General features: G+C 41.9%; 5 protein-coding genes, 2 long non-coding RNA genes and 2 pseudogenes across 8 annotated transcripts; 5 read left to right on the top strand and 4 right to left on the bottom strand.

The window, feature by feature from the left end:
* Positions 1 to 10,685: 10,685 nt before the first annotated feature.
* On the top strand, positions 10,686 to 24,075 carry GSTO1 (glutathione S-transferase omega 1). The gene is made up of 6 exons (XM_033183557.1): positions 10,686 to 11,328; positions 11,528 to 11,636; positions 16,233 to 16,455; positions 19,616 to 19,714; positions 22,712 to 22,818; positions 23,866 to 24,075. Exons 1-6 carry the CDS (start codon positions 11,295 to 11,297, stop codon positions 24,017 to 24,019), a joined length of 726 nt encoding a protein of 241 aa, XP_033039448.1. The 5' UTR covers positions 10,686 to 11,294; the 3' UTR covers positions 24,020 to 24,075.
* A 1,667-nt stretch (positions 24,076 to 25,742) lies between these two features.
* On the top strand, positions 25,743 to 55,187 carry GSTO2 (glutathione S-transferase omega 2). The gene is made up of 7 exons (XM_033183545.1): positions 25,743 to 25,881; positions 31,028 to 31,292; positions 31,530 to 31,638; positions 34,202 to 34,424; positions 35,707 to 35,808; positions 53,330 to 53,436; positions 54,897 to 55,187. The coding sequence occupies exons 2-7, from the start codon at positions 31,259 to 31,261 to the stop codon at positions 55,051 to 55,053; spliced, it is 732 nt and encodes a 243-aa protein (XP_033039436.1). The 5' UTR covers positions 25,743 to 25,881; positions 31,028 to 31,258; the 3' UTR covers positions 55,054 to 55,187.
* A 13,949-nt stretch (positions 55,188 to 69,136) lies between these two features.
* ITPRIP (inositol 1,4,5-trisphosphate receptor interacting protein) lies at positions 69,137 to 94,877 on the bottom strand. The gene is given in 3 exon segments (XM_033183531.1): positions 69,137 to 70,225; positions 70,228 to 71,863; positions 94,637 to 94,877. Coding segments are annotated over 2 exon segments (1,647 nt in total). The 5' UTR covers positions 71,851 to 71,863; positions 94,637 to 94,877; the 3' UTR covers positions 69,137 to 70,201.
* Positions 94,878 to 107,858: 12,981 nt separating this feature from the next.
* CFAP58 (cilia and flagella associated protein 58) lies at positions 107,859 to 237,022 on the top strand. Of its 2 annotated transcripts, none has more exons than XM_033183515.1 (18): positions 107,859 to 108,162; positions 117,168 to 117,449; positions 120,885 to 121,033; positions 123,903 to 124,059; positions 124,989 to 125,183; positions 127,572 to 127,709; positions 130,790 to 130,949; positions 136,758 to 136,840; positions 139,987 to 140,178; positions 152,578 to 152,739; positions 153,665 to 153,811; positions 165,891 to 166,031; positions 167,222 to 167,445; positions 170,292 to 170,403; positions 173,270 to 173,374; positions 226,567 to 226,686; positions 228,951 to 229,084; positions 236,354 to 236,808. In XM_033183515.1, exons 2-18 carry the CDS (start codon positions 117,213 to 117,215, stop codon positions 236,460 to 236,462), a joined length of 2,565 nt encoding a protein of 854 aa, XP_033039406.1. In that variant the 5' UTR covers positions 107,859 to 108,162; positions 117,168 to 117,212; the 3' UTR covers positions 236,463 to 236,808. The 2 variants fall into 2 exon arrangements, with proteins under 2 accessions (XP_033039406.1, XP_033039397.1); XM_033183506.1 differs by lacking the exon at positions 107,859 to 108,162 and adding an exon at positions 111,085 to 111,238 and having other exon boundaries at positions 236,354 to 237,022.
* On the bottom strand, positions 155,068 to 155,190 carry LOC117069855 (annotated as a pseudogene).
* On the top strand, positions 166,329 to 166,440 carry LOC117069975 (annotated as a pseudogene).
* Positions 237,023 to 252,112: 15,090 nt separating the features above from the next.
* Positions 252,113 to 257,382, bottom strand: LOC117064465. The gene is made up of 3 exons (XR_004429478.1): positions 257,235 to 257,382; positions 254,080 to 254,235; positions 252,113 to 252,827 (listed from the first exon to the last, which is right to left on the bottom strand). It is a non-coding gene; the product is annotated as an uncharacterized LOC117064465 (long non-coding RNA).
* A 165,068-nt stretch (positions 257,383 to 422,450) lies between these two features.
* Positions 422,451 to 1,039,291, top strand: SORCS3 (sortilin related VPS10 domain containing receptor 3). Its single transcript, XM_033183483.1, has 27 exons — positions 422,451 to 423,297; positions 620,057 to 620,124; positions 692,867 to 692,966; positions 749,183 to 749,341; positions 814,642 to 814,715; positions 862,270 to 862,334; positions 877,920 to 878,038; positions 913,143 to 913,232; positions 921,709 to 921,888; positions 931,331 to 931,477; positions 933,061 to 933,163; positions 938,469 to 938,545; positions 941,426 to 941,517; positions 952,318 to 952,425; positions 975,683 to 975,800; positions 976,803 to 976,936; positions 987,849 to 987,962; positions 991,156 to 991,327; positions 993,637 to 993,823; positions 999,705 to 999,838; positions 1,019,989 to 1,020,112; positions 1,021,507 to 1,021,619; positions 1,027,175 to 1,027,306; positions 1,029,625 to 1,029,724; positions 1,030,745 to 1,030,850; positions 1,036,363 to 1,036,523; positions 1,037,354 to 1,039,291. Exons 1-27 carry the CDS (start codon positions 422,671 to 422,673, stop codon positions 1,037,416 to 1,037,418), a joined length of 3,669 nt encoding a protein of 1,222 aa, XP_033039374.1. The 5' UTR covers positions 422,451 to 422,670; the 3' UTR covers positions 1,037,419 to 1,039,291.
* On the bottom strand, positions 445,934 to 447,573 carry LOC117067230. The gene is made up of 2 exons (XR_004430658.1): positions 446,771 to 447,573; positions 445,934 to 446,455 (listed from the first exon to the last, which is right to left on the bottom strand). It is a non-coding gene; the product is annotated as an uncharacterized LOC117067230 (long non-coding RNA).
* Positions 1,039,292 to 1,059,739: the final 20,448 nt, after the last annotated feature.

The raw sequence follows: 1,059,739 nt of genomic DNA, 5'->3' as shown, positions 1-1,059,739 counted from the left end.
GACTTCACCCATATGCCTAAATCAAAGGGATTTCAATACTTGTTCGTCTGTGTTGATACCTTTACAAATTGGGTAGAAGCTTTCCCCTGCAAGACAGAAAAGTTTCAGGAAGTGATTAAACTCCTAATTCATGAAATAATTCCTAGATTTGGGCTTCCCCAAAGCTTACAGAGTGACAATGGTCTGGCTTTCAAAGCCACGGTAACTCAGGGAATTTTCAGGGCGTTAGGGATGCAATATCACCTTCATTGCACCAGAGGCCACAATCCTCAGGGAAGGTCGAGAAAGCAAATGAAACACTCAAGAGGCACTTAAGGAAACTAACACAAGAAACTCATCTCCCATGGCCTACTCTTTTGCCCATGGCCTGGTTGAGAATCCAAAATTCTCCTCACAAAATGGGGCTCAATCCATATGAAATGCTGTATGGATGACCTTTTCTCACAAATGACCGCCTACTTGATCAGGAAATGGCCAAGTTGGTCAAAGATATAACTTCTTTGGTAAAATATCAACTAAACCTTAAACACCTACTTAAAGGATGTCACAGAGAAAAGGGAACAGAGTTGTTTCAACCAGAAGATCTAGTGCTGATCAAATCTCTCCCCTCTACCTCCCTATCTATGGAGTCTTTGTGGGAAGGACCATACTCGGTAATCCTCTCTACCTCCACTACAGTTAAGATGGCAGGAGTGGAATCTTGGATTCACCACACCTGAGTTAGATTTTGGATGCCCCCTGAGGAACCTGCGGGACTGTCAGCCCAGGAGTCCCAAGATCAGCCAGACCAGCCTTGATACACCTGCGAACCGTTGGAAGAGTTGCATCTCCTATTTTGGAAGGAAACATCCCAGACTAAAAAGGTTCCTACTGCTGATCCTGAGGAAAAACCCCTTTCTCCTTAAAAAAGATAAGTGAAAACCTACATAATCTTTATCAACACCTCTCCTTGCCCCTTCAATGGAATCATTTTACTATTTCATTGTATTATTAAGCAGCATACTAACCATACTCTTTGTGATAGGAGTATATGCTATAGCTCCTGTTGGGATGAAAATCCTAATCACATCAACCTTCTTTCTATCTTCCTTCCTCCTGACAGCAATTTACTCCTACCTTTAACTCAGACTGGATAAAATGATCTTGTATTCCAGAGCACCCTCTTTACCTTCCTATTTACTCTTTGCCTATCTATCCTTCCTGCTTCCTTGGATACCTCATACAATCCCCCCTCCCCTTCCACTAGCTCCTAATTACCTCTACAAGACTCTCAACTTAACCCACTCTCTGTTAAACCAGTCCAATCCTTCCCTGGCAAATGACTGTTGGCTTTGTATCTCTCTATCACTTCTGCTTACGTTGCCACTCCCATTCCCGCAAAGAAACTGGGTCTTTACCAACTTAACCTACCACCCTCATTATGAAGGAAAAGACCCTTTCCGATTACTAAATATGCAATCATTAGCGAACTTTCCCATCTCTGATAGGACCAAGAATATCCTAACAGGACGTGCAATCCAATTTTTATGTTCTTACATTTCCAACCTCACCTATTACACAAGCCATGAAAAGCCCATACATGGCCCTGTAACTACAAATACCATCTTAACTTGCCAAACCCCTTTATGTATCCAATGCAACCTGTTATCAGGCCTGCCCCTGGGACACCTACTACCCCATCAGTGTAATTACACCCTACAACTTCAAGCCCCAACTGATCATCGTAACTTCTGAGTCACTCAAACAACTCCATTCAGATGGCTTGTCCGCTTCTCAGGGCCTCTAAAAATCATCATCACCTCCTCCCCGCTTAACAAACAGTCCAGCTTTTGTAATGGCAAATATATTCCCTGCATGACCATTCACCTCTGGACCCCCTGCAGCAGCGCCCCCACTACTAGTGAATGCCTTCTCATCCCTTCTTTCAATCATTCTCTCGAATGGTTCCTCGTAGATGCAAAATGGTTTTTTCTCCAGTGGGAAAATAGAACACAGGGAGTCACTCAGTTTGTTCCCAACACCCCTTTCCAGCCACTCACTGGAGCTACCTTGGCAAGTACTCTAGGAGTATGGGAAAATGAAAATAACAAACTCACACACCTTTCTAAACATATACAACCAGTTCTGTCTACCCAGCCAAGATATCTTCTTCTTATGTGGAACATCAACCTATATCTGCCTCCCCAGTAACTGGACAGGCACCTACACCTTAGTCTTTCTAAGTCCCAACATTACCATTACCCCAGGAAATCACATCTTACCAGTACCCCTCAAAGCTCGAGTCCATCAGCGCAGAGCCATACAACTAATACCTCTACTTATAGGGTTAGGAATGGCTACTGCTACAGGAACTGGAATAGCCAGTTTATCTACTTCATTATCCTACTACCACACACTCTCAAAGGATTTCTCAGACAGTTTGCAAAAGATAACGAAATCTATCCTTACTCTACAATCCCAAATAGGCTCTTTGGTGGCAGTGACTCTCCAAAACCGCCGAGGCCTAGATCTTCTCACTGCTGAGAAAGGAGGACTCTGCACCTTCTTAGGGGAAGAGTGTTGTTTTTACACTAACCAGTCAGAGATAATACGAGATGCTGCCCGGCATTTACAGGAAAACGCTTCTGAAATCAGACAATGCCTTTCAAACTCTTATACCAACCTCTGGAGTTGGGCAACATGGCTTCTACCATTTCTAGGTCCTGAGACAGCCATCTTGCAATTACTCACCTTTGGGGCCTGTATTTTTAACCTCCTTGTCAAATTTGTTTCCTCTAGAATTGAGGCCATCAAGCTACAGATGGTTTCACAGATGGAACCCCAAAAGAGCTCAACTAACAACTTCTACCAAGGACCCCTGGACTGACCTGCTGGCCCTTTCACTGGCTTAAAGAGTTCCCCTCTGTAGGTCACTACAACTGCAGGGTCCTTCTTCGACCCTATCCAGCAGGAAGTAGCTAGAGCAGTCATCGCCCAGTTCCCAACAGCAGTTGGGGTGTCTTGTTTAGAGGGGGGATTGAGAGGTGAAGCTGGCTGGGCTTCTGGGTCAGGTGGGGACTTGGAGAACTTTTCTGTCTAGCTAAATGATTGTAAACACACCAATCAGTGCTCTGTGTCTAGCTAAAGGTTTGTAAACACACCAATCAGCACTCTGTAAAAACGCACCAATCAGTGCTCTGTGTCTAGCTAAAAGTTTGTAAAGGGACCAATCAGCATTCTGTAAAAATGGACCAATCAGCACTCTGTAAAATGGACCAATCAGCTCTGTAAAATGGACCAATCAGCAGGTCGTGGGTGGGGCCAAATAAGGGAGTAAAAGCTGGCCACCCCAGCCAGCAGAGGCAACCTCCTCCAATACCCTTCCACTCTCTGGAATCTTTGTTCTTTGACTCATCACAATAAATCATGCTCCTGCTCACTCTTTGGGTCTGCACTATCTTTATGAGCTGAAACACTCACTGCGGGGGTCTGTGGCTTCATTCCTGAAGTCACCGAGACCACAAACCCACCAGAAGGAACAAACAACTCTGGATGCACCAGTTTTAAGAGCTGTAACACTCACTGCAAAGGTCTGTGGCTTCACTCCTGAAGTCAGTGAGACCACGAACTCACTGGAAGGAAGAAACTCTGGACACATCTGAGCATCTGAAAGAACAAACTCTGGACACACCATCTTTAAGTGAAGGGGTGGCCTGCCCCTCCACACCTGTGGGTGCTTCTCGTTAGGTGGAACGAGAGACTTGAGAAAAGAAATAAGACACAGAGACAAAGTATAGAGAAAGAAAAGCAGGACCCAGGGGACCGGTGCGCAGCTTACAGAGGACCCACGCCGGCCCTGGTCTCTGAGTTCCCTTAGTATTTATTGATAATTATCTTTACCATCTAAAAGATAAGGGAGTAAATCAGCAGTAAGACATATAGATAAAGATCTTTGTGACCTGAATAAGTTCAAGGAAAATGCTGTGCCTTGAGATGCATATGCAAATATCTCCATAAACCTTTTAGCAGTATTGCTCCAGCAAATCCCACCTTATTCCTAAAGGCGGTTTTCTCTTTGCTTAGTAAACAAAGCACACAATGGGTTTTACATTGGAGATGTTCCATTGCCCAGGGACGGGCAGGAGACAAATGTTTTTCTCTTACTTGAGATTTAAGAGAATGGTGATGACCTTTAACCACAAGCAGCCTTTAGGCACTTGTTTAACAAAGCACATTCTGTACAGCCCAAAATCCATTAAGCCTTAAGTCTCCACAGCACATATCTTTTGCAAGGACAAGGTTGGGGGTAGGGTCACAGATTAGCAGCATCTCTAATACAGAACCAAATGGAGTCTCTTAAATCTACTTCTTTCTATATAGACACAGTAACAGGCTGACCTCTCTTTTCCCCACATTTAAAAACTGTAATACTCACTGACCACGAGGGTCCGCAGCTTCATTCTTGAGGTCAGCGAGACCAAGAACCCACCAGAAAGAATAAATTCCAGACACAAGACCAGAGTTGACAACCCATCTCCACCATACAAAAGTGTATTGATTTGGAGAAAATCACTTAACCTCTGCCCCCTAGTTTCCCTATCCCTGAGATGGTAATATTAACAGTACTTACCTCTTAGGATTGTTGTGAGGATTAAAGACTTTTGGGGTAGAACATTTAGGAGATACTTGGCAGGATGTGGACATTCAACAGATGAGATTATCTCTGTTATGCCCAGACCGTTTATTCCCTGAAGAAGACCACCGGAGTCCAGAGTCAAAGCCAAGCGGCAAGGATCTTTAATGCAAGTTCGAACTTGGTCCCTCCGTTCTACAACATACAAGAGGGCTCCGAATGATGCATGTGCCCGCTTTTTATAGTCCGATGTATACAGGATATGTAAGGTTACAGAGGTACAAAGGAATTCTTTTGGTTGCAGCATCACAACTGGTAATTGGTTAATATTTTAAGTTATACAATTAACAGTTTTCTATTTGTTCCCGCGCATTTAGTAAAACTACAAACGGTTGTGACCTTATCAGGGGCTCTCTAGGTGGTGTTTCTGAGATGTGAGGGTGGGGGGAATGTGTTTGTACTGGGCTCAGGAAGTTGGGACAAAATACAAAATAGAGGATTGTGTTTGTACTGGGCCCAGGACTAAGATATGTGGCAGACACCGGTAATTAGAACAGAACAGAGCAGGACAGAGACTTTCACAACGTTTGTCCTTACAATGTCTGGAGTCTATAGATAACCTAATCGGTTAGGTCCAGGGTCGATCTTTAACTAGGCTCAGGGCGCCGCCCGGGCTGTTTGCCTGTGGACTTCATTTCTGCCTTTTAGTCTTTTCATTTGATCTCTTTCATCTCCTGTATGCTGCTTTACAACATTTTGATTTAACAGTATATCTCTGGCATGTTTCTGCATCAGTATATATGAATCTACTTTATCCCTTTTAACAGTAGGGTTTTTTCCCCCTGTTCTTTAAAAAATATTTCTTAAATCTTAATTTTTCCCAATATAGCATATATTAATAGTAAAAATTCAAAGTGTATAGAAAGCTTTTCAAATGACAACAGTCACCACCTCATTTCTTCCCACCTGATCCTTTCCCACCTCAATGCCATTCTCTAAAGCCACCTTCCAGCTGAAGAAACAGAAGAGAACCAATACCCCGGAAGCACTCCCCTACATTGTGCACCCACCCTTTTCTACTCCCTTCCTTTCCCCTGTATGTAACTACCATCCTGAATTCTGTGATTATTGTTTCCTGCTTTTCAATTCTACCATGTATGCATGAGCCATAACTAGTGTGCTATTTCACTTTGCATGTTTTTAAAGTTAACACATGTAGAGTCATACCATATATATTATCATGACTTGCTTTTCTGGCTCAATATCATGTTTTTGAGAGGGATTTAAGTTGATAACTATAGCTGTAGACTATTTGTTTTCATTGTTGGGTAGATGTCCATTATATGAATATGACACAATTTATTTATCCATTCTTCTCTCAATGGGCTTTTAATATCCCCTCAATCTTTTTTCTATTCAAGCTTCTTTTTTTTTTTGGAGACAGCGTCTCACCCACTCTGTTGCCCAAGCTAGAATGCAGTGGCATGAACTCTTGATCTTTAGCCAGCAGAATCCTCTCAGATTAGTCTCTTAGGTTGATTATTAAGAACTGTAGTTGTAAAAATTCTCGTATTGTTTCCTTTTAACTGTGGCTATGAGCAGTGTGTCAACGTAAAATGAAGAAGGTGAAGCAAAATTAATGCAGAGAGGTAATTTGAGCTAAGGTTGAGGGTTGCAACCCAGGAGTATAGGTTGAAGTTGCTCTGAATAGACACTCTCATTAGCAGCAGTTACAAGTGGATTTCTAAAGGAAAAAAAGGGGCTTCAGAGAGTGGGCTGACACAAAGTTGTCTGCCAAGAATTCTCATTGCTTTACAGAAACAACATTGATTAGTAGCTGGCTACACATTGTTAAGCTATAGGCTGTGGGCTATAGTGTTTGCTGTAGCATTATTAGGTTAATTTATAGCTACTTGTGGCTATAACAAGCAGTTGCAAGAGGTGAATACACAGCTCAAAGCGGGTAGTGGGGCATGATTGCTGTCTCATTTTAATGTCTCTTTGGGCCTAATAATTTGAAATGGCTCACATTCCTCAGATGAAAGTTCTTTTCTTTCCTCAAGTGTATATTCAGATGTTTACACAACCACAAAGGACTTGGAGAGGATCTATTGTAATGCACACCAGTAACACAGTACAGTAGTTCACTGGGAGAGTATATTTTCAATTTCTTTCTTTGAGGAATTAACCTTTTACTTTATTTATTGATGAGGTGGATCTTTCAAATCATTACAACAAAACATTATATTATTCATACTAAATTACGGGACAGGTCATTCCAAGTAAAACTTTTAAAGTAATACCTTGATGTGAAATTTTTTTGTTTGGCCATTCAGAGGTTTTGCCTTGCCAAGTTTAAATTTACAAGGTTATTTGCATGAAGTCATTAATGTGCTAAAAAGTCAATTTCCTTAAAAAGAGTTAAGCAGTGCCCACATTTTAGCAAAAACATGGTCAATTTTTAAAACTTTATATCCATTTCTTGCCTATTTACTAAATTAAATAAAAATATGTAGTGATCACATTTATTTAACATATTCTATGCCAAGTGCTGCTCTAAGTGCTTTTGTAAGAAAGCAAACATATATCTCAGTCCTGGGCCCAGTGCAAACATTCCTCCATTTGTCTCAACTTCCTGGGCCCAGTGCAAACATTCCTCCATTTGTCTCAACTTTAGAAAAACACCACCTGGAGAGTCCCTGATAATGTCACAACCGTTTGTGGAGTGGTTTTACTGAAAGCGCGGGAACCAATAAAAAAACCTGCTAAATGTATAACTTAAAATGTTAACCAATTGTAATGCTGTAACCCAAAGAATTCCCTTGTTTCTCTGTAACCTTACATATCCTGTTTACATCGGGCTATAAAAAGCGAGCACATGCATCGTTCAGGGCCCTCTTGTATGCTGTGGAACGGAGGGACCAAGTTCGAACTTGCAGTAAAGATCTTTGCCGTTTGGCTTTGACTCTGGACTCTGGTGGTCTTCTTTGGGGAATAAACGGTCTGGGCATTACACTTTCTGTATAGTAACTAATTTAATCCTGCCACAAACTATGTCAGAGACGTTTGAACCAGAGTGACTCTATCTTGAGTGAGGGCTAGGAAGATGAAGCTGGGACTTGCTGAGCCGCATTCCCAGAAAGGTATTCCTAGCCTCTAGATGTTTATGGTTAAGGGAACAGATTGATAATGTTTACTAAACAGATTCAGACTTGGGAATGTCTAGATATCCTGATATCTTGAGAACAAGAGCATTCCTAATTTTGCTTTAAAGATAATAATATTGATTCTTGCAAAACATAGTAATTATGAAAATTAATCCTTTATCACAAACCCTTGTAGCAGAGCACATCTCCCCATGATAGGCATTGTACCTGGGGTGGGCGCCTTCGTCCTCTTACTTTCGGGAACACCCTACTCCGTAGTAGTTAGCTGTTTTTCACCACTTTATTTTCTTAATAAACGTTTTTGTTTTGCACGGTGGACTCGCTCTGAATTCTTTCTTTTTTTTTTTTTTTTTTTTTTGAGACAGAGTCTTGCTCTGTCGCCGGGGCTGGAGTGCAGTGGCCGGATCTCAGCTCACTGCAAGCTCCGCCTCCGGGTTCACGCCATTCTCCTGCCTCAGCCTCCCGAGTAGCTGGGACTACAGACGCCCGCCACCTCGCCCGGCTAGTTTTTTGTATTTTTTAGTAGAGACGGGGTTTCACAGTGTTCGCCAGGATGGTCTCGATCTCCTGACCTCGTGATCCGCCCGCCTCGGCCTCCCAAAGTGCTGGGATTACAGGCTTGAGCCACCGCGCCCGGCCTGAATTCTTTCTTATGCGAGATCCAAGAACCCTCTCTTGGGTCTGGATCAGGACCCCTTTCCCGTAACATCTATACAGGAGGCATAACACGTTTTCCACCTTATTTTACAGGTGAGGGAACTGAAACACACTGAGATTAGTGACTTGCCCATGTTCACAGTTAATAAGTGGTTGTTACGGGTTGAATTGTGCTCCCCCCAGTTTCATACATTGATGTCCTAATCCCCAGTACCCCAGTATGTGACCTTATTTGGAAATAGGGTTGTTACAGATGTAACTAAATTAAAATGAGGTCATAATGGAGTGTGAATGAAAATGAAGCCACAGACGGGGTGGGTGGTGCTTCTGCACTCCAAGGGACATCAAAGGTTCCCTCAAACCACCAGAAGCTGGGAGAGAGGCATGGAACAGACTCCCTAAAGACTCCCTCCTCAGAAGGCAGCAGTCCTGCCAACACCTTCATCTTGGACTTGTAGCCTCTAGAACTGAGGCAACACACTTCTGTTGTTTAAGCCACTCTGCAGTACTTTGTTACCCTAGTCCTAGCAACTGAATACAGGGGTGGAGCCAGGATTAAAACAGGCAGGCTGCTCCAAGACTTGGTGATTTTCACCTCATTCTCTACTCCTCCCGTAATAGGGCTAATCAAAATAAAAATAGACATCTACCCCCATCCCACCCCAAGGAGTTACCAGCTTTCGAATCTAGGCAAACAGGGAAATCATTGAATAGACGTTTTCCTCATCTGTATGATGGCCCTGGAACCCCTCTTTCCTGACCCCTAAGTTAAAAGAGCTGTTTGAGAGGACTCTCTGGCCAGACCTTTATTCCCAGACCCAAGACTAAATTCATTAATCTCACCTGCTTGATTCTGAGCCTGTGCCCTTATTTAACTGAAATGCAGGTTCAGTTGCTGGCCGCTTTCAGAGTCCAATTATTAATAAGAAAAGCAAAGTCTGGTATAAAGAAAGTGATTTTTCATTCCAAAGCTAGCTTAGGGGAATAAAAACAGGCTTCCTGCCTTAAGAGTACCACTTCGCTTCTGGGGCAGAAAGCGGGGGCTTTTAAAGGGGGGAGTTGGTATGAATTGCACGCTGGGGAGGGAGCGAGTGGGTGGGAGTTTGCACGACTCACTGTGGTGCTTTATCAACTGGGTGGTGCCATTATAGGCAGAAGTCATTTGTAAAGTGGACTTGTCTCAGGGATACTTTTGGATGTAAATTGACTGTTATCTCTGGAGGCAGTCTCCTGGTGGGTGAGAGTCCTGCTCTGGAGCTTTTAAGTAAACACCCAGTTAGATAAGCTTGTCCTGTAGGGAGTGTCAGTGAAGGGAAGGTCAAAGATGATAATCACATTTCTAAAGAGCTAAGTAGGAAGTGGTGAACAGGGAGAAAGGAGGAAAGAGAAAGATAGGAGAAACAAATAATGTAAAACATAACTCATCCTCTATCTCTTAGAAAAACGGGAGTACTCAGTTACATTACCAGGGCTTCAAACACAAATGTTTAGTAAGTGGGAGAGTTTTGAAAGCAGCACCATTATTTTGAGGTTGATGATATCCAGGTTTGTGCTGTCTCCTGTGGGTTAAAATGAAAAGGATGTATCCTACAGGTGACAGTAGGGACAGAGGCCCTCCCAGTAGTCACGTTAAGCTAGTACTGACAGAAAAAGGAAAAGCCTGTCCAGGTGGCTGGGCAACCCTGCAGCGAGGCATACATGAGCTTGTAAATCAAAGGAAATGACCAAGGTGAGTCTCAATCCTTTCAGAGGTTTATTTTACCAGGTTTGAGGACACATCTGAGAAAAAGGAACACAAAATCACAGGAGCATCTGTGATCTGTGCTCTTTCCAAAGAGGGCTTGAGGACTTCAATATTTAAAGGGGAAAGAGCAGGCAGTTGGGGAAAGTGGAAAGAAAGAAAAAAGGGAAGGTAGATAAAAGGGGCAAGTAGTTGCATTCTTTGGGGCCTTTGATCAGCATTCACTGAATGTACATGTTACATTCGTGAAAGGAGGTCGTAGAGGAATAGTCAATTATGCTAGTGCTTGGTGAATCTGCATTTTTACAAGATTAAATAGAGGGTAGAGGAAGCAGTCAAATATGCATTTTTCTCCAGCGAGAGGAAGGATGACTCCTAGACCTGTCTTTGTCCCGTACTTGGGAAGATAATCCGTTAGTTTACATTGCCAGGATGAAATTCAACTGATCTGTTTTAGAGTAAAGATCTTGGGGGCCCACAAGGAATTTCCTTGTAAACAAGCCCCTTGGGGAGGTGTGTGGCCTTTGATCTTTGTAGCTATCTATTTAGGAATAAAATGGGAGGCAGTATTGCCTGACTCAGTTTCCAAGCTTGACTCTTCCCTTTGGCATAGTAAGTTTGGGGTCCAGAGATTTTTCTTTTCCCTTCACAAGCTAACAGGAGCCTTTGGAGAGAATGCTCTGGACCGGTGAGTGAGCCATGAGTTCGGGCCACAGGCTCTGAAGTCATGAAGCCTTGGGACGGAGCGGGTGGTGCTTCGAGGTCAGTGCCACAGAAGGGAGGTCAGGGCCAGGGTCAGACGTGGAGCCTCATGGAGGGCGGAGTGGAGACCCCTTCTTTCGGGGGCGGAGGGATGACTCTGAGCATTTAGAACTTTTGTGCATCTCCCTGTGGGTGCATCTCTTGGCCAGCGAGATGCTTTGACACAGCCCCTTAAGCTATTTTAAGGGCTACCCCATAAAGCCGGGAAGGCACACCGGGTGGAGCTGGCGGCCGCCTGGGGCAGGCACTTTTGAGCCACGGAGGAAGCGCGGGAGGGAAGGAGGACGGGAAGGACGGGCGACCTACTTCCTGAATCGCCTGCACCCCAGAGGAGCTCGGCCTGCGCTGCGCCACGATGTCCGGGGAGTCTGCCAGGAGCCTGGGGAAAGGTGAGGCCTGCCCGCCGCGAAGAGGGGTGATCTCGGCGACCCCCGGCGGCATGTTCGAGGCTGCTCCGGGAGACCAGCCTCCCGGGAGCGCCCCACCGGCGGGGAAGGGGTCGGAGCTGCAGTGGGACGCGGGGGCCGTGGGATACGGGGGGTCTCGACACCTCTCTGGGCCGTAATCGCCTTCGCTTCTCCCCGGCAGGAAGCGCGCCCCCGGGGCCGGTCTCGGAGGGCTCGATCCGCGTCTACAGCATGAGGTTCTGCCCGTTTGCTGAGAGGACGCTTCTGGTCCTGAAGGCCAAGGGAATCAGGTTGGCACCCAGGCGGGGGACGCTCCCCGAGCTGTCCGGGACCTTGCTGCAGGCGGCGGGGTGGGGTGGGGTCTCAGCCCCCTTCTACCCGCCTCCCGCCAGCGTCCTTTACTGCACATTATTCTCGGCCCTTTGGAAGACAGCAAGGTATAGACCCTTCCCCTAGGAAAAATAGGCCACAGATTCCAGCAGTCTAGGACAAGACTCCAGGTCTAGGACACCTCATTTAGATTAACCAACCATTTAATGGATTAGAAAAGCTGAGGCTCCAGTGATGTTAGTGATTTGCCCGGGTAATAACCGGCAGCAGCTCTTTCAGCTTTGGTAGGTCGCAAATTCCTGGTCCAGAGCCCTTTTGCTTTCGCCCTACTGTGATTCCCCATTCTTTTTTTTTTTTTTTTTTTTTTGAGGCGGAGTCTCGCTCTGTCGCCCGGACTGGAGTGCAGTGGCCGGATCTCAGCTCACTGCAAGCTCCGTCTCCCAGGTTTACGCCATTCTCCTGCCTCAGCCTCCCGAGTAGCTGGGACTACAGGCGCCCGCCACCTCGCCCGGCTAGTTTTTGTATTTTTAGTAGAGACGGGGTTTCACCGTGTTGGCCAGGATGGTCTCGATTTCCTGACCTCGTGATCCGCCCGTCTCGGCCTCCCAAAGTGCTGGGATTACAGGCTTGAGCCACCGCGCCCGGCCGATTCCCCATTCTTATTCCAGCTTAACTGTTAGTTGTTATTCTGAATGTATTGTTCCCTCCTAGAATAGTAATTTACCCCAGTACAGCAGAGTTTAGACCCTGACCCTCCTAGAGTAGTGCTGAGTTTACTGCACATATTCCTGTGGATTGGGCTGTTGGTTGAGTCAAACAGAGGGAAGTGTCTGTCTAGCTCATCCTTCTGCAGAGCCTGTTTTGAAATTAGCGTAGTTTTTGACTTACGGGCTATCCACAGGACATGTGCAACAGTCACTTGGCTTTTCTCTGACACCAAGTACCCAATGGAACCACTTCCTTTCCCATGACCTCTGAATGTCTATTGATTAGACATTTATTAGATACCTGTGGTGTGGAAGGCTCTGTGGAAGTTTAAAAAAAAAAACCCATTCTTAAAAATTTTCTGTGTGTTCAGTGTTTGTGAACTAATTTTACTTTTCTAAGGGGAGAATCTTTAGGAGTCGGCAATTATTTTCCCTAAAAGAAAGGTAAAATGCATTTAAAAAATACATTTGAAGGGGATTCATCATTACTTCACTAAGCAATGCCTCTCATTTGGATGAGATTATGATTCTGAACACATAGAATACTTACTATTCAGTAATGTTTATCAAAAACACTGTCATATTTGCTGTAATAGAACTCTTTTATTGTACTAAGAGAAATCTAATTTAATCGAAATTGAAAAAGACCTTTTTTGGTACTCATTTAATTGAAAAGTCCAGGAGCATGACACAGCTGGATTCAGAGGCACAAAGTCCTGGATTATCTGCTTCACCCTGGACCTTTAGTCTGAAACAATCCTACCTTATTTACTGGGGCAGATAGAACATTGGAACTATCTTCCCATAATAGTGTGGGTAGAAGGGAGGAAGAGGGTAGTTAACAGCTTCCAGGCAGTGCAAACAACAAAGGTCTATTACATTAATAGACCAGTTTTAAGCTTGAGCCCCTAGGAGGCTTTTACTGGGAAAGTACTAGATTCTAACCACATGGTATGATTTAACAAAGCACGATTTCCAACTTGCTGTGGCAGGTGTATAGACTTGCTGGCTCACGATGCCAGGTTACCAAAATGCATGTGTGTTCCGAGATACTTTTTTTTTTTAAGAACAAAAGCCCAGGATCTGCCTTTTGTTTTCATAGTAACAAAAGTTTTTGTTTGTTTCATAGTTCAAAAATGTTGATAATTCTTTGGCAAGGAGCCATTTTTTTTTTTTTTTTGCAATGGCTGGTACCTAAGTGTCCAGTATTCTGTCAGCACATGAACCTTTTAAATTATACACACATCTGTGCTCATGTTCAAATTGGATGTTCCTTTGTTTCCATGGGGGATTATGTATTTAAATCCTTAAATGAAACGCTGTTCTAGCTACAGCTGTGGATGGGAAAATAGAAAACAAAAGGTACTGGTGTCTATTTTTTTTTTAGCAATTTGTTCTGTTGAACATTTATTCAGCCTTGATGATCATATAGACCTGGCTCTTTTCTCTAAGTTCCTCTACCGTCTCAGGCAGCATACAAGAGAGACCTAAATACAATCTGACTATATCCTGGACTTCACCTGTTTTCTTCCTTTTTGGTTTACTTTGTACGATTTACTTAGACAACATTTTTTTAAAAAAATCAGTGCATGGAGATTTAATCTGAAAGCTTATTTTGTGGGTGGATTGTTGGTTTTTTTTTTTTTTTTCGAGACAGGGTCTCACCCTGTCACCCAGGCTAGAATGCAGTGGTGCAATCATGGCTCACTGCAACCTCTGCCTCCAGGCCTCAAGTGATCTTCTCACCTCAGCATCCAGAGTAGCTGGGATTACAGGTGAGTGCCACCACACTTGGCTAATTTTTATAGTTTTTGTAGAGATAGGGTTTCACCATGTTGCCTAGGCTGGTCTTGAACTCCTGGGTTTAAGCAATCCGCCCACTTCAGCCTCTGAAAGTTCTGGGATTACAGATTGAGCTACCACACCTGACCTTGTGGGTGGATTTTAAGTATTCTTTAATATCTTTGTAAAAACCAAGAAACTTTTTACTCAAATTAGCTAATAAATTGAATTTTATGTTGGTTTTCATATAGTGGGTAGTGGACACAATTCAATTAGTTGCCTCATATAATTTATAACTAAGATACCTCTTAGCCATAAATGGAGTATCTTATTGACAATTTTGAAGCATTTCCACTGATATATTCATTCATTCATATGAAATATTTCAAAACAAAAATATTTACTGAGTCCTTATCTGAAACTTTTTATTTTCTTCAGAGTATTTATATCTATTTAGCATTTTGCTCATTTACATGTTTGTTTATTACTATGAACAGATACACAAGATCCCACCTTTCGTGCAGCTTACATTCTAGAAAGATAACTTAATAAACTTGTAAATAAGTGAGCAAAGTAATTTCAGATACATATTATCCGTTCAATGAAGAAAGTAAAACATGATAATCATGTAATAGAAGCTGCTCAGCAACTTCAGAGCTGTGGTCAGGGAGGGCCTGGGGATGTGTGTTTGACCTGGGAAGACCTAGGAAAAGGCAGGCAGAGGAGGCAGAGGACCATCAGGTGCAAAGACTCTAAGGTGAAAACACATTTGGCAAATTCAAGGAATATAAAAAAGGCCAATGTGTAGAAGAAAAATAGGGGAAAAGCTTCATGACACTGGCCTTGGCAATGATTTCCTGGACATGACACCAAAGACCGGGCAACAAAACCAAAAATAAACACATGGGACTACATCAAACAAAAAGCTTCCACACAGCAAAGGAAATGATTAACAGAGCAAAAAGGCAACCTATGGAATAGGAGAAAGTACTTGCAAACCACATATCTGGTAAGGGGTTAATCTCCAAAATACATAAGGAATCTCTACAACTCAAGAATGAAAAAACCTGAATCTAACATGGGCTAAGATCTTAAATAGACATTTCTCAGGCTGGGCATGGTAGCTCACACCTATAACCCCAAGGCAGGCAGATCACTTGAGCCCAGGAGTTCAAGACCAGCCTTGGCAACATGGCAGGATCCTGTCTCTACAAAAAAATTAGCTGGGCGTGGTGGTGCATGCCTGTGGTCCCAACTACTCGGGAGGTAGGAGGATCGCTTTGTGATCAAGCCACTGCACTCCAGCCTGGGAGACAGAGCGTTAAAAAAAAAATTAAAAATTAAAAAAATAGACATTTCTTCAGAGGACATAAAAATGGGCAACACATATATGAAAAAGTGCTTATCACTAATCATCAAGAAAATGCAAATCAAAATCACATAATAACCTCACACTTGTCAAGATGACTATAATTAAAAAAGACAAAAAGTATTAGCAAGGATGTATAGAAATCAGAACCCTTGAACACCGTTCGCACTGTTGGCGGGAATGTAAAATGGTACAGCTGCTATGGAAAACAGTATAGATGTTCTTCAAAAAATTAAAAATAGAACTACTATATGATTCAGCAATCTCACTACTGGGTATATACCCAAATTAAATGAAATCAAATTCTCAAAGAGATATTAGCACTCTCATGTAGACTGCAGCACTGTTCATAACAGCATAATGTCAATGTCCATCAGCAGATGAATGGATAAAGAAAATGTGGTAATGCTATTCCACCTAAAAAGGAAGGAAATTCTGCAATACGTGACAACATGGGTGGACCTTGCAGACATTATGCTAAGTAAAATAAGCCAGACACAGAAAGACAAATACTGCATGATTGTACTTAAAAGGTATATCAAAAGTAGTCAAATTCATAAAATAAAAAACTAGAATGGAAGGAATCTAGGCAGACTCCTAAATTTGGGGCTTGATCAGCTAAGTGGATGGCAAAGAGGATTTATCCAAAAGCACAAAAGTTGTTTCCCTCTCTTCATAGTGTCCTATGTGTCTTTCAGGCATGAAGTCATCAATATCAACCTGAAAAATAAGCCTGAGTGGTTCTTTAAGAAAAATCCCTTTGGTCTGGTGCCAGTTCTGGAAAACAGTCAGGGTCAGCTGATCTATGAGTCTCCCATCACCTGTGAGTACCTGGATGAAGCATACCCAGGGAAGAAGCTGTTGCCGGATGACCCCTATGAGAAAGCTTGCCAGAAGATGATCTTAGAGTTGTTTTCTAAGGTTTGTGCATAAGAAATTTCAGCTCCTATTTGAAAAATCTGTTTTTTAAAAGCGAAATCTGTGCTGCCATTTATAGTTCAGTGATTTGGGAGAGAAAAACAAAACAGGAATATACTTGTCAGCTCTGAGTGTCCTGCAAGTCCTTTCACGATCCAGTTCCTGTTTACCTCCAAAATTATCCCTTTTCACTCTTCTCCTGACACTTTATATATGCCAGCCATACTAAACTTTTCTCAGAATTCCCAAATTCGCCCCTTTCTCTCTCAATTCTTGCTGTCAGATTCTTCCCACTTCTCACCGTGCCTGGTTATCTCCACATCATTTTTCACATGTCTGTTCAGACACTGCTGCCTTTCAGGAGCTTGTCAGGCTGGTTAGTGCTCTAGCTTCTGAGTTCCCATCTGTGTGAACTTTTGCCTATCTTCTTGCCTATGTACTGCACTGGGGTTGTGAGCTCCTTGAGGGTGAGGGCTGTGTTTTGATCACTGTTAGTTCTCTGCCTAGTTTTGTGACTGGCTCTGCTACTTTCTTGTGACTCTGAGCAAGTTACTTATTACTTTGCCTCTCCGTTCATCATTGGTAAAATGGGTATAGTAATTGTCCCCACCTCATAAGATAAAAATCAGTTAATATAAAACACCTAGAGCAGAGTCTGACACACAGTAACTAGTTAGTTCTTGTCCTTATAGCCATAGCATCAAGCAGCGAGCAGCTACTCAGATGACGGAATAAATGGCATTCCTGGAGAACTGTTTGTACCTTATTTAGCATCAACATTGTGGATTAGCACAAACAATATTAACAAAGAAATAACTAACAGATGTGTGTTTAGACACCAAGAATAGCATGTCTGATTATATGCCTATAATATTGTCACCTTGGTAGTATGGTCAATGTATAAAGGATTATCTTTAGAGAAAAAGATGGTTAAAGAAATGCCCTAAGAGAGAGTTATAGGGAAAACATTCTGTTTTAGGAGACATTATAAAGGGAAGCCAACGGGAAAGGAAGAGTGAGTCACCTGCTTAGTTAGATGAGGGTGAAAGAATAGTAGAGGTGGCTGCTGTGAAAGATAATGAAAGGGAACATGACATTTTCAAGAAAGATGTTGGAGAGTTTTACAAAGTAGTAACAAGTTAAAGGCATGCAGCTTCAAGACACGAAGTCATCAATATCAACCAAAAAAAATAAGCCTAAGTGGTTCTTTAAGAAAAATCTCTTTGGTCTGGTGCCAGTTCTAGAAAACTTTTTTTAGTATGGCTGGAATATAAAGTATCAGGAGAAGAGATAAAATGGGTAACTTTGGAGAGGTAAACAGGAACTGGATCGTGAAAGGACTTGTAGGACACGTCAGAGAAAATGAGCTTTAAAAGTAAAGCTTTTAGGCATTTGAAGTTTTACTTTCATACATAAAGCTACTATTTTAAAAAGTAGTCACAAGAGATTCATTGTACTATCTAGAAAGAAAATGAGCTTTAGAAGTAATGCTGAAGATGCCCACCTTTACTTCCCCACTTGCTTTTAAAGGAGAGGTGGCCTTATGTACATATGACCTTGCTCTCCTGGCCACAGCCCATCAGAACAGAAACGTACCCCACCCCCACACCTGGGCCAGTCATCTTCTCTCTGGGAACCTGGAAATGAGACACAGAGACTAAGACAGTAAAGGTTAGGACAGTAAAGACAACTAAGCGTTGGGGCTCAAATATAACATCAGAGGCTAGGAAAACCAAAGCCACTTAAGAAATAATTTTTTAGAAGAGCAAAAATTTAAAGCATTGCAAAGGGACTGAAGTATGGAAAGTAATATGGAGCAGAAATGTAAGCAAAAACAGATGAAAGACCAGGTAGACCCAGATGGAAATGTGGATGAAAGGGCTGCCTGAAAGCCTTCAGTCCCAGTGAAGGCAGGCTGAACTGATGTGGATGGGATTTCATGGGATTCTGTATTTTTACAAGTGCCTGTTTACTTAAACTAGGATGAGTGGACTTCTGCATCTTGCAATGAAATGATACCGAAGACCAAAGTATTAAAACACATAAACACCATCATTAGCATTAAAGCATCTGATGCTACACCCGTCAAGTCTTTAGGTAGTCAGTCCCTTTTGGACAGTCTCCTGGTGTCCTCCCCAACAAAGAAATCAGAAAAATTCTCTACCCTAGCTCTTTGCAGTTGGGGCCAAGTTTTGTGACCTAGGCTTTTCCTGTCAGACACACACAATAGAGTTCAATTCAGAAACGAGCAAGGTGAGGAAACAGACTTGGTGGGATATCTGTTTAAGATATTCACCTCTCCACTGGTTCTGCTGGTGAGAGTGGCAGCAGAGCTTCTGGGTTTCAGCAGTGTGGGTTACAAAATAAAATTCTCGAGTAGAAATGGCATCAGTGCCAGTGGCGTTAGCGGTTATCTCAGACTCTACTTTCTGGCAGCCGCACAAACTGAAGCATCTAATGCTCAGCTTGCACTAGCATCTGTGGGCGCTTCCCATGAGGCCAGTTCTCAGCATGAATTTGGGATGTTCCGTCTTAATTCCAAGCCTGTTTGTTCAGCCTCCCAATAATTCTATGAGCCACTCAGTCTCCTTTAAAGAAAGTTGTGTTGGCCGGGTGTGGTGGCTCAAACCTGTAATCCCAACACTTTGGGAGGCTGAGGCAGACGGATCACCTGAGGTCAGGAATTCGAGACCAGCCTGGTCAGTATGGTGAATCCCTATCCGCTGTACTAAAAACACAAAAATTAGCCAGGCGTAGTGGCACATGCCCATAATCTCAGCTACTAAGGAGGCAGAGACAGAATTACTTGAGCCTGGGTGATGGAGGTTGCAGTGAGCTGAGATCGTGCCACTGCATTCCAGCCTGGGTGACAGAGCATGACTCCGTTTCAAAAAAAAAAAGGAAAGAAAGTTGTTTCTTAAACGTGCCAAAGTAGGTTCTGTTACTTATAATTGCTAAAATCCTGACCAACCCAGCATTTTAGGCCACAAAACTGTTCCTAAGACCAGTCCATTACCTCTGCGAGCCCAGGAACTTGGTGCACCCTTGATGTTTCTGGAACACCGTGACACCAGGACTATGAGGGTTCTATCATGTTTTTATGTGAGGGGGGCCGATATAGTTAGCCGTAAACTGATAAACTAAGAAATTATTCTCTTTCTAGGTGCCATCCTTGCTAGGAAGCTTTATTAGAAGCCAAAATAAAGAAGACCATGCTGGCCTAAAAGAAGAATTTCGTAAAGAATTTACCAAGCTAGAGGAGGTAATCATTTCTCCTAGCTACCATCAGAGTAAACGATAACTATATCTACCCTCCTTTTCCTCCTATTCTTTTCTTCATATTCCCACTTCCCAAGTCACTTTATGGCAATTAGGAAAATTCCCCTAAACATTTAACAGACTGCTGTTATAAAGCAGAAAGCTGTTCTGCTTAAGATATAAATCAAAACACCTAAAAATACTTTGTCATGGGCTTGCTTTAAAATATTCTGCTGTGTTAACATTAAAGTAACAAGGAAAAAGGAAATTGTCCCCACATTTCCACAAGCTTTTATGTATCCAGTTTTCCATGCTTGTTTGCAGTCCTTGTCCATATATTTTTAAAAAATTAATGTAGCTCTAATCAGAGCATAGATATCATTCTGTGTTCTGCTTTCTTTTCTGTGTCCTGTGTCCACTTAGTATTACATACTAAATATTTCCCACCAGAAAAAGTTTGCAATGAACAGTACAGACACTTGAGGGAAGCCCAGATGTATTTTACCTTCTTTTGGGGAAAGCTGACATTTGGGCCTTGGAGTCTGTCTCTTGGCCTTGAGATATTTCATTCATGCGAAGCCTGAAGTTTTTGCTGACAGAAGATATAGTTCCCGTCTTTTATGGGAATGCATTTAACATCTTATCAGTAATATGACGTTTGCTGTAGGTTTTTCAGAAACCTTTTTTTTCATTATAAAGTTCTCCTCTATTACTAGTTTGCTAATTTTTTAAAAAGTCATAAATGTTGAATTCTATTGAATGCTTTTTCTGCATCTTTTACATCTATTGAAATGTTCATAGAATTTTTTCCTGTTAATCTGGTGAATATGGTGCTACTGACAGGTTTTTTTTTTTTTTTTTTAATGTTTAACCATCCTAGCATTCCTAAGATAAAACCTACTTGTTCTCTATGGATTTTTATATGTACTGTAGAATTAGCTAATAAATGAGTTTTGTATGTGTATTCATAAATGAGATTGGCCTATAATTTTCTATTCTTATAGTATCATTATTGGCTTTTGGTATCAAGGATATTCTGACCTCATAAAATGAGTTGGGTAACTAAGCTGTTTTTCTAATCTCTGAAACCATTTGGTAGGGACTAGTATTTCTTTAAAACCTTTGAGCCTGGTGTCTGTGTTAACAGGGGTAGATTTTTCATTACTAGTTTGATTTCTTTAATGGTAACTGGTTTTTCGGTTTTACATTTCTTCTGGAATCAATGTTGGTACTTTATATTTTTCTGCTGAACAGTGTGGGAGCTGGAAAGTAAGATGCAGTCCATATTCTTCAGATAATTAGTTTAGTAGTAGACAGAACACAATCGGTAGATATAAGCAATCTAAAATGCATATTATGCATTGAAAAAAACTATGGAGGTTATTTATAAAGGACAAATTAGTTTGGTGTTGGTTTAAATAGTCAGATAATATTCTCAATCACCCCCTTTGGCAAACCCTGTAACCAATTCGCCTTCTTAAAATTTCAGAAACATACAATTTGTGTTTGGTTTTCAAATGATTGTCATCTGTTTAGTAGTTAATCCAATCTATTTCCAGTATATTTTAAGTACAAATGCTTTTGCACTTACAATGGGGTTACATCCAATAAACCCATCGTAAGTTGAAAATATCGTTAAGTGGAAAATGCATTTAATAAACCCAACCTACAGAGCATCATAGCTTAGCCTCGCCTGCTTTAAATGTGCTCAGAAAACTTGTTAGCCTACAATTAGGCAAAATCATCAAACAAAAAACCTATTTATACAGTGTTGAATATTTCATATAATTTATTGAATATCCATATCCAAAAGACGTTGGCAACACAACACACATTAGAGCATTGGTTGTTTACTCTCCTGATGGTGTGGCTGTCCAGCATCAAGAGTATCATACTGCAAATCGATAGCCCAGGAAAAGAGCAAAATTCAAAGTTCAAAGCACAGTTTCTACTGAATGCTTGCTTTTTCACCATTGTAAAGTTGAAAAGAATTTAAACTGAACCATCATAAGCTGCAGACTGTGCATTTTATATGGAAAAGTTAATATTTTTAATTTTTGACACAGGGAAGTACCCAAAGCATAAGAACATACACATTTTCACAAAGTGAACACAGTCATGGAACCAGCAGTCATATCAACTAACAAAATATTAGTTTGGGCTTTTTTGTAGTTTATGCAAATGAACTCATAATGTGCATCTTTTTGGGTCTGCCTGCTTTCATTCAATATTAGGTTTGTGGGTTCATCTATGCTGTAGTTCTTTCCTATTCTTTATACAGTGTTCCAAAGTATAGTGTATTATAGTTTACCCATTCTACTCTTGATAATAAGCATTTTCACATTTGGGCTATTACAAATAGTGCTGCAGTGAACATTCACATACATATCTTTTGGTGAAAATGTGTTACATTTCCAAGTAGAATTGCTCGGTGATAAGAGTATGCATACTCTTAAAACATGGTTGTACCAAGTTACACCTCTATGACAGTGGTTCCATACCCTTGCCAACTTCATTTTGTTCATTTTAGGCATTCTCATGGATGTATAGTGTTACTGTATTTTGGTTTTAATTTGCATTTCCCTAATGACTAATGCAGTTGAACACCTTTCCAAATGATAATTGGTCATTTGGACATCATCTTTTGTGAAGATCAAGTCTTGCTCATTTTTCTAATGGGTTATTTGCCATTTTTCTTACTGATTCCCAGGAATCCTTTCTATGTTCTGAATACCAGTCCTTTGTATTACAGATATGTTGTACTCTGTGACTTGTTTTATTTTTCAGTTTTCCAGTTTATGTTGCGATTGTTTTGCTTCATCCCAGACCAACAGATTCTAAAGCTTAATTAAGTTTTTTGATCAAACAGACAAAAACCCAACTTGGATACATCGGAGTAAAAACTGCCTCTCTCACCTGCTCTACTGAATTTCCCTTCAGCCTTTCTAGTGTCTTACTACATGCACAAATAATAAATACTTTTATGCTGTTTAATGTTCAGGTTCTGACTAATAAGAAGACGACGTTCTTTGGTGGCAATTCTATCTCTATGATTGATTATCTCATCTGGCCCTGGTTTGAACGGCTGGAAGCAATGAAGTTATATGAGTAAGATATTTGAATATTTTGTGCATAATTTAGGATGACAGCTGGCATAGTATATATTGACCTTTCTTTTTAACAGAAGTTAAAATATTTAATACAACTGGTCTGAATGAGAACAAGCAGACGGGACTCTTGGACTATCCAGGGCATGTCATATACCTACACTAACTACTCTCCATCACTGGGAGGGGGCAGGGATTTCTGTGACATGTAGTAAAGTGCTTTAAAATTTACTCCTTCCTTCCTGATTACAAATCCATAAGGGGAAGGGTACGGTGGCTTATGCCTATAAGCCCAGCACTTTGGGAGGCCGAGGTGGGTGGATCATCTGAGGTCAGGAGTTGGAGACCAGCCTGGCCAATCTGGTGAAACCCCATCTCTACTAAAATACAAAAATTAGCTGGGCATTGTGGTGCACACCTGTAATCTCAGCTACTCGGGAGGCTGAGGCAGGAGAATCACTTGAACCTGGGAGGCGGTTGCAGTGAGCCGAGATCATGTCACTGAACTCCAGCCTGGGCAAGAGCAACACTGTATCCAAAAAAAAAAAAAAAATCTGTAAGGTTGTAAATTTTTATAAGGATGTTGTTGCCTGATTGTATGACCAGTGTTACCTCCCATTTACCAGTAAGATTTCCACATTATTTTCCAAATTGTTTTGAGTTTGGCAGCCACCTTGCCTTACTCCCGCTTCTTGGACATTAGAGCTATTCAGGGTTAGTTTTGGTCATAATCTGGGTGTAGAATAATTAACACAGAACATTCCTGATTGTATTCCCTGTTCTCATTTTAATAAATTGTCAGTTTCTCTCTTTGGGCAAGTTCTCACATTAACAAGTTGCTTCACTAGTCTCATTCCTCTTGGGTAAAAAAGGAACCTCTATAATGTCTTTCAAATTGAATATTCTATTACATGCATTTTAAAATATTTTTAATGAAATATTTAAGGGAAATAAATGAAACTGTAGAGTAATAATGACATATGGGAGACTCTGTGATGTCATCCTAGTTGACCTAGTTCACACCTTTCATTTTTTCCTCTTCCCATAGATGTGTAGACCACACTCCAAAACTTAAACTGTGGATGGCAGCCATGAAGAAAGATCCCACAGTCTCAGCCCTGCTCATCAGTGAGAAGGACTGGCAAGGTTTCCTAGAGCTTTACGTACAGAACAGCCCTGAGGCCTGTGACTATGGGCTCTGAAGGGGGCAGAAGTCAGCAATAAAGCTATGTCTGATGTTTTCCTTCACTAATATGAATAATAGCATGCTTTTATTTTACCAAGGGTTCAGGTTGCATGGGATCATCTTCTCTGATGTGATATCGACAGCCTAACGATGGGGTCTCCTTAAGGCCCCACTACAGAAATGAAAATGCATTTCCTATCTCAGCATCCTAAAATGACTCTGAGGGTTCTACCACAGTCCATGCTGAAAAGCCCCAAATTATCATCTTCAGCAAAATCTGGACTTCAATCTTTTTTTTTTTTTGAGACGGAGTTTCACTCTTGTTGACCAGGCTGGAGTGCAATGGCCCCATCTCGGCTCACCGCAACCTCCGCCTCCTTAGTTCAAGCGATTCTCCTGCCTTAGCCTCCTGAGTAGCTGGGATTACAGGCATGCACCACCACACCTGGCTAATTTTTTGTATTTTTAGTAGAGACGGGGTTTCTCCATGTTGGTCAGGATGGTCTCAAACTCCCGACCTCAGGTGATCCGTGCGCCTCAGCCTCCCAGTGTTGGGATTACAGGCATGAGCTACGGGTGGCGCCACTCCACAATCTAACTTTTTAACTGCTCACAGGAAATTTCCACTCCGTTACCCTGTTGTGTGATTTCAAGAGATGCTCTCTTGTTGCTTGTCTTCTGGTTTCTTACTTGAGAAGCTTTCAATTCCTTCTTTCATTTCCAACATCAACTTAATTTCACATTCTCTCTATTGTTGGCACTGAAGACCAGACGCACATTGCCCCAAAGGTGGGTGGCTGGGCAGACTCCTATTTGGTCTCCCAGTCTCTAACCCCTTCAAATCCTTCCTATCAAATCCTATGCTGGGCACATACGTGGTGTACCACTTATGTAATTAAATACTGTGTAGGCCGCATCAGTCAATTCCGCCTATAAGGTTGATAAGTAATAAGAACCCCACTGAGAAATAGTAATGCCATCTTCCACACATTTTTATATCCCACTGGGTTTCTCACTATTCAATTTTTATCATCACATCACCACCACGAGAAGGTAGGTCCAAGAGCATCATTTCATTCTACAGATGATGGAACGAAGGTCCCGAGGTTAAGTGAGGCCTTAAGGTTGTGGCAGAAAGATCACACCCAGCGCACTGCTCTTACCATCAGAATCAGGGCTGTCAGTCCGCCCCAATTGTCTGCTTTCCTGAACTTATTTTCAAGTTCGCCATTGAGAGAAACCTCCGAATGACTAATTCTTAAATTTAAGAGTGCATAATAATCACCTATGGCTCAACGCAGCATTTCCGATTCAGCAGGCTGGGGTGGGCCGCGAAGTCTATATTTGAAATGAGCCTCTCGCTCCAGGTGACGCAGGTGGTGTGGCGACCGCACCCGGAGGACGACCTGGAGCCGCCTGACTTCACAAAGGCCTCCTGCCGCCCACCTTCAGCAGCCACCAACGCCCCTGCTGCCAGCAGCGGACCACCTCTGCGGCTGCGCGCCTACCGCAGCCGCTTGGCCCTAGTGGTTTCCGGCGGATTTCCCCGCCGGTGCGGAGCCTGGTGCCGGAGTCCCACAGCCAACCACTACCGGTTCCTCTTTCGTCAGCAACCAGCGCCGGCAGGACCCGCGAATCCCGATCACCAAGAGCCTGTAAGGCGGCCGCCCATTGGCTCAGCCGCACTGCTGGGCAGGCGCTTCCAAAGCTTTGAGGATTGGCTGACGTTCCGGGCGCCGGGGCTAGCTGCCGGGTAGGATCACGTGTGAGGGTCAGGCCCCGTCTAGGCCCTGCCTCCTTGCTGCTGCCGCCGCCAATCCTGTTTCGGTCTCCTGCGTTCCCGGAGGTCCCTCGCGGGACATCTCTCACAGCCGCCGGGTGGGTCCGTTCGGCCTGCGTTGTATTTGAAGGAAAGAGGGGTTTGAGGTCAATTCTGTTTGTTGGGGTTTTCACGAATTTCGGGCCCACAGTAGACTTGCCAACTTTAACTTTTGCTTAACACTTTACGAGAAATCTTATTTAACCTTGACCACTGTTGCATCAAAGAATTTCACATCCAAAAAAGTGCAGCCTAAGAATAAAGAACAGGTCTTCAAACTGCATACCTTTAATTAAGGTGTTCTTATTTTTCCGATTTGGCTGGAAACAGGCAGAGACCACCCCAGATAACCAGTTCTCAGCCTTGCGTGGGACACCACGAATTTATGCCACGTGTTTACGGCGCTGGCAAGTAGGGGAATTTGGTTTCTGGGAATGTGCTGTCTTTGTGAAAACTATGAAAAGCCTTGTCTGCTACATTGAAATAATCATAAAAATAATAGCTAATGTTGAATACCTACTAGGTATACTAGGTATCAGACACATGCTAAGCATTCAATGTTTCTCATCCAGTTTCTGAATGAAACCTCTGGAAACCACATAATGTACTGGTACTATTAGCTACAAATTACATATAAGAACAGCAGAAAGTTGTCATTTGCCCAAGGTCACCCAGCTAATAGCTACAAATTACATATAAGAACACCAGAAAGTTGTTGTCATTTGCCCAAGGTCACCCAGCTAATCAATGTTGAAGAGATTCGAACCTAGCCTGAACTCTTACAGTAAGACCATTCTTGAGATGAATTTATGTGTGCTGTTTTTCCAGTCTGTTTTTATCCAACAGCTCTCAAGAGAGGATAGTATCTATCTTTTTGACCACACCATTATTCCTGGGATTTCACAGGAGTTAATGTTCCTTTTCTAAACTCAATGGTTTTGATTTTACAAATTATTTGACTTTTACTGATTTCAGGATTTTGACAATTTGCCTTTACTTATTCAGATGTTATTATACCAAATATTTATTTAAAAAGTTTTTTTTTCTTTGATTCCCCAAGTTGTAGAGAGATAGGGATAGGGAAGCAGAATCAAGTACTTAAAAAGCCTCGTTTGACCCTGATTTCCCTATAGGGGATATGAAAAATTTCCCGAATATAGGCACATTTGAGAATAGAACCTTTTACCTAACTGATCTCACTTTTTGAACTCATTGGACAATAAGGGAACACCCAGTAATATAATCTTTCATATAAATTAGGCTTCTAACATATTAAGAGGAATGTACTCCAGTTTCTGCTACTATCAAGAGAAGGCATGACAAAAAATTTTGAAAAGTTGCCAAATGCAAACCACGGTTCCTCTTCTCAAAACAAATGCATGTAAATAGAGTATAAGTTATTTCTTTGGTAGCAGCATTTTCCTAGAAGGCTTAAGTCATTAATCACCCATGACCAAAGATCCAAACATTTTCAAAACAGATCCGATTATATTTCAGGTGGCTGAAAATGGATTTGAAGTAGGTTTAATATGGTCTAGTTACAACTTGTTTCATGATTGAGTGGGTCAGTATAATAAAGGTTCAAACATGAAATAACATAGAAGGAAAGTTTGCAAAGAGGATTTCAAATAAGTACCTGCTGGGTATTCAAAAGAAAGTAGGGATAAGCTTGAGGTTAAAATCCTTCTAGGGAAAGTATAGTGTTCAGAGGTAAGATTAAAAACCACATTACTGAAATGGAGTCTACAGCATTCAACCCATTCAGTTGGCATTAAACTGGTAACTGGTGAAATAAGTATTGTGAGTTGAACTTTAATTCTAATATGCTTGGCAAAGCCGAATCACAGTGTGCTTCATCTTTATGGATACAAAATTGGAATGCACTCTGTTATAAAAAATGTATTCTTACTCACTAGCGTTTGTCATTAACTTTGATGTATACTGAGCTCTTACTATACTGATGATGCCCTGGACTATTTGATTCGATACAGCAACTCATAAAGTAGGTATTATTGGCGTTCTCATTTTGCACATGAGGAAAGTGAAAGTTAAAAAGGTTAGATAGCTTGCCTAAGTGCCAAAGCTGGGTCTCAAAAAGTCAGCCCATTGGGCTCCAGGGCCTGTCACTAGACCTTGACACTAGATTGCTTCCCTTTAGAGGAGAACAGCTTCCATCCCTGTCTTCTGACTCTACCAAATTAACTTGGCATTTCAGAACTTGATTTCCCACATACAGATATACTTTTCATAAACATTTCCCAACTCTCAGAGTTAGTTTCTTTTAAAAGGTGGGAACGAAGAAACAAAACTTGGAAAATCATCCTCATCTGGCAAAGTAGAAAGGTGGATCCAGGAACCTTTTAATTTACAAGTGGAATTCCCAGTTTGGCCATTGTTCAGAGACCATGGATGGGCAAACTAAGGCCATTGGGTTAAATCCAACCAATTGTTGGTGTTTGTATAGCTCAATATCTAAGAATTATTTTTTACATTTTTAAAGGGTTGAACAAAAAACCAGTCACAATGTGATATGTGAAAATTATATGAAATCCACTGAGAGTGAGCACTAATATATTAATTATGGATGTTGGGTGGTAATATGTCAATGTGGGCTCATTGATTATAATAAATATACCTCTCTGATTGGAATATTGATAGTGGGAGAGACTGCATGTGCAGGGGCACAGCATGTATGGGAAATCTCTGTGTTTTCTGCTCAATTTTGCTGTGAATCTAAAACTTTTAAAATAAAGGCTATTCAAATATATATATGAAGTTCAAATGCAGTGTGTCCATAAATACAGCCACACCCATTTGGTTGTTTATCTTCGATGGCTGTTTTTACACTACAAGTGTAGAACTGAATAGTTGAAACCAGATGGCCTGAAAAGTCTAAAATATTTAATATTTGTAAAAACATTTGCCAACCATTCAGTTCATTGCATCTGATAAAGACTAAGATACTGGTTGAGACTGTTGCCGCTGGAGTCAAACTTCCAGGGTTCCTAGTCCTCCCTCTTCCACTTACTAGTTGAGAAGTGTTTAACCATGCTAGTCTCAGTTTACTCATCTTTTAAAGTGAATCAAAATAGAACAGTAATGGGACAATTTTTTTTTTTTTTTTAAGACGGAGTCTTGCTCTGTCGCCCAGGCTGGAGTGCAGTAGCGCAGTGTCAGCTCACTGCAAGCTCTGCCTCCCAGATTCATGCCATTCTCCTGCCTCAGCCTCCCGAGTAGTAGCTGGGACTACAGCCGCCCGCCATCGCACCTGGCTAATTTTTGTATTTTTAGTAAAGACGGGGTTTCACCATGTTAAACAGGACGGTCTCAATCTCCTGACCTCGTGATCCGCCCACCTTGGCCTCCCAAAGTGCTGGGATTACAGGCGTGAGCCACCGCACCTGGCCCAGTTATGGGACTATTTTAAGAATTAACTGGGTCAATACACATGAAGCACCAAATAGTTATTAGTAAAATTTATTTTGATTTTGAGATTTTGTATTCCTCTTATGGCCTTTTTAAGGCTATGGATATATTTTTCTCAACTGTCTTGAAATCTGCTTTGTTTACATGTGGGATACATGTGTATGCCCAGAAGTCATCTTATCTATCAGGAGCTCTAACATGACATGGTTATGTTTCTTGCTTCTATTTTACCATCCAGTTTGTCCTTCTTGGTCAGAATTAGCTCCAAAGTAATAGAAGTTACTCTATTACTTTCTCTGTCTTCCTAAATGAAAAGTCAGCTTAGCAAGCCAGGAACCAATATGTCTTCTCCAACACCAGATTTCTTGCTGACATATATGCTTTTTATTTTCAGAGAACATTTATTCAAACATTTTTGTCATTCCCTAATTCTTGTAAAATGTTAATACTTTCCATATTATCTAAGCTTATTTCACATGAAATCATTGAATGACAGCAAAAAATGTAGCTGAGTCACTATTCTGAAGATTTGAAAAGATTCTTATTCACTAGCAAAAAATGTTAACACTACTATTAACCAAGAAGTTCTGGATAGACTGGAACTCCAAAGGCCTAACAGTACCTATTTATAAGCTACATAGTTAGGCTGTGTCATAAGATAAAATCTTAAATATCTTTAATAAAAGATATTTAGATTCAACTGTTATTTGTTGAGCAGCCATTATATGCTATATCTTTCCCTGGACTTAAAATCCTTTCTTCCCAACACTGTTACCAGCTTTAAAGGTCAAGACAATGAGTCAAGCTTTGGACTTTTAAAGTTCTTTAACCCTACTAGCTGGTTACTTTGGGCAAATAATTTCATTTCTCTGAAGCTGTTTTCTGTTTTGAAAAGTAGGAATAATATGAGTTGCCTGACAGAGCAATTGTAGGAATCAAGGTAATCTTTGGAAATAATTTAGTCAGTATGAGTGAGACACAGAAAATATTTTTCTTTCCTTCATGACCTGAAGGTCATTTGCCACAAAATGATTTTACAAGCAATTCCCACAGCAGCCCAATTCTGGAAAATTTAAGGAATTATTTTTTTACCTGCTGAAATTCAAGATCTCAGCTTATCAGCATCAGAGCCAAAGCCACCTCCATTATCTCACATAAACAGAAAAGCTGTGCAAGTGGCCCCTATATGGCTGGGCTGCTGGCAATGTATCCTTAGCATCTAGTAAGAGTGTTCTCAAAAATTTATGCTGGGGAATTGGGGGAGCTCACAAATTGTTCTTTGCCTCCAGGTATCTTAATTTTATTCATTGCTAGTTTTTCAGAGCTTGGGTAAAACCTCACAGGTAGGGACAGGACTGGGATGAGGCAACTGAGGTGTCTAGGGTGCAAAATGTGAGCTGTCTAGACACCAAAGGTGTCTAGGTGTCTAGCGGGCACTGACTCTCCGGCGTATGTGAGATTTCAACACCAATAACTTTTTATTTCCTAGTTGCTGTATCATGAGAATGTTTGGCCTTATTATTTTTTAAAGCTTACTTACTTACAGAGGTGTGGCCAATTGTCTTAGTGATGCAAGAGATTCAGAATGGGAAAGAAAAAGTCAGCATTACCTTAGTCGATTTTGATTAAACTCCTTTGAAATCCATGTTGGAGTTTAAATGCCCATTCTTGAGGGTTGCTTGATATAGATAGAGGAGGCCCCTCCAAAGCTTTAAGCACATATTCAGAGCAAGAGGGAGCTTTTCAGGTGTTATTTTGTCTTGTTTTGTTTTTTGCCAGCTCCTACTCTGCGGCTTCCAAATCTGGGGCGATGTCTCCCCAGGTTAAATTATCCTAGCTCCTGCTCCAGATCGCTTTCCCTCTGCCCCGCCGGAGCCCAGTAGTTCAAAAATTAAATTTGGGGCAAGAGGTGCGCGCCAGAGCGCAGCTGCTTCTGGACCCTGCGGCAGCGGTGGCGAGCCACAGGGCGGCGGCCGTGAGCTCCGGGAGCTGCGCAAACACCTGGGGACCATGTCTGAGGATGCGACCAGGACCCTGGGGAAAGGTGAGTGCTCTCCATGGGGTCGGCGGAGCTGCCTGGCCTTGGCCTGCAGACCAGCGGGGCAGAAAGGGACTTGGAGGGCTCTCCTGAAGAAAAGCCACGTGCAGCACTGTCCTCTCTGGGACTTGGGAGTTGGAGCTCCCACAGCCATCCTGGGATCCGGGCAAGTGAGCGAGCTCCCTCCTCACTGGGCTGACTAAGCCTCTCCTTTCCCTGTCCCCCTTCATCGCTGCTCTGCAGGAAGCCAGCCCCCAGGGCCAGTCCCGGAGGGGCTGATCCGCATCTACAGCATGAGGTTCTGCCCCTATTCTCACAGGACCCGCCTCGTCCTCAAGGCCAAAGACATCAGGTGAGAAGCGGGAACCCAGAGCCCCCGGGCAAACCCAGTGCCTCACAGGAGCCCGGGAATGTTTAGCATCTCGGGCGTCCTGCTCAGATTTTAGAAGGGGCTCCCTGTCCCTTTTTTCGGAGGCAAAGTCAACAAGTAATTAGCAAAGGGCGGGCATTTTTTTTTAGCGGGCCCTGCTGAAATGCGGAGCCCTTTTCCGAGTCATGAAACTTCTAGGCCAGCGCAGAGGAATCTGAATGATGGGGCTGGTGAACTGGTTCCCTCCCAGAATGTTTAAGGGTGCAGCCAAGGCTACTGAGGCCTCTCCTGGCTGCTCCACAGAGGTAGTTCCCCCACCACACCCCAGGCATCTTAGGTCACCTCTGTTTCCTTTCTTTATTGAACTTACAGCGTCCAGCATTTTCTTATTTGTTCATCCATCTCCCCTCCCCAGTCCCCTTCACCCATGTGAATTCTCCAGGGTAGGAACTCTGTCTCTTTTATTCATGAGCTAGGAGAGAGCCTGTCACATAGTGGGTGCTCAAAAAGTATCTGTTAAATGAATGAACAAATCTTTCCAAACAATGAATTAAAAGGAATTGCTATCAAGAGGTGTCTGGAAGTTTTCAAGACACCTTGAAAACTTGAGAAATGGGTATGGATTCTTCCAGGAGGAAGTTTGCAAGACCAGCTCCTGCAGGTCTGGATCTGGAGGGCAGAGCAGCTTTGCTAGGCTGTGGACTGCATAATACAGCTGGCTTCCAAGTTAGAGTCTTGAGAATGTGTCACTCCAGGTTCCTGACTCTTGTCTCGGAGAGTCCGTCACAAGGGGGTGACTTCAGAGTTTCAGACTCATGTCAGAGAGATATAAAGAGTAATATAGAGATATTTTAAATAAAATTATGTAAATCCACCTTGTTGAGTATGTAGGGCCTGTATTTCCAGATTCTTCCTTTTTGCTCAAATTAAGTTGACCTTAAGGTTACCTGCTTTTTGAGGAAAATAACAACAACAGGATGTTTTGCCCATTTGGTGATAAATTATCAGCTTAGGAGCTGATGTATTTCCTTAGAGCAGGGTGTCTCAGCCTTGGCACTGTTGACAATTTGGGCCAGATAATTCTTTGTTGGAGAGGTGGGATAGGAGCTGTCCTATCCATCGCTGGATGTTTAGCAGTATCCGTGGTCTCTACCCATTCAGTAGTCTCTACCCATGACAGTAGAGTCCCCCTTCCCTATCGCCTATCTTCAGTTGTGACAGCAAAACAGTGTCTCCAGACATTGTGATGTGTCCCTTGGGAAGGAGGCCAAAAATCACTTCTAGTTGAGACTCATTGCTTTAGGTTTTTTGGGTCTTTCTATGTGGCCTATGCTGGTCGCGAACTCTTGGGCTCAAGCAATCCTCCCATCCTGGCCTACCAAAGTGCTGAGATTACAGGCGTGAGGCACCTCATCCAGCCTCTGCTGTAGGTTTTAAGACAATCTCCTAGACTAAGCAACGAATGTTCCCATTTGTTTCCTTTCATCTTTTCAAACGTATGTTCATGCTTCTGGCAACTTTATAGTTATTTAAATAATAATTGTATTATGTGAACATTAAATAATAGTATGATTTGAACATCTAATAATTAGAAGAAGAATTAAAAAGTTATTGCATGCTTACGTGCCAGGCACTGTCCTAAACACTTTATACATATTCACTTACTTGATCATCACCACAGTACCAAGAGATGGGTGTAATTCTTAGCCCTATTTTATAATTAAGGACACTGAGTACAGAGAGGTTAAGAATTCGGTTAAGGTCCCAAGCTAGACTGTTCAGTCTGATGCCAAAACTCATGCTCTTAATTGTTAACATTTACCAAATTCTGTTGTGACCTGTAAATATCAGATTTGTATTTTCAAGCTGTAAAATGTACTAAATTCTCTCATGCCATGGTTAAGTGTGTGAGCTCTGAGTCTGTCTGTCTGGCTGTGATTTTGGCTCTACTACTTTTTTTTTTTTTTGAGATGGAGTCTCTCTTGCCCAGGCTGGAGTGCAGGGGTATGATCTCAGCTCACTGCAACCTCCACCTCCCAGGTTCAAGTGATTCTCCTGCCTCAGTCTCCCGAGTAGCTGGGGTTACAGGCGCCTGCCACGACGCCTGGCTAATTTTTTGTATTTTTTAGTAGACATGGGGTTTTGCCATGTTGACCAGGCTGGTCTTGAACTCCTGACCTCAGATGATCTACCTGCCCCAGCCTCCCAAAGTGCTGGGATTACAGGCATGAGGCCCCGTGCCCGGCTGGCTCTACTGCTTCTTAGTGGGTGGTATTGTGTGTGAGATTCAACCTCCTTGAGCCTTCTTTCCTATAAGGTGAGCCTACTTCATGGGGAATTATGAGGAACAACTGAGATAAGGCATAGAAAACCTCCAACACGTCTCACTGCAGGAAGGAAGATGATGATGTTATATATTTTATACAAAACTTAAACTTTAGAAAACTAATTGCAAATTTTAACTTTTAAACTGATTGCTTCTGCTTTCAAGAAGAGTGCCTGCCTGCAGATGCCTCTCATTTTTGTTTTCCTTTTGCTTTTTAAGACATGAAGTTGTCAACATTAACCTGAGAAACAAGCCTGAATGGTACTATACAAAGCACCCTTTTGGCCACATTCCTGTCCTGGAGACCAGCCAATGTCAACTGATCTATGAATCTGTGATCGCTTGTGAGTACCTGGATGACGCTTATCCAGGAAGGAAGCTATTTCCATATGACCCATATGAACGAGCTCGCCAAAAGATGTTGTTGGAGCTATTTTGTAAGGTATATTCAATTTAAAAAGCCACTCACACTCTATTTTACTTTGCATGTCTTTCCCAAACCTCAACCCGTTTTAAAGCCCAATCATTGGTGAAACTGATTTGTTTTGATACCATGTGATCCTCAGGAGATTAGCTAGCATGGAATTAGGGTAGAGCATGGCCACTGATATTAAAGTTAAAGGCTTAACTGCTAGGTGCTTCTCTATTTCAACTGGCAGGCTCAGGAGGTATGGTTATGACATGGCAATGACCATGTGACTTGAAGCAGGAATATTGAAAGAACTGAAAACTGGTGATCCTTAAAGGGACTATTTCCCCGACTTCAGGTGAAAAGTAATGGAGTGTGAAGATTATGCATAGAAAGTGATGCTCTTCTTCTTTTTTTTTATTTTGAGACAGAGTCTCGCTCTCTCTGTCACCCAGGCTGGAATGCAGTGGCGTGATCTTGGTTCACTGCCACCTCTGCCTCCTGGGTTCAAGCAATTCTCCTGCCTCAGCCTCCTGAGTAGCTGGGATTACAGGCGCATGCCACCACACCCAGCTAATTTTTGTATTTTTAGTAGAGATGGGGTTTCACCATATTGGCCAGGCTGGTCTTGAACTCCTGACCTCGAGTGATCTGCCTGCCTCGGCCCCCCAAAGTGCTAGGATTACAGACATGAGCCACTGCGCCTGGCCAGTGATGCTCTTTAGAGGCATAAGAGTGCCTGCTGCCCAGGAAACGTGAAGAATAGATAAATAGTGGCAGATTTGATAATGAAAGAAAAAAGAATGGAGAAACTTTAAGATGGTGTCTTTGAAAAGGAATTTTTTAAAAACCTCAGTGAGATTAACAGCTGACATATATCAAGCACTTATGATGTGCCAGGCACTGTCCTAATTACTTTGTAACTGCCCTTTAAAGTGGGTACTGCTATTGTATCCATTTTTCAGATGGGAACACTGAGGCTTAGAGAGGTTGAGTGTCCCACCTAAGAATGTATAGCATGGAAGCAGCTGATCAAGTAAGGAGCACTGGAGAAAGCCTCCTAAAGCACCCTGTTTTCCCAGGGCACTGTGAGAAGCAGATTCCTACTTCTCATTAGGAATCCGGGATATGTCTGGGATACGACATTATCCCGGAGCCACAGACATAACCTAGTGCTCCTCACAAGGAGCTGGGGGTCGGATGTGGGTGTTGCCCTGTTAGGCTGGAATTATAAAGCTTTGCTGCCTTTTCAAGCACAGCAGGAACTGGAAGTTTCCACAGACTTCTCCACTGAGAACCTGTGTCCTCTGATTAGGTCCCACATTTGACCAAGGAGTGCCTGGTAGCGTTGAGATGTGGGAGAGAATGCACTGATCTGAAGGCAGCCCTGCGTCAGGAATTCTGCAACCTGGAAGAGGTACAAAAAGGGGTCCCTCTCCTGGTCAGCTACAATGGAGGAAACCAGGCAGGGTTGCTAACCTGGTCACTCTGACACCGGCCTTCACAGGCTTATTCTTTCTGCCTTTGATAAGTCAGACTTCTGATCATCTGATTGCATGTTTGCCCTCCTCTAACGTGCTCTGGACTTATTCTGGAAAATCTGATGAGGAGTTGGGGAGGACATGCCATGAATTGCTTCCTTTCCCAGAGTCACCCCATCTTCCTGAGTATCTCTGCATGGCTTCTGTAGCTTCTGCCAATGAGGTCAAGGTCTGTAAAGGTTAGGGATTGTCTTTGGCTGCTGGAGTCTAACTACTGTAAATTCATGTTGTAAGAGTTTACTGTCTCATGTAACATTCTCTCACATATTATAACGGTTTATTCTCACATATATGGTGGCTCACACCTGTGATCCCAGCACTTGGGGAGGCTGAAGCAGGAGGATCACTTGAGCCCCAGGAGTTTAAGACCAGCCTAGGCAACATAGCAAGACCCCTCCTCTACAAAAATAATTTAAAAAATTAGCCAGGCATAACAATGCATAGCTGTAGTCCCAGCTACTTAGGAGGCTGAGGCAGGAGGATTGCTTGAGTCTGGGAGGTCAAGGCTGCAGTCAGCCATGATTGCACCACTGCACTCTAGCCTGGGTGACAGAGTAAGAAAGACTGACTCAAAAAAAAAAAAAAAAAAAAAGCCAGAGCTAGGCAGTTCAGGCCTATTTTGATGGCTTCTTTATGACATTGTCAGGAACTGAAGTTCTTTCTGTTTATGGGCTCTGTCATCCTTAGTGCAACTTAGTACAAGGCTATCATCCTCAAAATAACAAAATAGCTTCTGTCACTGCAGCCATCACATCCAAGTTCCAGGCTCTGAAAAGCAGAATATAAAGAAAAAAATGGCAAATGGCCATGCCCCTTTTAAGGCCTTTAAATCCTACCAGAAATTCTACCCAATGGCTATTTACATTTCATTGGCCAGAACTTAGTTGTAGGGTCATGACTATCTTAGGGAAAGCTGGGAAATACAGTCTTTTAGCTGGGTTACCTTGAATAAAATCAGGGGTCTGTAATTAAGGAAGAAGGGGAAAGTGGGTACGGTGGCAGGAGCACTCTTTGCCAGTAGATCCTTCATTAACCCGGCAGTAATGGAGCTACTTATCCCATACTTCTAGAATAATCTGGAAGGCAGTTCTTTTACTTCCTTTATTTCTTTTGTTCCAGAAACTGATAAATTCACCTTATGGGTGGGTGGTTCCTCTATTGGCAGCCAGAGAATACGATTTTTTTCCCCTTAAGGGAAGACTGGTTATTAATACTCTTCTATTTGACCTTTATCAAGTGGAAACAGATTAAATATGTTGATATTTCCAGTTGCCTATCTCAGATTTGTACAGTTAAGTATTTATGGATGATGAATGGTCATGTGTAGGGAATGTCAACCTTTTGTCCTGAGGTCACCAACTGTGGCCTTGACCCCAAGGAGGCCGTATGATGTGGTGGAAAGAGTCTTGGATCTTAGGCTTGGCTTTACTAAATTCCAGAACCTTGGACAATGTTCTGTACCTCTCTGGTCCTTGGTTTTCCCGTGTGTAAAGTGAGGGAATATTTTCAAATGTGTGTTCCTCAGAGCCTCTGGGTTCTGCAGTGGGTTCTTCACTCAACTTCCCAGCGAGTGGAGGCCTGGTAGATGGTTCCAGACACTGCTTCACTCAGGTCAGCACTGCCTTTAACCACCATGTTCAACCTCACATCTAAGAAGATGGCATTTGGGGAGAAAGGAGAGCTGTTGCTTTAAAAAAGAAGTTTGAAAAATCTTGTGACTAGAGAATTTATGGTCTTTATTTTAAAGATCAGCTGAATGGACCCCATCATGCCTGGTTACCTTCTCACAGATAAACAGATACTGGGCCAGGGAAAGGAGCTGGGGGAAAAAACCCTTGGAATTCAAAGATATAGTAATTGAAACATTTTCATCAGTTTCCCTCCTACCTCCATTTGGATGATGGATGAAGTTTTTAAATTATGATGAAAGTATAGGGTTATGATGAAGATACAGTTCTTCAATCGGGAGTCTTTTCCAGGGCAAGTGAACCAGTATTTTGTGCCATGAATCATGCTGCAGATACTTTGCATACATCATCTCATTGAATCTTTCCAACAACCTTCTCAGGTACAAATGGTACTAGTCCTGTTTTGCAAATTGGAGTGGCCTCTTTGTAAAGGCTCAGAACTATGTACTAGGAATAAAAAATATTCAAGACCTTCAAGGGGCTCAAAGCCTGGATGGGGAGATAGGCTGTTAAGCCCATTTAAGACCTGGGTGTGTTGAGTGCTAGGCTGGAGACATGCATACGAGAAGGCTGGTCTGTGGGGGTAGATAAATGCCTCTGTTGACTCTTAGGATGAATTAGAGGCACAAGGGCAAGAGCCTGGTGTGTTTGGCAAACAGTAACCGGTGAGGGGTTGCCAGCGAGGGAGTGATTGGTAAGAGGCGAATGTGGAGGGTGGACCAGAGTCAGACACTGAAAGGCCTTTTCCGCTGTGCCCACGGATTTGTACTTTATTTCAGAGTTGATGGTGAGTAATTGAAGCATGTCAAGCAGGAGAGTGGTGTACTCCTTCATGCTTTTAAAAGTATTCAGCCCATCGCTTGCACCCAGGATGGGGAGGTTGCCGTGAGCCAGGACTGTGCCACTGCACTCCAGCCTGGGCAACAGAGTGAGACTCTGTTTCAAAAAAAAAAAAAAAGGAAAGAAAAGAAAAAGTAAAAGTATTCAGCTCAGCTGAGCACAGTGGCTCAAGCCTGTAATCCTAGCACTTTGAGAAGCCAAGGTGGGAGGATCACTTGAGCCCAGAAGTTTGAGACCACGCTGGTCAACGTGGTGAAACTCCATCTCTTTAAAAATACAAAATGTTAGTTGCCATGGTGGCTTATCCCTGTAGTCCTATGTACTTGGGAGGCTGAGGTGAGAGGATCACCGGAGCCTAGGAGGTTGAAGCTACAATGAGCTATAATTGCACTACCGCACTCCAGCCTGGACAACACAGTGAAACCCTATCTCAAAAAAAAAGAAGAAGAAGTTCAGCCCAAAAAGAGTGTAGAGGATGGATTAGAGTGGCCAAGAGCAGGGACTGGGAAGGGACAAAGAGGACCCCACTAAAGAGGGTTAGAGAGGGAGGTTTAATTAGAGAGATTTTGAGGGACTAAGATGAGATGAAATCTGAGGAAGGAGTAGGAGTTACCGAGGATGGTTTCCAAGTTTGTGGCTGGTAAGAGTTTGAGGGAGGACACATTTTGTCAAATTTGAGGTGTTGATGGAATATTCATATGTGGGCAGAGCTTAGAAGAGCAATGCATGGTCTCTACTGGACCTTTGGAATGGTTTTACAGGCTAGGAGCTTTAACCAGAGAGTTTAGGAATGTCGTCAGCAGTGTGGTGATAAATGTTTAACCATCAATTTTCTCTTAAAAGAGAAAGAAAAAGAAAAAGCACTGATTTATAGCATTTGCTGATTTGGGTGGTGTAAATACTTCCGCCAAGGCTAATTTTGAGCTACCAATGTGCTATCTCTAAACTCAAGAGCTGGCAAAAGATGTGGGCAGTTCCAGCATGTCATTGAATAAGAAATTTCACTTTATCTTCAATAACTGAGCCCCAGAAACACTGTTGTTAACCAGCCTCTGTATAGGTAGCTTTCACTAACCAGCCTCGGTGGAGGTAGCTTTCACGGATGCTATTTAAGGAACACCGGGTATTCCACATTGTCCTAACAGGTTTGAATGTGGTTTTGTCCCATAGACTGTTAGCAATAATTGTAACTATGGCTGAGCGTGGTGGCTCACGCTTGTGATCCAGGCACTTTGGGAGGCCAAGGAGGGAGGATCACTTGAGGCCAGGAATTCAAGACCAGCCTGGGCAACACAGTGAGACCATGTCTTTACTAAAAATAAAAAAAAGTAACTAGTCATGGTGGCGTGTGTAGTCCCAGCTTCTCTAGAGGCTGAGGCGGGAGGATCTCTTGAACCCAGGAGTTTGAGCTTGCAATGAGCTATGATCATGCCACTGCACTCCAGCCTGGGTGACACAGCAAGACCCTGTCTCAAAAACAAAAACAAACAAACAAAGAATTGTAACTACAATGTAGGAAATATTGAAATCTGAAAACATGACCAATGAACTTGAATTATGTGATCTGTTCCTTTAAATGCCAATATATTTATTCTAGGAGATTCTAGTGAAATTGAAATTTGTCAGAATAATTCTAATGGAGATGATCCCCTGATTTATGCAACTCTTTCACATGGTTTTGCAAAATCAGGATTTTTTGTGAGCTAAAAATATATTAAATACTCATTGTCTTTCTGAGTGATAAGCAAGCCAAGATTTCATGTATAATCTTCTGCTATGTTATCCTCAAACAAAAGGTCAGTTCACCTTTTGTGGCCTTAAACTCTGACACTTTCTTCTTTTGAAATAACTGCCTTGTCTAACTTTTTAAGTTTTGTTTTTTTTTTCTCTTGTTTTTTGTTTGTTTGTTTGTTTGTTTTTTAAATCTGGTTTCAGGTGGTTTCTGTGGCTCATGTCCCAGCACTTTGGGAGGCTGAAACGGGCAGATCATTTGAGCCCAGGAGTCCAAGACAAGACTGGACAACATGGCAAAGCCTCGTCTCTACAAAAAATACAAAAATTAGCTGGATGTGGTGATGCACACCTGTGGTCCCTGCTACTTGGGAGGCTGAGGTGGGAAGATCACTTGAGTCCTGGAGGTCAAGGCTGCTGTGAGCTTTGATCATGCCACTGCACTCCAGCCTAGGTGACAGAGTGAGACTCTGTCTCAAAAAAAAAAAAAAAATAAAATAAGTTCCATCAAAATCAAATATTTATTGTGCTTGTTATATAACCACATTTTTCTCTATTATCTTTTACAATTCTTTGAGATATATTACTGCCACTTTTATTATCAAACTAGCAGCCTGCTCACTGGCTTTCCTGTTCTGAACATTGGCATGAGTTTTAAAACTACGACACTTGTCTTGCTGCGCTTTATGTCTTCATGCAGATTTTCTAGCCTTTACTGAATCATTAATCTAAGCAGCACATATTTTTTAGTTTTATTCTTCTTCAGGTATTGACTTTCCCATTTCTGAATGGGACTTGAGCCAGGCTTCATTTGATCTTTGTGGATTTGAATGTGGCAGGACCTCTTGGTGTCACTTTTCATCTGTGCCTTCCAAAAATATTTTCATTATGAAAGTAGTCAAATCAAGTCCAAGTGCAGTGAAAGGTAGGATTTGGTCATATTTCCCTGAGGCTTTGGAGTTTTGCTTTAAATCTAGAAAGTGTTCGTGGCTTATGAATTGGTTCTGCACGCTGACTATTGCTTAGTCCTTTCTTCATCATCATCAGAGCTCCATAAAGGAGAGCAGGGAGGGGACAACATAAGTAATGCTGAAATAGCCCTGAGGGATGAGACCTGGCCCAGCAACTGAAGCTTTTGTCTGCCGGTGGCCACAGGGCACTTTATGATTTTGCTTCTTGTCATCCAACCACCTGCCTTGGGGTGCTTCACTTTGCATTTCCATGCAGAGTTTCCCGCATTGCCAAATTTGATTGCGTGCCTTATGTGTAGCACTTTGCATGAGGTGGAATTTGCATAAATTATGTGTGTATCACCCAGGACATCTGTAGTTAAATACTTTATTGATTCTAAATGTCACCTATAATCTTAATTTTTAAATTATTTTCTTTTCTTTTCCTCTTTTAGAGATGGGGGTCTCTCTCTGTTGCCCAGGTTGGAGTGCAGTGGCACAGTCATGGCTCACTGTCATCCTGAGCTCCTGGGCTCAAGCAGTACTTCCACCTCAGCCTCCCGAGTAGCTGGGATTACAGGCTCAAGCCACTGAGCCAGCCTCCATTATCTTAATTATTATTATTATTATTTTTTTGAGTCAGGGTCTCACTCTGTCACCCAGGCTGGAGTGCAGTGGCACAATCACAGTTCACTGCAGCCTCAACCTCCTGGGCTCAAGTGATTCTCTCACCTCAACCTCCCGAGTAGCTGGGATCACAGGTTCAGGCCACCATGCCCAACTGTTTTGTTTTTGTTTTTGTTTGTTTTAATTTTTTGTAGAGACGAGATCTCACTGTGTTGCTCAGGCTGGTCTTGAACTCCTAGGCTCAAGTGATCCTCCCACTTCAGCCTCCCAAAGTGCTGTGATCACAGGCATGCGTCACTGCACTTGGTAATCTTAATTTTTAGTCTGTCCTTTCTTCTCATCAAAAAAGACATTTATTCAAGTTAGATTATATTGTCTTGGTTTAGTTTTGCTTTTGCTCTTTCTTAATTTTTATTAATTTCCAGTGGCAAAATTATTTATATATTGTTTAATTGTTTCTCCTTTGATAGCACCAGGAAAGGAAGGCAAAAAAGTTTATACCTGGTTAATTCGTCACTGAAAACAATTTTCTGTATCCTTTTATATATGGCAGACTACAGGCTAAATTTTTTATCATCTGAGTTAACATGTCTACGAACTAAATTCATTATTACTAGCTATTTTTAATAACAACGTTGTTGAGATATAATTCATGTGCCACAAAATTCACCCTTTTCAAGTGTACAATTCACTGGCTTTTAGTATACTAAGAGAGTTGTGCAACTATCACCACTATTTAATTTCAGAGTGTTTTTTGATCATCCCCCAGAGAAACTACTCACTCGTAAGCTATCATTTTCCATTTCTTCTCAGTCCGCCTGGCCATATGCAGCCACTAATCTGCTTTCTGTCTCTATGGATTGACTTATTCTAGACACTTCATATAACTGGAATCATACAACATGTAGCATTTCATGAGCTATTTTCACATACCATAAAGTTCTTGAGGTTCATCCTTCATTCTTTTTTATGGCTAAATAATATTTCATGTGCGAATACACACATTTTGTTTATCCACATCTGGGAAGGTTCCACTCTTAGAACCCATATGCATAATGTTGTTGTTAACACTGTGCAGGTTTTTGCATGAACATGCGTTGTGATTTCTCTTGGATTTGCTAGCTGATTTAGCATGTTTACTAATATACCGTTTTAGTTGTAACCACCATTCTTTCACCCATGGGAACGGGTTATCCCTGACTCAGGATGCCTGGTTAAGTGTATTAGTGCTGTTGCTAGTTCAGTTACTTCATTCATCATCCAATTCTGACAGCTGCTTTCTAGATAAACTAATATTTGCTGTACTTCTTTCAATAGCCTTCTGATATACCCTTTCCCATCACATAAATAATAGAATAATAATTATTCTTATTATTTAAAAATTAATTTTACTCTTCTCCAATTATAAAGTAGTACTTGTTCATTAGAGAGAATTTGGAAAATACAGGAAAACATAGAAACTAAGGGAAAAAAATATAATCCCACTACCAGAAACAACCACTGCTACAATCTTGGGGACTTTTTTGTTTTTGTTTTCTGTCCTTTTCTGTTACGTATATTTTATGTAGTTGAAACTTGATTACTATTATGATGTAAATATTTCCTAGACCCCCTGCCATTTTATTTTGAGACAGGGTTTTACTCTGTTGTCAGGCTGGAATGCAGGGTGCAATCACGGCTCACTGCAACGTCGAACTCCTGAGCTCAAGGGAGCCTCCCAACTCAGCCTCCTGAGTAGCCAGGACTACAGGCGTGTGCTACTGTGCCTAGCTAGTTTTCTATTTAACTTTTGTAGAGACAGGGTCTCCCTCTGTTGCCCAGGCTGGTGTCAAACTCCTGGACTCAAGTGACCCACCTGTCTTGGCCTTCCAAAATGTTGGGATTACAGGTGTGAGCTACCACACCTGGCCAATTTTTATAATCGCTATAAATGCTTATTTACATGTATAAGAGTGTTTCTTCGAGCAGCAGCATTATTTGTGATGATGACAAATTAGGAAACAATATTCATTAGATGGTGAGTGGTTAAGCAAATCATGTCTGTCTTGTGGAATTCTGTGGAATGGCTGAAAATGACTGAGGTAAATCTGTGTACTGACATTAAAAGATTGCCTAGAAATATTAAATGAATCACACAGTAATACAGCTGGTATGATCTCATTTTAGTAGAAGAAAACAAAACTGAACCATGCAGGTGTGCATATACATGTAAATAAATGGCTAGTAAAGTATCTAGAGAAAAACACATCCACCTCCTAGTAGTGTCTCACACTGGGAAGGGGACTGATTAGAATTGGGGTGGGTAAGAAAAGTGGTTAAGGGCAGGGATGTAGAGGGAAGATTTTGCCTTTTACACTATTTTCTGTGTTTGATTTTTTTTTAAATGATGGGAATATATTTCTGTATTAAATATGTAATCTTTAAAAGTAGAAAAAACACTTTTTTTTTTTTGAGACGGATTCTTGCTCTGTCGCCCAGGCTGGAGTGCAGTGGTGCAATCTTGGCTCACTGCAAGCTCCGCCTCCCAGGTTCACGCCATTCTCCTGCCTCAGCCTCCTGAGTAGCTGGGACTACAGGCGCCCACCACCACGCCCGGCTAATTTCTTTTTGAATTTTTAGTAGAGGCAGGGTTTCACTGTGTTAGCCAGGATGGTCTCGATCTCCTGACCTCATGATCCGCCTGCCTTGGCCTCCCAAAGTGCTGGGATTACAGGGGTGAGCCACTGCGCCCGGCCGAAAACACTTTTAATGTCTGCATACTTTGCCATGTTTATAAACCATAAAGTTATTTATCCAGTACACTAATTAGGAGTGTTTAGATGGTTTTCAGTCCTTTACTGTTTTGAACGGTGCTACAGGGAACATCAGCTTCTTTGCCTAAGAAGCATTTTCTGTATTTTAGAATATGTTCTTAAGCTGGACTCTCAGGAATGGAATGACCAGATCAAAGGGTATAATGAGCACATTGGAGGCTTGGGCTGTATTTCACTAAATTGCTTCCCAGAAGACTTGTGTTGTTTGCCCCTCACCAGCAGTATGTGAAAATGCTCTTTGCCTTATCTCCTTTTCACTAGGGGGAGAGTTCATTCAAAAAGATATTTGTTGGTTGAATAATATTTGCTGTGGAGATACACTGTATCTCCTCATTGTTGACTTAATGCATATTTCTTTGATTGCCAGGGAAGTGGAAGGTTTTCCCTGAAGTATGTCATCTCTTGCTCCTGGTCTTGTAAAATTTGTCTGTTCAGTTCAGGGGCTTTGCCTGTCTGGCCATCTGAATCTTACTCATTTTCCTTGTTGATTTGTAAAAGTTCCTTTTAAAGCATTCCTTGTATAGAAAAGATATTTGGCTGTTTTTAAAACACATTTTTGGCCGGGCGCGGTGGCTCAAGCCTGTAATCCCAGCACTTTGGGAGGCCGAGGCGGGCGGATCACAAGGTCAGGAGATCGAGACCATCCTGGCTAACACAGTGAAACCCCGTCTCTACTAAAAAGTACAAAAAACTAGCCGGGCGAGGTGGCGGGCGCCTGTAGTCCCAGCTACTTGGGAGGCTGAGGCACGAGAATGGCGTGAACCCGGGAGGCGGAGCTTGCAGTGAGCTGAGATCCGGCCACTGCACTCCAGCTCGGGGGACAGAGCGAGACTCCGTCTCAAAAAAAAAAAAAAAAAAAACACATTTTTGTTTTCTTTTGACTTTTAATTTGGCTTATATATTTTTGCATATGGAAGTACAGCATCTGAAAGTATCATGCTGTAAGGCTTTCCTGCTATGATTTCCTCCACAGTTTTATGTGTAGGAAGTCCTCTCCCCACTTCAGAGACTTGATAAATATTCATTTGTATTTTCTTCCACCACCAATCACTTTACAGACATTTGACTGGTCAAGCATTACCCTCCTAGCTTTTCCCCCACACTATCTTACAAATATATTGTGATTTGTTTTAGTTTTTGTTTTTGAGACAGGGTCTCCCTCTGTCACCCAGGCTGGAGTGCAGTGGCATGATCACGGCTCACTGCAGCCTCGACCTCCCGGGCTCAGGTGATCTTTCTGCCTTAGCCTCCTGAGTGTCATCTAGGACTACAGGCACTACCATGCCTGGCTAGTTTTGTGTATTTTTTGTAGAGACGGGATTTCTCCGACCGTCTGAGACTGGTCTGGAACTTCTGGGTTCAATCCTTCCACCTTGGTCTCCCAAAGTAGTAGGATTAAAGGTGTGAACCACCACACCCAGCCCTACAAATATATTTTGAAGATAAGAATTAAGCCATTAAAAGGATGCCAGCATAGAATTTTCAGAGTGGTCCTTTAATCCCCAAATTTTGACAAGTTGTATTCTGCACCTTCATGGAGAATCGAGGTCATAACTGATGGGCAGCAGGAGGAGCATGTTCTGTTGCAGGTCCTGCCTCTAAGTCTCCTTCCCACAGGAGAAAATGGTCTTAAATATGCCCTAGGTTTCTTCCACACCCTAGGTTTGTTTAACAGGGAACTGGTTCATCACATAGTTACCTCAGCCTCAGCTATATCATTTTAGCAGGGATCTGAGATTTGAAATCTTAAGAACCTCCATTTATCTTTTATGAACTCAAAACATTTCTGCCCTGCAAAAGATTTGAATAGACATTTCTCAAAAGAAGACACATAAATGGCAAACAGACATATGAAAAGGTGCTCAGCATCATTGATCATCAGAGAAATGCAAATCAAAACTACAATGAGATATCATCTCACCCCAGTTAAAATGGCTTCTATTAAAAAGACAGGCAATGTCAAATGCTGTTGAGGATGTGGAGAAAAGGGAACCCTCATACACTGGGGCGGGAATGTAAATTAGTATAACCACTATGGAGAACAGTTTGGAGGTTCCTCAAAACACTAAAAATTGAAATACCATATGATCCAGCAATCCCACTGCTGAGTACACACCCAAAAGAAAGGAAATCAATATATCAAAGAGATACCTGGACTCTTAGGTTTGTTGCAGCACTGTTTACAATAGCTAATATTTGAAAGCAACCTAAGTGTCCATGAATAGAGGAATGGATAAAGAAAATGTGGTACAGGTGGGGTGTGGTGGCTCACTCCTGTAATCCCAGTACTTTGGCAGGCCGAGGCTAGCGGATCACTTGAGGTCAGGAGTTCGAGACCAGCTTGGCCAACATGGTGAAACCCCGTCTCTACTGAAAATACAAAAAGAAGCTGGCATGGTGGTGCATGCCTGTAATCCCAGCTACTCAGGAGGCTTGAGGAGAACTGCTTGAACCTGGGAGGCAGAGGTTGCAGTGAGCTGAGATCACACCACTGCACTCCAGCTTGGTTGAAAGAGTGACACTCTGTCTCAAAGAAAACAAAACAAAACAAACATACAAAAAAAAGAAAAAAGAAAAAAAAAGAAAACGCAGTGCATACACACGATGGAGTACTATTCGGCCATAAAAAGAATGAGATCCTGTCATTTGCAACAGCGTGGATGGAACTGGAGATCATGTTAAGTGAAACAAACCAGGCACAGAAAGACAAACATCACATGTTCTCACTTACTTGTGGAATCTAAAAATCAAAACAATTGAACTCATGAACAGAGAGAGTAGAAGGATAGTTACCAGAGGCTAGGAAGGGTAGCATGAGCTGGCAGGGAGGTGGGGTTAATGGGTACAAAAAACACAGAAAGAATGAATAAGACCTACTCTCTGATAGCACCACATGGTGACTATAGTCAATAATAACTTAATTGCACATTTAAAAATAATTTAAAGAGTGTAATTGGATTGTTAGTAATTCAAAGGATAAATGCTTGGGGGAGTGGACACCCCATTCTCCATAATGTGCTTATTTCACACTGCATGCCTGGACCAAAATATCTCATGTACCCCATAAATATATGCACCTACTATGTGCCCACAAAAAATAAAAATATTAATAAAAGACTTCTGCCTTGGAGTTGAGTACTTTTCCGCTGCTTCTGGAAAAGGGCCAGTATTGCTGATGTACTGGTGTGTTGCTGTGTGTCTTTTCAGGGGCCTCAGAGGGTGGAGGATGGCTTCTGCTTTTTTGGGGGGCAGAGAGTAGGGGATGGCTTCTGCATTTTCAGAACGATTTTAATGAGGAAAAACTCTTCCTCCTCCAGCAAGTACAGCAGCCCCCACTGGGAGCCACCATACTGTTTCGGGATTGGGGGCCCGGGATTTCTTGGCAATGAAGGTGAGGTGGCCGCTTCAATGTTTGAAGCTCAGTTATTGAGGCTGAACCAAAGAGTTGAAGACTGGAGCTTTCTCGAATGCCTGGTTTGGAGATCTCTGGGATTCGCTTCTCTCGCAAAAACCTTGCGGATTTCTTCATCCTCCTGTTGAACGGTGTTTGGGGAGCCGTGGCCGACGCGCTTCGCACTGATGGCCACCAGGGGGAGCCCCGCGCACTTCCTCCTTCCCCTTGTGTTCCAGGGCGCACCTCAAAACGCTGACGTTCTCCTTCGTCCCTCTGGGGGCGCCCGAAGGGCCCTCGCAGAAGATGAGGTGCCTTTCCAGCCAGGCTTCTCGCGTGCAGGGCGTGGGAACAGTGCACCCGCGTCCTACCAAGCAGTCCCTTCCTCTTCATTTGCATTGCTCGCCGGTTACCCCTCATCGCGTCCGTAGTCTTATGTTTCAGTGAATTGGAGAACAGAAAATTTTAAAATAGGTTTTTCTAATATTCCAGAAGGTCAAACACCTTTCTGCAAAATATCTAGCATGCTAAAGGGGAAGTAATTTTACATGTCTGGGGAAGGTACCATGTTTGCATTAGAAAGGAGCTCTTCTATTGTACTAAAGATTCCCAAAAAACCTCTTGAACTCTTAAGCCTGAATTGAAAATGTGTCAATGTTTTCCAAAAATCTGAGACCTGGAAGCTAGAGCCTCAGTTCCCTCCCCTGCCATTTGTAGAAGCCTTACAGGGGATATCTGGGGTCTTTGAAGAAAAACATTTTCTAAGAAGGCTATTTTGGTTTGCTTGCTCATACAAAAGACAGTGGTTCTGAAAGTGAGGAATGCCATTGTGAGGGAAGCTATTCAACAGTAAGAATGGCCAATATCTTTTTTTTTTTTTTTTTTGTCTTTTGAGACGGGGGGGTCTTGCTGTATTTGTTGCCCAGGCTGCAGTGCAGTGATGTGATCATAGCTCACTGGAGCCTCGAACTCCTGGGCACCACTACACCCGGCTAACTTTTTTATTTTTTGTAAACACAAGGTTTCACTATGTGCCCCAGGCTGGTCTCGAACTCCTGGCCTCAAGAGCTCCTTCCACTTTGACCTTCCAAAGCACTGGGATTACAGGCGTAAGCCACAGCGCCCGACCACCGATATCTTTTTTTTTTCTTTTTTTGAGACAGGGTCTCACTCTGTCACCCACGCTGGAGTGCAGTGGCGTGATCACTGCTCACTTCAGCCTCTACCTCCCAGGCTCAGGTGGTCCTCCCACCTCAGCCTCCCAAGTAGCTGGGACTGCAGGCACACACCACGATGCCCAGTTAGTTTTCTTGTAGAGATGGGGTTTCACCACGTTGCCCAGGCTGGTTTCAAACTCCTGGCTCAAGCAATCTGTCCACCTCAGCCTCCCAAAGTGCTGGGATTACAGGCATGAGCCACCATGCCTGACTGTATCTTTATATGTGATATATAATCTGGTGGGAGAACTCAACATAGAATTATTTAAAAGGACAGATTGGATATTACCATAACTACTGCTAAGTGGATCTAGATCTAACACCCATTTCTCATTCCATTTCTGATGATAAAACACTTAAGAAAGACAAGACATTGGAAGTTAAGACTGTCAGTTTATTTTGCCTCTGCCTCTATCCTAACATTTTTTCAGAGGAGTAAATGGAAGGGACTTGCTTTAAATTGAGTACAAGAAATAACTATTTTAGTAAAGTTGCCTGATCCGCTTATCAGTGGAATAAACCAGGAAGGAGAGAATTCTGATAAGCTCTTTCATCATGACTGTGTTGGAATGTCTCATCCCTCTGTCAGTTGCTTTGGCTTGAGCTTCTGATTCAGAGAGCATGAAAGAGTGAGACTAAGAAGGAAATTCTTCTCACAGAGAAGCTCAGAGCCGAGCCAGTCCTTGGCTGCAGAGTAGGAGGAGCTTTCAGAGTTTGCTGGTTCCAAGTTTTTTTCTGTTACTTACATTTAAAGCTGGAACAGAAGGTCAAAAACCAGGAAGGAAAACAGTATCAAGATATCAAGTCATGGTATTTTTTTTCATTCTTACAGAAAAGAATTCACAAGAGACAAGGAAGCTTTTTTATTTTTATTTTGTTTTGTTTATTTATTTATTTTAAGATGGAGTCTCGCCCTGTTGCCCAGGCTGGTCTCAAACTCCTGGGCTCAAGTGATCTGCCTGCTTTGGCCTCCCAAATTGCTGTGATTACAGGCGTGAGTCACTGCACCTGGCCAGTTTTTTTTTTTTTTTTTGTAGACAAGGTCTTGCTCTGGAGTGCAGTGGCGTGCTCACTGCAGCCTTGACCTCCCAGCCTCAAGCGATCCTCCCACCTCAGCCTCCTTAGTAGCTAGGACTACAGGTGTCACTACCATGTCCAGCTAATTTTCGTATTGTTTGTAGAGACGGAGTTTCACCATGTTTCTCAGGCTGGTCTCAAACTCCTTGGCTCAAGCAATTTGAGAAAGCTTTTCATTAGAGTCTAAAAATACATATTTGAAATTGAATGACATAGGGTTGACACTAGTCTGGGAATTAGGAAAACATGATTTGCGTGTTAGTTCTGGTGTGATCCAGAGAGCCCCTTAACCTCCTTGGGACTGGGTTTCCTCTTCTGCATAGCAAGGCTCCCCTGTGCTTCCCCGTGGGAGACAAGAATCACATCACTGGCATGTTTTCCTCTCCCCTTTGGCTGCCAGGAAACTCAAGAGTCGAATTCAAGGCTTTATTGAAGGAACTCTGCAGGACCCAGGACATGATATCTTGATACTGTTTTCCTTCCTGGTTTTTTACCTTCTGTTCCAGCTTTAATTTTCCCCAATTATAGCATTTTATTATTTTTCATATTTAGTATGTAGTGCACATTTTTACACTACACTTCTAATCCTTTGTGTAATGATCATGGTAGAAATAAATGGCGAAATGAGGAGGTCACACTTAGATGAGTTTCAGGGGCCCTTCCAGTCCCAATTTTCTCGGATTCTTAAGGAGAAAAAGTAATTTTACATGTCTGGAAAGTTCCAGGTTTGCACAGAAGGGAACTCTCCTATCGAGAGTCCTGAAGACTTCAGCAAACCTCCAAGGAGTCTTGTCCAGGATGTTCTCCTCCTTCTGTAAAGGAGCGAGCACTTTGTGCTAGTTTAGGGAAAGATAGCTTTTCTGTTGGGATTTTAGCCTTGCCCTGTTTGAAATTGGTGGGGAAATACCTGTCTGGGATGGGGCTCAATAATCTGCAGCTGTATTACGAAATGCCAGTAGTTTTGATGTGGGTGGTTTCAAGACACATTTGGAAAATGTGAGGGAAACGTGTTGTGCATTTGCTGGGCGGGGGACTGTGCTATCCCTGCCCCGGGACCCTAATCCACAGCTTGATTCTGGTCCTTTTGCCCTCTGTCCCTCACCAGAACCCTGATATTTCCAGATGAAAGCAAGAGTATAGCTTATTTCCACAACTCACCTGGGCCCAGCAATCAAGATCTATAGCTCTAGGGAAATATTGAGTTGATCATGAGGTATATAGGTCAAAATGAGTAGCTTGCTTGATTTAACCAGGTAATTCGTGCCATACTTTTCTCTTTGGGAAGAGCTGTACCAACAGTCACCTCTGCTAAACACTTTTGCTTTTTTAAACTTGCAGGTACTTTTTTGGGGCCGTCTTTAGCTACCTGTCTGTTGTGAGTTTGTTTTCTTTACAGTCCCTCTACCTGGGTTTACTCTCATTTGGGAATGAGAAATTTTATTTTAATGCATTAAGTAATAGTGTTGAGTGGCCAACAAATGTGAAGTTTGAAAAGCTCAAATGAAAAAAAGTGTGATAGAAACACAGTGTTGGGGGCCGGGTGCGGTGGCTCACACCTGTATTTCCAGCACTTTGGGAGGCCAAGACAGAAGGATCCCTTGAGCTCAGGAGTTTGAGACCCCTGCACAACATGGCAAGACCCCAAGACCCCATCTCTACAAAAAAAATATAAAAATCCAGGTATGATGGCCTGCACTTGTAATCCCAGCTACCTGGGAGGCTGAGGTGGGAGGATTGCTTGAGCCTGGGAGGTTGAGGCTGAAGTGAGCTGTGATTGATCTACTGGACTCCAGCCTAGGTGACAGAGCAAGACCTATCTCAAAAAAAAAAAAAAAAGAAGAAGAAGAACACACGGTTAGAATTTGTGAGGGCCTATTAAATAGGATGCTCTTTCCTGCCTTAGTTTTGAATTAATTGAGAAGATAAAATAATAAGGCATGGAGATTACAGCATCCCCTTTCTTTTTTTTTTTTTTTTTTGAGACAGAGTCTCGCTGTGTCGCCCAGGCTGGAGTGCAGTGGCGCGATCTCGGCTCACTGCAAGCTCCGCCTCCGGGTTCCCGCCATTCTCCCGCCTCAGCCTCCCGAGTAGCTGGGACTACAGGCGCCCGCCACCGCTCCCGGCTAGTTTTTTGTATTTTTAGTAGAGACGGGGTTTCACCGTGTTAGCCAGGAGGGTCTCGATCTCCTGACCTCGTGATCCGCCCCCCTCGGCCTCCCAAAGTGCTGGGATTACAGGCTCGAGCCATTGCGCCCGGCCCCCTTTCTTTTTTTCTTTTTTCTTTTTTTTTTTTTTTTTGCTCTTGTTGCCCAGGCTGGAGGGCAATGGCGCGATCTTGGTTCACCGCAACCTCCGCCTTGAGGGTTCAAGCAATTCTGTCTTAGCCTCGTGACTAGCTGGGGTTATAGGCATGTGCCACCATGCCCAGCTAATTTTGTATTTTTAATAGAGACTGGGTTTCTCCCTGTTGGTCAGGCTGGTCTCAAACTCCCCACCTCAGGTAATCCACCCGCCTCGGCCTCCCAATGTGCTGGGAATACAGGCATGAGCCACCAGGCCCGGCAGAATCCCCTTTCTTATTGATAAAGCAGGTCTTGGAGAATGGGAGATCCTGAGTGGGATTCCTAATGATAGACTTCAACATCATGCTGAGGCTCCCCTTGTCCTCAAGTAATGGGCAGTGCTGGCCTGAGGTGGATCCTCCTCTGTCTAGGGCTTAGCTTATCCTTGGAAGGCTTAGCACATGGAGGAGCTGCTCCAGGCTAAGAGGAAGGGGCTGGGCTACTCTGTGGGGGTTGTTCTTCCAGTTTCTTCAATCAGATGAGCCTCACTGTCACTCTAGTGTTGAAAGGAAGGAAGGGACAGAGGTGGCCAGGAGTGTGACCCTAAAAGAGGTAGAGGAAACCTCAGAGAAAGGGAAGAAGCATTCTGCTAACCAGAGGGAGAAGGATAGAGGCCTCAGTTCTCCCTCTCTGGGAATTAATTTGAGATTTGCATTTAGTGTCTGTAAACATGTCAGGAGATATATAAACTTATTTGCTTTTGTTTTGTTTCCATTTTTAGATTCTTGAGTATCAGAACACCATCTTCTTTGGTGGAACCTGTACATCCATGATTGATTACCTCCTCTGGCCCTGGTTTGAGCGGCTGGATGTGTATGGGATAGCGGAGTAAGACATTTGACCTTGTGGTAAATTCCCGGAGTCACACTGAGTAACACTGCTTAAGATGGTCTACGTGCCCCCTGTAGACATGTTTCAGAATGTCTGTGAAGCGAATCAGGTTTCTAAACCCCAATGTGTGCTTCCTTGTTAAAAACACCTGTGCTTTTCCACTGCTAACTCAGACTCACACTTTGCCCGCATTTCTGCAGGTAAGACCCCTAGTCCAGGAGCCTCCCACAGACTTCAGAACCTGCTGTCCTCACCAGCACCCCCACAGGCCGGTCTGAGAGCTGGTGGAGAGTCACAGTCACAGTGCCCAATGCTTCCACCTGGTCCTGCCGGGTCCCCAGTGGACACCATATACCTTAGTCACGTCTCATTGCCTGGACGAATCTTCCCCCAGATAGTAATAATCTTATAAAAAAGATCTGTATAGTAATATATGCTTGGTGTTGGAACATACAAACAAAACGGCAATGAACACTGTGGAAGTATGGAAGTGCAGGGACGTTAAAGGAGAAGAAACAGCCGTGTAGGCTCCTGGGCAGAACAGTGCTCTGTTACTTCAAAGCTCAGAGAAGTTGGACGTGCGTGGACGCCCACCCTAATCCAAACCACTCTCATGGTGGGTGCTGGACATTTCTGGCACTTGGAAATCCGGCCCTGCTGAAGCAGAACTGTTTGCACCTTCATAACCCGTGGGCTGGAGCCCACCCAGGCACTGTCTCCTGCACTTCCGACTTCAGCTCTCTTTGAAGGAGATTAGATACGACATAACAGGATATTTAAAACTCAGTCTCAAACATAAAATTTACAAAAGGTGGTATCCTCTGAAGACAGAGCATGGAATCACAGGTTAGGAGACCTCACTTCTAGTCCTGGATTTCCCACAACCCACTCGTATTATCTTCAGCTTGTCGCTTTATCAACCCCAGAACTAAATGTCCTGGTGGATCTTTGAAAGAGCCCTGTCAGCTCCATGATTTCAAGGTTTCATTGTTGTCTTATTCATTTTAAACATGTTTTGGAAATGATTTGTCTTTATTTTTTTCTATCCTCTAAAGTAAAATCTGAGAATGACCCAATAATGTTCATTTCAGAGGGTTGTCTTTTTGGTGGCAAACAGTGAAGCACATGTAAGTTTCTCAAGGTTTAAAAAATATATATATTAAAAAACAATAAAAACAAAAAAACCCAATGAAGCACAGACATGTTATTTTCCCAGAGCCATCAGTCCAAAGTATTTCACTGTATTGTTAGAAGCAACAACAACTTCTACACATTCGACTTTTCCAAAAATAAGATTTTCCTTCAGTAAGTTATCATTCTCACTTGATAGTAAGATAACTGAGATAATTCCCCAAATAAACCCATTTTTCATATCTTGCAAATCTAAAAAGCAATGTGCATCCCCTTTCCTGATGCCTCCCCCTGTGCTGTGCTGACGCTTTTTTCCTGTCTTGCAGCTGTGTGAGCCACACGCCAGCCCTGCGGCTCTGGATATCAGCCATGAAGTGGGACCCCACAGTCTGTGCTCTTCTCACGGATAAGAGCATTTTCCAGGGCTTCTTGAATCTCTATTTTCAGAACAACCCTAATGCCTTTGACTTTGGGCTGTGCTGAGCCTCATCATCCACCCCTTCACTGTGCAGAATTCCCCAGCTTGTTGAGAGTTTACATCACGGATTGTCTTGGGAATCAATCTGTCTCACTTTCTTTTCTTTGAAGTTCCCAATAAAATGCAAACAGGAAATGTATTCTTCCAATAATCATTTATCTGACTCCTCTAACCCACAGCTGCCGCTGCTGCTTCTTTCTTCTTTTTTCTGAGACAAGATCTTGCTTTGTTACCTAGGCTGGAGTGCAGTGGGGCAGTCACAGCTCACTGCAGCCTCGAACTCCTGGGCTCAGTTGATTCTCCCGCCTCAGCCTCCTGAGAAGCTAGGACTACAGGTACGCGTCACCATGCCCAGCTAATGTTTTTAAAAAAATGTTGTTGAGACAGGGTCTCACTATGTTGCTCAGGCTGGTCTCCAACTCCTGGTCACTCCGGGTCATCCACCCAACCTGGTCTCCAAAGTGTTGAGATTACAGGCATGAGCCACCTGCCCTGCCTAGTCTGTAGCTTCTAACTGTTTTCTAGCAAGTTCCTGGTGCTAATGTCAGAGCACATTTTGGGAGCCTGTGTGCCTCCTAACTCCTTGGCCTTCAGCCTAGTTTGATCTCCAGATTATTGGTGCAGATGCTGCTGCTGAGGTTCAGGGTCAACCTATGATTGATGCTTGTCACTACAGATTGGCACCCTCCAAAGACCTCCCTGGTGGAAACTTAAGAAGAGGGAGAAGGAAGAAGAAAACACTCCAAGCCCAAATACCTTCCATTTGGCAAATGACTGCCGCTGTCCACGTGGGCGAGCATGAGTGTAATTCTCCAAACTTTGGCCATGGGCCTGGAGACACTGAGGGTCTTGTGACTGGAAAGAATTCCAAAGCAGGAAATGAAACACCGATTTATCACCCAGGACTAACTACGTCAGAATTTCACTGGTGCTGTCAGGGCTCAGGATGTCTCACAAAATGTTCTATAGCCGGCATCCTGCCTTAAAAAAATACACACGCCCCAAACCCAGCCACAAGCAAAGGTCATTCTGTTGGATTTGTGTCACACTCTCTTCCAATTCCTCTCAACAAATGCCTCTGGTTACCTGTTGTGTACTAAGCCCAGGGGTACATTGGGGATAAAGTTGAAAAAGACACTGGATCTGTCCCTGGGAGCCCCCATCTCTTCACTTATCTTGGTTGAGGTTTTGAACCTCGTGCTTTGGAGCTGCTTGTCTGGTGTGGGTATGCTTGTCTGTGATGAGGCCCCTCTGCCAGCTTCGCGAGGCAGTACCACCCCACTGAAGATAGCAAAGAGCTGAGGATGGCTGGTGCCAACAGGTCCCTTGGGCTGGGAGCATCTACTGCCTGCACTGTGGGAGGGGGACCAAGTGTGTCCAGTGCCGTTTCATCTCAGTGTCTGAGGATCAGCCTGTGATCGTTTCAGCTTTGCTCACGCTGGATGCTTTCCCATCCTCCTAGCTGTGCGGAGACACCAGGCAGCAACAGGAGCGATGTTTTGCCTTGTCTGTGCCCCCCAAAGGAGCTGTCTGCCGCCTCTGCCTCTGAGACAGCCCAAACCAGCACTCCTCTCTCCCCACGTCTCAGCCTGGCTCTGCCATCTGCTGGCTCCGGGTGTATTTTGACCCATGTAAATAGTTACCAGGTGTTACTCTGTGCCAGCTGGACAGAAGCAAGCCTGCTTGGCGAGATGGCCAGAACTTCCAGAAGAGGCACCGCGCGACAGGGGCAGTCTGCCGCACCATCTGCTCCGGATGTGGAGCCCTGTTGCCATGGCACCCGAGTTAATGCTGAGTGAGGTCTGTGAATCACCGTTTCCCTGGGATCTTTGCTCAAAAAGAGGGGAATCTTCTCCTGTGGCCTCTCGTAGGACTTAGGAGATTGATCAGCCTTTTGCCGGTACAAATGCTGCATGCTAGTGAGTGCTTGGCGTAAGACCAAAGTTACTACTGATGCAACAGGAAATGGCATGACTCTGGCTCACCAAAATGAAGGTGTTCTCTTTTGGGGCTCCATACACTAATTTAGAAAGCTTGAAGGACCAGGAATTATAGAATGGAGAAAAGCACTCATGGGGGAGGTTTACAGCCTAGTGGCCTATAGCCCAGTTTGGGATTTGTGTGCCTCTTGGCCAGGCATGCTCCCTGCGGTTTACCAGGGTCCTGGTCACCTGCACGTCCTTACACTTCCTCCATCTCACTTCTTTGTCACTCATCTGACCCACAGAGAAAATTGAGTTGTCAATCTTTGAATAAAACTAGAAGGATGTGGCCTGGAGGAAAGAGGGAAGGAGGTAACTAAATAATGCTCCATGAAGAACTTTTAAAATATGCTTCTTAAATAAATAATACATGTGGAAAGATAATACATATGGATTAAAAATGCAGTAATGTAAAAAAATAGAAAATCTTCCATTATCTTATGTCCCAGAGATAACCACTTTTAGTAATTGGTGTCTACCTTTTTTTTTTTTCCTTTTCTTTTAAATAATAGAGATGGGGTCTCGCTATGTTGACCAGGCTGGGCTCAAACTCCTGGCTTCAAGTGATCCTTCCATCTTGGCCTCCCAATGTGCTGGGATTATAGGTCTGAGTCACCATGCCTGGTGGGTGTCTATCTTATAAAAAGCACTATGCTTAAGGATTTAAAGGTAAGAATCTGTATGAGGCCATTCTCATGCTGCTATATAGAACTGCCCAAGACTGGGTAATTTATAAAGGAAAGAGGTTTAATTGACTCACAATTCCGCATGACTGGGGAGGCCTCAGGAAACTTTCAATCATGGTGGAAGGGGAAGCAAACATGTCCTTCTGCACAAGGTGGCAGAAGAGAGAAGTACAGAGCCAAGGAGGGAAAAACTCCTTATAAAACCATTAGATCTTGTGAGAACTCACTCACTATCATGAGAACAGCATAAGGAAAACACCCCCACAATCTAATCACCTCCCTTGAGGTCCCTCCTCCAACATGTGGGGATTGTAATTCAGATTAAAATTCAAGATGAGGTTTTGGGTGGAGCACAGCCAAACCATATCAAAGCCATTCTCTATCTTTTGCAGATTGGAAAAAGAAAAAAAATAGTTTAAACCACAGCATTTAAAAGAAGTCGTTGTCATAGATGATGTTAACATCAGAATGGAGGTTGTGTGGAGTTCCCCTCCTTGGAGGTTCTGAACTACAGCCTATCCTGGACTCAGTCCAGTTACAATCTAACATGGCTAGGGGGAGAAGGAAGCATGGTGGGGTGGGGCTTGTGTGGCTGGGACAGCTGGCTGTGGTCGTGGTGCTGGTGCTGGAGACTAAATGGTACTTGAAATTTCTTTTAGATCTAAAATTCTGTGATATGGTTTGGATCTGTGACCCCACCAAATTTCTTGTTGAAATTGATCCCCAGTGCTGGTGGGAGGTAATTGGATCATGGGGGCGAATTTTTCATGAATGGTTTAGCACCATTCTCTTAGTGCTGTTCTCATGATAGTAAGTTCTCATGAGATCTGGTTGTTTAAGTGTGCAGCATCTCCCTGACCCCTCTTGCTCCTGCTCCCACCATGGGAGATGCCTAGCTCCCCCTTTGCCTTTTGCCATGAATGGAAGCTTCCTGAGGGATCTCCAGAAGCAGAAGCTACTATACTTCTCGTACAGCCTGCAGAACCATGAGCCAATTGAACCTCTTTTTAAAAAAACTTTAAGTTCAGGGGTACATGTGCAGGATGTGTAAGTTTGTTACATAGGTAAACATGTGTCATGGGGTTTGTTATACAGATTATTTCATCACCCAGATATTAAGTCTAGTATCCATTAGTTATTTTTCCTGATCCTCTCCCTCCTCCCACCCTGCACCCTCCAATAGGCCTCAGTGTGTGTTGTTACTCTCCATATGTCCATATGTTCTCATCATTTAGCTCCCACTTATAGGTGAGAACACGCAGTTTTTGTAAACCTGTTTTCTTTATCAATTACCTAGTTTCAGGTGTTTCTTTTTAGCAGTGTGAGAACAGACTAATACAGAAAGTTGGTACTGAGGAGTGGGGCATTGCTATAAAGATGCCTGAAGACGTGGAAGTGACTTTGGAACTGGGTAATGGGCAGAGGTTGGAAGAGTGTGGAGGGCTCCAAAGAAGACAGGAAGATGAGGGAAAGTTTAGAATTTCCTAGAGTCTGGCTGTATAGTTATGACTAAAATGCCAGTAGTGATATGGACAGTGAAGGCCAGGCTGAGGAGGTGATGGAAATGAGGAACTTATTGAGAACTGGAGCAAGGGTCACTTTTGTTATACTTTAGCAAAGAACTTGGCTGCATTGTGCTCCTGGCCTGGGGACCTGTGGAACTTTGAGCTTGAGAGTAATGACTTTAGGGCATCTGGCAGAAAAAATTTCTAAGCAGCAAAGCATTCAAGATGTGCCCTGGCTGCTTCCAACAACCTATGCTCATATGTGTGAGCAAAGAAAAGACATTAAGTTGGAACTTACATTTACAGGGGAAGCAGAACATAAATGTTTGGAGAATTTGCAGCCCCCTATGTGGTAGAAAAGAAGAGCCCATTTTCAGGGGAGGAATTCAAGCAGGCTGCAGAAATTTGCATAAGTAAAAAGAAACCAAGTGCTAATAGCCAAGAAAATGGGGAAAAGGCCTTGAAGGCATTTCAGAGACCTTTGTGGCAGCCCCTCCCATCACAGACTCAGAGGCCTAGGAGGACAGAATGACTCTGAGTATTAAAGTAGATTTAATCTAAATCATAAAGTACAAGCTAAGCATTCCCTCCAGTGCTGCAAAGACTGTCTGCATGTGGTTCCCACATTGTTCCTTGGAGCTTTGGTGGTGGGGGCAGGTGTTATTTTTCTTGGTTTCTTAGGAAACCTTCAGGTTTCCTTACCCATGTTTCCTTTGTCAGAGTCATTGGCCTTGATGGAGGGGGGACTGGGTTACTCTGAGTTGAGAACCAAGCTTGACTCCCCTGTGGTTTATATCAGCCTAGCTTAGTTTGTTGTCTGAAGTCTTCACAAATAACCAAATATCCAGCCCAATGCAGTTCTCATTGAGTAATCTCCAGTTGCCACCCCCCGCCACACACACACACTGAACACTGTGCCCACTTGGGAGACCCATTTCCCATTTATCATCATCTTTGAGTGCCTGGAAGGCTGAATGTTTGATCTTTTCAAACATTTTGCTCTCATCTGACCTGTTAGAGCTTTCGAGCCTTTGAAAATGCCATTTCCTCTACATAATATTCTTCCTCAGAGCAGCCCTCTGTTTTTTTTCCCAACCAGTCTTTTCTCTTGCAAAGTTCAGATCGAAATTCTTCTTTATGTAAAGAGAAGTGGTGTGCTATAGGGGTTGCAAACAGGGCTTCAAGGTCAGTGTTGGGTTCAAATTCCGGCTTTGCAACTTAAGTTTCTTGAGTAAGTTGCTTCACCTCTATCAGACTCAGTTTCTTATCTGTAAAATGGGACTGCTTAGTACCTATTTCACAGGGCTGTTAATTAATGATGGGGTCATCTATGCAAGGACTTAGTATAAGCTGGGTGAAACTCGGTGAATGGCAGGCAACCTTATTATGATGAGGCTTCTGTCAATGATCAGACTTGAACCCTGTGCTCATCCCCCCATCACTTTGTGGAACTAGATGTTCTACATTGCATATGGCTTGATTCATGGTTTGGAGTTGTTTTCTGGTTGTTTCCCGTGTGCAGGTTTAATCTCAACCTGTGATCCCTTGAAAGCTGTGATTTTATCCCTCCCCCTCCTCCTCCCTCACACCCCAAGGCCACGTTTAATACTGCACATTCTGAAATCTTGCAATGTTGTTAATGATGTAAGATAAATATTCTCTCCCATGTTTCTGAAGAATACTCAGAATCTCACTACTCTCTGTTAAAGAAAAAAATCATTCACTGACACTTGTTTAAAGCATGTGAAGGAAGAATTACTCCTAACCATTGCGATAGGTACAAGGACCACTGCAATGAGACTTTTGCAGTGGGAGAGGGAGATTGGGCTCAACTCTGAGTATAGGATGAACAAGTGGGTAAATTTATAGCCCAGGAGTAGAGCAGAGGTCAGTGGATTGAAAATTACTTGGAGGAAACATCAGGGATAAGGAGGATTCTGGCTAAACTGACCTAACAGGATTCTTGCTGAAGACAGGCCAGGATGATCAGACATCACCTGTGGGATGGCGGAGGACAAAGGACTTGATCGGATATCAAGGATGATCTGATACTGAGGTGGGGAAGTTCTTTTGCCAAACTAACTTAGCAGGGTTCTTTGGTAAAATAATTTTACAAGGACATACACAGATGGACCTAGGAGGAGGTTCAGGAGCCTGACTAAAGTTTGGTTAAGCAGAGAATCTTTGTCTCCTCTTGGAGCAGGTTATCTGTTTCCGAGGGTTAAAATGTGAGGGATTTGAAATGCTTGCAGGCCTGCCCAGTTACCAAGCAGCTCGGATGCTGAATGGAACGCTAAAGCGCCCCCGTACCATGCTGCGCACAGACAGGATGGTTACACACGTGCTCCAAGGACAAGAACTGTGTAATACTCTGCCGCCCCATTTCCTCCCAAGGATCACGGCAATGCCCACGAATCCCCTTGCAGACAGCAAGGGTCTCCGGCCTACTTTGTCATTAGCAAACAGCCCCCTCCAGAGGGAGCAGTTGAGCAGCAACAGTCAGCTCCCCGCCATAGGAGCCAATATGAAGAGCCATTTCCAGTCCTGTCCTGCGGCTGAGATGGACAAAGCAATGGAGGTAGAGGTTGCTTAGTGATGCTGCTACCCCCCAGAGAACCCTGAGTAGGGGCAGCCTCTGTTCCAGCGTCACAAGACTGGGAGAAGGAAGTGGGAGGATGACTGTTAGCAGGAACAGCTGTTGCTAAATCTGGGCATAGTCTTCAGGTTATGCTCACAGGTGAAGAAAATCTCTCAAAGGGTGTGTGTGTGTGTGTGTGTGTGTGTGCGTGTGTTTACATGTTTTTGCGCCTTTCTGCCATAAGAGGAGGGTATCAGGATGAATAATGAGGAGCTGTATAAAAGATAAAGGCGGGAAGTATTTTAAGTATTTCACTTAATGGTTGTTGGGCATTTATTTGTTAAACAGAAAGACCCTCTTTGGGGACTTTATCTGAGATACTGTCCCAGGTGATCTGATAGCAGCAGGGAGGTGGAGAGGTGGGGACACACAGACATCCCAGGTACAATGGCAGCAGGGGCTGCTTATCCTGGAAGCCAGGGAAGAGTTAGCTGAGGAAACTGCAGGAAGCCCTAACCGGAAACTCGGGCTTCAGCCTTAGGTTTTGGAGGAGGGAATGTAGGGTAGATTCAGAACAATAGTAAACCTTCTGTTTACTGAGCACTTACTATATGCTAGGTACTTTACATATACTACTAATACCTCCAAACCTTATGAGGTAAGTACCAATTACTCCCATTTTACAGATCAGTAAACTGAGATTTAGAGGTGGAGTCGCCTGCCCAGGTGTTGCATAGCTAGTGATGAGCACAGCTGAGGTTTGCTTGCGGGAAGCTGACTCTGGAGTCTGTGCTCTTAACCTCTGCCCTGCTCGGCCTCCCCACTGCCAGCACTACCTCGCCTCCTGCCCTTGCTGCCTTCCTCTTCTGCTTTCCCTCCTGGACTGGGAGCTCTCTCAAGACGGGAATAGTTTCCCACTTGACTTTGTTTTCCTGGTGTTTGGCATAGTGCCTTGTGTATAGTAGTGATGAATGACTGAGCAAATGGAAGGATGGATGGCTGGCTGGCTGGATGGATGATGTAGAAACCCAGGTCACTTCCAGGAGCTCATCACAAGACCACTATCATAGCTGTTTCCCCACTTTGCTGTCTAGAAGAGGTAGCTGCCTCTCTGGAGCCGCAGGGATGCCCCGCCTGGTACTCTCCCTGGCTCCGTTGTTGCTATGGCAACTGCAGGTCCAGGCTCTGGCTGTCCTGCAGAGGGACGAGAACAGAGGGGTCAGAAGGGCAGAGGCAAGAGACTCTTTCTGTTCCCCTAAACAGGAGACATGTCCCAGACCCCTCCAGTGAGGTGCACAAACATTTTCTGAGCACCTGGCCAGCGTCTGGCCCTAAGGGAGGTGTGTGAGGGAATCCCCAGGGAAGACAGACCCCCATGTGGGAGGAGTCACTCCCATGCGGAGGGACAGCTTACACTGCTGGGGGAACCAGGCAGTAGGAGTTGGGCTATAAGGAGCCCTCGTCAGAGCAAGGGGAAGAATCTCCGCAGTTTTTGTTGTTGAGTTTGTCAGACCTGAAGCTAACTGCATCACACATGCCCTTTCACTTAACCTTCTCAGTGGCGCCAGCTTCGTCATGAAGGCTGGTACCTTGTGGGCAGGACCTTACATAGGCCTCCATATTGAGAGGGTATGTGGAGAGAGGGCAGGGGCCTGCTCTCGTTTCTCTCTGGATGTAAACGTTCAGGCTGAGCAACCTTGCAGCTTAGTGTGGCATCTTGTGTTGCTCTGGATGCGTGGAGCTTGTGCAGCTTCCCTGCCTGGCCAGAAGCCCTCTCCATAGATTTGTTTCCTCTTTGTGGCATTTTGTCTCTATGGAGAGGGCTTCTTAGAAACTGCACCAGTCAAAGCTGTGGATACCTGGGGGCTGAACACCACTGACCTTCTCCCTGGCCCTGAATCTGGCTCTACATACAGCACCTGCTCTAGTCTTGCTTGGCTTTGATTCCTGGGGTGGGAGTACATGGGGTATGTATGGGCTGACTCACTGTCCTTGGCTGGGAGAACTGGGGGCTGACCTACAGCTTCCAGACCCCTGGGGGGCTGATTCAGCGCTAGCCATGCCTTTTGAAAGAGATGCAAGGCCATCGTCCCAGGAGACCTTTGGTCTAACATAGCCCAGTCCTTTCTTCAGGAAGAAGGCCTTCTTCATGGCAGCAAGGCCGTGGGGGCTGTGGGCGTCATCTCTGGCCAGTTGGGAAGACAGCCAATGGCAGCTAATGGGAAGAAACAGGGTGTGGGTCTTTGCTATTTCTACTTTAAATAAAGTTGCTCCAAAAGAAACCTAAAATACCACTGACCTGTGGGTTTGAAAGAAACAGATGGGACAAAATTTTCTGAACTCCCTAACCCACCCCTGTGCTACAACTCTCACTTCACGCTTTTAAGGCCCACCTTTTCCCATCAAGAAGAAATGTCTTTGAACATCTCTGAGGTTTGTGTGGTTCCCTCTTTCTGAGAGATAATTTGTTGTTGAGTTTTATTTTCTAGTTTCTTTGTGGGGCTGTAGAGAAACATCAAAGGGTAGAAAATGCCATTTTCACTTGTAAAGTAGGGCCTCACATTGTGCAGGAGGAAATAAACCAGACCCGGGCTAGGATGAATGGAGTAAGTAGAAGCATTTGAGAGACAGAACAATTATGTGGATTTTATTTTCTCTGGGGAGGCTCTTCACATTTTCCTATTTGTAAGGGAGCTAAAGAGGTTACAGCTGAAACTCAAAGCTGATCTGTTTTCACATTCCGCTCATGTGGGCTTCAGAGTCACACAATTTCACTTTCAATTACTTACCACACTTCATTGATCTCTGACTTACTTTGCAGCCATTGGTAGTCTTCCTATTAGACCCAGTTCCTTGGAGACAGAGCCCCCATCTTACAATCTTGTTCCCCACATAGAGCCGGCCCCAGGCAGAGCACATGCTGTTGCTCAGTACTTGGTCAAATGCCTTTTCTCCACTGTTGATTCATGACGATTGAATAAATCCCAGGCAATGGTTTTTATAAGAAGATGCTTGGTGGTGAATCCATACACAGGAAGTACAGAATATGGAGATTACTGGGAGAGGAAGGATCATTTCAAAACAGGATTTGTGCACAGAGACGTTCACTAGAGTGTTGTTTATAACAGCAAAAAGTAGAGACAACTTTAGTGTTCCTCAGTAGGGAAAGTTGGGTAAATTACGGTATGTGCATACAGACAGTGAGAGAGTAAGCAGCTACACACACACACATACACATATATATTTATGGACACATATATATAAGGACACATATGTGTGTATATATACACATATATATATACATACATATATATATATATATCTTAAAGACACGGTCTTACTCTGTCACCCAGGCTGGAGTGGAGAGATCACGGCTCACTGCAGCCTCTGCCTCCTAGGCACAAGCGATCCTCCTGCCCCAGCCTCCTGAGTAGCTGGGACTACAGGTACACACCACCATGTCTGGCTAATTTATGTATTTTTTGTAGAGACAAGGTTTGCCATGTTGCCCAGGCTGGTCTCAAACTCCTGGGCTCAAGCGATTTTCCTGCCTTGGCCTCCCAGAGTGCTGGGATTACAGGCATGAGCTACTGCACCCGGCCAGTAAGCAGCTATTTTAAAGAATAAGGTAAAGCCAAATGTTCAAAAAGATAACCAAGAAGAATTAGTCGGTATGATGCCATTTATGTAAAAAAGGACTAAAAGAATGCATACATATATAAATACACGTGACGCATACACAGAAACATTTTGGAAGGATACACAAAAAACTTCATATTGGTTATCTCTGGGGAGTGGACTAAGAAGTCAGAAGTGGGACCGTTAGTCTGTTACTTAATTTTCCTGTTAGTACTTGAATTTTAAAATTATGACTGTATTATAGCTTTTATGTTTATTTTTTACACAACAAACTAGTTGTTTAAGCAAGCTATTTTTGGATGGCAATGAGAAAAGTTAACTCTAAAAGATGCCCCTCCCAGGGGCAGGGGTGCGGCAAGGCGGAGTGGGGTGGAGAGGGAGGGCCCAGTTGAAGGCACACATTGCCCTTCACTCTGTGACTCTTGGCTCCCTCTGTTTTCGGTCGCTGGCCAAACCAAACAGCCTTCCAGCTTTGTCCCATGAGGTGGAGACGAGACGGACCACAAAAATGTTCTGAATCACAGCCTTGGGGTGGCTTGAGTTAGGACTTCCTGGACATTCACCGACCACTGCCAGCTGCCACCAACCCTGCTCTGGCAAGCCATGTACCCTACAGCACGGTACATGGATGACACTGATCACATAGATAAGGACTCCATAGTTTGGGGGTGAATCAAGTTATTGTCTCACTCAAAACCCACCAATGGCCCATCTCTGCTTGTTGTAAGGTCCAAATTTACCTTGTATTAGCATTCAAGGCTTTCCATGACTCAGTCCCACTCTTACCTTTTCAACCTCATTTGCCACGACTTCTGAGTATATGCCAACATATACACCAGGACTGCCTGGGTTGGAATCTGGGCTGTGCTACTTACCACTCTGACAGTAGGTAAGTCACTGGCCCCTTCAGTGCCTGTTTCCTTATCTGTAAAGTAGGGAGGATAAGAATAGCACCCGCACCGTAGGACTGACATGGAACTGTGTGCATTAACAAACGTGTGTGCGGAACGGTGCCTGCCATACAGTAGAGAGGGTAAGAATAGCACCCGCACCGTAGGACTGACGTGGAACTGTGTGCATTAACAAACGTGTGTGCGGAACGGTGCCTGCCATACAGTAGGGAGGATAAGAATAGCACCGGCACCGTAGGACTGACGTGGAACTGTGTGCATTAACAAACGTGTGTGCGGAACGGTGCCTGCCATACAGTAGGGAGGATAAGAATAGCACCCGCACCGTAGGACTGACGTGGAACTGTGTGCATTAACAAACGTGTGTGCGGAACGGTGCCTGCCATACAGTAGGGAGGATAAGAATAGCACCCGCACCGTAGGACTGACGTGGAACTGTGTGCATTAACAAACGTGTGTGCGGAACGGTGCCTGCCATACAGTAGGTACTTCCCACCCTCACTCCATGGTTCTGGCCGGAATGCCTTTCTTGGCCACAGTCCTGGTCATTTTTCAGAGGCTCTATCTGGCAGCGCCCCATCATGAGGCCTTCCCTAATCACCCCAGGTACCAGTGGGTCTTGGACATCCAGAATCACTTGGGGAACTTGGTGAAGTGCAGATTCTTTTAACTTCTCAGGATCCCGCTGGAGTCTGTGACACGGCCCAGGAAGCTGCACCCAGGTGATACCCATATGTGTAGTGCAGGGTCACACTTGGAGTAGGTCAGTACTTAGAAGGCCACCTTCTGCTGTCTCTCCTAGGGAACAGGCTTGGTCCTATTCATCTTCCCATTTTCTACAATGTCTCATGCATGTTAGGCTCCTGACAAATGCTTTTGGACTCCTCATGACCTGCTTGCGAGAAGGGCTCACCATCTTATGCCTTCCTGCCCTCTCTCTGATGCTTATGGCACTAGTGTGAATATGGGTGCCCTCATGAGAAGCTGGTGGTATAGCTGATGCCACTTAGACCACAGATTCCAAGCAGGCTCACTGGCTTTTCCCAGGTCTATCTATCTTCCAACAGATCTGTAGGGAAAGTAGTCCACTTGGGTTTTCTTTAGCTTTCCATTAAGAAAGTGAGAAGCCTTCCTCGGCTAGGGGTACCGTCAGTCACTTGGGGGAAATCTTTAAAAATCGAGCCTAGCCTGACCACTCCAGACTGGATTCTGAGCACCATGTAGGTTCGAGGTGGGGTCTAGGCAACGGACCAGGTTCTGCAGCCGATTCGGATGACACCCTTGATGATGCACCAGAGCACCACCCCAGTTTCTCAACGGGGGCTGTGCTTCAGCCAGGCATGCAGAGGGGCTGGCGCTTTTGAGGACATAAGGCCCTTCCCCAACATAACCAGCCTCTTGGCCTAGGGGCCAGCCCTATTCATTTCACCCTTGTTATTTAGCAAAGCAAGTGAGTAGATGCTGGGGAAAGTCAAGCATCCTTGGGAAAGAGACTCTGGAGAAAGAGGGCAGGGTTGTCTTTAGTGGAAAGGCCAAAGTGTCCAAGAGGACTCAAAATCCTCTATTTAAAATACAATCTCTTTCTTTAAAACCCAAAAGCTTCCTGTTAGTTCCAGCTCCTGTATTTCTCAGCTCACATCAGCTCTGTGAAGTAAGGTCTCAGGCTGGACTCCACCCTACAGCCAGCTTTCGTAGGCCCTTTCTGGAACTCTGCAGGCAGCACACAAGTTGCCTCAAAGACAGGGTAGAAATGTTCTGTTTCGTTATTTTTTAAAGTTTCCTGAAAGTTTAAGAATAAAAAGGGAGTGAAAGCTTCTGCTTTGTCAGTAGGAAATCCACCCCCCTGTCCCCAACTGTGCCCTGGGAGCCTCACAGATTTCCTGAAGTTAAAAACAAACACTGTGACCATTTCTACTACTTGCAAGATTTAATTCTTCCTTAAATATAAATAAGGCAGCATGAAACACCAGGAGCGCCACTGCTTTCTGCTTTAGAAGCAGCTTTGGTGCAGAAAAGATTCCCATTTCCCCACCGAGTTCTGTTGTCTCCATATAAACAAGAAGCCAGAAGGTTTTTTTTTTTCTTTTCCAGTGAACTTTCTCCTGGAAGCAAAGGAGAAGCTGTGGGAGATCGAGGCACAGTTTTGGCTTCTGGAGGCTGTTTTTTGGTTATTGGGGTCTCTTCAAAGCAAAACGGGATCAGCATGAAGGGGGGAAAGGCATGGGCCATAAGTAAATAAGGAAATTTGCCCCAATTCTACAAATGCATCTGATGGAATGAGGAGGGTGGGGCTGTGAGGGGTTCGCGGTAACTCCAGGCTGCTGTTAGGGACACACTTGAGCTGGTTCATTCCCTGGAGTGCCCCGCAGCTGGGTCTAGGGAGAGGTAGGCCCAAGCACGTGTTCAGTCTAATACCAGCTCACACTGGAAGCCTTCCTACAGGTTTGGTTGCCCTGATCACAGCCGAGCTGCCCCACCAGGAATTAACCCTGGCTGGGCAAAGGGTCCATTTTCTCAAGCTTTCGGAGGCTGGTTGAGAGAACTCCTAGGGATGGGGGAAGGATCTCCTTCCTTTAGTTTATGGGGGAACTGGGCACCCCTGTCCAGTTTTTTAATGCTCTCTGGAAGGCAAGGCCGGCTGAAACCCTGGAGGGAGAACACAGGTATATTCTCGACCCTGGCCCCCTGCAAGGGTAACTGAAGTGATGGTGAGAGAAAATCTCAGAGGGCCAGTGAAGCCACAGGTGGAGAAGAGGCTTCCTGATCCCCCTCAACCAGACCTGGAGATGGAGCACCTCATCGAAGAAGTCCACTGTCTTACAGTAGAGACTTTGCTGCAGGACGCAGGGCCAGAAGAGGTTGAGAGGCTTGGCCCTGCGCACAGCCTCTGGGAGTGCCATGGCCTCAGGTGCCGTGTAGTTGCCAATGAAGAAGTGATAGAGCTTCTTTTCCAGCTGTCCTTTGCCACAGTCACCCTGTGTCTCTTTTTCCAGGTCAGCTTCTACCTTTAGCATCCGTCCTCCCCCTACCACAATGATAGTCAGGGACCAGCTTTGGAGAGAATAAAGAGAGGTGCAGGGCTGCTAAGCTGGCATCCAGTGTGGCAAATGACACCCACCATGCTCGGGATCCAGTACGTTGGGGAAAGGACAGCAGAAGGGGGTGCACCTGAGTGAGAAGTGTAGCTGGAAAAGTGGCTGGGTCTCTCTATGCCACCAAGTACCCATTTCAGTGGGACAGAGATGTTGGTCACTCGGGCCTCGAATTTATACAAGGTCTTTTCTCCAAATAGTATAAAAAAGTGGCAGCCATGGTGGGACCACTATTGTGCAGGATGTGGATCAAAGTTGGACATTCCACACCTGTCCCTGTTAGTGCTTTGGCTGCAAGATGGTCAGGCCAGGGGCTCCTGGGAATAGGGCTGCTGGGTCTTAACACAGTTCCCTGTCAGCATTCTTGTAGATCCTCTGCTCATATTCACGTACAGACTGGATCTGGGATGCAAAAAGAATTACACCCAATCCAACATTTGCATTGTCTCTAACTCAGGGTCCACAGCATGTTCTGCCGCCATCTTGGCCATTCATGGTGATCCAGAAGTAAACTGCAAGGGATCAGTCCCTAAACCCAAATAACAGCTTTACCAACAGATCCCAATGGTATGAAAGCAAACCAGCTTCCCGCTGAAATTCTGTTTCCTCTGTACTGTAGGGCTTGGCTTCCTGGCAGGCTGAGCACGGCTCCCACGAAAGCCCATCTTGTCCCCAGAACAGGGCTGGCAGATGCCACCAGGGGTGTGAACGTGAGGGATGCCCTCATCTTAGCTCGAGGGCCCACATGCTCTATAAGACATCAGCTTTTTGGGGTAGGCTGGTGTGGTCTGAGGGGACATGTAGGGAATACTCGCTAATGAGCGCTGGGGCATTCTTGAGCATCTCATAGAAGGAGTCCAGTGTCTTACGGTAAAGACTTCGTTGCAGGACGAAGGGCCGGAAGAGGTTGAGGGGCTCGGCCCTGAGCACGGCCTCCGGGAGTCCCATGGCCTCAGGCACCTTGTGGTTGCCGATGAAGAAGTGGTAGAGCTTCTTCTCCAGCAAGCTCTTCTCCAGGAAGAAGAGCAACTCGTGCAGACGAGCGTCCAGCTGCCCCGCCTTCCAGTCGGCCGCCTGCCGGAGGAGTAGGAGGTGCAGCAGGGCCGTCTTCAGGTGGTAGCTGCTGAGCCCGCTGGGGCCGGTCAGGCAGCTCTGCTTGGAAAGCAGGAAGGAGGCTATCTGCAGGCAGCTGAGGTGGCAGGCGCCCTCGGGCAGCGCCTTCAGTGTCGTCCTGAGGAAGTGTCGCTCGTAGACAGCAAAGGACAGGAGCCAGTCTGTGCTGGAGGCTGGGGTGCCCTCAGAGGGCTCCCTGGGAAAGTGGGAGACAAAGTACAGGTCCGAGTCATCACACTGGATCACAGGAATCAGGTTGAAGGGCATGAACTTTCCTGAACGGAACTTGATCTTCAGGGACCCCGGGCTGTCCAGCTGGCCAAAGGCCAGGTCGAACTCGTACTTGTGGGCGATGCCGTGCCAGGCTCTGGTGAGGGCCGTCTGGAACCACTTCATGACTTGCATCGTGTCCAGGTACAGGGAATCTGTGGCACACAGCAGGTTCTCCATGTCGCCGCAGGGAGGTGCCATGCTGTTCCTGCCATGCAGGAGACACAGCATGTCTTCCCCAAGCTTGGTCTTGCCACAGATGCAGCTCAGTGTGTCCCCGTCAGCGCGGACCACCTTGATCTGGCCGTAGCCCTGGCGATCCAGGGGCACTGAGCGGCCAGAGCACCAGAGCTCTGGGTGGAAGCGGTAGGGCTCGGGGGGTGTGAAGGGCACAAAAAGGTGGCACAGCAGCGGCCTGTCCACCTGCCAGTTCTCATACATGCTGTCCACGCCAATGAAGTCCTCCACCTCCATGTCGGTGTCCCGGTTGCAGAGGCTCCTCAGGGCTTCCAGCAAGTCATCTACAAAGCCTTCCAGGAACTCCCGGGTACGGGCTGCATCGGCCGTGGCCCCCCGGATGCAGCGCTCATAAAAGTGGCCAAGCGTGGCCTTGTTGGGCAGGGTAAGGCCCTGCAAGGGGGCGCCCCCCAGCCCAGGCAGCTCATCCTCCTCACCGCCCAGGCACTCAGGTGAGGGCCCCTCCTGGTGGTCCTGCCGCCACACCTCGATCATCAGGAAGAGGATCATGCAGAGGGTGCTCCAGAGGTCCCATGTCACACGTGTCTCATTCTGCTGCCTGCCTTCCTCCGCCACCTGCTCCAGTGCCTCCTTCTCGGCTGCCAGCCGAGCCACCTCCTCCTCTAGGCGCAGCTGCTCCAGCTGCAGCTTCTCCTGGTGCGCCTGCATCTTGCGGATGATCTCCTCCTCGTTCTCAGGGACCGTGGCATTCTCCCGCGGGAACAGCAGCGGATGGTTGATGATGGCCGTCACTACCACCAGACACACGCGGAACAGCCCCATGGCCATGGTTGGAGCTTTCCTGGGAACAGAGGGAGACAGATGGTTATACCAAACCTCCCTCAATGCTACTTCGTCCCTGGACCCCGCACTAACCTCAGCCCCTCAGGGCTGATTAAGGTCTTAGTTCTCCCACCTAACCCGTCGAGAGCTCCCTGCGGCTGCCTCAGGAGCTTCAGTCTAGCCATGGAAGAGCCCCAAAGGCCTACCCTGGGGTAGACATCTGTTTTTGTCCTACCCAGACATTCCTAGATGGCAGCAGCACGGCACTGTTCCTGGGGACCAACCCTTTTCTCCTACCAGTCCTTATGGCCAGGGCGAAGATATACCCACCTCCAAGCTCCTGGGATGGGCTCAAAACCCAGGCCCAAGACAATCAGACATTCTGCCGCCCAGCTACAGCTAGAGCGATTGGTTCTGGGGTGAGCATTTGATCCAATTCGGACCAATGAGAGACAGATGTAGGGTGTGTTGGGCCCAATGGGAAGAAAAACTCATCCTGTTGCTAGTTTGGTTGCTAGGTTGTTGAGGGAACAGGATTATACCTGCAGTGGGCTCTCGCAAAGGGAGCCCACCTAAGAAAGACACCAACATAGAGGAAAGCAGAAGCCCCCGCCTCCCCACACTCAGCTCTGCTTGAAGGCATTGCTGTCTGAGCTCTTTCGTCATACTAAAGAAACCCTTTTTAAGTCAGTTTGAGTGGCCTTTCCACCACTTGAAATCAAAATAGTCCTGAATAAAATATCCCCTTCTCTCCCAAGTGAATGTCATCTTCCTGCAATACAGTAAAGCCTAGTGGTTAAGGGAGAAAGGGCTAGGTTCCAAACCAGCACTGTTAACTGAATAGCTGTGTGACCCTGGGCATGTTAACACACCTCTCTGAGCCCTGGTTTCCTTACTGCACAAGGGGAAAGCAACAGTATCTCACAGAGTCACGGTACTGATAGATGCAATGATACCTGCAAACTGCATGGCCCAGTGACCAGTGCATAGCACATGTTCACTGAGCAATAACTTTCGGAAGTAGATTGGAGCCCTTATCCTCCTCTTCTGTAAACATCTCCTTCTGACCTGGAAGAGCTTACCCCAAATTCAGACTCTCCTGGCTTTTGTCTTTCCCCAGGACAATATTGGTGACGACCAGAGAGCAAAGAGTCACTAGTTTCTTCTCACCAGGCATCTGAACTTTAAATCTGACTTCTTAGCTGTGAAAGGAGGCACCCTGTTCCCCTAGGATAAGTGAATTTTTAAGCCTTAAGTGACTTTTGGAGAAAGGCTAATCCCTACAATCTTTGCAAATCAAAGTGTGGTTCATGGACCAGCAGCTGCAGTATCTCCTGGGAGCTTGTCAGAAGTGCAGAATCTCGGCCCCACCCACACCTACTGAATCGGAATCCACATTTTCATACCATCGGTATAAAAATCTGAGAGGCACTGTCTTACGCTGCAAGCCTTACTTACACTCTCTCCTCTCCTCAGCAGGAACCCTGGGACTTAACAATCTGCTATTTCCACACTTAAACTACCCCCCTCCTCGCTTGGGACCTCCGCGAAGGAAGCAAATGGCCAACTGCAAATCAGTTGAGGTCCTGAGTTTGTTGAGAGCACAGGGCTCTTCGTACCATGCCCTGGTGCACGCCAACACTGGCTGATAGGAGCTACTGTGCCAGCCTGAGCCCCATTCCCTTTGGCTTGAGCCCTGATCTGGAATTTGCACAATGAAATTCTCGTCCCAGTGGTGCCTAGGACAGGGATTTGTTTCCAGGTGGATACCTCTGCAGGTTGTCCCTAGCAAGTGGCAGGATGGAGATGGACTGAGTTGGCTGCTGGTCACGCCTAGACAGAGCTTGCTGCTCAGATGTGACTCAGACATTCCACCCCATACACAACTGGACAGGTCTGCAGGAACTAAAAGGGTTGGCGAGTGGAGAAGGTCCGTCCTCCACCCTGAGGATTCTCAGTGTGGGCCTCAGAGATGAGCTCTGAAGCGCTTACAGGTTTCCACTGGAGGAGGAAAGCGGGGACAGGATAAAGTGGAGGAAGTCACACTGCAAGGTGGGTGGGGTAAGGAAAAAGTGCAGGGGGCAGCGAGCCAGCTTTCCTTCCCCAAGCCAAGGAGCAGCTTGCTGGATAGTGGCAGAAACAGGTCAGCTTGGTTTCTACATTCGACAAACATCAACAGAAAGTTTTGCCAGGGAGGGTCCAAGGCATAACTAAGTGCGAGGCTGGGTGATGAACATGGTGAGAATGTTAACACAAAGGTGGAGAGTACTCATAGCAGAATAGCAGGCAGCAGCCAGTTAGGAGATAATTTGGGGGGGTTTAGGGTCCTTCAAGGCACCTGGATCACAGGCAGCCACCTTTGGACACAATGGGCCTTCACCAGTCACAGTAATAGCCCAGACAACCACCTACCCATCCTACTCCGTGTCAACTCAGGGCAGGATGCCACGAACAGGGGAGTGGGGCCGTGGCCAAGCCCTATGGTTGGGAACCCTCCCTGTGTCTACGCCACACTTCACAGTGCTACTTGCTACATCCTCATTCCTGCCACAGGAGGAAGAGCTGTAAGAGCCTCCTTGTATTGGTGCAGGCAAGGTTCAGAACTCCAAACCAACTGAAGGGACCAACTCTGTGTGCAAGGGGAAAAGATAGACTCGAGAGGAGACAGACTGGCTCAGAACCCAGTATGTGCACCTACTGGAGGTGACTTCGAACAAGTCACTCCACTTCTCAGAACCTCAGTTTCTTCATCTGCAACATGAGAATAATCATATCTGCTGTTATAAAGCTTAAACGAGATAATGCATGTAAAGCACTCAGCAACATGCTTGCCCCTGAGCAAGTTTTCTTATAAAAGAAACTGTGATGGGATGGAAATACGCAGATGACCCTGCCTGCTGGGGTTCAGGGTGGAGTGCGCTGCAGATGCCCCTACAAGGAACTTTGGCAGGAGGTAGGCAGCGAATAGTAGCACTGATAATTGTAGGATTACAGACAAGACTCAACAGAAGCACCAGGGAAACAGGGCACCAGCCCGGGGAAGGACTGCAAGGAAAGGGGGCCTGGGCTGTAGACCCAGCAGACCTGTGTTCTAACCTTGAGTGACTATGAGTGGATCACGCAGCTTCTGCGCTCCCACGCTTTCCCTGTGAGAAGGAATTAATAACACTCCCTCCTTCACAGGGATGTTGGGAAAGGCGAGTGAGATCATATACCTTGGGTGCTTAGCACCGTGCCTGGCACAGGGCAGGCTCCTTCTCCTCAGCATCCACCTGCTTCTGCTTTCTCACCTGCTGAGCACAGCAGCCCTGCCCGAGCCCCAGGCGCAGGGAGTAAACACACGCTCAAAAGTGCTCTGAAAGCACAAGATGTTCTGCTGCTATTTCTCTTTCTTGGCACACCCCTGAGTCCGCCCTGGCCCCCAGCAAAGGGGAGAAGACTTCAGAGCCTGGGATCCTCCTGCAGGTTAGGGGTTCCCTCTGACTCACTTTCTGACGTAAACCATCTTCCCACTTCCCCGGATCAGATCCCAGCTGTCATTTGGCTCCTCGTTAAACTCTGCACAGGCTGGCTCTGTCTGCAGCACCCTATGGGACAGGACAGGCTGAGGCAGAGAATAGGGCTGTGGCCGCTCAGGGCCCACTAGATGGGGCTCAGTTTGAAGCCTCTGCTACTTCCTCCTCCCAAACCCAGTCATAGAAACACCGCCCTGGGGACCCCAGGGGTCAGAAGAACCTCCTGCAGGCCAAGGGGATTCCAAAATAAACCTTAAAAACTAGTTCATGCCATGATGGGAAGGAGGAGCCAACAAACCCCGTTATACCCTCCTCCCTCTGGAATTCAGGCACAACTGACCAGCATTAACATTAAAACAGAGATCCTAAGAGTGACAAAACAGACTCTGTAGCAATAAGATATCGAATTTCAACGCAATATAGCATCACATGAGATAGCAGGCCCTGAAAGAAATCAAAGTATTTTACCCCAAAATATAATTTCTTGGACATATTTTGAAATGGCCCTGCAAAGCTGTCTATTGTCGGGAAAATCTATATTCTGTACAGAATTTCCTTCCCTTTCCAGTTCTCTTCCTGATCCAGGAGAGATTAACTAAGAGTCTGGCACCTTTTTAGGTCTGACAGTCATGTACCATCTCCTCTCTCTGAAACCCACTTCCTGGGACTTCATCTACATAGTAAGAAAGAACCGTGGTCTCCATGTCCCTTATCCCAGACACTCCTTTCTACTGATTCCAGGTCTTTAGATAATAACTTACTTAACTCATTCAACCAACTGCCAGTCAGAAAATCTTTGAATCCACCTGTGACCAGGAAGTCACTCCTTGCCCTCACTTCAAGTTGTCCCATCTTTCCACACCAAACTAACATATTCCTTACACAAGCATTGATGAATGTCTGCCTGTAACTTCCGTTTTTTTTTTTTTTGGTAGGGGGGTGCTGGGGGAGTAAGTCTCATTCTGTTACCCAGGCTAGAGTGCAGTGGAGTGATCTCAGCTCACTGCAACCTCCACCTCCCAGGTTCAAGCAATTCTCCTGCCTCAGCCTCCTGAGTAGCTGGGACTACAGGTGTGCCCCACCATGCCCAGCTAATTTTTGTATTTCCAGTAGAGACAGGTTTTCACCATGTTGACCAGGCTGGTCTCGAACTCCTGACCTCAAGTGATCTGCCTGCCTCGGCCTCCCAAAGTGCTGGGATTACAGGCGTGAGCACCTGGCCTGCCTGTAACTTCTGTCCCCCTAAAATGTGTAACATCAAGCTGTAACCCAACTGTCTGGGGCACATGTTTTCGGGATCTCTTGGGACTGTGCCTCATGCCTTGGTCACTCAGAAGGGTTCAGAATAAATCCCTTTAAATATTGTATAGAGTTGACTTCTCCACAAAGGGGAAGGAAGCAGGGCATTCCGACATTCAGAGACAGGACGGGTAGTGAGGAGCCTCTCACAAACCATGGATATGTGCATATGTGTGCATGTACTTGCACATACCAGCACATGCCTCCCCAAAGAGTCCCCTACTCCCAATTCCAAGGATGTCCACCTCTGCCTTGGCCCAAAGTTCTCACCTCTACCAGGCTCTCCCACACCTGTGGTCTGAGACATCAGCCAGTGGGTTTGGCTTTGAGAATAAACCTGTGTCACTAGGTGGGTTTTTTTCTGTCTGCTTGCCAGGAAGCCGGCAGGAAGCCTGCTGAATTCCTCTCCACCTCCCTCCTTGTCCTCAGAGAGGGGCAGCCCATGCAGTTCACAGCTAAAATTAGCCTGGCAATGCTGGGGTCACAGGGCGACAGGGGCTGAGGGAAGACGGAAGCTTCTGGGTGGCCTGGACAGAGGGCTGCAGGTGGCTGGCCAGGACCGGTAGTTTACTCAGACCCTTACTCTGAGGCTGGCCAGAAGCCAAGACCCTGGGGGAAATCCAAGACAGCTTCCTTCCTTCACTAAGGTCCCTCACTCCTGGGCAGCACTCCCTACCATCGCTTAATCCAATAAACACCACAAAGCATTGTCTAACAGCCATAGCTCTCCCCTTTCTCAAGCCCTCGCTAGGATGTACTGGGCACTGCACACACTGACCACTGTAACCTTCTAAGAGGTGGGTGCCATCCCTGTCTTGCAGATGGGTTAACCAAAGTCCAAGAGACAAAGTCATTTTCTAGCCACAGGACTAGAAAAGCCATAGCTGGGCTGAGATTCAAGCTCATTCTCTCTATCTTTGCCAGCAAAGTTCAAGTTTTTCCACTGTGCTACATGTACAGAGCACATACTGAGTTCGAGGAACATGCTGGACGCTTCAGGGCCTGCGATGATGAGTATGGCCTGACCCCTGGTAGCAAAAGCATTACAGTCCATGTGGGAAGGTAGACAGTCACTACGTATGGAGTCCCCAGAGAGAATGAGATGTGGGGCACAAAAGGCACTTGAGCTACAGGCTGCAAAATGCAGAGAAGGGAGGGAGCTTCCTTCCTGTTCTCTGAGGGCCTCTCCTTGTGTGGCACTCTCCCTGCCCTCACCTGTTGGGGAGATGTCGGGGTGCAACCCCTTGGCTCCACCTTCACCTCCTCCTCTCCTTCCAGACAGAATTCCTACAACCAACCAGGAATAGTAGGAGCCTGTGTCCGGCCCCACAACTTGTTCATCACACCGCTTTTGCCCCACTGCCCACCTCCTCCCACCAAGAGTTGGCCGACCATAGCCTTAAGCAGCAGGGGTCAGGGTTGCAAGGATGCCGAGAAGAAGAGGAAGCGTGGCAAGCCCAGAGCCGCAAATGTACCCTTTCCACCTACTTTCCAGGACCCATTTTCTTGGCCGCCCAGTATTCCCTCTGGGACAGTGGTTCTGAACCTGCTTAGCAGCAACAGTGCCACCTGGCAACTTGTTAGAAATGCAGATTTTCACAGGCAACCTCAGACCTGCTGATCAGAAATTCCACGGCTGGGGCCCAGCATCTGTGTCTCAACAAGCCCTCTAGGTCATTCTAATGCCTGCTCATGTCTGAGAACCATCCCTTCCCAAATCAGGCATCCTCTGGGTAGGAGGGTGGGGCTCCTGCAGTGTTGCAGCAGCCCACATCCTGGAAATTGCCAAGGGCTTGCCCAGCACGCAGCCTGACAGATGCAATTAGCTCTGCTAATTACAACAGCAAAAGAAGGCCTGGCCCTGGCGTCACGTTCAGAGCCAAAAGGAGCAGCTGATAGGTTTCCTTTACGAAATGGAATAAAGGACTGGCTGACGGCAGGGGAGGGCACTTTTAGCCCAGGCCTTGGGGGTGACTTGGGTCCCTTTCATTCTCTAGGTTCTGGGTCCTCCAAGAAAGAAGGAGCCAAGGGAGACCCAGACTGCCATGAGTTTGGGCTGAACTCCTACTGTATCCTGGCCTTGTGCTGCAGTTTCTTAGCCCCAGCTTATGAGGTACACAGTTGTTGGGGGAAAATTAAGCCAAAAATTTAAGCAAGTCAGAATACAGAGTTGAATTTGGGTTTCTTTATTTTACAGAGGTAGAAACTGAGGCCTCAAGAGGAGACATGCTAGGCCTGGAGGGTGGGTGGAGTGGAAGAGGCAGGCTGGGCATCATCCCGTGGACCCTCCCAGGGAGCACCTGGCAGTGATTCCAGCACAGAACAGGGGAAGGGTGGTGAAAGGTGAAGATGTTTTCATGACTAGCCATTTAGGAAGCAGGTACCTGATACCAGGCAGGATGCTAAGTACTCTGCATGTGTTTTGTCATTTAACTGTCACAACCTCATTTAGGTAGTCGCATTAAAACTCTTACAGATGAAGAGACTGATGTTCTGGGAAGGTCACTGGGTGGCCTCTAGGATTTCTGAGTCTGCAGTGCATGACTGAATGTGAGCAGCACCTAGGCTGAGTCTGCCCCTCCCTCTGGTCTCCTTTCACCCCCTCAAGGGACTGATGGAAAACTGAATGAGTCCCTTCTCTTCCCCTGCCTGGGGGCACCTCTGCAGCATCATTGTTAGTGGTGACCACCAAAACTATCCAGGTCAGCTGTCCCCTGAGCTTCCCAGGCCTTAGAAAAACCGGACTATGAGGAAGGAGCATGAGCTCTATCCTGAGTCTTGATTTTAGAGTTTGGAACCCATGGGCAGGCGGTCTGAGCCATCGTGAAACTCTCCTCCCATGGCCCAGTCTACTTGTCTTACCCCAGATTCTGTGCTTCTCTCTAGCAGGGCTCATGCCACACGCTGGAGTGACACCAGCTTCCCAAAGCACAAGGCCAGCTCAGGGCCCCTTCTCCAGGAGCCTGTCCCTGGATCTGGCCTATCTTGCCCTTCCTGGAACTCCTGCAGGTCAGGTCACCTTCCTGCTCTTTACTATGTCACCCACCAGTCCCTGCGTTCCTACCTACAGTTCCAGCATGGTCAAGAAGCTGAATGTTCTCCTGCAATCCCCAGGGTACCACGGGGCTGGGCACACTGCAGGCTCCCAACATGGAAGTAGGAGCTGACTTATCGTACATTGGGAGGAGGTGGCTGGAGGCAGATAGAGCTGTGGGAGTGACATGTCTCCACCAACTCCCTCCTTGTTGCCTAACTCAGGACAGAGGACACAGCACAAATGGCTCAGTAACACTGGCTCTGAATGTGTCACTGCTCTGCCTGATTGGCTCCCATCCTTCCAGGACAGTGGGAAAGGAGAAAGGCCTTATCCCAGCAAGTGCAAGGCCACAGAGCTGCTCCTACCAGGGCATCTCTGGCTGGGTCCCTCTTCACTTGCACTCCAAATGGGGACAGGAGAGGGAATATAGGGGGGCAGCTGAGCAGACTGGGGCTGGGGGCTGGGCCCTGGAAGGGGAGGGAGGGACAGGCAAATAAAGGAAGTGAGGAAAGAGGAAGGAAGAGGACCAACAAAAAATCATTGAGAAAGTAGGTGGAAAGGGTGCGTTTGCAGTTCTGGGCTTGCCATGCTTCCTCTTCTCGGCATCCTGGCAGCCCTGACCCCGGGCAGTCACCTGACCCCTCTCCCACTGAGCAGGACCATCATGTTGGCCAGCTCACCTTCCCCAGACCTGCCAGCCTGTGGCCACTGGGCTCCTTCCCTTCCTCTCTCCAGACACCTGTCTCGAGGACCTGGGTTGTAAAATCAAGTCACTGGGAGGGCCAGCCCGCAGTGGGGCTGCGGTAGACAGTGAGAGGAGGGGACACTGGTCAACTGGATGGCACATGCTTCGTCTGAAGGAGTGAGTCCCCGTGCCACACATTCTGTACACCCAGAATGGCAAGATCTTTTTTTCCCTAAGAAAAGCCACTAATCTGGACTTTATCAAAATCCTCTCATTTTTAAATGTTGGCTGCTAGTTCAAAAATTCTTTAAAAACCATGTGAGCAACACTGGGTGCAGTGGCTCACACCTGTAATTCCCAGCACTTTGGAAGGCTGAGACAGATGGATCGCCTGAGCTCAGGAGTTCGAGACCAGCCTTGGCAACATGGTGAAGCCCCGTCTCTACCAAAAATATAAAAAAATTAGCTGGGCGTGGTGACCCATGCCTGTGGTCCCAGCTACTCAGGAGGCTTAGGTGGGAGGATGGCTTGAGCCTAGGAGGCGGAGGTCACAGTGAGCTGAAATAGTGCCACTGTACTCCAACTTGGGTGACACAGTGAGACCCTGTCTTGAAAAGAAGAGAAAATGAAATAAAATATATTAGTGGCCACAACATATTTTGTGGTCTGCAACCCCCCATGAAGCGTTCCTCAAGGTAACCCCTAACCCAGGACTCTCCTTACTCCTACCCCATCAGCAACTACTCAGCAAACCCACTATTTCCTCTGAGTCCATGACTCCCTGAAATACCGGCTCCACCTTTCTCCCCAAACCTAGGCCTGACTCTACTCCTGTGCCTCCTCGTTGGCCCCAGCAATCACACTTGGAATAATCCTAACCAGCACTTATGAGGGCTGACTCTGTGCCAGGCCTTGTAGGAGCTTAGTGTAAATGCCAGAGCAGATTTTCTTCCTTCCCCACGGCCTCTGCAAGGACTAGAAGAAAAGAGAAAGAGGCTTTGTTGGGTTGGCATCCTGGTAACTTTTTTTAAGTCCCTCCCTCTTCCAAGAGTGAGTCTTGAGGACACTTAATGCTTTGGGTGGGTGGGACCGGGCAGCCCCTGAGTCCAGCCAGTGTGTGCACATGCGGACAGCAGAGGCTCACCTAAGCCAAAAGGCCTAATGGTGCCGCACTAAGGAGCACTTGGTATTAGAGTAAGGTCTGTGGGCCCCAGGAACCCTGACTGTCCCTCCCTAACCCAGGAGAGAGCCCAGACTGACTGAGTGGGATGCTGGGCTCAGAAGCACCCAGGGGTCAGTCTGGACCTTGGTGAGGTGGGGCAGCAGGACAGACAGCAGAGAGGAGAGAGCTCCAGCCCAGTGCCCACCTGAGGTGGCCCTACCACCGAGCTGGTGGGGAAGGACACGGGGCAGGAGCTGCCTTGTTTGCTCCAGCGGGCCTCTGTTGTCTGCATGTGAACACGTGGGCCACACTCACAGGAGGTGCTGCTCACACCCGTCCAAAGCATTAAGTGCTCTGAAGGCCCACTCTTAGAAGAGGGAGCGGTTTCAAAAAGTCACCAGGATGCCAACTCTATCCTCAGGACTGGGTCATGGGGGTGGTCTGCCAGCCAGCAGAGGCACGGGAAGGACAGAGGGCTGGACTCTGCCGACTCTGGGTGGGCGAGCCACATCCTTCCTGTTCCCGCTCCTCCGCCGGCTGAGCAGAGGGAGAAGGCAGGGAAGCCATCCTCTCCCAGGAAGGACAGAGTGCCCCTCCGTCCAGCCAATCTGCCTGCCTCCCCCAGCAGGACATCACAGAAATCACAGCATCTTGGGACAGACAGACAGACAAAGGCCTGATCTCTATGGCTGGGTTGTGGAGAGGACAGTGAGAAGAGATTACAAGGAGTAAAACAGTGGCAGAGACAAGGAGGGGGCTCCCCTGCAACCCCTGAGCTCTGGCCCACACCTCCTTTTCTCCCACCCATCCCCTCCAAGGCATCTCAGATACATTCAACTGTGTGGGTTGAATGACAGCCCTCAAAATATACGTCCTCGCGCTAATCCCCAGCCTCTATGAATGTGACCTAATTTGGGAAAAGGGTCTTTGCAGATGTGATTAAATTAAGGATCTTGAGATGAGATCATCCTGGATTACCTGGGTGGGCCTTAAATCCAATGACAAGTATCCTTATGAAGTGACAGGAAAGAGAGAGACAGAGGAGAGGTGAGGAGAGATGGAGGCCGGGATGGGAGTGATGCTGCCACAGCTGAGGGTCACCTGAGCCAACAAGAGCTGGAAGAGGCAAAGAGGGACTCTCCTCTAGGGTATCCGGAGGGAGTGAGGCCCGGATACCTTGATCCTGGCCTCCAGAACTGTGAAAATATATGCCTGCTGTCTTAAGCCCTCCCGGTGTGTGGCAACTTGTTATGGCCACCTCAGGAGACTACTGCAGTCTCAAATTGCGATGCACCCTCGTCTCTCCCAGCCAGCTCCCCTTGCTGACCTTCCTCTTTGCTGGAGTATCTCCCCAGCCACCTCTGACCTGTCCTTTGCTCTGCACCAAAGCCCAGGGATTCCATGTGAAATGGAATCTCTCTTACATACTGGCCAGCATAGCCCTTTGGGTCAGCTCGTCTGAGCTCTCCCTAACACCCCAAAACCCCCAGTTAGCTCCCCAACCCTGCACCTCTCCCCTCCCCATTTCAATAGAGTCTTGTTTCCATGGGACACAAGTCAGCGCTTTAAGAATGTTCAAGGCCTGGCCCAACCAGCCTCAGAAGTCCTCTCGGTTCCCTCTCTGCCTGGCCCGGCCACTTCAGATCATCTCCTGTCCCCCAGATACCTCCTGCACCTCCCCACCATTCCTGGAAACATCCATGCTTCACCTCTGTGGTGGCCAAAACCCTACCCAACTGACCTCACAGCAAGCCCATCTCAGAAACCACTTCCAAGGAGCCTTCCAGGATCCCAAGACAAATCCCTTTCTTCTAAGGGATAGAAGAAGAGGGAGGGAGCGGGACATAGGAAATAGACCTCACTAAGCGCAGCCAGGCCCCTCATGTAGGTCAGGTGGTTCTGTAGATGCACTGGCACACAGCAGGCACCCAACCGTGGCTGGTCCCATGTGTCTCTATCCTTGAGTTATTGCATTTAACCCACGCAGCAACCCCGGGGCGGGGGCCCATCAGCCTCACGTCCCTGGCAGGAGCCCAAGGCGCTGAGAGGTGGGGCAATGTGCCCAAGGTTGCACAACAGCCTGGCTCCAGGCCCCGTGTCACCCTGGTGTGCCCGACGGCTGCCTCTGTCCTTGTCTTGCCCTGTCACCTTCATCACTGTGAGCTCCTCCAGGGCAGGGGCAAGGTCCTGTTTGTCTTTGCCTTCCCCTGAGCAACTGGCATAGGCCTGTGCTCCGTGCTGAGGACACACACTCTCCTGGGGGCCCACAGCTGACAGCACGCACTGGAGGCACTGCTTTCACAAGAAAGCTCCCCACCAATGCTCGCCACTTGCAGGAAGGATGCGTCTCCCACAGCCAGCCTGCGGGGGAAGGTCTCCCTTGGCCACCAGGATTCCCACCTCCGGTTTCTATGCCTGAATCACAGTCCCAGCAATGCGCCCTCACCACTTCCTGTTGTCCTACATTGGCTTGGTCTGGGCTCGTATTCCTCTGAATTTCCTGTAGCCCTGTGGTTGCATCTCACCCACAGGGTGCTGGTTTGGAGACAGCATGAATACCCACCTCAGGGCAGGACATGCCAGAGTTCCCAACAGTCGTCCCCTTTCTCTCTCTCCGCCCCATGATCTACACACCCCCTGCCTCCAAGCAGAGCCACAAACGTTCAGGTAAAACCACACTTTCTCGGTGGGGCAGGGAGGGGAGGCTGCACGCGTAGACGCAGACTCCGCACAACAGCAGACACACTGACTGAATGGAAAGAGGAAGGGACTGGAACAGAACCCAGGAGTAAACACAAAGGAAAACAAGGAGGGAACAAAGCCCTCCCTTTGGCCACTCCCAGCCCCCTCCCACTTTCCCCCTTTCACCGAGAAACTAGGATGGATGGAATTAAATAAAGGGCCAGCACCCAGCAGCCACTTTCCTTTTGACCCCTGGATGGGAACAAAGAGAGCCCAGCTTAGAAAGACACCCTGCCTCTAGGAGATGGGGGAGGATGAACGCCCCAAGGCCTTGTCCATGACCTCGGAAAGGCTTGTTCCCCACCACAGCCTCCCCACCCCACTGGTCTCTTACCCACGTCCTGGCTTCCTGAGATTCTGGGCCCCACACAGCGAAAGAAATCCCAGGCTGTTCTTCTACCCCAGTCCCCTGCAGCTTAGGCGGTACCTGACACAAAGCCTGGGCCCCAGCTGGGCTGGGGAGGGGGGGAGGGGAGACGAGGGGAAGCGCTGTGGGCCTCCTGTACGCATACACACACACACACACACACACACACACGCACGCACACGCACACACGCACACACACTCTCCCTGAAAAGATCTAAAAACCCCTTTCATCTCAATAAAGGGGAACAGTAACAGACAGAAAGACAAAGGGGAGGCCAACCCAGCTGTAAAAAAATTAAGAGCGTCTTTGCTTATGCTCTGCTACAGGGATCTGGGCTGAACAATAGAGCCGGGCCTCTGCCAACCCTCCCACACCAGTTAGTCAGAGCAAACCAGTCCTCCTCCTCTCTGGAAAGCAGAGGGCCCACACGGAAAGGCTAGGAACAGTTAGCAAAATTGCTCCCAGAATTACCTATGACGACTCAGAGTCACACTCCCTACGAATTGCACAAAACAACCCTACTATGACATCATTTTCTAGCCACAGGGACGGAGCATAAGGTGTGATGCGGGTGCTCCACCGAGGCTGTGCTGGCACCCAGCAGGTGTCCAAATAAAGCCTGCTGAATGCATGGACCCACACTCATATGTGCATCAGTCAGACTGAGGTGGGCAGCAAACAGCCACTGATAGTATCAAGTTCACATGAGCTCATTTCCACTCCTAAGGTCATGGAGAAAGAAACAGCCCAAAGCTCATCAGCTAAGAAGAGCTTAACAGTTTGCAGAGGCTTAGAGAACCATTGCTAAGGAGTCAAACTCTGCAATCTGATGGCCTGGGTTTGAATCTCGGCTCTACCACTTGCTATGGCAATAGTGTCCAATTTACAGCCTTGTGGACCATCTCACAGTCACTCGGCAGGGCTTGGTAAATGATACTGCTGTTGGCACTGTGGTACTGGTGCTATGGTCAGGTCTCCCTCTGGATTTGTTAAATCGTCACGGTTGCATATTAAGGAGTCCTCTGGGAAGAAGTGGGTGAACGACATCCCTGCAGCTCCTCCAGAAGCCTGGGGAGTATGACTAAATTGTCTCCTCCACCTCCTTGTCTTCTAAAGGCCCCAGGAGCTGACACAGAGGAAGAGGAGGAAGTTTGGAGACCTAGGAAGGTCAGCAGCACCCTCCCTCGCTCCTCCAATCTGGCATCATTGACACTGGCAGCTCTTCCATTAGCTTCTGAGTACCCAGCATTGGAAGAGGGTAGATGCTATAATGATGAATGCTTGCTGAATACATGAATGGAGTTAGGATTGGGATAAGAACCTCACTGCCTTTACTCCCAGGAGCAGGAATTTGAAATTCCTGGAGTGAAGTGGGAAGCTCTGGATAAAGTAACTTCTATGTTCTTTCTTCCTGGGAGGCACGCTGCAGTCAGAAAAGCAAAGTGCTAACAGTGTAAGTGCCTTGGAAAATGTAAGCAAAATCCCTTCTAGACGTAGCCCTGGAGACAGAGATGGCTGCAGCCCCGTTTGGTCTGGACTGGCCTTCATCTAACTGTAGGCGGACTCACTGCCAACGTTTAGAAAATGGCCCAGGAATGAACCCTGACACGTTTGTCTGACCCTCAGCTGCCTTGCTGTGGACATCTGCTTTCTTGCTCAAGCTTCTTGTAGAAATGGATGATAAACAGAGGATTACAGGGTAAGAGAAGGAGCAGAGAAGTAATTCTTCTTTCAGGAGAAAACTGGACAAGCCTCAGCGCCCTGACACACCACGGGAGGGTTTAATAAATTACAACTACTGCATCCCATTTATTGAGGCTTAAGCATTGTGCAACAATGCTTTACATGTATCATTCTCACATTAAACCTCTGAAGCAGGCACTTATCTCCATTTTACAGAAAAGGAAACTGAGGCATAGAGGTGAGGCCACCCACCAACATCATAGAGCCAAGATTTGAATCCAAACCTATCTGACTTTCAAGCCTATAATCTTCCCATGAAGCCATGAGCTGTGTTGCTCAGTGACCTGGCATCTGTGAAACATTAGGCATGTACCTATGGACTTTCCTCGCCTGGACTGTTTAGGGGAGGGTAGGTGACAATCTAGATGAAATGTGGCTATGAAGCAGGGAGTTAAACCTAATGAACTTATGAGACTCCTTCTACCAAGATTCTGTGAGTGTGGACTGGGTTATTTGAGATAAAAGGAATGGAAAGCCTTCTCTGCAAAAAAGGGAGTGACGGCTCTCTTGACACTGGCAGGTAGGTATGTGTTGGGGTGAAACATCAGGAAGTGGCATGAGTACATTAGGGACATTTTGGGGCAGCACACAGGGATAGGATCCAGGCAGCCCCTGCTCTCCTACCCTCCAGCCCAGGCATGCGGCACCCCTGCCTTCTTGGGAACTTTGGAACAAAGTCTCAGCAAACAAAGGACGCGTTCATAAACTTCAGGCGGGTCCCCTGATGGCTGCTAAGAGGCTATTGAAGCCGGCTCCCATGAGAACAGTATGTTATGAGCACATGCTTTTGCACCAGCGGGCAGGGCCAAAATAATGACAACACCTTCCCTGCTGCTTTGATACAGGAGGAGGGGGCAAAGGTTGGGGGGACTCCTGCATCAGCTTCAGGGAAATGAAAGGAGAGAAAGCAGTAGCAGCCCAGGGTAGCATCCAAGCTGAGCCCCTCTTCCCAGGCAGTGAGCGTCCCACTGTGTTATGCACCTGGAAGTGAGTCATTTGATAATTGTGGGGCTTTGTATTTTTCCTAGGGACTTCCAGCAGAGGATTGCAAAATGCTCTGAATATTATCAGGAACTGGTTGTTAGTGTGTCCATTAAACAGAAAAGAAAACTGAGTGCTGGAAGGGAAAGCCTTTCCTTCCTTTCATCCTCAGATAGCTCAGGCCACACTCACAGAATCTCTTGGCAGGAGTCTCCGAAGTTCACTAGGTCTGCTAATATCAGAGTGAGTCACAGCAGGAAGGGACCAGAAGGCTCAGGCCTGGAGTTGGTGGTCTCCTTGCTGTCTTCTCAGTTTTGACACTTAAACTTTGTGGGATTCTTTATGCCATCTGTATGTTTTCTGGGCTACGGTGTCCAGATGCCTGAGGTGGGAGAAAGAGCCTAAGGATCTGGGAGAGAGCAAATCTAAGTTCGAATCTCTTCTCTGTTGTTTTCCGTTTGGGGCAAGTCCCTCTGAGTCTGTTTTTTCACCTGTAAAACTAGGATAATACCCACCTTGAAGGCCTGTTGTGAGGAGGAGAAATAAATATGTATAAATCCCTAAAATGGGGCTTTGATCAGTAAATGAAGCCACTATTTTTTTTTTTTACAAGGCCATTCTACTTATATGAACAATGTCGTATCCGTAACGGTGGATTCAGGACCAGATTTGTAAATAGAATCATAATCTGCAGGTTAATGATACTCTAATTTTCATTTATAAACCTGAAAAAACTAGGTGCGTACAAGAATTAGGGCAGTGACTTTAGCCATTGATACCCTGGACATCAGAAAAGCACCTGAAGTTATGCCTAGTTGCACAAAACAAAAACTTTAATCAGGCGCCTTCAAATGGAAGGACAAGGCGATTCCTGAAACCTCTAGAGAGAGACCTACTATATCATCTCGTTTTTTATCTTTCTTCAGGGCAGGGAGTCCTCCCTTTCCTGCCTCCTTCCTTTCCTGTGCTGATGTTTGGCAGCCCTTGCTTAGGAGGAGCAGCAGGCATCACCAGATAAGATGTGGCAGAAACCACAGGTCACCAAGTTAAGAGCATCAGAACTGCTGAGTGACCTCAGCCTTGTAAACAGTGCCATCCCAGGGACAAGGTGGACATCCATGGCTGCCCCCTCTGACTTCACTCCCAAATTAGCAAGTGTATCTCAAGCACATCCAACTGAAAGCATTCCATGAATTTAGTTTAACTCATCTACAATTCCACAGGGAATGCTAAGCTGAGTGAGGTGAACTGTGAGACAGGATTCCTATCTCCAGTTGGTCCTGCCTCTTGGGGCAGTGGATTCCATACACTCTTCCTCTCCATGTGCATTTCATCATAAGGCTCCACGAGGCCACTGAATCCCTGGCATGGGCCGTGCATAACATAGATGCACAATGGCTGCTTGATCAATGAGGCCCCTGTAATAAGGATGTGAGCATCCTATTTCTCACTGTCTTTTGTGGGGAGGCTGAAGAATAGAAAGTCACTTTTCTGATGGCCCCAACTCTGCTCTAGCCTGCCCTTCCCCTAACCCTCCTTACGGATCCAGGCTGCAGGAGGCCCCCTAAGGAGTCTCGCTCAGAGAACTGAAGGAGACAGCAGCTGTCAGCACTGGGCTCTCTGACCCAAGGCCTAAAGACACACCACCAACAGACATAGCCCAAATCTGAAACTGCAGCGCCTCCCTCCTTTCTTCACCCTCCCACTAACTGGGCCCATCCTCTCCCCAGCCTCTGAGAAGCATACCTGTGAACATTACACCTTCTATGTCTCTTCCCTTCAACATGCGTCTTACACTTGAGGCCGATTTTTCACCTCCCCGTCCATCTTAGGGTGGAGGCGTTGCCCTGAGCAACAGTGATGTCACTTGCAGGGTGCTTCCATTTCACTGATGTCACGGGGTGAGCCTAACGGATAGAGGGGGGATGTACTCTCTGTGGGAAAATGTCACAGGTCCTAAACTGTTAAGGAGGGGTCTGCAGGCCTCTTGGGCACTCCCAAATGACCCCTTTCCTCTCCCAGAAGAGCTCCTCACCCTTCCTCTCTGGATGCCTGTTAGAGCTCAGGCCTCAAACCTGACTTTCCCTCTGCCACAGTCAGCCAAAAGATCAGGACAAGCAGCTCCAAACAAACTGCTGGAAAGAGCACTGAGGATAGATGTCCTCCCCGTCGAGGATAGATGTCCTCCCCGTCGAGGATAAATGTCCTCCCCGTCGAAGATAGATGTCCTCCCTGTCTAGGACAGTCTAGGCCCCTACAGCCTTGTCCTTTGTCCAGACCTCAGAGGAGGGAGCAGTGACCTGATGGGAAAGCTGGGGCCCAAGTCGGCAGAGAATGCAGACCTCCAGTTGACCTCTGCTGTCCCGAAGAGCGCACACTGGCCAGATTTCCAGTCTGCACCAAGCACAGTGCTCAATGCCTTCTGCGCATTGTCTGGCTCAACCCTCCCCACAGCCCTGAAGGTTATCCCCATTTTACTGATGATGTTACCGAGACTTGAAAAATCAAGGCACCTGCCCAACTACTGAGAACGCCCAACAACTGAGTGGTGGAGCCAGGATTCAACTCAAGTCTGTCCCACTTCAAAGCCCATGCAGTCACACCTCCTTGGTTCTGGGCACCTGGAGATGCGGCTCACTAAAGACGAGCCGTGAAGTTCCTGGACAGAGACCAGAAAGAGCCCTTTAAATCCAAAGAGGTCAGCTGAGCAGGGCAGGTTGCCTGAGGCAGCCAAAGCAGGCACTGCTATAGGAATGCTTTACCCCCTGGCCTACACAGGGGATGCAATAACTGGCCAGCCTTGGCCCAGCCTCCATGCTGATTAGGGATCATGTGTCCTTGCTCTATGCTTGGCTTTCTATTGATCCATCCAGGTTACCTGATCATCCTCTTGATTTGCATATAGCATTTACTCTCATTGCCTGGCTCTACAACCCTGAGATTGTACAGTAGTTACTGAATTTACACACATGCAAATCTATGTCTCTGGGAGCTAATGCTTGCAAAGCACTAAACAAATAGGTAAATAAAATAAAAAAATTACTACATTATGAAAGAGGAAAGGGAGAAATGCTACCAGGATTTCTCAGGGAAATAATGCCCTTGAGGCACTGGCCAAGGAGATGCCCACAGCCAGGCTGACCTGAGTATCCAGTCTACCTGGCAGGTATCTTTCTGCTGGTGAGAGGGCCGCAGAGGTAGACAAAGCCCTGCACTACTGGACATCACTGCCCCTCACCCCCACCCCATGGTCCTCCTGCCTGGTTCTGACTCCAGCTTTGATAAGCACAGTCCACCTTCTGGTCTTTGGTTTCCCATATGGCTTGTCCAGGACACAGGGAAGAGACGACATTCAGTCAGTGTGATGTTTGCAAAGTCTCCTTGCAAATTAATAAACCAGCATTCTGACTCGTACACCCACTTCTGGGAGCTTTCTCAGGGTGAATCAGTAGCTTGAGTCCAAACCACTCTGAAAATTGTGGAAATCGGGTTTCTGAGTGGGCACAGCTAAGAGCCATCCCCTGGGACAGGTGATGTGATCCAGGTAAACACCACCCTCTGAGCAATCTGCTGGGCACCAGCTGGCCCCTCCCAGGAGTCATCTTGACTTCCTCACTCATGAGAAGCCTATTTTGTTTAAAGTGCCTATTGGCCGGGCGCGGTGGCTCAAGTCTGTAATCCCAGCACTTTGGGAGGCCGAGACGGGCGGATCACGAGGTCAGGAGATCGAAACCATCCTGGCTAACACAGTGAAACCCCGTCTCTACTAAAAAATACAAAAAACTTGCCGGACGAGGTGGCGGGTGCCTGTAGTCCCAGCTACTCGGGAGGCTGAGGCAGGAGAATGGCGTGAACCCGGGAGGCGGAGTTTGCAGTGAGCTGAGATCCGGCCACTGCACTCCAGCCTGGGCGACAGAGCGAGACTCCGCCTCAAAAAAAAAAAAAAAAAGTGCCTATCGACAGGGCATAATGAAATGCTCAGTTCCAGCTAATTAAGCGCTCAGCTGTACGGTGTGGAAACTAAGCGATCATGTATATGGAGCTGTGAAATGGAGTTTCAGGAAGGGTTCCTGGACGAACTTGGAAAGGGCATTTGTGGGTGAATAGGACTTCAACAAGGAAGCAAGAGACCACAGATGGGGATCAGGGGTTTGGAAGGTTAGGACAGTTGTCTCACCTCCTTCCACTCGCTGTCTGCCTAGGTCAGGACCCTGCGTGCAGCCACCGCCGTTTCCCTGTGAGCCACACCTAGGGGCACTTACTCATCACCCTCATGCCAGGCCCCAAACTGGATCTGCCACCTCACACCGCCCAGAGATTAAGGAAAGTCACTTGATTCTTGGGCCAGGATCCCCATCAGTCATCAAGGCCCAGCTTGCCTTTTTCTTTCCTCCTCTTCCTCCTGCCAGATGAATTTCCCCTCCGTCCTCCACCTGGGCTGAGAACAGGTATTTCCTCCTTTGAAAAAGAAAGAAAAAGGCAACTGTTCTTCCCCCTTTCCCACGAGGGTTCCCAATTAAATTAGCTGTTTAAGCTTAAGTTGCTTCTTGGTCTATGAATGTCCAGTGATTGAGACTCACCTTCCAGGCTCCAGAACACTTAACATCCCTGTGCCTCAGTTTCCTCATCTGTAAAATGGAGTTAACAATACCTAACTCATAGGGCTACTGTGAGGATTAAATGAGTTAATACAGGCTAAGTACTTTTGGGGGAAAAAAAAAAAGCCTGGCCAATGTTAAGCCCTAAATAGTGGTTGTTTATCAGGGCTGCTGTGAATGGTGGGCCAAGCAGTGTACTGGTCAAGGCACCTGGCTGAGGGGTGAGGATAAATCCAGCTCACATGCCACTTGCCCAGCTACATGGCTTGGCTATGTCCACTCAAATAAGGCCAGTATTTCTAAGAGGCATCAAGTCCCATCCTCTTGCCAAGACGGAGCACCTTATTCTAATTCATGCGAAGGACTGAATAGGCTAGCAGCAGTCCTGGAGGTTATCATGAACAGTTCTCAGCATCCTCGTGGCTCTGTACTCCTCCCCAGCAAGACTAGATGAGAGAAGGGTCCAGGATGGCTGGTGTCATCCATAATAAAGTCCTTCTCAGCTCCCAGAACACTTGGAGCACCCGCCCCTCCCAAGCAGATTCTCCATTAAAGCCCCACAGGCTGCTGTGCCACCTCATCCCTGCTGGGGCGGACTCTCCACTCCAAATATGGAACCTGAGTCTTGGACTCTAAAAGCACCTTCTCCTGCCCAGTTATTATTTTTGGGGGTGGGGGCAGCAGGGCGTGGGGGGGGGTAGGTGAAAGGCAGGGTCTCAACTCTGTCACCCGGATGGAGTGCAGTGGCATGATCCTAGCTCCAACCAAATGATCCCAGCTCTAAGCCTCGAACTCCTGGGCTCAAGCAATCCTCCCACCTCAGTCTCCCAAAGTGCTGGGAAGACAGGCATGAGCCACCCAGCCCAGCCTCTTTCCTGTTGATGGCCACCTGTCTCTGCTGACAGCTGTGAAAGGAAAATACAACCTCAGGACCCCAACCTCAGGATGCCAAAGGGAAAAGTTAAGCTTGGGAACTGAGCCATGCAAAAAACAAAACCGAAAACTGCGTTCCTTTTGTTGCCAAACAGATAGCTATAATTTCTTTTTTTTTTTTTTTTTTTGAGACGGAGTCTCGCTCTGTCGCCCAGGCTGGAGTGCAGTGGCCGGATCTCAGCTCACTGCAAGCTCCGCCTCCCGGGTTCACGCCATTCTCCTGCCTCAGCCTCCCGAGTAGCTGGGACTACAGGCGCCCGCCACCTCGCCCGGCTAGTTTTTTTTGTATTTTTTAGTAGAGACGGGGTTTCACCGTATTAGCCAGGATGGTCTCGATCTCCTGACCTCGTGATCCGCCCGTCTCGGCCTCCCAAAGTGCTGGGATCACATGCTTACTTTATCTTATGTAAAATGTAGATTTACCGAGCATGAGAAGAATGCACCCAGGGAGAGCAGAGAGTCAGTGTAACTACTTCATGGTTACCCACAAGTGGAGGAAATCTGAAGGCAGAATGGCCTGGAGCAGCAGCAACACACACGGAATTAGCAAACAATGAAAGCCACTTAGGCACGTGGGCTGGAGAGAGGACTCAAAAACACAGTCTATTCTGTTCTCATAAGGGGGAAAGACAGTAATCCACTTTTCTGATAATCTAGTTTCAGGGCTAACCTGGGCCTAAAACTGCACCAACCACAGATGAACTTTAGCTGGCAGTCAGATAGACTCGGGTTGTAAAAGGCAAGAGCCCTGGGTCATATCCAACAAAAAAACAAGAAAATAGAACGTGACCCCAATTTAGATCCAAAAGACCAGAGTCCGGATGGCGACCAGTATCTAGTACTCTACTGTGAAATGAGACCAATATCTGGTACTCTACTAGTTGTGAAATGGTGCTTTTCTCACACCAGGAGAAAGGCAAAAGGCAAAATGAGGTCCCTGCCTGGTTCCGTAAAATATTTTACCTTCCTGGTCGGCGGCAATTTTTTTTTTTTAAAGAGAAAGCGTTTTGGATGGGGAATCCGGCCCCGGAACTCCTTGAGTCTTCACCTGGCAGCCAGAATGGCGAAGTCATAGGGATGGGGTTGAGGGTGGGGTTAGGGGTGAAGTGGCAGAGTTATTTGCAGCCTCAAGAGCAAGTCTGCACAGCGTGAGGTCTGGTCCACTAATAGTCCCGAAAGAGGAAGCGCCGGGGACTTTATCCGGCCTGAAGCAGCCCCCTAACTTCACTACCAGGAACCGAGAAAAAACAAACTTCACTCTCATTCCTCCCTTACAGGAAGGGAGGGAAGGGGAAGGGGAAAAGGGGGCAGCAAATGAGCAGGGCGACCCCGCTTTCCTTTCTGCGGTAGCGCTCTGCTCAGATGTGAGAAGTAACGGGTCACCTGGGCACTACAAACAAAAACGTGGTCCCGCTCTGGGCTCCGAGGCTCCGCGCGCCTCGAGGAGGAACTGCCCGCAGCCTAGATGGAGCGAGCGCCCGCGACGCATCCCCCCCGCACGGCGGGAACGAGACGCGTGACCACGGGGAGACAATGCGCCCGCCTGGGCATGCGCGCTTTAAGGGGGTCTCCAAAGTCAGCCCCCACCTGGGGGCCGAGCAGACGCCCGCGATCCCCACACCCTCCTGCGCCCCCACTCCCGGCAGCCATCTCCCGCACAGCTCCTCCGAGCTCGCGGTCTCCATCGCGCCCTTCTTCCTTTAGTACACTAGGCTGCCCCGGGACTTACGATTGGCCTGGGTCCCAGGTCCCGATCCCCGCCGCGGGAAGACTGCTGCAGCACAGGCTTTGCGCGCGGGTCGGGGGCCGGGGTGCCGCAGCTTGTAGGCGGCTGCGGCGGAGCTTGTGGCCTGGCACTTAGAGAGGCGCGAGCGGCGATGCCCCCGCTGGCTCCCGCCTTCTGGCCTACAGCGGCCGGCTCTACAGGACTTCAGAGTTACTCATTTCCTGGATGTCACAAAAACTTTTTCCTCCTCATAGGAACAAAACACCCGCCTCTACTCGCGGCCGCGGAAGCTCCTTAAGGAGGACCGTGTGGGTTTTGGTGGTTGGGCCCAGGGTCCGCCAGGAAGATCTGCCCAATGAGACCCCAGAAACTCCCCCAGCACGGCAGAACTGGAGAGTGACTGGTAGAGACGGAATCAGGCCACTGGAGTAAACTGGAGCGAGTGGACAGGGGCCCGGAGAGGACGCCCTTAAAAGTCGTTCTAAGCAGCGGAGCGGAAGGAGTTAAGTCCTTACAAGTCTGGGAGAGTTTTCTGAGGCGCGTTTTACAAGTGGCGGAATTCATGGGGCCACCTATTTAGTCTCTTGGAGGAAAATATAACTCTAGACATAACGCCAGCCTTTTTCTCTTTTGCAGCTTGAAAGGATTAAAATAATTCGCTTTTTTATTTTATGTATTTATTTTTTTTTAGAAGGAGTTTCGCTCTTGTTGCCCAGGCTGGAGTGCAATGGTGGCGCTATCTCCGCTCACTGCAACCTCCGTTTCCCGGGTTCAAGCGATTCTTCTGCCTCAGCCTCCCGAGTAGCTGGGATTACAGGCATGCGCCACCACGCCCGGCTAATTTTGTATTTTTAGTAGAGAAGGGGTTTCTCCATGTTGGTCAGGCGGGTCTCGAACTCCCTACCTCAGGTGATCCGCCCGCCTCGGCCTCCCGAAGCGCCTGGGATTACAGGCGTGAGCCACTGCGCCCGACTTTTATGATACTCAGATGCATGGTTGCTTTTCTCCGGGATTAACCGGGCACAAAGGAGAACGGTGACCGAATGCTCCACCGGACAGGCGCGGAAGTTTCTGGTTACTGTTGTGACGGTAGATCAAGTGTTACCACCCCTGTGTTAGAAACATAGAGAACTGAGGCCTGGAGGAGCAGCAGCAGCAGCGTTCTGGTCGAGCTTAATAGTTTATGAAATCCATAACTTCTACTGTCTTCCTTTTGACCTAGCCAAATCCCACAATCAGTGGAAAAGGCAGAGAAGGGTTTGAATGAATTCTACATTAAGCGGCTTTGGGGGGCACCAAATGCCAGTGAAGGCACATTGGGGAAATTGGAACACGCTGTCCAAAATGATCACCATTGCTACTGCTATTTGGTCTCAGATCACCTTCTTTTCGTCTTTTCCTTTAACACTCGCCTAGAAGACTTTTTGGCTGAGTCTGAAAGATAAACAGGCAATGAGAAAATGTTCTAAAAATAGACTCCCTGGCCCTTGGCCCAGGGTACTTTTATTTTCAAGTTTTTACTGCTGCTTAAATTCTTTCCTTACATAAGAGGTTATGGCAGAGTTTTGGGGGCCAGTATGGGTGTTGGAGGTGGTGGGGGCGATCTTGGGAAACAGTCTTGAAAGAGCTATGTATTTCCAAAATGTCTACAAGTTGGTCGGGTGGGTTACTCACACCCTTCACAAAGCAGGTGGGGGAAATTTCTCTGAAGTAAGAACGCTGGGCTGAGCTTTGTAATCCTTGGTCTAAGAGTTCAGCGTTGTGCTGGAATGCCAAGGTTAGTGCTTGAATGCCCTCTGAGATTGTCATCCCGTCTGCAAAGTAGTTTCAGCAAATTCTAACCAGCCATGTATATTTATGTAAGGAATATTTATTATATTTGTTTTGCTTTTAACCTGATGATTTCACTTTCTGTGATCTGATTGGTTCCTGTCTGTTCTAAGGTCCACCGTTCTAACCTGGCTTGTAAGTCGTTCATGAACTGGCCTCTCCTTATCTCACCAGTCTCATATCTCACTCTGTGTCCCACACTAGACTCCTTGCAGTTCTTGGAACGTGTGCTTCTCAGAACGCGATATGCTCTTTGATATGCTGTTTGCATGATATGCTTTTTCTCTCCCCTTGGATATTCATATGTACTTTACTTTCTGCCTGCCACAGTCACCCCACCTCCTCCTCCAACCTGTCTCCCCAATGCACATGCATGTTATTTTGCCTGACTAATTGTATGCTCAGTCTTCCTGTCTCAGAACAGGCAGTTACTCCTTCAGGAAGTCTTCCTTGAACCCCCATGTCTGGGTTGGACACCCCTCATGTGTCATTTCTACAGAGCCCTGTGCTAACCCTAGAAATGTTTTTTAAAAGATAGGAAAGTACACAGGTTCAACCTGTGGGAACTTGAGGGGTCAAGAAGTCAGGGAACTCCTGCTTCGAACAGCGAAAGGCTGAATAAAATATATCAACAATGGAAGGGAAGAAAGGAGGTCTCCATTTGTGAGATAGGTCAAGGGGACTCAAAAGTATGACATGAATATAAGCCCAAATGGCTAAGGACCAGGGGTGAGTACCCACTCAGTGACTGGGGTTAGTATCTATTCAGGCCTTGAGTTCTACAAAGACAGGGATCTGGACTTGAGATCCCTGCCTAAGGTTGGAACTCTGGAAAGCCTGCCCTTTAGTAACAGGAGGATAGAAAACAGCCTTCTTCACATTGACTCAGGGTCACGGCAAGGAAGCTTGTGGTTTATCGGAGCACTGGATGAATTTTAAAATGTTTTCTATAGAAATGAAACCCCTAGCCTGCCTCTACTATGCATAGGTGTGAGCTCCCAATTGATACCACCCATGTGCTGAGGGAATCCTAATGTCAAGAAAAAACACAAAAAACCTGTTTCAAAGTGGTGAATCCCCTTGGCCCTGTCAGAAGCAAATGTAAAATTCAGTTGTTTATCCTGGTCCCTAGCAGAATAAACAACTCCCATTGAAGTTACAATAAGAAATTTAAGTGTTTTATGATAAATTAAAATATTCTTTATATTATTTTAATTATATTAATTTCTTAAAATTAAGAATTATTAATAATCATTAAGCTTATAATGAAAAATTAAAAACCAGACTAGGAAATGAACCACATGAGGGTGTGAACTGGTAAATGTAATAAACAGGAAAATTAGCCCCTTGAGTATCTGCGACAATAGAACAATTTGAAAAAGAGGACAAAATAGTTATGGTCAAAATACAGAGATAAAATGATAGGACATGGAACTATGAAAAAAGAACAGGTAAAGTTGAAAAAGTACAGATACAATATGTAGAAATAAAAAGTTTAGTCATTTACATTTAAAAAACCTCAATGATTGAAATTCTTTTTTATTAAGGCCATTATATCAGTCAAAAAACTAATAAAAATAGCTCATTGAAAAGGAGAAAGAAAAGTAATGTATTCATCTCCTTTATGAATATATAAATTATTTCTGAAATTTAAAATAATATATTAACAAATAGAATCCCAGCAGCACACCAAAGAATATTACATCATTAATAGATCAAAAGAGAAAAATGGAAAGATCATCACTATATATTCTGAAAAGCCATCAGATAAAATTCGTCATTGAAATATAAACAAACCCTCTGTAACATGATAAAAACAAAGGGTAAAGTCCAGCCCCCAAACCAGTGTTATGCTTAATGGGGAAATACTAGAAACCTTCTAAAGACAGTGCAAGATGTGAATGTCCTTCACCCCTATTCTTTTTAAAAATTACCAATTAGGAGTATGTTTGGCTGAAAGTAATGGAATACCAGACTGTAATTTTTACAGTATCTAAGACTATAAAAGGCTTAAACAAATAAGGATTTGTTTTTCTCACATAAGACATAAGAAGCTTGTATATAGATGGCTATTTTGGGTCACTGCCTTGATAGTTTCAGGGCTGATCAAAGGATATGTGCATTTACTATTTTGATATATATTACAAAATTGCCTTCCAAAGAGATCTCCCCAATTTGAACTATTTCCCATAGTATGACGATTGCCTTTTTCTCTACATTGTTGTCAACACTGGGTATTTTCTATTATAACTTTAATTTAATTTGCTTCTTTTATAGATGAAAAAACCCCTAATCTCAATATTTTGGTTTGCATTTCTTTAATTATGAGTGAGGCTGAACAGAACATCATTATTGGCCACCTTTATGTTTTTATGTATGAAGACTCTGTTACAACATCCCCCAGTTTTCTATTGGCTTGTTTATGTGTACGCGTGTGTATGTGAAAGTAGATGGAATTTTCTTCATGATCATTTAAGTGCTAGATAAGGCTTCAAATTCCATAGTGAAAGGTAACTTGTCAGCTGGGTGTGGTGGCTCCTGCCTGTAATCCCAGCACTTTGGGAGGCCAAGGTGGGCAGATCACATGAGATCAGTAGTTTTAGACCAACCTGGCCAACATGGCGAAGCCCCGTCTATACAAAAAAATACAAAAATTAGTCAGGCGTGGTGGTGCATGCCTGTAATTCCAGCTACTCAGGAGGCTGAGCCATGAGAGTCACTTGAACCTGGGAGGTGGAGGTTGCAGTGACCCGAGACTGTATCACTCCAGCCTGGGTGACAGTGTGTCTCAAAAAAAAAAAAAAAGTGACTTGTGACAAAGTCTGAACCAACTGCAGGGCAGCTTCACACCACATCTGACAATCAGGAGCACTGGAAATTTTTAAAAGATTAAATACACAGGGACAAATTTCCTGTTCACCCCTATCTGTGGTTATTCCAGTATGTGGAATAAAATGCATGACAATGGGAGAGACAGGAAGCCTATGCTAGTCATTAAGCATCTGATGAAGGGGAAAAAAGGGCACTTCCCTTGATTTGGTCAATTTCCCACTACCCTGAATTCAACTTCGCATGGAATTTCACAAGATAATAGCAAGTTAGTTTACAGGATGTTTCACAGAACAGGCTGCTTTGCTGAGACCTCAGAGGTGTCAGTTGAAAAAGACAAATGATTTGCATTTGCCTATTTCATTCCTTAAGGTCAGTGCTAACCATGTCCCTCCTCTGGGAATATTGGAGCCCACAGGGCCTTTAGAGATTATTTACTGCCAAAATGAAGTTCAGAGAAGTTAGGTCACATACTCAAGGTCACATTGCTGGTTAGTGACAGAATAAATAATAGCTAAAACTTGTGCCATGTGCTAGGTATTACTCAAGCATTTTACACCTACCAACTCATGTAATCCTCATATCAATTCATGTGGTAGGAATCTTTAGATTCTACAGAACCTATGTTTTTCAAAGATTTTTGAAAATACATTTCATTTCACAACCCAGTATACTCACACATACAAGTGCATTATAATTGAAAGACAGGTTCCTTAAAAACAATTGTTATGTTTACCGAATGTGATACAAACTGTTATGTTCCCTTTTTCTTTTACTCTTCCTATGTTTCCCTCTTTTGAAAAAAAATGTAGGCCACAACTTATTAAATGAGTCAAGATCCAAAGTTTGATGAAAATACTTATTTATTTATTTATTTTGAGATAGAGTCTTACTTTGTTGCTCAGGTGGGAGTGACGGTCAGCTTCACTGCAGCCTCAGCCTCTCAGGGTCAATCAATCCTCCTGCTTCAGCCTTCTGAGTAGCTGGGACTACAAGTGTGTGCCACCATACTTGCCTAATTTTCCTATCTTTTGCAGAGATGAGGTCTCGCTATGTTGCCCAGGCTGGTCTCAAACTCCTGGGCTCAAGTGATCCTCCTCCCTCGGCCTCCCAAAGTGCTGGGATTACAGGAGTGGGTCACCATGCTTGGCTAGAAAATATTTCTTTAAACCACTCTTCTAACTCACATCTCTGTTTTGAAAATTATTATTGGTTTATATATGTTAATTTTCCATCTACATGCACCACTTGGTGTGTGAAAGAACTGTCAGATGATTTCCATCCAACTTATTTCTGGTCAGTAGATATTCATTGCTCTCTTTGTAGTTAATGTCTAAAGATGGCATCCTTGCCTTGAACACAAATCATTATGCTTTAACCTTAGGAATACCTTAATTCACTTATTCATTCATCTATCCATTCATTCAACAAATATTTCAGCACCTAATCTATGCCAGGCATTGTGCTAAATCAGGAGTTGGCAAACTATGGCTGTCAGGCCCAATCCAGAGTGCCACCTGCTTCTATATATACAATTATATTGGCTCAGCCATGCCCATTCATTTATGTGTTGTCTGTGGCTGCTTTGGGGCTATAGCAGCACAGTTGAGTAGCTGCCCCAGAGACCACGTGGCCCGTGAAGCCCAAAATAGCTCTTTTTTCCTACCTGTCCTCAGGATAGTTCTACTTTTTTTCTACCTCAAAATATTTCTTAATGTGGTCTTTTATAGAAAAAGGTTGCAAACCTTGGTGCTAGATTCTAAAATACAATGGTATCTTAGATTGGTCTCTACTGTCCTAGAGGTTTAAATTGTCCTGCTTAGTTTAAAAAGGTTTGGAGCTTTTTGCCTCCCATGCATTGCCTCAAAAAGCACCTGTTCCCAGTGAATGCTCAGCAGGCGTTTGCTTCTACTAAAATTATTCAGTAGGTCTTGCAGCAGGTATTGGCAAGAAAGCAATATACCTAACAGGTAGAAAAGAGGCATGGTGGCTCATGCCTGTAATCCCAGCACTTTGGGAGGCCAAGGTGGGTGGATCACCTGAGGTCAGGAGTTTAAGACCAACCTGGTTAACATAGCCAAACCCCGTCTCTACTAAAAATACAAAAATTAGCTGGGCATAGTAGCACATGCCCGTAGTCCCAGCTACTTGGGAGACTGAGGCAGGAGAATGGCTTGAACCCTCAAGGAGGAGGTTACAGTGATCCGAGATCGTGCCATTGCACTCCAGCCTGGGTGACAGAGTGAGACTCTGTCTCAAAAAAAAAAAAAAAAAAAAAGCTATTCCTTTAACATAGCAGATTTCATTTTATAGATGCCTATCCTTGTTGCCCATGAGAATTCAGTAGTCCACCTGTTTTGAGTACCGGTTGTGTGTCCCACCTTGTGGGTAAGAAAAAAAAGACATGGTTCTTTGGCATTTCCATTTAAGGTAAGAAAAAATGAGATAAATCCATTTTATTGTAATCCTTACTACCTGTACTTCTGTCTGGGACCTTGGTGTGTACTTGGAAATAATTTTAACTACTGTAGAATCTTAAATGTTCATGTACTGATACCTTTCACCTTCCTTTAGTCACTAATCACTCCCAAGAGTAATTGCTGTGTGCATGAGTTTATAAGTTAATTGTATTTTGCATTCATTCATCAAACTTTTTACTTCTAGTGTCTCCTATGGGGCAGCACCATAGATGTATTAAAGAAAAGACTGGTCCTCCCTGTCTGGTGGAGGAGACATAGAAGTCAACACACAATGATAATGCATTGAATTGACAAAAGATGCTCAGTTTTTCCAGCAGCTTAGAGGAGAGGTACCTAACTGGGTAAGACTTTTTTGGATGAGGCAAGACTGAGCTGACACTTGAAAGAGCTAACTGCACAAATAAGGAGTCATTTGATTTTCCAGAAAAGGGATCAGCATTTGTAAAGTCTAGAGGTGTTTGAAAATCGAGACTTTCAGGGGATAGTAGATATAAAAGCATTGGCCTGTCATCAAAGGTATTTTGTGCTTTGGTTTTAAAAATTTTTAATTTATTCACTGTTTTTGTCTGTTTGTATTGCTATAAAGGAATATCTGAGACTGAGTAATTTATAAAGGAGAGAGGTTTATTTTGGCTCATGGTTCTGCAGGCTGTGTGGGAAACATGCTGCTGGCAACTGCTTCTGGTGAGGGCCTCAGGAAGCTTACAGCCATGGTGGAAGGTGAAGTATGAGCTGATGTGTCACATGGCAAGAGAAGAAGCAAGAGTGAGAGAAAGGATGTGCCTGGCTCCTTTAAACAAACGGATCTCATGTGAATTGTTAGAGTGAGAACTCACTCATTACCTCAGCACCAAGCCATTCATGAGGGATCTGACCCCTGTGACCTGAACACTTGAGGTAGAAACACTGGAAGTCTTGTATCAACATGAGATTTGGAGGGGTCAAAGCATCCAGACCATATCATTCACTTATTTACTTTTGTTTGTTTGTTTGTTTTTGAGACAGGGTCTTGCTCTGTCACCTAGGCTGGAGTGCAGTGACATAATCATAGCTCACTGTAACCTCAAACTCCTGGGCTCCAGTGACTCCTCCCTCCTCAGCCCAGCTCATTAAAAAAAAAAAATTTTTTTATAGACCAGTGTTGCGGGAAGTCAGGGACCCCAAACGAAGGGACCAGCTGGAGCTGAGGCAGAAAAACATAAATTGTGAAGATTTCATGGACATTCATCACTTCCCTAATAATACTCTTATAATTTCTTATGCCTGTCTTTACTTTAATCTCTTAATCCCATTATCTTTATAAGCTGAGAATGTATGTCACCTCAGGATCACTATTGTACAAATTGATTGTAAAACATGTGTGTTTGAACAATATGAAATCAGTGCATCCTGAAAAAGAACAGAATAACAGCGATTTTCAGGGAACAAGGAACAATAACCATAAGGTCTGACTGCCTGTGGAATTGGGCAGAATAGTGCCATATTTTTCTTCTTGTAGAGAGCCTATAAACGGACATGTGCATAGGAGAGATATCACTGAATTCTTTTCCCAGCAAGGAATATTAATAATTAATACCCCGGGGAAAGAATATATTCCTCGGGGGAGGTCTATAAACAGCTGCTCTGGGAGTGTCTGTCTTATGCGGTTGAGATAAGGACTGAAATACGCCCTGGTCTCCTGCAGTACCCTCAGGCTTACTAGGATTGAGAAATTCCAGCCTAGTAAATTCTAGTCAGACCGGTTCTCTGCTCTCGAACTCTGTTTCCTGTTAAGATGTTTATCAAGACAATATCAGCACAATGGGACATAGACCCTCATCAGTAATTCTAATTTTGCCTTCGCCTTGTGATCTTTATTGCCCTTTGAAGCATGTGATCTTTGTGAACTACTCCCTGTTTGTACACCCCCTCCCCTTTTAAAATCCCTAATGAAAACTTACTGGTTTTGAGGCTCGGGGTTGTCGTCATGGTCCTACCAATATGTGATGTCACCCCCGGAGGCCCAGCTATAAAATTCCTCTCTTTGTACTCTTTCTCTTTATTTCTCAGATTGGCTGACACTTAGGGAAAATAGAAAAGAACCTACATTGAACTACTGGGGGCTGGTTCCCCCAATAGACCAGGTCTTGTCATATTGTTCAGCTACTTATTTACCCACTCATTTATTTATTTATTTATTATTAGTGAGAAAAGGTTGTATGGAGCCAGTTAGTTTTTTTTTTTTTTTTTTTTTTTTGAGACCAAGTCTCACTCTGTCACCCAGGCTGGAGTACAGTGATGCAATCTTGGCTCACTGCAACCTCCACTTCCTGGGTTCAAGTGATTCTCCTGCCTCAGCCTCCTGAGTAGCTGGGATTACAGGGTTCTGCCACCACACCTGGCTAATTTTTGTATTTTAGGTAGAGACAGGGTTCCACCATGTTGGCCAGGCTGGTCTCGAACTCCTGACTTCAAGCGATCTACCCACCTCAGCCTCCCAAAATGCTGGGATTACAGGAGTGAGCCATTGCACTTGACCCACTTAGGCTTTTTAACCAATCTAGTCCACCGGTTGGTTTGTGCATGTCCAGTAGTGCACCTACTGTGCACCAGTCCTGAGTAGGACATCAAACTGCAACCTTGGTGTTAAGCACCAACTGAATGATCTGGCATAACCAGTCATATTTAAAAGTATTCTGTGTGGGATAAGAGAGTAGCTGGTTTCAAGCCAATAAAATTCAAGGCAGGTAAGATGACTGGGTAGTTATGACACTGCTATCTCCTTCTCCTGGTAAAAATGCTTACCTGCTGTGGCTGCTCCCTCAGTGCTTCTACCTGGCACCTGACCTTTCAGTCTTCCTAATAAATCTGCCTGAGCTTCATCATCTCCTCAGGTGCCACGAGGGGAGTTTGTCTGGAGACCCTTTGGAAGCTGATGTCAAATGCTCAACAAATGTTCTGTTAAGTTAGCACTGCAGTAGGCGGGAAAAGGAGAAGATTAAAGGAATAAAATATGCCCCGAAAAGTTTTGGAGAGCACTAGCCAGTGGGGACTCTGCTTTGTCATCTAAGGTGACCATAGGGTTGGCTGATAAATGATAACAATTTTCTGTAACACGTGGGCTTTTAATCTTCCTAACAGTCTGGAGGAAAAATGTTAGATATGATGACAGGAGCAGTTTTTACCATGTCGTTAGGTAGTTTTTAGATTCCATAGACACTAAATCCAGCAATGCCACAAGAATGCCTGTGCAAACAGGATCTGTGTTGATGCAGGCTTTAAGTTTCTTTTTCATTTTTGATACATACAAAGAAAACTCACTTCATCTAGCTTAAACAAATAAGGTGATTTTGTTAGGAGGATACAAAGTATCTAGCAGAATCCAGGAGAGCTGATGTTGCTGGGTCTCTCAAGGGACTGCCACCAGGTTCCCACAGGGCATCAGCCACCAAGGAAGAAGCTCCCTCCCCCATCTTTTGCTTCCTGTTTTTGGTCTGTGGAGTCCCCTCATTTATTTGCTTTATTCTTCCCTCCATACAGCCGCCTGCCTTTCTCTACCTCTCCTGGGCTTCACATATTCAGTTCCAGACCTGAGCAACGATTGACTTGCTCTTGGTCCCTGTTATAAATTCCCAGGAAAAATAACAGAATTGGCTTCATGTGGGTCAGGTCTCCCCCTTGACCCATCAGCTATGGCCCTGGGGAGGTAGGTAGGGTGGCTTAGAGCATCATGGCTTCAGGGAGGCACGTAATTCTGGGTGGGAGTTAATAATCTCAGAGGAGATTGTGAATGATACAGATACCCCCAAACTAGCCTCTGGGACCTCTCTGATCTATTAGAGAGGTAGATTTCTGTTAGGGCACAATTGCTTTGCATTATAGGCTAGGAATTTACATGTAGGCCTGCAAGTCAGTGTTTCTGCTTTTTTGGAGGTTTACTTCATATCTGCACTGGGTGCTGTTGAAGAGGTGAACACTGGCTATATAATACTGTTCTTATTACTGTGTTACAACACACAACTGAGAAGTTCTAGGAGGGTACTGACAAGAGGCGATTATATCCAGGTTTAAATAAGGAGCTTTGCAGAGGTCGTATAGCTCATGATCATATATTTGAGATATCTGGCAGAACAAATGGGTGTGTCCTCGACTGTCCCTGGTCCTTGAGTTTGGAGACACTTCTCTGCTATCCTTCCAAGGCTCTCTGCTATTCACCCATGCCCTCTTATCAACTTTAGTGTCCACCAATACCTGATAGGGACCTCACCCCGCCTAAAGCAGGATTTTTGGATTCTTGCCTTGGTTTCTGCCCAATGCTGTTCCCCATACCTGAGATTCTTTTTACTTCCTTCCATGTCTGTAACTCATACATATCATTTAAGGTCAAGTTCAAGAACCATGTCTACCATGCACCTTTCTTTAAGATGTCATGGTTCACTGGGCTTCCTTACTTTAGAACTTATTCAGTAGTGATTTGCTGAGCAGTTATCATTCAGCAGAGTGCTGGCTGGTTATGTTTGTTAGGGCTGTTACAACAAAATACCACAGACTGGGTGGCAAACAAAGATTGAGGCTAGGTATGGTGGCTCACACCTGTAATCCCAGCACTTTGGGAGGCTGAGGCGGAAGGATCACTTGAGGTCAGGAGTTCGAGACCACCTGGTTAACATGGTGAAACCCTGTCTCTACCAAAAATATAAAAAATTAGTTGGGTGTGGTGGTGCGCACCTGTAGTCCCAGCTACACTGGGAGGCGGAGATTGCAGTGAGCCAAGATTGTGCCACTGCACTCTAGCCTGGGCAACAGAATGAGACTTCGTCTCAAACCCCTCCCCACTGAAACAAACCAAACCAACCAACCAAACAAACAAACAAAAAATTGATTTCCTCACAGTTATGAAGGTTAGAAGTCCAAGATCAAGGTGTCAGCAGGTTTGAATTCTACTGAAGCCCCTCTCTTTGTTGTGCAGATAGTCTCCTTTTCACTGTCATTCCTCTGTGTGTACACATAACATACCTGGTGTCTCTTTGTGTGACCAATTTTCCTCTTCTTGTAAAGATACAAGTCTGATTGGCCTTATTTTAACTTAATTACCTCTTTAAAGGCTCTATCTCCAAACACCATCACATTCTGAAGTAGGGGGCATAGGGACATTAACGTATGAATTTTGGAGGGACACAATTCAGCCCCTAACACCAGTGGAGACAGGGGTGAAGAAGATGTGCATCATCTTAGTGCTCCTGTAGTTTGACAGCGTGGTAAGGAACACAGGTGTTAAGCAACCATTTACGTGACTAGGCATTAGTTACCATTGTGGGATGATGCAAGAAGTAGAATACACAATACTGGAAAAGGTAGTCTGGTGAAGTGAGATTGAAAGTAATCTGAAGAAGTGAGATCTGAAAGAAGGATGGATGGGAACCAGCCAGCTGAAGAGAGAAAGAGAGAGAGTCAAGTATTCCAGACAGGAAGATCAGCATTTGTGAATTCTGGGCAGTGGGGAAGAGCATGGCTATCCAGGGAATTGAAAGAACCAGTGTAACAAGGAGTGAGTGATGGGAGCTGGCACCAGAAAGTCGAAAGGGCCAGATTGCACAGGACCTTATTTACTGACATCCTCATTTCTGTGCTTACTATATCCTGTCTTGGACTGTTGTCAGAAAATCTTTTATGGGGGAGTGTTGGCATGCACGTTTTGCTTCTCCTTATGCTCCTTGAGGGAGAAGATCCTGTCTTCAACTCCTTTTGTATTCTCTCTCCATAATATGCAACATAGGGCTGGACATATAGTAGGTGCTCAAGAAATAAATTAAGTGGATATAATGAGAAATGAGATGAATAGAAGCACTCATTTGTCTAAATTAGGGGCTGACGCGATCTTGTTGGGTGTGTTTCTCCTAGAGGCTCTGAAAGGTGAGGACTTTTGGTACTATAATGCCACCTAGTGATTCTTCTTATTACAACAGCACAGGGGAGCAGGGTGGTGACTAGTCTTCTGTAATCCAGAAAATTGGAAATCAAACATTTTGTTTCATCAGCATAAATTGATTTGTCCAACCACCCATTCTTTCATCCATTCATCCATCTCTGTTGATGCCCCCTGCATCTCTTTCCTATGAGCTGAATATGTCACGTGCCTTTCTACCTCCTGTGGTTCTTTCATTGCTCATATTTGGGTCTTTTTGTCCTCCTACAAGTAAGGTCTCAGATATCAGTATCTAGATTCTCTGAGCTCCCATTGTGCTTTCTGTTAAAATGGCATATACTAAATTATACCATCATATTGCGTTAGAATTAACTGTAGATGTTCCCTTCTGTCTTTCCCCCAATACAGATTGTGAATGCAAAGGGCAGTGACTCTGCCATAGTCACTTTGGTGCTTCCTGTGGGCAGCCTTGTGCCTACCATGCAGTAAGTTCTTTAAAAATTGTTTACTGGATTGAATTGCTGTCACCTATATAGGCCACCTGCTTATGAAATCTCTTTTAGGAGATCCCCTGGACATGGGAAGGCACACAGCCCTGCACTTGACATCAGTGCAACATATGGGTGACCAGCGCCCTCTAGGTCTTTATTTTTGTTCTATACCTTCAGAAATGTTATGGAGTTTCTCTGGATCATGGCAATCCCACAAGCCGATGGTCCCAATGTGTAATCAGGTTTCCTGTGAACACACAAAGCAGCCTGAGCTGGATTGCTGGTCCCATTTCAAGCTCATTTCTATTAGCTTGGCTTACAGTGTGGTTCAGCCTACCTCTCCAGTTCATCCGCCACCTCTCCAGCAACCTCCATGCATATTATGACTCAGCCACCTTTCCCTCTTTTTGTTCACCAGATATATAGTGTCAGGTCATGAATAAGATGTCACTGCACAGTTGTCAATTTTCCTTGAATTAGTTCATCAATCCAACACAGTTCTCATAAACTTGACCAACTTACTCTAAAAATTATAAGGGAGGATAAAGGTCCATGGATAGACAAAGCAATGTTGACACAGAAGAATTTGGAATGGGGGACTTGCACTTCAACCGTGATGACTAACTAAAAACCCACAGTGATAAAACCCTGTGCTACTGACACATGAACAAACCAGAGAGCTCAGAACATACTCATGTCTATTTGGAAACTTTCCTAAACCAATTTGGAAAGAATGGATTGTTTGACATGAGTTGTTGGAAAATTTGCTCACCCCATGGAGAAAAATATAGTTAGATCCCTATCTCACACCATATGGGAAGGAGAACTCCAGATTGATTAGATAACTGAATGTAACAAAGTAAAACTATGAAGCTAATAGATAGAAAAAAAATGATGGGTGAATACCTTTATGACATTGGGGTTAAGGAAGTCTAAATAATACCAAAAACTATATAAAATATAGAGAAAAAAGAGCTAAAGAGCTACAGTATCAAAATTAAGGACTATTGTTCCCTTAAGGACATAAAGGCAGAGTTTCTAGTCTTCTAAAGCAGATTGATGTCCAGGCTTCTCAAAGATGTCTGCAAATCAAAAGAAAAAAGACCAATAGAAAAATAGACAAAGACGCTGAAAAGGCAGTTCACAGAAGGGAATCTCAAGTAGCCTATGAATGTATAAAGAAATGGTCAAAAAATTCACTAGTAGTTAGAGAAGTGAAAATGAAAGCAAAAAATGTACTTACACTACTTTCATCATATTGACAGAAATTAGAAAATTAGCTAATTAGATGAGTCAATATTTGCAAAGCACTTAGAATAGTATTTGGCATTTACTAAACACTTTATGAGTGTTTAATAAAAAAGACCCACCACGTTCTGGAAGGGATGGATGGAAGTGTTGGACGGAAACCCTTGTACAACACACTGGAGTACAGCCTAGGGTAGTAACTCTGGTACACAATCTTAAAGTGCTTGGTAAATACCCTGGGCTTGTACTAGGCTGTTGGACATCTTTGTGCTTTTGGAAAACTGTTCACTTCTGGCCAGATGAGTTTGAAAATATCACACCCTCTAGATAGTTACAGCCTTCTAGGTTCATGACTTGGCTGGGGTACAGAGATTTTGTGAGAATAAAAAGTGCACACCTTCCTCCAGTAGGGCACATGGCATGGGAAAGAGAGTAGAGGCTGTTTTTCAGCCTCCATTGCCCCATGGTTGGATGTGTTTGTGCAGGATGCAGCTGCATAAGCAAATGTCCCTGTGCATCCCTATGACTTTAACAATTTTGCTCCTTGGCATATATTTCAGAGGAATTTGCACAGAGGTCCATAAGGGACCACGGACAAGGACGATCGTGGCTGTATTACTTGATGTATTGGAGAATTAGGGGCAGCCTTGTTACCTAACACCTCGGGAATGGAAGTGAAGTGTGGTAGATGCCCCTTCTGAAACGCTGTGCAGTACTCAGAAGCAATGAACTAGAATATGCTTGCCAATCGCAACGAGGACAGATCCTTAAAAAGAATTTTGAGTGAAAAAAGTAGAAAATAAGATAATCTCCAAAGTCCAGTAGCATTATTTAAACATTTTAAAAAAATACACTGATAAAAATGCTGTACATTTCCCAAAAATACATATGGAAGCACAGTAGCATGAATACCTATGGGGTTGAGGATAGGGGTTGGGCGTAGAGGTGGGGATAAAGGGAGAAAATAAAACCAGATAGGAGTCTTACACATTTCACGAACCAAGGAGTATAATTATTTCAACTATTTGTACCTGAAGTCCAGAAAGAGTGGAGGCAGAGGGGAGAGAAGAGGGCGAAGAAACGGTTTTGGGAGTGGGATCCCAGAAGAAAGATTTTCGTGATGTGGTGCTACATACGTTTTTCCAGGATGCCTTAAGCTCTGCACCCTATTTTTCTCACCACGAATATTAGATTAAATCCTTTGAAGACAGCATCTGTGGTTTCTCCACTTCAGCTGTCCCTCCGTGTCTTGCACACAGTAGCTGTTTTACAAGGGTTGAACTGACTGGAAGTGAGATTATTCCTCGTTGTCTTAGAAGGCAGAGAGTAGCCGTCTGTCCTTCCCTCATCCGGTAACTTCTGCTCCACATTTCCTTCCAAGCGTTAGTCCTCGGTTCTCCATGCTTGGCTCCCTAGTGTCCCCCACCGTCCTTTCTGGATGGCCTCTTCCCATTCGCCCACTTCTTTCTCCTGGGTGTCTCCATCTGCCCGCACTGTGGGACTCCTCCCAGCCTCTCAGGGGCACCGCTCCCTTATTTCCTTGGCTCCGCCCCATTCGGGAGATATTTGCATATTTCTCTGGGGAACCCTGCCCAAGTGCCAGCCTCAGAAGCTCCTCCCCTTTCGAATTCCCGCTAGCGCCCCTAGTGGGCGTGTCGGTTGCCAGGCGACGGGACGACGCGCCGAGCGCGGGTTTCCGCTCCGGGCGGGCGATAGAGACAGCGCGTCGCGCCTTTAGCATCTTTCCCAGACTCCTGCCCAGCTCTTGCGATCTCCACAGCAGCCTCTGAGGCCGCCCCCAGAGAGCATCAGGATGGCTGAGGTCAGGAGTCAGCGCCCTTCTGTCGCCTCTCCCTTGACCCCTCCCCATTGTCCCTCTCCTGCTGATGATTGTTACAAACGGTGATTCCAATATTCACCCCCATCAACATCTTATCTGTCTGCACCCTCACTCACTCCCCCGCCTTTCTCCGTTGGCTCTGGTCCCTTTACCTCCTGTTTCTCCTTCAATTGTGTGGACACCCCCCTACCCCCACTGTGGCATCGGCGTTATACTAAGTGTGGTAGGAAATTAGTGAATTCTGAAATCCACACGTGACATGTACCCAGCCCTAGATCTTTAGTCATGGAGTGATACCTCAAGAGAGGCTCACGCAGAAATATTGGAGATGTCTTATCTCACAGGAGAAACCTGGCAGAAAGCTTCACAGATGCCTGCTGTTATCCCAATCAATGGCCCTTGTCCACCTGTCACACCCTGATTTCCTAATATATGATCACCTGCTGTCACACATCTTCATTAAGGCTCTTCTGCCCAACACCACTGCCCTGTGTGTTCATTGACTCCTGTGTTAACATCTTGTATCACCCCACCACTCCCCCATATTACGGTACACCCCATTTTCAGCCTCTCTAATGAGGGGTTATTTCTGCAACCCTTCAATGACACCCTGCCTGCCCCCCAGCCCCCTCATTTATAACCTCAAGAGCCTCGGGTCCCTGTCATTACTTGCCATTCACAGTCCCCATCCACTGTTGGCCTACCTAAATCCTCCATGGCCCCATTAGAGCCCTTCGCCTATCACCCATCCCACAGTCTTTTCCAGCCAGGACCAGCTACATGATTTGCAAGGCCTGATGCAAAGTGAAAATACAAAATCTCTTAAAAAATTACAACGAATTTTAAGATAGAACAACAGAGCATTCAACCAAGAATGGGACCTTTCTGAGCAAGGGGCCCTGTGCAACTGACCAGTTTTCACTCCCATGAAGCCAGCCCAAGCCCCATCTTCTTTCAGCACCATCATGCTCCACACCCCCCACCCCGTTCTAGTTACTCCCTTGCTTCCTCTGCACCATTCACATCCCTTCATCATTGCTTTTCCTCTTTCTCTAGCTTTATAAATTCCATCTTCCTGTGATCAACACCTCCTTCCTTTCCTTATCATACGATCTCTTTCTTATCATCCGTCTTCCTCACTCCTGGTCTCCATCACTCTCATCTCTTTCTGACATCCATGCTGCTGTGGCCACATCACTTCTCCCCATTACCCATTGTCATTTGCATCTCTCTTTCCATTTCCTTTCTTCTTCCTTCTAGTTCTTTATTGTCCCATTATTGCTTTTGAGTGTTTTCTCCTCTTTTCTCCCACTAGTCATCTTTGTTTATTTCATTCTTCATTCCCAGTAGGGAAGCCCCAGCCTCCCAGAGGCACCGACCCCTCATTTCCTTGGCTCTGCCCTATTCAGGATATATTTGCATATTTCTCTGAGGAACCCTGCCTAGGTGCCGGCCTCAGAAGCTCCTCCACTATTATGGATTAGTTATTTCCATTTCCCTCTTTCTGTTACTCCTCTCGCTTCTTCCTTTCTTCTGCTTTTCTTCTTACTTGACCTCAGCCAACTTTCTTGCCTCTGCTTTCACCATTCTCTATTTTCCCTCTGGCCTCACCTTATATTGCAGTTCTCTTTTCCTTTTTCCTTTTCCTTCTCCCCACTAATTGATATTCCCAGAACTTAGGACAGGACAGTGCCTGGCACATAGCAAACACTCAGTGAATAGGTGAAGAATAAAGAAATGCCACAGTTCCTTTCTGATCGGTTCATGTTGATTTCATGCTTCTGAAACAGATACTATTATATACTATAACAGTGGAAATATCAACTGTTTATTGGCCAAAGCTAAGAGATTATTTTTCCTTTGCTGTTAAAAGTAATATGCTTTTTAATAACAATAGGAACAAATCTCTTTTGTTCCTAAAAGTTTCTTCAAAACTTTTCCTTCTTTGGTATTTTTCCATTCCTGTGCTAAGTAAACAGGTAAAACTTGGACTGCAAACAAATCGTTAGGCTGCTGATCAGGTGTTGACATTAATACCATTTACAGGGATGGAACCAAGAACATTGTAGTGATAAATTTTTGTGTGTGCTTATGTTTAGCATCAACAAGGGAGAAGTACAGAGCAGCAGCAACACCGTATTTCCTTAATATGGTTTTTCCTCCTTTGTGGAATTACTACATTGTGGTCTTTGCAATAATCTGCTTTTAGTCAGGAAGAAAAACCTATGTGAATTTAAAATTAATGCTAAAGTTGTTATACAAAATGCTATAGATATGCTTGTGACTTTACATTTCTTTTAATTTACAAAGACTGTGTTTTGCTTGCATGTCATCATTAGAGATTTAATTAATAGTACAAGTGTTTTTGAAAACCAAAAATATTTAGACTTTCTCCATATTGGGCAAGACAGGCTTGTCAAATAGAAGGTAAACTAGACTCCTTAAAATCTTCAGGGTGAATTGAAATTTTACTTTATTATTGGGACTAGAGATTGTTTCAGTTGGTTTCTTTTAGCAAGGGAGTGTTGATACCAAGGCCCTTTGTAGAGTAGAATATTAAAACATAATGTTGCAAATGTAAGTAAGACCTTGCAAGCCTTATGAGTACTTTGCTCAAAAGTATTGAGTGGTTCCCTGTGGCTTGCAGAATAATGCAATCCATACTCCTTGGAATGTAATTCAGTGTCTTCACTGTGTGTCTCTAACTCCCTAGCTAGTGCTTGGCTTCCTTCTCCCTGTCATACCTCTTATCCTTTTCTAAAATGTGCACAGACTTTTTTAAACCTTTATTTTAGGTTCAGGGATAAATGTGTAGGTTTGCTATATAGGTTAATTGAATGTCACAAGGGTTTGGCATATAGATTATTTCATCACCCAAGTAGTAAGCATAGTACTTGATAGGTAATTTTTCAGTTCTTTACCCCTCCCACCTTCTACCCTCAAGTAGGCCCCAGTGTCTGTTCCCTTCTTTGTGTCCATGTGTACTCAGTGTTTAGCTCCCAGTTATAAGTGAGAACATGTATTTGGTATTCTGTTCCTGCATTAGTTAGGATAATGGCCTCTAGCTCCATCCATGTTGCTGCAAAGGACATGATCTCATTCTTTTTTATGGCTGAGTAGTATTCCATGGTGTATATGTACCATGTTTTTCCTTTTTTGTTTTGAGATGGAGTCTCACTCTGTTGCCAGGCTGGAGTGCAGTGGACAATCTCGGCTCACTGCAACCTCTGCCTCCCCGGTTCAAGCGATTCTCCTGCCTCAGACTCCCGAGTAGCTGGGATTACAGTTACCCACCACCATACCCAGGTAATTTTTATATTTTTAGTAGAGATGGGGTTTCACCATGTTGGCCAGGCTGGTCTTGAACTCCTGACCTCAGGCGATCCACCCGCCTTGGCCTCCCAAAGTGCTGGGATTACAGGTGTGAGCCACTGTGCCCGACACATGTACTATATTTTCTTTATCCAGTCTACTGTAGATGACATTTAGGTCAATTCTATGTCTTTGCTATTGGGAATAGTGCTGTGATGAGCGTACGCATGCATGTGTCTTTATGGTAGAATGATTTATATTCCTTTGGGTATATACCCAATAATGGAATTGCTGGGTCAAGTGGTAATTCTAAGTTCTTAGAGAAATTGCCACACTGCTTTCTATAATGGCTGAACTAATTTACATTCCCACCAGCAGAGTATGTTCCCTTTTCTCTACAACCTTGCCAGCATCTCTTATATTTTTACTTTTTAATGAAGCCATTCTGACTGGTGTGAGATGGTATCTCATTGTGGTTTTGATTTCTCTAATGATTAGCAATGTTGAGCATTTTTTTCATATGCTTGTTGTCTGTGTGTATGTCTTCTTTTGAAAAGTGTCTGTTTATATCCTTTGTCCAGTTTTTAATGGGGATGTTTGTTTTTTGCTTGTTATTTTATTTAAGTCCCTTATAGATTCAGAATATTAGACCTTTGTTGGATGCACAGTTTGCAAATGTTTTCTCCCATTCTGTGGGTTATCTGTTTACTCTGTTGATAGTTTTTTTTGGTTTTTTTTTGTTGTTGTTGTTGTTGTTTTTTGCTGTGCAGAGGTTCTTTAGTTTAATTAAGTCCCATTTGTCAATTTTGTTTTTGTTGCAATTGCTTTTAGCATCTTCGTCATGAGACGCTTGTCAGGGCCTATGTCCAGAATGGTATTTCCTAGGTCATCTTTCAGGGTTTTTATAGTTTTAGGTTTTATGTTTAAGTCTTTAATACATCTTGAATTGATTTTTGTATATGGTATAAAGAAGGAGTCCAGTTTCAATCTTCTGCATATGGCTAGCCTATTATCCCAGCACCATTTATCGAATAGAGAATCCTTTTCCCATTGCTTTTTTGTCGACTTTGTCAAAAATCAGATGGTTGTAGCTGTGCCGCATTATTTCTGGACTCTATTCTATTCCGTTCATCCCTCTTATTCTTTAGCCAGCTTGGATACTTGCTTGGCACTGAGCTTTGCTCAAGCTTTGCCATCTGCTGGGAATGCCCCTTTTCTCCATATTCCCCTGTGAAAATTCCACTTTTCCTTCTGGGCCTGCTCAAATGCCAATTCTTTTCTAAGATTTTTAAAAAATTTTTATTCTTGCTACTGGGAATAATTCTCCTTCTGTGGGTTCATAGAGAACTTTGAATACATTTTATGGTAGGGATCAGATCAAATTCTATGCTTTCATTAACTGCATTCATACCCCACCAGGAATTAAGTATAAATTCCCTGTGGCTAAGCTGTTTATTCTTCATCTTGGTATCTCTTACAGAATCCATCACAGAATTTATATATGGCAGATGTTCAGTAAATACTTGCTCAATGAATGAATAAATATATTAACCACACCCATTCTTCTTCATTATTGTGTTGTACATAACAAGGAGTAGGTGGATTTGTTTGCTAGGACAGCCATAACAAAGCACCACAAACTGGGTGGCTTACTCCAGTCTGAGTTCATCTTAACTTATTAAATGACTCTGTTCCAAATAAGGTCAGATTAGCAGAGTTAGGACTTCAAAATACCTTTTTGGGGGACACGGTTCAACTCCGAAAAGTACAGAAAGAAGAATTCTGATATAACTCACTCTTAGGTTCTCATCTAAGTAATAGCCAGACTTGCTTGAGTTATATCTATATGTCTGGGCTTATATTTTTAAATAATTTGTTTCCTATCTAACCATGGAAAGCAAACGTGGAAAAGTTCCATGAGTATTGCACAGGGGCATTTTAGGACACTGTGGGGCATGACCTAGCCTATGTTTCTGAGGGATAAAAATGATGGAATCTCTTTTGGGAGACAAGTCCATATTTCAGATGAGTTTCACTGTATATGTGATTTCATGATATCTATGCCAAGATCTTCCTATGTCTGGCCTCAACACACCGTGGCCACCCCCGCCGCACTTTGCAGTCTTAGGGGCAATAAGAAACATGGCCCAATGAAAAGAGACTAGGGTTGGAATAATCATAACAGCTCTGAAAATTCATTGAATTCCTACTATTTACCAGGCATTTGGCTAATCAGTTTAACATCAGTGATCTCATTTAATCTAATGCTTAGCAAGACCATGAGGTGGGAACTGTTATTATCCTAATGCATATATATTCTGCATACATATTCCAATGCATATATGTATATATATGTAATGTGTATAAATGTATAATGTGTATGTATGTGTGTATATATATGTACACACATATATATGTACATAAGCATCAGGGTCTGAACAAGGACCTTTCCTTTCATATAATCTTAATTTTTCTGCTTATCAGTGGTTTTAATTTTGCTCGTATGGAGGTGTTTCATTCAGAGATAATAGCAGCAATTCCTTGATAGTAATGATGTAAATGTTGCAATGCCCTTTCCCATCCCTGCTTTTTTCTATAGGAAAAGGGTGAAAAGCAAGTCCTGGAAGAATCTGCATTTGAAGAAATGGAAAGAGATTTTCAGGGAGTTCTTCATGAACTTTCAGGAGACAAAAGTCTGGAAAAATTTCGGATTGAATATGAGAGGCTTCATGCTGTCATGAAAAAGTCTTATGACAATGAAAAGCGTCTGATGGCCAAATGCAGAGAGCTAAATGCAGAGATTGTAGTGAATTCCGCAAAGGTCGCCACTGCCCTTAAGCTCTCTCAGGACGATCAGACCACCATTGCATCCCTAAAGAAGGTCAGTGATCTTCTAGAAATGGAATGAACCTGAATTTAAAACATCATTCTCTCATTACATTGGCACCTCTAGGCTGGTAGTAAATGAGTTATTAGGTAAAAATTTACATGATTTTATATTCATTAAGCCTAAGGAATAATGTTCATTTTCAAAGAAAATGATTTTTTTAGCCTGGGTGAATCATATCATGCAGAAAATAATGGAGAATCTTACTGGCTTGGTTTCTGGGAAAAGATTTAGAGATAAGTAAATTCAATATTTGGAATCTCAATATGTCTTATTTGATGCATGATGAGTAATTTAATACCTCATGATAGCTTAACTGTTAAAGATATTTTCATATTTCTGCTTTTTCCGCTGTTTTAGTAAAGATTGCCTTGAGAATTCCCAGGTAGTAATTTTCATGACCTTTCTTCCTAGCACCCCTTTTCTTTCCTCTCAGTCCTCCCAGTTCCTCATAATAGGAGAACAGAGATTCAGTCTGAGGATACTGAGGATGTATTGCCTTGTTTTACACTAGATTTTTTTCTTCCTTAAATGTGTTGCATTATTCTGAAGGTAAAATATAAACGTTCCTTGTTGACTCATGGTGATAAGAGGTTGAAACATAATTAAAACCCTAAATATGAGAAACAATTTATAAAATTTTTAAACAGTTGCCTTGATATCATGCAATTAGATGCCACCCAGTTCAAATGAATTTCCAAGTCCAGCACTAAATATGGATTATCAATTATCTTAGAAACGATTCGCTTTTAAGTGCTATTTTAAAATTTATTGTCATGTTAGCCTCCTAACTGGTCTCCTTGCCTGCAGAAGACATGTCCTTCTTTATTCCATCCTTGCTGAGAAACCAATATAAGAAGGCTTTAAGCTGTTTTATAATGGAAAAAAATTTTTTCATTGCAAATTTAAAAACTGATGATGGGCGGGAAGTGGTGGCTCATGCCTGTAATCCCAGCACTTTGGGAGGCCGAGGTAGATGGATCACTTGAGGTCAGGAGACCAGCCTGGACAACATGGTAAAACCCCGTCTCTACCAAAAATACAAAAATTAGCTGGGTGTGGTGGCATGTGCCTATAGTCCCAGCTAGTTGGGAGGCTGAGGCAAGAGAATCACTTGAACCAGAAGGTGGAAGTTGCAGTGAGCCGAGATTGTGCCACTGCACTCCAGCCTTGGCAACAGAGCAAGACTCTGTCTCAAAAAACAAAACAAAACAAAAACCCCAAAACATACAAACAAAATCTGGAAATGGAAGTCATGAATGGATTAAAATCTAATTAGTAAAGTTGATTTGGATAAAACTTTTGTAATCTTTTTTTAATGTAAATATCTTTCATTTGTGTTGCTAAATATAGCACATATGGTTGCTACATAATAAATATTCCACAAACTGACATTTTACTTTGAATCACTGAATTATTTGCTATAGTTACCCAAGGTAATCTGTCTAATGTAATAGTGACCATGAATTTGTTACATTAAATACTCTTTTCCACACATTTTATTCCTTGTCAATATACAAGTGGAATATTTTAACCTAAAGCTTATAGGTTCTTATCTATTTAAAAGACCCACATTCTACTTGACAGAATTTTTCAAGAAAGTTAAGTGGTAGCCTAAAACCCAAAGCTGTTGTGTATTAGTTGGTCATCACATTGCATTAAAGAAATACCTGAGACTGGGTAATTTATAAAGAAAAGAGGCTTACTTGGCTAATGGTTCTGCAGGCTGTTCAGGAAGCATAACACTGGCATCTGCTCAGCTTCTTGGGAGGCCTCAGGAAACTTAACAATCATGGCAGAAGTAAAGTGGAGCAGATGCTTCACATGGGCCAGAGCAGGAGCAAGAGAGGGAGAGGGGAGGTGTCACACACTTTTTTTTTTTAAACTTTTAAGTGCAGGAGTACACGTGCAGGTTTGTTACATAGGTAAACGTGTATCATGGGGGTTTGTTGTACAGATTATTTAATCACCAGGTATTAAGCCTAGTATCCATTAGTTATTGTTTCCTTATCCTCTCCCTCCTCCTACCCTTCACCCTCTGAAAGGCCCCAGTGTGTTATTCCCCTCTAGGTGTCCATGTGTTTTTATCATTTAACTCGCATTTATAAGTGAGAACATGTGGTATTTGGTTGTCGTTTCTTGTGTTAGTTTGCTAAGGATAATGGACTCTAGCTCCATCCATGTCCTTGCAAAGGACATGATCTTGTACTTTTTTATGGCTGCATAGTATTTCATGATATACATGTACCACATTTTCTTTATCCAGTCTATCATTGATGGGCATTTGGGTTGGTTCCAAGTCTTTGCTATTGTCAATAGCACTGTGATGAACATATGTGTGCATCACACACTTTTAAATGACCAGATCTCGTGAGAACTCACTCACCATCACAAGGACAGTACCAAGAGGATGGTGCTAAACCATTCATGAGAAATCCACCCCCGTGATTCAATCACCTCCCACTAGGCCCCACCTCCAACATTGGGGATTACATTTCAATATGAGATTTTGGCAGGGACATACATCCAAATTATGTCATGTTGCAAAATTTACTGTTCGTTGCTCCTTTACTGGAACTGCTGTAATTCACTTTTAAGTATTTATGTCAATATTGCACATTGCAGTTTATAATAGTAAGGAAGCCAAACCTGCATGGGTCATTGCCTCCATTCCCTGTTATGGGTTTTTCCCATATATAAGCATTTGATGAGAAGGCTTGGGCTTGAGTTTCTGAAAAATGGGAATTACCAAGGTTGTTTGGTACAATTAGGTAACAGTAAAGAACAGCATTGTGTGGGCTGTTCTAAAGCTCACATTGCCACTAGGAGCTCACTTGGGACCAGATGATAAAATGTATTTTTTATTTACAAATCTATCGAGAGGTTTAATTCAGTCTGTCAATTTAGGACTTGGATCTATGATCATTCCTCATGTGATAAAACTTAACTGTTTTTCCTTTTAATATCTGGACTTGGAAAGCACATAAACTTTCACTTCTAATTTTGCAAACCTTGCGGTAAGTGAGCCTTGTAGCCACACTTAGCTACACAAGAAAAAATACCCTCTGCCAGTCCCTACTTTATTTTATTTTTATTTATTTATTTTTTTCGAGACAGGGTCTTGCCCTGTCATCCAGGCTGGAGTGCAGTGGCATGATTGCAGCTCACTGCAGCTTCAAATTCCTGGGCTCAAGAGGTCTTCTAGCCTTTGCCTCCCTAGTAGCTGGGACTACAGGCCTGTACCACCATGTCCAGTCCAGTCCTCCTCTTTCAATGTGCTATTCACTATTGGCTAGCTCATGTTAAACAATTTAGTCAATGCACCTTTATACAACTACACTGTGGTTACGGTGTTATTCTGTTTGCTAGTTTATCTTGCATCTAGAACCCAGTTTGGTCTTTCTCACTGATATCCTATGGCCCATCTAGGAAATTGAAAAGGCCTGGAAGATGGTGGACTCAGCCTATGACAAAGAGCAGAAGGCCAAGGAGACGATTCTTGCTCTGAAAGAGGAAATAGTGAACCTGACCAAACTAGTTGAGCAAGGGTCTGGACTGTCAATGGACCAGGATAGCAAGTAGGTAGCCTTGTTGATGTATGTTGAACTTGCTTTTGCAGAGGCCTCCTTCAATAGACAGCCTGGGGCTTGCCAGTGTCTTCTTGAACATTCTCTGTGATACAAAACTCTTCTTTATTGGGTTCTCAGAGATTGTTTTCTGTCTATTGCATTTTAAGTAATGCTCTTTTCTCCACACCTAAGAACTTCTAATTCGTGGTTATCTTAAACTTCTGACTCCATAGGAATTCAGTAGTATAGTTTCAAAATGAGTAAGATGTTAGGTTTATTTATTTCTCTCCAATTTGTGTAGAATATAAATGACTGATTTTCTGCCCAGAGTCCCAGCTTCTCCCACCTACTCCCCATGATCAATCTCATCACCATCCATCCCACCCTTCAGTTTCTAGGCCAGAAAACAGAGCTGCTCTTCCCTCCTGCTGCTCCTCCATCTCTTAAAGCCACTGTCTTGTTGACTTGGTCTTCTAAGCACGGCCTTTCACTCCTTCTGGTCACCAGTGCTACTGCCTTGGTTCAGGCCTCCTATTCTCTGCCACATTTGGCAGTAGCCTCGTAAGTGGTCTCCCTGACTGCAGAAGACATGTCCTTCTTTATTCCATCATTGCTACCAAATCTAGGCTCCTGAAACACATGTGCACCTATCCCCAGCATAAACACTTTCAATAGCTACCCATACCCAAAGGATAAAGCCCAGACTCTTGAATGTGTCATCCAGAGCCCTTTGAGAATCTGCCCCAATCAGCCTCTCTAGCCTCGTGCCAGCCCATCAAGTTGCTCACACCTCCACGCCTTTGTACATGCTGCTTTCCATGCTCAGAATGCCTTTTCTTCCATTCTCCCCATGGTCACCTTTTATGCCTCCTTTAAGACCCATCTCAAACACTGTCTTAACTTCATCACCATCAGCATCACTCTTCCAACATCCTCTCCACATCCAGACTCCAATGACCACACAGAAAGTCACTATGTTTTCTGTTTCCATAAGACCCAACATTTACCTCCAGTATGGCACTGATCAGATTGTACTGAAAATTATTTGTTGATGTGCTTCTCTACCCAGTAGGCTGTGAACTCCCTGAAGGAAGACACCTTTATATCCCCTCCAGGAGCCCAGCACTGTATGGGGCATGCAAAACATGGCATCAATGAATGAATCAAGAATGAACATACACTTCCTTGGGCAACCAAGGAAATTAACCAGATCTGATGTTGCTATTTCAGTTTCTTATGCTTTTTTGATGCGTTGATCCAACATTGACAGATAGTTCTAAGTACAGGTGTTGGGACAGGGAATAGGAAATAAAAACAGAAAATATGATGCCTGTAGTGTGGGCTTTATCTTTTTGTTAAGGAAGTCAAGCATATTCAGAGCAACTACTGAAGAGGAATGCGAGGGAACTGATTCAGATACAAGGCATTTTAAAGAAGCATTAGAAGAGGGTGAGGAGGAGAACTGAAGAAAGAATCCAGCCCATAATTTTATCTTTAACAGTGTGCCCAGGCGTAACTGTCTGTCTTCATAGTAACCTTAGAATTTGAGGTTTTATTTCTGGAGTAGAATTTGAGTGCAGGTTTAAAGTTTCCTTATTAAACATTTGTTACATCAGAGGTGTTGGTAAATACATTTTGTCAAATTACTGTGTTTTGAGCAGTCATTTGATGACTGTCAGCTGCAAGAGTCTGCAGTGCAAGTTCTCCTCTGCCTTCTCAGCTCCAAGAACTGCCTTGTTCTACATTCATTCTGCTGCAGAGGTCGTATCAGACACTGAGCTTCCACTTGCAAAGTGCTAATTCTGCAGAAAGTCATGCCAAATCATATGGAATGGCTTTTGAAATTTGGAGGTAACTGGTTTACAATTCAAATCAATGAATATTATCACATAACCTCCAAAAATGGACATCATGAATGATTTTCCCAATTTTGTTCTTCGTAACATTTTATCTGGGCTGCATTCATTTGGGAGAAACTAATCTCTTTGGGTAAATGGATAGAAAACTAGCAAAGCATATTATTTGGTTCTGTTTATGTTTTATTCTAGAGTTTATAGCTGTGATCATAGCCCTCCAGTGGATATATTAAACAAATAATTTCCTAAATTGACATCTGCTTAGGATTAATTACCAGAGTTCACAATAGCAACATAGTCTTATTGTAACAAATTCAAGTAATACAGAGGTGTGGAAAGTATCAACCTCCACAACCTTCCACACTAAATTTTTCAGAGATAATCAGTGATATGTTTTTCTGGGCTTCTGTAAAAATGTCTGTAAAACACACACACACACACACACACACACTCTCATGCATGAATAGACATTGTATTTTCTTTTTTTTTTTTTTTTTTTTTTTGAGGCGGAGTCTCGCTCTGTCGCCCGGACTGGAGTGCAGTGGCCAGATCTCAGCTCACTGCAAGCTCCACCTTCTGGGTTTACGCCATTCTCCTGCCTCAGCCTCCCGAGTAGCTGGGACTACAGGCGCCCGCCACCTCGCCCGGCTAGTTTTTGTATTTTTAGTAGAGACGGGGTTTCACCATAGTAGCCAGGATGGTCTCGATCTCCTGACCTCGTGATCCGCCCGTCTCGGCCTCCCAAAGTGCTGGGATTACAGGCTTGAGCCACCGCACCCGGCCTGTATTTTCTTAAAGATAAAAAAATAAATTATACTATGCATGTTATCTTTAGTACTTCTTTCCAGTTAACATCTCACAATCTGATCCCATATCACGGCATAAAGATCTTTCTCTTTAATGCCTGAATAGTGTTAATCATTGACCTGACATCTTTCTCATGAAAATGAGCTCAGAGAATGATATGAAGGACCCCTGAGCAGATGGCCATTTAGTCTGACTCCTATGTTCTTCCTATTTAGCATCCGAGATTTACTGAAGTTCAAAGAAGAAGTGACAAAGGAGAGAGACCAGCTCTTATCAGAAGTGGTAAAATTACGAGAATCGCTAGCTCAGACCACTGAACAGCAGCAGGAAACAGAGCGATCCAAAGAGGAGGCTGAACACACCATCAGTCAGGTCTGCCATGGAGGGCAAGAAGAAGGAAGATTTCCTTCCAGAGGATGTTTGTCCTTCCACAGTCTCTATTCCCTTCTTGTTCCTTTCTCAAATTTACCCCCTTGTGCCCAAGTGAAGCATCCTCAGTTCTGCTTATCTCTTTAGTTTGTTCTCTGGAGAGGAGCTTTACTTGAATTGAGCGACTTGATTTGTTCTTTCTCTGCATGCTCTGTCTGAGAAGTCACTGAGGCAGGCACTCCCTACTTACAATTCTGGCTCAAAAAGATGATCTCCATAAAGGCCAGGGGGCCCAGCATCTGGGGATGGTGGGAGTCGTTTCTTTGGCCCTTCTTATTTATTTATTTATTTTTTATTAGAAAGCCATTTAGTGGACTCCTTCTGAACACTTTTATATAAAGCCTGAAGTCAAATAGATCATATACAATATGCAGTCCCCAAGAGAAAAACGTGAGACTTCTTTGAACATGAGATAAGAAAAGTGCTTTTCATAGAATTTGGACATCAAGATAAACGTATAGTGCTCTCTTTAGCAATATCCAGGGTCATGTAAAACACAATTTTATAGTTAGGGTAGCTAGTCCCATTTTATTTAGTCCCTATTGATAGAGAATCGGATGAATTCTTTCCATGTTTAATGCCCCTAGAACTCTGAGCTTCCATATGTATTTGATTTTGTACCATACTTTGTGGATTTGTTGCCCACCATCAGAGTAGTCATTTGGTTTCAAGGCCCCGAGAAACAGTATAGAATATTCCTGAAAAGTTTGAACACTGGGGCTCAAGGATGTCTGCCCTATAGGGGAAATGCTACTACAAAGTGACTGCCCTGACAATCACAGACCTGAGAGAGCGGGGTGGGGCTTGACTGGCTGAGGCCTGCCATGGTCAGGGTTCATCTCTTTCTCTCTTGTCCTTCGCGCACCCTCTAGTTCCAACAAGAAATCCAGCAACGTCAGAACGAAGCTTCCCGGGAGTTCCGGAAGAAGGAAAAACTAGAGAAAGAGCTCAAGCAGATTCAGACAGACATGGACAGCAGGCAGACAGAAATAAAAGCCCTGCAGCAGTATGTGCAGAAGAGCAAGGAGGAGCTTCAGAAGCTGGAGCAGCAGCTGAAGGAGCAGAAGGTGAGTTGGGTGTGGGCCTTTGCTAAAAAAACAAGAAAAACCCAGAATGGCACCTTTGTTCACACCCATTTGTGCATTTTGAATTCTCTTGGAAAGCAGCAAATTCCCTTCACTACTCGTGGTGATGATGTAAAACTTAGCATTGCAATTTGGTCTTTGAATGGCTCTTATGAGGTAGTTATGCCCCCCTTTTAAAATTTTCCAGCTCTAACAGGTTAATAAGTTTCCTTTTAACCTTTTATTGATCTGTACTACACATATAGAAAAGTGTATATGTCACAAGTCAGCTTGATGAATTTTAACCACTCAACCGCATCTTGGTCACCTGCTCCCAGCCGGAGATACAGAACATTCCAGCACCCCCAGAAGCCCCTTTGTGCTCCCTCTTAGTCATTCTCCCCCTAAAGTACCACCTCTATCCTGAATTCTAAGCAGAGTTTGGTTTTGCCTGTCTTCATACTTTACAGAAATAAAATATTACAGGATATATTCTTTGTGTCTAACTTCTGTTATATTCTGTTTGTGAGATTCATTCATGTTGTTGCCATGTAGTTATAGACTTGTGACACCCAATATGGTAACCCTTAGCAACAAGTGGCTATTTAAATTCAACTTTATTAAAATGAAATTAAATTAAAAATTCATTTCCTTGGTTATACCAGCATCATTTCAAGTACTCAGTAGCCACAGGTGGCTAGTCAATGCCATATTAGCACAGACAGAGAACATTTACATCACTGCAGAAAGCTCTACTGGACAGAGCTCAGTAGACCATAAGCTCTCGTTGCTGTACAGTATTCCATTGGGTGAGTATAACAATTTATTTTTAACAGTTTTATTTTTATTTTTATTATTATTTTCTTTTGAGATGGAGTCTCTCTGTCACCCAGGCTGGAGTATAGTGGCATGATCTCAGCTCACTGTAACCTCCACCTCCTGGGTTGAAGTGATTCTCCTGCCTCAGTCTCCTGAGTAGCTGGAGTCCGCCACAATGCCTGGCTAATTTTTATATCTTTAGTAGAGACAGGGTGTCACCATGTTGGCCAGGCTGGTCTCGAGCTCCTGACCTCAAGTAATCCAACTGTCTCAACCTCCCAAGGTGCTGGGATTATAGGCATGAGCCACCGCGCCCGGCCAACAGGTTTATTTTTAAGTTATTTTCAAGTTTAGCAAACTATGGTCAGTCTTTATTTATTTTTACTATGGGACTGTTTTTAACACTTTCTCTATTATAGCAGTTTAAGGTGACACAAGTATTGGTAATTGTATTATGTTTTCTCTCATTTCTTAAAGAAGCAATTCATTTAATTGAAAAGTCTTTTCTTAAATATGTTTTTCCTCAGGAAGCTTGTTTCCAAAGACTTGTCAAGCCGTATAGCAGTTTTATACTCAAAAATAGATACAAGTATACCTTTTTTTGTCCATTGCTCTATTAATTTTATGTAAAGCCAGAAGTCAAATAGATAATTCACAATGTGCAGCCTCCAGCAGAAAAACATGAGACTTCTTTGAGCATGAAACATAAGAGAGAGGCTTTTGGACATCAGGATAAAAACTATCCTCCTATGAAACACAATTCATTTTTAGCATAGCCGGTTACATTTTATTTAGTCCCTATTGATGGAGAATTGGTTGGATTCTTTTCACTGTTAATTTTTGTGTGCATGGGAGTTATATTTTGCAGACATTACTTAAGCTGTCTTTCTATTTTTATCCTGCAATTCATTTGCTATCCCTCCACCTCCCAATAGAAATGAGCCCCCAAGATATAATCCTTTGTTTTTATAAAACCATATCTGCTCAGGATAGTCAAGGCAGAGAAGAGGAAAATCTGGCTGACACTGAACTCAAGCAGACATAAATCACTCCGCTGCTGTTCCATGGTTTTGACTTAAGTTAGATTAAAAGAAAATTGTCTCTGTGTTGGTGTTAGTGAACAGTTCTGTTGATGAAAATGTTGCAGGCATTTTAATGCAGGATTTGCTTCTGAAGATGTAGCTTCCAAGCCCCACAGCTTATAAAATCCGTTTGAATCTCTAGCTCATTTGCAATGATTATAGCAATTGTTGCGTATGCAAAGCCTGCCAAATGGCAAACAGGCATTAAAATATTTATCCACCACCTGTGAACAAGACTTCCCAAGGCTCTCAGAAAAAAAATTATGCTCACTGTGTTATTCATTAGAAGGCATCATTTTCCTCAACCGTTTAACATTCATCATATTTGAGTGCGTTAGTGCTTTCATCGGGGATAAAGAACAATTTCTACAAAGACAAAAACTCAGGGTTGCTGTTATCTTCCCAGGAGGTTTGTGGGGCCCCCTGTGTGTATATACAAGTATTGTAATCAGATTAAAAAGCATTAACCAGCTCATTCCATCCCTTTCAGATATTGAATGAGAGAGCTGCAAAGGAACTCGAGCAATTTCAGATGAGAAATGCTAAACTTCAGCAAGAGAATGAGCAGCACAGTTTGGTTTGTGAGCAGCTATCCCAGGAAAACCAACAGAAGGCGTTGGAGCTCAAAGTAAACACCAAGTCACATGTCTGTTCCCTAGCTCTTCCTTCCTCATTCCCTATTAACACAGGTTTGCCTTGGCAATTGGAGCCCTCGGTTGGATAACCTGTGTTGGCTCTACTGAGTGCCTTGACACATCAGAGGCAGGTGCAAGCCTATAGTGATTGCTTTATGCCCAAAAGCAGAGTTTGATGGCTTCCATTCTTATAAAATTGCAAACCTGATTATTGATCATATCGTTATGCAAATAGTTTCCAAAGTGAGCTCAGATGTCTATCTCTGTAACTAGCCTTGCAAGAAACCAGTTGCTCAAAGCAAGAAATCCATTCATACATGTGAACAGCAAAAAAATTCAGATTATAGTTTACTACTTGTTGGAGAAGGTGGGATGGAATGGTTGAGGGAGAGACTGATACTACCTAGTATTTACTTACAGGATTGTGGAATCATGATTTCCACTTCTGTCCAAGGTATACTTTGAGACAGATTTCCTGTTCTTCTCCTTGCTATCATTGAAGAGTGCTGGCAAATTAAGTTTAGATAACAATTTATACTCTGATATATATTGTACACCTACCTGCTTAACAGAGCAGCTTTATGTTTGTCACTTTAATTCTGAAAAAATCTATATTCCCCACTCTGGTTATGTTAGAATACTGGATGTAAAAAGAGCGGTCTAGCAAGAACCAACCCAAATGTCCATCAGTGAGAGACTGGATTAAGAAAATGTGGCACATATACACCATGGAATACTATGCAGCCATAAAAAGGATGAGTTCATGTCCTTTGTAGGGACATAGGTGAAGCTGGAAAGCATCATTCTTAGCAAACTATCACAAGGACAGAAAATAAAACACCACATGTTCTCACTCATAGGTGGGAATTGAACAACGAGAACACTTGGACATAGGATGGGGAACATCACACACTGGGGCCTGCCGTAGGGCGGGGAGAGGGGGAAGGAATAGCATTAGGAGATATACCTAATGTAAATGACGAGTTAATGGGTGCAGCACACCAACATGACACATGTATACACACGTAACAAACCTGCATGTTGTGCACATGTACCCGATAACTTAAAGTGTATGTGTGTGTGTGTGTGTATATATGAATAATACATAGATTTGGGCTGAGAACCATAACATTTTTGTATCACAATCTCTTTTGAGAAGCTGATGGTAATACACACATGCACACACTTATTTGCATATCTTACATCTTGTGTTGCATGCATCCCCAAAATAGGAGAGGTTTCCAGGATTTTTCTGAAGTCTAACTGTGGGGTCTGGATTAACCACTGAATTAGAACATCTTAGAACTGGAAGAGGCCTTAACATAAACTAATTTGAACCCTATAGGGTCTGAGGGTCTGACGCTGAAAAACTTTTAAAACAGCCCAGAATGGGTAGACTTGAAACCATTCTTTATGAGAATGCAATAAGTTAAAGCAGAGATGAGATGACTACTTAAATCAAAATAATATATTAGCCCCTAAGGTAAAATTAAAGGAAGAAGACTCATGCCATTAATTCTTTCCCTTGATAGCATGAGTGGGGCATTTTGAAAGATGGACTATTTCTGTTATTACATCATGAGCCTAATGGGATTCAGCCTCTAGCAATAATCTGAGGATAACATGAACAGCTAATTTTAGTCTCTTCATTGTTATGAGCAGAGATAATTGCTAACCTTTGTTTGCAAAAGAATCCCAGCTGCTTTTCCAGTCACTTCTAATGGCAAAATTTTTTTTTTTTTTTTTTTTTTTTTTTGAGGCGGAGTCTCGCTCTGCCGCCCGGGCTGGAGTGCAGTGACGCAATCTCGGCTCACTGCAAGCTCCGCCTCCCGGGTTCACGCCATTGCCATTCTCCTGCCTCAGCCTCCTGCGTAGCTGGGACTACAGGCGCCCGCCGCCGCGCCCGGCTAATTTTTTGTATGTTTAATAGAGACGGGGTTTCACCGTGGTCTCGATCTCCTGACCTTGTGATTCGCCCGCCTCGGCCTCCCAAAGTGCTGGGATTACAGGCGTGAGCCACCGCGCCCGGCCTGCAAAATTTTTAAAAAGTGAATTTAATTAAAATTTCCAAAATCTGGAAAGCTTGAAATCTGTAGGCGAAAATCAGGTGCTTTTCTTTGCTGGGATTATTTTTGGGGGACTGTTTGCCATTTTAGAGACTGCCTAGTCATACTATGAAATATCTGGTCCACTTATCCATATGTATACCTACAGACTAACATACTTTGAGGAAGGAGGACCCCTTCTCTAGTGTATATAATTGACCTACAATGGCCCAGTGAGTCCAAAAGAGTGTTTGAATATTTTATAGCATGTTAATAACCTTCTGAGAGAGATCCCTTCATAAGTCCATGAAAACTGCTAATTAAATACTATATACAAAATTCACATATTTTTGATACATATAACTTAGCATTCTTATTTGATTCTACAATTAGTTGGTGTATTAGTTCATTTTCATGCTGCTGATAAAGACATACCCAAGACTGGGCAATTTACAAAAGAAAGAGATTTAATTGGACTTACAGTTCCACTTGACTGGGGAGGCCTCACAATCATGGTGGAAGGCAAGGAGGAACAAATCACATCTTATGTGGATGGCAGCAGGCAAAGGGAGAGAACTTGTGTAGGGGAACTCCTCTTTTTAAAACCATCAGATCTTGTGAGACTTAGTCACTTAGTCTGTATCATGAGAATAGCATGGGAAAGACCTGACCCCATGATTCAATTACCTCCCATTGGGCTCCTCCCATAACACGTGGGAATTCAAAATGAGATTTGGGTGGGGACACAGCAAAACCATTTCACATGGTGACTTGAAACAAAATTTTTCAGTCTTTTTTTTATTATTTTTAGTTTATAAAAATATAAAACATAACCACATATTTTATTCAGTGAACAGAGTTTTTAAATTTCTCTCAAAACCAAATTGTGTATGCTTGATTTAATCTCACAGAACAACTTTACATTGCCATGGGAAGAATTTCCTTTTATTGGTTCTGAGTTTACCATCATCCAGTTCCTGGCTCTTCATTTACAAAGTGTCTCATTAATTCTTTCTCACTAATTACAGGCCAAAGAGGAAGAAGTCCACCAAATGCGCCTTGACATCGGGAAGCTCAACAAAATCAGAGAACAAATCCATAAGAAACTGCACCACATTGAAGATCAAAAGGCAGAAGTCGAACAGCACAAAGAAACCCTAAAAAATCAGATCGTGGGATTAGAGAGAGGTAAACCATTTTGTGCTTTTATTCATTTAGAAACATTTTATTGGTGACTGATGTTATCTTGTAACCCATGTTTACAAACACAATCCATGCCAAATGAAATCAGTAAAACAACACTCACTCTGGTAAACAGTCAATATGGGGTGGGGTGGGGGGGCATCATTTTGAACACCTTAAACCCTTACCTTAAACAGTTCTTCCACAGTTTCCATTGGCAAAAATGAAAATCCAGCCTGAAGTATTGCTCAGTATTTGTCCATAAAATAAATAGCATCTAAACTCTTATGTCTGAGGTTCACATGACCTGCTTTAGTTCTTCTTTTCCACAGAAGATAGTGGATACATTAGAATGAATGTCCTTCATTAGCAGTATCTGGGACAATATTGCAGTAAGAATCAGCAGAACAAAAATGAATGGCTTCTAACATCTTTTCTCTGTCAGTACTTTGCCATGTGATGAACCCCTGTCTTATTCAGTTATAAGCCACCTGTGAAGGGAAAATCTAAGTGTCACAGGGAGGTACAGAGAAATCAGTAAGGACCCAAACCCTGGAGTCAGAGCTGCCTGGGTTTAGATCCCATCTCCCCACACCTGGTGGTTGGGGGTGAAATAAGTGAACACAGAGCACTTGTGGAACTGAAGTATGTGAGGCAGGAACATCTGTGTCCCGCTGACTTTACCCAGGTGGCTGTCAGTTGTCAATCACTGAATGAGACAACATACATAAAAGCACAAAAGCGTATATTCCTCACTAAAAGTTAGGTACAATCTCAATCTCTGGATAGAATTACTAGAAATATTTGTCACTAGTGAGACTCTGTCTTAAAAAAAAGAATTAAGGCAGGGCACAGTGTCTCATGCCTGTAGTCTTAGCATTTTAGGAGGCTGAGGTGGGTGGATCACCTGAGATCAGGAGTTCAAGATCAGCCTGGCCAACATGGTAAAACCCTGTCTCTACTAAAAATACAAAAATTAGCTGGGCATGGTAGTGGGTGCCTGTAATCCCAGCTACCCGGGAGGCTGAGGCAGGAGAATTGCTTGAACCTGGGAGGCGGAGCTTGCAGTGAGCCGAGATTGTGCCACTGCACTCTAGCCTGGGTGACAGAGTGAGACCCTGTTTCAAAAAAAAAAAAAAAAAAATTTGTCACTTAGGTCTTTGTGGATATTTTTCCTTCTAAGGCATCAAGAAATAATGTTTTATTGAGATGCAGTTGCAGCTTATCTCAACAATTTCTCTGTTCATTCATTCAATAAATCAAACCCAAACTGTGGGTAGGCATTATTCTAGGTGCTGGGTGCATGGAGGACTCTGCCCTCAGGATACCTACAGTCTACTGTGAGTTTTCAATCTAATACTTTCTGTGACAGATATGAAGAAAAACAGAACTATAAGAGCATTTTTTTTGTAACTGGCTATTAAAATACTTTCATATTTAAACCTCGATTTGCTTGCAATAGTTCTAAGCTTTCGAAAAAAAAGTTTTACCCATTTGGCGTTAAGCCCAACTCTTCATCTTTAAATCATGTATACAAAGTTATCATTCTCTCTCTTTTGACTACTTTATAGGTGTCATCAACATTGTTATTTCTTCTTAGGGATCATGTTCTTTTGGTGTGTTCAATCAAAAAGTGGCACTGGGCATAACGGTTAGGAGCATGGGGCTCCCTCCTACATATTAGGATTTTCAACCACAGAAACCAAGAAATAAACTGAAAAACTACCAGAACTAATAAGAGAGGTTAATAGAGTTCAGTAGAGTGGGAGGTTACAAAATAAATAAGTAGATATCAATAGCTTTTTTTCATACCAAAAAAAATCAGAGTATATGATGGAAAAAATTCTCTTCACGATAGCAACTAAAGTAATAAAATATCTGTGAATAAAGTTACCGAGATATCTGCAAGATCTATATATTAAAAAAACCACAAAATTCTATTGAGGAGTGTAAAGGAAGACTTGAAAGATGGAGAGATATATCAAGTTCCTGGATGAGAAAACTCAATAGGATAAAAATATAAATCTGTCCAAGTTAATTTATATATTTAATTTTTCCAAAAAAATTTCAGTGAGTTGGGGCCTGGCACGATGGCTTACACCTATAATCCCAGCACTTTGGGAGGCTGAGATAGAAGGATCGCTTAAGGCTAGGGGTTCAAGGCCAGTCTAGGCAACATATTGAGATACTATCTCTTTAAAAAAAAAAAAAATTGCCAGGTGTGGTAGCATGCTCCTGTGCACCTGTAGTGGCACATGCCTATAGTTCTAGCTACTTGGGAGGCTGAGGCAGGAGGATCACTTGAGTCCAGGAGGTCAATGTTGCGGTGAGCTATGATCACACATACTGCACTCCAGCCTGGGTGAGAGAGTGAGTCTCTTTAAAATTCAGTGAGTTATGTTGTACGGGACTCAAAAATTGATTCTAGAGTGCCTCCAGAAGAATAAATAGAAATGAAAATAGAAATGAAATAGAATAGAATAGAAATGAAATAGAACAGAATAGAAATGAAATAGAATACAAAATAGAAATGAAATCTGGGAAATAAGGGAAGATTTGCCTTCCCAGATGTATAAATGTATTATAAAGCTTCAATAATCAAATTATGTAGCGATGATGTCCAGATAAACAGATCAATGAAAAAGATTGGAAAGGCCAGAAAACACCCAGGATTATCATCTAAGGTAAGGTGTTGTTTCACACCAGTGTGTAGTATGGAGTTTTAAGAAAATAATGGCATGACAATAAGCTTCTGTTTTGGGGGAAAAAGTCAATACCAAATGTTGAACCATAAAGCCAAGATTGAGAGATTAAATGAAATAAAAGTCAAAATTTTGTATATTCTGTATTCTCTATAAATGAAGGCAAATTGACTAAAAGATTGTCAAAGCTCTTTATTATATGTGAAGGGCTTCTTTTAAAAGTCCACAAAAAAGATCGGGAGTGGTGGCTCATGCCTGTAATCCCAGCACTTTACAAGACTTTGGTGGGTGGATTGCTTGAGCCCAGGAGTCTGAGACCAGCCTGGGCAATATGGCAAAACTCCATCTCTACCAGAAAAAAAAAAAAAAGAAAGATAAAAGTTAGTTGGGCATGGTGGCACACGCCTGTATTCCCAACTACTGAGGGGGCTGAGAGGCAGAGGTTGCAGTGAGCTGTAGTTGCACACTCCAGTGTGCACTCCGGCCTGGGTGACAGAGCGAGACCCTGTCTCAGAAAAGAAAAAAATCCAGAAAGGATAAACATATTATGAGACAAATTGGTAAAGGGCAAATTGGGCAATTTGAAAAACAGAAATACAAATAAATGGTCATTAAACATGAAGAAGTAGTAAACTTCACCACTAAGCAAAGAAATGCAAATTAAATACTGACATATTGGTTTTTAAACATCTATCAGACTGTCAAAGATCAAAGAGAATGATGATATCCAGGGGTGGTTTGGGTGTGGATTTAAATTGCTATTAATTTTCTAGAGAGAAATTTGGCAGTAGCAGAGAAATGTCTTTTAAAAATCCCCTTTGATCTAGGACTTCTTCTACAGGAAAAATATGAATAAGAACTTTCACAGGATTGTTGCTTATAACTGCAAAAAAAAAAAGGAAGAAAAAGATAAATTATGTATTTTCACACAGTGAAAAACCATGGAGTTATTAAAAATTCGGATGCTGATGCACATTTATAGTATGGAAAGGCATTTATTCTATGCTTGTTAATTATAAAAGCAAGCTACAAAATAGTATACTGTGTGTACAGTAAGCTTCTGTTTTGGGGGAAAAGCTCAACACCAAATGTTGAAACCACAAAACCAAGATTGAGAGATTAAATGAAATAAAAGGAAAAATTTTCTATATTCTCTAATCTCTATACAGAATATGGAGTGCACTATATATACTTATCATTCCCTTTTGGGGTATATGTGTACTTATAAATATATATATTTATAAATTATAGATATAATATATTTATGTTTATGTACACATGTATATTTACATAATAATAAGCTGGAAAAGAGACATGTTAAAATACTAAGTAGATTCTGGTTGATTTAAATTTTTTCACTTCTGTTTATCTGAATTTCTAATTTCATTCTGTATTTCTATTTACTTGTATAATAAAAAACATTAAAAAGAGCAAGGGGCTGGATGCAGTAGCTCATGCCTGCCTGTAATCCCAGCACTTTGGGAGGTTGAGACAGGCAGATCACCTGAGATTAGGAGTTTGAGACCAGCCTAACCAACATGGTGAAACCCAGTGTTGACGAAAGAATCAAACTCTGTAAAATATTTTAAGAGATTTATTCTGAGCCACATGTGACTGACCATGGCCCGTGACACAGACCTCAGGAGGTCTTGAGAACATGTGCCCAAAGTGGTTGGAGTACAGCTTGGTTTTATATATTTTAGAAAGGCATGAGACATCAATCAAATACATTTAAGAAATACATTGGTTTGGTTCAGAAAGGCGGGACAACTCAAACGGGGGTCGGGGAGTGGGTGGGGGGCTTCCAGGCTACAGGTAAATTTAAACATTTTCTGATTGACAATTGGTTGAATTTATCTGAAGACCTGGGATCAATAGACAGGAAATGCTCAGGCTAAGATAAAGGACTGTGGAGACCAAGTTTTTTTGTGCAGAGGAAGCTCTCAGACAGCAGACTTCAGAGAGAGCAGGTTGTAAAATGTTTCTTATTGGACCTAAAAGTGTGCTTGGCTCTTTGTTGATTATCTCCTGGATCTGGAAAGGAAGGAAGGAAAACAAGGGAAAAGGGGATTCTCTATAGAATGTGGATTTTTCCCACAAGAGACTTTGCAGGGCAGTTTCAAGGTACCGCAAGGAAATATATTTTGGGGTTATATTTCAGTTTTCTTCCTTGTTATTCCACAGTCAGATTGGAAAGTAAGTCACGATATACAGGGTTAAATAGAACCCAGCAGATGAGAATTTATGATTTTAGGGCATGACTCCCCTGACCTCTTAGATAGGAATTTGGGCAAGAGAAAAAAAAAATCAGAGCTTGTCCTCACCTGTCTCTACTAAAAATACAAAAATAATTAGCCGGGCACGGTGGTGCTGCACCTATAGTCCCAGCTACTCCGGAGGCTGAGGCAGGAAAATCCCTTGAACCTGGGAGGTGGAGGTTGCAGAGCTGAGATTGCGCCATTGCCCTCCAGCCTGGGCGAAAGAGCAAAGCTCCATCTCAAAAAAGAAAAAAAAAAAAAAAAGAGCAAGGACATTTTGGCGTTAGAGAAATCTTAGCCCTGTCACCTGTTGGCTTCAGACTTTTTTTTTTTTTTTTTTGAGACGGAGTCTCGCTCTGTCACCCAGGCTGGAGTGCAGTGGCCGGATCTCAGCTCACTGCAAGCTCCGCCTCCCGGGTTCACGCCGTTCTCCTGCCTCAGCCTCCGAGTAGCTGGGACTACTAGCGCCCGCCACCTCGCCCGGCTAGTTTTTTGTATTTTTTAGTAGAGACGGGGTTTCACCGTGTTAGCCAGGATGGTCTCGATCTCCTGACCTCGTGATCCGCCCACCTCGGCATCCCAAAGTGCTGGGATTACAGGCTTGAGCCACCGCGCCCGGCCGGCTTCAGACTTTTGGCAAATGGATTAATCTCTGCAAGCCTCAGTTTCCATCTCTTTAGTGAGAGAGGGAGACCTACCTCACTTGGTTATACCAAAGGTCACATACACTCGGTTAATAGTAGTTTTATAGCTAGAGACGAACATGTAAAGCAGTTTTTGTTTCACTTCAGCTTTTGTAGATTCTCTTAGATCGACTCTACATTTATTATTATTTTTTCTCCCTGGGGGTTTAGAGGTGGAGGCTTCAAAGAAACAAGCAGAACTTGATAGAAAGGCAATGGACGAGCTTCTGAGAGAAAGGGACATACTAAATAAGGTGAGTGTGTTACAGTCACACTGGTAAATAAATGTCTTTCTTCAGCACTGTAATATCTGGCTATACCCAGTTGGATGGGAAAAGAAAACTCCAAGGCAAACAGAAGTGGATTAGAATAAATAATAGTGCTTAATTTTCCTCTAAGCCGCTGCCTACAGCCTACCATTCACTGGCCATGAATTGCAATTGCATTATCACCTGAGAACACAAAAAGACTTTGGGGAATTAGCATATAAGCCAGGAGGAGATTTCAGAGTGGTTTGTGGATTCTTGTTTTCATTGCTGGTGTGCTATCTGGCATCCTAAGCAGTTAATCAACATTTGTGAATTTAATATCTATAATCGACAACTTTTGCTAATCCAAAAATTTTAAGCGAGTGCTAACTGAATTTTAACTCTGAGGTGTTAGGTGTAGGAATGGCAGGTCTAAGCTTTTCTCCATCTTTTCAGGGTTGTTGTAGGTATTGGTTTTTGTCTTCTGTCCTTATCTTGTCAGACCTTCCAGCTCAGTGTGGTCCAAAGCTAAGGGAGGGGTTATGGGAGCTTGAAGGCAGAGATCTGAAGATTCTCCATTAAATGTATGACCCCTCCTTTTTCCCACTTCCTGAAGATTTTTTCCATTGACAGTCACTTTTAGGAGTTTAACTACAGGGATTTAGGGTAAATTTTCCTGCTCAAGGATTTCTTCTAGGGAGGAAGCAGCCACAGGCCAGATGTGGATGGTTGGAGGGTTCGGGGGATGGTGGCAGGTTGCTTCTATAATAGTCATGTGGCTTTCGGCCAAGACAGTTTCAGCTCATCAAAGCAGAAACGGTCTGTATTTGTTCATTCTGACTTTCATTATTTCTTTGGGTTTCCCAGAATCGAACAAATGTTAACAACATACACTATACTTTAGCCTAAAATAGACTATTCAGGGAATCTCAGGAAGTGATAGATCTTCACATGCTAATCGCTTTTAAAGAAAATCACTGAAGTGGTTTTTTTCTTGGACAATCTTGGAAACTGTTTTTTATTTTATACATTTGTACATATAAACAATAATGTTGGATTTAGATTTTTAAATTTATATTCAACACACATTTAATCCATTTGTATTTTATATGTACTAATAAACAACCAATAGGTTTTCTGCCATGCTAAGACATGTAGCACAATAGTAATTTTACATTTATTTGTTGATTTGATTAATGTTCATTCTTCCTTTAGGGCAGGGTATACTTTTGTATTTTTTATTTCCTGGCCTTTGTATTCTTAGTGCCTAGCACAGCACCTGACTCTGCAGATATGCAATGAACTTTAATTGATAATACATTCTTTCCCCATTGACTCAGTTGGAATGCCACCTTCATCCAAAGAATGAGTGACATGGTTTTGACAGGTAGCAACATGAATATATTTTGATTCTTTTAGTGTCATGTGGAAGTGGCTTTATCTTTTATAGAACAAATGTTTAACCTAATACCTGAAAAAAAAGTTGACCTTTTCTGTTTTCTACATTGTCACCCAATCAACATTTAATAGGCATTTTACCTGATTATTGTCCAGCAGTTTTCAGACCTATCTGTTGTTCTGTGTTGGTTAGATTTGAGAAAGAACTCTAAAGTGCCTCATGGAACTCAAGGATACAGCTGGGCCTCAGGAACCCATTGGAAACTGGCCTGGCATTCTTGGGATGAAAGCATTTCTCTCTGCCAGTTGACTTCCTGCTGAGTTTTTGCTCCATTCTTCTTTCAATGAAGACTGTCACTGTCTCTCGCTGTTTTCCAGTCCATATGACAAAAAATGACTGTCACCAATAGCTCTCAAGGTTACATCTTCTACTGAATTGCACAAATCTAAAGGCCCTATTTCAGAAGTCCTGGGGAAGGGTCATTTGATCCATTCAGTTGCGGTTAAAGAGGTGAACCCTTTTGCATGAGCGTGGCTGCCAGATTGCACTACTACTCATTCTGTGTTTCAGGGAAACTTGGACAGCCAACCCAAGATATTTCTTTTTCAGCATCAGAAATCTCCAGTGCAATTTAAAAAAAGAAAAATGTAGGTGCCTGGGTCCTATCCCAGACCAACTGAATCAGAAACTCTGGAGTTGGAACATGAACATCTGCATTTTTTAAAAAACTGGGTTAATTGTTTTTGTTGTGGTTAAATACACACAATACAAAATTTACCATTAGTGACATTTAGTACATTCACAGTGTTGGGCAACTGTCATCACAATCTAGTTCCACAATCTCTTCCCCCCAGAAGATACCCTGCACCTGTTCAGCAGCCAGTGTCTATCCCCCCTCCTCCCACCCCTGGCAACTACGAATCTGCTTTCAGTTTTTATAGATTTGACTGTCCTGGATATTTATACAAACGGGATCATACACTATGTGAACTTCAGTGTCTGGCATGTTTCATTCAGAACAGTGTTTTCAAAGTTCATCCACTGTCGTAGCATGCATCTGTACTTCATTCCTTTTTATGGCTGAAAGCTATTCCACTGTGTGGATATGCTATATTTTGCTTATCTGTTTATCAGTTGATGAACATTTGGGTTGTGTCTATCTTTTGGCTCTTGCGAATTATTTTGCTATGAATACTCATGTACAAGTTTTTGCTTTCATTTGTTTTGAGTATATATTCAGGAGTGAAATTGTTGGCTCACATGTTAATTCTAGGTATCTGCATTTTTATTAAGCTGCTTTTTATCTTCCTTTGTAATCAAAGCTCAAGTTATATGATTAGGTTCAGTTCTAACCTCACAAGAGAAAGGCAAGAGCTAGATTGGAGGTTAAAGGCATGGACTCTGGGGTTAGCCAGCCATGGATTCAAATCTTTGCTCTGCCACTTCCCCATTGTATGAACTTGTAGGCAAGTAGCTTAACTCTTCAGTCTCAGTTTCCTACCTCTAAAATGGGGCAATATGGGGCCCATTTCTTAGGGACGTTGTGGTTGCTTAGTGTATTTATATGTGTGTTTAAAGTGCCTTGTGCAAAATTAGCATAATAAGCTCTTAATAAGCTGTAGGGAACATGATCATTTTTATTCATCCAAAAGACAAGCTATCTAATTATGTTAGATATGAGGCAGAGGGTAAACTTAACCCCAAATCCTCAAACATTATGAGGAATGTGACTGCTTTGTGCCCTTATTTTTAGAACATGCTTAAGGCAGTCAATGCGACCCAGAAGCAGACTGACTTGGTAAAGCTCCATGAACAAGCCAAGAGGAACCTGGAGGAAGAAATCCAGAACTACAAGGATGAGGCTCAGAAGCAGAGAAAGATCATCTTTCATCTGGAAAAGGAGCGTGACCGGTACATCAACCAAGCCAGTGACCTTACGCAAAAGGTAAGCAGCTCAGTGATGTTGTGGGTGGAGCAGAGGCACATTCCTTCCTCCGCATTTCTGATGGTCACAAACTGTTGCAAAGAGAATTTATTCAGATTTCTGCTTTTAATTTGTGTGAAGATTTGGTAAGAATGATGTGGACGAAATATAAGCTGTTTCTGAGCTGATCCTGGGCCACATTGTGAAAAGGACAATGTTTATGCTTGTTGCTCTCTCATTTCTACTTTCCAGGGCCCTCTTCCAACTTCTGGGTTCTCCCTCTTCTCTGTTGCCCTGCTGTGCAGCATCCCTGGGCTGGTACCAGGGCTGCCAGCATCATCATCTCTCAACTCTTCAGTCTCCACACCCACCCACCATCTGGCACTGATTTTGTCTCCTCAGAGAAAGGACTCCAACTTGATGTTAGGAGAAAAGCATCTAATTAAATGACCACAAGTTAAGATGTGAGTGACTACTGCATCTACTAGGTGTGTCACAATTTCAAAGAGCATTTTTTTATTCTCAAACGATTGTGAACTCCTGCAATCCCAGCACTTTGGAAGCTGAGGCAGGATGATTGCTTGAGGCCGGGAGGTCACAAGTAGTCTAGGCAACATGTCAAGACCCTGTTTCTACCAAAATATAATAAATTAAAATAAAAAGGAAAAAAAAAAAACTATTGCGAGCTGGGCGCGATGGCTCACATCGGTAATCCCAGCACTCTGGGAGGCCAAGGGGATGGATAGCTTGAGGCCAGGAGTTTGAGACTAGCCTGGACAGCATGGTGAAACCCTGTCTCTACAAAAAATACAAAAATTAGGCCGGGCGCGGTGGCTCAAGCCTGTAATCCCAGCACTTTGGGAGGCTGAGACGGGCGGATCATGAGGTCAGGAGATCGAGACCATCCTGGCTAACCCGGTGAAACCCCGTCTCTACTAAAAAAAAAAAAAAAATACAAAAAATACAAAAATTAGTCGGGTATGGCAGTGTGCTCCTATGGTCCCAACTACTTGGAGAGCTGAGGTGGGAGGAACACTTGAGCCTGGGAGGTGGAGGCTACAGTGAGCTGTGGTTGTAGCACTGCACTCCAGCCTGGGTGACAGAGTGAGACCCTGTCTCAAAACAAGCGAACAAACAAAAAAAACCACTGGAGGAAATCCACACATTGGGGAGCTGAGTTCTAGATCTCTGCTTCTTATAACCTGCTTAGGAGAGAGAAGGCTCAAGGATATATGTCTCCAAGAATGGCTTCGGAGATTTGGATTTCATTTTAGCCAGCTGTCTTAGTGCATCGCCTGCATGAAGCATGAGTAGTTACAATAGTACTCTCTTTAATGCATTCATAGATAGCATAGAGCAGTGGTCTATGGAGTGGGAGGCTGGGAAATGGAGACAAGTTTTAGTTATGAGGCTGATTAGAAAGTTTGGGAGAAAAGGCTCATTTAATCACCTTTTCCCCGCCTAGCAAGATGTGATCTGTTATGCAAGGTAAGCCCTCTCTTCCATCTCCTCAATGAAATTCAGGTTACATTCTGCAGTGCTTACTAATGCTCTTGCATGCTTAAATTTTTTGTTTTTTTGGAGTGAAATGTCAAAGAAGGTGACAAAGGGACAGCCAATATTTGTATTACAGAAATAAAGAAAGTGGGAAACAAGCTTTACTAATAGGAAATCAGCTTCTTTCCACTTAGACTAAATCTGCCATGCAGACGATTTGGGAAGGGCTGCTGGAGAAGCACAGTGCCTTGGCTTTGTCTAGCTCTGCAGGACAGTGATCCCCAATGGATTCTCACACCCCTAATTGGGAGTCATTGGAGCAGAGCATATTTCTTTTCTGACTTAACCATGTAAGAAGTTCCACTGATTGATTTACTGACTCTGAGGACTTGTCAGTTTAGGCCCTGGTATTCTCGAGCTTGGACTCACACGTTAGCTTCTGTATTCACCAGTTTACTGCACAAATAACCTTCAAACCTTAGTGGTTCACAGCAATAAAGATCTATGTTTTGCTCACATAACTGGCCTTTGCAGGTCAGCTGTATCCCTGTTTTTTGTCCTCTTATTTCCAGGCTGACTCTGTCAGGATGCCCTGGCCTCTGGACAAAGGGAAGGGGTGGAAACAGTGGACCCTCAGGGTGCTTCTGAGCCTCTGCTGACAAGGGAAGGGCACAGATCCCACCCACTCATATTCCACTGGCCAACCAAGTCACGGGGATCCTGGGCCAGGCGTCCTGGGCCGGAGTGTGGTCCTCCTTAGGGAGGGGCCCTGCAGGGTGAGGTAGCAAATGTATTTGAACATATAATGTCATCTGTTGCAGCCTCCAGTTTCTTCTTCCTGATAAGCAATTTCTCTCCATTCCCAGGTGCCATCACACTGCCATCAGAGCTAACTCTTAAAAATTCCAGTGTGATTTTATTATTACTCTGGATATAAACCTCTGTCACCTCTCCCTGGGGCAGGGCTTCCTAACATTTTTCACATCACAGCATATGTAAAAAATTACATGTTGATACAGTTTAGCTCTGTGTCTCCACCCAAATCTCATCTTGAATTGTAATCCCCATGTGTCGAGGGAGGGAGGTAATTGGATCATGGAGGAGTTTTCCCCAAGCTGTGCTCATGATGGTGAGTGAGTTCTCATGTGAACTGTTGGTTTTATAAGTGTTTAGAAGTTCCTCCTTCATTCTTCCTTTTCCTGGTGACTTGTGAAGAAGATGCCTGCTTCCCCTTCCACCATGATTGTAAGTTTCCTGAGGCTTCCCCAGCCAGCGGAACTGAGAGTCAATTAAACCTCTTTTCTTTATGTTTACCCAGTCACAGGGAAGTTCTTTGTAGCAGTTTGAAAATGGACTAATACACATGTCAGTGGCACATGGGAATAAGGAGATGAGGCTATTTGGGGCTGAAGGAACCAATCCAGGGATGCCAGCTGCCCAGGTCCCACCTGGCCATCCTGTGGGTAGAGTAAAATCAGTGTTTTAGCACACATCTGAAACCCATGCAAGGCACAGCAGTTGGGATACTGGATACTCTGCATTAATGGAATAGAGTCCAAGCTCTTTGTTCTCTGTGGAAAGTTCTGTCCTTTCTCTGCATGGCACATTCCTATTCACCCTTCAAGACCTAACTCAAATGCTCAGGTCAAGCTTCCTCTGATTCCTTATGGGCAGAGCTTGTCACTTTGTACTTTATGGATTTGTTAATGTCTCTGGAAAGACGATTATCAATCTATAGTGTAATTATTTATTTGCATATTTGTTTTATCCACTTTATAGTGAGCTTTTGGGGACAAGGACTTTATTTCATTCATTTCTTTATTTCTAGCATCCTGGCACATGAGAGACACCAAAAAAGTATTTGTTAAACAAATGGATAGATGATAAGTGGTAAAAAGAATGCTACCACTGATTTTAATATAGGATTGTATATTTTTCTTGGCTTCCTCGTAAAAGAGAGATTCGGATATCAAGTTTTGTTGTTAACTGTTTTTCACAAGTTCTGATAAGTAACTGCACATAATGTCTTACCTAAATAATTTGAACACAAGTTCTTAAAATAGTACTTATCACTTACAATTTTTCTGTGTCTTGCTTAACCCCTGACAGCATATATCAGTTGCTACGCAACTTGTGCATCTTTGTACTTCTTAAGAATATGTATGTCTCTTTGTCCCCTTCTCATATTTCTTTCTTTCTTTACTGTCCAGCACACACACACACCCTCATTCTCACAAACAAAAGCTCTCTTATGTGCATTCTGTTTGTAGGGTATTGAGAAATAATATCAAAGGCTGGGGAAGATGTCATGAAACTGACATTTTCATCTACTTCTAAAGTGAGTATACATTGTTCCAAGTTTATCTTCCAAGTTTATCTATCTTTTATCCAGAATTTTCCTTTTTAAGAAAAACTGAATCTAATGAAAAATAAGAAATGGAGAGATTTATATGAAAGAATATTTTTTCAAAACATAATTTATAATAATGAGAACTAAGAATCAGCCCCCAAAAAGGTTAAATAAATCATGCTACATTTATTTGACATAGTATTATGTAGCTGTTAAAATCACGTGTTTGCAAATTATTTTTAAAGATGGGAACATGTTTGTAATATGAATCTGAGAAAGATAACGTAAAATTATTTGTAGAGTTTGTCTCCAGTTTTTTCAGTGTGCATACAAAAAGGATTGGAGACATACGTAATTTGGCCCCTCCAATATCACTAAAGAATATTAGAAATTGGGAGGTGGACTGGGACTTGGCATGTCACTGTGTTTCCAGCTGTAGATTTGAAAGTGGATCTGCCACCACCCTAGGGTACTAAGAGTTGGGGAAAGGTAAACCCCTTCACCTTAGTGGCATTGTTCTTAGGTTACGGTAAATCCTGTCTTGCTCAAGAATGAATAAAGAAAAAAGCAGCCTAATGGAGCCTTGGGAAAACATGCTTGAGAACGAGAGAAAGAGAATGGCTTCTAGGATCCCCAGGCTAAAGGTCTGGCTCTGAAAATTCTTCTGTGGCAAGATCTTTAGGTTGAACCCTTTGAAATAGTCTTTTTTTGGTAAATAAGAAACAATTGACTATCAGCAATTTCATAAGGTTCTTAACCTAATAGAAAAAAATGCAGAGAAAAGGTTTGGCTTCCTTCAAAGAGTGTAAATATGTAAAACCTGGTGCCAAGTTTCCACTTGTGGGAGGAACAGTCTTTATTCAGCAAAATACCTTGATATTTGCCTTGGTTTGAAAGGTGAGGCTCCATGAACCAGAGCGAAACACGGTCATCTGAGAAAAGTAACAGGAAGTGGGAAAGGAGGAGTGGGTGGTGAGCAGGAAATGGGGAGAAGATGGGGAAGAATGGGAGAGGAGGACACACAACATCAGCATCAAGGCAGTAGGCTGGGCGCTGCTGGAAGTGAGGAGTTCCCAGAGACAGGAATGATGGAGGAATTGCAGAAAACAGTGATGTCCAATATTTGATTTTAAGTTCCTCAAACCTCTGGTGACAAATCTACTACATCAATCCTACAGTTGTGATTGCACTTTGGGGGCACAGGCGTGGGGTGGTGAGGATGTGAAGTGACACATCCCGGAAAAAGGACAGTATGTGCAATAGACAAGATGTGCCCGAGAATCTAGAAAGCTATGGCAACAGCAAACTGGAGCTACAGCAAGTAGAAGAAATGCAATTCCTCCAAGAATTCTCGGAGATATTAGAGGGTTTGAGGGCTTTCCAGCACACAGAATGGAAAGTCTAGACTTGTTGTTGTTGTGAAGGACAAGGTGACCCCAGTAGGATACAGGACTATCACCTGAGTTATAAATCCAACATGGCGTTACCTCTAGGGAAAACCAAAGATGAAATAAAAAGAAAGAGTTGGACAAAATAAGGATCAATTGTATAAAAACTAAAAAAAAAAAATTGGCAGATTTAAAATCCACACCAAAGTTAGTAAAGAACAGAATTGATGTTGTGGAAAACGGAATCAGGCCAGGTGTGGTGGCTTATGCCTGTAATCTTAGCACTTTGGGAGGCTGAGGCAGGAGGATCCTTTGAGGCCAGGCTGGGCAACATGGGAGAACCGGTCTCTACAAAAATGATCATAGAGAATATAAGAGAGAAGAGGACAGAGAATAGAAACCAGCCTACGGAGAGTTGGTTTCTGATTATGGAAATGAGCCCCTAGTCAAGGATGTAGTGGGAAAATATTTTCTGGAGATGAAGAAAGAATTGCACAGGCTGACCATGTTCCAGGCAAAATCAGTGACAGGAGACTCTCCATAGACTTGCCCAAGAGGAAAGTCCTTTTGTGTGTGTGTGTTTCATCTACAATAATGAAAAGTTCTCTGTGAGAATTTAGGCAAGAGGAAAAAACAGATAGATGCCTAGTTACCCTTTTTTGTTTTATTTTATTTTATTTTATTTTTTTTTTGAGACGGAGTCTTGCTCTGTCGCCCAAGCTGGAGTGCAGTGGCCGGATCTCAGCTCACTGCAAGCTCCGCCTCCCGGGTTCACGCCATTCTCCTGCCTCAGCCTCCCGAGTAGCTGGGACTACAGGCGCCCGCCACCTCGCCCGGCTAGTTTTTTGTACTTTTTAGTAGAGACGGGGTTTCACCATGTTAGCCAGGATGGTCTCGATCTCCTGACCTTGTGATCCGCCCGTCTCGGCCTCCCAAAGTGCTGGGATTACAGGCTTGAGCCGCCGCGCCCGGCCCCCTTTTTTGTTTTAATAGGAAAATGAGTGGAAGGAACCATATTAACATATTAATAGTGGTTATCTTTGGGTGATAAGGATACAAATTGTTTTAATTTGCTCCTTTTTTGCCTTTTTTTTTTTTTTGTATTTTTTAAGCTATTCTAAAATGGATAGGCTGGGCATGGTGGCTCATGCCTGTAATCCCAGCACTTTGGGAGACCAAGGTGGGTGGATCACTTGAGGTCAGGAGTTCAAGTCCAGCCTGGCCAACATGGTGAAACCCCATTTCTATTTCAAATACAAAAATTAGCTGGGTGTAGTGGTGGACACCTGTAATCCCTGCTACTTGGAAGGCTGAGGCAGGAGAATCGCTTGAACCTAGGAAGTGAGGTTGCAGTAAGCTGAGATTGTGCCATTGCACTCCAGCCTGGGTGACAAGAGTGAAACGCCATCTTAAAAAAATAAATAAATAAAAATAAGAAAAAGCAAAATGGATATGTATTACTTTAGTATCTTGATTTGAAAAAGAAATAATATTAGTAACCTTGCCTTTCCTTCAGGGACCAAATAAAATTCCACCTTTCCCAAGAAGGTTTATTAAAAGTGGTATCTAATTCCTCTGTACTTGGTTCCCCTCTGGCCTGTGTGCACATAACTGTTTTTTGCATATGTCTGCCTCATTCTAAACACTGGCTGCTTGGGGGCAAGTCTTATTCAATTTTGAGTTCTTCATATTACTTATTTACTAAGTAAATACTCAAATATTTTTTGAACTAAGAATGAATGGAAAGCTTAATTGGACATCTGAGTTAACCAGTCAGAGGCTCACTTTTAAGTATCTGTATCAAGTTATTTTCTAATAATATATTTACTTATGACTATGAGTCTGCCCTTCCTTTAAATTCATATGAAACATGTTACCACGATGGACGATTTTGTCTGAATTATCATTGGCATTTTTAGCTGTGAGTGACTTCCAGGCCTGATCTCTTCTTCCTTCTGAGCTGCAAAACAGAATCAACATTTGCCAACAACATTTGCCTTCTTGTTCTTTCTTGCTTAGAGAAAGAAAAGTGAACTCGAAGATGCTGAACTCCTACATTATATTGTATTCATTTAACTTGGCATTTGCCAATGAGAAAGAAGATCCCCTTTTGTGCCTGAACTGGATGACTCAGAATCCCAAACCTTTTCCTATGTGTTTGTCTCTGTCAACACTTGCAATAATAATAGTGCATGATAAATAGCCACAACACCTCAGTAGGATACAAAAACAAGCACTTATTTCTTAGTCACACACCTGCAGTTGATAGAGGTTCAGGTGACCTAACCTGGGCTTGCCTGGACTTGGTTCTGGGATGTAGGTTGGGCTCAGTTCTGGACCACATGTTTCTTATCCTCCATGTACATGTTCTTCTCATGGGGAAAGGAAGGAGAACAAGAGACAAAGTCACGCATACAAGCACATTTCGTGTCTCTCTACTTGTCTAATATTCTGACCTCCCATTGGCTATAGCGAGTCACATGGCCAAGGCTAACATCAGCAGCAAGGGAAATGCACTTCTCTCTTTAGGTTGTGGGACAAGGGGAGAGAGTGAACATTTGTTAAACCATAAGATAACCTACCCCAGGATTGTAGCACTTTTTATCCTCATGATTTTCCTTTGCTGCACTCTAAATTTCACTATTCAGATGAATTGAGAGGCATGAGAAACGGCAGGCCTGGTAAGTTGTGGTCTACCATATTTCCTGCTTTCTGAACTTTTGCATGTTCTAGGTAAAACCACTCCTAGTAAATTATTAAATCTGCTGAACTTTTTTCCCATGATGCACTTACCTCATTTTAGGATCTCCCACCTTTTTCATTTCAAATATTAAACTTCTGGCAGTCACCTCCCAGACATTTGATATGCCAAAAAACATTCTTTTGCAACAAATCCCTAACAACAAATTTCCTAGCTCTTTGCTCATTTGCCTATAACGGTGTCAAGCAAAGCTCTTCAGGACAGAGGTTCCAGGAAATGAATAATAATGTGCTTTCAAGGACTTAATGCAAGCAAAGAAACCAAAAATTGATTAAGGAAATATTGTCCACTAGATAGGTATCTTCATAATGAAATAAAGCTACTATTTCTTTGATGTTAATTTGAATTTTATACAGAGCCTCTGTAATTGAGTAGAACCCTGGAGAGAGGAATCAAAGGAACACAAATTATAAGCTTTTTGTGTCATAATAAAACAAGCATACTTCGTATCATTACTTTTTGTGCAGAACAGGATTTGATTCGGAGGAAAATCAAATTAACTTTTTAAAGTACTAGTATTATGTAACATGACATCATGTAAACTATCATAATAACCTGTTAACATTTATTAAATGATTAAATTATTATATGCTAAGTACTTATATGATGGCACAGGTGTATATTCTGTCACTTAAATCCTCATAATAGCCCTGTGAGATAGATATTATTATATCCCACATTCATAATATAATATGTTATAAAAATGAATCAAAGCCATAGATATGCCTCTCTAAATTCGAGATAGAGGGTAAAATAACAAAGCAAGAAAAATAGGGAAGACTCAACATTTCAATGGCCGGGGCACGTAGTTGTTTTCTATTTTTGCAGAGTGAGTTTTTCAGTTTCATTATGAAGGTAAAAGCATTGTCAGCATTCAGACCATTGACATCAAGTCAGAAAAACTTATTTGAGAAGTTTATTGTACTGATATTTCATCAAATGTACGTTAAGGGGTTCCAAATGCAGTGACCTACTTTCTAATCCCACCTTGGTCTGTATGATGTTTTGGCTATGCTGTAGTTTTCCTGTACGTGTTATTGATTTCTATCTCACTCTTATTTCTATTGGCAGGTTGTTTTAACAGAAAAAGAAAAGGTAGGAGTAGGTTGTAAACTGAGACTGTACTTCTGTCATGCCCTGTAAGCATTTTCTGGACTCCTCTGAAGCCTAGGAGTGCCAGGAGCTCTAATTCACTGGCTATGATTAAAACTTTCTATATTTGGATGTGATTTATCTCATGAGTTGGTTTGAGGTATCTCAAAGTGTATATTAATTAAGCTCCAGCCCCACAGCTGGCAGCCTGTGTCTCTGATACACCACTTCTAACAGGGGCAGCTTGCTGACAAGAGGTTTGGCTACACTTAACACCCATATACTTTATGAATTTTCAGGATTTGAACTTCTGCATGACTTTGGCCTGAATGATTTCCATAAAAATAAACCGAGTCCCAACACTTAGAAATACATTGCTTGTAAATTGTCTTTTCCCTTAGTTTCAATATTTGTGAATCCCTTTTATCTTCTTGGTGTCCTGATGGGTTCTTATTACCCCGGCTTCAAGAATCCAGAAGCAAGTTTGTGACCTTTGTGCACTGTTGTGTGCAGAAAGATGGACCATGCTAGTTGGATGCTCAAAAAAGAGACGCCCCTGGCTACCTCCTTTCTCTGTGGCATTATTCTGCCTGTGCAAAGAATTATTCTTGTTCCAACATCTCTCAAAGTAACTGAACAAACTATTTTTTTCCTTTCTCTAACGTGCTGCTTGATATTCTGAATGCTGATGATGCTGTTCAAAGTATTTTCAATCTATTAAGCATTAATCTTTCAGTCTTAGGTTCTCCCATAACACTTGGTGCATATCTCAGTTTACTGGTTATATCCATTCCTTGATTATCCATTCTGCGGTGAAGTCACTCCCTACAAGTGAACTTGAGGGTAGGGAATGTGTCTTATTCTTCTTTCTATCACACATGCTTTTACAGTGCCTGCCATAGATAGGTAGGTCCTCAGTACCTGTTCATTAAGTGAATGAATAAATTGGGGAGTGAATGAATGGGTGAACAGAAATGTACTCAATTCACTTTATGAAACTAGCAGAAACCTTGAGATTAAAAAAGACCTGAAAAGAAAGATATAGGCCTAGATCACTTGGGAAAACACATGCAGAATCCTAAATGAAATTTCAGGAAACCAAATTCAACAGTACATTAAAAGAATCATCCAATATGACCAAAAAGGGTTTATCCTGAAGCTGCAAGGATAGTTTTCTATTAAGAAAGCTATTGCTGGTGGTATGGAAATGTAAAGTGTTACAGCCATTTTGGAAAGCAATCTAGCAATATCTATTAAAGTTGAAAATATGTGTGTCTTTTGAACCAGCTATTCCACCCCTGGGAATCCATCTACAGAAATAAAAGCACAAGTACATGAGAATACACATACAAAAATGTTTCTTGTAGGATGGTTCAGAGTGGCAAAAACGTGGAAACAAAGTTAATGCCCATCAGTGGAGAAGGATTAAATTTTGATGGCACACCCACGCTATAGGATATTATGCAACCTGTAAAAAGAATGAATTAGAGTGATGATTTCTACAAGGTATTATTTGATGATAAAAAGCAAAATGCATAAGAGTAGTTATAAGATCCCATTTGGTTAAAAAATAAAAACAAACCCCAAAAAGCAAAACAGAAAACAAACAAATCTATGTAGTTGTCTATTTACTCATTGAATAACTTTGTAAATATTACTTATTTTGATCTGTTTCCTTCTTTGTAAAATTGGGGATAATAACAGTACACATCTTAGAGGATTTTTGAGAGATTAAAGGAGCTAATACATGTAAAATGTCAGGTACACAGAAAGCAACTGATGAATATTAGCTATTATTGTTAGGTTATAGACCTGAATAGAATATGCAGCAGAATCCAATGAAAAATATGGAAGAATACATAGTAGATTGTTAACCTACTTTTGTTTCGTGTAGAAGAGAGGCTGATGTTGAAAGGAGAAAGAAAGTTCAAGTAAATAAGGAAAATAAATGTATATTTCACATTTATGAATTTATTTTAAATTGTGGCACATGGAACTATATTATAAATAAATTGAAAAATCTGTTACTAGCTTTATCAAATCAATTGACCCAATAAGAAAGAATAATACAAAATTATATACATTGAAATACATTTACTAAAATTCAATCCCATCCCTCCTTAAGCACCTGTAAAAAAATTTTGAAAGATGCTTATTTAAATAGGTAAAGGATAAATATTTAAAATAATAGCCATCATTAACTCTGATGGGGAAAGAATAGAACCAGGCTTCTCATTTACGTATTTTCTGGGATGGTAATTCTGCAAGTGGAAAAAAATGGATTCTTGTAAGTGCAATAATTTGGGAACATGTTGCTCACAAGTAGCCCACACCTGAGTCATGGTGAATTTCACTCCCTCAGAGACATGGGCCCAGAGACATGGCCCTATTTCTTCATGTGTGTCCCCTTTTCCTCCATGCTCTGTCACATTGCTCTGTGTCCTCCCATTGCAACCATTAATTAAGGGAACACCAAGAAACACAGCGAAATTTTCTTAAGAATTTTATCTTTATGTGCTCTAGCTGTTATTTACACTGTAGTTTCCTTGATTTAATCAGATTTCTTCGTGAACATTTTTCTTCTTAAGAATTTTTTAAAGAAGTTTATCTTTAAAAAGTCAATTTCTGTGGACATTGCAGTGGAGAGTCATGATGACGTCATTGCTACTGTGTGCATGGCTTGTTGAGAGGTATTGACTCATGGTGGAATTTCAGGTATTGGTTTTTCATACTTGAAAAATGGGGCAGTAGTTCTTGCATCCCATCTTTTTTTGTGGAAGTATTTTGTGCACAAAAGAAAACATTTTTACAGAGTCCTTTTCAGTTCCCCTGATGGAGTGAGTTTGACATTGGCAAGATAGTGTTATGATTGCTATCAAAGTTCAAAGACCGTTTTTCTTTCTCATGGTTAACTTTATAAGCAGCCAGTGTGGCCAAACAGCTAGGTTATCTCTTATCTTTCTTAGTGCTTTGTGTTAAGATCCGTTTAAGCCTGTGACTATTTTTTTTCCCCCCTTTTTCAGGGTTAGGGTGGTCAGGAGAGGTTTTCAGAATTGAAAGAATTTCTTCTCTTTTTTTTCTTTCTTGTGATCACAAAATAACTGTGTTAAGCCTTTATACTTGAACAGAACTCTAGTATAGATAAAATGTATGTTTGCCCCTAATCAGTTGGGCTGAATTTCTGTGTCGTACTGCAGTGATTATAGCCACTGTCAAATTTCTGATTACTGGCATCTCTATCAGCCACCCTTAGATAAAAAACTCCATTTGTCCTGAACCGATAAGCACAGGTGGGCTATTTAACCATTTTCATATACTTCTTTCTCCTCCAGGTCCTTATGAACATGGAAGACATAAAAGTTCGTGAAACGCAGATTTTTGACTACAGGAAAAAAATAGCTGAATCAGAGATTAAATTAAAACAGCAACAGAACCTGTATGAAGCTGTGAGATCAGACAGGAATCTGTACAGCAAAAATCTGGTTGAGGCTCAGGTAAATAATATATTTATGTCCTTACATTTTGATTTATTTTCACCCTGCATTTAAAACAGTTTCTGTTACCCTAATGGCAGAATTTAGAATAGATTAAAAAAAAATCTCATGGAATTCGCCTGAAAAGAAGATCAATTTACGCAAAACTATCAGGTTATTTGAAATGGAAATGACACATCTTAAGAGGATGTGGAGATCATGGTTCTACTTATTATGTAGAATTACTATTCTTGTCTTTCTACTTTTTTTTTTTTGAGGCGTAGTCTCACTCTGTCACCCAGGCTGGAGTTAAGTGACATGATCTCAGCTCACTGAAACCTCCGCCTCCCGGGTTCAAGTGATTCTCCTGCCTTGGCCTTCCGAGTAGCTGGAATTACAGGCGCATACCAGTATGCCTGGCTAATTTTTGTATTTTTAGTAGAGACAGGGTTTTCACCATGTTGGCCAGGCTGGTCTCGAACTCCTGACCTCAAGCAATCCACCTGCCTTGGCCTCCCAAAGTGCTGGGAATACAGGCATGAGCCACTGTGCCCGGTTCTCTTTCTAATTTTTAAAACTGCCAATAGCTACCATGACTCAGAGGGCAGCAGCATACTCTTTTGAATTCCAGAGCTTCGCTTCAAAATCTTTTAGTTATATGTTTGTTGTGCTTCCAATTCCTTTCATAAAAGGAGGAATAAGGTGTGTGTGTGATGTTCATTATGCATATTTTGTGTGTATCTCATGAGAATATTTTGAGAGTTAATACTATAAAGTACTTTGAGGTTGATGGGCACTAGAGACAAAGGAATAGCCCAGTTGTAATTGATCAAGAGACCATTATTTTGAGAGAGTGTCCCTTAAGAGCTCTTAAATATATATGGAACTTCCTTAGGGACGATGATGTCTAATTCACTTTCAAACATTTCTTCTTTCATTTTGTTAGGATGAAATAACAGAAATGAAGAGAAAGTTAAAGATTATGACCCATCAGGTAGATCAGCTGAAAGAAGAAATCTCTGTCAAAGAGTCTGCACTTGTGAAGCTGCACCTGGAACAGCAGCGAATAGAAAAGGAAAAGGAAACATTGAAGGTACTGACCTCATAGTAAAAGCAAAGGACCAATAGTTCATCAGCCTACCTGGGTAACCTCCAGTCTCACTGAAGGTAGCGAGGGGCAGGGAGTACAACCACGTCTGCCTGTGGTCACTGTTGCTAGTTATCCAAACCAAGCAAACATGGCACCAGGAGGATGAGCCTTACCATCTCTTGTTCAGGGCTCCTTACAGGTAGTGTTGCTAGGTAGAATGGAGGAAGGGAGTAGTGGAGATGCACACAGACCCCTTTCATTTATGCAGGCTATCATACATCAGTGGGAGAGAATCTAGCAGGTCGGCAGTGCCAAGAAGTCCTTGAACTTGCATGCATGCCCACTACAATCCCTCTGCATTCACAACCAAGTCCAACCGTTGTGCTCACACTCAACCCTCCCAAACTCCTCCCTGGGCCTTCTATAAGGTGGTGCTTTGTACCTCTGTTTTTCACTTTGTGTGTCTGTGACTTTTCTATCTGCAGTCTTATCAAGTGGGTGATAGAGCTCTGTTCTTACTTGGTTTACCCTTGACCAGGTTTGTAGTTCACTTTACTTCTGTGGTTCTAAGAACTTTGCAGCTACTCTTCCAGGGATCATCTCTGTCTCCATATATCTTACTAAGACATACCCTTTAAAATCTACTAATTTAGAATATTCTATATCTACTAACATAAGGACCCTTTCCAAGAATACAAAGCAAATAATTATGCCATTTTAAATCCTCTAACCAAATATGTTTTACTATACACTTCACTAAACTTAATGTATTTTTCTTTTTCCTATCCAATCCAATAGATTTCCCTTCCAATCCTTTTGACCAAGGATTAAAAAAGAAACTTCTAAGAAAATAATGCCAGTTTTGTTATGAAAATATATGTGCAGAATGCTCATGGGTTCTTAAGAGCCACTTGCAGAAACTGTTTACAACAAATTAGAGACTGGGTACCTTGGTTTCTGCACATATTAGCTTTCAAAGATAGTCACTGTCTTGAAAATGTATATCTAGTGTTGGGCAGGTTCAATGCCATATTTCCTAGATTCTAAGATACCATAGATTGAAATAGGCACTCTCAATTTAATAATGAGTTTTGTCAAGTTAATGATAGGTTTTCATGGAAATAGAACTGCTACATTAAATTAACTTAAAGCTCGTTTTGTTTGACAAGATTAAACTGTCACAAAAGTGAATGTACAAAAAAGGATATTGTAACTGATATATTTACCTGTCTCAGACATTCATCTTCCCCACTCTATCTTATGATAGAAAAAGAATAGAAGATTCTGCATTCAATGTTTTTTATGTATAAAGAAATATACATATTTTTCTAAAATTGGAAAATGTTCTGCACTTGATCTTAGCCAAAAGGCCGAGAAGCGATGGAAAATGTTCTGCACTTTGCCTTTGTACTCCTTGTTTGAAATCAGAGTTTTATAGAAAACAGTTTGTTCCACTGTGGAGCTTGTAGTTGGATAGAGTTTATTTATTGCTGAATGAATTGGAAGAAACTTATTTTTTTTTCCAAATTTTCTTTTTTTTAATTTTTTATTATACTTTAAGTTCTAGGGTATATGTGCACAACGTGCAGGTTTGTTACATATGTATACTTGTGCCATGTTGGTGTGCTGCACCCATCAACTCGTCAGCACCCATCAACTTGTCATTTATATCAGGTATAACTCCCAATGCCATCCCTCCCCCCACCTCCCCATAATAGGCCCCAGTGTGTGATGTTCCCCTTCCCAAGTCCAAGTGATGTCATTGTTCAATTCCCACCTATGAGTGAGAACATGCAGTGTTTGGTTTTCTGTTCTTGCAATAGTTTGCTGAGAATGATGGTTTCCATCTGCATCCATGTCCCTACAAAGGACACAAACTCATCCTTTCTTATGGCTGCATAGTATTCCATGGTGTATATGTGCCACATTTTCTTAATCCAGACTGTCACTGATGGACATTCGGGTTGTTTCCAAGTCTTTGCTATTGTGAATAGTGCCACAATAAACATACGTGTGCATGTGTCTTTATAGCAGCATGATTTATAATCCTTTGGGTATATATCCAGTAATGGGATAGCTAGGTCAAATGGTATTTCTAGTTCTAGATCCTTGAGGAATCGCCATACTAGTTTTCCACAATGGTTGAACTAGTTTACAATCCCACCAACAGTATAAAAGTGTTCCTATTTCTCCACATCCTCTCCAGCACCTGTTGTTTCCTGACTTTTTAATGATTGCCATTCTAACTGGTGTGAGATGGTATCTCATTGTGGTTTTGATTTGCATTTCTCTGATGGCCAGTGATGATGAGCATTTTTTCATGTGTCTGTTGGCTGTATCCATGTCTCCTTTTGAGAAATGTCTGTTCATATCCTTTCCCCACTTTTTGATGGGGTTGTTTGTTTTTTTCTTGTAAATTTGTTTGAGTTCTTTGTATGTTCTGGATATTAGCCCTTTGTCAGATGAGTAGATTGCAAAAATTTTCTCCCATTCTGTAGGTTGCCTGTTCACTCTGATGGTAGTTTCTTTTGCTGTGCAGAAGCTCTTTAGTTGAATTAGATCCCATTTGTCAATTTTGGCTTTTGTTGCCGTTGCTTTTGGTGTTTTAGACATGAAGTCCTTGCCCAAGCCTATGTCCTGAATGGTATTACCTAGGTTTTCTTCTAGTGTTTTTACGGTATTAGGTCTAACATTTAAGTCTCTAATCCATCTTGAATTAATTTTCGTATAAGGAGTAAGGAAAGGATCCAGTTTCAGCTTTCTACTTATGGCTAGCCAATTTTCCCAGCACCATTTATTAAATAGGGAATCCTTTCCCCATTCCTTGTTTTTGTCAGATTTGTCAAAGATCAGATGGCTGTAGATGTGTGGTATTATTTCTGAGGACTCTGTTCTGTTCCACTGGTCTATATCTCTGTTTTGGTACCAGTACCATGCTGTTTTGGTTATTGTAGCCTTGTAGTATAGTTTGAAGTCAGGTAGCATGATCCCTCCAGCTTTGTTCTTTTGGCTTAGGATTGTCTTGGCAATGTGGGCTCTTTTTTGGTTCCATATGAACTTTAAAACAGTTTTTTTCCAATTCTGTGCAAAAAGTCATTGGTAGCTTGATGGGGGTGGCATTGAATCTATAAATTACCTTGGGCAGTATGGCCATTTTCACAGTATTGATTCTTCCTATCCATGAGCGTGGAATTTTCTTCCATTCGTTTGTGTCCTCTTTTATTTCACTGAGCAGTGGTTTGTAGTTCTCCTTGAAGAGGTCCTTTACATCCCTTGTAAGTTGGATTCCTAGGTATTTTATTCTCTTTGAAGCAGTTGTGAATGGAAGTTCATTCCTGATTTGGCTCTCTGTTTGTCTGCCACTGGTGTATAAGAATGCTTGTGATTTTTGCACATTGATTTTGTATCCTGAGACTTTGCTGAAGTTGCTTATCAGCTTAAGGAGATTTTGGGCTGAAATGATGGGGTTTTCTAAATATACAATCATGTCATCTGCAAACAGGGACAATTTGACTTCTTCTTTTCCTAACTGAATACCCTTTATTTATTTCTCTTGCCTGATTGCCCTAGCCAGAACTTCCAACACTATGTTGAATAGGAGTGGTGAGAGAGGGCATCCCTGTCTTGTGCCAGTTTTCAAAGGGAATGCTTCCAGTTTTTCCCATTCAGTATGATATTGGTTGTGGGTCTGTCATAAATAGTTCTTATTATATTGAGACACGTTCCATCAATACTGAATTTATTGAGAGTTTTTAGCATGAAGGGCTGTTGAATTTTGTCAAAGGCCTTTTCTGCATCTATTGAGATAATCATGTGGTTTTTGTCTTTGGTTCTGTTTATATGCTGGGTTATGTTTATTGATTTGTGTATGTTGAACCAGCCTTGCATCCCAGGGATGAAGCCCACTTGATCATGGTGGATAAGCTTTTTGATGTGCTGCTGGATCTGATTTGCCAGTATTTTATTGAGGATTTTTGCATCGATATTCATCAGGGGTATTGGTCTAAAATTCTCTTTTTTTGCTGTGTCTCTGCCAGGCTTTGGTATCAGGATGATGTTGGCCTCATAAAATGAGTTAGGGAGGATTCCCTCTTTTTCTATTGATTGGAATAGTTTCAGAAGTAATGGTACCAGCTCCTCCTTGTACCTCTGGTAGAATTCAGCTGTGAATCCGTCTGGTCCTGGACTTTTTTTGGTTGATAGGCTATTAATTATTGCCTCAATTTCAGAGCCTGTTATTGGTCTATTCAGGGATTCAACTTCTTCCTGGTTCAGTCTTGGGAGAGTGAAATTGTCCAGGAAATTATCCATTTCTTCTAGATTTTCTAGTTTATTTGCGTAGAGGTGTTTATGGTATTCTCTGATGGTAGTTTGTATTTCTGTGGGGTCGGTGGTGATATCCCCTTTATCATTTTTTATTGCGTCTATTTGATTCTTCTCTCTTTTCTTCTTTATTAGTCTTGCTAGTGGTCTATCAATTTTGTTGATCTTTTCAAAAAACCAACTCCTGGATTCATTGATTTTTTGGAGGGTTTTTCGTGTCTCTATCTCCTTCAGTTCTGCTCTGATCTCAGTTATTTCTTGCCTTCTGCTAGCTTTTGAATGTGTTTGCTCTTGCTTCTCTAGTTCTTTCAATTGTGATGTTAGAGTGTCACTTTTAGATCTTTCCTGCTTTCTCTTGTGGGCATTTAGTGCTATAAATTTCCCTCTACACACTGCTTTAAATGTGTCCCAGAGATTCTGGTATGTTGTATATTTGTTCTCATTGGTTTCAAAGAATATCTTTATTTCTGCCTTAATTTCGTTATGTACCCAGTAGTCATTCAGGAGCAGGTTGTTCAGTTTCCATGTAGTTCAGCAGTTTTGATTGAGTTTCTTAGTCCTGAGTTCTAGTTTGATTGCACTGTGGTCTGAGAGACAGTTTGTTATAATTTCTGTTCTTGTACATTTGCTGAGGAGTGCTTTACTTCCGATTATGTGGTCAATTTTGGAATAAATGTGATGTGGTGCTGAGAAGAATGTATATTCTGTTGATTTGGGGTGGAGAGTTCTGTAGATGTCTATTAGGTCCCCTTGGTGCAGAGTTGAGTTCAATTCCTGGATATCCTTGTTAACTTTCTGTCTCGTTGATCTGTCTAATGTTGACAGTGGGGTGTTGAAGTCTCCCATTATAATTGTATGGGAGTCTAAGTCTCTTTGTAAGTCTCTAAGGACTTGCTTTATGAATCTGGGTGCTCCTGTATTGGGTGCATATATATTTAGGAGAGTTAGCTCTTCCTGTTGAATTGATCCCTTTACCATTATGTAATGGCCTTCTTTGACTCTTTTGATCTTTGATGGTTTAAAGTCTGTTTTATCAGAGACTACTATCGCAACCCCTGCTTTTTTTTTGTTCTCCATTTGCTTGGTAGATCTTCCTCCATCCCTTTATTTTGAGCCTATATATGTCTCTGCATGTGAAATGGGTCTCCTGAATACAGCAGACTGATAGGTCTTGACTCTTTATCCAGTTTGCCAATCTGTGTCTTTTAATTGGAGCATTTAGTCCATTAACATTTAAGGTTAATATTGTTATGTGTGAACTTGATCCTGCCATTATGATATTAACTGGTTATTTTGCTCATTAGTTGATGCAGTTTCTTCCTAGCATCGATGGTCTTTACATTTTGGCATGTTTTTGCAATGGCTGGTACCAATTGTTCCTTTCCATGTTTAGTGCTTCCTTCAGCGTCTCTTGTAGGGCAGGCCTGGTGGTGACAAAATCTCTTAAGCATTTACTTGTCTGTAAAGGATTTTATTTCTCCTTCACTTATGAAACTTAATTTGGCTGGATGTGAAATTCTGGGTTGAAAATTCTTTTCTTTAAGAATGTTGAATATTGGCCCCCACTCTCTTCTGGCTTGTAGAGTTTCTGCCGAGAGATCTGCTGTTAGTCTGATGGGCTTCCCTTTGTGGGTAGCCGACTTTTCTCTCTGGCTGCCCTTAACATTTTTTCCTTCATTTCAACTTTGGTGAATCTGACAATTATGTGTCTTGGAGTTGCTCTTCTTGAGGAGTATCTTTGTGGCGTTCTCTGTATTTCCTGAATTTGAATGTTGGCCTGCCTTACTAGGTTGGGGAAGTTCTCCTGGATGATATCCTGAAGAGTGTTTTCCAACTTGGTTCCATTTTCCCCCTCACTTTCAGGCACCCCAATCAGACATAGATTTGGTCTTTTCACATAATCCCATACTTATTGAAGGCTTTGTTCATTTCTTTTTCCTCTTTTTTCTTTCGACTTCTCTTCTCGCTTCATTTCATTCATTTGATCCTCAATCACTGATACTCTTTCTTCCAGTTGATTGAGTTGGTTACTGAAGCTTGTGCATTTGTCACATATTTCTCCTGTCATGTTTTTTATCTATGTCAGTTCGTTTATGGCCTTCTCTGCATTGATTGTTCTAGTTATCCATTCTTCCATTCTTTTTTCAAAATTTTTAGTTTCTTTGCGCTGAGTACATAATTCCTCCTTTAGCTCTGAGAAGTTTGATGGACTGAAGCCTTCTCTCAGCTCCTCAAAGTCATCTCCGTCCAGCTTTGATCTGTTGCTGTTGATGAAGTGCGTTCCTTTGGAGGGGGAGATGCGCTCTTATTTTTTGAATTTCCAGCTTTTCTGCCCTGCTTTTTCCCCATCTTTGTGGTTTTATCTGCCTCTCTGGTCGTTGATGATGGTGATGTACTGATGGGGTTTTGATGTGGGTGTCCTTTCTGTTTGTTAGTTTTCCTTCTAACAGTCAGGACCCTCAGCTGTAGGTCTGTTGGAGATTGCTTGAGGTCCACTCCAGACCCTGTTTGCCTTGGTATCAGCAGTGGAGGCTGCAGAAGATAGAATATTGCTGAACAGCGAGTGATCCTGTCTGATTGTTGCTCTGGAAGCTTCGTCTCAGGGGTGTGCCCCACCGTGTGTGGTGTGGAGTGTCGGTCTGCACCTAGTGGGGGATGTCGCCCAGTTAGGCTACTCAGGGGTCAGGGACCCACTTGAGCAGGCAGTCTGTCCGTTCTCAGATCTCAGCCTCCATGTTGGGAGATCCACTGCTCTCTTCAAAGCTGTCAGACAGGGTCATTTGCATCTGCAGAGCTTTCTGCTACTTTTTGTTTAGCTGTGTGCTGTCCCCAGAGGTGGAGTCTACAGAGACAGGCAGGCCTCCTTGAGCTGCTGTGGGCTCCACCCAGTTCGAGCTTCCTGGTGGCTTTGTTTACCTACTTAAGCCTCAGCAATGGTGGGTGCCCCTTCCCCAGCCTCACTGCTGCCTTGCAGTTAGATCTCAGACTGCTGTGCTAGCAATGAGGGAGGCTCCGTGGTCGTGGGACCCTCCCAGCCAGGTGTGGGATATAATCTCCTGGTCTGCTGTTTGCTAAGACCCTTGGTAAAGCGCAGTATTAGGGTGGGAGTTACCCGATTTTCCAGGTGTTGTGTGTCTCAGTTCCCCTGGCTAGGAAAAGTCATTCCCTTCCCCCTTGCACTTCCCAGGTGAGGTGATGCCTCGCCCTGCTTCAGGTCTCGCTGGTCGGGCTGTATCAGCTGACCAGCACCAATTGTCCAGCACTCCCGAGTGAGATGAACCCGGTACCTCAGTTGAAACTGCAGAAATCACCCATCTTCTGTGTCACTTGCACTGGGAGCTGGAGACTGGAGCTGTTCCTATTCGACCATCTTGCTCTGGGACCTCAAGAAACTTATTTTAAACATTGCTTCACCCACGAGCGTTATGGATTGTGTTAGCAAGGCTCAGTGTAATCCATTTGGTGCATCATCTATTTCCCTTTAAAGGATGGCATTAGGTCTCATCTCTTACTTTCCCTGTAATACTCTATTCAAAAGATTAATTATTACCCCATAATGGGGTCCAAGTTGGAACTAATGTCATTCTACAAAATCCTGCTTTAGAACAAATGTCCTATACAAAATATCAATTATTCCTAATTCCTCGGAGTTTGACTTTAGCTAATATTTGTTTCATTTATGGCCTCTGCCATTAGGTGTCTACACATAAAGCTCCAAAGAAACATCATAATAAAATAAAATACAGGACAATAGAGTCCTGTATTGTTTGGACCTGGGCCAGCAGATTTGGCAGCTGGTGAACATGAAGGATGATTAAAAGGCTTCTGCTCCAGAGACTGCTCCAAATGGAGAATCCCAGGTCTGGATGGCTTTGGGTCATCGATTATAGGAAGATGATTGCTTTGGACTTACTGTGGAACTAGGATGCCCTTTCTCCCTGCATTTCCCATGAAGGCAAGAATGAGGAGCAAAGACAGAGGCCTCCCTGATTTATTATTTGAGGCTATCCAAGGGTGACTTGCAATGGTGCTCCGACTGGATAATTTTGGCCTATCATTAAGCCCGTTTGACATTCTCTAGAAAAATATGACAGCTCAAATGTTGAGTTTTAGCCTCTTGACTTTTTTAGCCTAAGAATGAATCACATTTCACACAGGTCCCTGGATTTCATGCATCTAAAGTCTGCCAACCAAAACCCTGAGGGAAAGGGCAGATTTTCTAGTAACTTTGCTCCAGGAGACATTTATCTTATTATTGCGAGTTGTACAAAGCTACGTGGGTCCATAATCCCTCCCAGAGGGGCAAGCCCTCGCCTGCTAGGTAGCCTGTGAGATACCCTTGGACAGGACAACAAATTTACGACTTTTCCAAGCCGATAGGCAAACGACTCTCTTTAGTAGGTCATCCTCATCTTCATTCATCCCCTTCAGCAGACAAATCTTGTCCTTCCATGTTTCTTTTACTTTTTCTGTTGCTACTAGCCTCCACTGATGCCTGAGGATCCTGTACACTATCGGCACATTATGGTTATGACAGGATGTCAGTAGTTCTCTGTAGACGTTGCTGTGTCTGCATTCATCTGCCCATTGTGTCCCAGGCTTGTTTCGTCAGCACTGAAGGAGCCATCTCATTTGGAGTGTCTGCCTTCCAGTCCTAACAAGCCCCTGCTTCTGTCTTATCTCTTTCCAATCATCCCACATGTATCTGACAGCACTTTGATTCTTGGTGAATAATTCATCAGCAGATTCTCTGTGTCCAGAGCTCAGCACCACATTAGGGCCTGGCTTCAGGGCACCATATTCTTTTACTTAGTGGACTCTGTAGCTCACCATGGATGGGGAGCTGTCATCCATGTGAGACAGAGAGAGAGAGCCTAATTATTCTCATGGCTAGAAGACTTCAGGTGGTACTATTTGCTTTGCTAGATTTAAACAGATAATTTCTATGAAACTCATGTTGAGATCATATATGAATGGGAGAAATTCTACAAGTATGACTCTTGAGATATGATTTATGCCCATAGCCAAATCTGGTTACAGATAATCCATAATGCCTATTACAAAATTGTATAATTGTGGAAGTGGTGAGTAAAGGCTGTGTCCTGCCATCTCATTACAACTTCATACCATCAGTAACACTTGGATAGGTGCAGAAACCTCAGGTCCCACCTAGGGCATTGTTTGATGAGCTTTTGAATGCATAGTGGTTGTTGCCATCCTTCCTGAGTGAGATGGCTAGATTTATAACTGCTAAATGCATTACACCCAAAGTATTTTGTTGATGTTAACATTTGCTGCCAACATCTAATGACACATCTTGTTTACAGCCTGTACATTTATGACATAAAGAGACCACTCAGAATTTTGATATATTATGAAAAAAGTATGAAGCAATGCCAAATGCACGAGTGGTTTTACATTTCAGACAGATACTTTTACACACTGTTGATTGCATTTTAATATAACAGGGGTTTCATTTTGTTCTGCTGATGGATTCTGATCAGCTCTTGGCACTTAAGAACAGGGAAGTGAATGTTGCACATCTGGGAAAATAAAAGTTTTATTAAAGAAAGCATGAGCAAAACAGGTATTTTATTGCTGTCTTTGCTGTCACCTTAAATGATTATAGAAACAGAAAGAGTGGTTCTTTGCTCTCTTTCCTAACAGATAATCCCCCCAAATGGTAAATACTAGATGAGATCTTTTCTCAATAAGTATTTCCTTTTGCTTATCCCTAGACCAAAACATGTTTCATGAAATGAACAAACAAAATGTCATAAAAGAAACCCTTGGTTTTATAGTAGCTGGTTGCATTCAGTTTGTGACATTACACATCTGTTACGAGGTGCACAGTGTCTTTTACTGTTTGGATAAGTCTGAGGTGTAGAATTAATGACTTCTGGTTTTCATGGGGCAGGGACAGACCGTAACTAAAGCTGGGTTGGTTCAAAGGCACTTTAAAGTATGAGGTTTCCATCATCTAGGTGTCATTTCTAGGTAGGCGGGGGTCCAAATACTTACTTGAAGGAAAAAATTATTACTCTTTTACTGACATTTGCCAACTTGCAAGCCATTGACAAGTTGAAACCTTAATATTATCTTGTCGTCTCCCTTGTGATTCCAGCATGAGGGAAAGCAGAGCTCTTCCTCTTCATTTGCTTCTTCTTGTTCTGACCTGGTCTGTGATATCCCTCATCTATCCCAGTTGGGCATGGAACCTCTCAAATGCATATTCTTCTTTCCTGTAACATACGTAACTTTGGTTCCCCCACTGCATGCCCTATATAGTGCCTGGCACACAAGGCCTTTCCCTGTCTGCCTTAGCTGTTTGTGAGCCTTGCCTCCAGCTATTCCCTACCTAGCTCTCTAATTCAGCCATATTGGCTGTTTCACTATCTGGTGAACACACCAGGTACTTTATAGTTTGCATGCCTTTTTTCTCACAAGCCTGACTGCTGAATGCCCTGATCTCACAACACATACCCCTCCATGTTGGCAATATCTGTCAACTGCCAGTGACCTGACTGGTTCTTCCCTCTAAACCCCAGGCAGAAATATAAACACCTTTATGTGTACACCCATGTCCTTTTCACATAGATAGATAGCATTTTCACACTGTTGTTGGTTATTCATCATCTTCAATGGAAGGTGAATCCCTCAAGTCTTGCTTATCTTCTATATTTAATTTGGAACTCTTGGGTGGTGACAGTAGAAGGAGCACAGGCTTTGGAATCAAAAGATCTGGGTTGGAATCTCAATCTGCTACTTAATAGCTCCATGACCTTGGGCAAGTTATTTGCTTTTGTCTCTGTAATTGCATTAAATGGAGACAGGAGTAGCTACGCAAATGCCTGGTATCATGCCTGGGATATGGTAGGTCACAAACAAACTTGTGGAATAGAAGTGAATGTGCACTTTGATGAGACAAATTGTCCTGCTGAAACTTAACAGTCCATAGCACCCTTTCTCCATAATTCCTATGATTTTCGTATAAACTTAGGGGCCAGATTCAGGTGTGAGCTCTCTGAGAAAGCATCCCTGCTACCCCCAGTCTAAGGATGACTTTTTCTTTGACCTCCCATAATATCAATTCACTCTGTGTGATCATCAAGACGCTGACAAATTATTGCCTGGACTTCTTAATATTTGCCTAATATTTGTCTATCTTATCCTCTCATCTGGGTTGGAAGTGCCATAGAAGTAGAATCTATATATCTTTTTATAAATGACATCCCTTCTGTTTCATTAGGATGTTTTATAAGATAGACAGTTATTATCTTTGAGTAGTTTAATTTTGCTTACAAAGGGCTTTATCTTTGCAGTTCATGTGCTGGTGGTGTTAGGGACATTATAGGAGCTGATACACATAGAGGCCTTCCCTGTCCTCACCCCCACATCCTGCTCTGCACTATTCTTTGTGAATTCTCCTGGTGTTTAGCCGGTAAGAGATGAAGTGCTGCTGAATACCAATGAAGCCCCTGCTACACATATATAGAAAAATGATAGAAACCCCTCAAGGGCATAACTCAGGATAAACATGATGACTGTAATGTTCATTGCCATTTCTTTATGAGTGAGTGTGTGTGTGTGTGTGTGTGTGTTGTAAGCTTGTTTTGCTTGTGAGAGTGATCAAACTGTGTTAAATGAAACATCAGAGGAAAGAGTAAGAAGCACAACTGTACATCTGAATCCGGGCCCTGTCGTCCTGGTTTGTGCTGTAACGAATTGAAATTTGCCTGTATCTTCCACTCTTTGTCAGGTTGAGCTGCAGAAGCTGAGACAACAAGCCCTGGAGACCAAACACTTTATTGAAAAGCAAGAAGCTGAAGAGAGAAAACTCCTGCGAATAATTGCTGAGGCTGACGGGGAGAGGTTGAGACAGAAGAAGGAATTAGACCAGGTAGAGCACCTCCTTGTCAGACTTGCAGACCTCGTCAACAGACACGAGTATTTAATTCCGCCCTTCGAACCCTCCTTCCTCTCTAAGCTCTGCCAACCAGCCCTATTGGAAGAACAGCAGCAGAGATCCATCTTGTATTGATTAATTATGAAATATTCACTCCTTTATTTGACTTATATTTATGAGCACTTCCCATGTCTCAGTCACTCCTCTAGGCACTAGGACCACATTGGCCACCAAGACAATATGGTTCATCCTCAAGGAGCTTGCATTCTAGTATAATACAGTTGCTCACATATCATTGCAATGAATAATTACATGATTTGATCTTGACTGGATGTTCACATGTATGTGTAAGATATGCCTCCCTCACACCTTATCACAATGTCAGCACATTACCCATCCAACATGAAAAAAATGAAAATAACAATTTGGGAGATAGAAACCCAAATGCATAGTTTGGGGGTTAGAAATTTAACTGCTTTCAGGGACCTGGCAGAGAAAAGTTGGCCAGTGCAAGATAGAAGGAAGTAGTGGAACTTGGCAAGAGCTAGCCTGCCGTGAAGTCATTCAGATTTGAACATTTATAAATATAAGGGATTTGGAAATAAATAAAACGACACATACATAGGCTAAAGATTATTAGATGATTGGACTATTATTATTATTATTATTTTTGAGACAGAGTCTTTCTCTGTCACCCAGGCTGTAATGTGGTGGCACCATCTTGGCTCACTACAACTTTCTCCTCCCAGGCTCCAGTGATCCTTCCATCTCAGCCTCCTGAGTAGCTGGGACTACAGATATTGCCACTACCTGGCTAATTTTTGTGTTTTTAGTAGAGATGGGGTTTCGCCATGTTGGCCAGGCTGGTCACGAACCCCTGGCCTCAAGTGATCCACCTGCCTTGACCTCCCAAAGTGCTGGGATTACATACATGAGCCACTGTACCCAGCCTTGGACTATTATTATTAATATTATTAAGGATTATTTGTTGTATGGTGTTTTCAAAAAGTCTAGTGGGAGGGGTCCAGTGTTGATTGTCTAGCCAGCTCTTTCCAGTGCCCAGCCCACATAGTGCCCAGTACATGTGGGTGTTCGAAAGATACTCATTGAATGAATGGTGCTGCCACAATGAAAAGCTAAGGCTTCTCCTTTCCTGGTGGCCATGCCCCTCCCTACCTTCCTAGGTCCTCAGCGAGAGAGATATCCTGGGGTCTCAGCTTGTTCGGCGCAATGACGAGTTAGCTTTGCTCTATGAGAAGATCAAGATCCAGCAGTCTGTGCTGAATAAAGGGGAGAGCCAGTACAACCAGAGGTTGGAGGACATGAGAATCCTCAAACTTGAGATCAAGAAGCTTCGCCGGGAAAAGGGGATTCTTGCCAGGAGTGTGGCTAATGTTGAAGAACTCAGGTAATAGATAATACATCTCAGGGCTGAGGGCACAGTGCAACATGGGAAACTCCTAAAATCACTTCGTAGTCATGCTTGTTGCTCATTGAAGGTCTTTATCTAGTTGTACAAAATGAAGTTTACAGGATGAAATTATTAACAAATGATAAGAACAGCTTTTCCATAACGTCTCCATTGTTCCCATGCTGTGTCACAAAAATGAACCAGCTTCCTTTCAGGGGGGTACGGGCAAGTGCAAAAAGCTTTTTAAAAAATCATATTCTGGAGTTTACAAAATAATTTTTAAGGAAATTAGTTACAATTCAGAAACTTTTTCCCCCAATGAGCTTTCTCGAATTTCTTTAATACGTCAGTATGCAAGAGAGGGAGCATCAATATTGAAATTTAATCTGGTAACATTTGCACATCTTTTTCTTGGAATTATATACAGGAAGAAAAGAGGTGGAAAATATAATTTTATCACTACTTGAAAACTTCGTTTCCTTAGAAGGCGGCCAAATTTTATATCTCACTCTTGATTTATCTTCTGCAGCTTTCACTTTAGCTTAGTGCGCCTTCTTCTTTCTTGAAATCTTGCATTACACAAGATCTACTTTCCCTTTGGGAAAACGTCACCATGTTTTATAAAGGCAATTGCAGGAAACCAGATAAGAGTTCTGGTATTTTCTCAGTAGCTATCCTTATTCCCCACAGACTTGTAGATGAACAGTATCCTTGACCATCTTGGAATAAGGACATGGTTTGGATCTGCTTCTCAAATCAATTGGGTTAGAAGATAGTTTGGATATTTAAATGCAATGAATATATTCAGGAATAGCAAGGTTGCCACTATCAAGGATAGATCAATACTTTTTCTTTTCTTTTCTTTTTTTTTTGGAGTTGCTTGTATTTCAGATGATGAAAGTAGTACAAATTCATTGTAGAAAATGTGAGAAATGCGGAAAAAATATAAAGAAGTGATTAGAAAATCACTCATAAGTTTACTACCCAGAGATACCACCATTGACATTTTGGAGACAAATGGATTAATTCTAAGTGACTATTGAATAGTCTCCAAACCATCGCTAAACTTGTCAGCCATGAGTTATTTTTATTACATACACAAAGGACGAAATTTTATCCATTCCCGTTCAGTATTGCTAGTTTGTTGATAATATATTTTATTTTTCTTTTCAATGGGAAGACAACTTAATAAAGGTTGGAGGCAAGCTAGCCTGAATTCCAATCTGTCTTGCTACCTACAAGCTGTGTGACCTTGGGCAAGTCACTGAACCTCCCTGAGCTTTGGACTTGTAGTCACAATTAAACAGCAAAACAATCAATGTGCCATGTACAGAGTCTAGTACAAAGCAGGCCATCAAATATGGTAGCTAATATTTCTGCCCTCCCCTTCTGATGACATTCTAGAAAATTGAAGTGTTACAAATATGCTTTTAATTCTAAGCAGGTTGCTCTGAGCGCCCTGTTGAGTGAGCATCATGCAGTTAATTCTAATGGTTTGTCTTGCTAATGAGGGGAAGTTGCATTATTGGTTTAAATGAAGCGATTAAGTAAAAGAGATGGCTTAGTATTAGTAATCTGCACCCCTGCAGCAGGCGAGGACAGATAATAATATCCTTATTGCCCGTGTCAATGCAAGTGCTTGCTTCTTCTCTGCCTCCCAACATCTCATTCGATAGGGCGACAGCCAGCTCGCAAACACTGATGATGGCTATTGCATGTTACCTATCAACTAGAGATTTCTGAAGATTTTAGCAGTGTATTTCAGCCAGAGCTAGATATTCAGGACTTTTTCAGCCATCTGTGCACAGTTGTGGAACTCAAGATAAAGTATCATCACAACTCCTAACTTAGGTTTCTCAACCTAGGCTGCATGTGAGAATTACCAGCAGGACTTTCAGACCTATGAAGCCAGGGACCCATGCTAGACCATGAAACAGAATCCCTCTAAGGATTGGGTCCAGGAGAAGAGGTAGTTTTCAAAGATCCCCAAGGGATTGCAATGTGTAGTGAGGGTGGAGATGTATGCCCTGACTGGTGTTAGGTTATCACCTGAGCCTCAGCATATTGCTGTCAGGTGCTGAGTTTGTGGACTGTAGCCTGTTCACTTATTACCACTGTAGAGACATTTAGAAACATTAAACAGTATATTGAAACGCTTATAATTCACTGCTGAAATGGTTCGGCTCTGTGTCCCCACCCAAATCTCACCTTGAATTGTAATAATCCCCACGTGTTATGGATGGGGGCCAGGTGGAGATCATTGAACCACAGGGGTAGTTTCCCCCATTCTGTTCTCATTGTAGTGATGTAGTGAATGGGTCTCACGAGATCTGACGGTTTTTATAAATGGGAGTTCCCCTAGAGAAGCTCTGTTGCTTGCCACCACATAAGATGTTCCTTTGCTCTCCCTTTGTCTTCCTTCATGATTGTGAGGCCTCTGCAGCCATGTGGAACTGTGAGTCCATTAAACCTCTTTCCTTTATAAATTACCCAGTCTTGGGTATGTCTTTATTAGCAGTATGAGAAAAGACTAATACAATCCCCCTGCCCTTTGTTCCTTTCATATACTTATAAATTTCTTGAGTATCCAGAATCATGACTCTGACTCTGAAGCCCTGGCACTGGCACTTTTTTTTTTTAAAGCTAAGCCAATTCTTGAGCTCTGCAAGAATTAGTATCATCTGTGTCTTGCCCAGATTTAGGAGGCTGGTCCCAGTGTTCACAATATTCTCCCTAATTCCAACTTTTTATATAAGACATAGTGTGTATGCAACCAATTAAAGATAGACAGGATATTCACACGGGTGGATAATTCTTTGCAAAATCAAGTTTGTCTTATTCAGACAGGAGTTTTTTCACATGCAAAGAGAATTCTTGAAGGAGAGGACACGCTGCCGAGCCCTGGAGGAGGAGCTGGAGAATCCCATGAATGTGCACAGATGGAGGAAGCTCGAGGTAACATCTGGCAGTGCGTTCTCCCCATCCCCAAATCTCTCCTCCTATCCCACGCGAAGCTTCTAACCTAAAGCACAACGAGAAGCGAGGTTTTATTTAATGCTATGCAAATTGTCACCTAAAATGTAAGGCTGGATCAGATGTAAATTGAGTTCTCTCAGAACCAGATGGTTCATTTGGGTTTTGTTTTAAAAGTCTTGCACAAAATCCTTTCTACCTAAAGAAAGCCCAGTGAAAGCTGTGAACCTGCCTTACCAACTGACATTTATTTTTCTGGCTTGGGTAGGTTTTGGTTAACTAGTTATCCTGAGGCTGCCTATTAGTCTTGGATGTTCATGGCCTTTAGTGATGTTGGTCACCAGCATCTCTACCATCTTTCAATTGATCTTTGCATCCTTTTATTACTTACAGAAAATATGGTTTTGTGAACTGCCCTCTTGTTGAAAGCATTGTGTTAGCCAAGCCCTTTCTCTTAGAATCTGGGGACACAGCTAAAGTTTCATTGGAAGGGGATGGATAATCAACTTCATATTTAATTTTATTCTATGACTTTCTGGTAGTCATTACCACCAGCACTGAAAATAACAGTTAAAGACAAACTCTGCTTATTCAAGAAAAAGAAAGCTATCTCCTTTAGTTGTAACTAGCAATGTGGATGCCAAAAGGGCCTTCAACTAGATGAATGATCAGGGTATTGGGAGATGTAAGTATGTCATGTAAGATAAAGCAGGGCAGGTATAAGAAAGAAAATCAGCCAGAGAGATTTTTGTTTTTCATTTTTATTTTTTTTCTTTAAGAACGGAAAGGACAATATATATTTTACATAGGGACCTTTAAGAGAGGAAATAATTAAAATTCCGTTATTTGTGATTTTAATTTTTACTTTTTCCTTATAAGAAAGAAAATCAGCCAGGCAGATTTTTGTTTTTCATTTTTATTTTTTCCTTTTAATGAAGAAAGCATTAAGGATAATGCATTATAAATTGTTATGTAAACACGAGGCCTGAATTTTAACAGCATCCAGCCCTGCCAGGTGAATGTGTGCCAAATCTAGTCCCAATAGATGGATATCAGTTGGCACTGCTTAGTATTTCTCAAGCAAAGTCAGAGTCAATGGCATCTCTTTTTCTTTTCCCTTTTGGACCCTCATTCCTTCCTCTTCAAATGCCAAGAGTGATGTAGTTTACTAACCCAATAGTAATATGCATATGTCTGCAGAAGCGGAGATGAAGATTTTAAATTCATTTACTGTCACATTAGTTTATTCTGTGTGTTTTCATGCAGATCTTTAAAGTTTCCAATTCCCCATCAATTTCTATTAGAAAAATTAGAAAATAGAGACTCTGGGAGGCAGTTGAAAATATTTAGCTATTAGATTAATTCAAAATGTCAGTACAGTTGAAAGTGAAGCCTTGGCTCAAAGTCTAGAGGACAAATTACCAATTTATAACTGTATATCTTGTTTGAATTGTACACAACTAGTGAAGGATCATCAGAGCTTTGTGGACTGATAATTCCATTTCAGAGCTAAATGCCATGGTAGTGTTCTGCTGCCAATGATTAGCAGAAGTCCACATCCTGGAAACCATCCCCATCATAGACTGCAGTGAATCCTCCTGCTGACAATTACCAAAGGAGAATCCTAAGGCTGAGTGAATTTAGGGAGCTCTGACTCATTCCATTCAAGAATTCTAGGGACTGGGCACAGTGGCTCATACCTGTAATCTCAGCACTTTGGGAGGCCAAGGTAGGAGGATTGCCTGAGCCCAGGAGTTGGATACCAGCCTGGGTAACCTAGTGAGACCCTGTCTTTACAAAAAAATTAACCCGGTGTGGTGACACGTGCCTGTGGTCCCAGCTATTGGGAGACTGAAGCAGGAGGATTACTTGATCCCCTAGAGTTTGAGGCTGCAGTGAGCCATGATCGCACCACTGCACTCCAGCCTGGGCAACAGAGTGAGACCCTGTCTCAAACAAAGAATTCTGGAAAATTAAGTAAACAGAGGAGATGGTAGGGTAAGCCGCAGAGCATAGGAATTGAGAACTATGCTTTGGGGCTTGGCGTATTTGGGCTTGACTCCAGCTCTGAGCCTTGCCAGTCTGGGTAAATGACTTAGTTTCTCTCAGCCTCAGTTGTCATATCGGTATAAAAGGAAAAGACATACTGTCTTCTAGGGCTGTCCTGCAGCTAAAGTATAATGTTGTATAAAAAGCACTTAGCGGCCGGGCGCGGTGGCTCAAGCCTGTAATCCCAGCACTTTGGGAGGCCGAGATGGGCAGATCACGAGGTCAGGAGATTGAGACTATCCTGGCTAACACGGTGAAACCCCGTCTCTACTAAAAATACAAAAACTAGCCGGGCGAGGTGGCGGGCGCCTGTAGTCCCAGCTACTCGGGAGGCTGAGGCAGGAGAATGGCGTGAACCCAGGAGGCGGAACTTGCAGCGAGCTGAGATCTGGCCACTGCACTCCAGTCCGGGGGACAGAGCGAGACTCCGCCTCAAAAAAAAAAAAAAAAAAAAAAAAAAGCACTTAGCATAGTATCTGCATGGTGGCAAAGAATCATATATCAAGCATATTAGCTACCATTATTGTTATTCCCACTGGTGGAATAAACACATTTACTTTGTATCTATAGAATAACTAGTGCCATAGATAAAACATTAGGAAAACTGCAGTCTGCCTTTTTGGGGACAGGAATTTATGACTATCTCATCTATTATACTTTATTTTTGGTTCTAATTCCCTCTGTATTAGGTCTGCAGGTTTGCAATAGATTTTAATAAGACAATGTACATTTTACATAGAGACCTCAGTGCTTTGAAGTTGATGATATCTCAGCTGCTATTGTTGTTCCCCTTGGACAGGCTAGCGACCCCAATGCATTTGAGCTGATACAGAAAATTCACACCCTGCAGAAGCGTCTCATCAGCAAGACTGAAGAGGTGGTTGAAAAAGAGCTGCTCCTACAGGTAGCATTTTTGTTTTCTGTACTCACTGTACAAGTGGATTGCCTTAGCACCACCATCTCCAGGACTACGTTCTTAGAATTAGTCAGTTATTTGGCAGCATTGCATGTCCCATATTTAACTGTAGATGGCAACAGTGACTCACACATAGAGAACAAGCACAGTCTGATTAATTGGTCTTTTATGTTGCGATCACTGATATTTCAAGAATTCTGGAAAATTAAGTTCAAGGCTAGACTTACTGCAATGGGTAATGTGAGCAGCCCCGCCCCCCCCCCACTTCTCTATAGTTTTATTTATCAGATTCTTTTAAACATTTTTCTTCATATCTTCACATAATGCAAAATGCTGTGATTTTGATTTTGAAAATAAGCTTTCTCATAGAGCACAAGTGATCTGTTCACATGAAGATTTGTGTGAGTGAAATGGAAGGAGAGATTTCTTTTTGAGGATTTCATGCAGTAAATTGTTCTGTAGCAATTAGGCCTGTATCTTTGCAAGGGCCAGCTGTCATCATCACCATCACCATCTTCCTCACCACCACCATCATCATCATCACTTACTGCATGCCAGATATGCTGGTGGCTTTACCTGCTTGGTCTCATGTCCTCTTTGCAGTTCAGGAAGCGGGTATGGTCATCCCCAGCTGATGGCCGAGGAAGTCAGGACCCACGAGTTGAGTGTGGATAAGAAAGTCAGCTCTTGAAGTTAGATGGCTTGGTTTGGAATACTGCCAGTTGCTGCGTCAGTTTAACTTCATTGTTCTTAGTCTGTATTATGGGACAATAACAGAACCTGTGAAAATGGATATTGCGAGGATTGAAAGAGTTTAGTATTATCCATGGTAACATGGTGTCTAATAATATTAGCAATTATTCATGTTACTTTGGATTCCAAAGCCTTTAATTAATTAATTAATTTTTTGAGACAGTCTTGCTCTGCTGCCCAGGCTGGAGTGCAGTGGCACCATCTCTATTCACTGCAGCCTCTGCTTACCAGGTTCAAGTGATTCTCCTGCCTCAGCCTCCTGAGTTGCTGGGATTACAGGTGTGTGCCACCATGCCTGGCTAATTTTTGTATTTTTAGTAGAGATGGAGTTTCACCATGTTGGCCAGCCTGGTCTTGAACTCCTGACCCCAAGTGATCTGCCTGCCTTAGCCTCCCAAAGTGCTGGGATTATAGGTGTGAGCCACTGTGCCCAGTCCCAAAGCCCATAATTTTAATCACTAGGTTAATATTAGTAGGAGTAGGAACTTCTATATATGAGTAAGAGGCATTTGCTCCTTTTGTTTTACAGTCTACCTTAAGAAAGATATTTACCCTAAAGGTGGGTATACAGTAAATAACCTTCCAGAATATCACGACACTGAATGGCCAACAGGGATTTTCCTCTTCTCTTGTAGATTACTGTGGTGGTTGAGGGAGTAGACTTTGGAGTCCAGAAAGATCTGGTGTTAAATCAGTTTCAACTCTTGATCATTTCATAACTTAAAGAGAATTACATACATTGTACAAATCTCAGTTTTCGCATCTGTAAAATGGAGATAATAATACCTGTTTTTCAATAACGGGAGGAAGATACTCTAATCAGAGTACATAGTTTGGATATCTTGTAAGGGTAACGGATTAGTATGTGGCACTGGGCTTTGATAGTCCAGAGTTTGCTGTGGCTCCCCTGATGCTAGCCATAAGTAGTTTCCCAAGTCTGTGCAGCTGGTAAGTGCTAGGGTGGGACTTGGTCCAGGCAGTCACTCCAGAGCTCACACTTTCTACTGCTTCACTACCTTGTCTGTTCTGTTATCACTTTGTTAGTTTTAAAAAGAACCAAATCCTATGTTTGCCAAGCATCTGTATTGTAAGTTTGTTTTATATTTCATGGACTGCTTTAACTTTATTATTTCCTTCCCTCTATATATCCTGGGTTTACTGGGTTCTTCTACCTTTTTAAGGTTAATGCTCAGATCATTGATGTTCAGTCTTCTCTTCTAATATAAATATTTCAGTTATAAAATGTCTTTCAAATAATGTATTTAGGGTTGGGTGCAGTGGATCATGCCTGTAATTCCAGCACGTTGGGAGGCCAAGGGGAGTGGATTGCTTGAGCCCAGGAGTTCGAGACCAGCCTAGACAACATGGCAAAACCTTGTCTCTACAAAGAATACAAATATTAGCCAGGTGTGGGGGTGCATACGTTTAGTCCCTGCTACTCAGGAGGCTGAGGTGGGAGAATTGCTTGAGCCCATGAATTTGAGGCTGTAGTGAGCTGTGATTGTTCCACTGCACTTCAGCCTAGGTGACACAGAGAGACCCTGTCTCAATAAAATAAAATAAAATAAAATAAAATAAAATAAAATTTAGTTCCTTTCCACAGGTTTTGATATGGGGAATTTTCATTTAGTCCTAAGTGTAGTATATTTTCAGAATTACTTCTCCTTTGACAATAAGTCTTAAAAAATATTCACTATTTCTCCTGATAATAATTAGGAGATATTTTATGATATTTTAGGATAAATAGAAGTGTATTTTAAAATTTCCAAATATATATGTATTTAAGTTATCTTTTACTTACTGATTTCTCACCTTTCTGCATTGTGGTCTGTATTATACAGATTTTTTGGAATGTGTTGAACTTGATTTGTGACCAACTAAGTGGTCAGTTTTTATACCCAACGCCTGCTGTTTGAAAAAGATATATACTCTCTAAATGCTCTGGGTTCAGTGTTCTCTATTTGTTCGTTAGATCAACCTTGTTAATTGTATTGTCCACATCTGTACTTTTCCTAATTTTCTGTCTGCCTAATCACTGAAAAAAGTTTGGAGATTTGTCTATTTCTCCTTCTTTCTGTCATTTTTTGCTTTAAGAACATTTTAGATCATGATAAGGTGAGTATAAGATTACAATTTTTATTTTTTCCTGGTTGAATTGCTCCTTTCATATTATATAAGAACTCTCATAATAATATTTTTACTTACAAATTTGCCTAGTATTAACATAGCTCAATCAGCTGGATTTTGAAAAGTAGTTTTCCTATATTTTTACTTTTAAACTTTTGGTGTCTTTGTACTTTAGGACAATCTCTTGTAATTAAAAAAATCTTATCTTTGTCTTGGTGTTTAGTTTGTTTATTGATAATTTTAGGTTTATTTCTACCTTCTTATTTTCCCTGATTTTTTTGTAATGCTCAAAAAAATTCTATCAGACTGAGTTTTCCTTATGTTCTGTTTTTCCCGTTTACCGGTCTCCCTGCTAACCATTACTACCTATTCCCATTTTAGTTTTTCTTTTACTCAACAGTTACCACCACTCAGTATAATATTCTCTGTCTCTGATTCCCCTAAATACATATCTTAATCCTTTGTTTTTCTTTTTCATGGATTCCCTTAAAAATTCACCATGCATAGTTGACATCAAATCTAAAGTCTAAAGTTGATCAATATCTTTCTCCTTCTTACAAACAGTGTAAGAATTTGGAATGCTTTAACTGCAGCTACCCTGCTGTTTCCAAAATCAGCCATCACCACTATTATGTTACAGAATCAATTTACTAAGATTTACCAAGATGTTTACCTGTTCTTTTGTTTTCTATTTCTATGTATCTCCAATTCCTTACTTCTGGCTTTTTGAAGTATATCCTTTCATAGTTCTTTAACCAATAGATTTTTTTCAATGGTTAACACTCTCCTTTGCTTGTCTAAAAATGTTTTAAATTTGGCCTTATTTGTAAATGATTAACTTGAAATCTTATTTCTATTTGCACTTTGAAGACGTAGGTCCTTTGTGTCCCCAGCTTCCAGTGATGTGATTGAGAAGTCTGCTGTGCATCTAATTGTTTCTGCTTCTTTTTAGGTGACTTGCCTTTTCTTCTGTTTGATAGTTAGAGCTTCTCTTTGCCTTTGATGTTTCAGAGTTTCAGAACAGCGCATTTGGGTATTAATTTAGTTTTGCTTACCATGTTCAGAACACACTCCATTTCCTGAATCTGAGGATTCCTGTGTCTTCGAATAGTCTCTGCTTTAGTGTCTTTATTCACTGCTCCTGGAAGTCTTATTAGAATTACATTGGGTTTTCTTATTCTTTTTTTCCTATTTACTGACCTAGTTGATGTTTTTCTTGTCTTTAACTCTTTATGTTACATTTTCTTAGCTTTATCTTATTTATTTATTTATTGACATGGAGTCTCACTCTGTCACCCAGGCTGGAGTGCAGTGGTGCAATCTTGGCTCACTGCAACTTCTGCCTCCCAGCTTCAAGCGATTCTCCTGCCTCAGCCTCCTGAGTAGCTGGGATTACAGGCACCCACCACGATGCCCAGCTAATTTTTGTATTCTTAGTAGAGACAGGGTTTCGTCATGTTGGCCAGGCTGATCTCGAACTCCTGACCTCAAGTGATCTGCTGGCCTCAGCCTCCCAAAGTGTTAATCTTAATCTTCTTGTCTACCAATTCTTTCAGTGTGCTTATCTGCTAATAGTCAATCCATTGAGATTTTATTTTCAATTATTTTATTTTTATTTTCTAGAGATTCTTTTTCACATATGCCTGGTTTTTCACATATAAATGTAAAATATAAAATTAAAAATTTTATTTTTATTTTCTAGAGATTCTTTTTCACATATGCCTGTTGATAGTTTCTTGATCTTTTCTTATGTTTTACATCCTTCCTTTATGTTCCCAATTAATTCAAGAATTTATTTCATAGTCTTGATCTGAGTGTTCTATTATTGAAGTTCTTGAGGGGTTTTCCTATTTGTTGTGACTGCTGACTTTCACTCATGGTGGATTTTTTCTTTCGTATTTTGTGATTTCGGATTGTGAACTCATTTTCAGAAAGCCTTTATTTGGGGACTTGGGAATGGTTTAGGTTAAGGAAATGTCCATTCATTTGTTTCTGCCAGGTGCCTTAGAAGATATCACTTGCTTAGAACAATTTTTTTTAATGTTGAATTCTCACCTTGGGCTTCTTGGACTACTTGGCTAACATATACTAGAACCTCAAACACTTGTGACAAAAGATCCATGGATACAAATTCTTAGGGAAGCAACTTTTTTTTTTCCCACCCAGAGCCCAGGAGAATTACTTAGGTTTTTAATTGTGGTCTTGTGGTCTTCCTGTCCCAGTGGGTAGATTTCTATCTGTTGTATCTTTTCGCCAAGGGTGAAACTTTTAAAAGTCATTAACTTTATGTTGAGGAATCTTAGTACTAACACCCGCTTCACACAGGGCCAGCACCTTATCCTTTGCCTCTTGTGGCCACAAAAATCCAAGCCCTTTGTTCAACTATCCCTCAAGGGATAGCTGCAATATATATCTATTCACTGTTCTAACATGCAGTTCACACTTTGATTTTGACACTTGAGCAAACTAATTGCAAACTCTGTTTTGTGATTAAAGCTCATGCTGAATTGTTTTACTCAGCATGTCTAATGCTTTGTAGACATTAGTTTTCATGTTATTTAGTCTGACATATTGCCATAAACAGAAATCTCTTATTTGCTTGACTCACTAGTTTCTTCATCCATAAGTTGCGGACAATAATATACACATAGAATTGTGTCAGTACACATAAAAGTTTAATAGAATGCTTAGTTCTCATTAACAATGTTATTAATAATACTATTGTTAATATCATTAATTACCAACACAGTTTTTCCAGGCCTCCAAAGTTTACTGTCCTGTCTCAATCCCTTTTAATCAATTCCTTATTTAGAATTTGGAATGGTTGGGCTGCCCTGTGCCTGCTGTGATTTTTCTCAGCAGCTTGCATATCCCCAGACAACAAGCCTTGTTATCTTGCTGAAGCCTCAAGTGTTCTACAGGATTTGACAGTTTCTCAATTTCATCTTTTTAAATTAAAATATTAGAGAAGTTCTGTCACTCACAACAGAACATTTTGCAATTAGGAAGACTTTGGGTTGAATTCTTCTGAGTTTCACAGCAATTTTTAAATAACTGTTTGTTACGTGGTGATAGAGAGACCCCATTATTTCCAACCAGCAGGTATGATGGAAGCTTATTTTCAAGCTCCACTTGCCTGTGAACTCTTTGAGGAGAGGTACTTCCCAGTTCACCTCTCTAATCTCAATGCCTGATACTGTACTGGGCACACAGATGCTCATTATAGATGGACCAGCTCTCTGCCTGGGCAACTCCTGCCCACCCTTTAGGTCTTAGCTTAAATATTTTTTCCTTAGGAAAACCCCTTTTCCTAGGTTAGGTGTCTCAGTACAAGTTCCCATAACTTGACTTCTTCCTTATACCACTCATCATACTCGTAATTAATGAAGTAATTGTAATTAATATGTAATGGCTCTTTCCTGTTAGACTATAAGCTTCACAAAGGAGTTCCAGTGTCTGTCTTGTTAATCATCACATCCCTAATTTCTCATCCACAAATATTTGTCTAGCAATTTATTAAAGGTTGGAAGAATTGTGGTCCTTCAGGAAGTGGTATGTTGCAGTCATTTAAGTTCTGTCTTTGAGCTCTCTGAGAGGTGGCCTTTGCATTTTTTTATTGACTTCTGACTTTGCAGGAGTCTGGAATTTACTGTGGGTTTATGGATCTATAAACTTGATGCAACTTGTCAGTGTCCTTTTTGTTTGTGGAGGCAGGCTGATTCATGTGGGTCTGCTCAAAGTTCTTCCCTTGCTTGGGATTAACATGAAAATGGTTCTGGAGACTAACTTTATAGCTTCAGTGGTAAGATGGAGATGTCTGTATTCTTGCCAGAATTGGAATCTAAGGTATGGATGGGAAGGATTTCTTTTCTTCTGCTCACCAAGCTATTCTCCCCTTCAAAGAAGCAGGGGCAATGGAAACGTACTTGAAGCATGCTTCCTGGTGGCCTCTCCATGCTGTTGTTGCTTCATTTGTTCCTCATCTCATCTGAATCCTTCAGGATTAATGACTTCTTTTTTTCTTTAAAGGCATCTGTGGGATAAGACAGGCATATATGCCTTGAGTAACTGCTATCTGCTACCTGGGTATCTTTACATCATCATCATCATCATCATGGCATTCCTAATAATGGGCATACGTCATGATAGCATTGGAGTAGGAAGCTCTAACCTCTTGCTAGAGGCACTTAAAACATGATGAACACTCAGAGCGGCTCAAATTGTTTCTTCAAAATGCTTAAATACGGGGTAACAAGTTTAAATGCACTTACCCTCAGGGCCAGGCATGTAACAAGAAAAGAGTGAGGTGGATTTTGCATGTCATGATCAGAAACAGCAACTGGTAGGCACCTCATGGTCAGAGGCCAGTGGGAGTGGTGGGGATGGCAGCACGTGGCGGGCTATGGGCCCCAGTCCTAGGAAGCATCCCTAGGAAGCAGCTAATCCCACCCCAGCTAACTGCAGGCTGATGTTGTCAAATCTTTAAACTTTAAAGAGCTGGAAATGTAGATTTGTATGTTCAATATACTGAGCTTTAAACATTGACAGTCTTAAAAACACTCCCAGAAACAAGTTTGCCAACCATCCTTGGCCCACAAGTGAATAGTTTACAACGTCTAGCTTCAAGGCCTGGGAGAGAAGGAGACGTAAAAAAAAAAAAAAAAAAAAAAAAAAAAAAACAGCAGCCACACAATTGGCTTTACTAGTTTTGATTTCTTTAATCTTGTTCTTTGTTGTGATTCCTTGATAGACTTTCAGAGCCCAAGAATCAAAAGGGAAAGAAGGAGGGAGGAGAAGGTTCAGGCTGTAGGTGCTATGCAGCAGCAATCAGAGGTGAGCAAGGCTGGATTCTTCTAAGGATGTGAACAGAGAGGCAGAGAAGCAGGGGCTGTGTTCTGTGGGGCAGAGTGGGTGGGCTTCATGCAAGATGGGCTTTCTTAAGATGCCTTTTGTCTTGCCGCTAATAACTCTTGATTTTATTTTATAAACTCTTCTAAAACAGAAAAGGTCTTCTCTGAATTGTTAAAAATACCAAGGGTTGTCTCTGAACACTCCCCACCCCCATGAATGGGCAGCAGGAATACTTTGTATTGCCAGCCTGCCCACCACAGTCACTGAGCGCCCGGAATTCCGGGGTCAATGACACAGACCTGGTCCCAGCCTTGAAGGACCTCTTAGCTCTGCAACCACAGGGCAGTGTGCCAAGGGCTCTGATACTGGGATGCTACGGGACTCTAAGCAAGGCTCTGGAGTGGACAGGTGTCTCAGTTTGGGTCTCTTCAAATCAGACACTGAGACAAAGATTTGAGGTCTGGGCATTTGGGAGGCAGTTGCAGGAAGCTGGAGTCGGGGAGCAGGAAAGTGAGATGGGGAGGGAGGAAAAGCCAGTGGGTGGAGGGGGAGGAAGCAGATCACCCCATGGACATCTGAGCTCCAGTACCACTGAGATTCCTCTGAGGAACCACACAGGAAAGAGGGTAAAATTGTCCATCAGAGAAAAGAGGACTGGGCATTTGTTCAATGGTTCCCATTCCCCACCAGTTGAGTTGCCTCTGGGGACATCGAGCTGCTTCCAAAGGCAGACTGAGGGGGAGCCCTGCCCTGAGGCAGAAACACTGGCACCCATGCACCTGAGGTGGAAGCTGCTAGAGCATTCTGGGAACTGTGGGTCCTCCCAGTGCACCAGGCATGTCAGCTCAAAATCATGAAATTTAGGGCTGTGAGGAGGAGGCTCAGGGTACCACAAGTGTCTGCTACATGAGATCAGGTCTCCTGGCAGGTCCTGGGGACTACCAACCAGGTAGACCTCTTTACTCACTCAGTGATTCACCTAAGGTGTGCATTGCCAATCTGCCTTTAGAAAAGGAGGGGCGTTTTCCCAACCAAGTTCCCATTAGACCTCCCTCTATTCTACCCACCTGCTGCCATTTCAGTTACCTGCCAGGAACCAGATGACATGATCATACTGTAGTTCATGCCCTGAGTGTGTTCTAATGACAGCAATCCTTTGAGTGCTTACTATATGCCAGGCACTGTGCTTTCCCTATGCACAGGCAGCAGCGCATGGTGGTGAGTACACAATGACTGTTAGCTTGCCAGATGGTGGGGGTGAAATGATGCATGGTCCACCTGCGACTCATTTTGGGGAAAGGAAACAAGCTTGACCTCCTAGACTGATAGAACTGGATCATCCTGCCCAGAAAATTTTATTAAAACGATGAGAATACTGAGGCATTTTCCCTTAATGTGTGGAAGTAGTGATGTATTACTAGAAGAGTTAATTACATTGGGGGGGGGGTTTGATGAGTGGAAGCGTACTACCTAATGAACAGTGACACTGAAATGGTCCAGGTGAGAAAACTGCCTTGGTGTAGTTCAGGTTCGTGTTGCTTTAGCAAATTGTCACATGCGTTCTTTTACATGCATCTAGAGGCCTAGGTAATGGGCATATCCCTCAGAGATATAAATCATGAACTGAACTGGAAATCATTGCTTCTTTGCTGGCATCTGGGTCCTGCCTTTTCAAGGTGAACTTTCCCTATAATTTAATTTTATGACTGACTGGATGGAAGTCTGGTTTATTTAACTGTAAAATGGCTTGAATGATAGGAGGGTTTGAATGGATCTGCATGAATTATTAGCTGTGCAGAGGGAACAAACCTCCTATAGCTCATTTTTATATAATCCTTTCATAAGGGCCTTCAGTTTTCTTGATCTCCTGATTATCTTACATTTGTTTAATGTTTACACTGTGTTAAACATTGCTCTAAATGCTTGTATAGGTATTATCTCATTTAATTGTCACAACAACCCCAGAAGAGCACACCAGTCCCCTTTACAGGCAAGGGAACATGCGGCCAGGAAGACCGAGTCTTTCTACCAGGGCCACATAACAGGTACCTGGTGTAGCATTGAGTCTTATCTTAGAATTCTGCTTCCAAAGGCTCTTCCTCACCACAGGATGTGGTGTAGGAACACCATGGTCATTGAATTTATGGTATACAGATTGCCTTGGTCATTCACAGAGAAAATTCACCTTTCTCACTGCATCTTGAGCCTTGCTACACCAAGCATGAACTCCAGTGGCACTGGCATCTCTGAGAGCTCTTTAGAAATGCAGGATCCCTGGACCCCCTAAGGCTTAATGAATCAGAATCTGCATTTTAAGCAGGTCCCCAGGGATTCAGGTTACTGTTTCAGTCTGAGAAACACTCATGCCCTAGAAGTTGGTTTCTTTGTAGTAGATTGTCATACTCCAGAGCAACAGCTGTGGTGCTGGTGGGCCCAGGATGGAACCCCACACCTCCTAGCTACCAGGCACGTGGCCTGGTCTTATTGCTTAACCTTCCTACGCTTTACTCTCCTCTGAAATACGGAGCTCGTCATTTTATTAGCATCCTTTGGTTACTGTAAAGATTAAGGGAAAGAATGACATAAAGCACTTAGCAGAATGCTTGAGATTTGGCCAGTGCTCAAGAAATACCATTATTTGTAGTTTGGAGGATGATAACTTCACCCTCTGGCCCTGGCTCTTAAACTCCAGGGACTGAGAATATCTAGGGGTAACCAGACAAATGAATGCATACAGAATTTCAGGGATGTTTTAGGATCCCACAAACTCTTGAAGGCTATTGACATTCGTATACAAGTCTAGAGTGTTTCTTTGTTGACAAGAGACATGACAATACTTGGTCCTGTTTGATGGTAGCCCAGATAGATTTGGTGGAAGCTACAGAGAATTTTGAAGAGTAGAGGGAAATGGCAGTCACTGCTCACTTCGATTGAATGCTGAGTACGTTCAGTACTCAGTGTACTCTGTGCTGCCCTGTGGTGAGCATTTGCTTTCACTACAGCCACTGGAAGCCCAGATGAGGCTAATGCTGTTGTTTCATTTCTGAGAGAAGGGAACTGAACTTGTTCAAGAGCTCACAGAGGAAGGAAAACAAAACTTGCCCAAGAGCTTATGGTTAAGAAATATCAGAGCTGCAATGATAAACCAGGTTTGGGTAAACTGTGGCCCACAGTGGGCTGTATCTGGCCTACCACCTGTTTTTATATGGCCTGCACCAAGAATGGTGTTTATATACTTAAGTGGTTAGAAAAAAATCACAAGGGTAATATCTCATGACATATACAATTGTGATGAAATTTGAATTTCAATGTCCAGAAATAGTTTTATTGGCACACAGCCAGGCTCATTCATTCACGGAGCATCACGGTTGCTTCTGTGCTACAGCAGCACAGCCGAACTGTTGTAAAGGGACTGAATGGCTCACAAAGCCGGCGCTGGTTGCTCTCAGGCCCTTTACAGAAAGCATTTGCTGACCCCTCTTAGAAAGTTTAGTCATTGGAATCCAGGACAGAGCCCCTCAGCACTATTCTTTAGTGCCTCCCAACAGAGCCACTCAACATTCCATTACCATGACTTCTTTGTTCCCCCACTTCAAATTCCAAAGTAACTATTCAATTAAGGAACTGCTTTAAGATCTGGAAGGCAGAATTCTAATAGCATGGCCCAGTTGCTGGTACTGTAGCCTACACTAAACATAATTCTTGCCTGCTTTATTAGTGGATAACTCGGTGGTCATCCTCCCCAAAGCTGGGCTGAAATAGTTGAAGATGCTCCCTCACTGGACAACGGTGTGGGACTGAGAGGTACAGTGTAAGACGAAACCACTGAACAGAAGCCTGTCTGTGGGTTTTTGCTCTGTTCTAAAGTCAAGGGGTAGAAAAATGAAATGTGAGGGGAAAATAGCTTCTTCAGAGCCTTGATGCTCTCGTCGAAGGACACTTAAAGTGCTGGGAATGGTTGAGGAGGCTGTGTGCCCATCGTGCTCCTGGGGCCTGCTTCTCGGCTGCCACTTCTTTCTGGGGTTTCCGGGAATGCCTGCTTTCCTGCACATGCTTCTGCATGCCAGGGAGGATGGAAGGAGCAATTGGAGGCAGGCTGTTCAGAAAACAGAATGCCAAGGCTAGCATAGATGTCCTCCCTGTAGCTGTCTGCAGGGCACGTTATGCCTCTACCTACTTGATTTGTCCAAGACAGCCTGAGTATGAACATTCTCTGAGGGTGGGTTCAGGTCACACTGCTCATGATCCTGTAACACTCCAGCAACACTTAACCTTTGATGGGCACATTTTCAAAGTGCTTTCCTTGTATTGTATCTTAGTGGTTCCCAAATGCTGATCTGAGAGCCAGGAGAAACAATATAGTCCCAAACACAATATTCATTGGTCTGTAACAAAATGAGCACAGTAAGAACTGTGTAGCATAAAGCTAATTTTACTTCTCTATTTTAGGGACTGTTCTTTTATCTGTGTCCTTTCTTTTTACTTTTGAAAATTCATTTTTTGAGATGATATTTTCTTGTTGTTTGTGTGTTCCTCTCCTTTATGAGATTATGGTAAGAGGCCTGATGATTTTCTGTTAGTCAGGAGCATGGATCCTGTGTATGTGGTGACTTTGTTGCTTTGTTAGACAGGGATAATCATGCCAATCTCCTAGCGTTATTGGGAGATTATATGAACATATGTAAAACATTTAGAATAGTCCCTGGCACATAGCAAACACTACACTGTTACCTAAGATTCTTTCTTTTTTGTTTTCATGTTAAAAATTTAGCATAAGAAGAAGTTGGCAAGACTATGATGGTACCTCCAAGATTTTGGAGGAAATATATAGGTCCAAGAAATTCAAAATCTAGGAACTGATACTTTCTGTCTTAATCTTTGCAATAGCCCTGTTTTACAGATCAAGACACTAAAGCTCAGATAGGTTTATGGACCCTCAGAAAGTGTAAGAAAAAGGATAATAGTGCAGGATTGTCTAGGACTTTGGTCTCTCTTAAGGGAGCAGGCTTTTAATATGTAGATGTTTGGGGACTTTCTTTTTTTTTTTTTTTTTTTACAATTATGTTCAGCTTCATTAAAGTGAACAAGTTTCTCAATGTGTGTTCTTTCAGACTTGCCTAGGTGTACTTAATATGCTCAATTATCAAATGCCTTCCTATTACCTCTCAGTAGTTCTCTCTAAATGTGCCAGGAATAACTTCCATAGCATTAGAGTCCTTCAAGCATTATTTCTTAAAAGAGATTGGTGCTGGTAAGCTCGACTAGGCAGATAGTTTAAAAACCGGTTTATACCTTAAACTGTAAGTACCTTAAACACTTGTCATTTCAGCCAACCTAAGGAGAGACGCAGATGACTGCCGGAGTCCAGATCTTCAATTTGGTTAGCAAGGGTCTTGTTCAAGTTATGTATTTTGAAACAGGTGGTTTTTCTGCCTATCAGATACTATGCTTATTACTTGGGAGATGAAATAATCTGTATATCAAACTTCTATGACACATAATTTACCTATATAACAAATATGCCCATGTGCTCCTACAACTAACATAAAAGTTAAGAAAAGAAAAAGAGTGGTTTTCAAAAGGAGTATCTTGATTGACTTCCTTCTCCACCTTTCCATTTTCTTTTTCTCTTTTTAAACATTTTTTTATATTTGATTTTTTTTTTTTTTTTTTGAGACAGGGTCTCACTCTGGTGTTCAGGCTGAGAGTGCAGTGGCATGATCACAGCTCACTGCAGCCTCAAGTTCCTGGGCTCAGGTGATCCTCCCACCTCAGCCTCCTGAGTAGCTGGGACTACAGGCTTGTGCCCCCACACCCAGCTAATTTTTTTGTATTTAGTAGAGATGGAGTTTTGCCATGTTGCCCAGGCTGGTCTTGAACTCTTGGGCTCAAGTGATCCGCCAACCTTGGCCTCCCAAAGTGCTGGGATTACACGCACGAGCCACCGAGCCTGGCCTCATCCCTTCCATTTTCATCTCAATTTTAAGAATTAGGATTGAGACATTTTAAACTGTAGGAAGTCCACAAAATAGTGGATCTGACGGCAGAGGTTCAATTAATAAAGGGGTGATGTATATTAAGTGAATAGTAGATATGGAACCTTAGCACTCATCATGTAGAAGCACACACCTTCTACACCCATGACAAGAAATGAATTTCTGTCCAACTTTTCACTTGTTTTACTAGCCCCCTTCTAAGACTCCTTTTCCCTTCCACCTCCCCACTCTCTCAAGAATGGAAAAGGAGGCATTGCTTACCTGGTTGGTCACAGCCTGAGACTTGAGCCACATATTGCTGATGGCCCAGGCCATTATGTGCTGTATATCCCCTGCCTATGTGCTGAAGCTCTCTTGCTCTCCTAGCCTGGGCAAGACCCACTATGTCCACCGTCCATTCCAACTCCTCTCAATCTTTGACTGGGTGGGTAAACCTTATTGGGTCTGCTCTTTCTGGCCATCTGAGATTCAAGGAAGGCAGAATAGGTCTCCTGGTACAGGAAATTCCCAGCTCAATAGACTAAAGAAGGCTTACACAAGGTGGTATCCATAGTGATTAGGGGATATGACTCTTGAGCAAATCAGGTTCATGAGTCCAAAGCTCACTCATATTGCTGTGTGACCCAGAGCAACTTACTTAACTTCTCTAAGCCTCAGGTTTTGATTTGGAAGGTATAGGTAATAGTAGTGCCTATCACATAAGGTTTTAGTGTGAATTAAATACGATCATCTTTATCAAGCACATAGCTCAAGGATTGCACTTAATACATGTTAGCTGTTGTTACCATGGTATTGTACTTTAGACTTAAATTTTAGGCTGGGTGTGATGGCTCACGTCTATAATCCCAGCACTTTAGGAGGCTGAGGCGAGTGGATCACCTGAAGTCAGGAGTTCGAGACCAGCCTGGCCAATGTGATGAAACCCCGTCTTTACTAAAAATACAAACAATGAGCCAGGTGTGGTGGCATGCACCTGTAGTCCCAGCTACTTGAGAGGCTGAGGCACGAGAATCGCTTGAAGGTTGCAGTGAGTTGAGATCACTCCACTGCGCTCCAGCCTGGGCAACAGAGTGAGACTCCATCTCAAAAAATAAAATAAAATAGGATAAAATAAAATAAAAATTTTAGAAGAGACTCTAAAATACATAGTAGCTTATAAATGACATAGCTTGACTCAGCATTTCATATGTGAACTCATTTTCAGGAATAATTGTATAGACCTATCTATTCTTAGAGCAGTCTCTCACTTTCTTTCCATGGTGTCTGACCCTGTGCCCATGAGTTAGGCCTCTGTGATAGCCTGAGTATCTGTTAGCTTTTTCTGTATAATAAAGCACTCCACAATTTAGTGACTTAAAACAATAATCATTTATTAGGTGGTGATTCTGTCAGTTGGCAATTTGGGCTGGGCTCAGTTGGCTTGTTTTTCTGTTGGGCTCGCCTGGGCTCATGTGTACTTTTTCAGCCAGCTGGTGGATTGGCCCAAAGCTGGTTTATCTAGGTGGGATCATTCACATCTACAGTGGTTGGTGCTGGCAGTTGGCAAGAGGGCAGGAGTGACTGAACCACCTGTCTCCACCAGCCTAGCCCAGGCTTATTCTCATGGTAACAGCCTTAGAATCTCCAAGGCAGCAAGAAAGGGCAAGCCTCAATATGCAAGTACTTTTTGGGTCTCCATTTGTGTCATGCTTAGCAATGTCCCATTGGCCAAAGCAAGTCACATGGCCAAGCCCAGAGTAAATGTGGGAGAGGACTATCCAGGATCGTAGGTACAAGTGGCTCTTGTTCAACACTGTACCACAGTCTCCTTTCTTGGAGTTTGAGTAGAGATACTTTGCATTTAATCATCAAGTGGTACAAGGTTTCTTAAGTTTTATTTTAATTGACACATAATAATTGTACTGATTTCTTTTTTTTAATCCTTTGTTGTTGATATGGTACTTTAATATGCCAGCATCTGGTCGCTACCCTTGGATTTTTACTGCTGACATGTTTCTCTTTCCTTTAATCTTTTATTCCCTTTATTTAGGAAATTATGGTTTGCTGTAGGACATAGTTCTTTTTATAGGAGAAACAGCTGTGATGTCATAACTGAGTACATTTCCTTAGCGATATGCATTTATCCCCATGCATTTGGAAACAAGAACCACCATCCATTTGTTCATTTTTATTTTGGTCTCTGACTTCATATTGAATCAGAGCAAATATGTGGACCAAAAATATATTAGTTGATAAATTAGTCTTTTAAGAAGGTAACATTTACTATTTTCTTTTGATTTATAGTTTAGCTGTAAGAAGTAAGGGTGTGTTTAAAAATATTTTTTTCTATTATAAGGGTCAGTTTGAATTAAGTTGCATAAAACCAAGTGAGATGCAGAAAATTATGTTTCTAGTATCAGAAACAATTCAAGTTTTTTATAAGAGTGGTGCTTAAACAGGAGTTTTTTTTTTTTTTTTTTTAGAAACAAGTAACAATAATATGGCCAGTAACTGAAAAAGGAAATAAGTAGATTACTTAGAGTCCAAACAAAACGTTTTCAATAAAGAATTTCTCAGTGGAACATTTAGGTTGTTATTGAATCTGTGTACAATTATATCTTACTCCCCAAACAAAACAGATTTTCAGTGATAAATGTTTTTGGACAGCAGCAAGATTCAATTCAGTTTATTTCAACATGAGGATTTATTTGTGAAATTAGAAGAAAATAGTTGCCAACAAGGACCTAGGGGAGTCCTCTCTATTTTCAGCTCCTCTGTTGGTGTTTTACCCAGAAATATCTTAGAAACGGAGGTGCTTCTTACAAGGATAAGAAAAATTGCAGGTGGAGCAGAAATTAATTTGTATTTATAGTCCAAACACCTACATGAATCCTTAATCTGCTTTTTTATGATTTTAGGGGCATTTATAGAATCGTTGAGATTGGAAGAAATCTCCAGTGGGTCATCAAGTTCCCTCTCCTTATAATGGCAGTGCTGATTTTATTATCTTAAAGCAGCTCTGATAGATGGGTGTCAAGTCTGGCTCATGTTTCATGCATTAAAAAATGTATATTCCCTACTCTGCATGTATTTAATGTGTAGGAAACAGCCTGGGAGCTGCCTATATGCCTGGGAGTCCTTTTCTGAGTTCTTGACACACAGCCTTCTCTGGAGCAGGTGCCAAATCTGTAGCATATTAAGCGTTATGTTGATACTATCGGCCTCAGTTTGCTTTTGGCTTCTGACAGTTTGGAACGCTTCCCTCCAATGTGTGTAGGGGCCCAGTGTGCTATCTGTTCTGAGATGATAATAGGTCATTCCCTTTACATCTTTTTGTCCTGCACACCTCCAGAGAACTGCCTTCCCGTAAATTAAGAAGCCTGCTTGGCAGACTAATTATGAACCAAAAAGCATTTTGGGGTATCTATAATATCTATAGAAGTTTATGAGACACAAAGGAATAGGACATGGTCCTTACCTGCAAGAAATTGATGATCTATTTGAGAAGATTTCTGAGGTATATTTGGGGAGAAATGAGACTGATCTCCAGGAGCTGTGTGTGAAAATCCAGATCATTACTTTACAGTTCCATTCAGTGAACAATACACAATGACACCTAAACATGTCATTCTGGATACGGACAATAGGGAGGGCCTAATTATGCAGTAGAGCCACTGTCTGGGACAGTATATAATGAGGTGTTGTTCTTTAAAACTGCTGTGCATACCAAAAGGATAAGAGCAGGTGAGATGAGTAAGAACTGGCTTCCTCAAGGACAGAGAGGACATGTTTGGGCTGGGCCTTGAGGTGTTAAAATGACTCATCCAGTTATTGCCTAAAAACATACACTGAGGCAGGATGGCACAGTGGCTGAAAGCTGAGACCTATTTTGAGTCCTGGTCTTACCAATGACTACCTCTGACCTTGGGCAAGTAACTAACCCTCTCAAAGCCCCAGTGACTCCAGCTGTAAGGCAGCAAGAGGAACAGTACCTGATTCATAGCGTTGCTGTGTGCATCACATGAGCTAACTGATTTAAACTGCCTAGGACAGAGCTAGACACCCAGGGTAAGAAGAAGAGTAACTACATGTGATGGTGGTGGTGTTGGTGTAGAAAAGGCCCATGGAAGCACATGGGCAGAATATTAGAATGTTCTTGAAGGGGGTACTTTTGGAAACAAAGGAAAAGGGCATTTCAGGCTGAGGACAAATGAAGAGTCAATGTTCTGAGGCAGAGGTGAGCACATCTGGGGTGTGGGGATGTGGTTGAGTAGCAGGAAGATATAGCTGGCTATTTTGTTTTGGAAGGTACCTTTAGATATATTTGGTGGGACCAATTATATGTCTTAGAGACCAAGCATAGGCATTACCCTAGCTCCAGGAGACAACTATGCACTCTAATAGTGACAATGACCACAACTCCCACAGCTGCAGCTAACAGGTCTTGACCGCCTATTTTACTGTGTGTCCAATCCTTTATGTTATGTATGTTATCCTCATAAGAATTTTAAAGTATTAGACCAGTTTTACAAATGAGGAAGCTGATGCTCAGAGTGATAAAGTAACATGGCTAAGGCCACACAGTATCCCGTGGCAGAGCTGGGGGCCCAAACCCATGCAATCTGTGGTGAGAAGTGACTATTGTGTCCTAGCCAAGGTTGGTTGGCTCTCTGGGCCTACATTCTGCAGGAGATTAGCCGGTCGAGTGTGACTCGGTAAAAGTGACGAGGAAGAAGACTGAGGCCAGGGACTGGGGCTAAAGGAGCAGATAAGGAGCAGCTGTGATTTGGGCCTGAGGTACTGAGGGTATTGGTAAGGGACAGGCCCTGGGGAGGAGAAGAAAGGAGTAGGAGAAAGGAGCAAATCCGTGAGATCTTAAAAAGACCAACATAGGCTGGGCGCTGACTCACATCTATAATCCCAGCACTTTGGGAGGCCGAGGTGGTGGATTGCTTGAGCTCAGGAGTTTGACACCAGCCTGAACAACCTGGAAAAAACCCTGTTTCTATAAAAAATACAAAAATTGGCTGGATGTGGCGGTGCTCACCTGTAGTCCCAGCTACTTGGGAGGCTGAGATGGGAGGATCACCTACCTGATCACCCTTGACCAGAGGTTGAGGCTGCAGTGAGCTGTGATGGTTCCAGTGCACTGCAGTCTGGGCAACAGAGTGAGACCTTCTGAAAAACAAAACAAAACAAAAAAGACCAGCATAGGGGACTTGGAAATTGAATCCCTGTGAAGGTCAAGGGAGGAGGGTCAAAGGTGGCTTTCAGTCTTTCTTCCCGGTCAGTGATAACTCCAAGGTTGACAAAACCAATTTGCTGCCTTGGGGACCATTCACCATACCACACCCCTACTCCCACACCTCCTTCCCCTCCCCCCCACCTCCTTCCCCTCCCCACTTCTATCATCCTCTCTCCCTCCCTACTCTTCCCAACTATCCAGACTGAAGCTTGAACCTTAAGACTCTTTAAACTTTGATGAACCCAGGCTGAAAACAAAACAAAACAAAACAAAAAACAGGGAAAGAAAATCCATGTTACAAAAGGCTGCAATTTTTTTTTTTTTTTTTAAATCACAGGAAAACTAGAGACTCCAGTAATCCTTTCGTTCCATTTCACTCTTCCAGATTGTGCCTCTGATAGAGATTGGCAGTTATGAAGAAAGACATTTTCACCCCATTACATGTTCCAGTTGGTTATTGCCAGCCTGTTGAGAACTATTGATTTTTGCATACTTGTTTGTATCCAACATATCATACTAAATAGCTTCTCAGTTAATTTTCTCGGGTTTCTAGGTATGTAATCATACCTTGTTTAAGAAGTGATTATTTTCCTCTTCCTTTCCAATAATCATTCAATTTGTTTTTATGTCCTCACTTATTGCTTTGTTTATAATATCAGTTATTTAAAAAAATTAGTTGGAATAATGAAAATGATGTTGGGTTTTAGAAATCTGAGAGGTTAACAGCAGAGTGAATGGCCAAGAAGCCACTGCAGAGGAAGTGTGCTGTTACAATGCCCAAGGAGATTGAAATGAAGGAAATTAAAATAGTCACAAGAGAAAATTGACTGGCTTTGTTATTGTGGACAGGTACAAAAGATGACTTTCAGGTCTTAAGTCCAAAGTCGGTGGTCTAATTGACAGTCATTAGGAACTTGGCTGGGTTATTAATATGATTTGAAGTTTATTTCAATCTATTCATCTGAAAAAAGGTGAGAGGATGGAAATTAATTAAAATTCTCAGTTTATAAAAACAGTTCCAAGAATGTAGATTCAAAATAAATTAGCAGGTATATTAATTTTCTTCAATATTGTCACGGTCTGACTCTTAATCTAGTGAGAGACAAAAATATCACAGAATAATTACAATTTATAAAGGTTTTTTTCTAGTTGACAAAGCAATTTTACATATATTGTCTCATCCGGTCTTCAGCAACTCTGTGAGATGGATGTTGATGGAAGGATCTAACATTTGTCTGACAAGTTATATTTTGCAAAGCACTTCTACCCACAGCACCTCATTTAGTGCTCACACTGATTAATTTCTAACACGCACTCACAACATTTACCTGACTGTGATTCTCTAATATAGATTTTCTTTTCTGTCTCTGAAAATGAAATTCCCCACAGAGAATATGCACCCATGCCTTTCTGTGCTCTAAACCGCTCTTCATTTTTCAAAATTCTGTTCAGCTAGGACATTATCTTTGCCCCTTCCCCAGAAGCACAGAGGTAGAGCAGGGAGAGACTGAGGAGGGAGGACCCAGCCAGGTGGCCCTTGGCTGGTCTATATAGAGGTGGGGTGTGAAGAAGCTCCCTCAGCAACATTGAGGGTTATGGAAACTTTGGTGTGACCTTATCGTCTTTGGCTTTTTCCTAAAGTGGGGATCGTAGAGAAACTGGCTGTTGTGTGCGAGTGGGTAGTATGCTGTTGAGGGGATGACATTTCCTATGCAAACACATGTAAGCACATGGAGAGGCTCTGTATTCCTTGCTTAGACAAAACTACGTTTCTGGATTTTAGGAGAAGGAAGGAGAAAGCTCATCTGGTTGTTTGCAGGATCTGGCAGTGGACTGTGTCTGATTTTGCAATGGAACTCAAAGGCTGGTATCACAAAGGCCAAGGGAGGAGGGAACTTCCAGGAGGGAGTAGGACATCACTGTCAGCATCCGCCAGGAGAAGCATAATCGAGGGAAGGATGTGCCCACAGGGAAGTCGCTCACTGATGTCCTGTGAGAGTCCTGTTCTGGGAAGTTGTTGGGGATGGAAGTCTGGCAGCCAAGGGCCCCAAATGAAAGAGATGTGAAACAATGGGGACAACAGACTTGGGTTACTTGTAGGAGACATTTGACTATGAAACATTGGAGGGAAAAAATGTAAAAACACAGATATAAAACACAAATACATTCTTGTAAAAGATTCAAACGATTTAGAAACACAGAATAAGCCATGCAAGACCTCTTTTTGTCTCAGTCCCACTCCCTGAGTCTAATGGAGGGATGCGTGCTCTTCTGGTCCATGATAAACATTTTAGAGAGGGATGGGATGACAGGCACGAGTGCAAGGAGCAAGCCCAGGAAAGAGAGACAAGGGTCAAGATAGGAATGCATGTTTGCGAATGTGCCTGGGGATAGTATGTGTGGATTCATGTGCATGGGTGCGTGTCTGCATATGTTGATTCACATGCACATACTAGGCAAGAGGATGAAGGCTACCAGCTCTTCATGTGAGATGGTCAGGAAGGCGGAGAGAGTTTAGGTAGCACTGGTGTCTTGCAATGGAGGTTGGGGTCACTTAAGGTATCTTTTGTCTGCTTAGATCAGGCCATTTGCTGAGCAAGTATGTTGGAGGAGAGACTGGGGTCCCAAAGATGGGTCTGAAGAGGCTGCTGGAGCAGACACTGTCCAGGTGTTCCCAAGAAATGGACATGAGAATTGCTGAGCAGAGAAAAGGAATGGATCAAGACACAGATCCACTGATTTTCTTGAATTTGTAGCAGCTCCATTCTGTACAGTTCTGCGTTGCCCTCCAGCAGCACTGTGTGGCCAGGGAGCTGAGTGATTGACCCCACAGTAGGAGACAGGTAGTGCTGGGATTGTGCATGGCAGTTGTCACAGAGGTTGGGGATGAGGGGGTGGCAGGTGCTGTGGGGGGCACTCAGAAACATTTGACTCTGCAGTTGAGGAAGAGGAGGGAGAGCAATGAAACCAGGCAGAGGCTAACGTGCTGGTGCAGTGGGAGGGTTGAGTGGAGTCCTGGTGGCAAGGGCAGAGAGCAAAGGAGTGAGCCAGCCTGCATTCAGAGAGGGAGACCTTGGAGCTTGAGCATTCCAAAGCCAGCCCTTGAATAAATGACATTCGTATTCAACTAGCTGTGGAATTTCAGGGGTAATATGTCAACCAGATAAAGGCAGAAAAGCATGCCAGTGTCTACTGTGGCATATCAGCTCCTGTCCCCCAAATTTGTTTATCGATATTTCCTTGTTAAGGATCCCTTAGTAAGTGTCACTTCTGAAATTGATGTGTATTTGGAGAAGCCGCAATTCCTCTTTGATATTGAATATTACTGTCGCTCTCTGATTTGTGAATTCTTTCATTCTGTTAGGTCTCGCCCAAATTCGCTTTCTTCTAAGTAAAAAACAACTCAAGGTACATGTTTATACCATCCCTCACTTTTAAAAGATGAAAACTGATCTTTTCATCTGTTGAGCTACTACTTACCTGGGTTGACTCTTGGACTAGGCATAGAATTACTACACTTTTGCATTTGAGGCTCCAGGCCTTGGCTGACTTGGACAGAACACAAATATAAACTCATTTTTTTTCCCCCTGCAGCCTTTCCTCTTCTGCCTGCTCTGAGGGTTCTGCTCTCTCACTGAGGGCTCTGGCTCTCTCACTGACAGCCCCTCCTCCCATTCAGGGAGGGGTCTGCCCCTGCAGAGTCGTTCCCTTGGCTTTTCAGGTACACAATCAGGATAGCAGTGAGGGGTAGATAGATGGGCAGCACATGAAAGGAGCTATTCTAGAGCTTTTGAAGTCAAGAATGTGAAGGTGGCTGCACATGGTGAGGGAAGGGGGGTTTTAAGTGCTGATGTGGATCATGTATCCCCTTCACAATAGTCGAAAGACACGAATGATGTACTTAAGTTAGCCTGAAGTTACTTGTTGGTTGCTTTCTTTGCCCATGATAGCTCTCTGTGACTGGACCACATGGGTCTTAGTGTCAATGGGACTGTACTAGAATCATCACTTTCCAGTCAAGAGTAGACAGCATTAAAAAGGGAGCTGCCCTAGGACCACTAAAATCACACAGGCTGATCCAGTGATAGTCCACGGGGCAACAGAAACACCAGGAACCTGAAAACAAAAGGTTGTTTTCTTTTTTTTTTTTTTTTTTTTTTTTATTATACTTTAAGTTCTAGGGTACATGTGCATGACGTTTATATCATGTATAACTCCCCAATGCAATCCCTCCCTCCTCCCCCCTCCCCATGATAGGCCCCAGTGTGTGATGTTCCCCTTCCCGAGTCCAAGTGATCTCATTGTTCAGTTCCCACCTATGAGTGAGAACATGCGGTGTTTGGTTTTCTCTTCTTGTGATAGTTTGCTAAGAATGATGGTTTCCAGCTGCATCCATGTCCCTACAAAGGACGCAAACTCATCTTTTTTGATGGCTGCATAGTATTCCATGGTGTATATGTGCCACATTTTCTTAATCCAGTCTGTCACAGATGGACATTTGGGTTGATTCCAAGTCTTTGCTATTGTGAATAGTGCCGCAATAAACATACGTGTGCATGTGTCTTTGTAGTAGAGTAATTTATAATCCTTTGGGTATATACCCAGTAGTGGGATGGCTGGGTCATATGGTACATCTAGTTCTAGATCCTTGAGGAATTGCCATACTGTTTTCCATAATGGTTGAACTAGTTTACAATCCCACCAACAGTGTAAAAGTGTTCCTATTTCTCCACATCCTCTCCAACACCTGTTGTTTCCTGACTTCTTAATGATTGCCATTCTAACTGGTGTGAGATGGTATCTCATTGTGGTTTTGATTTGCATTTCTCTGATGGCCAGTGATGATGAGCATTTTTTCATGTGTCTGTTGGCTGTATGGATGTCTTCTTTTGAGAAATGTCTGTTCATATCCTTTCCCCACTTTTTGATGGGGTTGTTTGTTTTTTTCTTGTATATTTGTTTGAGTTCTTGGTAGATTCTGGATATTAGCCCTTTGTCAGATGAGTAGGTTGCAAAAATTTTTTCCCATTCTGTAGGTTGCCTGTTCACTCTGATGGTAGTTTCTTTAGCTGTGCAAAAGCTCTTTAGTTTAATTAGATCCCATGTGTCAATTTTGCTTTTGCTGCCGTTGCTTTTGGTGTTTTAGACATGAAGTCCTTGCCCATGCCTATGTCCTGAATGGTACTACCTAGATTTTCTTCTAGGGTTTTTATGGTATTAGGTCTAACATTTAAGTCTCTAATCCATCTTGAATTAATTTTCGTATAAGGGGTAAGGAAAGGATCCAGTTTCAGCTTTCTACTTATGGCTAGCCAATTTTCCCAGCACCATTTATTAAATAGGGAATCCTTTCCCCATTTCTTGTTTTTCTCAGGTTTGTCAAAGATCAGATGGCTGTAGATGTGTGGTATTATTTCTGAGGACTCTGTTCTGTTCCATTGGTCTATATCTCTGTTGTGGTACCAGTACCATGCTGTTTTGGTTACTGTAGCCTTGTAGTATAGTTTGAAGTCAGGTAGCGTGACGCCTCCAGCTTTGTCCTTTTGACTTAGGATTGTCTTGGCAATGCGGGCTCTTTTTTGGTTCCATATGAACTTTAAAGCCGTTTTTTCCAATTCTGTGAAGAAACTCATTGGTAGCTTGATGGGGATGGCATTGAATCTATAAATCACCTTGGGCAGTATGGCCATTTTCACGATATTGATTCTTCCTATCCATGAGCATGGTATGTTCTTCCATTTGTTTGTGTCCTCTTTGATTTCACTGAGCAGTGGTTTGTAGTTCTCCTTGAAGAGGTCCTTTACATCCCTTGTAAGCTGGATTCCTAGGTATTTTATTCTCTTTGAAGCAATTGTGAATGGAAGTTCATTCCTGATTTGGCTCTCTGCTTGTCTGTTACTGGTGTATAAGAATGCTTGCGATTTTTGCACATTAATTTTGTATCCTGAGACTTTGCTGAAGTTGCTTATCAGCTTAAGGAGATTTTGGGCTGAGACAATGGGGTTTTCTAAATATACAATCATGTCATCTGCAAACAGGGACAATTTGACTTCTTCTTTTCCTAACTGGATACCCTTGATTTCTTTCTCTTGCCTGATTGCCCTAGCCAGAACTTCCAACACTATGTTGAATAGGAGTGGTGAGAGAGGGCATCCCTGTCTTGTGCCAGTTTTCAAAGGGAATTTTTCCAGTTTTTGCCCATTCAGTATGATATTAGCTGTGGGTTTGTCATAAATAGCTCTTATTATTTTGAGGTACGTTCCATCAATACCAAATTTATTGAGCGTTTTTAGCATAAAGGGCTGTTGAATTTTGTCAAAAGCCTTTTCTGCATCTATTGAGATAATCATGTGGTTCTTGTCTTTGGTTCTGTTTATATGCTGGATTACGTTTATTGATTTGCGAATGTTGAACCAGCCTTGCATCCCAGGGATGAAGCCCACTTGATCATGGTGGATAAGCTTTTTGATGTGCTGCTGAATCCGGTTTGCCAGTATTTTATTGAGGATTTTTGCATCGATGTTCATCAGGGATATTGGTCTAAAATTCTCTCTTTTTGTTGTGTCTCTGCCAGGCTTTGGTATCAGGATGATGTTGGCCTCATAAAAAGTGTTAGGGAGGATTCCCTCTTTTTCTATTGATTGAAATAGTTTCAGAAGGAATGGTACCAGCTCCTCCTTGTACCTCTGGTAGAATTCAGCTGTGAATCCATCTGGTCCTGGACTTTTTTTGGTGGGTAGGCTATTAATTGTTGCCTCAATTTCAGAGCCTGCTATTGGTCTATTCAGGGATTCAACTTCTTCCTGGTTTAGTCTTGGGAGAGTGTAAGTGTCCAGGAAATTATCCATTTCTTCTAGATTTTCTAGTTGATTTGCGTAGAGGCATTTATAGTATTCTCTGATGGTTGTTTGTATTTCTGTGGGGTCGGTGGTGATATCCCCTTTATCATTTTTTATTGCGTCTATTTGATTCCTCTCTCTTTTCTTCTTTATTAGTCTAGCTAGCGGTCTGTCAATTTTGTTGATCTTTTCAAAAAACCAACTCCTGGATTCATTGATTTTTTGGAGGGTTTTTTGTGTCTCTATCTCCTTCAGTTCTGCTCTGATCTTAGTTATTTCTTGCCTTCTGCTAGCTTTTGAATGTGTTTGCTCTTGCTTCTCTAGTTCTTTTAATTGTGATGTTAGAGTGTCAATTTTAGATCTCTCCTGCTTTCTCTTGTGGGCATTTAGTGCTATAAATTTCCTCTACACACTGCTTTAAATGTGTCCCAGAGATTCTGGTATGTTGTATCTTTGTTCTCATTGGTTTCAAAGAACATCTTTATTTCTGCTTTCATTTCGTTATGTACCCAGTAGTCATTCAGGAGCAGGTTGTTCAGTTTCCATGTAGTTGAGCGGTTTTGATTGAGTTTCTTAGTCCTGAGTTCTAGTTTGATTGCACTGTGGTCTGACAGACAGTTTGTTATAATTTCTGTTCTTGTACATTTGCTGAGGAGTGCTTTACTTCCAATTATGTGGTCAATTTTGGAATAAGTGCGATGTGGTGCTGAGAAGAATGTATATTCTGTTGATTTGGGGTGGAGAGTTCTATAGATGTCTATTAGGTCCGCTTGGTGCAGAGATGAGTTCAATTCCTGGATATCCTTGTTAACTTTCTGTCTCGTTGATCTGTCTAATGTTGACAGTGGAGTGTTGAAGTCTCCCATTATTATTGTATGGGAGTCTAAGTCTCTTTGTAGGTCTCTAAGGACTTGCTTTATGAATCTGGGTGCTCCTGTATTGGGTGCATATATATTTAGGAGAGTTAGCTCTTCCTGTTGAATTGATCCCTTTACCATGATGTAATGGCCTTCTTTGTCTCTTTTGATCTTTGATGGTTTAAAGTCTGTTTTATCAGAGACTAGGATTGCAACCCCTGCTTTTTTTTGTTCTCCATTTGCTTGGTAGATCTTCCTCCATCCCTTTATTTTGAGCCTATGTATGTCTCTGCATGTGAGATGGGTCTCCTGAATACAGCAGACTGATGGGTCTTGACTCTTGATCCAGATTGCCAGTCTGTGTCTTTTAATTGGAGCATTTAGTCCATTGACATTTAAGGTTAATATTGTTATGTGTGAACTTGATCCTGTCATTATGATATTAACTGGTTATTTTGCTCGTTAGTTGATGCAGTTTCTTCCTAGCCTCGATGGTCTTTACATTTTGGCATGTTTTTGCAATGGCTGGTACCGCTTGTTCCTTTCCATGTTTAGGGCTTCCTTCAGGGTCTCTTGTAAGGCAGGCCTGGTGGTGACAAAATCTCTAAGCATTTGCTTGTCTGTAAAGGATTTTATTTCTCCTTCACTGATGAAGCTTAGTTTGGCTGGATATGAAATTCTGGGTTTAAAATTCTTTTCTTTAAGAACGTTGAATATTGGCCCCCACTCTCTTCTGGCTTGTAGAGTTTCTGCCGAGAGGTCTGCTGTTATTCTGATGGGCTTCCCTCTGTGGGTAACCCGACCTTTCTCTCTGGCTGCCCTTAAGATTTTTTCCTTCATTTCAACTTTGGTGAATCTGGCAATTATGTGTCTTGGAGTTGCTCTTCTGGAGGAGTATCTTTGTGGCGTTCTCTGTATTTCCTGAATTTGAATGTTGGCCTGCCCTACTAGGTTGGGGAAGTTCTCCTGGATGATATCCTGAAGAGTGTTTTCCAACTTGGTTCCATTTTCCCCCTCACTTTCAGGCACCCCAATCAGACGTAGATTGGTCTTTTTACATAATCCCATACTTCTTGCAGGCTTTGTTCATTTCTTTTTCTTCTTTTTTCTTTTGGTTTCTCTTCTCGCTTCATTTCATTCATTTGATCCTCAATCGCTGATACTCTTTCTTCCAGTTGATCGAGTCGGTTACTGAAGCTTGTGCATTTGTCACGTATTTCTCGTGTCATGGTTTTCATCTCTGTCATTTCGTTTATGATCTTCTCTGCATTAATTAATCTAGCTGTCAATTCTTCCACTTTTTTTTCAAGATTTTTAGTTTCTTTGCGCTGGGTACGTAATTCCTCCTTTAGCTCTGAGAGGTTTGATGGACTGAAGCCTTCTTCTCTCATCTCGTCAAAGTCATTCTCTGACCAGCTTTGATCCGTTGCTGGCGATGGGCTGCGCTCCTTTGCAGGGAGAGATGCGCTCTTATTTTTTGAATTTCCAGCTTTTCTGCCCTGCTTCTTCCCCATCTTTGTGGTTTTATCTGTCTCTGGACTTTGATGATAGTGACGTATGGATGGGGTTTTGGTATAGGTGTCCTTCCTGTTTGATAGTTTTCCGTCTGACAGTCAGAAGGACTGTCTGTTGGTCTGTTGGAGATTGCTTGAGGTCCACTCCAGACCCTGTTTGCCTGGGTATCAGCAGCAGAGGTTGCCGAAGATAGAATATTGCTGAACAGCGAGTGTACCTGTCTGATTCTTTCTTTGGAAGTTTCCTCTCAGGGGTGACGCCACCCTGTGAGGTGTGGGGTGTCAGACTGCCCCTAGTGGGGGATGTCTCCCAGCTAGGCTACTCAGGGGTCAGGGACCCACCTGAGCAAGCAGTCTGTCCGTTCTCGGATCTCAACCTCCGCGTTAGGAGATCCACGGCTCTCCCCAAAGCCGTCAGACAGAGTCGTTCGCGTCTGCACCGCCCCCCCTCTTTCCCCTAATGGACTGCAGCTGTGCGCTGTCCGCAGCGGTAGAGTCTACAGAGACAGGCAGGCTTCCTTGAGCTGCTGTGAGCTCCACCCAGTTCGAGCTTCCCAGCGGCTTTGTTTACCTACTTAAGCCTCAGCAATGGCGGGCGCCCCTCCCCCAGCCTCGCTGCTGCCTTGCGGATAGATCGCGGCAGAAGGCTGTGTTAGCAGTGAGGGAGGCTCCGTGGGCGTGGGACCCTCCCGGCCAGGTGTGGGATATATTCTCCTGGTGTGCCTGTTTCCTTAAAGCGCAGTATTGGGGTGGGAGTTACCCGATTTTCCAGGTGTTGTGTGTCTCAGTTCCCCTGGCTAGGAAAAAGGGATTCCTTTCCCCCTTGCGCTTCCAGGTGAGGCGATGCCTCGCCCTGCTTCAGCTCACGCTGGTCAGGCTGCAGCAGCTGACCAGCACCGATTGTCCGGCACTCCCTAGCGAGATGACCCCAGTACCTCAGTTGAAAACGCAGAAATCACCGGTCTTCTGTGTCGCTCGCGCTGGGAGTTGGAGACTGGAGCTGCTCCTATTCGGCCATCTTGCTCCGCCCAAGGTTGTTTTCTTATGGTTTTGCTTTTTCATGTTACCTTCTCACCTACAGTCTTCTTTTGGAAACGAATCATCTTTCTACTACAGAACTTAATACACAATTTTCCACTTTCCTAAAATTTTATTAAGTGCTTTATGGAACAATTTGCATGAGGTCTAATTTTCCAAGTTGTCGGCTGTGCAGCGTAATGACCTCATACTTTTTCGTCTAGTTTCATGCCATTATTTATATAAAGAGGTGATTGATTTGCATTCAAATGAGGCACATGTGAGACTGGACACATTTTTGCGTCTAAAAAACACCATTGTTGCTAAAAGATAATGTGAACTACATGTGTGATTTTAAATTTTCTAGTAGCCACAATAAGAAAATGTAAAAATAATCAGGTAAAATTAATTTTAATAACATTGTTGAACACAGTTCATGCAAAATAATATCACTTCAACATGAAATGAATTTATTAATGTGATATTTTATGGGTTTTTTTGGTACTAAGTTTACACTATCTGCCATGTATTAACATTTAAAGCAAATATCAATTCAGACTACATTTCAAGTGCTTGATAGCCATGGGTGGCTAGTGGCTACCACATTGATGAGCACAGTTCTGTTTTATGGTCATGATTAGTTGGGTACCAGTTTGGCTACTTGGTTCTTTCTGATTTACTGAGTGTATTTGATGTAATCTGAATGAGGGCACTACTGGAGGTGGCAGAGAGTTGTTTAGTCAGTTACATTAACCATTCATTCATTCATTATTTTCATTCACACACTCATTCAACAAACACTGAGTACCAGGTCTTATGCTTATTCTAGGGATACAAAAAGACACAGGAACGGTTCTTATATGAGACAAAGGCAATGTCTAGTGGAAGAGACAAGCATGTAAACAAGTAACTATAGCTACAGCACAGTATAATAAAGTACATATGAGAAATATAGACATAGTGTTATGAGATTTATATTTGGAAAAATTAGAGTTCTACTTCATATCATACACTAAATTTTAAAAACTTTCTAAAAGTTTTGGAATAAACTATAAATATATTTCCACATATTCTTGAGGGTGGGAAAAATCCCCCCTTTTTTCCCCCCAAGTTTTAGATAAAATGTTAATGCAGAAAAGTAGAGTATAATAGAACACAACTGTCTCTATTCACCAAAATAGTAAATATTAATGTTTTGTCACATTTGTTTCAGATTTTTTAAAAAATGAAGTGAATAGATTTTCAGATTAGATGAAAACTTTTGTGTCCCTTCAAAGTCCCATTTCTTTTCTGCCTTTTCCAGAGGCAACTACTGTCATTAATTTGATGTGTAATCCGTCAGTATATTTTTGTGCTTTTACTGCAAATAGATGCATTTACAATGTATAGAATTACTTGGTACATTTTACATTTATACACATGGTAGCATACTGAATGCATTAGTATTCATTTTCTTCTTTTTTCTACACTCAATGCTGTATTTTTGAGACCTATCCTTGATACACATCAAAGATAAAAATAATTCCATTGTATATCTGTTCTATAGCCATTTTTTAAATGATGATGAACATTTAGGTTTTTTTCTTTCAAATTTCACTATTGCAAAAGTATTTCAGGGGCATTCATGTACAAGTTTCCTATACACATACATGAGCGTCTCTCTAGGGTATGTATCTAGAAGTAGAGGAAGTGTAATACCAAAGGCAGAAATCATAAAGGAAAAGAGTGATAGCTTTGTCTACATAAAAAGTGTAATACATTATGAGGATAGTAAAAAGCGTTTCAAAAGTAGAAGGAAAAAACTAGGAAAAACATTTGTAACAAATATGGCAGAGAAAGTTCACTATCCTTAATATATAAAGAGTTTTTACAAATCAATTTGAAAAAGGTATCAGTGAATAAATTGGTACAGATAATAAGCAAACAGTTCACAAAGGAAGAAATATGAATCAGTAGTGAACATATGAAAATAAGGTAACCTTATTAGTAATCAAAAGAGTGAAAATTAAAAGAATAATTATCTTTCCTTTTGGCCTATCAGACCAGCAAAGACAAGAAAAGAATGATGATATTCAGTGTTAAAATGTGGGTGTAATAGGCAATTTTTTTTTTTTTTTGAGACGGAGTCTCACTCTGTCACCAGGCTAGAGTGCCATGGTGCGATCTTGGCTCACTACAGTCTCCACCTCACGGGTTCAAACAATTCTCCTGCCTCAGCCTCCTGAGTAGCTGGGACTACAGGCACACGCCACAATGCCCAGCTAATTTTTGTATATTTAGTAGAGATGGAGTTTCACCATATGTTGGCCAGGATGGTCTTGATCTCCTGACCTTGTGATCTGTCTGCCTCGGCCTCCAAAACTGTTGGGATTACAGGCATGAGCCACCGCACCCAGCCAGTAGGCACTTTTATATACTGTGAGTAGAGTTTAAATGAATGTAAACTTTCTAGAAGAGAATATGGTAGTATGTATTAAAGGCTTTATAATATAAAAACTCTGACTCAGAAATTCTATTTTAAGAATTAATCCCGAGAAAATAAATCAGAATTTTGTGTCAATATATCTGTTGAGGATGTTTCTTGTAGTGTTATTTATGCTATAAGGTTGAAGATGGCTTTGCCTAAACCAATGAAGAATGTGACTAAATCAACCCAAGGTTAAAAAAACCTAACTTTAACACTAAAGATGCAGTTATTTTATTATTTTATTATTATTATTTTTTTGAGACAGGGTCTCATTCCATCACTCAGGTTGGAGTGCAGTGGTAAAATCATAGCTCACTGCAGCCCCAAACTTCTAGGCTCAAGCCATCCACCTGCCTCAGCCTCCTGAGTAGCTACAATTATAGGCATGTGACACAGCATGTGCCTAATTTTTAAATTTTTTGTAGAATTTTGCTCTGTTGTCCAGGCTGGTCTTGAATTCCTGCCCTTAAAAGATCCTCCCACCTTAACCTCCCAGAGCACTAGCATTATAGGCAAGATGCAGTTAATTTGAAGAAGTTGGAAAGACCTCTCAAGAGAAGTTACTTTGATCATCAGGGTCTTGAAGGATGGGAATGTGTTTGCCAAGGGGTGGAGGTGGAAATAGGGGAAGGGCATTCTGCAAAAATAAGTGGCCAGTACCAAGGCAAGAAGCCTCAGGAGAGCCTGGTCGGATCAGGGAGTGACAGTGATTTTGTGTGATGGCATATAGGGAACATGAAGAGGTGCAGAGCCAGGATGGAGCCCTCTCTGCTCTGAGCCCATCCCATGATGTCATGATCCAGCTATTGCTTGGAGTCTTTTTAAGATTTCATCACAAAGTTCAAATTACTTGGAGTTATTTCAACTTGAGTATCTAATTCCATCAGAATATTTCTTGTTTTCAAGTTTTAATTTAGTGCACTCTTCCAAAGAATGCTCCAAGTAAGCAAGATTTTGCTGAGTAGCCTTTCATTGCTACATTGCATGTTTTAACAAGTTGCTTGCTTAAGATCCTTTCCTTATGCAGCTGTCATTGTCAGTGTACAGTTACACGGCTGGTCTATTCTCTCCAGAACCCTCACTTCATTGGCTGTCCCTCTGGTTTGGCAGGTGACTTCAAATACTTTGCTTTGCAAACTATTTGAAGAAGCCAAGAGTGTGCGGCTCCAGGCTTGGAGTCACACTGGCCTGGGTAGGAATCCTAACTCTGCAATTTTAAGTGTGTGATCCTGGGCAAATTACTTAGCCTCACTCAGCCTCTGTTTCCTTATCTGTGAAATGGAGTTGATGTATGAAGACCACATGGATAATGTCTATAAATTGGTTTTCAGAGCTTGTTGTATGTGCTAAATAAAATGTTAGCTATTATTATAATTACTATTTTATTTTATTTTATTTTTATTATATTATATAATAATATATTATATTATATTATAACTTTAAGTTCTAGGGTACATATGCATAACGTTTATATCATGTATAACTCCCCAATGCAATCCCTCCCTCCTCCCCCCTCCCCATGATAGGCCCCAGTGTGTGATGTTCCCCTTCCCGAGTCCAAGCGATCTCATTGTTCAGTTCCCACCTATGAGTGAGAACATGCGGTGTTTGGTTTTCTCTTCTTGTGATAGTTTGCTAAGAATGATGGTTTCCAGCTGCATCCATGTCCCTACAAAGGACGCAAACTCATCCTTTTTATGGCTGCATAGTATTCCATGGTGTATATGTGCCACATTTTCTTAATCCAGTCTGTCACAGATGGACATTTGGGTTGATTCCAAGTCTTTGCTATTGTGAATAGTGCCGCAATAAACATACGTGTGCATGTGTCTTTGTAGTAGAGTAATTTATAATCCTTTGGGTAAATACCCAGTAGTGGGATGGCTGGGTCATATGGTACATCTAGTTCTAGATCCTTGAGGAATTGCCATACTGTTTTCCATAATGGTTGAACTAGTTTACAATCCCACCAACAGTGTAAAAGTGTTCCTATTTCTCCACATCCTCTCCAACACCTGTTGTTTCCTGACTTCTTAATGATTGCCATTCTAACTGGTGTGAGATGGTGCCGGGGTCCAGCCCTAGCGTGGCCAAGGTACCCAAAGGGGAGAGGCAAGGTGGCGAGAGACAATAAAGACACGACACAACATATAAGAGGACACAGACAAGACTGCAGCCCAGCAAAGGGCTGACAGCCCCGAATGATTTTTACTATAGGCTTATATAGTATTTTATAGAACAATTGTCAATCAGTAGAGCATCAGGTGATTACATAATTATATATAGAACAATTGTCAATCAGCAAGCATCAGGTGATTACATAATTATATATAGATTATCAGGATATTTTCAGAAGTTCATCAAGAACAGTTCTCTTCATGGATGGTCAGTTTGTTCTTTCCTTGGTTCCTTTTTGGGGAATCTTGATCTTCTTTTATGAAACTAGATAAGCAAGCCTTAATGGTTAACATAACAAAGTCTTATTTCAGACTTGGTGGCTCTTGCGGTTATAGGTGCTAAACAGGACTATTGAAGTAAACCTGTGTGGCCTTGAGGAAAAGGTTGCAGGGAAAATTACAGCAGCACAATTGTTTATAAGCTTTGAACTGACGCAGCAGTTTCTTAAAGTGTATAGAGTGCAAAGTTATATTTTAACATTGATTGTATAACTATGTACAACAATTTTCCTTTCTTTTGTTAGGGCACCAAGTTTAACATCCTTGTCTTCTTTTTGTATTTCACAAACTCAAATCTTTTCATGGAATTAACCTTTTATTTATTTACACCATTCTTTCACTATATATATACAATCCCCTGAATATGAAATAAGATGGGAACTTTACCATGACAAATTGTGCATATAATTTCTGCCTTTAGGGGGATACCATATTTCCCTTTCTCTTATGTGTTCCCATCACATATCCCCACTGGCCATTAACCCATATTGAAGGGACAGGCCAGGGCCAAATTTTCCGAGGGTAATGTGGTGAGATTTTCTTCTATCTTTCCAGCTCATGGTATTGCCTCGTTTTCCAGGATCTGGAGTGGGGGTGGGCAGTACTAATACCGAATGAGTAACACTCCCCAGACCTCACCGTGAATCCCCTCCAATAGTTGTCTGCATATATATGATCAACTGAATGCAAAGCAAAATAGCACAGATTATTCCAGCGATACAGAAGAGCCCATCAGCACCACCTGCTGCATAGGCCTTGGAAGTGGCCTTGCCAACATCCAGAGGGCTCTGAGCCTTGCTCAGGAGCAGCCTTATGCGATCAGGGTCCGGGCCGTCCCTCTCCTGCATGGCCTGCGCCAAGATGGTATCTCATTGTGGTTTTGATTTGCATTTCTCTGATGGCCAGTGATGATGAGCATTTTTTCATGTGTCTGTTGGCTGTATGGATGTCTTCTTTTGAGAAATGTCTGTTCATATCCTTTCCCCACTTTTTGATGGGGTTGTTTGTTTTTTTCTTGTATATTTGTTTGAGTTCTTTGTACGTTCTGGATATTAGCCCTTTGTCAGATGAGTAGGTTGCAAAAATTTTCTCCCATTCTGTAGGTTGCCTGTTCACTCTGATGGTAGTTTTTTTAGCTGTGCAAAAGCTCTTTAGTTGAATTAGATCCCATTTGTCAATTTTGGCTTTTGCTGCCGTTGCTTTTGGTGTTTTAGACATGAAGTCCTTGCCCATGCCTATGTCCTGAATGGTACTACCTAGATTTTCTTCTAGGGTTTTTATGGTATTAGGTCTAACATTTAAGTCTCTAATCCATCTTGAATTAATTTTCGTATAAAGGGTAGGAAAGGATCCAGTTTCAGCTTTCTACTTATGGCTAGCCAATTTTCCCAGCACCATTTATTAAATAGGGAATCCTTTCCCCATTTCTTGTTTTTCTCAGGTTTGTCAAGATCAGATGGCTGTAGATGTGTGGTATTATTTCTGAGGACTCTGTTCTGTTCCATTGGTCTATATCTCTGTTGTGGTACCAGTACCATGCTGTTTTGGTTACTGTAGCCTTGTAGTATAGTTGAAGTCAGGTAGCGTGACGCCTCAGCTTTGTCCTTTTGACTTAGGATTGTCTTGGCAATGCGGGCTCTTTTTTGGTTCCATATGAACTTTAAAGCCGTTTTTTCCAATTCTGTGAAGAAACTCATTGGTAGCTTGATGGGGATGGCATTGAATCTATAAATCACCTTGGGCAGTATGGCCATTTTCACGATATTGATTCTTCCTATCCATGAGCATGGTATGTTCTTCCATTTGTTTGTGTCCTCTTTGATTTCACTGAGCAGTGGTTTGTAGTTCTCCTTGAAGAGGTCCTTTACATCCCTTGTAAGCTGGATTCCTAGGTATTTATTCTCTTTGAAGCAATTGTGAATGGAAGTTCATTCCTGATTTGGCTCTCTGCTTGTCTGTTACTGGGTATAAGAATGCTTGCGATTTTTGCACATTAATTTTGTATCCTGAGACTTTGCTGAAGTTGCTTATCAGCTTAAGGAGATTTTGGGCTGAGACAATGGGGTTTTCTAAATATACAATCATGTCATCTGCAAACAGGGACAATTTGACTTCTTCTTTTCCTAACTGGATACCCTTGATTTCTTTCTCTTGCCTGATTGCCCTAGCCAGAACTTCCAACACTATGTTGAATAGGAGTGGTGAGAGAGGGCATCCCTGTCTTGTGCCAGTTTTCAAAGGGAATTTTTCCAGTTTTTGCCCATTCAGTATGATATTAGCTGTGGGTTTGTCATAATAGCTCTTATTATTTTGAGGTACGTTCCATCAATACCAATTTATTGAGCGTTTTTAGCATAAAGGGCTGTTGAATTTTGTCAAAAGCCTTTTCTGCATCTATTGAGATAATCATGTGGTTCTTGTCTTTGGTTCTGTTTATATGCTGGATTACGTTTATTGATTTGCGAATGTTGAACCAGCCTTGCATCCCAGGGATGAAGCCACTTGATCATGGTGGATAAGCTTTTTGATGTGCTGCTGAATCCAGTTTGCCAGTATTTTATTGAGAATTTTTGCATCGATGTTCATCAGGGATATTGGTCTAAAATTCTCTTTTTTTGTTGTGTCTCTGCCAGGCTTTGGTATCAGGATGATGTTGGCCTCATAAATGAGTTAGAGAGGATTCCCTCTTTTTCTATTGATTGGAATAGTTTCAGAAGTAATGGTACCAGCTCCTCCTTGTACCTCTGGTAGAATTCAGCTGTGAATCCATCTGGTCCTGGACTTTTTTGGTGGGTAGGCTATAATTGTGCCTCAATTTCAGAGCCTGCTATTGGTCTATTCAGGGATTCACTTCTTCCTGGTTTAGTCTTGGAAGAGTGTAAGTGTCCAGGAATTATCCATTTCTTCTAGATTTTCTAGTTTATTTGCGTAGAGGCATTTATAGTATTCTCTGATGGTAGTTTGTATTTCTGTGGGTCGGTGGTGATATCCCCTTTATCATTTTTTATTGCATCTATTTGATTCCTCTCTCTTTTCTTCTTTATTAGTCTTGCTAGCGGTCTGTCAATTTTGTTTATCTTTTCAAAAAACCAACTCCTGGATTCATTGATTTTTTGGAGGGTTTTTTGTGTCTCTATCTCCTTCAGTTCTGCTCTGATCTTAGTTATTTCTGCCTTCTGCTAGCTTTTGAATGTGTTTGCTCTTGCTTCTCTAGTTCTTTTAATTGTGATGTTAGAGTGTCAATTTTAGATCTCTCCTGCTTTCTCTTGTGGGCATTTAGTGCTATAAATTTCCCTCTACACACTGCTTTAAATGTGTCCAGAGATTCTGGTATGTTGTATCTTTGTTCTCATTGGTTTCAAAGAACATCTTTATTTCTGCTTTCATTTCGTTATGTACCCAGTAGTCATTCAGGAGCAGGTTGTTCAGTTTCCATGTAGTTGAGCGATTTTGATTGAGTTTCTTAGTCCTGAGTTCTAGTTTGATTGCACTGTGGTCTGAGAGAGAGTTTGTTATAATTTCTGTTCTTTTACATTTGCTGAGGAGTGCTTTACTTCCAATTATGTGGTCAATTTTGGAAATGCGATGTGGTGCTGAGAAGAATGTATATTCTGTTGATTTGGGGTGGAGAGTTCTATAGATTCTATTAGGCCCACTTGGTGCAGAGATGAGTTCAATTCCTGGATATCCTTGTTAACTTTCTGTCTCGTTGATCTGTCTAATGTTGACAGTGGAGTGTTGAAGTCTCCCATTATAATTTTATGGGAGTCTAAGTCTCTTTGTAGGTCTCTAAGGACTTGCTTTATGAATCTGGGTGCTCCTGTATTGGGTGCATATATATTTAGGAGAGTTAGCTCTCCTGTTGAATTGATCCCTTTACCATTATGTAATGGCCTTCTTTGTCTCTTTTGATCTTTGATGGTTTAAAGTCTGTTTTATCAGAGACTAGGATTGCAACCCCTGCTTTTTTTTGTTCTCCATTTGCTTGGTAGATCTTCCTCCATCCCTTTATTTTGAGCCTATGTATGTCTCTGCATGTGAGATGGGTCTCCTGAATACAGCAGACTGATGGGTCTTGACTCTTTATCCAGTTTGCCAGTCTGTGTCTTTTAATTGGAGCGTTTAGTCCATTACATTTAAGGTTATATTGTTATGTGTGAACTTGATCCTGCCATTATGATATTAACTGGTTATTTTGCTCGTTAGTTGATGCAGTTTCTTCCTAGCCTCGATGGTCTTTACATTTTGGCATGTTTTTGCAATTGCTGGTACTGGTTGTTCCTTTCCATGTTTAGGGCTTCCTTCAGGGTCTCTTGTAAGGCAGGCCTGGTGGTGACAAAATCTCTAAGCATTTACTTATCTGTAAAGGATTTTATTTCTCCTTCACTTATGAAGCTTAGTTTGGCTGGATATGAAATTCTGGGTTGAAAATTCTTTTCTTTAAGAACGTTGAATATTGGCCCCCACTCTCTTCTGGCTTGTAGAGTTTCTGCCGAGAGGTCTGCTGTTATTCTGATGGGCTTCCCTCTGTGGGTAACCCGACTTTCTCTCTGGCTGCCCTTAAGATTTTTTTCCTTCATTTCAACTTTGGTGAATCTGGCATATGTGTCTTGGAGTTGCTCTTCTGGAGGAGTATCTTTGTGGCGTTCTCTGTATTTCCTGAATTTGAATGTTGGCCTGCCCTACTAGGTTGGGGAAGTTCTCCTGGATGATATCCTGAAGAGTGTTTTTTCCAACTTGGTTCCATTTTCCCCTCACTTTCAGGCACCCAATCAGACGTAGATTTGGTCTTTTTACATAATCCCATACTTCTTGCAGGCTTTGTTCATTTCTTTTTCTTCTTTTTTCTTTTGGTTTCTCTTCTCGCTTCATTTCATTCATTTGATCCTCAATCTCTGATACTCTTTCTTCCAGTTGATCGAGTCGGTTACTGAAGCTTGTGCATTTGTCACGTATTTCTCGTGTCATGGTTTCATCTCTGTCATTTCGTTTATGATCTTCTCTGCATTAATTAGTCTAGCTGTCAATTCTTCCACTCTTTTTCAAGATTTTTAGTTTCTTTGTGCTGGGTACGTAATTCCTCCTTTAGCTCTGAGAGGTTTGATGGACTGAAGCCTTCTTCTCTCATCTCGTCAAAGTCATTCTCTGACCAGCTTTGATCCATTGCTGGCGATGGGCTGCGCTCCTTTGCAGGGGGAGATGCGCTCTTATTTTTGAATTTCCAGCTTTTCTGCCCTGCTTCTTCCCCATCTTTGTGGTTTTATCTGTCTCTGGTCTTGATGATGGTGACGTACTGATGGGGTTTTGGTATAGGTGTCCTTCCTGTTTGATAGTTTTCCGTCTGACAGTCAGAAGGACTGTCTGTTGGTCTGTTGGAGATTGCTTGAGGTCCACTCCAGACCCTGTTTGCCTGGGTATCAGCAGCAGAGGTTGCCGAAGATAGAATATTGCTGAACAGCGAGTGTACCTGTCTGATTCTTCCTTTGGAAGTTTCCTCTCGGGGTGACTCCACCCTGTGAGGTGTGGGGTGTCAGACTGCCCCTAGTGGGGGATGTCTCCCATCTAGGCTACTCAGGGGTCAGGGACCCACCTGAGCAGACCGTCTGTCCGTTCTCAGATCTCAACCTCTGCGTTAGGAGATCCACGGCTCTCCCCAAAGCTGTCAGACAGAGTCGTTCGCGTCTGCACCGGCCCCCGCTGCTTCCCCTATTGGACTTCAGCTGTGCGCTGTCCGGAGAGGTAGAGTCTACAGAGACAGGCAGGCTTCCTTGAGCTGCTGTGAGCTCCACCCAGTCGAGCTTCCAGCGGCTTTGTTTACCTACTTAAGCCTCAGCAATGGCGGGCCCCCTCCCCCAGCCTCGCTGCTGCCTTGCGGATGGATCGCTGCAGACTGCTGTGTTCAGTGTGAGGAGGCTCGGTGGGCGTGGGACCCTCCCCGCCAGGTGTGGGATATATTCTCCTGGTGTGCCTGTTTCCTTAAAGCGCAGTATTGGGGTGGCAGTTATCCAATTTTCCAGGTGTTGTGTGTCTCAGTTCCCCTGGCTAGGAAAACAGATTTCCTTCCCCCTTGCGCTTCCAGGTGAGGCGATGCCTCGCCCTGCTTCAGCTCACGCTGGTCAGGCTGCAGCAGCTGACCAGCACCGATTGTCCGGCACTCCCTAGAGAGATGAGCCCAGTACCTCAGTTGAAAATGCAGAAATCACCGGTCTTCTGTGTCACTGGCGCTGGGAGTTGGAGACTGGAGCTGTTCCTATTCGGCCATCTTGCTCCGCTCCCTCCAATAATTACTATTTTATGAGTAACTGGATTCCTTCTGCCTTCTCTTATTAATCTCCAGGGGATTATTTATAGTATAGGCGTAATTATTTGTGGTTCTAGAACTTCCCTTGTGTTTCCTACCTCAGTGGCATGTTGTTGAGAGGAAGCTGAGAATTCATTGTCTAGGCTGACTCTTGATCCCAGGCTTCAGTGAGCAAAGTGTAGGAGGCCTCAGGTCTCCTTCTAAGTTAGCCAGTTTATACAAGGTCTGAGGAATGAGCCCTTTTAGGACCACAGACTGTGGGTTCAAATGGCACATGCCATTAGGTTATCTATTTGTGGAATCCCAACATTCTTGCAGCCTGGTTCATCTCACCCTTGAGCAAATCACCAAGAAGCAGGGATTCGAGAGAGAAAGAGAGAGAGAGAGAGAGAGTGAGTCAGGGAGAGAAACTCATGGATTCAGCAGGTGACCTTTGGAGATGAAGCCTCCAAGCATTTGGGAAGTGATAGACCTTTATTGGTGATGAAATCCCAGGGGACCTTTCTTTTCAGAAGTGTTCCTTCTCTGATTTTTGTGATGTCACCTGTAACTGTCAAGAATTGCTCTTATCACAATATCCTATTGAGTCACTTCTCTGCCTCTCCCATTAGACTCTAAATTCCTTGAGAACCACACTGTCTCTAGGAAGGAGCATGGTCTTTTGGAATTGAGTTTTCTGTACAGCTCTAGGACTTGTGACTTTGGTCAAGTTACTTGTTTCCTCGTCTGTAAAATGAAGATACTTACTGATTTATAGACTTATTATAAGGATTGGATATAATTTATGAAAAGTGACTAGCATATAATAGTTGATTAATAAATGGTAACTGGTGACTATGAGAACAACCATGATACCAGCGATGATAATGCCAGAGTAGCATTGTGCCTGATGTGTCTGTCCATCAGCACATGTTTTGTGGATAGATAATTGGATGAATGAATGGTCAAATAAATTCATGTTTAAGTAGATGAGTAAACTGGCCAGACGTGGTGGCTCATGCCTGTAATCCCAGCACTTTGGGAGGCCGAGGTGGGCAGATCATTTGAGGTCAGGAGTTCAAGATCAGCCTGGCCAGCATGGCAAAACCCCATCTCTACCAAAAATACAAAAATATTAGCCAGGCATAGTGGTGTGCACCTGTAGTTCCAGCTACTTGGGAGGCTAAGGCAGGAACATCTTTTGAACCTGGGAGGTAGAGGTTATAGTGAGCCGAGATTGCGCCACAGCACTCCAGCCTGGGCAACAAAGTGAGACCCTGTCTCTGAAATAAATAAATAGATGAGTTAACAGTTCCAACAGACTGACTTCAACCCTTGTCCTTTTTAGCCTCAACCACATTTGATGGCATCAAACACACTCACACTTGCCTTCTCTCTCATCTCTTAGGGCTCAGAAGTTTGCTGATTCTCCTCCCTTGTTGACTCTTCTTTCTCTCTTCATCTTTGACCTTTTTTCATTTCTCCTATTCCCTAGATGTTAACCATTCTCCAGAGCATATTCTTGAACATTGCTTTTACTGCTTTCACCCTCAAGGATTTCATTCTTTATTAAGGCTTCAATTATCACTGTTATGTAGATAAAGTCAAGATGTCTTATATAGACTCTTCTGCATTCTGGTCTTGTATTCCTTAAAACTTGTTTGTCAAAAGGATGCCCTGTAGACTCTTTAAAATTGAACTTACCATCTTCTGCCTGAAGCCGGCTCCTTCCCTGGCATGGGTATGCACATTCATGGTGTGGCAGCTTTTCCAGGCTCCCAGAGGCTTGACATGCCGGAGTCATTTCTAACTCCTCCCACCCATGTTCCAGTCAGTCGCTGATCATGTAATTCCATCTCCATATGCTCTTGCATCTGCTTCCAACCTCTTTTTTCCCCCCAGGCACTATCCTGATTCAGGTCTTCTCTATGATCTTAAGCCAGTTCTCTGAAGTGGAACGCTTAAACACTGAGTGCTGTATGTGCATTTTAATCTCAGTCTTTGAAATGTTCTGTTTTATATATGTTTTATAACAGAAATAATTTATTAGCGTAGTGTATGTATATACGATACAATAGAATAACATTTTTATTACTAGAATAATAATCTATTATACACCAAGAAGCCCTCAGTAGCTTTTGTGTTAGGCTGTTCTTGCATTGCTATGAAGAAATACCTGAGACTGGGTAATTTATAAACAAGGGTTTTAAGTGGCTCACGGTTCTGCAGACTGTCCGGGAAGCATGGCGCTGGCATCTGCTCAGCTTCTGGGGAAGCCTCAGCGAGCTTTTTGTCATGGTGGAAGGTGAAGTGGGAGTAGGCACTGCACATAGTGAAAGCAGGAACAGGAGAGAGTAGGAGGGAAGGTGCCACACACCTAAACAACCAGATCTCACTAGTACTCACTATTGCAAGGACAACACCAAGACATGAGGGATCCACCACTAGGACCCAAGCACCTCCCACCAGGACCCACATCCAGTATTGGGGATTACATTTCAGTGTGAGATTGGGTCAGGGACAAATATTCAAACTATATCAGCTTCCAAGTGCCTATTGTATTGAAAACAAACTCATCTGCCTGTCATTCAAGGCATATGTAGTACCTCCTTTCTAGGCTGGTAAGGCAGTCCCTGGTGTAGAGTACCTTGCACAAGCTTCAGGCTCTAGCCAAATCGAGCTACTTACCTGATGCTTTTAAGCTCTCACTTCTTCACCTTTGTGACTTTGATTGTGTTGTTCTCTTCTCTTACGCTCCATCTGTAATAAGTAGTATGCATAGTGGTTAAGAGCAAAGAGATTATATATATCAATTTCTCTCTCAGTCATTGAAATGTTCTATTTCATATAAGTTCAAATCTTGGCTCTGACACCTTCTAGTTGTTTTATTTGGGCAAGTCACACTTCTGAACCTCAACGTCCTCATCTGGAAAATAGGGATAACAACAATCAGCTCACAGGTTTGTTGTGTGGAGTTATTAAGTAACACATGTGTTGAGCTTAGCACCATGTCTGGCATATTCATAATACCTGATCTAAAACTGAGAGCTGCTGCTACTGCTTCTATTACTCCTTTCCAGTATTTTTAGTCCAATTCTCCCAAATGTGAGATTGTGCAGGAAAGTAAAGGTTGTTGTAACATAAAAATATTAACAAATGAGCTTGCCATTTATGTGACTATTTCCTACTCAGACATTCCTCCCAGCATCGTATGACTAACCCTTGCCCATCCTGACATCATTGGTCTGTTTCAGTAGAATTGTTTAACATTATTAATACCCAACAGTACAATGCAAATACGATGCATGGCAACTGTAAAATTAAACTTTGCAAAAGATGTTAGATACCATGAAGTCAATGCAACTTCATGATACTAGAAAAATGCTGGAATCATGTACAAAGGCAATGATCTAAATTAGGATCTAGTGGAAAAAGAGAAAATTGAACAAATATAAGTATAGGCACTTCAAAAAAGAATGTTTTAAATATCAAAGGATTAAGAGGGAATTTGGAAGAAATTAATGAAGTTTTTAAATATTACTGCTAACAGAAATATTTTAAAAATACTTGTTCAGAATATTTAAATAAAATACAAACATTAACCATGAAAGAAATATGTATAAATCTTGCTACATTAAAATTAAGAATGTCTGCTCCCTAACAGAAATTATAAAGAAAAGCACAAACTTTATATTTCTTTCTATATCCAGAATATATAAATAATTACAAATCAGTTTAAAAAAAACTATATGTGAACAGGCATTTCTCAGAGGAGGAAACACAAATGAATAAACTTGGGGAGAAAATAATCTTACTTTATAAGAAGGGAAATGGAACATTTGATGGGACATATGATAACATTGAGATGCCATTTTACTGTTTCTAGAAGGACAAAACTTAACATGTCTGTATTAGTTATCTATTGCTCCACTGCAAATAACCATGAGTTTCACAGCTTAAAACAACACACGTTATCTTCTAACTTCAGTGGGTCGGGAGTCTGGGTGTGGCTTGACTGGGTCCTTTGCTTAGGAATGCCTGACAACACTCAGCAATGGCAAGTATACAAATCAATGGGAATTTTTATAAAGCACTTTGGAAAATAATTTTCTGTTACCTTATAGAGTTGAATGTTCATATAGCTTTAAGATGCAGCACTTCCACTCATAGGTCTATATCCTAGAAAGACTTGGACTTGTGAACTTGGGAACATGCAGAAGAATGTTTATAAAAACAAAACCCTGGAAACAACCCAAATACCAACTGACAGGTGAATGCAGAGATTGTGGAATTCTTACCCAGTGGAATATCAAATCAACTACATGAACAGAAACACACAATAACCATAAGATTTATGGTTCAATAAATCTTAGAACCATATTATTGAGGAAAACAAGCAAGCCAAAGAAAACTAGATACACTCAGATACATTTTTATAAAGCTCAAAGCAAAACTAAGTAACAGATATGTGATAAAACTATATGGAAAAATCAAGACAATTATGATAATGGGTTTCAGAATGGTGCTTACCTTGGATGATGGTTGTAAGCACAGAGGTGGGTTGGAGAAGGGAGTACACAGTAGCTTCTTGGTAATGAGAATATTCTATTTCATAAGTTGGGTGATGGGTTTATCCTGAGCATTTATTATCATGCTTTATAGCTGTATATGCTATGTATATTCTTTAGTATGATTGTTACATAATAAAAATTTAAGAAAATGTGCACTATAGTAGTCAGATATATGAAGTCAAACTATACTGTAATATAATGTTGTCAGTTATGTCAAAAAGCACCAGTCATTTTAATTGGGGTTTACTGGTTATTTGTTTGTTCTAATAGTAGCACATTATTACAACTAAAATGTAAATTTTGTTGACTATAAGACCAAAAAAACCTATAAGTATTAGATCAGTGTTTCAAGGAAAAAAATCTCACTGACATTTTTATTTTATCATTTGTTTTGAAAATTGGACACCATTTTATTTCATTTCATTTTGGGAGGCTGAGGTAGGAGGACTGCTTGAGCCCAGGAGGTCAGGGCTACAATGAGTTGTGATTGTGCCACTGCAGTCCAGCCTGGATAGCAGAGTGAGACTCTGTCTCAACAACAAAAACAACAACAACAACATATTTTCAAAGAAAAATAGCAAAAGCCAATTGGAAACCTACTTACTCTTCAACTCCAATTTTCTTTAAATTTGGAAGTGACTTACTGATTTACTATTTCAAGCAACTCCTCTTCTTCCCCTTTAGACATTTACCATCTACTCATGCTAACTTCTCCAGAGGAGACCACTCTAGCATGTATCTATAGGTCCTTGTTTAGCTCCTTTTACCAAAACATAGAAAACACAATTCTATTTTGCATCTGAAGGGCTCTATTCACCAAGAATAGGAAAAAAAATCCTTTGGAATAGCCAGTTAAGTTGAATTTAAAAAAATATCCCCATGAATGTGATTTAGTTGGGGCAGGAATCCTTTCCTTTGTTCCCAGTAATTTGATACCCATCCTTGAATCCTTGTAATTCATCCTCCCTATTCTAGCCAGGTAATGATTTGAATCCAATGATCCAGCTTCAAGGATGGAGCCCTCTCCAGTCCAAATATTTACAACCAGCAAAACCAAAGGAGAGGAGGCAAAATGTAATCAGAAAACGTTTCTAGGGAATGAGGACTTATGTCTGTCATCTGCTTAACAGATGTACATCAATAACTATCAAATTCCCCCAAACAAATTTCTCCGTGGTATTCAGATAAGTTTTAGAAATTTAATCATCGTGGAGACAATGAATACTATTTAAAATGGATTAACTTCAAGTGGCTTTATCTATTAAATATGTCCTTTGATAGTGAAGACCTTTTCAGATCCACAAATATTCTGCTACTTCTTCTCCCACCAAGATGCATCTGAAATATTTCCCTTTCCGTGGCCCACCAAACTGATATCATCTCCACTTTTGAACTTACCTACACATGCATAGTACTCCTTGCACCTCTTTGGGAACATGGCATGACTCTGTTTTGTTTTATAATGACATAGTTATTTGTTTTTCCATAACTGGATACTAAACTCTAGACCTTACCGATTATTTTTTGGTGGGGAGTGGACAGAGTCTCATTCTGTCACTCAGGCTGGAGTGCAGTGGGGCAATCTTGGCTCACTGTAACCTCCACCTCCCGGGTTCAAGTGATTCTCCTGCCTCAGCCTCCCAAGTAGCTGGGATTACAGGTGCCTGCCACCGTGCCCAGCTAATTTTTGTATTTTTTGTAGAGATGAGATTTTGCCATTTTGGCCAGGCTGGTCTCAAATTCCTGATCTCAAGTGATCTGCCTGCCTCAGCCTTCCAAAGTGCTGGGATTACAGGCGTGAGCCACCACACCCGGCCAACCTTACTGATCTCTGTGTGAACCTAGAACAGTCATGCACATAGAGTTGTTGCTAAATAAATACTTAGTTGACTTGAATTTCTCTAGACGTGTTTCATTACTGGCTTTAAGAAAAAACACTGTCATAATTTTCAATACGTGCAGATTCTTCGCATGCATTAAATTGCTCGGTAAGGTGCAAAGTTAAAGCAAGCAAACAGCTTTGGTAACAATGTTCAGGCTAGCCTAGAGCATTACATACTTTGTACCAGATTTTACATACATGTATTTGCATTTTGGAAATAAAGTCCCTTGCAAAAAGAGCTCTCAAGAAAGCTTGTGTTGCTTACATCAGAAAGCACCAGAAGCATTTTTCCTATTGTTACAAAAATGGTGAAGGTTAGCGCATGCAAATTTCTCATATGCCTCATAAAACACTTACTCATCTACATCTAAAGCCAAGAACCACTGTGTAACCAACTAGTTCCCTGCTCATAAGGAACTTGGCTGTGTAATTCTGTTTCATCACCAAATGCCAGCATTTCCTATCCTCTCCAGTGGGCTTTACTACTTCATGACATCATAAACAAGATGGGCCCAGAGTTCAGTTTAGCTGACATCTTCGTTATAAAGCCAATAAACAAGAAAGCCCCAAGGTATTAGGCATTATTTTTTCTTTTCTAAAGCTAGATAGAAATGTAATATGTTTACAGAGTTTATAATTTATTTTTCTGCTAATGAAAACAGGCATTTCCAGATAAATCAGACAGTGTTCTAGCATTGCTTTTATATACAGAGGGAAGTAATTTTGCTTAGAATTTTAAATGTAGCTTTTGTCTTCTGTTAAGAATTATGGATGGTAGTGGGGGAATGGAAAAAGGACTGAAACCAAGCAAAGAGGCAAAAAATTGCATTTTTTTTTTCAATTCTGGAAAAGAGTTATGTGTGCAATTAGGATTTCTGTGTTTAAGGAGGCTGTTTAAAAAGTCAACACATTTTTTAGTTGAGGAATGTAGTTTAAGAGTTATGCTTATGACTGAACGCAGTGGCTCATGCCTGTAATCCCAGCACTTTGGGAGGCTGAGGAGGGCAGATCACAAGGTCAGGAGTTCGAAACCAGCCTGACCCATCTCTACTGAAAATACAAAAATTAGCCGGGCATGGTGGCGTGCGCCTGTAATCCCAGCTACTCAGGAGGCTGAGGCAAGATAATCTCTTGAACCCGCGAGGCGGAGGTTGCAGTGAGCCAAGATCGTGCCATTGTACTCCAGGCTAGGCAACAGAGTGAGACTTCATTTCAAAAAAAAAAGTTATGCTTATATTTTTATATTTTTATATTTATGTGTATCAGTATGTACATGCACATACAAGTAGTCTTTTCAGAGCCAATTAATTTGAATACATTTGCAAGTCTTATGAATTTTAAAAAATGTTTGAAACTACTTGAACTGTCAGAAAACCTCTATAAACATTTAAGAGATCAAGGCAAGGTTGTACCTCGAGTGATTTTCTGAGTTATACACAACATACATAATAAATAAATATTGCTCAATGTGATGGAACTCATAGCACCAGCTCAGTAAAGTGAATTATGCAAGCTCTGCTAACTGGAAGATGTTATCGAATGGTTTAATTCAAGTAAAAGTTCTCAACACAAATATATCTGTACCTGTATTGATATATATTGGTAAAATACTATGGGTATAGTTTGCTGACCATGTAATTGCAATCAATGAAATTATTGAGCTTCCTCAATAGAATGAGGAGAGCACAACAGTAGGTGCGAGTTATATATAGAGAGATCCACCATGGTTCTAGCCTTAAAGGCTCAAAATTCAGTTGGAGAGAAATAATGGGTTTATAAAGATAAAATACTGTTGGTAGTAACATGAGGTCTGTTGACATTTTGAAAAAGAGATTTTCTGTATATTCTGCAAAGTAACTTCTCTCAGAAGTAGTGGTTATTGAATAAAAAAAAAAATCAACATTATCTTGAACCCACTGGGTAAGGCTGGAGTGAAGGCAAGATGGTATCTCTTTCCTTGGAGTTCTTGGCACTCAAGCATCTCAGTGGGTAGCTTTTGCCCTGGTAGGTGTAGATAAGCATGTGTCTTTGGTCTGGAGGAAAGCGGCCTGTTTCGCTTGAGTCAGCTTGTTCACAGACTGAGGTGATTATTCCCAACTCTCACCCAAGCAAATTGATGACTCCAGGGTGAGCAGAATCAATGCACTGGCATTTGCCAAATACAGATTCAGATGAAAATGGAATAAATTAGTTCCTCTTGTCAATTATTGCTTCAAGTAGGTGAACTGAGGAAGAAGGGGTGCTGAGGTGCACAATGAATTTGAACTACGTTCTGTTTTCAGCTGAAGATATAAACAGACAGTGACTATAAAACCTTAGCTTGGTGGGAAAAGGAGTTCTGTGAGCAATTCAATTTCTCCTTCTGAATTGTACCTGGAAGAGCACTGACTCTTATTTGCATAGGCTGTTCAGAATATGTCTGGAATTTCCATTGTTGAAGTTACAGACTGCCACCATGTAATAACAGCGTTATTGGAAGCTAATACCATAATTAATTTCTTACTACTATACTCAGCTGATATTGACAATGAGAAGTACAGTTACCCAGCATAACTTGGCAGATTCTTCACAGCAAAAGAATTCATAATCAGATCCGATGGCCTGTCCAATGGATAGAACAGGGTATCTAGGAAGAGACTATCGTTTCAAGGATAGACATAGTATGGTTAGTGCTCTCAAGACATGCTTAGCCAAAGAGAGAGCTACTCTTTTGGTATTAGTAGTTGAACTTGATTCCAGTATAGCTGTTTATAAAATAAATAGTGAGGCATGCTACAAAGTACTATTGCTGTGCGTCACCAGCAAACTCTGAATAAAAGAAATGCCAACCTGAAGATGCAATCTCTTATTGGTGGGGAAATAATATACTCTTTATGATTTTCTTATGATATTTCATTGACATATGGTGCTTCTAACCAAGTGACAAATTAATCTACTAGATTTAAGGAGAAATTGATGTGGCTTAATGAAGAAGGACAGGATATGTATTATAAGGCAGCTGGTTCTGCCACTGCTGGCTTATGGAGAAAATATACATTGGACAGCTAATGAGTCTCTGTTGCATAAGATAGATTCTCTTTATAATAGAATTGCACGCTTTGTCTCTAAATGGGGTTATTATACACACCACTGCACAATGTTTGAAGAGCTTGGTTGGCCCTTGTAGAGGGTTATGAGAGAAATAAATTGGAAGACAATTGTACTTAAGACCTTCAATCCATCAAGCATTTCATATTTATCCAAATTACTAGCATGTTCTCCCAAAATAGGAATCTGTGTGATACACAAGGCTAGAATGTTAATGCTGGCCAGACTTTGCTTTATCAGACAGGTTTTCCACTGTAAGTATTGACCAAAATTCACGCGTGGTGAAGCTGGGCAATACGCATTCCAACCACTGCCCCCATTCCCTTTGCCTCTGCTCTTCATGTATTCCACTATCTTAGTCTCTGAAGTTTCATTTGTTATTTCTTCTATCCACCATGAACACAAAGGGCTCACTTGCTCTGGGTTATTTAATTCTCAGAACTTTTTGACTTGACTACCCAGACAGTTCTAGTGGTAATTCAGTTTCTTCACTTTTCTCCATACTTGTGGGCCCTCACAGTTCAGTTGCTCAGCTATTCTTTAGAATAAATCCATTTCAATTAAGGTTACAGCCTAGAAAGAAATACTAGGCTGGGTGTGGTGGCTCATACCTGTAATCACAGCACTTTGGGAGGCTGAGGTGAGTGGATAAAATGAGCCCAGGAGTTGGAGATGAGCCTGGGCAACATAACAAGACTCCACCTCTACAGAAAGTGCAAAAATTAGCCAAGCATGGTGGTGCATGCCTATAGTCCCAGTTACTAGGGAGGCTGAGGTGAGAGGATTGCTTGAGTCCAGGAGGTCGAGGCTGCAGTGAGCTATGATTGCACCACTGTACTCCAGCCTGGGTGACAGAGTGAGACCCTGTCTCAAAAAAAAGAACAAAAAGTAAAGAAAAAAATATTGGAAGTGATGAAGAAGACCGGATAAATGACAATAACATTCACTCTGTGTCAGAAGACTGTGCTTTCTATTAGAGGACATGGCAGGGCTTATTTAGATGGTGTAGATGGGGAGATGGAGGTGGTGAGTCATGCTCTTACCATCATTACTTTCTAATGTGGCTTTGAACCTGATTCTACCTTCTGGCTTGATTCTTCTATCCATGATATCATGTAGTTGGAATTTTGTAGCTCAATTTTGCCCAAATATTTTCAGGGTGATACCATGTCCTTGAGCCCCAGGGGAAGTTTTGCACAGGAAAGGTGATTCTTGGGGTATACCATCACTAGGTTTTTGACTTGCCAACGGACTTTAGAGGCACCATTAATTCCTGCTGATGCTGAGATCCTCACCTATGTGGTGAGGTGACAATATTTTGTTTCTTTCAAACTTTCTTTTCTGTGTTTCTCTCCTCTCAACCTACCAAGAGTAATTGAAGAGAATTACACCTGTGAAACATTTCAAGATGCTTGGAGTAAGATGATCTTTTCAGTTTAAGACATTATTCTATCCCAAACCAGACTGCTTTCTCTCTGTCATTGTGAGGTTCTTTCCTTTGCAAGTCTATCCGTACTCTGGTATAGAGAAAGGTGAGCTGAAAGAATGGACAAAACTGTTTCATGGGCTTCTCCACATATTTATTACCCTCTCCAAATTGAATCTTGAAGCCTTGTCAGAAGTGTTATTTTCCCAACAGAGCAGGTGTTAAGTGTCTATAGAAAATAAACTCACCTCCTGATATCTTTCTCATTGCCTGCTACATACATTTACTGTGAAGATTATATTGTAAGGTGTGACAGGAGGTGTTGTACAGCAAGGGAAAAATCATCACTTTGTAATTCGATTTGTTCAAGTTCTCTTCTTTTGCACGGGCTTTTGGATTTCCTTGTCATTTGTGGAATTATTTCTTAAATGGTGAGTATCATTTTCATATGTGTTTTTCCCGAAGCTGATTCCATCCAAATACTTTTTAAGTTGCATACACTCTCCTATAAGTAGAGCTATGTTTTTGTAATGAAGTTTCAATAATTTGGCCAGGGAAAAGGAAAAACCAAAACAAATGCTAACAATGACTGGTTAATGATTTTTCTTTCACCTAATTTTTTATGACTTTTATATTCTCTGCTGAAAACAGATTATTTGATAACAATGCTAAGAATACTTAGCTATAGGTAAAAATTAATATCCATTTGACTGAATGTTTCATTTAATGAGAGGGCTTGTGCTTACCACAATTATCTTAAGGAAATAAATGTGTACAGAGACTAATGAGTAGACACACTAGACTTTATCAATGTTTATTCAAATTATTGCAGTTTAGTGATATGGAAATCTAGAATTGAGATGCTTTAGAAATAAATCTTTGCTTGTATGTAATTTCTTTAGTTCAAGGATCTGAAAACACTTTACAAGCAATTAAACTCTAGGATTCAAATGGGGATTTCACATTGTTTATTGTTTAAGTAAAGTTACAGAATTATCATTTGCTTAGGATTTCTAGAAAATCTTTTCTTTTAGGTCTACCAATGTGCATACCGGAGTTTCCCTGGATATTTACCTCTTCGCTCAAACTATTTTCAGATTTCTTTTCTTCTCATGCCATCATATTTCTTTTCTTTTTTTTTAATAGATGGGGCCTGGAGTGCAGTGGTGCGTAGCTCATTGCTCCCTCGATCTCCTGGGCTCAAATGATCTTCTCACCTCAGCCTCTTAAGTAGCTGGGACTATAGGCATGCACCAAAATGTCCGGCTAATTTTTGTATTTTTCTTTTCTTTTCTTTCTTTGTTTTTTTTTTTTTTTTTTTTTTTTTTTTTAATAGAGCCGTGGTCTCACTATGTTGCCCATGTGGGTCTTGAACTCCTGGCCTCAAGTGACCCTCCTACCTCGGCCTCACAAAGTGCTGGAATCACAGGCATGAGTCACTGCACCAGGCTATTATATTTCTTGAAAAATTCTCTTTTTTACTTCCTTCCTCCAACCAACTCCTCCAACCAGAGTCAGTCACTCCCTCCTTTTCCTGGCAAGATCTTCTATCCTTGCCCTTGTCTCCCAGTCCTTGTGATCTTGTGTTCAGGTAGAGAGGAACTTTCTCTTACTCATTGTCTTATTACTTGTATCCAAAGGTTGGGCACATTCCTGGCCCTTCATAAGGATTGTTTCAATGCATGACTGAATGAATCTGTGAGTGAATGTGATCACTGTGGAGCTGTGAAATAGCTTGGGCCACTCCCACATTGTGCTGGCCGTGCAGTGAAAGGCATTTTCCCTGTTTTGACGGGGCCGTTTATCTCTGCTCCTGGTTCTGCTCTCTACTAGGAAAAGGAGAAACTCTACATGGAACTAAAGCACGTCTTGGCCCGCCAGCCTGGACCTGAGGCTGCGGAACAGCTGAAACTCTACCGACGCACGCTGCATGACAAGAAGCAGCAGCTCAAAGTAAGTGGTAGCCCCTGTTCCTTCCTGGTCCCAGGGCAGCCACACTCCGGGGAGCACGCCTGGACAAGTCCACTGCCTCCACACAATGAACCAGTGTCTCAATGCCACAATCCTCTGAGGTCAGCTTTCTTAGAGCTCTAGTCTAGGATGAGCCAGCTGACCTCAGAGCTACCCCTCTCTTCCTGGACTATTAGCACCATTCTCCATTTCCAGAAAGAGGCAGGTGAGCAAGAGACAAAAGGATGATGACCACGAAATGGAAATGTGGGGGACAGGGTTTATATGGATGATCTCAAGATGATTTGTTAGAGTACTTGAAGGGCAGGGATGAGCAAAGGAAATATTTTAACACCATTGCCCAACTGAAGCAGACTGCCATGCCACGGTGGATCTCTGGTATTCCATCCCATCTGAAATAAACATACACAGAAGAAGTCCAGCTACTGCCCGGCCCTGAGAGCCTTGCTTCCTGACCACCTCTTAAATATGTAGCCATGAAAGGGAAATAAAATACGGCAAGATTTTCTGATAGCGTGATTCCCTTCTAAGTCACATAAGACCCTCAGTTGCAGAGATATGGAGTGTTTTACTTTTACATGTGGCTTTGTAAAGTTTTCTCAAAAATTGTGCATGTTCACACTATATTTTGAGCTTCACCTCCTAAGCGAGTACTTAGATATTCTTGTCATGTCGGGGAAGTTTTACACACACAGCCACAGGATGAAGCATGTGCCAGTTGAATTCTGGCACTTCCTGCCCAATGAGGGTAATAATCGTTGACTTTCTGCCTGGGGTAAAATATATGCCATCCTACTAGTATAGCCCTAACCCCTTCAAAAACAGGACATTGTAAAACTGCATCCTTTTATTTTAAAACGGCAAATGAAGCAAGTCTAATTAGAGCATTAATTTTCAATTTGTCACTCTGAATGTTCATTTCACATGAATATCCTGAGACGTAATTTGAGTTTTGCATAAGACATAATCTTTTGATTATTTTGTTCCTTTAAAAAATTGAATACTTTAAAGAAAACACATTATTTTCCTGTTTTCTCAGAGGTAGATACAGATTAGAAAAGCACAGAGCTATCTTATTCACACAGAGCTCCGGGTTGCCTTCAAAAGCTCACAGGAGCCTTTTGTGAATTTAACCCTTTATCTCAGGAAATCCAGATTTTTCGCTCAAATGAAATGTGACCCCTCATGAAGAGGTTTAGAGGTGGGTGGTACTGAGCATGTCTGCCAGTTTGTCCTTGATACTTACCTACTCTTTTAGGAAATTCCACATTCATTGTTTAGAAGCAGGGTTTTTGTTTCTACGAGTTTAACTATTGAGACAGGCTTTTTTTTTTTTTTTTTTCTCAGCATGAAAATTACATTCTTTAGCCCATGATAACATAGTCAGAATCATTTTCACAGCAGTGAAGAAGAAAGAGTTCAGAAACAGATGAACACTAAGAAGGCTAAGATCTCCCTTTTATGCAAAGCTTTAAAATAGCAAACAAGAGGAAAAATAAATCCAGCCTATTGCATCCCTGTTAGAACTATAGCCTTCCTTTTCTCTTTTTGGTTTTGGTGGGGAGCACACCCCAGCTTTGGCATGCGCTATGTGCTATGCAGATGAGTGAATCCCCACTCTTCTTGTCCAGCCCAAGACCAGCAGCAGCTACTGAACACAGCAACGGAAGGAAGCAGGTAGTCAGGCTTTGAAGGGTCCCAAAGAACACAGTAAAGAGGGGATAGGCATTCAGCAGCATCACAACCCTGAAAACACATACATTGAATGCTTAGTTAGCAGTGATGGCAGGATGATTTCAGAATAATTTTTTTCATAATCCTCAGATGAATCACACGTTCTAGTGATGTTTTTCTTGAATACTCTCTCTCTCTTTTTTTTTTTTTAAGGCTTTAAAAGCAATTTTAGACTGTGTGTCTGGGAATTTTTCTGTCTCTATTCATGATATTCCTTGAAGCACATTAGACTATTCATCTGTGAGCCTGTTCGAATGTTGTCTAATAGTTCTTCTTTTAAGTGGGGGAATGATATTTTATTTAAAGTTGCAACCAGATGATGCATCTTCAGCCCTCAGCCAGGTTTCTACTCAGACGTGGACCCTGAGCAGGTGGAAGCATGCAGATTAATTGTGATGCTTGGGCATTGTTTTGCACCTCCAGCTCCACTGCAGTAAATGGTAGCAGATTAAAAGATTTCTCAGAAAAGGATATTGTGTCTTTTGTTAACACTGCTTTATTTGCCATGTTAGGTTTTGTCTTCAGAACTGAATATGTATGAAGTACAGAGCAAAGAATATAAATATGAGGTAGAGAAACTTACCAATGAGCTCCAGAATTTAAAGAAGAAATACCTCGCTCAGAAACGTAAAGAGCAACTTCAAAAGTAAGAATTAGTCAAACGTCCTATTTGTGCCTATTATCTGCACATAAGAAAATATTTGGTGAACAGTCACAGACTTGCAAGTTTCACTGGGGTAAACTAAGTCGCAGGGCAAACAAATGACGTTCTACCAGTCACTAACTAAGTTTGTATCAGAGCAAGATCAGTGACTCATCTGATACTGAGTCCCCTCCTTGGGATTCTAACAGGGATCCATTAATATCAGCTCATTGGTGGATCTACCATGGAGCAGAGGAAATGTAATATGACTTTTCCCCCTACACTAGTCTGTGGTTTGGAGATAATAATGTGATAACTATGTTTGCAAATGAGGTTCAAAATCAGCCTTGAACAGCATATTCACATTTAAAACCGCATGTGCTTTTGCTAAGGGACCGGGGCTTCATAAAGCTGTTCTTTCTAATGATGCCCCTGTACCACTATAACTGCTAGCAGTTCACCTATGTTTTTATTTATTTATTTATTTATTTTTTGTAGTGACAGGGTCTTGCTATGTTGCCAGGCTGGTCTTGACCTCCTGGCCTCAAACAATCCTCCTGCCTCAGCCTCCCAAAATGTTGAGATTACAGGGTGAGCCATGCCTGCCTAGGTTTTTAGATAGTTATTATCTCTGAACCATCTTCTGTGTCTAGTGACTGACTTCAGCATCTGCTGTGAGGGGTTGATGTGACCTCTTCCTCTAGGAGATGATAATGTAGAGGTGAGGTGAACATTTTGGGTTTCAGGATGCTCCCATGTTGAAAAACAAAAGTTCTCTTCACATTGTTAGTATGATTTGCCTGATCCCAGGGTGAGAATAGGGGCCCAAATGAATTGGGTTTGAAATGAACTAGTTTTGAAACTTGGTTTGGCTGCATGACATTGCCAAAATCATCCAGTTAATTTGGCAGTGACTCACGTTATGGGCTGAAAGTCATGCTTGGTATTTATCCACATGGACATTTCAGGGACATGGTGAAATATGGCTTGAGTGCATTTGCCTAAGATTCGTTAGTAGCAAAGTTATATAAAGTAACTGGATGCAAATTCATTTGCCAGTAAAAGTCTGCCCTTCTTGTAAATCAGAATACTCCCCTGTTCCACATTTAGGTGCCAGTTCCATAGTAGAGGAAAATACTGCTATAATTTAAATAAGTCCTTCTTAATGTGTAGGTCTACCAACTATGTGTCTGATTCAGAATCCCTAGTGAGATGTATTAAACATGCAGGTTCCCAGGCCATATTTCCAGATACTTGGATTCAGCAGACTCTGGAAACCTGCAATTTAATAAGCTCCTCAGGTGATTTTCATGCACAGTGAATCTTCAGAACCACTAATATTAACAATGTAAATTAAATGAATGCTGGAGTGGAAACACTGTATTTTTCTTTTAGGATATCAAGATTGTGCTCATAAAATGTCAACACAGTTAATTTCCATATGAGGCAGGTGTCTAACTCAGTGGTCTTCAAGCTCTTTGATTGCACACCTTTATCAGTAAAACTTTTTTTGAGACGGAGTCTTACTGTGTCACCCAGGCTGGAGTGCAGTGACACCATCTTGGCCCACTCTGACTCCGGAGTTCAAGTCATTCTCATGTCTCAGCCTTCCAAGTAGCTGGGATGACAAGTGTGCGCTAACATGCCCGGATAATTTTTTTTTTCTGTTTTTAGTAGAGACAGGGTTTTGTCATGTTGGCCAGGCTGGTCTTGGACTCCTGATCCCAAGTGATCTGCTGGCCTTGGCCTCCCAAAGTACTGGGATTACAGGCATGAGCCACTGTGCCCTCCCAGTAAAACATTTTTGAACTTGCAGCTCCCCTCCTGTATATGCATATATCTTTAAAATAATTTTTCAATTTCAGAATAGTTTTAGATTTACCTGCAATGTATTTTAATTTATAAATTATATGCAGATACCACTGTCAGTTTGTAACTCTTAGTAAAGCATAATTTAAAAATTTTAAATATAAAAGTATTAATAGATTTATTTATTAATAAATAACATAATAAAAAGAAATATAAATTAACAGAATAGAAATAAAAGAAAATAATCAATTAATATAATTATATAATAATATCTTCTTTCTTTTTTGATTATACTTTAAGTGCTAGGGTGCATGTGCACAACGTGCAGGTTTGTTACATATGTATACATGTGCCATGTTGGTGTGCTGCACCCATTAACTCGTCATTTACTTTAGGTATATCTCCTAATGCTATCCCTTCCCCTCCCCCCACCCCATGACAGGCCCCAGTGTGTGATGTTCCCCTTCCTGTGTCCAAATTCTCATTGTTCAATTCCTACCTATGAGTGAGAACATGCAGTGTTTGGTTTTCTGTTCTTATGATAGTTTGCTGAGAATGATGGTTTCCAGTTGCATCCATGTTCCTACAAAGGACATGAACTCATCCTTTTTTATGGCTGTGTAGTATTCCATGGTGTATATGTGCCACATTTTCTTAATCCAGTCTGTCATTGATGGACATTTGGTTAGTTTCAAGTCTTTGCTATTGTGAATAGTGCCTCAATGAACATACGTGTGCATGTGTCTTTATAGCAGCATGATTTATAATCCTTTGGGTATATACCCAGTAATGGGATGGCTGGGTCAAATGGTATTTCTAGTTCTAGATCCTTGAGGAATCACCACACTGTCTTCCACAGTGGTTGAACTAGTTTACAATCCCACCAACTGTGTAAAAGTGTTCCTATTTCTCCACATCCTCTGCAGCACCTGTTGTTTCCTGACTTTTTAATGATCGCCATTCTAACTGGTGTGAGATGGTATCTCATTGTGGTTTTTATTTGCATTTCTCTGATGGCTAGTGATGATGAGCATTTTATCATGTGTCTGTTGGCTGCATAAATGTCTTCTTTTGAGAAGTGTCTGTCATATCCTTTGCCCACTTTTTGATGGGGTTGTTGTTTTCTTGTAAATTTGTTTGAGTTCTTTGTAGGTTCTGGATATTAGCCCTTTGTCTGATGAGTAGATTGCAAAAATTTTCTCCCAATTCTGTAGATTGCCTGTTCACTCTGATGGTAGTTTCTTTTGCTGTGCAGAAGCTCTTTAGTTTAATTAGATCCCATTTGTCAATTTTGGCTTTTGTTGCCATTGCTTTTGGTGTTTTAGACATGAAGTCCTTGCCCATGCCTATGTCCTGAATGGTATTGCCTAGGTTTTCTTCTAGGGTTTTTATGGTTTTAGGTCTAACATTTAAGTTTCTAATCCATCTTGAATTAATTATTGTATAAGGTATAAGGAAGGGATCCAGTTTCAGCTTTCTACATATGGCTAGCCAGCTTTCCCAGCACCATTTATTAAATAGGGAATCCTTTCCCCATTTCTTGTTTTTGTCAGATTTGTCAAAGATCAGATGGTTGTAGACGTGTGGTATTATTTCTGAGGGCTCTATTCTGTTCCATTGGTCTATATCTCTGTTTTGGTACCAGTACCATGCTGTTTCGGTTACTGTAGACTTGTAGTATAGTTTGAAGTCAGGTAGCATGATACCTCCAGCTTTGTTCTTTTGGCTTAGGATTGTCTTGGCAATGCGGACTCTTTTTTGGTTCCATATGAACTTTAAAGTAGTTTTTTCCAATTCTGTGAAGAAAGTCATTGGTAGCTTAATGGGGATGGCATTGAATCTGTAAATTACCTTGGGCAGTATGACCATTTTCACGATATTGATTCTTCCTATCCATGAGCATGGAATGTTCTTCCATTCATTTGTGTCCTCTTTTATTTCACTGAGCAGTGGTTTGTAATTCTTCTTGAAGAGGTCCTTCATATCCCTTGTAAGTTGGATTCCTAGGTATTTTATTATATTTGAAGCAATTGTGAATGGGAGTTCACTCACAGTTTGGGTCTCTGTTTGTCTGTTATTGGTGTATAAGAATGCTTGTGATTTTTGTCCATTGATTTTGTATCCTGAGACTTTGCTGAAGTTTCTTATCAGCTTAAGGAGATTTTGGACTGAGAGGATGGGGTTTTCTAAATATACAATCATGTCACCTGCAAACAGGGACAATTTGACGTCCTCTTTTCCTAACTGAATACCCTTTATTTCTTTCTCCTGCCTGATTGCCCTGGCCAGAACTTCCAACACTATGTTGAATAGGAATGGTGAGAGAGGGCATCCCTGTCTTGTGCCAGTTTTCAAAGGGAATGCTTCCAGTTTTTGCCCTTTCAGTATGATATTGACTGTGGGTTTGTCATAAATAGCTCTTATTATTTTGAGATACATTCAATGAATACCAAATTTATTGAGAGTTTTTAGGACGAAGGGTTGTTGAATTTTGTCAAAGGCCTTTTCTGCATCTATTGAGATGATCATGTGGTTTTTGTCTTTGGTTCTGTTTTTATGCTGGATTATGTTTATTGATTTGCGTATGTTGAACCAGCCTTGCATCCCAGGGATGAAGCCCACTTGATCATGGTGGATAAGCATTTTGATGTGCTTCTGGATTTGGTTTGCCAGTATTTTATTGAGGATTTTTGCATCGATGTTCATCAGGGATATTGGTCTAAAATTCTCTTTTTTTGCTGTGTCTGTGCCAGGCTTTGGTATCAGGATGATGCTGGTCTCATAAAATAAATTAAGGAAGATTCTCTCTTTTGGTATTGATTGGAATAGTTTCAGAAGTAATGGTACCAGCTCCTCCTTGTACCTCTGGTAGAATTTGGCTGTGAATCTGTCTGGTCCTGGACTCTTTTTTGGTTGGTAGCCTGTTAATTATTGCCTCAATTTCAGAGCCTGTTATTGGTCTATTCAGGGATTCAACTTCTTCCTCGTTTAGTCTTGGGAGGGTATATATGTCCAGGAATTCATCCATTTCTACTAGGTTTTCTAGTTTATTTGTGTAGAGGTGTTTATAGTATTCTCTGATGGTAGTTTGTATTTCTGTGGAGTCAGTGGTGATCTCCCCTTTATCATTTTTTATTGCGTCTATTTGATTCTTCTCTCTCTTCTTCTTTATTCGTCTTGCTAGCAGTCTATCAATTTTGTTGATCTTTTCAAAAAAAACCAGCTCCTGGATTCATTGATTTTTTGAAGGGTTTTTTGTGTCTCTATCTCCTTCAGTTCTGCTCTGATCTTAGTTATTTCTTGCCTTCTGCTAGCTTTTGAATGTGTTTGTTCTTGCTTCTCTAGTTCTTTTAATTGTTATGTAATTGAATAATATCTTCTTTCTACCCACAATGGATCATCTCATTCATTTTCTAAAGTTCATACACTCCATTTGGAGACCAATGGTCTAGTTTACACTGTTACAAACAGCTAGCTTGGCTGTTTATTATCTTTCTAGAGCTGATTAATTTTCTTGCCTTGACCCTGGGGTTTGGCCTAGTCTTCTTTGACATTACTGCCTGCTGATCTTGCTCCCTCTCCTTCCCCAAAGCTTGATGGACACAGAGAGCATGAGCTGTCCAGCTATTGGCTCAGCCCTTCTTGATGGGCCCATCCATTAGCACTGTGCTGCCCAGCCGTGTGCCACTTGTGGCCGTTTAAATTTAAACAAATTACTGTGAAATCAGTTCCTCAGTCTCACTAGTCACATTTCAAGTGCTTAATAGCCACATGTGGTAGTGGCTGGGTATAACAGAAAGTTCAACTGGGCAGTACTAGAAAGTTCTAGAAAGCTCTAGAATCTTTGCCTTTACCTGTCCTCTTCTTGTCCTTACACACTTATTACTAGTAGCCACTCTGACCTAGTTAGGGCTCCATTGGTGGTTCCATCTACTTGGGGATTCCTAAACTGGTAGACAAAGATTAGTTCACAGGATAATAGCAAAAAAGATGCTGAAGAAAAAAATATGAAGAGGCAAGAACAAAAGTGCTGAGATGGTATAGACTGGAAGGAAGAAGGCTGAGGGAGTCATTATAATGGTCTATAAATACATTAAAAAGATAATATAAAGGAGACAGTATTCCCATTAGTCAGCTTAGACCAAGCCAGAAGCGTTAAGCTTAAACTCCTTCAGAAAAAGAAAATTCAGGTTATTTAAGGCGAGAGAGGGCAGGGGGAAGGGGAGTGCTGCCGCCTCTAACACCAGTCAAGAGCCAGACAAGTTGCCAAAGTACAGGAAAGAATTTGCTTTGCTGGATCCACTCAAGGCTAAGGCTTTTGTCTTATTTATGGAGAATGGTTTTTCACAACAATGAAATCAATTCTACTGAGAGACAGATGGGTTGATTACCAATCCTCTACAGGTTCTCTCCCAATGGAATAATTTAGAATAATCTCTGTGGATGTTCTCTCCACATATGCCCTTTACAAAATAGCAACTCTTATCATTTTGTACCTTTTACCTTCTTTTGTTTTTCTTAAACACCCCTCTGCTCCCACTGTGATCCCAAACTGCACCTGCACCTGCCCCTGACTACCCTACTTCACATCCCCAGGCTGATCTATAGTCTGCAGTACCAGATTCTTTTCCAAAAGACAGTTTGTTCCCCTAGGGTGAGTCATTCATAATTGTCCAATCTAATTGGTTTTGGTCTTAGCAGTTTGCTTAATTTTCATTGTTTAACAGGGATTCCAAAGGAGTTTCTTTAAGACCCCAAGATAGATAACTTGTGTAGATCTAGGTTACTTCTGCAGTAAGCCTGAATATGAGTGTGTGTGTGTGTGTGTGTGTATTTAAAGGACATCTATATAGAAGTTACACTGTTGATTTTAGGGCAGAATTCCCTTCATCCATTGCCAAAAATACTATTTTATTTATCTTCCCCAGCTTTTCTTGTATCTTAAAACTATTTCTAGTAATAATGGTTGCTTGTCTAGGGTTACAGGAAAATTTGTGTTTTATAAATGTCCAAGTTTGATGAAGATACCTTGTGTGTAGTAAATATTTATAAATTTATACCAGAACTTTGTAATATAAAAGTTGATAAATGATGAATTAGTCATTATAATTGAGCCAAGAAAAAGATTCTTCTGACTGATCTTTGGAGCTAAACAAATGTTTTATAAAACAGGAAGATGATTCCAAGTCAGAAGTCACCAAATACACAGTGTTTGAGGTTATAATGAGGTCTTCTGTTCATATTTAAATAAACATTAGGAGACCATATTTTGCATTTAATTGTCTTGCCCTAATTTTATGTTTTATCAGTGAACACCTAATTAGATTTAAACAACTACCTTGTCTAAAACTAGAAGCTGTAATCAAAGTAGTTTTCAGTGGCTAGCACACCGTAGGATTATCAGATGTCAAACTTAGACAAAAAGGATGTTAAGGAAGCTAACTTTCACCTCCTCTCTTACAGAAACAAGGACACAGCACCCATGGATAACACCTTCTTAATGGTCAAACCAAATGGCCCTGGTTTTACTGGGGGTGGATTTCCTCTCAGGTCAACCAAGATGAAGTTCTAACCTGAAGCTGCTGGCTGGGTCCAGTTGAACAGCTCATGAAATCTGCTCTGGGACATTTTGGGGGAATCTCAAAGTCCTTGGATCATAGAATCGGTACTGAGAATCCAGGATGGAAAGAAATGCAGAACTATTATAGTCACATACATATAATAGGGATGGTGTTTTGTCTGGTCCACGTAGATATTAACAAGATCATAATTCTCTGTGTTCAGTTAGGCTGACCTATTGCATGAAGCAAATCTTTTGTTGCTACCCTATTGATTGAAATGTACTAGACCTTAATTTCTTTATTACAGATATTGGTGTACTTGAAGGTTTTATATTTAAAAGTATTTTTGAAATACAATGCGTCCCCTCTCACCTTATTAACAAGAATCTATTTTAATTATTCCTCATTAACAAGTCATTGCATGAGATGAGAAAGAAGGACAAACTCTCAAGAATTTAAAAAGTGTTTTGAGAATGATTTCTATGTGGAATTTCTTTTCAGGCCTGGAGTAGGAAAATCTATTCCAAAGAGACACACTAATAAATACTTCATCATAAAAAATAAAAAAGAATCTTTGTAGACATTTCGATCCTTGCTTTGGTAGAGTATGTAATTAAAGTTTAAAGCTACTGTGAGAGATGTTTAACAAGAGCATTTGATTCACAGGAATCAAGACCATGAAATGAGAGATCTGTGCTAGTCTCCTATCCTTTCTAGGCCTCCATCTTCCTCCCAGACTTGAGAACACAATTATTTAGCACAGACATCTGTTTGGCTCCCAGGCATTTTGAACCATTGAATCCACTGTGATTTCTTGTTGTTGAAGCCACAATTGTTGGGGCATCCATTCAAAGTTTTCTCATTAAGAGGTTTCATTCAGTTACATCGTGTGAGGACACTCTGGCCATCTCTCTCACAATAACTTGACCTCTGTATTTTAAAAAATTTTTGAGGAGTAGCTCAGGGATGAATAAGCACTGTGTTAATGGATCATAACATTCTGTTTGTGCCGAGGGACCAAGATTTCCCTTGTGCAGAGCCAGAGTGTGAATGACCTGAGATGTTTGTTTAGACCATATGTGGAGGTGGGACTTCAGAGGGACCTTCTGGATGTCCTGAGTCACCTTCAGTTCACTACATGCCAGTCTCCACTCTTAGATGAGGTTCTCTAGAAGCAAACCAGAGATGTTGGTGTCAATGAAAGTGATTTATTATGAAGTGATCCCAAGAAAACCAGTAAGAGGATGGTGAAGTAAGACAGGGAAAGGAAGGAGGCCGAGAAGGATGCAATATTATGTCCAGTTCCATGATGGGAGACTTTGGCTTCATCTTGCAGGAGAGCTCTGGAGACATCTTAGAGTTATCTCCAGGAGGAATGAGGTGCTGGGGTATATCTCCTATGCTGTCTGTCATTGGCCAAGGACTGCTCTGGAGGGACCCCTCTGGTTCTCTCTGCCTGCAGGCAAAGCAGGCTTTGGCAGCTTGGTGGCAGCCCGCAGACAGAGAACACAGGTGCTGACTGTTGGAGGTGAAAGTGGTTAAGAGCTCAGGGGGAAATGAGTTGGGCAGTGTCATCCTCTGCTTCTCCCAAATGGGCCCAGTGAGAGAGTGCTTACAGGTGGAAAGCAACCTCCAGTGTAGCTGATAATGTTTTGAAGAGGTGTGATCATCAACTCTTTGGGCACCATACAGGGATATAGAGGATGGGACTGTACCCTAGAGAATTTGCCAAGAGCATTTTAAACCTAAAAAAATCACAATGGGGCCATTTCCATTTTTGAAAATCGCTGATGATATCTTCCCTCAGAGCCAACCATACTTTGCTTAGACAAAAGACGTTTGCAGGTAAGGTAAGGCAGTTATGACACATATACAACCCTGGAGATTTTCCCATCTATCCTGAGGCATTTTGAAGCATAGTCGTAGCCCACTGTATTCCGAGTCCTTGGGTGTCTTCACAAGAGGTTCACTTCTATAGGGGAACGGAGTCTGATCTTTGATCTATCTCAGAATGGCAAAGACTCTGGAGACAGATTCTGGGTTCAAATCCTGACTCATCATAACAACAGGTTGTTTTCAGGATTAAATGAGTTAATGCATGTAAGCTTAGAACAATGTCAGGCACATAGTATTGTTCAAGAAACATCTGCCATTATTACTATTACCTAAAAGATACCAAACATTTTGGAATTAGAGAAGAAAAGTTGTTACATAATACTTGTCACCTGTAAAGGTGATTCTAATCCTCACTTAAAGGGTTAATGACACTAAAATGAAGCTGGATTTAGTAATGTGATATAAATAGAATATCTTGTAGAAATGTCACATTGCTTGCCTCATGAAAACTTCTGTATTTTTTTTTTATAGTTGCCATCTGGGAACAAGTTGATCCTCCATCTTCAAAGTCAGAGCTTTCAGCCTTCCTCTGTTCACAGGAGGGAAAGAGCCTGGTGGTTTCTGGCTGCCATCTTCTTCCTGTGTCTCTCCATGTAACAGCAGGATGATCAGCAGCTGCTGATGACAGATGTCCCATGAGCCAAGGGGGAAGAGGGCCTTGGGAGCTGACATAGCAGCTCTATCAGACTCATAAGTATGCTTGTGTTCAGATGGAGGAGGAGCGAATTAGGCTAGAAAAGGTGAAAGATACTGCACTGCCTCTCATTTACTGCACGTCCTGACAGCCCAGGGTATTATAAGCAATAACTATTTAGGTGCAGGTGTTACCACAGTAGCCGCAGCACAAAAATGAGCTGTTAAAAAACACCGAGATTTGCAAATCATTAAAGATAACTGTGAACTCACAGTGGGCTGAGGTGCTTTTAAAATCACAAATTTGAGCTGCATTGTAAAGCAACATTAGGAGACTGTACAGTAGCATAATTTTACCCTGGGGTTTTCAGAATTTTAGAAAGGAGTCCTGTTGCTAAACCATCCATTGACTCCCGGCTGGGCTGATGGGGAGCTGGTGCAGTTTCTCTGTTAATAGAGAGAGACATGATGAAGGGGACTCCCTAGTCATTATTTGCTGATCATAGCTTCTCAGCGACTATTCTTATAGCCAGGTTTTTATTGTGCTTACCTCTGAAGAATAGCTCAGGGCAAAGGTTTGTTGCTGTGATGAGCCATAGAGACAGCAGTAGTAGTCTTGCTAGGAAGAGATAGCAACACCTCTGCTTGTCATGGGCTATAATTTTGCTATAAAAACTTATCCAGGGCTGATAATTATCATTTGATTTCCTGACTTGCTCAGACAGATTCTGAAGTTTGACCTAGACCAAGACACCCATAGGAACATACTGTATAATGCATTTTGAGCATTATGGCATTTCAGGGCCTGGACAATTTGAGGAAATGATCTCTCTCTTAAAACATAATCAATTATATGGACATCTTGTTGGGACAGGAGTAAAGGGAGGGCATTTTAAAATATTAAAATGGTAAAATAATTTTAAAATATGTCTCGCTATTTTCTTTGTGGTAGACAGAAAATATTTTTATAGCATTGTCCATTTTTACCTTCCAATTCAATGCTGTTTTAGTATACCATTTCTCATATCTATTATTTAAAAGTTCCATTAGGGTTTTTAGATTCATTAGAATTTTATAACAGTATAAAATGTGATTATCAACAGGGTACCATTTTTCTTCTTTATAATTAAAAATAGATTTTGTTCTTATTTTAAAGTACATTATTGTTACAGAATATTAACAAATATAGATAAGCAAAAGGAAGAAAAAGGATGTCTATAATTCTACCACTCATAGCTATTGTTTTTCTGGACTAACACTCATCTCATTCACACGGGTTGGCTGTATCAGTTGTTCAAACCTACCATTTCTTCTGATGGGTCAGTGCTTGTGCTTCCCATCATTAAATATTTTTAACGTCACCTTTGAAATATTGCTGTTCTATACTTTTGAATGTATCTTTCTGAACCTTTAAGTATATACTGTATAAGTATATATGCATATATATGTATATGTATAGATAGATTTTCTTTTTAAAAATCAGCTTTATCAATATATAACCTACATATAAAAGGCATTTATTTTAAGTGTATAGCTTGGTAAGGTTTGACAAATGCATACATTCAAGTAACCACTGCCATAATCACCACCCCTCCAAAATGCTCCTTATGCCACTTGGCAAGTCAATATTCCCAGCCACCACCCAGCCCAAGCAACAGTGGATCTGTTTTTTATTGTTATAGATTAGTTTTGTCTTTCTTAGAATTTTATATGAATGGAATTATACACTGTGTACTTTTTTGTGCCTGACTTTTATTTTCAGGAGGTAGTTTTTCAAGATCCATCCATGTTGTTGTGTGATCAGTAATTCACTGATTTATATTGTGGAGCAATATTCCATTGTATGCAAAAACACAATTGGTTTATTTTACCCATTGATGGGAATTCAAGTTATTTCTAGTGTTTAGCTATTCTGAATAACGTTGGTATGAACATTCACATACGGGTTTTTATGTGGATATACATTATCATTTCTCTTGGGTAAATACCAAGGAATGGAATTGCTGGATCAAAGGATAATTGTATATTTAACTTGGTAACTGCCAAACTGTTTGCCTGGTTGTACCATTTTTACATTCCTACTAACAATGAGTATGGTCTCCAGTTGCTTCACATCCTTGTCAATATTGGTATTGACAGTACTTTTTTAAGCCATTGTTTTGGATATATAGTGATACTTCATTATGGTTTATATTTGTGTTTCCTAATGACTAACAATATTGAGGATCTTTTCACGTAGCTTTGGCCATCAGTAAATCTTATTTTGTGAAGTGTCTTCAAATATTTAGCCCATTTTAAAATCATCACATTAGGTTGTAAAAGTTATTTGTGTAGTCTGGATACAAAACGTTTGTCAGATATGTGTATTGCAAATATTTTTGTTCAGTCTGTGGCTTACCTTTTCATTTTCTTTTTTTTCTGTTAATTATTATTATTTTTTATTATACTTTAAGTTCTAGGGTACATGTGCATAATGTGCAGGTTTGTTACGTATGTATACTTGTGCCATGTTGGTGTGCTGAACCCATCAACTCGTGAGCACCCATCAACTCGTCATTTACATCAGGTATAACTCCCAATGCAATCCCTCCCCCATCCCCGCTCCCCGTGATAGGCCCCAGTGTGTGATGTTCCCCTTCCCGAGTCCAAGTGATCTCATTGCTCAGTTCCCACCTATGAGTGAGAACATATGGTGTTTGGTTTTCTGTTCTTGTGATAGTTTGCTGAGAATGATGGTTTCCAGCTGCATCCATGTCCCTACAAAGGACACAAACTCATCCTTTTTTATGGCTGCATAGTATCCCATGGTGTGTATGTGCCACATTTTCTTAATCCAGTCTGTCACTGATGGACATTTGGGTTGATTCCAAGTCTTTGCTATTGTGAATAGTGCCGCAATAAACATACGTGTGCATGTGTCTTTATAGCAGCATGATTTATATAATCCTTTGGGTATATACCCAGTAATGGGATGGCTGGGTCATATGGTAATTCTAGTTCTAGATCCTTGAGGAATCGCCATACTGTTTTCCATAATGGTTGAACTAGTTTACAATCCCACCAACAGTGTAAAAGTGTTCCTATTTCTCCACATCCTCTCCAGCACCTGTTGTTTCCGGACTTTTTAATGATTGCCATTCTAACTGGTGTGAGATGGTATCTCATTGTGGTTTTGATTTGCATTTCTCTGATGGCCAGTGATGATGAGCATTTTTTCATGTGTCTGTTGGCTGTATCCATGTCTTCTTTTGAGAAATGTCTGTTCATATCCTTTGACCACTTTTTGATGGGATTGTTTGTTTTTTTCTTGTAAATTTGTTTGAGTTCTTTGTAGATTCTGGATATTAGCCCTTTGTCTGATGAGTAGATTGCAAAAATTTTCTTCCATTCTGTAGGTTGCCTATTCACTCTGATGGTAGTTTCTTTTGCTGTGCAGAAGCTCTTTAGTTGAATTAGATCCCATTTGTCAATTTTGGCTTTTGTTGCCGTTGCTTTTGGTGTTTTAGACATGAAGTCCTTGCCCATGCCTATGTCCGGAATGGTACTACCTAGGTTTTCTTCTAGGGTTTTTATGGTATTAGGTCTAACATTTAAGTCTCTAATCCATCTTGAATTAATTTTCATATAAGGAGTAAGGAAAGGATCCAGTTTCAGCTTTCTACTTATGGCTAGCCAGCTTTCCCAGCACCATTTATTAAATAGGGAATCCTTTCCCCATTTCTTGTTTTTCTCAGGTTTATCAAAGATCAGATGGCTGTAGATGTGTGGTATTATTTCTGAGGACTCTGTTCTGTTCCATTGGTCTATATCTCTGTTTTGGTACCAACCATGCTGTTTTGGTTACTGTAGCCTTGTAGTATAATTTGAAGTCAGGTATCGTGATGCTTCCAGCTTTGTTCTTTTGACTTAGGATTGTCTTGGCAATGCGGGCTCTTTTTTGGTTCCATATGAACTTTAAAGCAGTTTTTTCCAATTCTGTGAAGAAAGTCATTGGTAGCTTAATGGGGATGGCATTGAATCTATAAATCACCTTGGGCAGTATGGCCATTTTCACGATATTGATTCTTCCTATCCATGAGCATGGAATGTTCTTCCATTCATTTGTGTCCTCTTTGATTTCACTGAGCAGTGGTTTGTAGTTCTCCTTGAAGAGGTCCTTTACATCCCTTGTAAGTTGGATTCCTAGGTATTTTATTCTCTTTGAAGCAATTGTGAATGGAAGTTCATTCATGATTTAGCTCTCTGTTTGTCTGTCACTGGTGTATAAGAATGCTTGTGATTTTTGCACATTGATTTTGTATCCTGAGACTTTGCTGAAGTTGCTTATCAGCTTAAGGAGATTTTGGGCTGAGACAATTGGGTTTTCTAAATATACAATCATGTCATCTGCAAACAGGGACAATTTGACTTCTTCTTTTCCTAACTGAATACCCTTGATTTTTTTCTCTTGCCTGATTGCCCTAGCCAGAACTTCCAACACTATGTTGAATAGGAGTGGTGAGAGAGGGCATCCCTGTCTTGTGCCAGTTTTCAAAGGGAATTTTTCCAGTTTTTGCCCATTCAGTATGATATTAGCTGTCGGTTTGTCATAAATAGCTCTTATTATTTTGAGATACGTTCCATCAACACCAAATTTATTGAGCGTTTTTAGCATGAAGGGCTGTTGAATTTTGTCAAAGGTCTTTTCTGCATCTATTGAGATAATCATGTGGTTTTTGTCTTTGGTTCTGTTTATATGCTGGATTACGCTTATTGATTTGCATATGTTGAACCAGCCTTGCATCCCAGGGATGAAGCCCACTTGATCATGGTGGATAAGCTTTTTGATGTGCTGCTGGATCTGGTTTGCCAGTATTTTATTGAGGATTTTTGCATCGATGTTCATCAGGGATATTGGTCTAAAATTCTCTTTTTTTGTTGTGTCTCTGCCAGGCTTTGGTATCAGGATGATGTTGGCCTCATAAAATGAGTTAGGGAGGATTCCCTCTTTTTCTATTGATTGGAATAGTTTCAGAAGGAATGGTACCAGCTCCTCCTTGTACCTCTGGTAGAATTCAGCTGTGAATCCATCTGGTCCTGGACTTTTTTTGGTTGGTAGGCTATTAATTATTGCCTTAATTTCATAGCCTGCTGTTGGTCTTTTCAGGGATTCAGCTTCTTCCTGGTTTAGTCTTGGGAGAGTGTAAGTGTCCAGGAAATCATCCATTTCTTCTAGATTTTCTAGTTTATTTGCGTAGAGGTGTTTATAGTATTCTCTGATGGTAGTTTGTATTTCTGTGGGGTTGGTGGTGATATCCCCTTTATCATTTTTTATTGCCTGTATTTGATTCTTCTCTCTTTTCTTCTTTATTAGTCTTGCTAGCGGTCTATCAATTTTGTTGATCTTTTCAAAAAACCGACTCCTGGATTCATTGATTTTTTGAAGGGTTTTTTGTGTCTCTATCTCCTTCAGTTCTGCTCTGATCTTAGTTATTTCTTGCCTTCTGCTAGCTTTTGAATGTGTTTGCTCTTGCTTCTCTAGTTCTTTTAATAGTGATGTTAGAGTGTCCATTTTAGATCTTTCCAGCTTTCTCTTGTGGGCATTTAGTGCTATAAATTTCCCTCTACACGCTTTAAATGTGTTCCCAGAGATTCTGGTATGTTGTATCTTTGTTCTCATTGGTTTCAAATAACTTCTTTATTTCTGCCTTCATTTCGTTATGTACCCAGTAGTCATTCAGGAGCAGGTTATTCAGTTTACATGTAGTTGGGTGGTTTTGATTGAGTTTCTTAGTCCTGAGTTCTAGTTTGATTGCACTGTGGTCTGAGAGACAGTTTTATAATTTCTGTTCTTGTACATTTGCTGAGGAGTGCTTTACTTCCAATTATGTGGTCATTTTGGAAGAAGTGTGATGTGGTGCTGAGAAGAATGTATATTCTGTTGATTTGGGGTGGAGAGTTCTGTAGATGTCTATAGGTGCTTGCTGCAGAGATAAGTTCAATTCCTGGATATCCTTGTTAACTTTCTGTCTCATTGATCTGTCTAATGTTGACAGTGGGGTGTTGAAGTCTCCCATTATTATTGTATGGGAGTCTAAGTCTCTTTGTACGTCTCTAAGGACTTGCTTTATGAATCTGGGTGCTCTTGTATTGGGTGCATATATATTTAGGATAGTTAGCTCTTCCTGTTGAATTGATCCCTTTACCATTATGTAATGGCCTTCTTTGTCTCTTTTGATCTTTGATGGTTTAAAGTCTGTTTTATCAGAGACTAGGATTGCAACCCCTCCTTTTTTTTGTTCTCCATTTGCTTGGTAGATCTTCCTCCATCCCTTTATTTTGAGCCTATGTATGTCTCTGCATGTGAGATGGGTCTCCTGAATACAGCAGACTGATGGGTCTTGACTCTTTATCCAGTTTGCCAGTCTGTGTCTTTTAATTGGAGCATTTAGTCCATTTACATTTAAGGTTAATATTGTTATTTGTGAACTTGATCCTGCCATTATGATATTAACTGGTTAGTTAATATTTTGCTCGTTAGTTGATGCAGTTTCTTCCTAGCCTCGATGGTCTTTACATTTTGGCATGTTTTTGCAATGACTGGTACTGGTTGTTCCTTTCCATGTTTAGTGCTTCCTTCAGGGTCTCTTGTAAGGCAGGCCTGGTGGTGACAAAATCTCTAAGCATTTGCTTATCTGTAAAGGATTTTATTTCTCCTTCACTGATGAAACTTAGTTTGGCTGGATATGAAATTCTGGGTTGAAAATTCTTTTCTTTAAGAATGTTGAATATTGGCCCCCACTCTCTTCTGGCTTGTAGAGTTTCTGGGGAGAGATCTGCTGTTAGTCTGATGGGCTTCCCTTTGTGGGTAACCCAACCTTTCTCTCTGGCTGCCCTTAAGATTTTTTCCTTCATTTCAACTTTGGTAAATCTGGCAATTATGTGTCTTGGAGTTGCTCTTCTTGAGGAGTATCTTTGTGGTGTTCTCTGTATTTCCTGAATTTGAATGTTGGCCTGCCCTACTAGGTTGGGTAAGTTCTCCTGGATGATATCCTGAAGAGTGTTTTCCAACGTGGTTCCATTTTCTCCTTCACTTTCAGGCACCCCAATCAGACGTAGATTTGGTCTTTTTACATAATCCCATACTTCTTGTAGGCTTTGTTCATTTCTTTTTCTTCTTTTTTCTTTCAACTTCTCTTCTCGCTTCATTTCATTCATTTGATCCTCAATCGCTGATACTCTTTCTTCCAGTTGATCGAGTCGGTTACTGAAGCTTTTGCATTTGTCACGTATTTCTCGTGTCATGGTTTTCATCTCTGTCAGTTCATTTATGGCCTTCTCTGCATTAATTATTCTGGTTATCAATTCTTCCACTCTTTTTTCAAGATTTTTAGTTTCTTTGCGCTGGGTACGTAATTCCTCCTTTAGCTCTGAGAAGTTTGATGTCTGAAGCCATCTTCTCTCATCTCGTCAAAGTCATTCTCCGTCCAGCTTTGATCTGTTGCTGGCGATGAGCTGTGTTCCTTTGGAGGGGGAGATGTGCTCTTATTTTTTGAATTTCTAGCTTTTCTGCCCTGCTTTTCCCCCTTTGTGGTTTTATCTGCCTCTCTGGTCGTTGATGATGGTGATGTACTGATGGGGTTTTGGTGTGGGTGTCCTTCCTGTTTGTTAGTTTTCCTTCTAACAGTCAGGACCCTCAGCTGGAGGTCTGTTGGAGATTGCTTGAGGTCCACTCCAGACCCTGTTTGCCTGGGTGTCAGCAGCAGAGGCTGCAGAAGATAGAATACTGCTGAACAGCGAGTGTACCTGTCTGATTCTTGCTTTGGAAGCTTCCTCTCAGGGGTGTACTCCACCGTGTGAGGTATGGGGTGTCGGTCTGCCCCTAGTGAAGGATGTCTCCAGTTAGGCTACTCAGGGGTCAGGAACCCACTTGAGCAGGCAGTCTGTCCGTTCTCAGATCTCAACCTCCGTGTTGGGAGATCCACTGCTCTCTTCAAAGCTGTCAGACAGAGTCGTTTGAGTCTGCAGAGGTTTCTGCTGCTTGTTGTTGTTGTTGTTGTTGTTCTTTAGCTGTGCCCTGTCCCCAGAGGTGGAGTCTACAGAGACTGGCAGGCCTCCTTGAGCTGCTGTGAGCTCCACCCAGTTCAATCTTCCTAGGCCTTTGTTTACTTACTTAAGCCTCAGCAATGGCGGGTGCTCCTCCCCCAGCCTTGCTGCTGCCTTGCAGTTAGATTGCAGACTGCTGTGCTAGCAATGAGGAAGGCTCCGTGGGCGTGGGACCCTCCCAGCCAGGTGTGGGATATAATCTCCTGGTGTGCCCGTTTGCTTAAAGCGCAGTATTGGGGTGGGAATTACCTGATTTTCCAGGTGTTGTGTGTCTCAGTTCCCCTGGCTATGAAAAGGGATTCCCTTAAAAGTATGTTTGTTCAGTCTGTGGCTTACCTTTTCATTTTCTTAACAGTGTAGTTTGAAGAGCAGACATTTTGAATTTTAATAAGGCCCAACTTGTTCTTTTTCTGATGTGGTCTGTACTTTTCTTGTTTTGTCTAAGTAATTTTTGCCTACTTGGTAGTAAGGAATTTTGCCTGCATTTTTCTGTAGAAGTTTGATTATAGTTTTAGCTTTTATATTCATATTTATGACCTATTTGGAGTTAACTTTATGTAGGATGTGAGGTTAGAGTTTCATTTTTTAAATTTTTATTTTAAATTTTGAAATATACAATACACTTTTATTGACTATAGTCACCATGTTGTGCAATAGATTTCAAAAACTTATTCCTCCTAACTGTAACTTTTTACTCTTTGATCAACATCTTCCCATGCCCTTTCCCCATCCTCCCAGCCTCTGGTAACCACCATTCTACTCTCTACTTTTATAAGTTTAGCTTTTTTAGATTCTACATGTAAGTGAGATCATGTGGTATTTGTCTTTCTGTGCCAGGCTTATTTCACTTAGTGTAATGTCCTCCAGGTTCATCCATGTTGTTGCAAGTGACAGAATTTTCTTCTTATCAAGGCTGAATAGTATTCCATTGTGTATATATACCACATTTTCTCTATCCATTCATTCATTTCTTGATACTTTGGTTGGTTTCATATCTTGGCTATTGTGAATAATGCAGTGTTGAACATTAAGAGTGCAGATGTCTCTTAAATTTGAATGCACACTTTTCCTCTTATGGCTGTTTGATCTCAGGCATATTAAGTAATCTCTCCAGCTTTTGGATATTCATTAGTAAAATGAGAGTAATAATAGCACCCATCTCACTGAATTCCTATGAAGATTATAGGAGACTACATGTGATATGTGCATAGTGCCTGGCACATAGTAAGTGTCCAATAATTGTCAGCACTTACCTAAAAATCATCTCTTTGCTCCTAATAGCCTGGAAAGTTTTAAAATATTGTTCTAAGTGGTCAGTTGAAGGATAATAAACATCATGGCAACTGCTTAACTGTTGTCTGAGTGGATATGGTCAAGGATCTTCAATGGATTATGAGGCCTTATATTATGCTCTTTAAATAGATATTAGGAAGTTGAATGGCTATTAAAGTATATTGTATCAATTCTGTCTCTTTCACGTAAGTGATTAATCTTTTTTACACTTCATCTAAGACAGAATGCCAGGAACTCTTTCCTCGAGTTCCAAAATAACACTTCTCTTCTGTGGCTTAAACTAAGACAGTTCCTTTTTCTCCTTCCCACTGTCGCAGTGCAAGGGAATTTTTTTTTTTTTTTTTTTTTTTTTAGACAGAGTCTCACACTGTTGCTGGGGCTGGAGTGCAGTGGCGCAATCTCAGCTCACTGCCACCTCTGCCTCCCAGGTTCCAGCAGTTCTCCTGCCTCTGCCTCCCAAAGTGCTGGGATTACAGGCGTGAGCCACCATGCCCAGGTGGGAATTTAATAAGCATAACAAAAACAATAATAGCTTCCATCACAAAGGCTTTAAAAAACCCTGATGTCTGGCTTCACCACAGAATCTTTGGAAGAGGACCCTGCATTCTCAAACCTGATTGTACATGGGAATCACGTGGGGGAACTTTTAGTAATATTGATGTCTGGGTCCCTCTCCAGAGATTCTGATTTCACTGGCCTTGGTGTGATGTGGGCATCAGGACTTTTTAAAGCTCCCAGATGATTCTGATGCTCAGTTGGGCTTGAGAATAGCTGCTTTATATACAGTATCTCCTCCATGAGAGAAGCCGCCATTCACACACACACAGCTTCACCAGGGGGAGGAAGCAATCTCCTGGATCACGGAACTTGATTTCTGGAGGCAAGACTTGAACTGATGAGCCCCTTTGATTAATCTTATCAAGCCACACATCATGGCTTAGATCTCTAATCTAAATGGGTTTACCCAATCCCCCACCCCTCCTCTACCTTATTGTGCCCTCTGAACTCTCCTCTGAACATAGATTAGATCTCTAATCTAAATGGGTTTACCCAATCCCCCACCCCTCCTCTACCTTATTGTGCCCTCTGAACTCTTACCTGTGGTTAGCAAACTTCCCTATGTCCTTAACCTTTTCTCTGAATGGAAGTTCCCCTTTATTTTCTTGCTGCAAAGGAGACCCGGCTTAACCCGGTTACCCTTGTAGCCCTCTTAAATGTAGACCTTTTTCTTGTTAAATCTCACATACGCCATGCTCTTCAGGTTGAGAATATGGAGTAGGTGTCATCCTTGCTCTGCATTACTGCATTCATTCTTATTCTTTTTTTCTTGTGAGTGTCAATGTATTTTAATTTGGACCACCTGGCTCTACCATCCACCAATCCTTCAGATGGCATTCATCTATCTACCCACCTTCTGGCCATGCTCCTCATGCCCCAAGGGCCTTACCCTTTGTCTTAGTGTTTACTTTTCCATCCCTAAATCTCTTATTGCTTCTGATGACTTCAGCAACTGTATGGATGACTCACGCAATGCCCCAGGGCTCTTAGTTCCTTGAGTTCCTCAGTTCCAACAACTTTTTCTACCTCATGTTACCATCCAATTATTTCACCAGTCTTGAAATCTTGGTTTTAAATATTCTGTTGTCTGAGAGTGGCTTCCTAATCTTCCAGATAATATGGTCTAGAATAACCAATACAACTGTTTTCCAACTTTGTTGAGCCCTTCAAAACATCAGCTCCCCTACTTTGTTACCATTTATCTCATGTTTTCTTTCCCTTCTTGTACAGCTTAGATTTTGTGGCCCACAATTGTTATTGTTTCCATGAAAACACTTTCAACTCCCTTGACCCTCCATCTCTGCTGGAATGGACTGGCAACTCTCCTAGTGTGAGTGTGCATCTGCTGCCTTCTTTCTACCACCCTGGGAACCTGCTTTCGGACTTTTAATTCATGACTTGCTTCATACTTTGAGAATGCCAAAGTCATAATCTTCCCACTGATGCAGGATTTTTTTCCCCTTAGCTCAGCTGGGTCGGGGTTCTTGTCTCATGACCAGGAAAAATTAGGCATGTGGACACTTGAAGAGTAAGTGGAGTAGAATTTATTAAGTAAAAGGAAAGCTCTCAGCAAAGAGAGGGATCCTGAAAGCAGGTTCCCATTTGCCTCCTTCACAGTTGAATACCAGGGCTTTTATATATAAGTTGATGGGTCTGGGTTTGCTATTTGTACAAGGCACAAATTCCTGGTGGCTCCACCCTATTCCTCTAGTGCATATACAGGCCCTTAGTCTGCTGTGGGCATATTTAGGCAAGCACCTTGTGCAAGTTCCCTTATCTGCACAAAACATCTGGTGCAAGCATCTGCACGGTGGGTTGGAGGCTCTCCAGGGAACTTTCCTTCCCTTACTGTTTGCCTAAAGCAAGCTGGCTGACTCCTTTCCCCACCAATAAACCTACAAATCTACTTTCAGCAGTGCCTGTCTTCTCTACTTCCCTATCATTAAGAAGTATGACATGCCCTTACTGCTTTTTTTATTTAAAATTTTTTTTAAATTTTATTTTAAAAACTTTTTTAGAGGCAGGGTCTCACTATATTGCTCAGGCCAGTCTCAAATTCCTGTGCTCAAGCGATCCTCCTGCCTTGGCCTCCCACAGTACTAGGATTACAGGTGTAAGCCAATGTGCCTGGCCTATGGCCATACTTCTATCAAAGGCCAAACTCTTCTTGTGCTCTGGAACTTATCTCCTCACTTTCTCAAGGACTTGCTATTTTAGGAAGCTTTCTCACCTCTCTGCTGCATTATCAGTTTTTCCTCTACAAGCTCATTACCATTATCTTGCAGATATGCTCATTATCATTATCTTGCATAACCCATTAAGAAACAACAGTCTTTCTTGATTTCATATCCTCTCAGCTCACCCCAATTCTTTCTCTTCTGGAAAATCTTCTTGAACCCATTGTCACTCCTTGTATCCTTCTCACCTTTTAATTCTCTAGAATTTAGCTTTGATCTCCAACATACTTCTGGAAACATTTAAATCCAGCAGAAACTTTCCTAATCTTATACAATCTCTCAACTACATTTGCTCCAACTGACTACTTTCTACTTCTTGAAACACTGTTCTGTAGAATATCCTCTGAAATAAAATTATTTAATTTTTTTTTTTAATGATTAGATTGGGTTATGGCCTTCTGGGAAGTATACCCCAGAGGCAAAGTCCCTCATATCAAGAGGTACGTGATAGCCACACAACTTCACTGATGATGTTCACTTTCAGCATTGGGTTAAGGTAGTATTGTCAGGTTTCCCACTGTAAAATCACTGTTTCTCCCTTTCTCGACTCTGTCCTTTGGGAGCAAGTCACTAACTCTGGAGCAACCTCAGCCCAGAAAGGATTGGTAGTGATTAAGTTCCAGCAAGGAAGATATTCTTTTAAATCCTGTTTTAAGATGAGAAAATGAGGGTTCAGAGATGTTAAATAATCTCTCTGAACCCCAATTCAGAGTTGTTAAATAATGATGTTGGCTTATTACCTAAATAACTTGTAACTACCTAACTTGTATTCATACAGCCAACCTTGCATGGGGGATAAGCTGGATTGAAATGCTTTAAAAAAGAAAACCTTCAGGTAAATGCAAATACATGCTCTCATCAAGACACTTAACCATTTCTGCAGGCCAGTGTATAGGAAAATAAAAATGAAAAGAGACCCCAAACATTTGCCATTGTTGTAGAAACCACCACACCTCTAGTTTGGAGAAAATACTTTATTTTTACTTTTAGAGACAGAGTCTTGCTGTGTTGCCCAGGCTAGCCTCGAACTCTAGGTCTCAAGCAATTCTCCTGCCTTGGCCTCCTGAGTAGCTGGGACTACAGGTGTGTGCCACTGTGCCTGGTCAGAGAAGAAAAGATTTTAGAGAAGTGGATTTCAGCTTGTGATGGGAATTCCATGATTTGGATCTGGCTTGGAGATATGTTTCATTGGGCCTACATGGTGTTTAAAATTATTTTCTGATTCGGTTGGCAACTTTTAAAAACTGAGACATTTCACATACCAATTCAGGTTGAATGCTTCTCTTGGAGATTTGAAAGCTCTGGCAGTGTTGGATCTTCATTAATCTCTGACAACACTCACATGGTGCCAACTCACAGCTTCTTCCTATCAATGAGCCACTCTCTGGTTCTCTTCAATCCCTCATAACCTACCTGGGGTAATTTTTGGTTTTCATAGCTGTCTGAGCTCAACGCTCCTGCTGACAGGAATGAGATCACTGTCCCTTCTTGGTTGAGGGGTCACCAACTCAGAAGGGAGAGTTGACATATTCTTAGAGCTCCTGAAAGTGAAACCAGTATCAAAGACTCAAGTTGTAGGAGACAGTCACCAGCAATGTAAGGCAGAATGTTCTATAGATGTTCGCAGTCAGGCAACCCAACAGGCTGCCTCAAATATGGTAACCTTCTTGTCACCTGGAGTGTTTAAGCAGAGGAGACATCATGAATCGGGGCTATCAAAGACAGGATTTATGCATTACAGAAGATTGGAGCAGAGACATTGAAAGAAGTGCTTCCGACTCAAATATTATGCAACCCCATTTTCCTAAAGAATAAATTTAATGGAATGGTAATTCTACCCATAAAGAAGTAATTATACCTAATAACTGATTATATTGAGACAACTACATTAAAGCACCCAATTTTTAAAAAAATATGCAAAGACTACAGTGAACTGACTGAAGATGTAAAGCTACAGTCAATGGTGAGAAATGACCAGAGATGTGGGGAGAAAATTGGTCACAGGAGAAGGTAATGGGAAGACAAGCAGCTCGTGTTTTGTTTCAGGTGGAGGGAGAGGGTGGAGAAGGGGTGAGGGAATGATGCAGTTAAAGGGGCAGCATGCTCACCATTAGGCAAACTGCATGCCTGGATTTTATCTTGTGGTCAAGTGGCCTTGATTTTCTTGAAATAAAAGGAAAGCCAGGTATAGTATAAACAGTGCACAACCTCATCTAAACACAGCCTAGTGAAGATGGTGTTTTAATCTTTTTGTTCTAGGGTGTTATGTAAACTGGTGATGGCATGGTTTTTGGTTTAGGTGGTTAAATACTTGAGCACTCTTTAGTTCGTTACTGGAGAGATTGTTCTAGCTTTGCCCTGAGTTGCAAAGTTTGGGCAGTCTTACTGTTGCGACCCATATTTATGTTTTTACAGAAAGTTAAGTGATTTGGTATAGGGCTATTTATGTTTACAGATGTGAAAATTCGCCCGAGGAAGCATTTTGTCTCTGCCTCTGTTTTTATCTATCAAGAGGATTTGGGAGATTATTCTGAAATTAGTTTGAGATGTTGTGTTACCAAATGAAGACAAGTAGAACACACCTATCCATCAGGTGGTTTATTATCCTAACAGCAATAGAGATGTTAACCTCCTTGGTGTCAGTGATGGTTGAGATGAGAAAGGAATGCTTGTAGCAGCTAATTATATCTCTCTGTATTAATTACCATATTAAGTGACAGTTTTGTTCACATTTTGTTTTCATTAAGGAAAAAAGAAACGAACAGTTTTGTGCAGTTCTCTGAAGATTTGGGATAGGAATCTTGGTTCTTGTCCTTAACAGATTTCAGGTCAAAATAAGAAAAGGAGAGAATGATTCCACTTGTGCTAGGTGGCTTAATAGAAAAGAAATTAATGACTTTCATCTTATTTCGCTTCAGACGCCTACCTGAGATATGATTTGAAATGAGTTTCCTATTCTCGACTCCCCTTGTTGAAGACCTGGAGATTTATCAATATCTCACAACAACAAAGAACATTGCTCACTGCAATTTGACTTAGGTGCTGCTTTCTTCTCCAAAGAACCATCACATCTTCTTAACTTCTATGGATTTAAGCAGGATTTATACTTTATAAACCCAAGTGTGTATCCAAATCCTCTTGTTATTGTAAAGAACAACAACAAAAAGCCATACTCTCAATAAGTCAGTCTTGTTTTCTATAAACCTCTGAAGAAAGATTTGTACATTACCCAGCCTGAGCATTAGAAAAAATAAACCCAGTTTGGCTGGTACCCCTGCTAGAAAGCGTTGTCTGAGAACAGACCCCGGGGCCCTGTAACTTTCCAAGCACGAATATGAAGGACTTGGCAAAGTGGCCACAGGGAATTTGTCACACTTCTTCTTCTTTAAAGTAGGCAGCAACTTACATTTATGTTTGTCTTTCTGGAACATCGTTGTATCACGCTGTTATCTAGTCAGAGACATTTTTACTATTTCATATGGGATTTATAGCCACAGGGCTTATTTCCCTGTTGATGTTTAGCATGATGTTTACAATTATGCCCACCTTACACTTCAGGAAATTTCCTCCAGCGAGGTTGTATTTAAGCCAGAAAGGGCCAAGGTGGTTCAGAGCCCACTGTTCAGCTGGTACTTTCTATGTAGTGTAAGACAGACTCTTTGAGTTAAATTGATTTAGCTCTTGCAGAGTTAACTCGACCTTCTGTTTTTTTCATTTGAGGGTTTTTTTTTTTTTTTTTCACTTGGCATCCCTTTCCATTCACCCCATATTGGTATGTGGAAGATGCAGAAAATGAGGCCTGCAAACACTACATGAGTTACTCACGTCTGGGATGTCTACAGATGGGCATACTGTATACAGGTATAGTTGGGGTGTTGCAGAGAAGGGTAGGTAGGCATCTTAGAAGGAAGAATAGGGCAGGGTCAGACTTGGGTTAAACTCTGGCTCTTTCAGTCACTAGTATTATTCATTACCTTCCCATCTTGAAAAATTCTTAGGGTTGTTGTAAAAGACCACTTAAAATAATATGGATAAATCATAGGAGATGAATGGTAAACATTAGTTTAGTTACAAATAATAGCTATTTTTCTTGGGAGAAATACCAGGTTTAGGGTCCATGTGAATATTATAAATGTAGCTTGGTGGGGTTTTGTTTGTTTGTTTGTTTTTTGAGACGGAGTCTCGCTCTGTCGCCCAGGCTGGAGTGCAGTGGCACGATCTCAGCTCACTGCAAGCTCCACCACCTCCCGGGTTAACGCCATTCTCCTGCCTCAGCCTCCCTAGAAGCTGGGACTACAGGTGCTTGCCACCACACCCGGCTAATTTTTTTGTATTTTCAGTAGAGACGGGGTTTCACATTGTTTGCCAGGATGGTCTCGATCTCTTGACCTCATGATCCGCCCACCTCAGCCTCCCAAAGTGCTGGGATTACAGGCGTGAGCCACCACGCCTGGCGCTTGGTGTTTAATCACTTAGTTTCACACCTAAGGTGCATCAACAGGGCTTTAATAATTTTGTTCCTTATTTGGCCAGTCATCCCATCTCTTCCAAGATGAGCCTAGATATAAAAATTTAAAAATACTTTTGACTGAATACATGTGTATCTCCATAGCTATGTGACAAAGGACTCCATAAAAAGTACTGTATTATGCCAAGGCGCTTTGATCCTATTCAAATACTAAGATCTAAGTTTCAGCTATTTCGAAGGCCTGATAATTTCCACCTCTATTCCCAACATAGAAATGACTCTTTATGGAACTCCTGACCCTAGGTGGAACATTTCAGCTGCTGCTCCCAGGAACCGCACATCCCTTTCATACTCAGTGTGAACTGTCACTGATTGCATCAAGAGACCACCCCTTCATGTAGATGATAGCAGAATGCACTGGCTTTTACTCAGCTGCTAATGAGTAATTGCTCTGTGGTTAGTCACAAATGTGGCCAGCCACAGCAGGGCTATTGTGAGAAGGCACACACTTTTATCCTTCAGGACCTCATGATGCTGCCATCAGATTGGGCCAAGAAGAGGCTGGCTGTTGGGCTGACACTTTGGGAAAAGGAGATATATATATCCAAGACTTGATACTCTAGCATGATTGAGTACCATTATTAAAAGACATGGCCACTGAGTGTTCTGGATGGTCAACCCATCTCTCTTTAGTAGCAATGTTGACTTTGGAAACTGATTTCGGTCCTCAAAGGGCTGCTTGGTGGATATAGAATCACAGTAATTAGATCAATAGGTTTTGAGCATTATTTTTTCCTTTTAAAAATTATACAAGCAATACATTTTTGTTGCAGAAAGATTAGAAAACGTGGTACACAGTAAGGGTAAAAAGAAGTCACACCTAGCATTTAGGCATAAGCATTGTTAATATTTTGGCACATCCTTCCATACTTTTCCATGCATCCTTATTGAGACTTGCATACTCTAGGGCTTGAGAATAATTCATTATTTTAGGAACTTAGGGCGTTGCAAGAGCAATTATTATTCAGATTTTATTTTGAGAGGAGAAAGCAGAAAACTCTGTTCCTGTAAAACCAGGAGTGGGTGAGCAGGGGTGGGCATGTGACCCAGTCTCAGCAAATCAGATAATTACAACCCCTTGGATACAATGATTGGTCTGGAGTAGGCACATGAACCACACAGGACTAGCCAGTTTTTTCCTGGAATTGATGAATAGTAGGAGAAAAAGTCCCACTTTATGCTGAGATAGCTCAATGGGGAAGACAGGCAAGAAGTCTGATGTCTGCTTGACTGCCACGTGGCAGAGAGCTTGCCTGAGAGAAAGGCCCAGCAGGGCAGAGATAGGCAGGGGGAAAGAGAGAGAGAGAGAATGAATAGTTGGCAATGTTGGAGCCCTTGGATCCATCCATCCTTAAGATTCCCAGTTACAAAAAAAAAGATTCCCAGTTACGTTAGCCAACTAAACTTCACTTTTGCTTAATCTAGTTTGAGTTGGTTTATGCCAGGTATAACCAAGAGTCCTGGCTCAACCACTTCTCTAGCTCCTTGGGGACAGGGCCCTGTCTGGCCTGGTCTCTGAGCACACTGCCTGCCCCATGGCCTGCATGACTCACCAAGTTATCAACTCTTCTTCTTGGTGCTCAGGACTTGCTTTTCTCCCTTTCATCCTGCCTTAACAATTTCAGCTTCCAGCTCTGCATTGGTGACAATGGGCCAGTCTCTTTTTGGGAAAAGAAGAGCCCAAAACACCCTTTGGCAACCAGCTTAAGGGTGGGACCTGTGACTTCCCTCACAGCTGATGGGGTCAGATGGGTGGGTAGGCCCAGTTTTGATTAATATGCCTATAAAGTGGAATTCTGGGACTGACCTCCACTCAACTCAAGCAACACAAAGATAATTGACCTTTGGAAACTGCCTCTGGCAGTCTTTTTATTATTTTTATAGGAAAGTCCTGCAAACCAATTACATCTCACAATGGGCCTTTTATGGTGCTATTAGTTTAATGCAGCTTTCCGAGAAATTAGCCCTCAGGGAGCCTGAAATTCTAGAGGAAAAAAAAGCCCTCCATGGACTTATTTGACTTTTGGATTAGCAGGGAAGATGGATTGGTAGCGCAATATTCCCTACAGTAACTTTTGGCATTTTGAGCCATCTAACCAAGGTACCAAATTCCCATTTTGGGCCCCTGGTGTCTGTCCCAAGCAAAAGGAAAAAATAAATTTGAAAAAGAATAAGCTGTCTCTTTAAAGAATTCAGTCTACAAATCAAAGAGGGTTTATTCCCCTCTCAGTCTGAGGTTAAAGAAGATTGGGAGTGAGAAAATGGAAATAGCACTTCTGTTTGAAGGTCTGGGTTTTTCCGAATGTGAAATTACAGGTGTCTGTCTCAGATCCTCATGTTGGCTTCGGTACCTCTCACCCAGCCACAGTTATTTGCAGAGTGATGGCTCTGGGGCCGTTGTTACAGGGTCAGGCTGTGGGTCTGGGCTGGAGAGAGAGGAGATATCATCTTAGCAACGTCTCGCTGCCCTCACCCAGGGAGCAAGTGCATGTTGTTTCAGGCAGGGCAGACTGGGGGAAGAGAGAGAAGTTAGAAGGTGACAGAAGGACCAAGGACCCTGCCATTTCCTAGAGTCTGGTGCCCAGGTTGGTTGTCCAGCTCATCCCTAGGACAGGGAGGGGAACACAGAGCGGATCTGTGAGGGGCACTGAGCCCAGGAAATGTGCTCATGGAAGCTGCTTCCTCCTTAGCCCAGCCCTGACCCTGGAAAGCCCAGCCCCACCTCCCCTGTGTCATGTGGTCATGGTCATCAGCCAGGTACACTGGTGAGCTCACAGTCCTTCTGTCCCCTTTGTCACCTTGAGGATTTTAACTGTTTTCTTACACTCTTTCCCTCCCAGTTTCTGTTTGCTCTGTTCTGACCTCAGCAGTTCCTAGGCTCAGCCAACCAAGGGTTTTTCTGCAAGCACCCAAGACTGCCTGCCTGTGGGCTTCCTCTGCTGCAGGGGGACCCAGCTTCGCCTGAGCAGGTGGGGCAGGCTGAAATGCCTGGAGTTATCACATGTGGAGCATCCCTCAGCTATTTATGGGAAGGAGGTACGAGTAACTATCCCGGCTCCCTGACCCCTCTGGTGGGACAACCCTGAAATATGTTCTACATGGTCTCCCAGAGTTCCCCAGTGTGATGGAGTCTCAGTTGTCCCAAATGGCAAACTTCTTATCATACACCCTGTATTTGCCTCCTTCCTTTCCTTGTCTCAGTTCCCCATCCCCTACTGCTGCTTTGCAGAATCACCTCCCAAAGGAACCACCCACCCCCAAGTCTTATCGCAGAGCCTGCTTCTGGGGCCACAAGCTGAGCCAGACCTCACACCTTGTTTCCTGGTTCTGCCCAGACTGTCCCACCTGGGGTCTAGGACCAATGTGGCTTGTCTTGCACTGTCATGGGCTCTTTTTGGCTGCCTTCCTTACCTTGGATTTGTATGACTTTTTGGGTCATCTGATTCAGGCTCCTCCAGGAAATGACCTGGTTGGACTCCCAGGACCCTCCCCTGGCCCACGTGGCTGGAATTCCTGCTGATTTGAGCCCAGCCCTTGCATGGAAAGAATGGAATCTCATTTTTAAGGGAGACACGAATAGAAAAAAGAAAAAAGTTTTCCTCTTGAGGCGAAGAGAATATGGAAAGGGTCACACGTCAGGCAGAATATGTAGGGCTGTTTCTCTGGATGATACCGGGACTGGTGAGCTAGGTTCTCCAACTGCTGGGGCTGCTGTGCGTCCTTTCTCTGGATCTCTGGTCCTGCTACTAGAAATGGCCAATGGACTGGATTTATTAGAAAGTGGTGTGGGGCTCCCTCTTCTTCATCTCATAACTGTTCCCTATGGATGTAGCAATGTCTTCCTTATGAAGAAGAAAACTCAGGCTGCAATGACAGTTTGTGTGATGTTGGGCAGGTTGTTTAATCTCATTATAGCTCAGTGTCCTCATCTGAAAAATGAGGCTCATCATGTAGCACCTCATAGCACAGTTACGAGGAATAAATAAGAAAATGTGATGAAGTGCTTAACAGAATGCCTGGCACGTGGTAATAGCATACCACAAACGCTAGCTGTTGTTATTAACCTGGCATGCATTACCTTGTTTTGTTCATTATCTTGCAATAGTTTATCTCCCTGCAGGCAGGAGGCACAAGGTAGCATCTTTCTTTCTTTTGGTGTCTATAGTGTGTTCATATAGCAAGTGCATAAAAAGATACATCAGTAGAGAAATATCAGGCAGGTTACCATCCCAGCTGTCTGGTCCTTTTTCCTCCCTCTTGACCTTTCAAGCATGCCAAAGCTTGGTCCATTGCAGAATAATTCCAGTTGCAGAGAAGCCATGCTAGTACTAGAGAGTTGTTAAAATACCCACCTACGGTGTGAGGCCACCTGGGGGTCGGGAGGCACATGAAGTTCCAATTGTGGCCAGGAGTCAGTCCCATCCCTGCATTCCTAAGGGATGCAGCCCTGTTACGCACCAACCATTTTGCTGGCAGCTCCCCCACCACCCCTGCCCCTTGATCATACTTAAACTCTAAGACAGAATAGGGGCTGGTCCTCTAGGGAAGACCAGGGCTGCAGTGGGGGTATTTTAAGCTCCAGAGGTGCAAAACTATTTAAGCTGAACAAGTCACTTAAATGACAGCATTATCTGCTGCTTCCCCTTCAGTGTTCCAGACAGATAAAGATAAAATAGCCGAGGTAATTGTGGAGATGGAGTGTCGCGAGCAAATGATCTGAGCACAAAGACCATTTCCAGAGATAGATGGAGTGGAGGCTCCGGTAATTTTTCTTGAATCATGTTTAAAGTGGCACAGTCTGAAAACCAATTCAGCAAGAGTGCTGTTTGGAGGGTCCAGGCCCACCTGAACTTTGAAAATATTACAGTCTAGTGAAGCTTACAGGTGACAAGGGAAGCTATTCCTCAAATGATTGGCATAGCAGTGGTTTGGTGAGGGGAGCTTGAGGGTCACCCCCTGAGGAATTCCACCCACAGAGCACTGGGTGCTTGAATCAGGTAAAACTGCCATCTTGGCCTGACTTGATTTCAGGGCCGGGGGATGGCATTGCATAGATAGGGGTGGGATCATGTGAGTTCCCTGAGAGACCTCTTTGGTTTGCTTGCTGGCATCAAGGCAATGGATTCTGGGAACCTGGCACTTTGGAGTTTGAATATGCTGGCAGAGTCCTTGGGCCCAATGCCAGCTTTGTGGTAGGAGAAAAAGTGGTTGGGGACTTCTCCTAAGTCACTCTCAACCTGCTGATGAAGGAAGTAATGGGCTCTGAAGGTAAAATGACAACATTTTACAGAACACTCTGTAGCTATTGAAAACCATATTGAAGAAAAACTATCTAATGACTTGGGAGAAGGTTCATGATATATTGCTAAGGGAAAAAAGTGGCTACCAAACAGCATGCAAGGATGTTCCTAGTTTTTATTTAAAAAATTATTTATACACTCACGTATGTAAAGAAAAAAATAACTGAAAAGAGAGAAATACATATTTTTAGATTTTCATCTTTGACATTTCCTACATTTTCCAAATTTTCTACAGTGGGCATGTATTCTTTTATAATGAGAAAAAAGGATATTAAAATCATATCTTTCATTCATAGGGTATTTATAATTTTCAAGATTTTTAATATATAGACTTTCATTTGATCCTCATAACAGTTCTGTGAATTGGGTAGGACTGTTATTCCCATTTTACAGACGAGGAAATAGAAGTTCAGAGCAAATTAGGGATGTGGATAATGTGTTGCCTGGCTTGTAAGATACTGAGCTGGGGCCAGAACCCAAATCTTGTATATTCTAGGTTAGTGTTCTTTCCATTGCATATTAGGGGTTTTGAGAGAAATCAATCAACAGAATCTACTACCTCATAATTGAGGTCCTAAGTGTGTCGCTTCCCCCAGGAACACTTGCCCTGATCCCCTTCTTGAGACCAGCTTCCTTGTTATGTGCTCTCTGACACACAGTAGGTGCACAATAGACAATGGTTATTGTCAGGAACGCCCAAGCAGCGTGTCTCAGGGTTGAGGGGGAGTAGATTTAAAATCTCAAAATAACTGGCTTTGAGAACTGAGTTCGTTCATTTCTGTGTTGTGCAGTAAAGATAGTTACTGGCTATTTGAATTAGAATGTAAGCTGAAAAAATTAAGTAAACATTTGGTTCTTCCGCCATCTTAAATCCATTCTAAGTGCCTGCCAGCCACATGTGGCTATACTGTGTTGGACAGCGCAGACATAGAACATTTCCATCATCACAGAAAGGTCTGAGCAGGGCTGCCTGGATTGTTTCTTTCTCTTTATGATTACAGATGTATTTGTTCGCCATTATTAGATTCATGTTTGTTCCCTGCACTAGAATGTAAAGTTATGAGGGCAAGGATTGTGTCTGTTTTCCTCCTTATCCACAACACTCAGGCCAGTCTTAACACATAGCAAATGCTTCATAAATATCCATCTGATGTTCCCCACTGCTTTAGGATAAAGTCCATATGCTTTAGCGTGGCTTCCTAGGCCCTGCGTAAAGTGGCCTGGCCCCCTCACTAAGTTCTCCCTAGACATTCTTCCTTTATCTCCAACAATTCTATTGCCCCACATTTTTGTCAGTTCTTGGGATTCCCCATTCCCTCTTTCCACAGAGCCTTCACACGTGCTGTTCCATCTGCTTGTAGCACCCTTTCTCCACCAAAACTTCTGGCTGACTCTTTTTCATCCTTTATGTCTAAGTGGTAAATAGTAAACCTCCCTCCCTCCGGGCAGTCTTCCCTGGCTCCCCAAGTCTGGGTTAGGTGCTGCTCCTACATGCTTTCATAGCATTTTGTACTTCTCTGCCCTGCCACCACCCAGCTCCCCGGCCCCTGCGCTTAGCATACTGTAATGTAATGGCTTCTTAAGGAAGGTCTTTATCTCTCCAGCTAGACTGTGAACTCCCTGGGGCAGAGGCTGTGTCGTTTTTACTCACCCTTAGATCTCCTTGTGCTAGATCAGTGCCTGGCATAAAGTGGCTAATGGGTCAAAAAATGTTTATTGGGAACCCACTATGTGCCAAGACTATGCCTGGCACAGGGAGTACATTAGTGAACAAAAGAGACATGATCCCCCCAACTTTGAGGAGTTTCCTTAATCTTCAGTGCCTCACAGAATGTTTGTTGAATGAATAAAGGACAGAAGCTGTGTCTGATGCGATTGGCCTATTTCAGGAGGCGGTGATTTCTCTGATCTGAAATGAAGTCAGGGAAGATATCAGAGTTGTCTCTGCATTGACTAGATTCTAGCCACTAGGGCAGTGGTGTCCATGACAGTGTGTGAGGGACAATGGGGAGAGACATCTCCTAGGGAATGTGTGTTTAAATGGCTTGGGAATCACTTTGAGATTTTAAATCTACCAATTCCCCATTGGGCTAGAATCACTGCTAGTGTGTTCCTGATAAAATGGTACACATTGTTCATTGTACACGTAGTATTTGTCAGGCTCTGTTCTCACGCTTTACACACATGAAACTTGTCTTATCCTCTTAACCACCCTATAAGGGTGATGTAATTACCATCCCCATTTTACAGATGAGGACACAGAGAAGTAAAGCAACTTGCCCAAAGTCACCCAGCTAATGTGTGATGGAACCAGGATTTGAGCCCAAGCAATCTGTCTTCCAATGTGCATTCTTAGTCACTGAGCTAAAGTCTGCTGAGAGGGTGTGTGACTCAGATGGGTTGGGGCAGAAAAAAAAAATTGAGAACCACTTGAGTGGAGAATTGGATGAACGTGGTGATTCCCTCCACCTCTGAGGCTCATGTTCTTGAGTTTAATTAGTTGGAGAGACACTACTGCTACCCACAAAATCATTCAAGAATGTTCCAAAGTAGGATACAATCCATTGCTACATTTGGTGGCCCAGATGTATGTGATTCTGGGTAGGGAGAGACCAGGGTGGATGGAAGGACAGTGGGAAGGGTGAATGCACTGGGGCAGGCGGGGGCAGCATGAGGACCAGATGTAAGGTGTGTCCACAGCTCGGGGATTGGACACAAATAAAGTTTCTCTTCGAGTTCCAGAAGAGACTTGAGCCTGTCATTATTAATTTGTCGTAGAGCAATCGATCACCCACTGTATTCCAGACACCAAGCTGGGTGCTGAGTGTGTTATGTGAGCAGAACATACCCAATCCCTGTACTCATGGAGTCCACAGTCTTCTGAGGGAAACAGACAGCAGTCAGATCGTTCCACAAATGAGTAAGTAACCACAAAGGGCAATAAAGGATGGAATGGAAATAAACATAGTTCTTTGGGAGCACATAACAAAGGAATCTTACCTGGGCTTGCCGTGGGTTGGCGAGAGGAGGTCAGGGAAAGCCTCTCTTCCAAGTTAAGCTGAGATATGAGTGATGGGTTGGTGTTACCTGGTTAAAGATGGCCAAAGGCTTTCCGGGTTGGAGGACAAGCACGTGCAAAGATCCTGTGGTAGGAAAGAGCACAAAGAATTCTGGGGAGTAAAAGAAGGTCAGGATGGCTAGAAAGTGGAGCAAAGCAGGAAAGCAGCTCAGGTAGAGCTGGAGAGGGCGCCTGGGGCCAGACCATGCAGAGCCTGAATGGTGGGGGACCATACATCTCAGTTTGCCAAGGATAGTCCTGGTTTACTATTGTTTCCCTAGCAAACTAGGAATAGTGTCTTGATTTGGATGACAGAATATATGGCCACCTTCCTAGGTCACATTAAGGATTTAGTTCTTCTGGAAAATGGGAAGTGGCTAAAGGGTTTTTTAGCAGATGAGATTCTCCCCCAGACAGAATCAGATTCAAGTTTCCCTGGCAACTCTGGCTGCAGTGAGGAGGGTGGATTGGAGGGGTCAAGCTTGCAGGTGATTGCTAATGATAATAAAAAAAAAAGTCTCTCATTAGCAGTAGAGAGAGTTACTCCCTTCTACTCCACCCTCCCAAAGAAAGTTCCAGAACTCAGGGTTAGAAGAGGACCACTCTCCAGCCATGAGTTGGCTGGGTTTAGATCTCCCTGGTGTCTCCTTGCCAGGGGACTATGTGACATGCAGTCTCAGGGTAAGTGGAGCCCTGGCACGATTTCCCAGGAGACCAGGGCCTTTATACCAGCTCTGGAAAAAACACACATAGGTCTCACCAAAATGTCACCCATAGGCCAGCTAGCATATGGCTGTCCCTCAAAGGCACCAGCTGTAGGGATCTGATGTCATCCCAGAACTGCCTTATTGATATTGTTGATGGGCCAGAACATGGCAGTGGGTACTCATTTTCCTAGAGGCTTCTTAGATTTCAGGGAAGTATCAAGAGTTTGAGAGGGCTGTTTAAAAAGTCTATCCTGAGAGGTTGCTCTTCCTCTCCCTCTCCGCCCCTCCCTGCCCCCCCCATCTCTCCCCCACAATCCTCTGCCTCTCTGTCTCTCTTTCTGGAGCTTTTACTTTGAGTCTACGTTAAAGCACTCTTATTACCTCACCTGCTAGCCTATTAAAAGTGCCTGGGCTTGGCTGCTTTTTCAAAGCATCTCAGTTCTTTTCTCTTGCTTGGTGAAATGAAAACAGAGTTATTCTAGTGGAACATTTTACATTAGATGCAATCTAAGAAAATGGCTTATAGAATCGAGGGCTCCTTTGGAAGCAGCCAGGGCTTGGAGTGGGGAGAGACAAACGGGATAGGGGGAGCAAGTTGAGCAGAGTGCACTCTGACAGAGCACAGGGCAGGGAGGGTGAGGCCGAGCCTGTGAATGTCCCCAGGAGCTTGGGTGGCACCAGGATGAGTCACACAAATTGATGCCCCTTTTTAGTGCTTTTATTCCCCAGGATTTAATTTTTTTTTTAGTCCAAAATGTTGTAGCTCTTTAACAAGGCACCTGTCTCTTTTCACCTCCTTTTTCTGCCCCCATCCTTCCTGCTCTTAATGTTTTTTTTCTTTTCTTCATGTTTTTACTGCTTTCCTAACCCCAGCCGGAGATTCCATTTTCTCTGACACCTGACTACCATGAATCTTTGGGTTGTAAATGAACCATCTAGCAGCAAGAAACAAAGGTTTCTAGATAATCTCCCTCCTAATGCTGGGGCTCAGAGGCCTGGGGGTTTTCAGTTTGGCCTGTCTCTAATAGGAAATCAAGGGCATGACCAGCTCGGAACTTCAGCTGAGGCCCCTGGAGTCATCGTGCAGTTCTATTCCCAAAAGAACCAGAGTTACTGACTCTGCCTTATATAAGTTAGCACCAAACTGAGCCTCTGAGTCCCTCTCCTTCGATCTTCCAATTCACAGGAGAGGCCAAAGTTCAGAGAAATGACATGGGGGAGTTGAATTCACGCACTCTGGGTGCCAGACTCCCAGTCAGTGCTCCTTTTTTTCTTTTAGATCTCCCTGGTGTCTGATTGCCAGGGAATTATGCAATGTCCAGTCTCAGGGTGAGTGGAGCCCTAGCATGATTTCCAAAAAGACCAAGGCCTTCATATCTGGAAAAAACACACATAAATCTCCCCAGATGTCACTCACAGGCCAGTGAGAACACAACTGAGCACATCTCATCAGGGCCATTCATCTAAGGCACCAGCTGTGGGGATATGATGCTATCTCTATTGATGAAGAAAGGAGCCCAGAGGGCATAATCATCTTGACCTCTTCTTGTGGCATCATTTTAAGGACTTCAGGGGACCCTATGCGACCCTGCAGGACTCGTTCTGATTGTCTTCTTACAAAATAGTGGACCCATGGAGAGAGTAAGCGTTTGGCTGTGAAAGTAGCTAAGTATGTGGCTCTAGACAAAATGTTGCAGATGCCCGTGGGGCCAGGCAAGCCATATACATGAGGGATAGCAAGGTGAAAGGTGGGGACTGTGGCAAACTGAACACTGCCTGCCTCAACTAAAAGATGCATGCACTACTGAGCGCCAGGCTATTTATTGTTGACACAGAGGAAGGAGGGCCCAGGGTAGCCTGATCTCTGACTTTTCAGGAGGCACCAGAAGTCTGGACTTCTTAAAATATAAAATCTGATTTAAAAAATATTGGCCCTATTAAAATATGAAACCCTGAGTTGGTCAGACCCAATTTCTTGTGTGACTTCTACTCAGGCTGTTCTAGTTGAATTGGGTGCGGTTTCTGCTCTGGACACCTGGACGAATCTGGGCAAGGTGATAGGGACAGGAAGCAGGGGCAAAGGATGCCAAGTGCTGACATGCACTCTGCCCATTCCCTGGTGCTTCCTCTTCTGCCTCACCCCTTGAACAACTTTCCCATAAAGGAAAAAAAATTATACCAGAAGAATGCTGTGGGGTTTCTGTTTTCAGAGTAGAGAGGTACGTTTAATACTGGTGGAATTAAATCCATCCTACTCAGCTAGCAAAGGGCTAGGAGGGATCGTGATGTAGGACCAGACACAGATCTCTATGTCCAGCTTAATTTTAAAAAAATTACTCATGCAACCAGAAAAAACAAACAAGCAGCCCCACTAAAAAGTGGGCAAAGGATTGAAGAGAATTTTTCAAAAGAAGATCTATAAGTGGCCCAAAAACAAATGAAAAAAAATGCTCAATGTCGCTAATCATCAGAAAGATGCAAATCAAAACCACAATGAGATACTATCTCACACCAGTCAGAATGTCTATTATTAAAAAGTCAAAACAAACCAGATGGTTGGTAAGAATATGGAGAAAAGGGAATGTTTATACACTGTTGGTGGGAAGGTAAATTAGTTCAACTCTTTTGGAAAATAGTATGGAGATTTCTCAAAGAACTAACAACAGAACTATGAGATACCACTACTGGGTATCTACCTAAGGGAAAATAAATCATTATATCAAAAACATACCCGCACTCGTATGTTTGGCACAGCACAACTCACAATAGCAAAGTCATGGAATCAATCTCTGTTCATCAATGGAGGATTGGATTTAAAATGTGGTATATGTACACCATAGAATGCTGTACAGCCATAAGAAAGAATAAAATCATGTCTTTTGTAGCAACATGAATGGAACTAGAGGCCATTATCCTAAGTGTTCTCATTTATAAATGGGAGCTAAACAATAGGTACACAAGGACATATCGAGTAGAATAGCAGACATTGGAGACTTCAAACAGTGGGAAGGTGGTGGGAGCGGTGAGAGATGAAATGCTACCTATTGGGTACAATGTGCACTATTTGGGTGACAGGTACCCTGAAAGCCCAGAGTTCACCACTATGCAATATATCTACCTAACACAAGTGCACTTGTATTGCCTAAATCTATTTTTAAAAAATTAAAAACATAGAAAAAAGAAAAAGACAAAAGCAATATGATAAAAGTAGTTCCTGCTTACTGAGTGCTTACTGTATGCCAGGCATTATATATGAGGTCATTTAAGCCTGGCAATGACCATATGGTATAGATTTTTTTTTTCTTTTTTGAGACAGGGTCTGATAAGGTTAGGCTTTATGTCTCCACCAAAATCTCATCTTGAATTATAATCCCCATGTGTCAAGAGAGAGACCAGGTGAAGGTAACTCAATCATGGGGCCAGTTTCTCCCATGTGTTCTCATGATAGTGAGTTCTCATGAGATCTGATGGTTTTATAAGGGGCTCTTCCCCCTTTGCTGGGCACTTCTCCTTCCTGCTGCCTTGTGAAGAAGGTGCCTTGCCTCCCCTTCACCTTCCAGCATGATGGTACGTTTCCTGAGGCCTCCCCAGCCATCCTGAACTGTGAGTCAATTAAACCTCTTCCCTTTATAAATTACCCAGTCTCAGGCAGTTCTTTATAAAGTATGAAAATAGACTAATACAGGGTCTCACTCTGTCACTCAGGCTGGAGTGCAGTGGCTTGATCATGGCTCACTGAAGCCTCAACTTCCCAGGCTCAAGTGATTCTCTTGACTCAGCCTCCTAAGCTGGGACTACAGGTGCAGGCCACCTGTATTTTTTTTTTTTTTTTTTGGAAAGACAGGGTTTCACCAGGTTGCCTAGGCGGTCTCGATCTTCTGAGCTCAAGCAATCCACCTGCCTCGGCCTCTCAGGGTGCCAGGATTACAGGTATGAGCCATGGTGCCCAGCCTGGCATATATTTTATTATTATTATTATTATTATTTTGAGACAGAGTCTCCCTCTGTTACCCAGGCTGGAGTGCAGTGGCGCTATCTCGGCTCACTGCAAGCTCCACCTCCTGGGTTCATGCCATTCTGCCTCAGCCTCCTGAGTAGCTAGTACTACAGGTGCCCACCATCACACTTGGGTAATTTTTTATGTTTTCAGTAGAGACGGGGTTTCACCATATTAGCCAGGATGGTCTCTATCTCCTGACCTCGTGATCTACCCGCCTTGGCCTCCCAAAGTGCTGGGATTACAAGCCTGAGGCACCACGCCTGGTCTTATTATTCTTTTTTTAAAAAAATGGGTAGAGAAATTGAGGCTTAAAGAAATTAAATAACTTGTTCAAGGATACACAGTAAATGGCAGATGTACAGGCACACACAAACCACACACACTCTACATACAGACACATAAAACTTTCAAAAGTTATTCTATTTTGGTTTCCAGGCCTCCTATAAAAAAGCTGTTTTCATGTCTTGCACAGTTTTTCATTAGTGATTACCGTCTTGGATGAACTCACCTTTCCCATGAACTGTAGTTTACTAGCTTGGCAAAGGTATCAGCCAGTTTGGTTGTGGCCTTATTCTCTGTCCCAGCTCCCAGAGAAGAAGTGCTCAGACTGGGAAACTACCCAGCCTGTCTTTGTGGCAGCCAGAAAGCTGGCAGCAAGTGAGGAGTGAACAGGGAACAAAAGTACAAAAGTCTTGTCTTGTCTTGTCTTGCCTTTTCTTTTCTTCTTTTCTTTCTTTTCTTTCTCTTTCTCTTTCTTTCCCTCCCTCCCCTCTTTCTTTCTTTCTTTTTTTCTCTCTCTCTCTCTCTTTCTTTCCTTCTTCCTTCCTTCCTTCTTCCTTCCTTCCTTCCTTCCTTCCTTCCTTCTTCCTTTCTTTTCTTTCTTCTTTCTTTCTTTCTTTCTTTCTTTCTTTCTTCTTTCTTTCTTTCTTTCTTCTTTCTTCTTTCTTTCTTTCTTTTTTTCCTTGTTTCTTTCTTTCTTTCCTTATTTCTTCCTTTCTTTCTTTTCTTTCTTGGGTCTTGCTCTGTCACCCAGACTGGATTGCAGTGGCGTGATCTCAGGTCACTGCAGCCTCAACCTCTCCAGCTCAAGGAAACCTCCCACCTCAGCCTTCCATGTAGCTGAGACCACAGCTGTGCACCATCATGCCCAGCTAGTTTTTATTTATTTTTTTTGGTAGAGATGGGGGTCTCATTATGTTGCCCGGGATGGTGTTGAACTCATGGGCTCAAGCAATTCTCCCATTTGAGCCTCCCAAAGTGCTGGGACTACAGGCATGAACCACCGTACCCAGATAAGTCATCTCTTCCTTTCTGCCCTTTCCTTTGGGCCTAGGCTAGGCCTTCTGCTCTTATTCCTTTCTCTTCTCCCACTGATAAAATGGGATAGGCCTGCTCTGTCGCTCCCTCAGCCTCAGCTGCAAGCCTCTGTGTATGATCTGGAGATCAACAGAGAATGTCTGTCATATTTTTGCAAAGGAGGTACTTTTTTTTTTTTTTTTTAAGCAAAACCAATTTATCTTAGAAATCATGTATTTGCTGGGAACAGAAGTTGCCCAGAGTTAGCTTAGGTAAGGAGGAGTATTCTAAGGTTATGGACTTGCTGGAATCTAAATAAAATCTGGCCGTTTAAGCCACAGGAATGATGGGGATCAGGGTACTCCCAGGACAGCAGTAGCGGCAGGGTTCCTGACCTTGGCATTGGAGCTTTGCCATTAACTCCACAGCTAAACTCTACATGTTAATGTTTTATCTGCTCTGCTCCCATCTGCAGCTGAATCTCAAAGATTCCATCTCAGATTCCTGGGAGAGGCACATCAAAGGCCATCACATTGGGCCAGGTGGCCATCACTGATTGATTGAATTAGCTGTGGACAGAGGCCCCCAAAATGTTTGGTGCTCCTTATCATTTTACTGCAATGTTATTCCTACAGCTAAGAGTAGATCAGAATGCCCAGAATGAGTGAAGGCACCCAGAAACATCAGGCATTTTATTTTTCCTGATAAAACTTGAATATCTTTGGAGTTTCTTTTTCTAGTGCTTGGACCCAAATGTCTCTGCTCTAAATTTTTAAAAACTTTAAATTTTTTAAATTGAATTTTTTATGACAATATGTGCTTGCTTGTGCTGATGCCAAGTGATACCCTCTCCTTGGGACAAAATAACAACAGAAAAGAACCTGGGAAGAAATCAGAGGGGAGAGCGTCAGGTTTCTAACCTGTTAAGGATAGGAGACATCAGGATCTAAATCTCAACTCAGACACTGGACTGTCCTAATTCGTTCTGGCAAAAATGATGACAGAGATATAGAATGCAAGACATCCTTGTAGCAAAACTCTGAATCTAGAATAGTAATGACCTGAAATGAAGTAGGTGAGAGCGCCCAGGACAGTGACTGGCACGTAATAGAAGCTCAGTTAGTGATAATATTGATTGTGATGTTAACTCCTGAAGGCAGGGATCACCATATACCTAGACCTAAGTGCAAAATAAGGTTATTAACTGAATAGCTGATGTTGCACCATGGCCCACTGAGAGCAGAAAATGCATTGCATGTGAGGGACTTGGTGAAAAAAAGAGAGACAGCCTGCATGGAAAGAAAAAGAGCTGGAGAGAAATGAACTTGGCAGCTTTTAGAAGGCACTAGGGATGCCATTGCAGACTAATTACTATTATTATGCTGGGGTGATGTGTGGGCACCTGTGTTTTTTTTTTTTTAACTTAGTTTTTTACTGAGGTAAAATATACATATATGCCATCTTTACTATTTTTGAGTGTACAGTTAAGTGGTAATATGTACATTTATATTCTATTTTTTCCCTTCATCCCTCCTCCCCTCTACCCTTCCTGACCTCTAGTACCCACCAATCTACACACTATCTTTAAGAGAGATCCACTTTTTATTTATTTTATTTTAATTAATTAATTAATTAATTTAGATAAAGTCTTTCTCTGTCACCCAGGCTGGAGTGCAGTAGTGCCATCTCGGCTCACTGTAGCCTCTGCCTCCTGGGTTCAAGTGATTCTCCTGCCTCAGCCTCCTGAGCAGCTGGGATTACAGGTACCCACCACCATGCCCGGCTAATTTTTATATTTTTAGTGGAGATGCGGTTTCACCATGTTGGCCAGGATGGTCTTGAACTCCTAACCTCAGGTGATCTGCTGGCCTCAGCCTCCCAAACTGCTGGGATTACAGGGGTGAGTCACCATGCCTGGCAAGAGATCCCCTTTTTAAACTCCCACATATGAGTTAGAAGATGCAATATTTGTCTTTCTGTGCTCAGTTTATTTCACTTAACATAATGACCTTCAGTTCCATCCATGTTACTGCAAATGAGGGGATGTCATTCTTTTTTATGGCTGAATAATATTCCATTCTGTATATATACCTCTTTTTTTAATCCATTCATCCATTGATAGGCACTTAGGTTGAATCCATATTTTGGCTATTGTGACTAGAACTGCAATAAATATGGGAGTGCAGATATCTCTTGGATATGCTAATATCTTGTCTTTTGGATATACAGTCAGTAGTGGAATTGCTGGATCATATAGTAATTCTATTTTTAGCTTTTTGAGGAAATGCCATACTGTTCTCCACAGTAGTTGTACTAATTTACATTCCCACCAACAGTGTATGGGTTCCCCTCTTTCCACAACTTTGCCAGCATCTGTTATTGCCTCTTTTTGATATAAGCCATTTTAACTTGGGTGAGGTGATATCTCATTGTGGTTTTGATTTGCATTTCTCTGATGATTAGTGATGTTGAGCATTTTTTCATATGCTTTTTGATCATTTGTGTATCTTCTTTGAAGATCTGTTCAGATCTTTTGCCCATTTTAAAATCAGATTATTTTGTTGTTTGCTATTGAATTCTTTGAGCTCCTTATAGATTCTGGATACAGTCATGGATGAGACCCACTGGTTTTAAAAATCATTCTGAATCTGCTCTAATTATGTCCATGAACTTCTAGGGGTTTGTGGTTCTCCTGAACCTGGAGGTATTATGAGGAGGCCACTTAAATATGGATTTACAAGTTGGCACCATCTAATTGGTCCCTCATAATGATCAATGATCAGAAATGTTTTGGGATGTTTGTGGGGTCCTGATAAGATAAGTAAGCAACAATGAGGAAGGGGACCCGGTAGGGGGCGGTGGGGAACAATTATTCTGAGAAATAGCTAACCATAAACAACCCACTGGCACAACATCCTGTTCCCAAATACCTCTCTCCATATGTGGCCCCAGCAGAACAACCTTGTCTGCACATAGCCCCTCCAGTATGACCCTATAAAACTTCCCTGAAGCTCTTGCCTCTTTGCCAACAGCTCCTTCTCTGCTGTGCTGCCCATTGCTTCCTTGCAATGTACTTTCCCTCTAATAAACTTGTTTTCTTTAACTCACTGCTATTTTGGTAAATTCTGTTACCACCCTTGACACCAGCCACAGCCAGTCACCACCCACAACAATTTCTAGCTTCTGAGGGAGATGGGAGAAAGTGATGAATGACAGAAGAGCATCACTTACTGAACATGTGCTGTGGCCCCAGCTGTGCCAAGAATCCAGTGTCTGTGACTGATCCGTCCTTGCAACAAGCCTTGAAGTGAGTTCTATTATACAGATGAAAGTTATTTATAGATGAGGAAATGGAGGCTAATGTGGCTAAGTATGACTTGCAACATTGGCTTAGTTCACCCCACCAGTCTGGCTCATGTGAGAAGAAGAGAGAGGTAGGGGGCTGTCTTGGGAGTCATTTTAAATGCAAAATAAATGATGATGGTGAATTTGAAAACCTTGATGTGTCTCTAAGTTCAAAGCTTAAGAAAAGGCCCCAAAAGTGCAAAATGGCCTTTTTACTGTAAGCCAAAAAGTATCTGAGACAGGCCTAAATCAATTGAGGAATTTATTTTGCCAACATTTAGGATCATGACCCATGACACAGCCCAAGGTGGTTGGGTTACAGGTTGATTTTATAAGTTTGACGGAGACATAAGACATCAACGAATACATGTGAAGTATACATTGGTTTGGTCCCAAAAGATGAGCTATCTTGAAGTGGGGTTGGGAGGAAGTTGAGGGTTGGTGTGGCTTCCAGGTCATAGGTGGATTAAAAGATTTTCTTGTAGGGACATGGATGTAGCTGGAAACCATCATTCTCAGCAAACTATCGCAAGAACAGAAAACCAAACACCGCATGTTCTAACTCATAGGTGGGAATTGAACAATGAGATCACTTGGACACAGGAAGGGGAACATCACACACTGGGGCCTATTGTGGGGATGGGGGAGGGGGAAGGGATAACATTAGGAGATATACCTAATGTAAATGACGAGTTAATGGGTGCAGTACACCAACATGGCACATGTATACATATTAACAAAACTGCACGTTGTGCACATGTACCCTAGAACTTAAAGTATAAAAAAGAAAGATACACACAACATACACACACACAATGATTAACACTCTTTTTTTTTTTTTTTTTATTATACTTTAAGTTCTAGGGTACATGTGCATGACGTTTATATCATGTATAACTCCCCAATGCAATCCCTCCCTCCTCCCCCTCCCCATGATAGGCCCCAGTGTGTGATGTTCCCCTTCCCGAGTCCAAGCGATCTCATTGTTCAGTTCCCACCTATGAGTGAGAACATGCGGTGTTTGGTTTTCTCTTCTTGTGATAGTTTGCTAAGAATGATGGTTTCCAGCTGCATCCATGTCCCTACAAAGGACGCAAACTCATCCTTTTTTATGGCTGCATAGTATTCCATGGTGTATATGTGCCACATTTTCTTAATCCAGTCTGTCACAGATGGACATTTGGGTTGATTCCAAGTCTTTGCTATTGTGAATAGTGCCGCAATAAACATACGTGTGCATGTGTCTTTGTAGTAGAGTAATTTATAATCCTTTGGGTATATACCCAGTAGTGGGATGGCTGGGTCATATGGTACATCTAGTTCTAGATCCTTGAGGAATCGCCATACTGTTTTCCATAATGGTTGAACTAGTTTACAATCCCACCAACAGTGTAAAAGTGATTAACACTCTTTTTAACACAAAAGAAAAAAGAAAAAGATTTTCTGACTGGCAATTTGTTGAAAGAGTTAATTTATTATCTAAAGACCTAAAATCAGTAGAAAGGAATGTCTGGGTTAAGATAAGCAGTTGTGGAAACCAAGGTTCTTATTACATAGATGAAGTCTCATAGGTGGCTGCCACCTTACAGGCAATAGATAGCAAATATTTCCTATTCAGACCTTTAAAAGGTGCTAGACTCTCAGCTAATCTCTTCAGGATCAGAAAAAGACCTGGAGAGGTAAGGGGATTGATTCTCTACAGAATGTAAATTTCCTCCCCCCACAAGACAGTGTTGCAGGGCCATTTCAAAGTACGTCAAAGAAATATATTTTAGGGTATAACACTTTGATTTCTTTCAGTACCTGATTTATTTAGATTTGAATATTTAGATGACTAGATTTAATTTATTTAGATCATTAGATCATTTACATTTTTAGATATTACTTAGATTTTGATTTATTTAGATTTAAGAATAAAAATTTAGTTTTTATTTTAAAACATAAATAGAGATGAGGTCTTCCTATGTTGCCCAGGCTGGTCTCGAACTCTGGGGCTCAAGTGATCATCCCACCTTGGCCTCCCAAAGTGCTGGGATTACAGGCATGAGCCACCATGCCCAGCCTTTTAAGAATACAAATCTATTAAAAAGATTTATTTAATCCAGAGTTGCTATGGGTTGTTAAATGCGTTTCTTAATCAATAAACAAAGAAGTAGGAGGTTTTTAAAAATTGACTTAGAGGTTAGGGACTTCATCATGTGTAAAAATCTGCGTATTAATACTGGCAATGGAAATGCTAATTCTCTGGGTGCACCCACTCTGTGGCAGTACTTCATGAATCATCTTACAAGTATTATGTCACATAATTTTTATCCTGATCCTATATGTGACATAGAAAGTAAAAATTTTCCCCTTTTTACAAACAAGATAAATGAGGCCCAGATTGATTAAATGGTTTTCCTGGCTGGGCAAGGTGGCTTTCACCTGGAATCCCAGCACTATGAGTGGCTGAGGTGGGAGGATCACTTGAGCCCAGGGGTTTGACACCAGCCTGAACAACATAGCGAGATGCTGTATTTGCAGATAATAATTTTTAAAAATTAGCCATGTCATGGCCCATGCCTGTAGTCCCAGCTACTTGGGAGGCTGAGGTGGGAGGATCACTTATGCCCATGAGGTCGAGGCTGCAGTGAGCTATGATTGTACCACTGCACTCCAGCTTGGACAGAGTGAGACCCCGGAGTGAGACCCTATCTCAAAAAAAGAAAAAAGAAAAAGAAAAAGAAAAAAGGTCTCACGTCTGGTCAGGGATGGGGTGGATGGGCTGTGAGGTTTTTGAATGGCACTAAAATACTGGGCAAGGTGGGTGGGTGGGGAACCATCACTTATACACTGAGTCCCCAGTAGGCTGAGGCACTGTGCCAGGCGTTTTCCATTACTTGAACTCCTTTAATGTCCTACCAACACCATTCTGGTCTCCCCCTCTAAAGGACCACGGCCTGGCTGATTTCCGAGGTAGCATTTGGGAAGTACAGGTCTTTCCTGGGAGCCTGCTTGCCTTTAGATCCTGCCCCTGCAGTCCTTCCCAGCTGTGGCTCAGAGTCCCAGGACAGAGGCCTGGTCGCTGACTGGTTTCCTTTAGCTCAGACAGAGCTGGAGGGCAAAAAGGTACAGAGGCGTCCCTGAGGAGCCCCGTGGGTGTTTGCTCAGCCCCCATGATCCCATCCAGATGTGAGGATCACAGTTGGCTAATTAAGCTGAAAGCAGCATTAAGAAGCCCAGGGAGGAAATCAAGACATCTGTTCCCCTCAGATCCTCGCTTGGCTTCTTTGTGTTGCTGCTTGGTAAGAATGGGCCACCCTCCCAGCTAAAGGCCAGTGGTTGGGTGGGGGCGGGGGAGATGAAGGGGAGGGGAAGGCAGTTAGGAGGAGCTGCCCAAGAAGCAATGCTTTCCCCCTCCCTTCTTCGAGTGTGCCCCAGGGCTGCGCATTTTACTTAATACCTACATTTGGTGGAACCAGCCCCATTTCTATTTGGGAATATCTTGCAGACCTGATTTTCTTTTCATCCAATTGACAGAATTTGCAGCATTCCCATTTATTTATTTATTTTTAATCATGTAATGTGAGCTACCTCCACTGTCCCATCCATGAGAGAAATAAGGCCATGATCTACATTATCAAGGTGGATAAATGAAACAAAATTTTAACAAAAGCCGTACATTTGACCTCATGTGCCTGGGTCACTCAGCCCAGCATAATACAGATGCAAGCACCACACAGCTCTCCCCAGGTGCCAGTGAGGCAAAAATCAAGGGAAGCTCAAAATCATTTCTTTTTCTCTGGTTGAGAATGAAACCAGAGATCAGATGCACATATTCACTACCACTCAGTGTGTCCCCAACCTCCTCTGGCACCCAGGTGGGAACAGGGAAAAGATGTAAGAGGAAGGTAACAAAGGCTCATCTATTGCATATTTATTAGATGCCGTTCAGTGAGTAGTCAGTTCTACATCTTCTTGTTTTTATTATTGTTTATAATAAAAGCTAATATTTATGGAGTGCTTATACTTGCCGGGCATTGTTCTAAGTACCTTTTTATTCTCACCTGTTCTTATTTCATCTGCAATTCAAAGGATAACTAACTTCGAGGCCACATCCTCAAACTCAGGTCTCTGATCCCAAGCACATGTTATTATTACAGAGCTATGCTGTGTTTCCTCCTTTGCATATTTTAAGCTAGTTAGTTGTCATAACTTTCATAATAATGGCTAATTACTCCCATCTTCATTTATAGGCTAGGAAAGTAAGTTAGGCTCAAGAAGGTGAAGCAGAGTTAAGGTGAAGTAAATTAAGCAGCAGGGTAAGCCCCATCTACTGCTGCTGCTGGGGCTGCTACTGTTATTATTACAGTCATATCAAGTTAGGCATCAGGCCGGGCGTGGTGGCTCAGGCCTGTAATCCCAGCACTTGGGGAGGCCAAGGTGGGCGGATCACTTGAGGTGAGGAGTTTGAGACCAGCTGGCCAAGATGGCGAAACTCTATCTCTACTAAAAATACAAAAATTAGCCGGGCATGGTGGTGCGTGTCTGTAATCCCAGCTACTTGGGAGGCTGAGGCCCGAGAATTTCTTGGATCTGGGAGGTGGAGATTGCAGTTAGCTGAGATCCAGCCACTGCACTGAGTGACAGAGCAACACCCTGTCTCAAAACAGAGCAAAGCAAACAAAACAAAAAACTGCATCAGTTCTCAGACTCCTTGAAGCGCAACCTTTTGACTGTTTTGTTCCCTATTGAATGGATGAATTCCAAAACAGTCTACTTTTTTGCTCCTCTGTGTGGATGTAACCTTTAGGCAGTGCTGCCTGGGCTAGAAGACTCTGGGTTCTCCAAAGAGGTTTATTGCCAGTGCCTGCTCCCATACCCCTGGGAGAGTCTCCTCACTGGGCAGCCTGAAGCCCTGACTTTCACTGCCTCCCTTAGATCTTTCAATTTAGAAGCTATGTAAGAAAATCAGTGAAATAAAGAGATGCTAATGAAAGAAAAACTCAACCAAACTTTATATATTTTAATCTTCAGAAATACTTGGAAACCACTATAATTTAATGTTTCCACCAAGGTCCAGAAACTGTGCAAATGCATTTATTAAATTTAAATCAGTTTTTCACACCTGGTGGGCTTCTGTGATATCCTGAGTCACAAGACATCAAAAGGAAAGTGTATTACAATAAATGAAAAATTAAGAAACATTTTATTCTCTTCATAACCCAGTGTCTACTACACCTGAGATTTTTGTTTACTTTTTTCAGGATTTCCTGATGAGCAGTTGCTGGGGTCACCTTACACCCTTCCTGGTGTGTGACTCTTGGGATGTTGAGGGTGACCGGATCCTCTCTGGGCCTGTCCAGGGTCTTTCTCTGGACAGTGATCTCTCTTCGCCTGCGAGGGTGCCCTCAGTGCTCTCAGGAAAACCTGGGAAATGATTGAGAAGCCTGGATGCCCTCCTTCTACATTTTTTAAATTTGTTTTTTTAAAGTTTGTTAATTGACAAAAATCATATATATATTTATGGTGTATAACATGAAGTATTGACATGTGTATGCATTATGGAATGGCTAAATTAAGCTAATTAGAATATGTATTACCTCACATATTTCTCTTTTTTGTGTGGTGAGAACACTAAAAATCTACTTTGTGATTTTCAAGCATAGGCTACGTTGTTATTAACTGTAGTTACCATGCTGTACAGTAGATCTCTTGAACTTATTCTTCCTATATAACTAAAATGTTCTATTCCTTGGTCAACATCTCCCCAATTCCACCCTACCCCTCAGCCCCTAGTAACTATCATTCAACTTTTTAAAATTTCACATGTGAGACTCTGTGGTTTGTCTTTCTGTGTCTGGCTTATTTCACTTAACATGATGTCTTCCATGTTCATCCATGTTCCTGCAAATGACAGGATCTTCTTTTCTAGGGCTGAATATTATTCCATTGTGTACAGATATCACATTTTCTTTTTTCTCTTTATCCATCAGTGGATACTTAGGTTGATTCCATGTCTTGGCTATTGTGAATAGTGCTCTGGTGAACATGGGAGTGCAGACATCCCTTTCACATATTGATTTCATTTCCCTTGGCTGTATGCCTGGTAGTGGGTATCCTGGATCCTATCAACAGGGATTTTAAGTTCTGCCAGCTGCCCTCTCAAATGGGGTGTTGGATTCAGATATACTTAGCTTATACTTCCTGCTCAGTCATGAGCTGGGTGAGCAAGTCATTAAGCTATCTTCTTTTCTTTAGATTCTGAAATCTAATCCTTAGGGTTGCTAGATGAGAATGAAGAGTAGAGATGTATTTTGCCTTCCAAATGGCATATCCCTAACTTAAGACAACACTGACCATGTGCCCAAGGCAGGTATTGGAGCGTAACCCTAACCCTAAAGCTTTCTGCTCTATTTTAAACATTCCTGCCATTTGCCACCACCCAGGCCCCAAAGCATGGGTGTCTGAGAAAGTGTCAGCACAGTGCCTGGTGCTTGGTAAGGCTCATTTAATCATGATCCAAAATAATATCTGGAATAAAGGCTGAAGAGGTCACTGGACAGAGGCCTCTTTGGAGGACACCTGTTTGCCCTTCCCTGCCCCCAGACCTGCTGCTCTTCTGCCTTTACGTGGTTCCAGCTCAGCCCGAAGGACCAAGTACTTGCTGCTTATTGAGTTTGTCAGCATTTCCCCCATGGATCTCAGACTGACTAATTAGCCTTGCCTGCCTGATTGCTGAAGCCACAGGGCACTGCCAGGCCAGCACTTTTCCATATGGCATCTGCTGAGACAAGCAGGGCTGGGTCTTTAACCCTATCCTTGTCAACTCTGTGGTCTGTGGGTGGGTCCCTGTTGCGTGTGTGTGTTTGGGTTCACATGTAGGGTACACGCCTATGTGAACTTGTGGGATGTGGGCTGTGAGCTCTGTTCAAGGAGTTAGCAGCTCTTTCCCCGGATGGTCAGAGCTGATTAGGACACTTAGAAAGACTGAGGCCAAAGATTCTTATCAATATTGAATATAATTGAGGGGGTGTGGCTAGGGAACTGAAACTATTGCCCTGATTCTGATGCAAAAAAATAATTTTTAATGTCTAACTTGGCCTTTTGGTTTGAAAGAATCAGAATAACTTTTTAAAAGGTCAGGCTGGGCAGAAGATTGTTCTTTCTGTCTCTCTCACACATATTTAACGTAAGTTTCTTCAAGCTGTGGCAGTCTGAGGTTAAAAGCGGGTCATGCCATCAGTAATCTCCTATGTTTCCCTATCTCTCAACCCCTCCTGCTACTGCAGGGCTGCAATCTTTGCCCAAAGCCCCTCAAGTGTTCTTGGACTTACCCAGAGAGTATGCTCTGTGGGCTTACAAGCAAGCCTGGTCAGCTGCTGCAGGTTTCTGCCAGGCACTGCTGCCCTGGCCTGCCACTGGGCCATCTGTGTATTTCTCCCTCTGCTGGATATCACCATACCATGCAGGGCACTGCTCCTTCACCATACTCCACCACCATCTCCCACAGAACACAAGAACTCCCTTCAACAATGCCAACCCTCCCACTGAGGCATCATGAATGCCCACGACCTTTCCAGGTGCCAGGCATGGTGGGCTGTGGCAATGTCGGGGGGAATGACTGTCTCCAGTGTGTGCTTCCCCAAAGCAGTACTGGCTGCAGCTGCTGCCTGAAGTAGTATTCAGGTGTAGAGCTCTTTCACCTTCCACTTCAGGTCCTCTGTCCCTGGGGGATCAGGGTAGTGTGAGGTTGGATCTGAGTAATGAGTTCAAACTGACTTGGGTTTGAAGCCCGAGTCTCCCAACCAGTAGCATCTGTGCTAGGGAAAGTTCTTCAAAACCTTCATTTCTGAAATAGTACTGTTCTAAAACAGTAGTACTTAACTCAGGGTTGCACGGAGGCAAAATGAGCTGATGCATACAAAACTCGGTGTACTTGGTAAATGCCCGTAATGTTGGCTGATATTAATTAGCTAATAGAGTCCGATGATACAGCACAGAGGCTGGGGAAGGTCAGGGACAAGTGACAGATTCCACGCTATCAGCAGAATTGCACCTCCCCTCTCACCCTGAGGACTTGATATTGGGTCAACTTTTCCCTTATGTATCCCCTTCTTCTCTTAGGAATTTCACTGCCAGGAGGTCCCTCAAGCCTTATAATAATCTCCTAAAGGGAGTCACTAATTCTTCAGACATATCTGAGTCCCAGAGCTGATACAGCTTAGCCTCAACATGGGAACTGCCCCCTCTTGTTCCCTATTCATTTGACTCTATCTCTTTGTCCATCTATGCATCTAAGCATAGTAGCATTTTTTTTTGCATATGTGTGTGTGTCTGTGTCTCTGTGTGTGTATGTGCATAATTACAACTACTGAGTTCTTTGATGTTTACTTAACATGCCCCCCGTGAGCACAGACATAGAATAGGCTCTATTAGAGGATGCAGATGAAGGATTTCATTTCCCACACTCAAAAAAATGTATCTGAATGGGGCATCAGGAAACCTGGACTTGCCTCTTGTTTTGGAAGGTCGAGTTGGATAACAAAGGGATGATCTTGCCCTTGTTGGAGGAAAGAGGTTTTCCTGAACAATTTGTGAAAATCACTATGAATATTCTGATGCTCCCTGAAACCAAGAATCCCCAAAGACTCATTATTGGCTCCAGTTTTGTTGGCAATGGGCACACATTTCATTTCCTTCCATCCTTCAGCTCCTCTGGAGTATGCAGAACTTTCTACCATTTAAATGACCCTGCTATGTTATTGGAGGAAGCTGGCTCAGGTTAACAATGAACCCAGACATAATAGGACTTGGTTTTGGGTGTGGAATTTGGAATTTGGGTGTCTTCTGGGGATACCCAGTACATTGAAGTGTTCAGCAGCACCAGGGTGTCAGGAATGTAAACACTCTTTTGAATATCTTCCTATATCTTATACTCACACCTCCCTTGCCTGAAACCCTGGAGCTGTTCTAGTTGCAGAGGCTGACCGTTTGCAGTGTGGTGGAATGGCAGAAGGCTCCAGAGAAGGGATAATTTCTTCTAAAATACAGTTCCAGCCACTTTTCCACACCCGATCGATGATGTATGGATGCTTGACACTCTCTCGTAGGCATTCCTAGATAAGCTAGGCCGTAGTGTATACACAGTTCCTTTGATACCACCTGTAATTCTGTTTCTTATCTCCTACTGAAGGAAGCGTGTGGATGGACCCCATGAAGGATCCTTGGGAAAAGCCTATAAAGGATTTGAAATCTCTGGCAATGGCCTTGTGATGAATTTTTCCTTTCTAAAGGATCCAGAGGATACTAAGGAATTATGACCATTGTTCTTAAACAAGCTAGGCCAAGGCTACTACTGCATTGTATAAGTTACATGCATATCTGCTTTGAGGGAGAACAGAGAACTTATGCACGTCCCATGTCCCATGCGTGGGGTCTCACTGTTCAGGCATATTTACTTACACGTGCACACACACACACCCCTTTAAATAGGTTAAGAAAAAATAGTTCCTTTAAGTTTTTTAAAACAAAGCAGAGAGTATTGTAATGTGACTTCACCACTTGTCAGGGAGAAACTGATTTTTGCTAGAGGCCCACAGCCTTTTCCCAGAGTCCCCTAATTGAATGATTACAGGAGTTGGGCAGATGAGCCATGTGTGTTTCAGCCTGTGGTAAGACGTTAGGGAATGGTATACATTGCACATCCAAAAACCCAGTCCAAACCAATCCTCAAAAAACTGCTGGCCAAGCATTTATGGGTTTTTCTAAGCAGCAAACCACCAGGCTCTTAGACTCCCCCTTGCCCCACTGCAGGGTACCCCTGGCCCCTTCTGCCCTGATCTCTCCCTCCTCTTCCCCCATAGTATTGGGTGTCTGTGGTATTCTCCTGCTTCTTTCACCATTTTATCCTGCATGGTTCCCTCATTGTTCAATTAGGCTTTGAACTCTTCAAATGGTGGGGTAGGCAGATGTGGACTTAAGTTTCAGCTCCACGAATTTCTGGCTGTATGAAATGGCTGTTTAAATTCTTAGAATGTCAGTTTTCTGATTTGTAAAACTGGAATAATGTTAATACCTCTTCAGAAGTTGTTTAAAGATATGATCGTAACATAAGGTGCTTAGCACAGCGTCTAGCGTGTGTTCAATACATGCTAGTTGTTGTTATTGTTGTTATTATTTATCATGTATTCATTCATTCGTCAGATACAATTCTGTCTGGCTGTACTTCCCTGCCCACTGACACAGAGCAGGAGCACAGCATGCACTAGCTGAATGAATCATGTCAAAGGGAACAAAGTCTTTCTTAGGTCATGGGACATGCCAGGAGTCAGCACTCCCTTTGTTTGGATACAGGCAGGACCCTGGTTTGGGGAGTAGAAGAGGGAGCTGTGGTCTGGGGTGTAGGCATCAGGTAGGGCTAACTAGCTGGGGACCAGGCTTACCTGGGTCCTTGGCCTCGTTCTGAGTTCTGCCTTGGCTACTCTCCAGATCACAGAGTACCCCTCAGATCCATGCACACAGTAGAAGGAGTCAGGGAACCTCTGCAGATGTCTGTGCCTGCAGGGAGGGTTTCCATACAACCCCTGGGCTTGGGCATTGGAAGCAGAGGCTGTGGTCATTTAAATGCCTTAAGCATTTCCAACCCCTTGCCTTTTCCATATGGGAGCCCCGGAGGGGTGTCGCTGCTGACCAGCTCCTCGTCCTCCCTCGCATCTCTGGAACCCCTGTCCTGACCCACAGTGCTCCCTCCTGCTGCAGTCCCGACCTCCTCCAGAGCAGCCTTCCCTCACAGCTCGACACCTTTGCCTTCAGCCCTCCTCTCCCTTCTTTCCCCAATAATGATTTTTGTAGTTAATGAGGTTCCCCCTCCCAGCTCTCTAATTACATGACTCTGGGGTCAGATTTAGTAACCATCCGGCTATCTATTTATACACCACTGGGCTTCTCAGCTCTTCCTCCTGAAGTTCTTCCATGACCCTGTTGTTTCTCACCGCTGCAGCAAACGAAGTATGTCTTGGAGAAGATGGTTATTTCCCCTAAAAAGACTCTCGGTATGTGAAGAGACACTGCTGTTGAATGGGAATAATTAGCAGAATCATTGCTGGGATGCTTGGCCTTAAGACCAAGTGTTTGAAAGCTCAGTTAATGCTTGTCTGGAATTGCCTAATGTTCTTAAAGGTTTTCTGAGTATTAAAGTGGAACCTTGTAATGATGCCCCAAAGGAATTGCCCTTCCTTGTCAATCATATTGATCACAGAACATCTCAATTAACTTATGAAATCCTTCTTGAACATTTGTTGAACCCAGTAGTGTGCTGTGAGCTCTAGGGAAATGGCTGGGGGAGGTTTCAAGGAATAGATGCTCAAGCCTCACCCCAGGATCCTTGGGCATCAGAAGCTATCTGTCAGAGTCTAATATGCAGCCAGGGTGGAAAACAACTCCAGAGCAAGAGTTCTTCACCCTCCGGAAATTTGGAAGTGTATGCAGAGAGTACCTGCTGTGCATCTGCGCAGTGCTGGGCACTCTTGGGGCTATTAGCTCACCTTTCTAGTTCTATTACCTTGACCAAGTTTCTCACACTCCATAAGCACAGGTGCAGACCCACTTCTGTAGGCATTTAGCTGAGACGGGGGGAAATCTGTGGAGTTTGGAGAATTCAGCCAAGATTTTGCTGAGGAGGAGAGATGAAAGTAGGACTTCACAGATCTCTGTGGTAAGCTTGGAAAACAGAAGTAGATAATGTTTCTTCCATTACTGGACAAAATGAGAGCGTTTCGCAGGTTTGGTTGATGCCTTCATTGTAAACAGGTGTGTGTGTGTGGAGGGTGGTGGTATAAGGAAGGTGGTGGTGGATGCAGTTGGCAGTTCACTTCCCAGGCTGGACTTTCTGGAATTTGTGCTCCCCTAGGGGGCCAACGCATCCTCAGCTTTGTAGGTTTAGAACTTCAATTTTTACAATGGCCAGGCACTGTGGTTCTGGGGAATGGATTTGTTGTGGCTAAACAGAACCCTGCTCCCAGAGGAATGAGGTGTGTAACCGGCGTGGACATTTACAACAGAAGGCTTCTCCAGCAGGAAGTTAGGGGCCAGCCACATGCACCTGCAGAGGAAGGGCACTGCCTCCTGGGTGTGTGGTCAGGAAGCATGCTTGAGAAGGGCCCCATCTTGAATCAGAATGTTGCCTGGGGAGTACAGAATAGGAGCAAAGAGGGTTGGATATTCACAAGGAATATTGCTTCCTACTTATCCTGAAGGTACTTTTGTCTCATTCAGAAGTGTTTATTATTAGAATCAGACCACCCATTCAACTGGACAGGAGATACTCAAAACATTGTTTCTCCATGGCTTTTATCTTTCTGTACTCCACACAATGTCCAATGCATTATGACAACTTTATCAAGATAATATATAGTCACTCAGATACAGCTTATCTTGTCAATGCACTTTTACCTCTTTCATAGGAATTCACTTTTTACTGCAGTTATAGATATATTATATATTGCATTTATATACATACATGTCTACATATCATAAAATTTACCATTTTAACCATTTCCAAAAGGACAGTTCAGTGGCATTAAATACATTCACACTGCTCTGCAACCATCACCACCACCTATCACCGGAACTTATTAATCTTTCCAAGTGTAAACTGTGTACCCATTAAACATGAACTCCCCCTTTCCCCCTTCCCCAGTGCCTTGTATCCCTAATGGGACTTTAAGACACTCTAGGAAAAAACTCCTCACATGTGTATAAGTCTTACCTGGGGATCACGTTTAAAGAAGGATTCCTAGATCTCCCCTTTAGAGATTCTGATTCCACAGGTCTGGAGTGAGGTCTGGGAGCCCGTTTCTGCGATTCTGATGCGGGTGGTCCAGGAACCTTAAAGGAGGAAGTTCACTCTCTCCTAGTATACCAGTCTGCCAGCCCCACAAGCCCATCTCTACCTAAAAGCCCTCCTTGCTGATGAGTTCTCCCTGGCCAAAGGATTCTCCCTTCTCCCTCAACTCTCTGGCTCGTTTCCAAACATGTGAGGAACACCAATTTCTGAGCCTGTGGAATATTTATCCTCTCCTCTCTGCATCCTTTACAATCACTCTGCTGCAAGGCTGCTTTTCTTTGACAGCCCCTTGAGGGCTGTAGTAGAGGCTGTTTGAAATGATTTATGTATTTCCATTGACTAAGAACTGAGACAATTCCAGAAAATTTGGGCTTTCTCTGTGCGTGCGTGTCTGTCTATATAGATGTTCATATTTACATTTCTACTGTGTTACATCAGTGGTTCTCAAAGTGTGGTCCCTGGGCCAGCAGCATTAGTATCATCCGGAAACTTGTTAGAAATGCAAATTCTTGTCCTCATGCCTGGCCCGTGGAAACTCTGAAGGTGGGACCCCGCAATCTATGGTTTACCAAGCCCTTTGGGTGATTCTGATGCATGTTTGTGTTTGTGAACTGCTGCTTTAAATACAGTGTCTAATTTAACCCTCACAAAAGCACTGAGAAAACTCTCATTAAGGAGAAGATAAAGAAATCCAGAAAGGCTAAAGAGAAGGGTGGCCCAGGTCTTCTCTAAAGTCCCAGCCTGGACTGATGTGGGGTCCCTGGGCCTGACTGGCAGATAGCACTCTCTCACACTTCCCCCTCTTTCTAGCAGCCAGTTGCCACCTGTAAAGAAAGGCTCCCCCAGGCCTTTGCAAACACAGACAAGGAGAATAGGAGAAAGGAGAAAGGCCCAGAAGAGCATGTAAATGGGTGTGGCCCAGAGAGCATTAAAGGGGGCGTAACCCATGGTTTGGCGTTAGGTGTTTGATGAAAAGGCAGCTGGGTAGCATCTTTCTGCACTGCTTCCCTCTGTCCCACATACAGCCAGCTTGCCCACCCCCAGAGGGCTTCCTTCAGCATCAGCAGTTGGCTATGCTCAGCAGGAGGTGGCAGCCAAGACTCCTTTCGGGAAGTGTCATTAGTCAGGGTGGGCGTGCTTCGTGCGCGGTGGGGTGAACAGGAGCGCAGAAGGCCAGATGTTGGTTCTGGGACTGAGAAAGAATTGGCACTGATGCCATTTGGTCTCAGCTGTTGTATCCTGTGACCTCAGGGAACTGCAGTTTTTGCTGCTTGTAAGCCAGCTGTTTATGGTGCCTCTGAACAAGGATAAAATCCCTCACTAGCTGTTTTTTTGATCCTTTAAAGTTCGCTTTGATCAGTGTAAAGTTTGTTAATGGAAAATCAGTGTGCCTTTATGACTCTGGCTCTGGTCAAGAGGCTGCTGGACATCAGATTATTGTCTTAACATCTTTCTCCTGGTCCTGCCTGAGGTATGGAAGAGTTGGTAGTGAATTCATTCAACCAATATTAGGGAGCTCCTGCTCTGTGCCAGGCAAGGATCTAGGTGTCGGGGATACAGCAATGAGCAGACTGCCACTCCCTTCATGGAGCTTCCCTTCTAGAGGTAGGGGACAGATTTTTTTTTTTTTTTTTTTGGTTATTTGTGATAGATGGTATGAAGAAAATGAAATAGAATGATATGGTATCAGGTATCTATGGCTGCATAATAAACCACTCTAAAACTCAGTGGCTTAAATAATAACCATTCAATTTGTCCACAGTTCTACAATCAGGACTGGGCTCAGCAGGGCTGTTCTTACTAGTCTTGCTGATGATCACTCGTGTGGCTGCATTCTGCTGGCAGGTCAGCAGGTGTTGTCTGGGGTCATCTGAGATCAATGAAGCCTCTCTCTCTCTCTCCATGTAGTGGCAAGTCTCTCCTCTATGGGGTGTGTTCACGAAGTCTCTTTAGGTGAGGACTCTTTAACTGGACTTCCTGCACTGGGCCTCTAGGCTTCCACAAGCACAGACGTGGAAGCTACTAGGCCTTCTTAATGCACAGCATCACCTCTGCTACATTTTACGGTGAACACAAGTCACCTGACCAGCTCAGATTTAAGGGGACAGGACTGTGTATGGTATAAATACTGGAGGCATTGTGTACTGGAGGCCACCAATTAAAACACTATTCTAGATACGGTATTTAGGATAGTTAGACTAATGGGGTGGGTTGCTTGAGGAAGTTTTGCTGAGGTGTGACTGGCAGTGCGGAGCCAGGTAATGATGAGGGGATGGGGAGGGGAGTGTGGGCAATCTAGGTTGGGACAGTGTGACTTCCTCTACTACAATGCCCTCCTTACCTTTTGCTTCCAAGAGGAAGCTGGATGAAGACCCCCTATTTGACAGGAGTGAGAAAAACAGAAGGAGGAAAATGGAAAGAGGAAAACCGGAAGTAGCCAATCATTAGTGAACAGAGGGATCAGGAGAACCAGGATTGAAAAAACGGCCTGGGACATTTCCCCATACTGCTTCACGAGCATCTCTGAAAAATAGCAAGATGCCTAGCCACTGGCCCTTTGCAGGTAATGAGTGCAACCTGGGGCTTCAACTCTAAACAAGTTCCTCTGGGTGGCACCACTGTTGTTATTTTGCTTTTTAAAAAAATTTTTTTTTAACTTTTTAGAGACAGAGTTTTACTCTGTCTTTACTACAGGAGCATGCTACCATGCCCAGTTAATTAACTTTTTTTTTTAACTGTAATACCGAGGCTAGTCTCAAACTCCTGGCCTGCTTTGCTTCTAGAGAGAGGTACCTATGTAGAAGGTTCTGAAATCGTTCTTAAATGTAAAGCTTCTGAAAGCAGCCCTTGGGCTATGTGTTTGTTGGTAATAATACAGACAGAATCAAGAAGGCTTGAACCACTTCTTTCTTAGAATATGGCTTTCTTAGAATATGGCTCATTGACCAAATGTCTCAAAATCACCCAGAAGCATGGTAAAATGCAGAATCCCAGGCCCAGTCTCTGATGGATTAATCAGAGTCTGTAGGACACAAGCCCCAGAAATGAACTTTTTAACTGTGGCCTTCAAATGATCCATGTGCTCCTGAGAGATCCTTAAACCTTCTATGGCCCCAGATAGAGTTATATTTGGAAATGAAGTTATGTTTAGAAATGAAGTGTGGAATCATCCTTTGGGACCCAGTTCAAATGTCACCTCCTCCAAGAAGCCTTCCTGACTGTTCACCCATGTACTGGAGGATTTAGCATACATTGTTACACATCTGTTGCTCAGCAATGAGAGCTGCTGATGATGGTAATACATTGTATTTGGGTTTCTGTCCCTGGTGCGAATGAATAAATTAATAGAAGGAACCCCAAGGAACATCTTGTACATCCCCTTGTTTAGGAATGAAGAACCTGGCACCTATATTGCAAAATGACCAGCTCAAGGCCACACAGATGACAGTGCAGAGCTAGGACTAGCATCCAGGCTGCTTCTGGACTCCTTGTCCAGTGCTCATTTCTCTCACTCAGGCCAGTGTCCTCGTTCAGGTGACTGGCAAGTCAGTTTCATTTGGAACTTAATCCTGACAGTTTTCCTGCTCTTCTCCCAACCTCACTGTATAGTGTGAAAGGAAAGTCATATCCTATCCAGACCTCTGGCATCCTCCTTTGCTACCCCCACTTGGGCCTGAGCTGGGGACAGGGGCAAGATTTTGCTAGAAAGTCTCTGAAGTGTCTTCAGACCTGGCCTCTAGCTTCAGGTAGGGTGCATGTTTATTCTCTCCCTCTCTGCTTTCCTTCAGTTTGCAGCCCGCCAAGCCCATTTGGTGAGCATCCACCCAGCTTCCTCTGAATTAATATAAATGGCTGCTGAGGGTGCCTCCCACTTCATTGTGAGCCACTAGGGGCTCAGGGTGCGATTTGCATATCGCTAATTACAGCTGATTCCAACTTTGGAGAAAATCATTGATCCGTTTATAACTTACAGTAATTTGCAAAGCAATTACCTTCTGGCATCTTCTTTCTTGCTGAAAATGTGTCATTATTTTTCTCTGTGTTTCATTTGAAAGAAAAATGATCTGGGCATTATCACTAGGAAGGACCAACTTCTCTGAATGCCTGGAAGAGGTAAATATGTAAAATCTTGGGGGGCTGGAACTATGACCTAAGACTCTTTAAATCATATTCAGTGCCTGCACATAGTAGGTGTGAAATTCATCTTTGACTGAAAGAAGAAATTGGAAACATCCTTGCATGGAATGTGTGATTGATACAGACACTGTGGGCACCTTTCTTCTCTGGTATGGTGTCGGGGTGGCTGGCAGGTAGAGCCTCTTGAAGCTGGCCGTCCAGGCTGGAATCTTCAACCTTCCTCTTGCTGGCTTTGTGAATTTAAACAAAGATGCCCTTTTGTACCTCACGTGTAAAGTGGAAGGGCAAGCTGTGCCTGCTTACCTAGGTTTGATATAAAGATCAAACGAGATGATATAGGTAATATGTGGTAAATGTCAAGTTATTGTTAGTGATGATGAGGGGATGGGGAGGGGAGTGTGGGCAATCTCCCCACTGATTCTTGGCATTGTTTGTTATGATTCAATAGGCAGATTGTCAATTTCCAGCTAGATGCCTCTAAGCAGTGAACGAGGGCTCTCTGCTGTGGACTGAGAGGACGCTGATGGTTGACCAGCCTCTGTTAACCTGCTGAAAGGAGTCCTTTGAGCCGCAGGAAAACAGGCATACCAGTCGCATTTGGCCCAGAGGGCATTCATGCGGGACACAAGGGTTTGGTGGAAAGTCCTTGACTTTGGATAGCTAAAACTCCTGAGTTTGAGTCATGGCTGTGCATCTACTGTGTGATCTTGGGCAAGTCACTCCACATCTCTGAACCTCAGAGGGAAGAAAATAGGGATTATTAGGCCAATCTTGCAGCCAGGGCTGGAGTAGGTGAGGAGAGTGAGGCACTCACCTGGCGAGGCACCAAAATCAAAATCAATGCATCTCATTCCCTAGGTGGGAAGCCCTCCTTGCTGCTCATTACACCCAGCCCTGAGTGGATGGACAGCAGTGAATATGACCCTCACTTGGGCCACCCCATCTAGAGGTGTGTTTTAGAGAAGTGGCTCTCAGTGTGGCTCCCACCTGCAGCAGCAGCAGCATCTGAGAACTTGTTAAAATGTCCATTTGTGGGCCCTACCCTAGATCTACTGAGTCAGGAGGTGAAGCCCAGTAAACAACTAGTGAGAACCCCCCTCGGGGGATGAGGCCATCTCTCTCCAGTTCAGGACCACATCTCTGTAGACTTCTCATCTTTTTGGTGTGTATGAAAGTGTGAACTTTTTAAAGGTTAGCAAATGACTTTCCCTATACCCTTCTGTCCCTTACTCGCCACTTCCCTCCCCAACCCTGGCCCCCCAAATTAGTACAAAGATTTTGAATAACCTGGAAATAGAGTGTTTTGTTCCTAGCTAGGGGCTACAGAGGGAGAAGGTATAATGCAAAGGGACCATCTCTGTTTCTACAAGTTTAATGCCCTGCTCAATTATCTTTAATTTTCTTGTCATAGCAGACAAGTAAAATATCTCATTCACCCACAGTTAGCACTGCCTTCTGAGTCCTGGCTGCTAAACTTGTGCTGTAGTTAAAGACACTTCAGCTGATGCTCTTTTGTTTCTTTTCTTTTAGAAAGCCAAGTGAGGAATAAACATGTTGTTTTTTCTCTTTTCCATTTCAGCAAATCTCTTTCTTTCATTTTTAAAAAGCTCCTCGCTTCAGTGGGTTTTCATACTTGCATTGATCCCATCAACTTTCCACTCATGCATCTTTGGAAGAGACATTAGAAAATAATCTCTCTGCCTCTTTTGCTCTCCCTGAACTCCCCCCACCCTGCCTCCAATCTGGTCCAGCTAAAAGCTGTTTCTGTATGAAAACCCAGTCATCCTTTGGCCACACGCATTGCAGGGAGAATGTTTGGTTGTTAAAATGTAATTGGTTAATCTGTATTATGCAGGTTTCATTTCTTTCTCTGTTGACGAAGACAGCCTTGTCCATGAACAGAGCTGCTTGGTAAGACTTTCTGTGATGACGGAAATGTTCTGTATCTGCCCATCCAACACGGCAGCCACTAGCCACAAGTTGGGTACTTGAAATACAGCTTGTCCAACTGAAAGACTGAATTTTAAACTTTATTTAATTTCAATGCATTTAAATGTAAAATTTAAAAAGCCAAATGTGGCTGGCGAACGGCCATGGTTGTGGACAATGAAAGTCTAGGAATAAGATCACTCCTGGATAGAAGGAAATGACTCCCAAATGCTGCTCTGTAGAATCCCTGGACACCTGGGAAGGGTTCCTGTGCCTCCATCGGGGGTGTGGGGAGTGGGTGGTCGGCTTCTCTGAAGCTCCCCCAAGCTGCTCTAAACCCCATTTTCAACCCCCACTTTCAGCTCATGTGGCCATTGGGTGCCCAGACACATCTGGAGGGAGGGGTAGGTCCCACAGAGGTGGAGAGCCTGAGTCACAGGCAGGGAGCTCTAGGGCTAGCAGCTCAAATCCTTGGGATAAAGAGATATTTGAGCCTTTTTCTTAGCTGCTTGGGGTCTGAGGGTTGCTAATCCGGAGCACAGGCCTGTTGAAGAGCTGCATGAAGAGTAATGGACCAAAGGTGATTTGCCTTCCAGGCACGAGATTCTGACATAACCAGGAGAGCTGGTATCAGAAGACAGGATCCAACCAGGAAAACATACAGCACCGTGAGTTTTGACAGCAGGGCATATTGAAAGCAATATGATGGAAAAGCTTCAAGCTGAAAGGGACAATGAGGCAACCCAGTGATTAGCAACAGCAGGAAGTAGTTGTCACCCCTGGCTAAGCTGGAGATTCAAAGGGAAGAGATAGTGTTCCCAGAGCCCAGGGGTGGAGGGGCTGAGGTGTCACCTGGATCCATGGGGCAGGTGTTTCTGTTGGGAGCTGGAGCCAATTAGGAGAAGCATCTGTTGCCATAGACACTGCCTCAGACAGGGAAGGAGGAGGAGGACAAACACCTTGGTTTCTCCTGCCTTCCGATCTCCTACTAATGCCTCGCATTGGTCCACTCCAGCCAGAAGTCACCTGACATAGGAGCCTGGGAAAGGCTGCCTCCGAGGTCCTCTCCTGTGATAGAGTAGGGCAGAGATGAGGACTGGCTCTGTGTGTGTGTGTGTGTGTGCGCGCGTGTGCGTGTGTGTGTGTGTGTTTAAAATGTGGGCCTCTATTGTTTCCCTAGCACAAAGTTACAGAAGGCAAAAACCATATCTCATCTACCTATGCTTCCTAGTCTTCCCCCTCCTCCAACAGCTGCCTCCCCACCCCAACACCAAGTATACCCAGTTCAGAGCTCTGCCCTTCTAGGAGGTGTCAGTGGTGTTGATGGAATAGACCTCTTAGAAAGGATGCTGTAGAGTGAAGGGAAGAGACAGTTGCATCTTCTCCATGGAGTGGACAGAATGTTGTAGATGCCAGAGGAGGAAACTGATCAACAAAAGCTGAGAAATTTGGGAAGGCTTCCCAGAGGATGGGACCTGGGCTGGGTTGGCTTGAGGCTGTGGAAGTGGGAGGAAGCTCTAGTGAGACTGTCTTGGCATTTTCTCAAAGACAGAGCCTGTTTTCTCTTTTTCTTTTTGAGACGGAGTCGCACTCTGTCACCCAGGCTGGAGTGCAGTGGCACGATCTCGGCTCACTGCATCCTCTGCCTCCCGGGTTCAAATGATTCTCCTGCCTCAGCCTCCCAAGTAGCTGGGACTACAGGTGCCCGCCACCAGACCTGGCAAATTTTTTTGTATTTTTAGTAGAGATGGGTTTCACCATGTTAGCCAGGCTGTTCTCAAACTCCTGACCTCAAGTAATCTGCCCACCTCAGCCTCCCAAAGTGTTGGGATTACAGGCGTGAGCCACCGCACCTGACTCAGAGCCTGTTTTCTTACCTGGGCTTAGTAATGTGTCCCTGGGAATGTGATGGTGTTGAATTGCCTTTGACTGAGCTTGTCTGAAATGTTTGTATCTCTGGGAGGGAGTCACTGGTTGGGGTTTGATGCAGGCTGCACCAGGCCTGGCATGACCTGCTAGGGGTTCGGAGGGAGCTCGGGGGACAGGCTGCTGAGAGCCTCCTAGGCAGTGGCATTAATTAGGAGGCTGACAGCACCAGCAGAAATGTTTGAGGCATGACACTGAGTTGTTTTTGTATTATTTACTTACACCTCATAAGCAAGTGAGAAAACTAATCAGTCTGGCCCTGGAGCCTATGGGTGCAGCCTGGCTAGAATCACTGAGCCTGTGGAGGAGAAAAGAAGGTAAAAATTCAGGGTAAATGTATAGGAACTAAGGGGCCAGAGAAATCTCTTCAGGACAAGGTCATTCTATCCATCTATCTGTGCACCCATGCATGCATCCATCCATCCATCCACCTATCCATCACCTGTTTGCATACGGCAATGGGCAGGCCACATCTTCAGTGCACACTGAGCCAGTCCTTACCTGGCCTGTCAAGCAGACCAAGTTCTCTAGCCCTCAGACCCCTTCTGCCTTCATGATCAGGTGGTGAAGCACTCTTACTTGAGCTCCCCCTGTTGTCTCCTCGTGCCAGCCCTGTGCCAGATCTTACAGGGGATCAACAATAGGTATAAAGACAGCTTGGTCCTCAAGAAACTGCACATTTAGTTGAGGAGACCACAGATCCACTCTGAAAGCAGTATGATACAGTATATGAAAATATTTGAAGGCATACCTAAATGTCTGTAGATACTAAGAAGTACTAGGAGGCCACAGGGGGTAGAGGAGTGGTCAGCTAATATTTCAAGAGAGAGGTGAGCTTTGAAAGGGCTTCACGAAGTGAAATGAATGAGACATAGAAAGGGAGATAAATGACCTGAGTTGAGTATCTGCTATGATGGTTAGGATTCCCATTTTGCAGATGAGGAGACAGAGGAACCCTGAGAGGTCCAATAACATGCCTAATGCCACACTGCAAGAGCAGAACTGGCTTTGAGCCCATATACGCTCCAAAACTCATGCTCTTTCTACTCCTCTGCCTCTCTGGCTGAGGGTGGCTGAGAGGGCATTGCCACTACCCTGTGTAAATTCCTTCTGATGCTCACTGGGAAGCTTGGCTGCTGTGCACCAGGTGCTGGATAAACGTTTGTTCCACTATGAAATGACTTTCCATTTCTGAGTTGCTTTTGATTTGACTAGTCTCAAATACTCATTGCCTAACATGCATCCTTTTCCATTGCAGGAGAAAATGGGGGTAGAATTATTGATCATTTTTATTGCTATCTGAGAATAAGCAAGATCTTTTAAAGTATAAGATTGTTTCTGATCACAGCTAAGTCCAACGTGGACTCCATGAAAGCTCTCCCAGGATGTCTGCTGGCATACAGGTGCCCCGGTTTTACAGGTAGTTAAACAGAACTTTCCAGAGATTATTTTACTGGTTACTGCCATGAGCCCAGGTTTTCTTTTGGTTTGGCCTCTCCTGGCCAAATCTCAGGAGAACTGGGGTCTGTAAGGAGTTTCTCATGGTCTCTGGACCAAAGTGGTATAAAGTAACCTTGCCGAGCAATGCTTCCCTGGGGCCAGTGACCCCTGGGAACCTTTCCTTGCTTTCTCTGGTCCCCATGGCAAGCCCAGTCTGACCTCAGAAGGGAGCGCGCACCACTGCTGTGGGCATGACTTAAAATAATGAGGCAGTTGTCTTACCAAGAGGAGATAAATAAATCACTAGGAAGGGTTTTTTCACAGGTCAGCAGGTTTGGGACTCAGATACATTAATATGGAAAATTACTTTTCCTTCTGAGTGGGGCTTGAGGGTGAGTGGGGGCGCCAGGGCTACGCTTCCTGGTCTGCGATGTGTGGTTCAGTTTTCTTCGGCAGGGCAAGCCGGGACTTGAGTGCCCAGTCTCTACAGCCCCTCTTGACCTTGAAGTCCATCACACACCTGCCCCAGAGACCTTCTGCCCCTCCTCGCTGCCTCTGGGAGGGGGCTTCCTCTAATTTGTCACACAGGGGTTTCCCTCTCCCTGGACTTCCCCGTCTTCCCTCTGTTCCTTCCAGACATGGCCCCATCTCTCTGCCTTTGCTGGGCTGGTCCCTCCTCTTCTCCTCTCCATCCCAGCAGCCCCCAGGGCTATCTCCTCTGCAAGCTTCTCCCACTCCTCCTTTCTCCTCACCTGTGGACCCTCTCAGGTGCTGCTTCCCTGGTGTTTTCAGCTGCCCTATCTCCCCAGCTAGGTCTGATTTCCTTGAGGAGAGGGACTGATTCTAATGGCCAACATCAGGGGCTTGGGGAGTCAGAAAGACTTGCACTGGTGCTTTCATGACAGCTCTTCTCATGGTCTGCCTTGTGGAGGGATCCTGTGGAAACAGAGAAAGGGCCTTGGATTCCAGCTTTGGACATGTCCTGGATTTAAATCCTGGCTCTGTCGCTTCCTGCTTTGGAAACTTGAGGAGAGTGCAGACCTCTCCAAGGCTCCTTTTCCATCAATACGATGGGAGCAGCTAGTCTCCATCTCATGGGGGGCTGTGAGGATGAAGGGCCATGATGCTGGAAAGTACCTCACACAGCAGCTGGCCCAGAGTGGGAGGCTGGAGAAAAAATGTCAGCAGGTACCTCCTGTGTGCCATCGGGCCTGGCGCTGTGCTGGTGAAACCAATTAGCTCAACTGACTCAATGCCCCCAGGCCTGTGCGAAGGAATCGCCCCTCTCGGAAGAGCTAAGACTTGGTTCTTTCAAGACCACCTGCAGATGAAGCATCTCGCTGTGGGGCAGAGCCACTGGGCTTTGCAGGCAGCTGCTTTTTGTTTCCAGATTCCCCTTCATAAAAGATACCCGCACTCCCATGCGTGTTGCAGCTCTGTTCACAGGAGCCAAGATTTGGAAGCAACCTCAGTGTCCATCAACAACTGAATGCATAAAGCAAATGTGGTAACTATACACAATGGAGTACTATTCAGTCATAAAAACGAATGCCATCCTGTCATTTGCAACAACATGGATGGAACTGGGGGTCCTTACGTTAAGTAAAATAATCCGGGCACAGAAAGACTAACATTGTATGTTCTCACTTCACTTATTTCTGGGATCTAGAAATCAAAACAATTGAACCCATGGAGATAGAGTAGAAGGATGGTTACCAGAGGCTTGGAAGGGTATTAGGAGGTTGGGGGGTAGGTGGGGATGGTTAATGGGTGTACAAACAGATTGAATGAATAAAAGACCTACTATTTGATAGCACAGCAGGGTGACTACAGTGAATAGTAACTTAATTGTACATTTAAAAATAACTGAAAGTATAGTTGAATTGTTTGTAACACAAAGGATAGATGCTTGAGGGCATGGGCAGCCCACTTTCCATGATGGGATTATTGTGTATTACATGCCTATATCAAAACATTGCATGTACCCCATAAATATATACACTCACTATGTAGTCACAAAAATAAAAAATAAAAATTATGCCACAAAACAAAAAACAAAACCCACAAATTCTCCTTCTGGTTTCTGTACAGTCCAGACAAGGCTGGATTTCTAAAGCCTTACTAAGTTCTCAGACACAGCAATGAGACAACAGAGGATGGAGTAGTGATAAGAGCAGAGGGATTGGGGCTGGCCATCTGGGTCCGGGACTCAGCACTTTGTACCATGACCACAGACCTTTTCCCAGTCAGCGTTGTGTTGTGTTTGGAAACTGGGCAGAGAGGCCCAAACTGTCCTGGGGTCAAATTGGGCTGGGATATGTGGATGCTGTATGGGCTTGGGCAAAAGGCAGCACTGTTGTTTCTTCATGTGCAAAAATGGAAGAGTCGCCATGTGTGCCTCAGATGGCCAGTGAGGGATTGCAATGAGATGTGATGGGCATGGTGCTTAGTGCTGCACGGCACAGAGGAAGCCTGCAGTGGTGGACTCATCCATGGTTACGAACACATGGGAGCTGGCTTGCCCACTGTCTGCAGGGGCTTACCCCCGAGGACCCCTCTCTTAGCTACTGGTTAATCTCTCCAAGAAACACCCCCAAAGACATCTCTGCTTCTAGGCTCTTGAAGTGAAGCAACTGAGGCCTCCTGCTGGTGCACAGTGATCCCAGACCTATGCGTTCATTGAGGGGAGCGCTGGGGGAAGAAACGGGTCAAAATCCTTCTGTGATAATACCAACAACCTCTTCTGCCCTTTTTATCAAAGAAAAGCATTTATTTCCAGGCTTTCTTTTTCATTTTTGAGTCGGAATCTCGCTCTGTCGTCCATGCTGGAGTGCAGTGGCAAAATCTTGTCTTACTGCAACCTCCACCTCCAGGGTTCAAGCGATTCTCTGGCAACCTCTGCCTCTAGGGTTCAAACAATTCTCCTGCCTCAGCCTCCCAAATAGCTGGGATTACAGGCACCCATCACCACACATGGCTAATTTTTGTATTTCTAGTGGAGATGGGGTTTCACCATGTTGTTGGCCAGGCTGGTCTCAAGCTCCTGACTTCAAGTGATCTGCCTGCCTCCGCCTCCTGAAGTGCTGGGATTATAGGTGTGAGTCACCACACCTGGCCAATTTCTGGGCTTTCTGAAAGAACGCAGACACTCATACCATGTTGTAGCCAAAGGATGACAGCACTCATTTACTGAGCATCTGCCAAGACCACGTCTGCTTCTGAGTGACCGTCAGTATCCTCACTAGCAACTCCATGCTGTGAGTTCTGTCATCGTTCCTGTTTTTCAGGTGAAGCAACTTCCCAGGGTCACACAGCTAGCAAACGGTAGAGTCAGTTTGAACCCAGGCAGCCTGACCGTAGTGACAGCGTTCCACCTTTTTGCCTTCAGGATGCGTTACCTATGCCCTTGTTTTAAAGAAAAGGGCATCACAGTTCAGAGAGGCAAAGAGACCTGCCTAATGACACACAGCTAGTGAGGAGCAGGCTGGGTTAAGACCCTGGTCGCCAGGTCCTAGCTGGGTCTGTTCTGTTTCAGTATCAGAATGGTACCCCTGCTCCCCGCACCGGCCCATCAATCCCCAGGGACTGGAGCTGGAACAGGTCGAGCTTGTCAACCCAGGGCTTGATCTAAAGCAGGATCTGCCATGAGACCGGGAGACTCTGATCCTGGCAGCCATCACTGCCGCCACTGCTGCCGCTAAAGATTGAAGAGGACGGGATGTGGGGCCAGCTCTGAGCCTGGGCATCTTGCCAGAGCTGCCAACACGAAGTTGCATTTTGTCGTCTGCTCCCTTTGCCTGATTTAATACAACCGTAAATAATAATGGAGCAGGGGGAAGCCGAGTGAGGGAGAAACAACCCAGCCAAGAATCTGGGTAACAATCTCATCAAACCCGAGATTTTCCCTTTGCTATTTGAGAAGCAACTTCTCCTCTGATGTAAACATTTTTTTAAATGATGATTCTGGGCTGAGTGGTACCAGGAGCCGTCACTTGATGCTTTTCTCCAGCTCCCTCTAGTCCTCAGATGGAGGCAGAACGGGGCCTGTAACCATGGCAATTCTCTAATGTTCTTTCATAAACCATAAACATAGGGGAAGGCTTCATTACAGCTTCTTCAAGGAGAAAACAAAGCTTTCCCTGAATGGGGCAGGGCAGGGTGGCAGGGGGAGAGGGGAGGAGAGGGGAAGAAGGGAGACTTTAGGCTTTTTTTTTGCCATAAAGACAAACTGCGTCAGAATTGGCTCAGTCCAGAATGTGGCTGCTGCATTTAAGCAAGACGTAGCCCAGGGCCAGGCACAAAGCAGGGGCTCCTTAAGTGTTAGTTGAAAGCAGGAAGGAAGACAAGCAGGGAGGGAGTGGTGTGGAGGGGAAAGGATTTGGACTCACACAGAGGAACTGTGAGTGGCCAGCTGAGCCCCCATTTTGAAAGGGTTTAATGTTCTGCTGACCTGTCTAACAGGCCCCTTGGAAGAGCAAGATGATGTACAGATTGTCTTACCTGAAGACTGTGGGGGAGAGGGGGGTGTCTTATCTCCCCAGTCTCCAAATCATCAGGATTAAGAAGTGTTTGTTGAATAAACTGAATAAATAAATGAAGAGATGAGTGGACCAAATTTTTAACTGTCTTTGGAGGGGTCATAATTATATTGAGAATATAAATATAATGAAAGCTATGACTTCTTCTTTCAAAATTGCACTTATAAAAACACATTTTATGTGTCATTTCAGGATGTTTACAGACACTGATGACCATCCCTAGAATTCATATTGAGAATTTCTGTGCCATGTTAACTTCTAGGTATCCTTGGGAAAAGTGTCTACTATGCTGCCTCAGTTTCCCCAATGAGAGTGAGAACAAATGGATCTGAAGAGGTGATCTTACCCCTAATTCCCAAGTTCTGGGAAGATAAACAGGGTTTTCTTTTGACTCCTTTGGAGCCTGGGAGCTTCAAGAGAAACTCAACTCCAGGCACTTGCACAGACAGAGAATTCAGATTCTCCTCCAGGGAAAGGGACAGAGTATGGACCCTGGCTTTGAGCCGCCTCTCAGCTTTTCTGTTGTCCTTGAGGCCGCTACCTTAACACTGTCCTTGCTTTGTGTGGTTCTGCTATTACTAGCTGTCCTGCGGATTTCTGACAATTACAAGCCGTGTACCTCACCACATATGCAAGCATTTCTCATTTATTCTGAGTGCTTTAAGGACTGCCCAGTCTGAATGCAGAGAACTATGTCTTGTTCATTTTTGTGTGTCCAGGCCCTCACAGGGTTTGGGGATCCTGATACAGGCTTGGATTAGGTGACCTCTCAAATCCTCTTCAGCACTTTCACGCACAGAAGCCAGCATCATCTGGACTCTTATTATCCAGTTTTATTAAAGCAGATTACAATATAAAAGAACCCATCATCAGCCATCATCAGAGATCTCGGATAGCTTGCTCTTGGCTGGTGACCTAAGGATTCCTTTCTTTTTTTCCTATTATCAAATTCATTCTTGTACATAAGCTGTCCCTTCCCTGCAAAGTATTCCTTGACTATCATAGACAAAATATGTCACTCCCTTCCCTCTTCCCACAATCTTTGCTTTACATTTAAATGTCACCATTTTATGGATCCATTTGTTTGCTTTATTGGATTGTAAATTCCTTGAGGGTGGAGACTGGATCTAATTCAACATGGTATCCCACGTTCCCTTGCATGTAGTGAAAACGCAGCAAGTGTGGGACTTGGTGAACAGCGGATTGTTCACTTACTGCAGGGGATGGGTTTTTCCTTCTCTACCCAATGCCCTTTGACTTTGAGTTTGGCCATTGGACTTGCTTTGACCAATGGGGTGCTCACAGACACGATGCAAGTAGAGGCTTGGAACATGTGTGTGAACTGCACCTGCCCTCTGTGCTGTTAATGTCTCCTGACCTAAGGAGGAGGATGAGAATCACATGGACCAGACCTGCCCCAGCCAATCCGCAAGACTGTGAGTGACAAATAAATGCGTATTACTGGATGTCACTGAGATATGGAGGTTGTTTGTTTGTTAATGCTGCAACTATTGCTTAATACAATTGTTAACCTAAAATGTAGGCTGAAAAACATAGGAGGCCTTGTGGTGTTCATTGTCTTTAAGGGTTGAGGTGAACATTTTAGAAAGAATGAAACAATCAGTGACTTGAGGAAGTGGTTGGTTATTCCTCAAATGGAAGACTGCAGGAAGGAAAGAAATATTTCCCCTCAAATCTTTCCTATGAGTCAAGCTTGTTGCTGTTAAAACCTGAAGGATGAGGACTTTTGTGAGGGAAAGAATGAAATGGGGTTTCTTTGAAAAGCAGCACTTTTCCCCTATAGTTACAAACGGTGTCATTGTTGTTGTTGTTGTTTTCCCATTGCTGACTTCTGCGAGTAACTCTGCAGCCTAAAATAATGTCTGTGTGTGCATGCGAGGCTGTATGGATTTCAGACAAGGAGTCTGACTTAGATGCCTTTTAGAAAATTGGCCCTTTCCATCATTCTGTCATGGGGTTCCCTGGCCAGCTCACTCGATTACCGCTGGTGTAAGGGATGGGACACAAGAGGTGAGGGAGCCTAACTGGGCTTCCACCCTCGCCTGTGGCTTGAGAGTTTTCACACAGTGCACTCTCTTCAAGACGTGGAGCTGCCAGAGCATGACAGTGGCCAGGCAGGAGAGTGCATGGTCCTCCTTCAAGCCAAACTTCTCGCCCACTTCTAATCTGCAGCAGTTCCCAAGAAACTGGAGCCCAGTGCTGGGGAGAGAAATTGGGGCCTGAAAGTCATCCTGTGGGGCCTTGTGGCCACAGCTGGGATGGCAGTTTTACTTAGCATCTACTCTGTGCCAGGTTCTGCCAGGCACAAAAGCAGCCCCCTCATCCCTTGCTCTCAAGGAGATTATGCCTCTGAGGGAAGATGGATATTGATAAGTAGTCAAACAAATTAATGGAAATTTGTAACTGTGACAGGTGCTCCACAGGACTCTAACAGCAAATAAGAGAGGCATTTGCTTCAGGACAGCAAGGCAGGGAGATGGTTTCTGATGCCTCATCTTGCCACTCAAAATCTTTGTCTTACTGAGGCCATAGCTACTCCATATCGAGTCTTTGTGCAACCATTCTGCCAAGACCCAGTCTGCCAGGCCCCCTCATGCCCCAGTGACCTGCAGGAACATACCCAGTGGCCCTTCCTCAGCCCCACGTCACTTCGTTCTTCCTTGGTTCTCAGCCATCTTCCCACAGCTTTGAGACAAGGGTCTGGACCTGCCTGCCTGGGTTGTGTGGCCAGTGTTGCTGATCCTCTACTGCGGTCACGCCCAAATACCTGGCTGCAGATGGGAAGAAGGGAAGGAAAAGGAGAACTTCTTCCCCTGACTTTTTATTTTTTTATTTTTTTTTATTTTTATTTTTTTTTTGGGGAAAGGAGAAGAATATCTCTAAGTTTTTATTATCATTTGAAATACAAGCAAATATCTCCATGGTAGAAAAGCTCCAGAAAATACACAGTCTCTAAATTCCAAGGCTTCTTTTTCATTAAGCCATACTTTAAGTTTGATTGCCATTAATATAATATTTAACCATAAACAAACTTTAAAATATTCATGGAGAGTTGTCAGCAAGTCTCCAGAAGAGAGAGTTGGGGAGAGAGATGAGAGAGAGAGACAGAGAGAGAGAGAGAATGCTAAAACAGACAACTCAACTAAAAAAAATTAATGCATCAGCACTTAGAAATCGGAATTATCAGAACAGACACGTTATATAAAATTAACATGTTTTAAATATTTGGGATCTATACAAGGTAAAGTATAAAACACTGAAGAAAGAAACAAAAAAGAACACACCCAACAATGAAAGGGTATTCCATGCCCAGGGAATAAAAAAATTGATATTGTTAAAATGATCATTTTATCCAAAGCAACCTGTAAATCCACACAATCCCCATCAAAATACCAATAAAATTCTTCACAGAGATAGAAAAAAATCTTAAAATGTGTATGGAACCGCAACAGACTTCTGATAGCCAAAGCAATCGGAGCAAAAAGAACAAAGTTGGAGGCATCACCGTACCTGACTTGAAAATATACTACAAAACTACAGCAAACAAACCAGCACAGTACTGGCACAAAAACAGACATACAGAACAATGGAACATAACAGAGAACCCAGATACAAACTCACATGTTTACAGCCAACTCTTTAAAGACAAAGGTGTCAATAATATGCAATGGGGAAAGCACAGTCTCCAATAAATGTTGTAAAGAAAACTGAATTACCTTATGTGGAAGAACAAAACTAGACCCTTATCTCTCATATGCAAAACTCAAATCAAAATGGATTAAAGACTCAAATCTACAACCTGAAACTGAAATTACCGGAAGAAAATACAGGGGGAACACTCCCGGACATTAGTCTGGGGAAACATTTTCGTATAAGACTTCAAAAGCACAGGCAAACAAAGCAACAATGAACAGATGAGATCATCTTCTACACAATAAGAACAGCAACAACAACAACAACAAAAACAATCAAAAGTGAAAGGCAATCCACAGAATGGGAGAAAATATTTGCAAAGTATCCATCTGTCAAGAGGTTAATAACAAGAATATACAAAGCTCAAACAACTCAGTAGCAAAATAATAATAATAATAATCTGACTTAAAAATGAGCAAAATATCTGAGTAGACATTTCTCAAAAGAAGTCATACAAATGGTCAACAGGTTAAGAAAAAATGTTAAAACATTAGTAATCATCAGAGAAACACAAATCAAAATCAAAATCACAAGAAATCTTCTGACCCAGCTAAAATTTGTTGTTGTTGTTGTTGTTGTTGTTTTGTTTTCATTTATTTATTTATTTATTTATTTATTTATTTATTTATTTTTTATTATACTTTAAGTTCTAGGGTACATGTGCATGACGTTTATATCGTGTATAACTCCCCAATGCAATCCCTCCCTCCTCCCCCCTCCCCATGATAGGCCCCAGTGTGTGATGTTCCCCTTCCCGAGTCCAAGCGATCTCATTGTTCAGTTCCCACCTATGAGTGAGAACATGCGGTGTTGGTTTTCTCTTCTTGTGATAGTTTGCTAAGAATGATGGTTTCCAGCTGCATCCATGTCCCTACAAAGGACGCAAACTCATCCTTTTTATGGCTGCATAGTATTCCATGGTGTATATGTGCCACATTTTCTTAATCCAGTCTGTCACAGATGGACATTTGGGTTGATTCCAAGTCTTTGCTATTGTGAATAGTGCCGCAATAAACATACGTGTGCATGTGTCTTTGTAGTAGAGTAATTTATAATCCTTTGGGTATATACCCAGTAGTGGGATGGCTGGGTCATATGGTACATCTAGTTCTAGATCCTTGAGGAATCGCCATACTGTTTTCCATAATGGTTGAACTAGTTTACAATCCCACCAACAGTGTAAAAGTGTTCCTATTTCTCCACATCCTCTCCAACACCTGTTGTTTCCTGACTTCTTAATGATTGCCATTCTAACTGGTGTGAGATGGTATCTCATTGTGGTTTTGATTTGCATTTCTCTGATGGCGAGTGATGATGAGCATTTTTTCATGTGTCTGTTGGCTGTATGGATGTCTTCTTTTGAGAAATGTCTGTTCATATCCTTTCCCCACTTTTTGATGGGGTTGTTTGTTTTTTTCTTGTATATTTGTTTGAGTTCTTTGTAGATTCTGGATATTAGCCCTTTGTCAGATGAGTAGGTTGCAAAAATTTTTTCCCATTCTGTAGGTTGCCTGTTCACTCTGATGGTAGTTTCTTTAGCTGTGCAAAAGCTCTTTAGTTTAATTAGATCCCATGTGTCAATTTTTGCTTTTGCTGCCGTTGCTTTTGGTGTTTTAGACATGAAGTCCTTGCCCATGCCTATGTCCTGAATGGTACTACCTAGATTTTCTTCTAGGGTTTTTATGGTATTAGGTCTAACATTTAAGTCTCTAATCCATCTTGAATTAATTTTCGTATAAGGGGTAAGGAAAGGATCCAGTTTCAGCTTTCTACTTATGGCTAGCCAATTTTCCCAGCACCATCCATTAAATAGGGAATCCTTTCCCCATTTCTTGTTTGTCTCAGGTTTGTCAAAGATCAGATGGCTGTAGATGTGTGGTATTATTTCTGAGGACTCTGTTCTGTTCCACCGGTCTATATCTCTGTTGTGGTACCAGTACCATGCCGCCTTGGTTACCGCAGCCCTGCAGCATAGTTTGAAGCCAGGCAGCGTGACGCCTCCAGCTTTGTCCTTTTGACTTAGGATTGTCTTGGCAATGCGGGCTCTTTTTTGGCTCCATATGAACTTTAAAGCAGTTTTTTCCAATTCTGTGAAGAAACTCATTGGTAGCTTGACGGGGATGGCATTGAATCTACAAATCACCTTGGGCAGTATGGCCATTTTCACGATATTGATTCTTCCTATCCATGAGCATGGTATGTTCTTCCATTTGTTTGTGTCCTCTTTGATTTCACTGAGCAGTGGTTTGTAGTTCTCCTTGAAGAGGTCCTTTACATCCCTTGTAAGCTGGATTCCTAGGTATTTTATTCTCTTTGAAGCAATTGTGAATGGAAGTTCATTCCTGATTTGGCTCTCTGCTTGTCTGTTACTGGTGTATAAGAATGCTTGTGATTTTTGCACATTAATTTTGTATCCTGAGACTTTGCTGAAGTTGCTTATCAGCTTAAGGAGATTTTGGGCTGAGACGATGGGGTTTTCTAATATACAATCATGTCATCTGCAAACAGGGACAATTTGACTTCTTCTTTTCCTAACTGGATACCCTTGATTTCTTTCTCTTGCCTGATTGCCCTAGCCAGAACTTCCAACACTATGTTGAATAGGAGTGGTGAGAGAGGGCATCCCTGTCTTGTGCCAGTTTTCAAAGGGAATTTTTCCAGTTTTTGCCCATTCAGTATGATATTAGCTGTGGGTTTGTCATAAATAGCTCTTATTATTTTGAGGTACGTTCCATCAATACCAAATTTATTGAGCGTTTTTAGCATAAAGGGCTGTTGAATTTTGTCAAAAGCCTTTTCTGCATCTATTGAGATAATTATGTGGTTCTTGTCCTTGGTTCTGTTTATATGCTGGATTACTGATTTGCGAATGTTGAACCAGCCTTGCATCCCAGGGATGAAGCCCACTTGATCATGGTGGATAAGCTTTTTGATGTGCTGCTGAATCCGGTTTGCCAGTATTTTATTGAGGATTTTTGCATCGATGTTCATCAGGGATATTGGTCTAAAATTCTCTTTTTTTGTTGTGTCTCTGCCAGGCTTTGGTATCAGGATGATGTTGGCCTCATAAAAGAGTTAGGGAGGATTCCCTCTTTTTCTATTGATTGAATAGTTTCAGAAGGAATGGTACCAGCTCCTCCTTGTACCTCTGGTAGAATTCAGCTGTGAATCCATCTGGTCCTGGACTTTTTTCGTGGGTAGGCTATTAATTGTTGCCTCAATTTCAGAGCCTGCTATTGGTCTATTCAGGGATTCAACTTCTTCCTGGTTTAGTCTTGGAAGAGTGTAAGTGTCCAGGAAATTATCCATTTCTTCTAGATTTTCTAGTTGATTTGCGTAGAGGCATTTATAGTATTCTCTGATGGTTGTTTGTATTTCTGTGGGGTCGGTGGTGATATCCCCTTTATCATTTTTTATTGCGTCTATTTGATTCTTCTCTCTTTTCTTCTTTATTAGTCTAGCTAGCGGTCTGTCAATTTTGTTGATCTTTTCAAAAAACCAACTCCTGGATTCATTGATTTTTTGGAGGGTTTTTTGTGTCTCTATCTCCTTCAGTTCTGCTCTGATCTTAGTTATTTCTTGCCTTCTGCTAGCTTTTGAATGTGTTTGCTCTTGCCTCTCTAGTTCTTTTAATTGTGATGTTAGAGTGTCAATTTTAGATCTCTCCTGCTTTCTCTTGTGGGCATTTAGTGCTATAAATTTCCCTCTACACACTGCTTTAAATGTGTCCCAGAGATTCTGGTATGTTGTATCTCTGTTCTCATTGGTTTCAAAGAACATCTTTATTTCTGCTTTCATTTCGTTATGTACCCAGTAGTCATTCAGGAGCAGGTTGTTCAGTTTCCATGTAGTTGAGCGGTTTTGATTGAGTTTCTTAGTCCTGAGTTCTAGTTTGATTGCACTGTGGTCTGAGAGACAGTTTGTTATAATTTCAGTTCTTGTACATTTGCTGAGGAGTGCTTTACTTCCAATTATGTGGTCAATTTTGGAATAAGTGCGATGTGGTGCTGAGAAGAATGTATATTCTGTTGATTTGGGGTGGAGAGTTCTATAGATGTCTATTAGGTCCGCTTGGTGCAGAGATGAGTTCAATTCCTGGATATCCTTGTTAACTTTCTGTCTCGTTGATCTGTCTAATGTTGACAGTGGAGTGTTGAAGTCTCCCATTATTATTGTATGGGAGTCTAAGTCTCTTTGTAGGTCTCTAAGGACTTGCTTTATGAATCTGGGTGCTCCTGTATTGGGTGCATATATATTTAGGAGAGTTAGCTCTTCCTGCTGAATTGATCCCTTTACCATTATGTAATGGCCTTCTTTGTCTCTTTTGATCTTTGATGGTTTAAAGTCTGTTTTATCAGAGACTAGGATTGCAACCCCTGCTTTTTTTGTTCTCCATTTGCTTGGTAGATCTTCCTCCATCCCTTTATTTTGAGCCTATGTATGTCTCTGCATGTGAGATGGGTCTCCTGAATACAGCAGACTGATGGGTCTTGACTCTTGATCCAGTTTGCCAGTCTGTGTCTTTTAATTGGAGCATTTAGTCCATTGACATTTAAGGTTAATATTGTTATGTGTGAACTTGATCCTGTCATTATGATATTAACTGGTTATTTTGCTCGTTAGTTGATGCAGTTTCTTCCTAGCCTCGATGGTCTTTACATTTTGGCATGTTTTTGCAATGGCTGGTACCGGTTGTTCCTTTCCATGTTTAGGGCTTCCTTCAGGGTCTCTTGTAAGGCAGGCCTGGTGGTGACAAAATCTCTAAGCATTTGCTTATCTGTAAAGAATTTTATTTCTCCTTCACTGATGAAGCTTAGTTTGGCTGGATATGAAATTCTCGGTTGAAAATTCTTTTCTTTAAGAACGTTGAATATTGGCCCCCACTCTCTTCTGGCTTGTAGAGTTTCTGCCGAGAGGTCTGCTGTTAGTCTGATGGGCTTCCCTTTGTGGGTAACCCGACCTTTCTCTCTGGCTGCCCTTAAGATTTTTTCTTCATTTCAACTTTGGTGAATCTGGCAATTATGTGTCTTGGAGTTGCTCTTCTGGAGGAGTATCTTTGTGGCGTTCTCTGTATTTCCTGAATTTGAATGTTGGCCTGCCCTACTAGGTTGGGGAAGTTCTCCTGGATGATATCCTGAAGAGTGTTTTCCAACTTGGTTCCATTTTCCCCCTCACTTTCAGGCACCCCAATCAGACGTAGATTTGGTCTTTTTACATAATCCCATACTTCTTGCAGGCTTTGTTCATTTCTTTTTCTTCTTTTTCTTTTGGTTTCTCTTCTCGCTTCATTTCATTCATTTGATCCTCAATCGCTGATACTCTTTCTTCCAGTTGATCGAGTCGGTTACCGAAGCTTGTGCATTTGTCACGTATTTCTCGTGTCATGGTTTTCATCTCTGTCATTTCGTTTATGATCTTCTCTGCATTAATTATTCTAGCTGTCAATTCTTCCACTTTTTTTTCAAGATTTTTAGTTTCTTTGCGCTGGGTACGTAATTCCTCCTTTAGCTCTGAGAGGTTTGATGGACTGAAGCCTTCTTCTCTCATCTCGTCAAAGTCATTCTCTGACCAGCTTTGATCCGTTGCTGGCGATGGGCTGCGCTCCTTTGCAGGGGGAGATGCGCTCTTATTTTTTGAATTTCCAGCTTTTCTGCCCTGCTTCTTCCCCATCTTTGTGGTTTTATCTGTCTCTGGACTTTGATGATGGTGACGTACTGATGGGGTTTTGGTATAGGTGTCCTTCCTGTTTGATAGTTTTCCGTCTGACAGTCAGAAGGACTGTCTGTTGGTCTGTTAGAGATTGCTTGAGGTCCACTCCAGACCCTGTTTGCCTGGGTATCAGCAGCAGAGGTTGCCGAAGATAGAATATTGCTGAACAGCGAGTGTACCTGTCTGATTCTTTCTTTAGAAGTTTCCTCTCAGGGGTGACGCCATCCTGTGAGGTGTGGGGTATCAGACTGCCCCTAGTGGGGGATGTCTCCCAGCTAGGCTACTCAGTGGTCAGGGACCCACCTGAGCAGGCAGTCTGTCCGTTCTCAGATCTCAACCTCCGCGTTAGGAGATCCACGGCTCTCCCCAAAGCTGTCAGACAGAGTCGTTCGGGTCTGCAGCGGCCCCGCTCTTTCCCCTAATGGACTGCAGCTGTGCGCTGTCCGCAGAGGTAGAGTCTACAGAGACAGGCAGGCTTCCTTGAGCTGCTGTGAGCTCCACCCAGTTCGAGCTTCCCAGCGGCTTTGTTTACCTGCTTAAGCCTCAGCAATGGCGGGCGCCCCTCCCCCAGCCTCGCTGCTGCCTTGCGGATAGATCGCCGCAGAGGGCTGTGTTAGCAGTGAGGGAGGCTCCGTGGGCGTGGGACCCTCCCGGCCAGGTGTGGGATATATTCTCCTGGTGTGCCTGTTTCCTTAAAGCACAGTATTGGGGTGGGAGTTACCCGATTTTCCAGGTGTTGTGTGTCTCAGTTCCCTGGCTAGGAAAAGGGATTTCCTTCCCCCTTGCGCTTCCAGGTGAGGCGATGCCTCGCCCTGCTTCAGCTCACGCTGGTCAGGCTGCAGCAGCTGACCAGCACCGATTGTCCGGCACTCCCTAGAGAGATGACCCCAGTACCTCAGTTGAAAATGCAGAAATCACCGGTCTTCTGTGTCGCTTGCGCTGGGAGTTGGAGACTGGAGCTGTTCCTATTCGGCCATCTTGCTCCGCCCCCCCCCGACTTTTTAAATAGAAGACTTAGTGGAAGTTTCTCTGTTTACACTTCTTGTGGTCAGAACCCAGTTTCCTAGGGAGGCCAAGAAACATCGTAGTCTTTATTACTGGAGAGAGCATGTCAGAAGAAAGCTCAGGGTTTCGTTTCTTTTCTTTTCTTTCTCTTTCTTTCTTTCTCTTTTCTTTCTTTCTTCCTTCCTTTCTTTCTTTCTCTCTCTCTCTCCTTCCTTCCTTCCTTCTTCCTTCCTTCCTTCCTTCCTTCCTTCTTTCCGTCCTTCCTTCCCTCCTTCCTTCCTTCCTTCCTTCTTCCTTCCTTCCTTCCTTCCTTCTTTCCGTCCTTCCTTCCCTCCTTCCTTCCTTCTTGATGGAATTTCGCTCTTGCTACCCAGGCTGGAGTGCAATGTCATGATCTTGGCTCACTGCAACCTCCGCTTCAAGTGATTCTCCTGCCTCGGCCTCTAGAGTAGCTAGAGGCATGCTACAGGCATGCACCATCATGCCCAGTAGCTACAGGCATGCACCATCATGCCCAGTAGCTACAGGCATGCACCATCATGCCCAGCTAATTTTTGTATTTTTAGTAGAGATGGGGTTTCATTATGTTGTCCAGGATGGTCTGAAACTCCTGACCTCAGGTGATCTACCTGCCTTGGCTTCCCAGAGTGTTGGGATTGCAGGCGTAAGCCACTGCGCCCGGCCTCAGGGTTCTGTTTCTGAGGAAGAAGCAGGCAATGAATGTCAGGAGTCCATCGTCAGTCTCTGCCTTGGAGCTGATTAAAGCCTCTTCATGACTGGCATAGACAGAGTCAACTGTGCCATCTTTCTTATCCCAGTCTGGTGTTCAGGCTCTGGTCCTTCACAGGGGTGCTTGGCTGAGTTGGGCCCCTCCCGATGCTGAGTGTAGAGCGGGGCACCATGGTACCCGTCTCACATGGGAAAGGTGAAGAACCAGAGCAGGCCCAGGAACAACATCTCAGGTCAGGAGATGCGAAGTCCTCTTCTAAGCACCTCCTCCCATCTCTCCTGTAAGTTACCATGGGATGTGGGTTGTTTCGGTGATGGAAAAATGAAGGAGTGGATTGTGAGTGCTGAGGCTGCTTCAACCTACACACAAAACTTTGCAAAAGTTTCCTCTGAGGAGCTGGACTTGAGATGAAGCAAGACTTGCCCCAGATACCAGAGGGCTTGAAAAACTCAAGAAGTTTTCCCAGGTTTCCAGCCACCAACAGGTCTTGCAAGAGGCCAATGCTATAAACTGGGGGAAGTAACATCCCAGGAAGAGAAATGATTTTGTGCAAGCCCTAAAGCACTGAAGTGAACCGAAACAGCTATCCTGTTTCACAGCTGTGAGTGGGGGCAAGAAGAGGGCTTATTGGCAGTACAGCCCAGGAAGTGACCCCTCGCCTCTGTGTACATGGATGTCGGCTGCAGGGTGGAGTAGTATAAAAGGCCAGGATCTGGCATCTCCTGAGTTTGAATCCTTGCTGTGTCACTTCTAGGCATATGACCTTGGCAAATTTCTTACCGTCTCTCAACCTCTGCATTTTCATCTGTAAAATGGGGATGACACCATGTCCTAGCTCACAGGAGTACAGTAGAATGAAACAAGGGAATCTACGCAGCCTGCTTAGCCCAGTTTTGGACACGTGGCATGGGTCTACAAACATTGGTGCTTATCTTAACTGGCATTTCCAAGTGATAGAGTTTATAGATGACTCAGTGCCAGGGAGTTACAGTCATTTCTGGGGAGTTAGGAAGCACCCCAGGAGCAAAGGAGAGAGTGTGATGGAGGTGAGGTGGGGTGCTGTGACAAGCAGGTAAGGAGCTTCAGCTCTGTTGCTCCTGAATTATTCATAGAAACAGTCTTGGAATAATTGGAGACCATTTTTCATTATTATTATTTCCCGGAGAAATGATTCCATTGCTAAAATCTGAGGTGGGGGAAGTCTCTTCTATTTATCTTAGATTGCTTCTTAAAAACTTCCCAGGGATGGTCCAAAACCGGCACCTCATTCTGGGAGGTGTGACTACCAGGGCAGAATAATCCCGCCTTGTTCATTACTTCCCAAAGTGAAAGAGGAGAGGAGAGAGGGAGGGAGGGAGGATCGAGAACCAGGGAGAGAAAAGAGAATTGGTGGTGGGCAGGAGGGGGTCTGGGGAGGGCTCTAGAAGGCTGACAGATGTGGGGTCAGTCCAGCTGGAGGAGTCAGATGTGAGATCAGCCCAGCTGGAGGAGTAGGTTCTGAGTATTGTGTCTGGAGAGTATCCAAGGAGCATGTCTCCCCCTACTGTCCCAACCCTAACATTTTGTGTCCATTGAGGTATAGGGTAGTAAAAACAAAAAAAGAGCAGACCCCACACCGCCACTGGAGTGAGTTACCTTGGGCAAGCCCTGGGTTGCCTTTGGCAAGGCCTGTTCCTGTCTCCATGCCTCAGTTTCCTTTTCTGATAAATGAGGCTGGGAAATGTGTCTTTTGTGGAAATGTTATGAAAATTGACTGAGATAATGCATGTGATTTGCCCAGCGCTGTGCATGACTTAGAGGAGACTTTTAAAAGCTGTTAGAAAACCTGTCCTCCCACTCCCTCACTCCCCCTTGGAGACCCAGTCCTAGGGATTAAGTATTGCCCCTTTTCAAAATTCAGAGGCAAATGCTCCTGGTAAGGGGTCCTGCCTTTTATCATCACAGCTTGGCTATCTCTCTGTTTCCATGAATTTGACTTTTTTAGATCCCAAATATAAGGAAGATCATGCAGTAAGGCTGGGATGGGAGGATTAGGGAGATAATGGTCAAAGGACACAAAATTTCAATGAGACAGGAAGAAGAATATGTTCAAGAGACCTATTGTACATCATAGTTACTGCATCTAATAACAATGTAATGTACACTCGAAAACTACGACAATAATAGATTTTACATATTCTCACTACAAAAAAAGGATCAGTATATGGAGTCATGCATATGTTTATTAACTTGATTTAGCCCTTCCACAGTGTAGACCTATTTCAAAACATCATGTTGTACAGAATGTATAGATATGATTTTTGTCAGTTAAAAAAAAACCATAAATGAGCTGGTTCTCTCTGGGGCAGGAGGTGCTGCAGGTTCTTATGTATGTTGTGGGTGGGTAGCAGAGGAAGTGAGGTGAGGAGAAGGTGGTGCTGAGGAAAGGTGGGGAGAAGGCCCTTAAAAGGAAGCAGGGACAAATGTGCCACTTGGCACTTGCCAAAGGCCAGTCTAGAGACATGCACACACCCTCATACATGCACACACGTATATGTGTGTACTCAGTCTAGGTGTTTTATGAAGTCTTCTGGGACCATTCCCACCCACTGCCTGCCCTAGCCCAGCTGACCCAATCAAAGTGGATGCATCTGTATCTGGAAGATGAGATGTAAGCAGAGGTTCATGTGTCAGTTTCTGGGAAACTTTCTTAAGACAACTGGCACATGCACTTGGCTGTAATTTGTCATCTGGGAGGTTCGTGGACATTAATTCTGTCTCTCCCATGAGGTAGAGGTTCTCTTAAGTCAAGAATACTTCTTCCATGTCATGACCCTCCCTCCCACCCAGGGTCAGGCACAGGGCTCTGGATATCATCAGTCTGCAATAATCCACAGGCCATGGCTAGATCAAGTGGTGTAAGCAGATGTCACCTCATAATGTTTTGAAATTGGCTAAGAATTCATTCTGGGCACTGTCTGAGTGAAGACAGCCCCAGTGTTGAGGAAATGATAAGGATCAAATTTGACAAAGGAAGAAACAAGGGGCCCACACTTACCCCACTCCCAGAAGGAGACTTACCTCTGGGTTCAGCTCCCATTTCTTGGCCAGTTCTCCCCATTCTATTCCATGTGATAACTTTATTTCTAGGTTCTCTGGACCTTCTTCCCCTTCCCCTCAATGCTCTCTATCCAGGAAGAAGGTGAAAAAGGTGCCCAGATATTAGTAACACGTGTATCAGTGGTTACTTAATGTCTTTTCCTTCCAGAGGCCTGTGTAGGGCAATGCCTTAACCCAGAAGGACAGGCATAGGGAAGTCTTCAGCCCTGTCTAGAGTCTCTGCTCTGGAAAATCATGCAAGAGCTCTGTCTTCACAGCCCTTCCTATTAAATGCCATCCTTATGGCCTATGTCACTGTTTTAATTTTACAGTGATTTGAGTTAATATTCATGAAGACCTGTCTTCTCTACTGGATTCAAGGTCTACAGGGGCATAACTATGCCTACCTTGGCTTGTCACTTAGCCCAGGGCCTGGCACAGAATAAGTGCTAAGCAAAGGTTTGTTGACTGAAAAATGAGTGAAATAAATGCATCGATGAGAAGAACCTGCTTTAGTGCTCTGTGCAGCGAGGGTCCGTGATACCCAGAAAGCAGCCTTTGCCAGCCTCCAAGAAGGCTTAATCATGACCTCTCTCTATAATTAAGGTGTCTGATGTGCCCAGCCTCTGTGTGTGTGTGTGTAAGGAGGGGCCAATAGGAAAAGCAATTAAAATATTAATTAATATAAAAGTATAGGACTATGCAGTTTATTCTTTTCCTTGACAGTTCATTCATTTATCAACTAATAAGCATGTGCCATGTGCTAGCAATGTATTGGGCAATGAGAGGGATTCAAGTATGAACAAGACATTGTCCTATCCTGAAGGAACTCACAGCATAGTAGGAGGAAAATGTAATTGCAGTAACAACAACCCTAACAGTTATAATACCAGTGGTAATTTTTGAACAGCCCCTATTTGCCAGATCTTGCCACACACGCTGTAAGATATTGGCCTGTTTATTTTCCTCAACAACTGTTTGAGGAAGGAATATTATTCCTACTTTATGAATTAAGAAATCAAGGCACAGAGAGGTTAAGTCACTTCCCAGGGTCACACAGCAAAGCTCTTGACTCTATGCTTTGCTCTTATAATACAGAATAGAACAAGTCGAGTGTTTACAAATGTACAAACAGTGCCCCAGGAGTTCAGAGAAATAATTCTCATGTGAGCTCGGGAGGGTGGGTGGTTTGATGGGAGTGTCAGAGGGGGCAAAGAGAGGGTAGGGGATATTTAGGGGAATAGGGGGCAGTTCAGTTTGGCTGGATGCAAGGGTATGTGAAAAGATGGAAGGCAGAGAAGCCTGGAGAGGTGAATGGGACCAGCCTGCGTAAGATCTCAGATGCCATTTCAGCCTCATGGTTGGCTATGAATAAGTGGCAGATAGAAAGACAATGACTGCAGTGATGTGGAGCCCTGGTCTGTCCTGGTCTGTGCTGGTGGTTCGTCTGGCAAGTGGACAGGGATGCAGCTCTGACTCAGCCAGGTGGGTGCCTGGCCCTGGCATCTGTAAGCCCCAGGCCAGCCGTGAAGCTGCTTATTGAGGGAGATAAGGTAACACCAGCTCGACGAGATGCTCCTAGGCTACCCCAAAGAAGCCCTTGACAGACTTATCCCTGATGAGGGGCCCAACTGAGACGGGCAGACACCGCCACTCATCAAACCAAGCAGTTTTCCTGGCCTATGTGGCCACTCCCCCAGAAGGTGGGCAAACCCTGATAAAAATCCTTGAAAAGCCACACATTTCCCTTGCACAGAATTTACCCCAGTCAAGTGATTTCCTTACTTGCTTTGACCAGTAATTTCAGATATTTTCAGATAAGCCTCAGTTAGAGATAGAAAAAAGAGCAAGATGAAGGGGTTACGGAGTGTGTGAACATATTTGTTGTGTGGAGTGACTGCAGGAGAGGTCTCGGGAAGGCATGGGAGGTTGTTGAGAGCAGCTGAGAGAACATACGAATTGTGTCATTGTCAGCAAAGATTAAACAGTAGAAAGAATGAGGCTTTGCTGGCAGCCACTGGATTAACAGCTTGTAGATTTCAATAATCAGTTTAAAGTTGAGTTTATATGCATGCCGAGAAACCTGGCTCCTTAAGATGAGCTATTCTGTTGTTGCTGGAAATGGCTGGAAGTCAGGGAGGGAGATTTACAGCCTGAAGATGTCACCCTTCAGAGAGAAATCACCCACTCCTAGGACAACAGACTGGAAGGCAGCCTGTCGAGAGGCGAGTCCTTGTTGATTTCTGAAAAATGTGAGTTTGAATTGATATGCCTGAGAAAAAGTGGGCACCATTTATAGGATAGTGACTGAGATGAACTGCTCAAGAAGAGACAGCAGGTGGGGTGTGGTGGCTCACGCCTGTAATCCCAGTACTTTGAGAGGCTGAGGTGGGCAGATCACTTGAGGTCAGGAGTTCGAGACCAGCCTGGCCAACATGGTGAAACCCCGTCTCTACCAAAAATATAAAAAATTAGCTGGGGGTGGGGGTAAGCACCTGTAATCCCAGCTACTCAGGAGGCTAAGTCAGGAGAATCACCTGAACCTGAGAAGCAGAGGTTTCAGTGAGCTGAGTTCATGCCACTGCATTCCAGTCTGGGTGACAGAGTGAGACCCCATCTCAATCAATCAATCAATCAATCGATCAATAAGAGACAGCAACACCCCATAGCCAACAGAATCAGGGTCTAAATCTTTGGCTCAGAAGCCTCAGCCTTCTTTTGGGAGGTTCCTGACCCCACTTGTACCCCTACTTCCTACGGCCCCCATTACAGGCCTGTCCTCCCTGGACCTCTTTTTTCTGCCTCCCCCATCTCCTTGGGCACCCCTTCTATCTAAATAGTTCATCTTCGTTTTCATCTGTCCAAACTATTCCTGCCTACCAGCTCCAAATAGATTCACCGACTCCTCCACTAAAAGGGCTCTGACCCTCTACTCCCTTCCAGAGTAGGATGACATCCTCTCTGCTCCCGTGAGGCTCATCACATTTTCTTTGTGACATAATATTTACATGATTGTCCCATGACTCCTATTAACTCCAGAAGGCAGATAACCCATTCTGGGGTCCTCTGCACGTCTCGTAGCTTGGCGTCCTGGCAAAGTGCCTTGTAGCCTGCGCAGTGCCTTGCCGGTGGCCACCACATCAGACACTGGATGTTCATTCTTGGCTTTCCAATCCCATTCTTTCACTCACAGTAGCCAACTCACTGTCTCCAATGTGCTGTGAACTTTCACACCTCTGGGCCTTTCATTCATTCATTCATTCAACATACATTTAGTGAGTTCCTTCTATGTGCCAGACTACTGTAGGTCCAAGACTCAGGGGTGAGCATATAACCCCAACCTGGCCAAACAGAGCATTTCATTCTCCTGGCCACAGATTATGCATTACAGATGGCAGGAAACACAAGGCATGCCATTGAAACTCAACTCTGAGACTTGGATGGGGACTCTCTGGAAAGTTGCATGTACTTTCCTTTGGAGCTGTTTAATAGTAGGTGTCAGCAGGGGCCACTGGGGGCCACCCACGAATGGGAAGAATCAAGTCATCACCAAGGAAAGCAGATCTCAAAGGCAGAGGGCTAGAGATTCCTGGTGACATCATTGAGTAACTAGATCCAGCTAAGGCTGAACTACCTCTGAAATTTTCAGTTAAATGAGCTCATCAGTCCAACCTCTCTGCTTAAGCCAGTTTAAGCTGGACTTCTGCAACATAGAACCAGTGTTCTCACCAATATGAAGGTAACACACATGCCTTCATGAAGGTGAAAACTGATCCTTTGCCCTCTGAGATGCTCTAAACCTGGGTCTATAGCACCCTCACTTTCTTGCTAGCTGGGGTGTAGTGGGGTGATGATTAATTTGTCTGTTACCACCTACGTCTACTCTTCGGGCCCAACTTGGCTGGAGCCTCCTGCTGTGTCTAGGAGCAGGCCTGAGATGAGACCCCTTTTCCACATCTGCAGGAGTTTATGAGATTAATGACATACATAGATTTAATGATGGGTTCTCGATGGTGGAAGGAAGCTGATTCTGAGGCCATAGTTCATTCTTGCTCAGGTTGATTAATAATTAGGTGTCAATACTCCCTAGGATTTGAGCATGAACAGTTGTTTTTTTCCTATTGGATATGTATTTTTGTCATTGTTGATGTTGTTTTTTATATTGGGTCTTATTTCAGTTGCCATTCCTCTTCTGCCCCTTGAGATCTCGAGGTCCCATCATTGCCCTAGGGACTGAGAATGTTCCTGCACATTAATGAAGTCTGCAACGGATGTATTTTTAGTTGGCTTGTTTGCATCTGTTCTTTCCCTGCTCCTTGTCTGATTGACACCTGCTGGGAGAGAGGCACTGGAGCAGAGCTTTGCTATGGGAGATATTTGGCTACAGTGGCTGGCTTCACAGCATCCCTCTGATTGTTTCTAGCCCATGAGGGGGCATGGAGATTTCTATCTCCTTCAGCTCGCCTTGATTCCATTGTTCAAATGAACTGCAAGGGGGTGAGCTGGGCTTGTTTACTACCTCTCCATGGCTAGTGGATGAAAGAAACAAGAAATATTGCTGTGCCTGTTAAAAGTCTCCCTGGATTAAAGCTGGAGAACCTGCCAAAGAGAGGTGTTTCCAGGTATGCAGGTCTTTGGCAGGGAGAGGCTCCTGGCAGCAGAGGCAGTGTTACAAGACAGCTCTTGTTCTCTGCTGGAGGACCCAGGGCCCTTTGCTGGCTACAGAGAATGGGGAAGCTGCCCAGGGGCCAGGTAGGAAGCAGGTGGCACACTCAAAAGGGAGGAGAGTTTAATAAGGGAACAGTTCACAAGCATGTAGGGAAGTATAAGGGAACCAGCAAGGGATGGTGAGACACCTCTAGATTAGTAACAGAAGGAAACTCTTATTTTACATGCTCTGCACCAAGACATGAAGCACTTACCACACCACAAGAAAGCTCAAGCTCAGAAGGGCTTCCCAGCACCAGTTGTGGGTTGTAATAGAGTAACACAGCTATTGCCAACCTGTGGCTGCGCTGGGAGAAAACTAGGGGGAGGAAAACCCTGACCTCTCTCTCCTCCAAGCCTTTTATCTGTTGGATCCTCCTGTTGGCTGACCCTTACCCGGCGAGGGAGTCTTATTGATGCAGTCCATGGATGCCAGCCCCCTGAGCATATCAAGCAGGGGTGGAAGAGGATGAAGACTGGATTTAGAAGGAAAAACAGATAATAATCAGTTCTCTAGAGCTATCTCCCTGTTTCAGATAGGCCTGTCTGGGATGTAGGAAACAGAGAGTCACTTGTGGTTACTTCAAGGAGAAACAAGTGATGGGACTGGAACCTGAAAGGTAGGTGTATTAGTCCGTTCTTGCATTGCTATAAATAAATACTGGAGACTGAGTAATTTATGAAGAAAAGATGTTTAATTGGCTCATGGTTCTGCAGGCTGTACAGGAAGCATGGTGGCTTCTACTTCTGGGGAGACCTCAGGAAACTTACAATCGTGGTGGAAGGTGAAGAGGAAGCAGGCACATCTTACATGGCCAGAGCAGGAGGAATAGAGAGAACGGGAAGGTGTCATACACTTTTAAACAAGCAGATCTCGTAAGCACTCACGCAGTATCATGAGAGCAGCATCAAATCCCCCATGATTTAGTCACCTCCCACCAGGCCCCAACTCCAACACTGGGGATTATGATTCACAAGAGATTTGAGTGTGGACACAGATCCAAACCATATCAGTTGGAATGTAGGTGGGTGTGGATTTACGCAGACCCCTTACAAAGCTCCAGGGAGACTGTGTGGATGCTACTTGGGGTGGCAGGAGGAACAGATGAATGACAAGGCTCCTCTGTGCTAGTCTATTTCATGCTACTATAGAGGAATACCTGAGGCTGGGTAATTTATAAAGAAAAAAGGTTTATTTGGCTTGTGGTTCTGCAGGCTGTACAAGAAGCATGGCACCAGCATCTGCTCACTTCTGGTGAGGCCTCAGGAAGCTTTTACTCATGGTGGAAGGCAAGGCTTTAACTCATGTGTCACACAGCAAGAGAGGGAGGATGGAGGTCCCAGACTCTAACAATCAGATCTCATGCAAACTACTAGAACCAGAACTCACTCATCACAGTAGGGAGATCACCAAACCATTCATGAAGAATCTGCTGCATTACCCACACAACTCCCACCAGGTCCTACCATGGACACTGGGGATCACATTTCAACATGAGATTTGGCAGGGACACACATTCAAACCATATCACCCTCCCCACACTAAGCTTGGCCTTCAGCCTCATGGGGAAGAGGCAATGTTTTGGGTGACTGTAAAGGTTGACAGAGCTTGACTTTGCACTATTTCTAAGGCTTGCTGACTTATAAAAGTAAACAATAATGCACTTTCATTTAACAAGCCGAACAGCAAACAGACATACAAAGGAAATGCTAACTCCTTTCTGCACCCCCAACTCCATTCCCCCAATCCAAGAAAACAAGCATGAGCAGTTTGGTATATATCCTTCTTTCCTTTCCTCTGCTTACCCAAACATATTATTAAGTGTTCATAAAATATTCAGAAAGTACTTTTTCTTTAAAAGCAGAACCACATAATGTGCTTAACCCCACAATCAACTTTTTTTCACTAAAAGTGAAATGGATAGCTTTCTAGGTCAATCAATCAATATATATATAGCTCCAGTTCACTCTTCTCAATTGCTTCCTGCAATTTCATAGTATCCATACGTAAAGAGTTTGCTAGAAAATCACATGTCTCTTTCATTGAGCCAACACAGAGTTCTTGGTGATGGAACAGGTATAAAATACCTTAAATAAGAGCCACTTTTGGTTTCCAAGTACAGTTAGGCCAGTTAGGGCTATAAGATGTGGGCATGGGACAGAAGGGCTCATTGTTCAAGGTAGCCCGTACGTGGCACATAAGTGGCCTACACAGTGGATGTTTTAGGGAATGTCATGTGGGCTGAGAAGTCCTAGACAGCCTTATGGAGGAAGAATGATTTGAAGTGGACCTTGAAAGAAAGGGAGAGTTACTATTGACATTTTAGGCATGTGCATCAACACCAGTTAGTAGACTAATGAAGTGCTATGAGGCAGAGGGTCTGATGGACGTATGCCAAGCTTAGACAGCAATCATTTGTAAGTGACACAGTCTGGATTTAAATAGAGAGGAGCTAATGTCATTCAAAGTTCTTGAAGTCTGTTGGTTTTCCCCAAGTAGGTTAATTATGCCTCTTGCCCCTAATTATTTCACGCCCTTGATTTGTGTAACAAACTCTATTTTCACTGAAAGCTCATATGTCAATTTGAGTCTTGTCTGTGTCCAAATGATCACAAGTTTGAAATCAGGCATGTTTCTGTTAACAAGCTTTGACACGATGCCCATTAGATGGTGAATATCACAGGGCTGCACGGGTCTGTATCAGATCACAAGGGCGTCTTAGCACAGGCTGCAATCAGTCTCTGTGCAGGAGAGAGTCCTCGCTGTCTGGGTGTTTGGGAGAGCAGTCTTCTCTCCTTCTGGTCCAACAGTGGGTTCATCTGCCTTCGTTCTGGCTTCCCACACACTGTCCCCTTTCCTTGGCCTCCATCCTCTCCTTGTCCCTCACCAGCATCCATGAGGGCTTTCCCTCTGCTTCCAGGGGGTTAATCACTCCCTCTCTGCCTACCCAGTTGTACCCCCTTCCCTGTCACCCTGGGAGATTCTTCTCCATACTTTTTCTTCAGTTTTTGACCACCTTTTGAGGACATGACCTCTTAAAGTCCTTGTCTAAAGTAGCAGCGCTATGATCCAGCCTCAACTTATTTCCCAAGATGTACAACTGGAAGACACACCTTTCATCCTCCAGCCCCCAGCCCTGAACTCCAGTGCTCCAAATGTATTACCTCTTTGCTTCTCTGTTGCTGTAACTCTTGACTTTTCCAAAGTTTGGGGGCATAAAAATTCATTACCCACCTCAATATAAAGTTAACTTTCTAAATGCTTTACATTTAGAAGACTCCAGGAATCATTACAAATCATGTTAAAGAATGAAAGGGACACACGATTTGATGCAGTCCTCTTTAAATGGGAAAAACTCCCAGTTATGAACCATGATGGGGAGGCAGAGGTGGTGCCAGGAGTTGCGTTTCCTGTCATGGCACTATCTGAGCTGTTGAACTATCTCCTCTCATTAATGAGAACCTATATAAAAGCTGATAAACTTTTATTGCAGGCATATTATAACTTTACTTTAAAACACCCCCACCCTGGCTTGGCAGTGCTGAGGAATGGATTTCATATGCAGTGTGCAGCTGCCATTCAAGGCCCCTTTGAGTTGAGCAGGGAAAGTGGGGGTAGAGGAGAATAACCCTGGGAGCCCCCAGGACCTCAGATAGCCTCCTCTGCTCTAAGCTCACTGCCCTTAGAGATCCCACTTTTGCTGGGCCTTGCCTTGTTCAGGGCACTCTATGAGGGTCATGAGCCTCTTGCATGTAAGGAAGAGAAAGAGTCCTCAAGGTGAGACAGTGGCTCCTAGTGGTTCCCAATCTGAGTAGCTGCAGGGAGAAGACACTAGAGAGAGTGGCCAGAGTCACCTCAGTAGAAATGCAGACGTGTTGTAGGAGAGAGGTGCCCGAAGCTCTCTGGACTTGAGTCTCTTAGGAACAAGTGGCTCAGGCCTGTGGGTCTGAAGACAATTGGAGAGTGGGGGGGGGGGGAGAGGAGCCTGGGCTCTGATATTAAATTTTTTCCATTTTATCTTGATTTCCCAGCTCATTAGCTGCATGTTCCTGGGCAAGTGACTTTGTCCCTGTGGTCCTCATGCTCCCTTATGTTTGAATATAAGTAATATTCTATTGGAGGGGAGTGGGGAGGATTAAATGCAAGAACATAGGCAAAGCTCCCTGTTTTGGTCGTAGCAGGAAGTGCCTAATTGATGTGGAGCCTCTCCTTTTTGTCTCTGATTTAAGTTGCCTCTGTAGTATCATGGTTTTTCTTTTTTATCCAGTTCTCAGTGGTCTACTCTTATTATTATGAAAATGCTTCTACCAATTGAAGCACTATGTCTCCTATACAGCCAACTCTAGAATCTCCATATGTCCATGATCCTTTTTCCCATTAACCTTTTATAACTGTTTAACTTTTTTTTTTTTTTTTAATCTTTTCCACATTTGCCACTTGTTTGCTGGGACTACCTGAGATTTCCCAAAGGATATCTGTAATGAAGGCCAACATTGAGGTTCAGGAGGATGGACTATGGTTCACACTTCTTAAACACCCCTTATTGTACAACAAAATTGGGTCATGTATTAGGTATTTAACAGTTCTGCCTAAGATGATCTGCAATGGACCATTTAGATGAGGGGTCAGTAAGCTACAGCCTGCAGGTCATATTCATCCTACCATTTGTTGTTGTTTTTTAAAAATACTTTATTGGATCACAGCAACACTCACTTTAAAGCATTGGCTATGGATGCTTCTGTGTTATAATGACAGAGTTGAGTATTTGCAACAGATACTGTATGACCTGCAAAGCCTAAAATACTTACTATCTGGCCTTTACAGAAATGTTTTGCTGACCCCCCTACTCTAGATCTTCTTCTGTTGATGTGTTTCAAGGTCCTTCCTCAGTTCCAAGAGAACACTGAGGAATTGATTTCCCGAATTCCACTAGGTAAGCTCCACAGTTGAGCTACTCATTTCCTGGGAAAACATTGTGCTACCATGTGACATACATGTTGGGTATCCGTTATAGGCAATCTGGACCTTCCCTGATGAATTAGGGTCCTTTAAATCCTAAGAGTTATTTTAGGGATAAGCCGTATCCTTGAAGACTCTTAAGAGCTTGAGATCTGGAAAACCATTAGCCCTGCTGGCAGCTATCCTTGGTGCTGACCTCAGGCCTGGATTCTCTGATTCTAATACCTTAATAAGTAGCATCTTATGTTCGTTAGGCATTTAATTGTTTCCAAGGGACTCTAAAATGTGTTTTTACTTGTGTTCTGCTATCATTTATGAGAAGGTAGGAGCCAGAAGAAGTTCAGGACTCTTGTACCCCATGCAGCCGTGCCTGCCTTGGCTGTATTTTAATAATTACAGCTTGGATTTCAACCTCTCATTAAGCCTCATTCTGCCCTTCCTTCAGATCCTGCCAGATAGCTTTTGCTGGAATGACAAGATCTTTGGCTTCATTTGGGTAGTCATGTTGCCCAGACCTACACGTGACTCTTTGGACTCTGTAAGGCCTGCCTGAGCCTAGACCCTTTGCCACCGTCTTGCCCCATTTGTTCACCTCCCCAAGAATTTGCCTTTCCAAGCCTCCTACCCAAACTCCTGACAGTCACTCAACATAGGACAACTTGTTCCTTAGGCAATACCCTCTCTGGGCACTAACTAAAGCCCTGAAGTAATAGAAAAAAAAGTATTCATCTTCTTTCACAATAGATGGTCCTGAGGTTAAGGGTATTCCCTTTTGAAGAGAAATAATGTGGTCTTAAAAATAAAAAAACTCCAGTCTCTGACTTCCCATTTTGGGAGATATTTTAAGGTCTTTAGATGGAGGTGGATGTGTCACTTTTTCCTTCCTCCCCAACCCCTAAGCCATAGCCTCATTCCCAGAACCTGTGGCTTACTCTCAGTATGACGGTTGCATGTTACATTCTGGCACATATAAGTGCTCAGGTGTGGAAGGAGGCAACATGTGATGAAATTGCTTCACTTAATAGAGGTAGGTGTACCCTAGTGATGGAGATACAGCTATCTCATAGAGTACCAATACATATTTATTCAGCATAATAGTTTGCAGTAGGGATGGGTCAAAGACATTGAAACCGTTAATCACACCCAGCAACCAGAGTATTCCTTGAGTTCTAAAAGTCAGAGCATCATTAGTGACCACATGCCCAACACTTCATTTTAACAAGGAGAAAGCTGAGACTCAGGGAGGGGAAGTGGCTTGTCTCTGGGAGTTCATGGCATAAGAGGTATTAGAATCCATAGCTTCAAATTTCCATGCAACTGGCTCATCTTCTAGCAACAATTTCCTCCGGTACAGGGGCAATGTCTCAGAAGACCCTTCAAGAGGACTGAGGATGATGGGACCATAAAAGTTCCAATTTCATGTTTGGTTTATTTTGAAGAAAATAAAATTTTGCTCCCTAAAAAGATATGAAAGTCATCACAGCAAAACATGCTAACTCTTGGTTTGGGGAAATTGAAAACCTTTAAAAAACCCTGAAAAGTCATTTTATAATTGGTTTCCATTTAATGCATGTCTATTGTATTCCAGGCGCTTGACACTCAGTGGCTCATTTAATCTGAAGAACGTTCCTATGAGTCACATATTATGAATATATTTTAAATGGAAAGACTAAGTACCATACAGTTAAAAAACCTCCTCCAAGGATACACAGCAAGTAAGTGGAGGAACTGGAATCCAGATCTAGGCCTTTCTGATTTTAAAATTTCTTTCATCATTACTCTTAGCTTTTTCATGTCATTCTGTCTCCTTCCTTGATGGCCAACGACCACGTGAAATTCCAGCTTTCCTAAATGATAGGTTATTATATCTTTTTCTTTGAGGCAGGGTCTCACTCTACCGGTCTCACTCTACCACCCAGGCTGGAATGCAGTGGCATGATCTTGGATCTCTGCAGCCTCAGCCTCCCAGGTTCAAGTGATCCTCCTGCCTCAGCCTTGTGAGTAGCCAGATCACAAGCATGTGCCACTAAGCCCAGCTAATTTTTGTATTTTTTGTAGAGACAGGGTTTTGCCACATTGCCCAGGCTGGTTCTTGAACTCCTAGCCTCAAGCAACCCTCCTGCCTCAGCCTCCCAGTGCTAGGATTACAGGTGTGAGCCATTGTGCCCAGCTTGGTTCTTATATCTCATATCCCTGAAGTCTAAAAATAATCTCTCATTTTGTTTTGTAGGTAGTTTTTAAAGATTGAATAGTAACAATTTCTTCTAGTTTAACTTCTTGGCCCCACCTGCCTGAGAATGAGACACTCCTGTTTGATAGAAAAGAAAATGAGCAGTACACAGAAGTGACACATTCATCAAGAATGGAGATGATACTGATAAAAGACACCAGTCAGACAATGGTTAAGAATCCATTCTTTTTCTTTCTATATTCCTGTATTTTTTCACTGATCAGTCTTGCATTTTTGTAGAACATGTAGAGGGATAAATGTCTAAGCTTGGGGAGACCTAGAGGCTTCCGATTGCTATGAGGATGTTTCTTGGCTGAGGGCCTAGAGATCTAGTTGCCCCTGCTACATGCATCTCTACTTCTCTGCTGGTAGATACAACACTACATCAGTGAAGTTTGAACTGCCAGTCCTGTTCTGGCCAGAGGTTCCTAGTAGTATTATTGATATTGGGGTAGAGGCTCCTCAACTGGGAGCCAACATCTCTAAATGGCAAACAAGTCTTTGATTTTGGGGAGAAGATACAGCCAAGAGGGCCAGCCCCATTGTCAGAGGAGACAGCAGAGGTTGCACTATAGCAGGAATCATGTTGGTAGCAGCACCAAGGCAGGCTGGGGTCATGTCCATAACCAAGACTTCATTGCTCCAGAGGCTCAGGATAAAGTCAAGATGGGAAGAACCCTCCAACTGTAGGCTTGTCTGTAGTTTGGGTATCTGCTGTCAGCTGCCACCAGATATTACCTGTGTGAAGTCACCCAGTAGAGGGGAGCTCTTAGCAGGAGGTAGTAAAAAGGAATTGAGTTCTAGTGCTGACTCAGTTATAGGCTCTCTCCTTGACCTAGGGCAAGAGAGGTCCTTCTGCTAAAATGCAGTGTAGTTCTCTGCAAAAAGAGGGAGTTGGCCAGCTGGTCCTTTTTTGCTCTTTTTTTAAATTTAATTTTATTTATTTATTTATTTATTTTTAAAGAGATGGGTCTTGCTCTATTGCTCAGGCTGGAGTGCAGTGGCATGATCATGACTCACTGCAGCCTCGAACTCGTGGGCTCAAGTGATCCTTTTGCCTCAGCCTCCTGAGTAGCTGGGACTACAGGCATACACCACTACATCCAGCTTGTTCATATCTTTTTACTGCAAAGGGGAAATCTACACCACTCAGGGGTGAGAGCTTCTGCTGCTGCTCCATGCTCTGTATTTGTTGCGTCTACTGTGATTGTCTTGGTTGTGTGTGATGCATGCATGTGAAGTTATATGACAAGATGAAGGTAGGGAAGTGATACCAAAGCTTCAGAAAGCCAAGTGAGTAGGAAGAGCTAGAAAACAAAATTCCGGCTCTTCTCTCTGGGTGCCTGAAATACCCTTGCATGGGGCCTGAGATGCTGCTTAGAGGTAGGGATAGACCTGCAACCATTCCTGTACCATCTTCTCTGGCCTTTTAGGTTTCCTGTACACACATGGTCAGCTCTAGAGAATGAGGCACAACTCTGTTAAGCCTTCCTGCTGTTAGCACCATGTTTCACTGCACCTGGTTGGAGGATGTTTTCCTTGACTAGAGGTCAGAAAATGGTGGAGTTTTCTGTAGGTTTGTACCTGAAGAGTGCTCAGGGAGGATGAGCTCAGGGTTCATTAGTCCAATGAGGACCTTGATGTTCAGGGCAGAGGGAGTCCCTGCAGTCTTCACTTGTAGGATGGGAATGACAGAGATACAGATGTCCCTGTATACTCTTACCTTACAAAGAATGACTCCAATTTCAGGAATGGTGAACCAACTAGATCATCCACTTACCTTGAAATTCTTCCTAGAACCTTCTTGCCTTCTTGTATTGAATTAGAAAGAGGACTGTCCATGGAGTTGGGCATTCAGGATTCTCTACTCATTCAATATAAAAACACCTAACTGCCTGATCTGTGACTCTTCCTCAAATTCCAGTGCTGATGCCTTAATCTCTTTTTGTTGAGGCATTGCTAGCTTTAGGTTCCTTTTTAAAGACCAAATATTCTGTACTTCAAAAGGAATATAGACATTTATAAGTCTATAACACTTCCACATAAATTAGATTATCAAGTACTTTTTTCTGGTTTGCTGAGAATATGCCCCAAGAGAATAGTAATTGTAAAGAGTCAAATGTCAGAGGGCACCAATTTCTTTGCAGCATGAAACGCTGCTCTGTACCAGGCCTGGTGGTATTCATGGAGAATCTGGGCAACTACTGGCAACATTAATTGTGTGGGATGGGGGAGAGATGTGCAGTGGATAGGCCATGAAGGTAAGGTGGGTAATTGCTGACATTTATTGAATATGTAATGTGTCCAGGAACTAAGCCACACACTCATATATACATTTGTTCATTTAATTCCCAGAGCACTTCTGTGAGAGAAGTACTACTATTATCTCCATTTTATTAATGAATATCATGAGACATGGAGAAATTAAATAACTTGCTCAAGGTCATACAACTAAAAAGTGCCAGAGTCAGGATTCAAGCACAGGCACTGTCACTCCAGAGCCACACTCTCTTTTTCTGCAAAGTTCACAAATGCAGGACTGGTGTGAATAAATAAATGTATGGAAAGTACCTATGGCTATAATATTCTATTCGAGGCTTTCCATCATACAGTAATGATGATACTTTACATTGCACATCTCTTTGAAGTATTTCCACATACACTGGCTTTGTGGGATGGGCTGGGAGTGAGTAGGGTCTACAGAACTTGCTGGACCCTTTGAATCCTATGGGCCTTTGAATTCTGTACTATCAGAAGGAACATCTTCACTAAAGGAGAGCTGACCCTCCAGAGGGAGTGTTACCCCTGTCCCATAGCATTTTAGACAGGTCTCCACATCCTTTCCCCAAGTCTAATCATCCGTTTCTCTCCCTCTGAGGTTCAGCTGTGCATGTGGACCAGAGCCCAGAGAGTTTCCTTCCAGAATAAAGGGACCCCAGCTGATTAGCAGCCAAGCCAGAACTGAAGGAGGTTTGGGATTTTAGGTTAAGTGTTCATTTTTAAAAAGTCAGAGTCTGATAATTTGGGTACCAGCCTAAATTCCACTGGGTCAAGTTGGAGTGGCAACTTGATGGAGAGGGGCAGAATGGAGTTGGCCTCTGTGTTCTTACCGGGCTGGCTTCAGTCATTTCTTAATAAAATCACTCATCACATCAATCACGCATGTATTCAAAAATGTTTTGAGTGGTCCTTACAAGCCTCATCCTGTGTGGATAGCGACAGGAATCAGGACAGGGAGAAGATGCCATTTTTGGCCTCGAAGAGCTCCCAGGCCTGCTAGGGAGAGAAGACTCACAGCAGAAGCAATGAATTGATGTCCAGAGCTGTGTCAGGGCAGAGAGTGAGAGACAGCAGGCTCTTGGGGTAAGAGAAAGCTGCTGGAGACTGGCAGGTGCCTTTCTGCCCATTCTACCAGTCCGCTAGGACCTGACCCATAGGCCTCCCCATCTCCAAAGCTTTCTGTGCTTTTGTGCGTGTCTGGATCTCTCTACTTTCTGGAGGCAGACATTGCTTCTGTCTCTTACATGACTTAGCATTTTCCTTTGCTTGATTTCCCCCCATGTATTCCTCATGCGGACTGTGGCAGAGCTTACTACTATTCCCATCTTCTGTCTACTTTCCAGCAGCACTTTTCAAAGTCATTGTAAAAATGAATCACCTGGGGAACTTATTAAAATGCAGATTTGGATTCAATAAGTCTTGTGTGGAGTCTGAGATTCTGCATTTCTAACAATATTCCAGCAGATGCTGACCCTGATGGTCTGTGGACCTCACTTTGAGTGGCAAGGTTCTGTAGTATTAGACACAAATCAAATCTTTTAAGCTAACTTGTGGATTTATTGAACTAGTTAATGGGCACATCATGTCCTTTCTCTGGGTCCTTTTTTCCTCATAGTCCAAATGAGGAAATTTTTTTTTGAGGATTGACAAATGCTAGGCCTCTGTATCATCATTTCCTTCCTCTTCTCCCTGAGCTAACATTGATAACCGAGCATGGTATTTTTTCCCACTGAGCTTGGACATGACCTGTTGAGAAGGATTTCTCAATATAGTACCCTGAGGACCCACTTCTGGCCCAACAGAGTTGGCTTGGAGGATGAATCCTATCTGCTATTCTGGATAAAATATACCTTCAGCTCTTTTCTAATGGAATAATTGGGGGGTTGGTGGGGAGCCATCCTTGGTGCTGTATAGAGATGCCCCAAAACCTGGCACCTGCCCTGAGAGAAGGGTGTCTCCAGAACCTCTGAAAAGCCCCTTAGTCTAGGTCTGGGAAATGAGAGGAGGGACAGGAAGAATAAGAACAGGTTCTGGAAGGGAGTGATTAGCTCAGTGGTTCTCAACCATGTCTGTGCTTTAGAATTACTAGAAAGTTTTAATGAGTAGTAATGCTTGAAGCCACCCCTAGATATTACATTCAATTGGGCTGGGGATGACCAGGCATTAACATTTAAAAATCTCCCAGGTGAATCTAATGTGCAATTGGGGATGAGAACCAGTCATTAAGCCCATCCAGACACACTTAGCTAGTGGTGAGGGACTGAGGTGCTTGCTTCATTTTCAATTCACAGGGCTCAGAGAGAAGCAGAGCCCTGACTCCCTTCCCCTAACTGGCCACTTCCATGGCTGAGATAAAATAAGCACTTAGAAGTAGCTCCTGCTGAAAGAGCTTCTGGTTAGAACTGATTCTATCTCTAGGGACCAAGTCAAAGGTAGGTTTGAGGAAGGACAGCAGCTCCCAGTCATTTTTTGCTCAAAATAGCTTCACCTTCAAAAAAAAAAAAAAAAAATAGATAAGGCAACCTCTTTTTGAGCATGATAATTTCTTGGAGGGATGTTATTGGCTCTGTTAATCTAGACTGGTTTTTCACATTGTCTAGATTTCGTGTGGGGTGGGGACCTCCTCTCCTTCCTGGTTGAGGGCTTGGAGCAGGGAGGCAGCCCTGTTCACATTTATGTTCCCTTGATTCTCAATCTTCAATATGGCCCTTCTCCTCTCATTTGCTTTTTTGAAATGCACACCCCCTGCCCTCCAACTTCCAGTTCTGCAGAGCTCAGCTAGTTCGGACAAAAGGATTGGATCAAACTGATTTCCATTAAGGTGTGGACAACTGACACCTGCCCCTACCCTAGTGCTCTTGGATTTGAAAAGAGGCTGCTCGCTGTCCAAGTATATCTTTAGTGTGTAGAATTCCAGGTAATAGATGAAGAGAATTGAACCATTCTCCTGATCACAGCTGGAGGAGTTTGTTGGGGCTTTTTAAAAGGATAAGGGGGGAAGGGATGGCTATTCATATGCTTACTTGTGTAATGTCTCCTCAAATGGTGAGAACAGGGCATTGTTCAAGAACAAGCCAGATACCTGATGAAGAGCAGTCTATGTCTCTTCCCTCTTAAAAAAAAAAGACAAAGGGTAGGGAGAGGGGTCTGCTTTAGGCAGCTTCAGTGTATTTCTAATTATAGTGCCCATTTGTAACCAAGACTTTGGCCTTCCAAGAAGGCTTGATTATGACATTCATAATTCATTGGCAGTCAGTCTATTACAGATTCAATGATTTCTCCAGCCAGGGAGAGAATCTTGATCCTTTAAAAACTGATTTTTCACATTAGAATAGCAAAAGCAATTAGTTTTATTTTTAGTTCAGTTAAGCAAGAGCTCTAATGAAGCCGAAAGGAAGGTTTTTCCCTTCTTTCTTTCTCCCATTCTTTTCCTTGAGAGAATTCGCCCTGGGTGTTTGTGCCCTGCCACCACTGGGTCTCTGTAGGATGCCTCTGGCTGCTTTAGGAAATCTGCATGATGAAGACTTTGTGAAGGCTGAGGGTGCTTTTCAGAACTTTGTACTTAGCCTTGTATTTCCTGAGGCCTAGATCTTCACTCCAACTCCTGTTATGAAGGTGAGGGTGGAAGTGTGTGCAGGGATGAGCTTGGCAGCCTTAGTCCCTAAACCCCACATTACATCTGGAGTTTCTGGCATGAAAGCAGAGAACAATATTACCTGGCATTGAGGGCCCTTCTTCCCACAGTTTGAGCTCCATTCTCAGCCTTGTCCCCACCAGTTCACCTGCACAAACTCCTACTCTGGCCAGAAAGGGTTACTCATGGGCCTGCAGTAGGAGTACACACATTTCTCACTCACTTCCTGGGCAGCTTCCTTCCCAATGCCCTGGAGCTCTCTTTCCTCTGGATTCTTGGGTTCCATCTTGTGCCTATACCTGTAAATCTCATGGCAGTGTCAGGCACACTCTGCCTTGGACCACTAGTTAACCTGGTTAGGTTTATTAACCAGCCAGATGCCTACAGGCTCCAGAGAGGTGGCCTAAATGAGGAAAGCTGGTTATGGTGGGAACTGTGGTGACCAGAGAGCACAGGCCCAGTCTAAAGGATGCAGCCAATCTTCAATGGCAAAAGACTGTTTTCATGTTCAGCTTCTGGTCCAGCATTGTCAGATTTTCTGATAGTTTTCAAAGGAAGCTGCACATCTAGATTTTAAAATGTATACAGTATCCTAATTTTTAAAAGTTGGAATGAATTCAATTTTCTTTAAAACCCTATGTAGGCCAAAATCCATGCCTGGGGGCCACCATTTTGTTTCCTTACTTGTAGGTTTTGAGAGCTGAACCCACAGACCCCAGCTCAGAACCTTCATTTTAAAGTCTCATGGAGCTCTTGCTGCCTCTCGGGTCCTGATCTGTCAGGTAGAGGAGCCAACTTTTATGGCACCAGGATCAGAGAGGCCCACGGGCCTCACAATCACACAGTGACCTAGGAGAGAGCCAGCATGAACACATGAACTCGTAGCCTCTGTCCCAGAATCCTTTTCGCTAGTTCCACACGACGGATAGTGATACTGACTAAGGGAATGCTGCCAATGTCTATTGATCTTTCCTGTTGTTCAAGCTTAATGAAAAATTAGGAAAATACCTTTCCCTTCAGAATGGATTAGATAAGGGAAAAGAATTAAAAAAATCACTCCTGTTGGTTTCCGCATCATTTTTCTATGAAAGATGCTTCTGAAATTCAGCACTGAAAACACAGTTCTTGAGAAGCTGTACACCAGCCACTGTGGAACCCCATGACTTAGTTCCTGTCCTTGGTAGGCTTATAGTCACAGGCTCAAGACTATGAGCTCCTAGAGAAGGAACTCAGCCATACTCTGCATTGAGTGTCTCCCAGCCCTCAGCAAATCTGCCCAGCATGTAATGGCGACTTAACAAATTGAATATAAACATGGCAACACAGGTGACACAAAATGAAGGAGAGGCAATACAGACCTTCCAACTAAACCATTCAAATGGTTTCATCTTGATGTAAGAATTTTATTCCTCATATGAATCTCATCTTGTGTGTCATGGCATCATTTTCTCTTGGTGGGCATTTTCTCTTGTGACAGAGTAGTATCCTGAACTGATACTAAATAATATACCATTATTCAAGGTGATATTGCCTAGAAACCTGGCATGGGCCTGGGGGGAGTGACGGCATGAGCAAGAATGGTAGAAAATAGGTAAAAGACTGTAGTTAATGCATTCCTTCTAAATCCTCCTCTCCATTTCCCTCTTCTTAGTTTATCTTGCTTCCAACCTCTAAGAAATTCCCAGGAAAAATGGAGCGTTACAGTGTGTCTTCCCATTTCCAGGACCTGAAAGATTGCTTGCCATTCTCAGGGAGAGGGTATAAAAATCAGATCCTGGTGGAGGCCAGCTCGGGGTCTTGGATGAGCCTCTGACAGAGGATATGAATCTTGGCTGCAGGTGCTTGTGAAGGATGGTGGGACTGACAAGCCTACATCAAACACGCCTCCATTCTGGGGGAGCCATCACTCACCTGTCTGCACTCTGGTGGCCCATACTAATGAGATCCCAGCTCATATACAACCCCTGCCCAAAAGCTGGGGCCCAGCCCCTCAGCTGACAGAGACAGAGCAGTCCTTGGAGGAACTGTGAAGGAGACCGCGCGCCGGTCTATCTCCTCTCTACTGTCCAGTCCTCATCTGGAGTAGTGTTTCTGCGGTCTTCCTCTGCCTCTGCGTCATCTTCTTAGTTCCCTGCCTAGGGTATGGCCTCTCTCAAATAGCTGAATGAATGTGGTTGAGTATTGCATCATACATTCGTCATTCCTCCTGGTGACTGTTATATTTACAAGGAGACCCCAGGCATAAGACAAATGCTTAACCGAAGGAATAAATGTTTGATTGTCACATTTCAGGCACCTGCTAGGAAGTGGTTTGGAAAGCGTCTTGATAGTACTTTTGAAAATGGAAGTTCCATCACCAGCGCATTTATCGATAGGTGGTCCTGACCATCAGCTGAAAGGAAATTGAGTATAGATGATGATGATGATGATGATGATGATGTTGAGGAAACAGGGACAGCAATGATGATGATGAGATGATGATACAAGCTAACATCTGACAAGTGCTTGCCAAACACCAGGCATGACGTTAAGAGTTTACATCTACATGAGCTCAGTGGCTCATACCTGTAATCCCAGCAGTTTGGGAGGCCAAGGTGGGTGGATCATGAGGTCAGGAGATTGACACCATCCTGGCTAACTCGGTGAAACCCCGTCTCAACTAAAAATACAAAAAATTAGCTGGGCATGGTGGCGGGTGCCTGTAGTTCCGTATACTCAGGAGGCTGAGGCAGGAGAATGGCATGAACCGAAGAGGTGGAGCTTACTGTGAGCCGAGATTGCGCCACTGCACTCCAGCCTGGGTGACAGAGTGAGACTCCATCTCAGAAACAAGCAAGCAAACAGACAAACAAACAAAGAGTTTACATCTACAAGCTCATCTGCTCCCATCAGCTCTGTTCGTGGGCACTCTTGTTATTCAGAAATGAAGACACCCGGCCTCAGAGAGGTTCAAGAACTTACCTATATTGCTAATAAATAAGCATTGCTGGGAGCTGCCCTAGAAATCCTGCCTTTTCATACTAATAAGAAAAAAACAAGGAGGCTTAGGCTACCATTTCCTTTGTGACATATTTTCAAATCCCATGTAATCCTTCAATAACACAGAGTTAAGAGCAATGACTTAAGTCCCGGGTTTGAATCCTGTCTCTGCCACTTAGAAGCTATGAGATTGAAGGCAGATTCTCTGAGACTGCTTCCCACTTTATAAAGTGGGATCAGCCTCATGGGCGGCTATAAGGATTCCACGGGGAACGCAGGCAGAGCCCTTTGCCCAGCCTCTGGCACATGCTGAACGCATGGTATTGTCACTCACTTCTGTTGCACAGCGCACCACTGGCAGCCCCCACTTTCCTCTCCCCAATATTTTATGCATGTATTCATCTTCCCCATAAGCCTGTATCTGGAAATTTTCATGTTTTATTCATCTTTGAAAATACTTCCCTAGAAACGTTAAATATAGTCAATTAGATGGCTAGAATTGGAATGATAGCAACAACAAACGTATTGAATGCATACCACATGCGATGCACAGTTCTAAGTCCTTCCAGCAACTGTGTTGTGTAGGTACTATTATGCTTACTTTGCAATTGAGAGTATCGTGACATAGACAGATTAAGTAACTCTCCTGAGTTCCTGCTACTGGCAGGCAGTGGATTCAGGAGTGGCTCCAGGAGGTCTGGATCCTGAGCCTGTGCTCATGATCTCTATTCCGTAAATATCCTCTTTGCCCATTCTCATTGCCATTTAAATGTTTCAAAGCAGTAGGAGCTTGAGGCTCCCACAGGGTGGGCCACTTGCTATACGTCACACAGCTAATTTAGTCGTGGAGCTGGGGCTGAAACTGAGCTCCCTGGACTGCCAGCCCGGTGCTCCTTACACGAGGTGTGCCCTGTCATATGGTACGGTGATTCACTGGGAGAGAAGCTGTAGGAGGCTGACATTTTCCCAGCCTCATCTGTGTTTGCTGCCCACACATCAAGCCCTGAATGTCAAAGTCCCCCACGCTGCTATGCTGGAGGGGAGGAGGGAAGCCCACTCACTATTATTAAGCAATTAAAAACATGAGCAGAGCAAATGTGGGACAGTCCCACTTCTCTGACGTGTTGGGCAACAAGGTAGCTGGCTGTGTCTCACTCACACAGAGAGACATTTAAGGGACAAAATGAAAAATAGCTCGTCTTGGCTCCCAGGGAGGGGGGTTTTGAGTGCTGTGGATCGTCACTGTCCCAGCTCTGCAACCCAAACAGTCTGGGGGACAGTGGAGGAGTGGGTGTGAAGGAGGGGTCCATGGCCTCTGAAACACCATGGTTATATCACAAAAGTGGGGTGAGATCTGACAGCTTTCTCTGGGTCCATGGGTCTGTCTTCTTCCCTACAGAAATTTTAAAAAAGTCAGTTTCATGTCAGGTTGGACCCAAATCATTGCTATTTTTAGTCTCTACCTATAGATGAGTACAAGATTTAATTGATTACAGGAAGAAACAGGAACTGAGTTTGGTTGGTGAAAAGGCCTCTTTGGTGTCAGGTCTGGAGTTCCTGCTGGAATCTGACCTCAGGTATTTAAAAGCAGGACCAGAGGATGGACTCCATGATTCTTTCCTATTTTCCTTCCAAACACCTTATGTGGAATATCCAGTTGGTAACCATATGTTTTTGTTCATTCCTTTAAAATCTCTCTAACATCGATCCTAACCTTTGCTCTCCGTGTATCTGTGGGTGCACAGGAATCCTGTGGGTTGAGCATAAAACTAGATGCCTTGATGGGTCATGGAATGGCATCAAAGAGGGTTCACCTACTCTGTGTCGTAGAAGGCAAGATTGGAAATAAATCATTTGCATTGCTCCTCAGTGCCTGACACACAGAAGTTTTCAATATGTATTTATTGAATGAATGAGATGTGGGAGATAAGAGTTTGTTGGAAGTCCCTTGCTTTTTGCTACCCACAATTAGCTTGATTTCAACTTAACAAACATCACCAAAACACTGATATGGCTTGTTGATATGCAAATTAAACAGTCTGAGTAGAAAATTACTTGTATTGGTGCATGCATGCACACACGCATGCAAACACACACATGTGGTACACAGAGTACACCACTGCCATCTGGGATGATGGCAGGAAATGTCAAGCTTAAGCTGGGGTGGTGTTAGGGTTGGGACAGGAAGGAGGAATAAGTCTTCTGAAACACTAAGAACTGCGTGCCTAGTAGGGCCCCTGCATACAGAGAGGATGAGTGACTGGCTATGCAGACAGACAGGAGAGCAAGGGCTCCCCATGTGCATGGAGAGTTTGACCAATGAGACCAACTGTCCAGGTTCCTATATCAGGATACAACTAAATCCGTGGGAATGTGAATTTCAGCCAACTATTCAAGATGGAGCATCTTGGAATTCCAAGAAGAGCTCACTCTCTGCTGGTCATCTGGCTCCGAGCCCCTAAAGCTACTTGGAGCTCTCCAGATCCACTTTGCTTTAGGGTTGGATGCTTCTATCTTTGTAACTCTAAAGGAGCTAGAAAGATTCTGTATCTTTTCCTCTCTCCCTTTCCAGGTAAATAGAGGTGGGGAGAACAAGGAAAACACAACATCTTTTTTTAATCTTTTTTTTTTTTTTTTTTTTTTGAGACGGAGTCTCGCTCTGTCGCCCAGGCTGGAGTGCAGTGGCCGGATCTCAGCTCACTGCAAGCTCCGCCTCCCGGGTTTATGCCATTCTCCTGCCTCAGCCTCCCGAGTAGCTGGGACTACAGGCGCCCGCCACCTCGCCCGGCTAGTTTTTTGTATTTTTTAGTAGAGACAGGGTTTCACCATATTAGCCAGGATGGTCTCGATCTCCTGACCTCGTGATCCGCCCGTCTCGGCCTCCCAAAGTGCTGAGATTACAGGCTTGAGCCACTGCGCCTGGCCTTTAATCTTTAATTTTAACCCAATTTTAGACTTACAGAAAAAAATTACAGAAAAAGTAAAGTTTTCCTGTACTCTTACAGTTTTTTTTTTATATCAACAACTTTCACAGCCATAGAACAATTATCACAACTAAGAAATTAACATTGGTATAATACTATTAACTAAACTATAGACTTTGAATACTGTTTTTTTACTGATGTTCTTTCTTTTTTATTCCCCAACTTTTATTTTAGAATCAGTGGTACATGTACCAGTTTGTTACAAAGGTATATTGTGTGATGCTCAAGTTTGGAGTACGAATGAATTTTTTATCCAGGTACTGAGCATAGAACATGATAAAGCAGTTTTTCAAGCCTTGCCCCCCTCCTTCCCTCCCACTTTTTGTATCCCTCAGTATCTATTGTTCCCGTCTTTATGTCCATGTGTACCCAATATTTAACTCCCACTTATAAGTGAGAACATGCAGTATTTGGTTTTCTCTTTCTGTGCTAGTTCCCTTAGCATGATGACCTCTAGCTGCATCCACGTTGGTGCAAAAGACAGAATTTCATTCCTTTTTATAGCTGTGTAGTATTCCATGGTATATATGTCCCACATTTTCTTTATCCAACCCACTGTTGGATAAAGGCACCTGGGTCAATTCCACGTCTTAGCTATTGTGAATAGTGCTGTGATGAACATATGGGTGCAAGTGTCTTTTTAGTAGGACTCTTTATTTTCCTTTGGGTACATACCCAGTAATGGCATTGCTGGGTCAGATGGTAGTCCTGCTCTTAGTTCTTTGAGAAGTCTGCAAACTGCTTTTCACAGTGGCTGAACTAATTTACATTTCCACTATTAATATTAATATTCTTTCTCTGTTCCAGCACCCTATCCAGGGTCCCATATTATATTTAGTTGTTATTTCTCCATCTTCTGCAGTCTCTAACAATTCTTTAGTCTTTTCTTGTCTTTTTATGACCATGGCACTTTTAAAGATTATTGCACTGAGAATACAACTTCACAGCTGTGATATTTTTTCCCAAAAAGGCATAACTTCATTTCAATCATGAGAAAACATCAGACAAACCCAAATAGAGGGACATTCAACAAAACGGCTGATCAACCAACATTTTTTGAAGAAAACTCGAGCCTCTGCTTTTGTATTCTATTGTTCCTAAAATAGCTTTGGGGAAAACTGTCTGCTGAGGTGGAAAATTAGGGTTTTAAAATGCAACCTCATGAGGGAAAAATGGTGCTTCTCTCTGGCCATGGAGACAGTCTTGAGCAAGGAGTTGAAGATGTTAATTCTGATCTCAGCTCCCTCATGTCACACAGAGGGCTCCCCAGTGCCTTCCTGTAAAATGGAATGACCCTTTCTTATCTCTCCCAAAGGATGGCCTGAGGACTCGGTGATGCTGTGTGGAGGGGCTTAGTGATTCTCAGAGGGTGATGCTCATGGAGGGTCTTATCTCTCAACTCCACTGGTGATCCAACAAGATGAGAAGCTGAGAGAGCCAGGCAAGCCAGAGCCTTGATGGTCAATCAACTCCCCATCCCTCTTAATTAGCTGTCATCTTCATAAGAAAGCAGGAAGGAGAGGAGAGAGAAAAAATGTTCCAGAGTTCTACCCCAGCCTTTTCTAAAAGCCTAAAAGAAAAGATCTTGTAGAATTTCATTCAACAAGTATTTTTGACCACCCACTGTGTACCAGGCACATTCGAGGGTTGGGCACCTGTGAGCGAAGGAATAGACTAAAATCTCTGGCCCTTGGAGGTAATATGTTAGTGAAGGAGGCAGACAGTAAGCAAAATAAGTACATAAATTAAGTAAATATTTGAAGGTGATGAAATTCCATCTTTGACCTGGTAAAAGTTGAAATGCTTTCGATAAAATCCCTGCTTGGAGGCAGATGGTCTCTGCTGATGAATGGGGATGGTTACAAAATAACACACAGCATACATTAGGGGTAGGAGTATGGGTGTTGCCAAATGTCCCACCCACTTAAGCTTTCTCATTTTAAGTTTCAAATCGAACTCCTACTCTGTGTAATTAGACAATTCGTATAGCAGTTGAAATGTCATTTCTTTGACCTGGGAAAATGCCTCTTAATCATTCCCTCTGGCCCCCAGCATCTCAGGGGAGAATATGAAAGAGTAAAAACACATGGGAGTAATTCACCTTAGGAATACTAATTGTGGGATAGTAACCATGAGCTGGATTGCACACATCATTTGGAGGATATTTGAATAAGGATGAAGAAAATAAGGAAAAGATACACACCAGACTGTTAATCTGTTAATATTGGAACCTCAGTCGTGAGAGTGCAGAGGTGTGGTGTTGGGAGTGGAGTGGGCAGTTGTGGGAATTCTCTGTCTACTTGTCTGTTGCTGGCTTGTAGGAAGTAGTGAGTATTGCTTTTCTAGTTGGAAAAAGAAAATCTAAGGAAGCATTTAAAGAAACAATAGGGGCGAATGAAAGATGAGGAAGATCTTTTAGGATTTCTAAATCCCTCAAATTTATATGTTGCTTTGCTTTAGATGTATGCGTTTATTTCTGGATTCTCAATTCTATTCCACTGGTAAGTATGTCTATCCTTATACAAATTCCATACTATTTTGGTGCCTGTACTTTTGTGCTAAGTTTTGAAATTGGAAAATGTGAGTACACCAACTTTGCTCTTGTTTTTCAATATTGTTTTGGCTATTCAAGGACCCTGGAAAATTTCATATGAGTTTGAGGATTGGCTTTCTCTTCTCTTTGAGAGGGAGTCTCACTCTGTAGCCCGGCTGCTGGAGTGTGGTGTCATTATGTCAGCTCACTGCAACCTCCGCCTCCCAGGTTCAAGCAATTCTCATGCCTCAGCCTCCCAAGTAGCTGGGACTACAGGCGTGCCACCATGCCCAACTAATATATATATATATATATATATAGTATTTTTAGTAGAGACAGGGTTTCACTGTGTTGCTCAGGCTGTTCTCGAATTCCTGAACTCAGGCAATCCACTTGCCTTGGCCTCCCAAAGTGTGAGGATTACAGGCGTGAGCCACCACACCCAGCTGACATTTTCATTTCTGTAAAAAAGGCTGTTAGAATTTTGATAAGGATTGCATTTGTAGATCACTTTGGGTAGGTCATTCATTCATCCATCCAGGCAAACACTGTTCATTTTCTGTCTTTATGTGTCATCCTGTGCTAAAGGTCGTGGGAGCAAGGGTGCATAAGGATGATTGAGGTTTGATTTTTACTTCCAGGTAACTTTGTTTTTTAACAAACTTTTTTTTAAGTTGGCTTTTATGGCTTATTCTTTCTTTTTAATTGAGATGAAATTCACATGACATAAAATTAATCATTTTAAGGTGAACAATTCACTGGCATTTAGTACATTCACAATGTTGTGTAACCACCGCCTACCTCTACCTAGTTCTAAAGCATTTGCCTCATCCCCCATGAAAGTAAAGAAAGTAGTTACTCCCGATTCCTCCCTCCCCTAGCCCTTGGCAACTACCAGTGTGCTTTCTGTTTCTATGGATTTACCTTTTCTAGATATTTCATATAAATGGAATCATACAATATGCTACTGTACCTGGTCGGCATTTTCATTTCTGTAAAAAAGCTGTTAGAATTTCAATAAGGATTGCATTTGTAGATCACTTCGAGTAGTATTGCCATCTTAACAATATTACGTCTTCCAACTCATGAACATGAGGTATCTTAACACTTATTTAGGTCTTTTAACAATGTTTTGTGGTTTTCAGCATTCAAGTCATTCACCTTCCTGGTTACATTTATTTGTAGGTATTTTATTCTTTTGATGCTATTGTAAATGAAATTGTTTCTCTTAATTCACTTTTCAGATTGTTTGTTGCTGGTGTATCAAAGCACAACTGATTTTTGTATCTTACACCTTTAAATTGTTGAATTGGTTTATTAGCTCTAGTAGTTTATTTTGTGGATTCTCTGAGATTTCCTATATGTAAGATAAAGTCACCTGTGAATAGAACCAGGTTTACTTCTTCCTAATTTGGATACTTTTTTTAAAAGATTCAAATGTATCTATTTATTGTAATTGACAAATAAAAATTATATGTATTTATCGTGTACAACATGACATGTAAAAATACGTATACATGGTGGAATGACTCAATTGAGCTAATTAGTGTATGCAGTACTATGCAAACATTTTTTTGTGGTAAGAAACAAAATGTACTCTCTTGGGAATTTTCAAGGATACATTGTTATTCATTATGGTCACCATGTTGTACAATAAATCCCTTGAACTTATTTCTCCCATCTAACTGACATTTTGTATGCTTTGACTAGCATCCCCTCAATCCCCATCCCATAGCACCTGGTAACCACCATGCTACTCTTTGCTTCTGTGAGTTTAACTTTTTTAGATTCTACATGTAAGTAAGATTTTGCAGTATTTGTCTTTCTGTGCCTGGCTTATTTCACTTAACATAATATCCTCCAGATTCATTCATGTCATCACAAATGACAGGATTTTTTTCTTCTTAAAGGCTGAATAGTATTCCATCATGTGTATATATACCACATTTTATTTATCCCTTGATGAACACGTAAGTTAATTCTCTATCTTCGCTGTTGTGAATAATGCTGCAGTGAACATAGGAGTACAGATATCTCTTCAACATACTGATTTTATTTCCTTTGGATATATACCTAGCAGTGGAGTAGTTGGATTATAGAGTAGTTCTATTTTTAATTTTTTGAGGAACCTCCATACTGTTTTCCATAATGTCTGTACTAATGTACATTCTTACCAGCAGTATACAGAGGTTTTCTTTTCTCTGCATTCTTGCCAACCCTTGTTATCTTTTATCTTTTTGATATAATCATTCTAACAGGTGTGAGGAGATATCTCATTGTGGTTTTAATTTGTATTTCGCTGATGCTATGGTTTGAATATTCATGTGTGCCCCAACATTTATATGTGAGAATCTAAAACACATTGTGATAGTATTAAGAAGTGGTGTTTTTGGGAAATGAGTAAGTCATGAGGGCTTCACCCTCATGAATGGGATTAGTGATCTCATAAAAGAGAATCAAGGGACCTCCCATACCCCTTTCTTCATGTGAGCACACAGTAAGAAAAGGTGCCGTTTTTGAAGCAGAGAACAAGTCTTCATCAGACACAGAATTTGCTGGCACCAGGATTTTGGAATTTCCAGTCTTATGAACTGTGAGTCATACATTTCTGTTGTTTATAAATTATTCAGTCTAAAGTATTCTGTTACAGCAGCAGGAACAGACTAAGACATCTAATGATTACTGATGTTGAACATTTTTGCATATACCTGTTGACCATTCATATGTCTTATTTTGAGAAATGTCTATTTAGGTCCTTTGGCTCACTTTAACATCAGGTTATTGGTTCCCTTACTATAGAGTTATTTGAGATTTTTATATATTTGGGGTATCAATCCCTTATCAGGTGTATGGTTTGCAAATACATTCTTCCAATTCATGGGTTGTCTCATCACTCTGTTGATTGTTTCCTTAGCTGTGCAGAAACTTTTTAGTTTGATGTAATCCTGTCTATTTTTGCTTTTGTTGCCTGTGCTTTTGGGGTCATATGTAAAATATAATTGCCCATGCTAATGTCATGAAATTCTACCCCTAATTTTCGTTTAATAGTCTTACAGTTTCAAGTCTTATGATTAAGTCTTAATCCATTTTGAGTTAGTTTTTATATATGGTATAAGATAGGATCTAATTTCATTCTTCTGCATGTGGGTATCCTGTTGTCACAACACCACTTATTGAAAGGCCCATCGTTTCCCCACTGTGTGTTCTTGGCACCTTTGTCAAAAATTAATTTACCATAAGTATGTGGATTTATTTCTGGATTATCTAATTCTGCTTTGGTTATCTATGTGTTGGTTTTTACACTAGTACTATGCTGTTTTGACTACGATAGCTTTGTAGTATATTTTGAAGTCAGGTAGTGTGATGCCTCCAGCTTTGTTTATTGTGCTCAATATTGCTTTGGTTATTCAGGCTCTTTTGTGGTTCCATATAAATTTTAGGATTTTTTTTCTATTCCCATGAATAATGTCATTGGTATTTTGATAGGAACTGCACTGAATCTGTAGACTGCTTTGGGTATTACAGTATGAACATTTTAACAATATTAATTCTTCTGGTCCATGAACATAGGATATCTTTCCATTTATTTGTGCCTTCTTCAATTTCTTTCATCATTATTTTATAGTTTTCAGTGAGTAATTCACTTCTTTGGTTAAATTTTTTCTTAGGTATTATATTTTATTTTGTAACTATTATAAAGGGGATTGCCTTTATAATATATTTCTTGGAAAGTTCATTGTTAGTGTATAGAAATGCTATTGATGGTTATGCTTTATTTCTTTTATAATTGCTTTGTATAGAACTTCCAGTACAATATCGAATAACAGTAGTAAAAGTAGGAATCTTTGTATTGTTCTTGATCTTAGCAGTAAAGATTGCAGTTTTTCATCTTTGAGTATGATGTTAGCTGTGGTTTTCTCATAAATGCCCTTTATTACGTTGAGGAAGTTCTTTCTATTCCTACTTTCCTGTGAGTATTTTCTTAAAAATCATGAAATGTTAGATTTCGTCAAATACTTTTTCTGCATCAATTAGGATGACTAAGTGGTTCAGTTTTTTTTTTGTTGTTGTTCTTTTTTTTTTTATTATTATACTTTAAGTTCTAGGGTACATGTGCATGACGTTTATATCATGTATAACTCCCCAATGCAATCCCTCCCTCCTCCCCCTCCCCATGATAGGCCCCAGTGTGTGATGTTCCCCTTCCCGAGTCCAAGCGATCTCATTGTTCAGTTCCCACCTATGAGTGAGAACATGCGGTGTTTGGTTTTCTCTTCTTGTGATAGTTTGCTAAGAATGATGGTTTCCAGCTGCATCCATGTCCCTACAAAGGACGCAAACTCATCCTTTTTATGGCTGCATAGTATTCCATGGTGTATATGTGCCACATTTTCTTAATCCAGTCTGTCACAGATGGACATTTGGGTTGATTCCAAGTCTTTGCTATTGTGAATAGTGCCGCAATAAACATACGTGTGCATGTGTCTTTGTAGTAGAGTAATTTATAATCCTTTGGGTATATACCCAGTAGTGGGATGGCTGGGTCATATGGTACATCTAGTTCTAGATCCTTGAGGAATCGCCATACTGTTTTCCATAATGGTTGAACTAGTTTACAATCCCACCAACAGTGTAAAAGTGTTCCTATTTCTCCACATCCTCTCCAACACCTGTTGTTTCCTGACTTCTTAATGATTGCCATTCTAACTGGTGTGAGATGGTATCTCATTGTGGTTTTGATTTGCATTTCTCTGATGGCCAGTGATGATGAGCATTTTTTCATGTGTCTGTTGGCTGTATGGATGTCTTCTTTTGAGAAATGTCTGTTCATATCCTTTGCCCACTTTTTGATGGGGTTGTTTGTTTTTTTCTTGTATATTTGTAGATTCTGGATATTAGCCCTTTGTCAGATGAGTAGGTTGCAAAAATTTTTTCCCATTCTGTAGGTTGCCTGTTCACTCTGATGCTAGTTTCTTTAGCTGTGCAAAAGCTCTTTAGTTTAATTAGATCCCATGTGTCAATTTTGGCTTTTGCTGCCGTTGCTTTTGGTGTTTTAGACATGAAGTCCTTGCCCATGCCTATGTCCTGAATGGTACTACCTAGATTTTCTTCTAGGGTTTTTATGGTATTAGGTCTAACATTTAAGTCTCTAATCCATCTTGAATTAATTTTCGTATAAGGGGTAAGGAAAGGATCCAGTTTCAGCTTTCTACTTATGGCTAGCCAATTTTCCCAGCACCATTTATTAAATAGGGAATCCTTTCCCCATTTCTTGTTTTTCTCAGGTTTGTCAAAGATCAGATGGCTGTAGATGTGTGGTATTATTTCTGAGGACTCTGTTCTGTTCCATTGGTCTATATCTCTGTTGTGGTACCAGTACCATGCTGTTTTGGTTACTGTAGCCTTGTAGTATAGTTTGAAGTCAGGTAGCGTGACGCCTCCAGCTTTGTCCTTTTGACTTAGGATTGTCTTGGCAATGCGGGCTCTTTTTTGGTTCCATATGAACTTTAAAGCAGTTTTTTCCAATTCTGTGAAGAAAGTCATTGGTAGCTTGATGGGGATGGCATTGAATCTATAAATCACCTTGGGCAGTATGGCCATTTTCACGATATTGATTCTTCCTATCCATGAGCATGGTATGTTCTTCCATTTGTTTGTGTCCTCTTGATTTCACTGAGCAGTGGTTTGTAGTTCTCCTTGAAGAGGTCCTTTACATCCCTTGTAAGCTGGATTCCTAGGTATTTTATTCTCTTTGAAGCAATTGTGAATGGAAGTTGATTCCTGATTTGGCTCTCTGCTTGTCTGTTACTGGTGTATAAGAATGCTTGTGATTTTTGCACATTAATTTTGTATCCTGAGACTTTGCTGAAGTTGCTTATCAGCTTAAGGAGATTTTGGGCTGAGACGATGGGGTTTTCTAAATATACAATCATGTCATCTGCAAACAGGGACAATTTGACTTCTTCTTTTCCTAACTGGATACCCTTGATTTCTTTCTCTTGCCTGATTGCCCTAGCCAGAACTTCCAACACTATGTTGAATAAGAGTGGTGAGAAGGGCATCCCTGTCTTGTGCCAGTTTTCAAAGGGAATTTTTCCAGTTTTTGCCCATTCAGTATGATATTAGCTGTGGGTTTGTCATAAATAGCTCTTATTATTTTGAGGTACGTTCCATCAATACCGAATTTATTGAGCGTTTTTAGCATAAAGGGCTGTTGAATTTTGTCAAAAGCCTTTTCTGCATCTATTGAGATAATTATGTGGTTCTTGTCTTTGGTTCTGTTTATATGCTGGATTACGTTTATTGATTTGCGAATGTTGAACCAGCCTTGCATCCCAGGGATGAAGCCCACTTGATCATGGTGGATAAGCTTTTTGATGTGCTGCTGAATCCGGTTTGCCAGTATTTTATTGAGGATTTTTGCATCGATGTTCATCAGGGATATTGGTCTAAAATTCTCTTTTTTTGTTGTGTCTCTGCCAGGCTTTGGTATCAGGATGATGTTGGCCTCATAAAAAGAGTTAGGGAGGATTCCCTCTTTTTCTATTGATTGAAATAGTTTCAGAAGGAATGGTACCAGTTCCTCCTTGTACCTCTGGTAGAATTCAGCTGTGAATCCATCTGGTCCTGGACTTTTTTTCGTGGGTAGGCTATTAATTGTTGCCTCAATTTCAGAGCCTGCTATTGGTCTATTCAGGGATTCAACTTCTTCCTGGTTTAGTCTTGGGAGAGTGTAAGTGTCCAGGAAATTATCCATTTCTTCTAGATTTTCTAGTTGATTTGCATAGAGGCATTTATAGTATTCTCTGATGGTTGTTTGTGTTTCTGTGGGGTCAGTGGTGATATCCCCTTTATCATTTTTTATTGCGTCTATTTGATTCCTCTCTCTTTTCTTCTCTATTAGTCTAGCTAGCGGTCTGTCAATTTTGTTTATCTTTTCAAAAAACCAACTCCTGGATTCATTGATTTTTTGGAGGGTTTTTTGTGTCTCTATCTCCTTCAGTTCTGCTCTGATCTTAGTTATTTCTTGCCTTCTGCTAGCTTTTGAATGTGTTTGCTCTTGCCTCTCTAGTTCTTTTAATTGTGATGTTAGAATGTCAATTTTAGATCTCTCCTGCTTTCTCTTGTGGGCATTTAGTGCTATAAATTTCCCTCTACACACTGCTTTAAATGTGTCCCAGAGATTCTGGTATGTTGTATCTTTGTTCTTATTGGTTTCAAAGAACATCTTTATTTCTGCTTTCATTTCGTTATGTACCCAGTAGTCATTCAGGAGCAGGTTGTTCAGTTTCCATGTAGTTGAGCGGTTTTGATTGAGTTTCTTAGTCCTGAGTTCTAGTTTGATTGCACTGTGGTCTGAGAGACAGTTTGTTATAATTTCTGTTCTTTGACATTTGCTGAGGAGTGCTTTACTTCCAATTATGTGGTCAATTTTGGAATAAGTGCGATGTGGTGCTGAGAAGAATGTATATTCTGTTGATTTGGGGTGGAGAGTTCTATAGATGTCTATTAGGTCCGCTTGGTGCAGAGATGAGTTCAATTCCTGGATATCCTTGTTAACTTTCTGTCTCGTTGATCTGTCTAATGTTGACAGTGGAGTGTTGAAGTCTCCCATTATTATTGTATGGGAGTCTAAGTCTCTTTGTAGGTCTCTAAGGACTTGCTTTATGAATCTGGGTGCTCCTGTATTGGGTGCATATATATTTAGGAGAGTTAGCTCTTCCTGTTGAATTGATCCCTTTACCATTATGTAATGGCCTTCTTTGTCTCTTTTGATCTTTGATGGTTTAAAGTCTGTTTTATCAGAGACTAGGATTGCAACCCCTGCTTTTTTTTGTTCTCCATTTGCTTGGTAGATCTTCCTCCATCCCTTTATTTTGAGCCTATGTATGTCTCTGCATGTGAGATGGGTCTCCTGAATACAGCAGACTGATGGGTCTTGGACTCTTGATCCAGTTTGCCAGTCTGTGTCTTTTAATTGGAGCATTTAGTCCATTGACATTTAAGGTTAATATTGTTATGTGTGAACTTGATCCTGTCATTATGATATTAACTGGTTATTTTGCTCGTTAGTTGATGCAGTTTCTTCCTAGCCTTGATGGTCTTTACATTTTGGCATGTTTTTGCAATGGCTGGTACCGGTTGTTCCTTTCCATGTTTAGGGCTTCCTTCAGGGTCTCTTGTAAGGCAGGCCTGGTGGTGACAAAATCTCTAAGCATTTGCTTATCTGTAAAGGATTTTATTTCTCCTTCACTGATGAAGCTTAGTTTGGCTGGATATGAAATTCTGGGTTGAAAATTCTTTTCTTTAAGAACGTTGAATATTGGCCCCCACTCTCTTCTGGCTTGTAGAGTTTCTGCTGAGAGGTCTGCTGTTATTCTGATGGGCTTCCCTTTGTGGGTAACCCGACCTTTCTCTCTGGCTGCCCTTAAGATTTTTTCCTTCATTTCAACTTTGGTGAATCTGGCAATTATGTGTCTTGGAGTTGCTCTTCTGGAGGAGTATCTTTGTGGCGTTCTCTGTATTTCCTGAATTTGAATGTTGGCCTGCCCTACTAGGTTGGGGAAGTTCTCCTGGATGATATCCTGAAGAATGTTTTCCAACTTGGTTCCATTTTCCCCCTCACTTTCAGGCACCCCAATCAGATGTAGATTTGTTCTTTTTACATAATCCCATACTTCTTGCAGGCTTTGTTCATTTCTTTTTCTTCTTTTTTCTTTTGGTTTCTCTTCTCGCTTCATTTCATTCATTTGATCCTCAATCGCTGATACTCTTTCTTCCAGTTGATCGAGTCAGTTACCGAAGCTTGTGCATTTGTCACGTATTTCTCGTGTCATGGTTTTCATCTCTGTCATTTCGTTTATGATCTTCTCTGCATTAATTAGTCTAGCTGTCAATTCTTCCACTTTTTTTTCAAGATTTTTAGTTTCTTTGCGCTGGGTACGTAATTCCTCCTTTAGCTCTGAGATGTTTGATGGACTGAAGCCTTCTTCTCTCATCTCGTCAAAGTCATTCTCTGACCAGCTTTGATCCGTTGCTGGCGATGGGCTGCGCTCCTTTGCAGGGGGAGATGCGCTCTTATTTTTTGAATTTCCAGCTTTTCTGCCCTGCTTCTTCCCCATCTTTGTGGTTTTATCTGTCTCTGGACTTTGATGATGGTGACGTACTGATGGGGTTTTGGTATAGGTGTCCTTCCTGTTTGATAGTTTTCTGTCTGACAGTCAGAAGGACTGTCTGTTGGTCTGTTGGAGATTGCTTGAGGTCCACTCCAGACCCTGTTTGCCTGGGTATCAGCAGCAGAGGTTGCCGAAGATAGAATATTGCTGAACAGCGAGTGTACCTGTCTGATTCTTTCTTTGGAAGTTTCCTCTCAGGGGTGACGCCACCCTGTGAGGTGTGGGGTGTCAGACTGCCCCTAGTGGGGGATGTCTCCCAGCTAGGCTACTCAGGGGTCAGGGACCCACCTGAGCAGGCAGTCTGTCCGTTCTCAGATCTCAACCTCCGTGTTAGGAGATCCACGGCTCTCCCCAAAGCTGTCAGACAGAGTCGTTCGTGTCTGCACCGCCCCCGCTCTTTCCCCTAATGGACTGCAGCTGTGCGCTGTCTGCAGAGGTAGAGTCTACAGAGACAGGCAGGCTTCCTTGAGCTGCTGTGAGCTCCACCCAGTTCGAGCTTCCCAGCGGCTTTGTTTACCTACTTAAGCCTCAGCAATGGCGGGCGCCCCTCCCCCAGCCTCGCTGCTGCCTTGCGGATAGATGGCTGCAGACGCTGTGTTAGCAGTGAGGGAGGCTCCGTGGGCGTGGGACCCTCCCGGCCAGGTGTGGGATATATTCTCCTGGTGTGCCTGTTTCCTTAAAGCGCAGTATTGGGGTGGGAGTTACCCGATTTTCCAGGTGTTGTGTGTCTCAGTTCCCCTGGCTAGGAAAAGGGATTCCCTTCGCCCTTGCGCTTCCAGGTGAGGCGATGCCTCGCCCTGCTTCAGCTCACGCTGGTCAGGCTGCAGCAGCTGACCAGTACCGATTGTCCGGCACTCCCTAGAGAGATGACCCCAGTACCTCAGTTGAAAATGCAGAAATCACCGGTCTTCTGTGTCGCTCGCGCTGGGAGTTGGAGACTGGAGCTGTTCCTATTCGGCCATCTTGCTCCGCCCCTGTTGTTGTTCTATTAATCTGTATTACATTGATTTGAGACGGAGTCTGGCTCTGTCGCCCAGGCTGGAGTGCGGTGGCTGGATCTCAGCTCACTGCAAGCTCCGCCTCCCGGGTTCACGCCATTCTCCTGCCTCAGCCTCCCGAGTAGCTGGGACTACAGGCGCCCGCCTCGTCGCCCGGCTAGTTTTTTGTATTCTTTAGTAGAGACGGGGTTTCACCGTATTAGCCAGGGTGGTCTCGATCTCCTGACCTTGTGATCCGCCCATCTCGGCCTCCCAAAGTGCTGGGATTACAGGCTTGAGCCACCGCGCCCGGCCACATTGATTGATTTTCTTATGTTGAATCACCTTTGCATTCCTGGGATAAATCCCATTTGGTCCTGGAATTTTTATAATTATTTAAATATGCTGTTTGATTCAGTTTGATAGTATCTTGTTAAAGATTTTTGCATCTATGTTCATAAGAGTTATTAGTCTATAGTTTTCTTGTGGTGTCCTTCTGGCTTTGGTATAAGGGTAATGCTAGCCTCACAGAATGAGTTAGAAAGCCGTCTCTCCTCTTGTATTTTCTATAGATGTTTGAGAAAGATTGCTGTTAATTCTTTTTTAAATATTTGATTGAATTGACAAGCAAAGCTATCTGGTCCTGGATTTTTCTTTTTGGGAGTTTTGTTTTATTTATTCCTTTAAAATTACTGATTCAATTCTCACTTTTTATAGGTCTGATTAGATTCTATTTCTTCTGGAGTCAGTTTTGGCAATTTGTGTGTTTCTAAGAATTTATCCTTTATGTTTAATTTATCTAATTTGTTGGTATCAAATTGTTCATAGGATTTTTTTTTAATTTCCATAAGGTCTGTGGTAATGTCTTTACTTTCTATTTTCAGTTATGTGGGTCTTTTCTTCTTTCTTTTTAGTTGGTCTAGCTGAAAGACTGTCAATTTTGTTGATCTTTTCAAAAACCAGTTTTTGGTTTTGCTGATTCTCTCTTATTTTTCTATTCTCTATGTTATTTATCTTAACTTTAATCTTTATTTACTTCTTTCTGGTTAGGGGTTTAGTGTGCTCTTCTTTTTCTAGTTACATAAGATGTAAATTTAGGTTATTGATTTGAGATATTTCTTTTTTTAATGTAAACACTTACAGCTATAAATTTCCTGTTGAGCACTGCTTAGCAATATCCTGTAAGTTTGACCAAACTTATATTGCCTTTTGATTATAGAATTCAATCCATTTATATTTAAAGCAATTACTTACAAGGGAGGACCTACTTCTGCCAATTTGCTATTTTTCTGTATGTCTTATGTCTTTGTGGTTCCTCATTTTCTTTATTACTGTCTTCTTTAGTGTTTAATTGATCCTTTACACTGTAACATTTTGATACCCTTCACATTTCTTTTTGTGTATTTTTAAAAAGATATTTTCTTAGTGATTACCAGAGGATTATGATTAACATTATACATTTATAAAAATAGAGTAACAGTATAGTTAAAATTGATATCAACTTAGCTTCAGTAGAATACAAAATCTCTGCTTCTAAATGTCTCTGTCCCCACCTTATGTTGTTGTTGTCACTAAATACATTTTGCCTTCATTACATTCATTCAGTGTGTTCAGTAATGTAGATTTATAATTATTGTTTTATGCATTTGTCTTTTAAATTATGTAGGAAAAAAAGAGGAGTTATAAACCAAAATCCAGTATATTGGCTTTTATATTTACTTTCTAGTTAACTTTTCTGGAGTTCCTTATCTTTTCATATGGCTTTAAGTTACTGTCTAGTGCCCTTTCATTTAAGCCTTAGGATCTACCTTCATTTCTTAAAGGGCAGCTCTACTAGCAACAAACCCTCTCAGATTTTGGTTATCAGAGAATGCCTTAATTTTTCTTTGCTGGATATAGAATTCTTGGTTGATAGGGGATTTTTCAGCATTAAAAAAAGTTATTTCATTCCCTTCTTAGCTCCCTAGCTTCTAATAAGAAATTACCTGTTAATTCTACTGAGGATATATTGTACATGATGAGTCACTTTTCTCTTTCTACTTTTAAGATTCTCTCTTTGTCTTTGGCAACTTGATTATAGTGTATCTTAGTGGGAATCTCTTTACATTTACCCTTCTTAGATTCACTGAGATTCCTAAACATGTAGATTTTTGTCTTTTTACCAATTTTGGAATGTTTTGGGATGTTATTTCCTTAAATATACTTTCAGCTACCTTTTTTTCTCTTTTCTCTTGGAATATCTATTTTGTGTATATTGTTGCACTTGAATGTTTCTCTTAGGCTCTGTTAATTTTTTTTCCATTTTTGCTTGCTTTTTAAACTAGATAATTTCAAATGATCTATCTTCAAGCTTGCTGATTCTTCCTTTGGTTTGCTGAAACCTGCTGTTGAAACCCTCTAGTAAGTTTTTTGTTTTAGTTATTGCACTTTGCAGCTCCGAAATTTCTTTTTGGTTTCTTTTTATAATTTCTGTCTCTATTGATTTCTCTTTTATACATTGTTCTAGTTTCCTTTAGCTCTTTGTCTATTAATTCCTTTAGCTCTTTGAGCATATTTAAGACAGTTGCTTTAAAGTCTTTGTCTAATAAGTTCAACGTCTTTGCCTCAGCGAAAGTTGCTGCTCATTTCTTTTGTAAGTGGGCCATACTTGTTTCCTTAAATGTCTCATAATTTTTTGTTAAAACTGGACAATTTGAATACTGTAATCTGGTAATTCTTGAAATCACATTCTTAGTTCTCCTCAGAATTTGTTTTTATTGCTTGCTATAGGCTTTAGCTATTTGTTCAGTGATTTTTCTAAACTATTTTTGTAAAGTTTGTGTTCTTTGTCATGCATGGTCTCTGAAGTCTCTGTTCCTTGCTTGGGTTGAGCTAGTGTTTTGATAAAGATTTCCTTGAATGCTAGGAGCCAAAAGGGGTAAAGGGAGGGGCAAGAGAGAAGGGGAGAAAGGACATGAGGGAGAGACAGGGAGCAGGAGAGAAGAGAAAAGCAAAGAAACCAAAAATAAAAAATATCTCTCCTATTCTTTGCAGATTGTTCTGTACTAGGACATTCCTTCAATGCTTAGTCAGGCCATTTAAAATTTTACATTAGCCTTAAATACTTGCCTGCAGTGATCTTAAGAGATTGGCCAGAAGTAAAAACTTAGGGTCTTCTCAGGTCTTTTCTGAGCATGAGTTGTACTCTGGGCATGTGTGTGGTTTTCTTAAATACCCAATATGCAGGGAACTTTTGAATGTCCTAATTTCTCAGAGAAATGCTCTCCCCAGCTTCTCTTTCCAGGTATTAGGCACTGTGTTGTATGTGTCAACTGAAATCTTTTGCCCCAGGTGGCTGCAGTTTCTTCATTTGTCTTACAATATTTCCAATAAATGACCACTGTCTTTTCCAACCTGAGTGAGGTCCAAGTTAGGTTAAACAAAGACAAGCACATTGCTTCAGTCCTTCATGTAGCTTCGAGACAGGATGGAAGAGACAAACACAGTTCTTTGTGAGTAAGGTCTCCTCTTCTCCCTCAGAACCAGGGACTAGGGCCCCATACCAGGAACATAGAACTACTGTCTTCAAGATAGCTGGGGAGAGGGTGGAGCAAGCACAAGTAAAAAGTCACAAAGCCGGCTGGGTGCCATGGCTCATGCCTGTAATCCCAGCACTTTGGAAGGCTGAGGCAGGCACATCACCTGAGGTCAAGAGCTTGAGACCAGCATGCCCAACATGGCGAAACCCCGTCTCTACTAAAAATACAAAAATTAGCCAGGTGTGGTGGCACATGCCTGTATTCCCACTACTTGGGAGGCTGAGGCAGGAGAATCGCTGAACCCTCCATCCTGGGCAACAGAGTAAGGCTCCGTCTCAAAAAAAAAAAAAAAAAATCACAAAGCCTTTCTGCCACTTTAAAATTGCCTTTCTCTCTATTCCACATTCACCCGGTTGCTATAAAGTTTGGATTGTTTCTCAACATACTAACAAAGTAACTCTGATGGTTTTTCCTTGATTTTTTTGATATTTCTGTAGAGGGATGAGCTCTTAGAGATACGTACTCCATCAGTTTTACTTTTTAATAAATGTTTAAATTGAAGTATAACATGCATTCATAAAGGTATATAATTCATAAGTGTGTAGCTGTATAAATTTCTGCATTTCATAAGGCATACACACCTTTGTGATCACTCTCTAAATATTTTTATTTTTTAAAACATTTGTATCTCATCTCATTTCAAAAATTACTTGTTGTGACTTATAAAAATGCATATTATGCCAATAAGAGAAAAAATATTTTAAGTGAGGAAAGTAGGGGTGGGAGGAGAGAAAGTAGTAAAAGTAGAAAGAAAAACCAGTTTTCTATTTTTGTTACATGGCAATTACATGGCAGAATGTCTTGCACACTTTACTAGAAGTGGGATAGAAATTTATCCATAAGTTTCCTAGCTGCTAATGCAAAAAGGAAAATCTCATCAGTTTTAGGTTTTTGTGGTTCTGAAGATAAAAAGAAACTAATTGCTCAATAGACATGCAGCTATATTAGGTACTGAGGCTGGAAAGAATTTCTCCTGTTCTTACTATAAAGAAGGCCTTATTGAAGTTAGTGGGAGATGTGACTTTTTAACTTCTCCTGTAGTAGATAAATCCCACAGCAGAGTCCAGGTCTTCCTATCTGCGTATATCATGGGATGCCACTGCCACAGTGATCCAAATGAAGAGTAGTGACAGCAAGTCTATGAGGGGCTGAAGCACTGCTGTTTGAATGGATCAGGGAGAGGGCTATGAAAATAAGCGTGGATGAATTAACTGTCCTAAGCCTCAGTTTTTCTACCTGTAAAGTAAGAATAATAGCAATTACCCTAGGATGCTACCAATAAAGGAGAGATTGTGTATGTGTCTTGTGTGTAATAAGTGCTTGCTAAATCTAGTGATTATTATAATTCCAAGGTTTGTATAGAGACTATTGATGGCCTCTAGTTTCTTAGTTGAGCAACCCTGTTTCTTTTTGCCTGTTCTTTTTCTAAGCCTGGGTCATACCACCAAGGCTTTCAAATGGTTAAAATGTACTTACAGCATTTTGATCCTGTGGCCTAAGGTGGAGTGGGGGGTGTGTGTGAGACTTAGGATATTCCTAGTTCTGGAGAACCCAGGCCTGTGATGGATTGCTCCCAGGACTCACGGGAGGCAATATGCACACTTGATAGGGAAGAGGAGAAGGTGACTATGTCTGCCCTACTCCACTTTGCTACCCTAACACCAGGCCCAGCTGCTGGAGGTCTGCATCCCACCTAGTATAGGAATCAGGCTTAAAAACGAAACGAAATGCCAATATCTGTACTGAGTGTTGTTACCCTGAGAAAGCAGGTCTGTATTCAGCAGCACAGCCCATGGTTGCTTTTAGGTTTTTTTTTTTTTTTTTTTTTTTTGAGACGGAGTCTTGCTCTTTCGCCCGGGCTGGAGTGCAGTGGCCGGATCTCAGCTCACTGCAAGCTCCGCCTCCCGGGTTTTACGCCATTCTCCTGCCTCAGCCTCCGGAGCAGCTGGGACTACAGGCGCCCGCCACCTCGCCCGGCTAGTTTTTTTTTTGTATTTTTAGTAGAGACTGGGTTTCACCGTGTTAGCCAGGATGGTCTCGATCTCCTGACCTCGTGATCCGCCCGTCTCGGCCTCCCAAAGTGCTGGGATTACAGGCTTGAGCCACCGCGCCCGGCCTAGGTTTTGATAATAGCACATGGCACTGTACTTTTCCTTGGATGGTGACCAGCGTCCAGATGGGCATGACTTCTGTGGCCCTGATGTGGTATGGCCTGAAGGACGGCAAGGTGCCCTCTGAGCTCTGGTAGGATGAGGATGAGCATCCGTCTACAATGACAGTGAAACCCTCCCTAGTGTCTCAGGAAGAAGCACTTCTTTATAGCCGGTCATGAGTCCTTAATATATTACCCTTAAATCATTTAAAACTGGACTAGCCTGAGCAGCAGTGAATTTGCCAATGCAGCTGGGAGCAATCTCAGGCAGGCCCAGTGAAATGGCGAAGATGATCTAATAGATCTTGCTTCATCTCTAGAAGTCTATCACCCTGCCTCTCTCCTCCTTATTAAACCAAAGCTCCCCACTCCCAGGAAATAAAACTGCTACCTGATATTTATATATCTTCAGAGAGTAGTGTGATTCAGAAACCAGGGAGAATGGTTTAAAACTATTTATTGAAAAGGAGACTGTTTCTTGCATGAAATAATCTTATTGGAAAAGTTACCTTATTTCTTCTACTGCACTTGAAAAATCTAGATCGTTTGTAAAAAGCAAAGGGCAAAACAGAAATTGATTTTTGTCAGCATGAAGTCGTTTTTTTATACTTTGATTAGTGGCTTGAAGCTGGTGGTGAGTCATGTGACAGTGCTGGTGTTTTGGGGCAGGGTATTCAGATGGAGATCATAATAGCTGTTTCTGACCTTGACTCTGAGCAGAACATTGCGGGAAGTCTTATGTCACCCTGAAGTCTCCAGCTGTTTGCAACCTTCTGATATCTGATTGACTGCTTGCATTAAGCAGTCCCCTTCTCCTCCCTCACTGTGCCATCCCTAGACTCTAGAGTTCTGAATGTATTTACAATATCTACGTGGTGAGGCCCATGCTCCCTGCTCTAGCGTTGGAGGCCTTCTGAGGACTGACCCAATCCAACGTTGCCTCCAGTCGATCTGTCTCCTGCTTCCATGGTATGAACGCTCTGCTGTTATCAGTAGCTGTAGCTATTGAGCACACACACACCTGGGCACATCCCAGGCACTCAAGCATTTCTGCTCCTCTAGGCACTGTCCACTCTGTTAGGAGGTCTACACCTTTCTCACACGTGCCCTCAGAAGTCACACCTGCCGTTGTGCCTACCAGTCAGCCTTCTTGGTTCTCTGTGTACTCACTGTCCTCTCAATATGAGCCATTTACCATACCTGCCGTCTAGTTGGCATGGGCCTTGGGCCTTGACATAGCCCATATTTTTGGTGTGTGCATTGACCTTTCAGCAATGCAGTGCCACCTGCTGGAGAGAGGGAAGGGGCAAGGGGGAGGGAGAGATTTTTGCTTATCTCCCCAAAATTTGTAAGTTGAAACCCTAACCTCAGTATCTTAGAATGTGACTCTATTTGGAGGCAGGGCCTTTAAAGAGGCAATTGAGTTAAAGTGAGGTCCTTAGGGTGAGCTCTAATCCATGCTGACAGGTGCCCTTATAAGAAGAGGACATTTGGACACACAAAGAGATACCAGGGATGCATGTGCACAGAGAAAAGACCAGGCGAGCACACGGTGGGAGAGCAGCCGTCTGCAAGCCAAGGAGAGAGGCCTCAGGAGAAACAAACCCTGCTGACACCTTTGTCTTAGGCTTCCAGAATGGTGAGAGAAGAGATTTCTGTTGTGTAAGCCACCCAGTCCTGGCATTTTGTGATGACAGCCCAAGCCGATTAATGCACTCACGGAGAATGTACCCTGCAGTGAATGTGAAATCAAAGGTGTGAATCTGCTGTTCCTTGCTCAGGCTTGGTTCGCACAGCCTTCCAGGAGGGGGATCATCTCTCCAAGCTGGATGAGAACCGAGTGTTTAACTCTTAGCTAGCTGGCTTATCTAATCTACATCTTACAACCTTGACCCCAGACACAGCTACCTTACTCGGGGGCTCCATCAAAGAACTGGTGACTGATTCCAATGCTGGCTGGGCTGGGCCTGCTGGAGATGTCACTTTACTGATTTTTAATGGCTAAGGAATTTTTGAGGATAATGTTAATTATGTGTACATAAATGGAACCCCTGTCCTGGCTGGCCCACATCATTGTGGCCTCTTCCCATCCACTCTCCAAGCAGCAGAGTCATCTTTTCTAAAAACAGTTTTGATTAGGTTATCTCCAATCCCCACTTCTGCATCTTTCCCCCAATAAAAACCTAATGTTATTCCCTTAGGAGAGAATCTCCAACTGCTTTTATAAGACTTGTGAGGGCCTTTGGGGTCCGGGTCTCACCAGCTTTCCTTGCCTCATTAGCGGCCCCTCCGCATCGTGCCCCAAGCTCCAGTGTGGATAGTTCCCACTGCCTGGAACACCGTCTCAACCCCTCTCACCACGTTATCTCCAGTTCATCCTTTAGACCTTTGTTCAAGTGTCCTTTGCCTGGGTTCTGCTGCGCACCTGGCCAGGCCCCATCTCTGTGTTATGGGTACCTCTCACTGGGCCGCATCTCCCTGTCATGGATGCTTCTAACTGGGTCCATCTCCCTTTTCACATTTGCCTTGGAAGCAGTTTCACAGTTGTCTGTGTGATGAGTGGATTCCTTTGTGTTTCCATAAATTCTAAATTTGACGTGGTAGAAACTGTGTCTATTTTGTGCCTGACACACAGCAGACACTCGGTAGGTGCTTTATTGAGCAAATAAACAAACACCCATCTTTTCCATCTCCATGTTAGTTCTTCCAAAGTAGAGACCACTCCTGTTCATCTTTGTCTTCCTGTCCTAGAGATTTCTTCACTAAATCCCATTCCTTGGTAGAAGAAAGAAGTGGAAGAATTACCAGGACTTACACATAGGAGGTTTTCACTCACTGAACCATTTAATCACAAGGGCGGTGCCAAGACTCCTGCTCCCCACTTTGGGGCCTCAGGGCCGTTCAGCCATGTGCAGACAGAGCTTCCAGCAACGCCTGTTTTCTTCACTCTTTAGGGAGTTTATGACTGTTTAAGATCGAGTGCTTACAGTGAGTAAAAGAGTTCTGGACAAAAAATCTTCCCATAAAAGAAGAGAATGTATGCTGGATTTCTTTCTCTCTTGTTTTGTGGGTTAGATTTCTTTTCTTTTTTATTTTAAAACAGGGTCTTGCTCTGTTTCCCAGGCTGGAGTGCAGTGGCACCATCACAGCTCACTGTGGCTTTGACCTCCCGGGCTCAAGCGATCCTCCCACCTCAGTATATCGAGTAGTCAGAGTGCACCACCATGCCTGGCAAATTTTTGTATTTTTTAAAGAGACAGAGTCTTGACATGTTGCCCAGGCTGGTCTTGAACTCCTGGTTTCAAGCAATCTGCCCTCCTCGGCCTCCCAAAGCACTAGGATTGCAGGTGTGAGCCACCATGCCCTGCCTGGGTTAGCTTTCTAATGGAGGGGGTTGCTTATTTGCAATTTGGGAACTTTGCTACAAATGTTTATTGAGTGTCCTCTATGTGGGAGGCACTTATGAAGGACAGAGGGGGAAGTAGGTGAGGATGGGGAGTTGAGGGTGAGACAAAGGGAAGTGATGCTTTTTGAAAGCCCAGGTTATTTTGCAGTAGATCCCAGTGACAAACTCTCAGAAAGTCATTGTTGGTGACTGTAACTTACTCTTCACTGTGGTCAAAAGTTCATCTGAAGGCCTTGCCCTGTGTGGGACACTCAGGCTGGGAGCACTTGCTTGGATCTGGCTGATGCAATCACGAGAAACTCCAGTCAGCGTTCTCTCTCTTTGAGCCAGTGCCTCCACTCACTTCCCTGAGCCTGTCTCCTCATGTTTCCATCAGACACAAAGGACCAGTCTGTCGATACTCCTGTCTGTCAGTGACAAGCAATTGGTACCCAAGCCTGGGGTGGGACTTCTGATCTCAGCTTGGGGCTTGTTGATGAACTGAGGACTGCTGTTCTCTCAGAGCACCACCAGGACGCCGCTCAGATCACTGTTTGAGCACAGTAAAGGGATGAATTGTGCTCATGTTTATTCTGCAATTTCAAAGACTGCCATCTAATGTTTAAGAGCACAGAGACTTTAAATGAACAAACGGTTTGGTGGAAAATAAGAGATGGACATTCCCATGATTTGCTATCCGGTAGATGGACTTTATTTTATGTGGTTCAGGTGCAGAGCTTAGAAGGCTCTTCAAGTACAGGTAAGATTTGGAAAGTCACCATTGTGCTCTACATTTGGGGAGCAGTGTCTTATGCTAATGATGTTTTTGTAAAAAGATGGTCTCATCTTCATCACCAGATTGTCCCTTAAATTAGCTAAAGCCCCAAGGCCCTAAATTAAAAGCAAGAAATTACAATGTAGCAGATTGAATTTAGGTTTATGTGCCATGTGTGAAATATATGAGTGGCTTTTGAAAGCATACTTATAAATGAACAGTGGGTTTCCTTATGCCCAGGCAGCATCCCCTGAATGTCTGGCTATTTGCACTGAAAGCCCAGTTTCCACCCAGTTAGTGCCCCCACACCCACCCTCCCTTCCCCATCGCCATGACGCAAGCCAGGCTGCAATGGCACGACCACACTGAAGCCTATGCTGACGCCATCACATCTGCTGGAACCTGCTCCCAAATCGCTGTCTCTGTTCAACCTGGTCAAGACTTTTTGGGGTCCTCTCCCCTTCTTGGCCGTTAACAAGCAAGGTATCCAAGAAGGAGTGAACACCGAACTCCTTATCACCCCTGGGCTTGAGAATCTTCCTTTTCTTCCTTGTTTGGGCCTGAGGGTGCCTAGGAGGCAACATAAAAGCTTGCTTTTGTTTCATTTATAATTGATGAGTCTGTGCTCTCGGGCAAAGGCCAGCACGTTCATGGCAGGGGTTTTTAATCCTGGATACACATTAGAATAAGCTAAGGAGATTTCAAAAATGCCAATGCCCAGGTCCTGAGCCATAGAGATTTTAATTTTAATAGGTCTGGGATGAGGCCCGGCTGTTGGGGTGTGTGTGTGCGAATATATGTATGTTTATGTGTGTACAAGCTTTCCAGCCCATTGTAATGGTTGGCCGGAGTCAAGAACTACTTATTTGGAAAAAAAAGTTGTCCATTTTCACTGTTACTGTTAGGCAGATTTTCTTTAATCAGATTAAAACCATGTGATAGGCAGACAATGTAAAATTAGCTGTGCAGAGAGAGGGATTTAAAGGCTCCAGGCATTTATGACAAAATCAGCCATGATCCTTTTTTTCACTGTACTCAAAATAAGAGATGTAGAAAAAGCTGAGCCTTACAGGAGACAGATACAGTGTCCTTGGGCTTGGGTAGGGCTAGAAACTAAGCAGTTTCAGGGCCAGGTGCAGTGGCCCACGCTTGTAATCCCAGAACTTTGGGAGGCCAAGGCAGGTGGATCACTTGAAGTCAGGAGTTCGAGACCAGCCTGGCCAACATGGTGAAACCCCATCTCTATTAAAAATACAAAAATTAGCCAGGCGTGATGGCAAGTGCCTGTAGTCCCAGCTACTTGGGAGGTTGAGGCAGGAGAATTGCTTGAACCCTGGAGCTGGAAGTTGCAGTGAGCCGAGATCATGCCCTCCAGACTGGGTGAGAGAGTGAGACTCAAAACAAACAAACAAACGAAAAAGAAAAAGAAAGCAAGCAAGCAGCTTCAGAGCGGGAGGCTGTAGACATTGCCAACCTTTCCTTGAAATCAGATTTATGCACTCATTTATTAACTCATTCATTCATACATTGCCTCTTTATTAAGTACCTCTTTGGTACAAACACTTTGGTAGGCTTGGGTGCAAAGGTGAATGTCTTCTAGATAGGAATTCTAAAAGAGTTGGAAACTCGGGAGATTAGGGTTCGTTTTCGTAATCACGGATACTTGATTGACTTTTCACCCGGCCTCCCATTCCTTTGTCAATGCCAGAACCCAGTGTCTGCTCTCGAGCTTCCCGGAGGAGAGATGGCAGCACCCCCACTTTCTGCCTCACCACTTGCCGAGTCTTGCCGCTGACATTTTCTCCGGTACATTTTTGTATGACGCCGAGCAGCATATGGCACCTCTTTGTCAGACACATTATCTTAAGCACGTCCTCACTCCCATCCTGCCTGACTCATTTGGGGATTACAGAAAGTTCGTAGGAACAGACAAGGGTGCAGAGGCAGGAGAAACATTGTAGAATTTGTGAAGATTGAGTACTGGAATATACTTTTTTTTTTTAAAGCAACAGAAAAAGTACAGATGATCTCATGGTATAGCTTCACAATACCCTTCCTCGGATGGTTGGGCAAGAATGATTATACTCATCTTAACAATCAGGAATCTGAGACTTAGAGAAGTTGACTGTTAAACATTGCTACCTGGATTCCTCCTCCTGGGGGTGGAGGATGTACATCTCTAAGACTGGCACCTGGAAGGACTTCTATTTCCAGCTTCGGGCTCCGCTCTGCAGAGACCCCAGAGCAGCTTACAGTCCCGTCTCCGCCGGCTATCTAGACATGACCACAAGGGGGCACCAAAGAGTTTTCATTACTTCTGCAGGTCTTGCTTTGCCTGCTTTTTCTGCGGTGTGGTGGCACATAGGTGCACAATGAAAAGAAAACAGTGTGAACTTAGAAGAACGGACGATGTTGGAAGACAAAGCTTAAACCCCAGGTAGAAAACAGTGACTAGCAGTGGAGGCGATGACCCTAATTTTTCCATTGATCCGGGAGGTGGGAAAGGGCCACAGGGTGGGGTAAACTTCTGATCCCTATCAGGACAACCCTGAGGTGCCATATGAATGTTTTCATTTTTCTTCGAGAAAGCAAAGGAAGATGGAGACTAATGCGTATTAAGCAGGCATTTGTTTAATCAGTACTTCACGGAGTGTGTGGCAGGACATCAAGTCTGGAAGGTAGGCTGAGGCTTAGTAGGGCCTCGGTAGGACTGTGAAGGTCACGGAAGGGAGTCTGGGTTTTATTCCAAGTGCCATGGGGAGTCCAAGCCAGCAGGTAGTGTGACCTGTTTTACATTGAGATGATCTGTGAGGAACAGGCCATGGGGCATAGGTGTGGGGGCAGTAGAGGGAGGGGTCATTGCAAAGTCCAGAGAGCCTAGGGTGGCCTTGGGGGAGATGGAAGGAAGCAAATGGACTTAGGACATCATTGGAGTTGGGACTGGCAGGGCTACTAGTGGACTGATACTGGCAATGTGGGTGAGAAAGGGGGGATCAAGGGACCCTCAGGTTTGGGGTGTGGATGGTGGTGAAACTGAATGAGAGGAGAAGGGTTGTGGGAGGACTAGGCTCAGGAGGGAACTGGCATCTCTTTTGGCCATGGCAAGTGTGTGATGCTGCAGGCTCCTGCCTGAGGAGGCCCGGTGGGCAGCTGGATTTACAAGTCAGGGCGCCAGTGCTATAGGTAGGAATTTGGCACTTTTTTTTTTTTAATTTAATGCTCACATCAGCCCTATATTTCAGATATTGTTGCTCCCATTTCATAGACAGGGAAACTGAGACTTCGGAAAGAGGAGGTAACATGGCTCGAAAGCAGTAGAACTGAAATTTAAACTGGGTCTATGTGATTCAGTTGCTGTTTCTGAGGTGTCTCCCACATTCTTATCTTAACCGATTATCATTAGGGAAAAATCTAGGTCTTATCCTGCCTCATACAGGCATTCATTAAGTATTGGTCATCCCTGGTTACCCCACTATACTTTGGCCTTCCTTCCCTTAAGAAAAAAAAATCATTAGTCAACCCAAATGTCTGGTTCTTTAAAAAAATCTCTTTAACCCAATAGATCTTGTTTTTTTCCAACTAAATAATAGAGTCTCTGAGGGCAGAAAAAAAATCATGCCTTCATATGTGCAGATCCCAGGCAGCATATGGCAGAGGACCTCACAACCAGGGAGGAAGGCCAGTGAGGTCACCCAGTGAATGCCAGCCACCGTCACAGTGGCTGCCAGGAGTGCAGTGCGGGAGGGAATACTGAGCTAGGAGAATGTGCTGAGATCCATTAGTGATGTCTGTTCCAGGCACAGGAGGGGTGAGAGGCAGCCTCTGAATCCTATATTTGCCATTCCTGAGACAGATCCTTCAGTCAAAGGAGAAATCAGGGCTCCAATAAGAACCTGGTCAGTAAGACCCTCCCCATTCACAACTCACCAGCCAATGGAGACTCCACAGCAAGGGCTTGAGACCTTCCTTCCATTATTACTCAGAACCCAATGAAACCAGAGGAGTGCAGAGGCTCAGTTAACGGGAGTTATGGGGGAGTCAGCCTCCCCTGCACCTGCTGTGAGGATGGGCCTTCAGGGCAGACCTGTCTTGAGCGATTGCAGGTGCTGGCTACAAACCACTCTCCAGGAGTTGCTGAGGCAGCTGCAGGAACAGACAGCAGCTCCCCAGAAGGGAAGACCCGAGAGGGAGGCAGAGAGCTATGAGTGAGCTGGTCCACGGCTGACTGGAGGTGGAAGGCATGAGGGAGACTGGTAGGGCATGCTCAGAGCACCCTGGGCTTGGTTCCTAAGCTGTTCTGGAGGAGAGCTGAGATGATGAGAGGCTGAAGGGAAACTGCTCACTGCTTGTCTCCTGGAATCTGGAACTGACACCTCAGGGGGGTGTGACTGGAGGGTCTTCTCCAGCCTTCTGAGAACCCAGACAGGTACTCCTTGGTGGCACCTGGGTGATGGGGTAATGGGCACACTCTCAACAACGGTAGGAGCTGTTTTGGACACCTGCACATTAGATGGGGCTGTCATCAGTTTGGAGAAAGCAGGTGCTATGGTCTGGCTGTGTCCCCGCCCAAATCTCATCTTGAATTGTAGCTCCCATAATTCCCTTGTGTTGTGGGAGGGACCCAGTGAGAGATAATTGCATCATGGGGGCAGTTTCCCCCATACTGTTCTCGTGGTAGTGAATAACTCTCACGAGATCGGATGGTTTTATCAGGAGAAACCCCTTTCACTTGGTTCTCATTCTCTGCTTGCCTGCCACCATGTAAACCGTTCCTTTCCCTGTCTGCCATGATTGTCAGACCTCCCTAGCCATGTGGAACTGTGAGTCTGTTAAACCTGTTTTTCTTTATAAATACCCAGTCTCAGCTATGTCTTTATCAGTGGCATGAAAATGGACTAATACAGCAGGGGTGCAGGACTGACCCCTGGGATTCCAGAGATGGCTGCCATGCCTCCCAGTCAGAGGGTTCTGGGTAATGGGGATGCAGTAATGGAGCTGGAGGTATCAATGAAGGCAGAAAAGACCTAGTTAGAGAGCACAGGGGCCAGAAACTCCTTAGACACTTAATCTCATTATGGGCTAACAATTAGGAGGAGAGGAAGTTTGTTGGGAAGAGAGGCCTGGCTGGAGGGAGAAGAGGATGATCAGACAGAGGTCTATAGGAGATAGGTGTCCATTCATCAAAAAGTCACGCAGGGAAGGAAACTTTAGACAGACAGAATCTGGGAGAAGTTTCCTAGCTCTTTCTATTTGCAGTGTTGGGTTGGTGATTTTCCTTTGCCTTGTGTTAAATTTGCTGATGGGGCTGTTAGAAAAACTCCAGCAAGAAACTACCTTGTTTATCCCAAGAACACTCAGTAGGACACAAGCAAGGAACAAAGCTGTGGGAAGTGGGAATTGGAGTCCAGGGTGCAATCTGAATGCAAGAGAGAGGACCTGCAGTGGGGTTCCAGAGTAGAGAGCAGAGCCATGGGCAGCTTCTAGAAAGGTGAGAAGGTTTGTGTGTCCTCTGCAAATACCTAGGAGGGCTGTCTTCTCTCTCCATTTATGATCACCTTGATACAAGCTGGTTTGTGCCCACCTCAGTGGGTCAGTGATGGAGACTGAAGAGGGAGCAGAGACACTCTGCACCTGAAAGATGCCTTGGGGATGTCAAAGAGCCATCTTGCAGCCACATCCAGATGTCTGCTGCTCACAAAAGAATGGGAGCAGCAAACATTACAGCAAATGGCATGTTTTTTTTCCAAGAGAATGTCATCTCCATTACTGCTTACTAGGGCCCATTTTGCACCCAAAGAAGAAGCAAGGTGGGTAAATATTTTGGAGCAATGAGTGTGTGGGAGATAAGTGGGCAGGGCACATGAACATTGGGTAAAATGGACCTTGTATTCCTCGTGGTTCTTCCCCAACTCAGTAACAAGACCCAAGTCTGAGTTTCATGGAACTCCCCAGCTCATCCATGTCCACTGAGTTCCTTCTCATTGATGTCACCTGGGGAGGGAAAGGTAAACCAGAGCAGGATAGCAGATTTCCTCTGTTGAGGAAGACGAGGTGGGTCTCCTGCTTTAAGAGTCTCGATTGGCTGTCCCAACTAAGGGACACAGAGCAGAAGGGTCAAGAGAGATAAGCAGACATGTCAGGTGGCCTTTGTATAAAAGATATGGGCCGGGTACAGTGGCTCACACCTGTTATCCCAGCACTTTGGGAGGCTGAGGTGGGTGGATCACAAGGTCAGGAGATCGAGACCATCCTGGCTAACACAGTGAAACCCCATCACTACTTAAAAAAAAAATACAAAAAATTAGCCAGGCATGGTGGCGGGTGCCTATAGTCCCAGCCACTTGGGAGGCTGAGGCAGGAGAATAGCGTGAACCTGGAAGGCGGAGCTTGCAGTGAGCTGAGATCGCGCCACTGCACTCCAGCCTGGGCGACAGAGCAAGACTCTGTCTCAAAAAAAAAAAAAAAAAAAGATACAAGAGGAGCAGTCAAGAATGGGGGATTTCAACCTATTTGCTAATTTTTATCAACTAATCTCTTCAAATCTTTGCAACTTTCCCTTTTTGGTTATTCTTTTATTTTTAGTGAAGTATACTTCACATACCTATAAAATTCCTCCACTGTGCATGTATGATTCAGCGAGTTTTAGTAAAGGTATAGAATTGTACAACCCATGACTGCAATCCTATTTTAATACTGTTGTTATTATTGTTTCTTTTCTCCAAATGATTAGCTCAAATTCTTCTTGGAGGGGCTTGCAAGGTTTGCAGGAGGGTGCACAGTCGATCTGGGGAGAGAAGTAAACACAAGCAATGAAGATGATGGAGCGGCCTGGACGGAAAGCTTCTTTTACGAAGAAAGGATGACAAGAGCCCGCAGTTCTTATTGTGCAGGTAAAATGAGCCAGGGGCCATGCCAGCCCCATTGCATGGATTATCACCTTGGATTTTAACAGGAAGCCAAAGTGACAGGTAAACTTGTTATTCCCATTTTACAGATGGAAAAATGGAAGTTTCCAGAGGTGCAGTAGCTTCTACAAGGTCTCACTGAACCCATACCTTTCCAACTGTAGAATCTGCATGCTCAAACCGTTACACTAGGATACATTTGAAAACTTTGCTCCAGAGTCTAGACTGTACTGGAAGATGACTTACAATGCAGCAGCTCCTGACTGCATACTCAAGACCTTGATTTCTGCAACTCTGAATCCATTTGAGTTTATAAAATGAAAAATGAGCCCCTACCCGCTATTGATCCTAATCCTCACGCATCCCTAGTTTCGCTCATTTTGGCTTAGGCTCCACCTGGAAAACAAAACATTAACCACTGGGCTTTGTTTGCTCTGATGATCCTGCTCTGACCCTCAATAGCACAAGGCAGCAAATGTCTGGCACCCTCCCTTGTGCAGAGGAATAAAGAAACCTGAAAACACACTATCATTTCAAAAATAGCCTGCCTGCCACAAAAGTAACGGTGTTCGATGATGCCATTGTATTTCTTCCTCCCTTTCAAAATCAATCTTTAGATATTAGGCCTGAAAAGTAGGTGCCACTATCTTCTAATGATATGCCAGGGGTTAGAAATGGAATGCTACACACCACTTAACATGTGAAATATGATTTATCTGTCGGGGCATATATGAAAAAAATGAAAAGAAATATCTAACAACAACCCTTCTGTTGAGTTTTGAAATGTAAATGTTTGCTAATGCTTTGCGGAAGACAGCTTCACTTGGGCTGAGAGCCATGTGTAAAGAAACATTAAAATGCATCATTTGCTCAGGGCTAAAAGTCATCAGCTTGCGATATTAATGCCCTTTAAAAAATAATTTGACGGCATGAAATCAGAGCATGCCTTGTGCAAAGGATTGGCTCTTGTCAATTTTCTCGTGGATCTACTGAGCTATAATTGCATTTAGATCTTGCCAAAAATGAAAGTGTTCTTTTTTTAAATTCTCTCCATCTCTTTCATTTGCTGGAAGGAAGGTAAGGGGGTTAACTTTGATTTCATTGAGTGTGAAGGACCCCTGCCCTGTAGGCTGGAGCATGCTGGTCAGCTAGAGGGTCATGGGCTATTGTTGTCTTTTCCTCCATCCTCAGCTCACAGGCTCCCGGCAGGGCTCATCTGGGTGAGTGCTGAGCTTAGGAGACCTGGGAGAGCCCAGTAACTAGATTAAGGCCACTTTGGCTGCAAGTGACAAAAACTCTTCTCAAATTGGCTTAAGCAACAAATGGGAAATGTTTAAGGACACAAGGGGCATCTTACAGAGTCCAGGGTTGGGAATGAGGTCGAACCTCAGCCCACCTGGAAGCAGGGGCTGCCACGGATGTGTGCCTCCTGGGTGTGTCTGGGGTGGGCTGTGGCTGCTAGTGGCTCCTGGGATGGGGCTGGGCCTAGTGGGGAGAGGGGGAAGATGAGGCAGAGGCGGATTCCACCCAGCTCTGGTCTTCTCTTCCTGCCTCATCTGGGGAAAAACCCCACTTTCTCCTGCAGTGGATGGTGTAAGGGTTCCATTTGAAATAATGGTTCTGTGGTGAATAAGGAAATTGGAAACAACTAGATAATTTCTTGGCCTCTTCACAGATTCTATAGCCTTGAGCATTACAGCCACTTCGTAGCCACAAGTGACAGGAGTGGTGCCTGAAGAATAAGCCATTTCTTCACTATGTAATCATTTACCAAACAAAGGGGAGCAGCTGAGGGGCACAAGGGTAACAGGTGAGCAAGGCACAGCACTGGCCATCAAGGTGCCGCCTGTCTGGTTGCTTTTCTGGAGGCTGGGTGTTCCAGGATGTCGTTTTTCACTCAAGGTCTCTATACTTTCCTTTTATCTTTCTATTAAATTTTTTTGATAGATTCTTTATATATTCATACATATACACACACACATATATACATTCACGCATTTATTTCAACCATTTGTTCGACACATACTTATTGAGTGCCTACCAGGGGTTCCAGGCTCTACAGATAAAGCAGTGAACAAAACAGAATTGGTGCCCTGTCCTCCTGGAACTAACTCGTGGGATGGGCTGTGATTACTTCTGCTTGATGCCGGTATTCCCACTTTCTCATCAGCAGTAAAGTGCCATGGCCATTTGACTCTTCAACAAGCTCAGCCCTGATCTTCAGCAGCCTTGTCAATCCTTGAAATTAGTTTGGAAGGTTTCAAGTAGTGATTCTTAAAGTGTGTTTGGAAACTCATATGGCTTATTTTTTTATCACAACGCGAAAACACTTGTCTTTTTAAAATCTCTGTCATGAGCGAACGGTGGAGTTATCCAAAGTCTACACGATGTGTGAAATCAAAACAGATTGAATGGGGAAGCAGACATATGACTCCAATTGACTTCTATTAAGCCAGCCAATGAAGAGATTTGCAAATAACAAAACAATGCTACTCAATTCACTAGTTTTTTAAATTTTTGAAAATATAGTTATTTTTATAAAAACACCTGATTTATATTAACATGTTACATGTTTATGTTCAGGTACAATAAGTTTATTGTTTTTAATCAATTAATGTCTTTTAAAAATGTTTCAGTTTTAATTTTAAATATGGTAAATATCAATAGATATAATCCACACAAAATTCTTTGAGGTTCTTAATTTTTAAGAGTGTAAAGGGGGCTGGGCACAGTGGCTCATGGCTGTAATCCCAGCACTTTGGGAGGCCAAGGCAGGTGGATCACCTTACGTCAGGAGTTCGAGACTAGCCTGGCCAACATGATGAAACACCGTCTCTACTGAAAAACCAAAAATTAGCCAGGTGTGGTGGTGGGTGCCTCTAATCCCAGCTACTCAGGAGGCTGAGGCAGGAGGATTGCTTGAAACCAGGAGGTGGAGGTTGCAGTGAGATTGCGCCACTGCCCTCCAGCCTGGGCGACAGAGCCAGACTATGTCTCAAAAAAACAAGAGTGCAAAGGGGTCTTGAGACCAGAAAGTTTGACAACTGCTAATTTAGAGGCAACGAGTATTGCACGTGATGGGAGTCAGCATTCTCAGTAGCAGTGAAATTGATTTAAAGCATATTAGGGAAAGAATTGTAAGGAGGCTCTAGAACTAGCCTCAGAAAGTTAGCAGGATCTAGGAAAACTACGAGGTCCGTTGCTGCCAGTGTCACAGAACCAGCCTGGTAAGGACACCACAGTTTCTCCTCACTACCACTGGAGGCACTGCCACCCCAGAAAGTGGAGGCTGCTCCTGCCCCCAAACCCTCTGCCGTTCCTGATTCTTTTTGTTCCCAGCTCATGTGTGAGGTCTGGGATGGATACGTCTCACTGTGGGCCTAGGTCATGGTCCAAGGCCTGGCAGACACAGAGCCGAGGGAAGTGAGGGTGACTGTGTGGGCTCCTATCGAGGGAGGTGGGCCCAATCTCTCACCCAGAACCACGTGGAGAAAGTGATGGGCAGCCTGACAAAGTTCGCTTCAACCTGGTGTGTTTCAGAGAACGTCCTGGGGCTCTGTTTACCCTCTCTAACCACATATCTTGAGAAATCAGGGGAGCTAGAGATGGAGGGCAGTCAGTGTTATCGCTCCTGGCTCAGTCTCCTGTGTACTTTTGTTTCTAAGCCTCGGAAGCTTAGGGATCTTTTGTGGCTGGATGATGGCAAGGTGCATGGAATATAGAAAGAGGCAAGGAGAGCCTGTTATACTCCCGGGTCTGCCTCCTTCCTCGGTGAGGGGGAGGATGGAACTTAAGAGTATAGTGCAGCAATTAAGAGCTCAGGTTCTGGAATCAGAGTTTGCGGGTCCCAATCTTGGAGGTGCATTCTGCTTCCCTGGAGACAGCTGTTTCTGGACAGGGTCAGCGGGCCATGTCAGGGAGACACAAGAGAGGGAGGAGGGAGACAGGCAGCAGGAGCAGAGCTGGCTGGACAGAGCTTTGTCCACTTGATAAAGCAGGTATGTTCCATGCAGCTGTCCCTGTGTTGCTCGCCTGTGTCTGGTTTTCTCATGACTCAGAGCCACAGGGCAGACCCCTCCAGTGGTAGGGAGAATTTGGACATGGTTTGAGATGAAATGAGGTAGAAGACTCTCCCTTTGCTGCCACCCACCAGAACTCCCCAGGCCAGTGCTGGATCCCTTCTGGTGATCAGTGAGTCTGGGGACAGCCTGCCATTTAGAGCTGGTGACCACTTTGGCTGGAGGTATGCAGGAGTGTACAGGACCCAAGCGCCAGAGAATCATCCCCTTCTCCTAGGAAGAGGCAATGAGAAGCCAGAGAGAAAAATCATGGACAACAGCATGGGAATAGGATCCTGGGACAGAACGGCACCTGACAGGAGTAAGCGAGACTTTGAGGTCCTGGAGGGCAGGAACCATACTTGTCTCTGACTCTTTTCCCTGGCACCTGGCAGACTGCCTCTCACGACGGGTAACTGCAGCTTGCAGGGAGCCCAATCAGGTTCTGGCTCCCGCTGCCCTTGCCAGTACCCTCTTCTTCACCCAGTGTGCTCCTGCTAACACCTGGCCCTCCGGTCTGCAAGAAATTACCTCCTAAGCAAGTTCCTACGAAGGTGTCAGGCTGAATGTACTCCTGTATCAAGGATACTTGAATTTTAAAGGAAACAATGAAGAGGGCATGGCTTTATCCAGATTGGCAATTCTCTAATGCATGTTTTTACCTATTTCCCCAAGATTGTAACAGGTGTTTTGTAAAATTCTTTATTAAATTATTTGCCAAGTGAATTTGGGAAATCTTGGATGTTATAGCTCCTCCTCAAAGATTTAAAATGCACAATGTTGGCCAAGCATGGTGGCTCACGCCTGTAATCACAGCACTTTGGGAGGCTGAAGCAGGCAGATCACTTGAAGTCAGGAGTTCGAGACCATCCTGGCTAACATGGAGAAACCCTCTCTCTACTAAAAACACAAAAATGAGCTAGACGTGGTGGGTGCCTATAGTCCCACCTACTCGGGAGTCTGAAGCACGAGAATTGCTTGAACCCGGGGGGTGGAGGTTGCAGTGAGCCAATCTCATGCCACCGCATTCTAGCCTGGGCAACAGTATGAGACTCTGTCTCAAAATAAATATAAATAAATAAATAAATAAAATGCGTAATGTCACGTTAAAGGCTCTAGGGGGTCCTGTGAGTTTTAACCTGTTGGATTTTTAAAAAATAAGTCTTAATTGAGGTATGGTTTACATACAATAAAACTTGCTCATTTTAATGGTTCAGTCTAATCGTCTAATCAGTTTTGATGTACACACTCAGGTAACCAACACGACAATCGAGGTCTAGGACATTTCTATCAGCTCAAAAACTCCCTCATGATCCTTTGTAGTCAATTCTCTTCCCCAGCGTGCAACCCCTGGCAGCCACTGGTCTGTGTCCTATAACTAGAGTTGAGCCTTTTCTAGAATTTCACAATTGGAGTCATACAGTAAGTTGTCTTTTGTGTCACTGGTTTCTTTCCTTAGCATGATGTTTTCTGAGGTTGAGCTGTGTTGTGTTTATCAGTAGTTTCTTCCTTTTTATTGCCAAGTAGTATTTCACTGCATGGATGTGTCACTGTGAATGCAGTCCCCAAGTCTGAGTGGTTTCCAGTTTTAGGTGATCAAGAATACAACCACTATGAATATTTGTGTACAAGTGCTTGTGTGGCTGTGTATTTTCATTTCCCTTGGGTAAACAACTATGAGTGGAATTGTTTAATTTTATTTGATCAAGGGACGCTTAAACTGAACATCTGTTAATGAATATTCTGAAAAACACAATTTGGAAAACATGGCTCAAATATTGGGCCTGTCAACACCATCCAGGCCGCCACCCTCACTGTCCTTGGGCAAATGCCAAGCTTATGGTGCCAGGGCCCTTGCTCTGCAGACATTTGGAAGGGGGAATGGAGTGGCCATGGCCTTGTCAGACAGAGCTCAGCCGGAGAGGGGACTCAGGAGCTGGAGTCAGTGAGTGAGTTGGCCTCAGAACTGTGGTATCTTTTCTTATCTAATAGTAAAACTCCAGATGCTGGTTAGCCCTGGTCCCCCATGGTGGAGAAGCAGTGAGTCTGGTCTGGAGCCCAGGTCCCACACCTCCTTCTCATTGTTTTTAAGTAAAGAGGGAAAAGAGGCTCTGTAGCTGCTTTTTACAAATGCCGTCATTCTCATCAGCAGATGGTAGAGGAGAGAGGCTAATTGAGAACTCCTGTAGCATATAAAACAAAAACCACCCAAAGGAACCCGCAAGGTAAATGATATCATTATCAGGGAAGTAAAGGAAACAGCATCTGTCCCTGCTGTGGCAGGAACCAGAGCTAGGATGCTGGGGAGGTGCCTGCTCCCTGGGCCTTGCAGGGAAGTGGTTCTCACTCAGCAGCAAGGGGAGCTGATGGCTCAGCAAATGCTCTATTAATCCCACCTGAAGAGAAGCGTTCGGGAGGCTGGGCTAGGTCCCGATTTTAAATGTTTAATGCACATCTTGATCTTCCTTTTATTTGTTGTTGGACTGTCTGGACAGACTCTTGCGATTTTCCAGGTTTGTCGATCAATTAAAATTGGAGAAGACACACTGTTTATCCCACCGCATGCCTTCTGATAGGGCATAGTATGTTGAAACATCCAGGGATAAGTTTATCTGATGGTGGGCTTAGCTGATGCAGGGGCTGAGGCTGCAAAAGGTATGTGCCTTTCGCAGCAGCCTGAACAAACAATTTTAAAACTCCGTTCCTTGCCTTTAGCTCCACTGGGCTCTCAGGCCCCACTGGAGAAGAGGGAAGAGACAGCTCTTTTCTGCAGCCACTTTCCTAGGCATTCCGTGGTTTTGCTGAAAGAGCAAAGGCTTCTGGAAACAGACCCACGTTCCTGATCCTGGCTCTGTCACTGACTAGCTAAGGCCAGGGCCCTCTCTTATGTCTTAGTCTCCTTATCTGTAAAATGAGGGCATGTACCTACTTCAGAGGTGTTAGGAGGAGTATATACACATGATGCCTTACGTGGGTACAATAGTGCCTAGCACAAAATTAGCTGTAGAATAAATGGGAATTCATAACCCCTCATTCCTGGATCAACCCCTGCAAGTTCACCGAAGAACACTGTGTGCCTGAACAAAAGACAGGTAGGAGGAAGGCAAGGAGGAGAGTGTTTGGGTAAAAAGACACTGTGGCGAAGCATTCCTCTACTGGAGCCCCTCTCTCAGAATCCTAGACTCCTAAAACACCAGGCTCGGAAGTTCCTTTGAAGGTCTTTTATTCAACTGTTCACTTCATGCAGGAGATAACTTTCCAAAGTTCTTGCCAAATGTCATCCAATTTTCCCTGGAACATCTTCAAAATAGTGTAGTGGGTGAAGAAATAGTCTCCACCGCTTCCTAACGCGAACCCTGGGCTGGTTCCTTAACCTCTCCCTGTCTCAGTTCCCTCAAATGTGAAGTGGGAACAATGATAGTAGGATTGCTCTAAGGATGAGTTAACACCTGTGCCTAAAGTGGTCTTTGGAAAGCACAACCTCTCAAAAAAATACCAACTTTAAACACAATTATTATTGCTATAACCTTTTCAGGGCTGAGAACAAAGCTATGGCTGGTTACACCCCATAACCTCCCTGGCACCTCAGGGCAGCTTTGGTCCAGAAAAGGAAGCTCTCTCCGTCTTCATGAGATTTCCACTTGGGCATCCATTGATTACCCTTCTGTTCAGATTTTAATTTGTTTTTGGAGAGCTATCATCTCTTCCCTGGGTCTCTTCCTCTTTCATACTTAGTACTTTATACCCAAGAGAATATTATTACATCAAGTATGAAATTGTGCTTTTGGAGGTCAGAAACTGTCAGGTGTTTCATATGATTCAACCTGTTATTAGTTCACAAAAGCAGTGCCATCTTTGGGTCCCTGGAGTCACAATCACCACAGTTACTTTGGGCACCTGATTCCAGGTCCCTAAAGAAGATCTGAGAGGAGTGCCTAGAAATCTGCATTTCTAACAAGGTCTCCACTGACACAGTAGAAAGAACACTGGCCTGGGAACAGGAAACCCAAGTTTGAGGACCAGTCCTGTTTCTAGCTGTCCACACAATCTTGGGAAAGTCACTTCAGTCTCTGGGTCTCTGCTCTCTTTTATCACCACAGTGGGAATTACAAGAAAGTGATCTCTAAGATTACCCGCAAGCCCAAACTTCTATGGTTTATAAAACACTTATTGGATGCCTACTGGGAACTGAAGGTCACAAAAGATATAGTTCAAGCCTGCAAGGAGATTACTCTTGTTGGGAAGATTCAAACCAGATGAAGAGGCAGAGCAATACAACGTGGAAGATAATACAGTATGGTGGCATCAGTGAAATCACCGTGGAGAAAAGGGTTAACTCCAATGTGTATTACTGCTGAAATGAAGCCTCTGTGGATAGCGTAAGCTTCCTGAGGGAAAGGGCAAATCTGAGCATCACCTTAGGTTGAAAGAAGGAAGAGTCAGCTTATCTTCTTTTCTCTTTGATATTCGCAGCACTGGCTCCTAAAATTTCAGCAGCCTTTAAGGTACTACCTACGTTCATTTGCTCATTCATTCATTCATCCATTATCTATGTATTCATGAATACATATTGGGTGCTTACATATAGTGAACAAGATCAAATTAGTCCTTACCCTTAGAGAGCTTAACATGGTAATGAAGGATATGACAAATATTAAACAGATAAAAAAAAAAAGTGATGTAATGCTATGAAGAGAATTAAAGCAGGATGAAAGAGTAACTGTGGTTTTTTTGGTTTGAGGGTGATGGTCAGAAGAGATCTCTCAGAAGACTGAGAAGCTGTGACCTGAAAGTCAAGAAGAAGCCAAACAGGGCAAGATCAGGGAAAGAATGCTTCAGGTAGAGGAAACTGCCAGTGCTGAGGATCTACGGTGGGAATTTACAGGAATGAAAGAAAGGCAGGAGAAGAGGGGAGAAAGGCAGGAGAGGGTACAAGATATAGCTGGTACAGTAGGCAGAGGTCAGATTGTAAAGCATTTCATAAACCAGAGTAAAGATTTTATATTTTATGCTTAATTCTACATGCACTAGGGAACCGTTGAATGGCTTTAAGAAGAGGAACAACATGATTTGACTTAGGTTTTTGAGGGATCTCTCCAGCTACAGAATGAAGAATGATTGTAAAGAGGGTGAGTGGAAACGGGAGGCCTGGCCAGGATGTTATTGCAGTGTGGTCCAATGAGAGATGGTGATGGAGCAGACTAGTGATGGAGCCGGTGGGGAACAGGGCAAGGGTGTTGAATCACCCAGGGTGGAGAGGATGGGGGAGAGGCACACAAGGAGATAAGGAAGGACTCAATATTTAAAGCAATGTTTCTTAAACATTTTTTCCTGCTCTAGTGGGAAAATCATTCACTCACAAGAACAGTGTTTCAATTCAGTGGTGATTCTCAACTGGGGCTCCCCGGAAGGTGTGACAGCATATTGTTGATATTGCTGCTGGAGGAATGTGGGGGTCGTGCCCTACCCCTGCCCTCCAGCAATTGCCACATGGTTTATGTCATGACTATGACACAAATCCTAATTGTGAGGCAGGGCTCAGGGTAGCTGCTCAAAATGATAGGAAACATTGACAAATCCAGCCCAGTTTGACTTATTGAAAGCTTGTTCCTTGCTATTTTGACCCCCAAGGACATTTTGATTTCAGGTTTATAAATAAAATTATTTGTGTTAGAATAATAAAAACATTAATTTTTTGTTAAGATGATTTTATGGAGCAAATTCTAAGTAAATTTAATTCTTTGATCATTTTTTATCTGATGCACCTAAAAATTTCCAGCTGAAGCTGGGCCTGGTGGCTCATGTCTGCAGTCTCAGCACTTTGGGAGGCAGAGGTGGGAGAATCTCTTGAGGCCAGGAGTTTGAGACCAGCCTGAGCAACATAGTGAGACCCCATGACTACAAAAAGGTTTTAAAACAGCATGACTTGTGCCCTTAAAACTATTAAGTACAAATAATTTGCCAGCCAGGCGCCGTGGCTCACTCCTGTAATCCCAGCATTTTGGGAGGCCGAGGCAGGCGGATCACCTGAAGTCAGGAGTTTGAGACCAGCCTGGTCAACCATGGTGAAACCCCGTCTTTATTAAAAATACAAAAAAATTAGCCAAGGGTGGTGGTGCATGCCTGTGATCCCAGCTACTTGGGAGGCTGAGGCAGTGGAATCACTCAAACCTGGGAGGTGGAGGTTGCAGTAAGCCGAGATTGCACCACTGCACTCCAGCCCAGGCAACAAGAGTGAAACTCTATCTCAAAAAAAAATTGCCATAGTAATATATATTTTTCCTTTTTAGTAAGTGGCAAAGTACCCCTGATTTTGAAACATGTATGGCCATGATATCAAGCGTGACAACCTGGGCAAAAGATAGCTATTGCAAAGAAGAAGGGCCTTTAGGGAAATGGAGCAGAAAGAGGAAGCAGTAAGATACTGTTTTTGGAGTCAACAACCATACATGGATTGGGTGGTCTGGAGGAAGAATGTGGCAGCCTCCCACAAGGGCTGTCGGCACCGCTGTGGTGGGACGGGCAGGAATGATTTCTCACTCCAGGATCACTCCGTTTCCACTGAAAGACTTTTAGAATTGTCACAGCTCTTATTTTTCCAGTGAGGTGATTGAAGTCCAGAGGAATTAACTGACTTGTGCAAGACCACAGAGCTAGCCCAAGATCCATTCAGAGCCAAGAAAGAGTTCTGAGAGCACATTCTAGTTACCTTAGACAACATGTCAGTGCAATTCATCGGTTTCTTGATCATCCAGAAGTATCATTAGAAACACCAACCATATAACATTGTAATGTGGGGCTGGGTGAGGATATAGATCTATTTGCTTCTACACTAAGTGGCCTCATTTAGTGCTATTTTGGAGTCTGTTCTTGGTACTTCCTAGCCTGTCTTTATCATCGTCAGTCACCTACTGTGTCTGCTTCAAACAAATCTTCCAACATCTGCTTCCACACACTGTTGAAAGTACGTTAGTAATTTAATTTAATGTAACACTTCTTCCAACTCGCTAGAAATCTTGCCAATGCAGTCATGCCCGCTCCCCGTAAGGAGCCACCTCTTTCTCTTCTGCAGTCTCTGGGCCTCCTGTATCCCTTGTGGGCAATGCATTGTTCTAGGAGGAAGCCATCTACTATTTCACAAAGAGCAGGGCCCAAATCCTGTTACTAACAGTGTGGCTGTGGACAAAGTCCTTTGCCTCTCTGAGCCTGAGTTAACTCTCTGCGCTAACATGTGTCTTTCGGGGAGAGTGGGAGGCTTAAATGCCTGCACAGAGCTGTCTTTTAACAAATGCTAGTTTCCTGTCTTTGTTTAGAGGCATGTCCCACCTTCTGCCTTACATTGTGGTTGGTTCCAGGCGTGTTTGTGCTCTTCAGTAGGATCCAGAGTCCTTAGGTTGGTGACTATGTTTCCTAATTCGGGATCCCCCTGTGCCAGGCATAGGCTTGCTGCAGGCTCTCCATTAGTGCTTGTAGAGTAGGTAATATTGTAAGTCATTTAAGTTCTGGTCTGGGGCAGGTGTGTAATGGCCACATACTCTCTTGCGGGCTCAGGGGTACAGGTCCTCAGAAGTCTTTTTTCTTCTGTGTACTGGGAGGCATAGTGACTGCAGCTCTGACCTCCACACAGGTGGATTTTTTTTTTTTTTTTTTTTTGAGACAGAGTCTCACTTGGTCACTCAGGCTGGAGTGCAGTGGCGTGATCTCTGCTCACTGCAATCTGTGCCTCCCAGGTTCAAGCGATTCTCCTCCCTCAGCCTCCTGAGTAGCTGGGATTACATTCCCGCCCAGCTAATTTGTGTGTTTTTAGTAGAGACAGGGTTTTACCATGTTGGTCAGGCTGGTCTCAAATTCCTGACCTCGTGATCTGCCCGCCTCGGTCTCCCAAAGTGCTGGGATTACAGGCATGAGCCACTGCACCCGGCCTGACATTTCTATAAATGATGATCCCTCTTTGGAAAGTGGCCTCTTTGCAGAAGGCCCTTCTCCGAAGAGGGAATAAGATTCAGGGAGCCAACTTCAAAGCCCATGCAAAATAAGCCAGTCTGCTCCATCCCGGTGGGCATAGTCAATGGGGCAAGAGCCCCTCCAGGGCTGCATCTCCTTCCTTCCCAGGGAAGCCATGATTTTCAGTGACTTTCAGTGTTTCTTAGCATTTGGGCAGTCTCTTGATTCCTTTGCAGAAGGTTTTGTTGTCAGATCAAGAGCACCTGCTCCCTTTATGCCCAATTGGTTGTATAGATGCAGAGGGGGCAGGTGGAGGCAGAAAGAAGTGGTGAGAGAAGACTTGAGAATGGAGATGAGGGTGCTCCCAGAGAGAAGGAAAAGTGGATAAAAAAAGCCTGGCTGTGCTCCCTGCACCTGAGTTCCTTAAGATTCTTCCCTTCCTGACAACAAATCTCCTTTCTCCTTGAATCAATTTGAGTGGGCTTTGGTGCCTGCCAATAAATAGGCTCCAACTAACTTCTGTTTTAAATCCACTGGGGTCACATGGTAAGTTTTTTGAGAGTGGAACCACATTTCTGTTCTTATCTTCCCCCGAACACACAAGTCATGCTGGAGGCAAAGTATTTGTTGGTTTAATGAATAATGCACCTGGGTAGCACCGTGCTGGGCGCAAGGAGAGTGTCTGCCCCCAGAAATTTCAAGAATTGCCAGAATATTTGAAGCAGGAAGGCTGGCCCTTTAAATATGTCATAAGCCCCATTTATGGTGTGTTCTGCAGCGGTTTTGCAAACACAGGAAAATCCATTTGAATCCAATATTCTCAGATTGCCCTGTTCATTTGGTAGTTAGAATATATTATCCTCATAGATTATTTGAGCTCCTGGTTTTCAGCCCTCTCTGAACCTCCTCCAGATCACTGCTAGTGAGACATTTGGGTAAAGTTGTAAATGCATTTGCTGTATCATTTTACCTAAGTATTTCCAGCAGGTTTTATGGAGCTTGTAAATATGAACTGATTTTCTTTTACATAAGTGAGTCAGCCTTATTTTTGTCTAAAGTGGACTTTATGAACCTGCATGAATTAGAATAAACACTGAACCCAGCAATCAGTTCTATATTTAGTTCTTATTAGCTAGGCTGTGTGTGTGCGTGCGCATGCACGCACGTGTGCACATGTGCAAGCATACAGAATATTAAGAAAAAAATTAAAGGTGAGTACTTCTGTGATGTGTGAAGCTGGTTAACTCATGTATGTGGCCTGGAAAGAATTCCTGGTCAAGTAGAAATAGGGCCAATGGCTGAGGGATCCCTTTCTCTGCTGAAAGTCACTGTTTCTTTATTTGAATACAGGGGAAAATAATATTACATCTCAGGATAAATGTGCAGATCAAAGGAAGCAGGGAATGTGGAAGGACCCTGCATAGTTACTAGGGTCTAGCTGGTATTCAGTAGACATGTAGCACTTACAGAATCTCAGCCCTCAATGGACTTTAAGGTTCTAGAGGGCTGAGGCACCTGCCTCCTGCTATGTCCCTGACAATTCCTAGGAAGCCATGTGCCAAATAAGTAATAGTATAATAAGAGTGTATTACATTGAATGAAAGAATGTGTCTGCTTGAATGTTAATTTGGTCAGAGTCCTGCCAGAGAATTCCCAGCCAAACAGTGTTGTCTTGGGTCATCATAAGTAACAGAGCAGCAAGGTTGACAGACAGCAGAAGGGTGGCAGAGGATGAGTCTCCAAACCCAGCTGCTTGGGTTGGTATCTCACTTAGGTATTTAAGAGCTATGTGACGTTGGACATGTCATTTAGCCTCTCTGAGCTGTGGTCTCTTCACCTGTAAAGAGGGTAGAATGGTAACACTAATGCCCCAGGGACAATATAAGTCTATAGAATATATATAAAATGCTTGGAACTGTGCCTGGTGCAGTGTTTGTTATTGTTATTATTGTCATTACCATTTACTTATTGTTGTTCTTAGTGGTTAAAAGTGTGGACTTTGGTTTGAGTCTTGGCGTTGCCACTTACCACTAACTTTGTGACCTTGGACAGTTTCTATTTCCTCATCTGTTATTTGAGGATGTCTCCTACTTCCTGGGGTTACTGAGAGGATCAAATGAGACAATATGTGCAAAGCACTTAGCATGGGGTCTGTCACAGAGAAAGCACTTCATCAATGTTATCTATTTTATCATCTTGAGAACACTATTCATTCATCAAATATTTCTGAAGCCTGTGCTGAATGTGGGCTTGGTACCAAAATAAAATTTCTTCCTTCTTTAATGAGGAAATGTGCACATCTTTTCTGTTTGGGAGGAACATTTACTTCCTCTCTCCTAGTCAAAAGCATTGTAATATTGTACAAAAATCTGGAGGAGAATAAGGGGTGGGGGATCCCCTAGAGGGATTTGACTCCAGGAGTCACCATGCTCATGAAGAAGCCCCAGCAACAAAGCATGTGCATACCCAGGACCTGGGACTGCAGCTCACAACACACAACAACACACAACCAAGAGAGAGCAGAATTGAAATTAAGGTGAGAGTTTTTTCTGTGGCACTGGTTGGTTGTTGTTGATGGAGAAGTGTGTATCTGTCCCTGTGTTCTAACTTGTACAACTTTATGACAGCCTGGTGGGAGGGAGCATGGTACTATTGAGAGGAGGCATTGGTTGAATATTTTAGAGCTGTGTTCACTATAACTCATTAAAAAAACAATTAACTAGAAGGGGAAAGATAGAGATTTCCCAGGATTCCTACAATGCTGGTGTGTTAATTTTATTAGCAGGTCAAAAAATATATTTTTAGAAATAATGACTATCACAGTAAAACTTACACAGTGATGATTGCATGCCAGGTTTTGTTTTGAATTCTTTCTACATATTAATTTCTTTAATCCTAACAACCAGCTTCTGGTTAAAAGATACTATCACTATCTCCAGTTTCCAGAAGTGGATACTGCGGCACAGAAATGTTGACTATTAATAACTTGCCCAAGATCATATGTCTGGCTAATGGTAGAGATTCTGCCCAAGAAGTCAGGTGCTAAAGTCTAATTCTTTTTAGCCAAATTCTGTATCACTTTCTAGAGTAAAAGCCTGGGATAGAGAAATTGAGACACAAAAAGGTTAAGTAACTTGCTGAAGTCAGACAGCTAAGAAGTAAGGGAGCAGGGAATCAAACTCAGCTCTTTCTAGGTTCAATGACTGTACCCTTAGGAGTTATTCATGTTTTTTCTCTTTCCTCATTCAGTTTCCTAACAGATTATCATGAAGGCTTAGTGAGACAAGGTATGTGGGTATGTTTAGCAAACTATAAAGCACCATACAAGCTGTTGTTTGTAAATTAGATTGAAGAACTAGAGGGGAAACAGGAAGAAACTCACCTTGCATTTGAGGCGCAGCAGACAGACCCACACCCTTGCAGTGAGGAGATAAATTAGTAGCGATGCAAAGGAAAATCAGGTGAGATCTTAAAACCAGACAGAGTGGAAGAAGGGAACATTTCTCTTTTAGTGCTAAATGTGCTGAGTGATAAAAGCAATAGACCCAGCGCTTTGTTCTCTGTGACCACGGCTCAGAACTCAATGATGTTAAAACAACATCTTCAGAAACAACAGTAGCAACTTCATTTTAGCCAAAGACTAAAATACTTCCTTCTTCTCACCGAACTTTCCTTTCTTCAAGCAGTTTCCGAGCATTTCTCCAGGTGATTGGCTCTTTTTCAGACACCTCTGCAGAAGGGTTCTAATTTGCATCACCTTACGGAAATCTTCATCTTGAGCTACATGGCTCCTCTGGGCTGTAGTAAGCCCACAGAATCGCACTTACTGATGATCTGAAAGTGGTACAAAGACTGACAGCTCTTGCCTCCCAATTATAGCCTCCCTTTCCCAAAATACTGGCAACTGCCAAAGCCCCAGTTGTTTTCCATGGGGGCAAAATTGCCTCTCTCTCTCCTCAAGCTAACTTTAATTGTACATTCCTTTCATCTGTTCAAAATCTGATTTAAGTATGAATTCCTAGAACAGAAATATCCAGCACTCAAAAGATTGTAACCTTGTTCCAGTTTGTCCAAGCACACGGTGGTCATATTACTCTCCTCTATTTGGTGATGTCCTATCAAAAGAGACTAAATGACAATGTTTGGTAAAATAGCAACATTAATCACAGTGAAAGTGATTTATTATTAATCTACCATACTGTGGCTGTCCCTTGGTTATTTGTGAATATGTATCAAGCCCAAACTTTGAAAATTTGATAATTGGTTTCTTGCAATTTCATTATTTCTCCCTTCTCTCTGAGTTTGATGTGTGTGGAAAGTTTTTCAAATATGTGTCCAATAAATGAATCTTGGACTCAAAAACAGGCAGAGCAAGAAAAAAAGCCTTGGTTATTAGTTTAACAAATAGTTATTGAATGTCTTAACTGTGTTAGGTATAGCCCAATGTGCTGAGAATATAGCAGTGAACAAGGACATAGTCTTTGTCCTCACAAACTTACAGGCTAGTGGGGCAAAAACCAATGAAAGAACAAGAAGAGACATATACATTTTATACATTGCAATAAATGCTTAGAATGAAAAAAGCAGCCGTATTGCAAAAGAAAATTATGGAGGAAAAACTTAGAGAATGTTCCGTGATGACTCAACTCCAAAACTTAGTGTTGTGAATGAAAATAAAGGTCAGGCATAATGCCCACGTGTTTGGCCAACCCACAGTTGAAGCAGGTGCTACTTCTTTGACAATATGCTAGTAGATATAGCAGTAAAATATACCGTATGCTTGTTGCGAGTTTTCTGAGAGAATTTGTCTTGAAGATATGTAATATGTATACAGTTAATACATTCCTTGAAAAATGCTGAAAAACATTCTGGTACTCCTCTTTTTTGGATTGCTATGGCCAGGATGCTGTGGACCATGGAGTTCCTCTCCCTCCTCCTAGACACTGACTCCAGATTCTTGTAGTGAAACTCATTTTCATGCATTGGGTAGATAAGTCCCCTAAAGTTGAGATCTGATGCCTCTCAGACTCAATATCCAGGAGAAGAAATATGAATAGAAGTAGAAAAGTAGGATAGCACGCTACTGACAAAGTAGGAAGAAGTGCTCCATCACTTTCCTCAGCAGGTACACTAGCCCAGTGACTAGTCTCAATTCACTAGTGAAGACCCACCATTTCCCTCCATTTCCTGTTTCTGCTCATGATTCTCTTTCCATGCAGGAATCCCTAAGGATGGAGCCAACTTCTATTAACTTTGTGGTTTGGTCTTATTTTGCAGGTGGCAGTTTCTAGCAGCTTGTTACAAAACTTTGAGGTGTCATCCCTGAACTGACTCAGGTGCCACAAACCCCTCATAAATCCCACATTGTATTGTCAGAGTCCTTATCACACAAGATCAATAGTTATTCTCTTACATAAAACCCCATCAAGGGTCTCCTATAACTTGTTATACTAAGATCAAGCTAGATATAACAAGAGTTTCAGTTTTCTACTGCTCTGTAACAAATGATCCTAAAACTCAGTAACTTAAAATAATGATTTATTATTATCTCTCATTATTCTGGAATTCATGGGCTCAGCTGGGTGGTTCTTGTTTGTAATCCTTCATATGGGTTCACCCAGAAGGTGTCATCTGAAAACTTCTTCACTCACATGTCTGTTGCCTGGACTAGGGTGGCTGGATCAGCTGGGGCTGGTCAGACATTACTTTATGCAGCACCTCTATGTGGCTAGCATGGGCATCCTCATAGCATGGTGGTCATAGTGTAGGCAGGCTTCTAACATGGCCACTGGCTGCATCAGAATTGGTGTTACCAGTGAATATGGAATACGGAATATGGAAGCTGCCAGTCTCTTAAGGTCTGGGCCTGGAAACTAGCATAAAGTCACTTGTGTCACAGTCTGTTGATCAGAGACCATCACCTTCAAAGGCAGGGGATATATATTCTTGCCTTTTAAGGGAATGAGTATCAAAGAATTTGTGGCCATCATCAATCTGTCACAAATCTATTGCCCCTTTTATATGAGAGCCTTTAATATATATGAAGAAAGCAAATATAGACCATTATATGTTTTCTTTACAGGCCATATTCACCAGTTCCTTTAACCTTCAGATCCTTCACATCCTTGCCAACTCCTATATGTGTTCCAAATTGTCAAAGTCTCACGTAAAACATGGTTTTCAGGTCTTGATTCATTATCCCTGATGTAGCTGTTCCAGTACAGAGGAATGGACTGATCAACATCTCTTTTCTGGAAAATATAATTCTATGTATGCAGCCTAAGTCAGCATTTCTTTTGTTTTTATTAGCCATGTTATACTTTTGATTCATATCAAGCTAAAAAGACATTTTAATTATAAAAAGTAATTGCAGCAAATGTGTAAAATATGAAACAACACAAAGAGAAAAATAAGATCATCTGTATTCTTCCCACTGAGAATTAACCACTGCTACCTTTCTGGCTTTTTTTCCTATTAATACCTGTGCATAAATGTGTGTATTCTGTGCCCTGCTTATTATCCACTTAACAAAATATTATGGGCATTTTCCCCACGAGTAATTGTCTTCTGTACTGGCGGCATCATATCACATTTTGTGGTCAAGAGAAATACTTACATCTTTTTTGGTTGAAATGCAGTTAATCTAGATTGTCTTCATTCTGTGTACTTTTTAATATTAACCTAAATGTAGGACTTTACCTTTTTTTGTTAAAAATTATATTGTTGCTTTTAAGGTAAATTATTACAGTCGGTTAAAACCTTTCAAGTCCCAATTTTATCAACAATACTTTCCCAGATTTATGTAATTTAAAAATCAGTAAGTATTATAATCACTGATATATAATTAAAAATAGGATAGAGCCTCCTAGCGTTTCCCTGGAGACCACCCTCCAAGTTTCATTACTCCATTGATCAAACACTCTTTGGCTCTGATCAGTTAATCATCTGAGTAGTACTATCACGTGACTTGTTTTCCCATTTGAAAACAAGAATTTTCAACACTAGGAGAAAAGATTGCCAATCATTTTGCCATTTGAATATATTCTATCTGTCATGTTCCCTTTTCTGTCCATCTCAAAATTTTATTAAAGAAAAGAGATTGGAGTGATTTGGCCTAACTTCTTTTTGGATCCATGCTGTTGTCTTTTTCTATTGTGTTTAAAAACCAACAGTTTAATTTTTCAATGATTAAATATATATCCTTGGACTATAGATAACAAAACCTATTTTTAAAAATCCAGATGCATTTCCAATTACCCACAGTCCTTCAAAGTGCACCTCCTGTGACTTGACATTCTCATCTTTAAGTCCTTTAAGTTCACTTCAATGTGGCTCAGTTGGGAAAAGCGATTTGGACTCACTCAAAGCTGTGATGAGCTTTCTTCTATCTTATTTATCTCAGATTTCTGAACCCTGAAAAAACATTTGTTCTACCCTCTTTGTATGAAGATTATTTTCCCTGTAAGGGTCAAGGCAAAATAGAAGTAGAAGTAGAGTAGTTGTGCTTTCTCTCTATCTCCTGTTCCCATTACCCCCTCTGCTTCAAGTAATGGATCCATTTTTTTTCCTCTCTAAATTACCTGAGCGCTCACACATCTTGAGATTCTCCAGAGTGACTAACATCATGCCTTACTTGTTATAGGTGTACTAGAACTCTTTTGGTTGTAAGGGACAGAAATCCAACTCAAACTTGCTGAAACCAGAAAACCTTTTAGAAACAGAACTATACAATGACTTGATTCAACATCGGACAAGCTTTCAATCCAGCTAGCTGTAGAGATGCAAATAATACCATCAGGACTTGGATTCTCTCTCTCCATCTCTCTAAGGTGCATCTCTCCCTGATTTCACTTGGAGAAAGTCTCCCTCCACATAGGAGCTTCAGAATTACATCTTCACAGTGCCAAGCCCTGGGAAAAACAAAATTATTCTTACTTGGTTGCCCAAGCACAAGTCCCAGGGTCAGCTCTATTTGACTCAGTTGGCTTGAATTATGTCATGTGCCCATTCCTGAGCCAATCACAATGACCCTGAGCTTATTACTCTCTGATTGGCCTCACCATGGTCACTTGCCTACCACAGTGCTTGGGCTACAGTGAACTCTACAATAAGGAACAGTGAGAGAGTGAGCTGGATGGACAACAAAGAGAAGCTGGATGGACAACAGAAACTGCTGAATATGAACTAGGACCATGGAGGAGATGTCAATCAAAGCAGAAATAAGGGGAGCAATGCCCTGACTGCTCTCTCTTAGTCCTCCAATCTCCCAATATTGCCTGTCGTTGGCTAGTTCAGAAGGCAGCTGGCAAGAAGTCTGGAAAATATCATTTTCAGGACAAAAGAGAGGAATGTATCTGACACCAAGGAGGCAAATGAATGACACCTTCCTTGTAGCAAGAAATAAAGATTGAGATTGCTTTCCCATGGAAAATTAGCAGCTTCATCTTAATCCTTTTCTTTGCTATAGTAGAAGAATTTGAAGCCTTTCTGCTATTGAGGAAAGGGAGGCTCAGTTTTTCAGATTTTGTCCATAGGTCCTAGACGCTGCTGAGACAGCCAGGTGGGAGGAGGTTCCCAGAGAAACTCCAGCCAGCCTGCATACTGGGGTGGAGCCTCAGGAAGTTCACAGTTTGCAGCAGGAAAGAGCCTGGACCCTCCTCTTCCTGTGTGGAACCTGGGATTAGAACACATGGCAGGAAGTGCGCTAGCAGGGACTCTGGCCTAGTGAGAGTCCTTGTTTCCCTCTTTCTTCCTTTTCACCCAGTAAAGCCCTGTCTTACCATTCAAATTGTCTGCGAGCCTGAATTTTCATGGCTATGGGACAAAGAACCCTATTTTTAGCTGAACTAAGGAAAAGTCCTGCAACATTTTTGGCACCCAACGTGAGACTCCAGAAACAGTGAGTGAAATGGGGACTCAAAACCTCTCACTGTTGCTTCTAAACCTTTTCATCCTCGGACTTCTGAACGTGGGGGAACCATACCCCTACCCCCTGGCACTCCTGGGCCTTTTCATGGCCTTTTCCTTCCTTTTTCAGGAACTAACCAGCAAGTAGCAGCTCCCTGCCACTTCCCACTCCCTGCCAGTGCCAGGACATATGGCCCAAGGGTCCCACACAGTTGGCTGGCTAGTTCCAAGCCACAAGCTGCTAGAGCCTACCCCTTCCCCAGTCAATGGGTTTTACTCCATTGGACAGTAATTAATCTTAAACTTTTCTCCCTGGTGGAGGAATCTGTTGCATAAGTATAAGTTACTTCCCCAGGCATTTTAAAACTGTTTCTTTTCTTTCTTCTTCTTCACCCTGTCTGCAGTTAACTTTTACATATATATATATATATATATATATATATATATATATTTTTTTTTTTTTTTTTTTTTTTTTTTTTTGAGACGGAGTCTCGCTCTGTAGCCGGGCTGGAGTGCAGTGGCCGGATCTCAGCTCACTGCAAGCTCCGCCTCCCGGGTTTACGCCATTCTCCTGCCTCAGCCTCCCGAGTAACTGGGACTACAGGCGCCCGCCACCTCGCCCGGCTAGTATTTTTGTATTTTTTTAGTAGAGACGGGGTTTCACCGTGTTAGCCAGGATGGTCTCGATCTCCTGACCTCGTGATCCACCCGTCTCGGCCTCCCAAAGTGCTGGGATTACAGGCTTGAGCCACCGCGCCCGGCCTACATATATTTTTTTAGGAGATGTTTTACTAGGGCCAGCTCTCGTCAACTATCACTGTGTGTAGTCCCTTGGAAGTTTTGGTTGTGAAATCAATCCTCCATCTTGTTTTACATCCTGAGGGCACGACTTGTAACTCCTGTGGCAAGGCTTTGTTTAGCAATTCTGCCTTAGGGAATAAGTTTCTTTCTGGTTCGGTATCTGCATGTTTTCCCAACTCTGTCTCTTAAAGGACCCCATCCAGCAACTGGGTTTTCTTCTGCCTGTCTGTGTATGTACTATGTGTGATGTCTGTGAAAAGAGCCTTAATACTTTGGCCTAAAGGAAAACAAGTGCTTGGATCTAATATTTTTTAAAGGGAATGTAAAATCTATTGTACCTTTCAGTTCATGTGACTTTAAATTTTGAGAAATAAAAGCAGTGCTAAAGACTATTGGTAAAACGCAGGTCAGATGCAAGGTTTGTTAAGTGTTTTGAGGTTAAGAACTGCTTTTTGGGTTTTGAGAACTATTTGACTTGTGAGCTTCACAATTGGTAAGGCCTGGGGACATATGGAATTAACCATGCCCTTAACTAAGAAGGCAAACCTTGGCTGCAGTTAGCACACGATTAAAGCAACTTACCAAGTTTTACCTTAAAGTTAAAAATTGCTAGGAGTTAATTGAAACTACTGAAATAGATTTACATGCAAGGTGTGTAAGAACAGTAAAATGTGTTTTTTAGTAAAGAGTTATCAAAAGGCATGGAAATGTAAACTTTTGCCTAGGGTTAAAGGATTGTTTTGAGTTAAATTAGGAAAAAGCTGAAGGTTCAAAGAAGTGGCAGAAGAATTGTGGAAATTAATCTTCAGAAAAGGTTCTCTGTGTAAAGATATTGACTAAATTCAAAAAGGGTATTATATGGTGTTTCTGTTAATTGGGCATTAAAATAAAAGCATAACAAGGTTTTCCTAAAGTGCTAACCTGCTCTTTGGCAAAATTTGTAAAGGGTTATAAAAGGTTTTTCTTCTTTAAAATTTCTGAGTCATCGTTTTGGCAAAATAAATAACTTAGGGTAATCTGTAATTCTATTTCATAATATCAAGTGTTTTAAACCTCAAAGATATTTAACAGGCTTCCCCAAATCAAACTTCAGTTTCAAAATTGTCTTTCCTGAAGCCTGGCTTTTTGGATGTTTCAGAGGGCCCTGGAAACATTCAGAAAAAAGAGGTAAACAGGATTATTTGACATGTTTAGGTACATGGGATTGCCAAAATGATGCTCGATCTTCTTTAGGTTGTATTTTTGTGAATAATGTTAATATATGTTCCAGAATTTTATGGGATTTAAAACATTCTAATGTCCAAAGTATATGCTGTCAATCATAATTAAGGTTGTTAAGCTAAGTATTGTAAACCATGGCGATAACCAAACTTCTTTGTCAATTGTGTTTCTAACTGTAACTACCCTGGACATTTTGCTATTCACATACAATTGTTGTCTTGTTTTAATCCTTTTTGAAGATAGTTTATAATGAGCTATAGAACTTTAACAGGTGCTCTCAAGTACAGGCTTCTTTTAGAGATTGTAACATTGGAATAAAGGAAAATGTACAGGACTCATAAAGAGCTGAAATGTTCACAAATATCAAGCAAAACAAGATTTAACTAAATGGACTGAACTCAGGAAGCTGAAGCAAATATTTTTGACTTTTGCTTGGAATATTGCTGATCCTTGTTTTGTTTTTCAGAGTCAAAGAAACTTATTTTGAACTATTTATGGCCTTAAGTAAGTAAGGTATATACACTCCTGTGATTAAAATTTGGAGCATGTTAGTTTCTCTCTGCATGGTTTCTCTAGAATTTGGAAACTATTTGTGAGTATTCTCATGGCAATATAGTTGTTTGCCTCAGTGCAATAAGAATCCATTTTTCTTTTGCAACAGAACACAATTAGAGAAAGTGGTTATTTTGCCAAGACTTGGACTGGAAGGGTATGCTCCCCTTTAAGGAGTCAAGCTCGACTTGTGGAGCTGATAAAAGCCCAGTGGGGAAACTGGCCTCATACCTTTGCCTACACAGTCCCTGTACATGGTTACTGACCTGTGGTCTGTAAAGAATGTCACTTTCTAACAGGTCTAGGAGCTCCAATTTTATCTTGGGACCTTAAGAGGAGAGAAGCACCCAACTCACAGGTGTTTGAGGATGCAAACCTATGGTTGGGCTCAGCTTTGAAAGGTCTTATCTGAGACTCCTTGTGGAACAAATTGCCATTAAAGCAATCCAAAAGGCCTATGTAGAAATAATTGTTCTTGCTGCACTTTATGCAAATAATCAGGCCAAGTATAAGACTAATGTCTATTTTTCAAACCACTCAGTTCTATGAAACATGAGGACTGTAGAGAGAGAAATTATGTTCCAAAACTTACCATGCATTTGTCATTAAATCTTGAACTAATTAGTTGTTTGTAAGTTTTCACCTACAGTTTAGACTAACCCTGCTTGTCCTGTGAACCAACCAGCAATCCCTGGCTGCAGCTCAAAAATAACAAAAGGATGGGTAATGCAAAAATCTGGATCAGTATTCTAGTTCTGAGCAGTTATCATGCAAATCCTGCCAGGTGATGGGAATAAATAGGATGCCCATCACTCAGAGGTTTCCTTTTTGGAAAAGTAAGACCAAGGGAGCTAATCAAAGCCAAGCACCATGCACCCAAATCTTAGCTAGCATAACTATAGCCACCAGTTATCTGGGTATGTCACAAGGCATCCTTTCCTCTCCCTTGTTGGAGGAGGACTCAGTTCCACAGTTTCACCTTAGCATTTGGCTTATGACAAGGAGTCCATGCAACCCCCTTAGAGGCACTTTTTTTTTTTTTTTTTTTTTGAGACGGAGTCTTGCTCTGTCACCCAGGCTGGAGTGTAGTGGCCGGATCTCGGCTCACTGCAAGCTCCGCCTCCCGGGTTCACGCCATTCTCCTGCCTCAGCCTCCTGAGTAGCTGGGACTACAGGCACCCGCCACCTCGCCCGGCTAGTTTTTTGTACTTTTTAGTAGAGACGGGGTTTCACCGTGTTAGCCAGGATGGTCTCGATCTCCTGACCTTGTGATCCGCCCGTCTCGGCCTCCCAAAGTGCTGGGATTACAGGCTTGAGCCACCGCGCCCGGCCTAGAGGCACATTTTTGTCCCAAACTCAATTCCAAGCTCCAGGTCAAAACCCTAGGAAGGATAACTGGATCTAAGGGATCCAGAGGCAGATGACAACAGAGGTTAAAAGGCACAGTGCAGGTCAGTGTGGCTGATTCCTGCCAATTAAGCCAAACCCAAGCTTCTTGTTTCATGGATAAAAGCCATGTTAATATCCATGGCATAAATGACGTCTAGGGAACTCCAAGGCTACTGACGGTAGGGGGGATAGAGGCACAGGTGAGAGTTGACAATTAGTTGACAATTCCTATTCTCAAGGCCCTCCCTGCTTCATGAGTGCAAGCCACTTTGACACTCATGACAGGACCAACCAAGGTCACCAGGACCCAGGGATGCAAGGATGGAAGAGTGAAAGAGGATACTCTTTCCTCTCTCCCTTATGTACCCTGGGTATCTGCTAGGAGTATCTGCTAGGAAGAGAAGGAAACCAGGGGTGCCTGCTCTTCTCTTTCTAGATAGGTAGCCAATCATCTTCAGTCTGTACCCCTTTAGAATGCATCCTGGACCCCTGGGGCTCCTTTGAAAAGATACTCTTTTTTCCCCACTCTTTTCCTCTGTCCTCTTTTCACAGATAGGTAATTGTGTCTCTGTACTATGGGACATTCCCCTCAGATGCATCCTCCAAATTGGGAAGAGTTAATTTTCCAAACCTTGAACTGATTGGCTTAGGATTGGGTTCAGAGGAAGGGAACTTGGAAGCCCAACATTCTAGCAAAAGGGTAAAGTTTTTTTTTGCCATTTGGGCTTTTGGCCGCCCTCTCCCTGTGCAAACTGGTAAAAGTCCTCAGAATTTTTTAGCTGTCTTTACTCTGCCCCTTGTTTCATTTTCATACTTGTGTTCTAATAACCTGGTTTATCTGTCCTTGCCTTCGGGCCATCAAAGTGAACAGTCATGCGACTGGAGTCTCTGATGATGGTCCCTTCTTTCTGGGAACCCTTAGACAGGCCTCTAGGGAAGCTCTGACTGCTGTTTCCCCAAAACAGAGCCCCCTATCAGCAGGAAGCAGTTAAGATTTCACTTCATCCTCATCCTTAATCTAATGGTAGTTAGATGTACTTCTTCAGGGTGGGTAATGAGATAGTCAGGTGGGAGGGGGTGCCCAGAGAAACTCCAGCCAGCTTGAGCATTGGGGTGGAGCCTCAGGAAGTTTGTGCTGTTTGCAGTGGGAAGGAGCCTGGCCCCTCCTCTTCCTGTGAGGACCCTGAGATTAGAAAGGCTGGTGGGAAGTGCTCTAGCAGGGTCTCTGGCCTAGTGAGAGTCCCTGTGTCCCCCTTTCTTCGTTTTTACCCAATAAAACCCTGTCTTACTGACCATTCAAATTGTCTGAGAGCCTGAATTTTCATGGCTGTGGGACAAAGAACCCTGTCTTTAACTGAACTAAGGAAAAATCCTGCAACACTACTAGTGGTCCAGGAGTTACTGTTTTGTTTCTTAGACCATGAAAAGGTCTGAGGGGTCCTGAGGGAAAGGCCAAGCCAGCTGTGGTGATGGAGGACTACTTGGGGTGCTCAGGGAAGGGGCATTTTATCTTCCATAACAGAAATGCAAGTCTTGACTTGGTTCCTGAGTGTGAATAGTGTGAGTTATATAGTGGGTTCAGGTAACGAGGGGGAACAGAATTGTCCCTTTGATTTTTGAGTGTGGGATAGCAAGAGTCTGGGCAGTGAAAGAATCCTGTAATTCAACATTTCAACAGCTGGCATCACCAAACTGGTATGTTTTAATTGAGTGTCAGCTCTGCTCATAATCCTCCTCCAGGAATTCTTCAGACATTTTGGCGACCTACAGAGATTCTGTTAGATCCAAGGCTGCTCTGTGAAATCACTTGTGTTGGGATTCTTTACTGAAAGTTCAATTCGTGCTTCATGTTGTAGTTATATCTTACCACAGAGCATCCAAAAACCTCTTTAAAGAACACAGAACATAGCCAACTCTTTGAGTCCCTTTGCCTCAGGAACTTTTGTGTTGCCAAACTAAAGTAGACTCTTGTATTGCAAAGCCCAGGCTCTCTGAAAGGGGAATGTTAGAGGTGCCTCACACAAGCAGCCCAGGGCTGAAAGCAGAAAAGATATGTGTCTGGTTTGGTCTGAACAGTATTAGTCAATACAGAGTCTAAGTCTAAATGTTGCTAACATTTAAAAATGAAGACATTCTACAAATAAGCCCAGATTTCAGGCTTTTACCAGAAAATTGAATGCTCAGTCGATACTGGTTCCACATTCCAGCGCCAGCAATGGTGTTGTTCCCTTTAGAAAGCATGCATTTGGCTGGGCGCAGTGGCTCACACCTATAATCCCAGCACTTTGGGAGGCTGAGGCGGGCAGACCACGAGGTCAGGAGTTCAAGACCAGCCTGACCAATATGGTGAAACCCCATCTCTACTAAAAATACAAAACTTAGCCGGGCATGGTGGCATGCACCTGTAGTCCCAGCTACTTGGGAGGCTGAGGCAGGAGAACCGCTTGAACCCAGGAGGCAGAGGTTGCAGTGAGCCGAGATTGTGCCACTGCACTCCAGCCTGGGCAACAGAACAAGCCTCAGAAAAGAAAGAAAAAAGAAAAAGCATGCATTTCTGGTTAGCCACAGTCTTTACCACTCCCTCTTGTCTTGCTGACTCACACTTGAGAGTCAGTAGCCATTTAATCGTGTTGTCCAGTGGGCAGGTGCCGCTCATTGGCACCATCTGCTGGGCCTCTTAGGTATTTAAGTTTCTGACTCAGGTTAGACACAGCTAGGGAGAAAATAGTTCATGTTGTCCAAGCCACTGATTTTTGTGGGCCCTGTGAGGGGAACAGTTCAACTTCCCACTTTGGGACTTCTGTGAGGTGACTTGTGGATGACTAGGAGACTGGATACTGTGCTGTTGGTTGCTGTAATAGAAATCTCTGGGCCCAAGCCTGGATCTTCTCCCTCAAAGGACCAGACCAACTTAGACCAGAATCACTCAGCTGTAATAAATGAAGACAGAAGACAAGGGGATTTCTCCCTAAAAATTTAGGGTATGCAAGAACCCTAGTGCTTTTGAAGAGCATTAGAAGGCAGGCTTATAGAATTATAGAACTGAATATCCCTCCAGCAATGTGGGAGAGAGTTCAGAGAAAGTATTGATTAAGAGACATAATATTAATATATAGAGAGAGTTATATAATAGCTTTAAAGATGTTTGGCTGTGCCCTCAGGTATTAGTCACAGTTCTTCTGGGAAACAGAACCAACAGAATCGGTCAGTCTATCTAGGTATCTATGTATCTCTCTCTCTCTCTCCTTCTCTCTCTCTCTCTACCTACCTACCTACCTATTATCTATCTATCTATCTATCTATATCTATCTATCTATCTATCTATCTATCTCTATCATCTATGTATCTATCCATCCACTCTTTCCGTCTAGAGAGATGCTGGAGACCTGGGAGACCCAATGAATAACTACGTCTGAATCTTAGTTGGAGCTAGAGTCTACAGCCAAAAGCAGAAGACCCATGTCCTATCTCAGATACCATCAGGCATGGAGAGCGAATTCTTTCTTAGCCTTTTGTTCTCTTCAGGACTTCAATGAATTGAATGAGGCCCACTTATTTTGGGGAGGAAACTGCTCTGCTCAGTCTCCTGATTTAAATGTTAATCTCATTCAGAAACACTATCACAGACACACCCAGAATAATGCTTCACCAAATATCTTGGGCTCCCTGTGGTCCAGTCAAGGTGACATATGAAATTAACCATCATTCCTCATGCCTCGCTATAGTGAGAGCTGGGGTGAATCGCATCCTCCTATCTGCAGGGCTGGCTGTATGTTTTTGCTTATGTGCTGTCACCAAGGAACAGTTTCTCTTTGTTTTGTCATTGTGTAAAGCTGCATGCCTGAAATGATCTGATGATGATTTTTCAAAAAGCCTTCAGCACAGAGCTGCTTTTTTTGTTTTTTTGTTTTTTGTTTGTTAAGAGCAGATGCTCTAATAGCCTGTCTCCTATTGCATGGGAAAGTACAAAGGAAGCGATGGAGCCACCATATATTTCCAAATATCTGCTGACATTCCTGGGGGATGCTGCAGTAACTCCGAAGGCTGCCTTTATTTTATCTGTGTAGCCCAGCCCATGCACTACCTTCAGAGTTATTTTCCCAGATCCTAAGCCTAATCATGCTTCACTCATTTACAGTCTATCTCTGGGTCCCATGCCTTCCTGTGGAGCCTGGCCTCTTTGACCGGGTGTTCTGGCATTCTAGACTCTTCCTGCATTGCCAGCTTCATCTCTCTATCACCATGTGCTCTGCTCAATTTCCCAAATATTCTGTTCCCTGCTCCTTTCCACGTCTCTGTTTACTCTGCTCCTGCAGCCTGAGTGCTTTTTTTTTTTTCCATTCTGCTCCTTGAACTCCTGCCAAACTCTGATTTTGACATCAAAGCCCACCTTGAATGCTGCTTGTCTCTAAAGCCATCGCTGGCATTTCCAGTGGGTATCACAGTACTTTGGATCTCTATCCTAGCACCTTCCCTGAATTACTATATGAATGCTCCACTTCCCCAACTAGAACCAATACTTCTCAAGGGCCACAGAGCCATCCCCTTCAAGAGAATTTGGACAAGAAGAAAATGAGGTGAATATTCTGAGTGTTAAAGTATCAAATCAATTCAATAGGCCACAAAAGTCATATACAAAGACCACTTAAGTAGTTAGAATAATTCTTGGTTCAGAGTGCAACTTGATTGAAGCTGTTTTTAAAGCAGCATTCATCACCCTGTAATCTAGAGGTGGCGGAGGTGTGTTTGTGTGGAAGAGTTCATTATCCTATCCTATCTTCCCTTTGGTGGTTTGCATGATGAGTTAGCATATTCAAGGCTCTGAGAAGTGCTGTAATAATGAGCCCTTTTCACTTTGTTGAATCTAATATTTCTTGAATTTATGACTTTCTTTTTCATAGTACACTATGAAACTTTTATTTATTTCACAGGACATTGTCAATATCTACTGGACTAAAGAAATTCTCTACTAATCAGAAAAGGAATTGATCTGTATTGAAGTTGGAAAAAAGAAAATCAGAGGAGCCAATGCTGTCAGAGTCCATCCAAGGGCCATTTAAAGATGTGCTGACCAGAGGTCTGGGCTGTCAGGTCTTGCCAACAGGTAGATTCCTTCCAGTGACATTCCTTGACCTGATACTATCGAATCACTTTAGTAGGACAAGCAACTTTCCTTATTCTCATTTCATGCTTGCTAGACAACCTGATTATACTTTAGTTTTGGAAGTAAATTTCTTACATGAAGGAAATAATCTGGTCTCAGGATGGGATGTTTCAACCCCTTGCAGTTCTATTATGGTAATAAATTGGCATTCTGGGCTGTACATCAGTCCCCTGTGACCTTGATTAGTGAGATTCCATCCCTGAGATCCTTATTCATTCTTAGTAGAATAAAACAAAATCATATTTCACAACCTGTGAGGCTGTGAATGATATTCTATTACTGTGGTGAATAATAATAATGGCAATAACTAGCATTCATAAAGCATTGTTTTGGTTATCTTTTGCTGGATAGCAAATCACTACTTAGTGGCCTAAATCAGAAACAATCATTTTATTATTTCCCACTGTTTCTGTGGATCAGGCGTTTTAGAAGGGCTTGGTTGAGCACTTCTGGCTTGGGTTGCAGTCAGACAATGACTGGAGCAGCTGAGGGCTACTGGCATCTCTCTCTCCATGGTAGACTTGAGGCCTCCATATGTTTCCCCCATGTGAGCTGGTTAGGGCTTCCTCCAAATATGGCGGCCCTAAGACTCCAAAAGCAAGATTCCAAGTGAACTAGGTGTAAGATCTATCAACTTTTCTGGTTTATCCTCCGATTCAAAGGGAAGGGAAATAGACTTCACCTCTTGGCAAGAAAATGCCAAAGTTTTAAAGAACATATGGGATGGGAGATAGTGTTGTGGAGTTTGGAAATACAACTAATATAAGCTGTCAGCCCTGCGTATATGCAATGCCTTTACTAAATCTCTCTCTATCTCTCTCTCTCACACACACACACACACACGCACACACCCACACACCTTAATTCCTCACAACAAATCCATGAGATAATTCTTATAATTCTCCATTTTTACAGATGATGAAACTGAGGCTCAGAGAGGTTAGGTCATTTGTCCAGGGACTTGCAGTCCTCTAGTTGTAGTGTTGGGTTTCGAAATCAATGTACGTTCTTAAACAGTACACTCCACTGCCTCCTGACACACCAAGGTAAATGCCACCCTGGGAAGTTACTGGAAGCCTGTCAGCCAGTCTTCCTAGTGACTACCACATTACCATATATAGTAAGTGTGGTGGGAGAATATTTCAAAGTATTAACCAGCATGCCTTCCTCCTTAAACAATCACATTCCTTTACTTTTGCCCTGGGAGTCTTTCCTTCAAGGAGACCCTGCCTGCTTCCTACCTCCTTGGGTCCAGATAATGAGACACGAGCCACCAATTTATAAAACCAGAAAGCAAAGGCCAAAGCTACTTGTTCATTAAGTGTCTAAACTGCTTTTTGACTCCATAAAAGTGTCCTAGTGAGACTGACACTCGGACAGTCTGTCAATGCTTTGCCCAGGGGTCCCTGGATCCCTCGTCACCGTTGTTATGCTCCCACCCCTTCAGTGTTCCTGAGCTTCTAAGAGCCAGCACCTGCGGCTCCTTTTTGCATATGTTTGAGTCCACTCTGCCCAACTGCACAAGAAGATAAGGAGCCTGGGCACTGAAGCCTCCCTGACTGGTCCTTAGGCAGTGCCTGAGGGTGTGGGAGTGTGAGGGTTCAGCTGCCTGTCCTCTGCTTGGGACAACTCTGTGGGTGACACCTTCCAGAGCATTCCTGTGGGATTGGGTGAAGCGCCCCTCTGTGGGACTTTTCATGAAACTGCACCTTTGATTGGCTTCCTTCCCCTCCTTCCCCTGATTCCCTGCCTCCCTTATGGGTTTCTCTGGGTGCACTATCTTTGATAAGCCACTTAGAGCCCGCTTCTGGGGAGCCTGAGCTAAGACACCAAGGATGGGAAAAGAGAGGAGGGAAGTGCTGGAGAAACTTCTTCAGTATAGGCCAGGTCCTATGCCACATCAGGGGGCTACAGGGAATTCGAGCCAGCCTGGCCATTCTCATTGTGTTTCAGAGAGTAGACCAGCTTCCTGCCCTGATAACAGCAGCTGGCCAGTCACCTGTCAGCCTCAATTGAGGAGTCTCTCCTCAATTGTCAGTCTAACCTTCCTACTATGGACACACTTGCCTCCCACCCTGTTAATGATACCAGCCCCCTGGAATGGAAACTGGACCCAAGCTACTTAAAGGAGGGTGGTGGTCTGAGGGTAAGTCCCCCACAACTTACTCTACCTAACACTCTCTCACTCATGCCTGACTAAAATGATGCTTGATAGAACTCATTCAAAATCTCCCAGACCAGACGCAGAAGCTCACACCTGAAATCCTAGTGTTTTGGGAGACCAGTGCAGGAGGATCACTCCAGGCTAGGAGTTCAATACCAGCCTGGGAAACATAGTGAGATCCTGTCTCTACCAAAAAAATAAAAATAAAAATAAAAATAAAAAGCCAGGCATGGTGGCCTGCACCTGTAGTCCTAACTACTTGGGAGACTGTGGCAAGAGGATTGCTTGAGCCCAGGAATTTGAGGCTGCAGTGAACCAGGACTGCATCTCCAGACTGGGCAACAAAACAACAGCCTATCTCTACAAAAATAAAAAATCAAAACAAACAACAACAGCAACAACAATTCCACAGACCTGGGGCAGGGTTGGAACCCACAATGAACTAAGAGTTAGAATGCTTGAGCACTAGTGCCAGCTTAGCCCCCTGACTAGCTGAGTAACCTGTTTTCTCAACTGCAGTGTAGTCTCTGAGATCCCTTCAGCTCTAAATGCCTGTGCTTTCATATGACATGTTCAGCGCCTCCGGAGAGCTTATAATCTTGTTAGGGAGACACGACACAATTAGAAGGCTGTATATGACAGACTGGAGCACAAAGCTGAAATCAGTCCAATTAAGAGAGAAAAAACTTTGTGCAGAAAACAAATACTGTGCAGTGGCTGATTAGGATGGGAGGATTTCTGTGGGACAGAGTCTTCAGGAAAGGATTCAAAGAATTATTTGAGAAGAGCTTTGGAGGATGACTATTGCTTATGGGGAATGGGGAAAGCCACCATAGTCTTATGCATACAATTGTTACCTGGGTGTGAAATGAGGGCAGAGACAAGGGAGAGCAGAGAATGGAATCCTGGTTATCATTTAATTGCTGTTCTAACTCTAAGTGAATACAAGAGCACACACTGCTCCAGTTATAATATGCTAGTTATTTACAGGGCTATGTTTCTATTCTCCCAGGCTTCACAAACATCACTGGAAATCTGACATTCAGAACTAACATTTCCAACCCCCTAAATTTTAATTAAAGTAATTATGTTACTAACAGAACCTATAATTTATCTTCTCCTTGTGTTCACAAAGAGGAAAAGGCAACTTTGGCCAAGCATATTTTCCCTGACTCTTATTCCTGGCTTGTTTCTTCTGGTGGTAGATATGGGGGCATCTTTCTTTGGTCTGGGTGGTCCAGAGATCACACTGCTTATTGCACTATGCTTTCTATAGCGCAGAGAGGCCTGTTCTGGCTATTTGGAATAACTGTGGTACTGAGACCCAGATGGGTTGAGTCTTTTCATTCAGGAGCAGCCCTGAGCTAAGGGAAAGTCCTTCTGGCAAAGCTCTTATTGGCATAAGACACTTTGTGTGTGTGTATGTGTGTTTTCCTGGCATTGTTGGGGATAAGAAACTCAGTGATTTAAATGAAAACTTTCCATGCAATTAACTTCCTCCAGACTAAAGCAGGTGCTGAAGGGAACTACTGGGCCAGTCTGCTTAGTAAATATCTATCCCCAGACGTAGAGCAATTCAATGGAAATAATTACACCAGGTCAATTAAGCAGAACTCAGACCTCCTCCTGTTAGCCTTTTTGGATTTTTTATTTCCATGAGTCAGATTTCCTCAGGATTTAAACTGCTTTACCACTAGAAAGAGGGTGTCTCTGGGGAAATCTTATTGATTTGTGTGGTGGTGGTTGTTTCTGAAGAAAGTGGCCCCACTCCTGAGGCAAGAGCCCTGGGCAGGGCTTAACCGCCTGGGTTGGAATGCTGGCTCCAACACAGTGTAGCCTTGTAACCTTAGTCAAGTTATGGAACTCTCTAAACCTTAGTTTTCTCATTAGAAAAATGGGAATAGTGAGAGGGGCCTGTATGTCAGCTCTTTCATAAGAATTGAGAAAATGCTAGCAAAGCTTTGAAAAAAGGGCCTGTATATAATAAATGCTCCATAAACAGACACTTCTGTTATTATTATGATGATAGCTATCAACAGAGAAAAGCGATATATTATACCTGTGCCACTTACAATGATCCAATGGCAAGCCTGTATAAAATGTAGTATGTAGATGTAAGAGCTAATTATGCTCAATTCCAAACATGCAGAATTCAAGAAACCAATATGTGAGTTTATAAAATGGAACAATTAGGGGGTGATGTAAGTGCTGAACAAAAGAAGGAACAGCATAATTCAATGAATTCTAAAGACCCTTGGCTGCACCAACTGCCAGTCCATTTGTAGATTACCGATGGCTTGTCACAAAGGCTGTGAGGGAGGCTGGGAAACTACGCTTTGGGGACCATGCTAAGTTGAAAATGAGTCAGAAATGAAGTGACATCGCCTCTAGAATGATAAGGCAAATCAGTAAGAAATAGAATCCAACTGACAAAAATTCAGCTTTTTGTACAATAATGGCATTTATTGAGAGCTTACAACTTGACAGAGGTATTTCTAAATGTTTATGTGGATTCCTTATTTAATCCTTACCACAACCTATAATGTTGGTTCTATGATTACCTCAACTTGACAGATACACAAATCTTCAGGGATGCACCTGCTACAGAAAATGAAAGTCATTTAATTCTTAAAGGAGCCTGTTTATAGACTGGAGGAGAGCCTAGATCCACCAAAAAGCTTACATGAGGAAGAGGCTTACTTAAATCCTAGGAGAATTTGGATTTAGTTGTGTTCATCGATTCTAATGAATCTAACAAGTATTTACATGGGGTCTTCTACTCTGCACCAGAAACTTGGTTTGCTGTTGAAGATTTAATGGTAAACAAAAATAGATATGATCAGTTTTGGGAAGATGGAATAGATGTACTTTTCTTTACTCCTTCTGCTATGTACAGTAAAACCCCTGGACATTGCCTATAAAACAAACATAAAAGGACTCTGAAAAATGGAAAGAAGGCAGATTTTCTAGGGACCTTAAGACCCAAGGAAATGACACAGTGGTGAGTTTCCTGGGTTTTCTTAGAGATGAAGAAACCAGTGACCAAGAAATGCCAGTGGGTGCAGACAATACAATTCCTGCTGTCTCTAGCCAAAGGACCAGGAAAGAGGCAGCCTAACAAGACAGGGACTTTCAGACACTAATGGCTCTACTCTAGCCAAACACCACAGAAAAAACTGTGGCTACCCCCCACCCCCATACTTGCAATGGCTACGTGGGAGGTTAGACCTCCACCTTCTTGAGGCTGTAAGGCAGTGCTGCACTCCTCTGCAGGAATGGTGTCAGAGAGGCCCAGGTAGAAAGCTGACACTTTCATCTGCTCCGGGTGGTAATGAGGCATCGCTACCTATAGTGTCAGTAGGAAGCACCTTTACTCCCACCCAGCAATAATGAAGCCACCCTGTGCAGCCCTGCTGGGGTGGCGTCAGAGGAGGCCTAGTGGAGAGTCAGGACTTTCACACCCGCCCAATGGTAATTAAACCAACCCCTCCCCCCCAGTTTCTACCCATTTGTGTCAGTGCCTCCCCCACCCCCACTTTCTACCCATTTGTGTCAGTGGAGGCCAATTGGGAAGCAGTAATGAGCACCTTCCTACCCCTCCCAGCCAGAAAGGTATGAATGGAGGTTTGGTGGGGACAGAAGACTCTCTCACCTCTGTCCAGCCCCACCTACCTAGGTGCCAATGGAGGCCCAGGAGGGAATGTGGACATATGCCCCCACCTGGTGGCAACAAGGTGACACCCTCCCCTTCCCCTGCCAGAGCTGAACAGAAGTCAGCTGAAACAGGAGACTTATATAAGATCCAGCATCTTATCATACTAAATATACCCAGGTTTTAACCAAAACTCCGTTGACATACCAAGAGCCAGGAAGATACCTAATCGAATGCAGAAAGACAATTAATAGATACCAACACCGAGAAGACGGAGATGTTAGAATTATCTGAAGAGTTTTAAGCAGTTATTGTAAAAATACTTCAAAGAATAATTACAAATGTGCTTGAAACAAATGAAAATATAGAAAATTCAAGCAAGAAAATTGAAGATATAAAGAAGAGTCAAATGGAAGTTTTAGACATGAAAAACATAATCACTGAAAATAAAAATCTCAAAGGATATATTCAACAGCAAAACAGAGGGAGAGAGGAAAGATGAATTGAACTTATAGGTTGAAAAGTAGAAATTACCCAATTTGAACAACAGAGAGAAAGTAGACTGAAAACAATAAAGAGAATAGTCTTAGGTGCTTGTGGGATTGTAACAAATGATCTAGCATAAATGTTCTAGGAGTCCCAGAAGAAAAGAAGAGAAAGGACAGGAATGGAAAAGTACTTGGAAAAATAATGACTGAAACCTTCCCAAATTTGGCAAAACACATACCTACAAAAAAGAAAGACGGGGTAACTACCTGAAGTGAGGAATATATTAATTAGTTTAAGGTGAATTTATATATATACACACATATATTAAATCATCACATTATACAACTTAAATGTATACAGTCTTTGTCAAATATACTTCAATTTGAAAATTAGTTTAAAAAAGACATACCTATTCAAGAAGCTGAATGAATAATGGAAATAATCTCCCCCCAAATCTGTAAGTCTCCAAAACAGAATAATCTCTCCAAAAATCTATAGCAAGGCATATCAAAAGCAAACTTCTGAAAACTGAACACAGATGGTCACCTTTTCTGTTGCCCAGGTTGGAGAACAGTGATGTGATCATAGCTCACTGTAACCTCAAACTCCTGGGCTCAAGCCATCCTCCTGCCCCAGCCTCCTGAGTAGCAAGGACTACAGGCATGCACCACCACACCCAGCTAATTTTTTTTTTTTTTTGGCAGAGACAGGATCTCACTGCTGGTGTTGAACTCCTGGATGTAAGCAATCTTCCCATCTTGGCCTCCCAAAGTGCTGGGATTATAGCCGTGAGCCACTACACCTGGCCAGAAATATCTTTAAAGCAAGAAGAAGGAAATGATGCATACCTATAGGAAGAAAATGATTCAAATGACAACTAATTTCTCATTGTCTGCACATAAGAAACCAGTACAACATATTTCAAGTGCTGAATATAAAGAAATGCCAAGCTAGAATTCCATCATCAATAAAAATATCCTGCAAGAATGAAGGGGATAAACCAGGCACAGAAATACAACTACTGCATATTCTCACTTGTATGTGGAATCTAAAACAATTAAAATAATAGGAATAGAGAACAGAATGATAGTTACCAGAGTCTGGGGTTTGGGAATATGGGAAGATGTTGCTTAAAACATACAATGGTTCAGTTAGGAGGAATAAATAATAAGTATTTGAGGTGATGAATATATTAATTAGCTTAACTAAATCATTCCATATTGTATACATGCATCAGAGCATCATTTTGTACTTCATAAATATATGCAATTATAATTTGTCAATATTAAATTAAAAATAGAATGAAGAGGACATGGAGGCATTTTCAGATGAAGAGAAACTAACAGGATTGTCAGCAGACTTACTCTAAATAAATGGCTACAGGAAATACTCTAAAGGAAATGATAAAAGAAGAAACTTTGTAACATCGAGAAAGAAGGAAGAACACCAGTAAACAAAAATATGGGTAAATAAAATTTTCTTATCTTCTTTAGTTTTCTATATTATCTTTGATGTTTGAAACAAAAATTGTAACACTATCTGATGTGGTTCTAAATGTATGTACAGGAAATACTCAAGATAACTATATCATAAGTGGGGGAGGGCAAAAGAACATAAAGGAAAGTAAGATTTCTGTACTTTACTCAAACTGGTAAATGAAAAACTGTCAGGCTGTGATAAATTACTTATATTTAATGTGATACCTAGAACAACCACTAAAAAAAAAAACTGTGCAAAGAGATACACTCAAAATGCTATGGAAAAATAAAAATGAAATTTAAAAAATGTTCAAGAAAGTCACAGGGAGGTAAGAAAAACCAAACAGAAAAATGGAAAACAAAGAGGATAAATAGAAAACAAAAAAGAAAATGGCAGAATTAAGCTCTAACACATCATTAATTGCATTAACTATAAATGGTCTAAATATACAAAATAAAAGACAGAGATTGGCAGGGTTGTTTAACAAACATGACTCAACTATATTCCATCTGAAGGAAACTCACTTCAAATAGAATTATAAATGTATGATAAAGGATATATTATGCAAATATTAATCAAAAGAAAACAAGTGACTATAATGGTAGATAAAGTATACTTCAGAACAAAGACAATTACCAGAGATAGAGATATTATATAATGACAAAAGGGTCAATCTATTAAGAATAGCAATTTTATTTATTTATTTTATTTTATTTTATTTTATTTTATTTTATTTTATTTTTTGTGATGGAGTCTCACTCTGTTGCCCAGGCTGGAGTGCAGTGGCGTGATCTTGGCTCACTGCAACCTACACCTCCCGGGTTCACACCATACTCCTGCCTCAGCCTCCCAAGTACCTGGGACTACAGGCGCCCGCCACCATGCCCGGCTAATTTTTTGTATTTTTAGTAGAGACGGTGTTTCACCATTTTAGCCAGGATGGTCTCAATCTCCTGACCTCGTGATCAGCCTGCCTTGGCCTCCCAAAGTGCTGGGATTACAGGTGTGAGCCACCACACCCGGCGAAGAATAGCAATTTTAAATGTGTATGCATCAAACAAAAAAGCTGCAAAGCATGTGAAGCAAAAACTGATAATTGAAGGGAGAAATTTAAAAAGTCCACAAGTATAGTTAGACACATCATCCCATTTCTTGACAAATAATGGAACAACTAGACAGAAAATTAGCAAGAATATAGAACTCAACAACACCATCAACCAACAGGATCTAGTCAATACTTACAGAATACCTGAACCAACAATAGTAGAATATATTTTCTTTCCAAGTGCTCACAGAACATATGCAAGATAGACCATATCCTCGGTTACACAACAAACCTCAACACATGAAAAAAATTGAAAGCATACAAAATGTATTCTCTTACAGCAATGGAATCACACTAGAAATCAATAACAGAAAGATAATAGGAAAATCTCTAAACACTTGGCAACAAAAAGACATACTCCAAAATAATTCATGGGTCAAAGAGGGAGTCTCATGGGAAATTAAAAAAAAAAAAATTCAACTGAATGAAAGTGAAAACAACATATCAAAATTTGTGGGATACAGCTAAAGTAATGCTGAGAAGGCAATTTATAGCACAAAATGCATATACAACAAAAGAGGAAAGGTCTCAAGTCAATAATTTAAGCTACCTTCAGAATCTAGCAAAAGAATAGCAAAATAAATCTAAAGCAAGCAGGAGGAAGGAAATAATAAAGAAAACAGCTGAAATCAATGAAACTGAAAACAGAAAAACAAATGAGAAAATCATTGAAACAAAGGGCTGATTCTTTGACATGAGAAATAAGGTTGACAAACTTCTAGCATGACTGACAAGGTAAAAAGAAGACAGCAATATTTGGAATGGAGGATATCACTTGGTCTGTGGTTTCCTTCCTGTCTGCCTGCCATCTTTCCTTGCTTTCCTTCTTTCTTTCTTTTCTTTCCTATCTATCCAGTTTTACTATTATGATAATCCAAACATCATAAAATGAGTTCGGCTATATTCCTTCCTCTTATTCTGTCTGCAAGAGATTCAATTTTTTTAATGCATTGATGTCTGCATATCCTGCAGACATCAAAAAGATAATGAGGGCATTTTACACCACAGATTTGACAACATAGACAAAATAGACCAATTTTCTTTAAAAAAAAAAGTGTACCCAATATGAAATGGATAATTTGAATAGTAGTATCATTATTTTAAAAATTAAATTGATAACTTAAAAAACCCAAAAAACATATTTCCAGGCCCAAATGGTTTCACTGGAGAATTTTATAAAATACTTAATGAATTAAGAACAATTCTTTTGGGAGGCCGAGATGGGCAGATCACGAGATCAGGAGATCGAGACCAACCTGGCCAACATGGTGAAACCCCGTCTCTACTAAAAAAAAAAAAAAAAAAAAAAAAAAATACAAAAATTAGCTGGGCGTGGTGGCATGTGCCTATAATCCCAGTTGCTTGGGAGGCTGAGGCAGGAGAATCACTTGAACCCGGGAGTCGGAGGTTGCAGCGAGCCGGGATCGTGCCACTGCACTCCAGCCTGGCGACAGAGTGAGATTCTGTCAAAACAAAACAAAACCAATTCTATACAATCTCTTGCAGACAGAATAAGAAGAGGGAATATAGCCCGATTCATTTTATGATGTTTGGATTATTGAAACAGTAAAACTGGATAGATAGGAAAGAATAGAAAGAAAAGAAAAGAAAGAAAGAAGGAAAGCAAGGAAAGATGGCAGGCAGGCAGGAAGGAAACCACAGACCAATATTATGCATGAATATAGACAGGAAAATCTTTAACAAGATATTAGCAAATAGAATTCAGCAATATATGAAAAGGATTTTATATACCATGACCAAGTGGGGTTTACTGCAGGAAGCAAGGCTGGTGTAATATTAGAAAGCCAATCCATATCAATAAGTTAAAGAATAACAACCAACTGGTATGTCAATTGATGCAGAAAAAATAATTTGACAAAATTTAACACCTATTTATGGTAAAAAAAAAAATCAGAAAAATAGGAATAGAGGAGACATGTCTTACTCAGTAAAGGGTACCTACAAAAAAGCAACAATTTACATGATACTTGATGGTGAAAAACTGAGTGCTTTCCCCCTAAGATCAGGAACAATGCAAAGATATCAACTCACTACTTTTATTCAACATACTTTGGAAGTTCTTGCCACTGCAATTTAGAAAGTAAGGTAAAGAATGCGGATACAGTTTGAAAGGGAAGAGATAAAACTGTCCCTATTTGAGAAGGACATGACTGTTACATAGAAAATCCCAAAGTTTTACAAAAATAATCCTGGAATAAGTGAGTTCAGCAAGGTCACAGGATACAAGATATGCAAGATAAATATATAAAACTCAACTGTATTTCTATATGCTAGCGATGACCTCATGGGCACAAAAATTTAAAACTATAATACCATTTACAGTCACTCAAAAAACGAAATGCTTAGGTGTAAATCTAACAAAACATGTATAGGATTTGCATATTAAAAATCACACAACACTGATAAAAAACACAATGGAGATATAAATAATTAAGAGACATACTTTGTCCATGGAATGGTAGATTCATCATAGTAAAGAAGTCAGTCCTCTCCAAATTGATATACAGGTTCAACACAATGCTTATCAAAACCACAAGATTTTCTCTATAGGTATTGACAAGTTTACTCCAAAATTTATACCAAAAGGCAAAACATTTATTTCAAAAGAATTAAAATAGCCAAAACAGTTTTGAAAAGGGAAACAAAGTGGAAGGAACTAGTCTACCCAATTTCAAGTTTTAATATATAGCTACTATAATGAAATCTGTGTTGTATTGGTAGAGGGGCAGAAATGTAGATCAAGGCAATAGAAAGGGGAACTCAGGCATAAACCCACGCAAAATCACAAATATGTCCAAATGATTATTGATGAACATACAAATGCAATTCAACGGAGAAAAGATAGCTTGTTCAACAAATGGTAGTGGAGTAATTGGAAATCTATAGGCCAAGAAAATAAACCTTGACCTGCCTGATTTACATCTAATATAAAAATTAAGTCAAAATGGTTCATGGGCTTAAATGTAAAATGTGAACTCTAAAACTTACAGAAAAAAAAATCATAGGTTGAAAATTGTCGAGATCTAGAGCTAGGCATTTTTTTTTTTCTTTTTTTTTGAGACGGAGTCTCACTCTGTCGCCCAGGTTGGAGTGCAGTGGCGTGAACTTGGCTCACTGCAAGCTCCGCTTCCCAGGTTCACGCTCTTCTCCTGCATCAGCCTCCCGAGTAGCTGGGACTACAGGCGCCTGCCATTATGCCCAGCTAATTTTTCTTTTTCTGTATTTTTAGTAGAGACGGGGTTTCACCGGGTTAGCCAGGATGGTCTCCATCTCCTGACCTCCTGATCTGCTGGCCTCAGCTTCCCAAAGTGCTGGGATTACAGGCATGAGCTATAGCACCTGGCCACAAAATGTTCTTAATGACACCCAAACATTGATCTATAAAAGGTAAAATTTATAAATTGGACTTCTTCACAATGAAAAATTCTGCTCTGTGAGAAACCCCATTAAAAGGAAGAAGAAACAAGTTATCACCTGGAGAAAATATTTTCAAACCAAAAACCTAACAAGGACTATTATTTAGAATACACAAAGAACTCTCAAACTCAACAGAAAAAACAACCCAATCAGAACATGGGTCAAATAGATGAAGAGGCATTTTACTCTAAGAGGATATATGAATGGCAAATAAGACTTGAAAAGACGTTCCACTTCATTAGTCAATGGGACAATGCAAATGAAAGCCACAGTGAAATTTCACTACACACCTACCAGAATGGCTAAAACTGAAGAACAGTAATAACACGAAATTCTGAAGAACATTCAGAGAAACTTGATCACTCATGTTTTGCTGATAGGAATGCAAAATGGTACTGCCCACTCTGAAAAAGATAGTTTGGCAGTTTGTTAAAAAACTAAACAGGGAGCTACCATATCACCTAGCAATTATACTCTTGGACATTTATGCTGGAGAAATAAAAACCATATTCATGGAAACACCTGTCTGTAAATGTTTATGGCAACTGTGTTCATAATACTTAAAAACTGGAAACATCTCAGATGTCCCTCAACAGGTAAACATCCATACCATAAAATCCAGCTCAGCAATAGCATAGAACAGATGAATGATACATGCAACCTAGATGAATCTCCAGAGAATTATGCTGAGTGAGAAAAACCAACCCCAACAGGTTATAAACTATGATTCTTTTTATGTAACATTCTTGAAATGGCAAAATTATAGAAATGGATAACAGATTAGTGGTTGCCAGAGATTAAGGAGATAGTGACAGGCGGGAAGTGGGCACGGCTATAAAAGGGTCATATGAGGGATTCTTGAAATGATGGGAGAGTTCTGTAGCTTTGTCAATATTCTGGTTGTGATAATGCACTGTATTTCTGCAAGATGTTACCACTGGAGGAAATGATAAATGGTACATCAGATCTCTTTGTATATTTCTTTTCTTCTTTTCTTTTCCCTTTCTCTTTCACTTCCTCCCTCCCTCCCTCCTTTCTCTTTTCTTTCTTTCTTTCTTTCTTTCTCCTTCCTTCCTTCCTTCCTTCCTTCCTTCCTCCTTCCTTCCTTCCTTCCTTCCTTCCTCCTTCCTTCCTTCCTCCTTCCTTCCTTCTTTCTTTCTTTCTTCTTTCTTTCTTTCTTCCTTTCTTTTCTTTCTTTCTTCTTTCTTTCTCTCTTTCTCTCTCTCTTTCTCCTTCCTTCCTTCTTCCTTCCTTCCTCCTTCCTTCTTCTTCCTTCCTTCCTTCTCTTTGAGAGACAGGGTCTTGCTCTGTTGCTCAGGCTGGCGTGCAGTGGCACCATCGCAGTTCATTGCAACCTTGAACTCCTGAGCTCAAGCCGTACTCCCACCTAGTCTCCGAGTAGCTAGGACTACAGGCATGCATCAGCACATCGGGCTAATTTTTTAATTTTATTTTTTGTAGAGATGCGGGCTTGCTATGTTGTCCAGGCTGATCTCCAACTTCTGGACTCAAGCGATCCTCCTGTCTCGGACTCCCAAAGGGCTGAAATGACAGGTGTGAGCCACCATGCCTGGCCTTTTTGCATTTCTTACAACTGCATGTGAATCAACAATTATTTCAAAATAAGAAGTTTAATTAAAATAGGTATGACTTCTTTGCTGATGAAGTTTATAATGGACTGGAGGAGAGAAGCATTAATTAAACCTCTACACAAACATATTTAGAAATTTGAGTATAAGAATGCTTTAAAGAAGAGGCATATAGTACCAGGAGAACATATAATAGATGGAGTGATCACATGATTTAGTGCTCAAAATGGGATACTGTTGAGAGTGAAAGGGGATGCTATTAGTAATTACACTGGGAAAATGAACCTAAACTGGGACATGCAGTCACTTTAATAATAGGGGAGGGGGATGCATCCTGACTCATTCAGTGGGGTCAAGGGAGGCTCCCCAAAGGAGGTGAAGATAGACTTGAGGGCCAGAAGGAAGATGACAGTGAATCGGACAAGGTGGAAGAGAAGAGCAATAGGAGCAAAAGTCCCATGCCAGAGGGGCGCCCGAACCTGTGGAAAGAGGAGTTTGGAGCTGGAGCTACTGATGGATTCTGCCCACCTCCCAGGACCCAGAGGCCCATGCGCGGTTTCCAGCAGGAAAGCCCTCATCTGGGTTCTGGCTCTGATTCCTGTGACCTGGCCGCACTCTCCCTTCTGCTGCCCTGACTGGGGTGTTCCCTTGTAGACCGCGTGTTTCTTTTGAGGCTATATTTAGCTTCCTCTTTGCTCTCTCTGCCACGCTTGAACAACTTCCCAAGGATGCTGTCTCTCTTAGGTCCTCAGTGGGGCTCTGGATTCTGACTGATTCGGGCGAACGGGTTGGGGTCGCGGCACCTGCGTGCGCGGGTGGTCACAGATGCGTCCAGGGCACATCTCCCTCTCCATCCTGCAGCTGCTGAAGTGGCCTCGGGCTATTCCTGAAGGTTTTTTCCTGTTCTTTGCCCAGTCCCATGCTTCTTCTGAGCTGCAGCTCCATCTTTACTTGGCTGTTCCTGCTCCCCTGGGGAGCTCCTCCTTCTCCTTGGTTTTCTCCACCCGGGGTCGTCTTTCTTGCTCTTAGGAACTGCCCCTGCCCCATCATTCTACTTGGACGGTGGGTTTAACTCTCTGAGCATCAGAGTCTCAGCCTGTAGAATAGAGATACTGGCCCGGGCGCTGGGCTTCTCCCGGACTCTGGGAAGATTAAATAGGGGAGATGGACACATATTCACCTCTTGTTCAGAGTCATAGCATTGAAGCCAGGCATCAAGGCGATTTCCATGAAGTTATTTGCTCTTGAAGTCTAATCTCACCTGGGGAAATTAAAAGGTTTGCTCTCTCATGAAGGAAATCCCACATCACTGGGCAGAGGAAGATACTTCTTTTTGGGGGGTGGTGGAGTTAGGGATGGACAGTAAAAGAGGGCTAATAATTATTTATTAAGTCCTTATTATGTACCAGACACTATTCAAACATTCTGTCATTGGGTCCTGAAAAAACTCTTTGAGAGAGGGACAATTGATATCTTCATTTTACAGATGGGGAAACTGATGATCAGATGGGTTAGACACCTTCCCTCAGGTAACATAGCTGGTAAGGCAGAGGTAGGATTAGAACTCCACTCTTTCTGAATCCAGAGTCTTTGTGTTTGACCCCTAGGCTCTACAGTCTCCCTGGAGATCATGTCTCGTTTCTATTCCCTGAAAACACATCTGTCTGCGTTTTCTCTCTTCTCCCCAACACAACCATAACCACCACCTAGGCACCTCTACTCTGGCTCCTTCTCTCATCCCTCCCTCTTCTTCCTTTTGCTTTAACCACTTTTCCCCTCAGTTCTATTTTCTTCTCTGTTATGCAGGCCTTAACCTGCCACTGGCACCCCGGGGGAAGAGGTCAGTTCTGCTTGGGTCTCACTGTCATTGCTGCCTGGATTTGCCCGTGGTTGTCTAATCTCTTTGTTAAACTTGGTGAAGCAAGTTGGTGATGCCTTTTTAAATGCAAATATTATGCTCCTGGAGAAGGGTACATTAAGGCATCACCATTTAGGTGTGAATTAGATGCTTCCTTGTCTATGAACTTTGATGGGGAAGCACAGAATAAAGAGTGTGAACAGGAAAGGGAGATTGGGTGCAACAGACTCACTTTCAGCATATACTGGCTTCTAGAAATCAGAACTGTAGCTTGCTTGGGTCAGGAAGATGCCAGATCGAAGGAGATGAAATGTGTAACTATATTGATGGCAACTTAAAACAACACACCCATGCCTTCTTTTAGATAGCTCTTTAAAGTTTGCTTAGCGTTTCCTTGTAAATTGCCTCCTTTAATCCTCAAGCCCAGTTATAACCCTGTTACAATAATGAGACTTGTTAGACCCTCTCAAGTAACACCAGTGAAGCCAGGACTAGACTTTAAATCCTATCCTATCTTCATATTCACCTCTTCTAAATAACTTCCCGCTTTTTATTAAGGATATTCTAACTAAATTGCCTAAACCTTTTTTCTGTCTTCTGTACAGGTTCATTCTTTCCATTACTCTTTCATTCAGTTGACAAGCACTTATTGAGGTTCTGCCATTAGGTTAAGCTTTTGCACATATTCTTTCATTTACTTCTCAAACACCACATTATGGGGAAGATGTTAAAATACTTTCTTTTAGTATGGGAAAATGGAATAATGTATCTCTCTCTGCCTGACTGACCAATGTCTCCCACTGCGAACCTCTGAAGACCATCACAATTAGCATCAAGGCCATGCTTGCCATAGCCAGCGATGGAGTGTACCAGGGATGCCAGGCAGGCCCATTCCTGGAGGACAGGGGACTTTTCCGATAGTGACTGACTCAGAGGGGGACTCCTTGGATAGTAAATGACTTTGACTCAAGAACTTCCCATCAGCTTTGCCAAACTTTCTTAGAACTTACTGGGAACCCATGATAATTTAAGAGCCATGCTGTAAAAGACAGACTTTTCTCTAAGAAATGTGGCTTTGCATTGTGAATCATTAGGGAGAGGAATAAAAATGAAAACCTATTTTCCTGCAAAACTTCTTTTCCAACTGCTTCCACCTCATTAGATTGATGCCCTCCTTTTCTTTTGGAGATGTGACTAGAGGGAAAATGTCAACTAAGTTGCTGATGACTTTAGGCAGCTTAATGAGTATGTCCTTTCCCAGAGCTTGTTAAGTTTCCATTGTTGACTTTACTTCTTAGCCCAAACTTGCTACTTGAACACAGGCCTGGAATTCACCAACCATAATTTTCTTTTCTTTAGGAGGTAAATGGCATATAAAGAGAAGGATGTCACCAACTAAATCGCCAACCTCTTCCCAAATTGTAAGGCATGTTGTGGAACCCATGTGTTCAGCAAGGACCAGCCATCAGCATTAGTCCTGGTGATATGTTCCTGCAAGACAGAGGATGCAGCAAGAAGAACTCTGACTTCAGAGCCAAATAGACCTAAATGTAAGTATTACCTGGGGCATGCTGTGGGACGTAGGTCAGGAAGACAGTGCAGACCACTGTGTGAGAGCTGTCTGTCTGGATCAGACAGATCCTTTAGTCTGGTTACTCACAAGCTATGCAATCCAACCTCTCTCACTCAAAGTTTCCTCATCTGTAAAATGGGGATAAAGTACTAGCCTCCACAGGACTGTTCAGGAGAATAAGAACATTTATAGATAAATTTATCTAGCACTTAATCTTCACTAGACCTTGTTCCAAGTGCTTTATTTATCAGTTCCATTGATTCATTTAATCTTAACTGTGACCCCCATATATTAAGTATGATCACCATCTTCATTTACAGATGAGGAATTGAAGGATAGAGAGATTGAGTGATTTATCGAAGGTCACACAACTGGTAGTTAGTAGGGTTGGAATTGAAACATAGGTTATTTTTCTCTAAAGTATGGACTCTCAGTCACTCCAACAGAATGCTGGTGAGTCCTTACCATATTTCCAGTCAAGACTTAGTGCACTGCATAAATTATCATTCATCATTATCTTCTACATTATCTCCCCTAGCATCACTGCTTCACGTGTATATATTTGTTTCTTAATCTACTGATTGGAACCAAGGAATGACTTTGTCTGGATTAAATGAAGCAATGGCCATAGAAGACATATTGCTTGACTTAAAGGAAGTCCTTATTAAATGTCAGTTTTCCAGGTAGCTATTTTCTGCTCTCCCCTTCTTTCTGCTGTCTTTTTCTCTTCCACTTATCCTTCATCATAAAGTCTTTGGTGCCTTGTGGACAGGATTCTTAATGTTACTTTCTATACCTATAACCACTGGGCAGATGGTCACCCTTCCCCTATTCTCCCCTTCTCCATGGGAGAAGGGTTTCCCTGGTTAAACATCCAGTTCCACATAGGTGTTGTGTGAAATGTTACCTCGTCAGGATTTTGTTTTAGTTTGGTTTTCTACAAGAAGTTCAAGATGAAGGCAAACAGAGTCCCTTTCTTTCTCTAAGAAATCTTTCTTTTGGTGATGGGTGTAGTGGACATTTATCTTGCTTCATCCTGTGGCTGCCCAACATCTGAACTCCCTTCCCTGTGTGTTGGAGACTTTCCCACCTCAGGAGGCAGATCTGCTTTCTCATTGCATCTCTGGGGAATGGGCTAGTGATCTAGGCTTGGCCAATCAATACTAGTGATACACAAAGGCAAGCAGAAGGTTAGCTGGTGACAATGGTAGTGGCAGCAACATTCAGCATTCAACTCTTGTGGTGCTTGTTAAAGCTGTAGCATCTAGGCTTAGTGATGCTGGTAATAGGCTCCTTATAGGACCAGTTGCATGGTGTGATTTCAGGGTGTCACTTTGCCTGCAGAAACACTGAGCCTAGTTTTCCAGCCCATCCAGCAATTTTGGGAGTTACTTAATATCCTTTCCATAAGATAATTTTCTTTTTTCTTTTTCTTTTTTTTTTTTTTGACAGAGAGTCTCACTCTGTCACCCAGGCTGGAGTGCAGTGGTGCGATCTTGGCTCACTGTAGCCTCTGCCTCCTGGGTTCAAGCAATTCTCCTGCCTCAGCCTCCTGAGTAGCTGGGATTAAATGTGCTCACCACCACGTCTGGCTAATTTTTTTGTATTTTTAGTAGAGACTGGGTTTCGCCATGTTGGCCCGGCTGGTGTGGAACTCCTGACCTCAAGTGATCTGCCCGCCTTGGCCTCCCAAAGTGCTGGGATTACAGGCATGAGCCATCATGCCCGGCTGCTTTTCATAAGATAATTTTCTCCAAATTTGTGTTGGAGAATTGTTTTCTGTGGCTTACAAAAAGACCATTGATACCTGCAATAAGGTGTAGTGAAAAGTAGTATCAATCACGTCCTAGAGCTTTTGCCTCTTTAGAAAGTTGACACATGCTAAAAAGAACAGGTGGTTAGTAGCCGCAACAGAGGTATTATTATTTATATTCATCTGTTTTGTTTTTTATTGCACATTTATTGAGGGTCATCGCTGTGCCAGGCATTGGGCCAGGTGCTGAGGATATAGTATTGAGGAAAACAGATACTTCATGGACACACAATGATAGGAAGTCCTAATTGCAGTGATCATCTGGCTGGTTTTGTCTGCATTTTAGGTTTTGTTTCACAATCATTTGCCTCCATAGAAATTCAGAGAGTTACAATGTAGACTGTTGTTTGATGTTAATCAAATAATTAATTTCCTATTTAGTTCTAAAAAGAATGTGAAGTGGCTTATCAAAAATACACAGATATAGTAAGATCAAAGAGTATCAAACAATAAAAACAGCATTTAGTAAAAAGGGAACAGAGGATAAAAATCTTGTCTGAAGACTGTTAGAACAAGTTAACTCGGTACTCAGCGTGACTGTTGAGACAAGAGGAAGACAAAGTGAGAAGACAGAGCCAGTTAAAAGAGCCTTTAAGAAAGGATGTCAGTTTCACAGGAGAAATCCAAGTTTTAAGAGAAATTTGCTTTTAGGTCTTCATGTAAGAAGGGCCAAACATTTTATAAAATACGGAAATAGGGCTGGGTGCGGTGGCTCACGCCTGCAATCCCAGCACTTTAGGAGGCCAAGGGGGTTGGATCATCTGAGATCAGGAGCCTGGCCAACATGGGGAAATCCTGCCTTTACCAAAAAAAATACAAAAAATAGCTGGGTGCAGTGGCATGTGCCTGTAATCCCAGCTACTCAGAAGGCTGAGGCAGGAGAATCTTGAACCTAGGAGGCGAAAGTTGCAGTGAGCTGAGATTGTACCACTGCGCTCCAGCCTGGGCGACAGAGTGAGACCCCGTCTCAAAAAAAAAAAAAAAAAAAAAAAAAAAAAAGGAAATAGGCATCATTTGAATGCTTCTCTATCTGTGCCTGCTGTGTGCGCTGATGGCAAAATATCTATTAGATTATTGAGGGTCTGGAAGGGTAAGGGTGTGTGTGTGTGTGTGTGTGTGTGTGTATGTGTCTGTATTTGTGATGTCAGGGAGAAGAAGCACAGTTTCCCAAAGCGTTATTTCACTATAATGGAAAACAAAACAAAACAAAACAGAACACCTGAAAGAAGACTTATTTGAATGACATTTAGTGTAATCTCATGGATAACTTACAGTATACAGTTTACTTTCTCCAGTTGTTTTTAACAGGGACAGAAGCCCTGGTGAGAAAATGCATTCCCAGTGGGCATTTTTTGCTGACCCTATGGGGACTGTGTGAAGGCTAATCCTCATCTCAACCTGCCTTTCCCAGCTGAAGTAGATATTATGTCAGCAAGGGAAATGGAGCCCTTTTAACCTTAGTCCTCTCTTTTAAATTCCAAAGTGATATGGGACAGCTCCTATATTATAGGAAGACAAATAATTTGATGATGATGACATGATGATGGTGATAATAATGATATAATAACAAGTACTATGAGGTTGTGGAGGCATGCTTCATGGAAGAGGATTCTTCCACAAAGAAGGGCTCTTCCCATGAAGCCCCTTTCATGTTGAAAACTGGCAGAGGACACATTCCAGGCTTAAGGAAAACAGTAAGAAAGTTCATGGAGGTGGGGCAAGAACATGGAGCTTTGGATACCATTCTAAGAAGTTTGGATTTTATAAAAATGGTAGGTCGTTGAAAATTCTGAGGAGGGCAATTCATGATATAATCTTCCTTATGTTTTAAGAGGCTATTTCTGTCAACAGCATGGAGCTGTGTTGTTTAAAACAGTAGCCACTAGTCACATGTGGTTATGAAATGTGGTAGTGAAAAAATGTGGGTGGTCTGAACGGAAATGTGCTGTAAGTACAGAATACATACTGGATTTTGAAGACTTGGTACAAAATATGTAAAAATACCTCAATAATATTTATGTTGATTACAAATTGAAACTATTTTTGATATCTTCAGTTCAATAAATATTAAAGTTAATTTCATTGGTTTCTTTTTATTTCAATAAAGCCACTAGAAAGTTTAAAATTTCCTATGTGGCTTACATTACATTTCTATTTGAAGTTGCCAGTGTGGAGGCTGGCTAGGAGAAGGAAAGAGCCAAAGACCAGGAGAAAAGAGGAAACTATTGCAAAACCTTAGGCAAGAGATGTTGAGGGTCAGATCTAAGGCAGTGACTTTGGGAATGAACAGGAGAGGAGTGGTTAAAAAAAAAAAAAAAAAAGGCCTTTTAAAATAGGACGAGACAAGAGTTTTTATGGGTGTGGGGATCCAAAAGAGGGAGTCAAGCCTGCAAGTTAAGTGTCTGGTCTAGGTGATTAAGATGTTGGGGTGACGGTTGTAGGTTTTGCTGCATATGGGTTTCAAGGGGAACACATACACGTATGAAGCAATGAGGAGGTCCGGTGTGAAGCTCAAGAGGGAATGTGGTGAAGTTGTAGATCCAGGAGGCAACACCAGGAGGTGGTAGTAGAAGGACAGAAATGGGCCTGATCACTGGGCTCATTCAGACAGGGAGAAAGGGAAAAGAGAATGAGAGCCAAGCACGGAGAATTGGGGGAAAGGATGGAGGTTGGGGCTCAGAATTTAAGATGTGGACAAAAGAAGACAAGCTTGACTGAGGCTGGCCGGGGAGGACCCAGGTGATCCTGGTACCATGTAGACCAAAGGAGACCTTTTCAGATGGGACAAGTTTACAAATGCAGGAAGAAGAGGTTGTTGAGTGGGGCTGTCAGGTGTGTTGGGGTAAGCCTTTGACTGAGTCGCCTAAAAGCATATGTCAAATTGCAAAAAGTCCAGCAGTGAGGAAGAGGATACTGTGGGTACTGGGAGAAGTTTGGGCACCAGAGAAGGCTAATGGGGACTCGGGAAGCACGGGGTTGGAGGCAAGGATTTTCAGGCAAAGGGTGAAGGAGGGAGAGGCTGAAGGTGGAAGGAGAAGACTATAATTGATGGGAGCAAGGCCAAGAAAACTGGTGCAGGAGGCATGTGAAAATGTCACACCTGCGGGAGTCTTTCCTTTTTTGTTTGTTTTCAAACAAAAGCTTTTTAGCTATATCTCCTCAAGCCCATCCCAAGGATCCAACTCTACCCGGGTTCCATCTGTGTAGGGCCTTCTTCAGACAGGAGGGAGAGGGAGGCACACAGCGTCTGCCTCTTTTGCACCCGACTGCTCCTGCTCGGAGGCCGCGGGAAGCTGCGGGGACTGGATGGTGCACCTCCCCCGTGCGCACAGGGCTTGGGAGACCGCACTTCTCCGGGGCTGTGTGAGCCTCGGGTCCCTCTTATACTGTGGCACCTCCGCCCAGAACCTGAAGAAAAGAGCAGCACCGCGTCCCTCCCGAACTCCGAGCCTCGGCTCGGGCTGCAGCACCGGGCCTCCTCCGGCAGGGGCGCTGGGAACCCGCGGATGGCCGGCTCTCGTCCAGCGTCCGGTCCCGCGCCCACCTGGGTCTGCGGCGCTGGAACTTTTCTTGGGACTTGCCCGCTACGCCCTGTCTTTGGAAACCCACAGATGCCAGGACCGCCCCATTCTGGGCCGGACGTTGTCGCTGGCTTGGTTCTTTGGCCCAGCCTCACCCCGCTGCTAATTGCCATTTTGGCACCGGGTGGAAAACCAAGTTCAAGAGGGCGGGGGCTCTGGGGAATCGCTGGATGTCTTCTTCCTTGGCCAGGTTAGATTCTCAGGCGCCTCTTCTGCCTCCTCCATCCCTCTTGGCTCTTACCTGGAGCCCTTTCGCCTCCTCTCCTATCTCCCTCTTCCTTTTGCACCACTCTCTCGCCCCTTTTCTCCTTCACCTTGTCTTTCCTCTCTTCTCCCTCTCCCCCTTTTCCCTCTGTTTTCTCCTTCATTCCTTCCTCTCACCTTTCTTCCCTCTCCGCGCATTCCCCTCCCTCTCGCTCCTCTTTAACCATCTTCTAGAGAGGAGGAACTCTTTACTCCTGAAGCGGAAGAGCAGAGCTGGAGGCTGTCTCTCTCCCTAAGCCTCCTCCCTCCTGCCTGCTCCTTTCTTAATAGCTCCTCCTCCAGCTCCTCTGGTCTGACTTTTCAACCCCTTGAAATCCCAGGGGCTTCTCGGAGGCGGCGGGCTACACCACATGTCCTGGGGCCTGTAAACCGCAGCTGGAGGTCGTCTTTGGGTTTAGCTCACTTCCCTTCAGCCCACGCAAAGTCTCTATCTTCCTACGGTCACGAAGGGTCTCAGCTGCATCAAGCGCGCAGGCTACACTCCTGCAGTGGCGGACTGGGGACCAGATAAGCCCACACGGCTGCGGCCCGAGTACCCTCTTAACTGGCGGCCGACACTTTGAAACAATTGAGTCCGTTCAGAAACGGACTGGGGAAAGTGAGGGCACGACCTCAAAATCCCAGGCAGCAAAATGAAGTCTGGATCTTCCTTGTAGGAGCAGACATCTCGAATACTCTCTCGCCCCACCTCTGGCCGGGAGGTCCGGGCAAGGAGCGTCCCTCAACCGAGATCTGGCAAGTCCCCCTCGATCCCACCGGGGCCTTCCGCCTCTCTTCCCTCGTCCCCTAGGAGGCTTTATCAGGTTCTAACCCCTAGTAGTGGGGGCCGTGGGTGCTCTGGGAGCCAAGAGGAAGGGGCTGCTGAGAGCAGCCTGCCTAGTTCTCAGCATTGCCTCTTTGACCACTCGCAGGCTCCTGGAAATGCAAACACAGCCCGTGCGTGATCCGCGTGTCCCCAAAGCCCGAGCGCACACCTCCTGCCTCCGCCCCACTTGCCATCGCTCACACTAACAAGCACACATGCTCGTGCAAACGCGCACACACGGAACCGCGCGCCCCCTCACACCCAGCCGCGCTCCCGGCCCGGCTCAGCCAGGTGCCCCCACGCGGCAGCGCCGGGTCTGCCCGCTAGCCCCCTGCGAAGACCTCGCCTCACGCCCGCCCGCCTGCGCGCACGCACGCGCACGCACGCATTCTCCGCGCCCCCGCGCGGGGGCGCAGGCCTCGGGTGGCGGGGTTTGGCTGGGAGCCGGCCGGGCCAGGGAGCCGCGAGCAGAGTCCCGGGTGCATCCCAGGCTTGGCTTCTGTGCGCAGCCTCCCCGTGCGGAGGCACCTGGCTCCCCCTTGGCTCTAGAACGCGAACAGTTGGCGTTGAGCACACAACTCCTCCTCCCTCTCCCCCGAGACCCCTGTACCCTCCCCGCGCGCCATCTCCCGCCCCTTATAACAGGCCCGGAGAGTAAACCCCCAAACGCGTCCAGAAGCGGCTCCCAACTCTTCGCCGGGAGCACGTTGGAGCCTGGATTTCGTAGAGACTCGGGATTGGAGTCTATTGCCGGCCTCTCCTGGATCCGGCTTGATTTTCATATTTTAAGAAGATTTTCTTATTACCTTTGATTACTCCTTTTAACGAAATTTCTGGAGGAGCTCAGTAGGGAAGATTGGTGGGAATCTGATTTTAAGAAAGAAAGCACCGAAGGGGCAATTATTAATTTTCCTCGGGTTTGGAATCACCCTCTGGACGAGAGAGCGGGCGAGCGGGAGCTAGGTGGGAAGAGTGGAGAGGATCGGCGAGGCGCGCCAGCCGGAGCCACCTCCTTCCCGGCCGCCCCCTCCCCACTCCCCCTACACACACTCGCTCGCTCGCTTGCCGGCGCGCGCACACCCCCCGCGCCGGACCCGCACCTCGGCGGGCGCCACACACTCGGCAGCCGGAGCAGCGGTACCGCAGCGGGATGGAGGCGGCGCGCACTGAGCGCCCCGCAGGCTGGCCGGGGGCGCCGCTTGTCCGGACGGGGCTCCTACTCCTGTCGACGTGGGTCCTGGCCGGCGCCGAGATCACTTGGGACGCGACAGGCGGTCCCGGGCGCCCGGCAGCCCCGGCTTCGCGGCCACCGGCGTTGTCTCCACTCTCGCCGCGGGCAGTGGCAAGCCAGTGGCCGGAGGAGCTGGCGACGGCGCGGAGAGCCGGCGTGCTGGGGCGCCGGGCCGGACCAGAGCTGCTGCCCCAGCAGGGCGGTGGCAGAGGCGGTGAGATGCAGGTGGAAGCCGGAGGGACGTCGCCGGCAGGCGAGCGGCGGGACTGGGGCATCCCAGCTCCTGGCAAGCTTGGCGGCGCGAGGAGGAGTCGCCGGGCGCAGCCCCCAAGCACCCCGGAGCGCGGGGACGCCCGGGCTACTGCTCCGGCCGATGGTTCCAGAGGAAGCCCTTCCCTGGCCAAGGGTTCCCGGGAGGAGGTGAAGGCGCCGCGGGCTGGGGGGTCGGCGGCTGAAGACCTCCGGCTGCCCAGCACCTCCTTCGCGCTGACCGGGGACTCGGCCCACAACCAAGCCATGGTGCACTGGTCCGGACACAACAGCAGCGTGAGTACCCACCCGGCGGCGGGTCCGCCTGCTTCCTGACACTGAAGCGGAATGGGGGGGTGGGGGGGTCGGGAGCGAGGGACAGATAGTTGCTCGGGGTCGAGGCGGGGGACGCCTCGACTTTTCGAGATAACAGGTTTGTCCGATTCCCCCCACGCCCCCAACAGGTTAACGGAGTTTGTTGTTAGACGCTGTGTGCGTTTGTTTACTGGAGACCCTAGGCTTCGGGCCGCCGGGAGGGGAGATGAGGAAGGGGCTTCTTAAAGATGAGTAGGGGAGGGATCTATGCTCACTTTCTCCCATACTTGGCTTGGAGGGTCAGTTTTCCTGTTTGCGGGGTACTTGAATTCTTGGATGAGAAAAAGGGCTGACTTGGGGCGGGAGCCTCCGAACAGACCGATTCCTGCGACTGCCCGGGCTCCCCCACCCACCCCCCCACGCCCGTCACGCGAAAGGCAACCCGGGAAGCCATTCGGACTCCCAGCCTCCTGCTCGCCTCGGGGTCGCTGCTCTCCACTCCAGGCGCGCAGTCCTTGAGCCCAGGAGGGAGGCTCCGCCAAGCCGGCCCCAAGACTTGGCCTTCTGTTAACCCCGGTTGCTCCTTCAAAGCCCAGGGAGCGGCCCTGGAAAGCCGTAGCAGAGGCCGTAAAAAAAGTTTAAAGCATGAAACAAAATTCCACACCCATCCAGCGCCCATGCCACATCGCTCGCCCTCACGCACGCACAGACACACGGAAGTCGCTGAGCAGAAAACTCTGGCCTTCACCACTGCATTCTGCGCCACAAACGGCTCCCTGAGCGGAGTTGGGTCCCTGAGCTTCCTGCACACCTCACCGCCCGCTTTTCCCCGCCATCGGGTTCTCCCGGACAAGGATGTACCGAGAGGTGGCGCCGTTGAGCCCGCTCTGGCAGACTCCGGCGTTCCGGACTGGGCGCCCGACTGAGTATCGCGCCTGCCCGCCAGGCAGCAGCAGCGGCTCGCAGCGCGTGCCCGGAGGGGCTCCCCCTACTTCGCCGGCACCCAGCGCTGTGCAGCCAAGCAAAGAAAAGGCGGGTGACAGGTTCCCACCATCTTCCCCGCTTCCCTCCCTCCCGCGGTCCCTACTTCAGCCAGATTTGGAAAATCCTTTCCTCTTCTCTGGCTCAATGGTTCAGATCAGAACCTGGCGTTGGGTAGGGTGCACGCTCCAGGCAGAGGATGACGGGTGTCTGTACAAGCAGCCTTGGGGAATTGATTTGATAGGAACTCACTCCGCAACTCCCTGCCGTTTTGTGTTTCTCTTCATGACAGATGTTTGACAAGATTTCTCTGGGAAATTTTTGCCTTATTTTAACAGAGCCTGGGGTGTCCAGGATTGGGTATCTAATAAGAGGAAAGCGAGGGGTCCGCAGAAGGTAGCACATAAGCAATACCAAAGTGCAGATTTCTTGGTTTCTAATGATGCATAGCGCGGCAGCCCAGTCTGGGTAGCCGATGCTGGGCTTGAAGGACCAGTGGAGTCCAGCTCCAGAGGGGTGCAGTGGCGGGCTTCATCTGCCTTGGATGGAGACCCCCGCAGCCTCGGGCTGACAGATCTGGCGAGAGGGGTGCCTTTGCAGGGCTAGGTGATTGAAGACTTCTAAGTCCTTTCCAAGAGGACTTGGATATGTATGTGCTGTGCTGACAGCAGGGGTTGTGAATCCTAACTTCATTTTAGTTTGATTATTTGTGTGTGTGTGTGTGTGTGTGTTGAGGTTCTTACTTGGTGAGGAGGATGGATAGGATGTGTGTAAGTAAATATATCCTAGGAAGAGGAGGATGTAATGTCTTCACATCTGTGGCTTTACTACTGCCACATTAGGACAATATAAATTCACCCTCCCTGAAGAGTTTTTCTGTGTCTCTGCTTTTAAGGATTATTTTTGAGTATTTACAAAGCCTCTGAAGATGGGACTTTAGAGAAAATGCTTCCTGCAAGTAGCAGTTAACTGTGCATGACCTTCTTTGCTCATCTTCAAAGCAGCTGTGCAGCAGAAGAGGTGAGGGGCAGGTCTGGCCCGTGCTTCCTGGGGAAATGACTCTTCAGTCAAATGATGGCCAACAGGGCTTGGGTACTGGAGCAGTTGGGCTTGGAGTCCTTGGTGACAGCAATGAGATTGGACAATGTATGAACAGCCCCCAGGGACTTATTGGTTGTGCTCTTGGCCAGCCTTACTGCTCATGCAAGAGCACCACAGGTGGATGTAGGGCCACACGCTGTCTTCTCTCTCCGTTCTAGGGAAGAACTGCCCCTTTAGCCCTTAGGCTGGACCTGTCTCTTCTGACCACATTTTGTAGGCAATACCAGAGAGACATCCTTGATTATCAGGTCTGTGAGCCTCTGCAAAGAAGATGGAGAAGCATACTCACATGGCCCTGTCTTTGAGACTTTAAGGAAATCTCCTGGTGAGTCACTGGGAAACCAGTTTCAGCAACATTTACCCAGTTGGTTTTTCTCCTGTCCCCCTTTCCTGATGGCAGGAAAAGAAGGTGTTGTAAATAAAAGCCAGGGTGAAGAGTGATGGGGATGAGGATGCTTTGGAAAGATCCCTTCATCATTGGTTTCAAAGTGGAGGGAGATGTCCATAAAACAGAGAACATGGGGGCTAGCTCCAGGCTCTTCTGACATGGGAAGAGAATTTTATCTTTTCTTCTGGCTTCTGGCGTATTAGACATGTCCTTCTTCAGGAGGCCACCAGTTTAATTTTTAACACAATGAGGGTTTCCTTGCTCTTCTTCCAAGTGTCTCTGATGCACCTGATTACTTGATATGAGTTCCCTTTTGGGGAAAGTTTTCAGTAACCCTATGAAATTGAAAATTGAACTCCATTCTGACCGAGTTTACAGTCAGGGATGCAGGGTCGGACATGTAGGAGAAGGGCCTTCAGCCCACGCCATTGGTCCAGTGTGTGCCCCAGGTGGTTGAGGGTACAGGAGGAGACCTTTGACCAAGGCTTGGGGTGGGTATTTGCCTTGGTCCCAGGACTGAGAAGAGATGGCTTTAGGGGCGAAAGAGAAGGAGTGCAGCTGGCTTTGGGCAAAGGAATCAGGAGGGCATGGGGCCTGGGCACCACCTCTGACCATGTTGCCTGCCAGGTGCTCTGGCTGGAAAGTGGGTGGACTTGGCCTTGGAGCCTTTACTCTGGAGGAGTGATTTGCTATTTTTTTTCTCCAGTTGCCTCCAGCTGGAATCCTGGTGATTAATGGGTTAGAGAGTGTTTCACAAACACCCAGAGGGAGCCCAGTCCCCGTGGCTTATGGGGAAACAGAAAAACACATTATTCTGTCCTTTTTCTTCAAATGAGAGAAGAAGCCTCCCTGCTTGCTCAGTGAGTTGGCAAATGACTCTGGAGAGTGGAAAGTTGTGAAGGCACAGTCCACTTCTCCACACCCCCTCCTCCTTGGATTAACCCTTCATGCCCCCCACCCCGCATTCCTGGTGCTGAGGTGAAAACACTGCATCTGCCCTAACGTTGGTCCTCATTTCCTTCCAGTAGCGCACTCGAAGTGGTAGTGATTTGCAGGCTGCTGCCCCTGCAGCGTATCTGCTTGGAATACTTGCCGGGTAGTTCTCAATTAATGTGCCCAACACTGCATCTTGGTGAAGAGAAATGGGGAGATGCTGATATTTCTAGGCCCTCCCAGATCACTCTGCCCTGAGCATACTAGTAGGTATAACACACAGATTCTCCCAGGCAGGATTTCCTACCCTTAACTAATTCAGCTGGACTGTATTCTAAAATATTTACTCCTAATGTGCAAAATAGTGACAGATTTGATCAGATTAATTGTATTTCACTCACTGGATCATCTAATTGTGGCTCCAAACAGATTTTTCAAATAGCTTTTGGCTGGATTGCCTTGTCTTCATCGTCCCTGCTCACAGTTCCTGTGTCACAATATCTTAATGCATTCTGCCTTCTCGGAGGCTTAATAAAGAAGCCTGCCACAGAAGCCATTCTTCAGGGTTTTGCCAAAAAAATCTGTTTTCAATTAATATTACAAGGGGAAACCATGTCAGTTGAGATGTAGCTGGGAAATGCATGGGGACATAATGGCACTAATTGCTCCTGGTCATTGTTTGTCTGAGGGGCGGTGAGGAGAGGAGGAACTGGGCACAGCTATTTATCTGCTCTGTGATTTCTCTGATGGCTGGATTACAGGGTGTGATTTCCTTCTCAGATCCTTCAGTGATTTCCAAGGTGAGCAGAAGTTGCAGACTCCTTAATTGGGAGGCCTGACTTAATGATTACAGAAATGCAGTGGCTGGAACTTGCTTTGTAGTTGGCAAAGAAGGAATGCTGGGAAGTGGCTTCTCCAGTGGTGTTGGATTTAAGGGAAGGGGAGTTGGTGACTCCAGTGGCAGGAAGACTCAGTGGACAGAAGGGAAAATTGCTTTTTCCTTGGGCTGTGTAAATCTATTGTCAGTGAAGGAATCCTGGAACTGGATGATCTGTGGGCCCTGAATTATCTCATAAGGAGCAGAGAGGTGTGACAAAGCAGACACTCTGTGATAGGAAGATTTGGCTGGAGACCAGTGGTTTATCCAAGGCTAGGTGCAGATTGGCTAAGTCACTTAAGGCCTGTGGCTTGACCCACCTGTTGATTTCCCGCTTTCTGCCTTCTTTTGGCCTCTTGGTTGGCTTGAACACTTCCCTTACAGGGAGAAAATGTCAAAGGATGATTCTGCAGTAAGTTTGGGGGAGAAAAGAGGCCTTGTGGAGGAGGAGGTGGGAAATACAGAATGTGAGGGCTTAGTGGGTCACTCGGCAGTTCTGGTAAGTAGAACTGGCTTTGTGGGTTGGATCGAATTTGGCTAAGTTTGTTCTGGTGTTGTGGGTAACTGGGAAAAGGCTCGGATAGGGCTCTAACTTTGTTGGTAGTCAGTGGAGATGAGGGAGCTTTGCCTTACACATGGTTGGCACTTGATAATGTTTGACTGAGTGAATGAAAGACAGTCTCAAGTCTCATCAAGCAGAGATGATAAAGGAATTAGAAATTGTTGTTGCCTGGGAGAGCAATGATTTCAGAACTTGACAGCTGCTATAGCCAGGAGTGTTTCATCCAGTGTGTCTACATTCTGGCTTGAGGACCTTTGGTTTCTTGAATTCAAATCCAGAGTCCATTAGCCTGGCATTCAAGGCTATGTATGTCCTGGGTCTACTTCTCCAACTTTGGGTTTGACTCTTCCCTGATTAACTCCTGCATTCTGGCCAGGGCAGAGTCTTCATTGTCCCAAGCACCTTGAGGTCTCCTCCACTTGAGGTACCTTTCTTTCTTGATGAGAGGGCACCTGTTATTCATAGCTCAGTTCAACATTCAGACTCAGTGGCTCTATGAAACGTTCCTTAGAAGCATTTATTTCTCTTCCCCTACTTGTTTATAGAATTTACAGAATGCACTACACATTTGATCATATTTAGTTTAGTACTTACTTTAGTTTTATATTATTTGGTGAGTGTTTTGAGGGTAAGAGCTGAAATAATTAAAACAGTACCCCCTCCCTCCAATCACCATCAAGTGTGAGTTCTGTTCTTCTCATCCATGCCTGGCAGCATGTGCCGTAGGGTAGTACATAGCTCAGTAATACTGAACTCATCTGGGGAGTTGGACTGTGACTTAGCTGCAGGGTAAGAGGAGAGGAAAGACCATTTTGCCCTAAGATAACTAACAGGTTAACACCGTCTCTTAATGACACTGAGTTTATACAGCTGGTGTATTGTTTCATATATACATGTTAACATAAGATTCAGAGGGATCTCTACGCTACTTAGTAAGAGGATAGAAATAAGGACTAGTTAATAATCCTGGCTTCTCATGCACTTCAGAGATCAGATGGACACTCCCGTAAGACATTCATCAATTTTCTGAGTTTTTCCTGTGTATGTGGCATTGTCCTAGAAACTGTGGGGTTGGTAGAAGTGTGATAGAGGGGATACAAAGAAGGATGAGACAACATTTGCCTCATGGTCCTGCCAACATGCTTTGGATGTGTGAGTGCTCTTCTGTAAAGTTAAATAATACGTGACAGCAAGACAGATGCCATGGGGTGACATGTGGTTAATTGTCAAGTGATTGTTTCAGGTTATGAGCTCACAGAAGAGAGGACCCCTATGGGACATAGTACAGGAATTTTAGACTTACAGAATGTCAAGACTGGAAGTGCACTTGCGAATTGTCTTCCTCAAATCACTCAGGATAGAGATGAGGATGTGATACTCAGACAGAAACATGGCAGCCTACCTTGGATCCCACTTATTTTTTTTTTCTCTTGGAAGAGCCATCCCCTCTTCACACCCATTTTTCTCCTTTCTTCTCATGTTAACAGAGCATTTTCCCTCTAAGAAGATTTGTGTGTTTTCACTCTGGTGAGGTGCCCATTTTATGGGTAGGGTAGACTGAGGCCCTAGGATGGATATAATATGAGGCTAGTCAGATAGATTTAGGAATAGATTCTTTCCTTCTGTTCTGGGGCCATGCTCTATAGCCACCCTGCCCACCCACTGTGGTGGCTGCAGACAATGAATAACAAGCTAGTTAATGTTGGACAAGCTGTATCTTACTAACCGTTGATAATGGGAGCCTCTTGTGAGTCACCTTGTTATTTGAGTTAGTGAGTAATTCAAGCCTGGTTACATCACAACCAGGAACATTTTTCTCATTTACTTTGATCGGCGTAGTTTGGATTTAATTATTTATGGAAATGCTGTTGTTTATAGTACACTAATAAATGTTCTATAGTAAATTTGGAAAAAATAATGGAATTTAAGACCTCAGGATTGCACAAATTGCTGTCTGGTATTGAATGCATGCAGGGAAGCAGAGGAAGCCATCCCTGCTTGGTTGAGATGACAGGGACCTGCAGCAGAGTAGGGCCAGCAGGGTTATTGCTCAGTAAAACTGTGCCCTTGACTAAGTAGGGGACTGTTACTTGGCATACGTCAGAAAGAGAAAAAAACCTTCTTTAGGGGAAAAACTGGAAATAAAGCTATGTAGAATAATCAAGGATTCTAATGAGGTTGTAGGATTATTTAGTATGGGTATATGGTACAACTTGTGTGAATTCATATTTGTGGAGAGATTTCATCCTGAATGCAGTCCTCTTTCGGATTTGTTGAGAACGGATAGACTGGGAGCCTGAAACAGGCCACATACTAAATAAGATCATGGATTGTGCAGCCAGGTGCCTGACTTCAAGTCCTCCCTCTGTTTCTTAATAGCTGTGTGACATTGGGCAAGTTGTTACCCTTTCTGCTGTTTCTTCATGTGAAAAAAGGGGGTGAAGATATGGTATCTCTCACCTTGGGCTGTTGTAAGAATTAAGTGAGATTGTACAGGGTAAAGTGCTTAAAAGAAGTGCCTGACCCATTTGTAGCAAGCACTCAAGATACTTTTAGTTTAGTTGTTATTTTTATACCTGGAAGGGGCCTTCCTTTAATTTTCAGATGGAAATGTTGAAGCAAAGGTAGAAGGCACTTGCTCAGAGTTTCCTAGTGAGCCGATGGCAAGGCCTTGGCTAGAACCCAGTTCTCATCAAGATGCTCATTTCAACCACCTCCCATAGTTCATGCTCCCAGTCACATGAGTCTTTGCCATGTCTATCATTTATGTCGTGCTAAAGTAGATGTTGAAAAAGATCTAGAAGTGAATAACTGGGTACCTGGATTCTTGAAATTCATAGTCAGAATTTGTAATAGAAACAGAATCATATTAGTTAGATGATTACACTAATAAGCTATGAATAAGGTTAACATTATTTCAGGGCTTTTATTGCATGGAGAGTTAAGGGATCCAGAAAGATGAAGAGTAGCTTCTCTCAGATTGGGCATCCATGATACAACTCATAGCTAATCAAGGGAGGCTTCTTGAGGGAAGTGAGTAAAGTGTGTAGCTTCTAGAACATTGGAGATCACTGGATTGCTGGGGCTGGTTGGCAAGCAGATCCCATTGTGCCAAAGACTCATCTGTGCCAAAGTCATGGGCTAGACCTCGATGTTCATTTTTCCTCTCCTCTTCTGTATGTGTGCCTGTTGTGAGATGGGCATATCACATGGATTGGAGCTATCTCTAGAATATCTGCAGCCTGTTCCTCAGTATTATCACACTGGTACAATCCACTGATTACTTTGTGGTGATCTATACCCATAGAGTTGCAGGCTTGACTTCCCTTTTTGCCTTCACCCTATGTACCAAGAATGAAACCTGAGAGCCCTACGTAGACACTAGAGGGAGCGTTGCCCTGGGAAAGAAGTGAAAATAAATAGTATGAAATAATGAGACAATGCTGTACCAAGAATTGTTCTGAAGAAGGGAAGATGAAAAGTAGCCTGTAAGTGAATTGTGTAGGGGTTGTATGATGACCCATAGATGAATAATCAGTTGGCAGCAGGGCAGTTTTCAATCCTGGGGGGCTGATCATTCAGCCTCTTCCTACAGAAAAAAGGGGAGTAGATACAAACATGTTCATTCAGCAAGTAGATACTCAGACCATTAATGACTGAACTAACACTCTACAAATAGATTCAGCTGGAAGTGATGCTTAGGCTGGGTTCTCCCATCTCTTCTGTATTTCCTTCCTTTTTGCTTCCTTGTTCTCTTGTATCTGGTGGTTAGTCAATAGGTGCTTATTGAGTTGAACAGAATAAATACTTGCTTAAATACTTAAAAGTGCCTGGATAAAGAACAAGTGTCTTGGGGATGGAGAAGTGTCTGGCCTGCTGTTGCTGGCCTGGGGTCTGCACCCTGGGACATTGCAGCTGTCTCTCACAGGCTCTCAGGTCCCACATGCCTGACTCATCCTCCCAAAAGCCTTTTTGACATCTATGGTGAGGTAGGCATTTTCTCATTCAGATGGTTAGAATCAGTTTAAAGATTACACTGCTGCATAAGAAATAAACTTTTTCTTTTAAAAATCTGTTCTCAGTGGGAGATGAAGAACAATTACCGAGTTGAACATTTTCAAGACTAGAAAAATAGCTCAAGCTGCCATATCTGAACGTGATTACACATAGTGGGGGAACTTGTCTACATTAAGAGTTCTGAGACAATGAAGCTGGTGACACAGAGAAACTTGTTTTCCAGAGTGGTGGTGGAAGAGGAGGGTGTCCTTAGCGGTGAAACAGTTGTTTATCTCACTGTGTTGCTTTCAGTGTTATTCATGCTTGAAAGCAAACTTTTGTTTGAAAGATTTCTTAAAACTCTAAAACATCTTTTCTGTCATGAGAAGGTCCCTAAGCAACAACAACCTTGAACAAGTCTCTAAGCCTTAGTTTTGCTGGCTGTAAAATGATGATAATACTGGTCTTGCAGGATTGTTGTGAATCTTAGAGATGATGCCTATAAAGGGCCTAGCATAATAGCCTATTTTAACATAAGAACGTTAACTTGTGTAATTCCAGTACTTTGGGAGGCTGAGGCGGGCAGATCACTTGAGGTCAGGAGTTCAAGACCAGCCTGGCCAACATAGTGAAACCTCCAGGCTCTACTCAAAAAACAAAAACAAACAAACAAACAAAAAACAAAAATTAGCTGGGCGTGGTGGCACATCCCTTTAATCCCAGCTATATGGGAGGCTAAGGCTAAAGAATCTCTTGAACCCAGGAGGCAGGGGTTGCAGTGAGCCGAGATGGTGCCACTGCATTCCCCAGCCTGGGTGACAGAGTCAGACTCTCAAAAAAAAAGAATGTTAATTCTCATTTGGAGATCTGTTGGTACTCTACTCATATTCTGGGGTGTTCCTTTGCTCTGCATGCTGGCCTGATTTCTAACCACCAGCACCAGGGACTGTTTGCCCAATAGCTTTCCCTGGCCACTGTAGCTTGCTTTGATCACACAAGGCAAGGAAGAGTCAAGGAATTAATGCCTGTGAGGGAGCAGGGAGCAGCCACTACCAATGACTGGTGGGAGCTGATGGATAAATATCCAGCCCCCTTGACCACTGGGGTTGGCTAACTCTGAGACATGTTTCTTTCATGGTCTCCCAGAGCTCCCCGTGGGATTAAACCCCAGTTTTAAATGTGTGTGTGTGTGTGTGTTTTTAAATGGGTGCATTATTAGTAAGGAGAGAGCCTGCAAGTATGATTTAAAAAATGGAAAGTGCTTCTTTCAAGCATGCCTAGATTTGGTCTTACTTCAAGCAGATGTGTTTTCATTCATTCTTTCACTCATTCATTCAGTATTTTTTTTTGCTTGGTATGATGTCAGTTCAGTTATTTGAATTTTCTGGGATTCGGTTTCTTCACCTGTAAAATGAAAAAGTTGCAAAAATTGCTGCAGCCCATCTCACCTCAAAGTAGATATGATATTAGGTCAGTCATTTCTTGATGGGTGAAATGGGGACAATCCTATTTGCTCCCTTTATGTCACAGTTAAAAAATGAGATGGTGCACATGGAAGCATTTTGTAAAGAATAGGGGGTGGTATGAACTCAAGTTGTTAGTTTACCTCACCTCTCCTTCATTCCCTTAAGGAGCTACAGACCCTTTGACAACAGATTTGAGACCAGATACAGCTCTTGCTGCCTTCTGCCTTCTCTCAGTACAAATGAACACTTCCATTAACATGCATGCCGTGGTAGTAAAAACCCCAAGATTCTTATTCCAGGCATGATGTACAATTTATTTCAAGTCACACCTGATATAATAAAATTCTCAGATGGGAGTGTAATTTGGATGTTTTAAAAAAACATTTGCCCCAGGTCGTGACCTGTATTGATTGTTCTGCCTTACTCTTTTCAGATCATGTGAAGTATTTAGAGAGCACCTACTATATGCCTAGTGAGGCAGCATGTGCAAAAAAATCTATGTGATGCAGCCCGGACACCCAAAATAACTTACAGTTTTGTGTGTGGTAAACATGTTGGATGGCTATTGCAGGGAACAGTGAGATAGCATAAGACGTGTGCTAATGGAGCATGCTTAGGAAATAACTTGAACGTAATCAAGACCACAGTGAATGGAAATTAATGAAAGTGTTAAAAAATTCTGGTTGTTTTTATTATCTGCAACAAAATCTACTAGCGCAATAAGAAATAGATGTCGTACTCTATCACCAAACGTGGGTCACTTGACAAGGAGTGTCCTAAGCTTTGAGGTCAAATAGATTACCTGCTGTTCTGACAATTGTTCAGAATTCTGCCATGTCAGTGTGGGGTATAAATTTCTTATAGAGAACTCTGTTTTACCTTGTGTTTCTACTTGTTTTATTTTCTTTATAGGAACATAAAGAATATGCTATTTCACCATAGTACTATGATATTCCAACTTTTTAGTTGTATTATTATTAGATATTCTAATTTGTACTGATTTCTTTCTTTCTAGGCCTGTTTCCCTTCTGTCATCTTGAGATTTCTATTTATTTTACTCTTGGATTAGTGCCTCCGTTTTTTGGATTCCATTCCTCTGTTGTGGGCTGCTTTTCATTTTTCTGTGGCATATCCTCAAGTAATCTTTTTCAGAGAATACATGGGAATGTCTTGGTTTATACTTCTTGTCCTGACAGAATGTGAGTAGAAGTTATTTTGACTCTCAAAAGATCCTGGCTTAGATAATGAATCATATGGTCACCCAGTGCTTGGGAGATATTAATGCTTTAAAAAGATTTTTAATTTAAAAAATGTTTTGTGAGTACATAGTAGGCATGTATATTGATGGGGTACATGAGATGTTTTGATACAGATATGCATTGCATAATAATCACATCATGGAAGATGGGATATCTGTTCATTCAAGCACTTATCATTTGTGTTAGAAATCATCCAGATTATACTCTTTTAGTTATTTTAAAATGTACAATTAAATTATTATTGACTGTAGTCACTCTTTTGTGCTGTCAAATACTAGGCCTTATTCATTCGTTTTATTTTTTGTACCCATTAATAATCCCCACCTCCCCCTCTCCCCCCACGCCTCTGGTAATCATTCTTCTACTCTATGTCCATAGGTTCAGTTGTTTTCATTTTTAGACCCCACAAATAAGTAAGAACATGCCATGTGTGTCTTTTGGTGCCTGGCTTATTTCACTTAACATAATAACCTCTACTTCCATCCATGTTGTTGCAAATGACTGAATTTCATTTGTTTTTATGGCTGAATAGTACTCCACTGTGTATATGTACCACATTTTCTTTATCCATTCATCTGTTGATGGACAGTTAGGTTGCTTCCAAATCTTGGCTATTGTGAATAGTGCTGCAACAAACATGGGAGTGCAGATATTTCTTTGATATATTGATTTCTTTTGTTTTGACTGTATACCCAGCAGTGGGATTGCTGGATTGTATAATAGCTCTATTTTTAGTTTTTTGAGGAACCTCCAAACTGTTCTCCATACTAGTTGTACTAATTTACATTCCCACCAACAGTGTACAAGTGTTCTCCATTTCCTCACCAGCATTTGTTATTGCCTGTCTTTTGGATATAAGCCATTTTATTTGGGGTGAGGTGATATGTTATTGTAGTTTTGATTTGCATTTCTCTGATGATCAGGAGATCCACTTTTAAAAAAGATTCTTGGCATGTTTAAAATTTTGTTTTACTCTCACATTGGCTTGGTGGTTCATCTGGATAGAGAAATCTAGGGTCAAAGAAAGTTTTTCTTGGATTTGGGAAGTACTTAGGTTACTTGATGATTTTGTATCATGTGCTATTTTGGCATTATATGTGTCTCCCCTTTTACTCATGGACTGATGAAGGTGGGAAAAGGAGGTACATAACATAAGATACCTGTGACTTTGTTCAAATTAGTGATGTGCAACCCTTGAGGAAGCCCGATGCATTAAAACTGGATTTACGCAAAATCGGTAGTATAAGGTGGGGGATTATACACTCTGCAGGGCCATTTGCTGTTGATACTTGTTATCCAAATACTTTCAGTATAAAACTCAACCAAAAGAAGTAGTTTTAGGCAGGGTGTGGTGGCTTATGCCTGTAATCCCAGCACTTTGGGAGGCTGAGGCAGGTAGATCACCTGAGGTTGGGAGTTTGACACCAGCCTGGCCAACATGGTGAAACTTTGTCTTTAGTAAAAATTCAAAAAATTAGCCAGGTGTGGTGGCACACACCTGTAGTCCCCGCTACTTGGGAGGCTGAGGCAGGAGAATCACTTGAACTGGGGAGGTGGAATTTCCAGTGAGCAGAGATCGCATCACTGCACTCCAGCTTGGGTAACAGAACTCCGTCTCAAAAAAAAAAAAAAAAAAAAATGGAGTTGTTTTATTTATTCAATTTTAGCTTCGGTGGTACATGTGAAGGTTTGTTATGTAGGTAAACTCATTTCATGGGGGCTTGTTGTACAGATTATTTTGTCATCCAGGTATTTAAGCCTAGTACTCAATAGTTATTTTTTCTGCTCCTCTTGCTTCTCCCATCCTCCACTTTCAAATAGTCCCCAGGGTCTGTTGTTCCTCCCTTTGTGTTCATGAGTTCTCATCATTTAGCTCCCACTTATAAGTGAGGACATGTGGTATTTTATTTCTGTAAAATATGGTACATATACACCATGGAATACTATGTAGCCATAAAGACAAATGAGTTCTTGTCTTTTGCAGGAACATGGATGGAGCTGGAGGCTATCATCATTATCCTTAGTTACTTTTTATTTAAAAAAATTTAAAATCATTTTTTAAAACCACAGCTATAGCCAATTGATACGATTTGGAGCTGTGTTCTTGTGCAAATCTCATGTTACATTGTAATCCACATTGTTGGAGGTGGGGCATGGTGGGAGGTGATTGGATCGTGGAGACAGATTTCTCATGAGTGATTGGTTTGGCACCATCCTCTTGGTACTATCCTTGTGATAGTGAGTGAGTTCTCGTAAGATCTGGTTGGTTAAAAGTGTGCAGTGCCTGCTGCCCCTACCCTGCCTTGCTCCTGCTCCTGCCATGTAAGACATCTGTTCTCCCTTTGTCTTCTGCCATGATTGGAAGTTTCTTGAGGTCTCCCCACAAGCATAAGCTAATATGTTTCCTGTATAGCCTGCAGAACCATGAGCCAATTAAACCTCTTTTATTAAATATAAAATACACAGTCCTAGATATTTCTTTATAGCAATGTGAGAATGGACTAACACATCAATATTCAATACATATTTGTGGCATCCTCTTTATGTGCCAGGTGCTGTTGGATTCTGAGTCTGTAATGGTCAGCAGTTCTCTGGTTGAGAGGTGCATGTTAACACTAGGGACATTTAACCTAGGAAGGGCAAAGAGGGAGAAGCAGATGAGTTGAGATTGCAAAGATGTACAGGGTGGATTAGGTGCAGAGGAGAGGGAGGCAGGAAGGAGCAAGGTATTTGAAGGGGAAAGGAAGGACAGCGTGGCTGGAGCAGAGGAAGTTGGGGAAGGTGAGAGATGAGATGGAGCTAGACAGGCAGGCATGGGCAGGACTAAGCAAAGGTTTAGTTCTTTATTCTAATAGCAAAGGGATGGCCTGGCATGGTGGCTCGTGCCTGTAATTCTAGCACTTTAGGAGGCTGAGGAGGGCACATCCCCTGAGCCCAGGAGTTTGAGAGGCAACATGGAGAAACTCTGTCCCTACAAAAAATACACACACACACACAAAATTAGCTGGGCATGGTGGCATGTACTTGTGGTCTCAGCTACTCAGGTGGCTGAGGCTGAGGTGGGAGGATCACTTGAGCCCAGGAGGTTGAGGCTGCAGTGAACTGTGATCATGCCACTGCATTCTAACCTGGATGACAGAGTGAGACCTTGTCGAAGAAGAAAAAGAAAAAAAGCAAAGAGGTAAGCCATGAAAAGGTTTATAGTAAGAGAATGATAAAATTAAATGTACATTTAAAAACCACTCTCATGACCCTGCGGGTTAGAGGAAAAAAAGGATGAATGCTAAGAGGATGTAGCTGAAGAGGGTGATGGCTTGGATGGTGACAGTCGGGGTAGGTAAGAAGGAGTCCACTGAAGAAATATTTGGCCAATGTAGTTGATTGTGTTGTTAGCTCCAATTCTTCACTTGTCTTTATAACTCCCTTTGTATGGGACCTTTGCAGTGTCCTCTCTTGTGAGTGGGATCTTTTTCCCCATCTTCTAACTTTTGGTTTGACCTTGTGACTTGCTTTGGCCAATAGAGAGGTGGAAGTGATAGCGTGCAAGTTTCAAGCTTAGTTATCAAGAAGCATGTGTGTTTCTACCTGTTGTCTTGTGCCTTTGGGGTGGCCATGAGAAAAACATGGCCTACTGGTCTCAGGAGTAGGATGAGAGACAACTAGTACACAGCCATTCCCAGCCAAGCCCAGGCTACATCAGCCCAGCCCAGCCAGGACCAGTAGAACCGCCTAGCTGAGCCCAGTTATGATCAGCCAACCCCCAGCTGCCCGGAATAGTTCTGAGAATAAGTAATTGATTGTTGTGAGAATAAGTGATTGAGATTTAGGTGGTTTATTTTGCAGCATTTTTGCAGCAGGTAAAATCAATAGAACTTGAGAGGTTGGATGTAGCAAATTTGTGGGAACATAATTACAGTGTAAAGTGAGGTTCACCTATATTTTGAGATCATTAGCCTCTTACATACATGCTCAGGGATGGACTTAGGAGTGTTTTTCTGGTGGTTGCCTGCCCCTTGCCTCTCTTTACAATTCATGGTTTCTTTTTCTGGAGCTGAATGAGGTAGGCCAGATTTATAGTCCAAAAGAATTAATTGTGTACTCTTTTTCCTTCCCATTCTCCTTCTGGCAGGCTAATCAGATTCCAGCAGAGCCTGAGAGATGAGTAATCCTCAGTTCCCTCAATAGGGGTCTTCAGACCCTAACATTTAGTGTATTCTTGTTGGAGTTGAAATCAATGTTAGCTCTAACTGTGAAGATGGAATTTCACTTGAAGGGGTGAGAAATACAGTACCAGGGATTTTCCTGGTTTTGACTGATTATTTAAAATATATTAGTTCTGGTAAAATATTTAGCTTTTAAACAACAAATTTAATATAGGGAGTTGTATTTTATTTATTAATGGAAGTTGCAGGGAGATTGGTAGGAGTTGTGCTAAAGTGCACTGTTGTGATTTTGCAAAGTATAGTAATTACTGTAATATTTTGTTGAATTATTAATATCCACTATGCCTACAGGAACATAAGCTTCTGCAGTCAAATTCATTTTAAAATTGCCTTTCTCCCTTCTGGTTTTGTTTTGTGTTTTCTTTCTTACGCACTTACTAATTTTTAAAGAAATGGGGTGGGGCAGTGTTAATTATATTGTATGAAACACTGTTGTCACGTGCTAACTGAATATATGCTTCTTCCAAGCTTGTTTGCAGTGGCAGATTGAGGGATGCTGAAAGAATCATGTCTGAGGAGAAAGGGCTCATCTGTGTGTTTTTTTCAGGAGCTGAGATGAGGAGAGAAAAATAGCAGAGAGGTCACATGTATGCACATGAGTATTACGTCTGCATGCTTCTAAGCAGAGCTGGTCCTACCTGTAGATGAAGTTGGTAGGTGTTTCATATGTGATGAAATAGCACAAGTCTCCTTTTTTTTTGAGATAGAGTTCGCTTTTGTTGCTCAGGCTGGAGTATGCAATGGCATGATCTTGGCTCACTTTGTATTTTGTATTTTTAGTATAGACAGTATTTCATCATGTTGGCCAGGGTGGTCTCGAACCCCAGACTTCAGGTGATCCACTGACCTTGGCCTCCCAAAGTGGTGGGATTACAGGTGTGAGCCACAGCACCTGGCCTCAAGTCCCCTTTCTTAATTGCTTTGACAGTGATTACTTAGTGTCTATTATGTGCTCAAATGAGATTATTGTGGATGATGATGATGATGATGATGGTGATGGTGATGGTGATAATGGTGATAGCTTGCAGTTGTTACCTGAATGGGCTCATGCTGCAATAGGACTCTGGATGGAGTGCAGGGTTATACATAAGCACTTTTTTTTTTTTTGGTTGTGGCTAAACTGAAATTGGAGGACTAGCCTTCATATGAATATCTGCCAGTTTTACGAAATGGTGTAAGTCAGTCAACATCTGAGACTCAAGTTTCCTCATCTGTGTAATAGTTGCAAGGATCAAAATAAAATAATGTATTTGAAAGGGCATTATAAACTATAAATGTACAGGTATTTTTAAGGGAATATCATTGTAATTAAACTGTAGAAGAAGTTGCTTATACTCATGTTGTGATTTTGAGGGGGAGCAAGGAGGACTTTTTGCTTGATTTTATTTTTTCCTTTCCAGAATCTTCACAATTAGAGGACCATTCTTCATGTTGAACATTGTTCCCTCTAAGGCCCTCTTAAAATACAAATAATTCAGAGACAATATTTAGAGCTGGAAAGAACACATAATGACCTAACTACATCTTTTTTCTGACATAGAAAATGTGGGCAAGAGAGATTGTACAGTGCCCAGATTCACCCAGATAGTAGAAACGCCCGCACCAGTGTCCAGTTCTCTGACTTTTAGTCCAGTGCTCTTTCTGTAACACTCGGATGCCCATTAGTATTCCATTAAGCTTTTAGTCCAGAGAATTTCTTCCCAGAATGTAGCCTTGGGAAGAATAAATTAGGTGACTAGTGGGGAGACATCAGGTTTGGGATCCCTTTCGGTAGAAGAGTAGTGCTTGAGTCGCAAGGACCTGACCTTGAATCTTAGCTCCACCTCTGACTAGGTAGCTGTGACTTGGGCAAGTTACTTTTCTGAGACCTACTTCTCTCCTTTATAAAATCAGGATATAATCCCATTTTGCCTGGTCTTTGTGCGGATTTAGTGAGTTTAAAGTGCTTGCCAAGGTGCCTGCCCTGTGGTAGAAGATACTCTAAAATGAGTAGGAAATGGTTATTGTTAGGTAAGAGGTCCTGGGGATTAGCTTGATCTCGCTCACGGTTGGTCTGCCTTCTGCCAGCCATTCTTTCAACCGCCTGTGAGGGTGTGTGTTCTTTAAGAGGAGAGGAAGCTGCACCCTCCAACATTGCTGGTTCCCTTCCCCAGGATGGAGGAGGGAGGACTCTCTGAAAGGCCCCTGCAGAGATGCCTGCACAGTGGGGGACGCTCCTGCACTGGCCTGAGGATGAGCTGAGATTTAGCAATAGCCCTTCGTTTCTCTTTTTTCTCAGAACGAAGCAGCTCCTGCCTCATTTAAATTTCCTTTAAAGGAGCTGAGGATGATAGAAGGGGGGAGATGTGCATCTTCAAAGAATGGCAGGTGACTCCAATAATGAGACAAATCAAAGCACCTGCATCTATAGCTGCATGTTGCTGTGTCTTAGGTGGCTCTGCTTCTTATTTTAAGTTACTGAGGTGGCTTCCTGAAAAGTGGGCTTCAGTTTTTTACCTGAGAGTTTATTATCCTGCTCCTAACTGTCCATCCTGCCTATCTGTGAGCTGGGTAGGACCTACTGTTTCTAGTGAACTTATAGCAAGTAAAGCATGACCACCTATAGGTTAACATTTAGGTAGAGGAGGAACTTCCAGGCACAGAAGAAAATAGGAAACACCGCAGAGTCTGAGTCTCTTCTCAGGTAGGGCGGCTGGGTCACCCTTTACCTGAAATAAAATAAGAGCAAGGGATGGGGGGACGTGAGCTCCTGTGGCCCTCCCCTCCCCTCTACCCAGCACCCTCCACTTTCCTAGGTCTTTCTGATCTAGGGAAAATGGTGTAATACCGGTCCTTTACATCTTCACTTTTTTTTTTTTCCGAGCCTTTCACATTTTAAACTTGATATCCTAATGGTGAATGAGCTGGGGATGGTTTGGAAAGGTGTTTTAGGGATGGTGACTCTTGAAATCAGAGCCTGCACTATTTGCTCAATTTTTCCAATTTTTAGGGCTGGCATCAGGGAGAGATAGGCCAGTCCAGACATCTTTCTGGTCCAGAGATGCCTATTTCCTGTCTGACGCATGGTTGAGCCTCAAAAGACTCCCATGAGAGGAGAGCCATGGGCTCTGGCCAAAGACTGGCTCTTCTCTATGTGTTGGTCAAGTACTTACAATGATGGATTTTTCTTGATTTAAGCGGAGGGGCAATTGGGGAGAGCTTTGCTCTGTACCTTTTTTCCTCTTCAATTTTTAAAAATTTATTTAAAATATATATGACATAAAATTTGCCATTTGAATCATTTTTACTGCTACAACCCAGTGCATTAATTACATTCACATTGTTATGCAACTATCACCACTATGTTTCTAAAACCTTTTCGTTGTCCAAAGAGAAACTCGAGAACCACTTAAACAACAACTTCCTCTTGCTCTGTTCTTCACACAGTTAAATTCCGTTCTTCAGCATCTGAGCAAATATGGGGATTTCTAGTTTATTCCCCTCTTCTGCCTTCTCCTGTCCCATCTCTAACCATTTTCTCTTCTTTCTTCCCAGAACAGGGGCCCATGGAGTTGAGAATGAGGATGAGTCTTGTAATATTCAGGGATAAGAAATAGGGGAGTACTTTTCATCTCCCCCTTGACAGCTATGTTATTTATTTATAAAGATAATCTACCTGCTGTCACCCAGAGAAAGATACGTGTCTTGCTCCACTACCCTAACTTGCTCTCTTGAAGCAGGGATGGGTAATGCCAAATTATCTGCTCCTTGACCATCATGGGCATCCTAGCAATCAGTGACATACCTCAACAGGTGAGCTGCCCTTGTCCAGTGCAGTCTTGACATTGTGACTTAGTCTTGGCTAAGCCTTTTTAAGAGGAGACTTGCTTGTACATAGCTGAGATCAAACACACTTCATAGTTGAGTTGTTATTGCCTATATATTTATTAATATCATTGTTATTTAAGGTAGTATGATTTGGGAATGATATGATAGATACATATCATCCTGCAATAAGTAGTTTTTTAAATATCTTGAACAGATTCGTAATTGCACTTCAGTACTGTGATTGATGATATACAAGAAACAGTTCATACTTGATCTTGGCCTTCTGGGAACTTGAAATCTAAGAGAAGTATGTGTAGGTGGAAGGATGGAAATCCAAATCAATATTGGAATCAAAAGTGAAGCCTCTGGGGATGGGATCTAGCATTTACTGAAGGTCTGCTATGTGCTGGGTGCCAGTCTTGGGTGCTTTGTGGCATCTCATTTTCCCCTCATAACTTTGTGAGTTGGAGGTTATTATTATCTCTCTTTAATAGATGAGAAAACCGATGAAGAGAAGTTAGATTACCAAGCTCACACTGCTAATAAGCTTCAGAGTGGGTAATGAAGTAGAGGAAAATACAAATGTAAGGTAGTTGAGTCTGCTGTGTTATTGATGTCAAAATCAGGATATTACAGTTTGTGAGTGCAGATAGGCTGCGAGAATCAGAGCAAAAGGGTGGGAGAAGGTAAAGACATCAGCTTTTATTTCATTTTAAAATCATATAATTTTACAAAAATAATAGACAATTAGGGTACTCTTACCGTGTGCCAAACACTGAGCTGTAACCTTTGCATTCAGCATCTCGTTTAATCTTCATGGTGACTTGATGAAGTTTCTACTGTTATGAGCCACATTGTAAAGATGAGTAAATAAAAGCATGGTGGAGCTCAATACCTGGCCCAGGTCACAAAGCTGGTGAGTGACAGAACTGCAAGCTCCACGTGGACCATCTGACTTGAGAGCTCCTCCCTTGATGAGTTACAGAGCCCACTTCTCCAATTCATACCAGCAAGGGAAGCAAGGCCTCAGCAATACCAGGTTGAACTGCTGACCTCATGAGGGCTAAGATGGGTTTTCAACTCCTGGGCCTTTTTTCAATTAAACTGGCACGTTCTTTTCTAGAAGCCTCATTGAATATTTGTACTTAAGCTCTGGTGTTTGCAGGCAAAGAGCAAGATGAGTAAAGCCTTGGAGGTGAGAAGTAATAGGGTGTTTTGGGGAACTAGGAGAGGCAAGAAGAGATAGGACCAGATCACAGAGGCAAACTTGCACGTTAAATTTGTAGGCACTGGGAACGCTTAGTAATTTTGAGCAAGGGAAACATGTAATTAGCAATGGCATCAATTGTCCTCAAAACACCACAAAATCCATTCTTCCTACTTCATGGGAGGAAAAAGAAAGGCTCAGAGAGGCTGAGTTTTTGCCTGGAGTCACTCAGCAACTGTTAGTGGAAGGAGCAGCAGAAGCCCACACTGCTGTCTCTCCTTCCAGCTTTGGGAGCTGCCAGCTGCCTTCCTTTCACTCTGCCTGTTCCCTTCCCACCTCTTGCCCGCTCCCTCCTGGCACAGTGGAGTCCTCTCCATCATTAGAGCAGCCAGTGGGGTTCTGTTGTAATTAAAGGAAGCCAACAGGGAGAAGCAAAGCAGAGCAAGGGAAAAAAGCAACCACCAACACCACACAAACTCCCTAACAACTGCTGTCTATCGCCTTTCATGGGCACTTGCTTGCTTTAAATACAGCAGAGGGAAACCCCATAGGATGGTGTGGGAAAGCAGGTTATTAAGTTGCCTTCAGACTGGCAGAGTGGGGATTTACTCCTTTTTTTGTCCTCCCTACCCTGCAGTGCAAAACTGATCAAATATTAAAAGTTGAAAGAGACTTCGAAGGCCATTTAGTTCAACTTCTCCTCCTAGGCAGGGCTTCCTCCACTGCTTTCCTCTCTCTGCACAGCATCTCTGATATGTTGTTATGTGGTGGCTCCCTTGCTCCCCAGCTCCCCACATTTTCTGGATCAAAGTTCGGGTAGGGATGGGAAGACATTTTCACTAGCAAAATACTGGTCACACAAGCCTGTTGTCATTTACGGCAATGACTTCAGAAATGTCTAATTAATTCATTTATCCAATTAGCCTCTTGCTCTCTGAAGTGCTTTTTCTTGGTTGCTGAGCAACTAGGACACACTTTGAACACATCCATGCTGCTGCTGAATGAACCAGGAGCTTTTTCCTTCACCCTGGCAGCCCTCACTCCTCTTTCTTCTTTTATTTTTCTGATGCACAGTAAAGAACATCTCCATCATCCCCCAGCCTTCTCGCCTTCCCCTGGCCTCTCTGAATGTGCATGCTGCCTGCCTTAACACATTTCCAAAGGTAATTTTTATGCCAGGCATTTGTCATGGACAAGGAGAATGACAGGATATACGGGCACACAGAGATGCCTTTGTAAAATAATGAAATTATCTGGGCTCAGGCATGACTTGGGAAGAGCTCTGCTGGCTGTTGGGGGAGGTGGGATGACGGCTGGCTAAGGGTAGGCTCAGACGCCTTGGGGAAGAGGATGCAGTCTGTCTTGGGGTGACGTTGCATTAAGTGTAGCTTGACTAGGCAGCAGTTCCATCTGTCTTTACAGTGTGTCCTTCATGGGGGAATTGTCAGCCATCCCCAACCTGGAGTGCATTGTGAGTAATAAACAGGAGTGGGGCTTAAGGTGAAAATGAAAGGAAAAATATCAATCCAGGAGGGCAGCAAAGTGCCTTGAGGAATCATCCTTGAAGTGTAACACGTTTCTGTTTAAGGATGTGAAAATGCCACAGGCTGCTCCACTGAGTTAGAATGTTAGAGATGGACTTTGAGCTCAAACTTCCACCATTCTTCATTTTTGCAGATGAGAAAATCGAAGCTCGGGGAGGATAAACAGTTTGCTCAGTGTCTCATAGCCCCGCCCTGCTCATGTCACCACATTCCTCCTCTTAGATTTCATTAAGGGGTCCTTGTCCATAAAATTAGTCACTTGAGTTACCAAAACTTACTTTTAAAAATTTGACTTTATTTTGGAGTAGTTGAAGTTGGCAGTGAAGATTTGCAGCACTCAAGGATCTTGGCATCTATCTCCTCATTCACCTTGGCATGTGTGTGTTGTAGATGCTAGGGGCATGTGCTTGGGCCCAGTATTCAAATATGAATGAGGAAGGGTCCTGTGTCTTCAAAGAGCTTCCCCCACACATGTGGTGGAAGAGATGGACAGTAAAGGAGGAAGGAACTCCTTCTCAGAGACATTAAAGAAACATTCAGAGAAGAGGAGCGGGGCCATTTGCTGGGCCCAGATCTTACAGTGAAGGGGCTATGGGGATGGGATGGGGGTAGGTGAACATTCCTGGTCAAGGGGACAGCATGGGCCCAGTAAGGAGGCATGAGAGATGGTGGCATGTTTGGGGACTGGAGCATGGCCTGGGAATAGAGCCTTCCAGCCGTCTGGCTTTTCTCTGATACATGGTGGATGGTTTGGTGCTGCCCACGCTGACTTCTGGAAGATGCTGCCTCTTGCTCTCTGGAATAACAAGAAAGCACAGTTATCTCTATGCATGTGTCGGTATGAAAAAGCATATGTCAGGTTTCCTGGATGGAAATGACTTCCCTTTGAAGTTAGTTCATAAATAATGATGAAGGCCATAAAACTACACACATACTGCACACATTTAGCTACTCCTGTGGACTGTGCTCGCTGGGAGCAGAGCCTTCAGGAAAACCAGCTGCCCAGAGAAAGAATAAGGGACTATGCATTCTCTAAAGCACTGGCTCCCAGAGCCTCCTGTAGGACCAACGGAGATCTTTTACGGAACAGGATCTATTCCGTGGAACTCACAATTGTAGCAATCATTAAGTCACTCTGAAATTCCAAGAGATAGAGAAAAAAAGTAGCCTGTGACAATGATTGCCCTGACCAAGCCTTTCCAAGGCAGCAGATGCTTCTTTACTTCCAAACATTGCCCATCATGATCAAGTTCTTCCTCCAGCAGTGCAGCCACGTTTCCCTGGTGGCAGGCATTCCTTTTCCAAGGTTGGACTTGCTTTAAGAGGGCCCAGAGATGGCAAACAGCATTGTGCGGTGCTCCTTAGTATAAAATCTCCTCTGGGAATGTTCTTAACAAGGTGGTTTGAGTTTCTCTAGGAATTAAGCTGGGGCTGGCTGTTATTTTTCTGGTAAGACTTGTTACTCTAAAATGCATATGGGTCCAAAATCACAGTAGTCTGTCTGTGGAGCAATCAGACAGACGTACATGGCAATCTAAGGCTCTGGTAAGAAAGAGTCTGTGGGTTCTTATTCAATAAATATTTGATACATTGGGCTTTGATGGATGTAGACACTGTCTCCTTGGGTTTTCCTAGACCAAAAGGTGAAGTCTCCGGTGGTCACTGCCTCTTGTTTGTTCCTTTGATTTCCTTTGACGAAAAACAATTCTCGTCTTGGTGAGGTCTATTAAATCTGTTCTTTTCCAGAATGGGGTTCGTAGTGCATGGTGGACAGAACTGGAACTTTCCCTCTGGTCGTTCCTTGCCATCCCCTGGGTGATTCGGTTTCCCATTTTCTGGGATGTGCTGATAGGGCTTGTCTCCCGCCCCCTCTTATATAAGGAGGCAGGGTGCATCTAGTGCCAGATTTTATTCAACCCTGTAACAATCCCCCCTTTATGACATCACTGCTCATCACCATGGAAACATTTCCTCCAAGTCACAGAGACTGGATTGTGGCATCATAGCATCAGGCAGGAGGAGGAGAAGAGGATAGGGGAGAGGATTGAAACTGCCTGGAGGGATGAAATGCCAATAAAATAGGATGCAGTCACAGAAATAGGATTTTTCTGCCCGGATCCTTGAATGGAGAATCTAACCATGGGCCACAGGAATAAACCTCATCTAGCATAAGGAGGAAGAGCTTTTGTGGAATGTAGACCGGGGACCTTTTGTTCCTGTGCAGTATTTCTTCAGGGAAATGGAATAATTTTAATGAGAGCTATCTTGTATTTTGTTTAATTTTAGAGACAGGGTCTTGCTCTGTTGCCCAGACTAGAGTGCAGTGATGTGATCATAGCTCACTGTAAGCTCAAACTCCTGGGCTCAAGTGAGACTCCTGCCTCAGTTTCCCAAGTAGCTGGGACTATAGGTGCATGCCTCCATACCCAACTATTTTTAAAAATTTTTTATAGAGATGGGGTCTCACTGTGTTTCTCAGGCTGGTCTAGCCTGTATTTTATATGTATTTCTTATTTGATCCTCACAAAGTCTCTTTGGACTATTGGATCAGAGAGGTTAAATAACCTTCCTAAGGTAACACAGCTAGAAAATGGCAGAGCTGAAAAATTATTAGGGGCATAAGATGTAAACTGTGTTCTCATGCAGCTTAGAGTTGAGAGAGGGAGGGAGAGAGAGAGAGAAAGAGAGGGAATGTTGGAGGCAATTATCAAGTTAATAACATATACATAGTTAAAATTGTGGTAGGTATCATGAAGAGAACAGACATGATGCTTTCAGTGAGGAGCTACTGGAGTGTGCATGGGAACTACTTATGTTTGTATGTTACTAAATTTGGGACAAGACTCTGAACCTAGTCAGTGTGGACTCAGACATGCAAGGCACTGTGCTCACATATGTACTGACTTTCCCGAGCTCACCTGCTGGGCCCCACAGCCAAGACCCTTCTCCACAGCTGTTTTTCTCTGCCAATGCCTCATCTCCCTGCTTCTCCATTTGTCTTCTCCCTTCTCCTGAGATCTTCCTGCCTGCCCTCCTCCCCTGATCCTGTTTCTTCCTACTGATCTCTAATCTTCTCTTTCTCTAGACTACAAACTCCTCAAGAGAGAGAAAACCATTCCCCTGTTTTGTATCTTGGTTTACCCAAGGATCAGGCTCTAGCCTGATCTAGGTCTGCTTCTATGGTCTGCTACAGAAATAAATGAGCAATGTCCCTTTTTAAAGAAAAAAAAATAATGACTACATTTTTCACAGTTAAAAAATATTGTCTGGTAGATTTTTCTTATCAAACGCTGGCTGATAAGTGAATGAACAAGTGAGCATTAAAAGGGAACAAAACCCCAGAGTAAATGGCCACTCCTGTGTAGCTCTTCAGCTTGTTTGCCATTGTTGTTTGCGTGGGTTCATTCTGATTGTGATTTCAAGTTGTATTCATGTGATCTAGCCACTTTTTCTCTTAATACAACTGGTCCTAGTCTGTAGGATGGTGTCAGTTAGCTTAGTGCTTCACAGGGTTCTAAGAGCTAGGGGTGCTTTGCCATGGACCTCCTCTGGGAGCTGCTGTCCTGGTACCCCATCTGGCAATAGATGGATGTAAGGAAGCATCATACTTTCCATTTATGTCACCTTGCTGAGCTTTCCTTGATTCATCTGAGTTTCAGGAGTGTTTGCCACTTGAGTTCAAGGCCCCTTCATTGCACTCCCAGGATTTAAAGTGGGCAAGTTGATCTCAATTTGGTCTCCAATGTCTGGGCTGCCCGACTCAGGTGAGCAGTGGGAGGTCTGTAATTAGACTTTATTGCAACAGCCGTGTGTGTGTGTGTGTGTGTGTGTGAGCGTGTGTGTGCATGCGCATGCATGCACACATACAGATCTTCATTAGTAAACTGTATTAAGTGCCTTTACTATCCAATCTTGTCCTTTCCAGGACCTACAGTAACTTGGTCTGACTTCTAAGGAGGCCCTTCTGGACCTGCTTTATTGATTCTATCAGAACCATTTATGACGGGCACATCTAGAACTACTAAGTGCCTTTTTTCCCTCTTTTTCTTTTTTACGTGTTACATGGGGAGTGAATAGTGAATTAATTAAGATCACAGGCTTTGGAGTGAGAGAGACAAGAGTTTGATCCTGGTTTAGCCTCTTACTAGCTGTATGATCTTGGGCAAGTTACTTATATTCACTACATTTAAATGTCTTTATTTACAAAACAGGCATGAGTATATATTAGTACCTACTTCATAATGTTGATGTTCAGATTCAGTGAGATACACTTGTAATGTCTTACTATGATGTCTGTCTCATCAAAGTTAGCTATGATTAAGTGGGCCAAATGTGCCAGTTGCATATTCCCCCCCCCCAAATTATGCAAACACTTTTTGAACTCAGCATAAAGCTTGAACTATAGCCCAGATCATATCTGGACTTTCTCAAGTTTGAATTAGAGAGGTCAGAATAATTGGCATTTTAATTGTTCACCATTTACAGGCACCATAGGTGAAGGGAGTCTAGGAAGAATAACTCCTAGCTGGAACTAATTCCCGAGACCTTTGTCAGGTATTAGAGATATTTTCCCAAGTGTGATTCTGACACTAGGACTGTTAAAGCAAATTAAACAGGTGCAGTCTCCTTCCTCTGAGAGCAAAGAATTATCTTCCAGAGGGGAAGTTCAGCTGGACGTGTGTCTGTGTTGATATGCACATACACTTCAGCAGAGAGAATTGTTAAGAACAAGCACTGCCACTCAAAAGTGGCTCTGTGACTTTAGGAAGTCAATTCATCTTTCTGGGCCCCCAAATCTTAAGTATAGAAGGGGAAAGGGTAGTAGCCACTACATGCTTTTTCCCTCCAGCATGTTTATTGATATATAATATACATGTACTAGAGTGCACAGGTTTAAAACATTTATTATTTTTTATTTTGGCAAAATACACATAACGTAAAAGTTTACCATCTTAACCATTTCAAAGTGTATAGTTCAGTAGCATTAAGTACATTCATAATGTTGTATGAGCATCACTGCCATTCATCTCCAGAACACTTTTCATCTTGCAAAACAAATTCTGTACCCGTTAAATATGCTACTTCCAGCCCCGACAACCACCATTCTACTTTGTGTCTCTATGATGTTGACTACTCTAGCTACCTTAATAAGTGGAATCATACAGCATTTGCCTTTGGAATATTTCACTTAGCATGATGTCCTCAAGGTTCATCCATGTTGTAATATGTGTCAGAATGTCCTCCCTTTTTAAAGCTGAATAATGTTCCATTGTATGTATTTACCGTGTTTTATTTATCCATTCGTCTGTTGATGAACGCTTGGGTTGCTTTCATATTTCAGCTATTGGGAATAATGTTGCTATGAACATGGGTATACGGTATACCATTATCTCTTTGAGACCGTGCTTTCACTTCTTTTGGGGAAATGCCTATAAGTGGAATTGCTATATTATATTGTAATTCTATGTTTAGTTTTTTGAGGAACCATCGCTCTGTTTTCAACAGTAGCTGTACCAATAGAACACAAGTCTTCCAATTTCTCCATATCCTCACCAACACTTTGTTTTTTTTTTTATAGTAGTCATCTGAATGGAAGTGAAGTAGTAGCTCATTGTAGTTTTTATTTTTATTTCTCTAATGATTAGTGATATTGAACATCTTTTCATGTGCTTATTGGTCATTTGTATATCTCCTTTGGAGAAATGTCTATTCAAGGCCTTTGCCCATTTTTGAAATTGGGTTGCTTGTTTTGTTGTCGAGTTTTGGGAGTTCTCTATATATTCTACATGCCAACCCTTTATCAGATGTATGACTTGCAAATATTTTCTTCCATTCTTCAGGTTGCCTTTTTACTCTGCTGATGGCATCTTTTGATATATAAAATTTTTTAATTTTCATGAACTCCAATTTTTCTCTTTTCTTTTGTTGGCTATGCCTTTGGTATTGTATCTAAGAAATCCAATGTAGTGAAACTTTTCCCATAAATTTTCTTCTAACAGCTTTATAGTTTTGGGTCTTACATTTAGGTCTCTTATTCACTTTGAGTTAATTTTTATATATGGTGTTAGGTATTTAATTGTTTTCTATCAAGTTTTCTCAGCACCATTTATTGAAAAGACTGTCCTTTCCCCATTGAATGGTCTTGGCACCTTTGTCAAAAATCATTTGACCATTTATATGAAGGTTTATTTCTGGGCTCTATTCTATTCTATTGGTTTATGTATCTGTCTTTATGCTAGTGCCATACTGTTTTGATTACTGTAGCTTTGTAGTAAGATTTTATTCAGGAAGTATAAGTCTTCTAGATTTGTTTTGCTTTTTCAGGACCGTTTTAGCTATTCAGGCTCCCTTGAGATTCCATACGAATTTTAGGATGGGCCTTTCTATTTCTGTAAAAAACGTCTTTGCGATTTTGATGGAGATCACATTGAATCTGTAGATTGCTTTGGATAGTGTTGACATTTTGATAATATTAAGTCTCTCATTATGTCCATTTATTTATGTCTTTAATTTCTTTCAGCAGTATTTTATAATTTTCATTGACAACTTTTTTCTGTCCTTTGATAATCCTAAGTATTTTATTATTTTTACTGCTATTATATATGAAATTGTTTTCATAATTTTCTTTGCTGATTGTTCCTTGTTAATGTAAAGATATGCAACTGATTTTTGTCTGTATCCTGCTACTTTGCTGAATTTATTAGTTCCAATCTTTTTTTAAACTTTAGAGTGTTCTACACACTAGATCATATCATCTGTAAACAGAGATAATTTTACTTCTTTCTTTCCAATTTGGATGCCTTTTTTTTTTCCTTGCCTAATTGCTCTGGCTAGAACTTTCAGTACTGTGTTGAACAGTATTGGTAAAAGCCAGCTTCCTTGACTTGTTCCTGATCCTAGAGGAAAAGTTTTTAGTCTTTTATGATTGAGTATGATGTTAACTGTGGGTTTTTTCTTTTTATATGGCTACTATTATGTTAAGGTACTTTCATTCTTTTACTTTCTTCTTTCTTCTCTTCTCTTCTCTTCTCTTTTCTTTTCTTGCCACAGAGTCTTGTTCTGTTGCCCAGGCTGGAGTACAGTGGCACAATCTCAGCTCACTGCAACCTCTGTCTTCCAGGTTCACGCAGTCCTCCTACCTCAGCCTCCCAAGTATCTGGGACTACTGGTGTGTGCCACCATGCTTGGCTAACTTAAATTTTTTTTTTTTGGTAGAGAGGAAGTCTTACTATATTGCCCAGGATCTTGAACTCCTGGGCTCAATTTTTCTGCCTCAGGCTCCCAAAGTGCTGGGATCACAGGTGTGAGCCACCATGCCTGGCTAAGGTAGTTTCCTTCTATTACTAGTTTGTTGAGTGTTTTTATCGTGAAAGGGGTGGTGGATTTTGTCAAATGCTTTTTCTGCATCAACTAAGATGATCATGTGTTTTTTTCTGTTTCATTCTGTTAATGTGGTATACTGGTCAATTTTCATATGTTGAACAATCCTTGTATTCCAGGAATAAATACCACTTGTCATGGTGTATAATCCTGCTAATATGCTGCCAAATTTGGTTTACTAGTATTTTGTTGAGGATTTTTCCAACTGTGTCAATAAGGGATACTGGTCTGTAGTTTTCTTTCTTATAGTGTCTTTGACTGGCTTTGGTATCAGGGTAATTAATGCTGGCTTCATAAAATGAGTTAAAAAGCTTCTCCTCCTCTTCAGTTTTTTGGAAAAGTTTAAGAAGGATTAGTGATAGTTCTTTAAATATTTGGTAGAATTCACTGGTGAAAACATCAGGTCCAGGGTTTTTATTTTTTGGAAGATTTTTGGCTACTTAATTTCCTTACTGTTATAGGTCTATTCTGATTATGTACTTCTTCATCATTTAGTGTTGGTAGGTTTTGTGTTTCTAGGAATTTGTCCATTTTTTCTAAGTTTTCCAATTTGTTGGCATACAATTGTTCATAGTACTCATTTATAGTCCTTTTTATTTCTGTAGAATCAATAGTAATGTTTCTAGTTTCATTTTTTGTTTTAGTGATTCGAGTTTCTTTCTTTTTTTCTTAGTCTAGCGAGGTAAAGATTTGTCAATCTCATTGATCTTTTCAAATAATCAACTTTTGGTTTCATTGATTTTCTCTAGTGTTTTTCTATTCTCTGATCTCTGCTCTGACCTTTTTTTTTTCCTGTCTGCTAGCTTTGGGTTTAGTTTTCTTCTTTTTCTAGATTCTTAAGTTAGGTATTGATATGAGATCTTTCTTGTTTTTTAATTGTAAGTGTTTAAAGCTATAAATTTCCCCCTTAGGACTGCTTTTGCTGCATCCCATAAGATTTGGTATTTTGTGTTTTTGTTTTCATTCATCTCTAAGCATTTTCTAATTTCTGTCTTGATTTTTTCTTTGCTGCATTGGTTGTTTAAGAGTGTGTTGTTGACCACCCTGGCTAACACTGTGAAACCCCGTCTCTACTAAAAAAATACAAAAAATTAGCCGGGCGAGATGGCGGGTGCCTGTAGTCCCAGCTACTCGGGGCTGAGGCGAGAGAATGGCGTAAACCCGGGAGGCGGAGCTTGCAGTGAGCTGAGATCCGGCCACTGCACTCCAGCCTGGGCGACAGAGCGAGACTCAGTCTCAAAAAAAAAAAAAAAAAAAAAAAAAAAAAAAAAAAAAAAAAAAAAAAAAGAGTGTGTTGTTTCATTTCATTGTTGCTGAATAGAATGGTCTGTATATGTTTATATCCAAGTGGTTTATTGTATTAATTCTTTCATTTCCTTATATTTGGTCTAGTTGTTTTATCCATTTTTTTGAGGGTAACATATTAAAATCTTCAACTGTTATGATGAAGCTATTTCTCCCTTCAATTTTGTAATGTTTTTACTTGATACATTTTCATGGTCTGTCATTAAGTATTCATAATTGTTACGTTTTCCTGCTGTTTTGAACCTTTTATTAATGTATATTGTCCTTCTTTGCCTCTTGTTTGCAACATTTTTTGATTTAAAGTCTGTTTTGTTAGATATTAGTATAGTCATCTTTGTTCTCTTTTGGTTAATGTTTGCATGGAATTTTTTCTCATCTTTCACTTTCAATGTATTTGAATGTTTGGATGTAAACTGAGTCTCTTATAGACAGCATATAATTGGATCATGTTTTTTAACAATCCATTCTTCTAATCTCTGTCTTTTGATTGGAGAATTTAGTCCATTTACATTTGTAGTTAATTACTGATAAGGAAGTACTTACTTCTGACATGTTGATATTTGTTTTCTATATATGCCTTATAGCTTTTTTGCCCCCCATTTCCTGCATTACTATCTTCTTTTGTGTGTGTTTAGTTGATATTTTTTGTAGCAAAAACTGTAAATTTCTTTCTTATTTCCTTTCTCTCTCTCTCTCTCTCTGTGTATTTTTTGCTGTTGTTGTTTGTTCATTTGTTTTTGAGGCAGAGTCTCACTCTGTTGCCCAGGCTGGAGTGCAGTGGTGTGATCATAGCTCACTGCAGCCTTGAATTCCTGGGGACAAGTGATCTTCCTGCCTCAACCTCCCAGGTGCATGCCACCATGCCCAGCTAATTAAAAAAATTTTTTTTGGTAGAGACAGGGTCTTGCTATGTTGCCCAGGCTGATCTCAAATTCCTGGGCTCAAGCAGTCCTCCTGCCTTGGCCTCCTATAGTGTTGAGACTACAGGCATGAGCCACTGCACCCAGTCTCCTTTTGTATATATTCTATAGTTAGTTTCTTTGTGGTTACCATAGGGATTATATTTAACATCTTAAAGTTATAACAACTCACTTAAATTTGTACCAGCCTAACTTCAATAACATAAAAAACTCTGCTCCTTTAACAGCTCTATCTTCACCCCTTTTGGTTGGTGATGCCATAATTACATCTTTATACATTGTGTGCCCAAAAGTGTAAATTAATAATTCTTTGAAATACATTAGCTAGCTAGCACACATTTTCAGTGTCCATTTCAATGAAGCTTCAACACATGATTACACTGATGTTACTACCCAAACAAGATCAAGACATAGACCAGTTATAGCACCCCAGAAAGCTCCTTTATGTTTGCTATAGACCAGTAGTCTCTCCCCCTGGGAGTAATCAATGTTTTTACTTCTATTAAGTTTTGCCTGTTCTTGAAAATCATATAAATGGAATAACATAGCATGGTAGATGGCCACTACCATCTAATGTGGTTCTAACAGCCTTTGCCTTCTAATATTCATATCCTTGTACAATCTCCTCCCCTGGGGTGTGGACTAGACTCAATAACTTGCTTGTAGTGAATAGTATTCAGCAAAAGTGATGAGTTATTACTTCTAAGATTAGGTTACAAAAGACTTTGGCTTTCATTTTGATTTTGCGGTCTCTGGCTCTCCTCATTTGCTCTGATGAAAAGCCTTTGTGTTTTTAGCAACCTTATTGGCATCAACCAATGAAAAATTAAGACCCTTGGCCCTACATCCACAGTGAGTGAGTTTGGAAGCAAATCTTCCCTCAGTTGAGCCTTGAGATTACTGTAGCCTGGCTGACATCTTTCGTAATTGCCTTGTGAAAAATTGTGAGCTGGAGGACCCAGGTAAGATGTGCTTGCATTCTTGGCCCACAAAAATTGTGAGACAATAAATATCTGTTGTTTTAAACTGTTCAGTTTTGGAATAATTTGTTACACAGCAACAGATAGCTAATATGTATAATCTTTGTCTTCTCTTTTGTGTTAAGATTTTTCTTTTCAGTTAACATTATGTCTGTGAGATTTATCCCTGTGGATATATATAACTTTACGTTGTTCTTTTTATTTCTCCATAGTATAGAAATACATCCAAATTATCTATCTATTCTGTAATTCATGGACATCTGACTTGTTTCCAATTTTTGGCTATGTGAACATTCCTGTGCATTTTTTGGACATACATACTCATTTCTTTGGTGTATATACCCAAGGATAGACTAGCTGGGTCATAAAGTAGATTTTAGTAGACAACACAAAGTAATTTTCCAGAGTGGTTGTACCGATTCTACTCCTTCCAGCAATGGATGATACTTCTAATCATTTCACTTCCTTGCCAACGCCTATTTTTTTTTTTTTAATGTTTTTCATTTTAGTCATTCTGTTGGCTATGGTGATATATCTCATTGTGGTTTTTAATTCGATTACTGAGGATGTTGAGCATTTTTCATATGCTTAATGGCCATTTGGATATATTCTTTAGTAAAATGCCTGTTCAAGTATTTTGTCCATTTTATATTGCATTGTCTATTTTTAAGTTAGATTTTGTAAGTTCCTTATTTTCTGGACTTCTTTGTCAGATGTATTTATTGTAGATATCTTCTTATAGTCTGTCCTTAATTTTAATGAAATACAATTGAGTATTTTTTTCTTTTAAAGTTACAAAATCTTTGCCTATTCCAAGGTCAGGGAGATAGTCTCCTATGTTTTATTCTGGAAGTTTTATTGTTTTAATGTTCACATTTAGGCCCATGATTCTTCCAGAATTTGTTTTATGTGTTGAGTGTCTGATGTGACTAAGGGGGCCAATTTCATTTTCTTTTCTCATATAGGACTCCAAATGGCCCATCAACATTTGTTGGAAAGATGTCTTTGTTGCAAACCAGGCATCTTACTTGTGTGTCCATTTGTGAACTTTCTCTTTGGTTCCATTGGTCTATTTTCCTATCCTAACACCAACACCACACTGTATTAATACTGTAGCTTTATAATCAATCTTATTATTTGGTAATCTAAGTTTGCCAGTCTTATCTTTTTTTTCTTCATGGTTGTCTTGGCTCTTTTGGACAGTTTATGCTTTCATAAACATTTTAGAATTACTTGCCAATTTCCACAAAAAAACCCTGCTAGGATTTTAGGGTAGGATTATATCAGTCAGTCAGCTTGGGGAAGATGAACCTTTTAAATTTTTCCTTAATTTCTCTCAGCAGTGTTTCATACTTTTCAGTTGAAAGGTCTTGTACATCTTTCAATAGATTAATTCCCAGGGATCTGATGCTTTGTAATACCTTGAGTGGGAATTTAAAAATTTTCATTTTCTAATTTTTATTCCTAGTATAATCTTTAAATTCTTTTGGATTTTCATTATGTCATCTGTGAACAAAGAAAGGTGTTTTGTGTCTTCATATTTTTTATTTAATATCTTGTATTTCATTTTCTTGCCTTATTGCACAAGTTATGACCTACCCACAGTGTTGAATAGAAGTGGTGGTAGTGCACATAATTCTCTTGTTCCTGAGTTCAGGGGAAAACATTCAATATTTCTCTGTGAATCATCATGTTTGCTATAGGTGGTTATGGATACTTTTTAGCAGGTTATGGATAAGAGCCTTTTTCAAGTCTAACTTTTGATGAGATTCTATAATTGTATGGAAAAAAGGAAAAGCTAATATATAGAAGGAATAATGATGATAACATGGATAAGAACAAGAGAGGCAAGAGAGAGAATGAGATAAAGGGGTATGTTAAATAGGAGAATAAAAGAAGAATTTCTTGGGTGCCTCCTATGTTCCAGGTGCTCTGAGAGTCAAGTTAACTTGTGATAGGTCACAGGGCTAGTGAGGACTGGAGGCTGGAGGAGAACCCAGATCTTCTGAGAATCAGGGCTTATTCTTTCTACTGCACTCAGAGGGAGAGTAAACCAAGGGGAAGATTTGTGAGGAAGAGAACAGTTACTCCCAAATCCTCCTGTAAGCCTAGGGCATTGTGTCTTTTTTCTGTCTCTCTTCATCTTTTTCTTCTGTTTCTTTCTCAGTTGCATGTATTTCTAGGTCCTGACCTTGATCTTGAATTTTAACTTGATTTCATTCTCTCTCCAGTGACCAAATGGTAGTGTGTGCCTTCTCTCCACTTCCATCCAGATCATATGAAGTTCTTATGCTCTGAGACATCTCTTATTTTAATTCAGCTTTTGAAACACCCATTACATAATGCCAGTTGACCCTGGTCACTCAGATCACAATGGCTGGGGCATGAGATTAATGGTCATGTCTGGATCCTCTTTGGTGTCATTGTCAGCACTCTGCAAATCATGGCTATCCAGTAGTCACTGGGACACACAGAATAAGCGGGTTGAGCAAGGTTCAGGCTGCAGTGAAAGCTGTAACTACCCCTGAGAAGTCCAACCTTTTGTGGTGACAAGTCACGTTTATCTGCTGTGGCTGTGGACTCCATTTCGAACCCAACTTGGGCATGTTTGGAAGAGAGGCTGCTCCCCTGTTGCCTGAGCTTTTGGCAGGTGGGCCAGCTCTCCTGTTGGGTTTGCTTTCTCTTTTGCAAAGTCTATCCTGAGGCTATTGTTTGGTTTTCTAGTCTTGACTGAATTAGGATGGTTCCATTTAAAGCGAAAACAATATAACACAACTTTAAAAAAGGACTGAAGATGAAACAGAATGAAGAGAGGTTGAATGCAAATGTGTTTTGCAGTGTTTTAATGTATTCGGGATGTTCCTCTAACATTAGCCAGCCTGTCGCAGCCTGCCCAGGAATCTGGTGCATTTGTTGTGTGGCAGAAAAGTTGCTGAAGAAGAAGCTGAGGTTTGGGCTGAGAAGTTGCCTGAGGCCTCCTGAACCATCGTCTTCATTATTGAAACATTAAACACCCTTTGGTCCCCAGGGCTTGCTATCAGAGCAGTTGGCTCAGAGGGTGAAATGTGGCAGGAATGAGGCCATTATCTGCCATTATCCTGTTGTTCTGTAAGATTTCCCTATATCCCACCTATATCCCACCCCAGTAGCCAGTTGTCTCTGAGTGTGACTTTCTGGAGAAAGTGTGGATAAATCAAGATCATCTATCTTCATTCCTGGAAGCATAGCGGGTGGGAAGAGAGAGAGAGAGAGAGACTGACTGCATATGCTTAGCAAAGAGGACCAATCTCGATATTACATTTAAAATATTTGTTTCCTCTATTTTGCAGTGTTTTAAAGTATGAAGGATGATGACCAGGTATTTGTTTAAAGCAGGAGGCACACCCACTTCCCAGGAGCTTGCATTCTAGTATGACAGAATCCATGTCAATGTTAGACACACGTGTGCATGGTCTGGCCTTCAAACGATTAAACAATTGTGAGGATGCCAAAATTAAATTTCTTACCTGGGCATAGACCCATTGAATCAACAAAGAAGAGAGTGTACTTTAAGAATACACATGGAAGACATCTTTAGGCTTTAGTAATAAAAAGCCCTGTTTAATCAAGGAGGTTCTCGTTATTTGGGATTGACTGGTTGGGTGAACTAGAGCCAGTTCACACAAGTGACTTCTAGAGAGTTCACAGCTGAGAAAGCAGCAGTTAAGTGCATTACTATGTGTAAGCACGTACATATCCCTGGCACATAGTAAGTGTTCTGTCAATATTAGTGAATATGACTATTATTGATGAAACAGAAGTGAAGATTAAAAACCATTTGAGTTTGGTAACCAAATCCCTAGGGTCAGAGTTTCTTTCATTTAGGATGAAAGAAACTGGCCAGTGCTGGAAAGTGATTTAGACTGGGTGTGTCCAATGTTTGTAAATATTTTACCTGCCTCTTTGATGATTTTTCTGGGCCTAACCTAATGGGGCATGTGCTTAGGACTTACTGCCCCTACTGTTAGCCTCTTGAAGGCAGGGACCACATCTGTCCCAGTAGTTCCTAGCCAGTAAAGTATGATATGCTCAAAATATATTGTTGCAATAATTGAATGATATTTTCAAAATGAGTCAGCAATGTCTGTGGTATCCTTCAAAGTTGATACTATGGAGGTTTAAAGAAATAATAGGAACATGCCCATCACAAAGCCCTGCTCTGTTTCCTCCCCTCCCAGTGTTATGTTCGGGTCTTGGAGCCCAAGCCAAACAAGAGAATCATTCACTAAAGGAGAGCAGGACAGGGAAGGATACTGGCACCCTATTGTAAAATCAACATTACAAAAATAGGTTCCTTTACTCTGGAGGAGAGAACACCTTGGGGATGAGAGATCTAAACATTTGAAGGACTTTTATACAGAAGAAGGATAAGAATTGTTCTCTGTGGCCTCAGAGGACAAAAGTTAGAATGGGGATGAGAAGTTGCAAGGAGGTTGATTTTGTTGCACCATAAAGAGGAACTATGCCATGGAGAGAAGTGGTTGGCAGAGTCCTGGGATCTGTTTGGGTACCTGCTGAGTGGTTAATGAGTGTGCAGGACTTTGGAATCCACCTTCAGAATTTCTCATAAAGTAGAAATTAAATAAGATGATAACCGGGGTCTCTTTCTTGTGGGGAGGGAAGAAAAAGCTGTTGTACTGGTCCATGTAGACCAATTAGGGCTGCTGAGAACCTTGTCTGCCTTGAAAGAGAAATGAAGAGACCCACCAGTTACTATGAATCAGGAGTATTACTAGATGCTTTCTTTACATAGACTTACTTGTCTTATAACACTGGGAGGTTAGTCTTGAAGGAAACATACTGACAGAGGTAGAATAACCAGTCCAGGGCTCACCTTTTCCTGTCTTAATCCTCTCCTGGAACACTGTGTTGTCAATTGGATCCCCTTTACACCGAATCCACTTTTTCTTCATTTAAATAAATGACTTGTGGGTAGAATATCCCTGCCTCAAACTGTTCTGGAACTTTCTTCAGGGGCTTGGATGGCCCTCTAAGCACTGCATTTTGCCTTGTTAGTCAAGACCTTCTCTTTCCTGCAGAGTCCTTGCCGAGGACTCTTGATTGCAGCATTCCATTTCTTTCCCTCTGCCTTGGTGGAGGGTTTCAGAGAACCTTCTGTTGACCTTCTTTTAATTGCTAATAATTATTCAATTTCATATAGCCCACAGTGATAAATATTCATGAAAAACACAGCGTATCAAGATCCAACACTTTAAGCTATTGTGTTTTTTTAATTAAACTGAAACATGGGATTAAATGCAATAAAACAAACAAAAAAAAGAGCATATATTGTTATCTATTTCAGTCCTGCTGTGAGACTGTGTGGGAGGCAGATAGGAAACCTTGACCTGGGTGCTGCAGTGTTCTGTCCTAAAGTACGTAAAGGAGACCTCTAAAACATCTGGACCGGCTGGATTCATTCATTCATTCACACATTTATTCATTTATTAACTCAGCACACATTTACTGACTGTTACCATGAGCCTTCCTAGTGCCTCTCAGAGGGATACAAATAGACTAGAACAGGGACCCCAAGGAGCTCACTGTTGAGTCCTACACGAGGCAGCTCCATGAACCAGAATTGCATAGTAAATACAAGTAAGCACATAAAACAGCATTCACACAGGGGCAGTGAGCAGCTGCCTGGGGTGGTAGATGTGGTGTTATAGAGGTGGTGGTCCCCATCAGGAATTAATAGTTTATTAGTCCTGCCTTCAGTGCGTCTTTTCTCGGCCTAGTGAGTCTCATCTCTAGGCGTGTGCCAGAAGCAGGCCACCGACCTTCCCCTCTTCCCCTGGAGAGGCTGTCCCACCTGTGGACTCTGAAGTCGGGCTGCATGGGTTCAAATCCCAGCTCTGCCACTTCCCAACTGCATAACCTTGGGTGAGTCATTTAACCTCCCTTAACCTGCCTTAGTTTCCTTATCTGTAAGATGGGGATAATTCATAGAACCTACTGTACAGGATTGTTGTGAGGGCTAAACTAGTAACTGCACGTGAGGGGCACAGACCAGTGTCTGGCACACTCGAAGTGCCAAAATGATGACACGCGTTATTATTGTTATTTGTGCCGAAGCCTTGGCCCATGACTTCCAGGTTCTCTGGAGGGCTCTTGTGAAGTTTTGCTCTGTAGGAAGCAGGCAAGCTGCATGTGCGCCCTTGTGGAGAAGTCTGAATCGCTCCTGAGAGCTTCTTTCAAGCACCAGCAAGAAGGAGGCAACGAGGAATATTGGTCTAAAATTCTCTCTTTTTGTTGTGTCTCTGCCAGGCTTTGGTATCAGGATGATGTTGGCCTCATAAAAAGAGTTAGGGAGGATTCCCTCTGTTTCTATTGATTGAAATAGTTTCAGAAGAATGGTACCAGCTCCACCTTGTACCTCTGGTAGAATTCAGCTGTGAATCCATCTGGTCCTGGACTTTTTTTGGTGGGTAGGCTATTAATTGTTGCCTCAATTTCAGAGCCTGCTATTGGTCTATTCAGGGATTCAACTTCTTCCTGGTTTAGTCTTGGGAGAGTGTAAGTGTCCAGGAAATTATCCATTTCTTCTAGATTTTCTAGTTGATTTGCGTAGAGGTGTTTATAGTATTCTCTGATGGTAGTTTGTATTTCTGTGGGGTCGGTGGTGATATCCCCTTTATCATTTTTTATTGCGTCTATTTGATTCCTCTCTCTTTTCTTCTTTATTAGTCTAGCTAGCGCAAGGCCGGCGGACCCCGCCCCGCCCCATACAGCCAACAGACACATGAAAAAATGCTCATCATCACTGGCCATCAGAGAAATGCAAATCAAAACCACAATGAGATACCATCTCACACCAGTTAGAATGGCAATCATTAAGAAGTCAGGAAACAACAGGTGTTGGAGAGGATGTGGAGAAATAGGAACACTTTTACACTGTTGGTGGGATTGTAAACTAGTTCAACCATTATGGAAAACAGTATGGCGATTCCTCAAGGATCTAGAACTAGATGTACCATATGACCCAGCCATCCCACTACTGGGTATATACCCAAAGGATTATAAATTACTCTACTACAAAGACACATGCACACGTTTGTTTATTGCGGCACTATTCACAATAGCAAAGACTTGGAATCAACCCAAATGTCCATCTGTGACAGACTGGATTAAGAAAATGTGGCACATATACACCATGGAATACTATGCAGCCATCAAAAAGGATGAGTTTGCGTCCTTTGTAGGGACATGGATGCAGCTGGAAACCATTCTTAGCAAACTATCACAAGAAGAGAAAACCAAACACCGCATGTTCTCACTCATAGGTGGGAACTGAACAATGAGATCACTTGGACTCGGGAAGGGGAACATCACACACTGGGGCCTATCATGGGGAGGGGGGAGGAGGGAGGGATTGCATTGGGGAGTTATACATGATATAAACGTCATGCACATGTACCCTAGAACTTAAAGTATAATAAAAAAATAAAAATAAAATAAAAAAAAAAAAAAAAAAGAAGGAGGCAACGAAGAGCCTTAGCAAATACTTCTCAGACCACCAGCCTCCAGAAGGAGCAGGAGGCCAGGCAGGCCCTGCGGGGAACAGAGAGCAGGAAGAACAGGCACCGGGGCAGAGAGCAAACTCCCTACGACCCCACCTCCCGCAAAGCTCCACCTCAGTTCCCTTCTCTCCCGGGAAGACGACGAGCTCGCGCATGCGCGTGGGCGTAACACATGCCGATCTCCCTGCTTTCCCACTTTAAAACGGGAAATGTACGTTATTTATTTGCAGCGCAGGCATGGGGAGATGCTCATGAACCAGCATGGGGATTTTCTCCAAGTAAACAAACCCACTTTCTGGAAAGGCGGTTGCTTTTTCCAGCCTGAGAGATGAGGGAGAGCTGGAGAGCGCAGCAGCGCCGCAGGGTTCCTGGCACCCTGGAGTCCCTTCCCAGGCCGACTCCGTCATCCTCCCCCGCTCCTGCCTGCAGTGTGGGGGCTGCTGAGCGAACCCAGGTCCCAGCCCTCCCACGGAACACCACCAGGCTCGTCTTTTTGCGTCAATTCATCCTGTAGCTATTTGAAGTCCAAGATGGGCTGCCAGGGCTGTAGGCTGAGGAAGAGGCTCTGGGGCGCTGCTTGGTGGGATGAACAGTTTAGGTTGATTTTGCTTAGGGGCCTTGGTTTGCATTCTAGCGCTGTGTGACTTTTAGGGAATCACCAGCTCTCTCTGAGCCTAGATTCTTCCTCCATCACTAGGGAATTGATCAGAGTCAAAGCCAGAGTCTTTCCCACGGCCAGTTGCATCCTCACCTCATCTCCTGTCTGCTCCTCTAGCTTCCTGGGTCCATCTACACTAGCCTCTCTGTTCTCCAATACCCCAGCAAAACTCCTGCCCCAGGGCCTTTGAATGGACGGCCCCCTTTCTCAGAATGCTCTGTCCCCTGTTAGCTGCATTCTCACCTCTTTTGGTTTTTACTTAAATGTGTCTTCTCAGTCAGTCCTGTCCTGGCCACCCAGTCTAATACTGTGTTCCCCTCCACAAACTTCCCTTTTTCCCTGCCTTAATTTTCCTCCTGTAAAGGTCCTGCATATTATATATTTTAATGATTTATCTATTGATTGCCTGTCCTCTGGTGGAATGCAATCTTCATGAAGACAGATTTTGTCTGTTTTGTTTCCAGGCTGCCACGTGATACTGTGGAGGGGCTGGTGGGGGGAATATTATAGACGTGGGGAAACTTAGCAAGGCAAGGTGGTAGAAACGTTTTGCGATTGCCTGCTTTCTGGCTCTCTTTTATTTACAGAGCTGTGAAATTTAGTGGCCTCTCCAGAAAGCAGTTTGTTTACTTGGAAAAAATCCTCGTGCTAGTTCATGAGCATCTCACCTGGCACAACTGGCCCAAAGTAGGTTCCTAATAGTTGGTGAATGAATGAATATGAGGCCAGGTCCTGGGGCTGCATGGCCTGGACTCCTGCACGTATCACCTTTGTGAAGTTGGGGCCAGTTTCTTAGCCTCTCTGGGTTTGGCTCCCTTTCCTGTAGAAAGGAGTTAATAATGTAACTACCTTGTAAGGTTGTTGGAGGAGTCTGTGTGAACGTGAATAAGGCCTGAGCCTTATAAGTCCTCAGCGGGTTAGCTTTTATTTTTAAAAGTACTTTTGGTTCTAACATTCTAATTCCAGGCAGAGGGGTGCCTCCTATGGAACTTGGGTCAAGTCCTTAAGGAATGACTTCTGTAGGCACTAGGATGATTAATGCATCCTGCCTCCCAGGCTGCTCTGGAAGAGGATGAGGGACTGCTGGTCAAATTGCAGAAGATGTAGCTTTCTCCAGCATATTTATTTTGCTAAAATCATTGAAGAAACACATCAAGGCAGAAAAGTATTCCAAAATGACACCTGCATTAGGAAGGCTGTGGGTCTGGTAGCAGGAGGAAAGTTGGGATGGAGGGGCCTGGCCCTGACTTCTGAAGCAAGCCATGAACTGCTCTTGAGGGCAGATGCAGCAGCCCTGAAGCTTTCTGCTTTCTGCTCCTGAGTCTTGCTCAGTCCTGGTCCCGAATTTTATCTAGTTATTCAGCTCTTCCCTGGCATTATGGCCATTGTGGGGCTGTTGACTTTTAGCCAGTACTTTGGGACTTCTACCTACCCCTGACATCTAAGCATGCTTTGGCCCAGGGCCTCACAGAACTCAGAAGCAGGTCCTTCAGTGTTCTAGGAGTAGGGACCCTTGTCCTCAACCTGGTGCATCCCCAGCCAACTTTACAGTGGACCATTCAAGTCAAGGTAACATTGGACCTGGGTCATGAAGAGTCCAGGGAGCCAAAGAAGACTTTGAGAAGGAGAAAGCCTTTTTAAATGTGGGGCACAGTACTCAAATAGGAAGTTTGAGTACAAGTCTGTGTTTGCCCCTTGGTCTTAGAGACAGGATATACTTCTCAGGGCCAGAATGCCCAAGACTCCGGGTACTTTGGATTCAGAGAAAGCAGATGCTTGGAAATGAATCCTCACTGCCTTGCCCACTTCTTTTCCTCATAATTGTTCTTTATGGGGAAGATAAGAGAAGCGGCCAGCTAAGACCTATCTGGTGAATCAGTGCATCTTCCAGGATGATTTTTGCCCTCAGCGTGAAGCCTTGAATGAGAAAGGAGTGAGCAGGAAAGAAAGGTATTTTTACCCTTTTCCCTTGATGCTATCATGATGGCTCATTGTGTAGATGCCATGGGTAATTTTTAGTGCCAGGTGGTATTTGTCACCTGATTTTTGTCCCAGCCAAATAGCAGCTTGGAGAGGGGAAGCTAGGTATAGGAGAGATTGGCCTTAGGACTTAGAAGTGACATGCTCGCCAGCTGGCTCACTGGCAGCACCAGTGGCTGGCAAGGCCTGGAATGGGTCCCTCCACATCCATGAAAAGTCTTCTTGTCCAGCCAGCCAAACAATTTGCTTATTCCTTCTGCATGTGTTTGGGGAGCTCCTTCTATATGCTGGACTCAGGGCTGTATGCTGGGGATACAAGATAGTAAGACCAAGGCCCTCTCATTGAGCTATAACCATCTCAGAGGAGAGCCTTAGAAAGCCTGCAAAGCTCTCTAATAGGGGTCTATAGAAAGTTCTATAGTAACAGAGAATGTTGTCTACATTTACATGCTATCACCTCCACCAGGAGAGTTCACAGAAGTGACACAGGAACTGTATCTTGAAGGTTCCAGGAATCAAGGTGGTAATTCTGCAGTGGCTCAGGGATGGCTCTGGCATGAGTCACCCCTGGTCATGACACTCTTCAGGGATGTGACCCTGGACCAGTGAAGGGCTGTGAGTCTCAGCTTCCTCAGCTGTAACCCAGGAAGCATGGTCCCACCTTACAGGGTGGCTGCGAGGATTAAAGGAGGTGCCATTCATAAAGCATGCCTGGCATGTGGCAGGGAATGGAGCTGTTATCGTTCTCTAAGCACTATGGCGCTTTGCTTCATTTCTTGTTCCTGTCTTTAGTTGGTGACTTGGTTGCATTATCTGGAATAGTGACACACAGAAAAGGGGAAGCCCATTCATTCATTCAGTTAATTCCTCCAACTGGTCAACATTTTTTGAGCACCCACTGTGTGCCAGGCATGGGAGCCACCCCTGGGACACAGATGTAGGTAAGGCTGACTCCTTGCCCTTGAACATTGGCAGGGGCTGCGGTGTGTTTGTGGCTCCTCACTGGACCCTGCTGCTGCTCAGGCCTGTTCCACCACCGGCCACTCATGAGATCTGTGGGCAGTTTTTTTTCACTGCTTCTGTTCTTCAGGTGTCTCAACTGAAGAATGAGGATAATGATAATATCAATTTTATGATACAGTTGAGGGGATTAAATGAGCTACTAAATATAAAGGACAGAATGTCAGGTATTGGTTGAAAAGTCCTCAGTAATTTTTTTTTTTTTTGGTGAGACAGAGTCTCACTTGGTCACCCAGGCTGGAGTGCAGTGGCAAGATCTCGGCTCACTGCAACTTCTGCCTCCTGGGTTTCAGCAATTCTCCTGCCTCAGCCTCCTGAGTGGCTGGAACTACAGGTGGCTACCACCATACCTGGCTCATTTTTGTATTTTTAGTAGAGACAGGGTTTTGCCATGTTGGCAAGGCTGGTCTCAAACTCCTGGCCTCAGGTGATCCACCTGCCTTGGCCTCCAAAAGTGCTGGGATTACAAGTGTGTACCACCAAGCCTGGCCTGAAAGAACTCAGTAGACATTGATGTTGATGAATAATTGGAGTATAGACAAATAAATAGATAGCAGACATGCAATACAAGAAGCCCTGAGAGAAGACTGAACTAAGCGTTGTAGAAGCACAGAGGAAGCACAGACCTTTCCTGCAAGGCAGAAAGAAAGGAGGCTGCTCTGTGTCCAAGGATGAGCTCATTGGTCACCCTGGGTTGCTTCTAACACCCAGGCTGCTACTCCCTGGCTCCACTGGAATCCTACAGTGGGCAGAAGCTTCTAGGACCATCTACCAGTGTTCTTCTGGAGTGAGATCATGGGGTCATGAAGCTGGGATCAGCTGTCCCTGTCCACCCAGGAGGAAGAGGCAGCAGCTACAAAGCTTGCCTGTATGAGGTGCCCTGGTATATCCTGACCCAGGTCACATCCCTCCTGTCTGTTTGAACAGTTTCTAAACCTCTCAGCCAAGCAGTGCCTCTCCCCGTTTATTGAATTTCGTTAGTTTTCTGGCCCAAGCCCTGATCCACCTTCCCCATTTGTAAGCCCTTAAGAAAACTTACATATGCCTGGAAATAAGGCCCAGTTCTGTATAGTGATTTCCAGTAGGAGCAACAATTAGTGTTTTGGGAAGGGAGAACATTCTTTGTGGTGCAGAACTATCATGGGCATTGTAGGACTTAGCATCCCTAGTTCTACCCTTTAAATGTCATTGGTTCCCTCTTACCTTTGCCCCTACAAATGTTTTCTAGGGAGTGGAACATCCCCTAATGAGACCCAGTAGAGCTGACATAGGATAAGTTTTTGCTTCTGTCCTGGGTTTCTTTGCTGACATTCCTTTCACTTTGGGATTGCCTGGCTTCCTCTTGCCTGACCCTTTTGTCTGCCCGTTACTGGTGGTGAGATCCTGCAGCCCTGGGGTGGGAGAGAGGGAGCTCACGGGAGGAATGGTATTGGGGGAAAGTGAATGAAGTGGAATGAAAGTAGCTAGCACAGGCATCTCTTTAGGGACATCTACTCTAATTTGTCTTGCCAGGCCACCATCTCTGTGGTAGGGAAAGGTCAGGTGGGAGGGTATGGCCTGTTCTTTGGAAGTGAGGCTCTAAGCAGGGGCCTGACTTTCCTTGAGGCAAACAGTGGCTCTGTAGGTATGTTCTCTGGTCTTGGTTTTGGGAGGGTGGTAATTTTTGTTGAGGGAGTGGGACAACAGGAGCAGTGGTGACCAGCTGGGACATGGGGGTGGAAGCACAGGGAATGGTGGAAGGGAGTCACCAACTGCTGCAGGCTCAGACTTGAGTGACTTCAGCCTCCTGACTCACCCCTGCACCAGCCTTCTGGATAAATAAAGTAACAAATAACTAATTGTCGTGAGCTCTGGACACCCACAGTTGGTAAATTGCAGAGATGAAAAGCCAGGGTCCCTGTGAGACCATTTCTACTCTGATGTAATAGCCAGGAAGTCTCAGGAACCCTGGGGGAGAGCCATTTGGATTCAGAAGGCCACACAACTCTTCCCTGTCCCCCATCGTTTCCTCCTTTGCTCTTTCTCCTTACCCTTTCCTATCTGTCCAGTACCCATCCTTCCTTCTTCCCTCCTTGTCATCAAAACATCTCATAGCACGTGATGGAAAAGATCCAGGATCCTGGGAGGAGCCCTGTGTAGTTGGTGGTCCCTCTTAGAACCACAAACCTACCCCTTCTCAGGATCCTTATACATCTGTTTGTCCATGTATCCATTCATTCGTTCATGTACCCATCCATGCATCCATCTGTCAGTCTACCCATGCATCCATCCATGCATCCGTCTTTCCATCCATCCATCCATCCATCCATCCATCCATCCATGTATCCATGCATTCATCTTTCCGTTCATCTATCCATCCATCCGTGTACCCATCCTTCCATCTGTTTATTCATCCATCCATGCATCCAGGCATGAATTCATCCATCCGTCTGTGCATCCATCCAGTCATTCATCCATGCATTCATGCATTCATCTTTCCATCCATTTATCCACCCATCCATACATCCATGCATTCGTCCATGCATCCATCCATTCCAGCCCTGCCTTACATCCTCTGTCCACCAAGGTGGCCTTGACTTTCCAGCTGGACAGTAAGCTCCTTAGATCAGGGATCATGACTCAGACTTTTAAAAAATCATCCAACCAATCTGGCTTGGAGGATGGGATGCTGCCTAACATACTTTGATGCTCTCTGAGCTTCTTACCTCTTCCAGCTGCCTCCATGCAGAGGGCAACTGGATGAATAGAAAAATCCTTTCCTGATACCAAATACCAGTGGCTGAGCTTCCTTTAATGATGAGCAACATCTTTATTCTCTAAAATGAGACAACCCCACATTCAAATGCCTGGAAGAGGTCACCCCAAATATAAATACACACTAAGGTGTAAATGATCTATGTGAATTTCTTCCCTGAGTGTGTTTGTGCACTGGGGTAAGGGATAGGAGAGAGCCTGAAGTGTGGGTGGGTACCATGCAGGAGCAGGGCAGAAGAGAAGAAGCCCTCAGGTTTCAAACTGAAGGGCAATAATATGAGCATGAGAACTCTGTTGCACTGGTATGTCTGGATCCACTGCCTGTCTTGAGAGGGTGGTGGGGAGTGAAGGGCTAGAAGGCACAGGCTCTGGAGTCTGACTCTAGTGGTTCCAATCTCAGTCCCTGCTTCCTAGCTGTGTGCCCTAAGACAAGTTCTAAGCCTCAACTTCTTCATCTGTAAGCGGGGGACAATAATAGTACTGACAGCATAGGGTTTTCCTGAGGATTTGCTGAAATAAAGCCTGTGCTTTGCTTTCACAGTGCCTGGCACATAACAGCCCAAGAATTCAGTGATCATCATCATCTACATCTCTAGCTTTGGGAGAAGGATTTGGAGCAAAAGGAAGAGGGATTTTCATACTTTGACCATAAATCATAGCATTGTCACATTTAACAAATAAAAATGCAAATACATTTATGTGTTGTTTGTCTGAAATTCAAATTTAACTGGGTCTCCTGCACTTAGTCTGGCAACCCTATCGAGTCTCCCAGCAGCGGGTCTGGATTGCCTCCTCCGTCTTGGTCCCAAACTAGAACAGTTGCAGGGTCAGGGAGGTCTCCAAGGAAGCAGGGTTGGGTGGGGCAAGGAATCCCTGTCAGGCCAGTCAGGCCACTTGCCCAGCAGCCTGGAGGCTGAAAGCTCTGAAGCGGGGATGATTTGGGTGAAGGGAGCTACCCAGGAAGAGGCTACGTGTGTGTGTGTGGGGACAATTGGAAGGGGGGACCCAGCCGTGGCACAGAAACTTTGAGCTTGGTGGATGCAGAGGGCATTGTGAATCAGAGCACGTTGACTCCAGCGCCTGCCAGCCAGCCGTGGGCAGAGAGAGTAGCAGCGTGTGTGGATACGTGCAGGAGCGCAGCAGTGGGGACTGCTTCTGTTTTCCTCTTGAAAGAAGCAGCCTGCGGAACTCTGAGCATTCTCACCCCTAATGGGTGGATTGTTCGGCCTCAACTCCAGTTTTCTCCCTTTCTTGCTCTTTTTGTCTCCTCTCTTTCCTCTTTTCTTCCTCCCCTATCATTTTCTTCTCTTCTCTCATTTCACCCTCTCTCTCAGATTCCCTCCACACCAGCCATTCAGGAAGTGCCTCTGTGGGTGGGATTCTGACGCATCTTTAGTTACCTGCTGTTCCATATGCACAGGCTCTGTTCCGTCCACATGCTGACTCCCAGGAACCTGCCCAATGTGGCCAGTTATTGGCAGCAAGGCCTTGAGTCCTCACTGACAAGGAGATACCCAGGGCAGGTTCTGTGTGACCCGTGGGAGATGAGCCCTGGCCCCTCCAGATGGATATGCATGCCAAGGAAGTGAGAATGTGTCACCCAGATGTGCCCGCAGGTAGAGTATAGCTCAGAGTGGCCTTTTACCCAGTTAACACCCTGCTGCTCCACCTACTTGGGGCACTCACACTTTGGCCCCTGTTCTTCTTGCCTTGGCATTTGAGGCCCTGCATGACTTGCCCTCTTTAAGCATTCTAGCTTCACTTTCCATCACGCCTCTCCTCCCACCTGGAGCTCCGGGTAAATAGAACTGCTTGTAGTTCCAAGAAAGCTCTGTGCCCCTCACACCTCCAAGACTGTGTAACTTTTGTGTCTCTCCTGACTCAGCAAGATCCACTTATCCTTCAATATTCAGCTCAGATACCTCTTCCTCCAGGAAGCCCTCCTGACAGCTACTGGCCAACTTGGTCTTCAGGACTCTTTCTCTTAAGTTCTGCTTACTTTGTCCATGTTGCCATCGACACTTCACAATGTATGGACTTGTGGTTGTTTGTTTGCATGTCTATCTCTTCATGTAGACTGAAAGTTCTGTGAATTATATCTTTTAATCATTCGTGCCTCAGGGCCTTTGCACAAGCTGTTGGTTCTACATGGGACACTCTCATCTTCTCACTGTTCACAAGATCTCAGCCTAAATGTCACCTTTTCAGAGAAGCCCACCCTAATTCCCCTTACCCTGGAAAACTACTTTATTTATATAAGCATCCTGTTTTGTCTCTCAGTGGTTTATTACAACTTGACATTTATTTTCATTTTGTCAGTCTTCACCACTGGATGATAACATCTTGGAGGGCAGGTGGCATATTAGCTGCTTCACCATCATATACCCAACACCTGGCCCAGTGCCATTTGCTGATGGGCTGGATGGTGAGGCATGGAGAACAGAAACACTGAAGGCCTGGAGAAAAGGAATTCCAGCTCAGCATTTTCTGAACTTGCAGACTGATTTCTCTGTAAACTGTACCATCCCATCTTTTCTGTGGCTAACTGGTTAATTCCAGAGCAGGTACTTCCATTGTGCAGCATTGTCAGCCTCTCTTCTGGCATGCTTTAATCTTAATGTATGTTTATATTTGGAATTCTTCAGTTTGGTTGCTGTCCAGCCAACAGAAGTGTTCATTTTCTGGAAGCATGAGGGATGTTTAAGGGAGAGTGGCCGCAGTGCCTGGGTTGGCTCTGGGTCTGGCTCACTGTGGTATTGAAGTTTCCTTTATCCCTTGCCTGTCGCTGGGAAGCTGGGAGGCTCCCTTATGCAGAGATCTGGCCTGGGTGGCAGTACCCACAAAGGCATTATTCTCTGGGTTGAAGCACTTCTCTAGGGACTCCTCCAGGTGGGGAAGTGGGATGTGGATTTGAGGGTTCAGTCCTCAGAAGTCCCCATCCCTGGAGTCCCCAACTGAGAGGTGAAGAATGTCAGTTTGGAAACAGCCTGGAGAGATGATCTTCTCAGAGCCCCATGCTTTTCAGATGCGGAAACCAAGGCTCATGGAGAAGAAATGCCTTGCCCAAAGTCACAGGGTTGAGGCAGGACTGGAACCCAGGTTTCCTACCACTTCACCTGGAGTGCTTCACCCTCAGGCATAGGCAGACCCTCATGTAATCCAGAATGTAAATTCAGAGGTGTGGGCTTTTGTGTTGCAACAACCTTTATATTTATGTTCACTGTACAAACAGAAGCCCTCTTTTTTTCACTTCCTCCTTTTCCCTCCTTGTTCATTATCAGGAGAACATTGAGTTAATGAGGACAAGGTCTTGGGTTTCAGGGTAGTGGACAACAGGCATTCTCCTATGGATCCATGATCCAAAGAAGGTCTGCTGACCCCTGGCTGTGCATCGAGGGACCAGGCAAGACCCTGATAGCAATAACTCAATGCTTCCTTTATGGAAGAGAGTCCCCATGTGTGTTCAGAGTACTTTGTGTTTGGATACAGATTTTACAAAGCTGTTTCTATGTGTTTGACCTTTTTGAAGAGTCCACTGGAAAACTCTTCTGCAGCCTGGCTTAGTTCAGGTGTGTGATTACAGCTGGCTCAGGCTCAGACCATTGCATACTTTAGGACAGTGTCCAGGGGGATGGGCTTTGCCAGCACCTGTGGGCAGCTTGTCCTGCAGTACTGTTGCCCTCCTGACATGCAATAAAAGATGGGGAAGGAAGGATTCCATGGTAACAAGGCTGAAGAGCTCTAGCACCATGGTGTCATAGCAACCAAATGGAGGAATTCCATCCACATGGTGACAAGGAGACCCCTGGACCTATCAGACTCAGACCAGCCCACTGCATTAGCAACCAGGCTGGGCCCCCTATGATGGGGGTGAGCGTGGGAGGAAAATTGAAAAAGACTACAGTGGGAGGATTGGAAGAAGTTGTTTGTGTGGGTTTAGAAAACTAAAAAACAAAATTATTAAAAGAGACAGAAATAGAGAAATCTTTGCTGGATTAGCACCAACTAAAGAGAAAAAAATCAGGCCAAGCTTTAAATCACCTCTTCTGGGAAGTGTTTCCGGATTCACTCTCCCAATGTGGGCCATTGAGTTTTCACCTTCCCTGTCTGGTCTGGAGCATTGGACCCTGGCTCTGGGGACAACATTCACTTGCAGTTTTCCTCCTTTGTTTTTCTCTGCTCCTATAAGACACAGGGCAGATGCTAAAATAATAATCGGCTGCTCTGTCCTGTCCCTCCCTCACCACCTGTGTTCTTATTGTGTGGTATGTAATTGTTTATGTGTCCATTTTGGTTAACTATAAAATGAACTATATAATGTGTGCTTGATTTCCTTTTTCCTTTTTCTTTTTTGAGGCAGGATCTTGCTCTGCCATCCAGGCTGGAGTGTAGTGGTGTGAGCGTAGCTCACTGCAACTTCAAACTCCTGGGCTCAAGCGATCCTCCCACCTCAGCCTTCTGAGTAGCTAGGACTATAGGCGTGGGCCACCACGCCTGGCTGATTTTTTGTTATTGTTGAGATGAGCTCTTGCTATGTTGTCCAAGCTTGGTTTCCTTTTATACTTTGCCTTCCACCCCAGACAAGGGGCTGTTTTTTGTTTTTTTCACCCTGCAGTGTGGACACATACAGATATTCATGAGCTGATCAGGACTTGATTTGGGGTTAGGTAACTGTCTATAGGCTTTTGTGGCTGGTGTCTGTCAGCAGCCTGGCAGCCTTTCTGAGATGGGGTCATCTCAACAAGGATCTGGGGAAGGGATTGAGCCTTTTTCCTCCTTCCTTTTCAGATGGGGAAGGGGAGGGGGGATGCAGAGTGTGGCAGGCCTTGGGGAGAAATAACAGAGGGAAGAATGGATGAGGGAGATCTGTGCCTGCAGCAGCAGAGGAAAGAAACTGAACGTCAGCCTTCTTGTCATGTGTCTACACCACAGTGCCTTAGTGTTCAAGGGCAGCTTTAGATGCACAATTTCTCTGAGGCTTTTGGGCACAAGATGGACTGAGTTTTCTGTGTATACACGATGAGTTCCTACAAAGTTGGACCATGGCTTATATGACTTTCAATGACAAAACTGCAATTACTCTTGCACGAACCTAATACTTCTGTGTCCTCCATGGTCCCTGCACTGGGATTAGCATACAGTAGGTGCTCCATATTTGTTGAATGAGTCATCATTCTTGTCTTTGTCCAGTTTACACTCTAACTGGGAAAATGAAACATTTCTCCATGGATCACCAAACTTCAGAGACATTAATAGACTATACATTTTCAAGTGTTAAATAAGGATTTGTTGACCATTGAGTGAATATTTGGGGTATGTGGCAGTAGGGCTTGGGGTTGGGGAAGTTCAGGAACAATTCATGATAACCCAGGCTGGTGGTCTAGGCTATAAAGAAAAAGCATGTCTCTCTTCTGTAAGCAGGGCTGTCATTGCAGCCCAGTGAGAGAACTCTATCCCTGGGGGCCTCAAACTTCAGTTAAATCAGAATCATCTGGAAATCTGTTTAAATCTGCAGCTGCTGAGGGCTGGCCCAAAGATTTGATTCAGCAGTCCTGAGAATCTGCATTTTTAATGAGCTACCCATATGCTTTTATGGGAATCCCTTGGGGACTACACACTTGGAAATGTTAGTCTACCCCAGGGGCATTCCTCCTACAGTGAAGCCTCTTTGAGCCACATAAGCTTCAGGGCTTGCAATTCTTAGGGGATTCACAAATAGTTTTAATAGCAGTAAGGTAGCCTCTGTGGGGCTGGCAGATCCAGGAACCTTGCTTTCCTCAGCAGAGGAGAAAGCATCAATCTGGTCTTTCGTTATCCTTTGCTTGTGCAGCCACGAGGCAGATTGGCTGAACTCCAGTGTATGGAATGGAAAGTGAGGATGCCCTCACAGATATATGAGGTTTACACACAGGTGATGAGGGTGAGCTGGCATTTCAGCAAGCCACACCATGGGAGCTGTGAAATGCACCAGAGGATAGAGAGTATCGGAGAGATGACTTGCCATGTTAGGGGATGTCTTTAAAGACAGGAAAGCAAAGCTATTTATAAGCCAACATACTTTGCAGAGAATTCAGGAAAACCCAACCAATATACTGCACTTTCTTTCATTCTGACTTTTCCTGCTGCATTTTGGCTCTTGGGTGGGTATTGAGGATTAGGACAGCAATCCTGACTGATAACCAAGAGCTGACTCCATACAGACACAGTGCTAAGCCCTGAATACCCCTTGTCTCATTTAATCTTCGCAATGACCCTGTGACATCTGTGTACCACCATTCTCCATTTAACAGTTGAGGAAACTGAGGCTTCAGAAATAACATGTCCAGTGATCTATAGCTAATAATCGATGGATCCAAGATTTGCTGTCAGTCTGTAGGTTGGAAACATTATACAAGGAGTAGATTCTTTTATTTACCTTCCTTCTCTCTCTTTCTTGTTCTCTTCCCCCATGTGCCAAAATGTGCATTCCTCTCTCATCCAATTTATCCCATATAGCTTCTATTTTTGGTAGTTTATTATAGGACATGGGGAGTGGAAATGTAATAGAAAATAGATTTTTTAAAGCATCCATTTGAAACCAAACCTCTCTTCAGCAAGACACACAGGATGAACACAGGTTTCTATGCAGGACACTTGGTAGTTGAAGTCATTATAGAACAACAGAGCCTTGATATGTGTGGTTGTTAGCAAAGCCCCTCGCCTGTGATTGTGACAGATGTCTTCTGCTTGATAGATTCCTTTTCACATTAGATTCAAGAGTTCTTTTCTCTCCTTCCTCTTGGTGGGCAGAGGGACATGCTTACCAACATAAAATTTAGCTCAAGTTTTAAAGGTGAGATGCAGAGCCAGAAACTGCCCTTCTCTGAGACAGGCCCCTGTGTGAGCTGTTGTTGGTTTGGGGAAGTGACAGGATATTAGGGAAGGAGCTTGGGAAGCAGATGGTTCAAATCCTACCTCTCCAGCTCACCATGGGCTAGTTACTTTATTTCACTCAGTTGCTGTGTCCTGATTCCTAGAACATGGATATTAGGGTTTTGAAGGTAGTCGATGCTGAGGCACATCCCCAGGATCCCTTTTTCAGGACGAGCCTTCATTCCCCAGCTGATTTAAGTACTGGCAGCTAAGCTTCTCCCTAGGAATTGCACTCAGGTATAAAGGGTTGCAATGCCCAAAGTTATCCCACTCCCTGGGGGCAGCCTGTGTCCATGTCAAGGGTGAAAAGGCCTGGCCATCTTGTCTCAAGGAAGGATGGATGCGGAGCTCCCCATAGGTTGACATGTGCCTCTGTTATGGCTGCATCACAGCTTAACTCCTTCTACCCAGCCTTCATTCCCCCACAGGAGTTTGTCCTTCAGATACTAATTTACCTCCTACATGTACATTTCTGTCTCAGAGTCCTGCATATGCAACTGAAGACACCTCACAGGGTTTTGTGATGATTATATGAGATTATTGATATAAGTGCCCACTATAGGTCTTGGAAAACAGTAGGTCCTCTGAAAATGTAGGTTGTATTTTATTAGTTTTAAAATTCCATAGAAACTCTTAGACCAAACAGCTTTTCAGTATTTTGGGAAAGTATTGAGTATGCAGTCATGATCGGGGCTCGATAAATTTCAGCGAAAATAGGAATCCTTTGTAGCTATGAAGGAGCGAAAATAGGAATCCTTTGTAGCTATGAAGGACGGCCTCCTGTTGATTCATGTCAAACTTCATTATCAGAAGTGGTTTGGGACATTCAGATCAACTTTGCGTAATGGAATTTTATCGTGATGGTTTTTGTCTGTTTTATAAGAAATCATATACTCTCTGAAGGAGAATCTTCCCAGAGATATTTTCACTTATAGAAAGAGATTAAGCAAACTCAATCTTTTAGTGAGGAATTAATGGGGAGAAGAAGTGTTGTAAATCCAGCAGTGGGGAGGGGTGTGAGTGTGCATCCCTGGTTTGTTATTTGCTAGGGGGTTAGGGAGCTTAGTGGATGGTTACCAGTGGGAGTGGTCAGGATATTGGAAGCTCCATGGAGGGAAAAGGATCTAGTATACGTTTAAAAAGAACATCTCTTGTAGGTGGTTATAAAAGAAGTAGAAAAGAAATGGGAAGAAATGCACATATTACTGAAATGGATAAGATAAAAAATGAAAGGCCATTCTTTATCCCTGCCTGCCAACATGAGTTCCATTCCTCAGAGGTAACTACCCTCACAAGTTTAGTGCCTATCTCCCTCAGCTTTCCTCTCTGCATGTGTGATCATATGCACGCAAATTTGTAATGTGGGTATGTACGTATATATCTTTTTGAAAATAAATGGGTTCCATCATGCATTCTACTGTGTAATTTGCTTTTTTTTCACCCACTGTATTGGGTATCTTTCTAGATCTGTATATATAGATTGACTTTATCCTTTTTAATATTTGTGCATAATACTCCAGTAAATAGCTGCACTAAAATTTACTCAAAATGACACCATTGCATTAATTCACAGTAGTCAAAATATTGAAACAGCTTAAGTGTCCAATGGTGGCTGGATGGATAAAGAAATTGTGATATATATATACACACACATATATATAATGGAATATTATTCAGCCATAAAATGGGAGGAAATCCTGCTATTTGTGACAACGTGGATAACCTGGAGGACATTATGCCAAGTGAAATAAGCCGGACACAGAAAGACAAATACTGCATAATCTCACTTACATGTGGAATCTAAAAAAGTTGAACTCATAGAAGCAGGGAGTACCAGGGACTGGCGGGTGGAGGATATGGAGATACCTTGCACAAAGGATACACAATTTCAGTTATAAGCTGAACCAGTTCTGCGTATCTAATGTCCAGCATGGGTGGTGATGGATGTATTAATTTGATTTTGGTAGTCATTACACAATGTAAATCAAATCATCACATTGAACACCTTGAAAATATTCGATTTTTGTTTGACAAGTATTTTAAAATCAATCAATCAATCAATACATAAATTATCCCTGATAGATATCCATGTTGTTTCCAGCTGTTTGATGTAGTAAACAATGCTGCAAGTGAATATCCTTGTTCATATATCCATGATACCATTTAAACATATGACTGTGACTTGCATAGGGTTGGATGCACAGTAGGTGTGGAGTCAATAATTGTTAAATTGAATTGAAGGCTATGTGCATGCAGCTTGCTGAGAGACCAAAGGGGCATAGCTCTGATTAGCACACCACCAGGGGCTGATTTTTCAGGAGAGACTGACTATCATGTAGATTTGGACAAGGAAAGGGCCTGGTGCACTGAAATTCTCCTGGGTGAGAAATTGCTTAGGTCTGATGGTCTGCTTACTGGGTCTTCTTGTCATTCTTCATGTCACAGAAAACCTTTTCTTTACATCAGGGTTAGCCTGTGTACTGATGCTAAGAGAGTTGATGTTTTCTTCCTTTGTAGTTTTGGGGCATGGACTTTGATCTGAGTGCATTTATGGATGATCACAGGGCTGTCACCCAAGCCTGTTAAAATGTTCACAGGTGCTTCTGGCTTTACATGACAAGGGGGCCTATTCAAAGACAACAGGTGGCTGGTGCTGAGCCTCCAACATGTAAATAAGCATTGAATGTGATCACTTATGAATAGTTAATTTTATGTTGCATCCAGAATATGCTCTATGACATAGTAGTTGATCCACAGACCCATTAATGCATCTAAATGAGGGGTCTGGTTTAATGATGCTATTCAGCATATTCATGGTCCTGCCTCTGATTTAATTCTGTCACTCAGGAATCCAAGCAAGCCCAGCACAATGGATGCTGCCTGCACCTGTTGTGCTTTATCAAAGAGTGACTTTTAAGTTTTTTGTACAATATTACCAAGTGTTCAGAGGAGGAAGTTTTCATGAGGGCCATGAAATAATTGGAACAACTCTTCTAGGAAGTCATGGACCACGTGAGTTCATTCTGTAGTATTCTTAGTTTTTCAAAGCACTCTCATTTCTTTTGTATAGCATTCTTGTGAAGTAAGGAAGGCAGGCATTTCCAGCCCCATTTTACAGATGTGGAACCTGAGAGTCAGAGTTTAGTGGCTTGTACAGAGTCACAGGGGCCCTGAGACCCAAGGCCTGAGACCCAAGCCCAGATTTCCTGTTTTGTGGCCATTGCACTCTTTTTTGCAAATAACAACCCAATGGACTTGTCAAAGTTGTGTACACACAGACTGAGTACACTTACACATAGCACACTGAGCACACAGTGAGTTTAATATGTGTGAATTCCTGAGTGACAGTTGTTAGGATTTAGTTCTGATTTGATGCTCAACAGCCCCTCTTTATTGCCACACCCATGTTTCAACCTGTTGCTGACCATTCTCTTTAACAGAGGCACACACACGCACAAATATGCATTTACGGATGATCACAGGGCTCTGACAAATTAAATAAAAAGTTATTTTGGAAGAAAGATGATGTCATTCATAATTTGACCCATTATTGAACAAATGGCTATCCTGTGTAACTCTAGTCTGGACATAGAGAAGGACAAAACTTTGCAAAAGAATCATCCCTACCCTGAGAAGCTGGCATTATAGTTGGGGAGATGAGAAGATGCGATTAGATAACACAGGGAAGTGTGTAATCAGTTGTCCATCATGAGCTATGAAAACCTTTCTTTCCCTAGGATTTTGGAGAAAGTAGGGTCCCTGTGGGATGGAGGAGTCAAGGAAGCAGCATGGGTCCTTAAGTTCTCATAACAAAAGAATCTTAGGTGCTAGGTAGAATTTGGATGAAGGGAATAGGAAAAGGAAGACGATTCTATCACCTATAAGCTCCAAAAATTTGGGGTTCAGAGAGGAAACATCAGATAGCTGTAAACAGAAGGGATCCATCATCTTCTGATTATATTTGTTAGTTTCCAGAGGAACTTACAGAGTGCCCAAATCACTGATTCCTGGGACGTTTTGCAAAGAAAAGTCCCAAGGATTTAGGTATAAAACGATAAAAGCCTGGACCACCAAATATCTTGCAGACTGAATACTTTGGGCATTAGCTGTGGGTGTCCCAGATTTCCTAGTCGTCATTGCTATATCATCACCATCATCATTATCCCCATGGGACATGTATGCAGAGCTCTTGACTGGGGAGGTTCTGGTGGTATTAGAAAACTTGTTTCCATGGAGTCTCCTCAAGAATATAAAACTAATCCTGAATATGAATCAGTATTTTACCAAGTAATTGCCAAACAGCAAAGAAGTATGAGCTGAGAGGGGGGAAAGTTAACTTTGGGCTAAGATATCTAAGATGGTTTCAAAGATGAGGTGGGACCCAACTGGCTCTTGACAAGTATGTGGGCTCAGCATGTTAAATGAATGAGTAGGAGATGAGCAGCAAGACCATTGCAGGTCTTTGAAAAGACCTTAGAAGACTACCTTTGGAGATGTGTGGAAGTAGGAATACGATGGCATGTTTGGGAAAGAGTAGTCCAGCTTTTCTGAAGAACAGGGTCCTTGTGGGATATTAGGTAAGAGGAGGAGAAAGGGGCTATGATATGGGGACTTTAATGTCAGTTTAAAACCTCTAAGAATTTAGATACAAAGTATTGAAAAACCACAGAGGTAATCAGGAAATTCTAGATTGTCAGAAAATCATAGGAGCGAATAGATTTTTAAAAATATGAATAATTTTAAAAGATGGATGATTTGCTGTTACCCATTATGGTAATTGCATCTGGATGCAATGTGAGCTTTATTCTAGTAGCAATTCCTTATGAGACACTTACAGATTATTTTCTCACCTAGTCTTGAATAAAAATGTAATAAATACCCATCCAAGGGGCTGTTGACAGATTGCAAACATAATATGCCACAGACCAGAATTAAGTCAAAGCATTGCCTAAGGTTGGGCTTCAGAGTCACAAGTGGTTGCTTGGACGCTGAGCTGTGATTTTAGGAGAGTGTGACTTGCCCTGAGCCATTGGCATTCTGCTCCCTGATCACTTTATATAGGAAAATCAGGTGGCCTGAGGTGTGCATTCCCTGTACTGCTCAGGAAGCTTTGGGTGACAAGTGAAAGAAATGAAACTCAAACCTTAACCAAATGAAAAACTTAACTAAAAATCCAGCATGGAAGTAGCTTCAGTCATGGCTGGAGCCAGAGGCTCAGTGTGGTTATGAGTCTGGCTTTCTCTCTCTCTCTGTTTCCAATGCTGCTTTCCTCATTGTTAGCTTCATGTTCCAGCAGACTCCATGTGATGGGAAAGGTGCATTCTGGCAATTTAGAGCTTGCATTGACCAATGGAGAAGGTGGTATCTCTTCTCTTTCTCTTCCTTTCTTCATTTTATTCCTGAAATTGTTGACTCCACGTGGATCATGTGTCCACCCCACCTCTGGACCAATTACTGGTCAGCTTGAGGAGGCAGAAATCTCTAATTGACTGCCTCGTCAGAATAAAATGGAGTGGGGAGAGCAGTTTCCAAAGGAAGGGACATGGGCCAGACTAAAGTGGGAGTGGGTAGGGAGGGAGAGATCAAAGTGGTACCAATTGATGCTGACTGTCATGGGGTGGAGCTTTATGGTCTTTTGGCTTTAGGTGCTCTCCGGTCCACACAGCCAGCCTCATGCCTAGAATAAAAGGCAGGGGCTCAGCCTTAGCCTGGAGTACAACAAAGGATGTGAATATCAGAGACAGGGACCTATTGGATCTCACAGCCAACCACAACCCAAGCTTTTTAAGTCTGTAGAAAGTGACTTACGTCTTTGAATTTTTATTCTGAATTCCAGTTAAAGTTATTCATACTGATAGAAGACTATTATTGCTTAGCCTTCAGAAGAAGAAGAGGTTGAAGTTCTTCCCTTAGAAGTTACCAGAATTTAATCCGTGGAAAGTTTTCCATCTTGCATTTGCTGTACTTGGACTAAGGCTCTTGTAGGAGATAAAATCCCTGGCTTTTGTTCTGCTGTGCCATGTTCCTATTTACTGTGTGTTCCACCTCTCTGGAAAACAATCTGGGCTTGGAGAAAATATACATAAGCAATGTTTAGCATTTACCTGTTAGGGTCTTATAAAAATCTCACAGCAAGTGTGGTTAATACATCCTTTCCAAATCATTGGTTTGGAGAAAGAGGAAAAGGGGTTAGGAGATGGATCTGATTTTCTCCATTTGGTCGATACAGGAAATAGGACATAGCAGGGTTAAGAGATTTTCAAAGGAATATCAGTGGCAAAACCTAAAGACAGAAGATGGCACTCTTAATTACAAATCAGTTTTCTTAACAATCGGTCTTTGTCTTTTCTGATTCCAGTACATTATTTCCTTTCAAAAGGGTAGCACCTTCAACAGTCACTTTCACTGGAGAGCCCATTCAAATCCATTGGTGAGCCCAAAGGATCATAGCCAAGAAATCATTTAATGAGATCTAGACCATTTTACAAGGCATGCTGAGTTTCCATTTATTGTAGCACTGCATTCAGTGTGCATTTCTATGATTTTTCTTTTAAAATGGAGTGAAAAAAGTTTGTTTTCTGTAGCTTTCTCACTGATTGCTAATGCTAAGTGCAGTGGTAATGAAAGGAGTAGCTGTCTGGTTCAAGAGTTCAGGCAAGCGTAGATAGTATTGACAAGAGGCTTCTAAGCAGGTATCAAGTATTGAGTAAATTCGTTTTGTGATTTTTTTTTTTTGGTATTGGGTAGAAAAATTATCCTTTCCAGCTCTCTGAACATCAGTAATATTTTATTTAATTTCAGCTGCTATTGTTGATGCTCATGTTGTTATTATGTGAGTTTGTGCCAGGAGCTGGTAAATTTCTTTTGTAAAGGGGCATATTGTAAATATTTTGGTTTTGTGGGCCACCGGGTGAGCTACTGGACTCTGCTATTGTGTGAAAGCAACCATACACAATGCATACATGAATGGGTGGGCCTGTGTTCCAATAAAGCTTTATTTACTGAAACAGATGGAGGGTCAGATTTGGCTCATGGGCAGTAGTGTGCAGACTGCTGGTGTATACAGTCTGTTGGATTCTGTCTATGTGGACTGCTCTGTTTGAGCACAATGGAAACACACTGTGTTTTCATATGGTTTCTGTAGCCACCATCCAGTTCCCTTCCTTTTCCCTTCAGAACTGTGTTACAGGATACAATTATTATCACTACTATTTTTTGAGACTGAGTCTCTCTCTGTCACCCAGGCTGGAGTTCAGTGGCACGATTTCAACTCACAGCAACCTCTGCCTCCCAAGTTCAAGTGATTCTGTTGCCTCAGCCTCCTGAGTAGCTGGGAATACAAGTACCTGCCCGCCACCATGCCTGGCTAAATTTTATATTTTTAGTAAAGACGGGGTTTCACCATGTTGGCCAGGCTGGTCTCAAACTCCAGACCTCAAGTGATCCGCCTGCCTTGACCTTCCAAAGTGTTGGAATTACAGGCGTGAGCCACCGCACCTGGCAGGATACAATTTTTAAGTGGTGTTTCCAAGAGCTCCATTTCCAACGTTTGCATTTTTATCTTAAGAGCTATGGACCTTGGACTGCACTCAGGGGCCTGATTTTAGTTCTTCAGAAGCAAAGACTATAAAAATCTCCTGTTCTGGTGCTGGGGTTCAGGTACATGTTTTAGTAAAATGGCACTAGACAGATGATAATAGAGTGCTAGACTGGGTGACCCTGAGCAAACCACTTAATCTCACGGAGTCTGGTCTCAACTGTAAGAATATCTAGCTTGCTCATTCCACAGGGTCGTTGTGAGGATTATTCATTCATTCAGTTTCTCTTTAGTGAGCACCTACTTCCTGCCCTGGCTTTTGCTAGGCATTGGAGAAATAATGGCAAACAAAACAGGGAAAGGCCTACCCTTATAGAGCTTACTTTCAAGTGATCAATTTCTTGATGTAAGGGAGAGAACACTTCAAATCGACTGATTATGCAAGAGGTTAGATTTTCTTGACCATTTTAAATAAATAGCATCCCAAAGTCCAAGGGAAATTTTGGTCATTTTATTAAGAAGTTGAATTCTTAAGAAAGCCAATTGGATGGCAGTTTAGATAAAATGATTAGGGTTGAGGACCAGGGCAAGGAAAGAATGAAAACCAAGTTTAAAAGTGGCCTGATTAGCCGGGCGCGGTGGCTCATGCCTGTAATTCTAGCACTTTGGGAGGCTGAGGCGGGCGGATCACGAGGTCAGGAGATCAAGACCATCCTGGCTAACACGGTGAAACCCCGTCTCTACTAGAAATACAAAAAATTAGCTGGGCGTGGTGGAGGGTGCCTGTAGTCCCAGCCTCTTGGGAGGCTGAGGCAGGAGAGAGGCGTGAACCTGGGAGGCGGAGCTTGCAGTGAGCCGAGATCGTGCCACTGCACTCCAGCCTGGGTGACAGAGCAAGACTCTGTCTCAAAAAAAAAAAAAAGAAAAGTGGCCTGATTGCTCAAATGGTATTTCTGGTTCTAGATCCTCGATGAATCACCATACTGTCTTCCACAATGGTTGAACTAGTTTACATTCCCAACAACAATGTAAAAGCATTCCTATTTCTACACAGCCTTGCCAGCGTCTGTTGTTTCCTGAATTTTTAATAATTGCCATTTTGACTGGTGTGAGATGGTATCTCATTGTGGTTGTGATTTGCATTTCTCTGATGATCAGTGCCATCATCCTCAGCAAACTAACACAGGAGCAGAAAACCAAACACTGCATGTTCTCACTCATAAGTGGGAGTTTAACATTGAGAACACATGGACACAGAGAGGGGAACAATACACCAGGGCCTGCTGGAGGGTTGGGGGTGAGGGGAGGGAACTTAGAGGATGAGTAAATGGGTGCATCAAACCACCATGGCACACATATACCTATGTAACAAACCTGCACATTCCGTACATGTATCCTGTTTTTTTTTTTTTTTTAGAAGAAATAAAGAAAAAAAAGTGGCCTGATAGAGCTGCTTTCTATTAAAGTTCACTTCTGAAAGAAATCAGAGAGGTTTTCGACTCCATCAGGGTTCCAGACCTGAGGAGATTATCATTAAAGTTAGCTAGTCAAGGGTAAAAATTAGAGTGTAGGAGGATTCATTTTGAAACATTGTCAGCAACCAGCTGGAAAAAAATAGCAGCAACTGTGATTACTAGGAAATTTCTTGGAGGGTGTAGAAGTGTTTCAGGTAATCTAATCTATCACCTACTTCAGTGGTCTTTGGGTGGTTGGATAAGCATTTCAGTTTAGAAGTAAATATCACTGAACAGGAAGGAGAATAACATGGTTATTTAAAACTCTGAGGCCTTTTGGCCCGTTTTGGATTTGTTGTTGTCAGCCAGACCTGATAGCTCATCCCAGTTCCCTTCTGTGACTGTTTTTTTTTTTTTTTTTTGAGACAGGTTCTCTTACTGTCTCCCAGGCTGGAGTGCAGTGGCACGATCATGGCTCACTGCAGCCTTGACTTCCTAGACTCAAGTAATCCTCTCACCTCAGCTTACTGAGTTGCTGGGACCACAGGTGTGCACCACCATGCCCAGCTATTATTTTTTGTTTTGTTTTAATTTTTGTAGGGACGATATCTCCCTATGTTGCCCGGGCTGGTCTCAAACTCCTGGGCTCAAACAATCCTCTGGCCTCGGCCTCCTAAAAAGCTGAGATTACAGGAATGAGTTACCATGCCCCAGCTGACTTCAACAGTTTCAACTACAATATTTACAGAGGGAGATCTTTGGGTCCTGGGTGAGGAGGGAAACTGGGGATGAGGTAGGGATGGGTGCAGGGGTCACCAGATCAGAGGCAGACCTGCTTACAGCCTTCTGAAGATAGACTTTCTACAGAATGAATGTGAAAAGGTTTTGTAAAGTGTAATGGACCAATTTTTCCCTAGTGCCCTAGGGAATGTGTGTTCCATCCATGCAGATCCTTGCACGGTGCCTGTAAAATAGCAAACATGCAAGTAATTGTGGAAAGGATCACCTTTGCCATCATATGTTCAGTGTTCCAGCCATACCAACTCATTCGCAGATCCACAAATGCACTATGTGCCTTTATAGATACTGTTTCAGTGCTTGGCGTACCCTCCCCCTCTACTTTGCCTTGCTAGCTCTTGCATCCTCTTTAAGTGTGTACACAGGTGCCCTTTCCTTCCTAGAGGTTTTCTTCTCTCCTCCACCACAAGTCTGGTTCAAATGCTCCACCTTAACCCCCTCTTCCCTCATTTCCCAACCCCAGATATGCCTATTATAGTCCATGACTCAATAAATTGTAGACATTTGTATTTTATGATGGAGACCAATTCTTGGTAACTGAAAAATTTGTCTGAACTTTAGGGAAATCATTAAAAAATACATAATGCCCTGGGAATATTATTTTAACTTAAAGTTTAGAGATGTGTTTTTATTTGCTCATCTTTTGATATGGACAGGCCCTAGGTTTTTTTGTTTTTTGTTTTGCATATTGGTCTGCTGATTAGAGTTCTAGATTATCTTTCTTGTTTAAATCACATCGATAATACATCTATGATTTCCAGTGCCCAATTTTTTTTTTCAAGGAGTAGAAACCAACTGGGAAAGCAATGTAAAGACTCTAGATTCCTCCCTACTCCCAGTGTTTTATACTTTTCCCACTCACACCGAATTAGGTTCAACTACATTTTTAAGTGACTTACCTTTATCAGGTCTTTGCAAAACATTTAACTGAACTTTGATAGAAACATTTTTTGGTACTCATCTTCTGTTGATTTACATATTACTTAATTAAATAATGTAATTATAATAACGTGATGACAATGATAAATGGTTTTGAGAATGGACACAGTTGACTCCTGTAAACACGTACCTCAGCTGTGGGAGAAGCAGTGCTTGTGTATACGAGAATGGAATAACAGGTGACCCAACTGGTAGGAATAGCATGAAGTAGGCATCAGAAACAATGGAGAATCCCAGTTAATCCAGCAGCTCAGTGGAGCACAAATTAAGGGAGCAACATAGATTGAGCTAGTCCAATGCCTGTTCGAGTGGATGTTCAATAATTTGTTAAACAGATGTGAGAACGATCCAGGAAGTCGAGCACTTTTGGGGATATGAGTTTCAGGACCACTGGATTTGAACTCATAATTGGCCATCTCCTCTACCTAGAGGGGTGCTGCGCCCGAGTCAAAAGACTAGAGCTTTCCCACTGTCTGCGAAATGAGACTGTGAAGAGAAATCTCTTCTCCAAGAACAGGGCACAGATTTCTTGCTGAGGCTGCCAGCTGTTGCTGACGAGTATGAAGGTCTCCTCGCTTGCTCCCTGGATGCCCTCTCTCTAGTCCTTCTTGTTTAAGCTCCTCTTCTTTGGCTCTGAAACCTGTGAAATGTTTGGAGACTAGAGGTTCTTTTTTTTTGTTTGTTTCTTTTTTTTCTTTTTTTTTTTTTTGAGACAGAGTCTTGCTGTGTTGCCAAGCTAGAGTGCAGTGGCATGATCTCAGCTCACTGCAACCTCTGCCTCCTGGGTTCAAGTGATTCTCCTGTCTCAGCCTCCGGAGTAGCTGGGACTACAGGCGTGCACCACCATGCCCAGGTAATTTTTGTATTTTTAGTAGAGACGGGGTTTCACCATGTTGGCCAGAATGGTCTCGATCGATCTCTTGATCTCGTGATCCATCCACCTCAGCCTCCTAAAGTGCTGGGATTACAGGCATGAGCCACCGTGCCTGGGCCAGAGACTAGAGTTTCTTGAGAGATATACCACTGAAAGAAGCTATCTGTATTAAAATTCAGTATGTGTAAACTCCTTTAATGAACCTGGTTCCACCATAGCATATGGAAAGTCAGATGGTAAGGGGCGCGATGTATCCATCAGTGTCCCACTCCTGGTATAGTACCACTTCCCTGTGGAAAATTTTACCTTACCTATAGGGAGGCACTCACAAGAAGCTTATACACACACACATACACAGGTGTAAATTTATGTGTTTTATTTATACCTACAAAAACATATACATACACACATAATGTATACATGTACATCTATAAGCTCTAGCTCTATAATGACTTTTTCTTCTAAACGTGAGACAGATCAATGTGGGCACGTGAAAGATTGCTGTGGTTGCAAGGTCAGCTCTTGCAATCTAGGGACTGTGGAGAGAGACAGAGACTAAAGTTTTTCGTGTGTGTGTGGTATTGGAGTGGGGGTTGCTTAAATCAATGAGTTAATGGAGGGAAGTGTGATCTATCTGAGGCATCACATAGAGACAGGGTAATTAGGCTTATCCACAAGAAGGAGCAGTATGAATTGAGTCCAAGAGCCAAAAAAAATACTGATGTGGTGGCTAAGAGCACATTTCCTAGTTTCAAATAGTTCTGGGTACAAAATCTGGCTCTGCTACTTACTAGCTATATATCTAGGCAACTTACCTTAGTACTTTGTGCTTTAGTTCATAAGAAAGAGAATAATAGGACTTCCTTCACAGAGCTGGTATGATAATTAGATTTTATATGTAAAGTAATATACACAGTGCCAGCCATTCAGTAAGACACTTAAAAATGTGATATTCTTATAAATATTAATTGTATCTGGGGACAGCACAGGAACCTGCTATGGGGGCACTTTTTGGCACTAATTAAGATAGAAAGACCTGCACTGAACCAGACTCTCTGATTAACACTGTGTAGTAAAGTGTAGTTCTAGGTACTTTGGGGCTAGAGGGAATCAACGAAGTAGATTTCAGGACCACCACAATGCAGGTTTGCATATAATAGGAGAGAGGTGGCTAACATCCTTAGAGGAGGACCTGAGTCACATTCAAGGAAAATATACAAATGAATATCAACGATGAGATCCTATCCCATGCAGGGGTTGAGATACCCTGGGCAGTTTGTCTCACCTGCCTTTAATCATGGGATTAACACTCAAAGGCTGAGAGCTAGTTAAAATGTATCTGCCTCCTGCCTATTTCGGAAACCAGAATAGAATGCCTGTTGCTCCCCTTCCCCCAACCTCAGCTCACTCCAAGCTTGTTCTTCTTTATCCCTTATATTAGGAAGGATTTGCCCATGACAGTCTTGAGACCTAATGTGAGATACACTTGGGATGCAGATCTTTTATTGCAGAGAAGGTTGGACTTGACACGTGAGAGGGGTTGAGATGAATGAGTTTCCATTGTATTTATAGAAACTCAGTGCAGTATCTCTCAAGGTATAAATAGAACAATGGAGTGTTGACAAAGGGGCTGGTTTTCTGTAACTGTGGAAACCCTGCAATTATTCCTGGAACTACACTCATTGTTTATCTGCATCTGAATTTTAATACACAGGGCTCTTGCTGTTTATTCATGAATTTTCAAATGGAAATATCTCTCCCATTATTATCCCCTTCTTGTGAGTCAGGCCCCATCTTGCAAATTTGCAGCTGAGTAAATATACGGAACATTAGCAGCAATTAGATAATTGGTGCTCCCGGATCAGCCCACCCACAGCTGTGAATGAATATGGACTGCATGAGTGTCACCTGGTGCAGCCTTCCTGATGGCACTGCATGCAACCACAGTCTTGCAATTAAGCACAGAATTTTACCAGCCCTAGTCCTGGCCCTCCCTTCTGCCAAGAGACCCAGACTAGCAAGGTAAGTGAGGTTTCCTCTTCTTCCAGCTGTCAGTGTACAATGAGAGATGTTAGGCCAAAGAAGTTGGTAAAGAAGAGAAAGTCCATGTATCTTCGCTTCGCTGATTGCTAAATTGCTTCTGATAACTTGTTTGGTGCATATAGCCAGCAGAAATTCATGTTTGGATCTGAGCTAGGGAGTTGGGTCATAAATCCTGTTTTTCTGTAAATCTCCCAAAACTTGCTAGCTCTGGGCTGGCCACTTTCCCCCCCATCATCAGTTTTTTGGCCTCTGGCGTTAACTTGGGATTCCTTTTAGCAGCCATATTTTAATCTCTCTTTCCTTTGGATAGTATTTCTTCCAGGCCTCAGGCTGCATTCGGTGCCTTTGCCAGCTCATGCTTTGCTCCTGTTCCTCAGGCAATCACAAAGTCTTTCTGAGGCATATAAGTTCTGTTTTTTAATTGCCAGAGACTTCAGGAAAACGGTATTATTGCAAAGGGAAAGTGGCAAGAAGGCTGCACCTCCTATTATGCCATTATGATGGAGGTTCATTAGCATGCAGTGAGCCCACTTCTTTTCCACCTCTGTCTTGGCCACCTGGCCCATCTCCTCGCTTTTGCTTTTGGTTAGAGAGCAATTCTGTCTAGCCCTCCAGTCTCTCACACTCATTCTCCAGCCTCACACTCCCTGGAAGCTTTCCCAGGTTACTGCTTTCCTTTTTTATTGCATCCACCTTCTGTGTGTTTGGGAGGAGGCGGGTAGAGAGGGAGTTGGAAATAGTGAGGTAAACGGGGAGATTTGGGTTGGGTGTTTGGATCTGGGAATGTGTCACATGGAATTCATTCATCTCCTGGAGATCCTTCCGGGCCACTCACTGTGTCCTTGCATAGCAGGAATGTCATATTGGGCATTGAACAGAGGTCTCCAAGGAAAGCTCCAGAAGAAGTTGAAGTCTGGGTGGGATTTTGTGCCAATTCTCTCTGTTTTTTTGATATGTACCATACCTTTATAGGCGTGGGATACACTATCTTTTATGTTTATTATTAGTATTTTTCACGTTGCTAATATTTAACATCATTCATGTAAGAATAAAAGTACATTTCCTGTACTGAGCACCTACTCTGCTTTATGTACAATTATGTGTCTTTTCAGCACCCCATGAGATTAATCTTATGATGTCCATTTGACAGATGAGGAACTCCGATTCAGAGAAGTTGAGGAAAGGTTACAAGGTCACAACAGCTAGTATGTGGCAAAGATGGAGTCCACACCTAGGCTTAACTAATTGGAAAGCCTATACTGTTAAACTCTGTGCTAAATTACAGGACTCAAGTCATTTTGGGATAAAATTAATGTCTGAATTGTTCTTTGCTTGAGAGTGAGGTGTTATCTGTATAGCCTGCATTTTGTTTGGTTCCTTAAATAATGTGTCCAATTTGGTGAAGGCACTAAAAACACAAACTCAGGCAGCGGTGTTGGGTTTTTTTTTTTAATTAAAAATTTTTTTTAACCTTTGCTGAATTTTCCCTTCTAGCTAGAAACTAGTTTTCCCAGTACTCCTGTCTTGGTTCTTACTGCTGCCAACACATCAGATGTATCAACTACCTGAAATTGGGCTGCAGGGGTAGAATTTATTTGCAAACATTTTAATTTCCCTGGTGATAAGCAAATTAATTTTGTTGCAACTCTTTAACATTCTAACTGAATGATGGAATGTCACCGAGTGTATTTTACAGATAAAAGACAGCCAACATCTTCCCATCTTTCAGAAAAAACAGAGCTGAGACCTGAATCTGCAGTTTCCTTTGCCCTATAGCCCAATCCAGCTCATCCTCCTGAGCTTGAGGAAAGTCATTTGGCTGAGGGTTGTCAAACCTGCAATCAGGCAAAGTGCTAGCAGTCACCTGTGCTGGGGAAGGACCTTTGCTTCATTTATTCATGTATCACATATTTCTTAGGTGTCTACTATGTATGTACCAGGCACTGTTCTGGCTCAGTAGTGAACAAAACGGGCAAGTCTCTTTGCTGTTCTCTCGGAGGAGGCAGAGGATCAACTAATGAACAAATGCGATGTACAATCCTATGAGAAGAGCAAAGCAACATAATACATACACAATGCTGGGGTTGCTATTTGAGAGGGCTTCTCTGGTGGGGGCGGGGGGAGTGATATTTCAGAAAAGCCAGAATGAAGTGAGGAAGAACATTTCAGCCAGAGGTAACAGCATGTCCGTGAGGTTTATGCTCATCTTCAGATCAAACTCCCACCTCCACCCCATCCAGAGCAATGAATTGTCCTGAACTGAATATTCTGTAGTTGTCCATTCTTGTGGCTCATAGGTGGTTCCTCCAGACCAACTCCTTTGGAAAATGCTTATTTCATCTGTGTCCCTCTCTCATTAAGAAGTTTAGGGAAAAATAGACAGCATCACCATAAAAAGTCAACATGTGAAGCATGAGAAGGGGACAGTAACATGGATTTGTGATTTCTGCCTCTGTTGGCCAAGCAGCGGCATTTGTGAGTAGATGCAACAAAATGTTGGGAGATTAGATGGAAGTTTCCAGGATCATCCATTGCAAATATTTATCAATTTCCTATTATGTGGCTAGAGAACCTGTGAGATGGGGTGGGACCACTTTGGTATGCAAGTCCCTTCATCAATAATTTATTATTGTTATTAATTTATTTTCATTGAACAAATCTTAGCTATCATTATTCTTGAGCACTTACAATATGCCAGTTACTGTTCTAACCACTTTACATGGATTAACTAATTTAATCCTCACAACAAGCCTAGGTTCTTCTATTGTCCATGTTTTATGATTGAGAAAACGGAAGCACAGAGAGGCTGATAATTGCCCAGGGTTGCACTTTGACATCTGATCCAGGCTTTAAACTTGGACAGTCTGGGAATGAACATCCGTAATTTACTGTGGGCCATGCACTGTGGTGAGAGCTGTCGCTTAGTGCTTTTAAGTGGTGAGAGCTGTCAGCTTAGTGCTCTTATCTTTACGTAAGAAAACTGAGGCTGGAAAGGTCAAGTGTCTTACTGGAGGCCGCATAGTTGGGCAGCTGCAGAATCCAGAATCTAACATGAAATCTAATCTTTCTGGTCAGAAGGCTGTTTTTTTTATTTTATTTTATTTTATTTTTTTTTGAGACGGAGTCTCACTCTGTCCACCAGGCTGGAGTGCAGTGGCGCGATCTCGGCTCACTGCAAGCTCCGCCTCCTGGGTTCACGTCATTCTCCTGCCTTAGCCTCCCTAGTAGCTGGGACTACAGGCGCCCGCCACTGCGCCCGGCTAATTTTTTGTATTTTTAGTAGAGATGGGGTTTCACCGTGGTCTCGATCTCCTGACCTTGTGATCCGCCCGCCTTGGCCTCCCAAAGTGCTGGAATTACAGGCGTGAGCCACCGAGCCCGGCCAGAAGGCTGTGTTTTAAGGGCTCTGTTAAGCTCCCCCTCCTGGCAATCCAGCTCAGGCCACACTCACTTTCTTGGGAGTGCAGGGAGGACCAGAGCTAGCTCCTGCCTTGGACAATTTCCCAGCACCAAGTTGTGGCCTCTCCTCTGCCTTGCATTTCTTTCCAGATAGATTCAAGGTGAGAACTGGCCTCTGGGGATGATGGTCAAGTTGTACTGGAAGGATTTTTGGAAGCATCACAGGCTACTGTGAATCCAGGGTATTGTGGCTCTGGGATATCTTGAGGAAAGTTCAGAGTTGGGGATATTTGAGCTAAGGGTGTTGTCCTGTGAGTTCTGTGCCTGGAGGACACGGGAAGGGAAGGGAAGGAGGATGGCAGTAGTTTAGGCAAGTGAATCACCACTGCCCGCCCTGCTTTTCCATATTTCTCATGATGATTCGATGGCACCCTTCCAATAACCAAGTTACCATTAGTTTTTAGGTTTTTGTTCTTATTGTACTGCACCCTCAACACATAAGTTTCTCCCCTTTCCTACTCTCGTGATTCTGTCAGATAATAACAACAATCACAAGTAGCAACAAATAATTTGGCTCATTCTTCCCACTTTACAAAGTACTTTGTGTATGCATCATCTCTTTGAATCCAGTTAACAAGTTGTGAAATATCATTATTTTGGACCTGTACCAGTATGAGGAAATGGGGATTCAGAAAGGTTCCTTGACCTGCCTGTTGCCACACAGCTACTAAGTAACTGCCAGAGCCCAATTCTAGCTGCTTAACTCTTCCCCTCTCTGCCATGCAGCCTCTCCAAATAATTTCCTAATTAGTCTGTTTAACAACTCTCTGTCAAGCTGGCGTCAGTTGCCCTTGCAAAGACAAGCTTGAGTGAAATCAGATGATTTTACTGCTGAATGAGAACATTTGTATGATGCTATTTTCTAAGCCATCCTTACGTATGGGTCTCTTGGCTCAGGAAGCCAATCCAGGTTGGGGGAGAGCTGCAGAGGCTGAGGAGGGATAGGATTCCTTTCTTGTCATAGGTGAGATAGTTAGAATTCCCAGAGCCTGGCAGCGTGTTCCTTGGAGGGCCAGTATGTCTAGGGAAGGAAGAGACAGAGGAGGCCTCCATCTGGTAACCGTAAGTGTCCCTCTTGCTGAGAAAATGCTCACAGCTGAAGGATAGCTGTGGACCTACTGCTTCCAACATAGGAACCCTCTTGCCAAGTGGTCTTGGCCCCTAAGTAACCAAGATGAGGACAAACTGGATTATTCAGTCAAGGAAAATTAACGAGCACCTACTGTGTGATGGGGATATGGCCTTAAGGAGTTTGCTTTCCAGTGGGTGATAGTCAATAAACCAAACAAATTATTCAGTATGTTAGAAAATGCTATGGAGAAAAATAAAACAGGGTATGGGATGTGCTATGGGTGGGATTTCAGATAAACAGGATTTAAAGTAACTGACAGGTTTTATTTATTTTCAAGATGTGCATTCAGTTTATTAAAAAACCCCACACACCAAAATTTGCACAGGGACAGGCAGTGCAATAAACCAAGCCTTTCTCAAGTGTGTGTGTGTGTGTGTGTGTAGTGTGTGTGTGCATGCGTGCATGTAAAATGAAACTTCAAAGTGACAAGAATGTTTTTACCCCAGGCAGGTGCTATGTCAGCTGTCCTCATCTGTGCTCCTCCCAACACAAGGTTGTTATCTCTGTTGCATGTGGTTGGTGGTATCAAAGAAGAAGTCCCAGCCCTCCTCAGCCTCTGCAGCCTCCTGTAAACCTGAGGGAAAAATCAGCTTTCACCTTTTGTCCTTTTCTGTGAGATGTTTCTCTTTTTCTTAGCTCATGGCATCATGCTAGTTGTATGTTTTTTGGGTAGATATTCTTTACCAAACTGAGAAAGTTTCCCTCTGTTTCTGTGTTTGCTGAGAGTTTTTATCACGGTGGATGTTGGATTTTGTCAAATCCTTTTCCCACATTGATTGATATGATCACAGGGTTTTTCATCTATAGTCCATTGATGTGTGGCTTACATTGGTTGATTTTCATACTGAACCAACCTTGCATATGTGGGATAGATCCCATTTGGTTGCATTATATAATTCTTTTTATATATTGCTGGGTTCGATTTGCTAATATTGGTTGAGGATTTTTACATCTGTGTTCATGAGAGATAATTTGTCTGTAGTTTTCCTTTCTTACAATGCTGTTGTCTGGTTTGGGGGTATTATAGAATGCTTCCGTTTTCTAGAAGAGATTGTAGAAAATTGGAATCATTTCTTTTCTTCAGTGATTGGTAGGATTCATAGGTGAAATCATCAGGCCTGGTGATTTCTTTTTTGGAAGGTTTATTATTGACTCAATTTCTTTAACAGAAATAGGGATATTCAAGTTATTTATTTCTCCTTGTGTGAGTTATGCTAGTTTGTGTCTTTCAATGAATTGGTCCATTTTATATGAAGTCAAATTTGTGAGCGTAGAGTTATTTGTAGTAGTCATTTATTATCCTTTTACTATCAGCAGAATCCATAATGATGACTAGTCTTTTATTTCTGATATTGGTAATTTATGTCTTTTTTCTTTTTTTCCTGGTTATCTTCACGAGATATTTGTCATTTTTATTGATCTTTTCAAAGACCCAGCATTAAGTTTAATTAATTTTTTCTATTGTTTTTCTGTTTTCAAGTTCACTGAATTTTGCTCAAACTTTCCTTCTTTTATTCTCACCTGCTTTAAGCTTAAATTACTATTTTTCCTCTGGTTCCCTAAGGTGTAATCTTTGGTTATTGATTTTATAGCTTTCTTATTTTCTAGCATATGCATTTAATGCTATCCTTGCCCATTAGGCACTACTTTTTCTGCATCTGATGTATTTTGATAAGACATATTTTAATTTTAATTTAGTTAGAAATATTTAAAATCTTCTCATCTTCATTTTTGACCCAAAGTTATTTAGAAATGTGTTGTTTAATTTCCAAATATTTGGGATTTTTTACAACTATCTTTTTTTGGTTATTGGTTTCTAGTCTAATTCCATTGTGGTCTGAGGACATACTTTGAAGGATTTCTATTCATTTAAACTTGTTAAGATGTATTTTATTGCTCAAAATGTGGTCTATCTTGGTGAATATTCCATGCCAGCTTGAGAAGAAACACATATTCTGCTGTTGTTAGACAGTGGATTTTGGAGTTTCATGCCAGTTTTACATTTAGATGAAGATCACAGGCTTCCCCGCCTTTCTTTCTGAGCCCATACAGTGCTGCCTTCCCAGTAGGGAAGCTCCCAGCATGGTTGGAAGTTAAATGAGTGTAACTTTCAATCAGACAAGCAACCAAGTCACAGGCATTATCAGGAAGACCAGAGTCAAGAGGACAGGGAGGAGCTGGGTGATGGGTCATAGGCTAAACTATATGTGGGGTTAGGAGGAAGGAGTATAGTTTAAGCTTGTGTTGTATTACCACCTGTGCTTGGTATTCCACACCAATTATTTTATGTAAGCTACCTTAGTACTCTCCAAAGTAGGTGTGATGGTTAATTTTGTGTGTCAACTTGACTGGGTTGAGGGATGCCCAGATAGCTGGGAAAACATGATTTCTGGGTGTGTCTGTGAGGGTGTTTCTGGAAGGGATCAGCGTTTGAATCAGTAGACTGAGTAAGGAAGATCCACCCTCACCATGGTGGGTGGGCATCATCCAATCTGTTGCAGGCCCAAATAGAACAAAAAGGAGGAGGAAGGGAGAATTCACTGTCTCTCTTCTTAAGCTGGGACATCCATCTTCTCCTGTGTTTGGACATTGGAGTTTCTGGTTCTCGAGCCTTTGGATGACAAGAGTTACACCAGCAGCTCCCCTGGTTATCAGGCCATCAGACTTGGACCGAATTACCTATTGGCCTTCCTCATTCTTCATCCTGCAGATGGCAGATCATGGGACTTCTCAGCCTCCACAATTGCGTGAGCCAATTCTCATAATAAATCTCTTCTTATGTATCTCTATATATCATATTGTTTCTGTTTGTCTGGAGAACTCTAATACAGTACAGTACATTGAAGGGGTAGGTGAAATACTATATCTTCTGTTTTTGTTTTTGAATCTCATCTTTTTACTGTTTCTGTTTCAAGGTGTATTTTAAAATGTGTGGAACTTAGTAGTAGAAAACTATAAGCAGATGAAGACTAGTTCTTATCACCTCCACTGGTAAAACTCTGGTGTAGTCACCTTGATCTCTCACTAGGATTACTGCAGTAGCCTCAGATCCATTCTCCCTGATTTCAGCCTTCTTGCAGTGTGATCACACCAGGTGATTCTCTTACACACAGGTCAGGCCATCCCACCCTCTTCTCTGGCTTTCTGGTGTATGCCAAGCAGAGCCAGAATTCTTACTGCTTACCTTCTCCCCTGCTGCTCTCACCTCTCTCCTGACCACCCATTTATAGGAGTCTCCTTGCTGCTTCTATCTCAGAGCTCTTGCAGTGGAGTTCTCTCTGCCTGAATCCTCTTTCCCCAAATCTATTCAACTTGCTTCCTCAATTTCTTCAAGTCTTTTAAATTTGTACCCTGCTGCATTTCCCAGTGTCCCTTCCTGCATTATTTTTTCTCATAACATTTTCACTGTCAGACATATAGTTTACTTACTTATTTTATGTATTGATTATCTTTCCCAAACTAGATTATAAGATACACGAGGACAAGGTTTTTGTTTTGGTAGTGCTGTATTTCTGGAGTCTGATATCTACATGGAAGGCCCTCAGTGAACATTTGTTGACTACATGAAAGAATAAATATTGCAGGAGATGTTAAACTTTGTTGAGTGATGGGGTGCATAATGAAAACATTAGGTAGCCTCAGAGAAGTAAGACTGAGTTCATGCTGCTGCTAGAAAGAGGGAGAGCTGAGTTTCAAATTCAGAGCTTCCTGATGCCAAAGCCCACACTAACCCAAGATGCTGTGGGGGTGGGAGTGGGGAGAGAGAGAGAAAGAGAGATGAGAGAGCGAGAGAGAGAGAGAGAGAGGAGAGGGGAGAGAGGGGGAGAGAAGGATGAGGATGAGAATATGAATAAGAATAAGAATTGAACTTAAATCATTAGGACCAAGGAGAGCAAATAGGACCCACATGTAGTCAGCAGGCAGTCCTTTTGGGACAAAAAATTATCTTAATTCCTCTGGGACCTTTAAGATCTGGTTGTCTGTGGAATGTTTTGGAGTTGGGGGAGAGTTTCTTTATCTCCCCCAAGTTCCCTGAAGTTGAGTCTCAGGTCAGTGGAGACAGATCTCCTTCCATGGTGGACCATTATCATCTCTATTTGTAGGGTTTCACTTAGTGAGTTAGGTGTCAGCTGGCACTACAGTTCTGACAGGAAGAGAGAAAGCACTTGAAGAGCTTCCCTATCATTGGGGGAGATGTCATCTTTCTAATTGTCTTCTCCACCAAAACGGAAGTATATTCTAGCCTTGAAAATGGCAGCATGCGCCAGGCACAGTGGCTCATGCCTGTAATTCCTGCCTCTGGAAGACCAAGGCAGAAGAATGTCTTGAGGCCAGGATTTCAAGACCAGCCCAGGCAGCATAGCAAGGCCTTTTCTCTATAAAAAACAAATTAATCGGGCATGGTGGCTCACACTTGTAATCCCAGTTTCTTAGAAGGCTGAGATGGAAGGATCACTTGAGCCCAGGAGTTTGAGGCTGCAGTGAGTTATGGTTGTACCACTGCACTCCAGCCTGGGTGACGGAGGGGAGACCCTACCTCTAAAAAAAGAAAATGTTAAAAAAAAGAAAGAAAAAGAAAATGTCAGCATGCAGTAAAACAAAAGGAAAGAGATGTTCTGTTTTGACCTCCTTCAGGTTTTCTTTTGTTCTCCAGTTCCTATTCCTACTCAGAGCATTATTTCTTCCTTTCCAGTCCTGGACACCTAGAGCTCACCCACAAAGCACCCGGCATTGTTGCCTGCTGTCTGTTGTGAGCTGGTCCTCTCCATTGGGCTCTTTGTGAGTCCTTCTCTTTTTCCCTTTCAGTTGCTACCTTTGTTTATGAATGTCTTCTACCTGATGATCACATACAAAACCTTGGGGCAGTGACAAGTAGGAGACCTTTGAGGGCACCACCTCCATATTGTGCTTGTGGGATAGTCACACCATCCAAGGAAAACAATTATAGCAGAAAATAGAGGGTCAGATCTGGGCAGTTTGATGAAATTTAAGATTTAAAAAGCCTGGGGACATTGAATTGTGTTATCATAAGTCTTAGTCCATTTGGGCTGCTATAATAGTATATCACAGACTGAGTAATTTATAAATAAGCAACAGCAACAAAAAAGTGTATTTGGGCCAGGCAAGGTGGCTCACGCCTGTAATCTAAGCACTTTGAGAGGCCGAGGCAGGTGGGTCATCTGAGGTCAGGAGTTCGTGACCAACCAGTCCAACATGGTGAAATCCCATCTCTACTAAAAATACAAAAATAAAATTAGCCAGGCATGGTGGCAGGTGCCTGTTATCCCAGCTACTTAGGAGACTGAGGCAGGGGAATCGCTTGAACCTGGGAGGCGGAGGTTGCAGTGAGCCAAGATTTCACCACTGCACTCCAGCCTGGGTGACAGAGTGAGACTCCGTCTCCAAACAAACAAACAAACAAAAAATAATAATAATAATAATAATAAAATAAAAAAGAGGAAGAAGTGTATTTGGCTCACAGTTTTGGAGGCTGAAAAGTTCAAGATCAAGGGGCCCCTACATGGTGTGGGCCTTTTTGCTGTGTCATCCCATGGCAGAAGGTGGAAAGGCAAGAGAGCATGAGAAAACAAGAGAGGGCAAAACTTGCCTTTATAATAAACTCACCCTGACAGTGATGAACCTGTTCCCTCCATAATGACATTCATCCATTCATGAGGGCTCTGACCTTCATGACATATCACCTCTCAACACTTTTGCATTGGGGGGTCAAGTTTCCAACACATGCGCTTTGGGAGACATGTTCAAACTGCAGCACTGTAGAAGAAAAGTTCATGTAGGGGGGCACCTCTGAAGTATAATTAGAGTCTGAGAAATCTGATCCCACCCTGACCCTTCCCTAATGGCATCTACTGTAGGAAATAAATCTAGAGCCTATCCAAGGAGGAATAGACTTCAGTAATGGGCCCCTGCTTTGAGCAATTAGGTGTGTTGAGTGTGGGAATTTCAGTAAAGACCATAACAGAAGGAAACTCAGTTCTGAGAAGGTCAATGTGATGAACGAAGTAGGCCTGAGGGACTGGGGGAAGTCCAGAAAAGTGGGAGAAATGTCAGGAATATGCCATTATGGAAATGACTATTTATCTACTGTTATTAAGAATGTTGGAAAAAAGAAAAATTCTGGTTTTATTTCATACAAATAAAGAAGGAAACTGTTTAAGACACTGCTGTCCAATTGAAATATAACATAAGCCACATCTGCAATTTAAAATTTTCTCATAGCCAAGTTAAAAAAGGAAAAAGAAACAAGTAAAATTAATTCGAATGATATATTTTAATTTATTCAATATATCCACATCTTATTTGAATGTGTAATTACTATAAAAACATTCATAATAATTTTTTTTCATACTAAGTCTTTGAAATCCTGTGTTTGACACCTAAGCCCATCTCAATTCTGACTAGCCACCTTCCAAGTGCTCCGTAGTTACACGTAGCTAATGACTGCTGTATTGGACAGCACGGGTCTAGAAGGTCCTTTTTTCTTTTCTAAAATCCTAATTATTTTATTCCTTCCTCATTATAAGCATACCCTGGTTTTGCCTGTCCTTCACGCTTCAGTGTCTAGCGTGTGTGTGCTTGCATGTGGCTTGGGTTAATGGTTTTAGAGGTATAGGTTTTTCAGTGTGATTGAATATAAGTAATTCAATATAGAGCGATGTCTTTTTACTTCCGTATTCCTTGACTCTGAAAGAATTCCTCGACTTCTGTATTACTCTGACAGAATGGAAAGGTTGTGGAGAATGGATGGTGGATGCCCAGGGAAAGACATTACTCCGTATCTCTATCTGATCTTAGACTAAATTGCTTTGCTTCTCTGTACCTCTCCTTCTCCGTTAAATGGGGATGGTGGGATCATTTGTATCTGCCTCCAGGATTGTTTTGAGGCTAAAGGAACACTGAATATAAAAGACACTTGGAAAGGGAAAAACACCATGCATGTATGTGAGGGTGTATTTATTACTTTAAGATCATTGAAATCAGCTGGTGTGTCTCCCTGTCTTCATGTGAAGGTAATCTCCTTGCCAGCAGGAAACCATGAGAATTATGTGAACGAGAATTATGTGTACGAGAATTATGCTCTTGCCAAGATTAGAAGGGTGTGTTTGTATATGTGTTGGGGTGAGGGGGAACAAATGGATATGGATCTGAAAGTTGTCTGATGAAAGATTTCCCCGCTTTGTATGTAAGTCCATGTTAGAAAGCTAATTAGAAAGCCAGCTGAGCTTTCTGCTCAGAGGTCTTTAAAGTAAACAAGTCTGGCGGCTAGAGCCATCAGAGGCAAATTCCCCTTATACAAGTGTTGGGTGGCTCTGAATTCCAAGAGCTCATGGCATTGTGTTACCAACCTGTACCCAGGAGAACGAACACCTTCCTCTCTGGGAGCTTTAGAGGAACATCTGGTCTTATCTTCTCCTGAATGCTCATGCCTGGCCTTTCTTCCTGACTATGAGGCCACTTTTTAAAAATGGTTTTACACTTTATTAAGCAATACGTTTTTGCTTGGAACTAAACTCGTGCTAATTTACCTGGATTCATGCTGTAGGCCGACATGGTGGGTGATGAGGGGTGGGTGGAACTGAGAGCCTGCGTGTGCCATGAGAGTGGGGAAGTCTGACCTAAACCCCGGGACCAACCCAAGCTTCTCCTGTCTCATGCATGTTCCATGTGGAAGGCATTTTGCCATCCCACCACATCACGGGCCCCCGGGGGCTCTCCCTTGGACACTCTATTCCTTTTCTCCCCATCGAGTTTGCTCAATTGCTGTTCCAAAGTTGTTCCTCCTCTGAAATCTTTAATAGCTCTCTGTTGTCACTGGGACTTCAGAGGCATCTACAATCTGGTTCCTATTACACATCCTTTGGGTAAAAAACTGCCCTCTTTCCACTGAATGAGGCTTGCCTGCCTCATCTCCATTCCTCTGCCCTTTTTCCTCCAGAGCTTCTCCCCCAGAACAGGACCAGCAGTCTCAGTTGACCTGAGACTAGGGCTGCTTGGGATGCAAGACTTCTGGTGTTCAATCTGGTATGATCCCCCCTCCAATACCATCTCTAGTTATTGACATTTGCCTGTTTTTGGCGTCCTGCTGAATTTCCTGTTGGGCCTTTGAGCTTTAGCTCTGGTTGTCTGTCCATCCATATGGTGCAGGAATTGCCTTTTGCCGTAAGTATTTGTGTTCACTTATTGTCTCCCCATCTGAATTGTAATTAATTTGAGGATGAGGATCATGTCATATTCTGTGGATCCTTTCGAGCCCCTAGCACAGGCCTTTCATGTGGTAGATGTTGAGATATTATTTGCTGCATGAAGGAATGGTGAATAAATTACCATTGAATAAATTATGTAGTTGTAATGAGAGAATGTATTGTAACTATGTTGATGGATTTTTATTGTTTTTTTTTGATTACAAAAGAATAAACATTCATTGTATTTTTGTGGAACATTTGGAAAAAATAGAAAAGCATACATATGTCTCTTGTAAACCCACTATCCAGAAATACATAACTATTAATATCTTTGTGTGCACCCCTCCAACATCTTCCCTCCTTCCTATCCGTCTGTCTAGTCATCATCTGCATGTTTCCATGTCTTAAAAAAATACTTGGATCTTATAGCACGTATAGTTTTGTGTATACGTATATATCTTAGAAGGGATATATGTGTGTGTGTGTGTATATATGATGCACACACGCTTGCATATATATGCGTATACTTATATATACACATATATCCCTTCTAAGAATATATGTATGTGTGTGTATCTCATTTTTAGGGGTCCCCAACTCCTAGGCTGTATACCAGTATTAGTCCGTGGCCTGTTAGGAACTGCGCCAGATAGCAGGAGGTAGGTGAGTGGTGTGCAAGAAAGCATTACTGCCTGAGCTCTGCCTCCAGTCAGATCAGCAGTGGCATTAGATTATTATAGGAGCGTGAACCTTATTGTGAACTGTGCAGGCAAGGGATCTAGGTTGCATCCTTCTTAAGAGAATCTAATGCCTAATGATCTGAGATGGAATAGCTTCATCTTGAAACCATCCCCCACCCTGCCTCCCCATTGATGGAAAAATTGTCTTCTACAAAACCGGTCCCTGGTGCCAAAAAGGTGGGGACCACTGCTTTATATATATAACAGTATCTATCTATCTATCTATCTCTCTATCTATCTATCTATCTATCTATCATCTATCTAATCTATCTGTCATCTATTTTGTTCCATTTATGTCCATACCGTAAGGTTTTTTTCGTTTTTAACCAATCCTCCATTGTTGAACATTTAAGTTTGTTTCAGAAATTTTGGTTTTATGGCTCTTTGTTCCATCCCTCATTATTTCCTTAAGACAAATTCTTAGAAATAGAATTTCTGCTTCTAAGATTAAAGGCTTCTGAGTGATTTTAAGAGTCAGGATGGGCCAGGTGTGGTGGCTCACGCCTGTAATCCCAGCACTTTGGGAGGCTGAGACGGGCGGATCACGAGGTCAGGAGATCGAGACCATCCTGGCTAGCATGGTGAAATCCCGTCTCTACTAAAAATACAAAAAAAATTAGCCGGGTGTGGTGGCGGGCCCCTGTAGTCCCAACTCCTGCGGAGGCTGAGGCAGGAGAATGGCGTGAACCCGGGAGGTGGAGCTTGCAGTGAGCCCAGATCTCGCCACTGCTCTCCAGCCTGGGCGACAGAGCGAAACTCCGTCTCAAAAAAGAAAAAAAGAGTCAGGGTGCTGCTTGTAGTTTGCAGGTCAGCTTAACCTGTGATCTTGCAATTCTAGTGCTGTTATAAGACTTGGGCAGTGGAGGTTTGAGGAGACTTAGTTCTACTGCAGGGCTGAGAAAACCTAGGCAAGACTAAGAATTAACTTGGTTTATGATTGATCTGGATTCTGGGAGTTTGTGTGTATCTGAGATGATAATAGGAAGTTGATTGAAGCCAGGCAAATGGTTGGGAACCAGGTTAGGGCAGTGAGAGTAGAAAGATTAGGTGATGTCAGGACAAAGACCTGGGGATATACTGCACCAAATATAAGGACCTTGAAGCTGGGATAAATCCTTCCTCAGGCTCAAGGCCTTTTACACTTGACCTACCAGAAATCAAAGGCTGATTTCTGTGATGGGGCTCTCCTAGGGCCTGCAGACTCAAAGAGCATCTCTATATAACCCCTGGAAAAATCCTAGTATCTGGCTGATCTTTTCTAGCTGTAGATTTTCTGAGCTCAGCAAGTGATGGTGGAAGTCCAGGCTCACTGGAAGACTAGTCCTATAAGTCACAAACCTGGGGTGGATTAGGAATAATGAGTACAAATGACAAGTTCTGGTGACCCCGTTATAAGAGGACTCCGTCTGCCTTAAGTCTCTTAATCTCAACAATAACATCCCAGGCCAGATGTCACACTATAATGTAATCTAATTTTGCTAGTAATATTTGAGGAAATCATTGCAGAGTGGGAATGTTCTGGAAGACTGGAGACAGGCAATTATTCCTATTTTCAAAATAGCTTTATGAACTCAGATTCATGAGCTAGTTTAAAATCCTGGGCAAAAGATTCTATAATAGATTATTTAAAAAATGGTATGTGTAACTTTGGAAAAGCAAATAGTAATCACTAGGAATCATCATGGCATAAACAAGAAGCACATCTTGTTCAGCTAACCTCATTTTCTGTTTTGTGGTACACGTGTGTATCCTGCTTTGATCTAGGCATTTGAAAAGTCTGTCTAGATTACCCCAGGCTCAAGACTGAGAGCTTTGGGCTGGATCAGTTATTCTTGGAATGATATGCCCAGAGTACATTTTTTTATGAAGCATTCTTAAGCCAGATTCAGGTTTCCAGAGTTATAAAGTTCTATTCCTGATTCTGCATTGTTAACATTTCCTTTAATCAATGACAAAGAAAGAAATATGTAGGTGACATGAAGATGGGAGAGATAATGGATATGTTGGATGAAAGAATTCAGATCCAAAATGATTAGTTCAGGCTTGAAGAAATGAACTTAATTTATCAAAATGATAGTTAATAAGGTCATATGCTAGGTTTTATCCTTGCACTAAAAAAGTAAAACAACTGCACAAATGTGTGATGGGGAGGTTTGGCGTATCCATATTTCAGAAGATATTAAGTGTCAAGTGCTGTATGTGTTAGGCTTCACGAGTGGAACTACACAACCTGTCGTGATAGAGAGTCCTGCCCTGGCACTGCTGCTACCACACCTGTCAGGAGGTGACTTGTTTTGGGGCCAGCACTTGGAGATAAAACAAAAGGCAGACAGTGTGCTGTCGGGGAAAGCACATGACAACTTCCAAATCTGTCAACAGGCTATGTGTAGCTTGGAGAGTGAGTGTACTTAATCTCTCTGAGCCTCAGTTTTCTTATCAGCAAAATGGGGCAAGAAAAATTGACTTTATCAAGTTTTCTGAGAATTATGTAATTTATGAGCATTGCTTAGAACATCACCTTGCTCAGACTTGGTGCTCAGCAAATCTTGAATTTCTTTTGGTTGTCCCTGCTATTGGGAATGAACAAGATTCTAAGAAGAGTCAAAATTCATGTTAAGTGAAGATTTGCAGTCTGGGGAAGAGTGGACGTCAGAGCATGTGAGATGTATGCATATACTCTGCCAAACATTGTTCTGAACAATTTTTATGATGCTCTCATTTACCCTTCTGAATAGTCCAGTGAAGTATATACTATTTATATTGGTATTTTATAGATTAGGAGACTGAGGTTCAGGGAATATGTGTTTAGAACAAGGCGCCACAGCTAATCAGGGACACAGCTGGGACTGGAACCTGATCTTCTGCCTCCCCGTCTGTATTACCATGCTGCATCTCTTGCATTCTAGAAGAATTTTGAAAATTAGCAAGTGTTAGAGGAGGTGTTTGTGGTGAATGGAGGGATCCATCTGGGTTGGTTCCTAGGAGCTGTCAGTGTAAGTCCTGTACCAGCCACTGACCAGATGGGACATCTCTCTTCATTCCCTGCTTCTACCTCCCAATTTTCTCTCCATGTTTTCCTCAGCTGGGCCCTTAGGGCATTTTCGTGAACAACTGCTGTATTAGTCTTTTCTCATACTGCTATGAAGAAATACCTAAGACTGGGTAATTTATAAAGAAAAGAGGTTTAATTGACTCACAGTTCCACATGGCTGGGGAGGCCTCAGGAAACTTACAATCATGGCAGAAGGCACCTACCTCTTCACAGGGCAGGCAGGAGAGATAATGACGGCCAAGCGAAGGGGGAATTCCCTTATAAAACCATCAGCTCTCTTGAGAACTCACTCACTATTACCAGAACAGTTTGGGGGAAATTGACCCCATTATTCCATTATTTCCACCTGGTCTTGTCCTTGACACATGGGGATTATTACAATTTAAGGTGAGGTTTGGGTGGGGACACAGAGCCAAACCATGTCAATTGCTACTTTATGTCTCAGATCGAGAAAAATGCTGAGTTTAGGCTTTCTATTCTACCCTGTAGATCACCCTATGGTCTGGGGCCAGGGGGCCAAGTTTGAATTGGATGCAGAGTGTATTTATCACGGTTGGAAGGGCAGGGACTGAGTGGGGTTTAACTGTGTGAGTGAATGCATTCCCAAAGAGAGCCAGAATCTGTCTGGTTGTCTGGTGTCTCTGCTGAGCCTACATTCCCCTGCCTAGTTTCTGCTTACATGACCTCCTTGTGAGGACCCTGGAGGGAGCTTTTGAGAAACACCATCACCCTCTATTCATTCACATCTGCTCCAGATGGCTACTTCTCTGGCATGGGGCAAAATGCATGATCTTTGGGGATATCATGGCTATCTTTTCACAGGTTTTTCTTAGGTCCCAGCGCAAGGCAGAGGTGCAAATTGATGTGTCTTCTTGATCTGCATCTTCATTTACTGAATCATGTTCCTTCTGGGAGAAAGAGCAGGGCTTGTGATTTAACTCTAAATCATCTCTATCCCAGAAATCACTGCCGGGGACACTTCCAGAATAGGCTACCTAATCCCTGAGTGTCTCCACTCTGACATTCCCCTTCAACTTCTTGGGAGCCTCAGTTTCCCTGTCACCTTTAGCCCACCTTCCAGACTCTAGGCTTTGGCTCACACTGCCTTGCCCACTGTGATGTGTCTCTATGTCCTCTGTACATCTGGAACTTACATGCTTTTCCAGTTTACAAATCGACCCTGCTCCATGGAGCTGCCCAGGTTATTGAGCCCGTGTAGATTTACCAAGGTGTGAGTAACTTAAGGACAGGAACACTCATCCCTCTATCTAGAATTTGCCTGATGCTCAGTAGACACCGTTCAAAGCATGAGTGAGGACAAATGAAGGGAGAAACATCAGTTGGCACCATTTAGCCCTTCGTTCATCTCTGGTTGTTTCATGGTGGTGACTAATTGATTCCACCTTCCAGTGATGGGCTCAGAAGTCAGAGGCCTGGTTTCAAATCTCAGCCCTTCCAGTAACTTGGGAATATTTGGTAAATTCTCTAAACCTCAGTTTCTTTAACACTGGGTAATGCCTCATAGGGTTGGAAGGAATAAATGAGATTATGGACACAATACTCTTACTGATCACAACAAACATTCCAGAAATATGCGTTAGCTCTAATGTAAATATCTGGAGGACAGAACATCACCTTATATTACTGCTGCTGGTTCGGTGTTTAATTGGCCCTCAGTTAAGTCCATCTTGAGTGCTTATTGGATAAGAGCTCCAACATATGCAAAGTAAGCAAGAAAGGGCTCAGTCAAGGGGGCTGCCACATTTATAATAAAACAGGATTGTGCTAGCTTGGATGCTTAATAGCAGACATTTTGTGTACAAAATGAGAAACAGAAGCATGAGGTCAGGGCCATTGTTACATCAGTGTTCTCTGTTGTCTTTGAACACGATGTTCCTAAGCTGTGGTGCTTGCATTTGAAAGGCAGGTCACTCTAGGACGACACTGCTTTTAAAGATTATAATAGATGCTGGCAAGAGAAGAACACTCAGAACCAGGCTCTGCTGCAGGAAGTTAAAAATGCCAAATGCCAGTACCTTTGCTGTGCTCCCAAGGGGGTGGGGGCAGTATGAAATTTACTAGAAAGATGAACTCCCATGTCAGTCTCCTTAAATGGGAGGAGCTTCTGCTCTTGCACATGTGCATGCTGCTGCTGCTGTTTAAAAGCCTTTATCTTGGACTAAAATGTGCATATTGTGGGCAGAGATATCTCTCCACTTCCCTGAAAAAAATCACCATGCTAACAGGCAGGGATGGGAAAAGGGTCTGCCACAGCAGTGCTTTAACATCTAGATGGCCTCTTTAGCTGGGGAGCTTGTGTAGGTGTGCTGGGTATAGCCTGGTGTATCTAGAATGAGGGTCTGCATAGGGGTGGGGGTAGCTGGACCCTCGTAGGCCCAGTCTTCAGGGGAGAAGGAGGGCCTCTTTCACACCCCATTCATGGGCTCTGGTATCTGAAGGTCAAGGGGCTGAGCAAACAGTGGAGGTGTGAGCCCAGAGGCAGAGTGGGGGCAATCAGCTTGCAGTATATAATCTGATAAATCAGTGACAGGTTTGATTTCCATGCAAGAACTGATGTGGATTGTCATGGCATAAGCAAAAAAAAAAAAATAACAGCCCTTGAACTTACAGAATGCTTTACGCTGCTGAAAATGCTCTGGGGCCCATGAGCTCCTCTGATGCCCCCAGGAGCCCTGAGAGGTGGGGAAGGCAGGTACTACTCTCCCTTAGCAGAGGTACAGAGGGTCAAGGGACCTACACAAGGCCACCAAGCTAGTCCTTAAATAGCTGTACCTGATGTCCACACTAATTTCGGTGATTACTTCATTTGTGCATTCACTCATTCATCAAATCTTTGAGAAATTTTTTTATTTTTTAGAGACAGGGACTTGCTCTTGCCCAGACTAGAGTACAGTGGCGAGATCAGAGCTCACCGCAGCCTTGAACTCCTAGGTTGAAGTGGTCTTCGTGCCACAGCATCCCAAGTAGCTGGGACTACAGGTGTGCACCACCATGCCCTGATGATTAATTTTTTTTTTTTTGTAGACATAAGGTCTCACTATGTTGACCAAACGCTTTGAGCCATTATTTTTGGTGCCAAGTATTGAGTTAGGTTTAAGCAATACAGAGATCAGAGACTTGCCTTCAAAGTGATCCCTATAGTTTATGTGTTTAAATAAAGCAGCTTTGGAGTGTTTCTCCCTCAGCTTTCCTCTGGGAAGCTCCAGGTTTGGTGCTTTGCTGTGAAGTCCAAAGATTTCAGTTTCTTTTTTCTTAATCGCCTGTTTTGTGGTGGGGGAGGAGGCCAGGAGCCCTCTTGTTGAGCAAACCTCAAACCTAATCCCATTTATGTAGGGCTGTTCTTTTTTCAGCATCCCCTTGGAACCAAAAGATTGGGGTTATGATGTTTCCCAGTGATGCCTTTAGATGCATGTTGGTGCCTGGACAGATCATAAGCTTCTTAAGGGTACTGATGTCCTGTTTGTTTTAGCAATCTGCCCTCATGCAATAGGAGGCATTCAGCAGACAATAATTGGATTGAAGTGGTTGAAATACTACTATTTTAAGTTATTTCTGTCTCTGTGTGTGTGAGTAGATATATGTTGGGTTGGCTTAATCTAAAATGTAAACAAAATTTGTCTACTTTTGTGGTTTGTTTTTAGGGATGCTTGGAAGATCTCTTCCCTAGAAATATATGCCATTACCTAGCTCAGTGTGCTCTAATTTTTACCATTAGAAATGCAATTCTTTATTGTAAGGGTGAATATCTGTAGTCTTGCACATGTTAGTATGAGTTAGTCAGTGGTCTTTTCTTTTAGCTATAGAAGAAATTACAGTAGTGAGGGCCTGGAGCCGTAGAAGAGGGCAAAGGGCAGAGAAAGCAACAGCAAAGCTCAGGCACCAAAGGCACACTGCTGCTTTTGTAATTTGGCTGAGAGAGGACCTTGGTCCTGTCTTCTCAAGTAGATTGAAAGAGCTTCAGGGATCAAGTATCTGTTTCTCCCTGAGAACTAATTACCAACTACCAAGAGCACACACGATACTGTGCCTGTGCACAGGACTTTGCATGATATTGTTACTCAGACTGTGGGTCCTAGCCTCGTGCAGGCATGATGGCTTTATCAATCATCATGATGAGAATGAGCCATGAGGGATCCACACTTGGACAGAAGGGCTTACCCCTGAAGTCCTTCTGCATAGTGTGCACTGATAGTGTTCTCTTTTAACAAGAGAGACCATCTTTGGCAATGAAAATACATCTGGAGGCTTTGGGCGGAGCTAGCCAGACTTGGGTTTGATTCCAGCTAAGGAACTTTATAGCTTTGTGATCTTAACTGAAAGATTTAACCTCTCTGATCGCCAGAGATAAAATTAACATGGACCTCCTACATGTGATGGGAGCATTAAATGAGATGACGTATGTGCAGGGCCTGTTATTAACTTATTAGTAATACATCTAACAAATTAGGTATCTTTTTTAAAAAAAAACAATTTTTTTTGGCAGTTAATTAAAAAAAAATCTACCCTTTAATGTATTTGGTTTAGAAATTCTTTCCCCAAAACAGAATGGGGTGGAGTGTCAATTCAAGTGTCGGTGAAGCACATCAAGAAAGAGAAGGGCCCCCAGAAGGGGCTGTTCCCTGCCGCTTGCCTTTCACGTGGTTCTCCTGCCTGGTGACTGTTGGCTGGGCAGGGGGCCGGGCTGCTCCCAGGGAAACTGTGCCGGTGCATTGTTCTTGGCACTTATGCCAACCATTCAGGGCTCTCAAAAAATTGGCTTAGAAAATAGTTTGAAAGTTATTACTTGGGATTCAGGAAACTCCAGGTGGCTTTTGAGAGCTGCCCCGAAATGCAGCCGGAGATGCGTCCTCAGCTGTTCACTTTCAGGACTTTCATTATTTTTCATGTTTATTTCTGGCTGGAGCCAGAGCTGGGGTATTCATGAGCTCTCACCGTCTGGTTTTTTATCAATCCCTTTGTTTCTTTAGGAGAGAAAGAAGCTTGCTCCCCAATCCCCTCTGCCCCACCATAGGGTTCAAGGAAACTGGCCCTTGTAATTGTAAATTACCTATGAAAAAGACAGAGCCCTTGGCTCCCTTCCTGGTGAAAGCTTCAAGATCAGCAGTGATAGCGGAAATTAATGAAAGCGGCTGCTGAGCTCCTGGCCTGTTGGTGGCTGCTGAGATGAAAAGGCAGCAATTGAAGTCGGCTTTGGGGATGAGCATTCCAATAAGGATTTTTGTTTGGGATACAGTTATTACTTGTAGCATGGGCTCCAGTGAAGACTCAGGTTTCTTGGAATGGGTTCTGATTTGCTCACTAACAACTGTTGCTTTTCTTTCAAAATATAACCTCTTTCCCTCTAATCTGACCACCTCCTCCCCCAAGAAAAAAAATGCAGCCCTCCAAACACAATACAGTAGTAGCCCAAGGTGACGCCAAATGTCTGAATCTCTCCCTCTTTTCTTTTTCTTCTTCTTTTTATTAGGAATGAGGTTCAGTTGAACTCATTTTCTCTTTCATCTCAGCTCATCCCCCTTGGGCTGGTGTTAAACAGCTGTCATACAAGGGCTGCCCAGGAATCCAGTTATGAAACAAACCAGCCAGCCTTCTTAATTGTCCTCCTGCGACTGGAATAAATTTGTCATCCTAATTCTTGAGCACTTGAGTTCCTGGGCCTCAGGCTTGAGTGTCATTCCTGAACTTGGCCAGTTGTTTGCCCTCCGTGAGACCCTCTTGTGAACTGATTAGATGGCACTCAGGAGGCCACGGCGGGGCGGGGTGAAGGGGGCAGGACTGAGCTTGTTATAAACAGAGATTTCTTATTTAGGTGGCAGGTGGAGTTTTCTCCTTAATGTTTCATTGTCCTCCTGAGAGAAATTAACACTCACGTGGAAATAACACATTCCAAGTGGTACATATTTTGTTGCACATGAGGGCTGGATTTTTGAATGTAAGTGACACTTCATTCTGTCAGGATTTAAAAGTATATTTTAAATGGACATCAATGAATTTAACAGTCATGGTTTTGGATATTATTGTCAGCATCCCCCAACATCTATGGCATTATAGTAATTTTTTTGCAGTATATTATACTAAATGGTTGTTCTGTTGTCTGTTTGGGAAGTGAGTCCTTCTGACATCTTTTTCCTTTATATTCTCAGCAAGTGAACTTTTCTTTTCAAAATACTTCAATCTGAGAGTCTTTCTTTGAGTTTTTCAATTGGAAACTTGACTTAGTTATTTGTTTGCTTTCTTACTTGATAGTTCAGATTTTAAATGTGATGATTTGTTTTCTTTGTTCACAACTCACCCACATAGCCATGAAATTTTATAGTGATCCAGCCGAGGCACTTTCCAGAAACAGGTTCTTGATTTATCTTGAAGGAGCAGTTCATGAATGTAGCCTCTTAGAAATACCTGGTAATATCAGAAAATCCTGGAAGTAAGTGAACCAGTGGTCTTCTCCCATTTGCCCTTTCTTTCTTTATAGTTTGCATGTTGTCTTTAGGGGACTGTGGCAGCATTGCAGTATCTGTAGCTGCTTTGGGACAGATCTTTATGGGTTCTGTGTTCTCTCCTGGGATCTCAAGGCAGAAGAATGGAAGCACGGGCTTTGAGGCAGACACATGTGTGAGTGTATACAGAAGGAAACCAATAGGCCTTGGGAAATGAAATGGCTTTCAGGTCACAGACAGAGTTGGGTTCACATGGAGAACAATTCATTGTTGAGAACTGATAGCAACTTTATATTTTCCATTGAGACGCAAGGGCTTCCCAGTACCCAAGGTCTGAAGATATAGGAGAAGTTCCTTGACAATACACAAATTCCCTGCAAACACCCGCAGGTGAGTCAGCTGACTCTGTTATTCCTACCTCCTCCCAATTGTGGCAGCCGGAAGGAAAGCCAGAGGAACCCAGGACATGAGCTGCAGACCTAAATGTTTCAAGGTTTTCTCTGGTGGTCTCTTTGGGGCATTCACACATCTGATGCTGTGCAAGTCATTAGAAAACACAAGGAAGCCATTGGCTATGGCTGGATCCAGACTGAAACATACACAAACCTCAGCCTCTAGCAGCGCCTGCCCAGCACAGGCATGATCACTTTCATCTCTGCTGCCACTTGCCTCAGGGCCATGCTGATCTGGACTGTCTGTGTCTGAGCGATGTCAAGACACTGGGGACAAATGAAAAGACCATCTTGGTTCACTCTCTCCAAATGCCTGAGACAAGAGAAACAGATGTTGTATTTGCAGAATAGTAAATAGGGATCTTCAAAATAGGTCAGGCAAATGGGTCAATTTCTTTCTGAGTTTTTTCTGCTATTGTCACATAGAAGTTTGCCACCTCAGGGCAAATTCAGGCCTGTGTTCATGACTGCTCCAGCTCTCTGATAAGGCTGACCATATTGCCAAGTGCCAGGTTTTCCTGAATCTTTCTCCCAGGAGTACTGAAAACACTCTTGAAAGGTGATAACCCTCTTATCCATCTTCATCACCAACGAATCAAGGCAGTTTAGACAAAGACCATGTCTACATCTCATAGAGTAGGGCTCTTCAGAGTAGTCCCTGCAACAGGGGGAGCTCAACATGGCTTTCTGGAGTTCAGTCTCAGATGCTCTTAAATTGAGATCCTCTCCTCAGGCTTCTGGCTCTGAAGATCCCCAGCATGTCTGAAGGATCTGGAGTCACTGCTGTGCTTTTACTGGGACAAGTGAAATCACATGTGTCCTCACATCCTCCTATACCCGTTTCACCTACTCAGTCATTTGATTGGATTTCCATTAGAAAGCCAAGCAAAATAAGACAAGGAATTCACCCACCTTTGTAGGATGGGAGGATTTCTGGGCACTAGTTTTCAGATTCTGTGTGTATTCAACCACCAAACAAAATTGTACTCGGTACCTCTTTTGTGTAGTAAGTATGTAAGGAGATATGGTGTGTTTAATGGTGAACAAGAAAGACCTGGACCACAAAATATTAGCTAATCTCTCCTTTTACAAATGGTAAGTATTTTCTTTATTTTGTTCATAGAATGTATTTCTTGGCTTGATAAAAACATGCAAAAAGGTATACATTTACAATTTTGCAATGCGTACTAACAAAGGCAAACTCAGCGATATTTTTATTACATAAAACTGAAACAGTCAAAATTAATTATTCATGACAAATTCCTTCAAAAAATCTGCCTGTACTTCGTAGTCCTAGAAATTTGTGGCTCTCCGTCTCCTCACTCATGTACTACTGAGTTAAATATTTAATTTGCAGTTTTGTATCCCTTGATAAAATGAAGGCTTCTCAAAAGTAGGAAATTGTCTGGATCAGATTGTGATAAAAATATGTAGAATACATGTGAGTCTCTGCTGTTGTCTCACTTGCTCCTCCTTCTGTGTACTGTTTTGATGCACCTCCTCTGGGAAGTCTTATCTGATCTTCCAGGTTAAGGATCCCCTTGTTTATGTTCTCATAGTTTGGCTTTGTCCTTACAGCACATATTAAATTGTTGCTTTCTTAGTGCCTGTCTTCCAGATAACTTCCATAATAGCATGAACTCCTTGTTTGCTTCTCAGGAAGGGATTCCAGCTTCAGGGTGGTACCTAATGCATTGCTCAGTGAAAGGTTAATGGATTAACATTCATTGCACAGAGGTTTTATAAAAGACACTTATTATTATTTTTTGTTTGTTTCCTTGCTTCTGCATGTCAAGGCAAGGAAAGTGGTTTGTATGTATGTATGGAGAAATAATAATGTAGAAGGGGAGAGGTTCTGAGGATTTGAGGGCTTAATTTCTTCTAGGATCTTGTCGATTAGTTGGCCTTATTAGGTTAACATAAAGTTAATCATTCCATTAACAATAATTGTAGCTTCTCATCTTGGAAATCTCAGTTTCGAAGAGTACATTAAAGCTTTCCCCTCCCTTTTATTCTTTTCTTTTCTTTTTTTGAGACAGGGTCTCCCTCTGTCACCCAGGCTAGAGTGCAGTGGTGTTCTCACAGCTCACTGTAACCTTGAACTTTTGGGCTCAAGGGATTTTCCTGCATCAGCCTCCCAAATAGCTGGTACTACAGGTGCATTCCACTACACCTGGATAATTTAAATTTTTTTTTTTTTTTTTAGACATAGGGTCTTGCTATGTTGCCCAGGCTGTTCTCAAACTCCTGGCCTCAATTTAATCCTCCTGCCTCAACCTCCCAGAGTACTGGGATTATAGGCACAAGCCACTAGGCACAATCAGACCTTTTCTTTTTAATCACCAGAAGGCAATGCTGACATTTGGTGACCAACCATCATAACAGCACACTTGGCCATTGTGGTCCTGGCAGGCGCATCTGTCTCATTAGATATTCACAGTCACTTGGAGCAGAGGCCTCCAAGAACTAATGTGCGTTTCTTGGGTTTATCCTGTATGGAGTTTGTCAAGCTGCTTGAATCTTTAGGTTTGTGTCTTTTGTCAAATTTGGGGAAATAGTAGTTATTGTTTCTTTGCTCTACTTTCATTTTCTCTCCTGGAAATCCTAGGACATAAATGTTAGAGCTTTATGTAGTTTCCTGATGCTCTTTTTTTTCAGTCCATTTTCTCTCTGTTGCTCAGAAAAATAATTTCTATTTTTCTGTCTTCAAGCTTATTGTTTCTTTCCTCTTTCCTTTCCATTCTGTTTTTTTTTTTTTTTTTGCCTAGCCTTTGCGTTTTTAATTTTGCTTATTTTATTTTTCAGTTCTAAAATTGCCAGATGGTTCTTTTTTTATATCTCCCATTTCTTTGCTAAGACTTTCTATTTTTTCATGTGTTTCAAGCGTATGCATAATTGCTCATTGAGACATTTTTATGACGGCTACTTTAAACTCCTTATCAGAAAATTCCAACATCTGTGTCCTCTCAGCGTTGGCATGTATTGTCTTTTCTCATTCAAGTTGGGATTTTCCTTGTTCTTGGTATCAGTGTTTTAAAAAAAAATTGTATCGTGTACATTTGGGTACTACTATATGATGCTGGATCTTATTTTGATCTTCTGTTTTTGCAGGCTTTCTCTTATATCATGGTAGTGGTGGGGGACAGGGGAGAGGAGGTGCTACCTTGTTACTGCCAGGTGAGGGTGGAAGGTAGTTTAGAATGACACCCTAAGAGGTTCCTTGTTACTGCTGGACAGTGGCACATGCAGACAGGCTGAAACCATCATCTCTTGAAGTTTCCCAGAAAATTGTTTTTGCTCATCTCCTTAGCAGAAAAGATGTGCAAAGTTTTGCATTTGTAATCCATTTGGTGCTGGGTGACAAGTCATAACCTTAGTAGTATGCTGAGTGGAAGCCAGAAGGGCAGCATAGAAGGGGATCTCTGAGAAGTGTAACCAGGCCCCTGAATCATGGTGTTTAAGGATCTATGGAGGGCCGAGCGCGGTGGCTCATGCCTGTAATCCCAGCACTTTGGGAGGCTGAGGTGGGCAGATCACGAGGTCAGGAGATTGAGACTATCCTGGCTAACACGGTGAAACCTTGTCTCTACTAAAAAAAAACTGCAAAAAATTAGCTGGGCGCGGTGGTGGGCGCCTGTAGTCCCAGCTGCTTGGGAGGCTGAGGCAGGAGAATGGCGTGAACTCCGGAAGTGGAGCTTGCAGTGAGCTGAGATCACGCCACTGCACTCCAGCCTGAGCGACAGAGCGAGACTCTGTCTCAAAAAAAAAAAAAAAAAAAAAGGACCTATGGAAAATTCAGGTCCAGTTTGTCTTGGCAGTGACCTCTAAGGAGCTTAGGTAGACAAGAATACCAGTAGGTAGTGGCCATACTCATTGTCCAGTGTGTAATGGTAACATGACTCCAGGAATTTGACTCAGTTTGATGCAGGCCCAAATTTGGGCCTCGGTCTACAACATTGGGCTGCAGACCTTGGACAGCTGTACCTGGGGCCTCAAGAGGTATTAACATCAGAGCCAGGGCTGGGACCCATTCAGCAGACATCTGGACACTAAAAATAAGGGCAAACGTCTTGACAACTGAACCAGTCAAACAGTAAGTGTAGCACAGTAACTGCAGGGAGACTCAGGGCAGTCAGTGGTACTAAATCTATTGGATGGAACAGGGCTCCATGTTCCATTGGATGAAACTGCACTGCCATGATTGACTTAGGGCTGAGACTCTGTAAGACTGGCCACAAAGAGACCAGGAGCACTTATTATTATTATTGTTTATTATTTAGCTCACTTTCTAGGAATGCCCTGTGTGTAAGAAGCTTAGATATAAATAAGCATTAATAATTATTGAAATCAGAATGGAAAGTGTTTTGTATGCATTACCTTTAAACAATTTCATAATAATCCTGTGGGGTGGATAGAACATGTATTGTTATTCCATTTCCTGAGGAAAAATCTGGAGCTCAAAGAGATGAAAATACACTATACAGTTGAGTTAGGAAACTTGGGTCTTCAGACTCTAAAGCCTAGGGCTGTAGAGGGATATGCTGAGTGTCAGTCTCTGCAGCTTCCAGTAAGTGCCAGGTGTTTGCGTAACTCAGTCTTTGCATCTATAGACTAGAGCAACCATGACATAGAGGACTCTCTGCCATAGCGGGGTGAAGTTGCACCTAGTTTTATGTGTCTCAGAAAACTCACTGATGCTCCTACAAGCTGCTAACAACCATTCAGAAAACTTTTATTAAGCATTCACTGTATGCTAATTACTGATGTTGGGAATGCAAAAATCTTCTTTGTCCACATGGTTTCTCCACTCAATAGTCTCATGGTCCAGTGCAGTGAGGCCAAGTTTAATGCATTCCTGATGTAGTAGAAGGCAGTGGGAGAGATGTGCCTTGGGAGGCATTCACCTTCTGCTGGGGTTCCTGGGCCAGATGGATAATCTTGGCAGTAAAGGAGGTGAACTTCTGGGTCCCTTTTAACCGTGCCCAGGAAGTTCCCTTCTATTAGTGGGTGTTAATGACCCACTCTCAGGACAGCCTATGGACTGAGTTCTTGTCTCCATATTCTCCCCTAAGTTCCCTGTGAACCTGAACATGCTGCTGTGAGATACTAGGCTGGAGCTGGGAACACAGGAATCTGCCTTGTCTGTACAGATGTGGATATGAGGACTTGGAAGCGAGGTTAGGAACAGGAAATTAAAAGCATCCTTTTATTCAGGCATCAGCTTAAAGGCTAAAGCTACAATAAAAAGATTTCAGAATGGGCATCCCTAAATCTTCATTCATTAATAATGATTATGATCATTATTCTAACAACAATAATAATACTAAACTCTGGTAATGATCTTTTTGCATTTACCCAGTTCATCACCTCATTTGATCTTCACAACACTGTGAGATGGACATTATCATCTCCATATTGCAGGTGAAGAAATCAACCCTTAAAACCTTGGTGTGCTTGCCCATGGCGGCTGGCAGGGGAATGATGGAGCAGCCTTCTTATTCTAGAGCTCTTCTCCTTTGCCTCTGTCATCATCTTCCCTTTGAACCCAGTCCTGTAAAACAGCCTCTTAAAAAACAAGAACAATAAACAAAGAACTGAAAATGAATAAACTATCAGAACACACCTTTGTTCTGCCTTCCCTACCCTATAGTGCTCTGGGAACTTTTGACATGCTGGGCCTCCTTGATTTATACCAGTGGATCTATCGAATGAGATTTCCAGGTTGTAATAATAATTTTTCTATTACAATAATGGTGATTATTATTAATTATAATGTTATTTTTATTAAAGCACAGGCCATATGTCAGCAATAGAAAACTATTTGATTTTTCTTGTGTAATTCTCACAACAATCCTATGGAGAACCTGTTATTATCTCTACTGTTACAGATGAAGGATTTAAAGGTTATAGACATTTGTAACTTGCTTAAAACAAAATAGTTAATAAGGAGCAGAACAAGGGTTTGAAATTAGGTCTGTCTGTTTCGAAAGCCCATGCTTGTAACCCCAAAACCTAATTTCCTCCCACACTGTTGCTAGGTTTGTAGAATCTGGACTCCGCCTGCACACCCAGAATGTGTCATGAACACTAAGAAGTAAAGGACATGCTGAATCTTCTCCCTGCAGTTTCCCTCTTGCCTTTGCTTCTCTGCAAAGGTTGCTGGTTGGGTGTTGCATGCCTGGGACCCATTTTAAGTCTGTGCTGTCCAAGATGTGAGTGGTGTATTAAAAGTGAAGACATGTTGTTCACTTCACGGGTGTTAGTCAATGGCAAATTAGAATGCAATTGATATATGCATAAGACATGCACATTAATTCCAAATGTGTTTATCGTAATTAGTGCTATTACAAAGAATACCAAAGGAATCAGGGAATGATTAGCTACACTTGGTATTTGTTATGGTTTGTTTAAAAAAGTTAAACATAAAATTAGTTGAGGTTTGAGGAGCGATGTTCCATTTGCATGGTGAATGTGGCTACAAGCCTTGGGTCTTTGTGAGTTTGGAGGTTTGAAGGGGGTTTCCCACTCAAGATTTTACGAAAAAAAAACAAAACAAACCTGAATTAATGAGGCCATCATCCTCAATTAATGCTGTGGTTTTCCTTTCTTAATCATTTGTGTCTTACAGCTGTTCTCTACTATCACATCTACATCAAAAAGCCTACCAACTGAGAAAGATGAACAGAGGGGATAGAAAAGTAGACCAAAACATCTAAAAGGATCTATTAGTAATATATAAGTATACTTTTGAAGAAACTAACAAGTTATGGTTGATATACAAAAAGCTGTACGTATTTTAAGTATGTGAAATATTTAAGGAGAAGTTAGGAAATAGTATACACCCTTGAAACCATCACCACAATCTATGCTATAAACCTATCCAGTACCTCCAAAAGTTTCCTCCTACCCTTTTTATTAGTTATTATTTTGTAATGAGAACTCTTAAGAGCTGCCCTCTTAGCAGATGTTTAAGTGTATAATAGAGAATGGTTGACCACAGGCACTATGCTGTGCTGTCCCTCTCTAGGATTTATTCATCTTGTATCACGGAATCGTCGTATCCTTTGACTGATACCTCCCACTTCCCCCCTCATCCCAGCCCCCAGTAACCAGCATTTCACTCTCTGCTTTTATAAGTTTGACTATTTTAGGTTCATCATATAAATGAGATCATGTAGTGTTTGTCCTTCTGTGGCTTATTTCGCTCAGCATAATGTCCCACACTATGTTGTCACAAATTGCAGGGTTTCCTCTTTTTTAGGGCTGAATAATACTCCATTGGATGAATATACCACATTTTCTTTATCCATTCAGCCATGGATGGACACTTAGGTTGCATCCATATCAAAAGGATAAGTACATACTTATTTGGGGGAAGAAATTGTGACCCAATTTATTTTGAAGGTGGTGTTGCAATATTCTTTTTAATTGACAAATAATAATTGTATATATTTATGGGGTATGATGTGTTGTTTTGATACATGTTTTCACTGTGAAGTGATTAAATAAGGCTAATGAACAAATCCATCATCTCACATACTTATCATTTTTTGTGGTAAAAGCATTTGAAATCTATTTTATCAATTTTGAAATATACAATGTATTATTATTTATTATAGTCACCATTCTGTATAAAAATCACTAGCTGAAACTTTGCACCCTTTGATCACCATCTCTCATTTCCCCATCCACCTGCTCCCCCAGCTCTGGTAACCATCATTCTGCTCTCTGTTTCTATAAGCTCAACTTTTTTAGATTCCACGTAAAAGTGAGAATAATGTGCTATTTGTCTTTCTGTGCCTGGCTTATTTCACTTAACGTAATGTCCTCCATGCTCAAGGATCCGTATATACTTTTAAAAGACATACACTTCTTTAGCCAGGGGTAGAATATTGATATGTATTGACATTGACAATGTCCTGGCATCTAATTTATGTGATCTTCATTTAATCTTCAGAATGACTATGAGAAGCAAGTATTGAAATGAGAAGGCTGAGGCTCAGAGAGGTTTATTTGCTCAGTTACACAACTACTGGCTTGAGGGCCGGGATTCAACTAAAAGTCAGTGTGAATTCAAGTTCATGCTTGCTCTACTAAGGGCGGCCCACTTCCTTTAAGTGGCTGAATGCCCAAACTAATGATGCCAGTTCCAGGGAACGTTGGTCCATTGTTCTGTGGTCAGTCTGCACCTCCCCCATCTGGCTGGTCACCTCCAGGATGGATGGGAAATAACATGGTTGGTTTAGCACAAACCCAACTCTGCTGATGAACCATCTGCTCAAAGTGTTTGTCCTACCATGATTTCTGTTTTTAGAGGATGCGCTTCTGGGGAAGTAATCGGTCACATTAAGGAGTCCGTTCGGCAAACATTTGTTAAGCATGTTGGGAATGCTCAACAACATGGGTAGAATGAGGGTCTACCCATTTTGGGAATGCTTCTCAGCTCTAGTGAGGTAGATGAACAGTACGGTCACCCACAGGAATTGCTTATATTTAGAGGGGAGTGAATAGACATACTGATAATTCCAGTACTCTGAGAAATCTATGACAGATGCATGGAGTTCCTGGAGAGTTAGTGAGAGGTGCTAACCTAACCTGTAGATTGCAAGGAGGCAAGAAATGCTTCCCATATGTGGTGTATAGGTTGAATTTTGATTATTGAATGCCTACTTGTTACTGTGCTATGCTCTGTGCATTATCCTATTACTCTGGGGAGTCTTGTTCTTTAAGGGAGACACTGTTCAGACCATTCTCAGCACCTAGCACAGTTCCTGGCATGTAGGAGGCATCAACAGAAAATACGTAACAACTCCCGGCAGGCAGTCTCCTGCCTCTGCCTTAGCACTTCCACACTGAGCATGTCATCCGGGACAGGAGACCAGCTGTGCACCTTGAACAGCACTGGGTTTAAAGCCTGGATCTGCCCCCTTGCTAGTCATGAAACCTTGGAAAAGTTCTTCTCTCATTCTCCGAGTTTCTTCATCTTCAAGTGGGAATAATAGTAGCCCAACATGACATGGTTGTTGTGAGGATTAAATGAGTTAATGCACGTAAATGCCCTTAGAGCAGTAGCTAGCATGTAGTAAGCACATAACCAATATTGGCTCTTAAGTGTGTCTTGAGGTCTCCATGAATCTTCTCAGAAAAGTCTCTGTTTTGGCAAATTCTGGCTTTCCTCTGATGTCATGTGGTCTGAATCTAGAATCCATTCTCTTTTTGTAGAGCTGAATGATATATTTTGATGGCATGATTCTATAATCTCTTAGAGAACTTTACTGAGTCCCGTTCAGTTTGTTCTAGCAAATAATAAACGATTAGATCTTATTTTGGTTATTTGTATCAGCCACAGCAGGTATAGCGATGGACAGGGCCAGCCCGATAAAATCAGTATTATTTTTTCATTATTCTCAGTATATTAATTCAGTTTATTTTCCTTTCTTTCAAAATTAAAAGCAATGGAAACCATCTGGAATCCACTTAAGGAAGAAAATAAAATTTAATGGAAAGATACTGTAGGTATTTCAGGAAAAAACTGAGTCTCAAAATGGTAGGGATCAGGAAAAATCCAGGTCTCAGGGATAGGATTCTCTAGACTCCTGCTGAGCACAGTGGCTCATGCCTATAATCCCAGCACTTTGGGAGGCTGGGGAAGGTGGATCATCTGAGGTCAGGAGTTCAAGACCAGCCTGGCCAAAACTTGGTGAAACCCCATCTCTACTAAAAATACAAAAATTTCCTAGGTGTGGTGGCGGGTGTCTGTAATCCCAGCTACTTGGGAGGCTGAGGCAGGAGAATTGCTTGAAACCACGAGGCAGAGGTTGCAGTGAGCCGAGATTGCACCATTGCACTCCAGCCGGGCAAGGGAGCAAGACTCTTCTATTTAAAAAAAAAAAAAAAAGATTCTTTAGACTCTCCTTCCAGGTCTCCACCAATAGTGTAACTAGGTTTCCAGCAGATTCCCAGAAGAGGGAATCCAGTTTTCCCAGCTGTGGTCAGGTGTCCACCATTAAGCCAATCTGCTGAGGCCAATGGGCAGAGTCCTGAAGGAGGAGCATGGCTGTGAGGAGGTCACCACTCCACGGGGGGCAGGCAATTCCCAGGGAAGGGGCTCTTTGGTAACCTGCTTCATATCTACTGCAGTTAATTTTTGTGTAGCCTGGAGAGTTGTGATTTTACTTCTTGTTTTCCAACTCTGAGGATTAATCAAGTGTGGTTATTGAGCAGTGACCATGTACCTTGTTCTGTGCAAGGTATAGGGGGCGTGTGTGTGTGTATGTGTGAGTGTAATGGTTACAGCGAAGCAATTTCAAGGATCTTGTCCTTAGAAGTGCAAGGCAGAAACAGACCAAGGAATGCTTTATCACTTTGAACATGATTGTGACTTCTGCATCAGCTGTTTTCCTAGTTCCTTTTCTCCTAAAATATTTATGTCTTCTTCATAGTTCATGCTTCTTAAAAATTGGGGCATTTTTGGCTCAAGTGTTCAATATAAAGGGTGGATTTTAAATGGAAGCATGTAAAATACTGTCAAGTTTAGTGTGTTCTTTTTGTATGTCAATAACTGGACAAATTCATTATTTTCTCATTGAATATTCCCAGTCCCCTCAGCAGAGGCACTAGGATAATCCATATCTCACAAATGAGGGAGATGGACCTTGAAAAGAAGAGGTAACTTCCTCAAGGTTATACAACTAGTATGAACTGAACAAAAGCTTCTGAATTCAACTTTGCTGACTCCAAAGCCAGTGCAATGGACAGGGCCAGCCATGTCACTTTTCATGGTGTTTAGTAAATTATTTTTCATATTTTGCATACATTTAATATTTTTCATTTTATTTATTTGATTTCCTCATGGAAAGATTTTTATTTTTTAAAACCATGATCTCACTGGTATTTCCTTGAGTCTGTACTATTTAATTATATAATAGATTCCTTGCAAACACAATGAAAATGAGCATTATTCTTTGAAAACCAACAAAAGATAAAAATTAAATTATTAAGTGGCTATATAACTAATTTTTTGATCAGCATCAGACACATTTTAAAAGCAATATGTTTGAAAACATGTGCAAAGACAAGGTGTATGCAGTATCAGTTAGTGGGTAGCACTAGCTTATGTTATGTACTATGATGGTTGCATGATCCTGGAATGATGGGCTTGAAAATGACCCAGGGAAAGATTATAGAAGGGGCTACTAAAATAGTGAAGAGGAGGTGATGATCACCGGGATGCAATGAGGGCTTGATGCAAGCAATTGATGCTAGCATAAATCTTACCGCTTTTGTAAGGGTCACAGACCTATTAGATGAGAAAAAAAATAAGCAGAATGGACGTCGGCAACGTATCTGAACAACTTCCTTGTAGTATCTTTGTGGCCAATATGGAATGTATTTGTATGTAAGGAAAACTGATGGATTAATAATTGGTCAAATGATTATACTCAAAGGATACTGACCAGTGGTTGAAAGTTAACCCGAAGATAATGTTCCAAGTAGCCAATTTTAGGGCCCTATCCTTGGTCCTGCCCTCCAGTCTACCTAAGAGATGCAGGCTTCTCTTTTCTTAGGTTGGCGAAGATACTAATGGCAAATTCACCCAGTGTGCAAATAATGTGAAGACAGGATGGGACAGTGAATACTAAGAAACAGGATATAAAATGATATTTATAGACTAGAGATCTGGGCCAAGTCTAACAGAACAAAATGTAGCAGGGATAAATGTAAAGTTCTACAAATCCCAAAATTAAACTGCACAAAATAGGATGAGGTAGATGTTTCAGAGAATTAGTAGCATGAGTAAAATATTAAATAGCTTGGGAACCAGTAAGCTCAAGGTTCACTATGAGTTAATTCTGTGATACAATAAGCAAAAAAACTCACAAAGCCTTAATCTATTTTAATAGACCTATATTCTGGAGTGAGAATGGGAATAATTTCTTGGAACTATGCATTTCTTAGTTTGGAATATTGTGTCTGTAATATTTTAATTTAGAATAATTTTTCTGCCTTGGTGGGTACATAGTGAGATATGGACAAACTGAAAGACATACAAGAGAGGTAGAAGCCCACAGCAAGAAAGAGAGGGCAGAAAAGAGACATAATAGCAGCCTTTAGATGCAGGAAGGGGTGTCAAATACAAGAGATGTTAGTATTGTTTAATGCAGTTATCAGATTACGGAATCTGTAGCAGCAACAGAGAGATAGATTCAGGGTCAAAATAAGGGATAAATTTCTAATAGGAATGCCTGGTTATGAGATAAGTTTTCCTGGGAGGTACTGGACTCTCCCTTATGGGAGATTAAAAATCCGGCATTACTATAGATTATAGGTGTGTCCTGCAGTGGGGATACTCTAAACATTTTGAGCAGATAAGTGACAGGATTCTCACAATCTTGCAAGAGATGGGCCAGCCTGAAGTCAGGGAGACTAGTTAGGAGGCAATTGCTCTCATCCAGATGAAACAAAACTTGATTGGAGGTAAGGATTAAGTAGACACTGGAGAGTTTAGGATAGGTCCATTGCTCCAAAGCCCTTGCAAGGCACGGTGAGTGAATGAGAGATAGCTAAAGCTTGCTGTGCATCTGGGACAATCATTTAATGTCTGGGGTCTGTAGTTCCCTCAGCTGTGAAATGAGAGGCTAAAATCAGGATCCCTTTCATTCATGACATTCTGTGATGAAAACAAGCTATAATAATCCCATCGCAGGGAAGGTGCATTTATAGCTCTGTGTCTGCTTGCTTAAGTAGTCTGGTATGAGGAGGGAAATGGAGGTGGCTCCTACCCAGAGATACTCTCCCACAATGACCTTGTACTGTGACTGGGATTTTGTCACTGGGGTTTTTATTCAATTGAATTAAGTTCTTATATTCTCACTTAAAAAATGTAAATGCTAATGGGAAGGATATATATATATATATATATATAAAATCATAGTTTAGCAGCAGGAATGAGGTTTTCTGATTAGTTTCCTCTAAAAGCTTTAGTTAAGGACAGTCTTAAAACATTTTGTTTTTGAGGCAGAGTCTCGCTTTGTCACCCAGGCTGGTGTGCAGTGGTGTGATCTCAGCTCACTGCAACCTCCGCCTCCCAGGTTTAAGTGATTCTCCTGCCTCAACCTCCCCAGTATCTGGGATTACAGGTGCCTGCCACCATGCTTGGCTAATTTTTTTGTATTTTTAGTAGAGATGGGGTTTCACCATGTTGGTCAGGCTGGTCTTGAACTCCTGGCCTCAAGTGATCCGCCTGCCTCAGCCTCCCAAAGTGCTAGGATTAATAGGCATGAGCCACTGCACCCGACTAAAACATATTTTTTTGTGTGATAAGAAAAAGAGATCATTTTGGTGCATGGGACACTGCTTGGATTGCAAAGCCATGTAAGATGCTACAGTTGGCAAATTTGGCAAGGGAGGGGAATCACCAGTGAGGGTAAGCCTTGCTTGTAAAATAGTGGAAGGACTTCAGGGCCAAATTTAAGTCACTTCACAGTTTTGCTGTGGGCTGGGCCAGCTCTGACGCTGGACCACAGATACATTTAGCTTCCCTCTTCCATTTATTTGAGAAGATCTAAGGGATGTTTAGGCGTGTCCCATTGTGATTGTTGTTATATCTATGCAGTGATTAAAATATAACTTCCTTTCATTAGCACTTGATTCCTTTAACTGGAATTCATTACTTTCATCTGAACATTTTATGTTAAAAACAAAAGATCATAGAGCAGTCTGAAGAAGTATATAATGATGAAGTTACTGTTGAGGTTCTGATGGTTACTATGGACTTAAAAATAGAGATTTTAAGTATTTTCTGTATATCCTAAATGCCTGTAGACAGATTTTTATTATTGGTTATTCAACAACCTTGGAAAGAGTTTGTTGGAAATCATGGGGCTTTCGAAACAAAACAAAACAAAACAAAACCAACCAACCAACCAACCAACCAACCAGAGGAATGAATGAACAAACCTTCATGGAAGCTGGGACTTTGGCTTCAAAAGTAATTTGTTAAACTCTTCTAGCAATTTATCACTGAAGTAGGAGTATGTCCACTCTATTGACTGACCTTTTAATTAAATGTTGTACCTGGCTAGGTATATTTTAAGAATTGGCATTGACTTTGGACAACCATGGGTAATCTATCCAAATAAGATTTACTTGGGTCTTCCCCACAGAAAAAGGTTTAGGGCACCTTCTAATTTGTTAAATTATGAGTGAGGAATCCATTTGATGGGTGGAACCAGGGCCACCTTTACTGTTTGAGAAAGGTTAAATGATATTTACCAGCACATTTTCTTGAATTTTCTTGTCAAGAAATATAAAAGGAAAAGTGATCTACATTCATGTAGTGTGTTTGGGCCAGGTTATGTCAAGAGGAGAACGAATGCACTGAAGACCCGAATGAAAGTTTCCCTTAAGACTGGATTCTGAAAGATGCACTGAATATAAAACGTTTGAGTAAAGGAAGAACAGGAAGAGTGTGAGTATTTTCTGCTAGCAACACTTAGCTTTTAATCAAGAGCTCGTTTCCTAATACTACACGAATGATTAACTTTGGTAATAGAAGTGTAAGGATCCTAATGTGTGACTTTGTTGATGGTTTTTCCCTCCTCTCTAAACGTGGTTTTAAAATACACGAACTTTCATTACCTTATAGTAGGCTTTTCAGAGGACTTGCTTATCCTCAATCTTATTTTCTAGTGTGACATTGTCCTTGGGGTTTATGTTATGGCACCATGTTATGAATGAGGCAGCATTATTGTGACATTCTTCAGAGATCAATGACCAAAAAGTCCAAGGCTGGCCTATAGCTACAGAATCTTGGGCTATCGTTATGCTGACCATATTTTCAGAAGCCTCAAATGTACTATTTATTTTCCTAGTTGAGAATTTATATAACTGAGAGGTTTAAATCATAGTTACATCCTGTAAAGAGTCTTAATTTAGTAGACCTAATATAACTTACTGAAATTTGCATTGGGCCAGGCAGTCTGAGAGGTAGAGTTCAGGGGCCCTATTTGGGCTGGTTCTACTTATTAAAATTCTGCTATGTGCTAGGTACTGCGCTACTAATTTTGTGAATGTTTGGTGCTTAAATCGAGGTTAAGCAGCTTACCTCAGTTTGTAGTAAGTGACAGGACTGGGATTTCATCCCAGGCCTGCCTGTCTCAAAAGCACATGCTGTTTCCATTACACTGAGTTTCTCTGCTCTCTACCAGTTTGTCATATGGGTCTGCTACATCAAAATCATCTGGGGCCCCTGTTAAACATCAGATTGTCAGACCCCACGCGGGGCCGTCTGAATGAGAATCTCTCCAGCTGTTGCTAACCAGCTCTCCAGGTGATTGGATTGTAGGGCCAGGTTTGGGAATCATGGGCACCTTTGTGTATTATTGCTTGCCCTTATACTGTAACCTTTAGAGGGCAAGACTTTTGCTGCATACCTATCGGTATGGCAGATGTTAGAGGCAAAGTCCAGAATAGTGGGAGAAAAACTTTACCCTCCTGGCATTTTTGGTTTTAGGTGCTATTAAGGGAGAAGTCGTTGAGAGAGACATTGAAAGATAGATAGCTGCCCTGAGACTTGGAGTTGGGAGCAGTGTGTGGGCTTAGGGCCTTGCTTCCTGTTCTAGGACGTGGAAATTTACTTAGGAAATGATTCTCATCCAGCTTGTTTGTAACTTGGGATATTCATCGGGAAATGAAAGCTGATTATAGAAATCAGTCCCTGCTGGGGCCCTGCTAGGCTGGGCCCTGACCTCTGTGCCTGTATATTGACATCTTGTTTATTTGCATCAATAAAGATTTATTCCAGTCATTAGAGGATGGCAATTTGAACCCTAGAATTACACCCTATTCCTGCCAACTCATTTATGTGTTTTCTCCTTTTCACCAAGCACAAAAATAATCCAGATGGAGTCAGGGTGGGTTGGAGGGGGATGCCAAAGAAGAAATTAAATTAGAAAAGGTGCAATTGAAATAACCCAACTAGTCTTAGCAGAGCTCTGTGGCTAATGTATTTATAGTATATAAATATATGTGTGTTAGTTTGTAATAGGGAGGAGAGGAGGCAGGCAGAGGATAGATTTTGTTTGGAATTATTGACCAACAGTTGAAACCTGACCAATGATTTGGTTCATTCATTCATTCATTCATTCACTGATTCATACAGTTATTCTGCAAGAAGATATTCATTCATTCAATCATTCATACATTACTTCTGCAAGAACATATTCAGTCACTCATTCATACATTCATTCTGCAGTGAGATCTAACTGAGCACTCACTATGTATCTGGGATTTATCCATATGTGAATTTCTTGAGAAGAGAACTTGGGACTTACCATTAAGGAATTTAAAATTTAGATCAATAGTAAGATTGCACGAGAGTTGAATAAGGACATAAGAATTGAACAGGAAATATCATAAGAGATCAAATAAATGTTGCAGAATGAAAGTGGCAGAGTAGTTAAGGAAAACCTAGATGAAAAGAATAATCCTGAATAATTTAGGATTCAATTTGATACTTGAGTTTCTAATATGGGATAGATTTACATAGGAGTGAGGACTTTCCAGGTGGGGGGAATGGTATGAGCAAAAACCTAGAAGCAGAGGTATGCTGGAGGCATTGATATTCAGGCCAGCCAAGTTTGGATTACGGGGAATATGTTTGTGAGGCAGGAGAGCAATATGAGTTTCATTTAATGATGTAGAATAATACTGTTTTTGCCTTTTCTCATCATGGTTGTCACACAGAATCATAATGATCAGTGTTCCTGTCTGTTTTCCCCATTAGATTGAAAGTCCTTAAGATCGAGGACTGAGTATTTCTGGGGGGGCTTTTAAGTACCCTTACTTACACAAAGCTGTGCACCCAGTTATTGAGTGGGGACTGACTAGGGACATGTCTGGACTGAGGCAGTGGGGAGCCAGCCCCTGCTTCCCTTTCTTGCTGCCTGTTACATGTTGAACATCAGCCAAAGTGCTTTTCTCATTTATAAAATCATTAAGTTATTATGTGGCTCCTCATCCATGTGGTTAGAGGAAGTCGAAGTCACTCTGAGCCTCGCAACACTATTATTAGAGTTAGGCCACCAGTGAACTGTAAGAGGACGAATGGTGGTGAACTAATGGACAGCTGTTTACTAAGGATTTACTTCTGTCCACGCCTATGTTAAATACTGTGGGGGCATATAAAAGGTGCATATAGGATCACATAAGATCACTGTCCTTCAGAAGCACACAGCGTACTGGACTGATGAGGTTCCTCTACATGCGATAGAAATAAAAGAATGTCTGAATAGTCCATGGAACCTACCTGGGCCTTGATTTATTTTTATCTGTAAAGTTGGACTGGATTATCTCTAAGGATCTTTTGAGTCTGAAGTTGATGGAGAGCTCAAAAGAGTTCAGCAGGGGTAAATAATTAGGAAGGGCAGGCAGTGCTTATTTAGCACCTTCTTCGTAAACAGAGTTTGTAGGGTAAGGGTGGGTGAAAGGTGGAGCTGAGAATCTATCAGCTGGGGTTTGAACGGGAGAGGAGAAAGCATCCCCAGAGTGGAGAAAGCCACAGCAAGGGGCAGAGCCTGGAAGAGCATGCAGAATGGAGGCTGCCTGTGTTATCCAGGTGGGCCTCAGAGACAGTGGTCAGGATGACACTTTCAAGACAGCTCCCTTATGAGCTTAAGTACCTCTCTTTAGAAGTTGCTGGCAGTGCATTGGCTGGGATCCTGGATGTTCATGCTCTGTGCTAGCATATGGGGAACATTCTGATGTTTGGGTTAGTGATTTCTGGGACTGAATATTAAGGACTTGACCTTCTATCAGTTCCACCTGCTTTCAGGACCCCTGGAGATGGTCCTTTGGCTTCTACTGAAGCTGGAAGATCTGTGTCCATGTATAAGATCAACAACCATTATCCCCTTGGACCTCTAACCCACTCCAGCATTGAACAGCTGCTGTTGTCCAAGTTAAGGTGTTTTTTTTTAAGCCAATTATAGCTCACAAAAGTTTTTGCTTGCTCTGTCCAGGTGGGTCTGCCAGAGGCCCCCTGACCCAAATGTTCTGTCCCCACATCATGTGCCAGCACAACCCAATTAGAGGTGACCAGGGCAGCCGTCCACTTAATTGTATGCAGTTAACATCTAACCCTTGGCGTTCTTGGCAAAGCAAAGGCATTGGCCTTTTGGCTTCTGCTGGTCCGGTCAGCAATTACCCAGTTATTAAAACTAAATAATTGCCATTAGCTCTCGTCCTCAGTGCATCCTGAGTCTCGCTGCAAGTGGATTTTCCTCTCATTTGCGAAGCTCTCCAATGCAGGGCAGGGGATACTTGTCCTTCAGACACTAGGCAGGTACAACAGCAGAGCAGGCTCCCTGTGCGCCACAGTCTCCAGCTGCTTTTGCGTTCCAAGGTGTTACTGTGAATTTTGCGCTTCTGCCACAGAGCCAATGCCTTGTGTGTCTGTGTGCCTGTGTATTTAGAGGGCTGCTGTTTTACTGTTGGGTTGGGAGGATTTTCCTTTGCTTTTTCTTAGCTGGATATTGCCTTGAAATTCAGTTTGGGGTGTGAACTTTCTCTTCAGTTTTTTTCTCCTTTTCTTTCTTTCTTTTGAGTTCTCATTTCTGAAGAGATTTCTGTTCTGAAATCCTAGCATTAAATGGAGGTGTTTTCATTTTCTCTGGGAGACGTCTCACAGCACAGGTGTGTGCTTGATTCTCCACTTGCAGTTCCCCACCGCTGCCCCCCTCCCCCTGCTGCCTTGATGCTGATAGTGGCTGTCTAAAGTACAAAGGGAAAGTTAAGATTACAGGTTGTCCTTCTCTTTGATTGTATTCTTGACTGTAGCTTCTCAGCCCTTTGCAGGAGGAACTCACATCAGGCTGGGACGTAAAAGCAGGAGAATTTTCAGCCCTGGAAATAATTGCTTCTTGGAGTAGATCCTTTGGGAGCCTCCACACTGAGGAATGAAGTTTGACTAAGCCCCAGCAATGGATAGGACTTGGGTGAGGAGAAAGGGTCTGAGATCTGTGTTTGGAGGCAAGGAAAGTTCTGGCAGGACCCGTTTGCATATGTATTGAGGCCTAATTAGGCCCTCAGTGTGTTTGGACTGCTTTGTTGCAGTGGGTACGATATTATTCTATTTTAAGTACTTCCAGAGGGCAATGATCTTGAACTCAGATTCATTCCTGGACTTTATTTTTGCAGGGGTGGGTGGAGTGTAATCATAATGAGGGTTACTGCATTTTGTCCTTGTGGCTATAATCTCATTTATTCCTTTCTTCAAATATTTGATACATGTTTATCAAGTGGCCACCCAGTATAAAGTATGGAACAGCCTTGAACCTTAGATTATGGTGGTAGGGAGAGTCTGTAGGGGCCATTGTCTAACTTCTCATTTTGCAGAGGAGGAATCTTTGTCTCCATTTTTCTCATCTGTTTAATGTCTCTCCAAGATCCCGGGCCTTTGAACATTCTGGCTTTGGGATGTCTCCTTTCCTGGATGCCCTGTACTTCATCACTTTAAAATGACAGCTGAGACCTTGCAGGGTTATTGAGCTGATCAGGTGATCTAGCTGGTTCTTTGGGATATTGCGGCTCCTCCCTGAGTAGGAATGGGCTCACATCGCTCTTTTAGTCTTTCTCCCAAGCAGCTTCTCCAGTCCCAGGGTTCCTTCTTTCTGTGCTCCCTTTTTAGTGGCTGGACAGGGCTGATATGCCTCCACAGTTCTCAGAGTTGACCCAGACCTGCCTTCACTCTGAAGAAGTAGGTCCCGTTAGGGAAACCGGATTCAAACATGAGGTCTTGTATGGCTTGAATTGTGTCTCCCTAGAATTCATATGTTGAAATCCTAATCCCTGGCACCTGAGAATGTCATTGTATTTGGGAATAGGGTTGTTGCAGATGGGATTATTAAAGAGAAGGTCATGCTGGAGTAGGGTGGGTCCTGATCCAGTAGGACTGGTGTCTCTATGAAAAGGGGAAATTTGGACACAGACACATATAGGGAGAATGTCGTGTGAACACGAAGGCAGAGATCAGGGAGATGCAGCTGGAATGCCAGAGATTGCCATCAAACAACCAGAAGCTGGCCAGAGACTGGAAAAGATAATTCATTAAAGCCCTTAAAAGAAAGCAACACTGTCCACACTTTAATCTTGGACCTCATCCTCCAGAACTGTGATAAGATAAATATCTGTTGTTTAAGTCACCCAGACTAGGTGGTATTTTGTTATAGTAGTCTGAGCAGACTCATACACAGAGGATTTGAGAGTGTTTTCTGGAATCTGCAGAGGGTCAAATAATCCCCTGGGGAGGGGAGATGACTGGAGAGGGACTTGTCTGTTTCTCACTGCCATTCCAACGGTGCAGGGGATTCTTGGATAATATTATGCTGAGATTGTGTGAAGGTTACTTTAGTATATAGTTTCAGCATATGGATTATATGTGACCTTTTATCTGGAATACCCTCTGACTTTTTTTGCCCAAGTTTTTTTTTGCTCAAGTCACTGTTTCAGATCTGGCTCAGTCCTCACCTCCTTGAGATATCTTTTTCTACACCCAGGCTTGCGTAGGTGTTTTCTGCTCTCCTTTACCATAACTTACCTTGTTGTATTCTATTTATGCTGCTTTGCTGATTCACCAGGTGTTCTCTCGAGGATCTGTCATGGCCTGTTGATGTCCTGGGGGTTCTGGGTCAGTGGCTGACACAGAGGAAGTCCCTGTGCTTGGGGATCTTGTACAGAAGTGGGATGAATGGATGATAAACATGCTAGCGGACAGAATACTTTCAGATTCTGGAAGGTTCTAGAGAAAAAACAAGACAGAGTAATGTGCTGGGGGGAAGCAAGGGACGGCTAGAGATACAGGGGTCAGGGAGGTAAGAGCTGAGCTGAGATCTGAAAGAACAGGAGTTGGTCATGCAAAGATCTGCAGAAGAAAATCCCAGGTAGGAGAAGAGCAAAGTGCAAAGGCCCATAGGAGGGACCTGTCCTGGTGTGTTCAGGATGGAGTGCTTGGAGAATGGCAGCTGAGCAGGAGAGTCAGGGGTGAGGTGGAAGAGATTAGCAGAAGTGGGGTCTTGTGGGCCTTGTCTGGGGCCAGACTGTGAACTTAGCGTGGAAAGGATTTTGTAACTTTTGTCACTACAGCACCACTTGTATGTATACCTGTTAATCGAACATTATTAAACAACACCTCATTTATCTAAGAGTTGCTTCTTAGGCAACCTCTGCTAGCCAGGGTGCATCAAGAAGCAACAAAGAAACAAACACAATTCAGAGACACTAAGTCAAGATGTCAAGAGTTTCATGTCCTCCAAGTTGAACATTTTTCTCAGAGAATACTGACTTTGGCCCTTGTTCAGAGCCCAATAACTATTTCTTTATGTGCTATTATAGTACTTTCTTTACATATTATAACTTTGAGTGTTAATTTTCTCAGTTCCTAGCAAATTTAGAGCAAGAAGTTATCTTTGGGAAGGAAGTAGGGATTTGAAAATTGACTTGAGAGGCAGACACTGTGATGGGAGTATGACATGATGACAGACAGACTATAGATAGGAAGGAAACAGCTAGGACTTCAGAAAGCTCATCAGTATGAGGCCCTTGATTCAGAGACAAGCAGTCTTTTTTTTTTTTTTTTTTGAGACGGAGTCTCGCTGTGTCGCCCAGGCTGGAGTGCAGTGGCTCGATCTCGGCTCACTGCAAGCTCCGCCTCCCGGGTTCCTGCCATTCTCCCGCCTCAGCCTCCTAGTAGCTGGGACTACAGGCGCCCGCCACCGCGCCTGGCTAGTTTTTTTTTTATATTTTTAATAGAGACGGGGTTTCACCGTGTTAGCCAGGAGGGTCTCAATCTCCTGACCTCGTGATCCACCCGCCTCCGCCTCCCAAAGTGCTGGGATTACAGGCTTGAGCCACCGTGCCCGGCCCAAGCAGTCTTAAATATCACAGTAAGCCTGAGACGTCATGTATGATAGCATGGTAAAAATACAGGCTCTTTACAATGAGGATTCTGAAGTACTGCAGAACAGGTTACGTTTTTTTTTCTCCATTTGTTTTATCGAAGAAAACAGGGAAGTGGAGACCATTCTAGAATAATTTCCATTTGAAATGGTTAAAATTCAAAAACAAATCTGGTGCTTAAGGATAAGCTTCATTTATCTGGAAAATGTACTTCTATCGAAATCATACCTCCTTGAATGATGCCAAATAAATGAAAATGTGATTGTTTAGCCCTTTGATCTTCAAAAGTCTTAGTACAAGTGGTAGATGATTTCCTGTGACCTCCCAATCAGAGCAAGGAATTATTATTTCTGGTTTTTTCCTTCCTAAGAGCCAGGTAGAAAATGACGAGCAAACAATGACATTATTACAGTGGCATTTTAATGGGTGTTCAGAGAACTAAAAAGTCAGCAGAGGCACTACATGAAATATTCATGGGTATTTTTCTATTTTCTTGCCTCTTCTCGCTCCAGATACAGGAATGAAGTATATCTGGAGAGAGAAGATACATACCATATCTGGAGAGAGAAGAGGCAAGAAAATGGATACAGGCCAAGTGTTCTGAGTACAGGAAGCATGCAGAAATGGCTCCTGCAGGCCTATCTTTGGCCTTTTGCGGGAGGGATAGACAAGGCTCTTCCATCCGGCACCCCCGACCTTATTTTTTATTTTCCTGAAATCTTGTTTTTCTAGTAAGCTGAGATCCCTCTGCTTTTTGTGGAGTATCCAGGATCCTGAATGGATATTGACAGTCTAATCTCCCCTTGAGAATTAGAGGAGGATTTTGAAGATGCAAATTTCCCCACTAAAGGCTTCTGAGAGAGGGTGAATGGGATCAAACAGATTAGTGTCATTGAAGTGAGAAAATGGGGGCGGATGGACTGGTCTGGGGTACCTCTTAGGTACTGCCTGCAAGGTGTTGACCTAATACAAAGTCAGGAGATCCCTGGGAAGCACTTATAGGGTTGGGGTGGTATCTTATCAGCAAGCTGCAGTTGCAACATTGCCTAGTTTTGCCTGTTAATGAATCTTAAATATAAGCTTGGCCACTATATGGGCCTACACTGCTTGTATGTGCTTTTCTGTGGAGACCCATTATGTGAAATTCTAAACTTCTGAAACCAAATCTCATGGAAACACTGCTCTACCACAAGAATCCTTCTCTTAAGTATGTGCAGTCCCCTCACTGTTCCCACCTCTGAACATGAACTCATGTTTTCATCCAGGTGGATAACTTTGATTCTCTACAGATCCTATTCATTCTTTTGGTCCATCTCTGGCCCCATCTCCTCCAGTAAGTCCTCCCTCACCACCCCAGTTTAGTGTGATTTCATCTTCTCATCTTTTGTGGCACATGTTGCCTGATCATTTGTGGTGTGCTGGTCAATGTTCTCTAGGTGGAGGGGGAGAGTCCTGATTTGTAGCATTTACCAATTTCTGTAGTGTAAATACTTCTACCATGGGTTATTTCAAGCTAACAATGTGGAGTTAGTGAATGCAGAGCTGGGAAGCAGGAAACACATTTGCTTTTCTCCAACAATGCCACCTGGCTGCAGCGTACTACTGCGTGGAGGGCCCTGGAACTGTCTTTGCATGTCTTTCTTCTCTCTTCAACCAAAACCTAAGCCTCAGTGTTGCTTAACTCTGGCTTCACATTAGAAACACTTGGTAATATGGTTTGGCTCTGTGTCCCTGCCCAAGTCTCATCTCAAATTGTAATCCTCATGTGTCGAGGGAGAGACTTGGTGGGAGTGATCAGATTATGGGGGTAGTTTCCCCCATGCTGTTCTCATGATAGTGAGTTCTCACAAGATGTAATGGTCTTAAAAGTGTGGCACTTTTCACATGCTCTCTCTCTCTCCTCCTGCCATGTAAGACATCCTTGTACCTTCCACCATGATTGTAAGTTTCCTGAGGCTTCTCTAGCCATGCGAAACTATGAGTCAATGAAACCTACTTTCTTTATAAATTGCCCAGTCTCAGGTAGTATCTTTATAGCAATGTGAAATAGACAATTACACCTGGGAATCTGTGACAAATACTAGTGCTCAGACTCCATCCTCAGTTTCTGATTCATTAGTTGTGGTAGAGACCCAGGCGTAAGTGTTTTTCGGCAGCTTTCCAATTGAGTGTGATGTACAGCCAGAAGTGAGAACTGCTGCCTTAAATGTAGGGAGGGTATTTTTTTTTCAGTGTTTCTCAAAGTGTGGTCCCTGGCACTTGGTAGAAATGCTAATTTTTGGTTCATACCCCAAACCTGCTGAATGAGAAACTCAGGGTGGGAGATTAGACCAGTATTCTGTGGTTTAATAAGCCCTCCAGGTGATTCTTATGCATGCTAAATTTGAGAACCACTGTCTTCTATCTTCTGAATACTTATGAAAACTAAAGACAGTTATAGGCACACAGCTGTGCCCAATCAACACTTGTTGATTAAAATCTATCAGGGAGTACATTTTCATGAAGCAAGCTATTTTTTCCTCTTTGTGAGAAGATTTAGTACAGAGTACCTTAAAATAGAGATTTCTTTTCGCACATTGAATCATGTGGCTTACAAATATTCAAGGATCTAGGATTTACTGTTCATTCAGCTATGTGGAAACACACCTATTATATTAAACAGAGTAGAGTGAAATTTATTTATTCATTCAACAAATATGTACTGATAGCTGGGAATAATTTGTTATTAGTCCATCTTCCCTTATGATGGCCACTCTGCATCAGGGCAGAACAGGCATGGACTTCCGTGCTCCACTTGCTACCTACAAGCTAGATGATCTTGTAAGTAGCAATGCTTCTTTAGGCCGTATTTTTTCACAGTTATTAATTGATATGGATTGCTGTGTCCCCACCCAAAATCTCATCTTGAATTGTAATCCCCATAATCTTCATATGATCTTGTAAGTAGCAATGCTTCTTTACACCGTATTTTTTCACAGTTATTAGTTGATATGGATTGCTGTGTCCCCACCCAAAATCTCATCTTGAATTGTAATCCCCATAATCTTCATATGTCAAGAGAGGTAATGGAATCATGGGGGTGGTTCCCCCCATGCTGTTCTCCTAATAGTGAGTGAGTTCTCACAAAATCTGATGGTTTTTTGGTAGTTCCTCCTGCATTCATTCTCTCTCCTGCCACCTTGCTTCTCCTTTGCCTTCTGCCATGATTCTAAGTTTCCTGAGGCCTCCCCAGCCATGCAGAACTATGAGTCAATTAAATCTTTTTTTTTTCTTTTTTTAATGAATTACCAGTGGGAGGTACTGGTAATTCATTAAAATGAAAATGGACTAATACATTAATTTTACGTAGTTTTCTGTTTTGGCCTGATGCAGGATTTCTAAAAAACTTATAATAAACATCATAAATAATGATGAAAATAGTGATACATTCTTATTACATTCTGAGCAAAAAAACTTGATACTTTTACTACTTCTGCTTTTCAACAGTAGCCGTGCTGTGTTTCTCAAACTTTAATGCGCATGTGAACCCCTGGGGATCCTGTTGAACTGTAGATTCTGATGAAGCGGTCTGAGGTGGGGCTTCAGATTATGTATTTCTAGCCAGCTTCCAGGTGATGCCATGCTGCTGGCTCATAGACCACATGCTGAGTAGTAAGGCTTTGAGATTCTAACTGATGCAATAAAATAAGGAAAAGGAAGAAGGGATATGAGAACTGCAAAGGAAATTATTTGCAAAAATGATTGCCTACAGAAAAGATTTACAAACCATTAAAACTAATAAGAATTTTATGCTTTACACATTCTGAGGTGCCCAGCTGCCTGGTGAGGCAGTTGTAGGGTCAAGTGATAGTAATTTGTAAATCATAAAGTATTCTAGATGTTTGAGCCAAGAAGGTAATGAAGTATTAGCTTCTCAAAGCATGGTTAATTGCACTGCATTGCCTGGTCCATGGTAGTGGGGTAATGTTTTCTCAGAATGTTTAACTAAGATTCACCCAGCAGGCTCTAGGAATATATTTTTCACCTGTTTCCTATGTCATATGAATCAGTTCCCTAAGTAGATTATTCCAGTTTTCAGAGACAGGGAGTTTCTTAAACTCCCTTTGGCAACATGGTGAAGTGAAGAAATGACAAATAGGTTTTATCTGGTAGTCAACTCTGATGGATTGTCCAGGCTTTCTGGAGTCTAAATGCTGAGACTGTTTGGGCCTGAAGGCATGAGTGCTGTGCTGGATCAGTGATGTCTGCCATCACAGAGGTCAGGGAAGGTGCTGGGCTGGTCCCTAGAGCTGGACTAGCTTAGGTTCGAATCTCTACCAACAGCCAGAGACTCCTATTATTAAGCTCTGAGACCTCTTTTTAGGTCTGTGGGAGCTCCTTTGTTTACCTTTGTTTCCTTTGGACCCTGTGGAACCTAGTCTTTTCTCTTTACCTTAACCATACTTCCTCTGTCACCTGTAATTTCTCTCTCCTTGGATGTGATGAGAGAGGAAGACAATTTCCTTAACTCTACTTTTCCTCATAAGCCCCTTGCCCTTATGGGCCCGATTCCCAATCTTTTGTAGAAACAAATGCCAACATGAAGAAATGAGGAGGTTTTTGGAGCCTTACAAAGCTGTATGGTCATGGAGCTAGTCTCCAACTCCTAAGTAGGTTAGGGGAATTTCTGAATCCCTGTCTCCTTATCTGTAAAACAGGAGGTAATTATTTTGACCTGTCTGGGTTGTTGAGAGATTAAGTGATATATAATGTATATGAAACCACCCAGTGGCTGGTACACAGCAGCTACTCAGTCACTGTTGGTTTCTTCTTTGAGCCAGCCCCCTGTGCACTTTGTCAACAAGGCTGACGTAGAGTGGAGGTTGTGACTAGATAGCTTTCTTGGCATAGAATCTAGATGACCTTCCTACATGCCGTTGAATGGAGAGAAATAACAATTATTTTTATTTAATAAAAACTCCCAAAGCTCTTGCACTATGCCAGGAATAGTTCAAAGTGCACTGTATATATTAGCTCATTTAATTTTTATAATAACTATAAATTGAGTGCTATTTCATAGATGAGGAAACTGAGCCAAAGAGAAATTAAGTGCAGTTCCCAAGGTCACTCAGCTAATAAGTGTCAGATCTGGGATTCCCACCCAGGGAGTCTGGCTCCAGAGTCTGTGTTTTTAGCTGCCTTACTATGTTCCCACATCTAGGCCTGTGTGAGGAACATCTTGGTATCCATAGCTTCTAACTTGCCCTTTGGGGCTAGAAAGGTTAGGGATTTGCTTTGTTTCTTGGAGAATTCCTTATCTTTTGGACTTTCTGGAAACAATACTTCTTCTTGACTCTGGCATTATTCTGCTGCATTCAGCAGGGTTCCCCAAATGACCCAGGAAAAATGCCAGCATGAGAGAGAGGGGAGTTGGAACTAAGTCTGGGACAGACCCAGTGAATCTGTTAAATCAGACCAGAGTGAACCACAAGTATGAGGTCATGGTCTGACTGCTGTGGTATTCATGAGCAGAGCTGAGAAAGTGATTCAGGAGAGTCTTGGTGAAATGGAGGCAGTCACCACATCTGTATTCATCTCTGGCCAGTACTGAAGCCCTCACCCTGACTCCCATGTGTTGGGATGTGAGAGGAACCATTGCATGGAGCAAATAGTGGCATCTGTACTTACCTCTGCCCAGGCACATTGCATTCACAGTGCTTGTTTGCTTGTCTGTGTCTCATGTGAGCTTCGTGGGAAGAGGAGGGGCTGTGTCTTTGTGTTCACTCTTGTATCCCAGGCACTGGCACAGTGCCTAGCACAGAGCAGTAAATGAATCATGAACAAATGACTTGTTCAAGAAAAGGCCCTCCATACTGCTGACTGTTGGAGGGTGCTGTCCTCCTTCACAGTGGCCAGTCGAGCATTCACGATGACTTTCTGTTGCTGCCACTGTATGGGCCACGTTGGAGATAGGATTTGGAAAAGTGGTAGATGGAAGGAAAAGCAGAGAGCACACACTGGGTCCAAGAAGATGTGGGGCCACAGTACATCTGGATGTGCTGTGTACAGCGGAGTATAATTCTCCATTGTAACTTGAATTGTTTTTGAGAAAATGTCAAATTCCTTTCTGTATCCAACCAAAGGGTGCATATTGGCCTTCTGTGACATATTCTCCCATTATTTTCTCCACCATGACTATGTGGTTTGATTTAACATAAATATTATCTGCATTCCAGTATTATAGGCAAGGTTCATTAATCCCTGGGTAATGATCTTTCAGGTTTCTAATGTTTCAGGGGCTAGAGGAAGGATGGGAAAAGTGGTTGTTCTCAGATTCACATTCCTTCAATACTTCCGGTGACTAGCCTCACATCCCCAAGTCCTCCTTGACCTCTGATTAAATGTGGTTCTGACTCTCAACATCTTGTTTTCCCAGCTTAAGTGTAAGCCCTCTGAGAGCTGATTCTCTCACTTGTGCTGACACAGCTCAGGATTTACATAGAGAAAATGATCAGTAAATACTTGAGTAGTGGACAGTGTTTGTCCACTTAATCTGTGCTGCGGCAATGGAAAAAATGACCTTCTCAAGAGGGTGGCAAGGTCTGCTTGCAAATTCACTGAGTAAATGAAAAGCCCCGAGGAGCCTTGGGACTGCTAGCCTACCTGCTCAATAAAGTTCCACCTTAAGATACAGGCAAAGCCTTACCTCCCAGGCCTGCAGTAACAACATATTTTGTAATGTTGATTCCAGAGGACTTGACTGTGGCAAGCTTGGGTAAGTTGGGTATTAGTACTTCTTTTTGGAATTGTAGCCTTCTCCCTCTTCGCCCTTTCCCTTCCTCTCCCTTTCCTGCTCCTTGTTTTTATTCCTCCCCCTCCCCCTTCCCCTTTCCTCCTCCCCTTTTCCTTCCCCCTTCCCCTCCCCTCCTCCCCTTTTCCTTCCCCCTTCCCCTCCCCTCCTCCCCTTTTCCTTCCTCCTTCCGCTCCCCCTTCTCCTCTCCTTCCCCGCCCACTTCCTTTCCCTTCCCCATCCTCCTCCCCTCTCCTTCCCCCTTCCCTTTCCCCTTTCCCTTCTTCTTTCCCTCCCTTTTCCCTTCTCTCTTCCCCTCCCCCTCCTTCCCTTCTTCCCCGCCTCTCCTTCCCCTCCTCCTACTCTTGGTTTTTGGTAAATTTATGTCTATTAGAGCTTGCCAGTAGTATAAAAGATGGTCAATAGGTGCCGCTCTTTGAATAGTTTTACTATGGGCATTGCTCATCGTACTCCAGTACAGTGCATACTCAGGGATCTAGAACCCAGACATTTAACAGAATAAGCAGAACTGGCAGTTGAGTCAAATGTTTTCTGAAAATAAACCTCTAAATATATTCTCTTTGACCTGGGTCAGAACTGTAGAGCAGAGCTTCTAAAGGTGTGGTTCACAGGAGAACTGCCTTGGAATTACAATCACCTTTTTTACTTGTTTAAAGTACAACTTCCTGAGCTCCAAAGTAAATGCACAGAATCTAACTCCATAGGGAAGGCACCATGAATCTGCACTGTTCTGGGAGCTCCCCGGCTGATTCTTACATGCACTAAAGTTTGAGAATCATTTAGAACAGTCACTTTTCCTTCTTTAGAGGGAGATAGGTAGGCACATTGGATTGGAATTCAGTATTAAGGAGGTGAACAACAGATAGTTTTTGAGAAATCTGGGAGTTCGTTATAATGAAAAAACGGTGTCCTACTTTTTTTTTCTAAATTATATTTTATAACACAAAGTATATTTAATAAGAAGTTGTGGTTGAGATGGGGCCAGGGAGAATGGGAGAAAGAGAGGAAACAAAAAATTAGCTAAGCAAAAAGATGTTTTTCTATTGTTCTATTCAGTTGTGTGGTATCCATTACCATCAAACAGAGCACCTGTAATAAGTCACCAGGGCTCTTGAAGAAATTGGTGAAGCTTCATTCTCTTGCAGTGCTTATTAGCCATTCAGTGTTTGTTCAGCTTCTGCTGATGGAGAATTTTCTCTTCAGAATCTTCACAAGTCAGGGGTCACCCCTTGCTCCCTCCAACCCAATTTTCTATGCAAGAAGCATCTACTTTCTCTGCCTAATTAGAGGCACTCCTCCTCTTGAATGACACTGGAGTGACCTATCATGGGGGCAAAATGAGGGCACACAGAGACTGTGGATAAGTGTGTAAAGACCTGGGCACAGAGGGAGGTACAGAGGGCAGGGGCAGAGTATGGAGCTGGCTATGCAGACCAAATCCAAATGGCCTCAGAGGGTAGCTCCACCTTCCAGCACTCTGTCTGCAGAATATTGACAGAGACTTCACTTTGTTTCTTCCCTGCTTCTGTGTCTCCCCTCTCCCACCACTCTGTCTGCCAAACCTTCCACCTCTCCTGTTTTCATGAGTGACAGAAGAGAGGGTCAAAGAACTGCCAACTTACTTGCATTTAAGAAAGTGGAGCTATCATGTAGTGTGAGAAATGTGTCCCCACCAGGGCCGAGGGAGTCACCTGCCTGTGTGGGCTCTTCACAGTTGCACAGGGAAGAGCAGAGATTCAGGAGAAAAGACACTCCTTCCAGGGGCTCTAGACTGCTGCATGCTAGGTCCCTACCAGCCCACAGCCAGAGGAAAAGCCAGGGTAAGGCCACTTCACAGGGCTGGCTCTGGAGGCCATCCCAGGTGCCGTGCCCGTGGGCCTGTTGTGGGCTGTTTCTGTTTCTGGAAACAGTTTCAGAACCTAAGTATCTGCGGAGATATCCGGAGGACCAAAGTGAACATTCCTACCCCTTAAGTGGAGGCTGGCATGGTCCTTGCTGTGGGGAATGTGCCTAGGTTTGGGGAGATGCCTGCTGAGGAGCTTGGGACCCAGGTACAAGATTCAGCATGTGATGGAAGAAGTTGGCAAGCATTACCTGCATCTCATTCTGGTACCTAAAGGGAGCGGGGAGTTTTCAAGAGTTGTTAGAGCCAGGGGAGATCCTAGACACAGCTTCTGGTGTCTAGGATGATGCTGCCAGGAGTGAGCACTGAGTCGAGTCTCAAGTGTCCTCTGTGTGTGTGTGAGACCTTGAATAGGACTTTCCCTCTATGTCTCAGCTCCTTATCTGCAAAACGAAGGGTTTAGGCATGCTGAGCCCTAAGTCTTGGTTTAGTCTTATAAATTATACAGTTTTGTCAGAATGACTTTTCTTTTGGGGGCCATTTGGGATAATGATAATGATGACTGTTACGGCAGTGTTGGCTGCCCGAGAGTGAAACAGGCTGCCTATGAGGTCATGAGCTCCTTGTCACTAGGGGTATTCAGGCAGTCATCAAAGAGCACTTATGAGTGATTCCAAGAAAATTTCATTGAGAATATCCAACTATTAAAAAGTTAGGTTCCTGGGCTGCAACCTACTTGCAAAGACTCCAATTCGGCAGGATTGGGACGGGACCTGGGAATTTGCGTGAGGAACGAATCTGGATAAATGTGCTGCTGTAGAGAGGTCAGGTAAGATTGGGAGCCCTGTCCACTGTACCCCTCAGCGCAGGTTCACAAAGTGCAGGCGCTGGATAAAGGTTTTGGGAAACCTCATAGAGATGGAATCTGTTTGCTTTTGATTAACTCAGTGTTTCCAGAATTGAGTGTGGGACTTTCCTGTGTTATAAGTGGAAAAGGGGACTCCTATTTTGAGGCCACAGAAGCAGTTCCATGGTATCTGTGGGGATGCCAGTTTTGTGGGGTTTACTGTAATTCATGGGAGGATCTGTGGCAGCAGTGCTTGATAGAAGTACAGTGAGTCACATATGAAATTAGGGGAACATCACACACAGGGGCCTGTCACGGGGTGGGGGGAGGGGGCAGGGATAGCATTTGGAGATATACCTAATGTATATGACGAGTTAATGGGTGCAGCACACCAACATGGCATATGGTGTACATATGTAACAAACCTGCATGTTGTGCACATGTACCCTAGAACATAAAGTATATATATATAAAAAGTAAGTATGCCTCTAGTTTATAGTAGGAAGCAACGTTGAAATGATGAATTCTCATTATAGAAACAAAAAGAAATTATAAAAAGCATTAATGCAATGGAGATGTCATTAATATTTATGAGGAAAATATAGAAATAAGAGCATTGTAATAGTTATTGAGGAGAAGGAAAATAATCAATATCTAGATATCTTGTTTTCAAGTGATATCTGACATTTTAATTTTGGATTAAGGGTGAATTGAATTGTATCATTGCATTGTATGTCATTTGGTATTGGTTGAGCACCTACTATGTACTAAGATTTTTACCATGCAATACAGCAGTAAAAGGAAAATAAATATCCTGTTCTAGCAGAAAAAAAATAAAGCTTTCTAGTCTTCACATTAAAAAACTGAAAAGAATGCTGGGCATAGGGGTTCACATCTGGAATCCCAGCACTTTGGGAGGCCATAGTGGGCAGATTGCTTGAGCCCAGGAGTTCAAGACCAGCTTCAGCAACATAGCAAAACCCCATCTCTAAAAAAAAAAAAAAAAAAAAAAAAAAAAAACAAAAATATTAGCTGGGTGTGGTGGCACACAACTGTAGTCCCAGCTGCTCATGAAGCTGAGGCCAGTGGATGGATTGAGCCCAGGAGGTTGAGGCTGCAGTGAACTGTGATCCAGCCTCTGTACTCCAGCCTGGGTGACAAGATGAAACCCCATCTAAAAAAAAAAAAAAGAAAAAAATGAAAACAGTTGAAATTCTTTTTAATAATTTGCTTAACCTAGTATATCCAAAATACTATTTTAATGTATAACCAATTGAAAATTATTGTTACCTTTAACATTTTTTTCCTACTATGCCTTCTAAACTGGTGTGTATTTTGCACTTGCAGTTCATCTCAGTTCAGACTGGCCACAATCCAAATGCTAGATAGCCACGTGGGCTGATGGCTGCCATGTTGGACACTGTAGGTCTATGAGGCCAATTGGAAAAAGACAACGGTCGGAAGACATGACCCAAGAGGAAGCCAATGTGTGGTCTGAGAAGTAGTCAGGATATTTTACCTTCACGGCATAGTGAGCAAGGAGAGGCCAGGCCTGTGCAAACAGCATCTCATGCTCAATGTTTTTTGCTCAATGTGTGGTCCAAAACTCAGCAGTGTCAGCATTACCTGGGAGCTTGTTAGAAAGGTAGACTCTCAGGCCCCACTCCTATCTACTGAATCAGAATTTGCATTTAGCACCACTCCAGGGGATTCTGCACATGAAATTGAGAAGCACTGTGTTAGATGTGCTCTTTTCCGGTTTCAAGATTTTCTGTTCCTTGAATTCTGTGTGGATGTTGTTAACTAATAAGTAGTGCTGATATGAGAAAGCTGGACCCCTGTGTGCAAGAGTAGGGGTGGCTCATGGAATCTCTGCTTGGCCCCTGACCTTCTAAAGGGGCCCTGGGATCCCTGGGCAGAAGATGTGCACATCACACTGTAATGAATTCTAATTTGAATTTTGGCCAGGGTTCATCCCTGGGACCTCAGTGTGCTGACCTTTTGGGGTGGCAGGCTATCACTGAGACGGCCTAGTCAGGCAGCAGGAGGGCCTTGAGCATGAGATGCTGTTTGCACAGGCATGGCCTTTCCTTGCTCACTATGCCGTGAAGGTAAAATATCCTGACTACTTCTCAGATAGAGGGTGCAGATTTTGGTGCAAGTGCCAATGCCTATAAGGAGTGGTTCAGGACCACAACAGGGATTTTAGGCAGCTTCTCATGCATGCCACTGGTGCTACCCTTCCTGAGCAACCTGCATCACACTAGATACAATGAGAAGGATGATGCGGGAGGGCAAGTGAGTTGACCAAGGCTATCTCCATGACTCCAGGAGGTTCTCCTCTTCTCCTCTGAGGGCCCTAGTCTTGGCTTCCTCTTGGGTCATGTGTTCTGACCGTTGTCTTTTTCCAATTGGCCTCCTTGCAAGGTTTTTTGGGGATGCTGAGATTCATTCTCTGAGTTAGGAATATGTATCTGGGTGCAGAGAGGGGCCAATGCTTAGGCTAAGACTTGTGTTTCGCTAGGTTGGGCTTGGGTGTGGGGATGACCCCAGAATGGGCATCTTGGGTGTTGCAACCTGGACAGGAACACTCCCTGCCTATCGTCTCCACCTCCTTTCCAGAATCCTCTGTACTTGTTTCTCAGGGAGCCTCTTAGAAACTCTGCTTCTAGGGGACTGGTGGGGTGGTGGTAGGGGATTGTGCAGGGGTGGGTGGGCAAGGATATGCACCTGCAGGTCTCCCTGGACCTCACCTGTCCACTGCCCTGGCCCTTCTCACATTCCAAGCTGCTTGCTTTCCCACAGTGGGCACCCTGTGGTCTCACAGTTTTGGTATTGATCCTAGGGTCCAGCCTCCTTGCTTCTCTGGTGTCTCTGATTAAGTTCAGGAAAGGAGCCTGAGCAATTCCACCAGGTTGGCTGGAGCCCAAACCTCTGTCATTTTCTTGTCACTCTTAACAATGTCTGGCTGGGTACTTTGGGAACTGTGGGGTTTCATTCATCAGCCCAGATCAAGTCTTTTTCCCCTCTTGGATTCACTTATTGTTTCACATGACATTATTCCCCCGCTTTCCCTTGCATTCACCCTCTGTTCTTCTCTGATCCAGCCTCTCCTAGTCTTCAAAAGATGCCATGATCTTTGCCATAGCTGTGCCTTTGTTCTCTGCCAGGAAAGACCTCTTTCCTCCATTTCTCCAAATCTTACTTGTCCTTGAAGACTCAAATTCTCACCTTTTCCTGGAAGCCTTTTCTGATCATTCGTGGCCTTGCCAATCTCTTTTTATACCAGACTTCTGTTGCATGTATGGTCAGTCAATCCATCAAAAACCACATATTGGCACATGAGTCAAGGGAGATGCCAAGACACAGAGATGAACTAGACCTGACCTCTGCCTTATGGTTTAGGGAGGAAGATATGTTCAGTAAACCATTACCAATAATTAGTAAATTAATTGCAAATGTGAATGGGCTGGGAGAAGGCATGCTGGGTACTGTGGAGATATCTCATGGGCAGATATAGTATCAGGGAAGGCTTCCCTGAAGAAGCAGCATTTAACAAGAGCATTGAAGGAGTGGATATATAAGCAGGGGAACAGCACACATGTGAGTTCCGAGGAGGTCAGTGAGGCTGGAGAGGTGACAGTCATGCAGCAGGGACAGGTGCATGAGGATCTGAGACCATGGAGGCATGGCCTTTCCTTGCAGCATGCTAGCATGTGTGTTAATCTTTCCTAGTCCTTCTAGTTAGGCTGTGAGTTTCTTGCAGGCAGGGGCTGCACCAACCACCCTCGGAAACTCTCGGATTCATTCCCAGCTGCAGTGGTATGCTGTTGCCTAGTGACTTTTAGAGCTGATTGATAAATTGTCAGAAATTCTATGAGCTGTTTAATGCACATCGGTTGCTAGAAATTGGCCATGATGAGAATATTTACACTATGGAAATTGGTAAATGCTATAAATCTGGGCTCTTTTATATTTCCTTTCAGTGAGCCGGTGTTTAAACATTTACCAGTGCACCACTGCCAGCTGACGCAGGGCTGAGCATACAGAGCAGGAGGCAGCAGGGTGGAGGAGGAGGAACTCAGATTAGGGAGGCAGACACTGCTGTGTGTTGCTGGGAAAGTTAGTCAACTTCTCTGAGCTTGTTTCCTCATTTACCAAATGAGACATTGAGATACACGTGAAATGATGTATATGAGAAAGAAGTGACAAGAACTGCTCAAACTAGAAGCCCCAGTTTAGGCCAGCAGGATCAGTCCAGGCTGGTTTCCTCCACCTCTGTTACTCAAGTGTCCTCAAGAACTGGACAGTACAGGTCTCTGAGATGTTTGTTGCTCAATGTGTGGTCCAAAACCCAGCAGTGTCAGCATCACCTGGGAGCTTGTTAGAAAGGTAGACTCTCAGGCCCCATTCCTATCTACGGAATCTACTCAATCAGAATTTGCATTTAGCACCATTCCAGGGGATTCTGCACCTATCCTCTGTTCCTTCTGGATTGTTTTAAATTTTACCTTAAAAAGTGTAATATTCTCTGTTGTGTTTAATTTCACAAGCCATCTCCCATCCTTTCGGGATGAAGATGGGATACATGCCTTCCTATAAAGCATAAACTGTGAATATCCTGTTCACTTGCAGTCATCACCCCCGACTTCCCACCCCAAATCTCGCAGCTGTCAGTGGTTCATCGGCCTTTACTTTTGCCTGAACATTCTATCCCAGCCCTTCCCTGGTACAGCAGGAAGAGGGCTCTCCTCCGTCTAGAGGCTCTCTGAGATTCATGACTCAACGTTGCAAGGCCATGTTGTTAACCCCCATGCCTCAGAGGTATTCAGCTGTGCCACAGCCCCTTCTTTCTCTGCAACCTGTGTCGATGCTGCCATTTCCCCGGGGAAAGGGGAAGCAGTGTTGTCCCTCACAGGGTGTCTACCATATGTTGATTACTTAAGGATAATATTTCTGGCAGTGTAGAAAACTAGGTGGGAAATGGCTTTTGCAGGTGATTAATTGTTGAGATGATGTGGTAGCTTCTGTCTGTGGCCATGAGTCCTAATTACCTGACAAGAAAGATAGATTTGACCAAGAGTTTCTCTTTGAGCCTTGTTTCTGAGGGCTGCAGGTAGTGAGAAATAACACCCGGGACATTTAGAACTGGAATCTGAAAACAAAAAGGGGTCATGGAGTGATCAATGTGGAATCTGGCCCTGTCATTGCTAAAAGTTGACATGCAACCTTGACCAAGTCATTTTCCATCTGCACCTCTGTAAAAGGATGGGCTTGAACTAGATGATTTCCAGAGTCCCTCTCAGCGCTGAGATTCTGTGATTTTATGAACTTCACCAACGAGCAGAGACATTCCTATTTAGGCTTGTTTTATGTTCTAATTCCCAAGGACATATTTCTCATGGACTGTACTCCAGAGACTCTAATTATTTCTTGTTAGTCAAGAAGAATTTTAAAAAGCAGCAGTAAGCTATGAGGAGCCTGGGATATGTGTGTATTCAGTTTTGGAGTGTTCTGGGAATTCAGTTTAACTCAAGCATTTATTGAGTGTTCACTCTTGGGATGAAATATGGTATGCAACATGGGATTTGCAGTTGGAAGCCTGAGTTTCAGTCTGAGATTTGCTGCTAGTTAGCTTTGGCCTTGGGCACACAGTGATTTAAGTTCTCTGAGTGTTAGTTTCTTCACCTGTATTTTATAGGTGAAGGCACAGAAAGAGCCTCTTCATTGAGGAATAAATGAGAGAATGTGTACAGAGCACACAGCACAGTGTTTGAAGCAAGTAAGTGCTCAGTAAGTGTTATTTCTTTTTCTATACTCCATGCCAGGTCTTCATTAGGTGTTAGGAATGCAAAGATGTATGTAAGTCAGGGGCTTCCTGCTTGCAAGACATCTGTTGACTTTAGGCACACAGACACCCAGTATGTGATGGTGATGATCACTGGCAGTAAGAAAATGATGATTGGGTGCATAAGAGATGAGATGTTCAGCTCACAGAGTACTGAACTAGAAAGCCAATGGCCAGTGTGCTCCTGTTGACAATCAGAACAGAAAAATACAGTGCAGCTGGGCTAGTTCTGTAAAGACAGAATGACAGACTCCAGCACGGCTTTGAGTTTGGGGATGGCATTTAGACAGTCCCTCTTGGCAGCATCATAGTTGAAATCCTCCAGACAGAACATCATTGGCATTTATGTTTCTAGAGCTGGACTTGCACCGTGGGGGTGGGATTCTAAAACTTAGAAGAAACAGCCCTTGAAAGCCAGGGGTTTCTTGCTTTTCTGGAGGACAAAATATGCTCACTTGAATAGCAAGAAGGTAGAAGCAGAGAGGCGTAACTGCATCTGATCCCTGGCAAGTGCTTGATGATGTGAACTTTTCCCTCCTGCCCTTATTTCTTTCCTATTCTTTTATTAAAGAAGCAGAAATTGAACAGTTGTTGGTGTTGAGTCCTAAGGGTCTAGAAGTGAATGAACGTGGTACTTTCCTCTGGAAGATTCCAGTGTGACTGGGAGACAGACATGTAGGCACTCAGCAAAGTATTATAGGTGCTAAGGACACTGGTAGAGGGTACAGTGGGCAGGGGGAGGGAGGTGCAAGGTATAAGATTCCACCTGGAGGTGAGGAACATGTGGTTGTATGAAGGCATCTACAGAAAGGGTTTCTGTGGGTCCATGGTGGTCTGGGGAGGTTTTCTGGAAGAAGCAAGTGCTGAGCTATTTACTAACGTCTCCCTTCAGGTCACAGAGCTATTCCCTAACACTCCCCAAGGTTGGGAAATTCTTATGTCTGTTTTGAGTTCTTTCTGCTAGACCAGCTGAAATGTTGCCAGACATTGCAAGGGTAGTTGGGGCTGGCGGGAAGCCCTCATCTAAAAGTCAATTACATTTGCCTTTGGAAAATGGGACAAGACATTTATGCTTAATATTTGGGTATTTTTGTTGTTGGCTTAAAAAAATTTCTTTTTCAGGTCACACTCTGCTAGTGAAATACCATTAATTTCAAATGGAATTAAATGTCTGTTCTGTGTAGAGCATCCTTGCCAAATAATTACATCAAATATATAGTTTGCAAGGAAGATTGTCTTTTATCTTTTCTTAAAGGGCAGTCCAGAATCCAAACACACTGCATGCTCCCCTCTGAGAGCCACCCACAGCCTTTTCTTTAGTCTTTTACCCAAGATCGCTGTATCAGCTCATCCTTCTCCAAGAACCTGGGTCAGGAAAAATTGTAATACTCAGAGAACTTTTCTGTATTATCTTCACTAACGGTATCAGCTTTAATAAAAATAAAAGTACCCAAGCTTATTCAGCAGCAGGGGAAAAAAATAAATAAAACCTCACAGAGCCCCGCATAGTTTTACTTTGTTATATGATGACAGGCAGACAGGCAGAGATAACAAAAAAGGTACATAAGGGGGAGGTAGAATTGCTTCTAGAGTGAGAGAGAGAGATGGGGGTGGTGGAGGTGGAGGCTTTGGGGGCATCCTACATGCCCAGGTCACAGTGGTACCTCTTGCATTGCAGATATCTGTGGATATTCCTTCCTGCTGGGACCCTAGAGTTAAGCTTTGCTTTGGCCTCACCTTCTCATAGTTGGGAGGGTTGACTGGAAATGGTGAACTTGGAACTTGAGGTGACTCTGGAGATATTCCTGTTTAATGTCATCATTTTGCAAATAAGAAAACTGAGACCCAGGCGAAGGAAACTCAGGCCCTGCTCACAGTTTACTGACAAGTGCCTGAGTGAATGAGAGCCTGGCTGTCCTTCTGGAGTAGCTGCCCAGTTATACACTGAGTTGCAGGCAAGGGGGATGAGACCCCAACATGCTTAATTCCCAGGCTGTGCACTTCCCCCTACCCCATTTCAACCTGCTGTAGCTCAGCGAGGGGTGTGAGCAGAGCAAAGACTGGGACTGCAGCAGGCAATGCCTTTGCCCTCGCATCCTATTCTTTCCTACCTCCCATCTTGGTTTTTCACCAGGAGCAATTTTGCCTTGCAGGGGATATTCAGAAATATCTGAAAACATTTGTCACAACTCGGGGGAGAGTGCTACTGGCATCTAGTGGTTAGAGGCCAGGGATGCTGCTGCACATCCTGCAATGCATAGGACAACTCCCACAACAAAGTTACCAGCCCCTAAATGCCAGTAATGCTGCTGTTGCAAAACTCTGCCTGATTTTGTGTGTGTTTGTGTGTGTCAGGGAGTAGTGTATTTGAAAGAGATTAGGGCTCAGTGTGACTGCAGTGAGGGTACTGATATCATTTTAAGGGTGATTCATTAGGTTCCTGTTTTATAAACTTGCCCACGCATTTGAATTATACAGATAGCTTGTTTAAAAATATCAATTTTTACTGGGATGAGATTATATCTCATAGAGGTAGAGGGTGAAATGGTGGTTACCAGAGACTGGGAAGGGCTAGGGGAGGGAGGGATGAAGGTAAGCTCATTAGTGAGTATAAAAATACAGATAGGAAGAATAAGATCTAGCATTTGATAGTACAGCAGGGAAATTATAGTTAACAATAATATATGGTATATCTCAAAGTAGCTAGAAGAGAAGAATTGCAGTGTTCCCAACACAAAAGGACAAATGTCTTAGACGATGGATATCCCAGTTACCCTGATTTGATCATTGTATACATGTATCAAGATGTCATATGTACCCGCAAAATTTGTACAACCGTTGTATACCAATTAACAAATTCTAGGCCCTGTTCCATGCATGAATCTCTAAGGGTGGGTCTGGGATTTGGTATTGTTACTGTGCTTCAAAGGTGCTTCTGACACTGGGCCTATTTGGGAAAATAATGGATTCAGGCGCAGTGTTGGTTGAACATTTGTTATTTGCCTATTCAGGTAAATCTGGATTTTAACGTCAGCTCTGTCATTTATCAACTGTGTGACCTTGGGCAAGTCACTTATTCTTCCAGCCTGCATTGTCTCATTCTCAAAGAGGAATAATCACATCCACTTCATGATTTGCAGTGAGCATACAATGAGATAACATGCATCAAAGCACCAGCTCAGTTCCTGGTTGGCAGTAGGTGTTCATTCCTGTCAGATGAGTCTGGTAATGTGTTAAGTTATCAATAATAATGAGACCCAATAGTCGTCAACCACTAATATCCCAGGCACCGTGTTAAATGCTTTTATAATATCTTTTCTTCTTAGCTTCACAGCAACCCTGTTTTGTAGCTGGGGCATATTGTAGGTACTTGGCCTGTGGTAGAACGAGTAATGCACATCTCCAGGCACCCCTGCAAGAGGTCCACATCTCCATGCCTGGAACCTGTGGATGTTCACCTATATGGCAAAAGGGACTTTGTATATATGATTAAGTTAAGGATCTTGAGAGAGGGGATCATTTTGGATTATCTGGGTGGGCCTGATCTGATCACAGGGGTCCTTATAAGAGGGAGGCAGGTGATAAGAGGAGGCAGAAGATTTAACAATGGAAGCCAGTCAGTGAGTGGCACAAGGAAGGAATCATGAGCCAAGGAATGTCACCAGCCTCTAGAATTGAGAATAGGCAAAGAAAGGGATGCTTCCCTGGAGCCTCCAGATAGAGCCAGCCTTGCTCACATCTCGATGTTAGTTCTCTGCGAGACCCATTCTGGACTTTAGACTTCTGGAACTGAAAGAAAATAAGGTTGCATTGTCTTTAAGCTCCATGCTGTGGTCTTTTATTGTAGCAGCCATAGGAAACAGATACTCTTCCTCTGGCCTCATATCCAGAGATGCTGAGCTCTGTGCCAGGCATTCCAGACCGGCACAAGGAAGTTGGACACCTGCTCCCTGACTGATGAGAGGACACGTACACACAACTGAAGAAGGCCGGGGAATTTGCAGCAAGGAACAAATGAAAATACACAAGAGAGAGTTTTGAGAGTAAGAAGATCTTCCACACTGGGACTTCCAGTGTTGACATCCAGGGGAACTCCATGGAGGAAGTGGGAAGGCTGCCGGCCCCTGAAGTATGCGGTTGATGCCTTGGAAAGACAGCCTGGCACCCTGGAAACAATGACTTATCTCCTGCCCAGTGATCCATTGGCCCCTTAGATGTTAATCCTGCACCCGGTCTCTTGCCCTCTCCTTTCCCACATGGTGCAGTGGCTTCTGCTGCTGATCAACATATTCCCAGAGCCGCCTGTACCTCCCGGTGACTATGAGGATGGCAGGTGAGGCACTCTTCATTCCCCATCTCCACCAACCACACAAGTCTCTACTCTGCCCTGCCTCACCCCGTGTGCTACCCCATGTCGATTGATGAGGGCGGTATATGTCAGTGCTGAGTAACGTGGTTATTAGAAGTATGAATTATTTAAGGAGACATGCACATCATTAACCTGTCATTCATCTGAGGGAGGCTTGACATGTGAATTAGCCATGCACATTGCTATTTTGCTTATGGGGAGGGGAAGGGAGGTGGAAGGTGGGGCAGTGGGGCAGGAGTAGGGGTGAGGGGTGGTACAAATAATCGAACTGGCTATACTTGTGAAGGATTGGGAAGAATTGCCCTGAGAAAGGAGGCAGTGTTTTGTTTTGTTTTTTTTTAAAGCCACAACAGAGCAATTTGATGGCAGTGTATTTTTGGCTCCAGGACACTGTGAATTGGAAATGAGGGAGAACTACGCCACACGTTCGGTGGCATCTGTGAACATACATACCAATATGATCAGTGTAATTATAATAATAATAAATGTTCTCTTGTGGTGTGACTTGTGGAGGTCACCCTGAGATGAGAAAGTGAAGAGGAAGGGAGGTGGAAAGGGAAGCTATTAATAAACCTTAGACACAGCCTTCAGCTTTCACTTACCCCTCTCCCACACTGAACCACGCATACTTGGCCCCCTGGCCCAGACTTTGGTGACACATGAGCCCACCTGGTCTGGCATCATGACCCCTTGGTAGCTGCTCACTCTTCCAAATCGGCTGCTCTGTTAGATGAACAGGTCAGTTCCAGTTCTTGCCCCTGTTTGGATCTGCAGGGGCCTCTGCTCCAAAAGCACATGCTCTCTTTGTGAGCTACTGAGGTGTGAAACCAGATCTCTGGGTGGGATGGGAGATAAGGACCATTTCCGCTAAAATATGCTGAATTATGGCTCTAAAACCAATTACCTTTAGAGGGAGACCAGCCCTAGAGTTGCTCACAACTGGGAATTGCCTGTGTCTTCTGACAATCATCAGACATGTGTTTAGTGTCTACCAGATGATCCTCCTCTTTCAGGCGACATGGAAGTGTCAGAGAAAATCTCTCCTGAGGCGCTTACCGTCTTCTTAGGGAAAGACTAATAACACACAGGTACTAGCTGTAGAATATTGTTATTATTACTATTTCCAGCACAGCTAGGAATAATATTCTCTAATATCAGAGAGTTATATTTTTATGAGATGCATTATATTGCTTTATTGGCTACTGGTAGTAATAGATGGAAAGTACTGTCATACCAGTATAGATGTGTTTTGCACAGAAAATGAGTATCACTGGTGATTAGATGATAGACAACTCTGTAGGCAAGTGTAGTAATGCTGATATCTAACATCTGCAGAACACTTTATAGCTCAGATCTCACCTTTGCATCTCATTTGATCTTTACAACAGTTGACAGCAAGTCATCTGAAGCCAGAGCAGTTAAGGAGCTTGTTTGTATCATATAGCTGGTAGGTGGAAGGGCTGGGATTGGAACCCCTTGTGATGCCATGGCCAGGACTTGTCCTACCCCACTACAGCTGCCAGCATCACAGAATGTTATGTATTCGTATGTGGTATATGTGTCACAGTGCTCTATGGTTTCAAAGTCTTTTCACATCAGTCACCTCCTTTGATTCTCACAGAGACTGAGTGCATGAGGTAGGGTCAGGTTTATTCTGGGCATTTCAGGGGCAATGGATTTGTGGAGGATGTGGCCTTGAACCATCTGCTAGTTGATGTGTTAGGAGGGCATGTTGACTCCTGGAGAAAAGACACACAAATATGTGTACACACACACTCTTCAGAAACAAAACTACACAGAATAAACAAAAAATGCTAATAGAAAGCTGCAAGTATAAAGTTTATTTATCATATCGTTGCGCCTTGCTAATTACCAGATAACAGATAATTACCAGATATCCTTTACTGGATTCCATAATGCAACAGCATAAGATGGGCAGGTGCCCCCATATCCTGCTGCTGCTTATCAGGCCTGATTTGGGTATTTATGGTTGTCCTGCCCTTTGGTATCAGGTTGAGTCTTCCTGCTCTTCTGCTCTGGACACCTCTTGGTCTGCCCTATTCTTCTGCCATGATTTGCTCACTGTGTTCTCCTTTAGATAAAAGAATGGAGATGGAATTAAGATGGAGTTATGGAGCTTTACAGCTTTACACACTGCTGGTTTTTGTATCTACTTATAGAGCGGGGTGCATGTGTGTGTGTTTTGCTGTGCATATGTACCCACAGACACACTCACAAATGTGCTTGGGCTGAACTTTTCCTCCACATCTAATAACTTGGAGCAGGATCATGCCATTGTGTGCACGGATCATTTGTATTACTGGTTCTAAGGCAACATTATTATTTTAGACCTCCCTTATGATATTTCCAGTGACTGACAGGCACTGTTATAAATCTACCTGATACTCCTGAGCCTGGAGTTGTTGACGTGGCTTAGAATGTATCACCCGGTTGTCTAGCATTGCTCGCCCACGCTGAGCCTGCTGTTCATTTCAGCTGACTTGCTTCCACCAAGAGAAGGCAGGGAGCTTGGGAACCAGGCGGAATGGGCAGTGGTCTGCCCTTTGTTGAGGCTGTGTTGCTTCCTAGAGCAGGCTTCCCTGAGCATCCTGTCACTGGAACCTGGGAGGATGACAGAATAGTGCTAGCAAGATGTGCAATAAGAGATCGCAAAGATGCCTAGTCTAGTTCATCTTTCTCATCAGTGTAGTAACTACACCTTACACAGGTCGTCAGCCTGTTCTTGGATACCTACAGCATGAGGAGATCACTCCATTCCAAGGGAACTTATTCTATTGTAGGGTTAGAAGACTCTTCTTGTGTTTGGCCAACATATGGTGAGATAGGAAGTGCACTGGGCCAAGAGTCAGGCATGAGCTCATTCTTCTCCTGACTGCCTTACTGATAAACTATGGGATCTTGGGCAAATCACATTCTCTTTCTGGGCCCCAGTTTCTTCTGACTGTGAAATGGATGAATTGGGTTTCAAATCAGTTCTGAGATGCTTGGGGTTTCTGGAAGACTGCTCAGGTGTTGCAAAGAAGATTAAGGTGATGGTCAAGCGTTGGGCATGAGTCCAGCCATACTGAATGAGAATTATTATGATTTTGTGTTTTACATATGGAGTTTCGAGTCAATGATTTCTGTAGCTAAACAAGTTTAAACAACAAGACTGGATCCTTCAAGATTATTTCCGGGTCTCATATTTTATGATCTTTGAAATCTGTAAAAATTACAACAATCTACTTAGTATTATAGAACAATACTATTTTAAATTCACTTTACATGGAATGATTCTAATTCCTCTTATAAGACAGCCTTCCTAATATCCTTGACCATATGTGCGGATTGTGACATGAATATTAAGACAGGTCTGTTTTGGTGTCCTCTTTCCTTACTTCCTCCCCTGTATTACTCTCTTTTCTACTCCAAGTGCTTTTGCTGTTTCCTGTTCTCAATAGACTATTGGACCTGGCCAGCTCTCACAGGGGAAATCGTCTGATCACCTTACCTGGAAGAAGTGTTAGCTGGTGGTGATTTAGAGTTTTAGTATCTTCCAAAATATCTGGGACTTCTGAAGCCTGAAAGTCTAAACCTCTTCTCAAGAAATGAATCTTGGGGCCAGGCATTGTGGCTCACACCTCTAATCCCAGCACTTTGGGAGACCAAGGCAGGTGGATCACCTGAGGGTCAGTAGTTCAGCCTGGTCAACATGATGAAGCCCTGTCTCTGCAAAAATATAAAAATTAGCCAGGCATGATGGCAGGTGCCTGTAATCCCAGCTACTCAGGAGGCTGAGGCAGAAGAATCACTTGAACCCAGGAGGTGGAAGTTGTAGTGAGCCAAGATCGCGCCATTGCACTCCATCCTGGGCAACAGTGCGAGACTCTGTCTCAGAAAAGAGAGAGAGAGAAAAAAAGGATCTTGGATGATGAAGTTGGAGGCTCAAAGATGAACTGTGTATGGGCTGTTCTCTTACATCCTTCAGCTGATTCTTCTTCATCCCTTCCTCAGGGTGTGTTTGCCCTAGAGGTGTATTTGTAATTTTGCCTTACAGAAGTGTTTCCAAAAGTTAATCCTTGGAATACTAATCCTAAATGCTCTGAGATAAAAGGATTCTGTGGCCAGATGCCTTTGGGAAAATATCGTGTATTATGTTTTCCTCTTGGGGACGCACAATGCACCTTGATCTGTTCTAGGATCTGAGAAATCCATCAGGGAAGAGTCCTATTTATTTTTGTTTAATTCCAGGTTTCCCAAACTATTTGACCACAGTATCTTGTTTTTCTCTAGGTAATAACTAGAAAAGACCCCCAGGACTGGTGTTCCCCAGAGCATAGTTGGGAAACTCTAGAGCAGTGATTCTCATCTCTGGTGATTTTGCCGCCCAGGGGACTTTTGGCAAAGTCTGGAGACATTTTTGGTGGTCACAACTTGGTGGTGGGGTGGCAGGGTGCTCCTGGTATCTAGTGAGTAGAGGCCAGGGAGGCTGCTAGTCATCCTGCAGTACCCCGGACAGTCACCTCTAACTAAGAATTATCTGGCCTCAAATGTCAACAGTGCCAACATTGAGAAACTGTTCTAGAAATAGGCAGGTACAAGGTGTGTTTTCAAACAGCCCTTGAGCCATTTGTAATAGCCCTTCAAAGTCAAGCTTTGAAGTCAATTCTTTTGTGACCAGGAGTGTTTTCTGGACAATGCTGAAGGAGATGCACCCAGATAGTAATTCCCTGAACATAATCATGACAAATTCAGAACTGAGTTCTCCTTCAAATGCAGAGACAGCAGTCAGCTCCCCCGACTCTGCACGATGTGAACTAGGATGAAAGGCCCCTTCTCATTGTAGAGCATCTGGAATCAAGGCTGACATAGCTTATCACCTTGTTCTTGTCCTCCCTTCCTGGAATCAAGTGGTTTAGCACCATTATAGGAGGAACCCGTTTTCCTAGCTTGCAGATTGGGCCTTACTTCTTTCTTTAATCTTGCCTCAAGCCTCTTTTCTTTTTCTTGGGCTGACAGGGCTTTGCAGCTCCTTCTGGAGATGATATTGACTTGGTGAAAAAAAATGTGCTTGCTGTCAAGCACAAGAGTGTTTCTGGGATAGGGATTCTTTCAGTCTTTTTGATTTATCTGTTTCCATAAAGCAGAGCAATGATGCTTGTTAGTCACCAGAACTCACACCTGCAGTCTTCTCCATTCAATCCCATTCCATCTCAGGGAGGGCAGTGGGGATTGTTCTAGTTCTCAGGAGTTCTGATTTTCTAAGTTAGTGAACATGAAGTTCCTTGGGAGGGCATGGATCTCTTTGAGAATCTGGTGAAAGTAGTCAGTCTTCTTGCAGAAAAATGCATACTGATGGATACATGCACACGATTTTACATAAGAGAGGTAGTGCATGGACATGTGGTGTTAGTAATCTCAGAGTTTGACATGACTAGTTTACAGGACACTTCTTGGAGGCTGTAATTGCTTTTGTCAGTCTATACTTAATATCAATATTAGGGTGCATGAGGGGAGTATCCTCTTTAGTCCCTGATCTCTAAGCACTGCTATTCTTGGAGATTCACAACACAACGAATTACTACTTTCTTGTGTTTTGGCTCATTCGTTAATTATTATTTAGCACTTATTTAGTTTCTGTATGTCAAGTTCTGTTTTAACCACCAGGCAGTCAAAGGTAGACAGTCTTCCTTGATCTTAATGATAAACTATATAGGAATTGAAACCCCCCCCCAAAAAAAGTGTGGTGGCTCTTGCCTGTAATCCCAGCACTTTGGGAGGCTGAGGTGGGTGGATCACCTGAGGTCAGGAGTTTGAGACCAGCTTGGCCAACAAAACCCCGTTTCTACTAAAAATACAAAAAATTAGCCAGGTATGGTGCGTGTAATCCCAGCTACTTGGGATGCTGAGGCAGGAGAATTGCTTGGACCCGGGAAGTAGAGGTTACAGTGAGCCAAGATGGCACCATTGCACTCTAGCTTGGGCAACAAGAGCAGGACTCTGTCTCAAAAAAAAAAAAAAACCAAACCAAAACAAAACAAAAAATAATAATAAAAGGAAGGAAAGAGGGGGAAAAAAAAAAAAAGAAAGAAAATTGAATCCTGAAGGCAGAAGCTGAGAGGAATGGCTTCAGGTTCAGGTGCAGAGCATGTGCTGGGTGAGAACAAGCCATTTGAGACCAAGTCCTTGCCTCTGTGGATAATAGCTCCTTTGTTCTGTGACCCACTTCCTGGAATTGAAGAATTGTCCAGGATCAGGCAGAGTTTGCTTTGATGCCTGGCACTTGGTTCTGGACTGAAGCTTGGCTTAAGAAGCATTTTAAGAACATTGTAGGAAACCATTCAGAACCTTCCGCCACCCCAAGCCAGCACTGCCCACTCCTGCTTTTCAGTGCCTCTGCAGAAGGCTATAGAAATTCCACCTGCCCATCCTGCCCCACCAAAAGCATCAGATGGCTAAGCTGGACTTGTAGCTAGGCTCAAAGTACTCACCAGTGCAAACCAACAGGACAGCACAGTCATGGACAGTCACCAAGAGTGGTGGCCACTTTGGTGACATCCCATAGATGTTATAGGCAAAGAGCAGGAGCACACAGAGTCCTCACCTTGGGCTTTTAGGATTTGACTCATCAGTTGTGATCTATTTTGCTGAAGGAGGACAATGTGAGGCAGCTGGGGGTGGGATTGGGGAGGATAATCATACTCTTGGCTCATGCCTATGCTGGTAGGGGGTAAGGTTGACTTTTCTGATCCCAGTATTCTTATTGATGGGTGCTCACTGATGCTGGAATCTCTGTTGAGGGCATAACAGTAATTTTGCAGAATGATGAAGACCTTTGCAATGAATCATGTTAATGCCACAGTTACCTTTGTTAGGTCTGCATTGTTGAGCTCCATAAGGAATCATAATGAATCCAATGAAACAACTAGGTATCTCCTTTCTAGTTAGGGCACACATTTTAGGCAACCTGGGGAGAGCATGAGCTGGTCTGTTAGTTTGTGCTGGTGAGTGCTTTGAAGTTAGCTGCAAGTCCAGCTGACACTCTTGGTGGAGAAGGGTGGGCAAGTAGGATTTTCTTCTTCTCAGAAAGAATTTTTGCCTGTACAACATCGTGATGTTCTCCCATAAAGAGGGACAATGATGTCCATAGCAGTTGGATTCAAAAGAAGAAATCACTTTTCCATAATTGGTACCTTTTTCATTCCATCTTAAAAAATACCCAGCCCTGAATCCCCAGTGAACTGCAGTGCAGGGAAAAAGAATGCATAGAAATTACAATTGTAGCCAGGTAATGAGAGTCAGCTAGACAGCTCTCTGCCTGTGAAAACAGGGCTTACAATTACAGATTTATATGACTCTATTTTCTGCTTTCAACGTAGCCTGTTGACATCTCAAATTGAGAAGCCCATCACTGTGACCTGGGCAGCCTCCTCCCAGCTCCTGTGTCAGGAGAGGTTTATTATTCTTATACACTCTACTTGGAGCCACTTCTTCCAGATTGGCCTAGAGAGGGAGGCTTTTATTTAATTTTATTTTGCTGTTAGAACTACAGTTCTGCAGAGATGCATGTTCTGTCTCCTGAGGTAGGTTTCTGAATCTAGGTGAGGAAAGTGTAGTAACTGAATCAGAAAATGGTTGAGTTGAACGAAAACTAAAATGGAGCCAAAAGGCCATTTATTGTTGCATTGTGGGTTCTGAGGAGTAGAAAGGTAACTGTAATGTCTGCCAGCTGGAAAATGGTTAAATCAGTTATGGTCCATTTATAGAATGGAGTACTATGCAGCTGTGAAGAGGAATGCAAAAGATTTATTTCCCCTGATCAGAACTGATCTCCATCAGTCCTTAATGTAAAATAAGGGAAAAAATATAGTGCAGTATATATAGTATGAATCCACCTGCATAAAAGTGATATGTAAATACATACTTTGCATCTACAAGGATGATCTCTGGGGAGAGTTCATAAGAAACTTGCATTCCTGTTTGCCACGAAGGAAGCTCTTGTGGGGGGAAAGGGGAGCCAGAAAAGCTTTTCATAGAAAACCCTTTAGTGCTTCAGGATTTGTGTTTTGTTTTCTATTAAGTGTTTGTATTACTTTCTCAAAACACTTAATGTTAAAAATGAATTTCAGATCTAATAGTGGCTAGCAAGGCTTGCTTTTGGAAAGATGAGCGAATTGTGGTTTGAATGTGAGTAACTGAAGCTACCCAGAAATGAAAAGTGTCTCCAGGAACTCTCATTACTATGTGGGATTTATCACTGCTAATGATAAGTAAGAACTAGAACCTGTCGGCTGAGGTACAGTTTTACCTTCATTTATGGGGATGTATTGAGTACATTATGGGCCACATAAATTGCATTTACACCACACCGATTCGTTATGTGCCATCTCTTAGAAGCTGGAACTTCCCTACTAATGACATCTTTGTCTTCCCCTACCTGGGCTCCCAGCTTCCTCTTCCAGTGTCTGGTTATTCTTCAGCAGGGTGAGGGGGGCAGGAATCAAAGAGATAATCTCTGTGTGTGGAATGGCCAAGTGGGAAAAAGTAAGAAGTGATGAGGCCTTTGATGACTAGTGTGGTGTGTCCCTCTTGAAAACAATCAAATTCAGCTTAAATAAATACCTGCAGTTCACCTTGGGAGGCCGAGGCGGGTGAATCACGAGGTCAGGAGATCGAGACCATCCTGGCTAACACAGTGAAACCTCGTCTCTACTAAAAATACAAAAAAATTAGCGGGGCACAGGTGGGTGCCTGTAGTCTCAGCTACTCAGGAGGCTGAGGCAAGAGAATGGCATGAACCCAGAAGGCGGAGCTTGCAGTGAGTGGAGATCGTGCCACTGCACTCCAGCCTGGCGACAGAGTGAGACTCTGTCTTGGAAGAAAAAAAAAAAAAAATCCTGCAGTTCATGCCTCGTTCAAGGCCCAGGCTTCTAAATGCCTTTCTTGAACATTTCCAAGAGGTCCTATCCTCCTTCTGTAATGCCCAGTCTTGGGCATCTGCTAGGGGCATGGTGAGTCAGAAAGCACTCTCCTAGGCATTGGTGCTGGGAGTCTATGGGAGGAAAATTGACCAGATAGCCAGAGGCAGCTCAGCTCTTTGCATCTGAGTGCATTTAGCCTCAAGGCCCTTAAAAGGCATCTTATCTCCTGTTTTGGACATCAGATTCCTGGAGGGCAGGGATTTATTTATCTCTCCACTCACGGCAGAGGTTAACACATCTCGCCCTGGGCTTTTCTTGGAAAACCCAAGTCAGGCAGGGTGTTACTGGGTTCTAATGTTACAACTGGGAGACCCTCTTCTCAGGACATAGTTCTCTGACAGGAAATGTAAAAACTACAATTGCTAAGAAAAATAAATGAATGGATGCGTTCAAAAATGAATGAATGGATGCAATGGGTGCACAATATCTAGTCAGAAAAAAAAAACTTGATATGCATTCAGTGAAAAATTGTTGTTCTTTGAAAGTGTAGCTGTATGTGGGGATGGGCTCTGTCTGTCCTACTTACAAACCCTCTGCCACCACCCACACTTAAAGAACCTCTGGCTGTGTGATCCTGGGGGCATTGTTTCCCCTGCCTGGTTTTTCTGGCTGGCTGGGATGTTGGTTGTCCCAGTGTGCAACTTTGTTGGATAATTCAGGGCTTTCTCTTCCTCAGCCTGTCTTTTCTTAATGGTGTGGAGTGACTCGGGATTCTGTGCCAGTGCCTCTGTAACTCTTCTCAGTAACTAACCCGTACAGGGGTGTCTTCCGCAGGACAAGAGGAGGAGAGCTTGTCCAGGTTCTATAACTGCTTCTCTCCCCCTGCAGAAGCACCAAGGTGCAGACAGTATCTAAAAGCCACCACAGTACTAAATAACATGATGCAGCAGACACTGGTTCCTATAAATTACTGAAAACAGTGCTGAAAAGATAATGTAAGGTGCATAAATTCGAGTATTTAGCCAGAAGCCCATTAACTTAGGGCAGACAAAAAGAAAGGAAGAACATTAACAAACCACTCCCCCGTAGGAATTTTTAGTAGATGGAGAAGTAAGAGAGAAGAGGGGAAACAAAAAGTCAGCTATATTGGAAAGGTGGTTAGAGAAAAGGAAGAAAAAGTGTAGAGATGATTTTCCGGATGGTGGAAGAAAAACTTCTGGTCCTGAGTTGAAACTCCCAGGTGGATTGATCACCATTGGAAGGTCCCATCTCTGCGGTTTATCAGTTTTCTCATCTAGTGGCTCAAATACCACCTTTCCCTGAAGCCTTCTGCAGTGCTCCAGATGAAAACAAATCTCCCTCCAAGATTTATTCTGTTGCACTGTTTGTCTCTCTTGATACTGACTTTCTATTCTAATGATGATTATTTGTGTCCATGTTTTTTTTTTTTTTTTTTTTTTTTCCCCTAAAAATGTATAAGCTCTCTGAAGGCAGAAATTGTGAGCTGGTGATTGACAATTCATCAGCTGTTCTACTGCTTAGTATATGCCAAGCTCAGTGCTACAGGGACATGAAATAAGCAAAATATGGTCTCAATGCTAATGACATTTACCTTTAGCAGAATTGAGTACAGTTCTTTGCATAGTATATGAGCAATCTCTATTGAATGAAGCTGGCTCAACCCTCTCTTCCTTGTTTTAAGGATGAAGAAATTGAGGTCCATGACTCCTTGAACTTTAGAAGATGACACTCCTACTTTGCATAAGGACTAAAGCCGGCAACATTTTTTCTTTTTTCCTCTATTTTATAGTCTACAAGCAGCATCATTCCCTCTGCCAGTTGTTTAACAGATGAATAAGTGGGGCTGGGAGAACCTGGAGGTAGCCTTAATCCCATAGTTGGGAATACAACTTCCAGGGTTCACTGAGAGCTAAGGAAATAACGTGAAGGAACGATCAAAGAAAGGCTAGTGGGGTTGGCTGTGTATGTCTGAGAAAGGCTAGAAAAGGATTTCATGAGCCGAGGCGGGGGCTTGTGGTGGAATGGGAGGCTGGATCTTGGGGCAGGCTGACCCTGGGCTCAGATGGCTGGAGAAGTCAATGTCACGAACAGTTTCCTCTTTCACTGGTCATTTTGCAGGGGTTTGTAGGCCCCTGGAGGTGTTATGGATTCAGAGCTCTGTAAACAAACATATCAGTCGAAACTTAGCTTAAGTCAGTCCTTTGTCAAACTCGACAAACAGCCTTTTCTTTTCCTAGTTGCTAGGCAGGTTGGTTAGAGCTGGAAGATAACTTAGGAAGCCATCTGATTCAGCCTTTATGCAAGTAAGATATTGCCTCTGTTTAACAGATGACTTAAAAGAGGCCCGGTGAGGTTCAAGGGTCTAAGACCACCCAGGAGAGCTCTCTAGCTGATGGCAGCCCAGTGGTGATTAGTAGAGTGTAGAGCAGCCATTTGTGAACATTCTTTCTGATTAAATTTCAGCAGAATCAGGTTATGCATTCAAATGAAACTCAGGCTCTGTAGGGACTGACTAAGGATGCCTTTAGCCCTCAACTTGGAGCATGGGAGTGCTAGTGTCTGACACCTTTCACTTTGGCTGCAGTGTGGATGACACAGGATGACTTAAGGTGCCTGTGCTTCTCTGAGATGGTCTGGAGCTGGAGCAGCCATAGGCACACAGAATCATGGGGCCTGTCTCCTCAGTCCTTCTCCCTTCATAAGCAGTTATGAATGAAGGGAGTTCATTCTCAACAGAAAAATTAGTTCTTCTGTTGACCCCTAAGGATCATCTAGGGTTCTCTGCAACTCTGGGAAAATGGGAGCTCATTTTAATTGGGAATCTTTAGGTAGGGTGGTCAGAGCTGATATTTATGTTTTATGCACCTCTTTTTTTCCCCCTAACAAAGTCAGTAGTTAAAATTCTTTTGCTGAGATCAGAATTGTCATATTTCTATTTTGGAAACAAATCAGAAAGAAAAGAGAAAGGGGTTAGATTGGAGGCATAAGTATGGAGGGAAGCCTGGGCCAGTGTCTACCTTCTTTGCAAAGAGAAACTCATGTTTTTGGGGTGGTTCTGGTCTGAATTCAAAACTCAGGGCCTGGGAAAGACGGTTATCTGACAAACCCCTACAACACCATGCGTCTCTATCCTGGTAGATGTCTCTGGGCAGTAGGGCTTGGTGGGGAGATGGTGGAAAATCTGTGATAGGGCTTCCACACTAACCTGGCTCACTGCTGCCTATTTGTCCAGTGCAACTTTGAGGCCATTTACAGTCTCATTCTTCAGATCCACGTTGTTGGTCCCTCTTTGAGGCTGTATCCCATTCTGCTTTGCTTCACTAGTTAAGCATGTTAATGACTTTATAAGACCATTTTGGTACTTCAAGGCAATGAGTGTTTTATTCCCCTTGGATTGCTCATAGCGCTTGCACTATTTCTGGCAGTTAGAAGAAATGCAATGAACATTTATCCTTATGGTCTTTGGAACATTTCCTGCTTTGGGAAGTAAAATTTTAAGTATTCTTGGTATCAAGGTGGCTAAAATTCTTCTTTACTATCATTATTTTCTTCGAAAGATTTTTTGAAAGAAGTCTCTTTCATAAAACTTATGACTTGGATTTACATGGGTTTACCTTCTCTAACTTCCTACATTTTTGTAGGCTGTACATCAGACTTTTTTTTTTTTTTCCACATTCTTCCTCCCCAGGAAGACTGTGGGCTCCTTGAGTCTCACACAATGTCTGTGTTCTTACTTTAGGATTAAGTTATTTTGGGGTCATTGATTTCCCAAGTTTATCCCTTGATAAGTGGTCTCACTGCACCGATATTATGGTTGGGCAAAGAAGGAGAGGAGCCTTGGAATGTGAATCAGGCAAGTGTAATTCCCATTTTAATCATCACAACAAACCTGGGATAAGCATTGTTATCTCAATTTCTGAGGAAAAGAGATTCTCGTCACTTTAAAATTGAGTCATTTTGAATGCCAGATAACATAACCCATCTCACGGGTGATTATTTTTTTTCACCTAGAGTAGCAGAATAAGAAGTTGAACTCTGTGCAATACACAGACTCTACAATTAGGGTAATTAAAATAATGAGTCTATATTCTTCCTTTTGCCCAAGGCCATACAGCCAGTAACCTGTGAACCTATGATTCAATCCCAGGTCTGCTGGATTAAAATACCTCTAGGTTTTTATGGTTGAAAGAAAATAATAGAATTTAGATTATGCATCATGGGTGACCATTGAAAGCTTGTTGGGGAGCTAAAAGTGAAATTTGACAATATGTGTCTTAATAGGGTGATATTGGTAGGATGTTGGGGAGGGTGGGCGCTATGAGAAGGAGAGAATAAGTTGAGGTCCATGGTATTACAATATTCCAGGAAGAAGATTTTGGAAATCTGGACTGAAATTGTGGGAATACAGGGGATGGGATTGTTGGGATTTAGCAATGATTGAATGAGTTTGCGAGCCATGAGGTCAGTAATATGACTTTTAGTCTTTTTCTCTACATGCTGGGAAGCACAGTGACAGCATGAACCAAGACAGTGACACAGACAGAACAGCAACTATATTATTTAGCAAGCTAAAAGGAAGGAGAATGAGCATGATTTTGACATATGATTGAAGTATACCTGTAGTTCAAAAGGTTGGTATCTTCCAGGAGGTGATTGGATTTATAGGTCTGAAAGTGAAGAAGGACGTCTGGATGGCAGGTGAAAATTGTGGATCTACTAGCATTTAGGTGACAACGAAACTGTCAGAGTCAACAAAATTTCTCAGGAATGGAATGGGATGGGAGGCTAAAATGGAATTTCAGGAATGACCAAAGTGTGGCAGGTCAGTGATAGCAAAGCTGAGAAGAGGCCAGCAGATTTTTAGGAGAATAAGGACTGATCTTTCTCTCATCTCAGTTTCCATGGCAGAGAAAAGTAGCAAGCAGCTGCTGTTGTCCTTGGTGGCTTCCTCTGAAGAGTTTCTAAGATCTCCCCAACAGGATCATTCATGTTTGAATTTCTGGAGCAGTCATGATTCCATGTACTATTCCATGTACTATTCCATGTACTATTCCATGTACTATTGTCAGACTCTATACCCATATTTTTGTCAGGCCTCGTGTCCAGGTTTTTGGTTTGGAAAATATGGCATGTATATTACTCTTCAGCTCTCTGGAATGAAGAATGAGATACTCCCCAGTGAGCCTGTTTTCCTTTAAGAGTTGATGGCTGGGGCTTTTTCTATTATGAAGCCAAAGTGATGAAGAGCCAAGTGGCCGCTGTGGATGGGAAAGACAAACAGCAATACAGAGAGTGCTGGGGCCCAGAGCAGGTGCCTGTGGAATGGAGCAGAGAGTGTTTCAGGATTCCAGAGGAAGAAGAGCTACAGTAATCCAGGGGAAATGGACCAGAAGAGCCTCCATCAGAACGATTTGCACAGACAATCAAGAAGGGATATCAAGGTAGATGGGGTGTGTGTGTGTGAGAGAGAGGTGAGGGGAGGGGTGGGGGGAGAGAGAGAGAGAGAATATTATCCAGCATAGTAGAAAAGGAAGAGATTTAGATGATTACTTCAGTGGAAACATAGAGCATATGCCTTCTCACAGGTTTTGCGGCCACAGCAGAGAGACTTCTGTGATAGCAAGAAGATTCAGGAGGAAGCACATCAGAAACAAATTCCTTGGCGTAAACATCCTTTCCATTGGGATACTGTAGCCCAACACTCATTGAAAGCTTGGAGAGGAGGAGTAGCCTGATTTCCTCTACCCTAAGAAAAGCCATAGATGGTCTCAGTGTGGTAAATGGAGATGAGTAAGAACCAGCACAATGGGAGCTGGTCTCTTTAGCACTGTATTCTTAGGTATATCAGACCCAGTTTCCCATTTTTATAACAAATATTTTGAAACGCTCACTTGACAATACTGAAATGACATTCAAAGACAATGTAACTTTCCTACACACACAATTAAAATCAGCATAATGCCCTAACTATAATATGAAGCAGAAATAAAATAGGAGTAATTTATAACAAAATAGTATACATTTCAGTAAATACTCGGGTTGACTACACTTGAAGATATAACAAAGTCATCAGATGGTTCCTCCTATGTATAGAATCACCATGAATAAGAGCTATAAAGGCAGACTGATCAGATGTGTGCTGTTGGCAATTCAAACACTATGAATGGCATTTACATTTATTATGTAATTTTAAAAAACGGTGAATAGTTTTTTGTAAAGTTCTTCATAAAATAAGTCAGTCTTCTTCCTTCAATCTACATAGTATTTGTATTCCTAGAAAATTCAGTCCATTAACACTATACAAAAATATTTTTTGTTTATATGTAAAATGAATTTAGGTCATAGGCTTGGTTCACGACAAACAGGTTCTTCCCTACAAGAATGTCTTGTGGGATATTTTTAAGCTGTGTGGAATGTCACACAATTTTTCATGGCACAACATGGTGTAGAATGATTGGCATTCCTGCCTTGTCACTAAATCCGGTATTTCAACACCGCGTCAAATTTTCCACATGCTCCCTAAGGGGCAGTAGCTTTCTTGTTGATAACCACTAATTTGGAGTTCGTGGTGGCCAGAACAGACCAGAGATGCTGGGAGCTGAAGAGCTGCAATTATCCTCTATGATCAGTTCTTGGTACCTATCAGGGAGCCTGGTGCTGGTTAGACTTTGGTGCAACCTAATTTGATTCCTACTGACTTGACCAATTCCATGTTCCACCTGCAACCAAGATTCTTTGATCTGGGCTTTCTGATCTAAGACTCTAGTTACCAACTTTAACCTTCTCCATACTGTAAGTTATATGCCCCCTAGCAGAGCACTTTGCCCTGCTTTGGACCCAAGAATCTTCCTGAGCTGTCATGTGGCTTTTGCTGCACCTTCTTCTTGGGATCAAAAGGAGAAAAGGGTCATGACTTCTAAGTAATTTCATATGAAAGTCTTCAAAGAGGGATTGCATGAGTTGTCTCCCAGGCAAGTGGAGCGCAGTTGTGTTCTCACATTTGGGTTTAATAGGTAGGGCCTGGGAATTCTGTAGTTTGTTCTGGATTTGTGAAAGCCTGTCCATGCTTTACCTTCTGTAGCCAGAGCTCTAAGTGGTATTTTCCAGAGTGTAAGAATTGTTCATCTAGAACATGGATATGACAATAAATAGCACTGGCTCATTTGATGAGCAAATTCGTCTTTTTTTCAGTTTGCTTTTAATCCCTTTAGGATATCAAGGAGAAAATCTGAGTTTAGGGTAGAGTGTCTTTAACACATTCCTAAGTTGATAATCTCCTATTTTCAGAAAGAAAAGAGCAGGCTTCAGGCTCAGAGTCCATAGCAGGGAGCAGTATTGACTAGGCCTTAATGGCTTCATTTCCCTGCTTTGCAATTATTTTTATGATTACTCTGCATTTATGGCAGGTGATACTGTTTTTCCATTTTGTTGGAAATATGCAGTTTTCTTTTAAAGTCAATTAATTATAGTAAAAAAAAGAATAGCCAATGTAAATAAATACATCAAATTTAGTGTACATGTTACATAAATGTAGCTTGTGAAGAAGTTGTATCATTCAAGAGGCAGGTTTCTGGGTGTAAAACAAGTTCTGGGGCAGAGGCAGACCACACTTTCAGGGTATTGGCTTGTTGTCAGTTCATTAAATTATTAGTTTTTTGCACAGACACACTCCAGACTATTTACTATTCTTGTTGCAGTCTTTGTCCCTGAATAGGAAAGCAGCATGTTAATGCCTCATATAATTGGTGATGGATGGCCCTTGCTTGTCAGTCTCTGACACTTTGAGTGTTCAGTAATTTCATTATCTACCCATTTCTCTACTCTTTGCAGCCTAGCACTTACAACAAGGTGGCATTCATCCCTAATGACATGGGATGGGCCAGGATTGTGAAGAATCATTCTGCTTTTAAGAAAGGTGAAATTCTTTGAAAGATGACATTTCCCATTTTTTCCTCCTCAGTTTAGAACAATGCAAGACTCAGGGCTAAGAATATTTACTGTTTTAAAAATTGACAGAAAAGAATAATTAGCCTAGATAAGAGGTCTATAAAATGAAACCTTTAGTGACTAATGATAGTACTTGAGGTAAATGTTTTCTAAATCAAAATGGAGTAAGTTTTGTTTTCCAAATATGGTTTTTACAACAAGCCTTGATGTAGATTGGATGCCCACCAAATAAATAAATAGGAGCCACATTTGCCATTGGTTTGATGAAGACAAGCTATTTGCTCGGCTAACCTTGGCCAGTTTTGCTGCTTGGAGAGTAGCAAAACCTTGAATCTGAATCAAGGCTGATTTTTTTTTTTTAAAGAGACAGTTTATAAATGTGCTTGATACTTACAATATTGTTTGTAATTGTTTGACTACTATGTGCCTCACACATTTATTTCATCTAATCTTTAGAGCAGTGTCTAAGGGAGCTTTGGAGAAGTTAAGTCAGCTGCCTAAAGTCACATAGTAGGTAAGGTGGGACCAGGCTTTGAATTTCACATCTCAAGACTGATCTCTATATATCCAAAGTCCATGCTTAGCTACCTTTTTCTTGAAAAATCCATCTAGCCTCAGTTGAAATATTGTCCCCCTCCCTTTTCATTGCAAGACACTTCTAAAGACAAGAATCTTGGGAGATTGGAGAAAAAAAAAATCTTGGGTGCTGAAAACAAAACAAATGAAGGAAAACATATACTCACATTTTTCTGGGTCCCAGCTCAGAGCTACTGAATTAGCATTTTTGAGAGTGAGGCCTCGTCACAAGTCTAACAAGCCCAGAAGTGTTGATAGTCATCAGGGAAGGTTGGGAAATGGTGCGTAATCCCATAAGGTAATTTCAAGGGTGATTTTCAAAATATTTAATAACTAGTAAGGACTCAGGCACTCATCAATTAGAAAGGGCTCTGGCTGTAGCTGGAGCAGGTCCTGAGACTCTCTCAGTGCCAAGCCTTAGCTCCTTTGGTACAGGATACTAGGAAAGCTGGGAGCTCTAAGGTGCAGGCCTGGGGTACCTGGGTGGTGGTAGGACACATGCAGAAATTGGAGCAATGGCCTGTTACTAATGAGCCTTGGAGCATGTCAATATCTTAACTCATGTGGCTGTATAAGTGAGTACCAGTTGACTGTCAGTCCTGGTAACATTCATGTAAGAAACTGCAAGCTGGTGTTAAGGGTTTTCTTTTCTTCTATAAACCCCATATTTCTCAAGCCTCAAGTCATCTGCATAACAATCACAGAGAAGCTCTTTTTAAAAATGCAGCTTTGATAGCACACCACACCTATTAGAATTGTGAGAATCCAAAAGAATGACAGCACTAATTGCTGATGCAGATATAGAGCAACAGGACCTCTCATTTGTTGCTGGTGGGAATGAAAAATGACATAACCACCTTGGAAAACAGTTTGGTAGTTTCTTACAAAACTAAGTATATACTCACCATATAATCTAGCACTCATACTCCTTGGTATTTACCCAAACACATTGAAAATGGGATCTAATTGAATTAAAGAGCTTCTGTACAGCAAAAGAAACTATCATCAGAGTGAATAGGCAACCTACAGAATGGGAGAAAATTTTTGCAATTTATCCATCTGACAAAGGGCTAATATCTGGAGTCTACAAATAACTTAAGTTTATAAGAAAAAAAACAACACCATAAAAAAATGGACAAAGTGAACAGACACTTCTCAAAAGAAGACCTTTATGCAGCCAACAGACATATGAAAAAATGCTCATCATCACTGTTTGTTAAGAGAAATGCAAATAAAAACCGCACTGAGATACCATCTCACATCAGTTAGAATGGAGATCATTAAAAAGTCAGGAAACAACAAATGCTAGAGAGGTTGTGGAGAAATAGGAATGCTTTTCCACTGCTGGTGGGAGTGTAAATTAGTTCAACCATTGTGGAAGACAGTGTGGCGATTCCTCAAGGATCTAGAACTAGAAATACCATTTGACCCAGCAGTCCCATTACTGGGCATATACCCAAAGGATTATAAATCATTCTACAATAAAGATACATGCACACATATGTTTATTGTGGCACTATTCACAATAGCAAAGACTTGGAACCAACCCAAATGTCCATCAGTGATAGACTGGATTAAGAAAATGTGGCACATACACACCATGGAATACTATGCAGCCATAAAAAAGGATGAGTTCATGTCATTTGCAGGGACATGGATGAAGTTGGAAACCATCATTCTCAGCAAACTATCACAAGATCAGAAAAGCAAATGCCACATGTTCTCACTCATAAGTAGGAGCTGAACAATGAAAACACGTGGACACAGGGAGGGAAACATCACACACCAGGGCCTGATGGGGAGTGGGGGGCTAGGGGAGGGATAACATCAGGAGAAATACCTAATGTAGGTGATGGGTTGATGGCTGCAACAAACCACCAGGGCACATGTATACCTATGTAACAAAACCGCACGTTCTGCACATGTAACCCAAAACTTTTTTTTTTTTTTTTTTTTTTGAGACGGAGTCTCGCTCTGTTGCCCAGGCTGGAGTGCAGTGGTGCGATCTCGGCTCATTGTAAATTCTGCCTCCTGGGTTCACACCATTCTCCTGCCTCAGCCTCCTGAGTAGCTGGGACTACAGGCGCCTGCCACCACGCCTGGCTAATTTTTTTGTATTTTTAGTAGAGACAGGGTTTCACCGTGTTAGCCAGAATGGTCTCGATCTCCTGACTTCGTGATCCACCCACCTCGGCCTCCCAAAGTGCTGAGATTACAGGCATGAGCCACTGCGTCCGGCCCAGAACTTAAAGTATAATAATAAAAAAAGAAAATGTATGTCTACACAAAAAAATGTACATGGATGTTAATAACGTTATAGATAATTGCCAAAACCTGGAAGCAACTGAGATTCCTGTCAGTAGGTGAGTGGATAAACTGTGATACATCCAGACGATGGAAGCCTTAAGAAATGCACTATTAAGCCATGAAAATATATGTAGAAACTTTAAATAGATATTACTAAATGAAAAGGCCAATCTGAAAAGGCTACATACCATATGATTTCATATATATTGTGTATATATATATATATATATATATATGTAAAACATTCTGGAAAAGGCAAAACTTTGGAGACAGTAAAAAGATCTATGGTTAACAGTAGTTAGCGAGGAGAGGGGAATGAATGGGCAGAGAACAGAGTATTTTTAAGGCAGTGAAACTCTTCTGTATGATTCTACAATGATAAGTGTCATTATACTTTTGTCAAAACTGAAAGAATGCACACCTCTAAGGGTGACCCCTAATGTAAACTGTGGACTTTGGGTACAATGATGTGTCAGTGTAGGTTCATTGACTGTAACAAATGTACCACCCTGGTGCTGCTGGGATGCTGAAAGTGAGGGAGGCTCTGTGTGTGGGGGCTAGGCAGGTATAGGGTAGATGGGATATCTCTGTACCATCCTTTCAATCTTGCTGTGAACCTGAAACTGTGCTGAAAATACAATTTATCTGAAAATAGTAATAAAAATTCAGCTTCCATAGTTTAGCCCTAGTCCTAGTGAGTCCAAATAGGGCTGGAGTGAGAAAAAGATAACAGCAGCCTGGGTCTGAAACAATAGCTCCCCAGGATTCCTAAACACGTGGATGGCTAAGAACTGTTGGGTTAGAAGATGCAGTCACTGGCAGACCATTGAGCAAACACATTTCCTTCGCATCCCACCTTCTCTACTTCTGGTTTCCCTGTTGGTTGGGCTGATGCTCTATTTATATCACTGGTTTTAAAAACTGCTGCTTCTATGAAGTGTTTTATTATTCAGCTAGTCAGGACTGAGTCTTCCTTCTCCTAAATTTGTAGAAATCAGTCACTATTTTATTGCTCTTTTTCCTTGCGTGTATGTTCACTTTTTCTAGTATAGACAGATAGCTTTATTTTAAATGGTAAGGGACACAGTCAGATGGCCTGGGATCAAATCCCATTTCTGCCAGTCATTGTTGGTGTGACTTAGGGAATGTCAACTTAATCTCTCTGTGCCCAGACTCCCTCATCTGTGAAAATGGGGGAATCAAGAGAGACTATTTCATATGGAAGTTTGGGCTACTAAGTTAGGGCACAGTTGCTTCTATTAGTTTTCTGCTTTCTCTCTTCTCTTAGAGGAAGGCAGTGTAGGGATGTGGGCAGGCTCTGCAGCCCAACAGATCTTTGATTACAACCTTGGAAAAATTATTTAACCTTTCTGAACTATAATTTCCTCACTTGTAAAATGGGAGTAAGAATGCCTACTTATCAGTGTAATTTTGAGTAATGTAAAAATATCACCCCTGTTAAAGGGCCAGCTCCCCCGCCAGCCCACAGATGAATGCTCAGTTGAAGTGAATATCCCTTTTGTGCCTGTCACTCATGCTGCTGTGAACATAGTGAGGACTGAATGAGTGTGGGGATGAATGATGTATTGCGGATCAGCATAGATGGGATCTTTGAAGGTAAGATATGAATCTGTTGCTGACATGATTTTTACATCTTAGGATTTTCATCTAGGGATGTATGTTTTGAAGCAGGGCCTGAAAGAAGGAACTGAAGCATTCAGGGATGCATTTAATTCTTACACCAAAATCTTATGAGAATTTACAGATGTGTAAATACTTACAATGTCATTGTAGTACACAGCAAGGGCAAAGCTTCAGATCTGTTAAAAAATTGGAAATTTCTACCACTTTTGAAGGTCTTAAGTTTAAGCACTGATAAGAATAGAACTTACAATGATCCTGAAAGATCCTGGCGTCTTTGAGGTTAAAATGGGAATTGTGTTCTCTGAGACCTACTTCCCATTGCCAGCTCACTAAGCAATTGCTCACATTTTCTCTTTTTACTTTATTATATTTTAAGGCATTTAAAATATTTTGGTGAGTCATTCTTCTTGGTAATTAGATGTAGTGATTAGAATAGCTTTTATATTCTAAGGCATTAAGTTTATTTTATACACCTCACCATCATTTTCGGTAATGACCTAGAATTTAACAATGGTTTTGCACTAAGATTCTGGCTCTCTGAAGCCAAGAGACTGGGAGACTGTCAGGTGATAGGAAGGGAGGGCCTAAAATCTCCATATTCTGCTTTTGTTAGGCAATCAAGATGAGAAAATAGCAAGAAAGAAAACTTGAAAAGCAGCCACAACAAATATGAAACTTTATAGGGTTTATACAAAGTTGATTTTTCAAAATCTTATAAAAGCTTTTGGAATTGAGATAACACTTTTTAACTCGAACTGATGGATCTCTTTGGAATTTAAAGAAAGAGGTTCTAGATTATGATTTCCCCAAAAAAGTAATTGACTTATCCTGGGAATAGCCAGGAAGCAGCAAAGCTGGGAAAGTGGGGAATGTGTAGAAGCATGAAATCTGGCTTCCTGATTGGATGGAACAAAAACAAAGAGAGGAAAGATACTCAGTTTCACCACTGTGTGGTTCAAGAGTCCAGTTAAGACCTATTGAGCATCTACAGAATCTGTTTCCCTGAAAAATGAAGCATAATTAGAATTTGTTGCTATTAAACACTATGGACAACTTTTGGAGATCAAAGAGGTCACCATTCTGGTTGTGGGGCCTGGAGTCATGTGCTCAGAGAAGATCTTGAAGTGAGAGGGTAGAGAGTAGGAGACACCAAATTGAATTTTTTCCCTTTTTCTCTTTCCCTCCTATGGCTCTGATTAGTTTGGAGCACAGGCAGGGTTTCTGTTGTCATGAAACCCGGAATGCTGAAGCTTGAACAATATGGAGATTTCTTTCTCTGCAATATCCAGGTGTAGATGGTTGCTCCAGGGAGGGGAGGTAGTTCTGCTCCACAAGGTCATCCAGACACCCAGGCTTCATCCACCTTGTTGCTCTACCACCCTCTAAGTTTGTCCTTTTCACATGGTTGAAGCTACTCATTGTCACGTCCATGCTGACAGAGAGGCAGAAATTTCTTTTAATGAAGTCACTCAGAAATTGCATGTGTCACTTTCACTCACATTTCACTGGATAAAAAGCAAAACAAAACAAAAACAGACTCATGGTCACTTCTAGCTGCAAGGAAAGTAGATAAGTCTGTAGCTGTATGGAGACTGAAATTTGGTAGAAGGGGTTCTGTTTCTAAAAGAAGGAGAGGGGATGGGTGAGGGAGGAGAGTTGGTAGTCTCTGTTACGGATCCCAAGACTCTGTTAAGTCAGTGGCTTTCTGATTTTGCTTTAAGGTCCCTTAGGGTTCCTCAGATTCCTCTCAGGAGCTGTCTGTAGGGGAATGGAGAGGCTGTGGGCGGAGCACTGAGCGTTGGGATTCCAAACCCCTCCTCAACCCTCTCACCTTGATTTTACCTGTATTATGCATTGGGTTTTCACATAACTTTCCCTCAAAGAAAGTTTTCCTGGGCTGAAATATTTTTGAAAACCACTTCTGTAAGCACTTTCTGTAATCCTGTGTGTTGCCCATCACCAGCACTTTTTCCCTTCTCCCTTATTGCTGCTCTCCCTTTCTGGCTGTCTCTGGCTTGCTGTTTATAGGGAATGCGTTTTATGTTTCTACATGAGTCCCTGGGCTCATTTACTCACTCAAGCTCTCACTGCAGATGAGTGACCCTATTTTTTACTTCTGGGTTCTCATGAAAGGTAGTATTATTTTTCTGATCATTTTCTCCTCCAGCTCTTCCTTGGAGAGTCCTCTGCCTCCTCTAGGGCCCAAGGTCTCCTTTCTTGACTAAATTTACTGCTGTCACAGGCATTTCCAGCTCCCCACTAAAGGCTGTTTCAAGCTCCAAAGAAAGACCAGCCCCATCCTCTTTTACCACATGAGACTGGGACCCAAGTCAGCCCAAGAGAACTGTTTTGGGATTTCTGTTCACAAGTTTGTGGAGCTATATCATCCTTCACCTCCTCTAATTACCTTGTTGGCATAAGTGGTTTTGTTATTTTAATAATACCTTGAAATTTCTTAGGGCTTTTCAGTTTCCACAGCTTTTTCACATGTATCATCTCACTTGATTCTGACAAGTGCTCAGAAGGTGAGCACCTCTAAAATGCGAATTTTGAAGATGTGGAGGCAGGTGCTTTTCAAAGATGAAGGAACCTGCCCAAGGCCATATGACCACTAAGTGGCCAAATTAGGATTTGAATTTAGTTCTTCCAGCCTTACATTTCATATTCAGAAACTCTTGACTATATGGATTGTAGAGAGTATGAAACAAGTTGTTGAAAGTTTCATGATCTTTGCTTCGTAGGAGGGGCCCAAAGCAAATGTTAGTTTTCTTCCTTCCTTATTCTACCTGATACTTTGGTAAGGTACCCTCACTTGCATGATTTCATATTCTTCATAATAGGCCTGGGAGTGTGGGGTGTGGGCGTGGTTATCTGTATTGTAAAGGTAAAGATACAGAGGCCACAATAGAGGAAGTGACTCTACCACTATCACGCAGTTAGCAGTAAAACCCATCAATCAGGGCATAGTGCAGTCCTGTTCCATGAGCTGAGCTGCATCATGGAAGGAGGATCTTAACACATTTATTGTGAAAGTTGATATTCAATCTTCAGAAGTCAACAAAAATCCTGGCAGAGATAGATTAAGATTTGTAGATCTGATACCATTTAGGAAACCAGAATAGATACCAAATTATCTGGCATGAATTGGGCAACCTTACTTGATTTCAATTGGAAAGACTAGTGGTGGACTGTCTGGTTGGTGCGAGCCTCCAGTGTGCCTTAGGAAAGGGTGAACTGTAGATACTCTGAGGTTTCATTCATTCACTTGTGCATTGATGTTATCTAGTCACTCAAATAAGTGGAGTTTAGATAAGCAGTTACATGAGAGAAGACAAACCATGAGTGTCACCCTTAGTTGATTCTCAGATATTGCATAGAACTAACTCAGCTTTCTAATACACCTCACTCACACCTAATGAACACCCATCTGTCACTCTGTGAGTCATCAAGGAGCCATAAGCCATGGACCCTGCACTTCAGTTGCTTACCCTTGAGTAGAAGGAAAGAGACATGTAAACGAATAACTAATACAATGAGAATGTTATTGGGGTTATAGGAGAGATGCAGATGCAAATTGTCCTGAGAACACAGAGGATGAGAGTAATTCCAGTTGAAGGACCTGGGAAGCTTTCATGGAGGAGGAGCCATGTGAAATAGCTTGACTAATTTTGAGAGGGTGACCAAAAGGCATCCAAGCCTCAAGAAGGAACATGAACATTCAGAAATGGAAAATGCAAGGAATAGTCAGGAAACCTCAAAATTTCACATGTTGTTTGAAAGTGGTTTTGACTAGAAGAATGTGGAAGATTTTTTTTAAAAAGGGGGATTGGAGTCAATTTCATGAAATTGGACATGGGGCCAAAGAGTCACCCTGAGGAATGAGGACTTACCATGGGAGGCAGTAGGGAGAAATGTCAGTTTTCGAGTGGTGGGTGATAGAATTTGACAAGGCTTGAGGATGGATACCAGTTGTAACTACTCTTCTTGACAGTGGGATCTGGGGACATCCAGAGTAGGAGAGGGACCTGATGCAAGTAAAAGCCACAGCACCCATTCTCACATTCCCTTCCCCAGCCTTCAATTCCTGTCATTTACCAGCCTTCTCGTGTTCTTCATGCTTCAGTTTGTGGTTCCAGGTTTCCTCTCTTCATACCTCATACTCCCTACCCTTGCACAAACTCTCTTCTTCGTGTTCCTACATTCCCCTCTTCACTTATTCTTTTCTTTCTTTTTCTCTTTTTCTCTCTTGCATGTGTAAGTCTTAGTATTTTGTAAACTCCTGTGTCAGATATCCTGCTTCTCTTCCTGCAGATCACCCTGTTCTGCATTATGAGGCCCATGGAATGGAGCAAGTTTTGGGAGATAAGTTTGGAATATTTGGGGGTTAATGTTTTTGGCCACATTTTTACTTTTTGTAAAGTAAGCCAAGTTATCTTTAGCTTCCAGATGAGAAAGCAGAAGCACACAGAGGCCAAGTGTCCTTCCTAAGACCACATGGCTAGTAATTTAGAAAGCCAGGAATCTAAACAGGATATTCCTGACTAAACACTTGTACTATGTCTTTCCACCATTCTAGCTGTCGCCTCTGAGTATCCTTCCTGTGTGCCCAGAGGGTAAGCTTAGGCATAGAGAAGTTTGAAGACCAGTTATAGGTGACACAATAGGATTGTGGATAGTGGCTTCCAAAAACAGCAGCATAATGTCTCTGAATGTGACTTATATGATGCTGTAAGTTCTAGAATCTTCTTCAGTTGGGGTGACATGAGAGTAATCATGCTAGTGACATTGTAAATCAAAACAATTGCTTTGGAAGCCAACGTTGCAAGATGTACCCAAAGCCACAACATTGTTTATTACCTTTGACTAAGTAATATTACACCTTGGAATTTATCCTAGGGACTTGTTCAAAACTGAAAATATGCTAAATGCATAAAAAACACATTAAAAGGGAAATAACATAAGTTTTGTTTCATAATAACAGTAATGACCATTTTGAAGACTTTGTGGAAAAATGAGAATATATTAATAGGTTAGTTGTCAACAAAAAAGTAGTTTAAAATGGTATATGTACTTGATCCTAACTCTGTACAAAGGTCTACATTTTGTCCTACTACGAAGAAATCATAAAGATAGGAACAGTTGTAAGAGGCTAGTGTGATTATGGGTGACCTTTTCTTTTTCTTACAAATTATCTTGGGTGTTTTGTGGTTTTTATAATGAAACACATGGAAGAGAACTAAGGGGTGTTTGCCATTTTAGGGTTTACTCTGAGCTGTTGAGATCTCCCTTTCCATTTTGGATGATGACACATTCTGGAGAACTTTCTGGACCTTGGGGAATTTTTGGGAAGAGCCAGAGTCTTTAGAGTACATCCTAACATAGCCCATATCTTTTCTTCTTCTTGCATTCAGAATGCCTCTGGGAAAATCTCCTAGGATGTGGATTCCCAGGAAGCATTTTCAGATGCTTATGGACTGTTGCTTTTATTATTATTGTTATTATCATTATTATTACACTTTATGTTCTAGGGTACATGTGCACAACGTGCAGGTTTGTTACATATGTATACATGTGCCATGTTGGTGTGCTACACCCATTAACTCCTCATTTACATTAGGTATGTCTCCTAATGCTATCCCTCCCTCCCTCCCCCACAATAGGTCCCGTTGTGTGATGTTCCCCTTTCTGTGTCCAAGTGATCTCATTGTTCACTTCCCACCTATGAGTGAGAACATGCGGTGTTTGGTTTTCTGTTCTTGCAATAGTTTGCTGAGAATGATGGTTTCCAGCTGCATCCATGTCCCGACAAAGGACACGGACTCATCCTTTTTTATGGCTGCATAGTATTCCATGGTGTATATATGCCACATTTTCTTAATCCAGTCTGTCATTAATGGACTTTTGGGTTGATTCCAAGTCTTTGCTATTGTAAACAGTGCTGCAGTTAACATACATGTGCATGTGTCTTTATAGCAGCATGATTTATAATCCTTTGGGTGTGTACCCAGTAATGGGATGACTGGGTCAAATGGTATTTCCAGTTCTAGATCCTTGAGGAATCACCACACTGTTATCCACAATGGTTCTAGATCCTTGAGGAATCACCACACTGTTATCCACAATGGTTATCCACTAGTTTACAGTCCCACCAACAGTGTAAAAGTGTTCCTGTTTCTTCACATCCTCTCCGGTACCTGTTGTTTCCTGATTTTTTAATGATTGCTATTCTAACTGGTGTGAGATGGTATCTCATTGTGGTTTTGATTTGCATTTCTCTGATGGCGAGTGATGATGACTGTTGCTTTTAAGAAATGGTCTGCTCTTTATAATCTCTTCACTAAGCTCCTTGCTCTCTCTCTCTGTGTGTGTGTGTGTGCGCGCGCACGCGTGCACATATGTGCATGCACATGCATTTTGGACAAAAATATACCACTTTTTTTTTTTTTTTGAGACAGAGTCTTGCTCTGTTGCCCAGGCTGGAGTGCAGTGGCGCGATCTTGGCTCACTGCAAGCTCCGCCTCCTGGGTTCACCCCATTCCCCTGCCTCAGCCTCCCGAGTAGCTGGAACTACAGGCACCTGTCACCACGCCTGGCTAATTTTTTTTTTGTATTTTTAGTAGAGACGGGATTTCACCATGTTAGCCAGGATGGTTTCGATCTCCTGACTTCGTGATCTGCTCACCTCGGCCTCCCAAAGTGCTGAGATTACAGGCATGAGCCACTGCGCCTGGCCAACATACCACTTTTTATTCCAGTTTCAGCTGAGTGACAATATGGTACGTTCTTTTTGGGGATTCCCTGGTCCATGGAGAGGTCTTGAGGAATTCATGAACACCTGGATATGAAGTGGAAAATTTTATGTGAATACATTATGTATTTCTTTGGAGAGAGTATCTGCCATTCAATCATTTTGTTTAAGAGTTCTTAAAGCCTCTAAATTTAAGACAATTAAACATGAACTATCAGGGCAAGGTGAAAAATAGAGGTTACTAAACTGGAGGACATTGGAAGAAGAAAAGATATGAGTGACTTTCTGGAAGTCTAAGAATCCTACGTTTAGAGCATCTCAGGTTGAGGGGGAGGGTGGAGCAGCATCCATTCTCCAAGTGCTTTCTTCACCTCTTTTTATTTTTTTGAGACGTGAGGCTGATTTTTGTAGTTGAACTTCTTGAATATGAGGGTGACAGCTCAAAAGCTAAAATCATTCTATGGCTTCCAACGCTTGCTGCTCTCCCAGCTTGTAACAGATGGATTTATAGCGATGATTCCATAGAATGTGATGCATGATGAAGTTGTCCTCACACCAGAAAAAAAGGCTTCATAATTTACTTTCAAATCTGGGTTTGAGTGAGGGCTGGAAGGCCTGCCTCTGCTATGATATGAAACGAATTCTTAGGAAGGGGTATGGCTCAGTTGTCTGACCTTTACAGCATATTTAAATGTATATTATGGTGTTCACAATCGTAAATAATATAGCTAAGGTTATGCACAGGGGAGAGCTGAGGGAAACATTTGCAGTAAAGCTGTGGGCTGCCCTGGCGGGAAGACAGGCACTTGGCTTTGAACTGGAATTTGGAATCTGGGTAGGGGGAGTGAGAGCAAATATTTTCCAAATGGATGCCAGTTGCTTTGGCACCAACAGAACTAGGACTTCTGAAGCAGAAGAAGCAGGATACGTTTTGCTTTTGTGAGTTGGTGACGGACATCAGAGTGGATCTTCATTTATCCATTTACCAAGGATTTATTTAGCAAGTACTATATTCTGGACACTAGGGGCTGAGGATGTAAAGACATGACTTCTGCTTCAAATAGTAAACAAGAAAATAGAAGTGGATATAAATAAATAAATTAGGATAATGTGTAATACAGGAGAAGCATGCATAGAACACAGAGATAGCATGAAAAGGGATGGCTAACTCTAAATGGGGGTAACAGGGAACAATGAAAGTATGGAGGTAAATATATGATTTGGGTTTTGAAGAATGAAGAATAGATAGGCGTTCACCTGTAATGGATGATGGGAAGGATATTCAGATGAGGGAAAAACATGTGTGAAGGCCTGGAATCAAAAAAGAGAATGAGGCATTGAGTAAAGGCAGTTTGCAGTTGTTTCCATGTAAATGAGATGGTGGGAACTGTCAATAGATGAGGAGCCTGGAGCCCATCCTAAAGAAGCTCTATCAGCCATCTTATGAAGGTAAATTAACTAACATCTACTGAGTATTTACATCAGTTGTTCTATTGAATACTTTGGTGTGCACAATCCTATGAAGCAGATACTAGGATTATCCTATTTTACAGTCAAGGAAGTAGAAGCTCAGAGAATAGAGAATGAAGTAACCTGTCAAATGTCACACAGCAGAAATGGACTGATGGTAACTTGAAGACGTGCTGGTGATAGAGATAGAAGTAAATGGATTTGAGAAATATTTCGATGGCAAAATCAACCCATTGATTGCATTGGCTGTAGTAAAATGAGGGAGAAAGCAAGGAAAGATTTAAGAATGATTTTTCATTTTTTGTCATATACAATGGGAAGGATAGTTATGCCATTCACAGAACAGTAGAGGTTTTGGGAGGTAGAACATGGGTTCAGTTTCAAATGTCCTGAGTTTTAGATACCTTTAGGATATACAAATAGGATTTAAAAGCTGAAATAGTAGCCTATTTGTCATTCATCTCCCAAGATTTTTAGTGTCTTAATTAATTGGCTTAGAGTTCTGCAAGTTGGCAATTTTGGCTGGGCTCAGCTGGTCAATTGTTCTGGTCTTGGTTGGGATTCCTCATACATTTGTAGTTATGCCCATGCCAGCTAGGTGGTCCTGCTCCTGGGGGTTGGCTGGCTGTCAGCTGGGGTGCTAGGGAAGCTGGACATGTGTCTCATCCTCCAGCAGGCTAGCCCAGGCTTGTTCTCCTTGTGACTAAGCATGGTTCTAAATGAGCAAGTGGAAACATGCAATGTCTCTGGAGACCTGGGCTCAGAACTGTAACACCATTGTTTCTGTCATATTCTTTTGGGCAAAACAAGTAAAAAGCCAACCTATATTTAAAGCCTGGCATGATTGACTCTTGATGGAAGAAGCTCAAGTCACAACTGGAAATGAGTGTGGTTGCCGGAAGGTGTGACATCATGGCCACTGCTGCAGTTGGTCACACCTGTTCTCCGAGCAAGCAGGACTGCTTTATCGTTTAGAGCACATCTTGTACCACCTTCCAGCTCTTACTCATGACGTCTCCATCCTCATTTAATGAGCATTACTTGGTTGTCTGTTGTGTGGGATCGCTACTCTACTAGTTGCTTGGGGATACAGAAATGAATAAAACGTACTCCCAGCATTTGAGGTGAAGGATGGTCATGTAGCCTGTTAGTGGTGAAGATGAAGTTGCTCTTCGAGCCACAGACGGTACACGTGTCCTTTATTTGACGTTCTCTTGATGTAACCACATTGAAGCCTCAGCCCCCTGGGATAGGGGCTGCTTCCTGGAGCTTTGCATGAAATGTGTCACCCACCAGTGGGATGGACTATTTCTGAACATGCTTCCGACAGAAAGCACGTTCTTGTTTAAGCAGAGCCATATGCCGCATCTTGAATGTTAAAATTTAGCCACCACTGAGTCATCCAGAGATGAAATAAAGGTTATGAGATTTTAAAAGCAGAAATAAAGGATTTTCACCTCTATTTTTATAATACTTTTTTTCTGAATATGAAAGAAATAGGAGTATCTGTTGTAAGAAATTAGAAAATCTGAAAACATATAGTGAGGAAAACAGAAATGGCCCATCACGCACTGGTGATTATGTTAACATACGTGTACATTTATTTTGTAAAATTAGATGAATACTTTATATAAAGATTTATATTTAACATTGTCATTATATAGTGTGTATATATATATTTTATACACTTGTTAATGGTATATGTACTGTTTTATAGATTGCATTTTACACTTAACATTATACAAGTAGACATTTCAGTATTGTAAAGCATATAGAAATATAATTTCAGTCTCATCATATTTAAGTAGTACAGTTTAATTACCCAATTGTTTGGCTATTTATGTTGTTTCTGACAGTGTGCTATTATAAATAATGCTTTATGACCTTCCTGAAACCTAAATCATGTGGGCATCTGATTATTTCTGCTGTACATAGTCTTAGAAGTGGAAATACTGGGCCATATGGTATAAGTGTTTTTAAAAGATTTCTGATAAATATTGGGAATTTACTTTGCTGAAAGGTGGTATAGCAATTACATACTTATCCTCTGATTTGCTTTGCCTTGAGAACTCTCTGGTTGGCTATTGTGGAAACTTTCCTAGCAAATATTTATTTATTTATTGTTTCCTTCTTTCAGTTATTCATTTATTCAGGAAACATTTATAGAGCGATAGTACCTAGGGAGAAATAAAAATGTCTAAGACAGACGGTTACACAATATTATGCATTTGTCAAAACTCATAGAGACGTACACCACAAAGAGTGAATTTTACTGTATGTAAATTTAAAAAATAAAATTCTAAAAATGGTTAAGAAAAGCTCATCGCTTCAAGGAACTTAAAATCCAGGGAAAGAAATAAGACATGCACACAATAGTTACAACACAAAACAACATATTAAAAGTAACATATAGGAAGGGAAAATATTTACTGGTACATTTTGTGTGCCAGGAACTGAACCGGATGTTTTACACATTCATTCATTTGTTCATTTCCTGGGAATACAAAGATGAAAAACCAGAGTGCCTGTTCTCAAAGAGGTCCCAGCTTCACGGGAGTCGGACCTGCAAATAATCAACCACCACCATGATAATTACTCTAAGTTGCACCTGCAGGAGAACAGACCTTGCCTGGGGGAGTTGAGGCTGGTTTCTGAGAAGAGAGGGAACTTGACAGGAGACATGAAGGAACACAGTGCTTTGCCTCATTTACTCCTCACAGTTGCCTGGTGAGGCAGAGCTTTCACACTTATTTTACACAGGAGGAAATGGAAGCTATAGAGCTTAAGTGAAGTGTCTTGCCGAAGGTCACACAGCTCAAAAGTGGCAGAGCCACAAATTTTGCCTAGATATGTGCTTTCTGTCCTAGTCACTAGATCCCTAGAGAGGGACTGGAATTTAGGATAAGCACTGCAGGACAGGGAGGAAGTAGCTCTGGAGTAACCCAAGAGCAGCATCTCATGGGGAGAGGTTCACACACAGGGAGTCAGGTCGGAGACCAGAGGCTCATTTAGGGTAGTGGTGCAGGGTAGATGATGGTGGTAGCCAGATAGCAGAGAGCCTTACATTTTCGGCTAAAGGCTGTAAACTTTTGCAGGCAGGGAAGTGATTGGTGTTTTGAGAACAAAGGAATGGCCTGCCGAGAGATGTGCATCAGAAAACATCAATCTGGTCTCAATATATGTTATTTGGGTGATGGATACCTCGAAAGCCCTGACTTGACCATTATGCAATCTGTGCATCTAATGAAATTATGCATGTGCCCCATACATTTGTATAAACAAAAATAAAAGGAATTGACAACCTAGATAAAACAAAGATGAATGAATAAATGGAAATGCCAAAGAGAAAAAAAGTAACTTGGTAGTAGCACCCTGAAAGGATCCAGATGAAGGGTAGATGGAGATTTCCATCTCTCTTGGAGAACTCTCCTGTTCAATGGTAGCATACCTAGAATGTCACAGTAAAGACACAGTGCATCTTAGTTCAGTGATCACTTCCCTACTATTTAGGCCCATTCTTAATTATTCCCAAGATTTTGTCTCCTTATTCCAGCAGTTAAATATCTAAAATATCAGAGTAAGGATGCAGTACACCTTGGCCCAGTAATCACTTCCTCACTAGTTAGGTCCATCCTTAGTTATTTCCAAGATTTTATTTCCTTTATGAATCCTGTCAAAATAGTAGACAAACTCAGCCTAGCTTTTGTTGTATTATTTCAGTTAAAGCAAATAAACAAAATCTCTTCTACCAAATATTATTTCCTTTGCCTTTTCTACCTCTACTTCCAGCTGACAATTCCAAAAATAAAAAGCTTTGTTTCCTCAAATAATAGCAATACACAATGTTGGAATATTCCAGTGAGTCATACATTGGTAGTAGCACCCAGGGATGGGGGCGACTTTAACCTGAAAGCCCCAGCCCCTAACAGGGGCCTTTCCCATTGGAACCAGGTTTTGCTCCTAAGGGCCTGGGTGGAGCTTGGGCCCTAAGTGTGGGCTATAAGCAGGGACTGGACGAGTAGATAGCAGGGCAGTGCTGTGGAGTCTAGCTTGGAAAGGTAAACATCCAGAGCCAGTAGAGCTCAAAAGCTCCCAAAGAGTAACCAGAGCAGTATTTGGAGGGAGTATGCACCGGTTTCATCCCCATGTCCTTGATGGGGATGCTGTGGGTGGATCATGGGTATATGGATTTTAAGTCTTTAAGAATCAGAACGTAGAGCCCACCTATTTTTTTTTCTGTGGCACTGCAATTTGCTCTCAGCTCTAACTTCAAAACACAGGGCCTTGGTCTTTAGTTCCAAAAATCATCTTAGGATAGTTTTCTTAGTCCATGGCTTACTGGGCCCTGGCCTGCTTCACCATTTTTTCAACTTCATCTGAGATTAATCCACCACCCTCCAGGCTCACTGACTTTCCTTTGGTCTCTTAAATGTGCCAAAGTCTTCTCAGCTTCAGGGCCTTCACCACTACTATTCCCTGTGAGCACAGTGCCTTTCCTTCTGCTCTTCGTCAAGTGACCAGACAGTTCCCACGACCCGTTCACCATCTACTAAGAGTGTTTGTGACTTCACATTGTGAAAAGTATCCTCACTTTATTATTCTCTAATTCAGGAAACTTCATTGCAATTAGAGATTATATATTTATTTCTTTGTTTAGTTTACAAGACTCACTCACCCCATGACTAGATTTTATGCTCCGTGAATTTAGGGCTGGCCTACTTTATGTACTAATATACTAATCTACATACTCAGTTCAGTGATGGGATCACAGAAGGGGCTTCAGTAACGTTTGCGGAAGGATTGAACCTGGGTCATTTCCTTACCGTGGCCTTAGCAGCTCATTTCCAGTGTGTGGGTGTGTGTATAGGACAGAATGGGGGGGTTCTCTGCTCTTCAGGGTTGGGTCTAATGGCCTGTCCCACACCCCTCAGCCTCTCTTCACGGGTTGGTTGGAGCTGATGGCACCAAATGGGAAGATTCCACTGACGATGCTCCAGGGGCTGGCAAGGATCACTTTAAAGAAAAATAATCTATCTCTGCCATGAAATGAAAATAGTAACCAGGACGATAATGTTTTCATGGGTTTGAGAAAAAAAAAAATTCTTCCACCATTGTCGTGATCATTTTGGAAATTCTAAAATCTGTTTCTCTGGGCAAATAAAAAAAATTATCTCACTGATGAAGTGTATTTAAGGACTTTTTTTTTTTTTTTTTTTTTTTTTTTTTTACCGGGGGTGTGATCTTTACGAATAGTTTAGGAAGACTCATTTTTTTCCCCCTATTCCAGAGTCACTTTGCAACTTGAGTAGAAATTCGTATATGTTCTCTCATCTCTTAATCATGCTCAGACTCTTCTAGAATATCTCTTACCTGAATAGCTTCCAAGGGGCTAGTCACTCACAGCACTGGAATGGGCATTGTCTGGAATCTCAAGGCACATGGGGGGAGTTGTCAGCTTTCCTTTTTGTTGAAAATGGGATTCAGTGACCTGCCTTCTGTTTCCTCCCTCTCTTTCTACCTGCGGTGAGTAGCGTTACTAGCCTTTTCAGTATTCTTTCCCTCCAATCTTCCTGCCCTTCTTTCCCACTCCGAAGGCACATGCCATGCAAAATATTTGAACTAGACCCTCCTCCAAAGCCCAGCTTTTACATTGACTCACCCTCAGCAACCCTGAACTAAGACTCCATGTTTCAGCTGTCTTCGTCATTCCTGATCAGCATGCCTCTGTGCCTTCCTAGACGTTGTTCCCTTTCCCTGGAATTTTGCTCCCTTCCTATCCCCGACCAATGCCTGTCTCTATGTGGCAGACCCCTATTCATCCTCTAGGACTCAACTTGGACATCACTTTCTCCTGGAAGCCTGCCCTGATTGTCAAATTCCGTTCACTGACAGTACCTCACGCTTAGTCTATCAGAGACACTCTCATTATATTGTCATAGTATGTTTACATATCTAACTGACTAAATGTGAAATACTCTGGGGGTTGGGCAGGACTGGGTCAAATTTATCATTTGCATCGTTTGGACATAGTAGATACCACTTATTCATTAATGGATGTGGAGAGCATTTTATTTGCTTCAAGACCTATGCCAAAATAAAACACAGCAAGCTAGTTATTTGTACTTCAGCTCCCATTTTTAAGTCTTCTTGCATTATTATATATTATGAATATAATTGGTAATTAGGATCCTTCCTCTCTGCTTATCTTTATTGTCAAGTCCTAACTGAGCCCCAGTGTGTGAATGAGAGCCTCAAAGATGCTCTCTGTGGATAGAAGTGGAGAAAGAGGGAACACACAATCCCTGTTCTCAAGAAGCTTGCAGTCTGAAGGCAAACAGCACTGACGGAAGGAGGACACCTGTGCCTGATTACTGCTGTTCTGTAAGTGAAACCCCAGAGATTTACAGTCACTTATCACCGCTGTAAAGAACAATGTGAAAGTCAGGGCCAGGTGCGGTGACTGATGCCTCTAATCCCAGTACTTCAGGAGACCGAGGCCAGTGGATCCCTTGAGCCTAGAAGTTTCAGACCAGCCTGGGCAACATGGTGAAACCCTGTCTCTACTGAAAATACAAAAGTGGTGGCACACACCTGTAGTTCCAGCTACTAGGAAGGCTGAGGAGACAGGATCACTTGAGCCCAGGAGACAGAGGTGGCAGTGAGCTGAGATCATGCCACTGCACTGCAGGCTAGGTGACAGAGCCAGACCCTGTCTCAAAAAAAAAAAAAAAAAACAAAAAAGTCACCCACTGGATATCTTGGAGCATAACATTATCGGGCACATTTAAATATAAATAAAGATTTGAGATACAAATTCACCACACTCCTGATTATTAAAAAATGTTATTCTATCTTGATTGTCACTTATATATTTGCATTTCCACAATGACATACTAAGTAGAGGCACATATTTTTAAGGTAGGCTTTAGGCAAAATCAATACATAAAACAAAAACAATTTTTCATGATGCATTTAACTGTATAAGATACAATCTCATTAATACCAAGTGCCAGTTTATCAGTTGACACATATGTATTATTTCCATATAGCTGTAACAAGAATGAGCACACTTTTTGGTTTAATTGATAACTTATGTATATTCATACATTTTTCTCCATAATAATATAGACGATGTAGTTCCAGTTTTCAATTTGTAGTAATGATGTGGAATCTATCATAGAGTATGCTATTAATTGCTTGAATATGTCCTTACTATTGGGTATTTAGGATGCTTAATTGCTTTTTCTCCCTGTGAGGGATAGCACTGTTATAAATATTTCCATACAAATAGCTTTTTTCTTTTTTGCTTTTGAATTATTTCCATGGAATGTAAGAGTATATTACCTAAAGTGGAATTAGCAGGTTAATGGGCATAAATAGCTTTGTCATTCTGCCAGAATGCTCCCTGGCAGGCCTGGGCCAGCATACAGTATTCCCAGGAGGAGATGGGGATATCTGTTTCTTTATAATATCCTTCAATTTCATAACTTTGAAATGAATTTTCACTAATTCAAATGGCATTTTGGTATTTCAGAAATGAGTTAATTTGCTTTTCTTTAATCTGCTGAAAGGAAGATGCCAGGCCTTTTTTCAGCATTGGTTCTCTCTCTACTTTTCTTCATGTAGAAACTACCTTGTATTTCAGAGATCATCCTGCTTTGGTGGGTCTTAGACTAACAAATGGTTATCCTTTCCAATATAAGGAAAAATAGAATGTGCCTTATTACTTTGCTAATTATTTTTCTTTGCCCTGCAGCATATTTTCACATTACACAAATGACACCTATTGCAGGTACACCCACGTGCAGGAAGTTTGTGATTTTAGTGGATTAGTAGCTATTCCCCTGGAGCCAGTCAGAGGCTGGTGTCTGTTCAGTGCAGCTTCCAGACTCATCAGACTTTTAAAAACCACTTTGTGGTGAGGAAAGAGGGAGGGCTTGGAGGTCCCAGCTCTGCTGCTGTGTGACCTGGAAGGAGGTTCCTTAGCCTCTTTGAGCCTGAGCTTCCTCAGCTGAATCATTGGAAACAAAACCTAGCTTGCAGAATCATTTGGAACCTAAGTTGGTGCTGCTTAGAGTGGTCTCTCCTTACTTTCACTTCCTTCTACTTGTCCCATCCTTCTCTCCTCTCTCTTTAAGACCCACAGGGAATACAGCTGCCAGAGTTTGGAGGAAGGCCGAGCCTTTAGCCCAGGCACCCAAGATTTCACCATACCCAGACCCTGTGTCCACCTTTGTGGATCCAGCTCTCTGGCTTCTGGGGCCCCACAGTGTCTGTTCCCTTCAAGCCCAAAGGAAGTTTGTTATTTCCAACACCCAGACAGCCTCAGTACTTTCACCCACTTGGAAGTGGTGGATCTACAGTCATCTTGAAGGGCCCCACACTACTTATGAGCACACTTCATGAGAGACCTGGCCAAGGAGGAAGATATGGCCCAGGGATTTCCTTTCCAGGAAATTAAGGGAAACTACCCTTTATTTAGCACCTAATAAGGGCTGCTGACACATTATCTCAATTTTTTTTTTTTTTTTTTTTTGAGACGGAGTCTTGCTCTTTCGCCCGGGCTGGAGTGCAGTGGCCGGATCTCAGCTCACTGCAAGCTCCGCCTCCCGGGTTTTACGCCATTCTCCTGCCTCAGCCTCCGGAGTAGCTGGGACTACAGGCGCCCGGCCTATCTCAATTTTCAATTGCCAATCATAGGAGTCATTTTTTTTTTTTTCCTTTTCTCCTCCTTTCCTTGCCTCCCTCCTCCCCCCTCTTCCCCTCTTCTCCCTCCTCCTCCCTTCTCCCTCCTCCTCCTCTCCCTTTTTCCTTCTCCTCCTCTCCCTTCCTCCTCCTCCTCCTCTCCGTTCTTCCTCCTCCTCCTCTCCCTTCTTCCTCCTCCTCCCCCCTCCCCCTCCCCTTCCCCCTCCTCTCCCTTCTCTCTCTCACCCCCCTCCTTCTCTTCCCTTCCCCTCCTCCTCTTCTCTTCCCCTCCTCCTCTCCCCTTCCCTTCCTCCTCCTCTTCCTCCTCCTTTTCTCCCCTCCCCCCCTCCTTTTCTCCCCTCCCCCCCTTCTCCTTTCTTTTCCTTTTTTCCCTCTTCTTTTCCCTCCCCTCCTCCTCTTCCCCTTTTTTGGTGGTGGGCAAGTGAGTAAGGGGGTGGGCAGATGAAGAAACGAGTCAGGGAAGATCAGTGTTTTGCTCATGGTCACACAATAGGAAGTACAGAGCTAAGATTTGAACTGAAATCTGTCTGAACCCAAAGTCCACATTCCTTCTGCCAAGCATGCTGGCCCTGAGATTGTCCCTTACCACCTCCTAGAAGCTTTCCCTGAGCTTTCTACCACACATTACCTTTCTTCGCCTCCATTTCTTTGAGATTTACCAATCATGTCACCAATTGAACACTTCTCATTTAATGCCTTGAATGATTAAACATGTTTGGCCATGCAGGTTGCCCTATCTGTGTAGGTCTGTAGGCACACACACCTGTGCACACTTGGTTAGTCAGGACACTGCTGTGTGTTCTGCTCCAGGAAACCTTCCTACTGGCTCACCTCCCCTCACTTCTTTCTATAATTCATGTGCTGAGCTGGTGGCAGTTGTTTATAAATGTGGCCCAACCTCTTGACAAAGGTTCATGTCTCCAAGAGTGTTGTGTCTGACCTAAGTTAAACCAACTGGAATCCCTTCCTAGGAACTGGAGGTTAGGAACAAGAGAGAGCACAACTTTTCTTCCTCTTCCTTCCTTTCCTTCCTTCCTTACTTCCTTCCTTTCCTTCCTTCCTTTCCTTCCTTTTCTTTCTTTCCTTTCTTCCCTTCTTTCCTTCCTTTCCTCCTTTCCTTCCTTCCCCTCTCTTCCCCTCTCTTCCCCTCTCTTCCCTTCCCTTCCCTTCTTTTGGAGCTGATCCTCTAGCATGTGAATCTTAAGAGGTAGAGAGGGCCCAAGAGGTGCCAGGTAGTCTCAGTGAGAGGTGGATGGAGCCTTCCTTCAAAAGAAGAGAGATGAAGAGGGTCCTGTAGGCTCCCAGCCCTGCTTTAGTCCCTTCCTGAGTCACAGCTGCAGCCCTGTCCTTGGCTACTACAGGATCCCCTGTTTTTCTGTGCCTCCCTGTACTCTGAGCTTACGTCAGTTCTACAGGACCCCTTGCTTGTCTTCAGAAAGATTCTAACTCCTGATGCCCTGGGTTCTGCCAGCTGAATGTGGGTTTTTTTCTGATTATTATCAACCTACCTGAAGAGTAATCATGGGTTCCAATTGGGAAATTTGCAGAGGTGTGAGCTTGAACCACGCCTGCTTCTAAGCTGGTGTGTAGGGATAAGTACACTTGTCAGTGGGCCTAGCTGAGTACAGCATTCACGACCATGTGGGACTTTTTGTTTTTTCTGCTACTTTTTTACATGGTAGCTTTTTGCCATATATTAAAAACAAAATGAAATGAAACAAAACCAAATTCAAACTTAATATCTGTGTAGAAATATCCATCCAAGCTGGAGATAAAATGAGTGAAAATGGAAAAGGTTAACAACTAGGTCATGATTCATGATGGAAATGTGATTGGAGAAAAGGCCAGGGGGGTGACAGACTTTTTTGTATTTGAGGTTTTGTGGATTTGTAAGAATCTCACACAATGCCACTTGAGAACTCTGCTGGGGTGCACGTCACTGTGTACAAGATTCACCTGGATAACCTGTAAAATGCAGATTTCCAGGCCCTGCTCCCAGAGTGTACACAATGCATGAAAGATAGGGACCAGAGTCTGTGTTTTTAAGTAAGTTTCTCAGATGAGTCTGTCTCAAGGGATCTGTGGGTCACACTGACGGATTCTTACCTGTTACATATTACATCTATCTGTATCTGTTTGTCTGTCTGTAGGTTCCCATGTATTTTCATCTCTTTCTCTCTCTCACTCTCCCACCCACACACATATCCACTCTTTCAGTAAGCTCCTCACATCTCCTCCTCTCATATGCCCACAATACCTGTTAAATCCTTGGCACATTTCAAGTGCCGGTAAATGTTTGCTGGTTCTATTATCCCTCCGTTGTTATTCTGGGATGAACTTTTCCTTGGAGCAGGGCCACACCCCATACTATCCACTAGGACCCTTCCGTGTGCTGGGCAGTGGGAGACAGGTGCGCCCTTTCCCTTTCCCCAGATCCACCTCCTACTGACATGCAACCTACTCATTTGAGTCAAAATTCCAATTTTAGAAGAAAACTAGGGCCTGCCATCTAAGTCTTGCCAGGTGCATGGCCTGGAGGAAGAAAAGTTGAGGGCTGGAGAGTAACTCAACAGCTGGGGTGTGGAACTTGGATTTTAGGAGGGCAGAGAGACAGGAGGGAAATGCAGAAGGCAGTGACATGGCCTTCACTTCCAGAGCCAAAATTGCTCATGCAGCTATGAAATCAGACCTACAGTTTCTTGTGTTTTCCTTAACCACTGGGTTTAGAATAGAAAGACGGCTTGAGGTTGAGTCTCTGATCCTATCTTGAGGATGTTGGGTTTACTTTAAACTTAGTCTTAAGGAGATTCTAGTGGAGGCTCTCATATGTACCAAGCTGTCATGGTAACTTCAGGGGTGCCAAAATTGCTGCCTTAATTGACACCCTCTAATCAGTAAGGAGGTGGAATTTGAAACGTTAGGAGGGAACAGATTTTTTAGAGTAAGAATATATTAGGTGCTGCCATTTACATGTCGTGGGGTTTTGCTTGGTTACCTAATCTAGTCTCTATTTCATCCTTGAATAAAATGGGAATAATAGTAATCATAGGGTTATTGTAAGGATTAAGTGAGAAAATAGATGTAAATGTTGACTTCTGGCACTACTTCCATTATTGTCATTAACTGGAATTTATCATCTGGCTAACATTTATCCTATAAGTATTTACTTATTAACAGATGCTTATAAACACCTACTATGTATCAAGTAGGGTTATATTTATTTATTGGTTTACCAATTCATAACAAAGATCAAGAGGTAAGAAAAAACAGTAGGTCATTCATTCTGAAAATACTTTTTGAACACCTACTGTCGATTGTTTAAAGTGTCTGATGCACCTACTGTGAACAGAATGCTCTGCTTTTCTACAGCCTTGTGTTCTGTTTGGTCATGCTTAATTACTCTTTTAATTGTAAAGGATTGAGTTTGTCAATATTTTATTTAGAATGTTTGCATCAAAATTAAACATGAACTATTTTTGACTCCCCCTAAAATCAAGAGGCTCAACACTTGCTCTTAAATATCTCACAATGTAGTGAGAGAAGATAAAATATTAGTATTACAATACAATAAGAAGTTGCTGTACTGTTAGGATGCATCAACAGTCATATAAAAGAAGGAGCAACAGATTGTGTCTGGAGAAGTCATGGTAGGCTTTGTAGAAGTGATTTTGATCTGAGGCTTAAATGGTGGGAGAAGTATTTTAAGTACAACAGGAACAAAAATGGGTTGAAACAGAAGAAAGATTTATTGACTGATTGAACAGAAAGGACTAGATGTTTATGGCTTCAGGTCAGGCTTGATACAACAGCTCAAATGATGTCATCAAAGACTTAGATTTTCTTAGTATTTCTACTCCGGCTTGTGCACTCTTGGCTGCATCTTCAGGTTCCACACTTTGTACCTTCAGCAACTTCAGGCATTCTCTATACCCCGTTGGTTGAATCAGTCACAACATTTTGAAGGGAGGAACACAGACCCCACTTCTCAATAGAGGGTGTGTCAGGGTCAAATTGTAAGATCAGCATGTGAAATGGGAGATATCAGAAAATATAATGGGCCACAGATGGAAGATGAGCAAAGACTGTGGTCATGAGGGATACTCCCTGCTGGGGACGGGGCTTGAGCTGATGCTTAAAGAGTGGACAGCTGGAAGCTGGTAGGCAGATAAAAGCAGGAAGAGAACATGTGCACATTCCTGGGGACACCGGTGAGGGTTTATGTTCCTTTTTGGGTCTTCTAGATGCCTCCTTACTGCCCAGAGCAACTAAATAGGCTGAAAATGGAGTTGGTTGCTACCATCTATCTGTAGAACACCAAAGCATTCAGCAATTTCAAAGCACGTGGCTCCTTTTTGGTGTCCTCCTACATATTCAACCTCAGGTTTAAAGTCCCCTGTGCCCACTAAGTTGATCAGGCTTGATAAAATGCAAAGCCATTTCTCCTGACTTCTCCCTTTGTTTTCTGTTCTATTCTGGGGTAGGAGGAGCCTCTGTACCATGGGATTGGAAGATTCACCAATGTCCTTGAATTGGCACAATAAGTGCCCTTGTTAGCACAGAATCACATTAAATCAATTATATGCTTACTTGCCTGTCTGTCCCCCATTATGTTGAGAGTCTTGGGAGGGAAGAACCTGTGTCTAACACATTCCGGCTTCTGAAGCAGAGCCAGGTACATAGTAGGTACTGTGTACAAGGTTATTGGAATGAAATAACCTTGAATGAAACTTCAAGGTAGAATGACAGCAGTGTTCAACACACCTGGGCACTTTCATACCATCCAAGTCTACAGAAAGGTCTGCATTTGTTTCTACCCCTTATTTTTTATTCCTTCTCTTAGTCCTGGAGTCTGACCAGCTCCTCTGTGATTCTTACTCCTCTAGATCAGGAATCTGATCTGTCCTCATTTTCTGTATCTGTATCTGACAGTCAGGTCTCAGAACTGAGGCCTTAATTCCCAAGCACACATTGTCTGTTTCTTGTCATGGAGAGAGATTGTTTAGACCAGAGTCAACACACAAGAAGGACTGCTGTGTCCCTTTACCCTTTTCCTTGGCAAGTTTTCCTGGCATGAAGTCTTGCTGTAGCTAAGATATGTGAGGAACTTACTTTTACAGAGATATTTTGCCAAAGATAAATTTCTCAGGACTGGGGCCATGGATTCTTAGCAAAAGGAAGGACAAGGAGATATGATCAAATGTGTGCTGGTGAATCAATACAAATAAATTATGTGTTCTTTGTTATTATGTCCTAGGCTACACGAGAGAGGGCTCTTAAATCATCCACCATCAGCCGCTGGAGGTTCTGCTCCTTTCTCAGGAGTTATGTGGAGACAAACGCAGGCTTGTGTTATTTTAGGCAACCCAGATCACTTTCTGGTGGGAATATTCGTGAGGCTGCCCATAGGGGAATGCTAGCCACTGCAAAAGACCAGAGGAGAGCAATTCTTCTCAGAGTCTGGCATGGCCCTCAATACACTCTTAAGTTTTTCTACCTCTAATGTCCCTGGGATTTATGAGCACTTTCCTACTTGAATGAATGGTCATTCTGCTGTAATCTATGGGACTGACCTCTGGGGATATTCATCAAGTATGTGTCTAAGAGCTTGGACAGATTAAAATCTACACCTACCCCAACTTCCCACCATATAAATGAGGTAGCTCTTTATCTCTTGTATCTTGGGATGTGGCTGCCACGGCCCTGTTATCTGCTGTTCTGGGCTAGAACCTAGACCAAGGCCAACTCAGGAAGTACATGCATTCTGGGCAAGGTGAGATCCAGGTAAGCAGTTTGTGAAATGAACTAAAGAGGTGACGAGACATGGGGGTGAGGCTAGGAGATAGTAATCTAGGAAGGGAGACTCTCTGAAGGCACTGGACAGGCAGTATCAAACATGCCTACAGGACCGATAGACAGATGAGTAAGGACAAAATAGGGCAGAGGGAGAACCTAGGCCATGAGCAGGTTTCCAGGACAGGGAGGATGCACAAATTTGGGGAAACAAGGCAAACCACTGCAACCAACCTGGAGCATGAAATGAGGTTTAGGCCGTGGGAACACTTAGATGGTCCTCCCCTAAGTGTTGGAGCTGGATTTCAAACCTGGACTTGTGATTAAAATGAATTATACCAACGGCTTGGATATCTCTGAGACATCTTTTTTTTTTTTTTTTTTTCCTGTTCTGTTCCATTTGCAGTTTTTAGTGACAACTTTTTCATAAGGAATTCCCTCCCACCTCCCTTCTCTCCTTTCCTACTGCCATTGCCTCAATTCAGATTTCCTACCCTTATGTTTGGACCATTGTAGTATCCTTCTCACTAGGCTTTCCGCTTTTCATCTTCACTGATCCACCCTTTGTATTCTTGGCCATTTCATTTCCAAAGTGCAGGTCCTAAAAGGTCACTCACTCATTCAAGCTCATTAGATATCTTTACGGTATTTAATGAGTCAAGTTGAAACTCTTTAACTTGGTGTAGTTGCCAGAATAGTGGCCTCCCAAAGATACCCATGTCCTGATCTCTAGAACCTGTGGATGTGTTAGGTCACATGACAAAGGGAAATTAAGACAGTAGGTAGAAATAATGTAGCAGTCAGCTGAGTTTAAGATAAAGTGATTGTCTTGGATTATTTGGCTGGGTACAGTGTAATCATGAAGGTCCTTAAATGGAGAAGAGGAAGGAAGAAAAGTCAGTTTTCAGAGTGATGAAAGAGTATGAGAAAGACCCGACCAGCCATTGCTGGTTTTGAAGACTGAAGGGGACCATGAGCCAAGGAATGGGGGAAGCCTGTAGAAGCTGGGAAAAGAAAAACAACAGATTCTTCCCTAAAGCCCCCACAAGGAATGTAGAACACAACCCTGCCAGCACCTTGATTATTGCCAGTAAAACCTATTTTGGACTTCTGGCCCCCAGAACCGTGAAATGATACATTTGTGTTATTTTAAATTCGTAGTAATCTGTTAGAACAGCAATAGAAAATTTACATGCCTGGTGTTTAAAACCACTGTTATTTGGCCCCAGTAGATAACTCCATATTCTTCTCTATGTATGTGAAGCTCTAGCCTCAGAAGACAATGGGTAGAATGTCTCCAACTTAGTGTAAGTCAGACCAGTTTCAAATTTTTTTTTGCTGGAAGTTGTATAAGCATGTATCTCCCCTCTTGCACTGAAAGTGCCTTAGGTCAGGAACTTTGTATCTCTCATTCAAGCATGTACCAAGCATGATGTGTTGCCTGTAAGAAAGACTGTTGTAATTTGTAGGATTGAGTAGGAGGTGAGTTGTGATGAACGCCCAATCACAAATTGAGTGATAGGGTGTTCACTATTATTTACAGCAGTGGTGCTGAACGCTGTCCCAGGTGCTGGAGGTGCTAGCGCTGTCCCAGGTGCTGGAGATATAACTGCAAATGAAACAGATGTGTTGATACTGAAGCATCTTACAGTCTAGCCAAGCTCCTGCGTTTGCCCTCATCCAAAGCAGCTCAGGCTAGTGGCTGCTTCCAGTCTGGAGAGATGCTGATCCCCAGGAAATTCACTGGAGTCAGCAGCTGAAATTGTTTATCTGGGAGCTCTTTCAGCTCCTGAGACCCAAGAGGGAGCACTGTCCCTGATAGAAGCTGCAGAAGAAAGGGAAATGTGTGTGCCTGCAGGCAGAACCAGCAGAGACAGCCCCTGAAGTGAAAAGAGACAAGTGGGTTGGATCACACACCAGGCAAAATGGACTTGGATGGACCTGTGATCTTCCCGTTGCAGAGGCTGTCAATGCGTGTCCACACAAAGCAAGCATTGGCATGCAGGGAATTCCAGGCTTTTATCTCTGCATCAGTGAGAGGCATGATGAGGTTGCTCTTTATTTTGTGAGCTTCAAGTTGTCACCACTAAAGTGACATGCCCCTTCTTGAGGACATGACATTTCCCCACTCAAATGGGAAATGACCTGGTTTGCTTAGAGACAGGGAAAGGAAGGAACCTAATGCATGCTGATGGCTTACTGTGTGCCTGGCAGTACAGTACCCTTTAGCTAATCCTCACAACAACCGAATGAAGGGAGTGATCTTGGCTCACTTTAGTATGAGGACACTGAGGTTCAATAGGGTAAGCCCCTTGTCTAAGGTCACACAAAATAAGTGGCAGAGCCTGGAATCTACACCAAAACTTTCTGGTTTAATGCTTTCACTTTTTCTCAAAGAAACAGGTCACTTATATTCATATTTTCCTTTGTGTTAATGATCATCTCTGGAGGCTTCACATTAGTGCCATTGCAGCCAGTTTCCTTTCCCATCAGCTCACATCCGTTTCTGCCCTTGTCTGCCTTCTCAGGGTGGTTTTGGTGGTGGTTGGATGGATGGAATGATGGACAGGCAGAAAGGTATGAGCTCAGACTCCTACCTAATGGTATACCTTTGGAGAGAATTAAGCCGTGTTCTGATGAGATGTTATTATGGAATACAGAAATTGGCAAGGAATTGTGTGGTCATTTAGCCCCACCCCTGTTGCTGGGCTGCATGCTACCTAAATCATTTCCAAGAATGGCTGTCTCATTTTCAAAGTCCCTTAGGGAATGAGAATGAATGGATTTTTAATTCACTTTTAATGGCTCGTTACACAAAACCAGAACAGCCCCCCACTATTCAACAGCCATTTTTCACAGTCTCCTTGTTTCAACAACATTGCATTTTCATCTCCTTGATTTGTCACTTGCTGTATTCAGTTACCAAATTCTGCAAAGTACTTTCTTAACAATGGCCCACTTTTAAGTCAGGATGACTAATGCTTATTAATTTCTATATATCTTATCTCTCCCTTGGATCACATTGGAATAGATAAACCTGTGTTTAGGTGCGGACTCCTACCTCTTCCTGCTTGCATGACCTGTACAGTTTCCTCATCTAGGCAATGTGGACAGTGCTATCTCCCTTTTGTCATGGTTATGCTCATTATCTGTGTAATACACATCAAGCATCAAGTGCAGTGGTTGGCACTTAGTAGATCCTCAGTAAATGTTAGTATGCCTACCTTGGCCCTTCCCGTATTTGTTCCTCTCTTGTATAAACTACCGTAGTTTAATTAAGTTGTGATTTTGTCTGGAAATTTAGTGTTTTCTTTCATCTACACCCCATTAGGTACAGGAGTATACACACATATACCTCAGAGATATTGTGGTTACAGTCCACCACAATAAGGTAAATATCACAATAAAGCAAGTCACACAAGTTTTTTTGTTGCCCAGTGCATATAAATGTTATGATTACACTATACTGTCATCTATTAAGTGTTAAGTAGCATCATGTCTAAAAAAATACATACTTCAAGTAAAAATATTTTATTGCTAAAAAATGCTAATGATTACCTGAACCTTTAGTGAGAAATCATCTTTTTAGCTGGTAGAGGGCCTTGCCTCAATGTCAATGACTGCTGACTGATCAGGATTGTGGTTGGTGAAGATTGGGATGGCTGTGGCAATTTCAGAAAATGAGACAACAATGGAGTTTGCTGCATTGATCGACTCTTCTTTCTTTCATGAAGGATTTCTCAGTAGCGTGTGATGCTTTCTGATAGCATTTTGCCCACAGTAAACTTCTTTCAGAATTGGAGTCAATCTTCTCAAGCCCTGCCACTGCTTTATTCACTAAGTTTATGGAATAGTCTAAATCTTCGGTTGTCATTTCAATAATATTTGCAGCATTTTCACCAGGAATAGATTCCATCTCAAGAAACTACTTTCTTTTCTCATCCATTTAAGTTTTATCATGAGATTGCAGCAATTCAGACACATCTTCAGGATCCACTTGTAATTCTAGTTCTCTTGCTGTTTCGACCATATCTGCAGTTACTTTGTCCACTGAAGTCTTAAACCCCTCACACTTACCTATGGGAGTTGGAATCAATCTATTCCAGACTCCTCCTATTCATGTTGATATTTTGATCTCCTCCCATGAATCATAAATGTTCTTCCTGGCATCTAGAATGGTGAATCCTTTCTAGGCGGTTTTCAATTAACTTTGCTGAGATCCATCAGAGGAATCACTGTTTATGGCAACACAGTTTTTTGAAATATATTTCTTAAAAAGATAAGTATTGGAAGTGAAATTACTCCTTGACTCATGGGTACATGATGGATGTTGTGATGGCAGGCATAAAAACAATATTCATATCTTTGTACATCTCCATCATAGATCTTGGGTGACCAGGTACATTGTCAGTAAGCAGTAATATTTTGAAAGAAATGTGTTTATTGGAGCAGTAGGTCTCAACAGTGGGGTTAAAATTTTCAGTAAACTGTGCTGTAAAAAGATGTGCTGTCATCCAAGCTTTGTTATTCCATTTATAGAACACAAGCAGAGGAGACTGAGCATAATTCTTAAGGGCCCTAGGATTTTTGGAATGGTAAGTGAGCACGGGCTTTAGCCTAGATGAGTTATCCTGTCTTTTAAAGCTTTGAAGCCAGGCATTGACTTCTCCTCTCTAACTGTGAAAGTCCTAGACAGCATCTTCTTCCAATAAAAAGCTGTTGGTTTACGTTGAAAATTTATTATATAGTGTAGCCACCTTCATTAATGATACAAGGTAGATCTTCTGATAACTTGCTGCAACTTCTCCATCAGAACTTGCTGCTTCACTTTGCACTTGTATATTATGGACATCCCTTCTTTTCTTAAACCTCATGAACCAACCTCTGCTAGCTTCAGATTTTCTTCTGAAGCTTACCTCTCTTACCCTTCATGGAACTGAAGAACGTTAGGGCCTTGCTCTGGATTAGGCGTTGGCTTAAATGAATGTTGTGGCTGGTTTGATCTTCTGTTACTAAAACTTTTTCCCTATCAGCAATAAGGCTGTTTTTCTTTTCACATGTATGTTCCCTGGAATAGCATTTTAAATTTCCTTCAAGGACTTTTCCTTTACTTTCAGAGCTTGCCAAACTCTGGCACAAGAGGCCTAGCTTTCAGTCTATTTGGGCTTTTAATGGGCCTTCTTTGCTAAGCTTGATCATTTTTAGTTTTGATTTAAAGTGTGAGATGTGTGGCTCTTCCTTTTACCCACACACTTAGAGGCCATTGTAGGGTTGATACTTGGCCTAAATTCAATATTATTGTGTCTCAGAGAATGGGGGTGTGTGTGCTGAGGAGAAGGAGAGAGATGGGGAACAACTGGTCAGTGGAGCAGTCAAAACTTGCACATTTGTCAGTTAAGTTCACTGTTTTATATGGCACGGTTCATGGTGCCCAAAAAACAATTACAAAGTAACATCAAAGATCACTCATCACAGGTCATCATAACAGACATAATTATAACAAAAAAGCTTGAAATGTTGTGAGAATTTCCAAAACGTGATGCAGAGACACAAGGTGGGCACACACTGTTGGAAACATGGCGCCAACAGGCTTGCTCGACATGGGCTTGCCATAAGCCTTCCATTTGGAAAAATTAAAAAGAAAACCACAGTATCTGTGAAGTGCAATCAAGTGAAGCACAGGAAAACGAGGTACCTTTGTCTTCTCCAGTGGCCCTTAGAGAATGATAACTCTTTAAAACTTAATACAGTCTGATTTCGGGAGATTGCTTTCATTATCTTCCCACCCTGCTCCTGTGTCCCTTTCTCCTTACCCTCTTGTGGATATTCTCAAAGTTATTTCAAAGCCTCCTTGAACTCTCCCTTCTAGAGAGGCTTGGCAGACTAGCTTATCTAAGGAAAAGAAATCCTGGAAAAACATTGCTCCCAGAAAGGAGAGGGCCGAGAGTTTAAACTTTTTCCATCTCTTATGATCTCATCAAAGCCTCTCATCCACTGTGAGGATGTCTTGACCACCTCAGCTCAGATTCATCTTCTCCTCCTTTGAACACCTCTGGTAATACTTTGAACTCAAGAAGTGTGTTATATCTCTGTTGATTAACAGATGCCATATCAAAGACACATTTAATAATACTTTCATAGTACAATGATGAGAAAATCAGGGTTCTTGTCCTGAGGGAGCCTATAACCTAGTGTCAGAGATGCCTGTGCAGATAGAAAATTATAGTCTGGTGAGTAGCAAAACTGGAGGTATGTACAACAAGTTCGGGGAACACAGATTAAGGGAAAATCAGTTCTGTCTTTGAGAACAGCTGAGACATCAGAGTGTTGATATTTGAGCTGAATACGGAAGCATAAGAAGGAAGGACAGCATCAGGTAGAGAACAGGAGAAGGGCTTTCAGAGGAGGGAGAAGAGCATATGGAAAGGTATGGAAAAATAGAATGGGAGATAGGGTATTCTAGTGTGGCTAAATTCAGCGGTCATTTGGGAAAGTGGCTCTAGAAGAAGTTTAAACTGCCATTTGGGGCCAGGTTGAGAAAGACCTTTTATACCATGAGGAATTTGGATTGATCCTAAAGGCAGCGAGAAGCCACTAGAGAATTTTTATAAGAAATTAAATAAATGAGCTAGTTTGAAGGCCTTTGAGGTCATCTAGTAGCCAGATCCAATGATTGATTTTTGATCTTTCTTGTACATAAACTGTCAGTAGTATTTCAGTTTACAGGGAGCTGGTCACCCTCTTCCTTGAAATGCTTTCCTCACTCAGTTTCCAGAACTCATGCTCTCCTTCATATCCTTGTATCTCCCAGCCTGTTCTGTGCCAGCCAGGGCCTCTAACTCTAGATATTTTTTAATTTTAATTTTAATTTTATTTTAAGTTCTGGGTTACATGTGCAGAACATGAAGACTTGTTACATAGGCATACATGTGCCTTGGTGGACCTGTCAACCCATCATCTAGGTTTTAAGCCCCATATGTATTAGGTATTTGTCCTAATGTTCTCCTTCCCCTAGCTCCCCGACCCCTGAAAGGCCCTGGTGTGTGTTGTTCCTCTACTTGTGTCTGTGTGTTCTTATTGTTCAACTCCCACTTTTGAGTGAGAACATGCAGTGTTTGGTTTTCTCTTCCTGTGCTATTTTGCTGAGGATAATGGCTTCCAGCTTTGTCCATGTCCCTGCAAAGGACATGATCTCATTCTCTTTTATGGCTGCATAGTATTTGTAAAAGAAGAGATTGAATGCAGGAATTGATTACAAGAGTGCTGGAAAGGCTGGAAGAGCAAGAACAAGGAAAGGCAAGGCTGCTCAAAGATCGGCCACTGCAGGAACCATCACATGACTGCCCAGGAGGAGAGGAAGCAGTGCTAGAGGACAACGGTCTATCCCACCTAGATTCCTGCTGTATGTGCTGAGGTACATCAGAAGAACCCAGGAGCCTGTGCTTCTGGTCACTGAGACCTGTCCCCATTGCTTCCACCACCTCTGTTGCTGCTGATGTGTTGTCACATCAGAAGCCAGATGCGTGGAGAGGGCTGCTTCTCCCTCCTCCGCCGGTCGCCACTCATGCCTTCCATTGGCTGAACTAATCTTGAAGACAGCTCACAGGAGAGTTTTAGAAATGTAATTTGCAGGGCCCTTGTTACCTGCCATACCTAGGCAGGATTGTGGGGTGAGAGTAAACAGCACAGCCTACCCCTTTGGCTACTGTGAGTGTTCTTTTCCACCCTCCTGTTCATATTTAACCTTGTGATTCTGCCTAATATAATGCAATGAGTTCTTTTTTTTTTTTTTTTTTTTTGAGGCAAGGTCTTTCTCTGTCACCCAGGCTAGAGTGCAGTGGTGCAAATGCAGCTCACTACAGCCTTGACCTCTTGGGCTCAAGTGTTCCTCCTGCCTCAGCCTCCTGAGTAGCTGGGACCACAGGTGTGTGCTACCATGCCCAGCTAATTTTTAAAAATTATTATTATTATTTTATTTTGGTAGAGGCAAAGTCTTTCCATGTTGCCCAGGCTGGTCTTGAACTCCTAGGCTCAAATGATACTCTCACCTTGGCCTCCTAAAGTGTTGAGATTATAGATTATGGGCATGAGCCACCGCACCAAGCCACAACAACTTATACTGTGAGGATACTGTCACCCTCTATCAAGAAAGATTCATCAAGTTCCATTAGTTGCTATCCCTTCTCTGGGTGATGTTGATTGCTTTGTAGACCTATTACAATCCTGTGTGGATATTCTATAACCAAAAGTAGTTGTGAAGCTAACCAACACTAACATTCTTTGTATAAAAGAAAAGAAACAGAGAGAGTAAGAGAAGAGAGTAACTTATGGGCACCATCTATTTATCTGTTTTGCCCTGCTGAACCTGTGGCTGGAATTATCCCAAAAGTGGTAGAAGGGTAGTTCCCACAAGGGAGTGCCCCAAACGGTACCAGGGTAGGGCCAGTTGGGATTCCAAAGAAAGAAGCACTAAACCCCAGGGTGATCAGTGCAAAGCATTCATTAGGGGAACTTAGTGTAGTGCTGCAGCAATCCTCATGACAGATGGCAAGAGAAAAGGGGTGATCTACCTAGGTCTGTCCAAGCAACGTGGTCAGGGAAAGGAGTTTATGAGATGGTTTAAGGCATTTGGCTCAGGGCCAAGACCCCTTTCTTTTAGTGTTTTGGGCAACAACCTAGATACCTTTGTCAGTTCATGTTCAAGAGACCAGTGTGGGTTCAAGCTTGCTGGGGAAAACCTGCAGCTGGCTGGGTCACAGAACAGTCAAGCACTCTGATTTTTCACTCAGAACACAGAAAGCAGCAGGTGATGGGGGGTGGAATGGGGGATCCTGCATTCGCACTCATCTCCGTGCACACACATTCTGAGCTTTCTCTCATCTCTGTGCATGCGCACATAAAGCGCGCAAGGAGAAATATGCATAATTGCTGTTATATTCATTTCTGTTACTAGTCCTGAGGCATAATTGATAGGCCATGTCTTTTTTAGCTACCCATTTTGTATTTCCTTTGCCCTTAGCAAATACCTCAGAGTGTTAAGGATTTCCACCTCATAGTGTGATAGAATAATTCAAACCGTCATGTCTGAAGAATCTTAATCCTTAATAGTTCTGCCTTTACCACTGTAGCCTTCTGTTAACTTGTACTTCAGGACTTGAAAACAATAGGAGCACTTGAAATTAATAAGAGGCATAATAATAATAATAGGTTTCCGACATCATTCTCTTTGTCCTTATTATAAAACATCATCTCTGTTTCTCCTTGACAATAGGGACAAGTCATCCCAGCTGGTAAGTAACCCCTTCATTACCTGTTTGTCCAGTGGTAGCATGAGAAGCTCAAAACAGGTGGATATTCCTTTCAGCTTCCAGTTCAATAGAACAGGTGTGGCTGGGCATGGTGACTCACGCCTGTGATCCCAGCACTTTGGGAGGCCAAGGTGGGCAGACCACCTGTGGTTAGCAGTTAGAGACCAGCCTGGCCAACATGGTGAAACCCTGTCTCTACTAAAAATACAAAAATTAGCCAAGCATGGTGACACTTGCCTGTAATTCCAGCTACCCAGTAGGCTAAGGCAGGAGAATAGCTTGAACCCAGGAGGCAGAGGTTGCAGTGAGCCAAGATTGCACCATTGCACTCCAGCCTGGGCAACAAGAATGAAACTCCATCTCAAATAAATAAATAAATAAATGAACAGGTGTTTTGCCTCTTGGTGACAATTCCCTCCTTGGGAAGCAATACTTCTAACACAGCCCCAAGTTGTGGGGACATGAAATAAATATTCTGTGGTGTCTTCCTGGATGTGATAAGGAGAGACATCTCTCCCACTTTTCGTTGTTGATGTTCAGACCTTGGTATTTGAACCATATTTTGTTGGAACCCACATCCTGGAGGATAAGCACCACAGCCTCACATAGGTGTCAGTTCCCAGATGGTGCAGTCATTGAGTTTTCACAAGTCCACTCAACCATTGTATCACTCCAGGTGCTCTGGGTGATCACGTTTGTGGTAAGACCAGTGAATTCCATGGACAGGTCCATGACTGTATTTCATTTGCTATGAAATGAGTTCCTTTGTTAGAAGTAATGTATGGGACACCATGACAGTGAATAATGCAATCTGAAATTGAAATATTTGATTCTAGCATAATCACTACAGGCAGGGAAAGCAATTCCAGTTAGAAGAAATTGCCCTCTCTGAGATGAGAGGGATGCTGTGCAATCAACCTGCCACCATGCACAATGTTGAGACTCAGCATTGGTTTCTTATGTTGGTAGATTGGGAACTCAGCAGTGATTATTTCCACATCAGCCTTGGTGGGGGAGATTCCATGGTGAGCCTAGGGAAAGCCTCTATGTCTGCCACAATGGCCACTCCATACAGAGCAAACACAGGGGTAATTGGGGGAAGAGATTCAGTGATCTCAACAGAAGACACCATCCTGTCCATCTGATGCTTGAAAGTCTCTGTAGTAATCACCATGTGGTGAGCATTCACACAGGACACAAATATCCCCTGTGCCAATTTTGAGAGGTCCAAACAGACTGGTTTTTCTGCCTCATTTCACTGATCTCTAAATGCTGACATGCCCCAGCTGTCAATCCTCATAGCTTTAGTCGATTCACACTTGGTCTCTTAGTGACTGAACCTAGACTCATGTCTTACAAGCCCATCCAATCACTGACAACTCCCAAATTGATATTTCTAGCCCAAACTCTCTTCTCTGAACTCCAGACTCATTTATCCAGCTCACTGTTTGACTTCTCCATTTGAATATCTCTTAGGCATTTCAAAATTAATGTCTGAACCTCAACTTTTAATCTTTCCTCCAAACCTTCTTCTCTCACGGTCCTCATCTCATGAGACAGCAATTCCATGCTTCTAGTCACTTAGGTTCAAATGTTGAGGGTCGTCCTTGACTATTCTCTTTTGTTCACACCTTGTATCTAATTTGTCAGCAAATCTCCTTGGCTCTATCTTTCAAATATATTTAGATCCTGCCCCTCTTCACCTGGCTCCCCAGTCCACTGCTGTTACTCTGATCCAGTCCATACCGCATTTCCCCTGGATGATTACATCACAGTAGGCACTTCATCCACTCTCATCCCCTAACTGCCTTTCTAAACACAGTAACCAGAGTGATCCTGTTGAAAGCTAAGTCCTCCATGTAAATCCTCTCCTGATTTCCCATCTCACTCGGAGTAAGAACCAAGGTTCTTACAGTGCTTCTCAAGGCCCAGTGAGGTCTCAGCGTCCCAATATCTCCCTCCCCTCCCCTCCAACTTCATTAACTTCCTGTTGTTCCTTGGATACGACGGGCACACTCCTGCCTTTGGATCTTTGCATCTGCTGCTGCTTCTGCCTCTCATGTTTATTACCAAGAGAACCATGCGACTTCACCCTTCACTTCATTCAGGATTTTAAGTGTCAGTTTCTCATAGTGGCCTTTTCTGAGCTCCTTATTTACTTCTGCAACCTTCATTCCCCACCTGCCACCCCCTAGCCCATGCTGGAACACCCCTGCGTGTTTGCACTTTTTAATGTATTTCTCTTATTTCTTATTTCCTGCTTATTTTTTCCCCATAGCACTCACTGCCATTTGACTATTGCATTGGTTACCTATTTATTTGTTTGTTTTTTTTCCCTCTGCTAGGATATAAACTTAGTGAGGGCGAAGAAGCTGATTTGTTTTCTTTACTGCTGATTCAGCACTTGGCAAAAAGGAAGCATGCTATACATATTAGTTTGGTGAATGAATGGAAAAATTGTGATGACTGAAATTGGTCAATGCAGTACACCCCAACACATTTCAGGAGACTCAGTGTTTGCTTGCTATGGGCAAGATGAGAAAGGAATCATACTGAGCTACAGAGTTGGCAATACTCCCTTAAATAAAACAGAGAAAGGGGTTAACAGTTTTGTAAAATTTCTTGCATCAGACACTGACGAAGTTGGTATCTCTTGTACTATTAATAATTCCTTGTCTTCCCAACTAGATTGTAAACTCATGGTGTGCAGTGGTCACTGTTTATCTTATTCTGGACACCCAGTTGGTGCCCAGACATTCTCATACTGTGGGTCAGTTGAGTTTTGGATTATAGATGTTTAATTTCTACTCCCTGTGGGGGAGGCTCCTCTAGGTGGGAGGAAGATGCCAAGACTCACAAGACCATGCTGAGACTTAAAACACACTCCTGCAGGCTGTCCCCGAAGTGTATGTTTTAGCAGCTTTCTTATGTTACCATTGTCTACCACTCCTGGTAAAGAAAGTCAGTGAGTCCTATTCCACTTGACTGAAAGCAAAGAATTATCAGGTCCAGGCAGGAGTGAGGTCATAAGAGTGAGAGGACCTAGAGGTGGATGTGCAGAGAGCCCCATGGATTTAAAGGCACCAAGATTTTAGGAAGGTTTAATGAACTAAAGTAATTTTCCTTCAGAGTAAAATTTTGCAGGCATTAAAGGTCCTCACTTCACTGAATGTGCTCACGAGCCAGAGCGTCCTAGTGATTTATGAATTTGCAGATTACGCATTATCCTTTCAGAGGACAGGAATCCCCTGGGGCTTTCTGCCTGCCTTCCAAAGCTGAGTGGAGGTGCCAGGTGAGGACACTGGCTCTGATTTACATCTTCCTGTATTGCAGTTAGGGTCTAGAATGGATGGACATTTTTTAGAAGGAGCTCAGCAACTCTAGAATCTGAAACTCTTCCACCAAATATGAGTAACTAGAAGCCCTTGTCTCCTGAAGAATAATTGTCACACTTATAACTCATGTTTGCACAGTAAAGCTTATAAAGCAAGCTGGCATCCCTTATTTGATTTGAATCAGTAACCCTGTGAGTGTGGCAGGGAAAGTGTACCGTTACCCCATTTTAGTAAAACACAGCCAATTCCGAAAACATACATGAATTGTTTGGGCACATACAGGAGTGTATGTCAAGGCTGGGTCTTGAGTTCAACCCTCTGGTTTCAGGTGCTGCATTTTCTCCATGTGGCCTTGCAAGCTCCATCGAGGAGGCAGAGGGCTGGATCCAATGAGGTGAATGAATTTAGACCTGGAGATGTTTAGGATTCTTGGGTGGAATAGGGACTGAAACTTCAGAGTGTGGGCACTTCCTCTCACACAGAAAATGGGATGTGTAGAGTCGCACCAAATATCACTCTCCCCAACCCTGTCAGGGACTTGGACTTGTTAGTTCAAATACAGATAATCTTGGAAGGCAGCAGGTTAAGGAGGGCTACACATTTCAAGACTACAGCAACCATTAAAAAAATCACTTTACTACCAAGATTCTTATACTGTGCTTGGCATTGGGCAGGAATAGATGAATGGAGAAGTGAGGAATAAAGGCATTCGTTGCAGTGTTGTGTGTGTTTGAAGCTGGCTTGAGCATTTGAGGACAGCAGAAGATACGAGGTGCTTGGGGACAAGAAAATTGAAAGTAGACACTCAACAAAGACAACACCAACTGATTTTGTAAGAGGTCAGCTATGTCCCTTATTGTCACCTTATTTATGGTGGTCCCTTATGATAATATAGTCTCCTATTGTCACCACCCTCTTCACTCTTGTAGAGCTTTTAATCAAATCATTCCTGGCTGCACCAAGTGCAATTCCACTCTCCTTCTTGCACCCTTCCCTTGTCCTTTGTGCCTTGTTTTCCACCTTGGCAAAGCCTTGCCATGTCTCTGAGTGAATCCTGTGTATATCATGGTGCACTCAACACAGCCTATACCGCTCCATCTCTAAACTGCTTTTCTCATAACTAGAATGTTTCCTCTACCCCCTGCTCTTTTCTATTTACCCCTGTCCAATTTATAAAGAAAGAAAAATAAAGAAAGCAGAGAAGCTCCATTTCAGTATATAGAAATTCTTACCACGCTTTAAGACCCAGCTCATATAACCCCTCCTTCATGAAGACTTTGTTAATCACATTTTCTGGACTGAATTGCTTCCCCTTCTCAAATCTTATAGAGCATTATCCATACCTCTCTCCTACATTTATCATCTCATCCCTTCTTTTACTGCCACATATTTATAATTCATCCAAAGGACCTTGTATAGTGCCTTCCATGTGTCAGCCGTTGTGCTTGGTGGAGGGAATGCAGAGCTAAATGAGACCTGATTTCTGACCTCAAGGAGGTCACAGTCTAACAGGGAAGACAGACATACAGAGAAATCATATTATCCCAGTATGACAGAAGTTATAAGAAATGTATGAACAGTGTTATTTCAAATAAGATGTCAGATGCCAATTTAAAATAGTTATATGTACTTCCATAAATGTAATTTTCCAGTTACACACACACACACACACACACACACACACACATAGAGACAGACTTCTCTTCTATTCTCTCTGTGTGTATGTGTGTATATAGCTTGTAAGAAGAGAGAAGTGCTATTACTCATGAATTATTCCAATTTATTTTCATTTCTCCTGCTGTCTAAAATCCCCCCAGGATTATAGCCAGTTAGGTCAAAAAGGTACTTATTTGACAAAGCTTATTTGGTAAACCTGGGTCTCCCAACAATTTGCCTAGTTCTTTTCTCATTACACATCTCTGCTTCCTATTTCTCTCTCCAAGAACAAAGAAAACAAAAGTTATCTTTACCCCTGGGCCTTGAGCTCTAGATCTCTCTCCCTGATTTGCAGAGTTTAGCAGTTGTCTTTCTAGTTCAATAAATATTTGTGGAATTCATGAATGAATGATAAACTCCTTGAGGGCAAGGGTGCATTTTTCTCTTGTCTGCATTCCTGTTCATTGCTTTGCACAGAAGCCCACATAAACACTTACTGAGTGGAGGAGCATCATGTGAGAGCAGAACAAGCATGATTGAGTAAGACAGGCATGGGCAGAAATGCTGGCTCTATCTCTTGTTGATTGTTTGCTATGGGGGCAATTTGCTTAACCCTTGGGCCTCTGTTTCTTTATCCATAAAATGGGAGATATTGTATAATACCTGCTCTGTTTCAAAGGTTTTTTGTGAGGATTGAGAATTGCCCAGTGTAGTACTTAGCACATAGTAGGAGTGCAATTAATGTTAGCTCCTGCTTTTTCTTCCTTGAGTTTGAGTCCCATTCTCATTCTGGGACCATCAGCTGGAGGAGATTCAAGTCAGGTTTTGCTGTAGATCTGGAACTACCCCCTACACCATCCTGCCTGCCATATCCACCCACTTTGTTTCCAGAGCCACACACTCATCTCTTTCTGGTCTGAGTACTTGCCCAACAGCCCCAGGCTTGTTAGGTGGGTTTATTGCCTCTATTTTCCATGTTCTTCCATGGAAATTCACTCCTCCCCAGTGGCCTTTGGAAGGCTGTGAGCAATGGGAGAGGTCAGGCTTTCTCTTGCTCTTGGTTTTGTTTGCTTGGCATAGAATGTCTTAAGCCTGAAGGTTACATTATCATCTCTTCATGGCTCTATTAATGTCCTTCTGTGCTGGACTCCAGGGGAAAAGGAGTTTTCATCCTATAATTCTCAGTGTTTTGACTTTTCCTCTGGGGAATGCTGGTGTGACCTCGCTGAGGTATCCTCCTCATATGTGTCCTGCTTTATTTGTAAGGTTGAATTCAATGTAAACGAAGTGGTGTTTTGCTAGATTAGGATTTCACCATGGTGGAGTGGGTAGCATCACTGTAGCAGAGAGGTGGGAAAGGAACCATGATGTGATGGAGCCTTTCTGGAAATGTGGTCCTCTGGCTGCCACAGAAGAGTTTTGAATCCTACTCAGGTTCCGTCGAGTCAGACTTGCTGGGGGTGGGCCATGGAATCAGCATTTAACAGGCTCCCCAGTGGCTCTCAGGCTCCGGCTTATTCATGGAATGGGAAGAGCACTACCTTGGGGGCACTTGGTCAAGGTCAGACATTGCTGAGACTTGACCTTGAGTCGTGTTCCCCTTTCTGGGGCTCCATTTTTTCATCTATAAAATGAGAGCAGTAGACTGGCTTAATAGCATCTCCTGCTGAAGTCTGTGATTTACCAACACAATATCAATATCTTTCATTTACTCAAAAGCGATTATTTTATAAGAACCATCAATATGCTGAGCCTGTGAAGGAGACAGAAGTACCAAACACAATCCCTACCTTAAGTTGTGTAGGCTTTAGTTGAGAAGGCCACTCACGTAACATTCAGAAGCTATCAAGATAGTGTTTGCGATAAATTGCATGACTCCATTTTAAGCAAAATAGGACTTCACAGGAGAGAACATTTTTGATGTCTGGGATAATCCTGGGAGGCCACCTGAAAGGGGTGGGCTTTGGACTGTTTCTCCAACATCAGGCAGGCAAGTACAGGGGATAATGAAAGGATGGGGCACAGGCAGCGATATAACAATAGAGCATGAAAGAAAGCAGAGATGTGAGGATGTGTTTGTCTTACCTGAGGTACCTTGAAAAACTTAGATTGTTTAAAACAGAGGACAGGTTTTTGCAAACTGGAAAAAATGATTGGAAGAGTATGCATGGGCCAGACTGTGGAGTCTAAGTGTGCCAGTCTAAGGAGTGTGGATTTTACCCATTGGCAGAGCAAGCCCGTAAAGTTTTCTGATCAAGAAAGTGCACGAATTAAGAGGTAAAATTGAAACCATCTACTATGGAGACAGAAGTAATATTCATAGAAGTGTGGAAGGATATGTTAGTCTGGATTCTCCAAGAAGCAGACATGAAGATGAAATGAGATGTCTGAGAAACCTATTAGGAAAAATGCCCATGAGAGAAAATGGGAAAAGAGCGAGAGCAGATTGGGACAACTGCTGGGCTGAGATGGAGATCTGACCCCGCAGTGAAGGAGATGGGTAAGGAAGGCAGGCAGGCAGGTAGGCTGGCTGGGAGAATCTCAGACTGTAGTGAGGTTCTGTGGAAAGTTTAGCAAGGCTGTTAGGGGATCTTAGCATCAATGTCACCCATCAGAGGAGTCCTGTCACCCGGGAATGTGTCTGCCTAATATTTCTGTTGCTTGTAATCATTGGCCAGGAGCAGCTTTTGTGGGGTGTGGGCTTGGCAAGAGGTAGCAATGGATTTCAGAGCACAACAGCTGGAGTGCTTAGTCAATTATGCTTCCTGCAGGTGGAGATCTGAGAGGCACGTTCTCATGGCAGCTACTGAGGAGAAGGAGAAACTAAGGAGAGTCTGGTAATATTCTCTTGGGTGGTTTATCTACAGAACGCCTGCGTCTTTGCTCATGATGCTTCCTCTGTATAGAAACACTTCAGCACTCCCTTTAGCTAGTTAGTTTCTACTCTTTCTAGGTATTAGTTTGGGTTTCACCCTTAGGAATCCTTCCCTAACTTCTTTATCTAGTTTCTGTATTTGGTGCCTCAACATTCCCTGGTTTTCTCTGCATTCACCACCATAACACCTATCACTCTGTATAGGAGTTGCCTGCTCATTTTTTAGGTTTCTCCCCTACTAGATTGGACTATGAACTTCTAGAGGGAAGAATCTGGATCTTTTATTTCTGTATCCCCCATATATAGCCCAGTGGCCAGAATATCATAGCCATTCAATAGAGGAAGAAAGGAAATGATGGAAGGAGGGAGGGAAAAACAGGGTGGTCCAAGCTTTGAGTAAGGAGAAGGGTTTTCCAGATCTAGTGGTTAGAAGCTCTGCTAATTAAGTGAAACTCTTACCCTTAGCATCTCTTTCTTCATTCTACATGGATTTTGCACTTTTTAGAGCCATGTCCCCTGAAGGCTTGATGTTGGGGAAAAAATGAAATGGTCTGACTTGCTCCTGCAGAGCCTGAGTCAGGTGGTCATTCTGACTCATTCCTAGTAGATCGGTTTTGAGCTTTTTTACTTTTTCCAGAATTTGGCATGGCCTGCACATAGCCTTCCATGCTTTTACACAGTGACTTTAAGAAAGACTTGGTATATAGAATAAGGTCAAATCAAGAGCAGAAGAACTTTGGGGTGTGTGTGTGTGTGTGTGTGTGTGTGTGTGTTTGTGTGTGTGTATGTGTGTACCCTATACACTGATTCAGCAAACAGAAATTATCTGGCAACTTGCTAGATATTTGGCGAAGCTATGGATAAGTATATTTCTTTGTTAGTCTCTGGCTTTAATAAACAAGAAAACTGGTTATAAATGGGAGGGACAAAGATCTCTAAGTGACTGTAGAGAACAATTCTTTGCATGGGTTCCTCATTCCTTGCTGTTGTGCTGTGGTAATAAGACAGGTAGCCTGGTAGAGTCTACTGTTCTACAAATTGCCATGCCACTGGTGTGTGCTATTAATACATACTCTTTGATTTGTGCTGTGGTAATAGGACAGGTAGCTTGGTAAATTCCACTATTCTACAAATAGCCATGCCATTGATGATGTTTCTTGCCAACCTTCCATTCCTCACCGCAGAGAAATTGAATGTCCCAGTCACCTTTGGCACATAATGGATCATATCCCTTGCCTTTAATTTTTTTTGTTTAGTTTATTTATTTATTTATTTATTTATTTTTTTGAGATGGAGTCTCGCTCTGTCACCCAGGCTGGAGTGCAGTGGCCAGATCTCAGCTCACTGCAAGCTCCGCCTCCCGGGTTCACGCCATTCTCCTGCCTCAGCCTCCCGAGTAGCTGGGACTACAGGCGCCGCCACCTCGCCCGGCTAGTTTTTTGTATTTTTAGTAGAGGCGGAGTTTCACCGTGTTAGCCAGGATGGTCTCGATCTCCTGACCTCGTGATCCGCCCGTCTCGGCCTCCCAAAGTGCTGGGATTATAGGCTTGAGCCACCGTGCCCGGCCCTTTTTTTTTAGTTTATATAGAAGAAATGGAAATGGGGCTTATTGACCCCATGGAGTGCTGGATGAGAATAAATCTCGAAGTGAGCATTTTATTGTTAGTTAAGTGCCATAAAAATGTTCAATATAATGGCTGATTATTTGTCTTTAATCTTAAATGGATACCTAGAATGGGAAAGTCCCATCTCAATAGCAGAAATTCATTATCTTGGAAAGAATTTAATGGTTGCTGTGAAAATGAACTGGAGGAAGTTAAATTGTGGAATGGGAAGGAGCTGAAAAAAGTGAAATGAGTTGTGCATTAAATTTAGATAAACACAATTATGTGTAACTGGATTATCACGCGTGCAGGCAGGCAATGTGTATTATGCACCTGCGTTTTGATTAAAATCGATTCAGGTGCACGCGCTTGGCATCCTTTTAGATGTGGAGCTGTGCCTAAGCCACTGCCTAGATGCATGAGAGGCAGGTAGGGCAACATCTGATGGCCAAGTCCTCAGCTGGAGAAAGGGTATGGGAACAGACTGGTCAGCCCAAGATTGGGTAAGAAAACCACCAACTGGATTACAGGCAGCCTCAGTTGTCTGATATGTCCAGCTTCCTTTTGGGTTACTTAACATCAACTGATGTCAAGAAGGTGGTCATGGAGTCCAGTGGGGTTCAATGATCTGCTTACTCCACAGTAGTGGGGGCAGGTGATACATGGTCGATGGCAGATGGTATCAGGGGATGTTGGGGAAGTAGGCCTGCCTGCATTCACGTATTTGTGCCTGCCAAGGCCCTATTGATGGAAACACAAAATATCTTTGAACCCCTTTTATAGACAGAATCAGGCCCACTTCCCTTTTACCCTTTTAGGTCCAGTTCTGTGAATCAGAGTCATCTGTGGATCAAAAGCAAGCCTATCATCTGATCTCTGGGTGGCCTTGGTGGTGAACAAAGCCAGCTGGCCTGTGTCTGACCTTGAAGGAGGACAGATGTGGAGAAACAACTGTCAATAGCCAATTAATTCCTGTTGGCATGTTTTATTTCAAATGCAAAGCACTGTCAGGATTAAAATAAATGCTACCAGTTATAGGGATGCATTAAATTAATAACTTTTTTCCCCCTTGCTTGATCCTATAATACCCCACAACTCAGTGGATAAATACTAAGCCCTCCTCTGGGTGATAGAAGATGCAATGTATATTGTTACACAAACTAAACTAAGCTTCCTTTTCTTCCTCCCTTTGTTCCTCTCCTCTGCCCTTATCCCCAACCCCTTGCAGGTCATACTTATCCTGACGAAGCTATATGACTTCAACCTGGGCAGCGTGACTGAGAGTTCACTTTGGAGGTAAGTGGATTAGAGATTCGTAAGGAGCCACCCTGGCTTGGCTCACGTAAGAAACGCAAGCGAAGCAGTTGGGAAGTGTGGACTGGAAGGAGCAGAAGATAGTCCTCTTCCTGGAAGCTCATGCTAATGCTCCAGGTGGAACCAACGGCCCCCACCTGTGAATTCCTTTCCTCCTCTGCTTATCTCTTTTGGAACCTGTTGCATGTATATCCTGGCCCTCTCACTGCTTCTGTGTTTTTGGAGTATCTCATTCTACTTGAAGAAGGTGGGGCCTGGCTAGAGAGATCAGATAAACATGCACGAGTAGAGCTTCTTGATTAGGAAGCCTGCTGTAGGAGGGATTCTTGTCCTGGATGTGAGTCTTGGCCAGAGGACTGTCTCCAGCCCTTTGCATCTGTAAGATGCTGTGGTTCTTGAGAAGGCAGTACCATGGGCACAGATACACATGGGAAGAGGTACAGATACAAGTTCGTCTGATGATGTTCTGATCCCCAGGCATTTTTGTCTTCAGGGGTCCCTTGCCCCATAAAATAGTATTAAAAGGTCTGTTTTACCCCTGCATTGGTATGAAGACAGCTACATTAATATCATGTATTAAAACACTTGTTTCAGCCCAGTTTATTCTTTTGATTTTAAAATAAAACACTTTTAGGGCCTCTAAAACTGCTATACCTCTTGTGCCTAGTGGATAAGCTAGCCCTATTAGCAATGCTTGTGCACACAGGACAAGGGAGAAGAGGGATATGGGTGAGTGAAGTCAGAGAGAACCTTAATAAAGCCATGAAACTGGGAGTTTCTCAGGACAGGGAATGCTCATGTGTTATACACACTTACGTGTATACCTCATCACGTACATACGCACACCCATACGACCACACTGACACGCAGTCACACGAGTCGACAGTGGGTCTCATCAGCCACTGGGACTTGGTGCCTCACCCTCTCTGCTAGGTCCATGAGACTTGAGGTGTTGTTTGTTTTCTCCCATTTACCTTGTGATGTGTCAATACTGGGCAGGAAGCTGTCACAAAAAGCCATGCATCTGGCTGCATCATGATCCCTAAGTCCTGCCCTGAGGGTTTCCTGGGGTTTTGGAGCAGAGGGGACTGGGGTGTGAAATGCTTCTTCATCTGACCTGTTTGTTTGCAGAGAAGTAGGCAGCTTCTCTCCAGGGAAGAGGGAGTAGTCACAGCATCTATTAAATATTTAGGGGTTAATTGCTCATATCAACTGAGGCCTGCCTCCATTTTCACAGGACGTCTAAAACCTAATTTTGCTGCTCAATGAAAATTGGCGGAGGTATACGTAACCAGCGTGCCTCTAACAAATGAAAGCATGACTATTTCCACTCACACGGCACTTTCCAGGGAATTAGAGCCTCAGAAACCTCCCTTCAAGCCCAAGCACAGTGATGCTGTGTGATACTTTAAGCCTCATTCCTGTGGTGTCTGCTTGGTCAAATCATGAAACATGCCAGAAAATTTTATCTTTACATTGAAAAACAGCTATTCCTGCTACCCTATGTTGCAGAAAAGGTTTGGCTATTTCTAGGAGCAGGCCAGGCAAGTATAGGAACCTAGGCCAGTTGCTTAATGCTAGAGGCCTTCAAGTTATGAAGGGTGTTTCTCACAATTGCAAGAGCCAGTATATTCATCAGCATGTACCAAGAGACAGTGTATAGCTTGGTGTCTGTACGGGTTACCCTGGTGTTCCATTGCCAGGATTGAAGTCCCAGTTTGTCCACCACCAAGCTGTGTAATTTTGGGCATTTTACTTAATCTCTCTCTATTAGTTCCCCAGGGCTGCCATAATAATTACTACAAACTGAGTGGCTTAAAGCAACAGAAATGTCTTCTCTCACAGTTCTGGAGTCCAGAAGTCTGAAATCAAGGTGTCATCGGGGCCATGTTCCTTCTGGAGGATCTAGGGTCCTCCTGGATAAACCAGGATGACCTCATCTTGAAATCCTTAATGACATCTGCAAAGACTTTTTTTTCAAATAAGGTTCATTATAGATTCTGGGAGTTAGGATGGGGACCTATCTTTTAAGGGAGTTTATCATTCAATCGACTTCACTAAGTCTGTTTCCCTGCATATAAATTGGCATAGAGCATGTCTTTGCTCTAGCCTCATTTTTCTTGCTATTCCTCCAACATACCACCATGCTTTTCCCGAGAGCTTTTACACTGAGATTTTTCCTCTGCTTAGTGCTCCCAGGCGACAGAGCAGACACCTCACTTCCTTCCCCTCTCGGGTCACAGGTCACCTAATCATGAAGTCCTTCCCTAGGATTCCACATTCCATCACTTGGCTACATGTTTTTCTTGGTCCTTATCACCAGCTGGCATGCTAAATGTTGACTTGTTGCTTTGTTATTGTCTTCCCACACCCACTCACATCTAAGCTTGTGGAGAGAGGGAATTTTTTTCACTTTAATTCAGTGCTGTATTCTCAGTGTCTAGAAGATTATTTGGCACACAAGAAGTGCTTAATAAATGCTTACTTAGTGAGTAAATTAATGAATGGGTTGTTTTAAGGATTAAGTGAAACAAATGTAAAAACATTTAGTCCAGTAACTCACACACAGGAAGTGCTTACTTAATTGTAATTATTAATGATTGTCATAGCCCTGTGTTTGGATAGAGTTTTCATTCCGTTGTTGATTTTGTTTTTAAGGATCCCTCGCTGCAGAGGTGCATGTGAGGGAAATTATAAGACACCAAGGGAGTGTAGTCTGTGTTATCTAGGAATTAGCAGAGATCTTTGAGGTTGAAGGTTGGGGGTTAGGGAGGGGAGAAGAGTGATTTAGAATGTTGTCCTTTGTGCTAGTTGGGAGGAATTGAAATACCAATTTCTATCTAGTCAAAGATATTCTTTTATAGAAAAGATTCTTCAAGCTGGGTGTCAGCACAAAGGGAGGGATGCAGTTTGGCAAGTGGAGAAATGTCCCTACCACAGGGCAAAGTCCAGGTGAGGCTGGTCTGTGGGAGAGAATGTGCTGGGCCAGGTCCGGAGGGTGTGGGGATTGGCCAGGTTCACAGAAGAGGCCCAAGCAAAGCGAGTTACTCAGAGCGAGTTTACAGATCACAGATTCCATATGGTGTGCCCTTATGGGGATTTGGAAAGCTGGTGGATATTATGGGCTTTCCCTGTTGATCAATATCATGTATGAGTATATTTTTGTGTTAGGTTTCAGAAGGTTCACGGACCTGATAAAGCCCAGCTTAGGAACCCCTGGATAGAGTGTGACTGAGGAAAGGGACTGCTCCTAAACTTTCTGGGGGTTTCCTGGTTTGCTGGGACCTCATTGGGAGTCTTCTAACTTTTTACTGTCTTTCTCACGCATCTTCTAAAGATCTGTATCTCCCATTCTCTTTTCCTGTACTGATAATGATGTATTTTATAGAGCCTAGAGCAGTATGATTTCCCTTCCTAATACAGCGTGCAGAGGAAAGAAACTAAATTAAACATGCACCCTTTCAGCTTCGTGATTCGGCTTAACATGCTTAACCAAGTTGCAATTGAATTCAGTGATTCTTCTTCGGTGTTCTGTACAATCAAGAAGCCTGGAACAGCAGCTGTCATGACAAGATGACACCCCCTGTCAGGTGGCAATGTGATATAATTATTTGCCTCACTGGATTAATAATTCAGAGGCCATCTACTTCTAAATAGATGAAAGGCTGTTTAAAACCATTAATTTGTGTAGCAGTATTTTGTGCCCTTGTGACATTCTTTCCGGAATACCTTGGTGCTCTTCCACTGCTGGTGGCCAAGGTTCTTTCTTCACCACCACCAGGGTGGTTATGTAAATTTGTCATTTAAGCACAACAGCACAACCATCTGTTGGTATCCCTTAGTCAAAAAACACTTCACCTATAAGATATCATGTTTAGAGAATTAATGAGGTTGGGGACTGACTTGTTTAAAGGATGCAGGGCTTTCCCTGAGTTACGTGGGTCATAAGGCTGAGGTTAGGAGCACTCCCTGGCTCTTGATCTGAGCCTCATTCCACAGTGTCATATAGCCATTCTCAAAAATGGAAACTTTGCAGCTATACAGACATAACCCTCCTATTTATGTCTCTTCCATTCCTAATAAATTTAGGCCATTGTCGTGTGGTAGGGTGGTGCTATGGACTCAAAGGGAGGACCACATTGTTCTCATTTCCGTGACAACTGCATATGGTGCATGCCTTGGTGCCCTATTTATGCCCTCTGCACTCGTGGATGCACGTGCATCTCTGCCTCACTTGGGCATTCATGATCCTCAGGGAGGAAGGACGTTACTTTTCTCTGGAAGTGGAAACTCTGATAGTGCTAATCAATCCACTGCTTGAGGTTGTTGAATCTTTTCTTTTGAACATATGTACTGGTGAGGATTTATGTTTCTGATTGGCAGATCGCTTCTTGGACTCATTTCTGTATGTCTTGGACATGAGCCCTTGGACTAATAAACAAAAACTTTAAAGAAGTTTAAGTTACCCACTTCTGGAGGGAAATGGGTTAGCAAGCAATTCTCCAGCTTCTGCCTGTCCATCCTAAGCATGACTGTTCATCAAGGGTCCCTGACTGATCAGCTTCAGAACAAAATATACATGGTAAAGGAACTTCAGGTATGAAGTTGCCACAGGTAGGCGGTCCCCACAGGTGCAAGGTGTCCACAGGTGTGAATCTGCGCAGGAGCTCTCCTCTGGCTGCTGGACTAGGGTCTTCACAGAGCTAAATGAATTTGCAGTTGTCTAGGGACGAGAGGAAACAGGAATCATTTGCAAAGAATGATCCCCTTCAATTGGTAGACCTTGGTTCTTCACCTCTCTCCTCGCTTGCTTTATTGCACCCACTCTTAGCCTTGCTTTACTGCACCCACCCTAGTAGTATGGGAGCCATTCTACTATTAGAAAAGAAACCAGACTGAACAGCCATTCTTCCTGTATGCCTGGCTTCAGGACGCACCATAATTGATTATGATGTATATGGAGAGTATGGATTCCCAGGCACTTCCTGCCGGAGACCTTCCATGACCCACCTCTCTGGGTGGGAGGCTCCTTCTTTGCTTATCGGTAGCTTTATATCCTTACACCATATTGGTGATTTGTTCCTAGCCTGTGAACTTCTCAAGGGCAGGGAATGCATGCCTTAGTTGTTTCTGGATCATTGGCAATGCTTAGCATTTTAACTATACTGAATAAGGATTTGGAAACCTCATGAAAGTTTTCAATAGCCCCAAACCAATCCCAGCACCAGCCCCGCCTTGCCGTGTCCCTTTCCATGTATTGAGCTGTCTCATACTCCTGCCACTTGGGAATTCTATGACTTTTCATCTGGTTCACAAGCTGTTGTCTGGACCACTTATTTCCTCCTTAATTGTTCTGTCAGTGACCTTTCTCGAGGATGCTGCTTTTTTAAAAAATAGAAAATGGAGACCTTTTGAATTTATTAATTTTTTGTTTGCCAAGAAAACCTTGATAATAATTGCTAAGACTTCCCAGAAGTTATTAGTTTACAAATTTTAATGACACCCATGATTTATTTATGCGCTTCTGTCCCTCTACAGCTGCTCACCCCAATTCCTTGGTGGAATTCCTGCTGAATCTGAGTGAATTAGCGGAAACAAAACTGCAGATTGGGATGACATTTTTTGCTAGACTGTTAATTAAAAGCCTTCCACCCCATTCGCTAGGCTCTTTATATGTGAGGTCCCGAAGGCTGGGCTGATATAAGCTGTGAAATCCTCTGTCTAAAACTGGGATGGTCTCCTATTTGCTTGCTGTAGTAATCAATCTGGTGGAAACTCCTGAATGGGTCACAGAACTTTCAATTGAACCGATATTAATTGAGCATCCGTTATGTAAACAGCCCTGTGTTCATTGCTGGGAGATGCAAAGTAAGTATGTCATGATTGCTATCCTCAAGGAATGTTTCATTTGGTTGGAAGATAAGATGAATGCACATGGGAAACAACAGCAGGCATATGTAAGAATATATACATATCCACAAAATACAGTGCATTCTGCAATGACTGGCTGTGCTCTAGAAATGCTCATATTTTTATTATTACCACTCCACATCATTCCATAAAGAATTCAAAACAATTCTAGGAATGAATCGGAGAAGAGAGCAATATGGCAAATATATTTTGTTTTGCTATTTAATATAATATATCCTGTTTTTCTATTGGGATGTGTAAGCTTCTTAAAAAGAAAGACGGCTGGGCCTGGTGGCTCATGCCTGTAATCCCAGCACTTTGGGAGGCCGAGGCGGGTGGATTACCTGAGGTCAGGGGTTCACAACCAGCCTGGCCAACATGGTGAAACCCTGTCTCTACTAAAAAATACAAAAATTAGCTGGGAGTGATAGTGGGTGCCTGTAATCCCAGCTACTCAAGAGGCTGAGACAGGAGAATCACTTGAACCTGGGAGGCCGAGGTTGTAGTGAGCTGAGATGATGCCACTGCACTCCAGCCTGGGCAAGAGAGTGAGACTCCATCTCAAAAACAATAAATAAATAAAAAGGAAAGATATTGGTAGTTCCCATGGTTCCTAGAAACACCTGGTGACAGTGGGATGGCATATATAGTGTTTAAAGGGGGTGGGTCTTGGATTCAAACAGCCTGGATGTGAACCCAGCTCTATTGCTTACTAGCTATACCATCTTGAGCAATGTTTTAGTCTCTTTGAGCCTCAGTTTACTTCTCCATAAAAATAGAAAGATAATAAAGTCTATCTCATATAGGTTTTGTGGGAATTCAGTGAAATAATGCATGGAATGCAGATGTTGTCAGTGTAGTCAGTATTTAATATAATAATTATGATTTGTTCATATACTCCTACTCTATTAGCCCAGCAGCCTCAGCCACGCTCCAGATGACAAATGTGCTAATATCTTTAGGAGGATGGGGTACAGAACAAATCTAGACTCCTAGGCATATCATACCTGGAAATTATGCATTTCTGCTTAAGAGAGAATATTCCTGTCTTCCCCTTTATGTCCTCATTTGTGTTTGGCAAAAGGTGAAAGTTAATGTATTTCTTGGGTTTCATACACCAGATGCTGCTGCTGCTGCTGGTGATTTGGGGTACAGGATGCAAAGTACAATCTGATTTTCAATTTCTTCACCATAGTGTTAACTTGGTCTTTATTGGTTTCCTTTTCATATAACTTTTGGAGAATCTAAGCCCATTGAAGAGCTTTGCTGTCTCTCAAGTAATTAACATGGAAGGCAGGGTGGGGCCATGCATGTTTCTCAAACTTGTTGCACTCAGCTCACTGCAGCCTCGACCTCCTCAGGTTCAAGAGATCCTCCTGCCTCAGTCCCCCAGTAGCTGGGACTACAGGCACGTGCCACCACGCCTGGCTAATTTTTTAACATTTTTTGTAGAAATGGGGTTTCACCATGTTTCCCAGGCTCGTCTCGAACTCATGAGCTCAAGCCATCTGCCTGCCTCAGCCTCCCAAAATGCTAGGATTGTAAGTGTGAGTCACCACACCTAGCTGAAGCTTTTGAAAAAATAAATTCCTGAGTAACGACCAACCTTACTAAATTGAAATCTCTTGGGAACCACTGAACTCACCCAAGGAAGCTTGGGTTCTAGGCCCACCTCTGTTACTAATTAATCAGATTACTCATGCCATCCTTCTGTTTCTTCACAAATAAAGGTCTTAGATGAAATGATCTCTCGAAACCCTTTCAACTCTTAGTCCACAGTCTCTGTCATACTGGGAAGTCAAACAGGAAGCCCACACAGGATTTATGATATCCAAAAGATACCTTTCTTGAGCTAACAGCACTGCTTCTGAGCACAGCCACCTTCCTTTGTAAAATCTGCTGGTGAAGTTGCAATCCAAGTGTCAATAAAATAACATACTCTGCTAACTTGCTGTTCACTGATGGATATTATCCAGTTGGCAGACATTAGCCAGAACACCTGTCCAAACTACTTAGTTTAAATTCATTAAACACAGGGAGCATCATACAATCTATGAAAGTCTTTGTTCTGAAAAAAAAAAAAATAGAATGAGAAATGAGTTTGCTCTAAATATTGGGGCCTCAGACATCTTACTTTGCTAGAGAATTGAGAAATGAGAACACTGGAGAAGCAGATCTGGATTACAGATTTAATGTTTTCCTATTTATTATGGGAAAGAGGACTTCTTTTTATGGCTCCGTCTTTTTTCTTCCACTAGGCAGGACCACAGCATGCATAAATCTTGATTTTTGTCCAGTGGCTGAGAGAATGTAACACTTTTGTATGGATTGTGTCTGTGGATGGTTATTTTATGTTGTTTTCCCTTTCCTCCAAATGCAGTACCATTTTATCACAATCACAAATAACTCTGCCATTTGGATAAAGGGTGTGAAATTCTGCCCATCCCTGTCCACAGCCTGGGCTCCCTCTCATTTTCTCAGCAGTCAATTCATTAGCCTTCTAATGAAGTTAATAAGTGAACAGGATCAGACAGTCCCTTCTAAAATAACATTTTTAAGTGGATGCATTTCCTTGCTCTCTAAGGTAGGCCTTAATTTATTTCCCTGCCAGATGGCCATCTGTGTAAAACTATGATAGGTGGTCCCTTGGAATGTGGTTTGAAGCCAAAAAAAGAAAAAATTTCAACTCACACAGAGCCTATGTATTTTCAAGTTTATAGGAGAGTGATTTGACATACCCCATTCCTGCTTATGTATATAACGACTATAAACATTAGGTAGTCAAACTTTCATAGTTACTTTCTCATCATTTAGTGGCCAATTACTTTATTGGACATAGTCTATAACTATAACTATGACATTAGAAGGCTAATGTCATTAGGAGGTTTCTGGCAAATTCCCTTCAAAGACCACTACCCTAGACATTATTTGGCGGAAAATACGTAAACTGGTAAAAGACCTTTCCTGTTACACGTCTGTGAGATTTCTTTATAAGAATCACTGAACTTAGGAAGTTTTTTTATATGTTATTGTTGCTTCCAAATGTTTTGTGCCCAACTTAAAGCTAAAGCTGCGCTGTCTTCCAATACATAAGGTTTATCTTGTAAAAGATCCCCCCCTTCACTGCTATTATTCTCTTAAACTTGCATACCATTTTTAGTCATTGTCCACATAAATACGGGACAGTTCTCATATTTCCAGGAGAAATGGAAGGCCTCTGTAATTGAACATTCCATTTTGCAGACGGATTGTCTGGCGTCCCTAGTGGGTTGGTGGTCAGTGATTTCAGATCTGGGACCCCAGTCTGGATCTTCCAGTTCTCAGCAGCCCCTTGTTCTTGCTGTCATGTTGGTAAGCATGCTTTCCTGGCCTTACAAATTTGGCAGCCATTCATGTTTCATGTGAAATCTATGGCTGAGGGACTGCTTTTGGGACTAGTAGTTTCCTTGGATATTTGCCTAAGTGATTTTCAGTTCAGGTGGATTATGAGAATCACCTGGGAAATTTAAAAAAAGTCAGTTTCTTGGGCCTTATTCTAATCCCACTGAATCAATTTCTGGGGTCAGGATCCATGAACTTACAGTTTTAAAGAACTCCCCTCTTGATTCTGATGTGCCACTGATCTAAGGCACTTTATGGCCATCTTTGCTTCTAAAGTGTCATTTGCTTCTAAAGTTGTTTTGGGTAACTCACCCGCAGCATACCACCTTTCCCTCTACCCATCTTTCTTCCTTCTGGCTCAGAGTGATGAGCGTAATCATTCATGTGGAAATCCATAGTTGCACCCTCCTCTTTATAATGACAACCATAAAGGTTAATAATTGGAATGTGCTCTGGCACTTACTAACGAGTTCACATTCTGTCAGCATCAGGGCTGTTTAATTGGGCAATTAACATTGATCTTAGAGAGTGGTGCCACAAGAGAGTGGTCATGAGGTGCTGCTCCCCTGGAGTTGTGCTTGAGATAAGCCTTATGAGGGTGAGTTGGCCGTCAGGAATCTAGGTTCTGGTGGGGATCAGAGGACACAAAAACTGGGGAATAGACCGGGCACAGTGCCTCATGTCTGTAATCCCAGCACTTTGGAAGGCCAACGTGGGCAGATCACAAAATCAGGAGTTCAAGACCAGCCTGACCAACGTGGTGAAACCCCGTCTCTACTAAAAACACAAAAAGTTAGCTGGGCATGGTGGCGTGCACCTGTAGTCCCATCTACTCAGGAGGCTGAGGCAAGAGAATTGCTTGAACCTGGGAGGTGGAGGTTGCAGTGAGCCAAGATTGGGCCACTGCACTCCAGCCTGGGTGACAGAACGAGACTCCGTCTCAAACAAACAAAAACAAAACAAAACAAAAACTGGGGAATAGTTTCCAGGTACCTTTTGAAGGCTTTCTATTCATAAAGGTTTTTGGTTGCAAGTAACAGAAACCATTGCTAACTTAAGCAACATACAAGATTTGTTGGAAGAATACTGGAATTGCTCAACATTTGGAAGAAGAGATGAGCAAAAAAACCCCAGCAGTGACAAAATTCCAGGAATCTCCAGCAGCCATAGCAGCTGGATGTCATGGATTTACACTCTGGTGAGCTGCTATCAGATGACAACTGTCTCCTTTGAGGTTTAAATTCCTGGAAGAGAAAATGGAAGAGACCACTTGGGTCAAGGAGTCAAAACTTTAACTGTATTCGGTAGGTAAGAGTTCCCTGGCCCAGCTGGCCCCTTTGTTCATCTCTATGCATAGAGAGGCCGGGATGATCAGCAGTAGGACAGGACAAGGTTCTGGGAATACCAGACATCACAGATACCATATGTTTCCTGATGGATTCTAGTATACAGATAACTTAAATATGTACAATTTTAAAGAACATCCCTCCAATTATAATATTTGTTTAAGAGGCCATCAGTTATTATGTGTCAGAGAATGTGCTAGGAGCTTTACTCATAAAAATACCACTTGTAAAACCCTTGCAAGGGTTTTACCCCATACTGGTGGATGATGCACCCGAGGTTCTTGCTGACAGTGGGCAAAAGAGATGAAGTTTGACCTCAGGTCTGTAAAATGCCAAAATCCATGCTTGTCTCACTTGCCCCTTACTGTCTCCCCCAATAGCTTTTAACTCCCAGTTTAGTTTGTGAACATTGTCTCAGCCCTGGACACTCACTTCCACATCTGTTCTCCTGAACCTTAGACAATGTACCAAAGTTTTAACAGTAGGGTCTTCATAAATGAAGATGATATGATTGGTCCGATATAATCTCTACAATTTTTATTTCTTGTAATGCCTCCCTCCCAACCCATCCCCCCACCAAGAGATGCAAGTAGAATGCTCTTAATCATTCACAAATTCTCCATTCCTGTTAGGAAAGGTGGTGGGTGATTATAGAAAATTGTCTGGGATGAGTGTGCCGTTTGTGTTCACACGTTTTTAATGCAAATTTTACTGATATAACTGAATATTCACAGGCAGTTCTAAGAAACAATACAAAGAAGATACTGTGTATACTTTACTCAGTCCCCCTCAGTATTTTGCAAAACTACAATATAATATCACTCTAGGATATTGACGTTGATATAATCCACCAACATTATACAGATACTCTAAGGTTTAGTTGTACCCATTTTTTTGTGTGAGTTTGTGTGGGGGTGTAGGGGAAGGTAGGTTTGTCTATCCGCCCTCATAGTTATGATGCTGAAATACTCCATCACCACAGGAATCTTTCATCTTGCCATTTTATAATCACACCTACCTCCCTCACCCAAAACCCCTAATCGCTAAACCCTGGCAGCCACTAATCTGTTCTCCATTTCTAAAATTCTATTACTTCAAAAATGTTATAGGGTCATACAGTATACAATCTTTTGAGATTGCGTTTTCTCACTTTTCTTCATTTAGCATAATTCCCTGGAGATTCATGCACTTTTTTTGTGTATCAGTAGTTCCCTTTTATTGACAAGTAGTAGTCTAGGGTATGGACGTATGACAATTTGTTTAACCATTTACCTGTTGAAGGGCATTTGGGTTGTTTCTAGTTTTTGGCTATGGAAAATAATGCTGTTCTGTACATTTGAATACAGGTTTTCATGCAAACATGTTTTCATTTTTCTGGAATAAATGCATGTGAGTGCAATTTATCCTACTCCCTTGAATTGCTTTTGCCCCTTTGTCAAAAATCAGTTGTACATATTTATATGGGACTCTTTTTTGCCCTCCATTCTGTTTCATTGGGATGTGTCCATTCCTCTGCCAGTACCATCCTCTTCATACGGTAGTGATATGGTAAGCCTTAGTGTCAGGCAGAATGATTACTCTCACTTTATTCTTCTTTGTTTTAACTGTTCTAGGGCCTTTGCTTTTCTACATATAGTTTGGAAGAAGCTTGTCTCTGTTTGCCAAAATCAAAACCCTGGTGGGGTTTTGATAGGAGTTTTGTTAAACCTATAGGGGAATTTGTGGACTACTGACATCTTTAGTATATTGAGTCTTTGAATCCATGAACATGGTGGTACATCTCTTAGGTCTATGATTTCTTTCATCAGCATTTTATAGTTTTCACTATATAAAATCTATATGTATTTTGTTAAGTGTACACTTATTTAAGTATTTCACTTTCTTTGGAGTGATTGTAAAAGATATTGTTTGCTTAATTTCACTTTTCATAGATTTATTATAATTGACTAGAAAATGAAATGGGATTGTCTTTTGTGTGTTGACTTTATTTTCCCAAGACCTTGCTCAACTCATTTGGTATTTGCTTTTGAGTGTATGTGTGTGTGTGTGTGTGTGTGTGTGTGTGTGTGTTGAGACAGGGTCTTACTGTATCACCCAAGCTGGAGTGCAGTGGTGTGAACATGGCTCACCACAGCCTTGACCTCTTAGGCTCAAGTGGTCCTCCTTCCTCAGCCTCCTGAATAGCTAGGACCACAGGCATATGCCACCATGCCTGGCTGATTTATAATTTTTTTGTAGAGATGGAGCCTTGCCATGTTGTCCAGGCTGGTCTTGTACTCCTGGGCTCAAGTGATCCTCCTGCCTTGGCCTCTTAAGAAGTGCTGGGATTACAGGCATGAGACACCACGCCCAGCCATGCTTTTGAATGTTTCTTGTGAACTCAGCACGGTGCTAGGCATTTTTTGAATGCACCAGGAAACAGAGTGAAGCTCTCTAATGAGGGATGTAAGCCTGTTTGACTCTATTCAGACCATGTATTAGTATAATTCATTTAATGAGACCTACTGTGTACAATATGTTTTCTAGGCACTGTGGGCCATATGAGAATGTAGAAAAGATTTTCCCTTCCAGGTTCCCCTGATTGGTTGGTCTCTCTCTCTCTCTCCATATATATATAAAATAATTTTTATATATATATAAAAATTAGAGGCATATATATAAATTAGAGGTATATATTTATATATAGAGAGAGAAAGATAAAGAGAGAAAGCAATACAGAGGGAGAGAGAGACCATTGTTATATGATATTATGATAGTATGTTATATGATTAGATGCTATTCTGTAATAATAACTAATTTATATATATGCCTCTAATTATATTTATATGTATACATAAATATATACATATAAATGCATGTATTTATATGTATTCACATGTATATATAAATATATAAATGTATTTATATGTATATTTATAAATATATATAAACAATTAGAGGCTATATATAAATTATTTCTTGCAGAATATCATATAACAGTGGTCTCTCTCTCCCTTCTATTGCTTTCTCTTTTCCTTTATCTCTACCTCTATATATACCTCTAATTAGATATATAATATATAATATACATATAATATACAAATATAAATGATATAAATATATAATATATATTAATTTATATGTAAATATGTAATATATATTGTATATAAATAAATTAGAGGTGTATATATAGAGAGAAAGATAAAGGAAGAGAGTGATAGAAAGGGAGAGAGAGACCACTGTTATAAGATATTCTGTAAGAAATAATAACAGAATTTTAAAACAAAGGCATGAGAGAGAGAAAGATATTAATTCTAGCTTTGAAGGATCAGAGGATGCTTAGCCAGGAGCAGAATATGAGCTAGGCTTTGGAGGGAGAGAAAGACTTTGATGAGTGGTGTGAGGGGATGGGCATGCTAGATAAGGAGTATAGTTAGATTAAATTCAGGAAGAGAGAATGTTCAGGGAAAATCTGGCAAATGGTTAGGAGGCAGTGAAGTGAAATTGTGAATGCAGTTCAAGGAAGGTGACCCAAGGAGGAAGCTGGCCAGACAGTGAAAGCCACATAGTGGAAGACTTTGGTGCCCGACTGAGCAGTTTGGAATCTTTCCTGTGGGATAGAGAGGAAGGAGTAAAGGTTGTAAGCAGATATTGTAGAATAATTGCTGTGTTTTAGAAAGATGTGTTTAGCAAGGGTGATTTAGTATGGGGAGAAATTGTAAGCAGGGAGGAACAGTTTGCACAATGTCATGACATTCTTACTGCTTTTACCCATTCATTTATTCTTTAATTAATTTATGTATTTATGTATGTGTTTGCTTGTGTGCTTTTTCATCTGTCAGCCCCTGTAGAATATCCAGTGATCTGATGTTCAATGCATCCAAAACGAGGAAGGCAGGAAGTCTTAAGTTCACAGGCTCCTTGTTTAGGGGAAACAGAAACTTCTTTTCCCCCCAGAATCTCTGGTTTTCCATTGTATAAACGTGAATTCTACACCATTGGGGTTAGGTGTGCTGACTGGTGTCACTGAGTCTTACCTGGTGAGGGGCTATCAGGTACCAGGCTTTACTGGCTTACTGTACCCAGAGAAAGGTCAGACATTCTGAAAATGTAGAGTATCCCTACGGAAACTGGGCCTCTTGTAATGGTGGGGCAGAGGATAAAGGAAGTGATGTGACTTTTTAAACTTACCCCATTTCACTCCTCAGTGAGGATCTGGGCGGTGGGTCGGGGAGAACTGTGACAATGCAAACTGAAGAATTTGGAACTGGACCTAATTCTGATTTATTTTGAAACTTTGATGCTTCATATTGGCATCCTCTTCAAACACGTCTGCCTGAATGCTCTAAGCCATGAAAATTGAGATGCTAAAGAGTTCATCTGTGAAATGAAACAATGAGTTTCCAAAGCTCTAAATTTTTCTCTTTTGTGAATATGTAAATTCTTGTATAATAATTTCACTAATAAAAAAATTTTCCCAAAATTTGAAAAATGAAGAGTACTGTTAAAAAATACCAACCACCTGAATTCCATTCAAATTCATTGTTATGTTTTGGCATATGCGTACTTAATACATATATGTATTTTTACCCATGTATCTTTACATAATTGAGATCCTCTTGTATAAACAGTTTTCTTACTATTTTTATATAATGTTTGACTAAAAGTTTGTATGTTACCAAAATATTTGGCAAAAATAATTTTAATGTTTATGTAATAGTGTATTGTTCCATAATTTACTAAAGTATTCATCTTTTTTGGAGATTTAGATGTTTTACAGTTTTTCGCTACTTGAAAAATGTTCTGATGCATATCTATATACTTAAGTCTTTGTTTTTATATGCATTTTAGAGTTTTTTCCTTAAGATAGACTTCTAGGGGATGAATTTTAAGATTCTTAGCATATATTGTCAGATTGATTATGAGAAGTGTACATTTATAAAAGGCAAAAAAGAAATGTACATTTCTTAGACTCTTATGCTGGAAAAGCCAAACTATGAAATTAAAAGAGAAAAATTCACTTAGTTGCAGCCTGTATGTGTGTGTGTATGTGGTGTGTGTATATTGCACACATGCATTTACATACTTTAGGGTATTAGTATGCCTAAAAATATTGTAAAATTATGAGAATAAGACTTGCTCTGGAAATCGTGCATCTCCAGACTCAAAGAAGAATGTGTCTCTCCTGCTGACTGAAAATATCCAGGCTCATCTGATCTGATAAAATGAAAACAGCAACAGCAGCATCAATAATAATACTTGTTTTCACTTACCGAGTACCATGTGCCAGATAATGATTGAAGTGCTTTACATATGTTTAACTCATTGCTATAATGAACCAGATAAAAATAGGTAAGCATTGTTATCCCCATTTTACAGCTGAAAAACCTGAGGGGCAGAGAGCTTCAGTAACTTTCCTGGCATGCTTACCAGGTGGTTGAGCTGTGATTTGGATCTAAGCCGTCTGAATCTAGAGCCTGTGCACTTGACCCTCTGCAAGATAGTCCCTGAATAAGACCTGGTCTCAGTTGGAGGTTGTCATTGGGGTTCCCAACAGTCTCAAATCTACAGGCCCCTCCGTGGAAGACCCAAGTGCAATGGCTTATGTGAAGGATGCTCTTCCTCCTGGGTGAGACCCAAGACTCTTCCAAATGCACTGTCTGTTATGGTTTCATCAAGGGAGGTGTGTGGAAGGGTCCAGTCTCCTTCCTTTCTGTAAAGATTTGGAACAGGTCTCAAATCCCCCTCAGTTCCCTTAATAACTACTGAGGGACTTGTCAAACAGAAGCTTACCTGTTATGTACCTGTTGTACCTGTTACCTGTACCTGCTTAATGTGTACACCCTTATGAATCTCTGTACAGATAGGTGAAAAGCCTGCTCTCTGGCCCATACCACCTGGGTTTGAATCCCAGTTATGCCACTTTCCAGCTGTGCACTTTAGGCAGTAACTCCTCTGGGCCTCACTTTCTCATGTCTAAAGCACAAGTGAAAACAGCTGAGCAGCTGAGTGGACGTCCTGAGTTAATAATGGTAAAGCATTGGAACAGTGATGACTCCCTTAGCACATGTTCCGCCTATGAGGGCTTGCTTCAATTTCTGTCAGGATTGCTCTGCTTTTTGTCCTAATCCCTCAACTCCAGTAAGGTCTCATGACTTTGGGCAGTCATTCTCGTGTTTCCGCACACCCTCAACACATGCCTCCCCTGAGCCTACTTCTTTGGTGCTTACCTTACCCCGGTGTGGAGGCAGCCTCTGATCAAGTTCTCTCTGAAGTGTCAAAGGGAAAGCATGGAGAGTGAAACGGCAGGACATCACCTAGTGGGAGGATCAGGGAGGATGTTCCCAGGGGCATCAGCCTATTAGGGCAACCATAACACAGTAACACTGGGTGCTTCAACAACAGAAATGTCTCACCGTCCTGGAGGCTAAGAGTCTGAGATTGAGGTGCATGGTTGGTTCCCTCTGAGCATGCATCTCCCCAGCTCCTGGTTATTTGCTGGCAATCTTTGGTGCACCTTGGCTTGTAGAATCATCACCTTAGCTCTGCCTTTATCTCCTCATGTGTGCCTGTGTCCACATTTCCATTTTATGAGACTACCAATCCTATTGGATCAGGAGCCCATCCTACTGCACTATGCCCTCCTCATAACTAATACATCTACAACAACTTTGTTTCCAAATAAGGTCACATTCTGAGGTCCCAGGGTGAGTTCAACAGGTGAATTTTGAGGGGATGGGCACAATTCAAGTCATAACATTGTGGAAGTGCCCAGAGCTGAGGTTGAAGGATGAGGAAGAATTAACCAGGAGCTGAAGGGTTGGAGAAAAGAGAGTCCAAAATGATACATGGACCACAGGATCTTTGCACAGGTCTGACTGGAATCTTTCAATAGTATGCACTACCATTAGTGTGGCTTTTCAGGGAGCCAGAGTAAGTCAAGAGTGGTCCAGAGTATGGGAGGTGGCAGAGGACAAGCCTTGTGGAGTCTTGTCAGCAATTTTTAGCAGTTTAGGTTTTACTTTGGGCACAATGGGAAAGCATTTTAAGCAGATAAGTGACATTTAGTGAATGTTTCCAAAATTTATTATACGATTTTTACTTTATTAATGATTTCTCTTAGAATAAAACTTTTTTTTCCTCTATTGTGTTCTCCACTTGTATTTCTTCATATGCACTTTTCATATGTTTTGTAGTTTATCTGTTGGGGACTTGTTTTATCATTGGTATGTGTTTTCAAATATAATGCATAAACTGAATCGTATGTGTTTTTAAATATAATGCATTGTGGAATCAGATGCCTATATTCTCCTCATTCAGTTTTTTTCCCTGTAATCATAGTATTGTTTTTCATAAAGTAAGGGATCAGGAAGTATTATTTATGTTTTGTAAATCGAATCTGCAAAAATCTTAATTTGTAAAAGTTACATTCCTTCTTAGATTTATTTTTTAAGATTGAAGAGTTCCCACCTTTTAAATCTATTCTTACACTGCAGCAAATTCGTGCTTGAGATAGGAAATGTGTGCTAAAAATTGTTGAGGAAGCTGTGACATTCATTTGGGGAAACATCTGCTTGTTTTGTGCTCAATTATCTCATCAAATCCTCCCCAAGTAGGTACTGTTATACTCTTCCTTTTTGCAGAGGGGGAAGCTGAGGCTTTAATAAAATAGGTAAAATCTGCTGAGAGACATACAGGTGGATTTGGGTGATAAACACAAATGGGCAGGCCCTGTTCATAACCAAGGAGTTTCTCAGCTGGAAGCTTTTAGTGGTTTCTTGGGTGGCTTCCACCCTCTCGCTTCAGAGCTTGGAACCCACTTCTCAGAGGGAAACTAGGGATATCCCTAGGAGAACACATGCCTCTGTGGAGCTGTTCTAGCCAGGCGACTGCCTCGCTTTCAAACATTCCTGCCTTTACTGATGCCATGTCTTGCTCTGGAATTTCTTCTCTCCTCTTACGCGTTTTTAGGACCTAGCATGTGTTCTGTTTTCTCCCATAGCTGTTCTTGAGCATCCTAGCCCTGCACCCTCTCACTTCTTCCTTTTAAGTCCCTTAGAATCTGCTTTTCCACCCACTCATCTGTTCTTCTTGATCTTTTTGAGGTTACCCATAGCACCTGGCTGTGTTGTATGTGCTCGTAAGTGTCTGTTGGGTAGACAGAGGAGCAGGATCCATTTGAGTCTCCTTGACCTTGAGGTTAGGAATCTGTTGAAAGCCTGCCTGGGTCTAGCAGCTGTGAGTCTTCCAAGTGTCAGATAGCTTCCTATGGACACTTAGTTGTTGGTACCCGGTCTTCTCCCATCCCTAGCTTTGCAGTGGCAGTGTTTTCTGCTCTGTAGTGTATCTTGCATCACAGCTAGATGGTATAGGATGGAGAGATGGATATTTTGGAATGAGGGCATGTGCTGGAGACTGGCCAACGATGACTGAGAATGGCACACATAGAATGCCACAATTGTCAAAACTCACTGGCTGTTTTGAGGCAGTTGCCAGATTGCCTGTCAGGGTTGTCAAAAGGGACATTTCCAGGAGATCTGAGGACAAGTAAGGGCAATATGTGCTCAGGGGCAGTTATCATAACTGCTAGCCTATATTGAACAGCTACTGTGTGCCAGGAATGGGTACTTTTTAATATTATCCTAATCTAAACCTCCTGATGGCAAGATGTTTAGGAAAGTGCTGGGTCTGAAATGAGCTGAATATGATACTTTGAGTATATGGGGATGTAGTATGGTTTTCTGGCTTTGCTATCTTGCCCAGAGGTGTCAGAAATTGTTACATGTTTATAAAAGCCTTAACATTTCTTAAAAAAGATTTTTCTCTGCTAAGAACCCATGGGAGTAGGGGAGAGCTTAGTGTTGTTACAACCACAGCCCTGGATCTCCAATGTGCATGACCTCCCTGGGGTGACTGGATGAATATGGCCTCAGGGGCCCCATCCAGCCTTAGGCATCTTAGGAAGCCTCAGTGACCTTTTTATGTGCACTGGCGCCAAACCTACACTTAGTCCCTTCAGGGTTCAGCTCCCAGCCATTGCCAGTGTATACCTGAAGTGGTGTCTGGTTAACACAGCTTGTCCATAGGGTCTCACTGGGTGATATTCTCTCCCTTTCATGGCCTCTTGGTGTGCTGTGATGGGCAGCATGGGCCCGTGAGTGCTGGTCCAGTTGGGTGCTCCAAGGTCTTTGCATCAGAGACATGCTTGGACCTGTTAAACACAATTTAACACTATTAAAGCATGAGTGTTAAGGTGAATATACCAAATTTATATAGACCCAGGAGAGCAAGTAGTGGGGTGATAATGTGAGATACTGCAAGAGGACCCACATCACCAAAGGCAAACTGGTGTTCTTTCAATCTCTTTAGAACAAACCAAGCTTTTCCTGCCTGGGGACTTCACACCTATCTGAAATATTCTCATTCTTCTCTCTACCTTCCCCTGGTACCCCAGCCAATCACATCTTTCACAGGACTGGTCTTTTTAAATCTTTTACCTCTTCAATTTAAGTATCTCTTCCCCAGAGAGGTGTTACCTGGCCATCCTGTCTAAGAGAGGTTTCCAGGCTGGTCAGTCTCTCAGTCCCTTGTTGAGCACTTGTTATAATAGTACCACTTGCAGTCATTTTATTTTACAGCTTATGTAGGGGTTACTTATTTATTTCACTACTGTTTCCCCTTCCCCACGAAACAGATTTATTGAGAGCAGGGATTGTGTTTGTCTCACACAGCATGGTACCTCACTGCCTAGTGCTGTGTGTGGCACATAGGAGGATCTGTGTGAAAGAAGAAAAGGGAAGGAAGGAAGACAGGAAAGCAGGAGCGGAGGCTGGAATCCACAGGCAGTAGCCAGGGCATAAAGGACACAAGATGTTCACTTCCCTTGGATGGCAAATCTTGACCTGACCCCTTGTGAATCTCTTCCTTTTTGAACTTTCTCAGCTAGATCACTGACATTTCATGCTATCAGTCATCAAGTCTCCTCTACAAATTTTAGGGATGAAGAAAGTGAGACTCTCAGAAGGGAAATGACTTGCTTAACAATCTTGTATTAGGGAAAGAGGTTGGCCCAGAACTAAAACCAGCATACTTTCAGACAGGAAAGCAGACACCCTCAAAAGATCTTCAAGAGTCCAGTGTTTAGCAGTTTGTGAGTAGATGCTTTGCATTTATTGATGAAGCACAGAGAAGTAGGAAAGTTAAGACAGAAAGACAATCAAATGCTGGGCTTTCACCCAGGACAAACCTGTGAGTCTGAAAAGCCGTTCTCCAAGAGGGACCTTAAAGAAACATGGATTTTTTTCTTCATGTGAAGCTACAAGCTGAGCACAATGCATCTGACAATAAAAGACCAGGCTGTGCCTTAGAACAGGTTTGTGGGTGGGAGGCTGAGGCTTTGCGAGGCAGTACTTCACTCACAGAGGCTGTTTGCAGTACTCTGTCCTTGGTGATGAGTCTTCATGGGAAGGAGGTATGTAGGGGTCAGGGAATAGTTCTCTGTCTGTTCCCCACGTTCATTAGCTTGTGGTTTATGTATTATCCTTGAAATTTGAAAAGGAAACGAGAGAAGAAATACGCATAGAACAGAGCTGAAAAGTGAACCAAAGAGGAAAAATGTATCAGAGAGACAAGGGACATGATTGAGGTGGTTCTTTTGAGGGAGCGAAGTGACGTTCGACTTAGTTTCCATGTTCAGGTACTTGAGGGTTGGAGGTCTGAACAAGAATAAATGGACAAAGATTAAGGCATGGGAGATGAAGTTTATGTAACAGAGGTTAATGACTATTATGTTGGAAAGCTAGCAGGATGGATATGTAAAATATATATAAAAAGATACGCATTTCTGAAAAGCAAATTGTCTATGTTGACTACCCTTAAAGAACAGAGTTATCAGATTTAGGGGTCTAGGAATTTTTTTTTAGAAAAGCCAGAGTTGGAAACTATTCATCAGGACCATCAGTAACTATTATGTTACACTTTGAGTCCTTCAAGTTAAAAAAAACCTAGGTACTTCTTAGGCCACGTGAAAGTAATTTTGGTGCTTGGAGAAATCTGATTTTGAAAACTAGATGCCTCAGTTATCAGCTGTAATTCATATGCAAATTATGTAACCTCTTTCATCCTCACGTTAATGTCCTCCATCTGGAAAGTGGGGACAAAGTTTACCACAGGGGATTAATTTGAACATTCATTGAAATTTAAGTGTCTCTTATATGTAAAGTATTCATTCATTGTTCTTTCCCGTGTTTTCTCTCAACAGTTTGGAAAAGGTGGCCTTAATACTTGTGGAGTTCATATTTTATGGTTCACTTTTTAACATTTTTTGCCCATAATCTCTTTTGGGGTATGTCAATTTTGGACAGTCACCCATCACACTAGTTCTGTATACTCTTTAATAAGAGCAGGAAGAATTAGAGTTTAGGAAGATTTTCTTGGGTTGTCTAGAGTCACTGAATAGCATTCTTATAAGATGCTCTCATATCCTTGTTTTATTCTTATTAAATGGATTCATTCCTAGAAGCCTACTGTGGCCTAGACACCATGTGAGGAACTAGGGATTCCTGGGGATAGGGACAAGATAGACCGTGTCCCTGCTCTCGTGGAGTGGACAGACTAATGGGGACAACAGGCAGTAGATAAGTACACAATAAGCCAGGTAATAACTAAATGTGGCTAGTGCTGCAGGGTGGTGTGGAAGGAACTGGGTGGACATGAGAGAGGAGAGAAGGGGGTGCTTTTATTAAAGTGGTCAGGGGAGAACTCACTGGAAGCAGGGCTAGGATTAGGGTGAGGAAAATGAGATGCCCAGTGTACAATATTTAAGGAGGCATTCACTCTTAGGGTCCTGCAAGTGCCTCCTTAAAAGTTTGCACCCTCCATGCCCTGCTTGCTTGCCTCATCCTAGTCCCAGACCTGCCTAGGAGGTGACATGAGTTGGGACCTCAAAGATAATGAGGATACAGGCCTTCAAAGGCATGCATGATCATCAGCCAAACAAGTGAGTGAAGATAGTGTTTGCTGTGGCTCATTTCATCGTGGTACAAAGATATCTGTGTAAATCCTGTAATTGCCAAAATTGACCCATCAATGTTAAAGACCCTTTTTAAGCGGATCATTTTCTTCCTTTTACACAGCCATCAAATGCAGCACTAATGAGAGGTGGTATTCATCTTGTTTTACAACCCTGAGCTTCTCTGTATTCATTAGCATGCAGGAATCTGACTCCCTGTGGTTTCTAGAAACAGGGGTCCCTATCCTTGCTTCATATTTTCATATACAATTGTTTTTAATTGCTGAGGAGCCTCATGGCTCAGCCCAGGTGGTTCCGTTTCCACCTTCACTCTGACTTCAGAATGCTTCAGGGGTCTGCTCTCTGACTAAGGGAGAATGTCTTGGCTGCCGTCTTGGAGAAATGTCTCTTTATAAATAACGTGTGCAGCTATAGACTATTAATTAAAAACACATCAACAATATTAACACATCATTGAGAAACACCACATGGCAAAGTTCCAAAACTATGAGCAAAGTTCTAACTCCCGAGCAATGCATGATATATTGCTCTTTCTAATGTGGTCTGTAAGACAACTTACCTGACAGAATCTCACACTACTGAAAAGCTGTGTTCTCATGGGACAACTCGCCTCCCATGCTTCATGTAGGTTTTCAGAGATGCTGATGTACATCTTTCATTTCAGATAGAGACCCCCTTAATCAATCTAGTCCATACTAGAAGCCATACTCATGGCTTCCAGGCCAGGTTTTGTTCAACTAGTCCAGTGATAGTTCCCCTGGCTCTGTTTTCCTAATGGCATCTCAGCCGGTGGCTGGCTGAGATTCTATGTTTGATTTTCAGCAGGCTCAGCCCTGTGACTCTAGGAGACAAGGACCTCCTTCAGGGCACACATAGACACCTTCAAGTCATTTATATGGAGCTCAATGCTGGGAATTTGAGTCCCTGAGCTCATCTTTTTCTTTCACCATTTTGTCTAGCAACATTGCAGAAACTAGCCAATCTCATTATATTTGTTAGTTTTCTAAAAATGCTTAAAAGTGTCATATACCCAGTCACACATCTTTTTGCTTTGTATAAGCGATTGATTAAGTGTATCCAATGCAAATATTTTGCATGTCTCTATTACCAGTTCAGTTCATGCCAGGGACTATAACAGTGCTCTCTTCACTACTGGAAAGCATCATTTGCACCTTTAAATCTAATCAGATTAGAGAGCCCATTCCAGAAACACCAGAACCAATTCAGAAAACTCATTGTCTAGAACCACTGCATTTCTGCCACTAAAATCTATATTGGGGTTCTCTAGAGAAATAGAACCAATAGGATGGATATGTGTGTATGTGTGAAATATAATATAGAAATGTATATTTATATACATATATGTTTGTATTCAGAATTGGATTATGTGATTTTAGAAGCTGAAAAGTTTCACAATGTGTAAATTTCAGTCTGTGTCCAAAAGCCAGAGTGTCCAAACCAAGAGTGTCAGTGGTGTGAGTTCCAGTCTAAGGACAGGAGAAGACTAATGCTGAAGATCAAACAGTCAGGAAGACAGACAGAATTCAGCCTTCCTCTGCCTTTTTGCTGTATTCAGGCCTTCAATGGGTTGGATGATGCTCACTCACATTGAGGAGGGCCATGTCCCTGACTTAGTTTACCAATTCAAATGCTAATCTCTTCTGGGAATTCCCTTACAGACACACTCAGAAATTAATGTTTAACCAGATATCTAAGCATCATGTGGCCCAGTCAAATTGACGTATAAACCTAAGCATCACAGCATGTTTTTGATGGACCCTCTAGGCACTGTCACCACCCATTTCTTCTGAAACCATAAACAGAACACACCATGAGCCATGTTTAAATGTGCTAGGTTGAATGTTTGAAATCAGGACTCTGATGGAATATCAGGATGCATAATTACTGCACATATTATGTAGTCCTGACTACCTGAGTTCTCTCTACCTGAAATGTCCTTCTGGCTAGGTTGTCAACCATTCTTTTAAAAATCTTTTATAGTGGAGGCCAAAAGACTGCAGGCTGCTAGCCCTGAAGAACTTAGAGACTAGAGCATCATCATTATTAGCTACTGCAAGTAATTTTCCATCATTGTACCTTGGTTTCCTCATTGTCAGAATGGACATAATGATGGCATCTATCATGTAGAGTTGCTGTGAGGAGTAAATGAATGAGTAGATATATGGAAAGTTGTTGAAATAATGCCTGGCATAGCATAAGAGCTCTAGAAATGCTCTCTATTGATGTCATTATCATTATTTCTGTTCTCACAGAATTGATGCATATTATAAGTGTCAACAATTCTCTTAGGATGGTGCACATTTTACTATATTTTTTATCATGCAGATAAAATATATGTAAATAAAAGACACATTTATTTATTTATTTTTGGCATCCCAATAGCAATTTTATTGTTTATTATTATTATTATTATACTTTAAGTTCTAGGGTACATGTGCACAACGTGCAGGTTTGTTACATATGTATACTTGTGCCATGTTGGTGTGCTGCACCCATCAATTCGTCAGCACCCATCAACTCATCATTTACATCAGGTATAACTCCCAATGCAATCCCTCCCCCCTCCCCCCTCCCCCCTCCCCATAATAGGCACTGGTGTGTGATGTTCCCCATCCCGAGTCCAAGTGATCTCATTGTTCAATTCCCACCTATGAGTGAGAACATGCGGTGTTTGGTTTGCTGTTCTTGCGATAGTTTGCTGAGAATGATGGTTTCTGGCTGCATCCATGTCCCTGCAAAGGACACAAACTCATCCCTTTTTATGGCTGCATAGTATTCCATGGTGTGTATGTGCCACATTTTCTTAATCCAGTCTGTCACTGATGGACATTTGAGTTGATTCCAAGTCTTTGCTATTGTGAATAGTGCCACATTAAACATACGTGAAAAGCACACATTTAAATTAATATTTCTTTTTTTCATTAGTGGTTTTATATATTGATCCTGCACCTCTTGGACAATCTTAATCTTTAGGAAAGAGAAACACTGATCCACCTTTAGTAAATGACAATGAGTGGAGAGTCATTCATTCATTCATTCATGTATGCATTTATGCAATAGGTATTTATTGAGCCCTTTGTGCCGGAGTCTATGCTAGCCCCTTAATGAAAATGACAGATCATTATTTATTTATTTTTTCTTGTTAACAACTGTTGTATTACTTCAAAAAAAAGGTAACACCTAAAACTGCCATCCACCCCTGGCACCTTAGCATGAGGGAAGGTTTGGAGAGAGACTTTTGAGGGAGGACTGGGGAAAGGATGGTGGGTCAGGTTGCTTTAGGCCTGAGGACAACAAAGATTAAAGGGCAAGTATCTGAGAGGGTAGACCTCAGGGTAACCAGGGGAGTGGAGGGAAGGAGAAACGGCTCACTTGGAGAGGGAGAGCCTGGCTGTGATACAGTCATTTTCCCATGTTGAGCGTGACCTTGCAGGGCTATGCCCAGCCTGATTTGAATGGGAGGAGGCATCCCACATTCTCTTATTCTCTTATCCTACTACCTGACTTCAGTGTCCTTCTTGGAAGGAATCTTCCAATGGGCCCACCTCTGAGGCATTCTTCTGACTAGGTTGTCAACCATTCTCTTGAACATCTTTTCTAGTGGAGGTCAAAGGACTTAAGGTGACCAACCCTCAGGAGCCTGGAGACTAGAGCCGCACAAAGCACAGGAGTGAGCAGAAAGCACAGTGGGCAGAGCAGCGTCCCATACTCACAGGGGCAGGGATGACCCTCTGTGCTTCAGGATACGAGTAGGTGGAGAAGAACCAAACCCCTGTTGCCTGGAGGAACCACAGGATGAAGTCACGTGAGAGATGACAGTGTGTCATACACTATCTGGAAATTCCACATAGGCTAACTTTTTAAATTCTTACAGTAATCCAAGAGGTGAATACTTGAATTATATCCATTTCACAGACAAAGAAATCAGTGCACAGGGAACAGAGGCCTCTGTTGTGACTTTGACCTTGAAGGATGGGACTCAAATGGAAAAGGGGGAGCTTTCCAGAAAAGCGGAAAGGCCTCTCCTAAAGTAAACTAGGATTGCAAAGCAATTTTAAGAGTCATGTTCATCAGTGGTGCAGTGTCCTTTTAAGAATTCTGCTACTTTAGAAAATTTTGAGCCCCTGGCTTTCGGCCCCACTGTGTGCAGCAGCTCTGGGCCTTTGGCAATGCAGGTGGACCCTCAAATGCAAATTGCCAGAAAGATAAATGAGAATTGGCAGCTGTATTTAATTATGTAGCCTTCTGCAATGTGTCTACAACAGACATTTTTTCTTATGGAGAGTAATTATTCTTAGCGTGCCCATCTGAGTGAGATTATGCTTTGGTAATTGGTTTTGAATCCTTGATCCATTTTTATTTGAGCCACCTTGCTAGAATCTTTTCTATCAATATTTGTGAATTGAGCCTGAGGTACGTGTGCCCCTGAGATACAGCTTAAAGGTGATCTCGTTTTTGTCCTTCCCAGAAACCTGTCGAGGTGAGGGCAGGGAGTTACTGGGGTGATGGACAGATCCTGGACTGTGAGATGTGCTTGCTTAGTACTCTCAATTCCTGCTGAGAGGACTAAGTTGTACCCCTTTGCATCTTATTTCTGGTGATAGTCTTAACTGATTGGAACACAGTTATACTTTAGGCAAGGAGGTGACTTCTGCTGTCTCACACTCTGAGACTACTCTGCTCACACTGACCCGTTGATTCACAAATGTAGCCCAATACTCATCTACCTGACTGTACACAAAGTATACATATAGTCTGTCAACCAAATCCTACTCCAAGTCTGTCTACCCACAACTGTAATATAAATATGATAATAACTGCCACATGAAGCTTATAATGTACTGTGAGGGATGCATATAATCATTATTGGGAAAGTACTTCTCAGTTATACGTTAAATCGTAAATGGCAAGCATTGTCCTCAGCCTGGACTGAACTCCAGCAGTGACTCCCCTGAGACCTTGGTGAGTCAGTTTTCATTCCTGGACTTTAACTTCATTGTTAGGAAAATGAGGGGTTTGTGTCTGATACTCCTGATTAAGTATTTTTGAGAATCTATTTGCGTGCTGAAGTCTTTGGCCCAGGGAAGAAAATAGAGGACTCAGTCTCAATGTGAGTGTGCATCAGGATTACCTGCCTGCAACAGGTTACAGTCCTGCTAACTTGTCAGCTTCTGGGTCCCATCCTCCAGGGCTTTTTGTTCAAAGCAAAGTTGGAGATTGGACCCAGGGATCCTCATTTTGATTTTTTTTTTTTTTTTTTTTTTTTTGCAAACATCCCAAGAATTCTGATGTAGTTAGTCCATGAGCCAATTTAGGAATCTCTGAAATAGAAGGTGAATACCAAAGGCGAGTGAAGGAGAAAGGTCTTGCAATGATACCTCCTCTGGGGATGTCTGGGTTTCCGCTGAGATTCCTTTCTTTAGCTCTATCTCCTCTGTGTCTGGTGTGCTTGCCCAAATGTGCACACTCATGTCCACTCCCACGCACCATTACAAACAATATGGGTTGAAAAGTTTGTTTTCTGAAAAGCACAATATGCTGAAGTCTTGGCAGAAGGAAAATTGTGTTATGTGCTGAAAGCATCATCATTTGCCATGCGTGAAAGCTTATGGCTGGAAGGACTGATGTGCCATTTGCAGAGTATGATTTACAATCCTGTACACACACATACACACAAGCACACAGACGCACATATACATTTGAGTAAGCTCCCACACAATCAATGTGTTAAGAAAAGAGCAAGGAAAGATAGGAAGAACCTTTGCCCTTTCTGCAGCAGAGAGCAGGGCACACAAATGTGTCAGTCATTTTCACAAGAAGGGCTTTTGTTTCTTGTTTTCAAAACCGGCAGAAAATGGAAACAAAGCAAGGGTTTCTGAGGCAGACATGCAGTAACGAATGCAGAGTGCTGAATTTCTTCATCCAGGACCCGTTTTTCCTCAGTAGGATAAAACCCTTGGTTTTCATTCTTCCTCAGTGGCTGACCAGATCATCCTTGCTGGAAATCCATTCCTTCCTAAATGGGCTTGACATCTTCCACTTAGACCAAAGTGCTCCTCTTGGAATGTGTACCATTGTTGAGCAGTGGGAGCTAGTTCTGAGCACTGACCACAGGCAGTCAACAGCCCCATTTAGCTTTGAGCTGACTACCTTCAGAAGGACTGTTACACCTGTTCAGAAGGAAAGTGTGCATGAAAAGTAATTTCCTTCTTCTTTTTTATAGCGGAAACAATTGCCTTTTGGGGGTAGAGCACCAGCATTCTCTTTTGGATGCAGTAGTCATACAATCACCATTTGGAGATATGCAGTCTCTCATTTTTATTATAATTGTGGCATATCTTTAATTTGCTTGGCATAATGCACTTAATCCATAATTATAAAATATGCAACTAGCCCTTGGCCTCATTCTACTCTCCCACCACAGAGGCAGTTTGGTGTTTTTATTAATTTAACTTTGTACAAGCTAACAGATTGTCATAAAGGAAAACAGAATTTCTCAACCAGTTGGGCTAATAGCTGAGCTTCAGTAAAGGGCCCTGTGGTATGTGTTGAACAATAACTACCTCTCTCCAGCACTACTTGCAGTTTTTAATTGAATTTCTATCCCATGGATATCATGTTGGAACTATTCATCTGCTCCACTAAGTCTTCTGATATTAAACAAGTTCTTTCAGGTTATTATTGTAATACAAATATGGTTAGACAGTTGATTTCCATTAAAAATTCACTGCCATGTTAAGGCTAACACAGTGAAGGGAGCTTATCCTGAACATGGCCAAGCAAAGAAATCACATTAATAAGGGTGAAAATGCAGTGTGCTTATATCTTGGCTTTCTTCTCACACTCTTCTTTGTTTAAGAGGATTTGGTCATGCTGACAAATTTTGACAAATGACAAAATCCTGGGCATTTTCAGATAGTTTCTAGTTTGGTTTTACATATCTGCCATTTGGATCTGCCAGTAAGCAGGCATGTCCCTTCCTCTGGGTTTCTTTTCTACCTCCATTTTTCCTTTGCTATCTTGTCTCTATCACACGTCGTAATTCTGGTTGACGTTAGGAATATCTGCTGCCAACAGCTATTCTTACTGTTATAATAAACATCTTATAGGCCTTATTGCCCTCTGAATTGTGTATACTGGTGCCCTTCCAATGTGTGCTACCTGTACTTTCTGATGTTTGTATACTGACTATTTCACCAAAATTTCAGAACATCAAAACTATAGGGGCCCTCTGGAAACCCGTAAATGATAGTTTTTTGTTTTTTGTTTTTTTTTTTTAAATAAAAAATGGAAGTAAACCTTATATGTAATTGGGATGGGGGGAATTAGGAATGGCTACTGTATATTCCAGCTTTGTGAAGGTGTCATAATGGAGGAAGGTTATTGTCCTGCCTACTGTTACTCCTTTAACTTGCACACCTAACCTCAAGTACATCTCATCGTATTCTTTACCATATCCCTGGCTTCCAGCTCTCTTCTGCATCATATCCCGGGAAATCCTTCTTGATGACTTCTCTATCAACATTAGAAAACATCTTTAGGTCTCTGACCTCATATTCTTCAGCTCTCTTTTGCATCTGCCTACCAGTACCACCAAATTTTGGTTTTCATCATCATTTGAAACTACCTTACTATAATAACTTGAACCCTTGAATTACCCTGTGTGATCACAGTCTCTTATTAATCCAGTTTTCTTACACTCTTACATTCACTGAATTTGTGTTTTCATTTGAGTACGTGATGTCTTCTATTTTCTCAACTCTCCCTTACTCTCAAGTCCTCAAGTCACATGTCTTATCTTCCTTAAAAGATTATATGCTCTTCAAAGAAAGGGATCAAGCCTTCTACATGCTCATTACTTTGCATGGAATCATGTTTGATTCCAATCAGTTGGTAGATGTTTCCAAGTCAAGAGTGTTGTTTGACCAATCGAGAAAAAGATTATACCCTGACTTCTGAAGTGGGATATGCATTGCATCAAGGATGTCATCTTGGGACATATGCATTTATTTGCATTCTGGTTTTACAGTAGTGGGTTATATGAGCAGTCTCTCTTGAATTCAAATCCTGACTGTGCCACTAAATAGCTGTGTGACCATGGACAAGTTATTTGTCTTAGCTTCAATTTTCTCATCTGCACAATAATGAGAAATGAGGCACAATAATAGGGTCTACTGTATGAAGTAACTGTGATAATTAAATTAGTTAATGTTTATAAAGTGATGAGTGTATGTAGTCTCTGAACTTAGTAGACTATTAAAAATAGTTGATATTTTTATTACTGGGAGTTTCAGATCAATGTTTACTTAAGATAAACCTTTGAAATTTCAGCATTGAAATGTTGAAGACTTTTGAGTCTATAAATTGTGAGTGAGACCCAGCTGCTCTAATGAAATTCCTAGTTAGTTATTGCTGCTGGGCTGCCCATGTCTACAAAAAAATAGATGATCTCACAGGCTCAATGGTGCATATTAGAAGTGTTTCTAAATTGCAAAACCTGCATGCCTGTCTGATTGAATAAGTGCTGGGCTGATAGCTAGTGCAAAGCTTTACAATGGGTATAATTATTTGTGGTTTTGAATCTCTAGACACTGTAATACTGAAGGGGAAGCCTTAGAATAGCCAAATAGACTCGTGTGGCAAAAGGAAAATGGCTGTTTTTAAAATTATACTGCCAAACGTGAGCCCATAGGCTCTTAAAGTTTATCTGAGAGTTTCTGAACCATGTCTTTTTTCTCTAGTTACCATTACTCCATACGTCAAGGTCAAATGCCAATAAAGTAGCAAATTGTATTTCTCACCTTGACATGGTTGTTAGACCTGACATTCCTTGAGTAAAACAGTGAAGCCTGCTGACAAAAATGACTGTGACTTCAACTGTTGTAAGTCACTAAGGGCAATAAACATTCCTGAAAGAGATTTATTCTGAGGATTGTAATCCTTTCCTGTTATAGCCAGTTTGTGTTAGATAAACGTGTCATCAGATACTAATTACTTGCCTTGATTTTTCTGGCTGATGGAGGATGGTACTTATTTTAATGCTGTCATCCTGATCTTTGGGTTTCTGCCTTTTCATTTGGGTACTAACAAAGCAAGTCAGATTCCAAAATATTTTCTAGATATGCGCTCTTCACATTAATCTGTAGAAGCATAGAGGTTGTATGGCACTTATAGATTTGTTTCCACAGGCACAATATCAAAGACCCAAAAAAGCTTTCTGATCCTTCCAGAAAATAGTAATATCAGGATGCTATAAAAGAGAGAGCCTGGGTTGGAAGTTAGAAGCCTGGATAGGGTTTTTCATGGCTCTGACCCTTGTTAACTATAGAATGAGGAGTATTCCTTTTTCATATGCCCCCAGAACTCCACACCATGGCCAGATGCTGGCACATTGCTCATACAATGAACTGGTCCAGGTTTTCCTTCCTTCTCCTTCCTTTCCTGCCTTCCCTGCCCTTCCTTCCTTCCTTCCTTCCTTCCTTCCTTCCTTCCTTCCTTCCTTCCCTCCCTCCCTTCTTTTCTTTTTTCTTCTTTTCTTTCTTTTTCTCTCTTCCTCTTTCTCTCCCTCCCTTCCTTCCCTCCCTCCCTCCTTCCCTCCCTCCCTCCCTCCTCCCTCCCTCCCTCCTCCTTCCTTCCTTCCTTCCTTCCTTCCTTCCTTCCTTCCTTCCTTTCTTCCTTTCTTTCTTTCTCTGCTTTTCTTTTTTCTCTTTTATTTTCTTTCTTTTCTTTATTTCAACAGGATCTTGCTTTGTCACACAGTCTGGAGTATAGTAAAGCAATCACAGCTCACTGCAGCCTCAGCCTCCCAGGCCCAAGCCTCCTAAGTAGCTGGGACCACAAATACATGTCACCATGCCTGGCTAAGATTTTTATTTATGTTTTCTTTTTTGTGGAGACAGGGTCTCCCTATATTGCCCAGGTTGGTCTTGAACTTCTGGGCTCAAGTAATCCTCCTGCCTTGGCCTCTCAAAGTGTTGGGATTGCAACTGTGAGTCACAGCACCCAGCCAGGTCTTCCTCTTTTAGTCACAGCACCCAGCCAGGTCTTCCTCTTTTAGTCACAGCACCCAGCCAGGTCTTCCTCTTTTAGTCACAGCACCCAGCCAGGTCTTCCTCTTTTAATCACAACACCTACTGTTCCCTAGTAATTCTTAACCCCTATTTTACCCAGTCCAGTTGCCATTATCCAGCATGCCATCTGGTTATCCACATTATTATTTCATGTTAAAAGTCTTTCTTTCCACCCTTTCTTTGCCTTTCCCTTTCTCCATCTTTCATTGCCCAGCCCCAGTTCCTTCCAATTCACAGTGATCAATGTTTCTTTTTCTTTTTGCTTTTTTTTTGAGACGGGGTCTCACTCTGTCACCCAGGCTGAAGTGCAGTGGCCGGATCTCAGCTCACTGCAAGCTCCGCCTCCCGGGTTTACTCCATTCTCCCACCTCAGCCTCCCAAGTAGCTGGGACTACAGGCGCCCGCCACCTCGCCCGGCTAGTTTTTTGTATTTTTTTTAGTAGAGACGGGGTTTCACCGTGTTAGCCAGGATGGTCTCGATCTCCTGACCTCGTGATCCACCCGTCTCAGCCTCCCAAAGTGCTGGGATTACAGGCTTGAGCCACCGCGCCCGGCCTCAATGTTTCTTTTTTAAAAAATTTATTTACCCCCAGAACCTGTATCCTCTTATGTAAAGTGGATACGCTTACAGTGCCTCTCATGAAGATTAAGTGCACAGATATTTGACCCATAAAAGATTTTCAATAAATATAGTCCCCACTCCAGTAATGTATCTTGCTGTCTGCTATTCCTTCAAGCCCTGTGTCTGGGCCTGAACTGGGCATAGGATTAAAAAAATATAGATGCTGGTCACATTCTCAGTAGGCTCAGAATTAAATAAGGAAAGATGTACACAAATCATTTCAATGCAAGGCCATGTAAGGGAATACTATATAAGGACAGAAAACAGGCTAAGGGAAGACAGGAAGGGAAATTGTACCAGGTAATAAGAAAAAGATTTCCTGAGAAGGAGTCAGATACCACATAGAGTATTTCTTTTGTTTTCTGCATTTTCCTAAGTTTTAAAACATAGGAAACTGTATATTTAACATTATGATGATTTTCAAAGTCTTCTCTATTCTCTAAATTATAAAACTAGTTTTCTTATGAGGTCTCTTTAAGAATAATACTTATATTTTGAAAATCTGTTTACTTATTTATACATACCTACCTCACCATTTTCCAGAAGGGATTTCAAATGGGACTGTACTAAATATCTTGACCATCATCTCAGTGCATATGTGGAATGCAGCTTTTGGGAAATATACAGATTCTTCAATTGCATTTATTTATGAAATTATTTTGTCTCTCTCTCTTTTTTTTTTTTTTTTTTACCATTAGCTCAGGAACAAGAGTGTAACCATAGAGATTTTCACAAAGAACTGTGTTTATTCAATCACTTGGCTAATATTTGTTGAACCCATATGTCATTCCAGAACAGTGCCATTTCCTTGGGATACAGATGTGGACAAGACGTTCATGGACCCTACCCTTGACAAGTTGACATGCTTGTAGGGAAGCAGACAATAAGCAATGAGATAAGTTAATAAAACAACATCATTAGAGCTGGTAATTATGTGAGAGAAATAAAAGGTGCTGTGATGAGCAAAGGAAGGTGATAGGGGTGGGGCTATGGAGAATTTCATTATATCAGCATTTTGGGCAAAGGGCTCAGTTTATTATACAAGGTACTTGATGTTCAAGAAGATTTACTCAAAATCTGCCAAAATATTGAGCTATTGTCTTCTGTGTTTATTGTCTTTAATTGTGTGTGCACACAAGCTTGTATGTATTATTTATGTAAATATGTTTGTAAGATAAAAAGCAAAATTTCCGAATTAGAATAAGGGTTAAGTAATTTATATGATGAAATACGATATGACCATTTAAAATATTTTATAGGGGCTTTAAAAATAACATAATCCAATATTAGCATGAAAAAAATCATAAAATTATATGGTTTAGAATGTAAGTACATAAAATTATGCCATTATCAGTCATGTTTCAGTCTGAATGCACTCTATATATTCCAAGTATTGAGGGCTTAAATACAGAGAATTAGAAGAATTTTCCCAGTGTGTCGGATGTGCTAGGAAACATAGGCATAGATGTGACCATTGACCCCAGCCGGCAGTGCCACAGTGGATGTTTTTGAAGGGCTCACTCTGAAGGTATCACAAATCTCTGGGAACCTCTGGTGAGCCCCAGCGTTCTCCATCAGCAAATTCAGTGGTTCTCAGGATCAGATTTGTGTTAGAAAAGATTGCAGCACGTTTTTCCTGAGACTTGCTACAAGTTAGGATTCAACTTCGAAGCACTTTAGGATGGACAGGCTGTGATGGATCAGCATATGTTAGTTTTCTATTAAAACCATTGTAACAAATTACCAAAACGTAGTGGCGTAAAATAATGGAAGTTTATTATTTTGCAGTTTTGTAAGTTAGAAGTCCAATACAAGTCTCACTGGGCTAAAATTAAGGTGAAGTAGACTGTGCACCTTTCTGGAGAGTCTAGGGGAGAATCGATTTCTTGCTGTTTTCAGCTTTTATAGGCTGTTTATATCCCTTGGCTCATGGTCCCTTTCTCCATCTTCAAATGCAGCAATGACAGGTCAAGTCCTTCTCACCTCACTGCTCTCTGACCCACTGTACTGGGAAAAATCCTCCTCTTGTATAGACTCGTAGGATTAGATTAGGCCCACCTGGATAACACAGGATAATCTTCTGATCTCAATACTTGTACTCTCAACCATATATGCTAAGTCCCTTTTGCAAGAACATATTGGCAGGCCCCAGAGATAAGGGCTTGGACGTCTTCAGGGACTATTATTCTAAGCACCAGCATGCTAATGAAAAAGATGGTGGGGCTAGACATTATGAGCCCATCGACTGCCTTTGTGCAAGCCACACAAAGACGCTTCCCCTAGTTGGAGAGGGCCAGTTGATGAGCAAAAGGGGTTTCCGCTGAATTTAGAAAAGACATCGCTTCTTCTAGACAGATGCTGCCCTGAGCCAGGGCTCACAGCTTGCGTAACAGAGCACAGGCTGGGTTTCAGACCCACACTTCCCCTTGATAGGATGCCTTAACCTGCGCAAAACTATACAGAGGCCCTGGGTAGGATCAATGGGTGGCAATAGCTAGAAGAAAGGTGGTGAAGTCCATTGAATTTAATTCCCCACCTCTTTCTCAGGATGCGATTCGGGTGGTGGAGGTGTTAAGCCTTGGAGCTGCTGGGGATTCCACAGCTCTAATCCTTTATCTCAGGACCCAATCCACTTTGATTCACTTCCTCATCCTTTCATTTATAGTTTTAAATAACCATGTACCACCTGTCCAACCAGGCTATAACTTCCTGGAGGGCGGCAGGCCTACATTATCTTCCCCTTGTATTCCTTATTATACTTCATTATTAGATATTTAACACATGTGGCATAAGTGAACCAATGACTGAAATAAAATGTAATGGGAGTTGTAAAAGACCTTTAGGATTTAACAGTAAAAACCATTGTTATCATCTTTTTAAAAATAGAAATATAGAGAAAAAGTATTGGACAGCAAAGTTTCGCTTCCCTCCTCAGTCCTTCCATTCCTTGAACAATCCTTTCCCCCAATGGGACCTTTCTTTTGTCCATTGGCTGTTCTATGCTCCTTGCCTTTCCTTTTCTCTTTCAAAATCAGCTAGTTGGTATTGATGCTCAAGCATGATTGAGTTTATCACTGTGGTCTTCCCTTAAGGAATACATGTGTTTGATGCCTAATTATAGTATTAAAAGTCTGCTTTGTGTTAAAAGAATTGTCGAGCAGATGGGAGAAGCATTTTGAGGGCAAGGGCTTCCTTGGTACCTCTAACATCCTATCCCGCAGGTTGCTACTTCTTCTATCAGTGCCTCCAGCAGGCTGTCCCCTGTCTGCTGGAGAAAGGAACCATTCCTGCAGAACATTTCAAGTACATTATCCAGCCCTCTATTAGAAACCCTGGTTTCCCTTAGCCTGACCCCTCTGCCATACTCCGTGATACTACAATGCAGATAAGCACAGAGGTAGCACGTGTTGATGCGGTCATTACTGAGCTGATCCTGCTTCACAAGCTATCCGTTTTGCAGTGGGAATGTCACGACATGAGTCACAATGGGACTCCAAAACCGCGTGCTTGTCACTCTATATCCAGGGGAGAAAGACACTAATATTTCAAAATTCCTGAGATTCTTCTGCATATCTGACTTTAAAACATATAATCTCTGAAATCTGAGAGATAATGCCTTGGAGTCGAAACTATGATTATTTATTTGCTCCAACTTCAACATCATTTATGCAGCAAAGTATGAAAAAGGAGTTACATTCCCTGATAACATCATGAAACCCATATTTAATGCAGATTTAAAAGGACAGCTGCTAGTTTACTGGTTCCACTGATCATTACAAACAGAGGCTTAGCAGCTGTTTGATAGCTATGTGCACAATACAGTGAGACATACAAATATAGGTAAGTGCATATAGATTGTAGTTTAATCTCTTGAAATATTTCTACTGATCAATGACTGTAACTTCGTGGTGTACAATTGTCCTCTCTAAATCAAAATGTCCTGTCTGTTTGTGAACTCTAGCTCATGCTTTACTGGGGGGAAAGAGCTGGGAAAGAAGCCTGTTAGTAATGCATAGAATGATACTTTTTAATCAGAATATTAACATTTTGATTGAACTGATGGGACATTTACATGGAAATATTCAATTGCAAAGACCAAACTTGTGAGGGAACCTACAACATGCACAGGGTCTGTGCCTTTTTCTTGATTAAAGAGAATTCTTTTAATAGAGAAAAACATAACAGATTAAAGAATCTCATATTAAGAATGGAAGTACAGGTATTGTTCACTTTTCAATTGCTTCTATTTAAATATAGACAAGCACACACATGGGCAACTATAAAGGCAGAGACTTTGATCTATGGATGATTGAAGAAGTGTGTAGTAATTTGCATCAAAAACCAAGCAAAGCAGAGAAGACTATGAAATGAGGTGTGACATCAGACTGCGATGCTGGCATCAGCTCCATCCCTAACTGGCTATGTGTCCTTGGAGAAGCCACTTTACTCTCTGGGCTCAGTTTTTCACACTGGTCAGATGGAGACAACAATGCTTAAGGAATTCACACAGTTTTCAAGTGGATTGAAAGGGATTTAAAAACTCTTTACATCTTTGGCAGTTGGTAAGCATCCCTATTTCCCACTGGGAAAATGCAAATCCCCAAATAGGGTATGAAGCTGTAGGTGATGAGCTGCTCAGTGGACGCACAGTGAAATTTAGGAGGTAGAGTCTCCTTTAAAGGGTTTTGACCCTTTGACTGATCTGCCACTGATTAATACCCCAGTTTTTTAGAGTAAAGGAAATATCTGGATTTTCTTTTCACAACAAATTGTGGGTAGAGATCCACCTGATTCACCTAATATCTCTGCTTTGTTCTTAATCCATCTTGGAATGAAACATCTGACTGCTTCTGAAATGCCCAGATTTATTGCAAAGGTGGTTCCCAAGTCACTTATTTTTGTTGTTGTTGTTTGGCTTTGATGCATGCTCAAAAGTGTGACTATTTCTTTGGTCAAAAGAAATCTCCTGGCTTCAGACACTCTTAGAGCAGGGCTTAGTGTTTGGAATGAGAAAGGAAAAAATGACTATCAGAGCATCAGCGTATGAAGCAAGTATCCTTAGAATGCTTAAGGTTTTGAAGGGCAATTCTGATAAATATAGTCTCATTGTTTGTACTGGGGAAGGAGCGTGGCCTCCTAGAACTGTAGAATTCTACAGGATCATTTTACAAGTGAAGAACCTGAGGCCCACAGAGAGAGAAAGCATTGGGAAATGTGTTTATGGATTTGACCCAACACTCCTATTTAGGGAAGATACATCCAGATGGCCACGCTATGCCCATAACATACACTATGATTTTTTATTTCCTTGGTCAACTTTCCAGTTTGATACAGCCCAGTCCTCTTGCTTATTCCCATCTCCCCACCCAGTGCCACTCCTGACCACAGACTGGGATGATAGCATCTTTGCAGATATCAGAAAAGCTAGCAAACATTTGGACTGGAAAAAGGAATGCTAATTCATCATTTCATTAGCACATAATATTTCCTCTCTTGACTCCTCTCTTCCACTTCAAAGAGAATGCTGCTGATTTTTGGTGAAATGTGGAAGAAATCATCCCGCTTTCCAGGAGACCAACATTATGGAATCACAGGGAGGAAGGACACACATTTTAAGGTTACAGGTGGCTGTGCCACCTGCCGGTCAATTCTCAACAGACAGAGTAGGAACTTCATTTTTTTTTATTCCAGAGCAGAGCAGTGGATGTGGGGAAGATTCCTGAACTTCACTGAAGCTGTTTGCCACAGGGTCTAGTAAGCCAAGGAGTCTCTACATTGGGGTGAGTGGATTTGACAGCAGAGGTGGAAGGAGTCTACAGGAAAGAGCTGCCTAATTAATCTCAAGCTATCAGAGCCTTTCGGCAGTAAGAGTCTCTGAGGTCGTAACAACACCCCTCAGTAAAGTTAAAAACCATCTTGGTATGACTTCATTTTCTTAGAGACACGATTGATCTGGCTATTGGTGAATGGAGACACTGTGGCTTCTTTCTGTAGACGGTGTCATTAGATGAGAAGATTAAGTGCCTTTGAGCAAAGGCTGTGTGAAGACTGTGAGTGATTCACCGGGAAGGGAAGAAAGATGAAGAAAACTCTGAAATATGTGCTTTTAAAGGCAAAATCTTAGACTTTACCTCATTTATTAGCATCATAAAAAGCTTGGTGGAGAGGCTGAGCTAAGAAAAATGCCTCCTTTGGGTCAAGTCTTTAGGGATATCACTCAAAGCAGCCAACTGGGGCTGGTATCTATGAGGAATATCATATTTTTTATTGTTGGTCCTACTCTGTTCCCCTTTTAAGCTTTTGAATGCTCTGAAAGGAGATAGGAGTCTTTTTGTTTGGAGCCTCTTAAGTATTAGGAAACGAGGCCGAGCCAGTTCAACTTCTTTTCCTCTATGGCTGCTGGGAGGTAGGTTTGTTAGAGCTTATGATTAATTAGGAAGCTCTTTCCCATAGACTCCTTCTGCCTTTGCTGTCAAATCTGCTCACTCCGACGTGGAGACTCCTGGGTATTCCTTTTCCTGTGGCAAACAGCTTCAATGAGGTTCAGGAAACTTACCTACATCCACTGTTCTGCCATGGAATAGCAGGGGAGAAAAAAGGTTCCTACCCTATCTCTTGAGAATGGACCAAACAATGGTATAGCCACCTGTAACAAACCAGGGCAGGCAATAGAGAAGGGTTATCAATGCCTACAGTCAACAGAAGCATTTGTTTACCCTTCTGAAATATTTCAAGTTTAAATTTCTAAATACTTCTTGGCAGACCAAGTCAAACATTTTTAGAAGGGCTTAGCCCATGAGTTACCAGTTTGCAGCCTTGCGGGTGATACATATCTTTAGAGGCGAGAGGAGACATTTAACATAAGTATGCTTTTGTCACCAGTTCACTCATTCATTTATTCATTCCTCAACCACATTGAGACTGCTCATTGCTGAGTTACCCTAGAGGAGATAGAAAAATAAGTCTAACTACTGATGTGAAGCAATCCAACATCTAGGATCCATGATATAAAAATTCATATGTTGTGTCAGAGACTTTTAACATTATATACAGTACTGTACAGTTCAGAGAAAACACAGGATAGTGAGCTTTAGGTGCCAGGGAAAGGATGCAGTCAGCAGACCATGGGGAGCTATTGAAGGTTTTCAACTGGATGAATATTTGAGATGGAATTTTGGAAGAATAATCACATTGTTCTGTATGAGAAGTATGTGAAAGTTTGTTCTTAGAGAAGGCAGGATCAAGTTCCATTGGGTATAGATAGGAGGTGACCTTTTTGAGAGATAATGTGGGTACGAAATTCAACACACTTAACAGAACATTTGGGTATAAGGGAAAAAAAGACATTTCTAAAATAGTTTTGAATTCTCACAATAGCTATTTGGGTAGAAAAGCAGGTACCCATCAGCTAAGCTCTCCATAATCTGATCCCATGTATTTTTCTAGCTTTTTTCCCCTCCTATGTCCCTCCAGGGGTGCTTGCTAGCAATCCTAGTAGACCAAGGCTAGTTATTCTGCCCAGAGCATCTCTTGCATTTTTTGCTTCTAGATTTTTTTTCTCACACTATTTACTCTGCTTCTTTGAAGATGATAGGAGGTCAGGAGAGTGTAGGTGAACTAACCTTTAAATTCAGTATTTTAACAGAGTTCCTGAGAATCTATCAAGTAGCAGACACCATGCCAGGAACTGGGAATAAAGTGGACAGGCAGATCTTTGTCCAGAAGCTGGGCTGATGACAAGGAGACTGGGCTGCTGCTCACCCACACAGGGAGCACTGTCTCAGGTCCTCTTGTAGAGTCTCATGGGCACAGCCTAGTGGAACACTGACGCCTCTGTCAAAAGTTTCTCTTTACTGGACATTTTGGAATCACAAGCCATGCCCTTATCAGGATCTTATCAACAAAGATATCAAGGACAGCAGATTTTAGTTTGTGCTGCCAGGAAGACAGTAGATTTAAGAGAGCACACACACTTGTGTTTCAAGTGAGCAAGATGCACTTTAAAAATGTTTGAAATATTCCTTTCCTTCTCAGAGACCCTACTGTGTAGGTGGCCCTTGTGGCAATATGGTATTAAGTACTCAGCAGGACTTTTAAAGTACATCTTTATGTACTTTAAGTTTGTTAGGACTGGAACAGTGTTAATGGTCATCATCTTTTTAAATGCTTGCAGAGTATTAAAACTGAGGAGAAAAAGTTTTTCCCTCAAATATAGAATGCATAACCACGAAACAATATTTTTCTTTCTACATCTTTCCCATTCTCATGCCAGCCTACTTAATGTGAATATGTGATGTCAAGCAGGTGGCTGTATCAAACTAGCTGGAACATACATATGATGAATATCTCATTATTCTTGGAAAGATCTGAGTGCACCTTAGTACTACCAAGGATTTCTACATTTTTCCTTAATAGTTCTGAGAATTTCTCTTAGCTTTCATGGTCTGAAGCTGAATAGTTAAAACAGTGACATGAGAATATTTTGAGGGGAGAGTAAGAAAGAAAAGAAGAATATAGTTATATCTGTTTTGTATGGCTGATGACTTAATAATCCTCAAAGTAAAGCAAGAACCCTAGAGATGGAAAATACATTTTATCTATGCCTCCCATTTAACAGCTGAAAAAACTGAGGAACCATAAATATCAGGTGATAGTCTCAGACACTCAGCTGTTAATAGATAGCAGCTGCATGAGGATTAGACTTTCTCTGTTGACTCCGTGCTCCATAGTCCTTAAATGCATCTTTAATGCTTTTTTCTAGTAAGACTGACTTGATTTGTGGTTTTATACAATGAGGTGGAGGTGGAGGCTTTTATTTTGGGGTGCATGATGCATAATGATTGGTTAGCGCTGTATGTGGGCAGCCAGATCTATTCGCATTCCTTTAATGTTAGTAGCCATTCTAAAATTCTCTTATATAAGTGGTGTTTCTGTCTTTACTGTATTCCTGGAAATTGCATTTGAATGTCTTTATCACAGAGATAATGGTGAATTATTCCATTTTCTTTATGAACTTAGTTTCGTATATGTTTATGTGTGCTCGGAATTGGCCAGATACACAGAATATGTCCAGATACCACATGTGTAATTTATATGTATTTATGTGGATATATAATACGTTACATAAAATATATACAGTTGTGTATATAATATATAACTCTATCTATCTATCTATCTATCTATCTATCTATGTATCTACATTCCCCCCCAAACCTAGATGTAGAATTAGAATATTTCTTTAGTGGGAGCCTAAAACAGCAGCCATTGGTGGGAAATGACTTGTAAGGCAGAATCTATTTGCCATCTTTTTATGTTTCATTTAACATTTGAAAGAAGATGGGGAAAATATTTGTTCCTAGACTTCCTAAATAAAATGTTTTTTCCTTTATTGATGGGGACAATTTTGAGGTTTGCTTGAGGGTTTTCTTTCGACAATTTACCCACCACCTTCTTGGCCCAACTTTCTGATTAGAACAGATGCAGGTTATTCACTTTCCTGCCTGTGAGCTTAGTGGCAGTGCTGGCTGCAAGAAAGTGTTCCAAAAGTAATATTTATGTGGGAGTATTTGGTAATCCTAGTGATTCAAATGTTTTCATTCAGCAAGTAATTTAGTGAATATCTTGCTAAAGTATAGTAGGGAAAATAATTCATTGTAGAGTGTCTCTTTTACATGGATTTATGATTTAGTGGGGAGACAAAAGATTCACATGCAGTGATTATATGAAAATTTAAAACCTTCTGTGAACAAATGGCATAGACACTTTGCAGTTCATAAATGCTAAAGGACTTCAGGATAAAAAATGCTAATTGTGGACTGGAGTGGTGGGGAAGGCATTTTGGGTGGGGGTAGCTTAAGCTAAGGCTGAAAGGATGGATAGGAAAGAGCTGGGCAGAGAGGGGGCACAGAGGACATTCTAGAAAGAGGAACGGCATGAGCAAAATCTTGGGGTTGGGAACAAATATGAATTTGGGGGAGACCTGGAGTCATTCAGTACTGCTACCATGGAGGGGGAGTGCATAAGAATAATTAAAGATATAGTTACTGATGTGGAGGAAAGAAGATGGAGATGTTAGAAGGATGTAAAGGCTCCGGTGAGGAGTTTAGACTTCCTCCTGGTGGCTTGTTACTTAGAATGCAGCTTCTAGACAAAAGTCCAGTTATAGGAAGGGGTGGAATGGAATTGTCACTCTAAGTCAGGTTGTTGGGTTCTCAGGTTCTCACCCTGGGATCTTGTCTGCCTCAAGATCCCCAAGTGGTGATGTTGTTGGTTGTAGTTCTCATCCGGAATTTTATCTAGAGCTCATGTGAACTGGATTGTTTTCAGCTGGTACTGCTTCTGAGCGTTGTGCTGGCTTATTCTCACCTCTATTATTTTGTTGTTCTACTTATGCTTCTGTGGATGTTTTAAGTTCTGTATCTGTCATACATGATCTAATGCATCTGTCAGATCTGGCAGTGGCTGGATCGGCACGAGGTGTCTAAGTACAGATGCTTGCACATTTAGTATAAGACCAGTTATCTCTCTTACCTTCCGTACCTTCCCAGCAACATGGGAAGGTGTAAGCCCATGAAGACAGCATGAGACCAATGAGAGTGCTTCTAAGAGTTTGGGTTTATGATATGTTTTTTTGAAGGCAGTTGGGAAGCTGTGCTCTCCCCTAGGACCTCTTTTCCTTTTGCTTGCAGCATTGAGATATCATAGATTTCTTTTAGTGAGCATTGTAAAAATCATTCCCCTTACTTTTACTTTTTAGAGTCTCATACGATTGTAACAGTTAACCTCTTTTAAACGATTTTACTCTTTTATTCCCCTGCTACTGAGAATAAAACTGAAAATTAAATGTTAAAATCAAATCCATAAATCCATAGCTACCATCAGAGCAAAGTATGACTGGCCAAGTAGTTGGACCAGGAGACTCAAATGCTGGCCGATCCAAGAAATTGAACTTCATTCTATTTTCCTGTTGAGGATCAGACCTCAGATCTACATGTGCTACCAATGCAAAGTGAAGATGTTGTCCATTCTTATTTCACTACTTTTAACTACCTCTCCAGTACTCACTTTTTTTTGTGTTGACTCAACTTAGATAAAGGCAACAATAAAATCTTGGAAATGGCAGGAAATTTGTAGATTACCTCCATCTAAGCCCAGAGGTTGCATTTTAAATACTTAACAAATTGACATGACAGGACACCAGTCAATCAGGGTAGAGAAAAACAAAATCAGTCAGAGTAGAGAAAGACAAATAGGGTCAGGAGGATCCATGTTATACAGGTGTTAGCTGGGAGGATCTGTGTTATACAGGTGTTAGCCTTTTAGTTTCTGAGTTGTGGGAAGATCCTTGGGGAGTGACTGAGTTGGCTGGAAGACATTTGGGGGCCTTGAGGGCAACAGCCATTTACCAAATTCAGTTGTTTTAAAATTATTATGGTTGAATGTTAGCCCTACCTATTCCTTATTTTATGTCATATATTTTGGAGTTCTGTTAGTGGATGCATAAACATTAGGATTGTTATGTCTTCTAGAAAGATTGATTACTTTATCATTATAAAATATTTCTCTTTACCTGTGGTAATTGTTTTCTTGGCTCTGAAATCTACTTTTCTTGGTATTCATATAGGTACTTAAGCTCTTCTTTTTTTTATTGGTATATATATTTTTTACCCCATCCTTTTGCTTTGAACTTGTGTCTTTATATTTAAAGTGCATTTTTTTTAGACACCATCTAGTTGAGTCTTTAAAGGCTCCAGTGAAGAGTGTAGATATTTCACATTTGTAGTAGATTTCCTGTGTGTTTTAAAAAAAAAATCCAATCTGACAATCTTTGCTTTTTAATTAAAGTTTTAGATCATTTACATTTAATGTAATTATTGATGTTTTAGGTTTAAGTCTGTTGCCTTACTCTTTCTTTTCTATTTGTCCTATTGTTATTTGTTCCATTTTCCCTCTTTAACTGCCTCCTTTTGGATGGTATTTTTTTTTTTTTTTTTTTTTTTGCTATCCCACTTTATCTTCTTTTTGACTTGCTGTATGTAACTATTTATTGTGTCAGGTTAGGGGTTGCTTTTGGGTTTATAGTACACATCTTTAATTTATCACAGGCTAGATTCAAGGGACATATTACCATCTCACAAAATGCACAAGAACTCTAAAACAGTGTACTCTCCTTCCAGCCTTTGGACCATTAGAGGCATATATTTTATTTCTATTCATGTCATAAACCTCACAATACATTATTATTTTTAATTTAAATACCTTATTCTTGAAAGATATTTGAATATTAAGAAAGAATTATATTTATCCATGTAGTCACAATTTCTAGTGCTCTTTGTTTTGTGTAGATACATATTTCCATCTGGTATCATTCCAATAATTCTGCCTAAAGGACTTCTTTTACATTTTCTTGTAGTACCAGTATACAGATGATAATTCTTTCATCTATTTTTGAGAAAACCTTTATTTTGCTTTTGTTTATCCAAGAAATATAATTTAATTGGCTTCTTTTTCCTTTCAGTACTTTAAAAATGTACTTTCTTGTCATTTACATTGGTTCTATAAAATAATCTTCTGTCATCCATAGCTTTGTTCCATTCTATATAACATATCTTTTTTTCTATATTCTTATGTTTCTATCACTGATGTTAAGCAATTGATTACACATGCTTTGATGTTTTATTCACGATTCTTGTGGTTAGAAGTTTTTGTGCTTCTTGGATATCGACTTACAGTTTTCACCAGGTTTTGAAAATATTCAGCCATTATTTCTTCAAATATTTTTCTGCGCTCCACCCCCACACCTCCTTCTCCTTTTAGAGACTCTGATTACAATTGATATTGTCTTGCTGCACAGTGATTTTTGTTCATTTTTTCCTCAATTTTTTTCTATGTTTCATTTTGGTATGCAAATGAATAGAAAAAACTTATTTTTTCTATGTTTCATTCACTTTCTATTGCTGTGTTTTCAATTTCATTTACCTTTTTCTTGTAATGTCTAACCTGTCATTAATCCATTTTAGTGTACTTTTCATCTCATTCATTTAATTTTCATATCTGAAAGTTTGATTTGTGTATTTTTATATCTTTCATGTCTCTACTTGCGTATATACTTTTTTCTTTTGCTTCTTCAGCTTATGGAATAAAGTTAAAATAACTGGTTTAATATCCTTATTTACTAATTCTGTCACCTGGGTCATTTCTGACTTGGTTTTCAGTAAGTTTTGTCGACATTGGTAATATTGACATTTTTGAGTGGCTAATAATTTTTGTGGGGGATTTCCTGTGCATCATAGGATATTTAGCAGAATTCCTGTCCTCTACCTACTAGATGCTAGTCCCATCTTCAGTCACGACAATTAAACATTTCTCCAGACATTGACTAATGCTCCCAGCATGCAGACAGTGAGAAATCTCCCCCAGTTGAGAACTACTGATTAATTGATTTTTCTTCTTTTTGTGGGTTGCAGATATCTGCTTCTATGCATGCCAAATAACTTTTTATCTGATACCAGATATTGTGATTTTTATCTTATTGGGTGCTGGATATTTTTAAATTCCTGTACATTTTATTGAGCTTTGTTCTGGGACATGATTATGTTGTTTGGGAGCAGTTGAATTCTTACACGTGTTTTGTTTAGGGTTTACAAGTGTTTTGCCCCACTACTGAGGCAGGAAGTTTTCTGAAGTATTCTGCCTGATACCCCATGACTTATGAGGGTTGCCACTCTGGCTTATGGTAACAGTAACTGTTATTGGCCTTGTGTGAACTTCTGGAATTGTTCCTTCTAATCCTTTCAGGTGGTTCTTTTTCTGATGTTGGGTATTTTTCACATACATGCACTGATCAATACTCAACTGAAGACTTAGTGGGAGAGGGAGTCCTCTCTGTATATCCAGAGTTCTCTCTGCTTGTGCAGCTGTCTCTTTTTCAGTACTGCTTCTTGCAAACTCTAGCTACTTTGCCTTAGGTTTCCCTGTTCTGTCTGCTGAACTCAGGGAGATCACTGGGCTTCACCTAAGTTACTTTTCCCTAATGTGGCCTGAAAACTCTGTCCATGCAGTGGTAAGGGGCAATTGCAAGGCTTACCTAATTTGTTTACTGTTTCTTAGGGATCCTTCTGCTTCATTATCTTGGTGTCCACTGACATGAAAATAGTTGTTTTATATGTTTTATTAGTTTTTAATTGTTTTATGTGAGAGGGTAAATTCACTCTCTGTTGCTCCATCTTGTCCATAATCAGAAGTACCTATGCTTTATTTTATATCTGATAAAACTGATGTCCAAAAAAGTGAGTCGTAGGCCGGGTGCTGTGGCTCAAGCCTATAATCCCAGCACTTTGGGAGGCCGAGACGGGCGGATCACGAGGTCAGAAGATCGAGGCCATCCTGGCTAACACGGTGAAACCTCGTCTCTACTAAAAAATACAAAAAAAACTAGCGGGTGCCTGTAGTCCCAGCTACTCGGGAGACTGAGGCAGGAGAATGGCGTGAACCCGGGAGGCGGAGCTTGCAGTGAGCCGAGATCCAGCCACTGCACTCCAGCCCGGGCGACAGCGCGAGACTCCGTCTCAAAAAAAAAAAAAAAAAAAAAAGTGATTTGTAGCATAGGGTTTACTGAGCTAGATTAGTGGCAGAGCTAGCATTGAACCCAGATTCCTTTCTTCCAGGTTGGTGCTCTTTCAGTCATAACACACACTGTGACTGGCACCTCCAAAGGTAATGATTTGGCTCCTGGATCTTCAAAGACAAGATTTAAATCACAAAGAGAATGAACTTCATGGAGTTGCTGCTCCTCTTTGATCCTTATTTGTTAAATACATTTTCTCTAAATAGGTTTGTAATCCCTCAGTGAAGATGTAGACTGTCAGCTTGAATATTTTGTGAAGATTCTCATTTTAAGTTTTACAATTTTATATTGTTGGAAGTTGTAAAAAACATGTGGCCCTTAAAAATTCCAGCTTGATGGTTAAAATGTCCATTCAGGGTCTGTTCATCTCTCTTGTAAGGAAACCTAGATTGTAAGTGTACTAACAACTTAATAATAATGGACTAACTCAGTGCTGTGTTTAGGGAGATGCACTAAGCTAGTTGGGATTAGGTATTATTTTGGCTGAGGGTAAAAGTGAGATTTTTACCTTACCCACAATTCTTACCAAACCAAGACCAATAAAAACATCTCCTGCATGACTGACTATTCTGTTTCACTTATGTTGCTTGTGTGTAAGCTTCTATAGGCAAAGGCAAAGGCCGTGATTAAATAGTATCTGGCCAGGTGTGGTGGATCACACCTGTAATCCCAGCACTTTGGGAGGCTGAGGCGGGCAAATCACCTGAGGTCAGGAGTTGAAAACCAGCCTGGCCAACATGGTGAAACCCCATCTCTACTAAAAATACAAAAAAATTAGCAGGGCGTGGTGGTACGCGCCTGAAGTCCCAGCTACTCCAGAGGCTGAGACACGAGAATCGCTTGTACATAGGAGGCGGAGGTTGCAGTAGCTGAGATCACACCACTGCACTCCAGTCTGGGCAACAGAGTGAGATTCTGCCTCAAAAAAAATTTTTTTTTTCTCCTAGTGCTTGAGACACAAGGTACTTAATACATGTGAGTTCTTTCCTCCCACTTTATATCTTCCCAGTGTGAAACTAGGAGGCTGTACCACATAGTATGTTCTCATTGCATGCCTCTCTTTCTCTCTTGCTCACTGTATTTCAGCTTTACTGCCTTTCTGTAATTCCTTAAAAAGGTCAATCTCTTTCTGCCCCAGGATCCTCATACATGTCATTCTCACTGCAAAGCTCTTTATTTAACTCTTTGCATGACTCCGTTTTTCAGATTTAGCCTAAATGGAATCTCCTTTTTAGAAGGAGCTGCCCTCTCTCAGTCTCTATCATGGTCCCTGTTTATTTCCATTGTGCGCCATAGTTTCAGGTTTTGAACTTACTTATTAGCACACCAGTTCATTGTGTACTTCCCACTATAGATTGTGAGCTTCATGAGAGCCAGGACTTTGTTTGTTTTATTACTTATAATTGACTTGGGTCCCAAGGAAAATGGGCAAGTATTTGGTTTACACTTGTTGGGATTTGTATTTATAAAAGATTAACATAATGCAAGGCTGATACAGATACTCAGCAGGGACTTGTGGAATTCAATCTCCAGGGTTAGTTAGTCAGTCTCCCAGGCATCACCATGTGCAAAGCATAACCTCATTCTGAGTGTAGAATGACCAAGAACGATGGCCTCTTCTGTCCACTCCTCACACTGTCTTGTCAGCTTTGGTGATCAGAGCAATGTAGGGTGCAGTTCACTCCAGTCTGATTTCACTTGTAGAGTGATTTTCTATCAGTGGCATGTATTGGCTGTTTCCAATGTTTCTGACCAATGACAAGCCTTTTGTCCCACTCATCCCCTTTTATGCCTTGACTGACTTTGGCCACCCAGTCCCCTGGTGCGAGACCTTTAACTGGTCCTTTGTCGAGTCTGTTTCTATGAATTAGGGCTCATTTCGTTCCAAATGCCCAAGATGCCTTGCCGTATCTGCTCTGCATGTCAAAAAGAATCTAGCAATCTCAACGGCGAAGTGAACAGCTCCTTGCTTCTCCAATTATTTCCTTCTCAGGCAAGCACTGCCATGCTTAGTAGTCTGGTCAGCTTTCTGCTCTTCCGAGGCTCTCCTTCACCCATTCTGATAAGGACCTCTGGTTTTCTCCTGTGGCAAATTTATGGCTCTCTCCAGCACCTGTTCCATCCTCCCTTTCTGCAACACTCCTAACCGACAAATTCATTTCATTGTTTAGCTATATCTACTCCCTGTCAATAAATTACTTCTTCCTGGCTCGCCCAGTCCTTTCTATTTTTTCCACAGACTTTTGGGGGCTTGTTCTTAATTATTCTGGCTGCTCACTAACCAGGCTTCCTCTCTGTTATTTGTCATGAACTCTTGTGTAATCTCCTTTCTTCTCTCCACCCTTTGCTTTCTTATCATTGTTTTACACACATGTAACTGTCAAATCTGTTCTGTTTTATAAGCCCACAGGTCCCCTCAATTGCAGCGTTTCTCTCAAATAGCCTTAGAGGAGGGAAAAAGGCATTGATTGCTCTTTTCAGTATTCTTCATCTACCAACATTTAATCACCAAGCAATTGCTGAGATTCAACTGTGTGCAACACCCTGGATTGGAATGAGCAGTGGTGGTGATGGTGAGTGGAGACAGGGTGTTGAATACCAGAGTTATATTTCACAGCAAATATTGAATCATGAAGGCTCTTGAGCTGGAAAATGACTTTGTGCTCCTAGCTGTGCTTTAGCAAGGCAGATTTGACACCACTCTGAAACCTGGACTGAGGAGGAGGAGGTTCAGAAGTGGAGTAATATAAGCTAGGGGAGTCTAAGAGCATCACAGGCAGCCTGGCAGGCAGCTGATCATGTTGAATTTGGATTGTATAGAAGGAGAGAGCAGGAAGGACCCATGCACGAGGTATTTCTGAGCTAGCAAGACTTGGCAGCAGTTAGAGGTAAGGGAAGGAAGAACAGTCATGATGATTCTAATGTTTTGGACCAGGAAGAGTTGTAGGATTTGGTCCTATTACCAAATTGGGGAATGGAAAAGGAGAAGGAGGGAGGAAGTGGGGGAGGAGAGGTAGGTGCAGGAGAATGATGATGGGAGAAGTAATGAGTTCTGTTTTAGCATCCTGGAATTGAAATGGCAACGGTTCATTGCACAGCATTTGGAAATGTGGGACAGGCACTCATGGGAGAGGCTAGAGCTGGATAAAGTTTGGGAGTCATCCAAATAGAAGTGGGAGGTGAACCAGAGGAGCAGCCATATGCATATTAAAAAGCAGCTAACACTGCAGGCAGGAGGTGTGGGGCTCCAGTGTGGTATGAACAGGCCCTGTGGGTTGTGGACACTCAGGGGATGGTGGAGTACCATGACAGGAGCTGTCAGGGAGAACTTCCTCATTGAGGTGGGGCTGGAGCTGAGGCTTTCCTCTGCCTTCACCCAGCATGCCATTTTTATTTTTACCTATTTCAATCCCTTTCCACATCTGGGCATGATTTTCATTTGCACTTATAATCTTCAACCCCAAATATTTTCCTTCCTCTCCTTTTGTGATGAATCTGAAGTAGAGGGTAGAGAGCAGAGGGAAGATGACCTCAGGTGCAAACTCGTGCCTCATCCTGTAAAGGTAGTGAGTGATAGCCTCTCTTTGGAAAGCATGTTGGGCAGCAGAGACTGAATCAGAAACTTCTTATGTCCCACTAACACCAGGGAGAAAAAAAAGTGCTGTAGAGACTCACATGCACTTTGCCTTCCTAAGCACTCTTGTGTACTATGTATCTTCTTTCCTTGTCCAGAAACTGGCTGCTCCAGCAACCCTCAACCCACACTATCCTTTCCTTTCATTTTCACAGCATCTGTGTCTCAGGGATGTGCAAGAATATAGTGAGTCCCGCTTCCTCAGCTGGTCTCATCAGCTGTTCTCATCCACTACACTGAGTTCTGGCTTGGATGGCAAGGAAAGGGCTCCCTCTGCTCTCTGCATGTCTGTCTCCATGCCTGTACACACTTACATGTATGATGGGGGAAGAGTTTCGGATGCTGTCCCTGCCTGCTAGCTTTGCCAAAGCCATTGAATTAAGCAGGCAATTTCCTCTCACTTTGTTTCTCTGTAAATTTCCCAACCATATGGTATGAGGAGAGTTCTTGTATTATAAATAAACAACACTGCTCATAAATCTTAGGATTTTTGTTTTTCCCTCCAATGGGAATAAATAGAAAGCATAGATTTGTAATTTCAGAAAAAATGTGTTGGAGGAGAAGATAATGTCTCTCTTTGTATATATATATAAATATTTTTCTTCCATTTCTCCTTATGCAGAATCCCTTTTTCCTGGGAGTTTTCTGGCTAGATTCCATTTTTTTTTTTTTGTTTTATTACTGCCATTTTCCAACCTGGAGGTAAATTGTTGCTCTAAGGCAATGTGATAATAGCCACATGGGCCTAGCCAGATTACACTGACCAGATGGGTTTGGTGCATCTTTTCTGCTGCTGGAGATGTCAGTTCCCCTCTTTGCAGGGCACAAACTTCCTCACTGGTCTTATGGCAAAGGAATTAAGGAAATGGGAAGGATCCACAAGACCTTGGCCTTAATAAAGAGTCACAATATTTGGCAGCCTTTTTACCTGATTTCCTGCCACTAAAGCTGCAGTGAATCAGCTGCGCATGCTAGCCACCAAAGACAAATGCCAGGATAGGGACCTGGGACTGGAATGGTTGAAGCCAGGAGCAACTCAAAGAAGGCGTAATTTAAAGTGTGAGTGCAGATTTCAGTCTGAGGGAAAAGCGGAGTGTTGGTGCTGCAAGGTCAGTGAGAGCAGTTGTGTGATTCAAGAGGTAATGAGAGCCCACAGTAGGGATGGGGCAAGTGGGCAGGGGTCAGCCAGTGGTGGCCCACAGGTCAAATGTAGCCTACTTCTTGTTTATGTACTACTTGTGAGCTAAGAACAGTTTTCACATTTTTAAATGGTTGAAAAAAATCAAAAGAATACTACATTGTAATACCTTAGAAATAAGGTGAACTCAAAGTTTAGTGTCCAGAAATAACATTTGATTGGCATGCAACTGTACTCATTTACTTACATATTGTCTATAGCTGCTTTTGTGCTACAATGGCAGAGCTGAGTAGCTGTTACAGAGACCATATGCCTCAGAGAGTCTAAAATATTTGCTTTCTGGCCCTGTACAGAAAAAGTTTACTGGCCCCTGGTCTAGAGTACCAGGAATAATGATGGGAATTAGGGAGAGCAAGCTTAGGGCAAGTGATAGGTTTAAAACTAGGTGCTGAACTCTAGCATGCTGGGCTCACTCTTTTGGGTGCTGCTCATACAATGAAATTCATTAGGGGCAGGTCAGTTCATTGAACGTGCAAAACTGAGACACACACTTCTCCCTGAGAATGTCAAAGCAGTAATACTTTCCGCTTTGTTAAGCTTTGGGAGACAGGGATTTACTCTGTCGGTTTGTCCAAAAGGTAACAGTCTGTGGACCTATCGTATTTTCACCCCATCCTAGGGCCCTGTCCTCATACAAAACAATTATCTGATAATATAATTTACACAAAGTCATTGATTATTTAATACCCTTCCCAGAATTTTGTCTTTTCCAACAATGATCTGAAACCCAAAGGAATGAATATTTAAAGACAGACTTTTGGGCACTGGACAGATTGTTGGGGAATATTTACGAGATGAGAGGTTTCTTGCATTACAGTATATACAGTCTCTAAGAGCAGTTCCAATAAAATGCATAAGATGCTTCAGAGGGCATTTTTATAGATAGTAGAAGTTATCAATGTACTTCTCTTTAACAGCAGGTTAATGTTCACTTTGAAAAGCTGTATGTTCATCTAAGATTTTAATTTTGTTGGTATGATTCCCCTACATCCAACCCTGACTTTCTCATACATTTTAGAGTTTGGTAAACTATGGAATGACAGAGCAATTTTAGAGATCAATGACAGAAACTAGAGAGAAAGTTTGATTTCATTTTTCCTTTATGAGCGCAGAATATAGTCTTTCTTGCAAGTGAAGCAATTGTTGGGTGGTCCTGGGAATGGAATTTGAGCAAGTCCTGCTCTGGTCACTATGAGTTGAATGGGTTGCCCGGGGTTAGTCCCACGTATGCTTGCCAGCCAGCCTTGGAGAACACACATTCAGATATCTGCAGCCCATACTGACTTCTCACATTCACTTAGTCCAGCTCATTCATTCTAGTGGAGGTAGAAAATAGAGCATTAAATCTCCATGGTTGCACATCTGTTCCTTTGCACCCTTGACAGAATGGCTTAGGGTAGGTTTGTGGTGGCTTCTCTGTAAGGCATCCAGTTTCTCTATGGAGTGTTATCTGAGCGCCAGTGTGGTATCTGAAGAACATGAGTTCTAAAGTCAGGACGACCTGTTTTCCAACACCCATTTTGCCACTTACCACATCAGGGAATTTTAGAAAATCTCTTGGTCTCTCTAAGCCTGGTTTCTTTATTTGAAATATTGGGATAAAGGTAAAACTATCTATCTTGTTATACAGTGCCCAACACAATAGTTTGTTTCCTTTCATTGTAGTGTTCTGAGCATCCAGAATAGTGTCAGGCAAGTTATAGGCACTGCATGAACATTTGGAAAATGAATGAAGAATAGGGACTCAGCAAATCGTATTTCTTTTTCTTTTGGTAGGTATGGTATGTTTCTGGGTATCCCAAGTTAGCTTAAAGTTTCCTTGGGGGCCATAAGTAGTTAACTGCTTTTTTATGTGTGAGATAAAACGCTAATTTCAAAGCCCTGGAACCTCACTGTTATATTCCTGTGGCAAGGACTGATTAGATATTCACTAAAACTGTTTCCTCTTCATCCAGGGCAAACAACTGGACTATATTTGTCAGCCTTTATTCATTTAGGTGTAGCCTTTTGTCTGAAATGTGGTCCCTGGAAAGAGGCTAGAAGTGATAGATGCCACTTTCATACCTGGCAAAAACACTTCCCACATTTTTCTTCATACTCATTCATTTTCTGACTCACGAATTCAATTGAGATTTCCGAGATCTAGAGGACAGCAAAACCCTAATATGAAAGGAGCCTGAGTCTTGAAAGCACTACATAGAACAGAGCCCCTATTTTCCCCCCATCACCCTGCTGGCTCATATTGGACTATGATATGAGTGAGAAATCCACTAACATAGTATTATTTCACTGAAATGTTGGTATTGTTTGCAGTTGCAGTTAATTGCTTCAATGCATACAATCTCCAAGATGCATGTCCAGCCCTCCCATTCCCACACTCACTGTATTCTCTAGCCTGGATGCCTATTTATTATTCCCAAGATATGCTGTGTTTTTCTAGCATCTAGCATAGCTCTCTTCACACCATAGGCACTCAGTAAACATCTGTTGATTGATTTCTGGGTCAAAGAATGAAACAGCAGCTTCTTATAAAATATAAGCATGTTTTACATTAGACAGTCCTGATATTTCAGAAGAAATATTCATTTGAGTGTTTTTCTCTACTATGGGACTTAGTATATAGTTTTTAAACAGAGAATTTAGCTTATCTGGCACATTAAAACTTACAGACTTACACATATCCTTTCAGGGAGATTCCTGCCATATAAAAGGAAAATTCAACTGTATGGAGTTCTAGATGTATTAGAGTAACCTCACAGGTAGGCTCCATCCAGGAGAGAGGGTTTCAGGTCAGGGATGTATGAGCTAGCAGTCAATATCAGGAGCCTGGGAGAAGTGGAGCATCCATGACAAGTTTTCCCACCCACATCCAGTGCTTCATATGCAAACAGCCTAACTTTCCCCATTTGTAGAAAGCTGCACCTAACTTTTCTTTTATGCTCTTACACCTTGGATGAATTGCATGGCCGATGTTGATAACCCAGAAAATGACAACTACTTAGCTTTCTGTTGCTTCCACAAAGTAGGTCAGGTAATGGAGGGGAAGTGTATTACTCTCCCAGACAGGGATTATACCAGGCAATACAACTGTACTTGCTCAAAATTGTTTTCTTTTATTCATCAGATATCTTGGACATCTTGCCATCATCCTAATGCTAAGATAATAATAATAGAAGGTATTTATTGAGCTGTATGTGCCAAGTGTTAGGTCAACATTTCCTTTACCCATCTATCAGCTGCCATTGAGTGCTGTGACCATTTCCAGAGGTTACCATTTTCCTACATTTAGTATGGCCAATGCCTAACTGATATGGGGTACAAAAGCCCAGCCCTCTTGCCTTACAGTGGGACATGTATGTGGTGAGGTGTCTGCCCCAGAGTCTCCCTGGGGATCAAGCTTCACAGGAAACCACATCCTTGTTTATCTTCTGCTTCTTTCCAGTCTTGCTTCCCTGTTTCCCATTAGGTTTTGCCTCAGAGCACTCCCACTATAGTTCTTGAGCTTCCAAATCCCAGACTTGGGCTTTGATTTTAGGGAACCCAGCTTAGAATGTTTTTCTTTTTCCTCAAAGTCGGTTTATAATGTGCTACAGAGACGCTGTCTCTACTGGTTTCTGTCAATGATAACACAATTCTCTCAGGCCCTCAGGTTTGGTATCCTTAAGATACCTGTTCCTTCTCCTTCACCTCTGACTTTGTCCAGTAAACAGATTATGCTTCTTCTCCCTGTCTTTTACTTCTTGCAACCTACAGTCATCCAGGATAGTGAGATGGATTCCTGACAAGTCTTTCTACCGCCAGAGCACATGCTTCACCGAACCATCATATAAATCACTAACAGCTTAGTCTTTTTAAGCAGGCTTTATGTTCCCATCCTACTTGAGAACCTTTGAGGTACTCATTTCTTGTAAGACAAGTTCAAGCTTCTTAGCAGATATATAAGAACCTCCACATAGTCTTATTCTACTGATCTGAACTTACCCCCTCTTATGCCTGTATAAGAACATTTTATGGCCTGGGCACAGACACTCACATCTGTAATCCCAGAACTTTGGGAGGCTGAGGTGGGCGGATCACGAGGTCAGGAGTTCAAGACCAGCCTGGCCAACATGGTGAAACCCTATCTCTACTAAAAATGCAAAAATTAATTGCCCGGGTGTGGTGGTGCACACCTGTAATCCCAGGTACTCGGGAGGCTGAGGCAGGAGAATTGCTTAAATCTGGGAGGTGGAGGTTGCAGTGAGCTGAAATGGTGCCACTGCACTCTAGCCTGGGTGACAGAGCAAGACTCTATCTTGGGGTGGGAGGAGGTTGGGAAAGAACATTTTATTATCTACCCAATCTTCTTAATTACCTTCTGAAAATACTTGCATTTTTCAGGTTCCAAGCCTTTGAGCATACTGTTTGTCTCCTGTTGACCTTCCAATACTCAACCCTCTTTCAAAGCCTTTTTCATGAAGTCTTCCTTCCTTTACTTTGAGCTCCTTTATCACTAATAACCGTCATTGTCGCCGGGCGCGGTGGCTCAAGCCTGTAATCCCAGCACTTTGGGAGGCCAAGACGGGCGGATCACGAGGTCAGGAGATCGAGACCATCCTGGCTAACACGGTGAAACCCCGTCTCTACCAAAAAAAAAAATACAAAAAACTAGCCGGGCGAGGTGGCGGGCGCCTGTAGTCCCAGCTATTCGGGAGGCTGAGGCAGGAGAATGGCGTAAACCCTGGAGGCGGAGCTTGCAGTGAGCTGAGATCCGGCCACCGCACTCCAGTCTGGGCGACAGAGCTAGACTCCGTCTCAAAAATAAAAAAATAAAAAAAAAAAAACTGTCATTGTCTTCTTCATTGACATTGCCACCATCATCATATTAATAATGGCCACCATTTATTAAGAGCCTATAATATGCTTGACATTGTGATAAATGCTTCATGTGCATTGCCTCCTTGAGTTATCAAACAACCGTGGAAATACTTTTTAGATAGTTTTGCCCATTTTATAGGTGAGAAAACTGAAGTTCACAGAGGTAAAGTGACCTGGTCAGGATCACACAGCTATCAAGTGGTGGAACCAGGCCTTGAAACCATGTATTTGACTTCAAAGTTTGTGCACTTAACCACTCTGCTAATATATTCTATTTGGCTTAATTGCTTCCTACTCATTTATCCCTTATTTATGTATTCATTAAAGATAGTTATTGAGTTCCTGCAATGTATCAGGGAGTGCGCACTGGAGATTTAGTAGGATCCGTGTCCTCAGAGTTTTATCTAATAGCACTCTTGAGACCTTTTGCTAACTACTATCTCCCTCCTCAAACCTCCCCCTCACCTACAATCTCTCTAGGGGAGGACTATCTCTGAATTTCACCAATGTGCTATGTCATCTTGCCCACCATTTCCTGGTGGTCTTGTTATTAGATTTAAATTGATGTTTTTCAGCCCTTGGCCTTTAGGACTTGCTCATGTCTTGCTTTCTAGTTATGTAGTGAGATATGGTCTTGTCTCCCTAAGACCATATTTTTCTTTCTGACAGTGTTCCCATTGGTGCCTAGATTAAGTGATGCAGAGGCTGGCAAACCTTTGAGCAGCTGAATGCTTTCTCCAGAGACACTGTCCTCACGTAGGCAGTTTTTGTAGGACCTCAATGGCCTCTCAGTGGTAACAGATCTGCATCTTTGGAGCATAGATCTGCATTTTGGAAGCACCAGAAGCCATTTGGAGCTTGATCAGATGCACAGAATGTTGGGGATGGCAGGGACTTTTGAGATCATTGACTCCAACCATCTCCTTTTACAGAGAAAGAGAGTAATCAAACTGTGAAGCATTGTTTTTAGTTGGAAACAAAGAGTGTCTGTAACAACAAGACTAGAAACCCAATCAACCATAACTTATGGGGCTTGCTGAATGCTTAAGTGTGAGACACTGGAGATGGCTGATAGGACCATGTTGCTGCCAGTCCTGATGACTGTTAACTGGCTGAGATACACTCTGTTTCTGACTGGGACTCTGGCTCCTGTCAGCACCTTGACTAGCCCAGTTGAGTACTCCTTTTACTCAGGGGAGCACTCATCTCAGGAAGAGTGCTGAGTTCCAGTGACTCTGAGAGGTCACGGGCTTGAGAAATGTCTGTGTTTGTTGAGGGGAATGGACTGTGAGGTACTGGATCCTTGAGCCAAGGCCCTTGCAGGCTTTTGCATGGATTGACCATGAAAATGGCTGTCTTCTCTTTCCAGTTATACTTTTTGCCTGGGCTTCTGCAGCCTTCTTGTTGCAAAGACTCCAGAACCAGGTATCTGAGATAAAATATGTTTTTCTGTTCGATAGTCAGATTGCTCAGATGATAGAAAGTGACTGTCTTCATCTTGTGAAGTCACTGTTATTTTCCAGAGGAGAAATAGGGAATGGTGGTAAGACAGTTGTAGGAAGGAATGAAAGCCTGTCAAGAAACTAAGCTGATTCTTGCCCTGTGCTTTATGTAGGTTTTCTCATTGAATCCTCCTAATAACACTGCTTCATGGCAATTATTATGTCCATGTTAGATATGGGGAAACTGAGGCCTGGAAAGGTTAGGCAGTATTTCTGGTGTCGTGTTGCTGGTAGGTAGGAGAGCAGGAATTCTAACCTAATTTTGATGCCAAGCATTCTCCTTTTTAAACTTGCATGGCTTTCTAATAGGAAATGCCCATGGAGACCCCCTGAGCAGACGAGTCAGTGAAACTCTTGCCATGTGATACTTTGTGAAGCAGATGCTCAATTACTACTGTTTAAATAAATGGTCAGGCGTTGAAGTAGAGCACATAGAATTTGGAATCATATGACCTGGGTTCAAGTTCCAGGATTGTCGTTTGGTCAGTCACTTAACGTCTCCGAGTCTCTGTTTCCTCATTTTTATGACAGAGATAAAACACCTATGTCAGAGGGTCATGGTGAGGATTCAGTTAACTGTTTTAAGAGAAAGTGTTTTGTATAAAGCACTATGCAAATGTTAGTTACTTAATGCCACAGTGATTTAGGGTGACAGTCTTCCGAGAAATTAATTACAGAGTCTCAGTATCTGCCAGAGTCTTGATCCCTGACCTCAAGAAGCTTGCAGTTGTGGTGAGGACAAGAGACTATGAAAATCAGAGGGGACAGGGCAAATGATGCTGTAGATATATAAAAGCAATAGAAAACCAGAGGAAGGAAAGAGAACGGAAGAGCACGGTAGATGAGAGGGCTTTACACAGGAGCCCGAGTTGAACTGTAAAGGTTTGAAGTGAGAAGAAATTTGCAAGTGGGCATAGATTTAATAATAATGATAATGCTAATAAGACGTGTTATAAGTTACAGTCCTCTTGGGACCCAGGAGTTGTTTGGCACAGAGCAGCTGTTCTCAAAGTATGACCCAGGGACCCCTGGGGGCCTCCACCACTCTCTTCAGAGGATGGAGAGTAAAAACTATTCTCTAATAATAATAAAATGTTATAGGCCTTTTAAACTCTTATTTTCTTACGAATGTACAATGGAGTTTACTAGAGGCTACCTGACATATTTGATATGATCACAGATTGAATGTAGAAACAGATACGAGAATCCATGTATTTTCTATTAAACTAGATATTAAAGAACTTTGAAAGAAAAATTTGAAAAGTAAAAGAATGCTAGTTTTGTCATGAAATTGTTTTGTTTTGAAAACTATAGTTTTTTAAATAAAATTATGTATGTTAACATGTAACAGGGTTATTGTTATTTTAAACTGAGTCAATTTTGTAAATTTTTCTCAGATGTAATTTCTGTTTTAATATGTATTGCTAGATATAACACACTTGAATTAAATATCTTGGGGTCCTTAGTAACTTTTAAAAGTATAAAGGAGTCCTGAGTCATCGAAGTTTGAGGACCAACCACTGTTAAAGACATGGTATTCTGTTATGGAGATACAGTAAAGGACTCAGAGATTTTTATCACGCTTTGGTGTCAATGTGTATGTTCTTTGGTATCTTAGAGCATCTATCTATGTACAGGAATTTCAAAATGATAATGCCCAATGTTGCAAGCATGCAGTGAAACTGGAACTTTTATACATTGTTAACAGAAGTGCAGGTTGGCCAGAGTATGTCTGTAAGGCAGTTTATAGCAAGAGCTTTAATGATAATTTTTATCCTTTGAACTAGTAATTGCACTTACATGAATCTATTCTAGGGAAACAAATAACGATACATACAAAGATTTATGTCTGACAATACACATTCAAGTTATTTAATACAAGATTTTGGCTAGAAACTGACCAACTGGCCAGAGAAGATAGTTAAAGTAAATTATGATGCATTCATACATTGAAATGTTGTAAGGCTTTAAAATAAAATGATATTTTTGAAAAATATGTAACAATATGTGGAAATGCTTACAATATTATGTTAAATGGAAAATCAGGACCCAAACTCTATAAATAATGACCCCCAATTTTTTTTTTTTTTTTTTTGTTTGAGACGGAGTCTTGCTCTGCCACCCAGGCTGGAGTGCAGTGGCCGGATCTCAGCTCACTGCAAGCTCCGCCTTCCGGGTTTACGCAATTCTCCTGCCTCAGCCTCCCGAGTAGCTGGGACTACAGGCGCCCGCCTCGTCGCCCGGCTAGTTTTTTTTTTTGGTATTTTTTTAAGTAGAGACAGGGTTTCACCGTATTAGCCAGGATGGTCTCGATCTCCTGACCTCATGATCCGCCCGTCTCGGCCTCCCAAAGTGCTGGGATTACAGGCTTGAGCCACCACGCCTGGCTCCAGACCCCAAATTTTGTAAACACACAAGGGTTAAAGAAAAACACACCAAAATGTTAACTGAGGTTTTCTATATGATATGGATATCTTGTGCATTATCCTTTTTCTAAAATTTAAGGGTATTTCTACCATAAATTTTCAGTATTTTTTTAAAAGACCCTAGGATGTGACATTCCTTTTATCCAAGGCTATGGAAACCAATCTACTGAGCCAGTCCATGTCACATGGGTTCAGACGAGCACTGCCTCAGATCTTGGAGGGGACACTTCTCTAAGAGTCACTGTGAAAGTTTAAGACACATTCTATGACTTGACAATAAATCCAACTTCTAGCTAATTGCTTTTTCCTGCTTAGCCATTCAAAAGAAAGCTTAAAAAATACTGAGACTGTTTTTCATGCCCTACTCCTCGGGTCTATTGTCAAGAACAGTCAGTGTAAAATGTAGGATCCGATAGGCAGTTGTTTTAAATGATGTGCATCTAACACAGCACAGAGAGCATAGCAATCACTCCATAATTCTTACAAAGGAAGAGATAAATGAAATTTACGTTTCTGGACCCAAAAGGAGATGAAGTTACTGTAGTATTAGAGGCTCAAAAAGGAGAGCTGTAATTGACTCCTTGGTAACTGGGAATTTCCTCTTCTTGCCTGTGTTAGGAGACACCATGTGTCGGAAGACTTTAGCCCTCTTTCTGTTCTGGATGGCCAGTAGGATAACGAGTAAAACTGGTCCAGCACAAAGGAGTATCTGCTTTGCTATTAGTTTCTCACAGTAGAACAGTTTTAGTCAGAAGGGAATCTCTCTGAATGTGACTATTTCAGTCCCTGGGACATATTTTCTCAGTTTGAGGATTACCCTGCATGGCATTATTCAGCATGATTTAGGGGTTAAAAGAGACGGCCAAGGTAGTCCCTTGACTTCAGAGACCTTATTCTATCTGGAGTAAGAAGCATCATGCACAAAAAGTTAAATAACGACATAAAACAACAGCAGAAAAGAGAAAAAGATGTGGTCCCAGAAAGCAGATACGATGCTCTCTGAGAGTGACGAAGATGCTGAGCACTGGGAAAGCAGAGGTAGGTGAGATCAGAGGCTCCATCGGGGAGGATGGCAGCAGAAGGAGATACTCTCTTCTCTCTGGGGCTGAAGACTCTGGGAGGGGAGGGATTTGCATTAATTGATAAAGTGATTAATGAAAGCATTGAGTGCCTTCCATGTGCAAGGCGTTGTGCTTATTACTGAGACAGAAAATATTTAAAGATGAGTGGGACACAGAATTTAGTTTCTTGAGGGTAGGAAGGTGGTCTGAAGGCTCTCCATCCATTCATGTTCCTTCATTAGGTGGCTGCACATTTTATCCTGGAGGTTTCTGGGTGTGCCCAAACAGATGTAATTGTGCACATGTCACAGGGCCCCAGTCGACTCTATACAATTTTAAAGAGAAATGGTAAATATATTTATTTTTTAGACAGCGATGCCTTGCTAAAACTGTCCAGCACCTGCTAGTGTAGGCCTCATTATTTTTTTCCCCAGGAAAACTTAGTGGAAAAGTTGGGTCCGTTTTCCCTAGACTTTAATTTGTAAGTGTTGGCCACCTGCTGGAGGCTATCTTTGATTATGTGTTGCAGACTCCCCATCTTCCCATGTGTCTTTTGGTAGCTTACTGTTGATGTGGTGGGAATGGGGTGGCATTAGCTTGTCCACTGGGGTTATGTAGCTGTAACACAGCTGTTGTTTGCCCAGAAATGTATGAGGCAGTTTCTCCTCCAGTGATAATATTATTGGTCTACCGTGGCATCCCCCAACAACCGACAGCGAAGTGAACCCTCTGACAGTAGGGCTATATAAGCTTCACAAAAATCCTACGAAGGCAACATTTATATTCCCATTGAGCAGGTATGAAACATGAGTTTACATCATTAGCCTGAAGCTCCACAGACTGGATTTGAATCCAAATCTGCTCGACTCTGAAACGAATCCTCTTATGATTCTGTTGGTCTGCCTTTTTGAATGCAGAAGCTCATCTCTAACTGGGTTCTCCTACAGATGTGTTAATTTGTTGATTAACAACGTGACTGTTTGGTAACAATCACTTTATTGCTATAATTTTTAACTACATGAGTGACACTTGGATACATTTTTGTTTGAAAACATCTCAACATTACAAGTAAATTCAAGTGCTTCTAGCTACCTAACCCCAGCCCACCCCAGTTCCCCACCCAGTGGTAACTTCTATTAGTAGTTTTATGTATTTTCCACTAGATTTTGTATGTATTTGTGTACACACTTATAAACTTAATGGAAATGTATTGCTTTGTTGTGTCTGGATAGACTGTGTGTGTGTAATATATTTAGTATTATGTCTTAGAGGCTTTTCAGGTCAATAACTGATATCTGTTTTACTCTTGAATGCTGCTGTATAGTACTATGTCTCTCTCTCTCTCTCTCTGTGTGTGTGTAATACGCTCTATTTAGCCTTTTCCTGATGATTGTTATTCAGTTATGTTCATATCAACAGAGATGCAGTGAATTATGGGCTGTCATACCTTTTCATCGGCCTGTTTGTGCTCTTTCTTTTCCCTGGAGGGCTTCTTTCTTTCCCTTACGTGCATGATACAAATAGGACTTTTGGCTGATAGGTTAGTTTTTTGGCATTTTAAAACCTAAATATAACAACTCATCACCCTATTATCTGAACTGAATGTCTTCAGTGAGAACTAATGTGTTCACACCAAAGAAAGAAAGGAAAAGAAAGAAACTGAAGATCTGAATGTTGGCCCAACCCCACATACTTCAGCTTCTGTCCTAGCTGAGATGTGTGCTGGGAAGCTGGTGGGTCTACAACTTACCTGATCTAAACCATGAATTCTGCATGACTGGTCTCCAAAGACAGCGAACCTCCAATTTTCCACATTTAGAACCACATTTAGGTGGCTCTCATTCAAATAGTGGGGGCAGGAGGAAATAGAGATGAATTAATTATCCTGTATCATTGCCTTTCTTTGTGAGACTAGACAATGCAGCCAGGAGTCAGGTAACAAGAGGTCAGGGAGAGCTGTGTAAGCTTCTGCATTGGCATCAGCCTTCCTGTGGAGTTTCTGAAGCAGAGGGTAGGGCAATACCCACTTGGAGAATGAAGCTATTTAAATGGCTTACTTTTGGCTTCAGGTCTGAAATTAGTTATCTGGATGGTTATTTGTGGTCACGCTGGGCTTCTGCCATTGCAAAGATACAGATTAATGTGGCTTTGGGCACTGGCCCTAAAATGAGGAGTGGAATAGGCCAGAGGGGAGCATCAATGCTTTTCCATCACAACTCTCTGAACAGCCTTTGGTCTGGAGCTGTGCTGTGGGAAGTCCTGACCCTGACCTTGGAATGGACTGCGGTTCACCACACACCAGAGCACCTAATAGCCTATGGTCTTTGATTGTTGACAATCCTCAGTGTATCTCAGTGGAGTATACCTGAAGGAGCTGCTAGTGGGTGCTCCCCAAGGCCTGGCACTTGGAAGCATAATTCTATCTTTTGATTCTCCAGGCAACTGGGTCTTGTCATCTGCTCACGGTGACAATTGGAACCAGTGTCCACAAATCCTTTAATGATTTATTGGGTATCCATGTGCCTCACCCCTATTAAGTGTAAAGAGTATAAATCTAGAAAAAGAAAACAAGGTGATTTTCCTTGAGGACAATACAATCAGGGGTATTCATAAAAATGGGAGCCATAAACATATACGGAACAAGGGCTTTTAGCAGATGTCAAGCTAGGTATCTTATTACTCTTCATTGAATCTGAGTAACAACAACCCTATTGTCTTAGCTGAGGATCAGAGACATGTAAAGCTTGCATAGCTAGTTCTGGCTCTGAGTTCAGTTGTCTTTGTACTACTCCAGTCTTCTTGTTTTCTTTATGTAGAACTGTGCTCTGCACTTTCAGAAATTTAAAACAAAATTTATTTGTGATTGTTCTTTTAAGAAGCTTTTAGCAATTGCTGAAAAGATCAAAAGCATATCTGTATATTCAGAGAATAAATAGGGAGCTCTTAGGTGCAATTGGTATAAATGCAGAGGAGGGTGTGGGTGGGAATTATAGGAAAGATTTTTGTAGTACAATGAGTACTGGAGCTGGGAGTCATAAAGGAGACAATCTGGACATTGGAGGCAATGGTAAAGCAAAGCAGGTAAACTACAAAGGCATTGAATGCCAGACAGAGGCAGATATTTGACCTGGTGTGGCAGCCAGGCAGGGAAGGATGCTCTAGGGCATCAGAGATCCAGGCAGGAATCTTGAGAAGTTGTCTTAGAGACAAAAGCAGGGTGAGAACATGACTGGGGAGAGGAAGGGGGGCAGTGGGATAGAGGCAGAGGCTGATATTCTCTACCTCTAGCTGATACCAGCTAGAACAGCACCACGAAATCATACCCCTCCTGCTTTTGCAAACCCCTCCCTTTCATTTTGCTATTGTGCTTGGCTTGTTTGGAGTTGCAAAAGGGCAGAGTTGAGTAGTTGTGGCGGAGGTCCATATAACCCAAAATATTTACTATCTGGTTGTTTTGCAGGAAAAAAAGTTTACCAGCCTGAGCCAGAGCTACTTTAAATGGTCGGAAAGGGGAAGCAAAGCACAGTGTGCCTAGCCCATGTCAGATGCCATGGTTGATAAATGTATGCAAAGGAATGAGCCAAACATGGAAATGCAGAAGTTGCTGAGAGGAAAGGAACAACCACAACTGTGGTTGTTTGCCAATTTTAGATTGTATCCCTTAGAAGGCAGGCCACTGAGGAGATGAATTCTGACTGGTGAAAGATGCCAGGGTTAATGATCCCTAGTTTTGCAGAGCTCAGGGGCAAGAAGAGGAGAGGAAATGAAGAGAGGGCTGAGGACCAGGGTGGTAAACACCAGGAGAAGGTGCCAACTGGATAAGGTAATCCATGTGCTCACCTAGATCAAGAACATCAGATGGCCCTGTGAGAGCTGGCAGAGTGCCTATCTCTGGCCAGACTGGGGCATTAGGACAGAGAGGTTGAGCTGCAGTTCAGCTCTATTGAGAGGCTGACTTGGCTGCATCAACTGGATGTCTTTTCTGTTCTTTTTTTCTTTTAAAATAGCAGCCCATATGCTTATTGCCACCAGCCTCTCCTCCAGAAGTTCACTAGAGGAGTGGGAGCTTGCTGGGTAGATAAAAAGCATATGGTAACTCAAACCTCCACTCCTGGAATTGTCAGTGGGAGAGTGGCCCTGTGGGAAAGACCAAGTGTATGGCAGGTCAGGCTGGGGGTTCCTCCCACATTGTAATAGTCTGCAGTAAGTCCTTCTGAATGCCTCTGGATGAGACAAGAACTCAGTGAACAGTTTCAGGACTCAGACTAGGAGCTGATGCCATAGAATAGTCCCCGAGCACCTCTGGAAAGTTGAAGAGGGAGGATGCCCAGTCTGCCAGTCAGCGTCAGGTACCTGGGGAGTAGCGTGTAGCGTGAGTGACAGGTAGCTGACAGGACCTGCCAGATGATGAGCAGGTGCCTGAGCAGGTGGTGAAGCCAAGGAGCAGTGTCTCTTTGGAGGTACAGCCTCCTTGGAGAAGATGTTGTCAATAGCCAGTGAAGTAGAAGTTATGCCTAGAGGAGACCCACATGGAGATGCCACCCCAGAAAAACTTTTCTTCACAAATACACAAGAAGCCATGCATATGAATGTTCATTGTAACATTGTTTATAATAGCAAATTAAAAAAAATACTTCTCAGTGGTTTGAAAGGATAAAGAATGGTTAATTCATAAGCTGAAACACTAGATAGCAGTTAAAATGAATGAATGACCACTAGGTATGTAACACGGATACATGTCACAAGCTGAATATTGGGTGAAATAAGCAAGATGCAGAACATATATCCTATGCGATAACACTTATGTACATGTAAAAACACTCAAAAAGGTTATATGTTGTTTATGCACACAAACACTTGTTAAATCTAATAGTGGCCAAATGATGGGCATTGCATTGTATTTTTCTGTGTGCTGGAAATAATTCATAAGGAAAAAAAGGAACAAGGGAGAGAGACACACATGTGTGTGCGCACACATGTGACAGTGGAATGGGGTTGGGGTAACTGGATCCAGAGCATGGGAGCCAGAGCCCCGTGGCTACACTCACCTTATGCGCTGCCTTCCAGGTTAGCTGTGTGCACTGAAAAATTCAGAATGGTAACTGGCAGAGTGCCAGGCCCATGGCTGGCTCAGCGCACTGGTGTCATGGTTCCAGTGTTCTGAACATTTCAGTCTTATGAACCTAGTGCCAAGATTTGGGAGGCTAGCTTTAAAATTGATGAGATGAGCCTGTTTTCTCTAAGTGACCCCACTGGCTGGTGTCTGGAATCACAAAGTAGAGAGGATGGTTTGCTTTCTTGTAAGAGCAAGTTCTGCCAGCATAACTGTCTCTGGCAATGGGGCTGAGACCTCTCTAACATTGGCCCCTCACCCCAGGCCAAATGGGCCCACAGAATGCTGTGGTCAGGGCAGTGTGCAGTGGCCATCCTGGAAAGGACAGAGTCAAGGGCACTATTGGTTCCATAGGCTCCCAGGCTCCCTGAGGTATCTTCATCAAATAGGACTTGTTCCTCTCAGACAAATGAGGAGAACCTGCCAGAGGCATGGAGGAGGCTGAGACGTAGAGGGTGTCCTTTGTTGGGAAGTCCCTTTTTTCAGCAGCCACTTTTGGAAAATAGCAAAGTCAGTGTTAATCTGTCATGCAGCTTGTGAAAGTGAGACCATGTGTGGTGACCAGCATACTATCTTTTGTGAGAGTTATTTGGATTCAGGAAGGAAGTTTGTTGTGACTTCCATCAGTCCTGCAGGGATTCCTGAGAATTTAGCTCTTCTAAGATTTTTGCTATAGATAGTATGAGGAAAAGATGCTAGTTGGAAAACAACTTAGCATTGTGTTGGTGGTTTAATAAAATTTAAGATCCATAAGGGACCTTAGGATTATGTAAGTAAACCTCTCATGTTAATGATGGAATGGAGCTTGACAAAGATGCTTTCCTTAACCAAACTTGAGTTAGAATCCTCTGAGCTCTTTTTAAACTAGGCTCCCCAGCTTAGGCATGTTCTCAAGAGTCCAACTTTTAACAAGAATCCTTCTAAGTCAGGTTAGCCAGAATCTCCCAACCTCTGTTGCTAATCAAAGTCTTCATCCACCACTATAATCTAGGTAATATCTGATCACCCTGACCTGCATTCAGCAAGAATCTTGTTAGATTAGTTTAGCAAAGAATTACCCTCTCCTTTTAGCAATTTTTCATCCACTGACCTCTCCTCTGACTCTTATCAAAAATTCCCACTTTTCCTTGTTCTATTTGGAGTTGAGCCCTATGTCTTTCCCCTACTGCAAAATCCCATTGCAATAGTCCCTCTACATATTGCAGTAGTCCTGAATAAAGTTTACTTCATCATTTCAACCAGTGTCAGAATCATTTTTAACGGCCTTCAAAAAGTGGCTTGTCCAGGGTAACACGTTGAGTGCATTTGAAAATCAGTTCTACAGTCTCGATTTCCAGGCTCCAGCTTCAATGTTCTTTCTCTACACCATGCTGCCTTTATGCCTTCAAGAGTGTAGAATTAAGAAGTAATTAACTCTATAAAATATTTTACTTGGATTAATAAAAATGCAAATGACAGCCTCTAGAGATCGTGGTCTATCTCCACTCTTGCACTGCACAGGATAGTTGCTCAGGGTGATTTGTCATTTAACCTTAATTCTAGTACAAGTGAATTACAGACACTTCCCTAGGACAGAACTTGCTAGACTGTACCGTCTGCACTATTGTGCTAGCATCGAAAGCATCAAGCGTGTTTTCTAGGCATTGTTTGCTGTGTGTTGAATTACCACTAGACATCAGTAGTTGGTTAAAAACTTGTGAGTAGGTTTGGACAAGCTCATTTATCCATTCATTCTTACAAGTAAAGACAAATTAAAACAATACAAAAACTAATACTTTCGGCACTTGCTTTGTACCTGACATGGTGCAAGACACTGGAGCTGTTATAAAAAATGGTTCTTGTCTTCAAGGAGTTACAGCCAAGGAAGAGATCCCAGAATAAGGACAGTATAGCCAAACCAACAGGATAAATGCTTAAATAGAAATGCGTACAAGATAGTACGGGACCACAAAGGAGATTGTGATTAATTCCCCCCGCGAAAGCTGGAAAAGGATGATGTTGGAGTTAGATGTTGAGGGTTGAAGGAAAATTTGCCAAGTAGAGGAAACAGGGATGGATAGTTCAGACAAGGAGATGATGCATACAGAAGCGGAGGGCAGTGAGAATGTGGGACATGCTCAGGGAAGTTTAGCGAGGCTGGAGAGAAAGGGCCAGAGGAGCAAGTGGCTTGGAATGGATCCAGAAAGGGAGGTTGAAGCCAGATTTTACAAGACTTAGCTTGGAAGATTCAGCTTGACTGTGTGCAATGGGCAATTACTACCAAGGTGCGAGGTGGACAGATCTGGGGTAGAAAAATAGCCTGGTAACAGCATGGAGGATGAGTGGGGGAGGGAGAAGACTCAAGAAGAGCATAAAATTGGGGGGTTGTTGCAAACATGATGATGTATGAGCCACAGCATTGGTGTGACGATGGAAAGGATACCAGGGATCTAAGTTATTTAGGAAATAGAATCATTAAGACTTGAAGAGTGATCTGGGTTGTAGAGAGAAAGGCAAGGAGAAAGATTGGTAGTGATTCCCAGAGCTTCTGTGCCTGCAGTAGACAAAAGTCAGAGAATAAGAAGTCAGCTTTTGGGGGACTGATGATTAAAGTTAGCATAACCGATTACCAAGTGGAGCCAGTAGCCTAGAGAGGGTTTGAAATGTTGACATTCGTTTATTCAGTAAACATGCTGAGTGTGCATAATGTGTAAAACTTTGTCCTGTATATTTTGGAGAAAGGAGAAGTGAATGAATGCCTCTTTACTTTGGTTTATTTTTTAACATTTTAGTGTACCTGCATTCTGTTTTAGTATACCTGCATTCTGTTAGGAGGTTTCCCATGTCTTATGTTTTTGTAACCTCACGAATGCCTTGTGAGACTAAATTATCCCCATTCTTTTTTTTTTTTGAGACAGAGTCTTGCTCTGTCACTTAGGCTGGAGTGCAGTGGCACAATCTTGGCTCACTGCAACCTCCGCCTCCTGGGTTCAAGCGATTCTTCTGCCTTAGCCTCCCTGAGCTGGGACTACAGGTGCCCGCCACCATGCCTGGCTAATTTTTGTATTTTTAGTACAGATGGGATTTCACCATCTTGGCCAGGCTAGTCTCAAACTCCTGACCACAGGTGATCCACCCACCTTGGCCTCCCAAAGTGCTAGGATTACAGGTGTGAGCCACCACACCCGGAATCTTCATTCCTCAGATAAGGAACCTGAGGCTCCAGCAGGGTAAATAACTTGTGCATGGTCATGTAACGAGAGAGCTCTGGATGTAGGAATGAAATAGCGATTTTGCTACACCCAAAGTTCATGTTCTTTCCTCTTATGAAGGAAGTTTTATGATGTTCCTTAATTCTTTGAGGAGCTTACATTGTGGTTGGGGAAACAGAAAAGAAATCAATCATGCCACTATTGAAAAGTTAGAAAAGAGACATGTACAGTGTGCCTTGGGTGCCTAAGGATGGAGAAATTTGTTCTGGTGCAGAAAAGAGATGAGCAGTTATTGGGAGGAGGGCTAGAGAAGCTTTTACAGAGGAGGTGCAGGTGGGTGTTTACACTGGGCCCAGGGACCAGGAATCTGCCAGCTTGGATGAGGGTGGGGATGACTCTTAATGGTCCTCACATTGGGAAGGAGGTTGAGGTGGGAGAATGGCTTAAGCCCGGGAATTTGAGGCACAAGCCATTAGAATGATGTGATGCTATGGTTGTGCCACTACACTCCATCCAGGCTGGGCAACAGAGTGAGAACCTGTCTCAAAAAAAAAGACAAAGGTTATATAGTTTTAAGTACTAAGCTTCTGAAGCTAAGTTGTTGGCCGGGGAAGCACTGATTAGCATTAGAAGGTGGATAAAGGCTCAAAGCAAAGGCTGGAGCTGGTGGTTACTAGGGCATCAAATGCCAGTTCAAAGCAAGGCTCAGAGCCAGAGTTGGGAACTGAGATTGTGGCGGATTTCAGGCCCTTACAAGGTCAGTTGACTACAGAGAAAATGCATTGACCTCTGTGTCCTTCTAAAGCTTGAGTTGGAGAAGTTTTGTAAGTCTAGCCAAGGATAGTGATGGCGGGAAGAGGAGGTGAGAACTGATGATACAGATGGTGGAAAAAGGGAGGGAGGTCTCTGTGGGGTAGGTTTTGGGGGCAGGTGAACAGTATGGCAGGGAGATCAACTAATTTAATCTCACTGTTTGGCACCCTGTCTCCCTCCTCCACCATGGAAGGCAGGATGGAAAGAAAGGAGCCTCTACTGCTGGTTTTGGCATCAGTTGGTGTGCTGGAGAGGAGGAGCAGGTAGTCACCGGGATCACTGGAATGATGAACCCCTCCCCTGTAAGCAGCCCAGTGCCACAGGCTTTTCACCCTGAACACACCCACATCGTTGTCCCCATGTAAAGCATCCAACCCTCTGCCTGGTGTGGTCTCATTTAGCCATTGGACCCCATAAGTTCTCTGGGGTTATGAGGTTCTAGGGTCCTCCAAGAGTCCCTTGCTTCAGGCCCAATGGAGTGAGTATGAAGTTGGTTGTACCATGGTGACCTCAGGAGACAGCCTGGCCACTCTCCCATGGCCTCCACACACAACTCCCATACAGAGGGTCTGCTGGTGGGAACTTGTGTGCTTCCACAGCTCCACACAGAGCCAGGGTGGGCAGGGGGCGGGGCTGAGCAGCATGGGAGTCAGGTAGTCTCCAGCAGCTCCTTTCACCAAACAATTTCACAAAGGGCAAAAAAGTAGGTCTCTGAGAAAGGCTGGGAGCAAAGGGGAACACGCTTAGGTAGTAAGCAGATGCATTAGCCTAATTGCTCTTCTAAAATTAATGGGGCTTTTTATCTCTGAAGAACACTTTTAAGCACTCATGTGATTTTGGAAGAAAGGTGCTGGTCGGTCGGGGGAAAGCCTGGCTTCCCTTTAGACATAGCTGCCTATTGATAAAACGATCTCTCCCTTTCTGTTTTCTTTTTTACCTGCAGGTCGACAGATTATGGCACCACCTATGAAAAGCTGAATGACAAAGTGGGTTTGAAGACTGTCCTCAGTTACCTCTATGTCAATCCCACCAACAAAAGGAAGGTAAGAGGCTGGGTCAGTAGGTCCTGAGCACTCCTGCTGGGTCACTGTGCTCATTAGGGCCAGAGGTTAAGGAAAAAACTCAGTAGTCATGGAATCACTTACAGAGGCCTGATTTATATGCCGGGAACTTCATAAACGCTGTTTGTAATTCTAACAATAGCCTTGATAGTAATAATAATAATAGTGACAGCAGCAGTGATAGTAACACCACCAGTAAAACTATGTACCTATGTCTCATCGCACTTATCCTCACAATGAATCTATGGGATAGAAACTATTATGGTCCCCATTTTGCAAGAGAAGCTCAGAGAGATGAAGTAACTTTCTACCCTGAGTCAGATGGTGGTAACACATCTAGAATGTAAGCATGGGTTTGCTCAACTTTAGAGTTGAGTCTTTCCACAGCCTTCCTCTTGCTGATACATTTTTTGAGAACCCCTTATTCCCAGGAGATTGTTTCTGCCACATGAACAAAAGGCTGATCCTGGCTTCTTCAACTTGATCCTGAGCTGCTTCTGAGGCAGAGGGCAGACCAGGCTCCTCTGGCACCTCTGCTTCTCTGTTTTCCTCTTGATTTAGCAGCCAGGATGAAATCATATAAGGTCAGACCTTGGCCATGGAAATCTACTGGGAGGAGGAGTCCTGGATTCTATGGAACAATGAGCAGTTTTAGAAAACAAATACTGCACCGTACATTATCTTTGGGGAGATGTGCTCTTTCTCCAGCTAAGAAAGCACTGTTATTTAGAAACTTAGGCAGACATGATTCAAATACATGCACCAAAATAACCACATTAAAGGTCATTTTAATATTTCTAAAAAGCTAAAAAAAAAAAAAAAAAAAATGGCACCACCAAGTTCTTCTCTTGCAATCTGATTTGCATTTCTCCATCTTGCCAGTGCTTTCTTCCTCAAGGTAAGCTCAGGAGCGAGCTTCAAACCATTGTGTGGATATCTCTGATCTCTAATATGGTAGAGTCCAAACTGTGGCTGAGAATTGTGACTGTTTATGCTGCTCAGAGCGGAGCAGCTTTGACTTGAGCCCTCAGCAGCATAATGTGCATCCATAGACTTTCTCCTCACCTCCACCTCCGGTACCCCTAAGTACACCCAGCAAAGGGAGGAAGCAGAATTGTTGGCTTCTGGTTCAGCATTGGTGATAGATAGCCAAAGGATCCAGTTAGCTGTAGGGGACTCTCAGGCCCTAGACTGCGCACTAGCCAAGTGCCAAAGCTTTGATCATCAGGCTGGCTGTTTAAGCACCTGTTATTGATTTTATTTGAGTAGTTTCTTTTCGCTTTGTCCCAAACCTTTGTCATTTTCACATTTTTCAGTATCGTTATTTAAATTATTGGATTTTTAGAGCTAGAAGAAAGCACAGATTTCACCTAGATGAGTGGTTATTAATAGTTTCTTTTAATTTGTTTATTTTTAAATTAACAATATTATATGTATTTATATTGTACAACATAATGTTTTGAAGTACATATGCATTGTGGAATGGTTAAATCTAGCTAATTAACAAATGCAATAACTCAGTTACCTTGTGGTGAGAACACTTAATATCTACTCTCTTATCATTTTTCAAGAAAACAATATATTGCCATTAACTATAGTCATCATGCTCTACAATAGATATCTTGAACTTATTCCTCCTATATAACTGTAATTATGTATTTTTTTTACCAGTGTCTCCAAAACATGCCTCCCCTTTAACCATTCAACCCCTGTTAACCACCATTCTAATATCTAATTCTGAGATTAACTCTTTTAGATTCCACATATACGTCAGATCAAATGGTATTTGTCTGTCTGTGTCTGGCTTATTTAACTTAGCATAATGTCTTCAGGTTCATCCATGTTGTCACAAAAGATAAGATTTCCCTTTTTATGGCTGAATAGTATTTTATTTTGTCTATGTACCAACTTTTCTTCATTCATCCATTGATAGACACTTAGGTTGATCTTATATCATGGCTATTGTGAGTAGTGCTGCAAAAAACATGAGAGTGCAGAAATCTCTTGGACTTACTGGTTTCATTTTCTTTGGATGTATACCCAGTAGTCGAATTGCTTGTTCATATGGTAGCTCTATTTTTAAGTTTTGAGGAGCTCCATACTGTTTTCTATAATAGCAGTACTAATTTACATTCCCACCAACAGTGTGCCTAACAGTTTTTGAACTGCAAGTCTTTTACACATGTGATTAAAGTTCTAGGCGGCCTCTTTAGAAATATGTCTATGCCACAAAAATTTTCATACATTTTGAGGACTTTGTGAACACCTCAGATCCCACTCATGAACCCAAGATGTCCATGGAGTCTCGGTTAGAAATCATTTATCCATGCCAACAACCTCATTTTACAGATGAGAAAATTGAAGCCAAAAAAGCTCACATAGCCAGATAGAAAAAGGAGTCAGGATTAGAACCCAGGACTCTTGATTGTCAGGCCAGATTTATTTGCATCAGGTCATCTTTTGCACCTCTTCTTTTTTTTTTTTTTTTGAGACGGAGTCTCGCTCTGTCGCCCAGGCTGGAGTGCAGTGGCCGGATCTCAGCTCACTGCAAGCTCCGCCTCCCGGGTTTATGCCGTTCTCCTGCCTCAGCCTCCCGAGTAGCTGGGACTACAGGCGCCCGCCACCTCGCCCGGCTATTTTTTTGGTTTTGTATTTTTTAGTGGAGATGGGGTTTCACCGTGTTAGCCAGGATGGTCTCGATCTCCTGACCTCGTGATCCGCCCATCTCGGCCTCCCAAAGTGCTGGGATTACAGGCTTGAGCCACCGCGCCCGGCCGCACCTTTTTTTCTTATACAGTGATAGCGTAGGGGTTCAAAATTGCTTTATAATCTTGAATTAAAGCTTAATGCTATGTCCTTGATGGGCACATGATGAATTGACTGAATTAAGCCAGTAGTGATGGTTTTCAGTTCTTCTCCTGCCCTTCTCCCTTCTTGAGAAGGAAGCAGAGGCCCACAGAGGACAACTGCCCCACCCATGCAACTCAGCAGATTAGGGGCAGCCTTGTCAGTTGGTCTGATGACTCCTAGTTTAGTGCTCCTGCCATCCCACACAAGTGGCTTGGGCATATTGGATCTCAGTGGGCGTATGCACTTTGGGCGAAGCAAGAACTGGATATTTGGGACATCAAAAGTGCCCTGCAGCACTGATCACTGTCTTGTATCTGGGCCACAACAGAATTAATCGTATTTTCATGTAGATGATAGATAGACCATTTTTGTGAGGATTTTCCTAAATGGCTCATAAAGGTTTGTACCTGTTTGTATCTGTTTTGGAATTCATCTGTCATGTATGTTTCCTCTTAGAAAATATCATAATGATGTTTCCTTTTGTCTTTTGCTGTTTTTTTTTTCTACTCCTGACAGTCTGAACTCTCCTTAGTGCAACTAAGAAGTTCTTAGAAGTGATGGAGACAAGGGATGGATTAAGGCAGATTCTGTGGGTAGGAAGGAACATAGAGTTGGGATTTGGCTGTCACTGGCATGGGAATACCACCTCCATTTATCCTTCCCCGTGATGACATTCAGGCAGTGGGCTCAGGAGCCATTTCTCACAGAAACTATTACTCAATAAACAGAAGTCAGGCCTGTTTTGTTGTCTGGCCTGAGAAACATCACCAAAGTATAGTTAACTCCCATCTAGGAGGCACTGCCACCCAGAAAGTTAAACACACCGACATTTTCTTCACTCAGATTGGGGAAAAGTAAGCAGCAGGCCAATGGCATGGATTTATTTTTTTAGAGAATAGCAATAGAAATTAATGTTCATAGCCAGGCACGGTGGCTCATGCCTGTAATCCCAGCACTTTGGGAGACTGAGGTGGGTGGATCACCTGAGGTCGGGAGTTCAAGACCAGCCTGACCAACATGGAGAAACCCCGTCTCTACTAAAAATACAAAATTAGCCAGGCGTAGTAGTACATGCTGTAATCCCAGCTACTCAGGAGGCTGAGGCAGGAGAATTGCTTGAACCCAGGAGGCGGAGATTGCGGTGAGCAGAGGTCGTGCCACTGCACTCCAGCCTGGGCAACGAGGGTGAAACTCCGTCTCAAGAAAAAAAAAAAAAAAGAAATTAATGAATGTTCATAAGGGTCCTACATGATCTGAAGTGCTTTCTGAATCATCCAAGAAAAAGTGAAATTGGATTCATTTTCATTTTACTAAGTGGTATGTATTGTATTCTGAGCCTCTTGATGTTGACAGTGCACACGTAGTCTACATTCTGACTTTCTCATAACCAGTATATTCAGCTTAGTAGAAATCCCCCTTCTCCAGCCACTTAGGCAAAATGACAATTTGATATAAATAAAAATGCTCTTATTTGTTTCTTTATTAGTCTAGAGCTCTGGAACCTTGTAATGCAACTTTGTTTTTAAGTTTCCTTATTTATGTTTTCAAGTTTAAACTTACGGTCATATGGATACTCATCTCAGCTTGTGTTAGGCAAGATGGTTTGGATTTGGTTAGTACCCAAATTATCTGTAGCAACCCATTTCATCAGTCAGCCAATGGCAGTAGTCTCTGGCGGATTTTTGAGTTCATCTTGTAGAAGCACTTGCTTTTCACCTAATGAGTTATTTATTTAACAGATGGCTGCTGCTTTCCTTGGAGGCTGTGAATACATCAAATGAGATCTGTTGCCCCTGGCAAAACAGTAAATTGAGGTTGTATTTATATAGTTGCTCCCAAAGCTAATTGTTGATTTTTTAAACAGTTTTGAACAACACAAAATTACCCAAATACAGATAGTTAATAAAGCCTTAAGTTGGAAGGAAGCAGAGGTGTTAACCTGTGTATAGTTTCATTCTACCAGTAATCATCCCAGTTAGCACTAACTGAGCAGCTACTATCCTAAACTCCCTTTTAAGAGTTTTAGCCACATGATCTCTAATCCTCCCAGCCACTTTGAAAGTAGGCAGGGTAAGAAAATAGACTTTGATAAATTACCCCAAGACTATATTGCTATAAATGGTAGATCTACAGCAGCTTTCCCAATGGGTTTATTTTGGGGACAAATTAGTCATTCAGCAATTCTGGGCTTCCTGGAGGTAGTTGGGATTTAGACTGGGAGTACTGTCTTTCTCACAAGCTGTGAGCAGGGTATAATCATTTCATCTAGCGGGTTTTATAATTCCCTGTCTAAATGAGAGTATTGATATGAAATGCATGAAGCTGCTTCAGTTGAAGTTGTCCTAGACTGCTGTTCTATGGCATGGTGGCATCAGCATTATTTTTATGACCTTGACCCACTCTGACTATTTGATGTGAATTTTGTATACCCAGTTGTTTGCCTTTCTCCGGCCATTGGCCAATTAACTCATTGCCTGGGTTTGAGCCCAACTTCCTTATGGGAGCCCAGCATTGCTGAATGTATCTGAGCCTGGTACCTGAAGATGAGGAATGGTATATTAGTTCTGGAAGCAGGAGAGTGTACAGTTTGCCTCCCGGAGGAGTGGCTCCATTATGGTGTGGCTAGTGAGCTCTAGCACCCAGCTTCTCCTTCCCCTTGCAGGAGATAAACATCCCTGGGTTCCCAGAACTCATTACTGTCAGTTGATTCTTGTCCTCAGGCCCATGCAGAATGGCAAGTGTCAAGGTCAAGTTTGCTGTGCTTTGTAAAAACAGGCTGAAGGCTTTGTGCCTTAACCAGAGAGGAACCTGACTCTCATGGGCGAGCTTATTTGAGAATGAATCTTTGAGTGGACAGGAAAATGCAGGCATGTTATTGTCTAATTGGCTCCAAAGTGACTGCTACCTGCAACTTTGGAGACAGTGTATTGGAAATGGCAGAGAGTGCGCACTGGTCTAACAGCCAGAGAATGTGACCAAATTACTACAATTAGAGCTACATCTCTCTCTCTCTCTCTCTCTCTCTCTCTCTCTTTCTCTCTCTGTGTGTGTGATTGTGTGTGATGAAAACTATAAGGTCTGACAACAGTATAGGCTAATGAGTTCTTTCTATTGAGCTTCTAATAAGTTCTAGGCACTGGGCTAAGCTCCTTACTACATTTTATTCTAAGTTTTACTGTTAATTTCCTGAGCTTGGTAGTTTTATCCCCATTTGACAGACGAAGAAACTGAGGCCCAAGCAGATAGACACTTAAGTTTGGAAAATAGCTAATAAGAGGGGGTCCAGGATTCCTGTTCACCTCTATCTGCCCGCAGGGTTGGTGCCACTGCCACAGGTATAGAGACCAGGCGAGTTGTAGTCATCACTCTATTAGTGGTAACGCTGTTGCCTGGGGTTTTCTGTTCATTAGTGTTAGAGGATTAGCAGTTTCTTGAAGGAGGAGGGGAGCATTACATCCTGCATTCCAAACTGATTTACCAGTGAGAAGGATAATTACTTCCAGGCTACCCTGCAGAAATATAGTGGGAATTACCAGTGAGATTCTTACACTGAGCAAGCTGCTTTTGTCAAGCCGTTCAAGAGACACCGCGTGTGTGGTTCGGAGGCTGGTTATGCCAGTGTCGCTCTCTGGATACAGCACATAACCCTGAGCTATCTTTAAAACCCTGGAAAACCTTTAACCAAAACATAGCACAGAATTTTAAAATACCAAACTCCCAAGATAGTTGGAGGGTCAGGGAAAGTAAGTGGCAGGGTAACACACTTTCAGTCCACAAATATTAAAGTCTCTTACACTAAAGTAAGGCCAAAAAGGTGGGAAGGTAATTTTAGGCTGTTGAACAATCTTTTTAAAATGTCTACCTCTGAGCAAAGTATGTTGTGAGGGAGGGAGTTTCCTGCTTTCAGAAATGTGCAATTTACTTGGGCAGACAAGATGCACCCAAGAAAATGACTGCCTGCATAGACCTGGGTCTCAAATTCTGATGCATACAGGGTCCCGAAGATAATGGCAAGGAAGATGTGGGCCCGGTAGAGACTTGGAAGCCCTTCTGTAAGGGCTTCCCTTCACCATTAGGTTCCAAATGACTGTTGTCATGTGAAAATGAGAGCCTAGCATAGCCAGTTATTGTTAACATCCTTGCTATTATGTTCTGAGTTTTAAAGAGATTTTTCTTTTCTTTTTTTTTTTTTTTGAGACAGAGTCTTGCTCTGTTGCCCGGGCTGGAGTGCAGTGGCGCAGTCTCAGCTCACTGCAAGCTCTGCCTCTCGGGTTCATGCCATTCTCCTGCTTCAGCCTCCCAAGTAGCTGGGACTACAGGTGCCTGCCACCATACCCGGCTAATTTTTTTGTATTTTTTAGTAGAGATGGGGTTTCACCGTGTTAGCCAGGATGGTCTCGATCTCCTGACCTCATGATTCGCCCGCCTCAGCCTCCCAAAGTGCTGGGATTACAGGTGTGAGCCACCGCGCCAGGCCTTAAAGAGATTTTTCTATATAGATTTTAATAAGAAATGTCTGTGTTTTGAACTAATTAGGAGGTGGAGTTCAGGGCTTGGGGGCTAACAGGCTGTACCAAATCTAATATTATCCCTGTTACCAGTTGGCAGCATGTGGCATATTCGGAGTGGTAGCTAAGTCTACGGGTGAAAAGTTGGTGTTTGCAAAGTGGTCTTTAGAGTCACAGGAGAACACTTTGTGGACTCTTGCTGGGGACCTGCACTGATACCCTTATTTGTGTGAGAGATAGTCAAGTGTGGCTTACAGAGATTTCCCTTTGACTCAAAGGAAGCACATGGTTGATCCTTCAGTGCAAAGGGACTTTTTGTGTCATTGTAGGGTAAGACCACTAGAGTAGGGGTAGGAGGCAGATGACTGCTTTCTGCTCCTGGTTTTGCCCCTGAGTAACTCAATGTCTTTATATAGGCCACTCCCCTCCCAGGGCCTTCATTTCTCTATTTGTATAATGGCAAGTTTACGTTCTATGCTTTTTGAAGCCCCTTCCAGCTCAGGTCATCTGGATGGCCACCATTTAGACAGTGTTTCTCAGAGGGCTTTGCGGTACCATGTGATGATTCATGGATTCTGTAGCTCATTGGATAACCTATTGGGAAGTCCTCAGAAAGTGTAATCCTCATAGCTCTTAGTTCTATGACTACATGTTGGCTGGCCAAGCCCTGTTACCCAGGCTATCTTTTCTGAAGTTACAGTTCCTTGGTCAAAAGGTGGGTCCCTGAAACACACTGGCTCTGCTGGTAGAGGTCAGAGCAGCAGCACTACTTGCTGGCACAATTGAGGGGTTCTGTCAACATGAACCAATGCAACTTCATAGGAGCATCATAGTCGTTACCCAGGGACACTCAACCCTCCTCCCGCAGGCAAGAGAGTTAGAGATGCTGCCTGGACCTGTTCTAGTAACCTAGAATAGAGGACACCAAATGTTGCAATAGGGAGTGGGAAGTTAGCTCTGCTATACCACACTCCCTCATGTCCTTTGACTTAATGATGCATCAACCAAACGTCTCTCCTCTGTGAGCCTTTCTTTTTCTCTTCATAAAATGCGCATAATAACCCGTCTGTTAAGGAGCAAAGAAGTCTCTGTTAGTGCTAGTATCTGCTTCTGTTCATAAAGTGTCTATGATAATAATGACAATGACAAATAACAATAATACAAGAAGGAGCTAGAGTTTTTTGAGAGTTTGCTGTGTGCTGAAAATTATCCTAAATGCTTTGCATGAATTAACTCATTTAATACTTCAACAGCAACTGTATGATGTTGGCACTATCATCATGCAATTTACAGATGATGGACGTTTGGCACTGAGATGTTAGCAGTTTGCTCAGATTTGTTGCTGATGGTCATGTGTCTTGGTCTAATGTGCTCATTTAACTCATTTCCGCTCATATTTAATTCTTAGACTCACTGCATATTGGAGTTTAAAGGGCTCTCAGAGACTGTATAGACCCTCACTGAACAGAAGAGGCCACTCAGGGACTTGTCTGAGGTCATAGAGTCACTTGCCTCAGAGCTGGGGCTGGAGCAGTTTACTGACTCCTAGTCTAGTATTCTCTGCCAAACCCATAAGGCTGGTGACAGCTGGAGAACTCTGATCTGATAGAGAACCTCGACTGGGAATAAGGTGAGCACAAATATGAAGTGGTAGGAAGATAGCATTCCACATCGGTCCTGCTGAATGTCAGTGGTGGATCTATGGTTTACAGAGATATCTACAGCCTCTCAGTACTCCACTCTCAAAGCCCAAAGGGCATTGCAGCTGGAATCTCATTTCAAATGAACCTGGGTGGGAAACCAAGCCTTGCATTAAGAACTGGCCAGAATGGTTGAGCAGCATGACAAAGGCCAAATGGTTTGATAAAGAAACAAGAGGCTGGGTCCTTGGGAGATGAGCTATCTGGGAAAAGAATCAGGATTTCTGTTTTAAGCCTTTCTGTTAACTAGCTGTATGGCACTGGGAAGTCATTTAAATTCTCTGATCCTCACCTTCTCAATTTGTAAAATGGGGATAAAAGATCACTTACCTGTCCCCTCCTTTTAGAAGTATAACTAGCATGTTAGATATACTTGGATGGGAGGGTCGTTAGCATTTTTTTATGAATTGTTCTTAATGCCGTCCACTAGCAAAATGCTTTAATTTTTTTTTTTTTTTTAAATTACTTTAAGTTCTGGGATATATGTGCAGAGCGTACAGGTTTGTTATATAGGTGTATGTGTGCCATGGTGATTTGCTGTACCTATCAACTCGTCATCTAGGTTTTAAGCCCTGGATGCGTTAGATATTTGTCCTAATGCTCTCCCTCCCCTTGCCCTCACCCCGTGACAGGCCCTGGTGTGTGATGTTCCCCTCCCTGTGTCCATGTGTTCTCATTGGTCAACTCCCACTATGAGTGAGAACATGTGATGTTTGGTTTTCTGTTCCTGTGTTAGTTTGCTGAGAATGATGGTTTCCAGCTTCATCCATGTCCCTGCAAAGAACATGAACTCAAAATGCTTTAATTTTTAACTGTGGAACACATGACTCGGTTGAGTCTTTTCTTCTTTTTTAAGAAAAGTAAATGCTGAATTGGGAAAATTAACATAGGTATGTTGCCTTATGTTAGAATGACCAGGTTAGACCACTTAATTTTTTTTGTCCAAGGCAAACATATAAGGAGTATGCACTACCAGAATAACTCCCTCTGGCGGCAGAAACCATGCTCCAAGCCCATCTGAGGTGCTGATTGCTTTTCGCCACTTTTCAATGGGCATTGCCCTGGTAGTGTGAATTCCATCAATTCAGCGGATGAGTGGGGAAATGATATTTTTCCCCAAATCTTTAGGCAAAAGTAGGTTTTTGTTTGTTTGGGGCTTTTGGGTTTCTTTTTCTTTTGGTTTTCACTTTTAAATCTTAAATGTTATTATTGAAGGCTACAGGTATGGCAGGCAATGAGCAGGTGAAGAACCAATGGAAAAATGTCCCCAAACTGCCATGTTAGCTGATAGGCTTCTGAATGCATTGCTGTGGTCCACAGAGAAGGCTGGAGAAGGTAGCAAGGAGATGCTATATCAGTTACTACAGCCTTAAAACGAAGTTGGTGTCTCTTTGGACTTTCAAATTGCTCCTATGCAGTTTATTTTATTTTTGTTTAATCACATAAGAGAGCTTTTCCATGGCAAAAATAAAGAACATATCTAGGAGAAAATGAGAGTTGTGATTTTGTTTGAAAGAAATAAGCTACAGAAACGGGAAGATTGTTACTACTGGGATGGAGCTGGCATCAAGATTGCAGACTGGAATCCAGGGTCCTGCTGCCTGGCTGTGCCTTCAGTGCTGACCACAGTAGCTCCTGGGCCTCCCCTCCTGAGCTCTGAGCTGCCGGCTTTCAGGCTTCCTTGGAGAGGATGCAGCTCCTAGAGGCTTGGATTTTTAAAGAGCCTCATGTCCTGCCTTATCCAGGAGGCATGCTGCCATGTTCTCTTTCCCCATCTTCTTCCTTGTCTCTTAAAACCAGACTTGCTGACTGCCTGAGAAAGATTGATTATTCTGCTGATGGAGAGAAATAGTCCCACTCTTGTAATTCACAGCCACCTCATTTTTTCCTGCCTCATAAATTAACGTAGTTACCAAGTGGCTAGAGCAGTGTTTCGGAGATGGGCTTAGGGGAAAATGTATGAAAGGAAGAGGTGAAAAAAAGGAAAAGAACAAAACGTGAACCAAACCTCCCTCATTTACTAATTCCAAGTCCAAACGTTTTTCTTCTTGGTGTATCCAGAAATAGAACCAGGAAAGACCCATTGTACCCCAAAAAGGGAAAGTGTCAGACCCCATTACGGCCAAGAAGGCAGAAAGGAGAATCAGTGAGGGGACAGACACTGGTCTAGGAGTTTCCATCTGCCTTTGCGAGTGTGCCCAGCGATGGAGTGGCTGTCAGTGTGCTTGCATTCAAACTCATCACTTAAAGGAAAAAGAATCTAGAGTAATTCTTGGAAATTCAGTCTTAAGTCACAAAGTCCCTTTCTCAGCAAATATATGTATATGGTTCTTTGTATAAATTACTGCAGTGTGCTCTGGCCAATAATTTATTTAAAGGCTCATTAAAATGATTACTAGTTTTTTCTTTTGCATTTTATTTGAAAATGGGAAGAATATAAACCTGTAGCCTGGCTTTTCTCCAAAGTGCCCTTTAGGGTTTGCATTGAGTATATCACAATTTTTAAAAAAAAATAAAGATAATAATGATTTACAGTAAGATTATCCAGACATTTTAGAGGGATAATAAAAATTCATCACTTACTGTACTTTTTAGGTGCTTATGTTTGCTCAATATCTTTTTAAATTTTTATTTCTGTTGTTGAAGTTTTTAGGTGTCTGTGTGTATATGTGCATCTAGGTATGTATAAAACATTTTTTTTTCACAAACTATTATGAAAACTTGAGAGTTAAGAAATATGAAAAAAATGTTTGTTCCTCTTCTGTGTGAACTCTGATTTGGGCTGAACCAAGGATTTAAGGAAGCTTATATTCCTGGATGGCCACATACAATGCTGGTTCCATTTCACTGCCTGGCTCATTTAACCATCATAGTTGCTCAATAAAGCCTCTGAGAAGGAATTCCATTCGAGATTAAATGGCAGCCAAGGACACATGGTAATTGTTAAGGCAGAGCCAGTAATAGGAGCAGGAAAATCAAGGGTGCAACCCAATGGAGAGGTCATTGATCTGTATCTTGAGAGAGTCAGGCTGGATAAGATAAAATAACAACATAGTGAACATTGATGGGGGCTTCTAAACCAGGCCTGAAGGACCAGTGGAGATCATGGGAGTTTTATACTTTGAAAGCCTTTAAAAAGAAGACAGCGAGCTGGGTGTGGTGGCTCACACCTGTAATCGCAGCACTTTGGGAGGCCGAGGCAGGTGGATCACCTGAGATAAGGAGTTCAAGACTAGTCTGGCCAACATGATGAAACCAAGTCTCTACTAAAAATACAAAAATTAGCTAGTTGTGGTGGCGGGTGTCTATAATTCCAACTACTCGGGAGGCTGAGGCAGGAGAATTGCTTGAACCCGGGAGGTGGAGGTTGTGGTAAGCTGAGATCGTACCATTGCACTCCAGCCTGGGTGACAGAGCAAGACTCCATCTCAAAAGAAAAAAAAAAGGTCTAGAAGAGTGAATGCAGCACCAAGCTTGAAGAAAGATGTCATTCTATAGCATAATCAAAGCTGGTAAAATGTAGAGGCAAAAATCAGGCAGAATTTGGAATACAATTTGGGATTTGGAAAAGGAGGAAAAGGAAAGGGCAATCTGACAAGGTAACGAGGGTATAGAGGTTTTAAGCATGTGAGTTTTAGCAGTTTCAAGTTAGGAGAGAGAATAGGGTACAATTAGATATTATAGACTCCCAAAGCCCAGGGATGGAGTTAGGACTCAGGGCAGAAGGACATGGGGAGCCACAGCAGACTTCTGAGCAGGGGCTTGACAGCATGAGACTGTGTCTCAGGAAGGCTGGTGACCAGCCTCTCAGACTGATGAGATGCCTGTGTTAAGCATCCCACTCTGTCCTCTCTTCTCGCATGCCCTGCCCTCACTAGACCTTCTGGGTGTGTTTTCTGAACATCACAAGCAAGAGCAAATTTAGCAAAGTGTTTGGGAAGCCAGGGTGATGTATTCTTCCTAATGTTCCAATACACAGCCATATAGCAAATGGATCTCGCTGCCCCTGAGGTAGAGATATCTGTAACAAATACAATCACCACCACTGGTGAAAGAAATGACTCACTTTTTTTTTCTTCCTTGGTGAGCTCAACCAAGCAGAGAGATTGCTACCTGCATGCATGCCTCCTTGCCCCCAGTTCATACCCCCATTACCAGCCCAAGGTCAGAATGACAGACCTCAGCACTTGGTACACACTATGTTGGTGAGCGTGTCCGGGCAATGAGGGGCAACTGTCCTGGGATCCTCGGGTCTGCCAGATGGCTCAGGAGCGGGTTTGAAGCCAGCAAGTCTCTGGCCCCCCATGTTGGAGTCTGAGCTGGCAGGGAAGTCTGAGACATTGGCCTCAGTGACAAATGAAGGCCTCGGTCAGTGCTGCAGTCCTATGTCGAGGGCCTCCTGAGAGCAGATGCGGACAGTCAGTCCTGTCATCCCACAGCGTGAATCTAACTCTGATAAATGGCTTGGGCTGTCTTATGATGACCAAACAGAGGAAAGAAATGAACCAGAGAGGATAGAAGTGTGAGAAATGCACGTGATTATCTCCTTGGCAGGGCTGCCAGAGGTAGGAAAAGCAGTAGTTAGTTTAGAGCTCCTTAATTATTGCTGGCTTCCCCCTAGGGCCCAGCGAGGCAGTATGATGTGCAGGAAAGAGCGTGTAGCTCATGCTTGAGTTGCCATGTGACCTTGCATGTATTATTTAACTTCTCTAAGCCTTAATTTTTAAATCTGTAAATGGGGCTCACAATAGTATTTTATAAAATGAAACAGCTTTAATACTTAAATAGCTTAATGTATGTAGAGTACCTGGCAGAGAGTAGGTATGACTTTCTTTTCCCTAGTTAAATGAACCTCTCTTCGGCTTTCCCCCCTGCTCAGTGATGCCTTCCTGTTCCCAGGCACTCAATATCGATGTAGCTGGCTTTTCTATTCTGGGAGTAGGAATTGTAAATGAAAACAATTACACCCCGCCTCCTGCATCCCTCCTGTTTCATCCTTTATTTACCCGTCTGCCTGTGTGCTCTGTAGCAGGCAGGGCTCAGTGGCCCTGGGCTTCAGGCTTATCCCAGCACTGAGTTATTCCCAAAGATTCCAAGCCTTAGACAGCCCTCAGCAACAGGCCAGCCCCATTGTCTGTGGGCTTCAAGCTGGCCCCTGGGGACACAGGCTTTAAGCCTATCCCAGCTGACTCAATCAACAGGTCCACCCACGTGGATTCAGGCTACAGGCCTGCCAGCCTAAGGAATCCAAAGACAAGCCCACCCCTGAACCATGCTAACCAGTCTGCCCAGAATCTCTGGATGGTGTGACTACTAAGGGAATTTCCCAGACAAAGCCAGCATGCGAAAACTGGAATAACTACCTATTTTTTTCAGTTACACAGATACCAAAACATAGCCACAAGGATCAAGAACAAACAGAGAGTGCTCGCTTCGGCAGCACATGTACAAGAACAAACAGAGAAACATGAAATCACCTCATTAAAGGGACAAAATAAGGGACAGTGACTGATCCTAAAGAAATGGACATATATGAATTGCCTGACAAAGAATTAAAAATAGCTGCTTTAAGGAAGTTCCATGAATGTCCAGAAAATGGCAGAGAAATAATTCAATGAAATGAAGAAAATGATAAAGGATCAGAATGGGAAATTTAACAGAGAGATTGAAATAATAAAAAAAATCAACCAGAAAGAATAGTAATTGCTAACATTGTGCATTGTTCTAATAAAAAAAAGATACAAGGTAAATACTGTTATTTTAACTTGAGAGAGGACACATTGAGGCAAAAAGACCAAAGCTTCCCAGTTGGGCAGTGGCCAAGTCAGGTTTTGAAACCAGATTGTCAACTTTTAAACATATGCTTCATAGTAATAATAAAAATAAAAGAAAAATTAATACTGATTAATACTGTGTGCTATTGGTCTCTCCTGGCTTAGATGGGTACCATGACCCTCTAGAACATCTCTTTATAAATCTATGAAAAGGAATATAGATGTGGAAAGGGATTTGTTTTCTTCTAGTCCAGCAATGCCATGGCTCCATGCTGAGAAGTTCTGAAAAATATTCCCTGCTGAGAGAAGAAGTCACGGGAGTTGCTGAGTTTTCTGAAACATAGGACCAACAATACACTGGGGTTGATGGGGGCAGTAAATAGCCTTTGGAAAATGCCTTAGTGTTCAATAATTTATAAGAGTAAGCATCAGTGCCAAGCACTGGCATTCCCACTTGGAAGTCCCCATAAGGCAGGGGCTGGCTGGGTTGCTGAGTGCCTTTTTTCACTTGGCCAAGAAGCTACTTTGTTGATATCCTCACTCTACCTCTTAGCAGCTGGTGGCTTAGGCACATCATTAAATACGTCTAAGCTTCTCTTTCCTCGTCTGTGTAATCGGGATGACACTAGTACCCATCTCCTTAGCTGATAGGATTAAATGAGAAATCTTTGCAAATGCTTAGTGAGTGACCTACCCATGGTACCCTGTAAGTAAATACTATTTATTATCACTCTTGTCATCATTGTAATCTCAGGACAATGGACCCTTGAATACAGGGGATAATTTCATGTTTGATCTACCCATTTATGATGGACACTCAGCCTGGGCAATTATTGCCCTTATTCAGGCATCTGGTGAGTTTTTGGAGAAGTGTGGGGCTGGCAAGTGACTCAAAGTTTGTCTGGTTTAAGCCTCTCAGTAAATTGATGAAGAAACTGAGTCTCAGTGGAGGGAGTCACTTATTCAAGGTTACACAGCCCCTTGATGGCAGAACTATGGTTTTGGAGATCAGGTGTCTGACTTCAAGCCCAGTATCTTCCTATTAGATTACACAGAAAGATACTGCACAATACAGGCAAAGCTGGGCAGCTAGGTAGCTACAGAAGACATCGGCATTAGGGCGCTTTGAGGTGCTTTTATCTTCGTTCAATAAACCTAGGGTTTCCAGGGCACTGGCAGCAGAAGCAGCCAGGTCAAGCTTTCAAATCATGTGACTCTGGTGGGCAACCTGCCCAAGGGCATAAATAAGGCTAAGTTGTACTCAGAACAACCAAAGGTGGCAAAATCAAAGGAGAGTCTGAGTCAGGGTTGAATAAAGAGAGAAAAAGTCCAAATTGGAGAATGTCTGTTGTCACGCAAAGACTGTGAAAAGACTCCAAGCAGAAATCTCAACCTCTAGAAAGGCTCCAGAAAGACTGGAACCAATTTAGGTGATAGATTGTAAGACAGGCCTGAGAATAGTGTTCAGGACTGAGACTAGGAGGTTATTGACAACCTGTTTTTACAGGGCAACTTTTGCTCATGCAGGGACAGTAGGAGGAGAGGCACTTGACTGATTAAAGCAGTTAGGCCAGGCCAGACAAGAAGGGCAGTCACAAAAGAAGAGTAGCACAAAGATAGGATGCAATTATCCAAAGTGGTCTTTGGCCTGAACCTCAAGTCTTCAATCATCCTGGGGGAGGCAGTGGCAGCATAGATATGCATGAAAGATTTCCTGACTCCACTCTGGACCTTTGGAGAGGAGTGAACTGATGTCAGAGCAGAAACTTAGTGTGCAGGTTAGCTCTGGAAACTCAGCTTGAAATAATGAACTGCTGGCTTCCTGGTCTTAGCTGCCCTGCCTTGATCCCAAATCACAGAACATCAGCATTCTGTAGCTCAAAGGAGATCAGCCTTGCAGACCCTAGGTTGTAAAAAGTTATTTTTCTGAGAAGATTTTCTTGGCATTAATAATTTCTGGAGAACCTGTCTTGCCTCAGCTGGACCCTGAGCAGATTGTAAATGGTTTGGAGCATTCCCTACCACTCTCTTCTCTGAAGTAGCTATAGAGGTTGTTTCTCTTTAGTCTCACGGCTGCTTGCATGTGAATGTATGCGTGCTGAGTGTACCCTGAAGTCTTAGGGCTGGCACATGGGCCTGAACTATCAACCCCTGGAAGTGAGGGGAAAGAAGTGGTGAGGAAGCAGGCTGTACTCTAGTTATCCCCACAAAAAGTGACACGGTTAGAACTTTTTATATATCTTCAGGCATCACCACTTTGATCTTGCCAATCCTTACTCAGAAACTTTCAACAGCTTCCCAGTGTCCACAGGAAAACATCTACATGATCATTCTGGTGTTCATGTGGCTCTGTCTGCGTCGTGTGGTTCTCAGCTTACCTGTTCAGCCTCTTCTTCGTCCTGCTCTACAGTATTACTTCTACGCTTCGAACGAGTTTCACTTAACTTTTAATTTTTATTTTTTAGAGATGAGGTCTGTCTTTGTTGTCAAGCCTAGAGTGCAGTAGAGTGATCATAGCTCACTGCAACCTTGAACTCCTGGGTTCAAGCAATCCCCCTACCTCAGAGTCGAGAGTAGCTGGGACTACAGGTGTGCCACCACTCCCAGCTGTTTTTTTTTTTTTTTTAATTTTCTTTTGCTTTTGTTCTTTTCCTTTCCTTCCCTTTCTCTTTTTCTCTTTTTCTTTCTCTCTTTCTCTCTCTCTTTCTTTTCTTTTCTTTTCTTTCTTGATAGGGTCTTGCTTTTTTCCCCAGGCTGGTCTTGAACTCCTAGCTTTAAGTAATCCTCCTGTGTTGGCCTCACAAAGTGATAGGATTACAGGCATGAGCCACTGTGCTGGCCTCCTTTGACAAGTTTTAATTGCTCCATACCTCAGGCTACTTTCCATAGAATAAGAATCATAATACTTCCCTATATCAGCAGTGATGCTTTGGCTCTACAAGATACAGAACATTCTGCCTGAAATGGAAGCATGGGAAACATATGGGTTCATGTGATAGAGTCTCAGGGTAAGGTAGCTCCAGGTTGTTAATTGTGTGGTTCAGTGACATTGTGGAGGACAAAGTCCTTTCTATCTTTCTGCTCTGCCTTCTAGAGCATTGGTCTTTGTCCTCTGGCTATTTTTTGTTTTATGATGGATGACAAAATGGTTACAGAGGTTCTAGCATCACACCCAGACAGATATTAAAATGTACAGAAGACGAATAGGAGACAACAGATTTTCAGATGGAGGGAACTGCTTCCAGAAGCTCAGAGCTCCCAGCAGAGTACCATTTGTGCATCATGTCAGGACAGGGTAAACCAGAGGAGACAGAGTGGGACCCAGCCTCCTCTAAGCACAGGCCCACACAGAGAGGGATACTGTGACAAAATACAAGTTCTGTTAGGAATGTAGAAAGAGGTGCAGTGATGGAAGTTATATAGGCAACCACCAATGCCTGCTGCACTGCCTTATGAGGTTCATTTGAGAATCAAGTGACACGAGCCATGTAAATCATGTAAATGTCAGCATCTCTGCTATTTATTATTCCCATCTTTATGCTGCATCTGACACTGATGTGTGTCCACTCCACTTATCAAAATCTTATTCCTCTTTCAGTGTTCAGCTTAAATCTTCCCTCCTTTTTTGTCTTACTCTGTCGCCCGGCTGGAGTGCAGTGGTTCAATCGTGGCTCACTGCAACATCCACCTCCCAGGTTCAAGAGATTCTCTTGCCTCAGGCTCTCGAGTAGCTGGGACTACAGGCATGCACCACCATGCCTGGCTAATTTTTGTATTTTTAGTAGAGATGGGATTTCACCATGTTGGCCAGGGGGGTCTTGAACTGACCTCAGGTGATCCGCCCACCTCAGCCTCCCAAAGTGCTGGGATTATAGGCCTGAGCCACCATGCCCAGCCTTCCCTCCTTTTTGAAATTTTCCCAGATACCCTACTATTTCACCCCTATTTTTAACCCCAGATGAAACTTCTGTCCCTAATTCCCAAAGCTCTATGGCAACCAATGGATTGAATGCATCAAATAACATAAAGGAACTTGGGTAATATTGAATCCCAGACCTCGCCTACCATGGAGAATCTGATTCTACAAGTCTAGGAAAGGTTAAGGCTATATAATAGACAATAGATCTAGGCATTAATGATGTATAATCAAGTTTGGAATAATTTTTGAACTTAGTACCTGGGCTTTAAGGACTGCAAAGATAGCAGACAACTTTTCAAGTTCAGTGTTTAAAGAGCAGGAACAGTATCTTGTATGTTTTTGTGTCCCTGAGTGTTGCTTAACATACAGCCTGGGCATGTTTGTACAGTAGCAATAATTTTAAAAGTTGCGGTTGCTCAAGCCTGTAATCCCAGCACTTTGGGAGGCCGAGACGGGCGGATCACGAGGTCAGGAGATCGAGACCATCCTGGCTAACACGGTGAAACCCCGTCTCTACTAAAAATACAAAAACTAGCCAGGCGAGGTGGCGGGCGCCTGTAGTCCCAGCTACTCGGGAGGCTGAGGCAGGAGAATGGCGTAAACCCGGGAGGCGGAGCTTGCAGTGAGCTGAGATCCGGCCACTGCACTCCAGCCTGGGCGACAGAGCAAGACTCCGCCTCAAAAAAAAAAAAAAAAAAAAAGTTGCGGTTTTACTGAACCTTTTGAGTGAGAGGTTTTAAAAATTGCTTTTCAGACTCTTTCTGGATGTGCACATAAGTGCACTCATTTTACCCATACCTCTAGTATTCTAAGACTTACAACCAAAAAATGTTTACTGGTTTACTCCTTTACCACTTCTTGTCAAAGAGGTAGACCAGCCTGCCTCCTTATGCTCAGATTCGTTCTTTCTGTCAAGAGTTTCCATCCTCCTTTTGGAATTATAATCAAGTTAAAAGGTCTGACTGTGGTTTCCTTTCAGATTGCAGAGGTGGAAGAAGTCAAAATTGACTTAATACTATCTCTGAAAACAGTCAAGACTGGGAAGGGGCATTTTTTGCACTACTTTCCTTTAGCAGTGATGATCTTAGCAGTGAGTTATAGCACATGCAGTCGGAGATGAAGGATGCTGAGAGAGATTCTGAGTAGTGGATCATTCAGTTGGTCCATGAGTGTTTTCTAAATGTCCATGGGGAATGTTGGCTTGTTTGGGTACTGAGGAGGACTATTAAGCAATAGTAAATAATAGCCCATGATATTCTTACTGTGTGCCAGAGACAGAGCCAATCATTGTATGATTAATTCTCAGAGCAGTCCTTGACCCTTGTGAGTTAGATATTGTAATTATCCCCATTTTGCATCTGTTCAACTGAGGTTGTGAGGTTAAAAACTTACCTCACTAGGAAGCTGATGACCTAGGTTATAAACTCAGATTTGATTGACTCAGGATTTCAAGCTCTGACCCACTGAACTCTATGAGTTCTAGAAAGCATGTATCACTACTTTCAGCAGATTTGGAGTCTATTTTATTGGATCTCAACTCTGGCTGCTCTTTAGGATTGCCTGGAGGAGCTTTCAAACATGCCCATGCTCAGGCCTCAGCCAAGGAGATGTTTAAATACATCTAGGATGGGGTCCTGGGTTGAGAATCTATAAAGCTTTTGAGGTAATTCTATTGTGCTTCCAGCATCAAGAACCATGGGTCTAGTTGGAGTGAAAAGAAGTCATTCATCCATCAAATTTTATTTAGTGTCTTTTGTGTCCCAGGTCTTTGCTTTTCTGGAGGCATTCCCAGGAGAGTGATAAGTGTTGCAAGTCACAAAAGGAAGGAGGCACTGATTCTGCCCTGCAGGTCCAGGAAGCTCAGAAGGAAGCTATATTAAAGCAGAGTCAACGTATCAGTAGAGGTTTGCTGAGGACTAATGGTGGGCTGGGTTGGGGAGGGTTTTCTGGGCAGAGAAAATAGCACATGCTGTAGCATAGAGTTGTGAGAAGGTAAAGTGTGTTCAGGAAGCTGTAACAGGCTTGGTTTGGGTGGAGTGAGAGCACCTGTAATGTAGTGGCAGAGGAGGAGGGAAAGTGGTTAGGGACCATGTCAGCAAAGGTCTCTTCGGCTCAGAACAGGGCTCAGGAGTTGAGATTTTGTTTCTTGAGAGGAGTCATTGCATCAGGTCTGTGTCCTAGAAAGTCCTTTGGGAAACAGGGTGAAGGCTGGATTTAAGGGAAAGGTAAGACTGATAGAGTCCAGTATAACATTACTTTGCAAAAGCAAAAGATATTTTTGCCATGTGAAGGCCTAATCATGACATTTTTACTAGTAAATTAATCTATTATACATTCATATGATGGAACATGATGGAATGATTAAATATTATGTGTATTGATATGGAAAGCTATTCATTATATATACGTTTAAAAAGACAGGTTATAGAACTGTATGTCTGAAATAGAGCAAGAAAAAAAAATGGTTAACATGGTGTTGTAGGCAAGAGATGTGAGGACGTGGACTTCTGCAGTGTGGAAGGAAGGTATGGTGGGGCCAGCTGTGAAAATGCTAGAAAAGTGGAATCAACCCAAATTAGTGTTTGGATGTTGGGATAAGCAAAGAAAATTTTAAGGTGGTTCCCAGGATTTCAACTTGAGTGTCTGGGTAGATGAATGACACCTAGGAAACTGGGTGTATTAACAAAACATAGATGGACTACAAAGAGACAGGTGGGTGAATGATAATCAGCTTGACTGGGGCATACTGAGTTTTATACTATGGGACATCCAGGGGAAAAGGCTGTTAAGCTGTTGGATTTATGTGTCGGGATCTTAGGGAACAGACTTGAGTTTAAGAGCACACATAAGTCTCCTTGGCAAACAAAGACGAATTTAACAATAAAGGCTGTTAGGGATTCTTGTTGTTGAACATAGGATCAAGTGCAGGGGAACCCAGACTGCTATCAATGCAGCAAACAATTTTTGAAAACTTTCTCTGTAATCAACATGGTGCCAGGTACAGGGATCACCAAATGAACAAGACTTGGTGTCTGTCCAAGGAAACATATAATCTATCAAGTACTTTGGTAACACAAAGGAGGGACTGATTAATTTACCATGAGTGTTTAGAGGAAGATGTGGCAGAGGTCACATTTGACTAGGCTTCAAAACAGTGGTCCCCAACCATTTTGGTACCAGGGACCAGTTTTGTGAAAGACAATTTTTCCACAGATGGGGGCACAGGGGGCTGGTTTCCAGATGAAACTGTTCTATCTCAGATCATCAGGCATTAGTTAGAGTCTCATAAGGAGTGTGCAACCTAGATCCCTTGTATGCACAGTTCACAGGAGGGTTCATGCTCCTGTGAGAACTTAATGCCCGATGATCTGACAGGAGGCGGAGCTCAGGCAGTAATGTTGGCCTGCCCTCCACTCACCTCCTGCTGTGCAGCCCAGTTCCTAACAGGCCACGGACCAGTATAGGGGTTGAGGGCCCTTGCTTCAAAAGGTAAGTTAGAGTTTACCATGTGGATCAATGGTTTTTATGCATTCCCATTGCAATTGGACTTCACTTTAGAAAGTAAGCAGATTCCAGAAAATGTAAGTGTTAATTTAAATGCCAGGATGCTGAACATATAAATTCATTAGAAGAGTTCACTATAAAATCCAAGTTTTATTTTAAAAAATTACTAACATAGAATAAGCATTTTAAAGTCAGTTTAAGTTCTCTTTCATCATGGCTGAAAGCTCACATTACTTTCTCTTACCACGAGGCAAAACAACATTAAATGTCTGAGTCAAGAAGGATGATGCTTATGATACGTTTTCCTTCAGTCTAGAGCAGACAAAGTAAATTCGGGTCTTGGAAGGGCAACCCTTCCCCACTCCAGTCAGATGCCTCATTCCCCATGGCTGAGTCAATACAAAAAGAATGAGTGAGTCAATTCTTGCTCACCTCAAGGGAGCTTGTTGAAGGTCACTCAGCAAAGTGGTGGCAGAATCCCATTGCTTTATGGACCTTGCCACACTAATGGGCACTTCCAAATGATGCTTCCCCACATGTTTGGCCTCTCTCCTCTGGCAGTGCATGTGTGTGCTTTTACCTTTAATTACAAGGCACAGCAGTGCACAGTGGTTTGGATGCAGGTGCCAGTGGAGATGGAAGCCAGCCAAGTAGTAGACGCTTGACCTGGTGAAGGATGGCAGATTGACAGAGGTTAGACTCTGGTAATACCCTTTGATTTTGCCGCAGTTTAATGTGTTTTCCACACTTCCAGGGCTCTCTATGCATCACGAGCCCATTCAGCCTCAGCTTGCTTCTTTCTTTACTGTCGTTAGTGCCTTAAATTTTTGACTGGGAAATAAATACATCAAAGAGACCCAAACTTTCTCAAGCTGATATGGTTTTCAGTAGTTAGCAGGTAAATTTATAACCTGGATTGAGGCTAGGCTTTGACATCTTCCAAGTAAATGGCCTTCATTGGTCAGGGAGGGATGTTTTTCAGGGCGAAGTGTTATATGACAGAATTTGTTTTTGTTCAGTCCCTACTCTGATCAAAATCTGCCAGTGACTACTCATTGCCTGTAGGATTCAGGCCAAACTCCACAGCATGGGATTAAAGCTCCTTCATAATGTACACCTAATGTTTTTGCTTGCCTTATCTCACTCATACACTTCTACCTTTTCTGAGTTTAGATTGCCCTTGTTTCCTTTACACTCCCCCAGTAGCACCAGTGCTTATGCCCATAGTATCTTCTTAAAATGATCCTCCCTAACTTTTTTCCACTTGCTTGAATTCTAACCATCTTCAGGGCCCTTTGCAGAAGCCACTTCCAAGGGAGCCCTTCCTTATCACCTTGGCCCAGTGTTTCCTCCCACATTTCCAGCAACATATTAATTTTTAATGTTTCTGTCTATATAAATATGGCTAGTTCTGTTATGGCAGGCATTGAGTTTTCCCCATTCTTGTACCCATCATAGTGCCTGGCATAATGTCTTGCAGGCTGTCAGAGTGCAACATTTTTCTTGCTGCCTTGTGGGGAAGCCGTGATGCAGGTGTTGGAGCCAGTTCCAGGGTAGCTGGATCTCAGCCACTTGTCAATGGTTCTCAATCTTTCCCTGGACAAGGCCTATGGAGGGCTAATGAACGAAGAGGCCTTTTGCTTCAGGTTTTATCCCAGCTTCCCAGATCGGCTTTCCTGGTCCAGATGGCACCTGAACTTGGCTACTGCATTCTGGACCCACCTTCTGTGTTCAGCATTCTGCTGGCCTCTCCTGTCACTGCTATAGGATTAATGGCTTCCAGCTGTGATAGTTATACTCTTCTTCTAGCACCCTCTGCCAGAATCCAGAGTCTAGTACCTCTGGCTGGAGGAGACGAGGAAGGAGGAGTAAAGGGGACATTTATGGTGGAATTGATCCCTTTTTGATGCTTTCATTGCACTCTTGTTTACCTCCCTAGCATGTATCTTCCTGTAGCTCAGCCATTTATGTCTTTTTGTCCCCTGCTAAGTCGTAAATGCCCCAAGGCCAGAACCATGCATTATCTGTGCCTGCTTACTGGTACCTAACACAGTGCCTGGCACTGGGTTGACATTCATTTCAACTAAGCTGAATTCAATAAGCGATTACTAAGTCAGAACAACCCACAAAATGTCCAATCAAAGCAGGTGTACTCTCTGCACTCTGTAGTGTATTCCCGTGGCTTGTTTTATGACAGTCCTTTTAAGAGAACGTTCAATGGGTCTGAAGCTCCTGAACACTGGAGCTTGGAGAGACATTTTCTATCCTTTGGGTGGAATTACCACTGGGGAAGAGGGAGGTCAAGGCCAGCCAAACTGTCCCTGAGACTGTGAAGTAACTGCTCTCACCAAAAACCTACTCAGAAAATGAATTTCTTGATGCGTCTCCAAACTGACTCTGGTCCAAATAGCCCAGGGCAAGACTAGAAGGGATCTGGGCATGGATTTGTTTTGCTCCACAACACTCGGGTGGGTAAAAGATAAGCCATATTAAACAATTTTTCTATTGAAAAATGAAATCAGGAGCTCGAGCCCTTAATCACTAGACTTATTGATTTATTTCATCTCAGTAATTCTTTTTGGCTCTCTCCCCCATGCCTTTGTTACCAGAAAGGGGTCTGGATCCAGACACCAAGGAAGGGTTCTTGGATATCATGCAAGAAATAATTTTGGGGTGAGTTCACAGAGTGAAGTGAAAGCAAGTTTAAGGAAGTAAAAAAACGAAAGAATGGTTACTCCATAGGCAGAGCAGCAGCAAGGGCTGCTGGTTGGCTATTTTTATGGTTATTTCTTGATCATATGCTAAATAAGGGGTGGATTATTTATGACTTTTCCAGGAAAGGGGCAGGGAATTTCCGGAACTGAGAGTTCTTCTTCCTTTTAGATCATATAGGGTAACTTCCAGGTGTTGTCAGGACATTTGTAAACTGCTGTGGCACTGGTGAGAATGTCTCTTGGCATGCTAATACGTTATAATTAGCACATATTGAGGAGTGAGTACACCAGAGGTCACTTTTGTTGTCTTCTTGGTTTTGGCAGGTTTTGGCCAGCTTCTTTATTGCATCCTGTTTTATCAGTGGGACTTTATGACCTGTATCTTTGTGACCTCCTGTCTCATTTTGTGACTAAGAATGACTAACCTCCTGGAATGCAACTCAACAGGTCTTGGCCTCATTTTACCCAACCTCTATTCAAGATGGAACTGCTATGATTTGCAACCTTTAATACCCTTGGGCCATGTAAAAATGCTGGATTTTATAATATAAGGAAGAATAGAAAACATCTTTCACTTCTTTGGGAATGGTCTTCACTCTACCTGGCCCTTGTTTGTGTGGTCTTTTCAGAGGAGGCTAACTCTGAAGGTGTTTTTACTGTCTGTGTGTTGAGTTAGGCTGTGCACATCTTCTTTAGGGTTCTCAAGGCCACCAGCTTTGTTCCCAGTTTATACAGGCACTCCCATTTGAGTTTCTTTTTTTTTTTTTTTTTTGAAATGGAATCTCGCTCTGTTGCCCAGGCTGGAGTGCAGTGGCGTGATCTCGGCTCACTGCAAGCTCCGCCACCCAGGTTCACGCCATTCTCCTACCTCAGCCTCCCGAGTAGCTGGGACTACAGGCGCCCGCCACCACGCCCGGTTAATTTTTTGTATTTTTAGTAGAGACAGGGTTTCACTGTGTTAGCCAGGATGGTCTGGATCTCCTGACCTCGTGATCTGCCTGCCTCGGCCTCCCAAAGTACTGGGATTACAGGCGTGATCCATGGCGCCTGGCCTCCCATTTGAGTTTCTGCCACTCAGCTATTGCTTATCAGGCTGAGAACTACCACCCTTGTTACTACTATCAAATAAAACTTTAAGGATTTGGACTCTTCTCTTTTCAACAAGAACACCAAAACTCAGACAACCTGGCTTAATTCCCTCGGTAGGTCTAGATTATAGAGAAGCAAAAATGATTGTAGCATTGGCTTCCAGGAATAAGCCTCTTTCTCTTCTTGCTCTGGCTCCAAAGCAAAGAAAAAAAACAAAAAAAACCTGTTAACTCCCCACTAAGGGAAAGAGTTGAGGCCTTGGAAACAAAGGCCTGGCTGGATGTCTGGAAGGGTTTATGTGGGGACTTGAGACTTAGCTTTTATTTTAGCCTGATGAATCTGGAGTATTGAGAAAAAAAGACACAATTCAATGTCTTAATAGATTAGCCTGTGTTAAATTCTCAATAAATCTCCCTGCTATAAGGACAGGATTATCTTTATTCTCTCTTTTTATATGATAAAAATATCCTGTATTCACTGGAGAGGTAGTGCCTAGACAGTATGAGGATCAAAGAGATCTTACTTTAAAAGACCAGTGCTCTGGAAGGAGAATCATAGGTGGAATCTGACCAGTGAAACATTTCACAGCATTTTCCCAGGACTTCTAGGAGTCAAACATTACAGTTTCCTAGAGCAACTGCTGAAATATTTTGGAATATTGAAAATTTGAAAAGTCTAGTATTTATCAGATGAAAGGAATCTGTAATTAAATGTCTTCCTACCAAGAAGTCACCAGGCCTAGATGGCCTCACCAGTGAATTCTTTCAAATGTTGAAGAAAACTAGATCTTACAGAACTTCTGTTAGACAATAGGAAAAGAAGACTTTCCAACTGATTGTGAGGGCAGCATCACTTTGACACAAAACTTGAGAAAGACATTGTAAGAAATAAGAATTATAGATTAATACTTTTTATGAACATAGATGCAAAAGTCCTTAAGACATTAGCTAATTAAATCCAACAAAATATAAATATAACATATTACAACCAAATTGGGTTTATTTTAGGAATGCAAGGTCACTTTAACATTCAAAAATCAAATGTAATTTGCCACAATTACATAATAAAGAAGAAAATCATGTGATAATCGATGCAGAGCAAGTATTTGATAATACTCAATACCCATTCATGATAATAACTCTTAGCCAACTAGAGGAGAATTTCCTTAATGAGATAAAGTATAGTTTTTTTTTTGTTTTTTTTTTTTTTTTTGAGGCGGAGTCTCGCTCTGTCGCCCGGACTGGAGTGCAGTGGCCAGATCTCAGCTCACTGCAAGCTCCGCCTCCCGGGTTTACGCCATTCTCCTGCCTCAGCCTCCCGAGTAGGTGGGACTACAGGCGCCCGCCACCTCGCCCGGCTAGTTTTTGTATTTTTAGTAGAGACGGGGTTTCACCGTGTTAGCCAGGATGGTCTTGATCTCCTGACCTCGTGATCCGCCCATCTCGGCCTCCCAAAGAAAGTATAGTTTTTAAGAAGCTGAAAACCTACAGCAAACCTTACACTTAGTGGTGAAATCTTGAAAGTTCCCCCCCTCCCCAAGATTAGCAATCTAAGATTAGATAAGGATGCCCACTAACACCTCTTTTATTTAGCATTATAATGGAGATTCTAGTCAGTGCAAAATGCAAGAAAGAAATACTTGAACAGACATTTCACCACAGAAGATATCTAAATGATCTATAAACATTTGAAAACTAGCTCAATTTCCTTTGTCATCAGGAAATGCAAAATTATACTACTTGAGATATCTTTTTATAATCAACGTATTAGCTGAAATGAAAAGATAATACCAAGTGTTTGCAAGAAGGTGAGGCAACTGAAACTTTCATACAGTACTGAGAAGGATGTAACTTGTTACAACTACTTTAGAAAACCAGTAGTGTCTACTAAAGCTGAATGTATACACACTCTGTGACCAGCAATTGTACTCTTAGGTATAATATCATACAGAACTACATACACATGTGAGCCAAAAAGACATGTACAGGAAAGGTCATAGTAATAAAAGCCACAATCTGGAACCAACTCATATATTTGTCAATAGCAAAATGGACCAATAATTGTGGAATAATTCACCCAATGGAATACCATACAGTAATGAGATTGAATGAATTAACTGCTATAAGCAAGCAACAAGATGGATTAATCTCATAGAATATTGAGCCATAAAAAGTCATGGAGTGTTGAGATAAAAAAGAATACATACTGTATGACCCTGTTTATGTAACATTTAAAAATAGAACTAATCAATGTTAAATAGAAAAGCACTGTGGTCACTTTTGGGCGAGAGGATGTACGAGGAGGGTTTCTGAGTTGTTGCTAATTTTCTGGGTTTCTTTTTTGAGATGGAGTCTCGCTCTATCACCCAGGCTGGAGTGCAGTTGCATGATCTTGGCTCAGGCTCACTACAGCCTTTGCCTCCCGGGTTTAAGTGATTCTCCTGCGTCAGCCTCCTGAGTAGCTGGGATTATAGGCATGTGCCACCGTGCCTGGCTAATTTTTTGTATTTTTAGTAGAGATGAGGTTTCATCAGGTTGGCCAGGCTGGTCTCGAACTCCTGACCTCCAGTGATCCACCTGCCTCAGTCTCCCAAAGTGCTGGGATTACAGGTGTGAACCACCGTGCCCCGCCTAATGTTCTTTTTATTTTTTTAAATCATGGAAGTGAATACAAAGGCACACTCACTCATCTTTGAAAGTTTATCAAGCTGTACCATTGTGATTTTTGAACCTTATGTATGTTGACTTTAATGCAAGGTTTACTGTAAACTATTTTGTAATGTTAAGGAGGAGGCACCTCAATTCACCAGGCTACACTTTTTCACAAAATCAAGCATGCACACACATACACAATACCAACTTTTTTTAAAAAGTGGGTTTGCTCCATCATGTACTTCACTATGAGTCACACTGGGGAAGCTGAGATGGCTTAGTTAACACTTCCAGGTGCTATGAGAATGGGCTTGGACTCAGGTGACTGTTATTTTCAAGACATTTGACTTGATTTTAAGAGCTCCCACCCTGGCTTCAGGAAGACCTGAGTTCTAGTCCTGGCTCTATCTCTTATTAATGGTGTTATTTTGGTTGAGTTCTGGAAATGTCAGTTTCCATATCTGTAAAATGGGGATAATATTAATTCTGACTCTGGTAGGGTACTGTTGAGTATCAAACGAGATAATCTATGAAAGTGCTTAGTGCAGTGTCTGGCACATCGAGTATGCACAATAAATGACAGGTGGTGGTGATGACAGCTATGACTACTAGATAAGGAGGGGATGTAAGGCTGTTTAAGACACCTGTAGGTGTCTTACATGTAGGGGGTTGAGAATAAAGAGTTGCAAATACAGGATGGCTGTTCTTGTTTCTGCTTTGGTGCTTAGTCTCCTGTCATTTCCTTTGGGACCCCTCTGCACCTTCCCCCTCTGCTGTTGCCCCAGTTGGGTCAGTGAGTCCCAGCAGATTGCCCTCTGCTGGCTCATGTCCTCTCTCTCTTTCTCTCTGCATGTTGTGTGTGGGTATGCTGGAGCTAGCCTATTTGCCTGCTATCAGCAGAAGCCAAAATTGTTCGATAAGCACTTTGTCATAGACCACCACAGGAGCTTTGATGTGGAGACAGGGCACACAAAACTCTTTGTAAACAATACAACCCATCTCCTGCTTTGACATGAAGTTGCTGTAGGTTGGTAGTCTTGCTGATTCCATGGTTTCAAACAAAACCAGTAGCTGTTTCCACTGTCAGAGGATATTTCCATGTCTCAGAGTCTCATTTCTGTGCCTCTCCAGACCTCCCTGTGGGTATGAAGTTAACTGAACATTCTCTTTCTCCTCTTCTTCTGCCTAAGAGCCCATCACGTGGCCCAAGGGAGCAAAGGCATCAGAGCATGCTTCTTTTTATATGGAATTAATAGGTTTATGTTTCTTTAGTGGAATTTCTAAGTCCTAGAGAAATAGAAGGCTTTACTCCCTCTGAGCTCTGAGGTCATTTGGTGTGGTGATATGGGAGGGCGAATGTAGCAGGAATGGGGACAGCAGGATGGATGAAACTGTGCTGAGGTTCAACTTACCTCTGGGATTGGTAGCTTGAGATTGTTTGTGGTCCCTGGCATGGAAAATTGAGAGAGTAGATGGTAGCTCACGTTCTAGGAAAAGCAGGGGATGACTTGTACAAATCCACACCGATATGTGGTCTAATGTGCTACCCTTACCCTCACTGCCCCATCACTTTTTCTTTGACTCACATATAAAGAGTTCTTCCATTTCTCCTTCCAGGAGGGAATGTGATTGGCCAAGGAAGGGCTCTGTTGGTAGATATTCACATTTTTAAAAAAGCTTCTATGGCAGTGAAAGGCAGCAGGGTCCATGCATTCTGTAGTTTATGCAGATTGAGGGGAAATTTCGCCTCTCTGGGTATCAGAAAGAAGGGCTGATAGCACTAGAAACCCATCCTCCAACCGTGGCAGAGGGAGGCTCAGGAATGTTGGGATTTAGAAGAGCTTCATTGTCTTTCCTCTTGGGGCAGGCACAGTAAATTTAAAAGCACAAAGGCTCTCTGAACACAGAGGCGGGGTCCTTTCATGGGCTGCGAGGCTGACTGGCACTGCAGTGATACATCATCTGCACAGACTCAGAGAATGGCAGTGCTTACAAGGGCCTGCTTCATGACCTAGCACTGGATGTTGTATTTTTTGCTTGTTTGTTTTGTTGTTGTTGTTGTTGTTTTGAGACAGAGTCTTTCTGTGTCACTGAGGCTGGGGTGCAGTGGCACAATCTTGGCTCACTGCAACCTCTGCCTCCCAGGTTCAAGCTATTCTCCTGCCTCAGCTTCCCGAGTAGCTGGGAATACAGGCATGTGGCACCATTGTATTTTTGTATTTTTAGTAGAGTCAGGATTTCACCATGTTGGCTGAACTGGTCTTGACCTCAAGTGATCCTCCCGCCTCGGCCTCCCAAAGTCCTGGGATTATAGGTGAGAGCCACTGCGCCCAGCCTGATTGTTGTGGTTTTTAAAGACCTTGGGCATTGGTACTCAAAAAACAAAACTCCTTTTGTCTGGACACCAGCACTATTTTTGTCATTGTAAAAATGAATGAGAATGTACTCCTTATAGGTTGACTGGCAACAGGCTAAGAGTCATTTTGGGATTGAAGAGCAAATAACACATAGACAACTATCATGCATTTTCCAACTGCATATTGTCCACCTCTCTGCCTGACTCAGGTTCCCTGGGCACCAATCCCTGCCTGGTCCTGTCTTAAGTGCCCCTGGGCCCTGCTTGTTTCCTAGGGAGCATTACCTATGCTTGACCTCACCTGTATAAGTCTGTCCACAGGGTTATGCTGTGCTAGACAGAAGTTGCAAAGGGTAGCATGCAAAGCATGGAAATGAGGGCTTTGCCAAATTAGGGGGTCATTACCAGTAAATTCAGATGTTGATACATAATGGAAGGTGGAAAAGTCAACATAAAGGGACTCAGAAGCCAGAGTTTAGAAAAATGGGCAATGACTGTCAGTGTGGATGTAAGTGGAATAGAATGAGGAATTTATCAAGACAGAAGTGGTTCAGCTGGGAACTGAGTTTGCAAATGAATTAATTTGGTTCACAGCATTTTATGGATGCCAGGCCCTGGAAAGAGCTAAACCCCAATATAGCTCTGCCCTTATGGCATTAACTTTCCGGTTCTATGTCTGCCATGTCTTCTTTTACTTTGACCCCAATATGCTTTATGGGTTGAACAGAAGTGCCTTCAAGGAAAGGAACCTCTGCAGGAGAAAGATTACTGTGTACCTGAAGGAGTGAAGATTTGATTTGCCTTTTCTCAGGGGTTATCAAACAGGTCAGATTATTCCATATCCAGGATGCCCTTTTTTTATTCCAGTATTGATTATTCACAGTGATGTCTCCATGGGAAGTATTTTATTATAGATCACTGTTCTCCCAGTTCCTTTTACCATTACCCTCATTCCTCCCAGCTACCCAATAAATGTTATTTACTTTGTCAAGGAATACACATTCATGCTACAGTAGCCCAAGCAAATTCAAACCAATTTGCAGAAAAGTCCACCATCCAGAATATGTAGAAAACATGCTTTGATTAGTCATCATTTGGGATCACACATGCATCCAGGTCTTCTCCATTGTATGAATGACCAAGCTTTGACAATAACCCCAAATTTTTTTTTCATGCTTAAAAATATCAGTAGGTCCCATCAGCACACATAATCACCACCCCACTCCAGAGGCAGAAAATTGAGAGTTAGTTTTATTTAAAATTGCTATGTTTGCTTTGTCTTCAAATTGCTATGTTTTCCACAGATACTATTTTTGTGTTTGAGCATCAGTGAGGAGACATGAGTGGTGGAAGGAACTTTTGCCTATATGCCTTGGGGAAAGAGAAATAGTTTTGAATGTAGCTTGAGTCTGGGAAGTCAGGCTTTCAGTTTAAATTGGCTGTTCAAGAGAATGATAGATGAACTGAATTATTTTTTCCAGTAAGAGAGTGAAACACTTTAACAGAGAAGGCATTCTCTTAGGGGTTCAAAGTGTGTAGTATTAAGAAAAGAAGTTAAATGTAACTTCCCTCTTCTACTTCTTAAGAAATTTCATGCCCTCTTTGGAACCCCTTGTAGCATTTCATAAACACATTCTATTTTTCTTAAGACAAGATAGGTAATAAGGAGAATCTTACAGCAGCGGTCTGGCTTAGACTAGGTTTTGCATCTTTGTTCATTGTGGCCGTTTGAGTAGAACCAAGTGCATGCTTAAGTTAGTGTTCCTTTTAAGAAAACCCACTACCTAAACATTTTGATGTATAAAGTATGTATGCTTGAGTTTCTATGTGCATAAAGGAAGGAGAGGTGGGGAAAATGGTGAATTTATTTCCTTGGTGTATTTTACTATTCGGTTGCAGATTATTAGCCACTTGGCAGATAACTGAGAGAAGGGAAACTTTACATTGCACACTGAGTATCAATTTAAAGTGAAATGGTAAAGAGTTAAGAGAGGAATAAGATTCGATTTACAGAAAGTTTAATTTGTAATCAGTTTTGGCTTAAGCTGCATAAGTCTACCTGTAAGATGTCAGGTGAATCACGGGCAGCATTGATCTGAGATGCAGGGGTAGAAGTCAGGACAATAAGAGATAAGGTGAGGTTGTGCGAAAGAAAGTACAGTAGCAAGCAGAGCAAGCAGGCCTCTTCTGAGCTTCTCCATCTTCATGCCTCTGCTCCCCTCTTTGCAACCCCTTATGGTTTTATTTCCTATTCGTCTTTTACTCCACTCAAGATCCTTTTCAAACGGTTACCCTCAGAAGTAAAGCCATAAGTGATCACTACCCACAACCAATGAGATACTGCCTATTGCCCGTTTGAACAAAAAATAGCTAATTTTAGGTCAGTAAGTTTGGGGGTTAGAAAGGTTGGATTCTAGTTCCTGCAACACTACTTACTAGTATATAATGTGACTATATAATCTAGGGTATGTTGCTTAACCTCACCGGACTTTTCTCTGAAAATTGTGGTTAATAAAAAGTCCTAATTCATAGGGTCCATGGGAAAGTTAAAGGAAGTATTGCATGTAAATAAAATTTCTTAGTTTACAGCTTGGCACATAGCAAGTTCAAGGATTATTAGCTATTATGATTGTGATTATAATTTTAAGGCTGTTTTTATAGATCTAGTTTAGTTATAAAAATATTTTATAAGTTGGTTTTGGAGAAAATCTACTGGAAAATTCTATTTGAATGAAGGGCTGGCACAAGTGGCTTGGGGAAAAGCCACATTTTCCCCCATCTCAGACTGGGGAAATTCTATCTTAAAAAGGAAGGGAGGAATAGGTTTCTAGTCTAATCTCAGAACCTCAGAATCAGCATCTCTGGAGCAAGTGACCAATATTTTGAATGTTCAGCGAAGATTCCAGTTGATTCCTATACACAAGAAAATTGAAACACACAAGCTTATATACAAATGGCTATTTCCTCGATACTCTCCAACTAAAAGGTTGGCTCCTAAATATAAATTATTTCAGCAAAATGATTTTATTAGCAGGAGCATATTTAATTGATTGCTGTTTTGAAGTAAGGCTATTTTTTTGACGTGCACGTCTATAGAGGAAAAATTATTCCTATACAGACCCTTTTAGACATCTATAGGAGGTACTGGCAATATTTTTAATTTTCTGGTTATTTTTACTATTTATGGATAATTTCCTTCTTAGTCTTCACTAGTGCTTCTTACCATATTTTCTATCTTATATCTTCCCTGTAAGTTTCTAGCACATAAAAGGCCCTTTAATGCATGCTCTTTTAGACTGAATTTCCTCTTCTCCATTAGACTTTAAATTTCTTGAGGACAGAAACCATCTTGCTCAATATCCAGTTCCAGTCATACCTTCAACACTGCCTTACTTGGTATGAGACTTGATTTTAAAAATTTATTTTTATTTTTTTCTTAGAGTCAGTGTCTTGCTCTGTTGCTTGGGCTGGAGTACAGGGGTGTAATTATAGCTCACTATAACCTCTAGCTTCTGGGCCCAAGTGATCCTTAAGAAAAGGATCAGTAGCTAGGATGACAGGCATGTGCCACCATGCCCAGTGAATTTAAAAATTTTTTTTTTAGTGATGAGGGTCTCGCTATGTTGTCCAGGCTGGTCTCAAACTCCTGACCTCAAGCAATCCTCTCACCTCAACCTCCCAGAGTACCAGGATTACAGATGTGAGCCACTATGGTTAAATACAAACCAACCTATTAGGACTACATAGCAGTCTGTGTGTCAAAGGTAGATCAGAGGTGGCAAGACAAAGAGGCTCAAGGCAGTTTCATGATTATTTTGAACCCTGAACAAAACTGGCTTTTGATGTTTAGCCTTTTATAGAGAAGTCACATCCCAGGATATTCTTATAATTCAGCCATCCTCCATCTGGCTAATCTTAACCATAGGAAGGAAGCTCAATAGTGTCCATTTTTGAGGGCTTAGCAAATTGTGTTATATATATATCATATAAATTATCTCATTTAACCCTTACCAAAACCAATGAACACACCAATAGATACCATTATCCCCATTTAAGTCCAATGATATGAAGTGGCTTGCCAGAGTCACTAAGCAAGTTAGCACCAACATGACAATTTGAATCCAGTTTCCCCGATTCCAAGCCTAGTGTCTGTCTCCTACACCAGTGTGGTTCTTGGACCAGGAGTATTGACATCACCTGAGAGCTTATTAGAAATGCACATGCTCAGAGTCCCTCTAGATTTCCTAAATTGGACACTCTGTGTGGGACCCAAATCTGTGGTTAAGCACACTCTCCAGGTGATTCTGATGCACATGAATGTTTGAAAAAAAAATCACAGCATGACACCAGTTGTTCCTAATAGTCCTTACTTACCCTGAGCCCTTGCTACTCAAAGTCTGGTCCACAGACTAGCAGCATTGGCTTAACTTCTAAGCATGTTAGAAGTGTAGAATCTCACACTCTTCTACATACCTACTGAATCAGAATTTGTATTTTAGTACGATATTTGGTGATTCATGAGCATATTAAAGTTTGAAAAGCACTACTCGAAATTATGTATTTTCTCTCCTTAGTCTTATATTGGCTTTTCTTAATCTCAGTGTCCAAGATTCTTGGGGTTTTTGTTCACCCATGGTACAGGAACAAATGAAAGTTCTTCCATTTTCTGCCTTGTGACCAAGTTGAGAGCTGTGCTTACTCTTTTCTGATAAAAGTCTACTTTCCCTTTCTATATCCCTGCTCCTCCAGCCTAAATGCATGCACACACAGATACCAAATGCTTTTGTTTCCCTTTGATGTCACCTTAAACTAGGCACAACAGCAAGGGAGTAGCTAGAGTTGTGTTAATGTGTTGTAAATTAACAAGAATGGTAATTGTTGCCTATTAATTAGGAAAGAGATGGCTAATTTCTTGCCATTTTCTATTTCAGAAACTACAGGTAGAACTTACAAGAAGCAGCTCATTGTGCTGTAGTTGATGCTAGTTATTTCCCCACCATGTTATGAGCAAATGGGTAGTGTTTAGAAAGCCTAAAACACAGGCTCTTCAGAGGAAAAGAAACACACCTTCTGGGGGCTTACTGTTTAGTGAAGTTACAATAAGAATAACTGGAAACCCCACTCTCTGACCGAGTAGTGGGATATCAAAGATTATTCAGAGAAGGATAGTTAACCAAATAATGTCCCAACTTCCAAATGATTAGTTCTGCCTCAATGCCACATAGTTTTCTTCTGCAGTGTTTAACTTCTCGTTGGGTCTAAGGAAACTGATCCATGATGATGAAGGCTCTGCTGAATTACGTATCCCACTTTGTGTACTGTGAGTCTTCCACACTCTCTGTGGCCACATCCTTGATGTGGGGCTACCAGTCAGTGGCAGTTTCCTCCATTCTGCAAGGAACTGGAAGCAAGAACCATGATGTCCTTGCTGTAGGTATTCTAAAACGGTGATGCTCAACCTCATGTATACATTAAAAGTGTGCTTGTTAAAAGGCAGATTCAGGACTTTGCTCTCAGTTAGAACTTCCTATTTAAGATGTCTAAGATAGGATCCAGGAAAATACAGTGTTTCACTAGAACTTCAGACAATGCTGATGGCATTTTCCAAGGTACCACCATTGGTTAAAAATTATACCATTGGTACCTATGAGATTTTAGAAAGGGGACTGCATTTGTTACATGTCCTCCACTGCGTGTTGGGATAGTTGAGAAACATGATCTTAGACTTTTCTTTCTGCTCTGTAATAGTTTTCCCAGAGTTGGTTAACTATTATTGCATTTACATGTAACTATTAACATCTACAATGTACCAGACATTGTGCTGGATGCTGGAGATAAAAAAGATAAATCAGGTAAATTATTGTTCTCAGAGATATCATAGTCTGATGTGGTCACAGACATACAGAGTAATAAATGGCACAAAAGCATGTTAGCTGATAAAATAGCAACCTAACACAGGGCCAGTGGGGACCCAGCATTGGAAATAGTGACATGGAATAAATTCCCAGTGTGTTCTGATAGCTGTCTGTATTGGGCAAGGCCAGGAAAATTGGGGAACTCTTGGTCGCGTGGGAAGCTCAAGGTTGTCCTAAAAAGTTTCAGTTGAATGGAGGAGGCAGATATATATATATTTGACCAACTGACTTTCCTTCAACTGACAGGGGGTTTGGTCACAAAGAAGTAAAGTTTTTAAGAAAACTTATGCATCCAAGAGAGAATCTCAAAAGGGACACTGGAGATCTGTGTAATTTCTAGGAAGAAAATGGTGGTCCTATTATTAAAAGCTTAGAAAAGATGTGGTTCACTCCATTGCCTGGAGTTTTGAAGGCTCTCTGTTCCATATTTCATTATCCAATAATAAATATCATAGTGAAAGTCACCTTTAGCACTTAAATATTGCTGGGATTTTATGGGATTGAATTGAAGGGTATTAAAAAGCCAGATGGGTGAGATACTTTTATAACACATGCTTCATAAAGCTGTGTATAGTAAGTGCCTGTATACCATCTTTTTAAATGAGAGCATTCAGGCATAGCATTTGGACATGAGGGGGCCTCTGCTTGTTAATTAAACTTGTTGGTAATACTGATTTTTAAGAAATAGGAAGAAGCAGCTTGGGGCAAGTAGAATAGGATTTATTTCTGAGAAGAGTAGTCCACTTGGATCTGTCAGGTACATCAGCAGGACCCAGCCTGAGCTAGAACTGGGTATCACGGAAAGGAAGCAGACCTGCAACAAGTTTCACTAGCCAGTAGCTGGCTATGGGGTCAGTGTAGCTGTTCTCCTGGTGGTGGTGGTCTGTGCTACCTGTTTAGATCGACTGTTATTACAATTTTCCATTAAGCAGAGGGATTTTATTAGGAGATTTAACAAGCTAAGTGGGAGTTAGTTTTGTATTTACTGCTATTTTTTTACTTGACATTATCATCCTAGTTTTTCTGGGTAGGTGAGAAAGGCTGAAACCAATGAGTCCCAGTCCCAGTTCTTTTATTTATATAGATTTTTTGAAGTGAAATTCACATAACATAAAATTAACTATTTTTAAAGTGAAAAATTCAGTGACATTTAGTACATGCACGATGTGGTGCAATCGCTTCTATCTAGTTCCGGAGCATTTTATCGCCCCCAAAAGAAGCCCTGTGACCATTAAGTAGTCACTTCCCATTCCCCCATATCCCTAGTCTCTGGCAGTCACCTGTCAGCATTTTCTCCCTGCAGATTTACCTATTCTGGATATCTCATATAAACGGAAACATACAATATGTGACGTTTTGTTTCTGCTGCTTCTTACCTGCCATAGTGTTTTTGAAGTGTGTTAATATTGTAGCATGTATCACTACTTCCTTTCTTTATATGGCTGAAAATATTCCATTGAGTGTTTACCAACATCAGTTTATCCATTCATTCATTAGTTAACATTTAGATTGTTTCCACATGTTTTGGCCACATTTTGTGAATACAACTGCTATGAACAGGCATGCATGTGTATTTGTTTATTTGCTTTTTATTCTGTTGGGTATATACTTAGGAGTTAGATTTGTATTATTTGTACAAAATATTCCCGCTACTGGGTTTCTCCCTTTGGGAGGATTGCACACACCACCTTCAATGGGAGCAGGCTTGGCTCCATAACTTACTTTGGCCCATGAATGCAGTGAGAGTGGAGATGAGTACTGCTGAATGGAATAAGAACCATCTCAAGATTCTGCCTTCACTCCTTTCCTTCATCCAAGATTCCTGCAGGGATGACCTGGGGGCTTCTTCTGGCTGAGTTCATAAATGCAGGCACCATGGAGCAGAGCAGTCAATCTTTTGAGCCCTTCCTGAAAGACACAAAATTGGGCTCTGGGAAGGATAAAAAGATGAGAAAAAGTCTTCTTGTCACAAAAGAGCTTACAGTTTTACTGTAACTTAAGCAGGTAGTTTTAAGGTCTACAAAGTACTACAGAGGGCTGAGGAAGAATCCACAGAGCTTTCTTAGAGGTGGTGGCATTTGGATATGGCCTTGAGGCAGTGATAGGGTTTATGGGTATGGAGTGTAAAAAAGAGCCTTCCAGGACAAAGAATAACCCCAGCAATGACATCACAATGGGAAAGTGAGATATTTGGGGAACTGTGATTCTTTTCAAGAATATATGCACTCTGGGGACATGGGGCTGGAACATTCTGTTGGAACCAGTGAGTGAAGGACTGTGACCTCCAGGCTAAAGAGTTGGCTCTCTATAGTCTGACATTACAAATGACAAGTTTGTCTCAGTAATGGATTACTGTCCCAATCTTCCTTTCTTGTTCTTTGGGGATGTACACATCCTTCTGCAACAGTGTTTATTAGCCTTTACATTGTTGTTTTTACTTCATACATCTCAGCTGTGCAACCCGAGGGACTCTTGTCCTTACACAAACTGATTCTCTGTGTTTGCCCTCATCTTAGTTGAAAATAACTGTTCGGAAACACCATAGAACATGGAAGGGAAAGAAAGCCCCAACATTTGTTGAACGTATTATGTGACAAGAGTTTTCCAAATGTTAATTCTCCTTCTCATCATCTCCTCTCAACCCACCATGGTGGTGGTGGTGGTGGAAGTGATTTCTTTTTTTTTAATTTTGCAGTTGAGTAGAACTGAAGCCTTGAAGACAAGGAGTTAATAGATGATGGAGGTGGGGTTTGACTGTGTCTTTCTCATCTGTGTGTTCCTTGTTTACTGTAGAATCTCGCCCATAGTTAGAGCCTCAATAAATGAATGTGAGGGAATGATTGACCACATAACTGAATGACTAAATGAAAAAGTAAGGTCTGTTTGATTCTAAACCCAAAGGTGATGAGATTCTATTAAGACCACTGACTTATTCTGTGTAATTTTTTACCCCCACAGACACCAAAATGAATACCCTGGAGCTGTAGTGAGTGTAACTGGGATCCAATGACACAGCTCTGGTTGAAGAGTATAGGGTGCCCTGAGCGGTTCCTAGATAATTTGGCTCTGCTAAGAGAATATTCTTACTTATCTCTTGTCCGTCTTCTCTGGACAGAATGCTGGGTGCATGGACATCCATTGGGTGATCCTTCTCAGGTACCTCATGCAGGACATTTCTGGCCCTTTGCTTTGGGATTAGAGCATTTCTAAAACCCTAGCTCAAAATGGGCGGAGTGCGGGAAGTGAAAAAAGCAAGGTGAAATGTAATTTCCTCTTTAATATAGACTGTCATTTAATCTAATATTATAGAAAATGATTCGATCTTAAAAACCTATAAATTACGCTTGACAACTCTCCGACGTTCCTCTCCTTTCCCTTTCGGAAATTATACATGGCAACAGTGGGCTGTGGCAGAAAGGAGCATTCTGAATGCGGTTTGTTTATTGGCTTTTAATGAGAAGCGATTAATCTAAATCACCATAGGGGTGGATCCTTTGTGGAACTTTGAAATCAGAAGTGGCAGTGGGACCTTTTGACAAATGTGCTGTTCTGTCCTTAACAACACAAAAAGTTTGCAAAGGTTTGTGTGGTATTGTTTTCTTTTTTTCTGCAATAAGGAAAGAACACACACACACACACACCCACACACACTCAGAGCAGTCACTTGGACAAAATACAAAACCATCACATTTGGGCTCCTCCATTTCTTACCTCTTCAGTCCTTCCTCCCCTGCCTCTTCCCACCCTCTCTGGCTGAGGCAGCTGGGGCTGCTCATTATATAGTTATCTGGAAGACCCTTTTCTCTGTTTATTACTGTTACTGTGTTTTTCTCTTCCCTGCCTGTCTGGGGACCACCTGGCACAGAATGATGGATCATTACAGAGACTACCTGCCTGGCAAAATTGCTACCTCGGTCCCCTCCTGCTTCACGTTGAGAAAGGAAGCAAAACCAAACAACCAAACACCCTAAAAACCCAAACACCTATGATCACAAGCTCTTTTGTTTTGGGATAATGGGGTCAAATTTGCAGCTGAAGGAATGATTCCATAAAAGTAGGATGATGGTGGGTAGGGCAGGATGAGAGAACACCCATGGAGAAGATCTGTTAGGTTAAAAAAAGAAAAAATCCCATTTTTCCTCCTGCTTTCTGTTTGGTTCTTTTCTGCCTTTGTTTGCACTAATTCTTTGTTATTGCCTTGCTGTGCCCTCTGTCTCCTTTGCTATGTCACCAATACAGAGTACAGCAAGAAGGATAAAACACTCAACTTGGGAGGGAAAGTTCTGAATTTGAATCTGTCTTAACACTTAGTAATCAATTGTCACTGAGTAGCCAATTGTCAATAAGTAGCCACTTGTCACTGAGTAGCAAGTCACTGAGCCCTGGCATTACTTTTGTTGTAGAATGGGTGTGATAGGCAGAATAACCACCTCCCCAAAATTCCCTACTCCCCAGAATTTGTGAATATGTTCAGCTATATGACAAGAGGGAATTAAAGTTCTAGATTGAATTAAGAATGCTAATCAGCTGATCTTAAAATAAGGAGAGTACCCTGGATTATCAGGTGGGCCATTGTAATCTAGAGAATGAGAAAGAGGGAGGAAGAAGAACCAGTGTGATGCAGTATGACAAAGGCTGAACTAGCTGCTGCTGGCTTTGAAGATGGAAGGGGCCAGGAGCCAAGGAAAGTGGGCAGCCTTTGGAAGCTGCAAAAGGCAAAGAAAACAGATTCTCCCAGTATTAGACTGTTTTCACACAGCTATAAAAAACTACCAGTAATTTATAAATTACTGAGTAATTTATAAAGCAAAAATGTTTAACTGACTCACGGTTCCACATGGCTGAGGAGGCCTCAGGAAACTTACAGTGATGGTGGAAGTTGAAGGGGAAGCAAGGCACATCTTACATGATGGCAGGAGAGAGAGAGAGGGAGGAAGTGCCACACTTTTAAAACCATCAGATCTTTTTAGAACTCACTCACTGTCACAAGAACAGCATGGGAGAAACTGCCCCCGTGATCCAATCACCTCCCACCAGGTTCCTCCATGGACATGTGGGGATTACAATTTGAGATGAAATTTGGATGGGGCATGGAGACAAACCATATTGCTCCCCTAGAGCCTCCAGAAAGGAACATAGCCCTGCAGACACCTGGATTTTAGCCAGTGAGACTCATTTTGGGCTTCTGACTTGCAGATAGGTAAGATAATAAAGTTATATTGTTTAAGTCACCAAGTCTGGGATGATTTGTAAGATCAGCAACAGGAAATTACTAGAGGGGATACTATAGAACTGAATGCTATTCTCCCCTACACATACCAAATTCATATGAATCATAGGATTCATATGAAATTTTAACCACCCCAGCATGAGGGTATTTGGATGTTGGGCATGCAGGAGGTGGTTATGTCATGGGCAGAGCCCTCATAAATGGGATTAGTATCCTTTTAAAAGGGACCTCAGAGAACTCTCTCTCCTCATTACATCACATGAGGACACAGTGAGAAAGCATTCATTATGAACAAGGAAGCAGGCTCTCATCAGATGCTGAATCTGCCAGTGCCTTGATCTTGGACTTCCCAGCCTCCAGAGCTGTGAGAAATAAGTGTTGGGTATGCATAAGTCACCCAGGGTATATTCTTTTATAGGAGCCCCAGTAGACTAAAACAGGGGTAACAATACCTGCTTCACATTCCTCACAGGGTAGAGTGAGGATCAAGGAGACAAGAGCAGTGGAAGAACTTGGCACACTGTAAAATGCCATGCAACCCAAAGACTTTGGTAGGAATTAACTCTGCCCATAGGTGAAGGCATGCAGCACAGGTGTCTTGAGCTGGGGGTAAAAGCACAGACCAACCAAGTGCTTTGAACATCTGCCAACTCCTTGTACAGCCTGACTCCTTGCTTTTCATTGTTTTCTGGGAGCTAAATGTCTCTCGTCTGGGAGAATAGGATCAGTACCCCTTGTTCTTTCCTCAGGACAGTTCCTGCTTGGGTGAACGGACTCTGAGGCACCATTGGTTATTACAGCCTGGTCTCTTATGTGGTCCATTGTCTCAAAGGATTGTTGTAGCAGCAAGTTGCCTTTGTTCTGTGTTGATCACAACTAGCATTTAGATGTTTGGGGGCCCGCCCCGGCCCCTCACATGTGTAGGCAGTCACTGGGGATGGGCAGTTGAGTTCTAAGGAATGTTCATGTGATATAATTCTTACTGGGCAATGCAATGTTCCCAGATGTACTGATGTTACCAATGATGATGAAGCTCTTGGCTGCATAGGCTCTTTCAGCTAGACCAGGATATAGGATATTTCTAACTATATTTGCTCCCAAGATTGTTTTCCTCACGATAACTTAAAGCGTGTCTTCCTTCTCCTAAATGTAATAATCTTCCCCAGATATCTAGGTTTAGGTTCCTGTTTTAGTTCATTATCTATTGCTTGTAAAAGAACTCATGAAACTGTGTTATTTATAAGAAACAGGATTTATTTTTCATAGTTCTGGAAGCTGGGAAGTCCAAGGTCAAGGAGGTACATCTGGTGAGTGTCTTCTTGCTGATGGGGACCCTAAGCAGAGTCCCAAGGTGGCCCAGGGTATCCCATGGCAAGGGGGACTGAACATGCCAACATGCTATGCTCAGATCTCTCTTCCTCTTCTTGTAAAGATACCAGTTCTATGCCCATGATAATCCATTAATCCATTAACCATTGAATCCATGAATCCATGAGTGGATTTGACACATTAGTAAGGACAGAAAACCCCTATGATCCAATCACCTCTTAAAGGCCCCATCTCTCAAAACTGTCACATAGGGGATTAAGTTTCAGCATGAGTTTTGGAGGGGACAAATATCTAAACCATAGCAATCCCTGAAAACATCCCAAGTTTGAGGCTTCCTATAGGAAGAATTTAAGGTCCAATGGAAAAAAAATAGAGTTAACAGGTGAGCGTATGAAAGCTCCTCCTTTTTTTGATGTTCACTGGAAGAAATACTAAAGATAATACAATAAATAATAAATATTAGTGACCATCTGCAATTCTTAAATTAGCCATATAATGAACACTGTGCAATTAATTTCCATTTACTGTCTCTTGTGCACTTGATTTTTTTCAGGCTTTTCCTCCTACACAGCTTCAACAAGATGCTTATAAATTAGGTTTGTTTTGTGGTAGATAATAGGCATGCTGGTGGGCATTTTTTTTGCTTATCTTTTCATATAGTCATTGCCTTTGTGATTTTAGGCTTTGGAACAGTGATTCTTAATTCTGGGGTCCCACTGTGGTCCCAGATGTGCACAGTAGCAACTTGGATGCTTGAAGCAACAAATGCCTTGGATGATCTTGATTAAACTCATTAGATATTTCTGAAAAGCAAACACACCTGGTTATGTATGTATGCCTGTGACAACATTGTGCCAACTCACATGTCTTCATCCTATTTAACCTGTGCCTTAGTCCGTCTGATCTTAGAAATGCATGTTTGAGTTTGTATCTTGCTTTAATGCTCCTAATGTGGAGAAAAAAACAAACAAAAACCCTGAATCAAAACATCAAAAATAAGCAAAATGACTTTGAAATCAATCCTGTATTCTGCATCTTTTTGAATTATGAAACTTCTTTATACTTCTCTCCTGGTGTTAGATTTGCTTTTTAAACTTATTGGAAATAAGTATCTGGCTGAAAAACAATGTGGCCACCAATTTTTTAACTTTATCTATATCCAACTTATACAAAAGAATAATATGAAGTAGCAGAGGAATACTGACCTGAATGCCAATTACTGCATATGCAACTGGTAATGCCTTGGCTGGCAGAGGGACAGTGCCTCAGGTCAAGATATTGCTGACTGCCTTTATGGAGATGAAGCTAGCTTCTCTGTCTAGTAGGACACTGATGAGCCCCAAATACAATGCACTGAATATTTGGTCAAGCAAACTGAGAAACCTTTGAGTGACCTTCACTCAATCATGCATCACATGATTTATTGAGCACGTGCTTCAGGCAGTGCAGCAAAGAAGACCAGAGAATGTTATTTAACCAAAACTCCCTGCCTTTAAGGAACATTATATCAAGGTGGCAAAGTGAGGTAAACACAAATAAAACATAAAATAACCAATATTTTAGAATATATTAATGTATTTATAAATTTCATATATATTTAAACATAAAATCGTAGTTCAATGTGATTGTGAATTTGCTGGTGGAGTTCTTGGAAGACAGAGATCGTTCAGCTGGAGCACTCAGGAGGCTTCATGGAAGGGATTGAGTTAAAATGGGACTTGAAGGAAAGCAGGGAGGATGCTGGGCTTTCTAGGTAGGGGAGTAGCATTGGCAAAGATAGGATTGTTGTTGCAGTAAGCACAGTGATTTGAAAAAACTCTGAGGCACAGCTTGGCTTGAGCAAATGGTTATGTTGAAGAGGTCAAGCCTAAAGACAGCATGGGAGCCCACTAAATGTCTGAGATGCTGAGTGTGTTTTTAAAGACATGTAGAGAATATTGGCATTTCTTGTGGAGGGAAGATTCCATGATCAGAGCTGGGCTGGGAGAAGTCCATTCGGTATGTGGTGTGTGGGATAGTTTGGGGCAGGAAATTCTTACTGCAGAGGGGAGGTCCATAACACCACTCCCTCAATTGAGAGATACTCTTTTTCCTGTCCACACTGGGGCTTCATCACTACCCCACCGTCATGACACACCTGTCCTGCACCACGACTTGTGCTCACCATGTGGACAGACATTTACTAGCTTTTCAAATTTGCCAAGGGCAGGCAATGCGTAGCACGTTTTCTCAAGAAGTTATATGCATGTGTATATGTGTGTGTGTAGACAGATAATGTTTTATGATTATAAAGGAAGTGTGTGCTCGTTGCAGAAAATTTGGGGAAAATAGAAAAGTATAAAGAAAATAAAAAATATTCATAATCTTGCCAGCCAGGAATAACCACTGTTAACTTGTGAATTTTTGTTTCAAGTCATCTACTATGGATAAGTACAGACAAGAAATATAAGCAATGTTTAACAAAATTGAGATGATGCTTCATGTGTGTCCAGCCTGCATTTTATGCACCGTGTAAACATATGATTGTTTTTCATATGTCATAAAAGTATTTGAATTCATTTTAATGGCTGCATAATATTCCATTGAATGGCTTTAGCTCACTTTAGTCATGGTCCTATCAAATATAGTCGTTATTTCTAATTTTGTATTATTATAAAAACATTGCATTGAACCTACAGGTGCATAAACCTTTTATTGGGTTTCTGATGGTTTCCTTAGATAGTTTCCTAGAAGGGAATTTACAGGTTTAAAGTTATGATTATTTACGAGAGTCTCATAACATTGGTTTTCAGAGTGGTTATGGCAATTTATGCTTGCATCAACACTGACAGTCTGCCTAGCTCACTCCACTGCCTTTACCATGGTCACCCATACCCTCCCTGTTGCTACATTCAGTAGCCAATTCTCGGAAATCTTTATACCTGATCATCAACTGCATTTGGCACAGCTGGACGCTCTTCCCTAATACACTTTCTTTCCTTGATTTTAAGAGTATCTCACTCTTTGAGTTTTCCTTCTCCCTCTCAGGCTCCTTTCCTGGTCTGTCCCTATCTTTTTGACCCTAAACATATTATAGAGCTCAGTTCTCTAGACTCTCTTTTGTCTGTATTTGCTGTCGTGGTGATCTCTAGATTCACGTCTTTAAGTGTTATTCAGACTCTGATGTCTCCTTGATTCTTATCTGCAGGCCAGCCGTCTCCTCTGAATATAAGCCTTGTACATCCCTCTTCTACTTACATCTCTGTTTGGATCTGTATTAAGCATTTCAAATCCAAATTCTTTATTTTTAAAGCCCTGAACCTGTTTTTCTATCTCATAAATGTTAATTCCACTTTCCCAGGTGTTCAGGCCCCAAACCTATCAGATAATTTGAATTAGTTCCAATTTGTAATGTACAGTTTAAAAATCTTTTAAGGGGTCATCTCATTTTCTCTGATACTCCACATCTAATCTGTAAGCTGATCTTTTTAACCTTTCTTCCAAAAATACACCCAGAAACTGACTACCCCTCAGCACCTCAGTGCTCCAGCTTGGTGCAGGCCATTCATCTGTCCCTTCTGGTCATTAGAGAGCCTCTCCCGGTCTCTTAGATTTTTTCCCCACCTCCTCCAATGCTCTATTGGACATGGTGGCCAGAGTGAGAGGATTAAAAAACAAGCCCTAGCCTATCAGAGCCCTGCTCATTGTATGTGTATCATATACTTTCTACGTCACTTGCGATAAAGCCGGAGTTCTTATATCAACGCCTGGGTCCACGTTTCCTTGCTGGGTCCGCATTTCCTTGCCTACCTCATTTCCAACACTCTACCTTGTTCACTCTGTTCCAGCCTACTGGGCTCCTACATTCTTTTGCAAATGCTGCCTTCCCAATGAGGCCTTTCCTGACCACATGATTTAAAACTACACAGCCAGTCTTTCAGCACCAACCCTTCCCTTTTCTGCTTTCTTTCACTCCAAAGGCCTTATCACCATCTGATATGCCACATTTTACTTATTTGTCTGTCTGTTGTTTGTTCTTCCTTCACTAGAATGTAAGCTCTATGAGGGAAAGTATTTTCATTCTGGTTTGATTACTGCTCTGATCTAGGTCCTTAGAGTAGAGTTTGGCATGGAGTAAAGCCTCAGTCAATAGGCTGGATGAATAAATGGTGCGAATATGTTTGTTTGATTAAAGTGTTCATTAGCCTCTTATTTTATCTCTAGTCTCATGTCTTATTTTTATATGTATTTTTTACTTTAAAACATTGTAGGGATATACAAATAATATGAAATTTGCCATCTTCCCCATTTTTAAGTGTACAGTTTAGTAGTGTTAAGTACACTTTGCTTTACAACCAATCTTCAAATTTCTTTTCATCTTGCAAAACTAAAACTCTATACCTACTAAACAACAACTCCTCATTTCTCTCTCCCCCTAGCCTTAGTATCTACCATTCTACTTTTTGTCATTATGATTTTGACTACCTTAGGTACCCCATATAAGTGCAATCATATAGTATTTTTTTCTTTGTGACTGGTATATTTCACTTTGCATAAGGTCTTGAAGGTTCATCCATGTAGCATGTGTCAGAATTTCCTTCCTTCCTAAAGCTAAATAATATTCCATTGTAGTGTATACCACATTTTGTTTATCCATTCATTCATTGATAGACACTTGGGTTGCTTTCACCTTTTGGCTATTGTAAATAATGCTGCTATGAGCATTGGGTGAACATATCTCTCTTTGAGACCTTGCTTTCAATTGCAAGAGTCTTGTTTCATGTTGCCACATTGCGTTTTAGAGTAGTCACGCCAATTTATACTTGCGTCAATACTGACTGTCTGCCTACTTCACTCCACTGTCTTGGCCGTGGTCACCAATACCCTCCACAATGCTACATTCAATGGTCAGTTCTTGGTACTCATCTTTCTTGACCATCAATTGCAATTGACACAGCTGGACACTCACTTTTGGGTATTACCCAGATGTGGAATAGCTGGATGATATGATAATTCTATTTTTAATTATTTGATGAACCACCATACTGTTTTCTGTAGCAGCTGCACTATTTTTTGTTCCCACCAACAGTTCACAAGGGTTCCAACTTTTCATATCCCTGTCAACACTTGTTATTTTCTGATTTTTTATTTTTTATTTTTAAACAGTAGCCATGAGTGTGAGGTTGTATTTCACTGTGGTTTTGATTTGCATTTCTTTAATGATTAGTGGTTTTGAACGTCTTTTTATTTGCTCACTGGTCATTTGTATTGCTTTGGAGAAATGTCTATTCAAGTCCTTTGCCCATTTTTTAAATAGGATTGTTTTCTTGTTATTTTTGTACTTTATTTTTTTTTCTTGAATAGCCTCAACGAGTGTAGTTTTGTTCGCATGCTTATGTTAAATCCTGAGGAACAAGTATAAATAAGCTTAATGAATTCGGGTGGAAAGGTGGGGAGTCTAATCTTGGCAAAAAGAATGACATGTATTGTGGCCATAGGTGAGACAGCATATGTATTAGCATAAATGCCTGTTGGTGTTCTGTGACATTTATATGTAGTTTACATATTTTACGTGTAACAATCCCAGCTGCAGCATCATTGACATTTTGTGTTGGATAATTCTTTGTTGTGAGTCACTGTCCTGTGCTTTGTCACATGTTTTACAGCATCCCTGGCCTCTGCCCACTAGATACGAGAACTCTGCTGCCCCCGGCTGTGATAATTAATATATCTCCATACATTGCAAAATGTCTCCTTGGTGTGACCCCTTCTTTCCCCTCAGTTAAGAACCACTGTTCAAAGAATGAATGTTGGTATATTGTGAGTAAAAGCCATATCTATAGTCGGCTCTGTTTGTATGGAAGTCAATATTCAACAACTTATCAATTATATCAGTGGGTTTAGGGGATAACTATGCTGTCATTGTTTTGTACTCTAAGAGCTCATATTGATATTATTGTTATTTCTTATTGAACACTAACTTTGCTAAAAGTCTACCATTAGGACTCAATTATGCAGTAAATTATAGCCTTTCTTTTTTTTCTATTTAGAGAAACGTCTGTTTGCTCCTATTCTGAGAACACGCCCAAAGCGTTGAACTAGAATGTTTTCCTTGACTTTCTGGATCTCTGGCAGAGTGAGAGACTGAGAAACCTTTAGCTTTCACTTGATTTTAATAGATTGCACAAAGGATACGCAACTGAATAAAGTGACATATTCATCAATGATATTGTTAAGACTCACTCAGCAGCAGGAAATGGTGCATTGTAGAAAGATTTCTGGGGAGGATTTTGACATCTCCAATACTAATGTTGACTGGTTTGGACATAGATAATCTGACAGGCTTTTGAGAGTATAAGCTGACTAAGCATAGCCCCTGCCCGACTCCTGACTTCCCTGAGTGTCCTTTGCAATTTGCAATATACCATTAAACTTAGGACCACTATTATTCCACATTCTCAGGAATTTCCTTCAGAAAGCATTACAAGATTTGTTTTTTTTCCAAAAGATATTGCACCATATGTATGTTGGTAATCTCTAAAGCTTGTCCATCTCTAATCTTGGACACAGATGATTCATTTACAGTGAATGGCTAAATCATAGGAACTTGATTGTCTGCAGTTCTTACTCTAAGGCAGTGTCATATTTAGTCTCCTCATGGGGTATAGCCGTCCAATGAAGAGATGAAAGCGTTCATTCAAAGCAGCAATTGTGTTTAGCAAATTGACAATTATCTACCAATTGGTGTTTACTCTGGCAGTGTTCATATTGGTTAATAGAGTGCGTTTTCTTAAAATATTACCAGAAATGCAAAATGCATGTAAAGTGAATGTAAAATATAAGGCACTAAAATATGATGTTTTTCTCCCTGACACTTTTCTGTGTTTTAAATTATGGCAAATACACACGTACAGACAGCATGAGATTTACCCTCTTAACCCACTTCCACATGTACAATAGAGTGCTAACTATATGCACATTGTATGTACAGCATATCTCTAGAATTATTTCATCTTGCGTGACTGAAATTTTATAACCATTGAACAGCAACTCCCCAGTCCCCTCTATGCCCACCTCTTGCAATTTTCTTCACAAAGTTCAGGAATGATGGTAGTCAAGAGGGAGGCAAATAATCCCCAAATCACCTTGATTTGTCTCCAACTTGCTTGGCATCACTTCTGACTTCAGTTGTGCTCTTATCCTAGGTAATTTTTTTTTTTTTTTGGTGGCGGGGGATGGGGTCTGGCTCTGTTGCCCAGGCTGGAGTGTAGTTGTATGATCTCAACTGCCGGGGCTCAAGCAATCCTCCCACCTCAGCCTCCTCTTAGCTGGGGCTATAAGTGCATGCCACCACACTATGCTAATTTTTTTTTTTTTTTGGTAGAGATGAGATTTCACCAAGTTGCCTAGGCTGGTTCTGAACTCCTGAGCTCAAACAATCTGCCCACGTCAGGCTCCCAAAGTGCTGGGATTACAGGTGTGGGCCACCATGCCTGGCCTTATCCTGGGTAATTTAAAGGTAAAGGTTAACATTTATTTAGTACTTACATGCCTGATAGTGTGCTAAGCTCCTTTAATCACTGTCTCATTCCTTTCAATAGTACTACGAGGTAGGTACAATTACCATCTCCTTTTTTCTCTAGATGAAATAACAGACTTGGGATAATTGAGACAGAGTTTCACTCTCATTGCCCAGGCTGGAGTGCAATGGAGCAATCTCGGCTCACTGCAACCTCTGCCTCTCGGGTTCAAGCAATTCTCCTGTCTCAGCCTCCCAAGTAGCTAGGATTACAGGCACGTGCCACCACACCCAGCTAATTTTAGTATTTTTAGTAGTGACAGGGTTTCATCATATTGGTCAGGCTTGTCTCGAACTCCTGACCTCAGGTGATCTACCCGCCTCGGCCTCTGAAAGTGTTGGGATTACAGGCATGAGCGCCTGGCCTTGAGTAACTTCTTTCTGTTTACATCTGAAGTGTCAGTCTGAGGAGCTTGTTCTAAAGACATCTGCATTGAGAGCCTATAACCTTAACAATCTGCGAAACCATATATGAAAACCCCTCCTCCCCTTCTAGCACATGTATACCCACTGCAGGTCTCATGTCAGGACAAACTGCTTTATAAAGAATCAAAACAGAATGAGGAACAAAACAAAATAAAAATCTCTAGTGGGATCTCTGTCCTGTTCATATTGCCAAAATCACATAAATGCAGAACTCACGATATCTAAACAGCCATTGCCGTAAATTATACATTATATACCTATAATTATACATTGAAAGGTGAGCTTGTAAATGTCTTTGTTTTTGTAGAAACATGCTATCACAGCTTTAGCAAGAGTCACATGCCTCATCCATAAATTCAGTCCACAGATACATTTAATTTGGGCACAATGTTTTTTAAAAACCCAATTTTAAATATTTTGAGGGAATGATGTACACTTTCCGATTTGACACAGTCCTCACCAGTCTTTGTCCTGCCTTGTCTGCTTCACTTGCTCACTTTACCTGCTTTGCCCTCATAGGCACTGGGATTTGAAATCCATGTGTAACAAGAAAAATTTGAGCAGACATGGGATGGTTTTCTTTATAGGTTTTGTACGTGAATATACAATACACATATGTTACCTTGAGGCTTAACTTCTGACAAAATATTTGCTCTCTGATTATATTTGTATAAATAGTATGACCTCCTCCTTTTTTATTTTTGAGCACCTACAACTAACTTGTATCTTCCTCTTAGATTCCTACTGTTTTAATGCTTGATGCTCCTGTGCTCAGAGGTTGAGATGAGTGAAGCTGCATTTTTGGCGGGTTTCTCAGAGATGCTTTAAAAAAGGATTTTGTGTGTGTGTGTGTGTGTGTGTGTGTGTGTACAGAGCATGGAAGGTGTGGGTTTTGAGGCAATTAGAAGAGTAATAGGCAAGTTGCTTTTCTCCTGAGCCTCAGTTTCCTTATCTGTGAAATATAACTCATGATACCTACTTCACATGATTTGTGTGAGATTTTAATAAAAAATCAGGTAAAATGCCCAGCATAGGTTAGAAATCCAGAATATGTCAGTGTCTATTTCCCTTCCTTTCATTCTTCTCAAAAAATTGAATTGAATAGAGACACTGCCAGTGATATCAAAGTATATCAAATAATTTCTGATGAGAATGTCAGAGAAGGGTAGTAATAAAAATGTACTCTCCCCAACAAAAGCTCCATAAAACTGCCACTCAATATCAATATGCTTTATTGTATATAAATTTCTGTATGTGTGTGTGCACATAAATGCAGTATCTCTGTATATGTTAGTGTATGTGTGCTCACACATATGTGTTGTGTGTGGATTAATATGCATGTGGGTGTGCAAGTGGGCTTGTGTGTGTCTCTGTGTGCATGTGTGCACAGAAAGAAACAGGGCTAGGGGAAGAAAATACATTGCACAAGATGTTCAATGGTAACACTCATTTAGTATATTGTAACTCACGGTATATAAAATAAAGTTCATTTATGATGTTGGTCTTACCTTCTAATTAAAATCATAGGCATGAAGCTTTTTTATACCTGCATAAAATAAGCAGTTTAATTTTTCTGCACCAGGGGAAAAATGATTTCATTGCCTGTTATGTAGACCATTGGTACATGATGTGAAGCAAGTGAGGCTGGTTATGAAAGCTTTTTTTTTGAGACAGAGTCTCACTCTGCCACCCAGGCTGGAGTGCAGTGGTGTGATCTTGGCTCACTGCAACCCCCACCTCTAGGGTTCAAGTGATTCTCATGCCTCAGCCTCCTGAGTAGTGGGGATTACAGGTGTGTACCACCATGCCCAGCTAATTTTTGTATTTTTAGTAGAGACAGGGTTTCACAATGTTGGCCAAGCTGGTCTTGAACTCCTGACCTCAAGTGATTCGCCCACCTCGGCCTCCCAAAGAGCTGGGATTACAGGCATAAGCCTGCGCCCAGCCAAAGGCCTCCTTCTTACCCATTATATTCGTCCTCTCAAACTCTGCGAGCACCACAGATGCTTCCTGGTAGGTTTTCTCAAGGGCAGCTTGAGTGCTTTGACCCGTTTCCCCTACCCCTTCATAGTGCCATGGGAAGAGGAAGTTGTTTGGTCTGTGATTACTCTAAGAGTATTTCTCTGCATTATTCACACATGAGTGAAAAAAAGTTATTATACTGCTCCATTTCTTAAAAATGTGCTGATAACTAGATGACTTATTTCAATGAAGCCAAAGCAAATATTTGAGAAAAGAAAGTAAGCTTGTCTTAGAATCTGTAAAGGAAAAAAAGAGGGAAAGGACTATGAATCTTAGCACTTAAAAGACCTAAATTTGTTTTAAAGCTTATTTTATAATACTAATATATGCTCTGGGTAACATTTAAAAAATTCTGTTAGCTAACACTTTTATTTTATAAGATATGGAAATTTGGGGGGCTATATTTTATACTCTGGACCTTATGGTTTAGACTACATGATAGAAAATTGGTGGCAACATATGCAAAGACAGGAAAAACTCTAAGAGGAAATAAATTCACTTGCTCATTCAGGAACTCAGAGAAGCCAAGTTGAGCTGGATAGTACATTCCAAAAGGGTTGTGCTGTTGATGAAGCCAGGACATAAACAGGGGTTCAGATTTTGCTAGGATGTTTTAAGGATTTTGGAATATAGGAAGATCGGTTAAACCACTGAATGGTTTTAAGTGACAGAATGTCAGAATCAGATTTGTGTTACAGGTTGATTGTTCTGGCCACAGTGTGAAACATGGATTGGAAAGGACAAGGCTACTGTGGTAAGACTGGCTGGAGTTGTCTTACAGTAATCCAGGAGAGACATTTGCATGTTTTGGACTAAGACAATCACAATAAGTAAGGAGATAATGGATTTGGTGTTAAGAGTTAATTGAAAAGTAAAATACACTGGCCTCATAGACTTATTCTTTCAGAAAGTGAGAAAGTAGAGTCAAGGATGCATCTTGGGCTTTTTGCTAAACGTGGATAGTTGGTGGAAACGCTCATGGAGCTAGGGTATACTGGAGAAGCAGTAGGGCTGCGATCAGGTACCACTGTGGGGCGCATCTGGAGCTCAAGGTGCTTGTGGGACATCTAAATAGAAGCATCTTCCAGGCAACAGAGCTTCCAAATCTGTGACTGAGACTCAGAGATTTAGGAGTTTTCCCCAGGAGGTGATGATTTTCAAAAGGAAAAGGAAAAGAATCAGGAATGGAAGATGTCACTGAGTAATAGTATTTTGAGTGAAAAGGAAGAAAGTCAAAATGGAGGGTTAAAGAGTGGTCACAGTTAAAGGATAATAAGAGAAAATTGAGTATCCAAATGAAATGAAAAGGAAAAATAGATGAACATGGGGTTATGGAAGCCCCTGGAAGAGAATGCTTCAAAAAAGATGGAATTGTTGTAGTATCAAAGGCTGCTATGAGTTTAAATAATGGAAAAGTCTGGGTGTCTAAGTGTTTATTGGTTTAAATACTAAAAAGATAGTCATATCTTTAGTGAGATCAATGTAATTGTGGTACTCAGGCAGATCACCTGAGGCCAGGAGTTCGAGACCAGCCTGGCCAACTTGGCAAAATCCCATCTCTACTAAAAAAGCAACAACAAAAAAGAATATACATTATGCCATATGCTCAAAGCCAGTTTGGGTATTATCAGAGTCAGGTTATTGTTGAGGAAACTGAGGTTAGGTAACTTTCTCAAGATGATACAATATTAACAGAGAACTGTTGAGATTTGAACCTGGCCTCTCTGATGCCAAATATTTTTCGTTACAATATTTCTGTCCTCTTGACTGAAAGATGATAAACCTTCTGTGGGAGTAATATTTGCCCAAGGACCTTTGGGGCTATATGCTTTGGAAAATATCTCTAACAAAGGAATCACAAAAACCACTTAATTGAGTGCATAAAACAATTCAGAAAGAACAAAACAAACAGTGGGATCATGGCAGCATGGCAGTGGGGGAGGGAGCTTCTCATGACTAAAGGAACAATGCTGTGATTAACAATGACATGGAGAAGGGATGGGGGAGAAAGAGAGAGAGAGAGAGATGACTATCTCAAGGTCAGGAGACAGAAGACCACAAAAAATATTCCCAGCGCTTAAAAGATGGACATCATAAATGAAACCTGCTTCTATATGCAGACCTAGTCTTGCCCCCTATTTTTACCTCAATTCAACAATAAGACACTAAATCAGGAGAAAAGATAATACGTGTTTTTTTTTTTTTTTTTTTTTTTTTGAGACGGAGTCTTGCTCTGTCGCCGGGGCTGGAGTGCAGTGGCCGGATCTCAGCTCACTGCAAGCTCCGCCTCCCGGGTTCACGCCATTCTCCTGCCTCAGCCTCCCGAGTAGCTGGGACTACAGACGCCCGCCACCTCGCCCGGCTAGTTTTTTGTATTTTTTAGTAGAGACGGGGTTTCACAGTGTTCGCCAGGATGGTCTCGATCTCCTGACCTTGTGATCCGCCCGTCTCGGCCTCCCAAAGTGCTGGGATTACAGGCGTGAGCCACCGCGCCCGGCCCATACAAGTGTTTTATACAGAGGCCCAGATGCCCCTTTTTATGCTATAGCGTACAAATACCGATGACTTATTTATGATTAAAGTTATTATATTTATTCTTTCCTAACTTTCTTTACTAACTCTGTCTATATTTGTCCCTCTGTCCTTTCTTTAGATTATGCTTCTCAGTGATCCTGAAATAGAGAGCAGCATACTGATCAGCTCCGATGAAGGGGCCACCTATCAGAAGTATCGGCTCACCTTCTATATCCAGAGCCTGCTCTTTCATCCCAAGCAAGAGGACTGGGTGCTGGCCTACAGTTTGGATCAAAAGGTGAATAGATACTATTTTCATTCACATCTTGTCATCCAGGTACCACCATGTGAAAATCACTGGTTTTCTTAATCCAGATTTTAGAGGGAATTCAGCGACGTTTCATCATTCCCACCCAAATCATTTCATCATTGATTTTGCCTGCAACAACGAACTTTTCTTTCTGCTCTTAAGTATCAAAATAGGTAGACAGGTATATTTCACTTATTGACAATGCTATTATTTCCTTTTCTTTCTCTCTTTTTTTTAATTTTTTTTATTTATTTTTGAGACAGAGTCTCGCTCTGTCATCAGGCCGGAGTGCAGTGGCGTGATCTCGATTCACTGCAACCTCTGCCTCCCGGATTCAAGAGATTCTCCTGCCTCAGCCCCCTGAGTGGCTCGGATTACAGGTGCCCACCACCATGCCCAGCTAATTCTACTATTTTTAGTAGAGACGGGGTTTCACCAAGTTGACCACGATGGTCTCGATCTCTTGACCTCATGATCCACCCACTTCGGCCTCCCAAAGTGCTGGGATTACAGGCGTGAGTCACCATATTTCACGTTGTAACAATGACTTTCTTTATAATTTTACTCATTTAACCTTATTCGAAACAATCCTGTTAAAGAAGTAGGATATACATAATATTTTATAGTGACATAGTAAACCAAGGTACAGAAAGGCAAAGGTGCTTATTCAAACCCTCCAAGCTAGAAGCTGAGGAGCCAGGACTTAAGTGCATGTTATCAGATTCCATGTCTAGGCATATTCCATCATACTATGCCATCTTGATTTGGTGAAATTGGAATATAACCTTGCTCTTAGTTGAGTAATAGAAGGGAAGCTTCAAACGAAGTTCATTTTGTTATTTTCTAAAAATACATTAAAAGTCTAATGACCCCAATAAGACCTCCTTCTTGAGCTCCAAATATGTATATCCAGCTACATACATAACATTGTCTGTCTCTTGTATGCCTCAAAACCTCTCAACTCAATGTATTCTAGAAATGAACTGGGGATCTCTCCCCAGCATAGCTGACTCTCTTCCAGTATTCCCTCTCTCTAGCCATTTAATTACAAAATTAGAAACCTAGGGAGTATCTTTAATATTTCCTTGTTCTAAGCCCACTATCTGTGATCAATCACGGGATCTAATACCTTTGTATTCCATCCATTTCTTTCTGTTACCACTTCTAAATATCTTTTGATTCCATCCTCTTCTTTCTGTTACCACCACCACTCAAATATGTTTCATTTGTCATCTGAATGATTGCTAGAGTCTCTCCAGTATGTTAATACTACAACCTGAAAAAAATATTTCCCAAATATAATGATTGTATGCCTTTGCTTAAACCCCTCTAACATTTCCTCTTTGTTCACAAACTAAAGACCACAGTCCCCAATAGATATTACCAGCCCCTGCCTGGTCTGGTCCCTCCTTCTCTCTCCTGGCTCACTGTTATCACTTTCCCCTTGAATCTTTCAGTTGCTTGCCCTACCTGTCCCCCTTGCTCCCTTTCCTGTGCCTGGAATTCTCTTCTTTAATGTAAGCGTCATCGTTGTCAGATCTCAGATCCAGCATCACTTCCTCAGGACACCTGCCCTAACTCCCTGACAAAATCAAATCCCTTTTGATGTTCTTTTACATAGCGCTATGTACCCCTCATTCAGAACACTTGTCACAGATGAGATTTTGTGTTGATTTTTGGGGTCATCTGCATTCCTCACTAGATTACAAGCTCTGTCTTGTAATCAGTCCTCAGTGTCTATCCATTAGATGGATGAATTAGTGGATGAATGCTGAAATTCTGCAGCTCTCTATATTTGATCAACTTATACTTAAGAAAAGGGATTTTAGATGATTTCCTCTTTGTATTTCCTGACATCTCCATAATCTTACTACAGTGCTTGATGCCAAACTATTATGCAATAATGTTGTGGAATCAATCAGTGAAAGGAAACAGATAATTCTGAGCACTGTCTCTCATAGGGATATCCACAGAACAACCTTGGTTGAAATAACTTCTTCACTCTGCACTCTTAAATACTGAAACAGTTGCTGCTCAGTGTATATTTGAATATGTGATTATGAATTTGTGTGTGTGTGTGTGTGCTTGCGTTCATGTGATGTCAGCACCTTTAAACAATAATTTCAACGTAACCTTTCTATGTCTCGTTAACCAAGCCTCATGGTGGGCGCCAGGTGCTTGATGCAATCCCCTAAGGACACCCACATGACATTTGCAGAGGAAAAGCCACTGCAAATACATTTCTTTCATGGCATCAAGTGGATATTGTATGAAAGACTTAGCCAAATGTCAGATAGTCTGTGACTTTAGAGGCTTAGTATAGTCAGAAATTTTGAAATGGTGTTGAAAAAAGTAAATTATTCAGATATCATTAAATGGTTGAATGGTAATTTATTTATAAGAAGCTCAGAACTCTTAAAGCTTATTTTTATTTGTACAGAGACAAGCTAGGTTAGAGGCAACAGACTTCTCATACCAAGAGGTTGATAAACAAAATGCAATATGTCTCCTGTGTATCTAAGAGTGTCCTTTTCCTCCATCTCCACAGCACTGAGAACATCTGGGGCGTTGCTCATGAAGTACCCTTGTGGATATAATGCATTCAAATACTTTCAGACTTGGTGGCTGCTCTTTCTCTTAGTAAAAATATTTGAAAATGTGGCAGTGGGTGTTGATGGATTTTTCTAATCACACTGCACATTTCTAGATATATTATTCCTTAGGTACTCTTTCTTGTTGACATCTTTTGCGTAAAGTAGCCGAATGTTCTTCGGGCCCATAAAGTTTCTAACCAGTGCCTGACCATTCTTCTTTTAAATAAATGATGTGTGAAAGCAGATGATACCCTTGGCAACACTTGCAGAGATGGCATAAAACACCTAGCCCCAGTCATCCAGGTTGCAGAAGAGTTTTTCTTTATTTTGGGGATAATTTAGCAGTTTAGAGTCAAGGAGAGTGATGCTGTGCAGCAGCAAATGAAAATGCAAGTGTAGTTGAGATTGATATACAAATGTGTTATTTCAGACTATAGCCTTCTCTGATGTGCATGCTTGAAGGCAGCTGTTTCCTTCTAGAGAAAATGAAAAGTGCTAGTATTAAGGTAACTGCAGCATCAAAGGGAGATGTTTGTGGTGAGGAGTGAATTGATGTTTCCATTATTGTGCCTTTGATGAAATGCGCTAGCAATTTCTTTAGAGTTGGTAAGGCTATCTCGTTATGTTGAATGTATTACAAAAGACCTAATTGAATGATATTTTAAAGGGACAATATCCAATTGCTTTACTTTCCCAAATGCTACCCCAAAGCTACAGGCGACTTGCCAGTAGATCTCACTGGGTAAAGGCACTGCTGGAGAATTAAGGAAATACCTTCTGGATAAAACAAAATTGCATCTAGAAATCGAGAGATGCGCATCACGCTCTGCTAGTGATATGTGGGTGCTGGGTTGTGAGTTAACTGGGAAACATGTCTACCTGATACTGGCCAAGGCCTGGGTGTGGGGAAGATCATCTGAACCCTCCAAAGCTGCCAAGGGGTGGGGGGCAAATGTACCTTCCATTTGACCCTGCTGGAGGGTCATACCTCTGCAATCCTGAGGCACCCCAGTCTACTAAAGTCCTTTCTGATTTCTGATCAGCTTAATTTGGGCATTTGATCAGTTCCTTCTATTGTGACCATCTTATGAGCTTCCCCATTCCCCCTACGTCCCATGCCAGCTCCTTCTCTCTCCTATAGATTCTCCTGCCATCTTGCATTTTAATTTAAAAGGACTCAATAAAGACAACAGATTCATTCTTGGGTATCTTTGAAGATATTTTATAAGAATTTTTGAAGTTTAAAAAAGCAGTGGAAGTAATAGGTTATGGTTGACCAAACTGGAAATGACAAAAGAAAAGCTACTCCCCTCCCTCCATCTTAGAACCAAAGCTCTGTAACTACTTTTGAAGACTGTGTCTTCGTCAGTTATTTAAGCGGTAGGATTCTCTTTTGTTTCCGTCAGGCTATTTCCTCACTGATGACTGAAACAACTTACACTGTGATGTATTTAGATTAGCTGGAGGGCTCAATAATCTTATTAAAACTGAGACTTTTGGAAAGATTTTGAGATAGGTTTTGAAGACAATGCAATCCTAGAAATATAGCTGCTGTTCTCATTGCTGTACAGAGCTGAATGTTTAAACATTCCTCATTTTGACAAGAGACTGTAGTGTTTTTTAAAAAATGGGCACATGCTCATGTATCCACAGATGCATACATCCTGGCACAGGGGGCCTTCTGTAGGAGATGGAGAGCTGAAAATAGCTATTTTTTTTCTGTGTGAGAGGTAGGATTGCAAAGCTCTCTAATACCATTTATATTCTTGGCAAAATGAACCTTTAACAAATACAGCTGGCTTTGGAGATCAGAGATGAACTCAATGGGATTTCAGACTCCATTGTTTTCAGACACTTCTGGGCTACAGTGGTCTAGAATTGCCAGTCATTTTGATGTAAGAAGCACTTTCTGAAACACTGGCACACATAATGAAGGGTTGCTGTTATAGTATTAATAGTTGGGGAGCGGGCATGCAGCTAAGGATTTTTGTTGATCACCTCCTACCCGACAAGTTCAATAGTAGCTGACAGATTGACAGACTGGCTAAGCAGCTGATGCAGTGTTAGGCGTGGCAGCTGGCAACACCGGACCCAGTACAGAGGAGGTGCTTGTCCCATGCGGGCTTTGCCAATTGGACTGTAACTGGGGCAGGTGCTGGAGTGTATCTGGATTGTGTAGGGCCTGAAAACTCAAAAGGAAATGTAAACTTGACTTCTGGAATGCCAGATCCAAAGAAACTGTGTCTTTCATTTATATTCTCATTTAAAACCCCCAGATTAAAAATGTAATTGTGTTGAGATCCTCCAGGATTAGTAGGTGATGATAACTTTCTCGGTAGCTATTGGCAGAAACAGGCTTCCTGTCTCCTCACATGGTGGAGATAAAGCTGCCGGGGATTAACTAGGGATGACCATAGCTTTGAAGCTTTTCCTCTGAGGAATAGGAGTGGGACTAAAGGACACTTTTCACTTAAAGAAAAACATTGCATTTTTATTAGGTCCTTTTCCATTCTTTTTTTGTTTGTTTGTTTTGTTTTGTTTTTTTTGAGACGGAGTCTCGCTCTGTCACCCAGGCTGGAGTGCAGTTGCGGGATCTCAGCTCACTGCAAGCTCCGCCTCCCGGGTTTACGCCATTCTCCTGACTCAGCCTCCCATGTAGCTGGGACTACAGGTGCCCGCCACCTCGCCTGGCTAGTTTTTTTTTTTTTTTTTTTGTATTTTTTAGTAGAGACGGGATTTCACCATGTTAGCCAGGATGGTCTTGATCTCCTGACCTCGTGATCCGCCCGTCTCGGCCTCCCAAAGTGCTGGGATTACAGGCTTGAGCCACTGCGCCCGGCCCCGTTCTTATAAAAATCATCTATATATAATTTAAGAGAAAGAAAAATCTCTATCTCTGCTTACCTACAGCAAGTGGCCACTGCTTTTGCAGGTGTCTCCTCAGTACAATAGAGGTGTGCTATCTCCATCACCATAGAAACACCAGGAGGTGGAGCAACCACCCAATGGGTGTGGCCCATAATCAGAGATACCCTGTGATACTTGAATGTTACCACGGATCTATTTGAGCTGAGTTCTGAATGACAAAACTGGTTTAATGTTAGTTATGAACTTGTATTCAGTGAGAGAAGGGCAGTAAGGATCTCTATTCATGTCAGTGTTGCCTACAAAACATTTGTTCAAATGAACAACCTTTAGCAAAACTATGGTTCTAGTAGCCTATGTCTTCCCAAGCATGCTTTTGCTTTTCTTTTTTAATATTTCGAGATGGAGTCTTGCTCTGTTGCCCAGGCTGGAGTGCCGTGATGTGATCTCAGGTCACTGCAACCTCCACTTCCTGAGTAGCTGGGATTACAGGCACCCACCACCACACCCGGCTAATTTTTGTATTTTTATGTAGAGACAAAGTTTGGCCATGTTAGCCAGGCGGGTCTTAAACTCTTGACCTCAGGTGATCTGCCCTCCTCGGCCTCCCAAAGTGTTGGAATTTACAGGCATGAACCGCGCACCGCGCCCAGCCCTAAGCATGCTTTTTCTATATGATCCTAGACTTTCTGGTCTCCTCTTCACCTTCTTGGTTACCATTTTAGTAACCTGATACATTTCTTAGAGGGAAAATCACATTTGCTGAAATACTTAATGGAAGATACAGCATGTATATGCTTTAAGAAGGGTACTCAGGCAGGTAACAGTACCTTTCCCAAAGCAATTATGTTCCCATGGCAGAAATTCAGCCGTGGCAGTGTTTTAGTGAAGATAGGTGGCTCCAGCCACAGGTGACCCAGGAGGTGGAGTAATGTAGCCTCAGCTTTCCCTGTGTTCTTTCATCTGCTTCCTCTGTGGACTGACCTTGTCTTTATGTACGTGCTGATTTTTTGTGTTAATAACACTGCCCTGGTGCTGACCACTTTGCTTGAATCCAGATCCTAGATTTATGGTTTTCCAGATGGACTCAGGAATTCTTCTGCTTGTCCCCTCCTTTGCAAGTCCCTATGACCTTAAGCTCTTGTCTGCCTGACCAGGTCAGGCCACTTATGCTCCCTCCATTCTCTGCCTATATCTTTGACCACTCACCCTGGTTTGACAGCACCTGGCCTTTTAAACTCAGGGTCGTTCTTTCAATTTTAAAAATGGGATTGTAACATACATACCAAAAAGTGTACATCTCATGAGTCTGATGAATTTTCATTAACTGAACATACCCATGAAACCAGCAACCTGATCAAGAAACACCACTGGCATCTGAGAATTACTTGTGTGCTTTTTCAGCCACTACCTTCCACCCTCAGTGGAGCCACTATCCGTCAAGGTCATTTGTTATTTCATGCAGACAGCTAAACTAGGAAAGCAACAGATAGGAAATAAATTTCTCTGAAGAAATGTTAGAAGCTAGCAAGTGAGGTAAACAATAGAGAAGAAGAAATACTTTAAATGTTAATATTAGAGAACTAGACTAAACCAAATACAAGAATTTATTCAGTAATCCCAGTTAATCTGGAAAATTCAAAAGGACAATTTGAAAAAATGTTCATTTAAAATTAACAGGTTTCATTTTAAAAATGTATTACTTTCTGTACGATAATCATAATACCCAGTGTTGGGTGTTATATTTTGAAATAGTATTGATGGATGTGCAAATGAATTTTCCTTCCTGGAAAATATCTTGGCAATATATATCGGAAAACATACACATATTCATAACTTGACCCAATGGTTCAGTTGCTCACTTCTGAGACTATACCAATGGAATAATCCTATGAAGCTCTAGGCATGACAATGCTTATCAAGGTCATTTATAATGGAAAAAACTAGAAAGAAACTCACTGCCTAACATTAAGGGACTTTAAATTATGGTATATACATTTACTGGGGTATTATGCAACCATTAAAATAGTGACCATAGTGACCATGTAGCAACATAGGTATATATTAATACCTATTAAATATATATAGGCATATCTTGGAGATATTGTGGTTCAGTTCCAGGCCACCAAAATGAAGCAAATATCACAATAAAGCAAGTCACGTGAACTTTTTGGTTTCCCAAAGCATATAAAAGTTATTTTTATACTATACTGTAGTCTATTAAGTGTATAATCGCATTATGTCAAAAAAATGTACATACCTCAACTTAAAAATACCTTATTGCTAAAAAATGCTAATGATCGTCTGAGTCTTAAGCAAGTTATAATCTTTTTGCTGCTGGAGGATCTTACCTTGATATAGGTGACTGCTAAGGGTGGTGGTTGCTGAAGATTGGGGTGGCTGTGGCAATTTCTTAAAATGAGATAACAATGAAGTTTGCTGCATTGACGACTCTCCGTTTCAGGAAAGATTTTTCTGTAACATGCAGTGCTGTTTGACAGTTTTTTACCCACAGTATAACTTCTTTCAAAATTGGAGTCAATCCTCTCCAACCCTGCAACCCTGATAAACCCTGCTTTATCAACTACATTATGGAATATTTAAAATTCTTTCTTGTCATTTCAACAATGTTTACAGCATCTTTACTGAGAGTAGATTCCATCTCAAGAAACCACTTTCTTGGCTCATCTGTAAGTAGCAGCTCCTTATCTGTTCAAGTTTTCTCATGAGATTGCAGCAATTTAGTCACTTCTTCAGGCTCCACTTATAATTCTACTACTCTTGCTATTTCTGCTGTGTCTGCAGTTACTTCCCCCACTGAAGTCTTGAACCTCTCAAAGTCATCCTTAAGAGTTGGAATCAACTTCTTTCAAACTCCTGTTCATGTTGATATTTTGATCTCCTCCTATGAATTTCTTAAAGGCATCTAGAATGATGAATCCTTTCCAGGAGGTTTTCAATTTACTTTGCCCAGAGCCATCAGAGAAATCACTGTCTATGGCAGCTATAGCCTTATGAAATGTATTTCTTAAAACAATAAGACTTGAAAGTTGAAAATTCTGTTTGATCTGCAGTCTGCAACGTGGATATTGTGTTAGCAGGCATGAAAATAACAATCTATTTGTAAATATCCATCAGAGCTCTTGAATGATCAGGTGCATTGTTAATAAGCAGTAATATTTTGGAAGGAATCTTTTTTTCTTAGTAGTAGGTCTCAACAATGGGCTTAAAATATTCAGTAAATCGTACTGTAAACAGATGTGCTATCATGCAGGCTTCGCTGGTCCATTTATAGAGCACAGGCAGAGGAAATTTAGCATAATTTTTAAGGGCCCTAGGATTTTTCAAATCATAAGTGAGCATGGACTTCAACTTAAAGTCATCAGCAGCGTTAGCTTGGCTGAGTCTTCCTGTCGTTTGAAGCTTTGAAGCCAGGCATTGACTTCTCCTCTCTAGCTGTGAAAGTTCTGGATGACACTGTCTTCCAATAGAAGGCTGCTCATTGAAAATCTTGTTTAGTGTATCTGCCATCATCCATGATCTTAGCTAGATCTTCTAGATAACTTGCTGCAACTTCTAAATCAGCACTTGCTGCTTCACCTTTCACTTGTATGTTGTGAAGATGGCTTATTTCCTTCAACCTCATGAACCAGCTTCTGCTACTTCAAATATTTCTTCTGTATCTTCTTCACCTCTCTCAGCCTTCATAGAATTGAAGAGAGGGCTTTGTTCCAGATTAGGCTTTGGCTTAATGGGATGTTGTGGCTGGTTTGATCTTGTATCTAGACCACTAAAACTTTCTTTATATCAGCAATAAGGCTGTTTAGTTTTCTTATCATTTGTGTGTTCACTGGAGTAGGACTTTAAATTTCCTTCAAAAACTTTTCCTTTGCATTCACAATGTGGCTTTTTGGTACAAGAGACTTCACTCTCAGCCTCCTGGCTTTCAGCATGCCTTCCTTACTGAGCTTAATGATTCCTAGCTTTTGATTTAAAGTGAGAAACATGCAACTGTTTCACATGAACACTTAGAAGCCATTGTAGGGTTATAAATTAGCCTGATTTGAATGTTGTTGTGTCTTAGGGAATAGGAGTGCCTGAAGACAGGGAGAGAGATAGGAGAATTGTCAGTAGATGGGGCAGTCAGAACACACACATTTATGGATTAAGTGAACCATTTCTATAGGTATAATTTGTGGTGCGCTAAAACAATTACAATGATAACATCAAAGAACACTGATCACAGATCATCGTAACAGATATAATAATATGAAAAAGTTTGAAATATTGTGAGAATTCCAAAAATGTGATGTAGAAACACAAAGTAGGTGCATACTCTTGGAAAAATGGTGCTGATAGACTTGCTTGAGGTAGTTGCCACAAACTTTCAATTTGTAAAAAACCCAATATCTGTGAAGTACAATGAAATGAAGTATGCTTGTACGCATTACATATTACATATGTAAATATATACAACTGCATACATAATATATATTAAGACATACTTTTAAATACAAGTATGCAAAAAATAAAGTAAGGTAAAGAAAGGAAGGAATGAAGGACGGGATGAAAAAAGGGAGGAATGAATGTAGGAAGGAAGAAAAAAGGAATGAAGGAGAAAAATTATTTTAAAGAATGGAAGGAAATATTCCCAAATACTAGCTAGGTCTGTTAAGATGATGGAACTATGTTTGTGGGGCTTTTCATTGCTTTCATAATTAAAAATTCTTTAAAGTAATATGCCATAAATAGTTTATGTTTATCCTAGTTATAAGGCAGTGCTCTTAAAAAATGCTTTAGATGTGAATAGGGCTGATTTAGTAAAACTCTTTCAAATCATTATTTAATCCCTTTTCAAGAAGGAGTATGTTGTAGAAGAAAATTTCCCTGAACTAAAGTACACAGCCTGAGATTTCTCTTTTCTTCAGCGTGATTTTTACTGTCGTCTCTTTAGAACTCTGAAATTCTAGGAATATTTTTTTCTCCTAACAGAAAGTGTACTCTTGTTGGATGTAACCTCAATCTATATTATTTACTACTCAGCAACAAATATAGGGTTTATGATTTAGAAGGGACCCACCATAGATAGATGTTAAGGAAGTGATTTATTCTGGTTGTTTTTCAGATGAATTTTCCGGCTCCATCCCAAAATTGAATTAGTATTTGCTTATTTGCCTTGACAGCTGTAATGGAAACAAATGCTTCTGGAGCCAAGGGGTGTAGACAATTCTAATGCATTGAGCTTTGAGCCTAGGAACTCTTAATATGCCCCATGTTACTTTACTCAAGAGTTGGATGTATAGCTGCTCCTTGGAAATAGAGATACGTGTCCTAAAGTACCTCCCTCCCATGTATGGCACTGACAAATGCTCTCATATATGTGATTATGTTTTTGATTAATATGAATTTTCATAAGCAGCTGCCAGGTAGATATTATTTCCAAGTTGCAGATGAGCATATGACTCTTGAAGGGCATTCTAACGTGCTCAAGGTCACACAGCCAGTGAGGGGACTGGCCTGTTCTCTATCCTAGACCTGGCTGAGGTACAGCCACCACACCCCACTCTTCCTGGTTGATAGGTGGGCTCTCCCTTGCCTTGAGACAGAACTGCATATGGGCCACTTTTATGCTGAACCCCAGCTCCAGAGAGCACAATAGAGTAAGACAACAAAATCAGCCATGTGGAAACCAAACCTTCAAATGAGTCCAGTGGTTCTTGTGGTATATTTCTCAGCTGATGGCAGTTTCTGGAGTGGGATTTTGAGGGTAGAAGCCATCAGACTGCTTGCTGATGATAAGACATTGGACTAATTAATTCTGCCTCAAGCAAAAAATAAACAACAACAAGGCAGTTGTGTTTTAAGGGGATTTTGTCCAGTTTTGCTCGCTTTTCCCATTAATTCAAATCTTTGAGTTAATGTATAGATTAAACCAAGGTGTTTGTCCTGTAAATAGGTAATACTATGATCTGAAATTTTTAAAGGAAGCTTATGGAGACAACATCTTTAATATGGTAATGAAGAGAGAAGTTGAAATCATTTAACTTCATTTACAAATCATGAATATGTATTATGCTTTAAATGAAAAAAAGGACTAAAACAGATATAGTGTTTGTTCAATTTGCTAAAGAGAAGACAATTTGTGGAGATTTTTTCCCCAAAACTCAAGCAATATGCAAATGTAGGAAAATCAGACCCCCGTGTTAATTCCATGGCATGATGAATATTTTTATAATCCTAATTAGTACCAGTCATTTAGTCTAGCAATTTCCCCCAATCTAGCCAATTTGAAATTAAAATAGATGCCTTGATTACAAAACTCATTAGCAAAGAAGCACCCTTCTCACTAACCAGTTCATTTAAAATGCACAAACTGAATGAAGTGTGGAACACTTGTGTTGTCAATTGGCATAAGTGAAGTGAGTCTTAATTGGAAGCATTGTGAAGTATTTGTATTGCTGCATGTTTCATTGCAGTATAATATATCATTCATTAAATGTAACAAAAGCAACTTTTAAATGATTTAATGAAACAGAGTTTGTGCACTTGGTAATTTTTATAAAGTCGAATGTCACAATTGTTTGCATTTGAAGTACCGATGGGTATTAATGTCAGGAAGACGAAGTCTGACTCTGCATTTATCACTCAGATTATGCAAAGAATGGCAGGTTTAATGTGAGAGGAGAAAATTAATTATAGAACATTGACTTCTTACTTAAAAGTACCCACATGCATATTGTCCTTGTGAATTTGGGAGTAGGAATTTCAGAACTACCTGTTTTATGGCTGGGAATGGAGTGGAAGGGCCTGGCAGAGGACTAGGAGTGGAATGTAAGGAAAAAATAACATTCTGGAATTTTTCTTTTGTAATTTCATTTTTAATCAAGGGAGGAAGTAGTAGGTGGAGAGAAATGCTATCCTGTGTATTTTCTTCTACTCAAAAGAGCAATAGAGATGTGTAGCAATGCAGATTGATGTTCTGTCTAAGCAGAATGTGATGTGAGTGGGATGGGGGAGGAAATTGGCTTCAGACCAGGGAAATGCTGCAGATGGGGACTCCACAGAAGCCCCGAACTGAGGCCAGGGAGCAAGGAGATGAAGGATGATTTCCTGTGGAAGAGGAGGCAGAATGGGCTGTAGTAGTGGCAGTTCTGTAGGCAAAGTATAAGGCAAATATAGAAGCTGAGGTTCCCCTGATGTTTCTTCTCTGTGTAATGCAGATGTCAGCTGTTGCCTCATATTTATGTTATTTCAGCTCACTTCAACAAGGAGGCAAAACTCAGCCATGTCACTGATTTCTGTGAGAAATCCCATGTTAGCAGACACTATTGATGTCTTGCCTATACCCACTAGATATTTCCATTCTAGTGTGCTCCTGCTGACTTCTGACTGCCAATATTTGCATTTCTTTGCTTGAGGGCTTTCTCTGAAGCCTCTGGAGGCTACTCCACCCCTCTGTGCAGGAAGCTATGGAAGTACCTGGGAATTAGGAGCAGCCCTTAGCCAAAGATAGCAAAATTTGGTATATAGATACCTCAGCTCTCTCACTCTCATGTGTGGTAACTCTGAGACATGTGTCTAATACTTTTAATCTAGAATTTCCCAATGGAATGACACTCTAGTTGCCTACAAAGTTAGCTGACTTCATAACATTACATATAGACTGCCTTCTCTTACTTGGGTAATTCTCTACGTTAATACCAATGAGTTTTAATTTTTCATCTCCAAAATAAACTACTTACACTCTAGTCCTTGTCTTGGGGCCTGCTCCTGGGGAGACTCTAACCAGTTGTGCCAAATATTTTGTGATTTTGGTGGTGGTAGTGGAAGATTTGTGAGGTCAAGGATGGGAATCACAAAACCTAGGTTTCCACCCAGAAATTACCCTTTGACATTTCTGTATTCCTAATCTCTCCTGAACCCCTCCCACTCCCCAGGCTGTCCACCTGGGACACCTGTGAATGTGTTACTCTAGGGAAAAAGGGACTTTATAGATGTGATTAAATTAAAGATCCTGAGATGGAGAGATTATCCCAGATTATCTTGAGGGACCCAATATAGTCATAAGGGTTCTTTGAAGAGGGAGGCAGGAGGGTTGGAGTCACAAAAAGATGTTACATGGAAGCAGAGGTTGCTCCAAGCTCTTTGAAGATGAGGATTGGCTGGAAAAGGCAAGGAAATGGTTTTTCCCCTGGAGCCTCCAGAACAAACGCAGTCCGACTTCCTTGATTTTAATCTCATAAGCCTCATTTCGGACTTCTCACTTCCAGAGCTATTCTAGAATAAATCTGCATTTTCTTAACCACTAAGTTAGTGGAAATTTGTTACGGCAACAATAGGAAATTAATACACTTACCAGCCCTTCCCTTGGCTTCACTGGACCTCCTGTCCCAGAGCAAGCAAAATCAACTGCTTGTCTCCACCAGCTTCTTGAAAGCCCAGGCATCCACATACCCAGATACGGCATATCCAGGACATACTTTTGACTCCTATTTCCATTGATCCCTGTAGTCTTGAAATAAGAAGAGTTTCTCCTTGGAGGTGGAAAAAAAAAAGTTCTCTATATTGTTTACATACCGTAGCAGTTTGTTTGGGGTGCTATAGCAAAGTACCACAGACTGAGTGGCTTAAACAATAGAAATGTATGGCCTCATGGTTCTGGAGGCTAGAGGTCTGAGATCAAGGTGTAGGTAGGGTTGATTTCTTCTGAAGCCCCTGTCTTTGGCTTGAGCATGGCCAGCTTCTCCCTGCATCTTCATGTGCTCTTTCCTCTATCTTTGTCTTTCTATGTCCTGATTTCCTCTTCTGGTTTTTTTTTTTTTTTTTGAGACAGAACTTCACTCTGTTGCCCAGGCTTGAGTGCAGTGGTATGATCTCGGCTCACTGCAACCTCTGCCTCCTGGGTTCAAGCAATTCTTGTGCCTCAGCCTCCTGAGTGGCTGAGACTACGGACTAATTTTGTATTTTTAGTAGAGATGGGGTTTCACCATATTGGCCAGGCTGGTCTCGAACTCCTGACCTTGTGATCTGCCCACCTTAACTTATTTACCTCTTTAAAGACCCAGTCTCCAAATACAGTAACATTGTGAGGTACTGGGGGTTAGGACATCAACCTGTGGATTTACAGGGAGGCATGTCAGCCCATAAGACATATGCATGTCAAGGTTGCTGAGTAATGAAAGTCTTACTGCCCTTTGTCCCTGCTGCCCTGTGTGAGGGGACAGTAGAAGTCTTTTCTTGCTATGTAGCATGAGATGTTCCTGAGACATATGGAATGGAACCAACTACCACGAAAATTGACAGTGGAGTGTTGGAGAGGGAGCAGGGAGTGGGACTTATTCCTGACATGGAAACCAGATCCATGTGAGAGGCCCTGAGCGTGGCCAGGAAGTTTCCAAGCTGGTCTTTGGCCTTGACACTGGACAAGGTTAGGAAATCAGGGAGGATACAAGAAAAAATATGGTGCCCAGACCATGAAGGTCACTGGGAAGAATGTTGAGGGGTCAGAGTGTAAAAGAAGTCTCAGATGGAAACTTGTATTTTAAAACCATGGCTATTTGCTTGTATAAACTAGATGTGTTTTGTTTCAGTTTTGGCATTTTGTTTTTGTTCTCTCTTTACATTTGAAAATGTCACCAGATCTCAGATGGGCCAGAAGTTACAGAAAGTTTGGTTGACCCGAATGTGTTGCAAATCTTCCTAAAGTTTATCATTGGCTTCCCCTCAGCTTGGAGGATAAAGTGAAAGCCTTTAGCTCAGCACATGAAGTCTTTTAACGTGCATCCTAACTTCCTACCTCCTCTTTTTAAGCACTCCATTCACTCATGCAACAGGGAATGTGTCTTCCTATTTCACGCCAAAATGCCCCGGCACATGTGCTTTCTTCTTGGAGTCCTTTTCTTCCCCCTCTTCGTTTAGCTAGTCCTGAGTCCTGCTCATCTTTCAAAACTCAAAGAAAACAGAACTTTCTGGAGAAAGCTCAGCCTAGACAGACTTTACCTATGAAACCCTAACTAATCTAGGTTTTTAAGAAAAGTCTAGAAAGAAGCGATTTTCTTAAAACCTTTTTTATTTGACGGTTTTACATATATTAGGTATGTTTTTTTTTTTTTTTTCCCCCTCAATGTTTAGGACATTTAAAGACATGGGTGAGAGTTAAAGAGAACCTGTATAAAGTTTTTAATTGTGGGGTTGAAAAGAAAGGGAAAAATTATCAAGTGATTTGAAAATAGAATCAGAATTTGTGACTGCCTAGAAGTCACAGGGGAGGGGGTGCCTGATAACGCTGACCATGACAAGCGTCAAAGGACATCATAGATCTGATGGTCTGATTGCCTACAAAAATATCTAAGGCCAATGGCTGTTCATGGCACACTTCCTTCCTGACAAAGGAGATGCTTGTTTCCCAAATGCACTTAGTGGAAGAGGGAAGCGTCTGGTCGGCCCTGTTGCCAAGGTGCACTGTAGAGGGGATAATGACCTTCCTTTGTGGTTGCTCTTCCCTGTAGTTGCTTTTCTAACATTTTTTCCCCATGCCTCCCTTGGCTGCTCTCAGTGCTGGAGGCAGGATCTACCAGTAGCTGTCTGAGTAAGTTATTGAAACAGACTTTTTAAAATGGAGACTTTTTAATTTGAAGTGTTTGGTAGAGATACCAGGGCTGTAATCTAGAAGCTTTATAATAGGCAGCTAGGGAATGAATGAGGGGAAAAAAAGATATGTTAACTTTTATTTCTTCAAATATGATCATGTCAATGTTGGGCGTGAATGTTTTCATAACTGAAATGCTGAAAGGTGGCTGGGAAATCCACTCTCCCTTGAGTCTATCTCAGGCATAGATGGTCTCTTGAACCTTCTAGCCCAGAGACTTCAGTCCCTGACGGGATCTTTAAGATTTCATTAGTAGATCATTACTCTTGATATAATCTACCTACCCTTAGGTTTACACAAAGTCTATCCCTTTTTTTGATGCTGAAAATGCCCGTTTAATAATCAGGTAAAAAGCTCATTTAATCTCCATTACAGGTATCATGACTTAATCATTAAAGATACTGAAAAATATGCCCCAACGTTTGTCTTTTTTCCTCCAAAGTAGCTTGCTATTCAATAGCAGAGTCTAACAAATTCTAACAAATATCCATTTGTAAATCTCAAGGAAATTTTCTCATAGTGAATACTGGTAAAAAGGAAAATGAAGAAAAGAAGCAGAGACAGCAAAAATCATCTGTTCCCTTCTGGCACGTGTCATTGAGGGTATCAATACCCTACTCTCAATACCCAGATACCAAGTGAAGTACATGATATTCAACAAATACTTATTGAGCACTTACCATGTATCAAGACCTAGAGATGCAATAATGGATTTTGTTACCATCTTTGCTATCATAAAGAGAGAACTGCTGATCAAATAAGTAACTGATGGCAATTACAATAAATGCTGTAAAATAGAAGCACAGATGGTTAGAGTATGTATTAGGGAGGAGGTCTGACCTATCTTCAAAAATGTTTGATATTATTTCTGTATTGAAGAGTTAAGGTGTTCACTGAGAGTGAAATCTTTTTGGATCCTCATAAACATGATTTAACATAAAACTAGGGTCGCTCTATGAGTTGCCTTCAGATTCTTTAAACAACTTTATTGAGGTATAATTGACATTCAGTAACTACACAAATTAAAATATATAAACTTGATACAATTTTGATATCAATACACCCATGCAGTCATCACTGCAGTCGAGAATATGAGCAAATCCATTACCTTCAAAAGTTTCCTTGTGCTCCTTTTGTAATTCTTTTCTTCCACCCTTTTTCATCCCCTCACTGTATTCACAATTGGTATACTCTTTATATCACTAGATATTAGTTTGCATTCTCTAGAATTTCTTATAAATGGAATCATAAAGTATGAACCCTTTTTTGCATGGCCTGTTTCTCTTATAATTATTTTATGATTCATCTATGTTATATGTTTCAACAGTTTCCTCTTTCATTGTTTCCGTGATAATATTTTATTATGTGGACATAGCACAATTAGTTTATCCATCCACATGTTAATGGGCATTTGGATTGAACCTAGGAAAATAAAGTTGCAATGAGAATTCATGTATGAGTGTGTTTATGAACATTTCTCTTGGGCAAATAGTAGTGGAATGGCTGGATCATATGATAGAGGTAGTTTCAAATTTTTAAGAAAATGTCAAACTATTTCCCAGAGTGTTTGTTCTATTTTTCATTTCCACTAACAATTCATGAGAGTTACAGTTGCTTTATATTCTTAGTAACACTTGGAATAGCCAGTCTTTTTAAGTTTAGCTTTTCTTTTTTTTTTTGAGATGGAGTCTCGCTCTGTCATCCAGGCTGGAGTACAGTGGCATGATCTCGGCTTACTGCAACCTTTGCCTCCCGGGTTCAAGCGATTCTCCTGCCTCGGCCTCCTGAGTTGCTGGGATTACAGGCGCATGCCACCACGCCCGGCTAATTTTTGTATTTTTAATTGAGACAGAGTTTCACCATGTTGGTCAGGCTGGTCTCGAACTCCTGACTTCGTGATCTGCATGCCTCGGCCTCCCAAAGTACTAGAGTTACAGGCGTGAGCCACCACACCCAGCCAATTTTAGCTGTTCTAGTAGATGTGTATTGGTATCTCATTGTGGTTATAATTTCCATCCTTTTAGTGACTAAGGATGTTGAACATCTTTTCATGCACTTATTTTCTATCTATATATTTTCTATGGTTTTTACCCATTTTAAAATGGGCAACTTGTGTTCTTACTATTGAGTATTGAGAGTGTTTCTATATTCTGGATAAAAGTCCTTTTTCAAATGCGTGATTTACGGTACTGTCTCCCATATTGTAGCTTATCTTTTAATTTTCTTGACAGTGTCTCTCAGTGAAGAGAAGTTCACAGTTTTGATGAAGTACAATTTATCAATTTTTTGGATCATATTTTTTGAGTCATATCTAAGAAATATTTGCCTAAGTCAGTGTTACAATTATCTTTTTCTTTTGCCTTTTACTAGATGCTATTATAATTTTAAGTTTTATGTTTAGACCAATAATCAATTTTGAGTTAAATTTTTGTATGGTACAAGGTATATATCAAAGCTTATGATTATTGCATATGGATACCAAATTATTCTAACACCATTTATGGAAAAGACTATTCTTTCTCCATTGAATCGCCTCTACAGTTATGTCAAAAATTAATTGACTATATATGTGTGGATCTATGTCTGGATTCTATTCTGTTCTATTGATCTATTTGCTTATCTTGACACCAGTACTACATTATCTGAATTTCTTGGTCACTGTGGTACTTCACATTTTCATATGAATTTGAGAATCAATTTGTTTATTTCTACCCCCTACCTCCAAAAAATGGCTTTTGGAATTTTGATTGGGATTGCGTAAAGTCCAATAGACTAATTTGAGGAGAATTGGCCTTTTAAACATATTGATCTTCTGATTTGTGGACACAGCCATCTCTTTATTTGTTTTGGTTTCCTTTTAATTTGACTCAGTGATGTTTTATACTTTTTAGCTTATAGATCTTGCACCTCTTTTTAATCAGATTTATTCCTAAACATTGCATAAACTTCACTTTTTAAATGACATTTTAAAAAATGTCTGATGTTTTTGTTGCCAGTACATAGAACAAACAGAAAAATCAGTAAGAACTCAACCAACTAACTTTATTGACATCTCTAGATCACTTCATCTAACACAAGTAGAGCATACATTCAAGGGCCCATGGAACATTTATCAAGATGGGCTATATTCTGGTCATTTGTGAATGAGTACAAATAATTGTAACTTTAATCTGGAAAATGGTATTATTTTACTAGTTTCTGAGAAGTATGAAAATTACTTAATGTGTGAGAATGCATTTTGAAACCATTAGAGGGATTTTCAGAGATAAGAATTAATAATAGAAAAAAATATTTACTATCAAAATGTGACTTCAGATGTCAAGCAAGTACAAACTTCTGCCTTCACATGTCACTGAAGAGGGAAAGTTAGCATCTCAAGAGTTCTGTGGAGGGAGATCCAGCGGGGATGTGTGGATGATGAGAAGAGTGGCATTTATGTTTTCGATGATCCCTGGAAAAGGTGTGAGATTTGCACATGGAGAGGATATTCTAGATAGTGCAAACAGCCCAAATAAACTTCTGAAGGTGGAGAAAGGGGGCTATAGCTAAGATTAGCAAGAGGAATAATAGGGGAAGTGATGGGGAATAATAGGAAATGTGATCAGAAAGTTATTCTGAGATTAGAGAGTGAGGTATTTGGGTGCTAATCGGGGAAATTTATGCTTTATTATGTAGACAGGAAACTATTTCTTTTAACACAGTTCACATGGAGGTTGGGAACTGTCTATATTAAAGTAACAAAGGCTATTTGAGTAGAAAATTTCTTTCATATGAACTAACCATTGAAAACCTAAAGGAAATCTTCAGTTTTGCCTTTCATCAATTTCATATGAACCCCTAATTTGTGTCATAACTTTAGACATGAATATTTCTGATTGTGTTTCTCTTATTTTGAGACTTGACATTTCCATCAATAATCTGATCCCATCTAGGAAGTCACGTCCAGATCAGGCAATACCCTGACTCTAATCCTCTGCTGTTATAATCATAGGAAAAAGCCCACTGTAGATGCTTCCAGTCTTGGGAGAAGAAGAAGGTACATCAGGGATTGAGGGTGATGCATATGTGTGCTTTTTGTTTTCTTAGGGTCCATCCTTGGGGATTATCTCTACAGCCTTTAGCATCTGGGACTCATGGTTGAGCACTTACAGATCTCTTCTTCAATGTCTGTGTCATGTGTTTATCTTAGCTCTGTAGCATGGCTAATTTTCTCATGCCAGAGCCTCCTTTTTCATTCAGCAAATCTTTACTGAGGACTTGATGGATTTAAATAATTGTACACAATGCTTGTGTGGATATAATGATGAATCAGTGAAGTGTCTCAATCTGGTGGGATGGAAAAAGTAATGAACTGTTAATCACAGATGGTGCTATTGGAACCTTAGGGACCCAGGGAAGTTCAAGATGATCATCAGGAAATGGCCTCTGTAGACTGTACAGAATGGGAAAGGCATAGTGCTGAATGTTGGAGGCTGAGGGGGGACTTAACCAGTGAAAGGAACCTTCCGGGTGTTTGTTAGGTGCTCAATACATACCCGATGACAGATCAGTTATGAACAAAGAGGTTCCGTTGGGAAGAACGTATAATTTGGTGGAAATCTCATAGTTTATTCACAGTTGAAAGTAAACTTTCTTGAAAGAGACAGTGCAAGGCTCTGGAAAGAGAATTGGGCTTAGCTTCAAAAGGCCTGGATTTAATTCCCTTATTCTCTTTTTGCCAGGTGTGTTATGTGGGGTGGATGACTTAACCTCTCTGAACCTACCTCATTTTCTGTACATTGAGAATAATGATGAAAAGATGACAGGTGTGCTGTGAGAATCAAGCAGGAGAAATTATACAGATGTGCTAAGCACTGTTTTGTTGGGAGACCTCTGCTTGTCATAAACCAGCTCTGCAGAATTCTCCTCCAGGCCTTACAGCTGAGCAGAGGACATCGATTTTCATATGATTTGGCTTCTGAATTGGTTAACCCAACTCAGAATTCCTTCTCCTTCAGGGCAGTTATTTTTTTTTTGTATCTCTTCTTCTTTGCTACTTTGAATTTTAACTTTTCCAAGACTTCAGGGGTTGCTTTCTCTGGACTGAAGACATCTGCTAAGATTCTTTGAACCTTCTATCTCCTTAATCCCTAGTTGTTCAGATTCAGAACTAGAAAGGCCAGAGGTCTCAGGCAGAGGAGGCTGGCTGGGTAATAGTTGGCTAATGGGACTGTACGTAACTGAGGACAGTTTCCCAGTGGAGAATCATTGGCCCTTGATTAATATGAAGTGTGGACATCTGTGACTCGTTAAGTCACAAGCTGGGGTTCTGACTCTATTTGCAATTCGTCAAGGCCCATATTCTCTAATTACAGAATTAGAGACAGGAATACTCAGATGATCCAGGTCTTTGTCTTTATCATGGAAGCATACACAAAGGGGGAAGTTATGACGATGTGTGAACGGTGACATTTTCAGCATTTCAGCAGTGTCAGTGTCACTTGGTGGCAAACCTTCCTATTGCTGGTGTAGATGCATGCCCTCATGCTCTGTTGTAAAAGTGGAAAAGAGGAGAGAAAAAGTATATCGTTTATTCTAAAACCATCCCTTTTTTGTTTTTACTAATACTTCTAGATATAAAATGTATTTTATATACTCTCATTGGTAAAGTATTTTTAGTCGTTTTTGCTGCTGCTTTTAACCTCTACTTTTTCTTAACTGGTTTGTATAGAATCTTTGAGCTAGACAGGTCTAACCCTGAAGCCATTTATATATTGGCTCTAACTAGCTGCCATGTAGTTTTGATTTACATACTTCCAGTTTGAGGGAGCTCAATTCCTCAGAAAGCAGACACTGCCAGTTTTAGAAAACTCTAGTTATTAGCTAAAATGACATTAAAATAAAATCTGCTTCATCTAAATTTCTGCCTTTTGGAAATAGTTTCCCCTTATTCACTACCTTGTTCAAATACTGTTCTGTGCTCTGAAATCCATAAGCAAGTCCTCCCCACTTCCCTGCACAACTTCAAATAGATGTCCTTAATACCTGTTCCTTTACCCTTGTCTTAGGTACGATGAGCATCTCTTGCTCCACAGGACCACTTCTGAAAACCCTGATCTACACCCCTGTCACATAAAGGTGAGGCAGAAGAGTTTGTTCCCCAGGGGGCCACCCTTGGCCATTCAGGCACACACAGAAAGTTTGGAAGAATGCTTTATGATCCTTTACTCTGGGATCATTGTGGTCCAGCCCATTAGTCCACAAGTGGGACTCAGATTCCAAAGTGATTTCTCCACTCCATCCCACTAGCTTCTTCTCCTGTGATTATTTTATCCCAGAGATTTTCATATGGCCACCCTCTTGTGATGGACAGATGAATTTCCTTTCTCTGTGAGTACCTGCCTTTTACTTGGCCCCTGGTCCTCCAAAAATGTTTTTTTTTTTTTTCAATGATGAACAATTCAGTATGGTGGTAGCATAAAGTACAGTCTTCCTAAAGCTCAGCTCTGGTCATGCATTCACCTGCTAAATGAATGAATGAATGAAAAAAAATAACAAAATTAAAAATAAATGTCCCAAACCAACAAAAAGACAAGGACAGAATCCTAGAACCAATATTTAGGGTATAGAAGAAAAGAGAGTGGGAATAGAAGCTATTAAGTACCTAATCTATATCAAGCACTGTGCTAAGTGTATTACTCTGCTATCTAATTGTAATATTCTAGCCTCTATTTCTTCATTAATTCTAAGCCTCATGGTACTTATTTTTGTGTGGGTATATGTGTGTGCGTGTGTGTGCGTGTGTGTGTGTGTGGCTATGCATGTTTTAAATATTAGCCCATTTGCACATGGACCTGTCTATGCTGCTTTATTATAAGGCATCCTGGATTGTAAAATATCCCCCACAGGTGGTAGTGGTGGTGGGTTGTTTTTTTTTTTTTTGCTTCTGCTTGAGCTGTAGAAGTATCAATGGATGTAGACAGTTTTATATGTATTTACTTACTAGGAATTCCTGCATCTATTATGCAGATTTTGTGAGTTCAAACTCATATAAAAGCTTGGGGTTTTATTTTCTTTTGTGTGTCAATTCCTATGCTACCCCCAACCCCTGCACCCTAATCCAAGGCACTGATCAGGAGACAGTTTGTTGCTGCATGCTCAGATAGTGGCCAACATATTGCAAGGCACCATATCATGTATCAGATAACACTTCAAACTTTGTATATTGGGCTCATTTCCAGCTGTTAACCGCATAAGGCATAAAGAGAAGTTCTTTTCCTTATGTAGGTATTATAACTCACCCATCAGTTCCCAAAACATATGTGTCTTTCCCAAAACACCATGGGTCATTATTGAGTCAGATCCTGCTTTAGTTTTGAGTTCTTAGTTTGATTTTGACACTCAGGAATTTAATTAGAAGTGCAGAAATTATTTAATATTTTTGAATTATATTTTATCTATTAGATCAAAATGTTTATTGGGAGATGGGTTTCCATCCAGTTGGAAATGTGACTTTTCTATTTCTCCTAGAGAATTTTCAGACTAACCATGTAAGGTAGGTATCACTAACCCAACTTTACAGGTCATGTGAAGGTTGAGGAGAGTTAAGGAAGTTTTCGGAGGTCGCACAGCCAGTAAGCGACAGAACAGAGACATACAGGAGCCAGCAAAGGAGAGAGAAGAAGAACGTTTCTGGAAGTAGGAAGAAAACCAGGAGTGAGCAGTGCCTTTGAATTCACGGAAGGGGAAGGGTTTAAAGTTTGAAGAAGAATCAAATACTGTAGAGGGGCAAGGGCTGAGAAAATTATTGGATTTGGCAGCTTTCTAGAGAGAACAGATTGTGTCTAAGTGGTTCTTTGAAGTGTGCCTGGAGGGCAGGGATTGTGTTGTCCCGTATGCTTCCTTCAGCACCACTTGAAAATGTGCACTTAAATGTTTTCTGGTGGTGATGTTGATTATCCAAAACATGTCCTTGAAATAGCACTTTCCATTTGCAAAACTTATGCAAGGATGTGGGGTCAGGTTCAGCTTCATGCTTACCCTTTGAATATACTTCTTCTCTGGGAGGATGCCTATAGAACCCCTTTAAGGGAAAAACGTTGAAAGGAAGGATCAGTTAGTGACAGGTCAATTAAAGGAAGCAGCTTCGCTAACTCTAGCCTTGAGAGGAGAGGTGGAACATTCTTTCATGAGCACAGACAAGTTACTTTGTAGTATGCTAAGCTCTTTAGGCACAATATTTCTTTCAATCCTTTGGAAAAGGACACAACTGTTCCCATTTTAGAGATGAGGAAACTAGGGTTTTAGAGCATCCAAGCGACTCAAATTATCAGAGCTAGAAAGGACAGAATCAAGAGTCACAGACATGTCTGACTTCATAGCAAAGCATCTTAATTCTTCAGGTCCCACAGTGGGATCTGTTTTAAGTGGTTCTTGAAATTTCCCTGGACACATGGGGAATGTGACTGCCAAAATCAAAATGAGAGATCAATAGGTTTCAAATTATCTTTCAGACACTAAGATGTGTGCCCAGGTAGACCCCAGGTGACGGATGATTAAGGACCTTCATAGCCTTTGATTTTGGCCCACTGATCTCTCCTGAAGAGCAGATAAAAGAGTGTTGCAGGCTGGAGAAGGGGTGCCTGCATCGTGACAAAGGAGGGGAGACCAAGAGATCCACCCTGCTTCATATGAAGTCATTTCTCAACCTAGCTGGAGGTGACAGGTTCATGCATTTAATTATTCATTCTTCCTACAAACATTTATGGGTTCGTTTTCACAGAATAACCTTTTATTGAAGACCGACTTGTGATGGCAGTAACCTCAGATAGGTAGGAATAAGGATTTATATCCTAGAGAGTAACACGAAATGCCTACCCTGCATCAGTCACTGAGCCGGGGTATAAGGGCCACAGAATGAATAAGGTAGTGAAGAGGTGAGCTGTCCAATACAGAAACCTCTAGCCACATATGGCTGTAAATTAAATTGAATTAATTATGAATAAATAAAACAATTCCATTTCTCAATGGCACTACCCACATATCAAGTATTCAGTAGCCCCATGTGACTGGTACCTACCCTCTTGGGTAACGCAGATGTAGAACTTTTGCATCATTGCAGAAAGTTCTACTGGACAGTGTCGGTGAGAGCGAGTATTGGCTCTGGAATCAGAAGGCCTGGATTGGAACCTGGCTCTATTCCTTAGCATCTGTGTGTTTGTATGTACTTGAATGGGTTCCTTAATAGCTCTGCTTTTTTTCCTTTACCTACAAAATAGGGAGCACAATTGGAACAGCAAAATAAGGAATATCATATAGAGTACTCGCTGTGTTCCAGGTACATTGTAATGGCTTTATTTGTATTAATTAATGTAATACTGACAACTACCCTACTAGGTAAGTGCTATTACTATCCCTGTTTCATAGATATAGATGCAGTCACAGAAAAGTTCATGCAGCTCATGCATGGTGGCACTGGGAAGTAAACCCTGGCAGTTGGGATCTGGAATCAGGGCTTTCCATCTTTGTTATAATTCCTAACAATGGCATCGCTCCCATAGTGATGGTGGGAGAATTAAATCATTTACTCCACTAAGATTGTAATATCGGCCAGGCATGGAGTGAAAGCTGAGGAAATGTTAGTTATTATAATATTATTCTGGCCTTCAGGGAATTTAGAGAAATTCTAATTTTTATTCTCTTCAGGAGTCTAGGAGAGGTGGACAACCTGTTCCCCTTGTCAGTAGAAAATAGCAAAACATGGCCGATAAAGGAGCTTAGTGGGAGACACAGCCCTTAGCCTTGCTCTTGCCTACCCTGGATGTGTCACTGCCCTTCTCTGCCTCAGATTCCTCATCTGTAGTATAGGAATTGAACTAGAATATCCCTGAACTCTCCTTGCTTTTTCCAAACTCTCTGATTTCATGATAAATGGAGCCTGATTTGTGTTGTGCAATTCAAAGTTATGTATAAATATTAGCTTATGCAACTGGTTAATCACTTAGTGTCAGATAAATGTGCAGAGCAAGGTGTTTAATATGTTTACATAAACTGTACAAACCACTTTTCATTAATTTTGCTTTCCCAGTGTCGTAGCAGGAGCATGTTGAAGCAGGGAACTTGACGTGGGCGCCTGTCCCCCTAACTTTTCATTTGGATCTGGCTTTGATTTATTCCATGGGCTCCCTTCCGTGCACTTGGGAACTGGGGCTTTGAAAATGTTTATGCAAACAGTGCAGCCCTTAGAGCTGGCAGCACACAAGGCGTTATTTCTGTCTTCAGACAGGCTATGCTCCTTGTGGGCACTTCATTTTTCATCCAGTCAGGGAAAAGATGGGAATTACCACTAGTTTATACCTGGATGTCAAACCTCCTTGTTTCCTCTTATCCCTCTCCCCTCCTTTCTCTCTCTCTCTCTCTCTCTCTCTCTCTCTTTTTTTTTTTCCAGAGAAGATCCAGGATAATTTCAGGGCAGTTATGGAAAATTTCTCAGGTGTGATAAAAGTTCTCTGAGTTTTTGTTCCATTGATTTTTATGGGACTGTGGATAGCTATAAAATCAGAGTGGGTACAGTGCAGCTGTCTGCCTGACAGCGTGGACTATGTAGGAAGCCTGGCAAGGGCTGGGGCCAGAGCAGGATGGACAGAGAAGGAATGGCCTTTGATGCCATACCAGTCAGGCTCTGCCTGGGAGCAGAAGGTTGACCTTGGCTGGAATTCCAGTGAGAACAGAGTGAAGGGACTCTTTATGGAGGGGTGTGAAGAGTTTAAGGAAGCAACACGGCATGGCAAGGCACCCAGGAACTAGCAGCAGTAGGAGGCTGTTGGAACCTGGGCCGGAAGGGACAAGGACAGGAAACCATGTTATTGAATTTCTGGACAGAGCTGGAATTAAGGGGTAGAGGGTTACCCAACAGCTGAAGTCAAAGGGATTGGAGCCTCTGCCAGAAACATGGGGTCTAGGCAGGATAGGAAGTGGGGCAGATGAACTCTTCTCTTCTCACCTACCAGATTCCTGTTTTTTGTTTTTTGTTTTTTTCCTGAATGCAACAGGATGGAAAAGGCAAGGAAGCCAGGTAGGCTAATGCAGCCATATGAGTGAGTCCTGTGGGGGTACAGAATAGAGTAGAAGAGGTCAGAAAATTACTTTGGGCTGAGGGCAAATGGAGAATAATCAGCACAGACAGATATGGAGAGTTGTGTGTGAATGTGAGGTAATACAGTGAGGTGGAGGGAAGTGGGAGAGGGAGGGTAGTGCATCTTATCAAGTCTCCCCTACCCTTCTACCATTCATTATCAGCTCCTCTCTAAACAGGCCAGCATGAAATACTGAACTATAACCACGGAGAGGCAACCGTGAATATGGAAAGGGCATTTCATGTGAATTAGATAGATCTGAGTTTTCTTTGTAATCGTGATACAGTTCCTTATTAGCTAAGTAGCCTTTGACCAGTTACTCAGACTTTCTCATTCTCAGTTTTCATATCTGTAAATTATATGAATATCACAGGATTGCTAATTATGTGAATACCACAAGATTGCTATTAAGTTGAAATTGGATAATGAATATAATACAACTAGCCCAGGACCTGGTGTTTAGTCTCACATTCATTCAACAAATGCACCCTTGGGTGAGTAGAATTAGCCAGGGCTCTTGCATTTAGGTAGCCAACAGGTTAGTTAAAGGTGGATATTCATTGTATATACATAGAAACAAACATGGAATTACACAAATTTTTGTGTAAAATTATATTCATTACAGACATATATGAATAGATTCATACCCAGAGTGTTAAGAAGGCAAAGACCAAGGTGATACAAGAGAAAGGGAGGAAAGCTTATATTAGGGATTAGGGAATTCCTCTCTGAGGAAGAAATACAAAGGTTGAGACTTGGAGGATGAGTGGATGCTAGCCAGTGAAGTGTTCAGTGTAGTAGAGGAAGGAGGAATAATAGCAGGGGTAGTATTATATGCAAGGTGGAACACCATTCTCCTTTAGATCTTCTCCCTCATTGGCTGTTCCTTCCAGAAGAGTTTCATGGTTCTGCCTCATCTTTCTAACCTCTCTAAATAAGGAAGCGCCCTTGAGCAGAGTTCTCAGACCTCCTTCATCTCTGCCCTCACTCACTGCCTTCATGATCTCATCCAGCTCTCAGTTATACATACCACTTATTTTGTCCTAATTATCAGCCCAGATCTCTCCCCTAAATGCCAGACTTGTTCATTTAACTATCTACTTGATATCTCAACATGGATAGCTTATAAATATGCAAAATAGTCCAGTCTAAAATGTAGCACTGGGTTTCTATTCATTTCCTTTCACTAAATTTCCTCCTCACATTTTAATTCTTCTAATTTCATTTCTTATTCTTCTTTTTTTTTTTTTTAGATGGAGTCTTGCTCTGTCGCCCAGGCTTGAGTGCAGTGGCGCGATCTCAGCTCACTACAACCTCCATTCCCTGGGTTCAAGCGATTCTCCTGCTCAGCTTCCCAAATAGCTGGGATTACAGGCACATGCCATCATGCCCAGCTAATTTTTGTATTTTTAGTAGAAGCAGGGTTTCACCATGTTGGCAAGGCTGGTCTTGAACTCCTGACCTCAGGTAACCCACCTGCCTCGGCCTCTCGAAGTGCTGGGATTACAGGCGTGAGCCACCATGCCCCGGCCAATTCTTCTAGATTCTCAGGGCAAATACTTTGGAGTCTTGGCTCTTTTCTTCATTTCATACCCTGCAATCAGTCCCTAAGCAAATTGTCTTGACTTACTTTAAAAATACAGACAGAATCACAACACTCTTTACTTCCTCCTCCACTACTCACTTCTGGTCCATGTCACCTTTATCCCTCTCTCACATGGATTATTATAACAACCTCTTCCTCCCTAATGCACATGCCATCTACTCTCCATAAAGCAACCAGACTGATCCACTAAAATGTAAGTGGTATTATGTCATCCTTGCTCAAAAATCTTCAGTGGATCTCATCTCACTCAGTATACTTTAGGTCTTCCATGGTTCATAAGATTATACATAATTTCCACTTCTCTCTGCCCTTGCCACTTCTCTGACCTTATCTCTCTGTTCCCCAACTGCTTAATTTTCTTTGCTCTTCTACCAGTTGACAAACACAGTCCTGTCTTGCACTGTTTGGGATATGATTATCCACTTGGTTCAAGTTCTCACTACCTCCAGGTCTCTGCTGAAATCACATCTTTTTGGAAATGCCTTCCCCAACCATCCTATGTAAAATCTAACTTCTTCTCAACTTAAAACAGGCACCCCTTATCCTGCTTTATTTTTCTTCATAATAGTTTGGCATCATTCAGAATGTTAATTCTTATCTCTGACATGTCTGTTACTCCCGGTAGAATTAGAGCTCTAGGAAGGAAAAAACTTGGTCTCCTTTGGCCCAGGCTGCATAGGATGGGTGATCTAGACTTACCTGTTGACCAACTGGATAAGTGAGTGTGAGAAAGTCCCAGCACAAGATCTTTACTCTAGTGACAGCTCACACTCTAGTGAAAGCTCCTTCCCCAAGGAAGAAAAGGAAGTTACTCTAATCTAGTGTTAGTGACTTCCTTTCATCCTGAAGTTCTGCCTAGTTAAGCATTTTAACGAATTGTTAATTAATAATTATGAGGGATCTACTTCTTGTGCAGTCCTGTGTTCAGTGTTATGAGAGATACAGAAAAATACATGATATAATTTCTGCTGTCAAGGACCTTTAGAGTCTAGTTGAGGTGAAAATACGCATAACAACAACAACAACAACAACAACAACAATTAATACCAGGCAGTGGTATTAATATGAATATTTATATTCCAGGCAGTGCACCAAACCCTTACATTCAGAATCTAATTCTTATAACAAGATACCATTATTATACCCATCTCTCCTCCTCCTCCCAGAGAAACAAACAAATAGATAAGAAAACAGAACCCTAGAAAGAAGTAACTTTTCCAAGATGAATGCGTGAGTGTGAGTTTGTGAGAGGGAAGACAGTGAGTGAAACAGCAGAGACTGGGTTCAAATCCACCTGCCTGACATTCATAGCCACAATTGCAGACCGTGTTTTCTGAACCCCTTCCCCCAACCCCCCAAAACTTCTGGCCACAAGGTCAGCTCATGACATGAACATTTATTGTCATGTCTTGAAATAGGTAGTCATTGGTTAGTTATTTATAGGAGTGCTTACTAGGTACCAAGCAGGGTTGTTTGCGCTGGGCATAAAATGATGAGTAACCCCTAGCCTGATCCTGCCTTCAAAGAGCTCAGAAGGTAGAACAGAAATTTGAAATCAGGAAATAAGTTAGAAATCCAGAAATATGGGGACCTCTTTCCTGGGAAGAAGTCCCTCTGGGCTGTATAACTGGACTTCTCATAATAAAGAAGGGGACTTAAGGTTGACCTAAAAGATGGGGGGCAGGGTGAGGATGTGTAGCTGGAGAGGAATGGAGAAGCAAGAACAAAGAAATCGCTGGCCTGGCATGATTCTGATTGCATGGTGTGATTTCTGTTTAGCACTTCTGATTCAGCTTGAGTAACTCTGGAAAGCTTTTTTGATCTCTACCAAGCTGCCTTAGGTCCTTTACAGTTGCTGCAGACATATCTCCATCTTAGCATTAACCACTTCATATTATAACCACCCCATTTTGCACAAAACTGTGAGCAATAGTGAATAAGACACCTTGTCTTTTCTTCTGGGAATCCCTAGTAGTCAGCCTGTAGTAAATACTTAATCTGTTCTTGGATGAAGGTGTGCATTTCACTGATGTCTAATGAAAACTCCCTGTGAAGAGATCGCCTTCTTCACTTTAACAGCCTCTGACCAAGGAAATATATTCAAACCTGGCTGAAATTTAAGGCTGGGACACCATTCTGGATGCATCTATCATTCTGATGTGGCTTTAAGCTATCGTTTGGTACCTGCTATGGTTTTTGTTGCATTGACTCATGAGAAGTCCATGGTGAGATGCTTCATAGGCACAATGTTGTTAGAGGATGCTGTTCACTCTACTGAATATTACGGAAAGTATAATGAAAGGTAGTTTTGAGGAGGTAAGATCGAGCTGAGGTTTTTTTGTTTTTGTTTTTGTTTTTTCTTTTTCTGAGACAGTCTCATTCTGTTGCCCAGGCTGGAGTGCAATGGTGCAATCTCAGCTCACTGCAACCTCCACCTCTCAGGTTCAAGCGATTCTCCTGCCTCAGCCTCCTGAGTAGCTGGGATTACAGGCACATGCCATCACTGCTGGCTAATTTTTGTATTTTTAGTACAGATGGGTTTTCACCATGTTTCCCAGGCTGGTCTCGAACTCATGAGCTCAAGCCATATGCCTGCCTCAGCCTCCCAAAGTGCTGCAATTACAGGCATGAGCCACTGCGACCAGCCTGAGCTGTTTTCGCTGCATGTTTTCTTTTTCTCTTTTCCCCTTTAGCCCTAGGAAGAACTATGAATACAGACAAATACTGTTTTAGATTCTCAGATTTAATGCATAGTTATTGAGCAGTTACTATATCTCAGTCATGTGCTAAGTGCTTCCATGTGCATTTTCCTTTTTTATATCACAATAACCTGGCAAATTTGGTTCTTATTTTCTTATTTCCAAGTTGAAGAATTTAAAACAGGGCATAGAAAAGTCAGTGATTTAAGACTAATAGGAGGAGCTAGTGCATATCAGAGCCAAAGGAGAAACTAATTTTTTAGAAGAATCTGGAAAAGTGCAGAGTTTAAATTGTGGAAGGAAGAATTCAAGAAACAGAGGAAGCATACTTTCAATGTAATTGTATCAGCTGAATGCTGAGGCACATCCAAAGGGGTGTTATGTAGGGTTTCTGCCCTCAAGAAGTTTATAATCTAGTTGGGGAGAAAAGGTATTCAGGAGATACAAGTTTTGCTGCAGAGAAGAATAAAAGGACAGGTCTTCTTCCCTATAAAAATAAAACAACAACAGCAAAAAAACAACAAAAAAACCCCCACAAAACTGTAGTGAGAGGATATGATTTTGTGTTGGCAAGTCCAGACAGAGACTGTAGGGAAAGGAAAACAGTTAATCTGTTACAGTTATTGATTAATATTTGACTGTGTTTTGAGTGTTTTTTATGACTTTTTCAATAATTTTCATATAATTCAAACTTTTCAATAATTTTCAAATTTTTTTTCATTTTTTTTCAGTAATTTTCAAAAACTGAAGGAAAACCTAGCTTTTCTTTGTAGTACGACAGGGCCCTGGCTGGGAAGAAAATTTACCATTCTTTTAGAAGACCATGGGACAAAACTCCCTTTCTCCCTGACTTCCCATTTCTCAGTTTGTGGAAGCATAGAGAGACTTTGAATTTAATAATTGAAAGGCTATTGAAATATTCCCTCTTTATACAGATGAGGAGATAAAAACCCAGACATGATCTAAGATTTGTCCCAAAGTCAATCAAACCCTGAGGCACAATCAGAACAGAAATCTGACTCCCAGGTCTGGGGTGGCAGAAAGAGCACAGGACCCAGATTCAGGGGTGTGGCTCAAGTGTACCTCTGCTCTTTCCCATGCGCCTTGGCTATCTCACTATGCTGTGAGTCTCAGTTCCCAAATCAGGATGGGAGGTAACGATATGTACTCCCCAAGTTCCTTAAGAGGAGCTCATGAAGAAACAAAGTACTCTGTAAACTGTAAGGTAACATATGAATGCCAGGGATTGTTGATAATTCTACTTCCCTATACTACTTTTGCAAACCCTCTAGTAACTGGGTGTTCCTCTGGTTCTTTGCTTCTGCTAGAGATGAAGGATGGAATCTCAGTTAGACAAAAAGACAAAGTCAAATATGGTCTTTGAGAAATAGTTGTTTTTTTCAGACAAGACCTACTCAAATTGACAGAAGGCATCTTATCACACTGGTCATTAACCAAGATCATTCTGAAGATGATATACCTTTTAGAAGCTTAGGATATCAGGGAACTACAGCTTTAAGTTGTGCTCTAGCTAATATGTGAGTTTCCACTGCATTGCCCCAGCTACTCTTGCATTCAATAAACATGAGAGATTGCACTGTAATAGCAACCAGTGCACCCAGACACACACTTTAATTAAAGGAATACATCACACAATGAAGTGCATTTAAATGAAAAATGTTTCCATTGGAAGCATAGTTTCTTTTTTTTCTCTCTCTTTCAGTGGTACTTTTCTGATGTTTAAACATTTCTTAGAGAATGGAGGGGCAGGCTTGGGTCAAGGTGAGATTCTCCAGGGAGACGCTCAGGGTTATGGCTGCCTTGGCCCTGACAGAGTGTTAACTAAACCTCATATAGCGATATAGTGACAGGTGATATAAACAGTATCTGGTGTGATTATACAGTGAGGCTTGTGAAGGGAGCTTGTGCATATATGAGTTACTGTTAGAGGATTTGTTAGTCTCAGGAGGAGGAGTGATGGCTGGAGGAAGGGGAAGGGCAGAGAAAATCATCATACTTCTTGGCTGATGTTACACTTTGTGGATGTTCAGCCTGATGACTTTGTATGAAAAGCCTGACTGCTGTTGGCTTTAGATAGGAACTTTAGATAGGAAACCAGGCTAAAAAGCCCATCTGCTCCTCTCTGTGCCTGTTACAATATTTTATCCCTTACAACTTTATTGAAAAATAATTTACATCTAATAAATACGTTCCCTTAAAGTACCTAGTTCAATGAGTTTTGAGAGTTGTAAGCATCTGTGAAACCACCATCATGATATGGAACATGTCTATCACCTTCACCAAAGATTCCTCATGCCTTTGTAGTCCTTCCCTCCCTTCTCTGACCCCAGAAAAACAGCAGTCTGCTTTTTGTCTATTTGCATTGTATGCAAATAGAGCATACAATATGCATTTCTTTCGTGTATCTGACTTCTTTCACTGAGCACAGTGATTCTCAGATTCCTCCATGTTGGTGTGTGTATCAGCAGTTCATTCCTTTTTATTGCTGAGTAGGTTATGATGCTTTAATGTGAATGCAGTTATTTATCTTGATTACATGGCTCCTATTGCTGGTTCCAGTACCAAAGAAACTCCCTATGTGTATCTGAGGTGAGGTACACCACATTTTGAGGGCATAGGGCCTACTCTAGTGGCCAACAGTGGTAAGAAGTATTTGCCAGTCTAAGTTGCATAGTGAGAGATGGCCTCTCCTCTTTCCAACTGTCCTTTCACATTTCCATTCCTCTTTCCACCAGTGTTGACTGAACACTATGTCCCAAGACTGTTCTCAGCACTTGGGTACATCATGAAACAGAACCAGAAATCCTTCCCATTGTGAAGCTTCTTATGTCTGTAAAATTTTTAAAAGTTATAGCATTTATTGTTATAGTTGGCATAACAACATGTATTGTTAGTTGGTCGTAAATGTTATAAGGAAAATAAACCAAGAAAGGAGCATAGAGGAAGTCCGTATAAAAGAGCTTCTCCTTACATAGGGTGTTCAGGGAAGTTCACATCAAGGCAGTGACATTCGAGAAAGCAAAAGTTTCAGAGCAGTCTTCAGACAGTTCTCTGGGTCTCCAGCATAACATTGACATCTAGAGCATGACCTCCTGAATGTGGGCAGATTTTTAAGTGCATAGAAGGGATGAAGCATCATGGCACCCCTACTTGTGTTTCCAAAAGCTTCTGTCTCCCTAGTGCTAGGTGTTCTCCCTGGTTCATCTGAGTTCTTTATGATGTTTGGTTCTGGCTACTATTCTTAGAAAAGAATGTGAGGAAACTGGAGCAGGTCATATAAAAAAATGCATGTTCAAAGTGAAGGAAAATCATGGTAAGGAGGAAATCGGATTGGATTCTGTTGACATTGGATGGTTTGTCAAGGTCTTGCCATTTTTTTCCTGGTGAATGTTCTCTTGTCCTGAAGTTCAGTATGGTTGATAATGTTGAGGGTTCTGACAAGAAAGTCTGGATGGAAAAGAGTTAAGGAGGCCTTCTTAACTATTAAGATAGTAACTTGAGAATCTTCTAGTCATTCTCCCTAATAACATGCCTAAAGTCTTGATTCACACTCCACCCTCTGTTTTTTTAAGCATTTTAATGCCAGAAGTTCCACCTTTCCTTTTCTCCCTCCACACACGTATCTATGAGGTTGACTTCTAAGGTCCACCAGTCAAGCATAAGTAAATTATCATCTCAAGAACAAAAGAACTGGACTAGATAGATGCCTAGTGGACACTATGAAAATATTGTTTGTTGAAGCATTCTTGTGAGTTGTTAACTTCAAAGCATCCAGAGAAGCATGGAAGATGATTAAAATCTTGGGTTTTAAAGTCAGACAGACCTGAGGCCAAGTTTTGCCTTTATTCATGGTCATATCATTACTAAATAACAAGCTGTAAAAAGATTGTAAAGCACCTACCTCATAATGTGAAGGTTGAATGAGATAACGAACTGAACCCAGCAGTGTATACAAAAGGGAATGCATTATGATTGAGGGTGGTTTATTTCTAAAATGTAAGATGTTAATGTTAGAAAAATCTAAAAGTAGAATTTAGTATACTAAAGGTTTAAGGAAAAAAACTACATCAGTCTCTCAATTGACTCATGAAAATTATTGAATAAAATGGAACACCCATTAATGACTTACAAAAGAAAAACAAAAAAGCAAAACAAAAGAGTAAACAAAAAATTATTAGCAAACCAGGAGATGAGTACTTCTTTAGCCTAATAAAGATTATCTACCAGAAACATATAACATATTATTTTAATAGTAAAACATTAGAAACATTTCTTTTAAAATCAGGACTAAGACATGGATACTCAGAACCATAGCTTGAGATCAACAATATACTGGGAGGCTTATTCATCACAATAAAATAAGAAAAAGGAAAAAGGTCATTATCTATACATAATAGGATTCTCTACATTTCAGACTCAGAAACTATAGGCAAAGTATTAAACTTAATAATTTTAAGTTATTTTAAGCAAAATCAAATGGATTTTTATTCCCCAGCAATAATAAGTTAGAAAACACAATTAAAATATAATTTACACAGTATATCTTGTTTCAATATCCAACAAGAATAGATAAAACAAAAGTTGGGCAAGGTGTTTATTGAAAAAAATCTTAAAACTCTTATAAGACACTAAGGCAAAGCAATTTGAATGAATTAAATACACCATGTACATTTACTGGAATCCTCAATAGCATGAAAACATAAAGTCTCTGCAAGTTTCTCTGTTTCAATACAAATCAATCAAAATTGAAACAGGGCCTTATAGGAACTTATCAAACTGATTTTCTAATGCACAGAAAATAGCAAAGGTCCAAGAGCAAACCAGATTCACCTGAAGAGGAATAAAGGGTGTGTGGTTGGAGTGGGTTGCAAACTTAAGAGATATCAGAAGTTATTGTTTTATTCTGTACTGCTGTTCAGTTTGTGTAGACACACACACACACACACACACACACACAGGCATGGGAAAATTGACAAATGGTACAGAATAGAGAGCCCAGCACAGATCTAAATATATATATAGCAATGTAATATAATGAAATTGGCATAGTAAAACAATGGTTATTGAGTGGGCTATTTAATTATTATTCTGGGACAATTGGTTATTCATAGGAAAGAAATAAATTTGGATTGGAACCTGTTGACAGATGTTAAAACAAAATTTCAGATGGACTTAAGACATAACTGTGTAAGACAAATGTCAACATTTAAGAAGAAAATTTTGGAAACTATCTTTTATACCTTATGACAGGTAGGGGTTTCTGAATTAAGATGCAAAAATGCTAGCCATAAGATGAATGTATATATTGCTATTAATTAAAGTTTATAATAATGAAGAATAGTAACTCATTAAAAGATTCCAGAAATGGTATGTGAAAACATAAGCCATAAGCTTGGAGAAGATTCTTGTTGCACATAATCCTATCAAAGGATAAGTATCTATTTTTTATAAAGAAATATTATAAGTTTATAAGCAAAAGATAGACAAGCCAACAAAATGATAGCCAAAGGAGTGAAAAGCCATACCATTTATAGGAAACACTAACAAAAAATTCTGTGGTCTGAATGTTTGCATTCCCCCAAAATTTATATGTTGAAATTCAATCTCCACGGTGATGATATTTAGGAGGTGGGGCCTTTGGAAAGTGATTATGTCATGAATGTGATTAATACACCTATAAGGGACTGAAAAGATAAAAGTTCTCGTCTTTTACCATCTGAGAACAGAGCTAGAAGGTGCCATCTATGAACCATCAAATGGGCCCTCACTAGACACCATATCTGCTGGCATCTTGATCTAGGACTACCCAGCCTCCACAACTGTGAGAAGTAAATTTCTGTTGTTTATAAGCTACCCAGTTTATGGTATTTTGCTATAGCAGTCTAAATGGACTAAGACAGAAAATTAACATGAAAAAATGCATAACCTCATTAGTAATCAATGCATTGCAAATTGAGACTATAGTAATGGATTATTTGTTACCCACAAGACTTGCAAAGTTAAGAACATTGTAATTTCAGTATGGGTGAGGTGGAGGTTCAGTGGAAACCCTAGTATGTCCTGGGTAGTAGTGTAAATTTGAACAACTACTTTGGAAAACAAGCTGGCAGTACATTTGAAGCCAAATAAGTGTAAATTCTGCAATTGAACAACCTACTCCTGGTTATAAACCTTGGAGAAACACTTGCCAGGAGACACATGTATAAATATTTACACATAATTTCTTGTTATAGCAAAAAGGCTGGAAGTAACTCAAATGTACATAGATAGGAGAACGGATAAATTATATTGACACAGTGGAATATTATTTGGCCATGAAAATTAATGAAGTAAGTCTGCATTTAACCATGGATGGATCTTAGCAAAACAATCCTGAATGGAAAAAAAAAATCACATCAAAGTAGGTTTTATGCAGGATGATGCCGTTTTCATAAATTTCAGAAACAAGCAATGCCTGACAATATCATGTTTCAAGATACATACCTATGGGGTAGAATTATTTTTGAAAGCAAAGAGACGATGGGGACAATAAAGCCGAGATTCTGGCAAATACTTACATTTTGGATTCAGGAAGAATCAAGGGGATAGCTTCAATGGAAGAAGTAAGGTTCTACTTCTTTTTTTGTTTTATTTTTTTGAGACAGAGTCTCCCTCTGTCACCCAGGCTGGAGTGCAGTGGCGTGATCTCAGCTCATTACAACCTCCCCCTCCCAGGTTCAAGCGATTCTCCTGCCTCAACCTTCTGAGTAGCTGGAATTACAAGCGCCCACCACTATGCCTGGTTAATATTTGTATTTTTAGTAGAGATGGGGTTTCACCATGTTGATCAGGCTGGCCTCGAACTCCTGACTTTGTGATCTGCCCCTACTCAGCCTCCCAAAGTGCTGGGATTACAGGAGTGAGCCACTGCACCCAGCTGTAAGGTTCTACTTCTTGACTTTTGGTGGTAGGATCACAAATGTTAGTATTGTTTGTTTCGTAACTTAAATTTATGTTATGTATTACATATTAGAAATATTATATAAATATATATTTTGTTTTATTTTATTTTATTTTTTTTGAGATGAAGTCTCACTCTGGCACCAGGCTGTAGTGCAGTGGCACGATCTCAGCTCACTGCAACCTCCGCCTCCCGGGTTCAAGCAATTCTCCTGCCTCAGCCTCCCGAGTAGCTGGACTACAGGCACCCGCCACCACACCCAGCTAATCTTTGTATTTTTGGTAAAGACAAGGTTGCACCATGTTGGCCAGGATGGTCTCGATCTCTTGTCCTTGTGATCCGCCCACCTTGGCCTCCCAAAGTGCTGGGTGTGAGCCACTGTGCCTGGCCCTATAAATATATATTTTATAAACATAAAATATTACATGATTTTTAGCAAGCAGGCACATGACACTGAAGAAATTGTAGAGCTGAAAGGGCTCAGCACCGTGTCTGTAGTCTAACAGCAGTAACAACAACAACAACAACAAATAGCTGTTAATTTTGTAATGGTATCTATTTCTTCCAAATGGTGATGACTTTTTTGGAGTTCCCTCTTATATGAATTATTATCATAGAAGATTAAGATTGCTGAAGGTTCTATCATGCTGGCTGGAAGGTGGACTCTTCAGCCAGTGTAGACAGTGTTATTTCTGTCTCCACTTGAATCTCCTGTCCCTGGTAGAGGTTGCATTATCTCTCTACTCATTGTGTCTATGGGGAATGGAGGGCTGGCCTACTCAAAACTCACAAAATAAATGTTATTCTGAGCTGCAGTTTAAAAAAGTTTCCTAAAACAACATGTGCAATATTATTAATCTTGAAAACTGCCTTGGGGGAAAGATGTATTTAAACGGATTTGACTCTTGGAATCAAGAGAGCAGTGTACTCATTTGAAGGACAGCATTTTTAACAATGACTTTGATGCGGTACAAGAAACTCCATTACATCTCACTTAAAGATTAAGTTTTACTTGTTCTCCCATACTAGTAATATTTCCTTCTGCCACTTTGGGTGATTATCAAGGTTATTCGTTATATTTAAGGGTTTTTTTTTTTTTTTTTTTTTTTTGAGGGAACCATTTGCTTCTACTGGTCTCTGCATGAAATGATTATACAATTGGGGTTTGTAGCTGGGGTGGAGATGGAGGTCCCCACACAGGAAGTGGTGATGGTACTGGTAGAAGGCCCTACCTTAGAAGGGCAATTGTGTTTAGGTGACTCACGGGACTCCAAGATGCAGTGAAAGAATAGGAAGGTGGTTTCCCACTTCCAGCTGGTGCTGACAAAGAGTCTTCTCCACTGATTCAGAGATGACAAAGAGGATCAATTAACCATGAAGTCTGGTTGGATTAGCCAGTTTGCAAGGGTTTGCTAGCAGCATAAGATATGGTTAAAGCATGGACTTTTAGATGGCACAGTCCAGTCTAAAAAAATGGGAAGCACTCGTGGGCTTTATGGCTTCTATTGTTATTATTATTATTATTATTATTGGAAATAGAATATGGAGCTAGGAGATGTGAGAAGTCCTAGCACATAAAATGTTGCTCAATAAATGCTGCATTCTAAAGTGCCATGGTCTTCCTTAAGTTTCATTTGTTTCACGAGGGTGGATCCTTGTCTGTTATGATCCACTCTGTATCCCTTAAACTTTGCTCACATTTTTGTTGGGTCTAAACATGGCCATTGTTTACCACTTGAAATCATGAGGTCCTTGATTAGGAGGAGCTCACTGAGATCATTTTTTATATTCCCTGTAGTGGAATAAGAATTGTATTAGCCAAAGCGCAATGGACCAGCCTCTAAGACTTGGCCTCTTTGATGGGGTGTTTTCTGGCTGATGTAACCTATGGAATGCATTTCTTTCTCTGGACCTAGTTTCTAAGTTTTGCATGTGGTTGTATGTCGTGTAGAGTAAGGAATGGTAGTTGAAATTGACAGGACACCTCAACTGAATTAGCCAAAGGCGAATTTATGGGCTAAGTTAGCTGTGATGTTCAAGAGAAGACCTGGCTTCAAGTTTAGCCAGGTCTAAGAGCGAATATTGCACCAGTGTTGCTCTCTTGTCTTGATCTTTCAGTGCTTTGCTTCTCTTTTCTGGTGGTGTTTCTGTTCTCAGGCAACGTTCCCCTCAGAGGGGCAAGATGACTGCCATCAACTCCATGCTTCTGTCCTAATCTGTCAGTAACTCTGGTGGAAAGAGGGCTCCTTCCTCCAACACAAAGTCTTGGGATTGGCTCTGACTGCCTCTCATTGTGTGGCTTGCCCACCCTAAACTAATGGCCAAGGCCACTGCACTTGGATTAGACCTGGATCTTATGTTAATCCAGATCTCAAGGTGGGGGAGAGTTTTATGCAACTCTCATGAACTAATTGGAGGAGGAGTAGTCCCAGGGCAATTAGGGGTTGCTGGTAGATGTAGAAGTTGGCATACGGCAGGAAAACAACAAATATAAAACATAGATATCTTATGTTGCTCCATGTAGAAACGTGGATTTGACATTTTTCTCAATTAAATTGTAAGGTTATTACTTGTGAGCTTATGTTTTTCTTCTCCCCTAACTTTTGAAAACAATATATAACAATAATTCAATGGGCTCAACAAGATTGAATTGAATTGTCTCCCTCAGGAGAGGCTCGAAGAGGCCATAGATATAGTTGCTCCTTCAATTTCTCTCTTGACTAATTATAGTTACATACTCTAAGTGAATCCCTCTCTCACTTTCTATTACTTCTTTCTCTCAAACTTATATTATTGGTTACACTTATGAAATATTTTAAAAATCGTCCTCATCATCTGCCAAACTCCCATCTGATTTTTTTCCTCATCTCCCCTGGTTATATCAGTGCCCCATCCATTCTTCCTGTCACTAACTCTTGGGACTTCCCCCTCTTTCTTGTCCTCCATGTTGAAATTATTATATCTGGCTGTCCTATCACTGTCTTCACTTCCTTTTTATTTTCATTGTTATCACCTCAGTCTTTGTCTTTATTTGACAACACCTGCAGTGGCTTACTACTTACAAAAAGTCCCTCTTTGCCTCTTCCATTTAAGCTTCTTTATGTACTGACACCAGATTAAAATTTCTACAAAACCACATATCTGACCCTTCTTCAGAAGCCGTTTCTACTCTTGGTTCATTTTGCAGATGAAAAAACTGAAGGGAGAATATGACCATTACTTAATGTCATTAAATCAGTTTGTGCTACTCTATATTGTATAGTATGTCATTCCACATAGAAGAATGGCCAGTTCTCCATTGCCCACACTTCAGGTTGGCATTTGAATCTTTCAGTCTAGATCCCACCTAGCATTTCCACTTCTCTTCATATACTTCATGTTCTAGACATGTTTGAGTTACATTGTTTTCTGTAAACGTTTGCTAGCCTTCCTCTTTCCATCTCTTCTCTTACCTCTGCAACTCACATGTTAATGTATTTCCATGATCAAATGCCACTTTTCCCTGAGGCTTCCTTCAGTCACCAATGAAACTGATCACACCCCTCTGAGGCTGAACATTCCTCACACCCCTCTGAAGCTAACATTGATTAGATGTTAATCTAATCAATGTTAAGCATGTCTATTTATCAAGTGTCTCCTATGTGCCACAAATATTTTGGTAGGCAATTATTCTACCCTGTTCCATGATGCACATTTTGTATTTTCACGTAAGAATCATGTTGGAGAGAATTTGTCGTATCATCATTGTGACTCTTCCATCACAATACCTTGCACATAGAAGACCATCAATAGGCATTTGTTAAATGAGTGAATAAGTGAATAAATAAAGAAAATGCAATTATTGCTGAATTAAAGATTAGCTTGTTGCAGGGGCTCATTTTTCTGGACTAACGTTGTAGATGATTCTCCTCTGTATTAAAAGGGCACTGATTACCATAGAAATGCATTCACTTCTCTTTCCTTCCATTTCATGAATTTTGCAGCAGTAGCAGCTACTTACAATTGAATTTTAAGGCCTTAGAGCTCTAGTGCTTTATGGCTTTACTTAAATTACCCAAGTGACTAAACCAGAGCCTAAGTTTTCACTCTAGGAAATCCACTGTCTCATTTCCAAACCCTAGTGGCCATGGTCTTGTTGCAGCATCAGGAAGCTTTTTGGCTCTGTTATTGGTATCCATAGGGCTGTCCATGTACCTGTCACTGGACATCCAAGACATGGGACTTGTTCTTTATGGAGAGAAAGTCTTTTAAATTAAAGGCCTCATAAATACTGGCCACATAAAATAGTTTCTTCCAAATGAAGTTACCAAGTCTTCATTGGCTCTCCTTTGCTGGCAGGATGAACTACAAGCTTATAAACTTACAATTTCATCTATTCACAGTTTGTATCATAGAAGTGTCACTCATCTATATGCCATAGGTGTGTCATCTTATTTTCTGTGCAAAGCCTCTACCCTCGGTTTATGTCAGATGAACACTGGGGACAGTAAGATCATATAAGTAGGAGTCGTTTTACGTTATGGTAAATTAGAGAGCACATCTTCTGCCTAAAGATATTCAAACTCGTTAAAATACTACTTCAGCAAAATAAAAATAAATAAACCAAAACAACTCTCCTTTCTCCAAAACATTATCACAGACAAATATTAAAAACTATATTTGACCCATGGATCACAGTATTGAGAATTCTGTACCAATTAGTCAATAAACAAATAAGGTACCTGATTCTCACCATCACCTCCATTTACCTTATGCTGTGTTGTTACTGTGCCATTGTTTATGAATGACTTCCTGCCATTCGTGGAGGGATACCACATCCTATGTCACCCAGTCGGAAAGATTTCTCTTCCTTGTCGGAGTTCCCATGATACTCATCATCTATATCCTCGGTCACAGTACATAATGTCTAATTTTGTAGCAGTTATTGCAAGTATCACCCTCTTCTTGGAGATCATATACTGCAATGTTCAGAGTGTGTGTCTTAGACATCTCCATGCCCAAATGCATTGCACAAAGCCTAGCCATTGCTAGATTCTCAGATGGCACCCATTGACTGGCACTCGAGCCATCAACATGTATGTACACTTTCTTCGTTTGTTTTGTGTGCTGCTATGACAGAATACTTGAGGCTAGGTATTTCATTATAAACAAATTTATTGTCTCGTGGTTCTAGTTGCTGGAAAGTCCAAGACTGAGGGGCCAGCATTGGGAGAGGGTCTTCTTGTGGTGTCATCCCATGGTAGAAGGGCAAAGAGAGGGCAAGAGAGGGCAAGAGAGGGCAAGAAATCAAACTCTCAACCTCAAGCCCTTTTATGATCTATATTAATCTATTCATGAGAGTGGAACGCTTATGAACCCAAAACTTCCCATTAGGCCCCACCTCCCAACAATATTGCACTGGGGATTGAGTTTCCAACATATGTTTTCTGGGGGACACATTCAAACCATAGCATAAACTAAAATGTTATTAACCAGTCGATAGAATGTATATCTTTTCTTTGCTGTTTTAGAATTCAAGTACTCTTTTCCTCTACCTGAACTCCGACACATTCCAATTTTAATAATGAATACTTTGAATAACTGGTAATTGTAATAATGTTCCCTGAGATGGGATAATTTTGGGTGACTCACATGACCCATTTATAAATACACACTGCCTAATATAAAATCCGTCTCTGTGGTTTTACCCTTACAAGTAACAGGAAGCCGCAAGCTTTCGTTGTATGGTGTCCATTCTGCTTTAGAGCTTGCAGTTCAGAGAGGAGAAATTTGAGAGAGAAATTTCATAATTTTAAAAGCCATTACTTCCGGCCCTGTGCTTACAAGCTTCCAGTTCTAGCAACCAACCAAACAAAAAGCAGTTCTTCCATGGAAAGACCCAAAGGAAACTTAAAATGCGTATTGCTAAGTGAAAGAAGTGGATCTGAAACTGCTACATAATATATGATTCCAACTATGACATTTTGGAGAAGGTGAACCTGTGGAAACAGTAACAAGATCAATAGCTGCCAGGGATTGTGGGGAAAGAGGGATAAATAGGCAGAGTACAGAAGATTTTTGGGGCAGTGAAACTATTCCACATCATAGTACAGTGGTGGCTACATGTCATCCCTTTATCAAAACCTGTATGAATGCACAAGACAAAAAGTAAACCTAATGCAAACTATAGACTTTTGTTAGTAATGTATCAATATTGGCTCATCAATTTTTCAAATGTGTGGGGTGACAGGGCATATGGGAACTATCTGTTTACTTTCCATTCATTTTTCTTTTCTTTTTGTTTTTTTTTCTTTCCGAGAAGGAGTTTCGTTCTTGTTGCCCAGGCTGGAGTGCAATGGGGCAATCTCGGCTCATTGCAACCTCTTCCTCCCAGGTTCAAGCGATTCTCCTGCCTCAGCTTCCTGTGTAGCTGGGATTACAGGCGCTTGCCACTACGCCCAGCTAATTTTTGTATTTTTTCTTTCTTTCTTTCTTTCTTTTTTCTTTTTTTTTTTTTTTAGCAGAGACAAGGTTTCACTATGATGGCCAGGCTGGTCTCGAACTCCTGACCTCAGGTACTTTCCACTCATTTTTCTATAAGCCTAAAATGTCTCCAAAAATATTAATTTTTAAAAAAGCAATTCTCAATTTAAGTCATTAAGACAATAAAAATGTATCCCAATTGTCAAGAGATGACTTCTTAGGAATTTTATCCAGAATGTCACTATGGGAAACACTGGGAGTGTGGGGAAAGGACACTGTTATTGTGACCGTGGGCACCTTGATTTGGAAGTAGACCCAGTAAGCCCAAAATGAGTGACATCCTCTGAGCACCTTTTCCAAACATGGAGTTTTAAAACAGGACTTTCTAAGGTGCCATGATGATCACTAAGGCTGTGATATAATAAAAAGGACTTGAGAAGAAATAGGATTAAAAAAGAATAAGAATGGGAGGTCTGCAGAGGGTAGTTCAGGGGTGGCCTGGTTTTAATATGCTCCCCCCTCTACCAGCTAATGACCCACATTAAGGTACCTTTCCCACTAACAGCCTCTTCCCAGGCTCACCTTCTGATAGGAGAATGTGGCTGTATGCCACTAGTGTAAGCTGTTCCCACAAACTCTCCTATTTGGTGAGATGGCACAATTTTGGAGTTCTCACCATTCTCAAATCAACTGAGTGAAACCAAAGCCCACACATATATGGGTCTATTTATTTTCATTTCAGTTACTGGCTTCATTTTTTATTACTGTGTGTAAACAAGGTCTGGAAATAGAAGCACATATGCAGATTTATTTTTTAATCCCCCAATTCCTGCCTGCTGGCTGCTGCTCCTGAAATTGCTTGACCCATGACAATGAGTGCCTCTAAGCTCCCAGCCAGAAGAAAGAGAGCAGAGAGTTCCCAGTGGTTGGAGGGTGGAGAACTGTAGGGGGAGCCTCCTTTCTGAGTTAGGAAAACATCTCCTGGTCTTCCCATCTTTGTTGCTGATGGATTGAGTGATTGTTCTTGGCAGAGCAGTGTTTTTTTTAGTTAGTTAGTTTGTTTGTTTCTTTTTTTGCTTGGGGCTGTCACAGTAAGCTGTTTGAGTTGCAGGCTGTGTACCGTGCCATCTTGGCAGTTCTGTATTTTCAGCATTTTAGTCAATGCAAAACGTAAGAGAAATTGTAATTGAGGTTGCCTTTCTATAAATCATGCCATAGAGAGTGAGCACATCCAAATGATGGATCCAACAGAAACTTGTGTTCTTCGCCTGGGGACAATGGTGGGGGGTGTTGGAAAATCAGTCCAAGGCATCTCTGGTTGCTGAGCAATGCAGTGAGAAAGAAATGGAAAATAAATTCTAAGTTTCCTGGCAAATTATGAACTCTGAATGGGGATAGGATAGTGGGGAGACAAATAGTTATGAAATTATCAAACCATAAAATCCAGTTGGAAACAGGAGGGCAAACTCATATGCAGCGTAGTTCCAATTCACTTACTCATGCAGGCAAGGAGATGGGAAGGCACTGGCCCAAGGAGAAGCCAGCCTCTCCTTTCCCAGCCTAATTATGTTTATCTTTGTAATTTGACTTTGTCATGGAAACGCTGTCAGTGTTCAGTGTTCTTTGTGCAATAATGTTTGTGTCAAATAAGACAGCAAAGTGATGGGAGGAGGCATCTGTAGCGATGTGTGCTTCACACTGTATAGTTTGTGATATTCAATAACACAAAAGCAAACTGTGGGTGAGAGTAAATTCCGTGGACTCCACTGTGATTTTGTGGGTGACCTTACTGGTTTTCCTCAAAAGGTGGCACACTCTTTTTGTTGTTGTTGTTCTCATGTCCATTAAAATAGCTAGGAGTGCATTTGACTTTTGTCTCTCGCTGTTCTTTGAGGTGTCATGTTGACAACATTAGAGAGGTATGGGGTCACTGTGCAGTCAGACAAGGATGTGGGCCCATCTGCCAGGGTTATTAGCTGTAGAAAAGGACTCCAGCATTGATTTCATGGGAACCCACAGCCCTGAAATAGGAAGAGAATGGGGCAGGGGAAATGGAGAAGAGGAGATCAGATCTTTGCCTAACCCGTGTCTTTACTGTTACACGTTTGAAAGCATATGAGTTTTGCATTTTTGTTTGCCAAGGGAAGCTTCAACAGCCCCAGTCCTCAGTCCCCACTCATTACCTCACAAACAGCCACTGGATTGGAGTTTGCACTTCAGGCATCATCCAAAATGGACAGCAAAGCAAGCCTTATTGTTTTATACATATAAATGTATGCATTTGCACCAACTGCCTGCTTAGGAATTAAAGGTGTTTTCTGGGTTTGAAGCTTTCAGACAGAATGTGTAACAAAACAGGCCTGTGTGCCTGGTAAGTAACATTTCTTAGCTATTGTAAGGTCAGGAACCTCTGCTTTGTAAGTGCAACGATTTTACAGATTTTATACTTTCTTTGTTTATTTCCCTCTTGAATTTCTATAGTGAGTTCTTTTTGAAAATGCTGGCCTCTAGCTGCTGTACCAAGGGAACTAAGGGAAAGGATTGTGTCTCATTTTTCAGTTTCATCTCTGCCAGTGCTGGGACCAGAGAGAAAGGTAGAAACAAACTCAGAGGAAAAAGTACCCTTCCTTCAACAGAGATATTCCTCAAGAGAGCTGTTTTGCCCTTGCTCAAATCTTGGAGGAATTTGTGTTTTGTTTGTGGAGGTAATTCCCTTGCATAAGGGCTTTTAGCTCTGTTGGCGTCTCTCCCTGAGAGTGGCCCTTGGTTACACTTTAAAAGCAACAAGCGCATCTGGAGGCAAGATCAATTGGTAGAATGAATGAATATGAGGAGGAGAGCCAGGTCCTGATAGCTGTGGGCTGTCCTTTGAGCTACAAGGCATTTATATGGTACTACATTTACAGTGGCTATGGGCCTGCCTGGTTAGGTTTCTCATAACCCTTTCTTCCCAAGGAGATTCTAGAAGCAATTTAATCATCAGCTGAACCACCTGAGCTGAAAAATTTTGACTGTGTGTTTGAGGCCAGCAAAATTATACTTTCTCATGTCTTTCTTCAGAGAAATTGGAGTTTCTATACACTGGGACTTTTGAATCTCACTCCAGTGCTCTTTCTGTGCAGTTTCAAGCATTGCCTGGCGTTTTCTAGCTTCGGAACTTGTATTGAGAGTTTTTTCTTTTAATAGTCACCTGTTTGGTTGTCTGTTTCCCCAGATAGACTTCAGGTCCCTCCAGGGTGGTTGTATTTTGTTTCTGCCTTATCACCAGCCCTTAGCAGAGCACACACAATGGACAATTTATAAGTATTGGATGAATATCCAATGCCTGTACTGTTTTATAATTATGTCTTCTTAAACACACACACACACACACACACACACACACACCTGAAGAACAAGTTAATGCATGCAAATCTTGTGACACTCTCACAACTCATTACTTTCCCAAATTTAAGTTACAGTAAGTGACACCCCTTTCTGTGGGCTCAAAATCTGGAAGCCATCTTTGACTCTTTCTCTCAAACCCAACTTCAGTACAGCCCCAAATTGTCACTTCTGCCTTCAAAAAATATCCCAGATGTGATCAGTTCTCCTATTCTCCTCCACTACTTAGTGAATGGGGCCCACAATCTCAGAGCTATCTTTGACTCCTCTTTTTCCCTCAGACCTCACAGCCATTCTGCTACATATCTTATTGGTGTTACTTCCAGAATATTTTGCAAATCCCTCCACATCCCTACCTCCACGCCTAACACACTATTCTAAGCCACCAGCCCTCTCCCTGGACAACCACAGTCTTCTCTAGACTCAGTGCTCCTCTCTGTGGGTTCCCCACTTTCTGCGCCACAGAGTTGCCCGTGATCTTTACAGGTCACTAAATCAGATTGTGGCAGTCTTCTCTTTAAATGCATCAGTAGACTTCCCTGATGCATGAAAGGAAGCAAAATAGAATCACCATTCAACCAGCAATCCCATTATTAGGTAGGTACCAAAGGAAAATAAGTTGTTCTACCAAAAGGACACATGCACTTGTATGTTCATGACAGCACAATTCACAATAGCACAGACATGGAATCAACCCAGATGCCCATCAACTGTGGACTGGATAAATAAAATGTGGTACATATACACCATGGAATACGACACAGCTGTTAAAAAGAAGTTAATAATGTCCTTTGCAGCAACATGGAATGAAGCTGGAGACCATTATCCTAAGTGAATTAAGGCAGAAACACAAAACCAAATACCACGTGTTCTCACTTATAAATGGGAGCTAAACATTGGGTACACATGGACACAAAGATGGGAACAATATATACTGGGGACTATAAGAGGTGGGAGGGGAAAAGGGGGACCAAGGGGTAAAAAACTACCTATTGGGTACTGTGCTCACTGCTTGGGTTATGGCTTCAATTGTACCCCAAACCTTAGCATCACACAGTGTGCCCTTTTAAATCTGCATATGTACCTCCTGAATCTAAAATAAAAGTTGATATTAAGCAAACAGAAACCCCAAGACCCTATCCAGGTAAAACCTGCCTTTGACGTGATCTTGTCCTGGCTTTCTCTCTAACCTAACCTCTGGTACTTCGCTCCTACTCTCTCTGCTCCAGCCACACTGGCCCGTACTGTTCCTCAAGGCGCTGTGGAAGCACCTACTTCTTGGTCTGTATCCTTCCCATCCTTCCATCCTAGGTGACTTCTTCAGATGTCCATGTTACCTGCCCTTTCATTTCCTTCAGGTTTCGGCTCAAATGGTAGCACCTCAAGGTCTCCCCTAGCTTTTTTAAAAACGATGCCACTGGATCGTGTGAAAATTAGCTTAATTTAATTCTTCCACATTGTATTCATGGATCATAATATCACTTTGTACCCCATAAACTTATGCAAGTACAAACTGTCAATGTACAATAAAAAAAAGTACCACTGACATGCTCTATCCACTTTCTCTTCTTTGATTTTCTTCGTAGCAGCTACTGCTGTGTGACATTATATAATAATGAGTGGATCCTCATTATTTGCAATTCCCTATTTCTGACTTTGCCTACCTGCTGCAGTTTATTTGTAAGCCTAAAAACCTATACTCACCATGTTTTCATGGTCATTCACAGAGATGCAGAGAGTGGCAGAAAATGTGAGCCACATGACGGGCACATATTCAGCTGAGGTTCAACAAGCAACACTCTGCCTTCTGGTTCCAGCTCTGATGCTGTCTACAAGTGTCCTTTCTGTGGTCTATTTTGTGACACATATTTTGCACTTTTGTGCTTTGTTTGGTAATCTCCCTGTTTAAAATGTCCCAGGACATGTGTTGAAGGGCTTCCTAGTGTTCCTGAGCACAAGGAGACTGTGGTGTCCCTTATGGAGAAACACATGTGGTAGAGCAGCCTCCCTGCTGTTGGCCATGTGTTCAACGTTAATGAATCACTGTATATATTTAAAAAGTTATATTTAAACAGAAAACACCTAAAACAATGTTGCATATTGATTGATTTTATAAAAATGTTGTGACCAGAGACTCATAGATACTTAACCTTGTATTTCCCCTAGGAACAATATTCAGTATTCACTAAATCAGCTTTTGCAGTGGCTTTATAGATCATAACCACCACAAACAATGAGACTCAATTGTGTGTGTGTATTTGCTTACTTACGTATATGTAAGTAGGTTTTCTTATTGTCCATTTCTGTCATTACCATGTAAAGTCCATGGAGTCAGGGGTCGGTACCCTGTGTTTTCCCAGATTCTTATTCTCTGCTGTTTTCTCAGCACCTAGAACCATGCCTGGCTCATGGAAGGTGCTCACTCAATTACTGAATGATTAAATGGTTGAACGAATGAATGAAATATAGTCAAGAATGTCTCAGGGAAAGAAACTCTGACAAAATAACAGTTTCCTAGGACATTATTAGACATCATGCTGATCTCCAGTCTTGCCATGTCCTTGCAAAGTATTAATAGCAGCTTCTCCACCCCCTCCCCTTGAAGTGGCCCACCCAAGATCACAGGACAGTCTGGCTCAGGCACTGCATATATCCACCTAGTGAATCTTGGTGGGTGTGGTGTTTGAGCACATGGGCCTTGAAATCAAACAGCCTAGTTTGAATCCGACTTCCACACTTAGTCTGTGTATTTGGACTTAATCCTCTCCAAAGCTTTATTTTTTTGTACCATAAAATGAGGATAATCAAACATCCTCCACGGGGTGGTTGTGGGGATTAACCGGGATGATGCAACCACTTAACCTAGAAACTGACACATAAGAAGTATTTCTTAGACATTAGTTCTTACTGTTTTTATGTGCTTTGGGCTCCTGGTGTTAGAGGTCAAAGAGATGCAAAACCAAGCCAGGAGGCACCCAGGATAAAGTTCCACTGTCAGCAGCCCTTAACAAGTTCTCAAGATTGGTACCTAAGAGCAGGGGTCAGCAAACTTTTTCTGTAAAGGACTGGATAAGTGAATATTTTAGGCTTTATTGGCCATCAGATCTCTATCACAACAACCCACCTCTAATGAAGGTGTGGCTATGTTCCAATCAAACTATCTTTACAAAAACAGGTGGGTCATAGTTGGCCAACCTCTGCTTTGGATCAAGGCTACTCAACCCTGCTTCTGCATTAGAATCACCTGGGGAACTTTAAAACTATCTCTGACCAGGTGTTCTATTCCCAGAGATTCTGATTTAATTTTGGGGGGTGGGACCCAGGTATCAATATAATTTACAACTCCCAGGTAACTCTAATGCAGAGTTGAGAACCACTGATTTGGATCATTAAAGCCATGGGTAGACGAGTCTCAAAGCCGATGCTGTCTTCCTGCCCCCACCCTAGTTTCTTTCTCACCCCATTTTAAAATCCAAGAACAAGCATGGTTGGAGAGCTTTGGGTAGGAATTGGCTGGTCTCAGTAAATCTTCTTTGCTTAATGCACAGACCATATCCCTTTTATATCTAGAGGGAAACCTAATTATCTGTCTAATAAATGAATTGTACTTTCAGGGAATACAGTCCAGCTGTTACTCTGCATTTTAGCTGAGGCTGTGCTTTCGGCTGTCTAATTGTCTTCCAGCACTGGCAGTTGGAATGGTTTTGAGTGGAAACAGTCTTCCAATCTCCTTTGTCAAAGCCATGACTTCTCTGATGGAGCTGGGAGTGGGCTCCCAGGAGTCAAAAGATCTCTGTCTTAAGGCCAAGGTACTCTTCTTTAATGAGTCCTAGAAGAAGCTTATGACACTCCCTTCTTTAAGAAGCTTCAAATACTCAGCTAATTGTCATCCCCCATTTGATATAGGGGTAGAGGTTAGCTGAAGACAGAGGGATGAACTTAGTCATAAATGTCCAAGCTTCCTCAAGAATTGCCTGAACAGAGTTTCTCCCTTCTTCCCCATTTGCATTAAAATCATCTGGGAGCTTGTTAAAATGCAGACATCTGGGTTTTATTCCTGACCCACTGAATTGGATTTTCTGGAGGGGATACTGGAATGTACATTTTTAAAAAGGTATCTGGATAACTTTGAAATTTGAAAGCTGCTATTCTGGAGGGAGCCCTTCACCCTACTTACATAAGACTGAGATTAAGGAATTTAAAGTCTTCTTTAAAACAGCCCGGTTAGTTCATTGCTGAAGCTAGGAGTTGGATCTGACTCTGTTATCAGCTAGTTAATGCTATGTAACCAACTCCCCCAAACCTTAATGATTTTAAAACAGTAAACATTCATTATTGCTCACACATATATGGGTGATGTTTCTGGTCTCAGCTAGATTCACTTCTGTGCTTATTGTTAACTGTGGTTGAGTAGATAGTTCTGCTGATCTTGGCTGGGCTCTCTTTTACATTTGGGTAGGTTGGCTGCATGCTGGTCTGAGATGGTCTCAGCTGGGATGTCTGGATTCTCTTCCATATGGTCTCTTACCTCCAGCAGGCTAGCAGGGCTGTGCTCACCTAATGGTCACAACGTTTTGAGAGATTGGAAGTGTCCAAGACTCCTGCACAAAACTGGGAAACTGTCATTTACATTGAATTCTGATGCCAAAACAAGGAACAAGGACAATCTAGACTTAGGGAGTGAGGAAAGAAATCCTAGCTCTCCAAAGAAGATGCTGAAGATCGTTTTTTTTTTTTTTTGTGAGGTGGAGCTTTGCTCTTGTTGCCCGGGCTGGAGTGCAATGGTGCGATCTTGGCTTACTGCAACCTCTGCCTCCTGGGTTAAAGTGATTCTCCTGCCTCAGCCTCCCAAGTAGCTGGGATTACAGGCATGCGCCACCATGCCCAGCTAATTTTTGTGTTTCTAGTAGAGATGAGGTTTCACCATGTTGGTCAGGCTGGTCTTGAACTCCTGACCTCAGGTGATCTGCCCACTTCAGCCTCCCAAAGTGTTGGGATTACAGGTGTGAGCCACTGCAGCTGGCCTGAGGATCCTTTTTACAAAGGTCTTAGATACAGGGAGGCTGAACGAATCCACCAAAGACTGTTATGCAGAGTCCTGGGCCTTTTCTACAACATTCAAGTACCTTTAAAACATGTATGTTTGGCCATGTACAGTGACTCATGCCTGTAATCCGAGCACTTTGGGAGGCCGAGGTGGGCAGATCACCTGAGGTCAGGAGTTTGAGACCAGCCTGGTCAACATGGTAAACCCACATCTCTACTAAAAGCACATAAAAAAATTAGCTGGGGATGGTAGCGGGTGCCTGTAATCCCAGCTACTCTGGAGGCTGAGATATATAATCAAAAAATATATATCTAAAGGAACCTAAGAATTCATTGTTTTAAACCCTAGCTAATACTTTAATTTCCTGATAATTTTCCCTTAATCAAAGTGTTCATCCATCTTCTGGTGAAACACATCACATTACTCCCTGGAGAACTTGCTGCTGTGTGAGGCAGCTCCTTCCAGCCTCAGGGAATTCTTACCAAGAGGATATTATTTCTTACACCAAGCCACCATTTGCTTCTGCCTAGATTTCACCTGTTGTTTCTGCTTCTGCCCTCCAATGCTACATGGAAGAATGTCTCATGGTCCTCCCAACCTTTGCCTACACCTGAGAACAGTTATAAACGTCTTTCCTCATTGTTCAGTCTTCTCTACCAACTAATCCAAGTTTCTACAGATTTTCCCTGGCATATGGTTTTGAATGTTTCTCAGGGCCTGGTGCAGTGGCTCACACCTGTAATCCCAGCACTTTGGGAGGCCGAGGTGGGCAGATCACTTGAGGTCAGGAGTTCAAGACCAGCCTGACCAACATGGAGAAACCCCATCTCTACTAAAAATACAAAATTAGCCGGGTATGGTGGCAGGCTCCTGTAATCCCAGCTACTTGGGAGGCTGAGGCAGGAGAATCATTTGAAACTGGAAGGCAGAGGTTGCAGTGAGCCAAGAGTGCGCCACTGCCCTCCAGCCTGTGCAACAAGAGCAAAACTCTATCTCAAAAAAAAAAAAAAAAGAAAGAAAGAAAGAAAGAAAAAGAAAACGTCTCTCAGTGGCAGCCAAGGATTTTGGGATGAGCATTGGTTTTAGAATCAGATATCCTAAATTTACTTTGAGATTTTGAGCAAGTTCCTAACACCCTTGGAACCTCAATGTCCTCCTTCAGGAAGTGTGAGCAGAAATCACCATCAGTATGTATTTTGTGCCAGTTAACCACGGCAACATATATAGAAATGCCTGTCAGGGAAAACACTCCATATATGTGAGTCTCTTTCCTTTTTTACTCCTCTGAAAGAATAGCCTTTGAAGTACAAGTTTTTTTCCTATAATATTTCAAATTTAAATGAACTCTTAGATTTTCTGAGCTGCTACTAATACTAAAATTATGAGGATATTTAAATGTCCCCCTGGAATTATGTTTCAAACAGCATTTCATGTGGTAGGAATAGCAAGGTTTTCATTTCTTCACGTTGAAGGTAGCTATTATTATTTTGATACTTAAAAATAGTAATTTAAATTAAATAAATGACCTAAAACTAAGAGATTTAAGTTCTTCTCACCTTTTTTAGATTTAGGCCTTTGGGAAGGAACTGAACCTGGAAAATAATTAAGCACAAATTGAACACAATGAGGAGGCCAGGACAGCAGGCAGTAAAGTGGATGTTAACAATAGGATGTGATGTGAAACTAAAACCTGTAGAGAAAGAGAAAACACAGGTAGAGGGTGGGGCAGGAATGTGGGCCTGTCAGCTTATAGAGGAATATCAGTGTTTTGTTCAAAGGGTATGGCTTAATATGAGACATTTCTGAATTGCAACATGTAAAATGAATAGAATCTGATTGTAGAGGAAAATGGTTGAGGGAATTGGACTGTGGAGACAAAAGAACGGACTTCAGTAAATACTGTGTAAATTGTAAGGTTGTCTTATGTGACTATTAGCTCAGAAAATACTCCTCAGTATAAAGAGGAAAAAATGAATTGTGGAAATGATTTGTAAATAAAGGTGGTAGATAAATTCAAGGTACACTGTCATTCATGTACGGCATACTCAAATGAGACATTATTCCTGTGAGGTTATATTAATTTGTTTTTCTTTCAATAGCAAGTAGGTAACATAAAAGATACTATGGTATAGTAAAAAGAGCACTGAGTGAAGTCAGGGCCCCTATGTTCGAATTCCAACTCTACAGCTGACTAGCCGTGTGACCGTAGGCAAGTCTCTTAGGTTCTCTGAGTTTTAGAGTCTCCATGTGTGAAAAGAACTGTCTAGATTTTCTCCAAGGCCAGGCTTATGGTTCTCTGATCCTATGTTATTAAACAGCCCAGTGGCAGTTTCTGTGGGGAGATTAAGATTTCAGATGGGATTCCTCTCATCTAGAAACTTCTAACCTACTTGAAGAGACCGCCTGGAGTTTTGATGCATAAGTGAATGAATGAGTTGGTTGATGTTTGGATGAGTTACATAGAAACAATTAGAGAGCTGTAAGAGAAGCCTGTTATTAGAAGCTAGTTGCACACTGACATTAAATATGAAAAAAGAGAGATGGTGTTTATAGGATACTGTTTCTTCCTCACCGACTTCCTATGAGTTTTATAATTTTTGGAAGTAGTTCATAATTTTTGGTATCATACTCTTACCTGTTTTGGCCAAGGATGGCTTCATGGAAAACAGAGAATTAGAACTAATTTTGAGAGAAGGATAGAATTTATACAAATTTGGAAAAGGAAGGAGGATTTTTTTCAGGTGGAAAGAACAGACCCAAAGATCTGAAAAGGGATACTCATGTGTTCATTTGGCAAATATTCATTGAACATCTGCTCTCCCCATACCTGGCACAGTGTTAAGCCCTTGGGGTTATTAAAGAAGGAATTTCCATTATCTAGAAAGGAAGATATACATTGATTATGAAATTGTACAAGTATATTTTCATGCTTTGATGAATGTTGTGGAATAAGAGAGTGGAGAGCCATGAGAGCAGATGACAGTGGACCTGGTGCTGTCTGGGGTGGGAAGTGACCAAAGAGGACTTCCTTTAGGAAGTGTTATTTCCGATGATGCCTGACGTGTGAGTAGGAGTTCAGTACACACAAATGGAAAGAGGAAGAAGTCCAAGTGGAAGAAGAGTGTTCTAGATAGAGGGAGTAGCATGTGCAAAAACCCTGAGACTAGAGAGTTCATGGCGTGTTTGAGAAACTAAATGGGAACCAATGTGGCTGGAACTTGGAAAATAAGTCAGGGAGGGGAAAATCCTGAAGGAAAAGGCAGGTGGGAGATGAGCATGGTGTCACTCATTTGACAGAGGGTAAACATCAGTGTCAATATAAGCCAGTTTCTGCATGCTTGACTGGAGGAAATCTTTCTGTTTCATGGGGTATATGGGGCAAGCCTCATCTATGATCTCAAATGGATCTTGAAGGGCATAAGCACGGCTTCCAGAGAGGAGGGCACTGACTTGGGAAACAGAAGGTTTAATCATCCAAAGATACAAGTGTCTTAAGAAATTGGAAGCAAAGTCAGAAGGATAAGCCTGAAGAATCATACAAAGCCATGGCAAAAATAAGGCTGCCATGTTACCTGACAGAGTCTGCTAGAATTGCTTTCTTGCAAGTATGACACTGCCCAAGACTCCATGTTTCTTTCCCTCCCCCTTGTTCGTATAATTAACGAGACTTAAATGGAAACCCTGCCCATACAGTATCTCTTCATATTCAAGTCTAGGATTCTAATTGCCATAGGCACTAAGGAATGACCACAGTCCCCTCTTGTAGGCACCCCACACAAAACACACTTGAGACAATTAAATGAGTCAACCCAAGCATTAGCACCTGCTCCCTATCATGAGGATATCACTGCTTCCTAATCACGTGTCAGCGATCTTGTTGTCACTGGCTCCATCCTCCTCGAACTGGGGCTCAAAAACACACCCTTGGGTGACAGCGGTAAAAAGGGAGTATGATAGACACAGTGTTTTTCTGGAGGGTCTGCTTTAATTGAAGATTTATGAAGAAATGTATTCTGAGCATAGGTACAGTATAGAACAGATTATAAGATATCCATGGAATTTTAAGATGAGAATTATTAGAGAACTAAACATATTTGCCCATGTGTTTAAGATCAAGTCTCCAGATTCCCTGGGGGATGCTGTATTCATTTGGCTTTGGAGATACTTTGATGGAAAACTTTGGGAAGCTGTGAGTCTTAAACTGTCTTTTTAAATTTTGTTTTGTTTTGCTATTGTTAATAAAATACCCTGCCCTTCTCACCAAGTTTTTTTTTTTGTTTGTTTGTTTTTTGAGATGGAGTCCGGCTCTGTCGCCCAGGCTGGAGTGCACTGGTGTGATCTTGGCTCACTGCAAACTCTGCCTCCCGGGTTCAAGTGATTCTCCTGCCTCAGCCTCCCGAGTAACTGGGACTACAGGTGCCTGCCACCAGGCCTGGCTAATTTTTGTATTTTTAGTAGAGACGGGGTTTCTCCACGTTGACCAGGCTGGTCTTGAACTCCTGACCTTGTGATCCACCCACCTCGGTCTCCCAAAGTGCTGGGATTACTGGTGTGAGCTACCGCACCCGGCCATCAAGTTCTTATAGTAATTTTTGTGAATTTGCTTGAAAAGTACTTTTTCATTTTTGGTGCTATAATATTGCCTTTTTCAGGCTTCAAGGGGAGATGTGTTGAAATTTGAAAACCAAGTGTGCACCTACCTACATTGTTCTGTTTTTATAGACTTCGCTCTCACAGCTCATTTTAAAGTCCTCATTTTGTACTTAACATCCACATTCTTGTGGAGTTGTCTCTTTCCCTTCTGCTTGAATCCTTTACATGACCTCATTTGGATCCTTTTCCACTTCTGCTCTGTTTCTCTTTAAGATGTGGCAGTTAGACCAATGCACACTGATTCAGGGCCAAGTGAATGGTACTTTTGTAGGAAGATGAGATAATGTTTCTATTAGGTTTCCAAACTCTTTCCTAATGACTAGAATTTTTCACCTTTCTTAGCCACAATTTTTGGGGAAGGACATATCCTTCAGGCCAACTCCGGGTCCTCCATCCTGACTCAGCTCATGGACCTGTGCCCAGCCTAGCAGAACTGATCACTCCTTCCTTTGAGTCTCAGTGCTCTTTTACCTCCGCTGGCACGGGCCTCACTGTGCTGCACTTACCTGTTGATGTGTGTGTCTTCCCATCTAAGTTTTGAGTTTCTGGAGATCAGGGAACCTTGTGCTATTCACCTTTGTATCATCACACTTTGGCACTGAGCCTTACACATGCTGGGTGCTTAATTAATATGAAACCGGCTGGGAGCAGTGGCTCATACCTGTAAACCCAGCACTTTCGGAAGCTAAGGCTGGCGGATCACCTGAGGTCAGGTGGCGGCTGGAGATAGAAGCTCTTGACTGTGTACCCAGAGCTTAGAAATGTTCCCACCAGTTATCAGTATCCGTTGGAGACTTTCTGAGGGAGGAACTGAAGACGCAGGTTGGAAAGGACTCCCTGCTGCTATGAGACTCTGGTTTCTTTCCTGTCTATTACAAATGCCACCACAAACTAAGGGATTCTCCCTGCAGCTCCATATAGCCCAGCCAAGCTTTCCTACTCTACACTTGTGCCTCCAGGGAAAGAGAGGCAGATACCTCATTTCTAAGAGAACCAGCCTCATTTTATTTGAAAGACAAAAGACCATCACGAGCACAATACAGCAGAATGCTACCTAAACTCCACAAGTTTTGAGTAAAGAGTCAGCACAGTTATACGTTAAGTTTAACTTTCCTATGAGGAGAGTTTATTTCGCCCCATCCGTTCACCTCTACCTGGGAGATATGCTGGCTTAAGAGAAATTCACCTGAACACCGAAAGATTCCATAAAGCCACATTTTGTTGCCTCTTCTGACTAAGTCTGGTCACCCTCATGTGATCATTATAAATTCACATTTCTTAGAAAGTGTCCTGGGAGTGGAGGCATGATGAAAACGCACAGGACAAAGAAATGTAGACAAATGAGGGTTTAACTTCCAGCCACAGATGTGAAAATCTGGCCTTACAACTAAATGCCTAGGTGGTGACAGGGAAGCCACAGAGAAATGTAGCATCTCTGTCATTGCTGTCTCTCTCCAGACTGCCTAGTCCTGGCAGGGGGTGTGAGAGGCCCATGTTAGTTTCCTAGAGCTGCTGTGACAAAGCCCCATGAACTCGGTGACTTCAAGCAACAGAAATATATTGTCTCACAGTTCTGGAGGCTGGAATTCCAAAATCAAGATGTTGGCAGGTGGGGGCTATGCTCCCTCTGAAACACGTAGGGGAAACCTTCCTTGCTTTTTCTAGCTTCTGGTGGTTGCTGGTTTAGAAAACATGTCTTAAGCCATCCTTGGCTTGTAGATAGGTCACTCTAATCCTCCATCTTCTCATGGCATTCTCCTTGTGTGTCTTTACATAGGATTCCCTGCCTGCCTGTCTACTCATGAGCCTACATTTCTCCTTATGAGGACACCAGTCATATTGGATTAGGGCCCACCCTAACACCCTCATTTTAACTTGATTACATCTGCAAAGAAGTTATTTCCAAGTAAGGTCACATTCTGAGATGCTGGGGGCTGAGACTTTAGTATATCTTTCTTGAGGGAACACAAATTCACCCCATAACAATGCCTATGATTCTCGTATGTTCTCATATTATTCATTGAACTTGGACTTTCCGGGCACAGTCTTTTGTTCTTCCTGTGGAATATTCTATTGATTAAATTGCCTCTTTAGTTCTTCAGCTATCAGATGCTTTTCTCTGGCAGGCCGATGTAATTAGGGAACTAATAACGGAATCAATAAGGAAAAGAGTATGTTCTTTCATATTTTCCAGCTGTTCCAGTGATTCATTTAGTCCTCATTCTGTATTTGTTACTGCTGAATTTGTGCTTGTTAAGAGATATGTGGCCATGACATATAGTGGAAAAAAGGGAAAGGAGAGGATCTTGATTGGTCTCTGGTAATGTCCAGGAGGGACATCTTTGCTGGGAGAGGCTATGATGTGGCAGGTTATGGAAGAGAACATGGCCTCATTTGTGTAACTATATAAACAAGGAATGTTTTTAAAGAAGCTTATTGTTTGGAAAACACACGTTATTTTAATGTTGCATGAAATATGTTGGTTTGAAGCCATGCAGGACTGTATAAACATTCTGTGAGCTGATGCATTGCCTGTCTAACCATGATAATTTCTGGGACATTTTCCTATTTTTGGAAAGTTCACTATTGCTCTAATTCCAGTTTTCTCATGAAAAAATAGAATTAATTCATGGCCTTTTAAAACGTAGTTTGAGAGATAAATATAATATACACATTGTAATTAGAAATTTACTGTCACAAAAATATAAATAGAATAAAATGTAGGCTTAAGTTACTGTTGAAATATAATACATATTGTTGAAACATCTAAAAATGGTGGAAACTTCAAACATATGTAAATTACCCATAATGTCACAATTCAGAGATGACCACTGCTAATATTTTGGCATATTGCCTTCTAATATGTTTCAAGTTTTTGTAATACTTTAACATCAATATTAGTAAATACATGTTTTATAACATTTTTAAATTAATAATGTCATGAACATTTTAATATCCTTAATCTTCTAAAATTTACTGTTAAATGTTGACATATGTATTTTGTTTCCATTTTAATGTTAGATCTATAATTTTGTAATTACAAAAGTAATATTTATTTATAATAATTTAAAGAAATCTAGAGGACGAAAAGAAGAACATACTAATTGTCCACAGTCTTGCTGTTGCAGAGATAACTAATATCAATATCAAGGCATACTTTGCATGGCAGTATAATTGCATGCATTTCTGTTTCCACTGATAGTGACATTTTTGACCTTTGTGACCCCAGCTCTTAGTTCAGTTCCTAGAGCATAGTAGTTGTTTGACACACTTTTAGTGAATGAATAAGTGATTAAATAAAGAAGTAGATGTATAAGTGGAGAGGTCTTTGAGATCCAATTCATGGTAGAATAAAATATGTTTCAGACTCAGCAACTTACTGCTGATTGAGAGACAAGGCAGCTAACTCAAAGCCCTTAATGAATAGGACCCTGCTCTTTCTGTTCATCTCAGTCAGCCTCCAGGCAGATAATTCAATTTAATTTTTTTTCCATCAGTCAAACTGAAGAGCTGAAAAAGCAAAACCAGAGATAGGGGAGGCAGGAGGTGAAACAGGCCTGAATGAGGAGATCAGCAGTGGCTCTCTCACTCTCTCTGTATTTTTTTTTTTTTGAGATGGAGTCCTGCTCTGTCATCCAGGCTGGAGTGCAGTGGCTTGATCTTGGCTCACTGCAGCCTCCGCCTCCCAGGTTCAAGCAATTCTCCTGCCTCAGCCTCCTGAGTAGCTGGGACTACAGGCGCCTGCTGCCACGCCCAGCTAATTTTTGTATTTTTGGTAGAAATGGGGGTTCACCATGTTGGCCAGGATGGTCTTGATTTCCTGACCTCGGGATCTGCCTATCTTGGCCTTCCAAAGTACTGGGATTACAGGTGTGAGCCACTGTGCCCAGGTTCTCGCTCTCTTTATGTTAGAAAGAGCGTGAGAGCACAGGAGCCATGCTGCTCTCAAGGGTGACCCAGCAAGAGCTCTGCCACCACCGAATCGTCCATGATAGAACTGATGATTTTCCTGGAGGATGGAGACTCTTTAACAGTGTCAGTGGGACCCTCATGGCTTTTACCTGGTCTGTTTTAAGAGTTTGCAGTCGAGGAAGACACAGTCATGTTGGGTTTTGTTGAAATAATTTGGTACTCTGCTATGTCTGGAATCAGGGCTGGCAGATTTTGAACTTTGTGTTATAGAAGGTTCCATCTGAAGTCTCTTTTCTATTTAATTGGAAAATATGTCTGAAGTCTAAGTGTCTGTCCCTCAGGTACCTGCCATAGGAAGGTCAGTGATCCATTTTTTAAAACGCTACATGAAAAACTTAGTCTTTGCAATAAAATATATGGATATATTCTTCCCAATGGGATGGTCTGGTCTTTAAAAACCTGTTCCTTTTCCCCACTTCTCAACATAAATATACATATAGATAGATATAGAAATATCCACAAATAGATGGGCAGTGGGATAGAAAGAGAGAAAGGGAGATGGAAGGACAGACAGACAGTCTCCCCCACTTTTGGCTAACAACAGTCATCACATCCCTTCTTTTTCTTAAAGGTGCTCGTAGAGCTAACCTCGAACAATAGGCCATATTGGCACCTTTGCTCCTGTTGTCTCAAGACCTGGCTCAAAACATGTTTTTCCAGGAGGCCTCATTGTTTAATTTCTACCCCGGTTAATCTTTCCCATCTGTCAACCTCTAGAGCTGTAGCCCTTGCCCCAATTTTCCCTTTGACGTGGTGTATCTGTAAGTGTATGTGAAGATCAGGGAGAGGCTACTCTGTTTGCTTCCTAAACAACTGAATGGGGTTTTGTGTACTATGTAATTTAGTGGTTGTAGAGCTTTGTAGTGTTTTATTCACCAAATTAGTGAATAAAGAAAGTGACTAGAGGGTGGTGAGATATTTCTTGCATGCATAATTGAACATATATTGTAGTTAGTACTTACTCATGGATTGAGAGCCCAGTTTAGATGAATACTGTGAGAGTTACTCTAAAGTCAGTATGGTATACTAGAAACTTGTGATCAGCCAAATCATGCATATATTTTCTGTATAGTTGATGTAGTCACTTTGTAGCACCAAGCATCAGTACCTTCACCTATAAATTAGGATATATATAAAAATATATAAATATATATGTGTGTGTATATATATAATGGGTTCAGGATCTTTTATTTTCAGAGCTTGCAACAGTTGGTTAGCAATGCTAGCTAAGCTGATATAATCTGAAGGCCATCCCACCTTTCTCTTTAGGCACTCAACCAACAGAATCTCTTTCTTGCAAACAGGATCATAGACCAATTGGGATCTGTCTCAATGTGTGTGTGGGAAGAGGTCTTTTCCCCTACACTTTTCCCAACAAGATTGTTTTATAACCAAATGCAACTCAAACCCATAACACAGCAACTAGTCAGCTGTGTATATCTGACAACATTACAGGCTATTTTGAGGTTAAATATATACACACACACATACACACAAAACTAGATTTATACATATAGCTATATGTACATATATAACTACATATACATATATACCTACATATATAACTATATATACATATATACCTACATATGAACATATATAATTATATGTGTGTGTATATGCATATATAAAACTGTCTCTACTAGACAAAAATAGTTTTATGGCTCCATTGTTCAATAAATATTTGCTGAATTAAATTGAAATGAGTCAAACTTTTCTGAGCCCCACAAAACTTTTGAGATTACCAGAAGTTTTTCAAAGAATTATTTCTGTATGATTTCTAAGATTACCAACTTAGAACTTTCCAGATGGCAAAGTTATCCAAGTGTGGTATGCTGGAAACAACAGCCCTATAGGAGAGCAGATATTAGGGATGTAATCACAGGCATCTACTTCATGTTGTCCAATTTCTATAAACTTGAGAGCCACTCTCACTTCCTCAATGTTCCATCTGTAAAAGTTTTTGGGTAAAACATAAGGATGGTGGAATTCTCGTGATAAACTTGGATCATGATTCCATGGAAGAAGACTTGAGCCAGGCATCAGAAAACTGAAATCCTAGTTTCTTTGACCAAAACTTACCTTCTCCAAGATTAAGTTTTCTTAATTGTGAAATAGGTTTATGTTCTCACCTGCTAGAGGTGTTTATGTTCTCACATGACATTGTAAAACCACTGATATATAAAGGTGACTAAGGCATGATCCCTGCCCCCTTATGACTCAGTCTAGCAGGGGAGAGACATGCCAACCAGCAATGGATTACTATGAACAGCTTCTTAGAGGCAGACAGTAAATACAGTGGTGGCACTGTGGAAGCAGTAATTAACTCTGCCTAGGCAGATTGCCGAATGCTTAAGAGCAGGGATTTAAGTTAGTAATAACTGCCCTACCTTCCTTTCAGGATTGTTGTAAGGCTCAAATATATATGAAAGAACAACATGGTAGAATTATTATTTTTATCATTATTATTATTATTTCATTGGCAGTTAGAATCAGATATTTTACTTCCAGACATTCAATTGAAAATATGCCCAATACTCCTAGTTAATCACTTATAGGGATGCTGGCCTATCCCTAAGGTCTTATAAAGGGGTCAGACTCTACATTCAAAAAATAAGCGAACATGGAATAATACTAAAAGTGGCCTAGCCTTGCTATCTTGCAAAAACATAGGAGTGTAAATGAGCCTGGTCTTTTTGGTGACATTGAAGAGCTCCATTTCATTTAGATGATCTATAGGAGCAGTGAGAAATGAAAGGAAAAGCACAATATTTTGTGTGTAATATTGGCTCCTATATCAGCTGATGATCATTTTTATATGTATGTCTCATTTTTCCTGGGAGCACAGAATTTGCCTCTCCTTGACTTCATGAGTCTCAGAGTGTCCTATATGTAAGAATTGTATAATAAATAGTTTTTAAATAAGTGTTGCTGAATTGATTTAATTGAAGCCAGAGACTACATGGAATTTGAAGAAAAAAGAAGACATAATTTTATTTACTCCTAATGGAGACAGTGATGGCCATCAGATGTGGATTTATACTCTGCTCAAAAATATCAGATGATTGGATGTATATTGAGAACCTACTTAATGCTAGAAGATACCATGATAAGGATGGCACAGTCATATTCCTACCTTCCTACCTTTTTATCTGGATAAAATAAAGGCCTACTTGGGTGTGTCGGGCACTCTGGTGTTGGGATGGTGCAGGGAAAACATCTGTATTCATGCTCAGCAGTGGTTCTTTGAGACTTACATTCTCCTCACTTCATTGTTTTGCAGCTCTACAGCTCCATGGATTTTGGAAGACGGTGGCAACTCATGCATGAACGCATCACACCCAACAGGTTTTATTGGTAAGCCCTATCCACACACTCATTACTTCTTAGATAAAGAATTACCAAACAGCATAGCACTCTAGACAGCTCTGGACAGTTGCAGCTCTTGCAGACAAATTTGTTCTAGTTCTTTGCTACACAGAGTGGTTTGTAGAATAGCAGCATCAGCATCACCTGGGGACTTGTTAGAAATGCAGACTCTCAGGCCCTATTAAGACTTATGAAACTGGGATTTACATTTAACATGATCCTTTGCTGATTCATGTGCACATGAAAGTTTGAGAGCCACTGGGCTTAGAGAGCTCTGTAAGAAGGGTCATGATGAAGTGCTCTTTGCTATGTACTAACCCCCTCTTTTTGGAAAAGTGCATATATTTTATGTGCATATTCGAAAAAGCAGTATTTTCCCAAAATGTACTCTGGAGAACGTCGGTTTCACAAAATGCTTCTTCTTTCATAAGAGTTTCTGTGGTCAAATAAATTCAGGTTATGATAATTCAATTTTATACTCCTGGAAACTCAGGATTCATGTTAGGATATTAAAGACTCTGGAGAAGTGCTGAATGAAGAATCCTGCCAAACTTGAAGTCACCGATTCCCAAACTTATTTCACTACAGAATCCTTTTCTTTTGTCACATGTGATAAATCCTTCAGAACTACCTCTGTGGGGCATATTTTGAAAAACCTTTTATGGGAATGAATACATGTTTCAAATGGAAAATTAGCCCTTCCTCCTAATCAGAAAGTGTTTTATTAATTAGTATTCCTTTATGCATGCATACTATTTTTACCTTTGTTGTAACAAGTTTTGTACAAAGTTGCCTTTTACACTTGCCTGCAATAACGTGAAAATGTTTCTTACTTTTATCTTGCTTTCATTTTAGCAGAAGTGATGACTAAAGGAATGGAGATTAAGAGGAATAAATCAAAGTATATAGAATGCTTAATTATATACTTAATGAAAAAAAAAGTTTGGTTAGGCACAGAGTGGCTCATGTCTGTAATCTCAGTACTTTGAGAGGCTGAGGTGAGAGGATTGCTTGAGGCCAGGAGTTTAAGACCAGCCTGGTCATTGTAGTGATACCCTGTCTCTACAAATAAATAAAAGATGAGCTGGTCATCATGGCATGCCCCTGTAGTCCCAGCTACTTAGGAGGCTGAGATGCAGGGATCACTTGCTCTCAGTTCAAGGCTGCAGTGGACTCTAGCTTGGGTGACAGAGATTAGGCCACTGCCATCACAGAGATTAGGCCACTGTACTCTAGCTTGGGTGACAGAGTGAGACTCTGTCTCAAAAAAAAAATTTTTTTTGGAAGTTGTACTTATTCCATATCTCTTTTAAACATCTTATGAACACTCCATTAAAAACTCATGTTATAGCCGTTTATGCCTTACACAACTTAGGGATGTGGTGTGTGTGTGTTGAGGATGTGTTGTACATACACACATATTCATACCAACATCTTTGGAAGCAATGGCTTCAACCCATTCCTTCTGCATCCACAAAACTATGTTCAGATTTTAAAATGAAGATTGCCTAAGCGTTCTATGAAAAATCAACTGTTTTTTTTTGTTTGTTTTGTTGTTTTGTGTTGTTTTGTTCTTTGTACGTGGTTCACAGTAGTTGGGAGAGAAAAGGGAGTTGGGATTATTGCTCTTGACTCAACACCTGAACTATCTCCAGCATGTTTGCCCCTTACAGGCCTACTATTATTTCATCTTTAGCTGTTATTGCAACTATTATTTTGCCTGTATTTGGAACTATGGAGGTTTTACAATAGACTAAGGCAGAAAAGGGAAATACTTGTTTTTCTGCTATTTCACCTATAGAACTACAGCCTTTGCTGAGCTGAGATGGTCCAGTTTCTCAATATACCACCACTCAGAAGTCCAGAATTCAAAAAGAAAAAGAAAAAAAAAAAAGGAAAGAAAGAAAATGAAAGAAAGAGCCCTCTGCTGTTTCTGGAACAAACTCTTGAGATGATAAGGCAGTTGGCCAACTAGGAAGTCAGGTTAGTAGAGGAGGAAAGGAGGAAAGCACACTGGACTAGATGAGCCGTGCCATTGTTTCTGAATGAAATTAAGTGCATAAGAGGCAACGTTTTCCTATATTTTGCAAAGAGCAAGAGGAGAAGCTTCCAGCTGCTGTCATCCACCCTCTTCCTTTGTGCAGTTAAAAAAAAAAAAAGCAAGTCCCTAGGTCCTGATAATTGTGTTTTGTCTCTTCTCCACTCTGTGCTTCTTTCATATGTGCACCCAAGGGGAAATATAAAAGTTTATGCCTGTGCTGGCTAGCCAAGTGGTAGTCTTGAATATTCCATTTTTGTAATTATCACTTCTCCATTTCTGATATATAATTACCATGATTATTCTTTTAGGTGTCATGTGAGTCATGGCAAAAGAGCTTATTTTACATAGACTTTTTTTTTTTAATCCAAAGACAGAATTCAAGGTTTTCTAAAGCTCTAAACCACTTATGTTAAGAGATATGGTTTATATAGGTTAGGGATGTAAACATTAACTTGTTATCTCCTTGAGAAAAGACAAAATATGCATTTCTCTGGGTGTAGCACAAACGTTGGCTTAAGTGGGACCTCTTTAAACTATGGTTCCCTCATCCATCTAATGGGAACAGTATTTTTCTTGTCAATTTCATAAGGTTATTGAAAGGAGCAGATGTATCAAGTGGACACTTGGCAATTTCACTTCTCCATTGATTTAAGTACTATGTTTATTACCAGTCCTCAAGAACATGTCACATAAGTGATTTGCCATTTTGCTGGGCAAATATGTGAATCTCATGTACGGTAAGGCTGATGCCCATGGGCATGTGATAACAACTGAATGGGTCTAATTTATTGCCAATAATCCACATCTCAGCCGAACATTATTGTTCTCTACTTTTTGTTGAGTCATAATTCTTATAATTCTTATGAAGTGAGCAAACAAAGCAAAAGAATAACATGCATGAAAATGATTTCTTTGGGAGAGAGGGTGTGGAGGGAAGAGGTATCGAGGATGGTTGGGGAATGTTGAGCGGAAAGCAGTCATGGTAAAAACAAGACATTGAAATGAGAGATGATGTTAAAAAGACTTAACTTGTGGTATGTAGACAAATAGATTGAACATGGGATTCAGAAGAAATACTACAAATAACAAGATTTGATTGTTGTGATTCACAGCTTTGCTCCTGTGACCCTGCACAAATATTCTTATTTATAAGCTGGACATTTGCAAGTGTCCTAAAGGATAGATCCTTCATGACTATCCAGTTTTTTGTCCCATGCTACTCTCAGTTGTTGGCAACTAGCAGCTTGGAGGGGGATTTGTGCAGAAGAACACTGTGTTCCAGAAGTGATTTCTGATGAGGTCACAACAGAAAGAATGAACCGTGTGCATGTCTCTCATCTGTTCTCTCATCTACAGTGATGACTGTTGTAATGGTTGTGAAAGTACATTGGAAATTGTAAGGAGTTATTATTATCCACATCTTCATTAGTGCCCCACCTTGCTTGTGGGTTAGGCAGAGCATGGAACATAATATTCATTAGCATCAATACTAAGCTTCATCTGGAAATATTTTTATGAATTCTGGATGTTCTAATCCAATCAAGATAGGTCACCTAGGAATCTTACACCATGGAATGACTCAGCCATCAATCTCATGCCACAAGAAGAAAGACAACTGACATGAACATTCCTTGTTTATATGTGACCCTTCCACTCACTTAGTACCTGGTCACCAGGTAATCACCAGGGCTGTCTAAAGCTCCCCCCACTTTTTTAACCTCAGCTGCTTCAGAAATTATAATTTGCATGGAGAGCACATAAATGGAGTAAATGTCCTTAACATATTGCCTTCATTTTTCCTAGGCTCTGCTATGGTGAATTGTTGTCATGGGGGAAAAGCTTTTCTGTTTTCTTTTTAATAAAAAAATATATCCTACTGAGCTACAAATGAATAGTATTCCACTCTTCCCTTGGGAGATATTTAACAGGCAGGCATATTCTGCAGTGGGAAGATTTTGTTTTCCTTTGTATATCCAATGTGAATATTTGTTGTGATTCACAGCTTTGCTCCTGTGACCCTGCCCTCTCCCAACGTGCTCAGCCTCTTTGGACATCTTTTCCAATGAAGTCATAGGTGTGCTAGGCCTTCCAGAATTCTCTGTGTAAACAGAATGACCTCAAAGTGCCTCTGGTCTCTGATAGCATTCACTTGTATGGTGTCCTAAAATAGGAAAGGAATGTCCCCAATGCCTCCTCTTTACTGATTTCCCTCCTCTCCTCCTTAGTTATTCTCTCTTGAAAGAATAAGGTCCCTTTTTTGTCTCCCTTCTTTACCATTGCTGCAGGAAATTGTTCTGATAAAGTAATGTACTTGAAGGTATCAGGGACTTCAATTCTTACCCCTTTTCTGAGATATTTGGATTGCAACATGGACTGGCTTGAGCATTAGGAAACCTTTAAGAAGACAACAGACATACTAGAAGTTCTATATCAGGCCATGTTAGGTGATGCAGGGAATGTGTATCGTGAAGACTGCTGTATCTGCTATGATGCCTGGTTTAGGATGAAAAGTGGCTGATGTGTAGAGGTAGGTAGGTTGGACTCTAGGTCTTTATTGTACTTTGCTTAAGGCCGGCTTATACACTGTGGATTTCTAGTGATGTTTGTGCCAGCAGCTTCTCATCTGCTTTTGCAGAAAGGCCATGAGGGTAGGGAGGAAGAATGGAAAAACCAACTGTCCCTCCTGGTGTGTGTAGACGGGAGGTCCTAGGGAAGTGCCCTTTAAAAGAGAAAGTGGTGATAACGAAAAAGAAGACAGGCAAAACCCTTTCATGACAGTCTTTCCTTTCCAATCTTTCATGATTTTAGTTTTCCAAGCCTCTTTTTGTATGCATATGTTCTTTTATATGTAGCCTAAATATATATATGTGAGTGTGTATAATCTGCCTTTCTTTTCTTAATGTTCTGTGCTTGCAATTTTTGTGTCATTATAAAATATAACCATTTTTAATTTGTGCAATATCTTGTTACACAAAGATACATGCTTTATTGCTATTTTATTTTTATCAGACATTGAAAATTTTCACATTTTTGATGGTCATAGGAAATGGTTTTATTGACATTTGTATGCATAGGTCTTTAATATCAAGAATTATTTTCTTGGACCAGTGTTTTAGGTAGCCCAAATAAAGACTTGACTGCATTTTTTTGCAGTCTCAACAGTGTCACATTTCAGTAATAAGACCCCAATTCAACACTAAAAGTATTTCAGCAAAGCAGCTTTTTACTGAAGCTTTTGTTGAAGAGGGTTACAAAGAAGCATTACATTAACCAACACATGAGTTTTCCTAAAACTCCACTGTTCTGACCATCATGGAAGTTACTTTCTCATCCTCTCCTTCCCTTTCATGGACTCTAAAACTATTCTGTCACAGTGATTTAATTGTCCACAGTCCATCCCCTTCCAGAACTCCCCTTACACCCACACACTTTCCCCCAAGTATCATAGCTTTTCTTATGTAGAACAATCTACCCTCTCTCCTTAACCCTCCATCTATCACCTTCACCCACCCCAGAAACTAAATGTAATATTCCTTAGGTGTACATTCCTTAGAACATGGAGGAGGGAAAATTGGTAATAGTTAGGGTTTAATATTAGTTAAGGTTTAGTATTTTTTGTTTAATCACTACTAAAAGAATAAGTTTATTATATCAAAATATACGTTTTGAAGAATGAAATCATGTCCTTTGCAGCAAAATGGATGGAGCTAGAGGCCATAATTCTAAGTGAATTAACATAGGAACGGAAGACCAAATACCACATGTTCTCACTTATAAGCAGGAGCTAAACCTTGGATATGAACATAAAGGTGGGAACAATAGACACTGGAGACTACCAGAAGGGTGCAAGGGGGCAAGGGCTGAATAACTACCTATTGGGTACTATGCTCACTACCTGGGTGACAGGTTCAGTCGTATCTCAAATTTCAGCATTGCACAATATACCTTTGTCGGAAATCTACACATGTACCCATTGATTCTAAAATAAAAGTTGACATTAAAAATAAATAGAACACTAGAAAAACTATATATGTGTATATGTGTGTGTATGTGTATGTATATACACATACACACACACAGACACACACACACATTTTGAACATCGTAAAACCTGTCATTCAAAATATTACCTAAACTGTGTTCCGTTGTATATTCCCACCTGTAACATATGGCAGTATCAGTCTATTTAGTTAATATTTACTTCTTCCTTGTGGGAGACAACCTCCCAGTGGGCTCCACTGATCTCTGTCTTCTGGAAATCCTGCCAGTCTATAGTCTTTTTCTCTTGAGTATAGACTGGATTAGTGACTTGCTTCTAGTGGATGGAATGTGGCAGAGGGAATGAGTTTTTTTGGGAAGTAGGTTACCAAAAGACAGTGTTTTCTTCTTGGGTGCATTCTTGTGCTTGCTTGCTGAAAGCAAGCTACCATGTTGCTAGCTGCCTTATTGAGAGTCCCATGTGGCAAGGAATGGAGGGAGATCTCCAACCAAAAGCCAGTGAGAAACTGATGGCCCGACAGCTTAGTTCTAATGAGGAAATGAATCCTATCAACAGTCGTGTGAGTGAGTTCAAAAGCAGATCCTTCTCCATTCAAGCCTTCATGTGTGACTGCAGCCCTGGCAAACACTTTGATAGAAGCCTTGTAAGAGACCTCCTTAGGGAGAGGCACCCAGCTGAGTTATGCCTGGATTCTTGACCAACAGAAACAGTGAGACAATACATATTTGTTGTTTTTAGCTCCTAAGTTTTGTGGTAATCTGTTATATAGAATTATTAAGAGATAACCAATATGCTTTACTCTGATCCTTATTCTTTGCTTGTTTATTTTAGAACATAAGGTTCTACTTCTGTCTACATGTAGCCTCCTGTCTACATACAACTACTTCTGTCTCGTACTACTTCCTCTGTTTTCTCTTCATTGGTGTCAACCTTAGATATTTCATTTTGCCCCTTGTTTGGGTGTGTCCTTGAAATAGAAAAATATCACCATGTTCTGGTATCCCTGACACCTATGCCCAGACTCTATGGGATTTGACAGTTGATCAACAAACCTCAGAGCCCTATCCTCAACCTGAGTGAAGCTTACTTAATATCACGAGATTGCTTGACTTTGTTACACTTTATTATTTTATATTTTGATGGCGAGATCGCGTTTTCTAAGAATATTGTTTATTGTAAATATCTGTGTGTGTACATATACACACACAAGTCATGTAAGTACATGCTCATTTAGAGAAGTGTTAATTTCATTAATACTAATACTTCACTAGAAGTACTAATATGAATCTCATTGTCTGGATTTTAGACACCCATCTCAGCCTAATAGCAGCTCTGAGTGGAGGATGAAGGGTGGAGAAGCAGGAAGTGAAAATTGAGGATGGTTACCTTGAGATAATGTGGTTGGAGTGAATACTCTTGCACCTCTTGCCTGAATTGGAGCTCTATAGATCTCACCTGTTTTGGAATATATCCTATAATTTGCTTCAAAAGTGGGCTCCTTCTATTCATTTAGGAACTTCTTTTGACCCTGGACCATGGTTCTTGAAGAGTCAGCTGCCGAATCATCCTTAGGCTGTTAATATATTATCCGTGACAGAGCCAGAGTTAAAGAATAGACAGAATGGCTTGAGATGGCTTCCTGGAAAATCAAGATCTTTTCAAACAAAGTTAACATTATGGGCTGAATTTTTGAAGCTGCCTCTAAATGTGTATCTACAATTTTGCAAACACAGTCATTTGCAATCTCAAGTAATGGGATTTAGGCATCGACCTGATATAAGGGATCAGATTTTAAGGTCATTGCAAACCAGGGTATGCCACAAATAATATTTAATTCAGCTCTTCTTTACATTTTTTAAATGGTGCAGCAATTTAAAAATACATTACATTCAAAATAATACATGCAAGGTCAGGAGGGGAAATGTGAAAGCTCAGCTTGCAAGCAGAAATCAGTTTCTGCTTTGCTGTTGGTGGCTACCCATGCTGTATGTCTGCTTGCATCTTGTCTGTGGAAGAGCTGTCTTAATGCTAAGACTAAAATGCAGTGTTCATAAGGTGCACGTGGTAGTTAGCCATGACACTGAGCAAGACAGAATGGTCAACTCTTTGGATGAAGTCAAGACTTGCCAGATTTTTGATGATTATGCTGAGTACATGTAAGTTCTGTGAAGTAGGAGACATATATAACTATATACCTAATGACTTCTTTGCTATGAAAAGTGGGAGTCATGTTTGGTCCTGCCTTGGGAGATCTGCAAAGATTTGTATGCATTAAACATGGAATTCAAAGACAGCTACATCCACTCACCTAATCCAGTGTAGCAAAAATTCCATAGTGCACATGGAAACACCATTGTTTTCTCTTTCTCTGGCTTTGTGGCCAGTGATTCCTTAGTTAGAGGCACATGGCTTCCAAATACTTATTCCGTGCAGATGATTATGCAGAGGGCATGAGAAATACTCATTTTGCTCAGAAACAGTGAAATCTAACTTTATTTTCACTCACTGATAATAAACTTGCAGAGGGGAGCAAACTTTACTGTTGTAACAGTGGGTGAGATGTCAGGACTTTATTGTCCTATGAGGGTGGTGGGTCAGAAAAGCCCCCACATAGAGACTTTGACTATTGCCATCTTCCTGGAACTCAGATTGCCTTCAGTACTTGCATGTTACGTTAAAAAGAGGGGAGAGTTGAATAGGTTGGTGGTGATGAGTTGTTAACTTCCATGAGCAGGAATAGGACAATTGGAGGGCTAGGGAGAAGCCTAGAGAGAGAAGATGACAATGTTGAGCTCAGCGCCCAAGGATAAATTACCAAATTGAAGGCATGGAGGCTATTTAAAATGCAGGTTGGATACTGGGTTGCACGCAGGAGAAACCATCCTTTCTTCCTTGTTGAGGAAATCTGTTATTGTTCTGTTCCAGTTTGGTCTGGGGCTGTGCATTAGTCAGTGCTGGCTGTCAAAAGAAAATACCACAGACTGGTTCCAGGCTTAAGCAACAGAAATTTGCAGTTCTGGAATCCGGAACTGTGCAAACAGGGTGCCGGCATGGTTGGCTTCTGGTGAGGGCCCTCTTCCAGGTTGCAGAGGGCCACCTTCTGGATATATCCTGCCATGGTAGAGAGAGAGAGGGCAAGCTCTCTGGTGCACTTTCTTATAAGGGCACTAATCACATTATGAGAGCCCCGCCCTCATCCAAACCTAATTCTTTCCCAAAGGCCTTATCTTCAGATACCGTCAGTTTGAAGTTTAGAGCTTCAACGTATTTTTTTTTTGGAGAGATACAATTCAGTCCATAGCAGGATGTAAAACAGGGAACAACTTGGGAAGGAATACAAAAGTTTTAGAGACACTTCCACCAAGAGGTGTCCTGGAGCAAAAGTGGCTAAGGCTTGTCGGGGAATTGGAGAGGCAATGCCAGAAATACAAATGTATTGTTTAAAAGACGCGGACACACACTAGCCTTTTTTTTTTTTTTTCTGGTTGGAAATGGTTGGAAACACAATATATCTCATAATCATTCAAGGGAAGACAAAAAAAAAAAAAAAAGAAAATAATTACCTATAATTTTACTGCCCAGAAAATACTTCTTAAAAAATCAAGTACGTACGTCTTCATGGCCTTTTTTCCCTAGTATAATTTTAAACATATATTTAAATTTTTATCATTCAGATCATATTGCTGATAAAATTTTAAATCTTTTAAAAGTGAAATTGAACATTCTCCTGTACCATCCTCTACTCTTTCTAAACATTTTAAAGCTTGTATTGAATTGTATTCTAATCTATGGATATATAATAATGTAATCTTTCTTTTGTTATTTGATATTTATCTTCTGAAATTTTACTATTAAAGTAAGCACTATAATGTTGTTTTAGAAACATTTAAGTAATTATTTGTTCAAGGTCTGATTATTATAATTTTTTTAGGATAGCCTACCAAACAATACATATAAAAATATAGTCATGCCAAATCCAAAGAGTTTACACCAGTTTCCACTACAACTAAAATACCATTTCACTATACCACATAAAAATTTAATTTAAAGAAGTTATCCATTTTAATATGCAAAAATGGGTTTTCCTTGTTTTAATTTGCATTTCTTATCAAACCAGTGAGTTTAGACATGCTTTTGTATATTTATTAACCATTGTATTTTCTTTTATGTGACCATCTGTTTTTGTTTCTTCTTTATTATGGGTTCTTTATATTGTCTCTCATTTTGTTTCAATATTATATCATTTATTCTTTGGCTTTTAATTGCATTATGCTTTTTAGCAGACTTTATACTTACAAAAATTTATGTTATCGAATCTTTCATTTTCCCTTTATAATGTTTTTATTACTTTATGTTTATCAAACACCCATAGCCTGTGATCATGTAAATACAAACAAATTTTTTTATTTGAAATGCTGTCTTATTCAATCATATATATTAGATATTAGATATATATAAAAGACGTAAAAATATTTAGCATTTTCCAACAATATATTTTAGAAATCTCATATTCATAGTTATCTATGTCATCTAGTGACAATTTAATCATTTTAATAATTTAATAATTTTCCATATTTTTAAGATTTATAGGATTTTTTTTTAAAGTAAAATGAAATGCAGTGAACATCTTTTCACTTAATTCTGTGCCCGTATTTTGGACTGATTTCCTCTGATGGTTTTTTAGGTAAGATAAACTCTGGTCTGAGGTTAGGAGCCCTCAAGGTCTCAAGGTCGGTGGCATTTTGCAGCTTTCGTTTTACCGTATTGGTCAGTCTTCTGTGCCCTGTGGCCAGAACACATTGTGTTTAATTGTTGTTTATAACACAATAGAATGTCTGGCTGGGTAAGTCTCTTCTCTGCAAAATACAACAAAATAGAACAAAAATAGAACTCTTCTTTTTTGAAATATTCTTGGTTTATTTTACTTATTGATTCATCTGAATGAATTTAGAATCACCTTGTCATGTTTCAAAATCTCTTCCTCCCCATAAAGCAGCTAATTAGACTATTGATTAGAATTTCAGCAAAGCTATACATTCATTTGAAAATAGTGGAATTTTTTTCAATATCCGGTATTCGTGTTTGGCCACATGGTTTGTCTCTCTTTTTATTCCATTCTGTTCATTCCTTAGTAAAGTTTTCTTCATATTAGCCCTATGTGTTTTTAATTAATGTTATTCCTATGAATATTCAGTTTTGGTGCTATTGTAAGTAAAGACATGTTGTACACAGCATCTCCCTTCAGATTGGCATGACTGAACAGGGTAACCTTGAGATATATATGTAATTTGCCTAAGGACACATATGGTTGCTCGTTGGTGCCCTACAATTCTTCAGACTACAAAGAAAATATGCTTTATAAACTTCAAGTTATTAGAAGAGTGTGATGTGAGTAAGGATAAACACCTATGGGGATATTTGGGATCTAAACACAAAGCTCTGCCCTTAATAGTTATGTGGCTTTTGGCAGTTGCATTTAACCTTTGTGACCAGTGCGCCACCAGTCAGAAAGGCTACCAGATGCTACATCCTGCCTTTCCCCCCTGGCTGAATGTCATTCCTCTTAGCCTGGAGCACAGTAAGTGCTTAATAAATACCAGCTATGAAATTAATAATAAAACAGCTTATAATAAGAGGAGATTTTCACCATCAGAGAAATGCAAATCAAAACCACAATGAGATACCATCTCACACCAGTTAGAATGGCAATCATTAAAAAGTCAGGAAACAACAGGTGTTGGAGAGGATGTGGAGAAATAAGAACACTTTTACACTGTTGGTGGGATTGTAAACTAGTTCAACCATTATGGAAAACAGTATGGCAATTCCTCAAGGATCTAGAACTAGATGTACCATATGACCCAGCCATCCCACTACTGGGTATATACCCAAAGGATTATAAATTATTCTACTACAAAGACACATGCACACGTATGTTTATTGCGGCACTATTCACAATAGCAAAGACTTGGAATCAACCCAAATGTCCATCTGTGACAGACTGGATTAAGAAAATGTGGCACATATACACCATGGAATACTATGCAGCCATAAAAAAGGATGAGTTTGCATCCTTTGTAGGGACATGGATGCAGCTGGAAACCATCATTCTTAGCAAACTATCACAAGAACAGAAAACCAAACACCGCATGTTCTCACTTATAGGTGGGAACTGAACAATGAGGTCACTTGGACTCGGGAAGGGGAACATCACACACTGGGGCCTATCATGGGGAGGGGGGAGGGGGGAGGGATTGCATTGGGAGTTATACATGATATAAATGATGAATTGATGGGTGCTGACGAGTTGATGGGTGCAGCACACCAACATGGCACAAGTATACATATGTAACAAACCTGCACGTTATGCACATGTACCCTAGAACTTAAAGTATAATAAAAAAATAAAAATAAAAGTAAAAAAAAAAGAGGAGATAATTGGAATAAATGACTATCCTTGTTAATTTGGTAGCAAATGGCATATAGCATCACTTTGAAACTAAGCAAGTTAGAAAGCATCTGCACTTTTTTCAACATTCAAAACCCATTGCCTAATAGTCAGAGTTCATATTTTTGACCTGTTTTTCCAGCAATCAGCATATGGCTTATTATTATACTTGCTAAAACTACTATTTTTAGAGGAAAAATATTTCTGGTTTGATATTAATAAAATTAAATAAAATTCAAAATCCTTAAACTAAAATTGTGTTATATCAGATCATGTGTACTTTAGCAGACGTAATGCAAATGTTGAGACAAATTCTTGCACATTGAAGAGGGACCATGGCCAGAAATGGGAAGCACCAAAAGAGTATTAAAGGAAGTGTTAGGACTGCTCAGAAGATAAAGGTCTCACGCCATCCTGGTGGTCCCAGAAAAGGGTTCCTGGAGGAGATATGATGGAAGAATCCTGAAGAATGGTTTGAATTGCCAAGTAAGAAAGTGAAACAGGTCCTTCTGGAAGGAAGAACAATTGGATGAAAGCTGAGGTCATATGTCCAGAGAGTAGGTGGTTAATCCGCTAGAATAGGGTCTCTCAACCTCTATGTTTTTGACATTTTGGGCTGGATAATTGTTCTTTGCATTCTAAGATGTTGACTAGCTCCCTGGTTTCTACTCAGTGAGTGCCTCCTGCAGCCCTCTAGTTGTGACAGCCCCAAAATGTGTGCAGACATTGCAGAATGTGCTCTGAGGCACAAAATATTTTGCCCCTCACTCCCAGCAACTGTGTTAGAAAAAAAAAACAAAAAACTTTGCATTGAGGAGCAATGAGAAATAAAGCAGAGATATAGACTAGATTCAGATTGTGAAGCTCCTCACATGCCAGGTAAGTGGTTTGGACTTGTCTGTCTTGGTAATAGAGGACATTCATCTTTTGTGCAAGAGAATGGCATGATATTCATGTTTTATGAAGATTTATTAACATTTGGCAGTTTCTTGTGATGCTTAAGTGCATTTATATGCAACTGTCTGTCAATAGATGAGCTACTGACTTATGACAGATGCAAATCTTCTAAGGCATCCTGATCTCAAGTTCCATTCTCCAGTGAAAAATTATACAGTTGTACACTTTAAGTGTGTGTACCAAATGTGTATGTTTTGAAACCGTATATTTTTATTTAATTGAAAACAGCATTAAACATTTTTTAAAACTAAACTGAAGATAATCATTTTAACACAATACTTTCTTCCTTTCTTGCCCTCTTTTAAGTTTTATACACATGAAAATAATTTCTCACAAAATTTCGGTTACATTGTATGACTATTTTGTGTCTTTAAAAAAAAAACCTTACACCTAACATAAACAGTTTGCTACATATGTACATAGTATTCATAAAGATCATTTTGGTAATGGCAGAATATTCCACTGAATTGATATACTCTCATTTATACTCAAGAGTTATGGAAAAGTTAGAGTGGGAAGAACCATGAGAGATTATCTGGTCTAGTGATTTCTCCAACAGTACAATTGGAAGCCTTATGGGTAGTCTGACACATTGCCTAAGGTACTACATTAGGTACAGAGAAGGCTGTGGGATGCTTAGTGATCAAGTTCTTACACCCGTCATTTTTGGTCGAGCCAGAAGTACTCAGATTTTTAATTAGTTTTATATATTAGACTTCTGTATAAGTTTTTTTTTTAATGACAGAAGGCCATTCATTAAAGAAGCAAATGAAAATATTTAGAAAATCATTGATCTAGAATGGTCTTTTCATTTCACACAAGCTGCATATGGGTATAACAGTCTGCAGGTTATCTTTCCTCAGTGCCCACACCACCCTGAAATGTCTAATTCCATAGTGTAGACACTGCTTGAATGGTTAAAGTCTTTGCCAAACTACCCAAACCATTGTTTTAGGAGGATGCCACCTGGTGACCTATTGCTATATCAGTGGGCTCACCCTGATTTGGTGAGAAGATAACTGGCCACACTCACATGGACATGATTTTGGCCAGTTTGGTGTTAATGCATGGTGCTAATACGTTGGATTGGAAGAAATAGACCCCTTCATTTACTTGGTGGCAAATGGCACTGAGGATCATTCACTCCCACCCTAGCCTGTTTAGCTCTCAGAGAGATGCCTAAAATAGATTCTTCAAGCAGTTAGGCTTTTTCAGCTGTCAGTGTATTGCTTTTTAAAGGCACTGGCCTTCTTCCTCTATACATGTCTCTATTTCTGAATGTAGTATATTCTACCATTTCAATCCTCATTGCTTACAAATACAATGAGAGACAAAATTCTCATTTAGGAATCCTGAAATCTTTCCAAGTCAGGACACATTCTCCCCTTTTAGGCATCTCACCTGCTTCCACTCTTTGAAAAGACAATCTGGATGATGGATTAGGGGCTTGTCCCACCTCCTCTCATCTCTTTGCTGGACAGCCGTGTCATATTCAGACATTCTCCAATCTTTTCCCCTAACAGTGTGTTGAAGAGAGCTGTCAAGTAATTTGGGCAGAACTGTGCACAATGAAGGCAGATAGAGAGGGAACCCCTGGGGGATCCCAGCTCTGCAGACTTAGCATTTTGGATGGATGCAAGGAGACCGAAGTATTGAAAAGGTCAGACCCCGGAACCAGTCTGATCTATAAAAGGCACCACAATGTGCAATAATTGCCAAGGAGTGGGCTAAAAGCACTTGGGGATTTAAAATGGGATGGCCATGCCCTTCTCCAAGTGACACTGGGAATGCGAGGTCTGAGATCCCATCTTGCTTCCTAACATTTCTTAACATTACTATCTTCATTTAACAAGTGTCATGGAAAGATGTGACAGTGAAATAGAACAAATGGAGTTGGGTTATATGACTGTTTTCCACTTTTAAATGGAGATTTAGAACATGAGTTACATAATTGAGGGAAACATACCTTCATCCATTTTTTTAATGAGATTTTTTAGGATTTTTCCAGAGCTGAAAGAAACTCAACAAGTTAGGAGAAGAAAAGAAAACAGTTCATGGACTCTGAAGTGTAATGGAAAGAGCATTGGAGTAGGAGGCGGGACTTCTTGTTGCTAATTCTACTCCTGCCACTGGGCAGCCAGTCCTTGGGGCACTAATAGGATTCCTCTGGCTTTCTGCATCCTCATCTGTAAAATTCAAAGGTGTGATGACCAAGGGAGAACCAGCAGTGAATACCCAAGGTGCTTGCTAAAAATGCAGACTCTAGATAGAAGGAATAAATGCAGTGTTCAATAGAATAGAGTAGAATAACTATACTTAAAAAAATATATTGTACTTAGGTGACAGGTGCCCTAAGTATCCTAATTCAGTCACTATGCATCATATACATGTAAAACTTTGCCCCACAACTTTGCACAAATAAAAAGACATTTTAAAAATGCAGATAGATTATTGGGCCCCACCTGGAAATCCCTGATCTGGATGTCTGGACCTGGGCCTCAGGAATCTCCATCTGAACAAGCTCTCCTGGCAATACCTTTGTACACTAGATTTTGAGAACTAGAAGAGGTAGTCAAGAGGTTGTTTTGAAAACCAGGGAGACAAATTAGTGGAGTCCCAGGTGTTCCCCTTTGAGTAGTACAAACTGGTTTCCCCTTATCAAAAACCCCCTCCTTTCTCCACCGTGCTTGAAATACACAGTGGAAAGGGTTGTTCCAACCAATGAAGACATTGCCACCTCCAGGCATCTTTTCAAAATGCATACACTCCTGCTAGATGAGATAATATACTTCAGTGTGCTTTGCAGGCTGCAAAGGATCTTTAAAATGCTTTGTAACTGTAAAATGCTATATTGTTCTTAGTCTTTATTAGAATAATGCCTGCAGTTTTTATTAACATTATGGCATGAATGAGGTTACTGATTTTATCTATGCCTGTTTAGATGTACGTAGGAATTCCATTGAAAAGACACTTTTGAGTCCCCACTCTTTGAACAGTGTATACGTACAAAGGGATATGAAGGACAGTAGGTAGGGGTTGTTCCAATTTCTGACTCTCTCTAGGGTAGTAAATTATGCATTCAAGCCCATTGCCACATGACTCTCAGTGTTTTTCCACTGTACGCAGTGTGCATTTCCCCAATCCCTTGACTTGGGCTCATCCATGTGACTTGCTTTGGCTGAGTTTAGCAAATGTGACACAAGAGGAAGCTCTGCCATTGTACTGTAGCTGTGGCCCCTTACCCCAGGCCCCATCATGAACCCATAGAGCAACCTGAGCCTTCCTCTCTATGGGATGCCAAGCTCTGCTGGATTCCTAGCGTGAAGCAGAGCCTCCCATTGAACCCAGCCTAGAAAAGCTGATCCCAGCTGGCCTTAGATGTACCAGCAAAATACATAACTGTTGGTTTAAGCTGCTGAATGTTGAGGTAGTTTATTATGTAGCAAAAGCTAAACTAATACAGTAGGACAAAGACAAGTTGAGATAAATGGACAAATGGCTGATACAAAGGATTGTTAAGTACCAGGAGACAGGTGCAGCCTGTGATAGAGGTGTCAGAGGAGTGGCATCAGTAACGTGTTCATGGAAGAGCTGGCATTTGAGGGAGTTTGAAAGATGGTTTCAATTTCAACAGGCAAGCTTGTGTACATGCTTATGGACCCTCTGCCATGGTGGGTAATGGCAGACATTTCAGCCACAGGAAGGAGAAAGAGGAGAGTTCCCCAAACAGAAAAGCATGAAGTGTGTTTAGGAAATTGTTAGCAGGTCCGTCTATCAAGTTCAGATTCTATGCTTGGAGAGAGAGAGAGGCCGATAAGCCTAGAAAAGAAGGTTAAAGTGATAACTTAGAAGCTTTAAGTGCCTAGCATTAAAGGGTTGCACTCAGGGGCAGAGCATGCTCAGGACTGGTCTTTAGGAAGCTCGTTTTTACAGCCAGGTGAAGGGCAAATTACACAAGGAAGAGCTGGAGACCACGAGGCCAATTAAAAGGCTATTCATTGCTGGGAGCAGTGAGTCCTGGAAAGAGGAGATGGAAATCCAGGAAATTCTAGAAGATGTGGCTTGCAATTTAAAAAAGTTAAAAAGGCCAGGCGTGGTGGCTCACGCCTGTAATCCCAGCACTTTGGGAGGTTGAGGCAGGAGGATCACCTGAGGTCTGAAATTCGAGACCATCCTGACCAACATGGAGAAACACTGTCTCTATTAAAAATACAAAATTAGCTGGGCATGGTGGTGCATGCCTATAATCCCAGCTACTCGGGAGCCTGAGACAGGAGAATCCCTTGAACACGGGAGGCAGAGGTTGTGGTGAGCCGAGATTGCGCCATTGTGCTCCAGCCTGGGCAACGAAAGTGAAACTCCATCTCAAAACAAAAAACAAAAAAAAGTTAAAAATAATTTAAGTATAGAAAATAAATTCAAATTAATTTGCAATCTTCATATGTTTCCTGTAATGTGTAATATCTAGAAACTAGAGTTCTACTTGGAAACAAATTCAAAAGTTATGGTGGCCACCAATTTATAGACTTTACAAATAGTTTTTTTAACAAGGGCTCAACTTCAGCATAATATTTACACGTTTGTTGGAAAGCTGTGCTCTGGACTTAGGTATCATTTCTCCCAGGGTAAGAAAGCACTGAAGAAAGTTCTTTGAGTAGTTTTTTGCTTGTTTTGGGGGGTGAGGTAGGGTGGGAGAGATGTGGTAAGTGGTGTTCCTTGTTTTTGAGACGGAGTCTCCTTGTGTCACCCAGGCTGGAGTACAGTGGCAGGATCTCGGCTCACTGCAAGCTCCACCTCCCAGGACGTGCCATTCTCCTGCCTGAGCCTCCAGAGTAGCTGAGACTACAGGTGCCCGCCAGCACACCCGGCTATTTTTTTGTATTTTTAAATAGAGACGGGGTTTCACCGTGTTAGCCAGGATGGTCTCAATCTCCTGACCTCGTGATCTGCCCGCCTCGGCCTCCCAAAGTGCTGGGATTACAGGCATGAGCCACCGCACCTGGCCCCCTTTTTAAAATAGACCTCCAAATAGAGAGTGGGTGACAGAGCGAGACCCTATCTCAAAAAAATAAAATAAAATAAAAAATAGTTGTGTGCAGGAGGTTTAGGAGCTCTCAGGAACAACACCACCTTTGAGGAATGAGGGATACGGTGTGGGTGGAGAAAGAGGCTGCCTGTGATGCAGGTGCAGCAGCTGATCTTATAGCACTTGTGTAGCTGGGATGGCCCTTCAGAAATGTCCAGCCTTGAACCAAAGGATTGGGTCTTTATATCTCCACAGTGACTGGCCATGAGATGTGGGCTGCCACCAGGGCAGGGGTATGACCCTAGTGAGGCAGCTGTCATCAGCTGTGAAAAATTCCCAGAGAGCAACTCAGCTGAGAGCCATGAGCTACCCACACCCCAACACTTAGGATAAATTCCTAGGACAGAGAAGGATTCAGGTGGCATCCACCTTTGGAGAGTTATGTATTCCAAATCCTTGTTATGTTCCTAAGAGGCAAAATTAATTTTGATAATAATGGTGTTAAATAACAATGAAATAATAAATGAATGGCAATAACAATAAGAATTTATCATTTATTGAAAGCTTATGTGATGTCAGGCAATGTACTAAGTCCACAGCATGCATTACTGTGCTTATGTTTTTAAGAAACATGCAGGCAGAATAATGTAGCGGCCCAGCTTATGGGGTTGGCCGTATAGGCCGTATAGACTGTATAGGTTTGTACAGCTTATTAGCTGTGTGTCTTGGGCACCCAGGGCCTCCATTTCTTCATTCAAAAAATGGTATTCTAATAACGACAGCAATTTGTCTCCTAGGGTTGTGGTATTATACGAATTAGAAAATAGTGGAGCTGGTTTGTGAGCTAGAAAGTGGGAGAACTGTTCTTTCTGGGTTCAAAGCCCATGTTGTCAAATTTAACTTTTGGTGTTTGTGGGAGGGTAGAGCAGAGCAGGGTGCCACCATGGGGGCCCTGTGTAGGGGAGGGTGTTGAGTATTTCAGCAGTTGGAGAGGTCAAGGTTAAAAGTGCAGTGAAGGACAAAAGGGTAAGAGGTAGAAGGGTGTGGAAGACCACCAAGCTCACAGTGTTTGCCTGGCTTCCCCAGCAAGGGCTAGCCCTGTTATAAAAAGAACAAAACCTAGAGACTCAAAACTTCATTCCTTTTTGTACTGAACCCCACCCTTGATTGTTTGTTCAAGGAAGTGCCCAGTTTCTTGACTGTCCTCCATGGCCTGGATCATGCTTGTGAGGCACTTTCATTCAGCCCCACCACAGTGCCAGGCTCCATCAGACACCTTTTGATGGAGGTGATGGTCTTTTAGGCTCACAAATCTACTCTGGTTATATGAGGAGACTTGTCACCTCAGGTATGATTGCTGAACTGGGAAGTGGGTGCAACGAAAGAAACAGCAGCTGGGGGAAGTGACCATGAAGAAACTTACTGTTGTATGTCATTAATCACTAATTGCTGAATGATTTTGTTATATGGCAGCCATAAAATATCACTTGAGGTTTTACAGCCTGTGCTAGCTTTAAGAAAACAATTCCTATGTCAAAATGACTATTAAATTAAGTGATTCCATATTAAACATCCTATGGACTCCCAGTGATTTATGAGGCTGTGTAATGACTAAGAATCCTTCCTTCCTGCTGCTCGCAGGAAACCAGCAGCCGTTTTTGGAACAGCTACCAACCTTGGGAACCTGAGAGATGTGCTGGTTTCTAAGACACCTGGACAATTGGAATTAAAACACTCTCATTTTACAGATAAGGAAACTGAGGCCCAGGGAGGTAAAGTGACTTACCCAGAATCAGTGTGTAGACAAAGTGGCTACACTGTATCTGTTGTGCCGATGTTACTAATAATTCTTTATTTGTCCTGTTATTCCCAGCCGTCCCTACTGTCTCTCTTTAATAAGAGGCAAATTGAATCTTGGAAAACTCTTTTGTATATAACTTCAAATATAACCACTTGTGAGGTAAGGTGTGATGCCTTTCAGTCACACCTATTTGCATGTGTTGCCCTGAATTTGCTTTTACATGTTTTTGATGGAGTTAGACCCAGTAAATTGACTGACAATAATTGTTTGGGCTTTGCAAGGTGTTTCCACCAGAGCGTTTACACCTTCACACTTGGAGCACTGTGGGGATACTGAATAGACACCAGCCATGTCCCTTCCTTCAAAGAGCTCAGAATCCAGCCAGGAGAGCTGATCCTCAGGGGTCACATGCTGTATTGATAAAAGGCTATTGAAAGAAGCCTGGAGAAGTAGCTAGTCTGAAGTTACTGATCTCGAGAAAGCTGAGCAAGTCAGCCAGTAGCCTCTGCAGCCAGGCTCAGCTCTGCCGTGTTCCTGTAGTCCTCACTATGGTAGCAGCTCTGAGCATGCTGCTAGTTCCCCATAGTGCCTGCAGATGGCCCCAGAGTGCTGCCAGAGCATGACTTCACCACTCATGAATTGATTAGTTCAAGGAACATTTGTTGAACATCTACTAGGAGCCAGGCACTGAACTAGGCATTAGGAAACAATGGTGGGTGAAACAAACATGTTCTCTGCCCTCTTAGCAGTTATGGTGTAGCAAGGAAACAGGAGGTAAGCAAATAATCAGACAATTAAAGTTGTGATTACTAATTGTGATAAGAGCAATTTAAGATGATTAAAGGTCGTCATGGTGAGTGTAAAACTAAAGGATCTAGTGTAGACTCGAACTCTGAAAGGCCTTCCTTAATCGTCTATGAATTAGTCAGTGTTCTCCAGAGAGAGAGAACCAACAGGAGATAGATAGAAAGCTGGATGGATGATTGATATATAGATATAGATGGATGAGAGGGGACTTATTAGGGGAATTGGCTCATGAAATTGAAAGGTACCCCAATAGGTCTTCTGTAAGCTGGAGACCCAGAGAAGCTTCTGGCATGGCTCAGTCCAAGTCCAAGAGTCTCAGAATCAGTTAAGCTGATGGTATGAATCTCAGTTTGAGGCCGAAGGCTTGAGAACCTGGGGGGTTGCTGGTTGAAGTCCGGGAGTCCAAAGTCCAGAGATCCTGGAGTTCTGATGTTCAAGGGTGGGAGAAGAAGGGTATCTCAGCTTTGGGGGAGGGAGAGAGATAGCAGCAGTGAAGGAGGTAGGGAAGGAGATAAAAACGGAAAGAGAAAGAATTCACTTTTCCTCTTTTTGTTCTCACCAGGCCCCCAGCCCACTGAGTGATGCCTGCCCATACTGAGGGCAGATCTTTCCCACCCAGTCCACTGGCTCACACACCAATCTCCTTTGGAAACACCCTCACAGATAAACCCAGAAATAATACTTTATCAGCTCTCTGGGTTTTCCTTAGTCCAATCAAGTTGACATGTAAAATTAAACATCATAGTATATCTATAACAGGGAACCTAACGTAGTCAGATATATAAATATACCTACCAAAACTAAATAATATAGGGTACAGGTAATGAGTCTTTGCTGGGGGTGAGCATCCATCTCTCTTGATCTGTGTGAGTGAATATGGGGAGATTCAGCCGTGGCTGACATCAGTAGCCCCAGTTAGCAGCCTAACTGACCTACTAGGAAACGATATGCTTGTGGTTAATTGCCTCCTCCTTGTGCACTTCAGCTTCCTGATCTAAAGGGTGAGAAGTTTGTACCAGAATCATACCTACTCAGTATGTGGTCAGGAAACTGGGTGCTGGTTCACAAACTGCTACTAGTCTATGATGAGATAAATGCACAGATAAGTATATCTATTGAGAGTGTGGAAACTTGTATGGCAATTTGACATTCTATGGTATTTTATTGCATTTACAAAAAAAAAAAAATCAGTCAGGTAGCTTGAAAACAAGTTGCACGCGACGACCTCTGAGAACCCTTCCAGTGCTAAAAGCCTTGTATGCTAATTGGATGGGGGTAGAAACTTCTAGATCAGCATCATAAAATACTCAGTGTAAGTTCTAGAGGCTGGAGTTGAGTGATTATGAGTGAGACGATGTGATTTTAAAAAGAGCATGTTCTTAGCCAGAGTCTAGAACATAGAAGTCATAATACCAGCAGAGTCAGAAGTCGGTCATTCTAAGAAGACAGCCACACCATGTCATTTACTGGCAGTACGCCTGATCTCCAGGCTAAAGCTTAAAAGACTAGACCTAACTTGGAGCATTTGTAAAAGAGGAAGAAGAAAAAAGAAAGAAAAATCCAATAAACTCAAATAACCAAATATATATATTTGATGTTTGTTCTTTCCTAATCCATTTAAGTCCCATCAAATTGCTCAAAAGCTCCTTTGATTTATAAATGGAATTTAGGTAGTGAGTAGTCTAAAATATAAACAATTTAAACTTTGAAAAGTAGCTCCCATAAGCAGAGTAAAGGTATTTAAAGGATTTCTATTTCCCAAGACCTTAGAAATACCATGAATTAGAGTATCTCTGTTTAACTGCTGTTATGGATGGTCCCTTGGGTAAACACTGCTTTATAAAAAGCTAATACTCAGAAAGAGTTTTTAAAAATTAATATTCATGCATGGGCTGATCTGGTGGAAAAATGCATGGTTGACATTTTGTGACCATGTTGCACAAACAACCTGCATTAACAGTAAGAAGCATGCCTTCTCCTGTCCCATCCCTACTGAAATCTTTCCCTGTGAACCTTGATTTCTTAGCTCTCTCTTCCTCAACATTCTGGGCAGGAGCATCTATTCTAGACCTGTGATCTTACTGGGAAACAGTGGACTTTAGGAGGCAGAGATGGACGGGGTGAGAAAGATCTGGGTTTAGAGGTTGAGAGCTGATTTTGGAAAAGCTGAACATGATCAGGAACAGGCTGGGGCACCCCCTTCACTGGCCACAAAAGGCTGCTTTTTCCTTGCCAGGAGCAGAGCTGGTGTGGGGTCTCGGATTTGCTACCTCACATTTGGATTGTTACATCTAGAGACCTTATTGTATTTGACACTGTTGCCTGCCATGTGTGTGCTAGGCACCCATGGCATGTCATGCCATTCTGGAAGAAAGAGAATCATGATAGCCCAGCACCAGCCAAAACTGTTCCCTTCCACTCTTCTTATTTGATTAGCCAAGTAGGCTTTGCTCTAGCAACCTGATGGTGTTCTTGTTCTCTAATTGGCTTCCCCTCCTAGTCTTCCTGTTTGGAGGAGTCAGGCTTCTCCAAATCATGAGCATGCCTTTACTACTCACCTTAGCCCCCAGTCCTTTCCTTCATCTTCCTTCCAGGCATCATTGAGCCTTCTCTCTCACCAAAAAAATAGAGCCTACAAGGCATAAATGCACCAGCTTTCCTTTGCCCCTGAACTGCCCTCCACAGTTCTCACTCTTTCCCCCTATTTCTCTGAGGTGTTGCAAGAATAGCTGTACCTTCTTTATGAACTTAAATTTCCAGGCACACTTTTAACCCTGTCTCTTCCAAGCTCTTAGGGGTTTCGCCTCATCAATTAACTCTCTCTTGGTTCACTATCTTCAAATTTCTTATTCTCTTCCACTGAAAACCTCATTTCTCTTCTGTCTTGAAAAACAGAGTAAAAGAAGCCATTCCACAGTGCATTTATATTTCAAGACATCATGTTATATATGATAAATATGTTCACTTTTATCTGTCAATTTAAAAGAATAATCAAGGCCAGGCACGGTGGCTCATGCCTGTAATCTCAACACTTTGGGAGGCCAAGACAGGCAGATCACCTGAGGTCAGGAGTTCAAGACAAGCCTGACCAATATGGTGAAACCCCGTATCTACTAAAAATACAAAAATTAGCCGGATATGATGGCAGGCACCTGTATTCCCATATACTCAAGAGGCTGAGACAGCAGAATTTCTTGAACCCAGGAGGCAGAGGTTGCAGTGAGTTGAGATTGTGCCCCTGCACTCCTGCCTGGGCGACAGAGTGAGACTCTGTCTCAAATAAATAAATAAACCCCAGTTTTTTCCTTTTCCCCTCGGATAACTTTCCTGTTTGCCTCCTTTTCTTCATTGCTAAATTGTATGAAATTAGTTATAATGAATGTGCTTCCTTACCTTCAAGTCACCTTTAAACCCACTCCCATCTGGTTCTTCCACCACTACTTCCTTTACTGCAATCATCAGGCACCTCCTAATGGCCAAATCCCATGCTCTCCTTTAATTTCTCATCCTACTTGACTTCAGCAGATGTTAACACTGTTGTCTACTTCCTTCAGGAGTCTTTGTCCTTCCTTGATCGTGATTTTCTTGTTTTTCTTTTTATCTTCCTGACCATCCTCTCCTGCATCTTTGCTGGCTTCTCTTGGGTTGGAGATCTTACACATGTCAGTGTTTCCAGGATGCTCTCTTCATTGTTTCATTTACTTGCAAAGATACACATTTCTCCACTCTCGTCAATGCTTCCAGTCCCTCTAAAGATTACCAAACCCTATCTCACACCGTAGTCTCTCCAGAATTTCAGACACACACTTCTCATGCCCCTCACAACATCTCTACCCTGATATGGCTCTAATACTGCCAGATAGCTCTACTATATACCTCAAAACCCAACTGTCCATAGCAGAACATATTGCCATTCCCCAAATGTATAAGAACTGCATCTCCTCCTTTCCACAACTTGGTTCAATGAGTTCTCTTGATTTCTCAGATTATCTTAGTTAACAATATCGCTATCCATCTAATTGTCTGACCTAGAAATCTCAAGTAACTCCAGACTGCCTTTATTCGCTGCATCAGTCCCCTGAACAGCAGGGTCCAGCTGCCCACACCCTCTTGGTCCCCTTGCTGAATTTATTACACCCTCAAAACCCTTCCCTAGATGCATTTTCTTTGTCCCTGTTGGCACTTCCTTCAGCCAGATCTTCCTCTTCTTTTGCCTGAACCAGCTTCCTCTGTTTCTCTGCCTTCAGTTTTACTACCAAAACTTGAGTCAGTCCTTTATGGCACCTTGTTGCTTCCTAAAATACTGGCTAAATGAGGTTATCATTTGGTTAAAAACTTCTGCTGCTGAAGTCGAGATAATTATTTTTGTTTTTTTTTGTTTTTTTTTTTTGTTTTTGTTTTTGTTTTTGTTTTTGTTTTTGAGGCGGAGTCTGGCTCTGTCGCCCGGACTGGAGTGCAGTGGCCAGATCTCACCTCACTGCAAGCTCCGCCTCCCGGGTTTACGCCATTCTCCTGCCTCAGCCTCCCGAGTAGCTGGGACTACAGGCGCCTGCCACCTCGCCCGGCTAGTTTTTTTTGTATTTTTAGTAGAGACGGGGTTTCACCGTGTTAGCCAGGATGGTCTTGATCTCCTGACCTCGTGATCCGCCCGTCTCGGCCTCCCAAAGTGCTGGGATTACAGGCTTGAGCCACCGCACCCGGCCTGAGATAATTATTTTTGTTAAAGTATAATGACACATTGGTGAGTCATGATTCCTTGTGAAGTGTGTCACAAAAATTTAGTGGCCAGTAATAAAGAACTGATGTTGATGAGTTATCACCCTCATTTTCTTTTTGAAAATTTGAGGCAATTCAAGGTTATCAGTAAAATGATGTCATTCTTACATACTTGCATTCCTAAATGAATAGAAATCAATGGAATGACAACTAATATGTCAGCTTCTTTAATATTTCTTACTGACTGTAGTAAGATGCCTATATAGATCATAAAGAGATATATTGAATGTAAATCATTGTTTTTGCTATGCAGGATTTCATGAAAGATTATCTGAGATTTGCTCAAAATCAGAATATGTTCACCTGATTTTCTTACATGTGAACAGCATCTGCCATACATCATTTTGGATATCAAGACAGATAAAAACTAGTCTCGATATTAAAGTACAAATCCTTTAGCATGACACAGAATGCCTTCTCATAACAAATTTCTGGAACATCTTTCCAAACTCATAGTCATGTACTATCCTAATCTCTCTCCACCCATACCCCACACCAATCACTGTTATGCTTACACGCCATAAGATTGTATGCCTTCAGGTCTTTTGCCTTCCCTTTGCCAGGCCAATGAAGGCAGGGAATGCAATTTTAGGCAAATCCAGGAAATCCACTTATCTTTTAAAGTTCTGCTCAAAACTTTGGAAACTCCCTGAACCCTCTGTAACACCTTTTCATTGTGGCCAAGAGCATGTTTCTGGGACAAACCTCTTGGCATCTCTATTGGAAACTCTAATATTTTGGTCAGATTTTCTAAGCTTCAGTTTCCTCATCAGCCTAATGTCAATAATAATGCCATCTACCCCATAGAGTTGCTGTCAAGATTTCATAAGATAATTAACCATACCTAGGGAGTTCTTCTGCAGCTCTTCCTGAGTTTAGATGTGTTAATATCCGCAACTCCTTCAGATGGTGCTTGGCTCTGCCACGCTCAGCTGGAGTCAACTTCACTTTGCATCTTTCTGAAGCATCTAATACTGTGGAGTAAATTAATTTTCAGTGACTTCGATGTAGTCCCAAGGTAATTCTCTGTGATACTTTCCAGCAGGGAGCCTTTGAAATGTCGTCCCTCTTATAATTAATACATTGTACTGTGCTGCACCTATCAACAGATGGATTTATCATTACACATTCAGACTTGACAGAGGTCAGCCATTGTCTCTCTCCGTGTGTCCTTGCATGCTCCTGGCAAGTTGATCTCTTTCCCTTCTTGCTTTCCAAGTCCCCCCACACCGATCCCACCCTATCCTCCAGTCTAGCCAGATCCATAGCTTTCTGGCTGAAAGTAATTATGATATCAGGCTGAAGTTTTGAAGCTTGGAAGAGCTCTACTCTGTTCAGATTTCATTTCTCACTGGAGTCAGTGAGCTACCACGTTATCAAACATGTACATATACTCCTTCCGAATAACGGAGGACATAGGAATTGAGCTCTTCCCAATGTCTCTTCTTTCTGCTCCTGAGATTCATTCCTGGGTTCAGCTCCATTTAAATTCCCTCAAATGTAATTAGGAAAAAAGGTATGGGCCGGGTGCTGTGGCTCACGCCTGTAATCCTAGCACTTCAGGAGGCCGAGGCGGGTGGATCACGAGGTCAGGAGATTGAGACCATCCTGGCTAACATGGTGAAACCTTGTCTCTACTGAAAAATGCAAAAAAAAAAAAATTAAAAAAAAAATTAGCCAGGAGTGGTGGCAGGTGACTATAGTCCTAGCTACTCAGGAGGCTGAGGCAGAAGAATGGTGTGAACCCGGGAGGCGGAGCTTGCAGTGAGCTGAGATCGCACCACTGCACTCCAGCCTGGGCGACAGAGCAAGACTCCATCTCAAAAACAAAACAAAACAAACAAAAAAAAGGGTATGGACATTTATGAATATCATCAGCATCTTTACCTTTCATGTCTTACTAGATGTATATCATAGATGAGGAAACTAAGGTTGAGAGTGGTTATCAGTCCAAGTTAATTAGTAGGTGGTACAGCCAGGATCCAATGCAGACTTACTCTAAGGCTGAGATTTTAATTCTGATTTTATACCACCTCGGTGTCTCCAATTTTCAGACAGCACAAGGGAGGTTTCTGGATCAAGTAGATCTGAATCAGAAATATGTGACATCTTCAGAGAAAGGGAGAAATCCTAGATTCTTTGTTTGAGAGCAGCTTCCCAGCCTGTGATCTAGGAACCTCACACCATCTCTTTCAATGGAAACCAATGTCCCCGCCCTTTTAAGAACTCTACATGAGAGAGAGGTAGTTCATATTTTCTCTACAAATCACAGGACCCTCCCTTGATAGTTAAATAAGATGATCTCAGCAAAGCTGACAAGATGTTTCCATGTTTGTTAAACAAGAACCATTTGTTTAGCTCAGGAGCATCTGTCGAATAAACAAGATATCTGATGTGCCATTTGCTCATTGGAAATTAACAAACCCTTTAAAAATGGCAATTTGTCAGGAGTTATATGAGGCAGAATTCATTCTCAGCAAGCGAACAAATTGAAACTTCCTTCCCAGGCTTTCTAGAATCCCCCAGAGCCAGTTGTGCAGAAAAAGTTCAGTTTAATTTACCATCATTAAGGAAAATATGCAGACAGTGATGGGAGAAGAGAAGCAAGTATCCTGCTAGAGAAACTGAAGAGTCCTGGAAGAGGTATTGTCCAGTTCAGCTGGGATGAGCTATTTCCCTTCTGGGCTGTGTTTCCATTTGGAGAATGTAGGACTCCTGGAAAGGGGCAGCTTTTTCTTTCATGCGATTTCCAGGAATCATGTGGTATAATAAAACTGTCATCAGTCAGCATCGTTCCTGTCTGTGCCTTCCATGGGGAGGGAATCAAATGGAGGGTTAATTTACTCCAGGAGTAAAGGCAACAAGGAAAAAATAAAATGAATGAAAGGCTGTCACTACTCTCATGTGATGGAACAGCTGTTAGAATCCTGGCTAAACCGAAGTCTGTGTATAGTCCTGCTTTCCCCATGAAACACGTGAGCTTTCTGATATTGGTCCATCCTGACTTACTCCTTGAAGGAGTACGATGTGCTGGCGCCAGGTGGACTAAGCATATTGGGCAGTGAATGTTAGCTAGCATTTAGTAAGTCCAGGGACCATGCTAAGCGCATTGCTGACATCAATTAAATGCTCACAAAGCTCTCGTTTGTTAAATTTTTTCTTTGTGTTTTCTGTGGGCTTATAGTAAGTGTATATATTTATGGGGCACATGAGCTGTTTTGATACAGGCCTGCACTATGAAATCAGCACATTATGGAGAAAAGGGTTTCCATCCCCTCAAGCATTTATCCTTTGAGTTATATACAATCCACTTATACTCTTTAAGTTATTTTAAAATTTACAATTAGATATTATTGACCATAGTCACCCTGTTGTGCTATCAAATAGTAGGTCTTATTTATTCTTTCTTACTACTTTTTGTACCCACAGAGCTCTCTTTTATCCCCATCTATAGATGAGGAAACCAAGGCTTAAGTTTGTGTAATTTTTCCAAAGTCACACAGGTAGAAAGACATAGAAATGAGATTTAAACTAATGTAGCTTGAAAGCCCATTGGCCTTATTTTCATGTTGCATCACTTCAGATAGCTCTTGAAGATGCAAGGTTCCTGGGTCTCTTGGTATAAAGACTGAGAAGAGCAACCTCTGAATTCATGAACCATACTTTGGGCGGAAGTATCAGCATTTTCAACAGGATACTACTGAGATTCCTGGGAAGTGCTGGCTGGCTGGAGGTTGATATGCTATTCTTGCTGGGTTGCAATTCAAATTCTTTATTTAGACAGAGTTTGGGATGGGAGGTGATGAGCTCTCAGGCTTTATATAAGTGGGTCCCTGTGGGCTCTAGTTAGAAGCTGAGGAGTTAGCTGACTCTGGGCCCTGAGCAACTTGCTGCCTCATCTTCTCACATTAGCCCTTTTAGCAATTGATCTTGTAAACTTTCTCAGAGAAATTAAAGATGAAAAAGGGCCTATTAAGTGATTTTGCCCCAGTCCCAGACTAGGCAGAATGGCTCCAAAGAGAGGATTCCAGAGTGTCTGGTTCATTTTAATTTTAATTGTCCCAGAGGGTGTAACTTCTTGATCTTCCCCTGAGTAGCCCTTCCTAAGCTGATAGATACAAGCATGAGCAGTATCTCACAGGAGGTTAACTGCTCTGTGCCAGGGCTATGTATGTGCTATGCATGCTCATTTTGCACTGTTTTCCAGGGCCTAGACTTTTTCACCTATTGCCACTGGAATGTGCTGGGGTTTAGGAGGAAACCTTCCCTCCCTTCCTTCCTTCCTTCCTTCCTTCCTTCCTTCCTTCCTTCCTTCCTTCCTTCCTCTCTCTCTCTCTCTCTTTTTTTTTTGGTGGTGACAAGGTAGATTCAATAGCTTTGTGTGTAAATAGGATCTGGCAATTTTGCCTGTTTCTCCCCGTAGCCAGGTGATGTGTCTATAGCAGTGTTTATGCAGGCAAAACGGGGTTGAGGATATATGACAATAATTGGGATCAAGGACTGATGATCCCTTGGGAAGACCACAAACACTGATGGCAGGCACGTAGTGAGTACTCCTAAGCCTATGGTAGGGGTGTCACAGTATTATCTGGTTTAACTTTCACCATAACCCTGTGAAGTAAATATTGCTGTTATTCCCTTTTCAGAGACAAGGATTCTGAGGCCCAGAGAGGTTGGAAGCATGTCAAGGTCATGTAGCTATCGGGTAGTGGGGCCAGGATTTAAACCCAGTTCTCTCTGTGTAGACTACATACTTTACCCTACTATATGGTGTTACTACCTCTTAATAAAATGCACTGAGCAAGGTCACACCGAGGAAGAGACAGAAAAGGACCAGTGATAATTAATTGGAGCTGGCTGTTGTTCAGATCAGCCAGGCTTAGCTTCTAAACCAGGAAGACTGGGTTTGTGACATGAGCTCTATGTGCAGTTCCAGGTGCGGAGATCTTGTGGGGATTTGGATACCTGTGTTCACTTAGATTGTGACCCCTTTCAGGCCTAGGCGAAGGGGATGTTTCACCCACGTTTCTCCTGCTTGGAGAATGACACTGGACACAAGGTGTTCAGTCTGGTACACACGTAGGGGGTCTAACTGGTTAATGCCGGTGTGCTCTGCAGCCCCACCCAAGATTCCCTTGCTTGTTGCTGAAGATCTTTTCATTTGTTCCATTTCTTTCCTTGGGCTGCTATTGGCTGTGGGCTTGTGCTTTTCCATGAGGCTACTGGTAGTTGATTTTAGAGCACAGAATGTTAGACAGCAAGGGCAGGCCTAACTGGGGAAGTCTCTTCAGTTCTGTGGCAGGGAGTGGAGCCATGAGCATGGGAGGCATGGGGGTGAGAAGCATGGAGCCAGTGGATGTAGAGATCAGAGGGAGGAGTTCTGTCAGGGGAGCTGGTACCTCGGACTGGGTGGGGGTGTGGCATCAGACAAGAATTACTCCTGTCACAGTCTACCCCTAGGTGGTCCCTAAAGGATTTGTTTGAAGGAACAGGGAACCATAGACGCTTATTTTCTTTTCCTCAGTGTTTTGTGATTTCAGGATGCAGTTTGATCTCTGTGTGTGTAACTCTCCGAGAAGCCATGAAGTAAAGGGAAGTCTCCTGAGATTAGGTTGTGGAATCATTTCAATCCTCCCACTTTTCCTCTGCTGCCTGAGGAATCTTGGGCAAATCACTTAAACTCTTCTTCAGTAAGGACCTCATTTTTCACATTTTCAACTTGTGGGAAATACATACTTTATAGGTTACTTCTTAACATTAAATGATATAAAGAAATAAGGTGCCTGCCACAGAGTGGCTCATTCATATGTGCCGAATATTTTCTTTCCTCCCTTTTTGTCAGGTCTGGACAAGCCTGCATGGTGCATCACCAGATGTGCTGTGGAGCCAAGTCCCTGTGAGCTGTGTTTCAACTGGGAGCTGTCATTTATCAGCTGCAGTGACTTAGACAAGTCCCTTAGCTCATCTGAGTCTCTAGTATCTCATTGGTAAAATGCAGACACACATAGGACATTCCTTGTCAGAGTTTTGATCATTTGTTCAACAATGTAATTGAATGCCAGTTTCGTGCTAGGAGGTGAAGTTACTGTGGTGGACACAGCAGCCAAGATTCCTCCCTTCAAGGAAAGTGTAGTCTAGAGGGGAGGCAGGCACTATTCACATCATGAATTCAGTGAGATAACACATACAGAGCAATATGTTATGGCAGGAACATGTCTCTCATAAGATAGTGCAGAAATCTCTAGCTATCATTACATCGACCTTGGGGCTACTATGGTTATTATCTTCTTCCTGGGGGTCCCCATATGGTTACAACCTCTTCCCTGTTGTCTTCCAGACCCACTTATACTATGAACCCATAAAGCAGATGCCCATTTTCTACCATTTATTCCAATCTCAGTCTGGGTCTGGGATAGCTGTAAGTAAGGCTTTCCCAGGAAGTGGGCTGTCAGTGTAGACTCTGGTCAGGTCTGTCTACTGAAGTATCATGTAGCAAAATGCATGCCCCTAGTAGTCCCGAGGCGAAGACTAGGAGATTCTGATTTTATTCTCTTCAGAGCTGAGATACAATTAAAAATGTTACCACAGTAATTGGCAACATCCATTAACTTGATTAAAATTGCCCGAGGCAGCACATTTTCCCCCCTTCTGCACATTATTAGCCTATAAATACACCTGGTTCCTTTTTCTTTCTTCTCTAGAACTTCCACAAAACATCCTCACATCCTCCCGTACTCCCAAACTATCTCCTTAATGCCCTTTGCCTTTTTATAATTAACTCCCTGAATTCCTCCAGCACTTCCAGTCAGTACCACATAATCTTGCATCTAATTATATGTGGCATGGTGGCTCATCTGAGAGGTAGCGTGGAAAGCCCACATTACTGAAAGGAGGGCACTGACTCAGTCAGCAGAGCCCAGGGTGAGTCCCAGCTCTGCCTTCACCTGGCTAAGGATCTTAAGTGACTCAGCTTTCTGTGTGCTCATCTATGGATTGGGAGCAATGATGTCTACCTCCTAAGATGAAGGCTATGAGCATTAGATAATGTGAACATGCTCTGTGAAATACCAAGTGCTGGGGGCTCCTGTGCATTGATCCCAGTAGCTCCTTCATCTGCCCATGCCCTCCCTGTTCCATTCTCTGGTCCCTGCTTAGGGGCAGGTGCAGGTGGGTTCTGGCAGCACAGGGATGTTCACAGAAGCCCTCTCCTAATGGGTGTGGTCTTTGCTGATGGGGAGTGACACCTTGGGGACCTCACCAGCAGGAAGTTCCTTTTCCTTTTAATACGCTCGCTTCATTAGTTTCCCTATAAAGAAGGGGACGAGAAGGGGTGGAGCAGAACAGGAGGCTTTCTCACAATCAAAAATGTAACAGCTGTCAGTGCAGAGGGGAAAATCATGATGCCCCCTTCCTCCTGAGCTGTGGAGTCACTGAACACCAGAGACCACAGAGGGAAGGGATCCCTAGTCTCCTTAAAGCTCCCAGCCCTGATAGCCTCTTCAGTTTGCAGAGGAAGAGACTGTACCCAAAGAAATCAGTAACTTAGTCAGAACTACACAGCTGGTCAGTGTGACCATGGTCAGAATCAAGGTCTTTATCCTAGTCCAGTGCTCTTTCTATTCCATTCCAACACAAGTTTTTATTAGTCACTTTCTACATAATCAGGAGGTGTGGAAATGAGTCTGTGTGCATGTGTGCCTGTGTGTCTCTGTATGTTCCATAAAGCGCTTGGAACCTGGTATACATGTTCATTAATGTGTGCATGCGTCATTTCATTTCATAATTTCCAAGACCAAATCAGGAAGATTTTTGATTTTTATATCAATTTGAAGGTTCAGAGAGGTTAACTATAACTTGCCCAAGGTAACACAATTAACAAGTGTAGAGTTGAGATGAGAATCTAAGACCTATGGCACCAAAGCTCCTCTCTGAACCACTGGACTATAGAAGAGACAAACTTCTGTCTAAAAATGCACATGAGTTGAAATGATGCCCAGTGTGTAAGTGAAATCTCCACAAGTGCTATGTTATCCTAAGCTTGAGCTTGAGAATTGCAGGGTGGTGAGAGCTTTGTTCGTTCCTAATTGTTTTCCTTTAAGTCATCTCTATGCCTTTATAAAACTGTTTCTCTCTCAAATTGCATACTCCCCACTTTATCAGCCCCTCCATCCACCCTGGCCTCCTGACCTTCAAATCATCACTGGACTCCATGCTGGGTGCACAGGCAGCCCTCGGGAAGTACTTGCTTTAGGAGGCACGGGCCAACTGGTGGGCCAGGAGGATGATTTGTGCCTCATGTAGATGTTCCTCTCTTTTATCCTCACTTTTAAAGCCCCAGTCCTTTGTGGAACTGTTCATTGGAGCTATACTAGCCTGTAACTCACACATGTGCTATAAACAAATGGGCCATGTGGTAGGCTGTGTAACAGTTCCCAGAGTGCTTACACACAGTAGGTATTCAGTAAGTATTTGCCAAGGGACTGTTTGTCTTATTCCTAGTAGAGCAGTTGTTCAGCTGTCTTTCGGTAAATGTTCATGGATTTTCACTACTTTAACACAATCATAAAGTCCCAGGGACCAAATCTTCGTTTAAAATGACTACTGCCAGCATATGACATGGTGATGGCTACAGTTCACTGGGATTCTTTGGTTGAGTTGAACTTCTCTACCCATGGGGATTGGCCTCTTGACATGCATATGCTTTGCCCTGAAATTATTTCATGTGGCTGCTGGATTTGGTTGCAGCCATCTAGAATGTATAAAGATATCAGATTAAATTAGACCATATAGTTTTCCTCCCTTCCTTCTTTCCTAGTAGGAATTGTGTCATATTTGTGACCCAGTATAAACTTACGTGTTTTTATAACTTAAGCAAAAGTTATGTGAAAAGTACTTAGTCTACCACATGAGATGCATTCTAGTATTTTCTATTCTAGTCTCTTCTATTTTATGAAACATTATTTGTGTTGTGATTCACTAAGTATATTTCATGACCCACTAATAAGTCCCAACCCTATGGTTTGAAGAACACTAATCTAGTCAGTGAACCTTTTAATTTTCTGGGGAAGCCAGAAGGATGAAGGGGCAACAGCTATGCAGGTGTCATTAAGGTCGTGCATATTCTGAGCAACTTCCTAGGGGGTGTATCATTAATGACTCTCTGGTTGCACGAAACTGAATTAAACACACACACACACATGGGGGTGGTATTAGGATCCAAGTAATAAATACATGTAGTTAGACTTTAGGAAGAACCCTATGCTAGGACCTCATAGAGTGTTCTGTTTTTGTCTCTTGTCTCTTCTTCTCTCTTCTATCTGGAAGACCAGCTTAAGATATCCAAGACTAAATGCTCCAAGTCTCATGTTATGGTCTCATAAACCAATCCCAAAGTCTGGGAAAATAATTTATTTGATGCAGCTTGGTGTGTGGGTGTAGCCTGATCTACTCAGCTGTTGACAAGAGGCAGGACCTCATAGTACAGACATGGGTGTCAGTGTCTGCACCTAAAAATCTGTGAATCTGGGGCTAGGGAGCAGTTGACAGAGGCAGGGGGAATATTTATACTTTGGGAGGAAAGCTTCCAGAGTGCCCATGAGAGGAAGTCGTGTTCATTTGAGCTGGATGATATCCCTGAGTTCTTGCTGCCCCAGCGTTTTCACAGGACGATCACATTTGTCAAGCAAATCACAGATGACTGTGTTTGACAGCTCCAATACTGCTTTGAGGATAAATGGTGAAAATAGCAGCATAATAATATAGAATGAAGACTTTATTCACTTAATTGCCTAGAGATTAATTAAATGAATGAAATCTGTTTCACCATATTATGGGACTCTTTTCAACATTTATCCTAAACATATTGCTGGGGTTATTGTTCCTATTCATGTATTTATTCATCTGCTTAACAGATATTTAAGAAATGCACAGGGAGGCATGGTGCTAGGCACTGGAAGAAAATCTAGTTTAGTCAGATCTAGAGCCTGTCTTTCAGAAGAATGAAATCAAGAAGGAGATAAAAGTCAGGTGTACAAGGTGTACAAGTAACTGAAGGTGGAGTGAGATAGACTATGCTTGAATCCAGGCTCCATCTCTTTCTTACTCTGTGTCGATAGTTACACAACTGGACATTTTAAAATCTCCATTTCCTCATCTGAAAAAAAGAAAAAAAAGATTATATTACTGTCTCAAAGTTTGTTTAAAGATTGAGATAATATATCTAGATTAATAGTAAAATTCTTGGTACGTTAAAGGTGTTCAATAAATATTAGTTGCACTTAAGATATTTTGAGCACTATCATACTAAGTGTTACATATTGCAAAATGTTAACATGTGCCTCTCTTTGTTCCAAATGTTTTACGTACATTTAATCAATTAGCTCTCATAAAAACAATGACAGGGATGCCATTATTACCTCCCCTTTGTGCCAATGAAAACAATTTGAGGCATAGAAAAGTTAAGCAAATTGCCTAGAATCCCCCAGTGAGTGAGTGATGGAGCCAAGACTCTAACCCAGGGTCTGGCTCTGGAATTTATGCTCTGAGCTGCATTGGTCATCTGTGGAAAGGAGCACCTGTTACAGTCTGAGATTGTATCTTGGACTCTAATAAATGATTCTCAGCTCTGACTTCACATTCTTATCACCTGAGAGCATCTAAAAGCTATTGATTCCTGGACTTGACTCCTGGTTAGTGATTCTCAAAGTGTGAGTCCTGACCACCATCATCATGTCATCTATGTATTTCTTAAGAATACAAATTCTTGGGCCCCACCCAGACCTCCAGAATCAGAAACTCTGAGGGTGGAGCCCAGCATCGGTGTTCCAAGAAGGCCACCAGAAGATTCTGATGCTAGCTGCTCCAATCAGAATCAGAATGAGAGGACTATTGCTTCAGACCAATTACTCCAGAATTTCTGGAAGAAGTAGAGCCTATGCATTGGTATTTAATACTTTTGGCAAGTTCCTCAAGTGATTCTAATATTCAGCCAGGGTCAGGAGCTTTCTTAGAAGCTAAATATTGAGCTGGGCCATAAGCAGGGAAAATGTAGAGTGGACTAGAATGAGTATTTCAGGTGGAACAGCAGCTTGAACAAAGACATAAAGGGGGAGAAAGTTTGTGATGCGAATTGGGGAAGTATCTTGAGATATGGCAGGGTGATGATAGTCAATAGTAATGTATTATATATTTCTTTTTTAATTGGTCTAAATGTGCCTTTTTTTTTTAACTTTTATGTTTGGTTCAGGGGTACACGTGCAGGGTTATTTTATAGGTAAACTCATGTCATAGGGGATTTATGTACGGATTATTTTGTCACTCAGGTACTAGGCCTAGTACTCTATGCTTATTTTTTTCTCCTCCTCCCTTTCCTCCCACTGTCTACCCTCTGGTAGGCCCCAGTGTTTGTTGTTCCCCTCTTTGTGTCATTTAGTTCCCACTTATAAGTGAGAACATGTGGCATTTGTTTTTCTGTTCTTGCATTAGATTGCTAAGAAGAATGGCCTCTAGCTCCATCTATATTCTTGCAAAGGACATGATCTTGTTCTTTTTTATGGCAGCATGGTGCACCATGGTGTATATGTACCATATTTTCTTTATCCAGTCTTCCATTGATGGGCATTTAGGTTGATTCCATGTCTTTGCTGTTGTGAATAGTGCTGCAATGAACATTCACGTGCATGTGTCTTTATGATAGAACAATTTATATTCCTCTGGGTATATGCTCCAAAATGGGATTACTGGGTCAAAAGGTAGTTCTGTTTCTAGCTCTTTGAAGAATGACCACACTACTTTCCACAATGGTTGAACTAATTTACACTCATACCAACAGTGTATAGGTATTCCCTTTTCACCTCAACCTCACTAGTATCTGCCAGTTTTTGACTTTTTAATAATCATCATTCTGGCTGAGATGGTATCTCATAGTGGTTCTGATTTGCATTTCTCTCATGGTCAATGATGTTGAGCTGTTTTTCATGTGCTTTTTGGCCACATATATATTTTCTTTTGAAAAGTATCTGTTCATGTCTTTTGCCCACTTTTTAATGTTTTTTTTTTTTCTTGTAAATTTAAGTTCCTTGTAGATGCTGGACTTTTGTCAGATGCATAGTTTGCAAATATTTTCTCCCATTCTGTAGGTTGTCTGTTTATTCTATTGATAGAATTTTTTGCTGTGCAGAAGCTCTTTAGTTTAATTAGATTCCATTTGTCATTTTTTGCTTTTGTTGCAATTGCTTTTGGCATCTTCATCATGAAATCTTCCAGTTCCTATGTCCGGAATCGTATTTCCTAGGTTGTCTTCCAGGATTTTTTTCTTTTTTTGTAGTTTTGGGTTTTACATTTAAGTCATTGATCCATCTTGAGTTGATTTTTGTATATTGTATAAGGAAAGGGTCCAGTTTCAATCTTCTGCATTGGGCTAGCCAGTTATCCCACCACCAAAACAGAATGGTACTGGTACAAAAACAGACTTAGACCAATGAAACAGAATAGAGAGCATGGAACACACCTACAACTATCTGATCTTCAACAAAGCTGACAAAAACAAGCAATGGGAAGAGGACTCCCTATTCAATAAATGGTGTATTGTATATTTCAAAATTATAAAGTAGATTTCACATTTATTTTTTTACCACAAAAAATTATAAATAAATGAGGTAATGGGTATGTTAATTAACTTGACTTAATAATTCTACATCCTATACATACAGTATATCAAAACTTTACATTGTACCCCATGAATGTATACAACTATGATTTGTCAGTTAATATTAATAAAATTATCATTTTTAAATTTAAATGTCTAGCTAATCAGTTTATAAAGCATTCATACTTTGACCTTATGAATATTTTACCCTCAATATTTCCCTCATGCATACCCCAATATTCAGTGTTTTTAATTCCTAGGGAAGTTTTTGCCTTGGAAATAATACTCACAAAGAGAGAAAAACACATAGGATCTTGGTCCTGCCACTCCCTTCCAAGACCAAGAGCTAAGTGTATTATGAAGAGGCCGGTACTAATGTTCTAAATTGGATTCTATGGCCACTGACACAAACTCTAGCTGTGTCTTTACAAAGGGTTGGTTTCTGGTCTTTGGCATGAATGGGGTTGGATGGGACTGTGATGTTTCTAAGGTTGTAGCATCCAGCTCTCTTGAGGACTGTTGTGGCTGGGTGAGAGGTTATGGTTCCCAAGAAGTTCCTGTCTGACCTATTTTTTATGGCAGGATTTGGAGACTGTTTGCACAAAGGGTTAAGTTGCTAAAAATAAGTTTGAAGCCACTTGACCTTTTCTGGCACTTCTGTTAGTAACACCTGTGAGTGTGTGGTTCGAGGAGCTGATTCCATTTCTTCCCTGGAATTTTGGCTGTGGCTTCCTGCTTCCTTTTGTTTCCTGTGTCTTTCTTGGTCTTTGGTCAGAACTCAGAAGGATTCTCAAATATGGAAATTTTCAGATGATTCTTGTGCTGTTACTGAGCTCATTAATTGTTATCCAATTAATGACAATACCCTCAAGAAGGCGAGCAATCTAAAGAGAAACATGACCTGGGACACAGGGAGGGAAGTGAGATCTCTTTTGCTCATAAGACAGTTAGTCTTTGAGATGCAAACACATGCTTATGAAGTTTTTCCAACAGAATGAAAGTGCTATAACCATTCACTCAACAAGTATTTACTGATGATCTACCATGTACCAAGTGCTGTGGTAGGATCAATTGATACACTATCCAGTAAAACCCTGTGAGGTCAAGCATTGTGTCTAATAAGGGGGAATAAAGGTACTTGCAACCCATTACAAAGATTTCTTCACTGGGGAGGAGACCAGATTGTTACAGGAGCCTGGTCAAGAGTTGGTTCCAAGGATTTGTGATGTACGCTTAATCTAGAGAAGGAGAAGGTGCCTAAACTGAACTTCTTAGTAGCAAGGACTTTTTATATCTAGTGCCTTGAACAACACTACCATCATTAGTTACTCAACAAATGTAGAAGTATCAGTGGGGGAGTTGGGGGAAGAAGACAGGCAGGAAAGTATATTATTTTATCCTGTCCTTTTAATAGAAAATAATATTGTCATCGCCAAAATGTAAAGACTGCATCCTATGTGTCAGACACTGTTCTCAGGGATTACTACTTAGCTCATTTTAATTCTTCTAACTCTATGAAGTAGGTATTATGAACTTCCATTTTATAGATGTGGAAACCAAAAATCATTTGCATATATGTGATGAAGAGTTTACACAGAGGGCTTGATCATAGTTACCTTCTTGAAGAAGACTGGAAAAATCTACTGGAAAACATTAGTTTTTCCCCAGTCATGAATGTTAGTCTTCAGAAAATCCCTGTGGTAGAATTCATGATTGAGTAATTTTTTTTTGTTTTTTTTGAGACAGAGTCTCACTCTGTCGCCCAGGCTGGAGTGCAGTGGTGCGATCTTGGCTCACTGCAGCCTCCGCCTCCCGGGTTCAAGTGATTCTCCTGCCTCAGCCTCCCAAGTAGCTGGGATTGCAGGTACATGCCACTACACCCAGCTAATTTTTATATTTTTAGTAGAGATGGGGTTTCACCATGTTGGTCAGGCTAGTCTCAAACTCCTGACATTGTGATCTGCCCGCCTCAGCCTCCCAAAGTGCTGGGATTCCAGGCATGAGCCACCACACCCGTCCCATGATTAAGTACTTTTTGAGTGTTCATAGGGTTTTCATAAATTCATACCTGATCTTTACATCTTTATTATGTCCTATAAAATTTTCTTTTATAGTCATTTAATTAAAAGTAGGAATACAGCATACTCAAATAAAGGAATTATTGATTACTTGTTTACATTAGCAATAATAATATATACTTATATACTGAAACAATGTATCTTTACTATCTGATGCTTTCTAGAAACTTTCTAGGAGTCTTTTTCTTTCAGACAGTTTTAATAGGACACTTGAAAATTCATCTTTACTCTTTTGCAGATATTAAGCACACAGAGCTTTATGTGTCCTGTGGCTAGTTCTGCACTGAATACTGCTCCCGGCCTTCTGGTCTATCCTGGCCTAAATTTGGTCCTAGAAATGTGAAGGAACTTGGATGCTTGAGAGGGAAGAGGTGCCAGGGGCAATTATTAACCTGCTTGGCATATCTGAGCAGGCATGCCTCTTCTCCCCTCCTTAATACCCGTGGCAATGTCACGGCCCCTGTTACACATGCCTCACCTCATTCTATCATCATAGACCTCAAAAAAGTCAAGCCCAAGCCCTAAGTTTTCTTTTCTTCAACATGTTTAATCCTTCTTAAGGTTTCTTTGCAAAAATCTTCACTCACTACTCCTCTACCGTTGGCCCAACCTCCTTTTTCTATTCTCAACTTTTCCTTCTTACCAATTACCTTCAATGTGAGTGACTCCAAATTCATGTAGTCTAGAACCAAAATTTTCTACAATATTGAAAATGCATACAGAATAGATTTGTATTTCCTAAAATACTGCTTTAAAGGGACTTACATGTTGGGGAAAGGGAGGCAATGAGGCATGATGTTTATGATCCTTACTCTAGGAGAGATGGATGGGCACAAATCCCATTCTTCTCACCAGCTAGGAGAGGCAGCTTACAGGAGAAGTTAAGCTTATGGCCCAAAGCCACCTGCCTGGTTTGAGTCTGAGTTTTGTTGCTTCGTGGCTACATGTCTTTGGGCAAGTTGTTTAAGCTTTTAATGACTATTTGTGCCTTTTTAAGTAGAGAAAAAATCATTCCTAACTCATAGAGTTGATGTGAGGATTAAGTGAAATCAACATTTACATTTTAAATATGGCTAACACATAGTGTACTCTCAATATCAATGACTTGTTATTATGTGATATTCTCATTTTACTGAAAGGAAAAATTAGATAAATGATACTTTCCTTAAAAGTTCATTTTGAGAATTAATGAAGATAATGCTTATAAACACCAAACACAGTGCCTGACACAGGAATGGTCTCAGTACCCATTAGCATTTATCATCATCATTATATACACTTTCCCAAACTTTTCTATAAGTTTATCCCTTATGACTTCCACTTTTCCTTAAAGAAGAAAACTCTGAATGTTTGCATCATGTATTTCTTTGCTTGGTGTATTTGCGTGTACTTTCCTTGCATTGAGTTTCTAGAAGTGGAGACTTGGGACTTTAAGACGAGGGACCTGATTGCTTACACCCGATGAATGTCAGATAGTTTCCTGGTGAATTGATGTGGCTCAAAATAACAGTAAGTTCATGGGCTTCTCAGCAGTTTGTGCTAGGTGAGGAAGTGCAGTTCCTGAATGCCTATTTTTGCTGCCTTGTTACCAGGGGAGGCTCAGAGTGCAAGCAATTAAGTGTGTCCAGCTAAGGCAGTGCTTCTTCTTCTTCTTCTTTTTTTTTTTTTTTGAGACGGAGTCTCTCTCTGTCGCCCTGGCTGAAGTGCAGTGGCGCCATCTTGGCTCACTGGAAGCTCTGCCTCCCAGGTTCACGCCATTCTCCTGCCTCAGCCTCCCAAGTAGATGGGACTACAGGCGCCCGCCACCACGCCCGGCTGATTTTTTGTATTTTTTTAGTAGAGACAGGGTTTCACCAGGTTAGCCAGGATGATCTCGATCTCCTGACCTCATGATCCGCCCACCTTGGCTTCCCAAAGTTCTGGGATTACAGGCGTGAGCCGCTGAGCCCAGCCAAAGCAGTGCTTCTTAACTGGGTGTGATTCTGCCAACCATCCCCACCAGGCGATATTTAGCAGTGCCTAGAGACATTTTTGGTTGCCACCACCGCGGGAGGGTTACTGCATCTGGTAGAGGCCAGGGATGCTGCTCAATATTCTGCAATGAGTAGGACATCTTCCACAACAAAGAATTATCCAGCTCAAAATGTCAACAGTGCCAATGTTGAAAAGCCCTAGGCTAACGTCATCGGCATGACAGAAGGTGGGCAGCGGCCTCCCTCTGTGGGCTGGAGGAGGGCCTCAGGCCACAGCTCAGATTGTGGTGAAGAATGTTCTTCTTACCCTCAGCATCCAAGTTATTTTACTATACCTCTGGCCAGCTGAACAGCTTAAATTCCTCCCCTGTGGACCTAGGGACAGAGCAGTTTTGAAGTACAAATCTCTTACCCTATCATTTCGTCCAAAGGGGAGCCTAATCCTGAGTAGTGCTGGAGCTCAGGAGAAATATTGAAGAAAGATAATTAGAGTCTCTGGCCTTAGGAAGTTTACTGTCTGATGAGCTGCATATATTTATAAAAATCGGCCGGGCGCGGTGGCTCAAGCCTGTAATCCCAGCACTTTGGGAGGCCGAGATAGGCGGATCACGAGGTCAGGAGATCGAGACCATCCTGGCTAACACGGTGAAACCCTGTCTCTACTAAAAAATACAAAAAACTAGCCAGGTGTGGTGGTGGGCGCCTGTAGTCCCAGCTACTTGGGAGGCTGAGGCAGGAGAATGGCGTAAACCCGAGAGGCAGAGCTTGCAGTGAGCTGAGATCTGGCCACTGCACTCCAGCCTGGGCGACAGAGCGAGACTCTGTCTCAAAAAAAAAAAAAAAAAAATCATTCTATTTGTAATCGATAGCTTAAGCAAATAAATATACACACACCTTCACAAACAAAGGCACCCTATGGGCTTGTATGTATCAAGAAACTACAAACCTGAGATGGAACTAAGAAATGGATTCAGATTTAAGGACCTTTAGCTGTGTCTAGTGGTCTATCTGTCTCTTAGTGCATTTCCCTGGTTGTGTGAACCTCTGACTCTCTGAATTCTCTAGATGTATGTGTGTGTGTGGTGGGGGGGAGGGTGGTGAATGTATGTGAAGCTGCACACGTGCATGAACTGTCTCTGTCTCTGTTTGTTTTTCTATCTCTGTGTGTTTCTGTTTCTCTTTGTCTTTTGGCTATTGTCTTCATATTACCTCCTCTCTGTTTCTCTGTCATATTGTCATTTTTTTCTCTCTGTATATGTACAGCATTTTTATAGACCTGATATTCCTATCAGGCAAGGAGTATTTCTGCTGATGACCAGATTTGAGAGACTATTCTTCCCTAACAGCTTCAGTAAGAGAAGTCTTGAGGGTGTCTTTTAAGTTGTGATCACCTGATCACCATAGCCAAGATGTCTCATGACCCTACTGGATCACGTGACATCCCAGGGCTTCAGAGGGCTGCTGTGATTGACCAGCCTGGCCAAAAGTACATAGCTGCAGTCAGGTAGACAGCTCCATAAAGGATGACAGGAAAGCATACTGAGCAGACCCAAACTACAGGTGTGCATTCTAGTGAGCCAAGACCAACTCAAGAGAACAGCTTAATAATGCAAGTGCTGGAGGATGTGTGATCCACATTCGGGGTTCTCTAGAATTGTAAAGGAGAGAGATCAGTGTGAGCTGGCGTGACCAGGGAAGGTTTCCAGGAGAACTTGATTCTTGCTTTCAACCTTGAAAGATGTGTGAGATTTTAACTAGATGGAAGGAAGTGAGCCTTCCTGTTGAGTGAAGAGTTTCTTTGTTTGTTTTATTGGTTTGGTTGCCTTGTTTTAAGCTCCCAACAGGCAGACTTTTCTTTCTTTGTTAATAGAACATAGTATTTATTGACCACAATCAGGCTTCTTCAGTATGGTGCCAGTTCTCTGAATGCTACTCTGTCAGTGACCATGGGGAGAGAATGGAAGAATAATAACTGAGAAACTTCTAATCCTGAGAGTACTAGCGTGCTATAAAGAAACGGGGAGTTCCCTGTGGATTCTAGATATTAGACCTTTGTCAGATGGATAGATTGCAGAATTTTTCTCCCGTTTTGTAGGATGCCTGTTCACTCTGATGATAGTTTCTTTTGCTGCATAGAAGCTCTTTAGGTTAATTAGGTCCCATTTGTCAATTTGGGCTTTGTTGCAATTGCTTTTGATGTGTTAGTCATGAAGTCTTTGTCCATGCCTATGTCCTGAATGGTATTGCCTATATTTTCTTCTAGGTTTTTTTATGGTTTTAGGTTTTATGTTGAAGTCTTTAATTCATCTTGGGTTAATTTTTGTATAAGGTGTAAGGAAGGGGTTCAGTTTCTGTTTCCTGTATATGGCTAGCCTTTTTTCCCAGCACCATTTATTAAATAGGGAATCCTTTCCCCATTGCTTGTTTTTGTCAGGTTTGTTGAAGATCAGATGGCTGTAGATGTGTGGTGTTATTTCTGAGGCCTCTCTTCTGTTCCATTGGTCTGTATATCTGTTTTGGTACCAGTAGCATGCTGTTTGGTTACTATAGCCTTGTAGTATAGTTTGATGTCAGGTATACCTATGTAACCAACCTGCACGTTCTGCACATATATCTCAGAACTTAAAGTAAAAATTTTTAAAAAATTACAGTGGTCAAATACATTTGGGATACATTTGGGATACATTGGGTTAATAAAATGAGACATTTCTCTTCTGAAAAATAAAAGAAAAAAGCAGGGTGGCTTCAGACCAAAGAAAGTATTCATATAGTCCATTGTGGTGCCCTCAGTTCTCTGTGTGTTTGGCCTCAAGTATGTTACATTGAAATTTTGGCATTATCACAGGTAGATCGGTTGTTTATTAATTCAGTAAACACTTAAGTATCACCTAATATGTACTACACACATAGGTCCCGATGGTTCAAAAATAAATAAGACAGGATCCTACTTTAAAGTTTATAACCAAATAGAGAAGACACAGAAATGAATTAGCAATTGCATACATGGTTTGATTGTGCCATGCAAAGCAGTGGTCCTCAAACATGGCTGCACATGGAAATCACCTGCGACCTTTAAAAATACTGATGCCTTGGTCCCATCTGTAAAAGTTTTTATGTCATTGGTCTGGTGAAGAGGACCTAGGCATCTGTATATTTCAAAGTTACCCCCAGGGCTATCATTAGCTGTAAAGTCTGAGAACCACTGGGATAAGGATGCTTTGGGAGCAGGGAAAGGGCTCTGCAGTGATACTAGGGAAGGAAGGACTGCTGGAGGGGCAAGGCCCAGTGAGCTTGGAAAGAGGAATGAGAGTTCGCCAGGGAAGGAGAGGGGCAGGGAGATGAGTGGATAAGGACGTTGGAGCTCTTCCTGCTGGAAGTCAGGAAGTCTCTCTAATTTTGGCCTAGTCCCTGTGTGGCCTTAGGCAGACATCCATTTTTTTGTGTGCCTCAATTTCTCCTTCAGTCAAATATGACTAATGATACCTGCTCTCCTTACCTTAGGGGTTTGCTGTTAGGATCAAATGAGGTAAAGAAAAAGGAAATGATAGAATGTCAGTGATCACTGGGAAAAATAACCCATTAGAGTGAAGCCTCATTTATTCAGCCTCTTTGAGGAAAGAAGTATTTTACATAAATGAACTTTCAGATAGCTAAATTTTGACCTTCCAAGAAGTAATAATTTTATTTTAACCAATAAAAATCATTTTAATTTTTCTAAAACATAACACTTGCAGCTGAACTAATAATTGTATTTTAACCAGTACAAATCATTTTAGTTTTTCTAAAACATACCGCTTGCAGCCTTAATTTCTTAAACAGGGTACCCTGGATGCCATCAGCCCCTGTTTCTTTTCTTCTGTGCCTTCAGCCCCTCAACATAGATGTCAGCACCGAATTGTGCTGTGTTACAGTAATGCCCCCAGGGCTATTGAGAAGTGTAGGGATTTGTGGCATGGAAGATTGGGTTTTGAGTTCTTAGGTCTGTTTTTCACAAGTTTTCCGTTTCTCTTGCTATCAAAGTGTCAGTTCTTGGTTCTCACCATTTTCAATTCTACTTTCCATTTCTAACTTGCTGCTGCTTCCCTGTTGAAGACTGGAAAACCAGAATACAAATCTTAGAATAGTGTACAAAATCTGAGCCATTAGACTATAAGTAAGAGCCTGCCAGAGAGAGTGGATTGTGTGATCTTTAGTAAATGAGTTTTTAACATGTGTGTTGGCTCTTTTCAGTGGGCTTTCTGGGCCTTACTCTGGCCTGGGTCTCTAATTTAGGAAACAGCTGACTGGGCTTTATGTGTGAAAGGTCGGAGGTCTATGAGGATTATTTATAGGGATTCTTAGGCCTCCATCTCTTAGGTATTGGCCAGAGATCTTTAAGGTTTTCCACTTTGGTCACCAGAATTTTGTCCTCGTCAGACCAGATTTTGAATGTATATTGCCAAACTTTTGTTATTTTCAAGGCAGGAATAAAGAAGGATACCTAGGATTAAACTCAGGAAGGAAGGAGTATCTTGAAGCAAACAGCCCAAACTGAGGCAATACCGTCTTTCCCATTGGGTAGAACAGGCAGGTAAAGAGGGAGGGCAGAGGAGGAGGAAGTGGTGGAAGAAGTGAAGAAAGTTAAGACAGAGGAGATAGATGGAAGACACTGGGGAAGAGAGAACTTCTGGGAAGGTGCAACGTGGAGAAGGCCATGAGCAAGGTGTAGGCCAGCATGACTATGCACTCTGTATTCTTCTCTATTTTTTTTGAATCATTGACTCATTGACCATTCAGTACTCATGTCTTGTGACCCTTATAGGTGACAGTTCCTAGGAGCAGCCACACTGTGAGGACTGCCAGTGGCCACATTCTGCTGGTTCCCAGACTGCAGGATGGTCATCTTTGAGAAAGCGGATTTCTGAGTAGCATTTGAACCTGAGTGCCTCCCACTTTGCTGTCTGCTATCGGTGTTGTCACTGAGCTTCTGTCTCTCTCTTCCTTTCCCAGGTCGGTGGCCGGATTGGATAAGGAGGCAGATCTGGTGCACATGGAGGTGCGGACCACGGACGGATGTAAGTTCTGCTACAGCCAGGCTAGGCCCAGGGAGATCTGCCTGCAGGTCTCTTTCCTCCCCCAATTTGTGTTTTAATGACTTGGAAAGATGAAAAGCCCTGAGCTCCATTACAGCCATATCCATCCTTATTTCCCAGAGTAGGGGTGAGAAGTCCTTTCCTAAGGGAGACTTTTCATTGAAACAAACTCTTGGGAATGAATTTTCTGGGGATATGAGTTAATGTGATGAAACTGAGGCTCCTGTTTGTAATTTCTTTGGCATCTTCAGAATAATTTGAAGAGGAATGTCCATAACTCATCATGGTATTTTACATTCATATGGCAAATTGCAGGGACTGCCTGCTTCAGAGTATGAACCCTTTATATAGGCAACCTTACCAAAAAATGTAATGGGGCAATTATTTGCAAAACTGTTTATTCATCCATTCGAGATATTTAGGGATGGCCTGCTATGTGTCAGACATGGTTCTAAGCCCTAGAGAGAGAGAGTGATGAGCAAGTTCTATATTGTCCCTGCAAAAAAGGGACTCTTCTAGCAGTGGAATTGCAAGATTTTAAACACATGACCCACTATGTACCTTGTGCAGCTGTGTACTTCTTACACAAAATTGGACTCAAAAAGCATCATTTTGTACCAATTTAAGCATTTTATTCTTCTCAGAGTTGTTTATACTTAAAGGGTTCTTCTCCATCCAGGAAAAATAAAATCAGCTTAAATAAAAATGTATAAAAATATAACTAGCATATCTTAGATTGAGAACAGAGCCAAATAATCTAATAGTGGTGATGCAGAGGTGCAGCAGAACAAGCACCTGCCTATGAGTTGGGGTCCTGGGCTCTGTTACCCTCTAGCCTCGAGACCAGGAAAAACTCCTTAACCTCTCTGGGCTATAACTTCCTCTATGACCCGAGAATACTCATCCTTCCCTAGAGCACCTCCCAGGATTATAGGTTAATCAAATAGAAGGTGAATATTAGAGAAACTCAAAAATGTTGTATAAATGGAAGGTGATTCTGTTTTGACCTGAGTCTGTTAAGTAAAACTGCATGTGCTTTCTGCAGGAGAAATCTACTATTGGAGGCCAACCATAGATGCATGCCATAAACAGGCATTTGGGGGAATATGTTTTATTTGATTTAGTTTTATTTTTAAAAGAGTTAGAAGGTAATCAGAATTTGTTACTATATTTCTGCCACTCTGTACCCTTCCCTCCCTCCTGCCCACCCTCCCTCTTTCTCTCCCTCCTTCCTTCCCTCCTTCCTTTCATTCGCCCCCTTCCTTCTCTTCCCTTCCCCCACTTCCTTCCCTTCCCTTCCTCCTTCCTTCCTCCCTCCCTCCCTCCTTCCTTCCTCCCTCTTTCCTTCCATCCCTACTTCCTTCCCTTCCTGCTTCCTTCCTTTTCATCTCATTTGATCCTTGAATAGATGTAAATCTGTGAGACATCCAGGGATGACCTACACTCTTTTAAATATATTTTTTAACTGAATAGCTATTGGGAATTTAAGGAGATACTGTCACACACTTAAATTACTGATCATAAGGGTGGTAGAGTCTGGATTCAAAATTATATTATTCAATTTTTATGGCTGAGAAAAAAACTGGGAGAACAATGAAATGTAGGGGTTTCAGGGAGCATAGAAGGACAGGAGGAGGACAGCAAATATCCAGTCTCAGAAAATGACCCACAGGCCAGTTTTCAGGACAACTCTCACATGGGCTTTGCCTCCTAAGTCAACCTGTTTAGGCCCATATTTGTGATCTATTATGGTCATGGTATTTCAGAGTTGGAGGATGGTCTGAGTTCTGACCTGGTGTAGGAATCCCTTCTCCCAAACCTCTAACAGTACTTTCTCAGGCTCCGTGAGCTCAGGCTTAAGACACATTATTTTCTGATGCTGGACAGCTCCTTTAAAAAAATGTAGTTTCTTACATTAAGCTAAAATTTATTTTCTGAAAGTTCAAGAATTCTGGTCCAAATTGGGATGAGGCCTATGGTGCAGGACTCCCGTGAAATTTTATGAGATTACAAATGTGGAACACATAGAACAGTTTCTGGCCTATTGCCAGAATTCAATAATTGAATAAAGGCAGGCAGAAATATAACAGGGATAAATGTCATGTGCTGTACTTAGGTTAAAGTATAGAATATATTAGTTCTGTTCCATCTTCTAGGTTTTTAATTTTATTTTATTTTTTCATTATAAATCCTCCCCTGGAATTCTAGGGTTTTTAAAATCAATTTTTAATAGTTAAAAGAATGCTTTTTCAATCTAGTAAATTGCCCCTAACTCAACTTTATTTAGAAAGTGCACATAGCAAAACTGCCTTAATCTAGGCATGTTTTATTTGCATACCCTAACAAAATGCATAATGTCTTTCCTTTGTGGTATGCAGTGAGTGCTGCCTCACACTTGTGCATACACACACACACACACACACACACACACACACATCTCTACCATCGTCTGAGCATCATCAAAAATACAAAAATGTTTTATTTACTGTTTTTCCTGACATGGTAATTTAACTCAGATTTGCCCAGATTCACATAGCTAATTGGCAATAGGAACAAACAAACAAACAAACAAAAAAAAACAAATTCGAACAAAAATCTCTGACTAGTGGGAAGGAAACTTCTGATAAAGGACATCTACAAAAGACCTAAAATTAACATCATCTTAATGATGAGATACTGAATGCTTTCTCCCTGAAGAGCAGTAAAATGGCAGGAATATTTACTCCTAACACTTTTATTCAACACTATGCTGAAAGTCCTAGGCAGTGAAATAAAGCAAGAAAAATGAAATACAATTCATATAGATTGCAAAGAAGAAAATAAACCTTGTTATTCCCATTGACATGATTGCCTATGTAGAAAATCCCAAGGTATCCATAAGAAAATCTCCTAGAACTAATATGTGAGTTGAGCAAAGTTGCAGGATATAACCCATTCAGTGTAGAAAGGATATTATTTTCAATCAATGGTGTTGGATCAATTGGACAGTCATCTGGGGAAAAATTAACTTCAACCTATGATTCACAACTTATACAATGATTCACAACTTATACAAAATTTAACTCCAAGTAGATCATAGATCTAAATATAAAACATAGAATTATAAAACTTTTAGAAGAAAACATAGGGGAAAATTTTTATGACCTTGGGTTGGACAGAGTTTTTTTTTAAATTATACTAAGAGCAAAATTGATAAAATAAATAATTGATAAATTGAGCTTCCTCAAAATTTACAACTTTTACTATTCAAAAGATACTGTTAAATTACTGGGAGAAAATACATGCAAATCAATGTCCAACAAAGGATGTGTAGCCAGAATGTATAAAGAATGCTTAAAATATAGCAATAAAAAACAGCTCATTAAAAAAAGTTCGAACAGATCATTTAGCAAAGAAAATATAAAGATTACAAATAAACACATGAAACAGTGCTGAACATTATTAGACACTAGGGAAATGCAAATTAAAACCATAATGATATATCACTGTATATCTATTGTTATCACCAAAATAAACACAAATGACAGTATCAAGTATGGCACAGAAGTAAAGCAATAGAACTCTCATACATTGCTGGTGGGAATGCATAATGGTACAACTACTCTGAAAAAATATTTTGGTAGTTTCTTATAAAGTTATACAATCTTATAACCCAGCAATCCCACTTCTGCTGTATATTTAGCCTAGAAAAATGAAAAATTTATATTCACATTAAAACCTGTTCATGGATGTCTGTAGAGATTTATTAATAATCACCAAAAACTGGAAACAAATATTTTTGAATGGGTGAAAGTATTAATAGGCTGTGGCACTTCCACAAAATAGGATACTACTCGGTATTACTCATATTTGAAACAATACATGAATTTTCAAGGTGCTGTGTTGAGTAAAACAAGCTGGTCTCAAAAGGTTACATGCTGTATTATTCCATTTATGTGATCTTATGGGAAAGACAAACCACATAGATAGAGAATTTACTGGTGGCTCCCAGAGTGGAGAAAGTATTTGACATGAAAATCTGCATGAAATATTTTTTAGGATGATGTCATTGTTCTGTAACCTGATTGTGGTGGTGGTTACGTAAGTCTATATATCTGTTCAAACTTACAGAACTCTATGCCAAAAACTCACTGTGTATACATTGAAAAATATGTTTGTATTAAAATACTAAAATTAAAATTTCTGGTTAATGAAAGCTAGGAGGCATAGTTCCTGACTTCTAGTTCTATAGCAATTCCTGCTTCTTTTCTCATTCATTCATTTATTCATTCACTTACTTATACTTTTACCCAATCAACATTTACTTAAAATCTATATATACTGGCCACTGAGGGGACATACAGGTGAATGTGATCTCATCCTTACCATCAAGGAGCTTCTAGGCTTGTATTTGAATAATGGACAAAGCAAATGATGGACAAGTATTAAAATGTTGCTAGCACACTTTGACAAGGACTTTAATAGAGTTGGGAATATATTGTGTTAAATCGTAAATGAGATTGTGACTGATAACCTAAGCAAGTTAGGGGAATCATCTCAGAAATAGAGAATGTTTGATTTGGTACTAGGGATTAGTAGGACATTATCTGAGCATTCTGGATAGAGAGAAGAACCTTGCAAGTTGCCAGAATCATGAGAGGTGGTATGTGCAAGGCTGTAAGTTATGATCTGGAAAAGAATGAATGGAGATAGGTTGGTGAAGCTGGGTTGAAGAGGACCTATGAGGGAACAGGTAGGTAGCTTCCTGAGCCACAGTTCATGCTGCACACCGAGGTGTCTACGGCCATCCTTGCCTGTTTATAATAATAAAGCTTCGTGAAGCAATTATATTTCCCCCAGCTGCAGTCTTACATATGGATGGTACCAGTCAATCTCTGGTCACTTCACCTTCCTTTCTACCTGCCTCTTTTGTCTGCTTGTTTCACATTTAAGATACAGGAAGTGATAGATGAAAAACTAGGACTCATTTCAGCTCATTCAGACCCCAGCCTCCATCTCTGGAGCATAAGGCAGCTTTTGCTCTGTTTCCCTGGTCCCCAATCCAGACTAATGTGGCTCATAACTCAGGAATGATTCTGAGAAATGGAGAAGTCAACTGGCTTGTCTAGTGGCCCCAGACAAGTGGTGGAGGAGCAGACTGTGACTGTGGTGGTGGAGCAGACCAGAGAGTAGCATCAGTGATGAGGCCAGGTCACATCCTATACCCTGCTTCTCGGGGACTGTACTCTGAGCAGACAGACTTATCCAGTACCCTCAGCTCTGTATCCAGTTCTTTTCTTGCCTAATGATGCTGGACTTGCCAAGCCTGCCTGCACTATCTGCCCAGGCAGGTAAGTGGGCCTGGGAAGGGTGTAGAAATGAATGACTCTCCAAGCCCTGATAGAGGGTTACACTGCCCTGGGCTGACGTGTGGGCACCAGCAGCCGTGAGGTACCACTCTTTCTGCTCGATCTCCATGGGAGCCACGTTTTCAATTTGTGTTTATCTTTTTGAGGAATAAAGAGATATGGTCTTTTAGCTATTCACAGGCAGGCAGACGTGGAGAGTAGAAACCTAAATTCTAATTCCAGTTTTTCCACTGAGAGGCTATGTGATCCAGGGAAACAAGTAAACCTCTCTAGGTTCCTTTTTCCTAATTATAAAATGAAGCTGAATTAATGATTTATTTATTCATTCAGGGAACAGAAGCAAGATCTGCTCATGAAACACCAATTAAATATTGCTCTATATAGTTCCCAGAGTAAGACGGAGATACTGGCATCTGTGCAAATATTAATATAGAAATTTGTGCTTTTCTTATATTTGTTCATTGGTTCACAATTCACTCCACCGTAATGGAACACTCTTCAAGTATAGAAGACAAGTGGTCCTCAAACCAAGCATTATAATCACCTCATGAATAAACACACACACACACACACACACACAAACCCCTACCTGGGTCCCACCACAAATCAATGAATGAAATATCTCCTGGGAAAGGTCCCTGGCATTGGACTTTTATAAAGCTGTCCTGCTGATTTTAGGACATGTAAGATTGAGAACCAATGCACTAGATCTGAGCTGGTTGAACTTTAACATGCATGTGCACCATCTGGAGAGCTTGTTAAAATATATACTCCCCATTTCTGACCAGCTCTCAGCTGCTGCTTCTGGTCTAGGGACTATACTTAATTAACACTGCACTGCACTGAGCTGCAGGGTATATACAGATAAAAAGGACACAATGAGCACTGAGTAGCTCACAGGCTAATGGGAGAGGCAGATATGTACACAGATCATTGTTGTAACACATTATGCTAAAGGCCATGGAGACTCTGCTGTAAGTATCATGGACAAAGTGCTGTGGGGACCAAAAGGAAGGGTTGCGCAACTGCTGAGGAGTGGCAGAAGGCTGCATGGAAGAGGCCATAGCTAAGCCTCATCTTGTGGGATGAGTTGGATGAGTTTCTACGATCCAAAGGGATGGTAGAAATGGGGTGTGGGAAAGTTATGCTAGAGCTGTGCTGTCCAATATGGTAGTCATTTAGTCACAGTGGTTATTGAGTCCTTGAAATGTGCTGTCCAAATCGAGGTGCGCTTTAAGTGTAAAATGCATACTGGGTTTCAAAGACTTATTATACTATGAATGAAAAATTGTTCCTTGATAATTTTTATACTGATGACATGATGAAATGATAATATTTTGGGCTAAATAAAACATATACATGAACTTCACTTTTCTATTTACTTTTAAAATACGATTACTGAAAAATGTAAAAGGTCATTTGTGGCTTGTTTTTTATATCTATTGGATGGTGCCGCTCTAGACTGAAGGGGCCCCAGGGAAGCAGCATAGAGCATGGCCTTTTCAATTGTGTGGTGTGGCATTGACAATTCTGACTTTGAACTTGACTCCAACACTCTGGATCTAACCCAACATAAGCTGGTCTCTTTTCTTGTTTATATATCGGAATCTCTCCTCTGGCCTAGTCCTAGTCTCCCTCTATAGGAGTCAGACTTCCTGGATTAAGCTGAAAGCATTAAATTCTTGTTATTGTATTTTTGCCCTGGCAAGGTTTAAGCAGGGCAAAGCCAACCAGTTTGGTTAACAACTGTGTGAATAATCCTATTTCTGCCATGAGATTCAGGATTCCAATGGCTTTTCCTCCCATTCGCTTCTGGAATTCATCTTTCTCTGAATGTTCCCGTAACATGCTTTCTCTCTGGCACAGTTACTCAGCCACAGACCGACAGACAGAAGGACTCACACACCCTCCACGTAAGAGGAAATTGAGTGTCAATAGAGTATTAACTTGATGTAAAAGTTGGAAAACTAGCTCTGTCATTTAGACCTTGGACACATTTCTTAGCTTTCCTGTGATCCCTCATCTAGTGTTTCACCATTTGAAAATACTAACAAGTGTAAGAAGTATTTTTATAATTTATTTTTTTCATCAGTTTACTAATGAAGATCTTATTATAGAGTAAAATTGACAACAAGGGAGATTTCAGTTCAATGAACAAAGCAGTAACAACAGAGAGTACCCAAAGATGATGTGGGCTGCTTTGTGAAGTAGTGAGCTCCTCTGCATGGAATTCCCAAGTATGGTGTCCCATGGCACACTGTGATAAGTGAACCTGAACATGGGCAACACATTTGAAGCATCTAGACATTCTAGAAATGTGCAGAATCAAAACCTGTAGAACATATGCCACCATCCTTTGTCTTCCTCTCATCATCAACCCTCATTAAGCAATCGTTGCACTTCTTCTAAGACAAGATAAAGCCTAATACTTCTTAACAGAGACTCCAGGCATACATAAGTAATCAAATGAGCTTGGCACACAAGTGAAACTATTAGCTTTGAAGACTAAACTCTAGGCTCTAGATACATATATTATTGTCTCTTTAAAAATATTGATTAATTCAATAACTTTGGAATTGTGTGAACTCAGAGCTCTAGCAGCTCTTTAAGACTTCAGAGGCCAAAATGAGGACAAAGTGGGAGCTAAGGCAATGGGGCTGCAGACTACTTGCCTTTTGTTCAATCATAGCAGGCACAGTAAAACTCACTTTATGGATGGAGATATAGGATTGTCTTTGATAGAAGGATTCCAGAATCAAAAAGTCAGAACATATAAGAGATTCCCACATTATATTACATTCCAAAAGGCATCAAATCATATAACAACTTGCCCAAGGTCACATAGACAGCCAGTGACAGGGAGTGACCCACTATGTAGATTCTAGTCAAATACCTAGCCCAGTTTTTGTTCTCTGTTTAAAATACATAAAGGTTAGGATCACAGGTACTGGTGTAAAATCACCTAGGTTCAAATTCTAGCTCCATCACTTCCTAGAGCTGTGGAATTTAGGTAAATTACTTAATCATCCTGTGCCTCAATTTCCTCTGCTATAACAGGGAAATGATAATAATTGTAACTCCCTGGGTTGTTGCAAGAATGAAATGAGTTAATGCGTATAGTTCCTAGAACACCAAACAATGCAGAGTGAGCAGTCAAAAATGCTGCTATTGTCATTGTCATTGTCATCATCATCATCATCTTCATATAATCATCCTATTCGGGGTCAGTTTATTTAGCAGGGACAGTGGAAAGAGCCCTGAATGGGATGGTAGGACTGCTGAGATATTCAGTGTCACCATGGTTTCTAAATATCTGCAACTGCCAGATTGCCTCCTGTGCCATCAAGAAGACAGATAATGACGGGGTTCTCCTATGGGAGATGAGAAGTGTCACCAAAGCTCAAAATCCATGAACTCAGTAGAAGGAATGGAAGCTCCCTTTTATTGTTTATTGCCTTTGTTTGTTTTTAGAACCTATGCTTCAAACTCTGTATTAGGTATTTGCAGCAATATTCCTTCCTTCCTTGTCTTTTTTTTTTTTTTGAGACGGAGTCTCGCTCTGTCACCCAGGCTGGAGTGCAGCGGCCGGATCTCAGCTCACTGCAAGCTCCGCCTCCCGGGTTTACGCCATTCTCCTGCCTCAGCCTCCCGAGTAGCTGGGACTACAGGCGCCTGCCACCTCGCCTGGCTAGTTTTTTTGTATATTTTAGTAGAGACGGGGTTTCACCGTGTTAGCCAGGATGGTCTCGATCTCCTGACCTCGTGATCCGCCCGTCTCAGCCTCCCGAAGTGCTGGGATTACAGGCTTGAGCCACCGCACCCAGCATTCCTTCCTTGTCTTTACAGATAGGTTAGTTGCACTCCCCAGTCAAGAAAAAGGATGCTGATAGAAGCTAAATAACTTTTTAGAGTTACCTTGAATCTGCTTGTTTTCACTTATTTTCATTTGAGAGTTAATGTTACATAAAATAAACAGCTCGTGGATATTTCTCTAAGAGAAGGCCTGAAGAGCTGAATTTGCTTTTTGTTCACGATTTTAATTCACTTTTTCAATTTCTGACAATAGGTATATTATTACCCAAAGGCATGGAAGTTGAGTAAATCACAGAAAGTTTTTTCTCTGAGATGACAGGAAGCTTGATGTCTAGGAATTTTGAATGCTTAGTAATTCTCAAAGGCAAAATATAATCACAAGTCACCATGTAATTAAACATAACAAAATGTATAGGCTTGTAGTGACATTCAGTTCAGTTTAACCAGCATTTACTGAAGCTTTATAAAGTCAGCCCAGGAAGAGAAAAGTGGCTATGATTTTATTTCTGCTGGTAAAGAGGTGATCCTTTTGGAAAGGTATGGCAGAGCCGAACTGGACTTTACAGTTACATTTGTTGATGTAGATGAGGGGCTTGTCTTGATGAATAGAGAAAGGCTGAGGCTGAGTCCCTGAGTCCTGAGAAACTTCGAGCAGAAATACAGCTTCTTAGGAAGAAAAGAAGGCTCAGGGTGTCAGATTGTTTCCATCTCTCCTCCCACATTCACCAGTTCTCTAAGCATCCTAAGGTATATTCATTTGTAAATGTCCTGTCTCCATCACTGGCATAGGAATCTTCTGAGGGCAAGAATCTGTCTTATGTTCTCTGCTTCCTGGAACTTCAGGATGTGTCTGACACCTGCAGCTTCTCTATACACCTTGAGCCAATACAAAAGGAATGAATCAGTCAGTATGGGGCAGCCCTTCTCACCAATGAGATCCTTGGTCCCACGTCTGTAGGGTGAGAAGACATGGATGCTGGCTCAATTTAAGTGATGTTACAACACTCCTAAAGGTCCTGCTAGCTGTAGAGCTAGTTTGAAATAGGAGTGCATATTTCCAAATAGCAGAATAATCTTCTATTCCTGGTGCAGGGAACAAAGCCTTTGACTTTCATTTTTGTAAGTAGAGCAGTGACCACACTAGCTCTTAGAAATATATTAGGAAGACATTTTATATTTAGAAATACATTAAGCATGAAGATTAACCATTTAGGAAATCAGTCTCTGGTTTTTACATAGGGATATCCAAATGAGATCTTTCTACGTCTGTTCTTTCTAGTTTTTCATTTGAGGATGTTTCAAAGGAGAGGATAGAAAATAGAAGTTCAAGAATAAGAATTAATCAAAGTCAATTCATTAACATGCAATTATGTCACATATTTCATGAGCTTTGCTTACATAAAAGTCCTTGTGCATTTTTAACTCCCTCATTCAAGAATTTCCTTTCACATAGCACAATTTCACATCCAGGTTAAACTCAAGGGTTGCCTCCTCTTTGAAGTTCTCCTTGATTTGTCCAGCCCATATACTTTTTTTCTTGTCCAAACATCCATTGCAATTAAGGTAAACAGTGATTTAAATTCAGAGTATAACTTCACTGTAGAACCTGTGATATCATGGTCTTTCAATTCTCCACAACAAAATAGGACACTTATTATAAATTGAATCTACAAAAGATGCTGAGAGTTGGATTCCTTTCCCTTTCTCTTCATAATAAAAAATAACTGACATTTATTGATCTTTTAAAATGTATCCACAATGTGCTAAGCATTTTTCATGCAACATCTTATTTAGTCCTGATGACAGTCCTCAGAGGCACATACTAAATTGTCTGTGCCTCGCAGCTGAAAAGCCATGCTGCTACTTGGCCAAGGCCAGTCTGCACATAGTAAGTCCCAGATTTGATCTCAGCACTTTCTAGCTTCAGAGTCCTTGCTCTCAGAACCACTGGAGTATGCTCAAGAGATCTGGACCACTTTCATTTTATCTGGTGTCGGGTGTTATTAAAAAACAAATAAGAAGGCCACACTTATTGGAAGCCTATTTGGGGATTTTAAGTTATGTCATAAATACCTTTGTGAATTTCATCATAGAATATAACTGTGTTCAGCCTCATTTGGAGGTAATGTCTAGAGTTCTAATTTGAGATATTTTACATATGTGAGGTTTGAACCAAATGATATTCCCTGCTCACCCTTGACAGCCACAGTTCCTCCATGGCCCTCAGTCACTTCCGTCTGACCACTAGGCCTGCCTGACAATTTGGTTTCCCTATGCCCCTACTTTGGTTCTCTCCTGGCAGAGGGCACTGTGGCACTTACCCAATCTCTATGTTTTGAAAAATAAAAGCATTGAGACTTCCAATATTTGAGTCCAGCTAAGACTGCAAGGCCACCAAATTTTAAGTGATTTTCAAAAACTCATTTCAGTGCTGTCTTCCTGTTAAATTGGACCTTTCATGCCATGCTGAGCAGTGGCAAGTAGAGAGCGAGCCAAGAAGTAGGATGAGCTTGGCACAGCATTATACTTGCTATGGGCCAAGGTTTAGGTAGGTTTTGATTTTGTTTGTGGTGGCCTCGAATACACTTGCTTCTTTTTTCAAAGTGTCCAAATGAGAGAGTGAATAGTAAATAGCCAGAGGGAAATGAGCCAGTGTGTGGGGATAAGCAGGTGTCCCCCTGTGTGTACCTTTGATCACCAGTGCAAAGGGGTTTCTGAGACACTGGCTGATAACAAGGAAGCAGGTTGCCATGTCAACACCTGTGGTTTCTTTACATGTTTTTACTGCAGCTTTTCATTGTTTTGGTGCTTTATTCTAGGAGCAAATTGCTAAGACTGGATGGTTCCAAGAGTATTCCTGGTGGGCTAGCAATGTGCTCCAAAGCACAGCCTGGGCTCCCTGCCTTCCCCTCTCCTCTCAGCCAGAAGTGGAAATCCAGGCCACTCTTGGCTCTCTCTGTGAACCAAGACAAAAAGGAAGGGACGTACAGGCTGTCTTTAAAGAATGTTGGACAAGCTGGTCTTGCTACAGGGTCAGGGAATGAGGGTAAGAAAGCCTGTCTCTTTCCTTGCAAGGAAGGTCATGACCAAATTGCAGAGCAGAAAGGAATATAAATCATTGAACGTACACACACATGTTCGTTGCAGTGCTATTCACAATAGCAAAGACGTGCAATCGACCTAAGTGCCCATCCACCGTGGACTGGATAAAGAAACTGTAGTACATATACACCATGGAATATCATGCAACTATATAAAGGAATGAGATCATGTCCTTTGCAGCAACAGATGGAGCTGGAGGCAATTATCCTAAGCAAACTAACACTGGAGCAGAAAAACAAATACCACATGTTCTCATTTATAAGTGGGAGCTAAACACTAAGTACATACGGACACAAAAAAGAGAGCAACAGACACCAGAGCCTACTTTTGAGGGAAGAGGTTGGGAAGAGGATGAAAATAGAAAAACTATTGGGTGCTATGCTTATTACCTGGGTGATGAAATAATCTGTACACTAAATCCCACAACATTGCAATTTGCCTATGCACATGTACATCATGGATCTAAAATAAAAGTTGGAAAGAAAAAAAAAAAAGCAACAGTGGCTCCTGGGTTTCATTTGGAGTCTAGGTTTGTTTTGTTTGGCCTCAAGGTGTTTGGCCTGTACCATCTTTTATATTTATATTAGCTCTCAACTTTCTTTCTTTCCTTCCTTCCTTCCTTCCTTCCTTCCTTCCTTCCTTCCTTCCTTCCTTCCTTCCTTCCTTTTTCTTTCTTTCTTTCTCTCTCTCTCTTTTCTTTCTTTCTTTATTTTGTGAGACGGAGTTTTGCTTTGTCACCAGGCTGGAGTGCAGTAGTGCAATCTTGGCTCCGACTCCCTGGTTCCAGCAATTCTCCTGCCTCAGCCTCCCGAGTAGCTGGGATTATAGGCACCTGCCACCACACCCAGCTAATTTTTTGCATTTATAGTAGAGATGCGATTTCACCATGTTGGCCAGGATTGTCTGATCTCCTGACCTCTTGATCCACCCACCTCGGCCTCCCAATAGCTCTCAATTATAAAAGTTAGGAAATTTAGCATTTAAAAAATAGAGGCATTTAGCTTTTCTTAGTAACTCAGAATGTCTTATTTTTGCATATGAATTCTGTGTGGAGGAGCAGTTCCCCCTTAAAAGAGGCGAATGTTTGCCCTTTGAGTGTGGTCTGCGCCGCTCCTCAGAGATCCCTGACACTGAGGTCTTGTGCCAGCCACCACTTATCATCTACCCCCGCTAATTTTACTCTCATACATAATTCGCATGCCCCCTTAAGCGTTTGAGTTTATTAGGATAGTTGTAAAGGCCTGCCCTGTCATACAAAGTTATTCAGGCCGTATCCCAAGGCACTCAGCATTAGTGGTGGTTTTGATGCTGGGAGGTATTAGCCCCAGCTTAGATTTTAGAGATGCCTTTGGCTGCTTGTTTCAAGTCCATCCAGTCTCCAACTCATCATCCACATGGACCCTAGATGTGAAATGAGTGCAGAAGTAACACAGATGACAAGAAAATGTCCCAGGCAAATGGTGCAGGTAATGGAGGGAAGAGAAGAGACTTGAAACACTTCAGAGGCAGAATTGTCAAGGATTAGGAACCAACTGGATTGTATGGGATGCAGAAGAAAAAAAAGTTTAGAGGCTGGAGCTACTGTGCAGATGATAATTGCCACTGGGGCAAATGGAATCAATGCTAGACCTAGTCAGATTATAGTTATCGAAGCAAACAGACATTGCTCAAATTTGAACATTCAAGAAGTAGTTATGTATAGCATGTAATGAATTCATTTCCCATTAAAATATTTCTTTCTTAAAGTAGCATCATGTTTCTAAATTAATATGTGTAATAACTAGCTACATACATGAGTAAACCCCTTCCTAGACAGAAGGTTCTTCTAGAATGGAAAATCTCTAATTCATTGCCTTATTCCTAGTACCCAAACAATACCCAATATGTAGTGTGTGCATAAGAAATACTTGTTGAATCCATCCATCAATTACTTAAACAGAAATAATTTAAAGTACCCATAGTTTAATCTCAATTGTTATACATTTTTGCTTCTGTAAGCCTTTTGCTTTTATTTATCTGCTACCTACCACTCCCTTCTCTGTAGCCTCTGACACCTCTGCACACATACGCACACATACAAGGAAACAATTGCATTAGACAGGCATATGCAATAATGCATGTGGTTTTAGATAATAAGATTTCTCTACTTTTGATCTTAAAGTGATTTCTACTTTCCATTTTTATCATTTATTTTTAAATTTCATTAAATGAATAATAACCTTTTTTAAAGTAAATTTTTATGGTGGATTCTTCACAGAGACTGACCTGTAGTTTTTCCTTAATTAAAGAGCAAAAACTAAATGGATTGCCTTTCCTTGGATAACTTTCTAGTCATAATCAGAATGCCTTTTGGAGCCAAAGATTTCCCATTCAGCTACAGCTGGTACCATGCATTTTTTTGGGTTGCTTGAGGCGAGGGAGGAGGGTTCAGCTGTTGAGATCTCTAGAAGATTTTTACAAGTAATTATGTAAGTTTTGTAAATGTTATATAAGAAGTGAATGCATTCTTGTTGTAAAAATAATAAAAATGTATGTAATGTAAAAAGCAAAGGTCCCACTTGAATTTTGTCTACTTCCTTGAGTCCGTTTCTTTGCCTAAAAGTAATCATAGCTAATTTTTGTATGTATCCTTTAAACATTGTTCTATGCAGTATGGCACAAGCCTAATTGGATCATACTATATATGATGCTAACTAATTTTTAAAAGATTGCAGAACAGTGTGTTTTGGAGAAATTACCATGTTAAAGCATATGTATCCACCGAATTCTTCTAATTGCAGCATAGTACTCTGTCATATGCATGTATCTCAGTTTATTTAAGTGATCATTAATTCATGGGCATTGAGCCTATTTCTAATTTTTCACTACTATGAACAATGCCACTGTGAATATCATTGCCTTGACTCTTTCTGAAAATATGAGTCTTTCTCTAGAAAACATCTAGAGAATTAGAATTCTCTAATTAGAAAATTAGAACAGATTCTCCTTGAATTAGAATTACTGATGTAAGACATGTACCTTTAAAATTCTGATACGTATTTCAAATTTGTTCTTCCAAAAACCTATACCAAATTACTCTTTCAGCAGTATGATATGAGATGAACTGTTTTTCCACTTCTCTGTCCAAACTAGATATTACAATTTTGGGGGAATTATTATAAATTCCGTGGACAAAAATATGAAATCTCACTGTTATTTTAAATTACCTTGTTGATTCCCCCATGAAGTAGAGCTTTGTGTGCCACCTGGGGCTCCCTCATGGTTTTCACTTGTATCTAAGCATCATTCTGCCCTCCTATTTCAGATGCTCACTACCTCACCTGCAGGATCCAGGAGTGCGCCGAGACAACTAGAAGTGGGCCCTTTGCCCGCTCCATTGACATCAGTTCCCTGGTTGTCCAGGATGAATATATCTTCATTCAGGTAAGTACAGAAAGTGCAGTTGGTGGTGGGAGGATGCATCACTGAAGTTGGCTGCCTGCTAGGAAAAGGAGGGTGGCTTTCCCAAGGTTGTGAAGATGTGGAGTGGAGACACTGTCCCTCCTTTGCTTCAGGGACCCAGTCCTCTGGGGAGAGCCCGGACTTCTACTGGTTTTAGTGATGCACTGAATCCTTCCATTGGATTGCCATTTTATAGCACAGGAGCTGTCTGAATTGACTAGGTCTTGGACTGAGTTTGAAGTAACTTAAAGCCAAATTTCTAATGGGGTTTGACTTTAAGTAATTTATCAAAGCCACATTCTATTTCCACCCAAAGTGACTTGTTTAACTTGGCAATGAAAATCCCCTATAAATTAAGCATCTTCAGGATTCTTTTTCTGGAAATATCTGGTATTCACTAAACTTTCCCCTTCTTTCCAGTGCTGACTACCTCCTCAATGTCCATGTCCCAAAGCATTTACTCCCAGAACTCAGTCTTGGGAAAAATTAGATGGGACTCACATATTTAGGCAGACCAGGGAGGCCTTCTTTTACCTTTTGGGTCTTGTTATCTCTACTTTGTACTATGAGGAGGTACAAAACAGGGCAAAGATAAGAGGAACAAAAGGTAGTGCTCCACGAGATGACTGACAGAGGGTGTGTGTGATAAACCAAACATGGCATTTGACCACAACCTTGATTTCCCGCACTCTGCCTTCCCATCCTTCTATTCTCAGTTGTTTTGAAAACTATTCCCACGGGAAAGTTGAACTTTGAAAACTCCCTGAGTTTGCTCAGACCTAAGCACCTGAATGACCTTCTGTACCTGACCCCTGGTATTTCAGTCCAGATTAATCCCGTCTCTTCTAGGAGGCTTTCTATGAATTTCCAAGCTCAGTGTGATCGCCATCCTCTGAAACCTTGCAGCTCTATGGTCTATACCATTCCTCTAGCACACAGGCTATCGGAAGCCATTACTTATTAAATCTCAATGGATTTGTCTTCTCTCCAAATTGCATTTTACACTCTCTGAGAATGAGGACAATATTTTATACACACAGTTGACCCCTCTCCCTTAGCCCTAACAAGATGTCTTTGCATATCAGGGGTGTTCAGTCAATATTTGTTGTATTGAACTGATTGTAGGCATCGCAGTTACTTCTCTCTATAACTTAGTTACATAGATTTTTGAGGTCTAGTAAAATACAGGAAAAATAGCTAGCCACTCAAAAACCATCTTGAATGAGGGAGTGAAAGAGGAAGGTTCCGTGGCTTCAAAAATCCCTGTTTTTTTAGCTTGACTGAAAGCGTGAAAGCCTGAAAGCCAGAATCTCAGGATTGTATTTCTAAGTCTTGGCAGGCCAACGGCACTTTCATTCTCTTATTCATATGTGTTTGTTTACTGAACACATACACTGCAAAATACACAGCACCAGTCACTACTCTAGGGTTCCTCAAATTTCTGCCCTTGACCTGCTTCTCTACCCAGTACTCACTGCCTGAGCAATCCCCGGGTTTTAAGGACTGTCTCCAAGGTTTGATCACTTTCAAGTCAGTGAGCTGTGACATCTACCATGTACTGCAGCCTTCTGTATCAAATAACCAACTCAACATCCCAACATAGACGTTCCACAAAACAGAACCAACAGGTCACACTTGACCTTGACCCTTACGCAGTTTGTGGCACAACCCCTACCAGGTCAGTCAAAGTCAGTGTGTGTTGCCAAATTAAATGAACCCACAGCCTCTGTTAATATCACTCTTTGTGATTTCTCTAGTGTTTCCTTTTATTCCATTCTCATTGTTATGGTCCCCATTTAAGGCCTTTATCTCTTTCTATGTAGATTTTTTTTTTTTTTTACAATGGAAGCACAAGAGTGAGTTATGAATTTACCAATCAGATTTCTCTTCCCTTAATGCTAAATATGCCAGAATTGTTTCGTGGAAACATGACTTAGAATTTTAAATGTTCAGACTTTTTTCATTTTTCCTTGTGTTCCATAAAGTTTGCTGTAACTCTGCAGACAGATATACAGATTTTTAAACAAATTATTCTGAAACATTCCTTTTTTATTATACTGGAAGCAGACAGAAGTTTTGTCTTTTTTTTTTTTTTTTTTGAGATGGAATCTCGCTCTGTCGCCCAGGCTGGAGTGCAGTGGCTGGATGTCAGCTTACTACAAGCTCTGCCTCCCGGGTTTATGCCATTCTCCTGCCTCAGCCTCCCGTAGCTGGGACTACAGGCGCCCGCCACCTCGCCTGGCTAGTTTTTTGTATTTTTTGGTAGAGACGGGGTTTCACTGGGTTAGCTAGGATGATCTCGATCTCCTGACCTCGTGATCCGCCCGCCTCGGCCTCCCAAAGTGCTGGGATTACAGGCTTGAGGCACTGCGTCCGGCGTTTTGTCTTTAATTAGTGGCAATTTTTATTTTCCTTGAAAAAATATGCAGTTTCATTATTCAATAAAGTTTTATTCATTGCCAGATATATATGAGGTCCCCTGTTCTAGGTGCTAGGTGCTGGGGTTAGGATAGTGAACACAACAAAGTTTCTGCCTTAGTGGTATTTAATTCTAGTGGAAGATAGGAAAAAATATGTGTATGATGTAAACATCCATATATTCATAGATATGAAAAGTTATGAAGAGTAATGGTTAAAAACATATAATTTAGAGCCTAACACCTGGCATTTGTTGAAACTGTGGCATTCCACACTTAGCTGTGTGACCTTGAACTGTGCCTCCATTGACTTATCTATAAAAAGAAGATAATCATAGTACTTACTTCATGAGTTGCTAGGTGGATTATATTTATTAACGCTATCTGTAAAGCAGCAAAACGATGCTCTAGTAACAGTTATACAAATATTTGCTTTCTATCTTTCTATTTATCTTTTACTATTATATATCTACAAAATGTATCAGATAACGACAAGTGCTATGAATAAAAACAAATCAGGGACTGTGAATGTTGAAGCCATAAAGGTATTGCTGTTTTATTTTGGAAGACTTAGGAAGGCCTCATTGACTGGTGAACTAGGAACAGGGTGGCAGAAGATAGTGCAGTCAGAGAGGAGCGTGGAGCCAGGTTGTCAGGCCTTGGCTCCCTCGAGCCCGCATGAAGATGAGGAGTGGGTAGTTGGAGGTTTGAGGCTGAGTTCGGGAGTGGGGGTGGGTCATGGGGCAGTTGCAACTGAGTGTATCCATTGTAAAGTCTACAGTATATTGATGGCATTTTTAGACCACAGAATTGCCAGTCTCAGCTGAGTTGATCTATTGTAAAGTTGCCGGCATATTGATGGCATTTCTTAGACCACTAAGAAATAAGTACTGATGGAAAAGAGAAACAATCCAAAGACTGAACCTCAGCCTACTCCAATATTCAGAGTTCAATGAGATGAGCAGGAACCTGCCGTGAGGCCTAGATAGACAATTTAGAGATAAGGCCAGAAAGGTGGAGGGTGCTAGATCCCACTGGCCTTGAAGGCTTTATTTTTACTGTCAATGACATGGGAACCAATGGATTAACAATGCCCCAAATAATGTGAAAGGCCAATAAACTTGAGAAAAACATTGAATTTCCTTAATCATCAACTAAACACAGATTACATGGTATCATTTGCCGCTATCAATTAGCTAAGATTGAAATATGGTAAAAGAATGCCAGTGAGTTGCAGGTAAACAACTACACATAGTGCAGGTACAAATATAGATCAGTGGATCATCCGCATTTAATCCACCTTTTTCTTCTCACAGGTAAGTTTGGCCATATGCATTGACAGATATGACATATATGTCTTAGTTCTGACAGTATATGCTTTGTGTTTAATTATGGATTACTTTAAAACTCCCATTATATGGTCTGTTTGCTTTCCTATATGTCTGTTTGATAATTTTGAGTATTTGTATTTTTGTTCTAAGTGCTTAGCTTTATGAATAGAAATTTATATAGCATACTGAGTCTTCTATTTCTGGACAATATCTGTTGATTTCCTGTTGGCAGCAATTACAAAATCAGTGTATTTCCTTGAATTTCTAATTTTCTCCCTCTCTTTAATTCTTCCGCTACTTAATTTTGAATAGTTATTTCCTAGTGTTTGTCTTACTGCCTTAAAATATAATTCTGTTAGACTTAGTTTATGAAGCACTACAGAAGAAAGGTGAAAAAAATAGTGTGTGTTTATGACCTCTTGTCCTATTCCTCTTTACGTCATCATTTTAGAGCATGAACGTTCTGCTCTGCACTGTAATTCCTGCATTTATTTTGATTTTAGTCTTATAGGTAATGTGTTCAATTTTCCCCAGAAGTCTTTTTCCTATAGTTTTTTCCATTTATCTCTTGGTTATCTGAAATTTGTCTTCCAAGAAAGGCTAATTCTTGAATGCTGAAAATATGTTTGTCTGTATCTTTTTATGTTTTAATATCATTTCTTAGGGTATAACATGTATGTGTCATCCTCTTTCCATCATAATTTTTACTTCAGTAACTTGTTATTATTCAGACCAATCTCATATTTTTCTTTAAGGCATCTTGTTGTTGTTTTATTTTGTTTTTTAACTTCAATACTTAAAGCCTTTAAAAAATATTTTGATACCAATTACTTATTAGTTAGCATATGCCTTGTGGTTGGCCATAGTGTACTAATTCTTTCTTCTGGAATATTAATATTTGTTAAATAGATTTAATTTTTTCTTTATTTTTAATTTCTCAGGAGTTTCTGTGGCATATCTTGAAATATATTTTCTATTTCAGTTTTATTGTTTTGGTTCCTTTCTTCTGGGATACATAGGGTGTGTACCTAGGTACCTAGGATACCTAGACAGCAAAGACAAAAGAGAGCCAAAATTTGTCCCTTCCCAACCCTTTTTACTCCCCGAGTAAACTGAGAAAAATGAGATTAAAAACAATCTTACATTATTCTTCAATGAGTACTTAGTAGAGTCTGGGCTCTCTAGGTTCTTTTTGCTTTTTTGCTTTTTTTTTTTTTTTTTTTCCTGTTTTTGTTTAAGTTCTTTTCTGAGCTTTGCCCGTTTATATTGTGTCTCTTTCTCTTGTCTCAACATACCTCCCCTGAGCTCTTGTATTTCTGCTTCAAACTCTTCTCTTACAGAGGTGATCTCCTCATCATACAGGTTATTTTAAATTATAGCAGTGTGTTTACAGTTTTTATTTGCTCTATGGAAGCATATTTTATTCCATATCTGTTATTTGTTTTTCCTGTCCCGTTCCATCTTTTATTTTCCTATATTATTTTATCATTCTTATGCTGTTTTCTTTTATCTTGATGTGTTTATTGCTTATTTTTTAGTGCTATGAGTTCTTCCTGGTAAAACTATTTGAGGAGGTTCATTTTAGTGATAGATTAGGGCTCTGTTTCAGCTGAACAAGAATCCTTCTTGGTTCTCACTGAGGTCCTATATGACTCAAGATTGTTTTCTCTGTGAGTAGGTTCTTCTCATAAGACAGAACCATCTGGTACACAATATATGTGACTCCTTTTTCCACATATATTGTGTTTCAGAGTTAGATTTTCATTGTGGATAGAGTTTGTATTTCCTTTTCTTACTTTTCTTATTGCTCTAGGGTGATTTACAACAGGAAAAGGGAGAAGCATCATCATTATTTGGCTATTTAAAACCATTTATAAATCCTTATTATGTATTTTCTGAAATGTTACAAGACCTTACTAATTGATTTCCTTCTCCCAGATCAACACCAGCCTTCCCCACCAGCCAGTCACAGGGCAAAATCAGTGTTTCTACATTTAGTGGCAGCTCATCACCTATAGGGTAAAATCCAATTTCCTTACCATTATCTGCAAAGACCTCTGTGACCTGGATCCTACCTACTCCATCAGCCGCATATAAATTCCTTACCCACCACTGCTCTTCACATTCCTTCCTTGTTTCATTTTAACCTTCAATAAACATAAACCTGTTTAGTCTCCATGCACAAACTATACTATTTCTTACTTTATATGCCTTTCTTATATATTTTTTTTCCTGCCTGGGATGTCCGTTTACCAGACAAATTTATTATTTAAATTTAGGACAAATAGCACCTCCTGTAGAAAATCTTCCCTGACATCCTCAGTCGAGATTGGATGAAGCTCCAGTGCGGTACTTACCCATTTACATTATGTTTCCCCAGCCAGGTCTCTAAAAGGAATAGGACTGTGTGTTATTCATCATTGCTTCTCCTGCCCTTAGCATAATGACTGGTACTCAATAAATGTTTGCTGAACTGAACTGAACTGAGAAGATAAGACACCATCCTATTCTCAGGAAGTGTAGTTAGTTATCTTTTTGAAGCAAGGGAATCTTGTTTCTGCAGCTAACAATACAAGACAACTTGCCTAATTGACAATTGCTAACTGCATAAGAAATGACCATGCAATGTACAGTGTCTCTGCGTTTTTATAAAACTGCTGTCCAAGAATTACCCAATATATTATTCACTGCCCTTTTTATATTCATTCATTTAAATGTATTAAAATACATTCAGCCTAGTGGGAAATGCACATAACTAAACAATTATAATGTAATATAATGAGAACTGTATTAGTGGAAAGCACACGTTGCTCTTGGAGAAAGAGCCTTTCACCTGACCCTAGAAGAGGGTCAGTACAAGCTTTCTCAAAAGAAGGCTATGAGTTAAGTAGGTGAAAGAGAAAGAGCATTCTGACCAGAGGAGAAAGCCTGGGTAAAGTTAAGGAAGAAAGAAAACAGAATGTATCAGGACCTCTTATGTAAGGGGCAGTTGTAATTGTGGGAGGGAGTGGAGTGGTAGAAAAAGAAGTTGGAAAACTGAATTGAACACTTTATATTTTCTTTAATTAAATCTAGATAATGGTGTGTTCCCCTCTTTATAGTTGCTAGAAAGCACAGAACTAATTTTTGTGTGAATTTCAGCAGCTTCCCCACATAAAAGTTATGGTATTGTTATTCTTCATATTCCTTTATGTTTTGCCATTGGTCACTTTTTATTCCTTGGCTGCTTTTCTATATTCTTTTTGTTTGTTTTATTTTGTGTGTGTGTTGTTTTTAAAGAATTATTAGAAACCATCTCAAATGATTTTCTGAAACCAGTGTCATTTTAAAATCTTTTTTGGGGTGGGGGGTATAAGTTTTGAAAATGGAAATGAGGATCAGTACTGGCTTTATGGAGAAGGTAAGATTTGTGTCGATTGTGATCAATGTTTGCCTGTGGCCTAGAAAAGGGCGAGAGTTTTCATTCCATTCATTGAAATAAAGTTGCCTCTGCAGGCTTTGTCAAAGCAGAAAACCCACAGACCAACAAAGTAGCTTTTCCTACTCTGTTGGAGACGCTACACAGATGCTATATGAGCACAGTGTCAGGGTATCAGAGGAAGTGGTGTTCTACCTGTTCCTGCCTACCAGTCTGCCAGAGAATGGCCTTGGTAGACGAAGTCAGAGAGCAGCAAGGCTTGAGTCCCTTCAAGGTGGCATCCCCAGGGAGTAGCACCAAGGCAGAGCTGGACACTGAGGATTGTGCATTCCACTGATGGATGCTTACTGGTTTGGCTTTTAAAGGGGATCCGTGTAGAGGCAGATTATTTTTTATTCCTACTATTTAAGCAGTTGAATAACAGCAAGATGAGGATAAGAGACTTTGGTGGGTTTGTTTTTTCCTGACTATAGAGATTTATCTACTTAAATTTCAAACTTTTAAAAGTATTGATGTCTTATATTTGGTTTTCGTGCTAACAGAGACATATAACTGAGAAGGAAGAAACAACCTCACAAACAAAGGAGACCAGACTTTCCGTTCATCCTTTCCCACCCTTACGTGCCAAATCAAGGGGGATGCCTGGCAAGGCTGGGCTTTGGGCTTCCCAGCACCTCCTCAAACAGAGCAACTCTGCTTTTGTTTGCGCTGTATATTAGGTTTCCTAATACTCTTTCATTTGACAAAAGGATCCTGCTGCTAAGTAATGTTTGAAAACACTGACTTTTTGCAGCCCGTTGGCTGCATTGGTCAAAGGTGAGGTTTTCCATGTGTGGACAGCTGAACCATGAGGAATGCAGGTGAGATCCAGGCCCAGATCTTTTCTCTGCATATTAATAAATGTGATGCACATAACTTAATGTGTAATTATTTACACATGAGTGAGAGATTATATACAAATGTACAGTATATGCATTTGAGAGTATAGTTTAAATAATGAAAAACCTTGGTAACCTCTTTATAATGATATTCATTCATTAAATTAAACCTCTTCCCATGATATTAAAAATTTTACCCTCTCCTGTTTGCCCTATAAAGGAATGTGCCTCATGCTCAATCATAATTTTATTTCTCTTGACGTATTATTTTTAATTCTGTGTCTTATGTGCAGTAGAAGGGTCCATAAACCACCCACCCAGCTCCTACTATTTAGAGAGACCTCGAAGGTCTCTACGTCACCTTTCATTTTCCTATTTACTAGGAGGTAAAGGTAGCCATCCTGATGGTTTTGCTTGGGGGAACCCAGTGTTTGATCTCCTGCTGTTGGACAAGCTGAGCTGGAGATATACAGAAAGCTGTGAAATTTGTGAATCTGTCGGTTCATTTTCTGTGTAGGGGACCTGAGGTTTTGTAGCAAAATCAAAAGAAGCTAATCCTTCCCAGAAGAGCCCTTGTTTTAATAGGGAAAAGTCTGCCTGAAATGCCGCCGTTCCACTTGGATAAAAGAGAAATCGGCTTTCCTCTGTAGAGGCAGGGGAAGCAATAAGTTGATTTCTGTGTTCTGAGCCAAGATGGTTGAAAATCCTGTCTTTTCTCCTTATGGAGTAGTATTTCTAGTGATTATCCTGAAGAATCTGTACTTTAGCAGCAGTTGCAGTAAAATTCCTTTAGTAATAAGATTCATACTCTGGCTCCCCTTGCTACTAGGGAATGTGATGAAGAAACAAGAACAGTCCCTTAGTAACCTATCACCAGCAATGTGTATGTTATGTCTGCAGTGGATTGTGTGAAACCCTGCCCTATACTCTCTTCATGTCACAGAGGGTGACCTTCAATGTGGTAAGAGTTCATTTACTCATGGAATAAACTTTCATTGTGCATGCAATTGTATTCATAAAAGGGGTATAATTCTGACAAGTCTTCAAAAATTTAAAACACAAGAAGAAAAAGAAGTCCATAATTAAGATACAAATAAAGTACTCTAGAGGTGGGAAGAAAGCAGAAAATTTGAGGGAGGGATGATCATCTTGCCTCTGCTAGGTCTCTCTCCACATCCCTGATGTCTTGGTTGCCTTAGCACAGAATGAAACTTTCCCCTCGCTGTTTTAAGTGAGCCTGTAGTGCCCTGTGAGATGACGTACTGCAAATTGAACATTCTGGAAAAGGACATGGTTTTTAGGAACTGAGCACAGGAATAGGGTAGGAACCCTAAAGATACAGTTGGCCACTTTAGCCTGGGAGGGTTTGTGCAGATTCAGGCCCGGAGAAGAGAGTGGCTTCCCGAACCTGTGGCACCCACAACCACTCATGCAAGCCCAGAATAGCTAGCTACTCCCTGAACCTTTGTAAAGATGCCAACCAGACAGGTGACACTGTGTAGATCCATCTACCACCCAGTGGTATTTTCAACTCTCAGTAATGTTCTATAGATGTAGTGAAGAAAAAAGAAACCTTATATAACAAGGAATTCTGAGGTTGGAACAATAACATGTATCAGACTGTTTCTAGGATGATCCCAGTACTACAATGAAGTCAGTTGGTAGCTTGGATACATGTTGCTATTAGTTTTAAGAGTTCTATGCATAAACATAGAAAAATAGGACGTTATAAAGTGTTGGGAGATGTTCCAGAAATACTAGCAATTAACAAGTATTGGTATCCAATTAACGGATACTTGTTGAGCCCTAGAAGTGTGCCAGGGGCAATGGAGCATTGCCCCTGCTCTCCATCAGGTTGTGATTCAAATAGCTAGTGGTCTGATGTGGAGAAAAGAGCCCTGACTTTAAAGACCTGGGTTGTAATCTGCAATCTGCCACCTACGAGCAAGGAAATACTACACAAGTCACTTATACTCTCAGTGTACTAATTTCCTCATCTCTGTAGAATGGAATCATGCTACTTGCCCTTTCTAAATTGGAAGGTTGTTGTGAGGATCAAGGGAGATAATAATGGCTTTGAAATGCTTTGAATGCTACAAAGCCCTACAAAATGCAAGAATTGAGAGACTACTCCACATGCAAAAATCAGCCTCACTGTTTAGTGTATGCACATCCTCTTTTAAGGATTTTTATAAGCCGATCACATAAAAGATTACTAGATCTTTTCTCCAAATTCGTTTTTAAATTATTCATAGACTCAATTCATGTATCAACATATGTGCATGATAAAACCTTCCCACATAGCTTCCATTGTGTTGGTTTCTTTGATAACCAACTTTTAATGATATATATGAGATGTAACTATTCTGGGATTTAATTAACTTTCAAGACTGTTTTTGCATCTTGGTATCAGCTCACCTGGATTTTGGTACTTCATCTAAGATCCTGCTTTATATACCATCATGGAAGGTAGAAAAACCTCTATGATGTGGCTACTGTATCTCCAGTAAATTATTATCTTTCTGAAAAAAACCCTGAGGCAGAAATTAATGGAGTGTAATTATTCAAAGAAAAGCTATTTGGAGATGTTTTAAATGATGTTAATTTGGTCTTAATGGGAGAGATTTTGAATGTTAAATAAATAGCAATTACATCATTAGGGACACATTTACAACACAGGAATTTAAAGCAAAATGAAAGAGTTACAGAGACAATCTTCAAAAGAAATCCAATAAAGACATCTTCAGGTAAATATTCTTGAAGTGCTTTCAGAATCTTAAGTAAAAGTGTTTTCAACAGCCAGCCCAAATGAAGGTTCTTTAAATAGCTTGGATGCATCTCCTATATGTATAATGATTATAGTGGTTTGCTGTTAGTATTTGAAATACTTCCAGGAATAAACACAAATTAGTGATCTGATTGCAAAGTAGTGATATTTAGTTGACCTTTGTATGGAGCATACTCCATCTCACATCCTTCCAGCTACGTTTGCCTCAGCTACTAGCTTTGCACAGAGGTGGCCTGCTATCACCTTGCCTCACCTGCACTGTGGATCCCCTGTTCCAGGGTTGATTTCTTCCCTAGTAGGATGCTTGCAAGAGACCCGTTAGCTATTCTGGTGCAGATACAAATCTTGAAGGTGCCAAGACTCTGGGACAACTTTAGCAACAGGAATCCAGAGCTGGTGGATCAGTGCTGGTGGGAATGTAAATTAGTTTAGTCATTGTGAAAAGCAGTTTGGCAATTTCTCAAAGAACTTAAAACAGGATTACCATTCGACCCAGCAATCCCATTATTGGGTATATGCCCAAAGGAAAATAAATTGTTCTATTGTAAAGACATATGCACACATGTGTTCATCACAGCTTTGTTCACAATAGTAAAGACATGGAATCAACCTAAATGCCCATTAATGGTAGACTGGATTAAAAAAAAAATGGCGCATATACACAGTGTAATACTATGCAGCCATAAAAAAGAACAAGATCACGTCCTTTGCAGCAACATGGATGGAGCTGGAGGCCATTATCCTAAGCAAATTAACACTGAAATAGAAAAAAATATACCGCATGTTCTCACTTATAAGTGGGAGTTAAACTTTGAGTGCACATGGACACAAAGAAGGGAATGGCAGACCTCGAGGCCTACTTAAAGGTGGAGAGTGGGAGGAGGAAGAGGAACAGAAAACTACCTAGTAGGTACTATACTTATTACCTGGGTGACAAAATAATGTGGACACCAAATACCCATGACATACAATATGCCTATATAACAAAACTGTGCATGTACCCCTGAACCTAAAATAAAAGTTAAAAAAAAAAAAAACTAGTGGATCAGTATTTTTCTCTTATGTCAGGTAAGCAAGTCTGAGCCTCATTCTACATGAGTTTTCATAGGTTGTCTAATGGGATTGAGCCCTAATTGCTGACAGTAATAACCGGTTTAGTAATATACCCTGGAATGGCCTTCTCTCCCTCCCTGTTTCCTGCTTCCTAGTTTCACCACTCCTGTCCCCAGATCATTCCTCAACAAACAAAAACAAAAAACTACATAAAAGACCTTGTCTCAGGCTCTACTTTTGGGGGTAACTTAATGCAAGGCAGTCTTGAAAGACTTTCGAATATTTCTTGAATCCCTACTATGTATCCAGTTATTGTAGGTAGAGTGAACTATTTAAGTGAAGTAGAAGGCATTGTTCTCATCCCCATATAAATGAGATTCCTCAATCTAAACACGCATTTCCATCCCTCTTCTCAAGGACCTGGCACTACTGATCATTCTCCTTTCCCCTGTCTGTAGCTTACTCATCACTATGTTAAACTTTCCATCAATATTTAAATATTTTAAAAATATCCACCATCTTGACATAACAAAACAAAGCAGGGTAAAACTTTCTTTGAACCTACACCCCTCTAAGTCTCCCATGTTTCATTCATAATCAAATTTCTTGAGCACCAACTTTATTCATAACCCTATCTTCTCATTTTCCTGTCTCTGTAACACTTGAGACTGACTTCTGCCTCTGCCACCACACCGAAATTGCTTTTGCCAAGTTCATCAAAGGTATCTTTGAAGTGTATCTAGACTATGCCCCTTAATAATTAACTTAGTTGACCTGTCTAGAGCATTTGAACCTCTTGACTGCTCCTTCTTCCTTGAAGCGCTCTCATTGCTTCCTCGATAAGGTACAGTTCAGGGTCCCCTCTCATCTCTCCATCTTTCCAATATCATCTTACTTTCCAACACAGGTGCCTCTTCCTCTGCCCACTCTTTAAATAAGGGTTTTTCCTCAGTGTTCTTTCTAGGTTCCTTTTCTCTGTTTACTTCCTACCCTCTCTGATATGGTTTGACTGTATCCCCAGCCAAATCTCATCTTGAATTGTAGTTCTCAGAATCCCCAATGTTTCCTGGGAGGGACCTAGTGGGAGGTAATTGAATTATGGGGGCGGTTACCCCATGCTGTTCTCGTAAAAGTGAGTGAGTTCTTACGAGATCTGATGGTTGTATAAGGGGCTTTTTTCCCCTTTGGTCAGCACTTCTCCTTCCTGCCCCCGCTGCAAAGAAGGTGCCTTTCTTCCCCTTCTCCTTCTGTCATGATTGTAGGTTTCCTGAGGCCTTCCCAGCCCTTCCAAAGTAGAACTGTGAGTCAATTAAACCTCTTTTCTTTATAAATTATCCAGTTGTGGGCAGTTCTTTATAGCAGTTTGAGAACAGACTAATACAGTAAATTGGTATTGCAGAGAGTGGGGTGCTGCTATAAAGATACCCCAAAATGTGGAAGCTACTTCAGAACTGGGTAACAGGCAGAGGCTGGAACAGTTTGGTGGAGAAGAAGACAGGAAAATGTGGGAAAGTTTTGAGCTTCCTAGAGACTTGTTGAATGGCTTTGACCAATTGCTGATAGTGATATGGACAATGAAGTCCAGGCTAGGGTGGTGTCAGATGGAGATGAGAAGCATCTTGGGAACTGGAGTAAAGGTCACTCTTGTTATACTTTAGCAAAGAGATTTGTGGCTTTTTGCCCTTGCCCTGGAGATCTGTGGAACTTTGAATTTGAGAGAGATGATTTAGGCTATCTGGTGGAAGGAACTTCTAAGAGGCAAAACCTTCAAGAGAAAGCAGAGCATAAAAGTTTGGAAAATATGCAGCCTGATGATGTGAGAGAAAAGAAGAACTCATTTTCTGGGGAGAAAGTCAAGCCAGCTGCATAAATTTGCATAGGTAATGAGCCAAATGTTAATCATCAAGACAATGGGGAAAATGTCTCCAGGGCACATCAGAGGTCATCACAGGAGCCCCTCTCATCACAGTGCTGAGGCCTAGGAGGAAAAATTGTTTTCATGGGCTAGGCTCAGGGCCCCCCTGCTGTGTGCAGCCTGGAAACTTGGTACCCTGCATCCCAGCCTCTGCAGCCATAGCTAAAGGGGATCAACGTATAGCTCAGGCTGTTGCTTCAGAGGGTGCAAGTCTCAAGCCTGGCAGCTTACATGAGATATTGGCTCTGCAGGTGCACAGAAGTCAAGAACTGAGGTTTGGGAATCTTCACTTAGATTTCAGAGGATGTATGGAAATGCCTGGATATCCAGGCAGAGATGTGCTACAGGGGTGAAGCCCTCATAGAGAACCTCTGCTAGGGCAGTGAGGAAGGGAAATGTGCGGTGCAAGCTTCCACATAGAGTCCCTACTGGGGCACTACCTAGTGGAGCACTGAGAAGAGGGTCACCATCCTATAGACCTCAGAATGATAGATCTGCCAACAACTTGCACTGTGTTCCTGGAAAAGCCACAGACACTCAATGCCTGCCTGTGAAAGTAGTTGGAAGGGGGCCATACCCTGCAAAGCCACAGGGGCAGAGCTACCCAAGGCCATGGGAGCCCACCTCTTGCATCTATCAGAATGATAGATCTGCCAACAACTTGCACTGTGTTCCTGGAAAAGCCACAGACACTCAATGCCTGCCTGTGAAAGTAGTTGGAAGGGGGCCATACCCTGCAAAGCCACAGGGGCAGAGCTACCCAAGGCCATGGGAGCCCACCTCTTGCATCAACATGATCTGCAGGTGCGACATGGAGTCAAAGGAGGTCATTTTGGAACTTTAAGGTTTAATGGCTGCCCTACTGGATTTCAGACTTGCATGGGGCCTGTGGTGCCTTTGTTTTAGCCAATTTCTCCCATTTGGAATGGGTGTATTTACCCAATGCCTGTACCTGATTGTATCTAGGAAGTAACTAACTTGTTTTTAATTTTACAGGCTTATAGGCAGAAGGGACTTACCTTGTCTCAGGTGAGACTTGGGACTTGGACTTCTGGGTTAATTCTGGAATGAGCTAAGACCTTGGAGAACTTTTGGAAAGGCATCATTGTGTTTTGAAATGTGAGGACATGAGATTTGGGAGGGGCCAGGGGCAGAATGATGTGTCTTCATCCAAATCTCGTCTTGAAGTATAGCTTCCATAATTCCCATGTGTTATGGAGGGGACCTGGTGGGAGGTAATTGAATCATGTGGGAGGTTGCCCTCATACTGTTCTTGTGAGAGTGAGTTCTCACAAGATCTCATGGTTTTATAAGGGGCTTTTCCTCCTTTGCTCAGCACTTCTCCTTCTTTTATTAAACTCTTTTAAAGTTTAAGAAAACTTTAATCTTCACAGGATCTCAATATGACAGATATTGTCTTTACTTTTCTATGAAGGAAACCAAGTTTCAGTGAAATTTAGGTAACCACCCTGTGAAGAAGGTGCTGTTCCTCCCTTTCACCTTCTGCTGTGATTGTAAGTTTCCTGAGGCCTTTCCAACCATGTAGAACTGTGAGTCAATTAAACCCCTTTTCTCCTCTCTTAAGAGGTTTAATTACCCAGTCTTGGGTATTTCTTCATAGCAGCATGAGAACAGACTAACACACTTTCTCTTTGAGTAAGTCTATCCCATTCGCTTTTATAGTGTCAGTTACTATCTAAATGCCAGTGACCCCAGTGTTCCCTGCTCCTCTCAGCATAATGTAGAGACTGGGAGGCTCTAGCAAGGGGTCTTTCTTTACAGGATGCCCATCAATTCCTTAGGCATGGCAATCTCCTTGCTCCATTCAGAACCCTACTGTGCATGCCCCTTATAAATTACTAAGACTTGTTTCTTCCCAGGATATCTAATGAGGCTCCATGGAAGTTACAATATCTGTTCCTTGCTAGGTCAATATAGCAAAGAATGTTTTCCTTTAATCTCAGAGAATGATTCTGTAATTTGCTACATATTATAAAGTAATGATTTGCCTTTCTAATAAAATATGAATGGGCCATGTCTAGCATAGGAGTATTAAATTGTTTTCATTTTGTGTATCACCCCTGAGTTATTGGTAGTAGCTCCATAGAAGGGTGTGTTATTGTGCTTTGGTAGAAAAGCTTCTATTGCTATTAGTGTCTCCATGGGCATGAGAAATCAGGGTGGTGGTAAGCATGCTGTGTAGTGCATTTTGCAAGAAGGGTGGCACTCATGGTGTTTAATTATTCAGAATGCTTATATAGTGGGAGACAGTCTGTGAATTCTGGTCAGGAAGGCAGATGTGTTATCCAGGAGACTACAAGAGTTTCAATCATCAGCTCAAAGAAGTGAGATCAGCTATACATTCTCAATCTCTTTCACTATTTGGAAATCAATTTCCTACCTCCAAAGCAATGGTTGTTTAGAGTGTTATTTCTACCTAGCTTCACCACCAATTTTACTCACCAATCAACAAACAGAAAGAATTGTTGTTATAGTGGAAAATAGACCTTGCAATTATTTCGCATCAAATGTATGTCCAAGATGTGTGCATTTTATTTTGTTTAATAAAACTTTAATCTTCACAGGATCTCAATATGACAGATATTGTCTTTATTTTTCTATGGAGGAAACCGAGTTTCAGTGAAATTTAAGTAATCACCCATGGTTGTATAGCTCAGGAAATGGCAGGGTCAAGGATATGACCTCAGGGCTGTCTGGGTTTATAAAGGATGACACAGGAGGACAATGATTGATTTCTCATTTCATTTTTCTCTATGTTAGCACCTAATAATTAGTATTCCCAGATACTTTTCTAGATGACTGTAAAAGTGAAATAGGCTCCCATCTTGGTAGATGTTAGTGACTGTAAAGCCTTGCTCCATTCCCTATTTAGTGGACTCTTTCTCAGGATCTGTTTCAATTTTGTTTCATATCAGAAACTTTCTGCATCATTAACCAAAGAAAGGCTTAATGAGATTCAGTACAATGTAATCATGGCTGAGCCTCTGAGAGCTGTCCCTCAGATATACTTAGAGGATTTACTCAAACACCCATGCCTGGGACTCCCCGTGGAGACTGGATGGCAGTGCAGAGAATCATCATGACATCCACAGCTCTGCTCTTCTCTAGCCCTTTCCTCTGCCCTGTGTACCTCTTGCCATGCATTATGCATTCAGAGTGGGAGGAGGGGCTGCCTTTGGGTTCCATTCCAGGACTCAGGAGCTGTGGAGTCATGACCTCACTGAGTCTCCCCATTGTCCTTCCCTTCCATGTGCCAGCAAGTCTTCCACATCCTGACTGCTAAGCCCAGCCCCCTGGAGAATTCCTTTTCTAGGTCTTTCTCCTATTAAAGATAATTACACTGCTATAAAAAGAGCAGTGCTGATAATTAAGGCAGTTGGGCTATTGACTGAAAAGTAGACTGTTTAGTCCAGTTCTCTTCCCATTACCGTTCTAACTAGAGTATTTCTCTATGAATTTCAGAGTTTCAGCTTTAAAAAATTTTAATCACTCTGCCTATAACTGTATGACCAGCTAATGGAGTAAATAATCATTTTTAATTTCTGCAAGCAGCCTTTAAGAATCTGAATCAGAATCCTTTAAGAATTCTGAAAGCCCTGATGGTCAGCCAGAATAAGGACTTCTTGGAGTTTCAGAGCAGCAGAGTCAGATGTTAGCCAATCAGCTTGATGTGATTGAGGATCTACTATGTACCCAGTACTGTGACTGTTTCTCTCTGTGATACAGGTATTGATTGATTGACTGATTCATTCATTCATTCATCCATTCATTTAATAATCTCATATTGAGCACTTAATATGTTCCTGATACTCTTCTAAATGAAGGGAATGTGATGGTCACAAGACTGAGAAAGTGTTGGTCCGCATTTTGCATTGTCTTGGTGAGGAGATAGAGCTGCTTGACCAGACACTGTTCCTAAACAATGCTGAAAAGCATTTAAGAAATTGCTAGACTCTCCAGGACAGTGCTTGCCAGCATGAGGGAGATCTACAATTAAAGAAGATATCCTGGAGGAGGCAAAGATCATGGTAGTTCTCATAGCAGGTAATTTACTTGAGGGGCTCAACTTGAGGACCTGTCAGTGCCCCAAGGGGAAGCGACCCTTGGAAGGAGACTGTGTGGGTGGATGGATGCGCAGGTGAAGGGAGTTGGCCTTCCTGGGTTTAAGTCTGGCCTCGTCATTAACTCACTGGGTGATCTTGGGCCATCACCTTTCCTCCCTGAAGCTCAGTTTCCTTGTGGCAAAGTGAAAAGATTACATTAAAGAAGGGCTTTCAAATCTTCTGTTGTTGTTCTTGGAGAACTGCCTTCTAGGCAAAATTGTTGAAGGCATTCCAATATATAAAACAGATACAGTTAGAAGAGATATGCATTAAAGAGGGTGAGGGGCTGTATGAGCTTCACCACCCACCCAGACTCTTCATCCCTTTGGGGACACTACAAGGCATCTTTGCAGAACTTAGAACAGCATAGAAAGTTTTGAAAGCAGTGAACTGTATGACGCCAGAAGTTCTCTTCTGACCCTAAAACTCCACAGGTTGTCTTGCCCTACAGGTCGCTCCATTTAGTCAGACATATGAAAGGGATTGCTGTTCAGAAGTATTGCCTCAATTCATTTTTCCGATGTCAGTATCAAACAAAAAAAGAGATTTGGGATATAGTTAATTCCTCAAGCAAGTTGCTGAATCTTTTCTTCCTTTCTTCATTCCATTTACATCTACTTGGGATATAATATGGAGATAATGCAGTAAAAAAGAAATAAAAATCCAAAAAGTAAATAAGAAAGTTATGATCCCTGGAGATTATGCTATATATAAAAAATAAATATGTAAATAAGAAAACCACAGTTCCTGCCATAACAGGGTTTATAGTCGAGAGAGGGAGAGATACTACATAAGCAAACCAATAAATCAGAATGGTAATTGCCTACTGTGATAAGTCTATGAAGAAATAAACATAATTGTGAGAGACAATAATAGGAGGGAGGGCACTTCATTTATTCACATATGCTGTCAGTCTCCCAACAAATATTTCTGGAGTTAATGCTCTCCACAAAGCATGGGGCCTCATTTTGGAGATTTTGGAGATCAAGGCAAACAGTAGTGTTTTTCTCTTAGGAGCTTGCAATTTAGATGGATTCTCATCTCTTGTAGTTATTAGGAAACAAAAATAAAATAATATAAAAACATAAAAGACAATTATGTGTGTGAGTGTATAAAATATCCCCAGATTTTGCTTTTGCAACTGGGTCCTATTAAGCAATTTCATGACGGACTGATCCATGCATACTCTTCCTTCCCCCTTTCTAAACTGGGAGTCAGAGGGTCTGAAGAGAAATCAATCCCTGCAATTTATTTTTAACTTCTTTCTCCTTAGCCAGGATTGATTTTTGTCTTTGTGATCAATGGCACAGAGAATAGCTCCACGGCCCAAGCTGCTGTTCAAGCACTTGGTCTGGTCGGCTCCATGTCTATTGAACAGAACATTACAAGCTGATTATGAAAGTGATACAATGAAGATGTTTAAAGGATGGGTCTGATTACCCCTACTTTCCTGGGGAGGAATGCTTACAGACAGGGGGATGCAGTGAGCAAGAATCCAGAACTGTCAGGCAACGTGGCAGGGCATACGGCTGGCCTGCACCCAATGGACAGAGCCTGGTGAAGCAGGGAAGAAGGAGGGGCATTGGAATTAGCTTCTTGTTTGCCAGCCTGACTCCCTTTCTCTCTTTTTAGCTTTTCTTTGTCTTCCTTCTACTATTTCATCTTTACTATACCAACTGCTATTAGATTTGGAACTGCAAGCAAACATCTGTTACCAAAAAAAAAAAAAAAAAATACATTAAAAAGATTAGCGTTTCCCTCTGCATTTCTTGGGCTTTAAAACTGTCTGATTCTTTAATCTCCATTCTTTCCTCCTTCTCTTCCCTTGTTTTCTTATAATCCAGCTTGTGTTTGATAGGAACATGAAATTAGCCACTTCCCACCTCTCCCTGTAGCCTTGCTTGTAACCTCTTGGCCAGGCAAGATTGCTTCCTCTTTCTTCTGAGAAAAATGTTCTTGGAAGAGACGCACACCTTACAATAATGTGCAGGGATAATTCTACGGAATGCAATTAGAACGAAAGTCAGCTGTACCCAAAGCCTTCTGTCTGATTCTCTGGAATAAACGCTTTTAGTTTTACTGCCTGCCCAGGTAGCAACTGTTTCCAGATTGCAGCGTGGAGAAATGATCAAAGTGCTCTTAATATGATTGTATTTATTATTTCATTGTGCTACACAGTTTCTTCTTAGGTGTTCTTTGTGTAAGAGGGTCAGGAAGGGGTGGAAGAGATGACTTCCTTACTTCCTCTGAGGTATCTGCCACAAGTACTTGGAAGTTGATTTAATGTGACTATCCTATGTAAGAAACACTCTCATTCTCACTATAGTTATTTTTAAAGATTTGTCATAAACCTTCTTCACTGGTTTTTACCTCCTGGCTAATTTTCTTTATTATTGAATAACCTGTAATTCTTAGAGATTCAATTATATTAGTAGTAACAACTAACACCAATTGAGTGGTCAGCATGAGCTAGGCTTGTGAATTAGTGAATTTAATTCTTATGACAGCTTATGTGGTAAGTACAACTCTTCTGTTTCACAGAAGAGGCACTGAAAGGTTAAGCCATTTTCCCAAGACCACACAGCCAGTAAGCAATGGATTGGAGATTTTGATGTAATCATTTTGGCACCAGAGACTTCTTTCTGTACCACTGCATGATTCTTCTTAAACAAGAAAGATTCAGAACAACCTACACTTTCTTATTGGCTGGAGACAAGTTGGGTCAGGAACTGTGTATAGGACAGTGAGTAAGTACATAGAGCTTTAACACAAAGTAGCTGCTTAAAACATGCATGTTGCATCATTGAATATCCACACACACACAAAACTGGCAGCTTAGAATCTTAAGATATTGCAGTTGAAGAAGACCTTCGGTTTAGGAAACCAGGATCAAGGAATGAGTGATTGTGGACCTCAAGCAGTGTGACGTTTCTGAGTCCCTACTTCGTGTCAGCACACGTTGGACCTCACATCGTGAGTGTGGCTGTCTGTTTCAAGGTCTGGAAGCACTTAAATGATCTTCCCAAAGACACATCATAACCAATAGGTGAGGGTGGCGGTTGGAATCCAAGTCTAGGCTTGGTTGCTGGGTTCCTTGTTAATTTTCACAATGAAGTACAAAACAAATAACTTAAAATATGTATAAAGATAAAATTTCTGGTAACTCAGCTATAACTCTTGGGCATTTTTTTCAAGCAAAACTTCATTCCTGCTATGAACTGCCTCTGCAAAGATAAACCAATAAATAAGATTATAATAATGAGAGTACTGAGCAGTGCCATATAGACTTTTTTGTTAAAGATGTCAAATAGAAATGAAGCAAAGTGTTTATGTCATGTAACACACAGCACACAAAAGTCTACACACACTCACTATTTCTTTCCATTCCCCCAAAACTATCTCTCCTGGTACCAACAACTCACCTTGGCACTTCTGCCCTGCAACCTCTCCAGCTTGACTGGTAATCTTTTCTTCCTTCAAGTTCCCTCCCTGCCTTTTCTCTCTGTCTCTCCATTTGGTATGTAGAAAAACTCAGCCAGGTCCTGGTTTCTCAAATCTTCCAAACTCAAATCCATCATCACATCCAGCAAATAAAATGTCCTTCAGTGTTGAGAACCTACTCTACTCTTAAGGAAGTGGGAGTGTAAGTCACACTTATTTATAGATTACATATAACACCGTGGGTGCATGCATACATGTGTGCATGTGTGTATGAATGTCACACTGTGGAGGGTGATCTAGGAGAATCGTTATGCCTACCGTATCTGGAATCTGACAAACATGAGTTTAAATTTCAGTTCAGCCCTCTGCTAGCTGTGTGACTTTGCTGTCTTGTGTCTTAGCTGTCCATCTACAAAATGGAGATAGGATGAGGGTGGATTTTATTGTAATTGTAGAAGGAGCATGAGAACACATTGAGAAAATTGTTGTGGTTCTGAGGAAAGGATTTTATAGCATCTGATCTTCAGTCTGCTGAGTACCATGGCATTATTACTGGCCTTATATTGTCATTTGTACATCTTGTATGTTAAGTTTGCTTTCCCAAACAGATGGTGAACTCCTGAGGTGGCAGCTCCACGACCAATGGTACTTAATACAGTCTGGTCACAAAAGTGCTGAACAACTACTTGCTGATTGACAAATGTAAGACATAGTGGAATGGTGGCCAGTATCCATAATGAGATGTTTAAATATGATTAACATTCAAGAAATGATCTAAATTTGACCAGACCCTTAATTATTATGTGGATTCAGCAGTGGGTGGGGAAGAACATCTTGTACTCTGCTTCCCTGTTTCCTGCAGGAAAGCAAGCTCTTTTATAGCCCCTGATTTTCCAAGACATGGTGTTGTCACCCACGCAAAGGAGTATTTGATGTAAAATTACCACCCATTTGTAAAAATTCATGCAATTGTCTTCTCTTTGTATTTTGCTTATTCTGACTCTGGAAACACAGATTTTAGAAGCCTAGCAAAGTGAAAAGAGCCTGGGGTTACAAGTCAGAAGCTTTGAGCTTGGCTTTAAGTCTTACCTTTTAGTACCAAGATGACCTAAAGCAGCCTGCCTAGGCCTTAATTTTAAAATGAAGGTATAATTAGGTCTCACTTGCAGGGTTGTGCTCAGATCACATGAGATTCAGTACAATAATGAGAACTAATAACACAGAGTACTCAACAAACATTAGTTGTTATGACATGAGTACTAGGTACTAAGAGACTATTACAGATGAGTAAGAACATTATCTAACCTCAAAAATATTACAATACAGCAAGAGACCACAAAAGGACCAGCTTCCCTCTAATTTGGGGCAATAGCTGGTAAGTGCAACAAGAAAGCCACAAAGAGCCCTGGGAATCAGAGGAAGAAAACGTGAACTCCAGCTGGGAAATTGGGGTCAGGCGAGCTTAATTAAGGAGAAAGCTTTTGACATAAACCACTGTGAAATTCATTGATGCTGAAGTGATCTGGGTCAGGCTGAGTCCCTCAAATAACTTGTCCTATACTAGCCATTCTTTGCAAAGTCTCTGGCGTAGACACTTTAGGTTCATTCAGGGCTGCACCATGTAGTGGTCATTGTCAGGGTTTAGAGACACAAGTTCAAATCCAGGCTCTGCCCCCTTGGAGCTGAATACCCAATGCATGTCAGTTAAATTATCAGTAAAGCAGGCTTCATGGTATTTCCTTCATGGGGTCATTGTGTGCAAGAGCAGACGGTGCATATTCCATGGTAAGCATAGAGCCTGGCCCTCCAACAATGTTGCTTGTGCTGGCAGAGGACAGGAGAGGCATGACACAGAGAGCATGATGGGGAAGCTCCAAGAAGTAGCAGTTGGCATTTCACAAATATTCATGGCTCTCCTGGGGAGGCAGCAGTGTTTTCTGAGAAACAGCTTGACAGATGGCTTAAATCCATCTACTGCTGTCCCAAAATTCACTCATGAGACATGCAAATCCCATGTTGGTGAAACTTTGCTGTCATATCTAGCAGCCCACGTGTATCTCCAGAAATTCCATGCCCCAAAGAAGCATCCCTAATTCTCTAGAAAATGAGTGATTTTGTTTGCCTTGCCCTTTCAGGATATTTAAAGTATTTTGAACATATCAATAAAATTATTCTCTAAGCAGCTATATGCACCTGCCATTCATGCCATGTGGCTGAAGATGTTTCTGTTCTATAGCTGTGCCCATCATTTTCTGCTTCTCCTTCTCATATTATGTATTGCCTCTAGCCCTTCCTTCTGTGCATAGGTGAAGCTACATGAACAAATTTCAGTGCCCCACACAATCATTAGGATGGGAATTTATAGATCAACAGCATAATTTGTCAGTGAATACACTTCTAAAAGCTTGGGTTCCTGGGAACATACCATAGGTCTACTATAACAATCTAATCATTGTATTTGTAGAGCATTTTCTGGTTACATGAAAGCATTTTATTACCTCATTTACTCACAAGAATCTTGTAAGAGAAAGATAACTATAATTAGTTCTTTTTTTATATGAAAATAACCCCCAAACTCCAAGATATGGGTTACATTGTCTAAAATTGCATCTCTAATAAATGGTGGAGCTGAAAATAAAATCACAGATGTTACACTGTGAAGGAACAGGACCTTCCACCTTTTCCCTTCTCCTCTCTCACCATTTTGATTTTATTTTCTGAAGTACTGGGATACTATAGAAAAGACAGAGGCTAGTGTCTAGTTTGAGAATATTTCAGTTAAATAATTGACCTCGTAGTGTCCACTCATAAAAAGGAATTAGGCTATTTGATGTGTCAAGTTGAATGAAAAGCTTATACAAGTATTGGACAACCATATAAGCTAGACCTCTTGCAATATCTTCTTTAACCTCCTCTCAGTTCCATTTTCTTTTCTTTTCTTTTCTTTTCTTTTCTTTTCTTTTTTTTTTTTTTTAACAAAACCCTATCAACCCACAGTCCACAAGGAACAGAACTGTTTTTGAGCACAGAGAGGGGGCAATGTTTTGATAGCAAGTTTGAAGATTTCTCTTTAGAGGTTTCTTGGGCAGTGCTTTCCTTTTCTTTCCCCTGAAACTCTGGTGTTCTTATCTGTAACACTGAAAGTACTCACTCTTGTTACATTATTTGGGAGTCTTCAAATGCTCCTGAATTTTGGACACTAGGATGATAATGATAACTCAAGTTCATATCTGTCATTTTGTATTTCTGCCCTTATTTTTGCTCTTTTACCCTCTCAAATACACACACACACACACACACACACACACACACAAATAGGAAAGAGAAAGTGCAAAGAACTTCCATTTTGAAGGCTCAGGTGAGCATCCCAAGAACTTCTTCCCCTCCATCTAAATCATGAAAACCAGAACACAAAGATAAGTCTTGAAGCCATTAATGGTCAAATGTCTTGGATATCTCCATTTGTGGTTTCCTCTAGAAATTCATCTTGGCTGAGGGCAAGGAGAATTTCCATCCTTTATCCTTGATCAACTGTGATCAGGCGGCACACATGGCTACCCCAGCACCACTTGAAGCCTCCAGGTTGCGTACATAAACTGCCACCATAGTCAATCTCCAGAAGGCCTCTAAGATGTTAGACTGGTGCAGGCATTTTTGCCTCCAGTTCTGCTGGCTCAGATAATATACATTGAGTACTTGCCATGTGCCAGCTGCAAGGCTAAAGCTCTTTCTATATTGAATTATATTTGATCCTCATGATAACTTGTCAATTGATAGTACTAATATCTGCGTTTTCCACAAGAGAAAATCAGGAAGGTTAAATTACTTGTACAAGGTTACCAAACCAGAAAGTGGTATGAGCGGGATTTAAACCCAGGTCTGGGATCCCAACTAATGTGCTCTGTTACTTACTATGCAATTGGAAACTGATTGAGTCCAGTCCCTTTATTGTACTTGAAGGAATAGTGTCAGAGGGTCAGGCATGCTAATTCTTCTGCTAGTTTTGTGTGTGGTCTAGACCCAAACTCTTTGTCCCTTGCTTTCCTAACCCACCACCCTTTCTCTGCCTTACTAGCATTAACAATAGGCAGTGAATGGTCCAAGAATTGCTCGGCAGGGCTGCAGAAGGTGGCAGTTGTGCCATCAGTATTTATTGACCAGTGAGTGTGCTGACAACCTCAGCATGCATCTTCCTTTCAATACCTCCCCTACACACACACACACACACACACAGCAATATTGGCTTCAATGTCAACTATCTTATTATCTCATGTCTATTCTTGCTGAAACTATTTGGCGACTATTATGTTAGGGCACCAATAAAAGATTTTATGTGCAAATCTGTTTCAGAGGAGGCCCAGCCATAGTGTGATGCACACATTGGGTAATAGACCCACTCTTTCTAGACAGATAAAACTGCATCAATATTGCAGAGCCTCAAGGACATAAAATGAGCAAACACCAGTTAGACAAACACTGAATTCAAAGTCAAACAGTCTAACAGAGGAGATGACATGCTGATAGGATACCATGTTGTTCTAAATGCTGTACCACACTTTGATTCTGACTCATAGTGTGGTTCCTAGGAAAGCAGTGTTGGAAAATCAGCTCAAGATGGCAGAAGCCACTGATTCATCCATGCATAAGACTCCAGGGCCAGACTGACGTGTACAGCAACTTCCTGATGAACCTTGTGGCTGTTTATAGACTCCTGTGGTCCAATATTTGGAAGCCTGTTTTGTTTTATTTTGTTCTTAAGATAAATATGATATTTGAAGGAATTATGTAAGTGGAGAGAGTAAAGCCCCAAAACATCAAGATTTATTTTAAATCATATGAACTGAAATAATGAGCCAAGGAAATAGAAAAGTCAAAAATCATAACATCTTGGCTGTTCCTTTTGTTTCTGTAAAGAGGAGGAAACACTGCAGAGGCAGCGTGAGAAGTAACTAAGGTGTACCCTTAGAGGTGGTCATTTCTCTTGGCCTAGACAGATTATTCACGTAGTATTCGATGCAGCACAATCCTCTAACTGGAAAAGCTTCCACATGTCATTTCTTATTAATACAACAGCTCTCCTGTAAGCCCAACTATGGTTCCTGTTCACAAATTCCCATAGCAACACCAAGTACTTCTGTGCAACAATGTAGCATTGATTTTTCAGAACTTGGAAATTGATAGGAACCCTCACATAGAAAGATCTGCCTTGGCTGTGGGCACATTAGTCTATTCTTGCATTGTTATAAATACCTGAGACTGGGGAATTTATAAAGAAAAAAGGTGTGATTAGTTCATGGTTTTGCAGGCTGTACAGGAAGCATGATGCTGTCATCTGCTCAGCTCCTAGGGAGACCTCGGGAAACTTACAATTATAGTGGAAGGTAAAAGGGGAGCAGACACATAATATGGCCAGAAGAGAAGCAAGAGAAGAGAGAGGAGGTGGTACACATTTTTAAACAACCAGATATCATGAGAACTCACTATCGCATGGGCAGCACCAAGGGAAATGGTGCTAAACCATTCATGAGAAATCTACCCCCATGATCCAATCACCTCCTACCAGGCCCCACCTCCAACATTGGGGATTATACTTCAATCTGATATCTGGGTGTGGACACACATCCAAACTATATCATTGAACATATTTTCTGGGAATTGAAAATTAGGTGACATGGGACCCATTCCCCTCCACGTAGAGGTCTGGAAATTTCATATAGCGTGAGGGACCAGCATAACCTTTAAAAGTCAGATAAATTCCAGCTCTGCCATTTATTTGTTGTGTGTCTTTGAGTATGTTATATAATTTTCCTACACCGGTTTCCCTACCTGAACATAAAATAGAAGGCTAGTGTGTACAGAGAAATGGTTGGCATATAATAAATGCTCAAAAATATTATTAATGTCTTTAACATGTATGGTACTGGCAGTGCTATTAACAATAATGATAGTAATAATAATTATTCTTTTGGATATTAAATAATATCATGAAAGTAAAGTACCCAATATAGAATAGATACTCAAAAATATTTGCTTCTGACTCTCTTCTAAGATTACCTATGTCTACTTATAAGTTCTAGAAACAGTTTAAGTTTTCTTAGAAATAGGCTCAACTTCTAAATCCCCAAAGGGAGCTAGGAAATGACTCAAGGCCCTTTGGTTCTAATTTTTCAGGGCATATTTCTGTCTTTCCTCCAGGGCAAGCCATCATCCAGAAACAAGGATAAATGAAAAAATAAAGGATCTGTCAGATTAGGCTTGGTCACAGCAAGAGCGGGAACAAGTCAGAAGAGACAGATGTGTTTAATGGCCAATGCATTTGTCCAAAGGAATCATTTTCACTGGCCAGGAGCCCAATTAAACCTGTAAAATGGAAATCCAGAAAATCAGATTAACGAGCCAGTCATTAGTAAGGAAAAGACCCAGCTAATTCTGTGTTTAGTGTGACGGATGGGCCCAGAGCAAATAATTGGATGACATTCATCAAATATAAAATAAAAGGTGTCACCGAAAGGAAAAGTGGTAATAATCTTTGGGATTTACAATGCCAGAAAATTTGCTTGTAAGGAAGAGAAAAGTTCATCAAAACAGATTAATAGTCACTAAACTTTATTTCTTTCTTGTGTGCCAGAGAGCCACATGATCACAGAGAAGCAGCAAATGCATGCATCAGCCTGCTTTTACCCTAACATAGTGAAGCAGCAAATGCATCAGCCTACTTTTGTGAGGACTCTGCCCCTGAAGGGGTGTGCAATCTATTTGAAAATAAATTCCTGCTTTTGTGAGGACTCTGTCGCTGAAGGGGTGTGCGATCTATTTGAAAATAAACTCCTTTGACCATCCAGGAACCAGGCAGGGCTTGAGAGTTCTTCACTACATCTATGTTTTAGTCAATATCCAATGGAGAAAACCAAACTCAAAGTCTTTCTGCTTAAGCAGATTAATCCCAACAATCTGTTATGCAGTAAGTCAATAAATATTGGCCCCCCCTGCTGTGTATCTGCCTCTATGAGGTGTGCTCACTCCTGGTTAAGGGTTCAGGTGCAGACTAGAGTTGGAAAGCCCAGGTTTATAAGGGTTCAGGTGTAGGCGGGGGTTAGGAAGCCCAGGCTTATATTCTGGCTGTAACAATGAAAGGCTATCTGACGCTGGGCAAATTAGTGGCTCTCTCTCAGCTTCAGTTTTCTGACCTGTATGAAATATTATTGCATGATATTATTATTACTGTTGGTTTTATTACCTCACTTCTTCTCTCCTAAGAAGATACTATTTTAGAAATATAGCACCGGACTAGATGCAGTGGCTCACATTTGTAATTCCAGCACTTTGAGAGGCTGAGGCAGGAGGACTGCTTAAGCCCAGGAGTGGCTTTGATCACTTTGAGACCAGCCTGGGCAATAGAGGGAGACCCAGTCTCTAAACAACATAAAAAAATAAAATGAGTCAGGTATGGTGGTTTGTACCTGTAGTCCCAGCTACTTGGGAGGCTGAGGTGGGAGGATTGCTTGAGCTGGGGAGGTCAAGGCTTCAGGGAACCATGATCGTACCACTGCACTCTAGCCTGGGTGACAGAGTGAGACCCTGTCTCACAAAATAAAATTTAAAACTACAGCACCAGTGTCAAAACAGATTTTCCGGGAATGCAGGGAAACAAAACCATATACACACGTGTCAATTAGAGATTTTTAAAAAGTTTTTCACAAAAGATGTTAGAATCAAGATAATCTATTGTGTTATTGTGGTGAAATAAGAAAGATGGACAGAGGATTCTTCTTAGTCACAGAAGGAGGAGCACAGCCTTAGAGCCAAACTTTCTGAGGTTTAAATCTGTCTTATCTTGGACAAGTCACTCAAAACCTCTGTAGGGTTGTTATGAGGATTAAATTAGGTAGTTTTCATAAAGGCTATGTGCAGTTCTGAAGTGTGGTAGATGTGCTCAATTAATGACTGTCTTATTATTTTTATTATTATGTATCCACTGGTCATCTGCCAGAAGACCAGTTCTCTCAGTCTCTTTCTGCTTATAAACAATGGAAATTTATTTTTCACAGTTCTAAAGGCTGGAAAGCCCCAGATTAAGGCACCAGCAGGTTAGGTGTCTATTGAAGGCCTGGTGTCTGCTTCTAAGATAATGCCTTGAATACTGAGTCCTTACATGACAGAAGGGCAGAAGGGACAAAAAGGGGGGGGGAGAAAAAAAGGAAAGGAAAGAAAAGAAAAAAGAAACCTATCTAGTTTTCTCCAGCCCTTTTATAAGGCACTTTTCCTTTCCTGAGGAAGAAGCCCTCATGGCCTAATCACCTCTTGAATGACCCCAACTCTTAATACTGTTGCAGTGAGGATTAAATTTCAACAAGAATTTAGGAGAGGACAGAAACAATCAGACCATAGTGTTCCACCCATGGGCCCACAAATTTATGACCTTCTCACGTACAAAATACATTCATTTCATCCCAATAGCTTCAAATATCTTAATTTGTTCCAGAATCAACTTTAAAATCTAGGTCCAAAGTCTCATCTACATATCATCTTAATAAGATGTGGGTGAGACTCAAGGTGATTCATCCTAAGGCAGATTCCACTCTAGCTGCGAGCCTGTGAAATCAAACAAGTTATGTGCCTCTGAAATACAGTGTATGGGACAATCATTCCAATTTCAAAAGTGAGCAAAAGGAAGGAAGGTAGGAACAAGTAACAAGTCTCAGGGAAGTCCAAAACCCAACAGGGTAAACAACCTTAAATCTAGAGGCTTAAGAATAATTTTCTTTCACTCCATGTCCCACCTTCCAGACTGTGGGGTGAGGATTGGGTCTCCAAGGCTCTAGGGGACCCTGCACCCATGGTTTTGGGTAGGTGTAGCACATGTAGTAGCTGTGACAGATTAGAGTCCATGCCGGCAGCTCTCCCAATCTGGTGTTGCACCTACAGGTCTGGGGTCTGGTGAGGGGTTCCCCTCCACAGTGGCTCCATTAAGCATTGCCCTAGTGAGGACTCTTTGCAGTGGCCCTGCCCTGATGGCTCCTCTGGGCATCACTCTAGTGAAGACTCTACTATGACCCTAGCCTTATGTTGGTCCTTTGCCTGGGCTCCAAGGCTCTCTTGGGCATCCTTTGAAATGTAAGTGGAGGTAGCCCTGCTTCCACGGCTGTTGTACTCTGTGTGCCTGCAAAGTTACCACTATGTGGATGCTGCAAAAGTTTATTGCTTGTGTCTTCTGGAGCAGCAACTTGAGCTAACTTGGGTTTGCTTGAGCCGCAGCTGCTCAAGGAGAGCCACACCAGAATGTGGCGATCAGAGACTTGAGGTGGTACTGGACAGAGAGCCCCAACATCCCATGGGAGCCTGGCTCCTCCCTTCAAATTGTTTTCCCCTCCAGGCCCTGGCACTCTGGGCCTATGATGGGCATGGCAGCCTCAAAGATCTCTGGTATGCCTTCTGGGCCATTTTTTCATTGCTCTGATGAATAACATCTGGCTGCCTTCTATCTGTACTAATCTTATCAAATGGTCCCTTGGCCACACCCTTGGTGTTCTCTCTCAAACTTGCCTTTTTAAACTTTACATGGCCAGGCTGAGAATTTTCCAGATCTTTAAGTTCTGTTTCCCTTTCAATTGTAAGCTCTGTCTTTAATTCATGTCTCTCTTCTTGCTTTTTACTATAAATGGTCAAAAAACGCCATGCAGCACTCTCTACATTTGCTTTGATAGTTCTTGCAGATATCCTTGTACCTTGCCTACAATTTCTGCTTTCTACAAATCTTTAGACACAGGCACAATTAAGCCAAGTTTTTTGCCACTTTATAGCAAGGATGACCTTTTCTCTAGTTTCCAATACCTTACTCCTCATTTCCATCTAAGACCTCAACAGCATTGCCTTTACGTCTGTATTTCTACAAGTATTCTGTTGATGACCAGGTAAGTAATTTCCAAGGAAACTTAAATTCTTTCTACAGCTCCCCGCTTCTTCTGAAGAAAGGCCCTCACCAGAATTGCCCTTAATGCTCTGTTTAATGCAATATAGGGTTTTTTTTTCTAGTATTCACTTCAAAACTGTTTCTACATCTATTCATTACCTGATTCCAAAACCACTTTCATATTTTTAGATATTTGTTATAGCAATACCAATACCAATTCAGTACCAAATTTCTGTCTCAGATCGTTTCTGCTACTATAACAAAATTATTTAGACTACATAGTTTATTTCTCACATCTGTAGAGGCTGGGAAGTCTATGACAAAGACACCTGCAGGTTTGATGTCTGATGAGGGCTTGGTCTTTGTTTCCAAGATGGTGCCTTGAACACCGTGTCCTCACATGGCAGAAGTGATGAAAGGGAAAAAAGAAGGTTAGTTAGTTTTCTCTAGCCCTTTTATAGAGCACTAATCCCTTCATGATGGCATAGCCCTCATGTCCCAGTCATGTCCTCAAGGCCCCACCTCTTAATACTGTTGCACTGAGGAATAATTTTCAACATTCATTTTGGAAGGGACACAAACATTCAAACCATAGAACCAGCATTGTCTAGGAATAAAGTAGGTCACAACCTTGTAATAAGCTATAGAAGAATAATTATAGGAATGTCTGTGCCATGAGAGTGAATGTTGAAAGTGCTATAGAAATGAAAAGAACAAAGTTCAGTAATTGAGAGATAGGAGAAATTAGAATGAATTGGTAGCATTCAAAAACCCTTCTATGAACTCATAGGATTTACACTGAGGTTTAATGCATCAGTTGGATTTTGGCAAGTACGGAGAAGGACACAGTCAGGACAAAGGAAGATTGGCAGGATGAAGCTTGGTATCTCTGGGAGATACTACAGTATCAGAGGTACTTGGAGACCCCAGGGCTCTGTGGCCTTCATGTAGCCCCTTTATGTTTTGGACCATTTGACAATGCATTTAAAGTATAATTTCTATCTTCATTATTTACTCAAGCACAAACTTTCCTGGATTGTGTGTGAGCTTGTAAGAGAGTCTTTGCTTGTGCAGGGCTATAATAGACATGGGAGGATGAGTTCTCAAGGCTGTGGGACTGATCACGCTATCAATGGGACCACTCTATTCTCTTTTGGCAATTGGTGACTTGGAAACCTCAATGCGCCCAGCCTTGCCTTGAACTTCTGATAAGAGGCGGAGTGGTGCTATCATTTTGTTGGCTGTTGAGGTGGCTGGATCTTCCAAGGAGAAGCTCCTTTTAATTGATGGTCTCTGGCTAGCATTCAGGGATGGGACTTGCTTCTCGGATGTTAGTCTGCTTTCCCAAGAACGTGTTTGGTGAGGTTCAGGGTGACCTGTAGAGAGATGGTTATTAAGCATGATAGGTGACCAGGGGATATATTTTGGGGGTGTAAAAGCTTTGTCATCAGGTATAAGGACTCCTCTGGGGGTGATGAAAATGTTTTAGAACTAAATAGAGGTTCTGGCTGGATCACACACTGTGAATGTACTAAATGACACCAAACTGTACTCTTTAAAATTATTAGACTATGTAAATTTCACCTCAAATTAAAAAAAAAAAAAAAACACCTTTCTCATCATTGTAAACACAGAATTCAGGAACATATCTACATCTGAGAGAGGCAGGGGGTCAGGGCAGATGAGGAGCACAGAGGTCTGTGCAAATTGTTGTTAAAAGTCTAGTTCTGAGGTGTTCAAAGTACGGTTCCCAGACCAGCAGCATCGGCATCACCTGGAAATTTACTGGAAATTTTTTTATTTTTTTTTGTTTTGAGACAGAGTCTCGCTGTGTTGCCTAGGCTGGAGTGCAATGGCGTGATCTCGGCTCACTGCAAACTCTGCCTCCCGGGTTCACACCATTTTCCTGCCTCAGCCTCCTGAGTAGCTGGGACTACAGGTGCCTGCCACCACGCCCGGCTAATTTTTGTATTTGTAGTAGAGATGGGGTTTCACCGTGTTGGCCAGGATGGTCTCGATCTCCTGACCTTGTGATCCACCCATCTCAGCTTCCCAAAGTGTTGGGATAATAGGCGTGTGCCACCGCGCCCCACCTATTAGAAAATTCTTGATCCCCCATCCAGATCTATTGAATCAGAGACTCTGCAGCTGGGCCCCAGTAGTCTTGAGTTTTAACAAGCTTTCCAGGTGATTCTGATGCATGCTGAAGTTTAAAAACTTTTGATCTAGTTTCTGGGTTAGCAGGTATGTTTACATGTGTTAGTTTTCTAATTAAATGTAAATCCAAATTAAACAAATACATACAATCATATGAGAACTAATGGTAACTGTGTATTCAGATCTAAGGATAACATTTTATGCACTTGAGACTTATTTGGAAAAGGAAAAAGACTTCCTAGCAACCTATGGATGTTAATATAGCAACACCCACCTCTAAGCCAACACAGAACAATATAGATTCAGAACAGATGTTGCATCAAAATAAAAAAGTTGTAAAGTCCTGAAATACAAGGCAAGAATGATGGTAATTAGATATGGATGTTGCTCCCTGAACATCAGGGTGAAAACCAGTCTCTCTTCTTGCTTCACAGCATAAGCCTTTGCACCAAGTTTTTTCCAAGTCTCTGCCTTCATGCTGACTCTGACATCTGCTCTACCTGGCAGCGTGTGGTGCCTGCTTTGTGGGCTTCCAATCTGTGCAGAGCAAGGGGTAGCCAGGGGAGATGTCATCTCCCTCCCCAAGTGAGGAGAGATGGGTGGCTTCAGTAGAGATGTTACAGCTCTTCTGCTCCCAGCAGGGCCTGTGGATGGCTGCCAGGTTTGGATCAGACTGGGAGGACTGGCCTGTCTCCAGCATGTGCTTGGACCTTTGTGAGAATGAAGCATGTGCCTCGAGTAATTGCCTCCTCAGCGCAGCAGCCTGGTTGCTATTGTTGTCCTGCTATTTTCTCTGAACAAGCCATGTTATCTTCTCCTGTGAATATTAATTTCCCCTGAGTTAGGATAATTGGGCCGAGAGCAGCCATCTGCAGAGCTGTGCCATATTGGCCGGGCTTTTCAGCAGGCCCTGGCCAGAGGACCATTTCTTGGAGTGGTTTCCACTTTCCTCCCATTAAGAATCTATCCTTTCGCAAGTGAGGTTACAGGGCTTGTCCCTGAGCCTTCTAGCCAGAGATAACACAGTTGGGACTCAAACCCAGGATTTCTGAATTTCAAATTTGGAGTTCTTCCTCTACCTTTTGATGTTTTTAAGTATCTTGTACATGGAAAGAGTCAATAAATATCTGCTCAATACATGGATTTATAAATATGAGGGAAAGAAATCTGTGCTTAGATCAGAAGTGAGATTACATTTCAAAATAATGAGAGCTTTGAACAGTAGCCATTATTCAGATCCAGGAAAAAATACATATGACAATTGTGTTATGGTTGGAATGAATTAATAAACAATTCAAAAAGAATAAGTAGATCGTGGGTGTAGCCCACATTGATAGCTTCTCTGTTTTTAGTTAAAAATACTTACTAGGTATGTACCGTGTGCAGAGCACAGTGACCAAATGGAGTCAGTCCCTGCTCTGAGGGAGAATCTCTCAGTGGGAAAGATTGTTGTAATTGCCCACCTGTGATCTAAGCACCATGCAATGAGAGCAACTCAGAGTGCGGTAGGATTAGAGACCCAAAGCCAGCAAGGAATATTCTCTAAAAGGTAATTACAAACCCACTGTGGTTGTCGACAGGAGAGCTAATACTTTCCAACTTGTGCATGATCTGTGGCCTCATCTGATCTCTTTGTGTTTCCCCCACAATCTAGGTAACAACTGGTGGAAGAGCCAGCTACTACGTGTCTTATCGAAGAGAGGCCTTTGCTCAGATAAAGCTGCCTAAGTACTCGTTGCCAAAGGTACTGCATGCACCACCAGCGGTCCTGGGTCCCTCCAGGCAAAGGGAGGGTTGGAGAGGCTGCCTTTCGGGCACCTGGGAGGTTTGATCTGTTTGGAAGGACTGTTGGCATTTAGACTCACTCACCGCCAAGTCGTTTAGCCTCCCTTAATGGTGCACAACCTGGATTCTGTATTCCTGTCTCAGCTGGGTACCAGCCAAGAGCTTTGATTTCCTGTAACTCAAAGGTCTGGTGTAACCTTGGGTCATTTCCCAGGGGCAGTAATGAAAGGAACACTAGCTTTGGAATCTCCTCTGAGGGGCTCTCCCTTTTGCAAAGGGCTTTATCACCAAATAGAAGGCCAAACTCAGGCAGGGGGACAGATGCTATATGAGTGTGCATAAAATTGCACAGATAAGTCTGGTGGTTTTCTTGCTTCTTTCTACATTTTAAGGCTAAACAGAAATGTATTGCCTATGTTTCTACTCCCCTCACCACCATGAGTAATTAAAAAGGGGTAAACTAATAGAATGTTAATATCAAATGTTGGCATTTTAACATTTGATTTAACTCTTCTATTGAAAAATCATAAAGCTTACTTTGGGAACCCCATTCCTTGTGAACATTGGCTTCTGGAGGGAGATGGACCTTAGAACCTCATTGTGAAAATGGACAGGTTATAATTGCATCACTTAATGAAGCTGCAAAGCAGAAAAATCTCAGGCTGCATACGTATCAAGTGTAATGTTGCAAAGACTTGGGTCTCTAAGCTGGTGCTAAGGAACATATTATGAAAGGTTAAATGAGGACAGAGGTGGAGGAATTATGGCATGAGAAAGTGGATAATTTCCTACCCCCAGTTGTTATTATTCATTCATTAATTTATGCATGCATGTATTCATTCATTTATTCTTTTATGCATCTGTTCAACTATTCGTTCTCCATTTAACTTTTACTCTATGAACTAAACTCTATGAATAGAGTAGTGAATAAGATACAAATGGTCCCCGCCTTCATGGATGTTATGTTCTGGAAAAAAAAGACACTGAATAAGCAATGATAGGTATGAGAGTGTTATAGAAGTTCAAGGGCCATCTTGGCATACAAGGTGGTTTTAGTCAACTATGAGAAGGGAGGGCGGTTTCCTAGAAAAAGTGGTGTTTAAGTTGATACAAGAAAATAAAGGAGTCAATTCTGCAAACAAAGATGGGGAGAAGCTGATAGAAGATATATGCATAGGCCCGATTTTAAGAGACAGCACACTTCATTCAACAAACTAAAAAGCCATCTTGAGAGATTGGGTTGCAGAGAGGCTGGTAAGGTCAGTAGAGACCACTTTAAGTAGGTTCAAGGGCCATGGGAACCAATTTCTTATTTTCTCTACCCTCTCCCTGATTAGCTTTATGGGACCATTGTGTAGTATTGTGTTTGCAGGATGTACCCATCAGATGTTCTAAACCCAAACAGGAAAGAGGTATTCCAGCTTGGATAAGGTTAGAAAGGGGAAATTCACAGTTACGCTCTTTCTAAAGGAGAATGCCTCATTACACTAACCTGACAGCCTCTCATGTTCCTAAACCTAGGAAATGAGTGTAGGGAACTTTCCAAGCCATCTCCCTGAGGTAGGGATTATTTTATCTCTGTATGTGTGCATATTTTATGTATTTTTAACCTTCTCAGGAAAACAAACCATTCACTCCCCTGGACAGTGTGGCTGCAGGTGGGGACAAATGAGGCCCTGAATTGATCACAACCCTAGAACACTCTGTTAATGATTAGCAACCCCGAGGCAATTTATTGTGGTGGAATGCCATCCGCTCAGTCCCTTTTATAGAACCTCATCCAGAGCAGCTTCTCATTAATATGAGGGCTGCTGTGAAAATAGCTGGATGGTTATCGATCCCCTTTATTAGCCAGTGCTGGCCCAGGTTTTCATAGCCAAAGCTGAAGAGGTGGGGACAGAGAGGGTGGAGGCAGATTGGTTCTTTCCATTGTTTAAGAATGGAAATGGCTTTTAAGCAAGTTGTTGCTGTTCCATGCAGTGCCATGGATGCTTTTAGGTGGTTTGCTTAGAAACAAAGGCATGAAGAGCTCCCTGTCATCACTGCCCTTGCAGCTCTGCTCCCAGCTTACATGTTCAGAATATGCTCTCCTGGGGTACTCCATAGCTCTGGAGTATTTGGCAGAGAATGAAATGAGCGTCATTGACAATAAGCAGGGTTATTAGGAGCCGCAGCCTTGTCCTGAGCCCTCCATAACTCAGTCCCTGGGCATCAGGTTGGTGCTCTCAGTCCAACAGGCATGAAAAGCACACAGCAGCAGAGGGCATGGGGCAGGTGATAGGGAGCAGGTAACCTAGGAAAAGACAGGTGAGCTTATGAGCAGAAACCCTGAGTTTTCATTCCAGCTCTACCACTTACTTATCCATGAGCCCAGGTCTTCACATCTGTGAAATAGAGATAATATTGTTTGACAAAGTTGTGAGGATTTAATGAATGGCTCATTGTTGGTCAAGTGTAAAGCGCTCGACAAATCTAAGGAACAGTTTTGATTTGGGGGCGATTAATACTGAGGCTCTTAACCTGTCCTACATGGAGATCAGTGTTCACAATGGCATCGCATCCCAGACTGACCTTGGACTCAATATTGCCTTAAACCCTCACTTTACCACTCTGAGCCTGATATACCCTCTTTTGTCTCTTAGATTCTAGACTTATTCTTAACTTACTACTCTAATAAATTGTTTCTACAAGAGAAAAGATTTTTGTTTCTTTCTGTATGGCATTCAGGTTGAAAGTAAAAATGTTGATCTTTGCCTGAGCCCTGTGCTCCTGGAAAACAGCCAAGGTTAAGAAACTCTGCACCCTTTTGTGTTTGGGAAATGGCTTATTGCAGACCCCCTCTCTGCATGAGACTTGATAAGACTCAGATGTCTGCCTTTTTTACCTATAATAGGATCGGATTCCCTTTCTTTTTCTCATAAATGATTTGCTAAAATGTTGTCCTTCTGGCCAATCTGGACAAAATGCCTGCTAATTTGACTTGCTCAAACTTAAAACCAGCTTTTCCCCTTCCTCAAGCCCCTGAACTTTGACCCACTCTTGAGCTTGTGTAAGCAATGGTAGCTGAAGCAAACATGGCGATGAGGAACAGCCCCCCTTCGCAGCCCTTCTGAGAATCAGCCGACCCCAAAGAAAATTTCCTGTTCAATTGCTCAATCATGCCACCTGCACACCCCGCTTTTCACGCCCAATTATTTCTAGTCTTCTTTTACTTTCCCCCGTAAAAGTAATTCTTTTCTGTCTTTACTTCAAGGTGCTTGCAGGTATTGCAAGTCTTTTCAAATAAAATCTCTTCTTACCTAAGTCTGGGTTCATTTTTTATTTGACAGTAGAATATGGTTAATTCTGTTTTGAATAATAAAAGAGAGGAAAGGGAAATATGTCTTAGAAAATTCATTATAATGATAATGACAATGATATTAACCTTTTGTTTCCTCAGTTTTTACATTTCCCCAAATACTGATTTATCCTTCACTGCTGTGTCATGGCCACACTTCTTAAAGAGTTATCTGTAATCCTAATCTCTTTTCTCATTTCCTATTCGCTCTTCAACCTACTGCTGTATATTCTGTGCCTTTACATCCGTCTATCCACTATTTCACTAAAAATCCCTAGCCATTGCTACAGTGGCCACCTGCATGCCAAATCAAATAGATGCCTCTACATCCTTATTGGTTTTCACCATTCTGGAACATTTGACACTGATGAAAATAATCCATACTTGATACTCTTCTCTTTCGTAGTTTTTTTTAATGAGAATTTTTTTTTTTTTTTGTGGATCCCCTTCTTACCACTCTCTAAATGTTGGTGTTCCTAAGTTCTTCTTGTATTCTGCATGGTTCCTGGGTGACTTCATCCCTCACTCTTTTTCAATATTGGTGACTCCCGTATCTACAACCCCAGCCCATATCTCTCCATTGAGCTCTAAACCACATATCCAACTGCCTATTTGATGTAGATCCTCTTAAAGATATCCCATTTAACCAAGGTCGGAAACTAAGCTTCTGGTCTGCACTTTATAGTCCTTATATCCCATTTTTCTCCTATGTTTACTTATATATTCCATTTATTTTTCAATAGTCTTTTGTTGGATGTCTACCATGTGCCAGATACTCTGGTGAGTATTAGAGATAAAGTGATACATCAGAGAACATAGTTTATACTCTTTGGAATCTTATAATCTAATGAAAGAGACAGACATCAAACAAATAATTACATAAGTGACTATTTAATTATAATTATAGTGAATTCTATAAAGGAAAAGAGGAGTTTCATAAGGCACGTATCTGAGGCATTATGTATTTGCCCTACTCCCTTCTCCCCCTGTAGATTTTACCTCCTTACTATCTCACCAGTCTGTCTCCTGGAGACCTCACGGAGAACCGGCTTCCTTGGTTCAGGCCCTCCTGAGTTATTATCTGGACTGTTGCTGTGACCTTTTAAGCCTTTCTCCCTGCCTCTAGCATTGCCCCTCTCAAGTCCCTTCTTCACAATGCTTCCACAGTTAATTTGATCATGCAAGGATCCCTATCCTCTCTAACTAAATCTCTGTATATATCAATTCTAATCATGCCTTTCTCTTGCTTAAAATCTTGTGATAATTTTGTGCTATTCTTTGGGCAAAAGTTAGGTGTGCCATATTACCCCTTATGATGTAGCCACTGTCTGCCTCACCTCCTTCAGAGGAAAACTGCATTTATGTGATACAGATTCCCACACATTTCATTGATTATTCCATCCTGATTGTCACCTGTAAGTGTTTGTACTCCAGTCACCATTTTTAGCACCTCTATCATAGCACTTAGTCAAGTTTGAGAAAGGCCACTAGAGTATGTGATGTCTCCACCATTAGAGGACAACTTCTTTAGGGCAGGTTTTACTTTTTCTCTACTTCCATCGTCTGACACATGGCAGATGCTTAATAACGTGGTATTAATATAATAAATAAAGTTACATCGGGCCCAGATTATACGAAAATGCTTCAGTAACAGTGAAGTATTTTCACCATTGTTCACCTAAGAAGTCACAGGTTTTAGTTTTCAAAAGCAATCATAACTCTCACAAATTATTGTCTTGGCAGAGCAGACAGGGAATGTTATTTATAATTGCTTTCCAAATATTAATATGTATGTGATTATGTCTGATGCTTTTCAGGTTCCAAGTTTAGTAAAGTCCCAGTCTAAATTTACTCTTATTGCATTTTCCCTCTTTGGATTTCTCTCTTTACCACCACATTTTTCCCTGCATGTTCTCAGGACCAACAAGTAAGGCAAGGACACATGCTATGGAGCTAGACTGAGGTAACTCAGTTCAAGAAATAAGCTTCATTATTGTTCAGGTCTCTATTGGACCAATTTTAGCTAATTATGCTTTTCTTTTTCTTGAGGACTGAATATTCTTGTTATTATTGGTTGACCGCATTCAACCATAGAGACCTATTTAGACAGATTTTATGTATTTCAGAGTGTTTCAAAGAGTGATTCCCTGGACTTAGATGCACCAGAATCATCTGGAGGGCTTGTTCAGATGGAACAATCTAAGGGTCTACTCCAGATATACTGAATTATAATCTCAGGCAGTGATCAGGATTAGAGACAGCCAAGTTTTCTGTATGTGCATTTTAAGTTAATGTTCTCAGCACAAGTCTGCATGCTATTAAGATTGCTAGGTCATTTTGATGCACACCAAAGTTATATCCCCCACTGATACAGTGTTTAAAAGTTAGCTTCTTGATTAAGATTAGGTTTAAATTAAGATGTAGGTTTATATCTTAGTAATGTCATTTATTAGCTTTGGCAAATTAAGGAATTCTCAAACAGATATGTCAGAATTCTGGAAATCAGAGAACAGTCTTACTCCAGAGCCTGGAGCACTTATTCACCAGGTGACACAGCCCCAGGACTGCATTAACCTAATATGCACTCACAGCGAACCTGGCTGCCTCTAATCCTGACCATGCCCTGGTGTTTTAAGTTCTTTTCCCATTTCTTTTACATTAGTTTAGTCTAAAATAACTTAGCTCATTCATTTTTATGACTAAAACATCTGGGAAAAACCAGGCATTTCTATTGCATTTTTAACAAGGTAAGTGAATTTAATTCGTATTTCCTGCAGCTGCGATTTCCCCTCCTACTGGGTTCTTGGGCATTCATTCCACACCAACACAACATGATTTCCTCACATGGTTTTTAAGAGTAAGCTTTTTTTCCATTTTCAAGCAGCTCAGCAGGAACCTGTAATTCTACAAGGTGTGTAAGCACAAATGAGCAAGTGAGGTCTTAGTCAAGGTGACCTAGAGAGTTCAAGGCCAGGGGTTGAGATTTGACAAAGAATCTTCAATAAAAAGATCTAGAACTTGCTTTTCTACTTCTCTCACCTCTAGGTTGTCCAAATCAAATGGGTTTACTCCTTTGTAAATCGTCTTAGAGGAACTCTCTGTGGTGCTGACATTACAGACATTGCTGTTTCTTTTTACTTGAAACGGTTTCTAGGAAAGGTTGGTCAAACACAGTAAAGGCTAGACCCTGCCTGATTATTAAGTTACAGTCAGCTCCAATCCCCCATCATCCTTTTACCAGTGCTTTCTACCACAGCAACAAGGTTGCCTTTCCTTCTGCTGTCTATTACTCTTTGGCATGTACACCAGTATGTTTATGCAGATTTTAGCACTTCCATTTTTGGCAAATGATTGTCCATGTCCTCCTGACTGTGTCAGTTCTCTAGGTAAGGGCTTAAATTTGTGATAATATTTGTACAGTGCCTACCTACACAGGCAAACTGACTTTTATAAATTATTTTGCGGCCGGGCGCGGTGGCTCAAGCCTGTAATCCCAGCACTTTGGGAGGCCGAGACGGGCGGATCACGAGGTCAGGAGATCGAGACCATCCTGGCTAACACGGTGAAACCCCGTCTCTACTAAAAATACAAAAAGTAGCCGGGCGAGGTGGCGGGCGCCTGTAGTCCCAGCTACTCCGGAGGCTGAGGCAGGAGAATGGCGTAAACCTGGGAGACAGAGCTTGCAGTGAGCTGGGATCCGGCCACTGCACTCCAGTCCGGGCGACAGAGCGAGACTCTGCCTCAAAAAAAAAAAAAAAAAAAATTATTTTGCATTGTAAACTACTAGATTTGATTTTAGAAATGATCCAGACAGAGCAAGACCCTGTGTGTAAAATTTTTTAAATTAAAAAAATTAAAATGATCCAGTCCAGGATTAAAACTAAATGATGTCAGGGACCAGGAAGTTAACATCAGTATGTAAGTGGCAGACCATAAGAACATATGGATATAGAGGGCTTAGACCCTAACTCGGGGTCCTGACTCCATCTGAAAGACCACAGACTCTGGTTTTCAGTACAGAATATGGCCAAGCTAAACATTTGTGATTCATATTTGCTTCATGAATCATCAGTTTGAAATCTCTAATCTAGAAGTTATGTATCCAATGACTGGAAACCATCCATTAGGTTAGAGTCAGACCACAGAGGTTCAAAACCTTGTTCTGCCATTCGATAGCCATATAATCCGAAATAGATTAGTAAGCTTCTGTGTGCCTGAGTTTGCTCCTCAGTAAAATGGAAATAATCATACCACCCCCCTCACAAAATTATTTTCATTTTTAATAGAAAAAGTACATTTAGATGGCTTAGAATAGTGCCCAAAGAGATGTTTTTCTTGGTAGCCCAACCTCTTCACTAGGTGAGAAAACTGAAGTTCAGAGAGACTGACACATTCAGCATCATGCAGCTTACTTATAGCAGTGCTTATATTTTGACCCAGAACATTAAATTCCAGGTTGAGTATCCTTTTCTCTATATCAGTGATCTTCAATATAGTTTTATTGGCAGCAGAACCCCTCTTACCTTTTACTCCTAAAATATTACACAGAACTCCAGTGTATACAGCAGATGCAAGTGGTTCTGCTCTGATTGAAATAGGATTGCAGGTCTAGAGCTCCACTCATGGGTTATACCTCCATGCCGCATTTCTTGCAATCCTCATGACTCTGAAGATTCTAAAGAAAAGTGTGTAAACCACCATACTACAGAATTTAAAAACATGAATGAATATCTAATGACAAGATAGGCTGTGTCTTCATTGCATGCATGAGCTTCCTGGAGCAAGGGTGTCTGTCTCTGTTGGCAGTAACTCTTAAATTTCAGGTATAACAATAAAAAATGAAAGTAGATGAATCCTTGGAAGCCATGGGAAATGATATCAACCAAAGCCCCTAACACCCATTTTGCTGTCACTTAGCAAGGAACAGAAATCATGAAGCTCATAATTTATAGCCTTGGTTCAACATGGAATTGTTTAACATTGCCTATAACTCAAGCTTTTTCTCAGCAGTTTCATAAGTCATAGTAATTGCTTGGCATCCCAGTGGGCAGAGAGATACAGAGATCTGCTGCCTTACAAGCCTTCCATCTTCTTTCAGGACATGCACATCATCAGTACAGATGAGAACCAAGTATTTGCAGCAGTCCAAGAATGGAACCAGAACGACACGTACAACCTCTACATCTCAGACACGCGTGGGATTTACTTCACTCTGGCCATGGAGAACATCAAGAGCAGCAGAGGTCTAATGGGGAACATCATTATTGAATTGTATGAGGTATGTAGCCAAAATTGTCCTTCCCTTGGACCTATCTTTTTCATGAATTTTAATGGTATAAACACAAGCGCTGTAGTTCTGGGTTCAGATTCCAGCTGTACCACTTAGCAATTGTATGATTTTGGGCAAGGGACTTAACTTCTATATGCCTCAATTCTAGTAAAATAGAGATGAAATATTTACCTAAGGAGATTATTATGAGATGAGAGATGGCGGATGTAATGCATCTAGTGTAGTGACTGATTCAACAAAGTTAGTATTCCTGTATGTATAAACAGTTGATTACTAGACAGAAATTAATGTACTTGGCATAGGTGATTTTTTTAAATAGCTTTGTAAACTCTGTGTTGCTTTTGTGGACCCTGAGTGGAGGGAATAGTGCTATTTATGTGCCTTAAATTACTTGGAAAGTCCTGTTTTATGAACAAATTTTATAGGAAAATAAAAGTGAATATCAGTGGTGGGAATGAGAGTTTTTCTAAGATGCCACCAGATGCCAACATCTGTGCAGGGTAAAAAGCTGGTCTTGACAGGAGTGTGTCACTTATATTGAGCTTGTTAAAAAGTGTGATAACTAGTTAAAGAATAATTAGGAAACCAAGTGACTCCATGTAGTAACTGTAGTGAGAAAGAGAGAAAAAAATAAACTACTTTCGGTGACCTAAAGGATGTGGTACCTTTTATAGTGGTACTATGTGACCTTTGACAGTCCTAGATCCAATGAAGGAACTTGACTGACCTCCTGGATATGAAGGACTGAGTTGAGCAATGAAGGCGTGTCTCATTATCCAGTATTCACAAGTAACCAGTGGCCACACCCATACAGACTGTGATGGTTGAGATCATTCATAGAGATAACGTTGTCTATTCTGGTTGGTGGCCTTGGAGCTGGGTGAGCTGTTCCCTTGTGGGTTTTCCTCTTGAGGAGTAGAAGTGGCTACATACATGGCCTTCTGCTTTACAGTGGTCTCCTCTGAGCAGTGCCTGTCAAAGTCCCAGCAGCCCTAAATTGGTATCTAAGTTGGCTATTCAGTTACTGAGTGATATGGTTTGGTTCTGTGTCCCTACCCAAATCCCATTTCAAATTGTAGTCCCCACGTGTTGAGGGAGGGACCTGGTGGGAGGTGATTGGATCATAGGGGTGGCTTTCACATGCTGTTCTCATGATAGTGAGTGAGTTCTCACAAAAGCTGATGGTTTTAAAGTGTGGAACTTCCTCACTCCCTCTCTCTCTCTTGCCACTATATAAGACATACCTTGCTTCCCCTTTGCCTTCCATTGTGGTTGTACGTTTCCTGAGACTGTCCCAGCCATGCAGAACTGTGAGTCAATTAAACTTCTTTTCTTCATAAATTACCCAGTCTCATAGTATATTTATAGTAGTGCGAGAACTGACTAATACACTGAGAGGGGTAGAAATATTTAAGATTGCAGCTGTTCTGTTAGGCAGAGAGATGATAACATAAAGGCATGGGACAAATGAATGTACATTTTAAAACAAGGAGTGAATGTCATTGGGCAGAAAACAAAATCAGTAGAAATACCCTGATTTCCTAGAGAGTAACTGACAAGTGCTGAAATAATTCCCTTAAACAACAAGGTCCCAGTTTGGGAAATGTTCCAGATTTTTTTATGGAGGTGTGGAGACTAGTAGAGATGACTAAGGGGAGTAAATACCTTTGGGAAGCTTACATTTCTATGCCTCTAATCATACCAGGAGGCAGAAATACACCTTTGTTATTGGACAATAAGTCACATCTTGTGGGAGGGTTTGGATTAATGTTCCCAGGACTGAGGCCATTCCAAGTTCCTGTTTGTACAAGTAAAGCCATAGAGATAAGACTATGATTCATGTCTCTGTGATCAGACCCCAATAGGGGAGGGTGGGCATTGCTGCAGATGACCTTGCAGTCAAGAAATTCTGGTGTCTCTGATCCTCTTGGTACAGTGGATGAGTTTGCCACTATGCTGCTCTTATTCTAAGAAGGGGTGCCTGAAACTCCTTGGTCATTTACAACAGTGCAACACTGTGATATGGAATGAAGCATGAATCAAAATGAAGAATGTGCCCAGATACATGCAATTTGTTTTCTTTCCACTGAAGTTGGTCTTGTGTTTTCAGTTATATTAAAGAAAAAAAAAATGCATGGTGTCATTGCATCTATAGAGAAGACATAACAGACAGGGCAACTCAAAAAAAAAAAAAAAAAAAACAGCTTTCTTGATCTTGTTTTCCATTCAATTTTAGCAGGATTGATTGCATCCCTGCTTTGTGTTCAGGCCCATGAGGAAGGCGGGAGAGTTATGACTCATTTTTACCTTCAGAGAGTTTGCAATCTAGTTTGTTGGGTTTTGAGGGGGTCAGTAAACAAAGTTCCTTATTTACCTGGGGTCAGTAAACAAAGTTCCTTATTTACCTGGCCAATGCTGGAACCGATTAAGACAGCAACAAAGGGCGAGACAAGTGGATATCAAACACAGCTTTATTGCTCTCAATAATTATGCACAAGGAAGTGGGATTGATAATACTGTACCCCAGAATTGAATTCATCCATTCAGTCCCAGGCAGCAATGATAAATCAAAGACTGTCTTATAGAAGACTGTTCCTATGACACTGCAGCATTGATGTACAAAGGATGTGATCTTTGCAGGCAGATCCCTAAAAGAAGGGCAGGGGTATGGGGATGAGCTGTGCACACGCAGTTCTTTTTCTCAGTGTTACCACTCTGACCATCAGGACTTTTGCTGTGGGGAGGAAATGGTGAAGAAGTGGGAGACATTCCAAGCATAGGAATGGAATAAGCCAAGGACTGAATGGATGGTGCTGATTTGTGAGAAAGTAAGCTAGACAGGCTAATTGTGTGGAATAGATGCTTGTCAGGGACAAGAATGAGGGCTGGATAAGTAGCTGAATTTCAGATTCTAGAAAACGTGTAATATCAAGTGAATAAATTGGAACCTGACATTATCTAGACCGTGACCATACTGAAGATTTTTAGAGGTTAATGCTGTTTTGCACCTGGAGATACATTCTGTTTTTTGGAGATAAAGCTCAATTTAATTGGTCTCTAGGGGTCATTAGAATTTAACCTTCTTTACTGGAAATTCTCACAGAAACTATGATTATTTACCATATGGCCAGTTAGCAAAGAGACTACAACTTTTCTGGACTCTGAGTACCCTTGAGTAATGCAACTGAGAAAACCAGTAAGTTTTCACATTCAATTCAGCTAAATTAGCGCGCTTTTATGGAGTGTATTTTGTTTGATGATATTAGGACTGGTACATGAGATTCATAATTACTGGAATGATACAAGTGACTCTATTAGGGTAATTATCACAGTCTAACTTGTATTAGAGGTTTGATTCCACCAGGTTGTGGAGTCACAAAAGGATAATTCTAACTTGAGGAATTTGGAGAGACTTATAGATGAGTTTGGCTTAATTATAGACAAATTGTTGGAAATAAGAAGAGAACCAGAGTCGAATGAGTAGGGATCCTATTTTATGAATGTTGAGTGACCTTGTAGAGCAGTGGGGATGAAGATTGTAAATATACTGGTAAAAAGCTTGACTGAAGATTCAAGCATTTATTATATGGGCTAGTAAGTATTTCTTTATATTTTTCCCCCTCATATTTGCATACCCAGAAACTATTTGCACATGTGATGTAGTCCTGTGTGCCAGGTTAATTTGTAACTTTATATTGGAATAGGACATTACACCTGTTTCCCCTCGACTCAAAGGTTCAGAGATGTCTTTAGGTAATTTTCAGGTAACAGGTGGCTTGGGCTGACCTTGACCACTTAAGCCACAGGTATATCACTCTATCTTCTGCGTGGACCTCTGGAGCCTCTTCTTGATAATGGCGAGGAGACAAAGAAAACAAGAACTTATTTGGGAATTCACCTTGCAAGCCTTGGCACTGAAAAATCCTTGAACCAATGGAGATCAACCCCACGGAACTCCCCCAAATCTAACAAGGCTGAGATAATTTCCATTTCAAATCTGTTGGAGTTGTCTCATCGTGTAGAGATATTCTCCTGCTTGTTCTTTCTCAAATTCCTGCTTCAAAGTACAATATTGTCATGACTATAATTACATAATTAGGGGAGAAAATAACACTTGAAGGCCAAATAAAAATCGATCTCTTCTTTGAGGTGATGTCAAGCCGACTCCTTCAAAACAAGGCTGGTATTGACAGTGAATGTAGCCTATTGTGTGTGCTTACCATTATTCTCATAACACTCTTTTCACGTAGAGCTCTATTGCACTGTCTTCACATCCCCAGCTATAAACTACGTTTCTTTTTAATTACTCTCCCCAATAAATCAAGAAACAAATATTCTTTCCAACACCCGCAGTTATACTGTGGCAACATTCTCTGAGGTGCCGGTGTGATACATTTTCTTCAGTGCTCTCCTGGATATTTTGCATCTAACTTAAAACTCCTTACAGTAATAACCACGGTATACCTGGCAATGCCCTAGACCAGCCCCGTCAAATAAATACATAAGGTGAGCTACATACACACTTCCACATTTTTGCTTCCCACATTTTAAAAAGTAAAAAACAACAGACAAAATTCATTGTAATAATATTTTTTATTTAGACAAAGTATCTAAAATGTCATTTCACTATATGTTCAATGTAAACAATTATTTAGTTATTTTATATTTTTTGCATATTAATTTTCATAATAAGTCTGCAAAATCCTGGATATATTTTACATGTCTCATGAATCTCGATTTATATGCTAGATTTTCACCAGAAATAGTTGATCGGTATTTAACATTTCATGAATTTACAGTAAGAAAAGAAGATTTACGTACCCAAGTTATTCTCAACAAACTTAAAAGTTTGCCAGTAACTGAATTGGATATCAGTTCTTCAAATTCTATTGGTTAAAATGAAATAAAATTAAAAATTAGTTTCTTCGTCCCCCTAGCTACATTTCAAGTAGCCATATGTGGCCAGTAGCTACTGTTTTGGATTGCACAATCATAAACAACTTACATGTTTTTTTCTTATTTATCTGTCACAATATCACATTCTTCATTGTGCCTATGAGATTACAGAGATGCGGAGAATTTAGTGGCTTGGCTCCGATCACACAGCTAGTGGTGCTGCATTTCAAGAAATCCGTCTGCTTGACAAACCACTCAGGCTTTTCTCATTATTCAGTTTTTTTTTTTTTTTTGCATTTTTTATGGTGGTATAATTTATGTTTAGTAAAATTTACCCTTTTAGTATACAGTTCTGTGAGTTTTGATTTGTGCATTCTGCTGTGTAAATGTGTGCACAAATCACAATCAAGACATAGAACAGTTCCATTACCCCAAATATCCCCTTATTGCCCTTTTGTAGTCCACCCTTCTCTACCCCAAAGTCACTGACAAACACACACCTGACTTCTCTTTGTCTTTATTTTTGCCTTTTCTAGAGGGTGAGTAAATGGAATTATACAGTAGGTAACCTTTTCAGTCTGACTTTTTTCTGCTTAGAATAATGCATTTGAGATTCACCCACGTTGTGGAATACATCAGTTCCTCCTGTTTCTAAGCAGCATTCTGTTGTGTGGATGTTACAGAGGTTGTTTTTCAATCACCAGCTGAAGACCATTTAGGTTACTTTTTAAAATTTTGCGTGATTATGAATAAAATTTCTATAAACATTCTCATGACCATAAATTTTTATTTCTCATGGGTAAATACTTAGGAGTAGGATTGCTGAGTTGAATGTAAGTATATGTTTATAAGAAGCCACCAAATTTTTCCAAAAGTGGCCGTGGGATTTTGCATTTCCACCAACAAGGTACAAGAGTAGCAGTTGCTTCACATCTTCACCAACACTTGCTTCGTTTGAGAGGGAGAGAGAAAGGGGCAGGGGGAGAGAGAGAGAGAGAGAGAGAGAGAGAGAGTGTGTGTGTGTGTGTGTGTATAGCTGTTCCGATGGGGATTTAGTGGTAACTCATCGCGGGTGTGATTTGCTTTTCTTCAGTGACTAAATAACTGGACCCAGTATACCTGGATGGATAAAATGAAACTTCCAGGCCGGGCGCGGTGGCTCACGCCTGTAATCCCAGCACTTTGGGAGGCCCAGGTGGGTGAATCACGAGGTCAGGAGTTCGAGACCAGCCTGGCTAACATGGTGAAACCCCTTCTCTACTAAAAATACAAAAAAATTACTGGGTGTAGTGATGGTCACCTGTAATCCCAGCTGCTCAGTAGACTGAGGAAGGAGGATCGCCTGAACCCAGGAGGCAGAGGTTGCAGTGAGCTGAGATAACCCCACTGCACTGTAGTCCAGGTGACAGAGTGGAACACCATCTGAAAGAAAAAAAAAAAAAAAGCAACTTCCCACCCAGTCTCAGTACTCTGGTCTCTTTGACCATCTTATTGATGTTTCCTTGCCTTTCCTCTCCCTAGAGGCTGTTGTCTTCTCTCTGCTTTATCATGACTTTCAGTTACCCTTATTGGGCCAGAAGGACAGCTGCTTACAGACTCCACAGGGACTTTTTTCCCTGAACCAACCTTCCTCAGCCCCTCACCACAGGTGGGACTCTAGGGACAGCCCAAGGCAGATCAGGGTAATTGCTTTTTTCAGCAAAGCCCTGGCTTCTTTGTCCTGAGGTCTCTAGGAGGTGACCAACAGATGACCATGCCACCTGGACTCAGCATTCCGCCAAGGGGCCTGCTGTCAGTTTCCCTCTGTACTCAAATTGATTCCCAGAGGGAAAGTGGGCCACACATGCTGGACACCTTGTATTGTCCTCTTCTGTGGGCACCATCACAAGCTGGTACCCCTCTCCCTGGACTGCTGAAATAATCAGCAATAGCCAAACATCTGATTTCAAACAACAGTGGGAGGAAGTATGTTTAAAGTTAATTCACTGCTATGTACCTCCTTGGATGAAAACAAGTAAAAATGCATGTCTCATTCTCCAATTCCTTTACATTGCATTTAGTGAGGGTAAGTAGTCTTTCATAATACTTTTGTCTTAGAAGTGTATGTGTACATACAAGTGTATACATTCACGCATATATGGGTATGAGTCCACTGGGTTGCAACATAAATGTATTTCTTACTTGGATTGCAGTCAAAAAGTGAAAACTGTTGGCTTAGGACACACAAAAGCCGAGTACCCTTCAAACTTGCAGTCCATTTATACAAGACCTGAAGCCAAAAAGCGATTCAGTAATAATGTAAGGGCTTTGAACTATCCAAACACAAGTGGGAAATGTTCCATTTCTTTCAGGCAGGAAGGAGATTGCTGCAGCATTATGTACAACTGCAGGAGAAACACCTTCAGAGCTGCAAGTGGGTTCCCTGGGAGTCTGTCCTTGCTACATCTTTTTAGTCCCCATTCTGCTGGTTTTGTTCTCAGAATATGTGGGGCACACAGAAAATACCTGTCCAAGTGGTGGTGTACTCAGTGGGAAAACATGGTAATGGTAATGGTAATGGTAATGATTGTTTAATTTGTTAACCTGCTCACCTGGAAGATCACAAGAGGTTGCTGAGTGGCTGGAATTCTTTCTGTGATGCATTGAACTGGGGACATCAGAGGGGGCCACAGTAGCTCCCCGGGAAAAACTGAACCAGGGCCAAGGTGTCTGAGTCTGATCCAAATATTTTCATCGAGGAAGTGGATAGCAAGGCCCTGGGTATATGTGGAAGAGGGTAACTGGTTTAGGGGAGTGAGTTCTCTGGAATTATTAGCTGGTGGTCTAGCAGAAAAGGCATCAGCTCTGTGGCTAAACAGAACACTGAAAGGCCTCCATCAGATAGAAGGTTCTAGAGAATTTCAGATTCCATTCTCTGTGAGGAATGATTAGTATTCAGGTTTAGGAGATGCACCTTTGCAGTTGGTTTTAAAGACTGAGGTGATCTGAGGTGCTCATAGCTCCTGAATAAGCATTTGAGATGCCGTCCTTCCTGAAATGGTCCTGACTTGAAGCCGTTAGGGCAGGGAGGGGGTCTCTAGCGAGGGCATGGCTCAGGCATCATGCCCCTCCCCTACCTTGGTTTCTCTGCTTACCTACCCACTGTTCCAGGTAGGAATCTAATCAATTCTATTGTTGACCCTTTGTCAAATTCCCCTGGTGGTGTCCTTCCAGATAATTCTATTCTCCTCCTGACATTCTCTGTCCACTTGTTTGTTTATTCTTATTTGGTCCAACATTCTCTTTCAAGGCCAATCAGGTTACTTAAAAAAAGAAAATAAGACTTTTTATTTCATCAATTAAATTATGTCACTTGAAAAAAACCAAAAAACAAAAAGCCTCACTTCTGTGAAACTCTTGGCCTTTTCTCCCACTGCCATTCTCTCCGAAGTGAGTAAACCTCAGTTAACCATGATACTGGAAGAATGGGGGATAAATACAATTAAAAGTTTAAAATATCTAAGTATCACCCACAAAACCTGCCATTGAACCTATTGTTTATATATATTTAAACTAATTGAATTGTCTTTGGCAATATGCTATTTGCTATTTGCCTTTGAAACATGCTATAACTTCTATGGAAAAAGAGTTAAGGGTATCTTTCTTTGATGCCATTCTAAATATCTGCTTTCCGTTGTCATTCTAAATATCCGTTGTCAATCTAAATACCTGCTTTCCTTGCCCAGCATGTCAAATATAAGGAATAAAAGTTGGAGTAGAATTTGTCCTTACCCTAGAACCCTTCTGGGTGATAAATCTCCTTTAATCCTCTGGCTGCTTGTTTTGTGGTGATGCTCTTTTCCCATCAAAATATCAAAGGCTTGCAAATCTCAAAACATGGGAACACTGGTGAGTGCTTTACATGGTCTCAGGGATCCTTTGCCAGCCAACTGGGAGAAAGAAGAGGAAGAGGGCTTATTCCACCAATTTTGAAGCGACCATTGGCTGAGTCCCACAGAGGATGTGGGATTTATCCAAAGTCACACAGTGAGCTAGTGGCATGGAAAGAGACAGATGCCAGGCCTCCAAGCTGGATCGTCTGCCCCAGGATATCTTCCTTACTACCAATCACAGTGCCTCAGCTTCCACTGTTAGGGAATACCCATCTTCAGGCCTCTCCTGAGCAGAAACACATTATTTGCTAGAAGGGGCAACTCCTTTAGTTCTTGTCAGCCACTACCACCTCAGAGGGAATGTTAATAGTTCATTAAAGATAAAGTCCTATGGAACAAAGTACAGAGACGAGCAAAGTGGGAAAAAGCAGATGGGTAAGCATAGAAAGGGACATCTAGGGGGGTGACAAAAGATTCAGAGATGAACTTTTTAAACATTTTTCAGAGACCACATGGCATTCAACGTTTCCTATCATGTTCCTTCTTTTCCTGCTTGGAACCCCAACATGCTGTGGGAGGTTCTGGGCCTTCTCTAAGGACTTCTCCAAGACCACAGGCATGTTGGCCCAGCATCGTTCTCCATCTCTCACCTTTTTTCCTAGGTAGCAGGTATCAAAGGGATATTTCTGGCAAACAAGAAGGTGGACGACCAGGTGAAGACATACATCACTTACAACAAAGGCAGGGATTGGCGCCTGCTGCAAGCTCCAGATGTGGACCTGAGAGGAAGCCCGGTGCACTGCCTGCTGGTCAGTCACTCAGCCTCATGGGAAGTTCACAGGGCAGGCTGGCCACCTGGGGAAGCTGTGTCAAGGGCTTTCTTTCATCAGAGGGTCTTAGGAACTCAGGTGGTGCAGTGCAGTAATTTTCTAAAACTTGCAGGGCATTGGTCTATGGACTCAGACTGCAGCACCAGTTGAATTATGCCGGCATTTACTGAGGATCTACTATGTGCTCCATCTCATAGTAAGGCAAAGAAACATATAAGAGAAGGAGCCTGTGCCCAAGGGTCCCAGGCACAGATCAGTAGTAGTAATACATCTATTAACTGACACTGACATGATGCATTGTGTTTTGGTAAATTCTTGCTAGATGTTGAGGCAAGCAAAAGTTGCTTTGAGGTTCTGGTGGAGGGGAGGGCTTAGGCTGGAATGTCAATATTGGACAGTTAATCTATCAACATTTCCAGGATTCCTATTGTATGGAATATTGGAATAGGCACCATGGAAGACATGATGTGTGAGATAGTTTCTCTGGCTCCAGGTGCTTCTGCTCTGTGTGAGGAGGCAAGACGGTTCGTTAACAATAAAATCCACAACTCTCAGCGCCCTCTGAATAAGGACCTCTGTAAGAAACAATTCTAAGGTCCCAGAAATGGTTAGTTTCTTCTGAGCAAAAAGTTACCTCTTGCCACTTATTCGAAAAGATTTATTAACCACTTATCATATTCTAGACCCTATGTTAAAAATTGGGACTACAGTGGTAAATACGGCAAATGGCGCCCTTTCCCTTTGTAATTTGCAGCCTTATTCCATATAATTTTTGCTTCGGGTACTAGGAGGGTCAGAGATAAATGCCTGCTTACCTCTAGGAATTGGTCACAGCATATTTTTTCCCTCAAACCTTACCCATGGATTCATCTTATTTTAATCTGATTTTCTCTTTCTATTTCTTCATCTTATTTGTATTTATTGTACAGAATATGTCTCCGTAAATCCCAAAGCCCTTTTAAGAACACTCCAATGGGAATAGATGAATAAATAAGTGAATAAATAGAGAACACAGACTTATATAGGTTTTAGATGATGGCTTCAAATATTTTAAGTAAAATTATAAATGGGAACAAAATACATAAAACAGAGACGGAGACAATCTGGCTGAAGAAGATGGAGGGCCTGGCCTAGTTCACATAGCTTCCCCTCTTCACTCCTCCTGGAGGGCCCTTAGAGCTCCAAGAAGCAGAATTGATGGTCAAGATCAGAAATGCGAGAACGTTAGTGTCATCCTGGTAGAAGGAATGGTTAAGTAGGCTTCATAAAGCCAGCCGTGAACTGGACCTTGGATAGGTTAGGTGAGGAAGAGAGGGAAAGGCATAAGATTCAAGTTAGGGGGCAGAGGCAGGAGGGCGTTTATGGAAGGTACTCAGTGGAGCTTCTAATCTGAGCATACCAGCTGTCTCAGGTGTGGATGTCTTCTGCCCAAAACTATGTGACTCACCATCCAATGCCTTGCTATTTCTGGGAGCTGAACATAGGGAAGTCCATCTCTAGTGGGGCAGGGGTACAGGTGTCTGGAATTTCCTAGAATGAAACTATTTCCTTCTCCATTTTAGCCCTTCTGTTCCTTACATCTGCACCTGCAGCTCTCTGAAAATCCATATTCCTCAGGAAGAATCTCTAGCAAGGAGACAGCCCCAGGACTTGTGGTGGCTACAGGTAAGGAAAACGTTCCCTGGGCTTCTTCCGTACTGAGAGTATCTAGAATAAACGTGTCACCTATTTTTGGATCTTGGACTCATTTGAGCATCATATGAAAGCTATGGGCACTCTCCCCAGCAAATATGCAGGATTCCCCAAAACCCATCCAAGAACCTAAGATGCAAAGAGCTCCAGGCATTTGTAATTCCTAAGTTCGTGCATCTTCCCCGGGGACACAGAGCAGTCCCCTGTGCTTAGCAAGAGGCCAGAGTTTCTCTCAAAGTAAACTGACCAATCAGAATGGTTATTTATAATAGGAATCCACACTTTAAGAAAACGTGATAGATGAACTTCCTAGCTCACCAAATATAAGTTGGGGTAGTTTTCTCTTTACACAGATGATTCTTTACAGAGGGTTCCATCCCAGAGCTGTTTTTAATCAGGAGGTCTCTAGTGCATGTAAAGGCTTGTTTACACATGATTAACCACTTGGCTGAGAGCCTGAGGGCAAAGGGCAGAAAAACTTAAGGTTGTATTGTTGGAATCACCGTCCACTGAGCATCAGTCGGAAATGAAGATAAAGCAACTCCAAGATGAAAGCTGAAGTCTCCGTGGAGTGTGCTCTGATTAGCATGCGCTGCATTTCCATACACCTTTTCAGGAATACATTGATGGCATAAAGCAAGGCAGCCTGCTGATCTTAGAAGTTAGAGCTCTGGTGTTGGTCAGCTTATTTTTCTAATGAAAGCAGATAAATTCACAATGACTTCTGGAGCTGGTACATTCTGTTTTCTCTCATCAATCCAAAGCTCTGGTCCCTGGACTTCCTACTCTCTAGGCATGGCTTCCTTCTCCAAGCCTCCAACTGTGTGAGCTTTTACATACCACCAGTGACCAACCACCCTCATCGGACTGACAGCTGGCATAGCCTTCTAGCATTGCAGTCAACTCCTGTCGACCCCAGATGGTTGGGAGCAACTATGCTTAATACCACTGGCTTCAGGGAGCCCAGGCTGGGGAGAGATGAGGGCAGGCTCTGTTGCTGTTCCCCTGGCTGGAGGATTGATCCTCAAACTCTGCAATCCATGTGGATTGGTCTTCCCAACTCAAGGGCTGCTGGACCCTATGCCTCTCCTCAAGACCTACAGGAGGCCCAGGGCTGAAATGGAAGCTACATCAAAAAGTAGGGATGAATAATGAAAGTTAGTATTATCTGAATGTTTAGTGTATAGCCAGGTATTATTCTTTGTGGCTTGACCACTCTGAACTTCAGTGTTTTCATTGGCAAAGTGGACATACTAGTACCAGAATAATATAATTGCAGGATATAATTAAGCAACGAATTTAAAATGCTTAGAACAATGACCAGGCGCAGTGGCTTATGCCTGTAATTCCAGCACTTTAGGAGGCCGAGGCAGGAGGATCACTTGAGGTCAGGAGTTCGAGACTAGCCTGGCCAACATGGTGAAACCCTGTCTCTACTAAAAATACAAAAATTAGCCAGGCGTGGTGGCGCGTGCCTGTAGTCCCAGCTACTAGGGAGGCTGAGGCAGGAGAATCGCTTGAACCCAGGGGGCGGAGGTTGCAGTGAGCCAAGATGGTGCCATTGCACTCCAGTCTGGGTGACACAGTGAGACTTTGGCTCAATAAATAAGAAATAAATAAGTACAATGCTTAGAACAGTGCCTGGGACATATTGAATACTTAGTACATGTCACTTATCATCATCATTAATATTATAGAAGTTAAAACTCTTCTTCTTACATCAGAAGAATATAATGTGCTCATCTCCTTCAACAGAATCCATAAATCCTATGCATACACTAGGCACACAGAGAAACTCAGGAACCTTGTCCTCCTGCTTTCTAGGCTGAGCCCTGACATTTATTAGGTTTGTGCATTTGGCTTAATTTTTAACCTCTGAGCTTCATTTTTCTCATCTGTAAAACTGGAATGTTTTCTACCTTGTGGGGGTGTTGTAAAAATTGGAGATGGAAGTGTGTGTCTAAAGACCCAGCAGAGTGCTCAGACCATCATAAGGTAGGATTAATGGTAGTTGTTCTTACTTGTGACTAGCATATTGCTTCTCAATTAGTACTTTGTAAATTAGCAAACACAAAGGCATTAAAGATTTATTTCTGAATTTTTTTGTCCATATGTATCAGAATTGCTAATTCCTTTTTATCTCCCCCTATAATTCTTGAAGCTTTTTGCCATGCCCTGGATTTTTGGGAGGGATGTAACTCAGCTGATGAGATCCTGATGAAAAACCAGGGCTAAGTCACTGGTGCATGCTTCTTCATACCCAGCTTCTCCTTACCCTGCTTGCTCTGGTCACCCTGGGAGGTTATTTGCCATCAGGAAGATAACTATGAAGTCAGCTAATTATACCTTCAGTGGCCTGCATGGAGCCTGCCTCTGCAGAGTCCTTTCCCACATCGGTGCCTTCCACCTTCCTTCAGGTGTCAGCCACCCTGGGCTCTCTCCGCTTCCGCTGCTGACTCCCTTTCCCCACCTTGAGCTGAGATGTGGTCTCAGGTAAGCTGCGTGGATAAACGTATAGCCTGAGATTCATCTCTAACTCCTGTTGAGGACATCTCCGAACAGATGGAATTCCAGTATGGAGAGTTTGGCAATTGCCTTTTGCAAGCAGAAACACTAGGGTTCCTAATATCCTTAACACAGTGGTTTCCAGCTAGTATTAAAGACCTCACATCCTCACAGTGCCTTACAGCATGCAAAGCACTCTCCTTCCCTTGATTGCACAACTGCACAATGATGTAGAAATGGCGATTACTATCCTCCTCAATTTAGAGATGAAGAGACTGTGGGCAGGTGGAAACAGGTGTCTTGTTCCAGCCCACTCTCCCTCTGATTCTACCTCTAGTGCGCTGTTCTGTAGCCATTCAGCCAGACCTATCTCTGAGTCCCTTTCTGTGCCAGCTCCACAGCTAACCACACTCCCTGCCAGGCTTCCTGTAAACTCTGAATGTTTGCACCCTCCTGTTTTTCCTTCTGTGGCAGCCCTCCTCCCACCCCTGTCCCTGCAGGGGCACATTGATTGTACACTGTCAGCTTCCTCTCCCACTGAGCCTGTAGCCACCCCGTATGGGCAGCAGATCCCTCTGGCATCAATGGTGGTGAGAGAAGCATTGCTAGCCCTCAAAGGACTTCAAAATTCTCTCCCTTTTATTTTTTTTCAAAAATATTTAAGGAGCAGAGAAGGATAGCACTGGGAGGAAATGAGGGTAAAAGGAAGTTGTTTAAAGCTTCCAAAAGGGGCATGGGCCCTCCGTCATTTACCACCCAAGCTGTCGATGAGAAAAGATCCCAGTTCTTCTTCTTCTTCTCCATCTCACTCCCGCTCCTGTCTCATCATACCACTCAAGTGGGCAACAGCTGCATCCGCTTCTTCCAACGTGGTTGGCAGTCACTAGCTGAGCTCCAATTCCACTTCAGCCAGCAAGGCTCGTTTTTCAAATTCTCCTTCTCTGACAACATAACTCAAGCTCTTCCTATCAGAAATCACCCACAGAGTCACCTAGGAACTGTGCATTTTCAAAGATCAACTCCTCCTGGGTACATCTTTTCTGTCCGTTCATCTGGAAACCAACTTTCTGGTCTCTGTGATCAGTAGCATTTTCTTTCAGGGGTCTTTTCAACTGACAGAAGATATTTCCACGAACAGAGTTCACTGTGAGCCTTGGGTTCTTACCACCGTAAGGCCCCCAAAATCTATCTAGTCAAGCTTTGAAAGAGAGGTTGAAGATGTTGACAGAGCCAGCTTCTAAGGAAGGTGAGGGATGATAAACTAGATCCTTAGAAGCGATGCCAGGGATGGAAGATACACAGCTCTGGAGCAACTGTCCTCCTGCCTCCCTCTCTCTTTGTCACCTTTGGTAGACATCTATTGATCACCACCGCATTCTATTCTGTTGAAACCAACAAATCCTTCTTAACCCAATGCTCCAGGTTAGCACAACCACCAAGCAACTTGGGTTGATATTCTCCTCCCTATTCCTCTTTACTTTCCTCACCTGTATCTTCTAAAACCTGTATCTGGGGAGTTGAATCCAAAATTCCAGGCAGAACTTGATGGATCTACTCACGAAGCCTCTCCCTACTCCTCTCACACCTACTGCCTGAATCCTGAACCCTGAGCCAGGGGTTATTTTTGGAAACTTGAGTCTTAAAACAAGTTGGCTATCTGTGTGCTCCCTGATGCTGATGGGAGCTTGACAAACTGTAGCCTGGCTTTAATTTCTCATCTTGAAGCATTAAATGTCAGGAGCTCAATTAACATTTTCATTATTGCATTTTTGTTGTGCTCCTATTTAGGCTACAGATGTGTGGGAGCTAACATTCTCTTCCTGCTATTTTTAAAGAAAAAATATCAGCCAATATGATAAACTCTTATATGTTTAGGGTTCCTTCCTGGTTGTCAGAACCTCCTCAAGTGCACGTCAATGTTGGAACATGATCCAATCATTTGTTTTCCCATGCATTCATTCCACAATTATTTATTGAGCACTGTTAGGTTGGGGGCATTTTTTTAGGTTCTGAGAAGAGGACTGCCCATTGGGAAAACTAAATCAATATAGATGGACTAGAAAAGCTTGACCACTTTCTTTTTAATAAGCATAGCCACAAGGTGATGGAGTGCCAGGGGAAGAAAAAGAAGGGTAGAGAGAAGAGGAGAATGTGAAAGGATGGAAGCAGCAAGTGTGGTCAGTCTAGGCATAAGCCAGGTGACTTCTTTTCCTGCCATATTTGATGGCCATAGTATGCTGAGTATGGTCATCTTCTTCTGGGCACTGTATAATTTAGGTTACATAGTCTGTGCCATTGGGTCACTCAACTGCCTGGCACTCAAAGGACATGTTGACAAGTTGCAAACGCACAGACACACAGTTATGCGCGCACACACACACACACACACGCACACACCAGTTTTTCTCAGGCTCCTATGCTCAGTTTCTCCATATGTGTCTACTCTTCCAGTCTTTGCTTCCTTCAGGGAACACCTGTCAGGAGCAATGTAAGAGATTATTGGTATACAGAGTGAATAATTCAAGAGACCTGAACTAATCGATGTTCAGTCTTTGACTCATGTCATTGAATGATGCACTTCTGTCATACTATTTAAATTTTCTCCCATATTGGGTTTTTCTTCCTGCTGGGCTTCTGATATGACACCAAGAAAGAAACTGCACAAATTAGCTGTAAATATTACTTAGAAAACCTTTACTCTCTGCTCCCCCAGCCCTAAGCACACTTAATTGGTAAACTCCTGACAATCTCAAATGATCTGCTTATGTTTCAGGCAACATTGGCCCGGAGCTCTCATATACTGATATTGGTGTGTTCATCTCCTCCGATGGGGGCAACACATGGAGACAGGTAACTGGGTGAATTGAGAAAAAGGGAGGAGGCATTTAGAGTAAGTTCTACCAATCTCTCTCTCCATCCTATAGATTCTCAGTCTCATTATGACTTTGTAGTTTCAAAACACTTGAAGCAGCTGTTCAGTTTGGTCAATTTGGCTGGCAGGTTAGAGGGGTAATGGGGTAAAATGAGAAGGGCATTGGGCAGGGAATAGGAGGAACTGGAATTTTCCCAGTTCACTTATTCTTTCCTTCAGCCGTATGTATGTAACAGGTCCAGATGCTAAGTACTGTGCTGGTTGCTGGGGATACAACTGATAAAACTGTTTTTATCATTAGTGTGCCAAGAGTTCTTGGCAAGCTGTTCTCTTCACCTTTGGGGACATGTTTCTGTATCTACAAAATGCAAGGATTAGAACATTAAAACTGACAAAGCCATGGAAGTCAGTGGTTGTTTAAGTATTGTATAGACTGTCTTGAGTAAGTATGAAACAGCTTAATAGATATATGACTGCATGAAACGTTAATTCAGTTTTACAAACACTTATGGCAATACTGTCCAATAGAATGTTCAGTGATGATGGAAAAGTTCTGTATCTGTGCTTGCCCATGCAGCTGTGGAGTACTTGAAATGTGACTACTATGTCAGAGGAACTTAATTTTTAATTTTATTTATTTTAATTAATTTAAATGTAAATACTCTCTTGTGGCTACTATACTGGACAAATAGATTTATACAATGTCAACTAGGTGTCAGGTTCCAGGAGGCAATTGAATAATTTGGAGTCCCTTTCCTTAAAAAGCTCAAAATTAAATAGAAGAAATGGGTTCATAACCAACTAACTATAGTTCAGGGTGATAGTAGTATTTTAGTGGCATTATTAGCACACAAAGAAATGAGAGGAATACATCCTGCTGGAAAAACCAGGAAAGACATCACAAGGAGGAGTGACGTTTTACTAAGTCTTAAAAGTGAGACAGTTTCTCCATGGAGAAGACAAGAGAAGGACACTAAATATCTTGATGGTAAAGGTAGAGTCACCATATGAACTCTAGTTAGATAATTTCCTGTTTGGATCCTGTAGTGAAGATTGTCATCACCACCACCATCATCATCCCCATTTCCACCAGTGTCAGCACTACCAGCATTGTAAAGATTACCAAGTACCTATGAGACAAAAGCAACTATGTCAAGTACTGCAAGGCACACAGTCAAGAATAAGGTTCCTACCCACAAGGTCATAATCAGATGACTGGGGAACAGATACATAAATAAGATCATACCCTTCAAAATGTAAAATAACCTATTATGAGAGCCAAAGGAGGGTGGAAGCTGGAATACAAACTCATCTGGTGCAAAATATCCTCATAGACAAACCATTTCTGGAGGTCTCTCTACCTCAAGAAGTAGCTCACCTGACCAGTGTTATCAATACTTTTTCTTTCCTCCTTTCTTAAACAGCTAAGGAATCCACTTTTTCACTCCAGTGCTAGACAGGGCAAAAATGAGCAGTGGCCAGATGGTAAAATCAAGAGGAAAGGATGAGGGTAACTTTTCCCTCCTCCCCAGTGCCTCCTCCTATGTTCCTCATTCTTAGGCTTCAACCCAGCAGTTCCATTATGTGGCTTATCACAGAGCCATCCTTTAGGCTCTGGAGAGAAAAGCCTAGCATTGCAGACTCAGAGTCTATGTTTATATCTGGAATATAAGTGAATCACCTTTAGGTCCTTTGTGCATTGAGGCTCGTCATTAATAGGGACATTTTTCTTTTCTTTGAAGATAAATATGAAAAAAAAAAATGAGGTTTAGGACTGAGAAACTACTTTTTCTCTCTAAGGTTCCCTGGGGCATATATATAGGAGACCCCTTTCGTCTTACCCATTCCCCCTTTAAATCTGTCTGTACCTCCTTATCCTCTTATAGCCTTCTTCACTTAACCCACCATCCCAACTTCTCCATCTAGGCTACATAAACCACCATCAGTGGTTAAGTGCTGTAGGAATTCTCCAAGCATACTTTCCCCTAGAAGATCTAAAGCTGAGATTAGTTCTCTGCTGGAGAAATAGTTTTCCTGTTTAAGGTTGAAGATTGAAAAGTCCTATCTGGTATAAGCATTGATAGATGTGAGCTTAGGTCTGAAGTTCTCTTGACTCAGAACCTTGTATTGCACTCAGTGCTTAAAAAATGCCTGTGGTTAGATGGAGGGATGGATGGATGGATGGAACACTGAATAAGTGAATGAATGAGTGAATGGATGGATAAGTAAAAGACAAATAGACGAAATAAAGAATGAATAACTTTAGGTCCCTGGACATACTGTGTTCCAATGACCACTTAGAGTAGGGATTCATAGACACCCAACTTGGGTCTTCATCCAACTTGCAGGAAGGTGGTGGCTATATCAGTTATTAGTTTTACCATAGTTGGTGAAAAATTGTCTTTTAAGTTCCTACATAATGTATAAACAACACTATAAGACACAGACCATTGACAAATTAGCAGACGTCTGAATAGCTGAGGAAGAAGAGAAGGCTGCGTAGTAACTTAGTTACCTAGAAAGATAGGGGAGTTTCTTTGAAGTCCTACTTTGCTTTAGATTATCTAGTTGAGCATGCACCTTTTTGCCTCACCTTCATGTAGCATGCTGGTTCACAGTACTAGTAGTGGAAAGAGCCCTGGAAATGCAATTTGAGTGGCCTAGGGAGAGTTATTTGTTTTCTGTGAGCCCATTGCCTCATCAATCAAATGGAGATAATACTTACAAAACTATCTGATAGTGCTGTTGGAAGGTTTAGAACCTAGATGAAACAATGTATGTGAAAGACTGTAAACTGTTAAGCACTATGCAAACGTAAGGTGTTGCTATGATTGTTGTTGTTGTTGTTGTTGTTCCAGATCTTTGATGAAGAGTACAATGTCTGGTTCCTAGACTGGGGTGGCGCCCTCGTGGCCATGAAACACACACCTCTGCCAGTCAGGCATTTGTGGTAAGGAGAGCTCCCTACCCTATTAATGAGCTTATGAGCAGCTTTTTAGTGGAGAGAATTGTGATGAGTTATTCTGCATGGTTTTGTACCCATTTGTACATTTCCTCATCCATTTATTTATCCATCCATCCATTTAATAGCTTTTATATCATCTAACTCATAAGTAGCAATAGTAGGCCAGATAATTCAGATGGGGAGGGGTAATGAATGGGATGGGTGGTAATGAGTGGTCAGATAAGGCAGAAGACAGTGGGAAGGACCTGCAGTTCAAGTAGCCAAGATCAGTCATCCAAAACAGGAGAGATGGAAATTGGAAGAGGAGGGTTAAGTATATGTAATAGATACTGAGTTCAGTTCTAGAGAAGTTGAGTTAGTGGTTTCTATGAATATTTCAGCAGAAATGGCCATGAGTTGTCAAATATTTGAAGATCGGGAATGGTCTAGGCTGACACTTTAGCTTTGAAGTCATTAGCCACTAGGTGGTAGTTAAAGCTATGGTAGTGGGCTCAGTGCCTCAAGAGAGTGAGTACAGGGAGAAACCAGGGACTCCTATGGACTCTGCTGAAAACCAATATTCAGAGTGCAGGAAGAAATTATGGGACAGGCTAAATAGAAATGGCCAAAATATAGAAACTCAGGGGAAATATTTTCATGAATGCTGAAGAAAGGGGTGATTAATAGCATCAAATTCTACAATCAGATCAAGTCAGTTATGGAATAATAACAACCTAGGATTAAGCAATATAGGAGGTTATTCATGATTTTTGTCAGAGTAGAATTGAAACAGAGGTGGGGATGAAAGTTAGACTGTAATAGATTTATAAACAAATAAACGACTGAGTGGATGATAAGCAATGAAATGAAATAGAGACAGTATAGATTATTGCTTTCAAAGAGTAAGATTATGAAATGGAGCTGACGGTGTATATGCAAGACCTTTCACAAGCACAGAGTTGAGTGAGAATAGATGATGATGGTGATGATGACGACGACGACGACAGCGATGACGACAACTTGTTGCTGCTGTTGTTTTGTGTTTTTGGCAGGGAATGGATGAGTCTCATGTGTATTTATGCCCTGAAGGGAAAGAATTTCAGGCTGCAGATTCAGCAAAGGGAATATTTGGAAGAGTGAATATTTGTAGGTGGACAATATCCTATCTACAGTACAGTTGGTCGGATTCACATGGGCAGGAAGGTGGACCCTGGCCTAACTACCAGGTCTTAGATATTGGGCGATAAACACGTTTAGAGTAATAATTTTACTGGAAAGCATCAGACCGTAATCAGGAAAGACTTAAGATTCCCTAATGGCAAATCCAATCTTCAGTCCCTTTGGCAAAGACTTAAGAAGGATTCTCTGGGTGCAGCACACCAACATGGCACAAGTATACATATGTAACAAACCTGCACGTTATGCACATGTACCCTAGAACTTAAAGTATAATAATAATAATAATGATAAAAATAAAAAATAATAAAATAAAAAAAGAAGGATTCTCTCAATTTGACCATTTTAAGTGAAACCATATGAAATTGTCATTTTTAGGTCAAAAATGATCAAATATTACCAGTCTCTTAAAGCTCAACCTAGTATATAGTGAAATAGTTCTACCACTATGATATGGAGAGATTGTGCAAATAAATGTTAAAAAGATGCGTGGAGCCATTTATAAGAGGAGCGCTTTCCCACCTCAAGGATGAGCTTGTAAAAGTTCCCAGTGTAATTGTTTCTTATCCTTTTACTACTGATTTATATGTTTTTTTGGTAGTATCCAAATACTAGAATTGCTTGATATTAATGATTGTCAGTATTTATTGAGGGATTATTACATTCCAGGCACTGTTCTAAACCATTTACATGAATTATCTCATTTAATGCTTGACCAACCTATGTATGTAGGTACCTTTCTATCACCCACTTATAATGGCATCAAAAAGCAAATGTGTTAAATACCTTTCTCAAGGCTAGACGTGTACCTGGCAGCACCAAGTTAGGTTTCTGTCATGGATGCTCTTCTGTTCTGGTTGCTAATTTTCTATGTACTATTAACAAGCACACCTAGGCTTATGACATAGTCCCTGCCCTCCAGGAGATTATACTCAAGATAAGATGTTTAGGCAGTACATGCATGACTAGAAGTGAAAGCAATGTCTGCTAAAGGATGCCAACTGTGTGTATTGCTGGAATACTGACGCCTGGTATGTAAGGAGCCTGGCAGCCTTCTCTCACCTCCTGCTGCAGGAGGTGACATGAGGACTGACCTTTGAGAGAAGGATACCAGGAGTTACAGGAGAGGTGAGAGGCAAGCCAAGGAAAGAGAAAACTTTGACTGAAGTCCAGAATTTGAGTAATGTAGGGGGTGTTCAGGAGACTATTTGATTGAGACCAAAAATGTACATAGAGGTAGGTAGGACTCAGACGAACTTACATGCCAGTTTAAGGGATTAAAGTTGGTCTGGTAGGTAATTTTTTCTGCAATCAAAACCCATTTGCCTCTGTAGAGGAAAGAGCTGTCTCTATTGTGGACTGAGTAGGACTTGCACTCTCAGAGAAGACAGCTTGAGTCTTAAAACAAGCTTGTTTTTAAACCAAGAAAGGCAATGTTTCTTAGCTCCCATCATGTTAAAAACTTCCATCTAAATCTTCATAAGAGAGTTGATAAATGTCCTACAGACAGGTTTAGCTGGCCTGGTTTCTTCTCTGTAAGTCCTAGAGAAGGGGCTAGCAACCAGCCCTTAAACTTGGCCGTCACTCTCCTTGATTATGTAGGGACCTAGCACTTACTTCATCATTGATTCTTAAAGCATTCTGCATAAGTTTCCTTGTGCTGAGGAAAGAAAGAGTTTATTTTTGTCATTTCCTTTTGGTGGTAGAAGAGGAGAGCATATTTGACATGGCAGGAGTACAGGGAAGAGAGTTTTGGTTTTGTCAAATCTTAGCACCCTTACATCTAACAGTTCAGTCTGCTCCACAAAAGTTTTATCTCCAGAGACTGCCTCACTTCCAAACGGAGTGCTTGTCTGATTATGCCTGGAAGGAAACCATCCAAGTTGGGAAAATTACTCAATATTCATTTAGGAATATTTATGTAGGACCAAATCATGACTCTCAAAGTCATCACTACAAAGTTTGAGTTTTCCCTTGTTCAATGTAATATCTCTTTTCTTGGTAAAAGATGTTTATAGAGCTCAGGGAAAAAAAAAAAAGAACTGCACTCCCACTGAATTTCCTCTTATAATAACAATGATAATATCACCCTCCATTTGTTTGACTATTCTAACTTACAAAGTATTAAGAATGATTTTTCAAACTAAGCTTTTGAAATGGCATTATCTCCATTTATAGGATGTTGATACTGCCATTTGTCATAAATACTACAAATGTTTTCTTGAACATGACAGAGTCCATGATTTTTGCTTACTTGCCTTTCTACGAATGCTATTCTCTAAGGCAGTCCCTGGAAGGGGTTAAATGCCAGCTGTTGAGTGTATGTGTTAGAAAACAACAGCAACAACAACAACAAACTCATTTGGGAATTATCCTTTGCAGGCCTCTTTCAAAGGCTAAGTGAGTTTTTGTAAGGGCTTGACACTGTTATTATCATCAGTGTTTTCTTATGAAATTGTTGACTGATTTTGTCTCCTGCTTGTGAGATAAAAGCTTCTGAAACTTAAACCAACTTTTTCTTTACCAGGAGCTTCTAATTAAGTGACAACCCTCAAGGTAAACAAATAGCTCAATTTAAGAGGAAGATAGGTTAGGTAATCAGTTCATTGCCATTTTCTGTCATAGATCTCAGACTGACATTGTTTTATATACAGATGTACCTATGTTAATATTTGAAAAGGAAAAAGACACCAGATTATCCACTGGGATGTAGTGGCTCTCAGATTTAAATAATAGCTACATTGCCTTTAAGAGAAAATAAGAGTAATAATTGAAAAGCTGGGGAAACTTTAGCTAGGCTAACAAGGCATGTTGTTTCCTACAAATTGAAATGATAGGTAGCCAGACAGGCGTGAACACAAAACAGCATACAAATGAACCCATCTGTTTGTGATCATGTACATTTGAATGCTTTGAGATTAGAACTAAGTGCTATTTCAGGGAAACCCTCCATCTCCTTTGTACTTGAGAAGCATTAGAGTGAGATAAACAATGGACCGCCACTGAATACAGAGATCTAATGAAAACTCACCATCAGCAGAGTACCTAATGGGCAGGTAGACGAGGTGTGACTGTTTGCTTAGCCCTGACAAGCTGTCAGCATCTCTCAATGGGATGTTCTTGGCAACGGAAAGGAAAACATCACCTGGCCTTTTGTGTTTCTTTGGTTGTGCATGCTAGCATTTTGTTCAGATAAACTTTCAAATGAAAACAATAGTTCTAAACAATACATGCCTCTGAAAAGCAAAACTGCATATGCTGTTCTGAAGAACTTCCAGGTGGCTAAAATGCTACCACCTCATGTGCTGGGGATAAAATGAAATGGAGCAATACACCTTACCAGAGGGAGGAACATTGATTCTCAGTGACCACTGTAGCTCTCTATTTCTGTGCTAGAGACTTCTGAGGAGGATTCTGATTGTTACCGGCAGATTCTATTCCTTTTAGTTTATGTCATGTCAGTATCATAGTCATAGACACCTGAAGTAGGAAAAGGTCTTATAGAAGTCATTTAAACTAGTATGATACTTGGTATAGCTGATACTTTTGTGACATCCCCAAAGAGTTACCTCAGTTTACCGGAATATCACAGTGCTAATCGACCTGCAAATACCCACCGTACATAGTTCCCATCTTGTATAATGGCTTTAGTTGTTAGAAAGATTGTTTTTCATGCTGAACAATAATAAACCTACTTGTAAGCTCTGCCCATTGACCTGTAATCTGCCACTCAGATCTATGCAGAATAAGCCTGCTACAGAATTACATATGATTTTTAGAAAAGTGCAGCTGGGAAGGACCTCAATGTATTTCTTAGAAATATCTTAGGCTAGAAAAGCCTTTCTAAGTTCTGGGAAATGATATAATATGCAACTCAAGACAGATTTTATCCATTTTTTCATTTATTGCATACATATTTGTTGAGCATATATTATTTATCTAGCATTAGTGTAGGGGCTGGGATATACTGTTGAATGGGACTGTGTACTTGGGAACTTATATACTTATCCACAAATATTGACTGTTCTCTTCAGAAGGGTCACATGGAAATCTTTTCTCCTTATTCTATCTGTATGTTAAATAATTAATAGTTCCACGTATCTGACTACATTCTGTCTAATTTCCTTCACTGACATTATCCCTTTTTGGTAGTCAATAAATAGACCTTTAAAATATTTGGAAACTTTCTCATTTACAAAAATTAAGATGCAATGGTAATTAATTCAGTTTTTCTTCTTCTTTTTCCGTAAGCCGCCTAAAATTCATATAACCTGTTTTTAGGGGCATTTGCTTTTTACCTGTAATTACTCTTGTCAGTTTTTCTACAATTATTAAAATGAACATAGTATTTAGGATTGGGTAGAAGGATGATTTCTTTTCTGATGCTTATAATATATCTGTGAGTACATCCTAGACTCACAGTGGCTTGATTACCTCTCATGATAGTGGCATTGCCAGAGAATATTTAACTTGTAGTTGACCAATGACTCCAGTTTTTTTCAGCTTTATATATTTTATTAGCTAATCTCATTTCTTTAGTTGTAGGTCTTGGTGGGTTTTGTTTTGTTTTGTTTTTGTTTTTGTTTTTGTTTGCATTAAGCATTCTGCTTTAAGTTGTGTCTGTCTTATAAATGACTTCCAAATTTACATCCCCAATTATGATGAGAAATCCAAAGGTCTTCTTAACAATATTACAATATGGAAGTCCAAAAAGCGGCAATCTTAACATGGACCAAAACAAAAACAAACAGATGATAAACAAAAATCAGCTGGGTGTGGTGGTGTGCACCTGTAGTCCTAGCTTCTCGGGAGGCTGAGGCAGGAGAATCGCTTGAACCCAGGAGGCGAAGGTTGCAAGGAGCTGAGAATGCATCACTGTACTCCAGCCTGGCGACAGAGTGAGACTCTGTCTCAAAACAAAACATAACAAAACAACAACAACAACAACAACAAAGAACAAACAAAAAAACTGCTTCTCCTGATTTTCTAATTTCCCTGTCAGTTGCTTGACACTCCTGTAAATCAATATTTTCCATGATTTCTTTCTTTTGCTCTTGCAACCTCTATATATTTTATCACCAAATTCATTGACTTCATCTCTAAAAATAACCTAAATATTTCCAATTTTTTCCCCTATAATAATCTTCATCCAAGCCCCATCTTGGTGTGGTCTCTTAAATTACCACCCCTCCCCAACTCATTTCCTTGAATCCACTTTGGGTCTTGATAATCCATTTATCACAGAGAATTGAAACTTGTCTTTTAAGGCTTAAATCAAATTATATTATTTCAACTGAAAATAAGGTCCTTCATGATTTGGCTTCTGCCTTACTTTCTTCTACTAATTCTTTCAACTAATCCCTGTTCACATTAAGCTACAACCACTGACCATCTTTCTGTTCTTCTCACAGTGCAGCTTTTTCATATTAGACCTTTCCTCTGTAATGGTTTTCTCCTGAATCTTTACGTGGATACTTTCACTTATCATTTAGATTTCAGTTTAAATGTCATCTCCGTAGAAACGGCTTTCTTAAATTTTTAGTACAATGTAGCTGTTTGGTGACTATCAAATCACCTTATTTTAGTTGTTTCCATGATACTTATTTCTAACTCATAGTTTTGCATTGATTTATTTCCATATTGTTCATCTCCTCACACTAGAAAGTAAGTTCTGTGGAAGCCAAGAACTTTCTATTCATTTCTGTATCCCTAGACCTGAGGTCACTGCCAGATCAGGCACATAGTAGTAGGCATCAGTAACATTATGATAAATTCATTTTATTTGACTTTGAGTCTGTAGTCCTATGTTGCCACTATTTGGAGATCAATTGGAATTTTGCTTCTGTCTCCCTGAGTATTGGCAATCCTGCTGATTTCAATTTCACCTGTGGAGCTATTAAGGAATTCGCAGTTCCTTTGTCTTGGCCATTAATGAGCTACTGACCTGAGGAGGAGAAGCTACATCCCTTGGGGATACCATTCAGTATAGAATTCAATATACAATATATCACCTCAGGATATTTGAAAACTTCTAGTCATCAAATAATAATAAGTTTCACAAACAGCAGCCTATCCAGACCCAAATATTTGATAACTAGGAGATTACGTTTTCTAATTTTTTTTTTTTTTGGAGTTTCTTTAAGGAGTTTTGTCCTTCATAACTGCCTCAGTGTGAGAATAAAGTATTAGAAATCACTGATCTCAGATCACCCTAGCTCTGGAGTCCTGCCCACTTGCTTGTGTTTACTTATGTCATCCTTGGGCTTCAGTTATTGTCTATGCTACCTTTCCTACCTGGACTTTGGCGTTTCTCGTCCTGCCTTTAGGTATCTGCTGATCCACTCTTTCCTCTAGCAAGGATTTTGCTCCTTCTGTGTGAACTCATTTCATACAGCAGGCCCTTGATCATCTATAATTTCTCTCCCCATCTGGAGGTCCTATCTTGATGCTGGTAGGCTGTGATGGTCTCTCCGAGTCTGCTCTCTGTGGGTCTTCTCTTCATTGTATAAACTAAAGATAGTTGTCCTGTGCCCTGCTCGTTATGGCAGTGACATGAAGACTCCTCCTTCCCTGCAGTGCTCATGGCACTCACTGCAATTTGCTTTGCTAATGCTGATCTTATTTATTTATTTATTTATTTTGAGATGGAGTTTCACTCTTGTTGCCCAGGCTGGAGTGCAGTGGCACAATCTCTGCTCACTGCAACCTCTGCCTCCCGAATTCAAGCAATTCTCCTGCCTCAGCCTCCCAAGTAGCTGGGATTACAGGCATGTGCCACCACGCCTGGCTAATTTCTTTTTTTCTTTTTTCATATTTTGTAGAAGAGGGTTTCACCATGTTAGTCAGGCTGGTCTCGAACTCCTGACTTCAGGTGATCCACCTGCCTCGGCCTCTCAAAGTGCTGGGATTACAGGCGTACGCCACTGCACGTGGCTCATGCTGACCTTTTATTGATAAGGAAATCCTGAGAATGAGACAGAGAGAGGCCTTAAATTCACTTTGGCTTTCATCTGCCAAGACAATAACCAGTTTGTCCAAAGTCACCAAAACAAACCGAACAAAAATCCCAACTAATACTTTCTTACCTTCTGGACTTACCGGCCAGAGTTCACTTGTTAGTGGCCACAACAAATTCTGAAACAACTATGATTATTTTAGAACTGATGGAATACATGGTAAAAAAAAAAAAAGTAAAGTTCATTCCCAATTATACATGTTCTCACTTTTGAAATGAGAAACCCGTTTCTATGAAAAGCAATTTAGATATACCCAACTTTCTTGGGGTTAGTTTAAATGATTATTTAGCCTTCAATATATTTTTTAAAAAGACTGGAATAATCAAATCCTTAAAATTCAAGACAGATGATGACAATTTAGGAACTCATAAAGATGTTTATGGCAGACTGTCTGCATTTCATTCGTGAACACGGATCAAGGTATACCATAAATGCAAAAATTGCTGTCTGAGAGACTGGTTACTCTAGCTGGGTTAAGAGATTGACTTTATTATTGTTTTTAATCTGTACATTAGGACAGAGAGGATAAAACAGAGAGTAAATCAGAGAGACACAGAGAGATAGACAAAGAAGTAAGTGAGTAGAGAGTGAACCATGTGGGCTGGCTGTTAATGGGGTGGTAATTCACATCCAGCTTATGGGTGCCAGTGTAAGTCATGCTTGAGAAATGATTGGATAGATTTAAAGAGGGTCCGTCATTATTCCTTATTATTTCATTCATGTATTCATTTAACATGTATATAGTATCAATTATATGCTGGGTTTTCTGTTAACTACTAAGAATAGAAGAATTAATGGTATAGTGTTTGACCTAAAAAAAATACTCCCAGTTTAGGCTGGGCATGGTGGCTTACACCTGTAATCCCAGCACTTTGGGAGGCCAAGTGGGAGGATTGCTTGCAGCCAGGAGGTTGAGACCAGCCTGGGCAATAAAAGAAGACCCCATCTCTACAAAAATAAAATTTTTTAAAAAAATTAGCCAGGTCCAGTGGTATACACCTGTAGTTCTAGGTGTTTGGGAGGCTGAGGTGGAAGAATCACTTGAACTGAAGAGTTCAAGGCTGCAGTGAGCTATGATCACGCTGATGCACTCCAGCCTGAGCAACAGAGCGAGACCCTTGTCTCTTTAAAAAAAACAAAAAACATGGCCGGGTGCGATGGCTCATGCCTGTAATGCCAGCATTTTGGGAGACCAAGGTGGGTGGATCACGAGGCCAGGAGATCGAGACCATCCTGCCTAACACAGTGAAACCCCTTCTTTACTAAAAGTACAAAAACATAGCCAGGCTTGGTGGCATGTGCCTGTAATCCCAGCTACTCAGAAGGCTGAGGCAGGAGAATGGCTTGAACCCAGGAGGCGGAGGTTGCAGCGAGCCGAGATCATGCCACTGCACTCCAGCCTGGCAACAGAGTGAGACTCCATCTCAAAAAAAACAAAAAAGATGAAACAAACAAAAAACCTTCACAGAAATATTATTTACCATTATATATATTATATATATAAATATTATGTGTATGTATTAGAATTTATGTGTGTGTGTGTGTATACACACATACTGTGAGGAGCATTGTAAGACAGATATATTTGTGTTATATTTGTTATTAAGGGGTTATTCAGTGATAAGACATACGTGATCTCTGAACTCCCAGAGTTTATAATATTGAGCTGAGATATTCAAGATCAGTTAAGGAGTCAGTAGTCAGCACTATGATAGGAGAAGGCCTGGGTATTATAGGAACATACAGAAGGGAATTTTAATCCTAAATTATGGAAATAGAGTAGAATTAAGAATCAGCCAGAGCAAAACTGATCATAGAGGATGAAGAAACTAAGGCTGTCTTGGGGAAGAAAGGATACTGAGAAAAGCTTCTCAGAGGAGATGGTCCTTGGGCTATGCCCCCTGGTTAAATCATGGGGCAGACAGGTCCTTGATAATATCAAGAAAGGAAAGGAAAGGAAACAAGCACTCAGAATTGCTCAAGTCTCCTCCGCTAGTTGCATGTCTTTAAAGCATTGCAGATTCTGTTTCCACAAGGGGCCAGACCTTCTTCTTACCTTTGGATGAAAGATGGGGCAGTGTTGCTCAGAACATCTCAGACTCTCAGTGGTCATCCCTAAAAGCCCCTTAAAGTGGCACTGGGGAGGGAAAATGATCCTAACATCTGTTTTGAACAAATAGATAATTGCGGTTTGTAAGGTTTGATCTGAAAGACAAACCCCGTCCCTTTCCTTCGGGTCCACCAGCCTTACTCAATTTGTGTCAGAACCTCCAAGGGCTGAATGGATTTTGCTGTAAATTGAACCTCAGGTTCCATTCTGAGTACTTGAAACGTGACACTCCATCCACTAAGCCCTCCTGCTTGGGTTGTTTGTCGATTCTAATGTGTTGAATTATATCTGCAGCTCTAGGTGCTGTCTCCACCCAAGTCTGGAAATGCAGTTTTGATCAAATCTCATAATAATGTGAGGAGATGTTGAAGATTAAAAAGCTATTGATAATCCACACTGCCACGAAGCAAGATACAGAGGAAAATTTAATAACCTGAAAAATGGTTACAGAAGAGTGTGGCTTTATTTTCAGCTGTCTTTTCTGTGTACTTGTTTCCAACACAGGGTGAGTTTTGATGAGGGCCACTCCTGGGACAAGTATGGTTTCACTTCGGTTCCTCTCTTTGTTGACGGGGCTCTGGTGGAGGCAGGAATGGAGACCCACATCATGACGTGAGTACTTCTTTTGCTATGGTAGGAAGAAGACCAGAGACACTGGTTCTACTTTCACTGGGGCCTTGGGTTTTTCCCAGGGAACCCTACACCAAAGTAGTCCAATCACTGGGCCAAAATTTCCTCATCTATAAAATGGAAATACTTATTTTTGTACCTACAAACTCAAAAAACTACTACCAGGATTAGAGAGGCTAAGGTCCTAATTGAACAGTCAAAGTTTCTAATGGAATTTAAAGAATTATAGCAAATTCCCATTTATTTGAAACCCAAGCAAACAGAAAACCTATGTCATTAGATGGGGTTTTTTTTTTTTTTCTCTCTCTCTTTCTGAAACAGTCTAGTGGGAGATAAGGAGCAGGGGCAGGGATGGAGGGAGTAAAACAGTCAACTTACTGAAATCAGAAAATATTTTAAGATACGTCGCTTTCTCTCTCTTTCACACACACATACACACTCCACAGTTATTTCACTTCAGATTATTTCACTGTAGATTTTTTTCTATATTCTTTTATAATGAGATTTAATCTTAGAAATCGATCACCTGTGTTTATGTGTGCACATGTTTACATGGTAAGTGGGTAACCGTAATCCTCCACCAACCAATACTGACCCCCACCTCCCCCACTCCCAATTGCCTGGAGCACATTACACCTTAGGTCTTCACTGGACAGAGTGGAGTCTTGGGCAAAATTAAGGGGTATTTGCTATAGCGTGGGGTTGGCACAGAAGGGCTCATAGCGTGCATCTGTGCTGGTTCGGTGGAAGGGTGCATGACCTTCCTACTCGAAGGGACACTGCTCTTAATTTAACTTTTATGCACATAGATTTCTTTATAGTTTGAATTAGTCTTTTTCCAATGGTGATGGACTTGGAAGAAAGGCCAGTCTAGGAGCCAGTAAGTGATCAGTTATAAAAAAATTCTTTATGATTATATTTATGCAATTTAGATCGAATCTCATAGTTTGGCCCCATTCTCTTCTGTGAGGCCTATTAGAACTCATTGCATCTTCTGTTGGGCATTACTTTGAACAATACCATGTGTATGCCAATCTCTACATGACCTGGTATTCCCTAGCAAGTTTAAGGCCACAACTTAAGTTCTGTGTTTATCTAATCTTAAATGGTAATAATTTTTTTCTCGGCTTCAGATGGAGTTTAGCTGGTCACATGGATGTGAGGGAGATTGACCTCAGAGCCAAACCATTTACTGAAAAGATGAGATAGCACTTCTCTTTTCCTTTCCTCCTGGCCAAGACTCCCTAAGAGCTTGGCAGAGCTTCTGTGCCTGATTTATCTTGCTTATCAAGATACTTAGAGAATACAGCATAATTGTTTTCTTATAGAGGATCTGGGGGGAGCAGAGGTATTTGTGTTTTTATGAAATTATGATGGATCTTGGAAGCATTCCTCAAAACAAGTATAAACAATTCAAGTTACCTATTTTAACATTTTGTTAAATTCAGAGTTTCTTTTGTATGGAAACAACACAGATTTTGTCAGGACTCTTCAGATAGCTGAACAAGCCCTGGAAGGGTTGTCAAGAGGTGATTTCTGTCTGTATTCTAAATTTGAAAATGGTATTCAAACCAACTGACCTACCAGGGTTGCCCATTCATGGAATGGCAATGGCAAAGATTGAAACAGGAGTTTTTAAAAATTATATATTTCTGTAGGAACTGTGAAGACAGGGAGTCCATTTGGGGACAAGAATACTTAGCTTTGCCATTGAATTGAAAACTTATTAATAAAGTAGGTCATTTGAACACTGTATCCTTCCTCTTACTGTTAACCCTGATTCTCTCTTTAGCTCAGTGTGATCAGGGAGAAAAAACAGCCACTCTAAGGTTCTGTTGCTTTCTCTTATCCATTGATTTGGAGAGTTTATATATTTAACAGTTACAGAGCTACTAATATATATCAGACCTTGTTAGATCTGAGGAGATTTTACAAAGGCAAAAGAAATTCTTTGTCTGCAAGGAGCTCTCAGGCTAAAGTGGTGAGAGTAGGTGGGGATAAGTAATCATCATGGTACCCTAGTTATACAGCCAGGAGATAGCAGAGGAAAACGAAGACTTCACACACACAGTAGGTGACAATTGACTTGGTCTGGAAGTTTTCATAGCAGTTCACAAGTGGAAAGCCATGTAATAGACAATGAAATTTAAGTTCTAAGAAAGCATAGATTTTTAATAGTTTTATTCACTAATATAAACTCAGTGCCAAAAGCAGGGATTGGCATGTAGTAGGAAGTCAGTGATCGTTGAATGAATGAATGATTTCAAGGCAAAGGAAAGAACACAAACAAAGGTAAGAACCATGAAAGAGGGTGGCTGGGTGTTTAGGGGGTAAGACTATGAAAGATTTTAGGTCACATTTGGGAATTTGACCTGTATCCCGAGTGACATTTTTGAAATTAAAAAATCTTGTCAAATCACAAGTTTTCTTAAAACCCATGGAGGCCTTTCCCTTGCCTTTAGGATAGATTCTAAACTCATAGAATGGCCTACAAGTATCTATATCGACCACCTGCTTAGGGCTTTTTCTCCAACCTCCCTGACCTGACCACCCTTTTCTGATAGACTGGTTCTTTGTATCTGCCAGAATGAGCCTCGCCTCCCTATTTAAACAACTAAATTTCTAAATATCTCTCTGATCTCAGCTTAAATGTCGGTTCTCATAGCCTGCCAGATCAGGGTGGGTTCCCATGCTATATGTTATCTGGCCTGATTTATTTTTTCCTTCACAGCACTTTAGATAATAAATATTAATACAAAGGGTATTAATTTTTGAATATCTTTTCCCCTCCGTCTTCATCTACCTTTAAGACAGACAGATGGATGCACACACATGTGCACATGTACACAGACATCCCTGCAACTTCCCATGAGGGAGGATCTTTGTGTATCTTGTTCTTTCAGTGCCATGTATTTATCAGGCTTGTGCTAACATGGAGGATTTAACAGTATATATGTACTGGATAAATGAATTATTAAATGGAAGAATCAAGTGACTTCTAAAAATCTTACCTTTGTTGTGATTGTTGTGATTTTTCTGGCCCATGGCTCTAGCATGTTAGGAAATTGATTATAGATCTCTAGAGATTCTGGAATGCTATAATCAGAATGCAGTAGTTGCAAATCATGGGGGTTGGGGTTGGATAGGAATCAAGAGCAGACTGCATGTGTGTGTAGAGGTGTCTATATGGAGGTTATGATGCATTGGGGTGGAATGGCATGTGGGCACAAAAGGGCAGCTAGAGAATGAGGAGCTTACTGGGAACGATTCTGATTTCCTCCACTTTACACAAGAATCTGCCCAATTTCCACTTGTCCTGGAGGCCAGTGCTCCAGGAACATGGACACTTCTAACACTGTAGCTTTGCAGGAGGATTTACATGGGAGACAGTCCCCAGAGTGGAGGCCTGGGAATTGGTTACTTTTATTGCTCTTTTTTCTACTGTCTTTTCAGATGTTATTATTTCAACATCTCCTCGGTAACTGTGATGGGAACCATCTAGTCTAGCCTAATTCAAAATGAAATGTGACCATTCTTATTACTTAAAGCTGAGGAAAGGGCTGATTGACAAGCTGGAGGGCCTATTGCAGTCTCAGGCAGTGGCTCTCCAGATGATGAGATGCCTGTGGCTGTTGCAGCACTTGGACCTCTTTTGTCCACTATTTCATGAAAGGCTGTTTGTCCCTTGATTAGCACTTTAAAGAGAGCTTTTCTTTAGCTTGACTCAGATGTGGAATCAGATAGAAAAACACTGCTTTCCTGCATCCTCAAAGCTATGTTTGAAATTCTTTCCTGACAAGAAATGTTTGAACCAATTGGCTATGATTTAGCTAAACTTTTACAGGGGACAGAGAGAACCTGGCAGCTTCCTAGAAAAAAAAATCTTAGAAGGGAGAAGCATAGCTTCCCTGAAAGAGATCAGATACTTCTTACCATGAGTGAATGTCTAAAAAGCTTAAGGAGAGTTTAGTCTGATTTGGAGGAACCCAGTGAAGACCTTGCAGCCAATTTATGACTATTCAGCATCTCTCTTTTTTTTTTTTTTTTTTTTTTTGTGCCAGGTATCACATTGAGCACTTTTTCAAACTTGATTGTATTGAAATCTCCCAACAACTCTGGAAGGTAGATAGGACTGGCATCATTGGCTAGATGAGGATGCTGAGGCTCAGCTCACATGTTCAGAAAGAGGCAAAATAAGAGCAAGGAATGGGAATTTCAAGCTCCAGGCTTGGAGGTAAAATTTGAAGGAAGGTATTATAATTCTCTAAGGTTTGTTCAGTCAAGGACTAACAAGGTGTGTGGGGAAAGAGTGGCAGTATACCAGTTGTTTACTTAGTATGATAAGTGCCTGCTGTGCTGCCAGACACCAAGTCACAGCAGACCTAGTTCTTGATGTTAATTCACAATCCATTTGAAAAAGTACGATAAATACATGAAATGATTAGGTAATGATTAAATGGTAAGGTATGGTATAAATTTGTTGTTGTTGTTCTTGTTACTGTTTGTTTGTTTGTTTGAGGCAGGGTCTCACTCTGTCGCCCAGGTTGGAGTGCAGTGATGCAGTCATGGTTCACTGCAGCCTTGACCTCCCAGGCTCAGTGATCCTCCTACTTCAGCCTCCCAAGTAGCTGGGACTACAGGTGCATGCTACCATTCCTGTCAAATTTTTATATTTTTTATAGAGGTGGGATTTTGCCATGCTGCACAGGCTGGTCTTGAACTCCTGACCTCAAGTGATCTGCCCACCTCAGCCACCCAATTTGCTGCAATTACAGGCACATGCGCCAGTGTGCCTGGCCAGTATGGGAAGCATTTTAGTTGCCATTAGATATCAAAGATGTGATTGAAGACAGAGTGGCTATAAAGGGGTTCACAGCTATACAGAGAATAGGGAGCAAGGACATTCCTGATGGGTGGAACAGTGTGAGAAGACATGGAGTGGTAGGAATGTGCTGGACACTAGAGGAAGTGAGAGGTGAAAAGGGCTAGAGATACCTTTGGCTAGAGCCAATTGCCTTGTTGACTCCTCTTATAAATCCAATTGTAATTGGCATAAATCTCTGATTAATTGTTCCACCAGCAGGACTAACAGCCAAAGTGAAGCGGAGAGAGATCATTTTGCTTAGAAAATTATATGAACCCCAAAGCTGCAGAGGTTTTTTTTTGTTTTTTTGTTTTTGTTTTTTTTTTTTTAAATGAAGCCTTTCCACTTAAAAAACTGTGACCACATGCCTAGCAGGGATCATTCTTTTAAATACAGCCTTAGCACAATGCAGAGGCTCAGCCCTGAGCTTAAATGCATTGTTTAGCCTCTAGTAACTGCATCCGATAAAGTTGTTGAAAATGAACCAGAGCTGCTTCCATTGATCTGTTTTTCAATTCTCTGTTGTTTGCTGGAAGAGCCTGATTTTACTTTGCCCAAAGTAAGTCATTCGAGTAATCGGCAAATCTGGTGGAACTCCCAAGTCATCACCTCTCAGGCTGGCTGCTTGATTCATAACCTTCAGATTGTCACCAGGCCTGCCAGCAACTCAGAGGCACACTCTCGTTTGTGCCAATGAATACAAAAGCAGAATGCATGCCTGCAGAAAGGGTATTGGATGATGGTAGGGTATACTGGGGACTGGCAACAGCCTGGAAGGAAAAAGCTTATTTTGATCAACAGATTGCTGTGTGGGCTCAGGAGGAGGGATGGTATAGTGGCTGAGAGCATGGGCTTTGGAGATTCACTTTCCAGGGAAGATGCTCAGCTCGCTGTTGACCACCTATGTGACTTTAGTACCTTGCTTCACTCTGCTCTGAGCTCCCATTTTCTCATGTGGTTGTGAGGATTAAATGAAAGAATAACCTCTATTGAAGAACATTGGAGATGTTGGTAATCTCCATGATCTAATGATCAAGAAACAGGCCACTTGCAGGGAAGAACTTCAGCCAACTAGAGCAGGGGTAGGCAGACTTCTTCTGTAAAGGGCCACACGGTAAAGATTTTAGGCTTTGCTGGCCACAGGGCTTTTGTTGCAACTACTCAAACCTAGTGGGTGAAAACAGCCTTAGACAGTATGGAGACAATTGGGCGTCAGTGTGTTCCAATAAAACTTTATGAACACTGAATCTTAAATTTCATATAATTTTCACATGCATGTCATAAAATACAATTCTTCACTTGCTTTTGCCCCCAACCATTTAAAATGTAAAAATAACTTTCAGCTTGTAGGCCGTTCAAAACATAGAGCTGGCCAGACATGGCCCATGGGTTGTAATTTGACCCTGAACAAGAATGCCCATGGGGTTTTATCCATTGTAAATATATTAAAAATATCATTTGAATTTTTGACACATTTTTACATACTTCCCGTATCTATAAATTGCTTCACCAATTGCATTTCCTAATAAAGTGTTGAAAATATATTTTTTATGAAATGGCTTAGAAGTTTCCTTATTTCTTTTTTTTTTTTTTCATTTTTTTAAATTATACTTTAAGTTCTAGGGTACATGTGCACAACATGCAGGTTTGTTACATATGTATACTTGTGCCATGTTGGTGTGCTGCACCCATCAACTCGTCAGCACCCATCAACTCGTCATTTACATCAGGTATAACTCCCAGTGCCATCCCTCCCCCCTCCCCACTCCCCACAATAGGCCCCGATGTGTGATGTTCCCCTTCCAGAGTCCAAGTGATCTCATTGTTCAATTCCCACTTATGAGTGAGAACATGCGGTGTTTGGTTTTCTGTTCTTGGCGATAGTTTGCTGAGAATGATGGTTTCCAGCTGCATCCATGTCCCTACAAAGGACACGAACTCATCTTTTTTTGTGGCTGCATAGTATTCCATGGTGTATATGTGCCACATTTTCTTAATCCAGTCTGTCACTGATGGACATTTGAGTTGATTCCAAGTCTTTGCTATTGTGAATAGTGCCGCAATAAATATACATATGCATGTGTCTTTATAGCAGCATGATTTATAATGCTTTGGGTATATACCCAGTAATGGGATGGCTGGGTCATATGGTATTTCTAGTTCTAGATCCTTGAGGAATCGCCATACTGTTTTCCACAATGGTTGAACCAGTTTACAGTCCCACCAACAGTGCAAAAGTGTTCCTATTTCTCCACATCCTCTCCAGCACCTGTTGTTTCCTGACTTTTTAATGATTGCCATTCTAACTGGTATGAGATGGTATCTCATTGTGGTTTTGATTTGTATTTCTCTGATGGCCAGTGATGATGAGCATTTTTTCATGTGTCTGTTGGCTGTATGCATGTCTTCTTTTAAGAAATGTCTGTTCATATCCTTTGCCCACTCTTTTTGATGGGGTTGCTTATTTTCTTTAAAAAAGTTTTATTGAGGTATAATTGATATACACAAAATTGCACATATTTAATGTATACATTTTGATGAGTTTGGATGTATACATACACCCATGACCATCACCACAATCATGGTTACTAAACATATCCCATCACCTCCAAAAATTACCTTTTGTTCTTTCGTGAGTTTTTTTGGTAAGAACATATAACGTGAGTTCTGTCCTCTTGGTGTATTTTAAAGTGTACAATAATGTATTGCTAAATACAGGCACTATGTTGTACATCAGATTTCTGGAACTTACTCATCTTGCATAATTGGAACTTTATGCGCATTGAAGAACTCTTCATTTTCTCCTCCTCCAGCTCATGGCAATTCTTCTATTCTCTGCTTCTATGAGTTTGACTATTTTAGATACCTTATGTAAGTAGAATCATAAAGTATATATCCTTCGATGATTGGCTTTTTTCACCCAGCATAATGTCCTCTTGGTTCACCAGTGTTGTCACAAATGGTACATTCAGCTTTTGTTAAAAAAATAATAAAAAAAAACACTCTTCATTTCTTATCAAAACCCCACATATAAGTCTCACCTCTTTCAGGAAGCCCAAGTTCTTTCTCATTTCCTTATATTGAATTCCTTTCATGGGGTTCACAGTGACTCACAGGTTTATCTTGCTTGGTGTGTACTTTTTCCAATGGAGCCAACATTTGCAATATCAGAAACATCTGGCAGCACTAAGTCCAACTCCCTGTAGTCCAACATTCTGCTGAAGCTGCATGGCAACTGCTGACTTTGGACAGGGTATGCTGTTTCTGCCCCAACCCTCACCTGGTGTACACATGTCCTCTCCGGCCGTTCCATTTCACTCCTTGTTCATTGAAGTTGCCCTCCTGCTCTGTAAGATTTAAATTTGTGATTCACAATTCAGATTCTGTATCTGCAATTTCATAACTATATGATTGTCTTACAGGTTTTTGTTGAAATTTAAGAAATACCAAATAATGCAAAGAATAATATTACAAAGCTTGTGTACCCACCACCTGAAAATAATAAATATTAACCTGTTATCACTTTGATTCAGATTTTTAAATAAAATATACAGGAAATCCCAGATAGATTTGATAATAATGATATTTTCATTATTGTCCATCTCAGACTTACTATCCTTACTCCTTCCACAAACCCTTCTAGAACATATGTTGACACTTTTAGCACTTATGTATTCATAGAAATATATGTGGTATCATTTTATATGTTTTTTTAAATGTATAATTTATAAAAATAATATTCTTCTACATGATTTTTCCCTTCAATATTATCTATCTGGGGTCATATCCATCTGATACAGGTACTTTTCATGCTATATGGCATGTTGTCATGATATAAATATGCACAATTTATTTACCTATTTTCTTATCAATGGAAATTTAGGTTATTTCTAGCTATGTGCTCTTACAAACAGTATTACCACATCTTTATGTATGCCTCCAGATACACACATGGAAGAAGTTCCCTGAGCTGCAAGCCAGAAGTGGAATTGGTGGATCATGGTGAATTGGCATTATCACAAATAATGCACTCTTAATATGCACCAATATTGCAATAATAATTCTTGCACTATTTTCTGATTGTTTTGCACGTTGATTATCTTTGCAGATAGAATGCCAGGGCTTTTTATTTGTTCTGTAAGATTGAGGAGGCTTGCAACTGTGTCTTATTTATTATCCCCCATAGCACTGAACATAATTGTCCTCATGCATAGGTGATGCTCAGCAAATATACGGTAAGTAACTATTGGACTGGATGGCAAACTATTTAAGAGCAGATACCAAACTTTATACTTTTTCTGATTCTTCTTATTTTTTGGTTCAGGAATTGACACAAAGTAGGAAACTGAGAAATGTCATGACATTTTAATGACATAAGAAAACACAGTGTCCCTCTTTCCCTTCCTCTCTTATAGCTCTTTTAATTTCCCCATCTTTCCTCCTGTCTAAATCCCATCTCAAATATCCGTCTTCTCCCTTGTTTCCATCTCTTAGATTCTCTGTTATTGCTCAACTCCAGACTCATCTACAGGTTCGCAGACCACATTTTCTCACCCACAGTTGTGGACCTTAAACTTTCAAGCCCATTAAAGGGATTTCGTTAGTTTTGAGAAAAGAATCAAAGTTGTTCGGACACAGGATGATTTCTTTTTGTTCATCTTAGAAATCATTTTCCTTTCTTTTGTTTCTTCTCTTCCAATGCTTTTTAGTCTCTTTCTCGGTTTTCCTTCTACCATCCTCTTCCCCCCATACTTATTTTCAAGACTTTTAATCTTTGCCACTTTCCACCACCTTGCTAATCATTGTATTGTGTAACTAACACAGGCTCCACTTGCAGGATTCTTGCTGTTGATCCCCTGCCTATTTCTATTAAGGTCTAGTTCATGTCTGGCCTTTGCTCAATGCAATTCGCCCTGTAGCCACTGACCTCCTTTACCACTAATCCCATGTACACCCTAATGGCAAAACAATCAGGTGGCATGGACACACACCAAAAGCCAAGAATGTGGCCTGAATTTCTGGAGACCAACAGCTGTTGTCTGCTGATGTCTGGCCTTGCCACAACTCTGCTCTTTCTGCTTTGATTTGAAATCTGTCCTCAGCAGCTTCCTTCATGGAGGGAGGGAAATGAGGAGGGGTTTTCGAGGCAGAGGCAAGAGGAGGCACGGGGAGCCAGGCCTTTCAGAGAGAACTGAACTCTTACAGGAACATTTAGAAGAGGATTCAGGAGTCCACATGAATCAAATGTTGCTGTTACAAGAATATTTATTATTTCTTTACTCAACAATACCTATTGATAGACTATTACAAGGCAGGCACTGTTTTAAGAGTTCTAGAAGCTGGGCTAGGGCATAAACAAAATAGTCAAAGTCATTGTTAAGAAGTTCCATCCCCAGTAGAGGAAAGATCAATTTTGAATGAGGTTTACTTCAGTTCTGGCATTCATGGAATCAGTTCTATAATCCAATTCTGAGCTTTTTAAATGGTGGTGGTGCTGGTGCTGGTGGTGGTGTGTGTATCTATGTAAAGAAAAGGAGAGAAAAAAAATGGGGTAGATAGATAGTGCTAAAGCCTAAGGGCTTCAGGGTACCTCTAACTTCCAAAGATCCTAACCCTGGCTTCAGTTTGATTTTTGCTTATTGCCTAGTCTGAGGAAGAATAACATGCCAATGAATCAAAGGAGCATCACAGAATATTAAAAGCGTTACCTCCAGTGAGGCTTTTATTTTCTTATCTACAGATTTTTTTAGTTTTCAAATTTTTCATGATGAGAGTGCATTATTTTTGTAATGAGAAAAAGGGAAATCATTTACCAAAATGATAAATTTAAAATGACATAAAAAAAAAATCTCCCAGATAATGAAAGAGAAGGGTTGCATTTGAGTTTATCCTGATGATGATGTGGGTAACTCTTACTCTACCTTTGAGGTTGTGATCTGAAGGAAGAAAGAGCCTCGACTCTGTACCATCACTTCCCAGTGCTAACCAATGCCCTGACTAAATTAATACTAAATCATTTCAAATAAACATACTACTAGAACCCAGTAAGAGGTAAGAATGGGAAATAGACAAATTCTACTTGTAAAATAAAATTTCAGGAAATCGCTAAATAGTGGCTTCTGATGAAACAGTTCTCTAAATAATTTCTTCAAGGTCATCTGGTTAATTTATGCTGCATTTGTAAGTTATTGTGTATTTTAAAAATTAATGAAAGATTTAATTATAGCAGGGTTTCCTGTGACCTTTTGTGAAGTGACTTCATCATAAATCTGCAGGCATTTTAGAACTGTTTTCCAGGTTTGTAATAATTTGCTCTCAAATTAATGACATCCAGGCAGTAAATGGAGTTGAAGCTGGGTGAAAGGATTGAGTCAGGATTTGTAGTTACCTAGCAATGGCTAATTCTGAGTCCTGGATGAAGGTGGCAGAGGAGATGGTGTATGACTCACCGGAATCCACAGCACGTTTAACTATTTGCTTAGAGGAATGAGAAATAAATCCAGTGTGTCAATAGGGAGAAGTTGTGTGTATCCAGAGTAGGTCACTGGAGAGCAGTTGATTGCAGTTCATTTACCTACATATGAATGTAGGGAAACCCCTGGACCGATGGGAGAATTTCTGCTCTTCCCTCACTTCTAGCAGGGGTTCTTCTTTATTTGTAAATTGAGGGCCTTTGCCTGTCCTCAGCTTGCTGGCTACCCATGAAACCCATTTTAGACTCTATCACCCTAGTATTTCCGACTTTCACCCACACAAGTAGCTCAATGAGCAGCATAGTTAAGCTGTCTCTGGATAGGAGTAGGCTCATTTCATCCTTGTCCCTGTCATTCTAATGATTCATTTGATCCAACAGAGTGAGGAGAAAGGCTGTGCAGGGGAATGCCACTTCTTAGCACATCAAAGAAGATCCTCTGTCTTAGAAGAAACTGGTAGTACACATCTACAGTTACAGAGAGTGGCAAGCTGGAGTTTGGAAAATGCAGAGCACCCTTTAGACGCAGGAGCCTGGGAGAAGAGCCAGTGAAATCTGGAAAGTCAGTCTTGGCTGAAGCCTTTCCTAGTTAACTGCAGCCCTGGATGTGAGTCACTTCTCTGCTCTGCATTCCTCAAGTTTTCATGGTGCTGTGGTCACATATGGCACACCATGACTCTGCCTGCAAGCTGAAAAAGTTTCCCATGAAGAGCAGTCAGCTTGGAAGAGAGAGCTGGCTGTCAGGAGACTTGGGTTCCAGTTCTTTATGTCCTTGAGCAGGCCTTAGTTTCCCCAGCTAGCATGTGAAGAGGGACGGTCAGAAGCTCATTCCTAAAGACCCCTCCAGCACTGAAACTTTGTAATTCCGTTTGTTCTTTCGTATACCTCAGGGATTCCCAACTGAAGGCCAATAGCTCAGAGTCAAGTACATCATTCTTCATGCAGCAGATGCTTTAGACGTTGAGACAAATAGGGTCATAATTGGAACTTTCTAGGTAACCTCTTCTCTGCAGATTTCTCCTTTTTTCCTCCAACTGTACTTTCACTTTTATATACTTCAAGGCATTTCTGCCTTTTATGCAAACAGGCTATTAGGAGCTGGAGGTAAGAAAATCCCATTGCCCATACCCCGGTGCCAAACTGTGCCGTTAAATGATTGCTTATGAGTCATGAAGGACTTAAAAAAGAGTAACAGCCTTGCTGAAAATGCACATTGCTGAGAATTGTTTTAGAATGATTGCTGCAAACGCCTAAGTTTGACCCCTGGCTTCATCATTTACTTGCTGTGTAACCTTGTCAGATGAGTTATTTAACTTTTTTGAACCTCAGTTTCCTCATCTGTTAAATGGGAATAATAAATAAAATGAGATGATCCATGCATAGTGGTTAGCATACCCTTAGTGTTCAATAATTTCTCCCTAATGTAGATAATATTAATTAGTATTATTATTTTTGAGATGGAGTCTCGCTCTGTTACCTAGGCTGGAGTGCAGATCTCAGCTCACTGCAACCTCTGCCTCCTGAGTTCAAGCAATTCTCCTGCCTCAGCCTCCTGAGTGGCTGGGATTACAGGTGTGTGCCACCATGCCAAGCTAATTTTTGTATTTTTGGTAGAGATGGGGTTTCACCATATTGGTCAGGATAGTCTCGATCTCCTGACCTTATGACCTGCCCGCCTCAGCCTCCCAAAGTGCTGGAATTTCAGGCGTGAGCCACTGCACTTGGCCTAGTAATATTAATTATTATTGTTATTTGACTGAGATCTGCTGATCTACTGTTTGCAAAGTCTTATGGGTAGGGATCATGGGGATATAAAAGCATAAGGCACACTGTCTGCCCAAAAAAATAGTTAGACATCCAGCAAAGACAAAGTAAATAATCGTAGTATATAACTATACTAATAATTATCTTAAATAATTAATTTGTTAATTTATAGCAATCACTATAAAATACAACTCAATATCATGTTAGATACTGCTATTTTCCTCATTTTGCACACGAGGAAAGTAAGTTTAAAGTGTGTAAGGAACCCTCTGTAGTTCCAGGATTGGGGCTCTCATCTGGGCCATCTAATATGAACACTTTTGTGCTTAAGCACTTTATTCTACAGCCGCTCAGACAATAAATATATGACAAGCACCTGTGACGCATAAGGCACAACTTGTGTGAGTTGGCAAAGTTCTAAAAAATTAAAATCTAGCAAAGAGAATAAGACATTTACGTGCATATGCTATGATTTTTCATACATTTTGGAAGTGCTGTAGGTCATACCCAAAATACAGATAAAATGCTACAGAAATTCAGGGGAGAGTGATTTTATTTTCTTCTGAGGATGGAAAAGAAGCAAGGAGGAAAGATCAGGGAGGATATAATAGAAAAGTAGTATTTGAATTAGAATTAAAAGGAAAAACTTACAAAGAAAATATAATAATCTCAAAACCTGTACAGTTTTGTGGTTATATAATATAAAGACTATAAAACATGCAAGGAGAAATGAAAGGTTTGCAGTCATAGGAAAACATTTTGATAAACCTCACTTAGAAACCAATAGACCAAGTAGTCCAAAGGTTAGAATGATTTTGAATATTGAATAACATTTTGAGAAAGCTTGATTTAAAGCAGCAGTCCCCAACCTTTTTGGCACCAGGGACTGGTTTCCTGGAAGACAGTTTTCCATGGATGAGGGTGCAGGTAGGGGATGTTGATTTCGGGAAGAAACTGTTCCACCTCAGATCATCAGGCATTAGATTCTCATAGGGAATGCACAACCTAGATCCTTTGCATGTGCAGTTCACAGTAGGGTTCACGCTCCTATGAGAATCCAGTGCCACAGTTGACCTGACAGGAGACAGAGTTCAGGCAGTAATGCTCGCTCCCTGGCCACTCACTTCCTGCTGTGTGGTCCTGTTCCTAAACATTTAATATATTTTAACATATTGACCATACACTGAGCCAAATACAAAGTCTAGACTACTTTCAAAGAGCTGATTATCATTGAAACCACATTCTCTTTAAATATTTGCAATTAAATTAGAGACTTTAAATAAAATGATAGTGATGAAAACAAAGAATAAAAACCTCACAGTTTTTCATATTCTATGTGACTTCCATGCCCATACTCACATTAATAAATTTGTATGCCTTTGAAAAGAAAAAGGAGGAAACCTCATATATTTGGAAAGAAAACCATGAGTTCTTTATGATTCATTTTGTTTCTTAAAGAGGAAATAAGGATGGTCTCTAGGAAATATTTAGATTTGAAAAGCTTTTCTCCTGCCCCTTTTATCCCCCAACCAAAACCTACTATCTATATTTTGACTTAAGGCTTACAGAATGAGTAGGAGTTGGACAAGACAAGGTGTGGGGTAAGCCGTTACACGCAGACGAAAATCAGGTTGAGGACTGGGTCTCTCGATGCAGAGGCTTCTAGCCTGAAGACTGGCAGTCCAGTCAAGGCAGTAACAGAAGGAAGAAACTCAGGAAGGGGCTGGCAGAGTTGGCTTCGCCCTGCTCTGTTTCTGAAGATGTTATTCCAGCAGATGGAAATGGGATAGTTGAGAACTCGAGTTGCAGGTACTGGAGTCTCTGAGGACAGAAAAGAAGGACATCCCAGTTGTGAGTCAATGGCAATACGATATTATCTTAGTTGAGTTTGATCAAAGATGCACTCAATAGTCAGCCTGCAGTGAAGTCCACTAATATAACTCCCACAGTGCTGTTTGTTCTTCCTTTTCGATGTTTTTTAGTGACTTCCTAGGAACAAATTCTGATTCTTTCTTGAAGGATTGTGGTCAACCATTCTCTTCTTAAAACTTCTCTCAGCTTTCATAACTATGCATAAAAGTTGGCATAATTGGGAGGCTAAAAAAAGAATCAAATGACTATGCAGGGGAGAATCAGGTAACCCAGGGCTGCTCTCCTATAAAGAGGAAAACATCTTTACAGAGCCTAGTCCTCTAATTACATTTAGTGTGGCATTCTTTCCACCTGAATTATAGCAATTATATACAGAGATCCCCTTTGAAATCATGTAATTAATGAGTAGCTAACCCTCTCTGTGTATAGAATTCTAATGAAGTCTTATTTTTGTGAACTGCCTCCCTCCCTCAAATTAATTACTCCCCTTCCTGAAAGACTTACTCAGGTCTGAATGGTGGATTAAAGGAGGTGGGTTATTTAGGGTCCCAGTAAATCATATTTGTTTGTGGAATCCTAGCACAGTCCGGGGTGACAAGGGACAGAGCATTTGCTGCAATATCTTGTCTGAGATTGTTTCTGTCCTTCTATATTCCAAATAATACACAACTCAGCCACATTCTTTGACCCAGAAATAAGGGCAGTTGAAGCTATTACCTCAATTTTGGAAGAAGTGAATGATTTTGTTAGATTAATTCTATCATTAATCAACCCAGAACTATTTATTAAGCATCTGTTATATGAAAGAAGTGCCAGTGCAGACAAAGATGAATGACTGTAATAGATAAATCCTTTGTGTACAGGGTTACCAGGAGATGGATAGCTTGTATACTTTGAGGTAGACGTGGGGGTTGAAAGATAATAAACTCTTAGAAATGGTCTTGAAAAGGCCACATTCCATGTAGGCTATTTCTGCAACTCATTCTTTGAACATGTGTCACTGATTTCAAATAATCTTTTATTAAAAAAGATGAATCCTTGAGAGATGAAGTGATTTGCTCAAGGTCACCTAATTAATTTTATGGCAGACCATGTCTAAGAAAAGCCAAGTCTTGTATTTCCCTGCCCAGTACTCTTGCGACCTTGCCCAGACCACCCATATGTTAACAACAATTCAAGAGCACAGGAAGACCATCTGTAACCAGAGTCACATTAGCAGTGTAGGCATTTAGAATCAGAGGAGTTTTAGAAAAAGACAGCGATGGCCTCTTAAGTTTGTAGAGTCCAAGAAGAAGGTGAATCTTGAGTGGTTGTCAAAAACTCTCATGAAAAATCCAGGTGGAAAGGTAAAAGGAAAGAGAAAAACGGGAGTTATAAATTTTAATTGATTTTTTTTTTTCTGAAAATCTATATAGTGAGAAATAGCATAGAGAATTCATTTATTTTGTTCCTGTGGTTGGGAGCAACTTCCTCAGGAAACCAAAGGGTAGGCTACCTGTTTCCAAGTGGTCATCTATATTTATATATGAGGTGTTCACTTTCTCCAAGGCTCACTAGGAAGATGTCAAATAAAAAAAGGAAGTCATCTCTACCAAAAATACAAAAAATTAGCCGGGCATGGTTGCGGGCGGCTGTAGTCCCAGCTACTAGGGAGGCTGAAACAGGAGAATGGCCTGAACCTGGCAGGTGGAGCTTGCAGTGAGCCGAGATGGTACCACTGCACTCCAGCAACCTGGGCAAGAGTACGAGAGTCCATCTCAAAAATAAAAAAAAAAAAAAAAAGAAAGTCCCAACATGTGAAGTTAGTAAGTACCTTGAAAAAGGGACTTTGAGCCAAGCCTATTGAAAGTCCTTGATGAGAAAGTCCTTGGATGAGTCTATGAGGATTCCAACAGTAAAAATGATGATGATGGTAATAAACATTTGTTGTCTATTGTGATTTTCAAAATTTTCACCCACATTATCTCACATGATGGGGGTTTGATTATGTTGGTGAAAATATGCTTTGAGTTTAAAAAGGGGGCTAGGAATGGGTTTCTGAAAAAGGATGTCAAAATAGTTTATCTTGGTAATTGCAGGGAAGTGGGATTTAATAACAGTGGGTTTGGCCATACTAAGAATTAGTTTCTCTTTGACAAAGACCTGAGAATGAAATTCCAGACTCTAGAATTGCCTTGTTTTTTTCTGTTGGCATTCAATGATCAATTGGCCATTCTTTTTTAAGCAGCTATTATTGATAGGTTCCATAGGATACAAAGAAGTACTAAAAGTATCCCCAGCCTTAAGAAGCTTTTTAATTAGTTGACAAAAATTTCACCAAAGGTACAGGAAATTTCTGAAATTCTGGATTGGTGCTCTAGAGAAGTTGTTCCCAAAATATGGTCCTAGGGCCAGCAACATCAGCATCGCCTGGGACTTACTAGAAATTCAAATACTTAGGTACCTCAGATGCACTAATAAGAAACTCTGGGAGTGAGACATTCTATGTTTAACAAGCCCTGTAGATGATTCTGATGTAGACGTTGGAGAACCTCTGGTCTAGAGACAACAGGACCATTTGAGCTTCTGAAGAAAGAGCTCAGTGTTGCCAGAGGAATCACAGAGGACTTTTTGAAATAAGTATCACCTGATTTGAGAATTATAGTATCCTTTTAAAGATGCTCCATGCCTTTGGTTCTTCCATCTTAGCCATCTCTTGGGCTTTAATATTCCATTGATACATGAACCATTTTGTTCCCTCCGTAAAAGTACTACACGTATGAGGAGTGTGCTGTACCTATTTTGCTGGTAACAGGCTCTCCTTAAGAGGAGTATTTCTAGCAGATGAGAAACTTTTTTCTGGAACTTGATTATTTTCAAAATTATTATTATCAATTAGAAGCAGTCTGGATTTTCTCTTTTCCTAATTCAGGATCAAGAGGACCTTCTCGGTGTTTATCACTCCAAAGTGATGGACATGGTTTACGATGATGGCCCACTTCAATTTCTCTGTTGGTTTCTTACTTCCACAGATCTTGTTGTAAATTTTAACATCTGTTCCTTGGGTATTCATGAAAAGAGAAGAAAAATACTTGAATTGGTTCTTAATTTCATCCCCTGCTTATTTTGTTATGTTTCTGTCCTTTCTTCAGCTTCCATAGGCTCTAATCAGAAGAGCAATGATTTAATGTGATATTGAACAGAATTAGGGAAGCTGGGTCTATACAAAAGAGACCGTGTGTCTGAGTCATTTATGCCCCATAGGAAAGGACCCACAATGAACTTTGCTCTTCCCAGAGCTGACAATGGGTGGATTGGTGGGGAATACATTAATGTCTGAAAGTTGCCAGGGGGTTTTACCCCACTGATCTTATTTGGGGTCCATTGAGAAAATGAGCAAAGCTCATAATCCTACCAGTGTTTAAGTGATTAAAATTTTGCATCTGATACACGAAAGTGACTTCAAGGTACAGCAGACTAGCACACTCCTGAGTGAACATATTAGTGTGTCAGTTTACAGTTTGGGGAAAGACCTGGGAAACACAATATAAGGAAATCTGTGAAGAAGCCAAAGAAATGTACATGAAAGGAATGTACCTGTGAGGACTACAAAACAGAACAATCTGAACAAGTCTGTAAGTCCTGACTGAGCACCTATTCTTTTTTTTTTTTTTTTTTTTCTTTTTTTTTTTTATTATACTTTAAGTTCTAGGGTACATGTGCATAACGTTTATATCATGTATAACTCCCCAATGCAATCCCTCCCTCCTCCCCCCTCCCCATGATAGGCCCCAGTGTGTGATGTTCCCCTTCCCGAGTCCAAGTGATCTCATTGTTCAGTTCCCACCTATGAGTGAGAACATGCGGTGTTTGGTTTTCTCTTCTTGTGATAGTTTGCTAAGAATGATGGTTTCCAGCTGCATCCATGTCCCTACAAAGGACGCAAACTCATCCTTTTTTATGGCTGCATAGTATTCCATGGTGTATATGTGCCACATTTTCTTAATCCTATGTTCTGTCCTGAAATGAGCACTCTGAGATCAGTAATGGATAGCTCAAAGAGTTGGAAAGACCACCAACATGGCATTCGTAGAGGCTAGAGGCTTGGGGTCAGTTAGGCTGTACACATGGATGACGCTTGCATGCTACTCCGTATCTGCCCTGGGAATTGATCAAGCCTGAGGAAGTTTTATGCTTACTAACTTTTGAGCATCTCTTGCTCCTGTTGTTAGAACCTTTGTCTGTTAGAAAGTTCCCTCACGGGCTTGGTGTGGTGGCTCACACCTGTAGTCCCAGCACTTTGGGAGGCTGAGGCAGGCAGATCACCAGAGGTCGGGAGTTCAAGACCAGCCTGACCAACATGGAGAAACACTGTCTCTACTTAAAAAAGTACAAAATTAGCCAGGTGTGGTGGCACACGCCTGTAATCCCAGGTACTTGGGAGGCTGAGGCAGGAGAATTGCTTGGACCAGGGAGGTGGAGGTTGTGGTGAGCCGAGATTGCACCATGGCACTCCAGTCTGGGCATCAAGAGTGAAACTCTGTTAAAAAAAAAAAAAAAAAGAAGAAGAAAGTTCTCTCACATTTTATAAATTTTCACACTTTTATTTTTGGTTATTTTTTACATGCAAGAGAGCTCCCTAGAATATCCACCTACTGCTCTTCCCTCACTGCACTCTCCTATGTCACGTCCTGGTTAACCAGCCTTAGTTCTTACACTGCATTTTGGGTAGATGAAAGTGGTCTTGGATCATATTGCCACCTGTATTAGTTTTCTGTGGCTGTTGTAACAAATTTAGTGGCTTAAAAGAACAGACATTTATTCTCTTTTAGTTCTGGAGTTTAGAGTCCACAATGAAAAGGTCAACAGGCCTCTACTACCCCTGGGGCTGTAGCAGAGAATTCATTCTTTGCTTCTTCCATCTTCCTGAAGTTCCAGGTGTTCTTTGGCTTGGGCTGCATAACTCCAATTTTGGCATCTGTCTGCACATGGCCTTCTGCTCACTGCATGCTACTCATCTTTGTGTCTTTTATAATGATAGTTGCCATTGGATTTAGAGCCCACCCTGATAATCCAAGATGATCTCAACTCAAGACCCTTGATTTACAAGTGCAAAGATGCTTTTCCCACGTAAGGTCACATTCACAGTTCCAGGGAATAGGAAGTGGTCATATCTTATTGCAGGTCACCATTCAATGCAGTGCACCATCTTAATCACTCTCTTCTTCAGTGGTCCTTAAACTTTAGGAACTATGAACCCCTTTGAATAATCTGACAAAATATATGTGATTTTTATTTATAGATAAATACATATATGCTGATAAGCACATTTTTGTTTGTTTAAAATTTAAGCAGATTCATACTTCACCACCACTACCAAAGCCCATGTACTGTAGATTCAGACACTCAGTCTATATCCTTCTTGAATGGTAGCAGCCAAAAGCAACCACAATTTTCCTGGTGATCTAGTTAGTGTAGAAAAGACCAGGTTATTGCCTCTTTGGTTCTAGATAATACATACAATTCTGTTAATGCATTTCAAGATCACGTTAAATATTTTATGTCTCCCTGAAGTGTTCACATTGTGTATGGAAACTCTTAAGCTGCTATGATTATTACTATTAAACCTGAAAAGTACCAAGCCCCATTTCATTTATCCAGTACTTATGCAATTACCATGGAGAGGATCTAGCTAAAATTTCTCTGGGTTACATCACACCTTATTAAGTTGAGCCTATCTTTAGTCTGTCACGACCTTATTGAGTCTTGCTTCTGCCATCGAGCATATTGAGTGCTTCCTCCAGCTTTATGTCATCAAAAAGTTCAATTTCCAATGATGACCATTATTTTCATGTCTTCAAGTCATTAATAAAAATGATGAACAACAAAGAGCAGACAAAAGAACCCTGCAGCAGACTACTCACACCTCCCTCTTGGTTGATTTTAATGTCTTAATTAGGTACTGTTCAGCCACGTAATTTTACCGAGTACCTGGCTCATATTTTCTCAATCTTTTTGTCAAGATTCCTATGACAGACCCTGTTCAAATGCCATGCTGGTATCCAGGTAAATCATGTGCTTCACATTTTCCTCTTCTGTCTGCCTAGTAACCTTTTCATAGAAAGGAATGTGGTTAATCTGACATGACGTCTTTTGTAATCCAGGAAGTAAATTTAAACTATTTGGAGTCAGCAGAAATATTTGGTTTAGCATCATTAACATACTGCACTAGGCCGGGCGCGGTGGCTCAAGCCTGTAATCCCAGCACTTTGGGAGGCTGAGACGGGCGGATCACGAAGTCAGGAGATCGAGACCATCCTGGCTAACACTGTGAAACCCTGTCTCTACTAAAAAATACAAAAACCTAGCCGGGCGAGGTGGCGGACGCCTGTAGTCCCAGCTACTCCTCGGGAGGCTGAGGCAGGAGAATGGCGTGAACCTGGGAGGCGGAACTTGCAGTGAGACTGAGATCCGGCCACTGCACTCCAGCCTGGGCGACAGAGTGAGACTCTGTCTCAAAACAAAACAAAACAAAACAAAACAAAACAAAACAAAAAAAACATACTGCACTAGGAGTATTCCAGTCAGAGAAGACTTACTGGTGGAAGTGGCATCTGAATACGACAGTTTTGAAGGCTTGATAGAGATAAAAATAGATATCTGTCAAGGTCTCCTCCCACTGTTTTTTTGTTTGTTTGTTTGTTTCATTTTCCCTTGATGAGCTTATCAGTTTAACTGTCCTCTCTTCAAACAAGCAAAAATGTTTGATAAGAAAGAGCTGTTTTGTTAAAGATTTAAAATGGACTGACTTCTATGTAAAATGAATTCAGAGCTAAGAAATGGAAATAATTTAGTGGATGACCTGGCATCGATGAATTGGATTTGGAAACTACTGGATTTAGCAAGAATGCAAGAGAACAGAGAGAACCCAGGGAGAGGGAGTTAGGTTTGCTTTACTCCACAGTGTCAGCTGCCTATGGTGGGTATTCTAGGCTCAGAGCTTCTGCTACCCCATGCTGAGCTTAGATCCATACAAAACCCATGTAGTTTTACTAAAGGAGAGATCCTGTCTCTCTTTCAAAGTCTGCTTAATTTTCTTTTAGATAAGGCTCTAAAAGGTTTTATTTAACTTTTATCTGAAGCACATTCAAAATTGATCCTGAGATGTATTGTAAATTGGATGATCTACAAAAACAACTCTATATTCTTACTCATTCACAAGTTTTGTCAGTCTCTACCTTTCCCATAAGCATCCTCATCTTTTAAAGAGCATAAGAAAATGACCCAGGAAGAGATTTAATCTTGTAGGTGTCACCATAACAGTATCTGAACTTGGGCAGAGGAAAATCCAGGGCTGGTAGTGTGATTAAGTCTTGCTGAAATGGAAGCCATCCAATTCCTTGAAAGACTTCAGTTGTTTTAAGTTCGCAGCATGATCGGTCTCCCCTTTACATCACTATGATAGATGTCTTGCATTGTAATTGCAAGACATGCCACCCGAGTAGAGTATGGATGATCAGTCTTTTTTTTTCTATTTTTCTAGAAACAATTGATCATTCGTATTTATAGGGCAATCAACTGCTGGGCTTTGAAAAGGTCAGTATTGATTATCTAAGTCACAGATGGTGTGCTTCTTTACTATACATAACTATGAGTTCCTTTTATGAGTCTGCTGTGATTTTTTTTTTCTTTTCAGGGAAGGAGGAGGGAGGGTAGGTATTTATGTGTGTTAAACATTGGGAATTTCAACTAACACACTTAAATTCAACCAGGACATTGCAGTTGGCAAAGTTGTACTTTAAATTAGCAAATTCACTCCTTCTACCCCAACATACATATGTATAATCCACTTTACAGATGAGGAAACTGAGTCCCTGTCAGTGGACATGGGTAGGTAAAATGCCAGTGCTTGCATTAAGGAGAAATGGGAAGACTGTTTATCTAAATCTGAACAAGGGTTTTATATGGGTGGTGAGTTTGGGACTACCGATTCCAATTTTTTTCTTTACTGGGCTTTCTATATTTTAAATGCTTCCTGTAATAGACATATAGGACTTTTGCAATTTAAAACATGATCGATTTAAAACCGGCTGTGAATGACATGCCAGTTGGTTGAGTTGTATGGATAGTGGGCTTTCTTCTCAATGGCCCTCAAGGAACTCACTTTGGAAGAACAACTAAAGTCCAGACTGCAGTGAATCTCTATCTCCTTCCCAGTTTCTTTGCATTAGTGACTGACTATGGGACCTTCTCCACTTGTCTCTCCCACTCCTCCCCTAAACGCTTAGAGTTTTTGGCCACTTCAGCCTCCGCTCCGAATGGCAATTGGTGAAAGTAGACTACAAATCTATCTTCAGCCGGCATTGCACCAAGGAGGACTATCAGACCTGGCACCTGCTCAATCAGGTACACCCCAGGGAGGCGGACTGCTGGCTTCTAGGAGGAGGAACTAGTGCAAGCCCAGTTGGGTCTTATCTGAGCCTTCCTATTTAGGGGAGGAAGGTAGTGGGTCATCTGAGGTCACGGGTGTGGATTTGAAGAAAAGGGTGAAACACACTCAGGTCCAGTAGGGCCGGATGATATTTAGGAACCATCTCGCACCCTGGGATCCTATCTACTAATTGAAATCACTGAGCTGCCTGGGGGAAAGGTGATGATGATAACCTGGGGTTTTAGCTCTATCCATGGAGAAGTGAGCTTTTTACAGCTAGAAGGCCTCCAAGAGTTGCTCATTTTATCTGCCAATGTGGAGGGCGAGAGCATTTCTCAGACTGGCCTGAAATAAGGGCCCCAGAGCACTGGGAACAGGTCCACTGAGAAAGGGTGTTGGGGTGAGTAGGTATAGCAATGGTAGCTATTTACTGCTGTGAGAAACAAGCAGGCTTCTGCATTCTTCAGAACCACTGGGTTCTTGTAATTTGTATCAACTTCTCCTTTTTTTTGTCCTTGACTGGGAATTAGGATTTGGGCATGGTCATTTATCATAGAGAGGGAACATTTTGGGTCAACTTCAATTTCCCTCTGAAGATGATATGAAAAATGTGCCAGAAATGGGCTCCTTTCCACTAGAATTGCTACTGAAGCCATTTGGGCAAATGCCTGGTGGTCTGCAAAGATGCCCGGAGTCCTTACATTCTCCATGGAGGTGGAGCAGAAACAGGATGATGTAGACATCACTGGCTTGGGTGGGTGGAGGGTAGAAGTGGGCCCACCTCCCGTAATGTTCCTTTTATGTAGTAGTAAAAGATTAGCACTTATTCTTGAAACTCCTGGATCATTACTGAGAATGAGACTGCTACATAAAGTACCTAAATGAGAATGAACAGGCGAATGCTTCTTGTTGACAACTGGTTTATTTCACCACCTTTTTGTTTTTCTGTCTCTCTCACTATGGAATTTCTCTCTAAGGGAGAGCCTTGTGTCATGGGAGAAAGGAAAATATTCAAGAAACGTAAGCCAGGAGCTCAGTGTGCCCTGGGCCGAGAGCACTCAGGATCAGTGGTCTCAGAACCCTGTGTCTGTGCCAACTGGGACTTCGAGTGGTGAGTTTTTTGGCATTCTTATTACCAATTCCAACCAGGTCTTCACCTGTCTGTGGGGTGGGGTCGGCTGAAGATGAAGTTAGGAAAGGAAGCATGACACAGAGATGCGAGGTGTATCTGCTGGCCTGTGGGCCCAACCATCCCAGTTACTGGGCCAGATGGGAAGTCTGCATCTCTGGAAGGAGGACAGGCTGAGGCATTTTCACAGAGAGGGTCACTGCTCCATCAGAGCAGCATCTCCAGGGGGGGCTTCTTCTCATCTGCAGTGAGCAGCTGTATTGGAAAGTACTGGAGAAGTTGGGCCGGGCACTGACAGAGGTTAGAGAGCTACTGCCTTGCTGTTGCCTCCAGGCACGTGCACGCTGTGCTCTTCCACGTGACCTCTCTCTTATTTCCTTTTTCTCCACCTAGTAACAGCAACAGAGAACAACTTTAAATCTCACTTAATGAAATTCAAATCTCACCTATAGACAGTTACTCCCAAATTTCCAAATATTTACCTCTAGCCCTGGCATCCCCCTTCTCTTCGTTGGACACATTTGTGTCTGGCTATCTACTCAGCATTCATCTCCTCTTGGTTCACTACCAGGGATATCAAACTTAAGGCAGCCAAAGCAAAGCTTTTCTTGAATCCCCCTCATTGGAAGGAGTCCCTTGCCCAGTTTTTCCAACTGCAATAAAACACACAGCTATCCACTCAGTTGCCAGAAGGGCTTGGTTTCTCCTTTTCTTTCACTGTCAGATCCAGGCCATCTGCAAGTCCTTGCAGTTTCTACCCCCAAAACACATTCTAACTCAAAGCACTTCTTTCCATCTCGCAGCTGTCTGTATCACTGCAGGAATCGAACTCTCTCCACATCTACCCTTGTCACTTAAAATTCATTCTCCTCACAGCAACTGAGATGGTATTTTAAAAACTCAAACCATATCTTATCACTATTACACTTAAAATACTCCAGTATCTTCCCCCTCCCTTAAAATACAATCGGATCTTCTTTCCTTAGCTTCCTCCATTGTGGGTGATTTGGCCCTGCAATTACCTTCATGTCTAAATTCCTTACTGTTCTTACCGTATTCACTGTATTGCAACCACATTACCATCTCCTGCACCTTTATTAATCCTGGCTCATTCCTAGCAGAGGGAGCAGAAAATGCAAGAATTTCTTCCAAATCTTAGCATGACCGGCGCCTTTGAGGCACTCATGTCTCAGCAAAAATATCAGCTTCTAAGAAATGCCATCTGAGACTACCTAATCTCACCTATACCCTGGCACAGTCTAGCATATCCCTGTTTTATTGTCTCCTTAGTATTAATTGCCATACAAAATGAACATGTTTTTGATTGTTCTACTGTCACCTATCTTTCTCCAGTAGAATGTAAGTGCTGTGAATGCAAGAGTTTTAGACTTCCCTTCTGTCTGCATCCACAGTGCCTGGCCCGTGGTAAACATTCAATAAATAGTTGTAGCATGTTTCTGAACGTCATTCCTTTTAGGAGGGTCAAAAACCTCCCCAATTCTGGGAATGGGTACATAGGACTCTGATCCCAGCTGGATGAATTCTTCCTCTGCATTACAATAAAAAGCTAAAGTTCAATTTGAATATTTTGGTAGCCCATCCCAGCTTTGTCTTTGTTAAAGGACAAAACTAAGGACTTGGACATTGGCCTTTAAACTTGGGAGGGGCAGGGCAATGATAGAGCTGAATTTGGGCTTCTCTGGCATCAAATAGCCAAAGTGAGTCCAAGTGGGCACAGGGCAGCTGCCCCTGAATGGCAGCCTCACTCCTTCCAGCCTCATTTAATCCAGCTGGTTTTTTAGCTTGATTTGTACTAGAAACTATCCTTTGTTTCCCACTTTCTGCTAAGAATATACCTGGAAGCCAGAGGAGTGACTCTGACTGCTCTCCACCTGTTCTTCATCCTTAAACTCATACCTGGGAAAGCATGGCTTCAGTGAAATTCATGAAAATGAGACATGCTAAATAGAATTTAAATTTGATTAGCAGGGTCCTTTCTGTGACCATTTTGAGCCCTTGGGAACAAAGTATATTTTCACATAGTGAAAAATATTTTCAGTTATTAATCATGATTAAGCAAAAATAGTCATAGCAATGAGTGCAGTAGGCTACTCAAAATTATGGCTTGTGACATATTGATGTCAACCTGAATATTCAGAATATTAATTTCAGGCTTCCTTATGTCCTTCTGCAGACTAACTCCATTGAGGCATACTGTCTTTGAATTTGTCATGGTACATATTCTCCTGTGTCTCTGTGTGCTATAATAGACCCTCACCCATTGCTGGGTAGCATCACAAGTGAGAAGAAATAAGAACTGTAAAATATTTTCTCATCAGTAATTCCAGTAACATTTACTGGTCTGGGCAAAAATTCTAGCACTGATAGTCACAGTTTTTGACCTTGGCAAATTTTCTTAATCTTTGTGACTTCATCTCTACAGCTGCAAAATAAAAATACATAACCTCTACCTCACCGATCCTAAGGAAGAACGAATGAATTAATATACTAATATACATCATTAATATAGATAAGGCGTTTATCCTACTGACGTACAACATAGAAATACAACATATGCTAGCTATTGCTGCTGCTATTGCTGCTGTTGTTATTCTTATACCCTAGGGTTAAGTGGTCCCTATGGTATTTTTGCAAGTAAACCAAAGTTTATACATCCAAATAAGCACTGTTTTCAGAGTAGTATCTTGGGGTCATATCCATTTACTTAGATACTGGTGGCCTTGCTCAAAGTATTTCTGAACGCTTCTTTAGGGAGTGCTGTCAGAATCCAACTATAAGTAAAGCATGGTGGGAGAGGTGAGGGGGAGCCTTTACCAGGCCTTCTGTGGGTCTCATACTTGCACTGGTAGAGGTACCATGTGGATCCAAGACGCTGTAATGTCAGGATCTTTATTATTGCCATTTTAATGAGAAGAAACATCTTGGATATAGGTTACTTGATCGAAGTTACATCCCTGGGAGAAAATGAGCCGGGGTTCAAGTGCAGATCTAGTTAAATTCACATTCTCTCCTCCACACCCTGCCATTTCTCAATAAATCAAACAAGTCTTTATTATTTTAGATTCATTTTGCTTCAGAAAAAAAAATAGAGTTTCCAACTTTAGTTACTCTAAAATTAAAACTCATCCCCAAATGACTTGGGTTTACTGCTGTTGATGAAATATAAGGTAGAATATTTCCTTAACACTAAAACAATTTCCGTTGAAGTAGTTTTGACCATTGGTACTAGAATCATAATAGGTGTATGGTCTTCAAAAATATTTTATAAAATTTTTTTTGATATATAAGGTGGTGTATGTTTGCATTTCTCTAACCAATCACACCTCATATTAAAAAGAATATAGGAGAACCACTTGAGTAGAGTGGAGAAGTAGACAAGGCTTGATGCTGGGTTTGTGGTCATAATCTCAGAACACACACACACACACAAAATCACATGGCCTATAAAGTTTTTTTTACTACTACTGAGTAGAGGAGAAGTTGTTTTTGATTACTGAAATTTCTGAATTATTTACAGTGATTTTTGGGGGGACAATGAGACTGAATATTTGAAATTGTCTTCTTGTTTTTAAGTTAACTTCAGTAACCATAGTGATTGGTTAAAAGATACAGTTTTTCCATGAAATACATTTTGTCTGTTTGCTGGTCTTTAATGCTAATGCTAGAAATCAGCATATGGCCTATAGCCTTGTCCCCTTCTCAGTTGTCCTCTCTAGCAGGAAGTATTAATAGCAAAGGCATCTGAAATGCCCAGTGCAGTTAGTACCAGTGATTATCATGCACAGTCCATTTAGATGTTTCCCTAGGCCAAATCAGGGCAGGTTCATTTGATTGATCTAGGAAAAGTTCAAGCCTCAGAGACAGCAGAGAGAGGGTATCACCTACTTCAATCAGTTTGGGAAGGAAGAGTAAAGACTGCAGAGGATGGATTAAATGTCTTCATGTTGATGGAAGAATTGAGGAGTGCAACCTGGATTCACCGAGGGAAGATATCTTCTACCTCTGTCCCTCTTCTGCAAGAAAAGAGGAGGTTTTCTAGACTCTCAGAAGCATTTCTTCGTAGCAAAACATTCACTTCCACAACTTTCTCCAGAGCAAGTATCAGTAATAAGTATGAATTCTGCATAAAGATCGATGTTTCAACATAAGAGCCTCATAAATCCGCCAGCCTCAAGCGTACCCTAGAGAGCCACTTTGCAGCAACCTCCATCATGGTGCTGGATAAGGACCAGGAACAAATCCTTATTGAGAGTAAAGGTTATTAGAGACCATCAGGTAGTCAGAAAAGGTGCACGAGGCGGCTCCTCTAAAGTCAAAGGAGGGCTCTTGAGAGGGAGTAGCCCTCCAGGAGACCTGAATTCACTTGTTCAGTAAGAAACCGGTTGAACCAGAGATTATTATGCCCACAAGTTATTTTCTTTCACTCATTCACCTAACTTCTCTCTCAACAAAAACTTTTACTGAGCACCTACTATGTAGCAGATGTTTTACCAAATCTTTGAGATGAATTATCTTTTTTTTTTTTTTTTTTTTTTTTTTGAGATGGAGTCTCGCAGTCGCCCAGGCTGGAGTGCAGTGGCCGGATCTCAGCTCACTGCAAGCTCCGCCTCCCGGGTTTACGCCATTCTCCTGCCTCAGCCTCCCGAGTAGCTGGGACTACAGGCGCCCGCCAACTCGCCCGGCTAGTTTTTTCTATTTTTTAGTAGAGACGGGGTTTCGCCGTGTTAGCCAGGATGGTCTCGATCTCCTGACCTCGCGATCCACCCGTCTCGGCCTCCCAAAGTGCTGGGAATACAGGCTTGAGCCACCGCGCCCGGCCGAGATGAGTTATCGTAATCTTCTCAATGAACTCCCAGAAGGAGAGTCTGCTATTATAGACATTTTATAGATAAAGGAATGGAACACAGAGATGTTAGGTAATTCACTCAGGATAATATTATTCTGACTTCAGAGTCCTGAGTCTTATTATATTTTACAGGCTACCTCCATGTCCCATACAGCACTACGTCCACAAAGCAAGTTTATCAAGTGGTGATGTAGAAGACAGGGGAGGAGATTTGGGGGTGTCACAGCACATACATTCAGATGTATCCGAAGTACATTAATCTAGTGGCTCCCCAGAGTCAGCTTGAGTACTCTGCATATGGAGCACAAGCAAGGATGTGTTTCCACAGTGGACAAGTCAGAGGATAAACAAGACAATAAACAATGTATACAAAAGAGTTATTGCACTAAAAGAAGGCATAGCAGAAAATAATGAGTATAATGCTGAATTTTATTGTCCAAAGCTATCATAGTCACATGTGGTTATTTGCATTAAAAAGAAATAAAAAATGTTATTCCTTCATTGTACTAGTTAGGGGCTACCATATTAGCTTAATATAAAATATTTCTCTTATAATAGAAAGTTCTATTGAACAGCACTGGTTCTGACTGTATGTGCTATAGATACACAAAACAGAGAACAAACAGATCACTGTGGACTGAAGTAATCATGGAAGGCTTCCTGCAGGAGGTGGCGATGGGACTGTGTAGACTTCCTGCTGAAGAAGAAAAGAAAAATAGGCAGTACTTCAAAGAAATAAATAAGAGACTGAGAAAACAGAAAGAAAACATAAACTTAAAGAAAACAGATATATAAGAAGGTTGTTGGTGGGTAAAGGGATAAGGCAGATGGACAGCATGGAATTAAATTCGGAGAAATATTTGAGGAATGATTGTTGGATTTTCCAAGCAATTTCTGAAATGGTTTGGATATAATTGTAATTTTTCTTTACGGCCGTATTTGGGCTTATGTCTTAGCTAAATGATGATGTTAATGATTAATCCATTGTTTTTGTTGCTCTTGGGCCTGCTTGTGTTTGTTGAGTGCTCAGTCCATGCCTACCAAGAACCTCTATCTGCCTAATCCCAAACCTACCATGCTATCCTGCCTGCTAAAGTGGAACAGGGTAGGGTGCCTGTAGATCACTAGTACTGGAATCTCAACTGGCAGATGGGAGGATGGAGAAATGGGAATCAGGGAGGCTGTGATATGGCTGTGAGTGGTCTGAGAGCCCCTGCAGCTTGTCTGGAAGAGACCATGACTTCTTGGTTGGCTCCAAGAGTCTCAGAATGTCATTCCTGGGGACTAGGGGTCTCCTTGATGAGCCCTATGGGATTGGACTCATGCTGAACAGGGATCAGGAGTCTCCATTATCACCTCTGCCACTGCCAGCTGTGTACAATCTTTGGCATAATCATTTCTCCCCTTTTTGCTTTTCTTTTCCAGTCTGCCAACTTAGGAGATTGGATCCAAGAATGAAAGTATCCCTTCCTATTTTGACATGCAGAGTTTTATTATTATTATTATTATTATTATTATTATTATTATTTCTACACTGTCCTGGCTATCCCTCCTTTAGAATCTAAGCCTTTTCCCTGGATGGAATTTGGAAGACATACAGGTTCCTAGAAATGAAAAAGTTGTTTCTAAACTTTTAGGACTTCTAAAGCTGTTATAGTGGAGAAAGACATAGAGGTGACTTATTTCTTGAAGGAAAATGTGTGTATGTTTGCAGAATCTGCAGCAGCAGACTTCCCCGAGGCAAATCAAACTTTCTGGTGCATTCTGTCCAAACTTCACAATTCAACAGAAAAACGCCTTTCCCCAGGAAGCTGGAGCAACAGCTGGAACTGCTTGTTTGTCTAATCATGCAGACTTCGGAGCTAGGAAGGAGGTTGGGCTGTATGAGATATTTTAATATACATTTAGGAGAAATTAATGAAGACGTCCACAGCTTGGAGGCAGCCAGTTTCCACTAATGTTGTTAAATATTAATGAAATTCTTTTACTCTTTGGGGCAAAGCAACATGCCTGGTGCACCTTTTAAAATTACTGCATTGCTAACAGGTAGCAGAGCTGAACAGAACTGCTAAACACAGTTACATTTAGCAAAGACCATTAAGATGTTTCTTTCATTCTTAAAATTGCTTAAGAGAGAGCACCTTTCCTTCATAGGAAGGTAATCCCTAGGATTAGTAAGACATTCAATAGATTTACCTCAGAAAACAACTGGAGAATTTTTGAGAAGGTAGTAAGGATACACCACAGCCCAATATTTCCACAGATAAATAATGCTTAGAAATAAGTAATTCAGGCCAGGAACATGGGCTCACGCCTGTAATCCCAGTACTTGGGGAGGTTGAGGTGGGCAGATCACTTGAGGTCAGGAGTTTGATACCATCCTAGCCCACATGGCGAAACCCCATCTCTACTAAAAATACAAAAATTAGCTTGGCATGATGGTGGGTGCCTGTAATCCCAGCTACTCGGGAGGCTGAGGCTGGAGAATCACTTGAACCTGGGAGTTGGAGGTTTCAGTGAGCTGAAATTGCGTCACTGCACTGCAGCCTGGGTGACAGAGCGAGACACCATATCAAAAAATAAAAATAAAAAAAGAGAGAAATAAGAGATCCAGCAGTGTGCTGATAAATATTTAACTGCTGGCTCTCTGGAAACAAACAAATTAATACTCCCTGATTAATGGTATCTGCTGATCATCATACATATTCCCATCATGGCAGATTTCAAGCTACCAACCTGACATGAGTGAACACAGAACTGGGGAGAGATAGCTAGTACCCCAACATTATATAATATTCCCACCATACAGATACATGGATGTAAAGCACCTCAATAGCATGGACGTTAGAATGATAGAATAGGTTTTATATAATATAGTATATATTATATAGAATATTAAAATATAGTAATCAGGAATATATGTTTTAAGTATTACCTTTGTAATATAATTTATATAATTGAAATTTCATACAATTTCATTTTTAATAGTGGCTTTGTTTAACAACCACTAATTAGCTTGCAACATTTCTGAGATGTTAACTGTGAGCTCTCATGGGCTATTACAAGCTGGCACAACATTGAGTCCATATGAACTGTCAGGCTGAGAGATCTCCAGTAGTTAATCAGGAGGCTTGGACAAAACATTTACTTGGCAGAAGTGTCTCTTTCTCCTTCCTTCCTTCCAGCTTCATTTAAACATGCCAATATCAAGACTGATCTAAAGTTCCACCTTTCTATGTAACAATCCATGATTCTTGTCACATTAACTCCACAGGAATCTGTTGGGCACTTGGGGCGACTCTCTGCAGTCCACACTGTAGCATCAGTTATGGGCTCACAGTCTTCCTGCAGAGACAAATGTAATGGCAACCATGTAATGCAATGGGATAATTTTTTTTTTTCTTTTTTTTTCTTTTTTTTTTTTTTTTTTAATTTCCATAAATGTTTGTTTAATTTTTTTTTCCTTTTTTTTTATTATACTTTAAGTTCTAGGGTACATGTGCATGACGTTTATATCATGTATAACTCCCCAATGCAATCCCTCCCTCCTCCCCCCTCCCCATGATAGGCCCCAGTGTGTGATGTTCCCCTTCCCGAGTCCAAGTGATCTCATTGTTCAGTTCCCACCTATGAGTGAGAACATGCGGTGTTTGGTTTTCTCTTCTTGTGATAGTTTGCTAAGAATGATGGTTTCCAGCTGCATCCATGTCCCTACAAAGGACGCAAACTCATCCTTTTTATGGCTGCATAGTATTCCATGGTGTATATGTGCCACATTTTCTTAATCCAGTCTGTCACAGATGGACATTTGGGTTGATTCCAAGTCTTTGCTATTGTGAATAGTGCCGCAATAAACATACGTGTGCATGTGTCTTTGTAGTAGAGTAATTTATAATCCTTTGGGTATATATCCTGTAGTGGGATGGCTGGGTCATATGGTACATCTAGTTCTAGATCCTTGAGGAATCGCCATACTGTTTTCCATAATGGTTGAACTAGTTTACAATCCCACCAACAGTGTAAAAGTGTTCCTATTTCTCCACATCCTCTCCAACACCTGTTGTTTCCTGACTTCTTAATGAGTTTCGCTCTTGTTGCCCAGGCTGGAGTGCAGTGGTGCGGTCTTGGCTCACTGCAACCTCCACCTCCTGGGTTCAAGCGATTCTCCTGCCTCAGACTCCCAACAGGTGTCTGCCACCATGCCTGGCTACTTTTTGTGTATTTTTAGTAGAGACGGGGTTCACCATGTTGACCAGGCTGGTCTCATACTCCTGACCTCAGGTGATCCACCTGCCTCGGCCTCCCAAAGTGCTGGGATTACAGGTGTGAACTACTATGCCCAGCTGCAATTGCTTTCTAATGTAATTGGAATTCATTTACCCAATAAATATTTAATGCCTGAAATGTCCTAGGTACTGTTCTAAATTCATATTGGTCAAAAACAAACAAACAAATAAAAGCGGATGAATATCTCTGCTCTTTTGTAGCTTCCATTTATAGTTACCAACAGGTTATGACCCCAAAGATTTTGTCTGGGGAACCAGCGATGGCGTTCTATGACCTAGATATTGAAGAAGGATAAGTAGGAAACTACCAAACATAGAAAAAAGTGGAATGCTTCAAGCCTGAGGGATTACATAGAAAAAGATAAAGAGGGTTGAAAAGGTTGGCTAGAAGTCTTCAGTTAAGAGTTTGATGGGAAGCTGGGTAAGAAGGTGGGGTGGGGTCAGACTGGGAAGATATTGTGTATGATCTCATTAATCAATTGGTTCTTTCTTGGCTGTACTGTTTAGTGCTGTGCTGCATATTGTTTTATTCTGTTCTTTAGTCGTGTTTGGGGTATGCTGTATCTCTCTCCCCTAAAGCCTGAAAACCCTTTGAGGACAGAGATTGTCACACCCTTTTAAGTTTATTACTATTATTATTATTATTATTTTACAGGGCAGGGCACATATTGAGTTATAAATAGATGTGGAATTAAATTTAAATTTTCAGTCCCTTTCCCCTTCTTTCCTATTGTAGATACACACACAGACAATTTGCCTCTGTTTTCACTGGACTTGCACAAAATCTTGGCTCAAAGAATATGCAGGAAGCAGAAAAATAAAGGAGCTGTGGGTTCTGAGAAAGCAACTTCTTTTCTGCTGCTTTATGTTTTATGAACACTTAATGGATTAATATTTATATGTCTAGTTCATTTTGCCCCATCGGTGGGTTTCAGTAAACCCTACGATGCTTAACTTAGAAACATGGATTCTGCCAAGTGAAGCTACCCTCCATGACCTCTGCTTGGCTACAATAGCAATAATCCCTTCTACCTACTTTATTGTTCTTCTGCTTTGACATTTACACACCCAGGAGGCTTCTGAAACTCCAAGAAGTAGGGAAACACCGTTTGTACTTCAGATAGGGGACCTCCTTTTCTATACTGCTCTGTTACTTTTCTGTTTTTCATCAGGGAGAAAAGCGGAAAGAAATCGTAGCAGACTTATGGCTAGGATTTTAAAGAAACACACAAAAAGAGCTACAGTGTAGTTTTATTTTATTTTTAGGGAAATAGGGGCCTTTGTTTTATCTAGTCAGGAAAAGTTTGACTGACTCTATGTGTCCATGGAATGGACATGTATATACTTGTTTCAGAGAGGGTAAATCATTGTTTTTGTTGTCATGTGCTTATTTCAATAATTCTGCTGTGACTTAAAATGTACTTTTAACAGCATCCTCCACATGTACACCCAAGCCAATATACCTGCCACATTATTTATATCAATACCTTTTTAAACCTAGAATTTCTATTTGCTAAGTTGCTACTTTGTTCTGTCAACTGGACTCCAAATGACATGGAATTATTTAAAAGGCTAAAAGTTCACTTTCAAAATATGAATATTTGCCCTCACTGGGGATATTTAAAACAATGTGTTATGACTTTCTGGGTGGCAATAGGGACATGTATATGTTTGTGTGTACCTGTGGTTATTTTAGCATTTGTACATATGTACTACTATGCAATATTCATTTTCCTGACAGTGACTATGGGTATGAGAGACATGGGGAGAGCCAGTGTGTCCCAGCTTTCTGGTACAATCCAGCATCCCCATCAAAGGACTGCAGCCTTGGTCAAAGCTACCTTAACAGCACTGGGTAAGTAAAACACCTACAGGAACTCGGCTCACTGTTTTCCTGTTTCTCTAAACTAGGACCAAAGGACATACATTGCTATTGAATACAATGGAGTGAAGATAGAGTCTGTTTATAACAAATGGCATTTGAGGGGAAGTGAGGAGTTCTTTAGCTGAGAGTACTTATTTGGGGAGCATCAGAAGAGATTTCTGATCAACCAGATTTCAATACCTTTTGATATTTACTTATGATAGACCATAGTTATTGTTTTAGTTAATCCTTCCCTTCTGGAAGGACATGTAGCTTATTCCTTGACACTCAAGTGAATTAAATTAATACAAGTGATGTGCAGATACTACAGTACTTTCTAGTGAAAGATGAATTGAAACTCTCTGACACTGACACTGAAAACTTAAAATGAAAATTCCAAAGTTCCATTCTAGGAATTCCTGGAATAAAAATGTCAAGGACCCTTTTCAGGAATTCTCAAATTACATGCATGTTTATCTCTTTGTTCATGTATCAGTTACTCTTTCGGATGCTTGAAAAACATTTTCTTGAAGTTTTGTTGTCTTTGCTTTCCTTTGCTGCCTCTATAACCAAGAACAGATTTGGCAAGTGCATGGGTGGTCTAAGACAGCACCTCTCAAATGTTAATGTGCCTGTCAATCCTCTGGGCATCTTATTAAAATGCAGTTTCTGATTTGGGAGATTTGGGATGGGGGTGAAATTCTTCCTTTCTGTGAGCTCCCATGTGATGTCAATATTGCTGGTTCCTGGACCGCTCTTTGAGTAGCAAGGGACTGAGTTGTTCTGGACACCAGTCTTAACCCTCCCAATGGATCTTCTGTCATCTCAGTCAAGTTATTCATCTTGATGCTTTTTCCATAGTTAGTTGTAACATAGTGTTGGTACTATCTACCTAACTGATGTCAACAAAGGAAAAAATAAGATGAGAAAGAAGTGCCGACTGGTCTGAGATACTCTGAAATGCATGTCAACTATTTAGTTCTGGGAGGGCTATTTCTGGAGCCTGAGCTAAGGCTCAAGAATCTTTGCTGTTATTTAATTGTAGGAGTATAGTTTAGGGACTTAAGGCATTCACATTGCAGATCCAACAGCATGAACTTAAAGAGATTGTGGTGTCAGAGAACAAAGTGCCAGGAAGTTTGAGGAAAGGGAGTATTATGGGCACAAGTGATTAGTTGGGCCACCAAATTCCCAGCGAGGGCCTAGGCTGAATGTGATTGCAGGTTAAAAGAGAATTATAAAAGAATTGAATTAAAACATTTCATAGGATCATGTGACATGTGTAGATACACCACATTTTAAGCAACTTAGGTGTGCCAAAATCCCAAATAGCTAACAAAATAATTCAGGAGAATGAAAGGGAATGGCAATTAAAAAAAAAAAAAAAAAAACAAATATGCTACAGATGTCGACCAATACCTCCATATTGTGTAAATGTCGGCTTATGTTTACAAATCATCAACCAGCATGAGTTAATGGCCAACTGAACTTGTAAAAGAAGAGTAGATGATACCAAGTTTGTGTTAGGACATGGTACCCACTGAAATAGCTATCATCAGTAAAAACTGAGTGTTTTGTAACTATATATCCTGAGACAGTATAAATTGATTACAAATCTTGACTGTCTAGACCAGTGATGACCAAATTAACTATAATGTGAGGCATATATGTGATTTTAGATTTTCTAGTAACCACATTAAAAATGTAAAAAATAAGGTGATATTAATTTTAATAATGTTTTCTTTAACCCAAAATTTCAAAAATATTATCATTTCAGCTGTCACACTAATGACATTTCAAGTGCTCAGTAGCCACAAGGTGAGCTACCATATTGGCTACCATATGGACAAGTGGTGCTATGTTAACCAGAATAACTTTAGACCCATTATAAGCTCAGTTGACAAAAATGATGTATATATGCAAGATATTATATCATAATTTGATCTAAGACAATAATGACATACAACATTTGCTTAATATCCCCTGGGATCTCTGAATGGAGGTGTAGTTCAGCAGTGGGGTGGCAGAGGGGATCCAGGGAAAATGTCAGGTATGATGGAAGACTAATATCATTCAAAAAGAATTACAAATTTCTCTGTTTTTGAAACCATCATAGGAAGGCAAAATAGATGGATTTGTTAATTATTCTTGACGTAGTGAGTGAAAGAAGACAAAATGTAATGAGCATGTAATGGTGATGATGATGGTGATAATAATGCTGCTGGTGATGATGGTGGTGATGGTCATGGTGGTGGTATGTTTCTTTCATGTAGTTTTACCAGAACATTTGTGTGTTCAGTGCAGCCTTATAGATGGTCATGTGCTGGAAATATGCCCATCATGCAGATCAGAGTTGTAGGAAAGCTCTTGGCTTGACTTCATGTGCTGGGGTTGGTGGGCAAGGAAGATGACATGGTGTCATTGTACATAATGATGTCCTTGTCATAGAAGGTCATAGTGCTTTGTCAGGTGATTTTTCCATGCTTATCTCTTCTATAAGATAGTTTTACATAGTGGCATAGTGAGATTGAATAGGAGTTTCAAATTTATGTTTCTAATCTGGTGTTTATGCTGAGTGAGAAATGAAATATTAGCAAGGAGAAAATAAAATGTGCTCTGAAATAGCCCAGTGGCTCCACAGCAAGGGCTATTAGGCATTAGGGGAAGAAATGATGCCCTGGAGGAATAGGAAAGATAGGTAGCAGCCTTCTGATTAATCAGAGTTAGAAAAAGTTTGATGTTCTGCCTGCTTTCTGGTACAGAGAAAGCTGGAGATGGCCTCTGGGAGATAGAAACAGGTTTGTCCCTCACAAGTAGAAGCACCTGCTTTTCCTGTTTCCCTAGTCCAATGAGTCTGCCTCCTCTTTTGTTGTGTGTGAGTCAGACATTGATTTTTCTTGTCTGTTTTAGACACTGATCCAATCTGTGGCTCACCAGGTAGGATCAATAATAACGTTTAAGGAGCTACTCTTCCCAAGATGGAGGGATAGCAGGTCCTCAGCATTTGTTCAGCTTCATAAATGTTTGTCTGTCTTATTTGAGACTTGGTTTCTAGGGGCCGCTGTGTGAAGCACCTGTTTTGCTCTTGCTCTCTTACATTCCCTTTATCATACACACACACACACACACACAACAGCAACAACACACTCGACACAAACTACTATCAATTGTCAATTCTACTTAGGTATCGGCGGATTGTGTCCAACAACTGCACAGATGGGCTAAGGGAGAAGTACACCGCCAAGGCCCAGATGTGCCCTGGAAAAGCCCCTCGGGGCCTCCATGTGGTGACAACCGATGGGCGCCTGGTGGCAGAGCAGGGGCACAATGCAACTTTCATCATCCTCATGGAGGAGGTAGGTGCTCGACTGGTTCTCTGAGGTCAGAACTCCCAACCAGATCATTCCCAGAATGGAAAAAGAAGACCTTACATTCCCAGAGACCCCTGCACCAAAGTCAATGGTGAGAAGCTGAAACTTCTGGAAAGAAGACAGACAAGGGTGAAAGAGGGCTTGGGGTATTTACTGACCTTTCTCCCTTTATCCCACAATAAAGACCCAGTCTGCAGTGGGAGCCCACTTGCCTCTGGAGCATGCAGATGTGGATATATTCTTCAGGGTGTTCATTAAAGTCTGCTTTGCTGAGAGAATATTTATTACCATAAGACCATAAACTGTAAACTTGGCCAGAGGAAAGAAATTTGAATTTTATCTGTTGCTTTTAGGAGCCTCTTTTGCTTTATTCTAACCCTTAATCCCACTGATTAGAAAAGCCCACAAAGCTTTCACAAGGTCTTGAAAGTAAGAGCGTGAGGGTGGGGAAGATTATTGAAATCCTTTAAAGTTATCTTTATAAAGAGTGTTGTGTTAGTTACTTTTCTATCAGCTAGATGCTGTATTCTTTCACTTTTTTAGTGTCTTCTGAAATCTGGGCAGTAAAATCAGACTGCATACATTGATTCCAGTATGGGAATATCTCTGTTGTCTGCTTCTTTTATAAGCTGTTGAATTGCTTACTGTACTAGGGCATTTAAGGCACTCTTTGCTGAGTGGTGGAGCAGGAAGGATTGCCTGATTGACACAGCCCTCTAAATTTATATGCAAATTGTTCTGTGCTCTTGAGATCTTGGAAAGAAGGCAAAACAGGCAGGAGTCTTTTTTTCACAAGTATGAGCACTTCAGAAACCTTTAAAGTCAGGAGCACACTGGACAGGGTGGTGAAGGTTCCTTATCCTGGGTTGACAGATTTCTCAGCCTTCACTTATAGCAGGTGCTTGAATTAAAGGACTTTAAGATTCAGAGAGGGTCATTATCACATTTCCACTAGGGAGTTTCCAGGACCACAGCTATAAAAACCTTCTCTTGAATGGATGTGAAGAGTCACGATCTTATCCATTTGAATTGCCTCCAGTTCATTTCCACTTTAATTTATATTCATAAACTCAAGGATAGTTGACATTGTGTGGGGGGCAAGAGAGCACCTATCAATATTTCATTCACATCTGGGCTGCTATGGAGGAAGAGATGGAAAGTGAAACTGTGATCAGTGCACATTCACTGGGCAGAAGGATTGGCTCATAATTCCAAAATGATGTATTTCTCTATTCTATCATTCATCTTCATATATGAACAGAGCAATGATATTCTTCTTCATATAGGATCTTTGTTTTGTGGTCAAGTGCATTGTGTTGTTCCAAAGTGTTGGCCCAATGTGATGGTGGTAGGGTGGGGACCAAGAAGAAGAGGGTTCAGCATAGGCCCTTAAGGAGCTAAATGTTGGCTTTAGGTGGTGAGATGCATTCGCCTGAATCATTGGCATGATGTTACCAGGTAGTACACAGAGAGCTCTTGACTTTCCAAGAGACAGAGATATCTGTGAGCTGGGATGATCTGAAAAGGCTTCAGGGAAGAGGAGGCTGAGGTAGATTTAGGGAAGTCCAAGGATAAGAGAACAAGGGTATAATTTTGGGTGGTATGCAATATTCATCTGTAGAATGGGAATCGCCATCCTATCCCTGCTGTTATTTTGCAGATGGCGTTATATAATATGTATTAAGTGAGTAGCATGATTCTTGTAACATAGCAAATACTCAAAATAGGAACAATTACAACTGCATGGCAACTGAAGGCATTATTGAAACCAGACTGGGTCTGGAACCTGGTCTTCCCATACTCACTATGAAACTTTGGTCTAACTACTTATTTTTGTCCCCACACAAATGGGGACAAAATACTTTCTACAATATGGAATTATGAGGAGAGTACTTGCTTGGCACTAACAAAAGAACCTCTGTAACTATTTGCTGCTACTATGACTGCAATTATTATTAGGACACAGAAGGAGAATTAAACTATGTATGTGAGGGAGTCAGTGAAACCCTGGCTTCCCTTCAGAACTTTATAGAGAGTCTACCTTGCCCACTATTGCCAGTGTCATACCAACTCAGGTTGCCCTGAGTTTGGATGATGAAGACAATAGGTCCATAGTGCCTGCCCATAGTGCCCTGTGGATCAGATGGGAGTGTGATCATTGTGTTGCAGGTGTTTCAGCCCCTTGGGAAAGATGATGGGTCATCAGAGGTTGATGCTGAAGCAACAGGAGGAAGCATCAGATAGGAGTATGGCTGGACCACGTAAATTGACCCATCTGCTATGCCATCTTGCAGGGTGATCTCCAAAGGACAAACATCCAGCTTGACTTTGGGGATGGGATTGCTGTGTCCTACGCAAACTTCAGCCCCATCGAGGATGGCATCAAGCACGTGTATAAGAATGCAGGGATCTTCCAGGTGACAGCCTATGCAGAGAACAACCTTGGCTCAGATACAGCTGTCCTCTTCCTGCATGTGGTTTGTAAGTAGCAGGCACCAGCCCCCTTTTCCCTTTATTCCCAGTTGGCAACTTGTTCTGTTCAGACTTCCTAAAATTCAGAGCTGAGACCAGGTTCAGTGTGACTACTATGATTACCCAAACCAAATGGTGGAGATATGTACTCATCTGTGTTTCTGAGTTTTATGATACGGAAGTAGATTGATTATTTTGAAGTTTGGATAACATATTACCAACTGGGCCCTCCTTTTCAGCACCACTCTCCTCTGATATAAATGTGTGCATGCGTACACATTCAGGTAAAAGTCTCCTCTCTTCCTTGTGGAGAATCCTCGAAATGAAAAAGAAACAAGCCATCTGGTTGATAGTCTCAGGCTCATTCTCAATCTATCATGAATGAAGAATGCAAAAGTCAAAGTCAACTGTTATTTGTGTTGTAAGAGCCAAAGAAGGATTAAAGAAACACATTTAGATATTTTTAATGTAGAACTAAACACACACACAAAACTAATTTTTACATACAAGGTTACTGCAAGTTCATTCTGTTTTGACAATTCTAAGAACTGTCCAAAAATATTTTGTTGTCCTAGAATCTATTTCATTGCTATTGGCTGTTGCTTGGCACAAACCAAAAGAACAGTTGGTGCTCCGAAATATTTCATTTGTGCTGGATGCATTTTGTGTATTGTCTATTCTAGAATTTGATGCAGGTAAACTGAAACTTTAATATTGTGATTTTAGAATGTCAGGTCAAGGAAATGTTGTCATGGGACTGGGATTGGTTTCCCACGTGTGTATCAGTGATATTCTTGAGTCTAAGGACTTCCATGGTTCGTTCTTACATACCCCACAATAATTTCCAGGTAATATGCTACATATGGTGAAATTATAAGTTCTGAAAGAGTCTAAGTGAAAACAAGGAGCACCCTTCTATTAACAACTCAGTGATGGCATCAACTCTATCATATAAACAACTTACACCTAAGAGGTTCCTGGCAAACAGTAAGCTAGCTGGTCTCCTAGCTCTCTGGTCACAATGCCAGTAAAGGGACCAAAAGTGATAAGGGATGTGTGTGAGAGGAGACCTGGATTATGTAGCTCAGTCATGTCCCTAAAAATGACAGGCTACATGGCCATGAGATAAATGATTTCATCTCTGGATCTCCTGAACTCCAGTTTTAAAATGGCTTAATTCTGACTGCTACCTTGCCTCATGGGGCTTTTGTAATAGTAAACACACACACAAAAAAACATCCAATCATTCACTAATTAATTTAACAAAAATTTGTTGAAGTCTCAAAATATGCAAGGCACTCTGCTAGGCACTAGGAGGTAGCAATGCAGATATGGCCCTCCTCTTACAGAGTTTCCATTCTGGTGGGGAAGTGGGGTGCTGCTACAAATGAGCCATAAACAGGCAAAGTGGTGAGAACCACACCACATCAACTACAACCATTCTGTGCCAGAAGCACCAGGTCAGAAACCCAGGTGGGTGATGTGCATGGTGTTCATGAGCCCGGGCTTTAGAACAAGGGAGATCTGTGCTTGAATTCCGATCACATTCCTTTGTTAAATGTCTGCTATTGGCCAATGTTCTTAGGCTTTATAAACCTCCAATTTCTTATCTTCAATGCTGGCTGGGCGCGGTGGCTCACGCCTGTAATCCCAGCACGTTGGGAGGCCAAGGCAGGCAGATCACGGAGTCAGGAGATTGAGACCATCCTGGCTAACACGGTGAAACCTCTCTCTACTGAAAATACACAAAATTAGCCGGGCACCACTGCACTCCAGCCTGGGAGACAGAGAGAGACTGTCAAAAAAAAAAATTTTATCTTCAGTACTTAGCTAAAAGGGAGGCTGTGAGAATCAAGCTGGATGAGGTGTGCATGTGTTGGGTATCCCCAAGACCACCACCAGGTTTGGTGATTCACTAGGCAGACCCACAGGGCTCAGCTAAAGTTTCACTCGTGACTATGATTCATTATAGCGAAAGAGTACAAAACAAAATCCTCAAAGGGAAAGGCTCAAGGGGCAAAGTCTGGAGGAAACGAGGCAGAAGCTTCCATGAGTTTTCTCCCCACAAAGTCATACAGGACACTCCTTTATCCAGCAATGAGTTGTAACATGTATAAAAAGGCTGTCTAAAACAGAATCTCATTAGAGACTCAGTGCCTAAAGTTTTTAATGGGGGCCAGTCATGTAGGTACCCTCTGCCTGGCATATAACAAAACTCCAGATTCCCAATGGAAAGCATTGGGAATAAACAATACTGTTTGCAAAAACAGTTTAGGCAGAGCGAACCACTCTTATCAGTTAGTGGTTGACTGGAAACACTCCCAGAGCCATGTTCCCAGATACCAGCCAGGGGCCAACTTGCAAGCAGACCTTCCTAAGAACAGCAATTTCAGGTCCATGTTATTTTTTGGCACAGTGTGCGGAATGCTGCCTATCACCCAGCTTGGTGCATGATAAATTAGAGTATTTACTAAGTACTTCCTATTAACTTCGTACCTGACATTTTTGCTGCATTTAAAAATGAAGACAAGGAAAACAAACTTCACATTTCTCTGTTCCAAGGACTTGCCCCACCCACATTTCTGATTCTGCCAAGAGTAGGCCTTGCCTTCAGGGTGTGACAACCAATGTATCTTACTGGCAAAAAACACAACAGCAAGGAACAGGTTTATACCGTGGCTTATGTGCATGAGGGAGGAAATGTTCCTTGAAACTTTTATTGTGCTCATAATTCCCTCCAAATCAATCATGGCTGCATTTTCCAGACAGTTTTTATTGTGGAGACTGCTCTTGGCCTTATCTTGGGCCATTAGCTAACAAACGTAGTTGTTAGCTGCTCATAATAACCCATCTCACACAGATTATTAGATTTTTATCAAAAGGGGCACTATTTGACAGTGAGGAATTTAGAAGTTTGTACTGTTTCTTCCTGAATCTGCTCAGCTGTCATCTCTTCTCGTTGATCCTTGGTTTGTCTCCACATCAAAGCCCAGGGCTCCTGGCTCAGAATCTTTGCCCTAAAAAAAACTGGTGTATGGTAGTGTTCCTTAGGATTATTTTTAACCAAACACGCTTGTCCTGAAGCGGAATAAATGCAACCATGAGTGATGGTCTTCCAAGTCGTAAACACCACATCCTTTTTGTGTTTGGCATGAGTTTATGGAGAAGGGGGTCTCCTTTTATCTTCTTGGGTATCAGAGGACCTGACACTGTCAGCTCCCACTGAGCCAAGGCCCCCACATGACAGAAAGCCAAGAAGAAACTCAAGGCCATGAACCACAGCTGCATCATTGCTTAACTGTGGAAGATCCCAGGGTTCCCATGAGGTGTGTTGGGGAATGGGTTTCATGCTTTCTGGAGGATAACAGTGAGAACAGAAGCAGTGACTTTGAGGGTGAAAAGGTCCCCTAAAGGGGCCCCTTTCCTATCAGGAGAAAAATGAGAGATTTGAATCTGGGCATGGAGAAAGAAGTTTTTCATCTCCCTCCTTGGAAGTGGACTAGCCAGGAGCCCCTCCCCACAGCCTCTTTCTCTTCCCCATTGATCAATAAAACACAAACTATAAAGAGACATAAATTAGGTAAACTCCTAAAAATGAGTAAATAAAGCAATGAAATTATCCATTATTTTCTCACATCTTGTGCCTTTTTTACTCTCATGAACAAACAAATCATACAAAAATAATAACAAAAAAATTCTTATTTAAAATAAGTCAACCTTCAACCAAATGTGTATCTGAATTGACAAAAGTTGAAAGTGTTTGCTAAGAGAAATCTTGAGATGCCATATGTCTGGGGTCAAGGCAGAGAACTTTAGGCAGAAAGCATTCTCAGGCTGTAGATACTCTTCCTTTTAAGTATTCAGTTTTATTTCATTTTTAATTGTTGTGGGTACATAGTTGGTATATGTATTTATGGGGTACATGAGATGTTTTGATACAGGTATGCAATGTGAAATAAGCACATCATGGAAACTAGGGCATCCATCCCCCTCAAGCATTTATCCTTTGCTCATACACTGGCCTGACTGGTCTCCCCACCCAAATAGCAGTCGCTGTCCAAACACTTTCCCCTTCACTATAAAATTACCTGTGACACAGAATATGTCCAGTTAGACTCAGGAGAATGCTCACTGAAGTCCTTAGAGGGACTTCTACCCAATGACAGACAGAAACAGTGATGGCAGTGGTGGTGGTGGGCAGTAGTGGTAGAAATCATGACATTCTTTCATTAATTGTATGGTACTTTAAACAACCACATAACAATTTCATATGTTCTTATTACTATAAGGAAGGCAGAGCAAATGTCCTTACTTTTACAACAAGGTAATAGTCTGTGTAGGATTAAGACTCGTAAGATAAAGGAAAAAATCGTATAAGTACATTTGTGCCAGAGTTGAAATGAGAAACATCTATCTGTTTTCTTCCCTTTGAACTGACTTGTCTCCAGAATTACCAGGGAAGCAAATAAGGATGGCTAGATGGCCTGAAAAATGCTCCACCAATAAGAAGAATTCAAGCCATCTAGGCTGAAGAGATGTCTTTGCTACAGTTGTGGCTTAAGAACTTCATATAGAAGTCTCTTCAGTTACTTGTACTCATCAAATTGATGATGGTGGAAACTAAGGAAATGTGCTCTGACATAGTAGGAAGAGAATTAAAATATTTTATTTGGATTTGGGTATGTAGGAAGGATTAAATAAGAGAAAGAAGGAGGGAGGAAGACAGAAAGATAGAAAGGAAAGTAAGGAAAAGAGTTAGGAAAGGAGAGAAAAAGGAAGAAAAAATCTTGCAGTGTTAAAAAATTATTTACCTCTCAGATGCAACACTGATACATTACTGGCCACCCCCCCCTCTTTTTTTTTTGTTAAGATGAAGTTTTGTTCTTGTCACCCAGGCTGGAGTGCAATGGTGCGATTTCAGCTCACTGCATCCTCCGCCTCCTGGATTCAAGTGATTATCCTGCTTCAGCCTCCCGAGTAGCTGGGATTATAAGCACCTGCCACCATGCCCAGCTAATTTTTGTATTTTTAGTAGAGATGGGGTTTCACCATGTTGGCCAGGCTGGTCTCAAACTCCTGACCTCAGGTGATCCATCCACCTCAGCCTCCCAAAGGTGTGAGCCACCGTGCCCGGCCACATTAACACTTTTTCATCAGCATTGTCCTCTTCTCATTTTAGTTTGGAAACTAAAATCCTCACTTATTATCTAGGGTGTGTTCATGTATATTATTCTACTTGCTAGTTTAGAATATCATGCTGCTTTTATCAGTTTTCTGAGGGAAAAAATGAGAAGCTTGGTTACCTTTCTGCAAGCAGATTTTTTATTATTTGGGAATCTGACATTTGTGTCTCCTTTGATTTAGGGAGATATACTTTTCCCTTTTTGGAAAACAGCCTTGCCAGTTTCTGAATGACACCCAGTGTGTACTGCAGATGATGAGGCACAATGGCCAATTGTTTAAGGAGATGGAAACCCATTAACAATCAGGAATAATGGAAGAGCCCTCCACACAATGCATTGACCCCAAATCACAATACAGGCTAATCATCAGTAACAAAATAGACTGCTGTTTATCTTCCCATTTATTGGCTAAGTGTCTAGTAAATCAGCTTTGTCCTTGTATTAGAGGTTCATAAGCATCTGTGGTTAGGCTTATCAGATGTAAATTTAGTTCAGATACCACTCAAAAAATCTGAAACTTGATTTGAGTTCCCTATTATACCCAGTGCTTCATTTCAAGTGCATATGCACACCTCCCAATGTGTATGATTTTCTGACCCTTCTTTATTACAGGGGATGCTAATAGAAATTAAGGTTAAGAATCTAGGGGTGTAATACAGTACCCACATCCAGAAATATAAACACTGTCATTTTTTTCGTTTCCTTAGGTCCTGTGGAGCATGTTCATCTCCGAGTTCCATTTGTTGCCATAAGAAATAAGGAGGTCAACATCAGTGCAGTCGTGTGGCCCAGTCAACTGGGGACCCTTACCTATTTCTGGTGGTTCGGCAATAGCACAAAGGTTCGGCCCTTTCTGATTGGTGTCAAATTAGATCTGTACTGAATGCTCCTATGTTCCTGCTTTTAAGTGTCCATTGGGAGGCACTGAGAATTCAGGCAATAAGAGGTACTTAATAAACCTATGAGCCCACAAAATTGAATAAAACCTACCTCTTCACACCAAGTTCATTACTTTATTAGGGAAAGTTCAAATAATCCTGAGCAAGAAAAAGTACTTTGAGAAACTCTACGAACCTTCATGTTCTTGCTTCTGTAATCAATATTTCTAAAATTTAATTCGTTCTATTTAATTTACTCTTGGCCTTGGACTGGTTATATAATGTCAAAGAAGTTACTTAGCATCTCTGAGATTAAGTAGCCCTATCTATCTAGATATCTAAATGTAGGGCTGTCAAAATTAAATGAGATAACACAGGTAAAGAATCCTTGTCAATACTTATTAGCTGTTCTAGAAATGCTAGCATTCTTTTTAGGCAGATTACTGAGGTTGCCACATCTCAAAGAAAAGAACAAAAGAGGCCAAACTCTGGACTGGCCATACACTCCCTGCTTCCAGCCATGGTGATGGCAACACCTGTGTCAAGCACGACCACAATTGTATGATAGAAGCTGGGAACAATTTGGCTGAGAATTCCTCAATTAAATTAATGTTTTTAATGTTCTTCTCCATTCCTGTTTTATAAAGAACACTTCATTTTTGAGGAGTTGTAATTTCACAACAAAATCAACAGGTGGTACAGAGATTTTCCATATATCCCCTGCTTCTACACATGTATAGCCTCCTCCATGATCAACATCCCCCACCAGAGTGTTACATTTGTTGTAACAGATGAACTTACATTGATATATCATTATCACTCAGAGTCCATAGTTTACTTTGGGATTCATTTCTGGTTTTGTACATTCCATAGGTTTGGATAAATGTATAATGACATGAATCTACCACTATAGTATCAAAAAGAAGGGTTTCACTACCCCAAAAATGCTCTGTGCTCCACCCATTCATACCTGCCTCCTCCTCAATCCTTGGCAACCACTGATATTTCTTCTGTCTCTGTTGAGTTTAGCCTTTTCCAGAATGTCATATAGTTGGAATCATACAGTATGCACTGTTTTCGTATTGGCTTCCTTCACTAAGTAATATGCATTTAAGTTTGCTCCATGTCTTTCCATGTCTTGATAGCTCGTTTCTTTTCAGTGCTGAATAATATGCCATTGTCTAAATGTATCACAGTTTATCTATTCACTCATTGAGAGCATATTGGTTGCTTCTAAGTTTTGGCAATAATGAATAAAGCTGCTATAAACATTCATGGGCAAGTTTGGTGTGGACATAAGTTTTCAACTACTTTGGATAAATACTAAGAGCATGATTTCTGGATCTTATGGTAGCAGTATGTTTGGTTTTGAAATAAACCACCAAGCTGTCTTCCAAATTGGTTGGACCATTTTGCATTTCCACCAGCAATGAATGAGAGTTCTTGTTGCTCCACATCCTCACTAGCATTTGATGGTGTCATGTTCTGGATTTTGGTCATTCTAATAGCCATGTCATGGTATCACATTTTTGTTTAAATTTGGATTTCCCAGATGACATATTATTTAGAGAAAGTTTTCATATGCTTATTTGCCAGCTATATAACATCTTTGGTGAGTTGTCTATTAAGGTCTGTGGCCTATTTTTAAATCGGATTGTTCCATTATTTATTGAGTTTTAAGAATTCTTTGTGTATTATTGGATAATCTTTTATCAGATATGTCTTCTGCAAATATTTTCTTCCACTCTGCGGCTTATCTTTTCAATTTCTTGATAGTGTCTTTTGTAGACAAAAGTTTTTAATTTTAAGGAAGTCCAGCTTATCAGTTCTTTTTTCCATGAATCATGTCTTTGGTGGTATATCTCAAATGACTTCACCAAACCCAACATCATCAATGTTTTCTCCTATGTTGTCGTCTAGGAGTTTTATAGTTTTGAGTTTTACATTTAGATCTATGATCCATTTTGAGATCATTTTTCAAAGGCATAAGGTTTATACCTATATTCTTTTTTTTTTGCATGTGGATGTCCAGTTGTTCAAGCACCATTTGTTGAAAATACCATTTTTGCTCCATTGTATTAATTTTGCTCATTATTGGTTATTGGCCTGTACAGGCTTTCTATTTCTTCCTGATTCAATCTTGGTAGGTTGCATGTGTCTAAGAATTTATCCATTTTCTCTAGGTTTTTCAATTTATTAGTATATATAATTGTTCATAATTGTCTCTAACGATCTTTTGTGTTTCTGTGGTATCAGTTGCAGTGCCTCCTTTTCCATTTCTGATTTTGTTTGAGTCTTTACTCTTTCTTGGTTAGTCTAGCAAGTGGTTTATTGATTTTGTTTATCTTTTCCAAAAAACCAACCTTTTGGTTTATTGATCCTTTGTATTATTTTTTAGTCTCTGTTTTGTTTAGTTCTCCTCTGATCTTTATTATTTCTTATCTTCTACTAATCTGGAGTTTTATTTGTTCTTGTTTTTCTAGTTCCATGAGTTGCAGATTGTATTATTTGAAATCCTTCTGCTTTTCTGATGTAGGTAGTTATTGCTATAAGCTTACCTCTCAGCACTGCTTTTGCTATATCTCATAGGTTATGGTATGTTGTGTTTCTGGGGTTTTTTTGTTTGTTTGTTTCAAATTTTTTAAAATTTACTCTGTAATTTCTTTCTTGACCCAACATTCAGAAGCATATCATTTAATTTCTATGAATTTGTGCAGTTTCTAAAGTTCCTCTTGTTATTGATTTCTAGATTTATTCCATTGTTGTCTGAGAAGATACTTGATATGATTTCAACTTTACAAAATTTGTTCAGACTTGTTTTGTGTCCTAACATATGGTAGATCTTGGAGAATGTTCCATTGGCTGATGAGAAGAATGTGTATTCTCTAGCTCTTGGATAAAATTTTCTGTAAATATCTGTTAGGTCCATTTGGTCTAATGTGCAGTTTAAGTGAAATGTTTCTTTGTTTTCTGTCTAGATAATCTGTCTAATCCTGAGAGTGGAGTGTTGAAGTTCCCAACTATTATTGTGTTGGATTCTATGTCTCCCTTTAGATCTACTAATATTTGCTTTGTGTATCTGGGCGCTGGGGTATTGGGTGCATATATGTTTAGAATTATGATATTTTCTTGCTGAATTGATCCCGTTATCATTATATAATGATCTTCTTTGTATGTTTTTGTTTTTTTATTGTTTTTGACTTAAAGTTTGTTTCTTTGATATAAATATAGCTACTCCTACTAACTTTCAGTTTTCATTTGCATGGAATGTATTTTCCCATCCTTTTACTTTCAGTCTATATATGTCATGACAGGTGGGATGAGTTCCTTGTAGACAGCATATTGTGGTCAGTGTGTGTGTGTGTGTGTGTGGTGTGTGTGTGTGTGTGTGTGTTGTAAATCCATTTCATTAGCTTTATCTTTACTGAGGAAAGTTAATCTGTTTACATTCAAGGTTATTGATGTGTGAGGGCCTATTTCTATCATTTTATTAATTAATTAATTTCTGGTTGTTTTGTATACCTTTGTCCCTTTCTTTCTCTCTTATTGTTTATCATAGTGGTTTTGTTTTGTTTTCGTTTGAATCTTTTATCTTCCTTTTTTGTTTGTTTGTTCTACCAGTGGTTTTTGTATTTTCTTGTGTCTGCCTGCCTGCCTGCCCTGCCCTCCCTCACTCCCTTCCTCCTTTCTTTCTTTCTTCCTTTCCTTTCCTTTCCTTTCCCTCTTTCTCTCTCTCTCTCTTTTCTTTCTTCTTTCTTTCACTCTTTCTCTCTCTCTTTCCTTTTTTTCTCCTTTCTTTCTTTTTCTCTTGCTCTTTCTTTCTTGCTCTCTCTCTTTCCCTCTTGCTTTCTTGATTCTTTCTTTATTTCTCTTTCACAGAATTTTCTTAAGAATTTCTAATATGGCAAATCTAGTGGTGATGAATTCTCTCAACTTTTGCTTGTCTGGGAAATATTTCAATTCTTCATTTATGAAGAATATCTTTGTTAGGTATAATATTCTTGGTTGACAGTATTTTCCTTTCGGCTGTTTGAATATATCATCCTATTCTCTCCTGGTTTATAAGATTTCTGATGGCAAATCCACTCTTGTTTGAATGGGGGTTCATTTATAAGTAACTAGACATTTTCCTTTGCCTATTTTTTGAATTCTGTATTTGTCTTTGACTTTTAAAAGTTTGACTATAATGTGGCATAAAGAAGATCTTTTTGCTTTTCATCTTTTTGGAACTATCGGAGCCACCTGAATCTGAATATGTAAATCTCTTGCTAGACTTGGGAAAAGTTTCAGCAATTATTTTGTTAAAAAGATTTTGTAATTCTTTCATTTTCTTTTTATCTTCTGGCATACCAGCAATTTGAATATTTGCTCATTTTATGGTGTTCCATATAGCACATAAGTTTTGCCCATTTTTAAAAATTATTCCCTTAAAATTTTTGTCTGAGTGGGTTATTTCCAAAGACCTGTTTTCAGGATCTGAGGTTCTTTCTTCTGCTTGATCTAGTCTATTAAAGCTTTCAAATATATTTTGTCTTTCATTTGGTGGGTTCTTCTGTTCATAATTTGTCTGCCTTTTTTAAATAGTGTCTCTTTGGTAAATTTATCATTCATATCATGAATTGGTTTTCTGATTTCTTTTCCTTGCATTTTTGAATTCTCTTTTTATCTCACAGAGCTTCTTTCAAATCAATATTTTGAATTCCTTTTCTTGGATTTTATAATTGTTTTGTTTGATTGGGATCTGTTACTGGAGAATTACTGTGTTCCTTGAGAGTTGTCACTTTTTCTTGCTTTTTCATGTTTTCTATGTCCTTATGCTGATATCTGTGCAGCTGTTGTAATGGTCACATCTTCCAATTTTTTGAATTTGCTTTTGTTGGGAGGGACTTTTTCCTGAAGATGTTTTTATGGTGTTGGTTGAGTAGGGCACTTTGGCTTTGATTCTGGGTGCATGTATTAGTATAGTGTCTGTATAATTTCTTTTGCCTTAAATAGAATCAGTGGCAGCTGTGATTCCCTTGCTGTACTGGGGGCAGTTATTAGTGAAGACTGTGAAAATTTTTTGCTAGGGACTGGGATGCCAGGTGGGCCAGGGTTTGGGGTCCTAAGGTAGCAGCAGTGGGCTGCTTATGCCTATTTAGGGGCCTCAGGGTGGTGTATGTTGGCCTTGGTGTTAGAAGGCCCAGCTGCACTGATTTCTGGGCCTCCAAGTGTCTTGCTGGTAGATGTAGTGGTGCACCAGGTGGTGAGTGGGTTCTGTGCCCCTTGGGCAGGAGATGTGGTGTAGGTGATGGTAGTAGCAGTGGCAGGATAACCCTCTGGGTCTTGAGCAGTTTCCACTAATGTTAGTGGTGGCTGCAATGGGCTTAGTGGTTTAGTCTTCATATCTAAAATTAGTGGATACAGATGGGTGCCAGCTCTGGTGGTAGTGGCAGGATGGTGGGCCCAACATGGTAGTAGTGGCAGGGTGGTGGGCCCAACCTCAGGTGTCTGGGAGGAGTGCTGAGTTACTGGTTGTGGTAGACTAGGCAGTGTGATCCCCAGACCCTCAGACTCTCAAATTGAATCCTCTGGCTTCAGGGGAGAGCAGAGCCAGGCTAAGAAGTCCTACTCTCAGGCCCCCTGGTGTTGTGTGCACGTAGTGGCTGTGGTAGACAGTGGTGGGGTCATCTCCAAACCCCAGGTGGGATGCTTAGGTTGGGGAATGGGAGTGGTTGTGCTGCAGCCCTGCTACTGGGGAGGGCAGGGTTGCTTTTAGTGGCAGCCATAGTCAGGTGGGTGGGAAATACATATTTTGCTTGTATCTTAGCCTAGGTGGCAGAAGCTTTTATTTCACTTGCACTTCAGCCACCTCATTGGCGACTGGTGCTTCATTCATATCTTAGCCTCGACTTCACTCACAGCCTACACTTCACTCACCTCCCAGCCCATGGCAGCAGCCCTCAGTAATGGCAGCTGTGGGTGGGGAGAGGGTCTCTGTCTGGGTGCAAGAAAATGCACAGTGGCTCTGCTGATGGTGGCAAGTGTGATCATTACCAATGGTCTGTGCCTCAGTCCTCACAGCAGCAGCTGGGTGCAGTGGTGACTGCCTGTGGGGGATGTCAATAGGGCTCCAGGAATAAGGAGATGTAGTCGCTGTTGGGCCTCAGAGCAGGGTGAAGTCTGTTGGAATCTGGGTTCTCAAACTGACACCTTGCTGCAACTGCTTTGAACTTGGGATGTGTGGAAGCCAGTGTGAACTCCCTCTCTGGAGCACTGATATGGCAGTCTACAGGGAGCTTCTTATTTCAGTTTCAGGGCCCACGATGGTCAAGGGGCTCTTCAGTGGCTAGGATCGTAGGAGTCCATGGTGAGGATGTGGACTTCTGGAGGTCTCTCACTTACCCTTTTCTCATACTGGGGAGTCCCTATCCACATTGGGCAATCTCTCCAAACCCCCAGCCGATCCTGGCCAAGCAGACTGCCTTGCTTCCATGTCCTTCACTGCTTTATGTGCTTCCTGTTACTTCTCTGTTGAACTCCAGGATTCTTTCTTAGATGACCTATTCAAAGTGTGATTGTCTAGTCACTATTTTTGGTTCTTCTTTGTGGAGAAGACAAGTACGAGCTGCCTTTGGTCAGCCATCTTGAAGCTCCTTGGTATCGTGTTCTTAACTCAAATCACACTTGCTCATTGTTGGTATATAGGAAAGTGATCAACTCTTATATATGAACCTTGTATCCTGTAACCTTGCTATAATTATGTATTTGTCCCAGGAGATTTTTGCTTGTTATTGTTGATTCTCTTAGATGCCTACATAAGCAATCATATCAGCTATGAACAAATAGTTTTCTTTCCTCTTTCCCAATCAGTATAACTTTTGTTTATTTTCTTGTCTTATTGCATTAGCCAGGACTTCCAGTACAATGTTGAAAAGAAGTGGTGAGAGGGAACATCCTTGCTTTGTTTCTGATCTTAGTGGGAAAGCTTATAATTTCACACCATTAATTATGATGTTTGCTATAGGGTTTTTTGTAGATACCCTTTATCATCTTGGGGAAGTTCCCCTCTATTCTTAGTTTACTAAGAGTTGTTACAAATGGGTGTTGGATTGTGTTAAATGCTTTTTCTGCATAGGTTAATATGATCATGTTCTTTTTTCTTTAGTTTGCTGATGTGATGGATTACATTAATTGATGTTTAAACATTGAACCAGCCTTGGGATAAATTCTGATATTGGTCATGGAGTATAATTTTTTATATATGATTGGATTCAATTTGCTAATGTTTTATTGAGGATTTTTGCATCTTTCTTCCTGAGAATTATTGATCTTTAGTTTTCCTTTCTTGTAATATATTTACCTGATTTTGGTATTTGGTTATATTTGGTATTTGGTATTTGGTTGATGGTTGATTTTGGTATTTGGTTGATTAAATGAGTTAGAAAATATTCTATCCTCTTCTATTTTCTGAAAAATAATGTGGAAAATTGGCATAATTTCTCCCTTAAATGTTTAGTAGAATTTGCTAGTAAAATCATCTGGACCTAGTGTTTTCTTTTTAGCAAAGTTATTAATTACTGATTCAACTTATTTAATAGGTACAGTTGTATTCAAATACAGTTTTTCATCCTGTGTGAGTTTTATCAGATTGTGTCTTTCAAGAAATTGATCTGTTTCATCTGTATTATCAAAGTTGTGGCCATAGAAGTGTTTATATTACCCCTTTGTCATCATTTTAATATCTATAAGATTTGTAGTGATGTCCCCTCTTTCATTTCGGATATTAGTAATTTGTGTCCCCTCTCTTTTTTCTTAATTAGCCTGGCTAGAGGCTTATCAACTTTATTGATATTTTCAAAGAATCAGATTGTTTTACTTGTTTTTCTCTATTGATTTCCTATTTTCAATTTCATTGATTTCTGTTCTAGTTTTTATTATTTCTTTTTTCTGCTTAACTTGGAGTTGTTTTTTTTTTTCTTGTTTCCTGAGATGGGAGGTTAGATGACTGATTCTAGATATTTCTTCTTTTTAATATATACACTCAGTGCTATAAATTTCCTTCTAAGTACTGCTTTTGCTGCATCCCACAAATGTTAGTTTTTTTTTTTTTATTTTCATTTAGTTGAAAATACTTTTTAGTTTCTCTTGACATTTGCTTTTTGACTAATGTGTTATTTAGATGTTTCTTGTTTAATCTCCATATATTTTGGGACTTTCTACTTATCTTTCTGTTAATTATTTATTGCTCAATTTAATTGTGATCTGAGAGCAGACATTGTATGATGTCTATTCTTTCATATCGGTTAAAGTGTGTTTTATGGCCCAGGATGTGGTCTAGTTCAGTGGATGTTCTATTTGGGCTCTAGAAGAATGTGTATTCTGCTGTTGTCTGATAAAGCAATCTGTAGATGTTAGTTATGTCCAGTTGATTGATGGCATTATTAAAATCAACTATGTCCTTATTGATTTTATTTTTTTGTTTATCACTCATACTTTTAAAAAAAACTTTTTAAAGTGAGTGCCCTAGAATTTGCTATATACATTTACAACAAATCTAAACCCATTTTAAATAACACTATATGGCTTCAATAGTAGTGAGAGTGACTTTTAGTAAAAATAATTATAAATTCTTGTCTCTTGCCTCTTCTCTCACTGTTGTCACTCATTTAACTTGTATATAAACATACATAAGATATATGTTGGTATTATTATGTTGAACAAATATTTTCTGTTAAGTCAATTGAGAATAATAGTTTTCTTTCTGTTTTTATTATACTTTAAGTTCTGGGGTACATGTGAAGAACATGCAGGTTTGTTACATAGGTATACACGGGCCATGGTGGTTTGCTGCACCCATCAACCTGTCATCTACATTAGGCATTTTCTCTTAATGCTATTGCTCTCTTAGCCCCCCATCCCCCCTTGACAGGCCTCAGTGTGTGATGTTCCCCTCCCTGTGTCCGTGTGTTCTCGTTGTTCAGCTCCCACTTATGAGTGAGGATTCGCAGTGTTTGGTTTTCTGTTCTTGTGTTAGTTTGCTGAGAATGATGGTTTCCAGCTTCATCCATGTTCCTGTAAAGGACATGAACTCATCCTTTTATATGGCTGTATAGTATTCCATGGTGTATATGTGCCACATCTTCTTTATCCAGTCTACCATTGATGGGCATTTGGGTTAGTTCCAACCCTTTGCTATTGTGAATAGTGCTGCCATAAACATACATATGCATGTGTCTTTATAGTAGAACGATTTATAATCCTTTGGGTATATACCCAGTAATGGATTGCTGGGTCAAACAATTTTGCCTTCATTTATTCTTCTTCAGTGTTCTTCCTTTCTTCATGTGGTGGTTCAAGTTTCTGACCCATATTTCCTTCTGTCTGAAGAAACTTTAATGATTTTTGCAAAACAGATCTACTGACAAGTTTCTTAGTGTTTGCTTTGTTTGAGAAAACATTCTTTTCTTCTTCACTTTTGATGGATAATTTTGCAGGGTACAGAATTCTAGATTGGCGGAGGTTTTTTCCCTCAACCCTTTAAATATGTCTGTCTACTTTCTTCTTGCTTACATGGTTTCTGGGGAGGAGTTGGACATAATTCTTATCTCTTCTCCTTTATAGGTAAGGTGTTTATTTCCTCTAGCTTTTCTTGTGATTTTTTTTCTTAATCTTTGATTTTTTTTTTTGTAGTTTGAAAATGATACATCTAGGTGTAGATTTTTCAGCATTTATCTGTCTCAGTGTTCTCTGATTTTTGTGTGTCTGTGGTTTGGTGTCTGACATTACTTTGCTGTGATTCTCAGTTATTATTATTTCAGATTTTTTTCTGTTTCTTTTTCTGTTATTCACATTACATGCATTTATACCATTTTTAGTTGTTCTTCATTCTTGGATATTCTTTTCTTTTTTCTTTTTTCTTTTTTTTTTTTAACTTTTTGTTCGTTTTGCTTTTCGGTTTTGGCATTTTCTATTGAGATGTTCTCAAGCTCAGAGATTCTTCCTAAGCTGTGTTCAGTCTACGAATAAACACATCAAAGGCATTTTTAAATTTCAAGCACAGTGTTCTTGGTCTCTAGCATTTCTTTTCTTTCTTAGAATTTTCAACTTTCTGTTTACATTGCTCATCTGTTTTGGGCTGCTGTCTACCTTATCCATTAAATCTTTTAGCACATTAATTAAATTTGTTTGAAATTACTGCTCTGGTCATTGCAACATCCCTGTTATATCTGACTCTGATGTCTTCTCTGTGTATTTTATGTTTTTTCCCTTTAGTATGCCTCGTAATTTTTTTCTTCATAACTGGACATGATATACTGGGTGAAAGGAATGGCTGTAAATAAGTCTTTAGTCATGTGGTGTTAAGATGTAGAAGGAGGGGAAGCTTTCTATCAACCTATCATTAGGTCTCAGGCATTTACAGGTATTTCTGTTTGTTGTCCCTCTCCTGATCCCTCAGGATGGTTAGATTATTTAGAGTGGGCTGTAGGTAGGTATCTATGTTCTCCCACATGGAAGGATAAAGTAGGCTGGCGTTGTGCATTTTACTGCCCGTAGCTTAGTTGGACTATAAAACCCCTGCAGTTTAGGCTCTGATTTATAAGTTTCTTCTGAGAGCAGACCTTGTTAAAAAGAACATAGTGCTCTGATGTGTATTTCAAAATAATTATTTTCCCCCTCCCCTGCTATAACCCTGTGGACAATGTTCTTTAACATTTGCTGGGTGTACGTAGTCACCTACTGATGATAAAATTCACGAAGTCAAGGGGGCTTCCTATGAATACTCCTGGAGTTCTGAACTCTCAGACGTGTGTGTGTGTGTGTGTGTGTGTGTGTGTGTGTATGTGTTTTGAAAACCTTGTTGTTGTTTTTTTGGAAAACTCATAATGTGATTGGCATTGCTTATCCTAGAGAAAGCTTTCACTTAAAAAACATAATTTAAGTAAGGTACAACATCAGAGTTGGAAGTGTTGGATATCTAAAGAGAAGGGGAATAAATATTCAGTTTCTGGTCGATAACAACCGAAGAGAAGTTCACCCCACCCTTACTCCTGCATAAATGGGAGATAACTTATCCCTGATCTTTTTTAGGAAGGCATCATGATACAGTGGAGAGAACACGGACTTTGGATTTAGGGTTTCATGGGTTAAATTTCCAGAACCGCTACTTCTTAGTTGTGTGAGAGCTTGATAAAATTATCTGTCCTAAACTGTAATTGGCTCACCATAAAGTGGAAAGAATAGTGCCTATCTCAACTTTATTGTTGTGAAAACTATGCTATTGTATGGCATAAATATATAGTAAAACTATACTATTTGCTTGGCACACACTATGTACTCAATAAATGGATGCTTTTTATGATGTTATTAGAACTTATATTTAGCATGGTTTGGTAAAATATAGAGCAAGATTTATGGACCAAGGAACTCTTTTCTTTTTGCATTATTTGTGCCTCATATTTTCAAATTAATTTTTCAGTATAGATGACTAATGCATTTGGTTATTCTTCACCAGGAAAATAGAAGGGTAAGTCATTTAATAAAAGCCCTGTTTGGTACATTAGAGAAGTTAAGCTCCCTGTCTGAGATGAACATCCCAAATTCAAACACTTGGTTAGTTGCAGAGCCAGACCTCAAACCTGGGTCTACTAATTCCCATTTATCATGCACTCTCCCCAGCCCCAGATGCCTTAGCTGCACCACTAGAGGTGTTTATCTTCTGGAGGTTACATAATTTAAAATTGTGCCTCAAAGAGCAGCAGATACACATAGTGAAGGAAAAAGAGAAAATTGTTCAGGAAGAAGTTAGAAAGAGGAGGATTTTAAGTTCATTTCTTCTGTGCAGATGTGAGGGTTTGGCTGTCAAGTCAGAGAATTCTTTCTTGTTGTAGCTCATTTACCTGATGATCTTTTCTAAGAAACTTCTATGTGCAAGAAGGGCAGTTCTTGACTGTTACCAACACAGTGATTTAGTCAGCGGCCTGCGAGGAACGGAAGACACAACGTTTCTCTACAGCCCTATTTTTTTCTTTGAGTGCTGTTTCTAAGACCTGAAATGCCATGCAGTGTCTAATAGGTATTTGATTAAAAACAAATAAATGAACAAAGCAATTGGGGATTCTAGTTTATACTTCTGCAATAATATCGTGTTAAATTGAATGAGTCACTTAATTTGAGTTTGTATCAATTTCTCTAAAGCAAGGATACTATAATATGTAACATATGAACATGACTTAGTTATTATTTGAAATCTACTGTGTATCTCTCTGTCTCTCCACTTCTATAATCTATCTGTCTATCTATCTATCTATCTATCTATCTGTCTGTCTATCTAATACCTACCTCATATATATTATGCCATATTATGAGAGAGCATTTTTAAATTACATATTGGCATTATAGTTTTATGTTTTTAAATTAATGGTGACGAGAAGTATTCCCTTGGTTAGGAATTTTTAACCCAAAACTTTGAGCATGAAATGCTGCACAAATACCCAGGTCCCAGAGGTCTTACTAGGTGGTTTTGTTCCCAAACAACCAAGAGAATGACAATACATGAGAGGCGGTAGAATAGAGTGGTTGCAGAGCAAGACAAACCTAGGTTGGAGTCCAGACCGAATCTTCTTTGCTGTATGCCTTTAGTCAAGTCAAATCATTTAATTTCTTTGAGTCTCAGCTTTATTGTTTGTAATGTCTGAGTAATAACAGTAGTATCTATGATCAAGTATTGCTGCAAGGATTAAGTAAAGAAAGGCATAGAAAGTGTTTAGAACACATCCGAGCATTTGGAAGTATTAGTTACTGTTGTGCTCATCATTTGCATAAATAACATTTGTATTTAGGTTAAAAGTCTGACTTGGTTCCACAGGTTACACTCCAATTTCTAAAAATGTTTACTTGGTCCATTTGAAAGAGGTGCCTTTTCAGTGCAGTGCTATTTGCTAACACCATGCCAGAAACACATCAAGATGGCCGTGGTCCCCAGTAGTTGATCCAATGAGCACTATCTTTAGCTAGCAAATGAATGAACATCCCTACGTATATGGGGAGTGCTGCAATTTTAGAGCTATTTGGTTCCCTTTGACTAGCCAACTGACCTGTAAAAGGAACGAATACTAATTTTGAGTATATATTTCTGGTACTCATTATGTACTGGTCTCTTCATACACATTATTTTATTGTTATCAGAACATCACTGATGAAATAGAAATTATCCCATTTTACAGAGAATACAATTAAGGAAATAACCTTGGAAGGTGATGTTTATGGCTGTTCTTATGTGTTTGTGTTTGTGTGACCAGGTTACTATGTAAGTAGTTAAATGAAGTCATCCTACTGATAAGAGTGATATGGCATCCTGCCTTTATAATCAGACTTTTGCTTGCTGATATTAGGGATAGAAAAACACATATGACATTCTCCTTACCTTCAAGGAGATTATATCCCCAATAAGAAAGCACAATGAGCACATATGCAATAAGTGACAAACAAATATGTTGTATAAGCAAATAGAAAAGAGCAAGAATTTCTGAAATCCAACTGTAGACACATGTGCCTACCAGTCTATCAGTGGGCAATGTGGAATTCCATCAGTACTTTTGTGGATCTTTTTAAGAGCCTGTACTTTGTGCTACATGTTGTGTGGAATACAAAGCAGTGTAAATTCCATTTGTTGCTTTCAAAAAACATGTAATCTATTTGAGAATATGAGGGTAAAATTCAAGAATAGATAAAAGCAGGTATGCAATAGGAATGTAAAATTACTGGCTAAGTCAAGCAGCCTAGGGAGTGATGGGTATATAGACATTGTTGGTCATGGAGAGTCATATACAAAGTTGAGCCTAAGCTGGCATAGAAGGAGCAGTAGAATTGAGGCAGAGAGGAAAGAGAGGGATTTTTGTGTAGAGGTTAGGCTTTGGGGATGTTAGACTAATTCAGCCAAAGTTAAAGGATTCATTTGGGCAGAAGTTGGAGAAAATGCTAAAAGGTGAGGAAGATAGATGACTTTGAATGATAAAAATTGATGCTTTTGCTTTTGTCACAAAAATTCTGATTTAGGGTAGTGTGATATAAGATAGAACCAGATTCATGGACAGTGATACTTTAGACAGATACTGTCAAAGAGGTTTTGGATGTATTTACATGTGTATGTTAGTGTATCTGTATTTGAGGAAAAGTGCTTTTCTAACTTGTGAATTTTCACATTAATCCCATAGGCATAAAATTATGGGAGTTTTGGTTTACTACCTTCAACTATTTATCGTCTTTTCCCACCTATTACCTTTTTTCTCCTTTAAAAACACACAAAGACAAAAGAATAAAGCCAAATAGTATCTATAACTATTAGTTTAGCTTTAAACTACTAGTTTACTATACTATTTGGCTTCATTTCTTTGCTTTAGCATCCATAGCTACTAGTTTAGTTTTAAACCAAACTAGTGAATAGAACCATGAATTTGGTTCTATCTTATATCACTAGTTTAGTTTTAGTTTAAAACTAGTAGCTATAGATAGTATTTTGCTTTATTTCTTTGCTTCTTTGCTTATTTCTTTAAGTTTTTTATATAGTTCTAAACGTGGTAGATCCATAATTATATATCCAGGCTTTGTGCTTCGTATGATGAGCACTTTGCACACATTACTATATAATCTGCTGAAGGTTTTAAATAAGGCAAGCATAGTGACTGCATAATCTGTCCAATTTGGGACTGGCAGCTGTTATCAAGGTATGCATTTTAAATTGCGGAGATTTTAGAATGTACACTATTAACTTGACTTACTGTGTCTGGGAAACTGATGTAGGCTGCATCCAAAGATTTCCCTGCAGCTTGCTTAGTTCCATTAGTCAAGTGGAAATCTCATAACTAAATAGTCACACAGTGCTTTGTTGATTTCTTGCCAGGCTCAGTGGATAATATGTGACCTGTCGCACATGAGGGATTCTCTGTGGGGAGGGATGTAGCTCACAGCCTAGGCACGGCATGAGGTATTTTTCTAAGGGGCCTCGCTGTGGGCTGGCTCTGTAGATTGGATGAAGCACAGAGACAGAGAAGTCAATCAGCTGCCTGTTGGATTTGTGGGGCTCTGAAAGGCCAATTTGCTGGGATTAACAGAGGTCTGGCTTAATAAATGTGTCTGCTTGTCTAATATATTTGAGTAAATGAACCTTAAAATACTTGATTTAATTTAGCATTGGGCACCAGATATCAGTGGCTGATGAAGAACTCAAGAATCCTGTTGAGTGTTCCAGCTTTGCAAGGAAGGTAAAATCAACCATGCTGCCATAACAGCTGATGAGAAACAAAAGCAGTTTGGAAAACAAAATTAGCTCCTGCCATTTCCCCGACACAAGAGTCTGTGGCTTGCCACCTGGGGACCAAGTGTTCCCATTCAGCACAGTTTGTTTGCTGTGGCTCAGTGCCCTGACTGGCTGGCAGGAGGGCACATACTCTCTTACTTCAGATGGCATTCCCTTTGCCCTGCATCCCTGCACCCTTGCTGGGCCCTGGATCTCCTAGGGAAACAGCCAGATGGAGACAAGATCAAATCTGCTAGGACAGGAGGAATTCCATTCCTCTCAGAAGAGATTCATTGCCCAGGACAGCATCAACCCAGTGAATCTTAAGAAGAGAAGGCAGAAAAAGGAGAGAGGGCCATGTATACTACTGAGAGCTGAAGAAGATGAGCTGAAAGTAGTGAAGATTCTCTAAAGAGAAAACTATTAAGGGAGGAAAATGCCTGGTGGTCATAGGTGGGAAAAGATGAGAAATAGTTGAAGGCAGTAAAACAAGACGGGAAGCTGAAAGAGCTGTGCAGTGAACATCCACATACACACCACCTGTGGTCCACCATTAACATTTGCTATGCTTGCTCTATCACATGTCTATCTGTCCATCCTTCTGTATATATCTATTAGTCTATCTTGATGTTTTATTCATTTCAAAGTAAATTTAAGACACCTATATTCTTTGTCCTAAATGATTCAGCTTGTGAATCGTTAAGTATAGTTGAATATTTCTTTACACTTTTACCCCGTGGGGGTATAAATCCTATCAACAATGGAATGCAAAATTCAACAGTGTGTACTTACTGAGTTTTGCAAAAGACATTCACCTGTGTAATCTAAACTTCCTGAAAGTCCTCTCATGCCCCTTCTTAGTCAATCTCCAGCCCAGTCCCCCTTCTCAGTCAATCTCCAGCCCAGTCTCCAGAACCAACCACTATTCTGTTTTTTCATCATAAGTTAGATTTGCTGGTTTGGGGATTTATCCATATTGATTATACACACACACACATACATACACAAACACTGATTATACATATATATCAGTATTTATTTATTTCCTACTAAATTTCCTGCTAATGAATTCCTGGGCTATTTCCTATTTTGGGCTGCTATGAATAAGCCACTATGAACATTTATTTTTTTATTTGTATACTTGCATCTTCTTTTCTCTTGACTAAATTCTTAGGGTTGTAGTTGCCAAATCATAAAATATACATACGGTACAATTGATGGAGGGATTTTCTTGGCCCCTTCACTGAACTTGCAGCAGGGGCACTCCCTCTACTGGCCCACGGTGCTCAACCCCTTGTGGGAGGGAGCATGTGGGCGAGTGAGTGCGGGATCTGGCCAGACTCTCTGGGTGCTGACACAGGAGAAGCTCCATGGAGGGCCCATGGCCAGACCAGGTGTGTCACCTCAGGGGAAACACAGCAGCCCCAGGTGAGGGTGCTTGCAACCCTGAAGCCTCAGAGGGGGTGTTACGGTGCTTCTTTAGCTCCACCATCTGTGGACAGTGGCGTGTTAGCAGCTCAGTTGGCCCCTTGCCTTGTCAGGTGGGGCAGCTGTCCTCTGTGCTGCAAATAAAGTACCAGTGTGACAGTCTTTCTGGGGACCCACACATGGTGGGTCTTGAATTCTTGTCTGGCATCCAAGAAGAATGAGGTCACATGGTGGACCATTGAAGGATGGTGAAGGCAGAGAATTTTATTGAGCAATGAAAACAGCTCTCAGCAGAGAGGGGAGCTGGAGAGGGGACAAGAAGGGCAGATCATCTCCTCCCTGACTTCAAGTCAGGCTGTCTCCTCCCAGAAGTCAGGCCATCTTCTTCTCTACCAACTTAGTCTAGGGTCTTTACAGATACAGGATGGGGATTGTGTGCTGATTCATTTGTGAATATGCAAAAAAGGATCAAGTGAAGACACCACTCAAAGGTGGGCATGACAGTGTAGAAAACCAACTAGGAAAGGGTAGGTATATGTAAAATAGGTGAAGGATAGGGATCAATCAGAGAAAGCGCACCAAACAGGAAGACAAGTTTTCAATCCAGTCCAAAGATTTAACTTGTAACTTGGCTTTCAGGCTTTAAACTCTCTTTGGCTTGGAGGTGGGGTTTCACTGGGTACCTGCCCCATCTGCCTAGGCATTTGGCTGCCTCCTGTCACTATCACACCACTTTGGAAAAAGTTCTTGCAATTTCTTACAAAACTAAACATTTTCCTAAATGGTTCTACCATTTTCCTAAATGGTTCTACCATTTTACATTTCCACCAAAATTCTATGAGTCCTAATTGTCCTGCATCTTCAATATTACTTGATATTATCATATAATATTATATATATATTATACTATATATATATATAGTCATTCTGTTGGGTGTTTAGAGATATCTCATTTTCTTTTTAAAGAATGTAGCAAAGGTAATGAAGTGATTGAAAGTTTTCTGTCAGATAAGACCTGATGGGCTGACCAGTAGAAACTAGAAATTTTGCCTAAATCCATTTGTCAATGCAACAGATTCTGATTGCTGAATGAGTCCTCACAGATCACCTAGATCACCTAACCCAAACCACTCATTTAACAGATAAAGAAGTAAGGGCCAGAATGGGGACAAACTTTGCCTCAGGATATTGATTCAAACAGTAACAGAGTGAGTTTCAAGTCACTGTTCTAATTATACTAGAAATGGTGACTCTGTGCCACACATGTTGCTATTCCCTGGCCCTGATTGACATTTGCTATGCTCAGCCCAGCTTGACTTTAGCTCCCTTCTCCAAATGGGACCATCAACAGCCACTGTTGACCCTTTGGATTTTATATGCATGTCAGAACTTATTGACACTTCATTCATCGATTAATTCAGAAGGTCACACCCATGTAAGTGTCATCACCCAGTCATAAGTATGGGAAAAAATGCCTGAACTCTGAGGTTTGTCCTTAGTTAAGGGAAGGAGTATATCTCTTTCCATACTCCCTTTCTTCTTTCATTTACCAAATAGAAAATAAAATATGTCAGACGCTTAGGACAGTATCTGTCATCCTGCCCAGCTCCAGCCGTCAACCTGATCATAAAACAGAGCTATAGAATTTTAAAGCAGAAGAAATTAAATTATTGTTTCAAAGGCCCAGTTGAAAATTCTGAGCTAGAAAGGAATTTCAGTATTACAGTAGGGACACCATCTGAAAGCTGCAGCTGGGAGCCTCTGCAGGGTTTTGTACACGTGCATCCAGGCCATACATGGGTATGCTGTGAAGGACTGTCCTGCCCCACTTAAAGGGCAGCTCTGTGCATTCTGCAACGGGCTACATTACTACTCTCCATCCTGCTGCCATCCTGCCACAAAGAGAGGAGAGGGAGTCTGCTCATCTGTCCCAGTGACATCTCTTTATCAGCTGCCTTAGATCAGCCTTCAACTGTTACATCTTACTTTCCAAACAACAGAGAATTTGAGAGGGCACTGACTGTAAGATGCCCACTGAATAATGACTCATCAGTCTGAAGATTTGTACTCTCTTCTCTCCAATAAGCAACTGCTTTTTAATCAAGATTCTTCTTTCCAGGAAAATAAAATATATAATTAGAGCTGACCCTTGAACAACAAGGATTTGAAATGTACAGGTCCACTTATATGTGAGGTTTTTTTTTTTCCCCAAGAAATACAGTTAACCCTCCATATCATCAGGATCCACATCTGCAACCAAACTTAGACTGAAAATACAGCATTTGCAGAATGCAAGACCTGCAGATATGGAGGGCCTACAATGGGACTGGAGTATGTATGGATTTTTGTATACACAGGGGTCCTGGAACCAATCCTCTGTGAATTCTGAGGTATATCTGCATTCTATTTCTCTCTTCATCCTTAAGAAATTCCTATCTGTTATGATTATTCAGGGAAAAAACAGAAAGAGAAAAAGATTAATAAATGATCACAAATATGTATGTGTATTTTCCAACCTATTAAAAATGGTAAAAATGCCTTGCAATGGAAAACACAGATATAATAATATAAAAAGTCAGTAATCTGATGGTGCATCTAATTTACATATATTTTCTGCTCTATGAAGGGCAATGTGTGGCCGGGCGCAATGGCTCATGCCTGTAATCCTGGCACTTTGGGAGGCCGAGGTGGGTGGATTGCCTGAGCTCAGGAGTTCAAGATCAGCCTGGGCAACACGGTGAAACCCCGTCTCTACTAAAATACAAAAAATTAGCTGGGTGTGGTGGCATGCACCTGTTGTCCCAGCTACTAGGGAGGCTGAGGCAGGAGAATTGCTAGAACCCAGGAGGCAGAGGTTGCAGTGAGCTGACATCATATCACTGCACTCCAGCCTGGGTGACAGCGAGGCGACAGAGTGAGACTCTATCAAAAAAAAAAAAAGAAAGAAAGGAAAGAAAAACAATGTGCCTAGGGTGGGCAATACAGAAGTAAATAACTATGTGATCACTTCTCAGAAAGGTCTCATAATCCAGTGGAATATAGGATGAAAATATAAGTGACACCAGATACTGGAGAAGAAGAGAAATGATCTCCTATTCCCAAAGCTAACAGGAACAGGTTACCAAAGCTGTTTCTACTTTGCCCCAGGAGAAGGAGCAGAGTGACATGCAAAATCCAGGATGCCCAGTCTTATCCTTATTTCTAGAATTTAACAGTTTATAACGTGTTTGAAGTATACTAATACTCTTCCTAGATACTGGAAGAGTAATCACGGTTTTAAGAAACTGTATAAAGTTTGTTTGTTTGTTTTCTTTTGCAAGCTAGGATGACAGTCTGAGAATTTCAGGAAAGGAAGGAAAGTTCATATCCCACACAAGACTGAATGAGTATTATTACTTCTTCTTGTAGCCTCTCATCACTTTGGACAGCAGCATTTCCTTCACATTCCTTGCAGAGGGAACCAACACCATCACAGTCCAGGTGGCTGCTGGGAATGCCCTTATCCAGGACACAAAAGAGATTGCAGTTCATGGTAAGCCCTGAAAATTGTTCTGTGATGCTCCTTCCCACTCAGTTAATTGCCTCTGTCCACTCTCCCTACAATCATTGAGTGTAGTGGAAATTCCTCAGGCTCTGGGAAAATGACATAGGTCAACAGGAAGCTTCCAAACCTACCTCCGACCTAGAGATTGAGGTTATAAGAGACGTATACCACAATCAGCTATTTGTTGTCCCCTGTGTTATGTCTGCCTCACAACGTGTTTGGGGTTCCCATTAGATAAAGACACCTATCACAAATGGAAGGAAATGCAAGCTGGAAAGACTCATAGAAGGGGCTAGAGCTTTTGTCCTGCCGAGGTATCTACAACATATATGCAGGACACACTCTTTGTGAGATGAGGACCAGCAATTTCCAAAGGTCAGGAGTCATGATCCCTGCCTTGTAGGATTCATTGCTCAGTTAATGAGATGACTTATTCACAACCAATGGCTTTCTTGATTGTTGGAGATTTGAATATCGTTTGCTGCAAAACTAGATAATAAGGCTAAGAATATAAGTTAGGACTAGGGCAAAAGAGTGGTGAATAGGACTACTATCCTGTTCTTAACTCTGGAGAACCATTCTTAAGAATATTATAAATGAAAGTGCCTCTACTGCCATTTCACACAACCTCTCCCAGGTCCTTAGACACAACCACTATCACTGTGGTTTTCTAGGAAGTTAAGTGAAGGCTTGTGATCCTCTGACTCAGATTATGTTCCTCCAGCCTCACACCAGGTAAATTTCTTTTCCTACCTTTCTGCAAACTTGCTTCTCAGGCTCTTCGAGGGGCACATGGAAGGTTTGTGTGTTTCTTTGAAAGTAAACATTTTAATTGAATTGTAAATTTTATACAGAAGTGTGCAGGGCACAAGTATTTAGTTTTATGAATTACCACAAAGTGAATACACCTGTATACTCACCAACTGGGTCAAGATACAAAGTTTCAACCTATTTTCTAATGCTCAGAGGCAGTTTCTAGCACAATGGGCAAAGGGATTAAGGAAGGAGAAGTGAAAAGACCCCATTCCAACCAAGCCCAAATTGGTAATGCTTTGTGTTGGCTCTGCGTGGTACCACCTACAGGAGCAGAAGTCTCCTTCTGGAGTTTCATATTTGTCTTTCATTTCAGAGAATATACAGGAAGAAAGGCTTAAGATCTTAGGCACTAACAAAACTGGTAGGAGCACAAATCTACTTCTAATCACCAAATTCTACTTTATTTCAGAAGTCAGGAAACAAGCTGAGAATGAGGAATTCTAGCAGAAGCCTGGTGAAACAGTAGATGCTTTACCAAAAGCACAGTGGTGGTGGAGCCCCACACCTGTCACACCCTCTCTCTTCTCACTCTCCTAGCCTCACCTGAACACTCTCTCTCTCTGCAGAATATTTCCAGTCCCAGCTTTTATCATTCTCTCCTAATCTGGATTACCACAATCCTGACATTCCTGAGTGGAGACAAGATATTGGCAATGTCATCAAGCGAGCTCTGGTTAAAGTAAGTTGGCTTTATCTTTGTTTAAGTTCTTGCAAATAAAGAAAAGAACTAGATGGTGTGGTCCACAATACATTGGCATGAATTAAAACTGCATTCCATGATTAGATAAAGATTATTTCTCTGTAAAAAGAAAGAGAAGAGGCTGGGCGCAGTGGCTCACACCTGTCATCCCAACACTTTGGGAGGCCAAGGCAGGCAGATCACTTGAGACCAGGAGTTCGAGACCAGCCTGGCCAACATAGCAAAACTCTATCTCTACTAAAAATACAAAGATTAGCAGGATGTGGTGGTGCACACCTGTAATCCCAGCTACTCAGGTGGCTGAGGCACGAGAATTGCTTGAACCAGGGAGGTAGAGGATGCAGTGTGCTGAGATTGCAGCATTGCCCTCCAGCCTGAGTGACAAAGCAAGACTTTAACAAAAAAAAAGAAGAAGAAGAAGAAAGAATTGTAGGATTAAAAATGAGGAGAGAAGTATAAAAGAGAGTCTAGTTCAATGTTTGAAGAAGGAAACTGGCCCACTGTTTATTATGAATTTTTCTGAGACAGGGGCTTGGTCCCATTAATGCCCTAATGGATGGACCACTCACTGAGCTTTTGCTAATATTATGCACTTGTCTGGCTCTTTGTTCACCAAGAGGGTCTTCTTAACCAAACATTTATACTCACAAGTCTACCATTGGCCACAGATTGCACTCAGAAGGCTACAGGCCAAGAAAGAGAGCATTCCAGCAGGGTAATAGAATTACAGAGTTAATCCAAGGTCAAATTTGCCTTAGAGAAAGTAAAAGGGTTTTGTTAACATTTTCTCAGAGGTAGGCACTAGAATATATTGATGAATAAAACATGGTCAATTGAAATGTAGAAATAAGTCTAATGTGTAAGCAGCTGTAAGCTAGAGGCATGGCCAGCATCTCTATGGGGCAGACAGAACAGTGTGATTCACGCTATCCAGGGACATGAAGACTTGGCACAGATTTGCAACTCAATAAATACTTGTTGAACCCTTGGAAGTCTTTGGAGAGAATACTTGAACTGTGTTTGCAAGGATAAATGGATGGTTTTTGAATGAACAACATGTGCAAAGTCATGGACTATTTAAAGAGTACAGGGGCAGGATGGTATTTGAATGAACAACATGTGCAAAGTCATGGACTATTTAAAGAGTACAGCACACTTTGGGAGGCTGAGGCAGGTGGATCACCTGAGGTCAAGAGATCAAGACCATCCTGGCCAACACGGTGAAACCCTGTCTCTACTAAAAGTACAAAATTAGCTGGGTGTGGTGGCGTGTGCCTTTAGTCCCAGCTACTCAGGAGGCTGAGGAGGGAGAATCACCTGAACCCAAAAGGCGGAGGTTGTAGTGAGCCGAGATATTGTGCCACTGCACTCTGGCCTGGTGACAGAGCGAGACTCTATCTCAAAACAAACAAACAAACAAAAAAAACAAACAAAAACAAAACAAAAAAAAAGAGTACAACATATCTGGGAAATGGAAAAGAGTTTAGCGTAGCTAGTTTGTAGGTTATAAGGGCAGGTGCAGCTAAAATTGAGCTAGGATGCTTATGTCATATTGTGTAGGGTCTGGGCAACCAATAGAAGCTTGGCATCTATTCTGAAGGCACTGGGGGGTATGAAAAGTATTGTTTTTTTTTATTTCAGTGAGAGAATAGGTTTATAGGTCAGGAACCCATTCCAGTGGCAATGCAGAGGACAAGCTGGGGTAGGAAGGGAACATAGTGGGGGAGACATTTCACAAAAGATGACCAGCTAAAAGATCACTGAAGTTATCTAGGCCAGGAATATAAGGTGCTCAAGAAGAAGAGGTAAAGTCTGCTTAAAAAGTTGAACAATACAACTGGTGACTAAGGAAATGTAGTGTGGGGGAGAGAGAGAGAAATTCTCTGATGACAAGAGCTGGTAGGAGACGGCCTTACATTAATCAAGATAGGGACTGTGTAGGAGAAGCACGCTTGGGAAACAATAATGATTTGACTTTTAATATAAGTCTGGAGCACGTGAGAAACAATTGGGTGAAGATGACCAGGAGGATTGAAAATATGGATCTGAAGATGAAGCAGAGGTTCATGCTGGAGGGAGAGATGTAAGAGAAGAGGCTGTGGAGGTTGTTAGGCTCTCCAAAGAGGAGTTGGGAAACAAGGCAGACACGCTGCTGGTGGTTCCCCAAGGCAGAGGAGAAAGATCCAGGAAGGACATGGAGAAGGAGCTGACAGATAGGAAGAAGAATAAATAGAAGAGAATGACATAGGAGCATTCCTGTATGGAGTGGTCTATAAGAGTAACTACACTTCAAATCTTTTTACAAAGAGACTGTTCATAGAAAGAGATGAGAATGAGGGGTGGGAGTGGTGGCTCATGCCTGTAATCCTAGCACTTTGGGAGCCGAGGCAGGCGGATTGCCTGAGTTCAGGAGTTTGAGACCACTCTGGGCAATACAGTGAAACTCCATCTCTACAAAAATATGTTAAAAAAATGTAGCCGGAGATGGTGGCGCATGCGGGTAGTCCCAGCTACTCAGGAGGCTGAGGCAGGATAATTGCTTGAATCCAGGAGGTGGCGGTTGCAGTGAACTGAGATTGCTCCAGTACACTCCAGCCTGGGCAACAGAGTGAGACTCCATCTCAGAAAAAAAAAAGAAAAAAGGAGATGAGAATGAGACTGTCATGTATGCTGTGTTAGTCTGTTTGGGCTGCTATAACAAGGTTCCATTAACTGGGTGGCTTATAAACAACAGAAGTGTATATCTCACAGTTCTGGAGATGGGGAAGTACAAGATCAAGATGCTGGCAGATCTGATGTCTGGTGAAAACCTCTTTCCTTATTCATAGACAGAACCTTGTTGCTGTGTCTTCACATGGTGGAAAGGGCAAGGTGGCTCTCTGGGATCTCTTTTATAAAGGCACTAATCCCATTCATGAGGGCTCCACCCTTATGACCTAATCACCTCCCAAGGCCCCACCCTGATACCATCACGTTGGATGTTAAGTTTTGACAGATGAATGGGAGTGGGGGGTGCAAAAACATTCAGATCATAGCATATGTCTTTGGTTGCAAGGCACCCAGAATAGGGTTGTATTATGTATGGTTATAGTCATTAAAAACATACTAGCGTTTTAGGAAATAACTTGGTAATTGCAATAATAATAATCAGTCCGTTCAGTTGATTCTCAGGCCTCAAATCTCACAAGGACCAATCACTCATATGTCCCTTTGGTTGGGTTAAATGAATCTAGATACATTGCTCCAAGGTCCCTCTAAGGGTCTTGATGGACTGACACTCCCTGACATTGTTCTTTCCTGAGACAAAGGGTCACACCAGTCAAGGCATTAATAAAATCACCACCCCACCCCTTCACTGCATTGGGTGATTCTCTGCATTTCACCCCTTAGTCTGGCCTCCTGAGACTTGCTTTAAGGTTAGGTGAAGGCCCCCAGCCTTATGGACTTGGGCGTTGAGACTTAATGCTACTCAAGATCATGCTTTGAAAGGATGCTGAGGCATCTAGCTCACCACCTAAGAGTGTTAAGAGGATGCCTCCCTGGTTGGTGGACTCTTTAGGCTTCTGATTGCTGCTTCTTACTTCCCTGCAGACTGGCTGTTTCACTTTTCTTTGTCACATCCCTGAGAGTTCACTCCAATCTGTAAGCCTTATTCCAAATAGGAATCAGAGCTGAGCAAATGGAAAACAACCAACCTCTCCACTTCTGTTCAATCTTCGATCTAGCAACTGTTTATTTAATTTTTACTCTGTGTCAAGCATTCTTTGGAACAGTGAGACCCCAGACAGAAATATCTGGGCAATCACACCATAAGAACCTGTATTAGTTCATTCTGAAACGGCTATAAAGAAAAGCCCGAGACTGGGTAATTTATAAAGAAAAAAGGTTTAACTGACTCACAGTTCTGCATGGCTAGGGAGGCCTCAGGAGACTTAACAGTCATGGCAGAAGGCACCTCTTCACAGGATGACAGGAGAGAGAAGAGTGGCAGAGCAAAGGGGGAAAAGCCCCTTATAAAACCATTAGCTCTCATGAGAACTCACTATCATGAGAACAGGAGGATGGGGAAACCACCCCCAAGGATTCGATCGCCTCCACCTGGTTCCTCCCTCAACACCTGGGGATTCTGGGAATTACTATTCAAGATGAGATTTAGGTGGGGACACAAAGCCTAACCATATCAGGGTCTATCTGAGAAAAGACTGCACCAGACGAATGTAATCATGTGTCACGGTGGACATGATCTATCTCTCTGAAATGCAGTGGACATGGTCCTTTGGAGGTGTTTGGGGTGGGAGGCTAACGTGGAGGAGATCACTGCAGATAGAGATCGTCAGGGGGCACTTCTTGGAGGATGGGGGTATTTCACCTCATTCACAAATTATATATTTGGATTGGCAGAAGAGGTGGTGGGTGGTGTTCTGGATAAAAGATCCTCAGGAGACACACAGGAAAGAGCAAGCTTACCCTTCACGGGGGAGAACTCTGCATCCTGTTTTCTTTACAAATTTGCCTTCAGACAGAAGCTTACTTTTAAGTGTTTATCACAAAAGCAATATCATTCTTTTACTCACCACTGAGGAATAGAAAAATCCACTCTTGTTCTCAGCCTCTTAACAACGTTTAGTATTTTGTTATTTTTTTCTTCTATACATTTGTATTTTTATAGAGTTGTAACCAAAGAAATGTAAGGAAATAGATTGGAATGCAGCTATCATAAGTATTTTTCTATGTTGTCTCATAGTACTCATTATCATCTTAATGGTAGCATAATATTCTATCAAGTGATTATACCAGTATTTACTTAATTTTTTTGAATACTGGAGGTTTTCCCATTTATTTGCTATTATAAGTAATGTTGTATTTTTTCCTGCATATGGCTTTTCCTATATTTTGGATCATGTCTTTAGAACAAACTCACCAAGTTACAGTTACTGACTGAAGGGTATGAATATTTTTATGGCCCTTAAATTAGTCTTTCAGAAAACAAATTGGCAACATGTATCAATTTCTAGCACTGCCAGCGCCAAATGAGGGAACTTCCTTCACTGCAGTCTTACCAATATTAGCTATTACACTTTAAAAAATCCTGCTTTAATAAGTGAAAGCAAGTGTTGCTTGGCTTTCTTTAAATTTTCATTTTCCCATGTTTGTTTATGACTTCTTTTTCCTCATTTGCACCCAGCCTGTGTTTCAGCCAGACGTTCTAGCCCTCATAGAAAAAATGGAAAATATGAGAGGAACTTTTGCAAATGTTCCCAGCAAATAATGTTTTAAAAATCATTTGTAATACCATTCTAGTTTCAGTGAAAATGTATATAAGAGCAGAGGAGGTGGTGAAACTAATAATGTTTGACCTAGCAGATCTAAGGGAAAAACTGAAAGAAAGCCTGAATGTATATTGGAGCCTGTGCCTAAAACGCTGCATTTGAAAAACGCATATGAGCCCTCTGGCTGTGCACACTCTGCTCTTGTCATTGATTTGAGGAGGGCTGGTTCCTCCACAACCTCTCTTTGTCTGAACATCTTTGCAGGTAACCAGCGTCCCAGAGGACCAGATCCTCATTGCCGTGTTCCCTGGCCTCCCCACTTCAGCAGAGCTCTTCATTCTCCCACCCAAGAACCTGACAGAGAGGAGGAAAGGCAACGAAGGGGACCTGGAACAAGTAAGTGAAAGCAAATCTGGCTGGGACCCTTGCCTGCACCCTACACCCTGAGAGGGCACAAAACTGTTTTCAGCAAGAAAGGGAGACAGGCTCTCTTCCATTGCCCCAACAGCCAAGGTTCTGAAGAGCAATCACCCTTACCCAGAGTAAATACAGGTGCAAATAGACTGGAGCATTCAGCTACTCAGGAAGGAATGGCACCCCTGGCATTATTCATTCCAATGTCTGATATCCCTGTGCCAGCTCATGTCTCCCTCCCAATGACTCCTCCTGGGGTGCAGGGGAAGGGGAACAGGAGAGAGAGAGAGAGAGAGAGAGAGAAAGAAACAGAGAGAGAGAGAGAGAGGAAAGAAAGAAACAGAGAGAGAGAGAGAGAGAAGGAAAGAAAGAAACAGAGAGAGAGAGAGAGAGAAACAGAGAGAGAAAGAGGGGGATTTGAATTTCCTTGTTTATTTCTGGGACTATGGGCCTCTTGTCTTTAAACTGCACTAGCCCCTAAAGATCCTGGCCAATTTTTAAGTTCTTCTTCTGGGGAGAAAGTGAACTGCTTTCAAACATGATTTTTTGGAGAGGGATGTATTGCCTCACTTTACTTTAAGGAAGCAACATTTCCAAAAGGGATTGTGATTTACTGTTCTTATCAAATGGGCATATAGAACTATACTGTGATCTGCACACTGTCCTGGAAGTAAAGGGAATGGCAGGACTTGCGTTTCTCCTTTTCATCCTCTATTCCTCCTGAGGTCTTAATGTCTGCCCTGTTTCACCCTTCCTTTCTTTCTCATGATGCTAAGTCAGGTGAAGTAGAAATAAGTGAGCATGAGGCTGCAGAAAATCAGCATGAATCACACACATTTGCTCCCATATGAGGTAATCATTGTACAGACATATTTTGTGTCCCTATGATACTCACTGGCCGTCACCCCATTCTTACAGCCATCCACAGACCTTGAGCAGTACAGATGTGATTGCAGTTTCTCTGAGAAATAATTTCTTGCATTGCAGGGTTGCATATTGAAGTTGGCCAGAAATAAATTTAGCTTCTCAATGCATACATCACTTTTACAAGACCTCTTTATTCTGAAATAGCAAGTGGCATGTGTGAACTATATTTGGAAGCTACAATATCCATCCATTTAGATAAATAGGTAATTACAGTGATGAATAGCAGCTGTGATATTAAGGCGCATACAGCGAGATAAGAGGGACAACAGCCTAAGTCGGCCTCAGCTTTCATGTGGGAATTACAGAGTGATTAAATCGATGTTATGTGTTCTGAGACTTGCTAGGGAAAAGTAAAGAACAAAAATTATCTCATAAAAAGGAGGCAGCTTCTGCTTTGATGTTTGCTTCCCATTGTCTCTAAGATAGAAAACGCAGAGGAGTGGACTGGGAGTATATGTGCCTGCTTAAATCCTGGCAGGGGCCTACATCCCCTGTGTGTATGACTTAATCAGATTACAGAGCTAATGATAGGTTGAACTTCTTTCACTGGAACCCATAACAGATCTTTTTAGAGTGTTATAAAGGCATGGATAAAAGAGCAGTGAACTAGGAATTGAATGAAACACCTATGTCTATTATAGCTCGAACTCACCAGTGACTGTAGGCATGCCTTTCTGTCTCTCACTCTCCTCTCCAGAATAAGCAAATATTACCATCTACAGTTGTTTCTCAGTACACACAGGAGAATGGTTCTAGGACTTCTGATATACCAAATCTGTGCATCTTCAAGTCCTACAGTTGGCCCTGCAGAACTTGCGTGTAAGAAGTTGGGCCTCTGCAACATGGTGAAACCCCGTCCCTACTAAAAATACAAAAAGTAGCTTGGTGTGGTGGTGACACGTGCTTGTAATCCCAGCTACTCAGGAGGCTGAGGCAGGAGAATCGCTTGAACCCAGGAGGGAGAGGTTGCAGCGAGCCAAGATCATGCCACTGCACTCCAGCCTGGTGACAGAGTGCGATTCCATCTAAAAAAGAAAAAGAAGAAGAAGTAGTAGTTGGGCCTCTTTATATTCTGTATATGCAAGTTTCGCATCCTGAGAATACTGTATTTTCCATCCACATTTTGTTGAAAAAATCCACATAGAAGTGGATCTGCTTAATTCAAAACTGTATAGTTCAAGGGTCAACTGTACTTCCTTGGTCTCACAAGGCTCCAAGGGCTGTGAGAACCACATTGATAAATATGTCCCAATATCTTATCCCTAATTGAACCACGGTGACTTTTTACCTATTGACCTTCTCCTTGGTTTCTTATTCCATGAGGGAGCATCATTGCATGTCATGTCACCCCGTGCATCCTGTCTTTTTTTCAGATTGTAGAGACACTGTTTAATGCTCTCAACCAAAATTTGGTCCAGTTTGAGCTGAAGCCGGGGGTACAAGTCATTGTGTATGTCACACAGCTGACATTAGGTGAGTGCCACTGGGAACTGGGGAAATGGGAAAGATGATTTGTTATCCCAGAGAGAAAAGGAGGAGAGAATCATGAAACCCTGCTCCATAATGCCTGAAACTGGCTTTGTAGAAGGGTCCTTTTTGTAGTTATGGGTTCAGAAGGATTGTTCACATCAGTCACATTGTTCTGAAGGCATCCTGCAAGAAGACTTTCTTAGGAGTAGCTTTGCCATTGAATCCCTAGATGGTCTTGGAGAAAACCTACAGTTTCCTTGGGTCTTAACCGTATTCATTTATTTGTTTGTGTATTTCTTTATTTTGTCTGTGGCAAATGGGATTATATTGGATAGTCCTCTAGCTCTCTTCATGCATATGATTATTTGATTTTATGAATCTTGGATGGTAGGCCACAGGACTTTAAAACTCCCTTCTAGTTTACAATGTGTGAGTCAAAGTAGAAACAGGAACAAACTCTGGTTAGCTTATTTATGAAAAAAATCTAAAAAGGCATGTCCTATGGGGCATCTACTTTGTGCTGTCTGGGAGAACCTGTTTACTAAATAGTTCTTAATAATGTCAGACTTTTCCAATGTGTAGGTCACAAATGTGCCCATCCAGTGGGTTTTTATGAGAACAGAGTGAAGGAAGAGAATGAAACACTGCATTAGTACTTAACCCAAAATTTCAAATGGGCTCCCTGTAATTTTGGTGACAGGCATGCAGGCTATCTAAGAGAAAGAGCACTGGAGACTGTATTCCACTCCCCTGAGCTGAACATACGTGTGTTCAGTTTAGACCAAGAACTAGCAGGTTTCCCCAGGATGAACAGAGAAGTTTACTTTCCCTAAGAAGCTGTACTCAGGTACCATTGTCATCATTGAAGCCAGACTTTCTGCACCCAGCTATCAGGCAGGGGAATTGGAGACTAGACATAAGGTTGGAGATCAGTGGCCTCCTTCCTGCAATGAATACTCCCTCCAGCTAACAGCTTCCAAGTGAGCATATGTGTTCTTTTCCTTACCTGTTCTTCTTTCCCAGCTCCATTGGTGGACTCCAGTGCTGGGCACAGCAGCTCAGCCATGCTTATGCTGTTATCAGTGGTATTTGTTGGCCTGGCTGTGTTTTTGATCTACAAGTTTAAAAGGTATGTGCTATTATCATTCAATTTAGTAGTGTGGCTGGGGTCATTGCAAATGATTCTTCCTATAACTACCTTTACTAAACTCATCACAAGAATGTGGTTTTAATTCTCCTTGAACTTCTGTTTGACAATGGGTAAAAGCAAGAATGGTTGAGGGTCATGGAATAAAAGGGTTTGAGACTCTGAACTCTATCTATTATGATTTATAGGTATAATGAATTAGGTAAATAAAGACTGGCCAATGAAATCAATTTATTATCTTCAAGAGAAATGTAAGGGGTTTTCAAACCTCAATCAAATTTCTAAAGTAAGGTCTTATATATTCAGAAGATCTTCCTATGTGGATCAATATCCATTCAGGTGGTTAAATAGAGAAAATGCAGCTAAAATCTGATATACACATGTAGAGACACCAATGCATTTTTTTATCCCCTGTTGCAGCTATTCAGTATCTCTCTTTAAATTTGCATGCTAAACATATTCAACTATCATCCCTCTCCATCTTTTTCCTATTCTAAAGGGAAATTGATTAGGAGAACAAAACTCCACGTCTTGAGAAATTATTTTTGAAAGCCACAGAAGGGGTGATATAACAAGATACTTATTAGAAATGTAAAATTGAAATCAATAATTTTGTACCAACATTCAAATTATAACTTCTACTAGGATGTATACTACTTAAGAGAATAAACTCTGAAATAAGACCCAATTTTAACTTTTAGCATTTGTAACCTTGGGCAATTGTATTTGCCTCTCTAAGTCTTAATGTCTTCATTAGTAAAATGGGAATAACAATAATATTTTATAGGTTTGCTATATGATTTAAATGTCCTAATGCGTATAGGTGCTATGTACTAAGTAATCAACAAAGCTACACTATTATAAATAACAAAGCACATGCCTGCCAAAGATGCCCTCTGTGCCATAAACTGTCACATAATAGGCCCTCAGAAATTTTATCAGTGGCCTAGAAATGTGCTTCCTGGGAAGCCTGGGTAAAGTAAAAACGTCATTAATTATTGTCAGATGAGTTTGAAAGCATCTTTTAGTCCTGGAGTCTTTCCAGGAACTAAAGATAATGCTTTTAGGTTTTGGTAGAGATCAGTGGTAAAGGTGCCTGACTTTTCCTGCCCCCCCTTCTTCCTGCTTATGTCTCCTTTAGTGGCTATTTCAGTTGCTTAAAACCATCAGTTTAATTCAATATACCTCTCAGCATTAGCCGCAGCAGCAGGAATTCTATCAACACCCTCCGCACTCTCTAGAAGGACAGAGTGAGATTCACCTTCCTACTCAATTTATAGACCAGTATGTGAGTTCATGTCCTCTTGGATCAAGATGTGTCAACCCCCATACCCCTGTTCCCTTTTAAAGGTGGATAAAATCTTTATGTCACAAAGTGAGAAAAGGTTCAATATAGAAACAGCCTGGTTAAGACAACACTCATTTATTTATAGATGTACTTCAATTATATGCAAAGAACATTTCACTTTTCACTCAGCCAAGAATTTGATTGTGGGGAAGCCTGGTGTTGCTGGGCGTGACAATCAACTAAACCAAATGTCTCATCTCTGACTCCCAGAGCAGCATAGTTGCTGAGGACAAGGGCCAATAGAAGTCCTGTAAAGAGGCTTTTGTGTCAGATCGATCCAAAGTAAGGCTACTTAAGGGTCACTTATACTGTGACTTGGAAACCTTCTTTTTTTTTTTTTTTTTTTCGTTTTTGTTTTTTAGAAATGCTGTTAAACTCCTTAGACAGTCAACTTATTAATGTAGGCATCTCTAAATCTGTACACTTTAATAATGAATCCATGCCAGCTAATGACATCGCTAAAAAACTTCTACCTTTGTACTTCCCAGGTATCAGCCCACCTTTTCTATGTCCCTGACAGTGAATTATGCAGCTGAGGCCACCAGAAATAAACTCCAGTCAAACTGGACAATAGCAGCATCAGTTAAGAGTAGTCATCAGTTAACCTTTACTTTTCTGTCTCCTTTTCGTGGAAGTTTTACTCCCAATGCTCAAGCCGTTTGGTTGAAATTCTGTTGGATTTTCTTTTATTTTTTTGTTCTGCTTTCCCCACTCATCACATGGAACCCCAGTAATGGCAACATGAAGTACACCTGGCTTGCAACAAGCACAGAGGTCAGGTTCCTAGCCCTGGGTTCCCAGAGTCTCCTCTGCTTCTGTCATTACTATCCAGGAGAACTTTCGCAATGTTTAAAATGCTCCATCATCTGTACTGTCTAATATAGTAGCCAGTAGTCTGACTGAGGAACTGAATTTTAATTACATTTAACTTTAATTAACTTAAGTATAAATAGCAACACCTGCCCATTAAACGCTCTGTTGAGTAGCACAGTTTAGTGTAAAGACATTTCTGTTTCTGTGTCCAGATCATTGGCCATACTGAGTTTCCAGATCCAAAACTTCCTCTCTGTAATTGCCAGTATTAACACATTAAGACATTCATTCGTCCTACAAACATTTATTGAGTACTTCCTGTGTGCCAGGCACTGGAAATGATCTCAGTATCCCAAGTGCTTACATGACATGGAAAAAGATAATAGAATTACTATGAGCCCCAAGCTTCCTTTAAATGAGTATCACCTGGCCTCTCGCAGTCTATCTTGCTCTTGGATAGTGACTGCTATTTTCTGATATCTCAAGTAATATAATTAAAAATCATGATGAGATGGCTTTTCTTTCTGACGACTGCCTAACAAGAATTTTTTCCGATAACTGAATATCTGCTTTTTCTCTATCTAGGAAAACATTTGAGCTTCTATATTCCTTCCAGTCTTTTTTTAGTAGGGCTTTCGTTATAGTCCAAACCCCACTTTGCTGTCTCTAAATTTCCTCCTACAGGCTTCTAACACTCATAATAGATGGATAAATGGATACAAATGGATACAAACTGCAGTTGGGATTTTGTTTTATTTTTTATTTTTTAAGAGGGAGACTTGAGCCTATCTATATTACTCCTCTTATTTAAACCTGTATGGATGTTGGTCCAAGACATGTCTCTTGATCTCTTCATTTTCCACATTCCTTGTATGCAGAACTGGAGTTCAGACTTACATTCTCAACAGTCCCACACGTGGATGTGTTAAGAAGTGAAAAGCAACTTGACAAATTTTTTAAATTCTGCAAATTGAGATACAAAATTTATTCTCTTCCAACCATCGATTGCAAAAAGATGAAAAATATGCCAGTTTTTAGATGTGTTATTTGGAAATTGAAATAAAGTGAATAATCTCTATAAGGGCAAGTTTATCCAAATCCTCATAGGTATTGTGAGCAAAGCAGGAAAGGGGAGGCAGTGGACTCTGGTTACACCTGTGTAGTACACAGACTTATGTGATCAGGACTGGTTTAAGCACCCCCGGCACCTAATAATATTACAGTTGGTCCCAACCTTCATGAGCAATACGTACTTTTATGGTTGAGAGGAATCTAAGTTACTAGACTGTATTTTCATTTATATAAAAAAGAATATAAAGGCCAGCATTAATTTTTAATTATACGCGTTTAGAGAGCCTAGTGTGCTGCCTCACAGGGGTGCTGTTCACTTTGGGTTCTTGTAAATTATATTAAACTGGTTTAGACTAGTAGGGGTCATGGGGACACCTCCTTTAATGTATGGAAAGCAAACATTAAAGACTAGAAAACTGAATGTAAAAAATAATTAGAAGCCAGTAAGTGTTTTAAGCCTATTTTCAGATTTTTTCTTCTGAATTAGCTGCAGGAAACCCGTATTAAGTGCTTCCACATTTTGCGTAATTTGGAGTTGGAGCAGATAGGGGAATGTAGAAGCTTGAGAATACCACTGCTTGGCACAAGGACAACAAAGTGATTTTCCTTTAGAGATGCATAGGATGTCCTGGATTGGGGTGTGTGTCTGATGTCCCAAGTTTCAGTGGTATCTATGCTAGTAATTGGCTTTGTGAAATGTCTAGACTTTAGTCTAATTTCCTCATCCTTTGATGAGGTAAGAAGCGTCTCTTCTAGAAGTGATATTCTAAGATGAAAATATAATCTTTTTATTGATGAATATAATATAGTAAAGTAGAAAGAGCACAGGATTTAAGGTAATTTATTCATTGATTCAAAAAATGCTTAATAAATGTGAACCATGTGCCAAACACTGTACTAAGTCAGGTGGATAGTGGAGAGGATAGAAAACATAGACCTTGCCTACATGGGGCTTTTAGTCCAGTGGGACAGAAAGACAGAAAACAAGTCAATAAACATTGCCTATGACATCACCCTAAACCAACACCATATTTATTTCTTATATAGGCAGTGTCCCATTGTTACATGTTTATAATGGAAAGCTGGATGGTCAGGGGAAGCCTCTCAGAGATGCATGTAAGCCAAGCTCTGAGAAGAGCAGAGGGGAGTGTGTTACAGGCTGAGGGAACAGTTGATTCTAAGTCCCCAAGATGTTGAAGAGCTGCTTCTATTAGAGTCTTGTAACTCAAAATTTGAGTCTCCAACTGATTAGCAGCATCAGCATCACCTGGAAGCTTGGCAGAATTGCAGAATCTCAATCCATCCAGTCTAGACTTACAGAACCACAATTCACATTTTAAGGAAGACTTGGGTGATGCTTAAGCATGTTAATGTTTAAGAAACACTGAATTAAAGGAATACAAAGGAGGCTACTGAGGCTGGAACACACCGTGTGTCAGGGGATAATGAAGATGGGTCAGAAGATGAATGCCTCAAGAAGATTTAAGTGTGAACCCGCTCACTTCTCCAACCCCAAGCTAGTCTGCTTTGTGTTTCCAAACCCCATCTACTACTTTTGTGTCTTTGAATGGAGCTATTTAGCTTCTCTTAATCCTTAATCACCTCCAAAATTCAAAAAGAAGCAATTGTCATCTCCATTGAACAGATGAGGAAACTATCAAAGTATTTAAGGTACTTATCCCGTAAGTGATGCTCTGAAAATTGTAGCAAAGGCTGTGAATATATTATTTCTTGACTATTTATAAAGGAAGCCAATGTGAATTGATTAAATTGATGCAACCTTAGAAATAGATGTCTTTTCAGTCTGTACACACTTTGAGTCTTAAAGTCCAGCTCCTTTAAAAACTTAATACCAGGTAAATATTTATAGAATTTTAGTATCTAACTGCCCTTTTGTTTATATCTGCTTGTTGTTTTTTTAAATTATACCTTAAGTTCTAGGGTACGTGTGCATAATGTGCGGGTTTGTTACATATGTATACTTGTACCATGTTGGTGTGCTGCACCCTGTTTTTTACCCACAGGAAAAGGTGCATTCCTCAGAGAGTTCTGTGGTTTACATCTTCCCTGGCATCTGGGTTCCTGGCTGGCCTTGTGTTCCTTGACCTCGTGGCCTCATTGTCTCTGGGGTTACCAATATCTTTCCTGACATGGACCCTTCCTACTAATAGCTTCTTCCTCCTCTTATCCCCCAGGACTTCTAGCTGCCCAAGTTTGGCACGCCCTGTGATCTTAATCTGATTTTGCTCCTGTCCCATGTAGGAAAATCCCTTGGATTAACATCTACGCTCAAGTCCAACATGATAAGGAGCAGGAAATGATTGGGTCAGTGAGCCAAAGTGAAAACGCCCCGAAAATCACACTCAGTGACTTCACGGAGCCTGAGGAGCTGCTGGACAAAGAACTGGACACGCGGGTCATAGGTACATGCTCCTGCTCCACTAAACTCCTCTGTCCTGTGTCCTCTAAACACTGGCCCGCTTCATCTGTCCTCCATACACTACTGGACTGGAGGGTGGGGACAAACAACTACCTACAGTGACAGAATCATGTTTTAAATTTGTCTGCCACCTCTGGCCACATGAAATTGGTAGATTATTTTTCCCCTTAGAAGTCAATCAGGGTTGGAAGTACTGGAGTCTGAGTGGGGTAGGGATGAAGTCAACTTCCCATTACTGTTGGGATTTTTCTTCTTTTTCTATAAAGCAAAAGTATTATATATCCTTACTAATAATTACATGAATGTGGAATCTGGCATCAGATAACCATGGGTCCATTTTTCTTGCTCTGCTAATCTACTATGTCTGTGACCTCTCTGTGCCTCAAATTCCTGATCTGTGAAATGGGAGTAGTAGTACTTACGATTCGTTTCTATTTCTGTGTAATACCTAAAAAAAAAAAAAAAAAAAAAATTCTAAGACTGTTGTCGTGATTACATGCTGTTATGTCATTAGCCCAGTGCCTGCCACATAGTAAGTTTCAATACACATTGGCTGTTACTGTTGTTCAATAGAATGTAAGATGGCAGTCAATGTCTTGATCCCACCTGTATGTTAGTGTAGGAGGTAGCATATGTTAAGCATGGATGACATAAGCCAGTGAGCTGATAGGTAAGGATATCCAGGTGCCTTTTAAATAAATTCCTATTAAGCACCTCTTCTAGGTGGCTTGGTATTTAGCAGTGAATAAAACAAAGATCCCTGCCCTTGTGGAACTCACATCCATTTCTCCCCATGTCTTCTCTTCCCTGCAGGAGGCATTGCCACCATTGCAAACAGCGAAAGCACAAAGGAGATCCCCAACTGCACTAGTGTTTAATGCCAGCAAGCCACGTGGTCAACCACCTTTCCGACTTTTTATTTTTGATGATTACTATTACTATTATTATGGAAAAATAAAAATGTCTTTTTTACCTTTTGTTTACCAAGGGCCCCTTCATAAATAGCAGGCCAATGCCTAGCTTTGGGAGAGAAGGGCATTCTTAGCTGATTGAAATGAGACAAACGGAATAAATGGCTGTATTTGTGCTAAGAGCAAAGGATGCATCTTCCCACAGCCTCCTTGCTTTACTCTGCCATTGGTAGCTTCAGGACTTTCTTTTGCCTTGTGGTCTCCCTTTTTTCAAAATTTAAGTTGGGTTGGCTTTTTGTGAACCTCTCATCCCCACAGCAGAATCACCAACACTCTCCCCTTTCCCCAGCACACACACATACAACACAGATCACTTCCCAGTTAGATCCGCAGGAAGTAGGTTGGTGGGGATGGATGTAGCTGCAGAAAGCGTGCACAACTTTGTGAAAGAGGCCCTGCCTTGTGCATGTCCATAATGAGGCTACAGATGGCTTATTGTATATAATTACAATGTAAATAGCTTTTTATTTCCTAAGAAATAATTTAATGTTTAGTAAAAAAGAAAACAGAAAAAAGAAAGATGCGTGTGTTGGCTTACGCACTGGCCCTCAGAGCTGACCAACCCGCCAGGCCTGCTGGATGCATTGGGTTTGGATGCTCTCCTGTTGTCTGTTACACTTAACTCTTGCATCTCCTTGTCCATGCCATAGCTGGTTTCTACTTATGTACATAAAGGGGGACGGGGGGAGGGCCTTCTCTGGGGCAATTGATAAAGGAAGGACTCTAGTGACATCATAGAACATGGCAGTCGTTTTGTTCCAAGGATGACATGAAAGGTGAAGAAGAGGCCCGCTAGAGAGGCCTCATACTGAGACCCAGATGGGGGAAAACAGCTTCCTCTCTAAAAGGAAAAACTTAATATTTATCAGTCTGAGAAAATACTTTTTTCTAAAGAAGGCAGTCAGTCAGTAGATCTTAAAATGACAATCTGTTTTTCAGTTGGATTCTATGAAAATGTATAATGCTTATGGTGAATTCTCAGGCTATTCTGAGCTCAGAAAAGTCCCCTGGGCACTAAGTAAAGCCCAGTGAATGTCTCTTGGCATGGGAGGATTTAAAGAGGTTGGAAGGGAGGAGGCATTTGTGGAATTATGAGTTCATGCAAAACTCTCCAGGCCAAGTAGGGGTCTAGCCTTTAATGATATTAGTCAAAGGCAATTTTAGCAAAGCTGTGCTATTTGCTTGTCAGATGTACACAACTTCCTTAAAGTCAAATGTCTGCCTTCAGTTCCCTTAAGGTAGTTTTTGCCTCTGGGGTGAGTGACTTTCAAAGCCTGTTAGCTTTTCCAGCACCTCAGCCCCTTCACACATTTACACATACCAGTTTTTTTCAATAGGGTCACGTTAAGCCATGCTGTAAGCATTATTTTTATTTTCAGGCTTAGCCTGAGCACACTTATTTTTGAAAATGATATAATGTATATATATGGGAGGAAAGGCCACATTTTGTACCTGTTAATTTTTGTGGGATGTTGTTCCCATTCTTCTTTGTGAGACAGAGAGAATGTGATATAGAGAAATCTGGCTGGCTACAGCATAGATCAGTATTAGGAATATTTCTAAAGATCCTGCTTTTTTGTTTCAAGGGTTAAATGGGGCAGACAATTGCAATACTTGTACTAAACACTGGAATACAAATGCATGAGTCATATCTATATATACAGTATATGTACATATACTGTTCTTGGTTTTATTGTTCCACTTGAATATTTCTACTGTAAAAAAAAGACAGTGGTTTTGAAATTGTTGAAAATAAATGTATTTTTGTACATCAAAGCTACATACTTGGCTGAATTTTCTCTTTGGGGAGTTTTCTTTATCCACTGTATCTATAAACTATTGCTACAGTGATGCTACATGGAAAACAGTGAATGACTTATAACAACAGATACTTGGTTTTTGCTCATGAATCTTTAGGTTGGCTCTGGTTTGGCTGAACATATCAGGACTGACCAGGCTCTGCTGGTCTGATCTGGAAGGAGGTTTCAGGTAGTTTGAGTCTGCTCCATAAATTATCATCATCCTGGAATCAGCAGCTACACAGGGCCATGTTTTTTCATGGTGGATTGTCGAATTCCAAGTGGGCCAGTAGAACAACCCTCTGTCTCTAAGGCCGTGCTCAAAATGGTCACTTTATCTATCCTCATCCACATTCTGTTGGCTAAAGAAAATCGCACAGCCAAGTTCAACCTCCATGGCTAGAGAAATAGATTCTTTCTACGCTGGTACTAGGTACTATAATTGGAAACAATAATCTGATTTACTCTGCCTATTCATTTTCGACTGCCCCATGGAGCGCTTTCACTAAATGACCTATTTGAACCCATGTCACAGATTTTCATTCACATATATATGACTGGGACCTCTGAGCAAAGGACTTTGTAATTGCAAGGACTTTGAGTTTGATATCAGTTCCCAATGAGTGGTAGAGATGACGGAACGCCAAGTCAGGTATGAAGACTTAAGCAAGAGAAATGAAAAGGAGAAAAACAACATGTGTCCATTTTTTTTCCTTCTTCCAGCTGTTCGATGCATGAAACCAACAGCAAATGTCAGTTTTTGGTTCTTTGCTTATCGGTGGCTCTTCTTCACCAGGTAAATAAGGAAATGTAAACTGGGCACCCAGAATAAGGGTTGTAAGTTGGATGTTTCTTCTTATGTCTTTAGTGTTTAAAATATGTGATAACGTTCCATGGATCTAAGAAACTAGAAATCATTTGTTGATAATTTAGTTGCATATTTTGGAAACTGGCTCAATCTTCTGGAATCGTATTTTCTTCACTTAAATTGAAGATAAAGAAGTAAACAAAGGTGGTTTTCTTTTGATTTGGGAATTTATTTTAAAATCATGTATAATTCTTACTATAACTTTTCTTGAGTTATACTCACCTTTTGAAAAATTTATGTAAGTACCTGCCTCACATATTGAGAATATCACTTAAGTATCTCAAAAAGAAGCAGGGAATGTTCTTGGTCTAAGTGCCTATACTTCTTTTAGGGATTTTTACAGTTTGGAGCTTTCAAGTAATGTGAAATGTCTATCATTTCTATCCTAAGCCAAAGATGAATTTTCTAAATGCATTAGTTTTTGCTTCCTAATGGAATCTGAGTTTTTCTTGTCAATTTTATGCCCAGGTTGGTGAAGTTCCTTCCCCGGATTAAGAGAGATGAAATAAAGCAGTAAGAAAGTGTGAGTCAGTTGGGTCATTTGGGTAAGCCATGGCTAAGAATATAGCCTCTGTATTCACCATCAGCATGATTTTGTTAGATTTCTCAGTAGTAGACTGAGGCAGAGGCAGATGGCAGATAGTGTGGTTGGCTTTGCAGCGATTTCCATGCAGGGTTTCTCACCAGTGTTGAGGACACTCTTTGCATCAGAATTGTCTTTAAGTGAATTCTAAACCTAATAAGTAGGCCCATAGAAGCACTCCAGAACTGGACTGTTCCAGGATTCTCATGTGCATGAAAATTTGAGAATAACTGCCTTATCTGCCACTAAAATAGTTCAGGAATAGATATTGGATAAAAGTCACCTCCTTTGACTCCTGTTACCATAATAGAAGGTACCTTAATCTACAGAAGTGAAAACACCTTCCAAATTTGCTCATTTCTTCCTGGGCAACAGCTGCAACTTTGAGAGCCACTCAATGAGTTATCTGGGACAAAAATACACTGTGAGTTAAGGTGGTGACAGATTGTGCCTTGGAAAGAATACTCTGCTGGAGATGAGTAGATCTCTAACTTTCAGCAAGTATTTCTGGACCCAAGTACCTTATTTGTAAAAGGAAAACACTTCATGGCCTGCCTTCCTGGCTTGTTTTGATTTCCAGAGGTGTGAAAAGCACATTGCCAATTCCAGAAGTATGGCAGTGTTAGGAGAACTCCCTTCTGCAGAGCAATAAACAGAGAGGAAAGTGACTCCAAAAGTCACAAAGCAAGGTAATGCAGAGATGAAGATGGTGTCCAATGTTTATTATAATAAGGCAGGATCCTTACTACCACACATCTCCCTCAAAATGCAAAACAGATTGAACTGCACGTCACTGGACAACAATGGAGAGCCTGATGATAATGCCAGTCATATGGCTCCCATATTTGTAATGTCCAGAACAGTTTAGAATCTCACATCCCAAGTACACTCATCCTTCAGTAGCTCACAGCCCTCCTCATGCCACTGCCCTCCAGACCCGCCTGTTTAGCAGCCCATGACCTGATGCCCTTGCTTCTCCCGCTGGACTGAAATGAAACTGCTCAGCAGACTGCTGCTCACCCCAGTTCCACCTACTGGGCTGCTCATCTTTTAAAGTGATGAGCCTTATTCAGAGGGAAGAAGGCCAGAGAACAACATAAGCAATAAGGATGCCTCATCTGGATTATACCACATCCTGCCAAAATTCTCTTGTCTGCTCCAACAGTACTGCCAAAGAGGACCGGACGTAACCCAACCATGAATTCCCAAAGCACTATGCAACTTGATGTTCCGCAAGCTTTAATCACCATGTTCTTCACAGTAGCAGAGTGTCCTTCAACAGGCTCTGTGCATTTCTGACCATGTATCATGATGAGACATAGGTTCATTCAGAGATGAACCAATGGAACATTGTACACAAAAAATGGGGGAGAACCTCAGTTAAGAGTTCAATTTACTGGAGACTAAAACTTGGATCCATCACTTTTCAATTATCTGAGACTCAGAGGGGTAAAATGACATAATCGAGGTACGATTTCCTTACCTATAAATTACAAATAATGACATCTACTTTCCAAGGTTGGAATCTAGATTAAATGAGATAATTTGGTTAAAGACACAAATAATAAATTGATTCGGAGAAGTGCTAATTTTATTGTGCTAGATCTTTGCCCACATAACACTATCTCTGGCCTCGAGTTGTAAAAATTATCCAAGTGGTTTCACTTAGGGCTGTACCTGCAGGGAAAGAAAATCCGATTTACCTAAAGAGACATGCTTTCTCCATCAGTTCTCCTTCAGGAGGAAGATAATTTTGGTTAAAATTTATTACTTACACATTGATCCCAAACGTCATTGTTTCTTTTATTGCTTTTTAAAAAATATGACTGATCTAATGTTGCTTGGACCATATGGAAGGGGCAAGAGGTGGACTCTTCTAATCAGGGTTGCCAAGAATGTTTCATAAAGTCAATGACTGGAAGCTCTCAGTTTCTAAAACATATTCACTGTAACCATATGTGGGTACCCCGGACGTAGCCATGCTAATGGGACAAAAACACTTTGGCTTTGCTTGTTTATGTTTTTCAGCTCAGTTATTAATAACATAATTTACATCTCCTTCACTGTCCCTTCCCATACAGTGCTTTTATTTCATGAGGACGTGTGCAGTCCCAGGTCCTGGGGTCACCGACTTGGGTTCCTTTGCCCACACACATTGAAAAAATATCTGATAAACAATTCCTTGTAAAAATATATCTCTTAGATAACCAGAGATGCTAAAGGCATGGTTTCCCAGTGCCTTCCTTGAGCTGTGGCTCAAGGAGCGCTGTTCCAGAGTACATGCAAGATCCAGATTCTTCACAAAATGCCAGGGAAAGCAGGAAAATAGATCATGACAGGCACACATGCCATCTGTCATTACAGCTTAGTCTCTGGGGAGCAATGCTGTTTGCAGCTATTAAAAATAAACCAGATAATGTGGAGCCCTCAGTGATTTGCTCCTGAGGAAATGTGTGGTCTGCTCCCCAAAGAATAGAGACTTCTTTGGCGGAAATGTCTGTGCCCAGTGTCCTACATGCAGATGGCTGCTGGGCTCCAGGGATACTCTTACCACCAAAAAAGTCCCATTTCTCCTCCCTGGGGCCTCTCCCAGAAGACTCTTCCTACTGTGCAAGGTTTTTCATTGCTTACTCCCATTTACAAAGGGTTATTGCTGTCAGTATCCCAGGAACTGGCTGCAATTAGCAGTCTGTCCAATCACAGTGCATAGAGAGAGAAGGAGGATGCTGTGGTAGCAAACAGAGAACAAACAGGATCGTTTTTCTTGTCACCATTCTGTCTTTCTTGGTTTCGAGGTAAACTCACCTGGGAAGCACATAATTGTCTCCATAAACAACACACCCGGTCCTTGGAGTGCCAGAATGGTTTTCTTGCACTGTCCTTCCAAAATCTTGTAGTTCAATTAGAGAATTGCTGGGTTTCTTTCATTGGCAACTGGAACTTGTCAAGGGAGTGGGTATCAAAGGAAGAAGAAGGGAGAGATGGGTCTAGAGAAATAAAGTTAATCTTTGTCAGTTATGAAGCTCTACTTGACACATTTGCATTTCAACTTGTCAATTTCAGAGTCTCCTCTGTGAAGGGAAATGCAGATGCTCCCCAGATTTCTAATCTATTTATAATAGTAACAAGGCAACTCTAGGCAGCGTGTGCTCATCATGAGCTAATCATCCTCTGCTATGCCTTGTGCCTCCTAATTAGTGGCATGTTGGTTGCCTACTGATCAAATTGGAGCCTCATCCAGGCAATAGGCATGGGGAGGGCAGGTATGGGGAGAAGGAACACTGAACCCAGTGGAGCTCAGATCTTGGCAGGCTTTTTAATAACAGGTGGGCTTCACACCTTGTCTTGAAATCCATCCTTTCTAAAGAGGCAGCAACATGGGTGCTAACAGGAATATGGCAAGTCTCCAAACACATGTCTCCTTTGTGTCTAGGAGCTCTCCATAAGGAGATGCTGTCCTTCCAAAACTTCTTGGCTCAATGATATAGACCAGCAGGAGGCATCAAGTAGAAGAAAAATAAATATTTAAATGTGCATCTGTAGCTGATAATGGGGCAAGGCTGCTTTCATTGATTTATCCATTCTTTTTTTTTTTTAATTATACTTTAAGTTCTAGGGTATACATGTGCATAGCGTGCAGGTTTGTTACATATGTATACTTGTGCCATGTTGGTGTGCTGCACCCATCAATTCATCATTTATATCGGGTATAACTCCCAATGCAATCCCTCCCCCCTCCCCCCTCCCCATGATAGGGCCCGATGTGTGATGTTCCCCTTCCCCAGTCCAAGTGATGTCATTGTTCAGTTCCCATCTATGAGTGAGTACATGTGGTGTTTGGTTTTCTGTTCTTGTGATAGTTTGCTAAGAATGATGGTTTCCAGCTGCATCCATGTCCCTACAAAGGACGCAAACTCATCCTTTTTATGGCTGCATAGTATTCCATGGTGTATATGTGCCACATTTTCTTAATCCAGTCTGTCACAGATGGACATTTGGGTTGATTCCAAGTCTTTGCTATTGTGAATAGTGCCGCAATAAACATACGTGTGCATGTGTCTTTATAGCAGCATGATTTATAATCCTTTGGGTATATACCCAGTAGTGGGATGGCTGGGTCATATGGTACATCTAGATCTAGATCCTTGAGGAATCGCCATACTGTTTTCCATAATGGTTGAACTAGTTTACAATCCCACCAACAGTGTAAAAGTGTTCCTATTTCTCCACATCCTCTCCAGTACCTGTTGTTTCCTGACTTTTTAATGATTGCCATTCTAACTGGTGTGAGACGGTATCTCATTGTGGTTTTGATTTCCATTTCTCTGATGGCCAGTGATGATGAGCATTTTTTCATGTGTCTGTTGGCTGTATGAATGTCTTCTTTTGAGAAATGTCTGTTCATATCCTTTGCCCACTTTTTGATGGGGTTGTTTGTTTTTTTCTTGTAAATTTGTTTGAGTTCTTTGTAGATTCTGGATATTAGCCCTTTGTCAGATGAGTAGATTGCAACAATTTTCTCCCATTCTGTAGGTTGCCTGTTCACTCTGATGGTAGTTTCTTTTGCTGTGCAGAAGCTCTTTAGTTTAATCATATCCCATGTGTCAATTTTGGCTTTTGCTGCCGTTGCTTTTGGTGTTTTAGACATGAAGTCCTTGCCCATGCCTATGTCCGGAATGGTACTACCTAGGTTTTCTTCTAGGGTTTTTATGGTATTAGGTCTAACATTTAAGTCTCTAATCCATCTTGAATTAATTTTCGTATAAGGAGTAAGGAAAGGATCCAGTTTCAGCTTTCTACTTGTGGTTAGCCAATTTTCCCAGCACCATTTATTAAATAGGGAGTCCTTTCCCCATTTCTTGTTTCTCTCAGGTTTGTCAAAGATCAGATGGCTGTACATGTGTGGTATTATTTCTGAGGACCCTGTTCTGTTCCATTGGTCTATATCTCTGTTTTGGTACCAGTACCATGCTGTTTTGGTTACTGTAGCCTTGTAGTATAGTTTGAAGTCGGGTAGCATGATGCCTCCAGCTTTGTTCTTTTGACTTAGAATTGTCTTGGCAATGCGGGCTCTTTTTTGGTTCCACATGAACTTTAAAGCCGTTTTTTCCAATTCTGTGAAGAAACTCATTGGTAGCTTGATGGGGATGGCATTGAATCTATAAATCACCTTGGGCAGTATGGCCATTTTCACGATATTGATTCTTCCTATCCATGAGCATGGTATGTTCTTCCATTTGTTAGTGTCCTCTTTGATTTCACTGAGCAGTGGTTTGTAGTTCTCCTTGAAGAGGTCCTTTACATCCCTTGTAAGTTGGATTCCTAGGTATTTTATTCTCTTTGAAGCAATTGTGAATGGAAGTTCATTCATGATTTGGCTCTCTGTTTGTCTGTTACTGGTGTATAAGAATGCATGTGATTTTTGCACATTGATTTTGTATCCTGAGACTTTGCTGAAGTTGCTTATCAGCTTAAGGAGATTTTGGGCTGAGATGATGGGGTTTTCTAAATATACAATCATGTCATCTGCAAACAGGGACAATTTGACTTCTTCTTTTCCTAACTGGATACCCTTGATTTCTTTCTCTTGCCTGATTGCCCTAGCCAGAACTTCCAACACTATGTTGAATAGGAGTGATGAGAGAGGGCATCCCTGTCTTGTGCCAGTTTTCAAAGGGAATTTTTCCAGTTTTTGCCCATTCAGTATGATATTAGCTGTGGGTTTGTCATAAATAGCTCTTACTATTTTGAGGTACGTTCCATCAATACCGAATTTATTGAGCGTTTTTAGCATGAAGGGCTGTTGAATTTTGTCAAAAGCCTTTTCTGCATCTATTGAGATAATCATGTGGTTCTTGTCTTTGGTTCTGTTTATATGCTGGATTACGTTTATTGATTTGTGAATGTTGAACCAGCCTTGCATCCCAGGATGAAGCCCACTTGATCATGGTGGATAAGCTTTTTGATGTGCTGCTGAATCCGGTTTGCCAGTATTTTATTGAGGATTTTTGCATCGATGTTCATCAGGGATATTGGTCTAAAATTGTCTGTTTTTGTTGTGTCTCTGCCAGGCTTTGGTATCAGGATGATGTTGGCCTCATAAAAAGAGTTAGGGAGGATTCCCTCTTTTTCAATTGATTGGAAGAGTTTCAGAAGGAATGGTACCAGCTCCTCTTTGTACCTCTGGTAGAATTCAGCTGTGAATCGATCTGGTCCTGGACTTTTTTTGGTTGGTAGGCTATTAATTATTGCCTCAATTTCAGAGCCTGCTATTGGTCTATTCAGGGATTCAACTTCTTCCTGGTTTAGTCTTGGAAGAGTGTAAGTGTCCAGGAAATTATCCATTTCTTCTAGATTTTCTAGTTGATTTGCGTAGAGGTGTTTATAGTATTCTCTGATGGTAGTTTGTATTTCTGTGGGGTCCGTGGTGATATCCCCTTTATCATTTTTTATTGCGTGTATTTGATTCTTCTCTCTTTTCTTCTTTACTAGTCTTGCTAGCGGTCTGTCAATTTTGTTGATTTTTTCAAAAAACCAACTCCTGGATTCAGTGATTTTTTGGAGGGTTTTTTGTGTCTCTATCTCCCTCAGTTCCACTCTGATCTTAGTTATTTCTTGCCTTCTGCTAGCTTTTGAATGTGTTTGCTCTTGCTTCTCCAGTTCTTTTAATTGTGATGTTAGAGTGTCAATTTTAGATCTTTCCTGCTTTCTCTTGTGGGCATTTAGTGGTATAAATTTCCTCTACACACTGCTTTAAATGTGTCCCAGAGATTCTGGTATGTTGTATCTTTGTTCTCATTGGTTTCAAAGAACATCTTTATTTCTGCCTTCATTTCGTTATGTACCCAGTAGTCATTCAGGAGCAGGTTGTTCAGTTTCCATGTAGTTGAGCGGTTTTGATTGAGTTTCTTAGTCCTGAGTTCTAATTTGATTGCACTGTGGTCTGAGAGACAGTTTGTTATAATTTCTGTTCTTGTACATTTGCTGAGGAGTGCTTTACTTCCAATTATGTGGTCAATTTTGGAATAAGTGCGATGTGGTGCTGAGAAGAATGTATATTCTGTTGATTTGGGGTGGAGAGTTCTGTAGATGTCTATTAGGTCCGCTTGGTGCAGAGATGAGTTCAATTCCTGGATATCCTTGTTAACTTTCTGTCTCGTTGATCTGTCTAATGTTGACAGTGGAGTGTTGAAGTCTCCCATTATTATTGTATGGGAGTCTAAGTCTCTTTGTAAGTCTCTAAGGACTTGCTTTATGAATGTGGGTGCTCCTGTATTGGGTGCATATATATTTAGGAGAGTTAGCTCTTCCTGTTGAATTGATCCCTTTACCATTATGTAATGGCCTTCTTTGTCTCTTTTGATCTTTGATGGTTTAAAGTCTATTTTATCAGAGACTAGGATTGCAACCCCTGCTTTTTTTTGTTCTCCATTTGCTTGGTAGATCTTCCTCCATCCCTTTATTTTGAGTCTGTGTATGTCTCTGCATGTGAGATGGGTCTCCTGAATACAGCAGACTGATGGGTCTTGACTCTTTATCCAGTTTGCCAGTCTGTGTCTTTTAATTGGAGCATTTAGTCCATTAACATTAAGGTTAATATTGTTATGTGTGAACTTGATCCTGCCATTATGATATTAACTGGTTATTTTGCTCATTAGTTGATGCAGTTTCTTCCTAGCCTCGATGTCTTTACATTTTGGCATGTTTTTGCAATGGCTGGTACCGGTTGTTCCTTTCCATGTTTAGGGCTTCCTTCAGGGTCTCTTGTAAGGCAGGCCTGGTGGTGACAAAATCTCTAAGCATTTGCTTATCTGTGAAGGATTTTATTTCTCCTTCACTTATGAAACTTAGTTTGGCTGCATGTGAAATTCTGGGTTGAAAATTCTTTTCTTTAAGAATGTTGAATATTGGCCCCCACTCTCTTCTGGCTTGTAGAGTTTCTGCCGAGAGGTCTGCTGTTAGTCTGATGGGCTTCCCTTTGTGGGTAACCCGACCTTTCTCTCTGGCTGCCCTTAAGATTTTTTCCTTCATTTCAACTTTGGTGAATCTGGCAATTATGTGTCTTGGAGTTGTTCTTCTCGAGGAGTATCTTTGTGGTGTTCTCTGTATTTCCTGAATTTGAATGTTGGCCTGCCCTACTAGGTTGGGGAAGTTCTCCTGGATGATATCCTGAAGAGTGTTTTCCAACTTGGTTCCATTTTCCCCCTCACTTTCAGGCACCCCAATCAGACGTAGATTTGGTCTTTTTACATAATCCCATACTTCTTGCAGGCTTTGTTCATTTCTTTTTCTTCTTTTTTCTTTTGGTTTCTCTTCTCACTTCATTTCATTCATTTGATCCTCAATCGCTGATACTCTTTCTTCCAGTTGATCAAGTCGGTTACTGAAGCTTGTGGATTTGTCACGTATTTCTCGTGTCATGGTTTTCATCTCTGTCATTTCATTTATGACCTTCTCTGCATTAACTATTCTAGCTATCAATTCTTCCACTCTTTTTTCAAGATTTTTAGTTTCTTTGCGCTGGGTACGTAATTCCTCCTTTAGCTCTGAGAAGTTTGGTGGACTGAAGCCTTCTTCTCTCATCTCGTCAAAGTCATTCTCTGACCAGCTTTGATCCATTGCTGGCGATGAGCTGCGCTCCTTTGCAGGGGGAGATGCACTCTTATTTTTTGAATTTCCAGCTTTTTTGCCCTGCTTCTTCCCCATCTTTGTGGTTTTATCTGCCTCTGGCCTTTGATGATGGTGACGTACTGATGGGGTTTTGGTATAGGTGTTCTTCCTGTTTGGTAGTTTTCCTTCTAACAGTCAGGACCCTCAGCTGTAGGTCTGTTGGAGATTGCTTGAGGTCCACTCCAGACCCTGTTTGCCTGGGTATCAGCAGCAGAGGTTGCAGAAGATAGAATATTGCTGAACAGCGAGTGTACCTGTCTGATTCTTACTTTGGAAGCTTCCTCTCAGGGGTGTACTCCAGCCTGTGAGGTGTGGGGTGTCAGACTGCCCCTAGTGGGGGATGTCTCCCAGTTAGGCTACTCAGGGGTCAGGGACCCACTTGAGCAGGCAGTCTGTCCATTCTCAGATCTCAACCTCCGTGTTGGGAGATCCACTACTTTCTTCAAAGCTGTCAGACAAAGTCGTTCGGGTCTGCACAGGCCTCTGCTGCTTCCCCTGTTGTTTTTTAGCTGTGCCCTCTCCCCAGTGGTGGAGTCTACAGAGACAGGCAGGTTTCCTTGAGCTGCTATGAGCTCCACCCAGTTCGAGCTTCCCAGCGGCTTTGTTTACCTACTTAAGCCTCAGCAATGGCGGGCGCCCCTCCCCCAGCCTCGCTGCTGCCTTGCTGCAGACTACTGTGCTAGCAATGAGGGAGGCTCCGTGACCGTGGGACCCTCCCGGCCAGGTGTGGGTATAATCTCCTGGTGTGCCCATTTGCTTAAAGCGCAGTTTTGGGGTGGGAATTACCCAATTTTCCAGGTGTTGTGTGTCTCAGTTCGCCTGGCTAGGAAAAGGGATTCCCTTCCCCCTTGCGCTTCCCAGGTGAGGCAATGCCTTGCCCTGCTTCAGCTCTCGCTGGTCGGGCTGCAGCAGCTGACCAGCACCGATTGTCCGGCACTCCCCAGTGAGATGACCCCAGTACCTCAGTTGAAAATGCAGAAATCAGGCCGGGCGCAGTGGCTCAAGCCTGTAATCCCAGCACTTTGGGAGGCCGAGGTGGGCGGATCACGAGGTCAGGAGATCGAGACCATCCTGGCTAACATGGTGAAACCCCGTCTCTACTCCATTCTTTCTTTAATAGAATTTTTATTGAACACCTACTTTCTACCAGGCTCTGTTCTGGATACTGGGGATACGTCAGTGGCCATGACACATTTAAAATAGGGTGGCCATATAATTTATCATATACGCATTGGAATACATTTGGGGATGGATGAGACACGATCAATAATTACTCTGGGAAAAGTAGCATGAAACAGGGCTGTCTCAAGCAAACTGGGAGATGTGGTCAGTCTGACTTAAAATCCAGAGGAGCCATTTATCCAAAGTCAGAGATGTGTCCATGTTCCATTTACCCTTGAATTGGCATTTTCCCCTTTCAAATCCTGACCTATGAGTGAAAATTCGACTCTTTAAGCCCCAAAACTATATTTTTGGAGATCTCCCATCAGCTTTGGTGTCTTCTGAGGACCTCTCATGGGGGTAGTAAACCCCAACATACCCAGAGGTCAGTGAGCACAAATCAAGATGGTTTTTGAAAAAGTCTTTAAAATATTGTATCAAATAGGGTTCTTAGTTGCAGAAAATAGACACTGATCCTGGCTAGTTCAAACAAAAGGAATTTATTACAAGGCTATCAGGAACTCACAGAATCAGGATTGAAACACTTAACTTGGAAAGGGGCGGAAGCCAAGATAGCTTTGGAGGGATGAAAATCAGGAAGATTAGGAATATTTTTCTAGCAGATAGCATCTTATCAGACCTCTCCTCTGGGATGAGTGAACTGCAGTCATTTCTTCTACCTTTATGTTACCGCAGATTAAAAATTCCAGGTAAGTTCCCCAACCAATAAAGTTTAGCTCCCATGCTCACTGCGTGTGCAATGAGTGTTACAGGCTGCATTGTGTTCCTCCAAAATTCATGTGTCAGAACCTTTGACTCCCAGGACCTCAGAATGGGGATTGTATTTGGAGAATAGGTCTTTTATTGAAGTGATTACGCTAAAATGAGGTCATATGGGTGGGACCTAATCCAATGACTGGTGTCTTTATAAGAAGAAGAAACTAGGACACAGACAGGAAGGTCATAAAAAGATACAGGAAGATGGCCATCTTATAAGCCAAGGAGAGAATTTAAAACTTATAACTTCCAGAATTGTGATGAAATAAATTTCTGTTATTTCAGCCAGCAGTCCCCAACCTTTCTGGCACCAGGGGTGGTATTTTTGGAAGACAGTTTTTCCACGGATAGGGGTTGGGGAGATGGTCTCGGGATTGAAACTGTTCCACCCCAGATCATGAGGCATTAGTTAGATTCTCATAATAAGTGCACAACCTAAATCCTTTGCAAGCACAGTTCACAGTAGGATTCATACTCCTATGAGACTCTAATGCCATCACTGACCTGACAGGAGGTGGAGCCCAGGTGGCAACGATCACTTGGCCGCATTAGAGTCTCATGGGGGTGTGAACCCTATTGTGGACTGTGTATGCTAGGGATCTAGGTTCCTAATAGGCCAGGGACTGGTATGGGTCCGCTGCCCTGGGGGTGGGGGATCGCTGGTCTACAGCACTGTTATGACAGCCCTAGCACACTAAACAGTGAAGAAAACGATTAGGGAAGAAATCCCTAACTATTGCTCTGGCTTTTGAAGTAGGAGTAGAAGCATTTGGAGTTACTTTTCCTCGTATACAACATACACTATAGGAAAAGTTATCTTCCCTATTCCCACCTAAGGAAATAAGTGCATGGTTATGAAGGCAGAATGGATGCTGGACAGAGAATGAATGTCCACTACAATAACTCCTCAAGTGATTTTTAAAATCACTGTTCTTCGAGTATTTGTTGAGCATAAACTAAGAAACCAAGTGGCTGGTACTATGTTAAATGTTGGAATTTCAGATATGAAGACAAAACTTCATTCCCGGTCTGGTGGAACTTCTTACTATTTAAGGAACATTCCTGTAAATTGTTTTCAGTCTTCTATCACACACTGTTTTGGGAGACAAAGTGCTTTAATAATTTAGGGAAAGGTAACACAGAGAGGAAAGGAATAATTCTTTTATTCCCCAGAGGAAAAGTTGTGGTGAAAGTTAAGGAAGAATTCTCAAAGGAAATTTCATCTACACTAGCTATTTTTAAACATTGGAATTTTCTCACACTTCTTTATTCCATTTAGAATAGTCCTTTCCTCTTCTCTCAGGCAAAATAATGGAATGCTGAAAATTGGAGAAAGTACAGAACTGGAGGTTGAATTGGGATGAGGGAATAGTCAGAAATGAGCTAGAAAGCTGCTAGTCTGCAATGACAAGGTATTTATTTTCTATGTCAAGTTTTTTTAAAATAAGCACATATTCATTTCATAGTTCTTTTTTATAAAAGAAAGTCACACCAGATGTTCATAATGGTTCTCCAGGTCTTGTGGATTTCAGGGTATTGCCTTAGAGTCCTTTTAATAAACTTTTTAAGAAACATAATGAGATTGTTCTGCAATACTGATTATTAAGCATAGCTAAAATAAGAACATTCATAGGTCAAAGACAGACAGTAATTTCAAGAGAGACTTATAGTAGTATAATATCTGCTAGAGGATGGTTTATTGGTCTTCATAACTGGAAAAAGGAACTGTAATTTCTTCGATCTTTCACAATAAGTATTAAAGATACAGGAAATCATTACTCAAGATTCTTGGCAAAGAAAATGGCTCTAATATTGCTCTCTGCTTCTCCTTTACCTTTTTCTTTCACACAAGCAGAGAAACGTTTTTGGTTAGTAATTTTGCTGGCAATGTACCATCCGTAAGTAATTGCCATTGTTAACAAATGTTGGAACTAAACAACACCAATTAAGGTTTTAAGTGGTTATCAAACAAGGCAAGAGATTCTGCATAAACTGCGAGGTGAAGAACTTAGCTTGGGGAAAGCATCCCTGTTGCTGAGAAAATATTTTAAACAGAAGGGAAATTTTCCAAGAGAATGTCTTCCTTGGACTTTAGTACCTACTTGATGCTCTGGTACAAGGTGATGGCTAGGGATTCAGGTTTGGAAGTCTGGAAGCCTCAGACTTGGAGGACGTAGAATGGAAGATGAGCAGGCTTAAACTAGCCCCGTCCACGTTGGAAAATGATCTACCCTTAAATTTCTTCCATTTCCAATATGTGCTTTTCATGAGTGTTTATTGACATGCAGTGCAACCTTTCTTCCTTCAGATGAATTGTCTCCAACTCTGAGCTCTCAGAATTAATGTCATCGCTCCCCACCTCACACGCATCAGGGGCTTTTCATCTCCCTTTGGCGACAGGAGCATGATGTGTAATAAGAATTTCTCCTTCGAAGGGCTAGAGATCTGTGTTCAATTCCAGTTTCTGCATTTATTAGCTGTATGGTCTTGGGTAAGTCTCTGACCTCCCTAAGCCTCAATTTTCTCTTTTGTCCTTGTGAAGAAAATAAAATAATAAATATAAAGCTGGTCAGGCATGGTGGTTCATGCCTGTAATCCCAGCACTTTGGGATGCCAAAGTGTGAGGCTCTTTTGAGGCCAGGAGTTAAGACCAGCCTGGGGAACATAGCAAGACCCTATCTCTACAAAAAAATTTAAAAATTAGTCAGGCATGGTGGTGAGCACCTGTAGTCCCAGCTACTCATGAGGCTGAGGTAGGAAGGGTCACATGAGCCCAAAAGATGAAGGATTCAGTCAGATGTCACCACACCACTGCACTCCAGCCTGAGTAGCAGAGACCCTGTCTCTAAAATACATTAATAAATATAAATAAAAGTATAAAGCATTTGAAGTATAACAGATTCCACATCAGTAAGCATTTCCTCCACCCCCACCCACCTTCTGCACTTTTCTAGGCAAGTCTTTGCTTGAGCCAAAGCAAAGCAAGGTTCAGACCCCTTGGCGTCCTGTTTGCCCCACAAGAGGGCTCTACTGCAATCCATCCAATAACCCAGTGGTGCCTCTTCTCCCTCCTGTAGGAAACAATGAAACAAATTTTGAAAAGATAGCCCCTAAACCAACCCCACCGCCCCACTAATATTTACACCTGTTCTTTTGTCGAGCCTCAGAGAAAAGCCACAATACCAATAATTTTGTAGAAGCAAAATTAGACCCGGGACAGTGTAGGAGACAAGTGGCTGGCCCATGACGTGGCTGGTGGGCTGCTGGAGGATGAATGCCAAATTGCTAAATGCAGCCATCCCTGCCAACTGAACATCTCCTTTTCTTTATAACAAATATGACACCATGCAAGGTCCTCCCTCTCTCAGAGCCTATCATTAGCTTTGTTATTATGGTGATTATCAACAATGTGGCAATTTCCTTGCATCTTTTAGGATCTTTCAATTATTCCATGCCTTTTTTCTCCTCTCCTTTTTTTAAGTTTCCCTGACACCCTCAAATTCCTCCCTCTTTCTACCCCAAGTGCCACTGTTTCTTTTCTTTCCTCCTCCCAAATTGTTTTCTACATAAAAGGATGGCAGTGACAGGAATTGAAACTAGCAGAATCTAGAATTTCTCTGGTTGAAGGGAAAGAAATATATGTATATTATTCAGTGTTCTCCACGTTAATCATCCGAAGTTTCATTTTTGACTGAAGTCTTTTCTTTACCTTAAAGTCGCTGACATAGACATATATCATGAAGTTAAAAAGATTGAATTACATCCTGTCAGCTACCTGCTAAAATGCACGCAGCCTCGAAGCCCCAGCTTGTCTCTGGATGTACCAAGTGTGGTATTTTACCTTTGGGGTTTTCTTTCTTTTCTTTTCTCAGTGAACACACACTCACAGGGTTTGTCTCTTCATTGTGATGTGGGAATGATTGAAAATATTCTGTGTATTGTTTGATAAAAGACCTTTGCCAAAAAAGAGAGCAGTTGTCATGTGAGCACATTTCCTAGGGGTGTTGAGATGCGCTTGAGTCAGGTTTAATGGGATGTTTTTGAGCAGCGATGTTGCTTGATGAGCCCAGGGCAGGAGCTTCTGTGTGAGGTCACGGGCCCCAGTGGACTGTGGAAGCTCCCAAGTTTCAGTGCAGATTAGATTCACAGCCTGTGGCCTTGTTCCCTGACAGCTGAGGTATCTGGGCTGGGGACATCCTGGGGGTTCATCCACCCACCCTGTTGTTACTACCTGAGAGTGAACAGCAAGTAAAAGCCTGCATTAGTTTCCTACGGTGCTGTGACAAATTACCACAAACTCGGTAACTTACAACAGCAGAAATGTATTTTTTCACAATTCTAGAGGCCAGAAGTCCAAAGTGAAGGAGTTGACAAGGTTGTTTCCTTCCAGAGTCTCTGAGGGATAATGTGTTTCATTTCTCTCTCTCGGATTCTGGTGGCTGCTCGAGCTTCTCTGCATTCTTTAGCTAGTAAATACGTTACTCCAGTCTCCACCTCCACCTCCACCTTCAGCCTCAGTTTGCTGATAGAAAATCAGGCTGCCCTTCAATTATTGCAGAAACATTCTACCTCCAAATTGTGATGTTAGGTGTTGTTTCTAATTTTCCCTTTTCCCCTTTTTCAAGGACACCTTACTTAGCACAGAGACCTTTTTCCTCTTTTCCACTCAGAAAACTGAGGACAGGGAAGATAGGACCTTACTCTCTATGCATCTAGCATAGAGTAAGTGTTTAGTAAATGCAAATATAATAATGTCTTGGATAAAATCCATGTCAATGTTAAGGACTCTTTTGTTGTAATAAACTGAAACCTGGAGTAAATTATCTTTGTATCTGACATTGTCCTTAGTTTCCAACTTTCCAGTTCCAAATCTCCAGTTCTTGTGAAGCTCACTTGTAGCCTTAAACACTCTAGATCTCTCAGGAATTATGTGGTCATCTCTCCACTCTGTATTTTTCTTCCTGCCTGTCCATATGCTCTCTATTTTTATTTGCCCTTCCAGCCCATGCTGGAAGGAGTCAAGCTAAGAGTCCCAGAGTGAAGCTTAAGAGAGAGGTAATCTGATTATTTCAGCTTGTCTTTGTAAGTCAGCAAGTCCCTGTCCAGATTTTGAGATGACCATCTCTTGAATAGCTGTCCATCCCCAGCTCAGCTGGCTGAGACCTGGGTAGTCTTGACCACACTGTCAATGTGCCTGCAGATGAGGCCACTCCTCTGAGTTGGGATGGGATTGTTACTGCCAAGTAGGCAATGTAAGTCATGTACTTTTGTCTTTTTCCTCCTCTCCAACAAACTCGCTGCATATTTTCTGAATTGAAAACGAGCAGAGAAAACATTCTCTCTCGGAGCATATGTTCATGGGGTAAGAGCAGGGCACTCCCTGAGCATGAAATTTAGATTCCCCTCTGAGCAGAAAGCTAGGAAGAAATTCATGTGGGAAGTGAAATTTGCCATCTGTAGAAAAACCTATCCTAAACGATAAGCAGATGAACTTCCAGGTTCAATGATTTGGGAGCCATCAGTCTCAGGGGAGCATGGTTGCTCGGCAGAGCTAAAGCTGTTGCCTTCTTCATCCTCCATGTGAAAAAGGAATGTGCTAACAGAAGGGCATATCCTGCATGAAGAAAAGAAAATACGAATCCAAGGGGTGAGGCCTGGAAAAGGAAGATTCAAGTCTTTTAAGAAAGGGGTTCCCAGCCAACAGACATGCACTCTCTGATCCCATATCCTTGTAATCTCTAATACATACCCTATTTACTTCTCACCTTTCTGAAAGTGACTTCATTTCCCACCACTCTTGGAAAATGCTTTGTTCAAGTTTATCAAAGATTCATCCCACCCCAACCACTAAATTCACAGACACCATTTAAACTTTTGTTTTAAAAGATTCACATAGCAAAGTGGAACACTTTCTTCTGGAAATTTATTACACTTTTCTTGTGAAATTTCTTCTTTATACTTCAAACCTGAGTCATTTAAATATCTTCCGGGGCTTGCTTTTTTCCCTTATTTTGCTCCTTCACTAACCATTGGAGTTTCTTTCTTTTTCTTTTCATCTTTCTTTCTTTCTTTCTTCTTTCTTTCTTTCTCTTTTTTGCTTTCTTTTCTTCTTTTTTTTTTTTTTGGAGGCGGAGTCTTGCTCTGTCGCCCAGGCTGGAGTGCAGTGGCCAGATCTCAGCTCACTGCAAGCTCCGCCCCCCGGGTTCAAGCCATTCTCCTGCCTCAGCCTCCCAAGTAGCTGGGACTACAGGCGCCCGCCACCTTGCCCGGCTAGTTTTTTGTATTTTTAGTAGAGACGGGGTTTCACTGTGTTCGCCAGGATGGTCTCGATCTCCTGACCTTGTGATCCGCCCGTCTCGGCCTCCCAAAGTGCTGGGATTACAGGCTTGAGCCACCGCGCCCGGCCTTCTTCTTCTTTCTTTCTCTTTCTCTCTTTCTTCTTTCTCTTTCCTTCCTTCCTTCTTTCTTTCTTTCTCTCTCTCTTTCTTTCTCTTTCTTGCTTTCTTTTCTTCTTCTTTCTTTCTCTTTCTCTCTTTCTTCTCTTTCTTTCTCTTCTTTCTCTTTCTCTCTCTCTTTCTTTCTCTCTCTCTTTCTCTCTCTTTCTCTTCTTTCTTCTTTCTTTCTTCTCTTCTTTCTTTCTTTCTCTCTCTCTTTCTCTCTCTCTTTCTTTCTTTCTTTCTTTCTTTCTCTTTCTTTCTTTCTTCTTTTTCTCAATCCTCTGCTTTTTTCACTCTCTCCCAAGCTAGCTTGTCTATCCAAAGACTTTATCCTCTGTTTTTCTAACAATCCCTAAACTTAAATACAAAATTTAGAAACCAAGGATGCTAAAATCTTTCTACTGGTTCACATATCCAGCCCTCTCTGCCTCTACCCAGTGATGTGCTGGTAAATCTTGAACAACCAGCTGTCATGGGAAGAGGAAAGAAAAGCCCTAGTTTGAAGTTTGCCAATTGCCATGGTGTAAAAATACTGACTATGGCTGATACATCAACTGGCTCACAAAATTCCTGAAAATTTAACAATTGGCTCTTCATAGCTAGTGTGAGCCAGCTCTGGCACACTACTGCCTCTCCTAGAAATGTCCTTTTAGCTAACCCACAGATACCTCAAACTACATAGTCAAGGCTAGACTTTCATGACTTGTGCGTCTATTTTCCTCCCAGTTAGCAATCTGAATCTTAGCACTAACAGTGTAATCACCATGATAGCAGGGACCTTGCTGATCTCATTCACTGTCTTATAGCAGGGACCTTGCTGATATCATTCACTTTTTTTTTTTTTTTTTTTTTTTTAACATGGAGTGTCACTCCATCACCCAGGCTGGAGTGCAGTGGCATGATCTTGGCTCACTGCAACCTCCACCTCCTGGGTTCAAGCAATTCTCCTGTCTCCACCTCCTGAGTAGCTGGGACTACAGGCACCTGCCACCACACACCGGCTAATTTTTGTATTTTTAATAGAGACAGGGTTTCACCTTGTTGGTCAGGCTGGTCTCCAACTCCTGACCTCAGATGATCCACCTACCTCAGCCTCCCAAAGTGCTGGGAGTACAGGCGTGAGCCACCAGCCCGTCCTTTCATTCACGATGTTATCCCTAGCACCTATAATGATGCTAGCACCTAGTACACTATAACAGGATACACATTTATGCAATGGGTGAAACATTATGCCCAATATTCCACTATTCCACTTCGTTTGCTGAGCATACTTTGTCTTTTAAGTAATAAATTAAACATTTATTTTATCAGGTTCCTGTGCATTCAGCAAATTCACTCCTGATGATGGACAAAATTGATTTCTTTTCTTTTCTTTTTTTTTTTTTTTTTTGAGGCAGAGTCTCACTCTGTTGCCCAAGCTGCAGTGCAGTGGTGCGATCTCGGCTCACTGCAACCTTCGCCTCCTGGGTACAAGCGATTCTCGTGCCTCAGCCTACCGAGTAGCTGAGACTACAGACTTGTGCCACCACGCCCAGCTGATTTTTTTTTTTTTTTTTTGTAGTTTTAGTAGACATCATGGCCAGGCTGGTCTCAAACTCCTGACTTCAAGTGATCCACCCATGGCGGCCTCCCAAAATGCTGGGATTACATGCATGAGACACCATGCCTGGCCCTACAAAATTTATTTCCGAACCTAAAAACTGAGAACCACGACTCCATCACAGGAATTTACCAAGTGCCTATGCAGCCAGACAACTCCTACTATTGTAATGCCCAATAAAATGTTCCAAGGATAATAGATGTGTACATGTTAGCTGAAGTGCTAAAATATAGGAAAGCATCACCATATTCAAACCACTAAAACAGGCTGGGTAATCTACTGAGGTGTCTGACAGTGTGGAAAGTGCGTGGGTTTGAGGTATTTCTAAATTCG

Source organism: Trachypithecus francoisi, unplaced genomic scaffold (genome assembly GCF_009764315.1).
Source record: "Trachypithecus francoisi isolate TF-2019V2 unplaced genomic scaffold, Tfra_2.0 Contig01579, whole genome shotgun sequence".
Lineage (NCBI taxonomy): Eukaryota > Metazoa > Chordata > Mammalia > Primates > Cercopithecidae > Trachypithecus > Trachypithecus francoisi.
Note: the sequence above shows the minus strand (reverse complement) of the source record. Positions and strands in the feature narration are given on the sequence as shown.

What these genes read in the sequence shown, in the direction of transcription:
- SORCS3 (XM_033183483.1), top strand. Translation starts at nt 422,671, where the DNA reads ATGGAGGCGGCGCGCACTGAGCGCCCCGCAGGCTGGCCGGGGGCGCCG. An exon ending in ACACCCAACAGGTTTTATTG is followed by an intron (nt 814,716 to 862,269) that starts GTAAGCCCTATC and finishes TTCCTTTCCCAG; the next exon opens with GTCGGTGGCCGGATTGGATA. An exon ending in GGTTCGGCAATAGCACAAAG is followed by an intron (nt 999,839 to 1,019,988) that starts GTTCGGCCCTTT and finishes TTCTTCTTGTAG; the next exon opens with CCTCTCATCACTTTGGACAG.
- GSTO1 (XM_033183557.1), top strand. Translation starts at nt 11,295, where the DNA reads ATGTCCGGGGAGTCTGCCAGGAGCCTGGGGAAAG. An exon ending in TGCCAGGAGCCTGGGGAAAG is followed by an intron (nt 11,329 to 11,527) that starts GTGAGGCCTGCC and finishes TCTCCCCGGCAG; the next exon opens with GAAGCGCGCCCCCGGGGCCG. An exon ending in TCTTAGAGTTGTTTTCTAAG is followed by an intron (nt 16,456 to 19,615) that starts GTTTGTGCATAA and finishes TTCTCTTTCTAG; the next exon opens with GTGCCATCCTTGCTAGGAAG.
- CFAP58 (XM_033183506.1), top strand. An exon ending in CCATTGCATCCCTAAAGAAG is followed by an intron (nt 117,450 to 120,884) that starts GTCAGTGATCTT and finishes TGGCCCATCTAG; the next exon opens with GAAATTGAAAAGGCCTGGAA. An exon ending in AGAAGGCGTTGGAGCTCAAA is followed by an intron (nt 127,710 to 130,789) that starts GTAAACACCAAG and finishes CACTAATTACAG; the next exon opens with GCCAAAGAGGAAGAAGTCCA.
- GSTO2 (XM_033183545.1), top strand. Translation starts at nt 31,259, where the DNA reads ATGTCTGAGGATGCGACCAGGACCCTGGGGAAAG. An exon ending in TGTTGGAGCTATTTTGTAAG is followed by an intron (nt 34,425 to 35,706) that starts GTATATTCAATT and finishes TCCTCTGATTAG; the next exon opens with GTCCCACATTTGACCAAGGA. An exon ending in GATGTGTATGGGATAGCGGA is followed by an intron (nt 53,437 to 54,896) that starts GTAAGACATTTG and finishes CCTGTCTTGCAG; the next exon opens with CTGTGTGAGCCACACGCCAG.